This window comes from Aedes aegypti, chromosome 3, assembly GCF_002204515.2.
Source record: "Aedes aegypti strain LVP_AGWG chromosome 3, AaegL5.0 Primary Assembly, whole genome shotgun sequence".
NCBI classification, from domain to species: Eukaryota; Metazoa; Arthropoda; class Insecta; order Diptera; family Culicidae; genus Aedes; species Aedes aegypti.
Window position 1 is genome coordinate 115,692,660 of NC_035109.1, and position 882,788 is coordinate 116,575,447.

The following is an 882,788-nucleotide window of genomic DNA, read 5'->3' on the forward strand; positions in this document are numbered from 1 at the left end:
TCAAAGTGCACAACGTAAAATAACAAATCTTCAACGAGTTTCTCAAAGAACAGTCGCAACCCTTAGCATAAAAGTGCACAGGAAAGAGGTTTCTTTCAACATGGATGATGCCGGAAAAAAAGACGAATCCAAAGGCCCTGAATAAACACTGGCACTAAAAGTCATCCATGACGAACGGTATTCAGCATCCATGTGGAATGTCGGTAACACCGGAAGAGTATGGAGCTTAAACAGGTCACGTAGCTTTATGTTTAATAACAGTTTTCCCAGACATATGCGATGGTGGCAATCTTATGTTGTGTTCTAGGATGAGATCTGTCAAGAAGTTAGCCGAAAAGAGACTAGTTTGATGGTCAACACACTTTTTGAACACACACAACACACGCTATGTCCAAACCAGCAGATTATGAAGATCGGATTTTTTCCCGCTAGAGATCAGTATTTGGTCTATAATTTCATAATCGAAAGGTTTTAAAATATTGCATCGGTGAAATTTAGATTTTTTTCCATTTTGTAGCCATTTTTCCATAAAGGCAGGCCATGAAAATTACATTTTCATAAGCATTTCAGCCCACACAAAAGGTGTGGAAAAAAATCACCGATATAATATTTTCGATTATGAAATTATAGATCAAATACTGATCTCTAGCATGAAAAAATCCGAAGTACCGTTTTGACTCATATTCCGAACACTGAAGGCCAACAGTGACTTCAAATGCATCTGATTGGCATAACTTAGCTGATATTTGTGTAAATTTTAATGTCTTTGCAAAGTCTAACTGTTAGCTGTTGGGTGTACCAATAATAATGTTGATTTAATTAGTTTTAGTATTGTTTTTATGTTAAAGTTTGGAACAACATTTTGATTCAAATGCCGAACACTGTGTTAAATCTGTCTCATATTCCGAACACCTTGATTCAAATGCCGAACACTGTGTTAAATCTGTCTCATATTCCGAACACCTTGATTCAAATTCCGAACAGCACGAATAAATCATATTCAAATGAATAATTTCGCAAATAAATTTATCTGAGCTTGATCTACTGGTCTCAAATTAGAGAATCATCACTACTCCCGTGGTTTAAATTATAATGGAGACGTTGAAATCCAATGGCAATTGATTGCCATTTCCTTGTTATTTGGTGACATATTTCAGCGAAACATTTCAACCAAATCGCCATACAAAAACCGAGTGTTCGGAATATGAGACTGTTCGGAATTTGAGACAAAACGGTACATTCGATCTTCATGATCTGCTGGTTTAGACATAACGTGCAACAGAGCTGGTGAGCCCATTTGAAGCCCAATCTAATCTGTTGCAGAGTTGCCACATAGTTTTCGACTCTGATCTATTTATTTAAAAAAAAATTTTTCTTTTAACCTCTAGAGATTTTGGAATCAATTCCATTACCCCGAATGCCGTTACCACGAATGCAATTACCCCGAATTCCAAATTCCACAAACAACCAGGGGGATTCAAAAGTTATTTTTTATGTTTTCCCCAATCAGAGATATTCACAATCATGCATGTTTTTGAGAGAAAAACAACAATAACTCCCAAACGGAAGGAAATAGCGAGTTTCTTCACTCACCAAATTACGCCTTTTTCAAAACTCTACAAGTGTTTCATAGTCAACTTTGAATTGAAATCGCTAGAGCCAGAAACCAAGTTTTGTTTGGACCACCCTATGCCACCATAGGAGAAAAACTTTTTTGGCTAAATTGCTTAAAATTGAATGGTCTACCTACAACTTTGCTGAAGCATGTATACTGTAATTTCTACAATTTATAAAGTTAGTTATACCATTACTTTGAAATTGTGGACCAACCTAAATTTCAACAACACCTAACAAAGGGCCTTACTAATACAAGAAGGCCATTTTCTTCTAATGTTTAATTCTAAATCTCAAAATGCATCTTTCCGCGTAAAACTGCTTTATGGACCCATAGTGCACTGACAAAACAAGTCTTTTAAATGTAACGAGCTGATGCAACATGATGTCATGTCGCAATAGAGGTTTATGACACTCCTCGTACTACCTGCTAACACTTTCAAAGTTTTGTTTTCGTCGTGGATAAAATAATGCTTGGGCGCACACCTTTATAGGTTTAGAGACTAAATGAGTAAAAAAGGGGATACCCCATTTTGCATAAAGACGTTTCGCATACTGGCGTTTGGCATAAAGGACGTTTCGCATAGAGTAGTCTCATACAAGAACAGGTAACATTTAACAGAAGGCATATACTGTCGCCTCTCCACATCTCGATATCGAAGGGACCATCGAGATAGGGAGAGATCGAGACAAAGAACATTTATTTAATGAATACAGTGTACCCCCGTTAATTTGAACGGTACCTCATGCAAACCATCGGGGTTCATTTTTAATTTGAACATCTAGTCACCCTAGAATCATGTTTCTGGTCACCTCTTTCACTGTTTTGTTTTGATTTTGCATTCCGTTCCACAGCGTTCCATTTCACTTTACTCCGTTCCATGAGCTAAATGATGTTTGAACCATTTTTAATTTGAACGATGTGCAAATTAGCGGGGTACAAATTAAAAAGTGTTCAGATTAAATGTGGTCAAACCAACGGGGGTACCCGGTACTAGATTGAATTGAATCACTCCGTTACTAGGAGAATAATAAACAAACAAACTTCATTTAGAGTTTCCAAATTATTCTGAATCGCTTATATCTGGTCTAGTAACCTTTGATAATTTTCATATCGACATATAGAGAGAAAATTGTGAACATGAAATAAACAGGAACACATCAAGATATGGAGATATCGAGATAAGGAGGATATCGAGATATGGAGAGAGGAATGGTATGCAGAATGAAGGTAACGAAGCAATCATCGACATAGGTAGAGATATCGAGATGTAGAACACCGAGATTTGGAGAGTCGACTGTAATTCCCATTATGACAAATGTCTTTACGAGAAACGTATTTCTGCGAAATGGGATCCATTTCTTTTACTCTTTTAGTCGCTAAACCCACCCGTCAAATTGAGTTGAATCAGAATGTAGACCTAAATATTATTTACATATTGAATACTTCAAAGCAAAATTTGATTCATCGATGAGAACTGAGGATTTTTCGGAAAATATTTCCGGCAACTTAATTCAATATATTGCTAAAAACTTTTTCGAGGAATTTTCTGGAGTGATAGCGCATAGATTTTGGTTTGGTTTAATTTTTTGTAAAATAGTTCAGCTAACTTACAAGTTGAAACTTGTCATCAATTCTTTATATGTTTTTTTTGGCTCATCAATCACTACTGAGATTTTTTTTGATTAACATTTTATTCAACTAGTTTGGAACTGGTTGAAAATTTTAAAATATCTACGTAGGTTAGGATAGGTTTTGATGGGGAACTTATCAATCAACTAAAATATTTGAAAATTATCATAATTTTTACAAATACTATGCTTGAGATTTCTCGCAACATATTACAGCGAATCAAAATATTCGAATTAGTTGGAACATCTTAGACTATTTTTCGGTTTGAATATAAAAACTCCAGGGAATATTTCGTATTCCATCCAAACTATCGACATTAAGATTGTTGCAAACCTGAAAGAGCTTGCAGCGTAATCTTTAAAATCGATCATGGCTCAAAACATTTGAAACTTAACTAACACATTGTGCAAAAAAAAAATTGTTTTGTTAAATATTGTGTGACAGTTTTCAATTATTTAGTAAGTATTCAACAACAGACGGAAAAAGCCCAAAATTAAGATTTTTTGTAACCCCCTGACATAGGTTCACGACCTTCCAAGAAGTCGTCACCCACAGTTTGGGAAATTATGCATAAGACTGTTTCAGATTTTTTGCAATAATCATGTTCTTGATTCTTGGGCCTTCCTCAACGTCAACGGCTACAAAGCAAACCCATGCTGAAGGTGTCTGGGTTCGAATCCCGGTCGGTCCAGGATCTTTTCGTAATGGAAATTTCGTTGACTCCCCTGGGCATAGTGTATCATCGTACCTGCCACACGATATACGAATGCGGAAATGGCAACTTTGGCAAAGAAAGCTCTCAGTTAATAACTGTGGAAGTGCTCATAAAAACACTAAGCTGAGAAGCAGGCTCTGTCCCAGTGAAGACGTTAATGCCAAGAAGAAAAAGAATGTTGTTGATTCTGTAAGAATGATGTTTAGGTTTTTGGAATTATCATTCTCAGAATTCAGTCAGAAATCAATAAACATATCTTTTCGAATCTTACCTTATACTGAAAATTCTGCTCGAAGTTTAGTGAGAAATACACTAAAGTCTTTTTTTACACGTTTTTTTTTGCACGCTTTATTTTTACACGGCTTTTTTTACACGCCTTTCGGAATTAACACGGTACTTTTTTGCACAAAATTCGGAAATAACACGGTTTTTTTACTTATTTACACGGATTTCGGAATTAACACGGCTTTTTTTTCCTATTCACACGGATTTCAGAATTAACACGGTACTTTTTCCACGGATTCTAGAATTACCACGGTTTATTTTAACACAAATTCCAGAATTAGCACGGTTTTTTTTTTGCACGGCACGGGGGACCGTGTAAAAAAAAAACCTTAGTGTATACCTACTCTGGATTCGGTGAGAACCTTGTCTAAGAATTTCATAAAATACTGAGCAGAATGCAGTGAAAATTTTGACCATGGTTGCGACAAATTCTTGCACAAGAATTTAAAAAAGTTTATTAGGAACTTTTGAGAATGCTATCAAGAATTTCTCAGGAATCTCGCTCAGAATTTTGTCAAAGATTCGCCCAAAGTTTTGTAGAAGCTCTGGCTAGGAGTAATGGTAGGATGGTAATCCTGACTAGGGATCTGTGATTTTATGCACAAGTTCTCCGTTAACCCCTTTACCGGAAGCTTCATTTTTTACCGCCAAAAAATTTTCAAATCGCGATAACTTTTTTGTTTCACGATATTTTTGCACCTTTTTTTCACAAACTCTCAAAAAATACTAGAAGAATGAATTTATGTCGATATTGATAATCGGTCATCTGGATCCATAGATATTAAATTCCTTGGGAGGCCGACACGTATCCATAACATGTAGGTAAATATCTCAGCCTACAGATTTTTTATCGCATTTGGGTATTCAGTCTTCGGAATGATACACTAATGCAAGTATGTTGTGAAAAAATGAAGCAATTTGGTGCAGCCGCCTTTGAGTAATGAGCATTTATGTTTCTGGTACTACGTTGGACAAATAAATAACTTGAAAACTCTAGAAAACCTCATATCATTATTTTCAGATTTCTCCAAGAATACTGAACCGGTTTGTATGATTTTTTCAGAGTAGCTCCTTTTTTCTCCGGCATTGTATGGTACACTTTTTATTTTTTTGATAAGTTGACCAAAAACAAAATGGCCGCCAAAGACATTTTATATGGAGATTGTTGGTCCCCCAAGGAATATCGGAATATATTCAAAACTAGATCACCAATGAATAATATCGTCACGGATTCTTAAACTAGAATAGTTTTTTCTAGAGTTTGCAATTTTTCCGAGATTTGACTTCCCGGGAAACGGGAAATAAAATTGCCATTTTCCGGGAAATCCCAGGATCCCAAGAAAATTTCAAAAACGAGAAAATGAAGCAAATTTGATGGAATTTTATTTTGAGTTAATCGTATTTGATGTATATATATCGTCCCCTTGATGCTACAACTAGATAACTCGAAATTTGAAATTTTTGACTTCAATATGTCAAAACATTTTTCTTAATTAGATCTGCAAAATATCCACAGGTCTTAAGCGTGTGATTCAAAATACACAAGTTAAAGATTATTTTTCAATCATAATCTCTGCGATTAACCATCACCTTGTTAAACGGTCATACTTTCAAAGTTGCACATCTCAAAATTTTGATTTTCGAGTTATCTAGTTGTAGCATTAAGGGGACGATATTATACCTTTAAATTTGTATGGTTATTTCTCTAAAAAAAATCTGTTAGCTTCGTTTTAATCATCAGGCTTCAAATGAAATTCAAATCATATTTACCAACATCGAAGCAATCCTTTCAAGCACTAGAATAAAAACCAACTACAGTCTTATGTTGAAAATTGTGACAATTACATCCATGAAAACTTTATAAACTCACTCAATTCATGAAAAAAACCTTCGAAAAATCTTTTGTTTACTATAAGAAAATTTTTTTAGAAAAAATAACATATCGTCAAAAACATACACATTTTATCAACAACTATTTGATTTCGGAAAACAACAAACCATCATCGAATTATAACTAGTTATCTGAACTGATCTGAACTTATTGCTTATAATGATCTTCTTCTTCTTGGCATTACATCCTCATTGGGACAGAGTCTGCTTTTCGGTTTAGTGTTTAATGAGCATTTCCACAGTTATTAAATGAGAGCTTTCTTTGCCAAAGTTGCAATTTTCGCATTCGTATATTGTGTGGCAGGTACGATGAGCACGATGATATTTTCCATTACCAAAAGATGCTGGACCGACCGGGAATCGAACCCAGACACCTATAATATGGCTTTGCTTTGTAACCGCGGACTCTAACCACTCGGCTAACGAAGGTCCCTGGTTAGAATGATATGACAAGTAAATTGTGCGAAGGTTTTCGTTTGAAAATAGATGGTCAATCTTTTTTTTAATAGAACTACCCGGGAAATACGTAAATCCCGGGAAAAGCGGGAATCCCGGGAAACAGAAAATCATTTCCCGGGAAACGGGAATCCCGGGAAATCTTATTTTCCTAATTTTTGCGAGAGTCCTGGCAAGGATTTTGCGAAAATTCTACCATAACAAAGAATCTCAGAGAATCTAGCTTATGATTCAGTGGAATTGAGTTTGCCCATTTAACCTTCCTTAGTCCTTAACAAAAATACAATTGTGACTTAGGGTCGTTTTCGACCCGAAAATTCAAACAGCTCGCAAAAATCAGAGTATTGACCGAATTTAGTTCTGTTCGGCTTGAATGAAAGACATACATGTCTTGTTTCAGAAACCCACCTGGAGATCCGGATTTGGTCACTGAGGCCACCGGGAACCTGTTACATCTGAAAAAAGTCCCGTAAGAGACCCTTACTTTGACAACCTGTAGTTTCGTAGCTAAACAAGTAATCTAAACCGTCTTCATATTGTTGAATAGATATTCACGTGGTCTGTGAATGGAGGTACTCAAATCACTTAGTTATCCATACCCGGTTCCGGAAACCCGTAACATCTGAAAAGTAAGTTTTCATCGCAGTTTTGTATATGTGATTCACATCGGTACTATTCGGTTGATGGATATTTTGGCATAATTTTTTTCTGTAATAAGGAACTAACTACCGGCGCACATTCCCTGAAAAATTCGGCCCAGTATGGTCCATGCGGAATCGGTTCTTGGAGTCCCGGAAAGCAGTCAATCTGGACAATTTTATGAAATTACTCGGATTTATGCCCCAAAACCAAATGAATTGTGTCCATTTCCTTACGATTTTTCAAGTTTGGATGTATTTTGCCAAAAAGATGAATGGAGGGTTGTTCTGGTTCTTTTGGAGCACCGGAATGGCCACCGGGAAACCCGTAATATAGGACCACAAAGTTTTAGCACCGAAAGTAGGCATGCGACGCCTCAATCTCCATGATTTTGAATCCCTGTGACTATGCTAGTTAAATTATAGATGTATGATGTATGATAGAACAATGACTCTGGCTCATTGTTACCACCGAAATAACCCAGGAATGACCACCGGAGATACCCGTATTGTGCGATATTCAGGGTGTTGAAGCAAAACTAGGCATGCGATGGCTCATTCTTCATGATTTTCAATACCAGTGACTCTTCAAGTTCAATTATAGCTGACTGAGCATTTTGGCTCCTTCGGACCACCGAAATAACCCAGAAATGACCTATCAAAAATACCCGTGTTGTTGGACATTTCAATTTTTGTAACAAAACTAGGCATGCAATGGCTATCTCCGGTGGCCATTTCTGGATTATTTTGGTAGTTCCGAAGAGCCAAAGTGCTTCTTCTTCTTTCTGGAGTAACGTCCCCACTGGGACAGAGCCTGCTTCTCAGCTTAGTGTTCTTATGAGCACTACCACAGTTATTAATTGAGAGCTTACTATGCCTAGGACCATTTTTACATGCGTATATCGTGTGGCAGGTACGAAGATACTCTATGCCCTGGGAAGTCGAGAAAATTTCTAACCCGAAAAGATCCTCGACTGGTGGGATTCGAACCCACGGCCCTCAGCTTGGTCTTGCTGAATAGCTGCGCGTTTACCGCTACGGCTATCTGGCCCCCTTAGCCAAAGTGCTCATTCAGTTATCATTGAACTTGAAGAGTCACTGGTATTGAAAATCGTGAAGAATGAGCCATCGCATGCCTAGTTTTGGTTCAAAAGCCTGAATATCGCACAATACGTGTATTTCCGATGGTCATTCCTGGGTTTTTTTCTGTGGTCCAGAATAACCAAAGTGGTCATTTATCCATAGTTATACTAGCATAGTCACAGGGATTCAAAACCATGAAGATTGAGTCGTCGCATACCTACTTTTGGTGCTTAAACTTTGTGGTCCCGTATTACGGGTTTCTCGGTGGCCATTTCGGTGCTCCAAATGGACCAGAACAACCATCCATTCATTCTTTTGGAAAAATACATCTAAACACAAAAAATTGTGAAGAATTGGACACAATTCTTTTGGTTTGGGGCACAAATCCGAGTAATTTCATCGAATTTTGACCACCTTCCGAGACTCCAGGAACCGGTTCCGCATGGACCATACTGGGCCGATTTTTTCAGGGGATGTGCACCAGTAATTGTTTCCTTATTACAGAAAAAAATTATGCTAAAATATTCATCAACCGAATAGTACCGATGTAAAATACATAAACAAAACTGCGATGGAAACTTACTTTTCGGATGTTCCGGGTTTCCGGAACCGGGTATGAATTACTAAGCAATTTGAGAATATCTATTCACAGTACACGTAAATACTTATTCCACAATATGAGGACGGTTCAGATTACTTGTTTAGTTACGAAACTACAGGTCGTGAAAGTAAGGGTCTCTAATGGGACTTTTTTCAGATGTAGAAGGTTTCCGGTAGCCTCAGTGATCAAACCGGATCTCCGGGAAGACTTCTGAAACTAGACATGTGTGCCTTTCATTTAAGCCCAACAGAACTAAATTCGGTCAATACTCTGATTTTTGCGAGCTGTTTGAATTTTCGGGTCGAAAACGACCCTATGTCACAATTTGTAAGTTTTTTTATGGAAACACTCCTATGGGTCATTCAAAGCTTTTGTTTCTGCAAAAGTAAAATTTTCCAAAAAAAAAAAATAACTGTCAAAAAATTACAAATTGCTAGGTTATTTCAATAAAAAGTAACATTGATTTTAATTTTGAAATGGGTCGAAAAAGAACCAAGGTCCTTACTAAGGTTAAGCATTCCAGCTACAATTTTTGTTCGTGTTTGATAAAATAAACATTTTTGTTCATCAAACTTAAGTAATTCAAGGGAGCGAAATTGTTGTATTCCATATAAAAATTACTCTCATTAAAAAGCATCTCTTCCTATAAACCTCAATCGATGACTTGAAGTCAGATTTATGTTTATGACAATGCTAATGGTTCTCCAAACTCCAAAAAAGTTGCCTGGGATCAAGCTGCTAGGGAGCTATCCATTAACCATGTGATCATTTGTTTCAGATTTATTGTCCCTTTTCACCTCTCGTAGTCTTTTGCATATACATTTTTAACTCGCATATACCGTGGTCTTTGATCAGATCCCACCACTTCCCCATAAATGACCACGTGAATAATGCACACCCATTATCACATATTCTCACAATTAAAAATAAATTTATTCCGAGTTTTTTTTTTATAAAGTTTAGTAAGGTATAAGGATCAAAAATATAAGACCATTAGAGTAGGGAGCAAAAGTTGGACATTATAGGAATAATCTAAATTTCCAGTAAAACTAAAAAGAAGAAAAAAAATACATAGTATAAACATTTATAGATACTTTGTACATTAAAGGCAGTTTTCAACATCTAATATGAGATAAAATATGGCTCGAACTGCTGCTCAACTAAGGACCGAAAATGGTATCTAAACATCTATGCAAAAACTATTACCCCTCTTAGCACTTTTATAATGGGCCTATCTACGCCCTTAAATAGAAAATATAGAATAAGGTTTTGTTTTTATTTTATTCCATGCGATTTTCCGATCAAAAAACACAATTTCTCTTCAAAAGTACAACAAAATTGATAATTGAAAAGTAATTGAAAGTCTTTAACTTGAATAGCATTTGATCAACATGAAATTCATAAAATTGGTTTTGAATTGATCTAGAAATCTAAAAAAATAACGTTTAACCCACTTTAATCTATCACAAAGCTAGAAAATTTTGTTTGAAATAATGAAACTAAACTATTTGATGATACATCTGTATCAAAATAGCGTCGGAACATTCAGAGCTAATAGAGTAGTTAAGGTGGAACATCTCGGAATCCAAAGATGGCCGTCACAATGGCCGACTTGTACCCCTACTCACGTTTTTAAAAACACTAAACTGGAGGAATAGTTGGCAAACGTTTCTGATCTTCTTATTTTAAGCTTTCTGCTGGTGCACAAAGCCAAAATAAATAGTAGACTGTTGTTGGATGCTTTCTTTGCAAGATTTGTGCCTTTGAAGTTTTAGTTCAATCTTGGAAGTTGATTCCAAACTGTTTCATCTTAACGTATTTTTAGAACTCCATAATATGATTTAGTGTGGTTTGTCCGAATACCGAACATATGTTCTTAGGCAGCTTCTTCAAGTAGATAGAACAGTCAACGGGACACCTCATATACATATAATAAACCATCCAACAGAAATATATAGAGAGCTTCGTCATTAATTTCCAAACCTTCTAAATGCTCTTGATTGCTCGTACTCACATACTCAATTAACATCTAAAAAACTAACATTCCCTACCATACTTCCTATTCACAATGATACCGGTTCTTTTTGTCCTCCTAAGTTGAGTAAACAAGACCTTTCCCGGTTCTTGGAACCAATTTCCGTAGTGGAAATTGAGTTAATTTTTTAAGACGAACTCGTCACTTTTTACTCCTTTTTCCTCTCCGTCGCCGAACGATGTTTTTCGGATGTGAAAATTGTGAAAAAATGCTGTCGGATTCAGGTCGAGTTCATTCCTCGATGAATGGCACTCGTTTGTCAGCCAGTCCACCAATGACTCCTCTGTGTGAAGGAAAACGTAAGCGCAACAGGGCAAGCACGTGATCTTGAACTTCCTGCTGCGCTCGGATGGCAGCCGTTGTTGGCTGGATATTACGTCGCAGTCTCTCCCTCTCTATTTTCACTCTCCAGACTTGTGCCGTACCACCTGTCTGGTCGGTTCAACGGTATTAAGGGATGGTAGTCAGCAATGTAAAAGATGTTGTAAATAATCTGATGATTGCATTATTGTCATCATAAAATATGCACAGACATATCAACAACATATCACATTTTATGTATCGTAGCAGTTCAGAATTTTTACAGGTGAGTTAATTTCACCTGCTTATGAGAAAAAAAAAAACGATTTCAATTAACTTAACCCTAACTTACCTAAATAAGTAACGCATTAATCGTGGCAATAGTAGATTGCAATGATTTTATCCAAAATTATTAATAATTTTATTTGACATTTGTAGAATATTTCAACATTAGATATCCCATGTAACTCATTAGTACTTTACCAAACATGGACCTTCAGAATCATTGTCAAAATTTTATTTCGAATCCTCCGCAGAGCTTTCTTTCTGCTGTTACAACAGCTAGTCTATATTGGTACAGCATGCAACGTGGCTGGTCTGATGAAACTCGTCCCACTGGTGACCACCTCCCCATACACTATTCATGCTCTCAATTTGAATGAAATGCTGAGTGCCTTTCCGTTTACCCGTATCAACAGAGCAGGACGTGGCCAGCTTTCTGAGGATGATGTGCCGCACGCTGTGAAAATTGACAGCCAGCCGTAAGGCGCGAGGGGCCATCCTGGCTGGAGATGATATTGGCATCAAGCTGTGACTTGATGGCCCCATTCTTGTCTCGTCGCGCGTTACGAGTTGGCGTGTTCCCGGCCCGTGGTCCGTTGGGTGCGTGATTTTTTTTTGGTCTTGGCCTGTTTGCCGTGAAAGTGTAAAGAAAATTATTTCCTTTCGGTTGCAACAGATGCTCCCGGATAGTGCGGTTCTATTGTCCTGTTTGGATCATTACACTGAAGGAAAAAACTGCTGTGTGGAGCATATGCGCTCAAATATAAATGGGTTTTTGAAGATCTTTCGTGTGTGAAGTTCTTTGTTTTGTTGGTGTGGTGCGCTCGAAAAAGTTTTTCCGAATTATTTGAGAGAACTGTCAGGATGCAAGTGGTTTGCGGTGTCATGGATGTCGTTTGATGTGTTTCTATGAGTCAAAATAAACCAGCATACTTGGAACAATCATTCTTCATACTGGGCTTTGGAATCGGATTTTGTACAATGGCATTTGGATCTGAACAAAATGTGTGATTCGAGTTGGAAACTGTGGTGAAGGAATTCTTCAGAATGGTTCTTGAGGACTACGGAACTCTAAATGGCCATGCTTACTCCAGTAAAGTTGCTCATTAGCCTTCTGCCTGAGCGATGGGGTAAAATTGACCCCAAATTCGTATCATAAGAACTTTACGGAATTTCAATCGATTTTCGATTTTTCTGCTGTTTTGGAAAGACAATTCAATAAGCCATTTTACGAGACGTTTAGGAACAGCTGATCGCCGCAACGGCGTCAATTGACAGGAGACCTGGGATTAAATCCAGCGTTATTTTTAATAACGCCTCATTTTTCCATACGGGGACATGGAGAAAATGACAAAAAAGAGATCCAAAAATGTACGTTACTGCAACATTACACCTAGTTATTGTATAATCTACCTCTTTGTTACCCATATTGCACATAATAAGGCACTTTTGTGATCAGAAGTATTTTAATAATTTTTCTCCATTTAAGTTTTTGCCTGGATAAAAAGCTACGCTAGAAATGCGCACAGTCATCAACCATCATCATTGCGAAAACTGACGACAATGATTGAAAAATCCCAGGTCTCCTGTCATTTGACCTGCTTCGTAAAATAACTCATTCAGTTTTACTCAAAAAATTACTGTGGAGGGGTTATTGTGAAAAAGTTAAAAAATTGAGATTTGGAAACATTGGACGCATATATCTTAGAAACAGTGTAAGTGTGAAAAAAAAAAATCAATTCACTAACAAAGTTTTAGCCCTTCATTTTTTTCTGGGGTCATATTGACCCCAGAAAACAGACAAAGGGTTAGTCATGGACAAAATGCATGTAACTATTGATCATGTGCATAGCCAGGTTTCCATCGGGAAGATGGGGATGTTGGTGTTGGCTTGAGCGGCTTTAAAAGCTCATTCACGAATTTCACTTTGATATTTTGTATAAAACAATAAACTATGAAGAGTACCGTAAATTTGGGTAAAATTGATCAGTAGGGTGAAATTGATCACTGTGTCACTCGATATTATTTCTTCTTATGGAGCACAAATATCAATGTAACCTGCAGTGAATGAATGTCGTGAGTATTATCAAATTGAGTGTTGTGAAGTTTTTTTTGCGTTAAAGAATGTTTATTTCTAGGAAAATAATGTAAAATTTCAAAATCTTGTACGGTGCGGTATTGACAAACATCAATAAACTTCTAGTTCTAGAGAAGAATTTGAATATGGTATAATCCTGAAGGTTTGTGAGGATACTTAAGATATATCCCCAAACCAGATTTCATATTAAAAACTCGTACCAATTCGCTCATTTGGTTGAAATAATTGAATTTATGTTAGAAACAAGCAAATTCCTCAGGAAATTGCATACATTTAGGCGTTTTATGCGTAATTCTTGAAATTTAACTATTCATTATTTCTATAAATATTGTATTGGTTAGAATTTAGCAACCATATTTGAATTCAGGAAGCTTAAATTTATTATGCAGAGCTGTTTTGAAATCTAACAAGAATCGCTTTGATGAGAGCTTAATTTCACCCCGAAATGAGATCCTCCGATTTGTTATTTCAGCGATATTTTTTAACACTAAAATTACATTTGTTAGAAAATTTCGGTACTTGAGCCAATGAGGCTCACCTTCGTACTTATTTTTCTGTATTCAGTTGTTCAGCATTGTCAACAGTATAGAAATCAGACAAGAAAAACCGTGAAAAATAATCAATTTCACCCAAAATTACGGAAATTTTGTTTTCGCGGTGAGCAAAATGGAGCAATTCCAGATTGTGAAAATCTGAAGATTCAGCTGGTTGAAGTCCGATTGACTAGTAATTTCAGCTAGACCAGTTATTGACACGGGATATAAGTATTTCATTCAGCTTCTCTACAAATTCACCAATTAAGATTCTACCAGTATTTTATCAAGAGTAGCTTCCAAATTTCTCCAAGTATTCCTCAAATAGTAGATAACCTGAATTGCGTATAAAATATATTCAATATACATATTCAAAAATTTTCTTCTTCTTCTTGGCATTACATCCTCACTGGAACAGAGCCTGCTTCTCAGCTTAGTCTTCTTACGAGCACTCCCACAGTTATTAACTGAGAGCTTTCTTTGCCAAAGTTGCCATTTTCGCATTCGTATATCATGTGGCCGGTACGATTATACTCTATGCCCAGGGAAGTCAAGAAAATTTCCATTACGATAAGATCCTGGACCGACCGGGAATCGAACCCAGGCACCTTCAGCATGGCTTTGCTTAGTAGCCGTGGACTCTAATCACTCGGCTATGGAAGGCCCCAAATATAGGGTCTCCAATTAGACTTGCTGGAGAAATTCGAGACAAAACCGAAAACGGTTTTCAGAATTACACTTTTCAAAAGTAATGGAAGAAATTCCAGAAATTACGAATTACGAAAAATATTTAAAGGAATTTGGAGGCAATACTAGGGAAAATTCCTGAAGAACTTGAGGGACTCTCCCTTCGAAGAGTTCTTCGAAGATTTTTAGGATTAAGGTGAAACATCTCGGAATCTATGGCCGGCACAATGGCCGACTTGTGCCCCTACTAACGTTTTCAAAGGCACTAAACTGGAGAAATAGTTAACAAGCGTTTCTGATCTTCTTATTTAAAACTTTCTGCTAGTGCACAAAGCCAAAATAAAAAGTTCACTGGTGTTGGATACTTTCTTCGCGAGATTTGTGCCTTTGAAGTTTTAGTGCAATCTTAAAAGTTAATTCCAAAATGTTCCACCTTAATAAATTCGAACATAACATGGCAGATCCTTGCACTGAATCATTTACAATTTTTGACAGAATCCTTAACGACCCATCTAGCCCCGCTTGGCTACTCACATGTTATTGCCCAGACAACCAGAAGTCGCATAGCAGTATACGAACAAAGTCGTTTATTTGTACAAACTGCATCACTCCCGCACTACATAGTGAATGAAATCGTTTGATCGATGAGTTTCCTCTCATAAAACGCTATTTTATGAGTCCATGTGTACATTCCATTTCGTTCCGTATACTTTTACAACGTAAGTCGGATCAATCCGTAGCAGTTGTCAAATACACTTTATTATCATAAATTAAGTCGCATAAGAGTACATACTAATTCGCAAGAAAATCTACACACCCACATTGTATGTTATGTTTCATCAAATAAACTATGTACGTATATCGCCTCCACTTTTGCACGTATAAGGCACTTTCGCAGCAACTTATACGTAAAACTTTGCACATATAAGCGTCGCATAACGCAAAAGGTGATTTGGTTATACGTACATTCTGGTTGTCTGGGTGATATTGGGGCACCTGGTTGCCTCAAGGGAAATGGTCAGTAGGCTGTCCCTTATTTTTCGAAAATGTGAAATGTTATAAGTTCGTTATTGTCAAGTGCTCGTTTTGGTTAGAAAAAAATCAGGTAAAAATTTGAAGCCCGTACGTTGACGCTTCTGTGGGGCCTTCCTTAGCCGGGTGGTTAGAGTCCGTGGCTACTAAACAAAGCCATGCTGAAGGTGTCTGGGTTCGAATCCCGGTCAGTCCAGGATCTTTTCGTAATGGAAATTTCCTTGACTTCCCTGGGCATAAAGTATCATCGTACCTGCCACACGATATACGAATGCAAAAATGGCAACTTTGGCAAGAAAGCTCTCAGTTAACAACTGTGGAAGTGCTCATAAGAACACTAAGCTGAGAAGCAGGCTCTGTCTTAGTGGAGACGTTAATGCTAAGAAGAAGAAGAACGTGGACGCTAAGTGGTCCCCAACGACCATAAAGGTATTAGGTGTAGATGACCCCCATGCGCCAAATCGAGCTCGCTGCTGCAGTGTACGCAACATGAGTACGAAAAGTAACTACCTAGTTACAAATTGATAATCAGCATAGAATTTAATTTAAAATATTATTTTATACTGTGGATATCTTCATAACACTGCACGCTGACATGAACATCAGAATTACAAAGGGATCGTTCAAATATTACGTAACGCAACAGGGGGAGGGGGGTCTTCCGTATTTATTTATTTATTTTATTTCGTCAAACGACGTAGACTTGTACATTTTACATATACATATTTTTGTTTTATTTCTTAATACTAAAATTATGAATTTATTAAAAATATTGAAAAAAAAAAGTGTAGTGTAAGTAATGTTTATTTCATTTTGTTTTATTTTATGTGTTGCGATTTCTAATGGATTTGAAGTATGTTTTTAGATTTTGCCGAGACATGGTAAAGTCAATAGTTTCGCAATGTTGATTGTAAAATGGCCATCATTTGATTTAGAGGCCCGTTTTGGCATAATTTGTTCGATGATGATTTGTCAAGAATAAGTTACGATTTCGTAGTTGCCTAGAAGGAGCGTAGAAATTTAATTTTGATAAGATTTCTGTAGAATCAATACGTTGCGAAACGATATCATTTACAAATGAAACTCTTGCGATTTCACGCCGCTCTTTCAAAGTTGGTATGTCCAACCTAATTTACGAAGAGCGTATAGTAGAAATTGTTTTTGTACAGATTCTAATCTTTCTTCGTGTGTCATTGAGAAAGGAGACCATACAATGCTGCAGTATTCCATGATTGATCTTACAAATGCAATATATAGAGTTTTAATTGTGTATGGGTCATGAAAGTTGTAGCAGAAGCCGTTTTATGAACCCTAGCATGTTATTAGCCTTGTGAATTATTGTATTGTAGTGGTCTACGAAAGAAAGCTTAGAGTCTAAGATTACTCCTAAGTCCCTTACTCTTTCACATTTTTCTACATAACATGTTATGGCCCAAATTTTTTTTTTCAAATTTTCATACAAAGGCTGTTACGGGGGTAGAGCGTAGGTCCAAAATTGGCAAATTTTGCGTCACGTTATGTTTGAATCATCCTAAAGAAAATAAACTTCTATGCTGATTGCGCGCAGGACAATTTTTTACTGGTGGCTTTTCGAAAAATGATGCGTGCACTAGAGCAGCGAGCTCTATTTTGCGCACGGGGTCATCTACCACTTAATACTTTCAGGGTCGTTGGGGGACCACTTAGCGTCCACGTACGGACTTCAAATTTTCACATGATTTTTTGCTTACCAAAACGAACTTATAAAATATCGCATTTACGAAAAATAAGGGACGGCCTGTCAGGGGGTTGGTCTTTCAAGAAAACGGAGATTTTACTTTCACTATTTTTTTCACTTAGTTGACCCTTTGCCAATTTCGATTGAAACTGTATGCCGCAGCGTATTTTGCATTAAATTCATTTTTATTTTCGTCAGATTTTACATAGTAATTATCCTAACATTTTAAGAGTTTTGACCAGAGTGGTCCTTCAGCTTTGTTCTATTTGATGGTTTTTGTACTGGTGTTTTTAGCTTGGTTTACCCATGTATTTTTGTTTGGCCTTATTTATGGGATCTGGTAGTATTTTTTTTTTTTAAAGATAACTCACTACTATTAACAAGACTAATCTAAAAAAAATGATAACTTAGGGGGGAACGAGGTCCCGGATGACCTGCTGGCCAGATTGTAGGCAACGAGCCCTGCATCTATCGATCGAGTCACCAAAGCGCTCCTCTTATGTTTTTATCTCTGCCAGACGATGAACCTCGGTTGTTCTCATTCTCAAAGGACTGTTGAGGATCATCCGGAGGAATTTATTCTGGGTCCTCTGGAACCTCAGATAGTGGATTTTGGTGGAACTCTCCCAGATTGGTACGCCATATTCAATGACCGGAAGAATGACCTGTTTGTAAACAGCAAGCTTGCTCTTGATAGACAATGTTGACTTTCGGTTGATCAGTGGATATAGTGCTTTACGCAAGATGTTGCAATTGGTGACCGTTTTGTCAACCTGCTGTCTGAAGAGAAGCTTGCTGTCTAACGTTAAACCAAGGTAGTCGGCCACATCAGACCATTGCACCGTTGATCCACCGAGGGTGATTTTACAATCCTCAGCCGGAACAAGTCTGGGGGATTTGGAATAGGGGAAGAGGATGACCTAAGTCTTCGCCACGTTGATACAGATCTTCCAGCTGCTTAAATAATCTGACAAGACATTCAGGCCTCTCTGGAGTCGAGATGTTAACGCTCTCGTATATCTACCGCTGTAGACGAATGAGGTGTCGTCAGCGAATAGCGATAGAGAGCCACCTTCAGGGAGCTGAGGCATGTCCGAGGTGAACAGGTTGTATAGTAGGGGACCTAAAATACTACCTTGTGGAACACTTGCGAGGATGACTCCATTGAGGGAAACTCTGAACAAACAGATTAATTTTTGATGATTTTCACCCGGTGCAGCATGTACACCAGGCCGTCATACCAGACGTTGTCGAATGCTTTTTCAACGCCATGGCAGAGGATTTGGCGAGGGACTTGATCCACCTGAGAATGTTGGTTACTTGAGTCAGTTGGTGCACGGTTGAACGACCGCATCGAAAAACAAACTGTTCCACGAGTAAGATGTTATTTTGATCAGCTGTCGAAAGCAGCCGTCTGTTGATTGCTTTTTCAAAACCGAGAGAAGGCTGATGGGTCGATAGCTTTTGGAGGAGGAAGGATCCTTCCCAGGTTTCCTGATGGGGATAACTTTTGCTGACTTCCAAGACGAGGAGAAGTATCTAAGTCGGAGGCAAATCAGTGTCAGATGTTGATAGAACTGGAGACTCAATTGCATGAGCTCAAAGTTCAGGATGTTGTCGAAACCTTGTGACTTCATGTTTTTAGATATATGGTCAGCAATTCGTCAGCTGTGATCTCCAACTCCTCCGAGAAGTCGTTGGGAGATTGGTGTAGGTTAGCTGCATTTTCGGGAGACAGCAGCTTCGTGTGGGCTAGGAATGTCTAGCCCTAGATTGTGTGAGCTGACGAAATGCCGACCTTCTCAGCAGCCTTTTCCGCAGAGGTTATCAGGCGATCCTTAGAGTCGGTGTTGTCTAATGGGATCAACGGTGGATTGGTCTGGGTCCGGTTTTAAGAATTTTGGTCATCTTCCAGAATAGCCTAGCACAATCTGGGAGAGAGCAAATCTTTTTGAAAAAATCTTCGTTCCTAAGGTCCACCATTCTGCTCTTGATAATTTTGGATATGCGATTAACTTCGCTTTTTAACGCAGGCAGACCAGTGCGTTGTTACTGCCTGCGTTTGGTGTTGCGTAAACGAACGAGATCTTTGGTAACACGATCGATAGAAAGGGTGTTGCAAACCTGACCAGATTCTGGTACATGCTGCTCTCGGTCTACGGAGATGGCCTCTTCGACGCTCTGCAGCTGCCTCGTATCGGATGTTGGCGTCGACACACCGCTGGAATCGACCCCAGTCGACACGGTGGTAGTTGCGACCGGTGACCCGATGCCGGTTGACTAGGGAAACAACTTCTGCCACCACCGGGTAGTGGTCCGAGCTGAGGTGCTGATGAACGGCGGGTGGGTGAATCCGGGATCAGGATGGTATAGTAGCCTTCCTGCAGGACCTGTTGTAGGATGAAGTCATTCCTGTTTCACCGGGTGATTCCCCATGTCTCGTGCCTTGCGTTCAGGTCACCAGCCAGGATGAACTGTCCCTGCCGCCGTGTCAGCTTGGTGAGGTCTTGATTTAGGGCCGCCGATGTTCCGTCGTTGATGGTAGCTTTCTTCGGGCAATACGCCGCGATGATTTTGATTGGGCCGATGGAGGTTTCCACCAGAACACCAACGGCCTCGATGACTTGCAGCTGGAATTTCGGCAGCATGGGTGCAGTTTATGTTGCTTCACAGAGCAATCGCAACGCCTTCTCCTTCAGTGCCGCACCGGTTAAGCCTTACAAACCGGAAGTCGGGGATGAAGACGTAACTTGCGTCTTCGTGATCACGGCTATATCGATGCCTTCCTGGTCTAGGAAGGCGGACAGCTCTCGGATTTTGCTCCTTAGGGAGCAAGCGTTCCTATTCCCGATCCTGGTGTAGCCTCACGGCCATATTTTGCAAGAAAAGCAAATACCACCGAGTTGGCGGCGTTGAAACTGTTCCGACTTGCAACGGCAGGCGCGTAGCCTTTGGAAACAAGTCCATGGTGTAGGGGGGTCCGTAGTCTTGACGTTACGCTTTCGCTTCATAAGCGGAAGGTCATGGGTTCGATTCCCAGCCCCTCCACAACAAAACCCGTCCAGCCACCAGAAGACGCCGCACGGAGGACCGTGCTTTGGGGAGCACATCCATCCTCCATCAGTATCAGATGGTGACTGATACAAATTGACCCTCTTCGAAGGCAGCTAGCCTCAAACGGCTCAGGAACACGGCAAAAATGAACCACCGCAAGAGCAATGGTCTATGACTTATGGAAATCGATTGCAGTTCTTAGTCCTCTGACCGAACGCGAAGCAGTTGCCACATTGCGTCACGTCACGTCAAGGTAGCGCTCCCATCATGGCTCCCATTCAATGACGATGTTTGAAGAGCGCTCTCACCTTCGTCAGGCCCGCCATGGTGATGGAACCCTTCTCCAAGTGGGTCAGGTAGAGCTGGTCCCGATGCCTCCCCGGATGGGGAACACATTCGTCAGCTTCAGACCGGCCGCCTTCATCTCGTCGACGATTGCCTCCGGGGTGTATTCTGGCAGACCTAGGATGAGAACCTTTAACGGCTTACTACCGGGGGCATCGTGGGTGTAAAATTCCACTCCCTTTGCCTTCAGCAGCTTGCCGGCCTTCTCGTATTCGGCGCCAGAAGCACACATGATTTTTGTGCCGGTGTAGCATAGCTTGAACAGCGGCTTGATGTTCAGGACCGCTAGTTCAGATCGCAGTGCCACGATGTCCTTCGATGCCGAGAACAGGGGGCAACCTTCGCCCTCTGGAGTACTTGGTCCACAGGCAGGGAGGCAAACTGTTTTTTTGCCAGCAACCTGATGTATGCCGCTGGGTTGGCATCCTCATTGTTGGCCACCGGGGCAGAGATCGAGGTGGGATCCGCCTTCTGTTTACGGTTGCGACCCATCGCTATGGACCGCGGTCGGTCTGCTGCTGCTTGCTGCAGGGAGGCTTTCTTGTTAGCCACACCAAGCAGGTATGCTAGCGCCGGAGTCGCGGAGTTCTTCAACAGTGCTCTTTTATCTTATGAACAGGGAACATTGCTGCATCTGGCGTGAAAGATAGCACGCACAAATTATGGCTACTATGTTTCTCAGCATATATCCAGTGATGCCTGCAGAGCAGCTCAATTATTATAGCTATAGCCAAAAATTTCCAACTCATACAAAATCAAGAACTAATTACTGGGAAGTCCGATTTGAGGAAGTTGTAGCTGACGAATGTATCTAACGGTTTTCAACGCAGCTCTAACCCTTGAGAGCACATGGGCAAACATTATGACTGATTGAATGAATTGCTTGCTTTTTCCATAGTAATTCTCTTACAAACTTTGAAGAGCTTGTGCAATCTCAGTTTTCATCCAAATCAGCTCAAATTTTTTGAAGAATTTTGATCTAGAATCGGACGAGTGATGTGAACCAAAAACGATTTTTGAACCACTCTAGGCTATCTAATGTACATTATATCAAATTTGAATTTCTCTCCAGTTGCTATGATTCGTTGATGTTGATGGAAATCGTTGCTTAACTCGTGGTTTCAGGTGCGAACAGTTTGGGCGTGAACATTTCATGCTTCAGAAAAATTATATTTTTATTAACATAAAAACTTAATATTGAAAATTGTGTATTGCATTACCTTACACCGGTAAAACTTAAGATGAAACGAGAACAAGGTTAGCAAAGCAAACTTATAGTTTTGAAAAAAAAAAATGCAATTTGATTCAACTTGAAAATTTATTTTCCAGGGATGTTCGATTTTTAAGAATAATTTCAGGGTATTAATCATATATAAATTTTTTGTGGTTCTGTACTTATTGACGAAAAAATCCCGCCTACAGATGTCAAGACCAAAATCAAATTAGCCCTTTTGACAAGTCGCTGCATTGTCCTTGCAAACAAAACCAATCTGAAGAATTCTTCATCCATATTTTCCAACCAACCTGTAGATAGCAGCATACCCTCGTGGTTCATCTTTTTTTCGGAAAACAAAATCAAATAAATAAAACAGTTTCTATTCAAATGAGCTCACCGAAGTGAAGAAGTTATCCATTGCATTCCGAGGAAATCTATACCCAGCAAGGATGGAAAACATGGCTGGAGCAGAGAGTCCCGATGGCACACCAGTCGATGCACGTCATACGGTTCCCTTGTTGCAACAGAATATTCAATCACCGACGTCTTCGTCACCCGGCGCTGCACCGTCAGCGTGCTCTAAATCATCGTCACTGTTGTCACCATCATCGTCCTCCCTGTCAACAACAAGTGGTGTCCCCGCTGCAAAACAGGCTGCACGGTGTGTCTAGAACCGTTATTACAGAATAAAAAGTCCACAAATTTGGCACCCACCATTCAAAATATAGAGTATTCGCATAGAAAAACAGACGTAACACTGACTAAATTTCCGTTGACCACGCTTTAAGCGGTCATTTCAAATTTATTACAAACAGAGGCACGCGTGTCGTTTTTCTTCGTGCTTGACGTTCCACCCTTGTTGCACAAAATGGTATTTCGTATTACATGTCCAAATGCCCAGGGCTAAAAATCTCGTTAATAAAGATAGAAAAAAATGCTGGCGATGGATTGAGAAGGAATGTATTTTAGGTGTTACGTCTGTTTTTCTGTGGTATTAGAGCATCTTTTTTGTGCATTTGAAAATATTTAAATGAGAGAAACCAAAATTTTCGTAATTTGAAGGTTTCGGGCTATTTTGAAGGGATATTCACATGGTTTAAAATTTTTCCCAACAGTGCATCATTATCGATTTGTGAACCAACCCCAACCAAGTAGCCATCAGGCGCCATCCACAAATTACGCAACGGGGAGGGGGGTTGTAGGCTCAAGCGGTACGGCTCATACAAAAAAAAAAAATTCATACAAAAAGCGGAGAGGGGAGGTGGTCAACAGTTTTCAATTTTAGCGTTACGTTATAACTGGATGCCGCCTAATATTAATCATCAAGAAAATGATGAAATCAAACATCTTTCAGAGAGGAGATGCTTGAATACCATATCTTTTCAATGCTTAATGATAACTGGATGGTTACTTGGTTAGTTTACAAATCAATAATGATGCAATGTTTGGGAGTATTTAAGCCATGTGAATAACCTTTCAAAATAGCCCTCAAAACACGATAGCTTTCGTTTCATTCGTTAACATATTTCCAAATACTCGAATACTATATCTTTCGAATGGTGTGTGCCAAATTGGTGGACTTTTATTTCCGTAAATAATGGTTTTAGTAACACCGTGGCTGCAATCTCGTGTAGGAGACGGGGCCGATTACAGCGCTCGGAACGTCTGCAGTCCGATGGGTCCTCGCAGCAACAGTCCTACTCCAGCCTGGAAGCACTGATACGTGATAGCTTCGGTCAGATAGTCTGGCCTATCCGTATCACCAGTTGGGATCTGTTGAATAATGGTGGCGCAGTGATTCCACCGGAACTCATCAATGCAAGGTAAGTGCGATGGATGCAGTAGCATTACTCGATTACTTTTTCAAATCGACGTAAGTATCTTCCATACGGTTTTGAGAAAACTAATTGAGAAGAATCACATCCTGTCTTCTAAAATTGTTTTAAAATGAATTACCTTTTAAACATTTTTTCGCCGTGTTCATCGCTCACATTTTGCATACAATCAGATCGCGTTTAAAAACTAGGTTCAACAAAATTTCAACAAAAGTAATTATAACAAAATGATAAGCCGATTCATACAGTTACTTTTGACTTTTTTCTACCAGTGTAAAATCGGCTTAAGTAGTGTGTTGTTTTGATTCGTGGTTAAGTCACTTTGTCTCTCTATACAGTGGGGCGGCAAAAGTAGTGGTTAGGTTGCGAATGTTGAAAATCTTACTTTCGTCGTTTTGTAAATCCGGAAATTAAACGTTCTAAAAGAGAAAAACCTAGTTGGGTAGGAGCGGAACATGTGGAATTTCGTCTGCGAAACACGTAGGATCAATAAAGTAAGTTTATTCACTTTTTTGACTTAAGACTATTTGAATAAGTTTTCGAGATTTGTGTTTGTGTGTGGTTGGTGTTCTTTTATGGGAAGGAGTCAATCAGATCATGTGACCATTTTTAACCAAGATAACGGATATGTGGTACATAGGAGCCTTCCTTAGCCGAGTGGTTAGAGTCCACGACCAAAAAAAAAGCCATGCTGAAGGTGTTTGGGTTCGATTCTCGGTCAGTCCAGGATCTTTTTGTAATGGACCTTTCGTTGACTTTCCTAGGCATAAAGTGTCATCGTACTTGCCACACAATATACGAATGTTAAAATGGCAACACTGGCAAAGACACAGCTCTCAGTTAATACTGTGGCAGTGCTCATTGAACACTGAACAGCTGAGAAGCAGGCTTTGTTTCAATGAGGACGTAATATCAAGAAAAAAAGAAGAAGAAGAAGAGTAAAGAAGGACAGCACGCCCCGTTCAAGCAAATAGCTTGATTTTTTGATTTATTAATTTGAGGTCCAATCGCATTTTACGCTTTACGAAGCCAAAATTATGTTTTGTACTTATACAGCGGTCAACATTCGTTTAGCCATGTTCTTTTTTTCCCTAAAGTGTCATAAAATCGAGACATCAGTTTTACTGTAAATCTTTTTGTTTTGTTTTGTTAATAATAATATCTAATACTATTTCATGTGTAAGCGATATAAAAGGTATACGGATGTACGATATAAAGGGTGTAGTTTTTTAGCCACATCTTGAACTGAACTGTTAGGATTCCTCTTGAAAGCTTGAACTACCCGACTCAACAATAATTATAAATGTATGTTGAGAGAAAACGGTATAAAATTTTCAAGGAAGACGTTTTTAAAATATGTAATGAAATAGCTTAGCTTAGCTTAGCTTAGCTTAGACTGACTACACATATCAATGGTTGCTATTCCGTGATTGACCGAAGTCAGTGAAAATGCACAAAGAATCAACTAGAAGTTCGGCTGGGATTGGCCATAATCTTCTTCAGTGTGCATAATTCAGTGCCTCTATTTATACATGGTCAATAACGGCGCCGGCCACGTCCTTGCAGTCAGGTGGGATTGGGGGAAGGAATGTTAGTGTGTAACCTTTGCTATTTGGAGACCGTGTTTGCCTCTGCATCTCCACAAAGGTTACTGGGAAGGATGTTTGTTAATGGGGAGGATCGTTGGGTCAAAGGATTCACTTTGATAAGTGATTAGACTATGATAAATAGTTTTTTGTCAAATATAAATATGCTTTTATGAAAATATTATATTTTCATTTGATATGAACAATTTCTATGTAAAGGAAAATTATGCCGACACTTGAGGTGACGAACCATTCAAAGTTTGTTGAACAAATATCTAAATGTAACATTCATACAGCTGTCAGGACGAAAGCATGTGTTATTATATTTTACTTATTTGAAAAGAAACAAAAACTCGATTGGCTGGAACATCATAGAACACTCTTATTCTTATGCCGACACTTACAGTGGCGAACCATCCAAAGTTTGTTGAATAAAGTGAACCTTTCGCAAGTCTACACTTGTAGTGTCGAACCATTCAAAGTTTTTTTTATAATTACAAAAATAAAGATAAAAAGAAAGGGGTGTTTTGAAAACAAAAAAATGTGAAACATAAATAATTCATGAATTAGAGTTTATGTCGACACTCACAGTGACGAACCATTCATAGTTTGTTGAAAAATAATATTTACGTCCTACCGTTGTATCGATTAAATGTGCAGTCATACATATTTTATAGATTAGAAATAGTAGCATGAAACGAGCTCACCAATTGATCCGTCATCCTTGACTGAGCAGCAACAATCCACATTCAGCTTAACTCGTTTGCTCGGCTATATAAAAGCACTCAGAGAAAATAGGCGCACGACCCGAGAGGGAAAACAACTGACGACTGCTCGGGCTTTCTTGACACACTGCCAAGGAGCAATCGTCAAGGTCGAAGATCAAACAGAACTAACCGATCGCGGAAATTTTTCACTTCACTCGACCGACGCGCGACATGTTTGATCCTGCCCTCGTCACTCGCTCCCGCAGGAGCAAGCGTCAAGGTCGGAAGATCAAACAGCACTAACCGATCGCGGCACTTTTTCACTTTACTCGACCGACGCGCGACATGTTTGATCCTGCCCTCGTCACCCGCTCCCGCAGAAGCAAGCGTCAAGGTCGGAAGATCAAACAGAACTAACCGATCGCGGAACTTTTTCACTTCACTCGACCGACGCGCGATATGTTTGATCCTGCCCTCGTGATCCACTCCCGCAGAAGCGAGCGTCAAGGTCGAAAGATCAAACAGAACTAACCGATCGCGGAAATTTTTCACTTCACTCGACCGACGCGCGACATGTTTGATCCTGCCCTCGTCACTCGCTCCCGCAGGAGCAAGCGTCAAGGTCGAAAGATCAAACAGAACTAACCGATCGCGGAACTTTTTCACTTCACTCGACCGACGCGCGATATGTTTGATCCTGCCCTCGTGATCCACTCCCGCAGAAGCGAGCGTCAAGGTCGAAAGATCAAACAGAACTAACCGATCGCGGAAATTTTTCACTTCACTCGACCGACGCGCGACATGTTTGATCCTGCCCTCGTCACTCGCTCCCGCAGGAGCAAGCGTCAAGGTCGGAAGATCAAACAGAACTCCGTTTTTAAAATATGTAATGAAATATCCTAAAAACTGAGATAACTCGGGGTTTCAATGATTAAAATACCAAACACTACTAGTAATCATGATAAAAAACTATTTTATTCGTTAAAAATAATCCCTTCCAATTGTGATAAATTTTGATTAATTTAAAATTACATTTTCGTTTTTCAAAGACAAAGACATTTTAACTGTATACTGGAGGTCCAGTTCACGGCCATTTTGCTTGCTTGTCCCGGGAAATAGTTGTTAACGCAATTAAACCTTTGTAACCAGATATTCAAAAAACGGTTCTACTAACATGGCAACTTAATCATTCTTTGAAAATAATTACTGATTTATACTATGTTATCGTTTAATTTGGAGTTTAAAAAAATTCATTGTTTTGCATTCAAATATAGTGGTTTTCCTAAATTTTAACTTACATTCCGAGAATATTGGGATTCTTGGGATGTCAGAATTTATATCCTGGGAAACGAGAAATCCTGGAATTTCTCAAACCCCAAGATTTTTTTCCTAGGGATGAACATTCTACTGTATACGCTTTCAAATCAAATTTTACGGTTAAGTTTGTCCCAATTTTATCTTTTCTGGTCGAAAACATTTAAATATAGTTGTTTGGATGTTTTAGTACTGAAGAAAGTACATTTATGTTCTGTTTTGTAAGGATTTTGATAGGTTTTTATTAGTTTTCAATTTCATGTTTCGTTGATCTTAATTGACGTTCAGTAATATTAAAAAATATATTATTGTTCTCTCATAACAAGCATTTTCAATTATTGTTAAGTCACCTAGGTACATTTTTTATAAAAATAAAAATATTTACGTGTCTCCTATTAGACACATGGTTTGGGGTGTTATAGGAGTCCGCGTTATAGGATGGGATTATGGGATTTCATAAATTTGGGATTATTGTTGAATATCTCGTATACCTCAAGAGATGGCACAGTACTGTCTTTGGAGAAATTCAGTGCTTAGTCCGATCAGCCTTCAGGAGTAAGGATTTAGGATCATCCTTTTAGTTGAGAACTTTTGTTTTGTGGATAGCTCAGTGACCTGACCACATGGAATGATGGCGTCTTCGGCAAAGTTGTTCGGTAGCACAAGGGCTAACATTATTGGAGCCAAAGGTATTGAGAATTAGCCACCACGCGGCGCTAAAAAGCATGTAACTAGCTTAGCTTAGCTTCGTAGCACAAAGCCTAACATTATTTAAGCCAAAAGATTTGAGATTGTCCACCAGGCGGCGCTAGTGGGCATGTTACTTTTGTTCTGTGGGTAGCTCAGAAGGCTGACCACTTAGAAAGATGGCGCCTTCGGCAAAGTTGTTCAGTAGCATAAGGGCTAACATTATTTGAGCCAATAGTTTGGGATTTTGCCACCAGGAGGCGGAACTTTTGGCTCAAATAATGTTAGGCCTTGTGCTACTGAACAAGGGCCGAAGACGCCATCTTTCCAAGTAGTCAGATATTTGATATTTGCAAAACAATAGTTTTGTGCACACTAGTGCCACCTGGTGGCGTAATCCCGTATCTGAATGACCACCGCATATCAGCCCCTGAGCTACAGAACAGCTCTTCCAAAGGCACCAACCTTCCAAAACATCTGGATGTAGAGATATCATATGTTACTAAGTTTGCATTCTTATCCGTCAAAGCTCATATAGGGCAAGTCAGAAAAAGCGTCCCTATTGGAACAATTTCTCAATTAAAATGATGATCCTCAACTCCTAAAGGTAGATCGTATCAAGCACTGATACTTTGCCTAAGACAATAATGTGCTATCTTTTAGGGTAAAAAACAACTTAGTAGGGAGAAATGATCGCAAAGATTCTTATATTTTAAAATTTCGGATCAATTATTAACCTTGACCCATAACCAAGCATGGGAAAATTCACTTACTCACCCGAACGCTACCGATAAAATATCTGCAAAGTATCTGCTTCCACCGAATATTCAGTGACTGTCGAACGCTACTAGGGTGAGCGCAATGCCGACGAATCGCAAACTATTGAGATAAAATCAAAAGATTCACGGAGCGGAGAGAGCACCAATCCACTCTTAAATGGGAGACACGAAAGAACGCGTTCGCCATTCGATCACAGAATGCTTTCTGTGGAATGTACGGATTTCGCGTTCACTGAATTTTTTTGCCGGGTGTTTCCCAGTCAGAAAGCGCTCTCCAGCTCTCAAACACGAATGCCACTCGTGCGGAATTGGAATGTAAAGAATCATTCGCTACAGCAATCGGATGCCTTCGGCACATGGAATCGGTAGTGAATCATTCTGTTGCCGTTTTTGTTCAACTTGTCGCTCGAGAACAAGAAGAAAACGCATTGGAAAGTGAAACACTCAGCTTGGTTGGAAAAACGACAGTCTCGCTCTAGACTACGTGTGTAAGTGAGCGAGAATAACGCAATGATCGAGTGAATGCTTCCCATGATTGCCCATAACGCGGGTAGATCACCTTTTCGTGGTGCGTTATGGGGTAAAGATCTACAAGTGACAAGTCTCGTTTTTCCCAGTTGCCGAGAATGATCTTGAGACAAGGAAAAAAAATGAGTCGAATACGACAATTTGTTTTCTTATATTTTATTTATTTAGTTCTCCAGTTTGAAGATTCTAGGACTAGGATTCTGATGCATGGACAATATCGGCGTTATTTCTGGGCTTAATCAAACGATCCCATTTTGACTGATAAAGGGGCGCGCCTGTGGAGAGTGTACCCACCACATTTTTCAAAGGGTATAAATAGTGGAGCCTTTTAATTAGAATCCTTTCCTGCGATCAAGTTAGGAACTACAACTGTAAGAAAACCGAATACTTTATCACTTCTCAATAGTGATAAGGTAACACGACATGCACTAAGCAAAGTACATGGGATATACTACAATAGATCGAATATTGGTCGCAGTGGTTTATGTTTCGAAAAACAAACCTTGTAATACGTGAGCTGGATTCAATGAGTAAATTCAAATAGGATTTTGCAGATAAAATCACTCACAGGTAAATCTGCGGTTCTTGTAGAAAAACATCAGTGGTTTTTATCATTGGAGCAATAAAATGGTCAAGTTTACTTGAAAACGTGTCTTTTCTCATTCATTCAATCGCACAAGGGGTCCAAAAAGCTGTCATTACAGTAGCTATGGCAGGTGGATAAGTCATATGTAGTAGAATGGTATGAGTAAAATAATGTCGATTTTAGTAAAGTATCAACCAGCCAAAGAGTTCATATATTCGGGGGTGACCCATTTCGTATAAAGACGTTTCGCATAAGAACGATTCGCATACGGACGTTTGGCATAATGGACGTTTCGCATAAAGCAGTTTCATATAAGAACAGGTAGCATTTTAAATAAGGCATACAATGCTGATTATGCCAAATGTCCATTATGCCAAACGTCCGTATGCGAAATGTCCTTATGCGAAATGTCTTTATGCGAAATGTCTCACCCCCCATATATTCAACCGATTGAAAAATTTTGAGTAAGGGATAGTACACAAATTATGTCACGCAAAATTGGGACTGTTACAACCACTCCCCTGCCAAGTTTGTAGTATTAAAGCTTCAAAAATGTTGTAAGGCTTTTCACACTGTGCCTGACCTCCTCTCCCCCCTTGGAGCGTAACGTAATTTGTGCATGACCCCTAATTATCAAGCCCAAATCTAATAAATAAGTCCAAACAATGAAAACATCTTCTGATTCAGGAATATTCTTGAAAAAATGGCAGATAAGGTAGACATAGTACTGTGCAAAAATTTATGGGTGAAATTTAATAAAAAAATTGGGAAAACTGAACTGAAAAGTTTTCCTGTCAATACAGTAAATGATCGAAGAAAAAAAAATGTTTTGTATGGATTGCAATGCCCAGTGTGCTTTTTTTTTGTACATTTTATGCTATATGCTTTGCACATTATAATTCATACAAATATATATTTTCTATGATCATTCATTTTACTAACAGGAAATAGTAATTACCCTGTACAAAGGTTTCACTAGCTTTCATTGGAACCCAATTGGAACAATATTCAGAAAACGGGATTTGAGTGGAGAATAACAATGATTGTTAAAGTTTTAAAAAAATTTTTTTTTGATCGAAATTGAAGCAATGATTAAGAATATCTATCTTTGCATTTCACTTGCTATCTGTAATGCAATGATATATCCATGCGTATGCTTTCAAATTTGAACAAAAAAAAATCTTTTTTTATGATGATGATTAAATGATGGATTCTTGAGCCCTAAAAAGATATTGCAAATAATGCGTGGATTAGCAACATTTTTCAGTTTGTTTCGTGTCATTGGGTAATCTAGTCTTCTATCCTAGTGATTCCAGCTTTGAGTTGATGAAAAATCAAATTATCACGATGTAGAATAATTTACGGCTTCAGCACAATTCGACTATTATCGGCGATCAAATTCAAAGGTATTTTTCTACCAAAACACACCAATGAAAACATTCAGATGGTGTCAGCTTCCCATTAACGAGGTTTCCGAGACTGAACAAACAATTTCATCAAAGATGTCATCAATTCGAACGAGTACGCCTTAAAATGCGTCTGATTTGGAGCTGCCGAAGAGATTGGCCTGCAGCTCTTATGGGGTATGCTGCCGACTATATTCACACTAACAAAAGATGTTCAAAGCGTTGTAAAACCATTTCCAAAAATCTCTTAACAATTCTGTCCATGCGAATCGAAAGAGAATTGCGCAGCGTAAAAATGTAAACAGATAAACACTTTTTTTGTTTATTGATGTCCGACAATATTTCAAAAGAAGCGCATTTGTTTAGACTGCCAAGAATATGTAAATTCCCCTATCAAAAAAAATTAAAAAATTTATGCAATCTCTAGGGGACACAGGACGTTCTTTTGACATGAGATAAAACATCCACTGAGGTTTTCCGCTTTGAGCTTTGAATGAAGTATAATATAAAAGTCCAGAAAGCCGCTTTACGAAATTTTGTAGTTTTCTTGTAGTAATTTCTATATGTTAAGGCACATTTTCGAAGTCCTAACAGTAACTTTAAAATATTTGCCAGCTACCACCATGGGAGCTTTCCCCTAATTTGAGCTTTTTTATGGTTTTAAATCGTGTCGAAAAGTTGATTGAAAAATTGAGGTAGGTCAAGATGACCGAATGTATGGTTTAGAATGCCATTTAGTATTTAGAACGAAGAGTCAGCAACCAGGCTACTCCATGAGTTTGCTATATGGCATGGAAACGCATATATGTTTATAAAATCAGCGGAAAAAGCTTATGACTTGTTGAATTTTATCGGGAAATTAAAAGAAATTCTTTGAGTTGTAATGTAACGTAAATCTCGCTCAAAAGGCTGCAAACACAGTGGCTTATGCGCCACTCTCTATTCCGAGAGACCAATTGTCTTGCCTGACTAGTTATTTGAAGCAGGAGAGCTCTTCTTTCGGGTTTGTCAAACGATTATTGGATTTACGCAAATAGATGGAACTAGAATGGAATAGAACTTTGAATAGGGTAACGAGGTGGACACGCCTGAAGAAAGGAGTGCAAGGTAAACGTGATCAAAGTGAAAGCCTATAAAGGCAACGTAAGATGATCCAGCGAACTTATTAACCACAGGGCTTAGCGTTAAATGAAAGTAAATAGAGGTAATTTATTTTGTATTCATTATGTATATTCGTTCATCTTTTCATAAAAAACGTGAGTGACTGTGTAAGTGTAGGTGTTGTGTTGTGTGCATGGCCATGATCGTACATATACCTGCGCAGGATTTTATGTTGAGCGGTTTCAGCGGTACCGGTTCATCAGCCTAGGGGCACACCGGTGAGCTGCGATGTACCCAGAACGCTGTCTCGTCGGAGTTCTTTATGGCGGGGTTAGAGCTCAGCGCCGATCGACTGTCGTGCCACCGGAAATACTCGCTTCTCAAACGGCCGAACTACAGATGCGGGGCGGAGGTGTCGGCAGGACCGGTACTCTACCCAACGAACGCAGGCAGGTCAGTCAATTCACTCGCCCCCGCTTGACTAGCAACTTTGGCGGGCCAAGGCGAGATCCACTCTGGGAAGAAACCACGTGTAGGGTGTAGGATGGATTCCGCAAGATGGCGGGTGAATAATGTAAAGGGCTTAAGCCCAATATAAAAAGCGTCTGCCGGACGCTAATAATCCGACATGAAAAGATTATTAGAACCTTATACGAAAATGAATTAACAAATTGAATTACCTTTTGTAATAATTAAACAAAGCTCAAGAGCAGAGTTTTCGCTGCCGGTGATGTAAAAGCTGGAACATAAATTTCACTGGATCAAATAAAAAGTGCAAGAAGGATATAATTAAACGCTGTTCACTTTGACCACTTCTAAGGCCATTTTCTAATTTCTTTTATACTATTCTTTTCCTAAACTCACCTTTAACTGAACGGAATAACGGAAATATCACTGCAACTAGCTTCTGCCCTAAGCCGACGTACATAGAGAAATGAGGGATTATATCTCTAAGATGTTCGAAAGACCTCCAAAATTATAATTTAATTGTCTTCGACCTTTACAACAACCAATTCAATAAATTTATACGAGTACCACAGTTAACCAATATGTCAAAGTTGATGAGCCATCTACAATAAATCCTAAAACTATGTTAAGTACTAAATAATTGCAAAAAGCTTTCACACGATAATTTGAATTTTTATAGCATTCTATTATAGCAACGCATGTGAGAATGTGAATGGTTCGTGAAATCTTTGTTGAAATTCAAAAAACGTTACAATGTCCAAAGGTTGCTACGGCAACTCTTGGGTTAACATGTTGTAACATAGTTTGGCAAATAACATGAATTGAAAAGTTCTAGAAATGATCCAATGAGACGAGCCATTTTACTCAACCAGTGCGTATTGACCCATGCTCCCCTACGCCATCTTCTATCATTATCTTTCCTGGTAAAATGGAAGGAAGGAGATGCATGGTTACCCGAGCAGAAGAAAATAACTACTGAATACCAAATTGAGGTATTCCATACCAGATGATTTCCAATACTAAATACCTGAATGAGGTATGAATTAGCCCTGCATAAGAGGTAAAATACCTCAAATAATATCTCAAGCATATTCTACGAACACCAAACTGATAACTAGATCAGGTATTGTAATACCTCAATAATACTTGATGGATTTTCATATAAAAATGAAATTTTTCAATTGTAGTTCAATACCTCCAGCAGACCTCAATAGCTGTTTAATACCTCAATGAAGTATTTTTAATTGTTTTAAAGATTTTTTTCAATACCATTATAATACCAAATTGAGGTATTGACAACTGAACAATACCTAATTTTGGTATGATACCAAAAAATGGTATGCATAAGTTATTGGGGAGTTATTTGTTCCTCCTCGGGTATTGATAAACCGATGCTCTAAAAACGATGCGCGAAAACTTAGGTCTCATCTATTATAACAATTTTACTTTCTGAACTGCAAAGAGTTTGAGGTAGGTAGTTTACGTCCATGTATTGTAATCATAAGAAATGTGATGGTTGGTATAACGCGGGAGCAACTTTCCCCTGATGGGGGTTGTTGTTTTGGGGCATATGTTCCCCTAGTAGTTCTGAAGTTAGAGTATCGAGTTACTTTTCGAACTAAATATTCAACTTTTTGAATTTATTTATGAGTCTAGTCAGGGGCCCAGATAGCCGTAGCGGTAAACGCGCAGCTATTCAGACCAAGCTGAGCATCGTGGGTTCGAATCCCACTGGCCGATGACCTTTTAGAATTATAAATTATCTCGACTTCCGTGGGCATAGAGTATCTTCGTACCTGCCGCACATGCAAAAATGTTCAATCGGCCCAGAAAGCTCTCAGTTAATAACTATAAGAACACTTAGCTGAGAAGCCGCCTCTATCCCAGTTGGAACGTAACACCAGAATAAAGAAGATGAGTTTAGTCAGCAGCTTATTTCTAATTAAAGTTGATCCATGACGGCAATCAACTATAAATCATTATTTCCCGATGAGTGGATCTAACGATTTTCCCCCCACATTTGCCACCCCAACTGTTTTGAGAAAGTTTGGCCCACCAAAGGCATAACTCATTAACCTAAATAAAGAAAATAGCACCGCCTTTCGGCACTGTGTAATTTACCCTCTTTTCCAACAGATTTTTCCTCGGCACGAGTCAAAGTTTCCCCGTGATTTCATGCACCCAACGTGTCTCCCAGCAGGAGCAACACTTCTAAAGCATAAAGGTGCTGACTCCAACAAGGGAATATGTATAATTTATATGGATCGTTAAAATTTAATTTCCACTCCATCGCACACTTGCTGCACTTTTTGTTCCGTCTTTGTGTGCTAGAGCTTTATCATTCCAAAGATTGCTCCCTTCTTTGTGCAACAAGTTTTTACAGGTCTATGCTGGGGTTTAATGAGACGTTTCAGTCACCTGTATGTGGATGTATGGGGGTGAGTGCTAAACGTACCTTGTAATCGAGTGGCCTGTTTTCTTACCATAGCTTCGATACTTTCTGCCATGCTGTAGTGTTGTTGCGAAAAAAAGAATTATGTTAATTGAAAACTGTGAAGAAACGGTTTTTATTACGAGTATGTAGTAAGGAACAATTAGTAGGGTAATTTGTCCATTATTGCGGTATTCTTACAGCAATTTGAGGGATAATCTATCTTTCGATTAGTTTCTGAAGGAATCACTAGAACATGTCTTGTAAAATTCTTCGGAGGATATCAAAGAGAAATCTTTATAGTGATCTCTTGAAAATCCTTGGAAAAAAATCTGTATTCTTCAAAAGAAATCCATGAAGATTCCTTAGAGAAATTGCTTCAGGGTTCTATAACCATGGACAAATATTGAGGCATTCAGCAAAAAAAAGCTTCTGATGTCTTAATACCATTATTATTATACCAATGTAAGATTTTTTAGATTGAACGTATCATGAACTCGTGGAAGTTTCCTTGAAGGAACCTTAAATTAAATCTTCAAACATTGTTTGAAAAGAAGAAAGCTTTCACTACTTCCCAGAGAAGTGTTTAGAGTAACTTAGATATCTATTGTTTGTTCTATTTGAGAGCAATTGTAGAAACACGCTGTCACATTTGAAAAATGCAGCCATTAAAAGAAAGTTAACCAATATTGGTGGGCGAAACTCTCAGCTGTTCTGTTTGTTCCGCTTTGAAGCATCATTCTTCGGATCAAAATCAGCTTTCGAACACGTCTAACTCTCCAACTCCATATTACAGTGTAGGATTGCGTTTCAATCTGCGTTGCTGAATGGCATGTTGAGCTAATGCGATCAATTGTGAACTAATCATATTTGTGCTGGGTCACTGGGTTTGAAAGCATCCTGTTCCTCAATCAGCTATCTAGCTTGCAGATCTGAACAAGACAAATTACACAGCGTAACAAAAATGACATTTTTGTGTGTCTCAAGGATCAAATTATGTGTCTCTAGTAGATTTGGGGTTGCTGAATCTGATGCCATTCTCAGAAATGTTCCAGCACGTCACAATTTTTAGTACAGGTCGCCAAAGTTGTATAAAACACTGGTTTTATTAATGTTAACATGAAATTTAAAGAACAATTTATTATACTTTTTTGTAATCTAATCCACCAAACATGCAAAATATAACTTGAACTTTCATTTCAGACATAATTTGATTGAAATTGCGCGATTAAATTTCGATTAAACCGATTTTTTTAACATGCTTGCAGTCTCCATACAAAATTCTTCGTTTCTTCTATATGGCAAAGAACAACAATTCTCTAAAACATTAAAAAATAACTTTTCCGTATCGAAAGTAATACAAACTTTGATGATAAGTATTGTTATACACATAAAGTTTGAATTCTGTGGCAAATTAAGCCAATATATTACCTTACAAGCTGGCAAACTTGCATGCAAGTTGGCTGAAATAGTCATTTTTTGCATTTTCAACAGTCAATATCTCAAAAACTAGACGTGCTATGATATTTCTGAAAACGGCAATGGATTCAGCAATCCTTAATTAAGTGAATAGTGGTATTTTGGTGCTGGAGACAAAAACGTGTTCCGCGGTGTTATTGATGTGAAACAATTGGATGAAAATATTAGAAGTTGTCAGATGACACACCTTCATAAATGTTGAAAACAGTGTATTTATAGACTGTAAAATGTAAACCTCTTTATAAGGTAGGTGTACCAGTATGCAGCAGCATATTGAAAATATATTTTTTTCAAATCAGTCGATAGACTTCTGAATACTGTCAATCCGTTAAACATAAGCTTTTTATAACTTTGATCATTTCGTTAAAGCACTTAATTGAATTGTCAAGTTTCCAATACATTATTTCAAGGCCCTTCAGATTTTTTTTTATTGTCTGAATTGCTAGGTCATAGTATACATCCACAAGATTCGTCTTGTGATCATATCATATATTTGTATTATAACGGTAGTGTAAAAATCTCAACATATTTGATGTCGTTTAAACAGCTGTAGAAATACATCAGTTGCATCTGGTCCATCATTTGCTCTCGCAATTCAAATTACTTAGCTGTCTCACCCTAATTGCTCAGTCGGATAGTCATTCCGAGGTAAGCTGCAAGATTAATTTCCGTAATCTGAGTGCTTGATAGTTCTTAAAAATACCTAGGTATTAATTCCCCAAGACATCATAAATCATCGCCTCACTTTCTTCTTTGTCCCCGGTGCCTTAGCACATCAATCTTCGAGCGGCATCAAAACGATTTTCGCTGTCCTACATTCCCACACTGAGCCGGAAGCTTTGGTTCCTGTTGTTGGTTGTTGGCCGAAAGCTTCCTTCCAAATGCAGTCGGAAATCAACTACAGTATGGTCCATAAAAAAATATGTACTATAAAATTTTAGTTTAGTTTACACATGCGCTATTTTTATTGTTTTCGCGATGAATGTAATTTCTGATTACTGTAGTATGTTTTAACACGTCTCCACAATGTTGTACAATTCTTGTTATACTTGTTTTATTCATCTAGATAATATACTAAAGCAACAACTTGTTGCCAACAAGTAAGAAGGTTTTGTTCTCCATGAGTTAGAGAAAGCATTTTATCGTTGTATAAACTCGATTAACTTTCCACCTTAAAAATCGCATTTAATCGTTGGAAATTCGATGATTTACGCATTTTATTATGGATCATACTGTAGCTTCGAATGAGATCCCATTCACAAAACTCCCTTTTTCAAGTGCGGAAAGGGTCTGCTCTGTAGCTCCTCTCTGAGTGCCTTCATCTCTTTTATGCTCAGTGTGGTGGGTGTCAAAGGTATTCTTCTGTCCAAGATTGATCCTTTCAAAGGGAGGAAAATCGTAACGTTTCAGTTGAAACCAAAACAGAGAATCAGTCTGGTGTGAAAAATCACATGATACGGTTTGATTTTTGTGTGCGACTGCATTTTGGGTGGATTTCGACCTTATGTGATTTTGGGATGGTTCAAGTGGACCCACGATGTTTTCCTCGGGATGGGCTTTTGACGGGATGAATAATGTTGCAGGGGATATGCTATGTGTTGTGATATGCGATAGACAAATTGGAAAGTTTCACATAAATCGTCCAGATGAATTCGGCATGCTTGTTGGATAATATGCACTGACCTAGTTTCACGGTCGCGACGACCACTAATGCGTGGGATTGGGTACAACTCTTCATATGAATTATTCGTATAATCAGCGGTTAACCAAACGAAAAAGTGAAAATAGAATTGTGTTTTGAATTATACAGCGGCTGCTGCCTCGGATCTCGAGATGGATAGAGAAATTCCACCGTGCGGCTCAGTCAGGTAAATTCAGCTGATTTGCTAATCTAAATTCCATTGAATAATGGTGGTTGTTACTGTGGTTTATTTCATTTTTGATGTTAATGAGCTTTGGATGTGTCAGATTGGTCGGAACGTGATTACCTAATGTAGCGTGTTCTTCTGTGCTATTGATGAGAAATGAAATTGGAATTATATCACTGTCATCAATTATCTTGTGAATGCTGGGATTGTAATTAATTTCGTATGCTTTATCGATGGAATTGGTGTTTGGATCAGCCATTCCGTTAAGCATTCAATGACATGATTGGCTTGAAGTTTACGTCACAGTCTACAGCAGAAAATTACAGGTCTTATTAAGGTTGTACGTTTCTTTCAATCTATCACAACATATTTTAGCTGCTCAGGTGTTCTACATAAACATGCATTTTCATGTTAGATAATTGAGTCACCGGGATCCCGGATCAACGGATCCAATGGCTTCGGCGTCTTCAATGGAAACTCTTACGTTTTCTTAAAACAATCAACTTCGTTTTGGGGATGATCTCAAACAGGATCGCAAACCACTTCTTCATCGTCTCAGATATTCTCAGGAACTCCTGTAAAACATGCATCTTTCTTACAAAAATAAGAAAGCAGAAGTGTGCACTGGTAGGCAGTCATACAAGATTACCTTTGTATGGGTCCCCTTACATTGCTTAATTTATGGAAATGAGAAGGCGTACTCTCTCACAAAGATGGCCAACATTCCATAATTCCTCGAGATTCCTTGCAAGCGTGTTGACATGGTTTGGATGGGAGTCAAGATTTCATTCGCGTAATGCCAACACTTATGTTTAACTATTACTCGCTAGATGCAAACCTCACGGTGAACAATATGTGTAATTATAAGTGTGTTTCCGGTTATGACGACGTCGATCACGTAGTTTGGATTTGGAAGCGCAACTTTTGGATTCCCTTGCGGCCCGAGCTACCACGATTTACCATCCAGATGAGCTTCAATCCTACACCCAATTTTTCCAATGTCCCTCGTTTAAAAATTGTGACCACTATGCTGCGAGTACCTTTGCTCCATCCCGTTAAAGTTTTGGTACTGAAAAAGGCAATAGAGAGGATAAGGGAGAGAAAGGAAAGATGTTTGGAAAACTGGGTGCAGAAAATGAGAGCGTGCAGATCTATACAATAATAAGTTCAAGCAGCGCACAGTGTGACGAATGTTAAACATCGTGAACTTTTTTCAGTAGCGTATCAAAACGTGTTCTCATCAGTATGGTGCCTTCGGATGAATTTTTTAAACAATATGGCGTGTTCGGTGACCAGACCAGACTATTTAGTTCGGAACCCTGCCACAGGTGCCGTTGCAAAACTCAGCTTTTTTGTTTGAAAATTTGACAAAGTTGTGAATCAACGAAATTGAAACAAGTTTGCTGAATACACCAACTCTCTATCTGGTCATCCTATCGAAATGCAAAGATATTGTATAAAAAAGATCTCATAATATCATTTGTTTTTCGAATATTTTCAAAAGTTTAAATATTTTAAGATAACAAATTTATGGAAATTAATAGGGTTGTAAATCGCAAACAAGAAATGATATTGACAAAAATAAATGCCACTTTCATGGTTTTGTTATTAAGGAGGCAAATAGATGTAGATGAAACCTCCCTGGTTTCATACTACATAGTTATTAAATGCACATTTTATAAGTTTTACCTGTATCCATGAGTGTCCAGATCGCAGCAAGTCATGCACGCGGGCGGCTGAGTTTTTAATTTTCTGTCACGTTCTCTTCGGTTCCGCGGTATTTTTTCTCAATTTGAACGATGAAAACAGCATCGGCTGATTTTGATTGAATAAAAAAAAAACAACGGTGCGTGGTCTGTGATCATAAATATACAAAGAGAAGCGCTCTAGCAGAATGGAAATTGAGTGATAAGTGAATGTTCAAGCGAAATTGAGCGGGTAAAAAAGTGAAACGGGTGAATAAGAATTGTTTTGCTGGCACGCAAAGTGCGGAAAAATGCACGTGATAGTTCATTCATTTATTTAGGTAACATCTAAACAGATAACACTGAATCAACAGTTTCACGCCCCAATTTTCGGCTCGTAGCCGCATCTCTCCATCCTCGGTTCTGCCTCACGCTCGCCAAATCGATACGCTCTTGATCCGCCCACCTACCTCGCTGCGCTCCACGCCTTCTTGTACCAAACGGATCTGACACGAACACTATCTTTGCAGGGTTGCTGTCTGGCATTCTTGCAGCATGCCCTGCCCACCGTATCCTTCCAGCTTTGGCCACCTTCTGGATACTGGGTTCGCCGTAGAGTTGGGCGAGCTCGTGGTTCATCCTTCGCCGCCACACACCGTTCTGCTGCACACCGCCAAAGATCAGATCGTTCTAAGCACCCGTTCAAAGACTCCAAGTGCTTGCAAGTCCTCCTCGAGCATCGTCCACGTTTCATGTCCGTAGAGGACTACCGGCCTTATGAGCGTTTTGTAAATGGTACATTTCGTGCGAGTGTGAATCTTTTTTGGCCCGACTTCCACTGATGATGCTCCTCCCTATTTTACGTTATTGTCAGTCGTCAGCAAGGATCGAAGGTTGACGAACTCGTCGACCACCTCGAACGTATCCTCGTCTATCGTAACTCTGCTACCAAGGCGAGCCCTCTCGCGCTCGGCCCCACCTGCTAGAATGTACTTTGTTTTGGTCGCATTCACCACCAGTCCAACTATTGCTGCATCGCGTTTCAGGCGGCTGTACAGGTCTGTCACTTTTTCAAATGTTCGGCCGACAATGTCCATGTCATCTGCGAAGCATACAAATTGATTGGATCTTGTAAAAATCGTACTCCGGCTCTCCGCATAACACCTTCTAGGGCAATATTGAACAACAAGCCATCACCTTATCGTAGTCCCCGGCGGGATCCAAGCGAACTGGAATGTTCGCTTTAAACCTTCACACAATTTTGCACACCTTCCATCGTCGCTCTTATTAGTCTCGTGAGCTTCCCGAGAAAGCTGTTCTCGTACATGATTTTCCATTTTCCGCGGTCGATATTATCGTATGCCGCCTTGAAATCGATGGAAAGGTGATGCGTTGGAACCTGGTATTCACGAAAATTTCAGAGGATTTGCCATACAGTAAAGATCTTGTCCGTTGTCAATCGGCCGTCAATGAAGCCGGCTTGATGACTTTCCACGAACTCGTTCACTACAGGTGACAGACGACGGAATATGTTCTGGGGTAATACTTTGTATGTCGTATTCAGTATGGTGATCGCTCGAAACTTCTCACAATCTAAGTTGTCGACTTTCTTGTAGATGGGTCATATTACTCCTTCCTTCCACTCCTCCGGTTGGTGTTCTGTTTTCCAGATTGTGCACACTTAGATTTTTTTCACGAGCTCGGCTGTGCGAATCTCGGTTTCCCGATTTTAACCGAGACTCAGCTAACAAGTTGTTCGGTTGCTTAGCAACGAAGCACGATTTACTGATACTCGGCTTTTATTTACTGAGATCCCAGGAAATTTGTTTGCCGACTTCTCGGCTGTGCGGATCTCGGTTAAAATAAGCCGAGACTCGGCATTCTAATTTAAGTATGTGCCTATCAGCCGGTGAAGACAAATGACCAGCCTCTCCGGGCTCTTCTTTATGAGTTCAGCTCCGAAACCATCCTTACCAGCAGCTTTAATGTTATTGAGCTGATGAATGGCATCCTTAACCTCCCTAAAGTGGGGGCTGGTTGGTGTTCATCACCCGCAGTACTGATGAAGGCATTTCCTCCGCTGTCCCATCCTTCATTGTCTGTCTCTCAGCACCATTTAGGTGTTCATCGTAGTGCTGCTTCTACCTCACTGTCGTCCGTCAAAATGCTCCCATCCTTTTCCCTGCACGTCTCGGCTCGCGGCACAAAGCCGTTGCAGTATGCGTTGAGCTTCTGATAGAACGTACGTGTTTCTTGAGACCGGCACAGCTGTTCCATCTTCTCGCATCCCGTCTCCCCCAGGCGGCAATTTTTCTCCCGAAAGAGGCGGGTCTGCTGTTGCCGCTTCCGTTTATGACGTTCCACGTTCTGTTGGGTCCCTTGCTGCAGCATGACCGCCCGCGCAGCATTCTTCTCCTCCAGAATCTGCTTACATTCCTCGTCGAACCAATCGTTCCATCGACTCTGTCGCACGTACACGACGTTGCTCTTAGCTGCATTGTTGATGGCTGCTTTCACTGTTCTCCGACAGTCCTCAAGAGGCTTCATCCAACTCACCCTCTTTCGGTAATGCAGCCTCGAGGTGCTGCGCGTATGCAGCTTCGACATCCGGTTGCTTGAGCCGCTCTAGGTCATACCGGGGCGGCCGTCGGTACCGTACGTTGTTAACGACGGAGAGTTGAGGGCCCAGTTTAACCATCACCAGATAGTGGTCAGAGTCGAAGTTAGCGCCAGGATAGGTCTTGACGTCAATAATGTCGGAGAAGTGCCGTCCATCAATCAGAACGTGGTCGATTTGCGATTATGTTTGCTGCGGTGATCTCCAGGTGTATCGGTATGGAAGGCTGTCCTGAAAGTAGGTGCTGCGAATGACCATATTCTTGGAGGCGGCGAAATCAATTAGTCGTAAGCCGTTTTAGTTCATCAGCCGGTGGGCGCTGAACTTTCCAATAGTCGGTCTGAACTTCTCCTCCTGGCCAAACTGAGCGTTTAGATCTCCTATGATGATTTACGTCGTGGCTTGGGCAGCTGTCGTACTCGCATTCGAACTACGCGTAGAAAGCGTCTTTGTCATCATCAGTGCTTCCTGAGTGAGGACTGTGCACGTTTGTAATGCCGAAGTTGAAGAACCGGCCTTTGAGCTTCAACATGCACATTCTCTCATTGATCGGCCACCACCTGATCACGCGCCTCTTCATATCACCCATCACTATAATACAAACTTTTATGTGATAAATGAACGACCCCTTATGTCAAAAAAGCCTACTATCTTTTCCACAGCATTGGTAAATACCAATGAAGTGGAAAAGATTAAGAGAACGGTGATCAAAACCACAGCAAGAAAAAGCCTACTATTTCTTCATTGTGGAAAACAAGACAAATCATGTAATTGCTAGAACTAACAATTTACTTAGTACGATTCGAGGGATCGAAGCAAATCAATCCTTCATAAAGACGAACTTTCAAAAGCTGACTACAAACACAATGCAAAAACCTCAGCTTGTAGCTGTTACCACTAACAGAGTAGTTAATAATTGCTTATATTTAGGTTGCTCTTTTTTCAGCAATGATTGTTTCTGGAACTAACACTAAAGAGCTAATTATTTGTATATAAATGATGATAGGATAGCCCATAGAACATGGGACTGTTTTGTTTTCATTTCAGGCCAAATGACATTCGGCTAAATGACGCATTCAGCCAAATGCTGTTTGGCCAAACGGTATTCGGCCAAATCACCCGGAACCGCAATCACCAAATAGAACAGGTACAATCTTTTCCTATGATGTTAAAAACATGCTTTCCGAGTTTTGTTATTTATTACACAGAATAACAAAAATTACATTTTTGTGTGCCTCAAGGATCAAATATTCGGGGTTCTGCTCAACCGCACCAAGTGCCACTTTTTTCAAAATTGAGTTTATTACACAAAAGAACTTAATTAATCATAACCTCTCTACCATAAAAATATCGAGTAATTTGAACGATCCCTTGTAATCTAAGATCATTTTGATTGGAAGGACACGTAAAACTGTAATTTTGTTCAGCCAGAGTGAACCATAAACCAACGCACGTCATCAGAAGGAATTCATTTTTCAGATATTAAGCTATATTTTTCCAAATTCCTTCTATATCCTCACAATTTATCCATTCAAAGCAACTCATAGAAACATAGGCCAGTGAAATTGGGCAGCAATTGACTAATTTAAATTAAATATTGTTTCGGTGGCGTTGATCTGTTTTCTTTGACATTTTCATCCTGCCACACCGCACTAAGTACTGTTAATCTGAAAATCACATTTACACATGAAGTAAAGGCATTTACATGCAATACATACTTGCATTTGCTTGTTATAGAACATGTTAATCAATGCACATAGAAACCGTAAATAACGAATTAATTTGATCTGATACTGTGTGAACAACTCAGGTGGACTTGGTGCGCTTTAGTTGTTCAGAAAATGGCATTATCGCTATCAAACCCCGCCAGACAAAGTGCACATTACTTGATTCAAATTTATCACCATTCCTTCAAGAAGTGAAGATGACCTAGTGGTAGCACACTAGATCACCACTCAGAAGGCACGAGTTCGAATCCCGATGATATTTTTTTCCGTTGTTCGATGGTAATGGAAATCAAACAACTTTTAGATTCCGTGGTTATTTTTATATTACAGTAAAATATCAGCAGGTCAATGTACATCTGAAATGATCGTCATTCCTGGTGAACACTTCACGCATTGAACTGTGAACTGGATCAGCAAAAGTGCACGAAATGGGAGTAACTTGGTGCGCTTTGGCAGAGCGAATTCATGGTTTTCTTCGATCATTACAATCTATGAACACGTGAGGACCTTGATTCAATACATACGAATCCTTCCCAATCATAGTACATAAACACTTGTGACATGGATTCCAACATGCACGGTGATGATAAACATCTTTTGTCTCTAATTTTACTTGTGTTGTTGAAAACTATGAAACACATCCAACCATACCGAACCAAGAACTATGTTTTTCAATTTTTGTTAAGCCAGAGTGAACTGAGTGCATCATATTTTTTTTTTAAATCCAATTACATCATTAATTTATGATGATTCACTAGTATATTTAATTTTGGTTTACTTATTGGACACTGTTAATCGCATGTGAGCGATAAAAAAAATAAAATTAATCGTCCGCGATACACAAGTACAGGAAAAGACTTTAAAGTAAAATATCTCGGAATAAAGATTTTGGCACTTGGTGCGGTTTAGCAGAACCCCGACCAAATGTAACTCTAGTAGATTTGGGGTGGCTGGATCTGATGCCGTTCTCAAAAATGTTCCAGCACGTCACAATTTTTAGCAGCAGATCACTAAAATCGTATAAAACACTGGTTTCATTGATGTTTACATAAAAAATAAAGTATGTTCTTTATTTTTTTGTGATCTTATCTACCAAGCATACAAAATAGGACTACAACTTCCATTTTATATGTTATTTGGTTGAAATTGCACGATTAAATGTAGACTAAATCGTTTTTTTTCAACATGCTTGCAGTCTCCAAACTAAATTATTTATTTCTCTTATATTCCAAAATACAATACTTTTCGAAACCATCAAAAAATAATGTTTGATCATTTAAAATATCATGTGCCATGTTGATAAGTATTGTTACACACATGAAGTTCGAATGCTGTGGCAAATTAAGCAAATAAATTGACAAACAAGCTGGCTACATTGAACAAGTTGGCTGAAATAGTCAAATGTTGCATTTTCAACCATAAAAAATCATATTTTTTACTAATAATTGGCAATATTTTTATGTTTGTATTTTAATTATTAAATTGTTTCGTAGAACAATGTTACCCTGTTTTTCTTGTAAAATATCTTCGAATTTTGATGGGCTAACCAGATAGAGTTGGTTTGCTTAACAATTTGTTTGAATTTCATTAGTTTACAACTTTATTTGCAGCGCCACTTGTGGATGCATTCCGAACTCAATATTCTGATCAGCCGATGCACACTTTAGGTATAATATTTTCACCCGAAGATACCATACTGATAAAACGTGTTGATTGACATATATACCCCCTGCCCCTATGGTATGAATTTTTGTATGAAAATAAAAAATAATTTATATGGCACTTAAGATAACTCAAATCTCCCTGCCTCTCCTCATAACCGCTCACATGATTAATGGACGATCCCATACATGTTCAGCTCTTTTTGATAAGGAACGCACTTGGGAATGAACTCAAGAATGTTTGAGCAATGGCAAGAGGTATGATCGAGTTTATGTTATTCTTGATAAGACTGTCGACCTTGTCATGTTTTGGACATTACCTTTTATCTCTCAAACTCGATAGCATTGCATAAATTATAGCAAACAGCGATTGATTAGATCCTGTTCCAAGGGGTAGGGGAAGAGGTCCAGCAAAACTAAGCAATCTGTACATGATTTTGTTGCCAGAACGGCCTGATAGACTTACATGATTATTTCACTATTGCATTGGTCAAGTGTTCTGACTTATTTGATTTGGAAAATCATCCATAATAACTGTGTTGGTTTGGTGACAGGTTCCCTTGACTTTTGGGAGCTCGCAATCTAAGCCAGCTGTCTCCTCCTCTTCTTCTTCTTAGCATTACGTCCCCACTGGGACAGAGCCGGCTACCCAGCGTAGTGTTCTAAGAGCACTTCCACAGTTATTCACTGAGAGCTTTCTTTGCCTTAATTTCCATTTTCGCATTCGTATATCGTGTGGCAAAAGCACGATGATGCTCTATGCCCAGGGAAGTCAAGGAAATTTCCATTACGAAAAGATCCTGGACCGACCAGGAATCGAACCCAGACAGCTTCAGAATGGCTTTGCTTTATAGCCGCGGACTCGGCTGAGGAAGGTCCCTAAGGATTGCTATTATTCTACCATACTAACATGAAAATATTGTTCTAGGCAAGAAACTTATGGAAATACGACGCAATGAATCGAGCAAATGTTCTGACTGCTAAGTTGCGTGAATGAAAACTTACGCATGGAATAGTAGTTTACGGAACAAGTTGCAGAATGATGATTTTTACAGCACGAGTCGTAAATTTATCCTACGAGGCTTGCCGAGTAGGATAATTACGACGAGTGCTGTAAAAATCGAGTTCTGCAACGAGTTACGTACAACATTTTTTGCAATTTCGTAGAAGATCACTTGAGGGCATCAGAAATTATATCAGAATGCACTCACCTTTATTTTACAATTTCTGAAAAATTGTTGTGTAATGATTCATTACGAAACTAAAAACAGTTGCGTAATGAGAAAGCGTTGCGTAATGAATCATTACAGCACTGGTTTCAGTTAGGTAATGACTATTCCCGTACTCCTTACTTCAGTGCAGGAAAGTAGGCTGTTTCATGACAGATTGGCATGATGAAAAACAGCCTATTACGATGAGAAATTGCAAAAAATCTCTAGCGTGAATTATGAGATCTTGAGTTTTTAACAACACAACAATACGGTGATGCAACTTGTATACTAAAACGACTGTTTACATAAAACCTTCAGCGACTTCTGGTTGTCCGGGGAGTAGGTAATTAGCCGACCTCTTAAGCCAGTTCATTTATTTTTTTATTTTTTTCGATAGGTTTTATTTTACTCTATACAAAGCATGATACCATTATTAAATTATGTTATCAATTAAGTTAGCGAAACTTCTACTCGACTTCCACGGAAACGATCGCTTCCAAAACATCAACTCACTTCACTGGAAAGTCTTAGTCGAATTACTTCACTGCGAATACGTGGTGTAGTTAATCCTTGGGAAAGTTTCTCCCACTATCTTTCGCCGACCCAGCAAATTGTTTGTGACTTGCTCGGTCTTCTGAGTCGCATTATTTTCTGTCATTATCATCATCGTCGTCTTCCGTTGACTTCCCTAAGTGGGTAATTTATAACGCCAAGCCAAGTGCCGGTCGATAGGCGTCCTGACTGTGATGTGTCGACATAATCGAATATTATGTAGGCGTTCAAATATGGTTTATGGAATTGTCACTGCTACTCAATGACCCCCAGCTTGATGACACAATAACGATCAGCATTTATCTTTCCGTCTCCCTCTAACCTGCACTGAATTACGACAATCGAATCATATTAATCACTGCCCATTCCGTTGGAAGCAAACAACGCAGTGGGGATTATTGTTGCGAAAATTGGAATGTCTGCTGGAAGCCACTACCGATTAGAGCAGTGGTTTCCAGAATTTCTGAAACTGCTAAATCATATGAAACATATATTGATAGTAAACTTGATGTTAACATTTCTTCTATTGCCACGATAAATGCGTTATATATTTAAATTAAAGTAGGTTAAGTTAATTGAAAGGGTTCTAATCTCTTATTAGCAAGTGAAATCATCTCACTTGTAATAAATCTGAATCTGAAGACTGTAGGCAAGAATGTACAACAATACTGAAAAAACTTACTAATTGGAAATGACTTAACGGCCCTGCATGTGTCCACGTACCACTGCTTGGGAAACGTTGAATAAGACTGAATCAAGGAGAAATTAATGCCTCCCATCTTGGTGGGACCTCTGATGTAATTTACACCCGAACGCTTTGAAACATAGCTGGCTGCTGATACTCTCAACAAAACGGAAATTCAATATCCCCCACACTGTCCTCGTTGACCTACATCATGCTTTTATTGTAAAACTGCTTTCGCTTTCTTGGATGCATTTCTTTGATAGAAACAATACTGCTCCGGCTGCTGCAGACAGGCTGAAGGAAATTACAGGAAAATATCACGACCAGATCCAGCCCGGCTGGCAAGTCATCCTGACAGCCAAAGGAAATTCATGATTCAAACAAGTGTACAAACAATGTAGGACAATTGAATCACTGGTACTGCTGCTTCTGCTGATGATTTCTTCTGCAGAGCTGGCATTGTTTGAACAGTTGACTGATCGAACGAAAAGTTGCTGTTGGAAGTTGTTCTACAGGAATGCGATGACAGCAAAAACTTTCTGTGGATAGGTTTAGAAAACTTCTTTTTGGATGTCAAGAAGAAAATACCTCATGATGTTTTGATAAAATTTTCTTCCATGTCTAAAAAACTCAAAACAGATTTCCAAGTCTAAATGATTTTTCTAGTAAACGGTGGGATGCATTCTGGGGAAATGAATCTCAACATAATATTTGGAGAAACGCTCTGAATAAGTCAATGTAGAAGGAAACGATTCGTGGAAAAAATCTCGAGGAATTTATGTAAATATTTCTTGAAGTATTACCTTTAAATGATGAACTACTGAAGACATTTTGTTAGTGATAGATGGAATTTGGCACAAGGTATCTTGCAAGGTATATTTTGAAAAAAATTTGAAAGTTTTATGAATTCGTAAAAAGCAACTAACCGAAAATATCTATCCTGGCATACCTCAAGGGATTCAACCGTGAATTTTTCCTTAGATGTGGTTACAGAGAAATTTTCATAAAATTTTTCAGATTTTTTTTGTGAATTACATCAATAGTGAATATCTGATAGGATCGACAATTCTGTTGCCTTCTCTAGTATCTAGGAATACATCCAATAATTAATCTTGGAAGTTTAACAAAATATCATTCTCAGATTTATTCCATTAACTTTTTCAGCAATCAACCCCTTCTTAAATTTGGACCCAGTTCCACCCAGTATTTTTTTTTCATCGTTTTCCTTAACGAAGTGAAACACTTCTTGAATTGTAATCAATCGATTCAGTTTCTGCTCCAGGAATGTTGGTATGGAGAAGGAAACAATTCTAGTTTGGAAAACAGCAGAAGCACTTACCTAGGCTGAAGGTTGATGATGACTCTTGATAGGAGTAACCATCTCTGGAAAACTTTGGCTCGACAAGCGCTCTCTAAAGAGATTATATTTAAGCTCGGGCAGACACGTAAGAACGGGCGCTGATTCTCCGCCATTCCCTTGTCGTATGAGAAAATTCCATTGCTGTGTAGGGTAGATGTACCAGTATTCGCCACCCCAGATTGTAAATCAATTTACGAAAATACAGAAAAAAAATCAGTTCCTCAAAAACTTTTGTTCTATGATACTTATTTCACCGTGGCGAATATTGGAGCAGGTGATCTAGTATTCGTCATCTTAAGTTTTCCAGCTGAACATGGGATGAAAACCTTCATTTAGCGTATTAACAGTATTCAAGTTTATTCGATCAATTTTTTAATATATATTTCCTTAGGGTGACGAAAACTGGTACACCTGCCCTCTTTTTCTTCCGTTTGCTTGTTATTGAAAAAATACCGACCGCACATCCAATGCAGCACGCCTAATAGCGCCAGGAAATTCCAACAGGCCCGAATACATTACTTTAATAAAGGTGTAGGAGGTGTGGGACGGGTTTTCTTCTCCCTGGAAAGAAGCTCTTGAAGCGTAAGTGTATGTATAAGGATTCTGTGCTAGATTGAGCACGTCATTGTTGTGAGCGGAGGAAATTTTTGCGGAAGGAAATGAGACGAAATGTTTGGGAATAAATCATACTTTTCCTGCGTTGGAGCATTCGATTCCTCTCATGAAAGGGATCTAGTAAGGTGTTATAGCAAAAAAGTTTTTGCACTGCGAAGTACTTTATCCAGTAGAAATCAGTGGGCAGAGAATTTGGCTTTGGCAAGTGGATAAAATATGTTCATTGCATCAATGTTTGATATATGAGTATCATACCTAGATTAGGATCAAGTTTATGTATACCACAAGATGTGAATATTGTGCGTAAATCAATGAACCATAAATAATTTTCTTATATTCTTTAGGTGTTCGAAAATATAACTAAGTAATTGACAGAATTGTTACGACCTCTAAAATTACAGATTAAAGATCTATTAAAATCACAATTTTAAAACTCCATACTTAATTTTTTATAAAATTTATCAACCTCATCTCATTAGGCATAAGCGAATGACGAGGTCTCCAGATTCATGCTTTTGAAAATAAGAGGTGTGGATTTAATTATTCAGTTTGAAAATATACACATGTATTAATTATTATCAACATTGACTGATAACATAAGCGATCGGTGATGACTTAGCAAAAAAAAAAGCATCCATTATCCCTAACAGGTGCCTTACATGGTTAGGAAACTAATAGTTTGCTAGGTACTACGAGTTGGTCTTTTGTCTTACATTTTTCTTCTTGCGTGCTGTTCCATTATTACTGTGCCGCCATGTTTCACGCCAGTGTCGTTAATAATCGCTGCAAAGTATTTCCACGATAACGGAACATTTTCTAGAATCACGTACTTATATTATATCACATCCGAGCAGGGATGGAAAACGTACTGTAGCAAACATTTACCACCTCGACATTCACATTTTTCTACACGACCATCAAAATCCAAAGCAAACCATGACTGTTCAAAACAAAAAAATGTCACGGCTCTTCGAAACCGTAATCTTTTTCCTCCTAACGTTTTTTCAAACCCGAATGCGAAATGACTCGAGCACAGTGGTGACACCATTTTTCCGGTTTTCGGTGTTTTGCATTTTTGCTCGATAAAGGGCAGAATTAAATTGAACTTGTTTATATATTCTCAACGGAATGATTGTGCTCTTGCTATTAGCGCTTATAGATTTCAATTAGTTGAAAACAGAAGCGAAATATTAGCGATTGAATTATTTAACATTTTTTTCAATCATTCACCTCGAGATAGCTGCCCGAAAACGATCATAGTGGAGAGACAAAAACAGTCAAGCAGTGTGTGAACCGATGGTAGCGCAACACCTGATGGTATTGATGCTGCTGCTGCTTTGTGTTTTGGTTGACTGGCAGAATCGATGGACTGTGGTAAATAGTGATCACAGTTCCCAAGCCTGCATCCGAGAAACAACATGCCAGAAGTTTTCCTTTCACATGAGCGATATACATTCCCGTGCATAAGTTTGGGTTAACCCCCCTAAAAAACATACAAAAGTGTTCAGTCCATATCTCTGTGATTACACGTCCAATTGAAACTCTCTTAGCTGCATTCTAAAGACAAAGAGTTACGTCGTGTGTATTTTTCAAAAACATTTTTAGATTTTGTATAACAAATTTTTACTTAAAGTTGTGACATTTTCCAAAAAACACACTGAAAAAACATAACAAATTTCCTCAGCATTGGTTCGACCAAAATTTTAAAACAAGGTGTCATTAGAATCGTAATCTTATATTCTTTGAAGAGCACTCACGAAATTTTTTCCCGCTAGAAATCAGTATTTGGTTTAAAATTTCATAGCCGAAAAGTTTTAACATATTCTATCGGTTAAATTTTTTCCATACATTCTGTATGGGCTGAAATGCCTAGGAAAATGTGATTTTCATGGGTTGCATATAACAAAATAGCGTGGGCTGATCAATGAGAGAATGTGCAGGTTGAGAATCGAAGGCCGGTTCTGCAACTTAAGCATAATAATGGTGCATAGCGCTCACTTCGGAAGCACTGGTGATGTTAAAAACGCTTTTCACGCGCAGCTCGAACGCAAGTACGATAGCTGCCCAAGCCACGACGTAAATCATCATAGGATATCTAAACGCTTAGGAGGCCAGGAGGAGGAGTTCAGACCGACTATTGGAAAGTTCAGCGCCCACCAGCTGTCGAACGAACTGCGCCCAAAACTCTACATCGTTAACAACGTACGTTACCGACGGCTGCACCGGTATGATCTAGAGCGGCTTAAGCAGCCAGATGTCGCTACTGCATACGCGCATTACCTCGAGGCTGCATTACCGGAATGCGTGAGCTGGATGACTGCTGGACTGCTGGAGAACAGTGAAAGCAGCCATCACCAATTCAGATGAGAGCAACGTCGGGCGTGGGACGGAGTCGACGAAACAATTGGTTCCACGAGAATTGTAGGCAGATTCTGGAGGAGAAAATTGCAGCGCGGGTGGTCATGCTGCAGCAAGGGACCCGACAAAACGGTGAAGTTGTTCACTGATTTCGTATCGACGGCCCTCGAGAGCAGACAACAAGTTGATGCCATCTATTTCGACGACCTTGCGACAGAGTTCCACATGATCTCGCTGTTGCGAAGCTGAACCATCTGGATTACTGATTGGCTCCATTCATATCTGACAAACCGTGAGGCGTTCGTCAAAGTAAACGGAGCAAAATCTCGAAACTTCGCTATTACATCTGGCGTGCCTCAAGGTAGCTTCCTCGGGTCACTGATTTTCGTGCTGTTCATGAATGATCTCTGCTTCCGGCTTAAATCAGCCAAAGTGCTGTTGGCCGACGATCTGAAAATTTACAGAACCATTTCGTCCCTTCTCGACTGCTTTGCAATTCATGCTAATATTAACGAGATTCAACTGTGGTGCGTTGAAAATGGAATGGAGCTGAACACCAAAAAGTGTAAACAAATTTCTTTCACTCGACGCCAGTCCCGAATCGAATTTGAATATTTGGTGGGCCCAGATATCTTGGAGCGCGTTGAATCCATCCGCGACCTTGGTGTCATAATCGATTATGAACTGCAATTCAACGAACATATCAGCATCGTCACTGCCAAAGGATTCGCTGCCCTCGGATTTATTTGACGTACCTAGTACGAAACATTTTCAGGATATCTACGCTTTGAAGTTGTTGTACTGTGCGCTAGTTCGAAGCGTTGTGGAATATGCCGCTGTGTGTGGTCTCCACATCGTACTACGCAGAGCATCCGAATGGAAAGAGTTCAACATAGCTTCGTTTTGTGCGGTCTTCGCCAGTTGCCTTGGGCAAACCCAATTGATCTGCCGGATTACAGATGCCGATGTAACCTCATTGCTTTGGAAACGCTCTCTGCCAGACGTATAAAACTACAGTGACTGCTAGTTTTCGATCTGATTGTAGGAAATGTCAATTGTTCGTCGCTGTTGGAAAATGTGTCCCTGTATGCTCCGTCTCGTCAACTACGTGAACGTAACATGCTTTTTAATAGACGCCACAGGACTTCATACGGATTTCATAACCCTCTAGATAAATGTTTTCGTGCGTTCAATAATGTGAGTGTTGTGTTCGACTTCAATATTTCCAAGTTTGTTTTCAAAAATAGAATAAGGAACTTAGAGTAAGATACAGTCTGGGATTTTTTTTTAATTCAAGATAATTTTTTTTTAATTCAAGATAAAAAAAATAAATAAAACGTGGGACGCTATAGACGGAAACGGAAATAACAGACCCGGCTCTTTCGGGAGAAAAAACGCCGCATGGAGGAGGTGGACTGCTAGGAAATGGAACAGCTGTGCCGTTCTAAAAAACACGTAAATTCTATCAGAAGCTTAAAGCTTGCCGCAACGGCTTCGTTGCGTGAGCCGAGTTATGAGGGATAAGGATGGGAGCATTTTGACGGACGAGCGTGAGGTGATTGAAAGGTGGAAGCAGCACTTTGACGAACATCTGAATTGCGCTGAGAGCACAGGCAAAGAAGGTCGAGACAACGGAGGAAATGCCTTTGTCAGTACTGCGGACGTTGGAAACCACTTTGAGGGAGGTTAAGGATGCCATTCAGCAGCTCAAGAACAATAAAGCTGCTGGTAAGGATGGTTTTGGAGCTAATCTCATAAAGATGAACCCGGAGAGGCTGGCCATTTGTCTGCATCGGCTGATAGGCATAATCTGGGAAACAGAACAGCTACCGGAAGAGTGGAAGGAAGGGGTTATATGCCTTCAAGAAAGACGACAAGTTAGACAAGGCGATTGTAAGATATTTCGAGCGATCATAATTCTATATGCGGCCTTCAAAGTTTTATCCCAGATCATCAACCTTCGTTTGTTACCTGTAGTAAACGAGTTCGTGGGAAGTTATCAAGCAGGCTTCGTTGACGGCCGATCGACAAAGGACCAGATCTTTACTGTACGGCAAATCCTACAAAAATGTCGTGAATACCAGGTCCCAACGCATTACCTTTTCATCGATTTTAAGGCGGCATACGATAGTATCGACCGCGTAGAGCTATGGAAAATCATGGACGAGAGCAGCTTTCCCGATAAGCTTACAAGACTATTAAGAACAACAATGGAAGGTGTGCAAAATTGTGTGAAGATTTCAGGCGAACATTCCAGTTCGTTTGAATCCCACTGGGGACTACGACAAGGTGATGGACTTTCGTACCTGTTGTTGAATATTGCGCTAGAAGGTGTTATGCGGAGAGCCGGGCTTAACAGCTGGGGTACGATTTTCACGAGATCCAGTCAATATGTTTGTTTCGCGGATAATATGGACATTGTCGGCCGAACATTTGAAAAGGTGACCTGTCAATCCGCCTGAAATGCGAGGCAGCAAAAGCTGGACTGGTGATGAATGCGTCCAAAACAAAGTATATGCTAGTCGGCCGAACGCGACTGTGCTCGCCTTGGAGTCCTTGCTAACGACTGACAATTGACAATAACGTTAGTCGTGAAATACGGAGGCGCATCATCAGTGGAAGTCGGGCCATTTATGACCTCCACACGAAGCTGCGGTCAAAAAAGTTTCACACTCGCACCAAATGTACCATGTGCAAAACGTTCATAAGGCAGGTAGTCCTCTACGGGCATGAAACGTAGACGATGCTCGAGGAGTACCTGCAAGCACTTGGAGTCTTCGAACGTCGGGTGCTTAAGACGATCTTTGGCGGTGTGCAGGAAAACGGTGTGTGGCGGTGAAGGATGAACCACGAGCTCGCCCAACTCTACAGCGCACCCAGTATCCAGATGGTGCCCAAAGCTGGAAGGATACAATGGGCAGGGCATGTTGCAAGAATGCCGGACAGGAACCCTGCAATGATGGTGTTCGCTTCGGATCCGGTTGGTACAAGAAGGCGTGGAGCGCAGCGAGCTAGGTGGGCGGGTTAAGTCCGCATAGATTTGACGTGGGGCAGTACCGAGGATGGAGAGTTGCGGCCACGAACCGGGTATTATGGCGTGCAATTGTTAATTCAGTGGTAGAATCACATTTTCGTGGTGCGTTACGTGGTAAGATCTACTAGTTTGAACCCTAGTATCATCTTGTTTGTCAGGCTAGGGTCATATGTTTTGGTAGTTCAAGGGGGCCTTCCTTAGCCGAGCGATTAGAGTCCGTGGCTATGAAGCAAAGCCATGTTAAAGGTGTCAGAATTCATTTCTTAAGCAAGGAGATTTTGACTGATGTGGGAGAATTGGAGCTACTAGTTTCGGCGCTGCAGTCTTGGGTAATCAAAACGACTGTTTTAGATTTTTCCCGACGTTTCGACTTTGATCCGAGACTTCTTCAGGGGATACTGTAATTGGGCTTGATTAGTGGTAGGATTACATAGATTTTAAGTGGCTAACATTCTGTTTAATCGTATTTCGTATGGTGTAACATACATTAAGCATCGCAGCAAAAAAGGAAATCATTCAAAAGCACCTACTAAACAACAACTACACCAGGACATTAATAAACAGATTATTCCACCGCTACATCACTCAAGCCAACAACCAGCAGACAAGGATAGAATCAGCCACCATCACTGAAATACCAATCACATCAATTCACCCAATGACGAATATGGTTTCCAATCCAACAACAACAATTTCCAATTCAGCACCTGAAAGACAAAACTTCAACCATCCAGGAACAGCACCATCTATCCAGACGCCAGATAATTCTTCACCAACTTCTCTGCTATCAACTGACCAAACGACAACATCCCAAGAAAATCCACAACAAATTTCCCTCCCCAACACTTCAGTTCCTTCAGATCCAGACATCAGACCTCACCACAATCCAGCAATAGATGAAAATCCAGCAACAGCAAACAATCAGGAACATCGTATGTACAGATCCATCCCATATGTAGCAGGCCTCTCAGAACGTATCGTCCGTATCCTAAGTAATGATTACAATAATATTGTCATAGCATGCAAACAAATTAAAACCATCAACAAATTCCACACACTAGTAAAAGACCCCGTAAACAAACTAGACAGAAGCAAAATATTGTACAAAATACTTTGCAACAACTGTCAACATTGTTACATAGGTATGACGCAAAATAGGCTGCAAACAAGATTGTATGGACACAAAACACACCTCAATAAGCTAAAAAGGTTGACAGATTTAGGATACACCAAGACAGATATGGAAATAATAACACTAAATGAAAAAACAGCACTCATCCAACACTGCATTAATCTAGACCATCGTTTTGATCTAGATCGTACAACAGTGTTGGATAGTAGTAGAAATACAAATACATTAACATTCCTAGAAATGTGTCACATAGTGAACACACCAAATACAGTAAATCACCGAACAGACATAGAAGGGTTAAATACAACGTACGCAGCCATTCTAAAATTTATGGGTGAAATGTTTCAAACCTGAAACTAATCAATCAACCCACCATCTTTGAACCAACCGTTACCGCCTTCACAAGTGCAGTGTAAAGTAGTGGCAATATTAAGTGAAACATTAAAAAACACAAGCTACAGTTCACTTAATAGAATAATGTAGGTTAAAAATTAAGCCAATCCCAAATGCAAATAATGTTTAAATACGTTTTCACAGCCGATGTATTTCCCCAAACTTGACACCGACAGTTTTATGTTACACATAGAATGTAAGTCACTTAAAATCTATGTAATCCTACCACTAATCAAGCCCAATTACAGTCTCCCCTGAAGAAGACTCGGATTAAAGTCGAAACGTCGGGAAAAAAAAAACAGTCGTTTTGATTACCCAAGATTGCAGCGCCGAAACTAGTAGCTCCAATGAGTTCTTTTCGTAATGGGAATTTCCTTGACTTTCCTGGGCATAAAGCCTCATCGTACCTGAAACACGATGTACGAATGCGAAAAAAGCTCGCAGTTGGAAGTGCTTATTAAACACTTAGCTGAGGAGCAGGCTCTGTCCCAGTGAGGACGTTATGCAAGGAAGAAGAAGAATACTTGACAATATGGCAAATTGAAATTTACGGTGGCGATGATGATATCTATAATTAGGGCGATTCTCCGAACGGAGAGCTCCTCACTGTTCTTAAATTCACAAACCATTACATTCTGACTTATAATTAAAAGAAGGTTGCAATTATGACTAGTGACTTAAATTCAAATGCAGCAAATCACATGCGTAGTTAACATCATGCGGTCGTGTCTAATACACTATTTTTTTTTTTGCACTCTCATTCTGTGTTGGAAATTGTGTGTTCAGTTTTTTCTTCTCAGATAAAAGGCAAAATCGACTCATCTTTGCATCGCAGAGGAGATTCTATCAAGCCTTGAAGTTTAGAAGTAAAAGGATTTAGTTGAAGTTATTATAAGCCTTGGAATCTTTATGACGTGTGACAATGATGTTTCCCATGTAGTGAAAACGCGTGTTCTGGGCTCTGGTTACGAATTAGAATTTTTACGAATTACGTAACCAGCTTCGAAACCCGCGACATGCAAAAATTATCGATATTCATACACTGTTGCTCGATAAAGAACTATCAGGCTTACAATGCAAGATACGGCGATCCATCATATAACATTAAGAAGTGTTTCGAAAAATAAATCAGATTTCTATAATGATGCAAAGAAAACAACTATGAAGAGAAGTTGACATTTGTAAGTATGCCCAAATGAAGAATCAATGTCGATTCTCCACGCTGATCCTTCTTGTGGCTCTCTTAGAAAGGAGCGAAGATTATTAAGCGAATAAAATACGGCATACTGCAGTGAGCTGGTCATTTAGTGTGAATGTCGGAAGAAAAAGTTACAATAATCAAGAGCAAGTTACAATAATCATGCAACCGACATCGCCTCGTGGGAGGCAGTCGTGTCTATTCATTTTGGTACGAACGTGAGCGTGCCAGACCAACCCGAATATCCTAGAGCTACGACAATCGGATGATAAGTGATGTTTTATTGACAATTACAGTAATAACATGCTTAATCTTCTAATTATTATTGGGCTGCATTTATTATCAAATCACTTTCTTGGAAACCGTGCTAACAACATTATTATTATTATCTTTACTATCGAGGCTTTCAGCCTGTGGCTTTGCTAACAACATATTTAAGCCAGTTTGGTAAGTTAAATGAGTTCTTTATATTTATAATTATGACAACAGTAACAATTAAGAGAGTTAGAAGCAAAGGGGTGTAAGTGACAAAACCTAGTTTAAAAAAATCGAAATTGATGTTTTTTGGTTTTTTTGCATTCCATACAAATTATATGGGAGCTGAAAAACAAACAAATCTTTTACGAGTTGTTCATTTTTTATAGGAAATTTAAAAATACCCAACTCAATACTGACAAAAATGTCAGTTGTTTTTGGGCTCATCAATTACATACTAGTTGGAAAAAAATCTACAACTTTTTAAGCTAAACATTAAACATAAATAATTTTGAGATTCCTCCCAATTTTTTTATTCGGCCCAAAAGTGTAAAATGTCCTTTGAAATTGAATCCAGTACTCACATTTGATGAACATTTTGTATAATAATGGTTTCTCGACTTCATCAATTTGGTTTTGTGAGAAAATGGTAAGCCAACATAGTTTCATATTATGAACAAATTTTTGAGAGCTAATCTTTTTTCTTTAAAAATTATTTATCACATGATGTTCAAATTTTATCAAAATCACGAATGTTTTATTTTCTTAAGCTTTGAATTTTATAAATAGTTTTTTTTATTTTTTTTTGTGAAAGGCCTCAAATGGAATTTATCTGTAGTTTTATTCAAAAAAATAAAATTCTCTTTAAGTCAACCATACCACACTATTTATGGAAGTTTCTATTATTTATTACTAATATACTGGGAGGAAAAAATGGCCATTTTCAAAATAAAATCTGGATAGATGTTGGAAAACTAAATATGAAAATTAACTTAATCAATCAGGGTCAACGCATCACGAACGAAAGTTTTATTTAAATCTAAGAGAGTACTCCGCAAATCTTATCGAGTTGACGTGAAGATAACAGAATTTAATAATGAAAATAGCCTCTGGATATATATTAAATTTTGTGGTCATGTGATCATTGGAACAACCTAAAAGATACTTGCAAGTTTGATATTGTCTAAAATAAAATACAATAGAACTGCCTGAGATATTAAATAATCTTCATTCAGTTTCGCATCAACAATAATAAGTTCATTAGACAGGACTTGAACAAGCAATGCACTAGCCAGTGCAAGTAAGACCATCTCATCCAACAGCCATTTTGTCTGATAAGCTCTAAGCCTCCCATTCGTATAGCTTTTAGTCTGGCAAAGTAACATCATTGCAAAACCAATACATAATATGATCAGGCTGCAAACATCCTTTGTCGAAACACACCATCTGCTATCCTGTTGGACAATTTGACCTATCTATGTTTCACACATCACAACCCAGTCCAATCATTTGCTTCACAAACCCATGATTTCCGTTCCCATAGGTAGCGGGCTATAGCTCTAAACCTCACCGCTCCAACCACAGCATTCGCCAACTTTGTTGAACAATCTCTCAAGCTCCTTACCCGGCCGTTTAACCGAGAGCAACTTGTACGTTTCCCGAACGTTGTCATCATTAAAACATCCCACAATCATGGTTCAGTTGAAATTACTTTGCTGTTTGAATAAATCATTTAATATGAATATTATCCTGCAGTTACCTAAAATCATAATTTCCACTTTAATCTCAATGTGGAAATTGGAAAAAAAAATCATTTTTCTCACCTTTTTTTCTTCAATATCATGATTCTCATGAATTTGAAGGACATTACTATACGCCTTATGAAATTATTACAAGTGTAATCATTTCACAATATAAGGATGGAACTGTATACTAGAACTTCAGTGACACTTCAAATCTATTTGAAGAAAATGGAACAATGCGATTCACAATCATGTGTGTCCTACAATTGTTGCATGACTGTACTGGGCTAAGTTCGCATAGTGTGTTTCGTTCATATGATATCAATTTGAATTTTATTGCATTGCTAGGCACAAAATTGGGTCAGCTGTTTTCCACACCCAGAGGAATCATGGTATCTCTCTACGAATGAACAATCATCCAGACATCATGGGCAGGGCACGTGCATACCTAGTTAGAATTACCTGATGGAAGCATCGGGGCATGGCCACATCAAAGCCCGTATTTTGGAGTCTGCTGGATTAAGCTGGCCTGTGAGCTTGTCGTAGATGTGGTTTTCGATGATGAAGGTTTTATTGCATTCGGAGCTGGCTTCCGTTTAGCCACTTATTTGTTCGGGCAGAAATGGTTCCTCGACCATCCGAAGAGCACGAGCAAAAGCCATGTGTGGACAGTAGTAGAGAAATATAGCAACATTTTTTAAACAACTACTGTTCTAGCCCACATAGCCGTAGCGGTGAACGCGTAGCTAATCAACAAAACCAAGCTGTGGGTCGTAGGTTCGAATACCAGCGGTCGAGGATTTTTCAGCAATGAAAATTTTCTCTACTTCTCAAAGCATAGAATAATCTTCCATCCTGCCACATGATTTTTTTTTTTTTTTTTTTTTTTTTTTTTTTTTTTTTTTTTTTTTTTTTTTTTTTTTTTTTTTTTTTTTTTTATTTATTTATGAGGCTTTAAACTTGATTAGCCAGTTCATTCGCTTCAAAGCCACATGATATATAATTGCAAAAACGGTCAATTTGCAATGAAAGCTCTCCGTTAATAACTGTAGAAAAGTGCTCTCAGATCATAAAGCTGATGAGTAGGTTCTGTCCCAATGAGGACGTAATGCCAAGGAGAAGAAGAAGAAGAAGAATGATCTTTCATCGCTAGGTGCTACAGTGAAACATGGTTCTAAGCTCAGTATGTGTTTGGTAATTTGGATACAAAAACTAATTATATTGTGAAATTTTGTGTTCCATTGCTCTACTGGCCCGGAACCATAACCATGTTCTGCTTCATTTGGGAAGTGTGTGCCATCACCATCAGCTTGCAGCTATGCTCCACCCGATGACAAGGAGAGGAAATAAAGGAATGGAGGAGAAGATGGGTTACTGTGAAGATATAAGGGAAGGTAAACACATGAACATAATAAGAACATAAAGCTCTGTGCTGTGAGTTAAAAAAAAATAGTACACTGTACATTGCATGAGCGTTCACAGAGTGTATAGCTCCTTACTACAACCTATTAGGATACAATAGAATAATCTGTAATTACTGTTGGCCGAAGTCAGTTTCCTGAAAAAAGTGTTCATATACTATTAGATCAGAACAGATATAAAAGAATCAGTAATAACAAATGTTTATAAAACTTGGGAATGTGTAGTATAGGGTGTCCCAGAAAATATGGGCACGACTTCACCATACTGCCATTTCAAGACTAGTGAAGATAAAAATCTGATTCATACACATTTGATTACTGTACCCAACAAGAGTAGATTGCGATTTTAAATAAATAATTTAATTATTAATGTGTTGAATACGTAACATTTCTTTGAAGCATCTCTTATCAGTCTTGCACAAATCGCGTTATTTTTGAGCGACTTTGTTTCACAAAATTTGTTCTATGTCAGAAAGTACGTATAATAAAAATCTGAAAAAATATATTTATGAGCGACGATATGGTAATTGATCTGACTATCGCTTATTCAAATTGATATTTTAAACTTAAGCATGTAAAATTTGTATTAGAACTAACAATCCGATTCCAGCCGTGGTAGATTTGAAAATGGTCAAAAAGTAAATCCTTATATTTATGTCAAAACATAAATAAATCAAAAATTAAAGTTGCCTATCCAAGTGAATAAGGATTAGCCTTTCGTAGATCTGAAATGTATTATTTTTAATACTATTTAAAATACCTAAAGAGTTATAACTTCGTAATATTGTCTTATGGGGAGAGAAACATACGAGATTTTTCGAATTTTTACAGTTTTTTAAAGTGTTCTCTTACAAAGCCAAATAAAAGTTCAAACAAAAATTTATGTAAAACATCCTTGATACAATGTACCTGAACTCACCACGGCTATTTTGATAAAACCATGTTTTACTAGTTATATTTCAACAAAAAAAAGTGCAGGGTATATGCTGAGCAGATAAGAATTGATTTTCTAAAATTTACTTTTTCAATGTAAACTTTTATTAAATCAATCAAATTTATCACATATGCTAGTTGAAACAGTCGATAGAAAAATACAAAAATATAAAAATATTTCATTGTTTGGAAAAAAAACTATGATTTTCATTATCAAATACTTTCTGGGACACCCTTTAGTTTTAGCTCTAGTGGCTCAATTTTTGACCACATGTGAATTCTTGAGAATATTTAACATATTGAATGCTTTTGACTGTTTGAACATCAAGATATATTTGATATTGAACTACTTGAACACACAAGTTGATTAAAAATTGTAAAACAGTTTACAGTTTGGCGAAATAGGGAACCATTATGCTCATAACTGGAAAACTTAGTTAGCTGAAATAGGCCTACAAATTATAGTTAATGCAACATCTGAAAGTGATATCACAAATTTGCTTGTTACATTTCCTTATTACACCGAAATTTTGTGAATTGTGTTCAACTTAACAGTAGCAAGATCAATTAAGCTACATTTTTATCATGTTTGTTAAATATCGTCGTCGAAGGTAAGATTGGCCAAAAATGCATATGTTCTGATAGATTTTTAAACAGTTTCCGTAATTTGACATGAAATTTTCTTCTGCATATGAGAATACGTTCATATGCGTACGTATGAAAGTTGGCCTGTTCTCACCCTTCAGGAGGGTGATATTGAGCCAAACTAACCAGAATCAATTCTCAATACGAACAGATGAAAAGAATCATCTTCCACTTAAGTTTGCTACAAGTTTCCAATAACAGTTTGTGCGGTGCACAACGTAAAAAAATCCGGGGGACGGTCTCTCAGCTGGCAGTCAAATTCTGCTACTGGCGATGCTCCAGCAGTGACGGGATTGACTATGACTTGAAATCGGTTATCCGTGTGCAATCAAACCGGTGTCCGCAGTAGACTACCACTGGTGGGATCTAACTGTGGATCGGAATAAGGGGACCAACGCGTATTGCCTTGCCGGATGTTCTCCAAAGACTGTGGACTGTAATGCGGCAACGGGTCAACAGCAGCAGCAACGGAAGGCAGTCTTGGCAGCGGAATCGGAATCGGGTAGTGCTCCTTGGAGAAAGAAAAATCCGGCTTCTCTTAGAGCAGTCTTCTAAGATCATCCTTTTGCTCCCAGATTTGAACAAGCATGCTTTGAAATCATCTCAATAAGTGGGATCGTTATGAATCCTCATTTTTTCAATCTCAGCGTGCGTGATTTGAGCAAAAATTCAATCCCAGGATTGAATCCCTGTCATGGAGCTCAAGGGCAATCAACCTAATGAATATGAAATGATCTTCATTTTTGAATACGAATATTTGACGTAGGGGACTACGGCAAACGAAACCTAAAAATGGGAAATGCAGTAGTAATAAGACAGTAAAATTATGTCCGTGGTATGAAATGTCGAATAATTGTATAAAACCACTGCAGCCTACAGCAAGTTGGCCCTAATATTTGTCGTTATCATTCGTGTTGAAGTGAGTCAAAGATTTGACCATCATAGTACTATTTTTGCTGAATATCTCGGGAATCCATTCCAAAATTCCTGATTGCATCTTATTTATGCTCTGTTTAAGAGTGATCAGTCTCATCGTCCCGTGTTACGTTTAAGTTAGATTCGTTACTGTATTATAGTTAGAATTGATATTTAAAAAAGAAATTGTAAGCAAAAGGTGAAAATCACCAACATAAGTAAATTTTCGCTCCGTGTAAATTCGCCCGCATCGGCCTATCCGAATCACCCCTCGCACATTGCCAACAATCGATCGAAACCGACAACCGCCACAACTGTCATTCCTTGCTTGCGATCTTATCTCATCTGGCACACATACATGAGCAAGTGTTCGACGCTCGGAGATGAAAATCTTGCCAGAGTATATGAGTCAGCATTTGGCTCATTCCGCACTTGTCCGCCATCGTGAAAAAACGGCAATTTGCATTGTCGGGATTCCGAAAATCACCCAATCATCAGCAGAACGCCCACAATCGGAACGCTCACAATCGGAACGCTAATTGTACCAGTCAAGGGGATTTCCATCCGGTGGATGCCATTGAGTCAGGCTAACCAACCTCAAGCGGTGAGTACAGCCAAGCCCAGGTTAACGTAACCGGAAATTAACCTCACACTCATCATTAGGCAAGCGGCGTTTGAGACGGAATCGCTGACGACGTTCCTCGGTGTCAAAAAACATAATCGGCCGTTGTTCGCTGCGAATATTGGTGAGTAAGGATCCACAGTGCAGCGAAGAGCAAGATCGTAATGCTTTGATCTTTACCAGGTAGACTGTGACCCAAGCGAACCCCTGAAACGAAGCGATCGAAGACAATAAGGACGAGAGCATCAAGATCGTCCATCTCGCTTAAATCCACCCTCGTGGAGAAACAAAAACCCCTTTCACGGGTAAGATGTCTGCAAACGGGTCCGCAAAGCAAAATGCTAATGCTCCGCACGACAGGGTTTTTGTTCTTATTTGGAATTTTAGCTACCACTCAGCAAACCGTTGGACGAACAGGAGTTCCCAAGCGACAAGGGGCCGATCACCGCAGCCGAGACCGAGTTCCGAAGGCAGATTCCGAACTGCGCCGATAGGATCCGGCTAGCCTGATCGCGACATGGTCGCACCAGCAATCAAGCAACCGGTGGGCTGGATAGTGGAGATGTCGAGATTCGATGTGGCCAAGATGTGGTAGTTCCGGTACCGTGAGTACCCCTAAATTAGAACATAAGATCAAAATTACCACCTAAGAAACTAAGATCGATAGGCCTATCAGAGGATAGGAAAGCTAGGACGAGGAGAAAATGTTAAGCAATACAGTTTGTTAAAATGAATCTTGCGTTTTGTGATTTTGTTGGTGTCTTAGCCTTTCAGTGTCTGCTTTGTATTTCGCTTCGGTAGTACTGCTCTACTCCTTCCGGGAAACTTGCAACACTGGCGCCCAACTGAAAATCCACAAATTTGAAACTTCCGTATGCGATTTGTTGGTTTGGACTTTAGAATTTTTGGTTTTGTGCATTTCGGTTATCCGGTCTTTGGTAACCAATCAAAATTTTAACCCTTACGCATTAGATACGATAGTATAATGGATTACACACACTTGACTGATGAGGAGGTGACGTATGAGTTGGCTCTGCGTCACGTAGTCAACCTAGGACCCACCACCCACAGAGGGAAGGTCCTGCGCCTCAAGGCACTCATTCATGAGGAAGCCTCGAGAAATAACCAGCCCACTAGCTCAGACCATGTAATGAGCTCGCATTCAAACATAGAGCACTGCGAAGCTCAAATTCACCAGTTGAAAATTAGCACGTACTCGGCAATTCGCACAGCCGATAGTGCAACACTCAATCAGATTCGTTCACGTCTCACCCACTATCGCGATAGATTGCGTTTAATCCGTCCTTCGGTCGAACTGCGCGACACTCACGGCATGCTAACCATGCACGTGGACGTGTTACTGAACAGAGTGAATGGGACAAGTGTAGTGAATAGTGTACAGAGAGGTGAAGATCCAGTGAACCAACCCACCGGCGCAGTAAGGAGGAGGAACAGTGAGGTGGAAGGAGCTGTAGGAGGAACAGTGGAGGCCACCATTCCAGTAGGTAGCAACGAGAATCGACATTCCACACCACCAGCTGGAACGTTACCGCCTCTGACGTCGTTCTCGGGTGGACAAGGAACAGGTTTGCTGTTTTCCGGTTCTTTCGAAGCAGGCGGCAGCGGAGTCGGAAGACAGGCAAACTCAAGTCGGCAATACGTTACACCACCGCCTCCTTACCTTCCTCGGGAGCATGAAGGATGGAATCATGCAGCGGGAGAAGCACAAACTGTTCAAGTGTTGGAAGCGAGGATAAGAGAGATGCAGGAGAGGGAAGAACGGATCCGCCAGGAGTATTACAGGATGCGAGGAGACTTGGAGCGATTAATCCGCCAAGAACGGCTACTACCGGAGAGAGCGGACGAAAGGCGAATGCAGAAGGCAGTACACAACTGGCCGTTCAAGTTCCGCGGCGAGAAGGACACCACTTCCCTCAACGTCTTCCTGGACAGGGTGGAGACTTTCGCCAGATCGGAAGGTATGAGCGATGCAACACTGCTCAGCTCCATCAAACATCTGCTGCAGGAGGATGCCATCGATTGGTATGCGCGTGCTACGTCGCACAACCTGCTGCGCACTTGGGAGGAGTTCAAGCAAGAGATCCGGAGAGAGTTTCTACCAAGCGGCTATTCCCAGATTCTACGCCAAGAAGCCAGCTTCCGATTCCAAGGGAGAGAGGAGTCGTTTGCGAAATACTATCGCGACATTTCGGCGCTCTTTCGCTTTGTGGATCCGCCGATTCCGGCCGATGAGAAGTTCTTTCTGGTAAAGAAGAACATGAATGAGAACTATGCGGCGATAGTGACAGCAGCAAGGCCTCGTTCGTTGGAGGAGATGGTCGAGGTTTGCACCGGATACGACGAAACAAGAATGCTCCTGAGCAGGCAGCGCCGGATTCCGATTCCACACAGTGCGCTACTGGAACCAAACTTCGCTACACCCGTGTCGACCAACAGGCCGGTTCTGATGCAGCAGCAACAGCCTCATCGTTTCGGCAGAGTGCAAGCGGTGGAAATGCAAGGAAGCGTTCCGGATCAAGAAATGGTAGAGGATCAAGCGGAAGACAACTGGCAGCACACCATCGACGAGCTGGTGGAGCAAGTCAACGCGTTGAAGATGAGCATGGAGCGGAGAACTACGCGGCCTGATTTCACGTCAAGGAATGAAGGGCAGTCTAGATTCCCGAATAGGGTTGGCCGAACTGAGGGGGATACTGCGCAAGCAGGGCGGCAGCAGATAAGAGACGCACGCTCACCCACACAACAACAAAGACCGCTGCAAGTCGCTTCGTATCAGCCACGACAAACAGAGCAGCAGCAAGATCAGTCGCGGATGGTTCAGAATTGGCCAGCACGACAGCGGATATCCGGCTCGGTAGAAGAGGCGCACAACATCAACCGGTCAGGCAGCTATCTTCAACAAGAGCCGATGAGAATCGTCGATCGTCGATTTGAAGAGCAGCAAGAAGCAGCAACCCGTCAGCAACTGGCCTTGGTTTGCTGGAATTGCGACGAGGAATGCCATAGATTCACGGACTGTCCAAAACCGCAAGCGATCCTGTTCTGCTACCGGTGTGGACGCAAAGGCTACTCATTACGCAGTTGTTTCACTTGCCGCACAGCCGCGGGAAACTACCCAGCGGAGAACCAGCAGTAGAGGGGAGCAGCTCTCCGCAAATTCTAGGAAACCCCTTAGACCTCCCAGAATTTAAAAACCTAAACTCGATAATCATCAACCCCGGAAGTGACAACCGGCCGCATGCCGTCATATCTGTGATGGGGAAGGAGATGACCGCTTTGCTAGACAGCGGCGCGAACTGCTCTCTGCTGGGAGGAACTAGAGTCGGACTAGCAGAGGAGTGTGGTTTACAGAAAGGAACCGTCTGTGGCGGGATAAAAACGGCTGACGGCACTAAACACAAGATCAACAACTTTGTCTATCTCCCCATCGTCTACAACAACAGAAACGAAGTCCTTCCAGTACTGTTAGTACCTTCGATCCCGGACTGCATCATCCTTGGAATGAATTTCTGGGACAAGTTTGGAGTGAAGGCTGTGTGCTGCACTATGGAAGCAAAGCAGGACGAAGAAGTCGTCGAGGACCATGAGATGAAGCAACTGACGTCCGAACAGCAGAAGCAACTAGAACAAGCTATCCGGAAGTTCCCAAAAGCGGTAGAGGGCAAGCTAGGCCGTACAAAGCTGTATGAGCATCGCATCGATGTGGGTAACGCCCCACCTCGCAAGCAACGGCATTACCCAATGTCACCGTATGTTCTGCAGGAGGTGAACAAGGAGATCGACCGGATGATCGCCCTTGACGTCATCGAGGAGGCACAGTTCTCTCCATGGAACAACCCATTGGTTGCTGTCAAGAAGAAAACCGGTCAGTATCGCGTCTGCTTGGATGCTCGTCACCTCAACTCCATCATGGTGAACGAGGGATATCCTATCCCGCAGATAGCAGCGATCACAAACAATCTTCGAAGCAGCCAATACATCTCGTCGATCGATCTCAAGGACGCTTTCTGGCAGTTGCCACTTCATCAGACCTCAAGACCATTGACAGCGTTCACAGTTCCATCCAGAGGCCACTTCCAGTTCAAAGTGGTGCCTTTTGGACTGTGTACAGCGAGCCAAGCCCTAGCGAGACTCATGACTCATTTGTTCGCCGATTTGGAGCCGTTGGTATTCCATTACCTGGACGACATCATCATCTGCTCGGAAACCTTCGAGGAGCATATCGCTCTGCTGGAAGAAGTGGCCCGCCGACTGCGACAGGCGAATCTCACCATATCGTCGGAGAAATCCAAGTTCTGCAGAAAGAGCATGAAGTATCTCGGCTACGTGGTCGACGAACAAGGCTGGCGAGTGGATAAAGAGAAGATCCAAGCAATAGTACAGTTTCCGACTCCAACAACACGAAAAGAAGTTCAGCGATTCCTGGGCGTTTGCAACTGGTACCGCCGATTCATCGCCGGATTTTCACAGCTAGCGGCACCGTTGACAAACCTGACGTCTGGTAAGAGCAAGTTCCGTTGGAATCCCATTGCTGAAGAAGCTTTCCTCAAGCTAAAAGCCGCTCTGGTCTCGGCACCGGTGTTAGCGATGCCGGACTACAGCAGACCGTTCGCAATAGCGGGCGACGCCAGCGACACAGCGATTGGAGCAGTACTAACGCAGGACAATGAAGGCGATGAACATCCGATCAGCTACTTTTCGCAGAAGCTGTCAGCGTCCGAGAGGAAGTATTCGGTCACGGAGCGAGAGTGTCTCGCGGTGATCCGAGCGATCGAGAAGTTCAGAGGGTATGTAGAAGGAATAAGGTTCATCGTCTATTGCGACCATGCGGCGCTCAGCTATCTAAAATCTATGAAGAATCCGACAGCGTTGATGAGCCGATGGCTATTGCGGCTGAACGCGTTCGACTTCGAGATCCGGTACAGGAAAGGATCGATCAACGTCGTACCGGACGCACTCTCACGAACGGTAGCCGAAGCAGTGTTCGTGGTAGACCAGGTGCAGGATCCGTGGTACAGAAAGCTGGTTGAGAAAGTGAAGAGCGACGGCGACCAGTTTCCGGACTTCCGCATGGCGAACGACACCCTATACAAAAACTGTCGCTGCAAGGACGAAGTCGGAGCAGTATACCACAAGTGGAAGCAAGTCGTTCCGAGAGAAGAGAGGTTGCAGCTGATCCGTCGATACCACGATGAACCTGCAGCAGCTCACCTTGGCTTCTACAAGACGTGGCACAAAATTCAAGCCCACTACTACTGGCCACAAATGCAGCAGGAGATTGGCGATTACGTGAGGAGCTGTGTGACCTGCAAGGCATGTAAAGCGCCAGGAAGGAAGATGATGCCGCAGATGGGAAACCCCAAGCCAGCGAAGACTCCGTGGGAAATGATATCGGTGGACTTTGTCGGTCCGCTCACACGTTCCAAGCGAGGAAACACAGTGCTGTTGGTGATAGTAGACTGGGTCAGCAAGTATGTGATCGTCAAGCCCATGCGCACAGCGGATTCCCAGAAGATGGTGGAGTTTCTGGAAGAAGAAGTTTGTCTGAAGTTCTCTCGTCCAAGGCTGATATTGTCCGATAACGGGAAGCAGTTCGAATCGATGGTGTTCAAATCATGGCTAGCAAAGCACAGGATTGGCCACATGAAAACAGCGTTCTACTGTCCGCAGGTCAACAACGCCGAGCGCGTAAACCGCGTCGTAGTAACTTGTATCCGAGCATTACTAGATGGCGACCATCGTGAGTGGGACGAAAAGTTGCCGGCAATCACAGCAGCGATAAACGGAGCGAAGCACGAAGCAACGGGAGTAAGTCCTCACGAAGCAAACTTCGGACGAAACCTGCTGTTGCACACGGACCTCTATACGCAACAAGAACTCAACACACCAGACGATCCGAAGGTAGCACAAGATCTCAGGCTGTCGGCAATTCGCCGAATCCAGAAGCTCATAATCGAGCGAATCAAGAACAGCCACCAGCGGGCGAAGCAGCGGTACAATCTTCGTACAAGATCGATAGCGTTCAAAGTTGGAGATCTGGTGTGGCGCCGTACATTCGTTCTCTCCTCAAAAGTGGATCAGATTACTAGTAAGCTAGAGCCGAAATTTGTTCCGGCCATCGTGAAGGACATCCTCGGGACGAACCTGTATCTGTTGGAAGATGTTCTGAGTGGTAAGAAAGGAAGATTCCACGCGAAGGACATCAAAGCAGACTAAGCGTAAAAGTGTAAAGCTATGTACGCAGGCAGTGCCTGTCAACCAAGAAGCGAAAGCTGACAAAAACACCAAATGGGAGCAGTGACAACGAGCAGAGGCGAGCACAGTATCCACAATTCTGCTTCGCCTCAGCTATACCGATTAGGAGATGTAAGGATTTCCGTTCACCCGAACGAGGTTCCGAAACGTTCAAGCTATGTACACAGGCGTTGCCTGTTAACCAGAATCAGTAGCTGTCGAAAACACCAATCACCGGGAGATTTAACCACAAAGTCTGAGAGTGAGAACCCGCTACAATAATGCTCCACTTCAGCAACACCAAGCAAGACTATAGCAAGGATTTCCGTCCATCCGAGCGAGGTTCTACAACGATAAAGCTATGTCCACAGGTAAAGCCTGTCAACCATTAGTACCATACTCCAAAAACACGTACCAAGCGGGAAAATGGCATAAGTCAGGTGTGATGAGCAACAACTTCTTAACGACTACCTCTCCACCTCGACAATTCATCAGCTTCGTTGTAGACCACGATGCTCGCCAAAAACTTTAACACGATTTGCGATCACACCAAGCAGGGAAAAGTATCAACATGCGGTACCCTAACACTTCCATCGCGCCAGGAGGTGTACCGTGAGCCGTTCGCGAAGCGGGAGAAATCGCACCCTACGTCACTGGAAACGGGGAGTAGGGAACTCGGCAATGCACCAGATGTATTCTCTGATAGGAGGAGTGGAGACCCGGAGATCGACGACCAAAAATCGGTTCGACGCGGAGTTGAAGCTTACGGCCACTATCGGGCGCAGTGAGACAGCAGCTGGAGGGCATTGAGAGAAAGAGGACGTAACTAGAGCCTACGAAGGCACGGGAGATTGGAACCCTGAAAACCACCGTGAGTAGGGAGGCTCCAAATACCATCGTGAGAAGCGGTCAAGCAAGCAGCCTACGGAAGGCACGGGAGATTGGAACCCTGAAAACCACCGTGAGTAGGGAGGCTCCAAATACCATCGTGAGAAGCGGTCAAGCAAGCAGCCTACGGAAGGCACGGGAGATTGGAACCCTGAAAACCTTCGTGAGTAGGGTGGCTCCAAAGACCATCAGGATGAAGCGGACAAGCAAGCAGCCTACGAAGGGCACGGGAGATTGGGACCCTGAAAACCATTGTGAGTAAGGAAGCTCCAAATACCATCAGATAGAGCGGAAGAAGCACGTAGCCTACGTCAAGCATGGGAGACTGTGACCCCGAAGTTCACAATAGGGAGACTCCAGACACCAGAAATAGACAACGAGTGAAGCGCACCGTAGACCGCGATCAAACGCAAGCAACATCATCAAGCTATGTCCGCAGTGAGCTGCCAGCCAAGTAGAGGAAACCCCACAGCAAAACACACCAAGTGGTCATGCCGTTCGCCGAACGAGATAAATCGAGCCCACCATCAAGATTCGACCACCCACTACACAGAGCTTTGAGCGGCACTACTACAAAGACACAAAACACGATCTCATTAAACCAAGCACATCCAAGACTGGATGAGTGCACACAAACCCTCAAGTGTTTCCAGTCAATCCAAATGCGTGGCCAAGGGTTAAAGATCTGGGGGTCGTCATGAAATCTTCATCCCAAGGTAACGCGACCAGGGGCGCGGTAAAACTCCATTCTCGGGCTCATGACGATTTAGTCGCGGAAATGCTTCTTTTCTCAGTTTTATGCACAAACCAATACAAACCAACTTAGTCCTTGTAAAAAAGTCTGTAAATATAGCTTCTATGTTTAGTGTGCGATTAAGCCTATTTTAGTCAATATAATAGGCTAGAATCCGATTAGAATGTTTTGCCGTAGTTTGCTCGGATTTGTGGAAGCTGGACAAGGACTTTGGTCAGAGACGATTTGAGAGGTCATAAATTCTGCCAGGTGCAGCTGGTGCGATATTGAGTCTAGGATTAAGATCATGCAGTGGAGATAGTGGAGATTTGATTTGGCAAGCAATCAAGGCTTGCGTATATGAGTTTAGTTAGGCTGTACGAGGTTGAGGAACCTGTTGTAACTTGAGGTCTGCTCAAGGGTTTAGTTGACCGACTTGTCTCTGACCATCATCCCAGGAGGATGATTGAAGATTTGTGAATTTTTCATAAATCGTTAGTTAATCGATTTATGAAAAATTCTTCCGCTACGGTAGAGTTGTGTTACGTTTAAGTTAGATTCGTTACTGTATTATAGTTAGAATTGATATTTAAAAAAGAAATTGTAAGCAAAAGGTGAAAATCACCAACATAAGTAAATTTTCGCTCCGTGTAAATTCGCCCGCATCGGCCTATCCGAATCACCCCTCGCACATTGCCAACAATCGATCGAAACCGACAACCGCCACAACTGTCATTCCTTGCTTGCGATCTTATCTCATCTGGCACACATACATGAGCAAGTGTTCGACGCTCGGAGATGAAAATCTTGCCAGAGTATATGAGTCAGCATTTGGCTCATTCCGCACTTGTCCGCCATCGTGAAAAAACGGCAATTTGCATTGTCGGGATTCCGAAAATCACCCAATCATCAGCAGAACGCCCACAATCGGAACGCTCACAATCGGAACGCTAATTGTACCAGTCAAGGGGATTTCCATCCGGTGGATGCCATTGAGTCAGGCTAACCAACCTCAAGCGGTGAGTACAGCCAAGCCCAGGTTAACGTAACCGGAAATTAACCTCACACTCATCATTAGGCAAGCGGCGTTTGAGACGGAATCGCTGACGACGTTCCTCGGTGTCAAAAAACATAATCGGCCGTTGTTCGCTGCGAATATTGGTGAGTAAGGATCCACAGTGCAGCGAAGAGCAAGATCGTAATGCTTTGATCTTTACCAGGTAGACTGTGACCCAAGCGAACCCCTGAAACGAAGCGATCGAAGACAATAAGGACGAGAGCATCAAGATCGTCCATCTCGCTCAAATCCACCCTCGTGGAGAAACAAAAACCCCTTTCACGGGTAAGATGTCTGCAAACGGGTCCGCAAAGCAAAATGCTAATGCTCCGCACGACAGGGTTTTTGTTCTTATTTGGAATTTTAGCTACCACTCAGCAAACCGTTGGACGAACAGGAGTTCCCAAGCGACAAGGGGCCGATCACCGCAGCCGAGACCGAGTTCCGAAGGCAGATTCCGAACTGCGCCGATAGGATCCGGCTAGCCTGATCGCGACATGGTCGCACCAGCAATCAAGCAACCGGTGGGCTGGATAGTGGAGATGTCGAGATTCGATGTGGCCAAGATGTGGTAGTTCCGGTACCGTGAGTACCCCTAAATTAGAACTTAAGATCAAAATTACCACCTAAGAAACTAAGATCGATAGGCCTATCAGAGGATAGGAAAGCTAGGACGAGGAGAAAATGTTAAGCAATACAGTTTGTTAAAATGAATCTTGCGTTTTGTGATTTTGTTGGTGTCTTAGCCTTTCAGTGTCTGCTTTGTATTTCGCTTCGGAAGTACTGCTCTACTCCTTCCGGGAAACTTGCAACACCCGTCTACTTCAGAAGTCAAAATGGTCAAAATGCTAACAAAAATTGGCGCAAGACCTCCAGCTCGCTGCATGTTGACATCTCTTATAAACATCATAAGTGACTTGTCAGACCGAAATTTTCAATCAACTTTAAAGAAAATATCGCCGCTAACTCGATTCTCTTTTACCGGCCAACAATCGATCAAGGATCGAATCCTGGGATTCAATCTTCTCATACACGTGGCGTGATTCATTGCATGCCTGGATTTGATCAACACATGCGCGCGAAACAAATCCAGCTCTGATGATTTTGAATCTCAGCAGCTGTTGGAGTGGGATTTTTTGAAGACTGTCTTAGAGTTTTCGTTTATTTGCGATGTTACACGTTCGACTGTTACAATAAAACTGATGCGCTCTGCGCAATGTGGTGTACTTATATACTAAAATTTTCTCTATCGTGGGGGTTCATTTGACTGGTATTAGGCTCCTCCCATTACATTGAAATGACGAAACAAACAATACAGTCGACTCTCCACATCTCGATGTTCTACATCTCGATATCTCTCCCTATGTCGATGATTTTTTCGGTCCCTTCATTCTGCATACATTTTCGCTTTCCATATCTCGATATCCTCTTTGTCTCGATATCTCCTTATCTCGATGGGATTTTCGCCCCCAAATTTCTCTCCGTATGTCGATATGCCCATTATCAAAGGTTACTAGACTAGATTTTAGAGATTCAAAACAATTTGCGAAGACGAAATGACGTCTGTTTGTTTTCAATTTTCTTGGCAACGAAGTGATTTTCAATCTAGTATTCGTTAAAAATGTTCTATGTCTCGATCTCTCCCTATCTCCCTTCGATATCGAGATGTGGAGAGGCGACTGTACAAAAATGATGGAGAGCTAATCGGGAGAAGCTTACTTTGATGTGCAATGAATGTTATATCGGAAAGGTATGGACCGATGCACGAGTTCACTAATTTGACGTTTGAGCGGTGCCGAATTCACTCGTTGCCATGGTCACGTATATAACACGGCACCGCTCAAACGTCAAATAGTGAACTCGTGCATAGGTCCATTGAAATTAGACAACAGTAATGGGAAAAAAGGAATGATGAAAATTGGGACAAATGGGAACAAATGGTTACTTTTCTTATTGAGTTTTGGGGAAAAGGGAAAACATCAACAGAGGAATAACAAAAAAACAAACAAGACAAAATAAAATTCAAACATCCGGAACCGAACACAGTTCATACGATGGACATGATTATGAGATTTTGAAATAGTATTCATTTCCTTATATATGAGATTTTTATAAAACCCTAAGAATAGAATCCAAAAAACGATTTTTTGATTTGATATAATAGAAATTAACTATGTACTAGCTCCTAAGATCTTATTTGTCATGTTCTGTTCATGTTCCACGTTCTGTCGAGTCCTTTGTTGTAGCGTTCGGGCTGCGCGTGAAAAGTGTTTCCGCACTGATGATGTGCTTCTGGAGTGAGCGATGTGCACGTTTATTATGCTGAAGTTGAAGAACCGGCCTTTGAGCCTCAACATGTACATTCTTTCATTGATCGGCCACCACCCGATCACGCGCCTCTGCATATCGGGGTTGATTACCCGATCTTCCCTAAGGTTACTTGCACCTTGGCCAGTACCGCGAGGATGTAGAGATAGGAGTTGCTGGGCAGGAGGCTAAGGACCGCACAGAGGGGTCTATTTTATTCCTTCAGGTACGCGAGATATCAATGTTACGTCTTTTACCAACCAGATATATCGATTTCAAATTGTAGTCTACTCGAACCGTATATTGTGCGTTCATTATTATGCACTTGTATGTACATTTGATGATTTTATAGCATTAAAAAGGGCCATACAAACAAAAACTGTTGAGTATTGTTCTTAAGAAGACTATTGAGGAATACATTTTGGTTTTTCTGTCCATGGATATCTTTGTTTTAAAATGATAGTATATAAATCACACAGCGCGGCATCCCGAAGGTTAAATGAATTAAATGTATGATCGGAGTCTTTGAGGAATCGTTGTGATAACTCCTGGAGTATTTTCTAATTCCTATTTGGTCTTATTTTTTTTCCAAGTGTGAGGTATCTTTAGTTCCTGTCACTCAGTCACTACTAGCTTTAATATTTGCCATGGAAGTCTTATTTACAGTTAACATGCAAGATCCTGTAATTTTCGAATAATTTGAAAATTATGATCTTCTTAAACATAATTGTTTGTTCTGAAAATTCTTAACTAATCTCTTACCCACGAACCTCGATACCATCACTTTCCAAGAAGATTGGCTCTCCGGTAGTAAAGTTTAAAACCACCTCTTGGACTAACTAGTAATGGGACTGTAATCAGCAAAACTTCGTTCTCATGCTGATTGACTGAACTCCGAGGCAAACGTTTTACTTTTCCAATTTCCCATCTCGATGTGGTCGCTCATTCAACTTTGTATCCGAATGTCTATCACTTAACCTCATTTTTCATCAAAAGTCTACGTCGTTATCGTACGACTTTATCCCCGGCAGCACAACAACAATATGCAACCCGAAGAGGCGGCGGGATAGCCCTGGGGAAAGGTTGGAAAATCGATTCAATACAACATAAACGGATACACGGATGTATTTTTTATGTGGTTCTAGTAAAGCGTATAAAATTAAAAGATTTTTATTGTATCTAGAAATTCTATAAAATCATGTTTTAAGTTGCATCCTTCAAACGACCCGCGTGAATAATTACGCAACATGAAATCGCGTAAAAAGTTGTTCACTGTACTTGAAATCTATATTGAATGGATGGTACAGCATTCGTTTTCAAAAGCTGTCAGTCTGGTTTCGGAGCCGGTGTCGAATGAGATATAAACGTGCGATATGATTGAGATTGACAATATGTTTCGTCCTTAGATTGCATCCCACCGTTTCGTAACATGAACTGGATGATTTTGAACATCTGCAATAGTGACAATAGCCGAGATGTGTTCGATCTCATTTCCCTTTTCCAATGCTATGGTTCTTGATAACCAACAGAAAATCGATTACTGTTTGCCCTTGATCTGAATGATTATAAATGAGCTTATACAGGAAATCTTTTGTGCAGCTTAGTAGGGGTCAGTTCTCTGGAGATTTACATTCATTTCGACATTCTGTGTTATAAATGGTGCTTCTGGGAATCTAAATTGGATTCAAGGGACATTTGATATAACAGACGTTTTATTCGTAGGATAACTTCCCATGTATTAAATGCTTCTCATTTTGAATAGTACGTTGTTACATCTAACGAATACTTTTTGGATGGATGTCCAACCCTTGTGATTGATATTATTTTGACTCGCAGTACAGTGTTGACCCGTAGTTGTTAGGTGAGTGACGCAACAACTATTATTGAAAAAAGGGGCTGAGCAAATCGTGTCCATATTGCATTAGATTATTTATCACTGAGTCGCCATATTTATCAATAGAAAATATTACTCTGTTGTTTAATCCACGATTGAAACATCAGCTGTTGTTACTAATGTTTTATTTTCTTTCTTTTCGCAGGTACAAATTGCGGTTACAAGCGGTAAATCATAAATAAAATAAATATTTTTTGTTCGAAAAGTCAGTAACATCATTTATGATAACACAAACAGTATCCCAAGAAAGGCGGTCTCGTCTTCAGAAAGGAGAAGATAGCAAATTTCTCAACATAGATATATCCGGCGGAACCTTGTGAGTCACAGTAAGCAAGGGTTTGTAATTAAATAAATGAAACTCAAATAGAACAAGCTTTAACCGACACTGAGCGCAAAACTTTTAAAAGCTGACATTGCTTAACGGAATAATGTTTGGAAAACAGAGCCAAAGTGGTGAACTGCACTCTGAAGTTATCCTTTTGCTTTTCGTGACATAAAGGAAGAAGGTGGTTCAATTTCAAAGGAAGAATACACTCATTGCTTTCTCTTACACATCTTCTTGGGACAGAGACTGTTCTTCATTTTAGTAGCGTGCTTACAAGAACCTTCATATTTTCATTTATTGTGGTGTGATAAGTTTTGCATTCGTTTGTGATGTGATACGCAGATACTATATTCACTGAGGAACAAGTTCCAACTTGAAAAGACAATTGGCCTTTGGGGTTCGAACTCATGATCCTCAGTATAATCTCGCTTAACTATTATGCGTCTACCGTTACAAATATTGAGGTTCCATTTTTCAAGTACCGTCAAACGGGGTGACTTGCAACGGCGGGGTGACTTGCAACACATTGTAATTTACAACTAAATTTCACTATAAAACACAATTTTCAATAGAAAATTTGTTTTAAATCGGTGCTTCAATACGTGTGACTCACAATTCAAGGAGGGGCCACGATTAAAGCAGTTGTTTGAATATGTTCAAACAATAAACATAATTCTTTTAAATGTCTTGAAAACTGATACTTGATGGAGGTTCAAAATCGTGACCTGATAACATGAGATAGATTTATTGTACAAAAGTAATACTCTACATGTTGTTTCTATAACTAATAAGTGATAATATGACGAACTTTATTTTACGAAATTGTAGCAACTACTTTTTAATAAAAATAATTTTTATATGCATGTACATTTGCGGGGTGACTTGCAACACTTTATTTCTAAGCAAATTTAGAGTTTTATAAAAGTTAAAAACTTTTGTGTTAGGTCTACTTTATAATCAAAAGAGTAATAATTCATCAACCAACTAAAGACACTCGTTAAAAATATTGTTCAGTTAAGATATTGGACCTTGATGATTTCACGCCTTTTTTCCCATACAAAAATAGCTCAATTATTTTCTTACAAAAATGTATTCTAAATGCTCTTGTACTGCTTCGAATGCTTTAAATACATGAATAACAATACTTCGCAAGTGTGACTAAGAAAAAATATCAACATTTTGTTGGAAAAAACTAAATTAGCATTGAGTGTTGCAAGTCACCCCGCACAAGGACATTTAAAAAATTTCACCTTTTTGATGACTTTTGATATGACAAAATAATTCGATTCAATTTTCTATCATCCCATTCTGTAGGCGAGCCGGCCATTCTAAGCTCTACAAGAAATTTAGATTTTTAGATTACGTTTAGATCATGGTTTTGGTTGATTGAAGTTGAAAAGTGTTGCAAGTCACCCCGTTTGACGGTACCGTTCAGTCATCAGTCACCGTGCGGCCTCCATTCACCGTGCACCTATACAGATTCCTACAGAATATTCATACAATTTTCACAAAATATTGTTTTGATAGCACAATATGATAAAACTGATGATATGAAGTAGTTTTTGTCGCAAAGCATTTTGAAAAACTTAGTTTATGTAGTTGAAATCATGTGAATTCTGTTTAATAATGAGATTTTTTAACACTCTTAGTAGAAACGCCAAAAATTCACATTTTTCATTTTAACGTTAGAGTATATTTTTTTTCATAATTTCAAAAAAAAAATCGCTGTAGATACTGCTAGTAAGATGTATATCAGCGTATGAGCCATAATATTTTATGCAAATTAGATGTTTTTATCGTGTTTCAGTCGTACTACAAATGCACGGTGAATGGACCCTTCTTACTATGTATGGTTCCTTTTACCGTGCATTGGTGTTAGAGGCATGAGATTATTGGGTAATATAGGATTTATTGATATGTTGTGATTAAACTACTTCATATTTTGTTTTGGTACGAATATAAAATGGTTTGGACAATACTGTCAAACCTCCTGTAACGATTTTAATGAAAAAATAATTATTTAGCCATTTTTTCAACTTTCTGTGACTTTTATTGTAAATTGAGATTTGAATACCCTTAAAATGAGTGCGCACACTACTAGCAACATTGTTTCTCCGCCAAACACGTTTCTTCAAAATACAAAATTAAATCATGGCGAAAACTATACACACGGTAAATGGTGTACTAGCGTGCACGGTAAATGGTGACATAGAACGGTACGAGGCGACCTTAGTCATTTACATGAGAAAACCGAGTATCGTTTTAATTCGTACTGGTATTCTATATCCAAGGACTTCATGAAGTACAGGCCTTAAGATCCACATATATAAACAGTTGATCATTGATCGTTTTAAATTATGTCATATAATTCTTAACCGGGGCCTTCCTTAGCCTAGTGGTTAGAGTTTGCGGCTACAAAGCAAAGCCATGCTGAAGTTGTCTAGGTTCGATTCCCGGTCGGTCTAGGATCTTTTCGTTAAAGAAATTTCCTTGACTTCCCTGGGCATAGAGTATAATCGTACCTGCCCCACGATATACGAATGCGAAAATGGCAAATACGTCAAAGAAAGCTCTCAGTTGATAACTGTGGAAGTGATTTAAAGAATTCTAAGCTGAGAAGCAGACTCTGTCCCAGTGAGGATGTAATGCCAAGAAAAAGAAAGAAGAATTCTTAACCCTTCGTACAAAAATATTGAATATTATTTTTTTTCGTGTCCCTAACTTATCATAGAAGTATACGGAATATCTTGATTTAATAGGATGTGTTTTAAGTTTTAATTTCAATTTTTTTATGAAAATAAAGGTTTTTTTTCAGTGTATATTTTTTTTACAAAGCCTATTTGATTGTCTACCATTCCTCCTCAGACACTATTTCTCTATAACAAACGGTTTCCGAGGTACATTTTTTTTAATGGTGGTGCCAAAAATACATACGCCCTTATCAGAAGTTACTCTCAATTCTAAACGATCCCCAATTATATGAGATAATTTTCGTCTCATATACTTAATACATCTGCGCAGTTTCATCCAAATCGGAATGGTACATGTCAGATTTCAGCATTTTATGGACGATTTCGCGTGGAACCGCTCTACTCTATCAACAATAATCCACTATGCGCCTTATGACATATGTAGATTTAAAGACCTATATTCCAAAAATTACTCGTATGACTCAGAACATCTCTTAAACACAACATAAAAATACAACAGCAAAATCAAAGCAACATGTTGCTCTGAACTTTTTTTTTATATGCAGAGATTTCAAAGGTTCATGTATACGCTTGTAGATCTGGAGACTATATTCCAGTGCATTCTGAAATTTATAGCAGGTATGACCAGTAATATGTCATAATTATTAATAGATTAAGCACGTCTGAACTAAATTACTAGGCACAAGTTGAAATTAAATCAGATTATTTCCGTGTACTTCATCATTCCAATACATAATTACCCATTAAGTTATCTTAACTCAATTTACGAACTTTGTAAAAAAAAGGTTTCGTGAATTAAGGGTTTAGTGTACATGTTAGTTGTTTATTATCTTCCTTCTACTTTCTGATTGTAAGTACCGTATTTCTGGGAAATATTCGTCTGGTTCGATAGGTTTTTCATGAATAACAATAACTTTGTATTTCTTTTAGTAAAATCTCAATGTTATTATTTCCACATTAGATTAAAATGTCATTTTTTTCTGTCTTAAATCATTTTCAGCATGTTTGGACAGTGATTATTTTTATTCACAAATTTTTTATTTTGATTGTTTGACATTAGGTACTTTTCCTCATACTCTTGTTGTTGCCAAATTGAGGCGATGCTACCGGACTGGAAGGAAGGTACAGATAACTCCAGCTTACCAATGACAATCAAGACAGGTTTGATGAAAATCGCTAGTGATCTTTTGTTGTGTACATTCGATCTTTCTGGACAAACCTGTGAGAAGGGCCACAGTTTCCTTAGCATTAAATTTTCATGTTTATTGGAAAGAGTTTAAATATGCGTTTTTCAATACTTTATGTTCAATCACAAGTTGCTCTCGTAACTGAGCTGCTAAACCATTCATATTGTAGATTGCAGTACTTAATTATCCAAAATTTATGCATGAAAACTGAAAAAAAAAACAATATCAAAAAACATACTCCGGATAACCGATTCTAAAATTCCGGATAATAGGATCCCAGATAATAGAGCCCGACCTATACTATTCGACAATAGTGGAGACTTTGCTAAACTTTTTCTATGCACGAATATATCGCAGCTCCCAACGCAGGTAATAATGAAAACATTTAGTGAATATTTTGATCCGTTTTCACGCCAAATCATGACATACAAAAACCGTTCTATTTTTATTTAACTATATTATACGTATATAAATAAAAATGGAGTGGTGTTTGTACGTCACGAAATGGCTTTAGAAAGGATGAACGGATTGACGTAAGTTTTTTACAGTTACACTCGACAAGATATGCGACGTGACAGTGCGATGAAAAAGTTTGAGAATGCCTCCGGAATAATCGAGGAAAAGTACTTGACGTTTTACAACAGCCTAGTTTATGGCAAGACAAAGTTTGCCGAGACAACTAGTATATAATATAATCTAATATGTTTTTACATTTTTCTGTTCTGTCGATTAATAGCCAAAACAATTTGAAAACCTTTTTTTATGATATTCTTCCATGGAAATACAGTCAACTCTCCATAACTTGATATTGAAGGGACCATCAAGTTAGGGAGGTATCGACTTATGGAACACAAAATCAGTGCAACTGCGTTTCTTGGGACCATTGAGGTAGCCATGAAAACCAACTCTTACTATGGTTCTCCAACTCGATATCGAGATACAGAATATCGAGTAAGGGAGAGATGACTGTATATTACTTACTCGATACTTGATGAGCTACAAGTCGCTACGTTGAATCTACGCCAAATGTAAAATTCTTCTCCATATGGCTTGGTCCTGAGCCAATCGCTTCCAGTCGCTCTGAACGTTAAGTGCCCTCAAGTGTTTTATGAGCTTGATAATATCCACTTCTTTGAATACTTGGTACAACTCATAATTCATGCGACGCCGCCAGATGCCATTTTTTTGTTTACCGCCGAGTATTATTCGCAGCACTATACGCTCAAAAACTCCAAATGCTTTCTGGTCGACCTCCTTTAACGTCCAGGATTCATGGCCGTATAGAGCAACCGGAAGGATTAGAGTCCTATATAGCGCGAATTTTGTTTTCGTCTGCAGGCTACGGGACTAAAGCTAGTTACGGAGCCCGTTAAAAGCTCTATTTGCAGCTGCAAGACGCCTTTTCACCTCGCGGGTAACAACATTATCGCACGTCACTAAAGTACCAAGATACACAAATTCTTCCACTACTTCAAATTTTTCACCACCCAGCACCACTTCACTACCAACGTCACGATTGGAATTACGCTGTCTACCAGCGATCATGTACTTTGTTTTGCTGGTGTTGACGGTAAGTTCAATCCTCGCTCTTTCACTTTCAAAAGGCATGAATGCCTCTTCTAGGGCTCGACGATCAATTCCGATTATATTGATATCGTCCGCAAAACCCAGGAGCATATGCGACCGGGTGACGATGGTGCCGCTTCTTTGCACGCCCGCTCTCCTAAAAGCTCCTTTTAGAGCAATGTTGAACTAAAGGTTTGAAAGCGCATCTCCTTGCTTCAATCCATCTAAGTTTACGAAGGAGGTTGAAGTGTCATCCGCAACCCGCACACTTGATTTCGATCCATCCAACATTGCACGAATCAGTCTAATCAGTTTCGCCGGAAAACTGTGTTCCACCATTATCTGCCATAATTCATTTTTCTTTACTGAATCGTACGCCGCCTTGAAATCAATGAACAGATGGTGTCTGCAAATTGTATTCCCGGAAGTTATCAAGGATTTGTCGCAAGGTAAACATTCGGCCCTCACGAAAACCAGCTTGGTATTCGCCGACGAAAGACTCCTCCAGCGATCTCAATCTGTTCAACAGAACACGCGACATAATTTTCTACGCCGAATTGAGGAGTGTTATTCCTCGGTAATTAGCGCACTCCAATCTGTGGTCCTTCTTATACAGAGGGCAGATGAGGCCCTTCAGCCAGCTTGCAGGCAATTCTTCTTCCTCCTTTATCCTTAACAGAGAAATACATTAGATATGTTATTAAAGGCTCTTTCGGGAGTAGGTTGGAAACAAAAAAGTCTCAAAGAAGCAGTATCAATCTTATAAACTGTTTGATTATTCTGAAAGTTATACACATCCTGAAAAAACAATATAATTGTGCTTCTTTTCGTCAAATAGTATAGCGTTTGAAATATCAACTATACGTCTTATCTGGTTTAGGTACACATTTAAAAATGAAAAATGGCAAAATTGTAGTTTCTTAGCATATGTCGCTAAAGAATATTTGATCTGTATTTTACTAAAATTTTAGGAATTGAAATAAGTTGAATTACCCGTAACGCAGGTAGATCACCTTTTCGTAGTGCGTTACGTTGTAAGATCTACCAATTTGAACCCTAGTCTCATCTTGATTGTCGGGCTAGGGTAATATGTTCTGGTAATTCAATGATTCGCGGTACAAAGTCCTTGTTACTGACAACAGTTTCTGAAATTAAATCTATATCTCGGAGTTGGTCAGTCCCAAGACTACACTTGAAGCCAGGATAAAGTACTGGTAATTCAAGGACTCACGTGAATTCTGATTACTAAACAAATTTTCTAGCTTGATTCGGTTTTGCTACTAGTAAAAAGCCCCTTTTTTATAGTATTTTTTTTGGGACTAAACTAAAAGCGAAACAAGGATGGGACTAGAGTTCCGTTGCATGGTCAAATTTCAGTAGACCGAGTTGGTTCCTTAGAAATTAAATCGATAATGTTTGCTAAAGGGGCGCCTTGGCAGCGATGTTAGTTTCTATGAAGGGTGTAAGTAGCGGGACCTTTTCATCACATTCCACAGAAATCGATGCTTCATTACCTGTGGAGTAATGCGGAATGCACTATACACTGAGGATACGGGTGCTATATATGCCCCAATAGATATAAATAATGGCGTAGTGGCGCGTCCGAACCAGAAGAAGAAATCAATCATCGGCAAAATCTAAACATTCTGTTTCGATGATCGACCATTTATCATTTTTTTTTTCTTTTTTTTTTTTTAATTTCTTTATTAGTATCATTCCAAACATTAATTCATTTCTTATATCTAGGTGTTCTGTGTTATTAGACAACACTATCATCCTAATTTGGTAAAACAAATTTAAGATTTAATTAACATTTTGTTAACAACATATTACATTTCAGTTGCCGTAGCAGTTCAGTTTTTTTACAGGTGAGTTGATTTCACCTGCTTATCCCTTTCGGGACGAACCAGCACAATTGTGCTGTTCGGCACCCATGACATTGAATGATTCTTTAAGCCAATAAATCATTGTTTTACCAAACTTTTTTGATTTCGATTATTGAATTATCATTGATACTTGTAATTAAGCTCAAAAACTTTTGTTTACATCGTGTTTAGAAAACACCCGCTCAGGGTAAACAAAATGTAAACAAACATCGTATGAATTGAAAAAGTTTTATCTGTCGCAACTTTTCAACTATTCGTTTTTTCTAGGTATGCACAAATACGAATCGAGAGTGAAAGAGTCATTCTTTGAAATGGTGAAGACCAAATGTGAATTGATTCACACAGCAAAGATTTCTGGAGGGACAAAGTAGGACCAGCACAATTGTGCTGGTGCCGGCACTTACCCGGTCGATGTTCGTTGTGGACTACCAATTTTCATTTTCAGTATTTTGATCAAGTTAAGTGGTTGAATCTAGTTCTAATGTCCACAATAGTGCTTAATATTGTATTAAAACATGAATGAGTGATTACATACGAATCATAAAAATGGTTCTCCGACATTACCCGGAAAACCATTACCCGGAATGCAATTTACCGGAAGACCATTACCCGGAAAACCATTTACCGGAAAACCATTACCCAAAAGAACCATTTACCGGAAACAATTATATCTCCATTTCTCCATTTTTTGTACTCTCCATTTCATTAACGTCCTTTAAACCGTTGTATGGTCATTCATGTCAGTGTGTTGACTTAAAAATATTTAAAATGACCATCAAGGATAAGGTTCTTAGTTAAAAACGCACCAGAGAGGAGTCTAAGATATCCTTATACTTGACCATCTTCATATATTTGCATTTCATAAATGATTCACCCTTCTTTTAAAAATAAGCTGTTCTTTCAACTTATATTTTCAGCTTGTCTTGGCTGAACTGGCTTTATTTGGCTACAACTATGTAACTTTAGGTTTAATATTCGACCGTCGATGTCCAAATGTTAATATATAAGCAATGATTAGAATTTTTAATACTTTTCACCGAGTGTCAATTCGCCGAATGGCATTTTCGCAAACGTCATTCAACCGATTGTAAATCCCCGGTATATTGCTATTTCTAAAATGACCCATTCCGGGTCATCTGATATTCACCCTTCTTTATTTGGTTGGCGGTTCTTTCGAGTTCCACCGATCTAGGCATTTTTGGCAAAATATGCTTAGTCGAAAATGACCAAATATCTTATTATTTTCATTGCTAATTGTTCTTTCTTGTTTATTACACTGGCATTGAATTCGGGGTACAGACATTCAGAATTATAACATTCGGAGAAAAATAGCAATCAAATTCAAAGATAAAGTAGATCTATTGAGGTTCCAAAGATGGACGTTACAATGGCCAATAGTGTCCTTACTCTCAATCACCAAGGCACTCTTAGTTTTTGTCTTGATTTATTTAGCTTTCCCCAAACCATAAAGCTGACATGAGGATTGAACTGCTGTATGTTGCTTGCCTCGCAAGATAAGTGTTTTTTTATATTTTGGTCAATATTAAAATTGGATTCAGATCTGTTGTAACGTAAAGGAATAAGAAAACTATCATAACTCCAAACACTTTTAAATGCAAAGTTGTTCCATTTACTCAAATTGAACCTACCTTATTTGTTAGGCTTTTTTCGATTTCGATGTATAATGATGGTACCTTCCAAGCGGTCTCGGACATAAGAGAAAAATAATAATTATTTTCATTCTTTCTATCCTTGCCTGTAATATTTAGTTTTATAGCCTAAATTTGAAGACATAGTTTTCCTATCTATATAAGGCGATTCTTTTCTAATTAGGTCGCCAATAAAAATACATGTTCAATCAAATTTTGGTATCGTGATATTCGTTCATAGTTTAAGGTTTACGATGCGGCAAAGTGAAGTTATTCAGTAAGATCAAGCTGAGGTTGGTAGAATTGAATAGCGCCAGTTCAAAATTATTTCTGGATGACAAATTTGACAACGTTTCAGAGCCAGAGTATTTACATACTTGTCAAACTATGAACGAATGCAAAAATGGTCGGTTGACATAGGCTCTCAGCTATTAACTGTAGAAATGCTCCTAGACAGAACAGCATAGAAGTAGGTTTTGTCCCAGTTGAGTCGTAACGCTAGCAAGAAGAACTACATATTTGGTCCATAGCTGTTTGGAGATGTCTTTTGAAATAGTGTTTATGAAAACCGAGGGAGTCGAGAATGTCTATGGTTAGCGTGACATAATTTGTGCTGCGTATCAATGGAAGATCGTCGAAAATGGAAGATTTGGCTTACCGGGTAATGGTGCATTCCGGTAAATGGTTTTTCCGGGAAATGGTACATTCCGGTAAATGGTCTTCCGGTAAATTGCATTCCGGGTAATGGAATTCCGGGTAATGGTATAGAATCATAAAAATTATGTACCGTACAAAAACTATGTAACAGAAAACTATAGATTTGGTTTAAAACCTTTTTTTTATAAGTCCATATTTGAAAAAGATTGGGAATCACAATTATTGTCATAAATCGCCTATAGCAAAGTTTAAGAAGCAGTAAAATTTTTGGGGAACGTTCAAAAATTACGTCAATTATTTGGGGAAAGGGGGGGGGTACGAAAGTGTGACAGTGCATGTATTAGGGGCTTGGGAAAAAGCGTGATAGTGAGCATTGGGAGGATTTAGATAGACTTAAAAACAATGGACTTAATATTTGAATGACCCCTTGCTTTGATATTCTGCCAATACCATGTTGAATCAATAATCCATTTTGGTGTTCTACAATGCATGCTGGTTCAATATCTGCTATAATATTTATGAAGTTGGACAACTGGAGCTGGAAACCTTTACTTACTATTTGCTTCTGAACTTCAGAGTCTTTTGTTTTTTAAATGGCTACTATTGATGTATGCGGCCCATGCTGATATTACTTGCAAAAATGTTGTTTATTATGTTGATCTACGAAATGCGTTTTAAACTGGGAAACTTTAAACTTTTTCAGTACTATAAAATACTCAACTAAAGCATTAAGCAATGTATGAAGTTCTGGAGTCTAGATTATCCACTCATTTAAAAAAATATTTTTCCGTTTTTTTACTTTAAGAAATAAATTGAAAAAAATAAATTAAAATAAAATCATAAATTAAAATCTGGACTTCATTGCCGTGCGTATAGTGTTGCAAAGTAACTAGCTGCATCGATCAAAAAAGTGTGGACTCAATTTCAACTTCAGCTCGTTTTTTGTTTGTCAGGAACGTAATGGCACAGTGCATTTGGCGTTGCATGCTAGTCCGTTGATTCGTGTGATGCTCTCTTCAAAGGTATTAACCCCTCTACCGGCAGCTTCATTTTTTACCGCAAAATGAATATTCAAATCGTTATAACTTTTTTGTTTTTCAATATTTTAGCACCAATTTTTCACAAGTTGTCAAAAAACTCTTCCAGTTTAGAAATCCGTGTCGATATTAATTATTGGTCATCTGGTTTTAAAGATATTCCGATGTTCCTTGGGGGACCGACATTTTCCATGTAAAATGTCCTTGGCGGCCATTTTGTTTTTGATCAATTTATCAAAAAAATAAAATGTGGGCTATATAATGCCAAGTAATAAGAAGCTTCTCTGAAAAAATCATACAAATCGGTTCAGTATTCTTGGAGATATCTGAAAATTACGATATGATGTTCTATGAAATTTTTAAGATCTTTATTTGGCCAGCGTGGTTCCATAAACCTAAATGGCCAATACTTAAAGACGGCTGCACCAAATTGCTTCATTTTTTCACAACATACTCTCATTAATGTATTGTTCCGAAGAGTGAATATCCAAATACAATTAAAATTCTGCAGCCTGAGAAATTAACGGGGGGTTCTAGTAACGGGTCGGTCCCCAAGGAGTTTTGGAATATCTTCAAAACCAGATGACCAATGATCAATATCGACACAGATGCTAAAACTAGAAGAGTTTTTTGAAAGCTTGTGAAAAAATGCTGCAAAAATATTGAAAAACAAAAAAGTTATAACGATTTGAATTTGAATTTTGCGGTAAAAAATGAAGCTGCCGGTAGAGGGGTTAATCGTACATAATGCTTTCCAGGAAACTTTCCATGGTATGGTTGACAGTTAAAAGTGCCCATGCAACCGAAACGAAAGGGAAAACAAAACTTACGAGTATGGTCAGGGGTCATTAAAAATTACGTTCATCATTTAGAAGGGGGGGGGTCAATGAAAGTATGAAAGTGCATGTATTAGGTATTGGAAAAAGCGTGACAGATGGGGGAGGAGGGGAGGGGGGTCTAGAAATCCCGAAAAACAATTGCAATGACGTAAATTCAATTTTAAGCAAACTACTCGATGTAAAAAATAAAATTAAGAAAATTTGATATTGGGGGCTAGATAGCCATAACAGTAACTTTTCGTAAGAGAAAATTTTCTCGACTTCCCTGAGCGTAGAGTATGATCGTATTACTATCTTTTCAGAACGATGGAAACAGTCGTTACCCCATTGGTTGATTATTTATTCTTTAAAGATTTACTCTTTCTTTTGTCGAATAAGTACCTACCTGGTGGGCTGTTTGGGCACATCAGGAGTTAATCATCATTGTTAACTTCCTTTTCCCGATCAGCCTAGATAGCCGCGTAGTGTCGGTAGCGGTTGTTTCAATTGGCTAAGAATTAACACTACGGACTGCCTGTTCCGGTGGTAAAAGTCCACCTAACAGGTGACCCCTAATTCATGTGGCTTTAAGCTTACCGTGCCTAAGAATGAATGGTAAGGAGGGTCTTAATAAAACCTAACCGCAAACGGAGCCTGTGGAGTTCCAGGGCGCCCTCTACAGTATTATGCCCTTCCTGTGCTACCCGGAGCAATGGTGCAGGTGACCTTGTATTTCTCCGAGATAATCGGCTGCCCTTCTTCAGTCTCAAGCCTGAGGCTAAATAAGGGTGGGATTATTAATACGTTGTAACATAGTTTAAATTTTCACCTCTATGGTTTCGCATTATGCGTATTACACAGTGTGCTCTGTGCTTTTCGCCATTGGCGACTTTTAAGAGATACCGATCTGGTTTTTTCGCTGCTGGTCTTTTTCGTTCTGAGATTGCGAAAAGCTTAATCCTGCCTAGTTTGGGTAGTGGCTACGGTTAGGATAGCTTTGTTTGACCAATCTTCAGCATAAAATATCAGCAATGATCAATCTTTGTAGACTCATGCAAATGCTACAGCTCAAATGGCGCTTGTTCAAAAACCTTACTTTTGTGAATTTTTATCTAGGTAACCTTGTGGACCCAGTTTTTGCTACTTTCAGAAAAATGAAATGGCAAACTCGCGTGCCATGCCTCGTGCATGCGTGCTCGTAAATAGCGCTATCGTTGCTACACTCATTTCTGAGTTAACAACCAGAGATGTATGTGCTGTCACAATTGATGTTTCTGTTGGTGACCTCAATAGGAAATACGTCTTTCGTTATGAGGTGTATTTACCACATGATGAACCATCCCAATGGATGATTTCAAACGAGTTGTTCACTGCCTATGAAAAGGCCTTCTGCTGCGTGTGGGCAGTGATGCTGATACTCATCACATCATCTGGAGCAGATCAGCTATCAATTTGAGAAGCTCCAGTCTGATAAAGTGCTTAAGTAGTTCAAATCTTGGATTACTTATTTTAGGGAATCGCCCAACCTTCATGGTATCTGCTAGAGAAGAAGTGTTAGACATGATACTCTGCTCGAACAGAATCAGTCACAAGTGGACGAATTGGCATGTATCAGATGATGAATCATTATCTGATCATCGCTACATACACTGGGAATTGGTTGTGACCAAATTCCATGGATTCTCTCCGTCCATTGGAAATCCTAATATTTCGGATGTTTGCACTTCCGGTGAGTTGGGACACAATTGTCCTTGCTTCGAGTGATCTCATAATTGCTTGTCACTTTGCTTATAGGTAAATTTTCTACACAACTCCCTTCACAGGAGAAGTGGACGTTTGGCTGTTTGTAAAGTATGTCAGATAGTCAGGCTGCTATAAAAGCTCTTGCTTCGGCCAACTCAAGGTCGAAGCTTGTTATCGCATGTCGAACTCAAATTGAGGAACTGAATTCAGTCAACTCTGTAAACCTTGTATGGGTACCTGGCCATTCTTCCATCGCTGGAAATGAATTGGCTGGAAATGAGCATCACATGACTTCATTGGCCCTGACCCGGCTATTCCAATTTCGAAGTGCTGGGTGAAGCTTCAGATTAATTCTAAAGCTGCAACTCAGCACAAGCAATATTGGAATAGTTTGGAGCCGTGTCGTCAAACAAAATTGTACATACCTGAGCCATCTCCAAGGGTGGCGAAGTATTTAACAAATCTGTCAAAGCAGAATTGCAGTCTCTTTGTCAGAGCGTTGACAGGCCACTGCCGACTCAACTATCACATGGCAAATATTCAGCGCGTTGACTCATTTGTGTGTGATAGTTGTGACTCCGATTATGGAACTTCGTATCACCTGATATGCAACTGTCCAGTTTATGCGCAAATGCGTTTCCAATTATTTGGTAAACATTTATTAAGTGAAACTGAATTCAGAAGCCTGAATCTTCAGGACATTCTGTTATTCTTAACCCGCTGTGGTAATGAGCTATAGGCTCTCTTTACGCTCATGCGTTTTGCAGTGCCCTTTTTAGGGCGCTGTTCGAACCCATTGTGCTATGGAGCTACATGCTCTCATTTCGCTTATGCGATCTTCCCTCTTCAAGGGACCCCACTCAGTTGGCAGCTAATACTCGTAGCAATCGGACCTATCCATAATCCCTCCCGTGCGATATCGTCAAAAATGAGTGCTGTTCGAAAAAACACTTTGGTGGTAGATTTCGGTGTTCTTCCGTCGCGACCAGATGTTGCAAAAGTGCAGCATTTTCTGGAACACGAATTGAAATTGGATCTTTCGGATGCCAAGAGTATCCAGCTGCATAATACCCGTAAATGCGTTTTCATAGAAATGGTGGACCGTGACACAGCGAAACGCTATGAAAACGCACATAACATAAAGCGAGTCTTCACCTGTAAAGACAAACAGTTTAAAATTCCTGTGTATGTGGATAGCGAGGCAGTGAGTGTTCGTGTACATGATCTTCCTCCATCCGTACCACATACGACTGTCGGGAATTTCATGATGCAGTTCGGAGAGGTGCTTTCGATACAGAGCGAACGTTGGAGGCACTACTTTCCTGGATTACCGAATGGAGTTCGCGTACTGCAAATGAGGATTAAACATCCTATCCCGTCATTCCTAACGATCGCCAATGAGATCTGTTACGTTGAGCACCCGAATCAGATCAAAACCTGTAAGCGGTGTACCCGTGCGGAACATCCGAAGCAGAAATGTCTGGCGGTAGACGTCCAGAAAAACACCACAACAACGCACGAAGCAACCGAAACATCACCACCACCAACCGAACAAAAATTCAGCGAGGCTGATTTCCCCACCGATAAGCGACGATCAACCACCTAAATCAACGTGTCCCAAACGTACACTCGTTGAACATGAACTTGGATCGACAACCGTACCTACGGTCACCGAGAAGCAGGCAGAGCAACACAACAGTGAAAGCGATGACGATGACAACGACGGGAACGATAGTTCATCCTCCACATACGAGGCCAACGATGGTAGCAACAAGCGACGACTGTCAACTAGGCTTAGGGAGAAGAAAAAAATATGTACTGATAATGGATCACAGTCTGTTTGTGATACCGATTTGCATGTTGTTTCAATTAAGAAAAAAGGTAATAATCGGCCCCGTTAAGCCTCCGGGCGTTTGGGCCTGCTAAATAAATGGTTTGAAAAAAAAAAAAAAAAAAGGGACCCCACTCCTACTCCTCCCATCTTTCCCTTCCCTTTCCTCTCCCATCGGGTAGATGATGAAATAGGCTCAAATATGGCGATGGCACAAATCTCCCAAATGGCGGGGAACGTGCCTTTGGAGCCGGCCTTCTGATACCTGATACCTACATTGAATCTATTAATTGATTTTCTTTACAGGATATTCAAATATTAAGGATCACATATAAGTATATCAGGATATCCAGCAAGCTTTTCAGTTTGTACTGTTGAATTTATTTTTATACATTGATTTTTTTTTTGTGCAGAGAATTTATATGGTAATACGAACATCAATTGATAAGTAAATGAGAACCGATTTAAAAACTATAGCATTTAATTACAACTAGAGTTGATTGTTTTTTTTTAACGCGTCCCTCGCATCCTCCTTCTAACATTTGACTACATTTAGCACTTTTGATGAAAGACTCAAATAATTTTTAATGACCTAATGATTAAAACAAATCTCAAACAATTTCGACAAGTTTTGGCATTCAACGTTTTGTCTTTCGACGTTTTGTCACCCAACCGTACCTGTCACACGATATACACATGCGAAATTGGTCGATTCACAAAAAGAGCTGTCAGTTAAGGCTAAGTAGCCCGTCATTTGTTTTGGCATCAATGATGACTTTTCAGCTTGCATTTCAAAGTCATAAAACTCAGTCTTGATAGTTCATATTGACTTGAAAAAGTATCACTGTACGCGCTAACATGCATAAAGTATGCTGATACTTTTTCAGCTGTGTCAGTGCAAAACCAATTGATTTTTTTGATTCGAATTCGTGAGATGAATACGCAACAATCATCAACTACAAGTACAAATTTCAATGACGGCCTACTTCGCCTTAGGCTGTGAACCGTTTCACTGATTTTTTTAACTTTTATTTAAAATTTGACAGCTCGATAGGTATTTCCCCTCCGGTTAAAAATAACCCTGCTCTGAAGCATGGTTAAAGTTGACAGTTCGAAAGTTATTTTCTGCTCTCGTGAATTTGAGAATAACTAATTATCTGTCAACTTTGTTCTGAAATAACTACTCGACTGTCAAAGCTTAAATGGGTTGACGGTGAAGTTTAATTTAACCATTTGAGGAGAAAATAACTAAACTATCGAAATGTCAAATTTTAACTAATAGTTAAACGAAATGGTGAAACGGTTCACAGCCTTAATAACTGTGGAAGTGCTCATGAGAAGTTGAGAAGGAGGCTTCTGTAACGTCAAAAAGAAGAAGAAATTTGATGGTAATTATTTGCACTTAAAATGCGTCATTCTTGGTAATCAACGTCCAAGCTGTCGAGCAAGGGTCTCTAAAAAATAAACTTACTTTTCGAGTCTAGTACATGACTCTGATAACGGCCTTATAGTGGAGGTAAAATTACGCGTATCTGTCAATAGATACAAACTCTAGTGGAATGAAATAATACAGTACTATATTCGATTTTCATTTATTTATAAGTATTCTACTAAACAATTCGAAGGTTTGTTATTATTTTCAATTTTGATTTTCATTCCATAAATTATTTTTGAGAAAAAAACCTTGTATATTTTTTGAGGATATAAACAAACATAGCAAAACCTAGATGGTTTGGTTGAGACTATTAGTTTTCACACATGTATGTTTACCCATTTTTCTATGACGTAGACTAGTTCTTGAATTATAGCGATAAACGTCATCGTCACCTAATGCTTTGAATCTTAGAGAGAATATGAAATATTTTTACATCTCGTACATTGTTTTCGATCCATTTATAAAATAAATCATATGTATTAATCATATATAATTAAAGTACATTAAAAAAATATTTCTGAATTTTTGGGCCACCCTATTCCATGAAAGAGCACCCTAATTACGAAATAAAAAAATACGGGTCCAATTTTTTTTAAAAAGGCATGACTAGAACAAATTTTAAAAATAAACAAAAAAAAAATTTTTTTTTGAACATCGACCGCCTTGGGGACGGACCAGCACAATTGTGCTGGTCTGAATTTGATCCTAAAAAGTTCATAGATTGATAGAATAGCCAAAATAAAAAAAGTTTTGTTCTACGAGATGATGAGTTTATAAGGTAAATTTTGAAATAATCACTCAAATATGGTCCGTCCCGAAAGGGTTATAAGAGAAAAAAAAAAGTTTTTAATATACTTAACCTAACTTAACCTAAACATATAACGCATTAATCGTGGCAATAGAAGATTGTAACGATTTTTGCCTAAAATTATTTATTATTTTATTTGACATTTGTACCAATGTTTCAACATTGGATATTCTATGTAACTCATTGGTACTATACCAGGGAGGAAGTCTCAGAATCATTTTCAAAATTTTATTTTGAATTCTCTGCACAGCTTTCTTCCTGGTATTACAACAGCTAGTCCATATTGGTACAGCATACAACATGGCTGGCCTGAAAATTTGTTTCAATATCAAAAGTTTGTTCTTAAGACAAAGTTTTGATTTTCTATTAATAAGGGGATAGAGACATTTTACATATTTATAACATTTGGCTTGAATGCCCTCAATGTGATTTTTGAAAGTTAAATTCTTATCTAGCATGAGCCCTAGATACTTAACTTCATCTGACCAATTTATTGGAACCCCTCTCATCGTGACAACATGTCTACTTGAAGGTTTCAAATAAAGAGCTTTTGGTTTATGTGCGAAAATTATTAGTTGAGTTTTGGAAGCATTAGGAGAAATCTTCCATTTTTGCAAGTATGAAGAAAAATATCCAAACTTTTTTGCAATCGACTACAGATGATACGCAGGCTTCGTCCTCTGGTGGAGAGGCCTGTGTCATCCGCAAATAAAGATTTTTGACATCCCTGAGGTAACTCAGGTAAGTCAGATGTGAAAATATTGTATAATATTGGTCCCAAAATGCTGCCTTGAGGAACACCAGCTCTTACAGGAAGTCTTTCAGATCTGGAGTTTTGATAATTAACCTGAAGTGTACGATTTGACAGATAACTTTGAAAATTAAAGTTTTTTAATTTTACAATCAAACCTTCATGCCAAACACTGTCGAATGCTTTTTCTATGTCTAGAAGAGCAAGACCAGTAGAAAAGCCTTCAGATTTGTTGGAACGGATCAAATTTGTTACACGTAAAAGTTGATGAGTGGTCGAATGTCCATGGCGGAATCCGAACTGTTCATTGGCAAAAATTGAATTTTCGTTGATGTGGGCCATCATTCTGTTCAAAATAACCTTTTCAAACAGTTTACTGATGGAGGAAAGCAAATTGATTGGACGATAGCTAGAAGCTTCTGCCGGATTTTTGTCTGGTTTTAAAATTGGAATAACCTTAGCATTTTTCCATTTGTCAGGAAAATATGCTAATTGAAAACATTTGTTAAATATATCAACTAAAAATGATAAGCTACTTTCTGGAAGTTTCTTGATGAGGATGTAGAAAATTCCATCATCGCCAGGAGCTTTCATGTTTTTGATTTTTTTAATAATAGTTCTCACTTCTTCCAAATCAGTCTCCCAGGCATTTTCGAAAACGTTCTCTTGATTGAGAATATTTTCGAAGTCCTGAGTAACTTCATTTTCAATTGGACTAGTAAGTCCTAAATTAAAATTGTGCGCATTTTCAAACTGCATAGCAAGTTTTTGAGCTTTTTCGCAATTAGTTAGTAATAATTTGTTTTCCTCTTTCAATGCCGGTATTGGCTTCTGAGGTTTTTTCAAGATTTTAGATAATTTCCAAAAGGGCTTAGAGCCAGGGTTCAATTGAAAAATTTTATTTTCAAAATTTTTGTTTCTTAATTGAGCAAAACGTTTCTTGATTTCTTTCTGCAAATCCTGCCATATAATTTTCATAGCAGGATCACGAGTGCGCTGAAATTGCCTTCTCCTCACGTTTTTAAGACGGATCAAGAGTTTAAGATCATCGTCTATAATCACGGATTCAAATTTTACTTCACATTTTGGAATTGCAATGCTCCGGGCTTCAACAATGGAATTTGTTAAAGTTTCAAGAGCATTGTCATTTCTAAAGAAATGTTAACATCAAGATTAGAGTCAACATACGTTTCATATATATTCCAGTCGGCTCGTAAATAATTGAAAGTGGAGCTGATAGGATTGAGAATCGCTTCTTGGGATATTTGAAATGTAACAGGGACATGATCAGAATCAAAATCAGCATGAGTAATCAGTTGGCTACAAAAATGACTAGAGTCGGTTAAGACCAAATCAATCGTTGATGGATTTCTAGAAGAGGAAAAACATGTGGGGCTATCAGGGTATTGAATTGAGAAATATCCTGAAGAGCACTCATCAAATAAAATTCTGCCGTTGGAATTACTTTGAGAATTATTCCATGACCGATGTTTGGCATTAAAGTCACCAATGACAAAACATTTTGACTTATTGCGAGTCAATTTACGCAAGTCAGCTTGGAGCAAATTAACTTGCTGTCCAGAGCATTGAAAAGGCAAATAGGCAGCTATGAAAGTATATTTACCAAACTGTGTTTCAACAGAAACACCTAAAGTTTCAAAAACTTTAGTTTCAAATGATGAAAACAGTTGATGTTTTATACGCCTATGAATGATGATTGCAACTCCCTCACATGCCCCATCAAGTCTATCATTACGTTAAACAAAAAAGTTAGGATCTCTTTTGAGTTTAGATCCAGATTTTAAATACGTTTCGATAATAACTGCTATATGCACGTTATTAACCGTAAGAAAGTTAAACAGCTCGTCCTCTTTACCATTCAGAGAACGAGCATTCCAATTTAAAATATTTAAATTATTATTTGGATCCATTAGAAAAACGTAATCCAATAACAATTTGATTTGTAAATTTTACACCTACTTAGACTGCTTCAGTCATAGTGGTGGCTTTGAACATTGCATCAATCATTAGATTCAATTGTTCAGTTAGAAAATTAAAATCAGAGGCAGACATGTCATGTGATTTCCCATTAGAATTTCCGGTAGACGAAGAAGCGGAGTTACCTGTGGCGGTAGGGTTTTTTCCATTTGATTTGAAACAAGTAGAATGGGTACCAATTGATCGAACAGGGGAGGAGGTATAATTTCCTGCTACGATATCGGCAAAGGATTTACCGTGGGTAGATACATTCGAAATTGAAAGATTCGAACGGCTACCCGACGGATTAAAATTTGTTTGTGAATGAGCATGATTATGATCTTCCTGATGGGTATGATTCATGATCAAGCGATCGTTAACTGAAAAATGAGCATTGTTCGATACTCTACCAGGCAAATTCCGGAAACGACCGTTATCGTAACGGATATTATCTTTCATCTGCCTGGCACGAGCCTCAATGACCCTTTTGCGTGAAGGACAATTCCAAAAATTGGACTTATGGTTAGCCCCGCAATTACAGCATATGAATTTGGTGGTATCTTCCTTCACTGGACAGACGTCTTTGGCGTGAGAAGAACCTCCGCAAAATCATGCATTTAGCATCCATGCGACAATTTTTTGTACCATGACCCCACTTTTGGCACCGACGGCACTGAGTGGGGTTCTGGTAATTTCCTCCAGGTTTCTGGAAATGTTCCCATGTCACACGGACATCAAACAAAAGTTTTGCTTTTTCTAAAGCTTTATTGTTATTTAGTTCTTTTTTGTTAAAGTGAACTAAATAAAATTCTTGAGAAAGCCCTTTCCGAACAATGCCAGATTGGGTTCTCTTTTTCATAATGATTACTTGGACTGGGGAAAATCCAAGTAAATCATTTATTCCATTTTTGATCTCTTCAGGTGATTTATAGTCACTTGAGAGACCTTTCAAGACAACTTTGAACAAACGTTCAGTTTTGTCGTCATAAGTAAAAAATCTGTGCTTCTTCTCTTCAAGATGTTTGAGAAGAAGTTCACGATCTTTAAGAGTTTCTGGCAAAACGCGACAGTCTCCTTTCTTTGCGATTTGGAAGGAAACCTTGATTCCCCTAATGGAGTTCAAGATCTCCTGCCTAAATCCCGCAAATTCGGAACAACTGATAGGCGGCACTCTTTGCTTCCTCACTTGAATCAAAGAGCCTGTGCTAGAGGCTGCATCGATTTGGTGTTCGGAAAATTTGTCTAGAGCATCAAACTGATTGCTCATTTCGATACAATTATTCATTTCACCCTTGGAAGAAAGTTCGCATTCCGGGGAAACGTCCTTTCTTCCATTCTTGCCACGTGTAGTGACAGTTTTAAAACCCACTTTTTTGGAAGGAAGTAGTGAATTCAGAGATTCACCCTTCCTTTTGTTAGTTGTTGATATCATGTTTAGTTAATAAACGAAAGAAGACGTGACCTTCGAGAGGTTTTTTCCCAAGACGGTGTCCAAGTAGGATTACCACCGCTAGCTTTCGCCAACGGGTCCAACGAAAAATCGAAGGCACGGGTCCAAACAAGGATCGTAAAGGGATCGATAGTAGAAAAAATAGTACTGAAAAGTACTGTTTTGGTAGCACTGAAAAGTATCGTTTTTAATTTTAGCACTGAAAAGTACTGTTTTTGTAGCACTGAAAAGTACTGTTTTATTGCTTTAGGTAGTTTTTAAGAAAACTTCCAAGAGCAGAGAGAATTCGTGTACGCACAGCACGAAGGTACGATGCGCACTGATTATCATCTCTTTCTACAATGTACTTGATCGCTATGTCTGTACGGTTAGGTTTAACATATAGAATTACCGTGCATAACAGAAATCATATTTCTGAGTGTCTCAAGAATCGAATTATGTGTACCTAGTTAATTTGGGGTTGCTGAATCTAATTCCGTATTCACAACTCGTCACAATTTTGTGCTGCAGATCGTGTAGAAACTGTTTTTTTAGATGTCCACATACAATTTTAAGCATAATTTATCAAACTTTTCGGTAATCTAATCCACCAAGCAAATTAAATACGGCTTCAAGTTTCATTCATAATGTAATTTGGTTTGAATTGCGCGATTAAATTTAGATGAAATCAACTTTTTTAACATGCTTACAGTTTCCTTCCAATATTCTTCGTTTTTATTGTATGGCGAAATACAAAACGTTTTTAAACCGTCAAAATATAAGTTTTGATCATCGAAAGTATTATGAACTTCTTGATACATATCGTTCAACACATAAAGTTTGAATTATGTGGCAAATCTAGCAAATTAATTGCCATACAAGCTAACAAACTTGCATATAAGTTTGCTGAATTGTCAAAATTTGCTTTTATAATAGGCATTATCTCAAAAATTAGACGTGCTATGATAGTTTTCAGTGCTTCGCAGTGTTATTTGTCTTATTGTGTGCAGATATCCTACTTGATGTAAATTAGCACAAGCTTTGTATTGTTTCCATGTTTTCCACACGTCATCTACCTGCAAATCAGAAGTCGCATATGCTAATGATAGCAAAGAGTCAAGTCCCTACATACATGTGCACTGCACTGGATTGTTTTTCATGGCTGTCCACTCATCCTCCTGTGTGTCACATTAGCGAGAATATAATTAAATTCAAGATGATGTGAAGATTTATTTACATTTGCTAGGCACAGAAGCCGACAGAGCCCACTTCTCAAATCATGATGAAGTGTTTACATCTTTACTTCAAATAAGATGATTCTGTTATTCTGTCTGCAGAGCTTTTTTTTTTCCTAGTATTACAACAGCTTTTGGCTCGGTAGCTTAGTTGGTAAAGCGCACGTCTAGCAAACAAGAGTCCTGGGTTCGAATCCCAGCTGAGCACATTGTTTTTTTTTCATAATTTCACCCATAATTATTCATCCGTAATTGAGTAAAAATTAAGAAACAAACACTTTGAAAATTAAATTTCTCAATTGGACCCTGGTTCTTTGACTGTTCCATCATCTAAAATTTTGGGAAAAGCACATTAGAGACCTCTTTCGGCACTGGACGGTGCTAATAATTAGTAATAATATGGTCCATCGAAAGTGTATGAGGTCGAATTCGCTTACGTCTAATTATTGATAGATAGCTATACATTACGTCGGTTCTCTTAGTTCAATCATGTTACCTATTGCTTTATGGTAGTGTCATGAACTAACAACTTTAATATGTAGCAAAATCATGCTAAAGCTGGGTTCTGCTCCCTATACACTCTACGATTTCTTTGTTCTAGAAGTATCTTTGACTTCCCGTGGCATAAAGTATCATCATGCATGCCACACGATAGGTATATGGCTTCAAGAATTACAACAAACAATGCTTTCAGTACATACATGAGGAAGAGCACTTGCAAAGCAAATCTGAGAAGCATGTTCTTTTCCAAGTAAGAATGGAATGAAAATAAAAAATAAAGATTGGAGAACACATATTTCTCTACGTTGAGACATATATGTATCAAGATTAAATGCAATTAATCCAAATAAAAAATGAGCATCGAATGCTATTATGGAGAACTACGATAGGTAAATGGAACACGAGCTCTCTTCCTGAATCGATAACAGCGGCAATTTTTTTGTGGTTATATTTAGAAAGATTTTGGGAAAAGAATGCAAAACATTGCTTTTATTCCATCGAATTTCCATAAGTGAAACTTATGACGGTCATACGACCAGTTTCTTCAGTACATATTCGACTCAAAAGATTCTACTATATGTACTTCAAATACGTAGAATGAACGTGCCAAAAGTCATTTTCCAGAAACCATAAATAAAATTAACAAAATTCACAGCCCATCGTCTTCGGGAAAAAAAAAAAATAACGATCCATTGACTGTCTCTCAGATCTACTGCACAGAATTCTTCAGTAGGGTGAAAATGTTAACGCAGTTTAATAGGAACAGACAAAAAAGCATCATCAAGTTTCGGCACATCGATCTGACCTTATACCGCTCCAGCATCGAACACGACGCCGGCTTTGTGGTAAAAATGACTGGACGAATTGGATTCGCATCACACTCCGGTCTGAACTGAACCGAACCGTATTTAGGCGGAAGAGGTTGTTTTTGCATTTTTTCACGTTACGACCCAAGAATCGTGCGATATTTTCCATTTCATCTGATCCGAGCACATGTCATGTAGAACAAAAAAAAACAGGCTATTTGGTACGATGGCAGCAGCTGAAGCGTAGCTTCAGATCCTGAAATGACGATGCTAATCAAAGTGTAAAATGAGAGACAGCGAAAAGGTCTAATGAGTTGGATCTACTGGTTCTTGTGGAAGGCGCTGCTTCGCTATTTAAGGACATGTTCCTGCATGTTATTGGTGGCACGTGCTGTTCGTTCTAAACATGTCAACTAAGGCTATTTCACTTGACCGTTTGACTATTAGGATTGGATTTTTAGTAGGTATGTAGAATACGCAGTTCATTAAGAAATCATCTTGGGCATCATGTTCCCACTGGGACAGAGCCTGCTTCTCAGCTTAGTGTTATTTTATGAGCACTTTCACAGTTGTTAAATGCATTTTCGCACTCGTATATCGTGTAGCAGTTACGATGATGCGTAGGGAAGTCAAGAAAATTTTAATTACGAAAACATCCTGGATCGATCGGGAATTTAATCCAGACACCTTCAGCATGGCTTTGTTTGGTAGCCGCGGACTTTAACACTAGGCTTAGAAAGGCCGTACATGAACTCATATACGCAGATTTTCTCATCTGTTGTCCTATTTCCATTTTCAAAATTCATAAGTGGAAAGCCTGTATATATTCGAAAACTGTGAACTATTTTATAATTTGTATTGATCACTGACCATAATAACATCTTCAACAACCACTGCAGTTTGTTTTTCAATCTATTTGCAAACTTTAGTATTATTTTCTGGCATTCATGAAACAAACTGCAATTTTCAGAAAAAAAAGCTTTCCAGAAAACGACAATATGAATAGCATTACCATCGTACGAAAAACATCGCTGATGAACGATGATTAATTTATACGAGTACCTTCGATACTTTCGATTATATTGAGAGCTCAACCAATCACTCAAGGATTAACTTTACTGGTACCCACGCTATAACATGATAAATTTGGGTATCTGAAAGCAACCATTGACATTTTGGGATTTGCATTCTTCATATACAATGTTGAAAACAATATTTCCATCCATATGCATTACAATCACTAGGAGCACAATTATTCATGAAACAACAGACGAAACATATTAAGCAATGCAATTTCATCGTTGATTTCGCGCTTCCATAGTTAGGTCCTGTTTCAAATAAGCATGGGTCCAAGTCGAAAAAAAGATTTACTGTATTGTTCGACTAGATGTATTTACTAGAACTATAAAACAATTTTATAATTCGATTTTATAAATAGGCTTGATAAGAAAATATCTTTGAATTCACAACTTACTTCCAAAAAAGTGGAATTTAAAACCGTCACCAAACGTGGCAAGAATGGAAGAAACAACGTTTCTCCGGAATGAGAACTTTCTCCCAAGGGTGAAATGAATAATGTTGATAATTGCGTCGAAATGAGCAATCAGTTCGATGCTCTAGACAAATTTTCTGAACACTTATCGAAGTAGTCTTTAGCCCAGGCTGTTTGATTCAAGTGAGGAAACAAAAAGTGCCGCCTATCGTGGTCAGTTGTTCCGAATTTGCGGGATTTAGGCAGGAGATCTTGAACTCCATTAGGGGAATCAAGGTCTCCTTCCAAATCGCAAAGAAAGGAGACTGTGGCGTTTTGCAGGAAACTCTTAAAGATCGCGAACTTCTTCTCAAACATTTTGATGAGAAGAAGCACATTTTTTTACTTATGATGGCAAAACTGAATGTTTGTTTAAAGTCGTCTTGAAAGGTCTCTCAAGTGACTATAAGTCACCTGAAGAGATCAAAAATGGTATAAATGATCTACTTGGATTTTCCCTAGTCCAAGTAATCATTATGACAAAGAGAACCCAATCTGGCATTCTTCGGAAAGGGCTTTCTCAAGAATATTATTTAGTTCACTTTAACAAAAAAGAACTAAATAATATTAAAGCTTTAGAAAAAACAAGTTCGATGTCCGTGTGACATGGGAATATTTCCAGAAACCTGGTGGAAATTACCAGAACCCCAATCAGTGCCGTCGGTGCCAAAAGTGGGATCATGGTACAAAAAAAAAAAAAAAAAAATAGAAAAAAAAGGCTAAATGCATGATTTGTGGAAGTACTTCTCACGCTAAGGATGTCTGTCCAGTGAAGGAGCATACCGCCAAGTTTATATGCTCGAATTGCGGGGGCGAGTCGTCGAGGCTCGTGCCAGGCAGATGAACAGTAATATCCGTTATGATAACGGTCGTTTCCGGAATTTCCCTGGAAGATTATCGAACAATGCTTATTTAACGATTTAAGTATCGAACAATGCTCAGTTAACGATCGCTTGATTAGGAATCATACACATCAGGAAGATCATAATCATACGCATTCACAAACTAATTTTAATCCGTCGAGTAGCCGTTCGAATCTTTCAATTTCGAATGTATCTACCCACGGAAAATCCTTTGCCGATATTGTAGCAGGTAATCTGAACTCCTCCCCTATTCATGCTATGAGTACCCATTCTACTTGATTCAAATAAAATGGAAAAAACCCTGCCGCCCCACAGGTAACATCTACTCCGCCTCTTCAGCTACCGAAAATTCTAACGGAAAATCATCAAATGTACCCTTTTCAAGTGATATGTCTGCCTCTGATTTCAATTTTCTAACTGAACAATTGAATCTAATGATTGATGCAATGTTCAAATCCACCACTATGACTGAAGCAGTCCAAGTAGGTGTAAAATTTACTAATAAAATTGTTATTGGATTAGGGTCGGTGTTCCCTTAGTGGACAGTCCCATATAGTCGCACTACGGCCGTTTTGCTATTTTGCTTTTGCTTTTTACGGCCGTTTTGCTATAAATCTTTTCAAAATATTTTTGACATGAAGATCAGGAGCTATTAATCTAAGTACCATTTATACACAGCTTGATTTTTTTCAAAAAAATGATCGAAATAATTAGTTTTGCTTAAAATTTGAGCTCCCTTGCGCCTATAGTTAACCTATTGTTCCTATAGTAGCACTACTGAGAGAAACTATTTTTTATTATACAAAATAATTGATGATGCCCCGGGCCCCCCGATCAAGGGGGCCCCCCGAGAAGGGAAAAAAGTAAAACACAAATTAATGAAATATTTTCTACATCAATGATTTTAAATTTAAAGACATATCGGAAACGATTTCTAACAGATGTATTATGATATTAAATTATATTATTGTAAAGTAAGTAGTAAATTAAATCGCATGTAACTGATTTTTTCAGTTTCAATGAAAACATTGCAATTCTCTGATGAAAATCATCGAAGTTATATCGAAAACTTAAAAACTCTCTTTGGTTCATTATGCAGCAAACTGTCACAGTTTTCTGGAAAGATACTGTCTTAATTACAGTACTTAATGTCCTGGAATGATCGTTAAAAGACTAAGATACTAAGTAATTCATATTTTTTTGTATTTGATTACCAGGGTACTGAAGCTGTTATTCTATCAAAAACATTCAAAATTCAAACGGTAACTCGATATTTCTTTATTCTACTGTACTCTTTTGATATATTTATAATTTTGTTTTAATATTTTCATAGTTTTGTTTAAATATATCAATATTTACTAAAGCCCAGAATTTACCAAAATGTTTGACCCAAATCTACATTATTTAAATTTAGTTATATATTTAGTTATATATTTTCTCTGATCCCCAAATTACTAGCCAAAGGTAATTTGGATATGGTGTTTGTAAAATTTCCGCACGAGGACTTTTTACAGAGATTATAACTGTTGTCAATATCTGAAGTTCATGTGCTTTTCTGAAAGCAATTGCTGCCTGTCCACAAATACTAGTTGTATATCTGATTAAAGCAACGCTAGACAATCGTTTGTTCCTTTACCGTTACGAAAATAAAATTGATTTTTGAAGCGTATAGTTCAATCCAGTCGTAATAGGATCATATTTTTATAACAGTGATGGTGGGAAATCAGAAATTTTCTACACAATAAAATAAAATAGCTTATCGATTTTCTCATTGCTTCAATAACGATTGTCTTTCAAGTTCAATAAATGATAATATCTACATCAAAATTGTTTGATTGAGAACGATTCAGCCAATATTCAATCTTATGATTTATCATGTACACTTTTCAAGTATTTTATGCTGATGATTCATTTTGCGCAACCTTAACGAAGTGATGTGGGTATAGTCATGTTCGAGTAATAATACATTTTTTTTAGTTTTCCTAATACATCATTTTCAAAATACTAAACTTGCCTATACTAAAAGTTTCCTGCTCATTTTGTGTCAAGGGCCCCCTTCAAGAGATCTGACCCGGGCCCCATGAATCCCAAATCCGGCACTGCATATACGTGTACCTATGTGGAAATTTTAAAAGAGATTTTGTAATGTAATTTTGTTATGTTCTGGTTTGTGTAATAATATGAGTAAAAATTATGTGGAATCCTACTGGTTCAATGTGAATCAGCTCAGAATGCAATTATTGTCGAAATCTTTTTACCCCAATTACCGTTTTAAAGACACTTCACTGAAGAAATACTAAATTAATTGACCAAACTTTTTTTTTCTGCTAGTGCACAAAATACATAAATTAGAATTTCACTGTTGTTCGCGGCTTCTTTCAAAAGATTTGTGCCTTTAAAGTTTTGATTCAATATTTCATTTGTCTTCTTAACTGTTTCGCCTTAACTTTGAATTTTTGTGTCGAGATCTCCAAATCATTGTTGGAATTGGAAAGTTTTTATTTAATGTACATTGATAAGTCTGAGATTTGTTACAGGAGTTTTAAATTAACTATATTTTTAAGTACCGCCGTGCGGGGTGACATTGGGCCTAGGGGGTGACTTTGACCGCCCTTTTCGATGCATTTCATGGCTAGTACGAGTGTGAAAAAACTAATCCATGACCATCCAGAGCCTATTTATAACGTATTCTTGAAACTTGCTACATTGTTTTCGTTATTTTGGTTTTAGTTTGCTGTAAAAAATCTTGGCCCAATGTCACCCCGCACAACGGTAGATGAAAAAACCGAGTTAAGTACTATACCATTTAATTCCACTAGAGAACTCTAGTGGAATTAAATGGTACCGTCGTCGGGGGTGACAATAGGTCAAAAAGGGATGTAAACGAATTGTTTATTGAATAACTATCACAATTTAACTCCAATAAACTTCAAGTTTGGTGTGTATGTACTTTGATGGTACATTAACAACTGTTCAAAACATTAAAGAAAAATATTTATTCACAGCGGCACCACAAGTGAATGAAAAATGACCCAATCTCACCCCATAGAGGGGGTGACTTTGGGTCACTGTAATTGAAATAACTTGTTTTTGATAATATGGTTGCAAAACCATTCACAGCTGAAGAATATTGATGAAATACGATGCAAACAAGATGAAAAGATATCTAAAATGTTTCACAAGTATGATAAACCCACTTAAAAGAACGATTATACCAAAGAATTGAAGAGCTATGAGAAAAAATTTGTAAACACAACATTCATCGTCAAGTTTACATAAATTTTCTATTTTTTTCCCCTCGAATTGTCTTCGAAGTCTCATCCCTATTGCCATGAAGCCTATTCAGTTTCCCCAAAGGTGTACTGAAACAGTGATTATTTTAATTCTTCGCAAATAGTTAAATTTCGGAGCGACATTCGACGATCAATACATTTCAGGCAGATGTTGATGTCATAATCACGATATTTCAGTGTTCCAACTCATTTGTACTTCCAGAAGATGTTTCTATAATATGAAAACACTGATAAATAATTAAATAAAAAAAACAATCCATTTGATAAAATTTTACGATGTTGCTGCGCACGAAACACAGTTGCTGGTTTGAGAAGTTGTCAAAATGCGTTGCATTGTTATTCAATGCACGGAATGCTCAAGTAGACTTGTTTGATGTTCAGAGATGCTGTATTTAGAAAGAATAAACACATCTTAATGAGGAATGAGAACACCCGGCACCGTAAAATGTCAAAAAAGTGGTCTTGCAATTTAATTTACTGTCGTTCTTGCTTGACTCAATCTCACCCCCATTTTCAATGTTTTAGACACCGTACCGAAAAAAAAAATTTTTTTGTTGAAAAATCAAATAGATTCCGGAAAATACGTGTAAATTGTAATGAAAAGACTTTCAACCTTCTACTAATATAACGGTAGAGGTTGAAGTACATGCGTGATACTTTGCACAGGAGAAATTTAATGTTGTAAATTTTATCTAATTTCAACATACAAGTTTATTGATATAGTAAACAAAAACTACTATTTCTAAAAATGTATATTGTGATGAATTATGTGTAATAATATGTTCCCTAGCATATGAATTATTAATTTTAGTAATATCACCGTTATTAGCTGAAATATTTCATAAATCATATTTTTCCGTTTTGACCCAATCTCACCCCCCAGACCCATTGTTACCCCCATCGACGGTATAGTACTAAATTCGGTTTTTTCATCTACTTATAGGTATTCTACTAAACAGCTCGAAGCTTCATTATCATATATTTTAAATTTTTCTGCATTTTTCAAGAATCTTCAAAAATATTTAGTTAAAATCAATTGAGTAACACTTTTTTCAAATTCTCATGTTTCACCTTGTTTTTCTGGTGTTACATCTTAACTGGGACAGAGCCTGCTTTTCAGATAAATGGTGGATGTATGGTGACTCGTTCTTTGTGAGAGGAATGGTTTATTGGAATGTGCAACCAATAAAGGCAAAAAAAATCACTTGGAAGAATGTAGAAAATGTCTTCACTAGAATATTTTATCAGAGACTAGTTTTATTTCAACTTGCTAAAAAAATCTTTACGTCATGGTCCAATAAAACTAAACTAAGTGGTGTTCTTATGAGCACTTTCGCAGTTTTTACTGAAAGCTTTACTTGCTAATTGACCATTTTTTGCATATGGATTGGATATCGTGTGACAAGCACGAATATACTCTATGCCCAGGAGAATATAGGTTTTGAACGAGCAACCCTCATTGTAGCTGCGCATTTTTCGCTAGGACTGTAGCTGCGCGTTTTTCGCTAGGAATATCTAGGTCCCATAATTTACATTGTCATGTTTAGAGTTTTTTTAACTGTCTCTTTGAGAGACCCCCTAATGAAATATGTTTCTTCTAAAATTTTACAAATTATGGCACGCATTTTGGCGCCCCTAAAAGCTGGCGCCCTTGGCGGGTGCCAACCTGGCCAATAGCGCGCTACGGCACTGCTTTTACGTGTAACAAATTTGATCCGTTGCAACAAATCTGAAGGCTATTCTACTGGTCTTGCTCTTCTAGACATAGAAAAAGCATTCGACAGTGTTTGGCATGAAGGTCTGATCGTAAAATTAAAAAAAAACTTTAATTTTCCAACAAACATTGTTAGAATAATTCAACTTATCTGTCAAATCGTACAGTTTAGGTTAATTATCAGAACTCCAGATCTGGAAGACTTCCTGTAAGAGCTGGTGTTCCCCAAGGCAGCATTTTGGGACCAATATTATACAATATTTTCACATCTGACTTACCTGAGTTACCTCAGGGATGTCAAAAATCCTTGTTTGCGGATGACACAGGCCTCTCCGCCAAAGGACGAAGCTTGCGTGTCATCTGTAGTCGATTGCAAAATAGTTTAGATATTTTTCTTCATACTTGCAGAAATTGAAGATTTCTCCTAATGCTTCCAAAACTCAGCTAATAATATTCGCACATAAACCAAAAGCTCTTTATTTGAAACCTTCAAGTAGACATGTTGTCACGATAAGAGGGGTTCCAATAAATTGGTCAGATGAAGTTAAGTATCTAGGGCTCATGTTAGATAAGAATTTTACTTTCAAAAATCACATTGAGGGCATTCAAGCCAAATGTAATAAATATGTAAAATGTCTCTATCCCCTTATTAATAGAAAATCAAAACTTTATCTAAAGAATAAGCTTTTGATATTCAAACAAATTATCAGTTCAGCCATGTTGTATGCTGTAGCAACATGGACTAGCTGTTGTAATACCAGGAAGAAAGCTCTGCAGAGAATTCAAAATAAAATTTTGAAAATGATTCTGAAGCTTCCTCCCTGGTATAGCATAATAGTATAACATTGGAACAAATGTCAAATTCCTGTCAAATTTCCTTCAAATCAATAATTTCAGGCAAAAATCGTTACAATCTTCTATTGCCACGATTAATGCGTTATATGTTTAGGTTAAGTTAGGTTAAGTAAATTCAAAGCGTTTTTATTTTTCTTATAAGCAGGTGAAATCAACTCACCTGTAAAAATCTGAACTGCTACGGCAAATGAAATGTAATATGTTGTTCACAAAATGTCAATAAAATCTTAAATATGTTTACCAAATTAGGATGATAGTGTTGTCTAGTATCACAGAACACCTGGATATAAGAAATGAATGTATTGTTTGGAATGATACTAATAACGATATTAAAAAAAATACAAGCAGGACGGCAGAATTTTGAAGAACTATCTTTGGTAAATATATTGTTTCAGATATGTTATCTTGAGAAAGGCTTACAAGATTGGATTATTGGGTAGCTATCGGATATTATTCTTTAGGTATAAAAATCACAGACGATATTCATTGGATTAAAATAAATGTTTTAGTTTTGCACAAAGCGTAGATGCTTATTTATTTGTTTCGATTGAACCATATACCTAATTATTGAATTACTATAATTCCATTCTTCCGCGATTAGTAAAAAACATGTGTAAGATATAATAGAATTCATAGTGTACAAAAGCCTTACATATTATCCGTTATTCATCACTGTAATCATTCAAACATTTTCCTACTTATAATTAACATTCAATCAGCTTCTGATGCCTGTTTCGGTGAATCACAAACCCTGCCCTTAATCCTAGCGACGCCAGCAACTGTTCGAAGCTTGGGAGTGGTCGATGTACCTCCGACGAAGGTTGTTCCAGATGTTGTTGACGTTCAAACATTTGCTTTCTGTCGGAATTCGGATACCGAACAGGTGGTAGATTTACATGATTAATTGCACCGTTTCCAACTGAATGCTGCACGGGTTCTCTTAGCTCGTACAGGCAGTCACCGGAGGAGGAATAACTTTGCACTTTACCTTCACGACTCTGGAGGTCTTCTTCTTCGCTGTCTAGACAGATGCACTCGCTGCTGATCCTTTCACAATGCAAACACTCCAGTGGAGGCATCGGCGAGGACAAGCAAGGTTCCAGGATTCCATCTTCTTCGTTGGCGCTTCCCTCGTTGGCCGTTAAGGTTGAGTTCAACGAGCAAGGATCACTGTAACCGGAACCAGAACTATGATGATAGTGCAGCTGGGAGGACTCACAAAATCCAATATTGGCTTCGATGTTTGCATATGCTTCCGTCGTAATGGACAGTAATTGATTGCCCGATGCCATTTGGGAGACAAGCTTTTGGCAGGTGTACAATTAGAAAGGAACTATGTGAATGATGAATACTTTCGCTTGAACCATTCTATTATATTTGTAATAGGTACATTTTGAGAATCACATTTTTTTATTTTTTGCAGGCAATGTAAGAAGGTATCGCTTAAGAAATTACCTGAAAAAGGGATACCTACCTTCTAAAGAATTTCCTGGCAGGCAATGATTGTAGTGTGTGAAAACAAAAGAGATGAATGGCATCTTTGCCTTCAAAAACAAACTTTTCTTGTGAACTATGCACTTTCCTGCAAAAGTTTGGGGTCACCCTTCAAAATGACACAAAAGTGTTTTGCCTAATTTTAATTGTACTATTTTTCTCCGAATGTCCTTTTCTCGAATGGAATTTTCCCGAACGCCACCCAAGCAATACTACAAAACATGTTATGACATGAAATTTAATTTGAAAACCCTAATAAAGTATTACCGTAATCCGGGGTATCATTGATCAGCGGGGTAACATAGATCGGAATGACTCATCATGTAAAAAGTTCGTAACATTATTTATTGATGAAATATTTCCAAATCATGAATGGTGCTTCTTTTACTTATATTCATGGGCTATTAAAAGTGAACATTTTTGCGAAAATTGCGTTTACCTTACGCGTAAATTTGTCAACTTTTCGAAACAATGATTTCAATGGGTAAGGATGACACTACCGAAGATTCATGTCTCACATTCGTTCCGCAAACGATATGAGCAAGGAAAATGCGGTTCTTACTAAAAATGGCATCGCTGAAAACGAATCCGTTGTCAAAACTTTCATAAATATTCTCAATTAGGCAACATTAACGAATTACTGCTAAGAACATAGAAATCCCTCAGGAAATTGCCTAACTTCAGGCGTATTCCGTGGTTCGAGGTGTTTTTAATTTTAAAATAATTCAAAAAGTAAATGATTTGTAAGCATTTGGCCTTCATATTCGGCTTCGGGGGCCATGGTTTAAGTAAGTAACGTCATTTTCAATATTACCGAACGTTGTTTACATGGGTGATCAATGTTACCCCATATCAGCTGGATCAAAAAATCGCTTTAAACATCCTTAATTCTTTCAAAAAGCAAAATACAATATGTAGTCACGAGCTATGGGTGGCAGTACTTGTTTAAAAAATATAAAATTTACAACATTTGCATTTGGAAACGGAATACTTAAGAAATATTGATTGGTACTACAACATCCTACATCATGGAAGCTTTTGAAGAAGCATGTCCTTTGCGGTCTGTAAAGACTACAAGAGGGACCCCATGGTGGAATTTCGATCTGACTAGACTCAGGAAACAATGTAGAAGGAGTTGGAACAGACGCCGTTCAGTTGGATCAGAGTAGTTCAAGTCGGCTCGCAAGGCTTACAAGAAGGCTCTTCGTTCTGCTGAATGATCCGGCTGGAAAAACCTTTGTACAAATGTTTCCAGTTTGAGTGAATTCAGTCGGCTGAACAAAATCTCTGCAAAATCTAAGGATTTCCAAGTGAACGAAATTCGCTTACCTAATGGTGACTTTACTTCTTCCGATGAAGAAGTTTTAGAATGTTTATTCAATACACACTTCCCCGGATGTGTGGACATAGCATTCATCTACGGATGAACCAAATGTCTTTTCATGTAGTTACGAGTCTCTTGCCTCGGCTCGCAGTATCGTAACTACTGAATCGATTCAATGGGCACTTAATAGTTTTGCTCCTTTCAAATCTTCAGGAGCGGATGGGATTTATCCTGTTCTGCTCCAAAAGGGATTTGAGTTTATCAAACATGTTTTGAAAAAGCTACTTGTAAGCAGTTTTGCTACCGGGTACATTCCTAGATCCTGGCGTGATATTACTGTAAAGTTTATCCCAAAAGGAGGACGTGCGTTGTATGAAGAAGCGAAGAGTTTTAGACCAATCAGTCTGACCTCTTTTCTTCAGAGAGAACGCATTATCGATCATCACATCCGTGATGTTTATTTGGCAAACATGCCTCTTCATGTCAATCAACATGCTTACCAATCTGGAAAGTCCACTGTGACTCTTTTACACAAAGTTGTATACGATATCGAGGAAGCATTCGCTCAGAAGCAATCCTGCTTGGGTGTTTTCTTGGATATTGAGGGTGCCTTTGATAACGTGTCTTTCGATGCCATATTGGAAGCCGCACGAAACCATCAAATGCTCAAAAATCGACATCTCTTCTCGACATTGCGTCAAGCAGCGATTCGAAAATTGAGTATTTGCGGATGCCCCCAAGGGGGAGTCTTGTCACCACTTTTGTGGAATCTCGTAGCAGATACGCTATTGAGGCAACTCAATAATTGCGGTTTTCCAACTTATGGATTTGTCGATGACTATCTAGCTCTGGTAGTTGGAATGTGCATAAGCACCCTATTCGACCTGATGCAAAGTGCTCTTCAGGTAGTCGAGAGTTACTTACTTATTTTGCTTTACATCAATTATCTTGATAAAGCCTCGCCAACAATAATTCGCCAATTCACTCGGTTCATGGCCGCTTCTCTCCATCCTCGACTATGACCCACGCTCTCCAGGTCCTGGTGCACCTGGTCAATCCACCTGGCTCGCTGCGCCCCACGCCTTCTTGTTCCGACCGGATTCGTAGCGAACACCATCTTTACAGGGTTTTTGTCCGGCATCCTTGCAACATGCCCTGCCCAGCGTATCCTTCCAGCTTTAGCTACCTTCACGATACTGGGTTCGCCGTAGAGTTGAGCGAGCTCGTGGTTCATCCTTCGCCGCCATACGCCGTTCTCCTGTATGCCGCCGAAGATCGTCCTTAGCACTCGGCGTTCGAAAACCCCAAGAGCTTGCAAGTCCTCCTCGAGCATAGTCCACGCCTCATGCCCGTAGAGGACTACCGGTCTTATGGACGTTTTTTACATCGTACATTTGGTGCGGGGGTGAATCTTTCTTGACCGCAGTTTCTTCTGGAGCCCATAGTAGGCACGACTTCCGCTGATGATGCGCCTTCGTATTTCCCGACTAACATTGTTGTCAGCCGTCAACAAGGATCCGAGGTAGACGAACTCGTCCACCACCTCGAAGGTAGCGTCTATCGTAACACTGCTTCCTAGGCGGGTCCTGTCGAGCTCAGTTCCGCCAACCAGCATGTACTTTGTTTTCGACGCATTCACCAGTAGCCCGACTCTTGTTACTTTGCGTTTCAGGCTGGTGAACAAATCTGCCACCGTTTAAAATTTTCTCCCAATAATATCTATGTCGTCCGCGAAGCAAACAAATTGTCCGGATCTCGTGAAAATCGTGCCTCGACTGTTAAGTCCGGCTCTCCGCATAACACCTTCAAGCGCAATATTGAACAACAGGCACGAAAGTCCATCGCCCTGTCGTAGTCCCCGCCGAGACTCGAACGAACTGGAGTGTTCGCCCGAGATCTTCACGCAGTTTTGCACACCGTTCATCGTTGCTCTGATCAATCTTGTGAGCTTTCCGGGAAAGCTGTTCTCGTCCATGATTTTCCATAGCTCTACGCGGTCGATACTATCGTATGCCGCCTTGAAATCGATGAACAAATGGTGCGTAGGGACCTGGTACTCACGGCATTTCTGGAGGATTTGCCGCACGGAAAAGATCTGGTCCGTTGTCGAGCGGCCGTCGATGAAACCTGCTTGATAACTTCCCACGAACTCGTTTGCTATAGGTGATAGACGACAGAAGAGAATCTGGGATAACACTTTGTAGGCGGCGTTTAGGATGGTGATTGTACGATAATTTTCACACTCCAAATTGTCCCCCTTTTTGAAGATAGGGCATATAACGCCTTGCTTCCACTCCTCCGGTAGTTGTTCCGTTTCCCAGATTCTGACTATCAGCCGAAGCAGACAAGCGGTCAACCTGTAAGGGCCCATCTTGATGAGTTCGGCTCCGATACCATCCTTGCCAGCGGCCTTGTTGTTCTTGAGCTGTTGAATGGCATCCTTAACTTCCTCGTGGGAGCTGGTTGGTTTCCGCTGTTCGCCGTTGCTGACGTAGCCATCGCCTTCGTTGTCCTGACCTTCTGTGCCTGTGTTCTCTGCGCCATTCAGGTGTTCATCGTAGTGCTGCTTCCACCTTTCGATCACCTCGCGTCCGTCCGTCAAGATGCTCCCATCCTTATCCCGGCACATCTCAGCTCGCGGCACGAAGCCTTTGCGGGATGTGTTGAGCTTCTGATAGAACTTCCGCGTTTCTTGAGAACGGTACAGCAACTCCATCTCTTGGCATTCCACCTCTTCCAGGCGGCGCTTTTTGCTCCGGAATAGGCGGGTTTGCTGTTTCCGCTTCAGTCTGTATCGTTCCACGTTTTGCCGCGTACCATGCTGCAGCATTGCAGCCCGCGCTGCATTCTTCTCCTCTAAAACCTCCTGGCACTCCTCGTCAAACCAATCGTTTCTTGAACTCCGTTCCACATATCCGACAATGCTTTCGGCAGCGTCGTTAATGGCTGCTTTGACTGTCCTCCAGCAGTCCTCAAGAGGGGCCCTATCGAGCTCGCCCTCGTCTGGCAATGCTGCCTCAAGATGCTGCGCGTACGCATTGATGACATCTGGTTGTTTCAGCCGCTCGAGATTGTACCGGGGCGGGCGTCGGTACCGTACATCATTGATGACGGATAGTTTTGGGCGCAGTTTCACCATCACCAGGTAGTGGTCGGAATCAATGTTAGCGCCACGATAGGTTCTGACGTCGGTTATGTCGGAGCAGTGCCGTCCATCGATCAAAATGTGGTCGATTTGCGATTCTGTCTGCTGAGGTGATCTCCAGGTGTACCAATACGGGAGGCTGTGCTGGAAATAGGTGCTACGAATGGCCATATTCTTGGAGGCAGCAAAATCTATCAGTCGTAGGCCGTTCTCGTTCGTCAGCCGGTGGGCGCTGAACTTTCCAATCGTCGGTCTGAACTCCTCCTCCTGGTCAACCTGAGCGTTTAGATCTCCTATGATGATCTTGACGTCGTGGCTTGGGCAGCAGTCGTACTCGCGTTCAAGCTGCGCGTAAAATGCGTCCTTGTCATCATCAGTGCTTCCGGAGAGTGGGATATGCACGTTGATTATGCTGAAGTTAAAGAATCGGCCTTTGATTCTTAACATGCACATTCGTTCATTGATCGGCCACCACCCGATCACGCACCTTTGCATATCACCCATCACTATGAAAGCTGTTTCCAGCTCGCGTGTGTTGCCGCAGCTCTGGTAGATGGATTACCTCTAAACGTTCGCACCAATGCACCTGTCCCGCACACCTCCTGCAGTGCTACGATGTCGGAACCGCGGGTCTTCAGTACATCGAAGAGTATGCGAGTACTTCCAATGAAGTGAGAGATTTGCAGTTCCACGTACCGAGTTTCCAATCGCTAGTCCTTTTTCGTCGCTGTGGTCTTTGCCGATTGTTCCGGTCCGTATTCTCTCGTTGACGTTCCTGTGCTGATGTGTTTTTACGGTTGGCTTGCAAGGCCTGACACCAACCTAGATTTCCGGAGGACCATTCCCCCTAAATGTTCGGAGGGCCATAGTGCGCAGTTTAGCTTAGAATCCTTCTCTGGCACTCGGACGATGATCAGCCGCCCCTGACATGGGGAACAGACGCTGTTGTGAGCCGCTCCTAACATGGAATACAGTCGCTCAAGGTTTGCAAAGGCTAAAGCAAAAGCAAACCCCCCTTCCCTGTCAGCATACGACCAAAGTTCCCACCGGGGGTTGGTTACCCGATCTTCCCCAAGGTTACTCGTACCCCGGCCAGTATCACGAGGAGTTGCTGGGCAAGAGGCTAAGGACCGCACAAAGGGGTCTATTTTATTCCTGCAGGTACGCGAGGCACCAATGGTACGCCATGCCCAGCCATTCACCGTAGTCGAGAGTTGGTGTCGCCAATATGGCCTTTCGGTTAATCCGAACAAAACATCTATTGTTCTTTTTACGGAAAAACGAAACCGCGATGGAATTCGACCTTTACGTCTTTTTGGCACTGAGATTAATGTGACTGATCAAGTAAAGTATGTCGGAGTCATTCTAGATTCCAAACTTTCATGGACACCTCACATTGATTTCAGAGTCAAAAAAGCTTGCATGGCCTTCGGTCAATGCCGGCGAACCTTTGGTAAAACTTGGGGCCTCAAACCCAAATATATCAAATGGATTTACACAACAGTTGTTCGACCAATATTGGCATATGGATGTCTTGTGTGGGGGCAAAAGGGCGAAGTGAGAACAATCCAATCAAAATTGGGCCATTTCCAAAGGATGTGCCTGATGGCGATGTCTGGTGCGTTCTCTACAACTCCCACAGCAGCGCTTGAGGCCATTTTCGACGTTGCGCCACTACACATATATCTTAAACAAGAAGCACTTTCTTGCTCTTACCGTTTATGGGTACTGGATCTACTGGAGAAAAATCCAGTGAATCGTAGATCTACACACACTTCGTTGTTTCCACTTTTGGTGAATTGGGACAAAATTGTCCTTGCTCCAAGTGATCTCACAATTGCTTGTCACTTTCCTTACAGGACATTTACAACACAATTCCCTTCACGGGAAGAGTGGACGTCTGGCTATTTGGAAAGAAGTATGTCAAACAATATAGTATGTTACACTGATGACTCCCTTCTTGAAGGTAGAGCTGGTACAGGAGTATATTCTCGTGAGCTAAGGCTGAATCAGTTTTACTCACTTGGTAGAAACTGCACCGTTTTTCAGGCGGAAATATTTGCTCTTATGTGTGGAGTGCAATCAGCACTTCAACAACGCGTAATGGGTAAAGTCATATACTTCTGTTCAGATAGTCAGGCTGCTATAAAAGCTCTCGCTTCGGCCAACTCAAGGTCGAAGCTTGATATCGCATGTCGAACTCAAATTGAGGAACTGAATTCAGTCAACTCTGTAAACCTTGTATGGGTACCTGGCCATTCTTCCATCGCTGGAAATGAATTAGCTGATGAGCTAGCTCGCGATGGAGCATCGCATGACTTCATTGGCCCTGAGCCTGCTATTCCAATTTCGAAGTGCTGGGTGAAGCTTCAGATAAACTCTTGGGCGGCAACTCAGCACAAGCAATATTGGAATAGTTTGGAGTCATGTCGTCAAACAAAATTGAGCCATCTCTAAGGGTGGCGAAGTATTTAACAAATCTGCCAAAGCAGAATTGCAGTCTCTTGGTCAGAGCGTTGACAGGCCAGTGCCGACTCAACTATCACATGGCAAATATTCAGCGTGCTGACTCATTTGCGTGTGATAGTTGTGACTCCGATTATGGAACTTCGTATCACCTGATATGTAACTGTCCAGTTTTTCGCAAATGCGATTCCAATTGCTTGGTAAACACTTATTAAGTGAAACTGAATTCAGAAGCCTGAATCTTCAGGACATTCTGTTACTCTTAACCCGCTGTGGTAATGAGCTATAGGCTCTCTTTACGCTCATGCGTTTTGCAGTGCCCTTTTTAGGGCGCTGTTCGAACCCATTGTGGTATGGAGCTACATGCTCTCATTTAGCTTATGCGATTTTCCCTCTTCAAGGGACCTCACTCCTATTTCCTCCCATCTTTTCCTTCCCTTTCCTTTCCCATCGGGTAGATGATGAAATAGGCTCAAATATGACGATGGCACAAATCTCCCAACTGGTGGGGAACGTGCCTTTGGAGCCGGCCTTCTGATACCGTTTTGACTCATATTCCGAACACTTAAGGCTATCAGTGACTTCAAATGCATCTGATAGGCACAAATAAGGTGACATTTGTGAAAATTCTAATTTCTCCGCAAAGTTTAACCGTTAACTGTTGGGTGTGCTGATAAAATTGTTTGTTCGAACTTGTTTAATATTGTTTCCACGTAAAAGTATGGAACAACATTTTGATTCAAATGCCGAACATTGTGTTCATTCTGTCTCATATTCATTTCAGCGAAACATTTCAACCAAATCACCGTACAAAAACCGAGCGTTCGGATTATGAGTCTGTTCGGAATTTGAGCCAAAACGGTAAATAATATTCTTAAGAAAGCCCTTTCTGAAAAATGCCAGATTGGGTTCTCATTTTCATACTGATTACTTGAACCAGGAAAAAACCAAGTAAATCATTTATTCCATTTTTGATGTCTTCAGGTGACTTATAGTCACTTGAGAGACTTTTCAAGATCTCCTGCCTAAATCCCCCAAATTTGGAACAATTGACCACGATATGCGGTACTCTTTGCCATTCACTTGAATCACCACGTTTAGTGACAGTTTTGAATCCCACTTTATTGGAAGGAAGTTGTGAATTCAGAGATTCACCCTTCCTTTTGTTTGTAGTTGCAACCATGTTTAGTGAATAACCGAAAGAACACGTGACCTCCTAAGAGGTTTTTTCCCAAGACGGTTTTTAAGAAGGATCACCACCGCTAGCTTTTGCCAACGGGTCCAACGAAAAATCGAAGGCACGGGTCCAAACAAGGATCTAAAGGGAACAATAGTAGTCTTTTTAGTACTGAAAAGTGCTGTTTTTGTAGCACTGAGAAGAACCGTTTTAAATTTTAGCACTGTTTTTGTAGCACTGAAAAGTACTGTTTTATTGCTTTAGATAGTTTTTAAGAAAACTACCAAGAGCAGAGACAATTCGTGTACGTACAGCACGAGGGTACGATGCGCACTGCTACCCGACGGATTAAAATAAGTTTGTGAATGAGCATGACTATAATTCACCTGATGGGTATGATTCCTATTCAAGCGATCGTTAACTGACAATGAGCAAACCGAATTTAGTACTATACCATTTAATTCCACTAGAGCTTGCATCCTTTGACAGATACGTGTTCTCAAAATTGTCTTTAAAGGTCTCGCGAGACTTATAGTATCAACTGAAGAGATAAAAAAATGAATAAATGATTTATTTGGATTTTCCCCTGTCCAGATAATCATTATAACAAAAAAGCCAATCTGGCATTCGTCGGAAAGGGCTTTCTCAAGAATATTATTATGTTCACTTTCGACCTCAACTGTAAGGCCTTCTCCAGTGCCGTGTACTAAGTCGAGTCTAGTACACGGCACTGAAGAAAGCCTTACAGTTGAGGTCGAAATACGCGTATCTGTCAAAGGATACAAACTCTAGTGGATTTAAATGGTATAGTACTAAATTCGTTTTTTTCATCTTCTTATAGGTATTCTACTAAACAGCTCGAAGATTTATTATGAAAATGAGCATTATTCGATACTCTACCAGGAGAATTCCGGAAACGACCGTTATCGTAACGGATATTACTGTTCATCTGCCTGGCACGAGCCTCGACGACTCGCCTACGCGAAGGGCAATCTTTAAAGTTAGACTTATGAGGGCCCCGCAATTTGCGCATCTAAACTTAGAGGTGTCATTCTTCACAGGACAGACGTCCTTAGCGTGAGAAGAACCTCCGTAAATCATGCATTTAGCATCCATGCGGCAATGTTTTGTTCCATGACCCCACTTTTGGCAACAACGGCATTGGCATGGCATTGAATGGGGTTCTGGAAATTTCCTCCAGGTGTTTGGAAATGTTCCCATGTCACATGGACATCGAACATAAGTCTTGCTTTTTTCTAAAGCTCTAATATTATTTTTGTTCAAGTGAACATAATAATATTCTTGAGAAAGCCCTTTCCGACGAATGCCAGATTGGGTTTTTTTTTCATAATGGTTACTTGGACAGGGGAAAATCCAAATAAATCATTTATTCAATGTTTTATCTCTTCAGGTGATACTATAAGTCTCGCTAGATCTTTAAAGACAACTTTGAGAACACGTTCAGTTTTGACGTTTAAGTAAAAAAAAGGGCTTCTTCTCGTCAAGTTGATTGAGAAGAAGTTCGCGACTTTTAAGAGTTTCCGGCAATACGTGACAGTTTCCTTTCCTTGCAATTTGGAAGGAAACCTTGATTTACATAGTGGAGTTCAAGTTCTGCTGTTTCAATCACCTGAATTAGGAACAACTGATCACGATAGGCGGAACTTATTGCTTTCTCACGTGAATCGAAAAGCCTGGGCTAGAGATTGCTTCGATTTGGTGTTCGGAAAATTTGTCTAGAACATCGAACTGATTGCTCATTGCGATGTACAAACCATTTCACCCTTGAAAAAAAGCGCACATTCCGAAGAAACGTACTTCATTCCATTTTTTCCACGTTCAGTGACATGTTTAAATTCCACTTTTTTGGAAGGAAGTTGTGAATTCAGAGATTCGCCCTTCGTTTTGTTCGTAGTTGCATCCATGTTTAGTGAATTAACGAAAGAGACCTTCTAAGAGGTTTTTTTTTTCTTCAAGACGGTTTCCAAGAAGGATTTCCACCGCTAGCTTTTGCCAACGGGTCCACCGAAAATTCGAAGGCATGGGTGGGTCCAAACAAGGATCGTGAAGGCATCAATAGTAGAAAAAAGTACTGAAATGGACTGTTTTTGTTGCACTGAGAAGTACTATTTGATTGCTTTACGTAGTTTAAAAAAAAAACTTCCAAGAGCAGAGATAGTTTGTGTACGCACAGCACGAAGGTACGATGCGCACTGCGAACTGTTTCACCTTGATATCTACCATTTATCAGTCAATTTCTATACGCTTGGGCTTGTTTAAACGTAAATTATTGAGCGTACATAACTGGTATAAGATATAACGGAATTTTTAAGTAATTTCTAATAATCTCAAATTTATGCACAATAACAGTTGTTGTTATTGATCGACAAGTCGAGTCTACCAGTGCGCATCGTACCTTCGTGCTGTGCGTACACGAATTCTCTCTGCTCTTGGAAGTTTTCTTAAAAACTACCTAAAGCAATAAAACAGTACTTTTCAGTGCTACACAAACAGTACTTTTCAGTGCTAAAATTAAAAACGGTACTTTTCAGTGCTACTTAAACAGTACTTTTCAGTACTATTTTTTCTACTATTGATCCCTTTACGATCCTTGTTTGGACCCGTGCCTTCGATTTTTCGTTGGACCCGTTGGCGAAAGCTAGCGGTGGTAATCCTTCTTGGACACCGTCTAGGGAAAAAACCTCTCGAAGGTCACGTCTTTCTCGTTTATTAACTAAACATGGTATCAACAACTAACAAAAGGAAGGGTGAATCTCTGAATTCACTACTTCCTTCCAAAAAAGTGGGTTTTAAAACTGTCACTACACGTGGCAAGAATGGAAGAAAGGACGCTTACCGGGAATGCGAACTTTCTTCCAAGGGTGAAATGAATAATGTTGATAATTGTATCGAAATGAGCAATCAGTTCGATGCTCTAGACAAATTTTCCGAACACCAAATCGAAGCAGCCTCTAGCCCAGACTCTTTGATTCAAGTGAGGAAGCAAAGAGTGCCGCCTATCGTGGTCAGTTGTTCCGAATTTGGAGGATTTAGGCAGGAGATCTTGAACTCCATTAGGGGAATCAAGGTTTCCTTCCAAATCGCAAAGAAAGGAGACTGTCGCGTTCTGCCGGAAACTATTAAAGATCGTGAACTTCTTCTCAGACATCTTGAAGAGAAGAAGCACCAATTTTTTACTTATGACGACAAAACTGAACGTTTGTTCAAAGTTGTCTTGAAAGGTCTCTCAAGTGACTATAAATCACCTGAAGAGATCAAAAATGGAATAAATGATTTACTTGGATTTTCCCCAGTCCAAGTAATCATTATGAAAAAGAGAACCCAATCTGGCATTGTTCGGAAAGGACTTTCTCAAGAATATTATTTAGTTCACTTCAACAAAAATGAACAAAATAATATTAAAGCTTTAGAAAAAGCAAGAATTATGTTTGATGTCCGTGTGACGTGGGAACATTTCCAGAAACCTGGAGGAAATTACCAGAACCCCACTCAGTGCCGTCGGTGCCAAAAGTGGGGTCATGGTACAAAAAATTGTCGCATGGATGCTAAATGCATGATTTGCGGAGGTTCTTCTCACGCCAAAGACGTCTGTCCAGTGAAGGAAGATACCACCAAATTCATATGCTGTAATTGCGGGGCTAACCATAAGTCCAATTTTTGGAATTGTCCTTCACGCAAAAGGGTCATTGAGGCTCGTGCCAGGCAGATGAAAGATAATATCCGTTACGATAACGGTCGTTTCCGGAATTTGCCTGGTAGAGTATCGAACAATGCTCATTTTTCAGTTAACGATCGCTTGATCATGAATCATACCCATCAGGAAGATCATAATCATGCTCATTCACAAACAAATTTTAATCCGTCGGGTAGCCGTTCGAATCTTTCAATTTCGAATGTATCTACCCACGGTAAATCCTTTGCCGATATCGTAGCAGGAAATTCGAACTCCTCTCCTGTTCGATCCATGGGTACCCATTCTACTTGTTTCAAATCAAATGGAAAAAACCCTACCGCCACAGGTAATTCCGCTTCTTCGTCTACCGGAAATTCCAATGGGAAATCACATGACATGTCTGCCTTTGATTTTAATTTTCTAACTGAACAATTGAATCTAATGATTGATGCAATGTTCAAAGCCACCACTATGACTGAAGCAGTCCAAGTAGGTGTAAAATTTACAAATCGAATTGTTATTGGATTACGTTTTTCTAATGGATCCAAATAATAATTTAAATATTTTAAATTGGAATGCTCGTTCTCTGAATGGTAAAGAGGATGAGCTGTTTAATTTTCTTACGGTTAATAACGTGCATATAGCAGTTATTACCGAAACGTATTTAAAACCTGGATCTAAACTCAAAAGAGATCCTAACTTTTTTGTTTATCGTAATGATCGCCTTGATGGGGCATGTGGGGGAGTTGCAATCATCATTCATAGGCGTATAAAACATCAACTGTTTTCATCATTTGAAACTAAAGTTTTTGAAACTTTAGGTGTTTCTGTTGAAACACAGTTTGGTAAATATATTTTCATAGCTGCCTATTTGCCTTTTCAATGCTCTGGGCAGCAAGTTAATTTGCTCCAAACTGACTTGCGAAAATTGACTCGCAATAAGTCAAAATTTTTTGTCATTGGTGACTTTAATGCCAAACATCGGTCATGGAATAATTCTCAAAGTAATTCCAACGGCAGAATTTTATTTGATGAGTGCTCTTCAGGATATTTCTCAATTCAATACCCTGATAGCCCCACATGTTTTTCCTCTTCTAGAAATCCATCTACGATTGATTTGGTCTTAACCGACTCTAGTCATCTTTGTAGCCAACTGATTACTCATGCTGATTTTGATTCTGATCATGTCCCTGTTACATTTCAAATATCCCAAGAAGCGATTCTAAATCCTATCAGCTCCACTTTCAATTATTTACGAGCCGACTGGAATATATATAAAACGTATGTTGACTCTAATCTTGATGTTAACATTTCTTTAGAAACTAAACTTGATATTGACAATGCTCTTGAAACTTTGACAAATTCTATTGTTGAAGCCCGGAGCATTGCAATTCCAAAATGTGAAGTAAAATTTGAATCCGTGATTATAGACGATGATCTTAAACTCTTGATCCGTCTTAAAAACGTGAGGAGAAGGCAATTTCAACGCACTCGCGATCCTGCAATGAAAATTATATGGCAGGATTTGCAGAAAGAAATCAAGAAACGTTTTGCTCAATTAAGAAACAAAAATTTTTAAAATAAAATTTCGCAATTGGACCCTGGCTCTAAGCCCTTTTGGAAATTATCTAAAATCTTGAAAAAACCTCAGAAGCCAATACCGGCATTGAAAGAGGAAAACAAATTATTACTAACTAATTGCGAAAAAGCTCAAAAACTTGCTATGCAGTTTGAAAGTGCGCACAATTTTAATTTAGGACTTACTAGTCCAATTGAAAATGAAGTTACTCAGGAGTTCGAAAATATTCTCAATCAAGAGAACGTTTTCGAAAATGCCTGGGAGACTGATTTGGAAGAAGTGAAAACTATTATTGAAAAATTCAAAAACATGAAAGCTCCTGGCGATGATGGAATTTTCTACATCCTCATCAAGAAACTTCCAGAAAGTAGCTTATCATTTTTAGTTGATATATTTAACAAATGTTTTCAATTAGCATATTTTCCTGACAAATGGAAAAATGCTAAGGTTGTTCCAATTTTAAAACCAGACAAAAATTCTGCAGAAGCTTCTAGCTATCGTCCAATCAGTTTGCTTTCCTCCATCAGTAAACTTTTTGAAAAGGTTATTTTGAACAGAATGATGACCCACATCAACGAAAATTCAATTTTTGCCAATGAACAGTTCGGATTCCGCCATGGACATTCGACCACTCATCTACTTTTTTTTTTAATTTTAACAAATTTGATCCGTTCCAACAAATCTGAAGGCTATTCTACTGGTCTTGCTCTTCTAGACATAGAAAAAGCATTCGACAGTGTTTGGCATGAAGGTTTGATTGTAAAATTAAAAAACTTTAATTTTCCAACATACATTGTTAGAATAATTCAAAGTTATCTGTCAAATCGTACACTTCAGGTTAATTATCAGAACTCCAGATCTGAAAGACTGGTGTTCCTCAAGGCAGCATTTTGGGACCAATATTATACAATATTTTCACATCTGACTTACCTGAGCTACCTCAGGGATGTCATAAATCTTTATTTGCGGATGACACAGGCCTCTCCGCCAAAGGACGAAGCTTGCGTGTCATCTGTAGTCGATTGCAAAATAGTTTAGATATTTTTCTTCATACTTGCAGAAATTGAAGATTTCTCCTAATGCTTCCAAAACTCAGCTAATAATATTCGCACATAAACCAAAAGCTCTTTATTTGAAACCTTCAAGTAGACACGTTGTCACGATGAGAGGGGTTCCAATAAATTGGTCAGATGAAGTTAAGTATCTAGGGCTCATGCTAGATAAGAATTTAACTTTCAAAAATCACATTGAGGGCATTCAAGCCAAATGTAATAAATATGTAAAATGTCTCTATCCCCTTATTAATAGAAAATCAAAACTTTGTCTTAAGAACAAGCTTTTGATATTCAAACAAATTTTCAGGCCAGCCATGTTGTATGCTGTACCAATATGGACTAGCTGTTGTAATACCAGGAAGAAAGCTCTGCAGAGAATTCAAAATAAAATTTTGAAAATGATTCTGAGGCTTCCTCCCTGGTATAGTACCAATGAGTTACATAGAATATCCAATGTTGAAACATTGGAACAAATGTCAAATACAATCATTAATAATTTCAGGCAAAAATCGTTACAATCTTCTATTGCCACGATTAATGCGTTATATGTTTAGGTTAAGTTAGGTTAAGTATATTAAAAACGTTTTTTTTTTCTCTTATAAGCAGATGAAATCAACTCAGCTGTAAAAAAAAAAAACTGAACTGCTACGGCAAATGAAATGTAATATGTTATTAACAAAATGTTAATTAAATCTTAAATTTGTTTTACCAAATTAGGATGATAGTGTTGTCTAATAACACAGAACACCTAGATATAAGAAATGAATGTAATGTTTAGAATGATACTAATAAAGAAATTAAAAAAAAAAAAAAAAGTCGAGTCTAGTACACGACAATGAATACGGCCTTACAGTTGAGGTCGAAATACGCGTATCTAACAAAGGATACAAGCTCTAGTGGAATTAAATGCTATAGTACTTAATTCGTTTTTTTTTTCATCTACTTATTGATAGAACGCTGTTGAATGTTCAAACTGCATTGAACGACAGCCATTGAACAATATTTGCTTTAACAGAAACATTTCGAAATTTCAATAAGTACTCCTAATATGCACCACGAGTGCAACAGTCACTGTCAATGTCCTCTGTGTACAGCTTCAGGTGCAAATTAACGATCCACTTTCCGCATAAAAGGTTTTTCCTCGCCTTATGCAGTATGGGTCATGAATAAATAAATAATGAGTAATTACCAGCGGTGCCCTCGGCGAGACTTTTAATGTCCCGCTACCAGCTGGTTGTTGTTTGATGCTCTTTTGCCGTGCGTTAAATTTATAGGCAGCCTACAATGAAAGACGGTTGAGCATACAAACCAATTTCGCTAATTACTTTCAACGCCTGCAGGAAACTGACGTGCAGGTGCTGTTTTCAATCAATCATTCAGAGAAAACGGTCAATCAACAAATATCCTCGATGGGTGAGATTCGAACGCAGAACCTTCAACATGCTCTTACTGAATAGTTGCGTAACTGCTACGGATATTTAGACCCAAAACTTACGATTGCATTGTGGAAAATATGGTGGTTTAATGTACGAGATTTATTTTTATTTTGTTTGAAAAAATCGCTAAGCCCTATATTATTGTTTTACTTTTCTGCCTTCTAATCAGGTCAAAGCCATTAACCCATAACAGATTGGCTGCATGATGCAACTATGCTGCAAAGCTACCTATGATTTCGTTACACCCATCCAAAAAGCTTCAATCGGTGGGAGCTTTCAGTGGGGTGAGCAACAAGGATCTCACTGCATGCCACTGAGACTGAGTTCCACAGAATCGTTCTCTCAGAGTATCGTAATCCGCGATGATTTCCTTGATTTGTTGTAACCGGCTTCTCTGTGACATTGCTTCACATTCTGCTGAGAGCTTTCCATAAACGCGCGCGTGGAAAATGTAACGCCTCGTTATGCAAACATCCAGAGCATAGATTCAGTTCGGTGTGAAGAATCACATGATACGGTTGGCTTTTCTCGCTAGTTCTGCTCACGCTTATTGTGTTCGAAGTGCTACTCAAGTGGTGGAAGTTTGCCCCATTGACAAGTCATGGTTACGAGCCGATCTACGTCGTTTGACCGCAGTCGTTGTCTTGACGAGTTGTTGGCAGCATAATGCAATTTTAACGTGACACACTGAGAGAGAGCTCAACGTCGTTGACCGAAGGCGGATTTGTGAATGAAATTCTTATGAATTATTAATGATTCTTTCGTGGGTAGTGAACCAGGAACCGGCTGTAGACTGCTGGGGAATGGAGTTTGAAGATTAGTGCGCTTTATGTTGAGTGTTTTTCCGCATTTAAAATCTATGTAAGGGCCAACCTTGGGGAAAATGTGCATGATGAAGAGTTGGGCAACTCAACTCAACGGTGTCACATGCAAAAGTAGTGTGTTTTAAAATCTCTTGAATTTTTAATTTCAACCAGTTTCAACGGATTCAGCCCGGATGCTGCTGACCCACTTTAAACGAAAGTGATTTTGCACCCACAGCAACAGTCAAAAGTCAATATATCGATTACCGCTAACAAGTGGCGAAGCCTATGCATAAAATATAAGATATTCCCGCGACAACCATCGGCATTCCCAACGGTGTATTCGAGTGTCAAAAGGATAATAATAATACGTGGGACCGTTATCCGGAGTGTTTAATCGCAAACCGGAAGGAATAGGCGACATCAAGAGTATTGGAAGGTGCGGTGGGTGGTTCGGTTGGCGTTTCGAGGATGGAAATGAATCTAACGAGTGGTTCCTGTGCTGACACAAGGTAAACTTGACGCATTTGTATTTGTAGTGGCGCTCGTATAATTTGTATAAATGTTTGGTTTTGATATGATAACAATATGCTGAATTATGGCATTCTAGGTGGTAATTTGTCATATTTGTGCCCGTGCTCCTCAGAAAGCGTTCATCGGAAATCATAAGCGCTATGAATAATTAATTTGCTGACGGAGTGAAAAGCTTGTCCATCGATTTGTTTTTATTTATTCACTTTTCGAATATTTATGGTATAAATTGATTAATTAAATTAAACTAGTTCATTTCCCATTCACTAGTGATTTCACAATTCGACCCCTTAATGCTACAACTATATGACTTGAAATTTTGATCTCCTAATTTTAATGTGACAAATAATTCTGTAATTCAAAGGTAGAAATCCATACATTATGCTTAGTGGTATTGTTACGTCCTCACTGGGGCAGAGTCTGCTTCTCAGCTTAGTGTTCAATGAGTACTTCCAATGAGCTTTTTTTTATCAAAGGTTCCATATTCGCATTTGCATATCGTGTGGTAGATATGATGATACCCTATGCTCAGGGAAGTCAAGGAAATTTCCATTACCGAAAGATCCTGGATCGACCGGGAACAAACCCAGACTCCTTCAGCATGGCTTTGTTTTGTAGCCACAGACTCTAACCACTCGGCTAAGAAAGGCTTCCTAATGATGTATAGTAAGAATTATATTACTCTAATTTTTGTTGTTAGTGGCTATGTTACATATTGTGATAGTTTAAAGATAAAAAAAATCTTTATTTTATCAAAATTGTATAGAAAATAATTATATATTAGTTCACACTAATTCGAACAAATGCTTGAATATTTAGAAGAAATTTCATCTTGTTTATGAACATTGTTTTTTTTAACAAACTGAAATATTTTTGTGAATATGTTTAGGGGGAGATCTCCCAGTACCGGACACTTAAACCAATAAATTCATAGTTCAAAAAATGGATGGATCATAATTACTGGCGTCGAGACGTCGAAAATTTTCGCTCGCGTTTTTTGTTTTGTTGATTATGATCATTGTTTTAATGAATTCAGGCAGCCTTTGTGACACTTTTTTTAAAGATTTACATCCGGGAAATGTGTCCCAAGCTTCGAGTTCATGTTTGGTTTTCGCGTTGCCGGAATGAATTTTTGTGTGTGTAGCGCGTATGGCTGCTCAGTCACGGATGGATGATTGATTTGGTGAGCCCGTCACATGCTTTTATCTTAAATGTCTAATCATTATTAAACATATTGTAGGCCTTGTGACCGTGCGGGTACCGCTTTTTTAATTTAAACGCAGATTCAAAGAGTGTGGGTTCGATTCCCGCTTCAGTCAGGACTGCTTTTTGTTGGAAAAGTTTTTCGACTGTGCCACTGGGTGTTGCATGCTAGTCCGTTGTCTATTGTGGTGCTTCCTTTAAAAGGCAAACCATTCACTGGAAGCATTAATGCATTAATTTTTATCATGTCCACGGTAGGAATCTCACTCTTATGTATTTATTCAACAGAATATGATTGGTTCGCCACTATAAGTGTCGACAAAAACTCTTGTTCATAGTTAACATAACATACATTTCCTTTTACCTATTTCTTGTAAATACCGAAACACCTTTGAATGGTTCGACACTAAAAGTGTTGACTTTCAATAAGTTAACGTTGTCGTCAGTGTCTTATGTGTGATTTTTTAATCTGAGGCTGCATGAATCGCATCACTTATCAAGATGAATCCTGAATATGTATGTCCTTCCCACTAACAAATTCCTTCCTGTAACAACCATGGATATGCAGAGGTGATCTCGGTCTCTAGTAACAATGGATGTCACACCGTAAGGACGCGGCCGGCACCTTTATTGACTTTATAATGTTCAGGGTTCTCGAAAGTGAACCGTAAAACGGGGTAACTTTGATAGTTTTTCGAAGAAAACTTCAATATTTATGCATGCTGTTTCAAAGAATTTCAATTTATATTTTCAAAACAAGTACTGACATCCTAGTTATCGATTGCACTTGATAGATTGCCAAAAGATTTATTCTGAATGGATATATAATTTTTCGTGTAATCGAAAGTCGGTTTTCTGTTTTGGGGTAACTTTGATAATGGAGTATAAATCGAACAAGATTGAACGAATTACGGAACATTTGTAGGGCGTTGCATACCTGTAGGCGTTTAACGCTATGTGGAAATTTCTGACTTCGATTACAAAAATGGTCCCAGTTTGTGAAAATGGTTTTCGCTAAGAGATTTGAGACCGAATTCATTTTCTACTATAACTAGACTGTCATGGGTAAGTGACAAACTCATTATGACTTCATGAAATAGTTATCGTAGAACAGATTGTTTGTAAGCGTTGCAAAAATGCTAAAATCTTGTAAATTTTTAATATTTGCATAAATATCCTCAAATGCACTTCATTCCAACAAAAATAGCTTTGACATGAAGTGTCATACTAATACTCTTTACTTTTGCATTCGTTTTTCTTAACTGGTTGACAGAAACTTCGTTATTTCGTTTAATATTTTGGGGGTCTTGCGCTATCAAAGTTACCCGCATTATCAAAGTTAACCCGTTTTACGGTACATTGAAGATGAATAGCTACTCCCAAGCTACATCTGTTGGTTCCTTGTGCAACTTCGATTATTCTGGTCAATCACGGAGCAGCAACTATGAATTGTACGGTCAACAATGCTTATGCGTATGTTTAAATTCACATTTCAAAAAATAATAAATATTATAAAATGATAAATAATTATTATTATACCGGACACAATCTGGAAATGGCTAGAATTCTTTAAATGTGTACATCATCGAATATTTTTACTCTATGAATAGTATTTCATAGCCAATGTAATAAATTTGCAATAATTACAAGAACAATTTGAGTTTTACTTAGTTTGCAAAAAAATTTCCAATAATTTGAAACCTACCATTCGAAAGATACAGTATTCAAGCATCTTCTCAGTAAATTTGAAAATAATTTAATGAGGGAATCGAATGTTATCGTAAGTTTTAAGGTTTTGAGCTGTTTTGGAAGGAATTTTTACATAATTCCCAATTTTCTGCACCAGTGCTTCGTTTTTAATAGGTAAACTAGCCAAGTAACCATCAGCTTTGCATTAAGTATTCAAAACATATGATATCTAAGCATCTTCTCTGCAAAATTGAAATAATTTCTTCGAGAAAATCAGAAGTTACAGTGATTTGTATATTTACCATTATTTATATTCAAACTTCATAAGAGCTTATTTATATGGCTTTGTTATATTAATGTACATAATTTACAAATAAAAATGTCTATAGGACTGACACTCGGCATTCAAAAGATAAAGTTGGCTACACACGCTACTTTACTAGCATTTTCTAAGTAAGTTGGAGACAAATTTATCAAAAGACAACATAACTAGAGTACTTTGAAGATTCGGAAAAGCAAATGTTGAATATTTTTTATTAGTACGTTCAATGTTTTTACCATTACTATACCAAACAAATTCTTGTTAATATGTTAATCAATATTATTAATGAGCGTTGCTGCTTCTTTGTTATTACAAGAGCAACTATACAATATGTTGCACAACGAACCAACGTATGCTACTTATGATTTGTTGCACCACCCTCAGTGTGTAAGTAATGGAATTCTCATTCCATGTACTAAACAATATGGGCGCCGGCTGCGTCCGAATACAGGTCAATTAGGATTATGAAATAAATGTATTACGTGCTGCTAAAACGTAATCTATCAGTATCAAAAGGAAAAGTCGATATTTATAGTATGTATCTAACAATTCAAGGATCTTGTATTATTATGTTAAACGAAACCGAATATGGAACTTGTTGCATTTCAATATTTGAAAAACATGAAACAAGGCTTATTTCGACGACAACCGACTACGAACTATTATTTGAACAAATATATAAACGTATCCCCTTCGCTGTCCAAAACATTTTTGATTGTCTCATTTGGAACAGTAGCATAAAGCGATCTCACCAGTTGATAATCCAACCTCGATTGAGCAACAAAGAACCACTTCAAATTGTTCAGGTTCACCAATACGCTTTTTTGGGCCATAGGCCAAGAAGTCTTTGAAGTTTTAGCCTTCTAGCTTAGAGCAGCTCTAGCTCTACAAGGTCACAGCGGGAAGAATAATCCGGTAAGTTAACTGGGTCGTTCCAAGGGAGGCGCCGAAGAGCGAAGCGGATGAATGATTTTTGCACTCCGAATCACTTGAGACGTGTGATATGGTGCCCACACAGGTACAGCGTATTCCAAAATACTGCGGCGTAAAACAAGGCTTTCAGTGCATATACGTCAGTGAACTGCAATGCAGTTCTACGGATGAATCCAAGCACGGAAAATGCCTTAGTTGTAACAACGGAAATATGCTCATTGAAACGCAATTTAGAGTCAATAAGGCGGCATCCATTTATTACGTAACGCTAAAATTGGAAAGTTTTGAACCCCTACCCCCCCCCCCTCCCTCCATAGCGCTTTTTTATGGAAATTTTCAAAATTTTGTATGGATCGTAACGCCTACCCCTCCCCCGCTCCGAGCGTTACGTAATTTGTGGATGCCGCCTAATTAGTTTGTCACAAACTATGTTCGAATAAATCTTTATATCATTCTAACATAAGCTGATATAATTTTGTTATGTACCCATAGTCGTCAATAGAATGGCAATGGAAGATCCCCCTGCAAGTTTTGTTCTATGGAACCCGCTTAACCCCTCTACCGTCAGCTTCATTTTTCACCGCTAAAAATAACCGATAACTTTATGTTTCTCGATATTTTTGCACCATTTTTTCGCAAGCCCTCAAAAAACTCTTTTAGTTTAAGAACATGTGTCGATATTGATAATTGATCATCTGGATCCGGAGATATTCCAAAATTCCTTGGGGGACCGACGCGTAGCCATAACCCACGTAAATATCTCAGCCTACAGATTTTTTTATCGTATTCGGATATTCACTCCTTGAAATGAGACATTGATGCGAGTATGTTGTGAAAAAATGAAGCAATTTGGTGCAGCCGTCTTTGAGTAATGAGCATTTGTGTTTCTGGTACCACGCTGGACAAATGAAGATCTTGAAAACTCTAAAATACCTCATATCGTAATTTTTAGATTTCTCCAAGAATACTGAACCGATTTGTATGATATTTTTTAGAGTAGCTCCTTATTACCTGGCATTGTATAGTACACATTTTATTTTTTTGATAAATTGACCAAAAACAAAATGGCCGCCAAAGACATTTTGTATGGAGAATGTCGGTCCCCCAAGAAATATCGGAATATCTTCAAAACTTCACCAATGATTAATATCGATTTCTTAAATTCTTAAAATTCTTAAACAAGAAGAGTTTTTTGAGATGTTGTGAAAAAATGGTGCAAATATATGGAGAAACAAAAAAGTTATCGCGATTTGAATATTTTTTAGCGGTAAAAAATGAAGCTGCCGGTAGAGGGGTTAAAGACCAACCTTATGGACAACCGTTCTGTTGTGGTGTAAAAACGCTTGTATACTTGTACATGAAAAAAATCCGGCCTCTGATTCCCGCTACAATGGAAACTTTGCTTGGATTGAGGAATTATTCAGGTTAATTTCGATAAGATTGTCACAAAGCTTTGCTGTGTTTGATTGAAGACAATAAAGAAATTATAATAGCAGAAAAGTGGTGAGCAGTTTTATTAGAAACCTGACTGTTTTAATACAAGAAGGGAAAATGTTTGACAAAATTTATAGCATGATTAACTTTAATGAATGCTTTAAGGATATCCTGCTTGAAAACTTAACCATTTTATATGCAAAAAAAGTGACTGGCTTATCCAACGCAAATTTATGGTAAAATGCTTGCAGCTATGACGTGAATAATAGTTGATATATAGAAGCAAGGAACATATATGATGAAAATTTTATCGACAAAATTTAGACAATCTTACGCAATTGTCAATCTTTCATAACAGTATGATCAACATATTTTGCCCGCCTAATAATGTACTGCACTGTATCTCATACTTTTCGACCCATTGGGGTAATGGCATTCGGGGTAGTGGCTTGCGGGGTAATGGGATGCAGCCGTTTAAAATATTTAATAATTATGTTCAAATTTTGGGCGATACGTAAACTTTTTAACAATTTTCAAACATTGTTTTTTAACCTCTCTACCGGCAGCTTCATTTTTTACCGCTAAAAAATTTTCAAAATTTGTTGTTTCTCCATATTTTTGCACCATTTTTTCACAACATCTTAAAAAACTCTTCTAGTTTGAGAATCCGTGTCGATATTAATAATTGGTGATCTAGTTTTGAAGATATTCCGATGTTCCTTGGGGGACCGACATTCGCCATATAAAATGTCTTTAGCGGCCATTTTGTTTTTGGTCAATTTATCAAAAAAAATTAAATGTGTACTATACAATGCCAGGTAATAAGGAGCTACTCTGAAAAAATCGTACAAATCGGTTCAGTATTCTTGGAGATATCTGAAAATTACGATATGAGGTTTTTTAAGAGTTTTCAAGACCTTTACTTGTCCTGAGTGATACCAGAAACACAAATGCTCATTACTCAAAGACGGCTGCACCAAATTGCTTCATTTTTTCACAACATACTCGCATCAATGTCTCATTTCAAGGAGTGAATATCCGAATACGATAAAAAAATCTGTAGGCTGAGATATTTACGTGGGTCATGGCTACGCGTCGGTCCCCCAAGGAATTTTGAAGTATCTCCGGATCCAGATGACCAATTATTAATATGGACTCATATTCTAAAATAAGAAGATTGTTGGAATATCGGCAACGCAAACTTTTTTTTTGTTAAAAACGAGTTTTATTATTTAACCCGACGTTTCGACGCAGGTGTTTTTTGAGAGCCTGTGAAAAAATGGCGCAAAAATATAGAATCAAGAAACAAAAAAGTTATTGTTCGTTTTGTTGAGGAATATATTCTCGTGCACATTTTGAACGTGGAAAAATAAATACTCACACGTCAGTTTCTATGGCACTTTAATAGAAGCACGCAACTTGCATTCAATGTACAATCCAACATAACGCGTTACATGTGCGTTACTTGATGGTTTTGTTAGCTACGACGCCATCCAGTATATAGCAAACATGGTGGGAGAATATTTTGGTGTGACAGAATTGTTTAGGCGCGAGTCTATTAGAGGGTAAAATCCTCAATAACACGATTTGAATATTTTTTCAACGGTAAAAAAAAGGCCGGCGGTAGAGGGGTTAAGGCATGCATCTTTCAAGGATGTGTAATTTTACGCTAACATTACTCTTCATAATTAATAAACGAATATCCTTAGACATATACGCGTATTTCAACCTCAACTGTCGACTTGAAGCCTAGTTTAGTACACAAAATTCATCGTTTCTCTTGTATGTCAAAACATAGTACTTTTCTAAATCATCAAAAATAACTTTTGAACATCGAAAGTATTATGAACTATGTTGATAAATATCGTTTAAAATATGAAGTTTGAATTATGTGGCAAATTAAGCAAATAAATTGCCTTACAAGCTGAAAAAATTACATGCAACTTGTTTGACATAATCAAATTTTGAATTTTCATCAACTCATATCTGAAAAACTAGACGAACTTCGATATTTTTAAAAACGGCAGTGGATTCAGCAACCTGTAATTAAGTTTATAGTGGAATTATGGTACTTGAAACGTGTTCCGTAGTGTTATAATTTTACCAATTAAGTTCGTGCAGACCTTAGTATGATATTTCGAATCTTGAAAGATGGTTTGATAACTTAGCGTAACAAAAATGACATTTGTTCGTGTCTTTAGGATAAAATTATGTATCTCGAGTAGATTTGGGGTTGCTGAATCTGTTGCCATTTTCAGAAATGTTCCAGCACGTCACAATTTTTAGCTACAGGTCGTTAAAGTTACATAAAACACTTGTTTTATCGACTTTACATAAAATTTTTAGTATAATTTATCAATTTTTTGTGATCTAATCTAGCATCAAGCATGCAATTTCACAGTTGAACTTTATTTTAGACATAATTTAGTTGAAATCGCACGACTTAATTTAGATTAAACCGATTTTTTTAACATGCTTGCTGTCTTCATACAAAATACTTGGTTTCTCTTATATAAGAAAATACAAAACTTTTTTAAAACATCAAAAAATGTCTATTCCGCATCGAAAGTATTATAAACTTTGTTGATAAGTAATGTTTTGCGCATAAAGTGTTAATTCTGTGACAATTTAAGCAAGTAAATTGCCTTACAAGCTGGCCAACCTGCATGCAAGTTGGTTAAAATAGTCATTTTTTGCTTTTTCAACAGCCAATATCTCAAATACTAGACGTGCTATGATATTTTTGAAAACGGCAATGTATTCAGCAATTGAGTGCATAGCGGTATTTTGGTGATGGAGACAAAAAACTGTTCCGCAGTGTAATCAACGATCCATTGTTTTCATTTATATTAAAGGTTTCTGTCAACACCGCCTCCAGAAAACGAAAATTGAAATTAAAATTACATCAACGGTTGACCCCAATGAAACCTCTCTGTTTTCCAATCATCACCACCAGAAGCAAATGGTCCTCATCATGTTACACCGTGGTCGCTATTTTATGGCACAAACATAAATTAGATTTCACACTGCCTTTGTTTTACGATTCCAATTGACAGGCAGCCTTATCAGTAGAAGCATTAACCTAAGAATGCTAATGTCGCTGCTGTTCGTGTTACCAACATCTAGTTTGCCACGAACTGACAGCCTGAGTACCGGGCATCAAAGTGTCAAATTAATTATAAAAACATAAACAACGACAAGGCATTGAACAAAAAATAAAAAACCATAATAAAAGGTACGAATAATTAAAATCAGTTTTGTGACATCAGCGCTACTAGCGTTCTACTACTAATATTTCTATTGCCTTATCGTAGCATGCCAGTAACAGCATTGTTTCGAAAATGCGTTGTTTTCAACAGCGACTTCTTATAGGTACAGCTATTTCAATTCCGAACACGATATTTCCGACATTTTTTGATTCGATGAAAGCAGCCCCTTCCGTTCTAGATCAGCTGACCGGTTTGGCCATGAATAATGAATCATCATCGTCAGGATGAACTAATTTATTCATTATGCGGATGTCTTACTTGCTTAGACTTTCCGCTCCCTTACGCCACGCGCATTGAATTTCATCCAACCATGCATCATTTCTTATCGGCGTGAAGAATGTGTATAGGTAATCAATTTCCGAACATGATATTTTTCTTCCTTCTCCGTGTGAGCAACTTATTCCACCATTTATTGGCCATGGAGGGTAGAAGGGAGCATATGGTAGACGCATATTGAACCGGTAATTGAAATTGCCAACAGGCAAACATCTTCGATAAATCCTTGGAAGCTGAATTTACTTTTTTGTGTGCTGTGTTACTGTTACCACCTCAAAGAGAGGTAAACTACCTATGTGGCTACCCATTGTATGTTTCTTCTGAAAAAAAGTTCGCATTTTGAAATTTTATAGGACTTGGGAGAAGTTATCTGCAAGGTAGCAGCATGTATTGCGCATGGTGCTCGTATTTCTTGCTGAAGTAATAAGATATTGCTTGCGTGTTTTTTACTTAGGATAATACTTTGACTGAAACGTAGACTTTTCTTTAACCCGTATGTACTAGTGAAAAAAAAAACTCTCACTGATCAGCGAATACATAACGGATTTCAATTTTTTGTCAGTTTACTGGTACACACATCTAGTTTCTAAAAGTGGGCAAAGGATCTAGGGAATGATCATGTGGCCGGAATTATTCCGGTGGATCACTGGGTCAGGTCGGGTGAAAAGGGTGCTGTGCATCTGTGTCCCAGGAGGTAGGCAAATTGAGAGTTACAGATAATTTCCGGAATCGGCTATAATGTGGCCACTATATTGTGTAATTTTAAGAAAAACGAATCAGCACAAACCTTTTGAGAAGAAATTGATTTGGATAACCATGTGTCCTGTATTTGATTGATCCTACAAGTGACCATTTTCGGACCCCCGGGATGCCCTCAATTTACGATAAAGTGGCTAATTTGTTTCTAAACATCTGTGTCAAGCTCATAGGAACGTATTTTAGTGAAGTCAACTTCTCGAGAATTGAAACGGTTCAAAATCCAACAAATCCGGTTTTTCAGAGCATTAAGTCCTAGGACCCGAGGAGGAAAGAATAACTCGCCAATAACTTATGCATACCATATTTTGGTATCATACCACAATTAGGTATTGTTCAGTTATCAATACCTCATTTTGGTATTATAATGGTATTTGAAAAAAATCTTTAAAACAATTAAAAATACTTCATTTTGGTATTCGACAGCTATTGAGGACTGCTGATGGTATTGAACTAGTATTGGAAAATTTCACTTTTATATGAAAATCCATCAAGTATTATTGAGGTATTACAATACCTGATCCAATTATTAGCTTGGTATTTGTAGAATATACAGAAGGTATTATTTGAGGTATTTTACCTCTTATGCAGGGCTCATTCATACCTCATTCAGGTTGTAAGTATTGGAAATTATCGGGTATGGAATACCTCAATTTGGTGTTCAGTAGTTATTTTCTTCTGCTCGGGGAGTCACATCCCGTAATGTATTTGATAAATTGTGAATGGACTCAAAAAAATATTTTCTTATTTTATAATAAAATTCATAATGGAAAAACAAGATGGAATCGCATTTAATTTTGATTTTTTTTTGGCAAATGGTATAAAAATATGGGATATTAGTAATTTTCAAAATAGAAATCAATTTAGAGTGTAATCAAAAATATATATTTCTGCACAAATATATTCAATAGACTTCAGCAGTCATATTTAAGTCACGAAATCCACAAGTTATTGCTTTGAAATTCGCTTTGAAGGCAAACATTAAAAAAAAATGTTCGTGTTAATTTGATTATAAGATGTTTTGAGTGTAATTCAAAAATTCTATTTCTGCCCGGAAATGTTTGCCTCCGATTAAGGGGGCCCCTGAGAAATAAAAATTAAGAACAAAAAACATTTTGAAATACCTTACAATATTTTCTCTTTAGATATTTGGACATATAACACTAAGTTTAAAGTCAATTTTCCTATCTGAAACTCATAGTATAGATTGGTAAATTATTATCCTTCGATATATTACCAAAATATCATATATGTTAAGGGGGACGGACCAGGTGTAGTGGTTAGAACACACGCCTCTCACGCCGAGGACCTGGGATCGAATCTCATCCCCGAAATAGTCACAAAAAATTTCAGTTGGTCCCGAGATGAACTAGCCCAGGGCTAAAAATCTCGTTAATAAAGATAGAAAAAAATATATGTTAAGCTAACATCTTCGAAATTCTTATCTTGTTAGTTTTCAGAGAGAATTTGAATATAATTCGTAGAATATACAATACTGCTAAGAATAAAGTACATGAAGGCCGAACAAAAATGGTCATGTTTAGGGAACTGTATAACAGCTTTTAGCAAACCGATTGACCTAAAATTGGAACTACGTCTCACTAAAATCTTAAAATTTGATTAATTATAAATTTATTGAATTCTATTCAAGAGCTTAGAAGCTATTAAAAAATACTATTTGGAGGAAAACGTCGAAATTTTCAAATTGGAATATTTTTTTAAATTTGAATATTCAGAAAAAGCTTTGCTTCTGAAAACTGGTTCACTTAGATGAAATGCAAAACTTTGTAGAAAATTGTACTTAATTGTTTGTTTTCAAAATATCTAAGTATTAAAGTTTGGACATTATTGACAAATAGGTGGATTTTAAAAACTAAGATACTTTTGCATAGATAGCCGTAGCGGTAAACGCGCAGCTATTCAGCCTCACCATACTGAGGGTCGTGGGTTCGAATCCCGCTGGTCGAGGATCTTTTCGTAAAGGAAATTTTCTCGATTCCCAGGGCATAGAGCATCTTCGTACCTGCCACACGATATACACATGCAAAAATGGTCAATCGGCAAAGAAAGCTCTCAGTTAATAACTGTGGAAGTGCTCATAAGAACACTAATCTGAGAAGCAGGCTTTGTCCCAGTTGGGACGTAACGCCAGAAAGAAGAAGAGGACTTTTGCATAGAATTTGATGATTCATTTACAAATCTAATTTGAAGTTATTTCCAACATGCAGATCAAATTTCATATCAATCGGCCTTGAGTACTGTAAATGCTGTTTTTTTTTCAGAGAATGCGGCAACCATAGAAAAGAAACTTTAGTGAAAAACGGCTTTGAAGATTTCAGCAATTTCTCACTCCATACAAATTACATAGAAGAATAAAAACGAGTCAATCTTCTACGAATTTTTATATGTTTTTCCTTTGGACGGAAAAATTACCTTTAAACACTATTGAAAAACTATAAAGCAGTCGAATTTTACAATGTATATAGCTTATAACCGAATATGTCACTCACTTTTTTTAATTTGGGCCTCTCATACCGATCATCTCGTTCAAGAGTCAAATTCAATACGTTAGTTTGTGGAATCCCAAAACGTGTTGAATTTTGTATGGGCTCCCTTTATAAGATCTGACCCTTGCCCCGAAGCCCAAATCCGGCACTACATGTCACCGGGTCGAGTTTCGATTTATAGGAAAAAAAAAATGTTCAAAAATAGGGGTTTTCTAGCTTTCTTGAGTAAAACAAATTTTGAGTGTAATCAAAAATTTTGGTTTCACCCAAACATATAAATTGTGGTTCTGGAACTTGTTTTTTACCAAGAAAACCATAATTTATCACCTTAAATATTGTTACATTGCTTAATCCGTGCCAGATAACACTAAAGAGTATCTGTTGATTAAAAAATAAACACTGGGTATACCCCATTTTTAAATAAACTTTAAATAGATGTTGATCTCAAATGGAGTCTAACTTCATTGCTGCAAAAAATTAGAAAATCGCTTTGAAAACGACGGAGATATGCATTGCCAAATTTGGCCTTTTTTCTGGACCCTTTGTTGTAAGCGTAAGTTTTCTCCCCGTGGTAGTAAAAGAGTTGAACGTTTCCAACCGAAAATATTTTTCACAAGGCTCACCGTTTCTAAAGGATCAGCTAGCATTAGTTTTGTTGTAAAAGAATGACTTTTTTCTTTAGAGCTATCAGATATTGACGACACACTTCTAAGATTTTTTTGAATCCTCACCATAGACATTTTTTTTGTTGAAACAGTGTTAATTTCATGGGAACGTAACTATTGTTAACAATTTCTAGATTCAAGCACACTAGGGTTCTAAAGCCCTATCCCAATTTAAGTACCAAACGCTTAAGTTTAGGCCAGAAACACATGTTTACTCAATTTTAAAATGATTTTTGTTGGTTTGATTCCAAAAAAAAAAACATTTGTTTAACGATGTTTTGAGATTTTGTCGCACCCATTGGTTTGAACTCAAATGTCGGGTATTTTTTGTGTTCCGTGTCACTTCCGAAATGTCAGATAGGAACAACCCCAGTGTTAAAACTAACAGCCCTGTGGCATTAGGGTGGGGCTTATTTCCCAAAATATTTCGTAGTAAGAATTTACAAAGTAGAAAATGATCTTCTTCTTCTTCTTTCTGGCATTACGTCCCAACTGGGACAAAGCCTGCTTCTCAGATTAGTGTTCTTATGAGCACTTCCACAGTTATTAACTGAGAGCATTCTTTGCCGATTGACCATTTTTGCATGTGTATATCGTGTGGCAGGTACGAAGATACTCTATGCCCTGGGAATCGAGAAAATAACCTTTACGAAAAGATCCTCGACTGGCGGGATTCGAATCCACGACCCTCAGCATGGTCATGCTGAATATCTGCGCGTTTACCGCTAGGGCTATCTGGGAAAATGATCATCGGTCCCAAAATAACATCCTGTGAAAAAATGAGAATGTTTGTTAAAGGTTTAGAGGTGGCGCAAAGGGCGTAAGTGCAGTTTTTTTCATTTTAGTGAACTCTGCAAAACTTTGGTATGCTTTTCAGCTTATTTCGGTAAGTTTAGGACCCTTAAGGGCAAAAAATCAACTCAAAATTGCGATATCTCCACTCCTTTAGATGATATTTGACGAAATATCTTTTATGCATGCGATGTTTGGCCCTTGAATAGGTTGCGCTAGCCGTTGACTATGAACCCGAATAACCATATGAATAGCTAGGGAGGATTCCTAAGCCAGTAGAATGGAACAAAGAGCGAAGAGGAATAAGATAAAGCAGCAAGAACAGATAAGAATGTAAGGTAGGTTAAACAGGTGGGAGAGTGTAACTGATGATATTATATTAGGATGAACTGTGAACCGTGAAAATATCTCGGTTGGATGTATGAGTTGTGATTATATTCAAGTTAAGCACTAATTTAGTGTTTAAAAATATTCGTTTGAAATAACTCCAGCAATTTAATTTTTAATCTGAAAGAAATTAAAGAGGGGGGCCAATATCCATACAGGTTAAAAATCCGTACACCTCGAACAAATAGGGGATGGTACACAAACTATGTCACGCTAAATTTCGACTTTTTCGACACTTCCCCCCCCCCCCCTTTGTCACGTTTTTTGTATGAGTCCTTCGAAAATTTTGTGAGGCTTGTCACGGTTGGCTTAGTGTTCTTATGAGCACTTCCACAGTTATTAACTAAAAGCTTTCTTTTCCTAAGTTGCCATTTTCGCATTCGTATATCGTGTGGCAGGTACGATGAAACTCTATTCCCAGGGAAGTCAAGGAAATTTCCGTGACGAAAAGATCCTGGACCGACCGGGAATCAAACTCAGACACCTTCAGCAGGGCTTTGCTTTGTAGCCGTGGACTCTAATTACTAGGCTAAGGAAGGCCCCGATGTGACTCTAGTGTGGATCCTAAGATTGTGGATGCTGGAATTTCAATAGAGATCTTGGGATTCCAGTGAGAATTCTGGGATTTCAGTGAGTATTTCGGTATTTTTTAAGTTGATCCTGAGTTTCCATTGTGGTTATTGGGATTTCAGTGTGTACCCTGGGATTCCAGTATTATTCATAGGAATTCAGTATGGATCCTGAGCTTCCAGTGTAAATAAAGGTACTTCATTACGGATCCTGAGATTCCAGTACAAATTCAGGTATTTCAGTGTGAATCTCTGGACTCCAGTGTTGATTATGGAATTTCAGCACGGATCCTGGGAATATTGTATGGATTCTGCGAATCCAATATGGATTCTGGGATTCCAGTAGGAATCTAGTGGTATTTCGGTTTGTATCCTAGGGTTTCAGTGCGGATCCTGGGATTCTAGTTTAGATTGTGTTACTGCATTGTGGAGCCATTCTTCTAATGTGGATATTGGAATTCCAGTGTATAATGGGATTTTAGTGTGAATCCTGGTATTGCAGTATGGATTCTGTGAGTAACGTGGAATTACAGTGTGAAACTTGAAACTTCAGTGAGGATCTAGAGATTCCTGAGTAGACCTTGGGATTCCAGTGTGGATCTTGTAACCTCAATGTGAATCTTGCGTTTTCAGTATGTATTCCAATGTGAATACTGGGATTCCAGTGTGGAACCAAGGATTTCAGTGTAGCTATTGAAATACCAGTGGGGATTTTGAGTTTCCAGTGTGGATCCTTGGATTTCAGTGTGGATCTTAGGATTACGGTATGGATCCTTGAATATATAAGAGTAGGTTTTGGGAGCCCAGTGTTGTTGCTAGTATTCTAGTGAAATCATAGGACTCCTGTGAACGTCCTGGGCTTTCTGTGGCAATACTGTGCAAATATTGTGAAATTGTTGCCGAGATAATAAGAGAATATTTTGAAAATGGCTTTGGGAATCTAAGGACTGTTCATTTTATAAAGTGGACACTTGTTTATGCTATATCTTTTTTATTTATTGATAAAATCGTAATCGGTTTTCTGTGTATCGTTGACCTATTACTCTAAAATGCTATGAAAATATAAAATCTTTGAAAATGCTTTTGGTTGAAGAGCTAAATAGTTTTTTCCAAAAACTCTTAAAAAAGCTGTCCGTCAAAGTTTAACATTATTTTTCGCAAAACAAAAATCCTTATTTTTATGAAAAAATTGTATGTTTGTATCCTTTACTATTCTACTAAAGGTAAAGCTTTAAAAATATCAATTATATTCCACCATTCTATGACATTAGGTAACTTTAGTGATTTACCCATTTATGACCAAATTTGCTGATACACCATCCTTTCACTCCTGGGGCCTTCCTTAGCCGAGTGGTTAGAGTCCGCGGCTACAAAGCAAAGCCATGCTGAAGGTGTCTGGGTTCAATTCCCGGTCGGTCCAGGATCTTTTCGTAATGGAAATTACCTTGACTTCCCTGGACATAGAGTATAATCGTACCTGCCACACGATATACGAATGTGAAAATGGCAACTTTGGCAAAGAAAGCTCTCTGTTAATAACTGTGGAAGTGCTCATAAGAACACTAAGCTGAGAAGCAGGCTCTGTCCCAGTAGGGACGTTAATGCCAAGAAGAAGAAGAACCATCCTTTCACTCCCAGCATAAGAGAAAAGTAAAAAGCGTGTTTAAAACTAGTTTGGATTACTAAAGTAACTATATTAGTATAAACGAAAGCTAAATCGTGAGATTAAACTACAGTCTTAAGTATAAATTTTACTGTTTATGGTCGTTTTACTAAAAAGTCTCATACTTTTAAAATCATGTACGCATATTTATCGATCTACAGCAAATTGTAAACAGTTTTCTCCGAATTTTTCAATTGGTAATCTCAGAATAACATATTATGAAAATAATATGTGGAAAATAAAATCGATTTTATTACAGCAGTGTTGCCAATTTCGATGATTGTCAATGTACCTTGATAGGTCTTCTAAGAATAAAACAATTGTGTTTCTGTTGTGCTTTGAATGTGACGTGGGGACTTACTAAGTAACTCTATGAAGGCGTAAGTTATTTTTCATATTAATACTATATTAGGACTTCCGTCAGGACGTACTTTTACACAAAAAATTCCACTCATATCAATTCCCATCAAATTTCAAAAAAAAATTTCTTTAAAAATATACGGGAAAATTGATTTTATTATATCTGTAAAATTTTTGCTCCAAAAATAACTTGATTTTTTCCATCAGGCTTCTGATTGATGATGCTCTCGAAGAACAAGCCTTTTTTGAAAATAGAAAATATAAATTATCGAATTTTCCAGCCAATTTCTTACAATCATTGATTTTGATAACCTCAAAAAATCGACCGATCTAATCGTTGTTCCATATTCGTGTGAAATTTAATTATTTCGAAGAATTTTTATTATCACAACATTGTACAATACTAGTCGAATTATGTGCAAAAAACCGATTGAAATTTCATTGAATAATAAGAAAGATACAGCATGCACAAAGTGTCCACTTTATAAAATGAATAGTCCTTAATGTGAATTCGTGTGTGAGCTTTATGAAATCTTGTGAAAGTTATGTGGAGAACATTCCGGAGTATTTCTAAGAGAATTCCGTGGAAATACTATGGGAAACACATAAGAACCCCACAAGAGTCATGTGAGAATTCTCTGAGAATATCAGCACTTCTAATTTTTTTAACAATTCCTCTATTTCATTAATGCTTTTACACATTTCAATCAATCTAATACATCATATTATTTATGCTATGTTGCGTAATTGATTTCGATCCTCAGTAAACTTTTGACATAAACACAAACCCTTTGTATGCATACGGCTCGCAACACCAGATCTTAAAATTGAATCCATGATAGGTTTATAAAAATCAAATAAAAAAATAGGATTTCTCGGGAATTTCCCTTCAAATGGGAAAAATATCTGTTTGATGCAAAAAAGTTTCCATTTTATGATACAAATAAATGATCAGTTTCGCTCTTTCGTGTGTTTTTGTCATAACATTGAGAAATTAAGGTTGAAATCGTTATTGCATGTTGGCACACAAAGGAAGTCACATTTTTTTCAATTGGTTCTGGCTTAAGCGTGAGACAAGCAATACTGAACTCTCGGAATGATTGACGAACTTAAAACATCTCATATACATCTTAATGAATAAATTTCTATGCAAGCATGATTGGACACGTCAATTTTCAGTGAAGACCATAATATGAAATCAGATTCAAGCGACCAAAAATTTTCCAAAGCTTTCGGATATCTGGACTTAGATGTAGATGTGTAAATTTTGGCTACATAGATAACAACTAAAACCACAAGCTTTCTGAATAGAATTTGTTACTTTATTCGATTTTATATTGTCCTGAAAGGGTTGAAAGACGTTCAAATAAAACATACATTAGCTACTATTTTACATGTTGTTTTGTTCCTTTGATAAGTTGTACTTTTGATCCTGAAGTATTATATTGGTCACGAAAATCGGTAATTTAACGAAAACTTCTAACCTATATTTTTGAGATATGCCGTCATAAAAAAGTTGGATGTAACTTTCTTACATACCATTTGGAGTTCTAATCCTCAGAGTTTCTGGCAAAATCAATATTTGGGATAGTTGAGGTTGTCAACCCGAAACAAAGCGTGACATACGCGCGCAAATTTTCCATTCACAATTTTCTATGATCCTCAACCCACGCCAGCCCAACCGTTCACGGAATCGACAGAGGAAATGTTTACCCGTAATTATAGAGACTAATTGCTTTATCTTTTCCCATCATCATCATCAAACAGATTGCCATCGACCAGCGCAGATGATGGTGGCATTTCCCGAAGAAAGGCAGAAGATAGAAACACCGAACAAGGGCAAATTTAGGCAAACGAAGGAAAAGGATGACGAGTTGAAGCGAAGAGATCTTACACCAGCGTTGGATCACAAATTGAGTTAGAAGTGGGATTTATTGGGTTTTGCTTGGAACTGTTAACCTTAATCTGGCCAGGAATTAGCCAATGTCAAATTTGGTGTCAATTCTGCAGAAAAGCATTGCTCGTGTCACAGTAAATAAGAAGACGAGCAGTCAACGTGGACATAGTGAATCACCAGTTGGGCGGAAATGCTCAAAACTTGATTAAACGGAACGTACTGAGGAGGATGCATTGAAAAGCAAAACTAATTTGAGCATTACATTTCCCCATAATGAGTTGAGAGCTTTCAATGGCTAAGAGTTTTGAGAGAAACTTCAATTTTATAATTACTTTCAGTAGAACTTGGAACGTTGCTTTGGGTGCTGTTCATCCACTGACTGAGTGTAGGGTAAATTATTTAATTTTGAAAACACATGTTTCAAGACTCCAGGCTACATGTTTGATTGATTTTGGTATTTGCTTAACACATATAATTCCGGTTCACATGGCGTTGCCTGATTTTCATACATAAATCATCAAGAAAAGTGAAATGCACTGCACCAAACTTGAAATAAAAGTCCCTTTCGCTTCGAATGGTACCAGCAAATTATAACTGCATGCAAATGCTTCGAGTAAGTTCGCACGTCGTGTTGGTAATTAGCATGGAGCAAACGTTGAGAGAGTTCACATGAATGATTTATTTTTAGTGTCAAGACACTCATTTAGCGCACATAACCATTGTAAGGGCATGTAAATAAAATGCTTCGTTTCTCAATATTAACTATGCTTATGCTATTTAAACCACATCGGCTTGAGCTGCATGAAATGCTGAAGACTGATAATTTGCATTGATGTACCGCAGACATAGAAGCAAGACAAAGCCTAGTGTGAGTAATTCTCCAGAAACAAATACAGTACACATAGGATGACGTATGGAAATTCGGTAAAAGATTATCCGCCCCCCCCCCCCCCCCTCAATCGATGGAATCAAAACTAAAAATATTGTTTATCAAAAATGAATACATCGGAAAATTTTGCTACAAAATGGTACTCTAAACATGGGACAAAATGCTCAATATTTCAGAACTTTCTTCCATATTATCCTTTATATTATCAAACTTATTTCAACAAAATCAGTACTCCGTCAATCTCTTTTTGCTTAAGCTATTTGTTGTTTATTAAACATCCTTCCACATTGCAACAAAATATGTTCCACCATTCAACAAAACATTTGTAAGAATTGGGGCCTTCCTTAGCCGAGTGGTTAGAGTTCGCGCAAAGCCATGCTGAAGGTGTCTGGGTTTGATTCCCGGTTGTTCCACGATCTTTTCGTTATGGAAATTTCCTTGACTTCCCTGGGCATAAAGTATAATCGTACCTGCCACACGATATACGAATGCGAAAATCGAAACTTTGGCAAAGAAAGCTCTCTGTTAATAACTGTGGAAGTGCTCATAAGAACACTATGCTGAGAAGCAGGCTCTGTCCCAGTGAGGAAGTAAATGCCAAGAAGAAGAATGTGTAGGAATTTAAAAAAATCTGATCTACTTAATTTTGGTTCTTAAAACTTCTTTGGATTTTTTTTTCAACTTTGACGAGTTTGCGATAGAAACTATGATTTATAAAACTTCTAAATTTATGAAAAAAATGAAAATTGATACCTTAAATTGACTTTACATCGATTATCAGAAAAACGGGATCGAATTGGTTTAGTAGTAAACAAACACGCCTTTAATTCCGAGGACCTGGGAGCGAATTTTATACCCGAGATGAATTGTACACTTTACATTAAGGTTATAGGTAGCGACGACTTCCTTTGGAAGAGAGAAGAACAGTAAAGCCGTCATTCGCGAGTTGAGCTAGCTCAGGGTTAAAAATCTCGTTTATAACGATAGAAAAAATGGCTAAACCTGGTAAACATCCTTACAATAATAACGGAACGGTGTAGGAAACGTAGGGCTATTTTAGAATTGATACAATTAATACTTAAGAAATTGAGATTATCGTTTTCTGTGGTATGTAAGTTGTGAACATGATTCTCCCAAATCGAACAGCACTGATATCAAACAATCTATTTAGTTAAATAATTTCAAAAAAAAAAACCGTAAAATGAGGTGTTAAGGTGAAGATGAATCGAAGCCAAAGCTCAAATTATCAAGAGCACGGATCTGGAGAACCAAACATCCGTTTGAGCTGAAAACCTAATCGATTGCTCACCACCAGCTAGCGACCAATCGATTAGGTTTTTAGCTTAAACGGATGTTTGGTTTTCCAGATCCGTGCTCTTGAAAATTTGAACTTTGACTTCGATTCATCTTCACCTTAAGGGATGAAAAAAAAAATCAACTCGAAGTTTAAGCAACTTCTAGTATATCAATAGCCCTACCATGTTCTCGTCGTGTATATCAAAAGCCAAATACAATTATTTCTGAGATAATCATGAAAATGTGTGATTTTTGATGGAAATGCAAAATGGGGTGTTAAGGAATTTGAGTTTCGTAAATAAAACCATATTTTGCCAACAACAAAACATAATCGTTTTGGTCAATAACTTTGATGCTTTCATTAAATTTCATAGGTTATGTTCAACTTTTATCAGGTCAATATTATTGAACTTGGAACTCCTGCAAACGCAAACCGTTTTATTTTAACTGCTAAATCTTCCATAGTTATTAACCCTATTTGGGAGCTATCAATGCATCGTAAAATAATCTTGAAATGATTTTTAAACTTATTTGCAACAGGACCACAACCTTTATATTTACAGCTTACGAATCCTAAGCTATTCTGCATAACTTCGTTAATAATCTATAATATAAGGATAATTTTAACAGAGTTCGGTTTTGAGTCGTCAGATAGATTTGGCTCACGGTTTCGCGCGTGTTTTCGTCGCCGGAGATTTTTTTTTCCTGTTTCGGAGCGTCTTGCTGGGTAGTGCTTCGTGAAGCCCAAGCAGGACAGTTCGGTTTTACGTCGTCCGATAGATTTTGCTCACGCGTGTTTTCGTCGATTTTTTTTCTGTTTTGGAGCGTCTTGCTGGGTAGGTATTTGGGAAGGCACAAGCAAGACGGTTTGTTTTCGGGACGCCAAGAAGTTTTGCTGTCAGTGTCAGTTTTGTGTTCAGTCGAGGATGGATTACCAACTGGTGAGTTCGTTTCATGCTTGTGATAACACATATTTTCTTGAAAGCGTAACTTTCAAGTAATATTAAAACAAACTTTGTATGATTCGGCACTATAAGTGTCGGCATTATGCTTTTTTCTTATACAATTTCAATATACATATATTTTTCTCTTTTAGACATTATTATAAATTATCTTTTGAATTGTTCGACATTGTGAATGTTGACGTATTTTTTAAAACTTCTACCATATCGAGGCAAAATGCACAGTAATACTCATATGTAATTTTTAAACAAACTATGTATGGTTCGTCACTACAAATGTCGGCATTATTCCTGTTTCATTTAAGTTAAAATATATACATGCAATTTTCAGTTTTCGTCATAAATAAAAACGTCTTTTGAATTGTTCGACATTATAGATGTTGACGTTTTTTTAAAGCTTCTACCAAAAACTTCTCGAGAGAAAAATACAAAACTAGCTTTAAATATAAGTCGTATATTTCCCCCTTGCCCATGGATCGCATCATCGACCAGAGGTGACTCTCAGATCTTTTTCTCCGTCACTAAAAAACACCCTTCCCGTAGTGATTGTAGAGATGCAGAGGTATTCTCGGTTTCTAGAAGCAACAATCATTACACCCTAACATTCCTTCCCCATCCCAACTGACTGTAAGGACTTGGCCGGCGCCGTTACACTGTTCGACAAAAAAATTTTTTTGGCTGAATCAGGGACGCGGTTATATGGGTCTTGAAGTGCAAGAAAAGTGTAGAAAGAGGCCGTTTTCAAATGATTTGCAGCACCCCTGGATTAGTTTTTGACAAAGTTTGAAAATTTAGAATTTTTCATCGAAAAAAGCGTAATAAGCAAAATATCAATATATTTTCAAATTCAATTATTCAACCATTGAATTAGTCAAATCAATATTTTTTAGCCCTAGATCGCTTCAGGGAAACGTGCGCCATTTCAGAAGAATATTGGCATCATTTTTATATATGAATTTGGAATGTTAACGATCATTAAACAAGCATATGAGGATGTGCACCATATTTTTCTATTCCACACATCTGGTTCATTATATAATAATTATTATAGGTTCAAAAAGACGCTTGATTATGATTTATTTCTTTGCTCCATTTTATAAAGCAATGAGCAATGCAATCCAGTAACATTTGAGTTCAACAAGGATACGACTACGGAAAATTGATGTGTCTGTGATGTGATGTGATGTGAATATATGGGCTGGTTGGTATAATAAACTCTCAGCAGAAATACGAAATATATATAGGTTGGACACTGACATGTAAGTGGTCTTACATGCGCTAGTCGGTTTATCAGGAGACGATGTCTGTAAAAAAATGTGATAACATTGTTGTTTGCAATTTCTAAATATTTCGATAGGTACTCATTAATAATTGTTTACTTATCGTGACATTTATTTTCCTCGGAATATCCCTAGGAAAATTACAGAATAACATAAAATAGCAACAAATAATTTAGTAATTATCATTATCACATTTTTTGCGAAAGCCGCCCAGGCAGGCATGAGCTCTTTTTGATTCAGTCTGTGCACAATACTAATCATTTGCGAAAATTGATTTAGTGGTAACATGCCTGCTTCTTACTTGTAAGATGAAACAATTTCTGGTTAAACCATTTCCGATATTTTTTTTTATTTTTCGATTCTAAATTTCACATGTTTTTTGGCAATTTTAATCAAACTTTCAAATTTGAGATTTGGAATGAATATCACAAATAATTGCGATATATTCAAAATGAGTAAAACACTTGTTTTTCTATGTCTTCTTGTTAAAAGAAAGAAAAATAGAAATTACGTGAAGTTTCGCAAAATTGTTTATCACAAATGTATGGATAAATTGTTTCTTCACTTAATTGAAAAGCATTTTTACTCGTTTCGAGGATATGGGAATGGAGGCTCATAAATGGACACGTTTGTCCTTATATGGGAGACGAGTTTAAAATTAACCTTAATGGTCGACTTCTTTATGTTTCCAATATGCTTACAACTAAACCCATTTGAAGAAAACATCTCATTGAACAAGAAACTAACGCTCCATTTGAAAGTTTGATTAAAATTGGTGAAAAATATGTAAAATGTAGAACCAACAAAAAAATCGGAAATGGTTTAACCAGAAATTGTATCATCTTACAAGTAAGAAGTAGACATGTAACCACTAAATCAGTTTTCACAAATGATTAGTATTGTGCGCAAACTGAATCAAAAAGATCTCATGCCTGCCTGAGTGGCTGTCAAATGATGTCACAAAAAATGTGGAATTGTTGATTACTGAATTATTGGTTGCTATTTTACGTTAGTCTGTAATTTCTAGGGATATTCTGATAACAAATGGACCTCACGATAAGTAATCTATTCTTAATGAGTACCTTTAAAAATCTTTGGAAATCGCAAATAACATTATTATGACATTTTTCACGGACTTCGCCATCGGCTCCTGATAAACCGACTAGCTCATGTAAGACCACTTACATGTCAGTGTCCAACCTAATTTTGTATTACTGCCAAGAGTTTATTAGACCAACCAGCCCATATAAACATAACAGACACATCAATTTTCCGTATTCGTATCCTTGTTGAAATCAAATGTTTCTGGATTGCATTGCTCATTGCTTTATAAAATGGAGCAAAAAATTAAATTCTAATCAAGCGTCTTCTTGAACCTATAATAATTATTATATAATGAACCAGATGTGTGGAATAGAAAAATAAGTAGTATTTATATGGTGCACATCCTCATATGCTTGTTTAATGATCGTTAACATTCCAAATTCATATATAAAAATGATGCCAATATTCTTCTGAAATGGTACACGTTACCCTGAAGCGATCTAGGGCTAAAAAATATTGATTTGACTAATTCAATGGTTGAATAATTGAATTTGAAAATATATTGATATTTTGCTTATTACGCTTTTTTTGATGAAAAATGCAATATTTTCAAACTTTGTCAAAAACTAATCCAGGGGTGCTGCAAATCATTTGAAAACGGCCTCTTTCTACACTTTTCTTGTACTTCAAGACCCATATAACCGCGTCCCTGATCCAGCCAAAAAATTTTTTTTGTCGAACAGTGTTATTGATCAATGATATTAGATCTGCTAAACTTGCACTTCGAGAGTAAGCGGAAACTCCCATCCCTTATTCATTTGGATCGTAGTGCAATTCTTACCAGTTCCGATCAATCACGGAGTAGCAACCATTGACATGTACAGTCAGTCTATGCTATGCTATGCTATGCTATGGTATAATATAAGGATAATTTCAACAAGCTTTTATTTCTTATAGGAGAAATGACCAATTCACTCTGTAAACAAGTAAACAGAATTAACGACTGAATACTTTTTAACGTGTCGGGTAGATTGGCTTGGCAGTCTTATGTTAAAAAATCAAGCGAACGAAATTTTACTCGCTCCGAGTAAAATTTCGTTCGCTGGATTTTTTAACATAAGACTGCCGAGCCAATCTACCCGACATGTAAATAATTACTACACTAAACAACATATTTGTATGCAACACCCAGTGGCATGGTCAAAAAAATACTGAATAAAAGTGTTCCAGTATCGGGCAGAAATCTAACGCACACTCTTTAACACAATGCATTCAGTGCCCGATGAGGTCGCGATTTTTCTCAAAAAGAGCTCAGAGTCTCCAAGTATCTCGGACACTATATATGACTTAACTTTAATATGAATTTCGAATGAATGAAAATGTTTCGATTTTTTTGGCATCATTGGCACATTTTCCAACGCTTGTTAATGTGTATAAAGTATGTGCTTATCAAAATCTGTTTACTTTTGTGTTATACATAAAAACAGTAAACATATAATATTTTGTCAACACTGCACTACTATGTAGGCAATGTTGACAACATTTTATTTGCATATAAAATGTTTTTTTACATACAAAGATATCGACCGTGATAATTATATTTTGAATTTGTTTACCGGCATATCGGTCTTTTTTGCTCGATGTAAGAGCTGAAAGAATGCAATGAATACTTGATGGATAGGTACTGTAAAGGAACGGCGAGAGAAATTGGATTAGATGTTGAAGAGGGCATACCATATGAAACAGTATTACTTCAATGTGAATATATACCGGTATATATTCTCATTGGTTTTACTTGAAACGTCCTTCCTTGTGGCTAACGTCCCCTATGGGAACGGCTTAGCGTGGTTTTAGAATGACACTACCAAAAAAACCAAAAGGAAGGAGGTTTCAACCGCCCTAATACTGTTTGGCGATCAAGCAGGTTCTATCGATCGGTGGCTTATCTTGTTGTTTTTACTTCGAGCAAAATAGACCGATATGCCGGTAAACAAATTCAGAATATAATTATCACGGTCGATACCTTTGTATGTAAAATAACAAAACGGCTAAAAAAGAAAAACGCAGTTCATATAGAACGATCATGTGTGTGGCTTATCGGGGAGAAATACGCATGATATGGACAAACCATCCATGACTGTGTAATGATTCCCCAAAAATATAAGTCACCGATCGATAGAACCTGCTTGATCGCCAAACAGTATTGGGGCGCTTGAAACCTCTTTCATTTTGGCTGTCTTGGTAGTGTCATTCTTAAAACACGCCACGCCGTTCCCATAGGGGATATTAGCCACAAGGAAGGAATTTCAAGTAATACTGTTCCATATGGTATGCCCTCTTCAACATCTAATCCAATTTCTCTCGCCGTTCGTTTGCGGTACCTAGGGTAAATTGGTATAATGCGCCCCAACCGGGCAATACGCCCCACTTCATTTTCTAGCGATTGAGGCTTCTCTAACACGTAACATATCTTGAAAACATATCCGCGAAAAAATGATGTTGCGCATATAAGATCTTTGGGAAGTATGAACAACCAATAGAAATACCAAGATTATCGAAAATCAGCTTTTTGGCTTAACATTTTGGGACGGATAGGCAAGCCTCGTTGTAAATGACATCCTTTACAATTGCACTTGTTACAAAAACTTTTACCGGAAGACGATTGCTAATGGACCCTTTTAGGCTAAGTAAGTGGTGGATTACTCCTTGGAAGCATTTCTACAACGCTGCGGAACTTTTTTCTATGGGTGGGGCATATTGCCCGCTTTGTTTTGAAACGTCAAGATTTGGACCGTTTACAGAAAACGTCTTGTACTCTTTTTATAAGCTACCTTGTAAGAGAAAGTTGCATGCAGAGCATGACCAACTAAGTAAATAACACTTTGACACCAAAAACTATAGAAGTAATACATTTGCCACTGCAATAGAGCAGTTTTTGCTTAGGGGGGGGGGGGGGGGGGGGGGTATTATACCTGTTTACCCTATCCATCTAGTATTCATTGCTTTCTTCTCCATGCTCCCTCTTACTTTGAGAAAAATAGACCGATATGCCGGTAAACAAATTTTCCCTAATTCAAAATATGAAATGTTGTATTAGGGCTGCCATAGGTACAAATAATAATTGGTCAATTAACTTAGAAAATTTTCAGTTATTTATTGTTGAAATGCTCATACAATGCTAAGTTGAGTAGCAAACTTTTTTCCCAGTAGAGATGTGAAGCCAGAAAAATCAAGAATGCGTATGAGTTACAAAACATACAGTTATGAGAACAAATCTAATACCAACACTGGATGTATGCGCGACATACAACAGACTTAATTCTCGGATTATTATACAGCGATAATGTTCGCGTTGCTATGTCTCAAATCGGTAATTGTTTTATCGGTTACGTCTGTTTGTCATTGGAGACTCTATGTCTGTGAATTTTTAGGTATTGAGAATAATCTACATCGTTATCATCAGTTATCATCTGATTCAGTTTCAATAGTGCACCACACCTGAATTATTCAGTTTACTGTACATTTTTTCATATTACCAAATTAAAACTGTTGGACTAGACATCCCATTGGAGTATTTTATTTCAGCAACAAATGAAAGAAGAAAGTCTTAGCTTTCATCTGTCCAAATATGAGACATGCTGATTTTTTTTAATTACCTTACACCGTGACCTCAGAAAAGTTTGTTCTGGTTTGTTGATAGCACTAAATTCCATCCCACAAAACCATAAGTAATACATTTAAAAGAACGAAAAAGATTTCATAATATTTATCTGGCATGATTTTTAGAACTGATATCCGGCAAAGTGATTGCAAGCTTTTTTGTTTGAAAATGTGGTCTAAAAATAGTTTATGAATAATTCTTCCTCTTAAAAACTGATGAAAATCTGAAATTAAAGCATTCACTGCAACTATTTCATTGATTACAATATCGATGCTTCAAATGTATTAAAAATCTATAACACATAGTGGTTGCAAAGCATTCCTGAGCTATTCGAATAGCTATATATATACATACATATACATATAAACATAAAAGTACTTGAGATAAAATCGATTTTTCCTGTACCCTCAATTCAATTTCTCTACTATCTGTAGCATCATAGAAGTATTTCGTGTTTTGCGTTTTATCGTTTTCAATGAAACACTTCCCCAGTGCATTTAAAAACATAAAAAAAACATCTCGAAGGTCACGTCTTCTTTCGTTTATTCACTAAACATGGTTGCAACAACAAACAAAAAGAAGTGTTGACCACATCGGGGCATCACTGTACTCGACCGTGTGTTCACATTGAAGTGAGAAGTGAGAAGCGGGTAATTGAGAAGGCAATATTCACGCGTATTTCGCGCAGCCGTGCGATAAAAATAAAAACAAAAATAGGAATCGATGCAAATCAAAACAAAAACAAAAATTTGCATTCTTTAGTTACTGGCTGTTCAGTGAATTTGGAAATTTGAGTCAAAAACGTTAAAATCGTGGCATCTGCAGCATAAATTCGCTAGTGTAAGTTTAAATTAGTGGCGGAGAGCTTGCACACGTAAACTAGTAAGTTTGAATACTTAAAATATCATTAAATGTTATAAATCAACCAACTTGATTCACGCAGGCTGCACTACACGATTGTTAGATTTGTGGAAGAAGAAGGCAAAAGTGATCATTCGAAAGATAATTGGGAAATCCCAGATCAAAAAGATCGTGAGTAAAGTAAAATAAATACGAATATTTCATTTGATTAGTATTCAATCATATCTATAGGATTATCGCAGGAAGTGATCGCGGTTATATAGAGAATATCGCAAGAGGAGAAGAAAACTATTTCTTGTAAGTTTTGTTATAATTTATTAAGAACCAAAAAATAACTCAAAATACTTTTCCAGTTTGAGCTGACCATTAAAGGCTGCTACGAGAAAAATAGTATTTCTGTACCGATTCCGAACATTCTCAAAAAGAAATATCGGACGTAACCTCGAAAGCGATGTCGGATGTTGGAGAGATGACGATGACGGCCTGTGGCGCCTGCGGAACGACTTCCGAAGTGGACGAGCGAATGATTGGCTGCGACAACTGCGACCGCTGGTTCCATACGCGGTGTGTTGGCGGTACGGCTGCAGCGGAGAAGGAGAGCAAGTGGTTCTGTCCGACCACCGAGTGTCAGCAGCAGTACAGTGAGTACTTGAAGAAAGTAGAGAAGGAGGAAAGGAAGAAAAAAATGAGGGGGTCCGTAGCCTTGAGGTTACGCTTTCGCTTCATAAGCGGAAGGTCATAGATTCAATTCCCAGCCCCTCCAAAAAAATAACCCGTCCAGCCACCAGAAGACGCCGCACGAAGGACCGTGCTTAGGGGAACACATCCATCCTCCGTCAGTATCAGATGGTGACTGAGACAAACTGACCCACTTCGCAGGCAGCTAGCCTCAAACGACTCAGGAACACGGCAAAACGAACCACCGCAAGAGCAATTGACTATGGCTTATGGAAATCGATTGGACCAACAGCAGAGCACTCTCCTACCTGCTCGGTGTGAGAGCAAAAAGAGCAGAAGAGAGTGAAAGCAGATGTAAATATGGATTAGCTAAAAATAGAACTGTATCGGTAAGGAAAATACAGATAAACTGATTCCGGCACAGTAGTGGCCACAAGCACGGAGTGCCTTAAAAAAAAAAAAAAGAAAGGAATTAAGAAAAAGAATAAGAAAAATAAAGCGTTAGGGGATGATTCCGATAGATCTAGTATTAAGTCAGCTAGGTCAGTCAATATTCCCGGTTCCGAGTTGGAAAAACGATTGAAAGAGTTAGAAGAGGAACAGCAGGCTAAAGAGAGGGAAATGGAGATCGAAATGATCCTGTTAGAGAAGCGAATGGAGATGGAAAGGGCCTTGAAGGAGAAGAAGATGATGTTGGAGAACGCTATCCGGGCAAAGCAGCGGGAGGAGGAAAATAAGCTTATGGAGAGGGCTTTAGCGGATGAGAAGAATCACTTGGCGGAGTTGAAGAAGATGCGTGACTCGTTCGAAGTGAAAATGAGTAGTGTGCAGAGAGAAATGAAGCAGTTGCAAACGAAGCGAGAAGGAAGTGAGAAGAAGGAAAAGGTTCTGGGAACGCCTCTCAGGAACCCGGAAGTAACGGTACCGAAGCAGTTGGAGAATAAGAAGAAGTAAGAAGAGCTGGCGCGTTCGTATCGTTGCGAGGAAGAATTGGACGACAGTGAGGACGACTCCGATGACGAAGAAGAAGAAGACTCCAACTCGGAAGAAGAAGAATTAGAACAAAAAAGTGAGGAAGATAGTTCAGAAGAAGAAGAAGAAGAAGAAGAAGTGCTGATGAAGAAAGGCAAGAACGCGAAGCCGAAAGCGAAGAAAGTGGTCGCAAACGGGCTGGGGCAGCAGCACAGCGTGCCGACGAAAATGCAGATGGCAGCGAGAAATGGAGTGACGAAGAAGCTACCGGTGTTCACCGGCAGACCGGAGGAGTGGCCGCTGTTTATCGGTTCGTACGAGGCATCCACCGAGGCGTGCGGATTTACGGACATCGAAAATCTAGTGCGTCTTCAGGAAAGCTTGAAAGGATCAGCGTTGGAAAGTGTTCGGGGGCAGCTGCTATTTCCGAAATGAGTTCCGAAAGTTAATAGCAAACTTCGGCAGCTGTATGGTCGTCTAGAGCAACTACTTCAATGTCATCTGGAGAAAGTGCGCAAGCTAGAACCACCGAAAGCTGACAAGTTGGCGACCTTCATTCCTTTCGGGATAGCGGTGGAGCAGCTCTGCGAGCATTTGGAGGCAGCGGGCTTAAAGCAACACCTGGTGAATCCATTGTTGGTGCAGGACCTCGTGGATAAGCTACCGGCCGGCGATAAGCGTGAATGGGTACGATACAAGAAGAGGAAGAAGACCGTCACCGCTCGAAACAGGAAACGCTGAGCTTGCTTGTCCTCCTGTCTTATCCTAATTTGATGGTACATTTCCTTGATGTCCCCACCAAATCCGATTCACCGTTCTCGGAACCGGTTTATCACCGCGGGCAACGATGCCAGCATGTCAGGCCCCTTCATTAGCTGCGAATTCAGCGACACTCCATTCGCAGAAGCACGGCCGTCCCACACTAAGCTACCTGGCTTCACCTCCGCCTTGAACTCGACGGACACGTTAGCCTCACATGCCTCGGTGACGATACCCGACAGAAAGTTGGTGAAGGTACGATCGGCTGTAGGAAGTCCGAATCAGCTGCTGATGAATGAAGTGTGTACCGTAGGAGAATTGGCACTGCCGGAACAGTCGTTAGATGCTCGAGCGATGTCTCAGCGTTACGAACACCTCCGGGATTTACCGGTTACACCGTATAAGAGAAATCGTCCGAGAATTCTGATCGGGTTGAATAATCTGCATACGATGGCGCCGATCGATGCAAGGTTAGGCGGACCTGGAGAACCGATAGCAGTCAAATCACCGTTGGGATGGACCATATACGGTCCAAACCGTGGAGCAGAATCGACTAATGCCAATGTTGTCGGTTACCACGGTGAAGTCACCAACGAACAGATTCACGACCTCATCAAGAGTCAGTATGCGTTGGAGGAATCGGTAATTTGTAAGGTGAAGGAGTCCGAAGAAGACAAAAGAGCCCGAGAAATCCTGGAGACGACGACCGTTAGAGTTGGAGATCGGTTTGAAACCGGATTGTTATGGAAGGCCGATGATCCACAGTTTCCAGACAGCTATCCGATGGCCCTGCGTCGGAGCAAGCAGTTGGAGATTAAGCTTGGTAAAAATCCGGCACTCAGAGAGAGCGTGCATAAGCAGATCGAGGAGTACCAGTGCAAAGGGTATGCACATCTGGCGACACCAGAGGAACTCGCCAACGCCAATCCCAACAAAGTGTGGTACATACCGTTGGACGTCGTGGTGAATCCATTGAAAGGGAAGGTTCGCTTAGTGTGGGACGGCCGTGCTTCTGCGAATGGAGTGTCGCTGAATTCGCAGCTAATGAAGGGGCCTGACATGCTGGCATCGCTGCCCGCGGTGATAAACCGGTTCCGAGAACGGTGAATCGGATTTGGTGGGGACATCAAGGAAATGTACCATCAAATTAGGATAAGACAGGAGGACAAGCAAGCTCAGCGTTTCCTGTTTCGAGCGGCGGAGAGCGAGCCTCCAAAAGTCTACGTGATGGACGTAGCCACGTTTGGCTCAACGTGTTTGCCGTGCTCAGCGCAGTTTGTCAAAAATAAGAATGCGATGGAGTACGCGGTGGAGTATCCAGAAGCGGCAGAAGCGATCGTGAAAAAGCACTATGTGGATGATTACTACGATAGTGTCGATACGGAGGAGGAGGCTATTCGCCGAGCCAGTGAGGTGAAGCTGGTTCATTCGAAAGGTGGGTTCGAAATCAGGAACTGGGTTTCGAATTCGGCACAAGTGCTCCGAAGCCTCGGAGAGCAGAAAGTGGACCAAGCGGTTCATTTCAACCAGGACAAGGAGTCAGGTACGAAAGAGTGCTCGGAATTATTTGGAACTCGAAGCAAGACACGTTTTCGTTTTCCACTGAGCACCGTGATGGTGTAAAAGAGTATTTGCGAGGTGACAAGATCCCCACAAAGCGAATCGTTCTAAGCTGCGTGATGTGATTCTTCGATCCGCTTGGGTTATTAGCCCCATTCACCGTCCACGGGAAGATATTAGTGCAGGAGTTGTGGCGGACCGGTTGTGACTGGGACGAAAAAATAGAAGGCGAATGCTTAGAAAGCTGGAAGCGGTGGATGAGCCTGCTGTCTGCTGTGGAAGCGCTGCGTATACCCAGAAGGTACTTCGGAGATCTCTACTCTTCTTCTCTCCGATCGATAGAGCTGCACATCTTCACTGACGCAAGCGAGTGCGCATACGTAGCTGTGGCATATTTTCGAGTGGCTGTGGGTGATCACGTCCGGTGTTCTCTGGTGATGGCCAGATCCAAGGTGGCACCTCTGAAGTAGCAATCCATTCCAAAATTGGAGCTGATGGCGGCGGTACTAGGTGCGAAGCTGTTGACAACAGTAAAAACAAATCATTCGCTTACTGTTCATCGGCAGTACCTGTGGACGGACTCGCAAACCGTTCTCAGCTGGATAAGATCGGATCAGCACAAGTATAAACAGGCAGTAGTGTTCAAGATAGGCGAGATTCTGGACAGTACCAGCGTAGCGCATTGGCGGTGGGTCCCGACCCGATATAATATTGCGGACGTGTTGACGAAGTGGGGTGATGGTCCTCCCCTGGTGTCGGACAGCCAGTGGTTCAGGGGACCAGAATTTCTGTACGGAGCGGAGGAAGGATGGCCTGTTCCAAACATACCAACGGCAAACACGATCGAGGAGATGAAGGCGCGTTTCCTTTTTCACGATGCAACTCGCGGTGGTCCGGTGATTGATGTGGGAGTTACCAATCGGTGGAAAAAGTTGGTGCGAATCACAGCTGCAGTGCTACGGTTCGTTGGAAACTGTCGGCGAAAAGCTGGAGGAGAGCCAATTTGGACGATCAAAGCATCGGAGGCGCTAGTGAAGAAGATAAAAGCGGGGATGAAGGTAGTTCAGCAACCGTTTCAGCAGAGTGAGTTCCAGAAGGCGGAGGTGGTGCTGTGGAAGCAAGCGCAGAGCGAAGGATTCCCGGACGAGCTGCATGCATTGAAGACGGAGCGCAATAAGGGAATGCAGTCATATTTACTGAAGCGGAAGAGCGTGCTGTATCAGCTGAAGCCGATGTTCGATGAAGATGGGGTACTGCGAGACGATGGGAGGCTGCAGCGAGCCGAGTACATGCCGTACGACAAGCGGTTCCCGATCATTTTGCCGAGGAATCACAGGATAACGGAGTTGGTCATCCAATGTTACCATGAAGCGTTCGGACATGCGAATAGGGAGACCGTTTTCAACGAGTTGAGGCAGAAGTTCCACATCCCAAAACTGCGAGCGGTGATCCGAAAGGTGGTAATCGAGTGTGTGTGGTGCAAAGTCCATCGTTGTTTACCGCAAGTCCCGCTGATGGCCCTGTTACCAGAGCAGCGGATAACACCGAGTCTGCGCCCTTTCAGTGCGGTTGGGGTAGATTACCTCGGACCAGTGACGGTAACAGTCGGCCGCCGAAGCGAGAAACGGTGGGTGGCGCTGTTTACCTGCTTAGCAGTTCGAGCAGTCCACCTCGAAGTAGTTTATTTATTTATTTATTTATTATTATCGTCAATCAAAGTAGACTACATGTTAACACTTGAATCTATATACTGCTATATCTTACAGAGTTAAAGTATATTCTTAGGTTACTACGCGACATTGTTAAGTCTATTGTCTCGCAATGTTGATTATATAAACTCATCATTCGGTTTAGAGGAGAAAATTTTGCATAATTAGTACGACGGTGATTAATAAAAAACAAGTTACGATTCCTCAATTGCCGGGAAGGAGTATACAAATTTAAACTGTTTAATAGGTTAGGAGAATCAATACGATGCGAAACAATATCGTTCACGAGTGAAACCATAGCGAATTCGCGGCGCTTTTTCAATGTCTGAATATCAATGAGCATGCATCTTGATTCATAAGATGGAAGAGGGAAGGATGTCCAGCCCAATTTACGAAGAGCATATAACAGAAATCGCTTTTGAACTGATTCAAGACGTTCTTCATGCGTCTTCATAAAAGGAGACCATACAATACTACAATACTCTAATATAGACCTCACGTAAGCGACGTACAAAGTTTTAATAGTGTATGGATCATTAAAGTTAGAACCAAAGCGTTTGATAAAACCGAGCATATTTGTTGCTTTATGTATAATGGTGTTGTAATGATCGATAAAAGTGAGTTTTGAGTCTAAAATTACGCCTAAATCTCTGTTGTTTCTTCTGTGTTTCGCTTTCTGCTAAAAGTAATAAAATTACATTTTTTAACATTTAACTGAAGTAGGCTTTTACTACACCATTCATCGAAAATAGATATTTCACTCAGATAGATGTCAATGTCGTTAGCATACTTGATTTCCATCAATAACTTCATATCATCGGCATAGATAGAAATATTTATATGCTTAAGAATGTAGGAAATATCATTTACATATAATATGAAAAGAAGAGGTCCTAGATGTGAGCCTTGAGGAACTCCTGATGTAACATGGATAGGATTCGATTTTTTACCATTATATCTCACTATTTGTTGCCGATTTGTTAAATATGATTGTATCCAGTTCAAAGATGGTTTATCAAATCCTATTTTTTCTAACTTGAAGAGTAACATAGAGATGTCAATGCGGTCAAATGCTTTGCTGAAATCAGTATACAGAGCCTCTACATAGTTACCATTGTCCATAGCATTCAAAGTATAATTGGTGAATTCTAGTAAATTTGTAGAAGTGGAACGGCCTTTAAAAAATCCATGTTGTGCATTTGTAATTATGTTCCTTAATTGCCCAAACAATTTTCTATTAACAATGGATTCAAAGAGCTTCGGAATACAGGAAATTATAGCAATTCCACGATAATTACGAATATCAGTTTTCTTCCCTGATTTGTAAATAGGTACTAAGAATGATTTCTTCCAGATTTTAGGAAATTTGCCGGATTTTAGTGACATATTGAACAGCCAAAACAAAGGAGATGTTAATTCAACAGCAAGCTTCTTCATAAATACTGGAGGGATTTCATCAGGTCCTGCACTTTTTGTGGCATCCAATCCTTTCAAGCCTGATAAGATGTCTTGTACACTTACCTGGTGCACACTAATGTCATTTGAGGGGGCAGGGAAGAATGAAAAATAATTTAGGTCCCGATCCTCTTCCGAAAATGTCGTATAGATTTCTTGGAAAAACGTTGAAAAGAGGTGGCAAATTTCTTCCGGGTTGTTAGCGTCTTTATCGTCAAGTTGCATTTTTGATGGTAGATTGTTTGATTTTAATTTTGTTTTAGTATAATTAAAGAAACTTCTTGGGGATGACTTTATATCGCTCTCAATTTTTCTATTATACTCTTCAAGTGCAGAATTTATAGCAATGTTCAACTGTTTACATAAGTCCAGGTATTTCTGCATATTATCATCACTTTCATTACATATAATTTGCAATTGGATTAGATGGACAAATTGATGTGAAGATTTGCGAAAAAGCTACACGTCTTCTCAGTGAGAATCGAACTCACGACTCCCCGATCTCTAGTTGGGGCGCGTTAACCACTACGCCATGAGAGGACTCATGAACGCAGAAGTTAACCTGAATTCGATTTCAGCTCAATAATCACGTGGTCCTCTTTCGCAAAGTGCACCTCTTTCGGAAGAATTAGATGCCCATCCAAACACAACGCTTTCTATATATATCCAATGCCTAGCCCGAGAGCGCATTGTTTTTTAGGTATAGGAATAGCACACTACACTAGCCAGCAACTGCGCTGGCTGAGGTTTCTATTGTGTGGGCTTCCAATGGGTCGCGACGTTCTCAAACGACCGGTTACGGAACATGAGTCCGTTGCTCGATAAATACTTGTTTTAATTATGAATCGTGGTTTACGGCCAACCAGCCGAGTGGAAGTTTAACAACTACCGAAAAGCTAAACATTACATATAATTTGCAATTGGATTAGATGGACAAATTGATGTGAAGATTTGCGAAAAAGCTACACGTCTTCTCAGTGAGAATCGAACTCACGACTCCCCGATCTCTAGAGATCGGGGAGTCGTGAGTTCGATTCTCACTGAGAAGACGTGTAGCTTTTTCGCAAATCTTCACATCAATTTGTCCATCTAATCCAATTGCAAATTATATGTAATGTTTAGCTTTTCGGTAGTTGTTAAACTTCCACTCGGCTGGTTGGCCGTAAACCACGATTCATAATTAAAACAAGTATTTATCGAGCAACGGACTCATGTTCCGTAACCGGTCGTTTGAGAACGTCGCGACCCATTGGAAGCCCACACAATAGAAACCTCAGCCAGCGCAGTTGCTGGCTAGTGTAGTGTGCTATTCCTATACCTAAAAAACAATGCGCTCTCGGGCTAGGCATTGGATATATATAGAAAGCGTTGTGTTTGGATGGGCATCTAATTCTTCCGAAAGAGGTGCACTTTGCGAAAGAGGACCACGTGATTATTGAGCTGAAATCGAATTCAGGTTAACTTCTGCGTTCATGAGTCCTCTCATGGCGTAGTGGTTAACGCGCCCCAACTAGAGATCGGGGAGTCGTGAGTTCGATTCTCACTGAGAAGACGTGTAGCTTTTTCGCAAATCTTCACATCAATTTGTCCATCTAATCCAATTGCAAATTATATGTAATGTTTAGCTTTTCGGTAGTTGTTAAACTTCCACTCGGCTGGTTGGCCGTAAACCACGATTCATAATTAAAACAAGTATTTATCGAGCAACGGACTCATGTTCCGTAACCGGTCGTTTGAGAACGTCGCGACCCATTGGAAGCCCACACAATAGAAACCTCAGCCAGCGCAGTTGCTGGCTAGTGTAGTGTGCTATTCCTATACCTAAAAAACAATGCGCTCTCGGGCTAGGCATTGGATATATATAGAAAGCGTTGTGTTTGGATGGGCATCTAATTCTTCCGAAAGAGGTGCACTTTGCGAAAGAGGACCACGTGATTATTGAGCTGAAATCGAATTCAGGTTAACTTCTGCGTTCATGAGTCCTCTCATGGCGTAGTGGTTAACGCGCCCCAACTAGAGATCGGGGAGTCGTGAGTTCGATTCTCACTGAGAAGACGTGTAGCTTTTTCGCAAATCTTCACATCAATTTGTCCATCTAATCCAATTGCAAATTATATGTAATGTTTAGCTTTTCGGTAGTTGTTAAACTTCCACTCGGCTGGTTGGCCGTAAACCACGATTCATAATTAAAACAAGTATCACTTTCATGTTTTTTATAAATTTGGTGAAAATATTGCTTTCGATTTTTTAAATTCCTGATATTTCTATTGAACCAGATGGGATTTTTTGAATTACCAATAAGTTTTTTCCTTTTGAGAGGTACCTCTTCACGAATAATTTCCATTAGTAAACTGTAGAATATATCAACAGCTTTTTCGACATTATTTTCTTCTCTGATCAGTGATTGCCAGTTAATTAAGTTTATTCTATTTTTTATGTTTTCATAATTTGCATTATCGTATTCATAGATATCCTCATATTCGCACACTGTGGGTCTGCAGTTATTATGAATAAATAATGAGTATTCCAGTGCTGTATGAAATGCTTCATTTTTCCACAAGGGTGCAATACTTTCATTAACGTAGAAATCTTCTTGGATGTTTGTCAATAGAAAGTCAAGGTAACAATTTTGCCGATTTTTTACATGATTAATTTGGTTCAAGCCCAAAATTGCAATTTTGTCGAAAATTAATTGTAACGTTTCGTTTTCCCCGACCACTGGAAGCATGATGCCCTCATTTTCAAAATCAGGGATGAAGTCAGCATTGCGTTGGTTGAAGTCACCATATATGTGTACTTTCACCTCAGGGGGAAGGCCAGATATGATATCTTCAGCATTTTTGAAAAAGGAGTCGTAAGCATGTTTGTTGGCATGATCAGGTGGAAAGTACACTGATGCAAATACATGTTTTTCGTTTTCTATATTTACTTTCACCCAAACATGTTCAAACTCTTTAAATTTCGAAGAACAAATAATATCAGAATTAAATTTTTTAGAGACTGCAATGAGGACCCCTCCTCCTGATTTTCTTTGTGACACATGAAAATCACGATCGTGTCTAAAAACGTTTTAATCACATCCGACAACTTCTTCGCTTTTTATAGATTCGTCCCAACTTGTTTCTGTGCCTAATATGATCGAAAAAGATGACGCTAATATGTTTTTATGGATTTGCTTGATTTTTGAAGATCCTCTCATACGATTGAAGTTCTGACAATAAACAAGAGCCTCGGAAGCTTTTGGAAGGTCTACATCATGCCTTGCATTATCAGATTCATTTAATTGTTCATCATTTAAATTTATACAATTCCTATCACAACTCGAATGGTTGCCGCAGTCATTTGAGCCTTCGTCATAGCCTAAATTATTAGCAATACATTCATTGCGTGTTAAGATACTAATATTACCTTCCTCTGTGAAGTGCGTCAATTCTGGCAAAAACACTGGCAGGAGCACCTTCCATTCAAACGTGCTGGTGCGGCATTCGTTCGGTGTGGCGTATTCGGTTGTCTGTCGCTAGGGTACGGGTTCAGCACTTCTCCTCTCTGGAATGCTATGGTTGGACGATACGAAGTGGGAGGTGGTCTCGAAAATCTTTCCTTCGCTGCTGCTAGTAATTCTCTGTCTAGAAGAGGAGTATCTGTTCTGAAGTCAATATCTCCTGCGGCATTAGCAGTACACAGCCTGTCGACGCAGTCGTGCCTGATGGCGATTCGTCGGTTTGTGTGCAAACGTGGAATGCCGCAGGAGGTCTTCTCGGATAACGGGACAAACTTCGTAGGAGCCAGTAAAGAAATTGGTAGGAGCGTGAAGCAGGTAGACGAGGAGTGTGCTGAAGCCGTCATGTGTTCCACGACGAAGTGGAATTTCAACCCACCCGGAACCCCCCATATGGGCGGTATCTGGGAACGGATGGTGAGGTCAGTGAAGGAGGCGTTGAAGGCGTTCGACGATGGGCGGAAGTTGACGGACGAAGTGCTGCAAACGACCCTTGCCGAGGCAGAGGACATGATAAATACCCGTCCTCTCACCTACCTCGCAGGAGTCAGATGAGCAGGAAGCGATTACCCCAAATCACTTTTTGCGTGGGGCGGTCGTTGCAGAAGACTTGAAAGTAGATGGACCAGTCCAGCAGGGAGAAACGTTGCGGGATGTTTACCGACGTTCGCAGTATTTGGCGGACAAACTATGGCAGCGGTGGTATAAGGAGTATCTGTCGGGTATTAACCGGCGAACGAAATGGTGCGAAGAGCGGAGACCGTTAAATGTCGGCGACCTCGTGTTTATAGTGGATGGGCAGAATCGGAAGAGCTGGATCCGAGGAATTGTTGAGAAGGTCATGGTAGCGGCAGATGGAAAAATCAGGCAGGCGGAAGTAAGAACCAGCAGGGGTGTGTTTCGCCGTGCAACGGCCAACCTTGCGGTGTTGGAGATTACTGATAGTAATTCCGGAGTAACCAATGGACAGTTACCGGATTTACGGGCTGGGGAGTGTTGACCACATCGGGGCATCACTGTACTCGACCGTGTGTTCACATTGAAGTGAGAAGTGAGAAGCGGGTAATTGAGAAGGCAATATTCACGCGTATTTCGCGCAGCCGTGCGATAAAAATAAAAACAAAAATAGGAATCGATGCAAATCAAAACAAAAACAAAAATTTGCATTCTTTAGTTACTGGCTGTTCAGTGAATTTGGAAATTTGAGTCAAAAACGTTAAAATCGTGGCATCTGCAGCATAAATTCGCTAGTGTAAGTTTAAATTAGTGGCGGAGAGCTTGCACACGTAAACTAGTAAGTTTGAATACTTAAAATATCATTAAATGTTATAAATCAACCAACTTGATTCACGCAGGCTGCACTACACGATTGTTAGATTTGTGGAAGAAGAAGGCAAAAGTGATCATTCAAAAGATAATTGGGAAATTCCAGATCAAAAAGATCGTGAGTAAAGTAAAATAAATACGAATATTTCATTTGATTAGTATTCAATCATATCTATAGGATTATCGCAGGAAGTGATCGTGGTTGTATAGAGAATATCGCAAGAGGAGAAGAAAACTATTTCTTGTTAGTTTTGTTATAATTTATTAAGAACCAAAAAATAACTCAATATACTTTGGCGGCATCCACAAATTACGTAACGCTCAAGGGGGAGGGGGGGAGTAGGCTCAAGCGTTACGGCTCATACAAAAATTGAAAATTTTTCATACAAAAAACATTACGGAGGGGGGGGGAGGTGCTCGAAAATTTTCAATTTTAGCGTTACGTAACAAATGGATGCTGCCTTTTCCAGTTTGAGCTGACCATTAAAGGCTGCTACGAGAAAAATAGTATTTCTGTACTGATACCGAACAAGAAGGGTGAATCTCTGAATTCACAACTTCCTACCAAAAAAGTTGGATTTAAAACTGTTACTAAACGTGGCAAGAATGGAAGAAAGGATCTTTCTCCGGAATGCGAACTTTCTTCCAAGGGTGAAATGGATAATGTTGATAATTACATCGAAATGAGCAATCAGTTCGATGCGCTAGACAAATTTTCCAAACACCAAATCGAAGCAGCCTCTAGCTCAAGCTCTTTAATTCAAGTGAGGAAGCAAAGAGTGCCGCCTATCGTGGTCAGTTGTTCGGAATTTGGGGGATTTAGGCAGAAGATCTTGAACTCCATTAGGGGAATCAAGGTCTCCTTTCAAATCGCAAAGAAAGGAGACTGTCGCGTTTTGCCGGAAACTTTTATCGCGAACTTCTTCTCAAACATCTTGAAGAGAAGAAGCACAATTTTTTTTACTTATGACGACAAAACTGAACGTTTGTTCAAAGTCGTCTTGAAAGGTCTCTCAAGTGACTATAAGTCACCTGAAGCTATCAAAAATGGAATAAATGATTTACAGTGGGATTCCGTTTTTGGCATGCTCCGATTTTGGCACCCCCCGATTTTGGCAACAAAATGGATCCGTTTTTGGCAACATTTTTCAATACCATTAAAATTTGTAAATTTTTGTAAATATTATCGTGTTTGTTGCTTTATCCATTTGAATAGTATGTTAACTCCACACCGATTACATTCCATTTTCGTCGATATTTCCCCAAATCTCACCAACTACTAGGACTCGCGTACGCGCTTATTTACTTCAGAATGGTCATTGGTCATACATTGGCAACGTTTCATGAGGCCAATAATCTCCACCAGTATCTCAACTAAAGACCAATCTTTTTTCTTAGGTATTCATATTGAATGACCAGCCCACTTGAATCTGCTGAGGTGATACAATAAAAAACAATGTTCTTTAGATTTGGAACAGCTTGTTTGAACAAAGCACCAGCACCGACATAAGAGCAACAAAATGACTCACACAGAGTTACAATCATAAATTTGGTCTCATCTTGTTGGCTAACTGTCTTTATTATTATGGATTTACATACATTGCGCATGTACACACTGCAATAATAGATATAAATATTTACAGCAAAATGTCGTGTATCATAACTTTTAATAAATTTCATTAAATAACATGACAAATGCGGATACAGTCCAAACTACAATTTATTCCCAATAATATCATTGAAGCGCGCGATAAATGCGACTGACAGTGTTTTAACTTTTTGTCTGTGGTATTGGTGTGTATATTGATCTTTCTGCTTCAACTATTTAAAGCTATGTACGTTCCCTCTTTTCTATAGACTCTGTAAAGCGTTAGATTTGTTAAGAGACGATCCAGAATTTTGTACAAGATTGTTAATCAAGTACACGGGTCTCAACATCATCAAAATGTTCCTTACAAGCTGAGTCTATGAGTTTCCTAACTGTACCCTGGAGAATCCTTAAGAAATTCTTGGTTCTTGTGGGATTTTTTAGAAATTTTGACGAATTCATGAGGATATCTACAGATTCCAAGTGTACATTGAGGACTTCTTGAGGGATCCTTAGAGTGTATAATTGGTTATGGAGGATTATGTCCAAAATCTGGTGATTCCTAATAAACTCTAGGGCGTCCTGTAAATTTTAAGCGAGATAATGTGAATTTCTAGCAGTATTTTTAATATTTCCGGTGAAAGCTTGGGGATTTTGAAAAGGTTCCCAGAGGAATTTGAGTTATGCTAATGGTAGCCTAAAAATAATAAACTTTTATTTTTTTTTTCATTGGAGACTTGAGAATTTTCAGCAACATCGCAGCGGAATTCCAAGATGTTAGCTTCTAGCAAAATCCTTAGCAAGATCCTGAGAACTCTATGCGAGATCCTACGGATGATTGGCAAGATGCTTCAGAGCACAAGCGTTTTTTTTCTGTAGATCTCTTATGAGAACCTGAAGATTCCTATAAGGTTCTTGAGGTTCATAACAGGATCCTGTCAATTTCAGTTGATTTCATAAGGTAGCTGTAAAAATATATCAAGATTAATTAAAAATTATTTCAAGAAAAAATAAATTATGTTTGCCGTTTTGATGTAGTCAACCATTCATTATAAAATGCTTTACTTTATCAGAAACATAAATTGAAGGAGCAATTCTAAACTTACCGAATTTTTCAAATTTTACGCTAAAGTCCAAAAGTTAAACTGATTTCAAATGTTCATTTAATTAGAAAAAAGAGCTCATGCCGTTTTGCAATACTCAGCGCTTTTTATTCGTAAATACATCTTTTGAAGAAAACACATTTTTTTGTCGTTTCCTTTCATAGTTTTAAGAAAATGTCCAGTTCTTCAATAAAAGTCACTTATGCGATTATAGGTTTTACAAGGCCTTCTTATTCAAAAAATATACATAAAGCTTCTAAAAAATAATTGAAGACGTTGAGGGGTAAAAACGCCACCAGAAAAACGTTTGCCAGATTTAACATAATGGGGCTATAGATTCATAGCATAGTATAATCCTTCGGAAAAATGCTTAGAAGTGAACCTTTTCGAAGGCTCAACGCCTTATGGTTCCATAAAAATGATGAATTAACATTGTAATGATGTTTTCAAAACCAATAGTTGAAAACTAAAATTTGAAATATGGGTTCCGATTTTGGCACGGTTCCGTTTTTGGCAACTGAAAATTTCAACTTTGTTGCCAAAAACGGAATCCCACTGTACTTGGATTTTCCCTAGTCCAAGTAATCATTATGAAACATAGAACCCAATCTGGCATTGTTCGGAAAGGGCTTTCTCAAGAATATTATATAGTTCACTTTAACAAAAAAAGAACTAGGGTAAGTGTACCAGTTATGGACATAGTGGTTCCCTATTTCGCCATACGTGATAACTTTAATGTCTTCAAATTTTGAAATTTTTTTTGTGTTTTAGTTGTTAGATTTAAGGTATATTTTGATGTTCAAGCATTCAAAAAGACTTAAAATGTGAAAGTTATCAAAATGTCCCCTATGGCCAAATAGGGAACCACTATGGCCATAACTGGTACACTTTCCCTAAATAATATTAAAGCTTTAGAAAAAGCTAGACTTATGTTCGATGTCCGTGTGACATGGGAACATTTCCAGAAACCTGGAGGAAATTACCAGAACCCCACTCAGTGCCGTCAGTGCCAAAAGTAGGGTCATGGTACAAAACATTGTCGCATGAATGCTAAATGCATGATTTACGGAGGTTCTTCTCACGCCAAAGACGTGTGTTCTGTGAAGGAAGATACCAAAAAGTCTAGCTTTACTTGTTATATTTTATTACTTTTAATAAGACTTCGTAAAAAAAGCGGGTGTTCCCCAAGGCAACATTTGAGGACCAATATTATACTATATATTCACATCTGACTTACCTGAGCTACCTCAAGGATGTTAAAATTCTTTGTTTGCTGATGACACAGGCTTCTCCGCCAATGAACGAAGCCTGCGTGGCATATGCAGTAGATTGCAAAAAAGTTTAGTTATTTTTCCTTCATACCTGCAAAAATGGAAGATTTCTCTTAATGCTTCTGAAATTCAACTAATAATGTTCTTACATAAACCAAAACCTTCAAATAGAAATTTTATCACGATGAGAGGGGTTCCAATAAATTGGTCAGAATTAAAGAAATTAAGTATCTAGGACTCTGACTAGATGCAAATTTGAATTTCAAAGATCACATTTAGAGCAATCAAGCCAAATGTAACAAATATATATAATGTCTTTATCCACTTTGAAACTTTGTCTTAAGAACAAGCTTTTGATCTTCAAACAAATTTTCAGGCCAGTCATGTTATCTGCTGTATTAATATGGACTAGCTGTAATACTAGGAAGAAAACGCTGCAGAGGATTCAAAATAAAATTTTGAAATTGACCCTGAAACTTCCCTCCTGGCATAGTACTAATGAGTTACATAGATTGTCCAATGTTGAAACATTGGAACAAATGTGAAATAAAATGTGTTAATAATTTCAGACAAAAATCGTTGCAATCTTCAATTGCCACGATAAATGCGTTACATATCTAGGTTAAGTTAGGTTATGTCAATTGAAAGTGTTTTTTTTTTTCTTATAAACAGGTGAAATCAACTCACCTGTAAAAAATCTGAACTGCTTCTGGAAATGAAAATGTTACTAAAATGTTAACAAAATGTTAATAAATGCCTAATTTTGTTTTACCAAATTGGAATGATAGTGTTTCTTAACACGCAACTTATATCTAGGTGATAAGAAAAAGGCTGCACAGACTGAATGACCACTAACAACAGGCAACGGACAACACGAATCACCCAGTAGCCCAGTGAAGAATTTTTCGTTTGACGAAAAGTTTGCACTGACTGTAGCGGGAATCGAACCCACACCCCGTGGCACAATACACCTAGTCGACAATGTTATGAACAATACTGATAAAGAATTTAAAAAAAGATGTATATTATCCTACTCCTACCCCTTCTCTCGTTACGTTTCAATCTTAACAGAGCATGGTTCTCTGCTTGGTGGTTTACAAGCACTACCATATTAATGACGTAGAAGCTTTCTTTGCAAATTTGTCAATTTTTGCTTTAATATTTGCATTAGTCTTTATATTTAAAAAAATATACCTACATTCTGTCAAGTAGATCAATTGACATCAATTTCAATATGTTTTTCATAAAGTTTCTTGTGTTTTCCATGTTTTTTTGTTTCGAAATGCCCTAAAATTTTCAATTCATAAATCAAAACTATAACTCATTTGTGTTTGTTTCTGTAAATTTCATCTACATTGATAGAACGATGACAAAGTATACATAGTTTTGAAACTTCGATGCTGGCACCTAGTGTTTTAAAGGTATTTTGGAGCTTGGGACAAACACTTGTTCCGCAGTCGTCACCGAAAAGTACAAATAAACCGAAGACGATTAAGTAACCTGTGATCAAAACTAAAGCAAGAATTGTTCCGCAGTGAAATCATTGAATGTATTATATAATAAAGAAACTTTTCGCCCGGGAATCTATTTGATCTCGGATTACGACGAAATGTTCTAAAGAAAAAATGTCCTAGTTGGTAAGTTATTGAAAACAATAAAATCTTATGAAGACTATTTCCGTCGGGAGATTGAGCAGCTTAAAAACTTTGATTGATTCCTTTTCTCGACTTTCTATAAGATAGGAAGGCGCGTCCAATAAAAGACACTCCAGTTGAGTCAAAATTGTCCATCCAAACAAGTAACAGACATCCTTGTAAATAAATATCCAATCAACTTCGTTTGTTGCCGTTGCCTTGTACCCAAACATTATACGGATGGGGGCGATGTGGTGGAAAATCATGTTATAAATGTTCCGGTATTTTCATCCCCGAATGGACGGTTGTTTCGAAAGTTATGTCCTATGACATCACATGTATACGCTACTTGTACTTCAGTACAGGATGGAAACATCACATTATTATCATGGTGGTGCATGCGTTCGGGAGGTTATTGCTGTCTGTCATGTTTTGGTACTCATTCTGTTGCCACAAGCGTGGATTGTTTGTTATAGCTGCTGGTCGATTCAAGGGATGGTCCTATAGATTTATGTCACTTTGCTTTCGGAAGAGGAAGATTGGCTCCCATCTAGTGGGGCGTAAGTTATTGGTGTGACATGTGATGGATTTTTTATGGCAAGTGGTACTTGTTGTTTCTGATAGGAAATGGTATTACACGGGTCAAGTGAGGGAAACTATGTTTGGATGAATGGAACATGGGAGCCAAGTAGTCTATTGAACGGCATACGTCGAAGTGCATTGTTATGAACTTATTCAATGAGAAATGTGACCACAAAGTTGACATTTAACATGTTGGCTACAATTTCGTTGAACAAACTAAAATAAATCATCAAGTTACAACTCCCATTATTCCAACTATTCACCCATTCCCATTTTTAGTTATATGTGTTTCAAAATTCATTGTCTTACAAATTATCTTTACTTTTGCAATAAAATCTCTTTTAACCAGTCATGTAGAAATATTTGCATAAAAAATGCAAACTAAATTTATTCAGATATTTGTCCAAAACAGGGTTGATTTAAATATACCTAATAAGAGCAGTTTTTCGTCAAACTAAGGTAAAACTTAAAAAATTGTGTGATTTTTTTGCACAGTACTATGTATATTTTCCGTGAAATAAAACATGGCTCGAACTTTTGCCCAGATGATTCTTAGTTTTGCCCAACTTCATAATGATGATAATTTTTTTCATCGTTAACCGTTAACGTTAAAAGCATTGCGCCTTTGGATTTCATTGAATATGGTTTTATACTGCAAAATTCCAAATAATGAAAAACGAATTAAAAACAATAACGTCGTCCACTGATACGTGGGTTTATGGGACTCATTCCATACAGTGAAGTTCTAATTAGAAAATGCATCGGACGACGGATAATGAGTGCTTTCATCGTTCCCGACCGACAAGCCATTCACAATATTCTGAGCAATATTGACATAGCAATGCAACGGCTCTGTCCGGTTGGTTATATTAGAGTGAGCAATCTTCTAGTTTCAATTTTCCAATCTCGTCATCCTAACTAAACAAAGCCAGTATTGAAACAGGGAGGAAAAAGTTACGAATGAATGGCAGTATAATAATGGCTATTGTGATTTCTACACGGCTTATGAAACATGAAATGGGGTCATCAGCAACAGGGAAGGTTATGTACCAAACAAAAATTTGAAATGTGGGCTACGTGGTCGAGCGGTTAGTGTCGTCAGGCAGTGAGCACATCGTGTCATGGGGTGTGGGTTCGATTCCCGCTTCAGCAATTGAAACTTTTCTTCAGAAAAAGTTTTGCGGCTGTGCCACTGGAGCATGCTTGTCCGTTGTCTAGTGTTAAGTACAGTTTGTGCAGCTAAATGGCTGAAGACAGTGTCCGTGTCTTATTGAATATTATTCCATGGACATACATATGATTTGTTCATTTTCATCAGTATATTGGATATCGATATGTGTAGCATTTCAATGCAAATGTCTACCTACTTCTTGTTTCTGCGTTAATTTTAGAATGCTAGTGAAATGTGACAGCAACGTTACTAGTGAAGTGAACCGACGTATGATGGTTGCAAACGCTACCTGGGGGAATTTAAGTTGAATCGGTTCAAATCATGGCTTGTTGGTACAATTCTAAAATAATATTTCAGTATGAGGCAATCGCTGGCAAGCTCTAAATGACGCAATCGATGGGATTTATAAAAAAAATAGAAATACACGTCAGTTTGAGATTCGTAAAATGTCTCTTCTTTGAGGTTTTTCAACGAGGCACGGGCCACTAGTATGGGTGAGGAAGGCCACCAAAGTAAAATGCAACAATTTTTATATAAAATGTGCATTCAAGAATAAGTATAGAAAACATCTGCGGGATTAAAGTTAACTGTATATTAAACACGTAATTTTAGGAAAATTAGGAAAATGGGGCCCAGATAGCCGTAGCGGTAAACGCGCAGCTATTCAGCATGACCATACTAAGTTCGCAGTTAATAATTGTGGAAGTGCTCATGAGAACACTAATCTGAGAAGCAGGCTTTGTCCCAGTTGGGACGTAACGCAAGAAAGAAGAAGACGTTTATTTTCGTCCTATTTATCTATCGAAATAATAGTAAAACTATTCATAAACCTTTTTGTGTGTTCTAAAAGGATTGTTTTGATTTCAATTAGTTAGAAAATTCGATTCAAGGCAATAAGGCCTGTGCTCGAAAAAAAAATCAGCAGACAGAAGTCTTTAAAAAATAATTTTAGGTCGGATTTTCTTAAAACTTCCAGAGAATTAACTTATGCATATGGATTATGTTTCGGCATAATGACTTTATTCAATGTCCTTTCCTTCGCTGAAAGTCCGCACCTTTCCCTTAAGACCCCTCATTACATTTTGTGCAATCGTGGAGCCAACCCTTTTTCAAACTACGCTAACGCTGATGGTGGAGCCAACCTTTTTGGTCATTTTCATCCATGCTTTCTTCAATTTCAACTCGTTTTTAAACACCTTGGACGATTTTCGAACTTTGGCCTTCAATATAGCCCAAAATCTTTCCACCGGACGCATTTCTGGTGAATTTCGGGGGTTGGTGGTTTTTGGTACAAAAACAACGTTATTGTCTCAGTACCAATCCAACTTCAATAGCGCGTGATGGCATGATGCCAGATCCGGTCAAGATAATGCCTCGCCTTCAACAGACGCTTCTGGAAGCACTTGGTGCGGTAAATTTCGCTGTTTATTGTACCCATTGTAATGTACGGTTTACTCAGTTTACCGCATTGCCATATGGCCTGCCAGAGCAAGTATTTTTTGGCGAATTTGTCCATTTTATTCTTCCTTATGTTTTCCGGAACATCAAAACGTGATTTGGCAACGTAGAACTTCAGCCCTGGTATCTGCTTTGCGTCTGCCTTGATGAAGGTTTCGTCATCCATAATCACAAATTTCGATTTCGTTAACCACTCTCGATACAGCTTCCTTGCGCGGGATTGCGCCGTCGTGTTTTGTTGATCAGGCCGGTTCGGTGCCTTCCGGACCTTGAATATACGAAGCTCAGCTCGTAGCGCTGGGCAAATTTGTCTACAACATCGATGTTTCTGAATCGATTCACATTTGAACTGCAGAATCGGTTCACCGATTTAATCGAACCCTTTGAATCGATGTTTTGTTATCGATTCAAATCTAATTCGAATAGAAATTTATGAAGTTTAAAATGTGATCAAATGCATTTGCATACGATTCGAACATCCTTAATTAAAAAAAAAATCATTCAAAATCGCCCAACGCTATGGCAGCTCGTTTCATGGTTTGCTGAACGAACCAGCCGGAACAATTGCCTTAAAGAGCCGCGTCGCGAATCGAAAGGTTCGGATTACGCTTGAAATAATGTGAATATTGAATTAATTGAGTACAGGGCTTATTACCCAAGAAAATCAAAACTTTTGTTTTTTTTTTTATGGTGAAATTGCGGTGTCCCTTTTGCCCCTTAAGGTATGCTGTTTTTTCTACGTGCAAAACTAAATGTAAAAAAAAAACTTTCAAAAATTTTACTCACAACTGCATTGATTAATTGTCAATCAACGACACTGTGTAAAAAAATCATTATGTTTTGGATTAAATGGAAGTCAAACCTTTTTTCCCAGTGATACATTTTAATATATTTTTTTGCAATTTTCGCGTTTACAGGTTAAAAACGTTTTCATTTTTTTGTAGTAAACGTCATATTCATAGAACCTCAATTCGTGCTCAATTAATACTTCTCCTGAATTAAACATTAGAAAATTCATTTGATCTATGTAATATTGTAGTTGGCACTCTTGTCCAATATGCACAATTACGCCTCTACCAGAGGCATCTTTTTCGTGTGTCGATATTTTTGTACAATCTTCTAATGTTCTCTCAGAAGAAAGTCATTTATTTGTTTTCAATTTGTATTGATTTTGCAATTTTCAATATATTCCAAAATTCATTGGGGAACCGTCAATATCTCAGGCTATATTTCTGTCATATATGTTTCTTAGCCTTTCTTATTCACTCTGTGTTTTGAAAAAAAAAGTTGATTGGTGCAACTGTTTACTGCGTAGTCAGGATTTCTGTTTTTGGTAGCTGGTACTCTGCTTATATATAGATCTTATAAAACTCCAAAAAGCATTTTTTTGTAAATTTTAAATTTGTTAGAGACAGTTCAATTTTCTATTGAAACAAGGTGAAAATATTTAGACAAATAAACAGTTTTCGCGATTCAAACATTTGTTTGTATTAAAAATGTGATAGTGGTAGAGTGCTGGTAGAGTGGTAAATGCAGCTGCCGATGTCTTTACGATGAATAAGCTGTTATTGTATTTAATAATCGTGTATTTAACGTAAATCGTTCAATGATTTGATAAATTTAATCTAATATGTTGTTTCTTTTTATTTTCAGGTTAGTAATATAATTGATGGATACCTTTCGTAAGTAAAATAATTTTCTGTATAAACTCATCCTTATTATACTAATTATTAAAAGTTTAAGAAAAAGAAAAAAAAGCGTGTTCATGAGGGGAGCACTCAAAACTGACTCAGCAATTTACGTACGATTAACTGTTTGGGTAAATTTGGTATACAAAATACGTATTTGATTTCCTATCGATGAAATGTTGTAAAAACTCCAGTAGAGCACCTTTCACTCAAGATTATTATTATCCCAACCTATGTTTTATGACCAAAAAAAACTCGACCCGTGGGATTTGAAGTAACTGATATAACCTTGTAAAACATTATAGTGAATGGATCGCATATGATTATTTCTGAACTGAGCGCAATGAACGGAATTATCGATTAATTATTATCATTGACGAAAAAAATCTTGAGTGAAAGGGGTTGGGTGACAAAACGTCGAAAGACAAAATGTCGAATACCAAAACGCCGAATTGAATTGAAAGGGCAATGGAACAAATCGTCGAAAGGATAAAACGTCGAAAGCCAAAATGTCGAATGCCTGAACGTCGACTGTGGAAGAACCACAGGGCAATCGAATTCAGTAACGTCCTTGTGAGTTCCGTATCACCCACAGCAGAACGTTTGACGTAGAATGAAGAAACGTCAACGTATGATGAGATGGCAAAATAGAAACTGTTGACAGAAAGTTTGGTTGGACTAGCGTCGGCAGTTGAAAAAAAAACTATAATACAGTCTTAAATTTGCAATTTGCTTCCAGTAAAGGTAAATTTAATATTCTAAAAGGTTTCAAAAGTTTGATTATTCCCAAATTTATTATAGTTCCTAGAACGAAAAATTACAGTACGGAAGAATACGGCGTTGAATATACAGGGTGTTAGGTTCGTGAGTGCAGACATTTTAAGGGGTGATAGAGGACCATGTTAGATGAAAAAAATCGTTCTACGGATATGGTCAATTCTTAACTGTTACCGAGTTATTAAACATTTAATGTTTTAGGATATGTTTGTCTTTAAGTGGTTATAACTTTGGAATAGTTCAACGAATCTCAATTCTCTCACTTCCATTTGAAAGCTAATTAAATTTCCAATCTACTAACAACTTTACATCTAATGGGTTTTGCAAATAAATTCAATTTTAAGAGCAAATAAGTTCAAAGGTAGTGATTTTTCTCTTGTTTTTGTCAGTTTACTTTAAAAAATGCGTAATAAATTTCATGCTTGTCTTAAGCAAAGTTGTGTGCTTCAAGCTGCTCTACAATTCGTTCTTTGACACCAAACTGCTATCTCTACGCGTTCTCTTGCAATTTTGATTTGAACACGCCACTTTGGGTCATAAATTTTGGTCCGTAAACGCAACAGGTAACAGTTCATTTCACCCCACTGTGTTGCAAAACTTGACGCATTGTTTGCATCCGCGCACAGCACACTTGATCTCAGGTTTAGGCAACAACAGCTTGGCGCGTATGATTAAGCACACGCTGCTGTGCGTTCTTTTGCATGCTGTTTGAAACTCATTTTTGTCCGATGGAAATCAACTTTTCAAAATGTTGAAGGAGTGAAGTAAAACATTGATCGGTTTGTTATTTTTTTGTTGATGATTGATCTTAATGTTTCAAAGTACTGCATAATAGTATTGATGAAACAACATTCAACATACAGAAAATGTTTATCTGGTTGATTCATATCAGTTTATTTGAAGGCTCTGTGCAATGTTCCAAAGACTGCAAGGATGCTGCTAAACATTTGGAAGCAGTAACACGCTTACGATACTTAAAAGCTTTGAATGTATCCCAGTCCCAATTTTACTGTGAATCTAATTCAACTGTTAACGCCAGGAGTTAAATTGTTTAATGATTCATTCAAAAATAACCTAGAAACTTTGCTAGAAGTTTCCCCAGCCCCATTAACTATTCAAGAATATCTCGAGAAATTAATTCAGGGATGCATCCAGACGTTTAAAAAAAAAGTGTCTACACCGACGAATTGTCAAATAAACTCTTCTATGAATTTTTCAGCTCTTCTTTAAGAAATTGTTCATGGTAACACTCACCAAATTTGTAGTGGAATTCGTTTAAAAGTGCTTACTAAATTCATCCTGATATTTACTAAGATATTCGTGTTGAAATTTATCTAGGGATTACATCAGGAATCTCTCAGGTTCTCTTATAAAAGCAGAATAATCGTCAACAAATTCAAAATGGATTTTCTCCAGATGTTTTTTGAGGAATACATGTAATTTTCAATTCAATTCTTCTCAAATTATCCAACAAATTCTTCATAGAGGTGCTGAAAAATGTTTGAAACAAGAAATCTCATGAGGATATCGATGAATGAGTTGATGCAAAAATTGAATTCCAGGAATCCTTGAAAAAATCTTCAATAGACTCGATGGAAAAATGTCTGATAATATTCCTTGAAGAACCACTCGAAGTTTGGTTAATTGTGTTTACTTTAAAGATCCATTCCTCCAGAATTGATCTGGAAATTCCTCCAGAGTTTCTCCAGGAATTTTTCTATACATTCTTTCGGAGTTCTTCCAGCTATTCTTCCGAAGTTCCTCTGGAGCTCCACCGGTAGTTTCTCAACAGTTCTTCCGAAAAAGTCTCCAGAGCTCCACCGAGAATTTGTTCTTCGGCAATTCCTTGGGACTTCATCCGGGTACTCTTAGGGAGTTTCTTCTGGAATTACTTCGAAGCTCCACTGATTTTTTTTTCAAACGTTGCTTCCTAAATTCCTCTGGAATCCCTCCCACAATTTCTCCGGAGCTCCTCCAGGAACTGTACTGTAGTTCCTTTAGGAATTTACACGCGAGTTGCTTCAAGAATCTGGCAGCTTCTCCAGAAATTCTACCGCAGTTTCTCCAGGAATCCTGCCGGTTGTTCCTCCGAGAATTTTCCAAGAATATACCCGAGAGTTTTCATGGAAGGCCTCCAGGAATTCCTCCAAAACTTTCTTCAGGAGTTCTTCCACAAATTCCTTTGAGAGGTCCTCCAAGAATTTCTGAGGATTCCTTTCCCGGGAATTTCTTCAAAATTTTCATAGGGAGTTCCTTCAAGAATCCCTTGAGACCTCATCCTAAAATTCCTGAGTTCGTAGGAAGTCGCTATGAAGAAAATCCAATGGAATTCCCTGTAGAACTCTGGAGGAACTCCGGAGGATATGCTGGATGGAATTCAGAAGAATTACTGCAACAATTTTGGAAGAATTTCTTGAGCAACTCCGGAGGAATTACCGTTGAAGCTACGAAGGAATTATCGGAGGAACTCTGAAGGAACCCTGGACAAATTCGTACATAACACTTAAGGAACTCCTTAGCCGAGTGGTTAGACTCCGCGGTTACAAAGCAAAGCCATGCTGAAGGTGTCTGGGTTCGATTCCCGGTCGGTCCAGGATCTTTTTGTAGTGGAAGTTTCCTTGACTTCCCTGGGCATAGAGTATCATCGTACTTGTCAAACGAGATACGAATGCGAAAATGGCAACTTTGGCAAAGAAAGCTCTCAGTTAATAACTGTGGAAGTACTCATAAGAACACTAAGCTAGTGAGGTCGTTAATGCCAAAAAGAAGAAGAAGACTTAAGGAACTCCGGAGGAATACCATGAGGAACTCTGGGATATTTCACGGAGAAAATCTAGGGGAATTTCCGGAGTAACTCTTGAGGAATTCCTAGCGGAATTCCGGAGGATTTCCGATAAATTACTGCACGAACTCTGGAAAATTCCTGGAGGAATTGCTTGAGGAACTCCGACAAAAATTCCATGAGGAACTCTGAAGAAATTCGTAGCGGACCTCCAAAAGAATTCCTGGAGGAATTGTGGAATATTTTCTAGAGAAACTTCGAAACAAAATCCTGAAGGAACTATGGAGGAAATCCTGGAGGAATCTGGCTGGGTTCGACTGTAACTCTTAATCGATCTGATATAACGGCTTCGCAGTCTTTCAGAAAATAAAACAAGGTTTATAACTTGCCCAACGTTTCAACCCGGGTTGGTGTCTTGGAACTTTGGAGATATTTCTGGAGGATCCTTGAAGAACTCCGAGGATTTTCTGGAGGAACTCCGAAAGAATTCCTAGATCCATAAAGGGATTCCCGGCAAAAAATTTGAAAGAATTCTTAGAGAAATTTCTAGAGAAACTACGATGGAACTCCTTGAGAAACTCTGTAAGAATTCCTGGAGAAAATCCGAAAGAATTCCTGGAGAAACTTGAAAGCCCGGAGTACTTTGAAAAATTCCCGGTGGAGCTCTGGGGGATTTCCAGAAGGAAGTCTGCAGGAATTGCTGGATGAATGCCCAAAACAGCTCTGAAGGAATTCCTGGAGGAACTCTTAAAAAAATCCTGGAGGAATTCCAGATGAGTTGCTGGAGGAACTGGTTGGTAAATGGCTGGGCATGGCGTACCATTGGTACCTCGCGTACCTGAAGGAATAAAATAGACCTCTTTGTGCGGTCCTTAGCCTCTTGCCCAGCAACTCCTATCCCTACCTCCTCGCGGTACTGGCCGGGGTACGAGTAACCAACCCCCGGTGGGAACTTTGGTCGTATGCTGACAGGGAAGGGGGGGTTTGCTTTTGCTTTTGCTTCTGCAAACCTGGAGCGTCTGTACTCCATGTTAGGAGCGGCTCACAACAGCGTCTGTTCCCCATGTCAGGGGCGGCTGATCATCGTCCGAGTGCCAGAGAAGGACTCTAAGCTAAACTGCGCACTATGGTCCTCCGAACATTTAGGGGGAATGGTCCTCCGGAAATCTAGGGGGTTGGTGTCAGGCCCTGCAAGCCAGCCGTAAAAAAATCAAGCAACGAATAATCAACGAGAGAATACGAACCGGGACAATCGGCGAAGACCACAGCGACGTAAAGGGACTAGCGATTGGAAGCTCGGTACGTGGAACTGTAAATCTCTCAACTTCATCGGGAGCACACGCATACTCGCCGACGTGCTGAAGGACCGTGGATTCGGCATCGTAGCGTTGCAGGAAGTGTGTTGGAAGGGATCAATGGTGCGAACGTTTAGAGGTAACCATACCATCTACCAGAGCTGCGGCAATACACATGAGCTGGGAACAGCTTTTATAGTGATGGGTGATATGCAGAGGCGCGTGATCGGGTGGTGGCCGATTAATGAGAGAATGTGCAAGTTGAGGATCAAAGGCCGGTTCTTCAACTTCAGCATAATAAACGTGCACAGCCCTCACTCCGGAAGCACTGATGATGATAAAGACGCTTTTTACGCGCAGCTTGAACGCGAGTACGACAGTTGCCCAAGCCACAACGTCAAAATCATCATAGGAGATCTAAACGCTCAGGTTGGCCAGGAGGAGGAATTCAGACCGACGATTGGAAAGTTCAGCGCCCACCGGCTGACGAATGAAAACGGCCTACGACTGATTGATTTTGCCGCCTCCAAGAATATGGCCATTCGTAGCACCTACTTCCAGCACAGCCTTCCGTACCGATACACCTGGAGATCACCACAGCAGACAGAATCGCAAATCGACCACGTTCTGATTGATGGTCGGCACTTCTCCGACATTATCGACGTCAGGACCTATCGTGGCGCTAACATCGACTCTGACCACTATCTATCAAACTGCGCCCAAAACTCTCCGTCGTTAACAACGTACGGTACCGACGGCCGCCCCGGTATGATCTAGAGCGGCTCAAGCAACCGGATGTCGCAGCGGCATACGCGCAGCAACTCGAGGCTGCATTACCGGAAGAGGGTGAGCTGGACGAAGCCCCTCTTGAGGACTGCTGGAGAACAGTAAAAGCAGCCATTGACGATGCAGCTGAGAGCAACGTCGGGTACGTGGGACGGAGTCGACGGAACGATTGGTTCGACGAGGAGTGCCAGGAGGTTTTGAAGGAGAAGAATGCAGCGCGGGCGGTCATGCTGCAGCAAGGGACCCGGCAGAACGTGGAACGCTATAAACGGAAACGGCAACAGCAGACCCGCCTCTTTCGGGAGAAAAAACGCCGCCTGGAGGAGACGGAGTGCGAGGAGATGGAACAGCTGTGCCGGTCTCAGGAAACGCGTAGGTTCTATCAGAAGCTCAACGCATCCCGCAACGGCTTCGTGCCGCGAGCCGAGATGTGCAGGGATAAGGATGGGAGCATTCTAACGGACGAGCGTGAGGTGATCGAAAGGTGGAAGCAGCACTTCGATGAGCACCTGAATGGTGCTGAGAGCTCAGGCAATGAAGGACGGGACAACGAAGGAAATGCCTTCGTCAGTACTGCGGAAGATGGAAACCAACCAGCCCCCACTTTAAGGGAGGTTAAGGATGCCATTCACCAGCTCAAGAACAATAAAGTTGCTGGTAAAGATGGTATCGGAGCTGAACTCATAAAAATGGGTCCGGAAAGGCTGGCCAGTTGTCTGCACCGGCTGATAGGCACAATCTGGGAAACAGAACAGCTACCGGAGGAGTGGAAGGAAGGGGTAATCTGCCCCATCTACAAGAAAGGCGACAAGTTAGACTGTGAGAACTTTCGAGCGATCACCATTCTAAATGCGGCCGACAAAGTATTATCCCAGATCATCTTCCGTCGTTTGTCACCCGTAGTAAACGAGTTCGTGGGAAGTTATCAAGCCGGCTTCGTTGACGGCCGATCGACAACGGATCAGATCTTTACTGTACGGCAAATCCTCCAAAAATGTCGTGAATACCAGGTCCCAACGCATCACCTTTTCATCGATTTCAAGGCGGCATACGACAGTATCGACCGCGTAGAGCTATGGAAAATCATGGACGAGAACAGCTTTCCCGGGAAGCTCACGAGACTGATAAGAGCGACGATGGAAGGTGTGCAAAATTGTGTGAAGGTTTCAGGCGAACACTCCAGTTCGTTTGGAACCCACCGGGGACTACGACAAGGTGATGGACTTTCGTGCCTGTTGTTCAATATTGCGCTAGAAGGTGTTATGCGGAGAGCCGGGCTTAACAGCCGGGGTACGATTTTTACGAGATCCAGTCAATTTGTTTGCTTCGCGGATGATATGGACATCGTCGGCCGAACATTTGAAAAGGTGGCAGACCTGTACACCCGCCTGAAACGCGAGGCAGCAAAAGTTGGACTGGTGATGAATGCGGCCAAGACAAAGTACATGCTAGCTGGTGGGGCCGAGCGCGACAGGGCTCGCCTAGGTAGCAGTGTTACGATAGACGGGGATACGTTCGAGGTGGTCGACGAGTTCGTCTACCTTGGATCCTTGCTGACGGCTGACAATAACGTTAGCCGTGAAATACGGAGGCGCATCATCAGTGGAAGTCGGGCCTACTATGGCCTCCAGAAGAAGCTGCGGTCAAAAAAGATTCACGCCCGCACCAAATGTACCATGTACAAAACGCTCATAAGGCCGGTAGTCCTCTACGGGCATGAAACGTGGACGATGCTCGAGGAGGACCTGCAAGCACTTGGAGTCTTCGAACGTCGGGTGCTTAGGACGATTTTCGGCGGAGTGCAGGAGAACGGTGTGTGGCGGCGAAGGATGAACCACGAGCTCGCCCAACTCTACGGCGAACCCAGTATCCAGGAGGTGGCCAAAGCTGGAAGGATACGATGGGCAGGGCATGTTGCAAGAATGCCGGACAGCAACCCTGCAAAGATGGTGTTCGCTTCGGATCCGGTTGGTACAAGAAGGCGTGGAGCGCAGCGAGCTAGGTGGGCGGATCAAGTGCGTATCGATTTGGCGAGCGTGGGGCAGAACCGAGGATGGAGAGATGCGGCCACGAACCGAGTATTGTGGCGTGAAATTGTTGATTCAGTGTTATCTGTGTAGATGTTAACTAAATAAATGATGAAATTGCTGGAGGAACTCCGGACAAATTGCTGAAGGAACTCCAGAAGAATTGCTGGAGATCTGCTGAGGAATTTACGAGGGCAATCTGGAAAAAATCCTGGAAGAATTTCTGAAAATACTACGGAATAACTCCAAAAGGAGCTATGAAGGAAATCCAATGGAATTCCCTGTGGAGCTCTGGAGGATAAGCTGGATACAATCCAGAAGAAGTACTGGAAAAACTCCGGAGGAATTTCTGGAGCAACTCAGAAGGAATTATCGTTAAAGCTACGAAGGAATTCTCGGAGGAACTCTGAAGGAACCCTGGACAAGTTTCTAGAGAATCTCCAAAGCAAATCCCGGAGGAACTACGGAGCAATTCCTGTAGGAATTCGAAGGCGTTCTTATAGAAACTCCGGATGTGTTTCTTAAGGAACTGCGGAGGCGTTTCTAGAGGAATGGAGAAACTAAGGAGGAAATTCGGAAAAGTTAGCGTTGGAGCTCCAGAGGAACTTTTCAGGAATAACTGGATGAGGAATAGCTTGAGTACCTCCAAAGTATTTTCTTAAATAACTTTGGAAGAATTTCCAGTGGAGAATTTGTCGAGAAGTTGCTGATTGAAATCCAGATGAATTGCCTGAGGAAATGCGGAATAATTTTTGGAAGGATTTGAAAAAAATCCTGGAGGAACTCCGGAAGAACTTCACGAGGAACTCTTGAGGAATTCCGGGAAGGAAGTCTAGAGGAATTCCCAAAGAAACTCTTGAGACATTTCCTGAGAAATTCTGCAGAAATCCTCGAAGGGAATGTAGGGAATATTTTGAAGTAGCTTCAGAAGAATTCCTTGTGGAACTCTTTTGCATTTCCAAGGAATTATTTGAGGAACTCTGGATAATTCCTGGAGAAATTCCGAAAAAAGGAGGAACCACGGAAGAAATGCGAAGGAATTCCTTGTAGAGCTCCAAAAGAATTCCCGGAGGAATATTTGGAATTTCTCCAGAGGCATTTCTGAAGGAAATTCCTAAAGGAAATCTTCGGCGAGGAATATCTAGAGAAAATTCCCACAGAAATTCCTAGGAGAAATCCCTAGATGAATTTCCTGCAGCAAATCCTTGGAGGAAATTCTGGATGAATTTCTGTAGCTAATCTCCAGAGCTATTAATGGAGGGATTTCGGAGGAATTGATGTAAGAAATCCCCGAAGAAAATTATGAACAATATCTCTGGATGAAATTCCCGGATCAATTCTTGGAGGAAATACTTAGGTCTTAGACGAATTCTTGGAGGAAATCTCCGGAGGAATTCCTAGGGAAAAACCCCGGCGGAATTTCTGAAGATATCCCTGGAAAGTTTTCTGAAACAAATTCTGAAAGAAATACCCGGAGAAATCGCTATTGGGAATTCCCTGAGGAATTCGTTGAGAAAATCCCGGAGTAATTCTTGGAGGATATCTGATGCAAATCCCAAACATTTCCTGAAGGAAATCTCTGGAAAAATTCTCAGAAAAATCGCCGATATACCTTCTGAAGAGTGAGAATTCATCCACAGAGGAATTCCTAAAGAAAATCTCCGGATAAATTCTCTGAAAAAATGCCCGAAAGAATTTCTTGACAAAATCTTTTGAAGAAATTCCTGGATAAAATAACCGGAGTTTTTGGTGGAAATCAACGGAGGAATTCTTGGAAAAAAACTATGGTGCAAATCCCCAGCGAAATTTCTGGAGCAGATCCCGGATAAATTGACTGAAAAACTCCCAAAAAGAATTCCTATTGGAAAGCCCCTAAGAAATTCCTGGAGAAAATCCTCGGACAAATTCCTGGAGCACATTTTACACCGAGGAATTGTAAAATGAGGGATATTCTACAATAGATATACTACAAGATCAAATATTAGTCGAAGTGGTTTATGTTCCGAACAGAAAAATATTCTTAAACTGCTTGATTTGTTTTTGTTTTAAAGTTCCTTAATTCCTTTTTTCAGAAAAATGGAAGGTATTTTGTGAGCACCATTATGAATGCCACTACATCTATTTACAATTCCTGGTTATAGGCATGCAAGAATTGCTAGGAAAATATCTGGATTTATTTCTGAATTACTTTCTTAAGGCATTCTTGAAAAATTCATTGAGCTGAGGAAACTTCCAACATAATTTCCAGGTTATTTTCGAACGAATCATTAAAAAAAATAATGAAAAATTCCTGGCAAAATGTTTTAAAACATTTCTGTAAATATTCTTGGAAGAATTTTTTTTAAAATATCCTGGAAGTATCTTTGAACATAAAATCCATGATGAATTTTGAGATAAGTTAAGATGGATGCTAAAAACATTTATTATCATAAAATCCTTAGGGAAATTTTAAAAAACTTTTTTTGCAAAGCATGTCAATTTCACATTTGACACGAATCATGTTAATTTGCAGTACGTAACCATTTTTAAAGTGCACATCTCATTCAATGGCTAACGCAGTGAATGTGTAACAGGTAGAATAAATCTAGAAATGGATTTATAATATCGCAAAGACACTGTCAGCTATTCGCAGGAATTTCTTAGGGGCTTCTTTTGGGGACTTTTTCAGTGAATTTATCCGGGATCTACTCCAGAAATTTCGCTGGGGATTTGCACCAGAGATTTTTTCCAAGAATTCCTCCGGTGATTTCCACCAAAAACTCCGGTTATTTTATCCAGGAATTTCTTCAAAAGATTTTGTCAAGAAATTCTTTCGGGCATTATTTTAGAGAATTTATCCGGAGATTTCCCACAGAAATTTCTTCCGAAATTTCACTCAGGAATTTCTTCGGCAATTTCAACGATTTTTACGGGGATATCCCTCAAGAACTCATTCGGAGATTTTCTCCAGGAAATCCCCAGGAGATCTGTAATAGCAATTCCGCCGAGGATTCCTCCAGAAACTCGTCTGGCAATTTTCTCTATGAATTCCTCCGGGGATTCCCCCAAGAACTCTCCCGGGGATTTTCTCCAGCAATTTGTTTTTGGAATTCCTCCGGGGATTACCCCCAGGAATTGCTACGAGAGGTACCTCAAGTAGCACCTTCGGGGATTTCTTTCCGAAATTCCTCCTGGGATTTCCTCCAGAAATTCCTCCGGAAATTTTTTCCAAGAATTCCTCCGGAGATTTTCTTTAGGAATTCCTCTGTGGATGAATTTCACTCTCTCCAGAAATTATATCGGGGATTTTTCAAAGAATTTTTCCAGAGATTTCCTCCAGAAAATTTTTGGGATTTGCATCAGATATCCTCCAAGAATTACTCCGGGGTTTTCTCAACGAATTCCTCAAGGATTTCTCCGGGTATTTCTTTCAGAATTTGTTTCAGAAAACTTTCCAGGGATATCTTCAGAAATTCCGCCTGGGTTTTCCCCTAGGTATTCCCTTGGAGATTTCCTCCAAGAACTCGTCTAAAACCTAAGTATTTCCTCCAAGAATTGATCCGGGAATTTCATCCAGAGATTTTGTCCATAATTTTCTTCGGGGATTTCTTACATCAATTCCTCCGAAATCCCTCCATTAATAGCTCTGGAGATTAGATACAGAAATTCATCCAGAATTTCCTCCAAGGATTTGCTCCAGGAAATTCATCTAGGGATTTCTTCCAGGAATTTCTGTGGGAATTTTCTCTAGATATTCCTCGCCGAAGATTTCCTTCAGGAATTTCCTTCAGAAATGCCTCTGGAGAAATTCCAAATATTCCTCCGGGAATTCTTTTGGAGCTCTACAAGGAATTCCTTCGCATTTTTTCCGTGATTCCTCCTTTTTTCGGAATTTCTCCAGGAATTATCCAGAGTTCCTCAAATAATTCCTTGGAAATGCTCCAGAGTTCCACAAGGAATTCTTCTGAAGCTACTTCAAAAAATTCCCTACATTCCCTTCGAGGATTTCTGCAGAATTTCTCAGGAAATGTCTCAAGAGTTTCTTCGGGAATTCCTCTAGACTTCCTTCCCGGAATTCCTCAAGAGTTCCTCGTGAAGTTCTTCCGGAGTTCCTCCAGGATTTTTTCCAAATCCTTCCAAAAATTATTCCGCATTTCCTCAGGCAATTCCTTTGGATTTCAATCAGCAACTCCTCGGAAATTTCTCCGGATTTCCACTAGAAATTCTTCCAAAGTTATATCCTTTGGAGGTACTCTAGCTATTCCTCATCCAGTTATTCCTGAAAAGTTCCTCTGGAGCTCCAACGCTAACTCCTCCGAATTTCCTCCTTAGTTTCTCCAGAAATTCCTCTAGAAACGCCTCCGTAGTTCCTCAAGAAACACATCCGGAGTTTCTATAAGAACGCCTTCGAATTCCTACAGGAATTGCTCCGTAGTTCCTCCTGGATTTGCTTTGAAGATTCTCAAGGAACTTGTCCAGGGTTCCTTCAGAGTTCCTCCGAGAATTCCTTCGTAGCTTTAACGATAGTTCCTTCTGAGTTGCTCCAGAAATTCCTCCGGAGTTTTTCCAGTACTTCTTCTGGATTGTATCCAGCTTATCCTCCAGAGCTCCACAGGGAATTCCATTGGATTTCCTTCATAGCTCCTTTCGGAGTTATTCCGAAGTAGTTTCAGATATTATTCTAGGATTTTTTCCAGATTACTCTCGTAAATTCCTCAGCAGATCTCCAGCAGTTCTTCTAGAGTTCCTTCAGCAATTTGTCCGGAGTTCCTCCAACAATTCATCCGGAATTCCTCCAGGATTTTTTTAGGAGTTCCTCCAGGAATTCCTTCAGAGCTGTTTTGGGCATTCATCCAGCAATTCCTGCAGACTTCCTTCTGGAAATCCCCCAGAGCTCCACCGGGAATTTTTCAAAGTACTCCGGGCTTCCAAGTTTCTCCAGGAATTCTTTCGGATTTTCTCCAGGAATTCTCTCAGAGTTTCTCAAGGAGTTCCATCGTAGTTTCTCTAGAAATTCCTCCAAGAATTCTTTCGAAATTTTTGCCGGGAATCCCTTTATGGATCTAGGAATTCTTTCGGAGTTCCTCCAGAAAATCCTCGGAGTTCTTCAAGGAGTTCCTTTGGAGATCCTTCAGAAATATCTCCAAAGTTCCAAGACACCAACCCCGGGTTGAAACGTTGGGCAAGTTATAAACCTTGTTTTATTTTCTGAAAGACTGCGAAGCCGTTATATCAGATCGATTAAGAGTTACAGTCGAACCCAGCCAGATTCCTCCAGGATTTCCTCCATAGTTCCTTCAGGATTTTGTTTCGAAGTTTCTCTAGAAAATATTCCACAATTCCTCCAGGAATTCTTTTGGAGGTCCGCTACGAATTTCTTCAGAGTTCCTCATGGAATTTTTGTCGGAGTTCCTCAAGCAATTCCTCCAGGAATTTTCCAGAGTTCGTGCAGTAATTTATCGGAAATCCTCCGGAATTCCGCTAGGAATTCCTCAAGAGTTACTCCGGAAATTCCCCTAGATTTTCTCCGTGAAATATCCCAGAGTTCCTCATGGTATTCCTCCGGAGTTCCTTAAGTCTTCTTCTTCTTTTTGGCATTAACGACCTCACTAGCTTAGTGTTCTTATGAGTACTTCCACAGTTATTAACTGAGAGCTTTCTTTGCCAAAGTTGCCATTTTCGCATTCGTATCTCGTTTGACAAGTACGATGATACTCTATGCCCAGGGAAGTCAAGGAAACTTCCACTACAAAAAGATCCTGGACCGACCGGGAATCGAACCCAGACACCTTCAGCATGGCTTTGCTTTGTAGCCGCGGAGTCTAACCACTCGGCTAAGGAGTTCCTTAAGTGTTATGTACGAATTTGTCCAGGGTTCCTTCAGAGTTCCTCCGATAATTCCTTCGTAGCTTCAACGGTAATTCCTCCGGAGTTGCTCAAGAAATTCTTCCAAAATTGTTGCAGTAATTCTTCTGAATTCCATCCAGCATATCCTCCGGAGTTCCTCCAGAGTTCTACAGGGAATTCCATTGGATTTTCTTCATAGCGACTTCCTACGAACTCAGGAATTTTAGGATGAGGTCTCAAGGGATTCTTGAAGGAACTCCCTATGAAAATTTTGAAGAAATTCCCGGGAAAGGAATCCTCAGAAATTCTTGGAGGACCTCTCAAAGGAATTTGTGGAAGAACTCCTGAAGAAAGTTTTGGAGGAATTCCTGGAGGCCTTCCATGAAAACTCTCGGGTATATTCTTGGAAAATTCTCGGAGGAACAACCGGCAGGATTCCTGGAGAAACTGCGGTAGAATTTCTGGAGAAGCTGCCAGATTCTTGAAGCAACTCGCGTGTAAATTCCTAAAGGAACTACAGTACAGTTCCTGGAGGAGCTCCGGAGAAATTGTGGGAGGGATTCCAGAGGAATTTAGGAAGCAACGTTTGAAAAAAAGAATCAGTGGAGCTTCGAAGTAATTCCAGAAGAAACTCCCTAAGAGTACCCGGATGAAGTCCCAAGGAATTGCCGAAGAACAAATTCTCGGTGGAGCTCTAGAGACTTTTTCGGAAGAACTGTTGAGAAACTACCGGTGGAGCTCCAGAGGAACTTCGGAAGAATAGCTGGAAGAACTCCGAAAGAATGTATAGAAAAATTCCTGGAGAAACTCTGGAGGAATTTCCAGATCAATTCTGGAGGAATGGATCTTTAAAGTAAACACAATTAACCAAACTTCGAGTGGTTCTTCAAGGAATATTATCAGACATTTTTCCATCGAGTCTATTGAAGATTTTTTCAAGGATTCCTGGAATTCAATTTTTGCATCAACTCATTCATCGATATCCTCATGAGATTTCTTGTTTCAAACATTTTTCAGCACCTCTATGAAGAATTTGTTGGATAATTTGAGAAGAATTGAATTGAAAATTACATGTATTCCTCAAAAAACATCTGGAGAAAATCCATTTTGAATTTGTTGACGATTATTCTGCTTTTATAAGAGAACCTGAGAGATTCCTGATGTAATCCCTAGATAAATTTCAACACGAATATCTTAGTAAATATCAGGATGAATTTAGTAAGCACTTTTAAACGAATTCCACTACAAATTTGGTGAGTGTTACCATGAACAATTTCTTAAAGAAGAGCTGAAAAATTCATAGAAGAGTTTATTTGACAATTCGTCGGTGTAGACACTTTTTTTTTAAATGTCTGGATGCATCCCTGAATTAATTTCTCGAGATATTCTTGAATAGTTAATGGGGCTGGGGAAACTTCTAGCAAAGTTTCTAGGTTATTTTTGAATGAATCATTAAACAATTTAACTCCTGGCGTTAACAGTTGAATTAGATTCACAGTAAAATTGGGACTGGGATACATTCAAAGCTTTTAAGTATCGTAAGCGTGTTACTGCTTCCAAATGTTTAGCAGCATCCTTGCAGTCTTTGGAACATTGCACAGAGCCTTCAAATAAACTGATATGAATCAACCAGATAAACATTTTCTGTATGTTGAATGTTGTTTCATCAATACTATTATGCAGTACTTTGAAACATTAAGATCAATCATCAACAAAAAAATAACAAACCGATCAATGTTTTACTTCACTCCTTCAACATTTTGAAAAGTTGATTTCCATCGGACAAAAATGAGTTTCAAACAGCATGCAAAAGAACGCACAGCAGCGTGTGCTTAATCATACGCGCCAAGCTGTTGTTGCCTAAACCTGAGATCAAGTGTGCTGTGCGCGGATGCAAACAATGCGTCAAGTTTTGCAACACAGTGGGGTGAAATGAACTGTTACCTGTTGCGTTTACGGACCAAAATTTATGACCCAAAGTGGCGTGTTCAAATCAAAATTGCAAGAGAACGCGTAGAGATAGCAGTTTGGTGTCAAAGAACGAATTGTAGAGCAGCTTGAAGCACACAACTTTGCTTAAGACAAGCATGAAATTTATTACGCATTTTTTAAAGTAAACTGACAAAAACAAGAGAAAAATCACTACCTTTGAACTTATTTGCTCTTAAAATTGAATTTATTTGCAAAACCCATTAGATGTAAAGTTGTTAGTAGATTGGAAATTTAATTAGCTTTCAAATGGAAGTGAGAGAATTGAGATTCGTTGAACTATTCCAAAGTTATAACCACTTAAAGACAAACATATCCTAAAACATTAAATGTTTAATAACTCGGTAACAGTTAAGAATTGACCATATCCGTAGAACGATTTTTTTCATCTAACATGGTCCTCTATCACCCCTTAAAATGTCTGCACTCACGAACCTAACACCCTGTATTCCGTCAACAATTTTCTTACAAGTAAGACATGCAATATAACCTAATCTTAATCGAACAATAAAAGTAATGAATTTGTTATACCTAGGAATTATATTAGTGGCACACAGTAAAGTGCATCAAGAAAATCGAGTAGTTTCGGTAGCGTCGAGATAAGCACGAAAATGTAAGTTTAGATGTAACAATGATTAATTGAAACTAAAATCTTTAATAATTACAGCTTTAAAGCTACAATTGCTGCTAAAAGAGCGTGTTTCTCCTACCGATCCGAAACATCGACAAAATAGAACTTCAACAGGACGCCGAGAAGAAAAAAAATACGAGTATTTCTGACAAAACAGGTCGACGATCTCAATTCGACCAATAAGGAATACGAAAAAATATCGATAGGTATGTATTGAACGCTACCAACCTACCAAAATACCTTGCAATGTTTTGAACAATAAAAACATTGGAAAATATATAATTTTCCAATGTTATAGGATGTCCCTGAAAGTATGGGAACGGCTTTGATAACGAGAAACATAATATTTTGCAAACAAATTATTATTTTTATGTTTTTGTATTTTACCTTGGGGCATTTCAAACGCAAAATTTTTAGATTTTTTCATGTTTTAACGGATATAGAGTAGTGTTTGATCCTTTGCTCGCGTCACTTGCTCCTGCGGGGGCGGGTGATGTGAGTAGGATCAATCGTGTTGCGCGTCGCTCGCGTGACATGATTTATAGGCGGCGTGGATCGCGAAGCAGGTACCTGAGAGAGACTCGCGAAGAGGAAAAATATCAACGTCATATGCAGCCCAGATTCCCCTCTCACGAAACGTCAAATGCAGCCAACCGTTTTTATGGCTGAAAAAGTGAAAAGTATTGTGTTCAAAGTAAATTGTTATTGAAAACCTCAGTCAGCGGAGCAGTTTTTTTCAAAGTTGCTGATAAATCTTAGCAAAAGATTAATTATTTCTAATGTCTGCTACGTTTGCTGACATGAAATTTCACTCAAACGGCTATTTATGATTCGATGCGATGCAAACTCAATCATTTTTTGCTGAGAGGTTCATGTGAGAATTTGAACTGCTAGCGCATAATTGGTATAAACACAAAGTGGAATAAGAAAAAACTCAGCAATCACAGAAAAAGAAGACCGTCTCCGCGAGTCTCGTCTCAGGCAGGTACTAGTGTTTGATCCTTTGCTCGCGTCACTTGCTCCTGCGGGGGTGAGTGATGTGAGCAGGATCAATCGTGTTGCGCGTCGCTCGCGTGGCATGCTAAAATAGTGTCGCGGATCGCGAAGCAGGTAGTAGTGTTTGATCTTTTGCTCGCGTCAAATTATTTATCATGGTCTAATCGCTTATCAAAGTAAATCCTGTGACCCAACGATCCTCCCCATTAACAAACATCCCTCCCAGTAACCCTTGTGGAGATGCAGAGGCAAACACGGTCTCCAAATAGCAAAGGTTACACACTAACATTCCTTCCTCCAATCCCACCTGACTGCAAGGACGTGGCCGGCACCGTTATTGACCCTGTATAAATAGAGGCACTGAATTATGCACACTGAAGAAGATTATGGCCAATCCCAGCCGAGCTTCTAGTTGATTCTTTGTGCATTTTCACTGACTTCGGTCAATCACGGAATAGCAACCATTGATATGCGTAGTCAGTCTAAGCTAAGCTAATCTAAGCTAAGCTTTTCATGTTTTAACGGATATAGAAAGACTTGGGTTTGACCCTTCTAAAAATCTACCACAGCTGAAAACGGGTTTTTAGTTTCTCTTCAAATTTCATATGCTTAACTTTATAATTTCCAATAAAATAAGCGATAGTTCGACAAATGTGTCGAATCGGCAATGATAAATATTTTTTCAGATTTTCATTGTACGTATTTTGTGACCTATCACAATTTTCGTACAACAAAGTCTCATGAATATAACGCGATTTGTGCAAAACTGATAAGAGCAGTTCCCGGAAATGTAAAATCATCAATAAATAGATATGCTAAATAATCCCCAAAAATTCACAATCTGCGCTTCATAAGTGCAAGAATAAAATGTGTGAAAATCAGATTTTTATCTGCACTAGTCTCCGAATGACAGTATGCCAAAGTCCTGCCCATACTTTCTGAAACACCCTATATCTCCGGGATACAGTATTATTCTGCTGGCATTGGAAGGGATTTTAATAGAATCTAATTGAAAATAGTTAAAATTTGTCGAACTTGCATAAGATTTTTTATATTATCTTCAGGTTTTGAAACAATTATTGGGGTCTCACACACAAAGTGCTAGTTTAAGCATAATATTGAAAGGTGGTTGCGATTCCTTCAATCTAGCAAGTTTCGATACCTCTGTAATTCGATACCTCTCTAACTCGATGCGATCTGTTCGAGTTTCCCATGTGACTTTACCTCTCTAACTCGATATTTTCCTGAAAAGCCACAAATGTCGTCCAAATGTTAATAAATTTCATGAATTTGAATATTATGATTAAAATAATAGTAAAATTAAGGTTTACTTCCCATTTTTGGGTGAAACAATTTTCAATTTTATCAGGTCATTAAAAAGAGTGCCAAATAGGTAAATGTGGCAAAATTGTATTATTTTTCACGTTTAAATCACTATTCTGAATGTATGTTGTCAAAATAATGAAAAGTTTGAAATTTGAAAAATACATGTTCTGTATCTCGATACCTTCCTAACTCGATGTTCCCTTCAATATCGAGTTAGGGAGAGTAGACTGTATTTGATAAAATAATGAGAATCTTTAGTAGTCGCAAAATAGTATATGCTTTGTTTTACAGTTATTTAGAATGATGTATTGAGATATCAGGAAATTCCAGACATATCCTAAACTGCGAAACATACATAACTACGCTCCAAATTAAACTCACATCAACACAAGTCCTGTTTAATCAGTGGTAACCCTAAGTACATTGTTAGCACTTCCATATTATGGCACCACGATAATATGATGAACCAAAGAAGCCATGGATAGGGAGCTGATTCGCTAAATTTTCAAGGTGTTAGAAAATAATAACCTACTGGTTTTCTGTGAATTGTCTGATATTTTATCGTGTGAGAATCGAATCACACTGTCATTTGAGCAGAAATGTTCCTATAAATGATTTTTAATTTTCACAATTTAGGAATCATCACAATTATAATTTTTATTTATTTTTTTTATTTATTTTATTTGGTCGGCCACCAGCGCAACTAGGGCTATATGGGCCGTCAGAGGGCAGTTATATATACAATATTTCAATGATTAATACAATAAATATAAAGATACACTAATAATACAATAACACTAATACTATAATAATAACAAAGTGAATAATTAAAAACCTAACTTAACACCTTTAACTTTAGGAAACATACAATGCTTTCTATTAATTTCATATATTCTTTTTTCAATGTTTTGTTCTATATTAGATTGTACAGTTCAGTTTCTTTCATAAAACGAATAACATTTTTCATACCAACTAAATCATCTTTGAGAGTATCTATACCATGGATGCACAATTTTCTTCTTATCATGGAGTATTTTGAGCATTCATCAAAGATATGCCTGACAGTTATGGTTTGCTTACAAGAATCACAGATTGGCGGATCATCTTTAGACATCAGGTAAGAATGGGTGTAATGAGTATGGCCTAATCTTAATCTCGTTATGACAACCGAATCTCTTTTACCAAGCGTATTAATACAAGGCCAATAGTGTGTTGAATCACGAATCTGGCGATATTTATTGTCTGTGATATTTTTCCATACATTTTCCCAAAATTGTGAAAACCGCATTTTAGTAAAATTTTTGAAATCTTTAGCCAATAATTCTCCTTGCTGATCTGACTCAGATAATGCCTCTTTTGCCGCTTTATCCGCGATTTCATTGCCCCGAATTCCCATATGGCTTGGAACAAAATAAAATTTAATTGTTTTATTTTTTTGTTGGCATTTACAAATGTTAGCAAAAATATTTTGTATGATAAGATGATTAGAAAAGGGGTCAGATAGTGATAGCAATGCGCTCAATGAATCAGTTATTATAATAAATTTGTCATAATCAGTGAAAATGATTTCTTCTATCGCATGTAGTATAGCTGTTAGTTCAGCGTTATACACAGAACAATTATTTGGAAGTCTGATTTTCTTCGTTATTTGTTTGCTTTCATCAAATATTGCACAAGAAGTGATCGAATTTAATTTCGACCCATCTGTGAATAAAAAACGATAATTGGAATATTTATGGACAATTTGATTAAACATGGACATGTATACCTTAGGATTTGTAGTTGTTTTACGAAAAACACTAAAATCAATATTGATATCGGGTTCAGAAAGCAACCATGGAGAAACTTGACTATAATGTTCTGTTTTAATAGTTGGTAACTCTACATTTAAACGATTTAAAATTTTAGTGCACCTAGAGTAAAAAGTTCGGTCTTTAACATTACAGCCTGCCGACAAATTTTGCATTAACTCTAGCATAGGATGGGTTTGATTTTTCAAAATTCTTGACATTTGAAATAGGCTATGCTGGTCTCTTCTTGAACTCAAAGGTAAAAAGCCAGTATCCACTAAAATACTAGCTACTGGAGATGATCGGAAGGCTCCGCTTGCTAAGCGAAGGCCTTGGTGATGGACGGATTCTAGAGATTTCAGAAGGTTTGATGATGCAGAGGAATATACACAGTCTCCATACTCTAAACGTGATAATACAATAGCATTGTGCAACTTAATTAATGTTTTTCGATCAGATCCCCATTTAATGTTTGACAATGTCTTGATAATATTCATAGCTTTTAAACATCTTTTCTTAACATTTGCAATGTGAGTTCGCCACGATAGTTTTCTATCAAAAATCATTCCAAGAAACCTTACTTCTTCAACTTCCTTGATATTTTCATCGTTGATACGGAAAACCAAATTTGTGCTGTGTTTCCTCCTTCTACAGAAATGAACGCAAGATGTTTTTGATATTGATATTCTAAAACCGTGATTTGAGAGCCATTTTTGCATTTTGTTGATTGAAGATTGGATTCGTTTCTTAATTGAATTCAGGAAGTTCGATGACATATACAACACGATATCATCGGCATAAAGCAACATTTTACATTTAGAGTCGATTTGCTGGAATATATCATCAATTGCTAGTAGAAACAAAGTAACGCTAAGAACAGCACCCTGAGGGATACCGTTTTCCAATTGATATGGAGCTGAAAATGTGTTTCCTTGCAGAACCCGAAATTTTCGATTTTTGAGAAAATTATTTATAAAGCATAACATGTTACCATCTATTCCTATATATTTCAATTTATTCAAAACATGGCGACGCCAAGTCATGTCATAGGCTTTCTCCAAGTCAAAAAATATCGCATAAGTATGATGTTTTTTGAGAAGAGCTTCTTGGATATCGGATTCAATGATAGTTAAACTGTCTGTTGTTGATCGTCCGCGGCGAAACCCAAATTGGTAGTTGGATAAAATATGATTTGTTTCAATGTGCCAGATTAATCTTTTGTTAACAATTCTTTCAAGGAGCTTGCAAAGACAACTTGTCAGCGATATCGGACGATAGCTGGAAGCCAAAGAAGAGTCTTTTCCAGGCTTATTAATAGGAATCAATATGGCTAGTCGCCATTCATTAGGAAAGATTTGTTGTGTCCATATTCGATCGTAAAATTTTAATAAATATCGTTTTCCTGATTCAGATAAATGTTTCAACATTTCATAATGAATCATGTCAAATCCAGGAGAGGATCCTTTAGTCGAGTTTAGGGCTGATTTAAATTCGAAAGTCGTAAATGGTTTATTATAGGCTTTTTCATTGTTCGTAATAATTAGTGGAGATTTTTCGATTATTGATTTGTGTCTTTGAAATGAAGAGGAGTAATTTTTAGACGAAGATATTTCTGAGAAATGTTTTCCTAAGAGTTCGACAATATCAGTACGGCTTGAGAGAATGGAGTCATTATGTTTTAATGCTGTTATTAAATTGGATTGGTGTCTCCCACTTATACTCCTTATTTGCTTCCAAATAAGTGTTTGCGGGACATTAGAGTTAATTGAAGCTACCATATTTCTCCATGATTGTTTACTGTGATATCGCATGAGAGCCCTTGCTTTAGATTTAAGGATTTTATATCGTTTTTCATTTTCAGATGTTGGATGTTTTTTAAAATAGTTTAAACTATGTGTTCTATCTTTGACTGCTTTCGATATTGTATCATTCCACCATGGAACTGACTTTCGTCCAGCTTTGGCAGAAGATTTTTTAATACAGTGATTTGCTGCATTTATTATCGTTTCAACAACGTGGGTATTCTGATCATCAATTGATTTATTGAAGAAAGCGTCATCAAAATTTGCGATTAGTGAAAATTTTTCCCAATCAGCTGTTTTTAAAATCCATTGAGGTCGCTTTTCATCAACTGTACGAGTGTTGAGAGGCGTTCTGAAAATAGGGTAATGGTCACTGTTACAGGTATCGTCAAGAACATTCCATGAGAAAAGGGTGCTTAAAGAAGCCGAGCAGATAGTAAGATCTATGCATGTTTCGTTACCGTTGGAAGAATTTAAACGTGTTCCTTTGCCATCATTGAAGATATTAAGGTCGAAATTAGAAAGCAGATTTTCGATAAGCTTTCCCCGGGTTGAATTCACCTTCGAACCCCAAAGGGAATGGTGAGCATTAAAATCTCCGAGAATAATAAACGGCTTTGGCAATTGAATTATTAACTTAGCAAGTTCTTCATATTCGATAAGTTCGTTGGGAGGAAGATAAATGTTACATAGGGTAAATTTAAATGGATATAATAGTTCGACAACAACCACTTGAAGTACAGTATCTACATTGAAACGACGAGAGACGAATTGAGATCTAACCAATGTCATTACACCGCCACGCGCTCGGTCATTATCAGATGTAAAATCACATCTATAGAGATCAAAATTTTTAAAAGAAGCTGAGTTACGATGTTTAAGGTGTGTTTCTTGTAAGCAAATTACCATTGGATTATACTGGGCATCCAAGACTTTAATTTCTTGAAAGCTATTGAAGAATCCATTGCAATTCCATTGTACGATTGAGTTTTTACAGTCCATTACTGGCAAGGGAGATATCATAATCAGACGATCTACTACTACCGCTTGAAGAAGATGGGGCAGCTCTCATTCTCTTCACATCGAGTTCATGTTCATCTAATTCATTCGTATCTTGAGAGAGAGGACGGGATGTTTTCGCTACTTGGTATTCCATGCCTATTGCACCAACATGATCTGAGCCAGCATGCACTGAGCTCGGCAAAGCGAATTGAGAGTCTACTCGTTGTTGTTGAGAAGGAGAGCTAATCGATAAGGCTTTTGGTTCATCCACTGGAATTTGAGAGATCGAGTTCTGTACCTGTACCTGACTGTTCCTGACTATCTCACTAAAAGCGTGTGTGATGGTGGGGTACCTAGCTTTGTATAACTGTCTAGCTTCCCTAATGCTAACGTTCTCGGTGACCTTAATACGTGTGATTTCTTGTTCGGCCTCAAACACCTTGCATTTGGTGGACCATGACGCGTGTTCTGAGGAGCTACAGTTCCTACAGTGTGTTTTTCCTGAGCAATCATTGGACGTGTGACCTACCTGACAACAGTTACTACATACCTCTTCCTTCAAACAAAATTTGGACGAGTGACCGAAGAATTGACACTTGTAGCATCTCATCAGCCGGGGAATGAACAAACGCACACTCAGAACATGGTATCCGATTTTGACACTCTCAGGTACTCCCGAAGACTTAAATGTGAGAATGTAGCTGTTGGTGGCGACCAGCTTACCGTCCCTTTTCCGCTTCATGACTTCGACATTGGATACTCCTTGCTCTTGAAGATCTTCCATAATTTCCTCTTCCGTAGCGTACCTGAGGTCAGCACATGTTACGATTCCTTTTGTCTGATTGAGCTTGGCGTTTTCCTCGACAGCAATTTCCATGTCAAACATCATCTTACCACGAAGAAGCTGGTTGGCTTGGCTGATGTTTTTCGTTTTGACCAACAACGTTCCATCCCTCAACTTGATAATGTTAAGTGGTTCACCGCAGATGCTCTTGATCCCTTTGTGGATGAAGATCGGGCTGACCTTCTCAAAAGAACCATCCTTCAAATCCTTGCGTTTGATTACGATGAACTTAGGACCTTCCCGATGACCATCGAGCTTGGGTTGCACTTCAGTTGCCTTTTTTTTCTTACCTCCTCCCTTTGGAGGGGCCATTTTATTGGCGGAACTGTTCTCGGCGACAGCAGTTGGAATGTCACGACCTTCACAAAAACAATAGAGTAATACTTAACAAATCGGAGTGTCGGAATAAAAAAAGTAAAGAACGATATTTCCAATCAATAGAGGAGCACACTTGATATACGTCCTATCCGAACCACACACAATTATAATTGTTGGTGTTAGCAGTGATAGGGTGCGAGAGACGTGCAGGAGTAGTTTTTCTACACTGCACACCGGCAGTGCATGTCACCATCGTGCTATGAACTGCGTGGTGTTGAATTGTCTCATTCTCGCTCTTTGCGATTCGTACACGCGACAAAAATTCCACTTGAATTCATACCAGCAATATGTAGCTGTTAAAACTCTTGAACACAAAGAATATAATTTATTACCACCTGATCTGATCTGATTTCACCAAATCTATTAAGATTCACAACTACAAGTTTTTTCAGAGAATTTGTCCAATTTCAAAACATATTTTGCTGAAATTTTCCTAGCGTGAATTTTTGTGCTATGGCACATAAATGCCCTCAGAGTCTATATACAGAGAGTTGCGCGAAGAGACTTCTTTGAAAATAGCCCCCATCTGTTTTGCTGGTCTGCTCGATAGGTAGACGGTTCGACAGTTCAATTGGTAGATTTGGTTACACTCTTCGCGCAACTCTTCATTCATAGTTTCTGGCTTCCCTCACTGTAATCAAATGGCGAGACAATGGGTCGTATGAATAAAAATCGTTGAACTTTACTACATGTAGCATCTACTCAAAAACAAAATCCACAAAGTTTACTACACTTTTGGTATGAATAAAAAACTTTTCGAACATGTAGTACTTTTACTTTCGAACATGAGCAGTGACTGAAGCTGCACGTTAAGAAATTTCCATTCAGAGTGCAGAGTGATTCTGCACGTAAAGAAAAATCTATTCAGAGTGACGCTTAAAATTAATACAATCATGCGTATGAAGAAAATGCATGGAATCTAATCGATTACGCGACAATTTGCACAAATCATGAAGGTGCTGTTATTTGACAAGATTTGTAATGTAATTTTGCGATTAATCTGGTATTCTCTTTATGTCTATGATTTTATGATGATGGTACATCAAAGAATTTTTTGGGTGGTTTTCGGCATTCGCCAACGCCAGTGATTGATGATTTTTAAAATACTAGCTTAACATCAATGAAGAGATCTTGAGAATACAGCTGTCAAATTTGGAACCACATATTTTCTAGCACCAGTAGAGATTCTGGTGAAATTGCGGTAGAATGTTGATGCTCCCCGTGTGTTTTCTTTTTTTTTTTTTTTTTTTTTTTTTTTTTTTTTTTTTTTTTTTTTTTTTAATAAAGCACTCCGTGCTCGTGGCCACTACTGTGCCGGATTCTGTTCGTCTGTATCTGCTATACCGATACAGATCTATTTTTAACTTAACTATATTTACATCTGCTTTCACTCTCTTCTACTCTTTTACTCTCACACCGAGCAGGTAGGAGAGAGCTCTGCGGTTCAGTCCAATCGATTTCCATAAGCCATAGTCCTTTGCTCTTGCGGTGGTTCATTTTGCCGTGTTCCTAAGTCGTTTGAGGCTAGCTGCCTACGAAGAGGGTCAGTTTGTCTCAGTCACCATCTGATACTGGCGGAGGATGGATGTGCTCCCCCAACGCACGGTCCTCCGTGCGGCGTCTTCTGGTGGCTGGACGGGTTTTTTTTGTGGAGGGGCTGGGAATTGAATCCATGACCTTCCGCTTATGGAGCGAAAGCGTAACCTCAAGGCTACGGACCCCCCTATGTGTGTTTTCTTAACAACATGTTGAATTCCGGAAGTTCTAAGTATTTCTGCGATATTCTCGTTATTTTGGTGGGGTTTCTGATAGTATTCTTGGAATGTTCAGAACTTAGAATGTCGAGATTTTTATGGAAATTGTAGTGTTTCCATTGGTAGTCTTTAGAATTCAATGAGGATCTCCCCTAAAACACCAGGGTTCCCTTTGAAATTATTAAAATTCTTATCGATTTCACAAAAAAAAAACACATTGAAATCTATAAAATATTTACCGACATTCAAAACGTTTATATTAAAGCTTTGCTTTGAAATTCCAACGGAAGTGGAGATCAACTGAATCTTAAAAGTGTTTACAATAATTACAAAGATTGATTTTCAGAATATTTGTATTCACATAATAATTCGCAGGAATCCCACCGCAATCTCATAGATTTTTACAGAAATACCGTCTCAAAGACACCCACAGAATTCCAAGAGATTAATATTCGGAATCCCATTCTCACCCCAATTCTAGAGTTTTTACCAGATTCCTAATATTTCTGCAATATTCCTAGAATGGTATTTAAACTTCCAGAATTATCATAAAAAATCCGGCATCCTTATCGGAATCTCAAAGTTCCTACAGGAATTCCGGAATTCAAAAGGAAATCCGAGATGTCAGAATTTACACGTAAAATTCAGAATTACATTATAAATATCTGAATTCCCACCGACATCCTAAAATTCCTAGAAAATAACATAATTATCGTAATGCCAGAATTCACACGGTTATTACAAATTGCTACTGCCGGTAATCTTACCGGAATCTCAACATTGGCGGGGCGAATGTTTTTGTAACCTCAGAATTCTTAAGCAAAACTCAAATACCATCCGAAATATCAAAACTCATATCGTTTTCCCATGATTTTCACTCAAAAGCAAATTATTCCATTCAATTCCGCAATCTCAAAGCATGTGTAGCAACCTCTGAAGCTAACTACCAGTAGCTTTGTAGTAAATGCTACCTTTATTCATAGCAATGCGTTGTTTGTAGTATGTTCGAAAGGTCTAGAAAGGAAAATGACACAAACATATTCCACTCGTGTTCCACATATAGCGTTTACTACCGAGAATGTAGTAAACTCAACTTTACTACATTTTATTCATACGGCCCAATGACAGAGATTTTCTCCAAATTCGCTTTCATTTTCGTCGCTACGGCGTGAGACGGAATCGCAAAATTGATTATTTTAGTACATAATTTGGTATAATTGTTATTTATATCGCTGGAATTATGGAAGGATATCCAGTTAACTTATTCAACACATAATACATAATCAATCATAATATTGAACAGCTCTGCTCCTGCACCTTGCTTTGAATTACTAGCAAAAAATTGGAGACAAACAATAAATTTCGGAGCAGCACGCATTTTTTTTTTTTGCACATCTCTGAGTCTTCAGACACTCTCTGGGTGTCAGATTCGTCTTTGAATCCATATTGCTAGCATGCTTTATTTTAATCGCGATGGTTGCAACTCCACATTCACAGTGTAAGGACTGTTCATTTTATAAAGTGGACACCTTGCACATGCTATATCTTTTTAATTTATTAATGAAATTGAAATCGGTTTTCTGTACATCGTTCAACTAATATTCTACAATGTTGTGATAATTAAAAACCATTAAAATAATTAAATTTCACATCAATAAGGCACAACGTTTAGAACGGTCGATTTTTGGAGGTTATCAAAATCAATGATTATTAGAAATTGGTTGGAAAATTCGATAATCTATATTTTATATTTAAAAAAACGCTTGTTCTTCCAAAGCATCATCAATCAGAAGCCTGCTGAAAAATATATCGGTATTTTTGGAGTAACCGTTTTCCAGATATCATTAAATCATATTTCTTAGATTTTTAAAGAGAAAGGAAACTGTAATGTTTAAAATTTAAATGGAACTGATTTGAGCAGAATTTTGAGGTTTAAAGTACGTCTTGACGGAAGTACCAATATAGTATTAACGTGAAAAAAAACCTACGCCTTCATAGAGTTGCTTATTTAGTTCCCACGCCACATTTTGAGCAAAATAGACAATCAAATGTTTTATTTTCAGAAGAACTCTTAAAGCACAATGACAATCATCAAAACTTGGAACACTGCTTTAATGAAATCGAATTTAATTTTCATGTACTATATTCATAATGTGATATTCGAAGATTACCTTTCAAAATATTCGGAGAAAAACGCTTACAATTTGCTATACATCGTGAAATATGCGTACATAATTTTGAATGTGTGGGAGTTTTTAATAAAACGACCAAAAGAGTCAGAATTGTACCTAAGAATGCAATTAAAACTCATGATTTATCTCTCTTTTGTAAAAATATAGTTTCTTTAGTAATCTAAACCAAAATTGACCACGCTTTTTAGTTTTCTTTTTTCTGGGAGTAATAAGATGGCGTAACAGCAAATAAGACCATAAGCAATAAACCAGTAAAGAGACCTAGTGTCAGAGAATGGTAGAATATTATTTATTTTTTGAAGCTTTCCCTTCAGTAGAAGGGTAAAGGATACCAACATATAATTTGTTCATAACAATGAGGATTTTTGTAATGCGCAAAATAATGCTTAACTTTGACGAACAGCTTTTCTTATGAGGTTTTGGAAAACTATTCAGGTCCTCAACCAAAAGTTTTTTTTTAAGTTTTTATTTTTTCTTAACATTGTAGAATAATAGTTGAACGATGCACAGAAAACCGATTTCGGTTTTATTAAAAAATAAAAAGATATAGCATGTACAAGGTGTCCACTTTATAAAATGAACAGTCCTCATAGGGAATCAGTTTCCAATTTATCAATGATTTCTCTCATTCATAGCTGAAACTGCCTAGTAGTATAAATTTGGTATAAACCTTCTAAAGCATATGGAGGAGCAGTGTGAATCGAGAAAAAAGATCTCCGAATGGGTTTCAGGGTATTCCTTGTCACTATCAGTGATTTAAAAAGGTTACTTGGTTCCAAAATGTTCACGGTTTCCAAGTGCAATCTCATATATTTACAAAGGGTTTGAGAGGGATTAGAGACATACTCAAGGACTCCCTACGGGATTACCAAGCGGTTCCAAAGAAATTTTAAAAAGTTTACATAGGTTTCCCAAAGAATTCTCAAAGATACGATAAGAAAAACCTTAGAGTTGTAGATGTTCTCTCAGGGTTCCTAGAGTTTTCTGGTGGATCTCAAGTGGTTGTAAATGATTTCCGATATTTGCCAGGAGTTCCCAAATGTTTAAAAACGGTTTCCAGAGTTTTTTTTTTATATATAAAGGGTTCTTAATGCTCACTACTAAAGATTTTTAAATTTTCACAGGAGTTCCTAGGCTCCTCTGGGGATTTTAGATGTTCCTAGGGATATCCCAAAGTATAAAAAATAATTTATAAGTAAATAAATATTTATCGAGTTATGGGTTTTTGACGCTTCCCTTAGTTCACTAAGATTTCCAAGAGCTATTAGAGATCAAGAATTCAGGTATCAGAAAGCCGGCTCCAGAGACACGTTCCCCGCTAATTCGCTAGTCCATCTTGGGACCAACAGTTTTATATACTTCCCTTCCGAAGGAACTCGTCACCATAACTTTTGCATCATAAGTGACTATTTCGGGGTTGGGATTCGATCCCAGATCCTTGGCGTGAGAGGCGTGTTTTCTAACCACTACACCAGGCTCGTCCTCATATATACGGCAGTATACTCGAATACAAATTAAAAATAAACAAATAATTAAAAATAAAACTATTTCTATTTGATAAATCTTTCGACATGTAATTTGGATTAATTAGTCAACATAGAAAACAATTCCGATTTTCTTTATCATACGCAGCAGTGTGTCGTTGTCTTTTCTTCATAGTCATCATCAGACAATAATTACGCGCGAAAAAAAAAAAAAACGAGCTTCAGTCAAACAATCAGCAATCAGCTCTACAGCAAAAGCATCAGTAATTTGAGTTCACTTCAAAGCGAAACAATTTCTCAGAATTCGCATCTCAGTATTACATGAATGCTCTAGAAAGCCGTCAGGCACGGATTAAACTTCGTAATTGATATCGCTGTCAACGGATATCCGGTCTACCGCTCCCTGCTGGTGTGCCTGTCATACCAACACATTCCGAATAAAATGCCGCACCCCGCATTTTTCGGATGAATGTTACACTAGAATGTAAACAATATGGTCCCCAGCCGAACACGGTCACTATCTTGCGAAATTGTTTCGTATTGCCAACAACGCAATAGAAGGCAACCCAATACGGCTCAGCAACTTGACGACTCTAGCTTGATTTATCTACTGAGTAGGTACCGAACCGAGTCGTATTTGTGAATCGAACTGCCGCACAGTGGGGCGAAATCAGAAAAAATGCTCGAGATGTATGCTTGAGTGAAAAAAAATACTCAGGGCTTTTTACGTCGGTATAAAAGGTATAAAACTGCCTAAGAAAACATTGTAGGCGATATCATGTCATATAAATGTCGAAAATGGAAATGAAATATGTAAGTATTACAAACTTTGTTGTTAAGTATTGTTTAACACATGAAGTTTGAATTATGAGGCAAATAAAAGTTAACTTGCATGCTAGTCTGGCTAGTAAACTTGCATGCATGTTGGCTGCAATCGCCAAAGTTTGCATTTTCTACGACCGAGTATCACCAGCACGTTTAGTGTTTGAGATCACTAAACGTGCTGCGATATTTTTTAAAACGGAAATGGGTTCAGCAAGCTTAATGAAGTAAATATCGGTATTTTAATGCTTGAGACAAAAAATTCTCCGTAGTGTAATGAAACATTATAGAATAATTTGAAATGCTGAACCCAATAGTTACAGCCAAGCATTGCAGAATTCGCTCTCATTTGAGTATGAAGCACGAACAAAGCAAGCAAAGATAAACATTTCATTTGTTGCGGTCCACGATCGTCATTGTATCGCAAGGTGTAACAAGTTTGATAAATGGAAGCAGCGACCGAGAGCCCCAAAGAGAGAGAGCGATGATAAAATCCATTTTTCTCGCTTGTTTACCGTTGGGGGTAGGTGTTTTTCTTTACTGGCACGATAAAAAATGCACGAACTTCCAATAGAAATAGTGTCCCCCAGGCTTGGAGCATGTTTAGAGGGGTTTAATCATGCACTACTATCACCCCAATATGATCAAAGTTGTAGCAGCACACGATAAACACAGCATGTTATGATAGTTACAGAGAGCGATACGTGAGAGATTCTCTCAATTTTCTCAGGATTCAATCACTGGTTACAGCGCAAACTTTTTCCTCGATTTCGTCCCACTGTGTGCCGTGTGCTGACTGCTGAGTGTGATTCAATTTCCTGTGAAAGATGATTCCGACCGAGAAGAGAAAACTCCAAAGCCTGGATTATAACGGGAATAAGCTGTCTTATAGTCGTCCCAATGCTTTGCAGACCAGGGTGTTGGAAAAACCAGTCGAGGATTTATACACAAAACGAACCGTAAGCACCTATGAATGTTTTTTTCTGCTTGATGATTTCTGGGAATGAGAAAATTTGTATACTTTCCCAACGTCTAGCTTTAATGAAATTTGAAATTATGTTATCGGAAAGCTCGCTGGGTGCAATTAAAACTTTGCTCATAACACAGCGTTGAGTTGAGGTGGGAGAGAGATGCTCGCGAAGTGAAGTGGAAAATTGAAGAAGATAGAATGCAGGAATTATTCCAAGCGTCGGAAACTTTTCCGCCTGTTTAAGTCGGGTTTGTTCATTGGGAGACTGCAAAGGTTGTAGAGATTCTTTTGCCAAGAATGGGCAGTTTGTGGTTCGGTGAAGGATTTAAGCATTGCTTTTGAACTTCTAGTGGCCATTGCATTCGGGTTCATTCACAAATTTCATATAGACGAAACTGGCTGATTTTGGCACCCATCCACGCCTTCGTAACGCTTTTGTATGTATATTCTTCAAATTTGGTATTAACTATAACATTTTGAGAACACGCTATCGCTCCCTTGAGTGATATACATTTTGTGGACAAGCGTTTGAACGTTACGTAAAAATATTCACAATGAAATGAGAAATGGCATCTACTTTACATATCTTAATTGTTTTTTTTAATCTTAAAATCTTTGAAGATTGAAAGAGAACAAATTGAAAGGACAGAAAGACGAATAAAATGATGGAATCACAAGAGGCCGAAAAACAAAAGAAAAGACAGTAGGTCGTATTTTTTCCAGAGAAAAAAAACAAATTTCAACCAATAAAATTATTGAATGGACGTTTTGTCCATTCGGGCCACTATTTTTCAACCTTTTTTATTTTATTTTCGACGTCTTGTCTTTGCACTATGGGCGATCAGGTGGCCAATAATAAAAAAAAAATGACTTGTTTTGATAGGTTTTTCTTGTACATCATTCCATAGTTAACACTTCCATTAAGATATTCCTGAAATTAAAAGGCAAGATCTTCTTTAGTTTAATTGATACAGTATGTCAAAGTAAGAGATTTTAAGAAAAATCCAAAATTTTGTGTAAACACAAGGTACCCATGGAATGCAATATACTGGATAATCGTAATATTTTATACAGATCTTTATACACTGTCCGAAAGCTTATTCAAAAAGCTATCTTAGAAAAATATATTGAAATAAAAATTCGTATTTTAGGTCGAAAAAATGCGGATAGTGCACTGAAAAAAATATATTTGTTTTTCTACCGAAATTTTAGACATCCCATACTTTTTTGTCCCAGGCTATTATTTCTGAGGGTACTTTGAGATGTAAACTAAAGGATCGTGAAAAATTTAGCTGCACAAATTTGCACTTTTTTTATTTAAGGCTTTTTGAATGTTTTCAATATTTTTAACCATTTTCTACTAAAAACAGCTAAAATATAATTCAGAGGATTACTGAATATCGCTTAATCATTCATATCATCATTTCTATGTAAGTTCTAATATTTATAATGATTTCAACAGCGTTAATCACAGAAATAGCTTAAATGCATCATTAGTAGCAAAACTTAAAATTTCGCTATAGGCCCTATTCAAAAGTTAGTCTCGAAAACTTGTTTTTGAAAACAATGCATAAAATTTGTAACACAAAACTTATAAATACAACATGAAATGGAAAAAAATATTTTTGGCCGCCAGTCTACATAGAAACCGCCCGTAGTGCTTTGGAGCTTTTGTTCATACACCGTATTTCTTAGCTATTTTATGAATCTCACATTTATAACGAAATGAAGTGATACAAATAAAACCTACATTAAAATATTATGAAAAGTATGAACGATGACTTTACACATTTGGTATATATTCTGTGGTCTGAATTTTACCTTATTCAGCTTTCGCATGATTGATGATGATACTGTTACGAATTCTTAAGCTTCATTCTGCTGAGTGAGAGACCTGCGCGCTATGTAGATGATTAATTGACTGAGTTGGTATATCTGCAGTGTGACGACATTCACAAATCCAATGTGGATCGAAATGTTATTGGACAAAGGCAAAATGAACAAATTTATAGATAGTATTAAGCACTATCTCAATAACCACTTACTCATATATGAGAGAATTTGAAGAAAAGGGGTGAAAGTGACAAAAACATAATTTTGAGAAAATTTACTTGGAAATTTTTCAGCGATTTTGCATTTCACTCAAAATGTATGGGAGAATAAAAAATAAAGCAATTATCAATTAATTATTCTATTTTATATGTTGGATGGGAAATCACCTTTATATGCCATTGGAAAGTTTGTAAATAATGTAATTGTATCGTATACCTAACTCAAAATCTACCAAAATGTCACTTACACTCCTATTTTTTCTTATGTCCACTTCGTAAAATAAAATTTCATGAACGCCGTTTTCATTTACTATAAGAATTTGTACAAAGCATAAACTCTCGATTCAGAAACTTTATGGAATGTTTGTGAAATACACGTTTCACAATTCATAGCTGAGCGTTTTCGTTTTTTTTGCGTTCGTTGTATTTCATATTTTTTCAGCGCCAATTCATTGGTCGGCATTGTGTCATAGTTTTCATTAAAGAAAATTCTTAAGAAGTTTTACTCCATGAGTTGCAGAAAGTAAAATTGATTCACAAATTCCCGGGGCATTGAATCCGTGGCCGGCTGATTTCTAGTATGAACAGATGGAGTTGTTTCGATCACCAATGAATTGTCGTTTAAAATTCTTGAAATGTGATGGGTTACAAGCTAGGGTTTGGTCCAGGTCGACAAGTGATCACTTCCCCGGGGATATCGAATCAGTGACATGGCTGGGTGATTCCTAATATCAAAAGACGAAGTTACTTCAATTGGATGAAAAAAAAACGAATTTAGTACTATACCATTTAATTCCACTAGATTTTGTATCCTTTGATAGATACGCGTATTTCGACCTCAACTGTAAGGCCGTCTTCAGTGTCGTGTACTAGACTCGACTTGAAGAAAACCATCGTATGTACACATTATATATTAAAACAAGGTATAAACGTAATTCCCTACCCATTTTTTTATAAACTTAAATATTACAGTCGACTCTCCACATCTCGATGTTCTACATTTCGATATCTCTCCCTATGTCGATGATTTCATAAGTCCCTTCAGTCAGCATACATTTTCACTCTCCATATCTCGATATCCTCCTTATCTCGATATCTCCATATCTCGATGTGTTTCTGTTCATTTTTCGTTCTCAATTTTCTCTCCGTATGTCGATATGCCCAATATCGAACGTTACTAGACCAAAGTTTTGGGATTGAAAACAAATTAGGAGCGCAAAATGACGTTTGTTTGTCTATTACTTTCTTGGCAACGGAGTGTTTTTCAGTCTAGTATTCATCAAAAATTTGTTCTTTGTCTCGATCTCTCCCTATCTCGATGGTCCCTTCGATATCGAGATGTGGAGAGGCGACTATGAGCTATTAAGTACATTTCATCCCTCTTTTGTTGAAACATTAAATGCTGAAAGGTACATCACGGGAACGATTAGTAGGTACCAAGTTGAATAGCCATGTATTGCCGTTGCCGTTGTCTCTGTTGAGTAGCGTCGTAGGCAACTGTTTGTAAATTTCCAGACTCTCCGCCACATCCAGTTTCCAAGGAGAAGAAACATTTCTCAAAATTTTGATATCGGCCGTCGTAATTGTATGTCTATCTGAAAAGATAGGTTCTGTAACATTAGATTTGAAATCGTATGTCATCCCCTTGTCTATCGTCTTCTGAGCTTTTCCTATTTCCGCTAAGTGTTCCTTGAATCTAACCTCGAGAGACCGCTTTGTTTGACCAACGTAGACCTTGCTGCAGTGGGAGCAGCTGATTTTGCAAACACCAGCCTTGTTTAGTGTGTTTACCGGATCCTTGGTAGAGCCTAACGAAGTCCTAAGTTGGTTGTCTCTCTTTGGGCGGAGCTGTTTGCTGATGTGTACGTCGTATGGGATGGAGACTCTCTTCATGGGTTCGGTGATAGGGGTTAGTGTCGTCAAAGCATTCCGAATTTGCTGTCTTTTCTTTTTGTCGATGATGGCTTTTATCGTCCTTTCCTTGTATCCGTTGATCCTTGCCGTCTCGTAGATATATTCCAGTTCCTTGGTCTTTCCGTCTTCGCTGAGGGGTAGAGTCTGCATCCTGTGGATCATGTGGTGAAACACTGCCATCTTATGCTGGAACGAATGATTCGATGTGTAAGGGATAACTCGCTGGGTGTTTGTAGGCTTCCTGTAGACTTCGAAGTTGTAAGATGAACTTTCTTCCCTGGTGACAAGTAGATCCAAAAATGGTAGATTTCCATCCTTCTCCTCCTCGTGAGTGAACTTGATATCCTTGTGTACGCTGTTGATTGAATCCAAAATTTTAACCAGATCATTCCGCATGATAACGTTGAAAATATCGTCGACATATCTCAACCATTTATCCGGTAATAGTCATTGTTTCTTTAAATTTTCCTCAAAATTCGCCATGAATAGTTCGCACAAAAACGGGGAGAGAGGGTTTCCCATGGGGGCTCCTTTCGTCTGTTTGTAGAAATTTCCTCTAAATTGAAAGTAGTTTTCGTCCATGCACAATCTTGCCAACCTCATGAATGTCCTAACCTTTCCTTTCCATGCTGCATCCGTCCTTTGGGGCAATAACCAGTCCTCGAGAAGATTTAGGGAATCCTTTACTGGAACGCAGGGGAAAAGAGCCGCTACGTCGAAAGAAACCATCATCTCGTCATCCTCGATGTGTCCTGACTCTAATAGTTTCTGGTAGAACTCCTGGGTATTTTTAACTGACCTAGTGGGGAATGGATTCGGCATACTCTGGAATTCCTTGACTAACCATTTCGCCAGTTTATGAGTGGGGGATCCGTCGGCTGAAATGATTTTTCGCATTTCCTTTCCTGGATTGTGAATCTTCGGTAGTTTTTTAATACGTGGAAGAATTGGGTTTGACTCTTTCAAACGAGCCTCGTCAATAATCGCCTTGCAGTCCTTCAGAGTTTTGTCCGTGAGCTTGATGAATGATGAGTCACCAAAGAATTGACACTGGTCGCATGCTAGAGTTTGGTTCAGGTCGACATGTGGCCACTTCCCCGGGGGCACCAAATCCGAGAGGGAACCAAGTGATGCCAGAGTAACCTACGATGTTCTAACATATATATTCAATTTTTTCATACATTTTTTTGAACAATGAACAGATAAAAAAGGTATACTTCATGTAATTGATTATTAAAATTATAAAATACCAACCCATAATAATCTATTACTCAAACGGAATCCGGAACAACTCCGGTACCGTTGAACCAATGACAATCAAATTCTGGCCATCGAAACTAGAAGAGATTCCCTAACAAATGAAGTTAAAACAAATGAAATCGGTTGAAATTTGATCCGTTTAGAGTTGATTAAATATGAAAATTGTGTGCCAAAAACTATGTTAGTACCGTAAAGGTTAACTGCATTAGATGAAAATTGATCGCATGCCAAACGAACATATCCGTTGTTTTCCTAAAAGAAATGGTTTATATTTTCATTTCGTAGATAATCTTATATCAGCCCATAGTATATTTTGTAAAATGTTCGGGCATTGCAGAATTTCTTCTCATTTAATTTCAAAGCAAGTGAAGAAAACATCCCATATGTTGCAGTCTGCAACGCGTACTGACGATGTCAACAAAGTTGGCTAAGAGAGCCGAAGGAGATGTAAAGTTGTGAAAGGGAATGTGGGTTTGTGAAGGACTCCGATTTGAGGCTGGCCGACGGCATTGCAGAATCGTTACCCGTGGCGTAGATGGTCAACGCGCCTTGTCTAGCGTACTGAGGTATCGTGGGATCAGAGCCTACCAGAACGATTCCTTTTTTTTTTTTTCATAATTTTGCATCTCAATTAGCCCACTAACCAGTTGTAAAGTGTCTATGAACTTCAAGTTTTTCTTTTCCTTTTCATAAAGCTATTTTTAAAGAGAATTATGGTGAAAGATTCGATTTTTTTTGCAAATAATAAAGTTGTGTAATGCAATAATTGAAAATTTACCTTCAACTCGCTCGGCCTACCTCTGAATCTTAGTATTTTTGACTCAAACTTTGAGGTGAGGTTAGGTTATTTGAATTCCAAAGAGCGCAAGAACTAATAATTTTGCTAATAAGCCGAATCCTATTGAATTGGCTTAAAAATTAGGAACAAGTTATGGCAGTTTAATTTCTATACCTGGGAGAAAAATATTTGGAAAATAGACACGAATAAAGAAAAATCTTTTCAGATGAAATTTGCCAGATATTGCAGATATCAAGAAGATATTCAGATATCTAGAAGTTGTGCTAAATATTTGTACACAAATCATGTAAAATGAAGAAATTCTGTCAAGAAAACTGGGAGCACTGCTTTAAAATTAATGCTTATTTCCTACTAAGAAATTTTCTAAGAAAGAAATTCTTCCTTCAAGATATTTAATGGAAATTAGCACATCCCTAACTTACTATGGATTTTCCTATTTTGTCCTTGAGAATAAGCAAAACTTATCAGATGCTTAACCCATTAACTCCCAAAATACATCATGATTTTAATTTCGGGACGTATTTGTTATTTATGGTTATATTCTCATAAATTAAACCTTATTTCACCAACAAAAGTAATATCTATGGTAGGAATACAAAAAAAAAAGTTGAATGTGTGTTGTCTATGTCCAGTTGATTTATATTACTATTTTCGAGATTTATCAAATAAATGTTTATGCTAGTCGACTCATTACAATATGAAGGAGTTGTTAAAAATTGCAGGTGAGGGTTCGTATACAAATCAACTAACGAATTCAAGGGTGAAAGGAAAGAGTAGTAAAACGTAACGACCCAAAAAATTGAAGTCAATTCAAAAAGCATGACATTGGATGAAGAAGGAAGGATGAATATCGAAGGATGACGTCCTATTTTTTCACTATGGAATTTGACAGCTTGAGCTGTGCCTCCTTATCGGGAGCATAATTTATACTCCAGAGTGAAATTTTACTCACACACCTATATTTTTCGGATGTTTACCTTTTCCTACGAGAGAATACGGTACATAACGCATGAAGCGCAACGAAATCTGCTAAAGCTGATGATAATAATTAGCTGCAGAAAAGCAAATGTTTCGTTGGATAATCAAACCATAGATAACAGACAAAAAAAGAAGTGAATCAATTTCTTCAGAATGAAACGCAAGTAATGCGTTGAATCTGTGTACCGTGGTTCATTTCCCCACATTCGCACCAGCTACCTTGTTAATATGCACATTCGTATGGGTGAGCTCCGCTATTGTTTTATAAGAGGCAACAGAAAAAGATCGTCTTAGCAATCCCTTGATAAATATGGTCAAATTGTGTGTGACGTGATTTATGGACGTTCCCTGATCAGGAAATTGATAGATCAAGAGGGGAAATGTCAGGGTCTATAGATACATAACAGCGCTTAAATAATTCAGAGGCTTCAATTCAAGCTTCTGCAAAAAGCATACAAAGCAAGCTTTTAAAGAAAAATCTCAGTCACGTAAAATTTTCTGAACTTTTAAGAAAAAATGAGAGCAGCAATAGCCCCTTTGGTCCCGAGGCCTTCAAAACACGAAAAAACGGAAACAATGGAGTCATCTAAAAACACAATTTTTGTGAAATTTTATATTTTTTCCGAAAAGTCAAAATCTTTAGCCTTCATTTTGTCCAAAAAGATTGAAAATCGGTCAAACGGTTCAAAAGTTATAATTTTTTTTTAAAATAAAAATTTTGCAAAATCGCGATTTTTCTGGTCACCCTATTTCGGAAATGGTCACCCTAATCGAAAAATCCAAAAATACGTGTATCCTTATTTCGGATAAGGAACAAAATAGCAAATTTGCACGGAATTCGGAGACCCACTAGATCGGTTTTTCATGGAATGGCTGCATTATTAGTTACCCTGCATACGTTTCAGAAAAGTGAGAAATGTTATCAAACTTGTCAACTAATAGCGAAAACATTTTTATCACAATGTTTTTACTGGATACACGGTGTTGCTGGGGTCTAACAGCAATCCAAATATATTTGACACTACCAGAATTTCGTAAGGCGGCATCCACAAATTACGTAACGCTCTAGGGGGAGGGAGGAGTAGGCTACAGCGTTATGGCTCAAACAAAAAATTGAAATTTTTCATGCAAAAAGCGTTACGGAGGGAGGGGGGGGAGTCAAGAATTTCAAATTTTAGCGCTACGTAATAAATGTTTGCCGCCTAAGTGCCAATCAAAAGCATAAACACAACATGACGGCACCTGTGAACATGATGGTCGTTCAAATCTTCTCAAAAGAGAGTAACTTTGACTCACTTTTGAACTTTCATACTAGCTGTCAAAAGTGAGTAACTTTTGGAGATCGAAGCAAGCTGTGCGCGAGGTTGGCTGCGTTTTGTTTTCTGTCACGATTTTGTTCGTTCTCTGATAATTTCTTATCGGCCGATCAACGTAAGAAAAATCGTAATGTGTACAAGCCAGCCCCCTGACACCGCCTATACAACCCCATTGAAAAATAACGAGCAAAGATCTCTGGTTCCTACTGGGAAATGGTTCCCACTGACAGCTCAATGTTTGTAAACAAATAACCGTTTGAGGAATAACAATCGATGATGGCGAAATCTTTTTCTCCGAAAAAAATCTTTTCCCGCATAACAACAGCTATTCGAACAAACAAACGGTTGCAAATTATTGGATTGCAGTACAGCAAGTCAATTTGGGTTGATGTGATTAGCTAGAAACACATTTTAGTATTGGAGGAAAAATTCCCCAATATGATTAGGCCAATGTACGTTGTTGCTCTTGACTGACCACGAAAACATGGCTGCCTAGCACCGGGTTGGTACAAGCATGAAGTTGTAGTGAAGTTAGTGCGTTTCTCAAGTAAAAAAGTAGTAAATCGTGTATTTTAAATGCAATGTGCGATAGAAGTTGAAAGGAAAGCATATGATTTTCCCGTCCTCAGTTACGAGTGAGCGAAAAAATGAAAGATGGGCTGTAAATTTTGGAGCTGAATGTCATGAAGATTGCGAAGGCTCGCGGTTGCAGTTACTTGGAATTTGAATTCAGTGTTGAAGTGAAGCTAACCACAGAAGTGACCGAAATTACCTATCAAGAAAAGTTCAGCTGCTGGTGCTGCAGTTTAAATTTCATCAGAAGGCTTCTGTAGCTGCACCAATGCCTTCAGATTGTAAACGCTACTTGAGGAATTTGGTGAGAGATTTCCATTTGAAACTTTATTTGTTCTTCTATACTTTAATTGTTTTGCACATTTGTTTTTAAAGTAATGGGAAACAGTATCGATTTGTGTATAACGGGAAAGGGGCAAAACAAATATTTATCTCGTTTCAGAGAGCGGGCAAAGGCGCTTAAACTAAGGCTCTAGGGCCAGGACATGAGGAGGAAATGCCTATATCCCAACCCAGGAGAACAACAAGAAGTGTGCATTAACTTTCTTAGCAACGCCACTCCCAACGACTTTACCTACAACCCTGAATTAAAACGGTCAGTACGGTTGTCCCCGTTTCATCCTTTAATGAATTGAAAATATTTTGGCTATCAGTTTATTCATGCGTGAATAACCTGATCGTCATGATTGTTTTTCAATTATCTTCAACCCCAAGGTCTGCACAGTGGGCCTGGCCATTTTATTATTTGTATCATATCGCAGATATTCTGCAAATATTAATGCTGACAAGAAAATACCTGTATAATTTTAGGTATTTCCAGGATGCTTTTCAATATTGGCTGTGTAAGTGCTTGGATTAGATTAGATTAGCTGTCAAAAGTGAGTAACTTTATGTTATCAAAGTGAGTAACTTGCTACTAAATCCTGAAAGAAAACGACTTTACTCACTTTTGATTAAACACTCACATATTTGACCTACTTTGTAACTGTCAAATACTTGTGAAAATTTCGGCTTCCAAGTTTAGGAGTAAACATCGTTGTAATAAAATGTATTAGTAGTAAAACAAATGCTTAAAATCTGTAGAATTACCTAAAACGAATCATGCAAGTTGTGCAATATATGATATATCGTTACTGTTACTATTAATCCTGATACCAAGCAAAGCGAGATCGGAGTTTGTGAAAGTAACCAAGTCCTGGTTTTGATCGAACAACCGCAAAACAGCAATGCTGTATCTTGTCACTGAACTGGGATATATGCAAACAACGTGTTTACCCAACAGCGCCATTTCGGAAGCGTTTTCCGAAACATGTAATAAGCTTTGGGTGAATAGGTCACATTTAGTTAATCAACTTTATCAAAGATACCAATGTTGTATCTTATCACTAGACTGTGATGTAAGCGAATAAAATATTTGCCCACTAGTGCCACCTTCCGAGTGTTTTCCGAAATAATAAGGTTCTAGTTCGTAGTTGATTAACTTTGTCGAAGACACCGAATTTGTATCTGATCACTGGACTGATATAATAGCGAATAAAACATTTGCCTACAAGCGCCATCTAGGGAATGTTTTGTGAGCTCATGTGGTTTAAGACAAAGAGGGCTTATTGAGGTGATCAACTCATCACTGGACTTAGATATAAGCAAAACAAATATTTGTAGGCCAAAAACTTAATTCATATATAAATTCTACAAACGACGTCGGTTGGATTCTGTGCGCCACTTCTTCTTCTTCTTTTTGGCACTAAAGTCCTCACTGGGACAGAGCTTGCTTCTCAGCGTAGTGTTCTTATGAGCACTTCCACAGTTATTAACTGAGAGCTTTCTTTGCCAAAGTTGCCATTTTTGCATTCGTATATCATGTGGCTGGTACGATTATACTATACGCACAGGGAAGTCATTGAAATTTCCATTACGAAAAGATCCTGGACCGACCGGGAATTGAACCCAAACACCTTCAGCATGGCTTTGCTTTGTAGCCGCGGACTCTAACCACTCGGCTAAGGAAGGCCCCATGCGCCACCTGGTGAGTGGATTCTGAATTAAAACATTCCTTGAGTTGAAGTGAACAGCAATGTGATCAACTTCACAGAATACAGTTTTCTATTGAACCCAGTGCTGGGAATGGTAATAGTAGTAGGCTTGACTGTCGCGAAAATCACGTGGCTGTTCTCAGTACAGTAGTTTATAAACGTGAATCTCATCAAGTAGCCTATGTTGGGTGCACGAATTTTCTAAAACATTAGTGTCATTGAAAGCTCTCAATGCGGGAAATGCAGCGGGAAATGGGGCTCTGCACTTTTTTTTATTTTGCATGAGATTTTGACGTTTGCTAGCCTTGTTGTTTACTAATTTCATGATGTTGTTCAATACTTTTACTTAAAAACAATAGTAATCAAGTTCAAATTAACAATTTATCGGCACATCCAACAGCTAACAGTAAGACTTTGTGAAGAAATCAAAAAATCATAAATATTAGCCAATTTATGGTTATTAGATGAATGTGAAATCACTGTTGGTCTTAAGTGTTCGGAATATGAGTCAAAACGGTATATCTTCTCGAATTTCAACATCACAATTCTGTTCTATTGTGATTTTGCCAAAACATTTAAAAATTAAATTCATCATATCATACTAGTACAATATACATATTTTGATGACATGAATAATTTTGTAGATTTGACAGCATGATTTAGTTTAAGAGCTGTACGTTTGTTACTATATATTTTAGGTTTCTGTGTGTCAAAAATTATAATGTTTTAAGATGAAAATGTGATCTGAAACGACTTTGAAATCGCTAATAAAAAACAGATTTCTTATATAATGATCCTTTATTTTGCATTCAATATTGCAGCTCACTTGTATCTAAAATAGGCCATTAAAAAGGAACTATATTCGTATTCAGGGAGTTACAGGAATCCACATCTTGGTTGATTCATCTTGCCCCATTCTACTCTAGCATTAGGTTTTTCAAGCGGATTTGTTACACTTACGCTTGTTACATAGTTTTATTTCTTTGTATCTCAAATCTAACCCCGTTTCCAAATAGTTATTCAGTGCCATTGCATTATTCCGATTCTTGTGTCTGCATCAGAAAGGTGATCATGGAATAACAAATTTTCATGATTTGCATAAACATTTCCAAATTCATGTCGAACATTCCTCCGGCACGGAACCAAAAACCCTGTTGAGCTTTGGCTTGAACGATGAGAGCCGTGTGCTTGATGTTGCGATAGTCGTCCATGTTCGCACTTGGCACCGAAATGCTGGTCATCCAATCCAAGGCATATGCGTTCTTGGCTATTTTCATGTTCTTATGCAAAATGAATCAATAAATTTCACTAACATTACGGTCATTCAATTATATGCAAATACTAACAATTTCGTCAAGCTCATCCAACATTTTGCATGTGAAAAAACATTCCATGCCACATATGGATCCAAAAACCAACAGTCCCAAAGCGTCACTGGAGAAATCAATTACGCATAGGAAACTATTGAGGGTGACAAAAATCGCAGTTGCTGATAAAAGTACTAGAAAGCTGATGTAGCTGACTTGTTTTAGAAGGATTACATGTCTGTGGATGAAAGAAGAAGCAATTAAGTCAATCGTACCACCGATAGCATCATCCAATCATACTCGATGAAGTTACTGTGATAAACAGCCGCTTGTTTAAAATCTGCCCTAATCGTGGACCACATCCTAGAAGCAGTCAAACTATCACCGTACCGCAGTTCAAGGTCATCTCGGCCGCACACCTGAAAAGCTCGATCGAAAATTGATTCAAAATAGTCCGAAATTATCAAAAGCTCATTTTTCATCAACGATAGCAACAACCCGAATTGAAAGAAGCTCTGCCAATATCCAAGGTTTTGGATCAACATTTGAAACGAGTAGTAATAAATAATAACGTTAGCCACGGTATTTGGTAGGAACTGCAACGAAAATGGAATCTGGTACAAATCCTCGGTGAAGGCAGCCGTCAAGCACCAATTGATTGCATTCAAAACCAGTATGGTCGAGCCACCTAAGACCAAACGGTTTTTCTTCCAGAAGTGTACTTTCCGAGCATAGTTTGCTTTTGCGTCATCCTTTCCACATTGTCTTGAGTTTACAAAACTTTTTAGCTTTGCCAAATCATCATGGTAATAAGCTAATGCAACACTGAAAACATCTCTTCGTATTTTATCCAAAATCCTTTTCGTAAAACAAGATTTCGTACATATAACGCTATTTTCATTCATTGTACGAATTATTTGTACTTGACAGAATTTCGCGATTCAGTGACTTTACGAAATAATCGGAAGATGTACGATATACAATTCGTAGATGTGCGTTATCGTGTTGTTCGTATAACGAATCGTTTAGTATTACGAAACTGATCGTTTAACCTACGAAATCATTTGTTGTTTTCTGCAACGAAAGGTTTCGTAGACACATTTCGTAAAATACAACATGACACGAACGCAGTCGAGGGAGGTAAGAAGAAGCGCGTATAAATGTTCGTTCTGAATACTAAACAAACGAATTTCGATTACGAAATGTTTAGTACATTATAACAATCATTGTTTGTTTTGATTTCGAGCTTGAATCATATTACGAAGCTGGCTGCATACATTTTACGAAACTGTTTCGTTGCAGAAAACAACGAATAATTTCGTAGTTCGAACGAACGATTTCGTAATATAAAACACTATATATTTTCAGTGAAGGCCTCTGAAAAGTCCGACCGACAGACCGACGGAAAGATTAATATTTAGCGAGAAGTAGAGGATATTGCGCCAGTTGACAGCTGATTGAAAGCAGTGATAGGCGTAGAAAGTGTACTGTATCACTTGGCCAACTTTCAGAGCTCGCCAAGCGACTAATGCCAAAGGGCTCCATTTTGGTGGGTAGTAGCCTGCAAACAATTTCACTTTGAGTGGACGAAATGACCTATTAAGATAGTTTTTTTATACCGCACAAATCAACGAGTAGGTCTACTAGCACAAAATAATCAGAATCAGGTTTGTAGTATCTCACTTCTTTCCAGAGGTCGACAATCGCGTTCATGATGTGAAGAATAGATTTCTTCGACTGAATTGAATGTGAGTAGATTGGTGTCAGATAAAGTAAAATATATTCAAAGTGAATTTCATTAAATATTAATAATGAATCAGGATTTACCGTTATTATGCAACTTACCGTCACAACGCTAATAATATAGTGACGTTCTGTCTCTTTGTCATCACCTGAAGAAATTATATTATCGTCCTTAAAGATCTCCACCTATCACTGGAAAGTTTTCTACGATAGCATATGAACGTTTGGTAATTTTACATGTGGCCTAATCGACGGCCTTATAGATGTTAGGTCAAATAAAGTGTCCTTGGAAAATAATACGAAACTCCGTGACAGCTTAGGCTATCGTAAGAAGAGAATAAAAAAGAAATGTTATCAGCTTAACGCCAGCAAAAATGCAACAATGTAGCTCAAAAGAATAGTCCATTATTTTAAATAGACAAAAATCGGAGAAGAGACAACCAAATATGCCTAACATCCGTATGCCAAGCAATCGTATGTTAAACGTTCATATAAGAAACTTACCGCCCCCATAATATGTGTTACTTTATCGTTTGTTGTACTGCGGCAGGTCAAATAATTTCTGGATCCGAATTACAATAAAACTATTACCCGTAGATTGTTTGGTATATTCATTATAGTGAACCATTGGCCAATAATTGTCAAGTATTTATTTACTTAGGCTACTCGGTGGTACCTACTATTTAAGCAATCTACGCTCACAGATGGACCAAAATTCATATTGCTGCTATTTCGGAAATATTGTTCTGGTTGCCTTTGTTTAGCTCCAATGGAATCGTGTCGTTTGCGCAGTTTTACACCGATTTTATACAAGCTGAAGTTATTCCGGTGGATCACTGGGTCAAGGGTTCCTTCCTTTTTCGTCGACAATTAACCAACTATGTGGCACAAATTTGACTCTCTAGAAGCGAAGGCCGTAGACGTGACAAAAATCTAGTTTTCATTAAATAGACTTTGTAATTTTTTAGCTCCACTTTTTTTTCTATAGATACTTTTACGATTGATCCTGTCTTAACCGACTCTGGTAGCCAACTGGATACTCACGCTGACTTCGATTCGTACCATGTCCCTGTTATATTTCAAATGTCTTATGAAAAAATTCCCAAACCTTTCAGTTTCAGGTTCAATTATTTAAGAAATGACTGGAAAACATACACAACATACATCGAAACTTGAACAATTTCCATTGATTCCATTGACCTATACCAAAAGGTGATGTAGAATCTAATTTGTTATTAAACACAACACACTCAAATTCTAGATCCCTCTAAAACGTGAGCATGAGACAATTTAGATATACCCGCGATCTTGCTATGCAAATGCAATGGTAGGTTTCACAAAAAGAAATTAAAAAGTGTTTTTCCGATTCGACAAACAAGAGAAAAATCAAATAAATTTCTCAAATGGAATCTGGCTCTTAGACTTTTGAAAATGTATTATCTATACATTTTTAAATAACCTCAAACGCCAATTTCTATGTTGAATGAGAAAAATTAACCATTGTTAGCTGATTGCGGTGAAAACCATAAAGTTTCAAGTTTGGAAGGGCGCAAAATTAAAATTTAGGACTCTCTTGTCCAAATAAGAATCAAGCTACCCAAGGTTTCGAAAGTATTCTCAATCAAGAGAATGGTTTCGTCAATTCTTAGGGGACTAGTTTGGAGAACTGAGAATCATTATAAAAAAAAAATAAAAATAAAAACATGAAAGCCCTTGGCAATGATAAATTTGTTTACATCGTTATCAAGAAAATCCCAGTAAGTACCTAGCTTATAATTTTTGGTTAATATATTCAAATGTTTTTAGTTGGCACGCTCAGAAAAGTTTTTGGTCATAGATATGGTGTCAAATCCCGTCGGTGGCAACAATTTTCGTTATCTACCATGTGATAATTTTAGAGCTGATGGAGTTTGATCAGCGAAAATGAACTGTTCGATCTTGGCTTATCGTCAGTACTGTGATCGACAATTATGGTATGATATTATAGAAATAAATTGCAGAACGACATTTAATAGACCCGTGTACACGATAGTAGGTCGTTCCATGGTATATTGGTGTAATGAAACAGAGTCTACCATGTTTATAGTTTATGCATTGGGAAACCTCTGCAGAATTGGAGCTCGATCGCTTAGAAGCCTCAGAAGAACTTTACTGCCCATACATCCATAACTGTCCCATATGGAAAACGTAGGCATTGAGAAAATAGCGCTCAAAGTTTGAAGTTTGTCTTTTCATACAAATGTTCATAATTTTTTAATACATTTTTCCAGGCCAAAATCAATTACCATTACTGCACAGGTAACTCATTTTGCTTCCATTGATCAGCGAAAAATATAAACTTGAACATTATTCTCGTTTCGCAGTTGTTGTTGGTTTTTAAAGTTCCTATAGATACTGTTATGTATTTATTTTTCAATATGGGACTGCAGTAACTACATATTTTTCCATAACATTTTCAAACAAAGTGCTGGTTAGAAAAGCCATTAGGCACAGTTATGCTTTTATGGGCAGTTTGGGGTTGTTATGGTTCAAGTTCAAGGTACCTACTCTTACAGATCTTGCCATCGTGACTACTGAGGTTGTTTATAACAGTTTATTGTGAATACAATACTTTTCACTTTTGCAGCCATAAAAACGGCGGGCTGCATTTGACGTTTCGTGACAGCGGAATCCGGGCTGCATATGACGTTTCATCTTTCCCGTATATTTTTCATCTTCGCGAGTCTCTCTCAGGTCCCAACTCCTCGACCCACTCGGACTACTTGGACCAGTGGTCGTTAACGCCAAGATGTTCATTCAATCTCTCTGGGCAGCTAACTTGTCGTGGGATTCTGAGCTTTCAGGAGAGTCAGCAACCTGGTGGAGAAATAACCATGGTGGCATCAAACTGCTTCAACAGCTGGTAGTCCCTAGGAGAGTACTGTGGAACACCCAACAAAAATATTCTGCGACGTCGCACCTCTTCGTGGACAGTCCATTCCACGCTTGGAGCTTTGTGCAGCTCTCCTCAGAAGTTGATTAGTAGATACTCTTCTGTCTAAAACAAATATCGATGCATCAGTCACGTTTTGGACCGAGTCGTCTATCGCACTTCACTGGATCAAATCCAGATCGAATTCCTGGGAAGTCTTCGTTTCGAACCAATTGGCTGTCGAAGAATTCAACATGGATGCACGTACCGAGTCGACCGATTTTAACCCTGCTGACCACACCTCCCGAGAAATGCTTCTAAGCCAGATCCTCACCGACAAGCTGTTGTGTCATCTCCCCCGTCGAACAGTGGCCAATGTGTGCGGTTTCGATGCCAACCATGTCGGAATAAGGGGAAGAGATGCGTCCGTTGGTATCCCTCTCTTTGATGAACGATGATGCTTCCATCTTCAGCGAATTCTCTTAATTAGCTAAGCTAATAAGATTCGTGGCTTACTGTTTCCGATTTCGAAACAACTGTAAACTTCCGAAGAATCAACAAGTTCTTTCATCGCTATCGCCTGAAGAAGTGGATTTTGCACTGATGTCAATGGTTCCCCTTGCCCAGCGCCAGAAATTTCCGATAGAAATACGTTTGTATAGCCGCAATGAGACAGTGCTGTCAATATCCATACCAGCAAACCATAAACTTAGCTGGTTGATTGCAAGGTCCATCTATCTGTAGACTTTTCACGGTGGACCTTCGCTGTTACTCGCTACAATTCGTCAACGCTTTTGGCAACTTCGGGGTAGATACTTGGCTCATAACTTACTTTACTTACGCTGGCATAGACCACTGTGGGCCGTTTTTCATTCGTCCGCTAATTGGGAAAGGTACGTCGGTAAAGGTTTTCGTAGCGTAGCTCGTCTGCCTTGTGGTGAAGGTCGTACACCTCGAAGTTGTGCCGGATCTGTCGTCCGTCGCTTGTATCGCTGCAGTTAAACGCTTCGTAGCTCGTCGCGGTCGTGTTCTTGAGATACACTGCGACAACGCGACTATGTTTGTCGGTGCAGATCGTGAGCTCCGGCAGCTTCGAGAAGAGTTCCAGCTGCAGTTCAAGTCACAGGAATGAGGCGATTACTGCTCCGGAAATGGAATCACCTTACGCTTCATTCTTGCATGCTCTCCTTAGGGTGCATTTGAATAGCTGTAGTGAAATTATTTAAGGTGAAGATGATTTGTAGCCAAACCTCAAATTTTCAAGAGCACAAATCTGAAGAACCAAACATTTGTTTAAGCTAATTACTAAATCGATTTGTCACTAGCTGGTGTTGATCAATCGATCAAGTTTCCAGCTCAAAGGGGTGTTCGGCTCTCCAAGTTTGTACTCTTCAAATTTTGAAGTTTGGCTTCAATTCATCTTCACCTAAAGTTCCACTTTCGTCGTATTAAGAGACAGAAGGCCTCCTCCATAGACCAGGTCCTAACTGTCGTAGCCCAGATTTAATCTGTTCTGAACTTCTGTCCCGTAGTTCCCATTTCCGATTCTCCAGATGATCTATCCGTCCTTACTCCAGGGCAGAGTCTTTTGTCTCCATTCCCGAACCGGATCTGCTTCAGAAGTCGCCTAATCGCATCACCCGTTTGCAGGAGATGCAGCCCTTGGTCCAAGACTTGTGGCGATGCTGGTCGCATGACTACGTGAGCCAGCTGCATCAACGCCCATCCGTAGACGTTTGGTACTACAGATGCAAGACAACTACCCTCCGCCACGGTGGCCTCTCAGCCGCATCGTAGAAACCATCGCCGGTTCTGACGAACAAGTCCATGTCGTTGTAGTCAAGTTGGCTTCGGGAGAATACAAGCGAGCTATCACAGAGATCGCCGTTCTGCCATTCGACTCCAACGATGAACTGATGGAAACCTCGCTATTGCCATCAACTAGTGCCGTGGTGGATGGTTGAAATGGATAGTTTCAACGGCGGTCGGCATGTTGAGAGCAGCATCTGCAAATATCTTAAAACAACCCTTACATTAATTAGAGATTAAACACACAATCATTTGTATGAACACGCTTGTCTTAACCTGAGACGAGACTCGCGAAGACGGTCTTCTTTTTCTGTGATTGCTGAGTTTTTTTTCTTATTCCACTTTGTGCATACCAATTATGCGCATGCTGTTCAAATCCTCACATGAACCTCTCAGCAAAAAATGATTAAGTTTGCATCACATTGAATCATAAATAGCCATTTGAGTGAAATTTCATGCCAGCAAACGTAGCAGACATTAGAAATAATGATTCTTCTGCTTAGATTTATCAGCAACTTTGGAAAAAACTGCTCCGCCGACTGAGGTTTTTAATAACAGTTCACTTTGAACACAATACTTTTCACTTTTTCAGCCATAAAAACGGTGGGCTGCATTTGACGTTTCGTGAGAGGGGAATCTGGGCTGCATATGACGTTGATATTTTTCCTCTTCGCGAGTCTCTCTCAGGTCTTAACTATGTCCACTTACCTTGTTCCCTGTTAGTAATACGTTCTTCAACACACACATTTGTTATCGCTACTACAAAACCACCCAAACTGTTCCCTAAGAGCAGTCCAATAAAAGCCATCGTGAAGTGAAGTGCGCATTTTACGCTCTCTCGAAGTCTCATGGTCCAAGAATCAAGTTTTTGCCGGTTTTGTCAGTCAAGCCAAGCTTCTTCGTAATCGAAGCTCTCCCACCAAGGTTGGGAAAAAATCTGAAATTCATTCTACCGTGCTGCATCAATAACCGGACGCTTAAGAGACATCAAATGTTGCAACTTAATTTTTGACGCTTCATTGTCTCATCTAATTATAGTGTAGTTTTCATACAATTAGTTTAGGCTCTGATCTTCATGAAAACGATGAAAATTTTAAAGAACATGGCAAAAATAGCATGTAAATCGCGGATATAATGAAGCGTGTCGTGTTCCTAAACCCGGACACATAAATCGATAAGCCGGACACTTATGAATCAAAATTCGGACAGCTTCAAAAAAATTGATTATTTCGATATGAAACTCATTTGAATAAACTTTGTAATCGATAGAAAATGACTTTTCTGAAAACACAGTACTTGCACTTGCTATATAATATACTATAACAGCACAACTTTGGAAGTAATTTGATTTTTTTACCTGCATTCTCTATCTGCGGTTCGATGTGTCATCTATGTTGCAGCGCGACTGAAATAATCATGTTTTTATCAGTTTTTATGTGCATGATTATTGCCGTATCATTGATTATATTGTTTTTTTAACTTTAACTTTAATTTTTTTTACGAATATGCTTCACAAATATTCGTTTATACTGCAGATTTATGACGATATCACCTTATGTCCGGCTATATTACCACTGGCTCACTGAGCCGGATGGCATATTTTTGTTCTTAGAATAATTAAATTACACATATAATCACTACTCTCACTTAAAAAAAATTACAATCTATCATCACAATAAGCATCCTAAACACAACTAGAAGAAAAAACTATTATTTATCCACACTTTCAGGAATGAACCAATGCCGATAAATTATTCCAAAACTACACAACTAAAACTTGCGCGACGTAGGGAAAGTGCCAAACTGAGGCTGCGAATTTGTTTTTATTTTTAATATATTTTGGCAAAGCTTACTAGATTGCAAATTATTGCTTGATGGGGCAATTAGATTTAATCTGTAAATACGTGAAAATATTACCAGGTAATTGTAGATTTTCATTGTTAAAATAATGAATATTGATAGAGTGTCCGGATATTGGTGCGGTCCGGATTTTGATTCATCACGGTACAGTAGCCAAACAAAGCCAATCGCAGTCAGCGAAGCCAATGAAACTCACGACTATCGCTGCTGTAGGCAAAGAGCCATGAAAATTGCAAAACACCCGTTGCTAAGGGCAACCCAAAATTACTGTAGAAAAATGTTCTATTTCCCGCATTTAGAGCCTTCAATGACACTAACGATTTAAAAAATTCATGCACCCAACATAGGCTACTTGATGAGATTCACGTTTTTGAACTACTGTACTGGGAAAGCCGGCTTTAGGACATTTCGTCGAATGAAATTTGGTCGAATGACGTTTGGTCGAATGACATTTGGTCGAAAGTACATTTGGTCGAAAGGACATTTAGTCGAATGGAAATTTGGTCGAATTGCTTTGGAATTATGTTTTTTTGCTGGAATGACGTTTAGTTGAACGGAAATTTTGTTGAAAGCTTATTTTTAAATGGTTTATTATCCCTCAGTGAATTGAATTATTGTTTTCTAAGTTTAGCAAAGCTGGTGAGATAATGTATTATTTTAAGTTATCTGAATCATTACCTGTTGTTGAATAAAAAATGAGACATTGTATGTCGTCTTATTCTCAAATTCCATACATCTTTTGATTAAATGAATTTTTCGGAAATAGTTGTTTTATACATTGACTGAAATATTTAGCTCTAGTGAATTTATTATTCTTTGAAATTATCATCATTCTTTGAAAAAATACTCAAGTTTTTATTTTATTACTCAACGCTGTGAAGGCTTGCATTATTTATTACTCTTATGAAATGTCATCGTTCTTTGTAATGAACTGCAGATCTTCATCTGATGGAAGAATTCGGAGAGAGTGATTGGGATCTTTCTTTGAATTCCGGGTCTTTCTGCTTACGGAAGTGGGTAAGATTTTTGAATGCGGAAATCATAATTAAAGCGGCAGGAAAAAGTTGCTTTAAGGAAAACATTTATGGCCAATTGGCTTATTGTTACTTCCAGCTTACTAAAATTCCTCAAGCAAATATCTGGCTTTGATGACCTCGGATGAATAACATAGTTTGCAGTAGAAGCTTTGAATTATTAAAAATGAAAATTGTGCTGATTCTATGAATCGGGTAATAGAAGACGAGCTTACTGAGGAGACAAAAAATGGCTTGCTTCCATTTAAGATCAACTTATCTCGAATTGCAGAACATGCTTGAACGAAAATGCAGCATGAAACATTAAAAGCGCAAGAGGTTGATCAATATGTTGAGAGAGCGTCCATCAAATTAAATATCAAAATTTTGCTAATCGTTCAGAGATTGTTAGTAAAATGGCTGATACTTTGTCAATTATTCAATCAAAACAAGAGAGTATTAGCGACAAAATGCTACTCTCGACTATAGTCAGACTAAACGTAAAACTCTGTTTCCATACGATTAAGACTCGACCACTTACCTTTTCACGAAATGTCGGTTCGACCAAATATCATATGCTTTCTGTTGCAACTAAACCTTTTCGACCAAATGTCCATTCGATGAAATGTCCATTCGACCAAATGTACTTTCGATCAAACGTAATTCGACTAAATGTAATTCGACCAAATGTCATAGATTCGGGAAAGCCACGTGATTTTCGCGAAATTCAAGCCTACTACTACAGTTACCCCACAGTTATGGATAGCACACAGATATGGATCAAAGTTGGCTTAAACGGAGAATATCTCATCCAATAGAGCTGCAATTACGCAGAACACATTTTATCTACGTGAACCATAAATCTGTACAGCATTGCAATCAATCATAACATCTTCTAGCATATTTTATTCGTCCGTATGAAATAAAATGTTATCCGTATTCATAGGATCGTTGATTCATAACTGTGGGGCTTTGAAACCCGTACCACAGTTATGAATCAACAATAAGACGATTCCGAAAGAAACGCCGGAACGTATACTTTCACTTACACACCATTCGTTTGCTTCACAAATAAATTGCTTTTATAGTGTTCTGATCCATAATATGAGTCGATTTGATCCATAATAAGGACCCACCTGTTTCACTGATCCACATCTGTGGGATGGACAACGTTTGAAATTTCTATCGAAATCGACACTTTTTCGTAAATAACCGCGATTTTTTATGTGTATTCACGAAAACAACTATATTCAGCATTGCCAGGCGAGTAATTTTGTTTTGTACAAGGTCACCATGATTTGTAATCATATTTTATTCTAAAAAATGACCCTTAGCTGATCCATAACTGTGGGGTGACTGTATTACCATTCCCAGCACTGTCTCCCACAAGTGTCCGAAAGTGTCGTAGGCCAGTGTCCGGTCATTTTCGTCGAATTTCGCAATCTTTTCCCGTAATATAATGTTTTAAACAAGGGACAGCTTCTGATCAAATCATTATCAAACTTTAATACAGTGATACCTCCATGAGTCGATGTTCCATGACTCGATATCGACTCATGGAACCATACTAAAACCATAATTTCATGGTTACTATGATGGTCCCTAGAAGCAGCTTTCCAAAGAATTGCTGTTCCATGACTCGATATTTCCATGAGTCGATGGTCCCTTCAATATCGACTCATGGAGGTTTCACTGTATTGGTAACAATCGTTGGTAATTTAAAAACGCAATAGCCATCAGCCAAGAGTCACGAGACGATGTGCGGATTCATAGCTTGGTCCAAAATTTACAAGTCGATTTTATCTTTCTCTTGGTGCTCTTTAGTGTTTATCACGCTCAATGGTAGATGTAGCTCTAGTGTAGATGTAGTTCTGAAACTCGGACGAAAATAGTGTGCACTTTGTGTCAAAAAACAACAAGAATCTGAATAATAAAAATATAATATTTAATATAATTTAATATAGTAATATTTCGATACGCAATTTGATGAGTCTGGAAAGCGCATGCAATTTCCGTTAAGGAAAACAAAAACAAACTGTGTGTGATAAGCGTATGCGAATGTTCGTATGTTCAAATATCACTAAGCTCTATACAACTGATTAACATAACGTCCGGTAACACCATAGAAATGAACGAACAGTACCGTAATCCGGGGTAACATTGATCATTTTTTTTGAATATTTCTTAAATATTTTGTTTGAAAATGCAAATGTTGCAAGTTTTATATTTTTAAAATAAGTACTGCCACCCATAGCTCGTGACTATATACTGCATTTTGTTTTTTGAAAGATTTAAGTATGTTTAAAAAAATGTTTTAAGTGATTTTTTGATTTAGCTGATATGGGGTAACATTGATCACCTATGTAAATAACGTTCGGTAATATTGAAAATATCGTTACTTACTTGAATCATGGCCCCCGCAGCCGAATATGAAAGCCAAACGCTTACAAGTCATTTACTTTTTGAGTTATTTTAAAATTAAAAACAACTCGATCCACGGAATACGCCTAAAGGTAGGCAATTTCCTAAGGGAATTCTATATTCTTTACAGTAATTCGTTAATGTTGCTCAATTGAGCATATTTATGAAAGTTTTGACAACGGAATCGTTTTCAGCGATGCCATTTTTAGTAAGAACCGCATTTTCCTTGCTCATATCGTTTGCAGAACTTATGTGAGATATGAATCTTCGGTAGTGTCATCCTTACCCATTGAAATCATTGTTTCGAAAAGTTGACAAATTTACGGATATTGTAAACGGAATTTTCGCAAAAATCCCCACTTACATTAGCTTATGAATATAAGAAAGAGAAGCACCATTCGTGATTTGGAAATGTTCCATCAATATAGGATGATACGAACTTTTTAAGAGATGAGTCATTCCGATCAATGTTACCCCGCTGATCAATGATACCCCGGATTACGGTACTCATAAATTCTACTCGTCAGCGTTGTAGTAATCTTACTAAATCTCAGTTCACATTTCGACAGAATGGCATTCAAACAAATGACCCATTTCGGCCAAATAGCCCAGAGTAACCACCCATCCACCATTTTAAGTGCTAACGTGCTAACGACCAAAGACCTTTAACGCGATCCATTTTAATTTTCAAGCTGTGAAAAAATGCAGAAAATAGAGCAATTAAATTTTTATTTTAAAGCAAAATTACAAACATGTCATTCTAATTTTTAAATTCTTTTTGAGTTTAAATGATCATCAGAAAGTTTTTTTGACACCAATAAACAAATCCAACCAAAAGAAAATAAGCCACTCATACATTTTGAATGTCAGTTTTACATTTTTTTTTCCTCGGAGATGGATGTTGGGTACGCAGCTAATACTTCAATATCAACGACTTCCACTCATTTTGATGTGATAATGAGGAAGCATTTTGAACAATTTTAACAAAGTTTTTATTAACAGAAATCTTAGCATTTAATAAACGTAACGTGTGTTCAATAAAAAATAGTAATTTGGTTAAGTAGTCATATAGTAGAAAAAATCAACAATCTCAGTATTTTTTTTATTAACAACATAATGTTTATTCTTCAAAAAAAAAAAACGTCATTGAATATTGAAGAAGGAGCCCTGATCAGCCACGGTGTGCCAGAAACCGTTATTAACAGAAAAAAATGTCCAAGAATTTGGCACCCACCATTCGAAAGATATATCACTCGAGCATCTTCTCCGTGAATTTTAAAATATTCTAACGAGGGATTCGAAAGTTATCGTGATTTGAAAGTTTTGAGCTATTTTGGAAGGGAAATTCACATGCTTATGAACATTTCCCAACGGTGCATCATTATTAACTTGTAAACCAGCCAAATTATCACCAGCTTTGCATTAAGCATTCATAACATGTGATATCCAAGCACCTTCTCTGCGAATTTGAAATCATTTGGTCGAGAAAATCTGAGGTTACAGTGATTTGTATTTTAATGATTATTTCTATGAAGTTTATATTAGAGCTGATTTATATGCCTTTGTTATGAAAGTGTACATAATTTACAAATAACAATGTCTATAGGACTGACCCTCGGCATTCAAAAGATACAGTAGTCAATTATCTTTGCAGTTAGTTTGAGAATATTTTATAAATAGACAACATAACTAGAGTACTTTGAAGTTTTGGAGTAATTAGGATTTTTTTTTTCAATCGTCTGAAATAGTGTTGGCAACTCGCATTTAATAATTTCGACACAAATTAACTTAACAGATTTGCATTCAATTTGTATCTTTCATTGAAGAAATCCAATGCTTCATTAAATCACAAGCAAATAGGTTCGTTTTTGTAAATTTTGTTTCAATTCCACGCGTTTGGCGGGGCAGTGTTTCGTTATGGCCCAAATAAGCACATTGGTGAAACTGAATAATTTGAAAGTGGAACCTTGTTGCTCAGTCGAGTTTGGATCATCAACTTGTGAGATCGTTTTATTCTGGTGTTTTAAATAAGCTAAATATGATGGTTCACATTTTATTCATGGCAGTGAAGGAGATACGTTTATATAAGTGTTTGCTTAATTAAAAGTCAGTAAGAGTTTATTGTAGAAGTTAACCTTGTTTCATGTTTTGCAAAATATGTAAATGCAACAAGCCTTATATTTTGTTTGGTTCCTTGAATTAATCGATACTGTAAGTGTCGACTTTTCCTTTAGATACTGATAGATTATTTTTTGGATTGATGCTGCATGATTTGCATCATGCAAAATCTTTGAATGATTCGTCATCAAAGGTATCGTAATATTGATTCTTCAGTCATGTTTTGGGCATAAAAAGAGTTACTTTTTATTTTATTATATTCATTATGTTGTTGACTTAATTATGTTTTGAGGGAGATATAACAGGGTATAACCAGAGAAAATGATGTGATGATCATGATCCCTAGGACTATTGTAATTAAGCGTTTTGTTTACCAAGACGAAACTTTAATATAACCCCTTCCAATTTTCCAAACTACATTGACTTATCTTGGAAGTGCAGAGGATTCCAACGGCTTCCTCAAAGAAAGTAACACGTAAATATTTATTCCATAACCCCAATTGACCTGTATTCGGACACAGCAGTACCGCGTCCTGCTTATTACAAGGAATGAGAACTCCATTACTTACACACTAAGAGTGGTGCGATTAATCCTAAGTAGCATCCGTGCATCTTGTGCATGTATAGTTGCTCTTGTAATAACGGAGAAGCAACAGTAGGCGGTCATTTACGCTATTAAATCACATTGATCAACAAATTGATAAGAATTTGTTGCAATTAGTAGTGATTGTTCAATGTACATGGTAATTTAAGAATCAAAATATACTTCCAAAACTTCAAAGTACTCTAGTTATGTTGTCTCTAGATAAAGAATTCTCGAACTACCTGCAAAGATGCTTGAATAATACATCTTTTAAACGCCGAGTGTCAGTCGTATGGAGATTTTTATTTGTAAAATCTGTGCATTAATATAACAAAGCCATAGAAAAGCTCTAATTTAAACTTCATAGAAATAATGGTAAATATACATATCACTGTAACTTCTGATTTTCTCAACGTAATGATTTCAAATTTACAGGGAAAATACTTCGATATCACATGTTTTGAATGCTTAATGCAAAGCTGATGGTTACTTGGCTTGTTTACAAATGAATAATGATGCACCGTTGAGAAATATTTATAAGCATGTGAATATCCCTTCCAAAATAGCTCATAACCTTCAAATCACTATAACTTTCGATTCCCTCGTTAGAATATTTTTTTCGAATGGTAGGTGCCAAATTCTTGGACATTTTTTTCTGTTAATAACGGTTTCTGGCACACCGTGCAGCCGCACGACGCAACTTAGTCGCGATAGTCTCACAAGAGCGCTAGACGGCACTGACGTCCATCTTCCGGATACAATTCCGGATCCTCGTGGTCAACTGCATTGTATCCTTGGCCTGCCAATTATTTTTGTTCACTGGGGCACTGAGAGAGCCGAAAAAATCCTCAATGGAACGGCACTGGGGCAAGTTGGTAGGGTTCCTTTCTTCCGGCGCGTACGGTAAAACCGTAAAACCGTACAACACGCTCGCGGAGTGCTTGCTGTTTCGACGCCATCTTCGATTGAACTGACAGCACCCGGACGAAAAGAAACATGCCACTCATTTTCAGGGAGTCCAGTTGGAGAGAATAAAATATACGCTCTTTACTTTAATAACAGAAAAGTATGGAAATTATTCTGATTGTTACTGAACACCCGTTAGTAGACTCTGAACATAACTCATGGAATTCTATACTGTTATACCAAAAAGTGACAAATGAATTCTCACGCACCGTTTCAAAAGCACCTTTCTAACATTGAGAGGCTCCCTTTGTTTACTTTCTCTTTCATCAATAATTGAGTCACATTAATCTCTTCTGTTGCGTTTTTTTTGTATGAAACGCTAGTCAAGGAAATTGCCTTAAGATCTATAGTGAAAAACTTTGCAAAAGCTGTTGTATTCTACTGTTATAATTGAATATTCAACGAGAATTGATATCGGCCGAACCTCTTAACTGGCGAATCAACCGAATGGTAAGGATATAATATATCACTCACTAGACCAAATCTGGTGTTATTTCGACGTTTCTAAGATGTGATTGTCACCATATATGTCAAGGAGCGTATGTGCATCTTAAAAGATATGATGTTACATTTTTTGCTATGTAGAAAACATTTAGTTGTGTAATTTTCAAAAATGTCTCTAATACTATTGTTTTAAGCTTTAATTACAAGCAGTGTAATAATTATTGTGATTCCTGTGTCTGCATCAGAAAGGTAATCCAAGAGTAGCACATTTCCATGATTTGCATGAACATTTCCGAATTCATGTCAAACATACCCCCAGCACGAAATCCAAATCCCTGCTGAGCTTGTGCCTGGACAATTAAAGCGGTGCGCTTGATGCTGCGATAGCTATTCAAATTCCCACGGGGCACCGTAATACTAGTCATCCAATCCATAGCATATGCATGCATGGCAATTTCCTCATTCTGATGAGAAATTAAACAATATTTTCATTCGTATTCAATGGATAACAGATTGCAAAATTTTTACAACATCGTCCAGTTCGTCCAGCAATCTGCAAGTGAAAAAGCATTCCATGCAGCAGATAGATCCGAAAACCAACAGTCCCAAAGCGTCACTGGAGAAATCAATTACGCACAGGAAACTGTTGAGCGTCACCAAAATTGCAGTAGCCGATAGGAGCGCTAGAAAATTGAAATAGGTGACTTTTTTCAATAACCCGACTTGGCTGTAAATAAGAAAGAATGATTTTAAACATTATTTCTACTTAGCAATTATAGCTAATTATACTCTATGAAATCGCTGTGATATTTAGTCGCTTGTCTGAAATCTTTATCAATAGTTTCCCACATCTTTGAAGCGGTCAAGCTATCACCGTACCGCAATTCCAGCTCTTCTTCGCTGCAGACCTGGAAAGCTCTATCGAAAATCGATTCAAAATAATCTGATATTATTGCTAACTCATTATTCAGCAACGATAACAACGATCCAAATTGGAAAAAGCTCTGCCAATATGTGAAATTTTGAATAAGCATCTGAAACGAGTAGTAGTAAGCAATGACATTTGCCATCGTGGTTGGTAGGAACTGCAAGGAGAACGGTATTTGGTACAGATCCTCGGTGAAGGCAGCCGTCAAGCACCAATTCACTGCGTTCAGCACCAACATGGCAGAACCACCTAAAATTAAACGATTGTTGGTCCAGAAGCGCACTTTCCGCATATAGTTTGCTTTGTTGTCAGTTTTTCCACATTGTCTTGAGTTCACGAAGTTTTTCAACGTAATCAAATGTCGATGATAATATGCTAAAGTCAGAGCTCGGAAAAGTCCCACAGACAAAATTATAAACAGATTGATGTTCAAAGAAAAGTAGAGCATATTGCGCCAAACGACGAGAGATTGATAGCAGTGATAAGTATAGAAAGCATATTGCACAACTTGGCCAACTTTTAGAGCTATCCAGGCGACTACTGCCAAAGATTTCCATTTCGGTGGGTAGAAGCCTGCAAACAATTTCACTATGAAAAAACGAAAAGACCAATGCAGTTTGTTTTTTTTACCGCACAGGTCGGCAAGCATGTCCAATAGAACGAAATAATCGGAATCGGTTTCATAGTATCTAATTGTTTTCCAGAAGCTAACAATCGCTTTCATTATGCGATGAATATATTTCTTCAACTAAACGAAGTGAATCGGGTTGGGAGCACGTTAATGTAGAACTGATGCGAAGTGATTATTTCTTCACAGTTAATGATGAGTTAATTATGCATAAAATTAATTACATAGTAACAATCAATTTGTTTGACATCAATCAGTTGAAGATATGGTACGAAATTAGATAAACAATTTAATTAATATTATTCACACTATCTATAAATGCTTAAGTGTCTCATATAGATTTTGGAAGTGACGCTTTTTTCATCGCAACATTCATGTTTAAATACATATTTGACAACGCATACAGTGGCTGAAATTCCTATAAGCGCACACGCATTTTTCAACATTTGCGACTAGTTATTACATAAAACATTGACGATCTGTTACTAAAATGATATTTACTATATTTCCACTTGGTTGTATGAAAGACAGTCAAAATTAATAATTTTTCGATTTTGTGAAATAAAAATATCATTTTTTGGCCAGGAAATTCCTATAAGCGCACAGTGTCCAAGCTAACGCCATTTGTGTTTGCTTCACTCACACTACAAAAACTTGTCATTTTCTTTTGCTGCCGATGTAAACGGATGCGTGCGGAAAGTTTTGCGATTCGTGCACAGTGTTGTTTGTTGACAGTTTTCAAGATGCCGAAAGGAAAGTTCTTGGACGAAACGGAGCGAAGATTAATCCTTGAATTGAAGGATGTTGGCCAAAGTAACCGTGCAATCGCCAAGAGGATCGGTAGAGGAGAGACGGTCGTGCGAAATTTCCTGAAGAAAGGTGAGAATTACGGCATCCGGAAGAAAAACAAGGGCAACTCCAAGATCACCAACCGTGAGAGGAACCGAATTATCCAGCTTGGTGAAGCCGGGGAGCTGGATTCATCCGGTATTAAGAAGGAATTGGGTCTTTCCATCACAACAAGGCGAGTATCTCAAATACTACGTGGATCTGGACACATGGTGTACACGAAAAAGGCCAAAAAACCCAACCTTACTCCGAGGCATGTTCAGGCAAGACTGGATTTTGCCAGAAACCATATGTCTTGGAAGCGGGAATGGAACAACGTGATTTTTTCCGACGAGAAGAAGTTTAATCTTGATGGTCCTGACTGCTGCGCGTATTATTGGCACGATCTTCGGAAGGATCCGCAAGTGAAGCTGAGCAGAAATTTCGGTGGAGGAAGTTTGATGGTCTGGGCTGCATTTTCACGTAGAGGTAAAACCCCGATTGCAACAATTACTACCAGAATGAAGTCCGAAAACTATGTTGAGCTTCTGGACAGTGTTTTGATCCCATTTACGGAGGATGTGATGGAAAACGAATTTGTTTTTCAACAAGATAACGCTGCGATCCATGTCAGCAAGGCCTCCAAACAATGGTTTTTGGAGCGGGACATCCCAGTTATGGATTGGCCAGCGCGGAGTCCGGACCTAAACCCAATCGAAAATCTTTGGGGAATCCTTGCAAGACGGGTTTACAGTGGAGGACGGCAGTTCGGATCAGTTCGAGAGCTGGAAGCAGCTGTTAGAGAGGAGTGGCGTAAAATTCCTTTGACAATGCTGCAGAACCTCGTCGATTCAATGCCGAAACGAATTTATGAAACAATTCTGAAAAATGGTAAACAAACCAAGTACTAAAGTTGTTGTGTTCTTGTGATATGATTTTTTATGATCTGAAAATAAAGGTGCGCTTATGAGAATTTCCATACTCAAATCCCGTTTTTTCCTCTTCATTCCAAACTGTTTGAAAGAAAAGTCTTAGTAGTTGGTAGAAATATCATATTATCCGAATACCTAAAAGCAGAGATGATTTATTGAAGTATTGGACTTTCATACTACATGTGCCGGTGAAAAATGGTCATGCGCTTATAGGAATTTCGGGCACTGTATAGAAATAACACACTTTGTTTGAAAATGTTGGGGATAATTATAAACTAAGTGCAGTCCCATATTGAAAAACAAAGGTATAACAGCCTCTATATGAACTTTCAACCAAAATAGCAATTGCAAAAGGTTTACGTTTTGTGCTGATTAATAGAAGTACAATGAGCTATCTCGGCGGTGCTGTCAAATTAATATGGCATGCATATATGTGCTAGAAAATTAAGAACATTTGTATGAGAAGACAAACCTCATACTTTAAGCACTATTTTCCCTATCCTCACATTTTTATGCTTTTACGGACTGCGGATACTCAAGTGTGCAGTTAGTCATTTTTATAGGTAAATTTAATTAATATTTTATTTTACCATGTTCGTAAATTGAGTCAAACGATTAAATGGGAAATTTCGTATTAGAATGGAAAGTTTCTCGGAAATAATGTGATGTTTATCCAATTTTTGCTTTGTAATCTAATTAAGACGTATATAATCAATGAAAGCGTGACCTATGAAGCTGTTATAATCTTTACAAAAGCGAAGAAGTTCAGATCAATATGTTGTTTTTGTTGATGTGTTTTAGTGTCGAATTTAAGAAATGTTCTGGGCATCTTGGAATATAGGTCTTTATATCTACATAATAATAAATGACATAGTGACGAATATTGATGCAGTACAAGCTTTTAGTATTTCGATAGAGTACGCTGAATGAAGTCATGAAACCTAGAGTGCGTTGGAATAAATGTTTGTGATCCAAGAAAATATGGGTCATCCAGAAAATAGGTCATCAAATCTTCAAGCATATATTACAAATTTGAGAATTTATAATTTACTACATAACCAGAAGTAATTAAAAAATTTAATTGCGATTCTTGGTGGATACAGCAGCAATTGTTAGTCATAAAAGAACTTACGAAAAGGCCTTTATTCGATGGAGTTCTTCGATGACCAACAATATTCGTATAGGTCAAAACAATACTCCCGTTCAAATATATAAGGATCAAGAGCAGTGCTGTAAACATTTGACACTTTATACGACGTTTGTTTCGTTGCTATGGTCATCTTATTTGCCTGTATCCATCCGCTACCGTCACCTCTCACACACAGCACGAACGGTAGAATGAACATCAAAAAACACAAAAAAAAACTATCGATTTAATGTCGTCTGACATGCTGACATTTGCATAACCTTTGCATGAAACTTAGACATATCGGATCATTAACAACATGAATAGTTTAATAGTTTGATCTTGCATGTTATGTCGAAAGTGACACACATACAGTAAGACCAGCGCCTATTACGAAAAACGACAGAAACAAACAAAACTGTAATGTGTTAAGTGAAGCTATCGCGGTCTGATGCATTCAGCTGACATTTTTCTTTCTGACATTTGTTTGATCGCTCGCGTTGTGAATGTTTAAGGGAAGCGCTTCCGCATATCAGGGAAAACCTGTCGACTACCGTGATTACTTACAACACTGTTAGTCAAGAGTCTATGCCATTAATTAAAACCATCAATATACGATTGCTCACGCTTATAGATCATTTGGCCTGTATTCCATGGAGTCCATGGAGGACCAAAACATCGGTACTTATACATAAAATACTCCATTTACTTACAGTATAGGATAAAACATTTGTACCTTTTTCGATTTACCATACACAATTGTTTACAGTTCTTCAGAAATAACTTAAATTTCAACATATATTTTCGAATGAATTTTAGAAAAGCGTTCAAAAGTAATAACCGTTTGGCAAAAGTGATTTTTTTTACGAATTTTTATAACTGATTTTACTAAACAAATTGAAGGAGTAGCTTCATGGTATTATCAGCCATTTTGTAGATTTTGACGAAATGAAGAAGTTTGCTGAACACAGGTAAATAGTTTTTAATTTTAAGTCGAAAATTGCAATTTATTAAAATCATTATTACTGTAATCCAGGGTAACATTGATCAGCGGGGTAACATCGATCGCAATGGCTATCGTCGTATAAATAATCAAAATTTATCTATTAAATATTTTCAATTCATGAATGGTGAATCTCTTCCTTCTATTAATGAGCTAATAAACATTAAGGTTTTTGCGAAAATTAGGTTGTATTCATGCGTAATTTTTTTCTATGATTATGAATGACACGATCACAGAATCATGTCTGACATGAGTTCTAAAAACGATATGAGCAAGATAAATGCGATTGTTACTAAAAATGACATAGCCGAAAACGATGCCGTTGTCAAAACTTTCATTAATATATTCAACTAGTGGTCCCGGCAAACTTCGTCTTGCCATCAAGTAGGCTGTTGAAATACGCCATGGAACGCTCCGTGCAAAATGGAAGTTCCGTTCACTCCTGTTTTTTCAACTTTCCCGTTAAATATCCTTTGCTTTTTATATACACAAACACGTCGGAACACTTCAGGAACATAACTATGGAAGAATCATTCTAATCCGTCGAGCCGTTCTCAAGCCATTTCGTGACATACAAACACCCTCCATTTTTATTTATATAGATTAAGCGTACTTTATATATATTATTTAGGCGTATTTCAGATTTCAAGGTGTTTTTAACTTTGTAAAATTAAAAAAGTGAATTACTTGTAAGATTTTGGCCTTCATATTCGGATTCAGGGACCATCATTTTAGTAAGTAATGATATTTTCTATATTATCGAATGTTGTTTTCATGGGCGATCAATGTTACCCCATATCAGCTAATCCATAAATCACTTAAAACATTTTTTTAAACATGTTTTACACTTCCAAAAAACAAAATACAGTATATAGACACGAGCAGTACTTGTTTAAGAAATATAAAACTTGCAGCTTATGCATTTTCAAATAAAAAGTCTAAGAAAGACCCGAAAAAATGATCAATGTTACCCCGGACTACGATACATTGAAATTTGCAATTGGAATAATTATTCAAAACTATATGTTTAAATTCAAGTTATATCTGACGTTGTGTAGAAATTTCATTCGAATCGGTCCATAAACAACTGAGGTCTAGCCAACCAAAAATAATCATTTTGTATTGAAAATCGAAAAAGTTACGCATGTTTTTCCAATACTGTTTATGACTGGCTAAAGGTCTCAACCTTTTTAAAAAATTATCTTGTTTACACCAGGAAGATTTTGGATGAACTAGAACACCTAATGTTTATCTTTTGTTACCAAAACGGAGTTCATGACGAAACCAATACAATCATCAAGCGATAGAAAAAACGAGATGCTGTTGTACTTGAAAATAATTTATAGGTCTTTATTGACGCATGTCGAATCCAGTGAATGAAATTATCGCGCAAATGAGACGAAAATAGGCATTTTTCAAGCAACCCGACAATTAGTTGCCGCCATTATCTGCGAGAAACAGATTTCGTGAACTGCTATAATTGTTGATCATTGTGCTGACGAGAAGCCAAGATCGATCTGATCATATGCACTGATACAACTTTATCGGCTCTAAACTTATCGCGATAATTATCAGACGGGAAATAACAAAAATGTTTGCCGCCGACGGGGTTCGAACCCATGCCCATGAGCAAAAACGTTTTCAAAACGCACGTGCACCTTAACCACTCGGCCACGCCAGCTGAACGAAGGGGGAGAGAAATTTGGTATATAAAAGCTACATGCTGAAGCGAAGGACACTCAAAACGACGAAAGAAGAGAAGAAAAGAAGGAAGCCAACTTTTCGTTGCTGGCGATAATATAAATTCGCTGCTGCAGATCTCGTGAGAGCACACTCTCGCAGTACTGGACGGGTAGGATATTATCTCACGTCTCTTTTCGCCGGAAAATCGGCTTGAGCGATAGGCTAATGATTATCGCCGTGACCGATAATTTCACTCCCTGGTCGAATCTGGCCAAAAATCTAACCAAACATCATTTGAATCTTTATCAACAGTCCGCAATGGCTGTTGTGGAGGGTTTTTCCAAACATCTGTTAAGTTATTTCGAACTTCCGACGATTCCGATAAGAGATATTCCAAGGAATCTGATGAGAGGCTTCTCATATTTGACAGAAATTCTTTCTTTGGATTCCTTTTTATATTCTACTTTATATTTTTCTTTAGATTGTTCAAGGAATTCATTCCAGAAATCGTTCTTGGTGTAACTCCTTTTTCCGGTATCTACTTTAATCTCTCACGATATTCTTGTAGAAATTGAACCTAATAACTTTCTCGTGATTTTGTCACAACCGACTCCATGACGCCCTTATTTTTGTGTTAAAAATCCTTTATGAAATGCAATCTGTGACAAATAAAAAAAGTTCGTTCTTATTGAATTCTGAGAACTCATTCGAGAACTTTTTTGGAAATACTTTGAGGAATATCTTTTTCTTTCCAAAATAAATACAAAATTTACACCAATCCGGAAAATCGAATGAGAACATCTCTAAGCAAAGTCTTAGGGAAGGATTCTTCCAAAACAAATAAATCACTTTTTCCAGAGATTTTCACAGTATTTTGCTTTCAATAGTTTTGTGATATTATCCTAGTAATATATTCAGGAATGCTGATTGGACTTCTTTACCTAAGTTTGCTCTTCAGATAATTCAAACTTGTTTGGAATTTTTTTCTGTATATTTTCCTCCTTTGAGTAATTTCATGGATTTCTTGAGAAATTAATCCAACAATTTTTCTCGCATTGGTTTTTATCCGAAGACTTGTTGTACATAGGCAATTAATCCTATGATATTTCTTCTTAGAATTTCACTAGATATTGGCTCAGAATTTTTTCCTCATATCCGTTAGAAAATATATCATAGGGAAATAGTTGTTTACGGAACAAGTTGCAGAATGATGATTTTTACAGCACGAGTCGTAAACTCGGCAAGCCTCGTAGGATAATTACGACGAGTGCTGTAAAAATCGAGGTCTGCAACGAGTAACGTACAACATATTTTGACATTTCGCCAGAACCATTCCCCCCTCCCTGATAGAAATCCTGGCTACGCCCATGAATCTTAATGTTTTAGACAGAAGTACAAATGGTGGACAACACATATTTTTGTAAAACGTATATATTATGGATAAATCTAACAACCTCAAAACTCTGGCGTCCGTTCTACGATATAAAAAACCAAAAGAAAATATGCTAGATCAAAAGACTGCTGGCTTAAATTAAAGTTTTAAACATTTTCTAACTTTAACAGCAATTCCTTTATTTGCAACATGTTACGTCTATCAAACGCACCTCTGTCGATAAAACGAAGCTAGTATAGCTAGTATGATAGATTGAAATAATTAAGGCGAAAAAAACAGTACAATTGAACAGGTTTTGAACAATACTATCTCAAAACAATCGCGACTCATGATTCGGAAGAAAATAGACTGCGCATTAGGGTGGGGCTTATTTCCAAAAGTCTTTCGTAGTCAGGATTTACAAAGTGGAAAATGATCATCGGTCCCAAAATAACATCCTGTGAAATGAGAATTTTTGGTGAGGGTTTAGAGGTGGCGCAAAGGGCGTATGTGCAGTTTTCCTATTTTAGTGCACTCTGAAAAAATTTGGTATGCTTTTCAGCTTGTTTTGGTGATTTTAGGACCCTTAAGGACAAAAAAATCACCTCAAAATTGCGATATCTCCACTCCTTTAGATGATATTTGACGAAATATATTTTATGCATGCGATTTTTGGCCCTTGAATAGGTTACAATGACTGATTACTATGAACCCGAATAAGAATAGCTGGGGAGGATTTCTATGCTTGTAGAATGGAACAAAGAGCAAAGAAGAATGAGAGAAAGAACAAAGAACACAGAAGAATGTAAGGTGGGGTGGGTTAAACAGGGGGAGGGTGTAACTGATGATATTATATTAGAATCAACTATGGAGTCGTGAAAATATCTCGGTTGGATGTATGAGATGTGATTATATGCAAGTTTAACACTCATTTAGTATTTTATAATGTCCGTTTGATATAACTCCATCAATTGCTTTTATAATCTGAAAGAAATTACAGAGGGGCCCAAATCCACACAGGCTCAAAATCCGTACACTTCATACAAATAGAAGAAGTTTCATATGAAGTGGAAGGGTTTAGATTCATTTCTTAGGTGCTCGGATTTTGATCCCAAACGACCGTCCATCTTCGATCAGCAGCCAAAGCTTGAATTTGGCTCGAACAAAACTTAATTTAAATCGGCTGTCAAAGAGCGTCCGCTATTCACAAGCTTGGTTTAAAGAATAACTAAAAACCCACTCGGGACCGTGCAAAGAGTTCCATCCTCACTACTCTCTCTTTCTCTCTCTCTATAATCTCTCTCTCTCTCTATAATCTCTCTCTCTCTCTCTCTCTCTCTCTCTCTGTAACATTGTCTTTCTCTTCGAATTTGTAGAACAAAGCTTTTAATACTTTTTCACCGCTCTTATTCCCATATATTTCTCTTTTATTTCCATCTCTAAAAGCTTGATGCCAAATTGAAAATCGTCTAATCTTTTAAATTGTATTAAGATTAAAGTAACTTTTTGTACGATCTATGTAACTAATTTGAGAACTATGATTTTATTATATAGTTTTTTTTTTAATTTATTTATTACCATTACGATCACTACAATATCCTTATTAGGTAAATCCATAAACGATTTTTGCTTTCCAGCAATAACACTTCTTGTTAGAATTTCCACAGGAATTTCTGGATTATGATGCCATTTCAGCAATTAATTGCGTTTGGGGTTCCACTACTTCACTTTCGCCACAACACCTTCAACATAACTTCGGACAAACGAACATGCAGATGAAGTTCAATACATCGTTCTACATCTGTATTTGAAATCGATGTGTATAAACAACAGCAGTCGGTAGTCAAAATTCAAATTAGTGCACGAGCTTCTATAGGGTGCAAGAGATAAAGCACTTCAGGTTGAAAATCTCTCAAATAAAACCAAAATTAAGTCGTCACAGTTCTGAAACATATTTTTAGGACAGAGCTACATGAAGGAATTTTCACAGGATGTCCTATGTATATATAAATAATTATATAAATTAGTTATGAATTTAATAGATACTGCGTGAGGCTGAATTTCCAGGATGTAAATTTTGCAACGGTCCCTTTCGATAAATTGCTATCATCATTCAGAAAAAAAAAACAACCAAACGATTATTGAACTAAAGCAGTAAAGTGACGTGCATTTATCTATATCTACCAGGAGAATAATGATGAAGTTTCGCATGGAATTAAGGACTTTTAGCCGTTATTGTAATTTTTCCATAAAGTCCAATAAAGTCCCAATAAGTTCCAATAAAATCGTATACATGGGTCGAAAACTAGAGATGGTTAAAAAATTGCCCTACTTTAAGGAAAATTGCCTTCCCCTACTTTAAGGAAAATTGCTCGAAATATTTCTGAAGTAGGTAATATTAAATAGAAGTCAAGGGGTCGGACCTGGTGTAGTGGTTAGAACACACACCTCTCACGCTGAGGATCTGGGATCGAATCATATCCCCGAGATAGTCACTAAAAATTTCAGTGGCGACATCCTTCGGAAGGGAAGTAAACCCGTTGGTCCCGAGATGAGCTAGCCCATAGCTAAAGAGCTTAAAATCTCGTTAATAAAGATTGAAAAAAAAATGAAGTCAATAAATATAATCATCGTTTTCTAGATTCCTCAGTTACGCTCAAAACATCACTAGTTTCACCCTCCCACCTGTTTAACCCACCCCACCTTACATTCTTCTGTGTTCTTTGTTCTTTCTCTCATTCTTCTTTGCTCTTTGTTCCATTCTACTAGTATAGGAATTCTCCCCAGCTATTCATATGCTTATTCGGGTTCATAGTAATCAGTCAGCGTAACCTATTGTAGGGCCAAAAATCGCATGCATAATATATATTTCGTCAAATATCATCTAAAGGAGTGGAGATATCGCAATTTTGAGATGATGTTTTGCCCTTAAGGGTCCTAAAATCACGAAAACAAGCTGGAAAGCATACCAAAATTTTTCAGAGTTCAATGAAATGGGAAAACTGCACTTACGCTCTTTGCGCCACCTCTAAACCTTCACCAAAAATTCTCAGTTTTTCACAGGATGTTATTTTGGGACCAATGATCATTTTCCACTTTGTAAATCCTGACTACGCAAGATTTTTGGAAATAAGCCCCACCCTACTGCGCATACACCATTTAAAGTTTATATGAAGATAACTATGGAAAACGCCAACTTTTTGTGCACAGCAATCTATCTCTTTGTCATGATATTTTATGAAAAAGTTAACAAAATCACTCTTCTCAATCCTTTCAGTTACAACTTTGCCAAAGTCCACATTCAGATTGGACGTCACAATAAATTGTTATTGATTATCATAAATTGGGTTTGCATGTAGCATGCTTTAGCAACTGTTCAGCAGGCAACAGTGGTGCTTCTGGTGGGTAGAATCTGAGACGAGACTCGCGAAGACGGTCTTTTTTTTCTGTGAATGCTGAGTTTTTTCCTTATTCCACTTTCTGTTTATACCAGTCATGCGCTTGCCGTTCAAACCCTCACATGAACTCCTCAGCCAACAATTTTTGCGTTTGCATGACACCGAATCATAAATAGCCTTTTGAGTAAAATTTTATGTCAGCAAATGTAACAGACAATAGAAATAATTAATCTTGTGTTAAGATTTATCAGAAACTTTGGAAAAAAACTGCTCCACCGACTGTGGTTTTCAATAACAGTTTATTTTGAATACAATACTTTTCACTTTTTCAGCTATAAAAACGGCCGGCTGCATTCGACGTTTCGTGACAGCGGAATGTGGGCTGCATATGACGTATATATTTTTCGTCTTCGTGAGTCTCTCTCAGGGAAAAACAGGTTGAAGTAATCCAGGCTACTATGTTTAACTAGTAGAAGCATTAGCCGTAGAACGCTTATGTCGCGACCTGGGAGGGAGGCACAGATACTACACACGAAATACAAAACAACGTTTTTATGAACTGCAAGATAACTCCAGCCTGCCAACAACAATCAAGGCAGGCTTGAGGAAAATCGCTAGTTTTCTTTCGTTATGCACCTTCGATCTTTCCTGACAAACATGAAAAAGCGCCCCAGTTTTCTATGCACTAAATATTCATTTTCATTGGGAAAAGTAAAACGATTCGTTTTTCAATGCTTTATATTCAATAAGAATTAAAGGTGCTCACGTGACATTACTTGCATTATGTGCATGAATTGATTTTCATTCGATTTTTGTTACTTTTGATGAAATGCGAAAATTTGTTTTAATCAGTTACGCGCTTTTTCCATGTTAGTCCAATGTTTGAGATCTGGGCTCACAGTGACAATTCGTGACAGCGAAATCTCGGCTCACTATGACGTACAGAAATTTTGTATCGGTTTCTCCCTCCCAGGTCGCGACTGTTCGTGTGACCAACATCTAGTTTGCCACGCTGTGACAGCTTGAGTACCGGGTCTAAAAGTGTCAAATATTTTTTTTCGACCAAAATAAAACATTCTCTACAACTTGGCACCTAACAAGCAGTCAAAAACTTCACTAGCGCCACTAGCGTTCTACTACTTATATTTCTATTGTTTTACAGCACCGATTGATCATCTCAGCATCATTAAGGTGATTATAAAACGAAGCCAAACTTTGAATTTTCAAGTGCACAAGACGAGAGTACCTGACAACCGTTCGCGTTGAAAACCAATCAACTTGCTTGCTTGCCGGTGGTGACCAATGGGATAGATTTTTAACGCGGAGCGCTGTTTGGTTCTCAAGTCTTGTGCTCTTGAAAATTTGAGGTGTGGCTTCGTTTTATAATCACCTTAAGACTTACCAATAATAACAAATTATCCTTACGACCTTTCATAATGTGGCCTTCGACAAAGTTGTAGCTGGGAAGATTTCACATGAGAAGAGTTTGTACACTGCACAATGGTCGGGCTCCATATAAAGGGCCAAAACTACCACAAACTTTTCTAATATTTTCTTGTTTTTTATTTTACCTAATGTATAATTATACAAATATAATTTATTATGATCCATAATTGAAATTGGACTATAATTTAAATTTCTATAACTTTCATGCGGGAGAATCCGCTGAATTCAAAAAATTGAAAAATGTAACAATAAAATAAACTACAAAATTTATAATTTAGGAATGCAATATTTCCCCAAAGTTGCGCACCATCTGAAAGCAATAGGTTTATTGAGCATGAAGATGGAAAAAAATATTTGGTTGAAGTTTCAATACTATTCAATATCATACTTTGGTAATTTTGATGATGTTGAATATGAAAAATAACTCTTGTCGCGTCATGTTGCCGCCATGTAGAATATTGCACATCAAAAAGCATCCTTAGTTCTTACAAAAATGTTTAAGTTTTTTTTGCAGAATGCTGATTTGCGAGTTAGAGCTATTTGAATAATTAAACAATTTACATGTATTTTGACATTTTTACATATTTTTTTATATTTTTGATACAAATTTTATTTAAAATATATTTAACCACTGTTCATACACATTTTTATCACACTCGGTCAAATACAAACAAAATTTGTGTTTCAGCCCAGTTTGATAAATTTTTTAATAAAAACAACTTCTTTTTATGTTACGTTAGGGTAGATGTACCAATAGTTGAGGTACTAAACACGAATGAACTTCATTTAATCGCCTAAATTCAAGAAGCGCAATTAATGTACATGTTAATGTTGTAACAGGAAGTAACGACCATTGACTTAATGAGAAAAATGACTTCATCGCAGTAATCCACGGCTTGTCAGTGAAAAATAATACCTCCACTATTGGTACACTGTTCCTTTAGTTGCGGTATATTTTTAATTTGTGTTTCTATAGTTGCGGTATCCGTTGTTTTCTTATGGAATCCTCCACTATAGGAACACTTTAACGCAACTATTGGTACAAGTGAGAAAAGTTTAATCAGTTTTGGTGGTATTTAATCAATTTTGAATAATTTGAACGGTGTTTTCAGCTATTTCGTGTATCAACAAGCCAATACGTCGATTGGCAGTGTCGGTTGTGTGGCTAGTGAAATAAAATCAGTGAAAATGGCACTACCGCAACTATAGGAACACCCACAACTAAGGGAACACTTACCCTATATGTGAATAATCCCTCCTGAAGCAATAAAACCCCCCAAATAACATATTCAGATTACATATTTCATCGATTAAAGCGATAAAACTAGTTTAGGCCTAACTTATTTTTTTTTGTCGACCATTGTGCATTGGTCCATGGTATTTTGAATATGTTTTTAAAAAGTTTGCTAACTTGGCACTGATCAATTTTCAGTAATTGTTATCATATAATCTATTCGAAGAATTCAAATGGGAATTTAAATGAACAAGGAGAATAACGTAAACTTACGTCATTTGTGAACGACAAATTGAAGCCAGTACAATTACGTTAGTTTAGTTAACAAATGACGTTATTTTCTGTCACACATTGTGCAGACAACAAATAATTTCAGTCTTGGATGTTATTTTATAAGAATGACGATTTTCTACAGTAAAAATATCCATTGTTGCCATTTAATGTTTTACTTCCACTCAATGTTTTACATCGAGTATTTTGCATAATATGAAGTTTACATCATGTGTAATATTAGTGTGTTTGTATTGTGTAGGATAGAATGAACTCTTATGTATAGCTTATATATATTTCAGAGAATTAACCAGCTTATAAATAGGAGTTGGCTGAATAAGAATATCTGTATATATACACTCCCGTGCATAAGTTTGGGTTCACCCCCTGAAAAACATGTAAAAGTGTTCAGTCCATATCTCTGTGATTACACGTCCAATTCAAACTCTTTTAGCCGCATTTCAAAGGCAAGGAGTTATTCTTACTTCGTATGTATTTTGCCAAAAACATTCTTTGAACTTTGTGTACTAAATATGTACTTAAAATTGTGACATTTTTCAAAAAACACACTGAAAAAACATTACTATTTTCCTCAGCTTTGGAACGACCAAAATTTTAAAACAAGGTGTCTTTAGAATCGCAATTTTATATTCTTTGAAGAGCACTTATGAATTTTTTGCGGAAAAATCTGAAAAGTATTCAAAATCAATGACACAGTCAGTCAAGCCATCGTGCAAAAGTTTGGGTTCACCTGAACTTACTTAAATCTGTGAAATCTCAAACCAATCATGTACGCGACATTATTTGCGCTCAAAAAAGCTTTGAACTATTAGAATCGGTTGAAAAATGGCAGAGATATTGACAAAAATGATGTGCGTGTGGCTTAGATGAACCCAAACTTTTGCACGATTTGCATCATGCTGAGGGGTGAACCCAAACTTTTGCACGATGACTTGACTGACTGTTTCATTGAATTTCGTGGTGTCTCATCAAAGAATATAAGATTACGATTTAAAATTTTTGTCGACCCAATGCTGAGGAAATTAGATATGATTTTTCAATGTGTTTTTTGAAAAATGTTACGACTTTAAGTATAAATTTAGTATACAAAATTAAAAAAATGTTTTTGGGAAAATACATTCAAAGTAAGAATAACTCTTTGCCTTTCGAATGCGGCTTAAAGAATTTGGATTGGACTTGTAATCACAGAGATATGGACAGAACACTTTTGTATTTTTTTGAGGGGGTGAACCCAAACTTTTTCACGGGAGTGTATATTGTGGCCTACAATTATTATTGCATTATCAACTGTGTCAAATTAATGCAGGAATATGATTAATGAAATTGCAACAATTTTTTCCAGCTTTTTGATACATTACATCAAACAATCAAGATTTAACTTCACTGATCATATTATTATCTTTCATTATCGATAACCCTAGTTTAAAATCTAATTAATTTAAAGGCAAAATTCAAAAAAGCAATCTTGTAAAAGACAGTTTTGGTCTAATGTTTCATTTTCATGCTCAAAATTCAAAGTTTAACATTTAAACATTTAAAACTTAATAATACGCAATACAATACTTTCTGATAAATGTGCACTGTTTTTTCAACGCATTTTATTAGATATGAATGTTTTTTTTTATAATATAAATAGTGATTTTCTTTTTCAAATGCGGTCAAAAGAAATTTATATGTTTGCCCCGATTAAATATACAATCAACTCTCCCCTACTCGATGTTTCGTATATTTACCGCCATATATTTACTCGTGGCCGTGCGATTAGCGTCTTCAGGCAGTTAAGCGCATCGTGTCATGGGGTGTGGGTTCGATTCCCGCTTCAGCCGTTGATACTCTTCGTCAGGAATATTTCTCGGCTGTGCCACTGGAGCATGCTTGTCCGTTGTCTAGTGATAAGTTACAGTCTGTGCAGCTAAATGGCTGAAGACGGTGTCCGTGTCTTTTTAAAAAAAAATCATTTTACCCCGAAGTAAATGTTCTTATTACCCCCGTTAAATGTTCATTTTTTCCACGTATTTGGAACATTGACTCTTTGGAAAGAAATTTTTAAACTATAATAATGTTGATAAAATTATATTTCTACCTCAACATATCTATAAACATAAACTATATTACATAAACATCCCTATTCAATTCTGAACAATTTAGAAAGAATCTGATAGCTTCATAAGCAAGAAAACATGAAAATTGTTTTACCCCCAGTTCCTCTATATCGATATGGTTTTAGAACCATAGTAAAAATTGGTTTTCATAGTTCCTTGGATCACACTGGTTTTGTGTTCTGTAACTCAATTGTTCCTTTAATATCGAGTTATGGAGATAACAATCATAGCAAACACAATATATTCGTAATAAAAAATAGGTAAATGAAAGTAAAGTATTGCCAAGTGAAGGAAACTCTAAAAAGAAACTAAAATTTGACACTTCTAATTTGGTTACATTTATTAAGTCTTTATAAAATTCAATATTTTACTCAAAAGTAAAAAATATGTATTTCATACTATCAAAGCTCATAGCTCATACAGGCGTATCAGCAGTCGAAAACAGTCACCGGTTAAGTAATTGACTGAAGAGAAAATCGATGAAGAGAAATCGATCATTGCAGTATCGCCCTTGATACTAAACGCGAGATATGTTAACCACGAAGTACAAATACTTACACAAAATAATATCCCGTTTCGTCAAGCGATTTTCGACTATTTGCATGATTACAAGCCAACAGGCACTTTAAATGTCAGTGACTACCGTGTTGATTCGCAGTGTCCGGATGCTTTGAATCCCGGATAACAGACAATCGAAAAAAATCATGTGATTCACATTTTTTGGATGCACATAAAAGAAGCGAGCCAAATGACGTAAATTTGTGTCGAATTTCAACTTCGCTAGTGTCTGATTCGGGAAATGTTGATCACAGTTCCATTGTTTTCGTGTCTTTAAACATGTAAGATTACATTTTCTATTAAACACATTTTCAAGAACACGTTTCTGTGTCGTTTCATCATTTACATCATGTGTCATTGAGTCATAACCAGAACTACGTCTACAGCTATTTTCATTATTTTTAATAAGGCACCCTTAAATCATTCAAACAATATTTTTTCGACCACTTTTATGCATGTAGAATGTAGAAGACGTCATAAATATGGATACTTGGCGAAAATATTCGAAATTTGGTCCAAACACACTGTGAAAAAGGATAGTCTCCGGCTTTCGAATCGTCCGGCAATATGATGCAGCACAGTACAAATTTAATATTTTCAACATATTATTTTCAAATTATTTTTATTAGTCTATCACACATTCAAATTATTCAGCGTTGAGATACAGCTTTACTTCAATACAGTCCCTACAAAAGATGTTTGATTTTACTTTCAGTCGATGATACATTTCAAAAATGTTCCTCTTCATGACGTAGCAAGTTGCCAACTACGCTTCATGATTTCCTAAAGCTTAAATCGTATCAATGCTTTCTGAAACTGGAGCTTTTATCCCTGAAAGCTTCGATAATACTGCAAGAATTAAGTTCCCCTACTGCAAGCATACGTTTTTCCAACTACGCATGTCCTTAGCAGGTCCATCATTTCCCAAGAGCTTTTACGCATTTTGAAAGCTCTCACGGTCCCAGCACGTGCTCCGTAGACCACCCCAAATTGCTTCGGCGCCCGATCGTCACTGTTTACGTTATTTATTTTCATTGCATTCCTTCATTCCACCTAGTACCCATACTGACATAAAAATAGAGGGAGATCTCCTAGAACCGGACACCTGAAACTCCAAATTCATATCTCAGAAATTATTGGTATAATACAATATTTTTATTCATTGACAATAAATAGAATCGCGATGGTATGCATCGTTTTCAATCTTAAAAGATTGTAAACATTGGTAAAAGAATTCATCAGAACTCGAAATTCTGATAATCACAACTCAGAAAATAATTGTTAATTTAATAACAACCGTTATCAAATGCTTCAAAAGTGTATGATCAAAGCATTATAATCTGTAATAAACATTTTTACAATGAAACTTGAAAGAATACTATATTAATACCATTACAAAATCTGATTAAAGTTTTAAAATCTATAATAGTGTTTTTTTTATATATCTGTCTATGAAGGATAGCTTTCTTTTAAAAATAGGAAAACAATCTTTTGAAATTGTAAGTAGCTGCTGAAGCTTAAATTATGAATAAAAATAGTCTAAAAGTTTAGTAAGCATGGTAAAACTATAAGACTGAACTTATGTTTTAACATACTTATAAAAGCATACCTGCCAATTTCCATAAAATCTTTCGGGAAAAACCGTTTGAGGAAATCTTGAACAATCGAATATTGTTGTGCCTGTTTCAAGTGCCAAATGTTTTTTCGATGGACCGGCAATCAGGAAACTGGCTTTCAGGGAGAAAACATTCGGTGAACCGATATTCTGGAAACAAAAGCATAATTATTTTATTCATATTCGAAATTATTGCTTGTTGAGCTCAAACACAAGGTAATGCATAGATTTTTTATCAAACTCAAATTTCTGAAAATAGCAAGCATATTTTAAGAAAGCATCTTGGATCATTATTTATCAATTTTTAGACAAAGTCCGGTGTTGGGAGCCGTCCGACACTGGGGGATCTCTCCCTATATCATCGAAGAACGGGAATGTTTCTGCGGAGCATTAGGACGAGCAAGTGTGCGTGCGCGTTTCTACGAGACAATTTTCCCACCCCATTTTCCCACTGAAGATGAATGAATGAAAGTTTTCCAACTGCGATAAAAGCCGCGTACAGCAAGCGACCCCCGTACTCCGTAGTCGCACCCTACCCTAGGCACTGACTATGCGAAGGCGCCAAAATATACAAACCCATCCGGCTTGAGAAGGCTTTCGCCCCGAATGCCGCATTCTCTAGCAATTCTTCGCAGCGACCAAACTCTGTGCGAGGAAAATCTGTTTAGTTTTTCACGAGCTTTCAATCGGGACGGTCGCGATTTTCTCGAAACAGGATTAAACCAATCAGGGCCGCGTGTCACGGGAAAGTTAGTGCATCGGGTAAATGAAATTACAATTTCATCCGGTAGTGGTGATGTGATTGAGCGGGAGGATAACATCTTGCGATGGATGGCTGGGTGGGTGGGGAAAAGTGAGTGTGGGGAGTGATATTTTGTTTGGGTGCTCCCGTTAAATGTGGCCGTTCGACATAAGCTTTCTGTGTTATTCAGTGGTGACACGCGACTATTTGGAGGATTAGAGAATTTCTTTTAGTGATTCCACTGTGCACCTTGTTCTAAAGGCGTCCGAAAAAAAGAAAGAAACAAATGGTGGATACTTCAGGTCGGAACGCTGATTTGGATCTGGATTGACGGTTCAAAGAGCTTTAGTGGAAATATAATGGAGTATGATTGTAACAAAGGTTTTTTTTAGTGTTGATGGCAATGGTGATAGGTGATTTCGTCTGGAAGAGACGGAAGAGCAGTGGAATTGACTAACTTCTTCGGTGGCTATGTAATGCGTTGTTGTGAATCAATTTGTTATGTTAGATAATATAAAAACTTTAGGAATCGATGTATCTTACTTTTTAGCATAAAATGTTCAAAACGTTTTTTTTTCTGAATTCAAAAAGAGATAACTGATATTTGATATTTCTAAATAATACAATTCAAATACTTAAGTACCTTCCTGCGTAGCGATATTGGTCCATAAAGGTTACTTCGGGCCACTATTTCTACAGCAAACCAAAACCAGAATAATGAAAGCAATGGGGCAAGCTTCAACAATTTATTCTCGTATCATCATTTATTTTCTCCACAGTTTTATTGATTTACTCAAGTTTCAGTCATGATCTAGCATTATCTAACGGAACTCTCAAGTCATACTTGTATTAATTTCGATTTAATATTTGTTCAATGTCGACTCAAACTAAATTCTCTCTCTCTCTCTCGAATATCTTTCAACTTAGTCGCAATGAATAATCAACACTTATTGAACTATAGGCTATTTAAATCCGTGATTTATCATCCTTGAACCCTTTTTGGTTGACTTATTAAACAAGCAGCAATAATTCAATGGGTTCGAATTCAGGTCTAGCATAACATTTTTTGTAGTTGTTAACCATTTTGTTAACTTCTAATCCACCCTGAATATAAAGTATTTTCGAGTGTTGATTTACTAGATATATTAGTAGGAGAAAAGCACTAATTACCGACCTACAAAAAATCTGTGCCAGTTTTCGGATGTTCATACAAAGTAGGCCAAAATTGTATGAATGGGTCGAAAATTGGTGCTTTTCTCATATTACCCGAAAAACGAGAGCATGTCAAAGCTTTCAGATCAAAATAGTGAAAATATCAATATAACTAAAAGATGCGAAGCATACCTTGATCCTTTAAGGGTGTAATGTCAAGAATAAGAAGAGTAATTTATTGAGCATGAGCATGAGCAAGGATGACCGCTTCGTAGTTGCATTCCGTGATAAACCAGAACAATTGAGGTTGTACATAGATTTAGTGAACGGGTCTGGGGATTAACTAACTAAACATTCTCAATGTGCAAAGTTTAAAAGTCAATAACGGCACCGGCTATGCCCAATGCGATCATTGGGGAAGGGAAGGAATGTTAGTTAGACAACCATTGTTACAAGAGACCGAATATTCCTCTGCATCTCCATAATTGTCATGGAATGGATATTGTCATTCCACTAACAATAACGTGTTGATAATTGTGATGCGATCCATAATATAATCACGATTACGCATCGCATGTCAAACGAGTTTGCAATCGATGGACCAAACACTACAGATGATCACACCACGTTTTTCTTCGTACTGCGCGAACTGGACACGACCAATCTTTACCCTTTATGCATTTCTCTTCCCTGTAGGGGCAAGCGACACAATTGATGGTCCGAACACCACCAGGTGTACCAATTATGACCATAGTGGTTCGCTTTTCCGCCATACTGGACAATTTGAAAGTTTCCACATTTTGAATGGTTTGGTGTGTTTCATAAGTAGAATATAAGGTATATATTTACGTTTAAACATCAAACAAGATTCAAGGGTACCATTATGGCCATAATTAGTACACTTCTCCTTCCGTTTTTCAACACTTTCTCTTTGCTAGTTGTTCTTTTTGATAACCATCTAAGCCTAGAAGTTAAAATGTTACGTCTTGAAAATAAAATCCGGTCAAGAACTCCCCACCTAAACCTACGTAATATACCGTTTTGATTTATACCGTTTTGATTCATATTACGGACACTTAAGGCCTCAGTGAAGTGTAACTCATCAGAAAGCATATTAAATGAATCCTTCTGTATGATTCCTCCGCGTTATCGAGCCTTTAAAACAATTAACTTTCGAATGGTGGAAGAAGATTTTGATTCCGCAGCATAAATAATTTTAAATAAATAAAAATGTGTGGACTTTACATGATTTTTATTCCGAACGCTTCCTTACTTTTGCCTCATATTCCGAACACTTCAATTCGAATTCCGGACAGGTCAAATAAATCATAAATAGAAAAGTCAAATCATCAAATGAAATCGTTAAACCACTAGAGAGACGCCTAAGGAAGTTGGACATTATAAATTTTCATAGATATCTATGGAAAATACGTGTTGAAACGAGCCTTGAAAGTGAGAACTTTTGAACAGCAAAAATTGAAACATGTCGTGTGAAATGTTTCCCATACATTGTAGAGTATCCGGAATTAAAAGCTGTCCGTAATATGAATCAAAACGGTATAACATTATTAAAGTTTGGCCACAAATGCCTTTTTTGAAATATAAAATAATTTCAGTTGTGTAAATGTGTTTAATTTGGTCAATGCTTTTGTATTTACTAATTTTTGAGCATTACACACTCAATCTGTTCGGTAAAAATTACTGGGTTTTTGCACTACCGAGAAAGTCAGTTAACTAAATAAATAGATTTATTTAGAGGAATTTTTATTTGAAATTTTGCGGTGGGCTAGATTTTAATACCAATTACCAATAAAAAATAAAACCTGGCGATATTTGCCATTTAATCATGCATGACGATAATTTACATTTTACTGACTTTTTCGGTAGTTCAAAAACCCAGTAAAATATTACCGTCCCCAGTAATCTAATCTGAGTGTGAAGTTAGTCAGGTAAGTACAGAGGGGTCTGTACGTTCAAATTAAACAAACTTAAGATTTTTACAGTTTTAATTTCCTCTCCACCCTAATGAGCACACTACGACAATTTTTTTTAATGAAGTTTCGAAAACTTATTTGCGAGATTATATGGTGGAAATGTCTCAAAATCCAATATAAATAAATTGTTAGTCTTTTCTATAATTTTTGGATAATCTTTAAATTATTCAAGAAAGATATTTGTCAACGACGTGAGCGGCATTTATGGTCGAAATTGTAAACGGTTTCCCATATATTCGGTAGAGTTCCTTACAATTCACAAATTTCAAGATCGAATTGAATTGAAGTTTATCATATAAAAAGAGCCACCTTAATAAGCACACAATGATAAGATTTTTCAAAGTTTGGAAAACTCTTTGGAAAACTTATCTGCGAGATTTTATGGTAGAAAAGTTTAAAAATTTGAAATTATCAAATTCCTGAGAAGTATCTCTCTGAAATTCTGGAATAAAACATTTAGTGTATTTCAATACTGTGGGACTTCTTTCTGTGGGACAGATCATGGCGTATTCAAGACGTCCTTCGTTTTGTCTTCTTTTGTTTTGTTTTCTTTTTTTTTAAGTAAAGGGTGATGGAAGCTCAACTGGTTCTACGTCTTCACAGCTCATATGAATGGACTTGGTGTTTTCCAAATTGCTACTGCGTCTGAGCTGAAGAACATGATGTCACAGTTATTGACGTAGTTTGTCGTTTACTTACTCGTTCTTGGTAAATATTCTTCATACAATGAAACACAATTATATCATGTCCTGTTATCATAACAACCTGTTGTATAACGTTGTTATAATGATGAATGTAGCTAAAATTTTGTTCCAGTTTCAACAAGATTGTAATATGAACTTTTTGTAACATGACGCGTAAAATTAATTGTAACGCGTTCTGATATAATCTTGTTATCACACTTAATTTAGAATGCCGAATCTCGGCTAATTTCAACCGAGATCCGCACAGCCGAGTACCGTGGTGAATCAAAATCCGGACGGTATCAATATCCGGACACTCTGATAATATTCATCGGACAGTTCTTAGACTTCTAAGTAAAATTTAATATTGATATGTTTGGTTTCACACATCATTTACGCTGTTTAAAACGCTGATCATTTCCCTATCATTTGTAATCTAGTTACCATTGTCAGATAATTAATAAAAATGAAAACAAAAATGTACGCCCAGTTAGACGTCATTCCTTTGCCAGTGCTAGTTCAATCAATAGAAATATAATTAGAAGAACGGTAGTGGCACTGTTATCACAAAATAGCATTATTTTATTATTACTTACTGTTAAAGTTTTTGATTGCTTGTTTAGTGCCATGTTGTAGAGAATGTTTTATTTTGGTCGAAAAAATTTGTTTGACACTTATAGGCCCGGTACTCAAGCTGTCAGAGCGTGGCAAACTAGATGTTGGTCACACGAACAGTCGCGACATTAGCATTCTAAGGCTAATGCTTCTACTGTTCAATCAAACAAACTTTGACGAACACATCACAATGTTTAGTCATCGAAATAGTGCTGAAATTATATATTTTGGATATTGTTTCAACATAAAAGTGAAAACTAACGATTATCTAAGCATTTGGCTACCAAGCGTACTTAAAATATAGTGTTTATTTATATTTAAAGTTGTGAACAAAGGCTGTCCGGGATCACAGACAAGGGGCTTTAAATCCGGACATCATTTTAAATCCATATGTTTTGCTTGTTCGGGCTTATTTGAAGAAAATTAATGCAATACCACTACAATATTATTGTAAGAAGTGCAATAAGTAAACAGATACCTTTTTGTTTGCCTTTAAGTGATTTATTTATATTATCAATGAAGAAGCTCAAACCCACATCTGCGAATCGCATTTCTTCAGCTTCAACTGAGGACATCAAAACCAAAATGTGTTTATTTTGTATTCAGTAGTGTAAGTTGATGCTTGAAATCCATATACCGTGGTGAATCAAAATCCAGACGGTACCGATATCCGGACACTCTGATTATATAATTGAATTAGATTTAAAATTAAGTGATAAAATGTTTGGTATTTATTAACAACCTTTATTGTTAACATTACTGATTATTTTACATTTATTTTCAATCTAGTAACCACAGTCAAATAATTAATAAAAATAAAACCAAATAATTTGTTCGTGTTGGACGTCATTTCGTCGCGATTCAACTCAAATTAAAGTTGAACGGTCGATGAACGCGCGAACAATGTTTGGTTGGAAGAATAGTTTGTGAAATATATATTTTTAGAAAGTTTTAACTATTAGTGCCAGGAAAGAGATATTTTGAACGTTTTGAGACTCCACTGCAGTTGAATATGGTGGAAATATACATTAATCGGTGTTTGAAGAGACTGTCCGGCATTATGAGCCAGTGTTTTAAGATCCGGACATCATCTACAAGACCCACGTTTAACTATTGCAAGTGAATTTAAAAAACGAAAAAAAAAAACTGGAAGAAACTTGAAAAACAACTATGGAAAGCTTAGTGAGTTAACAGAAATCAATTGAGTGTTAAATAAACTGTGTATATCTTTCATAATAACTGTTTATGCCGTATCGACTGCAGTTCAAGCCGTATGCACTTCAGCTCAGGTAATCAAGTCACTAAAATTACAAACGTACTATTATTTTTGGCATTGTTGTTCAAACGCGAACATGTTCATTAAAGATTGATATTTAATTGTGTGATGATATGGTTTTCATTCAAATTAAACGAATAATACATACCGTAATACTGTTTTCCGGATTTTGATTCAAATGTGTCCGGATTTAAAGACATCGTTGGCATCAGGTGTCCGGATTTATAGACAATACATGCCTCAATATTTTAATGATTTTCATGCTAAAATCATGGTTTTTACCAAAAAGTTTTTATGTTTTGTAAAGATCTGGCTTGAAACAATATTTAAAAGAATATCACATTAGGAATTTTCAAAAACAACGCACTCTTTTTACAATTTGAACATTTGTGTCGACTTGGATTTTGATTCGAAAGTGTCCGGATTTAAATACAAAGCTTGCAAGATATAATGTATATTTGTCTGTAAAACAATTGGACTTCAACTTGACTCAAAGAAAACTTATTCAAAATTAAGTTTGAACATTAGCACTTGCTTAAGCGTCCGGGCAAAAGACCTCCATGTCCCTTGCAGTTACCCAAAATTTTATGGCTCATAAGGTAATCTAGAATGCCGTGAGAAGTGTACTGCGATCTGTCAAGCTTGGGTACCTTTTGCACTACCGAGGAACCGAATGCAGTACTAGAAATGGTACCCATTCTGAGCTCGAGTGGGACGGACCTGGTCCGGGTATTGATGCCTCACGGTAATCGGCAAACAAATTTCCTGGGATCTCATGAAATAAAAGCCGAATATCAGTAAATCGTGCTTCGTTGCTAAGCAATCGGACAATTTGTTAGCTGAGTCTCGGTTAAAATTCCAAAACCGAGATTCGCACAAACGAGCTAGTGAAAATATAATCTAAGTGTGTGAATCATTGGAAAAATAATACATCATATCTAAATATTATCAACGGGAGATATTTATAACTCAATATGATATTTTTATGATATTATTTTGATATGGTCTGCTAGTTGTGATTCTTTAAGTAATTCCTCCAGAGACTTTTTTAAGGGTTAATCCTGGAAAAATATAAAGGGATCCATCCAGACATGTCTCCAAGTCGATCTCCAGGGGTTGCATAATTTTCAACAATCTTTTCATGGATTACTCCAGATATTTCATCAGAAATTTATCCATGGATTCTACCAAACATACATGCAGGGATATATTCATGTGGTCCTTTTCAAGGCTCCAGGGATTCCATCAGCAAATTCTCTAGGGATTCCACCAGAAATTCCTTCAGGGATTCTACAAGAAACTACTTCATGGATTTGTTTTAGCGATTCCTCCAGGAATTCCATAAGGAATACCTTCTGGAAAATCAATGCGTGAATTACTCCAAGGAATTTCCCAGGTAATCATCCATGAATTCCTTCAGAAATTCCTTCAAAAATTCCTTTAGATATTCGTTCTGGTCTTCTAAAATTCCTCAAGGAATTCATTTAAGAGTTCCTTTAGCAATTCCTCATAGATTAACCATGGAATCATTCGCCAGGAATTGTATTTAGAATACTCCAAGAATTTCTCTAGGGATCATATAAGAAAAATGTCTACCTAAATTCCTTTAGAAAAAATCCCATTAAAGATTTCTCCATACATTTATCCACAAATTTCCCTGTGGTTTCCTCCAAGGAACATCCATAGATTTTCGAAAAATATCTTTGCAGGGATTCCTCTCGCACAATCTTCACAGTGATTCTTCTAGGGATTCCTTCAAGGATTATTCCAGGAATTTCTCCAGGGGTTTCTCCAGAGATGCCTCAAAGGATTCCTTCAGCAATTTACCCAGGGAATCCCAGGGAACCCTTAAAAGTCCCCCGCAACAATTAACCCGTGTAACTCTTAATTGATTTATTCAGGGATCCAGGAATTCCAGCGATTCTTACAAGAAAATCTCTCCAGAGATTCCTCCAAAGATTTAAGGCCGGTTTGCTACTGACAAGAAAAGGAATTGCCTATCTCGATGCGTGGAAAATTTCTCCCAAGAAATGGTCAAGAAAATCACTTTTTTCTGATCGCAGTATGCAGTTGAGAAGAAATGTCACTTCAAAGGGGGCTCTCTGTAGGAAGTTTCTTGACCCTTTCAGTCAAGGAATTTCTTTACTTTTCTTGAGCGAAACAGCATACTTAGCTTTACCAAGAAATTTATTCAGGATTTTTTCCAAGAATTACTCTTGAAAATCTTTATAACATAAGAATAAGATAATAAATCTTCGAGATGTTTAGTACCTATAAGTATATGAAAAATTCGAATTTAGTACTAAACCATTCAATTTCACTAGAGAACTCTAGTGGAATTAAATGGTATAGTACTAAATTCGATTTTTTCATCCACTTATAAGAATAAGGGATTTCTTGAGGAATTCCTCTAGAGATGTCTTCTGATATTCATCCAGAGACTCCTGCAATAATTTTTTGCTTAGAATTTTCCAAAGAATCTTCTAGGGATTAATCAAATTTTCCGAAAGGGATTCTCCCAAATATTACTCATATGATTACTTCATGAAGTTTTTCTAGATGTTCCTCAAGAGATGGCTCAAAAAATTTCCCCAGCGATTCCACCAGGAATTTACCCAGGCACTTTTCAAAAACTTCTTCGATAAAGGAGTGCATCGGTCAATTCCTGGAAAAAAAATCTTGGAGGAATCCCTGGAGGCACTCTTAGGGTAATTCCTGATTTAATCCTTGATTAAAATCATGACGGAATATCTAGCAAAATTTGTACATGAATTTTCGGAGGCCAATAACGAATCTCTAGAAAAGTTTCTGGTAGAATTTGTGGAGTATTAGCTATAAAAACCTTTGTTGTATTGCATATATCGATTTCCATCGAGATATTTCTAGGATAATTCTTGAAAATCTTGTAGCACCCCTGTAAGAGATCCTGGCGAAAACTCTGAAGAAATTCCAGGTGAAATCCCTAAAAAACCGGAATAATTTCTGGAGGAATCTAGAGAGGTCTATCTGGGAAAATGCCTGCAAGTATGCTTGAAGCAATTTCCGCTGAAATCACTGGAGAAAAACAGGAGTAAAGATCCCTGGAGGAATTCTTGAATAAAGCTAAAATTATCCTGGTTGAATTCTTGGAGGTGTCTTTGGAAAGATTTCTGGAGGATTATGGAAAGATTATCCTGGAGAAATTTCTGGTACAAACCCTGGAGGAATCTTCGAAGGAATTTCTGAAGGAAAAATTATGTCACGCCAAATTTAAACTGTTCCGACCATCCCCCCCCCCCCCTTTGGTCACGTTTTTTGTATAAGTCCTCCGAAAATTTTGAAGATTTAACTAATTTATGATAAAAATGAGTTACTTTGTTTTCATTTGGGGAGAATAAAAGAAAAATCTCTTCGATTTGTAACGAAATGTTCTTCTTCTTCTTGGCAGTATCGTCCCCACTGGGACAGAGCTTGCTTCTCAGCTTAGTGTTCTAATGAGCACTTCCACAGTTATTAACTGAGAGCTTTCTTTGCCAATGTTACAATTTTCGCATTCGTATATCGTGTGGCAGGTACGATTATACTCTATGCCCAGGGAAGTCAAGGAAATTTCCTTTGCGAAAAGATCCTGCACCGACCGAGAATCGAACCCTGATACCTTCAGCATGGCTTTGCTTTGTAGCCGCAGACTCTAACCACTCGGCTAAGGAAGGCCCCGAAATGTTATGATCATCATTAAATAATTGACTAATTGCAAAAATTAAAAATTAACTTTCATTAAATTTCATGTAGAATTGATTATAGTATTTGAAAATTCTTCCAGAATGTGTTAATTGTGTATTTTTTTTTAAATTATTGAATATTATTTATGATAAATTTCCAGCAATTCAAGGGCTTTCATGGATTCAAAAAAAATCTTGTAATTTTTTCTTCCACATTTTTTTCACCACTATGTGCAGAATCTCTCATAACAGCAAATGAAAGAAGATTCGAGTATTTTGTACCATTCAACCTTACCTTTGTTTAAAATTGCACAAATAATTCACTCAAAATTCTGTGTAACAAAACCAAAAATAAGAAACATGTGAGAAAGAAAAGATGGCTTGGTATTTTATTGAAACATTGTATCCCTAGACTAGAGTTACATATTTCTCAGGAGCACACAAATGTACTGACGAGCCTCCAATCAAACCGTCACTCAACTCATCGGAATCCTAGTGTGCTGCGCTAGACGGAGGCTCACGAAAATTCTGAGAGCGCGCGCTACGTGATGTGAAACAACTGCTTAGTAACGAAGAGCCTTTACAACTATTTTAACTATTTTCGCCTCATTATGCAGGTGTCTAGATGGTCTACATGATATGGTCGAAGACTTGCGATCCGAGAGTCACAGTTTCGATCCTCGATGAAAAATTTTGTCATCATTTCAATTATTGCGCTAAATTTTAAACAGCACATGTGACGGAGCGCATGAGGCGCACCAAGAAAAGTTCTCACATTGTACCTACAGCGCGCCCGTGTGCTTGCAAGCAATTAGGCCTCCTGCACCTAAGGCTACAGCACGTGCACAGTAACTCTACCCTAGACATAGGGATGAAACGATACCTCAAATTTATTCCACAGATTTTGGCGACTTCATCGAAATGACAACAGCTGAGCAGTTTGGTAATCTAAATAGTTATAGTTAAGTTAATTATATTGTTTTTTTTTCGAAAACTTTACAAATGCAAAGTATTTGGTGTGAAAATTAAAAGCTTGCACTGTCAGCGTTTTAAAATATATTTGAAAAAGAGATTCATTGAAAAACTAGTACTCTATGTACCAGTAATATAAACTCAGAAAAACTCCTTGCTAGTTTCAATTTCAAAAAGAGATATGAGAATTTGATAATTAATCATCGAGAACTTAAGTGGAATAAATAAATATATAAATAAAAAACAAATTTATGACTATACCATTTAAAACCACTTGAGTTTAAATCCTTTGACAGATATGCGTATTACGACCTCAACTGAAATCGGACTTTCAATGTCGTGTACTACACTCGATTTTCCGAAGTCGAGTCCAGTACACGACACTTTAGACGGCCTTACCAGGCGTTGCAGAATTCGCTCTCATTTGAGAATGAAGCACGATCAAAGAAAGCAAAGAAAAACATCCCATCTGTTGCGGTCCACGATCGTCATTGTATCGCAAGGTGTAACAAGTCTGATAAATGGAAGCAGCGAGCGAGAGCCCCAACGAGAGAGCGATGATAAAATCCATTTTTCTCGCTTGTTTACCGTTGGGGATAGGTGTTTTTCTTTACTGGCACGATAAACAATCCACGAACTTCCAATAACAACAGTGTCCCCCAGACTTGGAGCATGTTTAGAGGGGTTTTATCATGCACTACTATCCCCCCAATCTGATCAAACTTGTAGCAGTATACGATAAACAGTCTCTCATAATGTGCAGCATGTTATGATAGTTACAGAGAGCGATACGAGAGAGATTCTCTCAATTTTCTCAGGATTCAATCCCTGGGCCTTACAGTTAAGCTCGAAATACGCATATCTGTCAAAGGATACAAACTCTAGTGGAATGAAATGGTATATGTAGTACTAAATTCGTTCATTTTCATATTTTTATGAGAATTTGAGTTTTTCCCATCTCTGATCATCTGTACATTTAAAACAAATTAAACTGTCCCATAGCATAGCATGCAAACCAGACATTTGTCGTCAACAAGGTTTCCGAAACAGCACTAACTCGGTGTGAACATAAAGTTCCAAACTCAAAAGGAAACATCGACGGAGTCTTTTTTTGTTAAGAATGAGAATGAGTGCATTAGTGGGCTTGCCTATATCATGGGCTTTCTTTTACAAGTTTCATGTCCTACTTTCCGCAGCTGCTTTCTCTCTCAAGCATTTGAAAATGATTTATTCATGGAGTGTTTATTAGCTCTAAAGAAATTATCAGTTACTTTACTACCATTCGAAGCTCAGGAGAAGGTTGGGAGATCATGACCAGGTTTTCAGCTCAAGTTACAACTTGCACAATCACCAGAATATTGTCTATATTGTGACCTTGGTGCCCGAGAGATTGGCGTCGTCTAGCCATAAAGTGAGCTTCTGTGAACTTTTTGTTTTAGGCATTTTTTTGTTTTATCCTGCTATTTAAATTCGATCAGATTAAAAGTACACACATCAATGCAAAATTCTGCACAAAATTGTCCGTAAGAAGGATTTGCCAAGTTAATAGCTCGAGCTTGATTCGTGCTACGAAGGAAGTTTTTACTTAACAGAGAGACTTGCTTTGTTGATAGGCAGACTGCTTTTGTATCAGTCATAAGGAAAAGCATGTTGTAAGGATAGAAGAATGGAAGCGTAGGAAAACTGTTTGTTGTTTGGCTCTGGTTCAAGCGATTGCTATGAATGAATAGTTTAAGTGTGATAGATTTAAAGTGGAAAATAGAAGCAAGTGATAGATATAACTACAAAGTACGAGGGAAGTGACGGGCCTGGGATTGTACCCATGGCCTTCTGCTTTTGAAGCAGAAGCGGTAGCCATTTGACCACCAATCCTGTCTTCAAGTAAATGTCAGATTTATAGCAAACATAAAAGAAGAAGACCAGATTCATACCAAATGGAAACATTATATTACCATGAGTATATCGGCTACACATCTCGTAATAAAGTCAGGGACTCGTTTCACGAATTGAATGTTTGACTGCATTTCAAACTGAACATTTTTTTCTGTGCAGATCGGAAGTTTTAGAAAAAAGCAGACGGAAATTTAAAAAAATACGAGAGGATTGTATAACTAAACTGATAACTTATGTTGCATGCTGTGAAAAATGATTTTTTCTTTCATTTTCTTGATGAATTGTTTTCTCTTTGATGGTTCTACGTTTCTACTGCAACTTGATATATTTCTCCAACACAGATCATTAGCATTTTAACAGTCATTGCTTGGTACACATTTATATGGTATGCTCAGGAAGTCGAGAAATATTGATATTTCCATTCAAAAATATTGTCTTTTTCACTTATCAGCATCTATGGAAATATAAAACATTGTGGAAGAAACCAGACAAAAGTATATTTTATTCAAGTTCAAAGTATTATAAAGTATCCTCGTTTCATTAATCATCTTGACAATCATTACTTCTACGTAGTTATCAATTACACAGATTGACTGCTGAGAAATGGTTTCTGTAGCACAACTATGTCTGATATGGAATTCCATTGTCAAATTGGCAAGCAGTCCGAAAAGCTTCACTTGAAGCAAAAATAAATCATGTTTTACCCAACAAGCAAGCGAAATTCTGTCCCTTTTTATTATTGTGTGTTTGACCCATAGAAAACGCAGTGCTTTGCTATCATCACGTTAATGTCATCGCTGTTGTGGTTTGGCCTACCTTCAACTTTGTTTTCATTATTCAGTTCCACAGCTTATTCTAATAGTTTCCGTCTGAACTACTTTCAAAAATTATAGTTTCTCGCCATATATTAAATATATTTATTTCGTAACTTAACTTAGTAAATTCCTCTAACGACAGTTGAACCCATAACCGCTTCATAGGCTGTTAAACGTGTTTGCTCACATGACAAATTGGAAGCCCTCGAATAACATAGTACTACATTCAGCTTTATTGCCATTTTTATCACAACCTTCGGTTGCCTGAAAGAGGCTTGGAGATCTGGTTGGGGGAACCTTGTTAGTGGATTTTACTTTTTATGGCTCCAGAAATAGACTTATGGAAGGGAGGCGGTTTGGGTCTACCTCAACTTTACTCACATAAAATACTACTCATTTGTAACAATATGGTTTGGCGTGAAGTGGTTCAAAAGCTATCAGCTTCGCACGAGCAGAATTGCCATCGTAAACTGGAGGTTATCAATCATCCATATTCGGGTGCTCGTTTGCTTCTCAAAAAGGGGATGACACGTGAACGTGCTCTTTCGAGAGCTGAAACTTTCGACTGCTGAAAATAGTGGGAAATTTTTATAGCTTTTGCCTGGTGCCATCAGGGATATGTAAATTAATCATATCCGAACTGAGTATGAAAGCTCGTTCATAAAAAATGACGCGGGAAAATTATTCTGCTTCACATCACTCACTCTATCTACAATCGTATGTGTGGAGCAATTTTGATTACGCCATTCAAAAAGTTTTGAGTTGATATGTGACCAAAATTATTGGGTCATTTGAATGAAAGGTAGTGAATGCGAAAAATAGAAAACTTGGCAAAGAAAGCTCTCAGGTTATGACAGTTCAAGTGCTCTTAGAATACTAAGCTGAGATGTAGGCTCTATCTCAGTGGGGACGTAATGACAAAAATGATAAGAAGAAGATTCTCTAAAATAAAGTTAGACTAAATATGACTCTTCTGGGCCAACACACCACGTGTATAAATTTAACACATCCTGTAAATCAGTTCAGTGTTTTTTCTGCTGAGAACATGGAGTCTCAAATTATACGATGCACTTAGATTCGCGAACAGTGGCATAGCTAGGGTTTTTGGGATCCGGTATGAGGTCAAATTTTGAGACCTCCAAAGTAAAGGTAGACTCCGAGTTACTGATTTACCATTTTGCTAATTTGATACTGTCATATTATTCGAAGAACGAATTTCGAACAATCCCTTATTTCCAACAAAATTATAACAAGTAAATTTTATTAAGCTATTTAATTACCAGGAATGGACAAGCTGATTCTTTAAGATTAGCTAACAAGCATGTAATCAGTAACCAACTGCAATATAATAAGGCCAGAAGTATCATAACTAATATTAGTTTTGGCATATTAGGTATTTCAAATTCACTTAACTATTCATGAATGTTAAATTATTCTAAAATTTCCTGCGAAAGCAATGGAACGTATGTAAATTTTCATATGTATATAGAGACGTAAGCCAAAAGACGTGATCTGTCGTCAAGGCTGTCTGGCTATCTGTACATCCCTTATCTATAATGGTTGCATAAAAGATGGGAATTGCATACATGTTAGATGAGAGTTAAAGAACGTGTAAAATGTTCGTTAATCGATGGCCTGGGAAGTGAAGAAGAGTTTCAAGACAAATAGTAAGAAGAAGAATAAGAAAGTGGACTGGAAGAAAATCACTTATTACAAGTTTTCGCTCAAAGTAGTCAAAGAGGCCTCCATAATAGGACGGATCTCTGATTGAAGCAAATTTAAAAATATCTTTTGACGGCTTTCAAAAGACAAAATAAAATTGAACATTATATAAAAAATAACAAATATGTTATTTTTATAGCTCTAATAAAATACCCTGAAAAAGAATTTTCTGCAGAAAAAGTTCAATAACTTTTGAACTAAAACAGATATTTTTCCATGAAAATTTGCGTTTATTTAAGTTCTAAAAGCCGTTCATAGACTACTATAAGAATGCTGGGCTATATGATTACGCCAACTCGGATTCCCTTTTTAGAATTGTATTAAAACTAGGAGTTATTGAACCTCTGAATTGTGTGGAAATTGTATCTTGGATTCTGTAAGCATCTTGTTTATGGGATCCTGCCATTTGGTAGGATCCAGCCAAGGCTCTAATAACCAGAGCGTTTATGGTTAACGGGTAGCATTGATTGATTGAGTGTTTAAAGATTCAACCAGGGACGAAAATACTCAATCTACCCTCGCCTACATTGATACTTGCTGGGTAGAATCTTCGTTGATTTTTATTTGTTTTTATCCTCACCTTGACAACACAACAATGATTGGCAAAGCGCTTGCGCAAGATTTTCAGTTTCCTTTTAACCTGCTGCTACTCAACCGCTTTGTGATAATCGGAAACAAAAAATGATATTCATTCTAACTAGCTTGACTTTTTTACATTCCGCTTCGGGAAATTGTAATTTTTGCACGAGGCACACTAAAAACGCGTCTATATAATCGATTCCGTGCATCGGATCGATCATTACCCATATAGCAGCATATTGCTTAATTATTATGAACCTCATTGATAATCAATTTTCTAAAACTGACACTCTTCTGCTTCTGATAATCAAAAACACCAACGACATACGGGCATCGTTGTTTGTTTTGCCAATCTACTTTTGAGCCATCTTAATTGGTGCATTCATATTGGTGGTAGTGCGGTTACTTTGATTGTGGCATAAATGTCGGTGAATTGAGTATAGTGAGCATGATTTTTTTTCGTCCCTGGATTCAACTCAATTTCATCATGATTAATGATTAAATTATTTGAAATCATGATTGTGATTGATAATTAAGTCAATGTATGGACAATAATTATTATTATTTTTTATGAAACATCAATTTAAGACGAATCGTGATTATGATTAATGATTAAACTCGGTATAATAGGTGATTATGATTAACCCAAACGTGCCTAATGTGCCAAATTTAATAAAAAATTTCAATTTCAAAATAATGTTTCCAGTCGTTTTTATTAAATTTGCGTTAATTTAGAATTTCTTCTTGTTTTTATTGTTATTTTTTCTTGTATTTATTGGCGAAGAGTATTTGCTCGCCTTACTAGTATTTTTTTGTAAGTGAAGTGTTCAAATTCGATTAGTTGTTTATTCATACTTCAATAATCCCTCTAAAGTAAAAGTTTAGCACTATATTTGTAGGTCTGAAACATTTGGCAGGAACTTCCTTGATTTTTAGATTGAATCTAGATAAAAACGATTTGTGATTGAAAATTGTGAATAATTTTATGTATCAAAGTGCCACATATTTTTATATCCGTTTCATTGCTAATAAATGGTAAAATTCATCACTCTGTAGTGTATAACCAGTTTGTTGCATACTTTAAGGCGTTTAGTGCATACTTTCAGGAGTTTAATCATTAGCCTATGAATGATTTATCATTAATTATTATGTTAAATGACTTTGAATATGCCCTTATACACCGTCCACAAATCACATAATTCTCGAAGGGAGGAGAGGGTTGGCTCAAGCCTTACTTTTGTAAGACAATTTTGAAAATTGTCTTACAAAAAGTATTACGAAAGAGGGAGGCCCTCCCCGAAGTAATAAATTACCTTGTTTAACGTGTTGTAATGAATGGGTAGCACCTACTAGGCTAAAATGACTAATATTCGATCTACACGAATTTTGTGCGAATTTTCGGATTGTCATACAAAATATGCACAAATCATTTGAGTGACTCGAAAACTAGTGCTTCATCTAGAATGGTACCACTTTAACCGAGTCTTTGGATTCGGATCATGAACAAATGAGAAAAAGCACCGTCCTACAAGAAGTAAATACTTAGGGGGCAAGGGGCAGGATTTCATATAGTTTAAATCAATTTTAAATGTTCAACCCAGGATAAGAATAGATCGAGCTTCTACGAAAACAAAAAAAAAAATGTCTTTAGCTCGCCAACGTAAAAATTGCGAAATATTATAAGAATGTAAGACTAGAAAATAAGGTTTGTCTCCCATTAAATCCAAAACATAATGATTTTTCTGCAAAGTATCAATGATTTAAGAATGTTTAATATAGTTGTGAAGAAAATTTTTCAAAAAAAGGTTTTTTTTTACCTTTTGTATTGCGTATATTAAAACAGTATATCTTATGGGGCAAGAGGGACACCGCAAATTTCTCATATAAAATTTAATGAAGATTTGTTTTTCTTGTTTAATATTGCATACAATCAATGTTTCCTACTAATTCAAATCAAAATGACATTCCAAAAGGTTCCTGAAAAGTTTTACAATTATTCCGACAGCCAAATAGGATGAAAACTTAACTTATTTCATATAATTACGATTTTATTATGAAGGTAACTTTTATCCAGTAGTAATTAGGCCAAAACAAATCTTTAAATCTTCGTTTGTCACATGTTATATCCTTCTGGTTGTAAGCTAGCCTCAGAATATTATTTAGTTCACATTAGTGTTTTTAAGCAATTTCAACATTGGAGCTGCCCATAAATCATAAATGGAAATGGTTAATAACGTGTCCTTAAAATTAGACTAATGATTGCATAATTACTTTCCGGCAAAAAAAGCACATAATATCCGATATTGAGCACTAGAGTACATAAAAACAACAACTTTGAGCGTACTTACTGAAGAGTTTGTACAACCAAACTCCCTCCCGCTTCATAATTTCCAGCACTTGGTTTATTGTAAGAACTTTTCCACGATATTTACACTACTTTTCTACATATACAGCCATTCCATGAAAAACCGATCTAGTGGGTCTCCGAGTTCCGTGAAAATTTGCCATTTTGTTCCTTATCCGAAATAAGGATACACGTATTTTTTGATTTTTTGATTAGGGAGACCATTTCCGAAATAAGGTGACCAGAAAAATCACGATTTTGCAAAATTTTTATTTTTAAAAAATTATAACTTTTTAGACAAAATGAAGGCTAAAGATTTTGACTTTTCAGGAAAAATATAATATTTCACAAAAATATTGTTTTTTACATGAAAAAACTCAATAGTTTCCGTTTTTTCGTGTTTTGAAGGCCTCGGGACCAAAGGGGCTATCGCTGTTCTCATTTTTTCTTGAAAGTTCAGAAAATTTTACGTATACTGTCAAATTTTCAGCGATGTATGTTTTTTAGTTTTTGAGATATATTTTTTTTTGAAAATAAAAAATCAGTCATTTTTTATCGGCACACACTGTAGGTCTCAGCGCATTAGATTTGTAAAGTTTAAAAAAACATAACTTTTGAACAGCTTAACCGATTTCCAATCTTTTTGTATGGAATGAAAGCTTAAGGTCCCTAATCAAATAATCCAAAAATACGTGTATTCTTATTTCGGATAAGGAACAAAATAGCAAATTTTCACGGAATTCGGAGACCCACTAGATCAGTTTTTCATGGAATGGCTGTATACACAAATCCGATGTGAATGAAAACAAGATGGCAGATGGTAAAACAAAATGCTGAGAATATCGGCAACCTTAGGTCGAAACCGATATATCAACATTCGAAACAACTGAGTTCGGTGAAAACATTGTTAACGTTGGTACTCGGCTTACATGGTTGCCGAGATACGGGTAAAAAGTAGAATTAACCGAGATTTGAGTTTTAGAAGTTGCCGAATCTCGGTTAAAATTATTTTTAGCTGAGTTTTCAGCAAAAATGTGAAGAAGCCGAGTTGACTCAGCATTTTCAAATGCCGAGCTCGCGAACAAAATTTAAGTGTGTGCAAGTGCAAGGTTTTGTTGCTGCCAACACTGCCCCGAAATGATACTGCAGACAACTGAGTTGAAAGATTGAATTGACAGATGTGTCAAACGAATTATTGATTAGTCATTAAAGTGTGTGAGCGGAAAACGAAAAGAACTTTCATAGCAGGCTACATAGTTAAAGCTTAAAATTAATAGGTTACTTAATCTTAATATAATTATCACAGTTTTCTATCACAGATTATAAACTAAACTTAAATATTAAAATTTTTAATTATAAACTAAGTTTAAACCATGGGTACAGAACTGTTATGGAATTAGGTCAAGATATGGTCAACACCGAAAATTGTAAGAAACTTAGCTTAAATAATAAATGTAAATCTAACCTTAATAAACATTACAGCTAACAGCTGCTTCGCACCCGCTAATCTGAGTTTGCGACCTGCTTATTGTATTCGGCGTAGCCTATTATTTCCGTAACAGGTCAACGAGTGGCCCTTTTGCCCCGTGCCTCGTTGAAAAATCTCATAAGAAGATACATTTTAAAAATTCTGAAATCAACATGTATTTCTAATATTTTTGAAAACAATCGATTACGTCACTTTGAACAAGAGATAAGCTTGCCTTTACACAAGAATAATCTTCAAAAAAAAGTTCTAATTCACCATTTTACGAACCGATCCATATTAACATGTCCTTCTTGCCCCCAGCCCCCCTAAGGGTGTTTCTTAGCCTTATTGTAACGTCTGCAAATATAAAACAAAGCCATGCTGTACTTGGCTGGATTTGAAACTTCTTTGGGCATGAACTATCAATGTGTTTATCACAAAATATACAATTTATGTATGCATTAGACTTTGACTTGTGATTGAGATTATGATAATTGATTCAAATTAGCAACCTTTATGATTATGATTAATAGTTATTGATTGAAACACAATTTTTCAATGATTATGATTGAAGAATAACAATTAACTCTTATTTTTTAAGATCAATAATTAGCATTTTCTATTAACCATAATCAACAATTTGATTTAATTTGTGATTAATAATTAACGCTCTGCTAGCAACAGTATCACAAAATCGTGAAGTGAAAATCTTGCTCATGGATTCTGTGAGAACACTGTCAAATATTTATAACAACTGTATTCAATATACTATTGGATTTCTGTCCAGAATTTTGTGTTAATTTCTTCCAGAATTTTTTTGGAGGACATTAAATAAAAATGTTCTGGGATTTTCTTTAAGTCCAGCATCTTATTGAGTGAAGTTGAATTCAGTAAAGTAAGAACACTTGCCGGCACGAAATTCAGTATGCGTTAAGCTTTCAGCGTGGTCGCACGCTCTACGACCAACTGCGCCAGGAGGACGCAACTCGGGATACACTCGGGTGGACATGGATTTGCGAAAAGAGATGTATTCATAGTTAGTACTCGGATTCAGTTTAGCTTAGTTGGTTAAAGTGCCGGTCTAGCGTACACCGAGTCGTGAGTTCAAGTCTCACTAGAACGCGTATTTTTTCGCAAATTCATGTCTCAATTTGTCAAACAAACACACTGTGTCTTCTGATTACAAGTTCCCAAAACTATGCTGACATCCTAGCCAAATATCGATTGCACTTGATAGATTTCCAAAAGATGTATTCTGAATGTATATATTATTTTTCATATCTATCTATCTATATAAATCTATACAAATAAAAATGGAATGGTGTTTGTATGTCACGAAATGGCTTCAGAACGGGTCAACGGATTTAAAAGATTCTTCCTTCGTTTTGTTCGTCAAGGGTTCCGACGTGTTTGAATGTATAAAAATCCCAGGATATTTACCGAGAAAGTCGAAAAAACGAGCGTGAACGGAACTGTCATTTTGTATGGGATGATCCATGTCGTTTTTCAACAGCCTACTTGATAGCAAGACGAAGTTTGCCGGGACCTCTAGTAATCAATATAATTGAATTGAATGAATACGTTGCATACCTCTAGGCGTTTAACGCTATATGGAAATGTCTAACTTAGATAACAAAAATGGTCCCAGTTTGTCAAAATGGTTTTCGCTAAGAGATTTGAGACCAAATTCATGTTCTACTATAGCTAGGCTGTCAAGGATAAATGACGAACTCATTATGGCTTCATCAAATAGTGATCGTAGAACAGATTGTTTGAAAGCGTTGCAAAAATGCTAAAATCTTATAATTTTTTAATATTTGCATATAAATTCTCAAATGCCCTTCATTCCAACGAAAATAGCTTTAGCATGAAATGTCATTCTTATACTCTTTACTTTTGTATTCGTTTTGCTCAACTGATTAACAGAAACTTCGTTATTTCGTTTAATATGTTGTGGGTCTCGCACTATCAAAGTTACCCGCATTATCAAAGGTATCCCGTTTTACGGTATGTAATTTTGAGAAATTCTCTAAGCGATTTCAATTTCACTTATCCTGCTATTCTTTGAGCTAGTCTCAGCCTAGGATATTTGATGATTCAGGAACCGCATCAATTTTACGTCAGATATTTTGACGCCTTATTCAGCCGAGTGGTTAGAATCCGCGGCTACGAAGCAAAACTATGCTGAAGGTGGCTGGGTTCGATTCCTGGTCGTAATGGAACATTCCTTAACTTCCCTGGACATAAAATATCTTCGTACCTGCCACACGATATACGAATGCAAAAATGACAACTTTTGCAAAGAAAGCTCTCAGTTAATAACTGTGGAAGTGCGCATAAGAACACTAATCTGAGAAGCAGGCTCTGATCCAGTGAGGACGGACTGCCAAGAAGAAGAAGACGAAGAAACACTGGCGCTCTCGGCGGGGGCCAACTGGCCAACCGCACGCTACGGCACTGGTGATATCAGGTTCTTATGTTGAACATCATTCACGCCGTGTATATCGCAGATAATTACTTTCAAATTGATTGAATAACATATTCAAAATGCCTTGGCCATATATTATCTTCTTTTTTGATTATGTGGTAGAATTCAATAATCAACATAAGCATTTAAATTGTTAAATCCTATTTCAACTTTCTGTTCAACTATTGAGATCTTAGTATAGCTGAACATATATAATATGCGCCCAACAGATGACCTGCTGCAAGAAGATATAAATTGTGTTTCTGCGAATGGCAATCTTCATGAGTTATGAAAGAATGCTTTCTAAGTGTAAGCTAAAGTGTGCTCGAGAACGTTTCAATCCCTCTTTCAAAACTCATTGACCATCAAGCCGGTGTGAAATTTATTGCAAAAGTTTCCTTGCTAAAAACGACCCTACAGTCTTTACCTCATCCTCCCAAGGCTACATTGCGGGTGCTTGTTCGAAAAGTTAATCGGAAAAATCAAAACGAAGATTTGCCCGCATCTCACCTGCAGTGTATCAAATCTGTAACTTTTCCCGAACCGGCACAAACGCTGGTGATGAATGCTTTAAAGTAATTTATTCAGGACGTACAACTTTCCGACCCACACAGGTGCGAAGAACATTGGGGTTTGAGGTCGTCAAAGCTTCCGGAAAATATCGGTACATGTGTACGAACGCAAACCGTGTTTCTGTGCAATGGGAGCGAGGGCAGCGACCGGACGACCGATCGTAATTTCCTGCATCAGTCCATGTTTGTTGGGAATTGTCAACCACGGTCGCAGCATCATACAAGCCCAGATAAATGGACGTCACTTTGTCGGCACTGGCCAAAGACCATTTTTTTGAACTATTGATTTAAAAATACACATGCACAATAAAATAATAAACAATAAAATGTTTAAAAAATCCAAACTGCTAAAATTAACTTTGAAATGTACAGAACCATAAGCTTTTAGAATTAGATGAAGCATAACATAAGGCAAATATTTCATTCATTGTTTTACATTCTACTTGAGTATTATATTTCTCACTATTTCGAAATTTAGTTCGATCGCGTTTTGTTACAAGTGTAACATCTGTTTATCTTTTTTACAAACATATTATTCAATACAGTTCGATAGCGGAATGTTAATGTGAGTTGGGAATTTATTGGTGCCGTGCAGGATGGCCACAGAATTTTCACCCGTCATTGACCTTCAGTTGAGGTAACAACGAATGGTTTTGATTGACTACGAAATGAAACACAGTAATCTCTTACTGTAGCACGCGCCAATTTGTGCCTCGTATATGGACATCTGTGCCATATGGGATTCCAGTTAATTTATTTCAACACAGTATCGTGTTTTCCATTAATTTCAACATATTACAAGTTGAAGGCTCACATCTACTCGATTTAATCGTCTGACCATTGTGATGTAGAGCTTCGTACATGGGGAGATTACTGTTTTTCTATGTACATTCACTCATAAAGGAACACTATTGTGTGCGGTAGATGTTTTGTTCGTTGGTTATAATTTCAAAGTTATTGATTTTTCTAGTCAATTTTTGAATGGGGAATTAAAAGCAGTAATACAAACAGATTTATGAACAAATCGATTGTTTGATTGGATGATGTAACTGTTGTGAATGTACACAAATGAGTGTGATATAAAAATTAATGTTGCAGCGATCAAAATTGAAAAAAAAAACTAGGATTTTACTTTAATTTGCTTCCAATTGATTGCATCAGTTGCTCGTTTTGAAGCAGTGTCAACACACACGCTCTCGTATTCAATCGTCATCGTCGACGCAATGAATATAATATGATTGCAAACATTTGCTCTATTAGATTCGGACTAAAAATAAACCCCTTGCTCTAGCATATCGTTATGTAAGCTTGTTCGGACTTCTGCTAATCATCGTTCTTTCTAACTGGAATTATGTTTTGCGGTGGTGTAGCTAGGGTTTTTTTTCTGGAAAGAACTTAATATGGGACGCCGGTGGTTTTGTAATGATGTAATATTCGTCGAAATAATCATGGTTTTATGAATTTCTTAGTATGCATGGATTTTTTTGTGAAATTATTTTTTAAATATCCGTGATACTGATGCGCAAAGCAGTTTAAATAATTAGCATTGCATTTACACGAATCTATGACATTTGGTCGAAAGACATTTGGTCGAATGACATTTAGTCGAATGACGACGGACATTTCGTCGAATGGATATTTGGTCGAAAAGGTTTAGTTGCAAGAGAAAGCATAGCATATTTAGAGAGTAGAATTTCCTCACTAATACAAGTGTGATTGAATAATCGAAAAAGTATCAGCCATTTTACCATCAATCTCTATGGGATTAGTAACAACATATTCAACATATTGTCAACATATTATCAACATATCAAGCTTAAAGTTTTTAATGGTTCATGTTGCTGTTTCGTTCAGGCATGTTCTGCGATTAGCTGATCCTAATTGGAAGGAAGCCGACTTTTGTCTCCTCTGACAACTCGTCTTCACTTATCCGATGCATAGAATTAGCACAATCATTTTTAATAACGCAAAGCTTCTACAGCAAACTCTGTTATTCACCCGAGGTGATCAACACTGCCTGTAAAGCCATGTATTTGATTGAGGAATGTTATTAAGCTGGAAGTCACAATAAGCCAATTGGCCATACGCGTAAGTAGAGTTACCTAGCATACACTTCGTCATAAAGGTTTTCCTTAAAACAATTTTTTCCTGGCATTTTAATTCTGATTTCCGCATTCAAAAATCTTACCCACGTCCGTAAGCTGCAAGACCCGGAATTTAAAGAAAGATCCTGAGCACTCTCTCTGAATTCTTTTATCAAATGAAGATCAGCAGTTCATTACGAAGAACAATGACATTTCAAAAGAATAATAAATAATGAAAACAATATGTTCACTTCGTTTAGTAATAAAATAAGAGCTTGTAGAGCAGTCGAAGATAGATGATATTTTCAAAGAATAATAAATTCACTAGAGCTAAATATTTCAGTCAATGTAAAAAAAAATCTACTTATAAAAAGTTCATTTGAATAATCATCGAAATCCTAGATTTTGGCATAACTTCAAATTACAAATCAAAAGATGTATGTAATTTAAAAATAAGACTACATAAAATGTCCATTTTTATTCAACAACAGTTAATGATTCAGATTATTCCAAAGAATACGTTATATTACCAACTTCGCAAAATTTAGAAAACCATAATCAATTTAACCAGATGATCTTTCAATAAACCATTTGAAAATAAGCTTTCAACAAAATTTCCGTTCAACTAAACGTCATTCAACCAAAACAAATGTTCCAAAGCAATTCGACCAAATGTCCTTTCGACCAAATGTACTTTCGACCAAATGTCATTCGACAAAACATCATTCGACCAAATGTCATTCGACGAAATGTCCTAAAGCCCATTTACACAATCAAACCATTCAAAACATTCACCAATGATTCCGAATGATGAGATGAATATTGGAGAGTATTTCCCTGAGATTTTCGATAGCTATTACTCAAGATTTTCTTCAGGGATTTCTTTTAAAAAGACACGGACACCGTCTTCAGCCATTTAGCAGGGGATTTTTTTTTATTTCCGTACAAAGTGGGCCGAAGGGTCTCAGATTTTCATGAAACTTTTTCCACAGGCAGGGCTCATCAATATATGAATAAAAAAAATTGAAGAAAAATTCAGGGTCGCTTATTTTCCCGGAAAACCTGTTGGAATTTTTTTGCTTTCCTCTGACACTACTTTGTTTCTACGATGCTTCTTTCTTGAGTTATGATTTTTCAAAAAAAAAAGGCTCAAAATGGCACATTTGCACATTTTTCACGAAATTGGCCATAACTCAAAAACGAAAAAAAAAATACCATTTCAAAAATTTCAGCGATTAAAGCTTATGAAATAACCTTCTCAAACATATTTTTTTTGAGAATTTTCCATGAGTTGGAGCATAGTTTTTCCGGCTTTTCTTTACGAATTTTCTCAACGGTGGAAAATTTTGTGGAAAACTGTTTCCAGTTAATTTTTTTTTATTCCTGAGAAAATTTGCTTTCATTTTTATAAAAAAAAACTTTGTTTCTATGATGCTTCATTCTTGAGTTACGATTTTTCATAGTAAGTAGTGTCAGGGAAAAACAGGGCCCAAACCCGTACGGAAATAAAAAAAAATCCACTGCACAGACTGTAACTTTACACTAGACAACGGACAAGCATGCTCCAGTGGCACAGCCGAGAAACTTCAATGTCGAAAAGTTGCAATGGCTGAAGCGGGAATCGAACCCACACCACATGACACGTAGCGCTTAAATGCCTGACGATCATAACCGCACGGCCACGAGGCCCACCAGTTAGTTTCGTACATGATATTGTAGCAGTTTTTCTTGATGTTCCTCCGGTAATTTTCCCATTAATAAATCTTATTTATGTCTTATAATTTAGTAATTCATATCATCAGGTAGTGTCCGGTCATTTGACCGAAAGCCTTTTAGCCAAATGACGTTTGGCCGAATGCCATTTGGTCGAAAAGGTCATTTGGCCGAATTCCGTTTGGCCGCAACGTGAACTTAAAATGTATCAGCTTCCTACAACGGATTTAAAATGCGGTCCAATAATTTATTAACTAATTTGTTTGTACATTTATATAATGTGATCGGACGTCAAGTTTGTTTGTATATAGAGCACCAAGGAAAACATAAAAATGATATGTTAATTAAGGACGAAGCTGCGAATTCCACACATCGTGTGAAGACTGTAGACTGTAGACTGAAGGCAAATTCGTGTTTAGGTTGACGGTGCGCCAATGGTTTGCTAAAATTGATTTTTGATGATTTCATCGAAAGTTTTTCTCTCTTTTATGCAAATGCTACTCTCTCGGATTTGGCTGTGCGCTCATATATGTATTGGTCATATTACTTTTTTGTTTTTCAATGTTTTTGAACCATTTTTTTACAAGTTTCCAAAATAAAAACTATTCTACTTTTAGAATCTGTGTCGATTTTAATCATTGGTCATCAGGATACGGAGATATTCTAAAATTAACCCACTCAGATAAAAAATGTCGATAAATTTTCAAATTATATGGTATTACAACAGACAAGCAGACGTTACAATAATAATATTTTGCGATCAAAATCCTCGCCACAATATCATTGTTTCTCAATGCCAGAGTATTATTTTAATTCCTTTATTCAGCCATTCCATGAAAAACCGATCTATTGGGTCACCGAATTCCGTGAAAATTTACTATTTTGTCCCTTATTCGAAATAAGGATTCACGTGTTTTTGGATATATTGATTAGAGCGACCATTTCCAAAATTAGGTGACCAGAAAAATCGCGAATGTGCAAAATTTTTATTTTCAAATAAATCATTACTTTTGAACCACTTGACCGATTTTCATTGGACGAAATGGAAGCTTAAGATTTTGACTTTTTAAGAGAAATATAAAATTTCTCAAAAATTGTTTTTTTTTTACGTGAAAAAATAAAAAAACTTCCGTTTTTTCGTGTTTTGAAGGCCTCGGGACCAAAGGGGCTATAGCTATTCTCATTTTTTTTCTTAAAAGTTCAGAAAATTTTACGTTTACTGTCAAACTTTACATCGCTATGTTTTTTTAGTTTTTGGGTTATACATTTTTTTTTTTAATAAAAAATCAGTCATTTTTTATCGGCACACACTGTAGGTCTCAGTGCATTAGATTTTTTATTTTAAAAAAATCATAACTGTTGAACAGCTCAACCGATTTCCAATATTTTTTTATGGAATGAAAACTGCAGATTTCAACTTTTCAGGAAAAATACAAAACTCTGAAAAAAATTACATGAAAAAACACAAAAATGTCTAGTGTTTTAGGCTTTTCTTGTTTTTTTGGGATTTTTTTTGGATCTGGGACCAAAGAGGGTATTGCGGTTCTCATCATTTAGCTTTCATTTTGTCCAAGAAAATTGAAAATCGGTCAAGCGGTTCAAAAGTATTGATTTTTTAATAAATAAAAATTTTGCAGAGTCGCGTTTTATCTGGTCATCCTATTTCGGAAATGGTCAAAAACATGTGTATCCTTATTTCGGATAAGGAACAAATCGTTTTTTCATGGAATGGCTGAAGAGGCGACCTTCTATATTAAAATTTTTATTTTTAATCCTCTCTAGTGCTTTCTTCCTGGTATTACAACAGCTAGTTCATATGGGTACAGCATATAACATGGCTGGCATGAAAATTTGTTCGAAAATCAAAGGCTTGTTCTAAAGAGATAATTTTGATTTTCTGTTAGTATGGGGATACTGACAATTAATATATTTGTTATATTTAGCTTGAATGCACTAAATGTGGTTTTGAAGTTAAATTGTCATGAGCGTCAAGCAAATACCAGATGGCGGTAGTGTGAAACGTCAAATGGAAACAAAAACCATGTAAACACTTCTTTTTATTATCAATCTTACCAATATCGTTGGATATACACATTTCTATTTCGAATGCACCTCGGAAGCACAATATCAACGAGGAAGTATATCTGCATCTGGCTTTGCTTGTTCTCAATGACGATTCATGCTGGGAAAATCTTTGTTTTCGCCTTGAGTACAGGTGCACTTGCTGCATAGATTTCCAACAACGCACACGGAGAAACAAAAGTACCCAGGAAACATCCAATATATTTTTCAGTTTCTTAGAATCATTGTGTAATGCGTTATTACACACAAAAAAATGGTGCTTGATCAACCAGCGTTGCGTAATGAGTCATAACTCTTACGATACGCACAATTCGGTGCAGGGATGTAGGTAGTAATTTCATGCTAATATGGCATGATGAAAAACAGCTTATTACGATGCGAAAAATATGTTAAACATTCCGAAAACTTTGGTACATTTAATGTTCAGTGTAGGTAATAGGCTCATCGCCACTCTTATCCAACGCACGACACAAGGCACGTTAGTCGGATGACGTTAGACCTTTTCCCAGTTTCCACGTACATACAAACATCCTCATCGCCCGGCAAAGAGTAATGTCAACGACAAAGCCAATCGCTGACGAAGGCAATCGGATAAAATGTTGAAAATTAGATTTCTTAGTTACGTCGTCGTCGTTGCATTGGATTTCATCTCCAACAGCGTCGTCAGCGTACCTTGTATCTATCAGCTTGATATGCATTGTGTTAGCTGTCGTTATCTGGGCGATGCGTGGGTGCGTGCACGTGACATCGATCCTGTAGGGGTTTCAATTATTATGCACTCTTGATATGAACCATGAAGGATTTGATTGGTTTTGGAACTGGCAAGGTGAAATATCAACAATAGGGTCCTGAAGCCCTGTCTTTTTTACTCATATTTAACTGTGTCATATTGGTTCGATCACAGAATATTTTTATTTTTTTTTTATTTTGTCACATATTTTGACTTAAGCTCAAATTTGGGATATATTTTGCTTTCTATACACCTTACGAAATATCAAATAGGAACATTATGTACCAAAAAACAAACCACTATTGCGTTTTTGACGACGAAATAAACGTCAAGGTTTGTCAAAAGTGTCTACACGGAAATGCGGATCAACTCAAACCTAAAATGTTTTAACTCAAAACCATAATTGAGATCAATGATCAAAAAATTCACTTAGTTTTCAAGGTCCTCATTAGGTTGTTTGTCTTTGATTCCATTAGAAAAATTAACTCGAATTTGGGTTGATTCCACGGAAAATTATCTTCATTCAATCCGAGTATAAGAAGAGTTGCATATCAAAATTTGATTGATTGGGCTAAAATACCCCCATTGCGTAGATGCAGCTCTCTATTATTGGCACATTTGATTGAAAGAAAAAAAAATACCGAAGGAATAAAATTTTGATTTTGTTTTCTTTTTAAATTGAAATTTAATTTTGAATAATTTGCTATTTTACCGTAATTTTCCATAGTAGTCGCCAGAACACACTCTTACGTTATTGAGTAAAAACAAGTTGTTGAATTTGCTAAATAAATGTGTCTGTAAGTAAAATTTTCATAATTCAAAAATGTCACTTTGACAATTCATTTTACCCCAGCCGCTTCAACTTTCCCCGGTGTACCTTATCAAGGTGAGGAGAAACTATTGATAGTTGAGCCGTCTGGTCCTGATTTGGTTTTAATCGTGACCAATACTGCCCATAACTGCGTAACAGTCACATTCGACATTTTTGACAAATTGGAGTTAATACCGGGGAGAGTCATCAAATGATAAATACTTTCGATCATATTATAGGTCTCATAAAAAGTATCAGTGGTTTTCAAAAGAGTATTTGGTATGTTTTTTGGATTGTGCTTATCTATTATTATCATGAAAAACAAAAACAATTATCTAGCAAAGAAAGCTTTTATTTATTCATCCACATTAAAACAAAAGCTATCTCTGATAGATTTATTGATTTTAAAGCTTATAGAACACAAAAACAAGCTCAGTATTTGTAAGGATTCAAGGTCCCAAAGAAGGAAAAAATAAACATTTTTTATACCAACTCATTACACAAAAAATGCTTCCACCATGAAGTGAAAATTGCTCATAGCGTAAACGCATGGTTGATAGGTCAAAATGTTCAATCAAACGTCAATTCCTTTGGCTTCCTACCATCAAAGAAAAGATCAATCAGTTTTCACGTTTCAATAATTGAAGAAACATGTCTATAATACATAGTACATGCCCTATGGCGCACCAAAGTGGAAAAAAAATCGTTACCTCCAGATACGAATACACGGAAGGAACGAAACGGCCCCGGCCCGGATGGCCAATAAAACAATTATTTTCTTTCCATTTTCCATCATCAGGAATCGTTCTTCCAGAAATGTAAAGAGTGAAATTGCCGATAAAGTTTTTCAATTTAGACGCAATTGCTCGAACCGAGGTGTTCTGTTGGAGCGTTTCCTAAGCGCTCTTGAGGTGCTGGAAGCATAGTGAATTTGCGTACATCTTGGAAAGATGAATTTAAAATTTGCAATTAACGATAATCGGCTGATTGCACGTTGAGGTACTTTTTTCTCGGATCGCAGTCACAGCTGCAAGTCATATTTCATACTGTTGGAATGGGTCAGTTTGACTGGGGTTGGTTAAATTACAGATAATTAAATACTAGTGATTAAGTTTTGCTCTGAGAACTCGTTCACTCTGTGGAATATGCTGAAGGATTATAATGAAAATTGTATACTTAATAATGTTCTCAAAACGTTATTTATGAAACGCGAGAAAACGGTTCTATTTTAATCTGCTTCTTTCTGGTGTGACGTTCCAACTGGGACAGAGTCTGCTGCTCAGCTTAGTGTTCTTATGAGAACTTCGACAGTTATTAACAAAAATCTTTCATTGTCATTTGACCATTTTACATGTGTAGAGTGAAGTGGGAAAAAGTACGATTGAGACAAGAGTTTCTTTTAAAGATTTCTACAGTATCGGATATATAAAATGCACCAAATCCGTCTTCCCATACAAAATAGTCAACTTCAGATAGCTATACCTTCTCCGTTTCTCAACCGGTTCTTTTCATTTTTTTCTGTGACGAACTGTAAATTACATCAATTTTCAATAACTATTGATGAAGATGTGTGAAGAGTAATAATTCAAAAGTTAGGTTGAATTTTGACAAACAAAAAAATGCACCAAAACATAAAGTTATGTAGCACACAAACTACACGTCTTCTAATTTTGGTGTGTGCAGTGCGTCATCTCATGCTGAATAGTGCGGTGAAGACACCAAATTGATCCGACGTAATCCTGCACTTCTAATCGCATTTGTTATGTGCGCAATTTGCTACATCTGAATTCAAATTGAATTCCTCGATGGTCTTTATGTGAGGGGTCATTCAAAAATTACGTCCGTCATTTAGGGGAGGACGTCAATTTTCGGACTTCTAGCAAAATTAGAAACTTTCACATAATCCGGTGATCTGGGAAGCAATGGGGATTAGGCTCTGCGGTTCTCACTCAACGGTCTATTACGGATGCTCCTGTGCTTGTTAGTTCTCAGCACTCCACTGAGCTGCTCGTCATGCTCTTCGGGCGGACCGGTTGGATGCCGAGTCTTGCGATTCCGGTTAAGGGGTGACTTCCGGTACGCAAACGCTCCGACGACTCAAAGCCGATGATTCGTCGTGATCGGCGTAGTTCCTGACGGTGAAGCCAACCTACTCTGATGGAGAGTTCCCTGACGGAGGAATGTTCCTCGAAATCGGTAACGCGTTGTTCTTACTCCGTTGTTGGCCGGTAGACACTGGCGCTCACGACTCTAGCCGGTGATACTTTACGTACCACTCAGAGTAGTCCCCGGCGGTGGGTCCACTCCGATAAAGATTTCCCCGGCGGCGGAAGATCTTCCGAGCTGATGCTATCCGTGCAGATGCCGAGGTCGTCCTGCGATTCCGGTGGTGGGAAGCTTCAAGTTCACAAGCGCTCCGACGATCATTTGCCGGTACAACAACGCGATCTACTCGACTATTCCCCGACAGTGGACTAGACCTACTCCGCCTCGACGATGGTCAGCCAAGTGCCAATGTCGGTTTTGCAATTCCGGTGGGAGGATGACTTCCGATTTGCAGCGATACTACGCTACGCCCGTTCTACTCAATCTAGTCTACTCCACTCGCGGCCCGGAGCTGTGGTTTTTTACATCATCTCGCTTCGTATATCTACAAATCGAGGGAAGTTGTCTATAACATGTTCCGGTGTCTCCTCGACATTTGGACAGGCCGGACAATGCACATTGGTCCCAAAGCCATATCTAGGAAGACAAAAATGATTGCGCCTTAACCGTCAATTTTAGATATATGGTGTCTTCGGCAAAGTTTCTCCATATTTTTCAGACATTTTTTTCAGAGATGTGAAATTAGGGTGGCCAACATGGTTTACGAGATCAGCACATAAACTTTTTTGCTGACGCATTTAGGACTACACAATGTTTTACAATGTTTTAGAACAACCGATTTGGAGCAACTTTGCCGAAGAACCCAAATTTCTATCTCTTATGGTTCGCGAGTTATGATTTTTTTTAACAAAAAAGTTAGGGTGATACTGAAAAATCAGTTTTTTCTTGATAACTTTTTATAAGATAATTTCTCGCAAAAACTTTGTTCGAAGCACTTTTAGAACTTTTGATTGCGCAACTTTTTGCCGAAGAAACTACTGTTCTATCTATTATGGTTACAGAGTTATCAGAAATTTTCTTCGAAAAAATGGTTGTTTTCAAATGCCGATATCTCCGAAAGGCGCAAACGGATTTTAAATCTTTTGTCGGCATTAGAAAGATCATTTCTTTCTCTGTTTATGGTGAAAAAAACTGTGAGGGCGTTTTTTGTTTGAAAAGATTGAAAAAATTTGAAAATAATATGTTTTTAACCGAAAATTGTCTATAACTTGAAAAATATTCGAGATAGCTCTTTGATGCCTTCAGCAAAAATGTGCAAAATTGAAAGTTCTGATAGTGCTTCATACAAGGTATTCATAAAAAAATCAACGCTTACACATATATTCACCATAAACCGAATTTTATATGGTAAAGAAAGCGAAAAAAGGGATATTTGCTAGAACAATCGAAATAAAGGTATGTATGTCATTTAAAATTGAATACACATGTATTGATACACGCAGAGAACTAACAACGATTCAAAACAATAATTATTCTTGTTGTTTTCAATAAGCTTTTTCAGTTTGTTGTAAATCAACAAATTGTGCTGAAACAGCAATGACTTTTATCAAAACAAATAAAAATATTGTTGGATTTGCTGGCAGCATTTTCAATTTGATTTTTGTTGAAACAACAAAATAAAATCTTTATTTCAAATCATAGAGTTATTTGTTTCAGTTACTTTTATTGTTATTGTTATTGATCGTTTATTGAAACGAAAATTTAACTCAGTGTGTAAGGCAGTGTGTGGCCCGCCATTTTATTTCGCGCTGTAAACGGAGTGTAAGAAAAAATGGCTGACGCGGAAGAGTTCATCGAAGAACTCGATGTGGAAAAAAATATCCGTGGAGGAAGTCGAGTTGATAGAATTGCTCAACAGTTTTAGAATTACTGAAGCTATTATTGAAGCCCTTCTTGGTAAGTTTTAATCATTCTTGTATAGAATTTCAATTCTCATCAGCCTTTTTCGTGATTGCAGTTAATTCTTACACGATTGAAACGCTAAAAGTGATTCAGCGGCAAGAAATCGAGCTGCTGATTCTACCCCCGTCGCTTGCGGAGTGGACCAAATTCATTCATCCATTGGATATTTGGAGAACAGCGCAGGTACTTATGCCATTTTCAATCTTTATTTATTTTTGTTGACATAAAACTATTTTTAGGGGCTACCAAAAGTCCAAAAAGTTACAGCAAGTGGCAGCAGCTCTGCTTCGGTGCAAAATACCATTGTAAAGCCTTCTGAACCAAGGATCACGTGGGATTCATGCACGGCCACCTATTTGCTGAAAAACTCCTCGGAGGCACAAGCCATCATACGAAAATACAGCCAAACACCGTTTCTCTCAAGATCCGACAAAATGTATCACCCACTGAATTTAAAAATATACGGTAATAGAAGTTATGATCGTTTTTCTTAATTTCAAAATAAGAGCAAAATAAAATTTAGCGGGGTGGAGGGGGAGCAGATCTGGGATCAATAAAATCTTTATTTATTTCTAATAAAAACATTTTCAAATTAAAAACCAAGTGTGATTTATTTCAAAAATGTTATGTTTTATTTTAAAGCAAAAATATTGTTATTTCGAAAGAAAAAAATATTGAATCAAAAATTAATTTTGTTGAACCGCATTGGACCCAGCTGTCAAATTCAACAATTAATATTTTTAAACTGAACTGCTTATAGTTATTAAAACAATGAAAGGATATTATAAGCCGGCAAATAATACAGAAAAATGGTTGAAATGATACAGATTTTTGTTGATATTAAAAATGTTTTCGCTGCGTGTATCGATCATAGTAAGCGGAATCTAAGGAGTTGAAAAAAGGAAAATTATTTGCTGATGTGATGTAGTTTTCAAGTGATCAAGGCCACCTTCTGGTTCGTTACCTTAGACAGATATTTGGGATTTATATCTGGCTCTTGTTCAAGATTCATGCATTCTTCAACAGGCGAATGTTGCCCTGACTAATTCGTTGTGGCAGATTTATTGGATTTGATTGATTTGAATAGGATAAGTTGGATGCCCAGATAGAATAATTGCAGATACTTCTATATTTCTAGGGGAAGATATCACGGGAAGTAAGGTTTTGGTAATTTGAAGGAATTCTTCAAAGTATACGTTTTGTTATCGTTTGGGGTTGATGCTATGATAAACGGAACCAGTATTGAACGCATGACCTTCTGCTTAGTAAGCCAAAGCGGTAGCAATTTATAACCAACCACGGATTAAGTTAGCTGGACAAACATTATGTCGCGTGAAATAACAAGACATCGTTTATGGATTAATATTCCATGGATCACTGTTAAAACTGCTTGAGCAACTAACTTTCCCTTACTCCTTACATTTCGCTTACTGTGATCGATCTTATTTAATTACATATATTTTCAATTTGAAATGACTTTGCCTACAGTTATTCCGGTTGTTCCAGCAAATATCTCTTTTTTCGCTTTCTTTACCATACAAAATTCGGTTCATAGTGAATATATCTTAAAGCAATGATTTTTTATGAATACTTTGTATGAAGCACTTTCAGAACTTTCAATTTTGCACATTTTTGCTGAAGGCACCAAAGAGCTATCTCGAATATTTTTCAAGTTATGGACAATTTTCGGTTGAAAAACATATTATTTTCAAAATTTTGTCAATCTTTCCAAACAAAAAACGTCCTCACAGTTTTTGCACCATAAACAGAAAAAGAAATGATCTTTCTAATGCCGACAAAAGATTTAAAATCCGTTTGCGCCTTTCGGAGATATCGGCATTTGAAAACAACCATTTTTTCGAAGAAAATTTCTGATAACTCTGTAACCATAATAGATAGAACAGTAGTTTCTTCGGCAAAAAGTTGCGCAATCAAAAGTTCTAAAAGTGCTTCGAACAAAGTTTTTGCGAGAAATTATCTTATAAAAAGTTATCAAGAAAAAACTGATTTTTCAGTACCACCCTAACTTTTTTGTTAAAAAAAATCATAACTGGCGAACCATAAGAGATAGAAATTTGGGTTCTTCGGCAAAGTTGCTCCGAATCGGTTGTTCTAACACATTGTAAAACATTGTGTAGTCCTAAATGCGTCAGCAAAAAAGTTTATGTGCTGATCTCGTAAGCCATGTGGGCCACCCTAATTTCACATCTCTGAAAAAAATGTCCGAAAAATATGGAGAAACTTTGCCGAAGACACCATATATCTAAAATTGACGGTTAAGGCGCAATCATTTTTGTCTTCCTAGATATGGCTTTGGGACCAATGTGCAATGTAGAGACTCCGCGTGACCGAATTTGTGCAGATATTTCAGAAACCATACATGGCCTGAGCTGGGTCAGGAAGAAGTAAACATCTCCATATTTTCCGCTCGTCCACACCGACACGTTAAGAATGAGACTGTGGGTCCATCTTCTTTTCTCAGAGTTATTCCACTCCTGCTACCCCTTGACCATTGTATGCAATCTAATGTATTGCTCACATTCCTTGTGTCCATTTGCTGGTAGCATGCTCTGCCTCAGCCAGAGTGATGCAGATGAGGATCATTCCGCCGATAACCCACACTACCTCCGACGATATAGTGTAGTAGGCACTCTATAGAAATGAACTGGAACATATCTGCCAACTTCCCTCGATTGCGTTTGGTTCTCAACGCTGCAGCCGCAGACCCCGTTTCTCAATATAAAGGATGATACGATCGCCAGAAGATGCCTTGTACTGCTTCTTGGTCCTCCAATGTTAGACATGATCCTAATACTGTAGTAGCAGCTTTTGCTGCCTTCTTGCAGGCATATTCTACGTGGCTGTTGATGTTACCATTACTCCAAGGTGCTTTAGAGAGTGTTTCGACGAGATAGCGTACCACCTTGCAGTTGCTGACCAGCGCCACATCCGTTTTAGGAAAAGCCAACTGCAGCTTGACTCCAGTTATCCACGGTTCAATGATGTCTAGCGACTCCGCCGTCAGCATCACCACCTCCTTCGCAGTTTCGCCAGTTATTGCAAGAACGGCCCGACGATCTCGACTACATTCGGCAGTGTCAAGGTTAGCCCTCCTTCGTACACAAATATTGTAGGTAGCCCATCCTTCGTACACAAATATTCGGGGACCCGCATTCTGTGTAGAGCTGCGACGATAGCCTCCCAACTTGCACTGTTGAACGCGTTCTTAACATCTATCGTTACCACTACGTAGTATCGGTTTCCTCTCCCCTTCTGCTTGGACGACGCTTTATCCGCGCACGCGATGACCGTCCGAATTGCATCCACCATCGAAGTCTCTTTACGGAATCCGAACTGCGTTTTCGACAATCCGTTCTCGCTCTCCGTAGATTGTCAGTCTGCCGAGGATATAATGGTACACACGAAGATTCCGTCAATTTTAACGATCACAAAACCCTTGTTTTAGTATTCGACTACTTCTAGGATATGGAATCAGCCCATTACTTGTATTGCCATCGTCTCTGCTCTTTCTGCTACCCAATTGCCGTTTTATCGGGAGGAATCCGATACGGTTCTGCAATGATTGCAACGTAGCATTTTGTTTACGTTGTCGATTGCCCCAACAGTTGTTGTGCGGCGTCACAATGATTGCGGTTCACCTGCGTTATCTTCATCATCATTACTGACCTGCTTTCGGCTTCTGATATTTGGAACATTTGAAGCCACCCGTCGCATGACCTTTCTCACTACCTTTCTTGCATTGGTCGGACCTGTCAGGGCCTTTGCAGTTTATTGCCTGGTGGCCAAAATCCATGCATTTGAATCACCTATCCACCGATTATGTGTCCCAAGGGATCAACTTCAGCGGTCAGACCGTCCATCCCATCTTGACCTTACCAGCCTCGAAGAGTTTTTGGATGCTGTGACTGGTATTCGGATTATCACTATTTGCATACCCCGTACGCTTTCCTCAGCCAGGTGAACTGCGGTGCTTCTTCCAAGTTGCATTGAGACAACAGTGCACCCCTCACGTCATCTTCTGTTGTGATCAAGTCCAGATCTCTATATTCGATCACTGCCTCCTGGGATAAGGCACTCACACTTGCCTCGTTGCCCAGCGACTTCGCGACGAGCTCCCGGCAGGCCGAGCTCAAGATCGACAGATCTGTTTTGTGTTCAAAAAGCATCTCACTTTTCTGGGTACGCCTGGTTCTCTCCAGGTTTTCACCCAGCTCTTTTAGATCTGGATCATACCTCTTTCTCCTGAAAAACGCCGCGTAGGTTGTCTTGTCGCTTGTTTCAATGACAAGGCATCGCCCTTGAACCTCTCACGAAGTGACCGTCGCTTTTCTTTCTTCTTCGGTTCCTTTCTTTTTGTCTTCCTCTCCTTACGTGCTACATTCTTCTCCTTCTGGCTTTACACGCTGCGCCATTCGCTGCCGTTATGCTAATTGCTGACGTACTCATTGTCGCTTCTCTGTTTTGTGGGATATTCCTGTTTTCCTGGTGTATCCCTCGTTCTTTTCTCCGAGCGGGTGATTGGCTTGCTCCTAGGCGTCTACTGTGGAGCGGCTGTTGCATTCACCGGGATCAATGCATTTTCGTTTTTTTTTTCACTCCAATCCGCAATTCTTTCTGTCCGCGTTCTGCGGCTGTAACGGTGGACTTGATGCTCATGACTAGTTGCTTAATCATGAGGTGGACATTGTTTTTGGTCTTAACGAACTTGTTGACCATCCTCTTTACTTGCGACAACTCCGACTATTTGTGCTGCCGGTCGTCTCTAACAGTGCTACTCCCCGACTTTGGTGTGAACACTTGACTCAGGAAACCTGCATATCGCTGGTTTCCCGGAGGCGCACTCAGTGTGCTCCATCTGCTAGTGGTGGCTACTACCGTCTGTGGTATTACTGGTGATCTCTGCATCTTTTCGCTACTTGCAAATATTATCGCGTCTTCGTTTCCCCCACTAAGTAGATTCTCCATCCAATTCGACTATTTGCTCCGTTTGATCGGGTCAACCATCCGGATCGCTCTCTCCACTCGTTGTATATAGTCGCCTCTCGTGATCCAACTGTTGTCTATGCAAGCAGGGAGGGTTGACAGAATCCTTTACGGAGATTGTGTTTAGAACCGAATCGGCGTAAGTCAGGACTGTTACATCTGAAACTACTACTCACCGAGATTGGTGACGAGTTTCGAACGTACACGAAGGTCTGCCAAGGCAAGGTTTTATCAGGATTAAGGCAGTCTTCTCATAGTCCTATTTGCCGTTTCAGCTTGGTGTCACACTTCCTTACTCAGGGAACGGTACACGGGTAGAAATCAGAATCCCAAAATAATAACTATGCACCCCGATATCATGATTCCAGTGTTTTCATCTTACGAAAATACACCATGATTCGGACTCATGATATCATGATTCAGATTACCGTAACGCAACATAAGTGTTTTGCTTCGGTAGCTGATTACTCGAAATGCATGGAATGCTCGTGAATTATAACTCGCGCATCCATTCATGATCTATTTATAGTTCTGTTAGTCAACCCGATAAAATGAAACAAAAAAACATAAATTTTGTTAAAGCGAGATTTGAACCAAGAATCTTCAGATTGAGAGCCCCGTACTTTACCACACTACCAACTTGTCGTGTTAAATCGTCGTGGGTGAACGATACGAATTACTTCATGCAGGGTAGTAATCGTCGCCGTCAAATGTAAAAAAGTCGGCGACGAAACTAAAAGAAGTATAGGGGGAGATCCCCCAGTACCGGACAGCACCCAATACCGGACAAAGTTCGAAAATTGAGAAATCATGATCCAATCAAGATGGTGTATTAGAAGAAAAGGAAGCTATAATGGAGAGTAATGTTTGCGTAGAATATCACATCCTTGAAATATGCTTGACTTTTTAAAAAAGTAGAGATGAATGAAAATTTTTAAAAATTTAACGTATCGCCCTAAATTTAAGCCTAATTAGTAATTATTTTTAACATGGCAAAATAATTTAAAACACGCAAGCATGATCGCATATAATCATAATCTGAAAGTGTGAATGTATTTTGTACCATATTTAAACTAAATATGATCAAACTACAATTTTGGTCTAGCACCTCCTGTCCCCCAGTTTCGGACAGTTTGATTTGTTACATGATATCTTTGTAATTTTCGCACCAGTGACTCAAAATACATTCGTTTTTCATGGATTTCATCGATCCTGGTATCGAACATGCAATAAAAATAAGAAGAATGAAAATTCAGAACAACATATAAAAAATGTTGTTTTTCGTCATATATGAAAGAGGTTTTTTGATGACCAACTTGCAGACTTAGTAAAGCTCAAATTATTCTTGTGAAAGTTGCAAATGCATTGAATTATTGATAAAATACTATTCCTGAAGTAAAAACATTCGATGATATACAGTTTTTTAGAATTCGGGACATTTCCAGATCGTGTCCGGTATTGGGAGCCACCTTTTATGATACATCAATTTGGTACTAAAATACATCATCAAAATACAATGTGAAAATTCATATTTATATTTCCATATTTATTTTTGTACGCTACAATAATGATAATATTTATCATAATTGGGCACCAAGACCACAAGAAATTTATAGTTTTTTAGTTATGATTTTAGAAGCTTAGGTGTCCGGTACTGGGGGATCTCCCCCTAGTCATCGTCACTCAACCAGCGTCGGATGACGATTTGCCGTAGAGATCCGGTCACATAGGCTCAGCGTCATGACGAACAAATAAGATTCTTTCGTTATGGGCGAATCGTCGTTCGGGATCACTGAGCCAACTATAATATAAATCGTGTCTTCGACAGATTAAGAGCATTTTTTTTTAAATAAAACAAATACAAAATACGTCTGAAATCGAACAAACCATCTCTGAATCGTCAACTCCATGCGCTAACCAACAGAACTGTTGTAGAATCATGAGGAAAGCTGGTTCACTTGTCAATACAAGCAATTATGTGATGGCATTTGTTGTTTGGTGCGAATCAAGCGAATATACAGTAAACGCCTTCTTCTTGTAAGGATAGCAAGCGAAATGACGAAAAAAATCTCGTTGACGATTTTGGATTGGAGTTAGTCATGTATTCTTTCGTCGATGACGAGACGACGACCTGCCAGAGTTATTATGCTGGATGACGATGTTTTTTTATTCCGTCACCAGTTGGCGACGAATCTGACGATTGTCTGCCTTGGTCACACGGGATGTTACGCTTATGGAAACACATGATTTTGACAGCAACCATGATTGTCTTTCTGATATCATATCGAAGCTAATTTATGAATTTCATGGTTTGTAAATCATGGTTTGGGAATCAGATTTTTATCCGAGTAGAGTACACTGCCTGCCCATTACTGATAGTCGACGAATCCAATCCGTTATCCGTGTCCTGTCCGTTGCTTTGCGCTGTAACCAGTATACCACAATCAGAATTTTACTGGCATCCATTCCGATGGGCTAAGGCACTTTGCAAGCTGAACCAGGTCGTTTGTTTAGGGCTACCTGCAGATATGTGTTTTTATAGAGATTCAACAGAGCCCACTGATGAACCTGCGCCACATCCTAAGGTATCAGGTATCAGAAGGCCGGCTCCAAAGGCACGTTCCCCATCAGTTGAGAGATTTGTGCCATCGCCATATTTGAGCCTATTTCATCGTCTACTCGATGGGAGAGGAAAGGGAAGGGAAAGATGGGAGGAAATAGGAGTGGGGTCCCTTGAAGAGGGAAGATCGCATAAGCGAAATGAGAGCATGTAGCTCCATACCACAAAGGGTTCGAACAGCGCCCTAAAAAGAGCACTGTAAAACGCATGAGCGTTTACCCATTACGCGCTGTCGAAGTGCTGATTGCACTCCACACATAAGAGCAAATATTTCCGCCTGAAAAACGGTGCAGTTTCTACCAAGTGAGTTAAACTGATTCAGCCTTAGTTCACGAGAATATACTCCTGCAAAAGCTCTACCTTCAAGAAGGGAGCCATCAGTGTAACATACTATATTGTTTGATATACTTCTTTCCAAATAGCCAGATGTCCACTCTTCCCGTGAAGGGAATTGTGTGGTAAATGTCCTGTAAGGAAAGTGACAAGCAATTGTGAGTTCACTTGGAGCAAGGACAACTTTGTCCCAATTCACCAAAAGTGGAAACAACGAAGTGTGTGTAGATCTAAGATTCACTGGATTTTTCTCCAGTAGATCCAGTACCCATAAACGGTAAGAGCAAGAAAGTGCTTCTTGCTTAAGAAATATGTGCACTGGCGCAACGTCGAAAAGGGCCTAGAGCGCTGCTGTGGGAGTTGTAGAGAACGCTCCAGACATCGTGTAGCCGACACTGGCCGATCCGGGGAGAAGTCATGCGGCTTTAAGCGCCACTCCGTGAGGAGACCGCACAACAAGATTAATTTTGCCCGGTTGAGACTCGTCAGGGCGAGTCCATTTAGAATCCCCGAATAAGTTGAGGATCGAGCCAGCGTGCCTACAACCTAAACAAGAACTGGGGAGTCTACCCTACGCAACAACATATACTGTCGCACTCCAAAATCATTCCTCCAAAGAACGCAGTAAGACGACACCCATACCTAAGACAGTGCAACATGCACAGTTGTCGCACACTACTGTCTCATCACTGGCGGTTCCACTACTGTCCGCAAGAGGCGCGACCAGTGTAGAAGGGTATGCGCAAGACGGCAGTCAAATTGCGCCACGCAAACAACATTAAAATTTTACACGAAGTAACGGGACAATATTACCATACTCTAAAAGGTCATTCTCAAAAATATACAACAACTTCTAACGGAGAATTCAATAACAAAACAAATATATATTAGGAGAATAATGGGAATGAATCATTTTATTCTAATAGCATGCTAATTTTATTTATATGTGTTCCTTTCCTATTTCTACAGTCCTACTCTTTCGTGCGTTTTTGCCTATCTCTCTATTTTCTCTATCTTCTCTCTACCTTGCAATACATGTGCTCTATCAGTGTTGTTTCGTCTCCATTCAAGGTTTTACTCGACGATGTGCCAAGCAGAATGCGGCAAGCTTGTTGCACCCGGGTGACTTACACAATAGGGTTGGATGGGCCGGTCATAAATAACGTGCGCACGTTTTGGGGCTTTAACATCCACCCAACCTCAACATTTTACGGACGCTTTACTGGCCAGACGACCTTAGGTCAGCAAAAAATGACTCCGAGGCGTCCTCGCCGGACGCCCCACTCCACAAAAAAACGATGCAAAAAGGAATCGACTCACCGAGTTATCACTGGCGACGGCTGCGGTGGGGTTCCTTGCTGGATTGCTGGTGATTCTGCACTCCTGGTATATCGCGTTGATGAAGGCAGCGGTTCGTTCGCTGATCCACGTGTGCTCGCGGGTTCACGTGGCCAGGTGTACTCCCGGTTAACTTTCGGGATGGCGGCCACCCAGTGGCAATTTACGACCACGGCTGTAGCTCGAAACGGCGGACCGTTTCCTTTGGCGGGTTTGGATCGCCAGAACTTTCCGACTCGAAAGGCAGAGAAACGTCGCTAGTGGGGAAGAAGATAGCCGCGGGCTATTCAACAACAATTAGCACATGCACGGTTTCTTAAAGACGAGCACAATGAGCACATTACCTGGGAATACTATTATGGAAAACGCACAAAACCTGACGCACTTATTTCTCTAGACTTGGACTTTGATCTAGGAACTAACAAAAGAACAATGAACATTTAAAATATAGAAATATCACCACGTTACTTTTACTCACATTACACAGCTTCTTCAACAGATAGACCACGACACTTCTACACTAATCTGCGGATCAAACGAAAGTAAAATGAAACCGTGATCCTCAGATTAGGGAAGGTGCCATTGACCGAACTCAACGGAAGTTCGATATTTCCCACGAACTTCTTCGAAATAATTCGGGAGTGCCACGGTTTATGTTGAATGCTTGCTCAAGTTCGGCTTCGGTCGCGACTCATTCTTTCCCCTACTTACTTCGGAGATTCCAAATTTACTTGACCTTCGGAGAACTCTTTCATGGCCGTTTCAGAGCTTATGAGCTTTTATGGCTGATTACCTGCTAAACAAGCTTTGGCGTACCTCAACCTTACCTGTTTTCTAGGTCTCTTTCTATCTAATCTGATGAAATAAATTATTGGTTTCTAACTGAATGAACTGATTACCCATGGAGCAACGGCTACAATCGCCATCAAGCACATCCTTTGGAGATGGCCCAATTTTGATTGGATTGTTCTCACTTCGCCCTTTTGCCACCACACAAGACATCCATATGCCAATATTGGTCGAAAAACTGTTGTGTACATCCATTTGATATATTTGGGTTTGAGGCCTCAAGTTTTACCAAAGGTTCGCCGGCATTGACCGAAGACCATGTAAGCTTTTTTGACTCTGAAATCAATGTGAGGTGTCCATGAAAGTTTGGAATCTAGAATGGTTCCGACATACTTTACTTGATCAGTCACATTAATCTCAGTGCCAAAAAGACGTAAAGGTCGAATTCCATCGCGGTCTCGTCTTCCCGTAAAAAGAACAATAGATGTTTTATTCGGGTTAACCGAAAGGCCATATTGGCGACACCAACTCTCGACTACCTGAAGAGCACTTTGCATCAGGTCGAATGGGGTGCTTATGCACATACCAACTATCAGAGCTAGATAGTCGTCGGCAAATCCATAAGTTGGAAAACCGCAATTATTGAGTTGCCTCAATGGCGTATCTGCTACGAGATTCCACAAAAGGGGTGACAAGACTCCCCCTTGGGGCATCCGCAAACACTAAATTTTCGAATAGCTGCTTGACGCAATGTCGAGAAGAGATGTCAGTTTTTAAGCATTTGATGAATCCAATTGGTAATCATTGTAGGTAGCCCATGGTTTCGTGCTGCTTCTAATATGGCATCGAAAGACACGTTATCAAAGGCACCCTCAATATCCAAGAAAACACCCAAGCAGGATTACTTCTGAGCGAATGCTTTCTCGATATCGTATACACCTTTGTGTAAAAGAGTCACAATGGACTTTCCAGATTGGTAAGCATGTTTGCCAAATAAACATCACGGATGTGATGATCGATCGAACAGAGCCCACTGATGAACCTGCGCCACATCCTAAGTAGACCATGATTAAGCTCCTAGCCAGATGGACCCGAAGTTCGGCCATTCCTGGAGGAAGGGCTAAAGGTGGTACAGTGCCTTACCGATTTTGGAAACAAGGCGTGATTTTTTATGGCCAAAATGGGGATGTTGCCAAATTCGGGAATTTTTAAATGCTTATGATTTTTAGATTGTAGAGATAAGAACTAAAAGTATTTGCAAAATATTTGAAAATGCATGGCAACAAATACGAATGATGGCAAAAACGCCTGGAAGTTTTGCACAGTTCAGCTATTGACTCAAAAGCAGAGACATCATGTTGTGCACATTTGTTGTACACAGTACAAGCGTGATCTTACTCTCAGTGGCGGCTCTACCCCATTTGGCATAAAGCCATTTGGCATAATGCCGTTTGGCATAAGGACCATTTGGCATAATAGCCATTTGGCATAACGGCCATTTTGCATAATTTATAAAAGTAAAATTTATTAGTTTTTCCCTTGGCATTTCAAAATGTTGAGACATTGCAATTTTAGTGCTTGAAATTAGAATGATGTTTGTGTAAGACAAGTAAAGTTTACTGATTAAAGGGACAAATATTGGTCATGATTTTCAGTATAAAATTTAAAAGTTAAGCACAATGAAAAACATTAGGAGAGACATGTGGCTTTTTTTGAAGGTATATTTCGGGTTACATCATAGGTTGAAAATATAGTTGGAGATATGCCATCCTCGATTGCTCTTGTCCTTTCGATCCTTTCGAAACAATTGTCCTTTTATGAGGTAGGCTTATTTATCACGTAGAATGTAAGCTAACTGATTCAAATACAGCATCATAAGCCAGATTTCCAGTACAAGTATGTTGAGACGCAAACTTCGAATCGAATCGTTTGATATGACTATTTGACAATTTGACTAGTAGAAAGAATGTTCTTGAATCTCATGTGTGTCGTTCAACTGTCTCCCTAATTAGAATCTTTTGAGAAGAAGTTGAAAGGTTAGATGTAAGTCGCCTGTTTTTTGCACTTTAATCTTGGATACATTGCAGCCGAAATATTCCAATTTTTACAGAAATCAATGTTTGTTTTAAAATGCGTATGATTGGTGCACAGTGATTAATTCAGATCAGTAAGTTTCACCTTCTTTATCACATGAGCTGTTCTTTTGGGTTTGCAGCTGAGCAAATTATAATTTTTATGTAGTTATGATTCATAGTACGGACACTTAAGCCCGTGGGTGGTAAATGACTGGACAATGCGTACCATTGGTACTTCGCGTACCTGCAGGTATAAAATAGACCTCATTTGTGGTCCTTAGCCTCTTGTCCAGTAACTCCTATCCCTACCTCCCCGTGGTGCCGCCTGGGATACGATTGACCGTAGGGAAGATCGGGTAACCAACCCTGGTGGAACCTTGGTCGTATGCTGACAGGGAAGGGGGGCTCCTCTCCTCTCTTCTGAGGGTGTAGCTTATCAGAGCGTCTGTTCTCCATGTTAGGGGCGGCTCAAAACAGCGTCTGTTCTCCATGTTAGGAGCGGCTGATCATCGTCCTAGTGCCAGCGTGGGACTCTAAACAGTGCTGTGCACGATGATCCTCCGGCGAGACAGGGGGTTGGTGCAGGCCTTACAAGCCAGCCGTAAAAATCATCAGTACAGGAAGCATACAATGTAAATTCGGACCGGAACAATCGGCATAGACCCAGGCATCGAAAACGGACTAACGATTGGAAACTCGGATCATGGAACTGTAAGTCTCTCAATTTCTTGGGAAGTACCCGCATTCTTTCCGAATTATTGAGGGTCCGCAAGTTTGACATCGTAGCGCTGCAGGAGGTTTGCTGGAAAGGGTCGACGGTACATACGTATAGGGATGGTTATACCATCTACCAGAGCTGCGGCAATAGACATGAGCTGGGCACAGCTTTTATCGTGATGGGCGAAATGCAGAGGCACGTGATTGGGTGGTGGCCAATCGACAACAGAATGTGCAAGTTGAGGATCAAAGGCCGCTTCTTCAATATCAGCATAATCAACGTGCACAGCCCTCACCTAGCAAGTGACGATGACGATAAGGACGCTTTCTACGCGCAGCTGGAACGTGAATACGACGGCTGCCCAAGCCATGATGTCAAAATCGTTATCGGAGATCTCAACGCTCAGGTTGGCCAGGAGGAGGAATTTAGACCGATTATAGGGAAGTTCAGCGCACACCAGCTTACGAACGAAAACGGCCTTAGACTGATTGATTTCGCCGCCTCCAAAAACATGGCCATACGTAGTACCTACTTCCAGCACAGCCTTCCGTATCGGTACACCTGGAGATCACCCCAACAAACTGAATCGCAAATCGACCACGTTTTGATTGATGGAAGACACTTCTCGGACATTATCGACGTCAGAACTTATCGCGGCGCAAACATCGATTCGGACCACTACCTAGTGACGGTTAAAGTGCGCCAACGACTCTCCGTTGTGAACAACATTCGGTACCGACGCCCGCCACGGTACAATCTGGAACGACTCAAGCTACCCGAAGTCGCAACTGATTACGCGCAAAGCCTTGAAGCAGCGTTGCCGGAAGAGGGAGAGCTCACCGAAGCCCCTCTTGAGGACTGCTGGAGTAGTCTAAAAGCAGTAATAAACAACGCAGCGGAAGGTGCCATTGGGTTCGTGGAAGCAAATCGACGGAACGGTTGGTTCGACGAGGAGTGTCAGACGGTTTTGGACGAGAAGAATGCAGCGCGGGCGATGATGCTGCAGCAAGGCACCCGTCAAAACGTGGAACGATACAAACAGAAGCGAAGACAGCAGACCCATCTATTCCGGGATAAAAAGCGCCGCCTGGAAGAGTTGGAGTGCGAAAAGATGGAGCAGCTGTATCGTTCTCAAGAAATACGTAAGTTCTACAAGAAACTGAATGCATCCCGCACAGGCTTTGTGCCGCGAGCCGAAATGTGCCGGGATAAGGATGGGGGTATCTTGACGGACGAACGTGAGGTGATTGAAAGGTGGAAGCAGCACTACGATGAACACCTAAACGGCGCAGAGCAGGAAGATCAAGACAGCAGGAGGAATGGCTTCATCAGTACGGCGGATGAGGGAGACGTGCCAACTCCCACAATAGGCGAAGTTAAGGATGCTATCAAACAGCTCAAGAACAACAAAGCAGCTGGAAAGGATGGTATTGGAGCGGAACTTATTAAAATGGGCCCGGACAGGTTGGCCACTTGTCTGCACCGATTGATAGCCAGGATCTGGGATACAGAACAGCTACCGGAGGAGTGGAAGGAGGGAATAATATACCCAATATACAAAAAGGGTGACAAGTTAGAATGTGAGAACTATCGAGCGATCACCATTCTTAATGCAGCCTATAAAGTGCTTTCCCCAGATCATCTTCCGCCGTCTATCGCCACTGGCAAGCAGATTTGTGGGAAGTTATCAAGCCGGATTGTGGACGGGCGATCAACGACAGACCAAATTTTTATGTTGCGGCAGATCCTCCAAAAGTGTCGCGAATATCAAGTACCTACGCACCACCTATTCATCGATTTCAAAGCGGCCTATGATACCATCGACCGCGAAGAGCTATGGAAGATTATGGACGAGAATGGTTTTCCCGGAAACTGACTAGACTGATCAAAGCAACGATGGATAGTGTACAGTGCTGTGTGAAGATATCGGGTGCATTATCGGACCCGTTTGAAACACGCAAAGGACTTCGACAAGGCGATGGTCTTTCCTGCCTCCTGTTCAATATTGCGCTAGAAGGTGTTATGAAACGGGCGGGCTTCAACATGCGGGGCACGATCTTCAATAAATCCAGCCAGTTCATCTGTTTCGCTGACGACGTGGACATTGTCGGAAGAACGTTCCAGGTGGTTGCTGAACAGTATACCAGGCTGAAACGTGAAGCAGATCGGGTTGGATTGAAGGTAAATACGTCGAAGACGAAATATCTGCTGGCAGGAGGAACCGAGCGCGATAGAGCTCGCATAGGCAGACGCGTGACGATCGACGGGGATGAGTTCGAGGTGGTAGACGAATTCGTCTACCTCGGATCATTGATAACGTCGGATAACAACTGCAGCAGAGAAATTCGAAGACGTTCATCGCCGGAAGTCGTGCTTACTATGGACTCCACAAGACCTTGCGGTCTGGTAAACTTCACTTCCGTACTAAGTGTACCATGTACAAGACGCTTATAAGACCGGTAGTCCTCTACGGGCATGAGACGTGGACAATGCTCGAAGAGGACCTGCAAGCGCTAGGAGTTTTTGAACGACGTGTGCTTAGGACGATCTTCGGCGGAGTATGTGAGAACGGCGTATGGAGGAGAAGAATGAACCACGAGCTTGCGCAACTCTACGGTGAACCCAGTATCACGAAAGTCGCCAAAGCTGGAAGGGTACGATGGGCGGGACACGTTGTGAGAATGCCGGACAACAATCCCGCAAAAATGGTGTTCAACTCAAATCCGGCCGGTACAAGACGAAGGGGAGCGCAACGAGCTAGGTGGTTTGACCAAGTGCAGCAGGATCTTGGAAGTGTGGGGCGATCGAGGAATTGGAGGTTAGCAGCCATGGACCGAGTTAGTTGGCGTAACATTGTGACGCAGGTCATGTCTTGAAGGACGTAGAGCCAGCAAAAGTAAAGTAAGTACACTTAAGCCCGTACTGAAGTATAATTGATCAATAAGCTTATAAATCAAATTATTCCGTATGATTTCTGAGCGCTTCCGATCATTCAAACCATTAAACTTGCAAATGATTATTGAAATGCTTAAAATAAAATGAAATGTTTGGACTTTGTATAATTCTTATTTCAGACGGTTTCTTAACTTTTGTCTTATATTCCGTACATTTTGATTCGAATTTAGAATAGCTCATTGAAATCATTATAAGAAAAATCAAAACCCTCAATTGAAAGCTACCAATCACAAAACGTGCGAGACGTGCGACCACAACTGAGTGGTGCAATTAAAATTTTCTTAGAAATCTGTGAAAGATGCTTACTAGAACGAGACACGGAAGTGAGATGTTTTGAACGGCAAATATTGAAATTTTTCGTGTGAAATGTGTGTGAATCAGAACCCAATTTGATGTAAATGAACATCGATCTTGGCGTGCCTATAAATCGCTCCACTGCAATCTCAATGGTTTGAAAGAAGGAAAAATTTCCAATGTTGAATTATAAACCATGTACCAGCTGAGTTTGTTATATATATATATAACATTTCTTTTCTTTTCTTCTGGCATTACGTCCCAACTGGGACAAAGCCTGCTTCTCAGCTTAGTGTTCTTATGAGCACTTCCACAGTTATTAACTGAGAGCTTTCTATTCCAATTGACCATTTTTTGCATGTGTATATCGTGGGGCAGGTACGAAGATACTCTATGCCCAGGGATGTCGAGAAAATTTCCAACCCGAAAAGATCCTCGACCGGTGGGATTTGAACCCACGACCCTCAGCTTGGTCATGCTGAATAGCTGCGCGTTTACCGCTACGGCTATCTGGGCCCCTATATATAACATCTCTCTTGGAATTTTCCTTTTATCGAGCATTGACTGTTCTTCATACTTAATTTCTGTTCGCTCAAGTGTAAAGAAAAAGCTTAAACTTTAAGCGAGAAAGTCGTGGTATTAACATTGATTTTGCGTGACATTCACATTGATGGCGAGCTTTCTCCCTGATGTCAAATTGTATACTCCTCATATAACTATCTTTAATGATGCGATACGAATTAGTTGTGCCTACTCTACGTGCGCTCTGGGGAGAGAACAATACTCCTTTCGAGTGAAGTGAGTTCCCATTCGATTTGCACGTTGAGTCACTTAGTTTCAGATTTCGAATATAGCCCAGTTAACATTTTGGTCGGTATAACTTTTGTTATACATCATTCTATATGAATCAATTCACTCGTATAGAATGCAAGGAAAGGGTATGTACCTACCAAAGTGGAGGCTATATTGCGTTCTTGGCACGACTTTTTCAGAACTTTCTGCGATCAGAAATACGATGCAACAAAATTTTGATGTTTATATTCATACAAATTTTGTTTTCAAAAAAAATTCCATCTAGTCTCGAACGCGGGACCTCTGGATTAGAAGTCGGACTACTTACCACTGCACCACCAAGGACTATGTTTAAAATATTGTTTATTTGCCAATATCAATGCATGTTTCATATACAGCGATACTTGCTTTGTAGTTCTTTGAGGCCCATCGTCCAACCAAGTTTGGGTGGCCAATTTTTGCTTAGTTACTTATTGCGGTTTCATATGATGCTTTCTGGATTGATATATGATCTGTCAGTTTAAACAACTTGACGCAATTCTATGTTGCACTGTTCACGACATGTTTTGTTGTCAACACAGATTATCGTATATGAATCGTATTAGGATTTATACACAAGTTGTGTTAACATTGATAACGCCCTAACTTGGCATCATGTGCGATTCTGATTTTCGAACACACGAATATGTGATTTAAGATACATACAGTGAAACCTCCATGAGTCGATGTTCCATGACTCCGATATCGGACTCATGGAACCATACCTAAAAACAAAATTTCATGGGTTACTATGATGTCTCCTCAAAACAGTTTTCCAAGGCACTCGTTTCCATGACTCGATATTTCCATGAGTCGAAGGTCCCTTCAGATATCGACTCATGGAGGTTTGACTGTATTCTTATACGATACGTGGATCACTGGGAGCTTCGGTTGAGGATCCTTTCGAGTGGGTTTATTGTTGGGATTTTCTGAAACATAGAGTGCAATTTTTGGTTACCACACGTCTTAATTGTGAACAAAAGATCAAAGTTGAAAAAAGTGCTGTGCTAGAATTAATGTTATCACAGTTTCAAATGAATTGTCAGGAAATGAATATAAAAAGAGAAGATTAAAGACATCCATCAAATATCATGTATCCGGTAGAATTAAGACCAACACTTATTTGAAATAATTGTTTTCTCAGGCCCGAGCACGCAAGAACTAGAGTTAATGACGATATCTCATCAAGCATTATGTTCGTTTTGCTGAGATTCGGGAATATTTTGCTGGGAGTTGCAAAATGAATGATTAGAGGGTTAGAAGGAATTTCTAGAAGGTCTTTTCGCGACATCTTATAAGTGAAATGTTGCACGTGCAAAGCCTCCTGGTGATTTCGTTATACGTACATTTTGGTTGTCTGGGAATGTACATCTCCTTATTCTCTAAGAACATGCATATTCCATCAAACATTCATGCACTGCGTGGAATCTTTATTGTATATGAACTGTTTGACGATATGAATGTTTATATTTTGCTTAAACTTTCCTATGAAATTCGATTCAATTTTTTTTTTCTTTGCTTCAAATTGGTTCATAAGCAAGGCGGTGGAAGAAAACTAATTTTTGAGCAAAGTAATTAACCTAGAGCAGTTTTTTTCTTCCCACTGTAAAAATAGAGGTAGTCCTTCTACCTATCAGAATGTTTAACACCCATTGCTTATATATTTTTTTTGCAAATTTCACGAAGTGATTATTTTGCCCCGATACTTTTTTACCAGCCTTGTTTTTGATCCATTTTCTATCTCGTTTTTTTGACATATGATATGATGTTTTTCACCATGAATTAATGCAGCACATCTTACTAATTATGGGCTTGATACCTAGTTGAGGGTAACTGAAAAAGATTGCCATTTTAAAAAATGCATTTGCTTAATGTGTCGATAATGCCCCTAATCTCACTACATTATTTTGAAACCAAATCGGGTAAACAAGTTTGGCCCTTTTCAACTGTAAGTTAAATTTTGAAAAAAAAAATAAGTACCGTTTTGGTCTCAAATTCCGGACAGCCTCATATTCGGAACACTTGTTTTTTGTATGGTAATTTGGTTGAAATGTTTCGCTGAAATATGTCATCAAACCGAATGCGAAAATGGCAACTTTGGCAAAGAAAAGCTCTCAGTTAATAACTGTGGAAGTGCTCATAAGAACACTAAGCTGAGAATGAGGCTCCGTCCCAGTGAGGACATAACGTCAAGAAGAAGAAAATGTCATCAAACCACTAGGAAATAACTAATTGCAACTAAATTTTAACGTCTCGGATCGATTTTTATACCTTATTAGTAATGATGATTCGAATACCGAAAAACAACTAAAGATAAATTTATCTTGAAAATATTCATTTGAATACGATTTATTTGTGCTGTTCGACATTTGAAACAAAATGTTATTCTATACTTTTACCGTTATAACAATACTGAACAATTTCATGTACACATTATTATCAGCACACCCCAACAGTTAGACTTAGCGAAGAAATTAAAATTTTCACCAATATCAGCTTATTCATGCCGATCGGATGCATTTCAAGTCACTGTTGGCCGAGTTCCGAATATGAGTCAAAAATGGTATACAAAGTGGCTTATTTTGTCAAGGTCTACATATCCAAAAAATATCACGGATCATTATTTTATGGGGTTATTTTTGAACATAAAATGTATGAACTCCAAACAAGCTCAAGCTCAAGCTCATAAAAATGTATGAACTCAAAACAGTTATTATAGCGTGATAAAATCAAGCATAAAACCGAAAGTGATAAAATAGAGCGATATTAAAATAAGCAGTGATAAAATCGAGAAAACTACTGTATTACCAAAAAATTCATGAGAATTCCAAATAAAGTTGTGCAGATTCAACCTTTCCGTATTTTCATATTCCCTTCGTATATGTACACTTTAAAGGGCTAGCATATGCAAGGAAACGGAAACAGATGTATACATCGTAAGCATTTTTTATTGGCCTGGTCGTATCTAAAAATAGACATCCAAACCGAAAAATTTAATGCCAACTTTCAATGCTGATTTATGACCTCTCGCTCCCCACATGTGCACCGTCTTTTCGACATCAGTTGCCGTTCATCAAATGGTGTTCGCTTGTCCCCGTATATTCGGCGGACGGCTGGCACAGCACGATTTTGCAACTTTGATGTTTGTTGCTCCAGTTTTCTTTATTTAGACCTACAAGAAGACTGAGCCACCACAATGGATGTGGAATGAGTTAAAGCCCAAACTTGGTAAATGGGAAACATTTCCCTGGATTAATCTAAAATTCATAAACAAACGTCTGGGGGTAACAGTTTGACAAAGACTTTTCGAAATGGGAAAAATGTGATCATGCTTTAGAAAAAGGATTATTATCACTATTTTATCCAAGTACAAACGATAAAATATTTCTAAATAAATTCTAATTTGAGTATAAACTATTATTCAAATGTAAAACCGAAATCAGCATATAAATTTTTATAGCTTTCATGAATTTTAAGATGTTTAGCTTTTAATTTTCGATGGAATTTGTTTGTAAGATAGATGATATGCGATATGGTGCTTACAATCTATTTTTTTTTATTTTAGAGTTTAAATTTTTTGAGCACTAATTCTACATTTTTTAGTACATATTTGTAATTTTGGTTTAACTCATTTACAATTTTCCATAAAATAAATTGATTGATTATGGCTAGTTTCTAATTTCTCAATGCTTTTTTTATATTTCTTTATAGATTAGAAACAACTGCTTATGTCTAATGTTTCTATTTGCTACTCCTTGACATAACACATTGTGTTTCTCTTCTTTGAATGCTCGTTAATTTGACTACCCTTCGGAATAGCTTCAAATGCCAGTGAAATACTGTTCGTTCCTAATCGAGTAAGCATGAAGGTCGTTGATTTTTGCAGAAAGCTTTCTGCCGCAAAATAACGGCAAACAGGCGATGGATGTTGGGAGTCCCTTTTGTCGCACTAAGGATGATCCCCGAGGAAACGCAACCGCTCCGGTTAGTGGCTGCACGTTTTCCAAAGTAGAAAGTTTTCAGCCGAGGGATGAGAGCTTTCCAGCAGATCCATTATCCTTTTTGCCGATACATAATATAACTTCTGGGTTTTGGCGCTGGGGTAGTGAATCACGCTTTTGCTGGTACTGTAAGGTACCCCAACTTGGTGCCATTAACACTTGAACAATGTCAGTAGATTTGCGCTAACCGAGCGTGCGTAATTTTAATTAAAAGTGAATTTATGTGCTTGCTGATGTTTTGTGTGTGAAACTAATTAAATTTTTACCCGTTATTTAATGCAAGTGGGGGTGACAGTTTGCGGAGAATAATTAGTTGGAACAGCAAACGTGTTGAGACTTGCCGGTTGTTCGTGAATTATTCAGAGTGTCCTGTCCATATGAGAAAGTGGGAAAACCCTGGGAATTCAATTTGAAAATATATATGTTCAACATAAGAACACCGATTTGTTTTAATTTTTAACAATAAAGATATCTCTGTCATTTTTTTACAATTTTCACCAATTTTCTATGAAATCTTTGTCTTGTAGATTTATGGCAGCAAGACATTGTGCAGAGAGATCCTTGCAAAAATTTCTAGAACTAGAGTGATGTTAACACTTCAGTCGTCGCGCTGTTGTATTTTGTACAACATTACAGAAAAAAACCTCGCTTTTTGTTCACAACAGCAGTGGTTCCGATGGTGGCAAACCGCGCGATGACTGGAAGGTTAAGGGATTCCTGGAGTGTGAGTTTACGATGGGATTTTTGCAAGAACATGAACGGGAATCGAGGCAGTGATTGACCATTTTTTTGCAACTTATTTAGAAAATCATTATAAAGGTAATAAGGTTGGTTATTAGTATTCTAGTGAATTCGATGAAAATGCTAATCTGATTTTTTGAATTTCTCAGCAGTTTTTTAGTGACAAATTGAACTAAAAATATTTTTTCGCAATTCTTTTAGTGATTAACTACTGAAATCCTGGACTGGCTGCTATGAAACTTTATTAAACTTACTAGCTTAATTATGACAAAATCCTTATTAAGCCCCTAAATAAATTTCTGCAGATTGACAGTGGATTCTTCAAGCCATATCAACCACTGTCTTTCCAGATCTCTAATGAATTCATGGCATGATAATTTTTTTGTCAATTTTTGATTAGACATAGCACAATATGTGATGCATTCCTGGAAAAACCTTTTCCCTTCGAAACACATCTCTGGATTTTTGTTCGAATGCATAGAAAAACAATAAAAGCACCTAATTTAAAAGACATCCATAGATAGAAATGGGTTGATTATAAATCTTCTTTTTTGATATATAGTCAACTCTACCTTACTCGATATTCCGTAGCTCGATATCGAAACGGAGAACCAAAATAAAAGTTGGTTTTCAAGGCTACCTCGATGGTCCCTTGGATCGCATATGCACCCCTAACTCGATGGTCCCTTGAATATCGAGCTATTGAGAGTTGACTGTAATTCCAAAAACTCATATAATTTCCGATAAATTCGGCACCCCCGGCATTCGAATTAAAAAGAAGAGTTGTTATCACCATGTCAAAACATTTTCTAAAATGTATCCGGAAGTCATGAGAATTCAATTTACAAAAAAAAAAAAAAGTTGAGCAAATTTTCAGTTCTCAGTTCATAATTTTTAACCTTTCATGTATATTTGGTAGCATTGGCTTTTTTTTCTCAATGCTAAAGGAAGATTAAGAGATCTTTAGTGTTTGTTTTAAGGTTTTTCAATAACACACATATACCTCATTGTTCAAATTTGTTTTAATTCAAACAGTTAAGAACCTACAGTATTTATGAAACCTCATCAAAAGTCAATCATAAATAACTTAGGTCAAATATTTCAACTTTAACTTTCCTAATAGATTAGGAAAAATACATATTATGCTTCCTTCTATTTGGCGTTACGTCCCCACTGGGACAAAGCCTGCTTCTCAGATTAGTGTTCTTATGAGCACTTCCACAGTTATTAACTGAGAGCTTTCTTTGCCAATTGACCATTTTTGCATGTGTATATCATGTGGCAGGTACGAAGATACTCTATGCCCTGGGAATCGAGAAAATTTCCTCTACGAAAAGATCCTTGACCAGCGGGATTCGAACTCACGACCCTAGGGGACCCTAGATTTGAACCATGAACATTTGTTGTAAGTATGGCCTGGACACAAGGATACCTTGAACTTGTTTCAGAAGGAACTGGAGCCCCTCAAACATAGAAGTACCGAATACCATTTCCATTACTGCCAAATAAGAAAAGAAAAATAGAATATAAGGAATCAGTATTATTCGACAAGTCATAACTCATGTTTATTATCTACACGGGTTGAAATCAGAATCCAAAAATAAGATTATGACTCATGATATCATGATTTCAGAGTGTTTTCCGCTTATGAAAATACACCATGATTTGAACTTATGATATCATGAGTCATATTGCCGTAACGCAACACACGCGTTATTCTTTTGTTGCGGATCGCTCGAAATCATGAATCACATTCCTAAAATCATGAGCCGCGCAACCGTTTGTGATCGACAACATAAAAAATAAATTAAAAGCTAGACCGAGATTCGAACTAAGAACATTCGGATTGAGAGTCCCGTATAGTACCTCACTACTATTTTATTTGTTGAAATCTAGGTGATCGAAACGAATGAAATGATGCAATGCACCCCGTTTAGTGTTGCCAGTCTGGATGTTACGCTCTATGAGGAATCATGATTATGGCTCCAGGAACCATGATTTGTGGTCCTGATATCATGACTTAACCAAATTATGAATTTCATGACTTGTAAATCATGATTAGGGAATCAGATTTTTTCCTGTGTATAAGTTAAAAGACATTTTACCGCTGACGAATTTTTGTTATTTTGGAACCAGTTCAAATAGGGCTCCAGGAATTTTGCCAGGATTTACTCCAGGGATTACTCAAAGGATTATTCCAGGAATTTATGCTGGCATATTTCTACAAGGATTCATCTAGCAACTTCGTTAAGAGTTTCTTAAGAAGTTCCTGCCGCATTGCCTCCAGTGATTTCTCCATAGATCCCTCCAGTGAAATCTCAACTGGAATTTCTCCAGAAATTTCTCCTAGGATTCTTTCGGTAATTTTTCCTGGAAATCTTGCAGAGATCACTCGAAGCACTCCTCCAGAGTTTCCTCCAAAGATTTTTCAAAAGATTACCTCTAATATTCTTTTAAAAAAAATCCTTCTAATGACTCCTCTAGGAAAATCTCTACATACATTCCTGCAGAGATGTCTTCAAGGTTTTCTCTAAGTTACACTCTGACAATCTATTCAAGGATTACTTCAGATGTTTCTGCAGAAATTCCTCCATAAATACTTGCAGGGATTTCCTCAAGTAGATCTTTCGAGATTCCTCTATAAATTATTCCTTAAAAGTGTCCCTAAGGAATTCTCCTTGGGATACCTCCAGAAAAATCACTCAATCAATTATTCAACGGATTTTCTTGACAACCTTCTAGTGACTCATCTTGAAATTTTCCCGAAGATTCGTTATGAGTTCTCGAAAATCCTTCGGGGACTCCTCCAAGATTTCCTCTAGAAATTCCAGGAATTTCATTAAAAACTACCCTAAGTAATCCACCAGGGATTCACCTAGAAATATCTCTAGAGATTCGTTCCGGGCCTCAAAAAAAATCTGCCGGAGAGAAATTCCTTCAAAGATTCGACTATCAATTACCACAATTTCCTCCAATTCATTAGAAATTGAATTCGTCCAAGGTTTCTCCACGAATATTTCCAGGAATTCTTCCAGGAACTCCTTTCAAGAAATGTTTTTGGAGGAACCTTTAGCAAAATCCTTAACGAATCCCTGCAGAAATTCTAGTAGAAAGTTATGGAAGAATGCCCAAAGAAAGCGCTGGGAAAAATTCTGTAGAAACCCCACGAACAATTTTTAGAGGAAGCCCTGCAGAGATTTTCTGGAGTAATCCTTAGAGAAATTCCTAAAGAAATTATAGATATTTTTCTAGAGAAATCTATGCAGGAGTTTCAGCAGAAATTTCTGTAGAAATCTCTGAAAGATTATCTTTGTAAATTGCTAAAGGAATCAATAAATGGCTACCAGGGTAAATTACAAATAGTATTAATAATGGATTATTTTAATTAAATAATCAAGGACTTCCTGGAGACATCTCTGGCGGCATATCTGGAGGAATACTTGGTGGAATCCCTGGAGAATCCAGGTAAAATCACTGTGGAGATTTTGCTAGAGGATTCGCTGGAAAAATTCCTGTAGAGATTTTTCTGATGTAGTCATGGAAGAATCCATGGAAAAAATTCTGAAGTAAGCCCAGAAAAATTCTCTTGAGGAAACCATGAAGAGATTCTACAACAAAACAAACAAACAAACAAACAGCAAAAGCAGTTATCAATTCAAAACATAGTAACGCAAATATTCACGCCCAATGCTAAAAATTGTGTTTAGCCAACCGGTAACTAGGTGGCGGAAGTGCGCAAACGTTGCCCACGAACAAAAGCGATGTGAGAGCCACGAGTGAACTGTCAACAATAAGAATTGAACATTATTTTGCTGTACGATGAAAATAATTTGAGTGGTACGTTTATTTTTCTGTGGTCCTAGAGTAACCACTGAAGGAATATCTGGATAAAGCATTGAAGACATCTTTGCAAGAATCCCTATAGAAATTTTCCTAAAGGTATCATCGGAGGAGTCCCTGAAACATTTTGTAGAGGAATTTCTGAAGCAATACCAGTTGCAATACCGCTTGAAAAATCGCTGGAGAAATCTTCGAAGTATTCCTGAAAAAATCCTGGAAGATTTTTTGGAGAAATTCCTGAAACAACTCCAGTAAAGATTTACTAGTGGAAAGAATCATTTTTCAGCAACTCCTAGCGAAATCTCTAAAGGAATCCCTGTAGCGTTTTTCCTATAGGGATCCGTGGAATAACCCTCGGGCGAATTCGCTTTTCACTCGCTCACCCGAACGCTACCGATAAAAAAGCACCGAATGTTCAGTGACAGCCGAACGCTACTAAGGTGAGCGCAATCCCGACGAATCGCAAACGATACAGATAAACCAAAAATCAAGTGACTCGCGGAGCGGAGAGACTACCAATCCGCTCTTTACGGGGAGGCACGAGAGAACGCGTTCACTATTCAATCACTGAATGCATTCAGCTGGCACGGTAAATGGCTGGGTATGGCGTACCATTGGTGGCAGGAATAAAATAGACCCCCTTGTGCGGTCCTTAGCCTCTTGCCAAACAACTCCTATCACTACCTCCTCGCGGTACTGGCCGGGGTACGAGTAACCTTAGAGAAGATCGGGTAACCAAACCCGGTGGGAACTTTGGTCGTATGCTGACAGAGAAGGGGGGGGGGGGGTTTGCTTCTGCAAACCTGGAGCGTCTGTACTGCATGTTAGGAGCGGTTCACAACAGCGTATGTTCGCCATGTCAGGGGCGGTTGATCATCGTCCGAGTGATGCGTCTTCGGGAGGAATGGTCCTCTGGAAATCCAGGGATTTGGTGTCAGGCCCTGCAAGCCAACCGTAAAACAGAAACGTCAACGAGAGAAAACGGACCTGAACAATTGGCAAAGACCACAGTGACGGAAATGCACTAGCAATTGGAAACTGGATACGTGGAACTGCAAATCTCTAAACTTCATCGGAAGCACACGCATACTCTCCGATGTACTGAAGATCCGTGGTTTTGGCATCGTAGCGCTGCAGGAGTTGTACTGGACAGGTTCGATGGTGCGAACGTTTAAAGATAACCATACCATCTACCAGAACTGCGGCTACATACGTGAGCTGGGAACAGCTTTCATAATGATGACGTTCAACGAAAGAATGTGCAATTTGATGCTCAATGGCCGGTTCTTCAACTTCAGCATCATAAACGTGCATAGCCCTCATTCCGGAAACACTGATGATGACAAGGACGCATTTCACGCGCAGTTCGAACGCGAGTACGACCGCTGCCCAAACCACGACGTCAAGATCATCATAGGTGATTTGAACGCTCAGATTGGTCAGAAAGAGGGATTCAGACCGATGATTGGAAAGTTCAGCGCCCACCGGCTGACGAACGAGAATGGCCTCCAAGAATATGACCATTCGTAGCACCTATTTCCAACCAAGCATCGCGTATCGGTACACCTGGAGATCACCTCAGCAGACAGAAACGCAAATCAATCCCGTTTTGATCGATGGACAGCACTTCTCCGACATAACCGACGTCAGAACCTATCGTGGCGCTAACATTGACTCCGACCACTACCTGGTGATAGTGAAACTGTGCCCAAAACTATCCGTCATCAACGATGTACGGTACCGACGTCCGCCTCGGTACAATCTAGCGCGACTGAAACAACCGGATGTCGCAAATGCGTATGCGCAGCATCTTGAGGCAACGTTGCCGGATGAGGGCGAGCTCGATAGGGCCCCGCTTGAGGACTACTGGAGGACAGTCAAAGCAGTCATTAACGACGCTGCCGAAAGCATTGTCTGATATGTGGAACGGAGCTCAAGAAACGATTGGTTCGACGATGAGTGCCATGAGGTTTTAGAGGAGAATAATGCAGCGCGTGCTGCAATGCTGCAGCATGGTACGCGGCGAAACGTGGAACGATACAGACTGAAGCAGAAACAGCAAACCCGCCTATTCCGGGACAAAAAGCGCCACCTGGAATAGGTGGAATGCCAAGAGATGGAGTTGCTGTACCGTTCTCAAGAAACGCGGAAGTTCTATCAGAAGCTCAACACATCCCGCAAAGGCTTCATGCCGCGAGTTGAAATGTGCCGGGATAAGGATGGGAGCAACTTGATGGACGGACGCGAGATGATCGAAAGGTGATTGCAGCACTACGATGAACACCTGAATGGCGCAGAGAACACAGGCACAAAAGGTCAGGACAGCGAAGACGATAGCTACGTCAAGGGCCGCTGGCAAGGACGGTATCGGAGCTCTATCATCTATAGCAAACGAGTTCTTGAGAAGTTATCAAGCAAGTTTCATCGACGGCCGCTCGACAACGGACCAGATCTTTTCCGTGCGGCAAATGCTTCAGAAATGCCGTGAGTATCAGGTCCCCTACACACCATCTGTTCATGGATTTCAAGGCGGCATACGACAGTATTGACCGTGTGGAGCTATGTAAGATCATGGACGAGAACAGCTTTCCCGGGAAGCTCACTAGATTGATCAGAGCAACGATGGACGGTGTGCAAAACTGCGTGAAGATCTCGGGTTAACACTCCAGTTCGTTCGAGTCTCGGCGGGGACTACGACAGGGCGACGGACTTTCGTGCCTATTGCTCAATATTGCGCTTGAAGGTATCATGCGGAGAGCCGGACTTAACAGTCGAGGCACGAGATCCGGACAATTTTTTTGCTTTGCGGACGACATGGACATTATTGGGGAAAAAATGAAATGCGAATGAATGCGAATGAATGCGAATGAAAAATGAATGCGTCGGAAACAAAGTAAATGCTGGTTTTCGGAACTGAGCGCGCAGGGCCCGCCTAGGAAGCAGTGTCGCGATACACGGGGATACCTTCGAGGTGGTGGACGAGTTCGTCTACTTCGGATCCTTGTGGACGGCTGACAACAATGTTAATCGGGAAATACGAAGGCGCATCATCAGTGGAAGTCGTGCCTACTATGGGCTCCGCAGTTTCGGTCAAGAAAGATTCACCCCCGCACCAAATTCACGATGTACAAAACGCTCATAAGACTGGTAGTTCTCTACGGGCATGAGACGTGGACTATGCTCGAGGAGGACTTGCAAGCTCTTGGGGTTTTCAAACGCCGAGATCGCTCAACTTTACGGCGAACCCAGTATCGTGAAGACAATTTAGCTAGAAGGATAATCTGGGCAGGGCATGTTGCAAGAATGCCGGACAACAACCCTGTAAAATGGTGTTTGCTACGAATTCGGTCGGAAGAAGAAGGCGTGGGGCGCAGCGAGCTAGGTGGATTGACCAGGTGCACCAGGACCTGGAGAGCGTGTGTCTCAGTCGAAGATGGAGAGAAGCGGCCATGAATCGAATGAATTGACGAAATATTGTTGGCGAGGTATTATCAAGATAATTGATGTTAAACCAAATAAATAAATAAAATAATAATGCATTCAGCTGAATGTACGGTTTCCGCACTCACTGAATCGTTCCGTCGGGAGTTAAAGCTAAAAGAACGAAAATCGGTTCAGAAATAGATTTTTGAGAGCGTTTCAAAGCGAGGGCGCATTTCAATCTTTTCTCTAGAAAGTTTAAAGTCTTTTACCGTACCGATTGGCCAAAACGAATTACAATGCACAAGGAAGAATGATTACGACGATGATACTCTATATTCAGGGAAATGAAATTTCCATTACGAAAAGATCCTGAACTGACCGGGAATCGAATCCAGACACCTTCAGCATTGTTTTGCTTTAGAGTCGCGGACTCTAACCAATCGGCTAAGGAAGGCCCCATATTTCCATACAAAACAATTTTCCTTATCTTGACAAATGAACAAGATTTGCAAAGAATTTGACCAAAACATGCAGAAGAAAAGAGCTAAAATTCGACAGAGGGCAGGAATTTGTAGAGTTCACCCAAAGGATTTCATCAAAGGCTCGCAAAACGCCAACGCCGGGAAAGTTTTGCAACATACCAGACAGGCACGCAGCATAAAACTTTCATCAATCAATCAATTTGTTCGTCTTGATCTCTCTTGGGTTCGGCCCTACTCCGGAGGCATAACGTAACGAAAAGATGATAGCGCGTGCCACTCTGCTCACATGTTTCCATAAATAAATCGATTTTCAATTGAAACCGCATCAAGCAGGGACGTTTGCTTGCAGTGAGATGGCGAAGCTCGTCGAACGGCAGCCTAAGCAAAGAAAAAGGAAAGAAAAAGGATGCTGGGTAGCTTCCTTTTTTATTCCCGGAGATGAAGCCAATGGAATGGTGATGATAGTTAGCTATATGGCGATGGAGTAGTTACTCTCATACTTTGTCAGTCATCATTTACATGATTGTAATCTACTGCCACTTCAACTCGAAGTATTGGAAGACGTGTTTCAGAACATTTTACGGACTTGAAAGGCGATTACACTCTCAGAAGATCTTTATATATAGATGATATAAGTTTTAATAATTTGACAGAATGTGGAGTTCATGTTAGATAGATAGATATCTTTGTTTAAGATATTTTCAGCCTGAGGCTGGCTCATCTCTTTAGGAAGTGGAAATAAAATTGAAAGTGTGAATTGTAAATAATTTTCACAGTCCATTATATTTTTGTACATTACGACTACTGAAATGAGACCAAACGTTATATAAAAAGAAAATTTTCATACAAAAAAAATTCATTTGAAAATCAGTTCCATCTGTACTTTTATCCAAGTGCAAAATACAGTGTGTTATCATATGTTTTCGATCTATCTTCCTATGATCTTGAAGCCGCTCTTTGAAAAGGGCGTGATCCATTCGAATAATGATAGCAACTCTGCCACATGTTTTATCCAGGCGATCGTTTGTATGGATAAGTTTGGACCAGGTTCCAAATCATTTGACGTAATTGTTTAGTCGAGAATTCAAAATCAGAGGCAGACATGTTACCAGAAGTACAAATTTATTGTCACTTCCATTTATCTGTAGGTATACTTCACGTGGGTCGAACATAAATATCTACAGTGTTCCTTCGGGGCCTTCATGAGCCCAATGGTTAGAGTCCACGGCTACAAAGCAAAGCCATGCTGAAGGTGTCTGGGTTCGATTCCCGGTCGGTCCAGGATCTTTTCGTAATAGAAATTTCTTTGACTTCCCTGGGCATATAGTATCATCGTACTTGCCACACGATATACGAATGTGAAATGGCAACTTTGGCAAAGAAAGCTCTCAGTTAATAACTGTGGAAATGCGGATAAGAATACTAAACTGAGAAGCAGGCTCTGTCCCAGTGAGAACATTAATGCCATGAAGAAGAAGATGATGCTTCTTCTTGTTCACGTTTAAAAAGGTATGATTTTTCATTTCGTTCCACTGTTTCGATTGTAATATGCTGTTATCCAAAAGCTTGAATAGGCAATATAGAAATAAGTTTTATCTGAACAGGAGTTCTCAGACGATAGGAAAAGTTTCGCTGTTGTGACAGTGTCTGACAGCGCTTTGCTCAGCTTGTCAAGTATATTGACATACCAACTGGACAATATTGTTGAGAGATTCTAGACCTTGTTCTCAAACTTCGTCAGGCTAAAGTTATTTCCCACGATAACATCATGACGATTGTAACGGTTGGCTTGTGATGTAAGATTGAATGTTTTACATTTCCTTAGCCCATCTTATCTTTCTGTCCTTATTTCGGATTATCCCCACCCCGCGAGCTCCAGGTTTGGAGCTGAAGCACGCTGGGGATGGGGATAACCTTAAATATGGACGAATCACACTTTTACGGTTTAAGTGTTTCGTGAATCTCTTTCGGTACTGGGACCGGAAAAAAGGCAAGGGACAGGAAAGACCAGAAATGGCAGAACGATGGAGTGGGAAACGAATGTTTTCTGATTCGTGAAAGCAAATTGGACGAGGGATCCTTGCTTCTCATTAGAAGGGAAGCAACCAAAGTTGGGATAAGAAAATCTCAATTTTAACGAGGCAATAAATTAATAAGAATCTTTCTGCCGTCATGGTAGGATGAACGCGACTTCTGATTTTCAATATTGTGGATAAACACGTGGGAGCTGATTGGATTTAGTTGATTTAAATATTACAAAGCGTGCTTGGTGAGAAAACCTTCACAGCAAAAGTAAAAGTAAATCGCTACACTCAGCTGATACACATTACCATAACTGATACAAATGTAGTAAAACAAAGCTCGATAGTTTTGCTTTAATCCAGGCCTGCCAAACCATTTTGGTTCTTTTTCGACTTAAATGGTTAATGTGTTTGCAATAATAGTTCGATCTGAAAGCATGGTATTACAGTTAACTCTCCCTTACTCGATATTTCGTGTCTCGATAGAGAACCACAGTAAAAGTTTATTTTCATGGCTAACTCGATGGTCCCTCGGATTGCAGTTACACTGTTTTTTTTTTGTTTTTTTTTTTTAACTCGATACGTCCCTAGCTCGATGGTCCCGTCAATATCGAATTATGGGGACTTGACTATATATCCGATTGATCCAAATTCATGTCAATCTCTTTGCTAGCAATGCAGAAAAAGGCAAATCAACAGTTCGTCCACCTATTTTTTGCCTTGATTGGATCACTAGCGAATAGTATTGACGAATTCCATCCAGAATGAGTCGAAAAAAAATGAAAATCGTGCTCGATAGTCTTCGATTTGGATTAAATTTTGTACATGTTTTTGGTATGGTAGAATAAGTGTTTTCCATGGAAAAATTTATCATTTTGACTCAAGAATAACTTTTGGAAATGGCCTATAAATTTTTGCATGCAACCTAATTGAAAAATTCTAACTCGAATAACTAATAAAAATGGCCTATTTTGATATTTAAATAATATTTTTTGTATTAAACTCGGCCTAATTCGAAAATGGCTACTTCTAGATAAATTCTTCATATAATCATTATGGTTCAGAATCATTTTAAGATTATTTTTGTATTACCAGAACATATTTATATTGACAAAAACAAATTTTTGAAAATCGACCAAAAGTTGTTCTTAGAAAAACTTTTTTATTAAAAATTTCTCCGTCGTGAAACTATGTTCCAAACATCTGTTTATCCTTAAGATCCTATGGTGAAAATTTAAAAAAAATATTTAAAATGGGGTTTTTGTGTAACAACAATGTAAATTTAAGTTGTATTTTTGAATTTTTAATTAAAAACCATAAAATATTTTTTTTTCGTGTACATTCTTTTCTTATAGGCCAAACGGTTCACTACAACTTCTTCATAGAACATTTTTCTGTAAAATCAACAGATTCGGAGTTAGATTTTTTCAAATAAGTTGCACGCAAAAAATTATTGGCCATTCTCAAAAGTTATTCTCGAGTCAAAATGATCGATTTTTCTATGCAAAACACTTATTGTATCACACCAAAAACATGTGCAAATTTCACTGCAAATCGAAGATGGTCAAGTTCTGTGACTGATCGATTTGACATGGAATACGTCCAGTAGAGTAAGGTGGGGCAAAAGTTCGACCTTAGTGGTATAATCAAAGTTTTCAGGAAAACAATAGCAGTGAAAACAGAACAAATACCATACAGTGAGCCTTCAACATATTGGCTATAATTTTGCTGAACAAACTTGAGTTAAAATATTTACCCATTTTTAGTTATAACAGTTTCAAAATTGATTGTCTTATTCGAACTTTTGCCCCACCGGTGGGGCAAGAGTTCGAATCTAGTGTGGGGCAAAAGTTCGCTGGCTAAAACACAAAATATCGATGCTTTTATAACAGGCATACTTTTACATCAGCCGTAAACTTAAGTTTGACGAAAAATACACACTAAATTTTCATCAAAAAAAAATGCCCAAAACCGAGTTTATTGTAATATACTCAAAAATAGCAGTTTTTCGCAAAATTAAGTGGAAACGTAAAATTTTGGTAGCAGTTTTCACACGATCACACAAATTCAACTGAATTTGAAGATAATGTGTGGATTTTAGGCAATTTTCAATTTTTTCCGTGATTTTATACATGGGTCGAACTTTTGCCCCGCTGATTCGAACTTTTGCCCCACATGGGCCAAAAATTGTTTTCAAGCATTTATGCAAAAACTAATTCACCTCAAAGCAACGTTATGATAGGCCTAGAAACGCCCTTACATAAAATATTGAAAAAGATTTTATCTTCAATTGGTTCCTTGCAACGAAAGTTTGACCAAAAATTACAATATTCACGTCGAAAAACTACAAATAGCCATAACTTTTCCAAATCTCAATCGATTTTTATGATATTTGGATTGAAAGTCTCTTACTCGAGTATCATTCGAACCACTATGATATTTATAAGATTTGTTTTGAATTGAGCTAGAAGTCTTAAAAAGAAACTCTTACCCCACTCGAACTTTTGCCCCACTTTACTCTATTCCATAAACTATAAACTATAAAGAGTTATCCATACTTATTAGAATTTAACCTTAGAATGCTTAGTAAACTAGAAACTTTTTTTTACTATCGGCATTGCATTTTTTCTATTTTTCTGTAATTGATCAAATAAGGAAAAGGCCACATTTGTAGATCATGATACCCTAGAAAGGGTTTTGAGCCTTTAACACTTCAGTAGTCGCGCTGTTGTATTTTGTACAACATGGCTGAAAAATCCTCGCTTTTCGTTCACAACAGCAGCACGATGGTTCTGATGGTGGCTCACCGCGCGACGACTGGAAGGTTAACACTTCAGTAGTCGCGCTGTTGTATTTTGTACAACACAGGTTGAAAATCTCGCTTTTCGTATACAGCATCAGCGCGGTACTTTTGCAGTGGTCAACCGCTCGACAACCAGAAGTTGAAGGAAAATGTTATATTTTCAACTTTTATTCATATTTTATATGTTTCAGTAAAAATAGGCTCTAGTTTCAAGATTTACCCAAATGGTTTTCTGGGACCTCTGGGAGGCATATTAAAAAAATTTGAGATATTTTCCACATCTTTGATGACTTTCAATGGATATTTAGCGGAATGGGGACTGTCTTATATTATTTCTGAATTTTTGGTGGAAGCCAGTGATGGAAAGTGGCGAACGCTTCATCTGAACTGGAACAAAAACAAAACCAAACGCTCCCGAGCGTCAGAGCGCTGGCTTACTCGCATCTGTCGACTCCCGAGTAACTGAAGCTAAAAGTGATTCGCGAACGTGTTCGGAGCTGCTCAGAGTCATATTGTGCTTTTGGGAAAAAAGCTGCTTACCCTCCGAGATTTATGGTTTTCAATGGCTTTTGACTACAAACGAGTAGTTTACTGTTATACAATTAATTTGTCTGTCAAAACCATAATAAATCACACCTTGCTCGGTTACTCGCGAGTAAACGCTCGCGAGCTTGTTGCTACTTCTTTTGACATGTTCTCCCGAGCAGACGGGTGCGGGTTTACTCACACCTAGCCAGATCCCGAGTCTGTGATGTTTGTTATGCGTTGGTATACACTCGTGAGCTGCTTCGTGATGCGAACTTTTCCAGCACTGGTGGAAGCTTATGACTTCAAAAGATTATATTACAAAAGAGACTCATGGAAAAATGTTCAGGTGAAAATGTTCAACATGGTCATTAAAAGATATGCTGCTGTTATATGATTTTTTTAAGTTTACGTGTACACGACAAAACACGTGTCAAAAGTACAAAATAAAATTGAAACCTCTGAAAAAAAACACGTGCTCCAGTGGGATAGAACCCATGATTCCCTATTTGCTAGATGGACGCTTCAACCTACAAGCTGCGGAGCCCCTAGACAGACCCTGATGCTCGTAGGCGACTCGATTACCGCAAAGGACATGGTATCATCATTTTGCAGTCTGAACTTCCTTCGGATGTATAAGATGTACATTTGACACATACATCTTGGTGTACAAGTAGACATAAAAGCGAGAGATGCTATTTTTAGACATCGGCATTGTGACTAACGCTACCTACCGATCACTTATCGGTCAGGAAATTCAGTGCGTAATCGTCGTCCGACGAGATCGGACCTCGGCCCTTTGATTCCGGCAGGGAGACCGTTGCTCACATTAATCGCACAGTTAATTAACTGTCAAGTTCTAGGAAATTCCAGTTCTTCCAGGAATTTTACTGTTATAGGGATTTGAAGTCCGAATAGGGAGACGCCCCAGACAACCAGAAATCGCATCAAAGTTCACGTTACAACTCGTTTATTCGTACTAATTACATCAAACTCGCAAAACACAGTGGATAAACTCGCCAGATTGATGAGTTTCCTCGCATAAAACACTTTTTTCTGAGTTCATTTGTACATTTTGCTTCGTCCCGTACACTTGTACAAAGTAAGTCGAATCAATCCGTAGCAGCTATCAAATCAACATTTATTATCATTAGTTAAGTCGCATAAGATCACAGGTTACTTCGGTAGATTATTTATACACTCGCAATGTATGTTATTATTCATCACATAATATATACACGCATATCGCCTCCACTTTTGTACGTAGAAGGCCTTTTCGCGACATCTTATAAGTGAAATTTTGCACATACAAAGCCTCCAGGTGATTTAGTTATACGTGCAATTTGGTTGTCTGGGGCGAATTCGATCCCCACTGGAGCACACTTTTTTTTTCGCAGTTTCAATAGTGGTTTCTGCGCTCGTGTACATACACGTTACATGTCACCAACACTTCTTAAAGAGTGCTGGTGGAAAATATAGACAAAGATCAGCTGTGCCCAGCAAAATCAAACGGCAGTATTTTCCACCAGCAAATTTGCGCATGTGTTCGTGACACCGCTCGGCGAGAGCTCAATTTCAATGTGTACATTTGACACGTGTTCCGTCGTGTACATGTGAACTTCAAAACCTTATAACAGCAAAATTCCTTAATTTCCTAGAATTTGACAATTAACTGTGCAGTATATGCTGCCTCATATGGAAACGGAATAATTAGCCCAAATGAAAATTCTGAAGATGACTTTAAATGCTCGGATTTTATTTTTTATTGAATGTCAATCATTTATAAAATAATGAATGAAAAAAAAAATAATCTTTCTGACATAATGAATCTACGAATTATTTCCTAATAATTGGATATGGCTAAAGACTTTAGTAACCGAAACAAAATTTGAGATTTTTTCTGAACAAATGATGAATTCTCCCAATTAGATTTTTTCAGAGATACCTATAGAACTAAATTTCCTTCGCAAATCTATGTACAAAATTTAAATGCTTCATCCACAAACATACAGTATGAGTTTCATAAAAATCTTACTCACGCCTTCGGAAATTTCGCTAATACCTACGCTGAATTGCTATAATCACAATGGTTTTAATGAACACAAAAGAAAGCTTAATCCAATTTTTAGAACAGTTAGCTTCCATAATTCCATTGGAGATTGATGGAAAGAATTAAAAAGACATCTTGCTAGTAATTGTATGATAAATTCTTTATATAACATCCGGAAATAATAATAACCGAAACCTCTAATGCTTCCTTAACCCCGTAATACTCAACTATGCATTGGAAATGACTACTCTATAGTCGGCTTAAGGCTTGAGCGCAAGATGAAGTAGAGAGGAACTGAATACTAGATAAGCATCTAGAAAATTTCCGGGAAAGCTATGGATTATCTTGGACATTGGCGTAAATAGGAGAGGCTAGCGGGTTCTAAGCCCGCCATAGAAAACTCTCATGGTAAGTTCGCTTGCTCTAGGTTTAAGTTCTAATGATCTTGGAGACAGATCCACATCAATATGAATCTGATAGATTTTCCACATAAAGATAGGAGAGATTTCTTTGATGATGCTTCGACCTTGACGTTTGCTCCTGATGAGGGCAGGATCAAATATGTCGCGAGTCGAGTAGTGAAATGAAAAAGCGCCGCGAAACGTGTGTAGTGCTTGATCTATTGATCGTGCCGCTTGCCCTTGAATGGGCGAGTGATAAACACTTGTTCGGCGTACAATGCGATTATGGAATTACATATATGTATCGCGAATAGAATTTGGCGTGATTGTATCATAGATCGCATTACCAACCATTGGTGACTCCCAGATCTTTACCTTATCCCACTAAACCAATTGTGGCGATGCAGAGGTATACTCAGTCTCTAGTAACAACGCTTGTCTAACTAACATCCCTTCCCATCCCGATAACCGTAAGGACGTGGCCGTGATCATATTTACCAAAAATGCAAAATTGGACTTAAGCTTTAATTTCCTATATAACTTGGTTGAAATTGCATGATCAAATTTAGATTAAATCATTTTTTTTTTTTCAGTTTCCATCCAAAATTCATCGTTCGTCTTATATGGCAAAAAACGATACTTTTCTAAACCATCAAAATAGTTAATTATGCAACAAGTTGCATAATGATGATTTTTTCAGCACGAGTTGTACGAGTGCTGAAAAAATCGAGTTTTGCAACGAGTTGCATACAACATTTTTTGCTGTTTCGAAAAATGTCGTTTTAGCTGGATGAACTCTAAAAGCACAAACAAACATTTCAAGAGAACCCACATGGGCATACAACCATGCGTGAAATTACGCATTCTGTATTTTTCAATAACGTAGGCTATGATACAGTAGTACTCATGAATGTCACAAGTTTTCTCGCTCCCATCGGTATCATGCAGTTCACAGGTAAGACAGCACATACAGTAGCTGACTACAAATGCTGGACGATCCGATCCCACATCAGAATCACCAGCCTGTGTCGGAACCAGATCGCACAGCGGATATAGACTCGAGTGAAGTGACTCGCCATGTAAATCAAATAGAAAGTCACTTCACTCGAGTCGAGAATTGCCACCTCGCTGTACGAGATCGACAATTCTCACCTCACGCCAATCGTACAAGATACCAAGAATATGATGCAATTGTGCTTATGCTGTGCGGGATGCAAGGCGAGACAAGTTGGTGAGGTATCGACTCGCTCCCATTTGATTAGTCGCCTCACGTCACCCGTGGTGAGAACAACTCGCCTCGACTCACTCGCGCAGAACAAGCACAAATGGCATGTAGAGGCTGGGTTATTCGATTGATACCAAAACAGTACTGAAAAGTACTACTTTTCAGCACCGAAAAGAGTGCTGAAAAGTAGTACTTTTCAGCACTGTTTGTTTCGGTAGGAAAAGTAGGCCGTTATGTTGATCAACTTCTCAATGAAAAGTTGATTGATTTGCAACGGAATTGCAAAAAATAACTTTTAAGCATCGGAAGAATTATGAACTTTGTTGACAAATATTGTTATACACCTAAAGTTTGAATTCTGTGGCAAATTAAGCAATTTGGCATGCAAGTTGGCTGAACTAGTCAAATTTCGCATTTACAACAGCCTAAACTAGGCAACGGCAACGATATTTTTGAAAACAGCTATGGATTCAGCAAATGATTACGTAAATAGTGATATTTTGGTGCTTGAGACAAAAACGTGTTCCACAGTGTTTCCAATGGATTTTAAGGCGAGATCATAAATTAAGTGACAATTATTGAATTTCGAATACTTTATCAGTTGCTGCACAATTCCTTAGACTGCAGTAGTGTTTGATCTTTCGACCTTGACGCTTGCTCCTGCGGGGCGGGTGACGAGAGCAGGATCAAACATGTCGCGGTCGAGTAGTGAAATGAAGAAGCGCCGCGGATCGTTACTAGTGTTTGATCTGTTTGATCTATTGATCGCGTCGCTTGCTCCTGCGGGGGCGAGTGATGAACACTTGTTCGGGGGTATAATGCGTTTATCGAATTTTATCGCGAATCCGATTAGACGTGATTATATCATGGATCGCATCACCAACCATTGGTGACTCCCAGAACTTTACCTTATCCCACTAACTCAATATCCTTTCCATGACAACTGTGGAGATGCAGAGGTATACTCGGTCTCTAGTAACAACGGTTGTCTAACTAATATTCCTTTCCTTCCGATGACCGTAAGAATGTGGCCGGCGCCGTTATTAACTTTTAAAATTTGAGCTCTCGATTTGTGCACATTGAAGAATGGTAAGCTAATCCCAAGCCCCATTCATTAATTCCCTGTGCAATTTCGATTGTTCTGGTCAACCACGGAGAAGCAACTACGAATTGTGCGGTCATCTATGCTTATGCTTATGCTTATAACAAAGAAAACAATAAAAAAATTACATTCTCCCACTTCCCTTTCAATAATGCAGAAGAACAATCATGGTCATACCGTGTCACCGCAAACACCTCCTACAATCACTCACGTTTCATCAATTATGTTTTATCGATTGGCAACGGATTTCCTGTATCACTTCCTGAAACACGACGTCAAAATACTAACTATAACCTCCACCCAAAGAACGTTTCAGCATTCTTTTATCCATTTTAGCACACGGTGTACCTGATTACTGAACATTGCTATTAACCTTTCGGTTGTCGCGCAATTTTTTGTAACGCGAGTAGTCGCGCGTTGTACTTTGTACAACACCCTTGGTTTTGCGAATATCTCAGGAGTCTGACCACTTTGAAAGATGACGTCTTCGGCAAAGTTGTTCAGTAGCTCAAGGGCTATCATTATTTTAGCCAAGAAATTCAAGATTTTGCCGCTAGGCGGCGCTAGTGAGCATGAAACTTTTGTATCGCAGATCTCAGGATCCTGACCACTTAGAAAGATGATGTCTTCGGCAAAGTTGCTCGGTAACTTATGGACTATCATTGTTAGAGCTAGTTGATTCAAAATGTTGCCAATAGGCGGCACTAGTGAGCATAAAACATTTGATTCACAAATATCTCAGGAGCCTGATCACTTAGAAAGATGGCTTCTTCGGCAGAGTTGTTCAGTAGTTCATATTATTTCTTTGTTTAATCCTTAAAGTTCGAGATTTTGTAAAATAATGATAGTTCCTGTGCTTCTGAACAACTTTGCTGAAGGTGCCTGTCTTAAAAGTCAAGATCCTGCAATATCCGCAAAACAAAAATGTTATGCTCACTAGCGCCACCTGGTTGCAAAATATCCTATTTCTTGTCTCAAAAAATGATAGTCCTTGAGCTACTGAACTACTTTACCGAAGACACTAACTTTCTAAGTGGTCAGGCTCCTGAGATATCTGCAAACAAAAGTTTCATGCACACTAGCGCCGCCTTGTGGCAAAATTTTGAATCAACTAGTTCAAACAATGATAGTCCTTAACTTGCTAAACAACTTTGCCGAAGAAGCCATTCTTCTAAATGATCCGGATCCTGAAATATTTGCAAAACAAAAGTAAAACTTCCATGCCCACTAGCGCCACCTAACGATCAAATTCCGAATCAAATGCGGTACCATCAGATAGCGCTTCACCTCCTGAACAACTTTACTAAAGACCCCAAGTTTCTATCTTATCGAGATTTTGAGATATACCGATTTAAAACTGTGGTGTACTCGAACCGTATATAGTGCGTTCATTATTATGCGACTTTCATGTACATTTGTTGATTTTACCGCATTATAAAGGGTCATACTGTAAATAAAAACCGTCGAGTATTGTTCTTAAGAAGATTCTTGAGGAATACATTTTGGTTTGGTGTCGATAGATATCATTGTTGCAAAATAATAGCATATAAATCATAACTGTTGTACAAAGTACAACAGCGCGACAGCCCGAAGGTTAAATATGATGAATCCTGATTCTGTTTCCAAATATAATTTTTTTCGTCATGATGAGTTTGCACTTTACCCAAACAAGATCAACATACGCCATATAAAAACTTAAAAATATTCTTCGTTTTATATGAGGGGATAAATATAGCAAGGTTAGTAACAACCTCCAGTTTTTGTCCCGAAGTCTCTAATATTCGACCAATTCCGTGAGACACCCCACGTCGCTGTTTATCTCGAGGTGTCACTTGCACACTCAATCGATTATCGGCATCCGGCTGCTCGTTTACACTTTGTCAAACGTCGAATTGCGTAGTCAAGCAGATGCTGCAGCTATTGCCTTCACCAGATACCGATACCCACCCACCAAGAGTTTCCCCACGTCTGTGCGCCTTTTTCATGCTTTCGGCACCCAAACACGTTGCTCTGTCGGGATTTTCCACGTTCTCGGGCACCATCTTGTGATTTCTTCTACACAGTCCCTCCCACCTCCACTTCCTTTTCCCACGGACAAGGCAAGCTCAAGTTTCACGGTACATATCAATCTGTAAGTAGCATGATTCGCTATAGAATCACATTCAACAACCTCCTTGGAAGCGTCGGGGAAGACGAATGGCGCTTGTCCTTGTCAGACTGCAAATCTTGGCGACGACAGTGTAGATAAGCTTGAAGTGATTTCAAGTTGTGGGAAAATGATTCAAAATTTTATTTATCCGATCACCAAAGAGTCTACGGTTACGCAACACTTTTTTTCCGCAGAAGTTTGTCAACCTTAGCTTTAGCACCATAGCAAATGGGATGAATTTTTCAATGGCATGAAAGTTGCATAGTATTCGAAGTGTCTTTTGAATCTGAAGATTCGATGATATGCAGCTTTTGCGTTCACGAAGGGGATAATGTTTGCCAAGCTTTTGACTTTCTGAGGGCTTCAAAAATATGCGCAATGACGTGGGTTGAACTGATTGATGTAAGCAAACTCAACGTCTGTGCTGTTTGGATGGGGTTTAACATAAGGATGAATTGTACTGTCAGCATTTCCTTCGTTTAAAAGTTTCGTCTTTAAGCATTCCAGCAAAAGATGTTTTTTTTTAACTTTTCTTAATTTGAATTTAATGTACAAACATTGATAAGTTTTAATGGTCACCTGATATGTGTAACACTCCTTTGAGTAGAGCTGAGAGTAACTAATAGAAAAAATGTATTTTTCAATGGTATGAGTATGTTAGAAGTTCATCAATATTCACTTCTTTTTCCAAAGCAGTGTATTGACGGTAGCTATTGTTTCAATTAGCTAAGAATTAACACTACGAATTGCCTTCCGATGATGAAAGGTTACCTCGCCGGTGACCATTAATTTATTGTATGACGAGTTTTCATGATTCACGTGCCTAGGAATGAATGGTTGGAGGGGTCTAAATAAAACCTTACCGCGAATGGAGTCTGTAGAGCACCAGGGCGCACTCCACAGTATTGTACCATTTCTGTGCTGCCTGGAGCAATACAGATGACTTAGTGTTTATCAGAGAAAACCGGCTGTCCATCTTCAGCATCAAGTCTAGGGCTAGATAAGGGTGAGACTATGGGTACATAGATATCACCATTATGGTATAGCATTGAGCATATTACAAGTGTATTCTGTGGTTTTTGTCTTTGACAAATCTCATTAGATACTGATCTGCTTTTTGTTCATGTTGAGATCACAAAGAGCTAAACCCTACCTAGTTTGGGTCGTAACGACGGTTAGTTTAGATCACACTTCAGCATGACCGAAAATCAACGATTATACAGACAATCGGTTCAGACTCATAAAAATGGTACAGCTCAAGTGACCCTAATTTACGCAACGGGAACTTCTATTCAGGGAACGTTGTGAGCGCTACCCCCTTTCCTTTAGAAATTTCCTCCGAAAGTTCACCTGGGATTCCTCATGGGAATTCACCAAGAGTTCCTCAAGCGATTCCATCAGGAGTTCCTTCAAGAATATCTTTAGGAATTCCTCCAAAGATTCCACCAAAAGTTCCTCTAGAGATTATATCACAAGTTTCTTCAGAGATTCCACCTGGAAGTCCTCCAGAGATCATATCACAAGTTCTTCTCGGGATGACATCAGGAGTTCCTTTATGAATATCTTTAGGAATTCCTTCATATATTCCATCAGGAGTTCCTCTAGAGATTACATCAGAAGTTTCAGATTCCACCTGTAACTTCTCTAGGAATTACATCAGAAGTTCTCCTGGGAATTACATCAGAAGTTCTTTAAGGGATTTCATCAGGAGTTCCTTCAGGGATTTCATTAGAATTTTCCTCAGATATTCCACTTAGATCTCCTCCAGGGATTATTTAAAAATATCTTTAGGGATTCCTTCAGAAGTTCCCCTGTGTCTTTCAACAGGAGTTCTAGTTGGGATTTCATCAGAAGTTCCAAAAGTATCTCCATCGGATGATAGGGATTCAATTAGGAGTTCCTACAGGGATAACAACAGAAGTTCCTCAAGGGATTACATCAATAGTTCCTCCAGGGATTCCAAGGAGTTCGTTCAGAGATTCCACCTGTAATTCCTAATAAGAATTTTTCAAAAGTTTCCCTATGGATTTCACCAGGAGTTTCTCCAGAGATTGCACCTGGTATTCTTCTAGAGATTATATTAGTTTCTCAAGGAATGCCATCAGGCTTTCTTCTAGGGATTTTATAAGAAGTTCCGCCAAGCATACAATCAAGAATACCTCCAGAGATTTCATAAGGACTTCCTATCGGGATCCCGTCAGAAGTTCCTTCAGAGATTCCATTAGGAGTATCTCCAGGGATTACAATATAAGTTATGCTCTGGATTACAGTAGGAATTGCTCCAGGGATTTCATCAGGAGTTCTTCTAGAGATTTTATTAGGAGTTCCTCCAGGGTTTCCATGAGGATTTCTTTCTGGTACTCTACCTGGAAATCCTACAGAAACTTTATGGAAAGTTTCTCTAATGATTTCATCCGGAGTTCCTGGCTCGGGTTTTTGATTTGGGTTTACATCAGAAGTTCTGCCAAGGATTGTATCAAAAAATTTTTTTGGGGATTTCATCAGAAGTTCTTTGATAGATTTCATTAGGAGTTTCTGCGGGAATCCATCAGAGATTCTTCAAGGATTCCATTAGAAATACTTCTAAGATTTCATCATAAAATCCTCCTGGGATTCCATCTTGAACACCTTGTACGATTCCATCAGAAGTTCTGTCAGGGATTCTAGAAAATTCTTCAAGAGATTTCTCCAGGGACTCTACAAGGTAGTGCCCCTCACCCCACCCAAATCTCTTAAAGGGATTTTTCCCAGAATCAATCAAGGGATGCCTCCCGAAATTCTTCAAGGGATTAATCCTTAAGAAATTCTTTTCAGAATATCTCCAAGGATTCTCGAGGGTTATCAAGAACTCCTCCAAGGTCGTATAAAAAAAAAGTATAATAAAAATCTGAAAAAAATATATTTCCTTCAGAGATACAAGAAAGAATCTTTGAAGGAAACGCTGGTGGAATTTATTGAAAAATTCATTGAAGATTCCCTACAATAGAACCGGAGGATAACCTGTGGAAATCTCTCAAAATGTTGCAAGCGGAATCTCTAATGGAAATTCTATTGATAGGAAGTTTTTTGAATTCTATTGCAATATTTCTTCGTGGAATCCCTGAGGGCTTCCTGGTGGAATCCTTGGAGGAATTCTCAGTGAAATTACTTGAGAAACTCCTCAATGAATTTATGGAAAAATTCTGGGTAGAATCGTTGTATGAATTCCTGGAGTAAATCTTTGCATGCTTTTCTGTAGGAATTCTCTGAAGGAATTTTTAAAATAAATTGGTAAAGGAAGATTTTTGATAGGAGAGATTCCTGGCGGAAATTCCTGGTGGATTTTTTGATGGAATTCATCTGCTTCCCCCACTCACTGTGAATCCAACTCCACGTTCTGCTCTGTCGCCGCCGCTGTAGTAGGTGATGTGATTGATGAATATGGTCATAGCCATCACAATTTTTCAATACAGAGTCAGAATAAGGGCGATGTAAAAACGAATACATTCTCAGTAAAATCAGTTTGAAGTTAAGCGGATATAATTTCAATTCAATTTTATGTTTCCGTTCGATTTAATCGCATGATGCATTTTTGTGTGATCCATTGCAATATTACTTTTGCTGCAAACCATTTGATTTATTTTTATGTTATGAAAAACTTGTTAAAAAAATAAAAATGCATCATGCACCATTCATCAAAATTTAGAATTAATAGATTATTAGTCTTCTTCAGTTTGACAGCAGCGATTGCGCCTTTTGACCTTGTCCTTCTGGTTTGACTATCATCAGCTTCGCCGTTTTGCTACGCTTTTTCACATGAACCTTCTTCACTATCGCCCTTTTGCGCACTCAATCTCAAATGTGCCCGGTTACCGCAGGGGGGAAGATTGGTGAAATTGGCATCAGTGTTCGTATCGAAAGAGAATATCAAATGCGACTTTATGTTTTTCTCCCTTATTTCGTGAAAAACGTTAGTTTTAAGGAACAGCTGTGCATTATATAATTATAATTTATCAAATAAACTGTTAGGTGAATAAAACTTTGCATTTGTTTACATTTGACAGTTAGGCCGTTATTCTGGAACTCAAATTCTTTCGGGCATGTTACAATGGTGAGCCGTCATGCGCTAGCAGAGCTAGGAAACAATATAGAAGGATTAATAACAAAGCCGTTCAACTGTATTTGAGTCAATCAAAGTCGGCTCGTGAAGCTTAACAGAAGGCTCTTCGATCATCTTAACTGAGTGGAGTCAGTTGGTCTAACAAAATCCTTATAAATTATAAGGATTTCCATGTGAACGAAATGTTCTTGCCTAATAATGACTGCACTTCTTCTGATAAGGAAAGTTAAGAATGGTGTGTGTACAGTTGATGCATGAATTTGCGAAAAAACACGTTATAGTGACTCTATGTACTCTAGAGCGGTGCTATAACCAACTAAGATACAGAACATTTGTGCAAGGAACAGTTTAAGCACAGAACACACATTGTGTCTTCTGATTACAAGTTTCCAAAAGTAAGCCTCAGGAATACCTGCAAATCTGGTATATGTCAGTAAAGGACAAGCAGTAAGTAATGTTTCTTCTAAATAAACCGTTATAAATTATATCAGAAAATGTTTCGAGATCCCTAGATCTCTTTAAAGATTTCTCCAGAATTTGGTTCCAGTTTGTCCAACAAATATATATTCTTTCAAATTTAAAATATTAAAAACACAACTGATGGATTTGATAACAATATTCCTTGGTAAACAATTTCAAAAATTTCTTAAGTTGTTTTCAAGAATTTTTATTATTGTTACATTTAATTTCTCAACGAATACCTCCATTCCGCCATTTCTGGAATCAATTCAATATTTTAAGATTATCTTCCAAATTATATCTATTTTTATTGCTTGGAATATTGTCATGATATTTCTTTAGATATTACTTCCATTATTTTTCTGGGACTCGGTCATACATGTTCTAGAAATCTGTAGAGTATTCTTGTTCAGAGGAATAATTTCTTTAGAGTTGTATAATGAAATACATCTGAGGATTTTCTTAAAACTGAAAGGATTTTTATGATATATTTTAGATTTGTTTGCTGTTTTACTTTCAAGGTCCTTCAGTGTTAACACCAACAATTAATTCAAGAATCAAGAAATAGTTTCAGATTATCAACATTCTTACAGAGATATAAGAACTTCCCACAGATTTCTTAAGAAACTGCCCCCCCCCCCTTCTTAGCATTCCTTTGAGCATAAATTAAAAGATCCCTTCAGAATTTTATCCAGAGATAACCACATAAATTTTACCAAGCAATCCTGAAAATCCATACAGTACAAACATTTACTTCAGATTTTTTTCATAAATTCCTTTCTAAGAATATCTTAAGAATCTTTGTAAAATTTTCTTTGGATTCCGCAGATTATTTTTTGGTGTCCTTAGAGATATTCATGAATAAATGAATAAACATGCAGTCTAAAAACATCGCTGAACTGTTTTCTAATGCACCTCTTTCAATACTTGGAGGCATTCTGAGAAAAAAATATTCTAAGTCACCGGATTCATTCCTGGAGAATTCAATGCGGATTGTTTTGAGATAAACTTTGTTATAATTCCTGGAGAAATTCAAAACATAACACTTATACTCCTGGTTATATTCTTGGAACTCATAGAAGTCTACAAATTTCGGAATTTTGTACATACATTTTTGCTGAACTTTGCTGAAGAGTTATCGGGATCAATTTCCAAAAAAATATGTTGAGGGTACTAAAGATATATAATAATAAAAAACTAAACAAATTTGAAAAGGAACAAAAGCAAAACATTCTTGAAGTGATTATAAAAAGGTTTTTCAAAGCGTAGTTATAAGTGCAATTTCCGATCATGTTCAGGAGAATTCTCTGCAGAAATGCAGAAATTATCTAAAAATATGTAGAATATGTTCACACAGATGGCATCTTATATTTATACCTTACAATTGCTTGTATTTTGAAAACACAAAATTTTGTCAGAATTTCATAGATATATTTTTGCAGGCGCGATTAAAAAAAAATAAAAAGACATTCCTGGCGAATATTTTAAGCTATCCCGTATTTGTTTCCGTCGGCCAGAGGTGGGCTACGGCCCTCCTCTGCTCCTTTCTGGCTACGCCCATGACCTCATCAGTTATGTCCTTTTGGAAAAACTGCCTCTTCATGTGGGCTTTATGGCCGGGCGGATGAATGTCATCAGGCAGTAAAGCCTGTTGTGTCATGGGGTGTGGGGTTCGATTCCCAGTTCAGCTGTTGGAACTTTTCGCCAGGAATGTTTCTCGGATGTGCCACTGGATCATGCTTGTCCTTTGTCTAGTGCTAACGGATCCTTCAAATATTACGTAGCACAACATGAGGAGGGAGGGGTTCTTGTATGGTTTTACGGTTAAGACAAAAATTGAAAATTTTCCATACAAAAGCTGTTACGTGGGGGAGGAAGGTGGTATAAAATTTAAAAATTTTGCGTTACGTAATATTTGAATGAGCACTAAGTTACAGTCTGTGGAGCTTAATGGCTGAAGACGGTGTCCGTGTTTTTTTTAATATGCTTGCCAATCTGGACAGTCTACTTCAACTCTTTACACAAAGTTGAATACGATTTTGATAAAGCATTTGCTCAGGAACAATCTTGCTTTGGTGTTTTCTTGGATATTGAAGATGCTTTTAATAACGTGTCTTTCAATTCCATATCGGAAGCTACACGAAATCATGATTACCAATTGGATTAGGCAAATGTTGAAAACTGACAACTCTTCTCGACGTTGCTTGCGTCAAGCTGCGATTCGGAAATTGAGTGTTTAAGGATGCTCAATCATCACTTATTTCCACTTTTATGGAACTCCGTAACAGAGACGCTATTGTGGCAACTTAACAAAAGTGTTTATTTTCTTTGCTTTTGGATTTTCCAACGCCTATTTTTAAAAGTTGGTATGTAGAAAAGTACCGTTATACATGTTTGAATTTACAATGAAAGCTCTCACTGTATTACAGTGACAGTGTACATTAGAACACTGAGCTGATGATAGCTCTGTCTCCACTGGTACGTAACGCCAGGAAGAAAAATCTGACACAAGTGAAAAAATCATTCAGCAACAATACATAATAGCAAAAGCGAACTCAATATTACGTTTGCATTTACTTCCTTCCACGTTTTTCGATAGTACCTTAATAACGCAGGAACGACTACAGAAGCAACCCGACAAAAATGTCTATAAGGAATGAATGCTACTTGAACCCACTTGTACAAACGTACAATCGATTTCGAGTTCGGGAACCAACGTTCAAGTTGGCATTCTTATCCAGTTGCTTTTTCTTTCATCGCCAGAGGGGGGTGATGGGCGTGGAAAATGGCGCCAAAATGAAGCATTGTCAGAGCATGTACAAGATTCGGCAAATTTAGCATCGTGTAATTTCGAGGGTGGGATGGCACCTGAAGGGAGTTTAGTAATGGTAAGGAAACGGAGAGCTGATTTCACAACCAAGTTCTCGGTCAATTTGAAAAGAACCAACTGAACGCGTAGGAAAAAGTTGAAAAGAAGCGGCGTGTACTGTGATATGATTAACTTCGATGGGAAACTTTTCCCTTTTCATGGTAAATAGGCTTGTACCTGCGGATACGCAATGTGAATAATTAATCGCTGTCGTACACCACTAGACTACTAAGTATGGGAAATTAAAAGGGGATTGGAAAACTTTGGGGATAATGTAGGAGTGATAAAGTTGATTTGTTTTGGATAATGCTTGGATAAAGAGTCTCATTTTGCTCAGCAGCTAACAAGCTTGAGGCATCAAGATTTGGATTCTAGGTTTTTTGTGCTACGAATTTTCTTGAATTTCATACACTCAGAATGTTCCCAGACAACCAAAAAGTACGTATAACGAAATCACATGGAGGCTTTGCATGTGCAACATTTCACTTATAAGATGTCGTGAAAAGGCCTTCTACGTACAAAAGTGGAGGCGATATACGTGCGTATATTACGTGATGAATAATAGCATACAATGCGAGTGTATAAATTTTCTACCGAACTAACCTGTTATCTTATGTGACTTAACTTATGATACCAAATGTTCATTTGACAGCTGCTACAGATTGATTTGATTTACTTTGTACGAGTGTACGGGACGAAACAAAATGTACAAATGAACTCAGAAAAAAAGCATTTTATGCGAGGAAACTCATCAATAGGACGATTTTATCCACCGTGTTTTGCGGGTTTGATGTAATTTGTATGAATAAATGAGTTATTACGTGAACTTTCATGCGACTTCTGGTTGTCTGGAGAATCTTGCTTGTCATACGATACACACGTCCGTAGCAGTCTAGTTCGAGCAGACGATGAGATTTCTGAATTTCACGAAAATTATATTAAGTTGACACGGGAGACCATGTTATTTCCCTATCTTTTATCTCACACTAACAGTTATCATCAAAACTTTGTGGAAGCAAATCTCGAGTTTTAGTGAACCGATGAAGCCGAAAATTTATTGGGTTGTGCACTTCATATATAGAATTATAGTGATAGTGATGATGATGTAGTGGTTCTTGGGATTTGCTTCTTGAAATGGATAGGGTGATTATGATGACGTCCCGTGCGGCCTTAAGCTTTTTACTGGACATATTTTTCAACAATCATTAGAATCATTAGCATCATTTTAAGAAATGACGCGGGTCCCTTTCAAGACTTCGCGGAGCACCAAGTTATCGGGGAGCATGATCTGAAAACTGCTGCATTACAGAAACATTGTTTCGGGTTGTTTAATATGTACCTTTCTGAATAATATACACTGTTTATATGGCATGACAAGATTGCCTGATATATGTTTTTATAAAATTTATGTTTTTACTTGTTTGAAACCCTTAAACTCAATCAATTAGTTAAAATATACAACCAATGTGAACCATAAACACAGATTTGGTGTGAAGAACAAACTAATTATACAAGCCACCGATGAAGTTACCACGATTCACCATTTGCCAAACGATTGCAGCCATGTATTCCTAACACAGTTTTCAACAGAGTGTAAGCCTATAAGCGTAACATAACCTCAACTGTGATGGCTCGGATCAAAAGCCATGTTTAGCAAACACAAACACCGAATGCAGCAAGTTCTCAGCGTGAGACGGTCATCCACCGATGAATCGGACAAGTAAATCCACTTCTGCCAACCAATGCATTCCTTGCTGGAATCCATGAACCGGTGTGGCTGTGGCTTTGCAAGTGTGACACTTTACGAAAAGAAAGCAAAAAGGCAATCTTCGAAACTGACGAGAACGTCCTCGTCCACAGTGACGGCTTCAGCAGGCAAAGAATCGACCAACGTGCGCCGTCCGTCCACTTCCCGAACATCGGTGCCGATATGCTGTGCTTCAATTTGAAAATAGCCACCATCTTCCGGACCTACCGGGAGACGGATCCGGTTCGTGACCGGAGCCAAAGTTTGTTTACGCCTCCTCCACGGACGCCCCACCGGGATATCGGGGCGCTTCGAGTGCTGCAACGGCGAGCGTCCAGCGTGATGTAAGTTGATTTTGATGTTGTCGTATGCTTTATGTGTGTGCCACTTGGTAAACTGGATTACTATTGTGAAGATGATGACCTATCAGCAACATGCAACTAAGTGACGTTGATGAACTCTTTTTTTGCATTTCTAGTGTATTGGGGCAATTCGGGGAACATGGCGCATAACAGTTCCGAAATCATTTATCCTTAATGATCATAAATTTACATTTATAATAAGCCTCTAGAGCATTTCCAGCTCAAAACGGAACTAAAATTGTTTGGTTTTAGACTAATGTGACCAGATGTGTCCCGGAAAAACATCCAGGACGCTTGTCAGATCTCATTCCCAATGATGCGCTGCCTATTTTAGATGTGCAATTTGAATTCATATTCAGTTCATGACTTGCACCAACTATACTAAGTTAATCGAAATAAAAAATATTGTCAATGCACTGTCAAGTTAAAAAATGTTCTGTCTCTGATAATCCGGGACGGCTGGTCACTTTATTTTAGACTGACTATTGCCAACCTGAGATTGCCAACGCAAATGATATTTCACACATTCAATTGGACGACATTTGAGGATTGTTGGCAACATTTCTAAGACAGCAGATTTTTGGAAGACTTATTATTATTATTGTCTTTATTAGAGAGACTTTCAGCCCATGGCTGGTTCGTCTCTGAATAAAAAGATGAATCTATAAGATTCATCTTAAAAAAACGTTTACAGAGTTATATATTACAGTCTAATGTAAGTATATAATAATCGATTATACGTGTTGTAATTTAATTCCGTGTAAGATTTCATCGTTGTTCCGTCTCGTTCAGTGTGTCATTGTATCGGTTCATTGGTTTACATCTAGGTGGCGGTAATCACGACAAAGCGATAGCGAATAGCGTTCTCACATCGACCGCGAGATGGCAGGTGGCTCGCAATGTTGGTTGTCCGTTGCTAGGGAGAACTGTCAAAATAAAACTAGGAAAATATTATTATTTACATCGATGCAGATAGAAAAGACAAGGGAAGAAAAAAAAATGGGAAAAAATTGTAGGGAGGTTCGGTGTGAGACGCACAGACGCGCAGAAAAATCCAAGTGAAAAGTGAAAATTGGGGCTTTTTTTTCAACTTTGGGGCCGAATTGAAAGAAGAAAGTGATACAGTGGGCAGAATCACGCCGATGGTGGATGAAGTTACGAGGAAGTGGAAATTCAAGAGAAATCCTGAAATAGTGAAAAGAAGCTTCAGATCTTATTGCAAATGGCGCCGGCCAATTGAATAGGGAACAAAAGAAGAAAAGAAGAAGAAAAGTGTTTACCCGAAGAAAAATATAGAATAATAAACCGGCGGAAGAGCCAAAATAAATACCTAGTTTAGTAATAAGTTAAGGAAAGAGAAAAAAAAAAGCAAATACAAAATAAAGTGTAGTTATAAGTTTTGGAAGAAAAAAAAAAAGAAAATCTGAATAGAAAAGTAAACTAGTGTTAACGAGCAGAAAAAAATAAAATGTTGAAGAGGGGGTTGCGCTCTGGCAGTAGCCAGCAAAATTCGGCAGCAGCCGGAAACCAGCTCGCGAGTAAAACGGGAGCCACTCGCAAACCCAGCACGTCAACGAGAAACAAGGATGCAAATTTCCAAACGCTTTCGGAAGTAGCTTTCCTCGAGCCCCACGATTACGATAAGGAAACACCCAACCATCCGATCGCAATCGGGAAGATCCTGGCGCAGGAAGGTTTCACGAAACAAAAGGACATCACCAAGTTGGGAAGATGGCGATACAAAATTCACCTGGAAAGGAAGGAGCACTACCCACAACTGGAGAAAATCGAGTTCGTGAAGTACAACTTGCGTATGTTTGGACCGTCTTCAGCAACGGAAACAATCTGCTTCGTGAAAGGGGTACCAAAAGCTTATGATGAGGAGGAAATACTGAAGAGCCTTACAGCAAGCGCTACGATAGTCAAAGTCGAAAGAATCATGCGAAAGGTACAACGAGAGACGGGAGAGGAGCTGGAGCCTACGAACAATGTGAAGGTAACCGTGAAGGGTGGAAAGGTGCCCGACTCCGTCAAGATGTACGACTGCCCAGTGAGAGCGGAGCTATATGTGTTCCCTGTCAAACAGTGTCAGAAATGCTGGAGGTTCGGGCACACACAGAAATTCTGTAGAGGAAGGATTCGATGCCGGACATGCGCAGAGGAGCACCCTCAAGGAACCACCTGCGCGAAAGACAGCAAATGTGCTAACTGCGGAGGGAGGCACCAATCCAGCGACAAACTCTGCTAGGAGAGAATACGCAGGGAAAGAATCCTCAGCACAATGAGGACGGAGAAGCTCACGTTCGCCGAAGCTGAGTCGCATTTCCCTAAGTCAGGCAACCGCTTCGACATCCTGAACATCGAATCAGATGAGGAATTCCCGGAGCTAGCTGAAGAAGCAAGACGAGTTGCAAGAGCAGGAGCAGGCCGCCCTGTCAACAGAGCCCATCGAAGCAAAACGAGCAACCCAAGGAGTGTCCGCAACGACTGGGAAGACTTGCAGCCGACAGCCGAGAACGAGATGCAGGGCTGTGACGTCATCGTTGTCGAAACGGTACTCACAAGGCTGCGACAAGACCTAATTAAACTACTTAGGTTAAGGACATGGCTGAAACCGTTAATCGAGCTGAGAGACGAAATCGCCAAACGATCACAAGGAGGAGGAGGCAACGAACTAGATACGGACCAATTGATAGTGTACATCTTTGGAAAAATCACCGAAATAATCGAGCAGAACCCGAGACTCCCATCGGAGGAGCAAAGAATAGAAGAAGCGAATGGAAATGGCCAATAAAATTGCGATAATACAACACAACATACAAAGTATTAGATCATCGCAAACCAAAGAAGAACTGTACACGTATTTAACGGAAAACAATGTCGAAGTAGCTCTGCTCCAAGAAATTTGGCTAAAAGAAAATGAGGAGTTCAGAAAGAAAAACTATAGACTGGAATCGAAAAGAAGACCTGAGGGGTATGGAGGAGTAGGAATACTCGTGAAACAAGGAACAGAAACGAAAAGTTTAAGTCTGCCGCACTTCTCCATCTTGGAAGCAGTAGGAGTTAAAATGACCGGCGGTGGAAGAAGCCACATAAGCTTAATTTCGGCCTACCTTCCAGCAAGCAATAGCAAGCACGTCGCGGAGGATTTGAAAAAACCTTTTTCAGTGGGTGGAGCAACTTGAAGGCGAAATCATTCTAGGAGCGGATCTGAATGCCCATCACGATAGTTGGAGCCCGGAGTTTCCAGAATGCCCAAGAGGAAAACTCATCAGTCAAATCACCATGGACTCGAAAATGATCCTGCTAAACGACGGAAGCCCTACAATGTGTCTGGCACCAGGTAACCGCCGGTCAGCGATTGACCTAACATGGGTAACAGAAGGTTTAGCAAGAAAAGCGAAGTGGGAAGTACTAGACGAGGAATTCGGAAGTGCGCATCTCACGATCCGGATAGGCATAGGGGACGAGATCCCGCTCATCGAGAAGACCTCAAAACGGGTCAACCAGGATAGGGTGATTAAATCACTCAACGAAATGAGGCCACAATACATCTACAATCCGGAGGAGATGCAGGAAATCTTCGAGGAAACTCTTGAAAAGGCATCTTACATAGTTAAGAACAAAAAGGGAAATTACCTCAAAAGATGGTGGAACAACGAGTTGGCACTCCTGTACAACCCCAGAGAAATCAAAACATTAACCAGAATCCGTTCGGGGCACACGCTCACCAAAGAAAGAAGATACCGATGGAAGTGGGAGGATACCGAAGAATGCGACTTCTGCGAAGAAGTAGAAAATATTAAACATATCCTGTACGACTGTGTGAAATATAACACAATAAGAAGCAAATACCCAGCTCTCGAGTACTACGTACCTCTAGAGCAGATCTTCAGAGAAGAAGCCGAAGCCAGCATGACGCAGATACATCGCTTCCTTACGGAAGCAAAAATCCAGATTTAAACTCCTTTAACGGGGGCGACTATTCGTGAATCAAATAAACAGAAAAGACAACACTGCCACAACAGTCAGGCGAGATGGGCCAACCCTGGCCTTAGCCTGTCACATCAGTGACACACGCAAAGGAAAAAAAAAGACAAGGGAAATTTTTTATTTCAAAACTAAAAGGTTTTAGTTGAAAAATTATTTGCGTTCAAAAAGCAAACGATTAATAGGTGAGTTATTATTTATCAATAATTTGATTTCAGCTTTCGTTTCAGATCCGACTTCATCATTGAGCTGATGTTTTAAATGTTTTTAAAGAGGTCAGCCTCTTTGAGAAATCCAAACAGTGACTTTTCAGCTGCACTATCATTTCTCAGTGCATCGCGAATGCATCCTATATTGTGTGTATGTCTGAAGGCCTCATACTTTGGGCATTCTGATATATAGTGTTCAACTGAGTTTGGAATGTTGCAAGTGTCACAGAGAATTTTGAACCGGAGAGCACTACCCATGTTATGCGATAATCGCGTATGGCCCGTCCGAAGCCTAGAAAGTATTACTTGTTCATTTCGGCTCTTTCGATCAATCCACTTATTAGTTTCACCATTAATTTTGCGGCTAAAAAGAGATGTTTCCCGATTCCATCGATTGCTCCATGCTAGATGAACTGTATTTTTCACCCAAGCCTTAATATCCTGTCCAGGGGATTCCTTGGTGAGTAAAACACTAGTTCGACCCCGGTTTGCTAAACAATCTGCTCTCTCATTTCCACGGATCCCGCGATGTCCTGGAACCCATGTGAAAACAGTTTCATCATGCCTATATTGCTACGTGAATGGCCTGGATCCAAGGGTGCTTAGGACTTTGTGACGTCAAGGCTTCTAGGACGCTGGCCGAATCTGATACTATTAGGAGAGGTTTGTTGGTTGGTCGTTTTGTTGCCTGGAAAATAGCAGCTGCTTCAGCTGAAAAAACCGAACAGATGTTTCTTAGCTTGTACGATTCTGTAAACTCGTCACTGAAGATACCAATTCCCACTCCATTATCACATTTAGAGCTATCAGTATATATAATTACGAAGTTGTTGAACCTGGTGCTAATCCTTTGTACGAAAGCTGATTTAATCTTGTCCTGATTACATCCCGCAGTGAATCTACGCTTGAAGTAATGGTCGACTTTGAGACTGGGAGACTGCCAGCTCCTAGATCCACACCAGTGAAGCCCGCCCACCGGTGGGAGCGTAACGCTGGCCACAATTTGAAGGATGCGGTTGGCCTCACGAATTGTGAAAGCTACCGATCCATCGTCTCTTGTTTTTTCGGCGAAACTGACCGCTTTACAACCAATTTCCACGGCTGTACAGTACTCCAGGGGAAGTACACCAGCTTCGATGCAAGCGGAGAGGGCCGGTGTTGACGGAAGGAGACCCGAGATTGCCCTTATTGCTCCATGGTATATTGGTCCCATTTTTTGGATCAATTCTTCCGAGGCTATGCAAGTCAGTTCTAGACCATAAAAAATTCTGCTATTTATAATGGCTTTCGCTACTCGGAGGCGAGAAGACCGGTCACTTTTGGTGCGGTTTCGCGAAATAGTTTTCAGTAGATTCAACCGTGCTTTGCAACTAGTGTGCAAATGACTGAAATGTTCCTTAAAGTTCAGTTTTTGGTCTAGAGTGATGCCGAGTATTCTAAGAGATTTTTTACTAGGAATGTCTATTTTGTTAATGGTGATGGGTTTCGGAGAAGGGCGGTGTTTGTGGCGGCATAAATGCATTCTGAAACTTTTCTCCGCAGAGATATCAAAACCTACAGACACTGCCCATCTTGTTACAGCGTTGACTGCGGCCTGGAGTTTTCGATGGATGAATTTGGGTTTTTTTCCAGTCACCACGATGACAATATCATCAGCGTATACGAAAATGTATACGCCTTTGGGAAGGCATTCGAATACTCCGCTTATGGCAACTAAAAACAAGGTGACAGCAATTACTGACCCCTGGGGTACTCCTGTTTCCTCTCGGACAACTTGTGACCGATGGTTTCCGATCTGGACCTGAAAGGATCTATTGGACAAGTAATTTTTTATAAAAAAAACAGCATATGTCCGGTAACTCCCCAGTTAGCTAACTGATTTAGGACTCTAGGTGTCCATGTCCTGTTGTATGCTTTGGATAAATCTAAAGCAGCAATTTCGACATGTTCTCCTTGGCTAACGGCGTCATCAAGAACTTGTCCTAGGGTAGCAAAATAGGTCCCAGTGCCCTGGCCCGGGCGAAATGCGTGCTGTCGTTGGTCTAATTTATTGTTTGCTTCCAGATATTGGACCAATCTTCTGTTGGCCATTTTCTAAATCACTTTAGCAGCGCAGCTTGTTAAAGCGATGGGACGAATTTTTTTTGGATCGGTAGAATTTCCCCCCGGTTTAGGTATAGGTATCACTAAGCTGTGATTCCATTCTTTTTGTAATGTATTAGCATTCCATTCTTTGTTAATAAGTTCTAGTAAAGTATGTTTTCCACGAATCGATAGGTTTTTCAGCATGGGATACCCTATCTCATCTGGCCCTGCCGATTTTCCTTTACATTTGTTCAACGCAAATTTCAGCTCCATTAGAGTGAAAGGTTGATTAAATTCTTGTCCTTTGTCAGGTGGAACCGAAAAGCCTTGGATTGCCTTCTCTGGTGAAGGGTGTTTTTTCAAAAAGAAATCTGGATAGCTACGCAATGAGGACAACTCCGCAAAATGGTCTGTTAGTGCATTGGCTATTGTGGATGGGTTTCGAGTGGTAACATTCCCAATTTTTAGGCCCATTCCATTGACCCTTCGTTTTCCTTGTAAGGCGTTAAATCTGGCCCAAAGCTCAGAGGAGGATTGTTGATCATTTATACTATCGAGGAACCTAGTCCATGACTGTTCTTTGGCATTCTTGATTATTTGCCGACAAGCATTACGTTTTTCGCGGTAGATCTGGTAAGCCTCTTCTCGCTTAGGGTGCCCTGGAGGAAAACGTTTGGCGGCTCGCAGTGCCTTCCGTCGGGATTTGACAGATTGCTTCGTGTCCTCCGACCACCAATGCAGGGCACGGCGTCCTGGTGTTGAGCTTGTTTTTGGTATGAAAGGTGAGGCTGAATCCGTGATCATTTTGGAGAAGTCTGATATCGAATCAGGTGGTGATTGGTCAAGCGCTGCGTCGATGCTGGTTTGGAAACCCAACCAATTTGCTCGATCGAATATCCATCGAGGACGCCGGGATGTTGCTGGAGTACTGTCATTTAGCTCTAGGGTTATGGGGACATGGTCGCTTCCGAGAGGGTCTGTGCTAGCTGTCCAAAGGAAACGAGGAACAATATGTGCAGAGACTAGTGATACATCTATTGAGGACTCAACCTGTCCTTTGATAAAAGTTACCGATCCATCGTTTAGAATGGTGAGTCCGTTCTCATTGGCAAATTCAGCCAGAATCGAACCACGGAGATTGTTTTTGGGGCTTTCCCAAGAATGATGGTGACCATTACAGTCACCAAGGAGTATAACAGGGTCCGGTAGTTTTTTTATGATTTCTGTCAACTGACTGTGTAAGTTTGGTATCTTTCCGTTTGGTATATAGAAGGAAGCGATTGAAACAGGAAATGGCCAAGACAAGCGGATAGCAACGATGGGGAGATCAGTATCTAGCGGAATTACTGAATATGGAAGCTCGGCAAGAACACCAACTGCTACAGAGTGGTACAGGTTTGATTTGACTTTAGCGATCCATTTGTATTTTTTCCTAGTGTGTTGTCCATTGTTAAGGCGGTGACCTTATGGATTTCTTGTAGAGCTAATATGGCAGGTTGTTTATTCCGTACGAGAAGTTCTAGATCTGGGAGATTATTGAAGAAACCATTCAAATTCCATTGCAGAGCAAACGTTTTTTGTCTATTCAGACTAGTGTTTGCAAGGGGTGATTGAGTTGAAGAATGATTACATTCGTTAGTAGAACACGGAAAAGACTTGTTAAGGGATTGGGGCTGTTCGCCATTCGTTACAAAGTTAGGTGAAATATAACTTACTTGATCGTGTAGTGTCAAACCTGAATGAGACTCCATGGTATGCGAGACCAAATTGGTAGATTCCAATGCAGCATGTACCGAGCTAGTATAAGAAGGGTATTTCGTACTATTTGACAGACGGGATGGTCCTGGATCTATGATCGAAGTGTTTCCGTAACAAGCTTTGTGTAGCAAATCGTATAATTCACTATTTGTTGCTTCTAATCCGAGAGGAGGAAAATAAGCGGCTGGATGTAATATGGTGGATCGTGTTACTCTGTGATGAGTTCTGCTTGAGTTCATTTTTGGTAAAATTTTAAGTCTTTCACTGGTCGAAAGGGGACCAGTTTCGACGAATTTGCTTGGTTGTTCAGTCGACTCCCTGATCTGATCGTACGCATCTGTTATGTTGGAATCGAAAATAGTATGGTGTCTGATAACGGTTCTAATTGTCAGGTTTTGTAGGGAGGACTGAACAAAGTGATCTGATTGATTGAATTCTATTTTTTACTCTTTTTTCCTGTCTTGCGGTTGTTGGTGTTACGCTTGGCCTTGGGAGAAAGGGTTTGGGAGTCGCTGCTATGATAAGATTTGGGATGATTTCGTTTTGCTGTGTTTGATGAACGGGTATTTACTGAGGCCTCCGTGATTCCGGACCCTCCTGAATGAGCTGTACTCATGCTTGCGTCTGACGCTCCGTCATCATGTTCCTCTTTCTGCCGGTTTTCCTTTTTAGAGAAGCTCCCTTTGCTTTGAGCTTTTCCAGTGAGCCATGCTGCACACTGACTCGTCGTTTCCGGATAGGTTATTTCTTGTTCGGTGTTTGGCGTGACGGTGGAGCAATTGTAGAATGAAGCGTCTAAGGCAACCGGTGTCTCTGGTATGGATACTGCGGAATTACTGTAATGCATTTCAGAATCTGTTTTTGCTGATCGAAGTTTCGCAATCTCTTCGTCCTTTACTGCTAATGTTTTCTCAAGCCTCAAAACAGTTTGTGAGAGTTCAGATACTCTACAGACGAGTTCCTCTATAGTTCCGTGTTTCTGAACGGTATCAAATCTGTCTGCGACACTACGGTTTTGAAGGCTTTTCTCCATTTCAGCAATACGTTGGTCTTTGTGTATAGCGTCAGCTTGTAGTCGCTTAACCGTGGCAACCAAATCATCTACTTGCTTGTCTCTGCTATTGTTAACAACCCCGGCATACGAAAGATTACTAGTGTTGATACCATGGCGAGTCTCGAATTCTTTCCGGGCTTGGGGGTAGGAAACTCCCAGGTCCACACGAATATGCTGTATTTCCACTTCTTTCACGTATGCGGGGCATTTACGGCTAGAAACCGCATGGTCGTCTACTTGGCAAATCTTGCAGAACTGAGCATATGTGCAAGGTGGACGTTCCTTGTTTGTATTCGTTGTTCCTTCTCGTGTGTCAACGGCTGCAGCAACTTCATCGTCGGGATGTACCTTACTACATTTACCGCAAACTCGGAACGGCTGTGTGCAGCGCTTTCCCGTATGCCCGTAATCCCAACACCGGAAACATAACATGGGTGATGGATAATAATTTCTTGTCCTGCAACGAGACCAGCCGAAATCTATATGCGGTGGGATCACTGTACCAGCAATGGTAAGGATCATAGTGGGAGTGTTTTCCCACGTGCCAGCAGAGGTTTTTCGCATGATGCGTCGAATGTCCTTTACACCTTGGTTTTTCAGTTGAGCTCGAAGGTAGTCGTCAGAGAGTCCAACCGAATCGTAGTTTGATACTACGCATTTGGATTGGTTAAGTTGCGGGTGTTCCAATATTTGGATGGCCGTACCGTCGTTTAACTGATCCATTTTGATGAGACACTTGAGCTGACTTTGGCTTCTTACCTTGAGAACATAGGAGAGCCCTTTGTTCTCTTTGTAGGCTCCAACAATGGGTCCTCCAATACACTTCTCGACGGATAGCCGTAAGAGAAATGGATCATTCAGAAGTGAACCATTGATAGCCTGCATCCTCAGAATTTGTAGTGGTCCAGAAGATCCATCACGATCCATGTAGTCGTGTAGGCGCCGTCCGGTGTACTCACCGTTGAACAAATTCGTCGGGTTCCCTTGTCCACCTCCGGGTCCACCTGGATCCCCAAAATGGGGCGAGAATCCGTCCGCCAGCGCCATGCTGACGAGACGGGTTGGGTTTTTCTTTAAAACTTCAGATTACTCTTTTGATACTGGCACCTGTTCAAAGATCACGATAACTTTTTCAACTTAAATGGATTTAGGTCTGTGTCACTTCTGTCGCCACGTGATTGGGCCCCACTATAGCAGCACGACTATTTAACACGCGGAAAAAAGAGAACAATGCGGAACAATGCGGATCAGCCGAAACAATAGGCAGAAATCAAGATTGAAAAAGCACTGGAGCAAATGGGAGAACACGTCTTCACTGGACGAGTATAAACTGCCAACTGATTTTTGGAAGACATTGGGAAGACAATTTTTAGATTTTTGCAGATTTCATTAGAAAAACTCGATTAATTCCGTCGGAAATACATTAAAGAATTCTTTTAACGCTTCTTCCATACTTTCTTCTAAGAACTCAGAAATTTGTCGAGAAGTTCTAGTCATGCGTATCAGAACAGATTTATCAAAAAAATTCAGGGATTCCTAAAAAAAATTTGAAATAAAAGTGTTTTTTTTAGAAATTTTTCATGAACTGACCAAAGTATTAACACAGATTATATATGATTTTTTGTCTTTATTTTGATACAAACATTGCTTCGAAACTATTCGCAAAAATTTCCTTGATAGATTGCCTTGGTATTCTTTAAGATTCGTTTAGGAATACTGTGAAGTAAGTTACAAACGAATTCGTTAAATTTTTTATAAGCGCTTTCTTCACCACCGCTTAGGCCTTAAACCTGGTTCAACCCTTTGGGCCGGCGCGGTCATATATGACCGCAGTACAAAAGAGGCTGTAAAAAAAGAACCAATGAACAAATGTATATACTGTCTTCGGCAAAGTTGTCCCAAATATACTCTTTTATCAGAGAAAAATATGAAGTATATGCCTTTATGACTTAATTGACAACCTAGAACATCCTGAACATCCTGAAGTTTGGAAAATTAAACTATAAGTACATACGAAGCGTGAAATGCTGTTTGTGAACATAAATGATACTTACTTACTTACTTATTTGGCTTTACATCAATTATCTTGATAAAGCCTCGCCAACAATATTTCGCCAATTCCCTCGGTTCATGGCCGCTTCTCTCCATCCTCGACTGTGACCCACGCTCTCCAGGTCCTGGTGTACCTGGTCAATCCACCTAGCTCGCTGCGCCCCACGCCTTCTTGTTGAACATAAATGATGTTCTGGCTAGATAATACAGAATTACTCTTTAACCGAAAACACTATTTCACTTGCTTTGCTATGTCCTGGGATGTTCTAGGACGTCCAAACTGTCCTGAAACTCACTCTTTGAAATCTACAACCGTAACAGTAATTGTTTGGGTTAAATACAATAACATTACAAATTCAAATAGAATCTACCAACCTCTGAAAATCTCAAAAGCTATTTCAAGGAACGTTTGTGATATTCCAGGCCCTCCAAATTACCCTGGAGTTCAGAACTTCAAGTCTACACTAGTTCCAGTAGTTATTCTCGCTAAACTGAGTGAAGTTATATACAATGTTTACTGAACCTTGTCACGGGTCAAAAGGCTACTTCAAGAAACGTTTGAGGTATTCCAGGCCCTCCAAATCTGAATTTCATGTCTACATTTATTCCAGTAGTATTTCTTGCTAAACTGGGTGAAGTTATATAATCTACCATGTTCACTGAACTTTCGCACGTATCAATAGGATGTTTTAAAGAACGTTTGGAGTATTCCGGGCCCTCCAAATTACCCTGGAGTTCAAAACTACAGGTCTTCCCTTGTTCCAGTAATTTTTCTTTCTAAACTGAGTGAAGTTATATAATCTACTATGTTGACTGAACCTTCTCATGGATCAATATGCTGTTTCAAGGAACGATTGAGGTATTGCAGATCCTTCAAAATTTCCCCAGGACTTCAGAACTTCAGGTCTACTATGTTTCCAGTAATATTTCCTTCTAAACTGAGTGAAGTTATATAATCTACCATGTTCACTGAACCTTCTCACAGACCAATTGGCTATTTCAAGGAACGTTGGTGATATTCCAGGCCCTCCAATTTACCCTGGAGTTCAGACCTTCAGGTCTACCCTTGTTCCAGTAACTGTTCTCGTAAAAATGATCAAAGTTTTCCCTTTGGGGCCGGCACGGTCATTTATGACCGCAGTCGGAAAATGAATGTATAAAAAGAACCAATGAATAAAATTTACGGTCTTCGGAAAAGTCCTTACAAATATACTTCCTTGTCAGGGAAAAATTTTTGGTGTATGCCTTAATGTCCTACTTGGCAACCTAGAACATCCTGAACATGCAGAAGTTTGACAAATAGAATAATTAGTATAAAAGTAGCTTAAAATGCCTTCGTATGGGTATATTGTATATTGTAGAACATTTTGTTGCACTATTTTTTAAATAAAAAAAAAAGAGAGCGAATTTCGAAAGCTATGAATTTTGGCGCTTAGGAAACTTTTGCATATAACGCACCTTGAACAGACAAACAAATGTTCAGAATACACCAAAACTCTATCTCTTATATTTTTCAAGTTATTAATTAATTCCACGTAATTTCGTTCCGTGGGTCAATGGGCATTGTGCGACAAACCACTGGTTATTCAAATTAATGCTCTACAGTAGCGCAACCAGGATTTGGCTTTAGGGTGGGTTTTGTAAACTTGAAGAATGTGTTTTTGGGAAAATAAAACAAGTGTATGAAAATTACCAAATTAGATTTTTTTCTGCCACTCTGAGCATACATTTTTATAAAGATTTACAGTGTATCGAAGAGTAGTCGCAAACTTTCAAAACAGTCTCAAAAATAATGGGTTGAACCTGGGAGGAAAAAACCAATACAAAATTTCTCTACGTCACAGTGAGCCTAGATTTTGCTGTCACGAACTGTCACTGTGAGCCCGGATTTTAAACAATGGACAAACATGATAAGAGCGCGTAATTAGCCTAAACATATTTTTGCATTTCATCAAAAGTAGCAAAAATCGAATTAGAATCAATTCATGCACATTTAAAAGTAACGTTACGAGAGCACCGTTAATTCTTATTGAATGTAACGTATTGGAATGAGGCTTTTTTACTGTTTTCATTGAAACTGAAAATTAAAGGCATAGAAAACTGTGGCCCTTTTTAAATGTTTGTCCAGAAAGATCGAAGGCACACAACAATTGAAAACTAGCAATTTTCACTAAGCCTGCCTTGATTGTCGTTGGCAAACTGGAGTTATCTTGCAATTTGGAAAACAATTGTATCCAATTTCGTGTGTAGTATCGGTGCCTCCCTCCCAGGGTTGAACCTACAAACAATTTTTTGATCAGAAATGCTTTACAATGTATTTAAAAATGATGATGTGGTGATATTGTTTCAATAAAGAGGCATTTTGCATGATAATTTTGCAAATTACTAACAGATGTCGATGAAAATCTTGCACACCTCTGAAATATGTTAATAAATGTGTTAAATTTAAAGGAAAAATGGTTTTTGTTTATGCTAATATATTCTGTGCCACAACTCTCATGACATAGTGTAAAAAATATTTTGAAAAATTCATCCACAAGCTTTTGAGAGCAAATACAAAAATCAAAATAAGTCGATTTTTAAGGACCTCGTTTTTTTTTATTTTTTCTTTCTACACGTTAATGGTAATATCGAACGATTGTAATGAATAAAACATTGTTTTTTTTTTATTGGAAAAGTTTCTTTGCATATTTATGAAGTAACGTAAGCAAAAAATGTTACTCTATATAATTACCGCTGTATATGACAGAGCTTCAAAAGTTGATTAAACAAAAGTGACTTTCTAAAACCGACCTTGTTTCAATAATTGAGCTTTTTTAGAGCAATAATTTTTTTTTTTTTGAATTTCTTTTACGTGCTGTGTGAAGTAAACTTATTTTCCGATAGAATAAGCTTTTCATCCTATTTTGTTTGATATACATTTTGTTCAATACAAATCATCGAATCTTCAGAAGACACTTCAAAAATGTAATTTTGTGCAAGATTTTATTTTCCATGCTTTATAAACCTTGTTGTATTTATATTAAGACTGCATATTATTCAATATTTTTTTAGCTGCTTCAATATTTGATGACATGATGAAGATTTGGCTTTTAAAAAGATGAACTATGCTCTGAGATATACCGTTTTGAATGTTTGCGACTACTTTTCGATACACTTTCAGAGCATATCGCAATAAGAAGCATTGCGACTTTCATTAGCAGTTTGTTGAAGGCAAATCAGCATTATAGATATTGAAGCATTTCCAAATGGTAGACGAAAATAAGTGATTTTTCAGCTTAGCAATAGAACCACGATCTCTCTTAATCGTTCCTAGGATTTTTATTTGTAATCATTAAAAACTGAAGGATTCCGGAAACTCACGTGATAAAAACGCAGCTTTTTAAGCGGTGTAAAATGCAGCTTTTTAAGCAGTGCTGCTGATATGCATACATATCTGCATGCTTGTTTGACGAACTTATCTTCAAAAACCTGTAGCCAGCAAAAGCGAGAAAATTTCGTTGTTTTAATCTCCTTGAAGGTCTTCGAATTAGTAAGCCACAATTCAGAAGTTAAGGAGGTATTGAGTTACAGAACAAAAAACCAGTGCAACTGCGATCCAAGTAACCATCGAGGTAGCCATGAAAACCAACTTGTACTATGGTTCTCTAACTCGATATCGATATACGAAATATCGAATAAGAGTTAACTGTATAATTCACTGCTCTGGTGTTTGTGGATTTTAGTGTTTATTTTAAAAATATATTTGATAATTCTTATACGAAATTTTGCTCTGGGGGGGGGGGGGTTGGTTTCGACCCCCAAAACCCCCCCTTGGTTGCGCCACTGGTGCTCTAGAAATTTTAAGGTATGCCTTTGATTCTTTTTAACCTTCATCGAGGAAGATGCGTTTATTATTTTATATCAAAAAGTCAAGCTAGGTTTATTTGCACCTTCCCCTCTTATAGCGTGACATCATTTCTGCACGGTCTCCAAGTAAAAAAAGCCTTTTATCGGGTTGTTTGAAATTGATCATTTATTATTACAAGTATTGGATGCAAAATACCGCAAGGTTTTGATTTTAACCTGTATACGTTTCATTCGACAAGTTTCAAAACATTAGAGTTTCGATCGATCTTTGGTGATTTTTTTAGGAAAAATCACAAATGCGTTAATGAATCAAAACATGCATTTATGATTTTGAATTTGATGATGGTTAAGGTCCAAATTTGTTGGAGTATCCAGGGTGTTTCGAAATAAAAAGGACAACAGTATTTTTTCCAATTTTTGCACATCTGAACCGGGAGAAATCAATGAATGAAACATACATAACATTTCGCTCATAGGCCTTTTCATATGACAGATCCGTCTATGCATTTGTTTCCATCGGTGGAGGATCGGTGCTAACACGAGCCTGTCATTTTCATAGAAGAACTGTCAAAGTGCTTCCCGATCAGCTGATTTGAAACGTCATGTGAATAGGCCTATTGAAGGACTGATTATCTGCACGAGCATGGATGAACTTTTCACTCTAATTTGCAGTTCCTTGATGCTATGTTGTCCAGGTTTAGAACTTTATTTTTAAAATGTTTTGGAGGCTCAAAATTTATGGATAATTTGATTTTGTAGTCAGTTTTAGGATACGAATCTTAAAAAGATATAATCTCATAACTCCTCAAAAATTTGCTTGCTCAAGGATTTGCTAAAGAAAATCACCGGAAATATCTCTAATAATTTCCACTTGAATCTCCGATCATTTTTTGCTTCAGATTTTTCCTTTTATTCTCCCAGCCATTTATAGAGTGATTCCTCCAAGAATTAATGCACATTTTCTCGTAATCAAACTCGACTACGGAATCCTTGTCAAGATACTTCAGCAATATCTCTTGCAATTTATTACTCTTGCAGTTCTTTCAAATTTATCTCGATTGATTATAATAAGTGTAACTGTAATGAATGAATTCTTAGGAATTTTATTTAATTTAATATTTTAGCAAATACTACAGCAATTTTTCGAGTAATACCTCCATTTCTTCTTTTTTTCTTCTTTCTGACGTCATGTTCCAACTGGATCAGAGCCTGCTCCTCAGTATTCCTATGGTCAATTATTGACTTCACATTAACTCTCACGGCACAAAACGTTCATACGGTCAGTTTGCTTCTAAAACCATTATTTCATGTGTAATGCTAATCACTGGTAAAACATCACCACTACATGATTTTTGAATACATTGTAAGGCATAATTTTTTTTTTGTTGAGTTGAGACATTTTTCAAATTGTTTTGAACGTTTGTGACTACTTTTCGATTCACTCCGTAGTTGAAATAAATAAGAACATCCACCTATTTCCTTGAGAGTTTTGAGATGAAATTTGTGAGAAGGCTCAAGGCATTAGACATGGTGGTAAGATTGGGGAACTTGTGTATTTTCGGACGTGTAGTTCTCTTCGCCATGGGACATATTTGTCATCCAAATCGACATAAGTTAAGCAGTAAGATGAATGTAATATAAAATACATTTTTTGAGATCGATAAACAACAAATTTATTGAAGCTGTCAACAATATAAGAAGTCACCCTACCTGTGTGTATACCAAACTTATCACTACAAGGAAAAATTTCGCGGAATATTCAGACAAAATTTCGTTTCGTTTCGAAACATTTTGTGAGGATTTCAATTTCGTATAGGTTTTAACGGAATATTTCAATTATTCGTTTCGTATCGCTACGAACATTTTGAAAAATTCCGCATATCGTTTCGTTTCGTATCGCCATGAAAAATACTTATATCGCATACCCTTATTACGCTTTCGTTTCAATGCTTTCTCGGCCCTCTCCAGCACTGTTCAAATTGCGTGCACCATCGATCTTCCTTTCCGGAATCCAAACTGCCTTTCTTTTCATCACCCTGCTGTGGATAACTCGTTCCAAGAGTTTACCAAGTGTAGTAAACATATAATCACAGAGATATGGACAAAACACGTTTATATGTTTTTCATGGGGTGAACCCAAACTTTAGCACGGGAGTGTATACAAAAAACCCTTTTTCAAACTAAGACCTATATGATCCTGGATCCCCAGGCAGTTTTCCTGGCTTCGGCAACGGTACCAGTTTCTGAATTTTTCATATTTCTGGCCACGTGCTTGCGAATGCTGAGGAATGGGAAGGAATGATTAATTGAACACCTACATAAGAAAGAGAACTCTACGATCGCTCATAGGTGTTATGGGCTATTGTGGAATGTTAATGGGATGGAAAAGGCCATAGGATACGTTTGGTAGACGTTCTGACAGACAACCTTGAAAAACGACGATAATTGCAAGGACCAGATTTGGTACCGGACTTGAACATAGGTGTAACTTTAGCATTTTTTAATAATATGGATATTTACCTTGCATAAGTATATGATTGAAGAGTACCATGAAGGTATGGGAATGATTTTATATGTGATATGTGATGTGATTTTTGCTTTATATTGGAGTAAAAAATAATAAAGCAACTCGGAGGATATGGTATTAAAACCAACTTTTCGTGGAGTCGTGTAATCCAACAATGATACTTCTTGTAGAAAGTCCAAAAATGATAACTCTTGTGCTGAAAAAATTTAAGAAATTACTGCGGAATTTTGCAGGTTGCGATAGTGATAAATTGGTTATCATTATCACATATGATTTGTCATACTTATTCATTTACACGCATAGACACAAAGAAGTATAAAGTTCATTGAAAAAAGGTAAGGATATTATTGTCAGTTTGGAATAGATGGAACTCTGAAATTTTCCAAATGCGCTTGATTATAAATTCAATATAGATTGCTCGAAAGGGATGTCAAGCAGTGCCTATCAGAGGCAGGTTCTATACGCTGTTGTTCATCATAGGTTGAACCACAGGCAATAAATATAGATTAATACTGGAGGACATTTCATATATTTAATTAATATTTAAATAGATATTGAACTTGTAAACATTTTCCATAATAGCTCTGTTGAGGCTCAACCGGTGCCAACCGCAAATGGTAGGGGTTGTGCGGATAAAATGGACACTCTATAATTTCTTTCAATTTAACATATCACCAAGAAGAGATCGTAATCCATGACTCTGATGATTAGTCATAACCACTGCCGATACTGTTTTTGGCGTTCGATATTCAGCTTAAATATTACTTATGGGTATTCAATACGAATTGCTAATTCTTACTCGTGATATGACGTTTTCGTTGAATATCTGTTAAAGAAAAGAAACCGAGAATACCCTCCCATAATTTTATCATAATTATCGATAACAGGGTGTTTGAGCAAAAATTCTATAAATTTGCTCATGTTCTACTTAGACAACTTTGTCATGACATCCTTGTTACGTTTGGATGCATTACAGAATTTATTGAATTCCTTGAGGCAATTTTAAATGGCATATCAAATAAACAGTTGAACGTCTTGATTTTATATACGCCCATTCAACTCTGCCAGACTACATTATTCCATTTGCCCCTAAGCAAGCTTGTTAGCATTATTGCACTATGGTTACAACGGAAAGTGAATGGAAATAAAAAATACATTGTTCGCAATAATACTGAATTACAGCAGGGAAAGTTTTCCCAGTAACTCTAATGCTTCCAAGGTAATCACTTCATTCTCTTGCCGGTATTCCATGGAGAAAGTCAAACGATTGTGGACGCGTCAGGAGTTCGATATCGACTCGGACTATTTCAAGCTGATTGATTCTATTTGTTTGCTGTTCGGTAATTCAGAAATAATTTGTTGATGTTTTAACTTCTAAAAAGCGAAACGCTTTTGATGTTCAAACAATTCAAAACCTTATTTCAGAGCAACGACCACCTTTGACTGATAGATGTGGCATCAAAGTCGTATGGACGGCACTAAGTGTATTCCATGGGTTCCAGTATATATGTTATTCGATTCAACTCGTACGATGTGCCTATAAATCGCCAATCAATATGGAAGAGCTGACAAGCATTGGAAATTTGCTAGTGGTACTTACTGTTGCCGTAATACGAGGTCTTAGTTTGGCATACCATCGCGATAACATGCTGGAATTGAAGCGTTACGTCAATAAAAAATCCTGTCGTCGATCAGATCCAGATGCTTTTGCTCTACGCAAAAGAAAGTACTTGAAGATCAATCGGTATGCAGCATGGTTTTACATCGTAACGACGATGAACAGTTTCACCTGGGCTTTCACCACTGGTTTACAAGAAGATATTTTCAAAATTCCTTATCTCATTGACGGATTGTCTGGAAGTACGAGGAAAAGCATCAATGTGTTCTTTTCACTATTGTTTGTCCCCTGGTGTTACACTGTATGGTACAGTCCCACACAATTTATTACACTACTGAGTATATTACATACGGAGCTAACAATTATTGTTGGGCAGTTCGAGGGCTTGTTCCATAAAGTGATTGAAAAATACGCTTTCGATGCTTACGAATTGAATCATATGACAAAAATGCAAATAAATAGATTTTGGTTCAATTTAGATAATGAGTTTAAAAACGCTCTATCGCACCATATAGCCTTTGTCAGGTAAAAACATAAAATGCTACATCAAGTAAAAGAAATTCCTTAAAATACTGCTTGAAATTTTCAGAAAACTGTCATTATTGCGGAAAGTTTCCAATGTAAATTTCTTCATATTTCTTTGCTCGAGTACATTGATCACAACATTTAACATATTCTTGTTTCTCGTGGAACCATCATTGGGACGAGTACCGCTGCTACTTATGGCGATCCAGTATATTTCGGAGACGTACCTATGTTGCACAATGTTCAACAACTTGGAAAATGAGGTAATTATAGATCAATATAAGGTACCGTGGGGTAAGTGGATACAGAAAAATCAATAGTCAACTTCATTATTATGTACAGCTTACGTAAATAATGTAATTCAAACTTTTTCTGTGGATAACAAATGAGGGACTAATATACTTCAAATCGTCATTTATTTAGATTTTTCGGATATTTATTTATTGAGTATGAGGGACTTGAAAATTTGCGCCAAATAATCCACTTACTCCACCATGGTGGGGTAAGTGGATCACCAATAAAAAAAATCTATTCTCAAAAAAAATATGGTGTAATTATGTATACTAAGACTGATATTGCTCTTATTCTTATGTCATGTTTTGATACTTCAAAAATTAAAAAGTGTCTTCATTTTATTATTGAAAATATTAATACATTAAATCACACAAGTTCATACTTATTCGAACAAAACAAAACATTATAGCTAGAATTATTTGGATAAAATTCTTCTATATATTTACAAAAGTTAAACTGAAGAATTGTTAAATTATTCCTAACGAAGTTTTTGAAAAACACTGGTAGTTTAAAAATATTAGTTACATCTATTTTTGTGTAATAAACTGAAATCTTCTTATTCTATTTATGAATGTATTTCTATCATCTGTCTAGAACAATTTAGATGGTCAAATAAGGTAAGATAATATGTTTTCAATTGGAAAAGTTGTATATTTTGCTCTTTTGCAACTCTGCTTTAAAAGTTTTGTTTGAGTTTTGCAATATTTGTTCTTTTATATTTTCTTGTACCAGAAATGTTAAAATAAATTTTAGGTGTATTAATTCAAATTTTCTATAGTCAATTAGACAAATTTGAGCTAGTAATGAGCAAAAGTAAAAACAAAACAATATTTGCGAGTATTTAAACTTATTCAAATTATCGTAAGCAGTGTGCCATTAAATGATAATAATACTTGATCCACTTACCCCACCCCATTAAATAGTGGGGGTAAGTGTACCATGTCCAAAATATCTGTATTTATATATAAAAATCACATATTTTTCATTGTGATTCATTCAATTAGAACTGAAATGTTCACCATGCGTTGAAAAAACTAGTAGAATTTGATTTAAGGCAAAGATACAATGGATTTTTGATTGACGGAAAACAATTTTGAAATTAATTCATTTTTGCAGCCAACAAGTTTGCTTGTGTTAGTGCACATATAGTACCAGTTGTACATTAGTATCAGTGTGAACGTAAGAACATAGCCTAAAATGATGCAATGGTGCGATAACATTCAACATATTCAAGTATTTATGCTCAATATGGACAAATGATCCACTTACCCCACTGATACACTTCCCCCACTGTACCTTACGGATAAAGTGCGCACAAAAAAATGTATTCTGATACTTCCAGAACGATCGTATCAACTATTTGGTCTACGCTCGCGATTGGCTCAACGAAGTTATCAAACATAGGACATATGATCGGCCTTACTGCGCTTCGATCTTTCGGAATGCCATCTTTCTGCACCAACAGGTCGGCAGCGGATTAACCATTCGAGCTGGAGGAATTTTCCCATTGAATTTACGTACCTTTACATCCATGATGAAGTCGGTATACTCATTGCTAACGTTGCTGTTGCAGTCAATTGAGATGAAACCTAATTATTAAGACATTGATTTGAAGTTTGCTCCGAGTTGATGGGGGTATAAGTTGATTTGCATTTGAAAACAATAGCATAAAAAGCTAAGTGGAAAGAGATAGTTTTGATTCATTTCTTCGAATGCCAAACCTAAAAACCTTTTTACAATAGATTCAATCATAATCGACTCTAGTCAGCTTTACTGCCACCTGATTACTCATGCTGACTTCGAATTCTTATAAGTTCAAATTTTTATAAACGCTGAGCTAGGAATACCTACACCGATATCAACCTTGGAGAGAACATTTCTTTGCATATGAACTCTCGAGTGTGGTAAAATGATTCGCCACCATCCTTAAATTCATTCAACCACCTATTAGAAACCTGTACCATATTGTCACACCAGGAAGGAGCGTTCAACACAGCTCTGGTCCTCACAAGTTCCTACCTCACGCTTCCACGGGTCAAACGATGACAAAGACCGCCAGCTAAGGGTTGCGTACTTAGCTGGTAGTGCAGCCTGGGCACTGTTGTCCTTCTGACATCAGCTAGATTGAGGAGGTACGTCTCGAGCGTCTGTTCACCAGGAGGTGCGGCTCAAACAGCGTCTGTTCTGGTATCCAGCGGCTGAGCAAGAAATGCTGAATCGCGCACAGCTAAATTCAAGGTGGTAGCCCCATCAGCGCGATTGTCCTAGTGTTAGTTGGGACGTTAAACAGAGCTGGCACGATGGCGCTCCGGCGAGACAGGAGTGTTGGCGTAGGCCCAATAAGCCACCCGTAAAAAACCTTATTGCGAATAACATAGGAGATAATACGACCCGGAGCAATCGGCAAATACCCACGCGACGAAATAAGGATTACGATTGGAAACTTGGAACATGGAACTGCAAGTCACTTGGTTTCGCAGGTTGCGACAGGATAATCTATGACGAACTACATCCCCATAACTTCGATATCGTAGCGCTGCAGGAACTTTGTTGGACTGGACAGAAGGTGTGGAAAAGCGGGCATCGAGCGCTGTGGCACCACAAATGAGCTAGGAACTGGCTTCATAGTGTTGGGCAAGATGCGACAACGCGTTATCGGGTGGCAGCCGATCAACGCAAGGATGTGCAAGATGAGGATAAAAGGCCGTTTCTTCAACTACAGCATCATCAACGTACACTGCCCACACGAAGGGAGACCCGACGACGAGAAGGAGACGTTTTACGCGCAGCTGGAGCAGATTTATGACGGATGCTCGCCGCGTGACGTGAAAATCGTTGTTGGCGACATGAACGCACAGGTAGGACGAGAGGAGATGTACAGACCGGTGATCGGGCGGAACAGTCTGCACGCCGTATCTAACGACAACGGCCAACGATGCGTCAACTTTGCAGCCTCTCGTGGTATGGTAGTCCGAAGCACCTTCTTCCCCCGTAAAGATATCCATAAGACCACCTGGAGATCACCCGATAACCTAACCGAGAACCAAATCGACCACGTTCTAATCGACGGAAAATTCTTCTCTGACATTACCAATGTTCGCACATACCGCAGTGCGAATATAGATTCGGATCACTACCTAGTTGCTATATGCATGCGCTCAAAACTTTCGACGGTGACAAACTCGCGTCGAAGCCGAACGCCGCGGCTTAACATCGAGCGGCTACGGGACTCAGAAGTAGCCCAAGAATACGCGCAGCAGTTGGAAGTGGCCCTACCAACGGAAGAGCAGCTCGGCGCCACCACTCTTGAAGATGGCTGGAGGCACATAAGATCCGCCATAGGTAGCACCGCAACAGCAGCACTAGGTCCAGCGGCCCCGAATCAGAAAAATGACTGGTACGACGGCGAATGCGAGCAGTTGAAGAATGAGAAGAATGCAGCATGGGCGAGAATGCTGCAACACCGCACGAGAGTGAACGAGGCACGGTATAAACAGGCGCGGAACAGACAAAACTCGATCTTCCGAAGAAAAAAGCGCCATCAAGAAGAACGAGATCGCGAAGCGATGGAAGAGCTGTTCCGCGCTAAAGACACACGGAAGTTCTACGAGAAGCTTAACCGTTCGCGCAAAGACTTTGTGCCACAAGTCGACATGTGCAGAGACTTTGACGGAAATCTTCTCACGAACGAACGTGAGGTGGTCGAAAGGTGGCGGCAGCACTACGACGAGCACCTTAATGGTGATGTGGCCAGTAGCGGAGGTGACACGGAAATAACTTTGGGAGCACGCGCGGACGACGAAAGACTTCCGCCTCCAGATCTCCAAGAGGTAGAAACGGAGATTAGACGGTTGAAAAACAACAAAGCCGCTGGAGTGGACCAACTTCCTAGCGAGTTGCTAAAATACGGTGGTGATGCACTGGCAAGAGCGCTGCACTGGGTTATTTCCAAGATTTGGGAGGAGGAAGTATTGCCGGAGGAGTGGATGGAAGGTGTCGTGTGTCCCATCTACAAAAAGGGCGACAAGTTGGATTGCGCCAATTATCGTGCGATCACAATTTTGAGCGCCGCCTACAAGGTACTCTCCCAAATTCTATGCCGCCGTCTATCACCAATTGCTAGAGAATTCGTTGGACAATATCAGGCAGGATTTATGGGCGAACGAGCAACAACGGACCAGATATTCGCCATCCGCCAGGTGTTGCAGAAATGCCGCGAATACAATGTACCCACACATCATTTATTCATCGATTTTAAATCGGCCTATGATACAATCGATCGAGAACAGCTATGGCAGATTATGCACGAATACGGTTTCCCGGACAAACTGATAAGATTGATCAAGGCGACGATGGAGCGAGTGATGTGCGTAGTCCGCGTATCAGGGACACTCTCGAGTCCCTTCGAATCTCGCAGAGGGTTACGGCAAGGTGATGGCCTTTCGTGTTTACTGTTCAACATTGCTTTAGAGGGTGTGATAAGAAGAGCGGGGATAGACACGAGTGGCACGATTTTCAGAAAGTCCGTTCAGTTACTTGGTTTCGCCGACGACATTGATATCGTAGCACGGAACTTTGAGACGATAGCGGATACGTACATCCGACTAAGGGCTGAAGCTAGGCGAATCGGACTGAACATCAATGTGTCAAAGACGAAGTACATGATAGCGAGGGGCTCAAGAGAAGACACGGCACGCCCCCCACCTCGAGTTCATATTGACGGTGATGAAATCGAGGTTGTCGAAGAATTCGTGTACTTGGGCTCACTGGTGACCGCCGACAACGACACCAGCAGAGAAATCCAGAGACGCATCGTTGCTGGAAATCGTGCCTACTTTGGACTCCGCAGAACGCTCCGATTGAGCAAAGTTCGCCATCGCACGAAGTTGACCATCTACAAGACGCTGATTAGACCGGTACTCCTCTATGGGCACGAAACATGGACCCTACGTGCAGAGGATCAACGCGCCCTTGGTGTTTTCGAACGGAAGGTGTTGCGGACCATCTACGGCGGAGTGCAGATGGAAGACGGAACGTGGAGAAGGCGGATGAACCATGAATTGCACCAGCTGCTGGGAGAACCAACCATTGTCCACCTCGCAAAAATTGGGAGGCTGCGGTGGGCCGGGCATGTCACCAGAATGTCGGATACCAACCCGGTGAAAATGGTTCTCGAAAACAATCCGACCGGCACAAGACGACTTGGTGCGCAGCGAGCAAGATGGGTCGATCAAGTTGAGGACGATCTGCGGACCCTTCGCAGAATGCGTGGCTGGCAACGGGCAGCCATGGACCGAGTCGAATGGAGACGTCTCCTACGTACAGCAGAGGCCACCCAGGCCTTAGCCTGACTGGTAAGGTAAGTACCATATTGTCACTCACCATAAATTAAGCACCATGACATCGTAACCTAAATTCCGACCACCCAAACATGATAATAAGCAGAACTCGGTCAGCACCGAGAACCTTTTCCTTTTCCTGGTTACCAAACCTTGTTTCCAAATATCATAATTGTTACCACATGTTTTAAATAAACTCCGCTAGGCTGTTTCCAACATAACGTATGCGCGTCGTCTTCCTACATTCTGTTCGTACCATATCATGTTAGGCTACCACCAAGATTATTCTAGCAATTTTCAGTTGACGCGTTGAGTTCAATCCGAAAGTCCGGTCCACCTCACGAGTCTTTAACTAGTTCTATTGCTGAAGCAAAATTTGGAAAAAGTAATAGTACTTTCTATTAAAAAACAACAGCACACGCAAAGTAAATGGGTCAATCAGCTGAATTGCAACAGGAGCAATTTCAGTGCAACTTCATCGCTCGAAATATTTTACAAGACTGGCGTGTCATTTGCCTCTTCCCGTTTGCATAGTTTTTGATTTTCAATTAAATTATACACCCTTCTGCTTAATTTATATCTTCTCTAATACCCCTTCTATCCTTACATTCTCCTTCTGATCTACTCTTATAAAATAAGATCGTTTCTTCTATCGACTTTCAACAAAAAAAACATATTATCTCTGATTCATTTTTTGCTGTCTTTCCTACTAAAGATAACATATCGATCGATGAATCCGGAGACTCGATTATCTGGAATTTAAACTCGAGTATCCAGAGTTGTTTTTTGATATTTTAGTTTTCAAGTTCTTATGCATATATATGAGATAATTTAGCCTTGTCTATCAATCACCACTACAAGATCACTAACTCTATCATTAGTGTCCGAGTAGATGACCAACAGTTGCACTCTTCTGTTCTGGTGTATTTTATAAACCCTTCTCAACAACCCATACAGTACGAATCGCTTAACGATCACCAGTAGGGCCGACAGCAGGTAGCGAAATAATGGTCAAAAACATCACACTCGGTCAGCGATCAGAGCCAATTCTTACATCTAACCATTCGAAAATAAACCAGCAGCACGTACCGTAATAAACCAGCACTTAACGTACCGCAGTTAAGTTCAATATAGTTCAGCAAATTAAGTGTCTCGTGTGTGAACTTAGTGCATACCGGACGTCTTAGAATCAGTGCGAAGTTCGAAGAAGAACAAATGGTTTAGCAATTTTGGACGTAGGTAAAAAAGGAAGGTTTGAAGAAGGTTTTCATCGTTGTCATCATCATTATCATCATGATTACTCAATTCTAACTTTTCACTCCTCATTCCTCATTCCTTACTTCTCATTCCTCTCTATCCATTCCTCATTTTCTCTACTCATTTCTCATTCTTCTCTCTTCATTCCTCATTCCTCACTCTTCACTCCTCATTTCTCATTCCTCACACATCATTCCTCATTCCTCACTCTTCACTATTCATCCCTCATTTACCATTCCTCATTCCTCACTGCTCATTCACCATTCCTCATTGCTCACTGCTCATTCCTCATTCCTCACTCTTTACTGCTCAATCCTCACTCCTCACTCTTCATTCCTCTGTCTTGGCTCCTCATTCCTCCATCATTTCTTCTTCTTAGTTTCTCACTTCTCACTCCTCACTTCTCATTACGTACTCCTCATTTCTCACTCCTCATGCCTCACTTCTGATTCCTCGTTTCTCATTCCTCACTTCTCTTTCCTCATTCCTCTCTGCTCAATCCTCACTTTCATTCCTCATTCTTTACTCGTTATTCCTTACTGCTTATTCCTCATTCCCCCACATGGGAATTAAGTTACCTCTAAGGGAAATTACTTTACCCTATCGGGGGAATAACTATATCCTCTCGGGGGAATAACTTTACCCTCTCAGGGAGCAAGTCTCCCTCCGTGGTATAGAGCTACATGCTCACATTTCGCTCATGCCAGCGGTTTTCATATCGTGCTCCGCAAAACCTTGGCAGGTGGTCCATGACAGTTTTAAAAATGTGTACCAATGCCTTGAAGTATCTCAACTTTTTGCTTTAAAATACGCATTTAATTATACCAAACCAAGCCATGTCTAGAATTTTCAAAAGTTTGAAGACAAAACAACCGATCGCATTAAAAATTGACCGACTAGTAACTCGTTGGTTGTGACCAACCAATCGAATATTCATTTAGGACCACTGTTTTGTCCTCTAGAGTTGTGTCCTTGAAAATTTAGAGGTGATTTTAAATCATCCTAACCTCATGATGTTTTTGACTTCATGGTGGATGACAGAAGATAGTTCCTACGAGTCTTTTATACAGTCAAAATCTCGATCATGATTGATCATCTATGTATCATGGATATTTTTACGAAAACGTTCAACATTTTAACTAAGATTTTATAATTTGAAAGTCAAAAATAATTTGTCGGTGAAAATTTGCGATACTTATCCTCGTCGAAAAAAACAGAGGTAACAATCGAATTTTGGCAGCCTGTTTCAAAACTATCATTTCTATATACCCATATTTCACGAGTTTCATCAAAATTATAAAAAAAAATCCGAGAGTGCTGAACTTGTGGTTAATCCATCAACCCCTCTACTAGCAGCTTCATGTTTTTACAAAAAATATATTGAAACCGCGATATTTTTGCACCATTTTTTCACAAGTTCTCCAATAACTCTTCTCTTTTTGAATTCGATATTCTACGATAAACGATCATCTCGTTTTGAAGAAATTTCCATATTCTTTGGAGGATCAACACTACATAATATAAATACTCATTACATAAAAACAGTTGCAATTTTATCAAAGTATTCTTATGAATATCGAATTAGCGAACATGAGAAAAATGCTTTAGCTTGAGATTTTTACGGTGATTATGATTACGCTTCGATTCCTCAAAGAAGTTCCGAAAAAAAAAACTCCTAAGCTAGATGACTTTAGATTTTTTTCAGAAAACTTGTGGAAAAATGGTGCAACAATATCTAAATATATTTATAAATTAAATAATTGAATGAATGAATGAATTTTCTTTATTTGAGAGACTTTCAGCCCTTGGCTGGTTCGTCTCTCAATTAAACAATTTATTGTGGTCAAAAATAAAGTAAATGGGTTACAAATGTTAAATAAAAAAAAACTTCTCTCCATAACTCTATATTTGCTTTAAGATCTTTAGATGCTTTAAGATGGCACGGTTAAAAAAAAGTTACAGATTATTTTTTATTTCAAAAACAAAATTTTTAATCGATTTTCTCCAGAAATGCAGTTTCGATTTTTTTTTATTTTTGGATATGTTTTAGGGGACAACTTATGTGATTTATTGCACAATGTTTCAAAATGGAAGAATTATGGACGGTGAAAAACGTGCATATTTTTCTCCATATAGCCCTAAGCAATACCTACAACTTTGTAGAAGATCTCAAATCGATCGGACAAACCGTTTTCGAGTAACAGTTTTTTAAAGATTTGCCATGCATTTTCCGATACGCCCTTCTCAAAAATAAGGCGAGGTTCAAAATGGCGGTCTGAAAGTGCATAATGGCATTTTTGGTCATAAAAAATCTGTATGCAAATTTTCAGGCGATTCAAAAAATACAAAAATAATCGGGTTTGCGAAACGGCGTGGAACCGCTCTAAGATGAAAATGTAAATGATATACTGAATAATTGAATAAATAAAATTAATAAAATAATAATAATAATCTCCATAATAAGTTCCATAGAAAAGAAAGAAACCCTTTGCAGTGTAATGAAAAATTGAGGCAAAAACAGTTGTTTTTCAGTTTTTCTTAGCGGTGTAATTTTTCATGAAAAATATCATCCATTCCGACTTATACTTCATTTAAACCAATCCCATATCTTTTTTTCAGATGTTTTAGAAAATTTGCAGTTACTTTGATAAAAAAAAATCTTTGTTTTTTCGATGCTCCGATTGAAATATGGGTGTTTCGGCCAGGATGCGACGGCCCTACGTTGTGATTTTTATATTTAAACCGACGGGACTCAGGGCGACAAGAAGGAAACGAAATACTGGTCGACTGTTAACTAATTTATTGCTCCCCACCGAGAGGCAGTGCTCCTGCTCGGTGAGGGATACGAAATATACACTAAAAATACATGCGATGCAGATCGCCTTTTATAGGCACAAGCAGTACGGAGATGAATGGTATGTGAAAACATTGCGCTTTGGCGCGCTTCCATCGTCACAGTAGGCTGTTGTGGTGATGCGATCGTCGAGCGGGAAACGTTCACAATGGAAAGCGTGGCTGGCTTTGTTGAATGGTCAACTGCGCGCGCTGTCTGCTTCGATGACGCCGATGTGAGTCTGAACAATGGGTTTTCAAAGAAAAGGCTTATATGGTCATTTTCCACGAAATTGGCCATAACTCACATTTTATCATTTTATCAAAATGAACAACTTTGGCGACCACACCAAGTCTCTAGAACGTCACAGTAAAAAGTTAGATTGTGGCGCCACCTATGCGGACGATTTACCAACATTTCGTTTATGTCAGTAGATGGTCCTCGTTGTTACAAAAAACTTTGCCGAAGACAGTAAATGCTGGAAATGCTTTGTTACTGAGTTATTAATTTTGTCCGGCCAGATTGCGGTTCTGGCCCATAGTGCAAGACAACAACTCTCAATATGGACCAATGCACGAGCTCATTAATTTGACTTTTCAGCGGTGCCAAATTCATTCGTTACCATGGTCACATAAATAACACGGCACCACTCAAACGTCAACAAGTGAACTCGTGGATTGATCCATTGTCAATTTAACCGTATGGCAAATGCTGGGTTTTAAAGTCGGAAGTGACTGGAAGTGATCCAGGAGGCAAAATAGATTAAGCTTAAAACTAGGCATGTGACTATTCAAACTAACCCAGCGTTGCTATAAGAACATGCTCCTTGCCTGTATTCATCATCTGGCCGAAGTGTCATTACAGGCAAGAACCATGTTTTACGACAACGCTGAGGTTATTTCTTGAGTGGATTCCCAGTGATATTCAAGTCCTATTAGGTTATTCGAAGAATTTCCCAAATACATTTGGAATGCGATGGCAATTACAAACACCAAAAGTTCAAATAATACTCCGTAAAATCCAATAATCCTAAAAATTTTCAAGGAAATTCAGGTTATTTAATCAAGGACAATTAATTTGTTGGTGAAATAGGGTAACGACTGTTAATTTCGATCTTTAATGCTAACAGTGGGCGTCAGCGGCAAAAAGCACAGGCAACAACCTTTCGAACATTCAGTTTCTCTCACTGGCCACCGAGCGGCGACACTGATGTTTGTATTCCACTCATTGATCACGCTCCATACGGTTCTCTAATTTCTCAAGCTTCCAACACAAGCGCATGGAAGAATGGTAGTCGAGAGCTGTCAATGATGAAAAACGCAAATTACTTGTAATTAGGAAACCGGATCAAAAAAGTAGTGATTGGAAGTCAAGTGTTATGTGAATGTTATAACTTTTTGTGTTTAGTTTATCTTCCGTGATGTTTTCTTTGCTCCATAATTTCGTTTTTACTACCACTGAAAAAGAGCCATCTATTGCCATTTCAGTTTTGAATATCGCCCTATTAGTTTTGAACCATCTCGTAACGTTCTTCTCCAAACATGCGTTATCATAGTTTCATATATTCCAACTATATTTTCGGATCCTAGAATTACAAGTTTTCTCAGGGGTTTTGATGAACAGAAAGCTGTTTTATTGTAAACATGGAAAGAAGCCATGGTTTGAAATTTCAAAAGTACAAAACTTAATCGTTTTGTTACCCGGTGGTTGATCGCAATGTACTATTTTTTTAACCAATTCGTGCTCTGGAACATTTGTGGTATGACTTCAATAATTGAAATATAGTAATTGGAGTATAAAATGAATTGTTCAAACTCACTTTTCCTATCTCAAGGCGTTTTACATATGGGTTTGGTATGTGATTCATAAATTTTTTTGGCAATTGTACACTTTGGAATTAACGACCTAAACGTTTGGTTCTCCAAAATAGCTACAAATCTTACAGTTTTAATTGTTTAATTTTTCGAGAGAAAAGTTTGAACTATGAAAAAGCGCTTCGAAGTAACTTAACAAGAATAATGTTTAAATGATTGCATCTAGATCAATATATGAGCTGAAAGTCTCTTTAATAAAGATAATAATAATAGACCAATATATACTTGTTGACCATCAGCATTAATTGCATCCTTTCTTAAACATCGCTCATGGTACGCATCATGAGCGTCAACAGTGAATATACACTCCGTATCAAATCAGTAAACGTTTTCAAGTCAAGAGAAAACATTCCACCAACTCTGAACTTGATTCCGTTCTTCACTTGTGCTAGCAACATAAGTGCATTCCTGTGAATCGATTTGCTGTACTTTCGATCATCCAGTGTGGTCAGACTGCCCAAATCATTGATCCAATCTAGAGCATAAATGTACTGGGTGATTCGATTATTCTGAAACAAGTCCAATTAATTTGAAATTCTTTTGATTGAACACCGATCGTTACGTTACCTCATTCTCCAAGCTTTGAAACATTGTACAACAGCAGTAGATTTCCGTTGTGAACTGGATGGACACTATTAGCAATGGTAATTGCTCAATTGTTGGTTCCAGAATGAATATTCCAGTGTTGACGGTTATGATAATTGCTCCCACGATGAACAGAATGCAAAAATTCTTGCTTGATGTTTTTTGGAAAAGTTGCAGATATCTGTAATTTGATTTTTTTGCATAGAAAAAAAAATGTCCACCTTTGGAAATACGCTCTTAATTACTTGATAAATTCGGAATGATAAGCCAAAGCATTGCTGAACCTCGAATTAAGTTCTGCAAGAAAGAGCGTTTTCTGTTCTTGTGTTAGCAAAATGATGTCAGATGATTGCAAAACATGATTAACTGCCACTTTTTCGTAAATGTGCTTAAACTGGTCAATAATTATTCTCAACTCAGTGTGCAGAACATACATTATCGACAACAGTTGTGTAGCGCTATACCAAACAGTACAACACCAAGGGATATGCATAGTAGAAGTACAGACATTTATCGATAAAGCTACTTTTTCTGGCAATCTTTCTAGCAAGTACGGAATTTTGAATACATCTTCTTGAAATCCCGTTGTCAGAGAGTACAAACTTGCATTCGTCACTGAAATTGAATAATACGCTATCAAGAATTTGTTTATCTTTTGATAGGTATTTTTACGTTGCTCGAAAGCAATGGGATTATCGCGCTGACAGGTTTTGGAATTAACGAAATTTTTGAGCTTTATCAAATCATTTCGATTATATGCCAAACATAGCCCACGAACGACTGAAACTCCTAACATGACTAACATGTTAGTGATGGTTGTAAGCTCTGAAACATTTCTTGAAGATTTATTCATACGACGAATCATCTGAATCGTGAAACCAAAGTATTGAAGACCATGCAGAACACTCAGTGCTGTCCATATCACTTTGATAGCTGTCCGTTTGGTAATCGGAGGTCGTTGCTCTGAAATATTCAATGGAAAACTAGACAAACATTCCCTCAGAACATCTCTGAGCTATAGTTACCAAATAGTAAACAAATTTTATCTACAAGGGAAAAATAATCTGTTTGGTTATCAAAATGAAGCAAACCATTCCATTTGCGCGAAAACTTTTCAAGCTTCATCTTTGCGATTGTCTCGATCTACTAGTAAGGTCAAATGATGTTTACGTATTTAAAGCCTGATCCCACAGCTGACCTTTCACTCCTATATACATCATTTATGAGCTCGAGAAATAAGTTCACGTACAGCAAGATATCAGTATAAATTATTGCTATGTCACCTTTACCCTTCTGGATTATCTTTCTCATGGATTGCCTCATAGGGAATGGCTTTTATTTCACTCGAATACCGAATTTCAGACAAAGAACTTATGCAAAAGAAAAATCACATTGTTTCTGTTCCATACTTTATATTGTTAACCTTCAGGATTATAACTGAAATTGTTATTTATACAACAAGTAACAATTTTTATTTTCAGCGAAAGCACTACTATAAAAATCAAATTTTGCAAGGAGTTGCGTACAACATTTTTTGCAACTTAGAAAATTGCCGTTATACAGTCGCCTCTCCACATCTCGATATCGAAGAGACCATCGAGATAGGGAGAGATCGAGACATAGAACACATTTTTAACGAATACTAGATTGAAAATCACTCCGTTGCCAGGAAAATCGAAAACAAACAGATGTCATTTCGTCTTCACAAATTGTTTTGAATCTCTAAAATCTAGTCTAGTAGCCTTTGATAATGGGCATATCGACATACGGAGAGAAAATTGGGAAGGAAAATCACATCGAGATAGAGAAATATCGAGATAAGGAGGATATCAAGATATGGAGAGTGAAAATGTATGCAGAATGAAGGGACCGGAAAAATCATCGACATAGGGAGAGATATCGAGATGTAGAACATCGAGATGTGGAGAGTCGACTGTAGTTGGATTGTTTCAAAGAGCATCGATTTCATTTTCACACAGTATCCCAAACCAAGTTGACTTAGTCATTGTGTAATTCGATGGAGGGATGCAGATATTAATTTGCCAAAACGGAACTGAAAAATTCTATTTTTCAGCACTGTTATGCCACAGTGCTTAAAAGTAGCACATTTTAGTACTGTTTTGGTGGGGGTGACCCATTTCGCATAAAGACGTTTTGCATAAGGACGATTCGCATTAGGACGTGCGGCATAATAGACGTTTCACATAAAGCAATTTCATACATGAACAGGTAACATTTAAAAAATGGCATATAATTCTTATTATGATAAATGTCCTTACGTCAAACGTCTTTATGTGAAATGTCACGCCCCTGTTTTGCTAGTGTTGGTAGGAAAAGTAGGCCGTTATGTTGTTCATTCTTCCGATGAAAAGTAGGTTGATATAGGGTGTCAATGCTAGTAATGGACCCCTTAGTAGCTGAAATTCATTCTCGACGCCTTTCCCCAATTATATCCCAGGCGGATATACGTTTTGTGGAGTCCAATAACAAGTTCAATGTCTTTACTTCACAGTACACCCATGCAACATACAAAATCATACGATTTTCCCAGAGAAATATACATTTGGAATACTGTTGTCCGAAGGCCTATTATGGACCCTCCCGGGGTCCATAATAGGATTGTTTACAAATTTGACGTTGCGTATTATGGACCCTCCATTTGATTCCCATGTAATCCTGCTCGCTGCCGACGTGCCTATTATGGACACACCAGGAAATGCGTATTATGGACCCTCTTGTGTGATTTCATTTACAAAACTGTTCAAATATCTGTATTTATGCGCCTCAAACCAAATATTTTGCCTGAAACTGCTGACTAACAATGCAATCGAAATTCCCCCGATGGATTTTCATAGGAATAAGGCTGTTCTGTGTGTAAATTTTATGTTTTTCTGTGACGGGTCCATAATACGCAAAGGCTCCATTACTGGCATCGACTCCCTACAACGGAATTGCTAAAATTTGAATTATGAAAACCGCTATAAATTCTCAAATCGGATTGTTCACTGATTATGTAAGAAGCTCTATAGCTATATAGTTTCTATGAAAAAGTTGAGGTTTAAAATTTTTGGCGCGCCATACAAATTGCTTTGAAGAATTTAATACACAAAATATTACCACGAGGGAGAGGGGCCAAAGTCAAAACGGTCTTACATTAATAATATCAGGTATCAGAAGGCCGGCTCCAAAGGCACGTTCCCCACCAGTTGGGAGATTTGTGCCATCGCCATATTTGAGCCTATTTCATCATCTACCCGATGGGAGAGGAAAGGGAAGGGAAAGATGGGAGGAAATAGGAGTGGGGTCCCTTGAAGAGGGAAAATCGCATAAGCGAATTGAGAGCATGTAGCTCCATACCACAATGGGTTCGAACAGCGCCCTAAAAAGGACACTGCAAAACGCAAGAGCGTAAAGAGAGCCTATAGCTCATTACCACAGCGGGTTAAGAATAACAGAATGTCCTGAAGATTCAGGCTTCTGTATTCAGTTTCACTTAATAAGTGTTTACCAAGTAATTGGAATCGCATTTGCGCAAAAACTGGACAGTCACATATCAGGTGATACGAAGTTCCATAATCGGAGTCACAACTATCACACACAAATGAGTCAGCACGCTGAATATTTGCCATGTGATAGTTGAGTCGGCAGTGGCCTGTTAACGCTCTGACCAAGAGACTGCAATTCTGCTTTGACAGATTTGTTAAATACTTCGCCACCTTTGGAGATGGCTCAGTAATATACAATTTTGTTTGACGACACGACTCCAAACTATTCCAATATTGCTTGTGCTGAGTTGCCGCCCAAGAGTTTATCTGAAGCTTCACCCAGCACTTCGAAATTGGAATAGCCGGCTCAGGGCCAATGAAGTCATGCGATGCTCCATCGCGAGCTAGCTCATCAGCCAATTCATTTCCAGCGATGGAAGAATGGCCAGGTACCCATACAAGGTTTACAGAGTTGACTGAATTCAGTTCCTCAATTTGAGTTCGACATGCGATAACAAGCTTCAACCTTGAGATGGCCGAAGCGAGAGCTTTTATAGCAGCTTGACTATCTGAACAGAAGTATATGACTTTACCCATAACGCGCTGTTGAAGTGCTGATTGCACTCCACACATGAGAGCAAATATTTCCGCCTGAAAAACGGTGCAGTTTCTACCAAGTGAGTAAAACTGATTCAGCCTTAGCTCACGAGAATATACTCCTGCACCAGCTCTACCTTCAAGAAGGGAGCCATCAGTGTAACATACTATATTGTTTGATATACTTCTTTCCAAATAGCCAGACGTCCACTCTTCCCGTGAAGGGAATTGTGTGGTAAATGTCCTGTAAGGAAAGTTACAAGCAATTGTAAGATCACTTGGAGCAAGGACAATTTTGTCCCATTTCACCAAAAGTGGAAACAACGAAGTGTGTGTAGATCTACGATTCACTGGATTTTTCTCCAGTAGATCCAGTACCCATAAACGGTAAGAGCAAGAAAGTGCTTCTTGTTTAAGATATATGTGTAGTGGCGCAACGTCGAAAAGGGCCTCGAGCGCTGCTGTGGGAGTTGTAGAGAACGCACCAGACATCGCCATCAAGCACATTCTTTGGAGATGGCCCAATTTTGATTGGATTGTTCTCACTTCGCCCTTTTGCCACCACACAAGACATCCATATGCCAATATTGGTCGAACAACTGTTGTGTAAATCCATTTGATATATTTGGGTTTGAGGCCCCAAGTTTTACCAAAGGTTCGCCGGCATTGACCGAAGGCCATACAAGCTTTTTTGACTCTGAAATCAATGTGAGCTGTCCATAAAAGTTTGGAATCTAGAATGACTCCGACATACTTTACTTGATCAGTCACATTAATCTCAGTGCCATAAAGACGTAAAGGTCGAATTCCATCGCGGTTTCGTCTTTCCGTAAAAAGAACAATAGATGTTTTATTCGGGTTAACCGAAAGGCCATATTGGCGACACCAACTCTCGACTACCTGAAGAGCACTTTGCATCAGGTCGAATAGGGTGCTTATGCACATACCAACTATCAGAGCTAGATAGTCGTCGGCAAATCCATAAGTTGGAAAACCGCAATTATTGAGTTGCCTCAATAGCGTATCTGCTACGAGATTCCACAAAAGTGGTGACAAGACTCCCCCTTGGGGGCATCCGCAAACACTCAATTTTCGAATCGCTGCTTGACGCAATGTCGAGAGGAGATGTCGGTTTTTGAGCATTTGATGAATCCAATTGGTAATCATTGTAGGTAGCCCATGGTTTCGTGCGGCTTCCAATATGGCATCGAAAGACACGTTATCAAAGGCACCCTCAATATCCAAGAAAACACCCAAGCACGATTGCTTCTGAGCGAATGCTTTCTCGATATCGTATACAACTTTGTGTAAAAGAGTCACAGTGGACTTTCCAGATTGGTAAGCATGTTGATTCACATGAAGAGGCATGTTTGCCAAATAAACATCACGGATGTGATGATCGATAATGCGTTCCAGACATTTCAGAAGAAAAGAGGTCAGACTGATTGGTCTAAAACTCTTCGCTTCCTCATACGACGCACGTCCTCCTTTTGGGATAAACTTTACAGTAATATCACGCCAGGATTTGGGAATGTACCCGGTAGCAAAACTGCTTACAAGTAGCTTTTTCAAAACATGTTTGATAGACTCAAATCCCTTTTGGAGCAGAACAGGATAAATCCCATCCGCTCCTGGAGATTTGAAAGGAGCAAAACTGTTAAGTGCCCATTGAATCGATTCAGTAGTTACGATACTGCGAGCCGAGGCCAGAGACTCGTAACTACATGAAAAGACATTTGGTTCATCCGTAGATGCTATGTCCACACATCCGGGGAAGTGTGTATTGAATAAACATTCTAAAACTTCTTCATCGGAAGAAGTAAAGTCACCATTAGGTAAGCGAATTTCGTTCACTTGGAAATCCTTAGATTTTGCAAGAATTTTGTTCAACCGACTGACTTCACTCAAACTGGAAACATTTGTACAAAGGTTTTTCCAGCCGGATCGTTCAGCAGAACGAAGAGCCTTCTTGTAAGCCTTGCGAGCTGACTTGAACGACTCTGATCCAGTTGAACGGCGTCTGTTCCAACTCCTTCTACATTGTTTCCTGAGTCTAGTCAGATCGGAATTCCACCAGTCTTTACAGAGTCTTTACAGACCGCAGAGGACATGCTTCTTCAAAAGCTTCCATAATGTAGGATGTTGTAGTATCAACGGCATCATCCAGATCACTTGGATTTTCAATGGACGGAGAATATCCATGAAATTTGGTCGCAACCAATTCAATGTAGAGTTCCCAGTTTGTTGACCGGGGATTCCTAAAACGCAAAGTCTGCGCAGTTACATTTGAATGTTCAAAGAAGATGTAGCGATGATCAGATAATGATTCCTCATCTGATACATGCCAATTCGTCAACTCGTGACTGATTCTATTCGAGCAGAGCGTTATGTCTAACACTTCTTCTCTATTAGAAACCATGAAGGTTGGGCGATTGCCTATGTTAAGTAATCCAAGGTCTGTACTACTTAAGTATTCCATCAGACTGGAGCCTCTCAAATTGATATCCGAGCTGCCCCAGATGATGTGATGAGCATTGGCATCACTGCCCACAATCAGCGGAAGGCCTTTTGTTACGCAGTGTACGACAACTCGTTTGAAGTCATCCGTTGGGGATGGTTCATCATGTGGTAAATATACCGAACAATAGACGTATTTCCTGTTGAGGTCACCAACAGAAACATCGATTGTGACAGCACATACATCTCTGGTAGTTAACTCAGAAATGAGTGTAGCAACAATTGCTTTATTAACGAGCACGCATGCGCGGGGCATGGAGCGCGAGTTTGCCATTTCAAGCTTGCTAAAAGTAGAAAAAACTGGGTCCACAAGGTTACCTAGATAGAAGTTCCCTCTACGAAAGTAGGGTTCTTGAACTAGCGCCACTTGGGCTGCACCATTTTGCATGAGTCTGCAAAGATTGATCGTTGCTGTTCTTTTATGCTGAAGATTGATCTGAGCTAACCTAACCGTAGCCACTACCCAAACTAGGCAGGATTAAGCTTTTTGCAATCTCAGCACGAAAAAGACCAGCAACGAAAAAACCAGATCGGTATCTATTTAAAGTCGCCAAAGGCGAAAGAGCACAGAATACACTGTGTAAAACGCATAATGCGAATCCATATAGGTGATAATTTAAATTAAATGTCAACATATTCATAATCCCACCCTTATTAAGCCTCAAGATAGAGACTGAAGAAGGGCAGCCGATTATCTCGGAGAAACACAAGGTCACCTGCACCATTGCTCCGGGTAGCACAGGAAGGACTCAATACTGTGGAGGGCGCCCTGGTACCCCACAGGCTCCGTTTGCGGTTAGGTTTTATTTAGAACCCCCTAACCATTCATTCTTAGGCACGGTACGCATCACACCATAAATTAGGGGTCACCTGTGAGATGGACTTTTACCACCGGAACAGGCAGTCCGTAGTGTTAATTCTTAGCCAGTTGAAACAACCGCTACCGACACTACGCGGCTATCTAGGCTGCTCGGGAAAAGGAGGTTAATATTGATGATTAACTCCTGACGTGCCCAAGCAGCCACACAAAACGGTCTTACATTAATAATATACAGCACCTTACCATATCTGGATTGATCAAATGATCCGTGTGATTATTGCGAAAAAGAAATATATCCATCATAATTCATACGACTCGCAGAAATAAAAAAATATTACGATAATATACTATTTTAACATTAACTTGTTTCAACAAAGTTCTCTCCATATTCGTGGTGTAAGCAAGGAATGATTTTTTTTTATGTTTGGATAGTATCCACTGGATACATTGTGAAAAAAATACATAGCATTTACATTACAAGCGTGGGCGTCTCGCATAATGGACGTTTGGCATAATGTTTGTGTATAGAACTGCTTTCTACGAAAAGTATATTAACCCAAACGTTTATATGTGAAATTGGCCACCCCCTCAAATTTGTTGATAAAAGTACTGTATGGAGTGAAAGAAAGTTTATTTTTTTCCTCACTAAGCATGATAGTGACATTGAAGTGGATCACCCTATTTCAATATAAATAACAATTTAATGGTGTTTATATATCACGAGCTTGTTTGAGAACGGGCCAACGAATTTGCATGAATTTTTCGCAGTTAAAATCGTTAAAGGATGTGACGTGTTTGTGTGGAATAATATTTGGGGAAATCCATTTAAAAACTTGAAAAAAAGGAGAATCATAAACATAACAATTCATACAGGGCTTTTTTCATAGTCTACTCCAGAGCCTAAAGGACAACTAGTTTCAAATAAAGTTGGGCCAGTCTACTGCGCTTTTCTATGCTGACCTGTGAATTATCTTATAATTTTCTTTCCAACACCTATCATTTCAATCAATGGGCACACAATTGACCGAACATTAAGAATTCATGATCAATTTGAACAAAGTAAAACACTTTGCATGAATTATTATTTATTTAGTAGGTGTTACATCAATTAATTTGATAAAACCTCGTTAACGATATTACGCCAATTTACTCGGTCCAAGGCTGTGTCACTCCAACCTCGATTTTGGCCCACGTTCTCCAGATCTTGTTGCACCTGATCAAGCCACCTCGCTCGCTGTGCTCCCCGCCTTCTTGTGCCAACCGGATTCGACGCGAACACTATCTTTGCAGGATTGTTGTCCGGTAGTCTTGCAACATGCCCTGCCCAGCGCACCCTTCCGACTTTCGCAACCTTCTGGATACTTGGTTCGCCGTAGGGACTAGCGAGCTCGTGGTTCATTCTCCGTCGCCACACACCGTTCTCCTGCACTCCGCCAAAGATCATCCTAAGCACCCGACGTTCGAACACTCCAAGTGCTTGCAGGTCCTCTTCCAGCATGGTCCATGCTTCATGTCCATAGAGGACCACCGGTCTTATAAGCGTTTTGTACATGGTACATTTGGTGCGGGGGTGAATCTTTCTCGACCGCAGCTTCTTCTGGAGCCCATAGTAGGCGCGACTTCCACTGATGATGCGTCTCCGTATTTCACGACTAACGTTGTTATCAGCCGTTAACAAGGATCCGAGGTAGACGAACTCATCAACCACCTCAAAAGTATCCCCGTCTATCGTAACACTGCTTCCCAGGCGGGCTCTGTCGCGCTCGGTTCCGCCTATCAGCATGTACTTTGTTTTTGACGCATTCACCACCAGGCCGACTTTTGTCGCTTCACGTTTCAGGCGGGTGTACAGGTCTGCCACCGTTCCAAATGTTCTGCCGACAATATCCATATCATCCGCGAAGCAAACAATTTGGCTGGATCTTGTGAAAATCGTACCTCGGTTATTGAACCCGGCTCTCCGCATGACACCTTCTAGCGCGATGTTGAACAGCAGGCACGGAAGTCCATCACCCTGTCGAATAAATAAGATAAAATAAAATTAATCGTAGTTGCTCTAAGATCTAAAACTAACTATGGTTTTAACAGGGCCTGGAATTATTGCTTGTGACATTTGAGTCTAGCTTATTTGTTGACTTCAATAAATGGAGCTATTATAAGTTATTTTTTATTTATAAATTGACTAAAAAAAAATCGGGAATCTATCCAATATCAATAAGAAAAAACATATTTAAAACAGGATTGATTTGGGCACCGATCTTTCAGCAGGGCATATAAAAAGCTGATTTGCCGCATGCTACAAAGCTATTAAATTCATTATTGAGCATTTTAATATAAATAAAACGTACAAAACACTTACAGTTACGGTGATTTCTCCACATTGGAACAGAACCAATTCCATGCGCCCGTTATGTCTCTTGCTTTCACTAATTCTCTCATGAGACTTGGTTGACAGAACGGGGCATGACAGAGAAACATAAATTACGAACAATAGACATCAACACAAATTACTCCGACCAAGGTATTTATAAGGGAGGTAATGTAATCTGTCATTTAGAGCATTCCGCCATATTGGAAAAATATTTGACAGCTGGCAAGTTTGTGTTGCTCCATCAGGTCAGCAAGCCTTGAGATCCTAGCAACTTTTTCCCCTCAATTTTTATTTTGTTTCGTGAACGTCAATCAACAACCATGTGTAAAATTTTGATTAATATTAAAATCAAAAGAAATAATTCATTATGATGACAACATGAGAATAAGGTTGGAAAAAGTCACAGGAAACATAAATGAAAATCGCATTCGTCATTTTTTCAGCTATCTATCGTCGACATAAAGAGAATAAGGATTTTTCCTCAACCTCTGGCTTTTGAATAAAAATATAATGAAGGTGTGCTCATTCAAACAATTCTGGTAACTTTAAGTTTCTTTTCTAGCATAAAGTTTTTATTCATACACTTTCGACACATTATGAATTGTGTCACTGTATCACTGGAACTACACGGGAATAGCACAACTCTCCATAATAGAAAATACTTGTTTTGCTCCAATTCCCATCTTCAAAACGCACGTTGTGAAGAAGCATCTGAAATTGATGAATTTATTTGGTTTTCTGTAGTAGGTACAGAATATCCTCCGTAATTGAAATTGTCCTTTTTGAGCCGAACGAATCATGAGCTGCGCTACGCAATCGTCTGTGTTATCCTCACATTAGGAATTTGTTTTATTTCCAATATATTTCTCGCGTGGTGGAATCACAGCATCTTGAACAACAGAAAAATAAAATTAATACTTAGACCTAATCTAAGGAATAAACTTATATTTTACCTGTACTCTGAAACTGTCGTTGGTATCTGCAGAAAATGTTCCTTTTGAATTTTCAACACGTAATAATAAACATTACGGCACTATGGAGACGATAGCAACCTATGGAGGGGAAAATTGTATTAACAAACTCGCCAGCTCGCCGACTCACCAGCTGTCATTTTCCTCCCCTCGCTGTTTACCACTCCCCGCATCCACTGACTGCTTAGATTGTTGTACCTGTACCTAAAGGTACCTTGACTCCGACACTGCACAGGGGTGCAAGCTATATTCAAACGTAACAAAAAAATAAAGCCATTATTGCCATAAGAAAACAATTGCCTAAATTTCGAGCCTTTTACAATTTTAAAAATTTTTGAATTATTAATGTTTCTTAATTTACCATTTAAACATGTCCATCTTTTTTTTTTAAATAACTTAATAATCCTTTCAAAATTTACCTCTTGTAGAATACAAAAAAAAACAATGTCAACACCCAAATATGTATATGTTTGCATCACTGCATCGAACTTTCTTTTAAAAGTTATAGTTTGAGTTGTCGAACTTTAAGAGTGAGAAGTTATTGCAAACCATATTAGACTTCTTTGCTTTGAACATGATTTTTTTGATAGTTTTTCCTAACTAGATCGGAATTGGAAGTATACATTCAAATGTTATAATGGAGTCATCGAGATCATTAACTCTATGATGGAAGCTTTTAAAATGTCAAAAATGGGGTAAGATTATACATAGCCCTTGGTTAAAAAATTCGCCCATGTCAAATAAAAGAATGAATTCATAACTGAAGCGCAGTAGTGTTAAACATATTTTAGAATAAACGGCTTATTCCGCAGATATGTGTTTGAACCTTCATATAAGTGAGTTAAACGACTCTGTTTAGCTTTATATCTATGATCTAGTATTGATCTCAGTTGTCTCTAACCAATAATTTAGACTTGTTTCCCAGAAAACTCTTATAAAAATCTGTATTTATTTTTAGTGAACTTTATGAATAAGGTAATTAATGAAACAAGAATAAGATAAAGACCCATCAAACCCGTACAACACAAATACTCCCAAAACCAAAACCTTCTTCTTCTTCTTGACATTAACTTCCTCACTGGGACAGAGCCTGCTTCTCAGAACTCTTCCTTATGAGCACTTCCACAGTTATTAACTGGGAGTTTTCTTTGCCAAAGTGGCCATTTTCGCATTCGTATATCGTGTAGCAGGTACGATGATACTTTATGCCCAGAGAAGTCAAGGAAATTTCCATTACGAAAAGATCCTTGACCGACCGGCAATCGAACCCAGACACCTTCAGCATGGCTTTGCTTTGTAGCCGCGGACTCTAACCACTCGACTAAGGAAGGACCTTGAAAAAAATCAAGATCTCTGGCCTATTTTATTGAGACCATGAAAAATAAGATCTTAAAAGCCTCTTCTATCCTCTGAAACCAAACAAACTAAAATTTTCAATAATTGAGTGCTTTTTTAACACTTCAGTCGTCGCGCTGTTGTATTTTGTACAACAGTGGCGTAAACACCTCGCTTATCGTACACAGAATCAGCGTGGTGGTTCTGACGGTGGCAAACCGCGCGACGACTGAAGGGTTAAGGAAAATTTATAATCAGAGTATGCGACGATCTGACATTAAGAGAGCACGGTGTGCCAGAAACCGTTATTAACGAAAAAAAAGTCCAAGAATTTGGCATCTACCATTCGAAAGATATTGTTATCAAGCATCTTCTCCGTGAATTTCAAAATATTCTAACGAGGGAATCTAAAGTAGTGATTTGAAGGTTTTAAGCTATTTTTTAAGGGATATTCACATGCTTCAAAATATTACCCAACGGTTCATCATTATCAATTTGTAAACCAACCAAGTAACCATCAGCTACGCATTAGGCATTCAAAACATGTGATATCCAAGCATCTTGTCTGTAAATTTGAAATCATTTCTTCGAGATAATCAATAACTTCTGATTTTCTCGAAGAAATGATTTAAAATTTAGAGAGAAGATGCTTGTGTGTTTACCATTATTTGTATGATATTTAAAAAAAGAGTTAATTTTTATGGCTTTGTTATATCAATGTACATTATCATAAACAAAATTGTCCATAGACCTTACACCCACCATTCGAAAGATAGAGTAGTCAAGCATCTTCGCAGTTAGTTTGAGAATACTGTATCTAAAGGAAGCTGTTGGAGTACTCTGCACTTCCACGAGAAATGGGAGTTTGGAAAATCGAAATGGGTTACCTATATCATAGGATTCGTCTAGGTAAACAAAATGCTCAATTAAAAGAATAGAAACATCGCTTCATTTTCATTGGTTATACCTCTCTTTAAACATAAAAAGTCAATAACATTATGAATAAAATAAAATAACAAGTTATTATTTCATATGTACAAAACTTGACCGAAGACTAAATATGACGACACCATTGACGACGAACCATTCAAAGCAGGGTTGGGAAAAAATCTGAAATTCACTCTACAGTAGCCAAGCAAAGCCAATCACAGTCAGCGAAGCCAGTGAAACTCACGCCCATCGCTGCTGTAGGCAAAATGCCTTGAAAATAGCAAAACACCCGTTGCTAAGGGCAACCCAAAACTACTGTAGAAAAATGTTCTATTTCCCGCTGCATTTCCCGCATTTAGGGTAGATGTACCAATAGTGGAAGTATTAAGCACGATTGAACTTCATTTAAACGCCCAAATTCAAGATGCGCAATTAATGTACATGTTAATGTTGTAACGGGAAGTAACGACCATTGACATAATGAGAAAAATGATTTCATCGCAGTAATCCACGGCATGTCAGTGAAAAATAATACCTCCACTATTGGTACACTGTTCCTTTAGTTGCGGTATATTTTTAATTTGTGTTCCAATAGTTGCGGTATCCGTGCTTTTCTTATGGGATCCTCCACTATAGGAACACTTAACCGCAACTATTGGTACAAGCAAGAACAGTTTAAGCAAATTTAGTGATATTTCATCAGTTTTAAAGCAATTTGAACGCTCTTTTCAGCTATTCCGTGTATCAACAAGCCAATACGTCGATTGGCAGTGTCGGTTCTGTGGTTGATGTAATAAAATCAGTGAAAACGGCACTACCACAACTATAGGAACACCCACAACTAAGGGAACACTAACCCTAGAGCCTTCAATGACACTCATGATTTAGAACATTCGTGCACCCAACATAGGCTACTTGATGAGATTCACGTTTTTGAACGACTGTACTGGGACAGCCACGTGATTTTCGCGAAAATTCAAGCCTACTACTATTACCACTCCCAGCACTGATGCAAAGAGTCTGCATGATGCGAATCATACAACATCAATCGAAAAAGTATCTATCAGTATCTAGTCGAATGAGTATCGAACAATTCAAGAATCTTCTGTTGTTATGTATAATTAAACCAAATATGATGCTTGTTGCATTTAAACACTTTTAAAAACTTGATACATGGTTTATTTCGACAATAATTGACTTCTAAGCATTTCTTGAACAAATATATTAACGTATCCCCTTCACTGTCACGAATAAAATGTGAACCATCATATTTAGTCAATTTAGAAGAGCAGCATAAAACGATCTCACCAGTTGATAATTCATTCTCGACTGAGCAACAAGGAGCCTTTTTCAAAAGGTTCAGGTTTACCAATACGCTTATTTGGGCCTAGCCGAAACTAAATAATTCAAAATGCGCAAAAACGAAACAAAATTTTCAAAATCTTATCCATTAGCTTGTGCTGTAACGAATCCATTAGCTTGTGCTGTAACTGTCTTCCTTCGATAAATGATACATATTTAATACAAATAGGGGAACTTACGTATTCTCGGCAGTCTAAGCCGATGGCGCGAATCTTTTGTAATTTTTCCGGACATCAGCAGACAAATTCTGTGTTTGTCTGTTTACATTTATGAGTTGCTCAATCCTCTATCGATTCACACATTCACAGATGTGTTAAAATGCTTTTGGAAAAGATTTAACAACGTGCCGAACATCTCTTGTCAGTGTGACTATTGTCGGCCGCCTCATTCTGTTCGGCAACATTCCCATAAGAATTGCTGGTGAATCTCTTCGGCAGCTCCAAATCATTCGCATTTTGAGGCGTGGTCATTTGAATTGATGACATCTCTGGCGATATTGTTTGTTCAGTCTCGGAAATCTCGTCAGCAGGAAGCGGACAGAACAAAGAATCATCTGAATGTGTTCATTGATGTGTTTTGATAGAAACATACTGTGTATTTGACGTTTGAAATTTGGTTGCCGATAATAGTCATATGGTGCCGAAGCCGTAAGTCTCCCTATGCAAAGTGAATTTGTACCGCAATGATAAAATGCGTGTTGCGAACACTATATTTTGAGACACCTCCAAAACTTCAAAGAACTCTAGTTATGTTGTCATTCGATAAAGTATTCTCAAACTAAGTGCGAAGATAGTTAACTACTATGAAGCTGATGATTACTTGGCTGGTTTACAAATTGATAATGTTGCACAGTTTTGGAATATTTTGAAGCAATACAAATCCTTTATTTCACGATAACTTTCGATTCCCTCGTTATAATATTTCGAAATTCACGGAATCGATGCTTGTATACCATAACTTTTGAATGATAGGTGTCAAATTCTTGGACATTTTTATGCGTTAATGACGGTTTCTGGCACACCGTGAGAGGCTTTTTTCTGACACTTAGATAACAAAACCATCTAACTATTTTGCTTAAGTACATTATTTAGGTAAGTAAAGAAGTATGACAAAAATTGTTCTATATTGCTAAGCAATGTCATAAAATACTACAGAAAACAGAAATAACTTTCACATTCCTAACGACTTATTCTATGAACTGGGATTCTCGTGCACCATAAAAGTGAATTTGAAACAAAGCCAAACCTAAAATTTTGAAGAGCACAAATCTGCATGTGAATTCCGGCGCACATTTTCTTCGAAGAGAAGAAATTTTCTTCCATAATCCACCAGCAAGAAAATTTTCTTTTCTTCGAAGAAAATACGCGCCGGAATTCGCCTACTGGAGAACCAAAAATCCGTTTATGCTAAAAACTTCACCAGCGCGTGACTAATCAATCAAGTTTTCAGTTCAATAGAATGTTTGGTTCTTCAGATTCGTGCTCTTCACTATTTTAGGTTTGGTTTCGATTCACCCTCACCTTTAGGTTCTATATTTCAGTTTCATATTGGTGGTTTTACCCCAAATTGAACCATCACAAAAGTGTGCACGCTCCTTTAAAGTGTTATAACAGTTCAGTGCTATCAAGGAACAAGTGCACCAAATCCGATGCAAAGGTGCATTTTTATCACACTTTTTCTGCACTCTACAACTTGTGTAATAGTCCAATTTGGGGTGAATGGCGCAATGCAGCTTCAATCATATTGCGGAACACTGAAAAAACTGACTCTATGTAAGCGATGAGGATGGGAAAAAAACAGGAAAAAAGTATGGGCTTAATGAAAAACACGAACTTATATACTACAAACGGTTTCTCACCAAATTCTAATGATTTCAGATTTGAGCTTTGAAATGAAGGAGAAATGCGTTGTAGCTAATCTATGCTGGAAGCGCTAACTTTTGTTTTATTGATCTGCTTTTTTTACAGCACATCTGCCACAGAGCTCATATCACGAAGAGGAGTTTTCTCAAGACGTCACTATGGATCTGTCGATCAGGTAAGAAAAGTTTAATGTTAATTATTTGTATTTTATATTATATATTGGTTTTTCTCGGTGTCACCGAGAAAAGCCAATATATAATATCAAATAGAAGTTCACGATGATTAATTCAACCAATATAAATTATTTATACCGTCGTTGGGGGTGACAACGGGTCAAAAAGAGATATGTGCGATTTATTGTTTGAATAACTATCGCAATTTAACTCCAATAAACTTCAAATTTGGTGTGTATGTACTTTGATAGTACATTAACAACCTTTCAAAAAATTAAAGACAAATAATTATTCACAGCGGCACCACAAGTGAATGAAAAATGAACCAATCTCACCCCATAGAGGGGGTGACATTGGGTCACTGTAATTGAAATAACTTGTTCTTGAGAATATGATTTCAAAACCATTCACAACTGAAAACTATTGATAAAAAACGATGCAAACAAGACAAAAAGATATCTAAGATGTTTCACAAGTATGATCAACCCACTTAAAAGAAAGATTATACTGAAACTTGAAGAGCTATGAGAAAAAATATGTAAACCCAACATTTATCGTCAAGTTTACATAAATTTTCTTGGTGTTTCCCTCAAATTGTCTTCAAAGTCTCATCCTCATTGCTATAAAGCCCATTCAGTTTCAAAAAAAGGTGTACTGAAAAAGTGATTATTTTAAACCTTCACAAATAGTTAAATTTCGGTGCGACATTCCACGATCAATAATTTTCAAGCAGAAGTTGATGTCATAATCCCAGTATTTCAGCGATTCAACTCATTTGTACTTCCGTGAGATGTTTCTATAATATGAAAACACTGATAAATAATCAAATTTAGAAAAAAAAAACACCCTTTTGATAAAAATTTACGATGTTGCTGCGCACGAAACACAGTTGCTGGTTTGAGAAGTTGTCAAAATGCGTTGTATTGTTATTAAATGCACGGAATACTCAAGTAGACTTGTTTGATGTTTCAGAGATGCTGTATTTAGAAAGAATAAACACATCTTAATGAAAAACGAAAACATCCCACACCGTAAAATGTCAATAAAGTGGACTTGGAATTTCATTTACTATCATTCTTGCTTGACTCAATCTCAACCCCATTTTCAATGTTTTAGACATCGTACCGAAAAAAATGATTTTTTGGTGAGAAAATCAAACAGATTCCGGAAAATACCTGTGATGTGTAATGAAAAGACTTTCAACATTCTACTAATACAACGATAGAGGCTAGAGTACATGCGTGATGCATTGTACAGGAGAAATTTAATGTTGTAAATTTTATCTAGTTTCAACATGCAAGTTTATTGATGTAGTAAACAAAAACTACTAATTCTAAAAAATGCATATTATTATGAATTATGTGTAATAATATGTTCCCTAAAATATGAATTATTAATTTTAGTAATGTCAGCGTTATTAGCTGAAATATTTCACAAAACATATTTTCCGTTTCGACCCAATCTCACCCCCTAGACCCATTGTCACCCCCATCGACGGTACCATGAGAAAAGTCAGCCTAATGCAAATGAATTATAATTATAATTATGGTTAATGTTTGCATGGGCGTAGCCAGAGATGGGGGGCGCTGCAGGGGAGGTCCGTTGCTCCCCCTCCTCTGACCAGCGTAAAAAAATAAAAATCAACTAATTGATACAAAGGTTTCGTTTGAATTTTTCAAAGATTGTTTTAAGCTTTCATATTTATATATCATTACGACACGATAAACTTTTTGGATAGTTTTTTAAGTCCAAATGAAAATCAGACTTTTGTTTTTTGAGTTTTTTGATACCATCATAAAGTAACCTTTTGGCTTTTTCAGAATAAGTTTGCAGGAATCATTTCAGAGATTGTTTTCAGCGCATCATCTAATGCTTACATTATGTTCAGTGGCGCAACCAAGAGGGGGTTAAATCCCCTCCAGAGCAGAAAAAATTATATGACAAACACAAACCGGAGCTATAGGTTGCATTTACAGTTTTATTCTTCAAAGTTGTGCCTTTCTTATTATTAGGGCCTCAAGACATAAACGTAAATTGCTCACTGTTGCTGATAAATTTACTGCAGGTTTTGAACAATATATTTGTCAACCATACATGCAGGTATATTGGGACATTTTCAACAGCTCTTTGATTAAATATTTAATGTTTCTATGTAGAGGCTATACGTTCAATGAGGCCGGTGAAGTACTCCCCTTATTTCCTAAGTGAAATACGATCTAAATTGAGTGCTCTATCGAATGATTCATATACCCTCACCTTGGTTTGGGTCCTCGCACATTACTCGTTCCCGGGCAATGAGACAGACTCGATCGCCATGGAAGGCGATATTTATGATCGACAAATCGCCTTCAATGATTTTTATTCAATTGCTCGTAAACATATATTAGTCAGCTGGCAACAAAAATGGGATGTCGGAGAGTTGGGCAGGTGGTTACATTCCATTCTCCCGCAGGTATCGAAGAAGCGTGATTCGAGGGTTGGGCTTAAGTCGAGACTTTATTAAGATAATGTGTCGACTTATGTTTAACCAGCAAACTAAGAACTATGAACAAATACTGGAAATAATCTAAGGGAATCCCTAGACATTTTACTGTGTAATTTTCTGTTGAACTCTTTTCAGGAATACTGGATGAAAAAAAGATGCCTGGAGAAATTCGGGAATTTTTCCTAGAATAAATGCTGGTGGAATCAATCTTAGGGAGTTTTCGGAGAAACAGTATGAAATCCTCATATTCCGTATCAATAAATGGCAAGGCTTAAATTTACGGTCAACTGAAACTCTACCAATCGAAATTATCTAATTTTTTCAATCTGGAATATTTCAAGGCGTTAAATGGTCAACAAATTGAACCAAGACGTGTTTTAAATTCCACTTGGCTCACTGTGAAAACAGTGAAATCTAGGGACTGGGAAAAAGTAAGGAAGATTCTTCTTCTTCTTTCTGGCGTTACGCGTCCCCACTGGGACAGAGCCTGCTTCTCAGCTTAGTGTTCTCATGAGCACTTCCACAGTTATTAACTGAGAGCTTACTATGCCGATGACCATTTTTGCATGCCTATATCGTGTGGCAGGTACGATGATACTGTATGCCCTGGGAAGTCGAGAACATTTCCAACCCGAAAAGATCCTCGACCGGTGGGATTCGAACCCACGACCCTCAGTTTGGTCTTGCTGAATAACTGCGCATTTACCACTACGGCTATCTGGGCCCCAGTAAGGAAGATGTCCTTCATAGTTTAACGTTTATTACAGAAAAGGGTCCAGATTGTGTAAATTCGTGAATAAACTTTTGAAGTCGCTTGCCCTCCCCTGATGGAAATCCTGGCCACGCCCATGAATGATTGAATAATTTTACATCGGCTTAAGCCACAGTTTCCGTCCGAGAAGTTCATTTACGTTCTCAAGAAACGCGGAAGTTCTATCAGAAGCTCAACACTTCCCGCAAAGGCTTCGTGCCGCGAGCTGAGATGTGCCGGGATAAGGATGGGAGCATCTTGACGGACGGACGCGAGGTGATCGAAAGGTGGAAGCAGCACTACGATGAACACCTGAATGGAGCAGAGAACACAGGCACAGAAGGTCAGGACAACGAAGGCGATGGCTACGTCAGCACAGCGGATAGCGGAAACCAACAAGCTCCCACGATGGGGGAAGTTAAGGATGCCATTCAACAGCTCAAGAACAACAAGGCCACTGGCAAGGATGGCATCGGAGCCGAACTCATCAAGATGGGCCCGGACAGGTTGGCCGCTTGTCTGCATCGGCTGATAGTCAGAATCTGGGAAACGGAACAACTACCGGAGGAGTGGAAGCAAGGCGTTATATGCCCTATCTACAAAAAGGGCGACAAACTGGAGTGTGAAAATTATCGTGCAATCACCATCCTAAACGCCGCCTACAAAGTGCTATCCCAGATTCTCTTCCGTCGTCTATCACCTATAGCAAACGAGTTCGTGGGAATCAAGCAGGTTTCATCGACGGCCGCTCGACAACGGACCAGATCTTTTCTGTGCGGCAAATCGTCCAGAAATGCCGTGAGTACCAGGTCCCTACGCACCATTTGTTCATCGATTTCAAGGCGGCATACGATAGTATCGACCGCATAGAGCTATGGAAGATCATGGACGAGAACAGCTTTCCCGGGAAGCTCACGAGATTGATCAAAGCAACGATGGACGGTGTGCAAAACTGCGTGAAGACCTCGGGCGAACACTCCAGTTCATTCGAGTCTCGGCGGGGACTACGACAGGGCGATGGACTTTCGTGCCTGTTGTTCAATATTGCGCTTGAAGGTGTTATGCGGAGAGCCGGACTTAACAGTCGAGGCACGATTTTCACGAGATCCGGATAATTTGTTTGCTTCGCGGACGACATGGATATTATTGGGAGAAAATTTGAAACGGTAGCAGATTTGTTCACCCGCCTAAAACGCGAAGCAACAAGAGTCGGGCTAATGGTGAATGCGTCGAAAACAAAGTACATGCTGGTTGGCGGAACTGAGCGCGACAGGACCCGCCTAGGAAGCAGTGTTACGATAGACGGAGATACCTTCGAGGTGGTGGATGAGTTCGTCTACCTCGGATCCTTGTTGACGGCTGACAACAATGTTAGTCGGGAAATACGAAGGCGCATCATCAGCGGAAGTCGTGCCTACTATGGGCTCCAGAAGAAACTGCGGTCAAGAAAGATTCACCCCCGCACCAAATGTACGATGTACAAAACGCTCATAAGACCGGTAGTCCTCTACGAGCATGAGGCGTGGACTATGCTCGAGGAGGACTTGCAAGCTCTTGGGGTTTTCGAACGCCGAGTGCTAAGGACGATCTTCGGCGGCGTACAGGAGAATGGCGTGTGGCGGTGAAGGATGAACCACGAGCTCGCTCAACTCTACGGCGAACCCAGTATCGTGAAGGTAGCTAAAGCTGGAAGGATACGCTGGGCAGGGCATGTTGCACGAATGCCGGACAACAACCCTGTAAAGATGGTGTTCGCTACGAATCCGGTCGGAACAAGAAGGCGTGGGGCGCAGCGAGCTAGGTGGATTGACTAGGTGCGCCAGGACCTGGAGAGTGTGGGTCACAGTCGAGGATGGAGAGAAGCGGCCATGAACCGAGTGAATTGACGAATTCCAACAGGCTTTATCAAGATAATTGATGTAAAGCCAAATAAGTAAGTAAGTAAGTTCATTTACCCGAGCTAAGTCGAATAACAACCGCATAACATAGCGATAGAAAAATATACATCATGAATTCATTTTGTTATTTTTGTTATCAATAGGAATACTCTTGTTATCAACGAATTTCAAGCTATCAGATCGAGGATGTCACTGACGAGTGAATGACGTCAAGAGTTTGTTATCATAATTCGATATTTTAACTAATTCATAACATAATGAGTTATCAATGAAGGAAACTGGTTGTATAGCAAATCACGTTCGTTTTGTTGCCTGCTTATTCAACCAAAATGAGAACAGACTCAATTATCAAATCCTTGTTATCAGGATAACTCAATTTATTATCGTTTTGTTAATCAACTTTGCTCGGGTAGCCCTACAATACCCAATCTCGTCCTCTAGATAGAGTACCACTTGGATTTTTTTCGTAGCTTTGAAATTAAATTTTTGCTGGCTGATTGGTAGGACCATAAACGTATATCAAGAATGTTTTTGATGACTCATGAAACATTTTTGTATTTTTAAAAGATGTTAAAAAAATGAAATATTCTATAACTTGGGAATGCCTAAGTCTTACTTAGACTGCATTACAAAAAAGTACACTTTGAATATATCAACAATCAACGTATCATATTTGAAGGGCCTGATAGAATTAAATGTACTCACAAACTGATTTTCGGAAGTGAAGCGGAAAATAAAATACAATCAACTCTCCATAACTAGATATTGTAGGGACCATCGAGTTAGGGAGGTATCGTGGCACAGAACACAAAACCAGTGAAACTGCGATCAAAGGGACCATCGAGTTAGCCATGAAAACCATTTTTTTTTTCATATGGTTCTCAAACTCGATACCAAGGGATTGAGAGTTGACTGTATATGATCCAGAAAAATACAAAAATATCAAGTGTCATAGAAACTTAACTTTTTGAAATTGTTAAACCTAGGTAACAAATCAAGTTTCAAGAAAAAAAAAAGAATAGAGTTGATCAAAAATAATAAATGCGAATAAAAATAAAGGATTGCCCAAAACGCGAATAGATCGATTTTAGACTGCGAAAATGAGATTGAGTTCGAAAGTAAAAATGTGTGTATCGTAAGGTTGAGCCCGTTCCTGTGCACGAGATCATTTTTCCATGCTTGTCATTTGAAAATGAAAAGCAATAGTCTTAAGCCAAACCGTGAAATTTTCTAGAGATCCCAACCAAATTGACCAATCAAATCGAGCCTCAAAATATTCAGTTTCATCGGGCGAAAAAAGATTAAAACGAGAGCACACATCGCAATAAGTCGACTAACAAGCTACCAACGACCGCAGTCTCGCTGATGTTTGATATACGAGACAACGGCCAAAATGGACGCAATTGCAAATACCTATTTGTTTTGTTACGCAATTTATAATATGGAAATCAGTATTCCATAAACCATGCATTGTTGCCACAGTGGGCATACGCAACCAACTATTCGATGTGTTTGTTAATCTTTTCGCTACTCTGCAGTATACTGTCTGCTGGAATAAAAACAAAATAACTGTTGCATGTTTTTCGCACTGATCCAATCAAGCCAATGACTCAGAACTGTTGCAATACGCATATACATATACTGCCGATGAAAAGTTTGGGGTCACCTTTCCGATAAATCATATTTTGATGATAGATTGCGCAGCAATGTGCAGAATGATGATTATTTATACAGCATTAGTCGTAGATCTAGTCGGGGCCTTTTTTAGCCGAGTGCACGGTTAGAAATCAGAATCCAAAAACAAGATTATGACTCATGATGTCATGATTCCAGTGTGTTTTCATCTTATGAAAATACACCATGATTTGGACTCATGGTATCATGAGTCAGATTGCCGTAACGCAACACACGTGTTAGGTTTTTGTTGCTGATTGCTCGGGATCATGATTCAAATGCCAAAAATGCTGAGTCGCGCGAAATTAGAGTGATCGATACGAATGAGCTGAAGCAAAGTGCACCACTTAGTGTTTTCACACTGGATGTTACGCTTATGAAGAATCATGGTTATGACTCCAGGAACTATGATTTGTGATCCTGATATTATGACCTAAACAATTTATGAATTTCATGACTTTTAAATCATGATTTGGGGATCAGATTTTTATCCGTGTGGTCAGAGCCCGCGGCTACAAATCAAAGCCGTGCTAGAGGTGTCTGGGTCGATTCCCGGTCAGTGCAGGATCTTTTAGTAATGGAAATTTCCTTGACTTCCCTGGTCATATAGTATCATCGTACCCGCCATACGATATACGAATGCAAAAATGACAATTTAGGCAAAGAAAGCTCTCAATTGATAACTCAGTTGATAACCTCGAATATCCACATGGTTTTTTACAGGAAAAAAAAAATTAGAAAGACTTTAAACTTTGCTGAAATAAATTTAATTAACAGGTTTATCCTTCTATCTATTGACATTTTGGATCTCTACCAGTACGTTCTATATGAATTATATAGCATGAAAAACAGAACCATAACAACGATTTTTCCAAAATTCAAAGCTCGAAAAAGAAAGAAAGACTTAAAGTCACAGAAACAACAGATATTTAAAGCATACAGTATGGCCCATAAAAAAATGCGAAAATTGTTTGAACGTAAAATTAACATTCATAAGCGTTATTTTCATTGTTCTTGCTAGTGAATGTGATTTCTAATTATTGTAGTATATTCTGACATAACTTCGCTATCCAGGACAATTGTTTTCATATTTTTCTTACTGTCCTGAATAATGTAATAAATCAAAGAAGTTCAAAGGTTTTGTCCGCCCAAAGCTAGAAACCGCGTCTAATTGTCGTACACTCTGGTGATAAAATTTCCACCTTCAAAAATCACACTTTATTGTTGAAAATTTTAGTGTGTTTGGTATCAGAGGATGGAGGAGTTCTTTGAGAACGTGTTTTTCATGATCACAATAAAATATTTTGCTAGGCTCATGTTTTTGAGGGCATTTGCGTCTTATAGGTTTGATATGCCTTTATTTTTTGTTTAAGTTGAATAAAAAATAAATTCGGAGGCTTATAACAGATTTTTGAGGATGAAATTTGTTCCTTCGGTTAGAGATAACTTATAACAATACTAGCTCATAGGTTTTGAGCAAAACAGAGCCGCTTATCACACTGATATGAAGGTTGAAGTAAAGCTCTACGAAATTAACATTTTTTTCGAAAATATGTTTAAGTCTCCAATGACCCAGGTATGAACCAATTTTATCATTTGATATGGGCGTATGCTGGAGACAAGGCCTGTGAAGAATATCACGCCATCGTTGTTGTTTTAGAAGCTTTCATCACACAGATATTGAGCTCGACGTCCGTATGATAAAATTTAAAGGGATGTTTCCAAATCCTCTCTGGTATGATGAAAGTAACAGATAAAAATCATGTCCAAAGCGGAAAACTGAGTTTTAATAGATTAAACAATACAAGTAATGAATAATATCTATGATTCATTCACATTTTCCATGTAAAAATTTCCATAAAACATGATATGATGATTTTCGCATTTTTTTATGGGCCATACTGTACAGTTAATATATACATCACATAGATGTTTTGTCTATCTTTATTAACGAGATTTTTAGCATTGGGCTAGTTTATGTCGGGACCAACGGCTTTACTTCCCTTCCAAATGAAGTCGTCACTATAACTTTAATTTTGTCATAAGTAACTATAACGGGGATGGGATTCGATCCCAGCTGTAGTAAGTGCAAATAACTTTCACTCATGGTACAATATTATTGAAGCAAATTCTCAAATTTCAACAATATTTGAAGATGATGAAGCTTATAAAAAGACACAGGACTTTGAATTTTACAAGTTTGGTTCGCCACAATCCTTTGTTCTATTTTCAGAAGACCACTTTGGAATTTGATCAGCGCATACTGGTACATTGGATAGGCTGCAAAATCAGACTTTCGGATTTTCATGATAAATATTACACTATTTTCTTTCAATCTCTTTAATTCCGCCGTTGATAACTAAAATGCTAGAAATAGATAAAACTAGTAATCATTTTTCAAACTCAGTTCGCTGAAAAGTTTAAATGTTATTATAATATGTAAAATGTAAAAGTTAAAAATATTATATAAGTATGAAAATAGTATCAAAAGTTTAAATTATGCCGTGTGAGATCTTTGGTGCAAAGGTTTGGCTCCTGTAAAAAAATAGAGAAAGAAAAAGCTCCATTAGCTTTCAGTCACTCAAGACATACTTACGATTGGGTAAAATGTAAATTTTATTAGTAATCTGATAATAGTCAAAATCTTCATCCTTCTCTTCGGGCTGATCATGAATGTTGGGATCATCTCCCATGAACTGCTGATCTCCTGCTTCCAGCATTCTGGACTGTTGACTGTGGCTTATCTTCTCGTTGAAGCTCCTCAAGATATCATCCGGTACTTTGGGATAGTTAGTTTGATTTGGTGGATACTCGAATCCAAGTTTTAACAGCACATGTGCTTTGATAGATTTAAGTGAAGCTTTCGCAAACACACTTCTAAACTGGCAAGCCGAACAATGAAATGGATGTTTGTCGAATCTGGAATCTGCACTATAGGTAGCTTTGAGATCATCACCATCATAGTTCATTCGTCGATGCATTGATACAATCTGTTTTTCACTCAAAGTTTTGTAATGAGTGTTGTTCAAGTGGTTATCATGGCTGATGACAGTTTCTTCCATGGATCCACTGGAATCACTGCTATCGTAGCCATGAATTGCCGGTATCAGCCCGACCGTGAACTTCAACAGAACCAGCAAATACATACTCCACATCACAGGCAGTTTAACATTCCAGTGTTTGATAAAGAGAGTAACATTTCTCTTCGATTGCCGCTTTCTACTCCCACTGCCATCCGACCACGCTTTCGGCATTTTCCAACAACTATTGCTACCCTTCTTAGAAGGGTCCAGACTAACACCAACGCAAGCAAAAGAGCAATAAATGAATGGTCAGTGAACCAAAATGCATTCACCGCCCCGATATCACAGCCAACAAGACAGATATAGACAGAGATTCTAACAGACTCGGTGAACGAACAGAACGATTTGCCCTAATCAATTAAAACCGACGAACGATAGCACGCGTTTCCCGAGAGTATCTCTACGGAACCGGTCGACTGACGATTGAACAAGTAAGAGCGACGTGCATTCTCCCGCCCGGGGTTTTATACCTACTGACCGCATATCAAAGTTTGCGCGAGCACAAAAGCGGTGAAATCAAGATTCAATAAATTGCAATTAATTTAACATATTCACTGATGGAACGATGACCACAGCCGGTGCCAAGGATGGTAAGCGGGTGCGAGAGCCTACCATCCGACAGGGCTGGTAGTGAGTCAGTTTTTAGTGATTTGGAAACTGTATTTCGTAAAAAAAATCTCATTTTTTTTTTTCGAAAAAAATGGTCCCTAAAATCATTTTTTTCGTGTTATAATGAAAAGAAACCACAAACAGGTTCAGCTTTTAGAACTCAAACAGCAAAAAACAGATCATTTAATGATCTAAAGAAAAACAAAGTATGATTTGAAAATCAAAATGTCAAGAAAAATAGGCTTGGCTAACGTTTTATAAGAATTCAGGTGAATATTTCATAGACATTTCCATAAAAAGGGATTTTTTTTAAAGAAGATTTTGACAAAACTGAGAAAAAGACTTCAGGCAAATATTTTTTGCCAAGATATAAATAAATTTTGACGAAAGTCTGGATTAATATCTAACATACCTTGAGACAGATGAATAAATTACAAATTATCTTCCTGAAGTAATTTTCGGTTTTGGTGACCCCTTCTCCTTTTCTGGGGAATGGAAAAAGCGTGGACGCGAAGGGTAGACATTGGCATTACACGGATATCTGAAGATCCCAATGAGCTAGGAGCTTGATGTTTTCAATAAAGTTGTTCAGCAGTTCTAAGGCTATATGGTGATGAAATATCTAATTGAGAATTAATCTGCTGACAATTTTCTTCAATCGTCTGTATCTCAAGATCCTTATCAGCTAAAAAATTGGTATCTTTGGCAAAGTTTTTTTGGTTTTATCCGCTCGGTGACGCTAGTAACAAGGATTCAGTAAGCCCAAGCATAAATGGTCCTTTTTTTTCTCGTGGCGTCGGTTCCCCTCTTTCTTCGTGTTCGCGCTATTTGCGGGGCAGTGATTCGGAGAAGCCCAGGAGGTAATGTGTGCTCCTTGATTCTGTACCATGTTCCAGTGGAGCGAGTGATGGAGTGAGGTCAATCGTGTTCGGCTGACGTCGTGCGAGTGCGCAAAGATGTTCATGTTCAGTCGAGGATGGATTACAAACTGGTGAGCTCGTTCCATGCTAATGATTACACATTTATATCGAGGCAACGTTACGTTTTTGCATTTTTCAAACAAACTATGGGTGATTCGTTACTACAGGTGTCGGCATGAACACTTATTCTGTTTAAAATAATTTTAATACACGTAATTCACATTTTATATAATAATATTTTTTTGTCATTTCTTAAAATAACTTTTGAATAGTTCGATATTATGAATGTCGACGTACTACAGCGTTACGTTTTCTCAAAGATACCTTATACAGTTTATTTTTATTTTGATAACATTTTTCCATGACTTTTTCACTAATTTACATTCTGCATTATATTGAGAAGATTGGATAGTGTTACAATCTTTTCTTTTGATTTTATATTTTTCAAAGAAACTATGGATGGTTCGTCACTTAATAACCTTTGAATAGTTAGATATTTGAATGTCGACATATTTTCTTAATTTTATATCCATAAATATATTTTCACCGCGAGACAAAATGCAAAAATAGTTTTAGGTAAAAGTTGTAATACTACTCCTTATCCATGGATCGCATCACCGACCAAAGGTGACTCCCAGATCTTTTCCTTCCTCACTAATAAACATCCTTCCCGTAGTATGTGTGGAGATGCAGATGTATTCTCGGTCGCTAGAAGCAATAATCATTACACCCTAACATTCCTTTCCCATCCCAACTGACTGTAAGGACTTGGCCGGCGCCGTTATTGATCAATAATATGAGATCTGCTAAAATTGCACTTCGAGAGTAAGCGATTCTTATCAACTAGAAGGTTGGTATCTTCGGCAAAAATGTTCACCAGATCGAGGTCTATCTTGTGATGGAAATTCTAATTTGAAACACATTCACTAGATGACGCTAATGAAAGTTTTTGTTTACTCTTCAAAATCTGCCAAATGGTTGGTGTCTTCTGCAAAGATGATCAGCAGATCAAGATCTATGTGGCGGTGAATCTAATTGGGAATCAATCCGCTGGGTGGTGCTTGTGTTTTCTACCGTTATGTATCTCCAGATATTGATAAGCTAGAAAATTGGTGGTAACAAAGTTGATCTTATGTCCCATTCAACGGATATCTCAAGATAACGATAAGCTAGAAGGTGGGTGACTCCGTCAGGGTAGATTAAGGGCTCTTTGGCTTAATAGTTAGGCTTAATTGAAAATCCATCCGCTAGGTGGCACTAGTAATACAATTTCTTTAATCTTTGTATCTCGAGATCCTGACCAGCTAAAAAGTTGATGTGTTCGACAAGGATGTTCAGCAGATCAAGGGCTATCCGGCGGTAAAAAAAATAATAGGAATTCACCCACTAGGTTGTGCTAGTAGTTATTTTTAACATTCTGTTTCTCAAGATCTGGATGAGATAGAGGGTTTGTATCGAGTAAAATAGAGTTGTTTCGTAAAAATATCACACATATTTTAATAATCATTATTAGATAGATATTCTTTATCTGAACAATGTTTCCAAATACACCAGTTGTATCTAGTTTATCTTAAATTAAAAAAAAAACTTCAATCTACAGTCAACTATTTATAATTCGATATTGAAGGAACTGTCTAGTAAGATAAACATCGAATTAGAAAAAAAAACAAACAATGCAACTGCGCATCAAGAGACTATTGAAAAGGAAAACCCACCTCTACTATGGCTCTTTAACTCGATGTAAAGAGTCTCCTAGCTGATCAATAATTTGTCATCATCAGATAGCCCTCGATCCGTTACACGTATTTGTCGAATACACCAACATTCTGCCGTATTAGGATCGTGCGGTACAGAACCTTGAAACTTTTTTACTAGCACCACCTGTCGTACAAATTCTTAATTAGCAGATAGCGCTTCACCTGCGAAGACACCGCTAGCTAATAAGAATTTTGAGACATAGAAAATTGAAGAAAAATGATTACAAGTGCCATCTAACGGCGGAATTCTCAATCAGATTCATCATCGGTAGATAGCCCTTGATCTGATTAACAGCTTTGCCCAATACACCAACCTTCTAGCTGATAAGGATCTTGACTATAGACGTTTGAATGATATTTGTTACTAGCGTCATCTAGCGGATAACTTCCCAACTAGATTGTTCACATCCAGATAACAAAGCAGATAGAGGCTGAACAGCTTTGCCGAAGACACCATCCATCTATCTGTAAAGAATTTTGAGATACATATGATTGAAGAAAATTGTCACTAGCGCCACCTAGCGGATCCACACTTATTCCGTTTCCCTGAAAAGAGGGAGGGGTCAAGATGGATGTCTCAACCAAGGACTGTAAGACCAAAAAACCGCATGTGCTTCAAACTTTATTTCAAATTAATTGATCTACTGTCTCCAAATTGAGGCCATTTGAAAATTTAAAGTTCGTCCCGGGCTTTTGAGGGTTAAACACTTTTAACCTATAAGGCAGCGTCCATTTATTACGTAACGCTAAAATTGGAAATTTTTGACCCACCTCCCCATCCCCCTCCGTTACGCTTTTTGTATGAAAAATTTAAAATTTTTGTATGAGCTATAACGCTTAAGCCTACTCCCCACTCCCCGAAGAGCGTTACGTAATTTGTGGATGCCGCCTAATAGTTAATGATTAGCAATTTACTGTTTGCTTCATTATCTAAGTATGCCGAATTGATTAACTTTGCAATTTCTCACCGTTATAGGCTGTTTTTCATGGTTTATAGACAAAAGGTCAAAAGGACACTCCATATTTTCCTGCACTGAATTAAGCAGTGTCGTCATTAAACAACTTAAAAAAGTTGTGTTATGAGTATTGAATACGCAACGCATTTTCATTTCAAAACTGCTTTGAGTCGCGTTATGAATTAGAATATGATATTCTGATATGATTTCTGACACTCTCTAGTAGTCTTTTACGGAATTGCAAAATATGTTGTACTTAACTCGTTGCAGAATGCCCTGACCCTGCAAAACCTTAATTTTCAAGCTATCGTAAACCCATTGATTTCGAGATTGAAGAAATGGATTGTTGAAGAATTTACAATACTCATGTCGAAGGATCTTGATAATCTATTTATCTTAGAGAAATGAACCCAGTTTGACCATGCAAGTATTAAATGATTGTTATTTTTCTAGAAATTGATCAATCAGAGTGAACTAAATCACTGAACGGTGGTCCTTAGTTCAGTCAAAGTGGACCAATTGTTAGACTTCAAGTTCATTTTTTCTCAAAATATGAAAAATGTCACTTGGTCCACTCTGACTTGACGCTGACCTATATTTGTTAATTTAGTAGATTTTTTTATTTTATTCCCCAAAGTCACTGTTGTTTTGCTGTCTGATCAGACCACTACCAGCCCTGCCCATCCCGACCGAGCGCCAAGAGGACACGCTAGGTCAAATCATTTAATATTGATGGGCTGACGTCTGGGTATCATTGTTGCTACGGGGCTGTCACATTTCGAGCTGGCAACAAACTGATAGCTTGTTGCAAAATTTTTACAATGCTTGAGATTTCAGTTACCCAGCACCAACAATAGCAAAGGTAAGAGATTTTTGTTTGATTTGTATCTTAGAGACAGTTTTAAGTGATTCATTTTCCTCCCTTAAAGCTGAAGATCGAAGCGAAAACTAGAATTTTCAAGAGCACTAATCTAGTGAACCAGACAACCATTAGTACTGAAAATTTATCTCATTGGTCACCACCTACGAGTGATGAGTTAGTTAAATTTTCAGCACAAACGATTGTCAAGTTCTCTAGAATTATGCTTTTGAAAATTCAAGGTTTGGTTCTAATGCATCTTCAAGGGGCTACAGAAGAAGGTAGCGGCTGTCCAATAGGGCGATTCAAAATTCAAAAATGTTTATAAATCCAAGCTCCAATATCTTCCCTACCATCCTTACCATTAAAATAGTGAAATATTCAACTTTCTAGCTGGTGATTTAAAGGTGGCTCAAAAACGATGAAGGTTTATATGGAAATTACTATGGAGAAATTTTGAAAAATGTTACAAATACGTTAGTAATTGTAATGTAATTACTATGGAGAAATTTTGAAAAATGTTACAAATACGTTAGTAATGTAATGTAAGTACAAACATCCCATAGTCAAAACTCAATCTTCACACCATGATGAAGGATGTTGCTGAAGAAACAAATTCCCTTTGAGCTAATTTGGTTTGGGATTTTTGTAGATGTTTGCAGACCTATAATCCGATATGAAGCTAAATAATAGCAAACAAACTCATGCATATCTTTCCTGCTATCAGTCAAATTGACGTGTTCTCTTCAGCAAATTCCTTTATCATGGTTTGAAGAATGAGTTTTCACTATGAGATGATAAATTTGTACTTACATTCCAGTACTAACGTGTTAAGGACATTTTTCAAAATTTCTCCTTAGTAATTTCCATATAAACCTACGTTGTCTTTGGGCCACCTTTAAATCACCAGCTAGAAAGCCGAAAATTTAACAGAATACTATTTTTATGGTAAGGATGTTAGGCAAAATATGGGAGATTGGGTTTCCTTTTTTTAATTTTGAACTGGACAGTAGCCTGGGACACGGTTATATGAAAAATTTAGATTCTCGCTCCAGTCCACTTTTTGAATTGCTTTTAGGTCCCATAACAATTGTGCAAAATTTCAGCTCGATCAGAAAAACTATATTTTAGCACCAGCCGTTCAAAGTTTGTATGGGATTTACTATGGGAAAACTTATTTTTGCAAAGAAAAATCGCCAGAGGTCGCCCATTGACCTCTATGAAAATTCTGAACACAGATCTCGATAGGTATTTCTACGATGAACAACATTTCCGAAGACCGCAAAGCAATCCGATGCTTGTGAAAAAAAATATTAAGCATAGACTATTCGGAAATTTTGCCCGATTTTGTTATTATTGTTATTCCTTCACGGGTTAATCAACGTCGCCTTGCCAATAGGTTTACCTTGAATAACTTTTTTCAAAAGTGTCGGATTGTTTCGCGGTCTTCGTTTCTTCATCGTAAACATACCTATCGAGGTCTGGGTTCAGTATTTTTATAGAGGTCAATGGGCGACCTCTGGCGATTTTTCTTTGCAAAAATAAGTTTTCCCATAGTAAATCCCATACAAACTTTGAACGACTGGCACTAAAATATAGTATTTCCGATCAAGCTGAAATTTCTCACAGTAATTATGGGACCTAAATGCAATCCAAAAAGTAGACTGGAGCGAGAATCTAAATTTTGTCCCACACTACTGGACAATAGGGCCACTTGAACACAAAAATCTCGTTTTTAAACCACCTCTCCTCTTTTTGCAGACAAACAGGGACGTTTTGTAAATAAGTACCCCTTTTATAAATGTTCATTGTGATTTATTTAAAAAAAAACTAGCAATGTTTCGTCAAAAGTAAATAAAATTTTTGTTTTTATCTTTATTGATGGTTTTTTTTTTTAATAAAGGTAGTTTATCTCTCGACCATCAGCTTTATACTACTCTTACGAACGAAATTTTCATTTCAACACTGGATTTTTATGTAATTTATTAGAACTATAAAAGGGAGGCAGCAGAAGTATTAAAATTTTTATTTTCATCCAGCTCAGCGTACAACACGGCTAAAATTTGTTTGAAGATCTTGTTCTTTGAAAATTTTTTCTTTAGACAAATTTTCTAATTCTCTGATACGTGAATACAAACATTCTTAATATTTTTTTAATTTGGCTTCAATGCCCTCAATTTGATTTTTGAAGGATATATTTTTATCTAGCATGATTTTGCAGTTGCTATTGAGCACCAAAGTTCATATAGAGAATGTTATGCCCTTATTTTTCAATATGAGACTGCACCAACTTCATATTTTACAACATATTCAAACCAAGTGTCCAAATTTTCATATGCGTAGTGAAGTGTATATTAAAACATTAATAAAAAAGGTTTTATGTGCAGCTTTGGTAAAAACAAATAAGTTTAAGCAAAAAAAACCTTGTGTCTGCTCTAAAACGATGACTTGACTTAAACCATCAGTGCATTGTCGAAAAAAAATACATGTTATTACCATGAATTTTGATTTACAGGCAAACAGTTAATAACAAAATTTTAAGTAGTTTTAAGGTAAATGAATTTTTGAGTATTTTCTAAAATTTCTATTTTTGCTCCAATATATGTTCTAGACTTTTGGAATGAAATTAATTTTGATAAAAATTAAATGTCACCTCTTTGAGTTTGCATTTACTAATTTAAAACAATGAGGGTTTTCTCATTTTTAACAAAATAAATGTTAAGTGTAATCTGAAATTTTCATTTTACCCCAACATGTTAACGAAACTTCTAAAAGCAAATAAATACAAAAAAAATGTTATCGCTTTGAATTTCGATTTAAAGGCTAAAAAATTCAAAACGTTTTGAATTGATTTCAAATTGAAACAAATTGGGTTTCTTGTAGTTTTTTAACCCTAAGGTGTTAAAAAAAAGTTACGTTTAAGGTGTTCGGGTCATATTGACCCGGATTTGACCTACGAATTTCTCGGCCGTTTTTCAACCAAATATAAATGTTTTTATACTCAAAATTATTGTCTAGATTTATATTATGTGAATCTAGCTACAGAACTTGATTTGGTTGGAATTGGCCGCTCAGAACCGGTGGCGAAAGAAACTAAGGTTTGGTCATTTTTGAAAGAGCAAAATGCTTTTTTTGTGAATGGGGTAACATAGGATTTGATGTAAAATGTATTGATAATGGTATCCAATTAACCAGTTAGATGATCAGGGCACTTTTGGTTACTTCTGATACTTCTGGTATCAAATTTTGCAGAATTGTATAACAAATTATTAGTTACTAAGGTGACTAAGTGAATATCTTATGTATTCTGTATGAAATTCGGAAAAGTTTGCTGCGTCGCACGATATGGTTGCATCAAATGAAATAATTGACCACTTCTCCTGGAATCCCGAAATCTGTTACTGAATCAATAGGTGGCCAATGTTGCTTTAGCTAATTGAAGGCATCTCCAATGAATTCTGTATGAAATTCTGAAAAGTTTGATAGGTCGCATGATATGGTTCTATCAAATGATTGAATTGGCCACTTTCCTAGGACCCCCAAGGGAACCCAAAAATCTGCCACGGTAACACATGTGGACCATATTGCCAAACTCAGGTGGAAACGTCTTAGATCATTTTTTTATAAAATTCTGCAAAATTTGATGTGCAATCCGTGCGGTTCTACCAAAAACATAAATTTATTTTATTGTTAATATTTATTATATTTTGCATCATTTTCAACTTATTTGCGCAAATCTCTGTCCTCAATTGAGGATGCTGGGCATTAACGGGTTAAGTTCTTGTTTTCATAAACTGTCATAATACTTTTCGATGCATACAGTATGGCCCATAAAAAAATGCGATAATCGTCATATCATGTTTCATAGTAGTATTTACATAGAAAATGTGAATGAAACATAAATATTACTCAATACTTGTATTGTTTAATCTATTTAGACTCAGTTTTTCGCTTTGAACATGATTTTTATCTGTTACTTTCACCTTACCAGAGAGGAATTGGAAGTATACCTTCAAATTTTATCATGTGGACGTCGAGTCTAATATCTGCGTGATGAAAGCTTCTAAAATATCAACGATGACGTGAGATTCTTCTCAGGCCTTGTCTATAGCATACGCCCATATTAAATGAAAGAATTGGTTCATACCTGGGTAATTGGAGACTTAAACATATTTTCGAAAAAACGGCTCATTTTGGAGAGCTTTGATTAAACCTTCATATAAGTGTGATAAGCAGTTCCGTTTTGCTCAAAACCTATGAGCTAGTATTGATATAAGTTGTCTCTAACCGAAGGAACAAATTTCATCCTCAGAAATCTGTAATAGGCCTCCGTATTTATTTTTTATTCAGCCTTAACAAAAAATAACGGCATATAAAACCTATAAGGCGCAAATGCCCTCAAAACTATTACCCTGGCAAAATATTTCATTGTGATCATGAAAAACACTTTCTCTAAGCACTCCTCCATCCTCTGATACCAAACAAACTAAAAGTTTCAACAAAAAAGTGTGATTTTTGGTTTATCACCAGAGTATACGACAATCAGACGTTGTTTCTAGCTATGGGCGGACAAAACCTTTGAAATTATTTGCTTTATTACATTATTTAGGACAGTAAGAAAAATATGACATAAATTGTCCTGGATAGCGTAGTTGTGTCAGAATATACTACAATAATCAGAAATTACATTCACTATCAAAAACAATGAAAATAACGCTTGTGGATGCTAAATTCACGTTCAAACAATTTTTGCATTTTTTATGGGCCATACTGTATAAAAAAAAAGTGAAAAGTACTGAAATAGAGATTGAAGTTATTATAATATCATAATATAGAAGAATATGTGCATGGAAATATCGAGTCACATTTTCGTCGGGAAGCTGGCTGAGGGAATTATAGTAATAACCATGAAAAACATTTGTCAGTATGGTTCCATGAGTCAGTATCAAGTAATTGAGTATCGAATCATGGAGATTTCTCTGTACATATTTACTTTTTAAAAACGTGAGTAGCTTAACATTCAATATGCTACTTAGAAATTGCATGATAGATTTTCAAAATCGAAGAACGGAAGTAGACCAACTTGTATCAAATAAATATACAATTTGTGTGGTTAAAATCATCAACTTGCAAGTCGTTGAATGAAATTTTGAATTCTTGCAACGAGGTACGAAGAACGAAGCAACACATTCTCCGTGCCGGCACTTTGCTCCTTTGGACGCCGGTACATTCGTAAGTATTTTCGCCACGCACGTCTCGTCTCGTTTGTGCCCATACAACAGTAAAATTTCATTCAACTTACAGTGCTGTTGCGTTGGCTCTATTATGCACGGATGCAATTTCTCACTCTGCAAAATACCTTTCACTCCAATGTCATGTACGCGATGCAGCTAAGTGATATGTTGAGAACACGATAGGAATGCAAAATGTAAACGTTGGACTGGAAAAACTTCAAGCAAGAAGCAGTGCAAATTTGTCACATGGGAGAATTATTTCCGTGCTGGATTTAAAACAAAGATTCTGAAGCTATGTTTAACTTCGGTTGAGACAATTGGGTTTGAAACAATGTGAAAAGCACAATGAAATTGGATTTTGATTGTGCAATCGTTGGGTTATGAAGAAAGTTTTCTTTCGTCCATTTCAATAAAGGGTTACTCCGCTTAGCGCACACTTCAGAATATCTGAGTAGCCACAACTCAAAAGAGATAGTAATTCTAAAATAAATTACGAAGAAGTAAATCAAATCATTCCATAGAAGTGGAAGTAGGGGAACTGGGGGTAAAATGAAAACCCTAAGCAATTTTCATGTTTTCTTGCTTATGAAGCAGTCAGATACTTTTTCAATTGCTCAGAATTGAAGAAGGATGTTTATGCAATGTAACAAGTTGAAATATTATGATGGAAATTGAATTTTATCAACATTATTATAATTTTGTAATTAATGTGGGTAAAATGAACATGTAACGGGGGTAATATGAACGTACAATGGGGGTAATATGAACACATGCTGGGGGTAAAATGAACATGTAGTGGGAGCAAAATGAACACCATTCAAATTGAACGGGTTGCGGCATGATCCTCGGCATCTGGTACATAAACAATACATATCTCACAGCCATTCCAGAATCGATGGAACGTTTAGCCGCGACCATTTGGATGGCAGTCCATGACTGTCTTTGAATTTTCTCCGGAAAACTCACGGCATCTGAAATAAAATTCGGTAGTATTCGTGCTGTCATGGTGTTCATATTACCCCCCATCTCGAGTGGTTCATTTTACCCCCAAAGAATCAATATATTCAAATCATTTATTTTAAGAATTTAGAAGATAAAAATACTTTCAAATTCCATCTACTTATAATAAATACTTTAAAGATATAATGTGCTACGCAGTTCAATATTTTTTTGATAATTTTAATCATAAAAACCTTAAATTCCACGAATAAAAATTTACATCATTTGAGAAAACGGAGAGGCGTACTTTGTTTTAGTTTACTTCTCCAGCTTTTGACAGTTCCAGATCGCGCTAGAGTTGTCGAAATAGTTCCTTTGTCTGAGGACTAAGGATGGTGCTATGTTTTGCATAGATTTATAGCATAATTACCGTAAAACACAAACCTGTTTATTTTACCCCCCTGTTCATTTTACCCACAGTTCCCCTATCTCTTACCTAGCGATACTGATGCAGTCTGCATCGTGAAATTTTGTACTCTCGAGCGGATGCATCCACGTGTTTATCTTCAAACGGGAAATGCAAGTAGCTTTCTTTGCAACAAAGTCAATTACAGTTGAATGACGTGAGAATATAAAATCGCACTTTATTTAACACTTTGCCAAGCTTATCAGCTCCTTCATCATACAGAACGCTGTACAAGTTTGTAATATCGGCTTTGTCTTCCTGGCGTTACGTCACAGCTGGGACAGAGCGGGTAACTTTGATAGTGCGTTACCCACCACATACTAAACGAAATATCATAATTTGTGTTATTCGGTTAAGCAAAACGAATGCAAAACTAAAGAATATTAGTATGATACTTAATGTAAGAGCTGTTTTCATTTGAATCGAGAACATTCGAGGCTCTACATACCAATATTAAAAATTGATACGATTTTAGCATTTTCGAAACGCTTATGAACAATCTGTTCTACGAGGGCTATTTGATGTAGTTTGGAATAGTTGGTCACTTATCTTTTACACCCTAGTTATCATAGAACTTGAATATGGTCTCAAATTTCTTAGCGAAAAGCATTTTCACGAACTGGGACTATTCTTGTAATCTAAGTCAGAAATGTCCATATCACGTTAAGCGCCTAAAGGTACACTGAGAACAGCGTTGCGGTTGAAAATACTATATCAGAGGGTTAAATTAAATACACAACGCCACTTGATTTGTGCAGACTAAATTCGCATTTATTTAGAATATTTTGTGCATTCAATTTTACCATGGCACCATTTGTATAGTAAAAATTACTATATCATGGTTAAAAACTTGCAGCAGACCAGAATCGAGGATCTGGCGATTGTCAAGCGCGAACGCTAGCCGCTCGACTATCGACTCGGTTGGATTGAGAGGGAACAAAACGCAAAAAAAAAGGTTCATGATAGCTCAATCGTGGTTGGAATAGTAAATTTAAAAACACGTCCATGGTTCTCATTACTGCAACGCTTGTTTCAGTGTATGCAATGCCCTATAAATGTTACGTTATTCATTCAATTTCGTACGATTTATACTCCATTATCAAAGTAACCCCAAAACAGAAAACCAACTTTGAAGTATTTGCAAAATTATATATCCATTCAAAATGAATCTTTTGGCAAGCTATCAAGTGCAAACGATAGCTAGGATGCCAGTACTTGTTTTAAAAATATGAATTATAATTATTTGAAACAGCATGCATAAATATTCAAGTTTTCTTCTAAACAACTATCAAAGTTACCCCGTTTCACGGTACCGTAAGAATTGGAAATTGGAATTCCAGTTATAATTTGCACGAAGTATTCCGGAAAAAATCTAAAATTATAAGGATGCTCTGTCGGAGATTATACTGAACAGTTATCGATATGAGAATGGCTATGGTAATGTCTTAAAAGATTCTATCTAGAATTCCACCAGAAATTTTTCCTGGGATTCTGCCAGGGATTTTATCAATACATAATTCCTCTAGGAATTTATGAAAATATTCAACAAGAAATTCCTTCGGGGAAAATCCTTCAGGCATACTCTACTAATTATTCAGTATTTTTCTCAATTTATTCATTCAAAGATCAATCCAAAAAAATCCTCAAGTGATTTTTTCAGTAATTCTTCAGAGCTTGCTCCAAGAATTCTTCTAGAGATGGCTTTAACAGTTTCGTCAAAGATTCCTTCGGAAATTATTCTAGAAGTTAGTTCCAAGGATTCGAACATGCATTACCCAGGAATCACACAACGGTTTTTTCAGAAGCTTCTCAAGGGGTTCCTCAAAAAGAATCATTACCAGAAATTCTCTTAAGAATTTCACCAGGACTTTTTTCAGGACTTCGCCCTGAGCCTGTTTCTCAGATTAGCGTTCTTATGAGCACTTCCACAGTTTTAAACTGAAACCCTAGGAAGTTTGCAAGAAGAATATAAAGTAAAAGGACTCATTCTCCCTCGATTACAACAATTGTAAATATCGCATCGCAAAAGTACTAATGTGTAGAATTTCCCAAAGTTAATTTTCAATCACCCAACACGGGAAGTATTCAGTAAAGGATTTCACGATATTTCTACTCGATTAAACTCGCACTACGATACATAAAATATCGAAGTGCTGCCCCCGTGGTTGGTCTAGTTAACGTTAAAGAACCTAAAAAGCAGCAATAGCACGACCCATTTAACAAGGCATGAGCCGAAAATGTATATCCCCGGAAAGTTTACAACAAGTTTTCTCTGTTTTGACTTTGCTCAGCACATACACCCGAAGAAAAGCAAGTTCATGGCCAGAAGAGCAACAGCGGAGGTGGCTTCAAGCAGTGATTTGAAATTCATCGAGGTCACGTTTGCTCTCCATGTGGACTGACTGTGCACCCACACAGTCGGTGAGCAGATGCTTGCGGTTGTGTGCTTGTTCTGATGGGGGCGCATGGTTCCGAGAGATAGTGAAGATTTCCTTGCATAGAAATTATCACATGAACCATAAAATTAACAGAAGGACAATAACATTGTCGAGATGGTTGGTTTTTATGTTGGCTCGGAGGACTTGGATGAAATGCGAAATAGCATGCCACGGTGCTCCCTAGATCGTTAATATTAGAAAAAAAAACCATCAAATCAGAACTCATCAGTCGGTTACTAAAGCTAAACTTCATGTCTGCGCAAAATTAAAAAAAAAAAGAGTTTTGAAGTTACTTCCTTCTTATGATGTAATCCTAGAAAATCTTAGGAAAGTAGGGATATTAATCTGGGTTTTGTTAACCACTATTATTATAAATAAAATATAATCTAAACAAGTTTCAAAATAGGTGAGCATGAGTATTTTAACCTCTAAGACTGTCAAAGGAATTGTAAGGGCAACTTCACCGGTGGTTCGGTTCATATTTTTGGACCATGATAAAATTGGATTTTATACCGGCGTTGCAAATGATGTTCCAATTTTAGTTTACACCAGTTTTCTGGTCTATTTTTTTGGGAACAGGCTAACTGCCTGATCCATTTTTGGTCGGATTTGGACCTAAATTGGAGCTGTTCCAAATCTGGTTTGACACATGTTTGTTCATCAGTTTGGATTTTTCTCCCTTACTTCTGCAGGAATTACTCCGGGAATTTGTTCCAGGAATCCCTATGGGCATGTATTTCCATTAGAAATTTCTCGTTGGATTTCCTCCAGCAATTTCTCTTGTTATTTCCTCCAAAAAATCCTTTTAGGATTTCCTTTAGGAATTCCTCCGAGGATTTGCTCAAATAATTTCTCCGGGGTTTTGGTTCAGGAAATTATCCGGGAATTTCAGACATATTCTCCCAAAATTCCCTCTGGGTTTTTTTTTTCAAAGAATTCATCTGGTGATTTCCTTCTAGATTTTATCTGGGCATTTGCAGCAATAATTTCTCCAGGGAATGACGTCCAGGAATTCCTCCGGATATTTGCTCCAGGCATTTCTCCTTGGATTTTCTTCATAAATTCCTCCGGAGATTTTTTCCAAGAACTCATCCGGAGATTACCTCCATGAATTCCCCAGGAGATTTCCAATAGCAATTCCTCCGGGTATTTCGCCCAGGAATTCATCTGGGGATTTCGTCTAGAAATTTATTAGGAAATTTCTCCGAGATTTTCAGAGAATTTATCTTGAGATTTCTTCCAATAATTACTCTGGGGATTCACATCAGAAATTTCTGCGAAGATTTCCTTCAGAAGTTCCTCCGAGAATTTCATCCACGAATTTTTCCGGGGATTTTCTCCAGAAACTCCTCCGAGAGTTTCCTCCGGAGATTTCCTCCAGGGATATCCCTCAAGATTTCCTCCGATAATTTTCTCTAGGAATTTCACAGAGCAGTGTTGTGAAAAACTCAATTTCTCACCACTCACGCTTGAGATTTTTCATGCGTGAGTTGTCAATCACGCAACTCAGCAGTCAAAAAATCATGGATGAGTTGGCTCACTTTTTTAACTCATTGTCTCGTATTTCCATAGTTTACTTACAAACGGCAATAATTACTTGTTAGTCTGGTAAAATTATAGTAATCCTTTCTAAAGTAAACAACAACATTCGGGTTTCACGAGTTTTTGTCGGGTTTTGCGACTGAATCATTTTTTACGGTTTGAGTTGATTAAGTTGATTTTGCATCAAAAACTCAAGCGTGAGATTTGCGAAGCAGATCTCTAATGAGTTTGCTCTCACGGGAGAGCGTATTGATTGACATTTGAGTGTGAGTCTATCAACACTGTCACAGAGTATTTCCGATAGCAATTCCTCCGGGGATTTCATTCAGATATTCTTCCGGAGATTCCCTCCGGGTATTTTAAGAAATTTCTCCGATGATTTCATCCTGGGAATAACAAGAACCCAAGAGTTTATCTGGGGATTTGCATCAGGGATTTTGTCCAGGAATTCATCTGAGAATTTCCTCCAGGAATTCCTACGAGAATTTCCTCCAGGAATTCCTCCGGGGATTGCATTATGAAATTCCTCCAGGAATTGTCTCCAGAAACTCCTTCGGGGATGTTTTCAAGAGTTCATCCGTGGATTTCCTAAAGAAATTCCTCCGGGAATTTGCTCCAGGAATTCTTCCGACGATATTTTTCAAGAATTCCCCTAGCGATTTCTTCCAAAAATTCTTCCGGGGTTTTACTCCAAGGAATTTCTCCATGAATTCCACTTAATTTTCATGAGGAATTCCTACGGGGATTCGCTCCTGGATTTCACCAGGATTTTCCCCAAAATTCCTCCGGGAAATTCCTCCAGGAATTTATCAAGGCATTTCCACCAGAAATTACTCAGTGGATTTCCTCCAGAAATGTATGCGGGAATTGCTTATAGCAAGTCCTACGAGATTCCCTCTTGAATTTGCTCCAAAAGCTCTACCGGAGATTTTTTCCAGGAATTTCATTTGAGATTTCCACCAATAATTTATCCAGAAATTCATTCGGGGATTTCCTGCAGAAATTTCTAATGATATTTCCATCAGGAATTCCTGCGAGGATTTCTTTTAAAAATTCTCCGGGAATTCCTCTAGAGATTTCCACCAAGAATTTCTCCAGATATTTCCAGCATTTTCTCAACGGATTACATCCAGGGTTTCCGCCACGGATTTTCTCCAGAAATATCTCCATGAATTCCTCCGGAGATTTGCACCAGAAATTTTTCCGGGATTTCCTCATGGAATTCCTTTTGGTTGCTCCAGGAATTTATCCGGAGAATTCCTCCAGAAATTTCTCCGGAAATTTCTCAATAAATTTGTTCAGAGTCTCTCCAAGAATTCCTTTGGAGTTTCGCTAGAAATTCCTCAGGAGTACCTTCAAAAATTATATCAGAATTTTTGCCAGGAATTCCTTCTGAGCCCATCGGGAATTTCTTCACAGTTCCTTCGAGAACTCTACCGTAATTTCTACGGAAATTATTCCTCCGGCAATGCTTTCGGAGTCCCTGCGAGGTTTGTTTTTGAAATTCCTTCAAGATTTTTTTCAGAGTTCCTCATGGAATTTCTTCGAATTTCCTCTGAAAATTCCCTCAGATTTCCCTAGGAATTCTTTTGGAACTCCACCGAGAATTAATTCAGATGTCCTCAAGGGTTTCCTGGATTTTTACGGGGTTTCTCCAGGAATTCTACAGAGTTCTAGTAGTACCTCGGAAATCCTCCAGATTTCCACTAGGAATTCTTCACGAGTTACTTCGAAAAATTCCCTACATGTCCTCCGGCAATCCCTCCAGAGTTCCTTAGAAAATTGCTCAAGAGCTTTTCCGGGAATTTCTTGAAGACTTCCTTCGGAAATTCTTCAGGGTTCCTCGTGTAATTCCTATGCAGTTCCTCTAGGGTTTTACTTATGTTCATCCAGAAATTCCTCTGGATTTCATCCAGCAATTCCTTGGAACTTCTTCTGGATTTCCACCAGGAATTTTTACAGAGTTCTTCCAGAATTTCCTCTTGAGTTCCTCAAGCGGTTGTTCTGGATTTCATTCAGTAATTTCTGGAAAATTCTTCCGGAGTTCCACCGGGAATTCCTTCGAACATTCTCCTTCGTTTATCCAGGAATTTCTCCGGAGTTCCTCAAGCAATAACCCCGGAGTTCTTCCAGAAACGCCTGAGGAATATTTTTAGACATGCATCGGGAGTTTCTACAGGACCACCGGAAGAATTGCTCCAGAGTTCCTCCAGGAATTCGTTTAGAGTTTCTCTAGGATTTTTTACAGAGTTCCTCTTGGAATTAATTCAAAATTCATCCGGAAATTTCTTCAAAGTTCATCCAGGAATACTTTCAGAGCTTCACCGGTAATTCCTCCTGAGTTGCTCCAGAAATTCCTCCGGAGTTCATTCAGCTAGTCAGCTGGTTTTATCCTGCATTTCCTCCGAAGTTTCTCCAGAGCTTCAACGGGAATACCTTTGAATTTCTTTCATAGTTGCTTTGGAATTTTTCCGTAGTTCTTTCAGGAAGTCCTCCAGAGTTACACCAGGATTTTTTTCCGAATTTCCTCAGAAATTCTTCTGGAGTTTCTTCCGCAAATTATCCATAAATTCATCCGGAACTGCTCCAAGAGTTCCTTAAGAGTTACTTCAGGAATTCCTTCAGAGATGCCTGGGGAATTCCTCCAAGAATACATTCAGAATTCCTCTAGGAATACATTGAAAGTTCCTCCAGACTTCCTCTGCGAAATCCTCCAGAGCTCGGCCGGGAATTTTTCCAGAGTTCCTGCAAGGATTCCTTCCGAGTTACTTCCAGTTCTTTGGAATTCCTCCAGAAATTTCCTAGAGTTCCTTCAAAAAATGTTCGGAGCTCCTCCAGGAATTGCTTTGAAGATTATTCAGAAATTTCTGCAGAGTTCCTCCAGGATGTCCTCCAAATTTCTCCGGATTTTCTCTGAAAATAATTTAGCAGTTCCTCCACCAAATCCTTTGGAGTTCCCCCAGAATATCCTTAGAAGTAGCCGCAGGATTTTTATAGAGGTCCTCCAAGAATATCTTCAGAGTTCCACATGGATTTTCTTTGGAGATCCTCTGGGAGTTCCTTCTGATTTCCACCGAAAATTCGTTTGGAGCTCCACCGAGAATTCCTTCAAATTTCCCCGTTCATCCTGTAATTTTATCGAAGTGTCTCCAGGAAATCTTCAGAGTTCCTCCAGTAATTCCTCAAAAATACTCCTGAGAAGTCTCCTAGATCCGCCAAGAAATCCTCCAGAGTTCCTCCGAGAATTCCTCAAGGGTCCTAGAACATCTCCGGGATTGCTTCAGAGTTCCTCCGGAGTTTTGTACATAAATTCCTCACTTCCCGAAATTCTCCTGGATTTCATCCAGCAATTCTTCGGAAGTTCAACCGAGAATTGCTCCGAAGTTCTTTCGCAGCAGCAGCTCTTCCACCTATCAGTAAATATCAGCTGAATATTTATTTTTAATGATGCACCGACATGTAGTTTGGCTACAGTAACCGACTGGTGTGAACCGGTTTGAGGAGATTTTTTTCCTCAAATAATAGTCTTTGTAACACCGTGCACGTGCTTCTAAAAAGATACCTTAGTTAGTGGATAATACACACAATTACGACCATGTTTTTAATTATTCACATTTCACCCTCCAGTGGTTAGGGTGGCATTAGGTTTCTAGCTAGTCTCACTGTTGGTAACTGTTCTTGGGTGGCATCATTATCTTCGGTATGCTTATCGTTCGCTTTTCAAGCGGCCAACTACACAGAATGACGACAGTGTCGACAAAGCAGGACTTAACGATGATCTACGCCATAATTGCCGCATCGGTTTACCATCAGAAGATGTCGTTTCCTTCCTCACTCTCGACATTCATTGCTGACTCCGAACTCGCCATTATGCAATAAATACAAGAGGATAAAAATAGTGGCCTTTGTTCTGATTGTTTTCTTATTTTCCTTTGTCATCCACAGCTTCCGCAGTCGGAAATCGACGGGCTGGACCCGAACTGTCGACGGTTTCGGCTGGAGAATGGCGAATCACTGGCGGAGAAGGATGAGGTATGGATTGATTTTCATTGGTGTGGTACTTATTGATGGCTGTTGAGAACGAAGTAGTAGCACAGGAAGTCTTAAATGCATTGTAATCTTACTTTGAACCTAATAGAAAAAAAAATCCGTGTGAGTTAAAACAGCTAACGGAAGGCAAGGAATTCATTCTGTACCCGACAAGTGGCAGCATTATTACAGAGTTTGAAACTCAGATAAAATAACAAAAAATATAACATAATTTCCTCTGCATTATGAAAAAAAAAATAATAAAATATATTTCTAATTCAAACAAAGATATAACTCAATAAGTTTTAATTTGAACATACACATAACTCATTATATTATTTGTCATAGCTATAAATTGAACCAAAATATAGATATTGCCGTGATTGATTCAGAAGTACCAATACAAAAATATCGATTATTGAACGAAAATTATCGATATCCTGATATATTGGAAATATCGTAGCGTACCTAGGTATACCAGTTAACCGACAATGGTTTTTATTTCTATTTCCATGTACCGGCCACAAACAACCTTCATGCGAATCCCAGGTTTTCGGTTCACCAAGCACACCCATTCTGGAAAATCCCGAGCATCAAACGAGATGGTACTTCAAGTATTTTCTAGGAAAACGTAAGTACTGCTTCAGAATCGTATGACCTACCAACAAAAAATCTACAATCATCATGGCCAATTCTTGGAAACAAACGATGATATTCTTCTGTTTTATTCCATGCCAAAAAAATACCGCCCTTTTCGGTGCCAATGTGTGAACCTCATCCGACGGCAATCATCCTCACCGAAACGGAAAATCATCACCATCGTCCTTTTCGTCGGCGGGAAACACAGTTCACCAGAACTACGTGGGAATAGATTCGGAGAAAAACCCATATTTTTTATCCATCGTCTCGCAGGACTCCGGTAGCAAATGTATGCCCCTGTACAGGGTAATGGTGTTCCGGAAGCAGGTACGTTACTACCTTCAGCCATTTACCATTCCTTTATTATGCTTCCTCATCCGATTGTCATCCGGGGCGATTTAATCGCTCATAAAGCGGCGCACGTCCTTTTTAACCTCCAAGTCCGTGGAAGCAATTAAGTCATCCGGAAAGCCGGTCTTCGTTGTCCTCCCGCCTTCGTCATCGACATCGTTTGTTCAGCGTCCTACATAAACATTCCATTACTGTCGGGAATGATCTCCTGGGAATAGGGTAACATCATTAATTGTCAATTGGAGACTGGAGTCCAGAACGATATAAATACCATTTGTGCTCCTCTTCTCCTGGTTGTGATTAAGGGTATAAACGAATTGAATCCAATACCACAAAGGTCATCAGCATGGCATTTTTACTGCTCCAGGTGTAACGAGGTGGACCGAGGTGAATCAAATTTCACGTTTTATCATTTGAATTATGAAATAACGTATCTTTCAAAGTGATCCCTAGACGATATCACCGTTTGATTAAACTCTTCGATATAGTGATGTCGTCTGTGTGTGAGTGTGACATCATTATATTGATGCAAATCTTGAGGTGAAATCAGGAAAGTTTGATTTAGTGGCATCTGAACTTCTATTAGGGGAACTCGGGGCATAATAGCAAATGCTTGTTTTAAGACCATACAATGAAATTATTTTAAAATTACTCCCGGCTGGTTTTCAAGTTTGATACTGATACGACGTGCTACATTCATTCATGGTAATAAAAATCATATCATATGCCAGAAAAGTGAGATAGAAATTTAGGTTCAAACCAAGGCTAGTAAAAAGGTATCGGGGCAAAATGAACACTTGTATGAAATTTAATGATTCCAAAATATTTAATGTCTGTCAGTCGTTCGAATGTGTAAAAGAGCTCTCCCTCTATCATAAGAGCTAAGAAGAACCTTTCTAGGTTCGTTATTTTGCTCAAAAATTAGATTCTCCCACTGCCTTGCTTATATGCCAATTTGAAGCAGAGAAAAACTTGAAGTCAAATTTTAAAGGACAATTGAAGCAAAACATAAACTTTTTTACCGTCAAACAGCTCAAATGCAATACAGATTTCATGCAGTTTATGAACTTTTGATGAAATATGCATATTTTCAGAGATTGAGAGGGTGTCCATTTCACCCGGATGTTCATTATGCCCATAATCCCCCTATGCAGCCTACAGACGCTCAGACAGTTTTATCAACATTGACTCCTCCCCCAAGTTAGTCAAACCTATTTATGTTGCTGCAACCGTTTGTTTATGCTAGAACAAAAATCTTCTGGAAACTTGTGTAAATATTCAAACTAAAACACGTTGAAAACACTAGCACCACACAACGTATTTCGGCAATCAGTGGTGAATATATGTATCTTGAAATGTTTCATATTCACCACTAACATCGCCATCGGAACGTAGCGATAAAAGCGCCACCACGATGTTGCTACTTGTGTTGCCATTTAAAAAGACCATCAATTGTCTTACACAGTTTTACAATCGGACTAAAATGTCTGTTACCGTAATTTCGGGTGAAATTGATCACTTTTCACGGTTTTTCTTGTCTGATTTCTATAATGTTGACAATGCCAAACAACTGAATGCAGGAAAACAAGTATGAAGGCGAGCCTTATTGACTCAAGTATTGAAATTTTCTAACAAATGTAATTTTAGTGCTAAAAAATATGTCTAAAATAAAAAATCGAGAGGTCTCATTTCGGGGTGAAATTGATCACTTATCAATGCTATTATTGTTAGTTTTCAAAACAACTTTGCATAATAAATTTGAGCTCCCTGAATCCGAATATGCTTGCCAAATTCTTAACAATACAATATTTATAGAAATAATGAATGTTTAAATTTCAAGAATAACGCAGAAAGCGCCTAAATGTATGCAATTTCTTAAGGAATTTCCTGATATATACCAGAAATTCAATTATTTCAACCAAATCAACGAATTGGTACTAGTTTTGGTTATGAAATCTAGTTTGGGGATATATCTTAAGTATCCTCACAAACTTTCAGGATTATACCATTTCCAAATCCTTGTCTAGAACTAGAAGTTTATTGATGTTTGTCAACACTGCACCGTACAAGATTTTTAAATTTTACATTATTTCAATAGAAAAGAACATTTTGGACATACTTACGACAAACAACGTTAATCTACTGCAGGTTACATTGATATTTGTGCTCCATTAGGAAGAAATAAAATCGAGTGACACAGTGATCAATTTCACCCTACTGATCAATTTCACCCGAATTTACGGTATCTGTGGTTTGACCGACTGTCAAAGCTCGTTGCAACAATACCATATTTCTACGCATGCTTTGAATGATCTCGGAAAGCCTAGTGAATATGTGATTGTAATTTTTTCTAGTTCTGTGGCTGTGGGGATATTCAACGAATTTTAGGCAATAATCGTATTGAGGAAGAACAGAACTTTCAAAATTTATGTACCGTAAGAATTGGATATTGGAATTCCAGTTATAATTCGCACGAAGTATTCCGGCAAAACTCTAAAATTATAAGGAGTCTCTGTCGGGAATTATTTTGAACTGTCATCGATATGGGAATGGCTATGGTAATTTCTCAAAAGATTTTATTTAGAATTTCATCAGAAATTTTTCCTGGGATTCTGCCAGGGATTTTATCAATAATTTCTCTAGGAATTTATCAATAGATTCAACTAGAAATTTCCTCGGAAAAAATCCTTTATTCATACCTTCAGGAGACAATTTTCCGGAATTTTTTTTAAAGATTCCTCTACTAATTATTTAGTATGTTTCTCCATTTATTCCTTTTAAGATCAATCAAAAAAATTCCTCAAGTGATTTCTTCAGTAATGCTTTAAAGCTTGCTCCGAGAATTCCTCCAGAGATGGCTGTGACAATTTCTTCAAAGATATTTTCAGGAATTATTCTAGAAGTTAGTTCCAAGGATTCGATCATGCATTATCTAGGAATCACACAACGATTTTTTCAAATGCTTTTCAAGGGGTTCTTCAAAACAATCATCACCAGAAATTCTCTCAATGATTTCACATGGACTTTTTTCAGGACTTCACCCTAGGATTCCTCCTTAAATTCCACCAGGAGTTGCTTCAGGAATTCCAAAAAGAATTCAGCGATTGTTTCTTGTATTTTTTTTCTACAGATTCCTCCAGAGATTCTTTTCCTGCGATTGTCTCCAGGAATTTCTCAAGAAATTATTTAAGAGATTTCTAAACGAATCCCTTCCAAGAAATTAATACAGAAATTACATAAAAAATTCCCCAGGAATTGCTTCTGTCAAAAATCTTCCACTTCATTTCATTTATTTAGTTAACATCTACACAGATAACACTGAATCAACAATTTCACGCCACAATACTCGGTTCGTGGCCGCATCTCTCCATCCTCGGTTCTGCCCCACGCTCGCCAAATCGATACGCACTTGATCCGCCCACCTAGCTCGCTGCGCTCCACGCCTTCTTGTACCAACCGGATCCGAAGCGAATACCATCTTTGCAGGGTTGCTGTCCGGCATTCTTGCAACATGCCCTGCCCATCGTATCCTTCCAGCTTTGGCCACCTTCTGGATACTGGGTTCGCCGTAGAGTTGGGCGAGCTCGTGGTTCATCCTTCGCCGCCACACACCGTTCTCCTGCACACCGCCGAAGATCGTCCTAAGCACCCGACGTTCGAAGACTCCAAGTGCTTGCAAGTCCTCCTCGAGCATCGTCCACGTTTCATGCCCGTAGAGGACTACCGGCCTTATGAGCGTTTTGTACATGGTACATTTGGTGCGGGCGTGAATCTTTTTTGACCGCAGTTTCTTCTGGAGGCCATAGTAGGCCCGACTTCCACTGATGATGCGCCTCCGTATTTCACGGCTAACGTTATTGTCAGCCGTCAGCAAGGATCCAAGGTAGACGAACTCGTCGACCACCTCGAACGTATCCCCGTCTATCGTAACACTGCTACCTAGGCGAGCCCTGTCGCGCTCGGCCCCACCAGCTAGCATGTACTTTGTCTTGGCCGCATTCACCACCAGTCCAACTTTTGCTGCCTCGCGTTTCAGGCGGGTGTACAGGTCTGCCACCTTTTCAAATGTTCGGCCGACGATGTCCATATCATCCGCGAAGCAAACAAATTGACTGGATCTCGTAAAAATCGTACCCCGGCTGTTAAGCCCGGCTCTCCGCATAACACCTTCTAGCGCAATATTGAACAACAGGCACGAAAGTCCATCACCTTGTCGTAGTCCCCGGTGGGATCCAAACGAACTGGAGTGTTCGCCTGAAACCTTCACACAATTTTGCACACCTTCCATCGTCGCTCTTATCAGTCTCGTGAGCTTCCCGGGAAAGCTGTTCTCGTCCATGATTTTCCATAGCTCTACGCGGTCGATACTGTCGTATGCCGCCTTGAAATCGATGAAAAGGTGATGCGTTGGGACCTGGTATTCACGACATTTTTGGAGGATTTGCCGTACAGTAAAGATCTGGTCCGTTGTCGATCGGCCGTCAACGAAGCCGGCTTGATAACTTCCCACGAACTCGTTTACTACAGGTGACAGACGACGGAAGATGATCTGGGATAATACTTTGTAGGCCGCATTTAGAATGGTGATCGCTCGAAAGTTCTCACAATCTAAATTGTCGCCTTTCTTGTAGATAGGGCAGATTACCCCTTCCTTCCACTCCTCCGGTAGCTGTTCTGTTTCCCAGATTGTGCCTATCAGCCGGTGCAGACAAATGGCCAGCCTTTCCGGACCCATCTTTATGAGTTCAGCTCCGATACCATCCTTACCAGCAGCTTTATTGTTCTTGAGCTGGTGAATGGCATCCTTAACCTCCCTCAAAGTGGGGGTTGGTTGGTTTCCATCTTCCGCAGTACTGACGAAGGCATTTCCTCCGTTGTCCCGTCCTTCATTGCCTGTGCTCTCAGCACCATTCAGGTGCTCGTCGAAGTGCTGCTTCCACCTTTCGATCACCTCACGCTCGTCCGTCAGAATGCTCCCATCCTTATCCCTGCACATCTCGGCTCGCGGCACGAAGCCGTTGCGGGATGCGTTGAGCTTCTGATAGAACCTACGCGTTTCCTCAGACCGGCACAGCTGTTCCATCTCCTCGCACTCCGTCTCCTCCAGGCGGCGTTTTTTCTCCCGAAAGAGGCGGGTCTGCTGTTGCCGTTTCTGTTTATAGCGTTCCACGTTCTGCCGGGTCCCTTGCTGCAGCATGACCGCCCGCGCTGCATTCTTCTCCTTCAAAACCTCCTGGCACTCCTCGTCGAACCAATCGTTCCGTCGACTCCGTCCCACGTACCCGACGTTGCTCTCAGCTGCATCGTTGATGGCTGCTTTTACTGTTCTGCAGCAGTCCTCAAGAGGGGCTTCGTCCAGCTCACCCTCATCCGGTAATGCAGCCTCGAGTTGCTGCGCGTATGCCGCTGCGACATCCGGTTGCTTGAGCCGCTCTAGGTCATACCGGGGCGGCCGTCGGTACCGTACGTTGTTAACGACGGAGAGTTTTGGGCGCAGTTTGACCATCACCAGATAGTGGTCAGAGTCGATGTTAGCGCCACGATAGGTCCTGACGTCGATAATGTCGGAGAAGTGCCGACCATCAATCAGAACGTGGTCGATTTGCGATTCTGTCTGCTGTGGTGATCTCCAGGTGTATCGGTACGGAAGGCTGTGCTGGAAGTAGGTGCTACGAATGGCCATATTTTTGGAGGCGGCAAAATCAATTAGTCGTAGGCCGTTTTCGTTCGTCAGCCGGTGGACGCTGAACTTTCCAATCGTCGGTCTGAATTCCTCCTCCTGGCCAACCTGAGCGTTTAGATCTCCTATGATGATTTTGACGTCGTGGCTTGGGCAGCTGTCGTACTCGCGTTCGAGCTGCGCGTAAAAAGCGTCTTTATCATCATCAGTGCTTCCGGAGTGAGGGCTGTGCACGTTTATTATGCTGAAGTTGAAGAACCGGCCTTTGATCCTCAACATGCACATTCTCTCATTGATCGGCCACCACCCGATCACGCGCCTCTGCATATCACCCATCACTATAAAAGCTGTTCCCAGCTCATATGTATTGCCGCAGCTCTGGTAGATGGTATGGTTACCTCTAAACGTTCGCACCATTGATCCCTTCCAACACACTTCCTGCAACGCTACGATGCCGAATCCACGGTCCTTCAGCACGTCGGCGAGTATGCGTGTGCTCCCGATGAAGTTGAGAGACTTACAGTTCCACGTACCGAGCTTCCAATCGCTAGTCCCTTTACGTCGCTGTGGTCTTCGCCGATTGTCCCGGTTCGTATTCTCTCGTTGATTATTCGTTGCTTGATTTTTTTACGGCTGGCTTGCAGGGCCTGACACCAACCCCCTAGATTTCCGGAGGACCATAGTGCGCAGTTTAGCTTAGAGTCCTTCTCTGGCACTCGGACGATGATCAGCCGCCCCTGACATGGGGAACAGACGCTGTTGTGAGCCGCTCCTAACATGGAGTACAGACGCTCAAGGTTTGCAGAAGCAAAAGCAAAAGCAAACCCCCCCTTCCCTGTCAGCATACGACCAAAGTTCCCACCGGGGGTTGGTTACCCGATCTTCCCTAAGGTTACTCGTACCCCGGCCAGTACCGCGAGGAGGTAGGGATAGGAGTTGCTGGGCAAGAGGCTAAGGACCGCACAAAGGGGTCTATTTTATTCCTTCAGGTACGCGAGGTACCAATGGTACGCCATGCCCAGCCATTTACCAAGGAAATCTTCCACTTATTCTTCTAATGATTTCCATAGGAATACTTTCAGAAAATCCAACAAATTTCCTACAGAAATACATGCAGGGATTTACTCCATGAACTCTTAAAGTAGTTCTACCAAGAAGTTCGCCAAGGATTCATCAAGGAGATCTTCCTGGGATTCCACCAGAAAGCCTTCAGGGTTTCCACGGCAGCTACCGCAAAAGAGTTAAAAAAGGGAATTCCACCAGGAATTCATTTAAAGATTCCGCTTGCAATTTTTTGGGAGGTCCTCCAGGCTATTTCCCGATGATTCTTCTAGGAAATCTACAATATGTTCATCTATAAATTCTGTCAGTGTTTCTCCAAAGATTCTTCTTTGTATCGCTGAAGGAACCCTACGAGGCATTCGACCTAGGATTTCTGAAAAAAAATCCATGAAAAATCTTCGAGAAATTTCTCCGAGGATTCCTAAGAGAATTTGTACATCAATTGCTTCCAGTATGGTAAGATTGTCGGAGGAATTCCTGAAAACCCTCAAGAATCCTTGAAGATATTCCGCGAGAAATTCTAAAAGGAATCTTTTGAGGAATTCCGGTGATAAAATACTTATGAATAATTTCTTGTAAAATCTCTGGAGGAATTCCTGATAACCCTTGAAGATCCTTGGATTTTTTTCCGGGAGCAATTCCTTAAGGAATACCGAGATAAATTTCTTGTGGAATATCGGGATAAAAATCCTTTGATTAATTCTGGGAGGACTCCCCTGAATTTCTGGCGGAATACCTTTAAGAATAGACAACCCCCTGAAAGAAAATTCTGGTAGAATAGGGTGCAGAGCTACTTGGGCACTTCCATAATTCACTGCAATAAGAAGAGTTTCAATAAGACGCATATTATGAGCTTTGTAGCTTTTAAAAAAAAACCACTGCCGAAGTGAATCAAAAGTGTCAAGAATAGGATTCGGCTCCCTATCTTTATAAATACCGGGAGGAATCCGTAGTAAATTGCCTGATAAAACCCAGAATAATCCTAGAGGAATTCTTGAAGAAATTCCCAATATAATCCCTGACAGAACTTATGATGGAATCCCAGAAGGTGTGCAAGATGGCGTCCCAAAAGGATTTTATTATGAATCATAGAAGTATTTAAAAAGAAATCCATAGAAGAATTTCTGATCCCTAAAATCCCTAGAAAGGCTCCTAATGGAATTCCTACAGGAACTCCTGCAGTAATTCCTAGAAGAACTTGTGATGTAATCCCTGAAAGAACGCCAAATGTAATCTCTGAAGGAACGTCTGACGATATTCTTATTGTAACTCTTCATTTAATCCCTGGAGGGATTCTTATAATATGCCTGACAGAACTCCTTAAAAAATCTCAAGAAGAAATTTTAATTGAATCCCTTGAGGAATCCCTGATGTAACATCTAGTGAAATTCAAATTGCAATCTACTAAAGAACTCCTGATAGAATCCCTAGAGAAACTTCTTCCATCCATCTGGAATCTCTGAAGTAACTCCTAATGAAATTCCTACAGAAGCTTTTGATAGAATCCCTGGAGGAATTATAGGTGGAATATCTAAAGAAACTTTTAATGAAACCCCTGAAGAAACTCCTGATGAAATGCCCAGAAGAGCTTCTGATGTAATCCCCAGAAGAACTCCCGATGTCCTTATGCATTTTCTTCAGAAACTCCTGATATAAGCTCTGGAGGAATTCCAGGTGAAATCTCTGATGGAATCTCTAGAGAAACTCCTCATGAAATCACTGGAGAAATTCCTGATAAGATTTCTGATGGAACTCCTGATCCTTACCTCTATGATATCCCTAGAAATAATCCTGATGAAATTCAACGAAAACTGCTGATGTAATCTCAGGAGGAACTCCTGACAGAATCTCTGGAGGGATTCCAGCTGAAACCTCTGAAGAAACTCATGATGGAATCCCTGGAAGAACTCCTGATGAAATCCCCAGGAGAACTCGTCGTTCATCATTTTCTTCCCTTCTCGCTTCCTACTTCCCTGACTTCTCCCGGTGTAGGAGGTTATCACCAGTACCGGTAATGGAGACGTCTGCACTGTTGGTGCCCTGACTACCGGCGACTATCGCAGGGGCGATCTTCGTCTTCTTTCTTTGTCAGGCTGACTCGAGTGCCGAGGTCGGTCAACCGATGCCGGTTGGGGCTTGACTTCCGGCTCATTTGTGCCCCGACGACCCGATTTCAGGCACTGCTCTCTGCCTCTTGGTTCGCAGCTCTTCCCGCTAGTTTCTCTGCAAGATATACGTTATCTCCACCACCATATTGTTTGCCAGATTCCAAACCTAAGAATCGCTTACCATTCATATCATCACGCCCACATGTCTGCGCTACCGCTGTGATGCTTTGACATGTCTCCCGACTACAATCTCGCGTGTTGAACCGCTTTGCAATCGCTGACTAGTAGCACCTCCTTTTTTTTGTGGGCTATCTTCAGCATGACTCCATCCATCCAGTTCTGGCAAGCACTTCCACTTTCTCTAGCGTTTCGCCTATTACTGTTAGGACGACGTCATCAGCAAAGCCGACGATCACGACGCCCATAGGTAACTCCAGTGATAGACCCCGTCGTACGTCTCATTCCACAGCGTCGAGCTCAGTGTGGACCCCTGCGGAACTCCCACCGTTACTCTTAACTTCTTCTGACCGGTGTCGGTTCCATACACCAACAACCGATTCTCGAAGTAACTCTGTAGAATCCGGCAGGTCAGGAAGCCGCATTCTATGCAGCGCTGTGGCGATGGCCTCCCTACTGGCGCTATTGAACGCGTTCTTAACGTCAATCGTAACTACGGCACCGTAACGATTTCCTCTTCGTTTTTGCTTCAATGCCTTCTTGGTCCTCTCCAGGATTGTCCGAATTGCATCTACCGTCGACTTTCTGGCCCGAATCCGAACAGCCATTCTGATAGTCCGTTCTAGTTTTCCGTAGCCACCCTGTTTAGGATAATCCGTTCCAAGAGTTTGCCCAGTGTTTCCAGCAAGCATATAGACCTGTATGATAATGGATCACCGGGTGATTTTACTGGCTTGGGTAGCAGCACCAGCTTCTGGATCTTTCATATATCTGGGAAGTGTCCTTCGTCCAGGTATTTTTGCATCTCCTTCTGGGTATGCTAGAATAGCCACTATAAGTGCCATATTCGGTATTCCATCCGGTCCAGCGGCCTTTTTCAGCTTCAATGCTTTCGCCGCAGCCATATGCTCGTCATTGGAGGCCTGACAATCTTCGGCGTTTGCTGCTTCCTCGTCGACATACGGTGTGGGTGAGCTTTTCAGCACACCTTTCAAACGGCACTGACCCTTGACTTTCGGCATGACCACTCGATAAGCGTCCCACCAGGGGTTGGCGTCAGCTGCTCAGCACAGCTCCTAATAGCACTCAGACTTGCTCAGCGTTATCTCGCGTTTGAAAATACGACCTTTCGCTCCTTTTTGACTTCTCCTTTGCTTGTTCTGTGGAAACGGCTCCTGACTTTAAGGCAAGCCATCTATGTTGTCAGTCTTACCACATCCAAATTCAGGGCATCGCTGTCAGTGCGAAGTACCTCAACGAAGAAATCTTTGTCGAAAGCCTTCGTTTTCCACTGCCGGACGCCAATTGTGTTTCTCTACACTGCCGCAGTATTTCGCTGGCCCATCCTGTAGCCTATCGCCTTCGCTTATCCTCCATTTCATGTTGTCCGCCAGTGATGGGCTACAAAATGTTAGGTCGATGATCGACTCCCGTCCGTCTTTCCGAGATGTCCTAATGGTGCTTTCGTTGCACAATCGTACGTCTAGCTTTGCTGAAGCTGCCCGTCGAATGGGTGTTTTCTTCCTTCGGTATGCAGAGAGCATCTTGGTCGATTCTTGCCGACTTTCCCAAAGTGACCTCTTTCTCCACATTTCCTGCACAGTTCGGTTCTGTCCGGACCTTCACAGCTCGCCGCCGAGTTTATGCACTTGAAGTATCGCATCGGTGGCCCATCTGCTCGTGTGACGAGTCTCAGTGTGCATATCGACCAGCCAGTTCTGATCTTGCCTTTCTCCACCAATTTGTTAGCCGAACTGGTAGCCAAATCGTCGCTGACAGTTTGCCTTCGTACGAGTTCCTCAGACGGATTGCCATTGTCTTCTCTCCAAAGCTGCATTGCTTACGCAGCTCTTTACTCACCTCATCCACGGTTGTTCTCGTCCATATATCTGCAGTAGACTGGCCCTTAAACAAAAAAGTTGTAAAACTTAACGGGGCACCCCCTAGATATGAGCCTTAGGGTAAGAAAAACGCTCTCTCAAAATTTCAACTCAATTGGTTGCTCCACCAGCTGGCGCAATCGTTATGAAGTTTGTATGGGATATTCGTCTCAAATATATTGAAAATTAACCCTTTGTCACTGTTTCGTTCCGTATACTAATTGTTCGCGTTCAAATAAGCCCAGAATGACAAATACACTAGTTGATACCCTAATGAACATAATTGCAGAAGGTTGTATCTGGAATTAATCTCATTTTCATTACTTTTTCGGTTGTTGAAAGTTAGGCTTAGATCAGCTCTCCCGTACAGTCACTTATATGCATGCGATATGTGCCTCAGCTCGCCCAGCGTCATAGGTGGCTATGATGCACTTAGTGGTTACCTCCAAGCTATGTTGAATAAATACAAGCAGTATTGCATGATATACTTCAGATGGTTAAAACACCAACTTTATTAATTTTGATCGTGATACAATCTTCTACAATATTCTTCGCTATTATATCAAGTAGTGTTTTTGACATTCTGGGTCCAATTGAGCGCGATCATCAATTTTCCTGAACCAAACAGTAGATGATGTGCTGTCGCTCATATGTTTGAGCTGAAAATCCCATATTAACTTCAATTCAAATGCGCCAGCTCATGGAACGACCAAATGAGCTGAATTTTTCAGAAAGGCTTCCTCTAACCCCAAAATATAATCCTGGGGGGTGCCCCGTGGAATCATACAACTTTAATTTTCTCCCATACTGAGCTGGGCCAGTCTAATCTGCAGTCAACAACTGCTTTCTGAGTAAGTGCTCTTACGTCCGCCTCGTACGCCAGAGATTTTGGGACTAACTCCAGATAGGCCGAGCTCTTGATCGCAGGATCACTCTTCAGCTAAAACAGCATCTCCCTTTCAGGGTGCGCCGCGTTCTAACCACGTTTTAACCGAAGTCCTTCAGGTTCGAGGTAACTTTTCGATATCTGCGTACTTTGTTTGGTCGTATGCCTTAACAAAGTCCCCTTTCGACCACTCTCGCTGCGGTCGTCCCCCTTCTCCATCTTCTCTTTCTGAATCTTTTTTAATCTTTGGCGTCGACGACGGTTTGCCATCCGTCATCGTTCTCGTCCATTTTCGGCACACATTTTCCTTGCTCGTTGCGCTGCTTTTTTTAATCGTCCTCTTCTCCTGGTGACTCTTTGACTCGCTTCTTCGTAGGCTTGTTAACTCGTATCTTCGGGGTCCTAAGCTTGTCAGCCGCTGCTTGCTCCGTAACCTTTTTCAGTGCCTTTTCGGCACTTGTGCCTTTTCCTTGAGCAGCGTTGCTGCTTGATTTCGTTGTGTACACTGGACTCTGGTTCCTTAATCCCCCTTGTAGTTCTTGTGTCTCACATTGCTTCGAGCTTGCGTCCTCGACTCCTGCTATGCTGAACTCAATAGTATCAGCATTGCTTTGGAAATTCTCCATTTTAGTGGGTCCCCCATCTAAGCCGATAGACTCCCCCATTGTAGATAGTGGCCTCATGATCCCATGGTGATGTTTGCAAGCAGTGACACCATGCTAAGGTTGACCCGTTGGTTGTAAATTTCCAGACGACCTACTAGAGATATTCCTAGTGAAACGTATTGTTTTATTTTTGAAACAATTCTTGAATGAATTACTTGTGAAATTCTCCAGAAAATAAATCAAGAAATCGTCCTTGTCCTCATCAGTGCCTTCGGAGTGTGGGCTGTGCACGCACATTGATTATGCTTAAGTTAAAAAATCGGCCTTTATTTCTCAACTTGCACATTCTTTCGGTGATCGGCCGCCTCCCGATCACGCTCCTCTGCATAACGCCCATCCCTATAAAAGCTGTTCCCAGCTCTTGTGTGTTGCCATAGCTCTGGTATTATATCTGCAATTGCACTATTAGATCGTTTGAAATTTTAACAACATTGCATTTATTGCATGTAATTTTATTTCTATTTATTATCGATTTGTATCAACTGCTGCAGAAACCCGTTTTCAGTAATTTTCACTATAGTTCAAGTTCTACCAAATAAATAGGAGCATGCCGCTATATTCATAACAACAGCAAGGTTCGCTTCAGCCATTGCGCACCGACCGAAATTTACCGAATTAATTATTACTAAATCCGACCCCACCGCTGGAAGCTTCCATAACAAATGAAATACAATCTATTTACATTATGAATCCCGCTTACGTGCCAGTAAAAATTGTTATGTTCTTTTTTTCTGCTATCTCTTTCATATTTTCTTGGTTTTCACTGTCGATGCCATCCATCGGATCCAGGGTGCCCAAAAGCTTGCCCTGCCGTACAACCCCCAGCAGAAATTGACGGTCAAGCAGATTCTGTCCAATTTTGCACTAATGGATGCAAGCAAATCTCCCAAGGAGGTTTTTTCGGCCGACATCCAGAAGGATTTGCTGCTGCTGGAGGAGCAGGAGGGTTCGGTGAACTTCAAGTTCGGCGTCGTCTACATGAAGGCTGGCCAGAAGATGGACGACGAGATGCTGAGCAATGGTAAGTGCTGTGCGAGGTGGGTGGGGAGGGGCTCTAATGAATGGCACTTGCAATGGGAAAAAGGGATTTCAAAATTGCTCGCCTTCGAAATGCAAAAGGTTAGCTCAAGGTGGTTTTGACGGAAATTCGAAGTACAGAATGGTCCATAAAAATGGAAAACTTATACTATGCTGAAACCAGGCCACCATCGGCACACATCGTTAGAATTAAAATTTTATGCCAATGATCGCTAGTGTTATGCTAAAATTAGTTGGTCGTTCCAGTGCGCATCGCTTCCTGCTGTGCCTACGTAAATTCGTTCTGCTCTCGGAAGTTTTGAAAATTACCTAAAGCAATAAAACATTACTTCTCAGTGCTAAAAAACGGTACTTTTCAGTACTATTTTTTTTCTACTATTGATCCCTTTACGATCCTTGCTTGGACCCGTGCCTTCGATATTTCGTTGGATCCGTAAGTGAAAGCTAGCGGTCTTAAAAAAAAATCTTGGAAGGTCACGTCTTTTTTCGAACAAAAGGAAGGGTGAATCTCTGAATTCACAACTTCCGTCTAAAAAAAGGGATTTGAAATTATAACTAAACGTGGCAAAAATAGAAGAAAGCACGTTTCTCTGGAATGCGCACTTTCTCCAAGGGTGAGATAGTTAATGTTGATAATTGTATCGAAATAAGCAATCAATGCTTTAGACCAGCGATTTTCATATAGTGCTCCGCGAAATATTGACAAGAGTTTCGCGGCAGATATGAAAATGTGTGCCAATTCCTTTAGTACAGTAAAGGAACCAACGTTTTTCTTTGATATATGCTATTAACTGGACCATATCAAAAATAATTCTCAAAAGTACAACAAGAAACAAAATAACCGACCACGCTGAAAATTTGATCAATTAGTAACTCGTTGGTTGCGATCCATCCATCGAGTTTTAATTTAAGGCGTCTGTCATTTTGTCTAGCTATAAGGGGGTTAGAAGCAAAGGGGTGTAAGTGTCAAAAAAAACAGTTGTGGAAAAATTAACTTTGAAGCTTTCACAGCAATTTTTCATTCCTTACAAATTGTATGGGACTCGTAAAAACAAGCCAATATTTTACGAATTATGTATTTTTCTGTTAGACGGAAAAATCTCCTAAGAATACCATTGGAAAGCTTAGAAACAGTAGATTTTTTCAGTATACTCAATTTAAAACCGACCAAAATTGTACTTACACCCCTTTGCGTTTTGGACCCTCATTTGTGGTACCGCCGTGCGGGGTGGCATTGGGCCTAGAAGGTGACTTTGACCGCTTTCGATGCATCTCATCACTAGTAGCAACGGCAAAACATAATAAAGTCACCCTTATGGACCAATGTCACCCCGCATGACGGTATTTAAAATTAAGGGGTGGTATTTATTCATTTCTCGCGTTCAGTATCATAAGGGAGTTAATGCAGTAATTGATTTTTCTTCATTATTTTTCTCTTTAGCTAATTACTTGGCCGGGTGACTGTTTTCGACTGCTATTTTTGACTCAGTAGAAAGCATTGAATCGTAAAATGTTTCGAAAACCGTTTGAATTCCATGTGACAATGCAAAGAAAAAATCGACGAAGAAAAATCGATCTCTGCAGTTACGCCTGTATGATACTCAACGCGAGATCTTAACCTTATGATGTTCTCGACGTTTTTTCGAGTGTTATACACACGGTTTCAAAATCTCGATCGAACATAGTAGTAAAGTAATAGTACGAAAAAAACGCTTAACGTTGAAGAAATCTAATAATCCCCGACTAAATATTTTGAAACTTTCGAGGTGTGAAAAGTTCATCGGGATACTTATACTCGTCCATAAAAAAATTGAGTGACATACAACTTCAATAAAAATCTGCATTTTTATACTATGTTATTGAAGCATATTTCAAGAGTTTTATCAAATTTATGAAATCATCCGTGAGCTCTGATCGTGTGGTTAACCCATTTAATAAAATATTAAAATAAAAATTTTAAAATATTAAAATTTCAATAAAAGCTTCAAAAAATATATTTTGCTACAGAAACTCGTTTAGTTGTACGAATTACAATAAACCAAAAGTTAGAAAATTTTCTAATCTAAGAAATTTGCCGTTCTTTCGAATTTTGGAATATTTGACGCAAATCCAAACATTAGAAAAAATCGACATTAGCAAACATTGGCTTTGCAAGACGCTGTTGGGTATACTGCAACTCGATCACGCTCACCAATACAACTATCAGATGGAGCTAAAACTAATATTTCTGATAGTGCTGTTGGTTTGCGTGGGCGGATCAAAACGGACTCAATAGCAACGTTTCTGAAAAAGAGACCTCTTGGGCCCTTTTCTAATGTTTGTCCAGATAAAGTTTCATTTGGACACCGAATTGTGACAGTTGGAGCCTAAAATAAAAAAAAGCTTGCTAATCAAATAAAATAAATCGATTAAGATTAGAATCAAAGGTTTCAAATAGAATCAAAGTGAAGGTCGAAAAAAAAATATCTTCAGCATCTAGAAAACCGAACATCTGTTTGAGTTGAAAACTTGATCGATTAGTCACCAACATCAAATGACAAATCGATCAAGTTTTCAGCTTAAATGAATGATTGGTTCTCCATATTTGTGTTCTTGACAATTTTGGCTTCGAACCTTCTAATCTATTATATTATTTTCAATTCTCTTCTTTTCTAAGCGCTTGAACAGCCAATATTGAAAAGCATCCTGGAAATGCTGGAAGTTTGTAGTATATCGAAAATGTGTTACATTAGAGTGGTTCAAAAAATCGTTTTTGCTCCACACCGCTCATTCGATTCTAGATCAAATTCTGAGTGTCCTCTCAAAATTAGAACTCATTTGGATGAAAACTGAGACTGCACAAGTCCTTTGAAGTTTATATGGGAATTTCTATGGGAAAAGCAAGCAATTCATTCAATCGGTCATAGTGTTTGCCCATTTGCTCTTGAGGATTAGAACTACATTGAAACTGTGAGATACATTCATCAGCTACAACTTTGCTGAAGACCGTTTTCAAATCGGACGCCTCAGTAATTAGTTATTGATTTATATCCAGTCCCAAATTCTTCAGCAGTGCTCACTAAACTTCAGAACAGGCAACATTGCTGCACATGGCGCGAAAGGTAGCACGCACAAATCATACTATGATTTACTGCATATATCCAGTGATGCCCGCAGAACAGCCCAATAATTATAGCCAAAGTTTTACAACTCATTCAAAAATCAATAACTAATTACTGGGGCGTCCGATTTAAAAACGGTCTTCGGTAAAGTTGTAGCTGACTATTGTATCTCAAAGTATCAACGTAGTTCTAATCCCCAAGAGCACATGGGCAAACACTATGACCGATTGAATGAACTGCTTGCTTTTTCCATAGTAATTCATATATATACTTCAAAGGGCTTGTGCAGTCTCAGTTTTCATCCAAATGAGTTCAAATTTTGGGAGGACACTCAGAATTTGATCTATAATCGAATGAGTGGTGTGGAGCAAAAACGATTTTTTGAACCACTCTAATGTTGCATATATTAAAATGACCAGGCCCACTGTGCAGACTTGGGGTTGAAGAAAATTGAAAATCGGTCAAGCGGTTCAAAAGTAATGATTAAAAAAAATGCAAATCGCGATTTTTCTGGTCACCTAATTTCGGAAATGGTCACTCTAATCAAAAAATCCAAAAACACGTGTACCGTCGATGGGGGTGACAATGGGTCTAGGGGGTGAGATTGGGTCAAAACGAAAAATTATGATTTATGAAATATTTCAGCTAATAACGCTGATATTACTAAAATTAATAATTCATTTGTTAGGGAACATAGTATTACATGTAATTCATCACAATATACATTTTAAGAAATAGTAGTTTTCGTTTACTTTACCAATAAACTTGTATGTTGAAACTAGATAAAATTTACCACATTAAATTTCTCCTGTGCAAAGTATCACGCATGTACTATGACGTCTATCGTTATTTTAGTAGAAGGTTGAAAGTCTTTTTTCATTGCACTTCATACGTATTTTCCGGAATCTATTTGATTTTTCCACAAAAATTTAATTTTTTTCGGTACGGTGTCTTAAACATCAAAAATGGGGGTGAGATTGGGTCAAGCAAGAACGATAGTAAATGAAATTGCAAGTCCACTTTTTTGACATTTTACGGTGCCGGGGGTTCTTTTTTCATAAAGAAGTGTTTGTTCTTTCTAAATACAACATCTCTGAGACATCAAACAAGTCTACTTGAGTATTCCGTGCGTTGAAGAGCAATGCAACGCATTTTGACAACTTCTCAAACCAGCAACTGTGTTTCGTGCGCAGCAATATCGTAAAATTTATCAAGTGGATTTTTTTTTTCGAAATTTAATTATTTATCAGTGATTTCATAGAAACATAGAAACATCTCACCAAAGTACAAATGAGTTGGATCGCTGAAAGACTGGGATTATGACGTCAACATCTGCCTGAAATGTATTTTTTTTATGTTTTATTTAAGACACTTTACCATTTGTCATGCCATTCGAATCTGTGAAATGTATTGATCGTAGAATGTTGCACCGAAATTTAACTAAATGTGAAGGTTTAAAATAATCACTGTTTCAGTACACCTTTGGGGAAACTGAATAGGCTTTATGGTAATGGGGATGAGACTTTGAAGAAAATTTAAGGGAAAAAATAGAAAATTTATGTAAACTCGACGATAAATGTGGGATTTACATATTTTTCCCATTGCTCTTCAATTTTTTGGTATAATCGTGCTCTTAAGTGGGTTTATCATACCTGTGAAACATCTTAGATATCTTCTCGTCTTGTTTGCATCGTATTTCATCAATATATTTCAGCTGTGAACGGTTTTGCAATAATATTCTCAAAAACAAGTTATTTCAATTACAGTGACCCAATGTCACCCCCTCTATGGGGTGAGATTGGGTCATTTTTCATTCACTTGTGGTGCCGCTGTGAATAAATATTTTTCTTTAATTTTTTGAACAGTTGTTAATGTACCATTAAAGTATATACACACCAAATTTGAAGTTTATTGGAGTTAAATTGCGATAGTTATTAAATAAATAAATCGTACATATCCCTTTTTGACCCATTCTCACCCCCAACGACGGTATCCTTATTTCGGATAAGGATAATTTTCACGGGAATCGGTGACTCACTAGATCGGTTTTTCATGGAATGGCTGAATTTACGATTTTTCGGGAACCAAATCTAGGGTTTACGCAAAATCCATGAGCAACTCTGTTTTGACCACATATTATATCTTTTCATAATTATACCTCTTAGCCATTACCCATCCATTACCTCGAATACCATTCACCTAAAGACCATCACCTCGAGTTCCAGTTCGTAGAATGGTATAACCTCGAATTCCATTATCCCGGGGCAATGTCATTCAAGAAATTATAAGTTCGGGACAATAGCATTCAGCGTAATAGTGCGTTCAGAGTGATGCCAATTGGGTTAAATTTAATTTTGGAGTTAAGGTTTAGATCTCGGAATTAAGCGATAGAATCACCTCAAGAGAGTTTTGATTTTTAAGGAAGACATGTAGAACTAAGATCTGCAAGTGTCATGATTTTTATTCAATACTAATCAAATAATAACGGGTATTGTTTACTTTTCTTAAGCGTATTTCAAATATTGAGGTTTTCTATTCACTAGTTGGCTTGAGAAGTCGTTGATTGATGTATACAATTCTTACACTATTATATTAATCAAAGTCTCTTACAAGTTTGTGTAATTGAGAAGACCGGAAAACCTATAGGTAAAACAGTAGATTTGTGAAAAATCAAAATGCAGTAATGTATTTGTAGCATACACTACTGCATTTTGATTTTTCACAAATCTACTGTTTTACCTACAGGTTTTCCGGTCTTGATTGCATAAATATTGACAGTGGTCTAGAGTGTCATAGTTTGGCCAATACTGCATTACTTAGCTATTGATGTTGAAGTTCTGCGGCAATACAAAGTTAGCCGGAAAAGCTGAAGCGGGTAGCTAGTTGGGCTATAGTAATATTTCATGAATAATAATACATCATTGGCTCCGTAATGCCTTATAGCCCTTGAGCGTAGTAAAAAATTAGTTGATGGTGAAAAACTTTTTCTGCATATAAATGCAATGTGTCATCGAAAACTTTTGAACATGCTTAACGGTAATAAAATGCCTAATAATTATATTTCAAATTAACCTTTACGTTACCCACCTCCGACATCGTATTTTCAAATAGATTCCATTTCGCCATTTTCCATTCTTTTTTTTTTTTTGAAGCCACCTTTAGTTGACTTTAAAAAGGTACTAGTTTTTTTTTGTCATAAATGTATGCTGAAATCGGTACCATACCGGAGATATTCCGGGTTGTACTGGGGTCACGAGGGTGCCAAATTTTAGAAATGTGATTGTTTTTGCAGTTACAACACCAAAGTTTTTATGAAACACGTAAGATAATGATCGATTGTTATCATTATAAATATGCCTTCAGAACATCAATTCTTTTGTCATTTGAAACTAAAGTTTTTGAAACTTTGTAACACGCCAGCCTGCGCGTTTCGGGATTTAAGTAAGGTGGCTTATGCGCCACTCCTTTCGGAGACCACCTACAAGTTTAGGGCTTGCCCGGCCGTAGAGACCCGCAGGGAATGGATCTTATTACTCCCGATCGAAGATAGCTACGAGTCGGCTGACGTCCAACTTTGGGAAGAACAATTAAAGGGAAGGAAAGGATTTGGGGTTTCGTGAAACATACGAACGAAACGACAACGCAAAACTAACTCGCTAGGTTCTCATCACTGGCCGACCTGACAAATCATCGATCTAACCAGAGGAAAAATAGGGAGCATCAACGGTTGTTTCGGGGAACCGCCCCAGTAAAGTAAAATAAATTAAATACAAAAAAACTACGACCGAATTAACATGCAAAATCTTTACGCAAACATTTATTGACGACTCTTCACTATTCGACACTAAACAACATAAATTTTACTATAACTTTCGCCTACATTTATTCTTCCTACATTACTCTACAACATATAAACAGCATAACATAAATTCATTTTATTCTCCCTCTCTTCGCATCTTCATTACACTAGCCTAGGCCTACTCTCTGCTTTCCCTTCTATCTTTCTATCGTCGTCACTTGGATTGTGTGTTCATGTGCAGATGTTCATTCGAATAGGCCAGGGGAAGTGGTTCACCTAGAGTGAATTTCTGTCAAAGAAAAAGTAGATTTTGTATGAGATTTGACAGAAAAATGAATGACAAGTTCATCCACTTCTCCTGGCCTATGGTGTGGATTTGTGTCTGTTTTTTTCAGGGAGATCGCAGCAAGCTGTGCGCGAGGTTGGCTGCGTTTCGTTTTCTGTCACGATTTTTTTCGTTCTCTGATAATTTCTAATCGGCCGATCAACGTAAGAAAAATCGTGTTGCGTACAAGCATGAAGTTGTAGTGAAGTTAGGCGTTTCTCAAGTAAAAAAGTAATAAATCGTGTACGATAAGTTTCTTTGTTCGGAAATTTTCAATGCAGTGTGCGATAGAAGTTGAAAGGAAAGCATATGATTTTACCGTCTTCAGTTACGAGTGAGCGAAAAATGAAAGATGGGCTGTAAATTTTGGAGCTGAATGTCATGAAGATTGCGAAGGCTCGCGGTTGCAGTTACTTGGAATTTGAATTCAGTGTTGAAGTGAAGCTAACCACAGAAGGGACCGAAATTACCTATAAAGAAAGGTTCAACTGCTGGTGCTGCAGTTTAAACTTCATCAGAAGGCTTCTGTAGCTGCACCAATGCCTTCAGATTGTAAACGCTGCTTGAGGAATTTGGTGAGAGATTTCCATTTTAAACTTTATTTGTTTTTCTATACTTTAATTGTTTTTAAATTTATGGGAGACAGTTGCGATTTGTGTATAACGAGGGGCAAAACAATTTTTTATCTCGTTTCAGAGAGCGAGCAAAGGCGCTTAAACTAAGGCTCTAGGGCCAGGACATGTGGAGGAAATGCCTTTGTCCCAACCCAAGAGAACAACAAGGAGTGTGTATTAACTATCTTAGCAACGCCACTCCCAACGACTTTACCTATAACCCTGAATTGAAAACGGTTGGTACGGTTGTCCCCGTTTCATCCTTTAATTAGTTGAAAATATTTAGGCTATCAGTTTATTCATGCGTGAATAACCTGATCGCCATGATTTTTTTCAATTATATTCAACCCCAAAGTCTGCACAGTGGGCCTGGCCATTTTAATATTTGTATCATATCGCTGATATTCTGCAAATATTAATGCTGACAAGAAAATACCTGAATAATTTTAGGTATTTCCAGGATGCTTTTCAATATTGGCTGTGTAAGTGCTTAGATTAGATTAGATTAGATTAGATGTTCATTCGAATGGTGTGCGTGTGTGCGTGCTCGTAGTGACTACCAGCGCAAGCGCGGGCTACCCTTACCACGTAAAATAATCGAATAGCCACGCTACCGACTCATAGGCTACGGTAGCGGGTTAAAACAGAGCCATGCGCATGGACTTATCTCTAATCATGCATGATTTTCGTACTCACGGTTTGCAAACTCTTGGAGGGTCTTACGGGTTTGGCGCAATTCGTTGGTGAACCTGGGTGCCTGCTACCTTTCATCTAGGGTGCGAATGACGGATGCAATCCCCCTTCCGGTTTCCGTATCCCCGGGAAAAACCTCGTAGCTGACGGTGGGGTCAGAAGCAATCTGGACGGAATGGTGTGACGTGTATGGTACACAAGACGGCCACAACCTGCACAAATTGACTCGCACACAAATCTCCTTCTCTGCACTAACTTTGCACTGACTGTCAATTGATAGCAACTAACTTCAAACACACGTCACGGCGCAACAACTTAAATAGATTACTCCTGCCTCTTCCACTAGCCAGAACGAAGTGATCGGTCAAAATCAGATAATCCTCAGATATGTCGCGAGATGCATATTATCTTCGCTATCTAATCTGAAATATTTCCCGAGAGAAATATCTGAGATTTCCTCGTTTCTATGCTCGCGAAACATTCTTGGTCAGGGGGAGAGGGTTGTTCTTCACCGAAAGGCTTTCGTCAAAACGGCTCGTCTCTATCTCCGACCTAAAGAGAGGCGAACCATTCGGGTAAGTTCAATATCCCTTGAATGCATTTCTTAGGGGGTCAATGTGCAGAAGCACGCGCGGCAAATCTGGATAAAGCGCTATCGCTTTTTGGGCGGCACATAACATGTGCGGATTGGCTTCAGACGGAACTCATTTAGCATGTGGTTTGGAGGATGCTACTCGTGAACTCGAATGAATGTTCATGCAGAGAGTGAAATTGTTTACCTTAGACTGGTTCAATATGTCTAACTATCTAAATGAACTAATGTTTTGAAGCATACGAAAAACATTGAACTAAACATAAATTAATCCTATGGTCGTTACAACTTTGGGTGTTTCTGTTGAAACACAGCTTGGTTAAAATAATTTCATAGCTGCCTATTTGACTTTTCAATGCAATGGGCAACAAGTTAATTTGCTTACAAACTGACTTGTGGGAATTGACTCGCAATAAACCAAAAATTGTTGTCTTCTTCTTCTTCTTTCTGGCGTTACGTCCCCACTGGGACAGAGCCTGCTTCTCAGCTTAGTGTTCTTATGAGCACTTCCACAGTTATTAACTGAGAGCTTACTATGCCAATGACCATTTTGCATGTGTATATCGTGTGGCAGGTACGAAGATACTCTATGCCCTGGGAAGTCGAGAAAATTTCCAACCCGAAAAGATCCTCGACCGGTGGGATTCGAACCCACTACCCTCAGCTTGGTCATGCTAAATAGCTGCGCGTTTACCGCTACGGCTATCTGGGCCCCAAATCATTGTTGTCATTGGTGTATTTAATGCAAAACATCGCCCATGAAATAATTCGCAAAGTAATTTCAATGGTAGGATTTCATTTGATGAGTGCTCCTCATGATATATTTCCCCCCAGATAGCCCTACTTGTTTTTCCTCTTCTAGAAATGCTCCTACGATTGATTTGGTCTAAACCGACTTTAGTCACCTTTGTATCCAACTGGTTACTCACGCTGATTTTGATTATGATCAAAACCTACCTACCTATGAACTCTTGATCAGTCTAAAAATATGAGCAGAAGGCAATTTCAACGCATTCGCGATCTTGCTATAAAAATTATATGTCAGTATCTCCTTAAAGAATGGAAAACGTTTTACTCAATTAAGAAAAAATACAAAATATCTCAATTTGATCCTGGCTTCTAGCTCTTTTGAAAATAATCTAAATCTTCGAAAAAAAGAAATCAGAAGCCAATTAAATCCTCAAGAAAAATACTGAAATAATGAAATATTTGTTCGGCAAAAAAACTATTATTCTTGTTGTTAAAATCCTACCCATATTTTCTGGGCTACTGTGAAGTCATATCAAAATATACTACAGTAATCAAAAATCACATACGAAAACAATTCAAATAACGTATGTGGGTTACAGTTCGTAATTATATTCGCATTTTTTGTGGGCCATACTGTATGCCGTGCAAAAGCTAACGTTGGCTGTGCCGTTCCCATACTGTAACTGTTACTTGTTGAAGTAAAGCTAGGAAAAATAGGCACCAGCCCGTACATCAGGGACGGTGAAAGTCTAATCAATATTCAATTTTGTGTTGCTTTTCTTTATCTTGTGTTCGTTTCCTAGAATACGGGAGCGCTGACTTTGACGAATTTCTGACTCTACTGGGAGAGAAAGTGCGACTGAAGGATTGGGAACGATACCGCGGAGGGTTGGACGTGAAAGGTGGGTATATCCAATGATATTAAAATATATGTATCATGTGATCCAAACAGATTTTAGGCTACAAGACATTGATGAAGACAAAAACGGGAGCTCGTGTTTCGACGAAGTCTATTTGTAAATCAGAGTCTGTTTGCGATACTTTACCATTTTTCTGATTCATACTTCGTTGATCAGATAGACTTACATGCTTTCTTCTCTTTATCTGTAAATAGGTGACATGACAGGAAAATATTCAATCTACACTTTGTACGAAGGCCACGAGATTATGTTCCACGTATCAACGCTGCTACCATTCAGCCGTGATAATCGGCAGCAGGTGAGTGAGATAATTCATTTGTTCTATTTTCCCCATTTCCCCATCTCGATTACAAATGGTTCCCAGCATTGGACTGGTTTTTTTCCTCATTTCGCCGTTGACACCACGTTTCATCGATTTGTTTCATTAGGAGAGACAACCGTAGCCCCATTTAGACGCTTCTGCTTTGGCGTTCGCAGACCATTATGCCATACAGAGTAAACTCTTCCAGTTTGTTACATAGGTTCGCTTATTTTCATCCCGAACAGGAACAAATACTAGATTCGCAATAAAATTTACTGAACGTTTATTCTTCTTATATTCCAGCTGGAATGACACCGGTTAGTCAGCTTAGTGTATTAGAGGAAATTTCATAGTCAATGACTGTGAAACCTTTTTTTTCGTACTTATTCAGAGTATCGGAATTTGAACAGCACTATTTGTTTCAGAAGTCTGTTCAAAAAGTCTTTGACTAGAACAGAATCTTCATTTAATTTTTAGTAACTTGTACGAAAACACAATTTATTACATAAACGTATAAAAGCTACTGATTTCAGTTCAACTCAACATTGCAAAAAGTGTGTTGAAAAGGAACGATATTTCTAACATTCAGATATAATCCGTATTGGTACACCATCACGCAGAAAGTTATTCGTGAGTGCACGAGTATTAACAGTGAGCGTGAGTACCATGTGAGTTATCAACAGGGACTCAAATGCCGTGAGTTCCCTTTGAGTGAGTATATCCACAACGAGAGTTCCTGTGAGCAAGCATGGGAAAATTCACTCACTCACCCGAACGCTACCGATAAAATATCTGCAAAGTATCTGCTGCCACCGAATGTTCAATGACTGCCGAACGCTTCTAGGGTGAGCGCAATCCCGACGAATCGTTAACGATTGAGATAAACTGGAGATAAATTGGAGACACGAAAGAACGCGTTCGCCATTCGATCACTGAAAGCTTCCTGCGAAATGTACAGATTTTGCGTTCACTAAAACATTTCGCCTTGTGTATCACCAGCCAGTGAACGCTCTTCAGCTCTCAAATACGAATGCCACTCGTGCGGAATCGGAATGTAAAGAATCATTCGCTACAGCAATCGGATGGCTTCGGCACAAGGAGTCGGTAGTGAATCATTTTGTTGCCGTTTTTGTCTAACTTGTCGCTCGGCAAACAAGAAGAAAGCGCATTGGAAATACTCAGCTTGGTCGGAGAAACGGCAATCTCGCTCTTGACCGCTTGTGGATGTGAGCGAGAGAAATGCAATATTCGAGTGAATGTTTCCCATGCTTGCCTGTGAGTTCCGTCAGTGAGTGCTGTTCCAGAACCTTCGAGAATGAGAATTTTCAATACTTCTAGAATACGAACGCATTCATATAAATACGTGACCTCTTCACCATGTGAGTCAGTATTGTTTCAACCACCGCGAGTATATATTCGAATCGTGAAGTTTAACCAAATAAAAAGTGTGCCGAAGTAAAGTAGTGTAAATAGTGAACAGTAGTGAAATAGTGAGAATAAAGAAGTGGCGCATATTGGACTAGCAGAATCAGTGGTGTTGTTCCTTTCATCCGAAAATACAGTCCACCCGGACCCGACCGGAGTTGGCCACGGTTAACGCGCAATCAACTAGATTTATTAATGTTCACATTAAATTAAACTATGATTTATAAAACATTTCAGTGATCTAATCCAACAAGCATACAAGATAGGATGTTTCATGTAGGATATAGTTTGGTTTGAATTGTAGATGAAAGTTCGGTTCAATTGATTTTTTCAATATGGCTGCAGTCTTATACTCAATTTACCCTTTATCTTATAGAGCAAGCAACAATATTTTTTAAAGCATAATGAACAGATTTTGAGTATCTAAAGTATTATAAATTATTTGTTGATAAGTATTCTTTAAAACATAAAGTTCGAATTATGTGGTCCATTAAGTTAGGAAATCGCCATACAAGCAGGTAAACTTGCATGCAAGTTGAAATGCATTGTTAAGTAATGCGTTTTTAGCAGCCAATATTTCAAAAACTAGACATGCCATGATATTTTTAAAAACGGCATTGGATTCAGCAATTCTAAATTAAGTAAATAGAAAACTAATAGCAACACAAAACATCTCTGTAATAAACAGACTAGAGTGAAGTTATTAAACCAGCTTCGTTGACAGCTGTTTAACATCCATGTTACAATTGCAATGTTTCATATAATAGTATCGATCGGGTAAAGTTATACCGTTTTGATTCATATTACGGACAGCTTCAAATTCCGGACACTCTACTATGTATGGGAAACATTTCACGCGAAATGTTTCATTTTTTGCTGTTCAAAAGTTCTCAATTTCAAGGCTCGTTTTAGTAAACTTTTTCCATAAATATCTTTGAAAATTAATAATGCCTAACTACCTTAAATGTCTCTTTGGTGGTTTAACGATTTCGATTGATGATTTGACTGTTCCATTAATCATTATCATGAGCTGTCCGGAATTCGATTCAAAGTGTCCGGAATATGAGGCAAAAGTGAGGAAGCGTCCGGAATGAGAATCATGAAAGGGCAACATATTTTGATTTATTTAAAATTATTGAAGTTGCGGAAGCGTATTCTTCACCCACCGTTCGGAAGTAAAGGGCTTCCGACGCTCGATAGCGCTAAGGAATCATACAGAATGATTTATTTTGTATGCTCTATTCTGGGTTATACTTTGAACAGAAAACTGAAGACGAAATAAAGACCTCCATGTCTCTTACAGTTGTTCAAAATGTAATGACACATAAGGTAATGGAGCAAAATTTAGAATGCCGTGAAAAGTGTACTGCGATCTGTAAAACTTGGGTACGTTTTGCAGTAAGGGATCAATTGCAGTACTAAAAGTGGTACCCAATCTGAACTCGAGTGGGATGCACCTGAGAAAACTGTTCCCCAGGAAGCTTACAAGATTGATACGGCGCCCACGGTGAACAAAACTGTACGAAGAACGCACAAACTCGTTTGAGTTTTGCCGTGGGCTACTACAATGTGATTGACTATCGTGACTATTATTCAATATCGCCAAAGAAAGTGCTATGTGGAGAGCTGAATATAACAGCCGAGGAACGATTTTCAGTAATTCCAGTCAATTTGTTTGCTTCGCGGATGATATTGACACTGATGGTCGATCATTTAAGTAAGTGGCAGACTATTACACCTGTCTGAAACGTTAGGCATTAAAATTCTGAAAACAAGTACCTTGTAAGGATCTGTTAAGGATCTTACCAGCAAAACTACAAGTTGTCTTACTATAAATCCCTCCTGGAACTTTTATAGCAGAATTTGTCTCAGATGCTCGACAATCCTCAGACTCTATGTGGAATTACTTCGAGGATTCGACCTAGAGATTCCTCAATATACTTTTTTGGCATTTGTTCAACAACAAACCTACTAGTAAATCTTCAATCATTACTATAGAAGAACCTTCAAAAATTTGTTCAGGATGTACTTGTGAGGTATAGATTGCTTTTTTTAGGGTAATCGGTCTGGTGAATTGAGCTGTAAGAAACTCTGTCACCTTGTCTATGTTGACATCCCTGAGTAAAGCACAAATGCCACTGACATACCAGATACATATTCATTCTGGATCACTTGTGACCTGACACTCGACTGGGTAAGTTGTGCGAACATCACGTCAAGGGTGATTCCTTTTCCGGCTAAATTCTGAATCTCCACAGTACTGTAGTAACTTTAAAACGATTTCCATAACAAAATTTGCAGCTATTCTTTCAAAGAATATTTCATGAATTCCTTCATAATATTTTCAAGTGTATGAAATGAGCATGCTGATTATTGTAACTACAGCTGCTCAATCAAGGATGGATGATCAATTCGGTGAGCTCTTTTCATGCTTTTATTTAAATGTACAGTATATTATGAAAAGTATCATCATCATCATCCATCATCATCATCATGACAACGGTGGGCATGTTATTCCCTTTTACCTGATGCTTATCATTATAAAAAATAACCTTTGAATGGTTCGACGCTAAAAGTGTCGACTTACTGTATGTTCATGTTGTCTTTACAGTACTGATAGGTGATCTGAACTGAGGTTACATAAATCGCATCATTTACCAAGGTGGATCCTGATCATGCAGCTATGAACCATCCCCACTAACAAAACTCCTTCCCATGACAACCACGGACATGCAGAGGTTATCTCGGTCTCTAGTAACAATCTGGATGTGCGAACTGGATATCAACAAGCAGCCAGGCTGCTGTCAAGCTCAAATTATCTAAACGATCCGAGTATGCCAAGAAGTGTGCGGTCATTATTTCACCACCGTATAAAACGTTATACATTTTATGTGGCACAGAAACAATCAACTGTTGAAGAAACGTTTGACTTGATTTTATTGATGCGTAATATGTTCAGAACTTTTGTAAAATATATTTATACAGCCAGTCCATGAAAAACCAATCTAATGGGTTACTGAATTCCATGACAATTTGCTATTTAGTTCCTTATCCGAAATAAGGATACATGTGTTATTGGATTTTTTGATCAGACCATTTCCGAAATAAAATAACCAGAAAAATCGCGACTTTGCAAAATTTTTATTTAAAAAAAAAACATAACTTTTGAACCGCATAACCGATTTTTACTTTTCATGGACGAAATGAAAGCTAAAAAATTTGACTTTTCAAAAAAAAAATTGTTTACATAACAAAAGAAAATTTTCCGTTTTTTCGTGTTTTGAAGGCCTTGGGACCAAAGGGCATATTGCTGTTCTCGTTTTTTCTTGAAAGTTCAGTGTCTTTAAGTTTTTGAGATATTATTTTGAAAATAAAAAATCAATCATTTTTTATCGGCACACACTGTAGGTCTCAGCGCATTAGATTTTTTATTTTTTCATCATCATAACTTTTGAACAGCTCAACCAATTTCCAATATTTTTTACAGAATGAAAGCTTAAGATTTCTCAGACTTTACAGAATAAATATAAAACTCTGAATTTTATTTTTATATGTCAAAATATATAAATTTAAAACGTGTACATTTTTATATATTTTCATTTAAAAAAAATCCAGAGTTTTATATTTTGAAAAGTTGAAATCTTAAGCTTTCCTTCCATTGAAAATGATTGAAAATCGGTTGAGCTGTTCAAAACACATGATTTTTTTTAAATAACAAATCTAATGCGCTGAGACCTACAGTGTGTGCCGAAAAAAAATGACTGATTTTTATTTTCAAAAAAATATATATCGAAAACTAAAAAACATAAGTCGCTGAAAACTTGACAGTAAACGTAAAATTGTCTGAACTTTCAAGCAAAAATGAAAACAGAAATGGCCCCTTTGGTCCCGAGGCCTTTAAAACACGAAAAAAACGGAATATTTTGATTTGTTTTCCATGCAAAAATAAAACAATTTTAGTGAAATTATATATATTTTTCGAAAAGTCAAAATCTTGAGCTTTTATTTTGTCAAAGAAAATTGAAAATCGGTCAACCGGTTCATAATTAATAACACTGTTCGACAAAAAAAGTCGATCTGAATGCACAGAGACCGGACACCCCAGGCTTGAAAGTATAAAAATAAACAAAAATATTGGCGTTTTCAGAATGTTCGTGTCTGCCCCAGATCATTTTTAAAATATACTTGAACTTTTAGCATTTTTTATTTAAAAATCTAATCTAATCAATAAACCGACACAGTGTTTTATATTCAGGACAATGGAATTCATGTGCCATATAATGTTTTCAACTTCAAATACAATATGAAGAGTTGTAATAAGATTTGCAGGGAGCTCTCCCCCCTTATTTTGTACCCTCCCCATTTTTAAAGTATCACAAATGGTGGAATATTTGATATACAGGGGGTTGTCAAAATAACTGGAACAGGAAAAATTGGGCCAAATTTGGAATGCTGTAACTTTGACAAAAATTGACCGATTTCAATTCTTTAAGAAGTAATGGACGGGTCAACTAATCTAGTTTTGAGGTGCATCCACAGAGATGAACTATGACCGCCGGATACCGGTGATAATCCAGATTTCCGGAAGCACGTCTTATGCAGTAAAACTATGATGTGTTTTTAGCAAAGGTCTCGGCTAAAAAATCAAAATTTTACTACACATGAAGATAGAAGTTCAAATTCTGATGCGATTGGTGCGCCAAGTATTAATATCGGTCCAGAAACCACCAATATATGGCCATTTCCCCGGAATTGGTGCCGGTAGTGGATCCAAATTGAGATCAAACAATTTATTCACTCAAAATATGTCGCGCAATATTGTTTTCTCCCTAGCTTATCATTAAATACCCTATTATAAATTGAAAATGAGTCTTGTACAGATTTGGCCACTCATGGCGCCGCCAAGTGCCCCGGGGGAACCTTACATAGGGGACATTTCGACTTTGACACCAAAGCATATCATGCGACGGCTAATTCTTCATGTCTTGTCGTTAATAGGGCAACTGTAGACTCAAAATGGATAGTTGACTACAGTGACTACTTCCGGGACCACCGGATGTCCCCGAGGGAACCTGTAATTAGGGACAATTGAAATTGAACTCCAATACATATGGTTCATTTTTCATGTCTCGTGCTAAATAGGGCTATTGGGGGCAGATCGACTTTTTTTGTCGAACAGTGTAATTTGAAAAAAAAATTACGAGGACGCGATTTTTCTGGTCACCTTATTTCGGAAATGGTCACTCTAATCAAAAAATCCAAAAACACGTGTATCCTTATGAGTCTCTGCACAAAAATCTGTCTCTCTCTTTTTCTCCTTCATGAATTACTAAACAACAAGGCCAGTAAACGTCAAAATCACATGCAAAATCAAAACAGTGCAGAGCCCCATTTCAGATAAGGAACGAAATAGCAACTTTTCACGGAATTCGGTGACCTACTAGATCGGTTTTTCATAGAATGGCTCTATACTAATATATGGTCACTCATTGGACTCATTGCTCCCATCAAATTTCAGTAGCTTAGTGTAAAGTATTTTAAGCCCCAAGGAACACACATGTTATAATTGATGCATATTAACTGTAATTATTATCATTATTATCAATTATAACATGTGTGTTATTCGGGGTGTGCACCTTAACCCGTATGAAAGCAAAAATACTAAAACCCCTAACCACCCAGCGAATAGTTAACGGATTCAAATTTTTTTTTCAGTGTGCTGGTCCACATATCTACCTTTTAAAGGTGGCCAAAAGATCTCAGGAGTATTCCTGTGGTCGGATATATTCTGGTGGGTCACTAGGTCAGGTCGGGTAAAAAGGGCTATTTTTTGGGACACGCCAAGTTGTCTTTATTTATTTGCAATGGCAATCATTTTAATTTGCATAAATCATTAAGATGTGATGTTTAACATTATGAATGAAGAGGTAAGCACCGTTTAGAATGTACTGGATGTGGCCACTCTGGCTTAATGCCCTAAAGAACCGGATATAGATTTGTTGGATACTAAACCGTTTCAATTCTCTAACAGTAGAGATCAAACATAATAATTCACTTAAATATGTTCCCATGGGCTAGACACATATGTTTAGATACAAACTGGCCACTTTGTCGTAAATTTGAGGCACCCTGGGAACCCAAAATGGTTATTTCAAGGGTTAAACAAATGCAGGGTACAAGGCTATCCAATTCAATCGTTTATCAAAAGGTTTACGCTGATGTGTTTTTCTTTAAATTTCTTGATGTAGTGGCCACATTATAGCCGATTCAGGAAATTATGTGTTACATGAAATTTGCCTACCTCCAGGAGCGCAGAAGAACAGCACTCTTTTAAGCCGACATGAACCAGTAACCTACCTGAATAACTCCGGACACAAGAACATTCCCGAAATGCTTTGGCCTCTTTTAGAAACTAGATATGTGTGCCAGTATACTGACAAAAAATAATTTAAATCCGTTAATTAATCACTGAGCGGTGAGAGTTTCAGTAATTTTTCATTTACTCAGGCCTATACGGGTTAAAAATGGTTTCCTGCGATGCAAGCAAACAAGCAACGGTAAGCACTGGTAGAAAAAATTGTGTTCAAATTGAATGACCTAAATGTTCGAGACAGCATCCCTCAGGTAACAATGGATGTCATACTAACATTTCTTCCCTTCCCCGACAACGGTAAGAACGTGGCTAGCGACGTTATTTTTTAGTTTTTAAGTTTTGGACCAGCTCCTTGATAAATTATTGCGTTGGAAAAAAATATGACAAAATTCTAGCAGAAATCTTTAAAGGAACTTATGTGACATATACATATGGATTTTATTTATTCTAGTAAAACAAGCGTCTGGAGCAGGCATTGCAGAATTCGTTCTCATTTGATTTTGATGCAACATCAAAGCAAGCGAAGAAAAATATCTCATCTGTATATGTCCATGATCAAAAATGTCTTGCAAATTGAAACAAGCTTGATAAAAAACAGCAGCGAGCGAGAGCCTCAAAGATAAATAAAACTCATTTCTCTCTGTTTTTACTATTGGGGGTAGGACAAATTGCCAATTATTGCACAGTTAAGGAAGCAGCGTCAGTAATTTGGCTGTTAAATATGCCAGAATCCCTTAAAATTAAACTGGATTTCGCTCAAAACCAGCAAATATATTCGGCAATCAGATTACTCATCGATTGTTGTGCTTTTTAATTGATTTTATTGACTTTTTTCCACTTTCATGAACCCTTGCCAAAACTCAATTATTGCACACTTCGAAAACACCCCCATACTATTATTGTATACTTTGAGCCCAATTATTGCACACTTTTTTTAGTTCTGCCTGGAGTTGACTGGCTAGTGTAATTGAAGACGCCGTGATATAGCATTCCAAACAATAAAGTTAACAAATTACGACGAGCTTGCATTATAATTCGTTGAAACAATGATTTTACCAAAGAAAAAGCTAGTAGGAGTTAAAACCTGCATTTTGTTCTGTCAGTTTTGTTTATATTCTGTAACAGTGGGTGTTCAGAGAACAAAGGGGTTCTTGCTGATTTCTAATAGCAGCTCACAAAACTCCAGGAATTAGGGTGTGACGACAGTTTTAAGCTGAAAATTTATTTTCTCATTTGTTTAAGTTTTATAATAAGTTTCCATACTCACAATTATCGGTCTTGGAGCCTAATTTATGTGATTTTAATTTTGTTTCCCTCGTGTTTAAGTTACAATCTGTGTTTGAATTTAGGTTAGAAATAGTTTACTTTTAGATTAAGTGCAACTTACTGTAATAAATAACCGACTGTGAGAACACTGTGATACACTTAGGTTTAGAAAGTTAGATTTAAGCTCGAATTTAGATATAATCTTGAAACTGAAAGTATTTGCAAAATGCAATAAAATTCAACAACTTCAATATTTCGCACCTTCTTTGTCTACGGATTGACAATGATAGCTTTCTCCTAGCCGTTGACTTCTCCCAGTTATCAATGTTCAACGGTTCAGTTATGGTTGCACTGCTGGGCATTGCTGGCAGCAGCAGTGGGCATTGCATTTACTCCATAGCCAATGAATTAGACTACAGCTGCTTGCGGTGCGCCAATTAATAAACGCTTGATAATTTACAAAGAAAAACTAAGTATTTCTAATAGGTTCACCTCTCATTATGAAACCATAACATAAATCTCTATTTTCGTTGAAAAAACAAATTGAAATCCATTTGGATTTGGCTTTGAAAGAAGCTATTTTATGGCGGGAAATATTTGGCTCATGACGCAACAATAAGGGTGCTACTTGTGTTGCGCTGCACACGATAGTTTAATCTCGCTTTAAGTACATTGAACATTTTAGTTAGAAACAAACTGCTGGTAGCTGGAATGCAGTATTCATTAGTATTATTATGTATTTATTTTACCCAATAACTTTGAAAGAAGGAAAACCCCCTTTGAGTGATTTCCTTTCGAAATCTTTCTCAAAAAGGTACAAAACCTCTTTATCTTTTCTAATAACGTTACAAAACAAAAACAAAACAAAAACTAAAGGCTCATACGGTAAAACAAAAACCATAACAGAGCCATATACTGCAATATAATGTAGATTTTAGTGTGTATTGATATCTTGAAAAATGGGATGAGGGAGGGGGTTTACTAAACATCATCTTGGTATCCAAACATCATCTTGTTATCTTAAAATTAAAAAAAAAATACAAAAAAACGAGTATCAAACAATACATGAGATCTCAATTAAAAATTGATATAAAAGTTTAAGTATAGGGTAGTACTTTGTACCCAATATATCCCGAATACAAATAGAAATTGGATGACCAAAATTGATATATTGTTAAATAATTTTTCTCTCGGTAAAATATATCTTGAACATTGAACTACAATATGATCAATGTCTTCATACAAGATTCTACACTCACACAAATTAGAATCTTTAATATTGATACGATATAAATGACTGTTACACAAATAATAATTTGATATCTAGTATTCATTAGTGTTTAGCATTAATATTAGGGTTTCAATTCATTGCATCAGTGTAGTATTCCCCGAATATTGACAAGTTTGCAAAAATTGGGTGGTGTGCAATAATTGGTAATCTATCCTATGTGTTGTATTTTACGAGCGTGATAAACAATCCAAAAACATCCAATAGCAATACTGTTCCCAGTTTTGAAGCTTGTTTAGGTAGGTTTTATCGTGGACTGTTATCCTTCCGATTTAAATATAGTTGTAGCAGAAGATGATGAACAGACTCTCATGATGTGCTGCGGATCATGATTCTTACAGAGTGCGATAAGTGAGAGATGCTCTCTTTTTTGTTCAAAATTCAATTCGTAAATCAGAAAAAATGGGGGAAATTCTAAAACAGAGGATTCTGTTTTCCGGTAACAATACTTCTAATGAGAAATTCAAGAATTCATCTACTGATCGCTCTACATGAATCTTTTAATTTGTCATAAGAAGTATTTTCTAACGGAAAACTGAAACTTCTGTGTTTAATTGTTTTGAATACCTTTTTTCATCTTATAATTTCAATATTTTATAACTGAACATTTTTTAACAAATTTCTGTTATACACATACAGAATTTTATTAATCCATTATCCCAGAGTCATTGATTACTTTTCCTTTCTGTAAGTGGCCTAGACAAAGACAAAATCCATTCGTTTGTAACGCCGATCAACCCAACACTAGCCATTTTGACGACCCTAGACAAACATAGCCTGTTTCGAAAACGCATTACTATCTCAACCCTCTCAGAATCGATGAGCAAAACTACCCCGCATAAATTCTAACAGCCGCCACATTATTCCCTTATCTTTTCCGGTGACTGGGCATCAATTGGATTCCTGGTGGACACAACCTACCTGTACACAAATAGGTGGAACGCAAACGACACATCGGAAACGACATCGTCAATATCATCTTCGTGGACGAGGGCCCGAACGGCGAGGAGCCGGAGTTCAATCCGAACAACATTAAAAGTCAATTTACACGTAAGTAAACACTCGGCGCACTGAAGTGCCTTTCGTTTTCAGGGTTGGGGATAGTCCAGAAATCACGTGATCAGTATTCCAGACACCCTCCCCCCGTGGCTTTTTGTTCATACAAATTTTTGGAATTTGTATCGAACATGGTCCTAGCCAGCCCTCCCTCCTACCACAAGTAACAACGTGTTTTATGGACAGTCCCTTAGCATGGTTGTTGCGCTGTTTCTTCGGAAGAATGTGATGTGGGCTGCTGCGGATTTGGAAATGTTTGTTCTACATTAATGGTGATACGATTCCGTAGCCAGAATAGAATTTCCTGAGTGAAGGGTGGAATTTCGATGACGCAAGCAGGATTACAACCGAGCTTGTGCTAATTGGGAAGCAAATAAGAATTGGAATGCTATTGATTTGATTGGAAGATCTCTATCGTTTTCAAATATCGATACTGAATATCAAGTTGTACCTTCGTCGCTGGAATAAGATTCTTTATTTAAACTTTTTATTGAGAAATTTAATCAGTAAGTTTAAGATTTAAAAAAAAAAATTAAAAAATCGTTTTCTATTGCAGATGTGTTTGCCGTCGTTACGAAGCGAAGTCGAAGGTATCGTATCTCTGTATACTGTGATGAAACTGTCCCACCATTTGGACCAACGCTGCCCAATCCTCCAGAGTTCGAAGTAAGTAAACACATCATTGGCTGATTGGCCGGAATGTAAAAAATTAAATATTATTTTGGAAATTTTTCATCTATATTTCATTCGTGTTCAAATTATTTGCAAGCAATCCCAAAGGTGTCCTATATCCCAAACGATTTCAAAATGTTTGGTTATTTTATCTCAGCTCATTAAAATGCCAACAAACCATTCAAAATGCCAACAAACCAAAGTACTCTGTTTATCCAACCATAATGGGCACATAAATGTCCATCACCTATTTAATTTACCACGAAATGGGCCGTGAACCACAAAGCCGAGCAATAAATCCAATTGACCGAAAATAGCCATGCACTTTCGGGTGCTCTGTCTTCATTTGGGCAGTTTTACCTGCCGATGAATGCTTGGCCAATGGCCATCACACGTGACTTTGATTGACGAGTGCGGACAATGGAACAAGCTGACAGTTTTCCCTACATGTGTTTTCGTTTTTGTCTTTATCAGGCTACATAGAATTTATCGTATTTATGTCCATTTTTATTTTGCCCTTCTCCAGGATCCTGCAGTATTTCGTGACTTCTTGCTAGTGAAATTGATCAATGGCGAAAAAGCGACCTTCCAGACGCCAACGTTTGCCAGGAAGCGAGAACGAACGCTGGAGATGCTCATCAAGGACCTGTACGAGGAATATGTGCATGACAATAAGGTGGTAGGTAGTGAACAAATATACACTACCGTCATAAATATGGACTCACTAAAATGAGTATTACAACACTCAGCTGACTATTAAATCACCCCCAAAAAGTTTAGCATCACCTCAAAACAGGTAAATTCACATTGCTATATCTCGACATCCTTACGACTTGCAAAGAAGCGATCTTCAGCAAAGTTGTTCAGGGGATAAAGGACATCCGGAAAGCAAATAGTTTAGTTCGCGATTTTGCCGCTTGGTGGCGCTAGTGAGCATGTTAAATTTGAGCATTTCAAACTAGTTCTAGCTTGTGATCCACAAAAGATAGAAAGTTCGGGTCTTTGGCAAAGTGGTTCAGAAGGCCAAGGACATCCGGAAGACAAACAGTTTGGTTCGCGATTTGGCCACTAGGTTGCACTAGTACGCATATTTAATTAAAAATACAGGTCGGACTCAATTATCCGGAGTATCGATTTTTTTTATGATTTCATGTTCAAGAAGGTTAGGGCTGATTCACTTCATTTTCAAGTGATTCATGCTTGAATCACTATATGTACGTGTTTCAGGTTTGATTAGTCAAAAATCCAAGTGATTGATGTTTGATTTTTGAAGTAAATTCAAGGCATTCAGGTCTCATTCACTTTATATTCAAGTGTTTCAGATTTGATTAGGTCCATATCCAAGAGACTCATGTCCAATTCACTTCGTATTGAAGTGTTTCAGGTAAGATTCACTTCATATAGAAGTTATTCAGAACCGATAAACTTCTTGTTCAATTTATTCAAATATGATTCGCTTTATATCCAAATGATTCATGTCATGTGACACTTCATTTTTATATTCAAATGATTCAGTTCCCATTTACTTCGTTGTCAAATGTTTCAGTTTTGATCAGCTCAAATTCAAGTTATTCACATCTATCAGTTCAGGTTTTAGATCTAGTTAACTTCATATTCAAATGTTTCAGAGATATTTAGTTCCATATCAATTCATCTGATATCAAAATTCATCTTGATATTCAAGTGAATCGTGTCTGAGTAACTTCATATTAAATTGATTCAGGTGTCATACACTCAAACAACAGTTATTCCGGTTTGGTTCGTCTCGTTATTCAATAGTTAAGGTTTATTTTAAGGTGAAACATCTTGTAATTAAAAGATGGCCGGCACAATGGCCGACTTGTGCCCCTACTCACGTTTTGAAAGGCACTAAACTAGATAAATAGTTAGCAACCGTTACTGATCTTCTTATGTTAAGCTTTCTGCTAGTGCACAAAGCCAAAATAAAAAGTGCACTGCTGTTCGATGCTTTCTTCGCGAGATTTGTGCCTTTGAAGTTTAAGTGCAATCTTAGAAGTTGATTCCAAAATGTTTCACCTTAATTCACGTCTCAGTACTTCAGAGGTTATTTAATCATTTTAAAGTGGTTCATGTCTGATTCATTACATATTCAAGTGTTTCAGGTTCGATTCACTTAATATTTAAGTTATTCAGGATTCACATAATGTTGAACTAGTTTGAAGTGCTCAATTTTACATGCTCACTAGAGCCACCTAGCGGCAAAATCGCGAACCAAACTGTTTGTCTTCAGGATGTCCTTGACCTTCTGAACCACTTTGCCGAAGATCCGAACTTTCTATCTTTTGTGGATCACAAGCTAGAACTAGTTTAAAATGCTCAATTTTACATGCTCACTAGCGCTACCTAGCGGCAAAATCGCGAACCAAACTATTTGCTTCCCGGATGTCCTTGATCCCCTAAACAACTTTGCTGAAGATCGCTTCTTTGTAAGTCGTAAGGATCTCGAGATATAGCAATGTGAATTTACTTGTTTTGAGGTGATGCTAAACTTTTCAGAGTGATTCAATATTCAGCTGAGTGTTGCAATACTTATTTTAGTGAGTCCGTATTTATGACGAGTAGTGTATGTAACCTACAGGACTCTCGTAATGACTACTGAAATTGCAATAATAGTTTGAAATTGGATGTTATTTTTATGCACTCTACATAACAGACAAGTTACAGAACTGTTGATTGGGAAGTGTTACACTGAAAATACCGTTTGACTCATGTTGAGGCGCCGCAGTGCCTCAAGCGGAACTTTCTCCCGTCGCATAGAAAGAACACGGGGTGGAAATACTGATTCACTAAACACTACTTCATTCACTTCACTGTAACACTATTTAAGCCTAAGCCAGCTCGGTTTACTTTACACTTCATTTATTACTTGACCGTTAGCTGGGTAAAATTAAATAGTTCGTCAATATGACGTTTCCTCTCGCTATATACCACATCCTCCCCCGAAAGCATCTAGAATATTCCATTCTTCTCCAGATTGGAACATTCTAGACAAATCAGGAATCTGGGTGCACTGCCGTTCACGTTGTCGTAATCCATGGACTTATCCACAGTCTTCTTTATCGTCGATTTTCTTTTTTTTTCCGCTCTACATAAAATGACATCCGGACCAACATCCAGTGAAGGAATGTTCACCGGATGAACATTGAGCGGATGAATTCGCAGTGAAATCGTTCATTTTTTGTCAACACGGCCCGCAGTAAAAGTTTTCTTCCCGCTGTAAGTTGCAGCGTGACATCATCGTAGATTGATTCATTGCGCGTGATGACGTTGAGCGCCATTTGACAGCGGTTGCGTGCGCGCGCATCACTCATCAGTGAGTGACCGCGCACTGCAGCTGGCTTCGGGTGGATTGAATGCTGCTGGTGATGATGTTGCTCTCGTATTTGACGAGATTCGCTGAGCTACACACCTGTCCTTCTACGATTCGATTGAGTTGTCATCATATGGCAAAAGCGATTCGTAGTATTAGTATAATATGAAGAATGAAGACCACCTATATCACAGAGAACAGTCGTTCATCTTTTCTTGTCTGCGTGTGTAAAAAAATGTACTGGTCATTTCAAAGCATGTCGTTATGCTCCTGTTACGCGGCGCTGTCGTCAGATTGAGAAGACTACAAATTTGCCGCTTTTTACACTTTGGCGCTGGTGTCGATATCAAAAATTACCACTTGTTGCTAGCGTTGCTTTGTGTGCTGATGCATTTTGACGTTCACTAGCGACATCGTGTTGTCGAAACTAGTTAGTATGTCGGGCTGTCTGCGTTGGCGGCGCTGATGGTTGATTCAAACCTTTACACCTGGTTTTGATGAAATTTTGTTTGATCCTCCATGTCTGTTCTCTGTGCCTATATGGTACCTACCTCTTATTGAAATTTAAAAAAAAAAATGTTCAGGGCCCCGTGATAGAACATTTCCAAACCAGTCTCAAATGACAGGGGAATGCCTAAGCTTTCATTTGCTGGGTGTTTTAGCGATTCTGATTTTTTTTATATTAATGTTTTCTACCAGAGACACTGTGATAAGCATGCATCGAGCCTAGTATGATGGCAGTTGAAACGTTGTCTAGCCTAATTTGCGTAAATCATATAAAATAAATTGCTTCTGTACTTATTCGATTCTATCACCATGCATTTTTATATGTGGAGACCACCCAATACTACAATATTCTAGAACTGATCTTATATAAGCAATAAACAAGAAACATAATTGCTTGAGTACCAAAATGGCCCTAATATGGCACCTCACATCCTCCTTCGGTACCGTGGTCATAGCGAGGTTGCCGATGGCTCGATATAGCCTATAACGGCTAGAACAACCGGATGTCCACTTGAGACTGCAGGTACGTGGAACTTTATAGACGGTAACTGTAGAGGCACGCAGCAGAAAAAATGGTGGTTTCAGAACTAAACAAAACAAGATAAAACTGTTGTGTCGGTCTCAAGAAACGTGAAAGTTCTATCAGAAGCTCAATGCATTTCGCAAAGACTTCGCGCCGCGATCCGATACGTGCAGTAATAAGGAAGGGAGTATATTGACGAACTAACGTGAGGTGATCAAAAAATGGAAGCGGTACTACTATGAACACCTGAACGAAGTTAGAAGCGCAGGCAATGAGTACCAAGGTTTGGATAAAATGGCATACAATTACTGCGGATCACTCTGAGCGATTTAAGAATGCCATTCATCAGCTCAAGAACAATAAAGCTGTTGGTAAGGTTGACGTCGAAGTTGAACTCGTCAAGATGGGCCCTGAGAAACCATGCATTTGTCTGCAATGACTGATATGACCCTATTAATTAAACATGGCTATAGGGGCCCAGATAGCCGTAGCGGTAAACGCGCAGCTATTCAGCATGACCATGCTGAGGGTCGTGGGTTCGAATCCCACTGGTCGAGGATCTTTTCGTAAAGGAAATTTTCTCGATTCCCAGGGCATAGAGTATCTTCGTACCTGCCACACGATAAACACATGCAAAAATGGTCAATCGGTAAAGAAAGCTCTCAGTTAATAACTGTGGAAGTGCTCATAAGCACATAAATCTGAGAAGCAGGCTTTGTCCCAGTTGGGACGTAATGCCACAAAAAGAAAAAGAAGACTGATATGACCCATGGGAAAAAAGAACGGCTACCGAGGCTACAAGCTGAAGTGTGATCACTATTCGAGCGATCACCATTCTGAATGCAGCCTACAAGTATTAGCTTTCGTCATCTGTTACTTGTGGTAATCGAGTTCAAGAGAAGTTATCACGCCTGTTTCGTTGACAGCTGGTCGACAACGGACCAGATCTTTACTGTACGGCAATTTTTTCAATAATGCCGTGAATACCAGATCCCAACGCACCACCTTTTCTTCGATTTCAATGCGGCATACGATAGTATCGACCTTCTAGAACAAAGGAAAATCGTTGACGAGAACAGCCTTATCGGGAAGCTCGTGACTGATAAGAGTGACGATGCATGGTACGCAGAAATGACCCCGATATGAAGGAAGTATTAGTACTGTAGTCCTCAAAGTAATAAATTTAGAGTAAGGTGGGGCAAAAGTTCGACCTTAGTGGTATAATCAAAGTTTCCAGGAAAATAATAGCAGATGAAACAAAACAAATACCATACAGCGAACCTTCAACATATTGGCTATAACTTTGCTGAAAAAACTTGTGTCAAAATATTTAACCATTTTTAGTTATAACAGTTTTTGCTCCACCGGTGGGGCAAAAGTTCGAATCTAGTGTGGGGCAAAAGTTCGTTGGCTAAAACACAAAACATCAATACTTTTATGCCAGGCGTACTTTATACCTGTCGTAAACTTATGTTTGCCGAAAAATACACACTGAATTTTCATCAAAAAATGCCCAAAACAGGGTTAATTGTAATACATCCAAAAAATAGCAGTTTTTCGCAAAACTAAGTGAAAATGTAAAATTTTTGTGACATTTTTCGCACGATCAGGCAAATTTCGCTAAATTTGAAGATAATATGTAGATTTCAGGAATTTTGGAAAATTTTCCTTGGGTTTATACACGGGTCGAACTTTTGCCCCGCAGATTCGAACTTTTGCCCCGCCATGGGCCAAAAATTGATTCCAACCTGGGAGGGAGAAACCAATACAAAACTTCTGTACGTCATAGTGAGCCGAGATTCCGCTGTCACGAACTGTCACTGCGAGCCCAGATCTCAAACATTGGACAAACATGGAAAAAGCGCGTAACTGATTAAAACACATTTTCGCATTTCATCAAAAGTGACAAAAATTGAATGAACATCAATTCATACACAAAATGTAAGTAATGTCACGTGAGCACCTTCCAACTGATTGAATATAAAGCATTGAAAAACGCATCGTTTTACTTTTTCCAATGAAAATTATTATTTATTGCATAGAAAACTGTGGCCCTTTTTCAATGTTTGTCAGGAAAGATCGAAAGTACACAACAAAAGAAAACTAGCGGTTTTCCCAAAGCCTGCCTTGATTGTTGTTGGCAAGCTGGAGTTATCTTGCAGTTCAAACAAACGTTGTTCTATATTTCGTGTGTAGTATCGGTGCCTCCCTCCCAGATTCCAACTATTTATGGAAAAACTAATACACGTCAAACCATCCTTATGATAGGCCTAGAAACGCCCTTGCATAAAATATTAAAAAAGATTTTATCTTCATTTGGTTCCATGTATCGGAAGTTTGACCAAATATTACAATATTTACGTCGAAAAACAACAAACAGCCATAACTTTTCCAAATCTCAATCAATTTTTATGATATTTGGAGTGAAAGTCTCTTATTTGAATAGCATTCGAACCACCATGACATTTATAAGATTTGTTTTGATTTGAGCTAGAAATCTTAAAAAGAAACTCTTGCCCCACTCGAACTTTTGCCCCACTTTACTCTACCCGAGAAAAACCGGGTGTCTACATTGATAGCCATTGGTGTACATCGCCCTGTTTTCAATTTCCAAATTAACAAGCAGTATACCCGCTAAAATGACTTCATAGATGTTTTCCCACAAACTAATCTATTCAGACTGCCATCATCATCACACCATCCAAAACATCCAGCTTCTAGTCAAAAAGACATTTATTGATCGGACAAATTGATTTACATCGCGCAACCGTCTCCACCGACAATCGATAAATTATCTTCCCAGTCCCTTGATGCCAGCTGCAACGGGTAGTCCCTTCTGGGCGGCATTGAAGACACGCTTGCCGGCCCTTTCCTGTCCGATGAGAAAATAAATTAAATAAGAATCAGTATCCATTATCAGCTCGGACCGATAAATATCAATCCGGGGAGGGTGGGCGTTCACTTACAATCTTTTTTCCCAGCTTCTTCAGCCGACCAGCTTCGGTTTGCCCCAGGAGCAGGAGCGCTGCCAGGATAACAATCAGAAACAGTTTGTTGAAGTTCATTGTGGTGGCGGCGGCAGGCTATGACACGACCGTAGGCTTCCTCGAATAGTGGCACCAATGCAATCGAACTACAAATTGATAGATTGAGATGCTGCTGGGAGCGGTTTTATAGTGTCACATCTAGTGATAAGTGAGCGCACTCCGGCTTGCGGGGATTTTTCAGGTACCGTCTGCCTTACAAGGTTCCGATAGTATCTTTCACCGTAGTTCCTTTGTTTTGATAAAGCAAAGAGTTTATCAATCGTTTGATATCGTTAAGTGCGACGATGGATAAATATTGTTTCGGAACGGTCTACTCGTGGGTGCTTGATTGCATTCGACATTCTCCCAGGAAAGATAAAACTTATTTTATGAATGGAGCTATGACGGGAAGGGATTTTTACAAAGTTGTTACATGACGACATAAATATTTGAACTGCAGAAGTTGTTCCTGTCGTCATAAATATTAAGAGGAGTATTCCCCAGTATCGTTAAATTCAAAACTTCGAAATAATGGGACGGACCAGGTATAGTGTTTACTACGCCGAGGGCATGGGATAAAATCCCAACTCTGAATTAATCAGAAGTTATAGTGAAGACTTCAGCCGACTTCCGTCTCTTCATTAATGAATTATCTCAACAAAAAATCAGAAAATGTCTCCCTCTGATTTAGTTTTTTTAACTGAACAATTGAATAAAATGATTGATGCAATGTTCAAAACCACGTTGATGTAAAATTTACTTATAAAATTGTTATCGTTTCTCTAATGGATCCATTTTTATATATAACTTTTTAAATTGGAATGCTCGTTCTTTGAATGGTAAAGAAGACGAACTATTTGATTTTCTAACAGCTAATAACATGCATATACCAGTTATTACTAAAACTTATTTGAAAACTGGATCCAAACTTTTTTTTTTATAATATTCACATTGTTAGGTTCAACGCAAAACGTCAATTTTGACGAGTCCGGTTTTTCGAGATGTCCGTCACTAGGAGTGCTTCCCCTCTATCAATGTTCAAATATTTGAACTCTTCATACATCATTGAACGCTTACAAACTTCACCATCTAAAAGTATAGTTTCAATTAGCTGCCACAAGTTTCATATAAATTCTGTGATTCGTCCAACGGATGCATCATTTAGTATAAGCTCATCCGTACGGTTACACTCATTCCTCCGTGGAAATAAAACCCCATAATGAACTTCACCAAGCTGCTATTGGTGGTCGTCATGTTGGCTGCTGTCCTGCTGTTTGGATCGGCAGAGGCCGGAAAGCTGAAGAAGATTGGCAAAAAAGTTGTAAGTATATACCGTCCAGGCTACGCACGTTCCCTTCACTTGACGATTAAGTGTACTTCCCTTAAATGCATAACTGTCCCATATGGATTTTAGAACCAACACCTGACAATCATTTTTCAATACATAGGTACTTCACTACGCATATAATATTAACATACTTCGTTTGAAAATTTTGTGGAAAATATGAAGAAAATCATGGCTCCTCAGCCTCGACAAAATTAATATACTGTTATTTTATCTTGCCCAAATGATGGACAAGATTAAATAACAGTATTTATTTTTATCTATACTGAGAAGCCATTATTTTCTATTATTGAATTAACAGTCAGTCAAACAAAATATACGATGTTGGTGCAGTCCTATATTAAAAAATAAATAATAATAACATAACAGTCTCTATATGAACTTTCAACCTGAATAGCAACAACAAAACGTGAAATATGTTAAGTTTATATTTTTTTAATTAATAATGCCTTCTTTTTCCATATGGGACACTTATGCTTTTATGAACAGAGTATTGCAAGTATGGTGAACCCCAGCATGGCATTCCCGAAATCGGCCTCAGCTGAATGTGCGCTGTTAACCTAATTCCTTGTTTTTTGATCACTTACTTGCTTGGTTGCAGGAAAAGACGGGCAAACACGTCGCCAATGCAGCTCAAAAGGCTGGACCTGTCGTCGCTGGCGTGGCGGCTCTGGTTTAGACAAGCGTGAACGGCATTCATATGAGGAGGATTCGTGGTGTGCTCCAGATTTTTGTTTTACTTCAAAATTAATATGTTTGCAGGATGAATATGTTTAAAAACTGAGCAAGTTCAACAGAAAGTACAATAAAAAATGAATAAATAATTCCTAGAGTACATTCTTATTTTAAATTAAAATTATGTTTTTTTTTGTCGGTATAAATCATGTGCAATATAAACCAATTTTGATTTATGTCTATGATTTCCGTTCTTCTCCACTTCCATCAAATAATTTCTAATAATCTTATCATGCATCCACTACACATATCCATTAGCATACAATTTGAAATGATAAAGACAGCAAAAAATAGTCATTACAACGTCGTATTCGAACTTATTGATTTTTTAAACACATCGCTTACATGTTAAAAAGTATTATGGCGTCAAAATTCAAGATGGCCACCATATTTTTCCACTAAACATGATACTCCTTTCACTCGCCTCGGAAAAAAACCAACGATTAAAAACATGTTACAGTCAGGTTTCCTATAAGATGCTGCTACCTACATTCCTCCCACGGCAATATCTCAGCAGATTCCAATGAGATGAAACTGATTTTTTGATTGTGGCTAGCACATACATTCAGGGCTCCTATTAGACACATGGTTGGAGGGCGTTATATGAATCCGCGTTATAGGAGACCCAGGGCTTATGGGATTTCATCACTTTGGGGATGTTGTTGAATATCTCGTAAGCCATAAAAGATAGCACTGCAGATAGCATTTGTTTTAACGCAAAAGTATGGAACAACATTTTGATTCAAATGCCGAACACTGCCATCATTCTGTCTCATATTCCGAACACCTTGATTCAAATTCCAAACAGCACGAATAAATCGTATTCAAATGAATAGTTTTGCGAATAAATTTACCTGAGCTTGTTCTACTGGTCTCAAACTAAAAGTGTCATCACTACTCCCGTGGAATAAATTATATTGGGGACGTTGAAATTGAATTGCAATTGACTACCATTTCTTTGTTATGCGATGGCATATTTCAGCGAAACATTTCAACCGAATCGCCATACAAAAACCGAGTGTTCGGAATATGAGTCTGTTCGGAATTTGAGACAAAACGGTACATCCATTTCAAAAACTGCTTCCATCCGTTGATCCACTATTGGAAGACGACGGCAACTACTGGTGCAAGTGAGCAATTTTTTGTGCGTTAATTTAATTATTTATATGACATTTTGAAAAAATAAAAAGCTGAAATTTGACAAATCGATTAAACTAGAGGACCAATCTACTGGTACATTACAGCCATTGGTACCGGCACTCTATGAACCATGAGGGATAGGAATGCATAACTTGAACATATGATATCTCTAGATCCTGATGTTTTGAAAGGTTGGTGTCCTCGAAAGAGTTCGTCCCCTTAATGCTAGTCCCCTTAATGCTAATCAAAATTATGAGATGTGCAACTTTGTAAATATGACTGTTTAACAAGTTGATGGTTATTCGCAGAGAATATGATTGGAAAATAAACTTCAAGTTATGTATATTGAATCACACGCTTATGAGCTGTAGATATTTTTCTGATCTAATTGAGAATAATATTTTGACATATTGAAGTCAAAAATTTCAAATTTCGAGTTATCTAGTTGTAGCATCAAGGGAACGAGTTGTTCAGTAGCTCGAGGGCTGACATGTGGTGGTGATTCTGATACGGAATTACGCCAGCAGACGGCGCTAGTGAGCATTGACATTTTATTTTGCGGATAGCTCAGTAGCCTGATCACTTAGAAATATGGCGCCTTCAGTAAAGTTGTTCAATAGCACAAGGGCTAACAAAAAAATAAAATGTGTACAATACAATGCCAGGTAATAACGAGCTACCCTGAAAAAATCATACGAATCGGTTCAGTATTCTTGGTAAAATCTGATAATTACGATATGAGGTTTTTTAGAGTTTTCAAGATCTTTGTTTGTACCAGAAACATAAATGCACATTACTCAAAGACGGCTGCACCAAATTGTTTCATTTTTTCACAATATACTCGCTGTAATGTATCATTCCGAGGAGTGAATATCCGAAAACGATAACAATTCTGTAGCCTGAGAAATTAAAGTGGGTTATGGTAAACGCGTCGGTCCCCCAAGGAATTTTGGAATATCTCAGGATCCAGATGACCAATGATCAATTTTGATACAGATTCTTAAGCCTGAAGAGTTTTTTGAGCACTTGTAAAAAAAATGGTGCAAAAATATCGAGAAACTAAAAAGTTATCGTGATTTGAATATTTTGTTGACGGTAAAAAATGAAGCTGCCGTTAGAGGGGTTAAAGGTCGCTCCACCTTAACAAATTTACTTCAATTTGTTGACTATTCATTGATTGCAATGGACAATGGAAACCACGTAGAAGCTCTTTGTACGGACTTAAGCAAGGCATTTGATCGCAAAGACACACCAATGTTACTTTCCAAACTACAAAATATTCGAATCGACCCAGGACTGCTGAAATGGCTTGAATCGTATTTAACTGACCGCTAATAAATCATAAAATTCAAAGGAAACAAATCAAAACCAATTCAAGTCACTTTGGGTGTCCCTCAAGGCTCTCATTTGGGACCTCCTCTTTTTATTACGTATGTAAACGACATTTCCTTCATTTTCCTCAACTTTCTTTCGTAGACCACTACAATACAATAATTCACAGGGCTAATAACATGCTAGGGTTCATAAAATGCTTTTGGTACAACTTCCATGACCCATACATAATTAAAACTCTATATATTGCATATGTAAGATCGATCATGGAATACTGCAGTATTGTATGGTCTCCTTTCTCAATCATATACGAAGAAATATTAGAATCTGTACAACAACAATTTCTACTATATGCTCTTCGTAAATTAGGTTGGACATCATTTCCACTTCCACCCTACACAGCACGCTGCATGCTTATTGACATACAAACTTTGAAAGAGCGGCGTGAAATCACAAGAGTTTCATTCGTAAATGATGTCGTTTCACAACGTATTGATTTTACAGAAATCTCATCAAAATTGAATTTCTATGAACCTTCTAGGCAACTACGAAATCGTAACTTATTGACAAATCATCATCGAACAAATTATGCCGAAAACGGGCCTCTTAATCAAACGATGGCCATTTACAATCAACATTGCGAAACTATTGACTTCTCCATGTCTCGGCGAAATCTAAAAACATACTTCAAATCCGTTCGAAATCGCAACACATAAAATAAAACAAAATGAAGTTGACATTACTTACACTACACTTTTTTCTAATACTTTTTTTTTAATTTCATAATTTTACTATGCGGAATAAAACAAAAATATGTATATGTAAAATGTACTAGTCTACGTTGGTTGACGAAAATAAATAAATATAAATCATGGACGAGAACATCTTTCCCGGACAGCTCACGAGACTGATAAGAGCGACGATGGAAGGTATGCAAAATTGTGCGAAGGTTTTAGGCGAACACTCCAGTTCGATTGGATCCCGCCAGGGACTATGACAAGGTGACGGACTTTTGTGCCTGTTGTTCAATATTGCGCTAAAAGATGTTATGCGGAGAGCCGGGGTACGATTTTTACGAGATCCAGTCAGTTTGTTTGCTTCGCGGATAATATGGAACCTTTTGAACATTTAAACATTTTAAAAGGTTGCAGACCTGTACACCTGCCTGAAACGCGAGGCAAAAAAGGTTGGACTGGTGGTGAATGCGGCCAAGACAAAATACATGTTAGCTGGTGGAGCCGAGTGCGACAGGGCTCGCCTAGATAGCAGTGTTACGATAGACGGGGATACGTTTGAGGTGGTCGTCGAGTTCGTCTACCTTGGATCCTTGGATGACTCATATACCATTTGGAAGATCTAAAAGAGATAAGAATAAGTTGGTATGGGGACAAAAATATTCGTCGTTTGAGATAAAGGTTATTTCGCATGGTTTGATGTGGAGTTTTGATAGGTATATTTGATTATATTTTCGTTATATATTTAATTGATTAACAATGAAAAAATATATTATATTCTACACCTTTATATTGATAAAAAAGCTTTATGTTTTCAAGAAGTGAATTAGGACTTTGATTCAAATATGAGAACATTACATAGTGATGCTAGATGGCAATGCATATTCTGTTGAGTTTACTGTATTGCACCTACATTGAATCAACTCAGCTGCTTTGTAACCGATTTTTTGTTGGCCATGTTGCTTATTTAATGATAATTAAACTTCAAGTAAAACAAAATCAGCTTCAGAAACTGTGAAACTGTGGTTGAGAAAAGTGGATAGTGCATTTTAAGAGAACTGACAGTAACTGATTTTGATGAAGTACATAATAGTCCAGAAGGGATATTACAAAGAGTTTAATAAAGCCATCAGCTCAACCTATAAACAACTGGTCCTAAGTTAAGAAAAATGTCGATCGTTATCATTTTATGAATTGGTATGCGAACACAGTGACGTAAAATAACACTATTTATGTAGTTAGTGTCTATCTTATATATATTTCCTTTCTATTTCTTTCCTTCTATCACCCTTTAGTAACTTGTCTGCAAGCTCTTGACATCCTTTATACATGCATTGCAGATAGAGGAATAGTAGATAGATAGATAGATAGACACTCGCCCTTATTGTAGATAGGGCATATAACCCCTTGGCTCCAAGTCTCCGGCAGCCGTTATGTCTGCTAGATTCTGACTATCATTCAATGTAGACAAGTGAACAGGTACATCTTGATGAGTTCCGCTCATGTACCATACTCTACAACTGTCTTGTTATTCTTGAGCTGTTGAACGGTGTCCTTAACTTTCCTAAAAATGGGAGCTGGCTAGTTGCTTTTTTTTTCAAAATTCCGAGGTAGGTGCTGCTTCCACCTTTCAATCACCTCTCCTCAACATTTCGGCTCGCGGCATTGAGATTTTGGTAGAATTTCCGAGTTTCTGAGGTAAGAAATAGCAGTTTCATTTCTTCATTCTCCCCTCCTCCAGGCGACGGTTTAAACTTTTGAAACAGACGGATCTGCTGCTTCCGCTTCGGTTTCTAATGCTCCACGTCCTTATCCTCCAGAATAAATCGACACCCTTCGTTGAACCATTCGTCACGTCGTCTCCGTCCAACGTACAATGTTCCCGCCTACGCTGTTGATGGCTGTTATGACTGTAATCCAACAGCCTTCAGCAACCAAATCCTCTTCTGGCAACGTTTGCACAAGTTGCGGGGGTACTCTGTGGTGAAATCCGTCTGCTTCAATCGCTGAAGGTCATACCGCGGCGGGCGTCGGCATCGTTCAATTTTAATAACAGGGAGTTCGGGCGTCGGTATCGTTCTTTTTCAATAATAGGGAGTTTTAAGCGCAGCTTTATTATAACCAGGTAGTGGTCAAAGTCGATGATACAGTCGACTCTCCACATCTCGATGTTCTACATCTCGATATCTCTCCCTATGTCGATGATTTTTTCGGTCCCTTCACCCTGGATACATTTTCACTCTCCATATCCTCCTTATCTCGATATCCTCCTTATCTCGATATCTCCCTATCTCGATGTGATTTTCGTTCCCAATTTTCTCTCCGTATGTCGATATGCCCATTATCAAAGGTTACTAGACTAGATTTCAGAGATTCAAAACAATTTGCGAAGACGAAATGACATCTGTTTGTTTTTCATTTTCCTGGCAACGAAATGATTTTCAATCTAGTATTCGTGTAAAATTTGTTCTATGTCTCGATCTCTCCCTATCTCGATGGTCCCTTCGATATCGAGATGTGGAGAGGCGACTGTAGCACCACGATAGATTCAGACGTTTACATAAGGAGAGTATTTTGCATCAAAGAAATACTTAGAAATGTCTCATTTTAAATACATTTATTTGTCAAATCAAACGTCTGAACCCCCCATTTTGATTATTAATTTTCATTTTTATCCATGCGTTTTAAAGCGAAGTAGGCCGTCATTGAAATTTGTACGCGTCGTTGATGATTGTTGCTAATGCATCTCACGATTTCGAATCAAAGAAAATCAGTTGGGTGTCCACTGACACAGCTGGAAAAGCATCAGCATACTTTATGTATGTTAGTGCGTACAGTGATACTTTTTCAAGTCAATAGAAATTATCAAAACTGGGTTTTTTCACTTTGAAACACAAGCTGAAAAGTCATCATTGTTGCCAAAACGAATGACGGGCTACTTAGCCTTAACCGATCATTGGCTGCGTTAGGTCATGTTTTTCCCAAAGATGGAAATCTAGTGATCATGACAAAATCAATGATGCATCGCAGATCTTCATTATCCTGCGATCATAGCAACAACGATTAACCTTTTGTCGTTAAGTTATCACAACAAACTACACTCCACGAATAATGCATCGTTCTGCATGTGCGGTAGCGATTAAGGGGACACGGGAGACCGTGTTATTTTGCCTATCTTTCGTCTCACTCTAACAATAATCATCAAAACTTTGTGGAAGCAAATCTCGAGTTTTAGTGAACCGATGAATCTGAAAATGTATCGGGTTGTGCACTACATATATCGAATCATAGTGATACATTTTCGCATCGATATATGGAGTGGTTCTTGAGATTTGCTTCTTGAAGTGAATAGGGTGATTATGATGACGTCCCGTGCGGCCTTAAACGTTCACGAATGAAAGTTTTATTATTTTGAGGATTTATTCGATTTTACTCGGTGATTTGCCCTCGGATATGTTGCTTATGGTTCTAAAATCATTTTGGCATGGACTACGCGAAAAATAATAACGCGAATGCGCGGTTTTCTACCTCCAGAACCAGCACGCTAATGCTGAGTATGACAAGCCAGGGTTTTCTACCAGTGTTGTTCATAATACAACGCATCCACTGTAGTGTTGAAACGGATATAATATGGGAATTCCTTCCTGAGTAAACCACCGGTTTAAATAATCATATTGCTAGCACACTAGAAGAGGAAAATACGATTTGTCCTTGGTGTTCCGCTGGTACCGTTTTGATTCATATTACGGACAGCTTCAAATTCCGGACACTCTCGTTTGTATGGGAAACATTTCACACGAAATGTTTCAATTTTCGCCGTCCAAAAGTTCTCATTTTCGAGGCTCGTTTTATTAGGTTCTTTCCATAAATATCATTGCAAATTTATAATGCCCAAATACCTTAGACGTCTCTTAAGTGGTTGAACGATTTCAATTGATGATTTGACTGTTCCATTAATGATCATCATGAGCTGTCCGTAATTCGAATCAAAGCGTCCGGAATATGAGGCAAAAATGAGGGAGCGTCCGGAATAAGAATCATGAAAAGGCCACACGTTTTGATTTATTTAAAATTATTCAAGTTGCGGACGCGTATTCTTTACCCACCATCCGAAAGTTAAAGGCTTCCGACGCTCGATAACGCTAAAAAATCATACAGAATGATTTATTTTGTATGGTCCAAACTGGGTTATACTTCACTGAGGCCTTAAGTGTCCGTAATATGAATCAAAACGGTATCTTACTTAAAGTTAGTTGTTTGTCAAATGCACATCGAATACCTTTACATCCTATCTCCGCATGTCTTTAGTATTCACATTACAGCAAGGCAAAACGTCCAACAATTCTGTGTCAAATCATTACATTTTTGAATAGTTAGAATAGAACATGATAAAAATAAAAACATGCGCCCTTTTATTCGATTTAATGAAAAAAAATTAATTTGGACAAATGTCACTAGAAAATCGAATTTTCAATTTAACAGTTATTTCCAACGGGATGGTATCAGGTATCCAAGATAGTTAATAGATAACCATTATCAAGCGATTTGGGACGTAAGTATTTAGGTTTTGTTCAACCTTTGTATGGAGATTCGCCACTGTGCAGCGTAACAAAAATGACATTTTTGCGTGTCTCAAGGATGAAATTATGTGTCTCTGGTAGATTTGGGTTTACTGAATCAGATGCCGTTCTCAGAATTGTTCCAGCACGTCACAGTTGTTGGCTACAGGTTGCTAAAGTTGTATACAATACTGTTTCCATTGATGTTTACTTGAAATTTGAAGTAAGATTTATCAAACTTTTAAGTAATATAATCCACCAAATATTGCATGCTTTTCTTTTTTTGTCTTTAACTTTCATTTCAGATATAATTTGGTTGAAAAGGCAGGACAAAACTTAAATGTTTTCGATTTTTCCAACATGCTTGCAGTCTTCATACAAAATTCTACGTTTCTCTTATATGGCACAATACAAACCTTTTCGAAACCATTAAAAAATAACTCTTGAGCATCGAAATTTGTTGATAATAATTGTTAAACAAATTAACCGAAAAATGCCAAGCTGGCAAACTTACATGCAAATCGGCTGAAATAATCAAATTTTGCATTTTCAACAGTTAATATCTCAAAAACTAGACGTGCTATGATATTTTCGAAAACGGCAATGGATTCAGCAACCCTTGATTTAATAAACAGCGGTATTTTGGTTCTTGAGACAAAAACGTGTTCCACAGTATTATACAAACATCATATGCTACAGATCTGGATGTATAGTGTACGTTGTTCCAATTAGCGTACTATGGAGAGATAACCGTTCATCATTTCAATAACCATATTGCAAAACTTTACAAAAAACAATTAACAATGTAATGTAAAACAAGAATACAATTTATTTCACGCAAAACTACATACATTAGCTTTCTCCTAGTGCATCATTGTGATGAGCATCGCCAGAAAAGTATACACAGTTTTCAGAATCTAAAAGTGGTCGATATGAAAACATCGTCATAATTTTACAATTTCTCTATCTTACCTGAACGTAGGTCGTCATGTTCATTGGTGCAAAATTTCCAACGTATAGATTTTTTCCATTTTGTGCTCTGTGAAGCATAAACACAACTAGCATCCGTTGCGATTTTGGCAAAAGGTGCCAGTTGATAGCATAAATGTCGACCATCATTTGGTTGTTCTAGAAGCAAATGTGATGCAGTTAGCTTGGGTGGTTTATTGAAATATTAATTACCGAACCTTCGTAGTGATTACCGTACCCAACGAACAGTAGAGCGTCAGTTCAAAGAGAACAGCCAATGTTGCACACATCGCCGGTAGATAATGCAGGATGAGGCCCATGAATACTAGCACCAAAAGTAAACCAGCTTGCAGAGAAACTTGTACCAAGTTTGAATCTTTGAAGAATTTCACTGCTTGACATTCATATTCCACAATCATTTGATGAAGCTTAACGATGCGCATTAGTTGTTCCGTTATTTCCTCCTCATTTCGCTCGATTTCGTCCAGTGATGCGTTGAAATTATCTATTTCCCTTCTCAATGAGTTAGTGTATCCAACTATTGGCAAAATCGTCGATACGAAAACACTATCCGATGCTAGATAACCATTCACGCAAAATGCTATCATCAGCATATGAAAAGCAGTTGTGATAACATATCCCACTGGTGTCGTATGATCCACAAAGGGAATGTATACCCTTAGCAATAGAACTTTCTCCTTGGTTATAAGCACAACTGTGGTCATCAACAAGAAAATTAGTGACCCTGATAAGGTGTAGATAACAACCATCGATTTAAGCATTGCTACCAGTATTCTCACCATTTTCCTCAGTATGGGTCGATTACGTATATCTTCATCAAATTTTTTATAAATTTCCTCGGTGCTAACAAACAACAAATAGTAATCATGGACTCTCATAAATCCGAGCCAAATTTTGTTGGTCCCTAAAAAGTTCAGCATCAAAACCTGAAACACCTCCAATGACGTTTGCCATTCGCTGCCCAACACCCACAGCGTGTAGCAACAAAAAACGTAAATGGCCAACATCAGCAGGGCGGAGAAAATGAACCGGGCCGTGATTTCTCTGTCAGCCTGGAAGGGGTTGACACCCACGAGATAAGTCGTTTTCTTGGCAACATCAAACGATTTTTGCAATTCCTCAGCAGATCCTTGGGCCATTATTGCGCCACTATTTGAAATGCGAGCTTGGTACATCAAACGAAAGTGTTGCGGAGTAGGTGAATGATGGAACTGAACTGTTAAGGATTGCAGTCGGAATAGCTTAAGCTGTAAATTTTTAATTACGAACATCGACAAGTATTTAAATCGTTCAATAATAAATTATCTTTTCACAATACATTTTAATTTATTTAGAACTGTTTTTTTTTTTGTTACTTGAATCGTGCTTGAAATAACAGATACATAAGCTTAGTATCTCTTAGTGAAACGAGCTTGGCCATGATATGTGTTTATTGATCAAAATTCCTATGAAATGCTATTGGAGAAGTAATAGCAGTAAGTACACCAAATGGCTGATTAAATTTCAGCAAAACGTTGTAATTTTATGGCTTTCTCAGTCTAATAAATTAAAACGGCTTTATTAGACTGAGAAAGCCATAAAATTACAACTGTCCTCCTAGTCGCAACACCATCACTTTCAGCAAAACTGTCATTGTAACTTTTAGATGTAACGAACTGCACTTATGCAGTTTCAGATGTTTTCTGTAGAAACAAAATGGAACACGTATGTTGGTTAACAAATGATGTCAAAATTGGTTCAATAATCTGAATAACTTTTGAACATACTTCGATGCAAATTTGAATAAACACAGAATCTCAACTTTATTAGAGAAGTTTGTTGAGATCATTCGGAGAGTTTTCTAGGCCCATCGTCAGCAGATACCAAGTTTGGGAGGCAATTTTTGCTAAGTTATTGCGATTTCATATGATGCTTTCTGGATTGATATATGGTCGGGGTTCTGCTAAACCGCACCAAGTGCCAAAATCTTTATTCCGAGATATTTTACTTTAAAGCCTTTTCCTGTACTAGTTTATCGCGGACGATAATTTTAATTTTTTTATCGCTCACGTGCGATTAACAGTGTTCAATAAGTACACCGAGAGTAAATATACTAGTAAATCATCCTAAATAAACGATGTAATTGGATTTCATTAAACAATATGAAGCACTCAGTTCACTCTGGCTGAACAAAAATTGAAAAATATGGTTCTTGGTTCGGTATGTTGGTGTGTTTCACAGTTTTCAACAACACAAGTAAAATTGGAGACAAATGATGCTTATCATTACCGTGCATGTTGGAATCCATGTCACAAGTATTTATGAGAAGGATTCGTATGTATTCAATCAAGATTCTCACGTGTTCATACATAAATTGTAATGATCGAAGAAAACTATGAATTCGCTCTGCTAAAGCGCACCAAGTTGCTCCCATTTGGTGCACCTTTGCTGATCAACTTCACAGTCCAATGCTTGAAGTGTTTACCAAGAATGATCATCATTTCAGATGTACATTGACCTGGTGATGTTTTACTGCAATATAAAAAAAACCACAGAATCTAAAAGTTTTTTGATTTCCACCACCATCGGATAGAACATCAGAAAAAAAGTTTCATCGGGATTTGAGCTCGTGCCTTCTGAGTGGTAATCTAGTGTGCTACCACTAGGTCATCTTCACTTCTTGAAGGAATGGTGATAAACTTGAATCAAGTAGGGTAACTCGGGGTAAAACGCGCCCTCTAAGGAAGGAAGCGTTTTTAGCTATGAAGAACATTATTATAAGCCTTTTTTTATTCACTATCTCATAGACAAACATGTTTTGTATCAAATAGTAGAAACAGCTTTTCATTTTCTTTTTTGTGGAGTTAATAAATCAATTTTTATAAAATGCTTGCTTATCTGCATTTTTATTTTTTGCGGGGTAAAACGCGCCACCTGATCTCGGCGTTAGTCGTTCGCGCGCACGCATGCGCAATCATGCTTTCAAATACGTTGCATACATGAGGGCGTCTGATCAGATGTTATCGTTCGATTATAGTATTAGCCATTTTACGAGACGTTTCGGAACAGCTGATCGGCGCTGCGGCGTCAATTGACAGGAGACCTGGGATTAAATCCAGCGTGATTTTTAACAACGCCTCATCTTACCAAACGAGGACATGAGGAAAATGACAAAAAAGAGATCCAAAAATGTTTGTTACTGCAACTTTACACCTAGTTATTGTACCAGCTACCTCTTTTTCACCTATATTTCACATAAAAAGGCATTTTTGTGATCAGAAATATTTTAATATTTTTTCTCCATTTAATTTTTGGCCTGTATGAAAAGCTACGCTTGAAATGCGCACAGTCATCAACCATCATCATCGCCATAACTGACGACGATGATTGAAAAATCCCAGGTCTCCTGTCATTTGACCTGCTTCGTAAAATGGCTCATACATGCTGATTCAAAAAATGTGCATTTGTAAAGTTCAAATTGGCAAGTAACTACAGCTTGGCATTACGTTAGCTGGAATTTGAATTCCAACGGCTGTTTTGGTGTTATGAAATAGGAGTGGGCGTTTTGCCCCATGAGTTGATTAAAGTTTAAGTCCTTCTATACGCTTTTTAAGGATAAATTCAATACTTTATTCGCATTGAATACAAACTATAGGAGTGCACAAGTCGATTCTCGGTGATAGTTTCAAAAGTTTTGTTGTTTATCGGCCTGAAAATAAGAAAAACGTTTTTTTAAGTTTTTCACGATTTTTGCCAGGAAAACACATAAAAATGTATATAGAGAATCAATTTAATACATTTTCCATTATCTCGGGTGAAAAACAGTGTCCCAAAGCACGTCGTTCGTTCAAAACAAGGGTGGCGCGTTTTACCCCAACGGCGCATTTTACACCCAGTTCCCCTAATGTGCACTTTGTCTGACGGGGTTTGATAGCGAAAATGTCATTTTCTGAACAACTAAAGCGCACCACATGAGTTGTTCACACAGTAACAGATTAAATTAATTCGTTTTTTCATTACGGCTTCTGTGTGGATTGATAAGCATGTTATATAACAAGCAAATGCAAGTATTTATGGTATGTAAATGCCTTTCCTTCAAGTCTAAATGTGATTTTCAGATACCGTTTTGATTCATATTACGGACACTTAAGGCCGCGGTGAAGTATAACCGAGCAAAAAGCATACCTCTGCATTATCCAGCTTCAAACACACTTAACTCTCGAATGGTGAATGAAGATTTGGGTTTCGCAGCTCAAATAACCTAAAATAAAAAGAAATTAATGTTTTTTTCCATGATTTTTATTCCGGACGCAAACTCACTTTTGCATCAAATTACGGTCATTTTGATTCGAATTCCGGACAGCACACGAAAACCAAAATTAAACTATTAAAATTACACATTGAACGGCTGAGGGCGTTAGAAGAACGTCAAAACTATATGCGTATAATAATTTTTCATGGCTTGCTATGGAAAATGTTTATTAAAACAAGCCTGAAAGTTGGGAACTTTTGAACGGGAAATTTTGAAACATTTCAAGTGAAACCTTTCCCATACAAAGTTGAGTGTCCGGAATTAAAAGCTGTCCAGAATTTGAATCAAAACGGTAAACAGTTCTTAGTGCGGTGTGGCTGGATAAAATTTCAAAGAAAATAGATCAACGCCACCGAAACAATATTTAATTTTAATTAATCATTTGCTGCCCAATTTCACTGGCCTCTGTTTCTATGAGTTGCTTGGAATGGATAAATTGTAAGAATATAGAAGGAAATTGAAAAAAAACATAGCTTTATATCTGAAAAATGTATTCACTCTGATGACGTGCGTTGGTTTATGGTTCACTTTGGCTGAACAAAATTACAGTTTTACGTGTCCTTCCAAACAAAATTTAAATTTATGATCTAAGATTACAAGGGGTTGTTCAACTCACTCGATATTTTTATGGTAATTAAAGTCCTTTGGAGTAAAAAACTCAATTTGGGAAAAAAATGGCACTTGGTGCGGTTTAGCAGAACCCCGACCATATGATCTGTCAGTTTATACAACTTAACGCGATTCTATGTTGCGCTATTTACGACATGTTTTGCTGTCAACACAGATTGTTGTTTATGAATCGTTTTGGGGGTTTATATACAACTTGTGTTGACATTGATTACGCTTAATTTGGCATCTTCTGCGATTCTGATTTTTGGCGTACGGATATGTGATTTTGGATGCACATTCTTATATGATACGTGGTTCACTTGGTAGCGCTACCTGTTGGCCCATTGACCAAACAAAGTGATTTAAGCATTGAGCGTACATGTCCTCGTGACTATGATTTTGATCGTGATTTATAACACCAAGAACGTCTGTTTGCCTGTGCTGTGTACTTAGCTTCGGTTTGCAATGAAATATGAAAGTTTGAAGTTATTCTTAGTTTATTTTGTGCATTTGTATTTAGCAACAATAATTCTCGTGTGTAATGAGTTAGGAGGTTTGTGACAACGGATGGAATGTAAAAATATACGGAATATACATTTTGTGAACGATTGTCCTGGTGATTGTGGTACAATTACGAGGTGCTCAACGGAGAAATTATAAATACAGTGTCCAAAAATTTACAATTTAATTTCCTTATTATTAATTAATATTCGCCCAGCGTTCTAAAATAGGACAAAAGCCCCGAACACTCAGCGTCCTATAAATAGGACAGTACTTTTAGTGGAAATGGCACGGTAAATGGCTGGGCATGGCGTACCATTGGTACCTCGCGTACCTAGAGGAATAAAAAAGACCCCTTTGTGTGGTCCTTGACTCCTGCCCAGCAACTCCTATCCCTACCTCCTCGCTGTACTGGCCGGAATACGAGTAATCTTAGGGAAGGTCGGGTAACCAACCTTGGTGGGAACTCTGGTCATCTCTGGACATGGAAGGGAACGTTTAGAGTAACCAGAGCTGCGACAACACACACGAGCTGCGAATTATAGTGATGGGTAATATGCAGAGGCACGTGATCAGGTGGTGTCTGATCAATAAGAGAATGTGCAAGTTGAGGCTCAAAGGCCGGTTCATCAATTTCAGCATAATAAACGTACACAGCTTTTTACGCGCTGCTCGAACGTGAGTACGACAGGTGCACAAGCTACGACGTCAAAATCGTAATAGAAAATGTAAACGCTCAGGTTGGCCAGCATGTGGAATTCAGACCGACTATTGGAAAGTTCAGCAACCACCGGCTGATGAACGAAAACGGATTACGCCTAATTCATTTCGCCACCTCCGAGAAAATGGCCATTCGTAGCACCTACTTTCAGCACAGCCTTTCATACAGATACACCAGGAGATCACCACAGCAGACAGAATCACAAATCGACCATGTTCTAATTGATAGACGGCTGTTCTCCGACATTATTGACGTCAGGACCTATCGTGGCGCGATCATCGACTCTGACCGCTATCTGATGATGGTTAAACTGCGCCCAAAACTCTCCGTCGTTAACAACGTATGGTACTGACGGCCGCCCCAGTATGATCTAGAGCGGCTCAAGCAACCAGATGTCGCAACTGCGTATGCGCAGCACCTCGAGGCTGCATTACTGGAAGAGGATGAGCTGGATGAAGTCCCTATTGAGGACTGCCGGAGAACAGTAAAAACAGCCATCAACAATGCAGCTGAGAGCAACGTCGGATACGTGGGCCGGAGTCGACGGTACGATTGGTTCAACGAGGAATATAGGCAGATTCTGGAGGATAATAATACAATGCGGGCGGTCATGCTGCAGCAAGGGACCCGAAAGATCGTGGAATGTTATAGACGGAAACGGCAACAGCAGACCCATCTCTTTTGGGAGAAAAGGAGAAGACGAAGTGCGAGGAGATGGAACAGCTGTGCCGGTCTCAAGCTGTGCTGGGCTCACGGAAGTTCTATCAGAAGCTCATCGCATCCCGCTACGGCTTCGTGCCGTGAGCCGAGATGTGCCGGGATAAGGATGTGAGCATTTTGACGGACGAGCGTGATGTGATCGAAAGGTGGAAGAAGCATTTCGACGAACACCTGAATGGCGCTGTGAGCATAGGCAATGAAGGACGGGACAACGGAGGAAATACGTTCGTCAGTACTGCGGGCGATGGAAACCAACCAGCCTCTACTTTGAGGAAGGTTAAGGATGCCATTCACCAGCTCAAGAACAATAAAGCAGCTGGCAAGGATGGTATCGGAGCTGAACTCATAAAGATGGGCCTGAAGAGGCTGGCCATTTGTCTGCATCGGCTGATAGACACAATCTGGGAAACAGAACAGCTACTATGACAAGGTGATGGACTTTCGTGCCTGTTGTTCAATATTGTGCTAGAAGGTGTTATGCGGAGAGCCGGGGTACGATTTTTACGAGATCTAGTCAATTTGTTTGCTTCGCGGATGATATGAACATTTGAAAAGGTGGCAGACTTGTACACCTGCCTGAAACGCGAGGCAGCAAAAGTTTGACTGGTGGTGAATGCGTCCAAGACAGAGTACATGCTAGCTGGTGGGGCCGAGCGCGACAGGGCTCGCCTAGGTAGGTGTTATGATAGACGGGGATACGTTCGAAGTGGTCGAAGAGTTCGTCTACCTTGAATCCTTGCTGACGGCTGGCAATAACGTTAGCCGTGAAATACGGAGGCGCATCATCAGTGGAAGTCGGGCCTACTATGACCTCCACAAGATGCTGCGGTCAAAAAAGATTCACACCCGCACCAAATGTACCATGTACAAAACGCTCATAAGGCCGGTAGTCATCTACGGGCATGAAATGTGGACGATGTTCGAGGACCATCTTTGGCGGTGTGCAGGAAAACGCTGTGTGGCGGCGAAGGATGAACCACGAGCGCTCCCAACTCTACGGCGAACCCAGTATCCAGAAGGTAGCCAAAGCTGGAAGGATACGATGTGCAGGGCATGTTGCAATAATTCCGGACAGCAACCCTGCAAAGATGGTGTTCGCTTCGAATCCTATTGGTACAAGAAGGCGTGGAGCGCAGCGAGCTAGGTGGGCGGATCAAGTGCGTATCGATTTGGCGAGCGTGGGGCAGAACCGAGGATGGAGAGATGCGGCCACGAACATAATATTGTGGCGTGAAATTGTTGATTCAGAGTTATCTTTTGAGATGTTAACTAAATAAATGAAAATGAATGGGGGAGCATAAAAATAGTTGAAACGTTAGTTGGAATTTCGATCATAAAAAAATAGACGCTATTAGAACGCTATTTTACTCCCCAAAATGCCTATTTCCGGTTTGTGGAAATCATTTAACACCCGCGCAGTATAGATATCTTCGGAACGAGACCGATAATCGAAGATGGTGGCATAAATCTCCTAATTGGAGGAAAACGTGTCTCTAAAGCGGGCCTTCTGATACGATGGCTATTTTTGTAACGGGACCGATAAATAGATGCCGATGCCTAAAAAATACCCATATTGCATGAGATTCAAATGATATTCACAAACTAGAAGTCGCTATTTTATTGTTGATTTCCAAAACGGCGGCACACATCGATTTCCGGCTTCACCTCATCGGTCTCGTTCCAGAAATACCCATTTTGCATTGGCTTTCGTAGGTCACCAATACACTAAGTTAGAATTTGGAGCATAAAAAAGGCTCCGTACGTTGGGATTTTTGGAGCGTTAAAAGAGAGAGCGTAAGTTTGCATTTGGCGCATTATTCGGTGCAGGATTCTCGCTAGGATAAGATTGTCTTATCACTTCTGAGCAGATTATTAAAATTCAACTATGTGAGTTGTTCGAAAAAAGAGATTTTCTTCAGTCATAACTGCTTTGTATCCTATTATTTTTGTACACTAGGGAGCCGAAAAAATCCTTAATGAGACGGCACTGAGGCAAGTTGGTCGGATTCGCTTTTTTCGGCACGTACGGTTAAACCGTACAACACGCTCGCGGAGAGCTTGCTATTTCGACGCCATCTGCGATTGAATTGACAGCACCCGAGCGAAAAGAAACCTGGCACCCATGTTTGGGGAGTCCAGAGAGCAATTACTTTGGAGAGAAAAAAATATACTCTTTACTTAAATTGTATTGAAATAAATCTCATTTTTTACTGACACCTTTAAAATGATCATCCTCTTGACATAATCCATAGCAGCCTATGAAAAAAAAAAAGTGCTTAATTTGTCCATAATCCAGCAATAATACTGAGAAAAATATTCACAGAATGCTAGTAGCAATTCTTACAGAGAGATTCTTACACAATCCCGAGCAAAATGTTTCTATTTCTTAACAAAAATATATTCAATTCACTGACATTGAAGAGGTCATGTACAAATTATGTCAGGCTTCAAGAGAGCCGGAGTGGATCGAGCCAAGCATGACAAGCCTTACAAAAAATTCGGACGAATCATACAAAAAGTGTGACAAAGGGGGCGAGGGGATCGAAATAATTTAAATTTAGCGTGACATAATTTGTGTACCATCACAAATCAGTTCTACGAAAGTATTGGAACTGTTAGTGCTTCAACAAATTTTGACTCGTCGACAAAAAAACAACATTTATAATCATTTATTCAGTCCATGGTCGATGACGGGCCCGTTAATGTGAATGAAGGTTTTTATTCCATGAACATGACCATTATGTAATAGAATTTTTGTTGGAAAATCACTTGTTAAAGTCGGATGCTCAGAACATGCATCATGTTTGGAATTGGAGACAAGACGGTTTTAAATTCTCAAATGATTCCTTCAGGCAAATTCATTAAATCATTGTAATTTGATAAATAATAGTCAAGCATTCATATGTCTCTTTTCATCTTTTTTCCGTAGAACATGCTAAACCGGCGGGCTTTCTCGGAAGTGTTGTACGATGCCCCTCGAACATCCAAGTTGAAGGAAGATGCCCGTCAGGTGGAGTTTGTCCGCATCGGACAGGCCCTCAAGCTGGAAGCCATCGTCCGCGGAGATGCCCCGACGAGTATAGCATCGGCGGGTACCGTCTTCAAGCGGCCACCCTGGGAACCGCAATGTTTCTATCCGAGCTTTCAACCAAGAAACGATCTGGTGGGTGATAGTTGGGGTCAGGATCAGCTCTTTTTGGCCTCAGACGAAGGCACATATCTAATCAAGGAGGACCAAACGCATAGGATTGTATTCGATAGAACGTTAGCAGTGAAGCAGCTTAGTGTCATTGAGGATCACGGGATCATGCTGGTGCGGGGAGGATCAGCCCTGCAGAAGGATGGCCACAGGGTGCACGTTTTTAGGTTGAACGAGTTCAACGAAGATCGGTTAGGACAGAGATCCAGGATTGATGTTAAGGATCGTCGGATAGACAAAACTCGAGGTTGTCATCTTTTTGCCATATCAAGAGCAGGAGAGGCTCATCTCCGGATGGCCGTTGCAGTCGGAAGGAAACTGTTGATATTCCAGTGGAAGCATACAGCGGCATGGACTTCTTGGTGTCCCAATAGTGATAATGACACCGTTGATGGTTTCATATTCCTGAAAGAAATAACACTACACGATTCCCCGATGATCATGACGATACTGGAAGGCTCGTGTCCAAACTCAGGACTACTGATTTGTGTTGGATATAAGTACAGCTTTGAAATCGTTTCGGAAGCGACTGGCCATGCAACAAAGTTACATGAGGCAGATACTAGAAAACAAACAGCAGTTCATTTAGTTGCTGCTTTGGATCTGTACGATGGGCAAGATACAGAATTGTTGCTCTGTTATAACCGTAAGCTAATCATTTTGTTTTCGTGTTACCAATTTACTAAAGTAATCGTTTCTACCTTTCAGATACATGCCACTTTCAAAAACTGTCAGAAGAATGTTCTAGTAGTTCAGAGTTTGATTTCCAATTCAATACGCCCCCAACGTCAGTTGTCTGCGCTTTCCCATACATCATAGCATTTACACCAGATTCAATGGAAATTCGACTTCTTGTAAATGGAAATTTAGTGCATACGGTTATGATGGCTGAGCTTCAACTTATTACTTCGAAAAAGGACATCTATTTTGTAACCACCGCTCCAGAATTCATCCCCAAGGGTGCCAAACTACGTGGTCCGGACTCCGAAGACCACGAGCTAATAAAACCACGAATTGAAGAAAGTCGAGTAGTTCCGGATGACGACAGCTCGACTAGTCCTGGTAGGAGCCGACTCAGTTCGGACGAAGAAAACAATGGTGCGCAAAGTTTAGATGGCCAAGATAGCGGCTCCACAGATAGCAAGAACTCAGAACTAACTGCACCACAGATTCAACGTGCAAAATCATTGCAAACGTCGAAGCCCGAAGGGGACAAACCTAAAGAGAGTACACTCTCAGCCGATGATATAAAACGACCGATGTCGAAAAGCAATTCCTACGGCGAAGCTGGTTCTTCGTTCTCGATACCGACGACCACGTGCAGTAAAGATTTAGCCAAGCATTTCGGTGCTCAACCACAGCCTAATACGAAGAATCTTTGCAAGCACTTTGGAGAACCGTCGGTTCCACCAAACTCACCACAAAACAATACGATCATCAAAGGTAGCTCACCCAGCTCTCCAACCCGGAAATCATTCATCAGGCAGCCAACTCTGAACCTGAACAAAGCACAACCAAACGACAGCGAAACGTCTCCTTCCAATGGAAGTTCGAACAAACCCCTGCGAATCTACCGAATTCCATTGACCAACCTTACTGGAACTCATATACAGTCACATCATTATCACTATCCCAGCACGGATCCATCGAAGAAACCTACGGCGATAGCAACCAAAATGCAACCAGCCAAACCAAGTGAACCATCAACAACCCTCTCATCGTCGCACGAAGAAGAAGAGGAAGCGGAAGGACCCGGAAGAAGCAGTTCTTGCGAAGACGATGTCAACTCCAAAATGAGTATATTTGATCAAATACAGCAAGATCTACAGGAACTCAGTATGAAGGACAAAATCGAAGCAGACAAACGAGAGTCTGAGCTGCGAAGCTCGGTTCTCACGCCACTGTAAACCAAATATCAAACCAGGAAACTCCTTTCTTACCAAAATTAAAACCACAGCTCAAGCTTCTACAGCCCTCCATATTTTCAGCATGTAGGTTATTCTCGGGCCACTTTACACTGACTTATACCGCACAAATATTTCATTAACAGAACACGTTTTGTCGGAAGACCCGTCGGAAATCTTAGAAAAAAAGAACCTATCATAACTATAAGCCGAACTCGAGAAAAATACCACAGTACGTATTGTTGTCACAAACAAGGTTTCATTTCGGCGAGGACAGACATAAAAAGTGAGCGAACTGACCTGTAGTGGAGCACAGAAGCTATTGAAGTGCGGAATTGTGCTTTCTATTTTCTCCCGTAGCAAGTGGGGAAGGTAAAAATACGTTGAGCTCTGAATAAAACCTTGTGTGGATTGAATTGCAAACTTCACTGAGGAAAACCGTATTCCATGAAAACACAAATGAACTCCAGTTCGACTTCTCATCGAATACTATCTTCAATTTTTTCCAAATGTGAAGCGTGCTGTTGAAGTGACTTTCATCTTCCACGGAACAGGTGGTTTAGAACGAGCTGTGCTCCTACAGGGAAATTGGGAGACATCCATCAAGTACGTCACGCAAAAATTAAACCTTTTAACAATCTTCCCCTTTGGTCAAGCTTTGAATCTTCGAAACACTAAATGCTTTTCAACCCTATCTCTATGCGTGACGTAACTAATGAACGTTCCCCCCTCTCGGCACACGCGAAAAGATGGAAAAGTATGTGATAGATAGATCAGAAACTTAATTGAATGCGGAAAAATATGATAACCTTTGATGCGTTTTAATTTCCAAGAAGCCTTTAATTAAAAAAGTCGATGAATGCGTTCTATTCACTGAAGTGCAAAGATAGAAACACTTTAACTGAACGCAAAAGCAGCCACAACTTATTAACTTTCGACGAAACTTTTGGGCATCTTTTTAGCTTCATTTGACACCTCCATGATATCCAATTTTTCTTTGATTTTGTTCGTGACTGTCAATACTGTATTACACAACATATCGAAAAAAATGTTTCGTCACAGAAGATTTCCAATCAGACCAGTAGGTGAATTCCGGCGAACAATTTATTCGAAGAGAAGAAATTTTCTTTCATTACGCACCAGCAAGAAAATTGTCTTTTCTTCGAAGAAAATACGCACCGGAATTCGCCTACAGGAATCACAACGCTTACAAAGCTTCAAGAAATTCTCCGCGAAAGGTTCAATTTGTTCAACATACTTTGGATGGTTCGTTACCTCAAGTGTCGACATAATTTTCCTCTACGTATAAATTGTTCATATCAAATGAAAATATTTTATTTACATGTAAGCATGTTTATATCTCACAAATAATTATTTATCATGGTCTAATCGTTTATCAAAGTGAATCCTGTGAATCCCAACGATCCTCCCCATTAACAAACATCCCTCCCAGTAAACTTTGTGGAGATGCAGAGGCAAACACGGTCTCCAAATAGCAAAGGTTATACACTAACATTCCTTCCCCCAATCCCACCTGACTGCAAGGACGTGGCCGGCGCCGTTATTGACTCTGTATAAATAGAGGCACTGAATTATGCACACTGAAGAAGATTATGGCCAATCCCAGCCGAACTTCTAGTTGATACTTTGTGCATATTCACTGACCTCGGTCAATGACGGAATAGCAACCCTTGATATGTGTAGTCAGTCTAAGCTAAGCTGAGCTGAGCTAATACTAGCTCAGCATTCCAGTGTTGCAAAATCTTTTAAAATCAGTGGTTGTGAACTCCACACGGGGAAAAATACAGCACTCCAAACAAAGAAAACGAGTCATGATTTCGGGAGGAACGTGTATTTTTATGTTATGAAAATACACCATGACTTAAAGTCATGAAATCATGAATCATTTTACCGTAACGCCAGCAGTATGTTACTTTTTCAATTTGTAGCGAAGAAAAGTGGCAGTTTTAATCATGAAGCATGTATGTTTGAACCATGAATAAAATTCATGAAAATATAACCACAATTCATGGATTATGTTGTCCGTCATTTATGATTCATATTTTTGATATGAAAAGTGGCAATTTCGGTCATGATATCATGATGCAGGATCTTAAATCATGAAAACAGTTCATGAAAACATAAGAACTATTCATAAATGTAGGGACCTGTCATATATGATTCTGATTTTGTTGCTGAAAAGTGGCAAGTTGAATCATGAAATCATGAAGCAGGAATTCAGTTCATGAAAACAAACATACGTCAATCAAGGTTCCAGTTTATTATTGTCATAAATAAACAAATAACATGAAGATTGTAATAGTTCCGGCTTTTGCGTTTCGGACAAAATCGTGCTAGATTATTCTTTGGGCCACCAGCTCTTCACCCAGGGGAGTCAGATTGTTAACCGCGTCACAGAAGAAGAATAAACGTACATTTCAAACCGTAATGTGTGCCTCCAAGAATGCTACATTAGGGCATGGGCAATTCAAATTTTAAAAATGTTTGAAAATCCAATCTCCCATATGCTCCTTACCATCCTTACCATAAAAATAGTGTTCTGTGAAATTTTCAGCTTTCTAGGTGGTGATTTAAAGGTGGCCCAAAGACAATATAGGTTTATATGGAAATTACTATGGAGAAATTTAGAGAAATGTTCCAAACACTCTAGTACTGTAATGTTTGTAGAAACTTATCATCCCATATTGAAAACTCATTCTTGAAACCTTAATGAAGGATGTTGCTGAAGAAACAAATCCCTTTTGAGCTAATTTTGTTTGGGATTTTTGTACATGTTTGCAGGGCTATAATCCCATATTAAGCTAAAAAATAGCAAACAAACTCATGGATATCTCTTCTGCTATCCTTCGGATTGAATTTCTCTCTTCAGCAAATTTCTTCATTATGGTTTGAAAAACGAGTTTTCAATATGGGATAACAAGTTTGTATTTATATTACAGAACTACCGTGTTTTGAACATATCTCAAAATTTCTCCATAGTAATTTCCATACAAACCTATATTGTCTTTGGGCCACCTTTAAATCATCACACAGTGCGTTGCTCCATAGACAAAAATCAAATTTCAAGTTATTTTTTTCGGCGATAATAAGTATCCAAAAGTGTTTATAGATAACATCGGCTATTGAAACGTGTATTTATAAGATTCATAAAGCACTAAAACGACTACAACAAGCGTCGAAAGTGACAGTTGTCGGAGTAGCAGAAAAACTTAATTTTGTCGCATGTTTTCAACATTACTGTCAACCAATTGAAACCAATATATTCAATCAAAATTTAAAAGAGAACATGTTTGAAGGTTCGTTAAGTATATTTGATGGGATAAGCACACCAATTTTAACTTTGAATATGAGAAATCGGCACGATGAGTTGGCTATGAAATCAAACTTATAAAATACTAACATGTAACTTTGGTTATCGATTCAAAAAAAGTTCCACCGAGTTCCACCCTAAATCACTCACAGACATCTTTTTCAGAGTGTCCTCTAAGAGGTCTGAAAGATACAGCTGCAACTCCCTGCAACTCTTCGAGATTTTCAACTATTTTTCGGTATACTCCTTAATCAGCACAAGTATGAAAATGAGTTGTTTGTGATAAAAAAATCCGAAAATCTCGCAACGCTATGTGATCAAAACTGAACCAGACAATACACCAGAGCAAGTTTATGTTTAAAATAATATATTTTAAATGAAGTTTCCAAGATTTTATTCAAATTTTATGGTAAATACTAGAAAAGTTTTAAAATGTGCGCATTTTTTTTTTGCAAAAAAACGTATAAGTCACTTTTGCAGCTACGAGTGTGAAGAGACACATTTGCAAATAACTTCTTACATCATTATAGGCAATAATAGTACAAATTACAAGGTTTATGTTGGAAAATATTGGAATTGGCGCTTAGGAAAGTATTGCGATTATGCGTATACTATATGTCATTTATGCAAATTGCAGCTCTTTTCACCAGAAAAAACTTTTCCTTTCATACCAAGGTGCTCAAATGGCTTGATCTTCCAGTTTTGATTTTTGTCCCGCATCTCCATACATTCAACGCACTGTGCATCACCTAGAAAGCTGAAAATTTCACAGAACACTATTTATATGGTAAGGATGGTAAGGAGCATATGGGAGATTGGATTTTCAAAACATTTTTAAATTTTGAACCACCCTAATGCTACATCTCTAGTAGGAACGCGAACATCCAGGTTTGTATGCAAAATGTTCTTTCAAACATCAATTGTAGTGGCAAGTCATTCCTGGGCTCACAAAGTGGAACTGGAACACAAGCAGGATACGTGAACCGTTCTATTGTAAGCCGTGGCGGGGGCGTATCACATCTGAACAGTTGAAATTGCCGAAGAGCTTGTCAAGCAAAATATTCGCTTAACGATATTTTGGAACATCCAACAGCCGGTAGATTAATTTGGTTGTGAAACAATTTGGAAACACTCGGAAATGCCGTCAAGAATTCCATCAAAATTGCAAGTTCCGAAGAGTATGATCTCCAGTGAATCTTTTTCACGCACACAATTTTTTTTTTAAATTTATAATCATTATATGAAAAATTTTAATCACTCGAAAACACCATTTACCACAGAATCGAACATGTGTTAAAGAATAGGGTTTTGGATGCAAACTGTTTTTTGTATTCATGCTAATGAATAAAAGAAAAAAAATAAGGCTCCCTAGCTACGCCAATAATGGCTGAAACATTTCTGAGGACGGCATCGGATTCTGCAAACTTTAATTTACTAGAGACACATAGTTTGGTCTTTGAGACACGCAAAAATGTTATTTTTGTTACACTGCACCCTAACTTTTTTGTTAAAAAAGTCATAACTCGCGAACCATAAGAGATAGAAATTGGGGTTCTTCGGCAAAGTTGCTTCAAATCGGTTGTTCTAAAACATTGTAGAACATTGTGTAGTCCTAAATGCGTCAGCAAAAAAGTTTATGTGCTGATATCGTAAACCGTGTGGGCCACCCTAATTTCACATCACTGAAAAAAATGTCTGAAAAGTATGGAGAAACTTTGCCGAAGACACCATATATCTAAAATTGACGGTTTAGGCGCAATCATTTTTGTCTTCTTAGATATGGCTTTGGGACCAATGTGCACTGTGTGGTACTCACAGATCAGCTTGTCGTGCGCTTTTCAGGTAGGTCATATGTATAATCGCCTACTTTTACTCATGCTGTAGCTGTTCTGTATGCCAGATTCTGATTATCATCCAAACCAGACAAGCGACAACCTTATACGGGCTCATATTGATGAATTTCGCTCCGATATCATCCTTTTCGAATGCTTTGTAGTTGTCAAGCATTGAACGGCATTCTTATCTTCCCTTTGGTTGGTTGCTACGGCTTATTTCCTGAAATAAGCCGACCAGCTAGTTTGGCTTCTGTTCATAACGTTGCGCGTTTTACCGAGCACCTTACTGCAGCATTACTGTACTTTTCACTACTCGTTGAACCAAGCGGTCTCCGCTCAGCGTATCGGAGAATATTCTCGCTTGCATCTTTAATTGATACTTTTATTGTACTCCATCGGTACGAGTACCTCTAGAAGCGGTTCAGCCATCAAATCTTGTTCTAGCAATCTTCAATTACTCATTCTATTCCTAGGCGGGCGTCGGTTACAGCACGTTGTTTCCGACGGATTTTTGAGTGCATTTTTACCTTTAACAAGGAAGTGGTCATAGTGCCAAACCAGGAGTTCTAGTAGTTGCAAAAAAAGCACCACGCTAAATCAATTATATTTTCTACACTATCCCAGTTTTAAAAATGTGTTCTTATTCAACTCGTGCAAATAATGTGAAATAAACACGTATTAATTTCGTTAACAAAAAAAAAATTCCTGGAATTTTCCAAGAAAGAAATTATTTCGCCGTATGTTAAATTTCCTTGATCAAAGTTACAAAATTCCGCATTCAATTAGGTACAATCTTAGAACGTAACTTATAAACAATAAATCAATCTTCAAACAAATCGAACATTAGTGCAAGCAATAGGCAATACTATTCCCGCTATTTGTGTACACCATATCAACGAAGATAGCTAAACCTTTTTCGAACAACCCTGGTCGTATCTTGGTGAACGATTGAGCCCCTAGCGTTGTCGGCAGATTCACAAAGGTTTCCCTTTTCTTCTAGTAGCTGTAAAATAGCCAACAGTAGATGCCCCGTACCGTGAAGAAGCTTTTCCAATTTTTTACCAAATAGTTGAGCAGTATTGCAGTGTTTGAAGTTGACCTATTGACAGCGGTTGATCGGCAATTGGTCTGAACAAAATAAACTCATTCATCATTGGATGAATAGTATTATCATTCAATAATAGTATCATCAATGTGTTATTCATTAAAACTGAACCAGAAGAACAAGTAGCAAATGAGATACATATTTACCGGTAGTAATCTATTGCAAGAGTATTTAAAAATATTGATATTGTTAAATAGAATTTTACAAAAAAAAAATCAAACATTTGAACTGCTGAGATATCATTACCGAGTGAATAAATGACAAATCTAGCTATCAAGTCCTGTTTTATCTATTGAAATTGTACAGAAAGCATAGTTGAACTGTGAGTTGTAAACTGAAGGATATTTAGTATGATAGTAATAAAGGTTTTTGTTTATTGCAAGCGGGTTTTTCTGTAAGAAGTCTCAACGAAAGAAATTCCATCATCTTATGTTTTATTTATCGTTCTCAATAGTGATTTTTGTCCCAAACAATCATTCGATATTGCTATTGCACATCACATTTTTGCCCTATCGGTAATACACACACTTCGCAAAACGGTAGCACTTCCGAATCCATATGTTTTTTAAACTTATTTATCTAACAAATAATATCACTCACGTTATTTCATAAATTATACATATCTGTGACACGCTTTTTGTCGGTTTATGACAAAAATTTTGATCATTTCAATCACCTGCATCTTGCTCAGACCCCATCTCGAATGACTAGATCAAAATTTTTCCTCACCATATAGTTTCTTATTTTCTTCCTTTTTACGTACATGAGCTTTGTCTTATCTTAGCGGTGATTGCACACAAAGATATATAATACAGTACGGGTTAGTATTTTACAGTCACTAAATACAATTGCTTTCTTTTATACAATCGGGGGTGTCGATTCTTCGCAGGCGACATCGGCATCAACACCTTTGGTATATCACTTAAGGCTAAACACTCAATTCTCACTAAATTAAGAAACTTCTGAGCGAGTCTATGTATAAACAAGATGGGTTTGTTCCAAGAGGAGTTTGTCCTTAACGCTAAAAAGATTTCTGGTACGATCGACGTAGAATGTATACAAAAGAACCAAAACGATAACTGAATACTCATTAAGTATCTACTAGGCTAACTGGCTGTGAAACCGGGCAGGACGGCTGACGGTTGTTTGCGCTGGGAAGCCAAGTCTCAGATCGTCAGATCTTCCCACTCTTCCTTTTCCCGCTCGGACAGCTCGATCCGGAAGCTGACGTTGGCATTCTTGAGCAGTTCGTGACACATCGGCGTCAGAGGGTTATGTCTCAGATCGACCAGTTCCAGCGAGTCGGACGTGATGATCTCATCCCGATCGATGTCGATGATGGCGTTGTTGTTGGCTCGGAGTTCCCGCAGTTTGGGCATCTTGAACACGACGGCAGGTAACGTGATGAAGGAGTTGTGCGAAATGTCCAGTACCTCTAGCGAGTGCAGATCGGCCAGTTCGTCCGGCAGTTTGGCCATCTGGTTGTGGGATAGGTTGAGCTCTGGAAAATCAGCGAAGTTATGGTTAATGTGGTATTACTGGTATAAATTCACTAATTCAGTATCGTAATCCGGAGTAACATTGATCATTTTTTCGATTGAGCATTTCGTGTATAAATAAAAATTATATCACTTGTGGTAGTTGTGATAAAATCCTAGGATTACTGTTACGAAAGAACTCTGGATAGCTTCCAAATTTTCCATAAGGATATTTGGGAATCTTGTTGAGAAATCTTCTAAAAATATCTAATAGAGTCACTAAGAATTACTAGGATAAATTTCTTCAGGAATCTCTTAACATACTTTTATTTGAGAGCATGAACAATGCTGGAAACATATACTGGAGAAATTCCTATATAAATTCCAATGAACGGAGATGTTCGGCAAATTTGTTTAAAAAAAGTTCCAATGTATTTCTTGAGATATTCCCTACCTAAAAGCTAAATACAGCACTCGAGTAAGGCTGAGCAGAACTTTCAAAACTTAATTATTGGAGGAAATGGATATTGATGAGGAATTTCAGTTATATTTTGCACGAAGTATTCCGGAGAAACTCTGAAATTATGAAGGTTCTCCGTCGGGAAATATGAGCAGTCATCAATGTGGGAATACCATGGGATTTTTTTCAACCATCAATTCAAAAAATCCTACATCAATCCAAAAAAATTCTATAAGAATATGCATATGGTGGGCTTCATGGCCGTGTGGTTAGCGGCGTCAGTCGTTTAGTCGTATTGTGCCACGAGGTGTGGGTTCGATTCCCGCTCCAGTTGGTGGAAACTTTTCGTCAAACGGAAAGTCCATCACTGGACTACTGGGTGTTTAGTGTTGTCCGTTGCCTAATGTTAGTGATCGTTCAGTCTTCAGACGGTGTAAATTGTCTTTATAACAGTTTCTTCAAAGATTCTTCGAGAAATTTGTTCCAAGGATTACATCTCGCGTTACCCAGGAATCACATCATGAATTCTTCCAGATATTTCTCAAGGGATTAATACAAGGATTCCTCCAAGGAATTATACAAAAACTTCTCGAGGGATTTCTTCAGTGATTCATCCAATGCTTCCTTCAAGATTTCCACCATGAAATCGTCCAAAGATTTATTTAACAATTCCTCCAACGAAACTTCAGGAACTTTTAAAGAGATTCTAGCAGGATTTTTCCTACGATTTCACCAGGAAAAAATGAAGAAAAGATTGCTCAAAAATACCTTCGAAGAAATTAATACAGGAATTCCATCAAAAATTCCACCAAGAATTTCCACCAGCAATTGCTCCTATTAAAAATCTTCCAATGATTCTTCTTGTGATTTCCCTTGTAATTCCTCCACAGATTATTCCAGAATATTCTTCACTATTTTTTTTTAGAAATGCCTTCAGAACTACCTTGAATAGTTACTGGATAAATCTCTTGAACAGCTCCCTGGGAAGAATCCGTAATAAATGGCCTGATGAAACCCAGAATATTTTCCTGAAGGAACCTTTAGAAGGATTCCTGCTAGAATCCCTGACAGAACTTCTGATGCGATCCCAGAAGGTGTTCATGTTGGAATCCCAGGAGGATACCTGCATAAACCAGTGATGCATAAAACCTGATGAAATTCCTAGAGAAACTTCTGATAGAATCCTTGGAAGAACTTGTGCTGTGATCCCTGGAGGAATTCCTGATGTAATCATTAGAGAAACTTTTGATGGAATTTCTGTAGAAATGCCAGGTAGAATCTCTGAATCAACTCCTAATGGAAACCCTTGAGGAACTACTGATAAAATAAATGATAGAAGAACTCCTGATGGAATGATGAAGTCCTGCTGGTCTTCTGATGTAATCCATAGAGGAACTTCTAATGGAATCCCTGGAGAAACTCCTGATGTAATCCAGAGGTACTCCTGATTCTTCTTCTTCTTCTTCTTCTTAGCATTTACGTCCTCACTGGGATAGAGCCTGCTTCTCAGCGTAGTGTTCTTATGATCACTTCCACAGTTATCAACAGAGAGCTTTCTTTGCCAAAGTAGCCATTTTTGCATTCGTATATCGTGTGGCAGGTACGATGATACTCTATTCCCAGGGAAGTCAGGGAAATTTCCTTTACGAAAAGAACCTGGACCGACCGGGATTCGAACCCAGACACCTTCAGCATGGTTTTGCTTTATAGCCGCGGACTCTAACCACTCGGCTAAGGAAGGTCCCTTGGAACTCCTGATAGAAACCTTGTAGAAATTCCTTAAGGAATTCTTAAAGAAACTCCAGATGAAATTATTGGAGGAACTCCTGATGAAATCCATAGAAAAACTTCTGATGGAATCCCTGTAAGAATTCCTGATAAGATTCCTGATGGAACTCCTGATAGAAATACCTTGAGGAACTCCTTATGACATCCCCAGAAGAAATCCTTATGGAATTCCTCGGGGAACTCCTGATATAATCGCTGGAGGAACTCCTGATAGAATCTCTGGAGGAATTCCAGATGGAATCTTTGAAAAAAATCTTGATGGAATCTCTGGAGGAACTTCTGTTGAAATCCTTAGAAGAACTCTGATGGAAGCCTAAAAGTACTCCTGATTGAATCCCTAGAAAAACTCCTGATGCAATCCGGAGGAACTCCTGATGGAATCCTTGTAGGAATTTCTAAAAATATTCTTGAAAGAACTCCAGATGAAATCATTGGAGGAACTCCTAATTAAATCCCTTGTAAAACTTCTGATGGAGAAACTACTGATAGAATTGCTAGAGAAACTCCTGATGGAATCACTAGATGAGTTCCAGATGCAATCCCTGAAGGAACTCGTGACGGAATCTCTAGAGGAATTCCAAATGGAATCCCTGGAGTAATTCTTGATGGAATCCATATAAAAACCCTTGATGGAATCCTTAGATTAACTTCCGATGGAATCCGTAGATGGAATCCCTAGTGGGTCTCCTGTTAAAACCCCTGTAGGAACTCCTGAACGAATTCTTCGTGGAATACATTATTGAATCTTTAGAAGACTCCTGATGGAATGTCTGGATGAACTCGTGTTTATTGCCCTAGAATAGCTTATGATCCCTAGAGTAACTACTGATGGGATTCCTGTTGGAACTGTGAAGAATTCCAGGTGAACTTTCGGAAGGAATTCCTTGATAAATCATTGGAGGGATTCCTGGTCAAATTCCTGATCCCTATAGGAATTCGTGGTACAATTTCTGGGAAATTTATATTTTGAACTTTTAATGAAATCTGCTAATGGATTCTCTGCAGATATTTTAGAAAATTTTCTTAACTTTTTTAGGAATCCCTGGTGATATAGAAAAACTCAAGAGCGCACATTTCGTGCAACATCCCCACAGACAGTACGACAGTTCGTCAAGCAGTATCACACACGGTTAAACATAGCATCAACCTGGGGGCGGAGTCAATGTTGGTCAAACCGTCTGAGCGTCTGTGGGCTGCATAAGATGCAGACAAAACAGGCCTGTATGTCACAAGATAAGCAACATATTAAAGTTCAACGTTATTTGCTCACATCACTAGTGTTTTTTTAGTATTTTCTTCTTTTAATTTTAGCAAAGTGAAAGGAAGTGTTAAAATTCAATTAGTTTTATTTATCTATATACTTTTTTATCTTTCTGACATTGCTTCTACAGAGATTAACTGAGCGCTTCCTTAGCCAATTGATCATTTTTGCATTTGGCAGGTACAAAGATGCTCTATGCCCTGGGATATTATTTCAATTTCTGTGGATATCCTTCGTTAATCTTGGAAGTTACTGATGGAATTGCTTATAATAATAAAAAAGAATTGAGTTTGGTAGAAATTGTATAAAACTTGCAGGAGAAAAATTGTAAAATCTAAAATGAAGCTCAATTATTACAATAACCTTGACAATATAAAATCAACAACACCAACCATAAATCGAAAATGTATCGACTAAAAATATTTATTTGATCTTTATGTGGAAAGGGTCTAACGGTAAAACCGATCAATGTTACCTCGTTGATCAATGATTCCCCGTTTCACGGTATGTTTTACTTACCTGTGATCAAACTGAACTTGACGGCAAACTTGGGTGAGATTTTCGTGATAACGTTACCGCTAAGATCACAGGTCTTCAGTTCGGTGTGTCTCATCAGATGGTAAACTGCGTCTGGTACCTGAATCAGCTCGCACTCAGAGAGATCTGTAATAGAAAAACAAAAAGTATAAATTAGGTCACATGTAAAACAATATCTTATTTTGCAGAAATAATAAAGAATATCACAAAGCCATACTCAATTGCTTGCTCTCAGTTGCTTCTTCGCATCGAGTAACCACTTTCGCCACTTGTGAAGCCATCTTTGGTATTGAACTATCCCCGTTCACCTACTGATCGGCACAAAATGTGTACGGCTCTGACCTATCTACGCCTAACGCATCAGCCAAAAATCCGGCTGCACAGTCACACACCGGCTGCTAATTATAGAAATGCCTAACACTGAAGACCCCTGGCCTCGGCGAATCAACTTTGTAGCAATACGCACGCCGGTACCACCACATTATATAAATAAATGAATCCTACAAATTCAACACCAACAATTAACAACAATTTAAGTGCACTTCGTCAGCTGTTATTCGACAGGAATTAACCTAACTTTGAAGTGAACAATCTACTGCAACCAATTGAACTAAAAATAAAACCAGAATGTGTCGATCTTGCGACAACGTTTCGTTTATCGTTGCTTTGTAGCGCAGCATGAATCGCGTCACATGACGAATGATGAAAACGTAGCATCACAATGTGCTCTGAACGCAACGCTGCAAAGTGATTGTGAGTGCAACAACACAGCGACGACTATTGTAGGAAACGAATCACATAATTGACGTAAGCGCCGTTGAAAATCGTAGCATATTCTCACTATTCCAATGGGATCCCTTAGCATCTGAACTATCGAATGCCAATTAACTATGGTCTCTACTAACCTTAATTTTATATGTTTTCTTTTAAAGAAATACCTCTACATCTTGTATTGAGAATGAAATGCAAATAATCGACTACCATTGATACTTGCTTATTTTCAAAAAGGTTTCCATATATTCTAGGTTTCCATATATTCTAGTTTTTCGAAATTGTCATATGAGTTGGTTTATGCAATGTTTGACTTCAAATAATAATAGATTTTTGTTAGTCTTTTGAAGCCCAATATGATATTTGAATATTTATTTAAAGTCGGCTTAATAGTTTCCAAAATCGGTTTTGTCAGTTTATTCAGTTTAATTAGCTTATCGAAAAAGATTGATTTTCGCTCTTCAAGCCTACCGATAAAGCCAAAGACAAGCTGTCTACCATACTGATAATTTTAATTTTCGTAACATAACTCACGCTGATTCTGAAATTCGTACAATTTTAAATTAAGGTTAAGATTAATTGAGGCCAAACCTCAAATTTTCAAGAATACAGATCTGAAAAACCAGGCCGGAAAAAATTTGATTGATTGGGCACACCCAGCGTGTGACCAATCGATCAAGTTTTCAACTTGAACGGATAAATAGTTCTCCAAATTTGTGCACTTAAAAATTTGAGGTTCAGCCTCGATTTATCTTCATCCTAAAGCTCTTGACTAGCGACGAATGCAGACATAGTAATCGGGTTTAGAATGGGTATCACTTCTAGTACTGCATTTAGACCCTTGGTTCTGCAAAAGGTACCCAAGTTTGACAGATCGCTGTACACTTTTCAGGGCATTTTAGACTTTGCTCTAATACCTTATGCCCCATAAAGTTTTGGGCAACAACTAGAAACACGAAGGAATTTATTTCGTCTGCGTTCTTGATCAAAACTTTATTGCAGATGAAGACTACTGCAAACATTAGTAAATGATCAATGTTTCTACCGATATTCTCAAAAACACTTAACAACTCATCTGTCATGCTGTTGGATTTTGTTCAACTAATGTGGAAAATGTCGCTTTTGGTAAAAAAGCATCTGCGATTTTTGTTGGGAATGGTCAATTGCACGACAACCGGAAGGTTAAAACGAAAGGTCTTGGTGAATGTTTTCGTGAAATGCACAATTTCACAATTCTATATTAGAATTATATCCGATTGAACGTGATTTAATATTGACCATGTTTAAAAATGGAACAATAAAATAACATACAGGAAATCCAAGAAACAGAAAATTATTCCCGGCGGAAACGGAAATCGCAGGAAATTTCATTTCTCGGGATTGAAAACTTATGGTGTATGTAAGAGAATCTAGTTTTGAAAAAAGCTTTGAAGTTTTTTCAGTAGTTTTTCATTCCGTACAAATTATATGGAAGCCAGGCTAATCTTTTACGAAAAATGTTATTTTTTATGTTGTACGGAATAGTCACCTGAAAATGCCGTCTAAAGGTTGAAAACAGTAGAACTTTTAAGTGTTCTCAACCGACCATAATGTCACATACACTCCTTTGCGTTTGGGCCCCTTAACTTTAATTGTAGTTATACAGTAATGGTACACCGTTTTTATGCATAATTTGCAGCTTCAGCAGCATGGTTGCTTGGAAAACGTCTCTGAAATTGTATTTGATACGATCACATTTTTGGTTCTTAGATTCATAATTCATTCATCTTTAATATTTCATCGTTGAACATTCGATTCTTTTAAGATTTTGTATACAAAAGTCCATTAGTTTCGTACTCAATTTCAGGTCATGCAAAAAATTTAGGGGGAGAACCCCCACTACCCGACAATAAAGGACAATGTCAAAAGGTTGAGGAATCATAGTCTAACCAAGATGATGTATTAGAAGAGAAGAAAGCTTTTATGGAGAGTAATGTTTGCGTAGAATAATACATCCATGAAATGTGCATGCCTATTTGGAAAACTAGAGATGTTTGAAAATCGCTAAAAAAAATGATGTATCGCCTTAAATTTGAGCCTTATTAAATATTAAATATTAAATATGGTAAAATAGTTTGGATCGGGCACCATATTTAAACTAATTGTGGATAAATTGCAATTTTGGTCAAACACCTAGTCTCCCCATATTCATTTTTCATGGATTCCGTCGATCATGGTATCAAATATGGAATAAAAAATAGAAGTAAGAACATTCAGAAAAACATTGTCAAATGTGTCATTTTTCGTCATATATGGAAGAAATTTTAGATAACATCTTGCAAACTTAATAAAACTCAAATTATTCTTAGAAATGTTGCAAATGCTTCAAAAAGGCCATGAATTACTAAATCTGAAGTGAAAACACTCGATGATGAACAAATTTACAGAAATCAAGCCATTTCCAGTTTGTGTCCGGTATTGGGAGCCACCTTTTATTTTTGGCAAATTTGGTACTAGAATACATCATCAAAATGTAATGTCAAAATTCATAATTATATTTTCAAATTTATTTTTTTACGCTACAGTTATGATAATATTTATCATACATGGGTAACAAGATCACATAAAACCAAAATTTTATGAATTATGAATTTAATGGCCGTCGTTGTGAAGACAAAATTTTGAAACGAGAATTGAAATTATAACTCCCGGATAGCGCGTCTTCGACCATATCATGTAGACCATCTAGACACCATCTGAGGTAAATATATAGTTATAGAGACTCTTCGTTACTAATCAGTTGTTTTAATACTTTGATACCGATGGCGAGCACAGAGTAGTGCATGTAAACCAAGTGTTCAGAATATGAGTCTGTTCGGAATTTGAGACAAGACGGTACTTGCCACTCGATTGTTGGCTCGCTCTGCCGAGGCTGGTTCCCTGTAACAATGTTCAAGGCTGCTAGGAGAGGCAGTTTGCCTACGCTTTTTCTGCTGCATGTGTTAAAGTACTATACAATAGCCTCTCCTCGAAGTAAAACCGTCAGGTGGTTCCAAAGAGAAATGAGTCTGAGTCCAACAGAAATGTATGTGTTTTCTGAAAACCTCTTCCAGTGTCGGGGACATATTACCACTGCGACCAAATGAAAACCTCAATTCAATGGGTAGATTTCAAGTCGTCGGTGGTGCACCCTTTACACCCGCATTCCTTGAATTATCTTCTCACGGTTCGGGTTGCAGATCATCTCCTAATAAAAAAAGCATGATGCACAAATGCAAAAATGATCGAATTATCAGAAAAAGTCTCAGAAAATGCTTGAGTAGCTGAGAAACAGACCCTAACCTAGTTGATACGAAATTCCAGAAAAAGGAATAATCCAGAATAATTAAAATCAGTTGAAACCAACAGTCAGATAAATCCCTGATGCATAGCCCTAAAAACATCAAAACTTCAAAAGAAGGCAAATCCTTTGTTAAAAATGTAATTGAAATGTCTATAAACACTCTGAAGCATGAAGAACAGCCGATATTTATAAGAAGGATATTTATAATTTATCAAAAAAAAAAAAATCAGGCAAGAATTAAATGTGAAACCGATGAAGACAGCCGATGTTTAAAAGAAGAAATAATCGTCGATACAAGTATCAACAACTTGTAATGCGGGTAGATCACTTTTTCGAGGTGCGTTACGGGGTAAGATCTACCATATTGTACTCTTGTTGTATCTGTCCTTGTGAATACTTATAAGTTACGGTCGGAAGAGTATAAGAGAGTAACAAGCCACTAAGACCCACCTATTTGTCCTAGTGAGGAGGTCGAAGTATGAAAAAGGGTCAATCAGCATCTGACGTTGGTTTCCACTCATGAGACAAGTTCTTTCCGAGTCCAAGAGTTTATCTTTCGATATCTAGGAGGGAAACGATTCCGAATCAGTGGAGTAGTAGAGCTCTTAACTTCTAAAATAAGCTTCTTGTTTCAAGGAATCTAAATGTCCCATGCGATGAAACCTGTTCACAGTTTCAAAAAACGACTTTGAAGCTTATAAGTAAAAGCAATAATTTGATACGCTAGAGTACCGATGCATGGTCAAAGTCAATATCATTCAACCAGCATAGTGGCCGAACCTGATTGAGGGGCGCGCTTTTGAGAGTTCAATGGTGACAAACTGTTTTCTCTAAAAGGTATAAATAGCGGTATCTTTTTCTAAAGAGGCTCTATGCAAAATGGTAAAGAATGATATTTGTATAAAAAACGACTACTTCATTATTTTTCAATAGCACTAAATAAAGGACACGGGTATACTACAAAAGATCAAAGAAAACTGGTCGCAGTGGTTCATCCCGAACAGAAAGAAAAAAAAAAACAACAGTATAAAATCACTTTAATGTATAACTCCAAACAGCCAATGTTTAAAAGAAGGACAAATCTCTATTGCAAATGTATCAAATGAAAGGCGAATAATAATTACTCTATGCTTTGGAGAATCAAAATAATAGCAACCGACGTTCAGAAAATGAATCTTTTGTTTGGGAAGTACCAAAATACAAATATACCAATATTGCTTCAAATGGTAATTCTAAAGAACAACTATAATTTAAAAAAAGGGAAAACATAAGATGAGAAAGGAGAAATTTGTGGTCAAATTGTTAGCAACTGAGTGTACGATAATATTTTCAACGGTACAATTTGGACCTTTCGTCCATTCGACCTTTTGTCACTCGTCCTTTTGTCCATTTGACTTATTTCATTCGACTTTTTGTCCATTCGACCTTTTGTCCTACAACCTCAGTAAATCGTGCTTCGTTACCAGGCTTGATAATTCTCCTCAACATCATCAGAGTTCGGTGAAATACTCTAGAACAGCGTGCTGCCTTTGCCTCTTTGCAAGGGAGCGAAAAACAAATTTCATGAAAATTTTTAGATTGCTTGTATTAGTTTCGCATGGAACATCATAGAAACGTATCATATAGTATTTGTTAGTACGAAACATGTTAAAACACACTGCCTCTACTATTGGAGCTACCTCCACAAAGGGAGCGTTTATCCAACAAATGGGCGCCGATCACACAGACCGGACTAGGTGATATTTTGTTGTTCTAAGGATGCGTGAAAGACTCCTTCAATTTTGATTTCTCCAATGCCATATTGGTACAGATGTATCATCAAATAGATTAGTTGATTGTTAAAGCAAATTTTCCAATTATTTTGATATTTTTTGTTTTCCTGAAATCATAAAAACCATTTGGTCCATTCTGTCTAAACACCGACCAAATCAAAAAAGTACATGGTAAAGATTACATAGTGTTAGAGATTATCTACCTCAATTCCACGCAAAATGTGTTGGATTATCCTACAATGAAGGATGTGCATGTTTGGATTCCTGCAGAGTTTATATTGAAAAAATGGCCGCTTTCGCAATACAAGAAATAAGGAAACATCTAATGATTTTGCGACGAAATCGGATGTTACTCTATGGAAAACTGAAGTAGAGCATATTGGCCAGATAGTATCTGAAATATCGTCTAACATCTATGCATCGCGTGAAATTTCATCGTACCGGCCAGTTAACTTTGAACTTTCTACGAACGTTTCTCCATTATCGTCAACGAAACTTGTAGCAGAAGATCAAACTGTTTGCACTCATACAGATTCGAGTCTCGACTACATATATAAATCTTTAGGAGCGAATAAAGTTCTTCGTGCCAATCGATTAATTCTCGCGGAACATTACTAAAGGACCTATCTAACATTGAGAGGCTCTCTTTGTTTACTCTCTCTTTCATTAATAACTGAGTCACATTAATCTCTTCTGTTGCGTTTTTTGTATGAAACGCTAGTCAAGGAAATTGATTTTCGATCTATAGTGAAAAACTTCCCAAAATCTTTAGTGTTCCACTGTTATAATCGAAAGAGAACGAGAGAGGAGAGAATCTCTCATTTGTACATAGGTCCTTTAGTAATGTTCCGCGAGAATTGCTGTCGGGACGAATATTTCCGAACTGGACTACGTGTTTTAGAAAATTTCCGTCGACTTAAGATTCGAAGTACTGCTGCCAGGCGATCAATTGGGCCGGATGAAATAAACAGTTCTAAGACCGTGTGGAGACCTGAAAGCCGATCGGATCGAGGACTAGCTAGTAAAGCTTTTCATCGTTTGTTAACTGTTGGTGCCACTGTTGTTAAATAATGAAATATAGTATCGTTTTTTTGTTTTTCAATGTTTTTGTAATGCATTTGTAGAATAGAAGCGTTGTTAAATTAGTACATAAGACTGTAATCTGTTCACAATGCTAACAAAATTTCTAAATACAGTCGACTCTCCACATCTCGATATCGAAGGGACCATAGGGAGAGATCAAGACAAAGAACAAATTTTTAATGAATACTAGATCGAAAATCACTCCGTTACCAGGAAAATTAAAAACAAACAGACGTCATTTCGTCTTTGCAAATCGTTTTGAGTCCCTAAAATCTAGTCTAGTAACCTTTGATAATGTCGACATACGGAGAGAAATTTGGGAATGAAAATCACATCGAGATAGGGAAATATCGAGACAAGGAGAATATCGAGATATGGAGAGTGAAAATGTATAGAGAACGAAAGGACCGAATAAGACATCGACATAGGGAGAGATATCGAGATGTAGAACATCGAGGTGTGGAGAGTCGACTGGCTAAAGCAATGTTTTTTTAGATGTTTAGGGGTCATTCATTAATTACGTAAGGTTTTATGGAGGGAGGGGGGGTCTGAGATTTCTTACGTGCCATACAATATATTTTTAGTTTTCATACAAAAAAATCTTATCATGGGGGGATGGAGTGCGTCGAGAAAGCCCGAGAAATCGTCATTATTTTTCCCTCTCGGGTAAGGGTATGCGAAATACCGAATGATTCCGTCAAATACGCTTCGAAACGAAATTCCGCGGAATTCCACGGAACTCGCACAGGCGAAATTTGTATTTTGCTTTTTCGTTTCGTTTCGCCAAATTGTTAAAATATTTCCACGGAAAATTGAAAACAAACGGAATAAAACGGAATTTCGCGAAATTCGAGTTTAATTTCGAACAAAAAAAAGCAAAGCGTTCGCTTCTACTCCTAGCAGCTACAGTCAAAAATGGGTCCGTATTATGGATCAAATCGACTCATATCATGGATCAGAACACTATAACAGCAAATTATGTGCGAGGCAAACGAATGGTGTGCTAGTGAAAGCATACGTTTTGGCGTAGCAAAACCACGGTTTCCTCCGGGGAACATCGCGTGTCCTTTTGAGCAAATCCGTTAATATATCGTAAAAATTGTTTGTACACAAATGTCAAAAAAGCTGCGGAGCGTGAGTCCCTAATGTTCTGGATTTGCTCAGGTGGTGCAGATTATTGATGCGCGCATTAGTTCTCTCTCTTGCTTTCCCGCTATGACGTCACTTTTAACTCTGCATAAGAACAGCGGGAGAATAGAAGAGAAAACTAATAGCATGCATCAATGAGTTAAGGCTCTCCGCGATTTCGTTGTTATGTCATAAAACTCTACATGTAGCAGCGAAATCGCAGCGATTGTTTGTCGCTGTGGCCGTAAAAAATCGCGTTGATTTGGGTGATCCAAAGCCACACCTCAAATCTTCAAGAGCACAAATCTAAAGAATCAGACGTCCATTCAAGCTGAAAACTCTATCGGTTGGTTACTCGATGGCCAATCGATCAAGTGTTCAGCTTGAACCGCTGTCAGGTTCGTTAGATTTGTGCTCTTGAAATTCTGAGGTATGCCTTCGATTTATATTCACCTTAAAAAGGAAGATGCATACATTATTTTATATCGAAAAATGAATCTAGATTAATTCACGCTGTACCACACCACCAACTCCACTCTCCTCTTATAACGTGACATAATTTCCTCACGACCCCCAATTAAAAAAAAAGGGAATATTGTTAATATATCATTACAAGTATTGGAAGCCAAATGCCGCAAGGCAAAGGTGTCTTAACCTTTTCAATACCGACATTAAGTTTCAAAATTTTCTAGTTTCGCCATCTTTCGATCGATTTTGATGATTTGTTTTAGTAAAAATCACAAATCAGTTATAAATTTGATTCATGCATTGCAAGCACCATCAAAATTGGTTCCGGATTTAGATTCAAGTTTGGTGGGATACCTAGGGTATTTCACAATAGAAAAGCGCAACAACGATTTTCGCACATCTAGATCTCGAGAAAAAAAATAAGCCAAACATTAAATTTAGCTCATTGAAAGACGGATTGTCTGAACGAACATGGGTGAACTTGTCAATCTTATTTGCGGTTCCTCTCGGATTACATAGTCCAGGTTCAACTTTTTTTTTCGAAATTTTCAAATATTTATTAAAATGCTCTCGAGGCTCAAAATTCAGTGAAAATATGATTTTGTAGTCAGTTTTAAACAAAGAATCTGAAAATGAGGTAATATCAACAATCCTTAATTCTTACAGAAATCATCCAGAAATTCTTTCACAGATTTTGGAATAGGATCATTTCTCCAGTATTTGCTCTACAAAATAATAGAAATACCTTCAGTATTTACTACAAGGTTTACTCTAAAAGTTTGCATTCATCCAGATTTGATCCCTCCAAGAATTAATTCACAGTTTATGCAAGGCTTTTCCAGAAAATTTATTAGGAACTTCTAAATTAATCCCAACAGGCAATCCTGGTTAAGTTGCTGTCGCAATATCTCTTGGAGTTTATTATTTTTGCAGTTCTTTTAAATTTATCTTGATTTTTTTCTTAGGTATGTGTTGATGGACTTTTTAAAATTTAATTTAATTCAATACTCCAGCAAATACTAAAGCAAATATTCCAGTAATTCCTCTGTTCTACTTATTTTTCTTCTTCTTTCTTGCGTTGTGTTCCAACTGGGACAGAGTCTGCTTCTCAGTTTAGTGTTTTCATGATCACTTATCGACTTGTGTCCCCAATCACATTCACTCAAGCCACAAAGCATAAAGTACAGCAAAAAAAAAAATGAATATCATTATTCCATGTTTTATGGAATTAGCATAACATCTCATCCACAGGATTAAAAAAATTGTAAGGCGTTTCTAAAAATCAAATTAATTTTGGACTCCTCTCAATATTTTTGAGATGGTTGTTGTTACATTTAAATTAAACCCACTCATTGCCTTGTGTGAGTGTCAGATATGTTGAAATGAAACCTTATTAAATTTTTCAAGAAGATTTCAATCAAACAGAAAAGAGTTTTGCCAAAACATGTAAGGATTCCGCTTAGCAACGCTAAGGTTTCCATATGGTAGAAGATTTAAAAAGACGTTTTTATGCCTATTGTCAAATTTCCAGCTTTTGACAAGAAAAAAAAAACTTAAACGTGTATTCCGCGAAACAAATTCAAAAATTTCGTTTCGTTTCGAAAAATTCCGTGAGATATTTGATTTCGTATCGAGTTACACGAAACATTTTTAAATTTCGTTTCGTTTCGTCATTATCAGCGCAAGATATTCCGCGTATCGTTTCGTTTCGTATCGACATGGAAAAAATCCATATCGCATAACCTTACTCTCGGGTGACGCGTTCTTTTCTGCCGGGCAGTGCGTCGAGAAAGTCCGAGAAGTCGTCAGTTTTTTTCCCTCTCGGGTGACGCGTTCTTTTCTGGCGGGCAGTGCGTCGAGAAAGTCCGAGAAGTCGTCAGTTTTTTTTCCTCTCAGGTGACGCGTTTTTTTCTGAGTGCTCTTATATGGCCGAGCACACGAGTAAAGCTGAAAGTGGATTGTGGCTGCTCAATCAAGGATGAAGGATCAATCGGTGAGCTCGTTTCATGCTTTTTTTCAAGTCTATAAAATATGTATGACCGCATATTTAATCGTTACATAAATATGATTTTTCAACAAACTATGAATGGTTCGTCACTGTAAGTGTCGGCATAAACTCTTATTCATAACTTTATTGTTTTATATTTTTTGTATTAAATCACTTACCTTTATTTTTATACATAAAAAATGCTTTGAATGGTTTGGTCTGTGCTAGAAGTGTAGACTTGCAAAACGTTCATTTTATTCTAAAAACTTTGAATGGTTCGCCACTGTAAGTGTCGGCATAAGAATATTATGTGATGGTCTAGCCAATCGATATTTTTTTTTTTTCAATTTGAGTAAAATATCCTGTAGGAATGTTGCTTTTAGCTATTTATTCAACAAACTTTGAATGGTTCGTCACTTCAAGTAACGGCATTATTTTCTCATACTTGAAAATTTTTCATGTCAATCGAAAATTTTATATTTCTAAGTGTGTTTATATCTTACAAATAATCGTTTATCATGGTCTAATCGCTTATCAAAGTGAATCCTGTGACCCAACGATCCTCCCCATTAACAAACATCCCTCCCAGTAACCTTTGCGGAGATGCAGAGGCACACGGTCTCCAAATAGCAAAGGTTACACACTAACATTCCTTCCCCCAATCCCACCTGACTGCAAGGACGTGGCCGGCGCCGTTATTGACCCTGTATAAATAGAGGCACTGAATTATGCACACTGAAGAAGATTATGGCCAATCCCAGCCGAACTTCTAGTTGATTCTTTGTGCATTTTCACTGACTTCGGTCAATCACGGAATAGCTACCATTGATATGTGTAGTCAGTCTAAGCTAAGCTAAGCTAAGCTAAAAAATCTTATCATGGGGGGATGGGGGGTTGAAAAATCCCGAAAATTTTCTTACGTAATAAATGAGTCGCCCCTTAAGTTCATACTCTCAGAATGATATTCATATAAATTTAATATCGCCTTACAGGGAGAGAGGAGATAGTCTCAAGCATTACGTAACAAAACGTTATCATTACTGTTGTAACACTGTTTTTTTTATTTTTTATTTATAAACTTTTCGTCTGCTAAAGCCGTTGCAATGCCCACAATCTCGACATTGAGCCACACCAATTTTGAGGGTCACCACAAATTGTATCAAATCAAATCAATCACGCGCGTATTCCCCTCTGCTTGCACCCATGTTTTACCAAATCGCTAGCCTTCACGCTCTGCTTCTTCTCTAACGGCTAGCTGTTGTTGCTGTTCAAAACGCGCGCGCTCTAATCATGACCTATCCCAACACGTTCAGCTGGTGGTGAACGTGAGTGCAATGTTTCCAATCTTTACCATTAGTAGGGGAGGATGGATCAAAATGCACTTTTGGGATGTATTTCAAGGTCAATGCTTTAGGAAAATTGAGATGCTCAAATCAAATGAAAGTTTTATGTAAAAAAAACCCAACGTTTTTCGTATATCGTGATTGTCTGCTTCAAAATGACTTGTGGAATTGGACAAGAAATAAGTCTAAAGTTTGTGTCATAGAAGACTCTACTTCTAAAACATCGCTTGTGGAACAATGCTCAAAGCAATTCCATCGGCAGGATTTTATTTGACGAATGCTCTTCAGGATATTTCGGGATGCAATACCCTGATATAAAATAAATTAAAAAAAAAAAACATTTTTGCCAACTAAGAAACAAAAATTTTGAAAATGGATTGCTCAGTTGTACCCTCGCTCTAAGTCTCTCTGGAAATGATATGAAATTTTGAAAAAAAAAACAAATCTCTGAAAAATGGACTAGCTGTTGTAATACCAGGAAGAAATCTCTGTAGAGGATTCAAAATAAAATATAATCATAGTAAAAATAAAATCTGATATAGTGCCAATGAGTAACATAGTCCGATGTTGAAATATTGGAACAAATGTTGAAACCAATTATTTAAAAAAAATAGATAAAAATCGTTGCAATCTTCCTTTGCCACGATAAATGCGTAATAAATTTAGGTCAAGTTAATTGGAAGCGTTTTGTTTTTTTTTTTCTCAAATGAGCAGATGAAATTAACTCACCGGTAATAACTCGGAACTGCTACGGCATATGAAATGTAATATAATGATAACGAAAATTTAATAAAAGCATAATTTAGTTGTAGAAATTATGATGATAGTGTTACCTTTCACCAAACACCTGGATAAAAAAAATGAATATAATGTTTGAAATGATACTAATAACGAAATTTAAAACAAAATCAACAGTAAGCTTGAGAGATTGAAGCATTTTGCCCCGTCTCCTCCACTCAGGCGCATAAGATAAGCAATCATAAACATCAAAAATACAATCCACCTCGGAAAGCTCTATGATGCAACATTTAAAGGCCAATCTCGTAGCCTGGTGCGAACTTCCAGCTGTTATTAGTTTACTATTTTTATAGCCCTCTCACTTTTTGGTTCCAAAATCGGATTTCACCACATAAATCGTCAAGGAACCCGATCCTGATTGATTCTCCAGCGGTGCCATTAGTCAACGACCTGTGCCATGCCAAGTTTGCTGGTGATGGAGATTCTCGCTTCAAGATTTGGTGGGCCATGTCGTTGCTAATTGGAGCCCACCACGCCGAGAGGCCGCTGCCGCCGCCACGGACATCGCGTGTCTGTCGAAAGACTTCGACCCGACACCGTAGTCGTCGTCAAGTGATCGATGGTAGAAATACCCGACATATGCTGTTGCAAAGAACAACGACATGCTGCAGTTTTTTTTGTCTTGTCTGAACTCACTATGGGCAACAAGTGGTCAAAATTCGAAAAAAAAAAGGCTTGTTCTAGTTTTAGTTTGCATCGCAGCGGTGAAAATTCAATTGTGAGCAATCAGTTCGATGCTCGAGACAAATTTTCCGAACACCAAATCGCAGCAGCCTCTAGCCCAGACTTTTTGATTCACGTGGCAATGACGGCAATGAGTGGTAGTGTTAAGAACGTACATCCTGTGAAGGAAGATACCAAAAAGTTTGTATGCGCGATTTGCGGGGGTCCTCATAAGTCAAACTTTTGGGATTGCCTTTCGCGTAGGCGAGTCGTCGAGGCTCGTGCCAGCCAGAAAAACGGTTATGTTGTTCGTTTCCGGAATTCCCCTGGTAGAGTATCGAACTATGCTCATTTTTCAGTAAACGATCGCTTGATTAGGAATAATACCCCTGATGCTCATTCACAAACTTATTTCATTCCGTCGGTTAACCGTTCGAATCTTTCAACTTTGAATGTATCTACCCAAGGAAAATTCTATGCCGATATCGTAGCAGGTGATTTAAACTCCCCCCCTTTCATACTACGAGTAACCGCAATAAGTCAAAAAAAATATCATTGGTGAATTTAATGCAAAACATCGGTCATGGAATAATTCGCAATGTAATTCCAACGGCAGAATTATATTTGATGAGTTTTCTTCAGAATATTTCTCAATTCAATACCCTGATAGCCCTACATGATTTTCCTCTTCTAGAAACCCTTCTACGATTGATTTGGTCTTAACCGACCCTAGTCATCTTTGTAGCCAACTGATTACTTATGCTCATTTTGATTCGGATCATGTCCCTGTTACATTTCGAACATCGCATGAAGCGATTCTCAATCCAATTAGCTCAACTTTTAATTATTTTCGAGCCGACTGGAATATATATGAAACATATATTGACTCTAACCTTGATGTTAACATTTCTTTAGAAACTAAACTTGATATTGACAATGCTCTTGAAACTTGAAATTCCATTGTTGAAGCCAGGGGCATTGCAATTCCAAAATGTGAAGTAAAATTTGAATCCGTGATTATAGACGATGATTTTAAACTCTTGATCCGTCCTAAAAACGTGAGGAGAAGGCAATTTCAACGCACTCGCGATCCTGCTATGAAAATTATATGGAAGGATTTGCAGAAAGAAATCAAGAAACGTTTTGCACAGTTAAGAAACAAGAATTTTGAAAATAAAATTTCTCAATTGTACCCTGGCTCTAAGTCCTTTTAGAAATCATCTAAAATTTTGAAAAAAAATATCAGCAGCCAATTCCTGCATTGAAAGATAAAAAACAAATTATGATTAACTAATTGTGAAGAAGCTCAAAAACTTGCTATGCAGTTTGAAAGCACGTACAATTTTGATTTAGGACTTACTAGTCCAATAGAAAATCAAGTTACTCAGGACTTCGAGAACATTCTCAATCAAGAGCATGTTTGCGAAAATTCCTGGTAGACTGATTTGGAAGAAGTGAGAAATATTATTGAAGAATACAAAAATATGAAAGTCCCTGTCGATGATGGAATTTTCTACATCCTCATCAAGAAACTTCCAGAATGTAGCTTATCATTCTTAATTGATATATTTAACAAATGTTTGCAGTTAGCTATTTTCCTGACAAATGGAAAAATGCTATGAGGTTGTACCAATTTCAAAACCCAAACAAAAATCCTGCAGAAGATTCTAATTATCGTCCCATCAGTTTGCTTTCTTCCATCAGTAAACTTTTTAAAAATATCGTTTTGAACAGAATGATGATCCACATCAATAAAAATTCAATTTTTCAGTTCGGATTCCGTTATGGACATTGGACCACTCATAAACTTTTACATGTAACAAATTGGATTCGTTTCAACAATCTGAAGGCTGTTCTACTGGTATTGCCCTTCTAGACATAAAAAACAAAATTCGACAGTGTTTGGCATGAAGGCTTGATCGTAAAATTAAAGAACTTCATTTTTCCAACATACATTGTTAGAATAATTCAAAGTTATCTGTCAAATCGTACACTTCAGGTTAATTATCAGAACTCCAGGTCTGAAAGACTTTCTGTAAGAGCTGGTATTTCTCAAGACAGCATTTTGGGACCAATATTATATAATATTTTCACATCTGACTTACCTGAGTTACCTCAGCAATGTCAAAAATCTTTGTTTGCTGATGCCAATGGACGAAGCTCGCGAGTCACCTGTAGTAGATTGCAAATAAGTTTGGATATTTTTCCTTCATACTTGCAAAAATGGAAGATTTCTCCTAATGCTTCTAAAACTCAATTAATAATATTCCCACATAAACCAAAAGCTCTTTATCTGAAACCTTCATGTAGACATATTGTCACGATGAGAGGGGTTCCAATAAATTGGTCAGATAAAGTTTAGTATCTAGGGTTCATACTAAATAAAAATTTAACTTTTTAAAAATCACATTGAAGACATTCAAGCCAAATGTAACAAATATCTGTATCCACTTATTAACAGAAAATCGAAACTTTGTCTTAAGAACAAGCTTTTGATCTTCAAACAAATTTTTAGGCCAGCCATGTTGTATGCTGTACCAATATGGACTTGCTGTTGTAATATTAGGAAGAAAGCTCTGTAGAGGATTCAAATTACAATTTTGAAAATGATTCTGAAGCACCCTCCCTAATATGGTACCAATGAGTTATATAGAATATCCAATGTTGAAAGTTTACAACAAATGTCAAATAAAATAATTAATAATTTTAGACAAAAACCATTGCAATCTTCTATTGTCACTATTAATGCGTTATATATTTAGGCTAAATAAATTGAAAGCGTTTTTTTCTCTTATAAGCATGTGAACTATAAAATTCCTAACTGCTACGGCAAATGAAATGTAATATGTTGTTAACAAAATATTAATAAGAGCTTTTGTTATACCAAATTAGGATGATAGTGTTGTCTAACATAGAACATCTAGATATAAGCTATGAATATAATGTTTGGAATAAAACTAATAAAGAATGAAAAAAAACCGCGATCTAGTTTGTTTCGTCATAAAAATATTACTACTAGCATTTATAATTATAGTTTAGCAACGTTTGTCGTATAAGTGGCTTGTATACATCATCAATAAAAAAGAAAGCAATTTTCGATACAGCCCAAAAGTTTGCCTGCAGAACTTATAAATATAACATGGAAAGGCAGAAACATTTTTGGCCATCAGACCGTATGAAAGTTTCCCATAGTGGAGCTTCACCGCGAATGCATGACGTACAAGCTAGTGCAAGGAAACCCGGAGCCTCGACGCTCAGCACTTTTTTTTTGTTTTTGAAACCGACACACAACAATGAACACCAATTGTTATGCAATTGATTTTAATGTTGCTTCTAGCCTCGTACACGCAAAAATAAAAGCCCACTAAACTGTTGCCAATCGGTAATCAGTCAGCGCTTGGCATGAGAAGAGACTCAACCCATATGGATTAGTGAGGCACTGAGTCAGTCGGTTTTGTTGGTCCATCTTTTGTTGAGTGGCGCGAATGAAAGGGCGAACCTGAAGAAATACAAGCCTAGCTTGGAAAACGGACGGATGGGTAATGGGGCGGCAGTGGGCTAATTTTCGTGGGAAAAGCGCAAGGTTGCAGCAAGCCGTATGATGTTCGGCCGGTACGGAATTGGCATGCGCGCATATGAACTACATCTCCGCGAGCTTTTCCCATTATTGTATGATCCACCGCTTCGGAAGAAACTGTGCGAACAAAGCTACCTATGTATTGCCGTTTTGTTGACTTAAATGTTCAGTTTAACACTAGTGGCGTAGAAATCTGCAATATTTATTACCCGATTCTAATGGTACGGCGAGCTAAGAGTAAGACTTAAGGTGAAGATGCATCGAAGGCAAATTTTCGAATGGTTTCGAAAGTTGAAAATTCAACTTAAGTCGTTTTGTAGATCTGGAAATTGAACGTTTTAAAAGTAAAAACTGAAGAAGTTCAGAGTGGAATGTGTAGAATTGTATGTACCCAATGCGATGGATTGATAATATAAGTTGGTTTCGGAAATAAGGCTGTTTGAAAACTTTTACGAGATTTGCGTCTATGGATTTCAGGTTTTTTTTTCCTAAAAAAAATATAAGGTGAATGAAGTAATATTGAATCTAAACCTTTTAATACAAACGTCAGAGATAAAAGAAATAGGATGTACACTGTAAATTGAAATTTATACAAGCATTTCTTTTTTAAGATCATTCACTTTACTAACAGGAAATAATAATAACCCTGTACACATGAGTCAACACTGTGGAACACTAAACCGAGAATAATAAGCAGAAGATAATGGTAATTTATAATGCAATGTTGTCATTCTTGTAAATTGCCTTCTCAAGTGATCGATTTACTAGACCAGAATACGATATTTTATATGTCTCTTGAACATTTTATGCACAAATATTAATTAGATTTGGAGCCTTCCTTAGCCCAGTGGTTAAATCCGCGACCAAAGCCATACTGAAGGTGTATTGTTCGGTCCAGGATATTTTCGTAATGGAAATTTCATTGAATTTCCTGAAGATAGAGTATTATCGTGCCTACCTCACAAGTAAAGCTTTACTATCAACTTTGAAAGTGCTCTTAGAACACGAAGCTTTGAAGCAGGTTCTGTCTTAGTAGGGACGTAAAGCCTAGTAGAACAAAGTCTGAAAAGTCGATTAACCAGCAATGTAGAAGCAACAAACAGCCTCTCAAGCTTAATCGTATGAATCACGATCGAAACTTCATAAGAAATATAATAACCGAGTGAATTAGCCAGTATCGCAATATGTAGCGTCACAATGCCCTCAACACCATCTTCGTAAACGTAACCACTTCGTTGACCCTTCCGAGTGTACCCCGTGCCAGCCTTTACCCTAAATGGATTGCTGGAGGCCGTCCACAGGTTGCAAATAAACGAGTTCAAGCTTCCTGCTCGTTGCCCCGACTATATGGGTGCCGTACAGGCATCACGATTACCTACCGCAAAAAAAAAGCGGACTTCGACGACGATGTCTTATTGATACGTCATCATGCTCGGGCAGGATGAAGGGGTCGTCTGCGAAGCGCCACTCAGACAAATGATTTTATCCTCAAAAGGATTTTGTGGATAACATATGCTAGGGTGGTCCTGAGAGATAATATATCATGAAAATATTACTAAGTTTGAAAAAAAGTATCATGGGTTTCTTTGGCTTTTCATCAATGTCCATCAATATGAATTCTAGGGTAGTTGTTCTTTCAAAACATCTCCGGTACATACTTAAGGTGAAACAGTTTGGAATCAACTTCTAAGATTGCACTGAAACTTCGAAGGCACAAATCTCGCAAAGGAAGCATCCAACAACAATGAGCTTTTTATTTGGGCTTTGTGCACTAGCTGAAAGCTTAAAATAAGAAGATCAGAAACGTTTTCCAGCTATTTCTCCAGTTTAGTGTCTTTGAAAACGTGAGTAGGGGCACAAGTCGGCCATTGTGACGGCCATCTTTGGATTCCGAGATGTTTCACCTTAAACGGTTTCGCCGAGAACCCAACAGCTGATATCTCGGTAATAATTTGACGATTCTCGGTAAAACTTTTACCGAGATCTCGGTAAACGTTTACCGAATCTCGGTCACGTTCGCCGAGATCTCGGCAAAAAATTCGGATTGCCGAAATCTCGGTAAAATAAGTACCGAGATTCGGCGTTAAAATTTACTGAGCTCTCAGCTGTTGGGTTCTCGGCGAAAAATTTTACTGAGGTCGGTGAAATAATTTAAGTGTGTAGCTCCTAGGAATTACCAATGAAACGATTGTAAATGTTATCAATACCTTGTTGTAGACAGCTACAAATTATAAGCCCTTCTGTGCTGCTACGCGGGAATTGAAATGTTCAATTTTAATTATCCTTCCATTTAAGGACATGTAACGAAAGCGCTTTACAACCATTTACCCTATGGTGAACCTGCAAACTTGGTCAATGGATCGGCTAGTCACATAAATGATAAATCGCTAACGTGATCGCTGCTGGATGCTGTGTGTGTACAGATTCAACGATCGACGACACTACTGACTGGCTGCGGCTAGCTAGATAGATGATGGATGCTAAATGAGCTGTTTTGGAAACCAGGAAACATTACAGCCGTACGCGACCTGACCAGCAGGCGTGTGCAGATGAAACTCAAACGCGAACAAAGTGCCATTAAACTGGCGTGATGCTGGTGTTTCGTGTTTCGCTTTCAGAACGATATGGCTGGGTGAAAATTTACGTGACTTAAATTTAGATCGTGCTGAGCCAGATTCGATGATTGCGCATTTCTAACACGGGCGAATGTAAATGTTAAAAATATAGACTTATTTGGCTTAAATTGTTATGTGTTGTGTACAGTACAACACAGCTGTGATCTCAAAAGTACCAATTGATTAAATGTCAGCTGATTCCAAGGGTTCACTAATAAAATATTGCTTTTGAACCAGATGTTCATTATGGTGTTAACCTTTGCATGTCCAAGATCTATTTTTAAGGATTTCCAAATCTTCAATCAGCTGTTAAAATTTAACCAATTTATCAAAATGTATGGATTCCTATTAAGGTATGTCGTAATTTTCAAAGGCCTTATTGTTTAAACGGTTCACCTAATGGGGCCTTCCTTAGCCGAGTGGTTAAGTCTGCGGCTACAAAGCAAAGCCATGCTGAAGGTGTCTGGGTTCGATTCCCGGTCGGTCCAGGATCTTTTCGTAATGGAAACTTCCTTGAATTCCCTGCGCATAGAATATCATCGTACTTGCCACACGATATACGAATGCAAATATGGTAACGTAGGCAAAAAAGCTCTCAGTTAATAACTGTGGAAGTGCTCATTGGATACTAAGCTGAGAAGCAGGCTCTGTCCCAGTGAGGATGAAATGCCAAGAAGAATGAGAAGAAGAAAAAGAAGAAGAATCTAACGGTTCTGGAGTAAATCCGAAATCCAAAAAACCAAATGAAATTCCTAGCTATATTCTATGTCTATTCTTGTTGTATTCTATAGTTATATACGTAGAACCCTGTCGATATACACAATCGTATGGAATTGAAAATTTGTGCCCTCTGTGGACTCTATGAACCGTTAATTTGTGCCAAATATGTTACGGGAGCCCTGAGGGTGGTGGTAATTCCTGTGAAGAAATTAATGAAATATAATTGACTTATCTCACGCAACTTCGTTTGATAAGTAGGCTTAGAGATATGTCACGATTGAAACCAAGAAAACATTCTGTCAGTTATTAGTCTAACCTTGGCTCGCAAAGACGTTGCTTCAATTTAATACAATGGCGTAGTTGATAGACCGAAGTAATCAAATTGCAAAATATTGAGTAAGATAAATCCTATGGAATAACTCATATAGTAGTCTCCGGCAGGCGGAGATGACAATTGAGGTTTTATAATGGAAATAGGCAGAAACTCGTGTAAAAAAGGACTCTTATGGGCAAAGGCATAGAACCGAAAACTGGATTCTGACGGGAATAGGCAGAACTTCAGAACAAAAATGAAATATGCTAGATGCGATATAAATGATTGAAATCCCGAGAATTTTTTCAAGTTTCATAATCGGCAAATTGATATACATACATTCTTATGTGGGCTTTAGGACATTTGGTCGAATGGCGTTTGGTCGAAAGGCATTTGGTCGAAAGTACATTTGGTCGAATGGACGTTTGGTCGAATGACTTTAAAATATTTCTCAAAAAACTATTTAGTAAACGGTTGGCCGAAAATTTTTTTTACTTTATTTTGGGCAACCATACTTTTTATCAGAAATCAAAAATGAAATTATCTACATGATAATTATTACCTACGTTATACAACGATGTGATACGATGGGCAGGGCATGTTGCAATAATGCCGGACAGCAACCCTGCAAAGATGGTGTTCGTGTCGGATCCGGTTGGTACAAGAAGGCGTGGAGCGCAGCGAGCTTGGTGGGCGGATCAAGTGCATATAGATTTGGCGAGCATGGGGAAAAACCGAGGATGGAGAGATGCGACCACGAACCGAGTATTGTGGCGTGAAATTGTTTATTCAGTGTTATTTGTTTAACTAAATAAATGAAAATAGGAACAAACTTCATGATTCGTCAAATTATGAATGGTAACGGTCCTTAAAAAGACCAACTACCATTAATTATTAAGCTGATTTATTTATTTATTTATTTATTTCATGTCGTCAATCAGAAGTAGACCATTTTGTTACGATTTTAAATTACACCGGGTATATTAAGAATATCCCGGCGGAAGTGGCAAATACTACAATTCAGTAGAAACCAGCTATAAAAGGCGAACACGAAATTATTGCGACACCGAAAATGTCATGCCAATTTTCTTATAATGTTTAGAATCAAACCAAAATTTTAGGGTAGTTTTATACATATATTTACTTCGAAAAGCAAAAGGAAAGTTAATCGATGGAGCCTTGAGTGTAAAATTGAAGGCATTTTCGCTTGATACCCTCCATCAAAGTCATTACAGTGGCATCCGGTACCAGTTTCTCAGTTTTTTTTTTTTTTTTTTCATTTTCTTAACATGTCCTTCTCGTCATTGATTGTCTTCTTGCTCTTCCGAAGTTCCCGCTTCATTTTTGCCCAGTAATGCTCCATCGGGCGCAGCTCCGGACAGTTTGGCGGATTCATGTCCTTTGTAACAAAATGGACAGAATTGGCTTCATACCACTCCAGGACACTTTTAGAATAGTGGCATGATGCCAAATCTGGCCAAAATAGCGGAGCTTCGTCGTGCTGCTGCAAGAACGGCAAAAGGCGCTTCTCGAGGCACGCAGATTTGTAGATCTCGCCATTTACTGTGTCCTTTGTCACGAAAGGCTCACTCCTCAGTCCGCAAGAGCAGATGGCCTGCCAAATGAGATATTTGGAGGCAAACTTCGACATTTTCTTCTTCTTAAATTTGTCGTCCACATTGAACTTGCTCTTGCCGGTGAAAAACTCCAAAACCGGAATTTGGTTAAAATCGGCTTTTACATACGTTTCGTCGTCCATCACACAGCAGCCATATTTTGTCAGCATCTTCTCGTAGAGCTTCCGTGCCCGAGTTTTAGGCGTCGATTGTTACCGCTCATCGCGCTTTGTGAAGTTCTGCACCTTGTATATATGTAGTCTAGCTCTTCTTTGCATTCTAGACGTAGCTCTGCGACATGCCGATCTTTTTAGCCAAATCACGGCTTGCAACGTTGGGATTTGCTTTAATCATCCGGATCACCTTTCCTTCCGTTTTTTTTTTTTTTGTTTTCCAGTCCTGGTTTTCCTTCCAGCTCCTTTTCCGTAATCCAACGTCAACCGCTCCTGGAACCACTTTAACACTTTGGAGACGATTGAATGGTGAATGCCCAACATTTTTCGCAACTGCCGGTGTGACAGGTCAGGAAATTCCAGGTGTTTGGAAAAAATTTGTTCTCTCGACTCGCGTTGGTTCACCTCCATTTTCGTTGAATCGAAAAACACGACTTCGAGTTTGACAGCATGAAAACAAAACACATCAATAATGAGACAGTGTGCAAAATTTGGTTAATTTTTACCCAATGGTAGAAAAGCTATGCCCTGTTGAATGAGTGGCAATAATTTCGTGTTCACCATATCAAACTTTATGATTTATTTAAACAAAAATGGGAATATCATTCCTGGATTTTAATGACCATTCAGGACCAAAACTGATTCACTGGATAGATTCAAAATTGCTCTAGGAAGTGGAAATTTTTCATATTTTTCCACAACTACTCATCCCGCGCATGCGATATTATTTTGATAGATATAAGAAATAAGAGATCTTGAAATGATGTCTAAAATCTTCTCGTGGAATATCATTCACTTATCATATTTAGCTTTTGTAAGATCTGACCAATAGCAGCGAAAAATCTGCAAACATCAAAGTATGCTTAGAAGTTCCATGAATACATTATGCTCGGAAGTTCCAAAATACAAGGGATAAGTTGGTATATGTGCTTATGTCATTGCGTTTTCTTTTTATAGTTCAAAATTCAGAACACATAAGCGCTGTTCGCATGTCCAACCAGTGTATTATTAGGCAAAGAATGCATATCAATAATAAAAATGCATTTTGGTTATATTGACACTTAAGTCGACTATGCGACTTCTTTTCCAAATCCATATTTAATCTTTTCCAACGTTTCAGTCTCATATAGAATCTTCTTCAGGGGTTCAATTCTCGCAGATTTTTCGTCTAGTGTTATCATTTGTAAGGGAAAACTTTGAACACATGACAATAGACGTTCAACAGAACAACACTAGACGAAAAATCTGTGGAATTGAGTTAGCTTTCAACGAATCATATAGTGTTAAATGCGACAGGAATAGTGTCTACAGCATTATGAAGTTAATCACTTCCGTCGCACATGTCAATGACCTGATTACGTCAAAACTGAATAATCGTTGAACATTGTAATGACTATTTCCAATTATTTTTGGAATCATGAAGTTTGAGATGTCACAGGTATGTTTATGACAACATTGTGGAGAAGACCTCCCTTGAGACTCCCGGAACATATCCAATTCAAATGATCGAGTTCGCATATTTAATTCAGCCTTCCTTAGCCGAGTGGTTAGAGTCCACGGCTACAAAGCAAAGCCATGCTGAAGGTATCTGGGTTCGAATCCCGGTCAGTCCAGGATCTTTTCGTAAAATTCGTCCAAGATCTTTTCGTAATGTATTCCTTATGGCGTGTTCAACATTTAGCGAGCATTTTTTCGTTCAACAATTGGCGAATTACCCTAGTATCATCGTACCTGCCACACGATATACGAATGCGAAAATGGCAACTTTGGCAAAGAAAGCTCTCAGTTAAGTGCTCAATGAACACTAAGCTGAGAAGCAGGCTCTGTCCTATTGAGGACGTTAATGCCAAGAAGAAGAAGAATATTCAATTCAGCATGATTGTGTATATCGATAAGCAATGGGCGATTTTGAATCGATGTTCCGAAAATCGATTTTCTCGTTCCGATTAATCGATTTTTTGAATCGATGTTTGGAGCACTCAAAATCGAGTGAATCGATTTTCTTTATTCGATTTTTGTTTCGATTCGTAAGATAGAAATAGATAAGTTTTTTTTAACGATTTGATGACCCATAAGCCTAGTTTTGCATCCGCCTTGAAGTGTTTGATATTAATTTTCAATTTCAAACGTTATTCAATTTAAGGAGTTTTAAAAATCGTATGCAAATTCATTCGGTCTTATTTGTAGAGCATATTTTGTTAATCTTTCATATGAGCTTGAAAATTGAATCGATTCAGAAACATTGATTCGAATGATTCGATTAAATCGGTGAATCGATTCGACGTATCGAATTGGAATCGATTCAGTAACATCGATGTTCTGGTCAAATTCGCCCAACACTAATATCGATAGTCATTTATGTATAATCGTATCGAATACAACCCGTTAAAAATCAATAATTTGACACATCGCATTTTATCAGGTTTTGACCCCACATGAATACGGAATAACTCCGGTTCCATAATATGGCCCTTTGAAAAATCACTAGTTCTAGAAATTCAAACAAACTCAAGTCAGAAAAGTAAACCAATTTACTTTATCAATCCTACGTGTTTCGCAGACAAAATTCTACACGTTTCGCTCTAAACCAACTCGATTTTTCACTTTTAGAACGTTTAATTTCAGAATTTACAAAACGACGTAAGTAAGATTCTCAACTTTCGCAACCTAACCAATACTTTCACCGCTTCGTTGTATGGAGAGACAAAGTGACCTAACCACGAATCAAAACAAAATACTATTTGAGTCGATTTTACACCAGTACAAAAACTTTGTAAGTAACTGAATGACACAGCTTATCATTTTGTCATACAATTTTTGTGGGAAACGATAAATCTGCCTAGTTTTTTAACGCGATTTGCTCCCATGCAGAACAACGTACACGAAAAAGGTGATTCATTTTAAAACCGTTTTAGAAGACAGGTTGTGATTCTTCTTAATTAATTTTCTCAAAACCGTATGGAATTTACTTACGTCAATTTGAAAACGTGATCGATAGTTGATGATTTGAAACCCCTCAAAGACAGACGTTAGGTACGTAAAGGTTAACATACAAAATGTCCCAAAATTTCAGATTGCCAAATCTAGCGTTTAAAAGATCCTGCAAATCCAACGATGATTACATCGTCTTATCTTGGTATTACACGATCCACGACAAATGACATCGCCAGGCCAAGTCATGTAATTGTCGACTGTGTTTGCAGACGTCGCGTTTGCACGTCAGGCCCAAGCAGTTGACAGGCAACATTAGCATCAATGGTCGTAAAGTAATGCTACTGGATTGGCTGCAAGGCAATTGAAATTATCTAACCCGCCGCGCTAAGTGCCTTTACCCGCCCTTAAACTCCATTCAAAACGAATCGTTCGCTTGGTTGGCATGAAGCTGAAGCGATCGCGCTCCGTAATCATGTTTGGGTCGTGCCTTCGTCGGGTTCTACATTTTGTTTTTCTTTGATTCGATTTCCTCAAGCGCATAATTTCCGTATTTGTGCATGATGAAAGAAAACGCCACCCTCCAGAGGCGCAGGGCTCATTAATCTTCAATACCTGTTAAGTTCGCTGCAATTATGTTTAGGTTACTTTCAGTTGTCGCAGACCAAGGAAGAAAATGCAACTCAGCTGATTTGACAATCTTCCGGGAATCATTCAGCAATCGACAGCTTCGCAATGACCGCGACAAAGAAATGGTCTTATCAGTTTCTTATCGGCAAGGTGTGATTTGAAATGCGATGTCTAACATCATCTAGACCGTATTGCGCCGAGAAGGTTTCCATCGCAAATACGGAATTGAGTCATCCGCTTTGTTTTTATCGTGGTAGGTACTGGCAGGCAATTTCAAAGTAACTTTCTTTTAGCTAGCGCGTTGTGCTTAGGAAGTAGTACAAGCCATTTCTACAACAAGAGGCCTAGAAGAGGCCGAATACACAGCGTAACAAAAGTGACATTTTTCGTGTCTCAAGGATCAAACATGTGTCTCTAGAAGATTTGCAGTTCTGAGAAAAGATTCAGCACGTCACAATTTTGACCTACAGATTGCCAAAGTTTTATAGAGCACGGGTTTTGTAGATGTTTGTAAGAAATTTAAAGTACGATTTATCAAACATTTTGGTGATATGACCCATCAAGCATGAAAAATAGGACTTTCATTGAAAATATAATTTAGTTTGAATTTTCCGATTGAATTTAATCTAAATCGACTTTTTCATTATGTATGCAGTCTCCATACAAAATTCTTCGTTTTTCTTATATGGCAACTTTTAAACATCGAAAGCATTATGAACGTTGTTTATAACTATCGTTTAACACGCGAAATTTAAATTCTGTGGCAAATTAGGCAAATGAATTGTCATACAAGCTCGTAAACTTGCATGCAAGTCGACTGAAATCGATGAATACTACAATTTCAAAAGCCAATATCTCAACAAACTAGACGTGCTATGATATTTTTGAAAACGGCAATGAATTCAGCAATCCTAAATTATTATTATTATTATTACACAGCGTAACAAAAATGACATTTTTGCGTGTCTCAAGGATCAAATTATGTGTCTCTAATAGATTTTGGGTCGCTAATTTTGATGCCGTTCTCAGAAATGTTCCAGCACGTCACAATTTTTAGCTATAGGTCGCCAAATTTGTATAAAACACAGGTTTCATTAATGTTTACATGAGATTTAAGGTATTTTTTATCAAACTTTTTTGTGATTTAATCCACCAATTATACAAAATAGGACTTGAACTTTCAATTTAGATATAATTTGATTGTTAATTTTACCATTAAATTCGGTTTAAATCGATTTTTTCTACATGCTTGCAGACTCCATATAAAATTTTTCGTTTCTCTTATATGGCATAAGACAATACTTTTCAGAACCACCAAAAAACAACATTTTACCAGCGGAAGAATTATGAACTTTGTTGAAAAGTATTGTTTAATACATGAAGTTTGAATTTTTTGACAAATTAAGCAAGTAAATTGCCATACAAGTTGGAAAACTTGTATGCAAGTTGGCTGAAATCGTCAAATTTTGCATTTTCAACATTCAATATCTCAAAAACTAGACGTGCTATGATATTTTTGAAAACGGCAATGGATTCAGCAACCCCTGATTGATAAAATAGTGGTATTTTGGTGCTTGAGACAAAAACGTGTTCCGCAGTGTTATTATTACCGTCGATGGGGGTGACAATGGTTCTAGGGGGTGAGATTGGGTCAAAACGGAAAAATATGATTTATGAAATATTTCAGATAATAACGCTGATATTACTAAAATTAATAATTCATATTTTTTATAAGGCACGTGGCCACTACTGTGCCGGAATCAGTTGATCTGTACCTTCTTCACCGATACAGATCTATTTTTAACTTATCTATATTTACATCTTCTTTCACTCTCTCCTACTCTTTTACTCTCACACCGAGCAGGTAGGAGAGAGCTCTGCTGTTAGTGAGGCTAGCTGCCTGCGAAGAGGGTCAGTTTGTCTCAGTCACCATCTGATACTGACGGAGGATGGATGTGCTCCCCAAAGCACAGTCCTCCGTGAAGCGCCTTCTGGTGGCTGAACGGTTTTTTTTGTGGAGGGGCTGGGAATCGAATCCATGACCTTCCGCTTATGAAGCGAAAGCGTAACCTCAAGGCTACAGACCCCCCTAATAATTCATATGTAAGGGTACATATTATTACACGTAATTCATCACAATATACATGTTTAGAAATAGTAGTTTTTGTTTACTTTATCAATAAACTTGTGCCGTTTTGATTCATATTACGAACACTTAAGGCCTCAGTGAAGTATAACTTAACATAAAGCATACAAAATAAATCATTATGTATGATTCCTCCGCGTTATAGAGCGTCGGAAACGCTTAACTTTCGAATGATGGGTAAATAAAACGCTTCCGCAAATTGAATAGTTTTAAATAAATCAAAATGTGTGGCCTTTTCATGATTCTTATTCCGGACGCTTCCTCACTTTTGCCTCATATTCCGGACAGCTCATGAAAATCATTGATAGAAAAGTCAAATCATCAATAGAAACCGTCGAACCGCTAAAGAGACGTCTAAGGCCGTTGGGCATCATTAATTTGCATACATTTCTATGAAAAAAGCTTATTAAAACGAGCCTCGGAAGTGAGAACTTTTAAACGGCAAAAAATTAAACATTTCGTGTGAAATATTTCCCATACAAAGTAGGGTGTTCGGAATTTGAAGCTGTCCGTAATATGAATCAAAACGGTATGTTGAAACTAGATATAATTTACCACATTCAATTTCTCCTGTGCAAAGTATAACGCATGTACTTTAACCTCTATCGTTATATTAGTAGAAGGTTGAATGTCTTTTCATTACACTTCACACGTATTTTCCGGAATCTATTTGATTTTTCCACAAAAATTTCATTTTTTCGGTACGGTGTCTAAAACATCAAAAATGGGGGTGAGATTGGGTCAAGCAAGAACAATAGTAAATAAAATTGCAGATACACTTTTTGGACATTTTGCGGTGTCAGGTGTTCTCTTATTTCATTAAAATATATTTATTCTTTCTAAATACAGCTTCTTTGAAACATCAAACAAGTCTACTTGAGGATTCCGTGCATTGAATAACAATGCAACGCATTTTGACACCTTCTCAAACCAGCAACTGTGTTTCGTGCGCAGCAACATCGTAAAATTTACTGAAATGGATTTTTTTGGAATTTAATTATTTATCAATGTTTTCATATTATAGAAACATCTCACAGAAGACCAAATGAATTGGATCGTTTTTACCGGGATTATGACGTCAACATCTGCCTGAAATGTATTGTTCGTGGAATGGCGCACCGAAAATTGACTATTTGCGAAGGTTTAGAATAAACAATGTTTCAGTACACCTTTGGGGAAACTGAATAGGCTTTATGGCAATGGATATTCGACTTTGGAGACAATTTGAGGAAAAAAAACAGAATATTTATGTAAACTTGACGATAAATGTTGGGTTTACATATTTTTTCTCACAGCTCTTCATTTTTTTGGTACAATCGTTCTTTTAAGTGAGTTTATCATACCTGTGAAGCATCTTAGATATCTTTTCGTCTTGTTTGTATCGTATTTCAACAATACTTTTCAGCTGTGAATGGTTTTGCAATCATATTCTCAAAAACAAGTTATTTCAATTACAGTGACCCAATGTCACCCCCTCTATGGGGTGAGATTGGGTCATTTTTCATTCACTTGTAGTGGCGCTGTTAATAAATATTTTTCTTTAATTTTTTGAACAGTTGTTAATGTACCATCAAAGTACATACACACCAAATTTGAAGTTTATTGGAGTTAAATTGCGATAGTTATTCAATAAATAAATCGTACATATCCCTTTTGACCCATTCTCACCCCCAACGACGATATCTTTATTTAAGAAATTTTCCGCCCTAGGCTGGCTCATCTCAAACAATCCTAAATTAAGTAAATAATGATATTTTGATGCTTCAGAAAAAAAAGTGCTAAGCATTTACCATATGCAATATTCCCAGGTATTACAGAATTGATCGTTCAGCAATTTTGTGATGAGAAATTTACTGAAATTAGGATCTATGTCAATTTTGGAATAGAACTTCAACATCTATGTTCTTACTGAAACTAACTACACCTACATTTTAAACTTATGATGTTCTCGGGACCCAGATAGCCGTAACGGTAAACGCGCAGCAATTCAGCATGACCAAGCTGAGGGTCGTGGGTTCGAATCCCACCGGTCGAGGATCTTTTCGGGTTGGAAATTTTCTCGACTTCCCAGGGCATAGAGTATCTTCGTACCTGCCACACGATATACACATGCAAAAATGGTCATCGGCATAGTAAGCTCTCAGTTAATAACTGTGGAAGTGCTCATAAGAACACTAAGCTGAGAAGCAGGCTCTGTCCCAGTGGGGACGTAAACGCCAGAAAGAAAAAGAATGTTCTTAGGATGAATCGATTCGAACATATGCAACTGGATACTTTTGGTTCAATATAATGTAGAAGTGTAATGAAAACTTTTCAATGCGATGACAAGTACAGTTAGGTCTCCCCCTCCCTCACTTTGCCCTTATCGCAATTTTAGAAATTCCAGGTTTGTTCAGGAATTCAAGCAATTTTCCTTCAGGAGATGTTTCGATTATTTTTTTTCAGAGAGCTATCTGCTAAGGAATTCATCTAATGCTTCTTCCAGAAAATCTTGCAACAATTCCTTAGAGAATGTGTATGAAATTCAAACCTAAAAAAATTGAAAATCGCTTCAAAAATTAATCGGGGACTCCAGATTTTTTTTCAAAAACACAAGACAATATCTTTTGATTTTTCAAATATTTTTTGCAGCGATTTCTTCAAAGCATATAGAGATTGTTTTCAAGAATTGTTGTCTTGGAATTCCACTGAAGAGGTAATATTAGTAGAATTCCCAGACGTAGAACTATATACTAATAATCTCTAATGTTTTGAAATAGTCATTAGAGAGATTCAAAATTTTATTTTCTTGTGTTCAGTTTTTACATGTTCTTGACGAAATGTCATCAGTAATTTGCTATGAATGCTATTAAATTGCAGTGCAAAGCTTCAACAGCTTCCAATTCCGGACACTGTATGGGAAACATTTTAGACGAAATGTTTCAATTTTTGCCGTTCAAAAGTTTTCACTTTCGAGGCTTGTTTAAGTTAACATTTTCCATAGATATCTATGAAAATTTATAATGTTCAGTGCCTTTTTAGTGGTTTGCCGATCTCAATTAATTATTTGCCTTTTCTATTTATGATTTTCATGAGCTGTCCGGAATTTCAATCAAAGTGTCCAGAATATGAGGCAAAAGTAAGGAAGCGTCCGAAATAAGAATCATGGCAATGCCAAACAATTTCTATTTATTTAAAACTAGTGGTCCCGGCAAACTTCGTCTTGCCATCAAGTAGGCTGTTGAAAAACGCCATGCAAGTCCCGTGTAGAAAATGACAGATTAGTAATCTCCCGTTTTCCCCACTATCCCAAAGACTTTCCTAAACTTTTTTTTCGCACAAACACGTCGGAGCTCTGGACAAATTCAACAGTGAAAGAATCATATAAGTCCAATCACTCGTTCTCAAGCCATTTCGTGACATACAAACACCATTCCATTTTTATTTATATAAGATAAGTTGCTTTTTAGAACAGGAGAAACTCAACCATTACATTATTGGCTATTACCAAAAGGACAGAATAATTGAGAAAAATTGATCACCCTAAGAATCTAAATTCAATTCCATTAAGAATCCATTATTGGCTATTACCAAAAGAACAGAGCAATTGAGAGAAATTGATCACCCTAAGAATTTAAATTTGTCGTATTAGCGAATTCACTAAGACGATTTAGATAAATGGAATGTTGTTTGTATGTCACGAACATGCTTGAGAAAGGGTCAACGGATTTTCACAGTTCTTCCCTTGTTTAAAACAACAAGGAATGCAACGTGTTTCATTTTAAAAGAGGTTTTCGCATGGCCTACTTCACAGCCTACTGCTAGGCAATACAACGTATTCCGGGACTGTTTAGAATCTACTAAAAATTTCTCTTCATAGAATTTAATGAGCATTGCAAGTCTATTCATCTGTGGCAGAAAAAACCGAACTGTTCCTTCTACCATGCAGCAATGCTAACAAAACTTTCCTTCATCTTAATCGAGGACGCCCTTTTGCGCGATCATTTCCTCTACTGCGTATTCACCAATCCCCACCCCGTAACATTGTACCAATTTGCTTCATCGGTTTTTCCCACATTTACAGTTCTTTAACCCAGGTCGTAACTTGTGATCCGTTTTGTCGGTCGGTCTTGTTATTGTCTGTAATGCTTTTACAAAATTAAAATCGCATATTCCCTTCATCGAACCTAGAAGTCCGTTTCCTTGTTTTTATTTTCACGTCGCAAACTTTCTGTTTACAGTAACACACATCCAAAGTAATGAAATTGCGCCCCGTGGAAAATTTACCAGATCATGAGGAAGGAAAATATTTACGCAAAATAAGGCAAACGGGCAAAAGTCAGCGTAATTTCCCAACCCCGCCGAGCGGACTTTGCGCAGTACGTTTGCGAATCTACGTCGGCAATATTTGCTTGCTGCGCAGATTGGCGCAATGGTTGCGGAAGGTTGAGGAAAAACGATGAAAATCGTCAGAAGAAAGTAAGGTGACGACAACGAAAGGGAAAACACTCTGTTTTGACGACACTTGGCCTGCGTGGGCATTGTAGAGGTTGGCACGGTTTCAAACTAAATATAATTTATGAATTTCCCGCTACTTTTTTCGAACTGATTCCGTTGCCAGCCGTTTATCCGGACACGGATGTTTTCGGATGATGAATAGGGACAGTGGACATTTGTCACTTTTGGTTCTGAGAAAACGGCGGATCTCGTGCCGTGAGTCGCGTGGCTCTAAAAAAGTATGACTCGGGACTGGTGAATCTAAATAGCTGTAGGAGTAAAGGCGATATACTTATGCAAAAATAGCCAATTGATACATAAATATCCCAGATAATAACTATTGAAGTGCCCATAGAACACCAAGCAGAGAAGCAGGTTCAGTCCCAGTAGAAGCAATTCAGAAATAAAAGGAAGTAGAGGTAAATAAATTTCTTAAGATTTACAAACATGTAAGCTCATTTTACAGATTCCGGTGAAATTCACTGGAATCTCAATAACTGAACAGTTCGATAATCTAAAATACCGGGGCAGGATCCGTAACAGGTTTAGGAATTTTCAAAAACAGGTCTTTCAAATTAAAATCAAGAAAATTTACAGGAAAATGTGTTCACTGCGTTCTATTCTCCAACCGAAACACAGTGAACACATTTTCACCGAATAATTTTTAGTTTTGAACAGAAAAACTGCTTCTGAAGTTTCGATGATGACGATGATTACAATGACGGAGCGTTGAACGTTAACCTGTAAAATTCAAAAGTGGGACTGGGGCATTCAAGCGACTCTATGTGCCAGAATCTATGTAGGTACTACCTATTACAAACATGTCCTTAGAGAAACTGTGCCTACTGAAGGGGGTGACAATGGGCCTAGGGGATGAGATTGGGCCAAAACGGAAAAATATTACTTACTGGTGGTCCCGGCAAACTTCGTCTTGCCGTCTTCTTCTCAGCCTACTTGAGCTGTTGAAAAATGTCATGGAACCTCCCATAAAAAATGACATATTAGTGCTCTCCCGTTTTACCAAATTTCCCGAAAACTTCCCTAAGCTTTTCCGTCACACGAACACGTCGGAACCCTTCAAGAAGACAACAGTGAAAGAGTTATGCAAATCGGTTGTCCCGTTCTTAAGCCATTCCGTGACATACAAACACCAATCCATTTTTATTTATATGGATGAAAAATTTCTGCTAATAATGCTGATATTACTGAAATTTATAATTCATATGTTAGAGAACATATTATTACACATAATTAATCGCAATATACATTTTTATAAATAGTAGTTTTTGTTTAATATTTCATCAAACTTCTATGTTAAAACTGGAAAAAATTCACAACATCAAATTTCTTCTGTGCAAAGTATCACGCATGTACTTTAACCTCTATTGTAATATTAGTAGAAGGTTGAAAGTCTTTTCAATACATTTTTCTGGTATTTCCCGAAATCTATTTATTTTGTCCACAATTTTTTTTTCGGTACGTTGTCCTAAATATTAAAATTAGGGGTGAGATTGGGTCATACAAGAATGATTGTGAATGGAATCACATGTCTACATTTTTATCATTTTACGTTGCCGTGTGTACTCTTTCACCAATAAGATTCATTCTAAATACAGCATCGCTGAAGCTTAAAACAAGGCAACTTGAAGATTCCGTGCTTTGACAATGCAACGCATTTTGATAACTTTTCAAACCAGACTTTGTTTTTCGTGTGCAGCAACATCGTAAAATTTTATCAAAATGTTTTTTCAAATTTGATTTATTATGTTATTATTAGTAACACTATTATCAAATTTATAAGTATATAAGATATGAAAAATCATAGAAAAATCTCACGGATGTACAAATAAGTTGGATCGCTGAAATGCTGGGATTATCGCACCAAAATTTAACTATTTACAAAGGTTTAAAATAATCACTTTTTCAGCACACCTTTGGGGAAACTGAATAGGCTTTATGGTTAATTTGATCTAGAGTCTTAAAGTGAAGCCACCCAACAAGGCGGAGCACAATGTTATGTGCGTCGGCCAAAAATAAATCATCATGTTTCATGTATACCTCCACCAACAAAATTATGTAGGTAGTGTTACTTGCACACGTTTCATACAAAGATATTATTGGCGATATGAATTCATCAACAACTTCATAAAAACTCAAAATCACAATTTATTTCATTTGGTAGTGAAAACATGTTTTTTGACCAAAATTATAAGTATCTTTTACACCATGCGTGTGTTGTTTACTATTGTTGGCAGTTTTCTCCTCTCTTCTCTCGCTTCTCACGGACGGAGAAAGTTGCCATCAGTATGCATTTGAATTCTACAGTCAATTGTACTGTATAATATCTTATATTCATTTTTGCTGTTAAATTGCGTCGTACATTGTTTTTCTCGCGCATAAAATTGTTTTGCAACACTTGTGACATTGTACACCTTTTGAGTATCATGAAATTATAAAATACGTGGTTTTAGCAAGTGTGTGAATATCCAAACTATTCTAATTGCAAACATAAAAACTGGCATCACTTCCAATCAGTGAGAGCGGCGCATCCGAATCATAAACAATGTTGGCTCAGTGAATTCGCGTTCCGGTGCTGTTTTCGAGCACAAATTGATCAATATAAGTGATTTATTGCTCTCAGGAGCATCGTGCGTGAATAATCAAAGTGTTTCAAGTATCACATTAGATTTTTTAATTGCTACGGTGAGTAGAAATACGATTAAAAATGAGTTTTAGAACGGGCACCGACAAGCCAGCAAACAATATCTCGGTGCGTGAAGAAGAAGTGATTCGGAAGTGCGTGGTATTTTACAACTCAAATCACAGCAATAACTACGTATTTGCATTCAAAAACTGGTGATTTGTGATAAACATATTATGGAATGCTTTCAGTTAAGAAACCACCACTCTACAATAAGATTAGTAACTTCAAATAATCATTTTTTGTGATCGCTCTCCAAAACACTGTGAGAAGTGTGGGAGGAGGGAGCGGAAAGCGAAGGGGGAAGTAAGGTGCCATATTAGAGGCCATTTTGGTACTCATGGGGATATGTCCTTAAGCTGTTTCTTTTTATTTTGTACAACAAAATACCAACGCGACTGGAAGTAATCAATAATAGAATATTATTTGAAACTAGTTTAAAAGTTTTTTCTTCTCATATCTTATAATCGTTAGGGTGTGACTTATTCCCTCATTTTTTTTTTCGTTACCCAAATTTACAAAGTGGAAAATGATCTTCGGTCCTGTGGAAAAAATAAAATTTTCTCTTTCAGTTTGTTTTGATGATTTCAGAACTCTTAGGGGCAAAAAATCAACTCAAAACTGCCATACCTCCACTTTTTTAGCGATATATGACGAAATATCTCTTATGAACGCCATTTCTCGTCCTTGGATAGGTTACGCTGACTTAGCGCTATGAACCTGAATCCTTATGATGAGATATTCAAAATCAACAACTTCTCACTTCAAACCCTAGTGCTAGAGACAGTAAGGCACTCTCAGGCCTTCCAGCACAAGACCAAATGGGATTCTTTGTTTTCATGTATGAAAACGGTGTTGTTGTTGTTTCCAGTTTTCTCAAAGGAGAGAAAGAGAGCAATTTTCTGATGACGTCACCGTAGGGCTATTGTTTTTAGCACAAACACACATAACCTCACCACCAGTTTGACAATTCTCAGGTTACTTTGAAAGAATGTACGAGAAGTTTCGATTAATTCGAAGAACTTTAACAGCTCTTCTATTGAAATGACAGGCCAGTATATGCACGAATGCCATCACTGACCTGTCACATGAAAACGGCTCTTAGGAATAAAGAGATAGATCTACTTCTTAGGCAGCATCCATTTCTTACGTAACGCTAGAATAGAATTTGTTTGACCTCATTCCCCCTGCGTAATGCTCTTTGCAAAAATTTCAAAATTATTGTATGAGTCGTAATGCTTGAAACCTGTTCTTCTCTCATCGAGCATTACGTTATTTGTGGACGGCACCTTAGTTTTTTCTTGACTGTGGGTAATCTGTCAAAATGATCCGAGATTATTGATACAACGAAGAAGTTATATAAGAGAACAATACAACTGTTATTTGTTTAGATTAAAATGTGTGCAAAATGTTGTTTGAGAGCATTCAATTTATACAGTGCAAACGAAATGCTCAAAAATGTATAAATAAACGCTGTTTTCTTGGTTTAAAACAGTACTATAGAAGCTGTCCATAAAGAACGCGTTTTTTTTCGATTTTCAGATCGTCCTCCTATCTAGTGGTCTTACTTATGTTTATACCAAAAAAAATATATGGACCGTGGTCATTAGTCAAATATTTGAAGATTACGTGTTTGTGGAAAGCCTTTTAGGTAATGTTTTGCTCAATATGGAAGAATATTGTATGGAGTGGAAAAATACTAAAAAATTTCAAATCCGTTTCTCTGAGGAGGTTTTATGCACTCTTTGCTTCCAACCAGTGCAAATGAGAACGAACACAGTGACTTCTCTTTACGGAGTTCATTTAATGAAGAATTTGGCTCCGGGTCTTATGGCCGAACGCCATTTAGCCGAATGCCGTTTAGTCGGAATAATAATATAAAAGAGTAAGCTTAAGTAGGTATGCACGCTACGAATGTGTTCCGAAGCTACAGTGCTGTTCGGAAAAATAGCAGCGTTTGTCCATTTTCATACAAAATGCTCCACTGTGGTATGTTCTTGTTTTGTTTGCTTACAATCAATGAAGCAAAAATTTTCTCCACCGCACAAAAAAAACTCTGCAATGTAGGCATAGGACAGGTTATTCTTATACAAGGACAATTTATCATTGGTATACAAATAACTATGTCTTCAGTAAAAGTTAAAAAAAATAACCAGTGCATAAATTGAAAGAATCTGTTTCTGTTCGGGATAAACCACAGCGACCAGTTTTCTTTGATCTTTTGTGGTATACCCGTACCCTTTGTTTAGTGCATGTCGTTCTACTCCACTACCACCGTACACCACCGTTAATTTGAACGGTACCTCATGCAAACCACCGGGGTTCATTTTTAGTTCGAACATCTAGTCACCCTAGAAACGTGTTTCTGGTTACCTCTTTCAGTGTTTTGTTTTGATTCTGCGATCCGTTCCACAACGTTCCATTCCACTTTACTTCGTTCCATGAGCTAAATGACGTCTGAACTATTTTTAATCTGAACGATGTGCAAATTAGCGGGGTACAAATTAATAAGTATTAAGACTAAATGTGGTCAAACCAACGGGGGTACCAGGTAGTCGTGTTTAATACAATTATCATTCTGTACCATTTTGCAAAAAGCCTCTTTAGAAAAAATTATCGCTATTTATACCTTTTGGAGAAAATAGTTTGTCACCATTAAACTTACAAAAGCTCCTCAATCAGCTTCAGCCACTAAGCTGGTTGAATGATACTGGTTTTGACCATGCATTGGTACTCTCGTATCAAATTATTGCTTCTACTTACAAGTTTTAAAATCGTTATTTGTAACTGTGAACAGGTTGCATTGCATTATACATTTAGATTCTTTGTAAAAAGAAGGAGGTCCGCTACTCCACTGATTTGGAATCGTTTACCTCCTAGATATCGAAATATAAGCACTTGAACTCGGAAAGAATTTGTCTCATGAATTAAACCCAGCTTCAGTTCCTGATAGAGAGTGCTTCGTGAAGTCCAAGCAGGACAGTTCGGTTTTGCGTCGTCCGATAAATTTTGCTCACGGTTTCGCGCGTGTTTTCGTCTCCGAAGATTTTTTTTTTTTTTGGAGCGTCTTGCTGGGTAGGTATTTGGGAAGGCACAAGCAAGACGGTTTGTTTTCGGGACGCCAAGAAGTTTTGCTGTCAGTGTCAGTTTTGTGTTCAGTCGAGGATGGATTACCAAATGGTGAGTTCGTTTCATGATTGTGATAACACATGTTTTCTTGAAAGCGTAACTTTTAAGTTATATTAAAACAAACTTTGTACGGTTCGTCACTATAAGTGTCGGCGTTATGCTTTTTTCTTATACAATTTCAATATACATATATTTTTCTCTTTTTGACATTATTAAAAATTATCTTTTGAATTGTTCGACATTGTAAATGTTGACGTATTTTTTAAAACTTCTACCATATCGAGACAAAATGCACAGTAATGTTTAGTTCGTCACTACAAGTGTCGGCATTATTCCTGTTTCATATAATTGAAAATATATACATGTAATTTTCAATTTTCGTCATTAATGAAAACATCTTTTGAATTGTTCTACATTATAGATGTTGACGTATATTTTAAAGCTTCTACCAAAAACTTCTCGAGACAAAAATACAAAACTAGCTTTAAATATAAGTCGTATATTTCCCCCTTGTCCATGGATCGCATCATCGACCAGAGGTGACTCCCAGATCTTTTCCTCCCTCACTAATAAACACCCTTCCCGTAGTGATTGTGGAGATGCAGATGTATTCTCGGTCTCTAGAAGCAAAAATCATTACACCCTAACATTCCTTCCCCATCCCAACTGACTGTAAGGACTTGGCCGGCACCGTTATTGATCAATAATATTAGATCTGCTGAAATTGCACTTCGAGAGTAAGCGGAAACTCCCATCCCTTATTCATTTGGATCGTAGTGCAATTCTTACCAGTTCCGATCAATCACGGAGTAGCAACCATTGACATGTACAGTCAGTCTATGCTATGCTATGCTATGAATTAAACCCAGCTTCAGTTCCTGATTGAGTATTTTTTTCCACTTTGACCTCCTCATCATCTAGGACAAACAGGTGCGTCTTAGTGACTTGTTACTCTTTTATACTCTTCCGACCGTAACTTATAAGTATCAACAAGAACAGCTACAACAAGAGTACAATATGGTAGATCTTATCTCGTAACGCACCTCGAAGGTGATCTATCCGCGTTACGGGCAAATTAATTGAAAGAATAGCCCTTCTGCGGAAGAAGGCGAAATCCCGGATAAAAAGTAAGTAGTACTTAAACGACAAGAGTCGAAAGATAAATTTTTGTTTAAGATGAACGCCTTAAAAGCTTTAACGCCAATCATTATGAGAGAAGCAAGTTTCGAAAGAACAGCATATGGTCAAAAGAAGGAAAAATGTCTTATGAAATCGTGAGCAAGTGTAATACAAATGATCGTTATATAATTAGAAATACAAAAAGCTGAAAATGACTTAAAGATAACAATATTACAATTTAAAACATAAGCGAATTTTTGTTTACAGAAATAACATCATCAAAGTAAGAATAGCCTATATTTGAAAGAAGGAGATATTTCTGATAAAATAAATAAACATCAATTTAAGCACACCGTTGGTAAACTTAAAACGAACCAACCTTTAACCTAGAGTCTTGACACAATGTCCGGAATTCACAACTGCGTTTTGAATTAATCCTGTCGCTTTTTCGTTCTCTTGATGCTTTATATGTCGACAAACATGCCGTCCGATAACATCATAAAAATATGCATACTAAATAGGGTCGATGTACCAATAGCCGCATAGCTAAGAACAAAAATTCGTATAAAATCGAAAAACAATGCTAGCGTCATTATTTTTACATCATCTGATAGCTTTTTATCTTGGTTTTGTGGGAACAATATAAAACCTACGAAAACTCAAATGTTTGTATTTATTATGGCGTGTGTCACTATAGGAATACATGTGCCTATAGTAGCACTATTTCTAATTTCTATTCCTATAGTAGCACTAGCATCACGGCGTCGGCAAAATACTTATCAAAACCGTATTTTTACAAAACTTTTATATTTTTCCTACAAAGTGTGGATCTTAAGCTATCGTTTGATGTAAAAAAAGTTATTAATTCATCAATTATTTCGTATAATAAAAAATAGTTTCACTCAGTAGTGCTACTATAGGAACAATAGGTTTACTATAGGCGCAAAGGAGCTCAAACTTTAAGCAAAAATATGTTTTTCGATCATTTTTTTGAGCAAAATCAAGATGTAAATCAATGGTACTTAGATAAATAGGTCCTGACCTTCATGTGAAAAAATGTGTTGAAAAGATTTATAGCAAAACGGCCGTGAAAAGTCACTAGTGCGACTATAGGGGACTGTCCACTAAGGGAACACCGACCCTAGTTGATCAGTCATAGGGCTACATTTTTCAATACTACTTATCAGCGTTGTAGCAAGTTTAATTTTTTAATACGCGATTGGGCAAAACGGCATTCGGCCAAGCGGCATTTCGCCAAACGGCCGGACACCGGAGAATTTATTCCTGGTTTTTGATTAGTTAACTTAGCCATCGTAACACAAAAGCAACGTAGTCCACAAACACTCCAGTTTACGTACAAATAACTACCGCTGTGTGGCCTTACAATGCACCAGAAGTTAATACATATGTATGTGTCAGAAGGCACCACGCCGCACCACTCCGGAGATTGCATCAAAATTTTATACGCTTCACTATGTTGTGAAAAGCTCAAGACGCCAAAATCGAACCAACAACGACGACGAGTAGTGGCCTCTCCACCAACCTGCTGCTGCCTTTGCATGGGCTACCGAGTGGATCCATCCATCCATCCACCAGCAAGAGCTCGCCGAGGTCAACGACGATTTCTTTACAGCACTGATGGTGATGGCTGCAGCAGACCCCTCCCCTCTAATTGCATCCTGCCTGCATTTGGTAGTGGTACCACGAACTGTTCACTTAGACGTTTCGAAAAAGCGACCAAGAGTCTTGCTCCAAGACAACGCATTCAAAGGCATCAATATGATATTTGAAGAATCGAAAATCACTAATTAAGAGGCACTAAATCGCACACGATGATGATGAAGGTGATTGGAAAATGCGATGATTTCGTGTGGTGCCGTGAAGATACCTCTTCTAGAGTCGAAGAGTTGTCAATGTCAGTGGTCAGGTGTTGGACTGGCCAAGTAGTGAAACGGTTGAACTGATTTCTGTTCCGGAGCCCGTCATGCTAAATGGTTAACATCAACACCCGTGATCGCGGTCAGAGATCAGACACAATTTGTCGAGATTTTGTAAACTGATACAATGTTTCAAGTCATTTGACCCATTTGATTGCCAAAGCTAAATATACACGTTTATAAAACGTAAATACTGATAATCATTCGCTGCCGAAGGAAGATTCACCATCCTCATGTGATAGTGAACCATACAGTCTGCGAGAACTCTACTCCCCCCTGTCTCGGGCATTGGCGCTCTGTTTTGAATTGTTACATCAACTGGCGGTGAGAGGTATTTATAAGAGCGATTGCATTTGAGATAACTTAAGTGAATTGACGAATCGATTGACGGCGTTGATGACTAATCGCTATTGCATTTCGAGGCAGTCGTCCAACTTTAGTTTGAGAACGATTTTAGGTAAGGTGATGTGCTAGTATCCATCGTATTAAGCATTGATCAGTGAGAACTGCAATTTTCCCAGTAGTGCAGTGAATGATGTTGATACAAACCGATGCCAAACAATCTTTTCTCAAAACGGCTTTAGCATTGTACAATAAGATTTTGATGAATTTCGATCTCTTTTTGGAAATAATGCAAAGATGCCGTATTCTCAATCCGTCGTATCGTTTTCATTTCTGTCGCAATAAGTTTCCAGATTCGTCTCACAACTTACGGCTCACAGTGATATATTGAGTGGTCAAAACACAACATATCAACACTATAATAATATGTTTTACTAGAATACATAGATATACGGGAATCTCCCTCCATTCCTTCAGCATGATGGAATATACTATTTTCCTTTAAAACTCATTGTTCGTCATCAAAATTCAGCCCAAACATATGAACACAATTCCTTTTGACCGAACAATTTTGGCATTTGCTCACAGTGCAGCGAAAGCAACACAATCAAAGGAACCGTATTTTTACATCGAGCATCGCGCACACATTGATGCGCACAAGCTTTTTTTTTTCTCAGTACGATGGATCGAACTTTGTTTACATTCTCAATTTTACGCGGTTGTTGAGGAAATTTCATAAAACTTCGTGAATTATAGAACTTCTACGACGTGTGATTGGAATGAAATCCATCAGTGAAGAAGTACGAAGGTTTCCCATAGTGAAAATAAGTGCCTGGCGAAGTAAGTCACACAGGGGGGGCGGGAAGAAACTTGTATCATAAAGTGGTGTGACTAGTGTCGATCGTTAAGCATTTCTCTCAAATCGTGTTCGTCCATGCGATTTCGGTGAAAAAGTGCAAGTGGATGGTAACTCTGCTGAAGATAGCCTAAGAAAAAAAAATCGTTTTTTTTTTCTGTTATAGAGAAGTGTTTTCCATATTACACTACATTCCTTGGCGCTAAGTAAACTCACCACTATTGGTCTGTTGCATAATCGTAAATTTTGTTTTCACAAATCTTTCATAAAATGAAAAAAAATTATATATACCCACCATTATTTTGAAGAAAATCACGATAGGCTGTAGGCAAAATGCCTTGAACATAGCAAAACACCCATTGCTAAGGGCAACCCAAAACTACTGTAGAAAAATGCTCTATTTCACGCTGCATTTCCCGCATTTACAACCTTCAATGACACTACTGATTAGGAAATTCATGTACCCAACATAGGCTACTTGATGAGAATCACGATTTTGAACTACTTTAGAGAGAGAGCCACGTGATTTTCGCGAAACTCAAGCCTACTACCAGGTCTGTCGCACTCGGGCTCAGATTGGGTACCACTTCTAGTACTGCATTTGGTCTCTCGGTAGTGCAAAAGGTACCCAAGTTTGACACATTGCAGTACACTTTTCACGGCATTCTAGATTACCTTATGAGCCATAAAATTTTGGGCATTTGCTAGGGACATGAAGGTCTTCAATTTGTCTTTGCTACTACTATTACCATTCTCAGCCCTGGTTTTTTATTAGGTACCTCTAAATATCAATAGAATCAGTATTTCATACATCTTTGACAACCAAAAATAAGCAAAAAAAATGTAACTTTCTGGAGTATATCTGAGGGCGACAACGGATCAAGCAAATTTAGTGGAGACACATAATTTTATCTTTGAGACACGCATAAGGTTGTTTCTGTTCCGTTGTGTTATCTTCGCATAAAATCTAAATATGTTGTTGATGAGTTTTGTCTATCATAAAAACAAGTATTTTAAAAAGCGTAAAAAAAATTCAACAGTACCGTCTAATTGATCACTGGGGTAAATTTGGTCAGGTTGATACCAAATAATATTTCCTCCCATATTTTATAGTTTATGTATATCAAATGATGAAAGTGTTTTTAAGTTTTTTAACGTGTAATAAATACTGTTGAAAATGTCAATACTAAACAATCCGCTAAGCCTGTATATAAACTGTGAGTGTTAAAAATGTTGTGTAACTTAAGTGTGAACTACTAAACTCATTTTTGAAACCATATATAAATATAAACATTATATTTTATAACTTGTTTATTTCAAAGAAAATTATCAAAAGTTAAACTTTGTACATAAATTATAAAATACACGAGCTGTAAGAATTTTGGAATCATTTTTATGTTTTTTTTTAAAGAACCTGCTCTGTTATATGGTGATCAATTTTTCTCTAGTATGTCATTTTTAATTTTTGATATTAAAACTAGTTTTATCAAGTGTTAAATGTTATATAATAAAAAAAAATCGATTGCCTAAACTTAAAGAGATCAATGCAGAACTCATTTTGTCGAAATAAAGTTAACAGTTCCAAAGGATAACATACCAAAATTTATAAAATAGTGATCAATTTGCCTTCAGATTACAGCTCTCTAACTAATATTTTTAATTTTAATATAAAAGATACTGTGGATAACCTTATTGGCACGCAAAAAATATTTATAGAAAACACTTTGAAAATGTATAGTAACTCTAAGATTTGACTAAAATTAGACTAAGATTTGACTAATTTTGTCATAAGGATTAAGAGCTTGTAGGTGAAATACTTGTGAGTTTGTAAAAATAAAATTTTAGCATTGCTTAACGAGGACCAAATAGTTTCACTTGGTATATTAACATGCTTTGATTTAAGTTGATGTCACCACCTTGAGCGTAACAGATTGTAACAAATCTATTGTTGCACCCATTATGGACCATCCCATTGTACACCTTTTACGAAACTTTTTTCCTTGGGGAATGAAACAACTTATAGGGAGACTTACGGCTTCGGCACCATTCGACTATTATCGGCAACCAAATTTCAAACGCCAAATATACAGTATTTTTCTATCAAAACACATCAGTGGAAACTTTCAGATCTAGAGGAATTCGCGATTAGGGCCTATCTGACAAATCAATAACAATGAGAAAATAATGAAATTTTCATGTGCAATTTTAAATCCCAATTGGAGAAAATATACTCAAGTTTTAACCTTTTCACATTATAACATATTTCATAAACCAAGTTTTAAAATCCTCATCAATACCACACACATCTCCTACAATTCCCCTAGCTATTTCGTGCTCAAAAAATCTTTAAAGGTTTCGCCTAAAACGTACTCGAGAATGCCAGTATCGCCCAATGGTATGAGCCTGTAATCGATATTATTTTCAGTGTCGCCTATTACTTTTGCGCCGTGTTTACATTCCCTGACAACCAAAATGTACGTATAACGAAATCACCTGGAGGCTTTGTTTGTGCAACATTTCACTTATAAGATGTCGCGAAAAGGCCTTCTACGTACAAATGTGGAGGCGATATGCGTGCATACATTATGTGATGAATAATAACATACAATGCGAGTGTATAAATTTTCTACCGAACTAACCTGTGATCTTATCCGACTTAACTTATGATAACAAATGTTGATTTGACAGCTGCTACGGAGTGATCCGATTTCGTTTGTACGAGTGTACGAGACGAAACAAAATGTACAAGTGAACTCAGAAAAGAAGTGTTTTATGCGAGGAAGGTCATCAATCTGACGAGTTTATCCACGGTGTTTTGCGGGTTTGATGTAATTAGTATGAATAAACGAGTTGTAACGTGAACTTTCATGCGATTTCTGGTTGTCTGGGTACTGGTTTCAATTAAGCCCGCCATGTACGCCTTGTTTATTTTTTGTTTTCAGTGTCGCCGTTTACTCTCGCCGTGTTTTGATTTCGATTTCAGATGCACCCATCACTTTGATAAACAAAAACACAGTAGTAACCAATAAAGTGTGTGGTTTGGCATGAGGTGAAGTTTCGTCTTCTACAAATTTGCGTTTTTTGAATAGTTAAATCACAGACAAACAGACGTAACACTTAGAACAAATCCCGATCAAAATCATAGTCACGATGACATGTACACCCAATGCTAAAATCGGTGGGTTTGGCCGATGGACCAACAGATGGCGGTAGTGTGTAAACGTCAAACGCGAACAAAAACGATGCCAGCGCTGCGGGTGGTGGATTGGCCACCTACCATATATTTGAATCGGCCGTTAAAAAGGTGGTCGATGGACATCGGTGAGAGTGTGACGTATGTTTGTCTGTGGTTAAATTATCGATAGGGGAAAAGTTCAAGTGCAGTGAATAGACAATCGAGCTACAATTTCAACGCTTTATTTTCTTAAATTGTGTACATTTTGTCAGTTTCGCCTGATTCGCGAATCTTTCTAGAGATGATTCTTTGTTCTGCCCGCTTCCCGCTGGCGAGATTTCCGAGACTTAACAAACGATATCGCCGGGGATGTCATCAATTCAAATGAGAACGCCTCAAAATGTGACTGATTTGGAGTTGCCGAAGAAATTCGCCAGCAGTTGTTATGGGAAAGTTGCCGAAGAGAGTGAGGCTGCCGACAATAGACACAGGGATGTTCGCAGCGTTGTGAAAACGTTTCCAAAAGCATTTCGACAAGTCTGTCGGTGTGAATCGATAGAGGATTGAACAACGCATAAATGTGAATAAAAAAACGCGGAATTTGTCTGCTGATTTCCGAGAAAATTACAAAAGAAGCACGGCATCGGCTTAAGCTGCCGATAATACGTAAGTTCCCCTACTTGGTTTTTAATATTTACATTTAGTTTGGGTTCTGCTCAACTACACCAATCGCCAAAACTTTTTTCTGTACATTTAACTTTAAAGTGTACTATTGATTGCGGGCAATTTATTACGAAAAAGGATTTCCTAAGGGCTTTCCAACTGTTTTACATTGCAAGCAGGGCCGGATTTACAAATATCTTGACCCTGGGGCCAAAGTCTTGTGGGGGCCTTTATCTCAAAAAAACGTTTTTGATAAAATTGAATTATGTAAGGTTTTTGGTTTTTGGTGAATTGAATGTACGGTTCCAGTTACCAGAAGTTAGTTTTCAACTGCTTCAAAATCCTCATAAACATAGATCCTGAGTGTAGCTTGTAGTTTCTGAACAAACGAATGGATTTACACGCTATTTAACAATGCTATGATGAAGAGAAGGTTTTCCTTTATCTCCCGGTTGTGGTAGTTTTATCTTGGTCTATTTATTCGCTTAAAAACGATGAGCTACACACTTGGTTACCAATTGCTTTTAGGGCTAGATAAGAAGTTATGCAAGGAGTATGCAAATTTTTCTAAGATCCAAAATTATGGGATTAGTATACTCCAAAAAAATAACACATTTGCCCCACATTGTTCTTGAGTTATTCTAAATTTATTTAAATGTCGGTAAGGCAACAAAATTCCATCCATGAACATTTTTATATATTGTTTTATTTTTTCGATTTACGTTTGTTTTGTGTAAATCCTAACTGTTGTTTTAAAATGATTTTGAATGTTTTTGAATCTTAAAAAGTTGGTACTAATGATAAGATTTGTAATAGTTCTCAAATATGCAATAATAAGGATTATTACACGCAATTTGTGGGGCCCCTAAAATGTGAGTGCCCGGGGACCATGCCCCCCTTGGACCCCCGTAAATGCGGCCCTGATTGCAAGTTATACCTTTTCACAAAACTTTGTTTTATTCAAAAAACATCCGTAGTATACACTGGGCTGAATAAGTCCATGGTTCATATCGTAATGTGTACCTATACAAGGAATGGCATAAAAAATTATGCACAATTGCTATGGGACCGAATGACGCTAAAAAAGCGGAATGGAGCGAGAGTTTATATTGTTCATATAATCTTGTCCCACGCTAATGTTCAATGTAGTAGGCGATCAATCGACAAAATATTTTTTTGTGTACATAACTAGAAAACCTAGAATACAATTCTTGAAGAAGCAGTTCAACTAAATTGCGGATACAGTGAACACTGCCTTACTCGATTTTTCGTATTTCGATATCGAGCTAGAGAGCCATAGTAAAACTAGGTTTTCATGGCTACCTTGATGGTCTTTGGATCGCAATTGCACTGGTTTTGTGTTCTTTAACTCGATACCTCTTTAACTCGATGATCCCTTCAATATCGATTTATGGAGAATTGACTGTACAGTCGAAGCTCGTTATAATGACAACTTTTATAGCGACAATAGCTCTCTATAGCGACATTTTTCGGTCCCTTGAAACATCTTTTGGTGTTATATCTATTCCCTATAACGACTTTTCTCTATTACGACGGTCTCTTGCGATGTCGTTATAACAAGCTTCGACTGTAATTAAAAATCAAAAAGCTTAACGTTCAAGTCAGTTTGAAGTTGCCCAGTTCACTTCGTCATTTTAATTAACTTCATTTAGGAACAAACTGTATCCCATTCCCTGTACACACCACTGTTAGTTTTTTGCTGTTATAAACCGCGAGCGCGGTTGCTCGCTCGTCGCTCTAGCACCGATCTTGGACACATCCAAGTCCGAATGCGTCGCGGCGCTTGCAAGTTTGGTTGCTGCAAGACTGTTTCGGTACATTCCCGCTGCACCACAACATGCACTTCGCGGTTTGCACAACTTCTTGCACGCTCGTGCTCACACGGGTTTTGGAATCGAATTAGTTTTTTTTGTTGTTGTTGTCTGTGCAACACCGTCTCTCCGTTGTCTAGCTTGATCCGTATAATTACCTAAATTATTGTTCTCTTTGGCGTCATCGCACCGCTCCACGACCCGTATGATTCCGCGTCCGGCGATCTTGGGAAACATCATCGTCGCTCCCATCTCAGTGAGACGGGCTACGATAGTGCTGCTGTTGTTATTATTATTGTCATCTCCACTTCCGTTGTTGCCATTGTTGTTGTTGTTATTGTTTCCATCATTGGAAGCGGTGTTGGTAATGTCGTTACCAAAGTGCGATGGAGGCCTCATGTTTACTGTTGTTTGCCTTGCTCAACACTGACCAAAAATCCGGAACTATTTTGTCACACTTTAAATCGCACTAAAGTTTGATAAATATTTCACTAAGCCTCGACTGCGTTTCCAATGCACGACCAACCGTTTTGGCGAAAATTTCAAATTCAGAATAATTTTCTTCCAAGAGCCCAAAAAATCGCACACGCGTTGTTACGAAACAAAGAAAATTCTCAATGCCTGCTTCGCTTCAAGGAAACTTTTCCACTCGAAGACAGTTTTCCAAACAAGCACTCCGACTATCTTCCGAAATCCGCGAGAAGGTTTTCACTGTTTCACTGTTCGCCAGCGAATGACTTCTCGATTGCTGGTAAATTGTTCAAAGCAGCCCCGCTCCAACAACATTGCTCGCTGCTGTGTTGTTTGTCCGTTGCATTCAGCGCACTACGCCGCCAAAAGGCATGTGTATCGTTTCCTCTCTGTCTGTTCGTAGTAAAACCGCATGGTTGTCTACTAGCTGTAGGTAAGTATACGAACGCAACAGTAGTTCGCTTTTAGTAGCCCAACAAACGGCGGACGGATGGATTGGACAACGGCGCGGCGGTAGCTTTGCACGTTTTCCTCCCCCGCCGTTTGATTCTTGTTGGCCCATCGACCACAGTGCTACAAATGTATACAAACAAAGGAATCCGACCGATTGACTTCTGGTTCGTCGTCGTTGTAGCGAAATTAGGGTGTCCCAGAAACAATCAAAGTCAGAAAAATGTTGGTGCTTAACTTTAGAATGGTAGACGCCTACCAATAGGATTGAATGAATAAACTACCTATCTAAAAATCGTTCAGGTGTTCCGCAGATCGATTTATAGAAAATGTTCATTTTTGATAAACATTGTCGTATAACGTTTTTTTTTGCAAATGTTATGGAAACCTATAATTTCCCAATATTGTCATATTTTGTATGGATACTATTGAGCATTTTACACAACGCAACGCAACGCGACACCACGAGGAACCGACTTTCATTATCAAATGAGGCCTGTTCTCAAAAATATGCCTTGTGACCATGTGATTAAACAGGTGTTATATTTTGCATATAAAATGTACTTGATATAATGACAGTCATTATGAAACTTAAAATTTTATACATGGTAAATAAAAGCAGTTGCATTTCGTAACGCGACACTATCGCTGAAATGCCCTTTTTCAAACATCGTTCTAAAATCGCATATATCTGCTCTGTTAAAATTTTTAGAATACTGGTTTGTTCTGCACAATCCATCTATCTATTGATTATAACCATAGTGTGACTTCAAAATGGAAAACCGAAAAATTGATTGATTGCAGAATCTCATGGATTTCAATTTATGAGCTCTGCGTTACGTTTATCTTCCAACAGGGTTCTGTAAATTGTGTCGCGTAACGCAAAAATATTTTTCTATTTTTATTGACAAAATCGGTATTGTCGCTATCAGGTTTCGAAAAAAAAAGATCATATTTAGAATCGTTTTTGTTTTTAATACATTAGACATTCTGCCTCACAGTGGAGTAATTTGATCCGATACTGGCCATACATTATTAACTGTTTTTATAAAGCCTTTTGAGAATGTTGTGCTTAGTAAAAGCATAGATGACGCTTGTGATCACCAAAGAAATTTGACTTAATTCTTTGCAATAATATTTAAATGTTTGTGATTTTTTTGAGAATGTTTCCGGTACAGTACCTTCAGATGGCGGAGCGAATAATCATGAATTTTGACGCATGGTAGAGTGATTGAATTAGATAGTAGAATAAAATTATTTAGGCCTGCTTTAGTAAAGTCGACAAGCAGATGTTTATGGATGTCAGAACTAGCTAAAATTCGAAAACACACTGGAGTTAATGGATCTGATAGTTGGGCAAAACCATTCAAACGTTTCAATAAAGCATTTTGAGAATATTATTTTAGAAATTTGTGGAAGACCATAATAGTTTCCGAATGATATACCAAAAAATCTGTAGAGATGTTGTACAGTGGGTTAATTGTACCTAGTTTTTAGGTTATTTGTTGTCCCTTTGAACTTTTTTGAAAATGACGTATCCAACAACGTTGTAGAGGACATTTAGGGTCTACGTTTAGAGTGAAGGTGTTTAGGATTTACTAATGGTGGTCTGAAAAATACGGAATTTTGCCGCACAGGGGTGTAATTGAACCTGATATTAGACCAATAATATTTCAATATATCCATATAATATATTGACGATAATGTTTCTATCAAAAATTTTTAGGACGTTTATGGTCTCAAAATAGTGATCTGAATATCATGAAGTCTGTCGCACAGAGGAGTTATTAGATCAGATTATTAGGCGAATATGTGAATACATTTTAACCGGTAAAATGACAGGAATTTTCAAAACGCTAGATCCTAGCAATTCTCGCACCGATTGTTTTAGCTTTAATTGAAGGGAAATAATTGTACCTGTAAAATCGGGTGTAATTGATCAGAAGGGTGAAATTGATCATCGTATCACACGATTTCATTTATTCGTAATGGAGCACAAATATCAATGTAAGCTGCAATAAATGAACTTTGTTTGTCGTAACTATTGTCGAATTGTGTGTTGTGAAGTTTTTTGCGTTAAAGAATGTTTATTACTAAGAAAATAATGGAAAATTTCAAAATCATGCACGGTGCAGTATTGACAAACACCTATAAACTTCTATTCATGAGCATGGATTTGAACATGGTATAAACGTGAAAGTTTGTGAGGATGCTTGAGATATATCCCCAAACCAGATTTCATCACCAAAACTCGTACCAATTAGCTCATATGATTGAAAAAAAAATTCTGTTGAATATCAATATTCCTTAGGAAATTGCATATATTTAGGCGTTTTCCGCGTAATTCTTGAAATTTAACTATTCGTTGTTTATATAAATATTGCATTGTTTAGAATTTGACAAACATATTCGGATTCAGGGAGCTCAAATTTATCATGTAGAGTTGTTTTGAAAACTAACATTAATGGCATTGACAAGTGATCAATTTCACCCCGAAATGAGATCCTCTGATTTTTTATTTTAGAGATGTTTGTTAACACTAAAATGACATTTGTTAGAAAATTTCGGTACATAAGTCGATGAGGCTCACCTTCGTACTTGTTTTCCTGCATTTAGTTGTTTGGCATTGTTAATATTATAGACAACAGACTAGAACATGTAACCCGCCAGCCCGTCGCGCTTCCCATTCGAAAGTGGATGGCTTTAGCGCCACTCCTAAAAGGAGACCACCCAGCAGTTTGCAGGTTTGCCCGGCCTGAGACCCTTCAAGGGAGGGGTTAATTTTAAAGAACTTGGGAAGAAAGCTGACTGGCTGCGTTAAATTAGCCGTTGTACTTCTCGGTAGAGGCTAAAGGCCATCAATACCACCGAAGTCCCAAATACAAATTCCTAGAATTCTGGGAAGTCTTATCACGGGAGCAGCGTGTTCTCATCACAGGCCCAGTATGAAAGTCACTCCATTCCAAACTGTCCCCAATTTAAGAATGGTTAAAGGTCGATTTCGGGCCGACTTACCCAGTAAAACAAGCTACAAGAAAAGCGAAACGTAAACGAACTACATGAAAATCCCTCACAAGACACTAATTTCTTCAACTGACTACATCAAACAATTTAGATTGGGATCCACTGACACATTTATTGCACACAAAACTTAGCTATAAAAGCTCAGAGCAAAGCTCTAACGAATAACGCATATGGTTTACTATAATATATATTTACAAAATGCTCTTCCCTCTACATGTTTGCCTAGGCCTTGTGTTCCCTTTCCTCTACCATCTTTCTACTCTAGCGTGCGTTTATCTCCTTCCTACTTCATTCTTTCTATTCGACGGCGCTGGCCGTGCACGGACTTTTCTCCTGCGTGTGTGTTTGGTGGATACGGGTGTGGGTTTCAGTGTATGGGTTGGCGAAAAATGTGCTTAACGACTCATTGATAAAACCGAGACGGATACGGACTATCTATCGCATTGTGCCGTACTGTCTCATGCGCATGGACGACACAACGAAAATGCTTGGTACTTACTCTACCATGGTTTTACGAGTAGCGGGTGGATTACGGATGGTGGGGGTGGACTAGCGGTGGACACGGAGCTGCGTTGGCATCTACTCCGGCCTGAACACGATCGCGGATGCGATCAATGGTCCATTCCGTTGGTCCTCACTGGATCCGCGGACTTACGCGCAAACGCGGCACGTGCGTTCTCGTCTCTCTCTTTCTTGGCGGTTGGGTTGATATCACTGATGAAATTGCTGACGCTGACGATAATGCGATGGCGGCTTGCCTGTCTAGGGCACGCAGAATGGCGCGGCGCAACCCTCTTCCGGTCACGTGTGCTCCGGGAATCCTCCGAAGTCGAACGGTGGGGTCAAGAGCGGGTTTCTGGTGGATGGTGGTGTGCCGGCAATGGCCACTGCTGCCACGAATCCTATCACACAAAAGGATCACAACGCACATGTTTCACTACAAACCCACAATACAGCAAAGTAGCTTCTTACCCGGGATATTGGTTAAAACACACGCACTATTCACCAATCTAGAAAAAAACTCCTACTAGTCTTAAGCAGTCGAACTAGCACTACTGGAAAGGGAACTAATATTAGTAATCCTACTAAGAACTCTCATGTAGTTAAACTTCACCTAATTAAGCACACCACGACGCGAAACAAGTACTTTAACCACTCTTGCCTCTTCCACAGTTCGAAACGAAGTGGACGATCAAAGCTGGGAATTGTCCTCAGGTACCCGCTAAATTGTGACCTTTGGTTTCGAGGTCGCGAAATGGGACGAAGTCCAATTTCGCGAGTGCAAAAACTCTCAAAATTTGGACCCGAAACTTCAATGGCATTGCGACCTCTCTTTCCAACGGCCGCATTAGCACGTTAAGGCTAATTCTCTCCCCAAGTTCGGTAGGAGTGTGCCAAGCCGAACGGGAAAGGTCATTGGATCCTGAAAGGATTTTGGGCAGGTCGATGTCCGCCGAGAGACATCGCAAATATGCGCGCGTTGACAATTTGGGCTAGCTTGGATTCTTTTCTTAGGCGCGTGTAACTGCTGTAGGGAACTCATTTGTGCAAGCGTATGCCATTTGCAACTCTACAGAAGGGACGATCTAATGCGGTGAATTTATATATGAATAAATGATAAAAACGAATGGACATGCGATAACTATTTAATGGAAAACATTTAACGAATATAATACATGGATAAATATTAAATTAGAAAGCGTACTTGTTACAAACAACCGTGAAAAATGATCAATTTCACCCGAAATTACGGTACTAAAATCTTCAACTGTACCATTCGTGAGAGAGCCTGTGACAATTTTCATTAAAAATGACCATTTTTCATACATTGAAATAGCGATTTGAGAAAGTTTATTGATTATACAAAAAAAATTCTAGGCGTAAGCACCATGACTTTTCGCACTTCAATTTTTTTTTCCGGGGACACCCTAAACGAAATGACGCTGCACTGAATCCGTCGTTCGTCACTCGTTCCACTCATACCTACCGCACCGGGCGTAAACAACGCGCAATAACGGTAAATTCACGATTTTCACGCCGCAACGCCCCCGTATTATTTCTCTGTGTACACAGTCACGGGTTTTCCGCGAGCCATAAATTTCCTTCCACATTGACTACCGCTCTACATTTTCTTCCGAATAAGCCCTTCGAAGATCGTGGCAAGGACTAGCTGCTGCGCAGTTTCTACCAAACCAAGGCATGGTAGGAAAATTTAAATCGAATGCGTTGAATCTGTATTACCTTCGAAAATATCAATGCCAAACTCATCCGCTAATTCGATAGACAAAACGAACCACATAACAGACGCAACAAAAAGCGTCTTAATACGAGGGCATTTAATTTATTTTTTACGATACCATCTCATCAGCTGTTCGCTATACCGTATGGTAGGAGAGGTGAATTGGTAAGTGCAGGGGTGTGAAACAAAGACGCGGACGCGGTGCAGTGTGACTCGCGAATGCGATGGTGATGAAAAAGCAACCAGCACGAGCGAGACGGAACGAAAACAAAGAGAATTTTTTTGAGTCGCGTGCACGCGAGCGGATGTTAAGGTATTCGCCGATGTGTGGGTTATTTCGCATTTGCAGTGGACAGTGATGCCAACAAGAATTGCATCGATCAAATTTACTTGTTTTCTATTAAGATCCAAACGAACTTTTTCATTTCCAGCATCATACTTGTTTTTGCTTCGAATCACATTAGAACAACGTGTCTACTTGAAGGTTTCAAATAAAGAGCTTTTGGTTTATGTTGTAACATTATAAGTTGAGTTTTGGAAGTATTAAGAGGAATCTCTCATTTTTGCAAGCATGAAGAAAAAATATCCAATTTTTTTTTTGCAATCTACTACACATGGCACTAATTCTTCGTCCTTTGGCGGAGAGGTCTTTGTCACCTGCATCAAAAGTTTTTGACATCCCTGAGGTAACTCAGGTGAGTCAGACATGAAAATATTGCATAAAATTCTTTAAGATCTGGAGTTCTGATAATTAACCTGAAGTGTAAGACTTGACAGATAACTTTGAATTATTCTAACAATGTATGTTTTTTAATTTTACGATCAAACCTTCATGCCAAACACTGTCGAATGCTTTTTTATGTCTAGAAGAGCAAGACCAGTAGAATAGCCTTCAGATTTGTTGGTACGAATCAAATTTGTTACATGTAAAAGTTGATGAGTTGTCAAATGTCCAGGGCGGCATACAAACTGTTCATTGGCAAATATTGAATCTTCGTTGATCTGAACCATCATTCTGTTCAAAATGTCCTTTTCAAAAAGTTTACTGATGGATGAAAGCAAACTGATTCGACGATAGCTAGAAGCTTCTGCAGGATTTTTGTCTGGTTTTAAAATTGAAACAACCTTAGCATTTTTCTATTTATCAGGAAAATATGCCAATTGAAAACATTTGTTTAGTTTATCAACTAAGAATGATAAGCTACTTTCTGGAAGTTACTTGATGACGATGAAGAATTCCATCATCGCCAGAAGCTTTCATATCACTGTTCGACAAAAAAAGTCGATCTGAATGCACAGAGACCGGACAACCCGGGCTTGAAAGTATAAAAATAAACAAAAATAATGGCGTTTTCAGAATGTTCGTGTCTGCCCCAGGTCATTTTTAAAATATACTTGAACTTTTTGCATTTTTTATTTAAAAATCTAATCTGATCAATAAACCGACACAGTGTTTTATATTCAGGACAGCGGAATTCATGTACCATATAATGTTTTAAACGTTAAGTCCAATATGAAGAGTTGTAATAAGATTTGCAGGAAGCCCTCCCCCTTTATTTTGCACCCTCCCCATTTTTAAAGTATCGCAAATGATGGAATATTTGATATACAGGGGGTTGTCAAAATAACAGGGACGGGCAAAAATTGGGCCAACTTTGGAATGCTGTAACTTTGACAAAAAATGACCGATTTCAATTCTTTAAGAAGTAATGGACGGGTCAACTAATCTAGTTTTGAGGTGCATCCACGGAGATGAACTATGACCACCGGATACCGGTGATAATCCGGATTTCCGGAAGCATGTCTTATGCAGTAAAATTATGACATGTTTTTAGTAAAGGTCTCGGCTAAAAATTCAAAATTTTACTACACATGGAGATAGAAGATCAAATTCTGAAGCGATTGGTGCGCCAAGTATTAAGATCGATCCAGAAACAACCAAGATATGGCCATTTCCCCGGAATCGGTGCCGGTAGTGGATCCGAATTGGGATCAAACAATTTATTCACTCAAAATATGTCGCGCAATATTGTTTTCTCCCTAGCTTATCATAAAATATCCTATTATAAATTAAAAAAGAGTCTTGTACAGATTTGGCCACTCATGGCGCCGCCAAGTGCCCCGAGGGAACCTTGCATAGGGGACATTTCGATTTTGACACCAAAGCATATTATGCGACGGCTCATTCTTCATGTCTTGTCGTAAATAGGGCAACTGTAGATTCAAAACGGATAGTTGACTACAGTGACTACTTCCGGGACCACCGGATGTTCCAGAGGGAACCTGTAATTAGGGACAATTGAAATTGAACACCAATACATATCGTGCGATGGTTCATTTTTCATGTCTCGTGCTAAATAGGGCTATTGTAGACCTTAAGTGGATATTTGACTACAGATATCCCTGAGGGAGGCTGTGATGTCCCCAATGACAGATTCCTCCGGGAAATTCCGGTGGTCTTAAAAGTGGCCACTGTAGTCAAATATCCACTTAAGGTCTACAATAGCCCTATTTAGCACGAGACATAAAAAATGAACCGTCGCACGATATGTATTGGAGTTCAATTTCAATTTTCCCTAATTACAGGTTCCCTCTGGAACATCCGGTGGTCTCAAAAGTGGCCACAATATTTAAATATACACATTGAGTCTACAGTTGCCCTATTTACGACAAGACATGAAGAACGAACTGTCATGATATGTTTTGGTGTAAAAATCGAAATGTCCCCAATGATAGGTTCCTTAGGGAACTATAGGAGGTCCCCAAAGTGGCCATTCTAGTTAAATATCCATTTTCGGTCTAAAGTTGATCTATTCATGACTAGACATGAAGAATGAGCCGTTGCACGATGAGTATTGGAGCTCAATTCCAATTGTCCCCGATCATAGGTTCCCTAGGAGACACCCGGTGGTCCCAAAAGTCGCCAATTCAAATAAATTCCCATTTTGAGTCTACAGTTACTTTATTTACGACAAGTCATGAAGAAAGAGCCGTCGCATGATATGTTTTGGTGTAAGAACAGAAATGTCCCCAATGACAGGTTCCTCCGGGAAATTCCGGTGGTCCCAAAAGTGGCCACTGTAGTCAATTATCCATTTTAGGCCTACATTAGCCCTATTTAGCACGAGACATGAAAAATGAACCGTCGCACGATATGTATTGGAGTTCAATTTCAATTGTCCCTAATTACAGGTTCCCTCGGGGACATCCGGTGGTCCCGGAAGTAGTCACTGTAGTCAACTATCCGTTTTGAGTCTACAGTTGCCCTATTTACGACAAGACATGAAGAATGAGCCGTCGCATGATATGCTTTGGTGTCGAAATCGAAATGTCCCCTATGCAAGGTTCCCCCGGGGCACTTGGCGGCGCCATGAGTGGCCAAATCTGTACAAGACTCTTTCTCAATTTATGATAGGGTATTTTATGATAAGCTAGGGAGAAAACAATATTGCGCGACATATTTTGAGTGAATAAATTGTTTTATCCCAATTCGGATCCACTACCGGCACCGATTCCGGGGAAATGGCCATATCTTGGTTGTTTCTGGATCGATCTTAATACTTGGCGCACCAATCGCTTCAGAATATCTTCATGTGTAATACAATTTTGAATTTTTAGCCGAGACCTTTGCTAAAAACATGTCATAATTTTACTGCATAAGACATGCTTCCGGAAATCCGGATTATCACCGGTATCCGGTGGTCATAGTTCATCTCCGTGGATGCACCTCAAAACTAGATTAGTTGATCCGTCCATTACTTCTTAAAGAATTGAAATCGGTCAATTTTTGTCAAAGTTACAGCATTCCAAAGTTGGCCCAATTTTTGCCTGTCCCAATTATTTTTGCAAACCCCCTGTATATCAAATATTCCATCATTTGCGATACTTTAAAAATGGGGAGGGTGCAAAATAAGGGGGGAGGGCTTCCTGCAAATCTTATTACAACTCTTCATATTGGACATAACGTTTAAAACATTATATGGTACATTAATTCCGCTGTCCTGAATATAAAACACTGTTTCGGTTTATTGATCAGATTAGATTTTTAAATAAAAAACGCAAAAAGTTCAAGTATATTTTGAAAATGACCTGGGGCAGACACGAACATTCTGAAAACGCCATTATTTTTGTTAATTTTTATACTGTCAAGCCCGGGTTGTCCGGTCTCTGTGCATTCAGATCGACTTTTTTTGTCGAACAGTGTATTTTTTAAGTTTTTAATAATAGCTCTCACTTCTTCCAAATCAATCTCCCAGGAATTTTCGAAAACGTTCTCTTGATTGAGAATATTTTCGAAGTCCTGAGTAACTTGATTTTCAATTGGACTAGAAAGTCCTTAATTAAAATTGTGCGCGCTTTCAAACTGCATAGCAAGTTTTTGAGCTTTTTCGCAATTAGTTAATAATAATTTGTTTTCTTCTTTCAATGCCGGTATTGGCTCCTGAGTTTTTTTTTTCAAAATTAAGATAATTTCCAAAAGGGCTTAGAGCCAGGGTCCAATTGAGAAATCTTATTTTCAAATGTTTGTTTCTTAATTGTGAAAAACGTTTCTTGATTTATTTTTGCAAATCCTGCCATATAATTTTCATAGCAGGATCGCGAGTGCGTTGAAATTGCTTTCTCCTCGCGTTTTTAAGACGGATCAAGAATTTCAGATCGTCTCCTTTAATCACGGATTCAAATTTTACTTCATATTTTGGAATAGCAATGCTCCTGGCTTCAACTATGGGATTTATTAAAGTTTCAAGAGCATTGTCAATATCAAGTTTTGTTTGTAAAGAAATGTTAACATCAAGATTAGAGTCAATATATGTTTCATATATATCCCAGTCAGTTCGAAAATAATTGAAAATGGAGCTAATAGGATTGAGAATCGCTTCATGGGATATTTGAAATGTAACAGGGACATGATCAGAATCAAAATCAGCATCAGTAACTAAGATGACTAGAGTCGGTTAAGACCAAATCAATCGTAGATGGATTTCTAGAAGAGGAAAAACATGTAGGGCTATCAGGGTATTGAATTGAGAAATATCCTGAAGAGCACTCATCAAATAAAATACTATTTTAATTATTATTTATTAGATCCATTAGAAAATCGTAATCCAATAACAATTTGATTAGTAAAATTTACACCAATTTGAACTGCTTCAGTCATAGTGGTGGCTTTGAACATTACATCAATCATTAGATTCAATTGGTCAGTTAGAAAATTAAAATCAGAGGCAGACTTGACAGCAGATATCACTTGAGTGGATACATTATCTGATGATTTTCCGTTAGAATTTTCGGTAGACGAAGAGGCGGAGTAGATGTTACCTGTGGCAGCTGGGTTTTTTTTTCAATTGATTTGAAACAATTAGAATTGGTACTCATAGTATGAAAAGGGGGGAGTTCAAATTACCTGCTACGATATCGGCAAAGGATTTTCCTTGGGTAGATACATTCGAAAATAAAAGATTCGAACGGCTACCCGACGGAACAACATTATTTTGTGAATGTGCATGATTATAATCCACCTGATGGGTATGATTGCTATTCATGTGATCGTTAACTAAAAAATGTGCATTATTCGATACTCTCCCAGGGGAATTCCTGAAACGACCGTTATCGTAACGGACATAACCGTTCATCTGCCTGGCACGAGTCTCGACGACTCGCCTAAGCGAAGGGCAAACCCAAAAATTAGGATTATGATTGCCCCCGCAATTTGAACTTATCGGTATCTTCTTTCACTGGACAGACGTTCTTAGCGTGAAAAGAACCTCCGCAAATCATGCATTTAGCGTCCATTCGGAAATTTTTTGTACCATGACCCCACTTTTGGCACCGACGGCACTGAGTGGGGTTCTGGTAATTTCCTTCAGGTTTCTGGAAGTGTTCCCATGGCACACGGACATCGAACATAAGTCTAGCTTTTTCTAAAGCTGCCAGATTGGGTTCTCTTTTTCATAATGATTACTTGGACTGGGTAAAATCCAAGTAAATCATTTATTCCATTTTTGATCTCTTCAGGTGACTTATAGTCACTTGGAGACCTTTCAAGGCGACTTTGAACAAACGTTCAGTCATAAATAAAAAATGTGTGCTTCTACTCTTTAAGATGTATGAGAAGAAGTTCGCGATCTTTAAGAGTTTCCGGCAAAACGCGACAGTCTCCTTTCTTTGCGATTTGGAAGGAGACCTTGGTTCCCCTAATGGAGTTCAAGATCTTCTGCCTAAATCCCCCGAATTCGGAACAACTGATCACGATAGGCGGCACTCTTTGCTTCCTCACTTGAATAAAAAAAAAACCTGGGATAGAGACTTCTTCGTTTTGGTGTTCGGAAAAATTGTCCAGAGCCTCGAACTGATTGCTTATTTCGATGCAATTATCAACATTATTCGTTTCACCCTTGGAAGAAAGTTCGCATTCCGGAGAAACGTCCGTTCTTCCATTCTTGCCACGTCTAGTGACAGTTTTAAATCCCCATATCATGTAGCATGTTTTTCCTCTGTGCCCTGGTTACTGGATTTATATGTTACAAAATTGTGGAGACATGAAAACTGAACATTTTCAAAAATTTAAAGCATATAAATGCTTAATATTACTCAAAAATAATTAGGATTTGTTTTTGAAAAATAGTATCTTTTGAAAGCACTCGAGTAGTGTTTGATCCTTCGACCTTGAAGCTTGCTCCTGCGGGAACGGGCAATGAGGGCAGGATCGAACATGCCGCGCATTGTTCGCGTAGGGAAATGAAAAAGCGCCGCGGATCGTTAGTAGTGTTTGATCTATTGATCGCGCGCTTGCTCTTGCGGGGGCGAGTGATGAACACTTGTTTGGCTTACATGCGAGTATCGAATAATATCGCGAATCTGGTTAGGCGTGATTATATCATGGATCGCATCACCAAACGTTGGTAACTCCCAGATCTTTACCTTATCCCATTAGCCCAATATCCTTTCCATGACAACCGTGGAGATGAAGAGGTGATCTCGGCCTCTAGTAACAACGGTAGTCACACTAACATTCCTTCCCTTCCCCGATGACCGTAAGGACGTGGCCGGCGCCATTATTGACTTTTAATATTTGAGCTCTCGATTTGTGCACATTGAAGAATGGTAAGCTAGTCCCAAGCCCCATTCATTGATTCCCTGTGCAACTTCAATTGTTCTGGCCAATCACGGAGAAGTAACAACAAATTGTACGGTCATCTTTGCTTATGCTTATGCTTATGCTTAATAGTATATTTTGAAAACATTCACACAAATCGTCAATATATAACCATTTTCATCAAAAATGTCCATTTTTCATTACCATTTCATCAATCGCGTTGTTGTACAACATTGGTGAAAATAACTCGCTCTTCGTAAACAGCATTAGCGCGGTGTTTCTGTCGGTAGTCAACCGTGTGATTCCCGGAATATCAATGGATCTGACTGAACCTCTTAACGATTCCTTAGAAAGTTGACTTGTTGCACAAAAATGCTCTAAATTAGTGCATTTTTCATTCTAGAGTTCAGCATCATAATTTTTGAAATAATCATTTTACTGGAACCCCTCAATGCAGAAGCTAGTTTTCTGAGCGGCATTGGATCCCACGACTCATAAAATGGTCTCACTGACAACACACGTTTACCACTACGAATATTTGGTACATTTAAGCAACATTAGTAGCAGAATAAAGGTTCATTCTGCTGGAAAATGTGTCTGAGAGTATTATTATAGTTCCAATGATAATAAGTTACTAGAACGATTAATTTATTTAAAAGAAGACACAATTTGATAAGAAAATTGTTGGTCGTTCAAGTGCCCATATTAACTTGAACATCTTAAAGTTAAATTTCTGAAAACATTGCACAGTGGTCCATGAATCAGTTTTACGCGGAAAGATGCATTTTGAGCTTTAGAATGAAACATTAGACAAAAACGGTCTTCTACAAAGTTGTTTATATTAGTAAGGTCCTTTGTTTGGTGTTATTGAAAATTAGGGTGGACCACATTTTCATAGAAATTGTGTAACTAACTTTCTTATTTGTAGAAATTATTTTATTCATGCTTCAGCAAAGTTGTAGACCATTCAATTTCAAGCAACTTTGCCACAAAAAGTTTTTTTTATATCTCTTAATTTGACCGATTTAGAGCTATTTTCCTACGGTGACATAGGGTAATCCGAACAAAACTGGTTTTCTGGCTCTAGAGTTTTTAATTCAAATTTTTCATCAAAGCAGTCTATTAAACACTTTTAGAACTTTAAAAAAATGCGTAATTTGGTGAGTAAAGAAACTCTCCATCTCCTTCCGTTTGGGAGTTATTGTTGTTTTTCTCTCAAAAACATGCCTACTTTGATTATGAATATCTTTGATTGGGGCAAACATAAAAAATATCTTTTGACGGCATTCAAAAGACAAAATAAAGCTGTCCCGAGATGAACTAGCCCTGGGCTAAAAATCTCGTTAATAAAGTTGAAAAAAATATCTTAAAAATTTACAGATGAGTTATTTTTGTAATTCTAATAAAATGCCCTGTAAAACAAAGGATTTTAAGCAGAAAAACTTTAATAACTTTTGAACTAAAATAGATATCATCAATATTGTTTTATTAAGTTCTTAAAGTCGTTCATAGACCACTTTGACGAGAAATCTGAAATAAGAAAGATAGGGCTCTAAAACTATTTTGAAGATTTTCATAATATGTATTTTTTATTATTTTGCATTTTGAGCATGCCTAAATAAAATTTTAGACAAAAATGATCTTCTACAAAATTGTTTCTAAAAATGTAAGCTTTCATACTGTGTCATTTAAAACTAGGGTGGTCCACAATATCACATAAATCATATAATCAAATTTTTATTTGCAAAAATACTGGTATATACTCTCAGGCAAAGCGGTAGAACTTTAAATTTTGATCAACTTTGACAAAATAAGTTTTTCTGTAGCTCAAAATTTGACCAATCTAGAGCATTTTTTTCCTAATCATCGCAGGGTGGTCCAACAAAAATAAGTTTTTCAACTCTAGTTTTTTTAATATTAGTTTCTCGTCAAAGCCGTCTATGAACAACTTTTAGAACTTAACAAAACGCAAACTTTCATGCAAAAATATTGTTGATATATATTTTAGTTCAAATGTTATTAAAGCTTTTGTGATAAAAAATATTTGTTTTTCAAGACATTTTATTGGAATTACAAAAATAACACACCTATAATTTTTTGATATAATATACAATTTTATTTTGTCTTTTGAATGCCATCAAAAGATATTTTTTATGTTTACCCCAATCAGAGATATTCTCAATCAAAGTAGGAATGTTTTTGAGAGAAAAGCGAAAATAACTCCCAAACTAAAGGAGATAGCGAGTTTCTTCACTCACCAAATTACGCATTTTTTAAAGTTCTAAAAGTCTTTCATAGACTACTTTGATGAGAAATTTGAATTAAAAACTCTAGAGACAGAAAACCAGTTTTGTTCGGACCACCCTATGTCACCGTAGGAAAATAGCTCTAAATCGGTCAATTTAAGAGATACAAAAAAACTTTTTTTGGCAAAGTTGCTTGAATGGTCAACAACTTTGCTGAAGCATGTATGAAAAAATTTCTACAAATAAGAAAGTTAGTTATACAATTTCTATGAAAATGTGGTCCACCCTAATTTTCAATAACACCAAACAAAGGACCTTACTAATATAAACAACTTTTGTCTAATGTTTCATTCTAAAGCTCAAAATGCATCTTTCCGCGTAAAACTGATTCCTGGACCATAGTGCATTGTTAGCACATATAATGTGAATAATTACTTCTAGCAGCCATTCTGGAATGAACAGCATATGATATGAAGAACGCAGAACTTCTACACAGCTTGTAAAATTTCTAAGAAGCAATATTTCCTTATCCTCTTCTTCTTATTCTGAGTGGCATTACATCCCCACTGGGATAGAGCCTGCTTCTCAATTAAGTGTTCAATGAGCATTTCCACAATTATTAACTGCGAGCTAATTTTGCCAAAGTTACCATTTTCGCATTCGTATATCGTGTGGCAGGTACAATGATTCTTCATGTCCAGGGAAATCAAGGAAATTTTCATTCAAAGATCCTGGACCGACCGGGAATCGAATCCAGACACCTTCAACATGGTTTTGCTTTGTAACCGCGGACTCTAACCACTCGGCTAAAGAAGGCCCTATTTCCTTATCTTATAAAGGCTTTAATGTCAATAATCAAAAAGTCGAGTCTAGTACACGACACTGAAGACGACCTTACAGTTGAATTCTATGAAATTTCTAAGAAGCAATATTTGCTTATCTTATAAAGGCTTTAACGTCAATAATCAAACCTTCGACCCGACATTGAAGACGACCTTGCAGTTGAGGTCGAAATACGCATGTAATTGTAGTGGAATTAAATGATATGGCACTAAATTCGTTTTTCATTTATTTATAGGTATTCCACTAAACAGCTCGAAGATTTATTGTCAATAATTATCAAAACAATATAACTCGGAAGAACAGCATTGGGGTCATGCACAAATTACGTCACGCTCCAAGGAGGGGGAGGGGGTCGAGCCAAGCGTGACAAGCCTTACAAAATTTTTGGAGGACTCATACAAAAAGTGTGACAAAGGGGGGGGGGGCGAAAAAGTTGAAATTTAGCGTGACATAATTTGTGTACCAGCTCGTATGATAAAAAGAAGGAAGAATTTGTGACGATGTCAGTAATTATAATTACAATAGTAACAATTGTTACTTTTTGTCAGAAACCATACAGAAACAAAGTGCTTGCCCTTGCATGAATTAGGGTAAATCATGGCTCTAGCACCTTGAGGGTATTTTCAGCAACACTAATTTATCGTCCTTGTTAAAATTTATCTACGGAAGTAGAGTTACCTTCAATGTACTCAACATATTCCTTGAACTATAATCTTCCATGTAAATCACATCTTTCACAAAAATATTTTATAACATGGATTTTATTATCAAATGAAATAAATGCTTACGAAATCATCGTCATTCGTTAGCTGCCGAATAAAACAACACAAGAACAGCTTAAGAAAAACTCACCACTTTGAACGGTCTAATTCTTCGCTCCAATGCCAATTTGTCGCAAAAGCTACGAACTGATCAGTTATGCACAATTAAACTTTTGTTTTATCTATAAAGCACTCGAAAATACTTAATATGTATGCTTCAAATCCCAAATTAAAATTAATGCACTTTGCTTTCCTCAGCAATCACTTTCTATTACTGGACCAGGTTGCCAGAAAACCATATTCAATTGTGGTGTATATTTTCTTTACAATTTAAATTCATAGAACTAATTAATTTATTGGATTTAGGCAACAAAGCATGTATTGGTAACAATTGAGCCTTTCTATACTTTCCTTATTTCAAGTTTGTAGCGCATAAATTGCAATATACTGAGAAACATATAAAATATAGGGGGAGATCCCCCAGTACCGGACACTTAAGCCACTAAATTCATAACTCGAAAAATATTGATTTTATGGGCTCGTGTTACCCATTTATGTTAAATATTATCATTTTTATAGTGTACAAAAATAAATTTGAAAATATAAATATGAATTTTGACATTGTGTTTCGATGATGTATTTTAGTACCAAATTGATCGATCTTGAAAGGTGGCACCCAATACCGGACACGATCTGGAAATGCCTCGAATTCTGTAAATTTGAACATCATTGAATGTGTACACTATAGAAATAGTTTATAATTACCAATTCAATGCAATTGCAACATTTACAAAAATAATTTGAGTTTTTCTTAGTTTGCAAGATGCCTATCAAAAACCTCTTTCATATATGATCAAAAATAGCACATTTTACGATGTTGTTATGAATGTTCATTCTTCTTAATTTTGTTGCATGTTTGATACCATGGTCGACAGAACCCATGGAAAATGAAAGTATTTTGAGACACTGATGCAATAATTACAAAGATATCATATAACAAATCAAGCTGTCCGAAACTGAGGGACAGGAGGTGCTTAACCAAAATTGTAATTTGTCCATATTTACTTCAATTATGGTACAAAATACATTCATACTATCAAATTACGATTATGTTCGATCATGCTTGCGGGATCCAAAGTATTTTTTTTCATATTCAAAATAATTACTAAATTGGCTCAAAATTAAGAAGATACGTCAATTTTTTGAAGATTTTCAAACTTTTCTACTTTTTTAAAAAGGGATGCATATTTCAAGAATGTGTTATTCTACGCAAACATTAGTCTACATAATAGCTTTCTTTTCTACTAATACACCATCTTGATTGGACCATGATTTCTCAATATTTCAACTTTGTCCGGTATTGGGTGCTGTCCGGCACTGGGGGATCTCCCCCTACGTCTTTTAATAGGTTGACTAATATGGCAAAACTCCTGTTGTTCTACAGACATGGATGATGCATGAGCAGGCCCCTGACAACCATATATCGATACACAGTTTCTTCGTAGCCAGGATGTCCCGGGCGATAAGTGAATATCGCCCACTGTCAGTTGTAAGAACTGTGAAAATATAGATCATTGTTTTGTTTAACTGTTTGTTATGGTTTGATTATCAATTTTTGATATTGTTAAATCAGCTAATAATGTGCCAAAAAGTTGAAGCACATTCAACATTTCGATGGTTTGAAAGGAGAGAAAACATTGAAAGGCATCCTGCAAGCCTCCAAGCAAGCAATCAGTTATTTTATTGCGACACTTGCTCGATTACGGATCATAAACATTAAACAAAACTTCGCATCCTGATTGACTGTTAACGATAAACTTGCGACGATCGACGCGCCATCATGTTTTATATAACGGAGGAAATTAGAACTAACTTGGAGGTGATGATTTGGAGGTTATTTGGCAATTTGGAGGTTAAAATCCCCTCCAAATACTAGCGATTTTGCGGTGGGATGTTGACGTTTGATGACGAATTGCACTCTCGATTCAATTTACCCGAAAATTGGTAAACACAAGGAGATGTTGACTACGCTAGAAGTCGTCCCATGCCATGGGCCTGTGCATGTGTGTCAAGTCATAAGTGAATTGATTTGCAAAAGGTCTATTCTGATTTTCTCATACACTGAGAATAATATGAACGTGACAAAATTTTACTGGCAAAGTTTGGATTTTGATCCAAATGAGCCGATTGAACCATATTCGGAGAGTGCTAAACAAAAAATCGTGGAACATTGCAATGGGATTTGAAGTTCGTATTGCAATAATCGTTCCATCTTTCATAAGGCAAAATGTATGAATGTAGTTTAGTTCACTGCGTGTTGAATTGATACGCAATAAGAACAAATCAAGGGAATCGTGTTCCTCTCAAGTTTTCTAGAGCTTCCCTATAACAATTGATGTGATGGACATGAATGTGAGATTTTAAAATAGTATACTTCCACCTAAAAGCGAGATTTTCTATGAAACCTCAATAGTGACAATTTGAAAAAGCCTTATATTCAAGCTTTTTTCGATTATTTATTAAAAATATTCAGAACTAACCCTATTTTGGCAGCCCCCGATTTTGTCTGCCCCCGATTTTGTCAGCTTTTTTACCCGATTTTGTCAGCGCATTTTAAATTTGTCAAAAAAATTGTTATCGTCATGTTTTACCACTTTTACATTAAAATTGATGATGATGTTTGATGTCATGCACGCATGGGCTTAGCCAGAGGGGGCAATGGAAATGCCTTTTATCAAGTGTTGAAAAAAATCGATATTACCAATATAGAGGAGAGGGGAGCCCCTGTTTAAAAAAACTGGCTACGCCCATGTCCATCGCCCTATTAAAAGTCCATGTAACCATGTAACACGTCAAAATTTGAAAAAACAGGAACAAAATAAAATGACCCGATTTTGTCAGGTTCCCCATTTTGTCAGCCAAAAATTCATCAAGGGGCTGACAAAATCGGGTCCTTACTGTATTACTAGTTCCATGAATCTTATATTTTGATGGTATGTGGTTGTAGATAACTTCAAGGAATACTACATAAAAGCTTTATATTAGTATTTCCAATGCATGCTGAGATATTTCAGATTATAATTTGGCCTAATGTCACCACCGACGACAGTACCTGTAAACTTTGACAGGCACTGGCGCCGTTGTTTTCAGTTTTTTCAAAGGAGAGGAAACCAGTGTGTAACAAGTGGTGACTTGCAGTCGTCGGCACCAACCAGAGGATGGTGTCTTTCTTTTTCTCTTTCGTGACATCTTCCGCTAACGACAAAAGTCATACGTGTTGTTTGAATGCGTACGGATGGTGTGGATCGTGAGCGGATAAAAAGGAAATATTGCGGCGCTCAATTTAAATCCACATACAGCGGCGGCATTAACGCGCAGACAATATTATGTGCAATTCAAAAGCAAATCTGAAATTCAAGTAATCCGATAATCGCGATCTGTGGATTTTTCTTGCAGAGCACTATATTCTGAACCAAATAACAATGACGTCACGCTGCAACTTCTTGGTTGGATTCTCACCTACTGCAAGTTCAAAACCATGACATGGTAATTTTTACAGCCGAAATTATGCCATAGTGAGATTTAATGCAAAAAATATTGGATGAAATAAATGAAAACGAAATTAGGCAGCATCCATTCATTACGTAACGCTAAAATGTACAATTTTCGACTCCTTCCGTAACGGGTTTTGTATGATAAAAATACATTTTGAGCCTACTCCCCCTCCCCCTAGAGCATTGCGTAATTTGTGGACGGCGCCTTAGTCTGCACAAATTTAGTGGCGTTGTGTATTTGACTTGACTCTCTGCTATTGTACAGTGGGAATTCGCTCGTTGGGGGTCCGCTACATGGAATGACTCGATGGTTGGAAAATATTTCTACTAAAAGGCACTCAAATGTCAACAGAAAATGTCAGTTGACTTTGACGTCTGAGTACCGTCGCATTGAAGTCCGAAACCGATCACCGAATTCCGTGAAAATTTGCTATTTTGTTCCTTATCCGAAATAAGGATACACGTGTTTTTGGATTTTTTGATTAGGGTGACCATTTCCGAATTAGGGTGACCAGAAAAATCGCGATTTTGCAAAATTTTTATTTCTAAAAAAATTAAAACTTTTGAACCGTTTGACCGATTTTCAATCTTTTTGGACGAAATGAAAGTTAAACATTTTGACTTTTCAGAAAAAAATATAGAATTCGACAAAAATTGTTTTTTTACATGAAAAAATATCAATCATTTCCGTTTTTTCGTGTTTTGAAAGCATATATTACATGAAAAAATATAAAAAATATTTTTTTTCAGAAATTTCCATTTTTTTAATTAAAAAAATATTATTTCAAAGTTTTATATTTTTTTTCTTCAAAGTTGAAATCTTAAGCTTTAATTCCATAAAAAATGTTTGGAAATCGGTTAAGTTGTTCGAAAGTTTTGATTTTTTTTTAATAAAAAATCTAATGCCCTGCGACCTACAGTGTGTCCTAAGTGTTGAACTAGCGTCAGTTAACCCTCTAATACCCAAATTTTTATTTTCGACCTAAATATCATTTTGAGTTATCTAAAATCGTTCTAAACACGTTTTGGGCAATGATTTATTTTTATTCGCAAATCTATGAATTTTAGTTTTTGATTTTTATTTTTGAACATCCCTATCCTTTTTCATTTTTTCTTGAAGCCTCTTCTAGTTACTGATTTTTGACAAAAACAAATATTAAAATTTTTACAGTACTTTTAAAAATATTAAATTTTAAATATTTTTTTGGAGATATTTTTATTTTCCATGTAATTAACGGAAAAACAGGTTTGAAATTATTTCAATACTACCAAGCTCTTCTTCAGTGATAGGTTGATAGTAGAAAAATATAAAAGGTACGATTTTTTATATTACACGTTAAATGAACAACAGACATTTGTAGGTTATATAAGAATACAATTTTTCAAACAATTTTCAAAAATACAAGAAAGTTTCAAAAGTCATAAAAAACTTTTTTTATATGCGTGTTATGAGTCAAGGTTTAAGTCAAAAATAAAATCATTTTGATTTCCGAGCTACGAAAAAATACACAAAATTCCAAAGTGTACCCCGTCTAAAGGCGGGGTTGGGTATTAGAGGGTTAAAAAACACTTTAATAAATACAAAAAAAACCTACAGTATGTGTCGATGAAAAATGACTGATTTGTTATTTTCAAAAAATATATCTCAAAAACTAAAAAACATACATCGCTGAAAATTTGACAGTAAACGTAAAACTTTCTGAACTTTCATGAAAAAATGAGAACAGCAATAGCCCCTTTGGTCCAGAGGCCTTCAAAACACTAAAAAACGGACAATTTCAGGAATTGTCAACAAATACGAAATAGTTTTTGCGCAGTTTTGGATTGCCGAAGTGAGCATTTTTGTTGCCGGCAATAGTAATTGCCATGCCGATAAAATAACAAGTGCCTCATGACTTTGGTTAGGAAATACAGTTTATTGTGAGAATAATATGTTCTTTTGTGTATAATAATCATCAAATAAAAAGTGCTCAAGTGTATTCCAAGTGTCTTGCTATTTTTTGTGCTTTGTATTCTGAATAATTGCATGTTAGAAAAGTTCACCTAAGTGAAAAGCATTTAATAAAATGTCCGCACATTATATTTTAACCCTTCTTAGTTCCTAACAAAAAGTGACAATTTGTGACTTAGGGTCGTTTTCGACCCGAAAATTCAAACAGCTCGCAAAAATCAGTGTGTTGACCAATTTCAGTTTTGTTTGGCTTAAATGAAAGACAAACATGTTTAGTTTCAGAAATTCTGGAGCACCGGGAACCTGCTACATATGAAAAAAGTTCCTTCAGAGAGCCTTAGGGGAGGTGTGGTAAAATGAACTCATTAAGGATATCATTTTGTTTCTGATAGAAGAACGAGGAATATGTATAGTTTTATAGCACAAGTTAAAAGACAGGGATGTTAGCTAAAGCAGCAACACGAATTTAGACCAAAATAGCTAAATTTTCACATATTGTTATCGCTAGCAAACAACAATGGAAATGTCCATTTTACCTGCACTATGTGGGTAAAATGAACAGCTGTTGGTGGTAAAAATAAACATCATGAAAAAAACGTGAGCAAAACTAATATTTTTAACAATTTTCGCTGCATTCCAGAAAATATATCCATAAATGATTGTAACCCATTCAAAAAGAAATGTAAAAATTTCAGATTTGTCATCACATCACAACGATATTCCCATCACTGAAAAACCTCAAGACCTCCGAGCCAAAAGTTACGTCAGCTCCAATTTTCAAATGTGGTTTTCTAAAATCTTAGTTTTTGTTGATATTTTCACTTCAATTGACCGAACACTCGGATTTAAGCTCTAAATCGTCCGTGCGTGATAAAAATTAATTGAAATTTGTTTTTCTCGAAAGGCACGGTGTGATAGTAAATTATAGGAATTATATATAGGTGTGAATTCATTTTACCACCCCTGCTCATTTTACCCTTCTTTGCAATTTGTAGTTTTGCAATCAAACAATAGATTACTACTCTACATAGGGTGCTGTACTAGTTCCATCGTATTATGCTTTGATCAGTGAAGACCTGCAACGTTTTATCTATGAAAAATATTTTTTTTGCGGTATAAAGATTGATCATATCCCAGCGAAAACCAGAGATACTGATTTATGAATATATTATTTCCATTCAAAATAGGGTCAAATAGCCTTTAATTGGTCAAACCCGTGCCGTGAACATTAACCACACTAAAGTTTTGCCCATAAAAAATCTTTCTTTTACGATAAAAAGATCAATTCTATTTTAGTGGCATCCAGAGATATTGAATTTAAAGAAATTTTTTGCAAAAACTGTTCTAATGTTGTCTTGGAGTTATAGGACGCCTACAAGGGTCACTTTCGTACCCATGAACATGAACCATTAATGTATGTGCTTGTACTGTATCATTATTAGCTAAATTAAAATTTTGATGTATTCAATAGTTCTATAAGCCTAGTAACATTTTAGTTTATTCGTTTACTACAAGCTGTTGTTACCACCATATCGTTAAAACTCATTTTAGATCTGTTAGTCTTAACAGTTTCATGAACCTCTGATAAAACTCCGCTACCGAAAAGGCCCACACTACAGGACATTGTTCAGATTATACCCTAAAACCGTTTCTGAACATTCAAGTGTTCTATCGTTTGTAGAACAGACAAACAGATGTAGCACTCGACATATTCATTTTGTCTGTGTTTTCATCGTACATCAAAAAGAGCTCAATTCTAATATTGACAGATTGGCCAAATACAATATTCTGAGCATTGCGCGTGAATGTTCGCGAGACGATGTTTCAAATTCTAGTGGTTACGTCTAGCTTAAACCACGCTGAGCCACGAAAGGGGGAGAGGTGTTTATAAATCAGAAAAAAATGACCACGTATTTTATGGACGAGAATACACTGCCTCACGGATTCCCAAAAAACAATATAGATATGCCAATAATTACGTGCTTCAATAAATATTCAATGTAAAATGGAATGACTGCTTTAACAATGCTACAGTGCAGAAAACCGACAAATTGTAACACAACACAACACATTGACGTAGCCATCAACCATAAAGCACGCAAACCTCAATTAGTAAAAAAAACACATCTAGTAGAAGTTTAGCAACGCCGCACAAATTAGCAAATCCATTTTAGTGACTGTGTGTGCACTCTTCGCGCCCGATTTGCTCTAGTTCATGGGCTATCGAAGCGTTCGTGTCTTTATTGGGTTGGAAGTTTCTTTCAAGCCTTCTGAACTCCACAATTACTTATTGCAGCCTCATACTGCAACCAAGCAACTCTATGAATTTGTCTGGCTATGAATTCGACTGACATCGGTCACCGAGGCTGTTTTGTTTCAATTGTGCAATGGTCGTTTTAAGAATTCACAAAATGAGAAAACATGGTAATTAAAAATTATAAAAATCATTTATGAATACAAGATGGAATGTACGATTGACTAAGTTTTTCTCGTTGCTTTCTGTAACGAGACGTGTCCTTCTTCAGATCAAAACCGTCTGACGACGCAAGTTTATTTATTACCGCTACATTTCTCGAGTTTCCTTCGACCGAGTTTTTCATTGTTCAGGAAATACTAACAACAAGGAAAACATTTCGACGCCCACTCGCGTCAGTCCACTCGAAGTGAGAAAGATTTTCCTCATCAGCTGTTTTTGTCCAACTTCACATCACAACACGCGCTTTCAACCGTGAGCTTGTCGTTTTCGTTTTTTTTTGCTCTTCCATACTGAGAGGTATATTCCCTGAGACAGACCGCGTAGCAAGGTCACGATCAAACTGGATAAAGAAATTCACATAGCACAAAGGAAAATTAAAGGATTGACACAGCGTGACACGAAACGTGCCAACTGCCACAGATGGTGGCAATGTTTGGAGTCACTGTCACGAATCGCGATTTTACAAAGTTCACCTTGGGACAAAGACTGGGTACCTACATGGCATTTTGAAGAGGAATAGGTAACCATGTTCTAAGCGTTATGAGGAACTTGGAATGCACCTTACTGATAAGCTAGTTCGCATCTTTGATTGGCAGTGCGAAGCGGGGCTGTTACCCCCATTCATAATCGTCAATCTCTTGAACGTTTAAACAAAGCGTCCACATGCTAACAAACTCCCAAATGCAAACACGCTTGTACAGTTTTCCTTCGAATAGGCATCCAACAACTGGTACAGCATTTCAGAAGAATTACATATTGTTCTAAGATTAATAATAATTGAGGGGGTATGAAGCAAAGAGGTATGAGTGATAATCCTATTTTTAAAAAAACGGCGTTGAATTTTTTCAGCATTTTCAGCAAAAAAATTTTCACTCCATACAAACCAATTGTAATGTGCGGGTGCGAATGCGGGCGCTTAAAATTTTCTGTGCTTTATTTTTTTTCATCGCTTACCAAGGCGAATTCTGATCATGTAGCATTTTAACCCTCCCACTAACAAAACACCTTCCTGTGAAAACCATGGAGATGCAGATGTGATCTCGGTCTCTAGTAGCAATGGACGTCACACTTACATTCCTTCCCTTTCCCGAAAACCACAAGGACTTGGCCGGCGCCGTTATAGAGCAAGAACATTATTGACCGCCCGCAGTAGTTCCTCCGTTATTGTAATAACAGCTGTATTTACAAGGAAACCAACAGACGCTACTCAGGATCATTCATTTTATTCATATATTTAGTTAACATCTAAACAGATAACACTGAATCAACAATTTTACGCCACCCGATTCGTAGCCGCATCTCTCCATCCTCGGTTCTGCCACACGCTCGCCAATTCGATACGCACTCGATCTACCCACCTAGCTCGCTGCACTCCACGCCTTCTTGTACCAACCGGATCCAAAGCGAACATCATCGTAGCAGGGTTGCTGTCCGGCATTCTTGCAATATGCCCTACCCATCGTATCCTTCCAGCTTTGGCCACGTTCTTGATACTGGGATGGCCGTGGAGTTGGACGAGCTTGGTGTTCATCCTTTACCGCCACACACCGTTACCCGACGTTCGAACACTCCAAGTGCTTGCAAATCCTCTTCGAGCATCGTCGATACTATCGTATGCCGCCTTGAAATCGATGAGAAAGTGATGCGTTGGCAGGGTGTCTACTACCTGAAAAAAACCTGGAATGATCAGGGAATTTTATTCAACCTGGAAAAACCTGGAATTCTCAGGGAATTTCTGCTACACCCAGGGAAATTATTTTGCAGGGGAATTATTTTGCAGGGAAATTATTTTGCAACAGTAGTGGTAGAATATGTAGATTTTGTGACACAAATTCTTGTCAATTAAAAAAAAAATAAGCTAGACTCAAGAGAAACCTTCAGAGACAGAGATTACGCGACTGTTCCACAAGTTCTCAAAAATATTTTTTCAGATTCCGAGGAATGCTTCAGCAATTCTAGTAATTTATTCAGTGATATTTTTCTGGAACATAGGAATGCTGAAAGCAATTTTTCAAGTATTGCTTCAAAGCATTTCTTCAGCATTTGGTCCAGCAAATCTTTAAACACTTTAACGCTTCCACAAAGTTTAATTTCAGAGTTGAAAAACCTGCAGTAATTTTCACAGAGATTACCCTGAAAAAAATCCTAGTAATCCCACAATTTCCTCCAGATGTTTTGGCACTGATTCGTTCACAGATTTCTCCAGTTGTTACTTCTAGAAGATTTACTACAGATCTTAAAGGACCTCTTCCTCTTCCTGTCGTTTCGACATTTTTCCAAAAAAAAATCCTACAGTAATATCTACACCGATTTTTCATTTATACTAGACATTTTCATTAGGATTCTTTTTAAATTCCATCCAAGATTACTCTCAAGATTTGCTTCTAAAATCCTTCAGGATTTTTTTTGTGGTTTTCAGTTGGAGCTGCCTGACAGCTTTACTTATTAAGGCTGAACCCTCGGTCTGGCTTTTGCCAAGTTTCCCCCAGTGTTGATAGACTCACACTCAAATCTCAATCAATAGGCTCTCCCGTGAGAGCAAACTCATTAGAGATCTACTTCGCAAATCTCACGCTTGAGATTTTGATGCAAAATCACTCAATCAACTCAAACCGTAAAAAAAATGATTCAGTCGCAAAACCCGTCGAAAAACTCGTGAAACTCGAATGTTGTTGTTTACGTTAGAAAGGATTACTATAATTTTACCAGACTAGCAAGAAATTATTGCCGTGTGTGAGTAAACTGTGAGAATACGCGGCAATGAGTCAAAAAGGTGAGCCAACTCATCTATGATTTTTTGACTGCTGAGTTGCGTGATTTACAACTCACGCATGAAAAATCTCAAGCGTGAGTTATGAGAAATTGAGTTTTTCACAACACTGGTTTCCCCTCTACCAGGACAATAGAAGTAATAAACCATAGAAGAAGAATGTCGCTGGCGTCGCTGTCGGAACATCTTTTGCTGGCGGAGATAGGCAGGGCTATAAATGTCAACGGGAAAATGTAAGCAGTTTGACACTTATGTATCTAACATGTTTCTGAGCGAAAACAAAGGGAACACCAGCGACATTATTCTTCTATGGTTTATCATTTCTATTACCAGGACCAATACTCAGACGGACTAGGCAATGGTGCCCACATGAACACTGTTTTTTTATTAGTATTGTGACGTTGTAGTTTTTGCAAAGTACCCATATTCCCGTGCTTTTGAGAAAAGAAAGCATTGTAAAAACCATCAGCTCCAACAGAATTTACAGTCATTACTTTTACTGTCTAGTCGAAATGAAATTGAATAATTTGTCATTTAAGTGTCCTTTTTAGTCATGCTATTGTGATTGCTCCTTTATTTTGCGTAAGATTAGAGTCTTAAATGTTGTCAATTGTCGTCAAATCTTAACAAAATTAGGTTGTTTAGTAGTAGTTCTAGTTTGTTTCGTTATTCTTGTAGTTGAACGTATTTATTGGTCATTACATTCATATATCCTCAAATAAATGAGTTACTTTTTTGACTGTTCAACAATTTCTCGGAATTGTCAATGATCAATCTCAACGTCTCTTTCAAAAGTCATCAATATAGTTACCTTTGGTTTTAACATATATTACAGTCCCAAACAAGATTCATTTTTCGGTGGCAAATGCTATGCTTCTTAACGCCTACCTTCTACTTGTAAATTTTGCGAAAATGAAGCTAGAATTAGATTGTTTATACAGGTTTATACCATTGTTACATAAGAGGTATTCCTTATTATGGCAATGTAAAAACCATATTAAAATAAGATTGTCGCCACTTATTTCTACTCAGTGAATCTACTAGTCATTTTCCTCAGAGTCATATTCACTATGTCGTATATGATAACGATGTGTCTAGCTAACTAATAGTACGGATCATTCTGGTTCGCAAAATGAGAAATGATCCTCGCCAATAGTATTAATGTACACTTCAAATAGATTTATTATTTGAAATGGGCATTAATGCTATCAACGACGCAGAACGTCCGTTGGATCACATCCGAGATATTAGTGTGTCTGTGTGGAATTGTCCGATTAAATATACAATAAACTTTTCCAAGAATTCCTCGATAAATTTAACCTGGGGTTCCACATTAAGTTCTTCCAGATTTTTCTCACGGCATTTCCCCAACATTTTATCAAAATATTGTTGTTGCTGTTCAAACATTTGTCTAACACAGTGCTTCCCAAACTGTGCGCCGCGGCGCCCTGGGGCGCCTTAAATCTTTTTCAGGGGCGCCGTGGGCCGATTAAAAGTAAGGCCTGGCAAACCTTCTCAACTTATGTTATAATTGTATTACATTGATCGAAAGCATCAGACGAAAGTTGAATACGAAAATCGAACAAAGAAGACAATTAAGCTGCTCGCCACAGAAGTTGAATGCAACTTTTTGGGAGTGAAAACATTAAGATAGCTTTGAGATATCGCTCACCAGTTCAAAAAAAAAATTAATATCTATGTTCAAAGTTTTTCAAATTCCATATTCCAAATTTATGTTGACAAACATTGTAAAGGTATATACAGTAGACGTTCGGTAACTGCAACATGTTTACGTTTCACTTAGCGAACGAAATTCGATAACTGCAACGACTGACAAACGTCAACAACCCATCAACTGACGTAAAATGACTGTGAAATTCATTCGACTGTTCATTTCGGCTAACAGGGGCTAACATGGCGCACCATTTTGACGTTTGGTGGTGCGATAACTGGAGAATTGTTGCAGTTACCGGACTTGCAGTTAAAAAGCATTGCAGTTAAACCGTTTGCACCGACCGAACGTCTACTGTAATAGAGTTTTCTGTAGGATTAGTTAGAACTTTCTCAGAGTTTATATATTGATGAAGTTCTGAAACAACATCCTCTATAAATGATATCAAATTGTTATTATAGTCACAACCTTGCTGGTAGGGATCTCAGTAACAAACAGATCTTCAGGCTGGATGGAGTTACATTGTGTTGTTAAAAGCTCCACTATGATTTTTTCATCATGCTTGCTTGCTCTTCCTCTGTTTACCTGTGTTATACTACACATTTTCATAGAAACGGAAGAACTTATGTTATTAATTGTTTAAGAGAATTGCAGCCCTAGGCTGGCTCATTTCTGCGATCATATGTCAAAAAGTAAACTAACCTGGAAAATGCCATAATTTTTATTCTCCTTATCAAAATTAAAGTCGCTTAGTTATATCGAGAAGGGGGTTTCACAACACTGGGAGAAACAATTTAACTTTTCTTATTTCTTATTCTGATGCAAAAATGTTAACCATGTTAAAATCTTGCAAATGTAAAGACATTTTTATAGCCTCGAATTGAAAGGAATCCTATGACGATTTATTTTAAATCCTGCTTCGATCAAAATTTGTCGTTTTTTCTATTTTTATGCTTTTACAATACAAGCGGCGCAAATTTAGCAAGAATTTAAAGTTCACTACAGGATCCAGAAACACCAGAAACTCTGATAGTTCAAAATATAATTTAATATTTTTTGCAGATTCCTATTCTTGTAAAAAAAATGTGCAATTGTTTTTCATATCAATAATTTTATTGAATTATCAAAGAACGTACTTTTTGCAAAAGTAGATTTTGTTCTAGCATGAAAAGTCTGGCAGAAACTTTGTCGAAAATATTCATATTTTTGTATAAAATGATAATAGTGCGCCGCGCTTCTGATAAAAAATGTCAAAGGGCGCCGTGATTACAAAAAGTTTGGGAACCCCTGGTCTAACAAAAATCAAATAAAATTTCCAAATGTGATTCCATGTATTCTTCAAAACATTATTCGAGTTTCCACATCAGTTGATACTACAGCAATTATTTCGGTAATTGGTCCGATTATTCATAGATAGTTTTATCAGAGATTTTGCCCGAATTTCATCAAAGAATTTCTTCGGAACGTCTTGTAGGAAATTTTTCAGTGATTTTTTTTTGCAATTTTCAAGAAAATTCTAGGGTGAATTTTATCAACAATATAGGAGTTTTTCAGAGTTTCTTGTATTCCCTGTATGAATGATTGGATAAAATCTTTGAAAAATTCCTAACGTAATTTGTCAAGAAAATAAAATGTGAAAAATCTTGAATGAATTTGGTGTTCTAAACGGGAATGTTGGAGAAAGTCGTAGGAAAATCAATATAATAATTCTTTTGGGAATTTGAAACTTCATTAAAAAAATGTCTGACAGTTTCAGGGATTATTGATGGAATTTTTAAAGTAATTTAAGTAAAAAATTCTAGATTGAATTTTTGAAGATATTTTAAACGAATGTCATAGAATGATTGCTAAGCAAGTTCGTGAAAAATCTTAAAATAAACTTCTGAAAAGATCTTTGGAGTGATACGTAAATGAAATCTACAGTAAAACGAGCAGTAATGTAGCGCGGAATTACAAAAAAAAAAGAAATAAGAGTATAAAAAATGTCGATTCAACTTAGGAACAGAACTCTCTTGTCGTGGTTCCTGTTATGTTTCTTTTTGTATTCGTATTTTATGTAAGGACGCGTTTTGGTTCAAAGTTTTCATGCAAGTAGTCTCTTAAGTTCTTATTTTCAAGACGATATGTCGCTACCAGACTTGACTTCCTAAAAATATTATCTACACGGTTCGAACGAAACGTGTAAACTTCTGTGACATATAATGCACATAATTGGAGCAGGACATATCATGGATATTTACATGATAAATCATTTAAACTTCAATTATATCTTATGAAATCCAGCAAGATTCTGTGAGATTACGTGACATATAACACATATTTACATGATTTCTGACTTAAATTTACATGACCTTTTGTTTACATCCCATACATGAAGTTTACATGACGTGTAATCTTCATTATTTTTAACTGTGTAGGAAAGCATAAAAAACGCTCTTCAAAGAAATATTATGGATACGTCGCTGATGTTCAAAAACATGACTTCCATTTCAAAGGAAAGGCTATTTTGTCCTTAAGATCGAATACATGACTGTTTTTTTATATCTGACTTTGATGATTAAACGCACTTTAAGATCATTTGATAAAAATCCTAAACTTCATGTATGCGATGTAAACATGACGTCATGTAAATTTAAGTCTGGAATCATGTAAATATGTATTATATGTCACGTAATCACACAGGATACTGCAGGATTACATGAATATAATTGAAGTTTACATGACATATCATGTAAATATCCATGATATACTACGCTCCAATTATGTGCATAATATGTCTCAGAAATTTACACGTTTCGTTCGAATAGTGATAAAAATTAAACAAAAATCACCATTTTTTTTGTTGTTTACACGTTTAGAACAATATGATATATTTTTTTACTCAAGGGAAATACTCTGAAATTTATAGTGAGATATATATTTTTTAAATAATTTTTTAGCCGTCTAAAATTAACTATTCGTTAAACATTTATGTATTTTGGAAAATTCTTAAAATCTTGAATATTTTTTTTTAAATCCTGATAAACCTGGAAATATCAGGGAATTCCATTTCTCTAAATTAGTAGACACTCTAGGTGGGACCTGGTATTCACGACATTTTTGCCGTACAGTAAAGATCTGGTCCGTTGTCGATCGTCCGGCAACGAAGCCGGTTTGATAACTTCCCACAAACTCGTTTACTACAGGTGACAGATGACGGGAGATGATATGGGATAATACTTTGTAGGCCGCATTTAGAATGGTGATCGCTCGAAAGTTCTCACAATCTAACTTGTCGCTTTTCTTGTAGATGGGGCATATTACCCCTTCCTTCCACTTTTCCGGTAGCTGTTCTGTTTCCCAGATTGTGCCTATCAGCCGATGCAGACAAATGGCCAGCCTCACCGGGCCCATATTTATGAGTTCAGCTCCGATACCATCCTTACCAGCAGCTTTATTGTTCTTCAGCTGGTGAATGGCATCCTTACCATCCCTCAAAGTGGGGGCTGGTTGGTTTTCATCGCCCGCAGTACTGATGAAGGCATTTCCTCCGTTGTCCCGTCCTTCATTGTCTGTGCTCTGAGCGCCATTCAGATGTTCATCGAAGTGCTGCTTCCGCCTTTCGATCAACTCACGCTCATCCGTCAAAATGCTCACATCCTTATCCCTACACATCTCGGCTCGCGACACGAAGCCGTTGCAGGATACGTTGAGCTTCTGATAGAACTAACGTGTTTCTTGAGACCGGCTTAGCTGTTACATCTCCTCGCACTCCGCCTCCTCCAGGCGGCGTTTTTTCGCCCGAAAGAGTGGTCAGAGTCGAAGTTAGCGCCACAATAGGTCGCGACGTCGATAATGTCGGAGAAGTGCCGTCCATCAATCAGAACGTGGTCGATTTGTGATTCTGTCTGCTGTGGTGATCTTCAAGTGTATCGGAATGGAAGACTGTGCTGGGAGTAGGTACTACGGATGGCCATATTTTCGGAGTCGGCGAAATCAATAAGTCGTAAGTCGTTTTCGTACGTGAAATTCAATACTTTATATAACTGAGATTTTAGTATATACAATCAAATTATCATAGTCGAAGATAGTGGCGGTATTTAACACTTTGATACACTTATGTTGTCAGATACACGGGAAACTAAATATTACTTTTAAAATTATTACAGTATATTTCGACAAAAACTGTAGAAAATTACACTTTATCATCGTTTTAAATGGGCAAACATTGAAATTTCATAGCAAAATTTAAGAAAAAAAAATAATACAAAATAAATTAAACGAAAAAGAAAAAAATATATATATTTATCCATAGGAAATTGTCATTTTCAATTAAACAAACTGCTATGGATCCCGCTAGATCCCGCATTTATCTGTGCATACATTACAAGGGTACCCTATACGTATAGGTTGAGGAACAGCATGATGATAAAATTAGCTGCTATTACTTGCAACTCTACAAAAAATGAGAAAATCGTTCGAAAATCTTCAAAATGAAGAGATAATGCTAGGGCAACGAAGACTGCTCATACTCGCATAGCAGTCCCATATTCTATATGAAATACTATAGAATATGGGACTGGTATACGAGTATGGGCAGTAAATAAAAATACCCTACAATGATACTTCGATTCAATATTTAAGCTCTATTGGTATTCATTTCAAAGGAACTGCTTACTACAGCAATTGGAAGAACTACTGTACGATCATCGAACCGCCAAGTCTAACGCGTTTAGTCGTCTTCGCAGTTGTGGACCCATCATCTGCACCCGTTTGCCTCATACAGTTATTATAGCTCGTATTCAACCGTTTGGTGTTTCGTCGTTAACGTAAAACACATGTAGTAGATGGTGGCAATTGCTCTAAACCGTCTGCGTACAACGCAATAGATGTAAATACAGCCGTGATACGTTTTGCGAGTTCGTACGAAAGATATACGATGTAGATTAATAACCAGATAGTAATAGCACGTACAAAGCCCAAATGCAGCGCATTGACGACACCTAGTGATAAAGCTGAAATTGTTGTAATAGTCTAAAGAAGGTTGTGATGAGTAATTAACAGAGATAATTAGTAATGCGTAAATATAAGAGTGCAAGGAACTGCCCAATCATTTTTTGAATTATTCCAGCAATTTGTATCAAGATTCAAACAATAATATCAATCCTACTGGTTTTCAGCGTGGTGTTTCCTTTTTGTCACTGATGATGCGTCTACGTATTTCAGTATTTTTTTTTTTGCTTCATGTGGGAATATAGTCCTGCAAACATTTACAAAACATCCGAAGCAAAATTAGCTCAAAAGGGATTTGTATTTTTAGCAACATCCTTCATTAAGGTTTGAAGAATGAGTTTTCACTATGTGTTTGGACCATTTTTCAAAATTTCTCCATAGTAATTAATAAACTTAAATTGTCTTTGGGCCACCTATTTTTATGGTAAGGATAGTAGTTTATGTCAAAATTCATGAACCACTTTCAATCCTGACCTAGACAAATTCAGCCCACCACAACAGCCACGGAGTAATGTAACTGTCAATACAAAAATGGATTCCGCGTTACAACAGCACCTAAAGCTTCGCGTGATAGCAACGAACCATATTTTAGTGATGTGCTAATGGAAAAACCTGCCCATAAATCACTCCACATGGGACGGTAGGACCCAAGGGGGCAACAGACAAACAACAAATGCGCTCGTCAATGCACTTGCAGACAGCTGTTAGGGCTAGACGTACTCATACACAATGCCCTGGCGGAAATCGAATGAGTCTTCGCGCGATCAAATGCCGCGGCAGTGGTGAGGCATTTAAACTGTTTGCTCTGTTTTCCACACTTCACCTACCGTCGTGCGGGGTGACATTGGTCCATAAGGGTGACTTTGGGCCAATATTTTTACAGCAAACTAATGCCAGAATAATGAAAACAATGTGTCAAGCTTCAAGAATACGTTATAAATAGCCAATAGATGGTCATAGATTAATTTTTTGGCGTTCCCACTAGCCATGAGATTCATCGAAAGAGGCGGTCAAAGTCACCCCCTAGGCCCAATGTCACCCCGCACGGCGGTACAGCACCGTTGTAAGTGAGGCGCAAGTCGCATGCAAGCACACTACTGAACTGCATCCATAAATTATAAGCCCTTTTTGGGTGATGGAGGCACACGGAAACTTAGAGCCCACAATAAATTCAACAGTTTCAAAACAGCCTGGCCAGTATGTCGGCGATTCGAAGAATAGATGCTTTATTTTGTAAGAACGTCGTCGTCCAAATATGGGAATTCTTTTGCTCTTGACTTGGATCACTAATGGATTTCTTTCGTTATTCTAATGACATATCTATATAAAGCTAGTTTTCGTAAAATTTTATTGTGTTCAGTAATACTTTTTGCCATCAATGCATATTTTTTTCTTGTGTCTATATAAATTGAGCCCCCAGTCGGGGGTCAATGCAGTATATCAATGTATAACTGTATAATACTAATCCTATCAATTTGAATGATGTTTTTTCTTCTTGTATATTGACTAGCATCGTACATACGACAGACAGGCGGTAAACGTTTTTCCGCACCTTATCCTCTTTATCCACATTTGGATGCTTATCATTAACTGCAATTCCAACGTATATTTTCACTAATTTAGATCTTTTCGTCATTCCTTTTCTAAGTACATTTCACTGTAAATGTCGTGCATTTGAAATTGAATTAATTCATTTCGATACTGCTAGTATGAAGCCATTAAAACAGAATGCAAGTTCAAACATGATCAACTATCAATGTTGCTAAAACGCTCTTAGTCCGATAGTTACTCTGATTGCGATGAAACTGACTCTCAGGTTTGTTTTCGATGCAAAAGAATTTAATCGTCGATGGTGTAAAAGTTGACCAAATATTGGTTAATATTCTCATAAATTAAGACAAATGCTATAGAATATGAATGTGCTACTTTTCCACCAATGTAATTTCCGCGAACGCAAGGTTTTCGACTGATCCTTCAACCATAATTTCATTTCTTCGAAAGTCCCGCTCCTCTGAAAAGTTATGTGGTTAAGTAAGATGCCCGAATAATAAGGTCCATCTAGAAAGAACCGAAAGCATTCAAAAGTGTTGGAGTCATATACTTCCGTGGAAAATTTTGAGTTCACCCCCTCAAAGACATACAAAAGTGCTTTGTCCATAACTCTGTGAATACACTTCGTAGGTATTTTGATAAAAACTATTTTTGAATTTCGTTTACTAAGTGTTACTAGAGTGTGGGTTCGATTCCCGCTTCAGTCCGAAAAACTTTTCGTCCGGAACGTGTTTCGACTGTGCCACTGGGCGTTGCATGCTAGTCCGTTGTCTAGTGTGGTACTTCCGTCAGTGGACTTAATTGTCCACTGGAAGCATTAACGTGTCGGTGTCTTTTTTTAACTATTTTTCTCAGCATTAGGTTGACCAAGATTGACAATCGATGCGTCATTAGAACCGTAATCTTATATTCTTTTGAGTAAAATGTTGACGGCAAATTCGAAAAGTGTTTGAAACAGTCATTCAAGTGTTCAGTTTTCAGGTTTTTCCGACGAACTTTGGCAAATGCTCCTCAAGCTCGAAAAATGTTCTGAGGGGTAGAAACGCGGTCTTATCAAAACAATATTATGAAACTATTTCTGCTTCACCTTTGTATTTAGCATTTTTAGTACCTAACTGTTGCAATGGTTAAGGTGATGATGAATCGAAACTAAAAATGAAATATTCAAGAGCACAAATTTGTAGATCCAGATATCCATCTTTGTTGAAAACTCAATCGATGATAAGTTCGAGTTCAAGTTTTCAACTCAGACGGATGTGTGACTCTCCAGATTTGTGCTAGTGAAAATTTGAGTTTTGGCCCCGATTCATTTCCATCTTCAATATATTATATACTTATTACAATGGAACAAACTCACCAAATTATACCACCACAATAACACCAGTTGGTTTCTGCAACTGGTGTTCAGTAATTGGTTATATTTTCATAATCGGAAATCGATGAAATTTTAATTTTTTCCACTTTTTAGCTGTTTTTTATATACAGACTATGAAAATCATGTTTTCCTACACATTTCAGCCCATACAAAATGTATGGGAAAAATTCCACCGATAGATTATTTTGTAACCTTCCGATTATAATATTATAGACCAAATACTGATATCTAGCGGAAAAAAAATCCGAGGTACATTCGATCTTTATAATCTACTGCTTTAGACATAGCGTGCGAGGCTTGCCGAGTAGGATAATTACGACGAGTGCTGTAAAAATCGAGTTCTGCAACGAGTTACGTACAACATTTTTTGCAATTTCGTAGAAGACCACTTCAGGGCATCAGAAATCATATCGGAATGCATTCACCATTATTTTACAATTTTTGAGAAATTGTTGTGTTATGATTCATTACGCAACTCAAAACAATAATGAGAAAGCGTTGCGTAATGAATCATTACAGCACTGGTTTCAGTTAGGTAATGACTATTTCCGCACTGCATACTTCAGAGCAGAAAAGTAGGCCGTTTCATGACAGATTGGCGTGATAAAAAACAGCCTATTACGCTGAGAAATTGCAAAAGAAGATAAATCGTCATATAGTTTAAAGAAACTGAGAAATAAGAATGAATTAATTGATTGATTAATATTAACTTTGAAGGGCGTCAAAAATTTTCGCGTCCGACATGAAGCACGGCACTTTTTGATTGGTCATTTGAGGCATTTCCGTAAAAGCTAAAGTGTTTGTAACTGAATCATAAACCATTAGTTTGTTCCAACTCTTTTGACTCATTTGGAACCAATCTGGCCAGTTCCAGATTCTCTGTAACCGATTCCTGGGGCATCAAATGGGGACCAAAAATTGATCAACATAAGCCTTATCATGCGACACAGCAATCTTCAAGATTTTACAACAGAATTATAATACAATGCATATTGTATGCAACATACGGCAACCTACAAGAACTTCCACAATATCCTGGACCAAATTCCGGAACTCTGAAAAAGGACATCAATCCGGTGATTGTAAAGCCTATGATTTGACACATAAATCTTCAAAATTTTTCGCAAGGAGTATAATGCAAATTGAGTAATTTCTTGCAACAAAGCGTCACTTACAAGTACTTTCGGGATGTTCTGATGATGATGACGATATAAGCTACCATCTATTGTAGCAAGGTATCCACCGGTAGCAATAACCTATTCTAACAAAACAATTTGTTCAAAATTGTATGACTATTTGTACTCAATCATACTCCTGTCTGCAGGGCCAAAAACGGATGGTTGACCCGTAAGCAGAGACACTTACGCGAAACCCGCAAGGGAAAAAGAATCTCCTTCCAGAAGTAAGTTCACACAAACAGTCGTAAAATCGAGCTCTTGTTTGTCAGAAAGACCCAATAGATGGGTAGAAGAGCCCACCCGTTTCCCACGAAATTGTTAGAAAGTTGACAGTTTCACTCTTCTTATCTCGCTTCAATCGGGTGCCCTGATGGCCCCACTCAACCCACTATGCAAATAATATTGGAAATATAATCACATAATACAATCCATCATGAAAAGATCTCACCGGTTTTTTATCATTGAAACTGGTCGTCAATTTGATATCGTCGAACTGTTTCACCGTTAACTATAAAGTATCCGCTTGCTGGCCGTCTCGAAGCGCACTGTCCAAAAACCGAAAAAAAAACTTCCCCTCCGACGAAGCCAAAATCGAAACCGGCTGGCCTCCTCGAAGCGCACTCAAGTACTTTCGGGATGCTCTGTAGCCGATTCTGGGACCATGGAGGAGGACATCAATCTTTAAGATTTTTTACTGGGAGTATAATATGATGAAAATAGAAGGTCATTGACAAGTACTTCCAAGATCAGTGCTGTTAAATGTCAAAATTTTGGAAAAATTTAAATTCTTATAGCACCCTTCCATGCGAAATATAGCATTAGCTGAGACGAGACTCGCGGAGACGGTCTTCTTTTTCTGCGATTGCTGAGTTTTTTTTCTTATTCCACTCATTGTGTACATCAATTTTGCGCAAACCGTTCAAGCTATCACATGAACATCTCAGCGAAAAACTATTACGCATGCATCACATCGAAGCATAAACGGCATTTTGAGTGAAATTTCATGTCAGCAAACGTAGCAGACATTATAAATAACTTGTCTTGTGTTTAGATTTATCAGCATCTTTGGAAAAACTGCTCCGTTGACTGAGATTTGTAATAATAGTTTATTTTGAATACAATACTTTTCACTTTTTCAGCCATACACGGAGAAAACGGAAAACCCATATTTGAGTATTTTTTAACTTACTTTTGAGTTATTTTTCTCTCCCCATTTCATTCGCTCCTTCTATTGTTGTCAGAGAGCGAAGAGCAAAACAACCCAAAAATCGAACCTTAGTGCGTTACCTCAAATTTGAGTAAGTGGCACAGTACTGGAAGTTGAGTTATTTGATCTGCCGGTTGAGTGAAAAGAACTTACCCAGTAGGTATTTGTTCGCACGGCTGCAAATGAAAACAACTTCTACCCCGTCAACCCAAAATTAGGTTAACGCACGAACCCCCGGAATTGAGTGGAATGAACTCACTTTTGAGTACTTCATTTTCTCCGTATAGAAACGATGGGCTGCATTTGACGTTCATATTTTTCCTCTTCGCGAGTCTCTCTCAGAGCATTAGCACTTAGCAGATATTGCCAACCAATAGTGATATGGAAAAAGTCAAGAGGAAAAACATTTTCCGATGATTTTTTCCACGGGGAAGGATGATATTGGCAATATTCAATTGTCAAAGTCACGTGATATTCATGACATTTAACAGCTCTGTCCAAGATGCTCTGGAGCCGATTGCGGTCTTCTTTTTCTGTTTTTGTTAAGTTTTTTTCTTATTCCAGTCTCTGTTTACATCAATCATGCGCAAGCCGTACTCACCTCTCACGCCGAGGACCTGGGATCGAATCCCATCCCCGACATAGTCACTTATGACGTAAAAAGTTATAGTGACGACTTCCTTCGGAAGGGAAGTAAAGCCGTTGGTCCCGAGATGAACTAGCCCAGGGCTAAAAATCTCGTTAATAAAGTCAAACCATCAAACCCTCACATGAACGTCTCAGCAAAAAAATATTGCGTTTGCATTACACCGAAGCGTAAATAGCATTTTGAGTGAAATTTCATGCCAGCAAACTTAGAAGACGTTAGAAATAACTAGTATTGTGTTTAGATTTATCAGCGTCTTTGGAAAAGCTGCTCCGCTGACTGAGCTTTACAATAACAGTTAATTTTTAAATACAATACTCTTCACTTTTTCAGCCATAAAAACGACTGGCTGCATTTGACGTTTCGTGACAGCGGAAACTGGGCTGCATATGAAGTTGATATTTTTTCTCTTCGCGAATCTCTCTCAGATACATACTATTGGTTTATGATTCTGTTCCAAACACTGTAGTGTTGTTTGATCCGTGCAAATAGTTATGAAAATGTCACAAATAACCTTCGGACAGACCCCACGGAACATCCTTATAAATCCGGAACCGATCGTCCGACTGAGGTTCCCATTACAGGTCACGAAAATTGAAAATGTTGACCAAAAAATTACGAAAATTTAGTTGTAAAGATAGGTCAGGGGCGCAAAGGTTAATGAAGATGCCCGAGTTACAAGGTTATCTAGGTAGATCAAAAGTGTTGCAATATAAGTTCATGAGCAATGTTTATTGCCACAAAGTTTCTGTATCCACGAACTCTGATGAAAACGGGTTTTCATATCTGTAGGCGTAACAAGCGAGCTCTTATTTTTCTGCGGTTACCGCCCAACTGATTGTTATCAAAACTAGGTACTTTGTGTATTTTTGTAAGGATGACATCATTTTCCATAATAAAATGATATTTGTTTGATATGTAACATTGATTGGAGGAAAAGAATACTGTTTAAAGCTTGACCAGAGACGAATAGATACTAGTACCGTGGTGAATCGAAATCCAGACAGTACCAATATCTGGACACTTCGGTGAAATTCATTGAATAAACGAAAAATATAATATTATTATATTTAATGTAACTCATATCTACACGTTACAACAGTTCCCAACTAGTTACAATCTAGTTACACCCGATTCTGTTTTTACACGGCTGTGCAAAAAAAGTTTCCAGACATTTTTTTTCCGCTAAAACCTTATTTTTGCATGGAACGTCGAGAAATGGTGTACGTTAAACAACATTTCCATAGCTATAGCCCGGACAAAACTTGACTGTTTGTATTTTAACACTTCCGTAGCATTGAATACTATCCAACTAAGGTTATTTGGATTGGAACTGATAGGATACAGATTGAGCGATCCCTTACCTCACTAAATCTTTTTTTTTTGCAATTCTTCTTCCCATGTTCCATGGAAAACAAACCCAAGAAAATCAGTCTCAACGCAACAGATCCTAAAAATTGCGATTTAAATATCGATGACACCCTTGTTTACTACATTAAAATCAGCCCTTAAGTTAGAGAATCACACTGATGGAGAGTTTGTCTTTTTAGTTATCATGTATAATAGGTAGTTGCTTAGTCATGCCGTTGGTTTTGTCTTTTTTACACCTTTGTTTTAGTAACTGAACCGTACTGCTAGAAAAATGACTCCCGCGGGAGTCCCGCGCACATCCGGCAATACAGTTCCTTCTCCCATGGTGATGAGTTGGAACCTGAGATAGAAAACGAACAGGTTGAGTAGATAAGTGGGGTCAGTCAACGACGGGGAGAGGGATTACTTTACTACTACTACAGACGACGACACAGTGACCAAAGTTTCGGTTCGATTTAACATTAGGATCACATTTTGGTTGTTTCATTTTGATTGGTCTCGGTACGGCTAGTGCTATTGATACGTTACATTTTTTTGGGGGGATTGGGAGCCATGGTTTACTTGCGGTACGGAATGGATTAGTATTTATTTCGATGTCTGATGGTATTCCGAAGTTTTAGTAAACCATGGTGCCAAATGAAGCAACTTTTGATCTACGCTAAGCTGGATGTTAATTACTATCCAAGTGGATTGTGCTTACTCTCTACGGTTTACTGTTGTTAAAAATCGAATTTGTGCGAGCGGGGTTCTAAAAAGTTTGCTTGGTTTGGTGTTGACAATTGATTAACAATAACTAACTGTGCCAAGTAACTTGTATCGACTCGATTGATTCTAGCTATAGCAAATTATATGTATTGTGCTAAGCGCCATCTTGCTGTGTAGTGCAAATGATCTTCAACAATCAGTCTGTTTTTGGGAATTCCACAATTCACAAGAAAGTGTTTCTGAGTCAAATGTGATGCAATGTCGTCTATCGATTCAAGTGTCTGTGTAGGTAGGGGTAAGCCACCGATTGGAGTTGTTCTTGGTACTACTAGCGCTACTACCACTACTAACACTAGCGGACCGCTGGAAAAGTCCGAGAGCCCGCTTGCGGCAAGAATTGAGCCTTCTGGAGCGGAACGGACTTTTACGGCCTCCGGTGGCGCCACCACTACCGCCAGGGGACTGACTCCTCCCTAATCGTTGTAGTTCGTCTGCTTCGTACTCTCCCGTTGAACCCTCCTCTGGTAAAAGCCCGATAAGCGCGGATGGTTCTAGCAGAGATCCTAGCGAGAGTTGGCGAAGCAATCGCTAATCTCATTGGTTCAGATTACCCTGGGCGTGCTGCAGTCCCGAGCACAGATGGAGCATGATAACACTCAGCGCCTGAACCCGCTCTTCGGATTGTCCGGCGAGGAATGCTGACCGGGTGGCATCCACTTGCTGGGTGTTACCGGGCTTTGTCTTGCCATCATCTGCGTTAAAAAATTGTTATATTAGTTTTGAGAAAAACTTTAATGTTTTAGAAGATTGAAGCATTGTTTACAAAAAAAAAACTGATCGAAAAGTAAAAAAACGATTCAAAAAGAAATATATTCAGAAGATATAGGTAGGAAATAAACTTACCTACACAAAAAACAAGGTTATGATCAATCATAAACGAAAAACAAATGCATATCAAATAATGTGGGTCGCTTAATAATCTCGGTGTAATAACTACATTTGTACTATAAGACTTGGTAAATGATTAAGGTAAAATTATTTATGGCACAGCATGATAGAACCATTAGAACATTTATGCTGGTATCTACGAAAATCACAGATGTAAAGCGAAAAATAAAATAAAACAGATGTGTTAATTGATACATTCAAGATATTATTGTAGGGAAAATACGTGACATACCGCAAACAGTAATGAATAATTAAAATATAATTCGAATGTCGTAATAGGGAACGGTCGAAACAAAGAAATTTCACTATACAAGTTAAAATTAGTATGGAAATTTGAAGGGAAATTGGAAACGTTGTAACGAGCTTTGACTGTACTATGCTTTTGTAAACATGGGTAGACTGCAAAGTAGCAATGGTTTATTTATTTATTTGGGTTTACATCAAAAGGTTATGTATAGTCACAACAATCCCAACAGCTTTAAAATAAAAAGAAAATACAGAATAATTAACAAAACAAACGAGACAAAACATTGAGTGTTCAAAAACGGTCAAGATCGTAAAATATTTTCATTTTTCTGATTGCATCTTCTTATGAATTTAGTCCTAAACTTAATCAATCGTAATCACAATAATGTTATTCGTTGTCTTAAAAATTCCTTCTGAAACAGTAAGCCTAAACAATAGCTTTTTTGAAACTTTACCTTTTGTCACCGCTTCTTTTGCAGCGCTCAACGATGACTGATTGAGCGTTTCGCAATCCAATGCTATGTGCAGCTTGGAAAGCTGGAAAGAGATTACCGAAAAAACCTACATGAGATACCGTCGCAGACACTCGGGGAGCTAGCACAACACCAATCGGAGGTACGCTCACCAGCTTGTTGATTCTCTCGGTCCGTTCGTCCGGTTCCAAGTCGGCGTAGATTGATTTGCTGGTGCTCTTGGCCAAGGCCATCAACGTATCGGAGGAACCGTACTCAATCAATGGTGCCGTCAGGTCCACAATCTGATCCATTTGCAGTTCCTTTATGTCTTCCGGTAGGCCCTCAAGTTTCTGTGCCACGATGGCAAATGGATTGGCGTTAACGTTCGCTAATGATTGTTTGCGAGGAGTGTGCTGAGGCGTCGGAGGCAAACTCTTGCTACTCTGGTTCAGTGCAGATACCATTGGTATGGAGAGATTGTTTGCTGAATTGACACGCTTCAAACCTTGTGCCAACAAGTCACTGAAACTCTGACGGTGAGATTCCAAACGGGATTTCGCCTGTTGCTGTTCTTCGACTATGTCGACGAAATCATCCACTTCAATGGTGGGAGATTCAGCTTCTGTGACGCGGAATTCAGGTCCTGAAGCGGACGCTGGTTGTACAACATCGCTTACCGTGCAAACTGTTGAACTCTGACACTTGTTGATGCACTTCTTGTGGCAACACATGGCGCAATCGCGGCATTGCACCGCATCCTTAAGCCAAATCTTCTTACCGCAATAGTCGCATTGAGTGGTCCGATGGAAATGGGTTCGAATGAAGTCGTGAGGCTGCATAGATTGCCCACCGGATGGCGGTTTGGAATCTGCACTGGAGTCTGTTTTGTCTTCGTCACCTTTATCGGTTGATCCTTTGCTTATGCTAATGAGCTTCATCTTTTTCATATTTTCTGTGCTGCTTTTCATTGACACTGGACTACTGATGGATGACCCGCTCCAAACAAACGATAGCAAAACGTCGCCGTAACAGTAGTTTTGGTCAAATCCGGATTGCATAGAGAGAGGGTGATTTGATCTGCAAAACAAACTTATTAGAAATCTTAAAAGTGTAATAAGGTCTCCTAGAACACGGGTAATACGAGGGTGTTGAAGGAATTCCATCGAAGGAATTTTTTTTAAGAAGAGTTCTATATGACATGTACCTATGTACATCCAAAACAAGAGCTTAAGCAAATTTTGTATAATGTCGTTCCATATATATAGAAAATTCAAGATTTTTTATACAGAAAATGTATGGTTTAATACAGAAAGTGAAAGTTTTCAAAACAAAAATCTATGATAGCTTTACATTTCTTGTATGTGCAATATTCGTAAAGTTTTTATGTAGAATTGTATTGAAAACTTGTAACCATTGGATGCATTTTCTAGCACCTCACATCATCAACGTATCCTTAGTTACATTCACTTACCTAAAACAAAATACTAACATTTACGTTTTTATATTAGTTATTGAAAATGTTGTGTCTGTTTTGCAAACCGTGACCTCCAAAAGTGCAGGGTAGCCAGTAGAAAGTCAATTTCAAATTTCCGGTTTTCTCCCGTTTTCCCCGGTATTTCAAAAATATTCCCGGTTTAATGATATGCTAAAAAACATTATTACGATTTTTTTACCATTTCAAACAACTTTTAAGTGCCGTAAAACGGGGTAACTTTGATAGTGCGAGTCCCACAATATGATAAACGAAATAAAAAAGTTTCTGTTAATCAGTAGGTAAAACGAATGCAAAAGTAAAGACTATTAGTATGACACTTCATGTCAAAGCTATTTTCGTTGAAATCTTGTACATTTAAAGATATACATGCAAATATTAAAAATTTAGAAGATTTTAGCATTTATAAAACGCTTACAAACAATCTGTTCTACGATCACTATTTCATTAAGTCATAATGAGTTCGTCACTTATCCTTGACAGCCTAGTTGTAGTAGAACATGAATTCGGTCTCAAATCTCTTAGCGAAAACCATTTTTACAATCTGGGACCATTTTTGTATTCTAAGTCAGAAATTTCCATATAGCTTTTAACACCTAGAGGTATGCAACGCCCTATAAATGTCCCGTAATGCATTCAATTTTGTTCGATTGTCAAACAGTCGTAATAGTCTATGCGAACCGCTTGAACACCATCGGAAAGGATAACAAGGGTTGGGGTAGGGTTAAAGGAATTGGAGAAGATTTGACACAGTAATGCGATTAATGCTGCAAAATGTAAATGTGCTGAAAGCAATTTAATTTGAGTTTTGAAGTTTGATTTGAGTTATTAAAATTCCAAATAGATCGGCCATTGCACAAGTAAGAAAGAATATGCCGATCGCTTTCTAGAAATTTTACAAACAACAAAATAATAACAATGTGAGAGTGATGCTAAGGGCTGCTGATGGCACGATGCGACGCTCTAGATGATTTTGATACTGATTAAAAATTACTATAAACAGCTCAATTCAATCGATGGTGATAACAAACTTTATCTGTTTTTGAACTGATTGACGATGCTGATTTATATAAAAAAATTTGATATTATTAGTTCATTTGTTTGTGTGATCTAGGAATTAATAATGGAAAAAAATTACTTACCCTTGATGATAATACTTCCCTGACCAAAAATATTCTATTTACCCTTTTCGAAGCTATTCTATTCAGGTATCCATTTACTGCTTACAATCCTGAAATTATTCTTATTGTGCATGCTCATGCATTATATTAGTGATGCTCATAATCATGCAACAGATAAGAAGGAGAGAAAAAGAGAATATAGGAACAGTGATTAGTAATGAGTTAATTATATGTACCTAGTTTTGTTAGAATTATAAACAATTAAACAGTAGTAATGAATAGCTTATAAAATGACTTTGCAGCATAGCTGAGCTTTTCGAATCGTAAGACCGATGAATAAAAATAATTTGTTTCGAAAATATCCGCGTGGTCTTCTAGTGCCCCTATTAGATAAGAATCAGTCATAAACATACATACCGAATGCTCGCCATGACCCAATGACCAACATTTGTATATGTATAGCTTTAGTTGATGTGGCTTGTCTAATAAATAGTTCTTTCACTCATTGATTGTCTTCAAAACCTTGTCAAGTATAGAAAATTGATTTTATTTCATTTATTACTATATTGAAGCTACATTGTACTTATTAAGTATTAGGTATTATTTTATGTTTTTATCACTATTGATATTATCAAGGCCAGAATTCCCAGTGAGTGAAGAATTTTATAGTACTAGAACACCATAGAAGATCGCTAAACATTACCTAATCATGGAACGGCTTTTTGCTCTATTATTTTAAGTAGATGATATTGATCTCCCTTTGCTCCTATCCGCAACCCGGTGCACGCGCTCTGTTGGGTTTCGAAAACCTCGGAGAAGATTACAAACCGTCAATTGCATTCCCAATTACTACCCCACATTGTACATTCAAGGGTCTGATTGTGCTCCTAACCCACCCTCAGTTCGTAATCTTCTCACCAGTTTGAAATTTTATTTTCCCGAAGTGAAAGTAATTTTTATGAGTGATAGCCTAGTGCCAGTGTTGATAGACTCACACTCAAATCTCAATCATTACGCTCTCCCGTGAGAGCAAACTCATTATAGATCTGCTTCGCAAATCTCACGCTTGACATTTTGATGCAAAATCAACTCAATCAGCTCAAACCGTAAAAAATGATTCAGTCGCAAAACCCGGCAAAAACTCGTTAAACCCGAATATTGTTGTTTACGTTAGAAAGGATTGCTTTACAAGACTAACAAGAAATTGTTGCCGTGTGTGAGTAAACTGTGGAAATACGAGACAATGAGTCTGTGCCAACTCATCCATGATTTTTTGACTGGTGAGTTGCGTGATTGACAACTCACATATGAAAAATCTCAAGCGTGAGTTGTGAGAAATTGAGTTTTTCACAACACTGCCTAGTGCAGCCCAACTGCATAGTACAGTAGTTTAACCAGAATCTTTAGGTCAGAAGATAAAATTTTAATTTTGTAATAAAAGGTTGCCATTGCTTTGAAATTCACCCAACATCTAATCAAAACTACTAACAATAGCGATCAATTATCAAAATTCATCGCTCCCTGGAAAATAGAATCCCAAGCCCAGAGGTAAGGGCAACCCAAAATTACTGTAGAAAAATGTCCTATTTCCAGCATTTCCAGCCTTCAATGACACTAGTGATTTGGAAAATTCGTGCACCCAACATAGGTTACTTGATGAGATTCACGTTTTTAAACTACTGTACTAGGAAGAGCCACGTGAGTTTCTCGAAATTCAAGCCTACTATTATTACCATTCACAAACACTGGTCCCAAGCTGGGGGATGCGAACTGGAACTCAACAAGCAGCCAGGCTGCTATCAATCTTAAATTTTCGTCAAAATGATCTGAGTGTGCCTAGAAATGTACGGTCATGTTTTCGACACGCTAAGAAATGTTATATAATTTATATAACACAAAGATCACCAACTCTTAAGAAAAGTTGTACTTGGACTAAATTATGCATGCGTATTTTACAACTTTTCTGAAATATGTTTCTAACTAACATACGACTAGCAAATTTCTGATTAAGTATGTTTATTGGGTTAGTTGCCTACACCGAAATGTTGATGATTTGTGTGAAGTATTTTAAGGGTGCACTTTTACTGTGGTTTTCGGCGAGACAATCAAACAAACAACGGTTAGCACTCCTGGAAAAGTTTGTGTTCAATTTGAACAACCTAAATTTTTGAGTCCGCACCCCCTAGGTCCCAAGTAATGGGACTGGTATGCGGGTATATTTGTGTTTGGCAAGTAAAATACTCGGATAACGAGTCTCATTGGTTTGTATCTTATATTTTGACATGAAAAATAACCATTTCAACTGTATTTTCATTGTTAAATGTTTTATAATTCTTCAAATATATTGTGCTGAGTGATGTCACCACGGTTTACTACTTTCAGCAGCGGCGAAATGAGAACATTCGAAAATATGTTTAGAAGCGTTGTTCTCCACATGCTGAATTTTCTAATGGGACTGTATTGCGAGTATGGGCAGAGTATTTGACCATAGCTTTGCAACTTTTTTGATTTTCTTTTTTTTTATGGTATTCAGTTGGAGCTGCCTGACAGCTTAACTTGTCAAGGCTGAACCCTCGGTCTGGCTTTTGCCAAGTTTCCCCTCTACCAGGACCAATACTCAGACGGACTAGGCAATGGCGCCCACATGAACACTGCTTTTTATTGATATTGTGACGTGGTAGTTTTTGAAAAGTACCCATATTCCCTTGCTTCTGAGAAAACGAAGCATTGTGAAAATCAGCAGCTCCATTCGAATTTGCAAAAAATGCCAAAATGTGATACCACCACTACAGGTTACGCCTTTGGTTTCCATCATATGGGCTAATGAATTATGCCCTCCCATCGCGGCAAGGTCGCATAACCAAGGGGAGGGAACTTTTTTGATTTTCAATACAAAATTTACAAATTTAGAGGATTAGTTCTGAGTTATTTAAGAACAGATTTGAATAAAATGTGCAAGTTTTTCCGACATAACTTGAATTTCAATATATTATATTTTTGAGTGACGTTTAAACACGAGTTTAAAAGCAGAAAGCGTTTCATTAAAGAGAATTTTTGACTAATTTTAATAATTGGCATACTTAAAAATGGTAGTATCTTCAAAAAAGTTATAAACTTGGACAAATTTGCTTAATACAGGTTTTGTGTAAAGCTTTCATATTTTCAGGTAAATCGTTCATAATTATTCGTCAAGGGGCCTTCCTTAGCCGAGTGGTTAGAATCCGCGGCTACAAAGCAAAGCCATGCTGAAGGTGTCTGGGTTCGATTGCCGGTCGGTCCAGGATCTTTTCGTAATGGAAATTTCCTTGACTTCCCTAGGCATAGAGTATTATCGTACCTGCTACACGATATGCGAATGCGAAAATGGCAACTTTGGCAAAGAAAACTCTCAGTAATAACTGTAGAAGTGCTCATTGATCACTAAGCTGCGAAGCAGGCTTTGTCCCGGGACGTAATGCCAAGAAGAAGAATAATTATTCGTCAAAAATTGCTCTTTAGTCAAATTGTTATTACTTTCGACATCATTATTGGTAAAATTATGTAAATATATAATAGAATCCAATAACTTAGGTTATGTCCGATATGCTGTGAGAATGTCATTTGAATCGGTCCATAAATAACTGAATTCTAGTTTATCGATGTTGATCGCTAAATCGTCATATAAACTGGCAAACGTGCATGCAAGTTGACTGAAATGATTAAATAATGTATTTTCAACAGCCAATGTCAGCCAAAACTAAACGTGCTATGCTATAATTATGGTATTAGCGGAATTTTGGTGCTTGAAACTGTACAGATTGGTGTTCCGCAGTGTTGATCCAATTAGGTCGAACTTTTGCCCTACCTTGCTCTAGGCAAAATCCCATAAACTGTGGTTTTCTTATACCGCTTATTTAGTGGCGATTCCTAATAAGCATAAAACTTTCAATATGGACAAAAAACACTAAAATAACTTCGAGGATTATTAGAATGTTTTATGTATGTTGGAAAAAGCGTTACGCGTTTATAATGCGGCCACTTCAATTTGATTTTGCCGTAAATAACCAAATTATAACGCGTAACGGTATATCCAAAATACTTATTTTCTTAGCACAACTTTATGGGTTGTTGAAATCAAAAATGAGTTTAATTTTAATATCGATTCTCAAACGTTATTGAGATAATCTAATATATTCCCAAATCTACACATTCAAATATTCTGTTGCAAATAAAATGGGAATTCGTGAAACTTTTAGTCGAATAAGTGAGTATTCTACTTCAATTTTCAATAGCGATAAAAAATGTACTTTACTAAATAATTACAATCAATGCACAAACTCCAAACTTTCTTGTTTCTTTTATAGTGAACGATTGACAATTTTCTTGAAAATTATCCTGCACATCACATTCAATTTTGTTTATAAATATTTTTTATTGTTCATTGATGCTCATACAAATTTTTAAACTGTACTTTAGATTTGTTGAAATTTATTAACTGTGCAAGCACCTCAAGCAATGAGATAAGAAAAAATAAAATAAAAGAGAAGCTCCAGCTTTCAAAACTCAAATAAAACGTTGGATTTGACATTCAACAAATGATAAATTTGAAAGCGTTTCATCAAAAATTAGTGTTTTCTGAACTGTTAATGTTGAATCAAATTTTCTTACTAATCTTAGCAAAAATATCCATATATTACCAATGGTAACAATTTTAAAAATCTGCTGTTAACACATTTTTTTTTTAATTTCATTGTGTCAAAAACCATTTCACATAAAAAAATTTCAAAATTTACAGTGGCAAACCAAACAATCTTTGCAAAAATAGTATTGAATGCTTTATTTTGAGTCAATCAAATAAATACAGTAATCATACTTGGATCTTTTAAAGACACCAACACATAAATGCTTCAAGTGGACAATTTTGTCCCTTGAAAGAAGCACCACTTTAGATAAAGGACCAGAATGCAACGCCCTGTGACACAATCGAAAAACGCTCCTCATGAAAAGTTTTCAGGGGTGAAGTGGGAATCGAAGTAACACTCCTCAGCACAATGCATGACGACACTAATCGCACGGCCTTGAATTCCAAAAAACAGTTCAAGTTCAAAAGTTCTCGACAATGAATGTTCAAATGACAGTATTTTCATCGACTGGCTATAATCTGCTTCAATGTCGTTGAAAAACGATTTTTTTAAAACGAGCCTCACCATTATTTATATCCGAAATTTTGAAACATTTTCTCAGATAATGAGAAGGTTTCAAATTTATTCATGAGTTAACTTGCGGCGCCCCTGAAGAAGTGCTACGGCGCACCAGGGCGCCGCGGCGCACAGTTTGGGAAGTACTGCCCTAACGTCAAATCTACCTGTTCTACGTATAGAAATGTTTCAATTTTTACAACCAATGCGGATCTACTTAGTAGAGAATGGTTTAAATAGTCGATTTCAATCATTTATCTTTTGAATTAGATAGTAAATTTGTCAAAATATCAATTTCTAGTAACGTAGAACAGGTAAAAAGTGAGGTTACGACGCCCCTGGCGCTTATTACCGTGTTGTAGGAGACTCAAATGTAGGTACCGTAATCCGGGGGTAAATTGATCACTGGGGCGAATTTGATCAGGTCGGTACTAAAAAACATTTTCTCCCAAGGATGTTGAAAATGTCGTTGGCACCACAGACATTCCATGTTTTCTAGTTTATCGTGTCTAATGATGATTTTGAACTATTTAATTTTTATTAGGGTTAGTTTTGCAAATATTCATACTTTATGAAGGTGTAAGCAATACAGTTGGAAATGTCGGTGCTAAACAATCCTCTGGTACTATGCCTACATTGCAACTTTGAGTGTTCAAAATGTTGTGTAAGCTTAAGCATGAACTACTGAACTCACTTCTGATATCATACATCATAGCAAGTATAGTGTTTTGCTCAAAAAACCGTTTATGCTCAATGAATGTGCTTATTTCAAGGGAAATTGCCTACATTTAGGCGTATTAGGCAGATTTTCAAAGTTTAATTTTAGAATAAAATGATCAAATTCTCGAGTTGTAAGAATTTTGACATCATTTTCAGATTCAGGAGACCCAAATTTAGTAGATAGGGAAATTTTTCATTCTAAAATCTGCTTTGTTATATAGTGATCAATTTCGCCCAATGTGTCATTTCAATTTTTTGATATTAAAACTATTTTTATGATATGTTAAACAATGTTTCATGAAAATTCGATCATATTAACTGATGAATATCAATGGAGTACTGATTTTGTCGAAATTTATTTAACAATACTTCAATTCCGAAGAGTAACCCAACAAAAAGTTGTAAAATAGTGATCAATTTGCCCCCGGATTACGGTATGTCGAATTGAATCAATAGTACTTACACATCAACTGCTTCCGGTGGCAGCAAGGGATATTTCTTCAGGTGATGTCCCAAAAGAGATTCGTTACACTCTATCAAAATACTGTTCATAGGAATATTCAAATAACCTAATAACCGATGCTCATCGCTGCTCTTCCCGAAAACATTGACGTTCAGGTAAGAGAAATTTTCCATCAATTGGAAGCTGCACAGATCCCCCATTCGGATGTACGAATTGAATTCACAGTCCATCGACGAATGTTGAGGAAAACCATCTGTAGTGCCTTCGTTTTGTCGCTTCACAGGTGTGGTTTCCTCCTTTTTAGGTTCTTTGGAGGCCTCAGACCGCTTGACAGGGGTTGTTCCCGGCGTGTTGGACTGACTGGACTCTCCACCGCTATCTTTGGAATTTTTACGTGATAATTTTGGTTTTTCTTTTCCGCCGCCAGTGGAAATCTGAACCGATTCTACATTTTTTGTGAATGTAATGTTTAGATTGGGATCTATTTCCTCGTAATCTTCGAGATCGTCAAGAAGGCCGTCGTTCCTGATTGTGCCAGGAACGATCCGTTCGATTCTTAGTATGAACATCGGTCTGTTCAGAGCTTTAATGACTTTGGCAACCTGGTTGATGGTGTTGACGCGTTTCCCCTGAATGGAGAGTAGGACATCCCCTCGCTTCAGTTCGGCCTTCGATGCGGGAGTGTTTGGAATAACGGCTTCAATGACGACCAGTTGATCCGATTGTTTGAATACTATACCGATTTGTTGGTTTTTGGCCTTATGAATTTCCAAGTCTAATGAAACGATCAAATTGTTGTCATCCTGTTGCCTTGCTAATACCCAAGGTATGTGTGCTAATGTGACCGTGCAATAAACGTGGGATAATCTGGTTGGGGCATTCAATCGAGATATTTCCTCCACAATTACTTCTAAAGATCCATTGGGTGTGATTTCATTGAGATCATAATCTTCTTCTACACGGTTGAAGAACGGTTTATATCTACGAAAAAGGACACAATTTTTAGTTATTTAAACAATTTGAACACAGTGATAATGATGCAAATACCTTAGCTTATAATTTGGCAAGGTGTGTTTCCGTCGAATCGCTTTGCGAATTTGGTTCGAGATCAGGCTCGTCACGTTGGACTGCATTTGGCGACCCTGGAACTGCGATTGGACATCTAAGTCAACCGTCGGATCGCCTACGAAGCTCAATGACCAGTGTGTGTACGGTTTACGCGTGAACTGTAGTCGAGCGATGCCCGACACTTGTTTCACTGGATAATGAAATAAATATCATACTTTCTGCTGTAGTCTAACATTTTGTATGGAAAATCGAAAACTGTTGCAATTGTATTAGTTACTCAAGTTGAAAGCGACTAGTTGCAACCCGAATAAGCACAAGATTATATTTTTACGATTTTTTGAAACATACCTCTCACCGAGAGTGATCCTTTTTTTCCCAGTACCATATCGGCATCGATGGACAGCCGGAAATGGCCAACGTAGTGCAGATCTAACAGCACATCCAAGCTTTCGATGTGGGCTTCGTCCGGATGAAGCTCGACGTTGTGCATCCGAAAGTTCTTAATCTCGGGGAACTGACTTCCCAAGTCTAGGTCTCGAATCTAAAATGAGAAAGTTTTAACATTATTTCATTTTCCACGACACACATTGAATGTTTAATGTCAACAGCATGTAGCACCTCCTTACCGAAAGTTTGTCGAACAGCTTGCCGGTGGTTGTTTTGCTAATCAGTTCATCCAGTTCAAGCGAAAGCTTCCGGTGGAACCATTTGCGGACCCGGTTCGAGTGGCGCAATTCAAAGTACAAAAACTGCAGAATCAAGTTGATGGCCATGATGGTTGATTTGCTTTCGGCGTCCGGCGCTTTGATGTTGGCCAGTAGCGTCTGGAAATGGCACGGAGAATAAGGGAAAATCTCAAGTGAGAATGCATTTATGTTTGGTTTGCAAAGGGAAACTGTTTGCCCTGTAGGTAAAAACGATTTCAGAATAACAGTAGAGCAATTCTCGCTGAAACCAGGCCGCCATCGGCATATATCGCCATAATTCCAATTTTATGTCACTTATCGCTAGTAGGGAGCCGGATCCTATTCTTGGCATTTTTGATTCACTTCGGCAGTTGGTTTTTTTTTTAAAGCTACTGAGCTCATATTTGGTCACAATGTGCGTCGTATTAAAGTGCTTCTTGTTGCAAAATTCCAGATAATTCGGTCAAGAAAACCCCCCATGCCAAGGTGAATCATGGAAGTGCCCAAGTAGCTCTGTACCCTATATGCTAAAACTAGAGGGAGTCATCTCGGTTTACTCAAATTTGTGGACCCTTCGTAGGCCAGGTAGTCAAAAAGTTTGCAAAAAGTCCATTTTTGATAGATTAATATCTATCAAAAATGAGCTTTTTTTAAACTTTGTTCTAGCCCGCCCACAGCTAAGAAACTTACTTCGGAATCGATTTGATGTTTTCCAGCATAGACAACCAACTCAAGGAACACTTAGCGGAAATAGTAAAAGTTCGGAAGACGATTGACAAGGGGATGACTTACGATTTCAATTCAAAGGTAACAAAAGATCAAACTATTGTGACGGCGGATCGTTTTACTTACTAATGACGATGGAGAAGTCTGAGTCAGAAACTGATGAGCAACAAAATTGTAAAATGGTATTGGAGACGGGAGCGTAAACTTTGAAAACTATATTCAGTTCAGCAACCTTGGGCTCTCAAAGTCATGCCGTCATGAAGGTAACTTTTCAAATTATAATTATCGCACAAGTCATGAAAAGTTTGCCAATGTCGATCTTGCTTGCGCCCACACTTTCGTAAGATATGAACCCTGCTGCAGGAAACATCCGTCGTTAGTGCAGAAAATTGCCCATTTGTTCATCCTCTACTCAATTGTAGTGATTACACACTCTCTCCCATCACCAAGCCGTGCCAACTCGCCGTTCAAAGTCAAAATGTGCCTTAAGGTAGCCCATTTTTAAACAATATTTTGGCAAAAGCTTTTTTAAAAATAACCTTTTTCTGCAAATCCGAGTTTCAGTTTTCCTTGGTATACTTTTTTTGTTGACCAAAAAGACTTTGGGAAGGTTACTAAGATTTTTGTAGTTTGTAGATCATTCTGGGTCACCCTTGTGCGCCATCTTTACTTATCAATGCCTCCCCCCGAGGCACGTGGAAACGACCCAAAGAGAGAAAAGTTTTCCTATGAAATCAAAACAAACAATCAGGTCAAAGAGAATGTCGGCAAAACGAGGCCGTTTCGTCCTGTTGCTGCTCCCGCGCCCAGTTGCCCATAGAGAACCATCTTTTCCTCCAGTTATGGCTATATTCATTGTGCCCACGCCGGAATGAGACCTTGGTGTGGTAACTTGTCAACAGGGAGCATTTAGAGACCGGGCCTCGATGAAAACATCGACAGAATCATCCATCAGTGATAATGCTTTGTCAGTCGTTTGATTGTGCTGATTACTTCTCCTGTGTGGATTGCAGTGATGGTTGACTGGTTATATGTTTCAACCTTTGGATCAATATCAATATAAGGAACAAAAAGCTAAAAAAAAAGTTTCAACGGTTTTCATGATTTTTCATGAAATTTCTACTTGAAGTATTGGACAAAACATTTGCAACTTTTTCGATTTTCCATACAAAATGACCAACTTTGGTAAGCAATATCTCAGTTATTTATGGACCGACTTGAATGAAATTTCTACAGAACATCAGACATAACTTGAATTTTAACATATATTTTTGAATGATTTTTCCAATCACAAGTTCAAAAGCAGTACCCGGGTAGAGGTGAATAACAAAATAATGGTAAAATAAGAACAAATTTTGCAATCATATCTAGTTTAACCATTATTATGTTTTTAATATATGACATTAAATATCTCATCAATAGCAAAATATACAATCATAGCAAAATTTGTCATTGATATGTTATACTTGAAATTTATGTAATAACTAATCAATAACAAAATGTACTATCATGGTAAAACTTGTTATTTGTGCAAAAATACTAAAAACATTAAATATCTAAAGAATAGCAAACATCACCATTATAGTAAAACATGTCATTATTTTGATATTTGAAAACATTCTTTAAATAATTCATGAGACCAGCCAATATCAAATTTTGCCATAAAATAGCTCATTTTACTATTCGTATGATATCATTAAAGATTCAAAAAGCTAAAATTTTTTAGCAGGAAAGCGAGAAGTTTATTTTTCAATCATGCTAAAATTAGATATTAAAATCAAAGAACTAAAATTACCGTTGTTTTGATCTACGCGTGAATAGCTTATTTAGCTATTATTTTGTTATCAATATCAAAATAATAACATATTTAGTTATTTACGGTTGCCCAAATTTTTGCTATTATTTTGTTATTACAATGGCAAAATATGATATTATTTAGTTTTTATGCCATACAAACTTAGTTATTATTTTTGTTATTTTATCTCTTATTTCAAACAAACAAAGAATAAATTTTGCTATTCAAACATTCTATTTTAATGGTAAATTTTGTTATTCTTTTGCTATTCTCCTCTACCCGGGTAACCGTTTGACTAAAGTGATTTTTTGACTATTTTTTATAAATGACAACTAAAAATATTGACGGAATGGCTTCATGTATCTTTATCAAAATTGTAGATTTTAACGAGATAAACAAGTTTGCTGAAGACAGTTTTTGTGTAAAGCTATTAGATTTTGAGATAAACAGTTTTGAATTTTTCGTCGAAAATTACATTTTAGTTAAACCGTTGTTACTTTTAAACGCGTGATTGGAAAAATTATTCAAAAATATATACATTAAAATTCAAGTTATATCTGATGTTCTGTGAAATTTTATTCTGTTTTTATCTGTTCATAAATTACTGATATCTAGCTTATCAAAGTTGGTCATTTTGTATGGAAAATCGAAAAAGTTGCAAATGTGTTGTGCAATACTGTATATGATGCAGATATATGAATGCTTTTCAAATATTTGAAAACAATTTCATTGTCAATCTATGCTAAATACTCGCAATTGAAACACAGAATAGAAATGATTTTTGGTAATTGATTTTTTTTTAAATAAGTAACATTAAATTTACTTCAAATTTATCGACGATAATAATTAACGATTACCGACATTTTTTTTTTGTAAAAACATCACATGTTAGCATTCTTTTCATTATTTGAAACTTCCTAACAAACGATGTGAATAAAACAAATCAGATTTTTTCTGGTACAATTAATTTCAACAGTGTCCACAGATACACTTTTTGGTATTTGATAACAAACTGTTGAATAACTTCTGCGTAGGTACTCTTTTCCATGAAACGTTTGTTATGTTAGTTTTTCAATTGGAGTTACACTTTCGCATGAATGTTTGTCAGAAGTGAAAACTTAAAAAAATGCTTGTTTTTTAAGGTGAAGATGCATCAAAGCCAAAGCTCAAATTTTCAAGAGCACAAATATAGAGAACTAAACAGTCGTTCAAACTAAGCTGTTTGGTTCTCTAGATTTGTGCTCTTGAAAATTTGAGGCTTGGCTTCGATGCATCTTCATCTTAATGTCTACATATCTTCTTCTTCTTATGTCTCAACTGGGGCAGAGCCTGCTTCTCAGCTTATAGTGTTCTCATGAGTTGTGGAAGTACTATTACCTATTACCTCATACCTTTCTTTATCAATTGGCCATTATGGCATTTGTACATCGTGTGGCAGATACGAAAATACTCTATGTCATGGGTGGTCGAGAAAATTTCCAAACCGAAAACATCCTCGACCGGTGTGATTCGAGCCCACGACCCTCAGCAAGACCAAGGCTGAATAGCTGCGTGTTTGCCGCTACGCACAGTGCACTGCAGGGCCATGCGCCGCCCGATAAAAACCTCAAAAATTCAGGTTCTCAAAATCGCTTATAATTATTTTCTATCCACTTCTATACTATTGAGTGACCATTCCTCAAAATTTGAGATTGATCTGTTTTGTTTTCGGTTTTTGGCAGCATCGTAAGTGCGGGAAAGTCAGCACAATTGGTCTGCTTAAAATTCATCAACTATGGTTCACCTAGCAAACTTCAAACAGCTGTATCTCAACAAAATCATAACCGATTTAAGCTCAATAGGCTTCATTTGAAAGCGTAGTCTTAGGCCTTTGATTTGGCTACAATAACATAAATTTTTACACATTAAGATGTTAGTTGTAGTAAAAAATGTTTTTTGCAATCCTTCTCTAAAATTTTGATAAATTTTCAAAACTTCGTCCGTTTTATGTGAAGTGTTTCGAGAAAATGAGTCACTCACTATGAAGCAGCAAATCATCCATACTTTCTGAAGTGCAATACATTTTCTTGCCCCTCTCATTATGATTTATCTATTTCATCATTCAAATCTGTATAATGTGTCATAACTCGTTGAATACTATACTGAAATTTCTACAAGGAACTTAAATATGTATCTCTAGTTTAGGTTTATACACAAATATCTGCATTACAACAACTTTTTTTGTAATTATGGCCTTTTTATTCGATTGAATGACAAAACTTAATTTGGACAAATTTTACGAGAAAATCAAATTTTCAATTTGGCAGTTATTTCCAACGGGATGATATCAAAATCCAATATAGTTAATATATTGCCATTATCAAGCGATTTGGGACGTATTTGAGGTTTTTTTCGACCACCCGCCACTGTGCTACGGCTATCTAGGCCCCAATGTTTACATATGCAAATGAGAAAAATGACTCAAAACTAGGTTTGATTTTAGTTCATTACACATAATAGTTATGAATATATATTTCGACTAGCAGTACGCACTAAGTTCATAAATTGATCCCATTCACAACACAAACGAATCATAAGCCGTTTCACGTCGATACGTTACCAATTGGGTATCCAAAAAGCATTGAAAAACATGCTCGCTTGATTCAATCTCTGCTTCGTTAAAATCAGTTTTTCTACAGAACAGAATCAACAGAAGCTCTATCTACCCATGTTCAACATAGTCATAGGGTACGAGAACGTTTTATGGATCCAATATGTCAACAGTGTAAGAGTGGAAGAGCGGAAATTAAAAAAATATTATAGTTCTCGTCGTTACGTTTCCACTGGGATAGAGCCTGCTCTCAACTTTTTTATTCTAAGTATTCTAAGAGCATTTTCAGTTATTATTTGAGAGCATACCAGAATTGCCATTTTCGCATTTGTATCTCGTGTGGCGCCTACCATACTCTATACCCAGGGAATTTAAGGAAACTTCCATTTCGGAAAGATCCTAGTCCGACCGAGAATCACATCCAGATACCTTTAGCATGACTATGCTTTGTAACCGCCGACTTTAAATCAGGGCTAAGTATTGCCATTAAATCAGTAACTGCCTTTAGCGAATATTTTCAAACACAAAATGGTGGAAGAATCCTGGCATTTTAACACAAAACTAGAACAATACGTCTTATAAAACCGTCTCGTCATAGAAGTGAATCGCAATGATTCTACCTCATTACTCCGACTGTCATCTCTCAGAATGCTACTACCCCGAATGTACCATTACCCCGAATTCCATAACCACGAATGTTGTTCCTACGAATGTACAATTATCTTGAATGACATTGTCCCATGCAATGTTGCTGAACAACGATCGGAAACGCGAAGTACGATGAATTTTCGTAGGCATCAAAACAAAATCTGCGAATAAACACAACCGTTCGGGCGCTTCATTCGTTCGTGTTTCATTTTCGGATCGCTGTTTCTCCCGACGCTATCATCGGGTGATTTTCCATCGCTCGGTAATGTGAACGGTACGATCCACGCTGCCTGCTCTTCGCGAAGAACAGGAAAATATTCGTTTCGATCATCTTCATGCGGGCTTGCAACAATAACGCTAAACTTGCTCCGCTAAAAAATGAGTGCCGAGCGCACAAAATTGGCCTCTTTTCGTGCAGCACAGATTCTGTACAATGAGGGTTGTACACAGTTTTGTGCAAACGGTAGTAAACAAAACTGAATGAGTGGAATGTGCACAGAGGAGGAACGCTTGGAATACGGAATTCGTTTCCATTTTTGTTTTGTTTCTGAGAACATAAAAAAACATTCCAATTTTAAAGTTTTTCAGAGATTTTTTTATTTGAATAGCCGAAGCGGAAGCAAATGGGGAAAAAACTTTCGCATTTGCGACCATCTTCCGGCTTTTCGCTAGAAAACTCCCCATCTTACCAACGGCGAACTGTTTGCTGCCGCGCGGGATATCATTGACAGTTCCGTTTCCATCGATCCCGGACAGCCGAAGGCCAAAACGTCGACAACTCAGAATGAGTGCGACCTACTCAGAACTTCCACTCAGTCGGCCAGTTCTGCATTGGTTGCCTCATTCTGTGTAGTTTTAACACATGCGCTGCATGGAGCTGGCTTAGCGTGGAGTGTTTGCTTGACTTTACGAGAAGATGCAACCTTGCAATAAATCACGAGAATGAACAGCGCGTGGATAAATGAATCATACAAGTGGAAAGGCTTCGCGAACCACTTATCGGTGTGTTCATTTTGCTTCTTCGGCGTTGCATCCGTTCGCTTTTTGCGATGCTCTTCGTGACGCAAAAATGAAAAATGAATTTTTGCGAATGTTAGATCGCGAAGATGCGTCGATCATTGTTCACGAAGAAGATCCATCGAAACACTGGTCCCATGATATTGGAATTCGATGTCGTTCGGGGATATTGAATTCGGAGTAACGGGGTAGAAACCCAGGGCTGGTAGTGAGTCACTTTTTAGTGACTTGGTCAATATTTTGAACATGGTCACTAAGAAGTAACCTTTGACAACAAAAAGTAATTAATGTAATAAGGGGTCATGCATATATTACGTCACGCTCCAAGGGGGTTAGGGGGTCAAGCCAAGCGTGACAATTCTTACAAAATTTTTGGAGGTTTCATACAAAAAACGTGACAAATGAGGGGAGGGGGTCGAAAAAGTTTAAATTTAGCGTGACATAATTTGTGTACCATCCCTAAGCCACCTTTTCCACAAAAATGATATATTAATGATTACAAATGAACTTTAACACTTCACTTTTTGCAAAAAAAAAATAAAATACTAAAATCACTAAGGTGAGCAAATACCTTTAAACTCTAATATGTGTTGCTTATCTTGACAGATAGGCCTATTTCGTCTGCGACTTACAGACTTCTTCAGTGTCGAGTGCTCGACAAGTCGACAAGTCGAGCACTCGACACTGAAGAAGTCTGTAAGTCGCAGACGAAATAGGCCTATCTGTCAAGATAAGCAACACATATTAGAGTTTAAAGGTATTTGCTCACCTTAGTGATTTTAGTATTTTATTTTTTTTTTTTTTGCAAAAAGTGAAGTGTTAAAGTTCATTTGTAGTTTTAAACATACTCTAATAATCCCTCCCAAAGTTTAATATAAAAAAGTGTAGTGATATTAATGATGATAAAAAACAACAATCTAGATTTTCGTTATATTAATGAAAAACATTATAATAATTTCAAAATAAAAGCTCCAAGAAACAAAAGTTGAAATACATGATTTAAAATTAATATGAGTTCTTTAACAACTGAGGTTCTCCTATCTTTTTTCTTAAAGTTGTAATCCAGGTGGAGTAATGGGCGTGAATCTCTGACTTCTGGTTGGACAGCTAATCCTTCCATAACAGTATATGGAATAAGAGCCCCTCTAGCACGATGTAGCAAGCGCAACCCTGGTTAGGTGGCCTATCGAATACTCTTCACCAACAAAAGAGTAAGAAAGACAAATGTAGAACAAACGGACTGATTTTACGGCAACAGATTCGGCAACGAATTAAGGACAACGATTGGAAAGTTGGATCTTGGAACGTGAGAACTGAACCCGCGCGTGTTGAGCGCCTGGCTCGTGAACTGCGGAATGTTGGTGTGTACGTGGCAGCTATCCAGGAAATACGCTGGCCGACAACCGGAGAACGCGAATTTCGAGCGGTGGACCCCATCGCCAACACTTCATTCAAGTACCACAACTACTACAGCGAGGGGCCCAGATAGCCGTAGCGGTAAACGCGCAGCTATTCAGCAAGACCAAGCTGAGGGTCGTGGGTTCGAATCCCACCGGTCGAGGATCTTTTCGGGTTGGAAATTTTCTCGACTTCCCAGGGCATAGAGTATCTTCGTACCTGCCACACGATATACACATGCAAAAATAGTCGATTGAAAGCTCTCAGTTAATAACTGTGGAAGTGCTCATAAGAAAACTAAGCTGAGAAGCAGGCTTTGTCCCAGTTGGGACGTAACGACAGAAAGAAGAAAAAAGAAGAACTACTACAGCGGTAGTGACAGAGCAGAACGTGGAGTTGGCTTCATAGTGATTGGGAAGCAGATGAAGCGAATTATTCGGTGGAAACCGGTAAGCGACCGAATCTGTGTGTTGTGTTGAGAATGAAGGGCGAATTCTTTAACTACAGCCTGATCAGCATATATGCGCCAACGAACGATAAGCCCGATGACATGAAGGATGAGTTCTATGAGAGCCTGGATAAGACCTACGGAGAGTGCCCAAAACAAGACGTCAAGATAGTCATCGGCGATGCAAATGCGCAGATCGAGAAAGAAGATTTTTTCCGACCCGTCATTGGAATGAAAAATCTTCATTCCGTTACCAATGATAATGGCCTGCGGCTAGTAACCTTCGCTGCTGCTAAAGGGATGGCAATCAGCAGTAAATACTTCGTACGAAATAATATCCGCAAACACACTTTGCGACACCCGAGTGGCGATGCATGCTCCCAAATAAACCACGTGATGGTTGATGGGCGACATTTTTCACATGTCATTGATGTCAGGACCTTCAGAGGCCCTAATATCGACTCGGATCATTATCTCGTAGTAGCTAAAATTCGGGCGCGCAAACAGAAAGCTGCGCTTCAATATACAACGCTTGTCGACTGATAGGGTAGCTGCACAGTACCGTCAGCAACTAGACGAGCAGTTGGGAAGAATCAACGTTGCTGAAGACGTCAACAGCCTGTGGAACCCAACAACGGCGCGGGAAGTGATTGGCACTGGTCAACGACGAAGACGAAACGACTGGTTCGATAAAGGGTGCCAGAAAGTGACAGACATGAAGAATGTCGCCAGAAGCCGTATGCTTGTGGCCGGTACCCGTCAGAACAGAGAGCAGTACAGGGCAGCGAGAGCCGAAGAAAAGCGAATCCACCGCAGAAAGACAAGGCAGCACGAAGAAAGTGTGGTAGCTGACACTCAAGAAAGTATGAACCGGAATGATATGCGGAGATTTTATGCAACGGTCAAAGGTGCGCGGCATAATACCGTACCAGTGCCTGCCATGTGCAATGATCGAGATGGGATTTTGCTGACCGATAAAACGGCGGTAGCTGTCAGGTGGAAGGTGCACTTTCAGCAATTGTTGAACGGTGAAAATGGAAATGAACATAGATGATGACGATCAAGCTGTGGATTCACCGACCATAGGAGAGGCTATCAGCGAGCTGAAGAACTGAAAGGCTGCTGGGAAGGACGAGATACCGGTCGAGCTTCTCAAGCACGGAAGTGAGAAGCTTTACCAGTCAATCCACCGTGTACTTCTGAAGGTATGGGAGGACGAAGAATTGCCCACCGGCTGGTTGGACGGCCTCATCCGCCCTATCTACAAGAAAGGGCACAGACTGGAGTATGCCACTTACAGAGGAATTACTCTGCTGAATTCGGCGTACAAAATTCTGTCACGCATCCTGTTTAACAGACTGAGACCGCTAGAGGAGTCCTTCGTCGGCGAATACCAAGCTGGTTTTCGTGAGGGCCGTTCGACAACAGACCAGATGTTTAGCTTGCGAATGATCCTAGACAAATTCCGGGAGTATAACTTGCTGACTCACCATTTGTTTCTTGATTTCAAGGTGGCGTACGACTCAGTGAAAAGAAATGAGCTTTGGTAAATAATGTCTGAACATGGTTTTCCGGCGAAACTAATTAGGCTACGCTGGATGGTTCAAAATCAAGTGTTCGGATCGCAGACGAGGTGTCAACCTTTGTTCGTGACGTTAGACGGGAGACGCACTTTCAAATTTACTGTTCAACATTGCACTCGAGGGTGCTATTAGGAGATCTGGCGTGCAGAAAAATGGCACTATTATCACAAAGTCGCACATGCTTCTTAGCTTTGCGGACGATATAGACCTAATTGGAGTCGATCGCAGGTAAGTGGAAGAGGCCTTCGTGCCTCTGAAGAGGGAGACAGCGAGGATAGGCCTGACCATTAATTCTACCAAAAGTACGTCGTTTGCAGGTTGCAGGTAGAGATAGAGTCAGGCATGGTGGTGCAGGTGCTGAGGTAGTGTTTGATGGGGATGTGTTTGAAGTTGTTGAAGAATTTGTTTACCTTGGAACACTTGTGACATGTGACAACGACGTTTCCCGCGAAGTGAAAAGACGTGTTGCGGCTGCGAATAGGGCCTTTTACGGACAACGTAACCAGCTTAGGTCCCGCAGCTTGCAAACCGAAACAAAATTCGCCCTGTATAAAACATTGATTCTTCCGGTGGCTCTCTACGGGCACGAAGCGTGGACGTTGAAAGAGTCAGACCGGAAAGCTCTCGGTGTTTTCGAGCGTAAAGTGCTGCGGACAATACTCGGTGGGAAACTCGAAAATGGTGTGTGGCGCAGACGCTTGAATCACGAATTATATCAAGAGTACAAAGATGCGAATATTATCAAGCGTGTAAAATACGGCAGACTTCAGTGGGCTGGTCACTTAGTGCGAATGTCGGAAGAAATAATTGCGAAAATAATATTTAGCAGGGAACCAGATAGAGGTCGGCGGCATCGGGGAAAACCACGGATACATTTATTTATTTATTTATTTTCATACCTCAACTGATCGATGTCTTAATGACCTGATACGCAGGCTGTACGCAGTGGAAGAGGACCTGGCGACCCTAAACGTTCGGGGCAACTGGAGTTTCGCCCAAGACCGACGAAGATGGAGCTCTACAATACGCCCGGCAATGGCGTGACGCTACGCTGTAGTCATCAAGATAGGTAGTGAATTACTATAACACTTAATGTCTCAAGAATTACAAACATACAATGTTCAAAATTTCCAGAATAAACTTGCTTAGCTCAAATGAAGGGTTAGATCAAAAATGTATTCGACAAAATTGTTCACAATAACATTTTCCAAAAGTTTTGCAGAAGAACGCAGCCACAAATTTTATCAAACAAAAAAGGACCACCCCATTCACTTTTTACTTAGAAGATGCAAAACTCAATTACGAATAACTTCTCTGAAGACATCGAAAGTCTAAAATCGACGAGAACAGAGAAAACACTTTTTTCATGCTAAATTGTCGATTCGGACCATTGTGCAGTGGTCATGGCAGTCGGTGGGTCTGGAAGTGTTTTCGGAAGCATCACCTTCTAAACTCTTGATATTTGATACCATTAATGATTTAATTCCTGACATGTTTTTAATTTGCCACATCCCCCGGGACACCTGGAACTTGCTATAGATTAGTCATAGCAGTCGGTGGCTCTGGAAATGCTTCCGGAATTATTACCTTAAAAAATCTTGAAGTTTGTTGCCCATATTGATATGGTTCCGAACATGTTCCTAATTGGCCACATGCCCCAGGGCACCTGGAACCTACCATACACTGGTCAGTGCGTCTAGTAATTCTGAATATTTGAAATTTGATGCTCATTGGGTTATAAATCCGGATAATATATACATGATTGGAAATACAAACATGAGTGATCATATTTTCCGGAACCAGTTTTACGGATATATTCATATTTTGCAGATTTTCAACGAATCTTAATGCGTCCACCGGCATTCAACTTCCTATTAAACAACTTCAAACCGCACAAAAATACAAGCACTTTGGACATGACCTTGGAAAATCCGTATATCATAAAATTTTAAGCATTTGAGATTAGGTAAAATTTTGCCGATCTCAATCATTTCGCCTATCTCCTGTGTAACAGAGATATTGCATACTAAAGTTTATCAAATTATGAACTTTAAATGATATCCAAAATGTTATCCATACATAATCACAAGGAATGTATTTTCGATTTAACGCATATACTATGGACAAATGTTTGAAGTTTTGAAGTCATTTCTTAGTCACTACCAGTAGCGCAACCAGAATTTGGTTCTGGGAGGGGGGTTTTGTAAACTTGAGTTTGAAAATGTATTTCTTAATAGAATAAAATTGACTTGAAGATTTAAGTAAACTTCACTATTTTAACACGCATCGTATAACATTGTTAGAGTAAAGTGGGGCAAAAGTTCGAGTGGGGTAAGAGTTTCTTTTTAAGATTTCTAGCTCAATTCAAAACAAATCTTATAAATGTCATGGTGGTTCAAATGCTATTCAAGTAAGAGACTTTTAATCCAAATATCATAAAAATCGGTTGAGATTTGGAAAAGTTATGGCTATTTGTTGTTTTTCAACGTGAATATTGTAATTTTTGGTCAAACTTTCGTTGCATGGAACCAATTGAAGATAAAATCTTTCTCGATATTTTATATAAAGGCGTTTCTAGGCCTATCGTAAGGTTGCTTTGAGGTGTATTAGTTTTTGCATAAATGCTTGAAAACAATTTTTGGCCCATAGTGGGGCAAAAGTTCGAATCAGCGGGGCAAAAGTTCGACCCATGTATAAAATCACGGAAAAATTAGCAAATTGCCTAAAATCCACATATTATCTTCAAATTTAGTTAAATTTGTCCGATCGTGTGAAAACTGTCATCAAAATTTTACATTTCCACTTAGTTTTGTGAAAAACTGCTATTTTTGAGTATATTACAATCAACCCGGTTTTAGGCAATTTATTGATGAAAATTTATTGTGTATTTTTCGTCAAACTAAAGTTTACCGTTGGTATAAAGTATGCCTGTCATAAAAGGATCGATATTTTGTGTTTTAGCCAGCGAACTTTTGCCCCACACTAGATTCGAACTCTTGCCCCACCGGTGGGGCAAAAGTTCGAATAAGACAATCAATTTTGAAACTGTTATAACTAAAAATGGGTAAATATTTTGACACAAGTTTGTTCAGCAAAATTATAGCCAATATGTTGAAGGTTCACTGTATGGTATTTGTTTTGTTTTAACTGCTATTGTTTTCCTGGAAACTTTGATTATACCACTAAGGTCGAACTTTTGCCCCACCTTACTCTAATCAAGTTTACAATGCATTGACGTGATACCGTTTGTTCGTCCATATGTGTACTATAAATGTCTTTTCAAATTTTTCAACGATGAGAATCATCTTTAGCGCAAAATTTTGCAATAGAATCATTGCAATTATTGTTAAACTCTTTTTTCTGTAGGCATGGCTTATACGGGAGTTCAAATGCTCTAAAAATAGTTGTAAAATTTGCTTAAATATTGAGCTAACTGAAATATTTTTGATGCTTCGGATTCTGCATCTTATGTTAATTTTCCGTTGAACACTTCACAAGCACCGTGCTGATGCTGAGTACGAATATAGATCGATGTTGTACAAAAAACAAAAGTGCCACTACTGAAGTATCTAAAAGTCCCCAATATATCTAAATATTTGAGAAACTTTCCACACAAAGTTTCCTATTTCCTATTCCGAAAAGGCAATAAAATTTTGTTGCTTCTGAGCTTTTTTTTAATAAACTCTTCAGAGATCTGAGAGATATAACTTCGAAGATATAACTGTAAAAATCATTGAAATTTTAGTGCTAATTTGAACCGAACTAAATTTCTGCTGCGAAGTTGCATAAGATGTGTAGTGATGAGTTTCAACAATATACTTGATTATCCTATTTTTTTCGGCTCTGGGGGGGTTTGACCCCCAAATCTCCCCCCTGGTTACGCCACTGGTCCCTACCTTGATAATTTGAGTTACTAAAGTAACCATCATGTTGCTGTCTGGCCGCTACCATCTCGAGAATCGTTGAGCAAATTGCTGAGAGGGTTACTTAAGTGTCAAACAATACATGGAAGGTTTTGTTTTTTTAAAGTATATTGCATGTATGTACGTATCAAAACCAACACTTTTATCATCTCAATGAACATTAACCCGTATATCATAGTGGAAGAATAATATAAAATGTTTTGTTCCCATTGTTGTCGTGATTGATACTTAAACTAGGGGAAGGGGTGGTAAAATGAACACCTTAAGGATATCATCTTGTTTCTAATATTAAAACAAGGAATTTCTAAAGTTCTATCATGCCTATTATAACAGTCACATTCGACATTTTTGACAAATTGTAGTTAATACCATGAAGAGTCTTTAAATGACAAATACTTTCGATCAACTCACTGAAATCTGTGAGATTGTTCTACAAAATTCGAAAAAAATACCAAGTTGTTTTGTCTCATTGGTAATTATAACCGCATAACAGCCACATTGAGATTTAAATGACCCTCGTAATGAAATAGCAATGAAATTTCGATTAGAGTTATTTTCTGACTATTCATCTAGTATGCGATATGAGTTGTACAAAATATCAGCCTCAAATAAGCACTTTTGAGTTCCTGGTAATTTTTAGAAATTTTAGTTTTCTCCCATACTGCCATAAAATGCAAACTTGGTATTCCATTTACTCAATGCCTACTTTTATCGAATGTTACAAATATGCAGTTATGGGCAGTATCGCACAACATCAAAGGTAGGGATGTTACCTAAAGCAGCGACATGAATTCAGACTAAAATATTTTCACATATTTTTATCGCTAGCAAAAAACGATGCAAATGTTCATTTTACCTGCACTATGTGGGTAAAGTGAACAGCTGTTGGTGGTAAAATGAACATCATGCAAAAAAAACGTGAACATAACAAATATTTTTGAAAATTTTCATTGCATTTCCGAAAATATATCCATTATGGATTGTAACTCATTCAACAATCAGAATTGACATCATATCGTAACGATATTCACTTCACCGAAAAACCTCAAGACCTCCGAGCAAAAAGTTACGTCAGTTCAAATTTTCAAAAGAGATTTTCTAAACTATTAGTTTTCGTTGATATTTTCACTTCAATTGACCTCCGTATCAACTCGAACATTCCGATTTATGCTCCAAATCGTCCGTACATGACAAACATTCATTGATTTTTTTTTTTCTCGGTAAAAGGCACGGTGTTCATTTTTACACCACTTCCCCTATATGGACCAGTGCACGAGTTCACGAATTTGACTTTTGAGCGGTGTCGAATTCACTCGTTGCCATGGTCACATAAATAACACGGCACCGCTCAAACGTCAGATAGTGAACTCGTGCATCGGTCGATTTGATGTATTATAATTGTCATGTTTCCAGAACAGCGTTTTTTTTCTAACCCGTTTTCTACCTCGATCTTATGCGTTTGCAATATAGCCTAATGGGATCATTTTATATGGATTGTTCGTAATTTGTATTAGCATATTAGGATATTTTGTAATTTGCATAAGCATAGGTTAAAGATCCACAATTTTACAGTTTGAGTTTGATGTTCTGAATTAAACGGCAAAAAGTTATGATTCTTAATCTGGAAGTTAATTTGTATAATATTGAAGAAATTCTATAGGATTCTCTTGACATTCTAATTGTTTTTCTTCTGATATTATTCAAGGGGGTTTATCAAATCAATAGCGTCTACGCGATTTGTGTTTTGAGCTAGAAATGCTCCACATAAAAATCATTTAAAAAATGATAAATTAGAACGTCTATAATGTTAACTAATCAGTTCTAATACGATTATATCAGTTTAAACGGGCCGCCGGTGGTAAGGGTACGAATAATAAAAAAAACGAATTGATAAAATCAATTAACCGTGGGAACAGAACGTGCAAAACACTCATTGCCGCTAATACCGTCGCACACTTACCAGAAAACGAAGAGAGTGTTCGAAGATATTAGATGCCACCAAGAATTTAACTCTTCTGGGGTAGTTCAAAATACCCCAGGAAATATTGCCACGTTCCAGTGAACCAATTGAATTTTCCGGCACGGAATTCTCTCGAGTCATCAGAAATATCTAAATGACATTAAATCTTGGATCTTAAAGCAGAACAATTGAACTGAAGCCAGTGTACCTAACCAGCAAGATGCTTATTTCTATGATACATATACAAGAAATGCATTTTTTTCTATCTTTATTATCTAGATTTTTAGCCCTGGGCTAGTTTATCTTAAATCCACAGCTTTGCTTCCCATTTGAAGGAAGGCATCAACAGCGTTGCCAACCTTGCAGATTTATGTAGATTTCCTAGATTTTTGTGGCTCTCTTCTAGACAAATCTGGAAGATCCAAGCAAAAATTTGTAATGAATTTTTGAGGTTCTTCATATACCGTTTTAATTCATATTACGGACACTTAAGGCCTTAGTGAAGTATAACTCAGCATAAAGTATACAAAATCAATCATTCTGTATGATTTCTTAGCGTTATCGAGCGTCGGAAACCCTTAGATTTCGAATGGTGGGTAAAGAATACGCTTCCGCAAGTTGAATAATTTTAAATAAATCGAAATCTGTGGCCTATTCATGATCCTTATTCCGGACGGTTCCTCACTTTTGCCTCATAATCCGGACACTTTGATTCGAATTCCGGACAGCTCATGGAAATCATTAATATAAAAGCCAAACCATCAGTTGAAGTCGCCAAGCCACTAAAGAGACGTCTAAGGCAGTTGGACATTGTAAGTTTGCATAGATTTTAATGAAAAAAGCTTATTAAAACGAGCCTCGAAAGTGAGAACTTTTGAACAGCAAATTTTGAAACATTTCGTGTGAAATGTTTCCCATACAAAGTAGAGTGTCCGGAATTTGAAGCTGTCCGTAATATGATTCAAAACGGTACCATATACTGGGTTTTTTTTTCAGTAAGAAGTCTGGATCTTATTTGTGGTATATGGAGAACCTAACAATATCATAACTAATTTTTATCTGAATCTTTCAGATTTTTCAAAAAAAGAGTTTTCAAAAATCTGGAAAATACAGATAAATCTGAGTGTTTGGCAACGCTGGCAATAACACAAAGTTATATAATACAATTGTGGACAAAATCAAACACAAAGCACTGAATTTAAAATATGCAGATTTTCGAGAAACTTCTGAATTCACATCATAGCTCTAATAGGGTGTAGAGCTACTTGGGCACTTCCATGATTCACTTTGGCATTAGGGTTTTTTTCTCGACCGAATTGTTTGTAACTTTGCAATATGAAGCACTTCAATGCGACGCATATTGTGGCCAAATAAGAGCTCAGTAGCCCCACTGCCGAAGTAAATCAAAAGTGCCAAGAATAGGATCCGACTCCCCATTAGTGACTCAGATAATTGCTCGTACTCGGGACGTCGAAAAATTTCGCATTTATCATTTGACGACTCAACCCATTGGACCAGTTGGATGCTGATTACAGGTTGTCGGAAATCAACAGTAGCGTTCCACAGAAATAAAAATTGTTTCCATTTGCTTTGCCTGAATTCATTCCGATGTTGCAGCTTCGGTCAACCTGGAACCAGAGCTGCTCGGTTTGGTGGTCCTTGTGAGAGAATATTTTACTTCATTTGATGTACCGTAACCGTGTTCAATTTGATAAAATATTCACAAGCCTGGGTAGAACATTTCTAATTAGCTTCTCCTCTCTAGTGCAGTTGAGAGATACAAAAGGTGACGAAAACCGGGTAGATATGTGTGTTCGAACTATGTGAATAGTTTGTTTTTGTTATATGCATCTAGAGCAAGCATACGATGATTTCGATTTCAAGGTATGTGAAGCCTTTAGAATAATCGAAAGTTTGCAATTAATTAAGCTTAACTGTACCTGGCGTTCGGAGCCACCAATCAATAGCTTCGCCACAGGGATGTCAGTGTTCGATAATTATATCAGGCGAGGTTAACCTCATCATATGCATAATTAATTGGATAACATCAAATGGATTGCATAATTTGCTTACATCGGTATGCTCACCACAGCAATAGAAATTTTCATTACAATCTGCCCGGAATGACTAGCTTTATTCTTCCTGTGGGTGTTCATAATGGCACGTTCGTCATACTTTTTCAACTGCTATGTGCACAACTTTAGTGCCATTTTGTCGTCAACTGGAATGGACTTCCATTTACATGTTCGTAACTGAAAAGAAGAACTACCAAGTGACGGAACGGAATAAAAACAGATGAAATGAATAAGATTTCTTTTTTGGCAAAACTCAGTACACCGTCTGGCTTTCATCCTATCCGGCTCCATAGGATCATGGGTTGTAACTATAGTTGTATAGTAATTGAGAGAAGAGTGGGATGCAATACAAATATGCCTTTCATAAGCTTTATGCACCATACCAACGATAAACGCTGATTACTTTATGCATTCCTTTATACTGTTATGTTTCAAAAGGTAAAAAAATGTATTAATTTATGAAATGGTTTGCAAAATGGTTTCGCATGAGATATTTGAAGTGTAACAGGGACATGATCAGAATCAAAACCAGCGTGAGTAACTAGTTGACTACAAAGGTGACTAGAGTCGATTAATACCAAATCAATAGAAGATGGGTTTCTGGAAGAGGAAAAACAAGTGCCCCTATCAGGGTAAAGGATTGAGAAATATCCTGAAGAGCACTCATTAAATGAAATGCTGCCGTTGGAATTGCTCTGCGAATTATTCCATGGGCGATGTTTGGAATTAAAGTCCATTTTGACTTATTACGAGTCAATTTTCGCAGGATATTGTGGAGCAACTCAACTTGCTGCCCAGAGCATTGAAAAGGCAAATAGGCAGCTATGAAAGAATATTTACCAATCTGTGTTTCAACAGAAACACCCAAAGTTTCAAAAACTTTGGTTTCAAATGACGAAAACAGTTGATGTTTTATACGCTTATGAATGATGATTGCAGCTCCCCCACATGCCTCATGAAGTCGATCATTACGATAAACAAAAAAGTTAGAATCTCTTTTGAGTTTGGATTCAGGTTTCAAATAGGTTTCAGTAATAACTGCTATAGGCACGTTATTAGCTGTAAGAAACTTGAACAGCTCGTCTTCTTTACCATTCAAAGAACGAGCATTCCAATTTAAAATATTTAAATTATGTTTTATTGTAACATTAGAAAAACGTAATCCAATAACAATTTGATTTGTAAATTTTACACCAACTTGGACTACTTCAGTCATAGTGGTGGCTTTGAACATTGCATCAATCATTTGATTCAGTAATTGTTCAGTTGAAAAAATAAAATCAGAAGAAGACTTGAAGTGGGTACATTATCTGATGATTTTCTGTTAGAATTTTCGGTAGACAAAGAGGCGGAGTGAAAGTTACCTGTGGCGGCAGAGTTTTTTCTATTTGATTTGAAACAATTAGAACGGTTACTCGTAGTATGAAAAGGGTAGGAGTTCAAATTACCTGATATGATATCGGCAAAGGATATTCCTTAAGTAGATAGATTCGAAATTAAAAGATTCGAACGGCTACTCGATGGAAAAAAAAAACAATAGTTTGTGAATGAGCATGATTATAATATGATTCTTAATCAAGCGATCGTTAACTGAAAAATGAGCATTGTTCGATACTATACCAGGAAAATTCCGGAAAGGACCGTTATCGTAACGGACATTATCGCTCATCTGCCTGGCACGAGCCTCGACGACTCGCCTACGCGAAGCCCAAAAAATAGACTTATGATTGCCCCCGCAATTTGCGCATATGAACTTATCGGTATCTTCCTTCACTGGACAGACGTTTTCAGCGTGAGAAGAACCTCCGAAAATCATGCATTTAGCATCCATGCGGCAATTTTTTGTACCATGACCAAACTTTTGGCAGCGACGGCACTGAGCGGGGTTCTGGAAATTTCCTCCAGGTTTCTGGAAATGTTCCCATGCCATACGGACATCGAACATAAGTCTAGCTTTTTCTAAAGCTTTAATATTATTTAGATCTTTTTAGTTAAAGTGAACTAAATAATATTCTTGAGAAAGCCCTTTCCGAACAATACCAGATTGGGTTCTCTTTTTCATAATGATTACTTGGACTGGGGAAAATTCAAGTAAATCATTTATTCCATTTTTGATCTCTTCAGGTGACTTATACACTGAGAACAGCGTTGCGGTTGAAAATACTATATCAGAGGGTTAAATTAAATACGCAACGCCACTTGATTTGTGCAGACTAAATTCGCATTTATTTAGAATATTTTGTGCATTCAATTTTACCATGGCACCATTTTCATAGTAAACATTACTATATCATGGTTAAAAACTTGCAGCAGACCAGAATCGAACCGAGGATCTGGCGATTGCCAAGCGCGAACGCTAGCCGCTCGGCTATCGACGCGGTTGGGTTGAGAGGGAACAAAATGCAAATAAAAAGCGTTCATGATAGCTCAATCGTGGTTGGAATAGTAAATTTAAAAACACGTTCATGGTTCTCATTACTGCAACGCTTGTTTCAGTGTAGTCACTTGAGAGACCTTAGAGACGACTTTGAACAAACGTTCAGTTTTGTCGTCATAAGTAAAAAATTGTGCTTTCTTCTCTTTAAGCTGTTTGAGACGAAGATCGCGATCTTTAAGAGTTTCCGACAAAACGCGACAGTCTCCTTTCTTTGCGATTTGGAAGGAGAACTTGATTCCTATAATTGATTTCAATATCTCTTGCCTAAATCCCCCAAATTCGGAACAACTGACCACGATATGCGGCCCTCTTTGCTTCCTCACTTGAATCAAAGAGCTTGAGCTAGCGACTGCTTCGATTTGGTGTTTGGGAAATTTGTCTAGAGCATCGAATTGATTGCTCATTTCGATGCAATTATCAAAATTATCCATTTCACCCTTGAAAGAAAGTTTGCATTTCGGCGAAACGTCCTTTCTTCCATTCTTGCCACGTTTAGTGACAGTTTTAAATCCCACTTTTTTGGAAGGAAGTTGTGAATTCAGAGATTCACTTTTCCTTTCGTTAGTAGTTGCAACTATGTTTAGTGAATAAACGAAAGAAGACGTGACTTTCGAGAGGGTTTTTTTTTTTTCAAGAAGGATTACCACCGCTAGCTTTCGCTAACGAGTCCAACGAAAAATCGAAGGCACGGGTCCAAAAAAGGATCGTAAAGGGATTAATAGTAGAAAAAAAGTATTGTAAAGTACTGTTTTGTAGCACTGAAAAGTACTGTTTAATTGCTTTAGGTAGTTAAAAATAAAACTTCCAAGAGCAGAAAGAATTCGTGTACGCACAACACGAAGGTACGATGCTCACTATTTGGTCATTTTATTTGACCAGTTGCATAGCTTCCTAGAAAGGAAATGTGTTTGTGCAAATACCGCTAACGATTTTGGTTTCTGTAGAGAACTACACACAATGAACTATGTGTACAACATCTCCAGGGATGTGGTATACGATCTTATTGTAAGCAACTGTTAATTCTTCGAAATTACTTCCCAAGTCGTAATCCTATCATCTTCTTCTTCTTTCTTGCGTTAGGGTAGATGTACCAATAGTGAAGGTATTAAGCACGATTGAACTTCATTCAAACGCCTAAATTCAAGAAGCGCAATTAATGTAAAAACTAATGTTGTAACAGGAAGTAACGCCCATTTACTCAATGAGAAAAATAATTTCATCGCAGTAATCCACGGCATGTCAGTGAAAAATAATACCTCCACTATTGGTACACTGTTCCTTTAGTTGCGGTATATTTTTAATTTGTGTTCCTATAGTTGCGGTATCCGTTGTTTTCTAATGGGATCCTCCACTATAGGAACACTTTACCGCAACTATTGGTACAAGTTAGAAAAAGTTTATCAATTTTAGTGATATTCATCAGTTTTCAGGCAATTTGAACGCTCTTTTCAAATATTCTGTGCATCAACAAGCCAATACGTCGATTGGCAGTGTCGGTTATGTGACTAATGCAATAAAATCAGTGAAAACGGCACTACCGCAACTATAGGAACACCCACAACTAAGGGAACACTTACCCTACATCCTCACTGGGACAGAGCCTGCTTCTCAGCTTAGTGTTCTTATGAGCACTTCCACAGTTATTAACTGAGAGCTTACTATGCCAATGACCATTTTTGCATGTGTATATCGTGTGGCAGGTACGAAGATACTCTATGCCCTGGGATGTCGAGAGAATTTCCAACCCGAAAAGATCCTCGACTGGTGGGATTCGAACCCACGACCCTCAGCTTGGTCTTGCTGAATAGCTGCGCGTTTACCGCTGCGGCTATCTGGGCCCCCTATCATAGTCCTCGAAAAATTAGTGCTTGGTATCTCCCCATCTCTATGTGGCTTGTATTGCAATGAGCAACTCCCGCTGATGAACAACATCATGTGGTGTTACCAAGGTAATCAGGCTCATAACGTCTGTACGAATGCCTGGGACAAGCAGAAATAGTTAGCAAGAAGAGGAATCGCAATTTTCTCGTTTCCAGGATAATTTAATTTCCGACTATTGTCACTCGTTGCACACGTTGCCGCAAAACCGTTGCGTGTGTACTTAATGGCACCGGGAACGACGGCAATCTCAACTGTGATAATGGTGCAAATAGTGCCGTTGACAACTATGGCAAATGTTGTGTGAAAGACGGATCTTTTTCTCTCGAATGTGGAATAGTGTCAGGTCTGACGAATAGCTTAATTTTTCTTCATGACTATTTTTATTACTTGAACAATGTTGTCTCTCTCAACATAGTTTTTGTGAAGTTGTTTATTACGGATGTGAATTTTAAAAGCACATTTTCGTACTTATACCCGTAGTATTATGTTTTGTAATTGGAAACAAACAGTTCTGAAAATGATTCTGAAACTCACTCTTTGGTATAGTACTTATGAGTTACATAAAATATCCAATGTTGTAACATTGGAATGAATGTCGTATAAAATTGTTAATGATTTTAGAAAAAAAAAAGTTGCAAGATCATGTAATTTTTGAAATAATATTAATTATGAGCACTTCCATACTTATTAACTGAGAGCATACTCTGCAGATTGACCATTTTGCATGCATATATCGTGTGGCAGATACGAAGGTACTCTATGCCCTTGGAAGTCGAGAAAATTTCCTCTACGGAATGATACTCGACCGGTGAGATTTGAACCCACGACCCTGACCTTACTCAACAGCTGAGCGTTTATCGCTACGGCTATCTGGGCCCCTACTAAAAGAATTAAAAAAGGGACATTTCAAATGATTCAATCAAGAAACATAAAAAAAATAGTCTTGATAAATTGATAAAAATCGAAACCATTGTCTGCTAAGTTGCAAGTACCATCAAGCTTACGAGCCGATAATAAATGTCACATATTGTTTCATTCGATTGCCGGGACAAGCCTCCGGCTCTAATGTAACAAATCAATTTTCCCTCATCCGTTGCCCCGACGAAGTCTTATGAATGGGGAATATTGTTTTCCCACAAGTGAAACTTGACCTAAATTTTCGCTACAATCGACACTTTCTCCAATCCTTGAAAGCGCAAGGAAAAGTCCCCACAAGCGGATTAAATGGAGGCCTTTCGGAAGCAGACGTCGTATACGCTTCTCTGCTTGCACTATACTACCTATACGTAACAAACTCCGGGGCATTGTGCCAATGTTGATTGGTATATGGATGGCAGCATAATCGTGCCAAGTCTTGCCAAGCCCCCTGGGCTGGTGACGACGATAACGACAATGAACTGAAGAAAATAATAATATAAGAGAATAATAAAGCGCTGCTCAGGTAGTCTGACTGTAGTTGATAGCAGTCGATGGTTCTCACAAAACAGACGTTGTTCTTGTTCTTTCGAAAAGAGGTAGTATAAAGTATTGTTTTAGTGCCTTCAACCGTAACAAATGGGGTAGAACCTGCTTTCATTTTTTCTTGTTAGGCAGCACATTTTAACTGTAATTTACAATTCAAACGTTGATACTACATAAATCGCTAACAGTGCATATAAGGCCATATATTTGGCCCTGCGTTTCCATTTGTTCCAATGTTTAAACATTGGATACTCTATGTAACTCTTTAGTATTGTATCAGGGAGGGAGCTTCAGGATCATTTTCAAAATGTTATTTTGAATCCTTTGCAGAGCCTTTGTCCTGGGATTACAACAGCTAGTCCAGTGCTTCCCAAACTTTTTCAACTTTTGCCCCCTTGAGGCCAACATTTATCAGGAATCGCCCCCCTGATATGTGATTTCAATATTTTATGTAATGAAGTGCTGTACGGCAAAAAATGTATTTGACTCGCATATCGATATCAACAGAATCACGATACAATATTTATTATGTACATTTAAAAATATTTTCATAAATATCGATATCCCAAAATTATTAGGAATGATTTACTAGATTGCAATTCATAAAACCAATTTTTATAATATTTTACGTGCATTACAGGCTACTGAATCAGTTTTTGATACAAGTTCAGCCCAGTTTTATTTGAATGAAACATATGCATAAGCGCCAACTTGTGACGTAGTTGGGGAATGATTCGTTAATGGTGATTACATACTGATTTAACTTTTATGTATATGAAAATCCAGAATGTTTTTCAACTCATATTTCAATGCAATATATAAAATGTGTATTTTTGCTAACACCAAGAAAATGTTGCTTCTAAAATGATTTGTTCCATGAGAAATGATAAGAAAGAGTGCAACCGAATCTTCTTTCTTCTGTAAAAAAGCTGGATGCCTATAAAAGAAATATTAGCTTCCCAACCTCACAGTTCCCACATAAAAAAAATCCTTATATAAAATATTGGGTGTTTGCAAAAAAATCTAAAATATCTCAGATACATGTTTTTACATCCAACATTTGTTGTGTACGAAATGTTATCTGTGGCTAATCATCCGACCTTGTGAAAATTTCAGATACCGACCATTCTTAAAACTTACATGATATTAAAAAACCTGAATGCATGTGTTTGAAAATTATTAAGTGTAGTCTATCATAATATTAAAATGACCCTGATTGGAGATATACCGATCCAAGGTAAAATATTCCTGGAATTAGTTAAGTTTGGAATTGATTAACCTTCTGATGAGTGTCCTAAAAAAAAATATGAGTTATTATTTTCAAATGCTCCCGTGTTAGCCTTTTCGCCCCCTTTCTGAATTTTTCGCCCCCCAAATTCTATTTTACAAATTTTCGCCCCCTTGATCCTGAAAATCACCCCCAGGGGGGCGAATTCGCCCACTTTGGGAATCACTGATCTAGTCCATATTGGTACGGCATACAACAAGGCTGGCCTGAAAATTTTTTTGAAGATCAAAGGATGTTCCTAACACAAAGTTTCGATTTTCTGTTGATAAGTGAATACAGACATTTTATATATTCGTTACATTTAGCTTGAATGCCCTCAATGTGATTTTTGGAAATTGAATGTTTTATCTAGCATAAACCCTAGATACTTAACTATATCTGACTAATTTATTGGAACCCCTCTCATCAGGACAACATGTCTTCTTGAAGATAAATGAAAAACGTTTGGTTTATTGTAAGTTGAATTTTGGAAGCACACGGTCCCAAAATGCTGCCTTGAGGAAGTCCAACTCTTACAGGAAGTCTTTCAGACTTGTAGTTTTGATAATTAACCGGAAGTGTACGATTTGCCAGATAACTTTGGATTATTAATAATGTATGTTGTAAAATTAAAGTTTAATTTAACAATCAAGCCTGCATGCTAAACACTGTCGAATGCATAGAAGAGCGAGACCGGTAGAGCAGGATTCAGATTTGTTGGAGCGAATCAAATTTGTTATACGTAGAAATGATGAGTGGTCGAATGTCCATGTCGGAATCCGAACTGTTCATTGTCAAAAAATTGAGTTTGAATTTGAATTTTCGTTGATGTGGACCATTATTCTGTTCCAAACAACCTTTTCTAAAATTTTACTGATAGAGGTGAATATATGAGCTGATTGTACTATAGATAGAAGCTTCTGCTTCGGTTTTTCTAAATTCTAGGACACCACTAGATAATTCCACTTGTCAAACTTTGTATATGTGTTCGTAAGTCAATTTGTTTCCCGTTCTTTTCCAAACATCTTCACAGTCTCCATTTCCGAATCACTTCATCAACTGTTGAGACTGACAAGTGTCATCGGTTCAATTCGCCGAAACTGTTGATGTTTTCACTGGATAATTAATTCCATCTGTTCAATTTAGAGACCGCCTGTTGCGAAAAGCGTCCCGTTTCTCCTGCGATCCGACCCGCATTGCTAGCTGGCTGCAAAAAGCACCATGAAATAGAGTAATAATGTGACTAATGAGCCACGCTTCGGAGAATAGCGCCAGTGCAATCCGGCATGGGTGTTTGTTTGTTGGTGCAGTTTGGTGGAGCAATAAATGAACGAAAGCGTTCAGTTCAGAGTATTGATCACTACGGACGAGACGCTTTCGGCGAAGCAATAATGATGTCATATATCGCTAAACACACTGCCCTGGTGTTGTCCGGTTCGATACGGATGAATGACAGTCTTTGTCGGTTTATGACGTTTATTGGAGGAAGTAAGAGATTTCTCCTTTAATTCTATTGACCAAAAAGCGTGGAACAATTTTTCAAACGTATCAGGCTCTATTTCAGGGACAAAATTTTGAAAATCAAAAAGACCCAATTTGATTCATGTTATGAGTAATATGGCAGTTCAAAATTTTAAAAAAGTTTGAAAGCCCAATCTCCTATATCTTCCTTACCAACCTTACAATACAAATAGTGTTCTGTGAAATTTTCAGGTTTCTAGGTAGTGATTTGGTGACCCAAAGACAATATGGAGAAATTTTGAAAAATGTTCCAAGCACGTTAGAACTGTAATGTAAGTACAAACTTATCATCCATTAGCGAAAACTCATTCTTCAAACCTTAATGAAGGGTGTTGTTGTAAAAAAAAACACTTTGAGCTAATTTTCTTTGGGATTTTTGAAGATGTTAGCAGGGCTATAATCCAATATGAAGCTAAATAATAGCAAACAAACTCATTAATATCTCTTCTCTCATCTGACGGCTGAATCGTGCTTTTCAGCAAATTTCTTCATTATGATTTGAAGAATGAATTTTCACTTTGGGATGTTAAGTCTGTTCTTACATTCCAGTACTAACGTGCTTGGAACATTTCTCAATAATGATTTCCATATAAACCCACATCGTCTTTGGGCTACCTTTAAATAACCACCTAGAAAGCTGAAAATTTCACAGCACGCTACTTTTATAGTAAGGATGGTAAGGAAGATATGGAAGACTGGAATTTCAAACATTTTTTTAATAATGAGTAAGTGTCCAAAAATTAGTAAGTAAATATTGAGTAAAAAATTAGCAACAGTGATTTCTGAAAAAGAGAGGAGAGCAACAGTGATATCTGAGGACGATGAGATGAGGACATGAGGACGTAAATGCCAAGAAGAAGAACCAGAAAAGAAAAACAAAAAGAAACCAAACAAAAACCAGAGAACACTTTAAAAGGTTTATGTTATCCGCATTTCTCATAGAAGCTTAACGCTGATCTAACCCATAGATAATATTATATGATTCCTAGGTATTTTTTTTTTCAAAATTTCTTCGACGAGTTCAGTGAGAAAAAAATGATGTTTGCGCAGAGTATCAATCAGATATTTCCCCGAAAAAAAAATCAATTAATCATTAGGAATTTCTCTAAGATTTTCGATCAGAATACCTTTAAGAATTCGATTCAACGTTTGGAAAGTTAGGCACCAATCAGCTGATTAGAACAGCTGGAGTACTGAAGAAGCAGACATCAAAGACACAGGCGAGCACATTGTCAGGTACATTAAATGGAGTTGACGGAACGACGGAATTTTAGCAGATCTAATATTATTGATCAATAACAACGCCGGCCAAGTCCTTACAGACAGTTGGGATGGGGAAGGAATGTTAGGGTGTAATGATTGTTGCTTCTAGAGACCGAGAATACCTCTGCATCTCCACAATCACCACGGGAAGGGTGTGTATTAGTGGAGGAGGAAAAGATCTGAGAGTCACCTTAGGTCGGTGATGCGATCCATGGATAAGGAGGAAAAATACGACTTATACTTAAAGCAAGATTTTATTTTTGTCTTGAGAAGTTTTTGGTAGAAGATTTAAAATAAACGTCAACATCTATAATGTCGAAACATTTCAAAGAAGTTTTTATTAATGGCGAAAAGAGAAAAATATATGCATATATTTTAAATTATATGTGTTACGATGAGACCCCTCGTAGAAGCGGCGCCTCTACAACAGTGCCGTCAAATTCATGCAAACCGACGAAACGTCAAGCATCCACGTCAACGACTGCTGAACTGTATGGCAAGGCGTAAGAGAAGAATGTGATGTGCTCAAAAACCACATGAAGTGAAGACTCCAAATTATTGAATTATTCTAGTTTATATTTGAATCAGTGAATTGAAATCTTTTATATATATACATTTATTCACACCTTAGTTTCGAAAGCATATAGATAAAGACCGAATCATTTATTAAATCTGTACAAGATAACTTACTTCTAAATTTTAATTGTGTTGATTGCACTAATAACCTAAAAAGGTGTCCCATCATTCGCTAATTTGTAATTCCTAACGAATTAGTCAAATAGTAGGTATGATACATGAAGATTCAATGAAATATTGCTAAATTTGGACTTAAATTTTAGATAGGCTTACTAGTAGACCGGCTGAAGCGAAAGAATCACTCTGTGTTTGCATAGATTCACCAAAATTTGTGAGTAAACCAACCAACAGCCAAAAACTATGAACTAATCTAAATAAAATTTCAGCTTGAAGCTTACTATCACACAAATACGGAGTTTGCTATCGAGACTTTGGTCGAATATCCCCCACAATTCTTCAAGAAATTTTGTTTGTGGGAAGCAAAATGGAGAGATCTCGCACCAACGATGGGCTCACCTACACCTGCCAATCCTGCGATCAGCCTGATCAAGCAGAACCTCGCATGATAGCCTGCGACAACTGCCGCAAATGGCAGCATCTGAGCTGCGCCGGAGTTGATCCTACTATCGAAAACTACGCTAATCTAAAATTTACTTGCAATGGATGCAAGTTAAAGATTTCTTCTCTTCGGAAAATCCCTCCTACGGACAGGTCGACACGATCCTCCGTTAAGAAAGGAGTAAACGTTCCTAGTCACGTCTCAAGTGAAAGATCTGTTCTCGAAGCACACCTGAAAGTTGTGGAGGAGCAACAACAGCTCGAGGAACAGGTGTTGAAAGAGCAGACTGAGATTCAACAGCGTGAAATAGATGAGATGCAACGTCGCCTCGAAGAACGTAAAAGTTTGTTGGAAGCGGAAAGGCAGCTTAGAGAGAGACAGTTGGTTATGGACAAAGAAGTGTGTGCTCGCCAACAACAGATTAGGAAGGAATCCCTTGAGAAAAAAATTGCGTTGATTCGTCAGATAGCTGAGTCGAGTAGTAAAGGTGGTTCATTGGGTGGTTCGGTTACCAATTCCAATGATAAAGTAACGAAATGGTTAGAAACGGCAGCCGAGGGGCCTGAACGTGCATCCAAAGACTGGAGGGCCAGCAATTCGATTCGGTCAACACCTCCGTGCAATCCGCATCAGCATGGAGAACGACTCCCATCACCACGCCGACAGACAGGTCCTGCCTCTTTACCCGCTATGCATCATCTCGAAGCTACGCTAGAGCAATTGTCGGTGAATGAAACGGGTTTACCGCCGGCAAACGCACATCAACAGCAGCCAGCTTTACCAGAGCACAACGTTAATATTTTTCAACAAGCAGCAAATATTGGCCCAGCCTCCCAACGTCATATTGCATCACCACACCCTCGAGAGCACGTCGTCTCGAATCCAAGGGAAAATAGCTACACAGAGCCAGCACATCGTGCTGCCGGTGGGTTAACATTCCCTCGTCGAACGCCGGAAGCGCTGCCACAGTAGGGACTTCAACCGCCGGTTCAATTACAAGGAGTGAATATTCAAGCAAGGCAGTCGCCGCTACAGCCACAAACGACTGCAGCAATTCATCATAGAGTACTAACGTCAGAACAGATCGCCGCTCGACAGGTGCTTGGAAAAGAGCTTCCAGTTTTCAACGGAAATCCTGAAGACTGGCCACTCTTTGTGAGCAGTTTCGAGCAATCCACAATTGCTTGTGGATACACGGATGCTGAGAATTTGATACGCCTCCAAAGATGTTTGCGAGGCCATGCCTTAGAGGCCGTCAGAAGCCGCCTTCTGTTATCCACAAATGTGCCATACGTTATTCAAACGCTGCGCACGTTATACGGAAGACCCGAGTTGCTGATTCGTTCCTTATTAGCGAAGATTCAACGAGTACCACCACCCCGTCAAGATCGACTGGAAACGCTGATGGAGTTTGGCCTTGCTGTGCAAAATCTCGTCGATCATCTTGTTGGGGCCCAACAAGAGAATCATCTCTCAAACCCAGTTCTCCTTCAAGAGCTTGTCGAGAAGCTACCAGGATCACTTAAACTCAATTGGGCGGTCTACAAGAGACAAGATGTAATCGTCACCTTAGCCACCTTCGGAAGCTTTATGTCCGAATTAGTATCGGCTGCAAGTGAGGTCACAATGGAGATTCCCGTCTTCAGCAGAGCGCCGCGAAATGAGCATCAAAGGAGTCGAGAAAAAGGGTTTCTTCAAACACATTCCTCAAGACCGCTGCCATCGGGTTCTAGTACGACGGTGAACAATGGTAAAGATGGTCAAAAACCAGGTAAGACGTGTTCCATATGCACCAAAGAAGGTCATCGCGTTGGGGACTGCACACAATACAATTTGATGACCGTAGAAGAGAGGTGGTCAGTTGTTCAAAAAAAGGGTCTCTGTCGGACATGTCTCAATAACCACGGTAAATGGCCGTGCAAATCTTAAAAAGGTTGCGGCGTAAGCGGATGCACCATGAAACACCACACCTCGTTGCATATTCCAAGCGCTGGCCCGCCGTCGGTGAATGTGTCCACTAGTCATTTCAGTTCCAATAGTGAAGCACTTCCCTTGTTCCGAATTCAACCCGTGGTCCTTTTTGCAAATGGGCTCTCGTTAACCGTCTTTGCCTTCATCGACGAAGGTTCGTCATTGACTTTGTTAGAGGCCGACATAGCCGAACAACTAGGTGTATGCGGACCTAAAGAGCCTCTAACGTTGCTGTGGACTGGAAATGTGAGTCGCGAAGAATCCAAGGCTCAACGGATTGAAATCGAAATTGCCAGCGCTGGTTCGCAGTCTCCATCGCATTTAATGCAAACTCATACAGTCAATAGCCTGGTTCTCCCAACACAAACATTGCGATATCAAGACCTGTCCGCTCGATTCCCGCATCTGCGAGGATTGCCTACAGAAGAATATGAAAATGTTCAACCAAAGCTTCTCATAGGAATTAATAATTTGCACTTATCAGTTCCACTCAAAATACGTGAAGGAGCGCCTAGGGATCCTATCGCTGCGAAATGCCGACTCGGTTGGGGCATCTATGGATGTGCTCCACGATGTTCTCCTAGGGTAGTTCCAATTTACTTCCATATTGCGGCTGCTTCAGATTCCGACCGGGAGCTAAACGAACAACTTCGAGATTATTTTGCCGTGGAATCAATAGGAACACCGAATTCTTCTACCTGCGTTTTAGAATCAGAAGAGAATAGGAGAGCGCGAACAATTATGGAAGAAACAACTCGTCGAACGTCTTCTGGTTTTGAAACTGGACTTCTTTGGAGAATGGACGACGTGGAGTTCCCGGAAAGCCACTCGATGGCGGTACGCCGTCTTCAGTCACTGGAGCGAAAGCTTGAGCAGGATAGTTTCTTGCGGGATTCTGTTCGACAGTTGATTTGGGATTACGAACGGAAGGGATACGCACATAAGGCTACAATGTGTGAATTGGATTCCATGGATTCGAATCGTATGTGGTTCCTACCTCTGGGTGTCGTTAGAAATCCAAAGAAGCCACAAAAAATAAGGCTGATTTGGGATGCTGCTGCCAAATCTCACGGAGTTTCCTTCAACTCAAAACTACTTAAGGGGCCAAACCTATTGATTCCCTTGGTCGCAGTATTGAGTCGGTTTCGTCAATATCCGGTGGCGGTGTGTATCTCGTGAGATGTTTCATCAGATCTCCATCATACCCCAAGACCGTTCATCTCAGTGTTTTCTCTGGCGTGACGAACCAACAGACCGAATCCAAACCTATGTCATGGATGTTGCTACATTCGGGTCTACTTGCTCCCCCACATCTGCTCAGTTCATCAAGAATCGAAATGCTGAAGAATTTGCGAAGGAGTTCCCCCGAGCTGCAGCTGCTATAGTAGACAACCACTATGTGGACGATTACCTGGACAGCTTCAGAACTGTCCAGGAAGCTATTGAAGTGACAAACGATGTGAGGTTAATCCATTTCCGAGGTGGATTCGAATTACGAAATTTTTCTTCGAATTCCGAGAAGTTGCTTCAAGGAATTGGTGAAACCCCTGATAGAACGGGCAAAGCATTGGTTCTTATGCGAGGTGAGGTAGAATCAGTGCTTGGCTGCCTATGGAAGATTTGTTCACCTATACGTTTAACATGCGAGACGATCTTCAGCCGATACTGGCAAATGACCACATACCTACCAAAAGGGAGGTTCTAAAAGTGGTCATGAGTCTATTTGACCCACTAGGTCTGATCTCGTTTTACCTTGTACATGGGAAAGTTCTAATACAAAATATCTGCGCGGCTGGCTGTTCATGGGACGAAGCGATCGGAGATGAACTCTACGCTAAGTGGCGACAATGGATAAATCTTTTTCCAATGCTGCAGAGCATCAAAATTCCACGCTGCTATTTCAATAAGCCACTTCCAGAGGATTTGAAGGGAATAGAGCTTCACGTATTCGTAGATGCAAGCTCTTCGGAGTATGCATGCTCTGCCTACTTTCGACTGCCTAGCGAGACTGGAATTCATGTAACCCTAGTTACCGCAAAAACTAAAGTTGCTCCCATCAAAACGCTGTCTATTCCCCGACCTGAACTGAAAGCAGCAGTTCTTGGAGTTCGTTTAACGGAGTCAGTTAAGAGTCATCATAAGTTCTCAATTTCACGCAGGATTTTCTGGACTGATTCTTCAACAGTATTAGCTTGGATTCGTTCTGATCATCGCCGATATCAGAAGTTTGTAGCCGTACGAACTGGAGATATTCTAAGTTCCAGTGACCAGGATGAGTGGCGCTGGGTGCCCTCTGAAATGAACTCAGCTGATAAGGCAACTAAATGGAACGGCGGTACTGACTTCAATGCAGACAACTCTTGGTTCCGCGGTCCATTGTTCTTGCGAATGGAGGAGGGACATTGGCCGAAATTTCCCAAACCATTCACCACTAGGGAAGAATTACGTCCAAACCATTCTCACTGGATCTCAGCACCGCTAGTTGACATATCCAGATTCAGTCGGTGGACGAGACTGCACCGTATGATGGCCTATGTATACCGCCTTATCGGTAATCTACGGCGGAAGAAAAATGGTCAGCATCTTCAAAGGGACCGTTGACTCAACATGAACTGCTCAATGTGATGTGCTCAACATTAGCTGAGATAGGACTATGGAGAATTGCGCAGAAGGATGCCTTTTCTGATGAGATGAAGGTTCTACGGTTGACGCAAGGACCACCAGATGCACGGCATGAAGCAGTAAAGAAATCTAGCCCGCTGTTCAAAATATGTCCCTATCTCGATGAACAAGGAATATTACGAATGCGAGGCCGCATAGCTGCCTGTCGCTTCGCATCCTTTGAAGCAAAATTTCCTTGTATCTTGCCTCGTAGACACCGTACTACACAGCTGATCGTTGATTGGTACCATCACCATTACCGTCATGCAAATCGCGAAACGGTGGTAAACGAGCTGAGGCAGCGATTTGAAATAGCCAACCTCCGAGCGGTGGTGGAAAGAATTGAAAAAGACTGCATGAAATGTATAAAGAAGGCGTCTGTCCGTTCACCATTAATAGCACCTTTGCCACGTGCAAGACTGGAGGCGTACATCAAACCGTTTACATCAGTTGGTCTCGATTATTTCGGCCCAATCCCTGTGAAAGTCGGAAGGAGTCAAGTGAAACGTTGGGTAGCGCTCTTTACATGTCTATCCATCAGAGCAGTTCATCTAGAGGTCGTCCATAGTCTAACTACGGAATCATGCATAATGGCAGTACGCAGATTTGTAGCTCGCCGAGGACCACCGGCGGAAGTATACAGCGACAACGGAACTTGCTTCCACGGAGCAAACCGGGAGCTGCAGTTACAAATGCGAGAAACCAACGAAGCAATGGCACTAACCTTTACTAGCGCTCAAACACGTTGGATTTTTAATCCACCAAGCGCCCCCCACATGGGTGGCGTATGGGAACGATTAGTTCGTTCAATAAAATCAGCCACTAATGTTCTCCTTGAATCTCCAAGAAATCCAGACGATGAAACACTACTGACCATTTTATACGAAGCCGAATGTATGGTCAATTCAAGGCCTCTAACTTACGTTCCCCTGGAATCAGCAGACGACGAGGCCTTAACGCCAAATCATTTTATTTTTGGGTGTTCTAATGGGACAACGGTGCTCCCTACGGAACCTGTGGACATCCGTAGAACGCTTCGAAGTAGCTGGAAATTGGCGCAGCACATTATGGATCAGTTCTGGTGCCGATGGATTAAGGAATTTCTACCAGTGATAACAAGACGGTGTAAATGGTTTAAAGAATGCGAAGATGTGAAAGTCGGAGATCTTGTATTAATAGTTGGCGAATCAACTAGAAACCATTGGATTCGCGGAAGAGTGGAACAGGTGATCGTCGGTAAAGACCATAGAGTTCGTCAGGCACTGGTACGTACGTCAAACGGCATACTACGCAGGCCAGCATTGAAGCTAGCAGTGCTGGACATCTTGGAGTCTAGTAAACCTGATCTGGATGACGTCAGCAATACGGATCTTGACCAAGGTTTACGGGAAGGGGAGTGTTACGATGAGACCCCTCGTAGAAGCGGCGCCTCTACAACAGTGCCGTCAAATTCATGCAAACCGACGAAACGTCAAGCATCCACGTCAACAACTGCTGAACTGTATGGCAAGGCGTAAGAGAAGAATGTGATGTGCTCAAAAACCACATGAAGTGAAGACTCCAAATTATTGAATTATTCTAGTTTATATTTGAATCAGTGAATTGAAATCTTTTATATATATACATTTATTCACACCTTAGTTTCGAAAGCACACAGTTCGAACGAAACGTGTAAATTTCTGAGACATATAATGCACATAATTGGAGCGTGGAGTATCATGGATATTTACATGATATGTCATGTAAACTTCAATTATATGTCATGTAATCCAGCAGGATCCCGAGTGGTTACATGACATATAACACATTTTTACATGATTTCAAACTTAAATTTACATGACGTTTTGTTTACATGGCATAAATGAAGCTTACATGACGTGTAATCTTCATTATTTTTAACTGTGCATATAGGTAAAGACCGAATCATTTATTAAATCTGTACAAGATAACTTACAAGGGGCCCAGATAGCCGTAGCGATAAACGCGCAGCTATTCAGCAAGACCAAGCTGAAGGTCGTGGGTTCGAATCCCACCGGTCGAGGATCTTTTCGGGTTGGAAATTTTCTCGACTTCCCAGGGCATAGAGTATCTTCGTACCTGCCACACGATATACGCATGCAAAAATGGTCGTTGGCACAGTAAGCTCTCAGTTAATAACTGTGGAAGTGCTCATAAGAACACTAAGCTGAGAAGCAGGCTCTGTCCCAGTGGGGACGTAATGCCAGAAAGAAGAAGAAGAAGATAACTTACTTCTAAATTTTAATTGTGTTGATTGCACTAATAACCTAAAAAGGTGTCCCATCATTCGCTAATTTGTAATTCCTAACGAATTAGTCAAATAGTAGGTATGATACATGAAGATTCAATGAAATATTGCTAAATTTGGACTTAAATTTTAGATAGGCTTACTAGTAGACCGGCTGAAGCGAAAGAATCACTCTGTGTTTGCATAGATTCACCAAAATTTGTGAGTAAACCAACCAACAGCCAAAAACTATGAACTAATCTAAATAAAATTTCAGCTTGAAGCTTACTATCACACAAATACGGAGTTTGCTATCGAGACTTTGGTCGAATATCCCCCACAATATGAAACAGGAATAATGCCAACACTTGTAGTGACGAACCATACATAGTTTGTTTGAAAATTACATAAAAGTATTGCTGTGCATTTTTGGTCTTTGGTAGGAGTTTTAAAAAATACGTCAACACTTATAATGTCGAACAATTAAAAAATATTTTAAGTAATTTCAAAAATTTTATATGTATATTAGAATTGTATAAAACAGGCATTATGCCGACACTTGTAGTGACGAACCATACAAAGGTTGATTGAATATTACATAGAAGTAACGCTTTCATGAAAAAATGTGTTATCATAAGCATGAAACGAGCTCACCAGTTGGTAATTCATCCTCGACTGAACACGAATATCTTTTCGCACTCACACAGCGCGAACAGCAAAACTTTTCGGCGCTCCGAAAACAAACCGTCTTGCTTGGGCTTTCCGAAGCACTGCCCAGCAAAATGCGCGAAACGAAACACAAAAACAAACTCCTGGCGGCCCGAAAGTACAAGTTAACTGAGGGTTGAGGATAATGACAGAATGGAAACTGTTCCAACTTACACTCGTCTTCTCCACTCTGTTTCTAATGCCTTGGGATATCATTGATGATTTTTTTTACAAGATCTCTGGAAACTTTTTCTTGAACTCCCAAACATGTTTCTTTGTGGATGGCTGAAAAGATCATTAGAATATTGTTTAGAATATTCTCATTTCCGGGGGGAACCTTGGCAACTGAATATTTAGATTTCTGGAGAGAACCCTGACAGCTATGGAATTACTTATTTACCTCTCATGTACTACATTTCAAGAAAACTTAATAATTTCTGAAGTTATTTTTGGAATTCTTAAATGTGTTATCCATCATAGACATCAGTCTAACAAAATAGAATTTCAACTCGTTGAACTTCAATCTTTTCAATTTTATAAACTTTGATTTCTATTCTCGGATTCTCAGGGGCCCAGATAGCCGTAGCGGTAAACGCGCAAGCTATTCAGCATGACCATGCTGAGGGTCGTGGGTTCGGAATCCCGCTGGTCGAGGATCTTTTTCGTAAAGGAAATTTTCTCGATTCCCAGGGCATAGAGTATCTTCGTACCTGCCACACGATATACACATGCAAAAATGGTCAATCGGCAAGAAAGCTCTCAGTTAATAACTGTGGAAGTGCTCATAAGAACACTAATCTGAGAAGCCGGCTTTGTCCCAGTTGGGACGTAACGCCAGAAAGAAGAAGAAGAAGATTTCTATTCTCAGGGTCCTGTTAAAACTCGTAGAAACTCAAAGAGGTTGCAACTTAAGAAAGTTTGGGAATTACTAATTTAAAACATACATATTTCTCTTTTTTAGAAATACTCCCATCAATTTCTGGAATTACACACGGAGTATTCTTTTTTTTTTGTATGGTATTCAGTTGGAGCTGCCTGACAGCTTAACTTGTCAAGGCTGAACCCTCGGTCTGGCTTTTGCCAAGTTTCCTTTCTACCAGGACCAATACTCAGACGGACTAGGCTATGGTGCCCACATGAACACTGTTTTTTTTATTAGTATTGCTACCCACAATTAACCGGCTCAAGGGGGAAATGTTGGCTCTGCAAAGAAACTTTTCCCACATGTTCATGCGCATCAATGAGACCTACGTGGCGGGTGAACCGATGTCCATCTTTCAGTTGGGGGAGAGGCGACGTAGGAAGACCGTCATCACACAGCTGCGAACGGGAGAAAACGAAATCGTCGACGAACCACAAGCGATCGAGGCAAATTTGCTAAATTTCTTCTCTAGCCTCTACTCGGAAGAAGTAGCAAACAACAACGAGGTTGGGTTTGCCTGTGAACGTGTCATCCCACTGAACGACCCAGTGAACGAAGCATGCACAAGCGAGATTACCACGGCAGAGATTTTGTCTGCAATTAGAGCGAGCGCACCGAGGAAATCCACGGGTTGCGATGGCATCCCACGAGAATTTTATCTCCGCATGTTCGACGTCATCCACCGAGAGTTGAACCTTTTGCTCAACGAAGCACTCGCCGGCAATCTCCCGCCCGCGTTTGTGGAGGGCATTATCGTGCTCGTGAAAAAGAAAGGAAGCGACAACACAGCCCGATCATACCGGCCTATCTCGCTGCTCAACAGCGACTACAAGCTGCTATCACGCATTCTCAAAACCAGGCTTGAGTGTGTGATGAAAGCACATGGCGTTTTGAGCGACGGCCAAAAATGTTCGAACTCGGAGCGTAATATTTTTCAGGCCACTCTCGCTCTTAAAGATCGAATAGCAAGTCTACGTCACCACCGGCGCGCCGGTAAGCTCATCAGCTTCGATCTTGAGAACGCTTTCGATCGGGTCCGTCACTCTTTTCTCTTCGAAACCATGCGCTTGCTCGGGTTTAACCAGGAACTCATCGCTCTGCTCTCTCGTATCGCCAGCCGGTCATCCTCTCGGCTGCTCATCAATGGGCATCTCTCTCGCCCGTTTGAGATACAACGTTCGGTCCGGCAAGGGGACCCCTTGTCAATGCACCTCTTCGTGCTGTACCTCCATCCACTGGTGTGTAGGCTCGAGCAAGTGTGTGGCGACGATCTCCTGGTGGCGAATGCAGACGACATCAGCGTCATCGTAACATCGACGGCGCAAATCGAAGCGATGAATGAATTATTCACTCGTTTCGAATTAGTAGCCGGGGCAAAATTAAACCTACGGAAAACGGTTGCCATAAATGTTGGGTTTTGCGAAGGCAACGAAATTGATGCCCATTGGCTGCAAACAGCCAACACTGTGAAAATTTTGGGTGTTGTTTTCGCAAACTCAATACGTCTAATGACAACCCTTAACTGGACCGCGATGATGGGAAAATTTTCGCAGCAAATGTGGCTGCAATCCTTGCGCACGCTCACGTTACAGCAGAAGGTCATCATGCTGAACACCTTTGGTACCTCAAAGCTGTGGTACCTTTCGTCGGTGCTACCACCATTAGGAGTGCACACGGCGAAAATTACCTCCACGATGGGTGCGTTCCTGTGGAGAGGAATAGTCGCCCGCGTCCCGATCATGCAGCTAGCTCGCAGCAAAGAGCACGGTGGACTGAATCTGCATTTGCCAGCCTTGAAGGCGAAATCTCTCGCCATCAACAGACACCATCAAGAGATCGATTCCCTTCCTTACTACAGATCCTTTCTTCTCCACGCTCTTCCCGCCCAGCAATTCCCATAGACCATCCCGACATTAAAATAATCCTTTCAAATTATTCCCAAATTCCACACCTGATTCAACAAAACCCCTCCGCCGATCTCATCCATCGGCATTTCATTCAGCAAACAGAATTGCCCAAGGTGGAACGCAACAATCCAGCATGCAACTGGCCACGCGTTTGGCGAAATATAGCAGACAAGAAGCTAACATCAACGCAGCGCACTCATCTCTATCTGCTAGTAAATGGCAAAACTGAACATCGCAAACTGTTATTCGCGATGCAGCGAGTGGCAGACGAAAATTGCACGTATTGTGGGAACCAGACGACTGAAACTCTCCAACACAAATTCAGTACCTGTGCTCGTGTCGGCCCGGCATGGACGAGTCTGCAGCAGAGGCTTGCGGGACTGATAAATGGATGGAGACGACTCACTTTTGAAGACCTGGCGAGACCTGCTCTGGCAGGACTAGGACGTCCAACGAGAGTGAAAATATTGCGCTCGTTTATTAATTACATCTGCTTTGTTAATTCATGTAACGATAGAATTGATGTTAACGCTTTGAATTTTCACTTAGATTTAGAATTTTAAAACTGTATTCCCAATGAATTGACCACAATAAAACCTATTTTTAAACCAAAAAAAAAAAAAAAAGTATTGTGACGTGGTAGTTTTTGAAAAATACCCATATTCCCTTGCTTCTGAGAAAGGAAGCATTGTGAAAATCAGCAGCTCCATCAGAATTTGTTTGAAATAGTAGTGTCATTACTAATACTGTCTAGTCGAAATGGTTTTGAATAATTTGTCTATTCTGATTACTCCTGTCTTTTACGTAAGATTAGAGTCTTAAATGTCAATTGTCGTCAAGTCTTAACAAAATTAGGCTGTTTAGTATTTGTTCTAGTTAATTTCAATTTTTGTTGTTAAAAGTATTTATTGGTCATGACGTTCATATATCCTTAAAGAAAAAAGTCACTTTCCTTGTATGTTCAACAATTTCACGAAACTAGCAAGTGTACCCTAATGATCGATCTCAGCGTCTTACTTTCCAAAGTCATTTTTATAGTGAATATTTAAGAGTAAAGTTACCTTAGGCTTCTATTACAGTCTCCTACAAGATTTACTTTTCGGTGGCAAATTCAATGCTTCACAACGCCTACTTTCTACTTGTAAATTTTGCGGAAATGAAGCTGGAATTAGATTATTTATACCGTTGTTACAAAAGAGGTATTTCTTATTATGGTCAGTGAATCTACTAGTCATTTTCCTCAAAGTAATATTCCCTACGTCGTACATGATAACGATGTTTCTCGCTAGCTAATAGTAAGAGTGGCTACGGATCATTCTGGTTAGCGAAAGACAAACTGATCGTCACCAATAGTATTAATGTCCACTTCGAATAGATTAATTATTTGAAATGGGCATCAATTCTATCAATGACGCAGAATGTCCGTTGGATCACATCCGAGATATTATTGCGTCTATGCCATATGAATTATGACGCGGCTTTAAGCAAAAAATGCCAAAATGTGATACCACCACTACAGGTTATGCCTTTGGTTTCCATCATATGGGCTAATGGATCATGCTCTCCCATCGCGGCAAGGTCGCATAACCAAAGGGAGGGTACACACGGAGTATTCAAATGTTTTTTTTTATTCAGGATTGTCTTTGGGAATAACTCTTTAAATCCATTACAGATTTCTCAGGATACTCACGATTACCTGAGAAATATTGCCTCAAGGAAGTCCACCATTCACTATTTTAGGATTTTCTCTCTGGAATTCTGTACCGTTTTTGCCCAGCAGTTTATTCATAGTTTTCTTCTGAATTCTTTTAAAAGTTCATTCTAACATTTCTTCAGAGGCTTTTCAACAGATATCCCAGAAATTTCCACAGGAATTTTACCGGCCTTTATTGTGGAAATTACTCGAGGGATTTTATTTATTTATTTGACGTCAAGCATTTTGTAGACCATTCTAAATTACATTGTGTTCTTAATATCTATTTGTTTATATATTATAAATTTGTTGAGTATACTCGATTCATAATACATTCCTCAGTTACTATTGTTTTGTATATCAAAAAAGTATTTTTTCAGTTTTGTTCGAGACATGTTAACATCAATCATTTCACAATGCTGATTATATATAGTCATCATCTGATTCAACGGACTAAATTTAGCGTAGTTCGTGCGATGATGACCTACTGCGAACAAGTGACGATTGCGCAAGTGACGAGTTGGAGTATAAAAATTCAGTTTTGAAAGTATATCAGCAGAATCAATGCGCTGTGAAACAATATCGTTAACAAAAGAAACCATAGCATAATCACGACGCACTTTCAGTGATTTCATATTGATAAGCATGCATCGTGATTCATATGATGGTAGAGGAAGTACTGACCAGCCTAAATTACGTAGTGCGTATAATAAAAACTGCTTTTGTATCGATTCTATACGTTCTTCATGTTTTTTTGTGTAAGGTGACCAAACAATACTACAATATTCTAATATTGATCTTACATATGCAACATAAAGTATTTTTAATGTATAAGGATCACGGAAGTGCTGGCCAAATCTTTCTTTGGAGCATTCTTTGGAAACTTCTGTGCAAGTTTTCCCAAAGGTCTATCATATTCAGCAAATTCTTTAGAGATTTTGTTAGAGTACTCTAGGCATTCAATTAGATAGGGTTCCATTCGTTTCCTCTGAACTTTTTACAAATTGTTTATTCTTTTTCAATGATTTCCTCCTGTAATAATTAAAAATGTCTGCAAATTCCCTCAAAGAAAACTTTAAGCATTTTTTTTTTCAAATTTTCTTAGTATTTTCTTAACGTTTAAGAATCCGTCATCGTAATCATTCATCGTCATCATCACAACCTCAAACGAAGTTTTTCTGTTCAAAAATTAAATCTAATTAGTGTAGTTCGTTTGGGGAATAGGATATAGTGAACATATTTCCATGCTTTTGAACGAAAAATTCTAAATAATCAATGACGGATATGCAGTCCTCTTAAGAATTGCTAGAGGAATGGAATGCTGTTCATGGATTTCTACCGAAAATTCTATCAGAGCCATTTCTAGAATTTCCTCCATAAGGCTTCCCTGTTCAAACGCCGATGCGCTTTTTAAAAGAAGTTCTCCGCAGTCATTTTCCGCATCTTGCATCCCCAACTGATGCTGAGTGCCTGAGTTTTGTTATCGGCTCAGTTGGTATTCGAACAGCACTTTCTTGAGGAACTTGCATGCCAAATCTGCCATTATTGCTTTCATATATAGACATATAATATTTCTAGAGAAATCAAAGAGGTTTCAGCAGTACCAGTACTCATATTCAGAAACCATGAGGATGATTTTTTGTGAACATTGAGCTAAGACATAGACTAAACCTACAATCTGTATAAGTTGACATAAAATGGGGTTTCTCTCTGAAACAAAGTGTAAATTAATGTTTCAAAATTACCAAAAGCACCATGCTTTAAGAAATTCATCACACTCATAGGAAATGGTAAACAAGCTTTAGAAGTTATGATGTTATGCATCTAAAGGAGTTTTGGCCTTTTTCTCATAAAAGGTTTTGTCGGCCAAATCGTCTGAAATTCTGCAGTAAGATGTACTTTTAAGCTAAAAATATCAAACAAAACCAGTCAAAAACTTCTCAAAGACTCATTCGTTGGTAATTATTATTTCAGCATCTTTTTTGTTTAGTGTAAAATTACTTAACATAGATAGGAATACACGTTTTTATCACAACATAAAGAGAAAACCATTCCATTTAACACTTACATCTGGTAGCACGTACGGCTCGCTGTAGGCCGACTTTCGGTACTCCTCCTGCTCCTGTCCCAGCTCAGGCAAATGGAAGTATCGCACAAAGGCATAGTACTGTATCAGCAGCATCAGCACAGCCCCAATCAGGCAGGACATCAAACAGAACAGGAACAGATTTGTCAGATCCATTGCACTAGCTGTAGTTGCTTGAATTCTATCTTCACCAAAAAGCCGACACTTGCAGCAAACTTTTGCTTATTTTTTGGGTTTTCTAGCACCTTTCGCGCAACTATTGAAATGTGCGCTTTTATCACCACCATGCACAACAACCGTGGAAAGCCCAGCAGGTGTCAATTTCCGCCCAGATTTTCTTTTCTATGGGACACATACGCTCCCGGTCGTAAAGCAGAAACTTTGCCAATATAATCGACACATACGTATAGGTTCACTTGCCACTTAGAACGTTGACGCCAAACCAGGACACTGATAACGCCAATATGCCATTTCAAAGATACGGCGACATTCTGTAGCAGCTTCTGTTGTTATCAGCACAAATTTATGACCCTTTTTAGTCATTCATTGATTTTGGCATTTTTTAACACAATCTACCCGAAGAACACACACACATTACCATAGAATGACGGGCCATCTATCGAAATTTGCTACTAGGAGCACTATCTGCGGGATGGGCGGCTGCACTTTACTCTTCTATGCACCAACTGAACGCGAAGCGACCGAAGCGACAGACAAGACATTTACTGTTTTGTATCGACCTCGATCCCTTTGTTGTTTTGTAGGTAGCCCTTGTCACGACGCACAGTGACGGAAAGCCGGAAAAAACCTCAAATTTATATCAAAATTTTACATTCAAATATTTTTCTTATGCTGCAAATACTTTAAACGAAAAAACAGATTTTCAATTCAATTTAACGCAAATTGAGTTGTTAGAGATTTTTTTAAATAAGGAGATGTGTCTGCTGTAATGGTTTTTGCCAATTCTTTCAACTATTTTCTCAGGAATTCCTTCACGAATCCACTTAGTAATTTTTGCGAATTGCTCGAGAAATTTCTCGTGGAGATTTATTAGGATTTTCCCAGATTCCTCTGTCATTTGATCCTGATATTTTTTTGTAGAAAAATCCACTAAAAATGAAATAGAAACATCTAGAAATTTTTTTAGAGTTATTCCTGGAAACATCAATAATCACCAAGTTATTGTTAGACGGTTTTGAAAAAAAAATCTGATGAGAGCTCTGGAGGTTGAATATCCTTTGAGCATAATAAATAAAATCTTGTAGAAATTGCTTGAGGAATCCGAAGATAAAAATGAAAGAAACTGGAAAAATACTTGAATTAATGTTTTAAGAAATATCTGGATTGACCCTGTAACAAAAAATACACACGGTATGTAATAAAATAGTACCAAAAATGATATTAGCATACCATCTTGGCAACGATCAAATTTTCACCAATTTTTGAAGTTTTGACCGACTTTTGTATGGAGACACGCCACTGTGCGACGTTCGAAGTTGTTAATTAGCATGAATCATTTAAAACACTCCCGGCACCTGTGACGACCTGAGACGAGACTCGCGAAGTCGGTCTTCTTTTTCTACGGTTGCTAAGATTTTCTTCTTCGATTCTGTGTTTACACAAATTTGTGAGCAAGATGTTCAAGCTTTTACATGAACTAAATGGCAAAGATGAATTGCGATTGTATCGTTCCAAGTTCAGAAAACCTTTTAAAGTTAAATTTCATATCCGCAAACACAGTAAACATTGCAGTAACAAATGTTTAGCTTGTTTCGATTTAGTTTCGTCAGTGCAAATTAAATGAAATATTTCGCTGAATTAAGTTTTCTAGAAATTATTCCAATACTTTCCACATATTCGCCCACAAAATCAACTGGCTGCATCTGACGTTTCGTGACAGCGAAATCTGGGCTGCATATGACGTTGCTTTTTTTCCTCTTCGCGAGTCTCGTCTCAGGTGACGACTAACCGATTGCACAACATTGTTCACACATAGAGCAAAACTTTAGGGAGATAATCAATCTTCACAAACTCTGCAAACTTTAAATTCACTCTTTGTTTTGATAAATTCCTAATTTTTCGCGACCCGGGAGCCACCGACCGAGCACTTGCTGCTGCTGCAGCTGTCAAAGAGCACTTCGATGAGACTGATTCTGCCGCACCACAGTGTCACTGCATGAGCCAAGCGTAGAAGACGACGATTCATTTTTAATGTTGCGTCGCATTGCCGTGCAACCTGTGCAACAACAAGCATAACTGACATTGTTGCACGGTGGTTATGTTTGCCGTGTTTGTTTCATGTGAAAGGGGGAGTGCAACATGCTTGGGTGTATGTTTCTGTATGCTGGATACAACAGCACAGTGGAGCTGAAGAATATGAATTATGAACTATTTTATTTTATTAGTGCGTTTCTGCCAAGGTTTTTGCCCATAATTTTGTCACATTCGATATTTTTGACAATTACGAGTTGATACCGGGAAGAGTCATCAAATGATAAATACTTTCGACCTACTCAGTTTGTTCTAAAAAATCCGAACAAAATACCAAGTTGTTTTGTCACATTGGAAATTGTAACCGCATAACTGTCACATTAAGATTTTTCATGAGCCCCGTAATGAAGTAGCGATGAAATTTCTATCAGAATTATTTTCTGACTATGTCAAAATGCGGTGTCAAAATGCGTCACGCATTTGGTAAATTTTGTAAGATATTTATTAAATAAGGATGTCCCTCAAGTCACAATTTCAAAATAAATTCCTGAAGTTTTCTGAAGAGAGTAATTCAATCCGATGGATAGGAGAAGAGATATTCATGAGTTTGCTTTCTATTATTTAGCTTCATATGGGATTATAGCCCTACAAAAATCTACAAAAAGTCCTAACAGAATTAACTAAAAAGTGATTTGTTTCTTCAGTAACATCCTTCATTAACAACATTTTTCCTATTTTCCCCATAGTAATTTCCATATAAACCTGTATCGTCTTTGAGCCTCCTTTAAATCACCACCTAGAAAGCTGAAAGTTTCACACGTCTTTATATTTATGGTAAAGATGGTAAAAAATATATGAGAGATTGGATTTTCAAACATTTTTAAATATTGATTCGCTTTAATTCACACATATCTGGGACCCTACATATCGAATCCATCAACAAATGGGCCGGAACGAACGGTTTTACTTCACTTTCGAAAGAAAACATAATTAGTGATTTCATAGTTCACGAAATCCCGACGGCGTCGACGGGAATTGACACACCACTGACTGAGTTGAAAGGCAATCATGCTTATCATCATTTAAATTAAAGTGGTATTATAGTTTCGCATTAAACAAACCCCAAAGGTGCATTGAATTTCCTGATAACAGTGTTTCCTGGAAAATAAAATGATAATAACGAAAAAGACTTATAACACAAAATTAGTTTAAATCACAAATTCATATAACTGTTAATGTCACTGAGCAAGCTAACATACAAAATACCCGAATAAAAAATTACAATTCTCGATTACTTTTTCAAATCGACGTAAGTAACTTCCATACGGTTTTGAGAAAATTAATTCAGAAAAATCACAACTTGTCTTCTAAAACTGGTTGAAAATGAACCACCTTTTTAACATTTTTTCGCCGTGTACATTGCTTAAATGTTGCATACAATAAGCTCGCGTTCAAAAACTAGAGAGTTCCTATTATTCCCCACAAAAATGTTATGACAAAATGATTCAGTTACTTTTGACGCTTTTGTACCAGTGTAAAATCGACTCAATTAGTTGTTTTGATTAGTGGTTAAGTCACTTTGTCTCTTCATACAGCGAAGCGGCGAAAGTAGTGGTTAGGTTGAGAAAGTTGAAAATCTTACTTTCGTTTTTTTTTTTGTAAATCAGGAAATTAAACGTTCTAAAAGTGGAAAATCGAGTTGGTTCAGATCGTAGCGTGTATGAATTTCATCTGCGAAACACGTAGAATCGATAAAGTAAGTACCGTACATCCCGTTAATTTGAACGGCTCCTCATGCAAACCATCGGGGTTCATTTTTAATTTGAACATCTAGTCACCCTAGAAACGTGTTTCTGCTCACCTCTTTCACTGTTTTGTTTTGATTCTGCGTTCCGTTCCACAGCGTTCCATTCTACTTTACTCCGTTCCATGGGCTGAATGACGTTTGAACCATTTTTAATCTGAACGATGTGCAAATTAGCGGGGTACAAATTAAAAAGTGTTCAGATTAAATGTAGTCAAACCAACCGGGGTACCCGGTAATTATATTTTTTTTTTACTTGATTCTATTTGAATAAGTTTTCGAGAAGTATTGCAATAGTTGAACTTATTCAAACAGCACACGGCATGTATGGTAGAACTATATTATCACAAAAAAAAGGCATCGTCAAATCTTTCGCCATTTAAAAATACCGTAATCCGGGGTAACATTGATCAGTTTTTGGGATATTTCTTAAACTGTTCATTTGAAAATGCAAATGTTCCATGTTTTATATTTTTAAAACAAGTACTGGCACCCACCGCTCGTGACTGTATACTGTATTTCAGTTTTGAAAATATTTATGTAAGTTTAAATAAATGTTTTAAGTGATTTTTTGATTAAACTGATATGGGGTAACATTGATCACCCATGTAAACAACATTCGGTAATGTTGAAAATGTCGTTGCTTACTTAAATCATGGCCCCTGAAGCCGAATATGAAGACCAAACCCTTACAAGTCATATGCTTTTTGAGTTATTTTAAAAATAAAATCACTTTGAGCCGCGTAATACGCCTAAAGGTAGGCAATTTCCTAAGGAAATTCGGCATTCTTAATAGTAGTTCGTTAATGTTACTAAATTGAGTAAACTTATTAAAAATTTGACAACGGAATCGTTTTCGGCGATGTCATTTTTAGCAACAACCGCATTTTCTATGCTCATACCATTTGCAGAACTCATGTGAGACATGAATCTTCGGTAGTGTCATCCATAGTGATAAAATTAAATGATTCAAAAAGTTGACAAATTTACGCATAAAAGAAACGCGATTTTCACAAAAACCTCAATTAATATTAGCTTATGAATGTAAGAAGGAGAGGCACCATTCATGCTTTGAAAATATTCTATAAATAAATGATGATTCGAACTTTTTACGAGAAGGGTCATACTGATCAATGTTTCCCCGCTGATCAATGTTAGCCCGGATTACGGTATTGGTTTTCAGACGTGTTCTTCAAAAGTCCACTAAGGATCCTGAACTTTATCATTGCTTTTTGTTTTTTTTATGAAGTACATAATTTTGAAATGTTATCATGGTGAAAGACGGTTTTATTCTTATCGAGCAAGATGAAAACTAACATTTCAAATGAAAGGTGTTATGAAAAATATATATTAAGTTACCTGTTGTAGTAGACATGGCTATCCTACATGATTTTTAGGATGTATTGAGCCATTGGATACTTATTCGTACTGAGGAAGTATATCGAACGGAGCAATTAACTATTATTATTATTATTTATCTTCATTAGGGAGATTTTCAGCCCTTGGCTGGTTCATCTCCGTAACAGCAATTAACTATGTTTTTCTAAGGTTAAACACTTTTTCATTATTTATATTCTGCCTGGCATTCCAGTCGGGATGGAATAAAACCCGCTTTTCTGCTTAAAACTCTTTGAGAACTTTTACAGATACATACTATAAGCTAACTATTCCATCTATGTCAATTCATCAACTTTTGCGTTTGTATAGTGTGAACAAGAAAAGGGATTGTGCTGCGGAAGCCCAAGCGAGCGAGATCTTTTGTTTTCATCGCCGGAGTGTTTTTTAGCTTTTTGCGGCTTGGTGGGCAGTGCGCTTCGGAAGCCCAAGCAAACGAGCTCTTTAGTTTTCATCGCCGGGAAGTTTTTTAGATTTTTGCGACTTGCTGGGCAGTGTGCTTCGGAATCCAAAGCAAGCGAGATCTTTTGTCTTCGCCGCCGGAGTGTATTTTTTTCGATTTTGTGATATGCTGAGCAGTGCGCTTCGGAAGCCCAAGCAAACGAGTTATTTTGTTTTCTTCGCTGGAGAGTTTATTGCGATATACTAGGCAGTGCGTTTCGGAAGCCCAAATAAACGAGTTGCTTTGTTGTCACCGCTTGAGTTTTTTTTTAGGTTTTCGCGTTTTGCTAGGCAGTGCTGATTACGTAATAAAAAGCAATATGCAGATTATCAATTGCAATTTATTTATTTATTTATTTTGACTGATAATTTTGAAAGAGGGAAAAGCCCCTTTGAGTGATTTCCTTTCGAAATTTTTCTCAAAAAGACACAAAACCTCTTTATCTTTTCTTATAACGTTACAAAACAACAAAAAAAACTTAAACTATAGGCTCAAACGGCAAAAAAGAACCATAACAGAGCCGAAAACTGCAACATAATCTAGACTTGAGTCACCATTGATATTATCAATTGCAATAATCATGGATTATCAATTGGTGAGCTCGTTTCATGCTTCTATTTCAAATCAGTTATATATGTAAACACAGATATTTTTGTGACAACTGTTTTAATGTTACAAGTTTGCATTAATTAAAAATATTGATTATTTCGTCACTACAAATGTCAACATTCTCCTATTCATGTTTTACATAACTAATTTAAACAAAGATACCCATACCTACATTTTTGTAATCGCAAAAAAAAAACTTTGAAAGTTCCGATACCGTTTTGATTCATATTACGGACACTTAAGGCCACAGTGAAGTATAACCCAGCTTGGACCATACAAAATAAATCATTCTGTATGATTTTTTAGCGTTATCGAGCGTCGGAAGCCCTTAACTTTCGGATGGTGGGTAAAGAATACGCGTCCGCAACTTGAATAATTTTAAATAAATCAAAACATGTGGCCTTTTCATGATTCTTATTCCGGACGCTCCCTCACTTTTGCCTCATATTCCGGACGCTTTGATTCGAATTACGGACAACTCATGATAATCTTTAATGGTACAGTCAAATCATCAATTGAAATCGTTCAACCACTTAAGAGACGTCTAAGGTAGTTGGGTATTATAAATTTGCAATTATATTTATGGAAAAAAACCTAATAAAACGAGCCTCGAAAATGAGAACTTTTGGACGGCGAAAATTGAAACATTTCGTGTGAAATGTTTCCCATACAAACGAGAGTGTCCGGAATTTGAAGCTGTCCGTAATATGAATCAAAACGGTACTAAGAATGTTGATGTTTTTTTAGGTACAGATGAAAAACTATATGGTGTATCTTGTGAATCCTCCCTACTAAAAAAAGTCTCTTCCTGAGATAATCACGGAGATGCAGAGAATGGAGAATGGTGGATAAAGATAAATGGTGTAGAAATGGAGATAGAGAGCCGGTCTCAAATAATGATGGAAATCACAAACATTTCTTTCTTCACCCAACGACAATAACATGAAAACACAACACACATGTCTGATTTTGTATTTACAAAATCTCTGAATGGTTCGTCACCATAGGTGTCGTCATATATTATATTTAGTTGTCATCTACGTCAAAAGTTGACTTTTCTATTGAGTCCACATGAATCGCATCACTTACCAAGGTGAATCCAAATTGTGTAGTTTCTGAATTCTTCCACTAACAAAAACTCTTTCCCGTGACAACCATGAATATGCAGAGTTTTACTCGGTCTTTAATATCAATGGATGTCACACTAACATTCCTTCCCTTCCTCGACGTGGCCGGCGCCATTAATGACTTTAAAATGTTTGGAATTCTCGAAATTGTACTCTGAAGATCGTAAGCTACTCCCAAGCCTCATTTGTTGGTTACTTGTGCAATAGACCATTTCCGTCAGACCGTACCCCCTGTTTTTATATTTTTCTTCGAAAGACGATAATTTTTAATGATTATTGTCGCTTTCAGATGATTATGATTTTTTGAAAATTTGAGAATTCACCACATTTTGAGTAGTGTGGCACAGTTGTTTCAACCCTGTGGGTGAACAAAGTGGAGATTTTTCCACAACTTTCAATCTCACCCCTGCGTTGAGTGTTTGTAGACATAACGAAATGTCAATGTCTAATCAAGCACGCGACGACCAAGGTTCTGGATGTACTCAGGTGGCACAGATCATTGATGCGTGCCACTAGTTCTCTCTTTTACACTCCCGCTGTTCTTATGCAGAGCAAATAGTTACGTCACTCACAGAGAGAACTAGTGGCACGCATCAATGATCTGCGCCATCTGAGTAAAATCTATAACATTGCACGACAAAACGGAGAAACCTGACACAACGGATAGGGATGGTACACAAATTATGTCACGCTAAATTTCAACTTTTTCGACTCCCTCTCCCCCCTTTGTCACACTTTTTGTATGAGTCCTCTGAAAATTTTGCAAGACTTGTCACGCTTGGCTCGACACCCCCCCCCCTTGGAGCGTGACGTAATTTGTGCATGACCCCATAGCAAATGAGCCTCTGTACGTGCCATAAATTCTTTTGTTCTTATGACTTTTACTGTGCGCCGTGTGTTGGTGCTGTCTCACTCTCTCTCACGGGCAACTTGAAAACAGGGCGCACAGTAAAAGTCAAACGTTTTATGGCATGCATAGGCTCATACCGTTTGATATCTGCTGCTTGTGTCGTCTAACTGTTCCGAAACCATATGGCCAATGGAGTATACATGCTTCCCCGTTTCACTACTCTAATAAATCTCCCCGGAAAATCCTCCACGACCACCACAAATATCCCCTTCATCTTCCCGCCGGAAGCCTCTGCCGTACTCTGCTATAGTCTTCGAAAAAGGTTCTGCTCCCGGTGGCAAACTGGGCCGGTGGCAAACCCACCGTTGTCGTGAAAGATTTCGTCGTACTGGATCTCTTCTACATATCTAGAAAGATTCGCGAATCAGGCGAAACTGACAAAATGTACACAATTTAAGCGACTATAGCGTTGAAATTGTAGCTTGATTGCCTATTCACTGCACTCGAACTTTTCCCCTATCGATAATTTAACTATTCAAAAAACGCAAATTTATAGAAGACGAAACTTCACTTCATGCAAATCCACACACTGTATTGATTACGCCTGTGTTTTTGTTTATCAAAGTGATGGGCGCATCTGAAATCGAAATCAAAACACGGCGAGAGTAAACGGCGACACTGCAAACAAAAAATAAACAAGGCGTACATGGCGGGCTTAATTGAAACCAGAATGTAAACACGGCGCAAAAGTAGTAGGCGATACTGAAAATAATATCGATTACAGGCTCATAACATTGGGCGATACTGGCATTCTTGTGTGCGTTTAAGGCGAAACCTTATTTTTTTTTTATTACGAAATAGCTAGGGAAATTGTAGGAGATGTGTGTGGTATTGATGAGGATTTTAAAACTAGGTTTATGAAATGTGTATTAAAGTAAAAAGGTTAAAGTTAGAGTATATTTTCTCCAATTGGGATTAAAAATTGCACATGAAAATTTCATTGATTGTTTTCTCATTGTTATTGATTTGTCAGATAGGCCCTTATCGCGAATCCCTCTCGATATTGAAATACCGGTGGTGGAACCGCAGTTAAAAACATTGCCGACCAACAGCAGCACCAAGAAGGTTTCCAGGATGGTTTTGATGATTTCAGCCACGGTGGAAGTGGCGGATGAAAACATAAATAAAGGGAACTGTCATGATTAGGGTTGTCGCAAATTAATCGATTATTTCGATTAATCGATTAATCGACTCACTAATCGATTAATTTTTCATCGATAGCTGACTCACTTAATAATCGAAATAATCGATTAATTGACTTCGATTATTTGACGATTTTTCCAAAATAAAACACTGTGTTGTGTTAAGCTAAGTATGCTGTTTCACTCAAGAAAAGTAAACAAGTTTCTTTACTGAATGGGTCAAGAAATCTCCTACAGAGAGTCCCATTTGAAATGACATTTCTCACCAACTGCGTACTGCGATCAGAGAAATGTAATTTCCTGGTCATTTCTGGGAAGAAATTCTCCTCGCATCGAGATAGGCGATTCCTTTTCTTGTCAGTAGCGAACCAGCAAACCAGTTTTCCAAACACAGTCCTATATTTCTATACTGCCGTGAATCGCAAGGCAGTCCCATCTGATTTTTTGTCCAATTTTAGTTTATGCATGTTTTGAACATATACTCCTATTATTATATTATTATTATTATATTAGGGTTCATTCAAATATTACGTAACGCAAAATTTGTCAATTTTAAATGCCCTCCCACCCCCACGTAACAGGTTTTGTATGGAAAATTTAAAATTTTTGTATGGACCGTAACACTATGTAAGACCCCCTCCCTCCCCCTGTTGCGTTACGTAATATTTGAACGGACCCTTATATTATATTATATTATATTATTTATGACCTTTCAGCTACACTAACGGGACTGCATAATTTGTTCGGTAAAATTTGTAAAAAAATACCAAGTCGAATTATCCTATAATGAAATGTGACCTCATTACAGTCCCACTGCATAGTTTTGTAACGTGTTATATTTCTCTCAAAAGGTATCAGAATGATGAGCAAAATGTGAAAGTTTCATTGATATCCAAACATGTGTCAATCTCCTGAACTTTTTTTAGTATTCGTTTGAATGGAACTCACTTGCGATTCACAGCAGTATATTGTCAATCAATGGTCATGGGTCATTATGTCATTGCATACGCCACAAATTTTTACTAACGTTACCATGTTTTACACTTTACAGGGAGAAGAGAAAAGTATTCTGCTCAATTTCCTTTATTCACTTTTGGAAAGATTCCACATTCAGCGTTTTCTTGATCTTCCTAAAGTATCTCTTGAGATTTTCCCACATTTTTAAACGAATGTTTACAATGAATTTATCAAAAAATCTCTCTTTTTCCTCGTACATCGGTGTGATTTTTAGACATTGGCACTAAAAAAGAGATAGTTCTAATATTTCCTTACTTAAGAAAACTAACTTTGGAAAGCGATCGTATCCATGCTGCAATAATCTTTCAGTGACCTCGGGGAGCGGCGCTACAATGCTTTTAAACGCTCTTAAAAAATAACTTTTGAACCTAATTTAATTTTTTTACACTCTAATGAAAAGGTATGTGAAGAGCGGCACGAGGAAGAACACTCAGAGGAAAAATACACCCGAGGGTTTTCTCAGCAGCGAACAAGAGAAACACCTTTCTGCTTTGGAAGTTCAACTAGTAGTGATATTTATTCATCATCAATAACAGTTACAGGGTTGCCAGAAGGGCTGTTATGTCAAGGTAAATAGAATGAAGGGGAATCGGTTGGGTCATACACTGTTAATACCCCCCTTCAAGCCGATAACCCTAGTAGGCTTCGCAGCTTTTCATATTGTGGTCTCGGTAGTCCCTTAGTCATTATGTCGGCCAATTGGTCTTCCGATGCCACGTACTCTAACTGGATGGTTCTTCTCTGGATCTCTTCACGTACGAAATGGAATCGTACGTCAACGTGCTTCAGCCGCTTTGTAGGCTTGTCTTCTTCAGCAATACTGATGCACGCTTGATTATCTTCACGAATTGTGACTGGCTCAGAAACATCGACGTTGAAGTCCTTCAGCAGCATTCGCAGCCACAGCGCTTCTTTCACAGCTACGCCCAAGGAGACGTACTCTGCCTCGGCAGACGATAACGCCACAGTCTTCTGCTTCTGCGTTGACCAGGATACGTTTGCTTGGTAAACACGAAACACGTACCCCGATGTTGATTTCCTGTCACAAATGTTGCTCGCCCAATCCGAATCGGCAAATCCATCGATTGTATCGCACTTATCATTTCGTCTGTACACCAGCTTTAGGTCCAAAGTTCCTTTAATGTATCGCAGGATACGTTTGGCGTGATTCCAATGATCGTCGCTAGCACAAGTTTGGAATGCACTGAAATAATTAACAGCGGCGCACAAATCCGGCCTGGACATCACGGTAACGTAAGTAAGGCAACCGATTAATTCTCTGTAGGGTTGCTTAGTGTACTTGGACGGATCGTTACACTTCTCAAGTTTGACGCCCGATGCCAGCGGTGTTTGCTTCGGCTTGCAGTCAGCCATGCCGAAACGAGCTAGGAGATTTTCCAAATATTTACGCTGACTGATTAGCAGAACGCCTTCATTTTTACGCCTCTCTATCGTTAAGCCCAAAAACGTGCTGATCTCATTCATGTCACTCATATCAAACTCGTCCTTCAATTTTGCCTTTAAATCTCGAATCGTATCCACAGAGCGACTACCCAACTAACATTCACTCATTTAACAAACACCATTATGGCAGTTTTATCCAGCATCATGTTTTATAACATTTTAATAATTTCCATGGCCAACCTTTGTTAAAGCATTGTTCACACAAATTTGGAGAAACTTTAAAGCATGTCGTTGAATACCAACTTCATTTTTCAGCTTTAAAAACGTTTTACAAGCATTTAGTTCAGCTTTTATACGGCTGGTCTAAAAATAATTAAAGACTAATAAAAACAATAAAATATTTTTCTAGGCACTTTATAAATATAGTGGCACTATTATTATGATAGTAAATCAATCTTATTTAAAAATCGCCTGTATACTGGATTCGAACTCGAGACCTTCCAATCGTCAGCGGTATGCCTTGCCATCTGCGCCATCCTAGAATTGATGATTATACCATCCAGTGCAAAATATAAACTTTTCATAGCTGAATATTGACCATGTTCGAGCTTCTATTCGACAACTTCTCATCAACACATGGTACGCTAATCTACAACTGAACAAGCATATTATTCAGCTGCTGTTTAGTGCTGATCCAAGCTGAGTTCAGTCGGCTATTTTTAGCGCACAGTGAGAAAATTTATGTCGATGTTGGTCAAAATAATGTTTATTTACACAAAGTAAAAACAGTCTGAAATGATTAATGTAATTTCATAATAAGTTTTAGTTTGTTCAAAACTGATTAATTAATTTAAATAATTTTATAAATTATAGTTTGATTATTTTTTTATTTGTATTTTTCATAAACCTATTACATATGCATTGAAGTAAAAGTTCTCTGTATATTCATACAGAATATTTGAATCATTTGAAGGGTTAGTCTTCAGAACCCACCTGAATAGAAAAATATTCGAATAGGGTAGGTGTACCAGTTATGGCCATAGTGGTTCCCTATTTCGCCATACGTGAATACTTGAATGTCTCCACATTTTGAAATTTTTTGTGTGTTTTATTAGTAAGATATAGGATATATCTTGATGTTAGAACATTCAAAAAGATTAAAAATGTGAAAGTCATCGAAATTTCACATATGGCCAAATAGGGAACCACTATGGCCATAACTGGTACACTTTCCCTATCTTGATGCGATTTTTATTTTCGGAACTGGCCAAGTAAATCATTTTTCTTAGAGCGCAGTATTTATTCAGTTGTGAAGAAATGTCATTTCAAATGTAGCTGGCTATAGAAATTTATTTAATCAATTCTGTCAAAGAAATTTCCATTTTTCTTGTACGGAAAAACATCCCGAGCAGGCGAAAAAAGCTTAGCAATAGAAAATATAATATGGATAGCTAAAAATGATATTAACTTGATAGATATATGATATAAAATATCTGGAAATGATATCTAAAATAAACTGCTAGAACAAAATTGGCATGTCATATTTAGATTCTGCAAGATTTTACCAATAGCTGCGAGCTATTCATTAGGTCTGCGTACAACAAATTTTACATAGGTTTAGAAGTTCCAGGAACAAAATTTTGATATTGTCTTCAGATATTTTATCTCCTATGTCAATCAAGTCAATATCACGCTTTGTTTGTCAGTACTTTGCTCCTACTCGGAGTACTTAGCTTAAATGTTTATTTTTGTTTTTCACAATAATTCTGCATTTCTGGAGACTGACCATGTTTATTTTCTGAACAGCTATTTCAAAAGTTTTAAGAAAGCATAATTTATGAGCCTTAAAATGCATTCGGAACTCAACACGAACTTCGGATATTTTGTCCATTTTATGAAATTTAGCTATAGTGTGATCGCTTTTACAAGGCCTATTTATTGCTGAACAATGTGTTTGTTAATCGTCATTTTGGCCTCTATTGAATCAACTGTTCTTATAATATACTGAAGCTGAATTAGGATTTTATAAGATACTTATTCAGCTCTTATTCATGCTTATGTTAAACATGTGGGAATAGCTGAAGTGCGACGCAAGTAAAACGTTAGTTCGTCTTCTGAATATCCTTTTATACATATACATTTGTTTAGTGGAATATTGGCTTTTTAATTGGGGGAAACATGTCTTGTTCAGCTCATTTGTAGAACAATCTTGACTAGTCGAATGAGAATCTTTGGAAACGTTTAATAAGTGGCGATTCAACTTTTGTTCATTCTAATGCATAACGTTGAACATTGATCTTAGTTTGTGTTAAAAAAGCACCTTCTCAGCTCTTTATAGAGCAAATTTTTTATTCAGCTGCCATTACCATTATTGAACAATAATTAAACATGCATGCTTGTTTGTGGCTCTGAATTGTTAGTTGGGTAGCGATCACAATGTCGTCTACATATATGATCAAATATACTTCCTCTCCGGAAACAGTTGTGGTATACAAACAGTTATCGACTCTACTGCGCTTGAAGCCAATGCTTGTTATGAAATCATGAAATCTGGAATTCCAGGCACGGGATGCCTGTTTCAAGCCGTAAATTGACTTCTGCAGCTTGGCAACCAGGTTTCCAGCACCGAATTCCTCCGGTAGGCGCATGTATATTTCTTGATCTAGCACACCATTGAGAAATGCAGTCTTCACGTCGAGCTGGTGAAGATGCATTCCTTTCTGGTTAGCGATGGCCAGCAATACACGCAACGTCGTGTGCTTGGCCACTGGCGCATAGGTACTCTCGTAATCAAAACCTTTGCGTTGAGAGAAACCTCTGGCAACAAGTCTTGCCTTGAACCGTTCGGCTCCGCTTGCATCATTGCGCTTAATTTTGAATATCCATTTACTGTCAATGATATTCTTACCTGGGGGTGGCGTAGCAAGAATCCAAGTTTTGTTCTTGATGAGAGACTCCTTTTCATCGGAAATTGCCGCTTGCCATTGCGGCCAATCCGACCGCTGCTTAAGACCGTTCACTGTAGTTGGCAGATCTTCAACGAAGCTTTCAGCACACATTGCAGTTTCACACAATTCGTAACAATCATGCCATACTGGCGCACGCCTTTCTCGACCACTACGACGCACTGACGGTTGCTGCTCCTCATCAGACTGTTCCGCTCCTGACTCTTCTTCATGTTCACTTAACAAGTCATTTTCTCGCTCATCTGGAGCTCCACTACTTCGTTCGATCTTTTCTTCAAGCACTACTTCCTTTTTCTTCTGAACGCTAGGTTCCACTTCAAGTTTTCCACCGAACATGGTGGATTCATCGAACACCACATCTCTGCCCATCACTATCTTCTTCCGATCGTCATCCCATAGTCGATACCCATTCACTGTGTACCCGATGTGGTACATTTTCTTGCACTTGGGGTCCAACTTCGACCTGAGGTGTTTCGGAACATGCAGATACGCGACACTTCCAAAAATCTTCAACCTTGACACGTCCGGTTTTCGACCAGTTCAAAGTTCATACGGAGTTTTCTTCTCTGTCACCGCCGAAGTTGGGCACCGATTGGTCAGGTACGTAGCGGTGTATACGGCTTCACCCCACATCTCCTTACCAAATCCGCTCTCCGCCAACAGTGCCCTAGCCCGTTCCATCAGCGTACGGTTCATCCTTTCGGATACACCGTTTTGCTCCGGCGTGTAGGGAACGGTCAACTCCATGGAGATCCCTTTGTTCCGGCAAAACTTGCGCATTTCTTCGCTCACGTATTCGCCACCGTTATCTGTGCGAAGCCGCGCAATTCTGCTGCCGAAATGAGCCGTGACAAGAGCCTCGTACTCTCGAAAGCAATCAATCACTTCGTCCTTCGTGGACATCAAATATATGATCGCGAAATGCGAAAAATCGTCAATAAAGGATACAAAGAATCTCTTACCGTTCCAGGTGCACGGCGTCATCGGCCCACATACATTACTATGTATTAGTTCCAGCGGCCGCGACGAGCGCCTTTCTTCTCCAGAAGTAAACGGTAGCTTCACTATCTTCCCAGACAAACACGGTTCACATGTAACTGTTTCCGAGTCAAAGTCCGTGAGCTTCAGTCCATCAACCATCTCGCACTTTACCAGTTCTCGCAAACTGTCACAACCGACATGGCCGAACCTCTGGTGCCAAAGCACTGCATTGCGTGACACTTTTCCAGAAATCATGGCTGACCCCATTTCACTTCGTTTACAGAAGATATCGAGCTCATACAATTTGCCATTCAATCTGCCAAAGGCAACCACTGCACCATTCTTCTTCACTTCGGCTTTTCCTTCTTCAAAGCACACTTGAAGACCAGCTTTCGCAATTCGCTTTACCGAAAATAGGTTGCAACTTAACCCCGGCAGGTAGAGAACGTTTTTCGCTTCGCACTTTCTCACTGTGTCATCAACAACCGTGTACATAATCACATCACCGCAATACTCTGCCAACAGTTTCTGTCCGTTTGCCACAACGATTTCAATCGGACGCTCCAACCGTCGCATCACCGAAAAATACCGCGAATCGCACAACATGTGATCGGTTGCCCCTGAGTCTAAAAACCAACCGACACGCACTAAGTCTTCATCACCGGCAGCCATGAAAGCAATCTCCGGTCGATCTTCTTGTGCACCAACGTGTGCTTTCTGCCGATATGCATCGCTTTTCGGTTTCGGCGCTTTGTTTTGATTATTCACTTTTTGCTTCTCACTCTCGCGATCGAATTCTCGGCAATTTGCCTTTTTGTGCCCGAACTTCCCGCACTGATAGCACTTCAGCTTCTTCTTGTTGTGCTTACTCGCCATTGCCACACCGTCAACACCACCACCACTTGCTTCTTCACATGCTTCTGAATTACGCCGCTTCAAATCAACGTCCAATAGCCTCTTCTTAACGAAGTCCATCGTGACGCCATCAGGTAGCGTTTCAATCGCCGTCACGACCGAATCGAACGATGGGGGAAGTGTCAAAAGCAAATGACACACAGCGTCTGATTCTTCGACGGTCGCTCCGCTTCCCTTCAGCTCGCGTATCAACTTGTCGAATCGCAAGAGATGCTCCGACATCCGGCAAACTCCCTCAACGTACCGCAACGTGAGGAGCTGCTTGCGGAGATACAGTTGGCCAGCCACACCGCGACGTTCGAAAACGTTTTTGAGTGTGCTCCAAATCTGCTTCGGCGTTCGGCAATCCTTAATCAGCTCTAACTGGTTATCGTCGATCGCTTGAACAATAAACGATTTGCACTTCTTTTCACACGTTTTTCGCTCGGAGAACTTTTTCTCTTTGTCACTTTTCACAGCGGCCGTATCCTCCGCTTCCACTTGCAGCTCCGGGACCTCTTCCGCGTCGCGCACTAAACAATCCAGAAGATCGTGCATATCTAGCACCGTCTCCATTCTAAATTTCCAGTTATGGAAATTATTCCCGTCGAACGCGAACACTTTCGATTTGTCTTCCATGCTGGAGCCCATAACCTGAAGAGCGGCACGAGGAAGAACACTCAGAGGAAAAATACACCCGAGGGCTTTCTCAGCAGCGAACAAGAGAAACACCTTTCTGCTTTGGAAGTTCAACTAGTAGTGATATTTATTCATCATCAATAACAGTTACAGGGTTGCCAGAAGGGCTGTTATGTCAAGGTAAATAGAATGAAGGGGAATCGGTTGGGTCATACACTGTTAATAGTATGAGACCCTAGAATAGAGTTCTGAACAGTTTTTGTAAATTTGATCATGCTGTATACAAGGAAGTGGTATACACCTATGGTCAGAATTTCATAAGCGTGTATGGCTCACTTTTTTATTCTGATTCACAAGAGCATCAAGTCATGGACGATTGATTTAGGTCATGTGATATCGGTTCTGGTAGATCTTTGTGTGGACAATTCCTGAACATCATGTTGTACCATCATTCGTCAGCTCAAAATCTATGATTTTTATCCACACTCAGAAAGACGTCATACCATAGCAAATATTAAATAGGTTATATCCGAATTCTTCATTTTATGACAAAACACGAATATAGAACGAAATTTATATTATTTTTATACAAAAGTAAAAAAACGTAAAACCTGCGATCAATAACTAGAATCATGGAATCGGTACAGATAGGGCTACATAAATTGCTCCAGAAATATCGTATGAAAATTTCCAGAGTGATTCTCCCGTTAATTTATCCAGGAATTCATAGATTTATAAACTTGTACAGATTTTTCCACAGATAGGGTAGGTGTACCAGTTATGGCCATAGTGGTTCCCTATTTCGCCATACGTGTTAACTTGAATTTCTTCACATTTTGAACAGTTCTGTGTGTTTGAGCAGTAAGATAAAGGCTGTATCTAGATGCTAAAACATTCAAAAGTATAAAAAAAGTGAAAGCTATCGAAATTTCACATATGGCCAAATAGGGAACCACTATGGCCATAACTGGTACACTTTCCCTATATCCTAAAATTGCTCCAGGAGTCACATTGCGAAGATTTTTCCAAAGAGATCTCTAGGAATATTTATAGCTGTGTAATCCCTGTAGATGTCTCTAGGAATTTAACATGAAGCTCAAATATGAGATTCCTTCATTTTTTTCAAGAATTGCTTCAGAAATTCCTTTATGGATTTCTTCCCAAATTATTTCGTGATTCGTCCAGGCATTTCTTCAAAGGATTCTTGGAATTAATTCAGGAAGTTGGTAGAGATTGTCTCGAAATTCATATCAAGACTACTTTAGGCATTATTTTCAAGGCTATTCCTCCAGGCATTTAAAACAATAAATAAAAAAAAAATGTTGAAATAATCTTTAGCGTTTCCCAAAAACATTCCAAAATATTTCTCTATCACTTCCATCTAGGATTCATATGCAAGACACTACAAAAAACCCTCATGAGACCGTAAACAACGTCCTCTATGTGCACCTGCAGTATTTGCCCTAAGAATCCTTACAGAAGATGAACCAAGAATTTCACCAGGAGTCGTCCACAGATTCCTCCTGATTTTTCTAGGAATTGTTCATGGGATTCCCCCAAAAAATCCTATTAGGATTCCAGCGAGAATTCCTTCAGAAATTCCTCCAGACGTTACTAAGAGATTTCTTCAGCGATTTCAACCAGGGCATTTAATAAAAACTTTTCCTCGGATTTCTTGGAGAAATTCTTGGAGTATTTCCTGTAAGAATTCCAGGAAACAATCTGGAGGAAATTTTTGAAGAAAATCCAGGAGAAATAACTGGAGAAATTCCATAAGAAAAAAAAAATGGTCAATTCCAGGAGGAGTTTTCAGATGTACATTGATACATCCTAATTGATGAGTTTTTACAGGTATTCTTCAAAGAATTTCAGGAATAATACTTGTTGTTTTTACTAAAGAAACACTGGAAGGAATTTCATGATGAATTTGTTGAGAAATTATCGGTAGACTTCATGGAAATCTTGTAAGAACAAATAAGGGATTACTGAAATACAAAACATGAGGAAATTCTGGCCTATTTTAGGAGAAACGACTGTAAAAAACAGGTAGAATCCCTTGAAAAAAGCTGGAACAATTCCTAGAATAAGTCGTAGAGGAATCACCGGGTAAATTTATAAAGGAAAACCCTAGGATTTTTTTGGAAGAATTCTTCAAGAACCTCAAAGAGATTTTTTCCGAAACTCTGAAGAAATTCCTGGAGGAACTCTTGATAGAACCACAGGAAAATGTTTCGGAGAAGCCAAGTGATGTTTTTGAAGCAATGGTTGGAGAAAGCCCTCAACAAATTTCTAAAAAAAATCTTGAAGCAATCCCTAGAGGAATTTCAAACAAAATACTTGCACCCATCTCTTAAGAAATTTCAGAAAGAGACCCATAAGCAATCCTAAAAGTTGTACTAGAGCCATTTATAAAGGAATCCATGGATGAATTATTTAAATACCGTTTTGATTCATATTACGGACAGCTTCAAATTCCGGACACTCTCGTTTGTATGGGAAACATTTCACACGAAATGTTTCAATTTTCGCCGTCCAAAAGTTCTCATTTTTGAGGCTCGTTTTATTAGGTTTTTTCCATAAATATCATTGCAAATTTATAATGCCCAACTACCTTAGACGTCTCTAAGTGGTTGAACGATTTTAATTGATGATTTGGCTGTTCCATTAATGATTATCATGAGCTGTCCGTAATTCGAATCAAAGCGTCCGGAATATGAGGCAAAAGTGAGGGAGCGTCCAGAATAAGAATCATGAAAAGGCCACACGTTTTGATTTATTTAAAATTATTCATGTTGCGGACGCGTTTTCTTTACCCACCATCCGAAAATTAAGGGCTTCCGACGCTCGATAGCGCTAAAAAATCATACAGAATTTTTTATTTTGTATGGTCCAAGCTGGGTTATACCGTATACTTCACTGAGGCCTTAAGTGTCCGTAATATGAATCAAAACGCTTGCATGATTTTTTGAAAAGCCAATAATAGAACATGAGAAAAATCTGTAACTTGAGATATAACGTGGGTCATTGGCTACGCGTCGGTCCCCCAAAGAATTTTGGAATATCTCCGGATCCAGATGACCAATGATCAAAACAAATACAGATTATTAAAAAAGAAGAGATTTTTGAGAACTTGTGGTGGTGCAAATATACGGGAAGTGTACCAGTTTTGGCCACCCTAAGGAAAAATATTGTTTATAAATAAATCAAACGTTGGTTATTGTCAATACATCAAACGAAAGCTTTCAATCCATGCTCAGCAGAGAAAATATAAAAACTTATCAGAGACTTTATTTTTGTATTAAAAATGAGGGTGGCGAATACTGGACCAGTTGCACCAGTATTCGCCACGATTTTAATTTCGGTTCCTGAATTCGCCACCTACGTTGATTTCTTATGGAGGGTGGCGAATCAGGAACACCATGGCAAATAGGTGCAAAGGAGCAATAATTTTAAGGATAATGATTTTTTTCTATTATTTTCTGAGAAAATTTTGCGGTTTCCAAGAATGTTTCCGTTTCATCTTAAAGCAATTTAGCGAGCACTATACAATTGGCAACCATATATATCATAAAACAGTATATAATCCGGGGTGGCGAATAACTGGTACATGGCGAATACCGGTACACCTTCCCTATTGAGAAACAAAAAAAAGTTATAGCGATTTCAATATTTCTTCATGGCAAAATATTGAAGCTGCTCCTATTGGGGTTAAGAAACCTCTGACACAAAATGCCTAGGGGAATCTTTGGCAAAAAAAATTAAAAAAAAAAATCGCGAAGGAAAAAACTGAAATAATCTACTGAGAATTTCTGAAGCAAAATTTCTTGAAGTATTCATGAAGGCATCTCTGGAGGGGTTTCATGTGGACTCCTTGGTAGTTTTGCTGGAAGAATCTCATGAAATTTTCTAAAGAACTCCCTGAAAGAATCCTTGTGAGAATTTTTTCAAGGGAATTCCGTGAGGAAAATATCTGGGACAAATGCATGGAGGAATCTTTGGAAACATGAATGATGGTGAAATTACGGGAGAAATCCCTAAAAAAATCCTGTCGGTAGCATCCCTGGTGGAATTCCTAAAAGAGTCTCTGGTAGAATTCCTGCTGCAATTGTTTCAAAGCCAATGGCCATTTTCGCCCTCAATGCATGATGTAAATTTTTTGTTTAATACATAACCTTTTGTTTAATACATAACCTTAACAAAGGACCAACAAAAAAAAAATATCCAGGTTTCCTGAGGAAAAGGGGAAATATCCAGGTCTTACTCCAAGAATTCTGCCTTTTTTTTTATTAAATTTTTTCAATGAATTCTTAAAGGATTAAATTCTAGAAGTTTATCCAACATTTCTTCAGGAATTTTCCTTGAAAATGTTTCCAGCAGTTTTCCCTGGACATTTTCACGGGTCAAAAGTATCAAGAAATTTATTTTTAAACTACCGTCTAGCTACGATTTTTGTTAAATAAAAAAAAATGTGCACATCAAAATGTTGTATATTTTTTCCAAATAATTCAAAGCGAATTAGTATACCAATACGAAGCGTCGCACACAGGGAAACAATTAATATTTGTTATGCATAACAAAAAAAAATCTCAAAGCTGTGTTTACATATGTCATGTTAAGGTCGCCTCGTACCATTAAATGTGACTATTTTCCGTGTGTCTAGCTTTCGTCATTAAAATTCTCTTTAGAATTTACCCCCAGATTTATTTCGGAAAATAATCCAACAATTTCCAGTCGAGTCTAGTACATGACACTGAAGACGGCCTTACAGTTGAGGTCGAAATACGCGTATCTGTCAAAGGATACAAACGCTAGTGGAATTAAATGGTATAGTACTAAATTCAGTTTTTCATATTCTAATAATTTCTGAAAAACATCCTTGACGTTTCTCTGGTGACAACTTAGAAAATAGACTGGGAAATTTTAATTATATTCAGATGAAATTCCTAGTGAAAATCATGACATAATGCATACATTAATACGAAAAGTAACACTTATGGTAATGTCGCGAGAAAATAATAAAAAAATAATCTAAAAAAAACTTCATAGAAAATTCTGGTCAGGTTTTATGATTAATCGATCTCTTCTTCTTCTTCTTTGTCTTCTTCTTCTTATTCTTATACATCGATCTTATATCCTCTATTTCCTGCTAAGTTTCTCTTTGTTTTCTTAACTTTTGTTTGTGTCTCATTGTTTTTTTTTCCTGGTTCCAGTTTGGTGTCTTTTTTCAGGAAAGAACTTAAAAGTTCCAGTCCTAACTGCCCATAACTGCATATTTAACTGTATTTTATGGTAGTATGGGAGGAAAGTAATTTTTTTTAAATTGTTTAGACATTATTGCATATTGGAAGAATAGTCAGAAAATAATTCTGATAGAAATTTCATTGCTACAACATTACGAGGCCCATGTATAATCTCAATGTGACTGTTATGCGATTACAACTAGCAAACAAATTGGTATTTTTTATCGAATTTTCTAGAACAATCTCACAGATTTCAGTAAGTTGATCGTAAGTGTTTATCGTTTGATGACTCTCCACGGTATTAACTCGAAGTTGTCAAAAATGTCGAAAGTGACAAATATGCAGTTCTGGGCAGTATACCAGTCCTAGTCAAGAGTTGACATGAGAGCGGGTCAACGGATTTGTATTTTTTTTTCACTGATGCATTTGTCCAGAACTCAGACGCATGCGAGGAGATATTCCATAAACTTTAAAGATAACGTTAGGAAATTGTGTGTAATAATTTGTAGAATAAACGCCCATAAACATGCAGTATGTCGGAATAGCTAGGTTATAATGTAAAAAAAAAAGCAAACGCATAGATTAATAGTAAAAATTCTATTTATCTTTACCGTTCTCCTCCTTGCAGAATTGTGAAACAAATATTCAGAAGGTAGAAAACTCTGAAGTAACCTAAACAGAGCTTACCTGAGAAAACTGAATATCGGTATTAAGATATTAGATATTAAAATTTCTTGAAGAACGAATTAAAAGTTCATTCGAAAATCGTGTAGAAACTCATTTCAAAATATCCTTAGAATTTTGTAACAGTTCCGTAAACATTTTTAGTGGTTCTGATAAATACGAATTGTTTTACAAATTCTTTAAGTTATTCCCTACAATTTACCATGAATAAAAATATCACAAACTTCAATGGAAGTTCGATCTTATTATTCTCGTTCATGTATGTTCTGCATAAATGGGTCAATTCTATTTTTTTTTTCATTTTCATAATGGAAATCATGAAGAATGGGAAAGAAAAGAAGAAAAGGATAAGCTTCAAAATTATGAGTGTAGGCCATTGGTTCAACGAAATACTAATATACTAAATAAAATACTAATAACATACTTAAATTCATCTTTATTCAAAACAAATAACTTGAAGAAACAATTTACTAAGCCATGAACCTCAGCTTCATGCTTCGAAAATTTTAAAAGAATTTTATCGTGCATGTCCATCCGAATTCACAAGAATTTATCTATTAGGAGCTATTTTTAAAACTGTTTTTCAATTAAATTTCGGGCATCTTGGGGCTAGGTTTACATGAAATGTAAAATTTCGTAATAATTTAAAATTTCACTACAGAAACATTGTGCTAACAAATGAAACCAACTTTAAGGAACGAAAAACCTGCTAACACTTATTGTCATCATGTTTAAAACTTAGTATTTCATTTTGCCCCACCCGTTTCAGCCTACTCCGGTGTACCTTATAGCAGTAAGAACTCATATTTACAGAAAAAATGTTGATTTATTCGATTAATCGAAAAATACTAGTCGATTAATCGTTATCGATAATCGATATTCTTGGACTGTAATCGATTATCAACTAATCGATTAATTGAGATTTTGCGACAACCCTAGTCATGATTGATTAGAAACAGCTGATCAAATATTCACCACAACGTGGAGACAAAAATCATAGGAGAAAAAGGGGTCCGATAAGAATCGGAGAGAAATAAATTGTAGGGAACCGTGCGGTGTACTGTCGTGCCGCCAGTTTTTCATTGTTTTTCAATAGTTAGAGTCTTCAAAACATATGGGTTCCTTGGGAAAGTTTGTTCAGTAAATTAATAGAAAGCATATGAACCATTAAAAAAAAAACACGGAAATGGTCTATTACGATTGTTCTGGTCAATCACGGAGTAGCAACTATAAATTGTACGGTCATCTATGCTCATGCTCATGAACAAAAAAGATTCACGAACCATGAGATTGAATCAACCATTCTTAATATATCAACCTAATGCATGATAGTTTTACGTGCTGTTCAATCTATTATACTGCTTCGCGACTAAAAACGGGTGAACCAACGTGCGAAGTTCGATTTTTGACCAACTTCGACGCGTTGCTAGTCATTTGCAATAGCGCGCCATGTATGCCGTCCACCGTGTGCATTATGGGCACTATAGAGAACCGAGCTGCGACGCGGCGAAGTTGGTCAAAAATCAAACTTCGCACGTTGGTTATCTCATTTTTCAACGCGAAGCAGTATATACTTTTATGTTGAAGCTGAATGCAGTTTAAATGATATAAAGCACTTTTTAACTAGTTAGATACAAAGCACTTATTAACTAGTTAGATATTTTTTAAATGTTTAAATGAAAAAACCGGGTAAAATGACGATTTAGAGTACGATGGAAAAAAGTTCAACAATTTACGTTAATAATAAAAACACAAAATATTTAACAACTACCGAAAAGCTAAACATTACATATAATTTGCAATTGGATTAGATGGACAAATTGATGTGAAGATTTGCGAAAAAGTTACACGTCTTCTCAGTGAGAATCGAACTCACGACTCCCCGATCTCTAGTTGGGGCGCGTTAACCACTACGCCATGAGAGGACTCATGAACGCAGAAGTTAACCTGAATTCGATTTCAGCTCAATAATCACGTGGTCCTCTTTCGCAAAGTGCACCTCTTTCGGAAGAATTAGATGCCCATCCAAACACAACGCTTTCTATATATATCCAATGCCTAGCCCGAGAGCGCATTGTTTTTTAGGTATAGGAATAGCACACTACACTAGCCAGCAACTGCGCTGGCTGAGGTTTCTATTGTGTGGGCTTCCAATGGGTCGCGACGTTCTCAAACGACCGGTTACGGAACATGAGTCCGTTGCTCGATAAATACTTGTTTTAATTATGAATCGTGGTTTACGGCCAACCAGCCGAGTGGAAGTTTAACAACTACCGAAAAGCTAAACATTACATATAATTTGCAATTGGATTAGATGGACAAATTGATGTGAAGATTTGCGAAAAAGTTACACGTCTTCTCAGTGAGAATCGAACTCACGACTCCCCGATCTCTAGTTGGGGCGCGTTAACCACTACGCCATGAGAGGACTCATGAACGCAGAAGTTAACCTGAATTCGATTTCAGCTCAATAATCACGTGGTCCTCTTTCGCAAAGTGCACCTCTTTCGGAAGAATTAGATGCCCATCCAAACACAACGCTTTCTATATATATCCAATGCCTAGCCCGAGAGCGCATTGTTTTTTAGGTATAGGAATAGCACACTACACTAGCCAGCAACTGCGCTGGCTGAGGTTTCTATTGTGTGGGCTTCCAATGGGTCGCGACGTTCTCAAACGACCGGTTACGGAACATGAGTCCGTTGCTCGATAAATACTTGTTTTAATTATGAATCGTGGTTTACGGCCAACCAGCCGAGTGGAAGTTTAACAACTACCGAAAAGCTAAACATTACATATAATTTGCAATTGGATTAGATGGACAAATTGATGTGAAGATTTGCGAAAAAGTTACACGTCTTCTCAGTGAGAATCGAACTCACGACTCCCCGATCTCTAGTTGGGGCGCGTTAACCACTACGCCATGAGAGGACTCATGAACGCAGAAGTTAACCTGAATTCGATTTCAGCTCAATAATCACGTGGTCCTCTTTCGCAAAGTGCACCTCTTTCGGAAGAATTAGATGCCCATCCAAACACAACGCTTTCTATATATATCCAATGCCTAGCCCGAGAGCGCATTGTTTTTTAGGTATAGGAATAGCACACTACACTAGCCAGCAACTGCGCTGGCTGAGGTTTCTATTGTGTGGGCTTCCAATGGGTCGCGACGTTCTCAAACGACCGGTTACGGAACATGAGTCCGTTGCTCGATAAATACTTGTTTTAATTATGAATCGTGGTTTACGGCCAACCAGCCGAGTGGAAGTTTAACAACTACCGAAAAGCTAAACATTACATATAATTTGCAATTGGATTAGATGGACAAATTGATGTGAAGATTTGCGAAAAAGTTACACGTCTTCTCAGTGAGAATCGAACTCACGACTCCCCGATCTCTAGTTGGGGCGCGTTAACCACTACGCCATGAGAGGACTCATGAACGCAGAAGTTAACCTGAATTCGATTTCAGCTCAATAATCACGTGGTCCTCTTTCGCAAAGTGCACCTCTTTCGGAAGAATTAGATGCCCATCCAAACACAACGCTTTCTATATATATCCAATGCCTAGCCCGAGAGCGCATTGTTTTTTAGGTATAGGAATAGCACACTACACTAGCCAGCAACTGCGCTGGCTGAGGTTTCTATTGTGTGGGCTTCCAATGGGTCGCGACGTTCTCAAACGACCGGTTACGGAACATGAGTCCGTTGCTCGATAAATACTTGTTTTAATTATGAATCGTGGTTTACGGCCAACCAGCCGAGTGGAAGTTTAACAACTACCGAAAAGCTAAACATTACATATAATTTGCAATTGGATTAGATGGACAAATTGATGTGAAGATTTGCGAAAAAGTTACACGTCTTCTCAGTGAGAATCGAACTCACGACTCCCCGATCTCTAGTTGGGGCGCGTTAACCACTACGCCATGAGAGGACTCATGAACGCAGAAGTTAACCTGAATTCGATTTCAGCTCAATAATCACGTGGTCCTCTTTCGCAAAGTGCACCTCTTTCGGAAGAATTAGATGCCCATCCAAACACAACGCTTTCTATATATATCCAATGCCTAGCCCGAGAGCGCATTGTTTTTTAGGTATAGGAATAGCACACTACACTAGCCAGCAACTGCGCTGGCTGAGGTTTCTATTGTGTGGGCTTCCAATGGGTCGCGACGTTCTCAAACGACCGGTTACGGAACATGAGTCCGTTGCTCGATAAATACTTGTTTTAATTATGAATCGTGGTTTACGGCCAACCAGCCGAGTGGAAGTTTAACAACTACCGAAAAGCTAAACATTACATATAATTTGCAATTGGATTAGATGGACAAATTGATGTGAAGATTTGCGAAAAAGTTACACGTCTTCTCAGTGAGAATCGAACTCACGACTCCCCGATCTCTAGTTGGGGCGCGTTAACCACTACGCCATGAGAGGACTCATGAACGCAGAAGTTAACCTGAATTCGATTTCAGCTCAATAATCACGTGGTCCTCTTTCGCAAAGTGCACCTCTTTCGGAAGAATTAGATGCCCATCCAAACACAACGCTTTCTATATATATCCAATGCCTAGCCCGAGAGCGCATTGTTTTTTAGGTATAGGAATAGCACACTACACTAGCCAGCAACTGCGCTGGCTGAGGTTTCTATTGTGTGGGCTTCCAATGGGTCGCGACGTTCTCAAACGACCGGTTACGGAACATGAGTCCGTTGCTCGATAAATACTTGTTTTAATTATGAATCGTGGTTTACGGCCAACCAGCCGAGTGGAAGTTTAACAACTACCGAAAAGCTAAACATTACATATAATTTGCAATTGGATTAGATGGACAAATTGATGTGAAGATTTGCGAAAAAGTTACACGTCTTCTCAGTGAGAATCGGAGGTTAGCGCAGGATTCTCTTCAGTCCTAGCCAGTGTTCGTCTCCTGGATCGCTCTGGAACTGGCTCAGGATACTTACGGCAATGGTTATGTCGGGTCTTGAAATCAATGTCAAGTATTGTAGACAACCCAACAATTCCTTAAATGGTTTATCAGTAGGCTTGCTCGATCGTACCCATTTGGAATTCGGATACATTGGCGAACGTTCTTGAGAAGTATCACGAACCTGCCCTTCTTCAGAATTCCCATCATTACCCTGCTCATCGACAGAAGCTTCATGATCTTGTTCATTATCGGACAATCCTTTAACACTCAAACAATCATCATTACCAACTTCAGACCATACATCTTCATTGCCAACATCAACGAAGACAGGTTCAGGTATGGGTTCACCTGCACCTCACAGAAATCATGATCTTCTTCCATCATCTCGTTAGTTTTCGGAAAGTAAAATTGACATTCATCAAATTTTACATCTCTCGAGACTACAATCTTTCCAAAACCATCATCCCACAATCTGTACCCGTTTGGTGCATACCCCATCATACAAAGCGACTTGCTTTTCTTGTCCAGCTTTGTACGGTGTTTCTTATTTACGTGTGCATACGCAACACAGCCAAAAACTTTGAGTTTACTTACGTCGGGTTTAGTCCCGAACCACATCTCAAATGGAGTTTTTGGAACTTTTAATGCACTTGTCGGGCTGCGATTCAAGGTATATGTTGAGGCATACAACGCCTCTCCCCAAAACATAGATGGACAGTTACTTTCGTGGAGAATCGTTCTTACCTTTTCCATCAAGGTTCGATTCATCCTCTCACTGACCCCATTCTGTTGTGGTGTATAAGGAGCGGTAGGTGTCATTTGAATTCCTTTCTCTCTACAGAACTTCACAAACTCTCCACTGAAGTATTTAACTCCATTGTCCGTTCGTAGTTTCGAAATGCGAACTGAGAAATGTGAAGTCACCATAGCTTCATATTCCTTAAACTTTTCCAATACTTCGCTCTTATAGCGGATCAAATACACAACAACAAAATGTGTGAAATCGTCAATGAACGTTACAAAGTATCTGTATCCATCGTATGTTTCATCGGGCATTTGACCACAAACATCAGAATGAATTAACTCTAGTGGTCGTCTAGATCGTTTCTGGAACGATTCTTCAAAGCTTTCCCTGGTCTGTCTTCCAAAGATGCAAGATTTGCATGAAAATGGGCAAGCAGACATGGAAGATGGTTCCAGATTCAACCTCTCTACCATTCTGTCTCTGACCAGTTTATGCAAGCTTTGGGCTCCCAAATGTCCAAATCGAATATGCCACAATTCATTATCATTCAATACTTTACCTGTGAATATCTTATCAGGCTTTTCCTCGAAGTCAACGCCCATGACGTACAATCCATCAACTCTCTTCCCCGTAAGGACCAGCCTCCCATACTCGTCGAAAATTTCTACCCTTCCATCTCTGAATACGACCGACTTCCCAGAGGACTCAATCCGAGAGACAGACAGGATAATGTAATTCAGGTCCGGAACATAAAGAGTATTATACAGTGTGACATAATAACCTTTATTCGTCTTCACATTCACATTACCCATTCTCTCTGAACGCAGGTACTCACCAGGCTTGGCAGTCTCGACGGTTGCCGACGCATCCCACAAAGCATTGAACATGGCGATGTCGCGGAACATGTGCCTCGATGCCCCGGAGTCCAGCTAGGTTGCTCCGTATAACGGCGATGGCACCGGCAACTTTGTCAAGTCCATTTTCATGATCTTGCAATCACGCACGAAATCCATCGGTAGATCTACCAGGGGCACCCGCACCCTGAAGGCACCGTTGTCTTGAGTGACCATTGCCACGTCTCGACGCCGTCCACCCGAGTGGACTGTGACTTCGGTTTCTTGCTTACAACGAGCGAAACGGCAGTACTTCTTCTTCAGGCCACGCTTGCCACACTCGAAACACGTTACATTCCGGTAGAATGGTTTCTGTTTAAGTGCCGGCGGCCTCTGGTCACTGTCCTGTGGTGATTGCTGGCGTCTTGAATGCTGCGGGGCGAACATAGCCACTTGTGAAGGGCCCGCTGCACTTCTCTTGCCTTTCGCCTCCTCCGCGTCCAAGAAAACTCGTTGGACCTGCTCCATTGACATCATCTCAAGGTCGTCATAACGTAGAACGGAAAGAGCGCCAATTAAATCCTGAAATTCATCGGGAATTGCAACGAGCAAGGTATTCAATCTTTCGGAAGGTGATAATACTTCCCCCATGTTTTCAAGTTCCCGGACAATTTGTTGATGGGCAGCAAAAAGTTGCTTCAAAGTATTGAATTTTTGTGACTTCAGCGAAAACAATTTCGCCCGAAGTCCAATCATGGGCATTGGACCGTGCTTTTGATAAATCTCATCCAATCGCTCCATAATTTCCTTGGCATAGATACATTGCATAACATGCCCCATCGGCTCATCATCCAAAGCGAGCCAAAGTTCATTTATAGCTGCATCCTCTTTTTTCAGACGTGCTTGCAGCTTATCTTTCCTTTCAGTCTCTTCATCGACTGAACCACCCGCAACCGGCTCAAAATAAACCTCTTCCTCGGGCGTTTGCTCGAGGGTATGCAACAAACCTTCATATTTGAAGTGTTGCTCCATTCGCTTCTTGCTAAATGGGAACGACTTCTCGTCCCCCTTAAACACTGGAACAACCACCCGTTTGAGACGGTTCTCCATGTTTGAAACCTAAATGAAAATTTAGCAGGAAAAAAACAAATCAATAAAAAGGCCTTGAAGTCTTGTCAGTTGTCTTTGATTGAAGTGTACCCCACAGAAAATGGTCTCCGTCTGAGCACAACTCCTCTTAAACTGTCCCTAAGTTTGCCCTCGGAAAAGAATGTCTCCGACTGAGCAAACTTCTAACCAATTGTCCCACAGAGAAAATGGTCTCCGTCTGAACAATGGTAAACAACTACTTAATCTGAGTCTAGTAGTCCTGGGCCCATAACCTGTTGGCAGAGCCAAACCAGCAGCAGGAAGTGAGAAACCAAGGGGGTCCCACCACTTTCCTACTGTTACTTACCAATACCTTTTCCGTGTCCTCTAGGACCTTCCGGGTGACACTCTGCTCGGACTTCACGGTTTGGACGTTGCTAAAGAAAATAAGCCAACTAGTAAACTTCGAATAAATGGCCTTCCGCCTTCTTTATTCAAGTTCACAAGCCGGGTTGCCGACCGAAAACTAGCAGAACTGAACTGGTCAAGTGACCGAACTACCCTACTCTGCTACATTCTACTCTAGCGATGTCTAACCTAACTGCTGACACTGTTGCCGTTTTTGTTCTTGCTATTTCATATGGTTTTATTTACATCCATCTGTCATCTCTTGTGGAGGGCCGGCTACCAAATGTATATGCCCTCCTGTACTTTTACTGTTTACGGCTAACGTTACCTTATGATATGTAATGTAACAACAGAATGAAGAGAAATCGATCATGCAACTTACGCCCTTATTCGATCACATGCTTGAACTGTTGACATTATGAATCAAATAAGGCAATCTGACGTTTAATCACCCTTCTCTTTCCTGCTCACGCACGCATATGAATTGTTTTCATACGGAAACCGTTTCCGTATGAAAACAACAAACAAAAAATCCCATTTGATCATGTTGCTGGAAAGAGAAGGGTGCGATAGCCTTATAAGACGATTCCGAAATAAACGCCAAAACGTATGCTTTCACAAACACACCATTCATTTACCGCACAGATAATTTGCTGTTATAGTGCTCTGATCCATAATATGAGTCGATTTGATCCATAATAAGGATCCTCCTCTCCCACTGATTCACATCTGAGGGATGGACAACGTTAGAAATTTCTAAAGAAAATGGCACTTTTTCGTAAACAACCGCAAATTTTCAGGTGTATTCTCGAAAACAACTGTATTCTTCACTGCCTCTGAGGTGATTTTGATTTGTACAACGTCACTATGATTTAATTCTTCCGAAAGAGGTGCACTTTGCGAAAGAGGACCACGTGATTATTGAGCTGAAATCGAATTCAGGTTAACTTCTGCGTTCATGAGTCCTCTCATGGCGTAGTGGTTAACGCGCCCCAACTAGAGATCGGGGAGTCGTGAGTTCGATTCTCACTGAGAAGACGTGTAACTTTTTTCGCAAATCTTCACATCAATTTTAGTCCATCTAATCCAAATTGCAAATTATATGTAATGTATTAGCTTTTTCGGTAGTTGTTAACTTCCAACTCGGGCTGGTTGGCCGTAAAGCCACGATTCATAATTAAAACAAGTATTTATCGAGCAACGGACTCATGTTCCGTTAACCGGTCGTTGAGAACGTCGCGACCCATTGGGAAGCCCACACAATAGAAACCTCAGCCAGCGCAGTTGCTGGCTAGTGTAGTGTTTCTTATTGCCTATACCTAAAAAACACATGCGCTCTCCGGGCTAGGCATTGGGATATATTATAGAAAGCTGTTGTGTTTGGGATGTGGCATCTTAATCTTTCCGAAGAGAGCGTGCACTTTGCGAAGAGGACCACTGTGATTATTGAAGCTGTAAATCGAATTTCAGGTAACTTCTGCGTTCATGATCCTCTTCATGCGCCGTAGTGGTTAACGCGCCCCAACTAGAGATCGGGGAGTCGTGAGTTCGATTCTCACTGAGAAGACGTGTAACTTTTTCGCAAATCTTCACATCAATTTGTCCATCTAATCCAATTGCAAATTATATGTAATGTTTAGCTTTTCGGTAGTTGTTAAACTTCCACTCGGCTGGTTGGCCGTAAACCACGATTCATAATTAAAACAAGTATTTATCGAGCAACGGACTCATGTTCCGTAACCGGTCGTTTGAGAACGTCGCGACCCATTGGAAGCCCACACAATAGAAACCTCAGCCAGCGCAGTTGCTGGCTAGTGTAGTGTGCTATTCCTATACCTAAAAAACAATGCGCTCTCGGGCTAGGCATTGGATATATATAGAAAGCGTTGTGTTTGGATGGGCATCTAATTCTTCCGAAAGAGGTGCACTTTGCGAAAGAGGACCACGTGATTATTGAGCTGAAATCGAATTCAGGTTAACTTCTGCGTTCATGAGTCCTCTCATGGCGTAGTGGTTAACGCGCCCCAACTAGAGATCGGGGAGTCGTGAGTTCGATTCTCACTGAGAAGACGTGTAACTTTTTCGCAAATCTTCACATCAATTTGTCCATCTAATCCAATTGCAAATTATATGTAATGTTAGCTTTTCGGTAGTTTGTTAAACTTCCACTCGGCTGGTTGGCCGTAAACCACGATTCATAATTAAAACAAGTATTTATCGAGCAAACGGACTCATGTTCCGTAACCGGTCGTTTGAGAACGTTCGCGACCCATTGGAAGCCCACACAATAGAAACCTCAGCCAGCGCAGTTGCTGGCTAGTGTAGTGTGCTATTCCTATACTAAAACAATACGCTCTCGGGCATATGGCCATTGGATATATTATAGAAACGCGTTGTGTTTGATGGGCATCGTAATTCTTCCGAAAGAGGTTGCACTTTGCGAAAGCAGGGACACAGTCGATTATTGAGCCGAAAATCGAATTCAGGTTTAACTTCTGCGTTCATGAGTTCCTCCATGGCGTAAGTGGTTAACGCGCCCCCAACTAGAGATCGGGGAGTCGTGAGTTCGATCTCACTGAGAAGACGTGTAACTTTTCGCAAATCTTCACATCAATTTGTCCATCTAATCCAATTGCAAATTATATGTAATGTTAGCTTTTCGGTAGTTGTTAAACTTCCACTCGGCTGGTTGGCCGTAAACCACGATTCATAATTAAAACAAGTATTTATCGAGCAACGGACTCATGTTCCGTAACCGGTCGTTTGAGAACGTCGCGACCCATTGGAAGCCCACACAATAGAAACCTCAGCCAGCGCAGTTGCTGGCTAGTGTAGTGTGCTATTCCTATACCTAAAAAACAATGCGCTCTCGGGCTAGGCATTGGATATATATAGAAAGCGTTGTGTTTGGATGGGCATCTAATTCTTCCGAAAGAGGTGCACTTTGCGAAAGAGGACCACGTGATTATTGAGCTGAAATCGAATTCAGGTTAACTTCTGCGTTCATGAGTCCTCTCATGGCGTAGTGGTTAACGCGCCCCAACTAGAGATCGGGGAGTCGTGAGTTCGATTCTCACTGAGAAGACGTGTAACTTTTTCGCAAATCTTTCACATACCAATTTGTCCATCTAATCCAATTGCAAATAATTATATGTATTTTAGCTTTTCGAGTAAGTTGTTAACACTTCCACTCGGCTGGTGTGGCCGTAAACCACGATTCATAATTAAAAACAAGTATTTATCGAGGCAACGGACTCCAATGTTCCGTTAACCGGTCGTTTGAGAACGTCGCGACCCAAATTGGAGCCCACACATAGAAACCTCAGCCAGCGCAGTTGCTGGCTGTGTAGTGTGCATATTCCTATACCTAAAAAAAAATTGCGCATCTCTGGCTAGGCATTGGATATATTATAGAAGCGTTGTGTTGGCATGGGAATATAATATACAATATAACACAAGAAGAAGGTGCACTTTGCGAAAGAGTTCGATCACTAGAAAGACGAACTCGCTGGTTGGCGTAACACGATCATATAAACAAGTATTACGAGCAACGATCATATCGTAACCGGTCGTTGAGAACGTCGCGACATGAGCCACACAATAGAATCAGCCAGCGCATGTGGTAGTGTAGTGGCTATTCTAACTAAAAACAATGCGCTCTCGGCTAGGCATTGGATTAATAAAGCGTTTGTTTGGAGGGCATCTAATTCTTCCGAAAGAGGTGCACTTTGCGAAAGAGGACCACGTGATTATTGAGCTGAAATCGAATTCAGGTTAACTTCTGCGTTCATGAGTCCTCTCATGGCGTAGTGGTTAACGCGCCCCAACTAGAGATCGGGGAGTCGTGAGTTCGATTCTCACTGAGAAGACGTGTAACTTTTTCGCAAATCTTCACATCAATTTGTCCATCTAATCCAATTGCAAATTATATGTAATGTTTAGCTTTTCGGTAGTTGTTAAACTTCCACTCGGCTGGTTGGCCGTAAACCACGATTCATAATTAAAACAAGTATTTATCGAGCAACGGACTCATGTTCCGTAACCGGTCGTTTGAGAACGTCGCGACCCATTGGAAGCCCACACAATAGAAACCTCAGCCAGCGCAGTTGCTGGCTAGTGTAGTGTGCTATTCCTATACCTAAAAAACAATGCGCTCTCGGGCTAGGCATTGGATATATATAGAAAGCGTTGTGTTTGGATGGGCATCTAATTCTTCCGAAAGAGGTGCACTTTGCGAAAGAGGACCACGTGATTATTGAGCTGAAATCGAATTCAGGTTAACTTCTGCGTTCATGAGTCCTCTCATGGCGTAGTGGTTAACGCGCCCCAACTAGAGATCGGGGAGTCGTGAGTTCGATTCTCACTGAGAAGACGTGTAACTTTTTCGCAAATCTTCACATCAATTTGTCCATCTAATCCAATTGCAAATTATATGTAATGTTTAGCTTTTCGGTAGTTGTTAAACTTCCACTCGGCTGGTTGGCCGTAAACCACGATTCATAATTAAAACAAGTATTTATCGAGCAACGGACTCATGTTCCGTAACCGGTCGTTTGAGAACGTCGCGACCCATTGGAAGCCCACACAATAGAAACCTCAGCCAGCGCAGTTGCTGGCTAGTGTAGTGTGCTATTCCTATACCTAAAAAACAATGCGCTCTCGGGCTAGGCATTGGATATATATAGAAAGCGTTGTGTTTGGATGGGCATCTAATTCTTCCGAAAGAGGTGCACTTTGCGAAAGAGGACCACGTGATTATTGAGCTGAAATCGAATTCAGGTTAACTTCTGCGTTCATGAGTCCTCTCATGGCGTAGTGGTTAACGCGCCCCAACTAGAGATCGGGGAGTCGTGAGTTCGATTCTCACTGAGAAGACGTGTAACTTTTTTCGCAAATCTTCACATCAATTTGTCCATCTAATCCAATTGCAAATTATATGTAATGTTTAGCTTTTCGGTAGTTGTTAAACTTCCACTCGGCTGGTTGGCCGTAAACCACGATTCATAATTAAAACAAGTATTTATCGAGCAACGGACTCATGTTCCGTAACCGGTCGTTTGAGAACGTCGCGACCCATTGGAAGCCCACACAATAGAAACCTCAGCCAGCGCAGTTGCTGGCTAGTGTAGTGTGCTATTCCTATACCTAAAAAACAATGCGCTCTCGGGCTAGGCATTGGATATATATAGAAAGCGTTGTGTTTGGATGGGCATCTAATTCTTCCGAAAGAGGTGCACTTTGCGAAAGAGGACCACGTGATTATTGAGCTGAAATCGAATTCAGGTTAACTTCTGCGTTCATGAGTCCTCTCATGGCGTAGTGGTTAACGCGCCCCAACTAGAGATCGGGGAGTCGTGAGTTCGATTCTCACTGAGAAGACGTGTAACTTTTTCGCAAATCTTCACATCAATTTGTCCATCTAATCCAATTGCAAATTATATGTAATGTTTAGCTTTTCGGTAGTTGTTAAACTTCCACTCGGCTGGTTGGCCGTAAACCACGATTCATAATTAAAACAAGTATTTATCGAGCAACGGACTCATGTTCCGTAACCGGTCGTTTGAGAACGTCGCGACCCATTGGAAGCCCACACAATAGAAACCTCAGCCAGCGCAGTTGCTGGCTAGTGTAGTGTGCTATTCCTATACCTAAAAAACAATGCGCTCTCGGGCTAGGCATTGGATATATATAGAAAGCGTTGTGTTTGGATGGGCATCTAATTCTTCCGAAAGAGGTGCACTTTGCGAAAGAGGACCACGTGATTATTGAGCTGAAATCGAATTCAGGTTAACTTCTGCGTTCATGAGTCCTCTCATGGCGTAGTGGTTAACGCGCCCCAACTAGAGATCGGGGAGTCGTGAGTTCGATTCTCACTGAGAAGACGTGTAACTTTTTCGCAAATCTTCACATCAATTTGTCCATCTAATCCAATTGCAAATTATATGTAATGTTTAGCTTTTCGGTAGTTGTTAAACTTCCACTCGGCTGGTTGGCCGTAAACCACGATTCATAATTAAAACAAGTACAAAATATTTTTTAATTTATTTTTGTTTCTTACTTATTTTTATCTCCCATCGTATTTTTGAAGTGGTCTTGGACATAAAAGAAATTTTTTTTAAACAGCCTTATTTGAGACCTGGTTTACAAATGAATTCAACATTTGGACCGGTCTTATGGCTTTCAAAGTTACCTTTCATGCTGATTCGGGGTCAATTTTCGAGTGATCTAATGAATTAATTTCGCATTTTCAATAATCTTTTTTTCCGAACGGCACAAAATAAATATAGCTGTGATGTAAGCACATAAGCTCACATATTTTTAATTTTTCGAAATTATACCATGCCATTTATGAGCCACAAATTATAATCTATCAAGACAAACAGATTAGCAAGAGGCAAAAATTTAAAATGTAGGTAGGAGTAGTACAGATAGCAGTTTAAATATAAAGATGCAAGAAGAATCTTGAATATGTCATAGAGTCTAAATCTAAATAAAAACCTCCATGTTCCTTACAGTTGTCCAAAATTGTTTGGCACATGAGATAATAGAGTAAAATCTAAAATGCCGTGAGAAGTGTACTGCGATCTGCCATACTTGGATACAGTGGGGATTCGCTCGTTGGGGGCCCGTTACATGGAATGACTCCATGGTTGGATGTTCGCTGGTTGGAAAATATTCCAACTAAAAAGCACCTCTTTCAATACCAAGGGACCAAATGTAGTACTAATGTAGTACTGGAAGTGGTACCCATGGCATACAAAATTATCAAAGTAGGTACTGTACTGGTGCAAACATCTACAGCGGGGATTCGCTGGTTGGAACACGACTGCCTTCCATCTAGCGAATCCGACCCGTTAGTTGGAATGACTGACAGCTGGTGAAAATGCTCCAGACTAACGTTTCTGGAGAGCAAATCGTCATGAAACTCCCATATACATACACATTTATTCTATATATGGAGACTTCAATGCGACAGTACTCAGACGTCAAAGTCAGTTTGACATCTTCTCTTGACATTCGAGTGCTTTTTAGTTGGAACTTTTTCCAACTAGTGATCCTTTATAGAGAGATAAGCGGAAGTATAATGGAATGATTTGGCAACAGACCAGCAGTGCTGATTTTGCTCGGCGTTGTAGCAGAGTGAAAATACAGCTTAAGGTTCTGGAATATAGAATCACAATGGTTTATTTACTCTTCCTCCTGTCATCGCTCTCCCGCATGGCCTACTCTTAATTCATACATCAACACAATACTACATCTCTCCTTTTTTCCATAAATTAAAATTAATACAATACAATTCATAAACTAGTGGGCAAGTTAAATAACCTATTCTGGAATATGTGTTGAATCATATCAAGATTCTCATTGCGAATGCTTCATAGTACGAACGGTTGATCTCTCTGCCAGAAAGTTTTAAGCACGTCATCTTTGGGTGTTTCCTTGTAATATTGACGTCAGTGATATTGGAATTATTTCATTTTTACCACACGATCTTTTGAATCATCTATACATTGATGGAATTCAAATATTAGTATTTTATTATTAATATGTCGGAAACGGACAGTATACTTAGCTTCATTTAGTAACTGCTTTCTCCCTTTTTATTTTTAAATTATGTACCTTACGTTTTTCCTACAACCATTACTGATCAAGCTCCTGCTTCTACATTAAATTTGGTTCTTTCTTGTCCGTTCTTCATTTTTGAACGTTATATCATGTAAAAGACGATCACCGCCACCGTCAGTACTTCTATTCCTTTTTGGAAACTACGATGAATGGTCATAAAATTAAAAAAATGGATGTCAAGTAATTTTATGAGAAATAGTATCTTTTGAGTCTCATTACCACTTGAGAACACAATTTTTCTATAACATAATTAAACCAACTATGAATCACATTTATTTCTTAATAGTCTTATCTGTGAGAAACATAAAGTGTTATATTTACTACATCTGGACTTTTCGATTGCAAACTGAATCGTTTTGCTTCCTTTGCATTTCCCTTCATCTTGGGTGTACTGAACTGCCAGAAGGACTGAGACGAATCTCCTACATCTGGTCTTTCCTATTGTATTCAGAAACCTTTTTTTATAGAACAAGTTAATGGATTGTTTCGGTTTTTCATGTTTCATATGGTTTTCTAACATTTTTCAAGAAACGGACCGGATGATGCGTTTTATTCCTACTGTCATCTTTTGAACAGGTCCGAAATTCCACGACATCCCTACGTTCTTTTTTCCAGAAATAGGCTAGGAATATTTCATCCTCTACATTTCTTACGGAGAAGTAGACCAGAATCACTCATTGTGTTCTCTATATTCTCTAAAAACTGACTAAGAGCGGACCGGAAGATTTGTGTTATTCCTTCATTTCTTTCCAGAAATGGGCCGAATTTTCACAATTTCCATTCGTTCTTGTTACAGAAACGGACCAGGTTTTCTATCCTCTTCGTTTCTTATGGAGAAGTAGACCAGAATCATTAATTGTTCTCTTTACTCTCTTCATATTGGCTAAGAGCGGACCGGACGATTTGTGTTATTCCTTCATTTCTTTTCAGAAATGGGCTGAATTTTCACAATCTCCCTTCGTTCTTGCTACAGAAACGGACCAGGTTTTCTATCCTCTTCGTTTCTTATGGAGAAGTAGACCGGAATTACTTGAAGTATTTCCTTTACTCTCTACTAATCATCAGGAAACTGAAACTAGATTGTTCATTATGTATATTCCTTCATTTCATTCTAGAAATGGCCCGAATGTTTCTTTTTCTCACCTCCCTGTTTATCCAAGATTTTTATGTATTTGAGGTCCGGAACTACTAGATAATCGTTCTTCTTCTTGGCATTACGGCCTCACTCGAACAAAGTCTGAATCTCAGCTTCAGTGTTCAATGAGCACTTCTTCAGCTATTAACTGAGAGCTTTCTTTTCTAAAGTTGCATCTGCATGGCAGGTACGACGATACTCTATGTCCAGGGACGTTAAGTAAATTTCCTTTATAAAAAAGATCCTGTACTGACCAGAAATCAAACTGAGACACCTTCAGCATGGCTTTGTTTTGTACCCGCGAACTTTAACCTTTCGAATTATTGTTGTTTCATATCAATTTCAAGGTAAAGCTAATAGTATACATCTCAATGTTATCAATTTTCATATTTTCAGTTTAGTTCAACATTTCAGTGGTCATTTTTTTTAAAGTTAATCTCTTGCTCCAATTCATTTATTTTATGCAATCTATTATCGGATCATACAAATACCATAATAATTAGGAATAGAACATAGTTAAACCACATCTTTACAAGGAGGTATCTTTTATAAGGGTCAGTTATTTTATCCTTACAAATAAATCAGGTTAAACAACCATATTGTTTGGATTTTTTTAACGTAAAATGTGTGTTCATTTTGTTTTGTTCATTGAATACCAATCTGTATTTATTTATTCATTTCTGAATTTTCATAGCATTGTACACTATTAAGTAACAACATCAACTAAATCAAGTTCAAATAATGATTTCAAAACAAAATATACCGTTGACATCTTCTACTTTAAAAAATGCGACAAATTAATTATAATATCAACTTATGATACGAATCATGCATCTAAAATTGTATAATACCTCACATAAATTTATTGATTCAGAAATATCATGTTTGGCAAAACTCCAATCACAAAATACATAAAAGATACAAAACAAATAGCCCTATTCATATTCAATCAGCCAAAATCTTATTCTTATTCTTATAGTGCGTACATAATTATTGAATGAGAAGATTGCCAACACATGGGTTGGCCAAATTATGTGGAATATATTATAATTAGGATTTTTCAAGCACGGTATTAAGCCAATATATTAATCTTAATTTACCTAATGCCCAGGAATCGTATTCCTAACTATTGATCAAACTGATCCAGTACAGTTTTCCGATATAATGATGACCACTTTTAATATCTTATGTTGGGAACCCTTCATAAATGGATATTACACATTATTTTAAGCCTTATTTCTTAAAATTCGACTTTAATATTTTATTTTCCGCATTTCAACACCTGAAAAATAACCCATACGTTTGTTTTTAGTAGACTTGTACAATTATGATTTAGTTTTTTTTTTCTACAATTTTAAACAATGTTGTATTTATTCCTCATTTTTTTTCCAGAAATAGGAAGCAATCAATGAGGTAATCTCATTTCAATCTTCTTAAAAAGAACTAAACAATTTTTTAAAATTATGGTTTTTTTCCTCATTTTTTCAAAGGTGAAAATTACAATTAGTTACTTGCGTTTATAAATATATCAATATATATGAGATTACATCATGATAGCGATAAAATCGAAAATTCTCACCACATTGAAACTGATGTGTAATGTGTAATCCAACATTGATTTATATTTATGAGAAACAAATAGTTCTCAAAATAGTTTAATGATTTTTTTTAAAGAATTGATGCACTTTTGTGCGTGGATCACCCGCGATGCACTCTCGTAATTAGAACAGCTTGTCTGTCTCTACTCGACACACCGTCAACTATCAAATTCCTCATATCGTCAACCAAAACCAATCATCGCGGATTAAATAATATATAGGCTACCTACAGTTTCGAATACGCTCTGGTCACCAAAAGTAATAAACAGGACCTTGTTCTTCTTGTTCTTCATATATTATTCCGACCTGATCCTTGGTTTTCTTCCGGTTCGCTCCCGTTCGGGGGACAGATGATCATTTTCAAGACACTTGCACACGAATCCTCCAAACCTTGAACTGAAGGTATAATGAGATCCGAACCAACACTCGTCGCCAATGTAGCAGAGTGAAAATACAGCTTTAGGTTCTGGAATATAGAATCACAATGGTTTATTTACTCTTCCTCCTGTCATCGCTCTCCCGCATGGCCTACTCTTAATTCATACATCATCACAATGGACCGATGCACGAGTTCACTAATTTGACGTTTGAGCGGTGCCGAATTCACTAGTTTCCATGGTCACCAAAATAACACGGCACCGCTAAAACGTCAAATAGTGAACCCGTGCATAGGTCCATACTACAGGCGTCGAGAATAATATTGTAACACGGACATGGCTTCCTCATTGCTAAAAAGTGTATTTTGTTTCGTTATAGATCTTTGAGCTACATATCCAAAAAAAAATCAACAAATAAAAATCGCATTGACAAAAATTTAAAAAAGAAAAATATTTCATATTTTTGCTTCATGCAAAGTTACTGTTACCGAAATAATTTCAAGCGGATTACATTACTCTTCAAGAAAAGTTCAAAACAAACATTACGCATGTTCGTTTGGCTCACACTTTGACAGCTCTCGCTGCTCGATTGGCTCACACTTTGACAGATATGTCAACTTCCGCAAATCTCTCTCATAAAGGATTACTATTTCCAACCAGCGAACATCCAACCATCGAGTCATTCCATGCAGGCTTGATACAAACTCCTCTGCGAGGCAAAGAGGAGGCGATTTTGCCGTTTTTCTGAGGAGAAAAAAATAAACTCAAAATTTTCAACACAGATCCTCAAGCGATTCGAGTGGGAGTGCAGAAAAATGCGAGGATTTTTTCAGACACTCTCTCTCTCGTTGCGATGCTCACCATCACTCACACTTCAAACGAACTCTCGAGTCTGCCGCCCGAACAGACAGTCCTCGGGGAGTTGTGAGAGCACCCTTTTTTGATGGAATTTAACTCGGTTTTTTTTTGTGCTGCATCTTCCTCGCTCATTTTTCGTTGCCTCGCTGCTTAGCATTTTTTGGCTCCCTCGCAAAGAGGCACTGGCAGCACGCTGCTCTAGAGTATGTCATCGAACTCTGATGATGTTGAGGAGAATTATCAAGCCTTTCCATGTAGCGGACCCCCAACGAGCGAATCCCCACTGTATTTTGATTGTCAATAGATGATGTCACTCCTATCGTTCCATGTGCCATCCGGACCACTAAATCATTTTATCATCTTACATTTGTTCGAGTTGGATGGGAATGACGTCGTAAAATAGCTGTCAGTTTCCGGAATATATCACCTACTTGATATTGTACACCGCGGTGGTACATCTTCCAATCTGAACCCGAGTACTATGTCTCTATTCGTCTGAAGAAATGAAGCATAATAAAACACTTGTTTTTTCGTTGAAAACGTAATTGCTGGAGCGATTTTTAAATACTGACAACCTTTTCCTTAATGATTATGTATGAATTGAATGCGTCAAACAAAAATTGAAGTTTCGTAATGCTTCTCTAATCAAGCGACATGAGTGTTTTGTTCCACATTTGAATCCAGGGCTGATAATATATTTGACCGTAATAAAGTATCAGCGTAATTCTGAGATGTTCCTTTGACATGAACCTGTGATTGTACAAGCAAAGCATATTTACTGAAATACTTTCCCAACAAACATTTTCGTTGAATAAGAGTTGAACAAATCACTCTCAAGCATACTTTGGCTGAATAAACAGTTATTCAGCTACTAATGTTACTTGGGTTAACAGTGATTGAATATTTTCGCACTGTGACATCTGATAGCATGAAATCAAAACTCACTATAATAGAAGAGACAGCTCACTGACAGTTGCATGTTTTCTTATTTTCTTATTAAGATAAACAAAATCTTGTTCAATATTATGTTCACATTTCATTCAATATGAAAAAGAACATAAATTTCAAAAAATCCAATATATATCAATTTGTTAATGCTCAACTTAATTATTGTACCCAACGTTTTGAAATGGGACATCATCGTGGAACCCATGGATACCATTCATTTGAATTTTGGTCAATTTGGGTTTACAATTGGATTTTTCATGTGACAGATTCGTGTTGTCATTTGTTTACATCGGTGAAGCACCTCCAAAAAAAAAGTTTTTGCGGAATAAGAGTTGAACACATGATTTTCAAGCATAATTCAGCTGAACAAACTGTTATTCATTAACCAGTGTTATGCATAGACGGGACTGTCATTCCCATAGAAGTGCTTCCTGATCAGCTGATTTGAAACGTCTCGTGAAAAGGCCTATCATAACCAGCTGTCCTCTCCCTTTCAAGTCCCGTGAGGGAATACGAGGCAAATCCAACACCTAAGCCTTCTTTTTGCCGATGGTAGCACAGGTGATCCACCGATTTTCAATGCACGCTAGCTAAATCGAGTTGATACGATTAGTTCAATAATAATTGGAATTAAGTAATTAGGCTCTCGCACCCCTCTCTTTCCAGCAACAAGGTCAAACGGGATTTTTTATTTGTTGTTTTCATACGGAAACGGTTTCCATATAAAAAAATTCATATGCGAGCGTGTGTAGGAAAGACAAAGGTGTTTAAACGTCAGAAAGCCTTATACGCTCATTTGTCTCATCAAATATCGAAATAAGTGACCGCAGAGTCAAACCAGAGACGAATAAAGACTTAGTAGTCGGGTTAAGATTTGGTACCACTTCTAGTACTGCATTTAGCCCCTTGGTACTGCAAAAGGTACCCAAGTTTGACAGATCGCAGTACACATTTCATAGCCTTCTACATTTTGCTTTATTACCTTATGTGCCATATAACTTTGGGCAACTGCGAGGAACATGGAGGTCTTTATTTCGTCCTTGGTCAAACTGAAACTATAGAAAAACTATCACCAAACCATTGATTTTCAATCAAAAAAAAAAAATTATTGTGATTTTGAATAATTTAGCCAATTTGCAACAACTTTGCATTTTTTGGGAACACCATTCTGACTTTTATATAGTCGAACAAGGCAGTGGGAAAGAAAGAGTGGCATCTTGAACCACTTTCCCCTGTTTGCTTGATTGTTGTGACAGATGCAGCGCATGCGCGCTGTGATCGTTGTGATATGCGGCATGAAATGTATTGTTTCAGAGCTTCAGTAGTGTCGCACTGTAGGGCTACAAGGCATGTATGTTTGTCGCACAAGTAATATGTTGCACCAATGTAGGGAAGAGTGGAGTACAATAGGACGTTCTTTCAAGCGACTAATAAAAAACGAGTAATTTTTTTACGCTTTATTTTGCTCGGAATGTAACTTGATTTTATGTGTTTGTTCTTGTTTCTTCTGCTTCTGATTCGAATGTACACTGCGAAATATAAAATAGTGGAAAATGTACAAATGTGCAAGAAATACTACTCTTCATACGATTTCGATTACACAATTTTCATCGGTATTACTACGCTCTCTTATCTGATTTTCTTCGTTTAGGATTGTGATCAATGGCCGTTCAATCAATTTGCTTATCTTTCGCCCAAAGCTCGATTTTGGATGTACAATGAAAGGTGTACCTACATAAATCAAGGGAAATTTATTTGCTGACGTTCAATCGATTTGATTCGGGACCAATCGGCTATAAATCGCATTAATTGTATGGCTTGAGTGTTTTTCGATTCATTGTATTGGTTCAATGCCTTGTAAAAATGATTACAATGTTCGCATATTTGACTTTTATTGGGTCCATTCATTAGTATGTGTGAAATTGGGTAAATTTGGGAGTACTTGGTTGAAGATCTTCACTTCTGTTGTGTAAATAATAGATAAATTTTGTGTATCGTGATATTTTTTTCAGTTTGATATAAGTTTTGAAACAACTTTATGTGCAACTGTGCTTTTCTCGCTCAATCTGAATCGCATAAATTTCCTTTTTCCAAACCAACAACGGATTGTGCCGGCTGTAATATTTCATCTCCTGTGGTTTGAATTGTTTGTAAAAGTAAGATTAGTGGCAGTTTGGTATTTTCATCGTTTTTCGTTCACTTAACGTGTGTAGTTGTCACATGACGAGTCTAGCGGAAAGAATTGTTCGAATGGGGTTTTCTTTGGACAGCGAGGTGAGTTTCTAAATTACAAATTTAAATACTAGTAATGTGTGGAACGGAGAAGAGATAAAAATGTACATCGCTCTTGTCCAAGAGATTGAACTGTATGTGTTTGACCTCAGAAAAGTCGGTTATTCCGAACTTTACTTCTGTTATTAATTAGATTGCTGGCATTTTTTCGTCTAGCATACGCTACAAGAAGGCAGATGTTTTGGATATACTATAAAAACAAATTACAAGAGAAACTCAAAAAAAAAAAATACAAATAAAACAGAAGGAAATATGTTAGTGAAAGAACTGGTTTGATTCAGAAAATTTTTCGCATTCCTATGTAAAAATCCTTTTTCAATACTTAGATTAGTTAGTATTTACAGGCGATGAATTAGCTAAACCTTTAATTTATTTAATTTTTTTAACTACTTTGAGTTTCACCTCTTCTGACGTTAGCTCGAACCGTTATGGAATGGAATTATGCGATTTTAAACAGCTCAACTGGATTAATGATTAATCTATGCGCGCTTAAAGATTTGTTTATGTTTATTAACCGTTTAATGTATCACTTTGTTTCATTTTTTTTGCTATATAACTTGTTCTCTGTTACCTGCTAATGGTTTCTGGTTTGAATGTATAAAAAATTAAACTGCTGTGCAATAACGGTAACTCTCACAGTATTTGAGTCGATTTGTGTACTGAAATTTATGCTACGCATCAGTGCCACCGTTCCAATCGGCTCGGAGATGCAAAGAAATGCTTCTGTTTCCGTTAAAATTTGGCTGCTAGAATTTGTCAAACAATAGAACATCAAAATTTTCCGGTTTAGGCTAGGCTAGTTGCGTTGTTGCGTTGACTGCACGATCTGTTTGTTAGAGCGATTATGGACGCACTTGGTGCCAAAATTACTTCCGACGAATTAAACTGATTTAAGTGTTACACATTGCTTGCCGCTAAAATCTAAAGTTTATCGTTTGTGCAAAGAATGAATACGTAATTTGTTTAGTTATTTGTTACTAGTTAAAGCTTTATTTTTAATTGGCGATTCCGAGATGAATGTACTGTGTTAAGGATCTAGTTGATTTCATTTGTTCAGCTTCACTTGAATGAGATTTATGATATGATAGCTCATTTGAAGACTAAATCAAAATAAATCTTTAATCCATTTGGATGTATCATCTTATCGAATGACTTTGTTTTTTGACAATTTGACGTTTGAGCGGTGCCAGATTCACTCGTTACCATGGTACCGTAAATAATACGGCACCGCTCAAACGTCAAATAGTGAACTCATGCATTGATCCATAGTTCGGTAAATTTTATTAAAATCCATATATTTGCTTCTACGTGCAAGTAAATTCAATTCGCTGGAACAAAATCTTGAACTTCCGCGCGCAAATGAAATGTAATATGTTATTATTGAAATGTTTACTTAATTGTTTAATGATGTTGATTTCATTCATGTTCAATAAAGGACAATGGTAAATGATGTAGAATTCAGTTATAGCATAACATGTTTAAACCATAAATGCATCTTGGTAACTTGAAAAATAATCATGACACCTTACACAAGATCCGGAAAGATTTATTCAGTACATCCAAAAGCGTTCCTTCATGACATTTTCAAGTGAAACTGAACATATGAAATATAGTGTAAGAAATGCAATCAAAACAAACTAAACCAATAGTTTTGAACGTACTTATAAAAGTTTTCTCAATTACTATGTATGTTAACTATAACAAGTATAACGTGAAATAGAGAACAGTCAAGTATAACAATGTGAAACGGATTACTTCTGTTTGACGATAGACAATGTTCAACATAAATTAGACGTGTAAAGTTTGCAATCGAAAGCAACCGAAAACCTTCTATCATTTTTCTTACTAATTTCCTCAATTCCCTTCTTCAACGGATCTAATACAACCTGATGTTTACTTATAAATATGCTTATATTCTTTCTCTGTTTGTTGCTGTTTTGTTATTCCTTCCATTCTGGAACCATTCTACATTTTTTAATTTCTTTCCTAAACGCATGATTGAGTTTTAAACCTATTTTCGATTGACAAAAGCGATTAGTTTACAGCTTTTACCGAATACCCGATTGGATACTTTCGACGAAAATCAAGATCTTACTCTATTGAAAAAATGCTTTCTAAATCAAACAGCAGAGCTATGAGAAACGATTCTACGTCCGATCCAAGAATGAATAAGTATGGGGTGGAAAATTTTGAAATAGGTGAAAATTCCTATAACTAAGTGCGAACTGTTTTAGAAAGTGGTTTTAGGTTATAGTCATGTGATTATCCATGAAATGGATTCTCTTCGATCAATCCTGGGCATTTGTTTTCCATTCTTCCATACCAGTTCTGGTTTTATTTTTCCCTTCCTTTGTTTAGATAAGAATAAGCGGCAACAATTCCGTAAAACTAGACCAGTTGTGGTTCATTTGTCGTTTTGTTTTTTAATTTGTTTGAATTGTTTATTAAAATTTACTTATGTTATGAAAGATTGAAAAATTTGTTATTCTATATTGATTTCGTTTGTATTGTTACATTCTCCCCTTGCTTGAAAATAATTGAATGCTAACTGCAATCAATATGATTAATATCTGAATAACACAAAATTAACCGTACTGAAATCTTTCCAAAAATCTAGCTTGAAACTTGTTTGCCTACTAATGAATATTGCTCTTTTCGCTTAAGTGTAAGATTTCCTCGTGGCCTTGCTTGGATGGATCATTTTCAAGGAATTCTTTTCCTAAATTAACTGAACCGTACTTGCTAAAATTAATTGTCAATCCGTGTCAAACAAATATCCTAATGATTTCAACTTGCTATCGAGATTACGTATAAGAAAATATGCTAAGCTTCGCAATCAACTCTACTGTACGGACGAAAATGGCGTTAGATTTTGGTGTTTCACATGGTTGCTCGGCTCTCACTACAGTGACGATTGTGACGAGTGCCCGAATACACCCCTCGACAAGGATGGATGCGAATATCCTTTCGAGTGTTTCACGAAAACTAAAATTACCATTAATATCAATGCTACTGCTACCACTACTACCCTTACTACTATTATCGCTAGATTGCGCAGCCTTTGGCCAAGGATTGCCCTCGCTGCTCTCGTTGGAGGCCTTTTTGTCATCGTGGTCGTCATCGTTGTCGTCGTCGTAGTCTTCGTCAGGGTGATTGTAGAATTTTTTCGCGTACGGATGATTGAGTTTGTCTTCTAGGTTGCCATTGTCATCATCAGCATCTACCGGATCATCGCTATTGTTCTTACCCAGGGCGTCGTTGGTGTTGTTGGCTTTGGAGATTTGTGCGTCCTCAAACCTGTGCTAGCACCAGTCGCCTTCGTCCGATTCGGAGTAGATTGAGTGCATTCCCACCTTGGGCTTGAATCCGTTGAGGGCCGACGAACCGAACGCACTACCGCCGGTGCGGCCCAGATTGTACAGGTGCTCGTACGATAGGGGTTCCACCCTGAAACGATCTTTCTCTTAGAACCAGGGTGGGTGGTGTTGTGTTGTATAGGGTTAATGATTATTTTTTGGATAAAGTAAATCCAGGGGCTCAGATAGCCGTATCAGTAAACGCGCAGCTTTTTAGGAAGACCAAGCTGAGGGTCGTGGGCTCGAGGATCTTTTCGTAAAGGAAATCCTCTAGACATGCCAGGGCCTCAAGTATCTGCGTACCTGCCACTCGATTTACCAATGCAAAACATGGTAAATTGGCAAATAAAGCTCTCAGCTAATCAATATGGAAGAACGTAACGCCAGAAAGGTACAATATGAAGTGAGCAATAATGAATACTTCGACAAAGAAAGTTCTCTGTTCATAGCTGTGTTCTCAGAAAAGAATCGTCGCCGCACTCTAAGCTCGCAGCACAGCAAATGTTCACGAATACGCAAGGATTCCAGTTGAATTTGCATGCATTTTAGTTGAATTCGCAAAGATTCTAATCAAATTCTCAAGGAATCCAGTCGATTTCGCAAGGATTTCAGTCAGATTCGCACGGATTTCAGTCAATTCGCTAGGATTCCAGTCGAAATCACAAGTGCTCCAGTCGAATTCGCAAGGATTTGAGTCGGAATTCCAAAGATTCTAGAGAAACCCCTGATTGAATGTTTGCCTTCGCAAAGATTCCAGACAGATTCACAAAGATTACAGAGAGATTCGCAAGAAATCCAGACGAATTTGCAAGGATTCCAGTTAGATTCGCAAGGAATCCAATCGAATTCGCAAAGATTCCAGTGGGTTTTCCAAAGATTCCAGACAGATTCGCAAAGATTACAGAGAGATTCGCAAGGAATCCAGACGAATTTGCAAGGATTTAAATCGGATTCACAAGAATTCCAGTCGGATAAATAAGAATTTGAGTTAGATTCACAAGCATTCCAGTCGTAGTCGCAAGGATTCCAGTCAGATTCGCAAGGATTCCAGTCGGATTCGCAAGGATTCAAGTCGAATTCAGAAAGATACTTGTTGAATATATAAGAATTGTAGTCGGATTCACAAGAATTCCAGTTGGATTCGCAAAGATTTCAGTCGTATACGCAAGGTTGGATTTACAAGTATTCCAGTTGCATTCGCAAGGATTCCAGTCGAAATCCCAAAGATTCTACACAGCTAAAAAATGTTGTAAATTTAAGTTTATTTTCATGCTCATATTTGGCGCTTCGAAATAAACCGAAATTTCAACGACTAATCCATTATTTTTCAATCGAGTTCACGATAAATTTACACGATCATGTAATATTCACGTATTTTTAGTTGAGAAATGAATACCGGGTACCCCCGTTGGTTTGACCACATTTAATCTGAACACTTTTTAATCTGTACCCCGCTAATTTACACATCGTTCAGATTAAAAATGGTTCAAACGTCATTTAGCTCATGGAACGGAGTGAAGTGAGATGGAACGCTGTGGAACGGAACGCAGAATCAAAACAAAACAGTGAAAGAGGTAACCAGAAACACGTTTCTAGGGTGACTAGATGTTCAAATTAAAAATGAACCCCGATGGTTTGCATGAGGTACCGTTCAAATTAGCGGGGGTATTCTATTGAGTTTACATGATGCTGAAACAACACATGAATTTGATTTATGTTTACAGTACACTTCAAATTACATCACTTTAAAATAAAAATATTTTTTTCTGTGGAGAGTGACCCGGTGAAAGAATCCCAAAAACATTTTATCTTAGAAGCACTTATAAACATGCTTTCACTTGGGAACGGAAAACGTTGAATTTTTTCTCAAATTTGTATCCCCTTTTTAGCTTTATTTGGATGCGCTGGCGCGCACCTAACCGTGAAAATTTCTCGCGGCTCCGGTACCAAGTACCAAATCTACCGCCGCTACAACCAAACCATCGCCAGCAAGCCCCCCGTCGGCATTCGCCGGCCAGAAAAAAAAAAGACAATTTACACCGTCTTCAGCACAGACTGAACGATCACTAACATTAGGCAACGGACAACACGAAACACCCAGTAGCCCAGTGATGATTTTTTCGTTTGACGAAAAGTTTTCACCGACTGGAGCGGGAATCGAACCAACGCCTCGTGGCAGAATACGCCTAGACGACTGACGCCGTTAAAGGCCATGAAACCATCCGTCCATCAACGCATCGTGGCAGCCGCCGCAGCCCCACCTGTGCCAATCACCCCACCTCCCGGCCCGTTAGATGATGAATCCCTCTACCCCCGGAGCTAGTTACCGAACTCACGATGAGCTTGTTCGAGCGGCTGGAAACATGCCGCTCTAAACGAGAACAACTAAGGGCCGTGACCATAGCAACCGGTGCAAAAATTCCTTGTTCAATATGGACCGTGAGAGAAACACCAGAGTTCTCAACTGGAACGCTTGCTCCCTACCGCAGCAGCAGCAGATCATCGAAGAGGCCATCTCTCGTGGCCCGAGAGTAGCACATAAACAAAAACTGGTCAGGTGAGCAACACTCTTTCTATCGATCGAGTTACCAAAGATCTTATTCGTTTGCGCAACACCAAACGTAGACAGTACCAACGCACTGGTCTTCCTAAGTTAAAAAGCTCAGTTGATCGCATATCAAAATCTACCAACGATTACTCAGAGGAGTTGGTGATCACTGCCGACGAATTGCTGACCTATGTCAAAACAACTAAAAATATGAAGGCCTCAGGTTTCGACAACATCCTGAACTTGGAGCTCAAGCAATTGAGCCTCCAGTTCTATCACTGGCATCGATTTTTAATCAATTTTTTGAAACTTATGATCAAACGTCCGGATGATGACATCGATAAACCATTTTTAGAAAAACTGTATCTAGAGCTCATTGCACTACAGCAGAATATTCCAGAGAACGAGAATCAACCCTTTTTCTCAGTATAGGGAAATTTGCAATGTGTTGAGAGGTTTTCCGCAGAAAATAGTTTCTGCATGAAATATCTATGCAGAATTCATTTTAGAATATTGAAACTTTTGTTATCTGACAAAATCTATACAGATTTTTAATATTTTTTTAAGTTCCAATTCTCGTGGAAACAGTGTCAGACAAATGTGTTGATTTATTTATTATTTCACGATGCTTTCTTATATGTTCAGCAGATTATTTTCCTCTATAAAAATCTTTTCAGTTTCAATAATAATCTACAGGGAAATGATATTAAAGGCATTTGGCGAGGCACAAATTTCCCACTTGATGGGTGGAAGAAGGCAAAACTTTTGAAGACCAGGCCTTTGCTCATTACACCAGTGATCTCACTCAGCAACACTGACTAGAATTCACTTCATAACACCCGATGAGAAAGATCGGCTTTTGCAGCTATCACAACCTTAAACAAGACCAGGCTTGGTAATACTCCTCAACATCATCAGAGTTCGATGACATACTCTAGAGTAGCGTGCTGTATTTGCCTCTTTTCGAGTGAGCGAAAAAAATGCTAAGCGGAGAGGCAACGAAAAATGAGCGAGGAAGATGCAGCACAAAATACAACATAGTGAAATTCCATAAAAAATGAATGCTGTCACAACCCCCCGAGAACTGTCTTGTTCGGGTGGGACGCTCAACAGTTCTTTAGAAGCGTGAATAAAAGTGAGCATCGCAACAAGAGAAAGAGATTCCCGAAACAATTCTCGCATTTTTTTGCATTCTCACTCGAATTGCTTGAGGATCTGTGTTGAAAACTTTGAGTTCAGTTTTTACTCAGAAAAAACGGCATAATTGCGGGGCCCCCGCAGCGTAATTAAGCAAACAGCAAACCATCTCTTTTGTTTAGTCGTTTATCGAATAAAATTTTTTGTGTTTATGGTTGATAGAAAACATGTTATATAAACGATTCCATGTCATTTTAAATAAAAAATAATGGTCATAGTCGGTAAACATGGGTGTATCCTTAGTGTGTTCATCTTGCCCCGCCCTACCCTACAGATGATTCCCAGCACTACAAACATCTGGTACTGGTTTTCAATCAGTGCTTCGGACTAAACTACTTCCACTCATCGACGTTGTGTCCGTCCCATGTTTTGTCTTTCGACCTTTTGTTCCTTAACCAATCCAGATCCTGGCAGTGCTGTAAACATTCGACACTTTTTGCGACGTTCGTTTCGATGCCATGGTCAGCAGTCATCTTATTTTTATGCATCCATTTGCTTCCGTTATCTCTCACACACAGCACGAGCGGTAGAATGAACATCGAGGAACACAAAAAAAACTGTCAGTTGAATGTCGTCTGACACGATGACATTTGCATAAATCATACGTTTCGCGTTGATTTGCTTGGTATGTCAAATGTTACACACATATGTGGAATGGTATGTCGAATGTCACACACAAAGCAGCGCCTATTACGAAATATGACAGAAACAAACAAAACCCAAAAGTTTCCTAGTAAAGCTATCGTGGTCAAAGGCATTCAACTGACATTCTTCTTTCCGACATTCGTTTGACCGCTCGTGTTGTGAATGTTTAAGGGAAGCATTCCCGAATATCAGAGAAAACGTGTCGACTACCGTGATTGCTTACAACACTGATCCAGATCCTAAACAGTCCTCCGAGTATAGAAATAAGGCCCTCAAGGATCATTTGGGCTAGTCTGTCATCCGGTTTGGGAATTGTGCCATACCCGACTAGAGGCTTGTAACAAAAATATAATAAAATTTTATCAGAATATGATATGCATATCATATTATGATATCATTTTGTTAGGCTCCGTTATCCATAGAACATATTAAAACAAAAATATAACATATTGTGTTTATTTCCTTTTAAGATATTGTTTTGTTCAATTTTAACAACTTTATAACAAAATTAAATAGATATTTGTGCATTTCAATAATATACAATATTATCGTATATCGAACAGTATTATAATTTTGATACTTTGTATCAAACATTATAACTTGGTTTGATATGTTTTTGATATAATTAAAACACATTTTGTTATGTTTATGTTACTATTCATGCACTTTTTGTTATAATTTTAATTATTTTAACAACATCCTGCATCAAGTTTATAACAACCTATGTTCGAAAAAACCTTATAACATAATAACATGTGCTGATATAATTTTGTTATGTACCTTTAGTCGAGTATGCCATATGCAATGGTCACAATGGAATCTCCTTCTCAAAAAAATATTGTTGGGTACCGGGCAGAAAGAGCACTTACAATATTTGTAGAGGGGAAAAGAATAATTAGAATGGTCGAGTATACTGAACAGCAAAGAAGGGGAGGTGGCTTCTGAAAATCTTTAGCAACCTTGCCTGCCCATCGTCTGGGTCTGCGAGAGACTCGCGAAGAGGAAAAGTATCATATGTAGCCTAGATTCAGCTGTCACGAAACGTCAAATGCTTATGGCTGAAAAAGTGAAAAGTATTGTATTCAAAATAAACTGATATTAAAACCTCAGTCAGCGGAGCAGTTTTCCCAAAGAGGCTTATAAATCAAAACACAAGACTAGTTATTTCTAAAAAGCACTACGTTAGCTGGCATGAAATTGCACTCAAAAGGCAATTCATTTTTTGTGTAGATGTTCATGTGAGGGTTTGAACCACTTGCGCATGATTGATGTAAACTTAGAGTGGAATAAAAAAAACTCACCAATCACAGAAAAAGGAGACCGTCTTCGCGAGTCTCATCTCAGGTCTGAGTATCAGTGACAGCGGCAGAGTTATCCGCGCAGCATCTTGAGGCAGAGTTGCCGGGAAAAAGTGACCTCGGTGAGACTTCTCTTGAGTAACAATGATCAACAGTACAGAAAGCCATCAACGACGCAGCCGAGAGCATCAACGGGCTCATGCAGAATGATGCAGCGCGGTCTGAAAAGCTCTGAACGTGACAGAACATGCGACAATATATTGCTGTTTGCATTTGAAATTCAAATTTCGACTGAACGTCCTCCAAATGCGGTAACGCAATCACGCAAGACGCCTAGCAACGATTATATAATTCACCGCCATCCTAGCAAGAAACATCTTTCTTTGACACTCGATTTTTTGTGAAAAATCTTAACGCGTTTGGTGTTCCCGCATTCGCTATTTGTATTTCAAACGCACACAACAAATGTATTGTTAAGTTATTTCACCGACCTTAGCAAAAATAATCGCCGAGAACCCAACAGCTGAGAATTCGGTATTTTTCAATACTGAATCTCGCTACCGAGATTCGGTGAACGTTTACCGAGATCTCTGTAAAAGTTTTACCGATATATCAGCTGTTGGGATCTTGGCGAATCCGTTTACCGAGGTCGATTTCCGAATTTAAGTGTGTAACTGAAATCAATAGCAATAAACCCGAAACAGAAACCGCCACCCGAAAGAATAAGTAGAAGTGTTCAGAAGAAAGATGAAAGATGTACACAAATCTCGACGCATCCTGAAAAAGATTCTTTCCACTTACTGAAATGTATAGGGTTAAGGATAAAAGCATGATAACGGACAGACGTGAGATGATTGAAAGGTGTGAGTAGTACTTCGATAAGCACTCGAATGTCACGGAGGACTCAGACACAGTTGGCCAAGATAACGAATGAAATGACTACGTCGGCTGAATAAGCCTTTCCGTGAACACATCACATGAAGAAACGAAACTAATTAGTGATTTTGAAACTGCGTACGATACGAGACCAGTTTACCCAGGAATCTTATAAGATCTTTTACATCAACAATGAACGATGTGCACAACTGCGTGATGATTTCGGACAAACACTGATCTAGTTCGTTTGAATCCCAAAGGGAATTTCCAGACGGTGATTGACTTTTGTACCTACTGATATATATCGTAATACACCCGATTCTGTTTTTGCACGGGGGATGCGTAAAGTTTTCAGTTCAAAATTTCAAAAACCGTGTAAAAAAAAGTAACACTATTTCTCGACGTTTCATGCCAAAATAAGGTAGTGCCGAAAAAAAATGTATGGAAACTTTTTTGGCACGGCCGTGTAAAAAAAACCGTGCAAAAACAGAATTGGGTGTATTAGGTGCCATGCTGAGGAACAAATTTCTCAATATCCTGTCAATTTGTTTACTTCCTACACGCCGTGAACTAGACTATCGGAATGCATACATTTTGCCTTATGAAAGGTGATACGATTATTGCAATACGAACGCTTTATGTATCGTTTTAGCATCGACTCACGTCAAGGCGTCGATAGGCGCGTGGTGTACGCATCGATCGCAAGGTCCATGGTTCAATTTCAGGTTGCCATGAACACATTTTTTGTTTTCAAATTCTTGTTTCATAAGGCAAAGCTTTGAATTTCAACCTGATTTATTGTGGCGAATTTTCATAAATGGTTCCTATGTATTTCGATAGTCCGAAAATACCGATTTTTTACCTTTGAAATCGGTACTGCTCGGAATATGTGACAAAACGGTAACTGTAAAACTACAACACCACCCCGTTTACCCCTCGCAACCACCCAAACATCCCACTCCCTACCTCTCGTAATCGGTATCCCGGGCGGAGTCCCGCGCCCGCTCCAGCTCCCGCTCGATCTCGAACAGCTCCCGCTCGGTATCCCGGAACACGTACCGGGAGCCGTAGTCCCGCTCACGTTCCCGCAGCCGTTCGCGCTCCCGATCCCGTTCGCTTTCCGTGTGGTGGTAGATGCGTGGATCGCGTGAAATCTCGCCGCGCGAGTTGGGCAACGAATGAACACCGTATGGCAGCGAGTGAGTGTTTAGCGATAGATGGAGACTTTGCTGTAAATGGGAGAATACGGTACGTTAGCGATTGATTATTGTTCTAGAAAGTGTGTGGACTTCGAACTTACATGCGTAGGACTAGTGTTTAACCGCGGGAAATTAATATTAGTAGACTTTAACTGTAGTGTTGTTGGTTTTATTGGTCTTGGTGGCAGTCTTCTTCCGAAATCTCTGTGTGATTGTAATACTGGATAAGTGTGCTGGATGTACGGGCGAGACACTGCAAAGAAAGAGAAGTCTGTGTTAGACAGTGTAGTGAGGGGGCGTTCTACGGAGTTCAACGTACCAATTTCCTCTCGGTACCGTTCGCGCTCGCGTTCCCTCAGCTCCTGCAGCCGGGCCGGACTCGGCGATCGTGACCTCTGACACAGGCTGGTCGTTCCGTACGGGTGTATCCTTCGGTTGTACCGATGGTGGGCGCTGATCTGGGTGTCTAACCGCGTTGGCGAGGGCGAACGTGCCGGACTGGTGGCTACGGACCAGGAACCTTTATGTTTTCAAAATTGCAAATCTTTGTACATTGTGTTCGTGTACTGTATTCGTGTATCTATATTCATTTTCTTGAGGATAATTATTCGTTAGTAGCGCTGCATTGACTGGTGGGAGGAGATTCCAAAGCACGCTGCTAGTCGGCGCTGTTCGTGAGAGCGGCAGGGGAAGGGGAGGACATGCAGCGCGCTAATGGGGTGTTTTAACTCGGGACAAAACGCTAGATTTCTAAGCACTTGGGCGCCGTGTTCTAGTTGTTCTTGTAATTGTGTGAGGCTATTATGGACATGCTGTGTTTGACTAAATTTTAAAGTCTAGCTAACTTGAAAGGACATTTCAGAGAAAACGAAACTATTTGCTTTACAACAGAAACGGGACTTCTACAAACTATTGAGTTTAAAAAAATGATGTCGATTTTTAAACACCAGTATAAGATGCATTTGGTACACCTAAATTTGCAAATATCAACTCTGCATGAGCATTTATTAAAAAATACCTATAGTACTTTTATACTTTACAGGACATAAGACTGAACCATGATTTGTAAAGTTTTACGCTGAATTGTATAAAAAAGTCAGTGGCTGACTAAGTATGATCTAGTGCTTTTTTTTCATCTTATAGGTTACGATAGTAGTTGGCAACCATTACAGATAATCGACCCATTATTTGGTTTTGCTGATGTTAAGTTGAAAGATATTAAGTCATTTTTATGATGGGTCACTGTGAAATGAAAAATGTTTTGGATCTGTATTTTATTTTAGTATTTTGGGCTACTTTCAGCAGAATCCCAATAAAAATAATCAAATAAATACTCCATGTACGAAGTTTCATATAAATACGTAAATAATTGCGTCTACGCGATTTACGTTTTGGGCTGGCAATGCTTTTGAGTGTATTTTAATACTGATATATTTTCAAAAGATGTTTTAAGGTGAAGATGAATCGAAGCCATTTCTCAAAATTTCAAGAGGACTAATATGGAGAACCAGACAATTATTCACGCTGAACATTTGACCGATTGATCACCACCAGCGAGTGGTTAATTGATAAAGTTTTGAGCTTAACCTTCCTTGTGCATTGGGGTCATTTTTGGCCAATCGGCACGGTAAATGAGCTGTAACTTTGTAGAGAAAAGAGATAAAAATCTTCATATCTTTCATATAAAGCTAAAATCGGTTCAAAAATTAATTTTTGAGAGCGTTTCAAAGTTATGGGGCATTTTTTACCCTTAATGCATAATTTGTATTTTTTTAGGCAGGTTAATCTGCTGTCGATTCTTGACCTTGACCTTAGGAAAATTCATAGGATTTAGAAAAAAATCCTTTCTATTGTTCCAGGTCTACTTTCTGTAAAAATCAGAAAAAAAGTTAGTTATGTTACATGCGTATCATTGTAATTGTGCTTAGAAGTATTCGTTGAAAGGAGTTCTTAGAATAACTGCTTGAAGAATATTTTGAATAATACACTTGCTTTTTTGACAGAAGCAAGAGATTTTGGTAGCTTTTGGACATTCTCGTAGGCTTGATGCATGTTATTTATCGAAATTTAGGAATGTCGAGGACGATTTTTGAAAGTTGGAACCTAAAATTGTTTATTTTTGTAACGAAGCAGTTGTTTTCAAAGCATTTTACTAGGTACGTTTATGTTTAGAGCACCTTGCATCTTTCGATTGAACTGTTGTTCATGTTTTGAAGAAAACTAAAGCGTTCATGAAAATAAATGGAAATACTCTTTCAAATAAGCTTGCTCAAGTTCATGTCAGAAATATTATTACTCTATTGAATTTGATAAATTGGAAGTTAGCTATTCAAAAAGTGAGTTTACCTGCAACATGTTTCGAATAATTTCCATTCGTAACTAATCACTCTCAAAAACTGTAGAGATTTTGGGAATACAAATTGAACCAAAATATCACTTATTTTGGAACGCAATGACCCATCATTTTAATTATGTTCAACAAATAGGACACACACATTACTACTGTATTATGGAAAAACTAATCAATTAACTGGGAAGAAAATCATGCGATAACTACAACTTTATTGAAATGAGTGAAGTTGGGAATCATGATTCGAGCATTTATTTAATTCCTGATTCTGCCTGCCAAACCTTTATCACTTGAAACCTTGGTCTTGGTTCACCCAGTCATTCAAACTGGACAACTTATTGACTCTCTCTCGCAATCAGGAAAATAAATATAGGTACCGTGGGGGAAATGGAGTATGTGAGTGGTGCAAAATGCGGAACAAAAATACCTCTATCATATCTATAGCGCCCATAGCTGTGCCTACCAATTAGGTGATCCCTACGTGCAATTTCCACCACGTTGGACACCGTCTCCGAGAAGCCAATGTCGTGGTGTAGGTGCCTCGGACTAGGTGAACGCTCCAGAGCCGAACCCCTCCTGCAATAGACAGAAACACAAACCAATTACGGATGGAGGAACTCCCAATGCATACCTAGCAAATGCCATGGTTCGTAACCGTACTGTATGCTGGGTGAACGCCGATGGGCACCCCGTGCATCGTGACCCGGATGCAGGTGTCCATCGTCGATGTATGCTTCCTGAATCTCGTGGCTCTTTCGGTCCTGTAGATCCGGCGCATCGCATTCCAGCTGTACACATTTATTGTTCCGCCACGTTTCCAGCAGCAAAATTCCAGCGTAGATCTTCCCGACCGTCATCTTCCCGGTGTTCAGCATGTCCTTGGGAGGTACTAACAGATCGATCATCTTCTTCGCTTGAATGGGCCAAATTTGCTTTATCGTCTGACGCAGTTCCATATCGGCTTGATCCATTTCCTCGGCTATAATTGAAGTCATATTGAAGTTATCTGTGGTTGTATTGGTCGACCAATCTTACCAGGTCTCATCTTGATGCTCAAGTTTTCTCGAATCAACGCAAACAGTGTCGTGGTAAAACTCACTCTCCCTTCCTCATCTAGCGGCATGTTCATCCGAGTTAGCTTTTTGTACGCAAGCCTATTCGGACATTTGTTCCCAAAACCAAGCGGTGGTGCCATGTTCTTGAGCATATCGAACATTTCGGTGAAGTGCAGTTTCCCCCTAGAAAAATCATACATAGAGTGCAATTTTAAACGGCCTAAATATTAAAACTTACGATGCGGAAGGGTCATATTCGGCCCATATCCTCACGAATTCGTCCAAGTGATGAGCGCCAAGAATACTGGAGTCTCGCGTCAGATAGTCAAAGTTGTCCATAATGACAGCGACGAACAAATTCAACATCTGAAACGTTTAATGCATTGTGAGTCAAAACCATTCAAAATGCGATCAGAAATCCAAACAAATTTACCAAGAATGAACAGAAGAAGATGAAGGATACAAAGTATCCGTAGGCAAGTGTCGATCCACAAGTTTCGTTCGGTTTGTTGGCTCGAGGATCACAGGGACGTCCTTTGAGACAAGCCAACATGATGTTCGGCCATGATTCTCCCGTTGCGCACCTAGTGGAGAACGAAGAAAAGTTGACAAATCGAAAATTGAGCATTCTACCTTGTAAAGCATATTGACCCTGCACTCAATATCCCCATACATGCTCTGGACTAAATGGTCCGGCGACGTGTTTCCTGTGCATAGCAAGCATACAATCTCGCACAATAATGAAGCGCAGGCTTTCGATTACGACATGCTTCGCAGTTTAATGCACATCAGCACAATTGGGGCACAAAGAAGTATCTGCGTGACCGAACCTGTGCAGGTACTACTAATAGCAACCAAGTCCTCTCCTCAGAGAAAGCGTCATTTTACTTCCCCATGGCAACTTCTATGTCAATCTAACACAACAGGTGTTAGTCGATGGATGCAACTATCCTTCCTAGAGTTATACAATTTTTGCTGCAATCAGAGCAATAAAGCAATCATCTTGACGCAAACTCGTTTCTTTATCAAACGAAAACATGTTTATCTTAGTGAGTTCTCAATTTGCTGTCCATGATAGCAGAAAAAGTTTTCTTTCACTGACAGCAAAAATGGTTTCTAATTTGATTTCAAGAAAACATTGTTTTGCTCTCGGTTTTGATATATTGACCGTTAAAACAACCAAAATGACAATACACCGATTTATCAAAATCTACGACATCGCAATAACAAAATTAGTTTTCAATATGATCGGGACGAGGACTTGCTCGGGACACAGCCTACTCGGAAGCTGGCCGGGCAGATGCCTAGGTCGGTCCTGCGATACCGGTGGAGGGAAACTTCCAGTTCACAGGTGCAATTCCGGTAGGAGGGTGACTTCCGGTTTGCAGGCGCCTTGTCGACTTATTACCGATACTACGTTACGCTCGTTCTACTCGGTCCCCGACGGAGGATTTAGCCTACTTCGTTCAAGCCCCTTAGTCTTCTCTCATTAACAGACTGACTTGTCGAATGCCAAGGTCGGTCCGAAAATTCCGGTGGGAGGTTGGCTTCCGGTTCATCAGCGTCCCGACGACCCGACGTCAAGCGTTGCTCTCTGCGCCTCGTTTCGCTGCTCTGCTCGCCAATTGTTACAGCGCTAGACATTATTTGCAAAACTATGTTGGTCATCATATTTCAAAGTTCGAGATCGCTTCTTATTCCGTGAACCACACCTTTTACGCTGAAATACTCATCAAAAGCAGCCGACATCGTGTTTCGTACTATGTTGAACCTCGGGCAGTCGAAGACAATATGTTCTGGCGTTTCTTCAATCTCCATAGAATCCAGGACAGAATGCTGAAGATGCATGGCTAAATCGATGCAGATACTGCTTGAAGCAGCCGTGAACTGACAGGAAGTGTGTCACTTCTCCGTGCTCCCTGTTCACCCAGGCCGATAGGTTCGGGATGAGCCTGTGGGTCCAACCTCCTTTATCGAAGGCATCTCATTCTTGTTGCCAATTAGCCAGCGAATAAATTCTTGCCAACTTCCTCGCCTGTCTGTCTTCGGACAGGATGATGCAGATCGGGATCATCCCAGCTATTACGCATGCCGCCTCCGACTATATAGTCCTATACGCGCTCACCACTCGCATGGAACACGCTGTATAACTTATCCCGATTCCGCTTGGTCTGTAACGCCGCGCCCCAGGCCAACGCACCGTATCTTTGTAGCGATGTTGATACGCCAGCCAGAAGACGCCTCTTACTGCTTCTATAATTCTTGTGAGCGCATTGCTCGCCTATGCCGCCTTCTCGCATACATAATCGAAGTGACTGTTGAAGTTCAGCCGATCATCCAGCATTACGCCCAGATATTTCAGCTTTCGCTGTGATGCTGTGGCATAACCCCCGGAAGGGATCTCACCGTGCATTACTGATTTGCAGTTGCTAACTAGTAGCACCTCCATTTTGTGGTGGGTTATCTTTAGCTTGACTCTCTCCATCCAATCTTCGACCAAACCAATTGTTTCCTTTGTCAGCATTTCTACTTCCTCCTGCGTCTCACCTATTACCGTTAGCTGAAGCCGAGGATCTCGACCCCCTTGGGTAGCTCCAGCGATAGGACCCCGTCGTACATCGCATTCCACAGCGTTGGACCCAGAATGGAAACTTGTGGGTCTCCAGCCGTTGTTCTTAACTCCTTCGGGCCGGCGTCGGTTTCATACTTCAGTTCTCAGCTCTTCAAAATCTGGAACAAGTCGGGAACCCGCATTCTGTGCAGCGCTGTGGCAATGGCCACTCAGCTAACGCTGTTGAACGCTTTCGTCACATCTATCGTGATCACGGCACCGTAACTAACTCCTCTACGCATTTGTTTCAATGCTTTCTCGGCCTTCTCCAGCACTGTCCGAATTGCGACCGCCGTCGACCTTCCTTTATGGAATCTAAACTGCCTTTCTGATAGCCGGTTCCATCTTTCTGTTCATTTCATCCACCTGTTGAAGATAACCCGTTCCAAGAGTTTACCGAGTGTATCCAGTAAACATATTGGCCTATATTATCCTGGATCCCCGGGCGGTTTTCGTGGCTTCGGCAATAGTTCCAGTTTCTGAATTTTTCATTCTTCTGGAAATTGACCTTCGTTCAGTCATTTCTGCATAACCTTCCTTACCATATCGCAAGGACCGCTGCTTCAAGTGCCACGTCGGGAATTCCGTCCGGACCCGGGCCTTGTTCTGCTTCAGCGCTTTCACAGCTGCTATAAGCTCCTCGTTGCAGATCTGATGAGCTTCGGCATTTCCTACCTCTTCATTGCGATATGGTGTGGTCGGCCACATTGTAGGGTCATGCTTTGGGACTGGACCTTTGACGATGGCTCCCAGTTTGTCCGCACACGTTTCGACCGGCGTCGACGGGCCCTTGATTTTCGCCATTATGACTCGGTAGGCATCCCTCCAAGGATTAGCATCAGTTGCTTGGAACAGCTCTTTGAAGAAGTTCGACTTGCTCAGCTTAATTTCACGCTTGAAAACCGTTCTTGCTTGCTAGATTACAATTCTCCGCTCTTCTCGGACTTCCTCGTGTGACTTTAAGACAAGCGGCGCGAAGAGTATAGAGTGCCTCGTTTGATGGCTTACGTTTTCTTGGCACTGTCCATTGTCCTTGTCAGCTTCATCGCATCGAGATCCGGAATATCGCTGTCTCCACGAAGAGCTTCGACGAAAAGGTCGTTGTCGAAGATCTTCGTCTTCCAATACTGCACGATAGTTGTGTTTCTTGGCGCGCAGTCCAATCGGCCAATGGTATAGTGGATTGTCTGTTAATCACTATGGGTACACTGAAACAAGCGTTGAAGTAATGAAAACCATGAACAAGTTCTTAAATTTACTATTCCAATCACGATTGAGCTATCAAGAACGCTTTTTATTTGCGGTCTGGCCCCCCCTCAATCCAACCGCATCGATAGCCGAGCGGTAAGCGTTCGTGCTTGACAATCGCAAGATCCTCGGTTCGATTTTGGCTTGCTGCAAGTTTTTAACCATGATATAGTAATTTTTACTGTCGAAATAGTACCATGGTAAAATTAAGTGCACAAAATATTCGAAATAAATGCAAATTTAGTCTGCACAAATCAAGTGGCGTTGTGTATTTAATTTAACCCTTTAATATAGTAATTTCAAATGCAACGCTGTTCTCAGTGTATACTTCTCGCTTACCTTCCAGTTCATGTTGCTCGCCAGCCGTGTAAGATCGATGATCGTTGCTCTTCTGGTTTTCCTAAATGTTCTAATAGGACTTTCTGAGTTAGGGATCTAGCTTTGTCAGGGCCTCTAGCAGGATGTAACCTCTGGCATTGGTTACCCTGCTACCCCACTCCACGGCCCATGCATTGAAGTCTCTTCAAATTAGTACTGGCTTCTGTCCGACAAGCTCATCGGTCAATTCCGCTAACATCGGACTGAATTCGTTGAGCGTCCACCTTGGAGGAGCGTAGCAGCTGCCTACTTAGACACTATTGACTTTCGTGATCACAAATCCTTCTTTGGTGCTAGAAACCACCTCTTGGATGGGAAACCTACCCATCACCTGTTTCGCCGCTATTCCCGTGCTGTCCGCCACCCAGTTGGCATTTTCACCTTTTACTTCTCCACAAGTTTGTTAAAGACGGCCAAAGGCAGTCGAATCGACGCTTACTGTGTGCCATCGTACGACTTTGAAAGTTGGCTTGTCATGGCCACATCTCCAATATCGCACTATGATCGCAACTCCAGTTGCAGACCATCATTGGGTCCAGATATCTGCACTCAACCACTACCTCCTGAGTTAAAGTTTTTACGCTTACCTCGTTTGCCAACGACTCAGCAATCAGCTCTTGATCACCGGAACGTTCTTCAGCTCGAAGAGCATGTCTCCTGTCTTAGTACGCCTCGCTCTGACCACGTTCTCTCCGCGGTCTGTTCGCTTCGGATCATCTCTGACCTTACGAAGAATCGCTGCGTACGTGGTTTGGTCGTTTGCCTTAACGAGTATGGTGTCTCCCTTCGACTACTCACGCCGCGGGTGGCTAGTTACTTTCTTCGCACCCTCCTTTTTCATTTCACTTCCTTCGCCGTGTTTGTTCCCTCTGTTCTTCAGGTCCTGACGGTTTGCCATTCTTCATCGTTCTGTGCTCCGTTTTTCTATTTTTTCGAGTCCATTTCTTCTCCTGACGAGTCTCTATCACGCTTCTTCGACGGCTTGTTGGCACGTGCCTTAGGGGTTTTAGGTGCGTCAGCAATTGTTTGTTCCTTAGCATTTTGTAGCGTCTTTTCGGATGCCTCGACTCTCATTTTAAGCGCTCTCTGTTCGTTTTCGGCTGCGTTTATGGCTCGTTACCAGACTCCTAATCTTGTGATGCACATTAGTCCTGTCCTTCATGTACTTGTAGAGTTCATTGACCTTCTTTTTGATCCCCATCAACTTCGGATTCTCCGTTAGGTCTTCCTGGCAAATGCTGTTGCTCGATTTCGTTGTGAACGATGGGCTTCGAAACCCTAGTCCTGCTTGAAGTCTAGAATTTTTACATTGTAATGCCCTGCTGTTACTTGCTGGTGTTTGCGTCAACCTTCGTTACGGTATTGTCTGAGATGTTCTCCAATTTTTTGGGTCCCCCCTCCAATCAGTGAACTACATATATACTCAATTTCATTGCCACAATATTTGAAAATTTTCACACTACCGGTTAAAAAGTTAAGCACCAGATGAAATCGCTCAAAATAATATTCTTTGGTAAATATTTGTTCAGCAACAATTTTGTTAAAAATTTGCTTGTGTATACATTTATCGCTTGATTGAAAATGGTTGAAACGATGAGTAAAGAAAAATTCAAAAACTCAAAGTACTGCAGATATTTAAATAATTAAAACTTCCATTATTTTGAACGCTTTAACCTGGCGCTTAACTTTATAGCCGGTAGTGTAAAAATTTTCAAATTTTGTTATAATGAAATTGAGTTCACCACCAAAATTTCATGCCGATTGCTCATATGGAAAAAAAGTTACAGCATGATTCTACCCCATTACCCCGAATGCTATTTCCCCGAATCCCATCACCCCGAATTCCATTACCCCGAACGTACCATTACCCCGAATTCCATCACCCCGAATGCTATTTTCCCGAATTCACAATTATTTTGACATGATGATATTGATGACATTTCCCCATGATTTTGGAATTCGGGGTAATGTAATTCGGGATGATGGGTCGTTCTGGGTTTTGGAATTCGGGGTAATGGGGTAGAATCCTCGGCGAAGGCGCGCCAATTTAATTGCTGAGCAACCCAATCGGTACTACTGATATTTGATCATGCAACGGAACTCTAGTCCTATCCTTGTTTCGCTTTTTGTTTAGTCCCAGAAAAATACTAGAAAAAGAAGGCTTTTTACTAGCAGCAAAACCTAATCAAGCTATACAATTTGTTTAGTAATCAGAATTCCCGTGAGTCCTTGAATTACCAGTGCTTAACAGATCCTGTTGAGTTAATGCTCATGATTGTTATCCTGGCTTCAAGTGTAGTCTCGGGACTGATTATCTCCGAATCTTTGACCATTCATTTATTTAGTTAACATCTACACAGATAACACTGAATCAACAATTTCACGCCACAATACTCGGTTCGTGGCCGCATCTCTCCATCCTCGGTTCTGCCCCACGCTCGCCAAATCGATACGCACTTGATCCGCCCACCTAGCTCGCTGCGCTCCACGCCTTCTTGTACCAACCGGATCCGAAGCGAACACCATCTTTGTAGGGTTGCTGTCCGGCATTCTTGCAACATGCCCTGCCCATCGTATCCTTCCAGCTTTGGCCACCTTCTGGATACTGGGTTCGCCGTAGAGTTGGGCGAGCACGTGGTTCATCCTTCGCCGCCACACACCGTTCTCCTGCACACCGCCGAAGATCGTCCTAAGCACCTGACGTTCGAAGACTCCAAGTGCTTGCAGGTCCTCCTCGAGCATCGTCCACGTTTCATGCCCGTAGAGGACTACCGGCCTTATGAGCGTTTTGTACATGGTACATTTGGTGCGGGCGTGAATCTTTTTTGACCGCAGCTTCTTCTGGAGGCCATAGTAGGCCCGACTTCCACTGATGATGCGCCTCCGTATTTCACGGCTAACGTTATTGTCAGCCGTCAGCAAGGATCCAAGGTAGACGAACTCGTCGACCACCTCGAACGTATCCCCGTCTATCGTAACACTGCTACCTAGGCGAGCCCTGTCGCGCTCGGCCCCACCAGCTAGCATGTACTTTGTCTTGGCCGCATTCACCACCAGTCCAACTTTTGCTGCCTCGCGTTTCAGGCGGGTGTACAGGTCTGCCACCTTTTCAAATGTTCGGCCGACGATGTCCATATCATCCGCGAAGCAAACAAATTGACTGGATCTCGTAAAAATCGTACCCCGGCTGTTAAGCCCGGCTCTCCGCATAACACCTTCTAGCGCAATATTGAACAACAGGAACGAAAGTCCATCACCTTGTCGTAGTCCCCGGTGGGATCCAAACGAACTGGAGTGCTCGCCTGAAACCTTCACACAATTTTGCACACCTTCCATTGTCGCTCTTATCAGTCTCGTAAGCTTCCCGGGAAAGCTGTTCTCGTCCATGATTTTCCATAGCTCTACGCGGTCGATACTGTCGTATGCCGCCTTGAAATCGATGAAAAGGTGATGCGTTGGGACCTGGTATTCACGACATTTTTGGAGGATTTGCCGTACAGTAAAGATCTGGTCCGTTGTCGATCGTCCGTCAACGAAGCCGGCTTGATAACTTCCCACGAACTCGTTTACTACAGGTGACAGACGACGGAAGATGATCTGGGATAATACTTTGTAGGCCGCATTTAGAATGGTGATCGCTCGAAAGTTCTCACAATCTAACTTTTCGCCTTTCTTGTAGATGGGGCAGATTACCCCTTCCTTCCACTCCTCCGGTAGCTGTTGTGTTTCCCAGATTGTGCCCATCAGCCAGTGCAGACAAATGGCCAGCCTTTCCGGACCCATCTTTATGAGTTCAGCTTCGATACCATCCTTACCAGCAGCTTTATTGTTCTTGAGCTGGTGAATGGCATCCTTAACCTCCCTCAAAGTGGGGGCTGGTTGGTTTCCATCTTCCGCAGTACTGACGAAGGCATTTCCTCCGTTGTCCCGTCCTTCATTGCCTGTGCTCTCAGCACCATTCAGGTGCTCGTCGAAGTGCTGCTTCCACCTTTCGATCACCTCACGCTCGTCCGTCAGAATGCTCCCATCCTTATCCCTGCACATCTCGGCTCGCGGCACGAAGCCGTTGCGGGATGCGTTGAGCTTCTGATAGAACCTACGCATTTCCTGAGACCGGCACAGCTGTTCCATCTCCTCGCACTCCGTCTCCTCCAGGCGGCGTTTTTTCTCCCGAAAGAGGCGGGTCTGCTGTTGCCGTTTCCGTTTATAGCGTTCCACGTTCTGCCGGGTCCCTTGCTGCAGCATGACCGCCCGCGCTGCATTCTTCTCCTTCAAAACCAGTTTCTGAAATTGAATCTATTTTATCTAGCAGATGGTAATCTTTGACCATCTGCTAGATAAAATAGATTCAATTTCAGAAACTGTTGCCAGTTACAAGGACTTTGTACCGCAAATCCTTGAATAACCAGAACATATTAACTACCCAAGCAACACACATGTTAAAATTGAGCATTATCAACTTATATACAATCAAAATTGGTTATATATCAGTTGATAGTACTCAATTATAACATGTGTGTTGCTCGGGTAGCTCGACAAACAAGATGGTAAATTGATAGATCGTACCCCGTAACGCACCACGAAAAGGTGATCTACCTGCGTTACGGGTAAGTTTCTAGGATTATTTGATGTTAATCTTCAATTTATATTATATTACTGTAAGTAAGTAAGTAAGATAATCACTTATCTTAAAACGCTGTGTTGCTTTTTAACCACACTAGGCAATGTTAGTAGCACCCCATTAATAGAGAACTGTCAATAAAGCCATTCATTATAAGATACACGACATCGTTACAGTTTGTCTTTAAAACATCCTTCTTGTTCTCAAAATCAGTGATAAGAACTCACCTGAACAGTAACATCAGACCGTCCAGGAACGATCTGAAATTGTTGTGACGACTGATGGCAGTGTCCGGATCTAATTCTATATTACCAAAGACCTGTAACCGAATGGTTTTGTATTAAGCCTTTGTAGAACTCAGTACCAATCAGCAGAAACACTCACCTGCATTCCGATGATTGCATAGATAAAGAACAGCATCGCAATCAGCAAACATACATAAGGCAGTGCTTTGAAGGATTGAACAAAGGTCCACAGAAGAATACGGATGGTGTCACCTTGTCGGAGCAGTTTGATCAAACGGGCCGCACGGAACAGACGCAAGAATCCGACGTTGAACGAGTTTTCCTGTATATCATTTCAAAGATTCACGTTAAAAAGAATGACTAATTCAGCTCAAGTTATCATAACTCACCCAAAGGAGCAAAATAAGAGCATCGACGATACTACCGATAACGGTGATCAAATCGAACACGTTCCATGCATCCTTGAAGAAATTCTAAAAGAGCAATAATAAACGAGTGAATCTCATTCGGAAATTTTGAACCACTCAGGAACTCACCCTCGCTCCAAATCCAATGATTTTGAGCACCGTTTCCACGCTGAACATCCCCGTGAATATCATGTTGAGATACTTCATGAAATTCTCCAGCTTTTTGTTCTGGTCGTGACACTGCAAGAGGAAGAGAGTGCTTCGTTACTGCGCATGTTCACTACAAGAACCATGCACGTGGTTCATTGATGCACCGGTAAACAAACCTTCAACATCAGCAGCAGAGTGTTGAACACAATCAGTGACATGATGAAATACTCGAATGGTGCTGAGACAATGATTCGCCACACGGTGTACTTGAAGCCGGAATGTTTGGTGGGAATGTATCGCTCTAGTGGCCGCGCTCCGATTGTAAAGTCGATGCACGATTTCTGTGAGAATAGAAAGTTTTACATGAAATTCTAATTCATTCACATGCATCCATATCGCTAACCTGATTCTTATCGATCTCGCCGTCCTGAAGCTCTGCTTCACCCTGCTCTTGGAAAGTGATGATAATCAAGGCAACGAAAATGTTCACGAAGAAGAACGGAAACACAACGAAGTAGACTACGTAGAAGATGGACATTTCAATGCGGAAATTTTGGATTGGTCCCTGGTCCTCGTAGGTAGCTGCCATGGAGTTTTGAAGAACTCTGTGGAGGAATAACTCAAGTTTAGAACTGGAAACCAACAAGCTAGGCGCAAGTTAGGCTACTTACTGTGGCCATCCTTCACCGGTCTGCACTGCGAACAACGTCAGCATAGCAGTAGCCACGTTGTCGTAGTTGAAGTACTGCGTCTTCCATTCTCGATCCGCCTTCTTCGGCATTCCGTCCACTTCGTCGAACACGAAATATGAACCCCTGCAAAAAATATCTCGTTAATCAACCATCTTTCGGCATGTCCTTCTTTAAGCTACTAACTGGCAGTCAATGCTGTTGTGTTTGCTATCGTCGCTACAGTAGAAGAACTTGCCGTTGAACAGCTGCACTGCAATGACGGCGAAGATAAACTGGAACAGAATGTACACGATAAGGATGTTGATGACGTTCTTGAGTGATCCCACGACGCAATCGAACACCGCTTTCAGCTTCGGAACACGTTTGATTGTTTTCAGCGGGCGTAGCACTCGCAGCACTCGGAGTGACTTGATTGTAGACAGATCGGCACCGGCATCGCTTCCGCTGATGTCGAACCCGATACTGATGACGGCACAGCCGACCACGACGGCGTCCATGATGTTCCAGATTTCGCGCAGGTAACTGCCCGGATGGAGGATCACGCCCAAATCGATCAGCTTGAGCAACAACTCGATCGTAAAGACACACGTGAAGGCGTAATCCAGATTGTTGAGCACTATGTTACGGGGGGCGTCCTCCTGTACCGGATCTTCGGCGGCCAGCGCGATCGAGGACAGCGAAATGACGATCATGATGAAGAAATCGAAGTACCGCAGGTTGACGACCCAATGGGCTGCCCGGCGCATTCTGATTGGGAGGGAAAACGAGAAACATTGATTATTAAGGACAATCTAAAGATTGCTGTATTTTTAGATGGTTTTGGTTTGCATTGGACTTTGCTTTGCATTTGGCTATGAATTTTGAATTGGTAGAGTTTTGGCTTTGGATGCTTGCTATGCAAAGGCTTCGATACTTACGGATTGGTCGAAGAGAATATGAACATGCAGGAGTACGGCAGCATTGGTTTCGGTCCTTCGCCTTGCTCTTCGTCTTCCTCTTCGTTTTTGGCTTCCTCCTTTTTGGTTTCTTTCTCCTTCTCTGCTTCTGCTTCTTCCGTCGTTGGTGTGCCATCTTTTGCTTTTTGTAGTGCTTCCATCTCCTTCTCCAGTTCCATCTGCTGTTTCTCCTTGTCTCGTTCCTGCTGCTGCTCTTCTGCTGCGGTTAGCTCTTGTGCGTTCGCCAAATTATCAACAGCGATAGCCAAGAATACGTTCAGCAGGGTGTAGTTCCCGAACAGTGTTAAGATGATGAAGTACAGCGAATAGATCATCCCGCTTTCGTGTCCGCCCTGTGAGTTGATGCCGAGGTACATGACCTCATTCCAGTCCTCCCCGGTGAGGATCTGGAACACGGTGAGTAGTGCGATGGTGAATGTGTTAAAGTTAGTCGGTGGTGTGCCCTCGGGCAGGATGAACTGTCCCCCGAACAGCTGCATTCCGAGCAGCGCGAATATCAGAATGAACAGAAAGAGCAGAAACAGCAACGAGATAATCGAACGCATCGAACTGAGCAAAGAGATGACCAAGTTACGGAGCGAGGACCAATACTTGGTGACCTTGAAGATGCGCAGCAACCGGAGAGCTCGCAGCACGGAGATACCGAAGGAACCCTCTTTGTAGGCGGACCAAACCACCTCGAAGATTGAACCAGCGATAACTATGCAATCGAACCGGTTGAAGGCCGACTCGAAGTAGATGCGAGGCCCGAGTGCGTAGATTTTGATCAACATCTCGCACATGAACAAGCCTAGGAATGCAAACTCGGCGTAGTCTAGAAGAGGGGTGAAATTTTGTGTTAGTTTAAATAGAGTGTGTTCTTAGAGTGCATTGGGATGGAAGGCTGTATTTGTTAGCAAGGCTGGCAGAATAGCAATCACACAGATGATGGTGAATCGCAAAATAGACGGGAAGCAAGGTCCCTGTAGAGTTTCCGTTACTTGCCGGGGATAGTTGGGCACATAGAAGGCTATATGGGTTACACAAATTTCTTTGATTTCAATATAGCAAATATATACATATAAGATCAGCTAAAGGAGAACTCAACTAAATCGATAACAAAGTATTCAGCTAATGAATTTTAAACCGCTAAGTCTGTTGAGCAGGCAGGAGTTCGATATTGTCTATATATGGGAAGGTTCACTACAAAATACAATACTGCACAACGAAACGAGAAATGATCCACCATCAGCAAATTGCAAAATAAATCTGAAATGGATAATCTGTGAGAAACAAAACTCCTCCCGTGATGATATTCTTTGGCCAACATCATCACCGTGAACGCAAACTTACAGAGTTTTGCACCTGACAACCCGCATTATACGGAAACTGCCACTTGCCGATGGCTACCGTACTACTTGAAAGTTCTAAATTCAACTAAAAGAACCGCTAAAAGTTTGTGCAAACTGAAAACTACTAGCAATGAGAACTGGTGATGAAACACTGTCTTAGCTCACGATGACAATATCCATTGACCACAAATGGGAGCGTGTCGTACGTGGAGGCAATGTGTTACTTACATAGAAACAACGACAACCAATTCGGTTGCCCGTAGTGTTCAACCGCCACACAGATGGTGTTCAGAAACACCAGAACTATCACGAACCAGTAGAACCATTGCGTTTTGACTGTGTGTCGAATGCCGTAGCGGAACCGTTTCTCCGCTCGCCAGAAGCCGGACTTGGCCGGTTTCTTTTCCTTCTTCAGGATGCCTTCGTCGCCCGATTCGGTGGTGGCTTCTTCGTCGTCTGTTTCTGAAGACTTGGATTTGCCGAGGTTTTTCAGCTTTTTCCGCTTGGCGGCGGCTTTCTTACGGGCTTCTATTATATACATGCGTTCCTCTTCGGTGGTTCGGTCCTCCGCTAGGATTATTTCCTCCGCTTTGCAGATCCACTCGACGAACCCGTTCAGTTCCTTCTCCAGTTGCTGCTGCCGGCGGAGTTTCAGAAACTCCTGGCGGTTTTCGACTTTTTCTCGCTCTCGCGCAAACTCACTGCAATGGATGGAAGGAAAAATGGTCATAGGGCTAATATACGGTTAAATGAGATTACTTACCCACTGAGGACACCGAGAACTAAGTTGAGCATGAAAAACGAACCAATTATAATCAAAGGCACAAAATATATCCAATTGAATGTTGAGCCTAAAGCATCATTGGTCTGTAAGGAAAGAAGATATGGAAGATTAAAGTTGCAAAATGTTCAAAAATTTATTGGATTTGGGCGCAGAACGCATCAATGATAATTGATGTGCTACGATTGATGAATTTTATTCAATTTCATTTATTTAGTTGAAACCTAGACATATAACACTGAATCAACAATTTCACGCCACAATGCTCGGTTCGTGGTCGTATCTCTCCATTTTCGGTTTTGCCTCGTGCTCATCAAATAGTTGTGTATTTGGTCTGCCCACCTAACTCACTGTACTCCACCAATAACATCCATAACGAACACCATCTTTACAGGTGCTGTCCGGCATGTTCTTCCAGCTTTCGCCACCTTCTAGATACTTGGTTGCCCGTTGAGTCGTGATTTATCCTTCGCCGCCTCACACTTTTCTCCTGCACGCCGCCGATAATCGTCTGAAGCAGCCGGCGCTCAGAAACCCTAAGATCTTGCAAGTCCTTTTCGAGCAAAGTTCACGTTTCCCATGATTCTCTGGATAGAAGCTGTTTGATACTAGCGATTGATGATACATTTGGTGGAGGTGGGTTCTAGAGATTTTTTCCCTAGCGGCAGTGATGGAAAGTGGCGAACACTTCTTCTGAACTGGAACAAAAACAAAACCGCACGCTCCCGAGCGTCAGAGTGCTGGTTTACTCGCATCTGTCGGCTCCCGAGTAACTGAAGCTAAAAGTGATTTGCGAACGTGTTCGGAGCTGTTCAGAGTCATATTGTGCTTTTGGGAAAAAAGCTGCTTTCCCTCCGAGATTCGTGGTTTTCAAGGGCTTTTGACTACAAACTAGTAGTTTACTGTCGATATGATGGTTGCACATTAAATTTGTCTGTCAAAACCATAATAAATCACACCTTGCTCGGTTACTCGCGAGTAAACGCTCCCGAGCTTGTTGCTACTTCTTTTGACATGTTCCCAGAGCAGACGGGTGCGGACTTACTCACACCTAGACAGTTCCCGAGTTTGTGATGTTTGTTATGCTTTGGTATACACTCGGGAGCTGCTTCAAACTTTTCCAGCACTGCCTAGCGCAAATGAAAACCCACCTGTTGACGCTTTCTTTGTCTCCTAAAACTAAGTGACCGAGTGCCTAACCTTATAGATGGCTCAAAAGAAGGCGTGTCGTCGAGCACATTAGGATCGATACCAGTAAGATCCTACTTACGGTATTTACAGTATATACTGGCTGTAAGGAGAAAGACAATCACAAGGATTCAACATGATAACAAAACGTAATGAAGCCGACAATAGTGCTTTTCCACTTCCCTAGTAAGAACGAGTGACACCACTCTGAAACGGCAGGCTAATGCCCAAGTAGCACACGAAACATCTTCCAAAGAGATGCTTTTCAAAAATGGTTTCAATCGCGTATCAATAAAAGCATCTGTAACTTACATGGTTCTAGTTCGGTTGCATATCAATATCGAGGCTCATAAAGTTTCATTTCCGTTCCAATGAACATGCATTTCACTTCTTGTTTGACGTTCAACATTTTTGAAACGACAAGATTTGCTGCAAATGTCCTTTGCAAATAGCAATGAAGTCAAGTTTGTCAAGATGTTTCCAGCAACTTTTCAAACAAACTCTTGAAACTTCTCCCAAAATGTCGATTTTAATGTTATGTTTCAAATTACTTTCATTTAAAGCATCCGCAACTTGCATTCAATTTTCGTTTCCTTACCCACAACTCAAGAAGATTCATCCCTGTTGCGACCAAGTTGCACTAAACTACGTGTATGACAGCTAGAAGTTTGTTTGTCTGAATCGAGTTGCAATATGGATGAGTTGCACCTTACGTATCATCTAACAACGAAAACATGGTCTAGCAACAGTTTGTTTGTTTGAATGGTGTTTCTCATATATTGCGCGGAAGTTTTTGCAAAAAGTTTAGATTATTTCAGGCGTGGTCTAATTTCGACAGTAATGAACTTGTATCCCGAAGGGTGCAGTAAAGTTATAAGCAACAAGCTATGATTAATGGGCCATGTGGTCGCTTTTATAGTGCATTGGCGAAGCAATTGTTCGAAGAGCTGGTGGAGTAGTGAGTAGAGGAGAAGTTTGGTGATCTTGAGGTCGGAAGTTTGGTTCTCGTTCATATATTTGTTTTCATTTTTTTTCTCTCAAGTATTTTGCCACAAATAAGCAATTCCGATATAACTTAAATATGTTGCAAACAGACTCCACCTCTTGCGCTTTTTGCGTTGCTATTCAGTGCAATTGAAAGTCATATTTTCAACCATTGACAACTTGGATTAGTTTCAAGAGATTATTTTATTCTTGAGTTGAAACAAACTATGCTGCTTGGGTGGTACGGTTGCTCCCGTTACGTTAAAACCCTGGCAGGCCTTCTAGTACGTTCAAAACTCTCCACCTTAGGCGGTGGAAGTGTAGGCTCAGTTGAAAATTCCTGACAAGCGTCGATCTGGCTCTGAACATGGTACCCCATGAAGGACCGTGTCAACCCCTGCATGGCCCTGCTCGCAAAGACAACTATGAAATCACTAAAACGATTACTTATGACAAGTGGAGATAGCGGTTCGCAGGGGGGGGGACCCTGAAAGCATGGAAAGAGATACTTCAAACAACAATGACGGAAGAGATGCGGCGAATCCGTTTGCAAAGAGTGGTCACCGACATAGCGAAACGAAAGGATGCAACAGCAGCAGCTGGAGCAGCAGAAGCGTGAACAAGAGCTGCATGGGCAGCAAAAGCGTAGAAGGGAATACGCGATAAGCAGCAAAGCGAACAAGAATAGAAAGAGACGCAACATCAACAGCCGTTGCAAATCGTATGGAATTTACTTCCGAAACTATCGAAGGTGGAAGCGGCGAAAACCCTGTTCGATGAGCTCCACGAGTATGTCGATACGAGGCATAACGTGCATAAGGACATTACACAGAAAAAAAAATCCGTTCTCGCATCCGTGAACAGCTGTCATGAATTCGCGAACAAGCAAAAATACACCGTGAACTAGATCATGTTTAGATGAATGTGTTGCCTGGTTCCGGGAACTTTCATGATAACGCGACGGTAGTTCACGGTGTATTTTTGTCAGTTCACGTTGTCCGGAATTCTTTTTTGAGCGTGTAACGACCTCGTGACAAAAACCCATGATAGTCTTGGATAAGCCACCAAGAATTGGAAAAAGGAGGTGCGGTGTGCAGAAGCTGCTGAAATCATATTAAGAAAGATTGGAAGCATCAAAGAAACAAAAGAGCGGAGATGTAAGACCGATGGACCAAGCAACTGGCGGTGACACCCCTTGGCGGATGGTTCAAAGCAGGAAAGACAGGAGATGGATGGATAACGCGACAAAGCAAAAGCCCATCTGGAAGAAAGGAAAAGGTGAAGCGGTCGTCGTAAAAGCAAGCGAAGGTACATGCGCCGAAGTCTTGCGAGCCATGAAAACAGACCCGCAATTCAAGGAGTTTGGTGCTGACGCACAAAAAATCAGACGCACCCAAACAGGGGACATGATTATCGAATCAAAAAGGACTCGATGAACTCGATGATCGGTGAAGCTCAGCGTATTACGGAGAGATAAATGGACGAGAAGTTGACAGCATTCAGTCCTACACTGATACTACATTGCAAAGATTTGAACGAAATCACCACCGAAGGGACCGGTAGGAACCGTGGTGATAGAGCAATGTCATCTGGATGGTGTGGAGATGACAATACGCTTGATAAGACCCAGACAACCAAAATGTACGTATAACGAAATCACCTGGAGGCTTTGTATGTGCAACATTTCACTTATAAGAAGTCGCGAAATGGCCTTCTACGTACAAAAGTGGAGGCGATATGCGTGCATATATTATGTGATGAATAATAACATACAATGCGAGTGTATAAATATTCTACCGAACTAACCTGTGATCTTATGCGACTTAACTTATGATAACAAATGTTGATTCGACAGCTGCTACGAATTGATTCGACTTACTTTGTACGAGTGTACGGGACGAGACAAAATGTACAAATGAACTCAGAAAAGAAGTGTTTTATGCGAAGAAGCTCATCAATCTGACGACTTTATCCAAGGTGTTTTGCGAGTTTGATGTAATTAGTATTAATAAACGAGTTGTAACGTGAACTTTCATGCGATTTATGGTTGTCTGGGGAGGACCGTACGGAATGCAGATAGCGTCGATATAGTTTCCATTAGACGCAGCCAACAAAGCGCTGAAAACCGGCAAAATTAAGGTCGGATGTTCGGACACTTAGCGTCTCTCAGGTCGCTACAGGTGCCTAGAATATGGCCATTTGGCCCAGTTCTGCAAAGGTGTCGACAGAAGTAAACTGTGTAGACGGTGTGACGTAGCTATCCTGTCTGAGCCGTATCGCATACCACATGGAGATCGTAACTGGATCGCAGATAAAGCGAAGGCAGCTGCAATATGGACGATGGGGAAGTATCCTATCCAAGAAGTTGTAATCCAGGCGAACGAAGGCTTCGTAATCGCCAAAATCAATGGAGTACTAGTGTGCAGCTGCTACGCGTCACCTCGTTGGACAATAGAACAGTACAATCAGATGCTGAATGAACTAACTGTCCAGCTAACTGATCGGAGACTACTTGTAATAGCCGGCTTCTTCAATGCTTGGACGGTAGAGTGGGGCAGTCGTCTTACCAACTCAAGAGGTCGTAGTCTGTTCGAAGCCTTCGCAAAACTGAATGTAGACTTAGCAGACAAAGGAACCACTAGTACGTACCGTAAAGATACCGTAGTCCTTAGCGCGGCCAAAAGAATGAAAGCGAAAAAAGCGCCTGGTTGGAATTGGTGCTCGTCAGCAACTGTAAAATGGTTCAGATGGCTAAAATCACAGTTGAGGAATGCGTCATAGCCTCAAAACGTGAACTGAAACAGCTCGGCGTAATGATCGATAATCGGCTCAACTGTAATACAGTGATTACGGCACTGTCCAGGATTATGCCGAACGATTCGGAAATAAACAATAGCAAGAGCAGGTTATTGGCTAGCGTGTCCTCATCCATCCTTAGGTACGCTGGTCCAGCGGGGGTAGCTGCGCTGAAGACGAAGAGAAATCGAGTTCGGTTTGCCAGTAAGTTCAGGCTGATGGCCATGCTGGTATCGGGTGCCTACCGCACCATATCGTCGGAGGCGGTATTTGTCATAGCCGGCATGCTCCCTTGGCTACGTTTGGAAGAAGATTGTGAGTGCTACGATGCAAGGGGCACCAGAGGAGTTCGAAAGACTGCAAGAATCGACACAATGAGGAAGTGGCATCTATCGTCTTATTCCAAACCTGTCGAAATGGGTGAACAGGACACACGGAAAAGTCAGCTTCTATATAACGCAGTTGCTATCAGGCCACGGCAGTTTTAAACAGTACCTGCATAGGTTCGACCATGTTGGATCGCCGACGTGCGGCGATGTAGAGGAAACGCCGGAACACGTAATTTTCGAGTGCCCGCGCTTCGATACGCAGCGTAGAGAGATGAAAACTTTCAGTGGTGAATACGTCCGAGTGAGCAACATCGTGGACAAAATGTGTAGTGACGAAAATATCTGGAATGCAGTAAAGAAAGGTGAAGAAAATGTCGTTTCTCCAGCAGAAATGGAGCAAACAGCAAATGAATGATTACCGGTAAAATTCGGGCCGGGTGTCGTATGGCGGGGAGCTCTGACAGAGTTGGGTAGATCCGCCACCGGGCTCTTTATGAGGGCGTGGAAAAATCGGGGGCTAAATGACTCACGGTCGGTTTCGCAGTGAATTCCTTCGGAATAAGGCAGACTCACCGACGAGGATTGCCAGAATAGAATACGAGTAGAGTCGAAAAATTCGAGAGCTAAATGGCTCACGGTCGGTGTTGGGGTAACTTTCTTCGTTGAGAAGCAACTGGTTCCAAGATGGGTCGTTGGATGGCGGCAGTAGGTTACGCTAAAAGGCTCGCTGAATGGCGAAAGCATAGCACGTTGTCAATAATACTAGCAGGAGCCAAAGGTCTTAGCATGATGGGCAAATGGCTTAATTTGGGTCGCTGAATGGCGGAAATGAGAGCATTACTAGCTACTAACAGGAGCCAAAGGACTTAGCATGCTAATGATAGAATACGTTGAAATCTAACAAAGCGGTGCAAACAACACATAACAGTTCTCCTTCGAAGTAATACTGCAAGGTGGAAACCTAGGAGAGTTTTTTTTGTGGGTAGGCACAAAGTGAATCCCACACAGCACCAAACAGATCTGTACACTGGCATGTGCATGAACAATACACACAACAGGCCAGTCTTTAGAAGATTTTTAAACTCCTAGATACATACAAAAAAACATGGTACATTTGGTACGTCGAGGCTGGCAAAGTCAAGGTGGGGTGGTCGGTCTGCCCGATGAAACTGATCCCTCGAGAGACAAATTCGGTGGAGAAATGCTTCAGATGCATGGATTTCGGCCACCATATCGGTAACGGCAATTAGGTAGCAGACAGGGCAGAGACGACGGCAATCCAAGTAATGGGCCGATTCCCCAGACAGGGAGTAGTCGTACGCTCATATGAGGGTTTTGTGATCGTCAAAATTAACGCAATCTTCATGTGCAGCTATTACGCCATCCGAGGAGGACACCTAGTACACCTGGATGTTGGGAATAACAATTATTAATAATGGAATGTCAAACTCCAAAGGATTTTCGCGTGACGCGTCTACCCTGGCCGACACCTAAGGTGACATACCGACTGATCAGAGCCGCGTTCAAACATGATATAGCGACGAAAAAACGAACTGGTACAAGGAGTTGTGCCGAGAAGTTGACGCCAATCCCTGGGGCAACGCCTATCGAGTAGGGTAACGTATATAACTTGGGCATGCATATAATTTGGACAGGCTAGACGTTTTATGCTCATTTCCAATGAGATGGTGGCGAATATACGGACGAGAAATCATGTATTGCATTATTAATACAGTAAGTTACTTATTAATGACGACCATTTTCATAACAATCAGAAATTCGCTTCAAAAATATCAAAATTGTAAATTGTTTAAACAGAACATCTGTGAAACCTACGAATGCAAGAGGATATGCATCACAAGAACATACATTAAATGCAATAAAAGCGCTCAGAATTGGCGTTCATAAAAAGTTTTAAAGTAGCAACATAATAAAATATGTCTAAAATTTAAGCTAAATTCATCTAAAATCTTAATATGAGTATATGAGGCTTAAATCAGGTGATGTCCAAAATAGATTATGGTTTTTGTTCAGTTGATATAATTTGGTCATCCGATGAAACACACTGGAAAGTCGTATGCATGCATACTTGCAGGCGTTTTTTGTGGATCTGATGATATTTGCTTACATTTAATGATATTATTGATTATCACTAATATATACATCCAATAAGCGAAAAATGCATAAGACACATGTATACTCTTACAATTTTATGATATGATCATCTTTTTAAGAAACCATTGTATGGATATTGAGATAAATCCCCTGTCCAAATTATATTCACATATGTATTTATATGTCCAAAATGTATATTTGGTGTCCGAAATGTATAATAGACAGTAAGGGTATGCGATATGGATTTTTTCTATGTCGATACGAAACGAAACGATACGCGGAATATCTTGCGCTGATAATGACGAAACGAAACGAAATTAAAAAATGTTTCGTGTAACTCGATACGAAATCAAATATCTCACGGAATTTTTCGAAACGAAACGAAATTTTTGAATTTGTTTCGCGGAATACACGTTTAAGTTTTTTTTTCTTGTCAAAAGCTGGAAATTTGACAATAGGCATAAAAAACGTCTTTTTAAATCCTCTATCATATGAAACCTTAGCGTTGCTCAGCGGAATCCTTACATGTTTTGGTAAAACTTTTTTCTGTTTGTTTGAAATCTTCTTAATAACTTTATAAGGTTCCATTTCAATATATCTGACACTCTTTACACTGGTTTAGTATAAATGTTACCGTAAAACGGGGTAACTTTGATAGTTTTTTCGAAGAATACTTGAATATTTATGCATGCTGTATCAAAGAATTATAATTTATATTTTTAAAACTAGTACTGGCATCATAGATATCGATTGCAGTTGATGATTGGTCAAAAGATTTATTTTGAATGGATTATATAATTTTTCATATAATCGAAAGTCGGTTTTCTGTTTTGGGGTAACTTTGATAATGGGGTATAAATCGAACGAAATTGAATGAATTACGAACATTTGTAGGGCATTGCATACCTCTAGGCTTTTAACGTTATATGGAAATTTCTGACTTAGATTACAAAAATGGTCCCAGTTTGTGAAAATGATTTTCGCTAAGAGATTTGAGACCGTATTCCAGTTCTATGATATCTAGGCTGTCAAAGATAAGTGGCCAACTATTCAAAACTACATCAAACAGTGATTGTAGAACAGATTGTTTTTAAGCGTTTCGAAAATGCTAATATTGTGTCAATTTTCAATATTTATATAAAAAACCTCGAATGTTCTCGATTCAAATGAAAAAAGCTCTTACATGAAGTGTCATACTATTATTCTTTAGTTTTGCATTCGTTTTGCTTAACCAATTAACTGAATTTATGTTATTTTGTTTAGTATGTGGTGGGTTACGCACTATCAAAGTTACCCGCATTATCAAAGATACCCCGTTTTACGGTACAACTAAGAAGTGGGTTGAACAGCACTTACAAACATTTAAAAAATCTCAAAAATATTGAGAGGAACCCAAAATTCATTTGATTTTAAGAAATGCCTTACAATTTTTTTAATCATGTGGATGTGATGTTATGCTAATATATACCATAAACATGGAATAATGATATTCATTTTCTTTTGCTGTACTTTATGCTTTGTTGCTTAAATGAATGTGATTGGGAACACAAGTCAATAAGTGATCATGAACACACTAAACTGAGAAGCAGACTCTGTCCCAGTTGGAACATAACGCCAGAAAGAAGAAGAAAAATAAGTAGAACAGAGGAATCACTGGAATATTTGCTTTAGTATTTGCTGGAGTATTGAATTAAATTAAATTTTTAAAAATCCATCAACACATACCTAAGAAATCAATTAAGATAAATTCAAAAGAACTGCAAAAGTAATAAACTCCAAGAAAAAATGCAACAGCAACTTAACCAGGATTGCCTGTTGGGGTTAATTTAGAAATTCCTAATAAAATTTTCTGGAAAAGCCTTGCAAAAACTGTGAATTAATTCTTGGGGGATCGAATCTGGATGAATGCAAACTTTTAGAGTAAACCTTGTAGAAAATACTGAAGGTATTGCTATTATTTTGTAGAGCAAATACTGGAGAAATGATCCTATTCCAAAATCTGTAAAGGAATTTCTGGACGATTTCTGGAAGAATTAAGGAATGTTGATATTATCTCAATTTCAGATTCTTTGTTTAAAACTGACTACAAAATCACATTTTCACTAAATTTTGAGCCTCGACAGTATTTAAAAAAATATTTGAAAATATAGAAAAAAAAAGTTTTGAACCTGGACTACCATGGGCGTAAATAGCCAACTCACTTCGGGGGGGTCAAGGGACCTTAGCATTTGAGGTTCCCAATACTTGTTTCGAAATATGTGTGAATCGATTACAGCAGCACACATTCATACAAAGGTAGAACATAACCTTAAAAAAATGTCCAATATCGATTGATCATTATGTGTAGTGTACATTATTATAATTTAATATTTTTGGTATATTTTGACAAGATAACGTTTTTTTGTTCACAATCTAATGATGTGACATAGAATTCAAATGAAGTTCAATTATTTGAAATAAAACGAAAAGGAATGCAAATTCACCCACATAAATTCTGTTTGTACTAGAGTTTTAACCATTTCTTCCCACGTCTTTCATCGATAATTTCTCTACGTAATAAGTGTTTTTTAATGAAATGTAGTTGAACAAACAATGTTGCAAATGGAATTAATTTTTCAAAATCAGTTTAAAAAATAATAATTGTTGATTGTTTATCAATAGTTTCTCAAAAGTTTGCGTAGACCGTGAATTTGAATTCGAAAATTGTAATACTCTGAATTATTGGGTCACCAAGTAGCTCGGTAGCTTAGCTGGTAAAGTACTTGTCGATGATTCGAGCCCCATCTGAGCACGTACATTTTTTTCATAATTTAATTAATAATTTATCTATCTTTACCATGCATAATGAGTTAGTTAATTTAAAACCATGCGAATTAGATTCCGAAAAACTCAATATATGAAAACTGGAATAGATGTAGAAGGACGCTCACTTTACACAAGTTCAATCGGACTAGGCATAATAAAAAAAATCTGAAGAAAACTAGGAAGAGAAATTTTAAACTATTTTATGATTTTACATGCATATTTTTTTCAAAAACTTTTGAGGCATTGAAAACCCTTTGTATTTAGTCATTGAAAATTTTCTCATACTTGCAATAAAATACAGAGAAAACTGTGAGAGTTTTCATCCCAAATTGTGGTGTTTGAACATAGTTTTAAAAATTATTCCAAATCTTCACAAACCTCTACATATCTCGTTAGCATAGAAGCAAGTTTTATATATTTTTCTTGAATATCTTCACTTTTTTAAATAACAGATAGTTTGCATAAATGCGGATATATCGATAATGATAAGACACAGGACATTTGGAACAAATCTTTGGACAGAATATAAAATTCACTTTATACACTGTATTTTCCGGTAAGAACGATTCTTATTATCATTAAAGATCATTGATTAAACAATCAAATTCTAGATATTCTAGAAATTCAACCGCAGGCTCATTTTATCATTGAAGCAAGCAATCCAATCATAGCATGTTTAAGGAAGAGAATGCTTTGAATAATAGCAACAAACAACAATTCTCAGGGTGGTATCCAAGGTATCGTTGAAGTCAACCGATGGGTCGAAAGTGCAAATCAATGATAATTAGCTTACAGTTGAACTGTATAACTACGTTAGCTGCTTTAAACAAGAAAAGTAAAGAAATTCTAAAATCGAAAGGGTCAATAAATTTTATACAGCGAGCTCAATTTGAAAAGCCATTTCTTCTCAACTGCCTACTGCGATCAAGGAAAAATGATTTTATAGACCATTTCAGACACGCATCAAATCGGCGATTACTTTTCTTTTCAACAGCAAAGCAGGGAAAATTTTATCTAATGGGGACTATGCACCAAATAAAGCTTGCTGTACAACATTTCTTGACCATTTCTTCACAGAAATGTTTTTAGTTTTCTTGAGTAGAACAGTATACTTAGCTTAAATTACAATAATTCATCTTTAAATATCAAAGCTTGTAATAAGATAGGAATAATACTTAAAAGCTTAATTATTTGGTTTTATGATTAACTATACGACTACAAATAGATCAAACTAATTCTGCCTATTGTGAACCGTGTTTTGGTCAATTTCATCATCGAGAAAAAAAAATGACAAAAAAGGGTTTGGTAGTAGACATAAGACGTTTTTAAACTACGTATTGCTGTTGCATGTCAAACAATTATCATTCAGAAATTTCGAAAGTATATATTTAATACGCAGTTTAATTATTATCTCATAATCTAATTTTCCAAAATTTTAGGGGGGAGCGCAAATCCACGTTTTAGGGGGGGGGGGGGGGGGGGCAGGCCATCGAAGGCATACCTCAGAATTTCAAGAGCACAAATCCATCGTACCCGACAGCGGTTCAAGCTGAACACTTGATCGGTTGGCCATCGAGTAACCAAACGATAGAGTTTTTAGCTTGAATGGACGTCTGGTTCTTTAGATTTGTGCTCTTGAAGATTTGAGGTGTGGCTTTGAATCACCCAAATCAACGCGATTTTTTACGGCGACATCGACAAACAATCGCTGCGGTTTCGCTGCTACATGTAGAATTTTACGACAAAACAACGAAATCGTGGAGAGCCTTTACTCATTCATGCGTGCTATTAGTTTTCTCTTCTATTCTCCCGCTGTTCTTATGCAGAGTTAAAAGTGACGTCATAGCGGGAAAGCAAGAGAGAGAACTAATGCGCGCATCAATAATCTGCACCACCTGAGTAAATTCAGAACATCAGGGACTCACGCTCCGCAGCTTTTTTGACATTTGTGTACGAACAATTTTTGCGATATATTAACGGATTTGCTCAAAAGAACACGCGATGTTCCCCGGAGGGAACCGAGGTTTTGTTCTCTTCATTCTTATGGAAGATAACATTGCGGTAGTTCATCAAACGCAGTTGTTCCTTTCCTGGGCTATTCGCCGCGAGGAATTCAGGGCAAATGGGCGTTTTTGGAAACTTTACAACGGCAGTGCAGTTTATCATATACTGCGGACCAGTCAATACTATAGTCATCCCACAGTTATGAATAGCACACAGATATGGATCAAAGTTGGATTAAACGGAGGATATCTCATCAAATAGAGTAGCAATTACGCAGAACCCATTTTACCTACGCGAACCATAAATCTATACAGCATCGCAATCAACAATAACATGCTTAAGGTGATTATAGAACGAAGCCACACCTCAAATTTTCAAGAACACAAGACCTGAGAACCAAACAGCGCTCCGCAGTTGAAAATCTATCCCATTGGTCACCACCAGCAAGCAAGCATTTTGATTAATTTTCAAAGCGAACTGTTGTCAGATTTTCTCGTCTTGTGCACTCGCAAATTCGAAGTTTGGCTGTCATACTTATGCCTACAAGCGTTGATTCATGTTTGTGGGGCATTGAAACCCATACCACAGTTATGAATCTAAGATAAGACGATTCCTAAAGAAACGCCAAAACGTATGTTTTCACTAGCACACCATTCGTTCGCTTCGCAGATAATTTGCTGTTATAGTGTTCTGATCCATGATATGAGTCGATTTCATCCATAATACGGACCCATTTTTGACTGTAGCTAGGAGTAGAAGCGAATGCTTTGGTTTTTTTTTGTTCGAAATTAAACTCGAATTTCGCGAAATTCCGTTTTATTCCGTTTGTTTTCAATTTTCCGTGGAAATATTTTAACAATTTGGCGAAACGAAACGAAATAGCAAAATACAAATTTCGCCTGTGCGAGTTCCGTGGAATTCCGAGGAATTTCGTTTCGAAGCGTATTTGACGGAATCATTCGGTATTTCGCATACCCTTAATAGACAGGCCGCTGAAAAACGCTATTTTGGAAGCAAATGCTACAGTTTGTAAGCTTTTACTTACCAGAAACTCAAAGTATACTAGGACATTGAGCATATCAGTAACATTACCCAATAAAATATTAGTATCTAATACAGTTAATCGATCGCCGTTTCCAGACATATCCTTAGCCTGTCCAAAATACATAATTTACCCTAGTGATGGCAAAGATTAAGGGCCCAGTAACACCAGCTCAAATGTGCTCCAACAAACTGAAGTTGACAGTGTTGGGCTCCCATTGCCAACCACACCGTACTCTGACGTAGATGAAGAAAATTCCTATATCCAAGCTTCTAAAGCCGAGCTATAACGGTAGTAAAAGGATTGATGCTGAACAAAACTCCCGGTTCTGATGATATCTCTAACATAGCGCTAAGGACAGCAATCTTGGCTTTGCCAGATATATTTAGGATAACGCTGCAGAAGTGTCTTGCGGAAGGCTGCTTCTCAGACAGAAGGAATGCAGAAGCTGGTGTTGCTGCCAAAACCGGGAAAACCGCCAGGAGATCCTGCTTCATATCGACCAATATGCTTGCTGGATACTCTTGGTAAACTTCTGGAGATGGCCATCCTTGACAGCCTGACGATCTACACGGAAGGCGAGAACGGATTGTCGAAAAGGCGGTTCGGATTTCGTAAAAAGACTTCGACGGTGGATGCGTCCAAGCAGAAGAAGAGAGACAATCGGAGACTGCGCATGTAACGATAGATGTTAAGAACGCGTTCAACAGTGCCAGTTAGGAGGCTATCGTCGCAGTCCTACAAGGAATGCGGGTTTATGAATATCTGTGTAAAGTTCTGCAAAGCTACTTTACGACACAAACCAGGAACGAATGTCAACCCAAGTAACGGAGGGAGTTCCACAGGACTCCATATTTGGTTCAACATTGCCGAATGGAGTCGAGATCGTCGGGTTCGCAGATGACGTCGTTCTTGCGATAGCTGGCGAGACTGCGGAGGATGTGGAGATGCTGACGGTGGAATCGCTAGACATCATTGGATCGTGGCTGACTGAAGTCCAGCTGCAGTTGGCTCATCACAAAACGGAGGTGGTGCTGGTAAGCAACTGCAAGGCGATTCAGCACTTCGAGATCAACGTCGAATAATAAGCAAACCAATCGAAGCGCTTTCTAAAGCACATTGGAGTAAAGGAGTAATGGGCGACAGCGCTGAGAACCAAGTAGTAGGTAGGAGTAGGATTAGATTTTATGGCTTTCTCAGTAAAATCACAGTTAAAATCCTTCCAGTAGGATTAGTAGGAATAGACTACGTCCATCGTTGGCGACTAGTTGAGTACATCACGTAGTAGCACCGGCAGAAGGTCGTCAGTGTTTACACACTAAACACACTACGGTGAATTTCACCGTAATCTCAACAGCTGAACAGTTCAGTGAAATAAAACACCGTATTTCGACGGAATTTAACCTTCGGGCTGTCGCGCTGTTGTAATTTGTACAACAGTTGTGATTTATATGCTATCATTTTGCAACAGAGATATCTATCGACACCAAAACCAAAATGTATTCCTCAAGAATCTTCTTAAGAACAATACTCGACAGTTTTTATTTACAGTATGACCCTTTATACTAAAGTGAATTCAAAAAATGTACATGGAAGTCGCATAATAATGAATGCATTATATACGGTTCAAGGAAACCACAGTTTCAAATCGTTATATCTCAAAATCCAGATAATATAGAAACTTGGGGTCTTTAGTAAAGTTATTCTGAAGTTGAAGCGCTATCTGCTGGTACCTCATTTAATTCGGAATTTGACCGCTAGGTGGCACTAGTGGGCATAGAATTTTTTCTTTTGTCTTGCAGATATCTCAGGTGCCTGTCCATTTAGAAAGATGGTGTCTTCGGCAAAGTTGTTTAGTATGTTAAGAACTATCATTGTTCAAGCTAGTTGATTCAAAATTTTGCCACTAGGCGGCGCTAGTGAGCATGAAACTTTTGTTTGCAGATATCTCAGGAGCCTGATCACTTAGAAGGATAGTGTCTTCGGCAAAGTAGTTCAGTGGCTCAAGGGATATCATTATTTGGACCAAAAATAGGATATTTTGTCACCAGGCGACGCTAGTGAGCATGAAATTTTTGTTTTGCGGATACTGCAGCATCTTGACTTTTTAGACAGGCACCTTCGGCAACGTTGTTAAGAAGCTCAGGGAGCATCATTATTTTACAAAATCTCAATTTTTAAGGATTAAAAAAAGAAAGAACTTGAGCTACTGAACAACTCTGCCGAAGACGCCATCTTTCTAACTGATCAGGCTCCTGAGATATTTGCGAAACAAATATTGTATTCTCACTAGGCAAAATTTTGAATCAATTAGCTCGAACAATGATAGTCCTTGAATAACCGAACACCTTAGCCGAAGACGCCATCTTCCTAAGTGGTCAGGATCCTGAGATCTGCGAAACAAAAGTTTCATGCTCACTAGCGCCGCCTAGCGGCAAAATCCCGAATGTCATGGCTCAAATAATGATAGCCTTTGAGCTACTGAACAATTTTTCCGAAGACTACATTTTTCTAAGTGTTCATATTCCTGGGATGTTCGCAAAACCAACAAAAATTCGCGCGACGTCCGAAAGGTTAACGGATTACGGTGATTTTCTACCGAATATTGGAAAAAATTACCGTACTCCACTCACAGGAATCCGTAAAATAATTTAAGTGTGTAGTTTCACCAGAATCGCAGGACCAACCTCAGCATCTTCCCGTCTAGCTTTGAAGCAGGTTAAGTCCACCGTCGGGGACTAGTTGCGTAGATCGTGTTATGCACCGACAAATGATAGTCGGGCGCCTGTGAACCGGAAGCTTGCCTACACCGGAATCACAGGACCGACATTGGCATCTTACCGGTTATCATCGGTTCGGGAGATCTTTCACCACCGGGGAAATCTTCATCGGAATAGAATAGATCCACAGCCGGGGACTACTCTGAGTAGTACGTAACGTATCACCGGCTTGAGTCGCTGAGCAGGCCGAGTAGCATCAATCGTCACAAAGCAGTTTTGAATCGCCGAGGCACCAGTGAACCGGAAGCCATCCTCCAACCGGAATCGCTGGACCAACTTTGGCATCCAACTAGTCATCCAGAAGAGCTCGAAAAGCTGCAGCGGAGAACGAGTCGTCGTAGAGTAACGAAGTGCACATGAGCGTCCTGTAGAAGTTCTCCGGGCTCATTTTGTTGATTTCAGCTCTTACCAGAAGCTTTATTGTTCTTGCGTTAATGAATGGCATCCTTAACCTCCATCAAAGTGCGGTATGAATGCTTCCTATCGTCCGCAGCACTGGCATTGACATTTCCTCCGTTGTCTTGACCCTCATTGCCTGCGCTCTCAGCATCATTCGATGTTCAACGAAGTACTCTATCCACCATTTGAGATGCTTCTATCCTTATCCCTGCATATATCTCGGCTCGCAGCTCGAATTCATTGTGGGTTGTGTTGAGCTTTTGATAGACCTTCCTTGATCTTGAACCTGACACAACTGATCCATTCTGTTGCACTTCGCTTTCAAACACTAATTTTTAGCTGATCCTTACCTTGAGATATTTAAGTTTGGAGTATATTCCTCAACTGGCTGAATATTAAACTAATCGGACTTATATCGCACTGCCCTGTATATTAAGTTTATGTCATAGAACTTACCCAATACATAGTTGACGTCCAGCCCTCCATCGTGATGCACTGAAACACGGTCAACATAGCGAAGCCAATGTTGTCGAAGTTCGTAATGCCGTAGTTGGGACCCTCCCACTGCTCGATGCATGCACTCTCGTTGTGATTGCACAGATGCACTCCGGCTGGCAGTTCGACGTTCATCGTGTCGTCGTCGTCGTAACAAGGCGTCGGCATGTCACCTTCTTCAACAATTTCAACTGAAAATGAGAACAATGAGTTACAATATGAACTCGATCGGATAACACCAGGTGACCACCGGCTACTTACAGGCATTTTCTAAGCTATAACAACTTTTGTGCAAAGCACCCGAGTAAAATTCTAATCCTATAATTGCGAATATAACGATTGCAAACAAGACTAAGAGTCCGATCTGGAGCAACGGGGCCATCGCTTTGATGATGGACTTCAGCACGACTTGTAGACCTTGAGGGTGGATAAAATGGGAAAATAATTTTAGCATGACTTCATAAATGAACAACATTTCACGGATTGTCTACGGTTCACTAGTACTAAAGGTTCTAATTCAGCATGATGTTCACTCAGAAAATAGAAACAAGCATAATGTTGAAATCAAGTACTTAAAAGGTGGGTGAAAAAAACGATGAACTCTATGAATCCTTTAAAATAAACACGTCTATCGTCGTAAAATTGACTACGGATGATACAACTATGGGTGAAGAAGTATCTAGTGCGGTGGGTGATCCAAATGGACAGTGATAACCAAATCATGAGAACACGTAAAAACAAGGATCAGGGCAGGTGGGCCTGTTCCGTAGCTTGTTGTGAGCGGTAGTGACTTAAAAGTTAGCTTGGTATACTATTCTACTCACTAGGAACTCCAGAAACTAATTTCAAAGGTCGTAACACACGAATCGACCTTAACGTTCTGAGATCTATATCGAGCGGAAGAGGGAGCAACGTGATGAGCCTATAAAAACACGATAATTCAGATCGGATTTAGTGCGAGTTGGGATGTTTGAGGTGATGAGGAAAAATAGTGGTTGTTGGGAAATCCTACCTCGAAAATTATCTGATTCATGTTCGTCAAGGTTCCAGTTTACTGGTCTATTAAACTAGCTAGTATAATGACAAGTAAACTAACACCAAGACGATTGTCATGGCTCTATCTAAAAATTCCAAGCCCTATCAGTCTCTCTCTAATCTATTCTTCTATCCAAATTGGGTTCAATAAGATTTATTTTTGAAAAAGAGATTTGTTTTGCCGCGTCTTAAGGATTTCAGGGATGCATGGGATTAGTATTTGGGGAGCTGTAGGATCTTTTGTTGCATTTAGGCGTTTCTCCAAAATTTTCTTGATTTCTCTCTATTCCTTTTGGATTCAAGATCGATCAAGAAAATTCAACACACTTTGTGAAGCTCCTCAGAATCCTAGAACTACATGGATTTCAGTATTCCGTTAAGGTTTGGCGGTGGAATTTAGCTGATGATACATCGATCTCCGTTGAATCCGTTGATTTGGTTTCGAATTGCTGTTGGTTTTATTCAGATGGGATCTTCGTATTGAAAATCTCCTGAGTTTATCTCCGATCTATCCTTTGAATATTTATATTATTACACAATTTGGTTACTACTCTACACCCTTTCCCTGAGAAATAATCTGTTATTTTTAGTTATAATGTATAGATTCCCTGCAAGCTGAATCACTGTAATTACACTGAACAGACATCGAAGTCACCTAGCCTTAGTTCTGGAGTAAGCCGTAATGCTTACGTGTTGCATTCACGATCGTGATCATGGAGGTGCTTATTCTTCTTCGGATGAACTGCTACCAGTGAAGGTTGCTACATAACATGGAACCCTAGTCTCTAACGATCCATACCAATTGGTTCTAAAGTGTGGATCAATTCAGGTGTGCTATGAACTGGTCAGCTACGTTGATCGAAAAAGTACTTACGTTGATTGAAACTGTAGAAACAGTTTTAACAAAAAATCTTATTCATAAAATTAATTAACTCATTATGCGTGGTAAAGATGAATAAACTATGGGTGAAATTCTAAAAAAAAAATCCACGTGTTCGGCTGGAACTCGAACCTAGGACTAGCATAAAAGTAGACGAGCACATAACCAACTAAACTACCGAGCCACTTGGTGACCCAATAACTGAGAAGGTTACAAGTTTTGAATTAAAATCCATATCCATCCATCTCATATGTATACTACAAACGTTCGCAGAGCGACTGCGATTTATTTACTGTTGAAACTGTTTTCATGATTACCGAATATCTCAATATAGGTATGTGTCAATCTTGGTGTCAATATACTCTTATTCATAGCTTTCTAGATTAGAGGTTTCTAAACCAATTCTCCCAGATATTCTTCCAGAGATCTTTCAAAGGATGCTTAAAACTTCTTTAGGATGGATTGGCTTTTCAGTCTTGTCTTGACAAGACTGAAAAGCCAATCCATCATCAACGAGAAAATACAGTCGACCAACCAACGATATAAAAGAACTTCTCCAGAATTTGTTCAAGGAAATCCTTAAGAACTCCAAAGCTAATACCTCCAGTAATTTCCTCATGCATTACATTATTTTTCTTTTCCAAAACTATCTTAGAATTCCCACCAAATATTTTTTCACTAATCCTTCAACTGAATTCTCCAGTTGTTACTCTAGAAGATCTATACAGAATTCCTCGTCAGGAGAAAAGTTGAGAGGTTTTTTTCAAGAAACCCTGCAAGAATTCCTCCGCATGTTTATGTGAATTTCTTCAAGAATTCATCCACGATACCTCACAGAAATCCAAAATTCTTAAATAATTCTTCCGATCATTCCTACACATATTTTTATAGAGATCCTGTCCAATGTTTTTCGAGAAATTCTTTTAGAAAACCCTGCGAAATACTATCACAAGATTGTTTTTTTTTTCTAGATTATCTTAGCAAACTATCTAGGGAATCTTCTAAAACTTCCTCAAGCGTCCAGGCGTTATATCAGAGATCATTGTTCATACAGAGTGACTTTAAAGCTTCCACTAGTTTTATATGAGATTAGTTAGTTTCTTCAGGATTTTCTTACGAAAGTGACTTTTTCAGAAAAAAAAATTCAAGACATTTCCCTGGAGTCCTTAAAAAAAAGATTCAAGAATTTCTTGATAAAATCAACGAATTATAGCAACAGGGAAGAAATTCAAATTTGACATTATGTTCATCAGATAGTCATCCACCCGATGCACGGCATAAAAATTATCAAGGCAGGCTATTTACTGGTGTAAACATCAAATTTGATTGTAAACACTCCTATCGTCACTCCTATCGTACCATATACCATCCGCGGACCACTAGATCATTTTTTTCACAAATTTGTGCGAGATGGATAGGAATGACGTCGTCAAGCAGCTGTCAGTTTTCGGAATACATCACCTTCTCAATATAGTACACTGTGACTCGATGTACATAAACAGCCAATAGGCCTTTTCATTTGACAAGTTCGTCTATGCATTTGTTTACATCGGTGGATGACCGGTGCTATCACGGACCTGCCATTCCCATAGAAGAACTGTCAAAGTGCTTCGAGATCAGCTGATTATAAACGTCAAATGGAAAGGCCTATCATCTAGGTATCGACGTCTTCACCATGGCAGCAGCGTTCTAGAAGGATCCAAACAATCGTTTAGGGCTATTAAAACGGGATGCCTTCTGGAACGCTGCAGCATACAATTTCGTAAGTCAAGTGAAGTAAAAAAAAGTTCTTAGTGAAATTTCTGACCATTTGCCTTGAAGCAACCAGGCGCCCCAACACCTTAGAAAAAATCTCTGGGGCAATTGCTGAGGCTATTTATAGAGAAATCTCTAGTTGCAATCTTAAAGACAGTTTTATTGAAAATCTCAAAAAATTCTAGGTGATATTTTTGGAGAAGTTATTGATTCAATTTTAAAAGATGTTTTGACCAGAAACCTTGTAGGATGTCCCAGGGAAAAGACGGATTAATCACTGGATAAAACTTTAGAGAAGTTATGACTTTCTTGGACAATTTCACAAATATTTGTTTTAAGGAATTTCGATGATTCCTGAAACATTCTTTGGAGAAATTCCATTTCTGTGGTTCCCCTAGGGAATAATTCCATGTCAAATCGGTCAGTCACAGAACTCGACCATCTTCGATTTGCAGTGAATTTTGCATATGTTTCGGGTATGGTAGAATAAGTGTTTTTTTCCGAAAATCGATCATTTTGACTCGAGAACAACTTTTGAAAATGGCCTATACATTTTAGCATGCAACTTATTTGAAAAATTCTAACTCCGAAACTGTCGATTTTTTGAAAAATGTTCTATGAATAACTACAACTACAGTAAACCTCCTGTTTAAACTACAAGAAAATAAAAGACACAGAAAAAAATATTTTATATTTTTTCATGAAAAATTTTAAAATAAAACTTAAATTATAAATTACACAAAAAGCCCTATTTTTAATATTTTATTTAATTTCCAATATAGCATCTTGCTAGTTAACAGATGTTTGGGACAAATTTTCATAATGAAGAAATTTTTAATAAACAAGTTTTTCCAAGAACAACTTTTGGTCGATTTTCAAAATTTGGGGTTTTGTCTAAATAAATACGTTATGATGGTTTAACAAGAATCTTGAAATGATTCTAAACTAGAATGAACATCTGGATGACTTCTCTAGAAGTAGCCATTTTCGAATTATGTCAAGTTTAATGCAAAACATTTTAAATTAAATAATGAAATTGGACATTTTCATTAGTTATTCGTGATTCTCCATCAATAATAATACGTTTTTGAGAGTTAAGACCATATTTCTTTCCGCTTACTTATTTTCCTTGATGGAGAATCGCGAATAACTAATGAAAATGACCTAGGTTTTATTGAATTCACAACTTTTTGTATAAAACTTTAGATAATTCGGAAATGGCTACTTCTAGAGAAATGATCAAGATAATCATTATGGTTTAGTATTATTCCAAGATTCTTGTTGCACGTATTTATATTGTCAAAAAATAAAAATTTTGAAAATCGGTCATTTAAAAACTTTTTATTAAAAATTTCTCCATCATGATACTTTGTCCCAAACATCTGTTTATATCAAGATTCTTTGACGAAAACTTAAAAAATATTAAAAATGAGTTTTTTGTGTAATTTGAAATCTAAGTTTTATTGTTAAATTTTTAATGAAAATAAATAAAAAATATTTTCAATGTATATTTTTCTTATAGTCCAAACGGTTCACTACAACTTCTTTATAGAGCATTTTACTCTAAAATCAACAGTTTCGGAGTTAGAATTTGTCAAATAAGTTGCATGCCAAAAATATATAGGCCATTTTCGAAAGTTACGCTTGAGTCAAAATAATCAATTATTCTACGGAAAACACTTATTCTACCAAACAAACACATGTGCAAAATTTAATCAAACTCGAAGATTTTTGAGCACGATTTTTATTTTTTTTCAACTCATTCTGGGTAGAATTTGTCTTGGGTAAATCCACGTTGAATTTTTGTGGCATTCAAAGCAAAATTCTTGGAGAAATTCTCTAGAAAAATTCATCAAACTCCTTTAGAAGTTTCCGGAGTAATATCTGAATATTTTATCAGAATACATTTCAGATAAAATTCCTAGAGAAAATTATGTAACAGGAATTAAGAAATGTAAGATCTTGGACAGACTACTCTGACGCTATGAAGAATCAAACTCTTATCTCATGGATTTTATAAGGTTTTGTTATTTTGGTCTCTTTTTGGCCACCTAATGATTCCTTTAAGGTCACTTTTTCCAGGCAAAAGGTTTCTAATTTCCTATTTTTAAGGCATTCAGTCGCTACCAGCCCAGTAAAGACGGAAAGCCTTCTTAGTCTTGTAGTAACGATTGGCATGAACATTAGAAGATTATAAGCAAAGGGGTGTCAGTGGAAAACAACCTAGTTTTGAGAAAATCTTCTTTGAAATTTTTAGCAAGTTTTCATAAAAATATACAGCCATTCCACGAAAAACCGATCTAGTGGGTCTCCGAATTCCGTGAAGATTTGCTATTTTGTTCCTTATCCGAAATAAGGATACACGTTTTTTTGGATTTTTTGAGTAGGGTGACCATTTCCGAAATAGGGTGACCATAAAAAACGCGATTTTGCCAAATTTTTATTTTTATAAAATTATAACTTTTGAATCGTTTGCCCGATTTTCAATCTTTTTGGAGGAAATGAGAGCTTAAGATTTTGACTTTTAAGGAAAAATATTAAATTCCACAAAAATTGTTTTTCTAGATAAAAAAATCAATAATTTCCGTTTTTTCGCGTTTTGAAGGCCTCGGGACCAAAGGGGCTGTTGCTGTTCTTATTTTTTCTTGAAAGTTCAAAAAATTTTACGTTTATCGTAAAATTTTCACCGATGTATATTTTTTAGTTTTTAAGATATATTTTTTTGAAAATAAAAAATCAGTCATTTTTCAACAACACACACTGTAGGTCTCAGCATATTAGATTTTTTATTAAAAAAAATCAATACTATAGAACAGCTCAACCGATTTCCAATCTTTTTCTATGAAAAGTTGAAATCTTAAGCTTTCATTCCATAAAAAAAGATTGGAAATCGGTTGAGGTGTTCAAAAGATACGATTTTTTTTTTAATTTAATGCGCTGAGACCTACAGTGTGTGCCGATGAAAAATGACTGATTTTTTATTTTCAAAAAAATATATCTCAAAAACTAAAAAAACATACATCGCTGAAAATTCGACAGTGAATATAAAATTAACTGAACTTTCTAGAAAAAATGAGAATAGCAATAGCCTCTTTAGGCCTTTAGAATAGCAATAGCCCCTATACTGCCGTTATACGCATAATTGTCCCATGTTCCAAAATAAGCAATCGAGAAAAACGCATTTAAAGATTTTAACACATTTAGGCCTCGTATTGACCAGGTATGAGGTAAATTAAATTAAAATCTTTACAATAGTATAAAGAATGGCCTGTTCATTAGAGTCAAGAGTTTTTATTATGGAAATAAAGTAAAATTAGCTACAAAATTCAAAGTGGGACTGTTATGCCTAGAAATACGAGGTTTTTGGTCAATTTCTACGCATAACAGTCCCACTGAAAGTAGTGACCAATTATGTGCTAAGCATACTGCTGTAGATGACCGTTCTTACGTATAGATTGTACCGAATAAAGAGGCCGTACATCCTCAAGATAATGTTAAGGCACCAAATGACGGCTCAAGTGACATGTGCCAAACTCATCTGCGAAGTCAAGGTTATTCTGCGGAGTAAATATTTAACTCAAAATTCACGACACAAATCTTCACACGATTTGACATTTCTTTGGACTAGTTTGGCGAAATCTTGATATTCGATACATCGCAAATTAAGCTTCAGAACCACCAACATATTTGCCACTTGCACCGAAGAACCAATAATCCGGAATAACCCAGTATGTGGCCAGGTCATCCAAAACCTCCTAAACTATTCTTCTTTTGACTTCTTCTTGACTTTATCAAGTTTGATAAGTCGCAAGATAGGTCTCAGAACCGCCAATATAATGGTCAGCTCCTCTGGAGAACAGGGTATCCAAAACAACCTGGCATGTTATCAAGTTATCCAAGAACCTTTGAATTACCCTTCTTAAGCCTGGATTTGGGAATTTATGTAGTTTGATGTTGCCAGCTAGGTTTCAGAACTGACGGTTTTGATGCCATTTCCCCCAGGGAATCGGTATTCGGAACAACCCAGCATGTGGCCAAGTCATCCAAAAACGGTCGAACTATTTTTATTTAGACTTGGTTTGCTAAATCATGAAGTTAATTAGTCGCAAGCCATGGACTCGAAATTAAAGTGGTTACATATTCTTCAAGTGGGATTATTTCACTACTCCCTGTGATAAATCCAAAATTACGGTAAATTTTTGATCGATGACCGCGATTCCAAACACTAGAAGAATTTTGTGATCGACCCTGATAATTCAACTGAAATTCCTTGATAAACGGATGGGAAATAAAAATTTGATATTGAAAATTTCAATCAAATCTGACGTCAGACTCGCATGAATGATGAATGCATCCCGATAATACACATAAAACAGGTTGTGTACCACATGGAATGTAAAGCCAACGTGAGAAGGTGTTCAAAACGATTTTCCCTAACACCAGCTAATTCAAAACTGCCTACTGACTATTTTGTTCTAGATCAGCGCAGCGAATTGTATAGTGTGACAGTTATGCGTAGAAATACAGTAGTGGGACAGTTATGCGTGAAAATTCAACAATGGGACAAATTGACTTGGCTTGCTTTTCATTGAGTTTACGAACAAAGTTAATTTTCGGTGTGTGTTTTCTAAAACTATACGTAAAAATAAACTGTTTGATGACAAAAAGTCAAAATGCACAAAAAGTAACATAGGACAATTATGCGTATAACGGCAATATAGGCCTTCAAACCATGAAAAAACGTAAATTAGTGATTTTTTTTTCATGTAAAAAAACAATTTTTGTAAAATTGTAAATATATTTTTTCCTGAAAAGTCAAAATCATTAGCTTTCATTTCGTCCAAAAGATTGAAAATCGGTCGAACGGTTCAAAAGTTATATTTTTTTTTAATAAAAATTAAGCAAAATCGCGCAAATTTTTTTGGTCACCTTATTTCGGAAATGATCACCCTAATCAAAAAATTCAAATACACGTGTTTCCTTATTTCGAATAAGGAACAAAACAGCAAATTTTCACGGAATTCGGTACAGTAAGCCCCGCATAAAAACACCCAGATATCAAATGGATATCTGAAATATTTTTACACTTCCCGAATCGAAATTAAATTGTCGACCCTGGCACGTATTTAGTTTCGCATGGTAATTGGTAAGTAAAAAATAATAAAGAATGATTTTACCAGGATGTAATGCTGTTTCTTCCGTAGGCATACTGTGCTTACCGCAAAATATTACACACTTTTTCACTGCACTACTCACGTAACATGATCGATTCTGCCCGCATCACCCGCCCCCGCAGGAGCAGGCGTCACGGTCAAAGGATCACACACTACTCTACACCTTTCTTTTCTCTCTTAGCAATTACGTAATTTGAGATTGATCTTTTTTGATAAAAATCATTTGTTTGAATGTTTTAGTTCTTCCTTCTAGAAAAATGTATAAAACGTATACGAAAACTTTTGATTCTGGTTTTTGTTTTGATAGATCTCACTTACCCCGGGTACAAAGATATTTTGGGGTAAGACAGACCATCGAAAATTTCATATGAAATGAAAACAAAATATTGGTTTATCGTTAGCAGCTTGTAATAATACTTAAAATTGTAACTTACTGATGGAAATTCGATTTATAACACATTTTTTTGCGAGTCAATGCAAGACGTGAAACGTGTCACAATGTATCATGCAAGTTGAAAATGGCGCTGAACTGACAACTGTTACATGAACCACACGGTAATAAAAATAACAATATGTTTAGTAATAAATATATTCCTTGTCATTGTATCTTCAACTTTCTAGAAGAATACCACCATGAAAAACTTTTCTTAAGTGAGCTATGACGAAACGCCCCACTTACCCCTGATTCTTACTTGCCCCGGGGTACCTTATTGTTTTCACGTAATAGTATGGAACACCATTTTGATTCAAATGCCGAACACTGTGTTCATTTTGTCTCATATTCCGAACACTTTGATTCAAATTCCAAACAGCACGTATTCAAATGCATAATTTCGTAAACAAATTTATCTGAGCTAATTTAAGTGAACTTGAACTAGAAAATCAACACTTCTCCCGAGGTATAAAATATATTGGAAGACGTAGAATTGAATCGCAATTGACTACCATTTTCAAATAACTTAGCGACATATTTCAGCGAAACATTTCAACCAAACCGCCTTACGAAAACCGAGTGTTTGGAATATGAGTCTGTTCGGAATTTGAGGCAGAACGGTAATTCATAAAAATCTAGAAAAGATTCGAATGTAATGCTAAGTGGGGCCTTAGGAACCTTCCTTAGCCTAAAGTAACGTCCATGGCTGCAAAGCAAAGCCATGCTGAAGGTGTCAGGGTTCGATTCCTGGTCGGTACAGGGTAGTTTCGTAACGGAACTTTCCTGAACTTCTCTAGGCTTAGAGAATCATCGCACATGCCACGCGAAATACGAATGTAAAAATTGTAAATTCAGCAAAGACATCTCTCAGCTAATAACTGTGAAAGTGCTCTTAGAACATTAATTTTAGAAGCAGGCTCTGTCCCATTAAGGATGTTACGCCACCAACAAGGAGAAGAAGGTATATTCTGAGCAGTATTAAGTCGATTTAGAGCATGGAATACAATTTCGCAAAATCCTTAACAGAAAATAAATATCAATCTTAGCCAATATTATGATTGACTACAAAAAATTGGATTAGGAAATATTATAAGCTCATAATAATGTGAAGAAGTGCCACAAATAATTTCTTTAAAATTCCTGGTAGAATCCGTGGAGGGAGACACCAAAGAAGTCCATGCTGAATTTTGAATATCCTCTGAAGAGACTGCTAAAAGGTATTCCACATAGGCGGCAGATACAAATACGCTAGCCAGAAGCGTGTGAAATGCTCATATTTGGCAACAAGATGCTTCGCTTATCAGAGCAATAAGATTGCTGAGGTCGACAATTTGAATGAGAAAAATAAACCAAGGAGCATAACTGTTTCAAATGTATTTTCACAGTTTTGTACATTATCTGAATTGTATGACTCATAGAACACACGTGTTCAAATTAATAATTCGATATGATTCAAGACAAGTAAGGAGAAAGAAACAAGTTCAATAAAATTAATTAAATATATCAAAACCCTAATATTTCCTATTACACGTAAAACCTGAAAACTTCAAATATGTTATTCAAAAATCTAATAATAGCAACACACATATCTCCTCTAAAATCTAACAATGTTCTAAATGTCTCTAGTTCTACATGCAATAAATCTAATCCTATCGAAACACTTGCGGCTAACCCGTCGATTCCAAAAAATATTTCTGCTTCTAACGAAATTCTAGCACCTCAACGAAACCCAGGAGACGCTCAACTCACTCTCTGTCTGTTTTCTATAGATTATTCACACAAGTATATCACTGGGGCCTCTAGACGAGAAGGATAAAAAGAACACACAGATATCGGTCCCGGCCACATGAATGCTTACCCCGTGAACACTACGAAAAAATCCATCATGTTCCAGATGTTGCGCAGATAGGAGTCGGCGTGCAGCACCAACCCGAGGGCGATGATTTTGAGTGCGGCCTCGATCGTGAAGATGCACAGGAAGTAGCTCTCGGTCAGTTCCAGCTTCTGGGCCAGCACCGTCTTGTCGCCATGCGGCAGATGTTCCTCCAGGGCCAGCACGACGCAATTGGCGATGATTGTCAACAGTACGGCATACTCGAAGGGCGGCCATTCTATGATGAATTTAGTTGCTCTTGGGGGAAGTACAAAAAAGAAGGGAGAAACGAATTTGATTAAAGTCAATCCTGGATCAATGTGGGATTAGCGGAAAAGTGCGGATTCGAATTACTTCCTAATAAAGTTATCCTCTGCGAAAATGAACAGTGATGAGGGTCCGGGTGGTGGTGGACCGGTTCGATGCCTCGGACTTGTGCCCTTTTTTCCTTTCTTCGGACCCATTTGCTTCCCGTCGTCCTTGCCAGGAAGCTCCGCCTCTTGAGCCGCTGCTAACCTACAGTAAGATAAAACAATGAGATGGTTTTAATTTTATTCATAAGATATATTGGTTTGATCAGATAAACGATTTGCTTGGAGTAGGAAAATGTCAGAGAGTATAAATAGAAGTATGTGATATGCTTTAAATATTTCATGAATCTCGATTGATATGTTTCATTTCCACTTCATTTAATTCACAGAGTAAGATGGGGCAAAAATCCGACCTTAGAGGATTAACAGTTGAAAAGTAGTAAAGTTTCATTTGTTTAGTTATTGCAGTTCTTAAATTGCCACCGTTGGGGCAAGAGCTCAAAACTAGTGCGGAGCAAAAGTTCACTGACTGTATCACAAAATATCATTACATTAATGATAGAAATTCAAAAACCAGTCATAAGTCACATGTTTGCAAAAAAATACATATAAAAATATAGCTAGAAATCTTAACGTCCCACTTTACTTTATCTGACCAGCAAAGGGACAAAAATTCAAATTAATGCCATTTCGACTATTTTTGATGAGTTGTTTTCGTTTAAGCTCCAATTGAGGAAACTATGGGAAAAGGTCTAAAGATAAAAGATCTAAGGACAACTGGTCGAATGCGCAAAATACCGAAAGAACAATAGATCGAATGAACAAAAAGTTGAATGGACAACGATTTCAAAAACGATCATAATCACGTATTTGTAACTGTCTGGGCGGTCTTTCCGAGTCTTTGTTGGAGACCGCCTATCCGACTCTTTTCCGTGATAGCTACCACACAATTCTTGGTCGCAATGAACAGCGTTTTTGCTACCTTACCAAATAGCATCTTGGGTAATATATGGCTTCCGCACTATTCGACTATTATCGGCAACCAAATTTCAAACTCCAAATAGGGAGCAGAGCTACTTGGACACTTTCAAGGTTCACTTTAGCATGGGGAGTTTTTCTCGGCCGAATCGTCTGAAACTTTGCAATAAGAAACTCTTCCATACGATGCATATTATGGACAAATATGAGCACAGTAGCTGTAAAAAACCCACTGCTGAAGTGATTCAAATGTGCGAAGAACAGGATCAGGCTCTCTACAGAGTATTTTACAATCAAAAAACACCAATGAAAACATTCAGATGATTTTTTATTCTGTCAGCTTCCCACTGACGAGATTTCCGTGACTGAACAAACAATTTTGTGAAAAATGTCATCAATTCAAATGAATACAACTGGTTTGGAGCTACCGAACAGATTCGCCTGCAGTTCTTATGGGAAAGCTGCCGAAGAGAATGAGGTTGCCGACAATAGGCCTCTGCACACAGAATAAAATCTGTTCTTGTATCCGTGAACCGCAGACGTGAACTCGTCAACAAGCAAGAACACACCGTGAACTAGATCATGTTTATGTGACCGTTGGTGGTAGTTCATGGTGTATTTTTGACAGTTCACGTTTTCCAGAACTCTTTGTTGTGCACTGTTTCGATTTTGTATGGGATTTTGACGTTTACTGGCCTTGTTGTTTACAAATTTCGTGAAAGAGTGAAAGAGAGGCAATGATTTTTGTGCAGAGCCCTATACTCCACTGCACTGTGACGTCACGCATCAATTTTGACAGGTACTGGTCCTGTTGTTTACAGTTTGGACTTCATTCTTAATTTCGTGAAAGTTTGCTGCGAGGAGAGGTCAAATCCACTGCAGATACCCACGGATCGTATTATTCTCTCTTCCTACCGTGGAAAATCGTCACCATCAGCATGCTGGTGATAGAAATGCGAAGATGAAAAAATGATGGAAAAAACGACTAAGTCCGAAACGTAAACAACAGGACCAGCAGCTGTCAAATAAGTGAGGTTAGGCTCGTCATATGCAGCGCTCTATAGTCACACTGATAAGAGATGTTATGCAGCCCACAGACGCTCAGACAGGTTGACCAACATTGACTCCGCCCCCGAGTTAGTCAAGCCGATTTATGTTGCTGCAATCGTTTGACCGACTGTCAAAGTTCGTTGCAGCAATACTATATTTCTTCGCATGTTTTGAATGATCTCGGCAAGTCTAGTGAGTATGTGATTGTTATTTTTTCGAATTAAGTGGCTGTGGGGGGAATATTTCTACGATTTTTGGGCAATAATCGTAGTGAAGAAGAGCAAAATTTTCAAAATTCGAGAACCCGAAGTAATGGATATTGATGAGGAATTCAAGTTAAAATTCGCACGAAGTGTTCCGGCAAAACTTAAAAATTATGAGGGGTCTCTGTCGGGGATTATTTTGAACAGTAATCGATATGAGAATGGCTATGGTAATTTCTTCAAAGATTCTATCCAGAATCTTTAGTGGTTTCCTCTAGTTATTGGCTACTTTAAAGTTTTTTATTAGGGATTCCACCAGAAATTGTATCAATAGTTCCTCTAGAAATTTATCCACATATTCAACCAGAAATTCCTCCGGGAAAAAATCTTCAGGCATACTACTTCAGGTGGCATTCCTCCGGAAATACCTTCAAAGGTTCCTCTACTAATTATTCAGGTTTTTTCAACTGATTCCTTCAAAGATTAATCCAACAAAAAAAACTGTAGTAATATCTTCAGTAATTCAGTCTCCAAGAATTTCTCCAGAGATTGCTATAACATTTTTCTCAAAGATTCCTTCAGGAATTCCTCTAATTGAGATACTTCTCAAGAAATTCATCACCATAATCTCCCCCAAAGATCTCACCAGGATCTTTCAGGGCTTACTCCTAGGACTCATCCTTAAATTCCAAAAGGAATTTCTTCAGCGATTTTTCTTGTAATTTTTCTACAGAGTCCTCCAGGGATTTATCCATAATCTTCTTAAGGGATTTTTCAGTGATTCATTCAATGCTTCGTTCAAGAATTCCACCAAAAAAATCCTCAAAACATTTATTTAGGAGCTCCTTTAACGAAACTTCAGGAATTTCTAAACAGATTCTATAAGGGTTATATTCCTGCGATTCGACCAGGAATTCTTCTAGAAATTCTTAAAGAGATTACTCAATAAATCCCTCCTAAGAAATTAATTCAAGCATTCTATCAAAAATCCCACCAGGAATTGCTTCTATCAAAAATCTTCTAGTGATTCTTCTACTGATTTCCCTAGGAAAACCTCCATAAATACATCAGCCATTAATCCAATTTTTTGAGAGATTCCTCCAAGTTATTCTCAGGGTTCTTCTAGTGTTTTCTGCAAGGATTCTTCCTTGTATCCCTGAAAGGATCCTATGAGGCATTCGACCTGAGAATTTTTAAAGTATTACTTCAAGAATCTACCAGAAATTTCTTCGAAGATTCTTAAATGAATTTATCCATCATTTCCTTCCAGTATTTCTTGAAGGATTTTTTTCCAAGAAATCCATCAGGAATTAGCGAATCCTGTAGGAACTCCTTCAGGGATTGCTTTTAAATTTCTTGCAGAGATATATTAAGGAATTTCTACAGGCGATTCCCTGGGAATCGCTCCAGTGATTTCTAAGGTGATTCCTCCAATGATTGCACAATAAATTGTTCCATGAATTTTTCCAGAAATTTTCCAAAAAATCTTTCCAGGGATTCAACCTGAAGATATCAACAGAAATGGCACGGTAAATGGCTGGGAATGGCGTACCATTGGTGCCTCGCGTATCTGCAGGAATAAAATAGATCCCTTTGTGCGGTCCTTGGCTTCTTGCCCAGCAACTTCTAACCCTACCTCTTCGTGGTACTGGTCGGGGTACGAGTAACCTCAGGGAAGATCGGGTAACCAACCCCCGGTGGGAACTTTGGTCGTATGCTGACAGGGAAGGGGGGGTTTGCTTTTGCTTCTGCAAACCTGGAGCGTCTGTTTTCGATGTTAGGAGCTGCTCACAACAGCGTCTGTTCCCCATATCAGAGGCGGCTGATCATCGTCCGAGTGCCAGAGAAGGACTCTAAGCTGATCCTCTGAACATTTAGGGGGAATGGTCCTCCGGAAATCTAGGGGGTTGGTGTCAGGCCAGAAGGTTACCAAAGTTGCAAGGATACGATGGGCAGGGCATGTTGCAAGTATGCCGGACGGCAACCCTGCAAAGATGCTGTTCGCTTCGGATCCGGTCGGTACAAGATGGTGTGGAGCGCAGCGAGCTAGGTGGGCGAATCAAGTGCGTACCGAAATGGTGAACGTGAGGCAGAACCGAGGATTGTGGCGTGAAATTGTTGATTCAGTGTTATCTGTTTAGATGGTAACTAAATAAATGAAACGAATAGTGTGGCTGTAGAAAGTTGACTGTTTGCTTAGGATAGAAGTATAAGTTATGCACATAATGGATCCTTACTTCGCCATACGTGATAATTTAATTGTATTGATATTTTTTATCATCAAGTTGCACACAAATCATGTACAACTGAATAAACAATACCTTGATCTAAAAACTTTAGAACTAAGGCATTCGCTGTTGCGGTTAGAGGATCTTACCAGGATATCCCGAAAAACCAGAAATTTTGGATCCCGGGATAATTCGCAAAACAAAAATCCCGGGAATTCCCGAAATGGTCATCACTAGCATTGAACAAGCCGCATACATTTTTAGGTAGTGCAATCCTAGATCACTGTGTAAGCGTTGCTTTTGCCGGTTCCTTACTTAAAAGATGGTTTCTCAAGAAAGTTATGAAGACTTTTCTTCTTCTTCTTATTGGCGTTACGTCCCAACTGGGACAAAGCCTGCTTCTCAGATTAGTGTTCTTATGAGCACTTCCACAGTTATTAACTGAGAGCTTTCTTTGCCGAATGACCATTTCTGCATGTGTATATCGTGTGGCAGGTACAAAGATACTCTATGCCCTGGGAATCGAGAAAATTTCCTTTACGAAAAGATCCTCGACCAACGGGATTCGAACCCACGACCCTCAGCATGGTCATGCTGAATAGCTGCGCGTTTACCGCTACGGCTATCTGGGCCCCCAAGACTTTTACATCCTCTGAAAGATATCACGGGAAGTTGGATGAAAATTCCGAATCCCGGGATTTTTCCAATACCGGGAAACAAGACCCTCTAGTTGCGATAGATTTTTCCTAAGGGAAGCATATTATACCATTTTTTGTAACTTATTACAAATTTAGTTGGCATTCCTTTTTTTACTTGTGAAGATACGCACGCCTTGATCGATTGTGTAGGAGGATAGGGTAAGTGTTCCCTTAGTTGTGGGTGTTCCTATAGTTGCGGTAGTGCCGTTTTCACTGGTTTTATCACATTTGTCACAGAACCGACACTGCCAATCAACGTATTGGCTTGTTGATGCACGAAATAGTTAAAAAGAGCGTTCGAATTGCTTTAAAACTGATGAAATATCACTTAAATTGCTAAAACTTTACTTACTTGTACCAATAGTTGCAGTAAAGTGTCCCTATAGTGGAGGATCCCATAAGAAAACGACGAATACCGCAACTAAAGGAACACAAATTAAAAATATATCGCAACTACAGGAACAGTGTACCAATAGTGGAGGCATTATTTTTCACTGACATGCCGTGAATTACTGCGATGAAATCATTTTTCTCATGAAGTCAATGGTCGTTACTTCCCGTAACAAAATTAACATGTACATTAATTGCACTTTTTGAATTAAGGCGGTTAAATGAAGTTCAATCGTGCCTAGTACCTCCACTATTGGTACATCTACCCTATTGCGTTGGTGAGTTCGGAACGAGATTTTATTGGCTTGAATTGATTCGTTCGTGGTCGTGGTCGAAAATTCTCTAAATAACGTTTGGCACATAGCGAATTATTTATTCTATCGAAATAGAATCATTCTTTCAAGTATTTCTCATTTTCTTCCATTTCTCTCTATTAGACATTTTGTCAAAGTTTTGTCCCTTTCGAAGTTTTGCGATTCGACGAATCACCCAACCTCTAGATAAATGTTCAATGCAGTCAAGCATTTTAAATTTAAAAAATGTCTATGGTCGATGTTAAGTCAGTTTGGAGCAAGTGACATTTTTCATATATTGAGAAAAATTGTCCTTTAGTTAAACACTTTAAAAATATTCAACTCATGAAAATTCTGGTTCAATACATACAGTATGGTCCATAAAAAATGCGAAAATTATTTGAACGTAAATATAGCATCCACAGGCGTTATTTTCATTGTTTTTGATAGTGAATGTAATTTCTGATTATTGAAGTATATTCTGACATAACTTCGCCATCCAGGACAATTTTTGTCATATTTTTCTTACTGTTCTAAATAATGTAATAAAGCAAATAAGTTCAAAGGGGTTTTCCGCCCAAAGCAAGAAACAGGGTCTGATTGTCGTGTACTCTGGTGATAAACTTTCCACCTTCAAAAATCACATTTTATTGTTGAAAATTTTAGTTTGTTTTCTATCAGAGGATAGAGGAGTTTTTAGAGAAAGTGTTCTTCATGACCACAATAAAATATTTTGCCAGGGTCATAGTTTTGAGGGAATTTGCGTCTTATAGGTTTGATATGCCTTTATTTTTTGTTGAAGTTGAATAAAAAATATTTTATAAAATATTTTTATATGAATAAAAAATATTATAGGCCTCATAACAGATTTTTGCGGGTAAAATTTGTTCCTTCGGTTAGAGACAACTTATATCAATACTAGCTCATAGGTTTAGATCAAAACGGAGTCGCTTATCACACTTATATGAAAGTTCAATCAAAGCTTATGCTGGAGACAAGGCCTGTGAAGAATCTCACGTCATTGTTGATGTTTTAGAAGCTTTCATCACACAGATATTGATCTCGACGTCCGCATGATGAAATTTGAAGGTATGCTTCCAATTCCTCTCTGGTAAGGTGAAAGTAACAGATAAAAAAAAGTCCAAAGAGAAAAACTGAGTCTAAAAGGATTAAACTATACAAGTCATTAAAAATATTTATGTTTCATTCACATTTTCTATGTTAAAATTACCATAAAACATGATATGACGATTTTCGCATTTTTTATGGGCAATACTGCCGTTATACGCATAATTGTCCCATGTTCCAAAATATGCAATCGAGAAAATTGCGTTTATAGATTTTAACACATTTAGGCCTCGTATTGACCAGGTGTGTGATAAATTAAATCAAAATCTTTACAATAGTATAAAGAATAGCATGTTCATTGAAGTCAAGAGTTTGTATTATGGGAATAAAGTAAATTTGGCTATGAAATTCAAAGTGGGACTGTTATGCCTAGAAATACGAGGTTTTTGGTCAATTTCTACGCATAACAGTCCCACTGAAAGTAGTGACCAATTATGTGCTAAGCATACTGCTGTAGATGACCGTTCTTACGTATATATTGTACCAAATGAAGAGGACGTATAACATCAGGACTATGTTAAGGCATCTAATGAAGGGTCAAGTGACATGTGCCAAACGGAGCCACGTGTGGGGAAGTGAAGAAATATGATGTTATAGTTTGGAATGGAAAGCGAAGTTTTCTGTTTGTCGTATGTGTGATAATGAGAAAATGTATGAGCTAGTGAAAAAAAAAGTGGATGAACCTACCTAGAGAGTTTATAAGATATAAAAAAATCCTATATCGACTCTTCCAGCTACAGGCTTGGCAGAAACTCACCTGCGAATTCAAGGTTATTCTGCGGAGAAAATATTTAACTCAAAATTCACGACACAAATCTTCTCACGGCTTGACATTTCTTTGGACTGGGTTTGCAAAATCGTGATACAGTCGACTCTCCACATCTCAATGTTCTACATCTCGATATCTCTCCTTATGTCGATGATTTCATAAGTCCCTTCAGTCTGCATACATTTTCTCTCTGCATATTTCGATATCCTCCTTATCTCGATATCTCCATATCTCGATGTGTTTCTATTGATTATCTGTTCCCAATTTTCTCTCCGTATGTCGATATGACCAGTATCGAAGGTTACTAGACCAAAGTTTTGGGATTAAAAACAAATTAGGAGCGTGAAATGACATCTGTTTGTTTATTACTTTCTTGGCAATGGAGTGTTTTTCAATCTAGTATTCATCGAAAATGTGTTCTTTGTCTCGATCTCTCCCTATCTCTATAGTCCCTTCGATATCGAGATGTGGAGAGGCGACTGTATTTGGTACATCGCAAATTAAGTTTTAGAACCGCCAACATATTTGCCACTTGCACCGAAGAACCACTTATAAGGAAAAACCCAGTATGTGGCTAGGTCATCTTAAACCTCTTGAACTATTCTTCTTTTGATTTGATTTGCAAATTCATGTAGTTTGATAGGTCGCAATATAAGTCCCAGTATCGCCAATATAATGGCTACTTCCTCTGGGGAATAGGGTATCCAAAACAACCTGGCATGTTATCAAGTCATCCAAGAATGTTTGAATTACCCTTCATTAGCCTTGATTTGGGAATTTATGAAGTTTGATGTTGCCAGCTTGGTTTCAGAACTGACAGTTTAGTGGCCATTTCCCCCAGGGAACAGGGAATTCAGAACTATCCAACATGTGGTCAAGTCATTCAAATACATTTGAACCACCTTCAGACTTGATTTGCAAATTCATGAAAAATGATATGTCGCAAGCCAGGTTTCAAATTCGCCAAATAATGGCCACTTCCACCAGTGAACCGGTATTCGGAACAACCCAGCATGTGGCCAAGTCATCCAAAAACGGTTTCGACCGTTTATTTAGACTTGGTTTGCTAAATCCTGAAGTTGATTTGTCGCAAGCCATGGACTCGAAATTAAAGTGGTTACTGATTCTTCAAGTGTGATTACTTCAGTACTCCCCGTGATGAATCCAAAATTCCTATAAATTTCTAATCGATGACCGCGGTTCCAAAAACTAGAAGAATTTTGTGATGGAACCTGAAAATTCAACTCAAATTCATTGAAAAACGGATGGGAAATAATATTTTGATATTGAAAATTCCAATCAAATTTGACGCCAGGCTCGCATGAATGATTAATGCATCCCGATACAAACACATAAAACAGGTTGTGTTCCACATGGGATGTAAAGCCAACATGGGAAGATGTTCAAAACAATTTTCCCAAACATCAGCTAATTAAAAACTGCCTACTGAACATTTTGCTCGAGATCAACGCAGCGAATTGTATAGTGTGACAGTTATGCGTAGAAATGCAGTAGTGGGACAGTTATGCGTGGAAATTTAACAATGGGACAAACCGACTTGACTTGCTTTTCATTGAGTTTCCGAACAAAGTTATTTTTTGACAAGTGTTTTCTAAAACTATACGTAAAAATAAACTGCTTGATGACAAAAAGTCAAAATGCATAAAAAGTAACATGGGACAACGGCAGAATACTGTATACCCGCGCATCTTTACGTTACTATCATTCAATATAATGTGACGTGATAATCAAGGAAATACATAATTCAAACCTCTAATACACTAAATTCTCCATTACTCTATAATGCTTGCATGGTCAAACTGGGTTCACATCATTAGGATGAACAGATTACAAACATCCTTCGACATTGATCGTAAGTTCCTCAAGAATTCATATTTTCAATTCCAAAAACAGGGACATTACGATAGCTTGAAAATTGAAGTTTTGTTGGGCCTGTTGAAGACGAGAAATTTTCAAATATGCATGAAGCTTTTTGTCAGGCTTCTCAAAACATTTGAACGTTTAGGGCGTCAAAACAAAAAAATGGTCCACTGTATCGGATGCTGTAAATTTCTTAGTGGGGGCAAATCAAGATATTTGCAAGCTATGGTAAAACAAAAAATCAGGTCATTCGGAGCACTTGAAGTTGAGATTGAATCCTCCAAGCTTGTGATATTTGTATGACAAAATGTTCAATGTGCACTTTATTCTGCCCAGTACTGTATGTGTGAAAACCGTTGAGCCAAAGAACACAATGTATAACATCTGTATGCACAGCAAGGAATAATATCCTTCGATTAATGCATTTCATCACTACGAGAAATCAGTCCACCAAAAACCAACACCACCAGCCATGTTGGCACCAGTTCAGGATTATGGTTTAGATTTTTCCCGGATCAGTAGTTGCAGTATCGTTTTCCAGCCAAGTTAGGTCCCGCAGTGAAACAATCCAAAAATCTGTCTAGTAACACAGATTTATATTCCACACACGCGTGCGGGATACCATGTTTTGGAGTGGCACCGATTCCATTAGCTATAAAGGGTTTTTAGGAGTAGGAAAACTGATAGTTGGTTTAATTTCATTGTTTGTGAAATCTTATGCGAGGGGTTTTTCAGGTTCAACTTGCCAAACTTTATGAATATCCATCTCTGCTGACGTTTATCACTGGTATCCAACTAGAATGGTCATTAAATTTTGATGATTCAGAAGCGTCGCTATCACTATGACATCACATTCCATTATCATCGCGTAAATCACTAAATTGCTTCGGTTATCATTCCATTTTCCATCCTCTTTCAGTTTCTAGATTAGGAAAAAAGATTTCCCTGTTTTTAACGCACTAAAAATAATCACGCGCACGCACAACGAATCTGCGAAGATCCTTTCGGGAAGACGTTCGCAAGGATACTGTAGCGAGTTTACCATTCTATGCTCGGCCTAGATCTTTGTTCGCCAAAGTCGACGAGCTAGTCAGTGGCAGGGTTTGTTGCTTTAACTGTGAACTGATGCTGATGCCATTTGGCTGATGTCATTAGAAGCGACAGTCAACCAGCACTATGCTGCGAGATGGAGCGAGGATGCTAGCGAGACGGAATCTGGGCGCGAGTGGTGCGGTTTGATGGTCGCACAGACTCCCGTTTCATCCAGCAAGCAACCAAGTTTGAGATTTGCGGTAATGTTCGGTGCGTTTACTTAACAATGGGCGTTTGCAGAGGTGGTTTACAAGTGCGTGGTTGATAGAGTTCAGTAGATATCATTTCAAATTTCTATAATGTTTCAAAAGAAACGAATTACACTGCTGAACACGTCATTGTCTTAAGCACCAAAATACCGCTATTTACTTAATTAAGGGTTGCTGAATCCATTGCCGTTTTCAAAAATGTCATAGCACGTCTAGTTTTAGAGGAAAATGCAAAATTTTGCTATTTCAGCCAACTTGCATGCAAGTTTATGGTACGTCAATTTATTTGCTTAATTTGCCACATAATTCAAACCTCATGTGTATAACAATACTTTTAATGCTCAAAAGTTTTTTTGTTGGTTTTATAAATGCTGTTTAGAAAAGTGTTGTAGTTTTCCATAATAGTGAAATGTCAAATTTAGTATGAAAACCTCAAACGTGTTGAAAAAATCGATTTAATCTGAATTTTATCGTTAAATTTCAACAAAATTGTATCTAAATTGAAAGAAAATGTTCTATTTAGCATGCTGGGCGGATAAGACAACAAAAAAGTTTTAAAATCATACTTTAAATTTTATGTAAACATAAATGAAACCAATGTTTTATGCATCTTTGGTGACTTTTAGTTAGAAATTGTGACGTACTGGAACATTTTTGAGTACGGTTTCAGAATCAGAGACCAGAAATCTATGTCATTTTTGTTACGCTGTGTTATTGAAGTTGAATTGTTGACATTAAATAGTTACAGTCAGTGACATAAGTTAGTAATCAAATGCTGTTTTTCCATACAAAATGCTCAAGTTTGGGGTGCTGTATCTCAGCTTCTGGTAGTCCGTATTGGCTGAAATTTGGATGACGAACTGCAAATAACTTGAAATTTTGCCTGTGAAGGAATTATTACATTGCAGTCATTTTCCATAGAGTTTCAGAGGGTTGTTCAAAGACAAAAGTAAGTAACCGAGAGACTTTTTAATTTAATTCGAAAACGGTAAGTCTTGGGAAGTTGGTGTGTTCTGCAAATTTGTGTGACTTCTGAAATGGAACAACTTTGTGAAACAGACCAACAACCCACAACTTACCATTTTCGAATTAAATAATAAAGTCTCTCGGTTACACAATCAGCAACTTTTTGAAAAGGTCATTTTGAACAGAATGATGGCCCACATCAACGAAAATTCAATTTTTGCCAATGAACAGTTCGGATTTCGCCATGGACATTCTCATCAACTTTTACGTGTAACAAATTTGATCCGTTCCAACAAATCTGACGGCTATTCTACTGGTGTTGCTCTACTAGACATAGAAAAAGCAAAACTAAACTTTAATTTTCCAACATACATTGTTAGAATAATTCAAAGTTATCTGTCAAATCGTACACTTCAGGTTAATTATCAGAACTCCAGATCTGAAAGACTTCCTGTAAGAGCTGGTGTTCCCCAAAGCAGCATTTTGGAACCAATATTAAACAATATTTCCACATCTGACTTACCTGAGTTACCTCAGGGATGTCAAAAATCCTTGTTTGTGGATGACACAGGCCTCTCCGCCAAAGGACGAAGTCTGCGTGTCATCTGTAGTCGATTGTAAAAAAGTTTGGATATTTTTTCTTCATACTTGCAAACATGGAAGATTTCTCCTAATGCTACCAAAACTCAACTAATAATATTCCCACATAAACCAAAACCTCTCTTACTTGAAACCTTCAAGTAGACATGTTGTCACGATGAGAGGGGTTCTAATAAATTGGTCAGATGAAGATAAGTATCTAGGGCTCATGCTAGATAAGATTTTAACTTTTAAAAATCACATTGAGGGTATTCAAGCCAAATGTAATAAATATGTAAAATGTCTCTATCCCCTTATTAAAAGAAAATCAAAACTTTGTCTTAAGAACAAGCTTTTGATATTCAAACAAATTTTCAGGCCAGCCATGTTGTATGCTGTACCAATATGGACTAGCTGTTGTAATACCAAGAAGAAAGCTCTGCAGAGAATTCAAAATAAAATTTTGAAAATGATTCTGAAGCTTCCTCCCTGGTATAGTACCAATGAGTTACATAGAATATCCAATGTTGAAACTCTGGAACAAGTGTCAAATAAAATAATCAATAAAAAAGGCAAAAATCGTTACAATCTTCCATTGCCACGATTAATGCGTTATATATTTAGATTAAGTTAGGTTAAGTAAATTGAATACGTATTTTTTTTGTCTTATAAGCAGGTGAAATCAACTCACATGTAAAAAATCTGAACTGCTACGGCAAATGAAATGTAATTTGTTGTTAACAAAATGTTAATAAAATGTTAAATTTGTTTTAACAAATTAGGATGATAGTGTTGTCTAATAACACGGAACACCTGAATGTAATGTTTGGAACAATACTAATAAAAACATAATAAAAATAAATTAAAAAACATACTAAATCTAAACCCAAACTTGTGTAAAGTGAACATTGGTGCAAACGCCGGTTCGAAGACCGATCCACTTGTACTTCTATTGCAACCGCAGTTTAAATTTTGGTGCAAATCTGTGGTTGCATCCGAGGTTCAGAACGATGACACGAACCGACAGACAGAAAATAGTTGATATTCACGCTTATCAATTTCTACTTATCGTGTCTTGTTGTTTGATATAGTAAAATCTTTGTTTTTTTTTTCATAAAGTTACCGCTAAATCTTATTTAAAGTATTGATCTTAGTTGATCTGCTTAAATGAAGCATTTTTTCGAGCCTCAAGGGTCTTACGATTTGAACCAAGATGTTCCATATATGATCGTAGAAATTTATCCGCGTGGATTTCAACCGTTCCCTATCTGCCTGCTTTGTGCCATTTTGAACCAAAGCTTGAACCGAAGAACACATGTACCGGGTTCGGTTTGATACACTGGTACAGAGACGAAGCGCGTTGGAGGTTCAACACAAGTTGCAAGGTTCAAACCAAAGTTGCACATCGGTTCTGTTCATGGGAAGACTGCCTTCAAATATTCTGCTTTTTCATAGTCAGCAAGTCAAAATGCCCTCCTTTTTCAATATGCGTTTGGTGAGCCAGTGTGAGTCTTTTACACTGAAATGAATTTTATTGTAGAAACTATAGAATCCGTGGTAAAATTAAGAACTGCACCAACGATTTTCAACCGACTACATTTATTATACATTAACTCTACTAAAACATAGTCAACATCACTACACAAGAAAATATATTCTGTTTATAGAACATTCTATATTTGACAAGTTTGGAATCATAATTTTGACCACAATGTGTTATACGGTGGGTGTCACGGATTGAAATATAATGCTTTGTAGTGGATGCTACTGTGGACATAGTCAAATTTACTGCACTGCTCAGTGAATTTTACCAGATTACAGTAAACTTAATAGATTTTTGTAGTCGGTTGAAAATCTTTGGTGAAGTTCTTTATTCTACCGTGGATTCAGTAGATTATACAACAAAATTTGTTTGCGTGTATGTACAGTTGTGTTCAGGATAATAGTAGTGAAAGCCGATTTTCATACAAAATGCTCTACTTTGGCATGCTGTAACTTTGTTTCCATATGAGCAATCGCCATGAAATTTTGACAGTGAACTATAAATATACTCAATTTCATTATCACAAGATTTGAAAATTTTCACACTACCGGCTAAAAAGTTAAGCACCAGGTGAAATCGCTCAAAATAATAGTAGTTTTTCTTTTGTAATTTTCTGTTCAGCAACAATTTTGTAAAACATTGGCTTGTTTATACATTTATAGCTTGGGTGGAAATGGTTGAAAGGATAAATGAAGAAAAATTCAAAAACTCAAAATACAGCAGATATTTATATTATTAAAACTACTATTATTTTGAGCGATTTCACCTGGTGCTTAACTTTTAAGCCGGTGGTGTGAAAATTTTCAAATCTTGTGATAATGAAATTGACTATATTTGTAGTTCACTGTCAAAATTTCATGTCGATTCCTCATATGGAAACAAAGTTACAGCATGCCAAAGTTGAGCATTTTGTATGAAAATAGGCTTTTACTACAATTATTCTGAACACAACTGTATTTACTGCCCAAGCAACAATTTCAATGCTTTCCGATCTTATATGTTATTTATGAAGATTTTATTAGAGATGCATTAAATCCTAACAGATTTATATAGCATTGAAAAGTACTAAATGGTCTTTTCAGCAAAAACCACTTTGAAATGCTGTGTAGATACTTATAAGTTCTTCCGTTAAAACTTATTTGTCGGCTGAATTGGTGGATAATAAATTGTATTTTGAAGGAGCTGTGTATTGTCTATTAAAACCTATACTTAAAACCTCATCATACTTGTCTTTCAAAGACATCGATAAAACTGACAAGACTGCACTAAGTCATGTTAACACCAACAAAGCAGAGAGTTGGAAGTGCAATTTTGACCATGCATATCTCTGTTGTTTCCGAAGCGATTTAAAAAAAAAGTTCGGCGATGGATCCGGACACTATTTAAGATTGATGTACGTTTTAAGATTTTTGAAATATATGCGTCTACCCAAAGTTATTAAGCAAAAAGCACTTCCTAATTTTTTGAAAAACGCATTTTTTTCACAAACTCAACGATTTGAAGTGATGGCATGTAGTTTTTTCGACATTAATTTGCTTGTTTGAGTGTAGTGAACACGTTCGAGTAGGTATTGAAATGTTTTATTACACTCAAAATTTCTTTCACTGAAAATATTACGAAAAACCCTATTTTTTGGACCCCTTTGCCTGTAACTCAAAATTCAAAGCAATGACATATAGTTTTTTCGACGTGAAATTAAATGTGAAAATCAAGTGGACATGTTTGAGTAAAAAATGAATAACCGATAACACTCAAAACTTATTTAACCTAGAAAACTTAAAAAAACTATTTCCTGTTTTTTTGTCTTCAAATCAAAATTGTTTTTACTTAAAAAGCAACATAAATAACTAATTTCCCGAGTTTGCTCGTCTGTAAATAAAATATCATTGCTATGACATGTAGATTTTTCGGCATGAATTTTCTTGTAGAAGTCAAGTGTACATGTTTGAGCAGAAATTGAAATTTTCGATAACACTCAAAATGTCTTTGATTTATAATATCACGAATATTCCTATTTTTGTACCGTTTGCCTGTAACTCAAAATTAAGTGCAATGACATATAGTTTTTTCGACATTAAATTGATTGTGAAAGTCAAGTGAACATGTCCAAGTAAAAAAAAATTTCGATAACACTCAAAATTGATTTTACCCTATCGTAATCGTGTCCGTTTTCTGCATCAGTACAACCGATGACCATGGGTTATATCACCACAATTCATTCAAGTAAAAACATAACTATATACATAACAAAGCAAATTAAGTTCATTAAATTACATCACACTATCAAATTTTCCGATTTGTTCACCTTTTTGACAGCACTAGCTTTCCTGAGCGCATTTAGTTAAGGGTCCCAAAAAACCTATTTGTCTTAGTGCAGAACAAATTATCTGATTTAAGAATATTTTAGCCAGTGGAGGGTTATGCGAAAGGATACTTAAGATTTAAAGCTCCCATCAATGATCATATTGTACGGAATAATTACCAATTGATCTTAAACCCAGAGAATATGATAATACTAGAGAAACGCGGAGAGGATTTTGACTTTGTATATAAACAATATTTGCAATGACTATCAACAATAGGGTCCTAAAGCCCTGTCTCAATTTTCTTACCAAACGCTTAAGTTTAGGGCAGAACCACATTGTTACTCAATTTTTAAATGATTTTTATTGGTTTAAGTACAAAAAACATTTTTTTTATGATTTTTGGGATATTGTCACACCCCTTGGTTTAAACTCGAATTTCGGGTATATTTTGTTTTCCGTGTCCCTTCCGAAATGTCAGATAGGAACAACCCCAGTGTTAAAAATATATGCCCTGTGGCATTTTTGTCGAAAAAGTGAATGTCAAACAAGATCACAAGTGTCAAGGTTGATATTTGGAACCATTTTTAAAATTGAAGTTAAAAAATTATATAGCCGTTATTTGAGCGGGAAAACTTGCTAAAGTAGTTGCAAGAACATGCTCTTTCGTATTATTGAATAAAAACGAGAATTCATTAAACATTTCAGGACCCAATTGATGTCATTCAAACAAAATTTTAGTGTGCGTGTCATCCTGTCTGTCGCCATACACGCTCGTTCAAATCTACTCAAAAGAGAGTAACTTTGACTCACTTTTGAAGTTTCAAGTTAGCAGTCAAAAGTGAGAAACTTTATTTTATCAAAGTGAGTAACTTTGTACTCAACCATGAAAGAAAACGACCTTACTCACTTTTGAGTAAACACAAACATATTTGACTTACTTGTAAACGTCAAAGACTTGTAAAAATTTCGCGCGCTCGAACGGTGGTGAAATGTCTTCCGTAGACGTGATGTCGGACTGTTTTCAAAAAAGCCGAGCCGGCAGAGCATTAACAGTTAGTTCGCTTGAAAATTCGATTCGGATGTCCAACCGGCGAACTCCAGATTAGTGCAGCGAAGTCAACAATCAAGTGAAGCGAGGTCGGAGTGAAAATGACCAAGTCCTGGTTTTGATCGAACAACCGCAAGAAACAAAAATATAAACAGTAAGTTTTACCGTCGTACTAATTATCAATTCTTTACAGTCTAACCGGGAAGGCTACTGGCTCGGTCAAACTACATCCTCCATGACTTTCATCAATCCCTCAGAGATTCATAACATCCGGGGATCCAATCCAGAGCAGCGAAAATTTCAACACAAATATCACATTTTTTCATTTGTTATCTTGTATTATTCATATAGTTATGTATGAGATAATGAATAAATGTTATGCTCCTTATATATTTCTTCTGATTTTATAAATAACACAATACATTTATTTCCAAAAATATTATTTCCTGAAGTGAGTGACATCTACTCACTTTCGCAAATTTCAGATTAAACGAAATGAGTAAGTGTTACTCTCATATTGACATTTGACAATGTTACTCTAAAGTGAGTAACGATGGTGTTACTCACTTTTGAGCAGTTCCACTTTGTTCCGAAGTGAGTCGAAATCTACTCACTTTTGAGTAGATCTGAACGAGCGTGTAAGAAACCAAGCTTATCAATGATGTCACTTTTGTATCGCTTTTCACTAACACACATCCATCGTCTCTTTGGCGTAACATCTCTTTGAGTCTCATTGAATTTGCTCGATTGGAATCACGTTTGACGGTTCGATTGGAACCTTTGGTTTCAGAATTCACGCTTCTCTATAATAAACAAATTCTCTGCTTAAAACATCCCAGACAAGACCAGCGTGATTTAAATGGATGGTACCCGTTTTTACTGTCGCCGTTTCGGGTTCATAATTACAATATGCGTGAGAAATTTCAATTTGTGATTGTGATGAGCATGCAATCATTCTGAAAATGGAATGCAATGAAATATTAGGTAGTCAATTATGATGTCGTTATTGTGGCTCGTTGTTGTAAATCGAAAAATGTTGTGTCGTTCCACCAGTAAATTTTCTTTGGTATGAGATTTACGCGATGGAAAGGAAATTTAATGCCACGTAGAAAATGATGATTTTAATGTATTATTAAGATTCGTCATACTTCATGATGATTTCAATATCATAAAAAAGGTTATGAACCACTTGTTGGCTGTTGTTTGTTCAATCATAAGCTTTTAAGTTTGGTTTTATTCCGTGTTTTGGGATATCGCAAATGATCCAATACCGCTAGTTGAGCTCAAAAAGACTATACAATAGCTTTTATATATGTTTTATAATACACTACAAGGGTAGATGTATGCATACGATACAAAACTAAGAAGTTTAGAAACGGTTTTATGGTATAGTCTTAACAACCTCCTGTAGTGTGGGCCCATTTGAGTTTGATGGAGTTTTATCAAAGGTTTATTAAGGTTGTTAAGACTAATAAGTTCTTAAATGAGTTTTAACGATGTGGTGGTAACGACAGCTCTTAATAAATGTAAAAACAAAAAATGTTACTTGGGTGTTAGTATTGATAAACAAATAAAATTTGTATTTGACTTTAGGAAAATGATATCAAACCTTGAAGTCAGATTCAAAATTAGAAAATTATTTTAAAAAAAACTGTTAACGAGATGTTATTTTGATGTTTTGTTTGATATCATTTCGATAAGGTTAAGATATCAGATTCTGCGATGGTACTATGTACTTGAGTATACCATTCGTCAGTAACCTCTCAATTTAATATATGGACTGCACCTGACCATATGATTAGCTTATGATGCAAATAAATTCACCAGGAAGTTGATACTTTAGAAATTTAACTATTATGGAAGGTTTGTTTTCTTCTGGACAAAAAGAATTTTGACATTCATTGAATCGCACACAAATCCCGGTAAGTATAGATCCGACTCAGCCAGTAGCCATCACAGTCGCGATTTCATAGAAAAGTATTGACAGAAAATTGTCGATTTTAAAGGGAAATATATCTATCTACCAAATTGTCCAGATATTCAAATTTTGTTCTTGGCGAATCTAGCGTAAATCTTAGAAATGTTTCAAAAGAATTGAAGCACTGTCTATTTTAGAGAAATTCTGATACTAAGATTTTAAATAAGGTAGACAACAGTGCTGTGCAAGAAAATAAAAGTAGGAATTATTTTAAAAGTTTTGAAAATATCAATTCTAATTTTTGAAATCGCCATGGTTTGAAGTCATTGAAAAGTCATCGAAGCTTGAGAGAGAAGGGCATTTGTATCAGGATTTGAACTTTGTGTAAAGGGAATTAGTGTGCAAACTAGCACGTCACTGGTTGATTTGGATCGGAAGATTGTATAAACAGCAAACTTTACTTCCCAATGTATACGGGATTTTTCATCGCTGTTTTCCTTTCCCCTTCTTGGGCAGATATCACTTTACGAGTGGATTTTACCGCTGATTGAAATCAGTTTTGAAATCTTAAGTGCCGTATCAACGTTGGAGCGATACACTTTAGATTGCCCAGCCGACAGCTTCTGTAACTAACGCTCAAATCAGAATGTGCAGTCTATATTTTTTTTACATTTGGAATGTTATAAAAAAACAGTTTCAATTATAAAATGGAGCTTTTATATTTTTTCAATAGTTTGCCCATGTCTGATGAGAGTGACTGTTCAACATAGTTTGGTGATATGGCATATTGACGTCAAATCTTAAACTTTTATTGATGACATCAACAGTAGGGTGGTTCAAAATTCAAAAGTTTGAAAATCCGATCTCCAATTATCAGCTTTTTCGGTGGTGATTTAAAAGTGGCCCAAAGAAAATGTAGGTTTGTATGGAAATTACTATGGAACAATTTTGAAAAATGTTCAAAACACGTTACTACTGTAATGTAAGTGCATACTTATCACTCATAGTGAAAACTCGTTCTTCAAACCATTATAAAGAGAGTAGCAACAGTCGTTTCAATAAATACCATTAAAGACACCGACACGTTAATGCTTCCACTAAACGACTTGTCCATTGAAGGAAACACCACACTAGACAACGGACTAGCATTCAACGACCAGTGGTACAGTCGAAATACGTTCCTGACAAAAAGTTTTCCGAACTAAAACGGGAATCGAACTCACACTTCTTGATTCGATGCGCCTAAATGCTTGGTAACACTAACCGAACGTCCATCTTATTTTTTTGAAATATTGATGGTTTTTAGAATACCGTGTATAAAGTTCCTATTATGCATTATTTTTCAGACCTACATATTTAAATGGTTTTGAAATCTGCAGTTATTGCAATTGCAATGATTTTTGATTGAGCGCTTGTGTTCATTGATTTTCTTCAATATTTTATCCAAAAAAAAAAAAAAACAAGAATATTTATGGCTTATTTTTAAACATCCAGTAAATGACATCGGCCCACAATGTAAAGTTGAAATTTATGCGTACTCGAGTTCATCAGCAATGAAACAGCTCGATTTAAATCTGATACCGGTGAATGGAACGACTTTTCCTATTTGTATAGGCATGATCATCCATCAAAGATATGTAGGTGGGTTTCCTCGGGACGAAGCGAAAGAAAATATCACGTATTTATTGATTGCTCATGGGTTTTAATTTCATCCTGCATTCGGTCGGTCTAATGTCGCCACTTCATGGCTGGCTGGTGGTGGTTCATTGTAAACCAGCTTGGGGATTTTTTATAGTTGTTTTTCTTGCCTGCAGCCTTCCGGTTATTCTCCGCCAACATCGATCTCTCCATTCCTATCCTGCCGACGTCTACGGTGCACCCAAAACCATTAATATCTGATAAAAATCTTGATCACAACTGTATTAATCACCCAGTCGTTTTTATATCTAAGATGCATGTCAAGGGAACATAAAAAATGAAATGCTAGTTTTGAAGTTACGCCCTTTTTATGGTATGACTCTACAAATTCAAAGTATATCAGTGTTTTTCAACAGTTTTCCATTTACCGTACTTATTAGGAAAACACCGCAAAAAAAATTACGCATGCGAGGTGTTTTGAAAAAAAAAATGATCGACAAGATTTTGAGTTATGTTCATTCTAGAAGCGGTACCATCAAAAACCTTTATTTTGGCAAGTACCTATATATTTCAACTGGTTTTAATTGACCAAAGCGCTACACGGCATTAGGAAGCCCATTTAATCATGTAACAATATGTACCTAATCAAGAATTTGTTTGTTAGTTTGCGAAAGTGAGATTTAATGCGGACTTTAACACAGGCCCAACGATATTTTTTTTTAATTTCACTCAAATATGCATCATAGTCATAGAAAACGACTGGTGACTACCGATTTGATAGAGATTTTTTTGCTGATAATAAAGGTTCTGAGAAGCACCGTGACGTCTCGATAATGACTGGACTATTTATATTCCACTCAACCATCAACATCATCTCCTTTGCAATGCCATCGAACGGATGATGAAGGAATGCTATTGCCGCCACCAACAGCATGACCAACTATAAGGGAAAGTGGGTTTATATGCGTCCTATGAATAAAAACTCAATTTTTATTGTGAATATTGATAAAAAATCTATTCTAATTGAGTTAACATGGAAGTCGCATAAATAAAGTCGCGATTACTAGAATCAGTCATTACATTTGATCTTATATGAAAAAGGGAGCTTTTTGAGACGAGTGGCTAGAGTCCTCGGCTACAAAGCAAAGCCATGCTGAAGGTGTCTGGGTTCGATTCCCGGTTGGTCCAGGATCTTTTCGAAATGGAAATTTACTTGACTTATCTGGGCATAGAGTATCACCGTACCTGCCATACGATAAAGCTCTCAGTTAATAACTGTGAAAGTGATTTTTGAACATTAAGCTGAGTAGCCGGCTCTGTCCCGTTGGGACGTTAATGCCTTGAAGAAAAAGAATGAAAAATAATAGTTAAAAGAATTGAACCCAATGTCAACGTTTTTCCAAACAATTTTTGAATTCATATTATTATTTTTATTCATATTTTTATGTGGGAACTGGGAAATGTTTTTCCTCATAAGTGTAAACATTGATGGAGATATCGTATGAAATGATCTAATTTGACTAAAATATCCTTCATTTTTCGCATTTTGCGCATTCTACACCTAGTTCCCCTTATGTCGGATGTGGGGCACCCAAGGCACACGTTTTGCTTCCACAACGAAATCAAGTCGATATCCTGCGACGACGACGACGACGACGACGACGACGACGACGACGACGACGACGACGACGACTTCGATGGGTGCACATTGATGTAATTGTGTGGCCGGAATGAAGAAGCGGAAAATCTTTTATTTTCCAATGGGGCCTGGTGCGTGACTGGGCTTTAGGGGCTTTCGTTGTCCCCGATGGCTTTCCAAGGGTTGGACGACAGTGAGCTTGTAGCAAAGGAATCAAATGAATCGTGTCTGAGCACCGATGGATGTCTAGTTCATTTCACGAACTGTCCACAGGATGATTGTCGCTGGGATTAGAGGCGGAATGATGAGATTTGGTTCGATTATTATAGATTGAACCGTGGGAGTGTCCAGTATTGTTGGCTGAGAGGGTTATAGCGTGGGGGTTACCCATTCAGAAGTAGTGGGTTCTACTAGCGTCGACGCAAAAAAGTAAAGGACTTGACTCATTATGAAATTTGAGGATATACACTATTGTGTTTATTATGCATCAAAGCGAAATTCCACTTTGGACTGATCAAACCCTGGCAGTCAGGGACGAAACAACAAGGTCAATGACTGTCTACTATGGCTACAAAGCAAAGCCATGCTGAAGGTGTCTGGGTTCGAATCCCGGTCGATCCAGGATCTTTTCGTAAAGGAAATTTCCTTGACTTCCCAGGGCATAGAGTATCATCGTACCTGCCACACGATATACAAATGCAGAAATGGCAACTTTGGCAAAGAAAGCTCTCAGTTAATAACTGTGGAAGTGCTCATAAGAACACTACGCTGAGAAGCAGGCTCTGTCCCAATGAGGACGTAAAATGCCAAGAAGAAGAAGAAGACTGTCTACTATCCCTCGTTAGGATTTGGTGATGTCGTTTTTAATTATTTTTTTAAATAAAATATTGTAGGTTTTTTGTTGGATTCCTGGAAGAAATATTCAGTAGATTCTTGCAAGATCTTAAAATAATCTTACTGAAATTTTTAACAGATTTTTTGTTACACTTGGTTAATTCGTGGTAGTATCCCGACTAAGGGTACATAACAAAATTATATTAGCATATGTTATTATGTTATAAGTTTTTTTTCGAACATAGGTTGTTACAAACTTGATGCAGGATGTTGTGAAAATAACTAAAATTATAACAAAAAGTGTATGAATAGTAGCATAAACATAACAAAATGTGTTTTAATCCTATCAAAAACATATCAAACAAAGTTATAATGTTTGACACAAAGTATCAACATTATAATACTGTTCGATATACGATAATATTGAATATTATTGAAATGCATAACTATCCATTTATTTTGTTAAAAAGTTGTTTAAAATGAACAAAAACATATCTCAAAGCGAAATAAAACACATTATGTTATATTTCTGTTTTATTATGTTCTATGAATAACGGAGCCTAACAAAATTATATCATAATATGATATGCATATCATATTCTGATAAAATTTTATTATATTTTTGTTACAAGCATCTAGTCGGGATTTGTTGCAGAACCTTGGTGATATCTATGACGAGAATCCATAAAGATTCTTGATGGATTTTTCGAGGAATTCCTTTCCGAATCCTTGACAAATGATTACTTATGAGATACTAAGCGGATAATATTATGGAATATTCTTGACTTGTTGAATAGAATCATACATTGCCAATCATTTTTATAAACGTTATTAACGAAAATACCTGAAGGTCGTAGACACAAAAGTCAATTTGGACAAATTGAGATGTAAGATTGTGAAAAATAATAGAATCGTTCTGGTGGGATTCGATTCCACGACTCCCAATACGCTAGACTGAGTTGAGTAAAATTGAGCGGCGATCTCTCTATCGCAAAAGGGGTCGATATGACGAGATACGACCACGTCGAAAGCCGGACCCATACTAACCATCTCATTGAGCCAACGTTGGCTTATGAGTAGTGTGGCACAAACAAGGCAACAGTGCGACGCTTAAAATAAAATCTCTCACTGTTGTTCGTAGGCACGCTTAGGAGAGTCGAATTGGGCATGTCAGAGAGCCGAAGGAGATGTAGGGCTGTGAAGGAGAAAATGGGGTCGTGACGGACTTTGGTTTCAGGTTGGCCGATTGCGCTGCAGAATCGTTACCCGTTCTGTGGCGTAGTTGGTTAACGCGCCCAGTCTAGCGTATTGGGGAGTCGTGGGATCGAAGCCCACCAGAACGATTCTATTATTTTTCACAATCTTACATTCCAATTTGTCCAAATTGACTTTTGTGTCTACGACCTTCAGGTATTTTCAAAACACCGTCGGCTGGTTAAGCCGTAATAGCCATGACAACCCTAGTTGATTATTAACGAAATTTTTAGCTCTCAGCTAGTTCATTTCGGGAACAACGACTTTACTTGCCTTCCGAAGGAAGTGGTCCCTATAACCTTTTTTGCCATAAGTGAATATCTCGGGGAAGGGATTCGATCCCAGGACCTCGCCGTGAGAGGTGTATATTCTAACCACTCACCAGATCCGTTCCCATTAGCCATGATTTTAAGCTAACTGCAAAGGAATTTCCCTAGTAGTTTCTTAGTAACCGGCCGATTTTTTTTTTGCGAAGAATTTGTTAGACTTCTTGTTTGACTTATCTTAGAAACCCTCTCTGATTACCTGGAATTGATGTTCTTTGAATTGGACTTATTGAAAAAACGTAAGAAAACACTTGTTTTAATTATGAATCGTGGTTTACGGCCAACCAGCCGAGTGGAAGTTTAACAACTACCGAAAAGCTAAACATTACATATAATTTGCAATTGGATTAGATGTAACTTTTTCGCAAATCTTCACATCAATTTGTCCATCTAATCCAATTGCAAATTATATGTAATGTTTAGCTTTTCGGTAGTTGTTAAACTTCCACTCGGCTGGTTGGCCGTAAACCACGATTCATAATTAAAACAAGTATTTATCGAGCAACGGACTCATGTTCCGTAACCGGTCGTTTGAGAACGTCGCGACCCATTGGAAGCCTACACAATAGAAACCTCAGCCAGCGCAGTTGCTGGCTAGTGTAGTGTGCTATTCCTATATCTAAAAAACAATGCGCTCTCGGGCTAGGCATTGGATATATATAGAAAGCGTTGTGTTTGGATGGGCATCTAATTCTTCCGAAAGAGGTGCACTTTGCGAAAGAGGACCACGTGATTATTGAGCTGAAATCGAATTCAGGTTAACTTCTGCGTTCATGAGTCCTCTCATGGCGTAGTGGTTAACGCGCCCCAACTAGAGATCGGGGAGTCGTGAGTTCGATTCTCACTGAGAAGACGTGTAACTTTTTCGCAAATCTTCACATCAATTTGTCCATCTAATCCAATTGCAAATTATATGTAATGTTTAGCTTTTCGGTAGTTGGTAAGAAAACATTCACATATTCTTTGGGAAATAGAAAAATCATGATCAAATCAAGATACTATAATAGAAGAAAATCAAGCTCTTACAGAAAGTTATGTTGTTTTAGAACAACACATATTTGGAAAAAGGCATGCAATTTTCAGAAATTACATATGATAATAAGTGGAGTGTTCATTTCCGACCATTTTGCTTGTCCGGAAAATCCCGGGAACAATCTAAGCTTCCCGAGATTCAGGAATCCCGGGATTATTAGATTTTCAACAAAACTAGTATTTCGAATGAAATGGAAATATAAATTCAACAATCCAATAAATAAATAAATCAAGAGAAAATGTAACTTTCCAAAACTAGATTCTTATTATAAAATACCACGTTTTATGTATGATTTTGGTATTTGTTTGTAGTAACTAAACAAATTCAAGCTAAGCTTGAATAAATACTATTTTTTCTCAAATTATAAAAGAATTATAAAAGAAAGTATGGTAAAAATTTATGTCATAATATAAAAACAATTTGCTTCAGACGTTTGAAAAATAATCAAAAAGTAACAATTTAAGATCATTGAAGATATTGCAGGGAATGCCCAAACAACCGATTCACCTGGAGGCTTTGCATGTGCAACATTTCACTTATAAAATATCGCGAAAAGGCCTTCTACGTACAAAAGTGGAGGCGATATACGTGCATATATTATGTGATGTGTAATAGCATTCAATGCGAGTGTATAAATTTTCTACCGAACTAACCTGTGATCTCATGCGACTGAACTTATGATAATAAATGTCGATTTGACAGCTCTACGGATTGATTCGACTCACTTTGTACGAGTGTATCGGACGAAACAAAATGTACAAATGAACTCAGAAAAAAGCGTTTTAAGCGAGGAAACTCATCAATCTGACGATTTTATCGTGTTTGATGTGGTTTGTATGATCTAACGAGTTATTACGTGAACTTTTATGCGACTTCTGGATGTCTGGTTATGCTAAAAGTTAATTCTTGAAAATTTTTTGGCTTAAGTTAAGGTTCACTTTCAGATTTGATTTCTCAGCCTTGTGTCATAAAACACTTTATGTGGAAGAGAAGAGCAACAAACAAAAGTTCGCAACTAGATATATAAATATATATACGTGTGTTTTATTTGTTTTTTTTTTCATGGAAACAATTAACTATGCATTCTCTTTTCTTTTAATGCTTTTTTATTTTAAAAAATAAGGCTTGGTCATGAACAGAAATGTCATTGTTTTTTATTGAAATTTTGTAGTTTCCAACAACTTTTACGATCATTTAGGGAATTCCGGGATGTGCGGGACGTCAGAACTTATATACCGGGAAACGAGAAATCTTGAAATTGACACTCTATAGGGTGTTCCAGAAAGTATGGGCACGAATTTACCATACTGCCATTCGGAGACTAGTGCAGATAAAAATCTGATTCTTACATGTTTTGAAGTGAAGTGAAGTTATCTTATGTAGAGAGAAAAACTAGCGATTTTTTTTAGAATTCTACCATTTTGTCAAATGTTTCCTAGCAAAGCCAAATAAAATTTTCAACAAAAATTCTTGTGGAACATTTTAGATGCAATGTACTTTAACTCATCAAATTAAAAGATATGAATAAAAACATTCATTACTACTTAAATTCTAACAAAACACAAAGATAGGATCTGTGCTGGCTAGATAAGAATTGATTTCCTAAAATCAAAAATTTAAATAGGTTATTTTATCAAACAAAATTGTCACAGGTAACATTTAAAATGTCCCAAGGAAAAATACAATCATATAAAAATATTTATTAGTTTGGAACAATATTGTGATTCTCGTTAACAAAGTCGTGCCCACACTTTCTGGGACACCCTATAATAGAAAGTCGAAGTTTCGCTATATATTGGAATATAGGTATAAATGCATCCAAACATAATATATCAATATAAAACAAACAAGATTGTTAATGAACAATCAGATTTTCGAAATTAGAAATAATGTTAATAATTAATGTTATGTTGGAAAAAGGTATTGAAAAAGTAAAATCATAGTCTTTCAGAAAATGAGCAGTTTTAGACAAAGAGGATTTATGTAGGATATCATCGGTATATTCTCACGTTCAGGACAATACTTTAAATTGGAACATTGTTTTCATCATATTAAGCCATATTTGGATAGTTTCAATAGGTAAGTTTAACTCAAATTAATCCATTTCCCCTTTCGGTACGGCCCATATTTGAGTGATTATTTCAAAATTCACCTTTTAAACTCATCATCTCGTGGAACAAAAAATTCTCTATTAATGGCTGTTCTATCAATCCATGAACTTTTAAGGGTCAAATTTAGACCAGCACAATTGTCAAAATATATATATTTTTTAAGTTGATCCAGTCATGTCTTTAAAAAAACTGGACCCGTATTTTATTGTTTCGTGGGATAGGGTGACCCAAAAATTCAGAAATTATATTGTTTATTTTTAATATACATTAAAATAAAAAAAAACAGAAATATGCTTTAATTTATATTTTTTTATATATGGAACAGAAATAATGAACGAGAGATAAATAGATTTTTTATTTTTTTTAAGATTCAAAACATTAGGTGTCGATGAAGTTTATCGCGATGATTCAAGAACTAGTCTACGTCATGTAAAAATGGACTAACATACACGTGTGAATAACTTGAAAACCGTCTTGGTTTTGTCATGTTTGTTTATTTTCGCAAAATATATATAGGATTTTTTTCTCAAAAATAATTTATAGAATAAAAAATAAAATTGAAAATTAATAATTTAACTTCCAATTGTTTAGTGGAAAACCTATAAATAAATTACAACCGCCTTAAGAACAATATTATTTAGTCCATTAGAGTTTGTTCCTATGACAGATACGCGTTATTCGACCTCCACTATAAGGCCGTTATCAGAGTCATGTACTAGACTCGACTAGTACACGACACTGAAGACGGCCTTACCAAATTACCGAACCTAACCGAAATTACCGAATTTAGTACATCACTCCATAACTGAAAGGACCATAGAGTTAGGGAGGTATCGAGTTATAGAATATAAAACCCTGGATATCGGCTCTCGGACATTACGAGAGCGATTACGATTTACATTATCATTTTTTACATATAAATCCCCTATGACGATATTTATTTAATCAGGGAAAGTTTCCTGTAACTCATTCATCCATAAACATCTATGTGTTTATTATTAAAACATTGTTGCTAGCTAGCCGTTCATATTTATGCGTCTAATAAATTCGGTTAAAAATATTGCCAAACTCATTGACATATTTGCTTTATATCGGAATTTTTTGGCAAAAATGCTTCTGTAATTTTTTGTACAGGAGCCTTCCTTAGCCGGATTGGTTGGAGTCCGCGGCTGCAAAGCAAAGCCATGTTGAAGGTGTTTCGGTTCGATTCTTGGTCGGTCTAGGATCTTTTCGTAATGGAACTTTCCTTGACTTCCCTGGACATAGAGTACCATCGTACTTGACACACAATATACAAATGCAAACATAGCATCTTTGGCAAAGAAAGCTATCAGTTAATATCTCTGGTAGTGCTGATTGAACACAAGCTGAGAAGCAGGCTTTGTCCTTGTGAAGATGTAATGCCAAGAAGAAGAAAGTGTTGTAGGAAACTTCATCATTATAATAATTATTATATTATAATCATCTAAAGTCAGCTTATTCATAATTGCAGGTGACTGAATTGTATGGAATGTAAATGGATCAATGAAAAAGATACATTTTAATACATTTTATCAGTTTATAAGTATACATTAACTCCAGTAAGCTCACAAAGCTTGTTTAGGTATCACTAATCGCCACTGCACATAATTGGGTCTACCACCTACCGAACGCCGAATGCACATGTTGGGATTTTCGCGCTGGAATCCGATGTCCGAAAGGTGCATGAATAACGTGATTTCAATGTAAACATAAATAACTGACACTCATTGAGCAGCAGAGAATAATTTGAATGTCTCAGAGAGAAGATAAACAATACCCCCAGCGTTCTCTCGAAGGGGAAAATGAGTTCCCACCCCATTCCAGTGGGACTCATCTTGACGTTTTGCGGGAGAAAGAGATCTCTCTACTCTTTAGTTCTGTCATGTAATTCTCACTCTAACCCTGACCAGCGTAAATGTGTGAATCATTCGTGAGCCATACCGCCAAATGAAATCCTATTCTCATCATCACCGTGACCTCTCCGGTAGTATACGTCTGAATACCAACAAAATAAAAAAACGAATCCGGAGGTTGAAACTATACCAGTTAAAAATAGCGATTCCCTCCCAGCTTAGATCCCTTCAATTTTGGAAGGAACGAAAACACCAAAAAGCGCTTACCGTGGGAAAGCTGCTTTTGGGGAATGGAATGGTAATTATCCTCAACTCACGATGCCACGTGAAGGACGGATGTCGTCACTTTCTGTTGCCGCTGTGGGTGGTGGAAAGTTGGGTGGACAACAGCGACTCGCTCGACACTGACGTCATTCATGAGGATGCCCCAAACTGTTTGAATTGAACTGGGAAAAGGACTTAGTTGTCGCTTGCTGAGCCAGACCCGTATTGGTGTGTTTTTGTGTGTCTTTGAAAATTTAATGAAGGGAATAACTTAACTCGTGGGTTGTGACGTAGGATTCGGATGCGACGCGGTGCGGATAATCATAAGCATCGGAAGAATGGAAGGAATTTGTCAATTATGCAGGAGCAAGAGACGATGGTATGTGACAAAGATGACAATTTCCAAGCTTGTGTTAGGGTGGACTGTTAAATCTTTGAAGTGAAATATTTTTTGACTTGATTTATAATATATATTAGTGCCTAGTACTATTTATAAAACTGGTAATGACAAAGATATAGAATCGCAAATAAGTCTGCTTGATATTAGAGGTTGTTTACTAAATGTTAATTCAATTTGCGAACTAGATTGGGAATTTGTAAATTGAATCTGTGCATAAAACGAGAACTTGCATTTTACAGTCTACTTCGAAAACAAATCTTGTTTTCAGCATCAAGTTGATGTCATGATTTGATATCAATTTATCATTTTTTTTATTCGATATCATATTTTGTTTTCGTTCTGCTATTATTTTCAATTTTTGTTTAAGTCATATTTTTAATACATTATGAATTTAGTCGTGCTACACGTATAAACAATATGAGAATATAAAAATAAAGCAATCGCCTTGACGCAGACTCGTTTATTTATCAAATGAAAACATTTATATCTCAGTGAGTTCTCAATTTGCTGTTTATGATAGCAGAAACAGTTTTCAATTTGCCTCCACTGACAGCGAAAATAGTTTTCAATTTGATTTCATGGAGACATGTTTCTGCTCTCAGTTTTGATATTTTAACCGTTAAAATGACCAAAATGACAACAAACTGAGTTATCAAAATCGACGACATCACAACATCAAAATTAGTTTCCAATATGAGCTCAAGCTTTGCTCGGGTTTCCTTTAGAAAAGATCCTCAACCGGTGGGACTCGAACCCACGACCCACAGCTTGGTCTTGCTGAATAGCTGCGCGTTTACCAACACGGTTATTGTAGATTTATATGGTTCTTAATCAGGCTAAATAGAGGCAAGTAAGGTTTTTCTAAAATTTCTATAGGTTTAAGCATCTTATTCTGCATGAGTAAATGGAAATTTTTGTATCATTTCTAAGATCCTGAAACCTAAACGAGGTTTAGGAGTAAGTCATTAGGTCTCCTTTTTCATTTCAAATCTTTATTCCTTCACTCATTCATTTAATCTTATTCGTTTCATTTTTCAAATTTGTGTCGATCAGATTCGATTCTACCATCCTTAAGATGGGATTGCATGACAGCCATACATATTACCGCAGAGCTGAGACAGCTCTCCTAGTTATGTACATCTATAAGAGAGTTCCATTTTCTGCTACCTTTGATCATCGTTCCAACTTTTTTCTTCTCGTGGAAGGTCACCGCAATTCCGCTGATGTCACCAGCATGGTAGTAACCTATAAACATTCCTTGTTTCTAGATCCTTGAACACAAGAACCGTCTAATTTATGCAAAACTGGGATAACACTTTTCCACCACCACACATCAGACACTTTGTGCACGTTCATTCCATTCATTACAGAGTAAACAGCAGGATCTACCAGACTTGTGGTGGCACAGCAGCAAGCGAGTATAAACGATGGCGTCAATGTCGCGTCGTCGTCTGGTATTTTCTCGGTTTTGTTGAGAAAGGGCTCCTACTGTGTGCGAGCAAAAGATTATTGTTGTCATAAGTATGGACAAAAATAAAAAAAATATTTATATGAAAATTTTAAAATTTTCCTATTATGCATTATTTTGCAAAAATAAATGCATTTTTTTCGTTCACTACTGTACTTAAATGCCGTTTAAATGTTCTCACTTGAGAGGCGTGTTTTAATTAGCGTTTCTCATGCTCAGCTAGCTTCACTTTGCTTATTATGCTTTGCATAAGCTATCCGGATTTTGAATTGAAGTCTCCAGAATATTGAGAAAACGTTTGTTTTCCGAACGAGAAATATGAAAACGACTTCTATTTCTATTCGTATAATTGAAGTTGCGAAATTTTTAGATCTATTCATAGAAAATTCCTGACATATTTTCGGTAATCCTTCCCAGATTTCCTGGCAAGATACTCAAAAAATTAAACATTTTCTTGTATGTTTCTTGGTAAACTATTGACTGGTTTGGAAAAAATCTGAATTTTTCACTGATTCCACTCTAAGCATTGCGTATTTCTTCTCGAATCTATCAGCAGGATTTTTGTCTAATATCTTAAGTAGTGATCATTAAAAAAATCCTATGATGATTCTTGGTGGATATCTGATAAGATTTTTTTTTGCAAACTCTCCCCATAGCCGTTGGCTTCAAAGAATTCTATTGACATGTTTCTTAAAATATACCAAGCAGCTTTTAGAAGTGATTCTTGGTGCATGACTAACCATATAGCTAATATTTCCTGGCTATAACTTAGCGGAAGACTCGAAAATGTCATTCAATCCTTGCAAAGAATGTTCATCGTACATCGTGCAGGTGGGATTTTTGTCAAAATCTTCTCAAATACCTGATTTTTTGTTGTTGAATTTGGTTAAGAGATTATCAGAACTCTTGCTTTATCAGTTCTTTTGGGTGCACTTGCCAAGTATAGCTATCCATAAAGGTTTCTTTAATTTTTATTTCCAGAACATCTTTTTTAGGGGTCCGTGGGATATTCGAAAAGTATCAAAGGGGCTCTCATTGAAGAATGGAAAAAAAACCTAAGAGAGAGGAGACAACTGACTTATATTGCGAGCTCCTAAAAGTCAAGGGAACCTGTCATCAAATGTCACTGGAAACCCGTACATTCGAAGAGTAGAGCGTGAAAAACCGTCAAAATTCAAGTGAACGTAATAAAAGTTTCAAGATTTTTTTAGATGATTTCACATTTTAAAACGTTGAATACTTGAATGTGTGAAGCCAAACCTCAAATTTTCAAGAGCACCAATCGATTAAGTTTTCGGCTTAAACGGATGTAGCAACTGATAAAGCAAGAACCTAAAACACTATTTCATTATTTGTTTGCCTTGGCTGTGGAAGTATTCATTGAACATCACTTCATAGCCTCTGTATGGACGTTAATCCAGAAAGAAGAATATTTTAGCTTTTATTCATCGCGGTAATAGGATGGGGCACATTTAAGTTTATTATAGTCGCATTGAATATGCTGCTAATGAGTATGTGTCAATACAAACTCAGTTGGACTCCAGCATCGAAGTAAGCATGTGGCATTGAGACGAAAAGACGCCTTATTTTGTGATGAAAATGGTCAGTCACGATTTTACATACAATTCTCAGGGATTCTTTACAGAATTATCTCAATGAATTTCTCAGAGAAATTGTTTCATTAAAAGTATTTTTCTGTTTTTTTTTTCATTTTATTTTAATTTGTTATGTTCTCCGTCCCTATAATAAAAGAGCCTAATTCACAGCGAGCTTGAGATTACTGAAGTAATTCTTAAGACATGTATTGGAGCACTCTGGAAAAAAAATCTTGGAGGAATACTCGGAAAAACTTGAAAAGAAATAACTAGATAAGATCAGTCTGTGAACATTTTCAGTGCAATGTAATTAATTTTAGGTTTGATTAATGAGCTTTCTTGATAAACTAGTGCAGGAGTCGTTCAAAGGCAATGTTTGAAATTCAAGAATAATAATAGGAATAATTCATTCATAAATTCATAGTAAAATCTCATGAAATATTCTATTGATATTTTTTGGAAGAATTTAAGAATAAGTTTCCCAAAAATTATTTAAAATGTTCAAGAGAATTCACGAAGAAATGATTAACAAACAAGAAATATCCTTGAAAGATTTTACATGGAAAAGTTCCTGGACAAACATCTGGTAGAATTATTTGCGGTATTCTGAGAGGATTCGGGAATTTAGATCAGTTTGAGGAGAAATCCCTGACCATTTTTTTTAGTATATAAAAAACCGAGAAAAATTTCTTGGAGAAATCACTGGAATAATCTTCCGAGAATTTCATTAATAAATTCCTGGTAGAATCAGCAATAACTTATGAAGGAATCTTTCGACAAGCTCTTGCTGGAACTCCGGAAATGATTGCTTGAAGAATTCAAAGGAGAATCCACCTAAAATTACTTGATGAGATTATTAATGAAAGGCACAGTAGAATTCATAGATATATCTTTTAAGGATTCCGGGTCATTTGGCCGAATGTCATTTGGCCGAACGCTATTTGGCTGGAAAAGACGTTTGGCCGAAAAGGTCATCTGACTCATTACCATTAGGTTGAATGCCGTTTGGCCGACCATTGAAATTAATAGAGAACTGCTGATAGAGCATTGTGCACCAGCCATGAGAAATGGTGTTTGCGGAATGACGAAACAGTTCAATTCAAAAGAACACTTCATATTAAAAAAGGAAAAAACAAACAACAACGTATCAATTATTCAGCATGAGATGAAAAGAAGAACATCTTCAATAAAATGCATTTATAATGCTAAAATTTACTCGGCGAATAAATTTCGTAGTTGGATTGCGGTTTTGGCGTTTCTTGAATCGCTTTACAGACCTTCGTGTGATAGGTTCAGTTGGCATCCAACTCGAAAGTGACCAACTCATAGGTTGCATTGTTCCGTAGACAAAGCATGTCCTAAGAACTAAAAGTTTCTTTACATCACTGAGTTAGATATTTAAACCACGGTAACATACCTGTCCTGCAGTTTGTATTAACCGACTCGATATACGGCTTGCTCATATACGAGGCTTGCAGTAAACTGTGCATATCAATAATCGTAACGTGAAATGTGCGTGAATAATAATCATAACAGTATTACTCGAAAGAATAGCCTATGTTAAAAAGAAAGACAAATTTGGATAAATAATAATAGGTTTTTTTAGTGCAGTTTGCACTCTTTCTTGAAGCATGAATTTTAAGTCCTACCACAAAATAAAAACTCTGAACAAACTTGAATCTGATGCAAACACATTATCACTCTCGACAATCAGACTGATCTATAGTTAAGGTACCGCGGGGCAAGTGGGAACGAAAAAAAACGATAGTTCAAACAAATTGTTCAATAACATTTTCAAATGTCAATATTGTTCAAATCCAACAACACAATCACGTTTTGGCAACATATTTGCTGGTGTGTGCATGAAACTAATCGAATCATTTAGAAATTGTGAAAACCTTGGAAGAAAGTTTTAGAATGAGCCATTGGACGCAGTTGCCTCGCTAAACGGGGCAAGTGGGACACATCCAGTTTCATGCATCAATCCACATCAGTAAGTCAAGCATTACAATAATAGGATTGATAAGTCAAATATTTTTAATTTTAAGTACATTTTTGATGTACATAAGGGATCAACCATAAAATGCGTTACGTTTTAGGAAGAAACCCTTTATTTAATAGTATGTTACCTCACATTTAATATTAACTGAAAATTCCTCAATAAAAGCTTAAAGAGGAATTAAACATGTTCAAAATATATCATTTATAAATTGTTAATTAAAATGTAGCATATAAACAATCAATAATTGACGAAATTATAAATATGTGTTGTAAATATTTATATGCATGGCAGAAAACCACCTTATGGGATGGAATTGTTGTCCATCACTACTTAATTTGGTAGACATTACAAATAAAGTTCTAATAAAATAGAAAAGTAATCGTTATCATAATGCATTTCAAATTCCAGCTGTGTGTTTATTCAATTTTGAAGTCGTATTTCAAAAATAAAAAATAAATTAAAAAATAAAGAATAATAACACTTTTCTTCCCTTCTCCCCTTTATGCAATTACGTAATTTGAGGTTGATCTTTTTTTATAAAAATCATTTGTTTGAATGTTTTAGTGCTACTCTCTAGGAAAATGTATGAAACTTGTACGAAAAGTTTTGATTCTGGTTTTTGTTTTGATAGATCTCACTTACCCCAGGTACAAATATATTTTGGGGTAAGATAGACCATCGAAAATTTCATATAAAATGAAAACAAAATACTGGTTTATCGTAAGCAGCTTGTAGTAATAATTATAATTATAGCTTACTGATGGAAATTTGATTTAAAACACATTTATTTTTTACGAGTCAATGCAAGACGTGAAACGTGTCACAATTTATCATGCAAGTTGAAAATGGCGCTGAACTGACAACTTTTACATGAACCACATGGTAATAAAAATAACAATATGTTTAGTACTAAATACATTCCTTGTCATTGTATCTTAAACTTTCTAGAAGAATACCCTCATGAAAAACTTTTCCTAGTTGAGCTATGACGAAACGCCCCACTTACCCCGGATTCTCACTTGCCCCGGGGTACCTTAATAATTCGGCGTAATGGGACTTGGCCAAATAGCGTTCAGCCATACGGCATTCGGCCAAACGACATTCAACCAAACGGCATTCGGATAAATGGGCAAACTCTCTTTTAAGAAATTATTGAAGAAATTCAAAAACCTTGAATCCAAAATGTATTGATAGCAGAATTTCTTAGCAACATTTCTTAGGAATTTTCTTTGGGATTTTTTTGGCAATCTATGATGGAATTCCTGGAGGAATGTTTGAATCATTTTTTCAAAGAAACTATTCAAGAAATTCAAATCGGCCTTGGACCTGGAATTTCTGAATTTTCTGATGGGGTTACTCAAGTATTCCTTCAGACGGAAATTCGTTGAGTCAATACTGATCAAATGTTTATAGGAACGTTTTGAATTCTCTTTGAAATAAAAAAAAAAAAACTGTGGGGTCCCTGAAACCATCTTCTTCTTCTTCTTTCTGGCGTTACGTCCCCACTGGGACAAAGCCTGCTTCTCAGCTTAGTGTTCTTATGAGCACTTCCACAGTTATTAACTGAGAGCTTACTATGCCAATGACCATTTTTGCATGCGTAGATCGTGTGGCAGGTACGAAGATACTCTATGCCCTGGGAAGTCGAGAAAATTTCCAACCCGAAAAGATCCTCGCCCAGTGGGATTCGAACCCACGACCCTCAGCTTGGTCGTGCTGAATAGCTGCGCGTTTACCGCTACGGCTATCTGGGCCCCTGAAACCATCTGTGAAGGATTTCTCAGAAGTTTCTATAGACGAATATCAAGAAGATTACTTTGCGGAAATTCTGGAGGACCCTGCGTCCCAGCTAAAAGTAACATAGCTCTAATATGAGTTCGATATAGTTTTTTTTAATGCGAAATATAAATCAATAATTATTATCTCTGATACAAAATGTAGGCATATAGCGTCGAAAGTAAATCAATCAATCAATCAATCAAACATTATTAAAGTTTTTACAAAAAAAAGTGAGTTGCAGGCTTTGTGCCATTGATAGCGTAATTGCAACAAAAATAAAGAAGAATGATGCTTTCCATACGGATGTTCATCAATTAGAAAATATTGGTTTTAACATTGAACCTATAAGTAGTGTATAGCTAGTTCACTAGATACCGATTTATGATTGTATTAGTGATAGTGGACGCTCGTATTGTTCTGAATTGGTTTGGTTTGGTGGTTGAAAATTTAAGTATGTTTTCTAGTTTATAGATCATGTTTATGAAAAAAAATGAAATATAAAGAAGAGCCAAAAATAGTTATATCGGGGTAAAAATTATGTTATATCGAGTTACGTTATATCAAGGTATGACTGTATATGCAAACAGAATTTGACAGATACGCGTGTTTCGACTTTACGTGTATGTACTAGACTCGACTCGACCGTACTAAAAAGGTATAAAAAATAGTTGAAATCCATTTGCTTTGCTTGAAAAGGGCTGAAAGCTGATGGTATTTACTTGTATCAATCAAAGAACAATCTGCTCTGCTCCATCAAAACAATTTGTTGTAGGTATATTTTATCACACATTCGCACGTCCACACCTGGAAAAGGAAATGAACCTATACCGAAGGCCGTTGAACGTCTAATGTCAACGTCAAGTCTCCATATAGGTACGCCGAATCGATGACGAGTTGTTTGACAAACATGAATGAGCGAAAGCGAACCATTTCGAGGACATCCGGCTCGGAAGCGTCAACGACGGCGCAACCATGTCGCTAGAATGGACGACCGTCACTAAATATTCGTATTTGTCGAGCAGCTTTTCCAGGTGACAAATTCGAGCCACATAACATGGAAAAAATGTGCCATGTAGACATTTCACCCCATGAAAGCGAAAGGTGCTCTGCTTGGAATGGATGTTTGCCTTGAAGAATTCAAATTTCTTGGTTCGGAAGCCTATACTAGAATGGAAAGGTGGTTTCTAAAATAGATAGGTGGATTCCGTGAGTTGGTTAGAGAGAATTACCTTCTAGATTCTGAATTTTAATATCTTGTTCAGAAGTGATATGCACTTGAAGACATTAAGCATTTCTATCTGGCATTACATTCCTATTTCAAAAGAGCTTGGTATTCTTTGTGCACTTTCACAGATATTAATTGATGAGTTTATTAGTCTATAGTACGGTGCTGCTAATATGGCACCTGAGACGATAATAGTTTGTGTTCAATACGTATTTCGAAGTGCAATTCTTACCAGTTTCGATCAATCACGGAGTAACAGCCATTGTCATGTACAGTCCGTCTCTAGTATGCTATGCAAATATTCTCAAACAAGAGTATGGAACACTGTTGGGCAAAAAGTTCCTATGAGAGAGAATTAGAGCATATAAATGTTTACCATTTTGTATGAAAATTTACTCCATCGCTTTTATTCCGAACAGCACTATACATATCAATAGCTTCTTGAAATTTATCGTTCCCGATGTACGCGTTTTATTTTTTTTTAATTTCTGAATAATCGAAACCTCATTTGTACTTCATGGATACCAACCATCGCTGGATATTTTATTGAACAACAACATGTTAGAGTGGCGTTTGTGTCACTAATGTAATTATACGAACATAACACTAATCACGTTCACAATAAACACCTGAACAACCTACCGTTCCTCTAGTCCCAAATCCTTGTAGCACCAAGCACGTATGTTGGCCAACATGGTTGGGGTGCACTTTCACGCGAGTCAGGAGAGAAAGTCTTTCGAAACCTAGGGTCAACCAGCAGTGCTTGTGCTCTAGCATGTTTCACCACTAATGGAAGGAGGACTACCGACCACCGACACACGTCGAACGAGTATCGACCACGAGTCCCACCGGTGTGCCGCAGGACGAACACGCACGCACTGACTGCACTGGATCCCGGAGCATTATGATAATTCGTGCCCCCAAAGTATCCCCATCTCGTGGCTTCTGTTAAAGTAATGTTGGTTTCGCTAATACATGGCAAAAACATCTTGTGTGTTGGTCACGGCACGACCACCGCATTGTGACTGGTTTCGTGAGCTGACCTACAAATGAGTTTTTCGGAATTTGGAGATTATTTCCATTACTGGGCTGCGAAACGTTGCACAGTGGGCAAAAAGTGATCAAACAAAGCCAAAAGTTCTATATTTTTTGTCGTTGTTGAGATTGGATAGCGATTTAGGCCATTTTCAAAAGGAAAACGCCTCAGCAGTCGAATAGGACTGATTTCAGCAACCGCACGCGACTGCAAGTTGATCTACTGTTCATGTTTTGCCCCAATTCCTAATAGTGTAATATAAATAATTTTCGAATAATTTATCAGATTTAATCATTTAGTTTCAAGTGATTGCGGTATCAAAATACAAGTGCGAAAGATGTGATCCCTCGCTAGCAGCCACAACATTATTTGCGATGCTCCTATATATAGCTCCAAAACTATTTTTCAATCTACATATTTTTTTTATCAAACAAGATTCAGGAGATAACTCTTATTGATTATGAATTATAGGTTTTTTAGAAACATATTAACATATGCTCAAGTCCTTACTGTGGGAATTGTCGTGCTGAGGATTTTAAAATGTAAAAAATTGATTAAAAGGATATTTACATACACATGCAACTATGTTTGTAAGACTCAGTTAGACCCGAATCCTTAATGTGAAATAGCTTAGAATCCAAATATAATTATGTACCAAAACTTTGAAGGCACTCGTCTCGCGAGAGAAGCATAAAAAATAGAATTTCTATTTTAGCTATGTACTGACTGAAAATTTAAAATACAGTACAATTTTAAGATGGACTATGTGTCTCGATGTTCTATACCTCGATATCTCTCCCTATGTCGATGATTTCTTAGGTCCCTTCATTCTGCATACCATTTCTCTCTCCACATCTCGATATCCTCCTTATCTCGATATCTCCGTATCTTGATGTTCCTGTTAATTTTTCAATCCCAATTTAATCTCTGTATGTCGATATGACCAATATCAAAGGTTACTAGACCCAATTTTAGGGGTTCAATACAAATTAGGAACGTGCAATGACGTCTGATTGTTTATTATTTTCTTGGTAACGGAGTGTTTTTCAATCTAGTACTCATTAAAAATTAGTTTTTTGTCTCGATCTCTCCCTATCTCGATGGTCCCTTCGAAATCGAGATGTGGAGAGGTGACTGTAGGAAGATCGACTTCGTATGTTCGTTATTTCTGTAGTGCCTTTGAAATCGTGAGTAGGGACACAAGCTTGCCATTATGAAAACTTTGTTTAAATTCTGACATGTTTTACCCTAATTTTCACACACCATGGAAGATGAAATAAACACAATGTTATATATTCTCATTCCGCTTCTTTTCTAATGACTATTTTTTCGATCCAGTTTGTTAATTGCAAAAAAGATACGTTTTTGATTACTTTCCACTTTACGTTTTGACAGTTCTCGACTGCCATTCCTCCATGCTCTTGTGTTGGAAGTTTGAGAACTGTGAAAACCAAGTGTAGCGTGATCAGTAAGTGGAATACAAACATAAATGTCGCCGCTCGGCGGCCAGTGAGCGAAACTGAACTTTTCGAAAGGTTGTTGTCTGTACTTTTTATCGTTGGTGCCAATTGTTAAGCTAAGTATGCTGTTTTGCTCAAGAAAAGAAAAGAAATTCCTTGACTGAAATGGTTAAGAAATATTGAGTTGTTTAGTAATCCAATCCGCATGGTTAGTGAATAATGGTAAAGATGGATAAATAATGAAAAAAAAACACGTGCTCTGGTGGGATTTGAACCCACAATTCTTGTATGCTAGATGAGTGCTTTACCAACTATGCTACCAAACCATTCAATGACCCAATATCCCAGGAAGCTATAAGTTTTGAATTCAGAATTCTTAATTTAAATTATGAGTTATTGGGTCACCAAATGGTTTGGTGGCTTAGTTGGTAAAGCATTTAAGCATGCAAGAGTCGTGGGTTTCAAACCCACCTGACAACGTGGATGTTTTTTATAATTTCACTCAAATTGGACAAATTGATGTGGAATTTTGAGAAAAAGTTACACGTTTTCTCAGTGAGAATCAAACTCACGACTCCCTGATCTCTAGTTAGGGCGCGTTACCCCTACGCCATGAGAGGACTCATAGACGCAGAAGTTAACCTGAATTCGATTGCAGCTCAATAATCACGTGGTCCTGTTTCGCAAAGTGCACCTCTTTCGGAAGAATTAGATGCCCATCCATTCACAACGCTTTCTATTGATATCCAATGCCTAGCCTAAGAGCGCATTTTTTTTAAGTATTGACATAGTTATGAACAAAGTTGCTCAATGTTTTCCTCGACAGCTGTATTTGAAATGCCCACAGTAACCTTATAGAAGTTACTCAACAATTATTCAATTTTCTATGGATTAGCTAATCAATATATTTTTCAATATGTTATCAAAATCGGGAAAATGTTGAAAAAAAGGGTGTTGCTAAAATTATGGGTAGACAAAAGCGGGTATTGTCAAAATCGCGAAGAAACTGTAATCTTATTTTTTTATGCCCCATTCCCGTCCCCCTGTTGCGTTTCGTAATATCTAAACAATTCCTAAAAGTGATCCGGAGAAAGAACGAACCGTTTTTTGGGGCTGTTCATTAATCACTAGGTCATATTTTTTTTTGGATTATCAGACCCCCCTCCCTCTCGTGATCATTTGTCCACACACAAATTTTAAATTTTGCATGGGCCATGGTTGTTGTTGTTCTTGTTGTGGTTTGAGAGGGACTTTAACCCGAAGGTCATTCCTCCCTTATGGACCATGCTCATCGGCCAGACTGAGGGACTGGGGGTAGTTTGCTCATGTGATGGAAAACAGCGATTTTAGAAGGGAGAAACATTATTTTATGCTCTTTTTTAATTATTATCGGATAAACCAACATGTTATCTATCAAACAGTAGAAACAGTTATCAATAACAGTTTTTCAGGTATTTAAAAATCATTTTTTTAATGCGTGAAAAAAATGCATTTGTATTCTTATGCGGAGTTAGTCGTGCTGTGAACTTACGCACATATATAATACACACCTAAAGGCTTTTGTTCTGATATTATTTTTCAATAGTAGTTTAGTCGTTCTGGCACCAAACCGAATAGCGACTTCCGCTTTTTAACTAGCGCTGCCTTTCCTGTACGTTAAACTGTGTAGCCCGCTACTTCCAACATTATTTTTAACGTACAGGAGAGGCAGCGCTGGTAAAAAAAGCGGAAGTCGCTATTCGGTTTAGTGTCAGAACGACTAAACTACTATTGAACAATAATATCAGAACAAAAGCCTTTAGGTATGTATTATACATGTGTACGTTTACAGCACGACTAACTCCGCATAAAAATACAAGTGCAGTTGTATTGTTTGTACTTGTCAAATTGTCAGTACTTTTCACCTTACAACGCAAGATTGCATCACTGCCAAGCGATCGGAATTGAAAAAATGCTTACGAATTTGCATCTTGTCACCTTATTCACAGAAGAGATGTTCGATGAACATCTGTTTCTATTATATATCTATTATATATCTTATTCTTATTATATATCTTATTCTAGTACTCGCTTAAATCTATATTTTAAACGTTGGGGCCCAGATAGCCGTGACAGTAAACATGCTACTACAGAAAAACAGACGTCACAATCTCATCATTGTCCATCGACTACCATTTTAACGATCGATTTAAAAATATGGTAGGTGGCCAATACGCTACCCGCAGCGCTCGCATCGTTTTTATTCGCGTTTGACGTTTGCACACTACATGTCCTCAAGACTATGATTTTGATCGAGATTTGCTCTAAGTGTTACGTCTGTTTGTCTGTGATGCAACTGTTCAGCAAGACCAAGCTGAGGGTCGTGGGTTTGAATCCTACCGGTCGAGAATCTTTTCGTTACCGACAATTTCCTCGACTTCCCAGGGCATGAAGTATCTTCTTACTTGCCATTACTTTGCATAAGTAAGTTTTCCCATAGTTAATTCCATTCAAACTTTGAACAGCTGGCGCTAAAATATAGTTTCACCGATCGAGTTAAAATTTTGCCCAGTTGTTATGGGTCCTAAATGGAATTCAAAAAGTGGCCTGGAGCGAGAATCTAAATTTTGTCCCACACTAATATACATGCAAAATGGTTAATCGGTAAAGGAAGCTCTCAGTTAATAACTGTGGAAGTGCTCGTGAGAACACAAAGCTGAGAAGCAGGCTCTGTACCAGAAGAAAATCCAATAAATTTTTAAATCTACTTCGCAATCACTTTATATTATCCCGTGAATCTTTTGAAATTATGGCAAAACTATGCGTTTCCATGATAATAATAGAATAGTCGATAAACGAGCAATATGAATTATGATGTGGCTGCTAATGAAGGCTCACATGTATTTTCGTACAATTCTAAAGTAGAGTAAAACCATAATCACGCGAAACTAGACGAAAAAAATGATAAATTCTGAGAAAACTGTTGAAGTGAGAGTTGGGGCTCTATGAGCCTTTTAGGTCAACTTATAGAGTCTTGTGCGGTGGGCTAAATTAGTATCCAAACTCAACAGATGTATGAAATATGAAAATCTTTGCTACTTTTGACAAGTTTTTGCCCACTGTGCCTTGCTTGGAAGCACTTTTCCTTTGAACGGGGTATAAATATCAACAGGGAAAGATTGAATCACAGCACTGGAAGCTAGTTGGCAGAGCTTATGCAGACGCAATCATCTGTTCATTAATAATTTTTTATCAAGCCGTGAATTTGGAGTGGCATATTTATTTATTGTTTCCAAATTTGACATTTGAATGTTATTCTATTTCATTTTAGGGGACTGCCTGGTGTAGTGGTTAGAACACGCGCCTCTCACGACGAGGACCTGGGATCGAATCCCATCCCCGAGATAGTTCCTTAAAAAATCAGTGACGACATCCTTCGGAAGGAAAGTAAAGCCGTTGGTCCCGAGATGAAATTCATCTGATGAACCGAGGCTAAATTCTCGGTCATAAAGATATAAAATAAAATCATTTTAAAATAACATTTTTTTGATCAGTAAAACAATTTGGCAACCTTTTTGACATCATTTCTCCGAATATGAGAGGAAAGTGTGCATGTTTCTCTCGTGCGACCTTTCGTGCTGATAATCGCTGCACAAGTGGATTTTCCCGGTTAATGAATGGAAAGTTTTACAGTGTTTCGAAGAATCGCAATTTGCAAGTGTCAAATACAGAGACCGACAGCCTTTGTGCTTATGTATCTACATAGTGTGAGTCAATGGAAAGCGGCATGTACCAAGTCGTTTAATGTTTTATTTCTCATTGAAAGCTCCTCTTTGGGGTTTCCATGGTTCGCCAAACCCCACTGCATCCAGTGGCAAATTGGTGACACATACAATAAGAAAGCAATTTTCATCGCAGACAAAGAGATTGGTGCATTCGCGAAGCAGTCACTAGGTCAGCAGCAGTAAATAGATGGCCCTTCAGTGGAGCCTTCTTCCATTCATGTGTGGTTGTTGAAAAGAGGTTAACCTGCTAGTAGCTGCATGGTATTTTCTCTGCTCCGTCCGTCCTTTCTTCGTCGTCATCGGGACGGTGATATATCTACCTTTGAAATGCTCACATTGGGAAAGCTGTTTGGATGTATTTACTCCGCTTAGCTTTGCATATGTGCTTATATTTTGTTTAGTTCCCAAAATAGCTCTTTTCTGATGGTAGAGAACAGATTAGCAGCTGCCTTTGATGCTCTTGTGGTAAACCTATATGTGGTATTCGTTTCAACCATTTTAACATCTAAATATTCATAGGATTCTTTAAGAACTCGGTTATACATTCCACTATCTATTACTAGAATTTTTGTTATGCTGATAGTAATATGAATGATTAAAACCCAATTCTGAATGATACGATATTAATTTTTGAATGTGTTACTTTTTTACAATAAAATTACTCATTTTGTGTTGTGTGCTAACGTAAGAACTAAAGGACACAAACAAGACGCGACGCGAGACAAGACATAACCCTTATCGTTCTTACAATCGTCAAAAAAGTTTTAAAAATTTTACCTTTTGTCGACCGGTTTCGGGCGTGATGTAGCTCATCTACAGGACAATGTCGGACATGCCTTCGATTGAAATTTATCCATTTAGTTTCACAATTAAATAGAAAGCGGTAGCAGACGTGCCTCGGATTCCCACAAACTGTTCAATGTTCATTCCAAATTGCAGTATTCCACAACAATTCAACAAAGGAAATTCCAATATCGCATTCAACGTGGGCGTCGTGTTAACCATGTAGTCATGTATAGAGTAAATCCTCAATAGGCCTGTTTGTACTATAGAGCGCAATACAGCGAACTTGCTTCGGGGCTTTTTCTGCTGGCCTTGTCTGGTTTAAACTGCAGGTGTCTGTCTATGCAAAGAAAAAAAAGCTTTGTGGAGAAAAAATGATCCTCGTCACGTTATCCTACTAGCTACAACTAACTATCGTTGGTATTCTCATAGAAACAAAGCGAAAAATAGTGAAGCAACGAGTTGAGCCTTGCAGCAGCAGCAGTAGTAAACAGCACATAACGCAGAAAGTGGCGAACGTGCTGCAATTTGAGCTGCGATGACAACTATGGCACGGAAAGCACACATGAAAAGCATCGTTGAGTGGCAATGAGAATGCGGTTCTTTCTTTCCGAGCCACTCAGTTGGGCTTTCGAGGGACGGAGGTGGCTCGATTCCGACTGCCCGTGGGCCTCGCATGCTTGCTGCCCAACAATGAACCACTTTGACGTGGGCTGTGCCGTACTGTTCCTGAGGACAATTGTTGTCTACTCATTGTGATGGTGGAAACTGGGGTTTATAGACGTGTTTTGTACATGGACACTGAAGCTTCCGTTTTTGTTACTTCTATTAACATGAATTCCATTTGCGTAATATTACGTATTCATTTGAAGCTACGTGGCATTCGTTAAACACATACTTATGTTTGTTTGTGGAATTGGAACATTGAAGCTGGTGCAAACCAAAGGATCATCTTAAAATGAAAATGCAACGGAGACACATCTCAAATTTTCAATAGCCCATAACTAAAGAACCAGTCAGTCTTTTAAGCTGAAAATTCGATCGGTCACTCGCTGGCGTTGATCAGTTGATTAAATTTTCTGGTGTTCTGGCTGTCTAGTTTCGATCACGGTATCCTTACAAGCAAATATGCGCCAACGAAGGATAAGCCCGATGATATGAAGGATGAATTCTATGAGCGCCTAGATAAGGCCTACGGAGAGCGCCAAAAAAAAAATGACAAGATAGTCGGCGGTGCATATGCGCAGATCGGGGAAGAAGGATTATATTGACCCATCGTTGGAACGGAAAGCCTCTATTCCGTTCCCATTGATAATGAACTGCGATTGTAAACCTTCGCTTCTGCTAGAGGGATGGCAATCAGCAATACCTACTTTGCACGCAAGAATATCCACAGGTGTGATGACGACACTCGAATGGCGAATCCTGTTCCCAAATAGAACACGTGCAGGTTGATGGGTGACATTTTTCAGATGTCCTAGATGTCAGAACCTTTCGGGGCCCTAGTATTCACTCGAATCATTAACTTTTTGTAAGCTAAATTAGGGAGCGGTTATCCAGCGTCATGAGTTCCAAAAATAACAGAACTCTGAGCTTCAATATCCAACACTTTTCGATAGATGGGGTAGCTGCACAGTATCGCGCGCAGCTAGATGAGCAGTTGGGACGAATCAATGTTTCTGGAGGTATCAACAGCCTGTAGGACTCTCTACACGAAGCTGTGGCCACAGTGGCGTAGGAAGTGATTGGCACTGGTCAACGACGAAGAAGAAACGACTGGTTTGATGAAGTGTGCCAGAGAACGACAGACGTGAAGAATGTTGTCAGAAGCCGTATGCTCGTGTACGGTACCCGACAGAATAGTGAGCGGTACAGAGCAGCGAATCCACCACATCAAGAAAAGTCAGCCCGAAGAAAGTATGGTGATTCTACCCCATTACCCCGAATACCATTTCCCCGAATGCCATCACCCAGAAATCCATTACCCCGAATGTACCATTACCCCGAATTCCATCACCCCGAATTTACAATTATCTTGACATGATAATATTGATAACATTTCCCCATGGTTTTGGAATTGGGGGTAATGTCATTCGGGGTGATGGGTCGTTCGGGGTATTGGAATTCGGGTAATGGCGTTCGGGTCAATGCCATTCGGGGTAATGGGATTCAGGGTAATGGGGTAGAATCTTTTAAGTAGTTGTTGAACATCCAAAATGGAAATGTAGTGATAAATAGGATGAATAATGTAGAAGATAGCCAAGTTTTGGATGCACCGACCATAGGAGAGGTTAATCCGTATCCGCGCAGCAAATGAAAAAAAAATCAAATTGATGCCCATTTTGGAAATTCTTGACGGATTGCCTCCATTGTAGTTCGAATGGAATCGTCTAGATGTCTAGTTTTATTTTTAGAATTTTTGGGAATATCCACCGTTTTGATGTCATTGCAGTGGGTCCCCAACTTACCCCAACTTCCTTTTCAGTCATATTTTATCCAACTAATTTATTTTAATTCAGTCTCCATTTCAATTTTTTTCTTTTTTTTATTTCAACTTCCTGCGCCATGTGAGAATTAAATTAGACAATGAGAGTCGCTTTGGCCTTAGGTATTTTTTCGATTATTTATGAGACCTCCGTGAAACCGCCCCAAGATAAACCATTTTTTCTAACTGGTAAATTTGGGTATTGAACATTTTCATTTTGAAAAAGCAGCTCAAGAATGATCGAACAAAATCATTTTAAGGGTATTGGCTACCTAGCAGGGTTCTGAATTTTCGTATCAATGATGCGAAATCTACGATTTTTCACACGTAAGGAGAATGCTTTTATCGCTTTCTCATGTGAACATCTTTTTTCGCTCACACTTATTTTCCCTAGAGTAACGATGGAGGATAACCAAAAATCATTTCACTCAGGGGATAATTTCTTTTTCACTCCATCATTTTCTCGCTCACCAACTGCTCCCGAAAATTATCACTGTGTGGATAAACAAAAACTAGTGCCGGCGACGGGTTTCGAACCTAGAACATTGCTAAAAACTACCGCGATGCGTACATGCTAACCATGGTACCACATCGACTCGACGAAAGTAGTAGTTAACTTGAAGCATAAAAGCAACTACTGCTTGTAGCGATGGACACATGAAAAGTTCTCCATGGAGAGGAAAAGGAGAAAATAAAATTCTCACAGCTGTGGAGTTGTGCCATTATCTATTTTCGCTTAGTTTTATAGACGGATAATTTCGCAAGGCAGCTTTTCGCTGAAAATTGTGGTGAGGGAGAAATCCATTATCGTGAGAGTGAGTGAGAATTCGGAAGCTTGCTACCTAGAAATAGAACAATAGTTGAACAAATTCCCTAAGCCCAAATTTTTTCCAATTTTTTTAAACCTGGTTCACAACTAAGCCACTGGAACTGTCATCTAGCTGCACCACCAAAAGCTCCAATAATGTTTGAAAAACAAAACATCCAGACGATTCCATTCGAACTAAAACGAAGACAATCCGTCAAGAAATGCCAAAATGGCAGCAATTTGAACTTGTTTCCATTTGATGGGCAGATATGGGTTAAAATGGAGGTTTGCTGAAGAACTGTAAGGCGGCAGGGAAGGACGAGATCTCGGTCGAGCTTCTCAAGCACGGAAGTGAGCAGCTTAACCAAAGGATCTCCCGTGTACTTCAGAAGGTATGGGAGGATTCCTACCGAATGGTTGGATGGCCTCAGACGCCCAATCTATAAGTAAAGGGTACGGACTGGAGTACGCCTATTACAGAGGGATTACCCTGTTGAATTTGCATATAAAATACGCATCCTTTATGACAAACTAAAACCGCTGGAGGTGCCCTTTGTCGGCGAATATCAGGCTAGTTTTCGTGAGGGCTGCTTGAAAATGAATCAAATGTTCACGTGGCGTAAGATTCTAGAATAATTCCGGGATTATAACTTGCAGACCTAGCATTTGTTTATTGATTTCAAGGCAGCGTGGCAGATAATGTCTGAACATGGTTTTCCGGCGAAGGGATAAGGATGGGAACATCTTGACGGACTGACGCGAGGTGATCGAAAGGTGGAAGCAGCACTACGTTGAACACTTGAATGGCGCAGATAGCATAGGCACAGAAGGACAGGCGATAGCTACGTCAGCATAGCGGATAGTGGAAAGCAACCAACTTACAGGATGGAGAAAGTTAAAGATGCCATTCAACAGTTCAAAAACAACAAGGCCGCTGGCAAGGATGGTTCGGAGCCGAACTCATCAAGATGGGCTCGGAAAGGTTGGCCGCTTATCTGCATCGGTTAATAGTCAGAATCTGGGCAACGGAACAGCTACCGGAGGAGTGGAAGCAGAGCGTTATATGCCCTATCTACAAAAAAGGCAACAAACTGGAATGTGAAAATTATCGTGCAATCACTATCATATACACTGCCTACAAAGCGCTATCCCAGCTTCTCTTCCGTCGTCTATCACCTATAGCGAGTTCATGCGAAGTTATCCAGCAGGTTTCATCGACGGCCGCTCGACAACAGACCAGAATCTTTTCGCGACAATTCCTCCAGAAATATCATGAGTACCAGGTCCCTACGCACCATCTGTTCATCGATTTCAAGGCGGCGTACGACAGTATTTTTCGTGTAGAGCTATGGAAGACCATGGACGAGGGAAGCTCACAAGATTGATTAGAGCAACTATGGATTGTGTGCAAAACTGCAAGAAGATCTCTGGCGGGCATGCGACGTGGACTATGCTCGAGGAGGACTTGCCAGCTCTTGGGGTTCTCGATCGCTGAGTGCTAAGGAAGATCTATCTTTGGCGGCGTACAGGAGTACGGTGTGGGCGGCGAAGAATGAACCACGAGCTCGTTCAACTCTACGGTGAACACAAGGCATGTTACAAGAATGCCGGACAACAGCCCTGTAAAGATGGTGTTCGCCTCGAATCCGGTCGGAACAAGAAGGGGGGAGGGTCGCAGCGAGCTAGGTGGATTGAGCGTGGATCGCAGTCGAGGATGGAGAGAGGCCATGAACCGAGTGAAATGGCGAAACATTGTTGGCGAGGATTTAACAAGTTAATTAGCTTGGCTCAGCTTAGCTTAGACTGACTACATATATCAATGGTAGCTATTCCGTGATTGACCGAAGTCAGTGAAGATGCACAAAGAACCAACTAGAAGTTTGGCTGGGATTGGCCATAATTTTCTTCAGTGTGCATAATTCAGTTCTTCTATTCATACAGGGTCAATAACGGCGCCGGCCACGTCCTTGTAGTCAGTTGGGGTTGAAGGAAGGAATGTTAGTGTGTAACCTTTGCTATTTTGAGACCGTGTTTTCCTCTGCATCTCCACAAAGGTTACTGGGAGGGATGTTTGTTAGTGGGGAGGATCGTTGGGTCACAGGATTTACTTTGATAAGCGATTGGACCATGGTAAACGATTATTTGTAAGATATAAATATGCTTTCAAGTATAATGTATTCAAAATTTCCATGTAGAAGAAAATAATGTCGACACTTGAAGTGACGAACCATTCAAAGTTTGTTGAAAAGTAGCTAAACGCAGCATTCGTATAGCTGTCAGGACGAAAGCTCAAGCTTACTCATATAAAAAGAGGAAAAACTTTGGCTGGACCACAGAACACTCTTATGCCGACACTTACAGTGGCAAACCATTCAAAGTTTGTTGAATAAAGTGATCCTTTTGCAAGTCTACACTTATAGAGTCGAACCATTCAAAGTTATTTCCTTATTACAAAAATAGGGGTAAAAGGAAAGGGGTATTGTGAAAAAATATGTAGAATATAAATAATTTATTAATAAGAGTTTATGCCGACACTGTTAATGACGAACCATTTATAGTTTGTTGAAAATCGTAACACAGTTGTAATGATCAAATGTACATGTGCATATTTAACAGATTTGAAATAAAAGCATGAACCGAGCTTACCAATTGATCCTTCTTCCTCAACTGAGCAGCCACAATCCACTTTCAGCTTCATTAAACGCGTACAGACTAACTGAGAAAGAAATCACTCTGGAGACGCGAGAAAAATAACACTTTTGCTTTTCATGCAAAATATCGCACTGAAGATACAAAACAAAAACACGAAAACTTGGGCATCCAAGAAGCACTGCCCGACAAAATGTGCGCAAGCCGAAAGAACGAAAAAAAAACATCATCAACGAAGCATGAAACTGAATCGTTTTCTCGGGCCATATCAAAGAACTCAAAAACAAAAAGTGAACTCGCATCCCAAGCGGGAAAAAACTGGGATTGCTTCGGGCTTTCTCGATGAACCTGGCGAGGTTTTATCAAGTTAATTGATGTTAAACGAAATAAATAATTAAGAAATCTTCAAACATAACAATTTATTTATCTGACATTAATAAAAACGGTTCATACCCAAGCATGCTGAACAAAATATGTCAAGTTTAAAGTTCAATGATTTTTTACACTTATCTAAATATAACTGTGGCTATAGGCTTTCTTGTCCACAGGCGTAACCAAAGATCTCTTGGAAATTTGGAAATAAGCTTTATGTGCATGCAAAGGGTACAAATATGGTTTATACAATTTTGGGGTGCTATTTTGTGAAGCTCTAAGAGCTGAAAATCTTTACTCTAATGAGTTATTTGACAATCTCAAATATTCATTGAACGCAAAACTAGGCGGCAGAACAAAGCTTTGTGAGCCTGTATGGACATTGTGGTTGAGAACTGAAGACCTGTATCCCAAAGAGTTGTTGGATAATCTTGAACAGTCGAACTACTAAAATCTTGGTAGATAATGATTAAATGATAATCTCTCAAACAACCAGAAGCATTAATAATAAGCCCAGCTATCAGCATAAGAAATGCATTAAGGCATTACAATAGCACTACAAATGCAGACACGCCTAACATTAGTTTTTATATCGCTTATTCAAAAACCCTATTACTGCACCATTCGGGGCCCAGATAGCCGTAGCGGTAAACGCGCAGCTATTCAGCAAGACCAAGCTGAGGGTCGTGGGTTTGAAACCTACCGATCGAGGATCTTTTCGGGTTGGAAATTTTCTCGGCTTCCCAGGGCATAAAGTATTATCGTACCTGCCACACGATATACGCATGCAAAAATGGTCATTGGCATAGTAAGCGCTCAGTTAATAACTGTAGAAGTGCTCATAAGAACACTTAGCTGAGAAACAGGCTCTGTCCCAGTGGGGACGTAACTCCAGAAAGAAGAAGAATTACTGCACAATTAATGCTTTTGAGCCTGGTGCGTACAGGCATTAATAAGCACATTATTGGCTCTATATTCGCACAGAGAGCATTATTCAATGCTATCCAGTAATATAAATATAAAGTTAATCGAGATATTGATTTAATTTGCATAAGAGATAAAAGATCTGAAGATAATATCTAAATTTTATTCGTGGAAATTCTGCTCCATAGCAAAGTTTGATGTTTGCAGATCTAACGTAATGCTTGTACATCCAAATCCAAAGTTTTTCATTAGCGTTAATATACAAGTCATTTTTAGTCTATTTGATATCAATCTTAAATATTATATACAACGCGATCTTCAAGGTTATATTTACGTAACACAAGCACCATTTAGGTAATATTATATCTACGTATCTTAAACCCTATAAGTTGATGTCGGTTTCAGTGTACACGTATCTCTCCATATAGGACACTGATACCGCGTATATGGATATCATGCATGATAAAGGTACAATAGGGCGATATTCAAAACTGAAAAAGACAATAGATGGCTCTTTTTCAGTGATAGTAAAAACGAACTTTTGAAGCAAAGAAAGCATCAGAGAAGATTAGCTGAACGCAAAAAGCTATCTACTCACATCGCGTTTGATTTCTAATCACCACTTCTTCGGTCCAGTTTCTTATTTGCAAGTAATTTACGTACACTCCCGTGCATAAGTTTGGGATCACCCCCTAAAAAACATGCAAAAGTGTTCAGTCTATATCTCTGTAATGACACGTCCAATTCAAACTCTCTATGCCGCATTTGAAAGGCAAAGAGTGACTCTTACTTTGTGTTTATTTTTTCAAAAACATTTTTTGAACTTTGTATACTAAATTTTTACTTAAAGTTGTGACATTTTTCAAAAAACACACTGAAAAAACATGGCTAATTTCTTCAGCATTAAATCGACCAAAATTTTAAAACAAGGTGTCGTTATAATCGTAATCTTATATTCTTTGAAGAACACTCACGAAATTTTGGCGGAAAAATCTGGAAAGTATTCAAAACCAATGAAACAATCAGTCAAGTCATCGTACAAAAGTTTGGGTTCACCTGAACTTACTTAAATCTGTGAAATCACAAACCAATCATGCACGCGCCATCATTTGCGCTCAAAAAAGCTTTAAACTATTAAAATTGGTTGAAAAATGGCAGAGATTTTGACGGCTAGTGAGAGAATCTGCATGTTCGAAAGATTGTTGTCGAGACTTTTGTAGCTGGCGACTACTGTTAGCGTTTAAAAACTATGTAAACAGTCGTTACCCTATTGATAATCGAAAACTGGCCTGATAAAGTAGTTTTCTCCCAATACATCTGTGACGCATTCTTATCACAGTTCGCTCATAATTACTTATTGATTACTTATGGAACACTATTTTGGGAGGAACAGCAGTCCAATCGGAAGTCAGAGATGAAGAGACACGACAACATCGATTGTCGACCATGTTCGTCATTTTTTTTATCTTGATTACTGACATTTTTAGCCTTAGGCAAGCTTCTAGACATCAAGAGACCAACTGCCCTTCCGTAGGAAGTCTTCAAAATAATGTTAACATTATACATAAGTTACTATCTGGGAGATAAGATCCGATCACAGATCCTCGGGTTGAAAATTATGAGTTCTAGCTAGTACACCAGTACCGTCTCCTGCAAATCATCTTCTCCGTTACGATGAAATTAGAGGATAATGATGGTAGGATACAGAACCACTTGGGCACTTTCATGATTCACCTTGGCATGAGGATTTTTTCTCGGTCGAATTGTATGAAACTTTGCTATGGGAAGCACTTCAATACAACGCATATTGTGGCCAAAAATGAGCTCTGTAGCTTTCAAAAACCCCCACTGCCGAATTGGATTAAAAGTGCCAAGAATATCATCCGGCTCCTATGTCATCTACTTTTGAAGCAGTCAGTGATTCACTGGCGCTCTCGTAGATGTCAAGGAGTTGAATGATTAGGAAGGTATGATCAAGGGGCCTTCCTTAGCCGAGCGGTTAGAGTCCACGGCTACAAAGCAAAGCTATGCTGACGGTGTCTGAGTTTGATTCACGGTCGGTCCGGGATCTTTTCGTATTGTAAATTTTCTTGACTTCCCTGGGCATAGAGTATCATCGTAGCTGCCACACGATTTACGAATGCGTAAATGGCAAGTTTGGCAAATAAAGCTCTCAGTTAAAAACTGTGGAAGTGTTCATAAGAACACTAAGCTGAGAAGCAGGCTCTGTCCCAGTGAGGACCTAATGCCAGGAGGAAGAAGAAGATATTGATGCAAAAATGCAACAATATTTAATTGGCAAGGCAAGCTCTTAGTTAACAACTGTGAAAATGTTTTACTGGGCACTAAAGTGTACGACGAAGGGGAACTCTAAATGTCTATTGACTCTGAGAAAATGCTAGCAAAAAAAGAGCTCCACGATAGAATACAATAAGTAGGTACATGTAATTCAATCTGGCACGCATCACGCTTGTTTGACCACCGTGTCTATTACCTACCCATCCTAAAACGTTCTCGCAAATCAAGCGCCAAAGGTCAATCCTGATTGCGTGATTAACGGACGGTGCCATGATTCAATCCACATCAGCACGGATGGGTATCTTTTTCTAAGAATCGTCGACCCGTGATTAATATATTTTTGACCTGAACTGGCAAACGTGTTTTCAGGGTACTTTTACAAGTGAATGAGAATCTGTTCATAGGAGAAAAAATGCTTCCAATTTACTTAACCTAACTTAACCTAGATATATAGTTATAGACATATCCAAGCTCTACCCACGATACTCAATCATCTATCAATCGTGAACTAGATGCTGACTTCGCATTTCATACCCAACAACCGACCTAAAGGAATTTGGCGACCACAGTCAGCATTATCACCCTTTTATCCCAGCATTATCGGGAAAGTTAAGTGTTTTTTAAAAACTAATATGTGAACTCCCGTACATTATTATATAACGCATTGATCGTGGCAATAGAAGATTGCAACGATTTTTGTCTAGAATTATTAATAATTTTTCGACATTTGTTACAATGTTTCAACATTAGATATTCTATGTAACTCATTAGTATTTTCCCAGAATGGGAGCTTCAGAATGACTATCAATTTGTGTGATTTGTGCTAACGTAAGAACAACACGACAGCTTTAGAATCATTTTAAAAATTTTGTTTTGAATCCTCTACAAAGCTTTCTTCCTGCTATTACAACAGCTAGTCCATATTTTGTGGGTCTCGTGGCCGTGCGGTTAGTGTGAAGGCATTTAAGCGCATCCTGTCATGGGGTATGGGTTCGATTCCCGCTTCAGCCTTCGAAACTTTTCGTCAGGGATGTTTCGCGGCTGTGCCACTGGAGCATGCTTGTACGCTTTCTAGTGTTAAGTTACAGTCTGTGCAGCTTAATGGTTTAGTGACGCGGATCGCGAATCAGGATTAGTAGTGTTTGATCTATTGATCGTATCGCTTGCCTTTGCGAGAGTAAGCAATGAACACTAGGTTCGGCTTACAATGCGTTTATCGCATAATATCGCAAATCTGGATAGGCGTGAATTTATCATGGATCTCATCACAAACCAAAGGTGACTCCTAGATCTTTATCTTATTCTATTAACCCAATATCCTCCCCTTGACAACTGGTTGACAACCCGAGCAGAAGAAAATAATTACTGAATACCAAATTGAGATATTCCATACCAGATAATTTCCAATACTTACAACCTGAATGAGGTAAGAATGAGCCCTGCATAAGATGTAAAATACCTTAAATAATATCTTATGCATATTCTACAAGCTGATAACTAGATCAGGTATTTTAATACCTTAATAATACTAAATGGATTCATTTAAAATAATATATATAAAAGTGAAATTTTCCAGCAGTCTTCAATAGCTATCGAATACCAAAATGAAGTATTTTTAATTGTTTAAACATTTTTTTTTTTCAAATACCATTATAATACCAAAATGAGGTATTGACAACTGAACAATACCTTATTATGGTATAATATCAATCTATGATACGCATAAGTTATTGCGATTTATTCTTTCCTCCTCGGGAACTGACGCAGAAGTTTCTTTGGTCTCTAGTAACAATAGTTGTCTAACTACCATTCCTTCCCTTCCCCGATGACCGTAAGGACGTGGCCGGCGCCGTCATTGATGTTTAAAATTTGAGCTCTCGATTTTTAAAGACACCGACAATGACACGTCAATGCCTCCAGTGGACGATTGGTCCTTTGAAGGAAGCACCACATTAGACAACAGACTAGCATGCAACGCCCAGTGGCACAGTCGAAATACGTTTCTGACGAAAATTTTGCATTTTAAACTGCCCTACAATAGATCGGATATGCCCCTGCATCTACGCCAGTTCATGCGGGAAGGTATAGGGGTAAGGTAATTTTATGTCAGGCTTGATTTTGGTTAGCAGACTCAAAAGATGGAAGAATGGAAGCGTAGGGAAACGGTTTTTTATTGTCCATCTCTGGTTTAAGAAAATCCCATGAACGGATAGATCGATTGTGATAGATTCAGAGTGGAAGGTTAAAAATTGTACAATCTTATTTCAAAAATAATACTAAAAAAATCAATCTTATTTCAAAACCGAATAAAAATATTGCCGAAGCCTATAGTTATTGATCAATCAGCTGCTTTTCACAATAAGTAAACTTTTTGGAAAGCTATTTCAAGAGAATATTTCATCATTTCACTTTAGTTTACTAGTGTCAAGTTACAGTCTATCAGCTAAATGGCTGAAGACGGTGTCCGTGTCTTTTTAACGAAAATCCTACGTAAATGAACGATTTGGATTTGCACATCAACTTTTAGGCGTTTATGTTTGTGGATTTGATTATTTTTTCAAGCAGAAAGTTTTTTATTAAATTTGAAACTTTTAATCAAATCCGAAGGTTTGTAATCTGGATATGCTGTTTTTTAAACATAGAAGACACGATTACGATTTCTGACTTTTTTTACCCTTTTTTTTATTAATATTTAAACGTTCTCATTTAATCTATAAATGAAGATTTTCCACTTAGCTTATTTTGCTTCGCTGGTTCGTCTTCGTTCTCTTGCAATACACTCAAAATACACCGTATACGAAGGACGACTCAAAAACTAAACGAGGCCCAAACAATCCGATTACACTCCAACAAGGTTTCCGTCTATTATTATGCCCTTAGCCAAAAGCTCCTCTTCTTAAATTTCCCAATTATCTGTGCGATTGAATTGTTCAAGGTGGAATAAACCTCGGAAAGTATCGGCGAAAGCATACACGAGCAAGAGGTTAAACCCATTGTCAGAGTGGTTCTTTTTTTTGTAGCTTATCGTTGTCACTCCCAATGGGGGGCGCCGCACAACGCTGCAGGGGAAGCTGACTAGCGGGGCGCGGATGATGGCAATTGAATACCATCAAATCGAGAGGAAATTGTACCTTTGTGAGAACTCCACCACCGAAAAAAGAGATACGGCTTTACCAGTTGGAATGTGGCGTGCAGGGTTCCCAACAAGCGTAAGAATTATGTCTATTTTTAGACATCCCTTCGGACGGAAGGCACTGTTTCCGATGGATGTTTGTGGCATTCGGCCAACAGAGAAGGACAAATTGCATCTATACCTTAGTTACGTATCTCTAGATGTGATTATCGGTGGAAATGTTTTGGAATCGAGAGCAACCATCGTAGAGACTGGTTTGGCCTACATCGTTCGTGCACAAGCACTTTGAATTAGGACAAGCTGCGAGTGTATATCAAATCTTATCTATCGTTATGTATAAGCTTCTTCCCAGATCTACGTTATAATTGCATCAATGTAGAATCCGCACGAGTGAGTGTCGTGACCGTTATCATTGTGTATATTCCATTCTGGAATTGTTGCGGAAGTCGAGCAACTTCATTCGGTGAGTGAAAGAGAAGATGAGAATCTCAGCATAAGACCGAGTGTATGCTAGGGTTTCTCACCTATACTTCGAAACTGATGAAGTAGAGACATTGTGAACGTGTCCCAAACTGAGTGACTGATTGGTTCCCGCTCAAGCCAATGTGTTTCTTACAGATTTCCGGTCTTGATTCCCAATCCTATGTTATCCGCAATGTAACAAGCATAATCTTCTTCTTTCTGGCGTTACGTCCCCACTGGGACAGAGCCTGCTTCTCAGCTTAGTGTTCTTATGAGCACTTCCACAGTTATTAACTGAGAGCTTACTATGCCATTGACCATTTTTGCATGCGTATATCGTGTAGCAGGTACGATGATACTTTATGCCTTGAGAAGTCGAGAAAATTTCCAACCCGAAAAGATCCTCGACCGTTGGGATTCGAACCCACGACCCTCAGCTTGGTCTTGTTGAACAGCTGCACGTTTACCGCTACGGCTATCTGGGCCCAAGATAGCAATGTAATGGAACGATCTCGAGAATTCAATGAATTTTTCTAATATGTTATTCGATCTGGTGAATACAGTTTTGATCTATTATTGAAATCCAATTGACAATCTCTTTTGTTAACAAAAAAACTGTTTGCAAATTTTAAGAAACTTATTACACTTTATGCGTGTCTCACACAATAGTTTGAAATAATGTACAAATTGAGTGAGTTTAGTTCAGAAAATTATGTTATTTTTGACATACTTTTTTTTTATTATACAGAGTATTCATATATAATCATTCCATTACATATTTGAATCCATCTGTTGTGCATGTTTATCGCATATATGTTTACAAATTATGTATTTTTAAATAATAGCAATTGATCCAGAGAAAGTTTTCATTCACAAGTGTTGCGAAGGTGAAGGTAGAATTGTTAAGATTTTGCTCTGTCATTGCTGACTCGGTAGTTGGAGCATTGTTGGTAGGCAGAAACGAAATAACACTTACTTTGTTAGGTAATGATAGGCAATTTTCGTTCGTTTTTGTTAGATTACGATGTGGCGAACATGTAATCACATAGAGTAATTCAAAAGCCGAAAACATTCCACTTACACTTTGTTCACAAAGCATGCCGCGTTCAGTGCGCATCGTACCTTCGTGCTGTGCGTACACGAATTCTCTCTGCTTTTGGAAGTTTTTTAAAAACTTCCTAAAGCAATAAAACAGTACTTTTCAGTGCTAAAAACAGTACTTTTCAGTGCTAAAATTAAAAACGGTATTTTGCAGTGCTACTAAAACAGTACTTTTCAGAACTATTTTTTTCTACTATTGATCCCTTTACGATTCTTGTTTGGACCCGTGCCTTCGATTTTTCGTTGGACCCGTTGGCGAAAGCTAGCGGTGGTAATCCTTCTTGGGGAAAAAACCTCTTATGAGGTCTCGTCTTCTTTCATTTATTCATTAAATATGGTTGCAACTACAAACAAAAGGAAGGGTGAATCTCTGAATTCACAACTTCCTTCCAAAAAATTGGGATTTAATTTGTCACTAAACGTGGCAAGAATGGAAAAAAGGACGTTTCCCCGGAATGCGAACTTTCTTCCAAGGATGAAATGAATAATTGTATCGAAATGAGCAATCAATTCAAATTTTCCGAACACCAAATCGAAGCAGCCTCTAGCCCAGGCTCTTTGATTCAAGTGAGGAAGCAAAGAGTGCCGCCTATCGTGGTCAGTTGTTCCGAATTTGGGGGATTTAGGCAGGAGATCTTGAACTCCATAGGGGAATCAAGGTTTCCTTCCAAATCGCAAAGAAAGGAGACTGTCGCGTTTTGCCGGAAAATCTTAAATATCGCGAACTTCTTCTCAAACATCTTGAAGAGAAGAAGCACATCAAACTGAACATTTGTTCAATGTTGTCTTGAAAGGTCTCTCAAGTGACTATAAGTCACCTGAAGAAATCAAAAATGGAATAAATGATTTACTTGGATTTTCCCCAGTCCAAGTAATCATTATGAAAAAGAGAACCTAATCTGGCATTGTTCGGTTATTGCTTTCTCAAGAATATTAATTAGTTCACTGTAACAAAATAGATATAAATAATATTGAAGCTTTAGAAAAAGCTAGACTTATGTTCGATTTCTGTGTGACATGGGAACATTTCCAGAAACCTGGAGGAAATTACCAGAACCCCACTCAGTGCCGTCGGTACCAAATGTGGGGTCATGGTACAAAAAATTGCCGCATGTATTCAAAATGCATGATTTTCGGAGGTTCTTCTCACGCTAAGGACGTCTGTCCAGTGAAGTAAGATACCACCAAGTTTACATGCTCTAAATTCGGGGAAAATCATAAGTCAATTTTTTGGGATTGCCTTTCGCGTGTGCGAGTCATCGAGGCTCGTGCCAGGCAGATGAACAGTAATATCCGTTACGATAACGGTCGTTTCCGGAATTTGCCTGGTAGAGTGTCGAGCAATGCTCATTCTTCAGTTAACGATCGCTTGATTAGGAATCATACCCATCAGGTAGATCATAATCATGCTCATTCACAAACTAATTTTAATCCGTCGGGTAGCCGTTCGAATCTTTCAATTTCGAATGTATCTACCAAAGGAAAATCCTTTGCCGATATCGTTGCAGGTTATTTGAATTCCTCCCCTATTCATACTATGAGTACCCATTCTAATTGTTTCTAATCAAATGGAAAAAAAAACCCTGCTGCCATAGGAAGCTTCTACTCCGCCTCTTCTTCAACCGAAAATTCTAACGGGAAAATATTAGATAATGTACCCACTTCAGGCCCAAATAGCAGTAGCGGTAAACGGGCAGCTATTCAGCATGACCATGCTGAGGGACGTGGGTTCGAATCCCGCTGGTCGAGGATCTTTTCGTGAAGGAAATTTTCTCGATTCCCAGGGCATAGAGTATCTTCGTACCTGCCACACGATATACACATGCAAAAATGGTCAATCGGCATAGAAAGCTCTCAGTTAATAACTGTGGAAGAGCTCATTAGAACACTAATCTGAGAAGCAGGCTTTGTCCCAGTTGGGACGTAACGCCAGGAAGAAGAAGAAGAACCCACTTCAAGTGATATGTCTTCCTCTGATTTTAGTTTTCTTACTGAATAATTAAATCTAATGATTGATGTACTGTTCAAAGCCACCACTATGACTGAAGCAGTCCAAGTTGGTTTAAAATTTACTAATCAAATTGTTATTGGATCACGTTTTTCTAATGGATTCAATAAACAATAATTTAAATATTTTAAATTGGAATGCTCGTTTTTTGAATGGTATAGAGGACGAGATGTTTAATTTTCTAACAGTTAATAACATACATATAGCAGTTATTATTGCAACTTATTTAAAACCTGAATCCAAACTCAAAAGAGATCCTAATTTTATTGTTTATTGTAATGATCGACTTGATGGAGCATGTGGCGGAGTTGCAATGATCATTCATTGGTGTATAAAACATCAAGTGTTTTCGTCATTTGAAACTAAAGTTTATGAAACTTTAGGTGTTTCTGTTAAAACACAGCTTGGTAAATATACTTTCATAACTGCCTATTTGCCTTTTCAATGCTCTGGACAGCAAGTTAATTTGCTCCAAACTGACTTGCGAAAATTGACTCGCAATAAGTCAACATTTATTGTCATTGCTGACTTTCTTCAGGATACTTCTCAACTCAATACCCTGATAGCCCTTCGTGTTTTTCCTCTTCTAGTAATCCATCTACGATTGATTTGGTCTTAACTGACTCTAGTCAACTTTGCAGCCAATTAGTTACACATGCTGATTTTTATCCTGATCATGTCGCTGTTTCGTTTCAAATATCTCATGAAGCGATTCTCAATCCTATCAGCTCCACTTTCAATTATTTTCAAGCCGACTGCACAGTGGGACGGATTGAGGTTTTAGGAGGAAAGATGGAACTCACGCCTTCAATTGTGATTTTACGTAAAAATAATGTTCTACAAAGTTGTTTCTAATATAAAAACAATTTTTTTGGTCGGAACGAAAATTAGGGTGGCCCTATGTTAAAAAAGATAACCATCAAAACTTTTTTAATTTACGGAATATTGATATAGTTTGTTCTACTAAGTTGAAGATCGAAACATTTCAAGCTGATTTGATAAAAAAAGTTTTTTCCTAGCTCAAAAATTGACCGTTTTAGAGCATTTTTCGCTATTGATGTAGGGTGGCCCATCAAAAAATGTTTTTATTGTGTTTAATTTTTATTATTTCAAGTTTCTTAGTAAAATTGTCTTCCCATTACTTTCAAGACTAATTGAAACGCAAACATAAAAGATATAGCTAATGGAAAAAAATGGATACAAGAGTCTTTTCGTAATGAAAATTTAATTTACTTCCTTCGACATAAAGTATCATCGATACTAATACATACGATATACGAATGCAAAATGAAAAATATGACAAAGAAAGCTCTCAGTTAATAACTGTGGAAGTGCTCCTAACAGCAATAACCTGAGAAGTATGATCTGTTCCAGTAGGGACGCGATGCCAAAAAAAAAAAGAATATTGATACAATTTTTTCTGATGATAAGTTGAAGACTTTTTGATAACCAAAAAAAAACATGTTTATATGTTTGTATAGTTGGGAAAACAAAATAAATTGTGTTGACATGACGATAGTGTTTGTCAGCTTAAAAATGTGAATAATCGTATTATACTTCGGCGGATCTGTTTGCTAATGATATGACTGGTTCATATATTAGTAACCATTACTAACAGATTTTTGAAGGAACTCCCAAATTTACTATAATGTTCAATTTTCAGGCATGGCTATCTCTAAATTATAGCCTTAATTAATCAAAGCATTCAAACATGATTAAATAATGCATATAGTTATTCTTCTTAATCTAACCTTGAAAGTCAGCGTCATAATCAGAAATCGTACTCTAGTAATATACCGTTCCAGATACGATATATCTCCTACGCTGGACAAATTACTAGTAATTGAGCATTCGTTACTTCCAATCAGAATGTTTCCCAAAGGGCCCGGCAAATCCCAGAACAGAAGTATTCGGAAGTTTGGGATGAGCCATGTCAGGAAATTCAACCGTGAGGTAAATTTAGAAGATATTTTCAAAAAACTTTTCTCCTTATTTATATTGCTGAGCTCCTTTGACTCTTTTCGGAAGTACGTATATAAGAATATGAATTAAGTTAGTTTTTTTATTTCGATTTAAAGTTGAAAGATAATAATCGTCATGCAAAAATAAAAATCTTTTTTTGCCCCAACTACATTTACATGAAAAAAAAAACGTTTGTTTTTCATGAAAAATGTTTATAACTATTCACCGACAAAATTGTATAGGCCTTAAAATATGCGTCTCAATCGTCTAAAGATGAAGGAATGACAACTTTGATGAGATATCTAAAAATAAAAAAAAAATATAATACAAAAACCTATTTTTGAAGGGCCACCCTACATCAATAGCGAAAAATGCTCTAAAACGGTCAATTTTTGAGCTAGGAAAAAACTTTTTATCAAATCAGCTTAAAATTCTCCGATCTTCAACTTTGTTGAACAAGCTATGTCAATATTCCTTAAAATAAAAAAGTTTTAATGGTTATCTTTTTTTACACAGGGCCACCCTAATTTTCGTTCCGACCAAAAAAATTGTTTTTATATTAGAAACAACTTTGTAGAACATCATTTTACGAAAAATTGCAATTGAAGGCGTGAGTTCCATCTTTCCTCCTAAAACCCCTATCCGTCCCACTGTGGACTGGAATATATATGAAACTTATGTTGACTCTAGTCTTGATGTTAAAATTTGTTTTACAAACAACACTTGATATTGACAATGCTCTTGAAACTTTAACAAATTCTATTGTTGAAGCCAGGAGCATTGCAATTCCAAAATGTGAAAATTTCAATTCGTGATTCATAAACTCTTGATCCGTCTTAAACACGTGAGGAGAAGGCACTTTCAACGCACTCGCGATCCTGCTATCAATGTTATATGGCAGAATTTGCAGAAAGAAATCAAGAAACGTTTTTCACAATTTTTCCAATAAATCTGAAGGCTATTCTACTGGTTTTGCTCTTCTAGACATAGGAAAAGTATTTGACAGTTTTTGGCATGAAAGCTTGATTGTAAAAATAAAAAACTTTAATTTTCCAACACACATTGTTATAATAATCCAAAGTTATCTGTCAAATCGTACACTTCAGGTTAAGTATCAAAACTCCATATCTGAAATACTTCGTGTAAAAGCTGGTGTTCCTCAAGCCAGAATTTTTATACCAATATTACACAATATTTTCTAATCTGACTTACCTGAGTTACCACAGGGATGTCAAAAATCCTTGTTTGCGGATAACACAAGCCTTTCCACCAATGAACGAAGCTTGCGTGTCATCTGTAGTCGATTGCAAAATAGTTTGAATATTTTTTCTTCATACTTGTAAGAATGGAAGATATCTCCATAACAAAATTCAACTAATAATATTCCCACATAAACCAAAAGCTCTTTATTTGAAACCTTCAAGTAGACATGTTGGGGCCCAGATAGCCGTAGCGGTAAACGCACAGCTATTCAGCAAGACCAAGCTGAGGGTCGTGGGTTTGAATCCCACCAGTTGAGGATCTTTTCGGGCTGGAAATTTTCTCAACTTCCCAGGGCATAGAGTATCTTCGTACCTGCCACACGATATACACATGCAAAAATGGTTATTGGCAAAGTAAGCTCTCAGTTAATAACTGTGGAAGTGCTCACAGTGGGGACGTAGCGCCAAAAAGAAGAAGAAGTAGACATATTGTCATGTTAAGAGGAGTTCCAATAAATTGGTCAGATGAAGTTAAGTATCTAGGGCTCATGCTAGATAAAAATATAACTCTCAAAAATTACATTGAGATCATTGAGGCTAAATACAACACGTTTATAAATTGTCCTTATCCACTCATTAACAGAAATTTAAAACTTTTCACTAGAGCTCTTTAAAAAAAGGAAAACTATCAAGGTCATTACCCAAATTCATTGACTATGCACCGCAACCCAATTATCCATCTTTCCATCCGCAACATTATCGCTTGATTAGATCTCGAAGCTCAACGTACGCTATACACCTCCTTACACGTGCGCAACAGATAATCGCTGACCTGCAGATGCTTTATTGGTGTTAATGATACGGAACCGATCCACAGGATACAACGGGTGAAACCCCCCGATTGGGGACCCATTAATCATCTGGTCCCTTTAGCGCAGAGCTTCGTTAACGTTTCAAGTTTCCTCTAGTATCGTGTGTGGTATGTTCCACCAACCAATAATGGCACATACCGTCAAAGTGGGTAGCTTTCTACATTTTTCAACTTCAAAGTACTATAGACGATAGTGCAACGCTTTAAGGAAAAATGCATCGAAGCCAAACCTCGAATTTTCAAGAGCACAAATCTAGAGAACCTGACAACCGTTCGTGCTGAAAATCTAATCGATTGGTCACCACCAGCAAGTGACCAGTGAGTAGCATTTTCAGCACAAACGGTTGACTGGTTCTCTAGATTTGTACTCTTGAAAATTCGAGGTTTGGTTTCAATGCATCATCACGTTAAATGAATAGAAAGCAAATGCAAAAAATAGGAAGCATTCGAACGCTTTGCCCTCTCTCGCACTTGTTTGGAACTATTCAACAAGAAATCGTTTGCAAATCAACCCATTAGAATCGCACATTTCGACTCAATGCGCCACACTTCTTGATGTATTCGGTCTGAGCGGTTTAAATCAAATCAATGGAATTGTTAATCAAAATGGGCGGATTCTTGATTTAGCCCTGGTCACTGATTCTATAATAAACCAATGTGAATTATTAGAGGCAGTTGAACCTTTAGTTCATCTTGATGCTGACCATCCTGTGTTTACCGTGGAAGTAAAAATTCCGTCTCGTTTGATTCTTGAAGATATGTCAAACGAATGTGGTTTGAATTTGAGAAAGGCCGATTTCATTGGTCTGAACGAAGCCCTCGGAGAAATTGACTGGACCATTATAGAATCTACCCCGAACTAAGACGACGCCGTGAACCTCTTTAATCACCTGATTACAAGGACAATGTCCGATTACGTTCCTGTTCGTAGACCTGCTCCCAAGCCTCCCTGGACTAAAGCTCGCTTGAAGAAGCTTAAACGAATTAGGTCAAATTTTTTACAGAAGTTCTGCAGAACTAGATGCCAACATGTCAAACAACAATTTGATCATGCGAGCAACAACTACCGGCTATATAGCAGATTTTTATACCAAGAATATACCTTGAACATGCAGGAAAACCTGCGTTGAAATATATAATTGATGTTTCTTGGCCGCAATTGATTTTCATCATCATTGATGGACATCTTCCAAATTTGAGCATAAACCTTGCTCAAATTATAAAAAAATCTTCATTTATTTAGTTAACATCTAAACAGGTCACTAAATCAACAATATCACGGCACAATACTCGGTCCGTGGCCGCATCTTTCCATCCTCGCTTCTACCCCACGCTCGCCAAATCGATACACACTTGATCCGCCCACCTAGCTCGCGGCGCACTACGCCTTCTTGTACCAACCGGATCCGAAGCGAACAGGTTGCTGTCCGGCATTCATGCAACAATGCAACATGCCATGCCCATCGTTCATCCTTCGACGAAACACACCGTTTTCTTGCATACCGCCAAAGATCGTCTTAAGCCCTCGACGTTCGAAAACTCCAAGTGCTTGCAAGTCCTCATCGAGCATCGTCTACGTTTCATGCCCGTAGACGATTACCGGCCTTATGAGCGTTTCGTACATGGTACACTTGGTGCGGATGTGAATATATTTTGATCGCAGCTTCTTGAGGATGCCAGAAAATGTATTGTTTGAATAATAAGATTTAATACTTTTCAAATGCTTTGCACTACATAAATGAGATACAAAAGTTTTTTTTTTCGATACACAGTCGAATAACGTTGTTTTTTAGTTTTTACCGTCAACTCTTCATAACTCGATATTGAATTGACCACTTAGTAATGAAGTTTTCGAGTTGCAGAACAAAACTAAATCAGTGCAACGATGTTACGTTGTGTTGTAACAGAGTATTCCATAGGTTGCATACTGAAAACTGTCACATTAAATACTTTACTCCGCTTGTTCCAATTACTTATAAAAAACTATTTTGGATGAAATAACTGTTCAATCGAAAGCCAGAGAAATAAGGACATGACAATTTCCATTGCCGGCCACGCCCATTTTCTCCATTACGAGGAAAGGGAAGATTATGATGATATGACATCTACCCAAATGCACATTGGGCCAGACCGCAAAATTAGGAGGAAAAACATATTTTGATTATGAAGATGATTTTTTAGAACAAAAGTATCTTGACAAAACTGTTACATATGATGAGGACTACATTTTGACATCAAGTGACATTAAGGTGGTCCAACAATACACGGAATTATTTTTGCCAACTTTTATGATTTTGAAGTTAGCGCTTTGAAGTGTTCCAGGACGTTGTTCTTTGTCTAATTTTGAGCAAGCCGAAGGCGCCAACCTTATAAGTCTACTGTAGTCCTTGCTATGACGTTTTCAATGATGCAGGGTAGGGTAGTCCATGAAAAATTGATATTTTGCCCATAACTTTATTATTTAAATTTTTATAAAAATTACGTCTTCTACAAAGTTTTGGAACTAGTTGAAACGCACATTTCGGTGAAAGAATTATGTGATAATATTTATTCGTTTATGAGATATGCCATTTTTATTCAAAAAATCATATTTGCAAACATCAATATCTTAAAAAGGGGCAAAAACGGGGATGCAATTTGTGCAGTATCTTAAAGGTATAACTTAGAGGTATTAATGGTATATTGTATCTCTAGAGAATATTGGAGGATTTACAGTAAAATTATGAACGAATGAATAGAATCACTTAATTCTTTCACCAAAAGGTGCCTTTCAAATCCTAAAACTTTGTAGAAGACGTAATTTTGTTAGAATTTGAAATAAAAAAGTGGTGGACAAAATATATTTTTTCATGGATTACCCTACCCTGCATCATTGAAAACGTCATAGCAAGAGCTACAATAGACTTACAAGATTGGCATCTTCGGCAAATCTGTTTAAAATTAAACAAAAAACAACATCCTAGAACACTTCAAAGTGCCAACTTTAAAATCATAAAACTTTACAAAAATATTTCCGTTTTTGTTGGACCACCCTAATGTCACTTGATGAATCAAGATTTACAGAAAATAGACAGTTGTTACAAGTAAGGTTTTTGTATTTTTTGTCAAACCAAATTGAGTGTAATTAAAAAGCTGGTTTCTAAATATATGTGTTTAATGGATTAATTGAATCCAAACCAATTCAAGTCGTCGCTATAAATATTGATTTTCAAAAATAGGGTATTTTAAGTGAAATAATTTTTTAAGTGGTATTAAAAAAATTTCGGTTTGTGCTATACCATATTTACAAGCCTTTTATATTCAAATTTAAGAAAAAAAATCACTACATGTCATCGTTGTACTACTTGTTAAACGTGAAGTTTATTTCATGAATATAAGACATATTAGGGATATTAATTGCCCCTAGTATAAGATTCACAATAAGCGAGTGATATGACTGGATTTAATTTGTTGGTAGTGCCAATACAAAGAAATTTAATGTCACTCCATGCGCTTGTCTTCCAGGCACAGGAATGTCCACCATGTGTCCTAACTAAAGAGCTTTGGTTTAAGCGCCATTGCTCTCTCTCTTTGAAACGAGGAAACAAATTGACCCCTGAAACAGCCCTAATTTCATTGAAAATAAAATAGTCTGTGATGCAGAAATACTCCTGATACTATTGAAAATAAGTAATTAGAATCAAAATAATCCGTGAAATGCAATATTTGCTATGGTTCTCAAACTCGATGTTGAGATACGAAATATCGAGTAAGGGAGGGTTGACTGTATTGATTTTACGAGACTATAGATAATTTTGAGAACTTTTTAAGCTAAAGAGGCTGTTGCAAGTTATCCCGTATGAACAGTTTTGATTTATCTATGTTTTATTGTTAGGTACTTGGAACTTTTATCAGACATTGAAAACTAATCAATACTGTAACTTTAAGTAAATACGTTTACCTTTACATATTTACCGTTAGAATTGAACGGAGAACGATGTAAATGCCTTTCTTACGATAAAACAGGAAACAAGTAATTGACTTCCAGCTAAAGCATAATATGTTTAACAATATCCATATTTGTAACTTGAATTTGACTTTTTTTACTCAAATCAGCTAGTCAAAATTAGGCTATACTAACATATACGTAGGTCAGAAGATAGTTTTCGTTTGATAACAGCGATAAAATCTAACTCGGTGCAATTTTTTACCCAGCTTTCAAAGTCTCATTAGTGGGTTGAAGCAACTAAATTTAGGCAAATCCAAAAAAATCCAAATTTAGCTTATTTTACTGATTTTTATCGCTGAGTCGACTAATCTCTCTCTCTGACAACATTTCTCTTGCGATAGAGGCAGAACAACACAACTGCGGGTAAAATACGAAATACGTGTTACTCAAATTTGGGTAATTCAATGACCCAGGGATTTTTAGAGATTGTGAGTTGCGGTGCACTTTTAATAATAAAATTGTTGCGCGAAGCAATTATTTAATTTTGGGATTCTTTTTGAAATCCGGAATTTTTGACAGCCTCAAATTTATTCAAATATTACAGAATGAAATTGTTGGCAACATGTTTATACATTTTCAATTTTTCATTCGAACCTAGATTCAAACATTTAATTCAAATTTGAAGGAATAATTCTTTTTTTTTTCTGATTAAGCAAGCTGATCCATTTGAGGTTTGAATTGAGATTTTTTTGCATACCATATTTTTTGTCTCCAGTGAAGTTTGGATAGCTGAATCAGCAGCCGTTCTTAGAAAAGTTCTAGCATCTCAAACACAAATGGGCTACAGGACGTCAAAGTTGTATAAAATACTGATAATATAAATAAAATTTAAACTATAATTTGTTGAGCTTTTTGTTAATTCAATCAACTTAGCATGCAAAATTAAATTAAATATTTTGTATGAGACTTATTTTGATTTAAATTTCACGATTTAAGCGAAGTATGCACTTCAACAGAAAAGTAATCGCCTATCTCGATGCGTGGGAAATTTCTTGCAAGAAATGCTCAAGAAAAGCATTTTTCTTTGATCACAGTACGCAGTTGAAAAGAAATGTCCATTCAAATGGAGCTCACTGTAGAAAATATCTTGACCATTTCTTGGGCAGAAATTTTTACTTTTCTTGAGCGGAACAGCATACCTAGCTTTAATGTTGATTTAATCGTATTTTTGAACATGCTTGCATCCTCCACACAAAACACGTTATTTTTTCACATAGCCAGATATTTTTCCAAATCAAAAAGTACATTTTATATTACGAAAGTATTACAAATTTCGATCATTCGTATTCTCTAGCACTCAAAAACTGGTTTCTATAGCGAATTGATCACATGAATCAATGCATACAATGTGGAAAACTTGCATGCATGTTGATTGAAAGAGATGAATAATGTATTTTACCAGCAATATACCAGACTTGCTGTGACATTTTAAAAAAAGTAAATGGATTCAGCGACTTCAAATGAAGTGCACAGCTCTGCTTGAGACAAAAACCTTTTCCGCGGTGTAATAAGCACCCTGTATTTAAATTATTCAATCAAATTATAGTTGGAAGTACAATAATATTATTGAATGATAAAATTTTAAACGAACGACGTTTACTTTGTATATAAATTTTGGCTTGTGCATTCTACCCCACTGGGTTGCTTACTTTGCCGCGCCTACAATCCTCGGTTAACCCCTTTACCGGCAGCTTCATTTTTTACCGCAATAAAAATATTTATACCTTGATAACTTTTTCTGTTTTTCCATATTTTTGCACAATTTTTTCACATGTTCTCAAAAAACTCTTTTAATTTAAGAATCTTTGACTATATCTTTCATTAGTGATCTGGTTTAAGATTTAAGATATTCCGATGTTCCTTGGGGGACTAACATTCTCCATATAAAATGTCTTTGGCAGCCATTTTGTTTTACGTCAATTTATCAAAAAATAAAATGTGAGCTTTACAATGCTAGGTGATAAAAAGCTACACTTAACAAATCATACAAATCGGTTAAGTATTTTTGGAGATATCTGAAAATTACGATATGATGTATTTGGAAGTTTTTAAGATCTTTATTTGACCAGCGTTGTACCAAAAACCTAAATGCACATTGCTAAAAGACGGCTGTACCAAATTGCCTATTTATTCACAACACACTCTTATCAATATTTTGTTTCAAAGAGTGAATATCCGAATACGCTAAAAATTCTGTAGCCTGAGATACTTACGTGGGTTATAACTACGCGTCGGTCCCCCAAGGAATTTCGGAATATGTCAGGAACCAGTTGACCAATGATCAGTATCGATACAGACTCTAAAACTAGAAGAATTTTTTGAGAACATTTGAAAAAGTCTGAAAAAATATCGAGAAACAATAAAGTTATCGAGGTTTGAATGAAGCTGCCGGTAAAGGGGTTAAAGATAATACAAGTTTCAACAAATGTGAGATTTCATAATGTAAACCAACATTTTTGAAATAAATGCTAATTTTCTTCTTATCATTATTTCTTTGACTTTCTTAATATGTTTCGTCACTTCCCATGCCGTTAATCCTATAACATCCCCCATCTTCTACTATGAAACTATACCACCCTCCTTATAACTTGTATGCAAGCCATCTTGGATGCAAACATTACATATAGAGCGATAGATTATTAAAGGTATAAAGGGATATAGGGACAGATAGATCGATAAGCACACATGACAACAGATCATCGCTTTTATATTATAATCATTACGTTTCTGATTTTTTTATTATTCGTCTTCGTCTTATCCCTCGCCTTTCAACAATTTACACCCGATTCTGATTTTGCACGCATTTTTTTTTTACACGGCCGTGCAAAAAAAGTTTCCATACATTTTTCCCGCCAAAACCTTATTTTTGCATGAAACGTCGAGAAATGGTGTTACTTTTTTGCACGGTTTTCGAAGTTTTGAACTAAAAACTTTTTTTGCACGGTACGCATCCCTCGTGCAAAATCAGAATCGGGTGTTATTACATATCGCCTATAGGTATACTACCCGGTTTCAACTTGTATGCAAGTTCTACCACTTTTTTTGCAAGCATTACATATAGATGAATAGCTATCAGTCACGTTTTCAAAACCACTCCTATCTAGAGATCTAAAAAGTGCTTTGACCAGGAAATTTGATGGATCGGTCACAACAGGTCACAACCAGTGAATAATCAACTGTTCATAATTTCTGCGTATACAATTCATTTGTTTTCCAACATTTTGCTCTTGAAAATTAAAAGCTTGTGAATAAATTGTCAGGCAAAAATTTGAAATATTAAAGAGCATCTGTAGGCACTTTCAAAAGCATAACAGAGCCTTAGTGCTCTGGGGAGCACGATGTGAAAACTGCTGCATAGTCGAAACAATATACCACGAAGAATCTTAATATTACAAAAAATATTGATTAGTATCGTGTCTATACGCTGAAGGTTTCTCTGCTATTGCAAGTCACCCTATCTAACGGTACTCTCTGACAAGCCCTCCCCAGCCATTTGGAAAAAAGTGTGATTGAAGCAGTTACCTTAAACCAGATCCACATTCATCTATCAACGGACGAAAAAGGAAGCTGTTGGCCGCTCGTCGCCGTATCCAGAGCCGCTGCTACTGCCTTCGATATTGTTGATTCCCAGCACGATGAGAGTTACTCTTCGACGTTCCACCGGACTAATGTGATCCATAACTGATTGTAGCAACGGTGGTGGCGAGGTTGGATGCTGTCATAACGATTATTATACCCATCGACCCCAGCAATCTCGAATTCCACACGTTTCCGAATGCCTTCAGGCTATGCTGCAGCTGTGGTCATCCAGTGTCGGAATTATCCTCTTTCGCTGGCAAGCAGCCAACTAAAATTAATTTTTAATCCTTTTCTCGCTCCTCTAAGGGTACTGCTTCCTTCTGGTGCCACTTTTTCTTCTCTCCTTGATTGGATATCCTTCCCCCACCCAAGAGCTCTTCCCACCCTCTTCACACGATTGCTCCTATTTTATTACCACATAACCTTTCTGCTCTCGTGCTCTTTCAAGCCTTGGTCTGCCTTCGCCTTCGCTTTAATACCCAAACAGCACTGTGCTCAACTCAAACGGAAAGGACTTGGCCAGCACGGCAGCATTCACTTATTTTGTAGGACACACTCACTCACACCGACGCAATTGCCGTAATACAACACCAACCAGCCAGGCTCACGTACAGACACACTACCGTTGTGCGGGGAATGGGAAAATTGTTTGAAAATTGGATAATTTTCCCAGGATCCTTTTTCGACTAGAACCAGCAGATCCGTTTCATACTTTTTCCATCTTCCTGGCGTTGATTCCACGCAAGTAAAGCCAACTCTGTAGCACGCAACTGATTACGACCCGTTAATCTCCACCAAAAACCTCATCAAACCACCTCAAATCCCTGGAAGAATTTTTCTTCACCACTTCACCATTCTGAAGGATCCTAGCGCTTTTTTCCACGTTCTGCAGATCCTTCCGAAACTAGTTTTCTTTTCCACGGAAATTCTCGTTTTCCACCCGTTCGCACACGTTCTACTCGATCACGATCGATTCCTATCCACGTTCGATCCCGTTTTGCACAATTTTCCTCCACATTTCAGTCGAACAAACTGGGGCAGGAAAATTTTTCTTCACCTAGCACTGCTGCAGGATCGACCGTCCCGAGTAAAATCAATTCTGCATTTTCCGATGTGTGCCGTCGTGTTCCTACTTGCTGCCGTTCTGGTTTCTGGCACTCGCGCTCTCTGCCGTCTGACTGGGGCTTTCCTTGTCACTGCGGGACAGAAAAGTGTGAGAATTTTCCATCGAGCACACGTGTCTCCGTGAGCGCGAATAGGACGACCATAGAGAAGGACGAGTGCTGCTGATGGAGTGCACCCACACACATATTGGCCGCTCGAGCAGCAGCAGTCGGAGCTATGCTGCACACCGTGATTCGTTGTGGGGTAGTACCTATCCAATAATGGTATGCGATATTTGAAATGGTTCCGTCAAATAACTTTCGAAATGAAGTAGGTATCCAAAAATTTTATGAAATAGTGGAATTTTTTTCTTTATTTCCGGTTTTGTTTCGTTTTGTAAAATTGGCACCAGAGACACTTTCCCCGCCAATTGGAAGATTTGTGCTATCGCTATTTCATCATCTATCCGATGGGAGAGGAATACGCATGAGCGTAAAGAGAGCCTTTAACTCATTACCATAGCGGGTTAAACATAACATTATGTCCTGTAGATTCAGGCTTCTGAAATCAGTTTCGCTCAATAAGTGTTTACCAGGTAATCGGAATTGCAGTTGCACGAAAACTTGATAGTTACATATCAGGTTCCATAGCTACATATACGAAGTTCCATAATCGGAATCACAGCTATCACACACCATCGAGCCAGCTCGCTGAATATTTGCCATGTTAGTTGAGTCGGCTGAGGCCAGTCAACGCTCTGACCAAGATATTGCAATTTTGCTTTGATAGATTTTTTAAATACCTCACCATTCTAGGAGATGGCTCAGTAATGTACAATTTTGTTTGACGACACGACTCCAAACTATTCCACATATTGCATATTGCTTGTGATGAGTAGCCGCTTCGAAATCGGAACTGCTGGCTCAGAGTCAATGAAGTCCTGCAACACTCCTTTGCGAGCTAGCTCATCAGCCAGTTCATATCCAGCGATAGAAGAGTGGCCAGATAAGCATACAAGGTTTACAGAGTTGACTGATTTCAGTTCCTCATTTGAGTTCAACATGCGCTTCTTGACATTACGTTCTCACTGAGATAGATCCTGTTTCTCAGCCTAGTGCTCAATGAGCATAGTTATTAACTGAGAACTTGCTATGCCAAAGTTGCCATTTTTCACATTCGTATATCGTATTCGAAGGTAAAGTTATGGCAATGTTCGGATATTGTTAGTGATCGTGCAGTCTCTGTGATTCAATGAAGATATTTTACGATCTATTATTTATTTATTTGGTTTTACATCAATTAGCTTGATGAAACCTTGCCAACAATATTTTGCCAGTTCACTCGGTTCATGGCTGCTTCTCTCCATCCTCGACTGCGTCCCACGCTCTTCAGGTCCTGGTGCTCCTGGTCAATCCACCTAGCTCGCTGCGCCCCACGTTTTCTTGTTCCGACCGCATTCGTAACGAACACCATCTTTACAGGGCTGTTGTCCGGCATTCTTGCAAAATGCCCTGCCTAGCATATCCTTCCTGTTTAAGCTACCTTCAGGTTACTGGGTTCGCCGTAGAGTTGAGCGAGCTCGTGGTTCATTCTTCGCCGCCACACGCCGTTTTCTTGTACGCCGCCGAAGATCGTCCTTAGCACTCGGCGTTCGAAAACCCCATCCGATTATATACAACTATTCTCTGTCTGGCCAAACACTAAATCGTTCGAATGAAGTCAGAGACCTTGGAGTAATATTGGACTAGGAGCTTAATTTTAGACCACATTTGGAGAGTGTCATTTCCAAGGCAAACAAACAACTTGGATTTATTTTCAAAATCGCTGATGGATTCCGTGCTCCGTTATGTTTAAAGCCACTATATTGTGCTCTAGTGCGTTCCATCTTAGAGTCTGCGATGTTGGTATGGTGTCCTTACAACAGGAATTGGATAGACCGTAATGAAGCTTTGCAGTGGAGGTTCGTACGATTATGTCTTCGATATCTACCATGGAGGAACGCTTCAAATCTTCCACCATATGAACAACGGTGTATGCTACTAGGCATCGAAACACTTGAGAAAAGAAGATCTAACATGCAAGCAATATTTGTTGCCAAGATTCTAGCAAATGAAATCGATGCTCCTAATTTACTAGCTGAACTCAATATTTATGTCGCTTTTTGCCACTTTTCATGATATTTTGAGACAAAAAGAGACTATTTTTTAGCTAAAACTGTTGATAACTTTGGAAGAAGATGAGATAGAAAGTTGGTATCTTTAAGAGATACAATGCTTCTTCGATTGTTGACAATTTATAGAATAAACATTTTTGCTAAAAGCGTTATGGAAAAAGTTGTTTTTGTAACGTTCTTCTCTGCTCCTCAAGCAACGGCTTTAGCGCCACCTTCGACTTCCGAAGGACCGTCACTCTGTCTAAGCCCGGCATGAGACCACCCTTCTCAGGGCAGGTCGCAAATAGTTCAATGCAGAAGCAAAAACTCTCCAAAATGGCACACACGAAAGGACAAATGAACGGAAATTTAACTACAAACCAACTGAAAACCGGAAACTAAACCAAAAAGAAAAGAAAAAGTCAACCAGAACTGAGCGGCAGAAAAAGTCTTAACTTAAGGAACCAACAAATCTAGATATTTACAAAAAATAAACGTAAAAGAATGGTAGAGTCGTTTTTAAGGGTATGCGAAATACCGAATGATTCCGTCAAATACGCTTCGAAACGAAATTCCGCGGAATTCCACGGAACTCGCACTGGCGAAATTTGTATTTTGCTATTTCGTTTCGTTTCGCCAAATTGTTAAAATATTTCCACGGAAAATTGAAAATAAACGGAATAAAACGGAATTTCGCGAAATTCGAGTTAAATTTCGAACAAAAAAAAGCAAAGCATTCGCTTCTACTCCTAGCAGCTACAGTCAAAAATGGGTCCGTATTATGGATCAAATCGACTCATATCATGGATCAGAACACTATAACAGCAAATTATCTGCGAGGCAAACGAATGGTGTGCTAGTGAAAGCATACGTTTTGACGTTTCTTTAGGAATCGTCTTATCTTAGATTCATAACTGTGGTATGGGTTTAAATGCCCACAAATATGAATCAACGCTTCTAGGCATATGTATGACATTTTATTTCCTACGAATGGAACAAATGTGTTTAAGCATGTTATTGTTGATTGCGATGCTGTATAGATTTATGGTTCGCGTAGGTAAAATGGGTTCTGCGTAATTGCTACACTGTTTGATGAGATATTCTCCGTTTTATCCAACTTAGATCCATATCTGTGTGCTATCCATAACTGTGGGATGACTGTAGTATTGACTGGTCCGCAGGATATGATAAACTGCACTGCCGTTGTAAAGTTTCCAAAAACGCCCATTTGCCCTAAATTCCTCGCGGCGAATTGCCCAGGGAACGAACAACTGCGTTTGATGAACTACCGCAATGTTATGTTCCATAAGAATGAAGAGAGCAAAACCACGGTTTCCTCCGGGGAACATCGCGTGTCCTTTTGAGCAAATCCGTTAATATATCGCAAAAATTGTTTGTACACAAATGTCAAAAAAAAAAGATGTTCTGGATTTGCTCAGGTGGTGCAGATTATTGATGCGCGCATTAGTTCTCTCTCTTGCTTTCCCGCTATGACGTTACTTCTAACTCTGCATATGAACAGCGGGAGAATAGAAGAGAAAACTAATAGCACGCATCAATGAGTTAAGGCTCTCCGGATTTCGTTGTTGTGTCATAAAACTCTACATGTAGCAGCGAAATCGCAGCGATTGTTTGTCGCTGTCGCCGTAAAAAATCGCGTTGATTTGGGTGATCCAAAGCCACACCTCAAATCTTCAAGAGCACAAATCTAAGGAACCAGACGTCCATTCAAGCTGAAAAATCTATTGATTGGTTACTCGATGACTAATCGATCAAGTGTTCAGCTTGAACCGCTGTCGGGTTCGTTAGATTTGTGCTCTTGAAATTCTGAGGTATGCCTTTGATTTATATTCACCTTAAACAAGGAAGATGCATACATTATTTTATATCGAAAAATGAATCTAGGTTTATTCACGCTGTACCACACCATCCTCTCTCCTCTTATAACGTGGCTTAATTTCCTCATGACCCCCAATTTAAAAAAATGCGAATATTGATAATCTATCATTACAAGTATTGGAAGCCAAATGCCGCAAGGCAAAGGTCTTAACCATTTCAATACCGACATCAAGTTTCAAAATTCTCTAGTTTCGCCTTCTTTCGATCGATTTTGATGATTTGTTTTAGAGTGATTCCAAGCAACAGCACCAAAATTTGGTAAATTTTTTAATTCATTTTTTTCTATTGAGCTGAAACTTTGCACAGTTTTCCAGTTCCATCTAAATCGTCATTTTCCGATATCAAATCTTCAAGTTGAGTCACGACTAACTTTTCAAAAGGGTGTATGTGAAAATGGTTCAAAAATATTCAAAAAGCTGCACAGCAAAAACGGTTCGTTCGATTGTTAGACAACTAAAGAAACAAAGTTAGACAACTAAATAAAGATTCAAAAAAAAAAAAAAATACAGACAGTAAAAAAAAATTTTTTTGCATTAAAAAACATAATTTTTGACACAAAAACTCAAATATCTCAAAACCCTATCGGAATACCAACGTAATTTTTTGAGGGAAAACGGTCCATTATATTAGCTATCTACCATAAAAATTTGGTGATGGTAAACCAATAAACAAAAAAGTCGGTGTAAATTATTACGGGAACCGCAGTTTGTTGCTGATTTTATTGTTAAGGGCCTTGCGTGAATTAAACAAGTCGTTTTCATGTATTCATTAGTATTATGTATATTATATGTATAAATATTATATGTATATGTATATATGTATAAATTAAAATGAAAAATGTTATCTACACGAAAATATTTTTTTTTTTACCAGGATATATTTTTTTAGAGTATGATCGATGAGTTTCCAAATGTTATATATAAACTTTAAAAGTTTTGGATTTGGGTATGCGTTATGAGACATGAAAACATTTTATTAATACTTATTTATTTATTTATTGTTATTCAATTTTTTTACAATATCGAACACTTTTGCATCATTATCAGTACAGTTCGAGTATAGTTTTGCATTAATTTTATTTTCTGACAATGGAATGAAACAGTGAAATTTTTGGGTTCCTTGGATCGTTTTCGCGTTATTATATTGCTCGCTGATCTCTGATGCCGTTAATTCGTACTCTTCAGTAGTAGTAAAACAAAATGATAATTTTGTTAAATCTTCTTCTTTTCTGCGATTCGCCCAATCAAATAGTTCTTTTGCAGTTTTAATTGGACGCTCACGTTCTTTGGCTAAACTTGCTCTTGTGGCCATGCGCTTTATGGTTCCTCCAATAGCATCACAAGGACCTTTGCCATGTGACGTAGCAAAGAAATGCCATTCTGCATCAATTCCGTACTTTGATTTTAATTGACATAGGCTCGAAAAATTCTTACGGTTTTTGTACTGCGATGCTGCTCCATCAGACATGAAATATATCTTTCTAATTTCTTTATCCTTATCAACGCGTAAAAAGTTAATCATTTTGGCAATGAACAAATTTACAGATACTGAGTCGTGTCTTAAATCTTCGGAAATTACAATAAAACTAAAATGTTCAATTTGCGTACTTCCATTGAAATACATAACGAATGGATGAATTGTAGCTTGTTGTACGTTCCAGTGATGGGACTGCACTTCATCTTGCAATACAAAGCTATAGTTTTCAGAAAAATCACAAATGACTAAAAATTCACCATCTTGTAATGTATTTTTCGTATTTTTTAAAAAGCGGGATTGCTCTGTTTTAATAAAGTCGTGAGGAATTAAACTTTCTAATTTCAAGCAAAAAAATGACACAAACTCATCTACAGGTTTTACAATAGTTTCTAGGTCACACCAATCCGTGGTCACCCATTGCTCAAATGATAACTGATCAATATAATTTTCTTCAAACTCAGCGAATAAAGTATTTTCCAATGATGAAGAATCTGGACAATCCGAACAAGATCGGAGATAGCAATTTGATGTTGTATTTTCACACAAAAGACTACCAGTTAACATTTTAATATCCTTTGATAAATTGATTCTTTTCAAACTATGTAAGATTAGGTTAATATTTTCGTGTGTTGTGCACACACAAACATTATGTGTTCCTGAATTGGATAGAAGCTTGCATTGCCTTGGACGAAGGCTTGCAAATGAGGAAAAACCTACCTTAATATTTTCGTTAATTTCCTTGAAGCGTGTATACGCTTCTTTCAAAGTAGTCATCATTAATCGTTTTTGGATTGCTTGACGCTTTCTATCTTTTTTTTACAGATACATAATCTTTTTGGCCAGGCATAGTTCTACTTACTTCATCGTCTTCAAAATATTGAATTATTTTTTCTTTTGTCTCATCTGTTAATGAAGTACTCGACCTAGCATTTTTGGTTGCAAGACTGTTATTTTTGAATTGTTTTGCCTCTTTTGCTGTATTTCTATTGGTTTTGAACTCATCAATGGCGTCTTGAATAGACCACGAGCTTGGCAGCATCGACAAAATCAATAATTTTTCTTTCCTTGTCGTGGCTAGATTCGAGAACCTTTCCTTCATATTCATAATTACCTCATCGTAGTCTGTATTTTCCACATCCTCAGGCCCTAATTTGAAGAGGTTTCTTCGTACAGCTTCGTTGATTTCACGGTATTTTTTCTCGGGATAATTGACGTAACCCATCTTCGTCCATTTAATCGGAGTCACTTTTATTCCAGCTATCCCTTCGTTGAAGCGTTCGATGTTGACCTTCTGGATGCACTCATCTTCTGATTGATTTGTTGAAACAGATGTCGCTGATGGTACCGTGGCAAGTAATTCCGGTGCATCTAGTAATTCCTCAGTTGTTGTTGTTTTCGAACTTCCTGCAACCTGATCCACCGATGATGTACAGATTGCCCGTTTGTCAACGTTTAAACGGCAGGACGTACAAATGCGTAAATTTGTATTCAATGTAGACATTGGAGCATAACCAGCCGCTTTCAGTTTATCTATGGTGCTTTCGGTGAGATTTCGTAGCTCTTTCGAACACTTTTTTTTCTGCAAACGGCCTGCAACAGTTGAGAAAGCGACTACTCATGTTGCTCGTTAGATTTTAATAAACAAAATCACTTTTAAGTTTATACTGACTAGTTTGGTTAATTTAATTTTACAATTAAATCTTTTATAACCATAGTGGTAGTATATTTTTAGCTTTTTCGTGAGTATGTTCATGGTATGTACCTATCATGTTTTTGATGTTGTTGAAGTTACTCGCTTTCTCCCAAATATGATTAACAAAGTCTATTCTCTACCAAGGCGGGTCTATACCCAGGTGTAATCAGATTTTAACTTTGTGGAGAAAACCAGCGCCGAGAAAACCGACCTGCTTTACGTATACTAGATCACCTGGGTATATTGTTGTTGTTTATTGTTTATTGACCACCGTCTAAGATATTTCTATCGCTCAGACTGCGCATTATTCCTTATTCTATCCTTAAACATAGTTTTACTAACATTAAAATCAAACACATAATAAACATCATTGAATAACCTACAACATTCTACAAACGGATTAAAAAAAGTCCTATGACCGTAGTTCGGGATTCTTAAGAATTCAAATTCTCTCAATGATCTGGTTGGAGCATGAATTGGCACAGCTGCTAGAAGTGAGCTACAGTTTATATTGCCCTGCAGTAAATCAAAAATAAATAATCTACGCAGCATTTCAGATCTACCACCTAAAGATTCTAGTCTAATCAGCTGACATCTACTAAGATATGGCGGGAGTCGTATCGGGTCATTCCATGGAAGGGAGCGCAACGCATATCTTAGGAACCTTTTCTGAACGCTTTCAAGCAATCTAAGTTCACCAATTTGACGTGGTGCCCAAATTTGAATAGCGTACTCCAATATACTTCTTACAAGCGAACAATATAGTGTTTTAAGTACATATACATCATCAAAGTCTTTAGTGTTCCTAATAATAAATCCAAGCGTTGTAATGGCCTTTGAAATTGTTACAGAGAGATGTTCTTTGAATGTAAGACTTTTATCAACAATTATTCCCAGGTCGCGAATTGAAGTTACTCTATCAATTACAGTACTTTCGAGAGTGTATTGATGAATGGTGGTGCCTTCACTACGGTAAAAGGAGATGACTTTAGTTTTCTTCACATTGACCTGCATTCTGTTCACTTTGCACCATTCATTTAATGACTGTAAATCATTTTGGAGAGCAACACAATCTACACTATCCTTGATTTTTCTATAAATTTTGAGATCGTCAGCAAACAAAATTTTCTCTGATCTAATTACTACACAGATATCATTAATGGACAATGTAAATAACAATGGCCCTAAATGGCTGCCTTGAGGTACTCCTGACTTAATATATAGACCCGCCTTGTTCTCTACGAGGTAAACTTTTTGCAGGTAAACTAGTCGTATACCTGTATAGAAAACTTTTTTTGTAGCTTTTATCAAAAGGTTTCAACACTATTGAGAGAATTTTTCTTCAGTTACGTACAATAAAAAATATGACACTATCAAGACTTTAGATCACAACACTGGATCGCGTCTAACTTTCTAATAGATGCTATAATAGTTATGAATAATTAAATAAAATATCATGAAAACAACTTGTTAACCTCATGTGGTACCCTTAACAAAAAATTCAGCAACAAACTGCGGTCCTAAAAAAAATTAACAATGAAAAAAAAATTTTTTTTCACTAAGTGTCAAATTTGTGAAATGTTTGAAATGTCATAACTTTTTTGTTTATTGGCTTACCATCACCAAATTTTTATGGTAGATAGCTAATGTAATGGACCGTTTTCCCTCGTTGGTATTCCGTTGGTATTCCGATAGGGTTTTGAGATATTTGAGTTTTTGTGACAAAAATGATGTTTTTTAATGCAAAAAAAATTTTTTTTTTACTGTGTGTATTTTTTTTTGTATCTTTATTTAGTTGTCTAACTTTGTTTCTTTAGTTGTCTAACAATCGAACGAACCGTTTTTGCTGTGCAGCTTTTTGAATATTTTTGAACCATTTTCACATACACCCTTTTGAAAAGTTAGTCGTGACTCAACTTGAAGATTTGATATCGGAAAATGACGATTTAGATGGAAGTGAAAAACTGTGCAAAGTTTCAGATATTTTTGAAATGGTCGATTCGACTTGCATGCCTCCGTGGAATCCCTCTTTAGTAAAAATCACATATCAGTTATAAATTTGATTCATGCATTGCAAGCACCATCAACATTGGTTCCGGATTTAGATTCAAGTTTGGTGGTATATCTAGGGTATTTCACAATAGAAAAGCGCAACAATTTTTTTTCAATTTTCGCACATCTAGATCTCGAGAAAAAAAAAATAAGCCAAACATTAAATTTAGCTCATTGAAAGACGAAATTGACGAATTGTCTGAACGAACATGGGTGAAATTGTCAATCTTATTTACGGTTCCTCTATGCTATGTAGTCCAGGTTCAAAATTTTTTTTTTCGAGATTTTCAAATATTTTTAAAATACTCTCGAGGCTCAAAATTCAGTGAAAATGTGATTTTGTAGTCAGTTTTAAACAATGAATCTGAAAATGAGATAATATCAACAATCCTTATTTCTTCCAGAAATCGTCTAGAAATTCCTTCACAGATTTTGGAATAGGATCATTTCTCCAGTATTTGGTCTACAAAATAATAGAAATACCTTCAGTATTTTATACAAGGTTTACTCTTAAAGTTCGCATTCATCCAGATTTGATCCCTCCAAGAATTAATTCACAGTTTATGCAATCTTGCGTTGTGTTCCAACTGGGGAAGAGTCTGCTTCTCAGTTTAGTGTTTTCATGATCACTTATCGACTTGTGTCCCCAATCACATACATTCAAGCCACGAAGCATAAAGTACAGCAAAAAAAAATGAATACCATTATTCCATGTTTTATGGTATTTATTAGCATATCCACATGATTAAAAAAATTGTAAGGCGTTTCTAAAAATCAAATTAATTTTGGACTCCTCTCAATATTTTTAAGATTGTTTTGAATGTTTGTAACTGCTTTTCGACCCACTTCTTAGTTGCTACATTTAAATTAAGGCTCAAGAATCCATCATTCAATCATCAGCTATCATCAAAAATAAAAAAAAACAGTTTTAACGTTCGAATTTCAAGATATCCTCATGAAAATCTATCATCGTATTACATATAACAAGTGTAATGCAATGATAGATGTTCATGAACGTTGCTTCAATTTTGAGCAAAAAAAAAACTGGTTTTGAAAATGTGTAGAACGATGATGGTTATTTTCCTCTTAAACCCACTCATTGCCTTGTGTGAGTGTCAGATATGTTGAAATGAAACCTTAAAAAGTTATTAACACTTCAGTCGTCGCGCTGTTGTATTTTGTACAACACTGGTGAAAAAACCCCGCTTTTCGATCACAACAGCAGCGTGGTGGTTCTGACGGTGGTCATCCACGCGACGACTGGAAGGTTAAGAAGATTTCAAACAAACAGAAAAGAGTTTTACCAAAACATGTAAGGATTCCGCTGAGCAACGCTAAGGTTTCCATATGGTAGAGAATATAAAAAGACGTTTTTATGCCAATTGCCAAATTTCCATCTTTTGACAAGAAAAAAAAAACTTAAATATGTATTCCGCGAAACAAATTCAAAAATTTCGTTTCGTTTCGAAAAATTCCGTGAGATATTTGATTTCGTATCGAGTTACACGAAACATTTTTAAATTTCGTTTCGTTTCGTCATTATCAGCGCAAGATATTCCGCGTATCGTTTCGTTTCGTATCGACATGGAAAAAATCCATATCGCATACCCTTAGTCGTTTTCAATCCGAACTCGAAATAAATATTATGAAACAAAGTCAATTTAAACGAATTTATTAAAAAAAATGAATTTAGAGAGTTATTTGCATAGGACCTATTCAAAACGTATGCAAGCTCTCAATTTATTGTGAAAATTCATTAGTACCTAGTATCTAGTCTGGTGACGTCACGCATTTAACTTTCTTATTCTATATATACAATTTTCGGATACTCTCAATCAGTTCAAAAGCTAGTGTGGATCTGACCTTAACTGCATCGGTGTGGTGCTCCAACGGCGATGGCTTGATCGTCCCTCGACGGCAGAAAAGCTTCGTCGGAATCTAATTGGAACGTGTGCTATTCGGTAGACTCGCGCGTGGGCACGATCATCAGGGTAGAAGCGTCCCTGGCGGTTGGTGGAGTGAGAGCAGGTTGTTGTTGCTCTACGCCTCACGCTTTGGCGAAACGAGTCCAATCGTCGATAACTCTACTCGATTACAGATCGACGAGTCGAGCACACACTTGGGCACAAGCTCACGTCTGAGCTTCTCGATTCGGGGGAAAGCTTGATTGTTGGACGAGATTTTCCACCCACAATGGCCCACTAGTCGAAACAGTCTTCGGCTAGACACAGGAAGGGACTCCGTAGTCGGAACACTCTTGGAACACGTGGACGATTCCCGATCACGTGGACTCGAAGTGACTCAGGACAATCCAGGGACAATTTGCACCAGCCTGGACCAGTTGCCCACGTTGGATGGGCTTGACGATGCCTGAATAGTCACAATAAATTCTTCACAACTATTTAATTTTTCACTGGTCAAACTATTCGAACTCTGAAAATTCATAAATATTCGAATTCAGATTTTAAAAGTTCGAAAATTTAACGAAAAGCTTACTTCAATAACTTTTATTCACTTTCGGAGAAAGCTCACTACTTTGGAAAATGATCTTTACACTTGAACGAACTCCACCAGAATCAAATGGAACGAGCGCAATAAATTTGTTCGAGCCTTAAAGCTACGACGCAATTTCCACCTTATCGTGTACTCTCTTTTTTGTACGATGATTTTTATTGGTCAGCTCTGGAGAACTCAGAAGGAATCTAAAAATTTTCCACTGGTTCGCTTTCCCGATTGGTGATTTTAGCAAATTCAAAAGGCCAGGTACAAATTAATTAGTGGAAAATTCCGTAACTTATCGAATGTTCATAAGCGTCCATTTCATTCGCCTTTGGTTATGCACCGTGCGCAACACTTACTTAAGCTTTACTCTTTTGGGCACAAAAGCTACTCTTAAAGCTTGCTTATCTTTTGGTTATGAACAAAAAGGGAATATTCTTAGACTGGCACAAAACATATGAGTGTTACATATTCGCCTACACTAATAATAATAAAAATTTTGAAATTAATTTCAAAATTTTTATTAATTTCACAGATTAAACATCTAACTCAAATTTAATTCAAACTACATCGAAGAACATACAAGAATTCTGAACTAGTAAACTATACAAATACAAACAAATGATTGGTCCTGCTATGCCATATTGAACTCTCACATGCTTTACAAACAACCGTACTCATTCAACCAACTTATCTTAACCGAAATGACCTCAGAGACGTCTGAGAAAACTAATACCTAAAACCGAATTTACCTCAGAAATGTCTGAGCATCTTCAACTAACGAATTACTGACTAAAACCGAATTACCCTCAGAAATGTCTGAGCATATTTTCTTCCGAATAACCAACGTACTTCAGAACAATGGTCTGAAAATATACATGATTACTTAATAACTTATCATACGCGAAATCACTCATTAATTAATTAACCGCAATCATTCATTTCAAAATGTCATAGCAAAAACACGAATCACGAACGCATAAACATCTCGACAAACGCTTCACACATATCCCGAACTTTCAGTACCGGGTTCTAACACGAAAGCTTTTTGACGATCTGTCAAAACCGAAACACGAAATCGATCAACACAAAAAACGAACGCGAGCTGTGCTGATGGAATGGAGGTAAACTAATTCTACATAATTTCTTCAAAATTAAGGACTGAAACTGCGATTCGACGACGGAAACTACTGTGAAACGACTCTCTACTAACTATGGAGTGAACTGTGGATGAAATCTATGGTTGAAGATAATTAAAGGAAATTGAACAGATTTTGTGATTCCGGGCTATTGCAATTTGTAAACAAATTGAAATTATTCGATTTGGGTCAAGGTCAACGAAGTGCATCATTGACCTATATAAGTTGCAAGCAATGCAACACAGCTCAACACAAACATAAACGAAACGATATAAGCAAGATTCTAATTGGATATCTGTTCTAGGTTTGTTCGACTTATGCAACTGCATGAAAGTGCTCTACGATGTGAGGAAACATTTATGGTGACTTCTCGAACATCGGAAATATGGATTTTTCACCTCAAAGAGTGTTTCATTGCAGACTTTTGGTTTATGTGCCAATTAGGATGCACCGTCATAGCTTGTTGTTTTCTAGTGCTTATCAGTTCGTTAACGATCGAGGGAACACTTGGACGTCTCAGATCGGACTGCATCGTTGCACCACAGATGTGTATTTTAGATTTGAAGTAGTATATGCATTACGCGGCCGTAATGCAGTCATAGCTTGTGTTTTTGGACAGAATATTTTTAGTCGACAATGTGAGGAAACAGAACTAGCTGACATCTCGAACATTGGACGTAGTTTAGGAACCTCATTGAGTATTTTCAGTAATAGTTTCGTTGTTTATGTACCTTCTCGCGAAGGACCGACATAGCTTTACGTTTTACACTCGTTTCAAGAATGACCCGTGATAGCTTCCTGCTATTCGTTGGCCATCCAGACGTTCTAAGACGTAGGTGTTCGTACCAACGACTTCTTTCACGCGAACTTTCTCGAATTTGTTAGCAAACTTGCCTACGAAATTTCGAGACTTGTCTGAGAGATACATGGTCTTCTTGTACACCACGTCTCCTTTCTCGAACTGGTGTTTCCGATTAGCACGCAAGTTATATGGATGGCTGTACTTTTGGTACGCCTTAAGCAAGTTTTCCTTAACTTTGCTGTAAAGAAGTTCCATGTCTTTGCTGACTTCTTGGGGACTTTTAGGTGATTCGCTTTCTCGCAGGGCTTCGTACTCACTACCAGAACTTATCATATTTCGCCCAAAATTAAGGAAGTAGGGGCTGAAACCCGTACTTTCGTGAACATTAGTCCGTATAGCTTTCGCGATTTGGTGTACATCCTTATCCCAATCGCGGTGGTCTTTTTCTCTGTTCAACGAGCATCTTATGGCTGTCACGAGGACTCTATTGACACGCTCAGCCGGATTAGGGCTGGGGTGGTAGACGGACAGAGGCCAATGGGTCACGGAGAATCTTTGCAACATTTTCTGGAACAGCTCAGATTTGAAAACTGTTGCATTATCTGTAATGCAAATTGATGGTGCGCCGAATACATTGAAGATCGTATTCTCAACGAAATTGCAAGTTGACGCAGCTGTCGCAGAACGCAAGCATTGTACCATGACGAATTTTGAGAAAAAGTCGCTAACCACAAGCAACCAAACGTAACCTCTCTTGGACCTTGGATACGGGCCTAAGAAGTCCATTGATATTAGTTCCCAAGGGCGAGAACAATGCTTGGGCTTTCCGCAAATTGGTTGAACGTTAATGTTAGGTGTTTTTGATTCACGGCATATCTCGCATTGGCTGCAAAACCGCTTAACGTCTGAAGCTAAGCGTGGCCAATAATGCCTTTCGCGAATTTTGGAAAGTGTCTTGACGAACCCTAGGTGGGCTTCGCTGTGAATTCTTCTGATGATGTCTCTCCTTTCAACAACTGGAACAACGTATTTCCAGCAGAAGGATGGATCTTCAGATACAGTAGAACCAATTATATATTTATAGACCTTTCCGTCTGATATACGAAAATCGGGATAACGTTCGGGTACGGTTTGAATCATCTTCATTAGTTGGGTGATGTACGGGTCCGAACTAGAAGTCACATCAATAGTGTTAACTGCACGAGAGAGTGCATCGGCAGGTACGTTGTCGCTCCCTTTCTTATACTGCAAGAGCATGTCGTATTTTGAGAGTTTTAACGCCCATCGAGCAATTCTTGGAGACTTACTCTCGATGGACATAGTCTTTAGGAACGTTAGACTCATCGCGTCAGTTTGGATGATGAATTGCGACCCTTCAATGAAATGTTTAAAGTTTTCAATGCTCAAGAGAACTGCAAGGCATTCACGCTCTGTGGCACTATAGCGTCGCTGAGTACTCGAAAGTTTTTTGGAGTAGTACGCAATAGGTTTGCGTACTCCGTCATGAACTTGAGCTAGCACTGCGCCTACAGCCAAGTCAGAGCTGTCAGTCTCAATTATGAATGGCAATGAAAAATCTGCATTTGCCAATATGGGAGCAGATACTAAGGCCGTTTTAAGTTTTTGGAGAGCAGCGTCTGCCTCTTCAGTCCACTGAAACTTTTTCATTCCCTTTCTCAGCAGATTCGTAATAGGGGTTGTAATCTCCGAATAGTTTGGCAAGAATTTCTGATAAAATCCGGCAAGTCCTAATAACCGGCGAATATCTTTAACCGTTTTCGGAGCTGGGTAATCGAGAACCGGTTGAATTTTGCTTACGTCCATGGACAGACCTTCTTCCGATAATACGTAGCCTAGATATTTGATCTTCTTTTGGCAGAACTTGCTTTTTTGGAGGTTTATCGTTAATCCTGCTCTACGTAGTCTCTCTGCCACGATCTGAATAAGCCTTATATGCTCGTCGATACTGTTGGACACGATAATAATATCGTCCAAATAAACGTATACATATGGCTCTAAATCATGACCTAATACACGCGTCATCAATCGGGCCATGGTTGCTGGGGCGTTTGTCAACCCGAATGGCATGACAGTATATCGGTATAAACCTTTGTTCGTACGGAACGCAGTCTTGTCCTTCGCTGAAGCCTCGAGCGGCACTTGGTAGTATGACTCCGACAAGTCAATCACCGAAAAGTATTTTGATTTGGGAATTCTCTGGAGAATTCCCATCATGTTCGGGAATGGAAAGTCATCTTTCTTGGTACATTGATTCAGCCTGCGGGAGTCCAGGCATATACGCCATTTACCGTTTGCCTTTTTTATGGGTAAAAGCGGATTGAGGAAATCAACTGGACCATGGCACTCCTCAATAACTCCTAACTTTTCCATTCGTTCCACTTCGGCATCGATGACACTTTCGACATTAGGTGACCAGCGATAATATGCAATACGTTTGGGTTTGGCATCTGGTAACAGATCAATACGGTGCTGTATCAACTGCGTCCTACCCAAGCTGCCTTCATGAGTTTCTGGTAACTGCTTGATCGCTTCAAACAAGGCTTTTCTTTCCATGTCCGAAAGGAGATGTTCTGTACTTAGGTCATCTAAGGTTTCAAAGGTCTTCTGTGGTAATTCTACGGTTGGCATCTCCAAACTCTCATCGATGTTTTCCGTAGGATCTGACAAATTATTATCCGAACTAGGCACGATCTGGAAGCAAACTTCTTTACTGCGATCTCCAAAGTAGTCATCTGCAAATGGCATGGTGTTTGAACTACTTGTTTCATCTTGACCTCCTGCTACTGTTGCTGGAGATGGAGGAAGAAGTCGAAATCCAAATTTATTCAAGAAGTCCACGCCCAATATCAAGCATTTTGAAACTTCTGGAACAATAACTGTCTGAATCACATGAGTTTTGTCCTGATATGTGAAAGGTGCATTGACGAAGCCTAGACATCGGTATGCTGTACCGTCAGCTGTCGAGATTTTAACAGCTATCGGATGAATTTTCAAACCTAATTTGTTAACTAAGTCAACCGAACTAATTATCGTTAGGCTTGCGCCAGTATCTGCAAGGCCTTCGATTTCTTCTGAGAGTATCTTGACTTTCAAGTGTGGACAACGATGAAACTTTGTGTTGATTTGATGAACATTATTGAAGATGTTATAGAAGGGTTTGGGAACCTCTGGATCGTTGCGTTGAGGGCATGGATTCCCAGAATTGCCCACGCCTACTCGTTTTTTGGCAATTCCTCTTTTTGGCCTAACTCGTGTTTGTTTGGACACCTATAGGCCGTAGTATCGGCTAATCCACAGATGTGACAGAAGATAGTCTTTCTTCTATCGCATTCTCGCCACATGTGACCAACGCCTTGACAATTCCAACACATCGTTTGCTTAGTTTTATCCTTGTTATCTCCGGGGGTTTGCTTGGTCACTGGAAACCGTTTATTGAGTCTCGCCTTAAGAGCGTTCAATTCTTCCGTCTCCTCAAGTTCACGTTGTTCATCTTCGTAATTCTCGTCACAATCTAGTTGATTGATTGCTGGCCTCGAATGTGCTGCAGTTGAGTACAAATTCGACTCGAGAGCGTCAAATTTGAAGCATAATTGCGCCAGATGCTCAATCGAGTGAATTGGTTCTAACGCAAGTCGACGTTTGTACGATTGCTTCATATTTTCCACAATGACTTCAAACTTCTCAGCTTCAGTCATCTTTTTCATCATTCTTTGGGCTAGCATTTCCATCTCCGTAAGATAGGCGCTGAATAACTCCGTAGGTCTTTGTTTTCTTGCACGCATTTCTTCGCGAATTATGCGATCCCGGTTGGGATTGTCATACCGCATCTTAAGATAAGATTCTAAAATTTCCCACGACGTAAACTTTTCCTCATACGTTGTGTACCATACGTACGCGCCATCTTTGAAAAGTAGGTGGGCGTGCATTCGTAACTCTGGTTTTGTAATATCATACGATCTACACAAAATGTCTATTTGTCGCAGAAAATCCGTGACAGGGACCGAATTGGTATCGCCAGTGAACTTCGGCCACTTCTCTATTATGCTGCACTGCTGATGCGGCAAACGCCTGGGGTAAACGCTTGTAGACGACCTGCCAGAATTCATCTGGTTCATCGGAGCAAACGTGACGTTTCCTGCACCAGAGTTAGCTGCGGATCGGAAATCATTTCTTGGTCTATTAGTTGAATGCATCGTATTCCAACCACTTGGATTTGGCACAGGGGTACTACGTTGTTCCAAAGTAGGACCAGATAACTGCAACGGTGGCGAAGGATCAGGGAATCTGAATGTCTGATTCACACTGGTATTCCGATTGTCACGTAGAGCTTGAGTCCGAGGATGGAAATTCATTTCGGCCAGATTGTTCGAAAGTGCATCAACGGCTGGGTCCAACCGAACCGTTGAGAACCTCTGGCGAACCAACTGATCGAAGCATCTCTGGACGTACGTTGAAATCTCGGATATATGGACATACTCATTATTCTGCAAATTTATATTTTCAGGTACGGCATTGGATACCGGACTAGACCGGATAGGGTTCGGAACTGGCGTCGAACAACCAGACCTTGAACGATCGATAGTCGCCGACATTCCCCGCAATGGAATTGTCGGACGGAACACGTTTGGTTCAGTTACCGCTCCAGTCTGCACTCCGTGGTCATTCGGTGCATGGTCAAAGGTAGGACCATCTCCATGTGCTATTGAGGAAGGATTACCACACTGCTCTAGGGAGGCATCCGATGGATTTGCTTGATGCGGAACCGCTCCGGTGGTCTGTGTTCGATCCTGGTTCCGAAAATTCAAAAGATTTTCAACAAGTGCTGGTATCACACCCGTCGTATCATCCGATCGTTCCATGTTTCCTCCAACCGCTTCTTCTGCCTCATTCCAGGTCATCAACCAGGGAGACTCTCGATTACGCTGTGTAATCTCATGTTCAACAGCGGTATTTTCGGAAATGGATTGAGGTCCAATGATCACACTGAACGGTGCACCTGCGGTATTTTCGTCTGACCGAGGTACCCGAACTGTGGATTCAGCAATTGGTACTGAACGCACTGTATCGTCAAAGTTAAGGCCATAATAATGCATGGTTATCCTTGCAATCAGATCGAGCAAGTACTGCACATCTTCTTGCTGACGACGAGTACGAGGCTGGTAGCGTCGAATCCTTTGGTGGTAGTGCACCAAGCGAGAAAGGCATGAAGGATCAGATCCACGAAACAGAATGTCCGCAATCTCCTTCAACTTCCTTGGTACTGTGCAGAGGTCATCAACCATCATGTGCTCCGTTACTCGCACTAATCGTTCCGATTGTGGATCACGAAGTAACGCACGGAGATCTCGTCTACGTTCTTCGAGCGATCCTCGCGTAGAATAGTCACGTAACAAAAGTTCATAATTAAGTTCACTTTCGTCCAAGTAACAAGCGTTTATTTTATACCACTCCATTGTCAAACAAACCAAAATTCAATTCAAATGAAGAAAAACTTAAATTAAAGATTTTTTTTAACAAGTTCAAACCAATTCACTGAAAATTTTACACTAAACCGATAATACTTATAACCGAAACTAATAACCGAAAACCAAAACTAATAACCGACCGAACTTAATCACTAATTACCGAAATTATCAATCAAAATTAAACCTAGCCGCGCAGGTACTGAAGAAACTAAATGAAATTGACAGAATAGGTTGAAAAGTAACTGAATATACTATGTAAGAGTTCAATTAAGCAATGAATTCAATTTAATATGTACAAAGCCAGTCAAAGAAAAATAATTAATTTAATTTGAAATGTGAAACTATTGCTTTTCGAAGGCCCCACGTTGGGCGCCAAAATGTAACGTTCTACTCTGCTCCTCAAGCAACGGCTTTAGCGCCACCTTCGACTTCCGAAGGACCGTCACTCTGTCTAAGCCCGGCATGAGACCACCCTTCTCAGGGCAGGTCGCAAATAGTTCAATGCAGAAGCAAAAACTCTCCAAAATGGCACACACGAAAGGACAAATGAACGGAAATTTAACTACAAACCAACTGAAAACCGGAAACTAAACCAAAAAGAAAAGAAAAAGTCAACCAGAACTGAGCGGCAGAAAAAGTCTTAACTTAAGGAACCAACAAATCTAGATATTTACAAAAAATAAACGTAAAAGAATGGTAGAGTCGTTTTCAATCCGAACTCGAAATAAATATTATGAAACAAAGTCAATTTAAACGAATTTATTAAAAAAAATGAATTTAGAGAGTTATTTGCATAGGACCTATTCAAAACGTATGCAAGCTCTCAATTTATTGTGAAAATTCATTAGTACCTAGTATCTAGTCTGGTGACGTCACGCATTTAACTTTCTTATTCTATATATACAATTTTCGGATACTCTCAATCAGTTCAAAAGCTAGTGTGGATCTGACCTTAACTGCATCGGTGTGGTGCTCCAACGGCGATGGCTTGATCGTCCCTCGACGGCAGAAAAGCTTCGTCGGAATCTAATTGGAACGTGTGCTATTCGGTAGACTCGCGCGTGGGCACGATCATCAGGGTAGAAGCGTCCCTGGCGGTTGGTGGAGTGAGAGCAGGTTGTTGTTGCTCTACGCCTCACGCTTTGGCGAAACGAGTCCAATCGTCGATAACTCTACTCGATTACAGATCGACGAGTCGAGCACACACTTGGGCACAAGCTCACGTCTGAGCTTCTCGATTCGGGGGAAAGCTTGATTGTTGGACGAGATTTTCCACCCACAATGGCCCACTAGTCGAAACAGTCTTCGGCTAGACACAGGAAGGGACTCCGTAGTCGGAACACTCTTGGAACACGTGGACGATTCCCGATCACGTGGACTCGAAGTGACTCAGGACAATCCAGGGACAATTTGCACCAGCCTGGACCAGTTGCCCACGTTGGATGGGCTTGACGATGCCTGAATAGTCACAATAAATTCTTCACAACTATTTAATTTTTCACTGGTCAAACTATTCGAACTCTGAAAATTCATAAATATTCGAATTCAGATTTTAAAAGTTCGAAAATTTAACGAAAAGCTTACTTCAATAACTTTTATTCACTTTCGGAGAAAGCTCACTACTTTGGAAAATGATCTTTACACTTGAACGAACTCCACCAGAATCAAATGGAACGAGCGCAATAAATTTGTTCGAGCCTTAAAGCTACGACGCAATTTCCACCTTATCGTGTACTCTCTTTTTTGTACGATGATTTTTATTGGTCAGCTCTGGAGAACTCAGAAGGAATCTAAAAATTTTCCACTGGTTCGCTTTCCCGATTGGTGATTTTAGCAAATTCAAAAGGCCAGGTACAAATTAATTAGTGGAAAATTCCGTAACTTATCGAATGTTCATAAGCGTCCATTTCATTCGCCTTTGGTTATGCACCGTGCGCAACACTTACTTAAGCTTTACTCTTTTGGGCACAAAAGCTACTCTTAAAGCTTGCTTATCTTTTGGTTATGAACAAAAAGGGAATATTCTTAGACTGGCACAAAACATATGAGTGTTACATTTTTAAAAATCTGATTTGAGGAGTATATACAAAATGCTCTGTAACTCTTGAACAAATTTTTGTGCAAAGTTGGTGTCTTAGAATTTTTTTTTTTCAATTATCGTTATTTACAACTTTGCTGAAGACTGCTACTCGATTTGAGCAAATATAGAAATACATATTTTTACACTGCCCTGCTAGGTTGATCCTCACAATTCATCACAATTATTTTTATCAAAATAAAGATTAAGCAATACCCTCCAACTCTTCAGAATACACCACCCTTCTTAAACCACGTTGAGACATCCAAAACGCACGTTTTTCATGTGCTCTGAACCAGTGTGTATTTGTAGATCCTTTTCTCACACTTTTGGGCGTTTATCTCATCGACGAACAGGGGGTGATTCATCGATTCCTTTTTGCTGCTCAAAAACAGATGACGTGGTAGTTCTGCTTTCGTGACGTTCACGAACAACTATCATGCTGCAAATCATGATTGTTACAGAGAGCGATAAGTGATTGATTCTCTCATGCGCATGATGCGCAAGCTGCTCCACAGCTACATTTATTGCTTCATTATGCAATTTATTCTGGACAATCACGGAATAGCAACAACGAAGTGTACGGTCATCAATACTCATGCCTATTTTTCGCTTTGGGAACCCATTCGGAGTATTATACACAATCTTGCTTAACGAAAATTAATATAATTTACGAGGTAATTCATTTATTTTCATGAACTTCCGTATTGGTTTATAAATAAAAATCTAGTGTAAAAATTGTATGCTATATAGACATTGTCCAGGACCAGTCCTTCAAGATGTTTAGTTTATATCTCAGCCCATGATACACGATTATTTTTAAAGTAAGTATTTGGGTTTGTTTCTGATTCGGTCCATATAATACCGAAAGGGAGTAATAATTGATTCCACATGCCTTATAGTCTAGGAAACAAAAAATTTTTTTTTTTCAATTTCTCATCGTAATAGGCTGTTTTTCATCACGCCAATCTGTCATGAAACGGCCTACTTTTCTGCACTGAAGTATGCAGTGCGGGAATAGTCATTACCTAACTGAAACCAGTGCTGTAATGATTCATTACGCAACGCTTTCTCATTACGCAACTGTTTTGAGTTGCGTAATGAATCATAACACAACGATTTATCAGAAATTGTAAAATAATGGTGAATGCATTCCGATATAATTTCTGATACCCTCAGGTGGTCTTCTACGAAATTGCAAAAAATGTTGTACATAACTCGTGCACAGCTCGATTTTTACAGCACTCGTCGTAATTATCCTACTCGGCAAGCCTCGTAGGATAAATTTACGACTCGTACTGTAAAAATCATCTTTCTGCAACTTGTTCCGTAAACTACTACTATAATCCTCTTGCCAAAAAATTGAAATAGTAATATAATTCATTTTTGAGTTTCGTCATTGCAAGTCATTCATCAATGCACGAAAATCCATACATCGTTTCGTTTTGTCTTAAAAAAAAAAGCATATCGCATACCCTTACTATCTACCGCTGTTGCTGTTAGTTGGGGTGGTTAAGATGAGTGGCGTAGTGCAGGTCAGAGGAGTAACTCCGTTCTCATTCTTTCCACTAGTCAACGTGGTGGATGTGACTAGACTTGAAAGCGTATTCTGGCCAATTCTTTGTACTTTTTGGACTTGACTCAAGAACCGCGAACAATTTGGCCTCATGAGGAAAGTGTTGGCAAAAACATGGGAAGAGAAAAATATACCATCCTGATTACTCGTATTTTGGTCATATGAAGTTATGTATCTGGGGCTCATGCTAGATTAAAATTTAATTTTCAAAAATCACATTGAAGCCATTCAAGCCAAATGTAACATGTAAGGGGCTGTCCATTTATTACGTAAGACATTTTTCGGGGTTTTTCAACCCCCCTTCCCCCCATAGTAAGATTTTTTGTATGAAAATTAAAAATAAATTGTATGGCGCGTAAGAAATCTCAGACACCCCCTCCCCCCATAAACCCTTACGTAATTAATGGACCGCCCCTAACATGTCTGTAACCACTTTTTAACAGAAAATCAAAATTGTGTCTCAAGAATGCCCTATCAGTATGGACCAGTTGTTGTAATACCGGAAAGAAAGCTCTGCGTATGATTCAAAATAAAATTTTGAAAATGATTCTGAAGCATCCTCCCTGGTATAGTACTAATGAGTTACACAGAATATATAATGTTGAAACATTTGAACAAATGTCCAATAAATTATCAATAATTTTAGCGAAAATTTTCTATTGCCACGATTAATGTGTTGTGTTATAAATTTTGGTTATGTTAGGTTGAGTTAATTGAGAGCGTTTTTTCCTTCTATAAGCAGGTGAAATAAACTCACCTGTAAAAATTTTGAATAGCTACAGCAAATAACCAAACGCCTTCACCTCGAGTCATAAATATTACCGATGTTTTCAATAAATAATGACAATCTGAGTGACACTTGGTATTTTGGTAGTCAAAGCTAGTCGTCGGCATTTTAATTTTACTGCTTCGCCAACGTGTAAAAAGTGCTTTTAATATGCTATTCTGGCAACGCTGCTAATTTGTGCTGCATAGATTAGAAAGTGCGGGTGAGCAGACACCAAATGAAATTTCAAAATGAACTACGTGTATCGCGCCTTTTCATTCATCCATAGTAAAGATATTCTGGCAAAATAAAGCGGCTAATGCAATCACATGGGATGCTTTGGGACACGTTCACAGAACACCGTAAGGTGAATACTGGCGTGAGCGCTCTGGATAGCTGCCAACAATACCCACTGTGGGTGGAAAACTTCTAGACTAGGCGAAGCATAAGCTGGATGACTGCCAATCGTCTGTTTCGTCGACCTCGTTGTTGGTGCTGCAAGCAGGTGTGGTTCGTTTGAAGCTTATATTAGGCGCCAAATCAATAGAAATCAAAAATTGAACTACTTTTTGTCTGAGAAACAAAAATATATTGAATAAAAATGACTAATTATGCTACATTGTCGGGAAACTAAAAATGGTGGTGTCTTAATTATATACGCTTAACGGTCTGCCTAAATTACTTTGAATAGCATAAACAGTGGATGTAGCTTTGGCTCGCAGCATCGTAACTACTGAATCGATTCAATGGGCACTCAATAGTTTTGCTAATTTAAAATTTCCGGGAGCAGATGGGATTTATCGTGTTCCACTCCAGAAAAAATTTGAGTTCATCAAACATGTTTTGAGAAAAAAAAACTATTTGTAAACAATTTTGCTACCGTTTTTGCTATAATTTTTGCTAAAAAGTATGAAGAAGCGGAGAATTTTAGTCCAATCAGTCAGACCTCTTTTCTTCTGAAATGTCTGATCATTCAGCAAAGGAGCCTCTTCATGTGAATCAACATGCTTACCAATCTAGAAAGTCCACAGTGTATACGATATCGAGAAAGCATTCGCTCAGAATCGTGCTTAATGGGTGTTTTCTTGGATATTGAGGGTGCCTTTGAAAAAGTGTCTTTCGATGCCATATTGGAACCCGCACGAAATCATGATTACCAATTGGATTCATCAAATGCTCAAAAACCGACATCTTTTCTCGACATCGCGTCAAGCTGCGATACGGAAATTGAGTGTTTGCAAATACCCTCGAGGGGGAGACTTGTCACCACTTTTGTGGAATCTCGTAGCAGATAAGCTGCTGAGGCAACTCAACATTAGAGGTTTTACATGGATTTTCCGACGACTATCTAGCTTTGAAATGTTGATGCAAAGTGCTCTTCAGGTATCCGAGGGTCGGGTTCGCCAATAAGGCCTTTCGGTTAACCCGAACGGAAATAAGAAACCGCGATGGACGTTATAGCTGATTACTGCTCATCTTAGTTCTCTCAGATGTGGGTTCATCGACATGGATAGTTTTTTTCTATGTGTTATAAAAATATTTCTGATCGAATTTCATTAAACTTAAGGCATTGAACGATTCTGACTGGATGCTGAAATGCTTTTGGCATACTATTTGAATACAAGACTACGTTGGGTTTCAATCGAACTGAAAAAAAGAGATGATGGTTTTTGAATGTCGTAAAATAAACTCAGTGAGAAACTCGAAAATGGTGTGTGGCGCAGACGCATGAATCACAAGTTGTATCAAGTGTACAAAGATGGGAATATTATTTAGCGTTTTAAATACAGCAGACATCAGTGAGCTGGTCAGTCATAGCGAATATTCAGCAGGGAACCATGTAGAGGTCGGCAACTTCATGGAAGACCACAATACGCCTGACAATGGCGTGACGCTACGCTGTAGCCATCAACTTTTTTTTTTATTTATAGTAGGATACAAAAAAGCTTAAAAAGCCTGACATGTTGTGTGTTGCCACGGTGTTGGACTAACGTTTGTTAGGCGTGCTTAAGGTGAAACGGCGTGTAACTCAATGAATCATTAGAATAATCATTGATGTAACAGTAGTAGTGTCGCCTTTCCATGTATATTTTCAAAACAAACAAACAAAAAATATAACATTTGTGTTAAGCATATTTTTATGTAAACACATGGAAAATTTAGTAGATTGACGAGTATTGGAAATCAAAATCAACTGTTCAATAGTACATATCAAAAGAAAACATTACAATTTAATGAAAGGCAACGGAATTTCTCTGTTTTTTAATTGGATTTATCGCATATTTTTGTTATGCATCGGTATGGTTTATGTTTGCAAGGGATGACGGTGTTGCCAGGTGATTGGTGATAGATTTTTCTAGCAATTGTTATATGCTTGTTTTTGGAACATTTGCTGCATATTATAAAACTTATCATTTTGAAAATAGTTTTCCATCACAAGATCACTGATTAAATAAAGTTTTAATGATTCTTGTGATCAATCCACATTAAATGCTATGATTTTACAAATAGCAACTCTGACATCACTGCGCTCAACGATCGCGATGATTGTTCACACACGATAGACGCGTCCCGACGCATCCCGACGCATCGCACTGTGGAGCTTTTCAATTATTTTGGGTGGTCCAAACTGATAAACACTTGGTATGATTTTATGCTTCGTAGAGATGGTTTCTGTAATTTGAGAGAGTCGAAAAACAAACAACGTATGAATTTCAAGTTTCTATGCTTTGCCCAACCTTTCCGCACTGAAAATTAATACAACACAAAAAAAAGTTGAATATTTTAGACTATAAACCCAGGCACGCCTCAGTGTGCGGTGGCGGCGTCGATTCGCAACAAGTGAAAACCATCGCCATAATTGTTTTGAGTGATGCGTTTGATAAAACTTTATAAATATTGAAATCCCGGTGGAAATGTGTTCCTTTAAGGAAAGTGAATAATAGATTTGTTTAGTGGAAGTGTAGTGAACGCAATATGGAATCCAAAACACAAATGCTTGCCGCTGAATTACAATAGAAAAGGTAAGCACCTTCTATTTACAAGTGTAGTTGTGTGAGGCAATGAAATGCGGCATGAAATCGGAGATTTTTTTGAGAATATAAATCTCATGTATATTGTCGCTAAATTGATAATGCTGTATCTGAAAGTGTTGATTAAATATTGAAATACCACCTGAAGCATTTTTCTTCGCATAAATTATCCATTTAATCAGGTAATAAGCAGTTATATTTCATCGATGTTGCAAATACCAATACTATCATAACAATATGTTAAAAACGCACCAAAAGGCCTTAACCACTAAAAACTTTCCCTACTGCACCTGTGCCTCAATATCCCCCAATAAATCAAATCGAACCCCCGGAACTACATCACTCAACTTCATCGGGGGAGAGCTGTGCTCATGTACTTCTGTGCTCATGTACTTCTGTGCTCATGCACTTCGTCAGACTCAGCATCTAACTGTTCTGCTCGTTCGCTGTTAGAGATGGAAGATGTCAAAAATGCTGCTCACTACGACATTTCTACGATGTCTCTGTGACTACTCGTTTTGCCCAATTGGCGGTTGAAAATCTGCCTTGGCGACGACGCATTCTACTCTTGGACTGTCCTCACGTCAGAGCCCTGTTGAACTTCTACTGGACGCTCATGTGCACTTCGCTACTCTACGACGACTCGTTCTGCACGGTTGCTTTTCGAGCTATTCTGGTTGACTAGTTGGATGCCGAAGTCGGTCCAGCGATTCCGGTTGGAGAATGGCTTCCGGTTCACTGGTGCTCCGACGACTCAAGCCGATGATATGTTTACTCAGAGTAGTCCCCGGAGGGGATATATTCTACTCCAACGAAGATTTTCCCGGCAGTGGAAGGTCACCCGAACCGATGCTATCCGGGCAGATGTCAAGGTTGGTCCTGCGATTCCGGTGGTGGGAAGCTTCTGTTTCACAGGCGCCCCGATGATCATTTGCCAGTGCTGTTTCGCGAATTACTCAGTTAGACCCCGACGGTGGACTCAGCCTACTCCGACTCGACGTTGGTCGCCCAGGTGAGGATGACTTCCAGTTTGCAGGCGCTCCGACGCACTATGGTTCGAAGGCGGTCAAAACCTCAAAAATCAAAGTTGTTCTCCGAACGATATTATTTTTCCCGACTTTCTTAACATATTGGTGGTTGAAATCCAAAGTTTGAAGCAGATTATTTGAATTTTGAATTTATACAACTCTTTGTGTGGAACGTGGACATGATTTTTTTTTATGAAAATTAATAATTGCGATCCAAAATTTATAAGCTATTCATGAATTTGAAGAGAGCTCAAATCGCCATGGTTTCTTCAGAGAAGTTGTTTGTAGATACTTGAATTGAATAAAAATTTTCATTGAATTTATACATAGTAAATATAGGCAAAAAAATCTTCAAAACACATATTATTTTTTATAAAAGTAGGGGGATTAGCGGCATAATGAACATACGGGTCGAAATGGAAACCCCCTCTATCTCTGAGAATATGCATACTTCATCAAAACTTCATACACTGCATGAAATCTGTATTGCATTTGAAATGTTTGACGGTATAGAAGTTTATGTTTTGCTTCGTAGTTTTAAAAATTCGTAGTTTTACCAGAATTGGATTGATTTTATTGGTTTATTATGTTGTAAATTTCAATCTTCGCTACTGGATTCTTTTTGTAATCCAGTCAAAAATTGTCCAAGAATTCTAGCAAAAAACTTACAACGAATGTCCTTTGTGGTACTTCCACGAACTATTCAGGTATTCAACCGGTTCTCTGGTATAATATTGAACCAATCATCAAGAAGATTGTTTGGTGCAAAAAAAAAAAACACAGCTTCGGCTGTTTATAAGAAATATGTATTTATAAGAATGATGTATTATTGATCAAAATGATGTTTTAGTGGTAAGCTCTTGTCTGGTGGAATGTGTAGTTTTAAAGACCATCCGTAATGGTAATAGAAACAGCTTATTGAAAACTACGCCCAACACCTAGAAACATATTACATAAAAATAACCGTGAGCAACAAACTGTATTGCCGTAATAAAGTATTGTTGTACGATGAAAAAAAAAAAAACCATGTGCTTCGAAGAGATTCCTTCTTGGAGAAGAAATTCCTTCCTCAATTATTTTCGTACTTTTTAGTGCTTTCTCCAAGAATTTCTTTACCAGTTTCCACTGAGCTCATCCTGGGATTCTCACGAAAAATCATTCCTAGATTTATTGATCACCAGAAAATTTCTCTATCAAACAGCTAAAAAATAAAAAAATAACGAAAAAGAATTTCTCCAGAGAATGCATTAGAAATTCTTTTAATAAATTCTCCTGGAAGGCCCTCTACATACTTATTTCATATAAATTTCAATTGTTAGTTTAAAATATCCTCCTTTGTTGTTTAAGATTTTCAGAACTTAATGATTTTTTTTCCAAAAAATAGTACAAAAAATTCTATGACTCTCACTAAAAATGTCTTCAAGATCAACAAGCAAGGATTCATTCCACGAATTCTCCAGAGAGTTCATCAACAGTTGTTTCCACTTTGCTGTGATACTGTAAGAGTTTAACGCCAAAACATTAAAACTACAAATGAACTTTAACACTTCACTTTCGCAAAAAAAAAATAAATACTAAAATCACTAAGGTGAGCAAATACCTTTAAACTCTAATATGTGTTGCTTATCTTGACAGATAGGCCTATTTCGTCTGCGACTTACAGACTTCTTCAGTGTCGAGTGCTCGACTCTGAAGAAGTCTGTAAGTCGCAGACGAAATAGGCCTATCTGTCAAGACAAGCAACACATATTAGAGTTTAAAGGTATTTGCTCACCTTAGTGATTTTAGTATTTAATTGTTTTTTTTTGCAAAAGTGAAGTGTTAAAGTTCATTTGTAGTTTTAAACATACTCTAATAATCCCTCCCAAAGTTTAATATAAAAAGTGTAGCCAAAACATTGCCAGTATGTTTTAGATCATAGCCGTACGTATAAAAATTCAAAACTCCTATAATTCACCATTTTTTAAATTCTTTAAAATATTGCATTTTTTTTTTGGAGTATGGACAGATTTTTGTAAGAAGTTCCTCAAAGCGTCATGCGAAGGAAGGAGAAACAAAAGCAGGTTGAAAGGTTGAAGCAGGTAGAGCAATAGATGGTTAATGGGAAAATGAAAGTCAAATGATTATTTATCTTATTTCTAGAGGTAAATTACAGGATAGTTAAAACCTCTCTAATTAATTGACAAATAAAATAAATTTCTCAAGAAGTTGCATCAGAATCTTCTTAAGAAATTATTCTGAAAAACATCCTTCCATGACTTCCGGTTTTCTAGAATTCTGCCAGCGAGCCTATAGAAATTCCGCCCTAGTGGATTCTGCTAATAATTGATAATATTATTTCCAAAGAAGTGTTTTAAGGAAGATCAATACAAATTTCTTCACTCTTCTACTTCTCAGTTATTTTGCTACATATTTTTCTACAGATTCCTGAACCGCTATGCCAATTTCAGAAGCAAAACTTTTTCTGGGGTTTTCAACAAATTTTCTCTGAAGAATTCGCAGGCAAGCGACATCTAAAAACCTTTTTTTCAATTATAGAATAATCCGGGGATTTGAAGAGAAATTTTTTCGAAAAAGAAAACATAGAAGAATGTTTGACGCATTTTTTATGTATTTTGGAAATATTTGTTAAGGACTTTTATGAACTTTGCGGAAGAATTTGTAATAAAATTTATGGAAAAAGTATTTAAAGGGATTCGCAAAAGAATTTCTAGTAGAAGAATCAGCAAAATATCTCAGTATTAGATTTAACAGAATCAACTTTTTGAGGAATTGCGAGAAAAAACTGAACTTGTGAAACATTTTTTAGGTAAATCCGGGAACATTTCCCGAAATCAATTTGCTAATGAAAAACCCGAAGAGGAAAGAATAACTCGCAATAACTTATGCATACCATATTTTTGTATCATACCATAATTAGGTATTGTTCAGTTTTCAATACCTCGTTTTGGTATTATAAGGGTATTTAAAAAAAATATTTCAAACAATTAAAAATACTTCATTTTGGTATTCGAAAAGTATTGAGGACTGCTGGAGGTGAACTATTATTGAAAAAAATTCACTTTTGTATGAAAATCCATCAAGTATTATATAGGTATTACAATACCTGATCTAATTATCAGCTTGGCATTTGTAGAATATGCAGAAGGTATTATTTGAGGTATTTTACCTCTTATGCAGGGCTCATTCATACCTCATTCAGGTTGTAAGTATTGAAAATTATCTGGTATGGAATACCTCAATTTGGTATTCAGTAGTTATTTTCTTCTGCTCGGTAAGGAATGAATGTCAACAAGGAGGAATTCACTAGGAAAGTTTGAACAAGCCCCACAATATTATTTGACTTATTTACAAGACATTTTCAAAAGTTCTGAAGCCACCCTTCAATATTCCTTGAGGGATTTGATTGTACTACAATTCTGTAAAGAATATCGAAGTTATTTAAAAATTCTACAAATCTGTTGGAAATTAATCAAATTCAAATCTATGAAGTAATAAGTTTTCTTGGAAAAACATAGTTTAAGCGATAATTGTGTTACATCTTTTCACATCATCCAAAGAAAACTTGGATACGCCAAAATTCCATGAAAGTTATGTCTTAATTTTCAACAAGAATTTTCGCTATGTATTGTCTTAGAAATTCCTTTAGAAATTCTGTCTATATTTTTCAATTATTTTTTTCAGACACTATACGAGTTGGAGTTAATGTATGGATTTCTTTTGTGAATTCTCATTACCGGACACCTCGAGCAGGGTATCCTCCAAAAACATAATAAATCAGAATGCAGGGAACATGCTCTGCCGTTATACGCATAACTGTCCCATGTTCCAAAATATGCAATCGAGAAAAACGCGTTTAAAGATTTTACCACATTTAGGCCTCGTATTGACCAGGTGTGTGGTAAATTAAATTAGAGTCTAGAGTTTGGATTATGAGAATAAAGTAAATTTAGCTACGAAATTCAAAGTGGGACTGTTATGCCTAGAAATACGAGGTTTTTGGTGAATTTCTACGCATAACAGTCCCACTGAAAGTAGTGACCAATTATGTGCTAAGCATACTGCTGTAGATGACCGTTCTTACGTATATATTGTACCGAATGTAGAGGACGTATAACCTCATGACTATGTTAAGGCATCTAATGAAGGCTCAAGTGACATGTGCCAAACGGAGCCACGTGTGGGGAAGTGAAGAAATACGATTTTATAGTATGGGATGGAAAGCAAAGTTTTCTGTATGTGTGATAATGAGAAAATGTATGAATTAGTGATAGAAAGAGTGAATGTGTAAGTTAGAGAGTTTCTTCTTATTCTTTCTGGCGTTAAGTCCCCACTAGGACAGAGCCTGCTTCTCAGCTTAGTGTTCTCTGAGCACTTCCACAGTTATTAACTGAGAGCTTACTATGCCAATGACCATTTTTGCATGTGTATATCGTGTGGCAGGTACGAAGATACTCTATGCCCTGGGAAGTCGAGCAAATTTCTAACCCGAAAAGATCCTCGAACGGTGGGATTCGAACCCACGACCCTCAGCTTGGTCTTACTGAATAGCTGCGCGTTTACCGCTACGGCTATGTGGGCCCCTTAAATTAGAGAGTTTATAAGATGTAATAAATTCCTATATCGACTCTTCCAGCTACAGGCTTGACAGAAACTCATCTGCGAATTCAAGGTTATTCTGCGGAATTAATATTTAACTCAAAATTCACGATACAAATCCTCACACGATTTTCTTTGGACTTGGTTTGCAAAGTCATGTTATTTGATACATCGCAAATTAAGTTTAAGAACCGTCAACATATTTGCCACTTGCACCGAAGAACCAGTTATCCGTAATAACCCAGTATGTGGTCAGGTCATCTAAAACCTCTTGAACTACTATTCTTTTGACTTGATTTGCGAATTCATCATGTTTGATATGTCGCAAGTCTCAGAACCGCCAATATAATAGTCTCTTTCTCTGTGGAACAGGGTATTCAAAACAACCTGGCATGTTATCAAGTCATCTAAGAACCTTTGAGTTACACTTCTTTAGCCTTGATTTGGGAATTTATGAAGTTTAATGTTGCCAGTTAGGTTTCAGATTCGCCAATATAATGGCCACTTCCACCAGTGAACCGGTATTCGGAACAACCCAGCATGTGACCAAGTCATCCAATGTCGGTCAAACTATTTTTATTTAGGCTTCGTTTGCTAAATCAAGAAGTATGAAGTTGGTTTGTCGCAAGCCAGCCACTCGAAATTAAAGTGATTACTGATTCTTCAAGTGGGATTATTTCAGTACTTCCCGTGATGAATCCAAAATGACGATAAATTTCCAATCGATGACCGCGGTTCCAAAAACTAGAAGAATTTTGTGATTGACGCTGAAAATTCAACTGAAAAAACGGATGGGAAATAATATTTTGATATTGAAAATTTCAATCAAATTTGACGTCAGGCTCGCATGAATGATGAATGCATCCCAATAATTCGTAAAATGGGTTGTGTTCCACATGGGATGTAAAGCCAACATAAAAAGATGTTCAAAACGATTTTCCCAAACACCAGATAATTCAAAACTGCCTACTGAATATTTTGCTCGAGTTCAACGCAGCGAATTGTATAGTGTGACAGTTATGCGTAGAAATACAGTAGTGGGACAGTTATGCGTGGAAATTCAACAATGGGACAAAATGACTTGGCTTGCTTTTCATTGAGTTTCCGAACAAAGTTAATTTTTGGTGGGTGTTTCCAATAACTATACGTAAAAATAAACTGTTTGATGACAAAAAGTCAAAATGCACAAAAAGTAACATGGGACAATTATGCGTAAAACGGCAGTGCTGCTTCATACTGAAACATGGATTGGATTTGTAACGAATTTTGGGGGGGGGGGGCTGGATGATTCTTGAGGGGACCAGGCCCCCCCTGCCCCCCCTGTTCATACGCCAATGCCTAAGACATTAGTAGCCCACAAATGCCCGCGATGAGTATAAGTTCATTCGAAGTCTTAACACAATAGCTTTCAAGTTGGGTACACATTATTTTGCGAAAACTTGCGAAAGACTGCTTTCGATGCGTTTGAAGGTATACGGAGTGCAATTTTAGATAAATAATAATAATCCTGTGATAGTACGTGCATTGCAATCGTAGTAGCCATGAATGGCATCTCGTGAAGGAGCTAATAACCTAGGACAGGACGTGACAGCTCAATTAAGACTGCCCCGTTGTTTTTCAGTCGATAGCCTTGACGATACAAAAGCCAGTGTTACCAGTATCCTTTTGTAGCAACACATTTAAAATTCAAAGCTCATAATTTGGTTGTTTTATGCACGCTTTATTCATTTAGTGCAAAAAAGGAAGCTATATTTGTTATAAGTCAGGTTAAAATTCCAAACCGGCGATATTTTTAGAGCGGATTGACACAAATTCCATCCTATTTGTCTCAATTAGGTACCGTAATCCGGGGTATCATTGATCAGCGGGGTAACATTGATCGGAATGACTCATGTCGTAAAAAGTTGGTATCATCATTTATTGATGAAACATTTCCAAAGCATGAATGTTGCTTCTCTTTCTTATATTAATGAGCTATTAAAAATTGAGATTTTTGCAAAAATTGCGTTAAATTTATGTGTACATTTGTCAAATTTACGAAATAATGATTTCAATGGTTAAGGATGACACTACCGAAGATTCATGTCTCACATAGGTTCTGCAAGCGATATGAGCAAGGAAGATGCGGTTCTCACTAAAAATGGCATCGCCCAAAACGATTCCGCTGTCAAAACTTTTATAAGTATGTTCAATTAGGCAACATTAACGAATTTCTGTTAAGAATGTAAAATTCCCTTAGGAAATTGCCTACCTTTAGGCGTAATTCGCAGTTTGAGGTGTTTTTAATTTTAAATTAACTCAAAAAGTAAATGAGATGTAAGCGTTTGGACATCATATTCGGCTTCAGGGGCTATGATTTCAGTAAATAACGACATTTTCAATATTACCGAACGTTGTTTACATGGATGATCAATGTTACCCCATATCACCTAAATGAAAAAATCACATAAAACATTTTTATAAACATGCTTAAATCTTTCAAAAAACAAAATACAGTATGTAGTCACGTGCTATGGGTGGCAGTACTTGTTTTTAAAAAATATAAAACCAGAACATTTGCATTTTTGAATTAAATATTTAAGAAATATCCTAAAAACTGATCAATGTTACCCCGGATTACGGTATTTTTTATTAGTTTAAGAATTGTAGGAGCACATGCTTTGAACTTAATATCGAATATAAATTGATTTGTTAGAAAAAGATTTAATGAAAAATTTCCAAACTTTTGATAAAAACTCTAATGTATGAACTAGCAACACGGCCGGACTAGCAACTAAGTGCCCTGTTGCAATCAAACTCAACGATGTGAAAGTTGGCCTTTGCCAAAACGACCAATGAGAAGTGGTCTTTTTTGACAGACAATTGGTTTCGTTTTTGTACTATGACCTGTCACGTCTTGTCTTAGCTAATAACTCGCTCCTATTTTTTTTTCATATTCTTTCTGGCGTTACGTCTCAACTGGGACAAAGCCTGTTTCACACCTTATATATCTTATGAGCATTTCCGTAGTTATTAGCTGAGAACTTTCTTTGCCGATGTTTGCATGTGTATATCGTCTGGCAGGTACAATGATATTTTATACCCTGGGTAGTCGAGGAAATTTACTCTTCGAAAATATCCCCGACCGGTGGAATTCGAACCCACGATTCTCAGCTTGGTCTTGCTGTTTACTGGTACGGCTCTCTGCGTCCATATGCATACAATATTTTGGTTTTATACCTCAATTAAATATTGTCCACACCTCTATTTGGTATTATTATGGTTTTGAAGTGCTTTCAATTAAAATTTAAACTGATACTAAATAAGTTCACCAAATAAAATAATACAAATTATCTCGAGTTATCAACATGGTTGAACGCAACTATATTCCTTCGCATGCTGACTCTAGATAAAATTAAACAAATTGGAAAAATCATTCCCTACGTGGATTTGCTTTTGCTGGCAAAGTAAGTATAAAAACAGATTTAAGCTAATAGATTTGATAATCATGCTGAAACTGATGTAATGGATAATACTTGCATTTAGGCAGTGTTGAATCCGAGATATCGATGAATTTGCATGAACTTTCACAGTTTTTCAGACTTTACATGAATTGCAACATATATTTTTGATTGATTATTCTAATCACGAGTTCACCGTAGTGTTTTTTTTTTACAAATTTGAACAATCGGATTATTAAAAAAATAAAGTTGTAAATTTAAACCAGCTTCCATATTTTAAGATAAATCGTTTATAAGTTTTCCTCTAAAATTTCACTTTAGTCAAGTTGTTTTTGCCATTGAAGTTGTGCATGGAAAAATTACTCAAAAATATATGTTAAAATTTAAGTAATGCTTGACACGCTGTGAAAATTCCATTTATATGCGTCAGTAAATAATCGAGAACTAGACTACCCAAGTTGACCATTTTGTATCGAAGATTGAATAAGTTGCAAATGTATTGTCCAAACCTGTATATTAGGGGGCGGCTTATTTTTCAAAAGTTCTCAAAACCAAAAATTCGTGTGCTCTACTGAATTCAAATCACATTAAAAGAGAAACCTCAAAATCTGATCCAAAAATATTAGCATTTAGAGGTGGCGCAAGCGTGTTGAAGGTGAATTTTCAAGTTATAAAAAATGACCTGCAGTTAAGTAAACATAGCTTTGTTATTTTTCAACCGATTTTAAAACTTTTAGCACCATTTTCTTTCAAATTAAATTTATGAAAATTGTGTAGAACCTCAAATTTGTCTAAAATCAAAGCTTGTCTTAGTTAAAAATACTTTTATCCAAATTTTTCCTCATTTTGCTAAAAAAATCATTTTTGTTTGACCATAACTTCATTCAAACTCAATCGATTCCAAATCTTTTAACATACTTTTGAAGTAAATTTATTTGTTTACAAACTGTACATACAATATTCTTTTCTAAAAAATATTTTTGACTTAGGTATTCAACAAAAACTACCTAAAACATGATTTTTCAATGAAAAAATCAAATTTCTTTGGATTATTCATTTTTTTTTTGCCGAAAATAGTATTTTTTCTACAAAACTTAAATATGTAAAACATCTTGCATTAATTTCGAGTTGAATAGTGCATATAATTTTTAACATATGCAAACATAATTTTGTTTCAAAATTATTTAAAAATTGTTGCAAAGTCCTTCCCAAAGGTTTAACAAATGAGAAAAATTAGTTTCAGCTTAAGAGACAATATTTAACTGCCAAAGATTTGACAAAACTGCAATTTTTCGTCAAAAAATAATGTTTTTGTGCAGTTTTTGCTGAATAACTTGGTCAAGACATTTTTTTAGTGAAATGTGATATATGAAAGGTTTGAAAACAATTAAATTAGCTTCGAAAGCATGTAAAAAGATTTGGAATCAGTTGAGTAATCATGAAGTTATGGTCAAACAAAGTTGAAATTTTTAGTAAAATGAGGAAAAATTAGGAATAAATTACTTTTAACTAAAACTTGTTTTGATTTTAGACAAATTTGATGTCCAACAAAGTTTTTAAAAATTTAATTTTGAAGGTATTGATGCTAAAAGTTTTAAAATCGGTTGAAAAATAACGAAGTTATGTGTACTTCACTGAAGGTCATTTTTTATTACCTGAAAATTCAACTTCAAGAAGCTTGCGCCACCTCTAAATGTTAATATTTTTGGCTCAGATTTTGAGGTTTCTCTTTTAATGTGATTTGAATTCAGTAGAGCACACGAATTTTTGGTTTTGAAAACTTTTGAAAAATAAGCCGCACCCTACTGTATATTCCAACCATCAGTCCAAAACTAGAAACATTTGAAAACAAAAGTCCATAATACTTATATATTAGACCTATTCATATTTTCAAAAATGTCTGGAAACTCCCCAGTCAACCAATACTTTGATTTTTCATTGCGAAATGAACTTCTGGCCAAAATTTCACTCAATTTAGAGTAAATTTAGTTGTGCTTCAAATGAATTATGTGTTTTTGGGCTATTTTCAAGCTTTAAAAAATCATAACTACCAAACGAAACATCAAAATTTATCGGAAATACTTCTACATAGTAGTTTATCCAATTCTACGAACTTTTGCCCAACACAATTTTATGATTGGAGCAAGTTTTAACATAGTTTGGTTAAGGTTTATATCTCGAGGTTCTTAAAAATCTCTTTTTTCGGGAATTGTTTTCACTGAACAGCATGCCTGCATGAAGATTTCGGATTTTTAATTTCCAGACATGATGACAATGCATATCTTAAAGTCAATCCCGTTCAAAGTAACCATTTATCTTACGAAAATAAATTGTAAGAAATAGGTAATTATGAAGCACATTTGTAAATCCACTGTGGGTGAGCCAAGAGCACCACCGTGAGCTTCAATGAATACAAAAAATGAACACGTTAGCACTGCCTTTTCTCAGTCGATGATGATGATTGTTTTCAAATCGTTCTAAATTATCAGTGAAATGCGATCAAAACAAGCATCACTCGGAAAGAAAAAGCAATGCTAACTTGTTCAATTCATTCGTTTCCGGTACATGTGTCATGCATGATTTAACTATCATCAGGTTGCGATGCGGTGCTCGATCTTTGGGCATTTATTGCAATGAATTCATAAATTATTATGTTTGATTCCCGTTGACTAGTGCCTGAAAAAATAACACCAATGCATGTTTTATATGCCATGTATATTGAGAAAACTGTAATTTCTGGGTACTACGGAGTACAAACTTGGATCAAACAATGTTAAAACTCAATTTAATCCTGTTAGCGTGTTCGACAAACTTTAACAGAATAGAATTAGCCTTCAAATAGTGGTAATAGCATGTGGTTTTGATTTTCCACATGTGAGTTATGATTTTTCAAATTTTGAAATAAGCACAAAAACACATTTTCAACTTGAAGCATACTGAAATCTTTATCAAATGAGCTGAAAATTTGACCAGACATTGTTCTTAGCATGAGAATCCCGAATACTGCTTGACCGGTAGATTTCCAGACATTTTCAAAAATATGAACAGGTCTATATATATGGCATAAAATATGTCAAATATATGATTTCAGCTATTTTAAAGAGAGTTTGGCCGGCATCTGTTCTAGATCGAACTACTGTGCGACGACTTATTACCGGTATCATGCTACGCCCGCACTACTCAATCTAGTCACCGTCGGAGGATGTTGCCTACTCCGCGGCACGGAGCTCTCTGATCTTTACGCCATCACCATTGTAGCGACGACATAATCTGCATTATCACTCTTTTCACCGCATTCAATTGCTTTCATGCTGGCACATGTTTTGCACGATGACGCTTGCGGTTTCGTACATCATCTCGCTTTGTATATCCCTGAATCGAGGGCAGTCGAATATAATATGTTCCGGTGTCTCCTCGATATTTGGGCAGGCCGGACAATATGGAGACTCTGCGTGTCCAAATCTGTGAAGATATTTCCGGAAGCATCCATGGCCTGACAAAAGCTGGGTCAGGAAAAAATAACTTCTCCATGTTTCCTGGCCGTCCACACTGTCGGTCGTCCTGCTGCCACTTGTCCATTGAATCCAATTTGATGGTATTCCTCACATTCCTTCTGTATCTTTGCTTGTAGCATGCTATGTCTTCACCCAGAGTGATGCAGATGGGGATCATTCCGGCGATCACGCACACTGCCTGGCCTCCGTTTGATTCTCAACGCTGCAACGCTGCCCAAGCCGGGACTACATCGTCCGTATCTTAGTATGGATGACTAGACTGGCCCTTAAACAAAAAAGTTGTAAAACTCAACGGGGACCCCCTAGATATGTGCCTTAGGGTAAGAAAAAAGCACTCGCAAAATTTCAACTCATTTGGTTACTCCCCCAGCTGGCGCATACAATTCGAAGTTTGTATGGCATATTCGTTTCAAATATTTTGAAAATTTACCCTATGTCACTGTTTTGTTCCGTATACTAGTTAATCGCGTTCAATTGAGCCTAGAATGACAAATTCACTAGTTGATACCCTAATGAATATAGTTTCAGAAGGTTGTATCTGGATTTAAGCTAATTTTCATAAACCTTTCAGTTGTTGAAAGTTAGGCTTAGATCAGCACTCCCGTACAATCACATATATGTAAATACCTTGCACCGCAGCTCGCCCAGCGTCATAGGTGGCTATGATGCGCTTAGTGGCTACCACCCAGCTAAGTTGAAGAAATACTTAGCAATATTGCAAATCTACTTCAGATAGTTAAAACACTAACTTTCTCTATTTTAATCATCATACAACCTTCTACAATATTGTTTGCTATGGTATCAAGTAGTGTTTTTGACATTCTGGGTTCAATTGAACGCGATCAACAATTTTGCTGACCCAAACAGGAGTTGATGTGCTGTTTCCCATGTGTTTGAGCTGAAAATCCCATGTTAACTTCAGTTCAATCTTGCGCAATTGAACGACCAAATGAGCTGAAATTTTCAGGAAGTCTTCCTCCAACCCTAAAGAATAGTTCTGGGGGTGCCCCGTGGAATTACATAACTTTTTTTTTCTCCCATACTGAACTGGGCCAGTCTAATGGATGACGATATGGTCGCCAGAAGACGCCTGGTACAGCTTATTGATCCTCCAATGTTGGGCATGATCCTAATTACAGTGTTAGCTGCTTTCGCTGCCTTTTGGCAGGCATAGTCTACGTGGCTGTTGAAGTTTAGCATGTCGTCGACCATAACTCCAAGGTGCTATAGAGAGCGCTTCGATGAGATTGCGTGCCCTCCGACGTTGATCTCGAACTGCTGAACCGACTTGGAATTGCTAAACAGCACTACCTCCGTTTTGTGATAAGCTAACTGCAGCTTGACTCTAGTCATCCAAGATTCAATGGTGTCTAGCGATTCTGCCGTCAGCATTTTCACCTCCTCCGTAGTCTCGCCAGTTATCGCAAAAACGACGTCATCTGAGAACCCTACGATATCGACTCCATTCGGCAGTTTTAAGGTTAGCACTACATCGTACATCATATTCCACAGTGTTGGACCAGCTATGGATCCCTGCGGATGCGGCTGCGACTCGCAACTGGCACTGTTGAACGCGTTCTTAACATGTGTCGTTACCACTGCGCATTATCAATTGCATCTCATCTTCTGCTTGGATGCTTTCTCCGCGCACGCGAGACCGTCCAAATAGCATCCACCGTCGAAGTCTTTTTACGGAATCTGAACTGCCTTTTCGACAATCCGTTCTCGCCTTCCGTGTAGATCGTCAGCGTGCCGAGGATGACCTTCTCCAGCAGTTACCAAGAGTATCCATAGCAAGCATATTGGTATATATGAAGCAGGATCTTCTGCCGGTTTTCCCGGTTTTGCAACACCAGCTTCAATCTGTCTGGAAAGCAACCTTCTGCTAGACAATCGTTATCAGCTCGGCGTTAGAAACTTGGATACCGGCAATTTCCTTCATGTACGTCAGCGTACGGTGGTTGATAAATGGCTGGGCATGTCTTACCATTGGTACTTCGCGCACCCTCAGCAATAAAATAGACCCCTTTGTGTTGTCCTTACCCTCTTGCCCAGTGCCAGAGGTCATGCAAGCCAGCCGTAAAAAAATCAAGCAACGAATAATCAACGAGAGGGACTAGCGATTGGAAACTCGGTACGTGGAACTGTAAATCTCTCAACTTCATCAGGAGCACACGCATACTCGCCGACGTGCTGAAGGACCGCGGATTTGGCATCGTAGCGTTTCAGGAAGTGTGTTGGAAGGGATCAATGATGCGAACGTTTAGAGGTAACCATACCATCTACCAGAGCTGCGGCCACACACACGAGCTGGGAACAGCTTTTATAGTGATGGTTGATACACACAGGTGCGTGGTGGCCGATCAATGAGAGAATGTGCAAGGCTCAAAGGCCGGTTCTTCAATTTCAGCATAATATGCGCTCACTCCGGAAGCACTGATGATGATAAAGACGCTTTTTACGCGCAGCTCGAACGCGAGTACGACAGTTGCCCAAACCATGACGTCAAAATCATCATTGGAGATCTAAACGCTCAGGTTGGCCAGGGGGAGGAGTTCAAACCGAAGATTGGAATGTTCAGCGCCCACCGGCTGACGAACGAAAACGGCCTACGACTAATTGATTTCACCGCTTCCAAGAATATGGCCATTCGTAGCACCTACTTCCAGCATAGCCTTCCATACCGATACACCAGGAGATCACCACAGCAGATAGAATCACAAATCGACCACGTTCTGATTGATGGTCGGCACTTCTCCGACATTATCGACGTCAGATCCTATCGTGGCGCTAACATCGACTCTGACCACTATCTGGTGATGGTTCAACTGCACCCAAAACTCTCCGTCGTTAACAACGTACGGTACCGACTGCCGTTCCGGTACGACCTGGAGTGGCCCAAGAAACCGGATGTCGCAGCGGCATACGCGCAGCCCCTCGAGGCTGCATTACCGGAAGAGGGTGAACTGGATGAAGCCCCTCTTGAGGACTGCTGGAGAACAGTGAAAACAGCCATCAACAATGCAGCTGAGAGCAACGTCGGGTACGTGGGACGGAGTCGACGGATCGATTAGTTCGACGAGGAATGTAGGCAGATTCTTGAGGAGAAGAACGTAACGCGGGCGGTCATGCTGCAGCAAGAGACCCGGCAGAACGTAGAGCGTTAAAGACGCAAACGGCAACAGCAGACCCGCCTCTTTCGGGAGAAAAAACGCCGCCTGAAGGAGACGGAGTGTGAGGAGATGGAAAAGTTTTGCCGGTCTCAAGAAACACGCAAGTTCTATCAGAAGCTCAACGCATCCTGTAACGGCTTCGTGCCGCGAGCCGAGATGTGCAGGGATAAGGATGGGAGCATTTTGACGGACGAGCGTGAGATGATCGAAAGATGGAAGCAGCACTTCGAAGAACATCTGAATGGCGCTGAGAGCACAGGCAATGAAGGACGGGTCAACGAAGAAAATACCTTTGTTAGTACTGCGGGCGGATCAAGTGTGTGGGGGGCATGTGAGCGTGGGGCAGAACCGAAGATGGAGAGATGTGGCCACGAACCGAGTATTGTGGCGTAAAATTGTTGATTCAGTGTTATCTGTTTAGATGTTAACTAAATAAATGAAATGAACGTCAGCGTACGGTGTGGGCGGCCTCGCGGTGGGGGCCCAACACTATCAACTTCAGTTGATTAAGCGCATTTCAGCTGGTGGTACTGGACCTTTGATCTTCGCCATCACTACTCGCTATGCGTTGCCCTAGGCATCTGCTTCAGCTACCCGGCACAATTTCTTATAGCAGTTCGTTTTACTCGTCGCTATCTCCCGTTTGAACGCGGCTCTGGCCATCCGGTATGTCACCTTACGCTCTTCTATGCTGGCTTCCGATATAACTCTCTGCACGCGTATTCTGGCTTTTAAGCACGCTGCATGGAGGGTGCTGAGTCTGTCGTTCTACCAGTATGCAGAACTGATTCCTTGGCTCGTATTTTCTCGACATAGTTGCGCCATTCGCTCTTGCCAACGCTTCTGTCAGCTGTCCTGCATCCTTTTTGGAGCGTCGCCGGAGATTATTGAATGTCATCATTAGTCATTAGTCATCAATCCTTTAGTCAAAGAATTCGATTTCGGTTTATTGTTTCTTTTCTTCATAAACTTTGCAGAACAAAATAGTACAAAAACGTGTTATAGATAGATAGATAGCTGAACTTTGTTTTTCTCTCCTCCCTCCTTCCATGCAGGAATTAAATCTTATATGAGAAAGTTTTCGAACCACGGTTTCGGATCATAACCAACAACTACCGTTATTTTGCGACCTAGGAAGCTTCGAGTCGACCGATGATGCACTGTTGCTTGTAAATTATAATTTACCTAGTCGAGATGATTTATTCACATTGCATTTTTGGCATTCTTCAAAATCTTCTGGGACCATGTTTTTAGACTAGCTAATTGTAGGTGACTTGGTTCGTTTCAGATTGCTACATATATGAACAGAAGCAATGGAAATTTTCGGTCGTTTTCAGAACAACTATATCGTCGAGACGTCAAACGCAAGCGTTGTCAAAATAGACTAAGCAACAAAAAAAGCGCTCGCAAGCTTTTACGTTCGAATTCTTTTGGTTTCGCCTCCTCCAAATCAGAGTAATACTTGAGTGTGGCCTTTGTCCTCTCACGATTTGATAATATTCTCACCGTATTGTAATTTTTGTATCACAGAAAAATTTATTTACATCTTCCGCTAGAGATTAAAAAGTATCTATTTTTTTGTTTTACTTATGTTACAGTTTGTTCTGGTTTAGTGTTGGAGATCTTCTTTACTTGATTCTGCTCGGATTTTGATACGACCGTTCCGTTTGTTTGCATAGGATTATATATCACTTAATACTTAAAAAATGTCAGTGTTCGCATCTTGTTTTTTACGCGATCAAGTTCCACGTGATGTCGCTCTGTATGCGCCGGCCCGATGGGTAATGGTGATTTTTTGTTTGTCCAAATGGTCTTTATATACACACGAAAATACGTCGATGGCTTGTTCTGCTTTCGAACTTTTAACTAAAGAGAGGATGTTCTACAATACTTAAAACTACCGATCATGCACAGTACGTCTCACATTGTGAGAATGGCTTTTTGTGAGCTGAAGGCTACTCACGCTCATGGCTCTTATGACTCGTTCCATCAACACTGGCTTTTTGGCTATTACAGTAAGGTTTTAGGAAGGAATAAATTCATCAAAAGTCTTTTCGATAACTTAACCGTTACAGAAATAGAAAAGGATTACATCTGTTTGCTATGTCATGGCTATTGGTTGCTGTACGCTTTTGATGTATTTATTCAACTTGTTTTGTTTTAAAGTTTGGCAGTTTGGCAATTCAAGCATGCAAATCTTGTTGTGGAATTTGAGTCTTACAGTAGGTATGTACAAGAGATCAGATTTTCATACAAAAAATGACTATACAAATTGAAAGATGAAAATATCTCACAATTTTGAAACATTTTTTTAAAAGGGCTTCACTTGATTTACATAAACAAAGCTTATTCTCGTACCACGTGTACATAAATTTAGGCTAAATATCTGATTCAAGAATCCGATACATACTCTTCAGTGTTTCTATTTATTCCTTCTCATTTCTTTTTCAATAAATTTTGTTTGTGATTGTAATCTTACATGGGTCTTGAGCAAAATCTCCTAAAAGGTTATATCTCTTAATGTAGGGAAACTGTGGATAAAATTAACAGAGGAGAGGAGGTTAAAATAAACAGGTTTATTTTTTTTTACGGTCATGATGTTACAATGTTTAAAAAAGGAGCACCATCTTCAATTCTCAGACTAAGGAACTATTCCGACAGCACTAGGACAATCTAGACCTATCAAAAGCTTGAAAAGTAAACATAAACGAAGTACGTCTCTCCGTTTTCTCATATGATGTGAATTTTCACTCGTTAAATTTAAGGTTTTTATGACTGAAACCACCAAAACTCGACTTAACACCGTGGTACATTATATCTTTCAAGTATTTATGATTAGTAGATGGAAATTGGATTATCTCCTTATGGTTGATGGAATTGGATTATCTTCTTATTTCTCAAATGATTTGAAGATATTGATTCTTTGGGGGTAGAATGACCACTTGAAATGGGAGTAAAATGAACACCGGAGCAGGGAGAATACTATCGGATTTTTTTTTCAGATTCCGAGAGTTTACCGGAGAAAAATACAGTGAAATACATGGACAGCCATCCAAATGGCCGCGTCCAAACGTTCCATTGATTCCGGAATGCCTGTGCGATCTGCATTGATCATGTACCATATTTCATTATTATAATAATCATAATATTTCAACTTGTTACATTGCATAAACATCCTTCTTCAATTCTAAGAACTTTAGAAAGAATCAGACAGCTTCATAAGCAAGAAAACAAAACTACTTAACGAATTCAACAAATGAATTGATATCGAGTCACGAATCATCGACTCAAGGTGGTTTAAAAGTAAATTCAAAAATGGCTCAGGCATTTCACGCACATTCATCTCATTCATGTTAATTTTTCTTTCCGAATGTTGAATTCGTTTTCGAACCTAGGTTGTAACTGGCGCAACCCGTACTGACTCACAGTTTCAACCCAAACCCGATTCAAATTCGACCGAACTACAATTTGCTTGACGTTGGTTTATTTATGTGTTGATCATCGACCTAGTTTCTTAAAACAGAAGCATACTAAAACAAAATGTCGTGGTAACTATGTAGTCCCTTAAACAGGTATCCAGAGCACTCCTGTTCCATACATCCATACATCCATCAGTCGATGGTCTCTGCATTACAAATGTGATTTTGAAATACGACAATAAGTTATAAAGTACTGCAGAAGTTATTCAGCAGAATATTTGAGAATTTTCGGTAAGATTCTTCTCTTTAATTCATATAATGTTCTAGTATTTTTCAAATGTTTCACAGCAGACCGACTGAACTGCTATTTGCTTGAAGTTGGTTTTGATCATTACCAAGTTCCTAAAAACGAAAACGACAATGATAAAAAGTTCGAGAACAAACTACGAATTGGGAAAACAATGTTCCAGAAAACTTCTTTCAAACAGTTGTTGAAGTGCTCTACATTTTGCAATTGCAATGTTCTAACATTCAAATTCACTGTAAAAGTGCTCTTATATTGCTGTTGTAGTGCTCAATGAAACTTTTCGATGAAACATTTCGAAGCGTTACTGACAGACAGACAACTCTGGGATTTTATATGTATAATTTGATCAAAATTTATGTCCTTTTTTGGACCAGTTCACTAAGATAGACTTGACAAGAAATTAGAACAAACTGCGAAACTCAACTGCCAGTAATATTGCTCTATAATTTTCTTATCAAAACATCAAAATGCTGGGAAGCTGTTTTTGCACTGTACTCATTTTGAATTTTGAATAGAGCTATCTTAATAGAGCTTACAACAGGGCTGCTGGCAGGTCTCTTTTAAAGACTTGGTCTTTTTTTTCATGCTGGTCCCTTAAAGTTTGTAGTTTTGACGGAAGGTCCTTAAAGTCTGTATTAAAAAAATAGTCATTAAAATTACTTTGTTTCATATTCTGTTCTCTGTTAATCCTGCTGTCAAGTTTGAAAGGTTCTAGAGAAAAATTCAAATACTATAACGTGCCTATTACACAGGTTCTTCAGAAATTTCTCCTCATATTCTTCGAGAAAGTGCTTCGTTCCTCAGATCCTTTTACCAATTTTTTAAGGAAATCTTCCAGTGGTGTTTCAAGGGTTGCTTAGAGAAATAACTTCGGAATTTGCTACAGGAAATCCATGAACAATCCGAGGAATCAGTAATTTCCACAAGGATGATGGTAAAAGTTATTCCCTGTAATACCTTCAGATAATTATTGACTAACTATTTCATGAATTGCCCCAGTTGGAACTTTAGGCGATTTAGCAAAGATTCCTTCAGGAGCTTTTGCAAGAAAATTCAGAAAAGTTCATTCCAGAGTTTTAGAAGTATTTTGTTCAGTGGCAGATCCACAAGAATTCCTACGCCAGTTTCTCAAGTTACCACTCCTGGCATTGTCTTATGATTACCTACAATAATTCATCCACATTTAGCCAGACATTGCTGTAGTTTATTCTCGGTTTAATCCTGCAGTTCTTCACAAACAATTTCTGGAGGCATTTCTCAAGTAAAATCTAACTGGGTATATCGAACATTTATTTAAGATTTTACACCAGATAGTAATAGTAATAGAAATTATTTCAATAATTTCTCATATCTCTCCTACACAAATTTCTTCAGAGAATCCGTGCAATAGCTTTCAAGAAATTCTTGTAGAATAGAAACTAGCAATTTGTTTAGGAAATCCTCCACAATTTCCACGAGAATCTTTAAGTTCTTACACATTACCTTGTGGGAGTTAATCAAGAGTTATTCTAGAGCTCAATCAGGATTCATTAGATATTATTGAAAATAAAACCTGGTGTTTTCATAAAAAATATCACTTAAAAAATAACCAGAAAAATAATCTTAATATATGAGATATTCATAAAAAGTTTTCTGGAAGAATTCCTGAAGGAATCTTAAAGAAATCTTGAACCACAAATTTGGAAATCCTAGAAAATGCCTTGAAAAAATACTGGATGGAATATTGCGAATGTTCTAAACGAGAATCTTGGTGAAAGTTCTAAAGAAAAGGTTTACCATCCTTTTACCATCATTGAATAAATTTTTGGATGACTTTCTTGGAAACATTTGAAAGGTTTTTTTTTTTTGCAGAATTCCTGATTAAATGTTATTTCTTAGCTTTCCTCATTTCCTAAAATTGAATCTTTTGGAAGGATTTTTTAGGTCTGTAAAAATCACGAAATAAATTTCTGAAGGAATCGTTGGAGGAAACTCCATGGGCAAATACCTGAATCAATTCCTGGAAGATCCTATTAGGGTTCTTTTCGTTATCTTGGTTCCTTATTGGTCCCTTTTTGATATCTGTTTGATTCTTGTGTGGTCGCTTTTTGGTTTTCTTTTTCAGACAAGAAGTCTCTAGAGTTCCTATTTTCAAGACACTTAGCTAAGAAGTACGATTTGTCCCAGTTGAAACGTAATACCAGAAAGAAGTAAATATAAATAAAATACCTAATTTTTATGAATCATGGGAAACATGATCTAATCATTTTTTGGGAATCCATCAAGGAACATAAGCAATGTTTTCGGCAATAGCCAAGTATTTCTACAGAGTGTATTTCGATGTAGAGACAAATGTCCCTTCTGGATAAAGCCTCTCATGGAAAAGGAAAAGTTTGCTTTTACAGTTCTGTAGGAATAGGAACGTTCTTCCAGGAATGCCTTGAGAAATCAAGAGCATCATTGTTCGAACAATTCTTCAGGATTTTTTGATAGTTCTCTATGCAATCCAGTAATTTATCAAAACTTAATTTAACCACGAACATCTACATCTGGACTTGAATCAGGGGAAGGACAATTCTTTAACTGCCCTACCCAGGTATTTTTGTGCTTAGGACATGTCCTACCAATCCTACACACTTCCTTCCTACCCTGTCCTTCAATTTCATCCTACCGTTAAATTTTACCCGAAATCACGGTTGGTACCTATAACATTCCATTATGGGAGAACCAACGCTTACTTCTGAATTAAGAAGAACAGGAAATCCTCAAATATTGTAAACTACGTCTTAAAAATTTCAAATTCATATATTTTTCACTTACGATCATGAAATTTGCAAGATTTGTGGATTTTATGTTTAGGCTAGATGTGTCTGTTCTGTAAGAGATGATACCAGTGAATCAATTGACACCTAACACGCAGCAACAAAGACATTGTCATCTCCTATTCTTGTTACAACAATTTTATTCCGCAACATCAGTTTATCATCACTTGAACAGAATATTCCAATGATCGATCACTACGAACGCAACAATTTTCTGGCCTTCGCATTGCAATTTTCAATAACTTTCTCTGTTTTGGTGAACATTGGTACATTATCTAACAGCATCCATAAAACAAATTTGTCTATGTGTTTAAAATAACTGATTAATCGCGAGTTGAAAAAGTTGCAACAATGTTGCGTCCTGTGATGGTCATGACAATTTTGCTTTTGATTGTATCCTGATCCGCAAAAGTTGGGATACACGATTGTGAAGGAGCTTGCTTTGTTGCTTGTTTTTCGTCTCATTTCATCATAATTGGATTTACTAGATGATACCAAAACTTTGTGTTTGGTAATTTTAAAGGGCTGCCACTTATGTTAGGGGAAGACGGGGTAAGAGCGCCCGCCGGGGTAAAACGGACCACCTTCAGTTTGGCATGAAAATAGCGGCTTTCTTAAAAGTTTACCAAGCACTTTCCATAAACACAAGATTTTTGACATTCCGAACCATTTGGGATGATATGTACATTAAATTTTTCATAACAAATATCGAAAACAAAGTTTTTGCTCGTCGATATTGAATTTGATCTTAATATAACAGATGCTCACTTAAGCATTTCGGAAGGGATTTTTTTGTAAAAACATAACAAATTATCCGTCCATGCAACAATAGAAATGTGAAATATGCTTCAGTGAATTGAAATATGAATTGTAAATATTTAGCTTTGAAATGAGTTAAAATTGCGAAAGCGGGGTAAAAGCGATTACTGTTGACGGGGTAAGACCGCCACCCCTAATTTATAACAAATAAAATGTCAAACCATTTTAAAAGTTGTAACTACGTCTTACATTACTAATAAAGTAAAATAAAAATCAATTTTGTTATAAATACAAGTAAATTCCGCATATTTTTCCAAAATATGGGTATATATTTAAGGTTTTTTAAATTATCAATCCTAAACATGTTTCAATATCCCCATTAAGCAATGTAGAATTCATAAAACTTTATACTTTTTACAATCATAGGGAACTGATAATTTTTTTCGCAAATTTGTGTACGAAAATCGTGATGGTCGCTTTTACCCCGTGGGTGGGCGGTTTTACCCCGTCGCTTAAAATAATCGTGATAAGACATCACTTTTTCAAGCGTCAAGAAATAAATATTTATTTACAAATACAACACCTGTGATGATTTTTGACCATGCCTAAGGCTTCAAAAAAGGACATGCTGCGTCGAAAAAGGATTTATTAATTTTTGATTTTGACATATGAATTTAATTGCTTAGGCGGGCGGTCTTACCCCGTCTTCCCCTACAGATAAAAAATCTGGAAATTACACCAACTTATATATAAGAATGTGTAAATTTATACTACATTTTGTTTAATTTTACAATAAATAATTTCTTGCATAGAAAATTGTACAAATGCTTCAACTAAGACTAGCCAGGAAATTTCACTTATGACTTTACGGCTATAGTGACGACATCCTTCGGAAATGAAATTCAGCCATTGGTCCCGAAATAAACAAACCAAAGGATATTCAATTGTCAAAGTCACGTGATATTCATGACTTTAACCAGCAGTATAATATACATACAGTATACAGAAAATAAAATGAAAAAAAAAAAAACTTCTACTACATTTGATCGGTATTCAGGCAGACCGGACTAGATGATATTTTGGCCTTGTAAAGATAAGCCATGGACTCCGTAAATTCTGAATTTCCCGATGCTATTTTGATACAGATGTCTCATCAAACAGTTGTTCCATTATTATAGCAATTAATGCAAATATTTTGTTGTTCTGAACGCTTGGGGTTCGTTTTCCTGAAATAATTGAAAAACAATAGCCCTTGCTCAATCGCCAGCTTTGTGAAGAAAATTGATCCTATATTCATGTCTATGAGTCGGTGGTCACTCGTTGAGAAAATGCTATATCAATGTTTCCTTCCCCTATTCCAAATTACGGTAGAGATGGGTGTGGCCGGAAATAGCGATATTCATGCTATTAATATTTTTTTAAAGATACGATCATGGTTCATTCGTTGGCCTTGTTCCTGAAAGCAGTCGGAATGAGATTATCAAAGATATACATGAATGATGCATGTATGCAATCTACGAAGCAATTCGTAGTTTAGCTTATGCTATTGCGAGGTCAACCATGTAGGGGAACTGGGTGTAAAATGCGCCGTTGGGGTAAAACGCGCCACCCTTGTTTTGAACGAACGACGTGCTTTGGGACGCTGTTTTTCACCCGAGAAAATGGAAAATGTATTAAAATGCTTCTCTATGTATACTTTAAAGTGTTTTCCTGGGAAAATCGTAAAAAACTCGAAAAAATGAAAAAATGTGAAAAAAATGTGTATGAAGTGTTCGTGTGTTCAACTGTCACTAAGCTCTATACCACTGAAAAAGAGCCATCCTTTATCTTATCAGTTTTGAATATAGTCCTATTGCTATCATCATTCATAGGCGTATAAATAATCAAGCTTTTTCGTCACCTCAAATAAAAAAAAACTTTGGGTGTTTCTGTTGAAACCTAGCTTAGTAAACATACTTTCATAGCTGCATACTTGCCTTTTCAATGCACTGAGCAGCAAGTTAATTTGCTTCAAACTGACTTGCGGACTCGCAGTAAGTCAATATGTTTTGTCATTGGTGACTTCAATGTAATGCATCGCTCATGGAATAATTCGCGAAGCAATTCCAACGGTAGAATTTTACTTGATATTCAGGATATTTCTCAATTCGATACCCATTACGATGGCATTACTTGATTTTGCCTTCAAAAAACTCTTCTACAATTGATTTGGGCTTAACCGACTCTAGTCACATTTCTAGCCAACTGATTACACACGTAGATATTGATTTTTATCATGTCTCTGATCTATTTTAAATCAATGAAGCGATTCTTAACCCTATCAGCTCCGTTTTTAATAACTTAGCTGATTGTACTCTTAATGATAACATTTCATTGCTAAAGACGGGGTTGGTGGTCTAATGGCTATCGCTTCTGCTTTGCAAGCAGGAGGTCGTGGGTTCAATCCCAGGCCCGTCCATTTCACATATTTGTAACATTATTCCTAATAGCTGTCTTTCTCTATCTCTTTGTGTCATTATGACGCAAAACATCATCAGTTCTATCTATCGCTAGAATTGAATTTATCGACTTAACCGCTTACCACAGTGGTATCCATACGGTCGAATGCCTCATCCATCACTAACAGAACACTCCTACTTCCAAGGTAGCTGTGGGAAATGCAGGAGATTCTCCGGTTTTCTAGTAACAACGGCTATCAATTAACAATCCTTCCTCTCCCCGATGGACATAAGGACGTGGCCGGCGCCGTTATCAATCTAGAAATGTCCAGGGTAGTGTGATTGTACATTGAAGATGGTAAAAAAAAAAAAAAGCTAAAACCCAAGCTTCATCTGAGTGGTTCTCTGTGCAATATCACTATCCTGATTGATCACGGAGTAGCAACTACGAAGTGTATGTTCCATCAGTTGATCGTTTTTTTTTTTTTTTTGAATGATAACATTTCATTGCTAAACGAAATTTATTATTGACAATGCTGTCGAAACTTCAACAAACTCAAAGTGAAATTCAAATCTGTCATTACCATGCCCACACAGTTACGGATCACCCACAGTGACGGATCACTTTGGCGTTCAACATCGGATAACTCGCTCAAAACATAAACTATGACGTAGAACATATTTTTCCCATGTTATACTATTTGTCTTCTACCATTTGTTATGTTAAGCACAACATTCGACCACTAAATAACGGTGTATTTGACAAATGTTTAGTTGGTACCACACAACTATCATTATATGGTCGTTTTCTGTAAGAAGTGCCATCAGCATTTATAAGCTCCCACAGGTGGTAAAATTCAAATGTTATAGCATAAAATATGCTCGTTCGCTTCGATTTAGTATGAATTCATCTTTGGAATACATTTTTTTCGATTGTGTTTTCTAAATACCGAATATTAGCAGCTCTAACTAGTGATCCATAATATGGACCAGGGAATGATTGTTTACCACGGTTATGGATCACTTCCAAAAAATGTAGATTTCTACCATTTTAAGCATTGGTTTCGACATTTTCAGACAATAGCACTAAGGATAAAACGAATAAAACATTAAGATTTGTAAATTTCATTTTTAGCAGACAAAATTGGGCGGAAAACTTGGTGTGGAGCGGAAACAGTTGATTTCTCAGTTACTACAATGCAGTATCACAAAAAATGGCATTTTACCCTTGTTTCTAACTCTAACACTACTATTTTTTGCAGCAATATGTGACACATTGTTAACTTTCGCCACATCATGCAATACAGATGCATTGAGTTGAAAATCTTTTGATTTTGCGCACTGATCCGTAATATGTCACAATTTGATCCATAATATGAAAATTGATCCATAATATGGTTTTCAATAATCGGAACAATTTTTCATTTTTATGCAATCCTATGTAAATATTACACTCAAAACAGTTTACTAACCGAAGTTCCAATTTGAAACGATTCGATTTGTGCTTTTAAATTACAATTTTACATGTTCCATGTCGTTTAATTGAATTTTATAGGTTGGACTCCACACTATTTGATCCATAACTATGGGGTCATGGTACAGATGACAATTTTGAACTCTTCGTCCGCCTTGTGAGTAGAATACAATTTCAATGTTCGATCCTGTTATAAAAATTGCATGGCAGGATCTGCGAAAAATGATTGAAAACGTTTTTCTAAATTGAGAAACAAAAATTTTGAAAACAAAATTTCTCAGTCTCAGCTTTTCCGGGAATCATTTAATATTTTGAAAAAGCCTTAAAAGCTGGTAGTTTTGTTGAAAAAGGAAAATAAAATACCATCAGTGCACCAGTTTCCGCTCTTGCCCCTATTTCCGCTCACTAGTGTAAAATTTGATTTTTCGTGTCAAAAACCAATTATTTTCGCACGGATATATTCTAGCGATATTAACAACTTTCAAATGAAGTCGTCTGACATTATTTTCATTTGATAAAATAATTCATTAAATTGAAAACACAAGACCTCGTGAGCGGTTATTGGATCACTAGGTATTTTTGTGTTTTGTGCGCTCATGCAAAAAATAGAACAAAATTTTAAAGAAATTTCGATTTTAGTAAATAGTTTTCTTTATTGCAGTAGTAACTATGGTTTGATCATAAAAATATCAGGATAAGAAACAAAATTAGAAATAATGCATTTTTTAGTATGTTCGTCTCGAAATCTGTTTACCGTGAGCGGAAATAGGAACACTTAGATGCAGTAACAAATGCCATTAAATATTTTTTTAAGAAAGTTTTTCAAATTTTTTTCATGTTGCCGTTGATTACCTATACTTGGAGCTGCCTTGTGACATAAAAATAGTATCGATCGACACAATATTTATTTTATAATAAACATTTGAACACATAACATCCCTTAAATGAGCGGAATCTGGTGCACTGATGGTATGATTTATCATCGAATGCCCGAAATGCATTATTGATTTACTGCCTTATACTATTTTACTATACTGTCCTATTTCAATAAGATAGCCCAGACACCATGGGACAAGTTCAATTTAGGTATTACCAGTCCAAATGAAAATTAAGTTTCTCAGGATTTTAGAACCATGCTCAATCAAGAGAATGGAAATTATTGAGAGACTGGTGTGGAATAAGTAACAATCTATATAAATAAAAATGGAGTGGTGTTTGTATGTCACGAAATAGCTTCCGAACGGGTCAACCGATTTGATAGATTATTTTTCCGTTTTGTTCGTCAAGTGTTCCGACGTGTTTGTGTGTATAAAATTCCCAGGATATTCACCGGGAAAGTTGAAAAAACGTGCGTATAAGGAACTGTCATTTTGTACGGGACGATCCATAGCGTTTTTCAACAGCCTACTTGATGGCAAGACGAAGTTTGCCGGGTCCACTAGTTGGTAATAAAAATTGAGAGATATGAAAGTATCTGGCGATGATGGACTTTTTTCATCCACAAAGTTGGCATGTGTCTCTGGAAATGTAAAAATGTATCAATTTGGAAATCCTACCGTAGCTTCTAGCTCGTAGCCGAAAAAGATCGATTCCAGTACAGATGCGTAACTCGATATTTAAAATCTACAAGCCCTCCAGACACCCTAACCGATTGCCCAACCGAATGGTCGATGATTACTACGGAGGATCTATTTTGTATGCGTCACTCTTCTAAATTGCAACACGTTTTACCTGTGTGTGTGATGTTCTGAATCTTGTTCTACTGTAAACCTATTCCTACATGTATGTTCCCATTAGCTGATGATATTGTTTCAATAAAGCTACACCTTCACTACGTAAATACGGTTGTATAAAAAGTCTACCCGGTTTCTCCTATATGCTCAGCTCTACGTATGCCTACCACCTGCCTCGTC

The 882,788-nt window shown here is 38.3% G+C and overlaps 8 protein-coding genes and 3 long non-coding RNA genes across 28 annotated transcripts; 4 read left to right on the plus strand and 7 right to left on the minus strand.

The window, feature by feature from the left end:
- Positions 1-22,535: 22,535 nt before the first annotated feature.
- LOC5564337 (GTPase-activating Rap/Ran-GAP domain-like protein 3) lies at positions 22,536-491,827 on the plus strand. 2 transcript variants are annotated; one of them, XM_021851565.1, is made up of 14 exons: positions 22,536-22,875; positions 23,849-24,037; positions 394,024-394,093; positions 423,648-423,734; positions 424,281-424,362; positions 424,579-424,697; positions 437,969-438,200; positions 448,895-448,993; positions 449,206-449,309; positions 460,600-460,714; positions 461,277-461,386; positions 461,919-462,071; positions 489,386-490,301; positions 490,364-491,827. In XM_021851565.1, exons 1-14 carry the CDS (start codon positions 22,664-22,666, stop codon positions 491,560-491,562), a joined length of 3,687 nt encoding a protein of 1,228 aa, XP_021707257.1. In that variant the 5' UTR covers positions 22,536-22,663; the 3' UTR covers positions 491,563-491,827. The 2 variants fall into 2 exon arrangements, with proteins under 2 accessions (XP_021707257.1, XP_021707258.1); XM_021851566.1 differs by lacking the exons at positions 22,536-22,875; positions 23,849-24,037 and adding an exon at positions 129,293-130,177.
- Positions 158,645-159,189, plus strand: LOC110678557. Its single transcript, XR_002501734.1, has 3 exons — positions 158,645-158,932; positions 158,994-159,082; positions 159,143-159,189. It is a non-coding gene; the product is annotated as an uncharacterized LOC110678557 (long non-coding RNA).
- Positions 224,541-226,816, minus strand: LOC23687463. Of its 3 annotated transcripts, XM_021851567.1 has the most exons (5): positions 226,688-226,816; positions 226,441-226,629; positions 225,369-225,891; positions 225,108-225,306; positions 224,541-225,041 (listed from the first exon to the last, which is right to left on the minus strand). In XM_021851567.1, exons 1-5 carry the CDS (start codon positions 226,779-226,781, stop codon positions 224,796-224,798), a joined length of 1,251 nt encoding a protein of 416 aa, XP_021707259.1. In that variant the 5' UTR covers positions 226,782-226,816; the 3' UTR covers positions 224,541-224,795. The 3 variants fall into 3 exon arrangements, with proteins under 3 accessions (XP_021707259.1, XP_021707260.1, XP_021707261.1); XM_021851568.1 differs by lacking the exon at positions 226,441-226,629 and having other exon boundaries at positions 224,732-225,041; positions 225,369-225,487; positions 226,752-226,811; XM_021851569.1 differs by lacking the exons at positions 226,441-226,629; positions 226,688-226,816 and having other exon boundaries at positions 224,732-225,041; positions 225,369-225,487; positions 225,567-225,889.
- LOC5564351 lies at positions 241,037-242,624 on the minus strand. The gene is made up of 4 exons (XM_001648637.3): positions 242,495-242,624; positions 241,726-242,437; positions 241,465-241,663; positions 241,037-241,400 (listed from the first exon to the last, which is right to left on the minus strand). The coding sequence occupies exons 1-4, from the start codon at positions 242,586-242,588 to the stop codon at positions 241,155-241,157; spliced, it is 1,251 nt and encodes a 416-aa protein (XP_001648687.3). The 5' UTR covers positions 242,589-242,624; the 3' UTR covers positions 241,037-241,154.
- On the plus strand, positions 294,345-295,421 carry LOC110678558. Its single transcript, XR_002501735.1, has 3 exons — positions 294,345-294,557; positions 294,619-294,746; positions 294,803-295,421. It is a non-coding gene; the product is annotated as an uncharacterized LOC110678558 (long non-coding RNA).
- LOC23687725 lies at positions 363,325-367,434 on the plus strand. The gene is made up of 4 exons (XM_011494811.2): positions 363,325-364,683; positions 364,769-365,486; positions 365,551-365,749; positions 367,123-367,434. Exons 1-4 carry the CDS (start codon positions 364,482-364,484, stop codon positions 367,378-367,380), a joined length of 1,377 nt encoding a protein of 458 aa, XP_011493113.2. The 5' UTR covers positions 363,325-364,481; the 3' UTR covers positions 367,381-367,434.
- On the minus strand, positions 376,684-378,830 carry LOC23687641. Its single transcript, XM_011494809.2, has 4 exons — positions 378,694-378,830; positions 377,914-378,631; positions 377,651-377,849; positions 376,684-377,592 (listed from the first exon to the last, which is right to left on the minus strand). Exons 1-4 carry the CDS (start codon positions 378,791-378,793, stop codon positions 377,341-377,343), a joined length of 1,269 nt encoding a protein of 422 aa, XP_011493111.1. The 5' UTR covers positions 378,794-378,830; the 3' UTR covers positions 376,684-377,340.
- On the minus strand, positions 387,227-389,066 carry LOC110678559. The gene is made up of 2 exons (XR_002501736.1): positions 388,412-389,066; positions 387,227-388,347 (listed from the first exon to the last, which is right to left on the minus strand). It is a non-coding gene; the product is annotated as an uncharacterized LOC110678559 (long non-coding RNA).
- A 6,420-nt stretch (positions 491,828-498,247) lies between the features above and the next one.
- LOC5564341 (leucine-rich repeat-containing protein 20) lies at positions 498,248-552,510 on the minus strand. Of its 2 annotated transcripts, none has more exons than XM_001648643.2 (3): positions 551,799-552,510; positions 503,337-503,480; positions 498,248-499,331 (listed from the first exon to the last, which is right to left on the minus strand). In XM_001648643.2, exons 1-3 carry the CDS (start codon positions 552,037-552,039, stop codon positions 498,997-498,999), a joined length of 720 nt encoding a protein of 239 aa, XP_001648693.1. In that variant the 5' UTR covers positions 552,040-552,510; the 3' UTR covers positions 498,248-498,996. The 2 variants fall into 2 exon arrangements, with proteins under 2 accessions (XP_001648693.1, XP_021707263.1); XM_021851571.1 differs by lacking the exon at positions 551,799-552,510 and adding an exon at positions 503,572-503,978.
- Positions 552,511-592,557: 40,047 nt separating this feature from the next.
- LOC5564357 (PDZ domain-containing protein 8) lies at positions 592,558-652,070 on the minus strand. Of its 4 annotated transcripts, XR_002502668.1 has the most exons (10): positions 651,885-652,070; positions 649,898-650,601; positions 606,535-606,732; positions 606,257-606,449; positions 605,888-606,098; positions 604,841-605,821; positions 596,038-596,944; positions 595,868-595,949; positions 594,570-594,970; positions 592,558-593,853 (listed from the first exon to the last, which is right to left on the minus strand). XR_002502668.1 is itself a non-coding variant. In XM_001648644.2 (9 exons), exons 2-9 carry the CDS (start codon positions 650,069-650,071, stop codon positions 594,813-594,815), a joined length of 2,904 nt encoding a protein of 967 aa, XP_001648694.1. In that variant the 5' UTR covers positions 650,072-650,487; positions 651,885-652,070; the 3' UTR covers positions 592,572-594,812. The 4 variants fall into 4 exon arrangements, 3 of the variants coding, with proteins under 3 accessions (XP_001648694.1, XP_021710692.1, XP_021710691.1); XM_001648644.2 differs by having other exon boundaries at positions 592,572-594,970; positions 649,898-650,487; XM_021855000.1 differs by having other exon boundaries at positions 592,572-594,970; positions 649,898-650,560.
- Positions 652,071-697,649: 45,579 nt separating this feature from the next.
- LOC5564344 (voltage-dependent calcium channel type A subunit alpha-1) lies at positions 697,650-827,346 on the minus strand. 11 transcript variants are annotated; one of them, XM_021848480.1, is made up of 26 exons: positions 826,113-827,346; positions 752,607-752,768; positions 752,238-752,510; positions 741,927-742,024; positions 741,364-741,519; positions 741,064-741,293; positions 724,148-724,251; positions 723,613-724,085; positions 722,015-722,867; positions 721,281-721,844; positions 721,077-721,220; positions 720,809-721,010; positions 720,582-720,746; positions 720,385-720,495; positions 720,238-720,321; positions 719,988-720,170; positions 719,831-719,922; positions 711,179-711,329; positions 710,984-711,111; positions 710,726-710,928; positions 710,351-710,669; positions 710,172-710,266; positions 707,660-707,845; positions 707,442-707,593; positions 707,108-707,370; positions 697,650-699,668 (listed from the first exon to the last, which is right to left on the minus strand). In XM_021848480.1, exons 2-26 carry the CDS (start codon positions 752,714-752,716, stop codon positions 699,524-699,526), a joined length of 5,484 nt encoding a protein of 1,827 aa, XP_021704172.1. In that variant the 5' UTR covers positions 752,717-752,768; positions 826,113-827,346; the 3' UTR covers positions 697,650-699,523. The 11 variants fall into 11 exon arrangements, with proteins under 11 accessions (XP_021704172.1, XP_021704171.1, XP_021704175.1 ...); XM_021848479.1 differs by having other exon boundaries at positions 707,660-707,860; XM_021848483.1 differs by having other exon boundaries at positions 697,650-699,678; positions 710,154-710,266.
- Between the last annotated feature and the right edge of the window lie 55,442 nt (positions 827,347-882,788).

Bases quoted from the DNA above. Each gene is read 5' to 3' on its own strand.
- LOC5564337 (XM_021851565.1), top strand. From the start codon at position 22,664: ATGGAAAACATGGCTGGAGCAGAGAGTCCCGATGGCACACCAGTCGAT. The intron at 423,735-424,280 runs GTATGGATTGAT...TGCGAATCCCAG, and splicing joins CACTGGCGGAGAAGGATGAG to GTTTTCGGTTCACCAAGCAC. The intron at 462,072-489,385 runs GTAGGTAGTGAA...TTTTTTCCGTAG, and splicing joins ATGTGCATGACAATAAGGTG to AACATGCTAAACCGGCGGGC.
- LOC23687463 (XM_021851567.1), bottom strand. From the start codon at position 226,781: ATGAACGCGATTGTCGACCTCTGGAAAGAAGTGAGATACTACAAACCT. The intron at 225,892-226,440 runs TTCACTGAAAAT...ATGTTTTCAGTG, and splicing joins GGTCGGACTTTTCAGAGGCC to TTGCATTAGCTTATTACCAT. The intron at 225,042-225,107 runs GTTAGTATTTGC...ATTTTGCATAAG, and splicing joins TGGATGAGCTTGACGAAATT to AACATGAAAATAGCCAAGAA.
- LOC5564351 (XM_001648637.3), bottom strand. From the start codon at position 242,588: ATGAAAGCGATTGTTAGCTTCTGGAAAACAATTAGATACTATGAAACC. The intron at 241,664-241,725 runs GTATAATTAGCT...TCTTATTTACAG, and splicing joins TATCACAGCGATTTCATAGA to CCAAGTCGGGTTATTGAAAA. The intron at 241,401-241,464 runs GTAAAAATTTTG...ATTTCTCATCAG, and splicing joins TGGACGAACTGGACGATGTT to AATGAGGAAATTGCCATGCA.
- LOC23687725 (XM_011494811.2), top strand. From the start codon at position 364,482: ATGGAAATAAAAAATACATTGTTCGCAATAATACTGAATTACAGCAGG. The intron at 364,684-364,768 runs GTAATTCAGAAA...ACCTTATTTCAG, and splicing joins TTCTATTTGTTTGCTGTTCG to AGCAACGACCACCTTTGACT. The intron at 365,750-367,122 runs GTAATTATAGAT...TGATACTTCCAG, and splicing joins TCAACAACTTGGAAAATGAG to AACGATCGTATCAACTATTT.
- LOC23687641 (XM_011494809.2), bottom strand. From the start codon at position 378,793: ATGAAGCTTGAAAAGTTTTCGCGCAAATGGAATGGTTTGCTTCATTTT. The intron at 378,632-378,693 runs GTAACTATAGCT...TGAATATTTCAG, and splicing joins TAAAATTTGTTTACTATTTG to AGCAACGACCTCCGATTACC. The intron at 377,593-377,650 runs GTAACGTAACGA...GACTTGTTTCAG, and splicing joins TTCAAAGCTTGGAGAATGAG to AATAATCGAATCACCCAGTA.
- LOC5564341 (XM_001648643.2), bottom strand. From the start codon at position 552,039: ATGAGGCCTCCATCGCACTTTGGTAACGACATTACCAACACCGCTTCC. The intron at 503,481-551,798 runs GTAATTATACGG...TTTCTATTACAG, and splicing joins CAAAGAGAACAATAATTTAG to ATCTCTCTGAGTGCGAGCTG. The intron at 499,332-503,336 runs GTAAGTAAAACA...CTGATTTTCCAG, and splicing joins CAAGTTCAGTTTGATCACAG to AGCTCAACCTATCCCACAAC.
- LOC5564357 (XM_001648644.2), bottom strand. From the start codon at position 650,071: ATGGATCTGACAAATCTGTTCCTGTTCTGTTTGATGTCCTGCCTGATT. The intron at 606,733-649,897 runs GTAAGTGTTAAA...TGCCATTTCCAG, and splicing joins AGCCGTACGTGCTACCAGAT to ACGCTACTGGCCAACATCAA. The intron at 595,950-596,037 runs GTGAGCGTACCT...ATCTCTTTCCAG, and splicing joins CCGAGAGAATCAACAAGCTG to CTTTCCAAGCTGCACATAGC.
- LOC5564344 (XM_021848475.1), bottom strand. From the start codon at position 752,716: ATGGGTCCGAAGAAAGGAAAAAAGGGCACAAGTCCGAGGCATCGAACC. The intron at 752,511-752,606 runs GTAATTCGAATC...ACTTCCCCCAAG, and splicing joins GAGGATAACTTTATTAGGAA to AGCAACTAAATTCATCATAG. The intron at 711,112-711,178 runs GTAAATTTGTTT...TAAACGTTTCAG, and splicing joins TCTTCTTCTGTTCATTCTTG to ATGTTGAATTTGTTCGTCGC.